This window comes from Hippopotamus amphibius, chromosome 6 (genome assembly GCF_030028045.1).
Source record: "Hippopotamus amphibius kiboko isolate mHipAmp2 chromosome 6, mHipAmp2.hap2, whole genome shotgun sequence".
NCBI classification, from domain to species: Eukaryota; Metazoa; Chordata; class Mammalia; order Artiodactyla; family Hippopotamidae; genus Hippopotamus; species Hippopotamus amphibius.
The window spans coordinates 81,235,936-82,279,505 of record NC_080191.1 but is presented as its reverse complement, the minus strand read 5'-3'; the positions used below and the strand labels follow the sequence as shown (position 1 = coordinate 82,279,505).

General features: G+C 40.5%; 5 protein-coding genes and 4 pseudogenes across 5 annotated transcripts; 6 read left to right on the top strand and 3 right to left on the bottom strand.

The window, feature by feature from the left end:
* Nucleotides 1–102,342: 102,342 nt before the first annotated feature.
* LOC130854922 (kunitz-type protease inhibitor 2-like) lies at nt 102,343–109,558 on the top strand (annotated as a pseudogene).
* A 148,014-nt stretch (nt 109,559–257,572) lies between these two features.
* On the top strand, nt 257,573–793,389 carry KCNQ5 (potassium voltage-gated channel subfamily Q member 5). Its single transcript, XM_057738358.1, has 13 exons — nt 257,573–257,964; nt 622,127–622,217; nt 661,695–661,821; nt 692,157–692,332; nt 692,567–692,692; nt 709,438–709,548; nt 714,907–715,002; nt 724,674–724,768; nt 737,813–738,033; nt 767,355–767,463; nt 787,692–787,823; nt 790,458–790,584; nt 792,502–793,389. The coding sequence occupies exons 1-13, from the start codon at nt 257,573–257,575 to the stop codon at nt 793,387–793,389; spliced, it is 2,691 nt and encodes an 896-aa protein (XP_057594341.1).
* LOC130855495 (ephrin type-B receptor 6-like) lies at nt 631,743–632,880 on the bottom strand (annotated as a pseudogene).
* Nucleotides 793,390–873,694: 80,305 nt separating the features above from the next.
* Nucleotides 873,695–875,520, top strand: KHDC3L (KH domain containing 3 like, subcortical maternal complex member). Its single transcript, XM_057737772.1, has 3 exons — nt 873,695–873,863; nt 874,018–874,197; nt 874,370–875,520. The coding sequence occupies exons 1-3, from the start codon at nt 873,695–873,697 to the stop codon at nt 875,518–875,520; spliced, it is 1,500 nt and encodes a 499-aa protein (XP_057593755.1).
* Nucleotides 875,521–883,590: 8,070 nt separating this feature from the next.
* On the bottom strand, nt 883,591–884,515 carry OOEP (oocyte expressed protein). The gene is made up of 3 exons (XM_057740258.1): nt 884,353–884,515; nt 884,028–884,207; nt 883,591–883,670 (listed from the first exon to the last, which is right to left on the bottom strand). The coding sequence occupies exons 1-3, from the start codon at nt 884,513–884,515 to the stop codon at nt 883,591–883,593; spliced, it is 423 nt and encodes a 140-aa protein (XP_057596241.1).
* A 46,209-nt stretch (nt 884,516–930,724) lies between these two features.
* On the bottom strand, nt 930,725–945,409 carry DDX43 (DEAD-box helicase 43). Its single transcript, XM_057739947.1, has 16 exons — nt 944,947–945,409; nt 943,506–943,561; nt 943,097–943,223; nt 942,158–942,283; nt 940,961–941,042; nt 939,063–939,219; nt 938,723–938,841; nt 938,022–938,123; nt 937,508–937,649; nt 937,020–937,120; nt 935,220–935,307; nt 934,433–934,560; nt 934,101–934,210; nt 933,512–933,650; nt 932,311–932,398; nt 930,725–930,841 (listed from the first exon to the last, which is right to left on the bottom strand). Exons 1-16 carry the CDS (start codon nt 945,407–945,409, stop codon nt 930,725–930,727), a joined length of 2,145 nt encoding a protein of 714 aa, XP_057595930.1.
* A 33,854-nt stretch (nt 945,410–979,263) lies between these two features.
* Nucleotides 979,264–979,356, top strand: LOC130856191 (U6 spliceosomal RNA; annotated as a pseudogene).
* A 19,277-nt stretch (nt 979,357–998,633) lies between these two features.
* Nucleotides 998,634–999,960, top strand: LOC130855979 (dnaJ homolog subfamily A member 2-like). The gene has a single exon (XM_057740124.1). The coding sequence runs from the start codon at nt 998,707–998,709 to the stop codon at nt 999,940–999,942; it is 1,236 nt and encodes a 411-aa protein (XP_057596107.1). The 5' UTR covers nt 998,634–998,706; the 3' UTR covers nt 999,943–999,960.
* A 17,585-nt stretch (nt 999,961–1,017,545) lies between these two features.
* On the top strand, nt 1,017,546–1,018,280 carry LOC130855539 (ferritin light chain-like; annotated as a pseudogene).
* The last annotated feature ends 25,290 nt before the right edge of the window (nt 1,018,281–1,043,570 follow it).

Sequence of the window (1,043,570 nt, the reverse complement as noted above, 5' to 3'; positions counted from 1 at the left end):
ACGGGGCAAGATGGGAGCCAGATCGCGGGAAGGGAGGTAGAGTTTGTCATCTTCTGGGGGCACTTGACTTGTCACTGCACCATTTGTGTCTTAATCTCAGGCCCAAAGGGTACTTTGCATCACATACAAGTTTTCACTTTGTCAGCCTGAGTGAGCACATGACTATACTTCTGAAAAGTGGCATTATTAAAAACAATAAATCTCAGTAAGAATCAAATGGAAAGTAATTTTTCTGCTACTGTTTAAGTGTGCTGTTATTCAATTGCCAAATCATGTCAAGTACAACACAACATGTCAAAATATGAATTCCTGTGTCTCTCTGGAAGCATCTGGTTCTTCTTTCCATCGGTTCCTTCTGGACCCCTAACCAATTTAGAGAACCTTGCCTTAGAGTTGGTCAGTTTAACCAATCAATCAATTCATTATTTCATCTTGAACAGAATCTTAGGGAATAAATATATCTTCAAAGATAATAGATGAGGCTCCAATAGTAATATGTTAAAGAAAAATTATTGGCTTTCTTAATTTAATTTCATGATATTTTCTTTTCTTCTCCAAAAGTGTGTTCATATATGATGCTGAACCTGGCTTCTGTATACCTACACCTAATTAAACCTCAGAGACAGAGTTTTGAGTGAAATAGGAAAGAATAGCTCTATTGCTTTGCCAGGCAAAGGCAGCCACAGTGAGCTAATGCCCTCAAGGCTGTGTGTCCCGCCCTGGACTGGGTAGTGAGGAATCAAGGATCAGGGAATGATTAACTTGTGGACACTCCTCTGCTTGGTCAGTGGTGAGGCAAGTGGGAGTCAACATCATCAACCTTCTGGTACCAACAGATCTGGGGTCTATGTGTTTGTGGGCAGCATACAATTAACTTCTCCCACCTAGTGGGGGTTTCAGTATCTGCAAAACAGCTCAAAGACATTGTTATGTGTATCCCTGGAGGAGGAACCAGGACCCTGTCCCAAGCCTGCAGGATTGTTTCCTGACTGCTCCTCCCTTATCTCCAAATCCCCTCCCTTCCAGGATTAGCAACTGTTTGAACCTACCCATTGGAATTCAGGGAAGCTCATGGAGGTGAATGAAGCCTATTTCCTGTAATCAAGAAATGGGGAACACAGAAAGCCCAGGAGCCACACAGGGCTCTGCTCGCTTTCATATATTTCATTATCGTCACCCTCACAACGCTTGGTGAGCACTAATGTCAGGTTGCATTGCTGTAAAATTACTGTTGTGATCTAGTCTTCACTTTCTAGGAGCCCTTAAATTTTTATAGAACACGCTGGCTTTAACTTTGTAATGCAGAGTAAACACAACTAAATCAAAATCAAATTTGAGACAATCAGTTTAAAGTTTTTTTAAACAGTTGACTGCATGTTACCCTCTCGAGTCAGCCAGTTGTTTGGTCTACAAGACGTGAAATTATCTGTGAGGCTGGATCAACAGGAGACAAAAACAACTGATCAGTTCATTTTACAACAAACTGTCAAAGCAGAGCTGTTTAATGCACTGGTAGAGGACACATCACTGGAGGCCGGCAGGGGCAAGTCAGCCACTGACAGAGGAGGCAGCCGAATGTGGCTGGAGAATTATTTGTCTAGAGAGGCACAGAAACAGAAATCGCTCTTTACATCACATAGGTTTGCACGGTGTTATGATTTCAGGGCCTGCATGATGGAGAGGAAGTCACAAGAAGGGTAGCCATTTTGCTAAATCCTCAGGGTTTCTTGCCGACTCTGACAACTTAATTTCTGGAAATCCCAGCCCGAGATATGTGATCTGAATTTTCTTAACCAACAGTATTAAGGACCTTGTTGGGTACTAGATATTAAGTAAGTACTTGGGATATAAAAATAAAAACAAAATGGACCCTGTCCTAAAGGAGCCCCCTGTCTACCAAGAGTGATAACTGCCTAAAGAAATAATTACAAGGACATATATTTGATTTCCATACAAAGGGCTATGGCATTACAGTTAATTCTCCCAATAGCCCTGGGAGTTAAGTACTCCTATGACCCCCCCCCCCAAAAAAAAAAACTGCCACCACGTCCCATAAAGGATCTGCAGCACGGACCTGCAGCTAAGCTGCAGGTCAAAGTTTGCAGTGCAGGTCTAGTGATGGAGCTGGAATATGCACCAGGGCCAGCTGGCTCCAGACACTCAGCATCCTCCCTAAGTGCTTACAGCTGAGCTCGACCTTCAAGAACGAAGAATCCACAAGATGGGAAAGGACTGCAACCCAAACCATTCTCCCACCTCAAGGCGGGAGTAAAGGAATGAACAAACGTGTCTTTGGCTGAGCCCCACACTCATCCTTGGGTTCCAGGACAATATTGTCTTAGGTACCCCTCCCCACCTGTCCCCAGGCCTGATGCAGCAACTGAGGTACCCCTCAGTTCTGCTTCAGTCACAAAAGTATTCATTTTGGGGTTGAATCCCTACCCGTGGAGCTGTCAGGTCCTCCCAGAGTCAGTCCATACAGCCTCTGAGTTATTTGCTCGCAAAGTAGATTCCATGATCATCCTCTAGGTGTAGTGTCCCTTCCCCTCAAGGGCATCCAGAGGTCATTCATCTGTAGTGCAGCCTGACCCGGACTGCCACCCCAAGTTTCCTCGGGCACCACTCAATAGGGCACAACAGATGCAAGTCTTCACATCTGAGTGCAAAATGTGAGCAAATCACGGCCACCATGTAATGACATTTTTAGTAATTGGTCCTACGCAGGTTACTCTAAGCTCATAGCTTGGGAAAAAGTCTTAGGAATTGTGTGTGTGTTTGTTTTTAATCACCACAAAGAGATACTTTGGGGTCACTGTATCCAATTACTGCTTAAATTCTTTCCTTTATCCAATAGCTCCCAAAATGTGGAATGTTAGCCCATGTACACCCACCATGGGTGTATGTGAGATGATCTCTGATAATGTGGGTTAGGTCTTCACTACTGAGTGACCCCTTCACTGCTACATAGGCCCTTCAGTTTATCCCTCCCTCCCTTCATCGCCAAACTTCATAAGTGGTCTTTTTGGTCCTGCCTCCAAAACCTGCTCATTCATGACCCCGATGTCAGGCTGCCAGATCAAAATACAAGATACCCAAGTTAATCTGAATTTCATATAAACAATGAATAATCAAAACTAAATATCATTTTTAAATTCATTTTTGTTTATCCAGAACTCAAAGTCAATGTGGCATCCTGTATTTTTTTTTTTTCTAAATCTGGCAAGTCTACCCCTATTGCTGGGTAGGTTTTGCCCCCACCACTTTGCTGAAACGCTCTCCTAAATGATACCCAACCAGAGACACATCCAACAGCCTTTCCTCAGTGTAGGTACTGACCCTCTCTGCATCTACTATTGAAGACTTTCTTCTTGGAAGTTTTCCTTTGCCCTACTCATTGTCTTAGTTCTCCAACTAGAAGACTGGATTTTGTATCTGATTCCTCATTCCTTCTGAAAGGATCACACACTCAGACCTGCCTGTAGAGCAGGATGAGAAGATACACCTCTGTGCCACTGACTTGGACTTGGGCAGATGACTTATAAAATTTATTTTATTGAAGCAGAGTTGATTTGCACTGTCACGTTAATTTCTGTTGTACAGCAAAGTGATTTAGTCATGCATATATATACATCAACAAATTTTTACTGAGTATTTATTTTATACCAGGTACCTTACCAAGCAACCAACCAGATGATGTTAAAGAAAATGAAACAGAGCCTTGCCCTAAAGGAACATACAGTCTAGTGGGGAACTAAGATAGTAATCAAATAATAACTCACATATAAAATGACAAATTATAATTAATGCTATAAAGGAAAGCTATATAAAATACAAATATAAAAATATACAAAATTATATTAAAATATGAGATGGATAAAGATGTGTATTCTTGCAGCTGAACTGTGAAAGCTTTCTTGGAGAAGTAAAGTTTCAGCTGAGACCCACACAGAGAGGTCTGTAGGGGCACACGGCTTCTGCTTCTATTTCATCCACTAGAACTCGGTCACAGGGCTTCTCCCAACAGCAGGAGAGGATATGAATGCCAGGAAACAGGAGGAGAGTAAGGGCTTTGATGAGCAACTTGAGGGCTCTGTCCCAGTGAATGAGTGAATACACAGAGATCAAAGAGGACTCTGTGCCCACACTAGAGTCTGTGGGTTTGAGCTCTTCCCTTTTGCTTTCAGTCCTATGACTGGCACACTTGACAGGGTTAGAAGACTTCCTGAGGACAGGATGACCATCCTATGACACACAAGTCATCGGTTTGAGAAACACCTGCCTTGGGAATTACTGGTCCCAAGACGTTCTCTCTTTCCTTCTACAGGATCCAAGCAATAGGATCCACATTTAAACAGGTGGTCAGGATTTTCAGCTGTTCTGGTAAGTTCTGTTCTTTTGGAATAAGCTTTCTTAGGCAAAGGCACTTTGCTTGGGCCCCCTGGGTATTGTGCCAAGCAGCAAGTGAGGATGACCTAACCCACTGCAGACATACCACTGCCCAGAACCAGCAGTCTGCTCACTACCCTTCATGCAAACACCATCCCAATTGCCTCCTAACTGAGATGTCAATGGGCTAAGATCCTGGGTTAGAATGCTTTGGGATGGAATGATGGATATAAAGCTGAAAAGGCATAAACCAAAAAAGGGGACCTGCAGACTCACATAAGTGAAAAGTCTACAGATTGATCTGGTTTCCAGTACAGGCTGGAGCTAGTGTATCAGAGATACACCAGGAATCTGTCTCCATCTCCTGATGGTGTGTCCCCTCTGCTGGCTTCAGGCTCAGATAGGCACTTCCAAGGTACAGCAGCTGCTGGCAGGCCCAGACTCACAAATCACAGCTTAGCAACCTCAGAGGGAAAAGTACATGGGATGGGATGTCTTCCCATCATTCCAGCAAAATCCCAAGCTTGACCCTCATGGACCAACTTGAGTCTTTGCCTGACGCTGAGCCAATATCTCTGGCCAAGGAGATGAAATGATGGACAGGCTTATGTCAAGAGTCCCACCCTGGATTCAGACTCTGACAGTCCACCCAACTATATGGTGCCCTGGATGGATGCTATTAGAAAGAGGATAAAGATGCTGGAAAGTCCTGTCTGCTGTAAACCTATTCTTCCTCTTCTCTCAAGACCTGGGGCAGGTGGGACAAAACTTCTCAAGGCCAACCATGCCCAGTCACACCCTCCTCTCTCTCCAAGGGCACCCATCTTCAAATTAAGGGTTAACTTATCCTTGAATATTCTTGAGTATACTTTGAATATTCTATGATACCCAGCTAGAATTTTGAGGGATATGCCATTGTAAAAATATCAACAGCAATTGATTTATTTTTATCTATACAAGAATTTCTAAGACTGAGTTAATAATTTGCCTTTGCTTCTGCATCTGGGAATGCCTGAAACTGGGGAAGCTGCCTTCACCACAAAGAGTGGAGCTGAGGCCTTCCTCACCTTCTGAGATGGCCGACACTCTCTCTGCGGAGTGTGTTTCTCTTTAAATCTCTAAATAAACTTCTTACCTATCACTTTGTCTCTCACTGAATTCTTTCTGTGATGAGACATCAAGAACCTGAGCTTCATTAAGGCCTGAAACCAGATATTTTGTACCCTGGCCACCTGTTACAAAAAGTGTTTCATCATCAAGGAGGTTCATAGAAAATCTATGGGGCTTCCTATGTGGCGCAGTGGTTGAGAATCCGCCTGCCACTGCAAGGGACATAGGTTCGATCCCTGCTCCAGGAAGATCCCACATGCTGCGGAGCAACTAAGCCCGTGCACCACAACTATTGAGCCATGTGTCGCAACTACTGAAGCCCACGTGCCTAGAGCCTGTGCTCTGCAACAAGAGAAGCCACGGCAATGAGGAGCCAGTGCACCACAAAGAAGAGTAGCCCCCACTCACTGCAACTAAAAAAAGAAAGCCCGCACATAGCAAAAAAAAACCCAACACAGCGAATAAAATAAAATAAATAGATTTATGAAAAAAAAAAGGAAACCCATCATTTCCTAATAAAGTGGTCCATAGAGCCTCCCTGTCTGCAATGAGCTTAGCAAACAGCTGAGCTTCCTTTATAAAAAAAAGAAAAAAAGAAAAAGAAAAGCTATGGAAGCAGTTACAATATTTCCACACCAAGGTGATGGCTATGCAAAGATTCCAGCCCATACTGATTTAAAACAAGGAGTTGTCCTGCCCCTGTGGCCCCTAGATCAGGCATCCAGAGGTTTTTACTCCCTGACAGGCAGAGTCAACGTCCCTACTCAGCCTTGAAGCAATTACAGAACATGACCATTGCCCTTCTGCTGCCCATAAAAATGTGGGAGTAGGGCTTCCCTGGTGGCACAGTGGTTAAGAATCTGCCTGCCAACGCAGGGGACATGGGTTTGATCCCTGGTCCAGGAAGACCCCACATGTCGCAGAGCAACTAAGCCCATGCGCCACAACTACTGAGCCTGTGCTCTAGAGCCTGTGCTCCACAACAAGAGAAGCCACTGCAATGAGAAGCCCAGGCACGACAACGAAGAATAGCCCCTACTCTCCACAACTAGAGAAAGCCTGTGCACAGCAACAAAGACCCAACACAGCCAAAATAAATTAATTAAAAAACACAACAAAATATTAAAAAAAATTTTTTTAAAGAGTCGAATTAATGAAACATATTTTGGAACATATCTGTTCAGTGGAATAATGATATTACCTACTTCAGAGCATGAATTTGGAGATGAAAGTAAATAGTAAATATTAAATTCTTAGGACCAAATCTGAATTTATGGTAAACAGTCTATGAATTTTAACAATTATAACCATTATGCATCCTTTCACCAAAGTCACTGCTGTTTTCCCCTCCCACCCTGGACCAGGGTCAGCCTGGACATCTTCTTTGAAATGCTGGATCCTCTGTTTCCTCTTGCTTTCCAGGTGCTTTATTCCTGCACTGATTTCCCGATTGTACTTCCTGCAAGACATGGCCATGGCGTTTCTGATTTGCTTGTGTTTCGTTATCTCTTCATTCCTCTAGACTTTTCAGGTTCTATCAACATATCAAGTAAAATCCCCAGAAACTACACAACTGGATCACGCCAACTTGCTCCTGCCATGAATTTATGGTGTTCACGCCACCATAAATTCACTGTCTTTCTCTAATGCTCTGCCTTTAGTTTGTATTAAATGTTAATTAAAAATTCTTCTCACATTGGCTATGCATTTTTGTCAAAGGTATTTTCCAATATGTCACTCAATATCTTTCTTTTGCAAATAGATGCACATGATGTTTTTGTTTGTGTGTTCTACACTTTATTACCTCGTGTCTGAAGAAGGTTTTTTTGCTATGGACTGTGCTTTCCTCTGCCACAGGGTTCTTAACTGTTTGTATGATTTGGAACTCTCTGGCACCTGGTAAAGCCTAATGGATGCCTCAGAATAATATTAAACTTATTTAAAAATTACAAGTATGAAAAGGAAGCTAATTATATTGGAAGAATTAAAAATATTTTTCAAACACATCTGTGATTCAGTGTGTGTGTCTATATATATATATATACAGACACACACACATATATATATGATGTATTAAATAAAATAAAGTGACAGAATCCAATAACTACTGGGTTGGCCAAAAGTTTCATTTGCTATTTTTCCATAAGATGACTCTAGTAGCATTTAGTCACCTTTATCTTCATTTGAAACAATTTTGTGAGATTGTATTGTGACAGCTGTCATATCAGTGTGCATTTTTTAAAAAAGCTTATCAAAATTGGTGAATTTTTGTGTAGCCATTTTAATATTGAAGATGGAAGAAAAAAGTAACATTTTCAGCGTGTTATACTTTATTATTTCCAGAAAGGTAAATATGCAACTGAAACACAAAAAAAGATTTGTGCAGTGTAGGGAGAAGGTGCTGTGACTGATCAAACCTGTCAAAAGTGATTTGCAAAGTTTCATGCTGGAGGTTTCTCACTGGACTATGCTCCACGGTCTGGTAGACTGGTTGAGGTTAATAGCAATCAAATCGAAACAGTAATTGAGAACGGTCAACGTTATACCACGCAAGAGAGAGTCGACATACTCAAAATATCCAAATCAAGCCTCAAAAATCATTTGCACCAGCTTGGTTATGTTAATTACTTTGATGTTTGGGTTCCATGTAAGTTAAACAAAAAAAACCTTGACAGTATTTCTGCATGAGATTCTCTATTGAAACATAAAAAAAGTTCTGTTTTTAAAACAAATTGTGACAGGTGATGAAAGGTGGATACTATACAATAATGTGGAATGGAAGAGATTGTGGGGCAAGCAAAATAAACCACCACCAACCACACCAAAGGCCAGTCTTCATCCAAAGAAGGTGATGTTGTGTATATGGTGGGGTTGGAAGGGAGTCTTCTATTATAAGCCCCTTCCGGAAAACCAAACCATTAATTCCAACAAGTACTACTCCCAATTAGACCAACTAAAAGCAGCACTTGACAAAAAGAATCCAGAGTTAGTCAATAGAAAATGCATAATCTTCCATCAGGATAACGCAAGACAATGTTTCTTTGATGACCAGGCAAAAACCGTTACAGCGGGATGGGAAGTTCAGATTCATCTGCCGTATTCACCAGACATTGCACCTTCAGATTTCCATTTATTTCTGACTTTACAAAATTCCCTTAATGGAAAAGAATTCAATACCCTGGAAGACTATAAAAGGCATCTGGAACAGTTCTTTGCTCAAAAAGATAAAAAGGTTTGGGAAGATGGAATTATGAAGTTGCCTGAATACAGCAGGAGGTAGTGGGAAAAACAGTGAATATGTTGTTCAGTAAAGTTCTTGGTGAAAATGAAAAATGTGTCTTTTATTTTTACTTAAAAACCGGAGGAACTTTTTGGCCAATCCAATACTATATTTTTAAAGTGGTGACAAGCATAAATGACAGTTCAATATATCTGTGGCAGCCATACGGTGATAAAAAATTATCTGCAATATTACTGACAACAAGGTCACAAGTACCGCTCTGCTGTTGTGGTTTGTTGCTTATAGTGATGTTGAAAGAAAGATTCTATTTTAACTAGAGGCAGGAAAACACATAAACGTGCAGGGTTTTCTCACCTGGGTTCACAGACCTTCTGAATTCCTTCTGGGACGCCCAACCCACCCTAGGGTCCCCGTTTGCCCCAGCGACCCAGAACACAGCTCAAAAATGACACTCACGTCAGTTACAGTACAGCTCATGGCTGTATATTGATTTTGTCTTTCGTTTTACGCCATAACCCAATGATGTTATAATGAAATGGCTTGGTGAAGCTCTTTGTAAATCCTTTGGAAATTATTCAAGGATAGAAATAATGGCATGATCTAGTCCTTCAGTGACAGGTACATACACAGAATGTGTATAAAACCAAGATGGCAGAAGGAACGGGTGCAGTTGGCCTATTAGGGCCTTTCCCTGGGGGATTTCGTGTTCTTTGGAAAGCAGTGAAGCCTGTGGTCAAAGTCTCTTCCAATGCGTTCTTCTGTAAATGTGTAAACTCCCCTGATGACAGAAAGCAACGTGGGCCTGTCCAGAGAGAAAGAGGAGGAGCTTTGAGAGCTAAAAGGGACCTCTAGGGGGCAATCCCTAGCAAGAGTGAGGAGACAAACCAGAACTTGCCCCTAATAACAGGGGTTTCCACCCGTTCCACGAGAGGCCAGTAGCTCATCCCAGACTAGCCCCAAAGTCAGAGGCTGCGGCCGGTCCCTGCTCCGCTCCCCTTTTCTACCCTAATCTCAGAACTGAGTTGTTCAAAATCTTGTGACAGGTCAGCGAGATTTAAAGGAAATGGTTCTGAAGAGGCTGTTCCCTGGATTGTACAATACTTTCCCTTATTCTCCCTTTCTGTCCTCCAATTGAATCATCTCGCAAGTTCAGGTTCGACTTTAGAAGTCTGAGGTGGGGCTTCAGATGATGGATTCTAACCAACTCCCAGGCAGGACCTGCTGAGTAACTTGAAAGGCTCAGCGCAAAATAAAAATGTAGGGGCCTTTGTGAAAAAAAATCATTAAGGATTTCAAGATGGTTACAACAGAGCGCTGAGGCAAGCACCCTGGACTTCCAAGTGCGGGGAGGTGGGGTGGGGGTGGGGGGTGGCCCGTGCCTGCATCGGTCCACGCCCTCCCACAAGGCTGCCGGTTCTTGGGGATGCAGGGGTTGGTGGAGCTCACTCTGAGAAGAAAGGTGTGAGAAGAAAGGCTTGGAAAACAGAACTTCATGGTTGGCCATGCTTTCCAGTAAAACTGGTCATAATTTTTCAGCCATTTCAATCTCCAATTCATTTGATTGCGATTGGTAAATTTTTTTTTTTTTTTGGCAATTTTTTTCAATTTTTTATTTTGTTTAATTTAAATCATTAAATGGGATAAAAATGGATTTAAAAGAAAAAGATTGTCTTCTGTGCAAGCCATTTGACAGACAAAAGAAGAATATCATAAAACAGTTAAACTTTTGGACAGAAATTGTGACAGGATATCCCTACATTTTCTCATAGGAGTACTCAGTCTGTAATTTAAAGAACTGTATAACGAGATAAAGCTAGAAGAAAATTAAACTGTTTTATCTAATATGAAAAGTATTTAAAATCAACAACAAACCCATTCTAAGACTAAGTACAGAGCTAGTTTCCAGATCACCTTAATTATATCCACGGCTTTGAGAGTCAACTTTTGAAGGCTTTGTAAATCCTTTAAAAGACCCTCCAATCTGAATTTTTATATTTTCCCACAATATAAGGGGATATCTTAGATAAAAATGTTTAGAGGAAAGAACCTAACAACTTCTCTCCAATCACTTTCCATTTAAGTATTTTTCAGTAACCTTGCCAAAATAGAATAAATTTTGCTCCAATAGGCTTAATAAAAAATAATAAATGTATCATTTCTTCTTTTTTTACTAAGTAGGTGTCTTCATCCTATCTTTAGTCTCTGAAAGTATTTTTCCAGGGAAGCAAATCATATGAAGTCATTTATAAGGTTTAATATGTCAAAAATGCAGTCATTAAACCACTAAGGTATGTCTATAGGGGAAACATTCTCTTGAGACCTGCTGCTGTTCATAAACTTGATCTGTGATTTCATATTTTTCAACAGAATATGTCTTGTATATTACAATTTCCTGTTTGCTTGGAGGTGCTCCGTCATTCTCCATGTCAAATATAGTCAATGCCAAACTTGAGATGTATTCATCCCTCTCTCATTAATAACAGCAAAGATATGTAGTTATCAATTTACATTACTATATTACCAGGAGTCATTCAAGAATAGGTCAATACTGGACCTATTCCAAAAAAAAAAAAAAAAAAAAACCCAAAACAATTCATTGAGAAATGTCTGCATTCAGATCTAAGTACTTGCTAGTTGACAAATTAAATCACTAAACAATGGAAGTTTTGCATTACACATAATTTTTTTTTTTTTGAATGTACCAAGTGCCACCGAAGTGTGCACTTTATTTTTTTTTTTATATTATTATTTTATTTTATTTTTTTTGGGGGGTACACCAGGTTCAATCAACTGTTTTTATACACATATCCCCATATTCCCTCCCTTCCTTGACGCCCCCCCCTCGATTCCCCCCCACCCTCCCTGCCCCAGTCCTCTAAGGCATCTTCCATCCTCGAGTTGGACTCCCTTTGTTATACAACAACTTCCCACTGACTATTTTACAGTTGGTAGTATATATATGTCTGTACTACTCTCCCGCTTCTTCTCAGTTTCCCCTTCACCCCCCGCCCCCTCCCATACCTCGAGTTCTCCAGTCCATTCCCTGTATCTGCTTCCCTGTTCTTGTCACTGAGTTCATCAGTACCATTTTTAGATTCCGTATATGTGAGTTAGCATACAATATTTGTCTTTCTCTTTCTGACTTACTTCACTCTGTATGACAGATTGTAGTTCTATCCACCTCATTACATATAGCTCCTTCTCATCCCTTTTTATAGCTGAGTAATATTCCATTGTATATATATGCCACATCTTCTGTATCCATTCATTTGTTGATGGGCATTTCGGTTGCTTCCATGTCCTGGCTATTGTAAAGAGTGCTGCAATAAACATGATGGTACAAGTTTCTTTTGGGATTATGGTTTTCTTTGGGTATATGCCCAGGAGTGGGATGACTGGATCATATGGTAGTTCTATTTGTAGTTTTTTAAGGAACCTCCAAATTGTTTTCCATAGTGGCTGTACCAACTTACAGTCCCACCAACAGTGCAGGAGAGTTCCCTTTTCTCCACACCCTCTCCAACATTTGTTGTTTCCAGACTTTGTGATGATGGCCATTCTGATTGGTGTGAGGTGATACCTCATTGTGGCTTTGACTTGCATTTCTCTGATGATGAGTGATGTTGAGCATCTTTTCATGTGTTTGTTGGCCATCTGTATGTCTTCTTTGGAGAAATGTCTATTTAGGTCTTCTGCCCATTTGTGGATTGGGTTATTTGCTTTTTTGGTATGAAGCTGCATGAGCTGCTTGTATATTTTGGAGGTTAATCCTTTGTCCGTTGTTTCATAGGCAATTATTTTTTCCCATTCTGAGGGTTGCCTTTTAGTCTTGTTTATGGTTTCTTTTGCTGTGCAAAAGCTTTTAAGTTTCATGAGGTCCCATTCGTTTATTCTTGATTTTATTTCCATGATTCTAGGAGGTGGGTCAAAAAGGATGTTGCTTTGATGTATGTCAAAGAGTGTTCTGCCTATGTTTTCCTCTAGGAGTTTGATAGTGTCTGGCCTTATATGTAGGTCTTTAATCCATTTGGAGTTTATTTTTGTGTATGGTGTTAGGAAGTGTTCTAATTTCATTCTTTTACATGTTGCTGTCCAATTTTCCCAGCACCACTTATTGAAGAGGCTGTCTTTTTTCCATTGTATACTCGTGCCTCCTTTGTCAAAGATAAGGTGCCCATATGTGTTTGGGCTTACTTCTGAGTTCTCTATTCTGTTCCATTGATCTTCCTTTCTATTTTTGTGCCAGTACCATACTGTCTTGATCACTATGGCCTTGTAGTATAGTTTGAAGTCAGGAAGCCTGATTCCACCAACTCCATTTTTCCTTCTCAAGATTGCTTTGGCTATTCGGGGTCTTTTGCGTTTCCATACAAATCGTAAGATTTCTTGCTCTAGTTCTGTGAAAAATGCCATTGGTAATCTGATCGGGATTGCATTAAATCTGTAAATTGCTTTGGGTAGTACAGTCATTTTCACGATGTTGATTCTTCCAATCCAGGAACATGGTATATCCCTCCATCTGTTTATGTCATCTTTGATTTCTTTCATCAATGTCTTAAAGTTTTCTGCATACAGATCTTTTGCCTCCTTAGGCAGGTTTCTTCCTAGGTATTTTATTCTTTTTGTTGCAATGGTGAATGGGAGAGTTTCCTTAATTTCTCTTTCTGCTCTTCCGTTGTTAGTGTATAGGAATGCAAGAGATTTCTGTGCATTAATTTTGTATCCTGCTACTTTACTAAACTCATCAATGAGTGCTAGCAGTTTTCTGGTAGAGTCTTTAGGGTTTTCTATATATAGTATCATGTCATCTGCAAAGAGTGATAATTTTACTTCTTCTTTTCCAATTTGGATTCCTTTAATTTCTTTTTCTTCTCTGATTGCTGTGGCTAACACTTCCAAAACTATGTTGAATAACAGTGGTGAGAGTGGACACCCTTGTCTTGTTCCTGTTCTTAGAGGGAATTCTTCCAGTTTTTCTCCATTGAGAACAATGTTGGCTTTTGGTTTGTCATATATGGCTTTTATGATGTTGAGGTAATTTCCTTCTATGCCCATTTTCTGGAGAGCTTTTATCATAAATGGATGTTGAACTTTGTCAAAAGCTTTTTCTGCATCTATTGAAATGATCATATGGTTTTTATCCTTCAATTTGTTGATATGATGTATCACGTTGATTGATTTGCGTATATTGAAGAATCCTTGCATCCCAGGGATAAACCCCACTTGATCGTGGTGTATGATTTTTTTAATGTGCTGTTGCAGTCTGTTAGCTAGTATTTTGTTGAGGATTTTTGCATCTATATTCATCAGTGATATTGGTCTGTAGTTTTCTTTTTTTGTGCCATCTTTGCCTGGTTTTGGTATCAGGGTGATGGTAGCCTCATAGAATGAGTTTGGGAGTGCTCCGCCTTCTGCAATATTTTGGAAGAGTTTGAGAAGGATAGGTGTTAACTCTTCTTGAAATGTTTGATAGAATTCGCCTGTGAATCCATCTGGTCCTGGGCTTTTGTGTGTTGGGAGATTTTTAATCACTGCCTCAATTTCTGTACTTGTGATTGGTCTGTTCATGGTTTCTATTTCTTCCTGGTTCAGTCTTGGAAGCTTGTATTTTTCTAAAAATTTATCCATTTCTTCCAGGTTATCCAATTTATTGGCATAGAGTTGCTTGTAGTAGTCTCTCATGATGTTTTGTATTTCTGAGGTGTCCGTTGTGACTTCTCCTTTTTCATTTCTAATTCTGTTGATTTGCATCTTCTCCCTTTTTTTCTTGATGAGTCTGGCTAATGGTTTATCAATTTTGTTAATCTTCTCATAGAACCAGCTTTTAGTTTTATTTATTTTTCTTATGGTTTCTTTCCTTTCTTTTTCATTTATTTCTGCTCTGATCTTTACGATTTCTTTCCTTCTGCTCACTTTGGGGTTTCTTTGTTCTTCTTTCTCTAGTTGTTTGAGGTGTAAGGTTAGGTTGTTTATTCAATACTTTTCTTGTTTCTTAAGGTAGGACTGTATTGCTATAAACTTCCCTCTTAGAACTGCTTTTGCTGCGTCCCATAGGTTTTGGGTTGTTGTGTTTTCGTTGTCATTTGTTTCTAGATACTTTTTGATTTCCTCTTTGATTTCTGTAGTGATTCCTTGGTTGTTTAATAGTGAATTGTTTAGCCTCCATGTGTTTGTATTTTTTGCAGTTTTTTTCCTGTAATTGATATCTAGTCTCATGGCATTGTGGTCTGAGAAGATGCTTGATATGATTTCAATTTTCTTGAATTTGCTGAGGTTTGATTTGTGACCCAGGATGTGATCTATCCTGGAAAATGTTCCGTGTGCACTTGAGAAGAAAGTGTAGTCTGTCATTTTTGGATGGAATGTCCTATAAATATCAATTAAGTCAAGATGGTCTAATGTGTCATTTAAAGCTTGTGTGTCTTTATTGATTTTCTGTTTGGATGATCTGTCCATTGATGTAAGTGGGGTGTTCAAGTCTCCCACTATAATTGTGTTACTGTTGATGTCCCTTTTTATAGCTGTTAGCATTTGCCTTATGTATTGAGGTGCTCCTATATTGGGGGCATAGATATTTACCATTGTGATATGTTCTTCTTGGATGGATCCCTTGATCATTATGTAGTGCCCTTCCTTGTCTCTTTTAATAGTCTTTACTTTCAAGTCTAATTTGTCTGATATGAGTATTGCTACTCCAGCTTTCTTTTGACTTCCATTTGCATGGAATATCTTTTTCCATCCCTTCACTTTCAGTCTATATGTATCCCTTGGTCTGAAGTGGGTTTCTTGTAGGCAGCATATAGAAGGGTCTTGTTTTTGTATCCATTCAGCCAGTCTGTGTCTTTTGGTTGGAGCATTTAATCCATTTACATTTAAAGTGATTATTGACATGTGTGTTCCAATTACCATTTTCTTAATTGTTTTGGGTTTGTATTTGTAGGTGTTTTCCTTTTCTTGTGTTTCCTACTTAGAGAAGTTCCTTTAGCACTTGTTGTAAGGCTGGTTTGGTGGTGCTGAATTCTCTTCACTTTTGCTTGTCTGGAAAGCTTTTGATTTCTCCCTCAAATCTGAATGAGATTCTTGCTGGGTAAAGTATTCTTGGCTGTAGGTTTCTCTCTTTCAGGACTTTCAGTATATCCTGCCATTCCCTTCTGGCCTGCAGAGTTTCTGTAGAAAGGTCAGTTGTTATCCTGATGGGTTTTCCCTTATATGTTGTTTGTTGCTTTTCTCTTGCTGCTTTTAATATTTTTTCTTTGTGTTGAATTGTCGTTAGTTTGATTAATATGTGTCTTGGTGTATTTCTCCTTGGTTTTATTCTGTATGGGACTCTCTGCACTTCTTGGACTTGGTTCATTATTTCCTTTCCCATGTTGGGGAAGTTTTCCACTAGAACCTCTTCAAATATTTTCACAGACCCTTTCTTGTTTTCTTCTTCTTCTGGGATGCCTATAATTCGAATGTTGGTACGTTTAAGGTTATCACTGAGGTCTCTGAGGCTGTCTTCTAGTCTTTTTATTTTTTTATCTTTTTCCTGCTCTGTGGCGTTTATTTCTTCCATTCTATCTTCCAACTCACTTATTCGTTCTTCTGCCTCAGTCATTCTGCTGGTTATAGCATCTAGAGTATTTTTAATTTCAGTTATTTTGTTATCCATTGCTGTTTGTTTTTCTGAGTTCTTATGAACTGTTTCTTGTACTTTCTCTAATTTGTTATCGAGATTTTGTATCATTTTTACTATCATTACTCTAAATTCTTTTTCAGGCATTTTTCCTATTTCCTCCTCATTTATTTGGTCTTGTGGGTTTTTTTCCTGCTCCTTTGCCTGCATGGTGTTTCTTTGTTTCCTCATGGTTGTCCAAGCTTTTGGGGTTGCTTGTCCTGGTGATAGAGGTGTTTATAGAAGACTGTCCAAGCCTCAGACTAATGTCCAAGTACTGGATTAGACGAATATTCAGTCGGCTATGTCAGGTTCTCCGCAGCCCTTTCCGGTGTCCGAGGCCGTCTGCTGGTGTTCAGCTGGTTCTCTGTGGGAATGACTGTGTCCTTCCGTGCATTCCCAATGCATCTGTGGAGAGGGATGCACTCCACGTCTCTCTACTTCGCCGCCATCTTTTTTTTTTTCCTCGCGATTGGTAAATTAATATCCCTCCTGGAGCAATGTTATAGGAATTCTTTTTTCCCCCTTTAGAACAGTTTCTCTCTGTCTCTCTTTTTTTTTTCTCTTCTGAAGTATAGTAGATTTACAATATTGTGTTAATTACTGCTGTACAGCAAAGTGATTCAGTTATACACATACGTATGTCCTTTCTTTATATTCTTTTCCATTATGGTTTGTCCCAGGATATTGAATAAAGTTCCCTGTGCTCTACAGTAGGACCTTGCTGTTCATCCAGTCTATATATAATCATTTGCATCTGCTAACCCCAAACTCCCACTCTATCCCTCCCCGACCCCCACCCCTCTTGGCAACCACCCGTCTGTTCTCTATGTCCCTGGAACACTTTCTCTTGACAAGAGCTTTTCACGTGATGTCCTAGAGAACTAGGGAACAGTCTCTGAGCTTGTCCATAGGTATTGGTGGAAAAGGTAGAAGGCCCCAGAACCTTCACCCTTGCCTCAACCAAAGCTCTGAGCTTTCACCTGCTGGGCAGCCTCACTGGAAGGGGAGCTGGCACAGGTCGGTCAGGAAGGTTCCACTCTTGTGAAAATTTAGGTGGAGACCAAGAGAGAACGATTCTTTTAACCTAATAGCAGCCACACACCAAATACTACTGAGCCAGGTAGAGATCCCATTTCCTAGGAAATCAGGCCATCAAAACCCTCATTGTTGGAGAGTTAAACAAACAAGCATGCAAACAAAAGTTCCAGCCATTTAGGGCAAAGTGGCCTCTCAGTGCCCAATGTCACAGGGTGCCCAGAGCAGATGCAGTATTAGTGAGGCTAAGACCCTCATCCTCTCCCCAGCCCAGGCACTGCAGCAGAGGGTGGGTGGGGATTAAGAAAAACATTGGAAAGTCAAAATAATACCTCCAGTGGTATGTTTCTCCTCCAGGGAGGCTGCGCAATGTTTGTGAATTTCCACTGCCTTAATAACAAGGCAAACAGACGTTATATTATATGGTTCTTCTTAGTATTCAATTTCAAATATCACTCTGCCCTCCCAGCTAAATGCCAAAAGCTCAAGATGATAAACAAGGATTTCAGTCTCCAGTCTGGAGCCTCAATTCGTGCCTCTGTGGGTTAGAGCTGGAACCAAACCAGCGTGTGTGGTGGCGCGTCCTGGCCACAAGATGGCAGTGGTGCTGCGCGTAGCCTGGGGAGGCCGCAAAGGCAGGAGGACCTTGGGCGGGCACTTAAGACACTCAAGGTCTTAGGAGGAAGACCTGGACCAGGACGGACTAGATCTTAAGGTTAAGGACAAAACTTGTGGGGAAAGAGCCTTTTTGAAGGTGTAAAAATATCTGAGACTAAAAATATTCGATGATCATAAACATGCCCAAAGCTTTTCCATCTCCATCTCCATCAAGATGTAATCAAGATGCTGCATGCCTGAACCTAGCACGATATTGTACATCAATTATACTTCAATTTTTAAAAATTATTGAAATATAAGAGCGATGTTGCAGTGGAACCAGTTTTGAAGGAAGTAATCAAAATAGTTTTATTTTGTTAAATGAATTCTGAGTTGTGGCTCCCTTTCCCTGAGGGCACAACCAGTTCATTTTCCCTCTGCAAACTGGTCTGGTCTGAGAATCTTTATCATTTCCATGTATCGAACTGTAAGCTGACCTGTTTCCAGGGCTGGGGCCGCCACTCTCACCCATGGTCACCACATGGACTTCCAAGCTGAGGCCCAGTGCCTGGGAAACCAGGACAGGGCAGCAGTAGCCCAGGGAGACGTCCCGAAGGCTGGACCACTTTTGACTATGGGGTTGTGCATTGGCTTCCTAGGGCTGCCACAGCACATTACCACCACCTCGATGCCTTAAAGTAACAAAAATGTATGGTTTTACAGTTCTGGAGGCCAGAAATCTGAAATCACAACGTGGGCAGGGCCACACTCTCTGCAAAGGCTCTAGGGGAGGCTCCATCCTGCCCCTTCCAGCTCCTGGTACCTCCAGGCATCCTTGGTTTGTGACTGCATCACTCCATCCTCTGCCTCCATCTTCAGGTGACTTTCTTCCCTGGGTTCCTCTGTATCTTCTCCTTTTCTGTCTCCTAGGAGGACACTCATCATTAGATTTAGGACTCACCCTAATCAAGATTGATTTCATTTCGAGATCCTTCCTAAATTAAATCTGCAAAACCCCTTCTCTTCCAAATAGGTCACATTCTGAGGTTCCAGGTGGACTTTTATCTTGGGGAGGTGAGGAGGGCACCATTCAACTCACTACATCTTGGAGGCAGTTTATTCCCTGACACCTGTCTAATTATCTTTGCCAGAATTGTAGAATTTCAGTCAATCTGTACAACAGCCACTAAATACTGGGCCAAAGCAGCAAAGTTCACTTGACTGTGAATATGGGATTTTGAAGAGTAAAGAAATCTACCTCCCCAGAGGTGTCTCTGTGATTCCCTCCTCCTACATATGATGTATGAAATAACTTCCTAGTAACCTAAGGCCACTTAGAGCATTTCAATATTGTGTGTGTGTTTAATAGCAGCCATAAATGCCATTGTATATAAGTGATTTTCTCATTTATATACAGATACTAGAATAATGGCCAGCATAAAATAATACTGACAAAAATATTCTATTTGGACCAGCCTTTTGTAGCCAAAAGGTATGAAAAATTGGATCTTGAATCTTATTAGCTATGGGTCCCTGGGCAGAAAAATTGGGACAATTCTACTTATCCTGCTGCAAGAGGCACACATATGAAAAGTCTTTAAAACACTGACAACATGAAAGTCAAGCTTTCCTTTCTTGTCCACTTTCGCAGCACCAACAGGCACATGTGTGGTCATGTGAACACAGACCCGGAACCTGGGCTCCTCCTCCTGTAAGTCCAGCCTGGGACCAGCGGCTGCAGCATCACCAGGGAACTTGCCAGAAATGCAGACCCTCAGGCCCCATCCCAGACTGACAACCTCAGGACTGGCTATTTAACAAGCTCCCAGCAATTCCTACAGATACAAGGGCTTGGAAAACCCCGCCCTGATGGTCCCTGCTTGGTACGTTTCCTGTACTATAATGGAGACCCTCAATCTTTTTCTCACCATTAGGGGTTGGCTCCTTAGGTATACCCCAGGCACAAGCAGTGCTGGGGGGCACCATGGTCCCTGACAATTCCCTGCCAGCCAGAGCATGAACTGCTGCCACGTGGCTTGGCTTTCATTACTGTGGAGGATCGATGGGGTACTGATGGGGAAACATAGACTATTCTCTGATGTTCCCCCCAGCACTTTAGTGTGGCATTTTCACAGGCAACTGAATAAGAAACCGCAAGAGAGTGTCAAGGACATTGCTAAAAACAAGAGAGAAAGAAAGAAGGAAAGGAAGAAGGGAGGGAGGGAAGAAGGAAGAGAAGAGAAGGGAAAAGAAAAGAAAAGAAAAGAAAAGAAAAGAAAAGAAGAGAAGAGAAAAGAAAAGAAAAGAAAAGAAAAGAAAAGGCAAGGTCAAAAGAGCCCATTGGAGAAGCCCTTATGGAACAATGTGAATGTGATGACACTCCTCTCGATAGAGTGAGGCCTGGGCTCTGAAAGCGTTCCTGCTCTGAGGTGCCCAGATGGAAGGGACACAAAGTGACGGCATCTGTGCTGGCAGTTTTGCAGGAGAGAGCGCGTCTCCAGGGTGGTCTCTTAACTCTTTCAAAGCAGAGAACGTGCTGACACTCCTGCAGGGTTTCATTTGGTCCCACTGTGGCTTGGGGACCTCTCTGGCTGGGTCCTGGTTGCCAAGGAAACCACTACAGGAGAGATGGAGCAGCCCAGGTTCTTGGTTGATGGGTCGAGATTCATGTAAAAGACGTGTATTTAGAGTGACCAGGGCGATAGCAAATGATGGCCAGTGAAAAGGATCATGCCCATCTTCTGCCCCAGCAGAGTTCATTAGGACAGGAACTCTGAGCAGGGAGGGAAGTAAGCCTTCTCAGGAACAATAAACAGAACAAAGAAACTAAGTCCGGACTTACGTGCTCTACGGGGAGCCGTCTTAGCCAGATATGAAATCTTCCCATTCCTCTGCAGGCAAACCTGGGAACATATGGACCAGGGCAGCCTCAGATCACATCTTTGCCTTGTCTTGGCACGATGCTCATGAAGGACCACAGAAAAACTGTCTTGCCCTCTTCTTCTCTTGGAGGAGGGTCAAGATTTTGATCTGCCCTTTACTTGTCTTGCTTGACCTCACATCTGTGAGCTCTTCTTGACCACCCCCAGATATAATTAGTTGTTCCTCTGTGCTCCCAAGTACAATATTCCACATTTTACTGTAACTATTTTGGATCGACTTCTTTGACCAGTCAAGTAATTTCCTGAAGATCAAGGATGATGTTTATTTCTCAATTCTGAGTGTCTGGCACAGAGGGTCCTCAATCTTTACTTGGATGAATTACCCTCCCTTAGTTTAGGCTGAGAGATGGGGCAACAGACACAGCCCAACGACAATGAGCTTTTCAAAAAACCTCAGGGAAGAAGAAACAAGACAATCATCATATCGAAGCCTTACTAGTTGCCAGGACTTTATATAGTTATTGCATTGAATGTTCATGTCCCCACCAATACCATAAGGCTGTCTGCACTTTGAGAAAAGAAAACAACCTTGCAAGGCTGAACTAGTATCTTAGATGTGTGGCCCAACCAGTCAGTTCCTGAGCCAGGTTTGTACCCAGGTCCATCTGATGTAAAGTAGTGTTCTCAGCCATTACGCCAGACTGTTGAGGGCCTCGTGATGGATCTCAAGGGCCCTCTTGGATGGCCTTCTCCAGGAGGAAGGATGCAGACCTCAGGTGGTGGTGAAAGCACCCTTGGTGAGAGGGCGCCAGCTCAGATTCAACTAGGAGCAGGTGACCTGTGCCCACTAACACAGCACCATTACAGACAAGGCACAGTGGGGGCACATCCACGCTGCAAGAATCACTAGCTTTGGAGTTTTTGCAAGGAACTTAGACACTGTGCTTTGGATCCCTCACATCCAAATTGGGGCAAATACATTTGTAGCAACATGGATGGACCTAAAGATTATTATACTAAGTGAAGTAAGTCAGATAGAGAAAGACAAATACCATATGATATCACGTATACATGGAATCTAAAATATGACACAAATGAACTTATCTACGAAACGGAAACAGACTCACAGACAGAGAACAGACTTGTGGTTGCCTGTCAAGGGGCGGGAAAGGGGAGAGATGGACTGAGAGTTTGGGATTAGCAGATGCAAACTATTATATATGGAATGGGTGAACAACAAGGTCCTACTGTATAGCACCAGGATCGATATTCGATATCTTGTGGTAAACCATGATGGGAAAGAATATGAAAAAGAATGTGTGTATATATATATATATATATATGCACACACACACACATATATGTCAGAATCACTTTGCTTTACAGCAATAATTAACACAACGTTGTAAATCAACTATACTTCAATAACAAAAGTTTTTAAAAACAAAACAGAACAAATTGGGGCAAACAATATTCCTTTCCTAAAAAGTTTACTGTCAGAATTCCATTAGACCATACATGCAAACATGCTTATACGATTCCCAACAAATAAGTGCTCAACGAGTTACTATCAACTTTATTATCAACACATCATACTAATTCTTGATCTTTTATTATAAAAAGTGGGTTTTGTTAAAGGCTTAAGGAGCTACTCAAAGTTGAACGTCACTGGAGTAGCATTTCAAAATCACCCCTCCTTTAAAAGCTTAGAGATGCTGGAAATGTGCTCCCCAAGGGAAGAGAAAGGATTCTGCCTGCTGAGTCAGCATTCTCGTCACAACCCACCAACAAATCATTGTGGGGATTTGCATGAGTCGTTCGGTATCCTTTGTGACAAGTGGGAAGATGAACTTGAGGAAGTGCTCTGAAAACTAAGAAGTACCGCACAGAGGCTCTTCGTCCCTGTTCACCAACTAAAATTCACAAAACATTTCCATTTTTTCCCTATTTAGTGTGAACAGGTGTATCCCACATGTCGGGTCTCCTCCTTTTTGCACAAACTGCCCCCCACCAGCTTGTCAGGGCCAGGAGAGGAGGAAAACGTGTTTTCTTTCCACAGAACTCAACTGCTTGTTTCAAAGGATGCAGTCTTCGCTTTATATGTCTTGGTGGCTTTTCTATTTCTGTAAAGTCATTGTCACACACTAATCCATGTCCCCCTGTAAGTAGAAGACTGCGCCCAAGAGAAGCCCTCTATGTAACTTGATGGTCCAGAAACAGCCTCGCCGTCACTAGGCAACCACAAGCTGTCAATCAGCAGCTGCGCAGACTCCTGTGGCTCCGCCTCCTCCTCCTTGAGCCACCATGGTCCTTAAGGCTTAACAAGGCTGAGGGACAGCTCTCCTTGCTGGTGGTGTTCTTCGGCTGCCATAGACCACGCGCAGATGGCATGTGCACTTTAATCGAGTGACGTTCTGGTTACATTTCCAGAAATCTACTACCTTCTCCAGCCCCTTGGTGGCCTTGGAGGCTGTGGTTCCAGAGCTGGCTGGCTTTCACCCTATAGAATTTATGCGATTGGGTTTGCTTTGCTCCCAATTTGGTTTGTTTGTTTCACACTCCAGAAAGGTAACCTATTTACGGAAGAGTGATTTAAAGATATTACAGTTTCTTTGCAAACAGCTGTAAGAACGGGAACTGTCCACTTTTAAAAGCTCTGCATTTCAACTCTCCACAACTATTAGTATCTGCTGAATTTCCTAAATCAAAGGCAGGTCCCCCTTCCCCACAGCCTGCATTTGACTCTCCCAACAAATTTCCATCATTTCTTCACCATCCCTTGTCCAGGATCTTCTGAAAAGTCTCTGGGTGTAAGCCGTAGAAAGGCATGTGATTAAAACCAAAACTAGAGATATCTCCCCGCGCCCCGGCCTCACCAAGACCCCCCTCTGTGCAGCTGGGGCACCACCACCCGACAGTGCATCCTGCTGTGGTGACAGAAGCCAGACTCCTGAGCCCAGACCCTGTTTCTTGGTGCGGAGCTGCTTGTCTGCAGAAGCGGGGGCACAGGGCATCCATATTGCTCAGCATCCCAGGGCTAGAGGGTTGTGAGGAAACCAGTGGAGCCTTCCCAGACCCAGGTCGGCATCTGCCCGTGTGCATCCCCCTCTGAAGGTATAGAGGAGACCAGAGAGGGACGGTTGGTTCCTAAGTGGCCTGGCCCAGAGATGGAGGTGGGCATTTCCTGCTGTTCAGTTGATGGGACCCTGGTAAACAGATAGATTTCAACCCAAATATTTACTCATTTCACTCAGTTAAAAACAGCCCTTACCTTTGCAGTTTATCTAGTTATTCAGACTATAGCCCCGCTTGAGGTTCCTGCTGCTTTTCCATGGACAATTCCAGAAAGCCCACAGTTACAGGCAGTGTGGTTTGAATGTGCTCAGAACGCCTGCTTGTCTAGCTTTGAACCAAACACACTCATCTTGGCTTAGTCAAAGGAGCCATAAACAGAGACAGAAATGCAGTTGAAACTTTATATTTAGCATTGCATATGCTTAGGTCAAAAGCAGCCTTACAAAAAGCGGTGCCATGAATCTGGTTTAACTCCCTAATTGTGACTGAATCCGAAATTGTTAAAGCTGGCAGGAAGTGCTCATTTCCCAGGGGAAGGAACGAGGCCTGGGCAGGTGAAGTGACCTCGAGCTCCTCATTGGTGGCAGAGCCGGGACTAGGACCAGCCATCCTGAAGCCCAGGACCACTCCCTCCACTAGCATCTCCTGGCTCAGACTCTTCCCAGACCTCATCTCATTTGAGCACTTGCATGTTGTACTGATGTCTACCCAACAGTCTTACGTGAAGGTGGAAGCTTCCTGAACTGATTTTGATTCCCTTCCTCTGTCTCTGGAGATAGCCCAGTTTGGGACCATTCTGGGAACATGGAAATGCCAGGAGTCACCTCTCTGTGTGCACAGAGAGAGGTAGCTTGGCTGCCTTGCATCTCTTCGATACAGGCTCAAGGATTTAGAGTGATCTGAGCCGGCTCCAGGAGAATTATTCAGCGACAGGCACACAAAGGAAACAAGACAAAAAGGACAGCGCATGAGAGGGGTTTGTTTTGGAAGAGTCCCTGCTGCGCATTCCTGGCTTTTGTTGACATTCCGAGGGGTTAAGACAGAACGAAGGAGACATGAGTAACCCTAAGCCTGCTCACCTCCAAGGCTGCAGGTCCTGCGGGTCCCTGCACCACAAGGAGAGTCCGCAGGCGGGTGGGGTGCCTGGGGCGGCCGCACACCTGCGCGGGTCTATACCTGGGTGGTAGGAGCATTGGAGCCCTGCCCAGCCTGCCTCATGCTTGGGCAAGTCCCCCACTCCCTCGGAACCCCTCTCGCGGGACGTGGGAAAGTGGAACCACATCAGCGGTTTTCAGACACAGTGATGATAGTTATTACTGTGGTTATTATTATTACTCTCTGCAGCAGGCTGTCTTCAGAGGAAAGCAGAAGCCTCATCAGTAAAAGGGATCCTGTCACTGGAGTGGCTTTGGTGGCTGTGAGCCCTCCCGTCCCGGTCCCTGGAGCAGCCCCACCTGCTCTGGGGGGCAGAATTTGAGCAAAGGGCTGGTCTCAGAGGGGCTCCCGTTTCTCACCTTGTTATTTCTGCTTCCGTGGAAACCTGTTCTCTGGGCCAACTACCTTCTGACACATCATCAGGAGGACATCCAAATGGTCCCCAGAGTCTAAGGGAGCATTGCCACCCAGATGTCTCTGAAAAGAAGACTTCCCACCCCCAACCCAGCTGAATGGTTTAAGAGCCATATCTGAAAGGCAGAACTTAAGAAGATTTTGTTGTTGTCAGGTATAAAATGCCTTGGGATTTCTAAACAGCCATTTGGTAAATGGCTACTCCTCTTAGTGGCTGCAAGATAGGAGGTACACATAAGTTGACAGAATGGTCCCTTTTTTAATGAGAGTGATGTCATATACCTCAGTTCATCTCTGGTCATTCGTGGTACCCGCGTTTCACTAGGTCCTGTATCTTCCGTTTGGGCATGAACATTCCTTGGTAGGTGCTGGACCCTGACATCTTCCCCTCAAGCCTCTTTATTCTTGTCTTCTTTTTCTGCATCTGGTGTGAAAAAAGTGGGGTCCTATATCATGAATATCATGATTTAATGTGATAGTTAGACTTCCCCAGCCCCCATGGATTTCTCCCCATTCCAGTCTTTAAAACCTCTTGAGTCCAGTAATTTGTCTATGTGAACTCTATAAATGCTTGCATCCCTCTCAGTGTCCTGCACCTCTGATGTTTATCACCCAAAATATGATTTTTATTAAGTCCTAAGCGGTTTTACAAAACCACCACCAATGCACTTTGTAATACATTTGTATATTCTCCCGAAATGTCTTGGGTACCATTGCCTTAAAATAAGCTCAAATGCAAGCGGGGAGGGAGCTAAATGTGATTTCCCTGTTGTTTTAGAATTTTGGCTGAGTCTGTAGAGGAAGCTGATAAGGAAAGGTGTTAATTGCCTGCACATTCTAAGAGGAGATGCCAGAGCACTTAGGCAAAATTTGCGAAGTGGTAATTCAAAACACAGTTTGGCCACCTTTAACCCAACACTCTGCTTGTAGGGTATTTACCAAAAAAAGAGATTGTGAGAAGCTTAGAAGTGAAGATTTTTCTCTGGGGAGAGTAAATAGAGTTGCAGAGTGTCTCCTTTTGGGGTAGGAAAAGAGGACTGCATAGGGAGAGCCCCCAGGAGCTGCTCCTGGGGGAAGCTGTCCACCCACCCCAGGCTGGTTTGTAATAAGCAAAAAGATGCAGGCCCTCGGGTCTCCAGTTCTTACAGATGCTGCTGTGCTTAGCTGGAGTGCTGGGGCCCTAAAGACGTGCATTTGACTCCTACCTGGGGAGTCTGGGGCAGTCAGGGGAGAGCCTAGATTCCCTCCAGGCAGGGAGAACTGAGCCCTTGCAGAGTGAGTGGTTCTCCTGTTCTGGGTCTTTCTCCAGCCTGGTGGACACATAAACAATAACCGATTTTGAGTCACATTGATAAAGACCTTTCTCTGAGGCTCCCTCCAGGGCTGAGGCATCCCTGTCAGGAGGAGACTTGGGGCACAGAGTCAGCAGGGCTGAAGGTGGGGAGGGTATTATAAATGGCCAACCAGAAATGGACCTCCTCACTCATCTGGGAACTAGGGCTGTGGGGGGTGGAGCTGTGGAGGATCAGGACCCCCCACCCTGTGGAGGGCACAGGGCTGGGTCACCGCCCTCATGCTCTCACCAGATCTCAGCACAGCCCTGGCACAACCAGGAGCCACAGAGAGGAGGACTAAGTGGAAACAGGAGAGAAGCTCATCATGCCCCACTCTGCACCGCAGATTTCTGAGCAAAAGTGAGAAGCTTAAATTGTGTGAGAAGTTGAAGTTTTAATATTAGACTGGACCAGACTGTTTTTAAAACTTATGGAATGCTGAACATCACTAATTATTAGAGAAATGCAAATCAAAACTACAGTAAGGTATCACCTCACACCCGTCAGAATGGCCATCATCCAAAATCTACAAAGAGTAAATGCTGGAGAGGGTGTGGAGAAAAGGGAACCCTCCTTACTGTTGGTGGGCATGTAAACTGGTGCAGCCACTGTGGAGAACAGTATGGAGGTCCCTTAAAAAACTAAAAATAGAACTATCATATGATCCAGCAATTCTACTCCTGGACATATATCCAGAAAAAACATAATTTGAAAAGAAACATGCACCTGAATATTCATTGCAGCACTGTTTACAATAGCCAAGACATGGTAGCTACCTAAATGCCCATCAACAGATGAATGGATAAAGAAGATGTGGTACATATATACAATGGAATATTACTCAGCCACAAAAAAAGGATGAAATCATGCCATTTACAGCAACATGGATGGACCTAGAGATTATCATACTAAGTGAAGTGAGTCAGAGAAAGACAAATACCATGTGATATTACCTATATGTGGCATCTAAAAAATGATAAAATGAACTTATTTACAAAACAGAAATAGACCCACATTTCTGTTTCTATAGACATAGAGAACAAACTTATGGTTACCAAAAGGGAAAGAGAGGGGAGGGATAAATTAGGAGTTTGGGATTAACATATACACACTATTATATATAAAATAGGTGAACAACAAGGACCTACTGTATAGCACAGGGAACTCTATGCAGTATTTTGTAATAACCTGTAAAGAAAAAGAATCTGAAAAAGGATAGATACATATATATGTATAACTGAATTATTTTGCTGTACACCTGAAACTAACACAATATTATAAGTCAACTATACTTCAATAAAAATAATAAAAAGTAAAATAAAACATATAGCAAATTTCAAACATACCAAAACAGAAAAATATAATGAACTTACACGCAGCACAAATGACCATCATCTATTTACACCCGACCCACACCTGTCTGCGTATTAAATAGAGCCAAACTGCACTTGACTTTTTTCATACCTAAAGGCAGTGACTCCATTCTGTTTTTTTTTTTTCTTTTTTTTTTTTAAATTGCTTTTATTTATTTATTTTTATTTTTTTGTGGCACACGGGCTTAGTTGCTCCGCGGCATGTGGGATCTTCCTGGAGCTGGGATCGAACCCGTGACCTCTGCATTGGCAGGCGGATTCTTAACCACTGCGCCACCTAGGAAGCCCCAGTGACTCCATTCTGACGCTTGACTCCTGGTGGCTCCCAGGCCCACTCTTCCCTATGCCCCAGCAGAAGCCAGTAAGAAAGCCTTTGTGCAAACATGTGATTGGACAGACTCCATAGGCCTTCTGGTCTCTTTCAGGTATTAATAAGCAATCTTAGATTTAGTGTTTTGTGGTCGTTCCGTTAAGGGAGAGATCGATCCCACACTCAACACTGGTTTGGGTGTCAAGACGGATGGTGCCACACTGCCACCCATGATCTCAGGTGGCCTCGGTCTGCAGTAGCTTGTAGTAGGGTTTCGGTTCCGGGCCAGTGATTGAGGTCGGGTCGCGGCAGTGAGAGCACGGAATATTAGCCACTAGACCAATGGTCAGTGACAAGGTCCTGGCCCTATGGCTTTGCAGAAAAGGAATTCCCACAAAGAAAGTAGTAAAACAAGTAAAGTATTTACTAGGAGAAAAAGAAGTACAGTACATGTGGATAGACACACAGGTGGGCTCAGAGAGAGGGTCACGCCCTCGTGGAAATCTGAATCAGTTTTATGGGGCATTTCTTCTGGGTTGCTTTTGGCCAATCGTTTTGATTGGCCTGGTTCAAAAACCATATTTGGTGTATCTCAGAGTTTTCCCATGTGTGTTCAGGCATCTCTTAGCCAAGATGGATCCTACCCAAGAGGCCTATGGGTAGATTTAGCCACTTGGCATCCCTCCCCTTTTGACTTCCAAGGAGACTTTCTGCGCATGTGTAGTTGGGGAGGTCTCCTGACTTCAAGAATGAGAACTATGTGGTCTCTTATCTTCTATCTGGGCAGGGCCCAGCCTCCTCTCTCAAGTGTCCTGTTATTCCTGTCTCGGAGTATCGGAGTATCGGTCCGCAGGAACGGACTCCCACCGTTTGCCCTGGGAGCCCCTCTGTCTCCTGCCTCACCCAGAGGCTGTGGAGAGGTTTATTACTCACATGCTGACTCTGGTGACAGTGTGGCAGCATGCACTGTCCTGGCAGTGTCCACCCACATGAGGAACATGTGTTTGGGTTTTGGCTGTAGCAGGGGTAGAGCCTGGGTGAGTGTCCTGCATCCCACAGAGCTCTCTCCACCTCCAGGTATCACATGAGGGTGCCCAGGATTTCTGTACTTGACCTCCTGGCTGGCTGGGCCCTGAGCATGTGAACGGAGAGATGAGAGTTGCTGCAGAGAGCGGTTCCTTCCAGCCAGCAGGGCTATGCCAGCGGTGGGGTGGCATCTTGCCTAGCGCCACTCTCACTGGGACCACTGAACATACACCACAAGTTACAGCCCTTCACAGATGCGTTTCTAGGAATAAATTTTTATTTCCTATTTTCATTACTGGTTCCTCCCTACAAACGGATGCTGGGGGCCCTAACTGACCCACAGGTGAAGTAATCCAGCAAATCACCGGCAACGATGTCAAAGGTCTACCTCTTCTGCAGCTTGATAAAATCATTGTTTGCCATCCCAGAACTCTAGAATCAGCACATCACATGAGAAGCTACTCAAAGCCCTGCCAGGTTTTGAGTAGAGTACCCAAAATCTGCTGGGGGAAATTGCTTCTCTTTAGATAGTTTCAGGAACAAACACAATGCACCAAAAATGTCATAGAATATAAATCGCTCAACCTCCTGTTTCCTTGTGGAATTGATCGCTTCTCGATGACTAAGTACCCATTCCAATGGGGTATAAACAGCGGTGCTGGAGCCAGGTTACAGGAACCAATGATGTGTATCTATCCCCAACTCTGTGTTCAGTTAGGTCATGTCGGGAGCTTGAAATTAGCCATGGTGGGAGTATTTACACCACAGAAATGGGCATATGCTATAAATCGGGGCTTTTTTTAGAGCGCACACGGTCAGTGAAGGTAGAATTAAGATGGGAAAGGAAAGGAAACTTTGAAGGTTTTACTGAAATGTGGCATAACTGTACAGCTTTTCAAATAGAGTGACTTGATTCTCATCTCTTTCTTTAGCTCTCACTCGACTTATTTCCTTGTTTGTTCCATTTATGAGAACAGAGTTATGCATTGCAAAACAGCTTCCTAATTGCAGGTTTGGTGAGGCAGTATGACCTCTGTTTTAAGAGCTTGGGCTCTGATCCGAATTCTAGCTCTGCCTCTCTCTAATTCTATCGATGGGAGATTTCATTAGACTTGAAGACCTCAGGCTCCTCATCAGAAAATATGAATAATAAGAGCTCTTATTTTATGGAGTTATAAGGAATAAATAAGATAATGCCTGGCATATAGTGGGCATACATTCGATGCTTGTTAAGTAAATGTTGTATAAGCACCTGTAAATCATTTTTTCAGTGCCTGGCATAAACCAAGTGCTTCATAAATGTTAAATAAATAAAATTAATTTCAATAACCTAGAATTACTCTCATTATTAGTTCATTCATTTTCTTAACCTTTTTCATATGCACTGGTCTCTCAAAATGTTACAGCAGGATCCAATTCTTAAAATACTCTGACTAGTCACTCTCAGATGAAAAAAATAGACGTTTATTTCCCCTTCAAACCAAAGTCCATTCACTGCTCAGACAAGCTGGAGGAAAGGAGAGATGAGCTTAGCGATGACAGGTGAGAGTTGGGGCGACCACCCAAGGCAGCTTGAGATTCCGGGTGTTCTGAGCATAGTCTCAGACAATAGTCACCAACCATCCCTTGGGCCTATGGCATTATATACTTGACAGCATGACCTTTCAGCTTGCTGATCACAACATGCATTTTTTATATTTGAATTTTAAATGTATCTGAACAAGCCACTAAGGACTTTAGCTCTTATTGTATTTATCTTAGAGATTAAAAAAAAAAAAAGGATTTAACTAAAGAATACAACCCATTGCATGTAAATTAACATGTTAAAAACCATGCTCCTATCTTTTGTTTCTCTAATAGACTTTGTTTTTCTGAGCAATTTTGGGCATACGGAAAAACTGAGCAGCAAGTGCAGAAAGCTCTCATGTGCACCCTCATCCCCTCACATTTCCCAGCCGCATCTATTGGTAACATCTTTCATTAGTGTGGTACATTTGCTACAACTGATGAGCCAGTATTAATACATTATTATTGAGTAAAGTCTGCAGTCTACATTAAGGTTCACTTTTTGTGTTGTGCATTCTGCAGGTTCTCACAAATGTATGATGACATGTACCTGCCTTTAGAGTATCACACAGAAGTGTTTCACTGCCCTAAAAATGCTCTTCCCTCCACCTATTTATCCCTCCCTCTCTCCCTCCCTGGGAAGCCCTGGCAATCAGTGGTCTTTTTACCGTCTCCGCAGTTTTGCCTTTTCCAAAATGTCACAGAGTTGGAATCATACAGTCTGTAGCCTTTCAAACTGGCTTCTTTCACTTACCAATATGCATTTAAGATTCCTCCATGTCTTTCAGTGGCGCGACTGCTCGTTTTTAAAAAACAGCTGAGTAACATTCCATTGTTTCAATGTAACCTTTTGTTGATCCATTTATCTGCTGAAAGGCATATTAATTACTTTCAATTTTGGCATCCTTATATTTTAGAACTGAAATGCTTGGTTAAATTAAATGTCCTAAATTTCTTTTGCTTGCCTTAAAGTAAAGATTATTTGTTATTTCTTAAATTAATGTACAGGAGTGTGTAAATGGAGTCATGAGTGGTCAAATAAATTGAGATACAATTTTTCAGAAAGGAATACAATCCAGCTTAAAAGTGCATCATTTTAAACTTAAGTATCTATAGGGCTTCCCTGGTGGTGCAGTGGTTAAGAATCCACCTGTCAATGTAGGGGACATGGATTCCATCTGTGGTCTGAGAAGATCCCATATGCTGTGGAGCAACTAAGCCCGTGTGCCACAACTACTGAGCCTGTGCTCTAGAGCCCATGAGCCACAACTACTGAGCCCACATGCCACAACTACTGAAGCCTGCACGCCTAGAGCCAGTGCTCTGCAGCAAGAGAAGCCACCACAATGAGAAGCCCGTGCACCACAACACAGAGTAGCCCCTGCTCACCACAACTAGAAGAAGCCAGTGTGCAACAACGAAGACCCAACACAGCCAATAAATAACTAAATAAATTTATATTTTAAAAAACATCATAAATTTAAGTATCTATATATTTCTTTGAGTGTCTTATCTGGTATAGAGAGTAGATTTATGCCTCCCTATAAAGCTTATTGGAGAGATTAATGATAGCAATAACTTGTAGGAAATAGAGACAATAAAAGCTGTTTGCTTTGGTTAAAAAGAAGGAAAAATAGAAAAAAATTACAAAATCACTGCACTAATAGTCAGCTGGTGGAAGAAGCTATGCTTTCACCTAGCAGTGAGTCTATAGCTGCTTATAAATCATATTTAGGGCAGAGAGAACTTTCATAAGGAAACGTCACCAGAATGAATGGGGGTCTATCCAGGATTCTTCCCTGTTGATTTCCCACCAACCCCTCCACTTCCTCTTTCCTCTACATTCCCTGAAAATCGGTACAAACTCAAGTGTCAGCAAATGAATTGCATGAGTGGGTAACAGTCCATTCTGCATGGAGATTTCAGTTAGTCAATCCAGGTCCTCTCCTTATAATGTTCTTCCCTTTAGCAGGCCTGTGGAAAACTGTGGCTCGAGTAACAAGGATGTACTGGACACATGCACAGGGTTTTCTTGGGGTGGACACCGAAAAAGTTGGGAAACAGACTGCTGCCCCCTAAAACTTACAACCTACATAGGCATAGAGCCATGGACACAGACCACACCATGGAGCGATAGTGCACTGTAAGTGCTCACATGCTAGTTGCAGGCAATTCACAGACTAGCGAGTTAATTCAGGTGCAGGGAAACCGCTGAGACCCATCATCACAGCTGAGATAGAATTGAATTGGACCACCAGCAGCAGGGGCTGTCTGGGTATTCAGGGTGAAGGGAGGACTTGGGGTTGGGCAGCGACAGAGTGTGTGTCGGTGGGGAGGCAGTGGGGCCGGCGGAGGGCACTGATGACAGGATGCTTGCTCTAGACCAGCCCTGTGTCTTTGTGGGGTTCCTTTGGTTCATACCTCGCTTCCTCAGCATCTGGCTGGTCTCCTTTACTTTATATTGAAACCCCAATGTATTGATTTCCTTGGAACTCCTATGCACCTAATACAATCCGGTTATATCAGATTTAAATCATTTTTACTCCTGCCAGGTGCAGGTTTCCACTAGACAAAGGATGCACTGGAAATCTTCAGCAAATTCGCTCTATCAAATGCTCCCATATTACTCTGCTTACTAGTCAGGTTGTGGAAAAAGAGAGTCAGAAATCTCCTTCTCTCTAATAGATTAGTGGTAAACATTATGATTGCTTCATTTTAATGTATTTATTTTTTATAAATCATGACACTGGGAAAAATAATGTCAAATCAAGTCCTCACCAGCCACTCCTGAAACACCTATAAAGGTGATGTTGTGTTCTGCCAAAGCTAAACTCACAGTCGGCAGATCTTAAAATGCCAAAATCCAGGAGGGCATCCACGCTGGGCTCTTAAAAGCATCTTTTCATCATCAAATGCAGCCTGCAGTTTTCACAAGATAAGAGTGATTAGGGTTTCCATTTGCAACATCACAGGGAATATTGAAACAGCAGTTATAATGACCACAATAAAGTTGGGAATATTGGTTTCAGGCAAAACCAAGGGTGGTTGGCCCGGAAAGAAGAGGCAAGAGCCTTAAAAATGAAAAATAAAAATAAAATAAGCTTTCACAGATGAGTGAGGTTTTCAAGCAGATTGAACGGCAAAAAGTTCGGGAAAGGTTTCTTCTACTTCAACATCACTGTTCATTTAACAGATGGCAATTAAAGAAATCGGTAGAAACGTAAGGGCGTGTGAAAGTGGCAACATTTAAAAAGTTTTCAGGCTGTCCAAAATGTGAGTGCTTGCCAGATTCACATTTTAATTAACCTCCGTTCAACAGATTGGATTCCTTGGTTCTTAGTGACACACTCACCCTGTTTCCGCTCAGACTGTCTCACTGCACTCATCCGTTCCACACCAGGACCAACCTCTCAGGACTCTTACACAACAGGGGTCCCAAGTCCAAGTACCTATTCTCCCCGTTTTTAAAAATCATTTGTGGGGTGTTTGGAATTTTCCTTTAGTCACATTGGTAACAGTGACAAATGAGGCAGCCACGTGGGCCCAGCGACAGTGAAGATCCGGTGTTCAGAAGCTAAATCAGTGGACCTAAGTATCCAAAGCCCTTTTGTTTTTCTTCACCATCGAGCATGTCTCTCTTCTGTCCTTAAGCTGTCACCCCACCTCCTCACATCCCCCAGGCTCATGCCAGGGGCTCTTACCTTCCTGCAACTAGCTCCACGATGACACAGACAGAGGTTTCCCTCCACGTTAGAGAAGTACTACTTCCTGTTGTTGATACATCTTGGGGTGTAACTCCTTCCTTTCATCTTAACTTCAGTGCATGACATCATGACACATCCTTCGTTCAGGGTGCTTCTCAGCCTGGACGCTGCCTGAGGCCACATGATCCCCCACCCCCCTAAGGGTCTCAGATGCCGCGATACCCTCCCTCCCGCAGTGGGGCCTCCAGAGGCACGTGGGCTCCTCGCTGGGACATCTGTGTCATCAAGGAGCTGCCGTCTGAAAGGACAATAGGTGTGTAGACCGTCCTCACACCACAGCATTGGGAGCACCCACACAAGTAAGTGGAACGTGCTTTGGGGACGGGGGGACGGGGGCAGGGGTGTGTGGAGGCAGTGACTATGCCCAAGGGTGTCAGAAGAGTGTGGGGGGCAGTGTTCCCACTCACCACTAAGCAGGGGGGAGGAGTGCAGGCAGTCCTGAAGCCTGCAGAACACAGAGGACTGCAGGAGCACTGGCGGGGGGCCGGGAATTCCTACTGTGTGCCGGGAAGTTTGGGAGACAACCCAGGGTGGGGAGATGAACACCAGGGTCGAAGGTTCATTCATGCTTAGCTATGGAATTTGAGTTTTATCCATAAGGCAATAGAGTGGCCCCCAAATAGTTTAAGTAGAGAAATAAGACCAGTGTTGTGTTTCTGAAAGACAACTCCAATACTTAGGAACCTCAGAGCTTAGGTTAAGAACATTTTGGTTTCAAGAAACATGAACAAAGGGACCAAAATTAACAAAAAAAGGAAACGTATTGCAAGGCGTTATCTCACTTCATTGAAGAAAGTATTAAACACCTAAGGTATAGACAGAACCCGGGGAGTTCTGCAGGAGTGAAGGACAGTCTATCTAAAGTCATTAAAGAATGTCAGTGCCACAAGCCCTTGGTCACTCTGTCCCTCTATTCGAGAACAGATAAGATTTCTAGAGGAAAACACCTGGTTGGCCCAACTTGGCTCAATCGTTCATGTTCTGGAGATGGGGTGAGCCAGCAGAGACATGGCCATGGAGAGTCCCACCTACTGGAGCTGGTGGGGACTTGATGTGAATTGAGTAGCCTCTTAGCAAAGAGAGGCAGACAGCCATTGCTTCATAAAGGCGGGACAGTTAAAATTAAAAGGAAAAGCTGTAGAACATAGTCTACACTCATTTGTCAGAAACAACATAAATTTGATAAATAATAGGGTATGGGAAAAAAGGTAAAGTAGAATGGCTCTTCCAGCTTGGAATATGGGATAACGGAATTACTAGCCGTCAATATGAAAAACAAAGACGAAAGGGAAGATTCGAAGAGAGAGATGACTAGTTGCCTTCTGGACCTTTGGAATCTGAGATGCTTGTATGACACATCTTCAGAGAGATGCTCAGTGGAGTGCTGAGATCTGATTTGGGAGCTCGAAAGAGACACAACCCTGGATGTCATTAGTGTGAGGGCATCCCTGTAAGATATGGGTATGCATGTTGTAACCAGGGAGACCAGGTGGAGTGAGAGAGGAGAGACCCCAGGAGCTGTCATCAGTGTCTCATGACATAGAGAAGTCAAGTAAGAGAAGGAGAAAGAAGGGTTAATGTATTTGTTACTGGGAAAATGATTGGTGACTTTTGTGAGCAAAGAGAGGACACAGTGTAGCAGAGACATAGTGATATGGGATGAAGTAACAAATCAGAGATGAGAAAGTAGAAATATTGAGTATTGAGTGGTATCATTCATTCAGGAAATTGTGTCCAGGAAGGACAGAGATAGAATGGATTATATTACGTTGGCTTGTTTTTGCAACTAGTGGCAAAAGCAATATATAAAAATTTAGGAAAGTACAGGGAAGTATTATAAGCATAGACTATGTGTAGACTTCAGAAGACACAGACATGCCCATTTTACTGGTGAGGAAGAGATCTGCATAAAAAAACTAAAAAAGAAAATGGCTTGAGGGCAAGTCTTTGGAGAAACCAGTAGTCATTGTGAGAGATTTGTTTAGCAAAGCAAGAAAACACCCCTTCCTGTGACATGGGAAGTGAGCAAGAAGGAAGCTGAGGGAACATAATTTCTTTCACTAGCAAGTGGAGTCAAGGCCATCTGCCAGGAAAGATGGGTGGGGCTTGAGCTAAACTGAGGTGTGGGCTTGGAGAGAGTGGTGGAAGTGGGAAAGTGATCTTTCTAAGGACAAGGAATTCAAAGCTACGCAAAAGCCTCAGCTGATGTTGGAAATCATACATTTGTGCAAAGTCCAATCTGAAAAGTTTTGAGATTTATTTTTTCTTATCTTCAGCAGAAAAAGATCTGCCCCAGGTTCCTGACACAGAGATCCTGAAACCCTTGTAAATTCCTAACTAAGATAAGAACGCTAGGAGCATCTTTTGTTGTAATATGTGGTCTTCCCGGTTTCTGATACAGAGTTCCCAAATCCCTTCTAATTTCTGGGTGATAGAAGTGTCTTTTATTCTAATGAGGTGAATCAGGATGGGCTCCTAGCCAGCTCCTGAATGGTGTCTGGTCACCAGAAAGACCAAGCTGTGATTAGAAACTTGGAAGTTTTAGCCCCACCTCCCATTCTCCAGAGACGAGTGGGAGTTGTTGGAAATGCAGTTAATAACTGATCATACCTCCATGATGATGCTTCCACAAAATCCTAATAAAATGGGCTTTAGGGAGCTTCCAATTCAGTGAACACACCCATGTACCAGGAAGGTGATGCATCCCATCTCCATGGCGACAGAAACTCCTGCACTGGGGACCATCCCAGACTTCACCCTTTGCATCACTTCCTCAGGCTGTGAGGTGTTCACTTTGTTATATCCTTTAAACCGGTATGTATAAGTAATTGTTTTCCTGAGTTCTGTGAGCTATTCTAGCAAATAATCTAATCCAAGGGGGAGGAGGTCACAGGAATCTCCAATTTGTAGGGAAGTCACGGTGGTGACTGGGGCCCTATTACTTGGGGCTGGCCTCTGGAGGGGGGCAGTATTGAGGGACTGAGGGTCCGCAACCTGTAGGACCAGCCAATGCCTCCAGATAGATGGTGTCAGGATTAACTGAGATCGTTGGACACCCAGCTGGTGCCGCAGCATCACTTGGTGCACGGAAAAGACCCCACACTACACACCTGGCATCAGAAGTGCTGAGTGTGGCCATAGTGAGAGTAGAGGAAAAACACAAGAGAAGTGGTGTTTCCTACACAACACACCAGGCAGACAGAAGCACATGTAGATAAGACTGAGTCATTAGGAAGGACTCTTGAAATGGTCAGACCATAATATATAAGCCATAAATGGAAGCCAATAAGGAACTGATCAATTGGAATTAGACAGCAATCAAAGACCTAGAAGTTCACTCAATCAAAGCAGATTTGGTGAAAGTAAATGAGACTGGGAGACAAGGAGGGTGTGGTTGCAGAGGGAAAGGTCATTGTCACTGATTTTCATTTAACAATTCAAAGAAAAATATTGATTCATAAGATAAAAGTAATTTGACTGAAAAGGATCATGAAATAGCTTCCTCTATGGGTTGGGTTTGTTTCCTTTGGAAACTGAATTCTTCCAGGTTATGGCAGGAGTTGGGGAAAGATGACAACTGGGCCAGATGTGAAAATCCTCACAGTGTGTGAGTGACATGATTACAGTGTCTGTGACCAGAGGGAGGTGGAGCTGCACAAAAGTGAGACTGGAAATAATGCTTTATTTTTTAGAGCAATGTGGGAATGCATGGATTCCAAAGTGGCAACAGAGAATAGCATGAATGTCTTCAAGATGCTTTTAATTTTTTAGGACTGGGGCAAGAAGAATACTGTTAAATCGAAATGCCCTCTTAATAAAATACTTTCAAATATGCTAGTTTTTGTAACTCAGATATTTCATTTTTAAGGTACTGTCAACCCTTGGAAAACAAAATAATAAGTAAATAAACAAGTCCTTAAACTGTGAGGGTAATGGAAGGCTTACTGTCTTGTGAGGAATCTGACCTATTTGGTGCTAAATTCGGGAGTCATCCTCTTTGTGGGCAGAAAAGTCATCAGTTCATGTATTGTTAACATTTTATGTTAGCAACATGAAAATATCCTTAAAATTCCAGAAGGATTGGCACTTAAGAATACTGTACACTTCTAAATGACCTGGGGTAAGAGGTTGTTAAAGAAAACAAAAACATAATGGAATGCCCTCCAGAAACTGTTCATAAGAGCAGGTGGCTTTTTACCTCCAGGACATCATCATTTTGCCTGTCAGCGCCTTTGATGTGCTTCTGAGATGCAGGGGGTTCTGCAGGAAAGAAGGATATTCCAGGCTTAAAGGGCCATGCCTGAGTGCCCACAGTTCAAAAAAGAAGCTGTGGGCACTTTGCTGGCCTCTGTTTCCAGTCGGAGAACAATTAACTAATGATTGTATTTATGACAGGTTATGTCTCATAACAAAATGTCCAAAATATTAGAGAATCCCTTGATAAATTGTCAAAATATTAGGTAGTCATTCTTCAGGAAAAAAATTTAAAAACAGAAAATATCACCAAAATGTGAACAGAGGTTATTTCTGGGTCATAGGATTACAGGTACTCTTCTCTGTAGCTTCTAAATTCTCTCTCTGTATAGAGGGAGAGAACCTTGATCAATAAGTTCACTTCTGATGATTGACAACTTGTGACACTAAATGTGGAACATTCCTTTTGTAATCAGAAGGAAGCAATAAACACTACTAAAATAAATAATAAAAATAAAAGATGGATTATGTAGGTAGAAAGTTGTTTCTAAGCTGCTAGGTACAAAATCTGGGAAAATGCCAACAAGAAAAATTTTTAATATTTGGGTTTTTCATCAAATTTTTATAAATGAAATTATGTTTAAAAGAGCTCATGGTTAGGTCTTTAGTTGTCCTCTGATGCATATTCCAGGCCCAGCTGGTCCCTTCTTCTCTCCCCAGGACCAACTCGAGTTGCTCTCATCCTCCAGCCACCTGGACCCCTGCAGCACTGGGTGCATCACTTAACTTAGCACTTAAGAATTTTGTGACTTTTAAAGATAAACTGCTAACAAATCCACATTTTCCTTTACAAAATACACACAGATGTGCACATGGTACCAAGGCCCTATGTTCTTGCTAATCAGCCACTGACAGTTTTCTCCAGAACCCTGGCCAGTTTAGGATTCTCTCTGGGTTGAGAAGAAACTGAAGTCTGGGTCCCCCAAAGGCCAGCTGAACACCTGCCCCTGAGGAGTCACCCATCAGCAAGGTTAACTCACTGAAGAGTGGGGAAAAGCATCCTTTTTGAGAGAAGCCTGAAGACATGCCATTCTTTCTACCTGGAGATTAGCCATTAAGACATTAAGAAAGAGAAAACTCTGTCTTTGACAGCACCAATCAGAACGTTGCAAGAGCTTGCTCGGAGAGTAGCCTATCTGTAGGATGGGGTCACTCTTCCCTGGGGATTTGCTGAATTGCTTTCCCCTGCCCTGGGCCACCCAAATGCTAATCCTGTATAGACATACTTTTAACAATTTGACATAAGAATTGATAGTCTTTTTTCCTTCAAGAAGAACAGAATGCCTTGTGTGCATGTGTGTGTATTTTGTAAAGGAAAATTGTGGATTTGTTAATCTTTCATGTTTATTTTTATTTATTTATTTCTTAATTTATTTTTTTGGCTGCACTGGGCCTTCGTTGCTGCACTCGGGCTTTCTCTATCTGCAGAGAGTGGAGGCTACTCTTCGTTGGGGTGCATGGGCTTCTCATTGCAGTGGCTTCTCTTGTTAAGGAGCACAAGCTCTAGGCGGGTAGGCTTCAGTAGTTGCAGCACAAGGGCTCAGTAGTTGTGGCACATGATGTGAGATCTTCCTGGACCAGGGATTGAACCTGTGTCCCTTGCATTGGTAGGTGGATTCTTAACCACTGTGACACCAGGGAAGTCCCAAGCTTTCATCTTTAAAATCACTTTCAAAAGTAGCAAGCAAGCCCTCGTTGCTTGGCAGGTGCTTGGTATTTGGTTTTGTTGACCCAGGTAATGCATAGAGAGGAGAATTAAAAACACTGAAAGTCTAGACTAGTCTATATCACAATGAAAGAGGAACATTTGATAGACAGTTTAAGAGAACAAAAGATAGTAGAAGGTACTTGACCTAACAGGAACTGAGTTTGGAAACAGTGTTGAAGGGCAGAGAAGAGAAATCTCCCAACAGTTTGTTGGATAATTGGAGAGACAAGTGGAAAGAGGATTTGAGGTTATTTCCTGTGTGATATGAACAAAACCTCTCTTGGCAGTGAGTTCAGCCTCTGCAGTAGAGGTGTACGTCGCTTTTCAATTATTCTGGATTTAAACTTGTGTTTCCGTGACAGACACAGTGTGTTGAAACTGGCTTCAAGGCTGCCTGGCTTTGTGCGGGTGATACCAAACCATCTGCTGGGAAGGGCCTTGCGCTAATCTGAAATACAAAACATAAGCGAAGGTGTCATCCTGCAGATAATGACTGTCTTCACTTCTACTAAGAAGCAATTTCCCAGCCAGGAGTTTCACCATGTGTGAGATTCCTCAGCAAACGGAAGAGATGACACAGAGGTAGAGGCATCTTGACAGAAGGAGACAGAGCGGAGAGCTTCCACCCAGCCCCCCTGGGCAACTGAGTGTTCCTGAAGCATCTGAAGGCAAAGAAGGGTGGAAAACGGGGGAGGTGCAGGCTTTCTGGGAAGGGACCAGGTTCTGCATTGGTACAGTGAGTTCCACTCCTTAATTGTGCTTAATTGATCTTGATTCTCTCCTGCTGTCCCATTGGCATCTTTTAATACTAACAGATAGTTAATTTTCACCTTTCATTGGGCTTTGTCCTTGGCAAAACAAGTTTGCCGTTTTCCCTCATCTTTACTGTTGAACCACTTAAGCCACAACTGACACTATCAGGTGCCCTTGTTCCTTGGCCCTGAGGGATGTGGTTCAGGAAGCAGCCCTTGCATTCTCCATCCCTGCCCCCTAACTTACCTCTCTTCTTGCCCAGTCCCCCTATCACACAAAAGAAACCTGTGAATTTTTCACCTAAGATAATTATTGATGCCCTGACTCCAAATGAAGAAAGGGGGATTCTTTTATTTCTCTATATCCAAATAAGTTATATAAAAATTCTTTTCTAAACTTCACCAACAGGGTTATACTTCTGGTTTTCTCAGAAGATATACTGTTCTGATATGAATATCGAGTCACCAAAGGTCAGTACTAGCAAGGAGGACATTTGGGCAAAATACCTTTCCTCGAGGCCCTCAGTCCTGCCTGACAGAGTGAAAAGAATAAATATTTCTAAATAAGGGAGAAAATCAAATGAAAGTCATTCCAAAAGAGCCCCATATGGTCCATAAGACAGAAGGCTCATGTAGTGAGGGAAACACACAGATTCTGGAAATCAAAAATGAAACCCCCACAAAGTAAGTCATCTCTCATAACCAGACTCCAAGACCACATTTCAATATGCATTGACATCTCATCCTTCTAATTTAGTTTACCTCTATTAACATAAGCAAGTCTATTAAAAGCAAATTCAATTCTCACCTCAGCACGGATCATATTTGTGCTGTGGCTAAGTGGCTTCGTCTGAAGAGTGATGTCGTGGAGCATATGTTACTCAATTATAACATCATCTTCTGATCTGAGCAAGGAATGAGATAGAGACGCACATCTGAACTCACTTGAGAAGCATTTATGTGCAAAATTACTGTCCCTTACAGAAGCTTAGCTAGAATGGTCACAGTGTGGAATGGATTAAGTGCAGAAGTAGGAAAATGACTTTTCTGGCTTCCTTCACAGCAAGGTTTTTCTAACTTGGTCTTGTTGACATTTGGGGATAGATAATTCTCTCTTTTTAAAAGAAAAAAAAGAAACTATTTTTGATATGAATTATTTTTAATACAATTTTATTATTTATTTATTTATTTATTTATTTATTTATTTATTTATTATTTTATTGGCTGTGTTGGGTCTTCGTTGTTGCACATGTGCTTTCTCTAGTTGTGGCTAGTGGGGGCTACTCTTCATCGTGGTGCGTGGGCTCCTCATTGTGGTGGCTTCTTTTGCTGCACAGCACAGGCTCTAGGCACGCAGGCTTCAGTAGTTGTAGCACACGGGCTCAATAGTTGTGGCTCATGGGCTTAGCTGATCCGCAGCATGTGGGAACTTCCTGTGGCAGGGATCGAACCTGTGTCCCCTGCATTGGCAAACAGGTTCCTAACCACTGCGCCACCTAGGAAGTCCAGAGACTTTATTTTTTACAGTAGTTTTAGGTTCACAGCAAAACTGATCACAAAGTACAAATAGTTCCCATTTACCCCTTCCCTGTCATAATGCTTTTTTTGTAGGAAGCTGATGTATGCATTGTAAAATGTTTAGCAGCATCCCTGACCTCTGTCCTCTAGACACCAGTAGTATCCCCCAATTGTGAAAAACACAAATGTCCCTGGACATTGCCACAGGTCTCCTGGTAGACAAATTCATTCTTGGTTGAAAATTACTGTTTCAGAGTTTGGCCTTCTCCCTACAGGAAAGATAGAAGCTAGAATCTGTCTTAAAGTTTTTTAAGAGGCATCATTTGAGCCCTGCTTGACTAAAACAGAAGAACTTGGCTAGATGTTTTATAAATAATTAATCTCTTCAGACAAAACCACTACAAACTGATTATAAATGTTAGAGAAAGATGGGACGGTTGGGTTGGGGAGAAGGGATTGTGGGGAGGAGACCAGAGATGAGATAAGAAAGACTTTGCTCACAGGAACCATCCGAGGTTTCTCCAGCCTCACATGTTCACATGCTCAGTATATTTAAAAGCATTATTAAAGAATTGATCAGCCCCAGGGTTCCAATTCACAGGAACAGAGCTCACGAGAGATTAGCAAATAGAACAACCAGGACTATTTGATAATTTGCAATGAGAAATATCATTATGAAAAGAACAGAACATCATGTTGGCTCTATTGTTCCCCTGCTGTAGGTTAGGTAAGTGGAAACTGAATTCCAGAGGGTGCCCAGTGAGGGCAGAATCCAAACAGGGGGAGGAGACATGTGATCCAACAGTTTAAAGCCCCCAACGCCTGTCTCCACATTGGGACCCTCCCACTGCCCAGGCAGCTCCTGGCAGTCATATCTGAGTCAAGTCTGATGGGCCAAGGAAACATCATAGAAATGTGTTAAAATTCGGACCTGTGGCTCCACTGCCAGAGATTATGATTTAGTAGGACTGAGATGGGGCCTGATCACCAGCATTTTTAACAAGTGTCCCAGATGCCTGAGAAACACTGAACTGTGGTCGCCTTTGCAACTGCCCTTCTGTCTCTGCTTCTGTAGGATTCTGCCTACTCGTGATCTGGTCAATACAGTCTGTTCCCCTGTGAATACCTTCAGAGGCTGCAGTAAAGATGGCCAGCCTGGAAAACTCTATCTCTGTAGGTGACACCCAATCAAAAGGTCAGCACCTCTCCCTCATTTCCTTACTAAGGAATAGAGAGCAGCAGGTGAGGACAGCACAGCCTCAGCCCCAAGTGACACCTCAAGGACTAAAAACTGTTCTCCATAAAATATTGTTGAAGGCAATTCACTTGAAGGAAGGACATTCCTCTCTTTTAAGCAGATTGAGACTTTTCTGCTGTTGGTTTCAAGTTATTGGTTTTAGTGATATTACAAACAGGAGAGTGGACCTTACATGCTGGGTCCTGGGCACCCCCACTTCTCTCCCAGGCCCCCAGTTACTACACAAAATGTCCTGTTTCTCGTGTTAAAAACCCATCTGCTCATTCACTCTAGAAACATTTATTGAATGTTTATGGTGGGGCAGTTGCAATTTTCAGCTTTCGAGACATAACATCTCTGCTCTGAGGTGCAGAGTTGTAGGACAGGGACCAGGAGGGAGCAGGGAATTGAGCACAGGGTCTCTGGATGCCAAGAGGAAGCATCTATCCAGAGAGAGTAAAACGTGGGGCAGGAGGAGGGAGGAGCGGCAGGGCTGCTCAGAGCGGGTGACAGCTGAGCCGGAAAGAGAGGTCGAGAAGAACTCACAGCAGAGCAGGGAAAGACAGCACGCCAAGGAAGGAGTGGTACCTACATGAACAAAGCTGTGTGAGGGAGCCGGGTGCTTCCTGAGACCCCCAGGTACTGGTTTGGCTGAAGTGTGGGTGCATCAGGATATGGGATAGGACAGGGGGTACGCAGGAGCCCTCCATCAAGGATCTTATACAAAATACTGAGGACGTTTGACTCTGTGGATGATGAGGACATGAGTTCTTAGGTGCTCTTAAATGAAGGAAAATGACATGATCCAGCTCATGGTTAAGAGCAATCTCCCTGAGACCAGAATCAAGATGGTGGAGTAGGAGGATGTGCGCTCACTCCCTATTGCAAGAGCACCAGAATTACAACTAACTGCTGAACAACCATCTACAGAAAGACACTGGAACTCACCCAAAAAAACCACCCCACATCCAGAGACAAAGGAGAAGCTGCAATGAGATGGTAGGAGGGGTGCAACTGCATTAAAACCAAATCCCATAAATGCTGGGTGGGTGACTCACAAGCAGGAGAACAGTTATACCACAGAAATCCACCCAATACAGTGAGGGTTCTGAACCCCACAACAGGCTTCCTAACCTGGGGGTCCAGCAACTGGAGGAGGAATCCCCAGAGAATCAGACTTTGAAAGCCAGCAGGATTTGATTGCAGGACCTCCACAGGACTCTGGGAAACAGAGACTCCACTCCTGGAGGGCACACAAAAAACTGTGCTCATCAGGACCCGGGGGAAGGAGCAGTGACCCCATAGGAGACTGAACTAGACCTACCTGCTGGTGTTGGAGGGTTGCCTGCAGAGGTGGGGAGCAGCTGTGGTTCACCGAGGAGACAGGGACACTGGCAGCAGGGGTTCTGAGAAGTGCTCATTGGTGTGAGCCCTCCCAGAATCCACCATTAGCTCCACCAAAGAGCCTGTAAGCTCCAGTGCTGTGTTGCCTCAGGCCAAACGACCACAGGGTGGGAACACAGCCCCACCCATTGGCAGATAAGCAGATTAAAGTGTCACTGAGCTCCACCCACCAAATCCGGTTAAAATATTACTGAGCTCCACCCACCCAGCCCTACCCATCATCAGTCCCTCCCATCAGGAAGCACCCAAGAGCCTCTTAGACAGCTTCCTCCACAAGAGGGCAGATAGTGGAATCAAGCAGTATCAGCAGTATTTCATCTTGTGGAACTGAAAACCACAGCCACAGAAAGACAGAGAAAATGAAAAGGCAAAAGACTTTGTACCAGATGAAGGGACGAGATAAGACACCAGAAAAACAACTAAATGAAGAGGAGATAGGCACTCTTCCAGAAAAAGAATTCAGAATACTGATGGTGAAGATGATCCAGGACTTTGAAAAAAGACTGGATGCAAAGATCGAAAAGTTTACCAAAGACCTAGAAGAATTAAAGAGCAAACAAACAGAGATATGCAACACAATAACTGAAATGAAAAATATACTAGAAGGAACCAATAGCAGATTAATGGAGGCAGAAGGGTGAATAAGTGACCTGGAAGACAGAATGGTGATAATCACTGATGCAGAAAAGAATAAAGAAAAAAGGATGAAAAGAACTGAAGACAGACTAAGAGACCTCTGGGACAACGTTAAACACACCAACATTCTCATTATAGGGGTCCCAGAAGGAGAAGAGAGAGAGAAAGGACCTGAGAAAATACTGAAAGAGATTATAGTTGAAAACTTCCCTAACATGGGAAAGGAAATAGCTACCCAAGTCCAGGAAGCGCAGAAAGTCCCAGGCAGGATAAATCCAAGGAGAAACATGCCAAGACATACAATAGTCAAACTGACAAAAATTAAAAACAGAGAAAAGTTATTAAAAGCAACAAGGGAAACACGACAAATAACATACAAGGGAACTCCCATAAGGGTAACAGCTGATTTCTCAGCAGAAACGCTACAAGCCAGAAGGGAGTGTCATGATATATTTAAAGTGATGACAGGGAAGAAACTACAACCTAGAATACTCTACCCAGCAAGGATCTCATTCAGATTCAATGGAGAAATCAAAAGCTTTACAGACAAGAGCAGTCTCCCTGTGGCCAGGAAGAGGCTTCGGAGTGGGAGTGAGAGAATTAAGCAGGGTTGAAAATTTGGCATGGGGGGATCATGGGCAACGGGAAGGCACAGGATCGCCCAGCAGTGCTGAACATCTTGCTGAAGGTTTTAAGAACATTAATGCTTTGAACAATCCATTTGCTTTGGGGTCTTTTTCTGGAGGTGCACAGAAGTCCAGATATACAGCACAGAGAGCTGGTGGGAGAATTTATTCCCAGCCGTCATGTGTAATTTTTGCTTAAATAAGGGGGGGTTAAGAATTTGTAGGTTTGAAGAAGAGATGTGGTAGAAGAGGTGATGGAAGGGAAAAAAAGGGGAGGGTCTGATATAGGAGGACTTCATGAATTTGAAAAGCACTTTTGTGGTGGTAACAAGGAAGTTAAAAAACTGGGGAAATAGGCTGTGACAGAGGAAACTGAAGAATAACACTGAAGAGGCAGAATAATTCCAGCTGACAAGTCAATACTGTGTGTGACCCTGGTGGGAAATCCATGTGGTGGGTACCTTTTCAGGTACCTTCCTAATCCACTACTACTCATCCCCTTCTCCTATGCCCAAAGCCACAGCAGGTAGGATGCAGGATCCTGTTTTCATTTTCATAGTGCTGATACTGTGGAACCATCGACCAACTGGTCCCATCACTGTCTCACTCCTGGGGATGTACAATCAGAGCATCAGTCAGTTTGCTTGCACTCTGGTACTGTGATGCATCTTCATCTTTGCCAGCATCATCTAGTTCAGCAGACAGAGCTGACTGAGAGACAGAGAGCATGAAAACAAAACTGACAGCCCTTATAGCTACAAGAGGGAAACTGTCTTTCCCAGTGGCTTTCCGGTTCTCAGTTTATTTCCTTGGATGTCTTTCTTACAATTGGTTTTGTGAGCTTGTCCTATCACTCCTTAGGGGATAAAAGCTCACCCACACTCATAAATTAAGCAGTTCAAATCTAAACATTATTCATTCATGGGATTGGCTGAAGTGTTACCATTCAGTAGAAGTTCAGGGGTCTGGAAATGTGGTCCCTCTCTGGACTGTCCCCTACTAACAACAATTTCACCCTTTATGTAAAGTGGAGAGTGAAGCTTTAGCTCTCTGTGTCACAGCCATCTACATCATCTGCTCCAGGAGATGGAGAAAAAGTGAAAGAAAAGGTACAGAAAATAGAGAAAAAGTACTCTCATATTCATTTGGAAAGGAATATGAATTGAAACCCTCTTTTTGAAGGACAATTTGGCAACATTTTGTAAACACTTCTTTTTTAATTCTTTAAAAAGTTTTTTTTCTTTTTGTTTTGTTTCTTGTTTTTTCTTCCAGTTTTAGTCACATATAATTGATATACAGCACTGTATAAGTTTAAGGTGTACAGCACGATGATCTGACTTACATACGTCATGAAACGATTATCACAGTAGGTTTAGTGAGCATCCATTATCTTATATAGATACAAATTAAAGAAATAGAAAAACAATTTTCTGTGATGAGAACTCTTAGGACTTACTCTCTTAAGAACAGTTATATACAACATACAGCATTGTTAATATTTATCATATCGTACATTATATCCCTAGTAATTATAACTGGAAGTTTGTGCCTTTCGACCACCTTCATCCAATTCCTCATCCCCCCAACGCTTGCCTCTTGTAACCACAAATCTGGTCTCTTTTTCTATGAGTTTGTTTGTTTGTTTTTGAAGTATAATCAACTTATAACACTCTGTTAATTCCTATTGCAGAACATCTTGACTTGATATTTCCATGCATTTCAAAATGATCACCACGATATAATGTTACAACCTGTCTTCATTCTAAAATATTGCATAGTTTCTCATTCCTCGCATTGTACATTTCATGTGTGTGAATCTTTTATTTTGCAATGGGAAACTTGTACATCTCAACCTCCTTCACCCATTTGCTTCCTCCCCCTACCACCTTCTTTCTGGCAAAAAACTATTTGATCTCTGTATCTGTAAATGTTTCTGTTTTGTTATATTTGTTCATTTGTTTTGTTTTTTAGATTCTACATATAAGTAAAATAATACAGTATTTGTCTTTCTCTGTCTGACTTATTTCACTTGGTATAATACTCTCTAGGTTCACCCATGTTTCCAAAGAGAGTAAGATTTCATTCTATTTTTATGGCTGAATAATATTCCTTTTTATATGTATATGTATAGCTTCTTTATCCATACATATCTGTTCATGGAAACTTAGGTTGCTTCTATGTCTTGGCTATTTTGAATAATGTTGCAATGAACATAGGAGTGCATATATCTTTACTAATTAGTGTTTTCATTCTCTTTGGATAAATGCTCAGGAGTGGAATTGCTGGACCTTGAGGTAGTCTTTTTTAATTTTGGGGGGACCTCCATAATGTTCTCCATAGTGGCTGCACCAACTTACATTCCCACCAACAGTGTAGGAGGGTTCCCTTTTCTCCACATCCTCACCAACCTTTATTATTTATTGTCTTTTTGATAATAGCCATTCTGACAGGTGTGAGGTGATATCTCATAGTTTTGAGTTGAACTTGGATAATAATTAGAGTATCTTTTCATGTGCATGTTGGCCATCTGTATGTCATTTTTGGAAAAATGTCTATTCAGATCCTGTACCTATTTTTTAAATCAGGTTGTTTTCTTGGTGTCGAGTTTGCATGAATTCTTTATATAATTGAATATTAACCCTTTATCAGGTATATTATTTGATATTGTCAGAAATATCTTCTCTCATTCAGTAAGTGGCTTTTTCATTTTGTTGATAGTATCCTTTGCTGTGCAAAAGCTTTTTAGTTTGATGTAGTCCTTTTCATGTTTTGTTTTTGCTTTTGTTTCCCTTGCCTGAGGAGATACGTGCAAAAAAATATTACAAAGATGAATATCAAAGAGCTTACCACCAATGTTTTCTTCTACAAGGTTTATGACTTCAGGTCTTACATTTAAGTCTTTAATTCACTTTGAATTTGTGTTTGTGCATGATGTGAGAGAGTAGTCCGGTTTGTTTCTTCTGCATGTAGCTCTTCACTTTTCCCAATACTATTTATTGAAGAGACTGTATTTTCTCCATTATATATTATTGCCTCCTTTGTCGTAGATTAATTCTCATATAAGTGTGGATTCATTTCTGGAATCTATGCTGTTCCATTGATCGATGTGTCTCTTTTAGTGCAAATACCATTCTGTTTTGATTACTGTATTTTGAAGTCATGGAGTGTGACACTTCCAGCTTTGTCTTTTTCAAGACTGTTTTGGCTAACTGGGTCTTTTTGTATTTCCACAATAAATCTATCTTTTATATAAATTTTAGAATTATTTGTTCTGGTTCTGTGTAAAATGTCACTGGTGTATTGATAGGGATTGCTTTTGGTAGTATGGTCATTTTAACAATATTCATTCTTCCAATTCATGAGTATGGTGTATTTTTCCAAATATTTCTGTCTGCAATTTCTTTCATCAGTGTCTTAGAGTTTTCCAAGTACAGGTTTTTACTTCCTTATTTAGATTTACTCCTAGGTATTGTATTCTACCTGATGCAATTCAAAATAGGATTGTTTCCTTAATTTCTCTTTCTGATCGTTCTTTGTTAGTACACAGGAACACAACAGATTTCTGTACATTAATTTTGTATCCTTAAATTTCACCAAATTCACTGATGAATTCTAGTATTTTTTTGATGGTGTCTTTAGAATCTGTGTATAGTACCATGTAATATGCAAATAGTGACAGTGTTACTTCCCCTTTCCAACTTGGATTTCTTTTATTTCTTATTCTTGTCCAATTTCTGTGTCTAGGACTTCCAATACTATGTTAAATAGAAGCTGTAAGAGTGGGCATCCATCTCCAAAGACTGAACCAGGAAGAAATTAAAAATATAAACAGACCAATTATGAGTAATAAAACAACTACCAATAAATGATGGTCCAGTACCAGATGGCTTCACAGGTGAATTGTATCAAATATTTAGAGAAGACTTAACACTTATCCTTTTCAAACTATTCCAAATTATTTCAGAGAAAAGAATGCTTCCAAACTCATTCCAAGAGGCAACCATCATTGTGATACCAAAACAAGAAAAAGATATCACATAAAAAGAAAATTACAAGCCAATATCACAGATGAATATAGATGCAAAAGTCCTAAGCAAAATATTAGCAAAGTAAATTCAGCAATAAATTTAAAAGATCATACACCATGATCAAGTAGGATTTATACCAGGGATGTGAAAATAGTTCAATAGGCACACTCAATCAATATGATATAGCACATTATCAAATTGAAGAATAAAAACCATATGATCATCTCAATAGATGCAGAAAAAGCTTTTGACAAGATTCAACATCTGTTTATGGTAAAAACTCTTCAGACAATGGGTATAGAGGGAACACACCTCAACATCATAAAGGCCATTTATGACAAACCCACAGCTAACATCATACTCAATGGTGAAAAGCTGAAAACATTTCCTCTAAGATCAAGAAGACAAAGATGCCCACTCTTGCCACTTTTATTCAACATAGTACTGGAAGTTCTAGCCTCAGCAATAAGACAAGAAAAAGAGATAAAAGCAATCCAAATTGGAAAGGAAGAAGTAAAACTGTCACTGCTTGTAGATGGCATGATACTATACATAGAAAATCCTAAAGATGCCACCAGAAAACTACTATAACTAATCAATGAGTTTAGTAAGGTTGCAGAATACAAAACTAACATACAGAAAACTGCTGTATTTCTACATACTAACAACAAACTATCAGAAAGAGAATTAAGGAAACAATCTCATTTACCAGCACATCAAAAAGAATGAAATGCCTAGGAATAAACCTACCTAAAGAGGTAAAAGACCTATACTCTGAAAACTATAAGACACTGATGAAAGAAGTTGAAGATGACACAAATATTTGGAAAGATATACCATGTTATTGGATTGGAAGAATCAATATTGTTAAAATGACCAAACTACCCAAGGCAATCTACAGATTCAATGCAATCCCCATCAAAAGACCAATGGCATTCCTTGCAGAACCAGAAAAAAACTAATTTTAAAATTTGTACAGAAACACAAAAGACCCTAAATTTCTAAATCAATCTTGATAAAGAAGAATGGAGCTGGAGGAATCATGATCCCTGACTTCAAACTACACTACAAAGCCACAGGCATCAAAAAAGTATGGTACTGGCACAAAAACAGAAGTGTAGACCAATGGGACAGGATGGAAAGTTCAGAAATAAACCCACATGCTTATGGTAAATTAATCTATGACAAAGGAGGCAAGAATATACAATAGAAAAAAAGACAGTCTCTTCAATAAGTGGTGCTGGGAAAATTGGACAGTTACATGTCAAAGAATGAAATTAGGACATTCTCTAATGCTATATACAAAAATAAACTCAAAATGGATTAAAGACATAAATGTAAGACTGGAAACCATAAAACTCCTAGAGGAAACCCAGGTAAGACACCATTTGACATATATTGCAAAAATATTTTTTTGGATCTGTATTCTAAAGCAAAGGAAATAAAAGCAAAAATAAACAAACAAGACCTAAATAAATTTAAAAGCCTTTGCACAACAAAGGAAACCATCAACAAAATGAAAAGAAAACCTAATGAATGGGAGAAAATATTTGCAAATTATATGATTGTTAAGGGGTTAATATCCAAAATAAATAGCTTGTACAACTTAACATAGAAAAAACCAATAACCTGATTTAAAGAATGGGCAGAAGAGCTTAATAGACATTTTTCCAAAGAGGGCATACAGGTGGCCAACAGGCACATGAAAAGATTCTCACCATCACTAATCACCAGGGAAATACAAATCAAAATGACAGTGAGAGATCACCTCACACCTGTCACAATAACTATTATCAAACAGAACACAAATAACAAATATTGGTGAGGATGTAGAGAAAAGGGAACTCTTGTACACTGTTGATGGGAATGTAAATTGGTGCAGCCATGTGGACAACAGTATGAAGGTCTCTCAAAAAACTAAAAATAGAGCTACCATATAACCCAGAAATTCTATTTTGGGATGTACTTCTTGAAATAATGAAAACTCTAATTCGAAAAAATACACGCACCCCAATGTTCATAGAGATGCTATTTACAATAGCCAACACATGGAAGTGACCCAAGTATCTATTGACAGATGAATGGATAAAGAAGATGTGGTACATATATACAATGTAATGTTACTCAGCCATAAAAGAAGAATGAAACAATGCCATTTGCAGCAATGTGGATGGACCTGAGGCTATTATGCTTAGTGAAATAAGTGAGACAGAGAAAAATAAATACTGTATGTTATCACTTATATGTGGAAACTAAAAAACAAATGAATGAGTATAACAAAACAGAAACAGACTCACAGGTACACTAGTGGTTACCAGTGGGTAGAGGGATGGGGGAGGGAAATGATAGGGGTAAGAGATAAAGAGATATATATAATAAACAAGCTACAAGGATATACTGTGCAGCACAGGCAATGTAGCCAATATTTTATAACTTTAAATGGAGTATAAAATATAAAAGTATTAAATCACTCTGTTGCATACCTGAAACTAATATAACATTTTAAATCAGCTATACTTCAATTAAAAAAAAAGATTTAAAAATAAAGATGTCTACAACTTTTTAACTTGAGGCTACTAAATCTGTTTTTTGACCAATAAATACAAAGGGGTCTGCTCCCATATTTTTCTCCTGCATACATCTGTTATAAGAAACAACTGGTAATTTGTTTAAAAAAATAATTTTCAGCTTTCTTATGTCTCATCTCATTTAGCGCTCATAGTCTCACCTTGTACCTTCATCCTGACTTTATGCAAACCATACTGGACTTTACAATGAATGTGCTTGTCTATTGTCTAACCTGCCCTGAATTTTTCACCTTGTGGCTCTTTTCCAATCATGGCTTCACAATAAGAAGTCCTCAAAGCTTTTGCTTGAACAATGGCCGAACTCAAATCACTGATTTTCATCCTAAAACCGTACACCAGACATCCTTCCTTCTTGGGCCCACATTTAGAAAGGAATACAAATGTGTGAAGAGCAATAGTTGTAATTCAGTTATTGTCAAGGATTAGTTCTTTTGTACTACTTTAAAGCACTGGGAATATTTTCTTTAATTTACTTTCCTGTCCAGATGAGTATTGTCTTTGTAAGTGGTCTCATAGGAAATACATTTATACTTAGTCCAAAGGTGCATCCAATGAACAATAAGAACATCAGTCCCATGGCTTTATTGTGTAGATTAACTCCTGCAGTAAAACATATCTCCTTGTATTTCATTCACTTTGCCCCTTCCCTGCTCTGAATTTCCAGGGGTTGCTTTGTGGCCTGAGGACACTGAGAAGGGAGCTGTGACAAGGCAGAGGTCAGGTCACCAGGGAAGTCTGGGGAAAGGGCCCCCTGAGGAGGTTTGACCACCTCTTTGCTGGTTCCTAGCCTGAGACTAAGATGTTAACGTGTGATTTTGGGAAGGAGGCTCGTCAGCATCATAAAAAGATGTGCTCAGTTCATACTAATCCTCCCTGGATTTTCCAATTTCTCCACATTCACAAAAATTAGTGTTTAAATGTCTTTTCTAAGAGAACTTGAATTTTGTTAAAAATTTAAAGTCAGAGGTTTCTGGGTAAGTCAAGATCCAGAAAACTCTGACTGCTTTAAGCCGATGGCGCATTCGTTTTCGTGATGGAACAAGATCATGAGTGTTCCGTGTTCTTACCCTAGGTTACTTTTTTTTTTTTTCCTTATTTAACAGCAGGAAATACTCATCAGCTAAGGAGGTGAGATTCTTATTTTCTCAATGGGCTTTTGTACAAATCCACAAAAATCTAGCCCATTTCTTACCCCATCTTATCCCAATTCTCGCTTCTCCTTCTGTTCTCTTGTCTCTCTGTTCTCGCTTGTCTCTCTTTTCTCTTTCCTTCGCCTGATCTTAAACCAATATTGCAGGCCTGCAGCTACACAAATCAAATTTGTTCATTCTAATGAAAACTTGAATTGGTGACTGTCATTTGCTCTCAGTCTTATTATAAGTGAAACTTATTCTGGATTTCTAACTTTTTCCTCCTACAAGGATGATCTTAGATCTCTAGTCCTTTATATGTTACTGCTCTGTACAATGGCCTTTTTTAAGAGTTGTAGACTTTTATAGTAAATCTCTTATTACTCACTCAAATGTGATGGTTATGTGCTTAATATTGATTGTTTTCTTATATACATGTTAAAAAAAAAAAACACATTTCACCCACTTTTGATTGTGTTACTTAGAGGATTTGGGTTTAGAGTTCAATCTCCCAGCATGGTGCTAAACAGGAAATTCACAAAACTAGTACTCTTCTCTCCTCTTCTATTAACTCGTGCTCTTTTGTTTTTTAACTTCTCTGAGTTTCTTCCTCTGGGAAATCAAGAATATTCGACTATATAGTTCATAATGTCCTTTCTAACTCCAAAATTCTTGTTACTTTGTTCATCAATCAGCAGATTTTCCTTGATACAAACATCATTAGAATCCCCACCGAGAACTAATTGAGAGTATGTGCTACTATTGTGACTCATTATCTAAGTCATTTCTCTAGGCACTAGTTTTCACATAGGTAAAATGAAATGATTTTTAAACACATTTAAGACCTATGATGCTGCTGTACACATGACAGATCCTTGCTGCCATTTCAATTTAGGATTTTTTTTTTTTAACTAGAGATAAATGTATATGTTTTCTGTTGTCAGAAACCAAAAACTCCAGAACCCTAGCACATTTCTTGGCTATAAGAAAGCTTAGAGTCAGATTCATTGTCCAAGTGTTGTAATATGCCCAATGCTGTGTCTGAAGAAAGCATGTATTCCCTTTCAAGTGGATTTGTTCTCTGTTATCCTCAAATGCCTTACTTGGAGAGTTTTAATTTGAAGGTGTGAGCAGAATGCAAGGCTTCAATTCAATTCTCAGTACAATCTCCAATTTCATGCTGATATATTTTCAGGTTCTTGGTTACAAATTAATCCACTCATCTCCCAGTCTCTTGGGAGATTGGGAAAGTGGACAAATTATCCAGAGACTGTAGTGGTTTATGTAAGAATCACCTGCTCACCTGTGCACTAATGGAACTGCTTTACATAAACAGATCCTGTTCCCCAAGCTACCCAGTTTCCAATCTTCAATATCCCAGGGGCATTACCAGTGCAGCATAAGTGCCTCTACTCTTGGACTGAGAACTACAGATACTTGGTTCCTTTCTATCTCAAAGGACTTCTTTCTGGGTCCAGGATTATGGTGTTTTCTCATCAAGCTATAACAGCCACATACAAGATTAATAATGCCCTAAAGATGTGCAGTGCACAACCTGTACAACTGTTAACAGCTGTCTTCAAGAGTTCTTGAGGAGAAAACATTTCCCTCTAACTTTCTGAGTCTGGCTGATCTGCAGAATAATTTACATGAGACAGATTAACATCTGTGTATAGGAAAGACCCAGGAAAACTGAGTAACTGGCCCAAAAGGCTGAAAACCCTCACCTAAAATACCACTTTCAGATAAAGACAGAAGAGGATGTTGGGGGGAGTGGTTTGGGACTTCAAAGGCAATTCACATGGAGATGGAAAAAACACATGTTTGCTGGGCCAGGAGAGACCCTGGGACACAGTGTGGCCTCTGATCTCTAAGCCCCTCTGATGCCCCCACCACACCCTATTCTTTGATGGCATCTCCACCCCAGGTGATAGAACTATTCCTTTATCCAAATTCTTCCTGCAGCTAAAGGGGAAGTAAAAACAGATTTATTGAGTCTTCTGTTTTTTAAAAATTAATCAGCCTAAACTAATTCTCATAACAAAAAGACACATTTTGGGGTGCCAGATTTTGCTCCTCCATGGTCTTGCCTTTGAAATTTCTTCAAGAAGTCACACAGCCCAGAACCTGAGTTGGTAGATTGTTCCACCTTATTAAACCTGTTTCATAGTTCTGACAATGAGTCAGCCCTGTTAAGTTCATTTCAGGAGGCTGTGAGGCAGGTGGGCTTCCAAAGTTAGGCCTATAAGGTGCAAGCAATTAAGTTTTAATGAGGCATTTCTATGGAGACAAAAGAAAAACAACAGTTATTGATTGGAGCAGTGTCTGAGTCCTGGGAGGTGCCAGTCAAAAACATTTCTAGGTGTCAGGCTTGAAGCATCTTGAGATGGAGTGAGAAGAGAAAGTGACAATCTGACAGATTTTCTTGGTTTGTAGTTTAAATGTCTCTGATGATATCATCAGTGTGGAGGTAAACTTTCTGATTGCTTACACAGCAACAAGCACAAAGATTGTCTAAATGTGGACTGTTGCAGTGATCGCTCTTAAGTTTGTATCAAAGTTGTTCAGCTACTGTTTTCAGGGCTTCAGGAGAGGGAAGCTTTAGTTTTCCATGATTCCAAATCAAAAGTAGGAGTAAAATTGGAAATGTTAGTTTGGAGAGTTACAGCTAAATATTTTAGGAAACTAGAAAAATTCAGGATTCAGTCCAGATTACAGGTGAAAAAGCAAAACCTCAAAAAAATTAACAAAACTAAAATCTATTGTCCATGACTGTGTAGTATAGTTTCTACTGAAACACAATTTTTCTCTCTAAAAGTACCCTTATTTTTACCAAAGACAGCCAAATTAAGGCTAATTTGTTTGCAAAATAAGTCTAGTTTCAATAAAATTGGCCTGATTATTTGCATACATCCAGCAAGAATAGTGATTGAACATAAAGGCTTTTTAAAATCTGCTTTGCTGGAACTTTTCATTAGGAATCTGCAGATTGAATTTTAAATGTCTCTTGAGGCTGGGAAGCCAAAGTAAAGACTTGCCATCAGACTCACCTGTAATAATTATAGATTTAGGTAAATTCATCTCTTCTTGAGATCCCCCCAAATATCCTGAGGTTTCTACACCTACCAGTAAGTGACCTTCCTTACTCACCTGGTAGGGCTGCAGGGAACCCTGGAAGCAATGTACCTACCTGTTTTTTTCCCCTCAAGGGGAAATATCACTCCTTAAGTTCAACCTTACTTCCTTAAAGCTGTCTGGTCATATCTGAGTCTGTGCACATTCTCAAACATGACATTCCAGCCAAAGCCTTGGTAATGTAACCAATACTTGCAACTGTGTCTTGTTACAAGGAGAACAGATTCTTAGTGAACTTATATAAATATTTTGCCATGAAAATAATACATACCAAAAAGTTTCCAAATTCTGGAGGGATCAGGTAGGGAGAAAAAGAAATATTTCAGTTCTGCTTAGAAAGGTATAATTTACCAAATTTTTGTAGGTCATAGTATAAAAGGAAAGATTTCCTTATATCTGAAAAATAAAGATTAAAAAGTAATATTTCAGCAAAAAGTCATAAAAATTATAACCATATTCATCAATTCATTCAGTCCCATGTACAATAATTAATTCTTGTTGATCTTGATTTTTTTTTCTTTTTTTTTTTGTCTGCACCATGAGGCTTGTGGGATCTTAGTTCCCTGACCAGGGATGGAACCCAAGCCCTCGGCAGTGAAAGCACAGAGTGTTAACTACTGAACCACCAGGGAAGTCCTGATCTTGACCTTTTATTAGCAGTTTATGAAGCCATCACTTTTTTCATTACAGTTCTGTAACTTCTTACCCAGTTCGGTGGTATAATCTGAAAGTTATCAGAAACCTATATTTATCAAAAAGTCCTTTCTGTGAATCTTCTTGAACATAAACATTTTTGTAAAAGCATGAGATTAAAACAGTAACTGTCCATAAATAACAAAAGACTTAAAATGGCCTGGTTAAAGATCTGACTCATTATAATATAATTGACACAGAAATTTGGTGATTTCTGTGACACACAGCATTATAGGATAATAACTAGAATTATGACTGATAACAGTAGGAATTTTATATAATTTCCAGGGCATTTATATTAAAAACATTTAGCCGTACAATATATCCTAGGAAACTTTATCATTATTCATTTAACAATGTATTTTAATATACCAAATAAGCATAATACAATTCATAATACTTTTTTATAAGGAAAGAAAACAAATCTTTCCAAATGTTCTAGGGGCTGTCTGGAAAAACCCAAACAATTTCAGGTCAATAAGACATCATTTAAAATTGGATCTTGGGGAAATTTGTCAAAAATATCAAAAAGGTCTTAAAACACCTAGTCAAATAAGAACCTAGATCACTGCAAAACAATTTACCCAAAATGACAAAGACTTACTGGGAAATAAGTTGGAAGTAAGAAGATTTAATCTTTTAATATTGAAATCTTTTAATTGAATATTTTAATATTGAAAAGATTCAGTTTAAGCAAAGACCTGATAAGAACAACATAGGAAATTATTTTGATAAAACATAACACCACCACCCCACTTTTTTTAGGCAGACTACTAAAGGTAAAGAAAAACACTCTAAAATTTCTTTTTTTTTTTTTAAGGTCTTTATTGGAGTATAAATGCTTTACAATGCTGTGCCAGTTTTTGCTGTACAACAAAGTGAATCGGCTGTATTTATACATATATTCCTATACCCCATCCCTCCCGAGACTCCTTCCCACCCTCCCTATCCCAGCCCTGTAAGTCATCACCAGTCATTGAGTTGATCTCCTTGTGTTATGCGGCAGCTTCCCACTAGCTACTGATTTTACATTTGGTAGTATATATATGTCAGTGCTACCCCCTCACTTCATCCAAGCTTACCCTTCACCCCCCAACCCATGTCCTCAAGTCCATTCTCTACATCTGTATCTTTATTCCTGCCCTGTCACTGGGTTCATCAGTAACATGTTTTAAGATTCCATATATATGAGTTAGCATATGGTATTTGTTTTTCTCCTTCTGGCTTACTCCGCTCTGCATGACAGTCTCTAGGTCCATTCACCTCACTGCAAATAACTCAATTCCATTCCTTTTTATGACTGAGTAATATTCCATTGTATATATGTGCCACATCTTCTTTATCCATTCATCTGTTGATGGGCATTTAGGTTGCTTCCATGTCCCGGCTATTGAAAATAGTGCTGCAATGAACACTATGGTATATGTTTCTTTTTGGTTTATGGTTTTCTCAATATATATCTGGTAGTGGGATTGCTGGGTCATATGGTAATTCTATTTTTAGATTTTTAAGGAACCTTCATACTGTTTTCCATAGTGGCTGTACCAACTTACATTCCCACCAACAGTGCAGGAGGGTTCCCTTTTCTCCACACCCTCTCCAGCATTTATTGTTTATAGACTTTTTGATGATGGCCATTCTGACCTGTGTGAGCTGATACCTCATTGTGGCGTTGACTTGCATTTCTCTAATGATTAGTGATGTTGAGCATCTTTTCCTGTGTTTGTTAGCCATCTGCATGTCTTTTTTGGAGACATGTTTATTTAGGTCTTCTGCCCATTTTTGGATTGGGGTGTTTGCTTTTTTGGTGTTAAGCTGCATGAGCTGCTTGTATATTTTGGAGATTAATCCTTTGTCCATTGCTTTGTTGGTAAATATTTTCTCCCATTCTGAGGGTTGTCTTCTTATCTTGTTTATGGTTTCTTTTGCTGTGCAAAAGCTTTTAAGTTTCATTAGGTCCCATTTGTTCATTTTTTAATTTTATTTCCATTATTTTAAGAGATGGGTCAAAAAGGACCTTTCTTTGACGTATGTCATAGAGTCTTCTGCCTAAGTTTTCCTCTAAGAGTTTTATAGTGACTGACCTTACATTTAGGTCTTTGGTCCATTTTGACTTTTTTTTTGTGTATAGTGTTAGGAAATATTGTAATTTCATTCTTATACATGTAGCCAATTTTCCCAGCACCACTTATTGAAGAGGCTGTCTTTTCTTCATTGTATATTCTTGCCTCCTTTGTCAAAGATAAGGTGCCAATATGTATGTGGGTTTATCTTTGGACTCTCTATTCTGTTCCATTGATGTATATTTCTATTTTTGTGCCAGTACCATACTGTCTTGATCACTGTAGCCTTGTAGTATAGTTTGAAGTCAGGAAGCCTAATTCCACCAACTCCATCTTTCCTCCTCAAGATTGCTTTGGCTATTCAGGGTCTTTTGCATTTCCACACAAATCATAAAATTTCTTGTTTCAGTTCTGTGAAAAATGCCATTGGTAATTTGATAGGGATTGCATTGAATCTGTAAATTGCTTTGGGTAGTATAGTCATTTTCACAATGTTGATACTTCCAATCCAAGAACATGGTATGTCCCTCCACCTCTTTGTATTATTTTTTATTTCTTTCATCAGTGTCTTATAGTTTTCTGCATACAGGGCTTTTGCTTCCTTAGGCAGGTTTATTCCTAGGTATTTCATTCTTTTTTGCAATGGTAAATGGGAGAGTTTCCTTAATTTCTCTTTCTGCTCTTTTGTTGTTAGTGTATGGGAATGCAAGAGATTTCTGTGCATTAATTTTGTATTCTGCTGCTTTACTAAATTCATCAATTAGTGCTAGCAGTTTTCTGGTAGCATCTTTAAGGTTTCCTATGTATAATGTCATGTCATCTGCAAAGAGTGACAATTCTACTTCTTCTCTTCCAATTTGGATTCCTTTTATTTCATTTTCTCCTCTGATTGCTGTGGCTAAAACTTCCAAAACTATGTTGAATAATAGTGGTGTCTCAATCCTGTTCTAAGAGGGAATGCTTTCAGTTTTTCACCATTTAGAATGGTGTTGGCTATTTGTTTGTCATCTATGGCTTTTATTATGTTGAGGTAATTTCCTTCTATGCCCGCTTTCTGGAGAGTTTTTATCATAAATGGATGTCAAATTTCGTCAAAAGGTTTTTCTGCATATATTGAGATTATCATATGGATTTTATCCTTCAATTTATTAATATGATGGATCACATTGATTGATTTGCCTATATCGTAGAATACTTGCATACCAGGGAAAAACCCCACTTTCTCAGGGTGTATGATTAAAAAGTGCTGTTGGATTTACAATTTCTTTATAAGAGCAGTCTTTTGCCTTTTTAACAGAGAGAAAAGCAAATTCTAATTTTGCACCAACTTACTTTGATATTAAAACTCATTCACTTAAATCCTTTCGATCTTAGCCAGCTTAACCGTGCATAAAACACTTTTCTCAAGGTTCCTTTTCCACAAACCTTCTAATGGAAATTTTAGTTTATCCCTTGTTCTTTTTTTTCCCCATTCTTGAAATAACCACCCTTATTTTAGTCAAGATCATTTTCATTTACCTCAACAAAATTGCATTTCCATTTCTCATATCTTTCTTACCCAAAAATACATCTTACTTTTCTACATTCAGAGATTTTTTTTTATAATCTTCAGTAGCTTTAATCTCATATGTTAATTAGAAATCTTAACCCCTAGACACCTTAACTAAGCAGTAAACAATTATGAACTGTCTTTTACATTACCATTTTATGGCTTGGCAAATTTATAAATACATTTTATAATTCTAGAGACATAGACTACTTCATACTATAATTCAATAAAGCACAAGATATGTTTACTAACAAACACAAATTTACCTTTACTTTTTCTGTAGTAGTGAGCTAATAGCAGATATACCTATGTTTAGTAATTAGTGTTTCACCATTATGTTTTATTTGGAAATGATCTAGACATTCAATAAATTTAATTTACTTTATAATTTAACTCATCTTACGAACCTTGAAAGTTTCTAGTAACCAAAAATAGTTTGAAAGCTGTTTTTAAGTACATGTAACACATAATAAATGTTTTAAAGTTTACCTAAAACCCTTTTATCTTACTTATATCTATTTACTTGCTCTTAAAAATTGTCTATATAACCTATGAAAACTTCATGCGATATTAGACAAAGTCAACTATCATCTCCAGCTATTTTTTTTCTTTTGTTGGCAAATTTTGTAACACATAACATGACTTTTAGTAAACTTAGATAGAATAAAAGTATTACACTTAATGTTGATAAAGACGTTTGTTTTAATTAAAGTAAAAACCTTAAACTTGCTGTTATTTATTAAAGATTAATCCTAGATCACATGAACTTAAACAAAATTTGGGTTAGTTTCGAAGATATTCTGAGATTTAGAAATATTTACTTCATAAGCGCTTCTTTTAAGCCAATTAAATCAATCTGTTTTACAAAGTGATTTTTGTCAATTCCATCGAAGGTAGAAGAAAGCCCTATTTGTAATGTACACACATAGACATACATACAAATGCAAATTTCATACCTTTCACTTTAAGACCTTAGTCATGAATCAGGTATAAATATAAAACCTATGCTGTATAAAACTCACTAGTTTATACATAAAGGTTGGAATAAGTTAAGTTTATCTGCTCAGATGGTCAAGCATTACCTTTGTGGAAAAAAGCTTTTAAGATTTGTATTTGTCCCTGACAAATAATCTTAAGTAGGCTGTAGGCTAGATTTTGGGCAAGGGAGTTTTCCAGTAGTTTGTCCTTTTTAAAAGGTGTCTTTCCTCCACTTTTTTCCCCCTGCTGTCAGGTTCTACCAATTGTGTTAACTGGGCTCAGTCTCAGGTGACTGTGGGCTGTGTTTACATTTCTGATTTCATAGAGATTTGCAAGACAAAGACAGCTGTTTTTAATTCCCCAAAGAACTGGGCTGCTGCCTAAGTGATATTAAAAGTCTGCCTGAGTGATATCAAACGTCTGCCCATCCAACGACATTTTCTTTAATTTGCTTCTTCATATCAGGGAGAGGATTTCCAACTAAAATGGAAATCGAATGATTTCTATGTTCTAGAACTTCAGGGTTCAATTATCACATCTAAAAATGTCTGCAGGAGGTATTCAACAATGGCCCTTTGCTCTAGAGCACCATATCTCCCCTATTAGGCCTTGACTATCAGCCCCACATTCTGGGGGCTCTAGCAACCCTACTGTCTCCTCTCAGCCAGTTCAGTTAACGTTGCCTGAGGGGCAGACTCCTGTGCCCTGACAACTCCAGGCAGGGGGAGCTTTCCCAGTGACACACAATGTACATCCCCACAGAATGGTCAGGCAAAAGAGACACAACTACTCCACAGAAAACATGTTCAGATACACCAGATCTCCTCCAAGATCTCACCTCAATTTCATCACTTCTTACACCTCTAACTAAAGCCCTGTCAACAAGACTGTCTTACATATTGAGTGGAGGAGCATCCCCAGCCAGAAAGAACACCTAGGGCCATGAAACACTCAGGGGACACTGACCTAACCTCTTCACACAATGCCCTCACAAAGATACCAAACTCTGTCAGCCTACCAACCTATGCACTTTTCATTTTCTCAATCTAATGGCAGCCCAAGTCAGGGCCCAACCAATGGGTTTTGGCACCACAGCTCCTGGGGCTTCTGCCTCAAGCAGTCTTGGAAATTTCTGTCTTTACCGCTAGGGCCAATTGACCCCCCTCCTGTGTGAGATGCCCTGGGTCCCCAGGGAGGGGTGAATTCAAGGGACCCAGGCCCTTCTGTCAACATTAACTTGATTAACTGGCCTCACAGCTATGTTAAGAAATTTCTGGTCACGTTTCTCATTGTAATTTTTGCCTTCCAGCTTTTAAAAATTTCTCTAAATTGGGGTAAATAGAGTGGAGTTTGGAGGGCCCTTTAATGTTGGGGTACCATTAGGGGGCCTTTTGGCCCACCCACACTTAGTGCTGTATTAACACCTTTGTTTTTACCCCATCAAGGTCCATTTCATTCATCCGTGTCTTATTAACCATCTATATATTTCCACCTGCTGAGATGAGTCCTGTGACTCTTCCCTTCCTGATTCCTCTTTGTTCCACCTCTTTCAATGCTTGCTTTATTTCCCTTATTTCTTAATAACCCTTTAAAGATTTCCACCTGTTGGGAAGAGTCCCTTGACTTTTCCCTTAGCTTCTGCCCATTCTCTTCTTAATCAACCTAATGATTTATTAGCATCTGTAAGGCCAATGGAGGGGAGCTGATAGGCAAACTTCATATGCTTTCCAAACCATTTCTAAAATTAAGCAAGTTCTTCAGGCTAGCTGTTATATTTTCTTTATATCCACCTTTTAATTTAGTCTTTCCATGAGCACCAATAAAACCACTATTTACCATGAGAGCTCTCTAAAAGTTTACCAATTTAGAAGTTTTTCCAATTCAAAGGACCCATTGTCTGGCTATTGGTGAGGAAGATCTTCATTGTGAATCAAACCAATCAGATTTTTTATAGTTTAACCAAGGATGCAAGAGGTGTTTCACAAGAGAGTGCAAAGGATGCAGCCCTCACAAGATCCAGAAAGGCAACTCCCCAAAATAGCCTAAGAAAGCAAAGACCTTTGTTGCACAGGTGTTAAGGATGATATACTGCCAGCACTCACAAGGTAAGGCAGGTTGAGATGACAAAGGCCCTTTATGGGCCCCTTATGACCAACTCCACTGAGTGCTGGCACAGCCCAGGTTGTTACCTGTGCCTCTGACCAATTGGCTACAGCTGCTCCCAGTCTACTTGAGTGACTGACAAATGCCCGCAGGCACACGCACCTTTCTGATGGCAGAGACCCGAGAGAATATTCTCCTGGGTCATAGAATCACGTTCCCAGGACATAAAACAAGACGACACAACAGACAAAGAAGAACACTGACTGTCTCTGGAAGTAAAAGGATCACTCACTCTACCAAATTTACCAGAGTTGCTAAGTCCAAAGAACCAGCTCCTGTTAATCCAAAATTAGAAAAGAGAAAAGAAGGGAGGCTTTTGTCGGTTGTCCTAGGATCTCTGAGCTGCAGCAGCCTCAGGGTGAAAGCTGTCCAGCCAGTAAAGTTGAATTCTGCCAGCTGTGCCAACTGTTGGGGAGAAAAATTTTTCCTCTGCCCTTCTAGGTTCTTCTGTCTGGTCTAAGGATTAAATTGATGTAAGACATTAACAGGAGAAAATCAAGCAAGCGTTTGATAACATATATATATGCAGGAGAGACCCAGGAAAACTGAGTAATTCCCCCAAATGGCTAAAACCCTCTCCCTAAATACCATTTTCAGCTAAAGACAAAGGAGGTTGTTAAGCGGGTGTTTGCTGGGCCATAAGAGACAAGGGACAGAGTGAACTCTGGTCTTTAGGTCCTACTGAGTTTCTCCTTCCATGCCTGGCCCTTATTCCTTGGAGGCATCTCTGATGCCAGCTCTGTTCTAAATTCATGATGATAGGGACTTCCCTGGTGGTGCAGTGGTTAAGAATCTGCCTGCCAGTGCAGAGAAGACAGGTTCGAGCCCTGGTCCAGGAAGATCCCACATACGGTGGAGCAACTAAGCCCGTGCGCCACAACTACTGAGCCCATGAGCCACAATTACTGAAGCCCGTGAGCCTAAAACCCGTGCTCCACAACAAGAGAAGCCACATTACTGAGAAGCCTGTGCAGCGCAACAAAGAGTAGCCCCCACTCACCACAACTAGAGAAAGCCAGCATGCAGCAACGGACCCAACACAGCCAAAAATAAATAAATAAAATAATAAATAAATCTTTAAAATAAATAAATAAATAAATAAATAATAAATTCATGATGATAGACCCTTTATCTAAATTCTTTCAGGCAATTAAGGCATAGATTCAAAAAAAAAAAAAAAAAGACAACTTCCTGAATCTTCTGGTTCTTAAAAACAATCAGCTTAAATTAATCCTCATGCTAAAGAGATACTTTGGGGGACAGATTCTGCTCCTTACAGAATGTTTCTCATAATCTGGTTCACGAGAGCTCTTTTTGGTTCCCTCTTGGAGCTTTGATCAGTCCAGCACTAGTCAGACTCCAATAAATGTTCATAAGTCTGTTTGTAACTAGGGAAACACTTGATGTTTTTCAAAAATCACACAACAGGTACTACTCCCTGAAAATAGTAACCACTTCTTCTAGAACGACGGGCATTCCTATGTCTCATGAAAACAGCAGCTGGAGAGGACAACAGCAACAAACAAGTGATGGTGATTTTTGAGAAACAGTTAAGAAAAAAGAGATGTGTCAGCTTAAACTCAAGAATGTATCCAGGTTTATTTTAAAAATAGTTGTCTAAAATAAGCGTTATTCATTAAGTACTAAAAAAGTAGATGGGGTCAATTGTTTTCTAGTGGAATTTAGTTTAGTATTGACTTCTAGTTAAGCTGTGAAAAAGTCTTCAAGAAAGACGTAGGGATATCAATCTGACTTTTGCTAAAAAAGCAAATGAGATCTAAGACGTTTTCAGACTTATATGTGCTTTACCTCTAAGTCCTACAACAAGGGCTAAACTTGTGAGCTATAAATAATTTTTGCTGAATCAGATCTTGAAAGCACTTCTGTTTATTTATCTTTTTATATTTGCTTTGTTCCAGCTTTAGGGAAAAGGGGTGCATTATCACAGAGATCATGTTGACAGTCATCAGAGGTGGTCCCAGGCTGCACACTTTTAGTTTACTTCTCTACCACATCCAAACATAAAGATGATTGACTAAATGCTGTTGAAAACAATGACGTCACAGCATATGCGGGCATCAAACATCCACAAACCATTTAATCATCTGGATTTAATCATTCTTTTACAGGCAGCAATAAGAAAAGGGCACAATTTAGAAACAATCTCACTAGTAAGAGATTAAAAAAAGTTTTTAGCTGACTCCTGAGTTATTTATTGCTTCCAAACTTCTTTCCTTAAGAAATAAAAATCTCATAATGTTGTGTGAATACAGCAACGAGACCCAGAACCTCTTATTGAAACTAGTTTATAGAAAGCCTGAATTGAAAAAGGTGAATGATCTACTAGCTTATTTCTGGAGGTTTGTCCTCAGCTATCTAAGGCCAGTATCCTGTTTTCACATCCTGAGTTTCCTCCGGGATCACCTTTGGGAGTGACTGCAATCACTGATGACTGTGACATCCTTGGTTTACTGATATGCCAGGAAATATTCCTCTTCTCACCAGCCTTCTATACTGCTGGAGACACTCCCAGCATTGCAAAATATATCTGCCTTCTGAGGAATTTCTTCATCCACCTCACAAACCAGTAAACTGATGACACAAAGACCAGCCCTCAGCATTCCACCCTACCTGGGTTTCTATCCTCACCTCTGCCCCTCCACCCTGCTCTAGTTTTCTTCCTAGCACTTTCACTGCCTGACAAGGTTTTAACTATTTGTTTCATAACTGTCTTCCAAATGAGAATGCAAACTCCAAGAGAACATGGATTTTTGACTGTTTTGTCTGTTGCTATAACCTGCACACTTAGTGCAGGCTGCACAGAAGTCACTCAATAAATACTTTTGGAATAAATGTACAAATACATTTTGGCAACTTCCACAAGTGAATTGTTCCTTTTTCGATTTTATTACATGTCTGGGAAGAATCACAATGCTAGCTGAAGGGATTGAGTTTTTATGACACTCTGAGTTATTAAGTAAATGCCAATGAACACTTAAAAGTTATTTTTAGTATGTAAATTATGTTCTGTTTTCTTAAGTGTTTGATTGTTCTTCGCTTTTGGTTGCTTTTTTCCCTAATTATTTTTTTGGCACTAATTGAGAGATCTGAATCCTTAATACCAAAATATAAGTTCACATGAAGGAAATATTTTACTCTACTCAGGTGTTTAGCAGAAAGAGAAAATCCATCACCAAAAAGGATACATTCAGCAAAGCTAGGCTTTTTTTTTTTTCTTTTTTTTTTTCAAAATGAAAGGTTCTATTAAAAATTAGCAAGATAGAACCTCTGATTTTCATTTTGACAGGTGGAATGAACATTGTTTCCTTAATCAGCATTTCCTTGGAGTGAAGTTTAATTTTATTCAAATTTGTTTATTATGTGTATCTAGGGGAGCAAAATTTGCCACAGCAAAATATGTCTCTTTGGCATGTGGATTATTTGGGGCTTAAAAAAGTAAGGCCCAAAAGATTCGGGAATAACCTTTGACCTTCCCCTTTATTGCCTAAAAGAATGTAGATAGTGGACCTGGTCCAGGAAAGGAGATATCACCACAGATCGCTATAGTATGTACTAGGTCTGTAGACAGGGAGGAAAGCCTGTTTGTCAAAATTCCTCTCTGTGTCCCATTGTCTCTGCTGGACCAGCAAACACTTGTTTACCAAACACCTGCTTTCCCATCTCCATGTGAACAGCCTTCCTCCCCTCTGAAGTCCCAAACCAACCCCCCCAACATTCTCCTTTGTCTTTAGCTGAAGATGGTATTTAAGGAGAGGGTTTCAGACATTTTGGGGAGTTATTCAGTTTTCCAGAGTCTCTCCTGTATGTTATTAAATGCTTGTTCGATTTTCTCCTGTTAATGTCTCATGTAAATCTAATTTTTAGACCAGACAGAAGAACCTAGAAGGGTAGAGGAAAATTTACTCCTCCCTGACAGACTATATTTAAAAAACAACTTTATAGTGAACCAGAATAAACATAGGTAAGAGTATATAAAACATAATTTATCAGCTTATTGAAAGATAAAGCAAAAAACACTGTAAACTCTACTCAGGTAAAAAAAAAATGCGTATAATATTACTAGCTTCTCCCAGAAATTCCCTTCTGTCTCCTCCCTACTCTTCCCACCCCAGTAGGAACCAATATCCTGAATTTTATTAGAACCACTTCCATGATTTTTCTTTAAAGTTTTACAACCAAATTGTAGATTCCTAAACAATATAGTTGAATTTTGCCTGTTTTTTAACTTTTTGCAAATGAAATCATGTAATATGTGTTCTTTTATGTTCTTTGCTTAACATTATGCATTTAAGATTCGATAATATTGTTGTGTGGATACATAATTGAATCTGCAATTTATACCATGGATATATACACAGCATTCTATTGTAGATGGGTATTTGGATTGTTTCCAGTTAGGGTCTATAGCCAACAGTGCTTCTATGGGTGTTCTTGAACAAGTATCCAACCCTGCATTTCTGTACTGTGTGTATCTGGGAGTAAAATTGCTGAACATGTGGTATTAATATATCAGTTTTAGTAGATACCCTTAAGCATTTGTCCAAAAAGGTAGCAATTTATACTTCTACCAGTAGTAGAAAAGTATTCCCATTCACTCTACAGGATTAGAATCTTCTTAAATTCAGCAATATAATGGAGTATAGTGGTATAGCTTGGTTTTATTTGTATTTCCCTGATGGCTAATGAGATTGAGCATCTTTTCATATGTTTATTGGACATTTGCATTTCCCTTCTTGTGAAGTGACATACCTATTTGTATTTGTTTGTTTTTGATTGCTTCTGGATCAATGTATTCTAGATGTGCACACCTGTAGACAATGCTAGGTGTTGCATATATATTTTCCCTCTCTTGGTTTCCTTCTGATGGTCTCTTTGGATGAACAGACATTTCAAATTTTAATGAGGTTGTGTGGGAGGAAAAATAATTTTCCCTCTACCCTTCTAGGTTCTTGGCTGAGTCCTCCTGTAATAAAATTCAGATTAACAGGAGAAAAACAAACAGAAGTTTAACAACAGAGACAGTACTCTTCCCTTATCTCTTGCTTTGCTTTCTATTGTTTCAGTTACTCATGGTTAACTGCTGTCTAAAAATATTAAATAGAACTTTCCCGAAGTAAATAATTCTCAAGTTTTAAATTGGGCTCCATTCTGAGTAGCGTGATGAAATCTCATGCCTCCCTGCTCTGTCCTTCCCAGGATGTGAATCATTCCTTTGTTCTGTATATCCCACCATTAGTCACTTAGTAACAGCTAGGTTATCAGATCGAATATCCTGGTATCACAGTGCTTATGTTCAGGGGACCCTTATTTTACGTAATAATCACCCGGAAGTGCAAAAGTAGTGATACTGGCAGCTCAGTTATGCCAAAGAGACACTCCGCAAAGTGCTTCCTTCAAGTGAAAATGTGAAAGTGCTCAACCAAATACGGAAAGAAAGAAAATTGAGGGCTGAGTTTGCTAGGATCTAAGGTAAGAACCATTCTTCAACCCATGAAATTGTGATGAAGGAAAAAGAAATTTGGGCTAATTTGCTGTTGCACCTGAAACTGCAAAAGTTAGGGCCACAGTGTGTGATAGGTGCTTAGTTAAGATGGAAAAAGCATTAAATTTGTAAAATAAGATATTTTGAAAAAAGAAATCACATTCACATAACTTTTATCACAGAATGTTGTTATAATTGTTCCATTTTATTATTAGCTGCTGTTAATCTCTTACTGTGCCTAATTTATAAATTAAGTTAATCATAGGTATGTATGTATAGAAAAAAACATAGTATATATAGGATTCAATACCATTTGTGGTTACAGACATCCACGAGGGGTCTTAGAATGTACCCCTTCAAGAATGAGGGGGGCCAACTGTATATCTCCTGTACACATGGGTGATACCCAGGAAAACTGAGTAACTCTTTGAAATGGCCCAAGTCCTCATCTTAAATAACATCACTAGCTAAAGACAAAAGATGTTCACTGGGGGGCAGTTATGGGAGGTGACCAGGGAAAGTGCTGCAAACAAGGGTGAGGTTGTTACACAGATTTAAGTCCTTGCCTACTCTCCTGATAAGAGTTTCTAGAGTCAACCTTCTTTTCCTGGTACAGAGAGAGAGAGATGCCCTTACAAAGGAAGATTTCCCTTAAATGTCTCTTACAAAAGGATAACTTTTGCTCAATTTTCACAGCTTCTCCTGTGTCTGCAGTTTCTTAAAAAATAACCACTTAAAATAATCCTAAAGTCAAAGAGACATATATTGGGTGACATATTCTGCTTCCCATTAGGGTTAAATATATCTATATATATATTTTAAATTTTTTAATTGAAGTATATTCGATTGGTAATGTTGTGTTAGTTTCTAGTGTACAGCAAAGTGATTCAGCTTTGTATGTACATATATACACTTTTTCATATTCTTTTCCATTATAGTTTATTATAAGATATTGAGTGTAGTTCCTTGTGCTATACAATAGGACCTTGTTGTTTATCTATTTTATAAATAATAATTTGTAACTGCTAATCCCAAACTCTTAATGTATCCCTTTCCCCTTTCCCCTCTAGTAACCATAAGTTTGTTTTCTGTGTCTGTGAATCTGTTTCTGTTTTGTAAATAAGTTCATTTGTATCTTTTTTTTTTAGATTCCACATGTAAGTGATATACTATGATATTTTTCTTTGTCTGACTTACTTCACTTAGTATGATAATGTCTAGGTCCATCCATGTTGCTGAAAATGGCATTATTTTATTCCTTTTCATGGCTGAGTAATATTCCATTGTACGTATATACCACATCTTCTTCATCCATTCATCTGTTGATGGACATTTAGGTTGTTTCCATGTCTTGGCTATTGTAAATGGTGCTGCTATGAACATAGGGGTACATGTATCTTTTGAAATTAAGGTTTTCTCCAGATATATGCCCAGGATTGGGATTGCTGGATCATATGGTAGCTGTATTTTTAGTTTTTTGAGGAACCTCCGTACTCTTCTCATAGTGGCTGTACCAATTTACATTCCTACCAACAATGTAGGAAGGTTCCCTTTTCTCCACATCCTCTCCAGCATTTACTGTGTGTAAATTTTTTGACAATGGCCATTCTGTGCCCAGCTGCTTGTCTTGTAAGATTTTATAGGAACACACTCATGCCCATCATTTAGAAGGGGAAAGATAAAATTGGCATTATGTGCAGAGAACAGATACTACACATGGAAAGGCCTAAAGACTCTACATAAAAATTACTAAAACTGATAAATTCAGCAAGGCAGCAGGATACAAGATTAACATACAGAAATCTGTTGCATTTCATTACAATAACAATAAAACATCAGAAACAGAAAGTAAGAAAAAATGCCTTTTAAAATCACATCTAAAAATGTAAAATATTTAGGAATAAAACTGACCAACAAAGTGAAAGACTTATATACTGAGAACTATAAAATATTGATATAGGGAATTGAAGATAATTTAAAGAAATGAAAAGATATCCAATGCTCTTGGACTGGAAGAGTTAATATTGTTAAAATGGTCATACCACCAAAAGCAATCTACAGATTTAATGCAATCTCTATCAAATCACCCATGACATTTTTCACAGAACTAGAACAAATAATCTTAAAATTTATATGGAGCCAGAATTGCCAAAGCAATCCTGAGGAAAAAAGAACAAAACTGGAAGCATAACCCTCCCAGATTTCAGACAATACTACAATGCGACAGTCATCAAAAACAGATGGCACAATACACTGCTAGAAGATGGCGGAACAGGAGGATGTGTGCTCACTCCCTCTTGCAGGAGCACCAGAATTACAACTAAATGCTGAACAATCATCTACAGAAAGACACTTGGACTCACCAAAAAAGACACCCCACATCCAGAGACAAAGGAGAAGCTGCAATGAGATGGTAGGAGGGGTGCAACTGCATTAAAACCAAATCCCATAAATGCTGAGTGGGTGACTCACAAACAGGAGAACAGTTATACCACAGAAATCCACCCAATACAGTGAGGGTTCTGAGCCCCACATCAGGCTTCCCAGCCGGGGGGTCTGGCAATGGGAGGAGGAATACCCAGAGAATCAGACTTCGAAAGCCAGCAGGATTTGATTGCAGGACCTCCACAGGACTCAGGGAAACAGAGACTCCACTCTTGGAGGGCACACAAAAAAGTGTGCTCACCAGGACCCAGGGGAAGGAGCAGTGACCCCATAGGAGACTGAACCAGACCTACCAGCTGGTGTTGGAGGGTTGCCTACAGAGGTGGGGGGCAGCTGTGGCTCACGGAGGGGACAGGGACACTGGCAGCAGGGGTTCTGGGAGGTGCTCATTGGCGTGAGCCCTCCCAGAGTCTGCCATTAGCTACAATAAAGAGCATATAAGCTCCAGTACTGGGTAGCCTTAGGCCAAACAACCACCAGGGTGGGACCACAGCCCCACCCATTGGCAGACAAGCAGAATAAAGTTTTACTAGGCTCCACCCACCAAATTGGATTAAAGTTTTACTGAGCTGTGCCCACCCAGCCCAATCCACAATCAGTCCCTCCCATCAGGAAGTACACACAAGCCTCCTAGATAACTTCCTCCACAAGAGGGCAGACAGCAGTATCAAGCAGTATCAGCAGTATTTCGTTCTGTGGAACTGAAAACCACAGCCACAGAAAGACAGAGAAAATGAAAAAGCAGAGGACTTTGTACCAGATGAAGGGACAAGATAAAACCCCAGAAAAACAACTAAATGAAGAGGAGATAGGCACCCTTCCAGAAAAAGAATTCAGAATAATGATAGTGAAGATGATCCAGGACTTTGAAAAAAGACTGGATGCAAAGATCGAAAAGTTGCAAGAAAACTTTACCAAAGACCTAGAAGAATTAAAGAACAAACAAACAGAGATATGCAACACAATAACTGAAATGAAAAATACACTAAAAGGAACCAATAGCAGATTAACTGAGGCAGAAGGGCGAGTAAGTGGCCTGGAAGACAGTATGGTGAAAATCACTGAAGCAGAAAAGAATAAAGAAAAAATGATGAAAAGAACTGAAGACAGCCTAAGATACCTCTGGGAAAATGTTAAAAACATCAACATTCACATTATAGGGGTCCCAGAAGGAGAAGAGAGAGAGAAACAACCTAAGAAAATACTGGAAGAGATTATAGTTGAAAACTTCCCTAACACGGGAAAGAAAATAGCCACCCAAGTCCAGGAAGCACAGAGAATCCCAGGCATGATAAACCCATAGAGAAACATGCCAAGACAAATAGCAGTCAAATTGACAAAAATTAAAGACAGAGAAAAGTTATTAAAAGCAACAAGGAAAAAACAACAAATAACATACAAGGAAACTCCCATAAGGTTAACAGCTGATTTCTTAGCAGAAACTCTGCAAGCCAGAAGGGAGTGCCACAATATAATTAAAGTGATGAACGGGAAGAACCTACAACCAAGAACACTCTACCCAGCAAGAATCTCATTCAGATTCGATGGAGAAATCAAAAGCTTTACAGACAAGCAACAGCTAAGAGAATTCAGCACCACCAAACCAACCCTACAACAAATGCTAAAGGAACTTCTCTAAGCAGGAAACATAAGAGAAGAAAAGGACCTACAAAAACAAAAACAAAAACAAAACAATTACAAAAATGGTAATAGGAACATACATTACCTTGAATGTAAATGGACTAAATGCCCCAACCAAAAGACAAAGACTGGCTTAATGGATACAAAAACAAGACCATATATATGCTATCTACAAGAGACCCACTTCAGACCTAGGGACACATACAGACTGAAAGTGAGGGGATGGAAAAAGATATTCCATGCAAATGGAAATCAGAAGAAAGCTGGAGTAGCTATAGTCATATCAGATAAAATAGACTTTAAAATAAAAAATGTTACAAGAGACAAGAAAGGACATTACACAAAGATCAAGGGATCAATCCAAGAAGAAGAGATAACAATTATAAATATATATGCACCCAATATAGGAGCACCTCAATACATAAGGCAAATGCTAACAACTATGAAAGAGGAAATCAACAGTAACACAATCATAGTGGGGGACTTTAACACCCAACTTACACCAATAGACAGATCATCCAGGCAGAAAATTAATAAGGAAACACAAGCTTTAAATGACACAATAAACCAGCTTGATTCAATAGATATCTATAGGACATTACATTCAAAAACAGCAGATTACACGTTCTTCTCCAGTGCACATGGAACATTCTCCAGGATAGATCATATTTTGGGTCATAAATCAAGCCTTGGTAAATTCAAGAAATTTGAAATTGTATCAAGCATCTTTTCTGACCACAATGCTATGAGATTAGAAATTAATTACAGGAAAAAACTGTACAAAACACAAACACATGGAGGCTAAACAATACGCTACTAAATAACCAAGAGATCACTGAAGAAATCAAAGAGGGAACCAAAAAATACCTAGAGACAAATGACAACGAAAACATAATGATCCAAAACCTATGGGATGCAGCAAAAGCAGTTCTAAGAGGGACGCTTATAGCAATACAATCCTACCTCAAGAAACAAGAAAAATCCCAAATAAACAATCTAACCTTACACCTAAGAAACTAGAGAAAGAAGAGCAAACAAAACCCAAAGTGAGTAGACAAAGAGAAATCATAAAGATCAGAGCAGAAATAAATGAAATAGAAACAAAGAAACCAATAGCAAAAATCAATAAAACTAAAAGCTTGTTCTTTGAGAAGATAAATAAAATTGAGAAACGTCTAGCAAGAATCATCAAGAAAAAGAGGAAGAGGACTCAAATCAATAAAACTAGAAATGAAACAGGAGACGTTACAATGGACACTGCAGAAATAAAAAGCACCACAAATGACTACTACAACCAACAATATGTCAATAAAATGAACAACCTGGATGAAATGGACAAATTCTTAGAAAGGTATAACCTTCCAAGACTGAATCAGGAAGACAGAGAAAATAGGAACAGACCAATCACAAGTAATGAAATCGAAACTGTGATTAAAAAGCTTCCAACAAACAAAAGCCCAGGACCAGAAAGATTCACAGGTGAATTTTATCAAACATTTAGAGAAGCGCTAACATCCATCCTCCTCAAGCTCTTCCAAAACATTGCACAGGAAGGATCACTCTCAAACTCATTGTATGAGGCCACCATCACCCTGATATCAAAACCAGACAAAGATGCTACAAAAAAGAAAATTACAGACCAATATCACTGATGAATTTAGATGCAAAAATCCTTAACAAAATACTAGCCAACAGAATCCAACAACACATTAAAAGGATCATAAACCATGATGAAGTGGGGTTTATCCCTGAAATGCAAGGATTCTTCAATATACACAAATCAGTCAATGTGATACACCATATTAACAAATGGAAGGATAAAAACCACACGATCATCTCAATAGGTGCAGAAAAATCTTTTGACAAAAGTCAGCACCCGTTTATGATAAAAGCTCTCCAGAAGGTGGGCATAGAGGGAACCTACCTCAACATAATAAAGGCCACATATGACAAACCCACAGCAAACATCATTCTCAGTGTTGAAAAACTGAAAGCTTTCACTCTAAGATCAGGAACAAGACAAGGATGTCCACTGTCTCCACTACTATTCAACATAGTTTTGGAAGTCCTAGCTACAGCAATCAGAGAAGAAAAGAAATCAAAGGAATCCACATTGGAAAAGAAGTAAAACTGTCACTGTTTGCAGATGACATGATATTATACATAGAAAATCCTAAAGATGCCACTAGAAAATTACTTGAGCTAATCAATGAATTTGGTAAAGCTGCAGGATACTAAATTAACATACAGAAATCACTTGCATTTCTTTACACTAACAATGAAAGATCTGAAAGAGAAATTAAGGAAACAATCCCATTCACCATTGCAACAGAAAGAATAAAATACCTAGGAATAAACCTAACCAAGAAGGTAAAAGACCTGTACTCAGAAAACTATAAGATATTAATGAAAGAAATCAAAAACGACACAGATGGAGAGATTATACCATGTTCTTGGACTGGAAGAATCAACGTTGTGAAAATGACTATAGTACTCAAAACAATTTACAGATTCAATGCAATCCCTATCAAATTACCAATGGCATTTTTCACAGAATTAGAACAAGAAACTTTATAATTTGTATGGAAATGCAAAAGACCCCAAATAGCCAAAGCAACACTGAGAATGAAAGACAGAGTTGGTGGAATAAGACTTCCTGACTTCAGGCTATACTACAAGACTACCATGATCAAGCCAGTATGGTACTGGCACAAAAACAGAAATATAGATCAATGGAACAGGATAGAATGCCCAGACATAAACTACAGTCAACTAATCTATGATAAAGGAGGCAAGGATGTACAATGGAGAAAAGGCAGCCTCTTCAATAAGTGGTGCTGGGAAAACTGGGCAGCTACATGAAAAAGAATGAAATTAGAACACTCCCTAACACCATACACAAAAATAAACTCCAAATGGATTAAAGACCTAAATGTAAGGCCAGTCACTATAAAACTCCTAGAGGAAAACATAGGAAGGACACTCTTGGACATAAATCACAGCAAGATCTTTTTTGATCCACCCCCTAGAATAATGGAAATAAAAACAAAAATAAATAAGTGGGACCTAATAAAACTTCAAAGCTCCTGCACAGCAAAGGAAACTATAATCAAGACAAAAAGACAACCCTCAGAATGGGAGAAAATATTTGCAAACGAATCAACAAAGGATTAATCTCCAAAATATATAAACAGTTCATCCAGCTCCATATCAAAAAAAAAAAAAAACAAAAAACCCAATCAAAAAATGGGCAGAAGACCTAAATAGGCATTTTTCCACAGAAGACATGTGGATGGCCAAGAGGCACATGAAAAGCTGCTCAACCTCACTAATTATTAGAGAAATGCAAATCAAAACGACCATGAGGTATCACCTCACACTGGTCAGAATGGGCATCTTCAGAAAATCTACAAACAGTAAATGCTGGAGAGGGTGTGGAGAAAGGGAACCCTCTTGCACTGTTGGTGGGAATGGAAATTGATACAGCTACTACGGAGGACAGTATGGAGGTTCCTTGCAAAACTAAAAATAGAGTTACCATATGACCCAGCAATCCCACTACTGGGCATATACCCAGAGAAAACCATAATTCAAAAAGACACATGCACTCCAATGTTCATTGCAGCACTATTTACAATAGCAGGGACATGGAAACAACCTAAATGTCCATCAACAGATGAATGGATAAAGAAGATGTGGTATGTATATACAATGGAATATTACTCAGCTGTAAAAAGGAATAAAACTGGGACATTTCCAGAGACATGGATGGACCTAGAGACTGTCATACAGAGTGAAGTGAGTCAGAAAGAGAAAAACAAATATAGTATGTTAACACATATACGGGGAATATAGAAAGATGGTACAATTTAACAGGTTTGCAAGGCAGATATAGAGACAGATATAGAGAACAAACATATGGACACCAAGTTGGGAAAGTGGGGAGGGTTGGGGGGGATGAACTGGGAGATTGGGATTGCCACATATACACTACTAATAAGAAATAAAATACCAAATTGTACACTCTAAATATATGCAGTTTATTGTATGTTAACTGTATCTCATTTAAAGTTCTTTAAAAAAAAAATGGCACAAAACCAGACATGTGGGTCAATGGAACATAATAGAGAGCCCAGAAATAAACCCACCTACCTACAGGCAATTAATCTTTAACAAAGGAGGCCGGAATATACAATGGTGAAAAGACCGTGTCTTCAGCAAGTAGTGATGGAAAAACTGGACAGCTGCGTGTAAATCAGTGAAATTAGAACACTCCCTCATGCCATATGCAAAAATAAACTCAAAATGGCTTGAAGACTTAAACATTTAAGACAGGATATCATCAAACTTCTAGAACAGAACATAGGCAAAACATTCTCTGACATAAATAATACTAATGTTTTCTTAGGTCAGTCTCCCAAGGCAATAGAAATAAAAGCAAAAATAAACAAATGGGACCTAATGAAACTTACAAGCTTTTGTACAGCAAAGGAAACCATAAACAAGATGAAAAGACAATCTATCTATCTATCTATCTATCTATCTATCTATCTATCTATCTATCTATCTATCTATCATCTATCTATCTAATCTATCCAACTATATATAGATAGATATAGATATAGATGTATTTTAAGGACAGTGCTTTTTGTATTTTCTTTAAGAAATTATTCTCTAAAGTCATGAAGATATTGTTCTATATTATTTCATGAAAGCTATTTTGTTTTGATTTTCACATTTATGGTTATGATGTATCTACAGTTTTTTTGTGTGTGTGAATGGTGAGAGGTAGAGGGTCCAATATTTTTCCCATATAAACCCAATTGTTCCAACACCATTTATTGAAACTGTTATCATTTCCAAGTGCTCTGAAATACCACTTTTATCATAAATCAGGTCATCATATATTTATGGGTCTGTTTCATGGCTCTTTATTATTTTCCATTCCTCTTTTTTCTATCCTTATGCCAATTCCACCCTTTCTTAATTGCTATAGTCACTTAGCTCTGAATTTCTAGAACTAGGGAGGAAGGGAGGTCCTAAGCATGGAGGAACCTGAAGCTTGTAACAATTTTGTGCTCTTCTATTAGAAAAAAATAAACATAAAATTAGGAACAGACGTGAATGAGAACATAAACCACAACAAATTACAAACTTTTAATAGCTGGCAAATACCATAAACATCATGAAATCCAGAACCACTTAAGAGATTTTTCTCTATATTTTTGGCTCCATATTCTTTGATTGACTTTTCCTATAATTATAATTTTGTAATACCATTTTCTATCTAAAAAATGAAAAGAAAATTCAGTCTTTCCTCTAGCACAGCTAATCAAAATTTATTTTTTTATTTTGTGAGTTTTCAACTCATCGTTACTTAAAGATTAAATATTTTAGATTTTTTGTCAAATTTCAAAAACATCCACCAAAAGTTTTACATCTGAGTTACGGATATACTCATCATTTGTGCAAGTTTGTACCCTACAAAAGGAGGGATTCTGATAATTTCTACTTTGTGTGGTCCCAATAAAAAAAATGTATGGTGAACTTATGATTACACCCTGCATTTTCAGGTATATGCCTGAAAGAAAAGAACTTTCGTTTTGGCTTAATCATCAATGAGAAATTAATTCTCTTCTTCATATTTTACATGTCTGTCATTGGGAAACTTTCCCACAGAGGCGCTTCAGGCACCACTTCTCCCATCTGGTTTCTCCTTCTCCACCCAGCAGGTATTGTAAGACAAACCATGTTGTGCTGTAGCCTCTGGTCCCACACCTTCAGGTCACAACACTGGATGGGTTAGCCCAGGGACATTAGGTGTATTCCTAGAAGCCATTCTTATGACTGAAGGCTAGTAATTAAGTAACTACATATGGAAGTGACAGAGAGTCACATAAATATGCCACAACACTAATATTAAATAGATCCCCAACCCAACTCTTCTCATTCAAATCCCTCAAAAGCCACAGCCATTCCAAAACTGGCCAACATAAGTAGGTGTATAATGGAGGTGAATTTAGAGAGAAAAGATCTAGCAGTTAATAGTATATGGTTAAGTTATCTGACTTGCACACTTTACAGAAATGGAATCATGTGAACAGTGTTAGGACAGCTCCAAGGGTCCTGAAAGTGGACAGTGTAAGCTCCATGGTAAATCTGCCTCTGACCACACCTTTATAATGAGTTAGGAGCCACTAGAACCTGCTTTCCCACTTTGTTCTGTAGAGCCTGTGTGTTGCTCTTGATATCTGCATTTCAATATGAATTTAAATTCAGCTTCTCTTGTTCCTCAGAGATCTATGTAGGGATTTGGAGGGAGATTGCATTGAATTTATAAATCAATTTTGGGAGAACTGACATCTTTAAAATATTAAATTGCCTGATCCATGCACATAATGTGTATCTCCATTTATGTCGGTTTCTTAAAATTGCACTTGTGTGCATGAATTTCTCCAAAGAGGTCATGCACATATCTTCCCAATTTCATTAATAGTCTGTAATATTTTTGTTAGAGCCATTTGGGTTTGAAGTTTTCTTTGAGGCAAGATTTTTCTTTATTACTATTTCTTTAATAGTTGTAGGGTTTTGGTGTTTTGGGTTTTGTTTTTTTATGTCAGTTTTGGCAAGTTATATAAATTTTATCTCTTAACTGGACCAACTTTTGCCTCTTTTGATCCTCTCCATTGTATGATTAGTTTATATTTCATGAATTTCTGCTATCTTTTTTCCCTCTTTTTACTTTCCTTGGTTTAATTTTCTCTTCTTTTGATAACTTCTTGAGATGGTTGCTTACTTCATCTATTCATTGTTTCTTCTTTTCTAATAAATGTATTTTAAATAAAATATCCTCTAGTTAATGATTTACCAGCATTTCACAAGTTATGAAATCCTATATTTTCATTATGCAATTGGAAATATTATTTAATCTATTACGATTTCTTCTTTGAACCATATGTTATTTACATCAGGGGTCTCCAATGCCTGGGTTGTGGACTGGTAGCGGCCCACGGCCTGTCAGGAACCGGGCTGCAGAGCAGGAGGTAAGCGTCAGGTCAAGCAAGGGAAGCTTCATCTGCCCCTCCTCCCCATCACTCCTATTACCACCTGAACAATCCAGCCCCCACCCCCTGGTCAGAGGAGAAATTGCCTTCCATGAAACTAGTCCCTGGTGCCAAAAAGGTTGGGGACCTCTGATTTACATGATTATTTCTTGAATTTCTAAACATAGAGATATGTCCTCGTTCTTTGATTGTTTTCCATTTCCAACATAATTGCCTTATGATCAGAAAACAGTCTGTAACATTTCAATCCTTTAAATGTGTTGAGACACACTTTATAGGTAATATATGGTTAATTTTATAGCCAATATATGGTTAATTTTTCTAAATATCAGTATGTGCTAGAAAAGACTGCGATTTCTGCAGTTAGTTGTATAAAGTTTTAAAAACTGAAACAACAAATATATCCTGGTGCCACGTAATACTATCAAAGCAAAAAAAAAAAAAAAAAAAATCACGTTACCCAAACAAAATTAGAAATCCCTCTTGTTCTTCCTTTGCTCTCTACATCCCTAGAATTTGTTAACGCAGCTCTTGGTGAGGTAGCAAAGAAATGGCCAGCTGTGTACACATATGAGTTTTCCAACATTGCTCAGCTGAGATACACACAGCAGTGTGGTTAAGCTCAATGTTTGCTTTATTTCTTCCCATAAGCCAAGAGACAGTATATTTTTAGAATTTCAATGTCGATAAATAAATAATGAATCTGGGAAAGAAAAGTTTGCTGTTAGTAACACATCTACTAATCTATGATAAATAACTATACGTACATTCAATGCGGTTCCTTAGAAAGAAATCTCAAAGCATAATATTTGAGATCACTAGCTTTTTATCCTGGGAATTCATTTTTAGCTTAACACTGTTGCAAAACAGAATCAGTTTTACTTTTCACCTAATGTTCTAAAGAATCTTTTATAGGAAAAGTCATTTCACTGTGTATTAATAACATACCTAGAACGCCATGGTATCAAAACATTGGAGATGCCATATTAAAGTCAAGAAAATGAGACATCAAAGCCCCCAAACATGGAATTTCCAGTGAATTTCCATAACCAGAAATGCATAAGACCAGTTCCCATGACATTTGATTGATATCCAGCGAGCACCAAGCATAATGACAGGACATGTGAATCTTATTTTAAGTTGCTCAAGTTCAGGTAAGAATCCCTGAAGGCAGCGGCTCCATTTTTTATTGTTTTCTATTATTTTGAATGAAAGGACTTAAACAATATCCCCTGGGACAGTAATCGGGAAGTGGAAACAAAGAAGCCGAGTGGAAATGACTCTTCCTATACCTTCCCCTGGTGGCTGTGTGACCTTGAACAAGAGACTTAACTTTGTAGCCTTGGTTTTCTCATCTGTGAAGTCAGAAAAAATCACACAAACATTGCAAGCTTGCTGCTGAGAGTTCCGTGTGAGCAGTCCTACATATGACTACATAATATGCACACACACACACACGTGTGTGCACAATGCTTTGAAGATGTGATCGTTTCTGCGACTGTTAGGTTAGTATTAGCTTGTGGGGGGCGCAGAACCTGCCACACAGAGGAGGGACTTACTGGTATTAGGTGGCAGATGGATTGAGGCTTTTAAACACAGGCCAGTCTCCTTATGACTGTTTCCCAAAAGCAACAATTTCCACTTAAATCTTTGGAAATGCAACAAGATGAAGTGCTTTTCGGATGACAAGGTCCACTCCGAGATACAAGTGGCTTTTACCCCGAAATAACTGGATAATGAAAACAATATCCAAAGCCTCCTGGCAAGCATCATCCTTTTCCACTGTGATGCATTTTACTGCAGGTACAGACGTCTCAGTGTCATTGTGTGGTCTGGTTCCTTTTAGACGTCCTTTCCAGTAGAAGGGAATATGATGTTTTAAGTCTTCTCAGACAGGAAAAGCAAAATGCAAGTAATTTATTTATGATTCTATTTTGTCTAACTCTTTTATTTATGATTCTGCTTTGTAAGTGTATTTTTTTAAACTATGTTCCAGGAAAATAAAAATACGTTTCTCTTTACCAGAAAGATTTGAGAAAGGAGTGCTTTCTGAATGCCACCAACCAATTCATCGTGTTACTTAGGGCCAGCCACCAAGTTGCCTCTCTCTGACATTCTGCCATAGAAAAATGGAGTAATAATTTGTTTCTTCTTTAGGCAAAGAGACAAAAAGACAAAGTTAATACAGTAATAATAGTAGCTGATAAATCACTACTGGGACTTCCCTGGTGTCCCAGTGGTTAAGACCCTGTGCTTCCAATGCAGGGGGTAGCAGGGGTTCAAACCCTGGTGGGGGAACTAAGATCCGACATGCTGTGCCGCATGGCCAAGGAAAAAAATCATTGATCAGTATCTACGAGCCAAGTACTAGTCCACGCACCTCACATGTAATTAATTATGTTTAATCCTCATCATAAGCTCATATAGAACTGTGCGCATTGTCATGTGAGGAAAGGGAGGTACCGAGAGCGTAAGTAACTTGCCTAAAGTCACAGGACCAATAAGTGGGATATTCAAACCCAAGCAGCCTGTTTCTGGAGCCCACAGAAACTTGCTGCCTTTCCAGTGAAATGACAGATACAAGTTCTCATCCCTATTACCAGACATTTAGTGGGTCAGCACAGATGCAAAACTTTCAGTGTTAGAATTACTCTGCTCAAGTTTGTTTTAAGTAGGGTATGTTCCTCCTGGCTTGGCTGAAGCTAGGTGTAGGATTACTTTTCTCTTCTGACAAGAAAACCTGGTTCTTGGTAAACATCATGACACACAGAAGGTAAACTTCAGTGTGGTCCATCCTTTGAGTTCTAAGTCTTTATCTCACATACTTTCTCACAAGCTTTCTTTCTGGCAGTTTTGGTTCCAACTGACTTGCCCACCTCTCAGCCTTCGCGTGCATGTAACCTGGAATCATCACAAAGCCAGTTGTCGCTGGGCTTCTGCTGACGAACCAGGTTTAACTAACCCGAAAACGCTGAGATGCTGAGGTTTGCGGCAGAGAGAGGATTTATTCACAGGGCAGCCAGGGGAGGAGACAGGAGAACAGGTGTCAGATTCACTGCCCCAAGACAAGGGGGTCGGGATGTTTTTGGGATAATTAATAAAGAAGCAGAGCCATTTGGGCGTGGGAAGCGTGGGGAAAGGTGATTGGAAAAAGGTGCTTAATCATTGTTCTGTAAGCTACAGGCTCCGCAACACGTTCAGAAATGGAGGTGCTTAGGACATTCTGGGGTGTGTACATGGGGGGCGGGTATTTCTGACCTCCCAATGTCAAACACTCACCGCAGTGGACAGTCACGCAGGCCGAGTTGGAGGGTCAGTGGTCCTATCCAGTCTTAACCAGCTCAGCTTGAATTGGATGCAGCTGACTCCAAGCTCCTAGGAAACAACTGGGGCAAACATCGTACTGTTTAGGCTCAGTGCCTTTGGAGGACACGCAGATCTTAAAGCTGCCTGGAATAGTGATCTCACTAATCAGTACTTGGGGATTCATGTCATCATATCCTTGCAGCAGCGCCCCACCCCCAACAGAAGCATCGGGCTTCAGCCTAGCACAGAGTGCACATGCGCCTGCCAGGTGGGAGGAGGGGAAACTGATGCCACCTCCCTTGAGTTTCTCTTCTGTCCCATCTCACATTCTGCTGTCAGGGTGACCTCTTTTGAGAAGCAGGCAGCTTTATTGATTTCCACTTTCCTACCACAGAAAGGAATGCATCCCTTCCTTCCTGGGCCTCCGTGAGCAGATTCTGCCCTGACATCCACCCTTGGCCTTGCATCTCTAGCTGGGCTAGGATATCACCCAGCACAGTTTGGAGCCCCTTTCCCAATGCTTTGCCTTTGCTTGTGCATGTATTTCAGTAAATATTTCGTGAGCAGCTACTATGTTTCAGGTGTAGAGCAAGCCCCTTGTCGGGAATCACCTCCTCTCCTCATCTATCCTCACCCATACTTCAGACTTCACTTATTCCATCCTTCCCAACAGCACTGCCTGGATTTCCCAGGACTCATGCTACTTTATGAATTTAACTGTCTCCCCATTTAGCTAATAGCTAGATGCTCACAGGCTTTAGACCTCTGCATCCTTCCAAAGGGCTTAGTATCATGCTAGGAAGATGCTAAGTGAGCAAAAAGTACTTGTTAACAGAGGAACTTTGGTGAAGCTTTAGCTTTATTAGAACTTCAATCCAGTGAAGGTCTCCAGCCATTGCTTAGAGAGTGCTGGTGGCATGTTAGGAATCTGATGAAGTATTGTTCCAACTGTGCAGATGTAAGTGAGGGACATGAAGTCACTTTTGCACTTTAAAAACGTATGGTGTTGACTTGTGTCTGAGGACTGCAGGGGTGGGATGGGGAGAGAGAAGGAATGTAATTTCATCTTACACAACCCGGTCCAAATCCCTTGGTTTTCTACCTTAGCATCTTTCCAACAGTACAAAACTGTTTTGACACATCCTGGTTTCTATTTCTCTGCATTTTCTAAGCACGGCTTTGTGTGCTCTTTATGTTAGAGCTAGGAATTAGCCCAGCCCTCTGACCCCTGCCTTGTACCTCAAGATCGACTTTCTACAATTCTTACTTTATGCTAGCTCAATCCTAGCACTGAGCATGTAGTGTTTTCTTCACTTATTTTACAATCTCTGTAGCCATTTCCAACGTATGCTCATCCTGAAAGGAGCCTGGCTTACTCATTTAGGCAAAAGCCCACTTTGTTCATTTGACTTTGTAATTCAGTCCCCGGTGCGTCTTTTGCAGCACAATTGTGATAAATTTTCAACTTATATCTATTTTTATAACTGCCACTTCTACAACGTGGCAAGCTTTTTTCCCTTAACTTTAAAAACATCATTTCCGAAAGAAAGCTGTTCTGAAATCTGGCTTCTTCAGCAAACCGAACACCCACACGATGAAGACAGAATGACAGAAGTAAGAGGTGAAAAAAGATGAGTAAGGTCACCTTGCCTAATTTTTTAGCAAATGCAGAGATGTGTGCACAGCGATGCTTGAGTCTCCATAACCTAGTGTTTTAATTTTAGAAAATGTTGCTGACCACCCGCTGCCATTGTACAGTCTTTTATCTGTGGGTTTTGCTAGACCCACATGAGCTTTTCTATTAGTTCACGTTTTCTTTGAAATCGATTTTCATCTTTGTGGTAGAATGTAAGTCTGCTCGAGTCCAAGTTTATTTTGCCTTTTAAATGATAATAATAATTTATTTTTACCCCCACTCCATTTTTAGGAGTAACATTCTCCTTATCTATTGAAACATAACACCTCAAAACCTTAACCATGTAAAATCACAGCAATCTTTTCTTCTTAATTCTCATTGTTTGGCAGGGAAACTGGGAGATCAGCGAGGGAGTCCTTGTCCAGGGACCTGTAGGCAGCTGTAAACAGGTGGAGGTGACAGCTGGCATCATCGTAAAGGGTTTCTCACACACCTAGCTGCTGGCTGGAAACTTCGCTGGGCCTCCAGCCAGAACACCTACCTACACGCAGCGCTCCTGGGAGTCCTGGGCTTCCCTCACAGCAGGTCGGCTGATCCTAAGGCAAACAGCCCAACACAGATGGGGAGGCTGACTGCCCTTTATGACTCAGCCTGTGAAGTTACATAGCATCATCTCACCAAACAATCACAGAGGAGCACCCAGGTGCAAGGACGGGGTGAGGAGGGGGGGTCTCAGGGCGAGGAGTAGAGCAGGTGCAGAAATCAACCTGCCTTTGGATTAAGACAGTGGGATGAGAGGTTTGGATACCACCTTCTTCCATGAGCAGTTACACAATCAGCTACTAATTCTAAATACTAAGTGGATATGAAGCCAAGCAGGACCCTGAGGGGCTCCTGGGCATGGAACCCTTTGAAACAGTTGCGATCAGGAAAGGGAAGGGATGCAGAGACAGGGGAGGGGCAGCCAAGAAACAACAGTGAAGCCGCGGGGCAGGGCCTTGGTTCTGCCTCCAGGGGTACTTATAACAATATCTTTGAGCTCTTTACAGAACGAAACCCCCCAACCAATGGAAGGTGAGCTGCTTGATGAAGCATTCCTCATTCCAGAGAGAAGGTCATGGTTTGATAGACTCCAGAACCAGAGAAGCTCATCAGGAGACCACCTGAGACAAGATTAAAGGGGTGCAGGCCCTGCACATGCCCTGATCCTTATCAGCAACCCCACCCTTGAACTATTGCTATAAAACTCCTCACCAAATCCCCCCAGGTTGGGGCACACAGTTTTTCAGGGCACGAGCCTTGTGTCCCCTCTGTGCCTGCCAAAGCAATAAAGCTATTCTTTTCTACTTCACCCAAAACTGTCTCCAGGATTTGGCACCGGTGCACAGAGGCCAAGCTTTCAGCATCAAATAGAGGATGAAAGATTCTGGCTTAGCTACCAGTTTCAACTTCTTTTCACACGAAACCACACGCCATGCCCCCTAACAGATCTTACAATGAGCTTCACTTACTCTGTCTCAGTGTTTCCTGATCTCTCCCACCAAGGTTAGTGAAATCCATGAAAAAGATGAGAAGGAAAGGCTTGCTATATCCTAATCTGTACATCCGTCCACCCGTCTCTGATCAGTTGGCTCTAATCACATCTTCAGTGAGTCCTGGCTATGTCTCTACTCACTGTGTGACCTTGAGTGACAGCTCACTTCCCTGGTTAAATTGCCCCTAAGTTCTCTTTCAGTTCTAATGTTCTAGAATTCTAAATTATATATGCAGATCAAAATCTATTTTCATCTGCTAATTAAATATCATTACCAGTATCACCAGATAATTATCCTAAGGCATGTGCATGTGTTTATTTTTCTATTTTGAACCCCATAGAAATCCATGAAATCAATTCCTATTGCATGCTTCCTCCTCACAGATAAAAGGATCATGTTTCTAGTTGGTGTAGAGTTTATCTAAATTACACACATTGTTTTTCTCTCCCTTTATCCCAGAATAATCCATCAAGCCTCAGAAGTTTTCCCATGAAAATAATAATACTGTGTAGACAACATGTCCTTATTAGGCTTGTTGAGAAATTCTTTCTCTGTCAAACATGAAATCTGTGGACATGATGAAATGAAAAATCTGGACTCTGTCAGAAGCATGCAACTCACTTGGGAAACCAGTTATTAATGTGCAGGATTTTCACAGCACAGCAACCACCCTGTAGGTTTACAGAAAAATATGAAACCCAAATCTCCAGGACAGCCACTCAAGATATCTGAACTGATGTCCGGCAGAGGTGGCAGAGCAGTGGTTAACATTGGTCTCCAATGTCACTCATAGGTATTCTTTCATTACCTGGTGCAGTCACTCTGAATAAAATACATGGTTAAGTATTTCCCCATCAATTACAACTTTCCAAGCTTAATTCACACCTTCCTCCATCTCCTATGAATATTTCTTTATCCTCCCAATCAAGTGACTTAATCTATCTTGCTGTTAAGGAGATGAGGCAAGGCCACAATTTTTTCTTTCCCATTTTTGCCTTGAAATCAACATGTCCTTCTCCCAGCTTTTCCACCACAAACTATCCCCTCTAACAAAGTGTTCTATTTACTCCTATGTCTAAATCCAAATGACAGTCCTAGGTCAAATCCTCTGTGAATGCCTCTGCTTGTATGCACGGCTTTACTTAGAAGCGTGTGGACCAACACGTAATTAGACGTTGAGGAAACAGCTTATCCTCCCCACCTCTGTTCTAGCATCTATCTTGTTTGCACTGTCGCTGATTCGTGGGAGCCCAGCCACAGCTGGCTGAGGAGCTGAGCACCCCTGATCGAGGCCCAGTGCGTTGCAGGAGCACCACCAGGAGACTGGGGAATGCAGGCTATCAAGACTCGCCTCCTTTAACCACCCTGACTCAGCTCCCAAGAAGGAAAGTCAAGGGCTGTGCTAGCATCTCTCCCCATACCCCACGAGTCAGTGCTCCCAATAAAGGACTAAACCTCTAAAGGCAGCTTGAGGTTAGGGGACAAAAGGGACCCCCACAGCTTGTCGTCCACATCAGCGTTCAGAAAGTGGTGGAACCAACACCCCATCAGCAAATCCTATTTACTTAATGCCTCATCCGGAAATATCTGGCCAATGAAAGAAGGAGAAGGGATATGGCTTTTCTGACCTGATTAACGTACCGTATGGGGAGGCCTCCCCCAGGGCAGGCAGACCCCCAGGTCCCCCAGGTCTCCTGCTGCAGCCCTAAAGATGCTCTTCCCCTTGCTGGAGAAAAGTCCTTATTAAGCAGCCTCTTAGGGAATATATAGCATTTCCTCTCTTCTTCCCTATCTCTTAAAGCAAAAATGTTATTTTCAACAGATAGAAAAAAAAAAGACCAAAAATTCATAAAAATCAGCTTGTACTTATGCTTCTTTTCTGCCATCCCCTCAAACCCATCTTTTTAAAAATAGCCAATGAGAATCCATAAATGTAATTGGATAAAAATGTCTTCTTAAAATGTGAGAATACTTACAGTGTGTGAATATTCTGTCAAAAAGAAGAAATAGACATGATTTCCCTAAGAAACATGGTTAAAATAAAAACATGGAAAGAAAATTAGAGGAAAGACATACACACAGCCTATACTGACTCTAATAAAAATTAAAAATCAAAAGTATATTGGAATACACTGATAGGTCTGGCCGATAGAGTTCTCTTCTTATCATTAGATGCTTAGTCACCAGGGAATGGAAATGATAAGGTATTTAGGAGCCTTGAGAGTTTGCTATGCTTCTTAAATGTGTGTGTGTGCGCGCGCACGTGTGTGTGTGTGAATGTGAATATATATATATGTATTGATATATATGTGTGAGTATCTGTGGGTGAACATAAATATATAATAGATGTATAATTTTAAAATATTGAAATCTGGAGACCCACAGGCCTTATTGGCTGCGCCTGTGGTGAGAACACCATTGTACACCCCAAAGCCCAGTGTCTCCAAAAGCCCAAAGCTGCTGGTTTCAGGGTATCAGAGTCACCTGGGTTCTGTGAAGGGCGTGGAGAAGAACATGCTCCACCATCTACCTTTCCCAGCCACTCAGGCTCAGCTCTCTGGAAACAGTTTCTCTCTGATGCCATTCTTTTCCCTCTGAAGAAATTGTTTTTCTCCTCAGGGCTACAAAATCACTTCAATCTCCATTTCAGCCGTGGGCTTCCCCTTACCTTGGCCAAAACAAAACAAAGCAGTGCAAGCCCCTCCACACCAAGAAATTAAAAAAAGAAAAAGAAGAAGAAGAAGACAGCAATCTTTGATCTAAAAAATCTGGAGCAAAAGAGATTTACAGTCTCTAGCTCTCATACATAGAAAGTAACTGAAAGTTTTGTAATTACACAGTTTCGGGGATTTTTTTGTTTCATTTTCTACCCACCAACCCCACTCCCCTTCCCCACCCCCTAAAATGTTCTTGGTTTAATTAAAGCCACTTACAAGGTAATGTGCCTTTCTCTCCTCAGCAGCCTCTGATAACACATGATCTTAAATAAAGACCTAACCTTGCACAGATGACAGTGGTTTCTCAAATGATAATCTTTCCAAAGCTCTATTCTAGAAATCATGGTCCTTTGCTCTTACATATGCTGAGCACCGTGTCAGGTGATTTGAAACATGCAAAGACATCTATTTTCCATACATATATATATACACACAATTCAATTCCAAGGCAATCTGTGAATAACCATAATTATCTAAGGGAAGAAGAGCACATCTTTGAGTTTTTAAGACGAATTCTTAGAAGAGTTGAGTTTCGAATTAGGAGTTGAAAAATAATGACGCATTGCTGGGCAGCGTCGTAAGGGATGGTCTCTGCAGGCAGCCCTGCATCAGTCGATAGGTAGAGGCAGGGATGCGGCCAGGGAGAAAGGATGGAGAGGAGGAATGTGGTGAAGGTCAAAGATGGGCAACCAGGGTCATCAAATTATGGAGATACTTGAGCAACTGGCTGAGATGTTTGAACTTTGCCTTTAAGTGAGTGACTTTGAATTTTTGGAGTAAAGGAATCATATGGTCAGATTTGAGTTTTAAGGAAAATATAAAACCTATGAGCTTCAAAAGTAATTGACAGCCTTAAAGTAGAGAAAATGGGAGAGGAGAAAAGTATAACATTTATTCCAATATTGAAAACAAGGGATCCATACCGAAGACACACAGCCTCTTGGATTGCCACACGACACCCAACAGTAATGACTATTGATAGGAAATGTACCCAACCTCGCTTAGCCCAGGGTCAAATATCCATTTCTTTGATTCTTGGGAAGAAAGTAAAGATGAATGTTGTGTTGAATAACATGCAGTGAAATGAATCTCACCTAAACGTTCTCCTTGTTTATATGATAATAACAATTGTGAATTGTGCTTGTAGGATTCAGTATGCAATTGTCTTTGGATACTATTATCTTGAACCATACTATGGAAGTCTGGAAATATTTTCAAAACTGTTATCCTCTGGAATTTAGAAATATGCTGTTGACCATGAACTGTGAGACCAGCTGAAAACATGGCAAATGAAATGCATGTTACTATTTGCAGGGACAATTAGGTTAGCTATGCTGTAATCAAACCATCAGTCTTATATAGAGCTACTTTTTTCCCTGATGGCTTCGTTATATGGCTAAGTCAGAAGGAAGAGACTATCAGTAAAAGAAATAATTCTTTCCCTTAAAATCAAAACCACTGGACGTGGGGATGCAGAAAGGGAGAAGCAGCTGGCATATCCACAGGGAAAGTTTCACTTTCTTACTAAATTATCAGGGCTGTACTTCAGAAAATTTAATTCCAAAACCTCGTCATGATACTAATCTCTGGTTATAATCCGAAAATGTTTCCTAACGATTAATTCAGGCAATATACACTAGACATTCACATAGCATGAGGTTGAAATGATTAAACGTTGTCTCTTGATATTTTGCTGTTAGTCCTCAGGGTTTTACTTGGTGTTCTTACAGCTTTTTCTTGGGAGATAAATACTGTCTCCATAGAGCTACAGTGTTGTTTCACTGATGTCTCTGTACAGCACACATTTTCTCTAATTGAAAAAAAAAATGTATTAATAGCAGACGTCAGCCAACTACACCTCGTGGACAAAAATTGGCCCCCTGCCTGTTTATGTAAGGCCTACAAACTAAGAATGGTTTTTATATTTTTTAAATGAGTGTTAAAAAATCAAAAGAAGAATAGTATTCCTTGACACTACAAAATTCAAATTTCAGTGTCCATAAATAAAGCATTATTGGAATATAATCACGGCTGTTCATTTATGTGGCTGCTTTTAAGCTACAATGGCCAAGTTGAGGAGTTGAAACAGAGACCCAATGACCCACAAAGGCAGAAATATTTATTATTTATCCTTTTATAGAAAGAGTTAGCCAAATTCCAGTTTACAGCATTCCTGAAACAAAAATTTATGTGAGAAATCGAGTCACTGTTTTTTTAAGCCAATGAGTTTTTTAAAACATTATAACTATCTAACAAGAGAGCAAAAGTTGCCTTTAACAAGGTTTTGGTTTGTGGGACAGCAGTGAATTCTCACTCGTAGCTAAAAGTATGTGATGTTGAGCTATGTGGAAAAATCCGGGTGTGCCAGTAAAATAATACGTGAAAGCACACAGTGTGGGCCTGAATCCCGGCGAGGCTTGAGAAAACACAGCGAGTTATAGGAGGCGGGCCTGTTTGTGTTTCTTGCTGGCAGGCACGTGAAGCTGAGTTATTTATAGTGAGTCAGGCAGTGGCTAGATGCTTGGTAGCTGCACAACCACCTTAGGAAAGAACCTGAGCAGTTCTTAGAGGAAGGGAAGGGGGACAGGAAAGTCTCCCTTAAATGATCCAAAATAGAACAAAGTCAAAGAAAAAGCAGAACGTTATACCTATTTGAAAGCATGAGAGGGCGTGGCCAGCATCTAACTGGAAAATTAACTACTTCTAAGTACCCGGCTGTCCCTCCAGAGCATCACCGGCACAGCCTGGGGACGTTTAGGGGTTCCATCCTCTGATCGGGCACCTAGACCCCCTCCAACACACACGACTCATGCTTCCAGGGCCTGTTCAAGGCATTTCTCTGACAGAACTGGGAGAGCTCCATCCGGACAAGGACCCATTAACCATCAGAGCTCAGCTGACAGCACCCACCCCCCTTAGGAAATAGGAGAGGAGAGAGAAACAACCATTTGAGGTGTCTGTTTTTATCTTCTGTTTCCTACAGATCAAGAAAACAGAGCCAGGCTGAGTGGCTTCAGGTCTCCACGGCAGGCCTCCTGGCGTCACAGCTCAGATCAAATGAGCAAACCCAGCTGTCTCCGTGTGCAGCCTTCAATGGATGTGGGGCCTCCTGGGGCTTCTAGAGCCCAGGACCTTTGCCGTGAGCCCATTTTAATAGACATCACTAGGATGCATCTTCTCCTAGGTCACAGGACCAGTTCCGTGCATCAGGACTCAGGCCCTGGACGTCTGGACCACGCGTGCGAGCAGCACAGCTGACATCACAGCATCAGAGCAGGCTGTTTCCAAGGACAGTTGTTGCTCTGGGGCAAGCATCATCTTATTGCTTCCTCGGCATGTCCACCGGCTGCGTAACTACCTTAGCTTTGTGGTTTTGATTTGATTGCCCTGATTTATTCCTTCAGTTCATTGAATTTGAGCAGCTGCTCCGAGGGCCACTCAGCCTTTTCCTGCTCTCAGCTCTCTTTGCGTACAGCTCCTCATTCCCTAAGCGTTGAAAGCAGTATTTTCCATTTGCTAAAAGAAGTAAATTGTTCTTAACCAACTAGGTGGGTTGAATCTGATAGAACTGATTCTACACTTGCCCTGGGTTGATTCTACCATTATTCTGAGGTCTTGTGCTAGTTTTTGTAGCTGTTTCCAGTAATTGAACAAGCAACATAGCATAATTTAGTAATTTGCTTTTAGCTGCTGGTTACCTTTTCTCCAAGTGTAATCCTTCTAGTCTTCTTCTCTCGCTCGCAGACTCAGTTAAGACCTTCACTTAAAGTCAGAAAGTCATTGTGTGAACCAGTAATATTTTTAGCATGTTGGAAAACTGACAATCACCACCTACAATGCAACGAAGATGAAAAAGAAAGCAATAAATGGGAAATGAAGTAAGTGCTAGAGGTTTGTCATCAATGAAAAGTACTGAGAATGTCAGTGTGTCTGACACATGCAAAAGTGAAGTGGTAAGTTCAGCAAACACAGAGGAAATCTTTATCCACTAGGAGCATTGCATCAAGTGTACACATATAAAGTGTTAGAGATGAATCAACTTTATTATAGAAACAACCATAGAGATACAAAAATTACCCCTCATTCTATTGCATTGGAAACTCTAAAATAACACTTATCTAGAATCTACCATTTTAGCAAAAATTTCAATACTGTGTTGGCTATGAACTGAATTACCTCTTTGTGAACAAAGGAAATACAAGATAATCAGAAAAAGTCATTACCAAATCCCTTCAACTAATCAATTGAAAGTGGCAGACAGTGAGATTGAAGGACGGTTCCAACAAATACAGAATGTGTAGTGCAATGTGTGTTAAGCGGGTCTGGAAAATTATGACAGCTGACTTATAAGTAAGAACCCACAGGATTTGGAATAAAAGGGCCTCTGTGGTTCTGGACAAGTCACCTAAACTTCCAAAATCTTAATTTACTTGGTTTTAAAAGCAGGCATAAAAGTACTGGCCTCCACAGAGATTGAAAATGAGATAAATGCATGCATGGTATTTACATAAGATCAATTCGTAAATTGGGGAGCAACTCCATGAAAGAGATTTGGTTCCACAGACTTTCTTCTGTCTGATGCCAATGCTACTGACACTTGTTTCTTGTTTCTTGAACACCTGCTATACGCTAGGCCCTCTGCTAAGGCCCTCTGCTAAGGGTGCATAGCACACTTTTTCTAATCTTTCTGACAACCTTTAAAAGTTAAGTATTATTATTACTGCTCTGACTATAGGACACATTTTCTAGAACCTTAGTTTCTATTTGCTGCACATGCACAGCTGCTTCCCCTGCTGTGTTTAGACAGAGACCTAAACATTGAACGACCTCTTACTCATCATTTTTTTTTCTATTGAAGTATCATTGAATTACAGTGTTGTGTTCATTCCTCCCCATCTTTTAAAAACTAGCTTTGTGTCATTATACTGCCCACAATGGACCTAGGACCATCCTCTTTGCTTCTTTAGTGGCAATTCTTACCTCCTGTGAGAGTTTAGACAATATCACAGATAACGTAAGGAACATAAGGATGTTTGAGGAGGGAGGGAGAAAGAAAATCTTCTGATTTTACACATATGACAAAAAAGCAGTGATCTGGGAGAAAGGGATCAAAGACAGGATTGTGGGTCTGGGGCTGAAAGAGGTAAATGATACTACCCATTAAGGGGAAAAAACTCTCCCTTTAAAAATTTATCTCTTCCTCTGCATTTTCTATTTGCTTTAGAATTGTGAGAGCAAGTGCTTCCCTTGACGCTTTGCAGGCTTAAATCTATAATATCCTAGGTGAAAGAGACATCTTGCTGAAAGATGGTGGGGGGACAGTGTGGAAAGAACAAGAGCCAAGGGCACATCTCTTGTTGGGGTTCAGAAGCCGGGCTCAGAGCACAGCTCTGAGGCCTTGCTCCCCCCCGCCATGCCCCCCCAGCTCAGATGCGACCCTGGCTCTGGGGCGAGCCCACCTGCACCCCCACCTCACGCTGCAGGCTTGTTAGGCAACCACTCACACCCTTATCGTGCTCTGCATTAAAACCCCCGTGTGTGTGTGTGTGTGTGTGTGTGTGTGTGTGTGTGTTTCTTTTCACAAAGAATAATAAATTGTCAGCCTTCAAAGACACTAAGAGACGTGTGGGAATAATAGTAAACTTGCGAATAAGAAAATGAATCTCAACACAGATACACTTATTCTCACGCTGATAAATTACAGAGAAATTTCCCGGGCACAGTACTGCTGAGCCCAGATATGAGCTACGGGCATCCAGCCATCATTTGAGCTAGCAGGACCCACTATGACCTTCATGGCCCTCAGTAGCTTCTGCCTTTGCCTTTGGCGGCCCCTTCCTCCACAATACACAATATAATGTATGCATATAATTTTATAACTGAGTTGGTATAGAGATAAACCTGTTAATGTTATGTACTGAAATATTGTATTTGACCCAACAACTCATTTCTCCTCTGATTTTAAAAGAAATAAAAATACTTTCGTGCTCTTTTAAAAGTATGGTCGGACCTAGTCACTGTGCTTGCTGTGCATAATGGGTAAGTAGGGCCTGAGCATTAAAAAGCTTACTTTTTAAATGATAAATTTCTGTAACAACGTTCATAAATGAGAATTCTCTCTCTCTGTCAAATTAAGCTGCTTTTATCACATTTTGAATCAGGGCTACAATACCTTGATAAAAATAATGGAGAACTTTCTATCTCTATGTTTGAGAATAAATTAAATGTTACAGGAATCATCTTTTTTTCTAATTAAAACCTATCTATAAAATTGTTTGAGCCCAAATATTTGAAGAAGAGGACGTTCTTAAGCAACTTATTTTCATTTCTTTTTGGTTTCCTAGTCCATGTTTTTTCTTCTATGAAGCCAATTTTCCTAGAAATGTTATGCATTTTACCACTTTTTTACATTTCTCAGACATTTGTATATTTTATATTACCAAATCTTTTATCTGATCTTAATCTGTGGTTATCTAATACATTTTATTCTTAAAGTTCATATGGTTTTCTTTCTCTTTTTCTTGATTTTCTGTGCCAGAGTGTTGCCTATTTTAATCACTCTTTAAAGTGAGATCCTTTTGCTTTTTCCTAATTTTTATTTCTGCTTTTACCTTTATTATCCCTTTTCTCCCACTTTCCTTTGCTTCTATAAAAATAGTTTCTTGGATTGAATGCTTAATTCATTTACTTTTATTCTTCATACATTAATAATGAAATAATTTAAATGATATATTTTCTCCTGATTTTAGTTTTGGCTACATACGATAAGATTTGTATACAGTATTTTCTTTGGTTGTTTCTCTGTCATTTTAATTTCCTCACAATCTAAGAATTATTTAGCTGGATTCTTTTTAAAAAAAATTCTAGCTGATTGTTTTTGTCATAGTTAAATCTTTAAAAAAATAAATTTATTTTCCAAAGAAAACATAAAGATGGCCAACCAGCACATGAAAAGATGCTTGACATCACTAATCATCAGGGAAATGCAAATCAAAACCACAGTAAGATATCACTTATCACCTGTCAGAATGGCTCTTATCAAAAGGGCAAGAAATAACAAGTGTCCATGAGGATGTGGAGAAAATGGAACCCTCACGCACTGTTGGTGGCAACATAAACTGATGCAGCTGCTATAGAAAACGGTATAGAGGTTCTTCAAAAAAATAAAAATAAAACTTCCATATAATCCAGCAATTCCACTCCTGGGTGTATATCCAAAGAAAATGAAGACATTGGTTCAAAAAGATACATACACCCCTATGTTCATAGCCACACTATTTACAATAGCCAAGATATGGAAACAATCTAAATGTCCATCAACAGATGAATGGTTAAAGAAGATGTGGTACATATGTACAATGGAATATTACTCAGCCATAAAAAAGAATGAAATAATGCCATTTAAAGCAACATGGATAGACCTTGAAGTTATTATGCTAAGTTAACTAAGCAGACAAAGATAAATACTATATGATTTCACTCATATGTGGAATCTTAAAAAACAAAACAAACAGAACTAAACCAAAATCATAGATACAGTGAACAGATTGGTAGTTGCTGGGGGCAGGGTGGGGGTGAGGTTTGGGGGATGGGTGAAATGGGTGAAGGAGGTACAAAATACATGGGAATGTAATGTACAGTGTGGTGACCATAGTCAATAATATTGTCATACATATTTGCGAATTGCTCAAAGAGTGAGTGTTAAAAGTTCTTATCACAAGAAAGTAAAATTTTGTAACTTTGTATAATGACAGATGGTAACCAGACTTGTAGCAATCTCATATACAAATGTTAAATCATTGTGCCCTACACTTGAAACTAATATAATGTCATTTACCAATTATACTTCAATAAATAAACTAATCAATAAATTTCCATTTTCATTTCATCATGCTAAAAATGTGGCCTGTACATTTTCTGCTTTGGAATTTACTAAGATTTTTGTCTGGAGTAAGAATTTTTAAATGTTTTGAAGATACTGGAAAATAAGATGCATTCCCTAGATGGTAAAAGTTCAATATAGATCTTTTAATTCTACTTTATTATTTCTACTATTTGGATTTCGCATATCTTAAATTCTTATATTTTTGCCACATTAATGAATCAAAGACTAAGAGCAATGTTAAAAATCTCTCCAGTTCTATGTTTTTATAAATGTTTCCTTTTATTAGTCAGTGTTTTTTTCTTTATGTGTCTCAGTGTGAAGTGTTGAGTCATTAATGTTGATGAAAATTACATCTACATAATCATTTGGACTCTTTGTCAACATAACATGATTACTTCAGTCCCATGACTGCCATTTTTTATCCTGCATTATTTTTTGCCTGATATTAACTGTTGCTTTCTTGCTTTCTTTTTATTTACCTATCATCTGATATTTTATTTTTTGGTATCAGTTTTCGGTATATTTCATATGTGTATCCTATCAGTGGACATTGTTTTTGACTCAATATGAATGATTTCCTTTTGTTTCTTTGTTTCTTTGAGATATTTAACCCAGTTACATTTTTATTAAAACAAGTATTAAAACTTCTATCATTTGGTTCTAAGCTATCTGGTTTGGTTTTTAAAATTTTTTTGTTTTGTTTTTATTTTTGCTTCTAGAGAATTCTTTAGCTTTGTTCTTTAGATATATGGACTATTCTTTTTTGTTCCTTTATTGTGGCTTTCCTACAGGTTTGAAAGCTATATATTTTGCTTTTCATTTTGCTGACCTTTAAGCTTGCATTTTGTGGAAGTAGCTTTAATCTCTTTTTTCCAATGACTAGATACAAAAATGAAATGCTATCTTTTGAATACTTCAACCAAATATGTTTAAGACATTTTTATTTCTCTTCCCTCCATCTTGAATTTTCATTTTTATTAATGCAATTATTTCAAATACAACTATTACCATTTTTATTACTGATATTTTTACATTAATAAATTCTCTTTAACATTTACATTTAGTTTTTAACAGACTTTCCCCTGTCTCTTTCCTGTATTTTTACAGGATTTTGTGGAGGAAGGGAAAGGTTTATAGCTTATTTGTATGATCTGTAAATCTGCACTGTTGAGCGTACAGTTGGTATGAAGTCCTGATTGGTTGGAATACATCTTCAAGAAGTACTTTTTTGGTTAAAAGCACCAAAAAAGAAGTGCTCTTTCTGGTCCATAGCATCTCTGAAACTGTTCTTTGGATCCATATATGCATCAGTCACAATTTGACTCTTTTAAAATTCTTGGGGCACAGTCTTTTCCATCAAAAGCCTGGACACTTTGTACCATTGTCTTTGGCCATTTACTATGATAGCAAATTCATCAGATGCTGATGAATTTCCTCCTATTTAATTACATCCCCATGGTACTGCTAACATCTATTTTATCTATCTGTCCACTTGACAGTCATGTTCAACTTGTCACTCATCATAGCCATCCACCCCACAACACACACATACACACACACACACACACACACACACACACACACAGAAACACATACACATACACACACACTCCAACTGGTAATCAATTTTCATCCATTCGTTCATTATTCATTTATTCAACAAATGCTTTTTTCTTTTTCAATCTTTATTGGACTATAATTGCTTTAAAATTTTGTCCTAGTTTCCACCGTACAACAAAGCAAATCAGCTGTATTTATACAAATATCCCCATATTACCTCCCTCTTGAGCCTCCCTCCCACCCTCCCTATCCCACCCCTCTAGGTCATCACCAGTTATCAAGCTGATCTCCCTGTGTTATGCAGTTGCTTCGCCCTAGCTATCTATTTTACATTTGGCAGTGTATAAATGTCAATACTACTCTTTCACTTTGTTTCAGCTTCTCCTTCCCCACTTCCCCATGTCCTCAAGTCTGTTCCCTACCTCTGTGTCTTTATTCTTCCTCTACCACTGAGTTCATCAGTACCAATTTTTTTGGATTCCATATATATGTTAGCATACGGTATTTGTTCTTCTCTTTCTGACTTACTTGACTCTGTATGACAGACATCCACCTCACTACAAATAATTCAATTTCATTCCTTTTTATGGCTAATATTCCATTGTATATATATGCCACATCTTTATTGTCCCATCAATAAAATGTAGCTTCCCATCTTTTGAATTTTTTTATTGTGATAAGATATACATCATGTGAAAGTTATCATCTTGACTGCTTTTAAGGGTACAATTTAATGGTATCAAACACATTCACATTGTTATGGAACCATCACTACTGTCACACATATTTAGAGAAAAAAAAAAAAATCTTGGGACACAAACAATGGACTTAAACCCAAACAAGCTTTCCAATAAATTCTGTTCTGTAAATTAAAAAAAAAAAAAAAAAAAAAAAGCTTTAATCTCATCAGTCATGTCTCTGCCAAAAGCTTTAATTCCTCATTAGCCAATGAACCTCTTTCAATTTTAAATTTTGATATTTTGTTTACCATACATTTTTACACTAATTTTAATTTGCTAAAACAATGCACAAAATTGTTATTTATCTTGATTACTGAATTTTTTGGTGCACCCTAATCCTGGCCCTAGCCAAAGGGGTAAAATCCCAACTTCCTGGCATCAGTGACTAAGGCTCTCGAAGCTGGCCCAAATGTGTCTTTCTTGCACTTCCTTTTCTGACTCTTTTTCAACTTTTCAAAATTCCACTGAAGCTAAACAGTTATTGTTTTTATAAATCTATTTTTTATTGAGGTATGATTAACCTACCATCAAATTAATTCTTTAAAAATGTAAATCGGATTTTGAGTATATTCACAAAGTTGTACAAGCATCACTACAGTGTAATTCCAGGCCATTTTAAGCACCCCGAAGAAACTCCACAGCCATTAGCAGTCATTTTCCTGGGCAACAAGGCACGTTCTGTCTCTATGGATTTGCCTATTAAGCAGTTTTTCTTAAGGCAAAAAAGTTCATCATTGCCTCCGCCTCCACCTGGAATATTCTTCCCCTCCTTTTTTTTGTTTTTTGTTTGTTTGTTTTTGTTTTTAGGACAGAAGGTCTTTTAAGACCCATGTTAGATCTTACTAACATTTGCTCTATCCTTGAAAAGGTTGGTGGTTGCCTTTTCCTTGCATGTATGGCCCTGTTCACATGTCGTTGCCATGACACCTGTGACACTGTGCTGCCACCATCTGTCTGTCCTTACTCGTGGTGAGGTCTTTGAAAGTAGACTTAAAATGTAAGAACAATCTGCTCACTTTGTGTTTTTACATTCCCAGCATCCACTCCTATTCAATTATGCTCTTTTTATTTACTCCTTCGGAAAACTACTTCTCCCACTCAAATTATTTGCTTCTGACAGAGCTGGTCTCCTCCGTACTTTCTGCCCACTCACATTGGATGTGCTTGAATCATAATACCCTATCCTATTGGCTTCTGTTACTGGTTCAGACTTTGGCTTTGTGACCCAGTCAAAGCCGATCAGAACACTTTGCTGGGACTTTTACATATTGATGAGGAAGAAGTCCTTTCTTCCCTCTTGGGTTGGATGCTATAGGGATGTGGCTTAGATGATCCCTGTGTATAGAGATAATGAGACAAGCTTACCAAGAGGAGCTGAGACAAGAGATAAAGGGAAAAGAGAGTCCTGAAAGCATCCTCCAAGTCCCTAGAGAGAGAGATTAATGTTAAAGGCCAGCTCCCCCTCTTTCTTTACATCATGTGAGCTGTTCAATTCCTTAGATAAACATAATATTATGTTAGTTAACTGCACTTTTTTTTTATTCTTTGTCTAGGTACTTAGTATAGGCTGGCTTCCACAGAACAGATACTCAATAGGTGTTTGTTGATACAATAGTTGTTAACTTTACAGCTTCTTCTCTGTAGTTGTATCCGTCTTACCTAGATTGAGACTCCAGCACCTGACAATTGATCCATTTCATACATTTCTCCCCATCTTCCCAAACCACAAATGTTTGGAGTCACCACTGGAGTTGTGGCCCGAGATGGTATTTCTTCTACCAGGTTCACTGGTAGGTTCCCAGACTAGTTTACTGGGATTAAATTAGGGGGGAAAATCACATACCTAGGGCCTGGTCAGGATTTGCCACCTGCTTGATGTTTGGTGTCTATCCTATCCTTCTTTTCATCCATCCTTTGCTCAACTCATAGCTTGAAAAGATAAGAAATGTCCTGACGTGGAGAGCAACCTCTAGAAAGACTTTCCATGACATGATTCCTGCTGTGGCCTCAGGGGCTGTCGGATGCCCCAGGGATGGGTGTCAATTTCCATGACAGTCTGGACTCTTCACCCAATTTATCGTGTGACTAGCACACGTCACATTGCCTTTCGATGTTTTCAACTTGCTCACTTGAAAAATCAGGGTTCTGGTCAAATGATATCTAAGATGTCTTCTATCACTGGCTGCTATGATTTCATGAATCTTTGCCATCAAAGATGTTTCCTCAAAATGAGTTTGATTGTGTGACAATTATAGGACTACACATTCCCAGTATCTGCAGATAAGGCCTGATATTCATATTTGATCTTAAAAAATAGAGCATACCCTCTGTCAACATACACCTCTTAAGAATTGTACTTTGTATATCTTAAATGTTATAACTAAGACACACTTCCAGATATAAAGATATATACGTAGGTTGTGGTCTGTTGTGGTCTTAACACAATTTGTTGTGGTCTAACTTTCATTTTTTCAGATGAAATTAAAAACACTGAATGGATAAAAGAAATTATGGTGTACATTGTAGTAAAACAATATTGGCTAGAAAAGAAATCTCCCTTTCCCATAAATCTCCATTTTGATGTAAACAATTTGACCTCAAGAAAAATATTATTCAGTACATTGACAGGAATACTTTCGGCAAATAAGAGGTTAAAATGGTGTGTGAGGCACACATCAGCCTAGAAATCATAATGCTGGTGAATATTTTTGTTGTGCTTTGTGGATTTCAAGTTCCTGTGGATTTCAAGTTCCTCCCTCTACTGTTACTATTACAACTGTTCCTTGAGACTTTCTTTCATCTCTGGAGACAGAATTTAATTTTTCTCCTTCTTTTGACTCTGATGGAAGAGTGATTTATGAAGAAATGTATAAAAAGAATAAAACATCTGTCCATATGTAATGTCCCAGGCATTCTCTTATCAGTCACCTCATCTCATTTTCACACAATCTTTCTATCCATATTATTATATAATGAAAGAAACTGAACTCAGAAGAGACAATAGGCTGATAGATGGGAGAGAAAATGTTGAACTCTAGGTGTGCCTGACTATATTGTGTGTTGCATGGAATCAGATTCTAGAAGGAAATGTTAGAAGTTCCTTTCCCTGTAATCAGGAAAGTGTGAACAGTTTTTCATATGCTTTCTAGAACGTTCAGAAACCAATACCAGCTTCAAAATTGATTACAAATCAATTTTGTTTTCATTTTTGCTTTTCACTGATAGAAACAAACAGCTGTTATGCACTTACTGAGAGTCAGGCATTGTATAAAATACCATTTGTGTGTGACCTCATCCAATCCTTACACAAACCCTGCGTGATAACTATAATTATCACCATTTCATAGATTTATATTTTAAGATTCTGAGAGGTTAAGTAATTTTATTTGCCCAAGGTGCACTGTTATTAAGTGGAAGAGGTGAACCTGAACCCCAAGTTCTTCCTGACTTAAAACTCTAAGCTTAAAAAGAAAAGAAAACCAAAAAACTCTAAGGTTAATCATCAGATTGTAACACCAGGCACTAGAGTCAATGGAGAACTGCTTCTGTGCGGGCCTTCTGCTCACTCATTGAGTTACTTTTATAATGATTCTATCCTCTCTTGGCCTTGGTTTTCTCCTCTATAAGATTAGAAGGTAGAATGGGAACATTTTAAGAATTCCTTCCTCTTTTCAGCATACAATGAGTTTCCATAGCCTGAAACAATTCTAAAATGTACAAGGATCAAGTTATCCAGACTTCTTCCATCTGGCATTTTTTTTTTAATTAAAAAAAGAAAAGACTTGGCCTATCATCTCTAAACTTGAGTGCCACGTCAAGTTTCGATTTGGGAAACACCACTGGTTTCAGTCTACCTATGAAATAAATGCTGGTAGAATTCTTCAGTCACTCTGTACAAGCTGTGCTCCTGAGCACATCAAGAATTAGTATGAGAGAGTATAAATGTTTCTAGAGGAAGGAACTTTTAAAGTGATTACTTCCTAAACAGCAGAGTAAAAACAGCAAAACTTACAGCAAACCCACTAGAATCTTTACCTTTAATAAAAATTAGGATAAGAAGGAGACAAGTCTCCATCCATTTTAATCATAAAAGTTATTAGTTGGCAGAGAGATCACAAACCGTCCTTTTGCAGGTTTCCTCTTGCAAGTTCTTTAAAAATTGTTAAATATACACACAGGTGTATTGTATGTAAGCGTGACATGTGTCCACATCATCCACCTTAAAACACAGACTATCAGAAGCACCTTAGAATGTGTGTCTCTCAGATCACATCCCCCACCCATCCTCCTGAGCTGACCTCTAACACCAGTTTTGTGTTAATCATTCCCTTGCTTTTCTTTATAATGTTGTCATTCTTGTATGTACTACTGATGTGATTTTTGGTTTTGCCTGGTTTTGAACTTTATAGAAATGTAATAATCATACTATGAGCCTTCTTCCACAACTTGCTGTTCTCACCCCATCATTCCTTTAAGATTCATTTGTGTAGAGGATGAAGCGGTGGGGTTTTTCTTTATCACCGATGAGTAGTATCCCATGGTATTGATTATACTACAATTTATTTACCTGTCCTACTGTTAATGCATCTGTAGGTTATCTCTGTTTTGGTGTTGCTATTATGAAAATACATTTCCCTGTTTCCTGGTACACACATACAACAGTTTCCCTGACATTTATACAAGGGAGAGGGATCGTCAGATTTTAGGATATGTGCATTTCAACTCTACTAAGCTAGTTTGGTTTAATCGATAGTTTAAAATTTTTAAATTAGTTTATTATAAATATTTAACATTCTGGAGCATGAAACAAGTCATAATCCTGTTGAACTGTAAAATCTGGCTTCCTAGCTGTACTTTAAACACAACAAAAGAATACTGTGCTCAGTTAGACTTAAATGGCTTTAACCAAGATATTAGTAAAACCTACTATAAGAGCAGATTGTTACCTTGAGTTGGGCTACTCAACTCAAGAATTTCTCAATATAAGGAGAAATTGTCAGTGCATAAAATCTAGAAGAAAAGCAGTATAGGCAAGGATAAATGGCAATAGAGACCATTCTGTTTTCAGAAAAATAACTTAGAAAGATGTGCAGTCTTGTTTCTTTTCCGTTAATAATTAGATATTTATGCTATTTCAGCCCTGAAGATGACCAGCGTCCTGTGAATTCTAGATCAACAAATGCAAACTTACAAACCAGGAACACTAAGTAAAGCATCTACGTTGAATCTGCCTCCCCATCCTTCTCGCCCATGCCTCATCCTTTCCCCTCTCCAAGCCCTCCCTTCCCCCGTGCCCCATTTCCATCCATTCCACTGAAGTCATCATGGATTCCAGGAATAACTCTAGTCACTTTCCTGGTGAAACTCCCTGAGAGTCACCAGGGAAATGGCGCAGAATTTTCTAAGTAATCAACATCTTAAGGAATATGTTCTTAGAAACGTAAAAGACAATACAGAGTTCATGTTTGCTTTATGAGTTTATCCTTTTTTTCCATTGTGGAATCTCTTGGAAGCCAGCCCAAGGGCCCTCAGAAAGAAATGCCTGTATATCTCTCTTCAGTAAGTGTTCCTGACCTGGAGGGACACCATGAACCTTGGTGGGCATTGAGTTGTTCCTAGTGGGCAGTGACTTGTGCCCAAAACCATAGTCATGGGCTAAATGAGTAAAAGGAACAGAGCATCTCACACACCTATGGACCGCCGCTCACCAAAGTATGTATATAACCTTGTGATGAATAAACAACAAAAGTATGTAACAGCATACATTAATCCTAGATGGTTTTTTATCCTGTTAATCAATGGATATGCAGATTTCAGCTATTGTGGAAATGAGAAGAAATTTGTGATATTAAAATTGTTTTTGAGATCTAAAAGTCTAGAAACTACTGCTGTATAATATACATCTGCACCTCTAACATTACGTGTGTGTGTGTATACACATGCAAACACACACATACATATCTCTAGATATATTTTATAAAAACTCATACTGCCAAAGGATAGGAGGACATTAAGAAAAATTTTTCTGTAGAGATGTACCTTCTAGCTCTCTCTGAGGCAACATTTTATATTATTAAAGAGAATACTTAACAACTTGTACCTGAACATCGTTTGTAAACAGATACATTAGAGAACACCATTATTCAATAACATTTCTCACACTGCAAATGGAACAGAGGGTCCATTTGAGTTGCATCATTGTAAACGTTATTTATAAACCACTAAGTACTTAATAGAAAGAGGATCAGGAAGAATCAACATAGCGAAAATGACTGTACTACCCAAAGCAATTTACAGATTCAATGCAATCCCCATCAAATTACCAATGGCATTTTTCACAGAACTAGAGCAAGAAATCTTATGATTTGTATGGAAACGCAAAAGACCCCGAATAGCCAAAGCAATCTTGAGAAGGAAAAATGGAGTTGGTGGAATCAGGCTTCCTGACTTCAAATGATACTACAAGGCCATAGTGATCAAGACAGTATGGTACTAGCACAAAAATAGAAAGGAAGATCAATGGAACAAAATAGAGAACTCAGAGGTAAACCCAAACACATATGGGCACCTTATCTTTGACAAAGGAGGCAAGAATATACAATGGTAAAAAGACAGCCTCTTCAATAAGTGGTGCTGGGAAAATTGGACAGCTACATGTAAAAGAATGAAATTAGAATGCTTCCTAACACCATACACAAAAATAAACTGCAAATGGATTAAAGACCTAAATGTAAGGCCGGACACTATAAAACTGCTAGAGGAAAACATAGGCAGAACACTCTGTGACATCCATCAAAGCAAGATCCTTTCTGACCCACCTCCTAGAATCATGGAAATAAAATCAAGAATAAACAAATGGGACCTCATGAAACTTAAAAGCTTTTGCACAGCAAACGAACCCATAAACAAGACTAGAAGGCAACCTTCAGAATGGGAAAAAATAGTTGCCAACAAAACGGACAAAGGATTAACCTCCAAAATATACAAGCAGCTCATGCAGCTTCATACCAAAAAAGCAAATAACCCAATCCACAAATGGGTGGAAGACCTAAATAGACATTTCTCCAAAGAAGACATACAGATGGCCAACAGTCACATGAAAAGATGCTCAACATCACTAATCATCAGAGAAATTCAAGTCAAAGCCACAATGAGGTATCACCTCACACTGGTCAGAATGGCCATCATCACAAAATTTAGAAACAACAAATGTTGGAGAGGGTGTGGAGAAAAGGGAACTCTCCTGTTGGTGAGAATGTAAATTGGTACAGCCACTATGGAAAACAGTTTGGAGGTTCCTTAACAAACTAAAAAGAGTGACACTTTAATCTGTTTGTCTGCCAATGGGTGGGGCTGTGTTTCTACCCTGGTGGTCGTTTGGCCTGAGGCGGCCCAGCCCTGGAGCTTACAGGCTCTTTGGTGGAGCTAATGGTAGACTCTGGAAGGGCTCACGCCAATGAGCACTTCTCAGAACCCCTGCTGCCAGTGCCCCTGTCTCCTCGGTGAGCCACAACTGCCCCCCACCTCTGCAGGCAACCCTCCAACACCAGCAGATTTTTGCCAAGTTTCAAAGAAAGTGGGAAGATGTCAGGTCTCCTTCCCTAGGTGGTGGTACAATGTCACTGATAGATCCTACCAGCAGTTTGTGTATGGAGGCTGTGGAGGGAATGAAAATAATTACATGACCAAGGAGGAGTGTCTTGCAAAGTGTGCTGGTGTCACAGAACACTGTTGATGATCTGGCCAGGAATGGAGCACATTCCTCAGTCCCAAGTGCTCCCAGAAGGCACAATTCTGATGACCTCTCCAGTGATATTTTCAACTATGAAGGCAAGCAGTTGTATCCTGCCCTGCCCAGCGGTACTAAAGTGGTGGTCCTGGCAGGGCTGTTCTTGTTGGTCCTGATCCTCTTGCTGGGAGCCTCCATGGTCTGCCTTATCAGGGTGGCGCGGAGGAACCGGGAACGCACCCTCCAAACCATCTGGAGCTCTGGGGACGACAAAGAGCACCTGGTGAAGAACACTTACCTCCTGTGAATGCCCCGTTGCCGAGGGGCTGCCCTCCTCCACAGCCTGTTAATGAGAGAATCTGGGAAGGGAGGGGAAACAAGTGTTGAATGCCTGTGTGCTTTTTCAAATAGAGTGATCTGTATTCGTGCGATCATTAGGGATTTTGGTCTGTTTGTTACTCCAGAAGGTAAGAGGGCTGCTCCTTGGTCTCCCAGGATGGGTTTGTTTTGGAAATCCTCTTAGTGAAGGGCTGTTCACATCGCAGATGGTATGCCCTGAGATCAGAGTCTGTTCCTCTTCCATTTGTTTCTTTGCTCCAGGTATAATTTTCTTTGAATCCTATTGCCTCTCCCATCACAAAAGTGATGTTTTAATAGTTTCCTTTGGTTGTTTTTGTTTGTTTTTTTAAAGTAAGCAGAAACATAAGATTTTTTATTAGGATTCTGCAAGGAAAAAAAGTGAAACGTACACATTTAATAAAAAGGGCCTTCCTTTAAAAAAAAAAAAAAAAAACTATAAATAGAACTACCATATGATCCAGTAATCCCAATACTGGGCATATACCCAGAGAAAACCATAATCCCAAAAGAAACAAGTAGCATAATGTTTATTGTAGCACTATTTACAATAGCTAGGACATGGAAGCAACCTAAATGCCCATCAGCAAATGAATGGATAAAGAAGATGTGGCATATATATACAATGGAATATTACTCAGCTATAAAAAGGGATGAGATGGAGCTATATGTAATGAGGTGGATAGACCTAGAGTCTGTCATACAGAGTGAAGTAAGTCAGAAAGAGAAAGACAAATATTGTATGCTAACTCATATATACGGAATCTAAAAATGGTACTGATGAACTCAGTGACAAGACAAGAACAAGGGTGCAGATGCAGAGAATGGACTGGAGAACTTGAGGTATGGGGGGGCAGGGGTGAAGGGGAAGCTGAGACGAAGTGACAGAGTAGCATAGACATATATATATAGTACCAACTGTAAAATAGATAGCCAGTGGGAAGTTGCTGTATAACAAAGGGAGTTCAACTCGAGGATGGATGATGCCTTAGAGGACTGGGCAGGGGGTGGGGGGGGGAGGAGTCAAGGGAGGGAGGGAATACGGGGATATGTGTATAAATACAGATGATTGAACTTGGTGTACCTCAAAAAATATAAATAAATACATAAATAAAATGAAAAAAAAAAAGAAAGGATCAAAAAACTGAGTTGATTAAATATGAATCAAAAAATAAGGTGAAGCAACAATTGAATAGTAGTATCTTTTCTTATTTATTGTCCAGGTTTTTAAAAAACTGATGTTCAATTTTTTTTTTCATTTGGCAATTCAGTTTTGTTTCTCAAAAACACACAATTTCTTCCAGACCAGAGAGTAATTATTAGCATCCCTGAATATACATGTGGATGCATTTATTTTCTCTTGATTTGAGAAAAAATTTTCTTGAGTGGAAGAGATTGATCTTTTCTAATTAGCATAAAATGACACCCCTCCTTACAACTCAATTTTATAATTAAACTCTCCAAAGAAAATAAGAATAACAAGAACAATTCCTCACACGGCTAAGATTCAGCATAAAGATTTCTCTTGCTAACTAATGCCCCTCAGAGAACTGTTATGGAAAATCACTAAACTGGCTTCTGACAGTGTTTTCGTATTTAAAACAAAACATAAATGACAGTATTTTCATTACTCCTAATAATGAAAATATTGATGTCTAAATGTTTATATTCTGGGAAAATATGAGACGAGCTTGACTGAATAAAACATGTTGATCACTAAAATAGATTTTTTTTAAATTTATAAAACAATCAGCATCTAATATCCTACACAGGGTTATGTCTTCTCCCCTAATGATGCTTAGGAGAGAGAGAGAGTGGAAAACAAAGTGAAGCACATATACCAAGGAAAATGATAAACTTAAGAAAAATTCTTAATTAGATGACCCATGAGGAGCCTACTCTTGTTTGTTTCTGTTTCCCCACAGGTCATTTAATAAATAACGAGCTTGAGAGGGTTCCTGTAAGCAACGTCTTGGCACCAGGGAAAGATAAGATTAGAGCTGACTCCTGGACTCGGTCCTGGCAGCCTTGCTAAACTGAGCCATTCTTTGGTGTGGGTTGATGCACAGGAGATCTTGGGCAGGACAGATCGCCCTTTGTATCTGCTGTGTTTACAGATGTGAAAATATAGACACTGTAGCACACAAAGGTGAACAGCCACATGAGAATGTTCAAATGTATTCCTTCTTTAACAGAATTATTCCTTGCTTTTGCCCTTCAGTAGAAACTTTTCTCTTTCCACATGGAAACAAAATGTTGCCACACAAAGCCCTGGCTAATGAGAATGAGTGTTTGCTGCTGCCTCTTGGGAGAATGAGGGTGGCTTTCGTGGAAGCGTCTGGAGTCCCTGGCAAGCCCTATCTGCTCGTAAACAAGGGACATCTGCAAAGTGTGACTCCTTGTAAAAGGATGGACCTGGGTCTTAGTGGGAACCACTCCAGTGGACTCCATCTACTCAGAAAGACACAATTTTCCTTTAGAGCAGACAGTTCCAGACAGTTAGTAATTACTTCTCATTTTAAGAGGACGATGGAAACCCAACTTTTCCTCCTAACACTTGCACGTTGCTTCCATGCGGCAACAGGGTCCCCTGGGCAACCAGATAAAGACCTTGCAGGAATTTTAGAGTCTTTCATCCACTCAATTCATTTACTCCCCCAAAGCAAGAGGGCACATCTTTTCACATGCTCAAACTTTGCTTCTACCTTAAAGATATGTCATCAGCTTAATTTGGATTTGATTAGGCATAAAACAGACTGAGAATGGCAATGCTTTGCTCCTATTTTTCAAAAGAAAAACATAAACAATTAAGCATGGGCCATTAGCAAATCATTCCTAATGCTTCTTGGCCTTTGAGGTGTTTTAGCTTTGCCTTCTTTAAGTGCATGCAGATTCGTGGCATCGTAATCTAGGGTGTGTCTGAGTACAATGTTGAATTGTGCCATCTTCACGGCTAATTTTAAGAACAAGTCACTTGGTACAGTTGAATGCCCTGGAGTAAAGAATTCTCTAATTAAAAGTGACTGTTGTTATACAGTACATAACTGTCATCCAATGATAAAAACTTTTTTTTTCTTGGAAAAATATTTCTCCAAAGGGAAGCTATGCTTAATATTACAGAAATCCTCCAAACCAAGGATGGGAAAGACCCAAGAACTACCTTACAAATATCAGAGGTCTCCTGAATCAATGAATATTTCACGTTTTCATGGCATAAATTCAGCTTCTGGTAGAAATTCTTAAAAGCACCAGTATTAGTACTCTGAGTTACAAGTGACAAAGAAAAAAAAAAAAGATAAAAAAAAAAAAGTACAAAGGGAATCCAGTGGTTCACCTAACTGTAGAGGTTGGGGAAGAGGGACGGTTTCTTGATGCCACTAAAACTCTTCCTCTGGGTTCTTCCTCCATGTGGGTTCTTCCCCCATGTGGATTCCTCTTCCATGGGGGTTCTTCCTCCATGTGGATTCCTCTTCCATGTGGGTTCTTCCTCCATGTGGATTCCTCTTCCATGGGCGTTCTTCCTCCATGTGGATTCCTCTTCCATGTGGATTCCTCTTCCATGTGAGTTCTTCCTCCATGTGGATTCCTCTTCCATGTGGGTTTTTCCTCCACATGGATTCTCTTCCATGGAGGCAAGATGTTTGCAGCATCTACAGCCTCATATCCTTGCAGCCTCGTGTTTAATGGAAAGACTATCTGCCCCATCTCAATATCCCCAACTGAAAGTTGCATTCTGTCTCATCACTGCCCATCCTGCCATCAATTATGAGAACACAACGCACTGTTAGTCTTGGGCATTTTTCACCCTAATGTTCCACTTTAGATCTGAGGGTGGGGATAGGGAACAACCTAAAAGAATGAGGATGGGGAGCAACCTCAAACCTAAAACTAAAATTGGAGGTTTTGCCACAAGGAGGATTGATACTTGGGTTGCAAACTCCACCCTCCTAGAACACTTCATCATCAGCTCATCTCCTTTTGTTCCTTATGTGTCAAGGATGTTTAAAAATGCATAAACGGAGGGATAATTTTATAAACCTAATAACTTGTACTCTCTAACAGAATATTTACATTTTTAATATAATTATTAACTATATTTGGTAAAACTACTGAGCATATTGTACTCAGTATTAGTTATTTCTTAAGTGGGTCCTTTATATTAACATGCACAAATACTTGCAATTTTCATCCAGAATGCAGAATTCAAATTTCATTTTAGTCAATTTAAGGCAAAGGATACCATTAAGACAATTTACAATTGCATAGATGTAAACTAAGTCATTAAGCTCTTCCCTCCCTGCCAGGAAAGCATTTTCTGATCCTGTATTTTAATTTATTTTATTAAAGACCCCCTCCAAAAATAGGAAAAGCAGGCATTGAAAAAAAAACAACATGGTCTACAAATAGTAGAGAATGCAGAAAAAGCATATTACTAGGGGCAAACACTTCAAGTAAAGTATAAAGACACTGTCATATTTAATATCATATTAAGTAGTAATTTTTCAGGGCTGGAAGGACCACAGAGATCATTCAACCCTAAAACTTCTTAATAAAGATGCTTTCTCAGTAAGCTACTTGTCATTATTTTTCCCAGTTGGCAGGATGGCCAGGAAAACATTCACATCAGCATATCCTGGGGCTAGTTTCGTAAAGAAATCTCTGCTCCTCTCAGCAGACACACGTGACCCCAGATCAACTGATTCCTTCCCAGGCTCCATTCATTCCAAGTGGCTTTGAGCCCCTCTGTGTTCCTAGCTCTGTGCCAGGTGCTGGGATACAAAGATGAATAGGATGAAGGTGACCCCTGGCCACCTGGTGCTTCCAGCTCAGTGCAGGCAACAGACATTACTCATGTTATCACACAAATACATGCATCAGTTCAAAGTGTACTTCGTGTTATAAAGGCAAGTTTCAGCATCCTGTAATATGGTCTCAGGGCCTGTCCAGCCCAGCCCGAAGACTTAGGGAAGTTGCTTTTGAGCTGATAGTGGGACAAGGATCAAAGTCTGGGCTGCACAATGCACTTAAGGTCTGGAACACAGAGCACAGGGGAGGAAAGCACAGGCCCCCGTGCCTGGGGCCACATCATGCAGGAACATGTGTACTGCAAGGATTTGAGTCTTTGGTTTTTTTAAGAGATAAGATATGTTTTATTTAGAACACCAAAGATTTACAGCCAAATAAATAGCTAAAGAAAAATTGTTAAATACATTGTATATTATATTTATCAACTTAGATAATAAATTTAAGATGATTAGAAGGATTTGAGTCTTTATTCTGAAGTTTTAAGCAAAGGGTGACAGAATCAGATTTATATTTGAAATACTCTGGCTAGTGTGCAGGGAACAGACATGGTGATTGGTGTCAAAATGATGGAGAACAGTGAGGAAGTTACTAGGTCAGTCTGGGTGAGGGAGGACGATGGGGTAGTGGCTTGTTCTAGAGGGGCACTCTTGGAGAGGAGAGACAGGGCAGATTTGAGAGAGATTTTCAATATAAAATTAAAAAGACATGTTGGTTCTCACAGTTCAAAGAGTCATTGAATACCAGAAAGCATTTTTTTCAGTGTATTTTCTGAGAGGCCTGATGAGCGGTCCCAGTTTTCCTAATGAGAGTGAGTGAAGACATCATTCTAGGACAGCCACATTCCTACAGTTCTTCACATTGTGTAGATCCTCCCGGAGCATGGATGCCCGCACACTAATAGCTTTCTGATCAACACAAATGCCTTTGGATTTTCAACCCCGTTAATTCAAGTCTCTTTGCTCCTGATTAACTCATAGACATCTTCCAAATGTGAAAGCATCCAAAAGCCCAGGGTGTCTCTGTGCTTGAAAATCTTCTGAGTCATGCCATAGTTTATAAATATCTGTTCCTTAAATTTTTACACCAACGTGATCTGGAGGACTTTACAATTGAGTGAAGATAGCTGACCTCACATAACACGCTCTGTGGAGATTGTTCCTGAGATGGATGCTACGTCTTGAAATTAAAAATTCACATTTAGACCAAAATGATGCAGACCTTGCCTTCCACCTCTACATTCCTTTTTCCCTCCCTGGCTCTGACAGTGTTCCCTGGAATCTCTCTGTACACTGTTTTCTCTTTTTCCAAACCAGAGATTCCCAGACCACTGATGCTGGTCCTGAGCTTTCCACCTTCATGTCCGGCTGCTCAATTCGTTCAGCTAGCACATGCTTTCAGAGCCTATTCTGTTCCAGCCACTATTAAATATCTTCATGAGACGGTCATCCAATGGTTCTAATCCACATATGAGAAATTAAATTAATCATGAGACCTCCCCAAATCTACCCCTCATTTGTGTTCACTGTCTCAGGGAAGGTTAACATAACCCATCTGCTTTAGCTCCCCCAATGCCTACCCTGATCTCTCCCGCCCCTCACAACCCAGTCACCAAGTCCTCTTTCAAATCCATCCCCCTTCCTGCTGTCCTTCCCTGCCAGGGCCTCAGTTCGTACCCTTGTCATCCCTAATATAATAAGCTCACACTGAGTTTTCCTTCCTCCAATCAATCTTTCCAATCCAAGCAGTCTATTATGAAGACTGATCGTGTCACTTCTGTGTCTGAAAATCTCAAGGGGAGTGTTTCCTCTGCTCCTTCAGGATAAAATCCTAGCATCTCCGTACAGCAAACAGGACTCTTAAGAATGTGCTCCTGGGCTTCCTAGCTGGCGCAGTGGTTGAGAATCTGCCTGCCAATACAGGAGACACGGGTTCGATCCCGGCGCTAGGAAGATCCCACATGCCGCGGAGCAGCTAAGCCCGTGCACCACAACTATTGAGCCTGTGCTTTAGAGCCCGTGAGCCACAACTATTGAGCCCATGTGCTGTAGCTACTGAAGCCCATGCACCTAGAGCCCATGCTCCACAACAAGAGAAGCCATGGCAATGAGGAGCCTGCGCACCACAACGAAGAGTAGCCCCCACTCACCACAACTAAAAAGAAAGCCCGCGCATAGCAAAAAAGACCCAACACAGCCAATAAAATAAATAAATAAATAAATAAATAAATAAATAAAAAAGAAGGTGCTCCTTTGCCCTTTGGCTGCATCCAAACACCACCACCCTCTCCCTGCAGACCGACCGTGACCGATTCCTTTCTCTGCAGTTTTACAACAAGGTCAAGTCCATGCGCTTGCTGTCTTGCCTTCCTCTACTACTGCCCTTCACCCTCACGGTCCTCTTCTAATATTACTTCTCTGTGCAGGATCCTCAGAGTCAGGCCCACGTGTGCCCCTGTCACTGTACTTTGTCCATCGATTTATTAGGACACTCAGATCACCATTTACTCTGGTCATGTGTCCTGTCTCTCTCTCCTACTCAATCCAACCTTCAGGAGCACAGATCTCTGATCCCCTGGGACCAACCACCTTACAGGGAATGCAGTAAGTGACCAACCAGCATTTACTGAACCAGGACTTGTGATTGTAATAACACTGAAAAATGATTAAGTGCTTTTGTGTGCTAAGTGTCTTACCAAGTTCGGGATAAATGCACACATACCCATTAAGGAAACAGAATTAGAGCCTGAGTGAGAGAATGAACAGGTAAGTGTAAAAAACTCAACTATGTGATGCCTGGAACAAAATGACTTTCAAAACATTTTTATACACAACCAACAGTAAAACTATATTTTATATCACAAATTCTCCCCCTCCAATCATATTTAATAATGAACTTTAAAATTTTACAAATATAATACTTCTTACTATATATGATGGCTTCTGGTATTTTTTCTATAATTTTATCATTTTCTAAATGTTGGCTATAAGCCACTCTATTTATTTTATGATTCATTTTGGAAAATACCGCTTTAGTATTTTTACCATATGTGATTTATACAGATTTTAATTCACACAACTTCTGTAAATAATTAAGGCTGTATATAAAAAGTAAATAAGTAATTTCTCTAATTTTTAGGACTGCTCAAAACATTGATTTCACAAGTAGGTGATCCTCTTTGCCAAAGCCACACTACTTTATAATGACAGTGAACAAACGGCTTGTGATGAAAATTTTAGGAGATATTTCACACACACTAAAATCACCGGAAGCAGGATTTGCCATCACTGGGTTGGCATTTTCTGTCTTCTAGGTCAATTTTAAACATTTTGAATCATATTTCCTGTTGTGAAAAAGCTCTCTGATGGTGCTCCTTTTCTGTTGGTGTGATTTCTTTATTTGTTTCTTAACAAGATACTTTCCTGTAAAATACGATTATGGGATAGTTTTCTTGAAATGAAGCCAGTGATAGGAATCAATTCAACATTTATATGAAGAATCATTCCAGAATAGTATTCCTTTTTTTTTCTATTTCTAAATAACGCTATTACTTGGAATAAATCACGTATAACTCTCCTATCAGCATGGTAGTTGGCAAGGAAATTTGCAATGTTTCTTCTTTAATCTTAACAAGCACATATCTGCCAACCATTATGTTGCCTCATGAAAAGTAATAAATGTTACGCTTCATATGTCAGCATTTCAGTGCCCAGGAAGGGAGGGTGTTCGTTGTTTTCTAAATGAAAGAGCAGAAAATTCAGAAAGATAAAAAGATTTTGCCAGTGTTTCACTGTAGAACCATTTTTCTCTTAAAAAAAAAAACAAGAACTATACCCGAAATGAGGATGTTCATCATTATATATGCCTTCATGACTGACGTTGTGAATATTTTAAATTGAGACTTTGAAAAGCATACACATAAATAAACGTTTTGTTTTTAAATAACTTATATTTCGAAACAGGACTTAAGCTGTGTGAGAAGTTTGTCAAAATTAAATTTCTTCCCTACCCTCCTGCTAAGTATATAGCACAGCTGCCATGAATTCTAAATCTGAATACACAACTTTTACAAGTGAGACTTCGAATGCCATTTTCAAAATATAGTATGGGGTCCTCTTGATATCTGAAGGCCACGGGTTTCCTCACTCCATTTGGTGGTAATTCTGCCTCTGAAGCCTTGAGAGGAGTATAAAGAGGAGGCGGCTCTGTGATTCCGTATTCATGTAGGTATTGTTCTATTTCAGATGGATTGGAATTGTTTACACCAAAAAATGTCAAAAGCATTTATTGGGAATTTTCCATATTGTTTGGTGGACTGTAGAAGGGCAGCCCTGCCCAGGGTGAGCAGTGTCCGCGTTGCGGCGGGGGGCGGGGCGGGGGAGACCTTCAGAGGCTGCTGTCCAGTGAGGTGTAGTGCCTGAGTGGGGGGAGGGGACATCTGGAGTGCAGTGATGAGGATGCTCCAGTGACAGTGGGATCTGTAAGGGGCTGGGGTGGGGGGGGGGGGGAGGTGGTAGTACTGACAGCCCAGCAAGTGGTATCTGAGCCCAGGAAGAGCAAGGAGGGCATTGGTGCAGGGACATGTGGGTGGCAGTAGTGATGGTCACAGGCCACACAGAGGAGTCTGACTCAGTAGGAAACTATGTCAGGGGTGGTGGGAGCCAGGCTTCTCATGGTCAGAGGAGGGGTACAAATATGGAAAGCGAGAAACTAGAATGAATCTTGTGGTGTGGCATCAAAATTGGAGATCTCAGCATGAAATCTTGTTTTTCAACATGGTTAGGTGAGGTAGAAATAGATGCAGAGGTACATGTGTGTGTGTTAGGGTTTTTCCAGAGAAACAGAAGCAGTAAGATGTCCGTGTGCGTGTGTGAGCATGTGTGTGTGTGTGTGTGTGTGGTTTACTGTAGGGATTTGGCCCAGGTGATTATGGAGGCTGGCCGGTCTCAGGCTAGCCGTTGGCCAGCTCCACCCCGGGGGAGCTGATGGTGGTCTGGAGGTAGCAGGCTCAAGACTCAGGAAGAGCAGATGTTTAGGTTTGAGTCCAAAGGCAGGAAAAACGGATGTCCTGGGTCGAAGGCAGTCAGGCAGGAGGAGTTTCCCCTTGTTTGTGGGAAGGTCGGTGTTGTTCTCCTAGGGTCTTCAGCTGATTGGATGAGGCCCCCACATGGGGGAGGGCGACCTGCTTTACTCAGTCCACTGCTTCACGGGTGAATCTCACCTGAAACACCCAACACCCTCACAGACACACCGAGAATAACGTGTAAGCAAACGTCTGGGCAGCCCACAGGCTGATCACATCGACACATAAAATGAACCATCGCAGTGGGTGTGTGCTTGTGTGTCTGTGTTTAAAATACCTACCACCCAGATCTCGGTCACTGAATAGTATTCTCCCTTAAAAGGACTCCTTGGAGAAATGGCTGAATCCAAGGCTGGGCAGGGAAAGCACAAGGTAATCCTGCACCACCTCCTTGTGCCGTCAACAAGTGCTCGGAGAACAACGAAGGCAAGTCAAGGGACACAGGCGCCACCTGAAAAGGCTCCCACTGGCCAAAACCAGAACACAATAAGTGATAATACAACAGGCTATAACACCAAATAGAATAAGAATCCCCGAGCCCATACTTACATAAATTATTAGTTAATTAGTTGAACATTTGATATGTAAATATGAACATCATATGTAAATGACATTCTCTCATATTTACATAATCTCAAAGTACATACACACTAAATGTGTATTAATTACAGAGGGAAAAATGGTAATTTCTCATGGTGAATCCTGGCAGGCACCACTTTAAACAAATAATAATAAGACAGATCAAATCAAGGACGCAGTGAGACAAATGCAGTGCCACTTCCGGGGTACTCCTGCAAGGCATGAAATGCATATTCTGAACCTATTTATGAGGAAACAGAAGACAAACCCAAAATGAGGAATATTCTACAAAATAGCTGACCTTTACCTTCGAAAGTGCTAAGGTCATGAAGTCAAGGAAATATTGAGGATCTGTCCCAAATTGAAGGAGAGTAAAGGGATGTGACAACTAGATGCAACATGTGATTCTGAACCAGATCTTTTTCTCATAAAAGACATGGTTTGATAAAATGTAAATGAGGTCTGAGATTACACAGGAGTGCTATGTTTATCTTAATTTCCTGATGTGGATGGTTTGTAGTGACATAAGGTAATGGTCTTTGTCTATAAGAAATACTCATTGAAGTACTTGGGGTGATGGAGCATCACGTCATCAACTTACTCTTTGCTCTCTGTTCTTGTGGGTTTTCCCCACGTGTGAAATTGTTTCAAAGTAAAAAAATTAAAATATATATCATGGAACAGTTTATTGCGTCGGCAATCTGAAATATTGCTGGTTTCTTTGAGAATACAGCTCTTTGGCTATACTCCCTCAACTGTTATGTCTGCTTACTTCGGAGTTAAAGGCAGTAATTACTACACTCTCATCTTACAAATTACTAGTTATGATTTTTTAAATCTTAAATTCTTGGGTTTTCATTATGCAAAAACCTTATCCAGCGAGTTGTGGTACTTGAATACACCTAGTCATGGGAGGACGGTCTCATTTCCCTCCTTGTGTTACTGAAAGTGTGGGGTCTGGTTTACAGCGCAAAAGCCAAAAAGAGGCAGGGTTGGTGGAATGGAAAGTTTACTTCATTTCACAGGCCGGCAACTGTGTGGGGGAGGGCAGACTCCCGACCAAAGGCTGACTCCCCCACCCCCACCCCGGACAACCAACGGGTGAGAGCTTTATAAGTGGAAGGAGAGGGGTACAAGCAGAAACAGCACAGTCGGCTCCGAAATTGGTCATTGGTGGTCTGACCAGTGCCATCTTGATCGTTTTAGGTACAGTTAATCTTCAGTTACAGGGTCGATTTGTTCCCATTTCTTTGCGGCCAGTTCTGGGAATTGTGGCAGCTTATTTCGTGGCTACAGCCTGGTCATCGTGTGGTTAACTTCTTCCACCTGGTGGGGGTTTCAGTATCTACAAGACAGCTCACAGGATAGGACTCAGAATATTCTCTATAGCCCTTGAGGAGGAACTAAAGGTCCTGGACTATGCTTACTGACTAAACTATTATTATTTGGTCCCCTTTGACGGTTTTCCTTTGTTTATGCATTTTCTCTCATTTCTGATTAAACTTATTCTTTGGCTAAAGTTTTTCCACAGACAGAGGACATGGGGGAAGGGGTGGGGAAGGACCATAGTGTCCTGCTCTGTTTCACCTGGATATCCCTTTTCTGTCTAGAAACTTTCCCACTGCCACTTCAGTGAAATTGCTTTAATAATAATTTTTCTAATTATTAAGCTCTGAGGACACTTACCAGTCCTTGTTTGATGTCTCTGAAAATTTTGATACTCTTGACCTTTGTTTCCTTGAAACTCTCAGGTCACTGGAGTCTGCGACATGGTCTCCTCAATGCTGGCCTCTCCAGGAATTCCTTCTCCATGGCATCCTTAGACTCTTTCCCTCAGATAGTCCCTGAAATATTGGTACTCTTCGGATCCCTGTTCTCCTGTGTCATCATGTGCCGTAATGCACACCTTTCCTGAGTCACCTCTTCAGTCTTGGTCACCACCTACTTTCTGTTGGGCTCAAGTCTCTCCTGCAGCCAGAAACCACACCTGAGCACGACCTGAATGGCCTACTGTCTGCTGTACATGCCCACGTTCTACCCCTTGAGCATCTCAAAGCCATTACTTCATTAACACCATCTCCCATCCTCCCTTAAGTCCCCTCCACCAAGGTCATTGCTCTGTTTATTCCCCGCTTAGTGAATCACATCACCACCTACCTAGCAGCCAATCAGCCAACAAGATCCTTTTTAACTTTCTTATTATGTATCAAATCCACACTTGTCTTTCTCTCCCCTCCCACCATCTCAGTTGAGGTCAGCATTATCTCCTCTCTGGATTACAGCCTCAGAGCTGGTGTCCTGGACAGAGGTTGGTTTTGCTCGTCTCTAATGTGCCTTCATGGTGATGCCGGGTATACAAGCGATGGTACCATCCTGCCATGAAAGTCCTCTTCCCACTGGCTTTGGGCAGAAGTATGAACTTCTTAGCAAGACATGAGTGATCCTCCCCAATACAGTCACCACTCACCTCTTCATCTTTTCTCACCCACCCCCTCGCCTCAGCATCGTTCCCCGCGACAAAGCCATACTTTACCCAACTTCTGACAGGAACACGCTTCATGCCCCATTTCCTTTCTCTGTCATCATCTGGTTCATTGTTGGGCTTAATCAAGAGACACCAGGTGTTTCCTAACAGCCCCTTGGCCACTGGTCCCTCCCTCAGAGTCCCACGATTGTCCCATCTTTCTATCACAGCATTTATCCTCCCATAGTGCTATGTTCTGTCTCTACTCTCATAACCACAATCAAGCTTCAAGTTCTTCGCACAACTCTCGGAGTGAAATCCAATTCTTTCCTCTGGTTCTCATAACTTCACATTATCTGACCCCTCTGCAAAGCTCTCACCTCCCCCAGCCCGCTCCCTACCACCCTCAGTGTCCCTATGTGCTGCTGGTCCCCGACATCCCATGTGCACTTGTTAGCTTGCATCCCCTGGTCTTTACATGGTTGGTCCTTTCTGTCATTCATTCTGACCCTAAGTGTCATCTCAGCAGAGAGGCTTCCAGGACCACCTGATGTGCGGCAGCCCCTCTGTCATTCTCTGCCCTCTGCACTGTTGCAACTCTCAGCATTGCACCCATCACTACTGTTTATTTATTTTCTTTATTAATTTATTTTTTACCTGTGTGCCCCCCGCCAGAAGGTCGACTCCATCAGAGTACAGACCTTGTCTGCTTTGTTTCTTTATATGTTCCTAATGCCAAGAAAAACACCTCAATAAGTAATTACTCAAATGAATGACTCCCCTCTAGGACTACATGCTTCTTGAGGACAGACTCTATCTTAACAATCTCTGCTTATGCGACATCATCTTTGGCATATCAAAGGCAGGACTCTCACAAATTCATTCAACAGATACTTGAGTTGTTTGTGTATCCAAGCTCTGTGCAACAGATGCAAGTGAGAAAAACACAGTCCAGTGACAAAAACTCATCATCCGCCGGGAGAAACCCCAAGTATGCAAATGCAGCCCGATTTTCCCAAGCCGTCCAGCCTTCCAGCATCACCATTCACTTTGATCACATAATATAAAATAATTCAAAAGCCCAGGCCAAGTGAAATCTAGTGAGCTGGCTGATGGCATGGAGGATGGGAATGATTGGTTGCAGCAGTGGTTTGTCTCCTCTTGCTCTAATCCCTGCCCCGCACTCCACTCTCTGTATCTTCATGCCTTCCTGCTTCCTACGGCTGCTGCCCTCTGTCCCCTACAAGAGAAAGTCCCCCCTCCATTCCACCAAACACAAGCCTGCTGTGTGTTGCTGACCTGTAATGGAGATGTGAGGATTTAAGGGAAAATGATAATTCAGAAAAAAAAAAAATGATCTACTATCAAATAGCAATTCCGAAACCTCACAGGCTTTTTTCCAATGAGAAAGCTTTCACTCATCTTGGTCTTTTTTTCACTTAGTTCCCAGCCTGCCACTATGTTGCTAGACCCTATGTCCACCTACAGAGACCTTTCTCCCAGAAAATTCCCATTACTTTATTATCCAGAACACTTAGCTTCCCCAGCATCACACTTTCTCTCTTAAATAAGTCACGTGTGCCACTCACAGGGGGCCACTAATAGGTTTTCCTAAAGGAAAGAGCTGCCCACTCCCCTGGATGGGGGGGCAACTCTGTTTGAACAGAGCAGAGCTGTCATCTCCTGCATTTTAGATAATGGACTTCTCTCAACAATGCCTAAAATTATATTTAGGTTTGGGTTAAATGTATTGCACGATGGACTCATTGATACCGTTCAGACTGAAGTCTCTGTCTTTCGGAAGAGCTGCCTTTCAAACGAATCTCTGTCATCATGTTGATTTGGAATCCTGACCAAAGTACAGGCGTTTATCCCTGTTCCACTTCATCTTGTTATGTTTGGCCCATCATTTCAGGCTGTCAAGGTCTTTCAGGAGCTTGGTTCTGGCACACAGTAAACTCACTACCCTGCCAACTTCCTGTCAAATGCAGTGTGCTAAAGTATGTTCTCTATGCTCTCAGAAGCCACCAAAAATGACTGGCAGTCATGTGCTGCTCTGTTACAGGATTCCAGGAGCAAAAGAGAAGATGAAAATCCCAAATGAGATACACAAGAACAAATATCTTTAGATGGAGGGTGAAGAGCTCAAGTTCAAGAGTGTGTCTCCCATTTCTCTAGATAATCCCATCACTACATATCTTGAGGTATAGATTGTTCTGGAGGAGGGGATGAGGCCTGGAGTGGATGGTGCCCTAAAACATGCTTTACTGTGGTGGGGGGTTGTCTCCAGCAAGTGCTAGGCAAGAGCATGGTGGCCTTGCATGGCTTTGGGAGGGAGCAGCCCCTGAAATTGTGCAAACTAGACTTCCCACTTGTCATCCTAGCCAAGGTCCCAGAGTGCGGAGTAACATTTAATTTACAGATGGTGTCTTGCCAAAGTTTGCTCCGTCAGCCCGAGCTTGAGTTGTCATATTACCACCTTCTTTTCTCTGGCTGAAACCCCATCATCAAACTCATTTCTCTAGGGATCCAAGACCATGGTTATTGAGGGACAGTTCCAGGCACCAGAAATAATAATAGGGTCAACACATATTTTTATTGAGAACCAAGACCAAAAGGCCAGTTTATTCAATGCATTTTGCCACCTCCTATACCAGCCTCTGTATTATTTTCTTTGCTCTGGTTTTCCCATTTCCTTGCAGTTGGGTCTGTCAATACCATAACTTCCAAAAAACCCAGGTTCAAAAACAATTCTGGCTTAGTTAGGTGTGTTGGGATCCTCTTGGCAACCCTGTATTTGTGCATAAAATTAACTTGCTCTGTCCAAACCTGCTGGGCCATGCTTTCTGGGGCTCTGGATTGCTACCCTGTGTCCAAATCCCTGTTCCCCAGGACTGCAAGCTACATTGTTCTCCCCTCCCCCAGGCCCATCACTGTGACACAAGGGCTGCTGAGCCTTGGAGGCTATGGTCTCAGCTACAAAAATTGTGTCTCTTCACCCATGCTGTTCTTATATAGCTGTTTACTGGGTTGAATACACACAAGTTCTCTTTTACATTTTAAATAGTTGGTAATTCATAGCTATTTGATGAATGAGTGAACGAGCAATAGCCACTGGGTGTTCAACACTCAGGAAGCCGTGATTAAATTAACTGAGCTGCTAATGGTCCTCATAGTGTGTGAATACTTGGGAGCTGGGCAGAGGACAGCTCTGCTGGCCGGGGGTGTGCAGTACAGCTACGCCTCACCAGCTCTAAGCATGGCTTCACTTAGCACTCTAGTTGGCAAAATCATAGTTGACAAGTTCAGTGCCTAGTGAATACAGGGAATTCAGACAAAAATAACAAAAATGTATTGCGTGTAGAAAACAAACACAGTTACCAAAGTGGATAGTGAAGAGGGAGATAAAGTAGGAGTTTGAGATTAATATATACACACTACTATATGTAAAATAGGTAAACAACAAGGACCTACTATATAGCACAGGGTACTATACTTAATATCTGGTAGTAACTTATAAGGGAAAAGAATCCAAATATATGTATTTGTATGTATAAATGAATCACTTTGCTGTACATTTGAAACTAACACAACATCATAAATTAACTATACTTCAATTTAAAAATGTAACAAATTTTTAAAAATACACACACAAAAAATAAATATCACATGCTACTGGGGGGGGAATTGTATCATGTGTGTACTTGCTAATCTAGGCATGCATTTGAACACACACACAGACACACACACACACAGATATAAATTCTAAAGGGCAGTAGCCCCAGAACAAGCCAAGTTCTTTGCCACTCCTCTTGCTCCAGTATCACCCTTTTCATTATTCAGAAACAAGTAGCTAAGGTCAACTCTTATGTTAACTTTATGTAAGGCAGGTTGCATCCCTTCTTAATGTTTTAAAATTTGATCCAACAATTTAAAATTGTTTTAAAACAGTTAATGTTTAAGATGTGGTTAAAAACAGTGGGTTTATTTTTGGACTTGAATATTCCCTGAAGATGTTTTCACAAGTCCTATTTACTATTTCAAAACTTTATTTTAAGACATTATTTGACGTTACAATAAGCACTAGGAATACAGCAGTGAAAACATCCATAATTCCTACCTTCACTGGATTTATAAACTAGAGAGACAGACAGAATAAACCTGCACTTAGGAAACATTTGGTTAAAGATGTGTTATATCTCATATCCAACACCCCCATTAAAATTTTATGAACCCACTATTTAGAAAAAGAAGAGGAGATGGGTCATAAACAGATGAGAGATTTTTAGCAAATTTATGGAATTCATAAAAGAGGTGGAGGAGTGGTAAGTGGGAATTAGGTCAGAGGAACTCTCCAGCCTGGAATACACAGAGAGGCTTAGAGTCTAGACTCATCTGTAATGCAGAATCCAGGTGATGCTTGGGACTGAAAAATGCTACATTCAACTGAGAGTACAGTTAGGCATGAGGCTTAAAGCAGGAGGGAGAATAGAAAGTTTGTATGCACACCAGGGACTGCCCCACACACCCATCTCCCCAGCCTCCATATGAAACACACTCAGAAGCAGGCTTCTATCCACCGAGCAGGAGGGAATTTCTCTAAAGAAGCTGAACAATCCTAGAGAAAACAGCTTATTTAAAATGTCCCAGCATAAGACACTTAATGTAGGGTTCCCACCCCCCCCCCCACTGTCCCCCTCATTACTCTAAAGTGTTTGCCTGTCCACTAGCCCTGTCCACACAGAAAGCTACCAATCAACATTTTTAGCAGAGCTACCAGTGAGCTTTTTTTTATTTTTGTAAAAAATAAACAACCAAGATGTACCAGAAGCCTGAAGAAAGTCTTCAATGTAAAAGAGTGACCAAAATAAACTAACATAAAAACAGCTTCAAAAAAAAAAGAGGAAACAACAAAATGCTACTATTTTGTTATTCCAAGAGACACAGAAAGAAATCACATCCACGAAACAAGAAAAGAAAGTTACAAAAGGAACAATCAGAAAATTAAAATGAGCTCTCACCTAGGAAATACATTGCTGCCCAAAATGTCAGAGATGGATTGAAAGGTAAAGATGAGGGATTCTTCCAGAACATACAGCAGAAAACGAACAAAATAAACAAACAAAAAATCCCAAACACCTAAAACAAAAACAAAAACAAAAAACAAGGGAGCAAAGATGTGAGACAACAGAAGCAGAACAATCCAGATGGTTCAAACACCTGATTAACAGAATAGAACCTCTAGAAATAAAGAGCAGATTAAAATAGATCAGAGAAATTATCAAATAAACATTGAGAATATACCTCCAGGGTTAAAAGGTGCAAACTCTCCAGTTGAAAGAAGCCATTGAATAACCACAGTCATGAATTAAAATAGATCATATCGGGATTCCTAAATTCTAACATTTTGGAGCACCAGTTACAAGATTCTAAATCCTTCTGTTAGGGGAAACACAGATATCAAGAGCAATACCCTAGGACCAATTATATACAAAAACAATAGTGTTAGGGGAAACTGACTGAAACCATCCACCCTGGCCAGGCAGACAGGAACAGTTTGCATGAGTTATGTTACGACAGGAAATCCTGGTAAGGAACATGGAACTAACAAGCCACCACCAACCAGAAGAATACGGGAAAGGTCAAAAGGAGATGCTACGTGTCTACATGTCCTACCCACTTCCCAGAATCCCCCTCGCTGGAATCCATCTTGGCTGAGAGATGCGTGCGCCACCGGAAAGGACTCTAAATTAGAATGATTGGCCAGAGACAACCCGGAAACTGATCCCATCACCATAAAACCTGAGACTGCGAGCCACGTGGCAGAGCAGTTCTCCTGGGTTCCCTCACCCTCCTGCTCTCCACCCGGGCACCCCTTCCCAATAAAATCTCTTGCTTTGTCAGCACATGTGTCTCCTCGGACAATTCATTTCCAGGTGTTAGACAAGAGCCTCCTCTTGGGCCCTGGAAGGGGTCTCCCTCCCTGCGACATTTCCAGAAAAAAAATGTCAATGCGTGTTCAAAGAGGAGAGAATCATGAACATGAGCTTTTTTTGTTTTGTTTTGTTTTGTTCTTTGTTTTTATCAGCAACAGTGGCTACTGGAAGATAAAGAAGCGATGTCATGGGCCTTCTGGGAGACAATTATTTTCAGCCTAGAGCTCTATATACACATGTTTTATCAGATAGAATTTTTATTAAAAGCCTGGCATGTGAGCAACAAGAGAAATCACCTTCCCAAGCTGGCAGGTGAAGGGAAGTCTGCTGACACCAGCTGTGATTGGGGGCAGAGGACAAGTACAGAGAGAAGCAGAAGGTGGAGGATGAGTATGTAGGTCTGTGTGAAGATAATGCCGAAATGTCCAACCTCGTGGAAGAGTTAAATCACCACAGCCCATCCAGAAAGCCTGATCAGATCGTAAACATCAGGCAGGACTGTGTGTTATGTTCATGACAGCTTAAGTAATAAAAACAGATTATTAGACAGTAATTTGCCAAAAACATATACCATATGTATATACCATACATATACACTATAGGTATATAAATACACACACAGCTCATCTATATATATATATGCACCATTTATATATATACACTACATGTATGATATATATGTATACCTCATATGTATATAATATATATTTTTTTCATGCACAGGAAAATTCTGGAAGATTATACACTAAAATTTAAATGTTAGTGTTCCTCTCTGGAGTTACAAATGCTTTTTTAACATCTGAATTTCTCACCTCTCCCCAACCCCAAAAAATGAACATGCATTACTTTAAGATAAAAATATAAAGAAGCATATAGTGGTCGTTGTTTGATTTAAGTAACCTAAACATGCTGTCTTTACTTCCTCTTTTTTTTTTTCATTTACTGCTAAACCCTCTGTAATCTAGCTTCTATCCCCAAGTCTTCACAGAAGTTACTATCCACCAAGGTGAAAAATGGCTTCGGATTAGCAAAGGATGCCTGTCATTATCATTTCAACGTGCCATGCTATTTGATATTATCATTTTTCATTTTATTAGATTGTAAGAAATTGTTGTTTTTAGGTCATATATTCCCTGAGTCATATTAAAAATTTCATATAACTTGATACATTCCAAACCTTAATGTAATACCTGGCACTTAACGAATGTTAGATATTCTTTTGTTGAAAGAAAGAATACATTTCACCAACATTGTAAGTGGAGGAATCACTCTTGGAGTCTGGGTTTGAGATTTACCTGCACAGTTTAGAAATAAAAAATAAAGACTATGCTGATATAGTATAAATCAAATATTTTGTATTTTAAGATGAGAAACTAAACTGTCATTATTTGTCAGCAAAATATATTAAATTAATGATTCCAGCTATACTGTTGTTTTTGAAACTCTACCACAAAATCCTCCTAACCCAAGAAAGAAGTCATTATTTGGAATATGGCACATAATAAAAACCAAACTAAAATGCACTTAAAAAAATAAATTTTAAAAAAATTTTTAAAAATAAAATAAAATGCACTTAAACTCAATATATAAATTACAAAGCATTTTTAAACATGACCCACATGAAAAGACTGTTTTCATATGGAGAAGAGAAATTGATATGTTGTTGAATAACTTGACTTCTGCTTCCCTGTAGGTAATTTTCAGTTAACAGCATGTGGTAAAATCAAGAACTTTTTCAGACATTTTGGGCTTACATGGATGTTTAAAACAAGGCTTCCTGCTGAATTGGAAATGACAAAAATATTGGCTGAACACAGGGAAATCAATTGAACCTTTTAGTGATTTATCTGTTTGTTTCCTACTAACTTTCAAGAGGATGGACTGATTTTGATCAAATTTGCTGCATTTCTATTTTTTTTATTGCTAATTTACAATGCTGTGTTCATTTCAAGTGTACAACAGTTTCAGATATATAAATATATATGTATATATATTATTCTCCAGAGTCTCTCCTATTATAGGTTATTGCAAGATATTGAATATAGTTCCCTGTGCTATACAGTAGGTCCTTGTTGGTGATCTATTTTATATCTAGTAATGCGTATACATTAATCCCAAATTCCTACTTTATCTTCTCTCTTTCCTCTTTGCTAACCATAAATGTGTTAGTCATAAGTTTGTTTTCTGGAGTCTATTTCTGTTTTGTAAAGAAGTTCATTTGTATCATTTTTTAGATTCCACACATAAGGGCTATCATATGATATTCGTCTTTCTCTGTGTGACTTACTTCACTTAGTAGGTCCAGCATGAGCGTGGAATACACTGGCAACATTTATTGAATAATCTATTGTAGAAAAATTATGAATTATTAAACTCTTCAATAGTTGATTGTCAAGTAATCCTTTTCTCTACTGAAATAATAGGTATTACCTACTGCTAAATAATAGAATCTCTTTTGATAAGTGTAATCATACATTTTCTAGTAGCTGCTTTTAAAGAGTTTTTTTAAAAAGGTGAAATTAATTTTTAAGGTATGTTTTACTTACCCATTTTAGGTTCCCCATTTATCAAATTGGTTTCATTTTTCCCAGTTTGAGTAAAATTTTTCATGCCATTTAGAATTGTTCATGCTGTTTAGTAGGTAACTGCTCATCTATGAGATATCTGTCCTTAGGTGAGCTGCTACCTTTCAATTCAGCCACTGGAGAGGAACATTTGTTTCTGGGAAGGCTACATATTGCAGGATGTGAGAGTCAAAACCTATGCTTCTTTATACCTAGTGATACTTTTTATTTGAAATGGAGTTAAGCTCAGATAAAGGGGAAATAAGTCCATATGAATAGGTGTTATCCACCCATTACCTGTGTTTCAGGGTTCTACTTTCCATCATTGAGGGAATGAATTGATATGGACTGTGCTGTCCACCCCACTATTCACTTTATTTTATCAGATCATTATATTCCCAACATAAGGAGAAAGAAGGGATTGATGGATTTGAAAATATAATTGATCTTTATTTCTAGTTTCCAGTAGATGAATATTTTTCAGTAATTGCTTTTCATGGGATTTCAGACAAGGTATTTCCCATCACCAGTTCTCCTTCTGCCATCATTGTCAAGCTCTCTTCTGTTGCTGTTTCACTGGTGACTCCAGCATATCTCTATATCCCAACACCAAAAACAACAACAAAATCTGTATGTAAGATTCTACAGGAAATAAATTTGCCTTTGCAAGCCGGGATCAAACTGGCCTATCAGAACAATTGCCATAAAGTTTTCTTCATTTTATTTCAGAAATTAAATAAGGATAAAAACATAGAGGATGCTGCCAAATTAAAATGGATTTGATTAATGGAACTGTTTTATGGGGTTACAAAATCTACTTTATCTATTTTTATGGGATTTGGTCAAGAAACACAGGCACAGCAATGTCTCTGGGGAGTTTTACTGCTGTTGGTCTGCAGGGCTTCCTATTCATGCTGGGTTTTTCCATCCACAATATCTGCAGACTAAGGGGGTCCAGGTACGTAACTGTCACCCTTAAATATCAACGTCATTTAAGAATGATAATGAGATTAAGGCAATTGTAAGAAATATAACTTCTAAATATATGCATTTTAAATTTCTTAGAAACATTTTGCTATTTATAATTAATTAGCTTATTTAGAAGGAAAGAAATAGGTGAGAGATTAAGAGATACAAACTTCCTGTTGCAAAATAAATGTCATGGGTATGAAATGTACAGGGTGGAGAATGTAGTCAATAACTATGTAATACCTTTGTATGGTCATATATTGTAACGACTTATTGTGGTGGTGATCATTTGAAATGTACAGAAATCACTATGTTGTGTAACAGGAACTAACACAATGTTTTAGGCCAGTTATACTTCAGAAACAAGCAAACCCATAGAAAAAGAGATCAGATGTATGGCTACCAGAGGCAGGAGGTGGGGGAAGGGGTAGTTGCATGAAGGTATCAAGAGGTACAAACTTCCAGTTATCAGATGAATAAGTACTAGGGATGTAACGTACAACATGATAAAGATAATTAACACTGCTGTATGTTATATATGAAAGTTGTTAAGAAAGTAATTCCTAAGAGTTCTCAGCACAAGAAAAAGTGTTTTTTTTTCCTATTTCTTTAATGTTACACCTGTATGAGATGATGGCTATTCACTAAACTTACTGTAATAATAATTTCATGATGTATGTAAGTCATTATGCTATACACCTTAAACTTATACAGTGTGGTATGTCAATTATATCTTCATAAAACTGAAAGAAAAAAATTAATTAACTTATTTAAAAATAAGATCCTGTTTAAGAGAACAATAGAAAAAAATAGAAAAAAATAGAAAAAAAGAAGAAAAAAATAGAAAAAAAAAGGGAACAATAGGATGATAAAAACATCTAACAAAATTACTGCATATTTGGCAGGATAAATACATCAATAAATTGTACTTATAAAGGCCAAAGTAATATAACTAAACCCACTGGATAGAATATCTCAAAAGGTACAAGTGGGAATCAAAGTTTAATGTGAAGGGACCTCCTAGATGGCACAGTGGTTAAGAATCCACCTGCCAATGCAGCAACAAAGACCCAACGCAGCCAATAAATAAAATAAATAAATACATTTATTAAAAAAAACAACGTGAAGAACTAGTGATGAAAAAGACTTCGTAAGGAGGGGATCAGAAAGTTAGAGGGATGCTGTTTCTTTTTTTTTTCTTTTTTTTTTTCTTTTTCTTTTTTTTGGGGTACACCAGGTTCAATCATCTGTTTTTATACACATATCCCCGTGTTCCCTCCCTTCCTTGACTCCCCCCACCTCGAGTCCTCCCCACCCTCCCCGCCCCAAGTCCTCTAAGGCATCTTCCATTCTCCAGTTGGACTCCCTTTGTTATACAACAACTTCCACCGACTATTTTACAGTTGGTAGTATATATATGTCTGGGCTACTCTCTCGCTTCTTCTCAGTTTCCCCTTCACCCCCCGCCCCCTCCCATACCTTGAGTTCTCCAGTCCATTCTCTGTATCTGCATCCTTGTTCTTGTCACTGAGTTCATCAGTACCATTTTTAGATTCTGTATATGTGAGTTAGCATACAATATTTGTCCTTCTCTTTCTGACTTAATTCACTCTGTATGACAGATTGTAGTTCTATCCACCTCATGACATATAGCTCCATCTCATCCCTTTTTATAGCTGAGTAATATTCCATTGTATATATATGCCACATCGTCTGTATCCATTCATTTGTTGATGGGCATTTAGGTTGCTTCCATGTCCTGGCTATTGTAAATAGTGCTGCAATCAACATTATGGTACAAGTTTCTTTTGGGATTATGGTTTTCTTTGGGTATATGCCCAGGAGTGGGAAGACTGGATCATATGGTGGTTCTATTTGTAGTTTTTGAAGGAACCTCCAAATTGTTTTCCATAGTGGCTGTATCAACTTACAGTCCCACCAACAGTGCAGGAGAATTCCCTTTTCTCCACACCCTCTCCAACATTTGTGGTTTCCAGATTTTGTGATGGTGGCCATTCTGATCGGTGTGAGGTGATACCTCATTGTGGCTTTGACTTTCATTTCTCTGATGATGAGTGATGTTGAGCATCTTTTCATTTGTCTGTTGGCCATCTGTATGTCTTCTTTGGAGAAATGTCTGTTTAGGTCTTCTGCCCATTTGTGGATTGGGTTATTTGCTTTTTTGGTATGAAGCTGCATGAGCTGCTTGTATATTTTGGAGGTTAATCCTTTGTCCGTTGTTTCATAGGCAATTATTTTTTCCCATTCTGAAGGTTGCCTTTTAGTCTTGTTTATGGTTTCTTTCACTGTGCAAAAGCTTTTAAGTTTCATGAGGTCCCATTTGTTTATTCTTGATTTGATTTCCATGATTCTAGGAGGTGGGACCAAAAGGATCTTGCTTTGATGGATGTCATAGAGTGTTCTGCCTATGTTTTCCTCTAGGAGTTTGATAGTGTCCGGCCTTACATGTAGGTCTTTAATCCATTTGGAGTTTATTTTTGTGTATGGTCTTAGGAAGCATTCTAATTTCATTCTTTTATATGTAGCTGTCCAATTTTCCCAGCACCACTTATTGAAGAGCCTGTCTTTTGTCCATTGTATACTCGTGCCTCCTTTGTTAAAGATAAGGTGCCCATATGTGTTTGGGCTTACTTCTGAGTTCTCTATTCTATTCCATTGATCTTCCTTTCTGTTTTTGTGCCAGTACCATACTGTCTTGATCACTATGGCCTTGTAGTATCATTTGAAGTCAGGAAGCCTGATTCCACCAACTCCATTTTTCCTTCTCAAGATTGCTTTGGCTATTCAGGGTCTTTTGCATTTCCATACAAATCGTAAGATTTCTTGCTCTAGTTCTGTGAAAAATGCCATTGGTAATTTGATGGGGATTGCATTGAATCTGTAAATTGCTTTGGGTAGTACAGACATTTTCACGATGTTGATTCTTCCAATCCAGGAACATGGAATGTCTCTCCATCTGTTTGTGTCATCTTTGATTTCTTTCATCAATGTCTTAAAGTTTTCTGCATACAGATCTTCTGCCTCCTTAGGCAGGTTTATTCCTAGGTATTTTATTCTTTTGGTTGCAATGGTGAATGGGAGAGTTTCCTTAATTTCTCTTTCTGCTCTTCCGTTGTTAGTGTATAGGAATGCAAGAGATTCCTGTGCATTAATTTTGTATCCTGCTACTTTACTAAACTCATCAATTAGTGCTAGCAGTTTTCTGGTAGAGTCTTTAGGCTTTTCTATATATAATATCATGTCATCTGCAAAGAGTGACAATTTTACTTCTTCTTTTCCAATTTGGATTCCTTTTATTCCTCTTTCTTCTCGGATTGCTGTGGCTAAAACTTCCAAAACTATGTTGAATAATAGTGGTGAGAGTGGACACCCTTGTCTTGTTCCTGTTCTAAGAGGGAATTCTTCCAGTTTTTCCCCATTGAGAACGATGTTGGCTTTTGGTTTTTCATATATGGCTTTTATTATGTTGAGGTAATTTCCTTCTATGCCCATTTTCTGGAGAGCTTTTATCATAAATGGATGTTGAACTTTGTCAAAAGGTTTTTCTGCATCTAATGAAATGATCATATGGTTTTTATCCTTCAATTTGTTGATATGATGTATCACGTTGATTGATTTGCGTATATTGAAGAATCCTTGCATCCCAGGGATAAACCCCACTTGATCATGGTGTATGATTTTTTTAATGTGCTGTTGCAGTCTGTTAGCTAGTATTTTGTTGCGGATTTTTGCATCTATATTCATCAGTGATATTGGTCTGTAGTTTTCTTTTTTTGTGACATCTTTGCCTGATTTTGGTATCAGGGTGATGGTAGCCTTGTAGAATGAGTTTGGGAGTGTTCCGCCTTCTGCAATATTTTGGAAGAGTTTGAGAAGGATAGGTGTTAGCTCTTCTCTAAATGTTTGATAGAATTTGCCCGTGAACCCATCTGGTCCTGGGCTTTTGTGTGTTGGGAGATTTTTAATCACTGCCTCAATTTCCGTACTTGTGATTGGTCTGTTCATGGTTTCTATTTCTTCCTGGTTCAGTCTTGGAAGATTGTATTTTTCTAAGAATGTATCCATTTCTTGCAGGTTATCTAATTGATTGGCATATAGTTGCTTGTAGTAGTCTCTCATGATATTTTGTATTTCTGAGGTGTCCGTTGTGACTTCTCCTTTTTCATTTCTAATTCTGTTGATTTGCATCTTCTCCCTTTTTTTCTTGATGGGTCTGGCTAATGGTTTATCAATTTTGTTAATCTTCTCAAAGAACCAGCTTTTAGTTTTATTTATTTTTCTTATGGTTTCTTTCCTTTCTTTTTCATTTATTTCTGCTCTGATCTTTATGATTTCTTTCCTTCTGCTCACTTTGGGGTTTCTTTGTTCTTCTTTCTCTAGTTGTTTTAGGTGCAGGGTTAGGTTGTTTATTCGATCATTTTCTTGTTTCTTAAGGTAGGACTGTATTGCTATAAATTTCCCTCTTAGAACTGCTTTTGCTGTGTCCCATAGGTTTTGGGTTGTTGTGTTTTCATTGACATTTATTTCTAGATATTTTTTGATTTCCTCTTTGATTTCTTTAGTGATTCCTTGGTTGTTTAAGAGTAAATTGTTTAGCCTCCATGTGTTTGTATTTTCTGCAGTTTTTTTCCTGTAATTGATATCTAGTCTCATGGCGTTGTGGTCTGAGAAGATGCTTGATATGATTTCAATTTTCTTGAATTTGCTGAGGTTTGATTTGTGATCCAAGATGTGATCTATCCTGGAAAATGTTCTGTGTGCACTTGAGAAGAAAGTGTCTGTCATTTTTGGATGGAATGTCCTATAAATATCAATTAAGTTGAGATGGTCTAATGTGTCATTTAAAGCTTGTGTGTCTTTATTTATTTTCTGTTTGGATGATCTGTCCATTGATGTAAGTGGGGTGTTCAAGTCTCCCACTATTATTGTGTTACTGTCGATGTCCCCTTTTATAGCTGTTAGCATTTGCCTTATGTATTGAGGTGCTCCTATAATGGGGGCATAGATATTTACCATTGTGATATGTTCTTCTTGAATGGATCCCTTGATCACTATGTAGTGTCCTTCCTTGTCTCTTATAATAGTCTTTACTTTCAAGTCTAATTTGTTTGATATGAGTATTGCTACTCCAGCTTTCTTTTGACTTCCATTTGCATGGAATATCTTTTTCCATCCCTTTACTGTCAGTCTATATGTATCCCTTGGTCTGAAGTGGGTTTCTTGTAGGCAGCATATAGAAGGGTCTTGTTTTTGTATCCATTCAGCCAGTCTGTGTCTTTTGGTTGGAGCATTTAATCCATTGACATTTAAAGTGATTATTGACATGTGTGTTCCAATTACCATTTTCTTAATTGTTTTGGGTTTGTATTTGTAGGTGTTTTCCTTTTCTGTGTTTCCTCCTTAGAGAAGTTCCTTTAGCACTTGTTGTAAGGCTGGTTTGGTGGTGCTGAATTCTCTTAACTTTTGCTTGTCTGGAAAGCTTTTGATTTCTCCCTCAAATCTGAATGAGATTCTTGCTGGTAGAGTATTCTTGGCTGTAGGTTTCTCTCTTTCAGGACTTTCAGTATATCTTGCCATTCCCTTCTGGCCTGCAGAGTTTCTGTAGAAAGATCAGCTGTTATCCTTATGGGTTTTCCCTTATATGTTGTTTGTTGCTTTTCTCTTGCTGCTTTTAATAGTTTTTCTTTGTGTTTAATTGTCATTAGTTTGATTAATATGTGTCTTGGTGTATTTCTCCTTGGGTTTATTCTGTATGGGACTCTCTGTGCTTCTTGGACCTGGTGAATTATTTCCTTTCCCATGTTGGGGAAGTTTTCCACTAGAACCTCTTCAAATATTTTCTCAGACCCTTTCTTGTTTTCTTCTTCTTCTGGGATGCCTATAATTCGAATGTTCATATGCTTAATGTTATCACTGAGGTCTCTGAGACTGTCTTCTATTCTTTTTATTCTTTTTTCTTTTCCCTGCTCTGTGGCGTTTATTTCCCCCATTCTATCTTCCAACTCACTTATTCGTTCTTCTGCCTCAGTCATTCTGCTGGTTATAGCATCTAGAGTATTTTTAATTTCAGTTATTTTGTTATCCATTGCTGTTTGTTTTTCTGAGTTCTTTTTTTTTTATTTTATTTTATTTTTTTGGGGGGTACACCAGGTTCAATCAACTGTTTTTATACACATATCCCCATATTCCCTCCCTTCCTTGATGCCCCCACCTCGATTCCCCCCACCCTCCCTGCCCCAGTCCTCTAAGGCATCTTCCATCCTCGAGTTGGACTCCCTTTGTTATACAACAACTTCCCACTGACTATTTTACAGTTGGTAGTATATATATGTCTGTACTACTCTCCCGCTTCTTCTCAGTTTCCCCTTCACCCCCCGCCCCCTCCCATACCTCGAGTTCTCCAGTCCATTCTCTGTATCTGCTTCCCTGTTCTTGTCACTGAGTTCATCAGTACCATTTTTAGATTCCGTATATGTGAGTTAGCATACAATATTTGTCTTTCTCTTTCTGACTTACTTCACTCTGTATGACAGATTGTAGTTCTATCCACCTCATTACATATAGCTCCATCTCATCCCTTTTTATAGCTGAGTAATATTCCATTGTATATATATGCCACATTGTCTGTATCCATTCATTTGTTGATGGGCATTTAGGTTGCTTCCATGTCCTGGCTATTGTAAATAGTGCTGCAATCAACATTATGGTACAAGTTTCTTTTGGGATTATGGTTTTCTTTGGGTATATGCCCAGGAGTGGGAAGACTGGATCATATGGTGGTTCTATTTGTAGTTTTTGAAGGAACCTCCAAATTGTTTTCCATAGTGGCTGTATCAACTTACAGTCCCACCAACAGTGCAGGAGAATTCCCTTTTCTCCACACCCTCTCCAACATTTGTGGTTTCCAGATTTTGTGATGGTGGCCATTCTGATCGGTGTGAGGTGATACCTCATTGTGGCTTTGACTTTCATTTCTCTGATGATGAGTGATGTTGAGCATCTTTTCATTTGTCTGTTGGCCATCTGTATGTCTTCTTTGGAGAAATGTCTGTTTAGGTCTTCTGCCCATTTGTGGATTGGGTTATTTGCTTTTTTGGTATGAAGCTGCATGAGCTGCTTGTATATTTTGGAGGTTAATCCTTTGTCCGTTGTTTCATAGGCAATTATTTTTTCCCATTCTGAAGGTTGCCTTTTAGTCTTGTTTATGGTTTCTTTCACTGTGCAAAAGCTTTTAAGTTTCATGAGGTCCCATTTGTTTATTCTTGATTTGATTTCCATGATTCTAGGAGGTGGGACCAAAAGGATCTTGCTTTGATGGATGTCATAGAGTGTTCTGCCTATGTTTTCCTCTAGGAGTTTGATAGTGTCCGGCCTTACATGTAGGTCTTTAATCCATTTGGAGTTTATTTTTGTGTATGGTCTTAGGAAGCATTCTAATTTCATTCTTTTATATGTAGCTGTCCAATTTTCCCAGCACCACTTATTGAAGAGCCTGTCTTTTGTCCATTGTATACTCGTGCCTCCTTTGTTAAAGATAAGGTGCCCATATGTGTTTGGGCTTACTTCTGAGTTCTCTATTCTATTCCATTGATCTTCCTTTCTGTTTTTGTGCCAGTACCATACTGTCTTGATCACTATGGCCTTGTAGTATCATTTGAAGTCAGGAAGCCTGATTCCACCAACTCCATTTTTCCTTCTCAAGATTGCTTTGGCTATTCAGGGTCTTTTGCATTTCCATACAAATCGTAAGATTTCTTGCTCTAGTTCTGTGAAAAATGCCATTGGTAATTTGATGGGGATTGCATTGAATCTGTAAATTGCTTTGGGTAGTACAGACATTTTCACGATGTTGATTCTTCCAATCCAGGAACATGGAATGTCTCTCCATCTGTTTGTGTCATCTTTGATTTCTTTCATCAATGTCTTAAAGTTTTCTGCATACAGATCTTCTGCCTCCTTAGGCAGGTTTATTCCTAGGTATTTTATTCTTTTGGTTGCAATGGTGAATGGGAGAGTTTCCTTAATTTCTCTTTCTGCTCTTCCGTTGTTAGTGTATAGGAATGCAAGAGATTCCTGTGCATTAATTTTGTATCCTGCTACTTTACTAAACTCATCAATTAGTGCTAGCAGTTTTCTGGTAGAGTCTTTAGGCTTTTCTATATATAATATCATGTCATCTGCAAAGAGTGACAATTTTACTTCTTCTTTTCCAATTTGGATTCCTTTTATTCCTCTTTCTTCTCTGATTGCTGTGGCTAAAACTTCCAAAACTATGTTGAATAATAGTGGTGAGAGTGGACACCCTTGTCTTGTTCCTGTTCTAAGAGGGAATTCTTCCAGTTTTTCCCCATTGAGAACGATGTTGGCTTTTGGTTTTTCATATATGGCTTTTATTATGTTGAGGTAATTTCCTTCTATGCCCATTTTCTGGAGAGCTTTTATCATAAATGGATGTTGAACTTTGTCAAAAGGTTTTTCTGCATCTAATGAAATGATCATATGGTTTTTATCCTTCAATTTGTTGATATGATGTATCACGTTGATTGATTTGCGTATATTGAAGAATCCTTGCATCCCAGGGATAAACCCCACTTGATCATGGTGTATGATTTTTTTAATGTGCTGTTGCAGTCTGTTAGCTAGTATTTTGTTGCGGATTTTTGCATCTATATTCATCAGTGATATTGGTCTGTAGTTTTCTTTTTTTGTGACATCTTTGCCTGATTTTGGTATCAGGGTGATGGTAGCCTTGTAGAATGAGTTTGGGAGTGTTCCGCCTTCTGCAATATTTTGGAAGAGTTTGAGAAGGATAGGTGTTAGCTCTTCTCTAAATGTTTGATAGAATTTGCCCGTGAACCCATCTGGTCCTGGGCTTTTGTGTGTTGGGAGATTTTTAATCACTGCCTCAATTTCCGTACTTGTGATTGGTCTGTTCATGGTTTCTATTTCTTCCTGGTTCAGTCTTGGAAGATTGTATTTTTCTAAGAATGTATCCATTTCTTGCAGGTTATCTAATTGATTGGCATATAGTTGCTTGTAGTAGTCTCTCATGATATTTTGTATTTCTGAGGTGTCCGTTGTGACTTCTCCTTTTTCATTTCTAATTCTGTTGATTTGCATCTTCTCCCTTTTTTTCTTGATGGGTCTGGCTAATGGTTTATCAATTTTGTTAATCTTCTCAAAGAACCAGCTTTTAGTTTTATTTATTTTTCTTATGGTTTCTTTCCTTTCTTTTTCATTTATTTCTGCTCTGATCTTTATGATTTCTTTCCTTCTGCTCACTTTGGGGTTTCTTTGTTCTTCTTTCTCTAGTTGTTTTAGGTGCAGGGTTAGGTTGTTTATTCGATCATTTTCTTGTTTCTTAAGGTAGGACTGTATTGCTATAAATTTCCCTCTTAGAACTGCTTTTGCTGTGTCCCATAGGTTTTGGGTTGTTGTGTTTTCATTGACATTTATTTCTAGATATTTTTTGATTTCCTCTTTGATTTCTTTAGTGATTCCTTGGTTGTTTAAGAGTAAATTGTTTAGCCTCCATGTGTTTGTATTTTCTGCAGTTTTTTTCCTGTAATTGATATCTAGTCTCATGGCGTTGTGGTCTGAGAAGATGCTTGATATGATTTCAATTTTCTTGAATTTGCTGAGGTTTGATTTGTGATCCAAGATGTGATCTATCCTGGAAAATGTTCTGTGTGCACTTGAGAAGAAAGTGTCTGTCATTTTTGGATGGAATGTCCTATAAATATCAATTAAGTTGAGATGGTCTAATGTGTCATTTAAAGCTTGTGTGTCTTTATTTATTTTCTGTTTGGATGATCTGTCCATTGATGTAAGTGGGGTGTTCAAGTCTCCCACTATTATTGTGTTACTGTCGATGTCCCCTTTTATAGCTGTTAGCATTTGCCTTATGTATTGAGGTGCTCCTATAATGGGGGCATAGATATTTACCATTGTGATATGTTCTTCTTGAATGGATCCCTTGATCACTATGTAGTGTCCTTCCTTGTCTCTTATAATAGTCTTTACTTTCAAGTCTAATTTGTTTGATATGAGTATTGCTACTCCAGCTTTCTTTTGACTTCCATTTGCATGGAATATCTTTTTCCATCCCTTCACTTTCAGTCTATATGTATCCCTTGGTCTGAAGTGGGTTTCTTGTAGGCAGCATATAGAAGGGTCTTGTTTTTGTATCCATTCAGCCAGTCTGTGTCTTTTGGTTGGAGCATTTAATCCATTGACATTTAAAGTGATTATTGACATGTGTGTTCCAATTACCATTTTCTTAATTGTTTTGGGTTTGTATTTGTAGGTGTTTTCCTTTTCTGTGTTTCCTCCTTAGAGAAGTTCCTTTAGCACTTGTTGTAAGGCTGGTTTGGTGGTGCTGAATTCTCTTAACTTTTGCTTGTCTGGAAAGCTTTTGATTTCTCCCTCAAATCTGAATGAGATTCTTGCTGGTAGAGTATTCTTGGCTGTAGGTTTCTCTCTTTCAGGACTTTCAGTATATCTTGCCATTCCCTTCTGGCCTGCAGAGTTTCTGTAGAAAGATCAGCTGTTATCCTTATGGGTTTTCCCTTATATGTTGTTTGTTGCTTTTCTCTTGCTGCTTTTAATAGTTTTTCTTTGTGTTTAATTGTCATTAGTTTGATTAATATGTGTCTTGGTGTATTTCTCCTTGGGTTTATTCTGTATGGGACTCTCTGTGCTTCTTGGACTTGGTGAATTATTTCCTTGCCCATGTTGGGGAAGTTTTCCACTAGAACCTCTTCAAATATTTTCTCAGACCCTTTCTTGTTTTCTTCTTCTTCTGGGATGCCTATAATTCGAATGTTCATATGCTTAATGTTATCACTGAGGTCTCTGAGACTGTCTTCTATTCTTTTTATTCTTTTTTCTTTTCCCTGCTCTGTGGTGTTTATTTCCCCCATTCTATCTTCCAACTCACTTATTCGTTCTTCTGCCTCAGTCATTCTGCTGGTTATAGCATCTAGAGTATTTTTAATTTCAGTTATTTTGTTATCCATTGCTGTTTGTTTTTCTGAGTTCTTTTTTTTTTTATTTTATTTTATTTTTTTGGGGGGTACACCAGGTTCAATCAACTGTTTTTATACACATATCCCCATATTCCCTCCCTTCCTTGATGCCCCCACCTCGATTCCCCCCACCCTCCCTGCCCCAGTCCTCTAAGGCATCTTCCATCCTCGAGTTGGACTCCCTTTGTTATACAACAACTTCCCACTGACTATTTTACAGTTGGTAGTATATATATGTCTGTACTACTCTCCCGCTTCTTCTCAGTTTCCCCTTCACCCCCCGCCCCCTCCCATACCTCGAGTTCTCCAGTCCATTCTCTGTATCTGCTTCCCTGTTCTTGTCACTGAGTTCATCAGTACCATTTTTAGATTCCGTATATGTGAGTTAGCATACAATATTTGTCTTTCTCTTTCTGACTTACTTCACTCTGTATGACAGATTGTAGTTCTATCCACCTCATTACATATAGCTCCATCTCATCCCTTTTTATAGCTGAGTAATATTCCATTGTATATATATGCCACATCTTCTGTATCCATTCATTTGTTGATGGGCATTTAGGTTGCTTCCATGTCCTGGCTATTGTAAAGAGTGCTGCAATAAACATTATGGTACAAGTTTCTTTCGGGATTATGGTTTTCTTTGGGTATATGCCCAGGAGTGGGATGACTGGATCATATGGTAGTTCTATTTGTAGTTTTTGAAGGAACCTCCAAATTGTTTTCCATAGTGGCTGTACCAACTTACAGTCCCACCAGCAGTGCAGGAGAGTTCCCTTTTCTCCACACCCTCTCCAACATTTGTTGTTTCCAGACTTTGTGATGATGGCCATTCTGATTGGTGTGAGGTGATACCTCATTGTGGCTTTGACTTGCATTTCTCTGATGATGAGTGATGTTGAGCATCTTTTCATGTGTTTGTTGGCCATCTGTATGTCTTCTTTGGAGAAATGTCTATTTAGGTCTTCTGCCCATTTGTGGATTGGGTTATTTGCTTTTTTGGTATGAAGCTGCATGAGCTGCTTGTATATTTTGGAGGTTAATCCTTTGTCCGTTGTTTCATAGGCAATTATTTTTTCCCATTCTGAAGGTTGCCTTTTAGTCTTGTTTATGGTTTCCTTTGCTGTGCAAAAGCTTTTAAGTTTCATGAGGTCCCCTTCGTTTATTCTTGATTTGATTTCCATGATTCTAGGAGGTGGGTCAAAAAGGATGTTGCTTTGATGTATGTCAAAGAGTGTTCTGCCTATGTTTTCCTCTAGGAGTTTGATAGTGTCCGGCCTTACATGTAGGTCTTTAAGCCATTTGGAGTTTATTTTTGTGTATGGTGTTAGGAAGTGTTCTAATTTCATTCTTTTACATGTTGCTGTCCAATTTTCCCAGCACCACTTATTGAAGAGGCTGTCTTTTGTCCATTGTATACTCGTGCCTCCTTTGTTAAAGATAAGGTGCCCATATGTGTTTGGGCTTACTTCTGAGTTCTCTATTCTGTTCCATTGATCTTCCTTTCTATTTTTGTGCCAGTACCATACTGTCTTGATCACTATGGCCTTGTAGTATAGTTTGAAGTCAGGAAGCCTGATTCCACCAACTCCATTTTTCCTTCTCAAGATTGCTTTGGCTATTCGGGGTCTTTTGCGTTTCCATACAAATCATAAGATTTCTTGCTCTAGTTCTGTGAAAAATGCCATTGGCAATCTGATCGGGATTGCATTAAATCTGTAAATTGCTTTGGGTAGTACAGTCATTTTCACGATGTTGATTCTTCCAATCCAGGAACATGGTATGTCCCTCCATCTGTTTATGTCATCTTTGATTTCTTTCATCAATGTCTTAAAGTTTTCTGCATACAGATCTTTTGCCTCCTTAGGCAGGTTTATTCCTAGGTATTTTATTCTTTTGGTTGCAATGGTGAATGGGAGAGTTTCCTTAATTTCTCTTTCTGCTCTTCCGTTGTTAGTGTATAGGAATGCAAGAGATTTCTGTGCATTAATTTTGTATCCTGCTACTTTACTAAACTCATCAATGAGTGCTAGCAATTTTCTGGTAGAGTCTTTAGGGTTTTCTATATATAGTATCATGTCATCTGCAAAGAGTGATAATTTTACTTCTTCTTTTCCAATTTGGATTCCTTTAATTTCTTTTTCTTCTCGGATTGCTGTGGCTAACACTTCCAAAACTATGTTGAATAACAGTGGTGAGAGTGGACACCCTTGTCTTGTTCCTGTTCTTAGAGGGAATTCTTCCAGTTTTTCTCCATTGAGAACAATGTTGGCTTTTGGTTTTTCATATATGGCTTTTATTATGTTGAGGTAATTTCCTTCTATGCCCATTTTCTGGAGAGCTTTTATCATAAATGGATGTTGAACTTTGTCAAAAGCTTTTTCTGCATCTATTGAAATGATCATATGGTTTTTATCCTTCAATTTGTTGATATGATGTATCACGTGGATTGATTTGCGTATATTGAAGAATCCTTGCATCGCAGGGATAAACCCCACTTGATCGTGGTGTATGATTTTTTTAATGTGCTGTTGCAGTCTGTTAGCTAGTATTTTGTTGCGGATTTTTGCATCTATATTCATCAGTGATATTGGTCTGTAGTTTTCTTTTTTTGTGACATCTTTGCCTGGTTTTGGTATCAGGGTGATGGTAGCCTCATAGAATGAGTTTGGGAGTGCTCCGCCCTCTGCAATATTTTGGAAGAGTTTGAGAAGGATAGGTGTTAACTCTTCTCGAAATGTTTGATAGAATTCGCCTGTGAATCCATCTGGTCCTGGGCTTTTGTGTGTTGGGAGATTTTTAATCACTGCCTCAATTTCTGTACTTGTGATTGGTCTGTTCATGGTTTCTATTTCTTCCTGGTTCAGTCTTGGAAGATTGTATTTTTCTAAGAATGTATCCATTTCTTCCAGGTTATCCAATTGATTGGCATATAGTTGCTTGTAGTAGTCTCTCATGATATTTTGTATTTCTGAGGTGTCCGTTGTGACTTCTCCTTTTTCATTTCTAATTCTGTTGATTTGCATCTTCTCCCTTTTTTTCTTGATGAGTCTGGCTAATGGTTTATCAATTTTGTTAATCTTCTCAAAGAACCAGCTTTTAGTTTTATTTATTTTTCTTATGGTTTCTTTCCTTTCTTTTTCATTTATTTCTGCTCTGATCTTTACGATTTCTTTCCTTCTGCTCACTTTGGGGTTTCTTTGTTCTTCTTTCTCTAGTTGTTTGAGGTGTAAGGTTAGGTTGTTTATTCAATCATTTTCTTGTTTCTTAAGGTAGGACTGTATTGCTATAAACTTCCCTCTTAGAACTGCTTTTGCTGCGTCCCATAGGTTTTGGGTTGTTGTGTTTTCGTTGTCATTTGTTTCTAGATACTTTTTGATTTCCTCTTTGATTTCTGTAGTGATTCCTTGGTTGTTTAATAGTGAATTGTTTAGCTTCCATGTGTTTGTATTTTTTGCAGTTTTTTTCCTGTAATTGATATCTAGTCTCATGGTGTTGTGGTCTGAGAAGATGCTTGATATGATTTCAATTTTCTTGAATTTGCTGAGGTTTGATTTGTGACCCAAGATGTGATCTATCCTGGAAAATGTTCCATGTGCACTTGAGAAGAAAGTGTAGTCTGTCGTTTTTAGATGGAATGTCCTATAAATATCAATGAAGTCGAGATGGTCTAATGTGTCATTTAAAGCTTGTGTGTCTTTATTTATTTTCTGTTTGGATGATCTGTCCATTGATGTAAGTGGGGTGTTCAAGTCTCCCACTATTATTGTGTTACTGTCGATGTCCCCTTTTATAGCTGTTAGCATTTGCCTTATGTATTGAGGTGCTCCTATATTGGGGGCATAGATATTTACCATTGTGATATGTTCTTCTTGGATGGATCCCTTGATCATTATGTAGTGCCCTTCCTTGTCTCTTTTAATAGTCTTTACTTTCAAGTCTAATTTGTCTGATATGAGTATTGCTACTCCAACTTTCTTTTGACTTCCATTTGCATGGAATATCTTTTTCCATCCCTTCACTTTCAGTCTATATGTATCCCTTGGTCTGAAGTGGGTTTCTTGTAGGCAGCATATAGAAGGGTCTTGTTTTTGTATCCATTCAGCCAGTCTGTGTCTTTTGGTTGGAGCATTTAATCCATTGACATTTAAAGTGATTATTGACATGTGTGTTCCAATTACCATTTTCTTAATTGTTTTGGGTTTGTATTTGTAGGTGTTTTCCTTTTCTTGTGTTTCCTACTTAGAGAAGTTCCTTTAGCACTTGTTGTAAGGCTGGTTTGGTGGTGCTGAATTCTCTTAACTTTTGCTTGTCTGGAAAGCTTTTGATTTCTCCCTCAAATCTGAATGAGATTCTTTCTGGGTAAAGTATTCTTGGCTGTAGGTTTCTCTCTTTCAGGACTTTCAGTATATCCTTCCATTCCCTTCTGGCCTGCAGAGTTTCTGTAGAAAGGTCAGCTGTTATCCTGATGGGTTTTCCCTTATATGTTGTTTGTTGCTTTTCTCTTGCTGCTTTTAATATTTTTTCTTTGTGTTGAATTGTCGTTAGTTTGATTAATATGTGTCTTGGTGTATTTCTCCTTGGGTTTATTCTGTATGGGACTCTCTGTGCTTCTTGGACTTGGTGAATTATTTCCTTTCCCATGTTGGGGAAGTTTTCCACTAGAACCTCTTCAAATATTTTCTCAGACCCTTTCTTGTTTTCTTCTTCTTCTGGGATGCCTATAATTTGAATGTTGGTACGTTTAAGGTTATCACTGAGGTCTCTGAGGCTGTCTTCTAGTCTTTTTATTTTTTTATCTTTTTCCTGCTCTGTGGCATTTATTTCTTCCATTCTATCTTCCAACTCACTTATTCGTTCTTCTGCCCCAGTCATTCTGCTGGTTATAGCATCTAGAGTATTTTTAATTTCAGTTATTTTGTTATCCATTGCTGTTTGTTTTTCTGAGTTCTTATGAACTGTTTCTTGTACTTTCTCTAATTTGTTATCGAGATTTTGTATCATTTTTACTATCATTACTCTAAATTCTTTTTCAGGCATTTTTCCTATTTCCTCCTCATTTATTTGGTCTTGTGGGTTTTTTTCCTGCTCCTTTGCCTGCATGGTGTTTCTTTGTTTCCTCATGGTTGTCCAAGCTTTTGGGGTTGCTTGTCCTGGTGATAGAGGTGTTTATAGAAGACTGTCCAAGCCTCAGACTAATGTCCAAGTATTGGATTAGACGAATATTCAGTCTAGTATTTTGTAGGAAATTGAAGCCATGAGACAGGACCGTTCTCACAGACCTAATACACTACACAAGGCCCTTGTCTCTGAGTTCTTATGAACTGTTTCTTGTACTTTATTTTGTTATCGAGATTTTGTATCATATTTACTATCATTACTCTAAATTCTTTTTCAGGCATTTTTCCTATTTCCTCCTCATTATTTTGGTCTTGTGGGTTTTTTTCCTGCTCCTTTGCCTGCATAGTGGTTCTTTGTTTCCTCATGATTGTCCAAACTTTTGGGGTTGCTTGTGCTGGCGATAGAGGTGTTTATAGAAGACTGTCCAAGCCTCAGACTAATGTCCAAGTATGGGATTGAACGAATATTAAGTCTAGGAAACACATACATGTATAAGACACACAATTACTGAATCCGTTAGGACATAAGGCTCTAGAAAGACCTGACAGAACCCCAGTGTGCTATCAGATATTCAAAGAGAAACCCAACAGAAATTGACAACTGAAACAGAACAAATCAGAAACAAAAGCAAAAGCAAACAAACAAACAAATAACACCCTACACATACAAACATCAATCCAGGGAGATTTGGTAAGCTAGGATCAAATATAGAAAAGAGCCAGAGTACCACCAGAGAGAATGGAGATTCTCAGAATGTAATTAGACAACTGTACTAAGAACTAAGATAAAGACAAAAGCCTAATATTAAATACCAAGGTGGTGCGTCATCTGGAGAATAGAGCAAGGAGTCTGAGCAGACCGATAGTGTTGCTTATAAGTATGTTAAGATAAAATAAACTTAAAATGGCTGGAGAAAGGGGAACAGAAGAGCGTAATGTAGTTGGAAATATGCGAAAAAAAGAAAGGAATAGAAATGTATAAAAGATAGGGATGAAAGAAAAGTATGAGAGATATATTGTCCGTACTACCAAAAACTTAGCTAGATATAGAAGTATATAAAAAGGCAAGAAAAAAAAAAAAAAAGAATAAAAAAATCATTAAAAAATTATGTTATAAAACTTCTAGATCCCTTAGGGCTAAGATCATATTTAATAAAGAAAAAAAAGAGAGAGAGAGAAAAAGAAAAAAAAAATCCAGAACTGATCCCAGAATGGACCAGTTCAATAGGTGTTGATACTACTATTTCTGTTTCCTTAGCGTCTCAGCTGTAAGTGTCCTCCTTGCCTTGGGTTTTTTTGCGTTATTCTGTGACCAGCAGAGGTTCCTTTATTGTTCGTCTGTAAGCCTCGGTGTGTGGGGAGGGAGAGGGTACAATAGTGGCTCCTTCTCTTGGGAGTGAGTAAGCAGTGGCACACTGTTGTTTCAGTCGGGCTTGGAGGTGCCTGTTGCAGAGGGATGCTGGTGGCTCAGGTGTAAACAGAAAGTCTTACAGTTGGGCCTCTCTCCGGTTTTTTTGTTGTTGTTGCTGTTGTTGTTTTTTTTTTTTTCTCTCGGCAGCCTCCCTGCTTCTGGCTTTGCAAGGAGTTTTAATCTAGCCCCACCCGAGTGCCTGAGGGTGCTTGTTATCCCTGAGCGCCTTAGGTGGCCCACGGGCGTCTCTCCACTGCCTGTTGCAGAGGCGCCGAAAGAGAGAGAGAGGCTACGCGGGCGGCTCCTCCCCCCAGCCCGTGAACCTGCAGCCTCCAGCTGCCATCATGGCCGGGCAGCTCTCAGGGACGGGCACTCCTCTCCGCGGACCTCCTCCCTCCTGTCCTCTCTGTCCGTCACCCTACCGGCAACAATGTTTCTCACCCTGCACCAGCTCTCCGGTTCCCACGCTCCCGCTCCTGGACCCTCCGTTCAGCCGCGGATCAATGTCTTGGTCCGGGAACGCTGAGCTGCGCTGCATACCCTCCGTATGTTTCTCACGCCCTCCCGTCTGCCACAGCTCCACAGCTTCACCCTCTTTGAGCCCTCGTAGATGCCTCCCTACCAGCTATGTCGGGCTCCCTGCAGCCCTTTCTGATGTCCGAGGCCATCTGCTGGTGTTCAGCTGGTTCTTTGTGGGAATTACTGCATCCTTCCGTGCATTCCCAATGCATCTGTGCAGAGGGATGCACTCCATGTCTCTCTACTTCGCCGCCATCTTTTCTCTCCTGCTGTTTCTTTTTTAAAAAATAATCTATGAATCTGAATTTACAAATAAGGTGGTTAAAATTAAACCATAATTCACAAGAATTAAGAATTAAGCCATGCCAGGAATACCCATCCTCTTTAAATCAAATTATCATCATGGTAGAGACAAATGAAAACTTATACTGTAATTGGAAAAAGAGATTCTTCTTAAGATACTGATGATTATTATAGTCTTGAATCTTCTAGAAAATACTACCTTAATTTTTTTCTTAAACTAAGGCAATAAAAATGTCTTCAAAATTGCTTTTAAAATTAAAATACTCTGCCAAGTTCTAATATACGACCTGGCTGGCTTTGGAGTCCAAAGAGCTTCACCATCGTTGACTTTCTTCTTTGAGCCAAGGGCACAGTGCCAGAAAGGATTCATAAAGGAGAAATTTTTGAAGACAATGCAAAGAAGGCACAACACATAAAAGAATGTGGAAATGTGGTGGCTAATTTTATGTGTAAACTTGACTCGGCCACAGGGTGCCAGGCAGCTGTTTAAACATGATTTCTGAGTATAACCAGGAGGGTATCTGTATTTGAATCTGTAACCTTGAGTAAAGGCGATTACCCTCTCCAATGTGAGTGGGCTTCCTCTGGTCTGTTTAGGACCTGAATGGACAAGAAAGCAGAAGGAAGGAAGTTCTTTCTCTCTCTGCCTGACCCCTGGAGCTGGGACCACAGTCTTCTCCTGCCCTTGGACCAGAATGTATACCATTGACTCTCCTGGTTCTCAGGCCTCAAACTCAGACTGGAAATACCCACCACTGGCTTTCCCAGGTCTCCAGCTTGCAGACAGAAGATTGTGGGACTTGTCAGCTTCCATAATGGTAAACTTCAGTTCATTATAATAAATCAATAACTCTCTCTCTCTCTCCCTCTCTCTCTCTCTATGCGTCTATATATATATATATATATATATATATATATATATATATATATCTTATTGGTTCTCTGGAGGACCCTGACTAATAAAAAATATATATAGTTTATAAAAAATTAAAGATGACTATAATTAATGGTAACCATTAATATGGGATTTTTAGCTTCAGAGTCATTTCACAAAATCATTATATTTCAAGGATATTTGATTCCCAAAGCAAAATCTTCTTTTTGTGAAATAATTTTTAATATACCCTCAGATGTCAAATATATCTACTGAGAATGATTTTTTGGGCAGAATGTACCTCTGGTAATTCAAATGTTTCTGTCTCTGTTTGTGGCTTCAAATTGAGTCTGCTTAGCAGTCCCGAATGGTTTCTCCCAATTACTAATAAAGAGGAAAAGAAAAAAATCACCATGAATAATAGGACTGACAGCACTTTCAGATTAAGATGGTTGAGTAAAGGCCCCCTTTCTTAAAAAAACACCCCAAAACAAGGTGATGACCATGCTGGTTTGTCCAGGACTGAGAGATCTCCTGAGTCTCTGAGCTCTTCATTGCTGAATCTGGGGTAGTCAGGGCAAAGTAGAATGACTGGTTACCCTAGAAGAGGAACAAGAAGAGCTCTATGTCCACTGAAATTAAGAAACAACTGCCGCCCCAATACCCTCTGTGTGAGGAGGGAAAGGAGGGAGGGATGGGGATGGATTCACAATGAGGGGGCCACTCAGACCCAGGTGGCAGCAGTGAGGTCATGGGAGAAGCAAGCTTCCCAGCAGAACCCCAGGCAGTGTCAGAATCAGGAACACCTGAGTCCCCAGAAAGCAGGTGCAGGAAAAGGGCTGAAAGTGCTAAATAGCTGCCATGTGGTCCCCTTTCTCCTCCCCACCATTATCAGACACTTTATGTGACATCTGAGCTCCCCTGAGCCTCACCCATCTCTTGCTCCAGCTACTGAGGAATCATCCACTCTATGTGAGCTCTGACCCAGTTCAAGTAAGTGCAGCCTCCCAGTGCTTCACCTTATGTCAAGGTTCACACACCTCACCTGCTGCCCTGGAGCCTCTCTATGGACTCAGGGATGCAGGATGCTACGGGGGCTTGCTTGGTGCTGCCCCCCACCACACACACACACACACACACGCACACACACACACGCACACACACACACGCACAGCCCAAAGGGCAGGAAGGTTAAATAGGGTCGGGGAGGGGCAGAGATTGGCGTCACTTCTCTAATCAATAGGAGTCAGGAAGAGCGGGATAAATTCTCCCACCTGTCTCTATCTTGCCTGGACGGTTGGCCCTGAGTCACAGCTTACACAGTTGCAGACCTTCATCCCAGGAGATGGAGCCTGTGGTCAGGTCACAGCAGCCCTCAAGCCCTTCCTTAGGCTCTGCTTTTTTGGGCACCCAAGCTTGCAGGCCACTCCAGCAGGAGACAAAGTTTCATTTTCTGGAGATAGTGAACTGAGAGGCTCTGGAACCTGGAATCTTGAATAAGTGGGACAGAACCCGACCTCCAACTCACTGAAGGGAATATGGATCTTAAAACATTTGGAATCGGGTCTGTTTTTTCAGTGGAAACATCTCCAGTCTAAATATGGAAATGTTTCTAGTCTGGGCCTCTCAATGCTACTGTGGCCTCTCCCGACAGATGAGGTGAGTGGGGGCCACTCATTAACTCTTTCTAACTCAAACGCCAAAGTCATCACCGTAATTTCTGGAAAGAGTTCTCTCAAGCCTCGCTGAGTTGAGATCCTCTCTGCAGAAGTCTGGAGGGAAATCTGACAACACCTTCATTCGAAAGAGGTGATTAAAGCTTGTCCATCTCATGGGTAGTCGGCAGAACTTGACCTATTGTTTCGTATTGAGTACACTTCCTGTATTTCTAATAAGGTGAGTGCCCAGAAAGTGAAATTTCTTATGTTCTGGCTTCTAAACGGTGAACTAGAAATAAATTCCATAACCTTTTAAAAAGAAAACAAACAGCGGCAAGCAAACCTCGCCCCCGCCCCCGCCCCCGCCCCCGATGGAACAGGCCAGGACGCTGAGGAACAAGTAGCCGCCGGGAGTGCGCCCAGCCCCGGCCGCTGTGTCCTCCACGGGATCATCTGGTCGCCAAGGGCGCGACCTCCAGCCTCAAGGACAGGATGGGATGGGCTGCTCTTGGTGGGAGGCACAGCCGGCCATCCGTCGGGCTGCTCCTGCGCATCTCAGAGCGCATCCCCTGGACCGCGCCAGGTAGGGGGGAACTCGGGCTGCAAGAGGATGCTCACAGGCTCGGGCTTCCACAAACGCGCACCTGCCACCCCGTACTTACTCTCCACCTGGGAGCCGAGAGTCGGGGCTGATCAGGAGCGGGCATCCCTCCTGAAGGCCCCCGGGAGCGTTTCTGTCAGCTCTGGACCCATCGGCAGGGCAGCCCGCACGAGATAATGATGCACCTTAGCCAGGACCCCTGTCTTCTCCGTGCACAATAAGGTGTGCCCAGACCTGAGGACCAGGAGCCGCTTCGGAGCCGCTTCCAGGCCTGAGACCCCTGTGCGTGTCCCGCGTGGGCATGGGGTGGTGGAGTGCGGGAAGTTAGTGGAAAATGAATACACAAAGTCCAGGCGTCTTGGAAGAAAATAACCTCTCTCCCTCCATATCCCATCGGGTGGGAGTGAGTAAAGTGGCTTGTGGTCATCAGTTCATATTTTTTGTTTGACTATTTTTTTTATCTTGTGTGGAAAATGGATGCCGAGTTAGGAGGCCCAGAGCGTTCGGGGATCCCGTACCATCCGATGCTTTGGTGACTCCAAAGTAGATGCACACGGACTCGACTGCCCGCCTGCAACACAAGGCAGGAAGCCTGGGATCTCTCGTCTTAGCCAATGGCCTCTACTTCCTGTACTGTCCCCAAATCCAGGGGCTTATGCGTACCAGAAGGTCTGTCCAGTATCCTTCCCTCACTCTTATCAAGACGGTAAAAGCCCTTTGGGCTTTCAGGTAGCTGCTGGCCACCCCTGTTGCTGCCACATATGGCATCACACCCCTGAAACCCCAAAGATGCTCCTCTCTCTCACTATTGAGATTGACTGCCTGGGGAGACATGTTCATTCTCCCTGAGATAGGAAGGGAAAACCTTCCATACCTAAGAGACAGTTTTTAGGGAGTCACTTGTCCCAAGGACTTCCCAGCTCAAAGCTGAGCAGAGCAACTCTCGCTCCAGCAGTGAAAAACCAAACCCATGTTCCATCTTCATCAGGTGATGAGTTACTTTTTATCTTTGCCTGGACTGCCTGCTACAGGCATTTTTCCCAGTGAATTTAACCAAAGACTTTTATTTTGAGGCAAAACTGTGGATATGAACAAGTTGTCCTGGCAATAGGCTTTTATCTTCCCAGGAGTCAGTCAACAAAAGTATTTTGTGAGTGTGTGTGCGCGTGCAGGCCACTGAAGGAGGTGCTGTGTGGTGAGAAGGAGGTGACGGTGACTAATAGCAGCTAGAAAATATTTATGGAGAGGAATCTAGTCCTTGCGTACTTTCCCCTGCACTTTCTTCAGCTTCTTGTAAAAGTTATAAAGGCAATTATAAAGAGGAAGCTATTAGTAACCAGGATATTTGAGAGAAGAACATGATGGAATATGGCTTCTCAGAGGAATTGATTACTAATAGCCTTCAAGTTCAGTACATTTCAGGTAAGATTCCTAACACCAAAGCTTCTCTTCCACTTTACATATAAGAGATCTTGTGACCACTTCGCTCACCTCAGCAACCACACTTCACAAAAACAAGACAAGCTTTGGACTCAGAATATATCCCCCCTCTTAGAAGGGAGTCTTGAAAAGCCTAAGTGCTTTCCAGCCCCCAGAATAATTTCCTATTATTTCATTTCTGTCTCAGTAAGTATTTCTCACTTATTCAGTTCTCTAAATTCTCAAGAAGCATTTTATTTTATTTTTTCCTCCTTTGGTTTTTCTTCCCTTGTCAGAAAGAAATCTCACTCCCACACTTGTTCCTTTCTTTTCTGCGGGAGTAGAGAGTTCTAAAATTATTGTGTTGTGCCCGGTGGTGAGGTCTCTTCAACCTCTAATGAAATGCTGTTCACAGAACTTAAGCCAGTGTCACAAAAGGAATAGTTTTCAGACTCTTCCCTCACTTGTAAAGTTAACTTTTTACCTTTCAAAACTCTGTTCCAAGTTGCCTGTAGCTACAAAGAGTCTAATAATGTGTGGAGAGTGAGGGGAGAGCTCTGAGGTCTGGCCCAGAAAAGCGCAGGAGTGTTTCAAATGCTAAAACATCCATTTGTATTTAGAGAGACGTAATTGTGCATTGCAAATGTCAAAGAAAGTTTATTTACACAGAAGGATTGTGGTCACTCACCAAATCAAAGTTAAGAGAATGATCACAGGCACAAATTACATGAAAGGGGCTCTTTCTCCTCAGAGTTTAGCAATTACCTTTTCTCAGACTCTTCCCTTGAAGACTCTCCCAGAAATTCAGGATGGGAGGGCTTAAATGGCTCCTAGATATAACCACATCCCTGAAAATTGACCCTTTGGCCTATTTCTAACCACCTCTAACCATGGAAAACACCATTGCCAAAGACTGCCTTTTTCCTTGGATTTTTGGTTTTCCTGGAGTAACCCAGTGCCTTTAAGTATAAACACATCCAATAACCACTACCCCCACCCAGGAAGCTGTCTCCTCATCATCTGTAACATTCCTCATATTGAGCCAATACGTTTATCCCTAAAACTTGGACCCGTGGGTTCCCGCTTTTTCTTCCTACAGCATACAGAAGAAATGGGATCCGTCTTTTGTGTGCAAACAGTGTACTCAAAGGGCCACCCATCATGGGCCCTCCCTTAAAGTCTTCATCCTGTTCTCCTACAGCATGGGCTCTGGTTTCTAGACCACTTGTTATTCCAAACACCTCCCGCTGGAGATCTGTCAGGAGGCCCTTTAACTCTCCTTGAACAGATGATTCCTGGTGAGGTCTAATCAACACAAAATCTAGCAAGACCACTTACACACTTGCTAGAAGTCAAGCCGTAAACCATGGGAGCTCTCTTAGCAAACACATCTGTTGATTATTCCTCGAGCTCACAGTTGGCTAAGCCAAATACCCTCTAACCTAGAAACATGCAGCTTGACTTCTGAACCCAAACACATAACTTTGCATTTAGACCTCTTACATGTCTTTATGTTCTATTTACCCCAACATTCCAGCCTTTTAAAGTTATTTTTGATTCCCGCTTCTTTAGCCAGCCAATGCATTAATTATTCTTCCTAATTTTTTTTAATTTCTGAATTTAATATGCCATCAATGTGTTTTTCTAAATCTATTTAAACTGTTGACTAGAACAGGATGAACAGAGTCTTTTGTCATGTCTCTGCAGAAATAACCCTGGATTCAAATCGATCCAATGAACTTTCCAGTCTCTTTTGGACATAGCCACTCTGGCCCCACTACTCCAGCCTTAGCTTCTGAAATAGCCACCCCTCTCCACCGTTTCCTTGAAATATGGGAAGAAATAGGAACTTTTATCAATGCTACCGAGTTTTTATAGACACACCATCTCTTCTCCCAGGCCCTCAAAACCATAATGACCTACACTGTGCTGGACACAGCCAGGGTGGTTATTCATTACAAGTCCCTGGATGAATACATATGGGGATTGTTTTTGTTCCAGCATCCTTTGGATCTTGTATATATATCATCCCAGCTGCCCTATACTCTGTACAGAAACAAAAAGAAATGCTATGTGTGTTTGACCCTAAACCAAATTCTGTGTGGTCTAAAGGGACAAAGTTAGAATCAATGAATCTAAGTTTCAGGGAGAAAGATATTGGCCCACTATGGGAAACGGTTATAGATCAGTTTCCTGGGTAAGGGCAGTGGTTATTTGATGTGCTCATATTTAAAGGCACTGAGTTAATGCAGGGAAAGGAGACACAGTTAAGCCTCATCCCATTTGCTCTCTGCACTGTATCACTCCCAGCCTCTACACCCTGTCCATGAAAATGAGCGTGAGTATTCAACCCAACCATCCTTCAGCTGAGTGTGTAACCTGAATCCTTCAACTCCAGGAACAGCCTCATACTCCAGACCTTTCTTTATTCCACCACACAATCCATACTGAGAGGATACAGCCTATGTCAAATGTTCTCCTAAAAGCTGAGTCTATTACTAGATAACCTTACTTATGCATTTGAGTTCAGGAGTAAATGTCGACAATAATTAAAACATCAGCACACCAATTAATATTTGCATGTCAATAAAAGTTGTCAATGCCCTAAACCAAAGAAGCACATTTGTACATATTGTGGGTACTTGACATCCATGCATCCGTGTCAGGAAAGCAGCTGTGTTCCTCCACTGACATGCAAACCAGCCCCTGATCATCGCCATCCCCATGAGGCTGGAAAAGCTAAGCCATGTGCGCACTCCTGCCAAGTACAATTGATTACTATCTTTATTTCTATTTTACGTGTTAATGACAAGCCCTATTAACCTCCCCTAGTTAGAATTAAATAGATGATTTTATTTTAAAAGGGGGAGGGATAAATTGGGATATTGGGATTGACATATACACACTACTCTATATAAAATACATAACTAACAAGGACATACTCTATGGTACAGGGAAGGCTACTCAATACTCTGTAATGGCCCATATGGGAAAAGAATCTAAAAAAGAGTGGATATTTGTATACGTACAACTGTTTCACTTTGCTGTACAACAGAAACTAACACAACATTGTAAATCAATTATACTCCAATAAAAATTAGTTTAAAAAATAAAATAAATTAGAAAATTAAAAATAAGTAAAAAATAAAACCTGCTTGGTTAGTAAAGAGCTTTTACTCCAAATTTCAGTTTTCTATATAATTAAAACATCTGCATTAAGAATAAAAATCTCAGAAAGATATCAAGAGCAATACCCTAGAACCAATTATCTACAAAAACAATAGTGTTAGGGGAAACAGACTGAAACCATCCACCCTGGCCAGGCAGACAGTAACAGTTTGCGTGAGTTGTGTTACGACAGGAAATCCTGGTAAGAAACACGGAACTAACAAGCCACCACCAACCAGAAGAATATGGGAAAGGTCAAAAGGAGATGCCAGTCCACATGCCCTACCCACCTCCCAGAATCCTCCTTACTGGAATCCATCTTGGCTTAGAGATGCGTGTGCCACCAGAAAGGACCCTAAATCAGAATGATTGGCCAGAGACAACCCGGAAACTGATCCCATCACCAAAAAACCTGAGACTGCGAGTCACGTGGCAGAGCAGTTCTCCTGGGTTCCCTCACCCTCCTGCTCTCTGCCTGGGTGCCCCTTCCCAATAAAGTCTCTTGCTTTGTCAACACGTGTGTCTCCTTGAACAATTCATTTCCTAGTGTTAGACAAGAGCCCCTCTCAGGACCTGGAAGGGGTCCCCCTTCCTGCAACAATAGTAACAATACCAATATCCCCAAGGCATTGCAGCAACAGGACCAGAATGTCAGCTTTCATTATAAAAGATCTCAAACACCCCCACCAAAGCTGCAGCCCATCTTCACATTCAAATGTAATCAAGTTTTTAAAACTGTCACAACAACCTCTGTTCCCAAAAAACAATTTACCAGATCTTGAGTGTTTTAGGATACTTTTCACCCAATTGAATTGGAATTAAGCTAGTTCCCATGTACGTAAACACAAATGTACATTTTGGATGGCTTACAAGAAATTTCAGTCAAAACTTTATTAATCTTTAAAAATTTTCTGGTGATCCCAGCAAGCTTAATAATACAAAGGCTTGTTTTCAAGGGTTTGTTAAAGAAAAATTATTATTAAACATGGATAGCATCACAGTGTCAAGGTTTTGGAAAAGATTTTGAAAATGATCTTAACCTATTAACCCCATAGATTTAAGCCAAAACTAAACTCAGAGAGATGATGAGTTGTTCCTTTTTTGTGGCGACTGACAGGAAAGACTGCATAACCAAGAGTTTCCACGGTGTGACATCATCTCTGTTATTTAAAAAATGTCCTTGTCATTGACCTGGATCATAGCAGCTCTACCTTTCTGCAGCCCCTCATGGTGGCTGTCCTGGTCCAGGGACTTGGGGGACTGGCTTCTTCCATCCTAATGCAGAATCACTGGAAGCTCCTCTTGGGTGAGCTTGGATTCAGTAGGGATCCCAGGGAAAGACAGAGAAGAAAGTTTTACAGCTTTCCTCTCCCAAAAGATTGTTTGTGGGGGCTCTGTAAGTCTCGGATGAACCTCTGAATGTGTCTCAGGGTGACCTTGCTGACCTCTGCCCCCACAGCCCCTCCCCATCAGTTATGACTCCATCTCTTGGGTTTGTTGGTAGGTCATAGCATGGACTGTAGAATCAGATCATGTGGGTTCAAATTCTTAACTGTTTCCAATACTGGTTAATTTGGCAAGTCATATAAACTTTGTCAGTTTCTGTTTCCTCATTCAGAAATAGAGGGTGATAAGAAGGTTGATGTGAGGAGTGAATCACAAGATAGATAAGACTTAACCTATGCATCACAGACTAAGGGTTTAAGATGAACCCTTGGACTCTAAACCCCAGGCTTTCCCACTTACCACACAATCTCCATTACATGTAACCTTGAACAGCATCAGGGAAGCACAGAAGGCAAAATAAATCGAACATCACTGAGGAACCCTTAAACGAGTAGGTGAAATGTACCACTTATCAAGAACCAGCTTGGGGACTTCTTAGGTGGTGCAGTGGTTAAGAATCCTCCTGCCAATATAGGGAACACGGGTTCGATCCCTGCTCCAGCAAGATCCCACTTGCCATGGAGCAACTAAGCCCGTGTGCCACAACTATTGAGCCTGTGCTCTAGAGCCCATGAGCCACAACTATTTAGCCCATGTGCCGCAACTACTGAAGTCCACGAGCCTAGAGCCCGTGCTCCACAATAAGAGAAGACAGCTCAATGAAGAGTAGCCCTCACTCGCCACAACTAGAGAAAGCCCGTGTGCAGCAATGAAGACACAACGCAGCCAATAAATGAATAAATAAACACATAAATAAATTTATATATATGTAAAAAGAACCAACTTGGTTTAGCTCATTGGTTCTATTGTAATGTGGACAAAGCATCAAATCATCTCGCCCTCCACATAGGAGGGGAGCCTAAATCTCCACTGATGTGACTTCTCTTCTGACCTGTGCAATCACCTGTGCATCAGACAGGGCTGGCAACACCATCCTGGACATGGGTCCAGAGAAGATCCTCGAGCTACTAAAGATGAAACTGGGACCCAAGATCAAGTCTCTGGCTTCCAAGCTTGGAGCTTTTACAACTGCCTATTATCCCCATTTCTTACCACAAATTATTTGCTTGAAGCCTCACTTTACTTTCATCGTAGCCACAGTGATCTGCACATGGTCAGTTGACCTAGCTCAGTAAAATGGGTTCATTGTGTTTCTCAGAGGAAGAATCACCCTGTAGAGCATCACTGGAGGAAAATCATTTTTCCATTCCAACTGCAGGAAACGGTTCTGATTTTCATGCCACCCATGAGTTTTCAGTATGTCCTAACCTGACTCTATTAATGTTGGCCTTTCTGTTGATCACAGTGCATTTGGCTGATGGTTTACCAGGTTCGCTGCCCCAGCCTCATTTGAGTCAACAGCCCATACCACTGCGGTCTTGGCTCCGACTGAGAATTTCTTAAATAGTTATTATTTGGCTATAAGACTTTCAATTAGTTGGTTGAATCTAAACCACGCTGATCAATCTTTCTGTATCTCTGTCTTTAGCAATCCGTATTTGTCTATGGACACCCTCGGGAATGTTTTATTACAAAAAAAATTGCCCATATAAAGATTTTGTACACCTAGTAGAGATGAATTTTGGTACAAAAGCAGATTATCTTAGAGACATATGTAAGAACATTCACAAGTGCATTTATTAATATTTGATGCACTTAAAAAACCAAAGTCGGGGAGGGGGAAGCATCTGTGGTGAGATGAACATATGTAGCAAGTTTGTTCATTGCTTGTTTGAGACTGTTGATCTGTCAATATATACACGGGGTAATTACTCAACTTGTAAGTGTTAAATCGGAGGGATCTGCTAAGGGAAGAACTACAGTAAAGCAGAATAAGTTCGCATCTAATAATAGAAACTATGAAAATGTATGGAGAAAGATGTTCCCAACTTAGTTTAAAGTTACCCTTGTTCAACCGCAGAAGAAACCATGGATAGAAATTATGTCCACACTCAAAAAGGTGCAACAAGGGCACAAGGGAGAGATGTTTTCATTTCTTATGAAAAAGACTTCCTGATAAACTTTGATGCTAACCTCTAAATATTCCATGTACTGTGATCAGTTCTTCAAAGAAATGGAAAAAGCCATAAGAGTGCATTAAAAGCAGAATGAACGTGATATGGAAGCAAATGTTAAAAAGCAATTTGGAGATTTTGGGGGGAGGAAAAGTGATGTGTGTTTACTTAATATCACCTTTGCTTAACAGAGTGCTATTATAATTGGCCTGAGGAGTGTGCCTCCCTTGAAAAGCTGCATTTGGACTACAAGTTACCCGAGAGTTTGGTTTTCAAATACAATCACAAACATACACAGCAGCAATCCTATATCCCCAAACATTATTATATCGTTTCACCTTATGCCTAGATATTTTTAGAAGAACTATATCTTTTGCCAACATGGTATGGAGAGATTATCTGGTTACTTTTAAGCTTTATGTATTCACCCAAAATGTGTCTCTTGTGCTAGGTATGTGATTTTCTAATAGAACATGTGGCTGCTTTTCAAGATGCTCTATTAAGCCAATTACTCACGAAAGCCCTTATTGGCTCTTTCCTCTTCAGAAGTGGGAGGCAGTTGGAAGTTTACCACCACCAGATGGAGTGGGAAATATATGCCCAGGCTGGGTAATGCTACTCTGACATCAAGGGACAGGAAAGTTTCCAGAAAACTCTCTGCAAGTGGAGGAAGTGCTCACTCCACTTGTTTCTTCTCTTTTTTGTCATTGTTGTTGCTGTTGTTCCTTTCCCCTGTTTTTTTGTTTTTTGTTTTTAAGCTGGAGTATAGTTGGTTTACAATGTTGTGGTAGTTTCTGCTGTATAGCAAAGTGAATCAGTTATACATATACAAATATCCACTCTTTTTTAGATTCTTTTCTGAGTGAACTAAGTCAGACAGAGAAGGACAAATATTGTATTTTATTGCTTATATGTGGGCTCTAAAAAAAATGGTACAAATGAACTTATTTATAAGACAGAAATAGAGTCACAGACATAGAAAACAATCTTATGGTTACCGGGGGAAAAGGATAAATTGGAATATTGGGATTGACATATACACAGTACTATATATAAAGTAGATAACTAATAAGGACCTACTGTATAGCACAGGGAACTCTACTCAATACTCTGTAATTGACCTACATGGGAAAAGAACCTAAAAAAGAGTGGATATGTGTTTGTGTATAACTGATTCATTTTGCTGTACACCTGAAACTAACACAACATTATAAATCAACCACACTCCAATAAAAAATTGTTTAAAGATATCTGCACCCCCATATTCATAGCAGTGCATATATATATATGTGTGTATATATATATATATATATATATATATATACGAATAAATATATGAAATTTTATTCAGCCATAAAATAAATAAGAAACCATTTGTGACATGGATGGACCTTAAAGGCATTATGCTAAGCGAAAAGTCAGAAGGAGAAAGAGAAATACTGTACGATCTCATTTATACATGAAAGTTAAAACAAACAAAAAACTCTCTTTGATATGGATCTTATACAGGACAGCGTGCGTAAGCCACATTTCCCAGATTACTGCTCCTAAGCGAAGGGTGGCAGCCGCAGCTTTTCAGCAGCACACATCAGTACCACGCCTTCCATTCCTCACGTGGAGGGTCCCGTGGCAGCTCCCAGCGGTGCCCTACTTGCTGTTGACCCTGTTGACCTCCTCTGACACAATCAAAAGCTAGGGAGGCTCCCCACCTCTGCTCCCAGCCGCAGGGCTTTTTTCCTCTGCAGCAGTGCTGTTCTTGGCTCCCACGGTGACCAAGATGAGAGTCGCTGGGGAAGCAACCCTGTGTCCCCAGCCAGGGCTCTGTCACCCCCCTGAGGCTCCTCCACCTCCAAGTGTCACACTGCTGACCCCTGGCTGCATGTGGCCAGGCTGCCTTCTTCAGGTCACTGACAGCTTGTTTGTGTCCCATGGGCTGGACCACTGCTCTGGGGTAGAGAGTGGGCTTTGTCCTGGGGCTGCCTCCCTGCTCCTCCTGGGTGTAGGTTCCCACACAATGCTTCCCCTCACAGTGTGGGGACCAAGCATCCTCTCTATTTGCAGGAGCTTCGGGGGACCCTCCTTCAGCACCACCCTCAAAGCCTGACGTTCTCCTCATCCTCCACCTGGAGATGATTTTCCATTACTTTATGATTTCTTCCTACAGCTCAGTGGCATCATAATCTTAACTGGTTTTTTTTTTATGTTTTTCTTATGGATTTATTTCTTTCATTAGAAACCTAAATTAGAGGCAGAAAAGTGAAGTTGTTTCAGCCCCCCAGGTATATAATATTGAAACAGAGAAGGACCCTGTGGTCCTTGCCTCCCATGTCCTCTGCCTGCCTCTTGTCTGTAGAAAAACTTAAGTCAAAGAATAAGTGTAATCAGAGAAGTGAGAAAATGCAGATATAAAAGAAAATAGTCAAAGGAGACCAAATAATAATAGTTTAGCGAGTAAGCAAAGTCAATGACTTTTAGTTCCTTCTTAAGGGCTATAGAGAATATTCTGAGCCGTATCCTGTGAGCTGTCTTGTAGATACTGAAACCCCCACCAGGTGGAAGAAGTTATCTGCATGCTGACCAGACTGTAGCCATGACATGAGCTGCCACAATTCTGAGAACTGGCCTCAAAGAAATGGGAACAAATCGACCCTGGAACTAAAGACTAACTGTACTTAAAACAATCACGAGGACGCTGATCAGACCATCGATGACAAATTGCAAGATGACTGTCAGAGCTGACGATGCTGTTTCTGCTTGTAGCCCTCTCCCCGCATCTGTGCACCCCTGAAATGCCCCTTTAAAAGCTCTTGCCCACTGATTGTCAAGGAAGGGGGGTGAGTTGGCCTCTGGACACAAGTCTACCCTCTCCCCTAGTTGCCAGCCTCTGAAATAAAACAAACTTTCTTTTCCACCGACCTTGCCTCTCGAGAATTGGCTTTAGAGCAGTGAGCAGCCAGACCCGACTCTGCGGTAACAGTATCAGCAGATAAGTGGGGAGCAGTCAGGCCAGGGGAAGAGGCAGCACAGCGGTGCTTTCTTTAGAGTTGACACCCAAGGCTCCAGAGCCAAGCGTAGAAGTGCTGTCTGAGATTTGCTTGGGCCCCAGAGCTCAGGTCTGTCTTCCCTCTACTTCTATGTTCGACTGTGTGACTCAGAAATCCTCCAGAAGCTGCATCACAGACACCCCCCTCTGTATTTTAAGTGTGAAGCAACTGCTTCTCTTGATCTTGCTGGAGCCTCCCATTGGTAGCCTGTGAGTGACTCAGTGTTGCTCAGTAATCTGAATTTTAATGCTGTAGACAAGAGAGGGTTTTGTCAGGCTTAATGAGTCTTCATCAGCCCTACTGCAGTGCACTGTGCTGACTTCACTTATCTGCATGATTGGAGTTTGGGGCCCTTAGAGACTACGTCCCATGAAAATCAGCATCGCCCTCTTCACTGCAGTCACTGGTGTGTTAGTTTAGCACCTGGTACATAAGAGGCACTCAATAAGTACTGAATGAGTAAATGAATGAAAGCTTTTGTTTGAAAAATATGCATGTGTGGGTGAAGAAAGCTATAAAAATACAATAAAGTATTAAATATACTGCAGTAATGAACTCTGCTGAGGCCTGACTAGGCACTAATGTGCACACCAGACACCTCAGTTTATCGTGCCTCCCCCAACACGGATCCACTTCTGAGTCACACTTCATTGCTGAAATTTGGTCCCTCCCTGAGTATCACTGTGTTTCCGCGCCCTCACTCACTTAGGGTCTCTCATTTGTGCTCCTCAGTACCTTGTTCTTAAGGCTTAGAGTACACAGTATGCACTATATTCACCCATTTACTTACCTGAGCCCCTCACTGGTTTGTATCCTTCTGGAGGGCAGGTGTCCTACCTGTGTCCCACTCATCCCTGTATCTGTAGCCCCCAGAAAACTGCCTCACTGCCTAGCACCTCATAGGCTCTCGATTGAGATTTGTTGACTGACTGATGAACACTTGATCAACTCTAGTCCTCAAGGTTTTAGCTCCCATTGAATTTTCTGAACCTTTATGCCTTATATTAAGAGAGATTAAGTCAAAATAACATCTACACAAAAAATATGTGAGGAAAAAGGTCGATCTTTCCAGTCGTTTTAAACTCTTTAAATCACCCCTCAAACAGTGAGTGGTGGAGTTGAGTGCGTGTGTTTGTGTGTGGAAAGGGAGGAGGGCAGGACAGAGAGCTGGCCTGAGTACAGGAACTGAACTTTGCTCCCAAAATGTAGGTTGTCTCTCAGGCATGACAGCTCAGCTTCTACCCCTTGAGATGTTAGGTCCTGTCCAACGAGAGGTAGACCAGAGGGTACCCTCCTTAATGATAGCCGCACTGTCCCTCAGGAAGTGGTCCTCAGGACGAGCCCTGGGTAGGTCGGCTTTCCAGCTCCATCTCAGCGTTTGGCTCTGTATGTTCTGGCAGAAACACTTCTAACTCCCCAGTGAACTTATCAAAGCAATGCTTCAGTAGGAATATTTTTTTAAACTCTAACAGATTTTTTTTCTACTACTTTATCAACTTTTTTATTTTGTCAATTTGGTTGGAATCCCAGATGTCCTTCTGAGTTTAAAGACCATCCTTGGGGAAAAGCTGATATGTCCATATGCCTTACACTCGAACAACCCTGCTTCTTGCAACTCAGCCAAACCGTAGTTTGAAGTTTCTCCCAAGAGAACTGCTAGGGCAGACGCAAAGAGAGCTCCAGAGAGGCATCAAAATAGTGTAGTCCTCTCATCTTGAGGTCCACTGAGGTGTTAAGTGAAAAAAAAAAAAAAAAAAACAAACTGGAAATGAAATTGCAAGGATGCCTGGTAATACTGTGTTATAGAACAAGAAAGAATGGATAGACACGAAGATGGAAGAAAGGAGGATTTTGCAACTTTCTAAGTGAAGCAGGACGTAAGAATGCAAATAAAGCTGAGGCTATGGAAATGGAGAGACTGCTGGGTGAGGGACTCAGCTGCTCTCACTAGACATTAACCTAACTTGGGTCTTTGTTGTCTGTCTCCTGCACCAGATTATGAACCCAAGATCCACATGCTTCCATCTCAGAGCAATGTGTTTTGTTGTTGTTTTGTTTTTTAGTTTGTTTTTTATTACTACTACTGCTACTGCACCACCACCACCACCACCACCAACTACTACTACCATTATAATTGGGACATTACCTATATACCCCAGTACCATAACCTAAATTCCAGAGCAATGTTTTGATCAAAGAAAGTTCAAAACGGCCAGCAAATATTTATTTAATTTTAATTTTTTACTCAAATTCTTTACTTGCATTTTTCTAAAACGATGAAAAGGATCCAGATATGTAGAGTTAAAGCGGCATACAGCTCTTCCTCAACTTGTGATGGGATTATATTACGATAAACCCATCATAAATTGAAAATATCATAAGTTGAAATGCGTGTAATGCACCAAATCTATTGAAAAGCGTGGCTTAGCCTAGACCAGCTTAAATGTGCTTGAAACACCTACACAAGCCTACAGGTGGGCAAAATCATCTAACACAAAGCCTATTTTATAATGAAGGGTTGAATGTGTCATGTAGTTTATGGAAGACTGTACGGAAAGTGGAAAATAGTGGTTGTCTGCGTCCAGAATGGTTCTAAGTGTCTCCATCATTTACCCTGTGATCACGTGGTTGATGGGGAGCTGTCCAGCATCACAGAGTATGGACCACAAGCGATGGCCCAGGAAAAGACCAAAATTCAGAACTCATTGTGAAGTTGAAAAATTGTGAGTCAAATCATGGTTAAATCGGGGACCATCTATATTTAGATTCTGTGTGTCTCCTCTGCTCTCCCACACAACCTGCTACACTGCTGCAGTATCTCTCTTTAAACCCTCCCCCTCAAATCCCTTTCTCTCTTTTCCCAGCCCTGGCCCTCCTCTTGATCTTTGTAACCCTCTGCTTCTCTTCTTATCTCTCTGATTCCATCTTCCCTTCCCTGTTATCTTTGTGTTTTTTTGTCATGTGATTCCAAAAAGCTGTTTGGGCACCTTCAGGTCATTTCTCAGAGACTGGAGGAAGGAGAGGCACTGAGGGGCAAAGACAAAACTTCCCTTTGCAGGGAGATTGAAAAAACAAGATTGGGGCTTCCCTGATGGTGCAGTGGTTAAGAATCTGCCTCCTACACACGGGACATGTGTTCTATCCCTGGGCTGGGAAGATCCCACATGCTGAGGAGCAACTAAGCCTGTGAGCCACAACTGCTGAGCCCACTGCTGCAACTACTGAAGCCTGTGCACCTAGAGTCTGTGCTCTGCAACAAGAGAAGCCACCACACTGAGAAGCCTTCACACCACAATTAAGAGTATTCCCCACTCGCCGCAACTAGAGAAGACCACATGCAACAAGGAAGACCCAACACAGCCAATAAATAAATAAATAATTTTTTAAAAAAGGCAAGATTGGATTCAGAATGTTTGTCCTATCACAACAACCCATCTCCCTGCCTTCAGTATCTTCAAGTTTATGTGGTGCAGAATGGGGAAGGGTTGTCAGCAAGAGGCACAAGCTGAGGATTCCTCAGAGTAACCAAGCGGATGGTGCTAACTGATGCTGTAAGTGTGGCCTCTGGTTCTCCAGTTCCCACCTGGGAGTGTAGACTAGAAGGCTCTTGAGTCCTTGGCTCTCGTCCTGGAACTGTTGGGACTCATCACATTTCCTTTGTCTTTTCAAGAGTGAGCTTTCACACTTTCTTTAGTAACCATCACATTTCTTTCACTGTGGCTGATGGGTAAACAGTCCTGGTTTGCTTTCCAACATCGTTATATAAACTACTCGTAGATCCCCTGAATCCAGCCTTGGATTTTCACTGCTTGGGTGGTTGGTAAGAGTGACACTAGTCCACGATTTTGGTACCTTTCTCTCTCCCTATTTTTGCCTTGACTTGAATCTGCTTAATGGTACGATTATCTAGACCTTTGTATGTTGATTGTATGTTGTGTGTATGTGTGAGTGCATGTATTAATCAGCGTAAAAGACTTGTAAATATCTGCCTCAAGAGTTTTTGGTGATCACGGAACACTTTTGAGTTGATCCTCTCTGCTCGGAGACCAACACATTTGAACTTCCACAGCCATAACTAGGCTTGCGCTGCTCTCCAGCACAGCAGATTTGAAATCCTTGGACCCCTTTTTATCATTTCCAATGTCAAATAAAAGTCTACACTAATACTTACAGACACATTCTCTCTACTCCTGAACATTTTATGGAGTTTTCCAAAAGTTGCAGAAAATTTTTTATGACCACCATATTTTTTCATTGCAATCCTGGCATGGTTGTCAATAGGACACCAATTGTTTTGGTGATTCCTGTATTTTATTTTTTTAAAGATTTATTTTATTATTATTTATTTATTTATTTTTGGCTGTGTTGGGTCTTAGTTGCTGTGCACAGGCTTTCTCTAGTTGTGGCGAGTGGGGGTTACTCCGTTGCAGTGGCTTCTTTTGTTGCAGGGCACAGGTTCTAAGCACAGGGGCTTCAGCAACTGTGGCTCTAGGGCTCTAGAGCACAGTCTTAGTAGTTGTGGCACACAAGCTTAGTTGTTCTGTGGCATGTGCAATCTTCTCTGCCCAGGGGTAGAACCCATGTCTCCTGCATTAGCAGGCAGATTCTTAATCACTGTGCCACCAGGGAAGCCCCCCGATTCCTGTATTTTCAAAACCATCTTCTCGTCTATGGTGTCTAAAATTTATGCTGTTCCCAACTTGTAAACTTCAGGCCTAAATGTTGGGTTGGGTTTGATGTGATGATCACTTTAGACCTCTCACCCTACCATGTTCACACAATGTCACTCTTATCTTAAATTCAAATCTCAATCCAGTCTTCTATGTATGGTTTATTTGTAATAAACTTATCTTACATCAAATTTTAAACATTCGTCAGCTTTGTGAAGACAATTGCTACGAAATGATGTGTTTCTATAGTTTGGGGGTAACACATACTCAAGTGTAGAAAACAGGAAACCAAAGAAAATCACATTAGAAAAAAAAGTCATCCTTAATAACAGCAAGAACTTAAATAATTCTTCTCATGCACCAAGAGTGTTTTAGGCACTGTACATTTATCTACTTATTTAGCCCTCACAAAAATCCTAGGAAATAGTTGTAGGCACTTGTATGGTCCTAAAAGAAAAACAGAAAAACAAAAAAATGTATGCTTTGCAGAGTCATACACTAAGCATAACAGAATTTATTGGAATAACAGTGTTAGGACAGTCAAAATTCATGTACCATATCACTATGTACCATGACACATAAGGGAAACACTAATTGGTACCTTCAGCGATGATTCTGACAGACAGTAAGGCAGTTCAGAGCAGATGCGGGCTCTGTCTGCAGTGGGGAATGCTCACCTGTGGGCAGTGCTCACCTGTGGGCACTGCAGGTGAGCCAGCAGCATTTAAAGCAGGCACAGGAGTAAGTATAACCTGCCAAGGGTCAAAGCCCACACAAGACTGAAGGTGTGCTGAGGACATCAGCCTGGCGTTGTCTTTGTGAATAGTTGTTTGTTGTTGTTCTTTTTTGATTACTAATTCAATCTCTCTACTTTTTGTAGATTTATTCAGTTTTCCTATTTCGAGTCAGAGATAGTTTGCGTCTTTTTGAATTTATCTATTGCACCGAGGATATCTAATTTTCTGGCATGCTATTGTTCATAGAATAGTATCCCCTATGATCCCTTTTATTCCTGGAAGATTAGTAGTAAAGTTCCCTAGTTCATTCCTGATTTTAATAATTTGATCTCTTTTTTCTTTGTCATCCTAGCTAAAGGTGTGTTAATTTTTACGATTTTTTAAAAAAACACAAGTTTTGGTTTTATTGATTTTGTCTATCCTCTATTTCATTTATTTCCACTCTAATCTTTATTATTTCCTTCTTTGGGTTTGCTTGGGTTTAGTTTAGTTTGCTTTTCTTTTTTCTGGTCTCTTTCAGGAGGAAAATTGTTATTGATTTGATTTTTTCTTCCTTTTAGTATGGGGATTTATTGCTATAAATTTACCTCTGCACACTGCTTTTTCTGCATCCCATAAGTTTTGGGATCAATTCAGGAAAAGTGTTCTTTTTGTCCAGTACATCTGCTTGTCCAACCAAAAGTCTAGCAGCTGGTGTTTTTTTTTTCCTTTTAAGGCTCAAGCGTTAGCAGCTATATAGCTGAGGACAGTCCTGATCATAAACCCGACTGCATTTGCACAGGACAGTAGTGTTAGTCTATCCTGTCCTGCCTTAAATCCTGGTGCTGGCTTCTCTTCCTTACTAATAAAAGTCCTTTATGACAATTTTTCCCTGAATGGTGGAAAAACCTGCATGAAAAATCTGCATTAAAATCCTGTCAGGCAGATATCCTTTCTCCTCAATGACTTTCTTATGTGTCTGGGAGCTCGTCTGCTGCCTCTTGGTTGGCAGAAGCTGCTTCTCTTGTCCTCTTGAGATTTTTTAAACCAAACCTCTTTCTAAGATTATCAAACCATCCTCTGCTGACATTAAATCTCCAGCTTTAGTTCCTCCACCTTCCTTTTGCTTTAGGTTGTCATATAATGACTTTGCTTTTTCTCAAATCATGTTAGAATCTACAGGTATGTCTTTCTTATACTAATTCTGCACTCCCAGAAAAGCTGCATTTTCAATGCGAGATAAAAAGGTATTTGAAAAAAGTTCAAGGTTTTCATACCTGCCAGCATATCTGCAGTGACAGCTTCACGAATTTCCTTTTCTTTGTTTCCACTGGTCTCTACGCCGAATTCATTTATCTTGAAATGGTGGCAACTGCAGCTGCAGACCTCAATCTACTGTCCATGCCAAGCAGTTCAACTTTTTCTTGTAATGTCGTGGCTTTGCTTCTTGGGAGCACGTCCGCCATCACTAGTGGCATTTCATATGGTCCCACAGTGTTATCCAAGGTTCACGGTATTGCACTAAACACGATGAAAAATATGCAAGCACCACGAGAGATCCCTTTTTACTGCAATACACAATTTACTGGACAGACGAGCTGCTCACACTAAGGGGATGAGCATCACACGGTGTTTTAAGCAGAAGCTTTGAAACACCTGAGCTCAGCACAGCAGCAACAGGAGGAGCCAGGAAATCAGACAGCAGCACAGTATGCGCCACAGTGAACTTTATGCAGCTATGATTTAGTATTGCATCTTTGCATTTTTTACATTTCTCTAGACTGAACGGTGCTATGGTGCCGTGTTTAGTCTGTGTTTGTGTGTGTACGTTTGCATAAATTTTAGTTTTTTATATAGATTTGTCTGTATTTTACAGTAGCAAATAATAAAATAGACTATTGTCTATATATGTTTTACACATCCATGAAATACCTAAATTTTTCTTTTTTTTTTTTTGATATTTCTAGGCAACACAGTTTTTCTATAAGTTTTCACAAACTGTCAGAAATCTCCAACATTTTTGCCAATCTATTTATTGAAAAATATCCACCTGTAAGTGGACTGGTATAATTTAAACCCATATTGTTCAAGGATCATTTTAAATTCAACATACATGCAAATTGTGACATATAGAAATATTCATAGGTGTACACACAGTGGTTAGTACACAAACATATTTCCTTGTGCTGCCAGCTGAACAGGCCTAGACACAACACCACCCTGTTAACAGTAACCATCACGGGCACCTATATCTTGGTTCCTAGTACATTTTCCAATAAAAGGATCTAGGATTCCATGGAGAAATTGCTGATTCTAGGAGCAGGGCAGGGAATATACAACATAATCTTGAAGTATCCTATAACGTCAGAATGTTAGGAAATCCTCCAAAAAAAAAAAAAATCACCATAATGATGGTATCATGAGTTAAATAGTTTTCCTCCAAAATTCATGGTCACACAGGATCTAAGATTGTGCCCTCATTTGTAATCCAAAAATAATTGAGCAGGTCATACTGGAACAGTTTGGGCCCTAAGTCCAATGACTGGTATCCTTATAAGAACACAAGGTACAAAGAGACACAGAGAGGAAAATGTTGTATAAAGACAGAGACAAAATCAGGAGTGATGAGTCTACAAGCTAAGGAACGCCAAGGGTGGCCAGCAACCATCAGGAACTGGAAGAGTCGGGAAGCTTCTTCCCTGCAGCCTTCAGAGGGAGCATGGCCATGCCGACACAATTTCAAACTTCTTGCTTCCAGACTGTGAGAGAATACAGTCTGTTGTTTCAAGCTCCCAAGTGTTTAGAACTTTCTTACAGAAGCTCTAGGAAACTAACAGAAAGGATGTCAAAGAGGCACAGAGAGCGGCCAAAGCTAGATTATTTAAGCAACAGAACAAATGAAATAGTATTGGATCATAACACAAAGTATAAAGTATTCATAAGTCCATGCCAATATAAATAAATGACTTAATAAATAAATATATGGGGAAAAGAGGCAAACCTTCCATGCAGAAGAATGTCAAATACTTTACCATGAGCTGGAGTGTGAATCTCAATCCTTAATCGTCGGCTGAGCATAATGGTTTTATTTTAAAGAGTACAGTATGGGGGGGTGGGGGGAGTATAAATTTACAGTGGAAAATCCGATAAACACTGCTCAAGCCAAGTCATCAAGCTCAACATCAACAATCATAAGTCAGTTTATATAGCATGTACCCTTGATATGGTGTGAAGAAAATGATGTTTTACTTCTGTGGTCTTCTGCTCAAGAACACATAAATCCAGTCTAATCATGAAGAAAACATCAGACAAATTCCATTTGAGGGATATTCTACAAAATACCTGATCAGTTCTGCTCAAGGCTTTCACAGTCATCAAAAGAAAGGAAAGTCTGAGAAACAGTCACAGCCAAAAGTGGCCTAAGGAGACAATATTTCTGCTTCTTTACCTCTCTCTTCTTTGGGGACTCCACTTTTGTGAACATTAAGGCTACATGATATTATTGCATAGGTCATTTTTCCCGTGTAATGTCCTCTCTGTTTCTCAGATTATCATCTCTATGACTCTAACTTGCATTTTCCTAACTCTATTTCTACCATCTCCAATATGTTGTAGAGCTCATTAGTGAACTTTTTTTCATATGTTGAACTTTTCAGTTAACGGATGTGCATTTTCTTCTTTTCTGTTTGTTTCCATTTCTCTATGGAGATCTATGGAGATCTCTGTGGAGATCTATCTGCTCCCTGGATTCACTGCAACTCTATTTTTCCTTTCAGTTCTTGAATATGTTTGTTATAACTTCTTCAAAGTCCTCATCTACTAATTCTAACATCTGCACCGTATTAGAATCATTTTCTGTTGACTCCTTTCTCCCTTGACTATGAGCACATCTTCGTACTTCTTTACCTCTCTAATAATTTTTAAATTTTGTACTGAACTTTGTGAAATACCTGTTGTAGAGATTGATTTCTATTGTTGGCGCCTGCAGAGTGTTGATTTTTGTTTTAGGAGGGAGTTCACTTGGCTGGACTCACACTGCAGGCGTCTGGAGTAGCTGAAATTGCAGCTTCTAGCTCTTTAGTTTCCTTGTAATCTCTCTCATGCTTGCCTAACTCAGGTTCAACCAAGGACTTGTATATGGTGTGCTGTAGACTTCAGGACGACCACTCTGTAGGCCTCTCCTCTCCAGCATGCACCCCCCAACTCTTCAGTCATTGTGGCAGAGCTTGCTTTATCCACTGATTCCTCACATCAGTAAGAAAGTGGTTTCCTGTCAGTTCTAACTCTCTATCACTGTAAACTGGAAAAAACCCATATAAATGGGAATCTCTCCCAGGTCTCTTTTTCCAAAGATGATTCCCCTCCAAGTTACTGCATGCCATTAGCCAACTCCCATGCCTTCAAATAATTACTTTTTAAAGTAGCATTTTGTACAGAGCTTATAATTTTGATCTATATTAGTGTCAGTGCAAATCAAGATAATTCACCATTACCAGAAGCAGTACCTCTGCCTGTTCATTTTTGATGATTTATTAAGGACCCTTTTCTATTTTATTTCACTAAACATATTAAACAAACTCATTTTATATTTTGTGTCTAATCATTCTGCTTCTTGACGTTATAGTTCCATTATTTTTTTCTTTCTCCTAAGTTGGCTTTTGTTCTTTATCTATTTGTAAATTTTTTTCTTACCATGGGTTCATATTTGTTGGTACTTTTTTATACAGTGAGGTCTGCATTTAATATTTTTCTTTCCTGGAAAGTTTCAGTTTACTTTTCTTTTACTTTCAGTTTTTGGTTTGTTTGTTTTTGTTGAACATGGGAAAGGATCCTCCAGTTCAGGATCAATTCAAACTAAATTCCTTTTGTTTTTAAAAAAAGAACTAAATAGTAGACTTTTGTCTTCAAACCCACACAAGTTTTTCCCCTTTCTATCTAGAGCCAAATCTGTGGGAGGCAAAGTTGTTTATTTATGTAATTCATCGTTTAAGCCTGGGTGTTGCCCTTTAGGGATTCTGGCTCTGTGATAGAATGTCTAATCCAAATGTCCTTCTCGTACTTTGCCTCCTGAGTTTCCCTGCCTCTCAGCACCAGCACCAAGTATGGAGTTCACTTCTAGGTCACTGAGGATTGAAAGACGCTCAGAGATGCTCTCAAAAAGAGAGCTTTTATTCTAATTTTACTTTATTTTCAGGTTTTTAATATTTTTGCCGTAGGTCCTTGTTGGTTATCTGTTTTAAATATACCGGTGTGTACATGTCAATTGCAAACTTCCCAGTGATCCAGTGGTTAGGACTCCATGCTTCCGCAGGGGCACAGGTTTGATCCCTGGTGGGGGAAATAACATCCTGCACACTACCCCTGTCACACAGCCCAAAAAACAAACAAACAAAAAAACACGGTTCGTAACACAAAACATTGATAATTTGGGCTTCATTCTAATTTTAAATAAACATTATTTTGGAGTTCTTTATTTACATTTAATTTATTTACTTTTATATTTAATCAAAGTGTTGATAATGTTGTGAAAGAACAATTATTCTGCACATCAGGATGGTCTTTTGGGGACTTTCTCAGTCTAGTGGCTTGTACACCACATGTAGCAGGATTTGCACTTCGGTGATACATTTCCATAGTTTCCCAGGCGTTGCTGGGTTTCAAGGTTTTTTCTGAAGTGATAAAATGTGTTTGTCACCTCCAACCATGTTACTGACTTTCTTAGAACTATGTTAGTAATACTACCTTCTACAAAAATAGATACAATTAAGTAAGACTGTTAAGGGATTAAATTGTGTCTCAAGAGCACTTCTGCTTCTAAGAATTTGTGAATTTTGGAAGAGTTATGATCAGAAAAACATGATTTTCCTGCTTCACTTAAATGAAATTTGAGTAGTAATCTAACCCATTCATTCCTGGCAAGCAAAATGATAATAAAATTGTTTTTTAAAGATTAGAATGTATTCTGTTTAAAGGTTTCCAAGGAAAACCACAATCTCTAAAATTTGGTTATAGCATTTATCCTCTCTGACCCTAAAAAAGCTTCTTTCTTCTACAATCATGGCCTCAATCCCATCTGTACTATCCTAGTCTGCCTCTTGGTTACCAAAGTTTTCTTCTGACCTACCTGAAGGAAAAATGCCAAAGGTATCTATAAATATTTGGGAAAAAGCGAGAAAAATTCCCTTTTCTATCTCTGACCATTAAAAATCAAAATCATTGTAATTTTACAAGATAAGAATGGCACAGATCTCTCGCTACCTGCCACTGGCTCAGAGGTTCGTTGCCACAGCAAAACCACCACACCTGCCCCACCTGGCCTTCCACGTTTGTGAAGTAGCTTACTAAAATGTCTCTGAGAAAGAAAACAAGATAACTATAAAATCCAGCATTTTCTCTAGCCTTTGAATGCTACAGCATTCTTTTCTTTCACTGAGTTGTTATGTTTAATGCAGTACTTGATTCCAGCTGTTAAACCACTTTTCAGCTTATTCTCCACCAGGCAAGTTGATCCTATTCTTTTCATCTCTTCTTATAGATTCAACTTTCTTATTCTTTAATAATGTCAGTTGTTTTTCTCTGAAATCTCTTCAAGATTATGATCTTCATGCTTATCTCAAGATGAATCATCATCATCCCTTTGCATCTCAAGAAATAATACACTCCCCTAACACACAGATACCCACATCTGCATGGAAACATCCCAGTTGATATAGATGGATGTTTTTGATGTTGTTAGGCCTTTTAATTCTAGGTTCACTTATACATTGATAAATGTTCTGGAACCAAATGTTTTCTGATACCCAAAGCCTTGATGTTTAAGAAAACACTGAAGTGGAAATAGAATCATAGGTTGAATCACAGAATTTTATAGTATATATGTACATATACATATATATATATAATTTTTCTAAGTTGTGCCATACACTTTTTGGTGGTAAATACACACCACATAAGGCTTGCCATTTTAAGAGTAAAATTCAATGGTATTCAGTACATTCAAAATGCTGTACAGCCGTTACCACTATATAGTTCCAGACATTTTTATCACCCCCAAAGGAACCTGGTCACATTCAGCACCCACTCCCCAGCTTCCCTTCCCCCAGCCCCTGGCTGCCACCAATCTGCTTTCTGTTCCTATGAATTTGACTTTTCTGGGTATCTCATATAAATAAACTCTTATGTCCACAATATGTAGCATTTTGCATCTGGCTTCTTTCATTCAGCATCATGTTTTCAAGCTTTATCCGTGCTGCAGAACGTATTAGTATTCCATTAGTTTTATGACTGAATAATACTTCACTGTATGGATATAACACTTTTTTCATCAGTTCATTAGTTGCTGAGATTTAGGTTTTTTCCACTTTCTGGCTATTGCAAATAGTGCTGCTTTGAACATTCTTGCACAAGTGTTTGTTTGACTACATGTTTACATGTTTTAAATTCTTTGGAGAACTGCTGGGTCATATGGCAATTCTATGTTTAAGTTGTTGAGGAACTTCCACACTTTTCCATAGCAGCTGCACCATTTTACATTCCCACCAGCAATGCACAAAGGTTTCAATTCTCCTCGTATGCATCACCACTTATTTTCCATTTTTTAATCATGACTAGCTTAGTAAATCTAAAATGCTTTCTCACTGGGAATTAGATTTGCATTTCCCTAATGACAATCGATGTTGAGCATCTTTTCATATGTTGGCCATTTGTATATCCCTGTTAGAGGAATGTCTATTCAAGTCCTTGGTCCATTTTTAAATTGGGTTGTTTGTCCTTTGCTGTTGAGTTGTAAGAGTTCTTTACTAGACACAAGACACTTATCAGATATATGATTTGCAAATATTTTATCTCATGCTTTGAGTTGTCTTTTCACTCTCTTGATGGTGTACTTTGATGCACAAAATATTTTCTTTTTGATAAAGTTCAATGTATCCATTCTGTTGTTGTTATAGCTCCTGCTTTTGGTGTCATATCTAAACATCCATTGCCAAGTCCAATATCACATTTACTCCTATTTTTCACTCTAAGAGTTTTATAGTTTTAGATCTTACACATATTTTTGATCTGTTTTGAGTTAATTTCTTATATGATGTGAGGTAGGGATCCAATTTCATTATTTTCCATGTGGATATCCAGTTTTCACAAAACTAAGACTATTCTTTCCCTCATTGAAAGCTCTTGGCACAATTAGACAAAGATGTAATGGTTGATTTCTGAACTCTTTATTATATTCCATTGATCCATATGTCTATCCTTATGCCAATATCAAACTCTTTTGCTTACTGCAGTTTGTAATAAATGTGGACGTTGAGAAGTATGAGTCTTCCAACTTTACTTTCTTTTTCAAGATTCATGTTCTCTGTGAAAAGGGATAGTGTTACTTCTTCCTCTCTGAGCTGGATGCCTTTTATTTCTTTTTATTGACTAATTGTTTGGGCTAGAACTTGCAGTATGTTGTTGACTAGAAGTAGTAAAATCAGTCATTCTTGTCTTATTCTTGATCCTATAGGGAATGCTGTCAACCTTTCATCACTTAATATGATATTAGCTGCTTTTTCCAAAAATACTCCTTATTATTTAGAATGTGTGTTTCTATTTTTAGTTCATGGTATATTTTACCCATGAAAGATTATTGGATTTTGTCAATTGCTTTTCTGTAACAATTGAAATTATTATGTGGGTTTTTTCCCTTCATTTTAACATAATGCATCATCTCATGTTGTTTTCATATGTTGAATTTGTTCATTTGTTGCATTTCTGGGATAAATCTCATATGGCCATGATATATAATCCTTTCAATACACTGCTGAATTCAGGTTGTTAGTATTTTGTGGAGGATTGTGCATCTATATTTATTAGATATATTGGTATATAGCTTTCTTGTAAAGTTTTTGGCTTTTTTTCAAAGTAATGCCATCCTCATAGAATTAGTTAGAAATTGTTTCCTCCTCTACTATTTTTTGGTATCATTTTCTTTGTTCTTTTTTTTCCTCCTGATCCTCAGACCAAATCATTTCCATTGTCCTGTCTTCAAGTTCATGGCTTCTTCATTCTGGCCACTCAAATCTGATGTTGATATTCTCCAGTGAATTTTTCATTTTAGCTTATACTTTTAGCTCCTCAATTTATATTTGGTTTCTTTTAAAAATTTCTCTTTATTGATATTCTCTATTTGATCATCATTCTCTTGGTTTCCTTTAGTTGTTTTTTATTTTTTTATTTTTTTGGTCCATTGTTACATTTAGCTGTCTAGCAAGTTCAATGTGTGGGTGGCCTCAAGGACAGTTTTCACTCATTTCTTTGTGTGTGTGTGTGTGTGTGTGTGTGTGTGTGTGTGTGTGTGTAAATAGACCACTCTCTTCTTTCTTGTTTCATAATTTTGGTTAACACTTTGACATTTTAAATATTATAATATGGTAACTCTGGAAGTCAGATTCTCCCTGCTTCCCAGAATTTGTTGTTACAGCTTGTTGTGGGTTATAGTTGTTTAGCGACTTTTCTAAACTATTTTTGGGAGACTAAATGCTCTGTTGAATCGTCATTGGAGTCTCTAGATGCCTGGAGCTAAATAAATAAATAAATAAATATTAAAAACAGAAATAAAAACATTTGCCAGTCTCTGCAGCTGGGCTCTGTGTTTGTTGGGACACATTTTCAATACTTAGTCAAGCTGTTGACAATTCTGCCTTGCCCTTATTTTCCTACTTACATGGTCTTGAATGCCAGCCACACATAAGAGCTTGTCAAGTTTTTTCTAAGAATGCTTCCAACCCTTAACATAAGCATGGTCTTATCTCAATGTGGCAAAGAAATTTCTTAATGAAAAAGAGAAATGCCATAAAGAAAATATTTTTAAATCTACTTCCAATTAACTATATCTATAATTTAGCCTTTGTATATGAGTCTGAGATTTTTAACATAGTTTGCACATCTATTATTAAACTTTCCATACAAATGAAAAATTATGGCCTGTACTGAAAATTATGGCCTGATTTTAGTCAATAGCATGGGTCTAAAATTGCAATATTAGAAAGGATGAATTCCAAATTTACTGGATAAGCTTGGCCTAAAGTGAAGAGGATTTATACATATCAAGAAAAAGAATATTATACACTTTCTTGATGATTATTTTAGAAGCGTAGCCATTTGGCACCAGACTAGACACTGACTGATGTACTAAATTTTAAAAGCAAGTAAGTGGATGAACCTAGAGTCTGTCACACAGAGTGAAGTAAGTCAGAAAAAGAAAAACAAATATCATATATTAACACATATGTATGGAATCTAGAAAAATGGTGCAGGAAATGGGAAAAATCGACCCTGGAACTAAAGACTAACTGTACTTAAAACAAGATGACGGTGGTCAGACCACTGATGACCAATTTCAAGATGACTGTCAGAACTGACTGTGCTGTTTCTGCATGTAGCCCCCTCCCTCCACCTATAAAAGCTCTTGCCCACTGGTTGTCAGTGAAGGGGAGTCAGCCTTCGGACAGGAGCCCACCCTCCCCCCACACCCCCCAGCTGCCAGCCTCCAAAATAAAGCAAACTTTTCTTTCCACCAACCTTGCCTCTTTATTGGCTTTAGAGTGGCGAGCAGCTGGACCCCACTTTTGGTAACAATGAGACTGAGGAGGAAGCTGGCTGAAGAAAGCTGGGTAGCAACAGCTGTAAAATCAAAGACAAGATATCTTCACCAAGTGGCGACTGTCACTGGTTACACAGGAATGCCAATTTTATGGTGGAATTTTATTCAGGCCTATTTTGAAAACCTCAGATTATTTAGCTATTCAACTGCTCAAGATCATTATTAATGAAGACCCAATTACAAAGAGGTTACAACTTTGCAAAAGGTATTTCCCACTGGACTCTGAAATTACAAACGTATATGTTTTCAAGTTTATTTTTGTTTGTTTTTCCTTTGTCCTACAGCGTCAAAAACAACAAGGGGCTCTAAAGACATTGTCCTCCTGTGCTCAGCTCTCTGCAGGAACCCGTTTCTTCTCTCTGCCTGGCCTCTAATTGTCACCAGGCTTCATGCTGTATGGGGAGGACCAGTGACCCTGGCTGAGGAGGGAGATTTCAAGGGTGTTAGAAAACAACAACAGTAGCAACACCCTAAAGCCACAGAAGCAGGATCAGGATACAGAGCTTATAAATGAACACCAGTACCCAGATAATGTCATGATCCTCTATTTGACAGAGAAGGAAAATTAGTTGATTCAAATTCATTTTCACATAATCATAGAAGTCAGAGATCACTGAAGAAATCAAAGAGGAAGTAAAAAAATACTTAGAAACAAAAGATAATGAAAACATGATGACCCGAAACCTATGGGATGCAGCAAAAGCAGTCCTAAGAAAGAAGTTTATAGCAATTGAATCCTACCTCTCAGAACAAGGAGCATCTCAAATAACAACTTAACCTTGCACCTAAAGCAACTAGAGAAAGAAGAACAAACAAATCCCAAAGTTAGTAGAAGGAAAGAAATCATAAAAATCACAGCAGAAATAAATGAAGAAAACAATAGAAAAAAAATCAATGAAACTAAAAGCTGGTTCTTTGAAAAGATGAACAAAATTGATAAACCTTTAGCTAGACACATCAAGAAAAAAAGGGAGAGGACTCAAATCAATAAAATTAGAAATGAAAAAGGAGAAATTACAACTGACACTGCAGAAATACAAAGGATCATAAGAGACTATTGCAAGCAACTATATGCCAATAAATGAATAACTGGGAAGAAATGGACAAATTCTTAGAAAGGACAACCTTCCAAGACTGAACCAGGAAGAAACAGAAAATATAAACAGACCAATCACAAGTAATGAAATTGAAATTGCAATTAAAAATATTCCAACAAGCAAAAGGCCAGGACCAGATGGCTTCACAGGCAAATCTATCAAACATTTAGAGAAGAGCTAAAACCCATCCTTCTCAAACTCTTCCAAAAATTTGCAGAGGAAGGAACACTCCCAAGCTCATTCTACAAGGCCACCACCAGCCTGATATGAAAAGCAGACAAAGATATCCCCCAAAAAGAAAATTACAGACCAATATCACTGATGAACATAGATGCAAAAATCCTTAGCAAAATACTAGCAAACAGAATCCAACAATGCATTAAAAGGATCATACACCATGATCAAGTGGGGTTTGTCCCATGAATGCAAAGATTCTTCAATACACGCAAATCAATGTGATACACCATATTAACAAATTGAAGGAAAAAACTATATGATCATCTCAATAGATGCAAAAAAAGCTTTTGACAAAATTCAACACCCATTTATGATAAAAAGCTCTCCAAAAAGTGGACATAGAGGGAATCTACTTTAACATAATAAAGGCCATATACAACAAACCCACAGCAAGCATCATTCTCAATGGTGAAAAACTGAAAGCATTTCCTCTAAGATCAGGAACAAGACAAGGATGTCCATTCTCACCACTATCATTCAACATAGTTTTGGAAGTCCTAGCCACGGCATTCAGAGAAGGAAAAGAAATGAAAGGAATCCAAATTGGAAAAGAAGAACTGTCACTGTTTGCAGATGACATGATACTATACATAGAAAGTCCTAAAGATGACACAAGAAAACTACTAGAGCTAACCAATGAATTTGGTAAAGCTGTAGGATACAAAATCAATGTATAGAAATCTCTTGCATTCCTATACACTAACAATGAAAGATCAGAAAGAGAAATTAAAAAGAAACAACCTCATTCACCATTGCAACAAAAAGAATAAAATACTCAGGAAAAAACCTACCTAAGGAGGTAAAAGCCCTGTACGCTGAAAACTATAAGACACTGATGCAAGAAATGAAAGATGATGCAAATAGATGGAGAGATATACCATGTTCTTGGATGGGAAGAATCAATATTATGAAAATGACTATAGTACCCAAAGCAATCTACAGATTCAATGCAATCCCTATCAAATTACCAATGGAAATTATTACAGAATTAGAACAAAAAATCTTACAATTTGTATGGAAACACAAAAGACTATGAATACCAAAGCAATCTTGAGAAAGAAATATGGAGCTGGAGGAATCAGAGTTCCTGACTTCAGACTATAGCTACAGTAATCAAGACAGTATGGCACAGGCACAAAAATAGAAACATAGATCAATGAAACAGGATAGATATCCCAGAGATAAACCCACATACCCATGGTCACCTAATCTATGACCAAGGAGGCAAGGATATACAATGGAGAAAAGGCAGCCTCTTCAATAAGTGGTGCTGGGAAAACTGGACAGCTACATGTAAAAGAATTAAATTAGAACACTCCCTAACACCATACACAAAAATAAACTCAAAATGGATTAATGACTTAAATGTAAGACCAGCAGTATAAAACTTTTAAATGAAAACATAGGAAGAACACTCTTTGATGTAAATCACAGTAAGATCTTCTTTGACCCACCTCCTAGGGTAATGAAAATAAAAACAAAAATAAACAAATTGGAACTAATTAAACAAAAGTTTTTGCACAGCAAAGAAAACCATAAACGATGAAAAGACAACCCTCAGAATGGGAGAAAATATTTGCAAACAAAGCAACTGACAAGGGATTAATCTCCAAAATATACAAACAGCTCATGCATCTCAATATCAAAGAAACAAAAAACCCAATCAAAAAATGGGCGAAAGACCTAAATAGATATTTCTCCAAAGAAGATGTACAGATAGCCAAGAAGCACACAAAACAATGCTCAACATTACTAATTATTAGAGAAATGCAAATCAAAAGTACAGTGAGGTATCACCTCACACCAGTCAGAATGGCCATCATCAAAAAATCTACAAACAATAAATACTGGAAAGGGTGTGGAGAAAAGGGAACACTCTTGCACTGTTGGTAGAAATATAAATTGATTCAACCACTATGGAGAACAGTATGGAGGTTCCTTTAAAAAAAAACCTATAAATAGAACTACTGTATGACCCAGCAATCCCACTACTGGGCATATAGCTGAAGAAAATCATAGTCCAAAAAATGCACTCCAATGTTCACTGCAGCACTATTTACAATAGCCAGTACATGGAAGCAACTTAAGTGTCCATCAACAGATGAATGGATAAAGAAGATGTGCCACATATATACAATGGAATATTACTCAGCCATGAAAATGGACAAAATTGGGTCATTTGTAGAGGTGTGGATGGACTGAGAGTCTGTTATACATAGTGAAGTAAGTCAGAAAGAAAAAAACCAATATTGTATATTAACACATATATGTGGAATCTAGAAAAATGGTACAGACAAACCTATTTACAGGGCAGAAACAGAGACACAGAACAGACGTGTGGATATGGGGGTGAGGGGGAGGAAGGTGGAATGAATTGGAAGGTTGGGATTGACATATATACACTACCATGTGTAAAACAAATAGCTAGTGGGAACCTGCTGTATAGCACAGGGAGCTCAGCTCGGTGCTCTGTGGTGACCCTGATGGGTGGGATGAGAGGGTGGGAGGTTCAAGAGGGAGGGGATATATGTATACATATAGCTGATTCACTTTGTTGTATGGCCGAAACTAACAAAATATTGGGGTACACAACTGTACCCCAATTAAAAAAATAATAAAAAATACAGACCAGATCTGGTATTGTAAAAAAAAATCTACTTTTGAGGCTTTAGTACAAGCAGCAGCATTTTTTCCCAATTTTTTTAATTGAAGTATAGTTGATTTACAATGTTGTGTTACTTTAAGGTGTACAGCAAAGTGATTCAGATATATAGAGATATACATATACATATGCATGTGTATGTACATATGTCTGTATATACATACATGTATATATATATATTCTTTTCCAGATTCTTTTCCCTTATATGTTATTACAAGATATTGAGTACAGTTCCCTGTGCTATACAGTGGGTTCTTGTTGTTTACCTGTTTGATACATAGTAGTGTATATATTTTAATCCCAAAATCATTTTATCCCTGCCTTGACCTTTCCCTTTGGTAACCACAAGTCTGTCCTCCATGTCTGAGTCTGTTTCTGTTTTGTAAATAAGTTCTTTTATATCATTTGTTTTAGATTCCACATAGAAGTGATATCATATGATATTTGTCTTGGCTTACTTCATTTAGTATGACAATCTCTAGGTCCATCCATGTTGCTGCAAATGGCATTATTTTGCTGTTTTTTACGGCTGAATAGTATTCCACTGTATATATACCATATCTTCTTTATCCATTCATCTGTCGATGGACATTTAGGTTATTTCCATGCCTTGGCTATTGTAAGTAGTGTAAGTAGTGCTATGTTCTGTGAACATAGCAGTGCATGTATCTTTTCAAATTTAGAATTTCGGTTTTGAGAAAGAAAGAGAAAGTGTGTTATCAGAGGAAGACTCACAGAAGCTGAGCTTAATTTTCAGCGCTGAAATAAGAGGTTGTAGGATATCACGTATGAGTTGTCAGCATTGCTCACTAACTTTTGTGTGATGAGGGATTACAATGATACCCAGAACAACTGTGAGAGGGTGAATTTAATGGGATTAACTCCAAATGAGTTGGGCAAAACTCAGAAGAAAGGACCAAGAGATGCTGTAAAAAAGGATGACCAACATCAACCAGACCTTCCTTCCTGGTCTGTGGGACCAGGAATGAGATGGATCTACTTTGAGCAAATGAGTATGTATTCAGCTTTTGAAAACAATATTAGGTTCCATAAACAGAAACTATAACTAAACAGCATGGGGAGAAAATAGAAGTCCCATCACATAGCCATCTTTTCAGCTATGTTAGCACTCGGAATAAGAGACCAGAGAAACCGAGAGCTGAACAAACCTTAATGATGTTCCGGATCACCACATTCTGGGTTGTAGGTAAGGAAACCAAGGTGCAAAGTGGCTTGTGAACTAAATTTATATGTGTGTGTGTGTGTGTCTGTACACATGACAGCATATGCACACGTGCACACACACATACACAAACAAACACATTCTTTGCCCTGGTGTGGTCCCAAAGTGTAGCCGTCTCCAATCTGATAATCAAACCCATTGCAAAAGGTCTTTCATCAACAGCATTGGTTTCCCATCCAACAATGACAAACACAGCAGACTGGGCTTTTTAGCACATATGGAAAACAGCAAAGTCAAATCTCTGTGAGAAAATGCACTGAAAATTCTCTGAAAGGACCCACACAAAAACAATAGCAGTACTTACCTGAAAGGAGGGAGTGAAGGGAGAAGAAGTCGAGTGTGGGCAGAGCCAATTTTAGCGTCATCTGTAATGTTTTAATTTAAAAATCAATTTTTAAAAATTGTGTTTTAGCAGACATATGAGTTAATCACATGAGTTAATCATATGAGCATACTTACAAATTTTATGATTTGTATGGAAACGCAAAAGACCCCGAATAGCCAAAGCAATCTTGAGAAAGAAAGACGGAGTTGGGGGAATCAGGCTTCCTGACTTCAGGCTATATTACAAGGCTACAGTGACCAAGACAGTATGGTACTGGCACAAAAACAGAAATAGAGATCAATGGAACAGAATAGAGAGCCCAGAGATAAACTATGGTCAACTAATCTATGACAAAGGAGCCAAGGATATACAATGGAGAAAAGGCAGCCTCTTCAATAAGTGGTGCTGGGAAAACTGGACAGCTACATGTAAAAGAATGAAATTAGAACACTTCCTAACACCATACACAAAAATAAACTCAAAATGGATAAAAGACCTAAATGTAAGGCCAGACACTATAAAACTCCTAGAGGAAAACATAGGAAGAACACTCTTGGACATAAATCACAGCAAGATCTTTTTTGATCCACCCCCTAGAATAATGGAAATAAAAACAAAAATAAATAAGTGGGACCTAATAAAACTTCAAAGCTTCTGCACAGCAAAGGAATCTATAAGCAAGATGAAAAGACAACCCTCAGAATGGGAGAAAATATTTGCAAATGAATCAACAGACAAAGGATTAATCTCCAAAATATATAAACAGTTCATCCAGCTCAATATCAAAAAAACAAACAACCCAATGAAAAAATGGGCAGAAGACCTAAGTAGGCATTTCTCCAAAGAAGACATATGGATGGCCAAGAGGCACATGAAAAGCTGCTCAACCTCACTAATTATTAGAGAAATGCAAATCAAAACGACAATGAGGTATCACTTCACACCAGTTAGAATGGGCATCATCAGAAAATCTACAAACAGTAAATGCTGGAGAGGGTGTGGAGAAAAGGGAATGCTCTTGCACTGCTGGTGGGAATGTAAATTGATACAGTCACTATGGAGAACAGTATGGAGGTTCCTTGCAAAACTGATAATAGAACTACCATAGGACCCAGCAATCCCACTGCTGGGCATATACCCAGAGAAAACCATAATTCAAAAAGACACATGCACTCCAATGTTCATTGCAGCACTATTTACAATAGCCAGGACATGGAAGCAATCTAAATGTCCATCAACAGATGAGTGGATAAAGAAGATGTGGTACAGACATACAATGGAATTTTACTCAGCTGTAAAAAGCAATGCAACTGGGACATTTTTAGAGACATGGATGGACCTAGAGACTGTCATACAGAGTGAAGTCAGTCAGAAAGAGAAAAACAAATATCATATATTTACACATATATGTGGACTATAGAAAAGTGGTACAAATCAACCAGTTTGCAAGGCGGAAATAAAGACCCAGATGTAGAGAACAAACATATGGACACCAAGTAGGGAAAGCAGGAAGGGTTGGGGGGGGGAATGAATTGGGAGATTGGGATACCAAATTTTACACTCTAAATATACGCAGTTTATTCTAAAAAATAAAAAATAAAAAATTGGAAAAAAAATCAATTTTTAAAAATTGTGCTTTAGCAGACATATGAGTTAATCACGTGAGTTAATCATATGAGCATACTTACATACTCTTTTTTACTCTCTTAGATTTGTATTTTTTAAACTGTTTAAGAAGGAGAATACACACCATCATCTCCCCAATTCTAGTTGTATTATCCCAAGTAACTATTTCTGAATAAGCATAAAAAGAGTCAGTTATTTCCCCTGAAACTTTTACCATAACATCATGTTATTTTTTTTTCCTTCTAGCTGACAAATTACTACATTACAAACCCCACAGAAGACAGATTTTCTTTCTATGGTACCTATTTCCAAACCGGGCATCATGCAATGGAAGTCACCGTCAATTAAAATTTTCTCTGAAACTTTTACAAACAACCAGGAAACCAAACTATTTATAAAGAAAGACAGGAATACAATTTCAGACATACAAATATTTCATGAACATGTGCTAGAAGTAGACGAACCTAAGATATTAAACCAATGTTCCATCTAAATTAAACAGGTCTCTTATATAGAGAGGCTAGCTTCTGATGCTGTCGTTTCCCAAATTTGGGGCTCATATTCACATTTGCATTTGACCATTTTTATATTTTGGATATACTGTGGACATTACAATCTAATATAATGTGCATAGGCATGTAACAGAAGTCAAGTTTTAGATCTGGTAAGAACCTTCAAAATCTTCTAACGGAGCTTCTTCAGATGAGAAATTGAGAACCAAGATCAAGCAGTTACTGACTTAAAATCACTCAGCGAGTTAGTAATGACTTAAGTTGGGACAGATGTGCTGATCATCCTATACAAATGTGTTTTCTTATATGCAATCCAGTTAGAAAAGTAAAATGGATGTGTGCAAGAGAGCTATCCCAGGAGTTCATTAAGTAGTCTAAATTATGCCTAAGCAAAAGCCAGCCTGTAATATAGAAAGTTTAATATATTATTTTTGTTTAACCTTGCTTTCTCTCAGTTAATATTCTGCATTGCCCAATGTTTCCAAATTACAGTCAAATCCCTAACACTGTTCCTTATAGATAGAGCACTATTAAAACAATTGGACTCTTGCCGACTCTCTCAATCACTCGTTTTGTAAACTTTCTATTTTTGGCTCTCCTCCTGGGACTAAATCAAACCTAGGAAGTCCTACTGCATAATTCCCCTTCACCTTGTTTTAAGAAGTGCTCTTCCTCCTGAAATCTGATGGACAAACTGACATTTTCAAACTGCCAACAAACAGCATAGATTCCGGGATTGGAAAGCAGACCCTCTGTGTGCCAAACACCTAGGTGTAAAGAATGAAGTCTCTCATTATTGATTCAAAACATGAATGTAAATTGGAGAACTCTGGAATATGACCAGACAATACACCAGAAGGTGCAATAAGCTAGAAATGTCACATGGTGAAGTAGATGTTGCCTCAGCTTCTCTTCATTGTTCTTTTCATCCTTTTATAGAGAGGGCTGTCAGGTTTAGCAAGTAAAAGCACACAATGTCCAGCTAAATTTGAATTTCAGAAAAACAAATAATTGTTTAGTATAAAAAGCATTTAGTATTGTATGTCCCATGCAATATTTGGAACAAACATATGTCAAAAAATTCTTTGCAGTTCTTCTGAAATTCAAATTTAACTTAGTGCCCTGTGTCTTTTATCTGGAAACCCTGTTTGTATGCAAAATACCTTTGTGGTATCTCTGAAAATAATCTGACCTTTCCTATGAGTTAATGTGTGATTTTTCACAAACTGGGGGGAAAGAGATATTCAGTTATCAGACTGAACTTCTGATAAACTTTGCCTCAAGACACAACCAGGGACATTTTCCGGGCCTGATGTGTGGGGTAGGTAGTCCACGAGTGCACAAACATATTTGTATAGGGTCAAATAGCAAGCATTTCAGGTTTTGCAGAGCTTAGTCTCTGATGAAAGCAGTCACAGACAATAACGTGAACAAATGAGGGTGGTTGTGTGTCAATAAAACTTTATTTACAAAAAACAGGTGTCAGGTCAGATTTGCCCCACAGGCTGTAGTTCTCTAACTCATGTCACATTTGAACTGGCACTTAGCCAATATTCCAGTGCCTTTCAATTTAACTTATTGGAAAATCAGTCCAACCAAGTGGATATAGCTAGACTCTCCCAAATCAGAAAAAACATCAGGATTGTTAAGGGAAATGGAAATCAAACTTTTACACATACACTACGAACATTTATGCTATATGCCACTGTTATTAGAGGGAGAGAAGAATAATCACAAGACCATTTGGGTCTGAAACACTAATCGGAACTAATTAAAGTTAGCACCTTATACCTTTACCCAGGTCATCATGCAGAGAGACACTGTCATTAACCGAATTATTACTTTTTAAAAAAGAAATTAAAGAAAATAGTTAAAAAGTAAAAATGGTGGCGGTGGTTGGCAATTTAAAGAGAGAAAATTTAAACAAGAGAAAGAGCGATGAAGAAGGCATCTTGTTACCCTAGGGCAGCTGAAAGTCAAACAGTGTATAACAGGATAAGCCTGGAGGATGAATCGGGAGAGACGGGTCTTGAGTAGTTTCCATGATTCACTGCTTAGCCACAGAAACCAGAGAGGGGGCAAGAGATGCAAAAATGGACAGCAAGGAAAGTGAATATGGCTGGGAGGTGGGGACAGAAAGAGTCAAAGACCAAGAGAGGGTGAAGTGGAGTGATGGCTCAGAGAGATACCTTTCCTGGCGAGACATGTGGAAAAGAGACTCAGACATTGGTTTTGTTTGTGACCACTTGCTGGTAACTAACTGCTTGTTTACAATCCGAGGGTTAAGTCAAAGATGACGGTGTACCAGCCAATAACAGGAAAGCCCTTTTCACAGTGTGTTTTGCTGTCCTGGATTCAGTCTGGTAGGAAAGACTCAGGCGTACGTTTAGAATCAATCATGCATGAGGCAGCCAACCCTGTGTTTCAAATCATCCCCTGGAACAAAAGTTTCACTTGCTAAATTTGAGGCACAAAGAGATGCAAAGCAAGTTGAGTGGAAAAGAGTCACTTTATTAAAAAAGTTTCTCTTTTCCTTTTCATCATCATCAAAGCCTGAATCAACCTGCTACCATGGTAACTGGAAATGACTGAAATGAAGTAAAGAGGTTATTGTCATTGAATCACTATTCCCATGGTAATAGGAACAGATCGCGTACAACAGAGAGCAAAGAACAGAGTGAATAATGAATAAACACAGCACGTATTCTGAGAGAACTCTGAGTCCAGCTAATGCTTGTGAAGGCCTGTCAGCAAAGGTACCCAGGAGTCAGGGTATCAGAAATGACCAACATTTTCACTTTGTTAGAATTGGCTAATCTGTGAGATGAAACTGTCCCCAAATTAGAATGCTAATTTAGAGGAAATGGTCTAGGATGACTTTACGCTATGCCTGGTTATTATCACAAATACAATAACTAAACCCATCTTAACAAGATATAGTAAGTCCCCTACATACGAACCTTCAAGTCTCGAACTTTCAAAGATGCATACGTGCGTTGGCATGTCAGACCACGTAAGTTAGTTCACATGTCTGGCGTACATTGTCACGTGTGTGCATCCTCTACAAGTGGTTGCACTTTTGTGTACTCTACTGTACAGCACTGTGTAGAGTGCAGTAGTACCATATCTTTATTGCAAGCCCAGGATATCCTGAAGCAAGCATAAAATCAGCAATGAAGCAGCCGGTACTGCTAAGAGGCACCTGGAATTGGAGGCTCAGAGAAAGGACAAAGAGAGACAAAAGGAAGAAGTAACTGAAGAACCGAAGAGATTCACGATACAGGAAATGGCAAGGAAGTTTTCTTTATTTGAGGAAGCACTGTTAATTTTTGAGGCAGAGGATCCGAATGTAGAAAGGTACACAAAGGTTGTAGCAGCCATTCAGAATGCAATCCAGTGCTACCCTGTCATCTATGACAAGAAAAAAAAAAGAGCTACTACGCAGACATCACTGGATCATTTTTTCAAGAGGGTAGACAGAATTGAATCCAGCAAGGAACCAGAACCTGTGCCATCAGCATCAGGCGTGAGTGACGTTGCAGCTCACCCTCCGTCTCCTATCACTGACCATCCTTCAGCTCTACCATCTCCCACCTCCTCTCCCTCCTCCAGTCAGTGACTCTTCTTGCCTGTTCACTCCATGCCAGCCCCTGGATGCCAGCTGTTGTACTGCACTACTGTACTTTTCAAGGCATTATATTGTGAGATTAACAATCTTTATATTTTTGTGTTTGTTTTTATGTATTATTTGTGTGAAAAATATCATAAACTTATTACAGTACAGTACTAGAGAGCTGATTGTGCTAGTTAGGTACCTAGGCTAACTTTGTTGGACTTATGAACGTGCTCTTGGCACAGAACTTGTTTGTATGTTGGGGACTTACTGTGATTTGTATATTCTGATCAAATGAACTTGGAAAAAAAAAAAACAACCTCCAGCTCCTGTGTGAATATTTTGCATGTGTCACAATAAGGTGTATAAGAAAGTCAGTTCTGATAAAGTCACTAGATATCACCAAAGGGAAAATTTATCTTGCTGGAAGTATAGTAACTAATATTTATTGAGCATTTTTAAATGTCAGGCATGGTGGTAAGTGTTTTCATGTGTCCCACAGCAAGCCTAGGAAGGAGGCACTTTAATATCTCTAGTTACATATGGAAAAATAATGAGACCCTGAAAGGCTCAGGAACTTCCTAAGGGACACAGCTAAGATGTGACAGTGAAGGTCCTGTACCCGGGCTGCTCCACCGGAGGCAGGGTGCTCGGTCACTGCTCTGCCCTGATGGGTTCTCTGCACACCCAGGCAAATAGCGGGTCGGGTCACTCAGCACGGTGGGCACAGTCAGGGAGGCCCTCATTCATTGCCATTGGTAGCACCCAGGTTCTGTGCTTGGGGTTTCCCATCCAGGGTCACAAACATGGCTCATCTATTTGCTCAGGGTGTTGATTCCCTGGCAATTTGCTTTGTCACTGACCATACTGACTTCCAGAGTCAGTTCTGCTGATCTCACCGGCTGGACCGAGGTGCCCTTGGTCCCTCTCCAGCCTGTGAGCTGCCCTCCAGAGGCCCATTCTTTGGTTGTGAATGTTCTGGTTTCCTGGTGGAATCAATCATGGTACAGGGACTCTAGGGCTGTTCTATTCAAAGTCTAGCCCCCAAAATAGCAGAGCAGAGATACCTGGGAGCTTCCTGGAAAGGCAGCTCCTTGGGCAGTCCCTGCCCCGCCAGACTCAGTCTATCAGTCACTCTAGAATCTGCATTTTACAACGTCCCCAGAGGAGTTGTAAGCACACTAAACTTGCAGAAACGCCAGCTTTGGGAGCTTCCTCTGGCCATCACTCTTCCTCTTATTAAGAAGATTCACAGGTCTATATTGGGGGATCTACCAGGATCCCAGGCCCAGGGCAGCCCTTTCCCATCCCAGTGAACCACAGATTCCCCAGCTAGAGAGAGTGGAGGCCAGTGGTAGCAACACTGGAAAATGGCTATTCTTCATAGAAGTGTAAATTGTATGTTTTTCTGGGAGTCCTAGCTCTCCTCAGATTCCCAACAAAATTGATGACATGGAAGCGTCCCCCTGGGATCAGACCTGTCATAGCTCCTGGTTACTTCTTGACTTTGATGTGCTTCTTGCATAAAAGAACTCAAAGCTTTGTAAATAACTTCACTTGTATCATGTTTAGATTCCACATATAAGCAATCTCATATGATACTTGTCTTTGTCTGACTTACTTCACTTAGTATGATATCTTCTAGGTCCATCGATGGTGCTGCAAATGACATTATTTCATTCTTTTTTATGGCTGAGTAATATTCCATTGTATATATATATATATATATACACCACATCTTCTTTATCCATGCATCTGTTGATGGACTTATCTAAAAAACAGAAATAGAGTCACAGATGCAGAAAAGAAACTTATGGTTACCAGGGGGTAAGGAGGGGAGAGGGATAAATTGGGAGCTTGAGATTGACATATACACACCACTGTATATAAAACAGATAACTAATGAAGACCTACTGTATAGCACAGGGAACTCTACTCAATACTGAGAGTTCTGGGTGGGGGATGACTCAGCGGGATGAAGGGTGGTAGAACTGAAAAAACATGGTCAATTGTGACTAATCTTCCTAAACCTTAAAGACTCTGTCCTGTGGCTGTGACAAGGGTACTGGGACATGACTAGCGAAATTCTTTGTTCTGATGATTACTGTAATGATTGCAAATTCCTAAGGAAACGGTAAACTTTAGGTAAAGGTTGATGCTATAATTAACTCTGCTCTGAAGGTATATAACCTGCTTATGCACGACCACTTTGCGGGTCTCTCCACCCCTTTCTGGTGTTTGTGCCAGAAGCTATAGTGCTCTCTTCTTAATAAACTGTTATTCTGTGACTTAAACCTGAGTGATGGCTTGTTATTTATCCTGAGAAGAAATTCTTTTCCTTTGGAGATCACAAACCCACTCCCTAGACGGATTCCACGGCAACAATACTCTGCAATAGCCTATATGGGAAAGGAATCTAAAAAAGAGTTAATATATATATATGTTAATTGATTCATTTTGCTGTACACCTGAGACTAACACAACACTGTAAATCAACTATATGCCAATAAAAGGTAAATAAATAATAAATAAATTTTAAAAAATAAAATTAAAAAAAGAAGTCAAAGCTGAGCCTGAAAGACCACATAGAATTCAGTTCAGTGTAACAGGGTGGGAATCCTGACAGCTGACAGTGAGAGTTCAGTGACAGATCTCCATCCCATCACTTTGCTTTACTCCTCTCTGCCTCAGCAATCACCTTTCCTGGATGTTTATTTATTATCCAAGAGATTAATTTTGGCTAAGTGCCTAGTGCAGGAGTCTTATCCTGTCAAAAAGAATTTATTGTCTACTTAAAGGGATGCCTTGAGTGCCTAGATTATAGGAGGATAACGCAAACAAAATCACCAACTAATTGTTTATGACAAGTAGATGCAAGCTCTATTGAAACAGTCTGGTGGCCTTATTTATGAGGAAGCCCCAGCAAACAGTCCATGTTAAAATAAGAAAGCTAAATTTGAATTTCAATTGTCCAGAACAAGGGGTCTCCAACACAGTCTGCAAACAAATCAAAGAGTTTAAATCTGTTTTTTAAAAAAAGGGTAGTGTAGATTTCCTTTAAAATTAATTTTCTTTCTATTTTTCATCTTATACTAAAAATGTATCCCCATGCATCTCCACATCTCACTTCCTCCTTGTCTATCTCTGTATCCGCCACCCTATCCTTGAAGTTTTTGCATCAGTCTCCTTGTGATCACACAACTTATTTTAGATCTGGCCAGAGTTCCTTCAGAAGGTTTCAATCTGCACTCCAAACACCCAGAACTTAAATTCATTCTGTATCCAGGACAAAACAAGAATGAGAGACTTGTAGAGACAGATATGACATGATGTGAAGACAGATGCCCAACAAGAATGGATTAAGGAAAGAGAGGTGTTGAGAGAGGGAGAGAGGTGGGAGAGAGGTGATCCAATAAACACATGAGGAGCCAATAGATGATCAAGGAGAAGAAAGACCCTGTGAAAAGGACCACAGGACTCTGCAAGATCCAGACGAGGGACCCTCAATAACTACTGTCTTTGTACCTGAAATTTAGCACTTTTATTTACAGTCAACTTAATCATGTTATAAATTAAATGGCATAATTATTTCATTTGTAAAAGTACTTGAATATTCCTTCAGGTAGAATGGTCAAAGTCATTGTTATGTCAAAATTTGAATTAAATATGTTTTCATTTCTGAATATGCTATTAACACCAGCAAAATTATTGCATATACTGCATGTAGCTTTTCAAACAGCAAGAGTAAAGAAGTACGTTGGCAAGGAAGCATGGGACACGTGGTCTGTATGTAGTTTTCAGAAGCATCTTCTTAACGGATGGTGGATTCAAACAGAAGCAGACTGTACAGGGAGTGGTTGGCTCATTTGCTTAAAGGAATTTGCCATGGGAATCTGCATTTTGACCTTCATGGGTATCTAAGCATTTCTGAGGTTTCCTTCATTTTTGAAAACGGAAATATACATGCAAACATAACTAAATCTATTATTTGGGGATACTTAAATATGTGGTAATAATATTCCTTAAAGGAAAGAGATGCTAAGCATAAAATTCAGGATGAAAGTTGCCTCCCAGAAGGAAGGCACTGAGGAAAACCACAGTGGTCTTGGTGACATTCCAGTTCCTAAACTGAGCAGTGAGTATTTGTTGTATTACTAGCATCATACCTTATGTGTAACCTGTCTTCATATGCATAAAACATTACGTAATAAAACTTTTTTAAATCATCCAAAAATGTCGTCATTCTTCCAAATCCATAGAAGGCCAATTCAGAAACACTCCAGTTATGAAAATTCATGTTTGAACACTAATTATGTAGGGGATTAAGGAAGGCTCATGCCTTGAAATATTTTTTTGTGATTTGAAAGCAAAGACATCACTGTGCCAGGGAAATCAAGCAAAGGAGGCCCAGCCCTTCTGTCTCTTGGTTGTTCATGAGTGTAAAAATGACATTTTTTGTTTTTTCCAAAAATAATTCTAACAATTTTTTTTCCCAGAGAAGCTATAAGCTTTTCAGTTAAGCTGCATGGGTTTTCTTAGATACTATTCCAACTATGTGTTTTGGTCAGAATAAATGCCTGTAAATGCCACAAGGGGGTTGAAGAATAAAATGAAATAATCTACTATAGTTGTTTTTAAATCTCTTGATTTTTAAAAACTAAATTTATGAGAATAGCCAGAAAATTATAATAGATACCTGAAGATGTTGAGGATGTACTTTACCAGCACATTTAAGTGTCTTAGGTTATGGATATAAGCCAGATGGATAAATGCAGATCAGGCAGCAGTAGGTAAATGTTTACCTCCAAGCCCTCCGAGCGCCAGCTCATTGGTGAGTGGTGGGCAGTGGCTCTTCTCAGACTCTGCTGATGAAGTAGAAGTCATCAGTGTAGCAGATTACAGGAAAATGGAAAAACTAGCTAAGAAAATGGAGGATATAACCAATATCTCAATGGTCTCGACAAGCTACAATGGTGGACCAAATCCAACACAATATATTCAATAGGAGTATATGTAAAGTCTAACACTTATGTTTTAAATATATGGTAAGAAAGTAGATGTGAAAAGTTACCAAACATGATTTTGACCTCTGTCTACACTAACAGAATTAAAGTGTCCAAAAGAAATGAGGTGATCATTCCTCACTCTGAACGGGCCATTCAGAAATTCTTGCATTTGTTTCTGAGTGCTACTGTCAATTATAATTGGCACTCACCATTGGCACTTGCCATCTACTTCTACAAGGATTAACTCATGTGCCACTGAAGCTGCTAAGTTTCAACATCCCCCTGAAAGGAGTTCAGGGGGAAGAGCTGAAATGAGGCACTGTGTGCTCTGGGAAAAATTGGCAGAACAGGTCTTTAGATAGTTAGATATTATATGAGCCCAATTCTTGTATCTCTTCATATCTAGAAAAACACCAAAATCCCTATACTACAACTTAATGCTGAAGAAAACCACCAACCTCATAAATGAAATGGTGGATATCCAAACCAAAGATGAGAAGACACAGCAGGGAAGGGAAGGCCAAAGTTCAACTCTGTGTACAGTTACTCCAGGGACTCTCCTGGGAGTGAGGAATTAGTTACATTTTCACATTTTTGTCTTTGAGGGTGAGGACATGGCCAAAGAATGGAAGAATTATGTAATACATATCTTCCCTAGAGATAATTAAACTGAGGCAGAATGCTATCAAGGAGACTCAAATATCTGATGTGAGATTATGTTAGATTAATTTTAAGATGACTTCAAATCTGAAGACTGTGCATGTGTGTGATTTTTAATTTATGTATTTTTCCCAATTAATACAATTTTTCAAAGACTTTAAAAAATGTATTAGCACAATAAAATTTTGACTTAAGCCATAGCATAAAGGCAGAACTAAAACCAGAATCAAGAGAGTCTAGAGGAGCTGATATTAAGAAAAAGAAACCAAAGAAAATTCAAACACAGTGACCAAGACAGTTTTCACTTTCCCCTCAGCCTGAAACTTCAGAGCAGGAGTCTACCTGACTTTAGGCTTCCTCCTCTGAAAATATTTATTTTAGAAAACTTGTAGTTGTAAACTCCTTCTCTGACCCTTGGAGATCTCCTCCCAACCTCTCCCCAGTTTTACTCCCTCAGAATGTCTTTCTCAAGGACCTGGGAGCCACCCCTTTGAAATGTACTCATCAGGAAAGAGCCCTGACTGATTTCCCAGTCCCATAGGAGAATAGGAGCCTGACTTGAGGGCACCAATTAGCAAATTCAGATGGGTAGTCACAGAGAGGAACACTTGCAAACTCAGGAATGAGTTAATGTTACACACACCCCAGTTGCTCAGTGTCCCCCCAACATCATCCAGTGTTTTCCACCAGCTGACTCAGCACTTGAAAACACTCCTAATATCACTTATATGTGGAATCTTAAAAAATAATGATACAAGTGAACTTATTTACAAAACAGAAACAGACTCACAGACACAGAAAACGAACATGGTTGTCAAAGGGGAAGGTGTGAAGAATAAATTAGGAGTTTGGGATTAACATATACACACTACTATATATAAAATAGATAACCAACAAGGGCCTACTGTATACCACAGGGCACCATACTCAGTATTCTGTAATAACCTGTAAGGAAAAAGAATCTGAAAAGGAATAGATATACATATACATATACATATATATACATGTATATGTATAACTGAATCTTTTTGCTGTACACCAGAAACTAATACAACATTGTAAATCAACCATACTTCAATTAAAACAATGAAAGAAAAAAAAAGAAAATGACTGACAAATATCTGTCTAAAAAAAACAAAAACAGAAACAAAAACACTCCTGCCTTTTGTTCCAACAGAAATTAGTTCAGAATGAGTCTCTCTCCCACATAGCAATAGCCTTGAATAAAATCTTCCTTACCAGTTTCACTTGCTCCAGGACAAATTAGACCCAAGACTAGGAAGCCAGGAAAGAAACCAGGGGCTGTGCAGGTACCATCATCTGGCAAACATTTCCAAATGCCTATCTGCCTAGTACCATGGCAAAGAATATAGTATTTACAGTCTCCCAGCACATAGAGCATGCTTTAATGCAGAGTGAAAATGAAGAGTGACTGGAAATCCTATCACATGCTCTGAGGGAATCATAAATGTCTATGATTGGTATTAGAGACAAAAAGCCCAAGATGCATATGTAAAACTCCAGCAAGTACAAGAATAAAGCAAAAAGCCTTTGCCACAGCTAATGCCAGGGCAGGAGGCAGTGACCAGGCATAGGCAGGAGCAGAGATGCTCATAGGTGATGTGATGTGGAAAGAATGGTAGAACCTGCTTCTCCATGTCTTGATTAGTACATGGTCACCAAGGGCTGTACTTTCTCTCTCTCTCTCTCGCTTGCTCTCTCTCTCCCTCTCTCTCACTCTCCCCCCTCTCTCTGCTAAAGAAAACAGCCTATATTTTTCACATTGGTTGGTCACTCCATCACTTACACAGGCAAAAATCTGCTCTGGAGCAGGGTCTACAGCAGGTCACAGAGGTAGCCCAGGCCCTGGCCCAGCCCCCAGATGCACACTCCCTAGCCAGCTCCAGCCACACCAGCAGGAACTTCAGAGTCAAGTAGAAGATGCGGTGCCTCCCACCACAGCTGTTCTTGGTACTCAAAGAAGCGCTTGGCAGCCTGGCTTCCCCACACGAGTTATAAATATCATGGAGAGAGAGAGAGCTGTCCCAGCATGTGGGAGGAACCAGGGAGGTCAGCTGTCTGTACTAATGATACAAACAACAGCCAGTACTAGTGCCTTATGTCATTGCACCTTTCTTATAATCCAATGAGGAAGATACTATTGTTATTCCCACTTCTCTAAGGAAACTGAAGTTCCCACATTTAGTGAGGCTGACATGTAAATTAATGCTGATTCTAGAACCTGTATTCTTATTAATGAGTCCAGTGGTTGTCAATTTTAACTAAAAATTAAGATCACCTGTGGTGCTATTTAAAATATCAATATCTGGGCCCCATCCCCAGAGATTCAGATTTAACTGGTTTGGGGTGAAGCCCAGATATTAATATAAAAAAAATTTAAATAAATCCTTCTAAAGGTGACTGCAATGTTGTGAGCTGTGACACTGAACTATACTGTTTCTCCTCATGCCATTTCTGTGATAGAAATAACAGCAGAAATCGATGCCAGCAGAGACAAGTCTGGCTTTTCACCACGTGCCCCCTCGAACTCACCTCAGAGAGCGGAAATCCGGCCTCCACACTCACCATCCACTCAGACAGCACCTGCTAAGGTCACCCGTCAATTTCTACCTGATACATCCACAATCATCTTAATGCTCATCTTCCTGCGTCATTTGACACTGTGATTAGAGCATTGTACTTGAAACTGGACCTCCTCCCATTTTGTAAAGCATGCCCCCTAACTGTCCTGCAGTCTCAGTGGATTTCCTTCTGCAGCTCATCCCTGTCACCTTGGTGTTCCCCAGGGTCCCATCTTGACCCTCTACTTTTCTCATTCAACACCTTTACACCCTGCGGAACTACCCCATCCCCCCCCACATTATCAACTACCCCCCAAGAAAAACAAACTCTTCCTTCCTGCCTCCAGTCAGTCTGTCTCCTGAGCCTCAGTTCCATATGTCCAGCTGCATGTTCCAAAGTCTCCACCTGCTTCACTGCAGACCCAGGATGATGGGCCATGGTGACGTGGGGGTGGGGGGTGGGGTGGAGGTGGCAGAGGTGGGGGGCAGGTTTACAGCCAACAGGCCTGGGGTCTCTCATGTCATGCAGGGCCTGTTGTATGCCTTGTGCAGGGGCTGGGTGGGCACTTACCCTCAGTTCCCAAGGGGGAGGTAAACCCATCATGCCTTCCAAACACACCTCTTTAGAGTCAAAGGGCATTGTTCTGCTGGTAGCAAGGAAAGCTTACCTAGGATATCATTTTAATAGAATGTTAAGGGAACAGAAATCAAGGGAAGTATTTTCCATTGGGTGTTTGCTTATTTTCAGGTACCAGGACTCAAGCCAAAGGAGAAAGTGTTCAGACTCACGGTGGATGTGCTATTTCTCAGATTTCTTTATTCTGACTTCTTGTACTGCTGGCTAGAACAAGTATACTCAGGTTTCCATCCTTTTTTCACTTCAAATATTTGAGTAAAGAAATATAATTTGTTTCCCAATTATTTAATTATATATAGTTGATGTATTTTTGCTTTCTCCTCACTTCCGAGATCACATTTGTTGAAACATGCTACCTCAATAAAGACAAATTGTTAGTTCTATGTCTCAGTGTTTGATAAAGTAATGTACATTCATTTTACCCTGTAAGGTAATAATACTCTGAAAGAAATCTCTCTATTACTGGTTATTTTAAAACTGTACAGCGTTATTCCGAACAGTCATGGTACTGTCAATACTAGTGATACAGTTAAGCTATTTTCTCTTATGAAACTTTTTGATAATTTATGACACCTATTGCTATAGTATCCATCTTAAATTTTTATCTCTAATACATGAGAAGAGAACACTATTATAGCATCTTATCCTTTATTTTGCAAGAGTTATGAATGAGTAATAACTTAAGGGTACATACATTGAGCCCCTGGTTCAATCACCAAAGTCCAAATTTACATGACTTACGAGCCCATAGGTGCTTGTGATGCCGAGCAGGGCCCTGTGGGACTCCTGGGCACAAAGTCTGTCTGTGTCCCCTATTTCTTTGATTTGGGGAAAACAGCCTTCATTCAGCCTTCATGACCTTCCCTGAGTTCCAGTGGGCAGATTCAAGCAGTTGTTAATTAAAGAAGGGAGGGGATGCAGGAGACCTGGGAGAAACAGGCAAGAGCAGCCTTGGGGCAGGTCCTGTTTCCCCAGCAACAAAATACACAACAATATCTTTGAGCTATTTTAAGGAAGTTGAAACCCCTCCAAGGTGTGAGAAGTTAATGATGGTATGCTACCCACAAGCATGTAGACCCCAGACCAGTTGGACCTGAAGGTGGATGATGCTGACTCCTACTTAGCTCACCACCAACCCACCAGAATAATGCAAGACTGTTACTGCCTTGATCCTTATTGCCTACCCCTGACCACAAGCCCCAACTATAAGATCTCTCCCTATTCCCCAGAGAGGGGGGCACAGTTCTTGAGGCACTAGCCACTGTGTTCCCCCTTTGCCTGGCAAAGTAATAAAGTGATTCCTTTCTACTCCTCCAAAGCTCTGTCTCCATATTTCTAGTCAGCATCAGTGAAGAGAGGCCAGGTTTTTCTCGGCAACACTTGCTCCATGTTAAGTGATAATTATCTGGGTGATGCTCCATTTCATTTATAATAAAGTACAAGTGCTAAAAACACAAAAATCCAATTAGGAGGTTTGCACGTGTAGCCATTGCATTGCTGAATATTTTACTTTGTCATCTTAAAATTATCTCCCCAGGATTACATCTTTAAATCAATTTCTGTCATAATTTCTTTTTGCTCTCAAGTTAACATGCATACTGTGAATACTGGACACAAAAGCATTCCATGGATTCTCCCTTTTTGCTTCATGAGCTTAATATTAAAAAACATCATTTTCTCTGCGCTCCACATAAGACTTGCTGAGACTTGCCCATGAACCCAGAGATGTTCAGAATATTTTAATTTTTCAGGTCTCACTTCAAGCATATCTCTAAACTGAAAACTTTAGATAAGATGGTTTATAGTGTAATTTTCATAGGAAAATGTGAATCAAGATTTGGAATCTCTTGCCTTTTTTTAATACTAATCTTTTTATAGATAATTAACAGGGAGAAAAAGTCAAGCAGTTTCCATGGATACCACTCATGATGTCCAGTTACGTATGAAATAGATGGATTAAGGATGGATTTCATTTTCCTTCCAACATGGAACCATGACCTACTCTGTAAAATAAAAAGCCTCATGAGAAATGTGACTGACTGGTGTATTTCTGAATAATAGTTTTAGGAAGGAATGGGAATTACCTATTAAAGAGTAGTTTGGTCAAGCCCAAGAGTCAGGCATTTGGTGGATGCCTACCTGGCCTTCCATAACCCACAGACATTTGCATTGACTACCAGGGAGTCAGCCAAACACTTTTTCCCGCAGCCTGTGGACCACAAACATGAAGATCGAGACAGCTGCCAGCACAAGTTCTCTTTGTTATCCAGCAGGAAGCCTTTGTCTGAATCAACAGTTTCCCATCTCCATCCTCCACCCTGCATTTCTCCAGCAGGGCAATTTGCAGTTATTAACAGTGGAGAATTCCTAGTTCTATATAGACTCGAAGAATTAAAAACAGAAGAAAATAACTTCATCAGTCGGATCATAAGGGTAGAGATCAGGAGAATTGGTTTCTACATGTGAGGGTTAGGATTTTGTAGTCACACGGCAAGAAAATGGTATGGCAGAAAACTATCCCATAGCTCTAACCTAAAGAAGTGAGATGCTCCTGGGTTATGAAACTGAATTTCAGGGATTGCGAACATGGTAGTTTTCACTGAGGGAAAAGAGGTATTTGGTGGTCTCCATCAATTTAAAAAATCCCAGCAAAGTAAGCACTTTGGAACTCAGTCTCTGCAGATTCCTTCCATGCTAAGCCCCACCTTGAGTGCTTCCTTCTGGAAGTTAGGAACCAGGTAGGTCCAGATGTCTTGATGTTCTTTTCAACACATCTGTTGTACAGGGAGACAGTGTGCTGCAGTGGCTAAGAGTAAGGATGAACTTAGGAATCAGACAGCATGGATTCCTTTCATAGCACATACTAACCAGGTGACCTCAGGAAGTTTATTCAACCTTACTAATCTTAATTGCTTTCCAGCTATAAAGTGGAAATAGTAATTCCTAACTGTAAGAGTTGTTGATAGAATCAATTAGGATGTCTTGTGCAAAGGAAATAGCACTGTGCCTACACCTAACAAATACTCAAATGGCAGCTACAATGCAAGCATTTTTATAATCTTTGATGATTTTTGTACTCATTAGAATGCAGTAGCTGACAGAGAAGCATGAGCCCTTCTACTTGAATGTCCTAAGTTGTAGCTCCCTCTCTTCCAGTGCCAAGCATCTTTCTTGATTTTCTAATAGCCACATTAGAGGTTATTTTCAATAACCAATTATACCAACTTGTAAGTTTGCAGATTTGTGTGAGTTTGCCTTCTTATTTTTTTCCCATTTCCTTCTGATGCATTTTCGGTGGAATAAATTCAATGGTCAAGGACCTCATCTGTAAAAGGTTTTCTAATTCTTTCAGAAGAAGTACTAGCTTCCTCCCCTGTGTTCCCATCAAAAGCAGGATATTTACTTGACTGTGTTTGGTTGGTTGGCTGTGAGTCTGTCTCCCTTGATACATGGAAGCTCCTTGAGGGCAGATACGTAGCTACTTGTCCTTATTGAATTCAGGAGTGTGGAAGACAGCTTTGAAGTATATATTTTGGGAAGACAAGTACTGAGAATCATTCTGGCCAGCCATATCATTTGGCATTTGAAGAGCCATTGGGGATGGATAAGCACAGTCAGACATTCTGTGAGATTTTCTACAGTAAATGCCACAGTGAAAAGTGACTGGGCATTTGGGAGCCCCGAGAACATCATATCTGAAGCAGCAGCTTCAGAGTACTCTTTTAGGACTCATACCTGTTCTTGATATTTTGGTGTTCAAAGAGTATGCACAGCAGAATATAAAATATCCATAAACAGTCTTTTAATCCTTTGCATTCTAACTTTTGTCTCTTAAAAAATAAGAGAAAGGTATCTTTAGTCTTTAAGGATAACTAACTACTCAAGACTTCAATGATAATGACAACATGGTCTTTGTTCCATTTCTAAAATTCTCAAGACGCAGATAAAAGTTAATTCAAAACTCAGTTTGTATTTCTAAAATAAAGATGAAAACTGAATAATCATGATAATTATAGTCACGTGAGGTCAATAGCATTAGTGATAGCAAGTTGAGTATTAATTCACACTTGCTGGGTGCATGAAGAATATAATAAACTTTACCTTTGGAAAATTTGTTTTTAAAAAATTATTGGTGATCTTACCACTTAATTTAATAAACACTTTGTTTACATAAATGGTACAAATCAAACAGTTTGCAAGGCAGAAATAAGAGACACAGATGTAGGGAACAAACATATATGGACACCAAATGGGGAAAGCCAGGGAGTTAGGGTGGGATGAATTGGGAGATTAGGATTGTCATACATACATTACTAATAAAACAAAATATCAAATTGTACTCTTCAAACATATGCAATTTATTGTATGTCAATTGTATCTCAATAAGAGTTCTTAAAGAAAAAAAATTATTGGTGATCATACCACTTAATTTAATAAACACTTTGTTTACATAAATGGGATTTTGGGGGGAAATGTTAAGAAACTACAGTCCAATTAATCATATCAAATAACTATTTTTTTAAGGAACTTTTTTTGAGATACAGTTAACAGACAATAAACAGCATATATTTAGAGTATACAATTTGGTGTTCCAATCTCCCAATTCATTCCCCCCCAACCCTCCGTGCTTTCCCCACCTGGTGTTCATGTGTCTGTTCTCTATACCTATGTCTCTATTTCTGCCTTGCATTTCCTCTTTCATAGTTGTTAGCATTTGCCTTACGTATTGAGGTGCTCCTATATTGGGTGCATATATATTTATAATTGTTATCTCCTCTTCTTAGATTGATCCCTTGATCTTTATGTAATGTCCTTTCTTGTCTCTTGGAATATTTTTTATTTTAAAGTCTATTTTATCTGATATGAGTATTGCTGCTCCAGCTTTCTTTTGATTTTCATTTGCATGGAATATCTTTTTCCATCCCCTCACTTTCAGTCTGTATGTGTCCCTAGGTCTGAAGTGGGTCTCTTGTAAACAGCATATATATGGGTGTTGTTTTTGTATCCATTCAGCCAGTCTGTGTCTTCTGGTTGGTGCATTTAGTTCATTCACATTCAAGGTAATTGTTGATATGTATGTTCCTATTACTATTTTCTTAATTGTTTTGTTGTTGTTTTTGTAGGTCCTTTTCTTCTCCTATGTTTCCCGCTTAGAGAAGATCCTTTAGCATTTCTTGTAGGGCTTGTTTGGTGGTGCTGAATTCTCTTAGCTGTTGCTTGTCTGTAAAGCTTTTGATTTCTCCATCGAATCTGAATGAGATCCTTGCTGGGTAGAGTATTCTTGGTTGTAGGTTCTTCCCCTTCATCACTTGAAATATATCATGCCACTCCCTTCTGGCTTGTAGAGTTTCTGCTGAGAAATCAGCTGTTAACCTTATAGGAGTTCTTTTGTATGTTATTTGTTGTTTTTCCCTTGTTGCTTTTAATAACATTTCTCTGTCTTTAATTTTTGTCATTTTGACTACTGTATGTCTTGTCATGTTTCTCCTTGGGCTTATCCTGCCTGGGACTCTCTGCGCTTCCTGGACTTGGGTAGCTATTTCCTTTCCCACGTTAGGGAAGTTTTCCACTATAATCTCTTGCAGTATTTTCTCAGGTCCTTTCTCTCTCTCTTCTCCTTCTGGGACCCCTAGAATGAGAATGTTGGTGAGTTTAACATTGTCCCAGAGGTCTCTTAGGCTGTCTTGAGTTCTTTTCATTCTTTTTTCTTTATTCTTTTCTGCATCAGTGATTATCACCATTCTGTCTTCCAGGTCACTTATTCATCCTTCTGCCTCAGTTAATCTGCTATTGGTTCCTTCTAGTGTATTTTTCATTTCCGTTATTGTGTTGCATATCTCTGTTTGTTTGCTCTTTAATTCTTCTAAGTCTTTGGTAAACTTTTCTTACAACTTTTCGATCTTTGCATCCAATCTTTTTTCAAAGTCCTGCATCATCTTCACTATCATTATTCTGAATTCTTTTTCTGGAAGGGTGCCTATCTCCTCTTCATTTAGTTGTTTTTCTGGGGCTTTATCCTATCCCTTCATCTGGTACAAAGTCCTCCGCTTTTTCATTTTCTCTATCTTTCTGTGGCTGTGGTTTTCAGTTCTACAAGATGAAATACTGCTGATACCACTTGATACTGCTGTCTGCCCTCTTGTGGAGGAAACTATCTAGGAGCCTCCTGTGTGCTTCCTAATAGGAGGGACTGATGGTGGGTAGGGCTGGGTGGGCAGAGCTCAGTAAAGCTTTAATACAATTTGGTGGGTGGAGCTCAGTAAAACTTTAATCTGCTTGTCTGCTAATGGATGGGGCTGTGTTCACACCTTGTTGGTTGTTTGGCCTGACACCACCTAGTGCTGGAGCCCACAGGCTCTTTGGTGGGGCTAATGGTGGACAATGGGAGGGCTCACACCAATAAGCACTTCCCAAAACCCCTGCTGCCAGTGCCCCTGCTTCCTTGGTGAGCCACAGCTGCCCTTCCACCTCTGCAGGCAACCCTCCAACACCAGCAGGCAGGTCTGGTTAAGTCTCCTATGGGGTCACTGCTCCTTCCCCCTGGGTCCTGGTGAGCACATTTTTTTGTGTGCGCTCCAAGAGTGGAGTCTCTGTTTCCACAAGTCCTGTGGAGGTCTTGCAATCAAATCCCACTGACTTTCAGAGTCTGATTCTCTGGGGATTCCTCCTCCCGTTGCTGGACTCCCAGGTTGGGAAGCCTGAGGTGGGGCTCAGGACCCTCACTTTAGTGGTTGGACTTCTGCAGTATAACTTCTCCAGTTTGTGAGTCACCCACCCAGCATTTATGGGATTTGATTTTAAAGGGATTGCGCCCCTCCCACCATCTCATTGTGGCTTCTCCTTTGTCTCTGGACGTGGTGTCTTTTTTGGTGAGTTCCAGTGTCTTTCTGTTGATGATTGTTCAGTAGTTAGTTGTAATTCTGGTGCTCTTGCAAGAGGGAGTGAACGCATGTCCTCCTACTCCGCCATCTTAATCCTATCTCCTCTCAAGTCTCCCCAAATAACTATTTTAAGAAAGGTATATTTCATCTCTTCAGGTTTAGAGAGGGAGATCACTCTACTTTTTTTTCAAGAACTTTTACTGAGATACAGTTAACATACAATGAACTGCATATATTTAAAGTGTATATTTAAAATTTGATTTTTTTTCTTCTTAGTAATGTATATATGGCAATCCCAATCTCCCGATTAATTTACCCCAACCCTCCCCACTTTCCCCACTTGGTGTCCATATGTTTGATCTCTACATCTGTGTCTCTATTTCTGCCTTGCAAACCAGTTGATTTTTACCATTTTTCTATATTCCACATATATGTGTTTATATACGATATTTGTTTTTCTCTTTCTGACTTACTTCACTTTGTATGACAGACTCTAGGTCCATCTGTGTCTCTATAAATGTCCCAATTTCATTCCTTTGTATATATATACCACATCTTCTTTACCCATTCATCTGCTGATGGACATTTAGGTTGCTTCCATGTCCTGGCTATTGTAAACAGTACTGCAATGAACACTGGAGTGCATGTGTCTTTTTGAATTATGGTGTTCTCTGGGTGCATGCCCAGTAGTGGGATTGCTGGGTCATATGGTAACTCTATTTTTAATTTTGCAAGGAATCTCCATACTGTTCTCCATAGTGGCTGTATCAATTTACATTCCCACCAACAGGGCAAGAGTGTTCCCTTTTCTCCACACCCTCTCTAGCATTTACTGTTTGTAGATTTTCTGATGATGCTCATTCTCAATGGTGTGAGGTGATATCTCATTGTAGATTTTTTTTAACTCTTTATTGGAATATATTTGCTTTACACTCTTGTACCAGTCTTTGAGGTACAGCAAAGTGAATCAGCTGCATCTACACGTATATCCCCATTTCCCCTCCCTGCTGTGACTTCCCCCCACCCCCATCCTGGCCCTCCAATGCATCTCCCATCATCAAGTTGATCTCCTTTTTTTATACAGCAAATTCCCACTAGCTATTTTACAGTTGGTAGTGTCAGTATGCCCGTGCTACTCTCTCACCTCATCCCAGCTTCCCCTTCACCCCTCACCCAAGCCCTGTGTCCTCAAGTCCATTCTCTACTTCTGTATTTCCACACTTGCCTGTCACTGGATTCATCAGTATCATTTATTCAGATTCCATATATATGTGTTAGCATACAGTATTTGTTTTTCTCTTTCTGGCTTACTTCACTCTGTATGACAGACTCTAGGTCTATCCACCTCATTACATATAGCTCCATCTCATCCCTTTTTATAGCTGAGTAATATTCCATTGTACATATATGCCACATCTTCTTTATCTATTCATTTGTTGATGGGCATTTAGGTTGTTTCCATGTCCTGGCTATTGTAACTAGTGCTTCAATAAACATTATGGTACATGTTTCTTTTTGGATCATGGTTTTCTCTGGGTATATGCCCAGTAGGGGGATTACTGGGTCATATGGCAGTTCCATTTTTAGTTTTTTAAGGAACCTCCAAACTGTTTTACATAGTGGCTGTACCAGCTTACATTCCCACCAACAGTGAAGGGGAGTTCCCTTTTTTCCACACTCTCTCCAACATTTATTGTTTCTAGATTTTTTGATGATGGCCATTTGGACCAGTGTGAGGTGATACCGCATTGTGGCTTTGACTTGCTTTTCTCTAATAATTAGTGATGTTGAGCATCTTTTCATGTGTTTGTTGGCCATCTGTATGTCTTCTTTGGAGAAATGTCTATTTAGGTCTTCTGCCTATTTGTGGATTGGGTTATTTGTTTTTTTGGTATTAAGCTGCATGAGCTGCTTGTATATTTTGGAGATTAATCCTTTGTCCGTTGCTTCATTGGCAAGTATTTTCTCTCATTCTGAGGGCTGTCTTCCTGTCTTGTTAATGGTTTCTTTTGCTATGCAAAAGCTTTTAAGTTTCATGAGGTCCCATTTGTTTATTCTTGATTTTATTTCCATGATTCTAGGAGGTGGGTCAAAAAGGATCTTGCTTTGATGGATGTCATAGAGTGTTCTGCCTATGTTTTCCTCGAGGAGTTTATAGTGTCTGGCCTTACATGTAGGTCTTTAATCCATTTGGAGTTTATTTTTGTGTATGGTGTTAGGAAGCATTCTAATTTCATTCTTTTACATGTAGCTGTCCAATTTTCCCAGCACCACTTATTGAAGAGCCTGTCTTTTTTCCATTGTATTTTCTTACCTTCTTTATCAAAGATAACCTGCCTATATGTGCTTGGGCTTATCTCTGAGTTCTCTATTCTGTTCCATTGATCTACCTTTCTATTTTTTATGCCAGTACCATACTGTCTTGATCACTGTGGCCTTGTAGTATAGTTTGAAGTCAGGAAGCCTAATTACACCAACTCCATCTTTCTTTCGCAAGATTGCTTTGCCTATTCTGGGCCTTTTGCATTTCCATACAAATCGTAAGATTTCTTGTTCTAGTTCTGTGAAAAATGCCATTGGTAATTTGATGGGGATTGCACTGAATCTGTAAATTGCTTTGGGTAGTACAGTCATTTTCACGATGTGGATTCTTCCAATCCAGGAACATGGTATGTCCCTCCATCTGTTTGTGTCGTCTTTGATTTCTTTCATCAATGTCTTAAAGTTTTCTGCATACAGATCTTTTGCCTCCTCAGGCAGTTTTATTCCTAGGTATTTTATTCTTTTGGTTGCAATGGTGAATGGGAGAGTTCCCTTAATTTTTCTTTCTGCTCTTCCATTGTTAGTGTATAGGAATGCAAAAGATTTCTGTGCATTAATTTTGTATCCTGCTACTTTACTAAACTCATCAATTAGTGCTAGCAGTTTTCTGGTAGAGTATTTAGGTTTTTCTATATATAATATCATGTCATCTGCGAAGAATGACAATTTTACTTCTTCTTTTCCAATTTGTATTCTTTTCATTTCTTTTTCTTCTCTGATTGTTGTGGCTAACACTTCCAAAACTAGGTTGAATAATAATGGTGAGAGTGGACACCCTTGTCTTGTTCCTGTTCTAAGAGGGAATTCTTTCAGTTTTTCCCCATTGAGAATGATGTTGGCTTTTGGTTTCTCATATATGGCTTTTATTATGTTGAGGTAATTTCCTTCTATGCCCATTTTCTGGAGAGCTTTTATCATAAATCGATGTTGAACTTTGTCAAAAGCCTTTTCTGCATCTATTGAGATGACCATATGGTTTTTATCCTTCAATTTGTTGATATGATGTATCACGTTGACTGATTTGCGTATATTAAAGAATCCTTGCATCCCAGGGATAAACCCCACTTGATCATGGTGTATGATTTTTTTAATGTGCTGTTGGATTCTGTTAGCTAGTATTTTGTTGAGGTTTTTTGTTGGAAGATTTTTAATCACAGTTTCAATTTCCATCCTTGTGATTGGTCCATTCATATGTTCTATTTCTTCCTGGTTCAGTTTTGGAAGATTGTACTTTTCTAAGAATTTATCCATTTCTTCCAGGTTATCCAATGTATTGGCATATAGCTGTTTGTAGTAGTCTCTCATGATATTTTGTATTTCTGCAGTGTCAAGATGGCAGCATGGGAAGATGCGGAGATCACATCTCCCCACAAATAGAACAGTTACCAGAAGCCAACAGGGGCCCTGAGGTCCAAGCAGATGGCAGGAACCCCACAGCAACTGGCTTGTGGGATCTTGATACACAAGCCCAGTGTCATGCCTGTGCTCCTGATGTGGGAGCTCTGAGTCTAAAACATTGGACTAACAGGGAAACCCAGTTCCCAGGAAATATCCTTTACCATGAGGCCTCCCAGAGGTTCTCAACTTAACACCAAGACCCAGCAGGAACACAATCCTGCCCATCCAAAGTGGGGGGGAAATGAGACGACGAAAAAATATGCCACAGATGAAGGAACAAGGTAAAAATACACAAGAACAAATAAATGAAGAGAAATAGGAAAATTGCCTGAAAAAGAATTCAGAGTTATGATAGTAAAGATGATGCAAAATCTTGATAACAAAATAGAGAAAACACAAGAAACAGTTAAAAAGGAGTCAGAAGAACTAAAGAGCAAACAAACAGTACTAGATAACAAAATAACTGAAATTAAAAATACTCTAGATGGTATAAACAGCAGAATAACTGAGGCAGAAGAACGAATAAGTGAGTTAGAAGATAGAAAGGGGGAAATAACTGCCACAGAGCATGAAAAAGAAAAAAGAATAAAAAGAATGAGAGTCTCAGAGACCTTGGTGACAACATTAAGTGCACCAATATTCAAATCATAGGCATCCCAGAAGAAGAAGAAGAAGAAAGAAAGGGTCTGAGAAATATTTGAAGAGGTTATAGTGGAAAACTTCCCCAACATGGAAAAGGAGATAATTAATCAAGTCCAAGAAGTGCAGAGAGTCCCATACAGAAAAAACCCAAGGAGAAATACACTGAGGCACATATTAATCAAACTAATGAAAAGTAAACACAAAGGAAAACTATTAAAAGCAGCAAGAGGAAAGCAACAAATAACATAAGGGAAAACCCAAAAGGATAACAGCTGATCTTTCTGCAGAAACTCTGCAGGCCAGAAGGGAGTGGCAGGATATATTGAAAGTCCTGAGAGAGAAAAACCTACAGCCAAGAATACTCTACCCAGCAAGAATCTCATTCAGATTCAATGGAGAAATCAAAAGCTTTACAGTTTAGCAAAAGTTAAGAGAATTCAGCACCACCAAACCAGCCTTACAACAAGTGCTAAAGGAACTTCTCTAAGTAGGAAACACAAGAGAAGGAAAAAACCTCCAAAACCAAACCCAAAACAATTAAGAAAATGGTAATAGGAACATACATGTCAATAATCACCTTAAATGTAAATGGATTAAATGCTCCAACCAAAAGACATAGACTGGTTGAATGGATACAAAAACAGGACCCTTATATATGCTGTCTACAAGAAACCCACTTTAGACCAAGGGACACATATAGACTGAAGGTAAGGGGATGGGAAAAGATATTCCATGCAAATGGAAGCCAAAAGAAAGCTGGAGTAGCAATACTCATATCAGACAAATTAGACTTTAAAGTAAAGACTATTACAAGAGACAAGGAGGGACACTACATAATGATCAAGGGATCAATCCAAGAAGAAGATATAACAATTGTAAATATCTATGCACCCAACATAGGAGCCCCTCAATACATAAGGCAAATGCTTACAGCTATAAAAGGGGAAATCAACAATAACACAATCATAGTAGGAGACTTAAACACCCCACTTACCTCAATGAACAGATCATCCAAACAGAAAATAAATAAAGACACACAAGCTTTAAATGACACATTAGACCATCTCCACTTAATTGATATTTATAGGACATTCCATCCAAAAATGACAGAATACACTTTCTTCTCAAGTGCACACAGAACATTTTCCAGGATAGATCACATCTTGGGTCACAAATCATGCCTTGGTAAATTCAAAAAAATTGAAATCGTATCAAGCATTTTCTCTGACCACAATGCCATGAGACTAGATATCAATTACAGGAAAAAAACTGCAAAAAATACAACCACAAGGAGACTAAACAATACATTATTAAACAACCAAGAAATCACTAAAGAAATCAAAGAGGAAATCAAAAAATACTTAGAAACAAATGACAATGAAAACACACTGACCCAAAACTTGTGAGATGCAGCAAAAGCAGTCCTAAGAGGGAAGTTTATAGCAATACAGTCCTACCTCAAGAAAGAAAAATATCGAATAAACAACCTAAACTTACCCCTAAAACAACTAGAGAAAGAAGAACAAAAAAACCCCAAAGTGAGCAGAAGGAAAGAAATCATAAAGATCAGATCAGAAATAAACGAAAAAGAAAAGAAGGAAACAATAGCAAAGATCAATAGAACTAAAAGCTGGTTCTTTGAGAAGATAAACAAAATTGATAAACCATTAGCCAAACTTATCAGGAAAAGAAGGGAGAAGATGCAAATCAACAGAATTAGAAATGAAAAAGGAGAAGTAACAATGGACACCTCATTGTAGTTTTGATTTGCATTTCCTAATAATTAAGGCTCACTCTACTTCTAAATGCAGCTTCTTACCAATACAAAAGCAATATAATCATACTAATATAGCAGGTAAAATGTTTAAAAAGGAGAAGTTAGGGGAACCACTGATTTCTCCATCTTATCCAACCGCAACTTTTATACAAAATTTTAAATGAACCTACAAAGCACATTCCAGGTTAAAATAAAAAACTGAATTTTTACCAAAGTTTATTCTATTATTACATGACAGAGGTGGAGCAAAATGTATCATTCTGAAGACAAATGACTTCAAAGTAGATGATTTTTAAAATATGTTTTAACAGAAATAAAATTTCTGAAAATTATCATAAATTTTACCGTATTTAGAAGGATCTAACCAAGCCTTCTGTTAAAAAGATAAACCTGTTGAAATATCAATATTTAGAGTAGAAATTGATACCCATTTCAGAGAAAATATCCTTACCTGCAATTCCTGAACCTGTGATTTCTTTCAAACTTATTATGGAAAATTATGTTTTATCAATCTAGTTTTTCTTCTTGAAAACACAAACTGATTTGGAAAATTTAAATAGCACAATTAATTCTAAATATTTCCACAGTACCTAAAATTCAACCATGAAGAAATATTCCAAACTACCTTATAATATAATGCTTTCAACAATATTTCAAAAGCATAACTTTATAGTAAAAGTGCTATTTGGCAACTTAAAAAAATCTTTAAAAGATCAAGAACAATGAACAGAAAACAGTAAAAAATATGGTAGGCATTAATCCAATGGTATCAATAATCACTTTAAAAGTCAATGATCCAGGACTTCCTAGGTGGCACGGTGGTTAAGAATCCACCTACCAATGCAGGGGACACAGGTTCAATCCCTGTCCCTGGATAGATACCACATGTTGCGGAGCAACTAAGCCCATGCACCACAACTCTTGAGCCTGCACTCTAGAGCCCATGAGCCACAACTATAGAGCCCATGTGCCACAACTACTGAAGCCCACGTACCTAGAGCCCATGCTCCACAACAAGAGAAGCCACCTCAATGAGGAGACTGTGCACCACAAGGAAGAGTAGCCCCTGCTCGCCACAACTAGAGAAAGCCCATGTGCAACAATAAAGACCCAATACAGCCAATAAAATAACTAAATAACTAGCTAAATATAAATAAATATATATAAAAAATGAAAAACTATTTTAAAAGTCAATGATCTAAATACAACAATTAAAAGGTAGACATTGTCAGAGTGAATAAAAAAATAAAACAATGTGTTGCCTACAGGAAACCAAATTTAAGTATAAAGACATATGTAAATTAAAAGGAAAGAGAGAAAGATATACCATGCAAACACTAACCAAAAGAAAGTGAGAGTAGCCATGTGAATTTCAGGCAGAGCAGACTTCAGAGCAAGGAAAGTCACCAAGGATAAAGAGAGCATTACATAATGATAAAGAGTGAATACTTCAAGAAAACATAACAATCCTTTGTGTATAATGCACTTAACAACAAAACATCAAAATACATGAGGGAAAACTGCAAGGAGATAGATGAATCACTGTTACAGCTGGAGACTTTAACACTCCTCTCTCAGAAATTAATGGATTCAGGAGGCATAAAATCAGAAATAACATAGTTAACTAAACAGCACCATCAAACAACCAGATATTATAGGCATCTATAGACAACTTCATCTAACAACAGCAGAATACATATTCTTCTCAAGCTTATATAGAACATTTATCAAGATAGACCACATTCTGGGCCATAAATCACACCTTAACACATTTAAAAGAATGAAATTCTACAACATTTCAGACCACAGTAAATTAAGCTAGAACTCAATAAAAGAATGATAGCTGGAGAATACTCAAATACTTAGAGATTAAGAAAACATACTTTAAAATAATACATAATTGAAAGAAGAAATTTCAAGAGAAATTTAAAAATGTCTTGAACAAAATGAAAATAAAGATACAGCTTACCAAAATTTGTTAGATGCAGTGAAAGGACTGTTTAGGGGGAAATTTAAAGCATTGGATACATGCATTAGAAAAAAGAAAGACCTAAAATCAATACTCTAAGGTTCCACCTTGGGAAAATAGAAAAAGAAGAACAAGTTAAATCCAAATTAAGAAAAAAAAATTAGTGCAGAAATCAATGATATTGAAAACAAAGAAATTAATACAAAAAATGAACAACAAAAAAGCTAGGTCTTTGGAAAGAGCAATAAAACTGATAAGTCTACAGCCAGAGTAAGAAAAAAGAAGACACAAATCATTTATATCAGAAGTGAAAGAGGGAACAGCACTACAGGTACCCTGGGTTTTAAAAAGATAACAAAGAGATTCTATGACCAACTCTATGCCCACAAATCTTACAATCTAGATGAAATGGACCAATTCCTTAAATGCCATGATCTGCTAAAACACACAAGAAGAAACAGACAATCTGAATATACCTATTAAAGAAATTGGATCAATAATTAATAACCTTCTGAAACAGAAAGCACCAGGCCAAGAAGGGTTGAACTCTACTGCTGAATTCTACCAAACCTTTCAGGAAGAAATTATACCAATTTTCTCAATCTCTTCCAGAAGATGGAAGCAAATGGACTACTTCCTAACTCATTCCATAAAACAATAATTACCTAATAGCAAAACCAGACAAAAACATTACAAGAAAAGAAAACTACAGGCCATTCTCTCTCATGAACATAGATGTAAAAATCTTCAACAAAATATTATAAAATCAAATCCAACAATGTGTAAAAAATCATACACCGCCACAAACTGAGATTTATTCCAGGTACTCAACATTCAAAAATCAATTAATGTAACAGATAACATCAACAGGCTAATGAAGAAAAATTACACTGTCATATTAATCAATGCAGGAAAAAACAGAGGACAAAATCCAGCACCCACCCATAATAAAAACTCTCAGCAAATTAGGAATAGGTAGGAACTTCCCCAATCTGATAAAGAATTACTACAAAGACCCTACAGCTAACATTATACTTAATGGTGAGAAACTCTAAGCTTCCCTACTAAGATCAGGAACATAGAAAGGATGTCTTCTCTCACCACTGCTCTTCAACATCATACTAGAAGTCCTAGCTAATGTAGTAGGGCAAGAAAAGGAAATAAAATGTATACAGATTGGAAAGGAAGAAATAAAACTGTTTTGGTTTGCAGAGAGTATAACCATCTATGTAGAAAATCAGAAAGAATCAAAAACAACAACCATAACAACAAAATCCTGGAACTAATAAGTAATTATAATAGTGGGAAAAGAAAAAGAAATAAAAAGTATATAGATCTGAAAGAAAGAAATAAAGCTGTTTTGGTTTGCAGATGATATAACCATTCATGTAGAAGATCTGAAAGAACAATGACAACAAAATCCTGTAACTAACAAGCAATTATAGCAAGATGGCAAAATACAAAGTTAATAAATGAAGATCAATCACTTTCCTATATATCAGCAATGAACAAATAAAATTTGAAATTAAAAACACATTGCCGGACTTCCTAGGTGGCACAGTGGGTAAGAATCTGCCTGCCAGTGCAGGGGACACAGGTTCGAGCCCTGCCCCAGGAAGATACCACATGCCGTGGAGCAACTAAGCCTGTGCACCACAACTATTGAGCCCATGTGCCACAACTACTGAAGCTCACACACCTAGAGCCCACGCTCTCAACAAGAAAGGCCACCACAATGAGAAGCCTGCACATCACAACAAAGAGTAGCCCCCCTTGCCGCAACTAGAGAAAGCCCGTGTGCAGCAACAAGGACCCAACACAGCCAATTAAATAAATAAATAAATAAATTTATAAAAAAACCAAAAAAAACAAAAAAACAAAAAAAACCCACATTGCCGCTGGGCTTCCTAGGTGGCACAGTGGTTAAGAATCCACCTTCTAATGCAGGGGACACAGGTTTGATCCCTGCTCCAGGAAGATCCCACATGCCACGGAACAACTAAGCCCATGTGCCACAATTATTGAGCCTGCACTTTATAGCCCATGTGCCACAACTACTGAAGCCCATGCACCTAGAGCCCATGCTCTGCAACAAGAGAAGCCATGACAATGAGGAGCCCGTGCACCACGACAAAGAGTAGCCCCCGCTCGCTGCAACTAGAGAAAGCCTGCATGCAGCAACAAGGACCCAACATAGCCAATAAAAATAAATAAAATAAAAATAAAATAAATTTATAGAAACAAAACACATTGCCACTTACATTACCACTCAAAAAATACTCAAAATAGGTATACTTCTAACAAAATACTTATAAGATCTGTATGAGGCAAACTAAAAGGCTTGGAAGAAAGATATCCAGGAAGTACTAAATAAGTGGAGAGATAGTCCATGTTCATGGATAGAAAAGCAATATTGTCAAAATGTCAGTTCTTACCATCTTGATCTGTAGATGTGCCAGAATCCCAATCAAAATTCCAGCAAGTTATTTTGTGGATATTGACAAATTGATTCTAAACTTTATATAAAGAGGCAAAAGGCAAACAATAACCAAGTTAACACTGAAGGAGAAGAACAGAGTCAGAGAACTGACCTACCCAACTTGAAGACTTACTATAAAACTACAATGATCATTAGCAAAAGAATAGACAAAGAAATCAATGGACTAGAATGTAAAGCCCAGAAGTAGACACCATAAATATAGTCAACTGATCTTTGACAAAGGAGCATTTGTCTTTTCTGCAAATGTATGCCAGAACACCTGGACATCCACATGCAGGAAAAAAACCAAACCAAAACAAACAAACAAACAAACAAAAAACAAAACCCAAAAAATGAATCTGGACATAGATCTTACACTTTCACAAAAATTAACTCAAAGTGGATGATAAACCTAAATTTTAAGTGTACAACTTTATAACTCCCAGAAAATAACAAAAGAAAATTGAGGTGACCTTCAGTATGGCAATGAGTTTTTAGATAGAACACCAAAGGCACAATCCATGAGAGAAAAAAACTGGTAAGTTAAATTTCATTAAAATTCAAACCAAATGAAAAACAAGACATCCTTCACTAAGTGACTGGAAAATAAACTGTGGTACATCTAGACAATGAAACATTACTTAGCACTAAAAAGAAATGAGTTATCAAGTCAAGAAATGACAGGGGAAATTTCAATGTATATACTAAGTGAAAGAAACCAATCTGAAAAGACTACATTTTGTATGATTCTAACTTTATAACATTCTGGAAAAAGCAAAACTATGGAGCCAGCAAAAGGATTAGTAGTTGCCAAGGATAATGGGGGAGAGAGGAATGAATAGGTAGGGTACAGAAGAATTTTAGGCAGTGAAACAATTCTGTCTGTTGGTGGATACGTGTCATTACACACCACCAAGAGTGAACCTAATGATTACCATGAACTTTGTGTGATATCAAGGTGTCAGTGTAGATTCATCAGTTGTGACGAGGGTACCACTGTGGTTCAGGGTGTCAACAGTGGGAGCAGAGTGTCTATGAGAACTATCTGTACTTTCTGCTTATTTTTGCTTTACCCTAAAACTGGGCTAAAACATGAAGTTTATTAATTTAAAAAAATCTTTATGTAACAATGCCACTTATTCTCTGTAGACTAGTACTTGATAGCTAGTGGTAAGCTGCTGCATAGCACAGGGAGAGCGACTGGATGATGGGTGATGATTTAGAGGGCTGGGATAGGGAGGATGGGAGGGAGTCATGGGAGGGAGGGGATGTGAGGATATATGTATAAATACAACTGATTCACTTTGTTGCACAGCAAAAACTGGCACAATAGTGTAAAGCAATTATATTCCAATAAAGAGCTTAAAAAAAAAAAGAATGGGAAATGTGGTCAAACTGTGGCAAAATTGAAAATAATGACCTTCTTCTGTATATACAAAACTACTACTTATAAGATGTGAAAATTTTTTATTCATGTTTCTCTTCCTCTAAATAACTTGCAGATTTTGTTATTCATGGACCATTAACAATTATAAAATTGCTCTCTAGAGCTGCATATCTCACACTTATTTGATCTCATAACTATTTTTAAATTATGATGTATTGTCAGAACCCCAATAGGAACTCATTAATCTGTGAGCGTTTCATATGCCTTAAGCACTGAAAATGTCACCAGCGTGTGGTAAAGGTACAAGACTGGAAGGTGCAGCAGGAGCAGAAGGTCAAAGTTGGTATTCCACCACCAGGAATATGTGGATGCTGCCTCTGTTTTAACACACTGGTCAAACAGCCTGTATCACGTGCTTTGCTTTTTTAAAAAAACTTAATTAATTAGTTAACTTATTTTTAATTTTTTATTAATTTAATTTCTGTGGTTGCATTGGGTCTTTGGTGCTGCATGCAGGCTTTCTCTAATAGTGGTGAGCGGGGGCTACTCTTTGTTGTGAAGCATGACCTCTAGGTACAGACTTCAGTAGTTATGACACATAGGCTCAGTAGTTGTGGCTCCCTGGCTGTAGAGTGCAGGCTCAGTAGTTGTGGCACATGGGCTTCATTGCTCTGCAGCATGTGGGATCTTCCTAGACCAGCAGTCAAACCCATGTCCACTGCATTGGCAGGTGGATCCTTAACCATTGTGCCGCCAGGGAAGTCCCAGGTGCTTTCTTTTTGACTTCATAATACTCTTGGGAATTTTTCTTAGAGTTAGACTCCAAAACAATATAAAACAAATATATAAATATCTTAAACTTTTTCTAACATTTAAAGAAAAATGCATCTAACCCAAGCCCCAGGACAACTGCAGCCCTACAGCCTACTGTACCAGAACCTGGCTCACTGACCAGCAGGCCGGCACCAGCCACAGAAATGCCTGGGCCCCAGCCCGGCCTACCAGCAGGTCAACACCAGATTTGAGACACACCAGACCTGACAGCTAGCCAAACAGGAACTGGCTGACATTAGATCCAAGACCTCCAACCCACGACTACTCACTCCAGAAACGCTCTGCCCGCCAGTGGGCCAGCACTAGTCCTGGAACACCCCTGGGTTCCCACAGCCAGCACCCTCATGACCCGGCCGCATCCTCCAGTGTCTGGCAGCCTCTGCACAAAGCAGGGCCTGGCAACCAACTGGATCAGGGCCAACCACACCTACTGGACCACTCACAGTAGTCAGCCCACCACACAGAAGGACCCATGAAGCCCTCATGCAGGGCACCCCTAGAGCATGTAGTTCAGATGACCAGAGGGTAATGTACTGCTGGGACACCTAGGACATCTCTGACAAAAGGCCACTTCTCCAAGGTAACCAAACTACCAGTTACACAGAAATAAAAACAGCAAATTAGACAAAACGAGGCAACAGAGGAATATGTTCAAAATGAAGGAACAAGAAAAAACACCACAACTCCCCAGAAGAGGTGGAGATAAACAATCTACCCAATGCAGAGTTAAAGGAAATGACCATGAGGATGTTCGAAGCACATGGGAGAAGGATGGAGGAACACAGCGAGAAGTTGTAAGTCTTCAACAAAGAGATAGAAAATATAAAAATAACCAAGCAAAGATGAAGAGTACAGTAACTGAAATGAAAAATACACTAGAAGGAAGTAACAGTAGACTGAATGACACAAGGGAACAGATCAGTGAGCTAGAAGACACTACAACAGAACAGAAAAAAGAATAAAGGATGAAAAAAAATGAGGACAGTTTAAGACACCTCTGAGACAGCATCAAGCATGCAAGCATTTGCATTATAGGGGTCCCAGAAGGAGAAGAGAGAGAGAAAGGGGTAGAGAACATATCTGAAGACATAATAGCTGAAAACTTCCCTGACCTGGAAAGGAAACAGTCACCCAATTCCAGGAAGCACAGAGAGTCCCTAACAAGATAAACCCAAAGACAAATACACCAAGATGTATTATAATTAACATGGCAAAAATGAAAGATAAAGAGAGAATATTAAAAGCAGCAAGGGAAAAGTAGCACATTATGTACAAGGGCACTTGCATAAGGTTATCAGCTGAATTTTCAACAGAAACCCTGCAGGACAGAAGGGAGTAGTATGATATATTTAAAGTGATGAAAGGAAAAATCTACAACCAAGAATACTCTCTACCCAGAAAGGCTCTCATTCAGATTTGATGGAGAAATCAAGAATTTTGGACTTCCCTGATGGTGCAGTGGTGAAGAATCTGCCTGCCAATGCAGGGGACACGGGTTCTATCCCTGAACCAGGAAGATCCCACATGCCACAGCAACTAAGCCCATAAGCCACAACTATTGAGCCCACATGCCACAGCTACTGAAGCCTACACGCCTAGAGCCTGTGCTTCACAACAAGAGAAGCCACGGCAATGAGGAGCCCACACACCACAATGAAGAGTAGCCCCCCGCTCTCTGCAACTAGAGAAAGCCCAGCAACGAAGATCCAACACAGCCAATAAATTAATTAATTTAAAAAAAGAAATCAAAAGTTTTACAGACAAGCAAACACTAAAAGAGTTCAGCATGACAAAATCAGCTTTACAACAAATGCTAAAGGACCTTATCTCATTGAGAAAGAAAAGGCCACAACTAGAAACATGAAAATTACAAAAGGAAAAAATCTCCTTGGTAAAGGCAAATATACAGTAAAGGTAGTAAATCAACTGCATATAAAGCTAGTAGGGAGGTTAGAAGACAAAAGCTGTAAAATCATCTATATCCATAATATGTACTTAGGAGATACAAAAACAAAAAGATGAAAAATATGATGTTCAGAACAGTCAATGTAGGGTGCGGGAGTAAAAATGCAGGGTTATTAAAATGCATTGGAACTTAGCTGCAATTTAAAATAAGCATAGGTAGATATGGAGAGAAATAGCTAGCTAGCTATGTACAGTATGGGTAATATAGTCAATAACAATATCATTGTATGGTCACACACTGTAACTAGACTTCTCTTGGTGATGGTTTTGAAACGTACAGAAGTGTCAAATCACTGTGTTGTACCAGTAACTAACATAGCGGTGTAGGTCAATTAGACTTCAAACACAAAGGAAGAAGCAAACATAGAAAAAGAGATCAGATTTGTGGTTACCAGAGGCAGGAGGTGGGGGAATTGGATGAAGATGGTCAAAAGGTACAAACATCCAGTTATGAGATAAACATGTACTAGAAACGTAATGTACAACATGATAAATATAATTAACATGCTGTAGGTTATGTATGAAAGTTGTCAGGAGAGTAAATCCTAAGTGTTCTTATCACAAGAAAAAAGATTGTTTTTCCTATTTCTTTAATTTTGTATCTATGTGAGATGATAGATGTTCACTAAAGTTACTGTGATAATCATTTCATGATGTAAGTCATATTATTATGCTGTATACCCTGAGCTTATACAGTGTACATTGACAGTATGTCAATTATATCTCAGTAAAAATGAAAGAAAAAAACTGAATGCCTAGTGTATGAGAGGCCCTGTGTTCTGGGGTGTTCCAGGGGAAAAAATACACCTAAAAGGAAAGGTATTGTTAATATTTTTGCATAGAGCACATGAGCATCTTGAGAAACACTAGTATTCAATTAAATAGGATTTGGAAAATTCTGTACTAGATGTTTAAAACCTCCCAAGCAAAGAAGAAATACTCTATTGAAAGACCCTATGTGAAAAAACATTATCTTCTTTCATTCTGAAAAAATCTTGGCAGGCATGTCTATGGAGGAGATTGCTAAGCTATTGTGTCATTTCTTCTCATAAAAAGGCACTGCTGGAAACAGTATTTATTCTATTCCTTCAAAAGCAGGTGGTCTCCTGATAAACAAATGCATGTAAGGGCTGGCAGAAATTATTACACCTGTTCTTAAAAAATGAAAACCTTCAAGAAATGATGAGTATTAAATTCTGTTTGTGCTATAGTTTGATAAATGGTATTCTCAGCGAAGTCCAACCTAATCAACCAGTGATGTCCGTCCTCCTTTTATACAGTTGTCCTGGAGGGAATAGTTTCTACATAAAGAAATGGGAGGAGAACAACTTCCCATGTATCCTTTACACCTTTACAGAAGGTGTCATATTTATTTTCATCTGTATTATATATAAAATTAACTTGATTAAAAATTTCAATCAGCAGCAAAAAAGCATGAAAAGATTTCATGACTGTTAATTTTAGAAGGTACAGATGACAGAGGCCAAGGGGAATAGCCAAGGTCTGTGACCACAGATCATCCGTGGAGACAGACTGTCACTGCATGATGTAGGTTCACCAAATGTCCAGCTTTGTCTATCCATATCCCCTAATGAGTTGATTTTCTTAAAATGAAGTTTCAATTACTGAAAGAGAAAGACTAAGAAGTGATTTTCCCATTGTAAAATACATACATTCCAAAACCCATTTCACTTTATGATTTGGGTTACATATGTCCTAATAATGCAAAACAAAATTTATATAAAAGTAAAAAAGTTTATATAAAAGTTACCTGTGGACAAAAAAATGATGTAAATTTGCACTGTGAATGCAAAGAAAATTACTCTATAATAGAGGTTATTTTGAAAAGCAGAGCATTGACTCAGAAATTTGTTTGATTTTTATTTTCCCTTGAAGACATTTGTCTAGTTCAGTTTTTATCTATGGGTCAGTTGTGTATTATTGGGCATCTAAAGATATCATAAGTTAATCCAATTCTTCAACACATATCAGTTTGCTAAAGAAAAGCATGAGGTAGAGAAAAAAAGCATAACTGTGACAAAAAAATTCTATAGCACTGCTTCAGCAGAAGTCAGAGAAGGAAGAAGCAAAAGGAAAGCATGGACAACAGATATTACTTTGCCATCTATTGAATGAATCATCCTTCTTCTTGGAGTATAAACATTACTCACATTGTATTTTATGTTTACAAAGTTAAAACAAATGAATGTGTTTCATCTGACAATGAAAAAGTAATGGCTGTGAGAGCTCACATGTCAGAAAGTATCACAGTATTCTGATTCATGAAGAGGGTCTCCATATTGTATTACTTCCATGTTTTTTTTTGAATCCCGTAAGTTCCTCTGAACAGAGAGGACAGTGTGTGGAACTTGCAGTTCGAGTGTGTAACTTATCTAGGAAGGACTGTGTTCATATAGTTAGTGTATCTCACTTTTCAGGCAATTCTCTGACCCTGAAATGCGATTTAAGGAAGACCGCTTCCTGGCTGCTTTGCTAAATGTTCTTAGTGCCATCTGCTGCATGCTTCTGGCTACTGTAGAGAGGCCACTCAGGTTAACAGGAGTTAATGAAACTACAGATTGCTGACATCATGTTTATCCATTTACAATCCATATGTGGAAAGAAAACACACTATCACAGCATTCCGACATGGACAATTCTTTTGAAACTGTCTTAGAAATAGTTAACAATAATGATTAGCTTTGTGAGTCTTCCACTAAAAATGTCTTTAATGCACTCTTTATTTAAAAAAAAAAGTCTATGTGTAATAATTCCATCTAATACTTAGTAGTATCAACTTCAGCTCTTCCAAATGGAGACTATTATTCACAGGGACCTATACTCAGTATCTTATAATAACCTGTAATGGAGAAGAATTTCTAAAAGAATTTTATGCATATATATATATATATATATATATATATGAATCACTTTGCGGTACACTTGAAACTAATACAACACTGTAAATCAACTATATTTCAATAAAATTTTTAAAACATTAAAGTGAAGACATTATTATCTTTCAGCTTGCTCCTAGAAAGGTAAAAGATCTCTTGTCTGTATTGATAGCTAACTACTACCTACGCGGAGGGAAAAGTCTCCTTTGGGATTAAATTATCTTGTGGCACAGAGAAAGTCGCACCCAAGTGCACAGCCCTGCGACTCCTTAACCAACAACCCATTTGGAAGCACGGCCTGTAACTTCTGAAAACTGGTGCACGTCGTATAACTGACTATAAATTTTTGATATTTTATTTTCTTACTTAAGCTGTCTTTTTCTGAAACAAAAATTGTCACTGTGAGACCTGGTGTGTGTTAGGGAGACTGCCACGTAAGCCCAAGTGTGTGTCAACTCTTTTGCCAATCTGTCCCCTTCTTTTGACGCCAGGGTTCTGATGTCCTTTGGGTCCAGTGACGTCTGCTGCCTGCAGCGACTCCATCATTTAGGGGATTCTCTTCCAGCCTCACCTCACCTGGGGGCCTTCTTTGCATCACTTGGAAGGGGCTTAATAAGTGGTACATTTCAACTAGATTTTCACACTGGCTGTAAACAGCATGATGAAACATCCTCTGTTGAGATAATGACAGTTCAATCCTCAGTGGTCGAGTTTATTACCTAAACTTGTGGGTATAAAATGCCCGGAGAGGATTGTCTCAGTCTTTGTCTCTTAAACTAAATACCCGCAACAGTTATGCGGTTACAATCCCTTGAGTTCATCTTTCCTTTTATTCCAGAGAATTATGACTTTACTTCACCCTCAGACCATTTTCAGCTGGCAAATAATGAGCCCAAGAATCCTGTTTCCTGGAGTGTTTTAAGATTATAGCCTCCTAAAAAGTACACAAGCCATTTCCTCAACCTTGGAAATGAGGCAAACTGTGTGCTAATGCAAAAGGTGTTTAATTATGTATAAAACAAATCACAGTTGCAAAATAATAAAGAAATTAGAAGCATTACAGTAAAAGTCTCAAGAACAAATATGATGAAAAGCCTTGCAAGGCAAAAACAAATACATCACAAAAATACTTAGATGGTCGGGACTCTTGAAAAAAAGTGTCAGTTATTATTTCTAAAGCCAATAGACTAGTTTGATTGAAATCTTCCATAATCACTATGAAAATAAAGTAATACTTAGATTTCCTTTTTTAGTCATTGAGAATTTTAAATGTTATTTTGCTTACAATAGAGATAGAAGGCTCACATTAGGTTCACAATGTTTAATGTGAGCCTAAGTGTATTTCTTCCTAGGAATCCTTGTCACATGCATCCTGAGATGATTAGGAAAGGAGCGCTTCTTGGCCTAGAATGGCTAGAATATCTGCTCTAAGACTCCCTGTTTAATTGTTAATAAAACCATGAGATGGCTACTGTATTTTGTCCATCATAAGCCTCCCTTTTATCGTGGTTCATCTAGTACCCAAGTTTTTGTGCTATCCCAACACCTCTTCTCCTGGATGCAAGGAATCCGAGAAACCCGTTCTCTCTCCACAATAGTGCCTTGATGTACTTCCTTTCATGGAAGGTTGTATAGTATAAGAGCCCACCATGTGGGCAGGGTAATACCTGCAAAACCCCCACATGTGCAGAGTAAGACTGACCATAGCTGTGCAATGGGCCGGTTAGCTAATCTGCTATAGTTGGAAAGTGTTTGCTGCACCTACAATTTATTCAAGTCTTTATTTGACATTATTTAACCCATAATTGCTCAAGAGGCAATAGTAGTGAAACCAATGTTTGAAGCCAAGTCCACTGGGGCTCCAAAATATATTCATTTTTTGGAGAACTACACCTACAAATATCAAGAGCACTGCATAAAAATCAGGGTTAGACTCAAGGCATCTCATGGGTTTCTGCCAATGACCTAGCCTAACCAAGAATAAAAAGCTGATTTAGGCTTATTTTTCCATCTTCAGTTAGATTTAATTCTTTAAAAATATCCCTTAATTCAGTCACCTGCCTTCTATCTGACATATTTAACTGCTAGTCTGAATTCAGGATATGTGCTATCCTAAAGCACTTTCTGCCACCCCATCTGGGGTGCACTTTTACACGTAATTTAGTCTTTCCTTCCTGCTTTCTCCTCCTGCTTTCCCTCTTGGACAAACAACCCACATCCTCCTCCACACCAACTCCTACCTCATATTTCTTTTCCACCTTTCAGAAGAGAGACGTCTGAAGACATTCCACAGAAGACAGAAAAGATCTAGAAATAAATTAAACAAATGAAGTGAATATAAGATGACATTTGCAGGGGAATAGGTTGGGATAATGAAATGGAAAGGAAATTCGGGATTTCCTGTGATGCAGGAATGGAGCTGAGCATCTCTAGGCAATAGTGGCTCAAAACAGAAAGCCTCTTGAAAACCAAATTGCTTCTGAGACAGCCTTTCCTAGTGTTTTATCAAGCATAAAATGTCCAGTACCTATCAGTAGAAATGTGGAAAGACACTCCTAAGGCCCCTGGGATTCATGCTTCATTTAAAGCCTAGGAATTAAATGTCAGATCTACCCCCATAAAAAAAGCAGACCCTCAGCCACCCCTCCTCCAGTGGAGGGTCTCCAGGAAGGAGACTGTAGCCCTTCGGAGACAGGTGGGAAAACTTCTCCAGCTCAAGCTCTGCCGTGAGTCTGCTGTGGGGTACACACCCCGCCCACTGGAAAACCTGCAAACAGTCCTGTGCCTTCGGTGACATCGTATGTGTGGTTTTTCTGCTCTCTGTTGTACTGGATCTTACCTTAGGATGGTATAACTGCTTTGCTTTCCTTTACCATTCATTCTTCTGATTGTAATGTTCTCTCTCTATGTTACAGAATAAATTGGATCAGATTAATTTTCATCATATAAGAAGTAGTATAAAAATACTCTTTCTGTTTTGTTATATAATAGCATTATACAATTCATAGAACCACTTAAGTTTAGAATTAAAAAGGTACTTGTAATCAACCTTTCAAAACTACTAATCAATGTGCCTAAAAATGAAAGGAATATTTCCCAATGAACCTGTGAAAGTCAGCATTTTCTCCTTCTTTTACCAGAAAACATAGAAAAACAACAAAAATGTGAAATCTGTTTTTTAGTGAAACTAGGAGACAGATAAATCCCAGACTCAACCTACAGGTAAGGCTACAAAAAATTATTTTTACCAGCAGTGTGTGAGAGTTCCAGCTCCTCCACATCCTCACCAATGCTTGGCATCTTGTTGTGGTCAGGCTTCATAATTTTCTCTCTCTGGATATGTGCATAGTTGTATTTTGCTGTGATCTTAATTTGTATTAACCTAATGACCGGTGATGTCAAGCACCTTTCCATGTGCTTATTTGTCATCTGAGTATTTTTGGTGATGTGTCTGTTAAAAGATTTTTTCCATTTTAAAATTGAGTTGTTTTTCTTATATTGTGGTTTGAGGATTCAAACCTTGCCAATCTGGTGGTGAGCAGTACAATCATAAAATCGCATTATGATTTTAACTTGCATTTCCCTGGTTATAAATGAAGTCCAGCACTTTTACAAAGGTTTATCAGCCTTTTGGACTACTTGTTTGGGCAAATGCCTGTTCATATACTTTGCCCATTTTTTTTTTCTGTTGGATTTTCTCCCTTTTATTGATTTGTATGAGCTCATTATAGATTACGGATATGAGTCCTGTATCTATCAGCAAATATTTCTCCCACTCCCACTTATCTTTTAATCATTTTCATAGCACCTTTTGATGATAAAAATTTGTAATTCTAAGACCGTCCTTTTTTTATTTTAATCTTTTGCTTTTTGGTCTGTGCTCTTTCTGTTTCATTTGAGAACTATTTCTCTTCCCAGATGTCATGAATATATTATGCAAACTTATTACCAACAGCTTTATCACTGTGTCTCATCCACCTGTGAATGGTGTGAGTAGGGACCCACATGTATATTTTCTCACATAGATACTCATTACTGCTTCCTGCACTGTTTATTTAAAAGATATGATTTCCCACTGCTCTGCACTGGTTAACCCTGTTTCTGGGCTCTCTCTTCTGTCCCATTGGGCTATCTTAATTCTTCCACACTGTCCTAATGTTACTAAGTTTTGATATCCATTTGAGATATCTGATAACTTGTCATGTTTCACAAACTAACACTTACCACTTTGATTGCTTTTTATTTCCTTGTATATCTCAAATCTTCCATCTGGGGTCGTTTTTATTCTTATGAAATGCATCCTTTAGAATCTATCTTTAATACAGGTTTGAGGGTGTTGAACACTCACAAATTTTGTTTATCTGAAGATGTCTCTTCATTTTATTTTACCTTCATTTTAGAGGATAACTTCACCAGCTATCTATCTTAAAATGTTGAAGATATTAGTCCACTGACTCCTAGCATTCTTGGTTGCTTTAAGGAGTGAGCTGGTAGTCAAGCTGCTGGGCTTGGAGGTAATCTACCTTTTCTTTCTCTTGCTGTGTTTAAGGTTTTCCCTTTGCCTTAGATATTCTTCATTTTCATTATCATGTGTCAAGGTATGTGCTCCTTTTTTTTTTCAAATTTTATTGAGATAATTGTAGATTCACATGCAGTTGTAAGAAATTATACAGGGAGATCTCACTGTGCACTTTCCCTAGTTCTCCCCAATGTTAAAATGTTGTGAAACTATAGTATAACAACCAGCAAATTAACATGTACAGTCCTCTGTTCTTATTCATATCTCTCCAGTTTTACCTGTACTTGTTTGTGTATGTGTGTGTGTTCAGTTTTACAGAGTGTTATCACATATGTAAGTTTGTGTCTCCCTTACTGCAGCAAGGATAAAGAATAGTCCCAGTACCAAAAGGATCCTTCATGTTGCCTTTTCATAACCACCCCCACCTTCTCCATGGGCTCCTGGATCTAGAGGGACAAAGTATAAAAATCAACACCTATTTAAGTTAGTTTAGGTCTTCTTCTATGTTCTGTGTTTCTTAGTGTGTTCTATGCATTTTCCACATCTTCTTGATGCTGCATTCTGGAAAATTTATTCTAACCTGTCTTCTAGCTCACTAATTTTCTTTTCAGCTATTTCTATTCAGTTATCACATCTTTCCACTGAGTCCTTACTTTTAGTTACAGTTTTAGGATGAGAAGATTGATTTGGATTTTTTTTAAACAGTATCTTTCTTAAAATAATTTTTGTTTCTCATACCTGTTGATTTTATACTTTTAGTTCATAACCGTAAGTTGTCTTATGATATATGAGGGTAAGTAAAAAATTATCCACACTCTGGTTATAGTAAAACTTCTGTTGGTTGCATTGTCTTATCAGCGCTTTCCATTCAATGCTGCTGTCTCCAAAGTCACTGCTGTGCAGGTGTGAATGTGTTACATCAGTTCATTTGTAACTGTGGTGTGAGCAAAAATGAATGCCCACTTGTGACTTGCATGAAAGAAGAGCAGCATACAGTGATTCGATTTTTGTGGTCTAAGGGTGTACCTGGTGCCATTATTTATTGAAGACTTAGTGTGCAGTATGGAGAAAGTGCTTTGTCGTGAAGCAGTGTATATGAATAGATAAAGATGCTTATTGAAGAGCTGAAGCCTAAACTTCATATTAAGCACAGAGGACTGCTATCCAAGGGCACTGTGATCCTGCATGACAATGCACGTCCCCGCATTTCTGCCCACACTGTTGACACTCTGCAAAAACTTCCTTTTGAGGTGTTTAAGCACCCTCCCCATAGTCCTGATCTTGCTCCATGTGGCTTTTACCTGTTTGGTCCCCTGAAAGCAGCCATATGAGGACAAAGATTCACTTCTGATGAAGTGGTGAAGACAGCGGTGTATTCGTGGCTCGAAGCTCAGCCTAAAAACATTTTTTAATGAGGGAATACGAAAATCATTGACAGATGGACAAAGTGTATTGAAAAGCAAAGAGACTGTGTCAAAGAATAATGTGTTTGTCTTTTCTAAAAGTTAATTAAAATAAATTCTACAGTCAGAGTGCGGATAGTTTTTGACTCACCTGCCTATGTTTGTTCATTTAAATATGCGAATTCATGATAATCTCTTTCCATTGTCTATTTTGTTGGTTCTAATTTATGGTATTTTGTGTGTCTGTGTCTTATCACTGTATTTGAAAAAAATAATTGCAGGAATAATTCAAGGCCTCAAAAGAAGATTTTCATGTGATTTCACTGGGGTCTTGGGGGCTTTACGAAAGTTTCGTCTGTGGAGGCTGCAGGTTCAAGTAGGGCTCCTTTCCTTCTGGGTCACCCTTCCTCAGAGGGTGTAGCTCTTTTCAGACTCTGCAGTTGGGTAGGAATTGATTTTTGAAGTCTATCCTTTTGCCCCGGGAGGCTGCCAAAACCACAGCTCAGTTCCACAGCTGTTTCTTTCAGTAGACAAATACCCTCTGGGCAAAAGCAGCTTTTAGTTTTGAGCTTAACCGTCTGAATTTTCAGTTTCTCTTAGATTTTGGCCAGGTAATTTTTCATTATCTTATTAGCGTTCTTATGCTTTCAGAAAAATTTTAAACATTTTACCCAGCTTTTTTTAGTTACCATTTCGGTATTCTGAGGACCATTAAATATCTTTTTTTTTTCATTGTTTTGAAAGTTTGAATCATGTTAATGTAATGCCAATTTAGAAATTACACACACGCACTCACACATTATGGAAGGATTCCAAAGATGCACTTGTGGGGGAAGGAAACTTTGGGAGAATTTTATCACAGCTATCCATGCCATAATACTCTATAAAATCAGCCACACAACCATGAAGTCTATATTTTGTTATTTACTTTTGAGGTTTTTAAAAAAAAGGATGTACAGATTGCCAAAACTTCTTGGCACAAATACAACTAAAACACAGAATGGAGCATGGGGGTGAAGGAGAGCAGACTTATTTTCCATATTAATCACATAAGTTCGTTTACTACTGAAAGTTTTTCAGGCAATTGAATTTAAAATAGTGTATCAGTAATTTTTTTTTAGTTTAAAAACTGCCTTCCAGTTTGCTGAAAGGAAAGATCATAACTGGTACTGCTACATTTGACTGGCATCACGAGCCTGGTGAGCTCTGGAAACATCACTATGAATGTAAGAAAGTATATATAAGAATATAAGCAAGAAAGCTCGTACCTTGATCTAAGATTGAGTGAAGGCACATCTTTGCAAGGCAGCAGCAACTTCTAAAAGCAATAGCTGAGTGCCTCTTATACATGGCCCCTTGGTCAGCCATTATGCCTTAGGCAAAGAGTTATAGATTATAAGCTCCCTGTAGAGAGAAACAATTAAGACAACACTAATAGAGACATAAGGACCCACATAAAACAGAAATAAAAGAACCCAAGGGATCCTATTTAATAAATAAAATAAAACAACAGTAGTTGGAAGTTCATAATATTGACTGAAAACTGTAAGATGTTTTTCACAAACAAAAAAAAAAGAATTACAGTTTAAAGTAAGACAAAAGATGATGTGGAATGTCTGTAAATTAATCCCATCCTATTTCACATCGTCTATAAGTGCACCCCACTTGACCTTAGCGAAATAGTCCAACAACAAATTCTCTCAGCGATCAAGCTGTGCTTTATCCTCCAGGTATTTTAACCCTCTTCTTACAGCAATCTGAAGAAGGTGGAGAAGAGAAACGATTTGTGTGCTATCACCACCCTGCTGCTCATCCCTTTTCCCTGCCAAAATGGTTCTACATTGAGAAAACACACTTAAGAAGTTGCACAGGACTTCCCTGGTGTCCAGTGGTTAAGACTCCACACTTCCAGTGCAGGCGGAGCGGGTTCGATCCCCGGTCAGGGAAGTTCCACATACCTCATGGTGTGGCAAAAAAAAATTAAAAAATAAATTAAAAAAAAGGAAGTTGCACCAGGATTGACTTATTTAGAGTCAGATCTGCTCTGATAGCCCCTGGGATGTTCTCCGGTAACATGGATGCCTCATAGGAAATCAACTATTAGGAGAAGGTCTGCAGTTATCACATTATGAATGTAAGTTTGCCTCACAGCATTTACTGAAGATAGTGTTTTTCAATTATTTTCATTAAAAATTGTGTAGATTCCAGGAAAAAGGATAAAAGGTGTGTAAAATACAAAAATAGCAATGCAGCCCTTGGACAAACACCTGCTTACCTACAACCCAACACTGATATCACTTTCTAGGTCTAAATGCTGGTCTTCAATCTCATCCCCTTTCCTGGCTACCCTCTGTATCCCAAGTAACCAACATCATATTTCTTGTATCTTTCCTTTGCTTTTTAAAGTTGTCACCAAGTATGTATATGCAAACAGCATATTGTTTACGTCAGTACTTTATATAAATGGAATTATCAAGTGTCTTCTTAAATCTGGCTATTTTGCTGCTGAGTTTCATCCACATCGGATGTGGTTGTGATTCTCTCGTTTTCCTATTGTTTACTAGTCCCTGGTATGAATATTTCATAATTTATTGATTCAGTTTACTATTGGGTTGCTTCCAGTTTTTTGCTGCTAACAAGCAGTGCTTTTAATAACATTCTTGCACACATTTCCTGGTAACCAGTGTGCATGCAGTTTTCAGGAATAGAGACAAGGGTGGAATGTGTAGGGCATAAGATTTGTGTATCTTCAACTCAGGTGGAAAACATCAAATATTTTGCATTTACTTCCACCAGGAGCACAGAGTAGTGTGCATGGCTTCACATTACAATTTTTTGCCAATCTAGAGGGTATGAATTAACTTCTCATTTATTACAATCTTAATTTCCATCCACCTGAGTCTTAATGAGACTGAACATCTTATATTTTTTGGCTTCCTGTTTTTCTCAAGTGAATTTACTTTTTTTTCCTCTTTTTTACTTTTTGGCTCATTTTATTAGATTGTGTTTTTCCTTCTGATTTTTGTGATTTCTTTATATATCCTGAACTTTGACAGTTATTTACATGGCAAATATCTTCTAAGGTTGGTCTGTCTTTTTCATTTAACTTATGGATATTTTGAGCAGAAGTTCTTTATTTTAATGTATCCATTAATCCATTTTGAGGGCCTTGTTTTAGAAAGTCTTCCCTATGTTTTGGGCATAAAGATATTCTTCGCCAGTACATCAATTGGAAATTATTTTTAGACCCAATTTCATTTTACCCATAATTATCCCAATGGCTTTTCTTTAAAAGTTCCTTTGTCTCCACTAATATAAAATGCCAACTTATTATCAATCAAGTTTATATATGTTTCATTTCTGTTTCTGGGCCCTCTTCTATTTTGTCACTGGCTTGATTATGATAGTCTTGTAATTATTATTTTACAATTTATCTCAGTAAGGCACATTTATTCTTTTCAGGGGTGTCTTAGCTATTTTGGACTTCTTGCTCTTCGATGTAAATTTTAGAATCAGTTCATTTATTAAGTTTCATAACAATAAAATATACACAAACCAAAATTCGTCAGATGTTTTATTACCATTGCATTGAATTTACAGATTCACTAAACGAAAAGTTGATTTTTTATGATGTTATATCTTCCACCTTATAAATATGTTGTTTCTCTCCATTCATTTAGGTCTCTTTTTTAATAAAGATTTAATTTAATTTAATTAATTAAATTATTTACTTAGTTATTTTTTGGTTTCATTGGTTCTTTCTTGCTATGTGCAGGTTTTCTCTAGTTGTGGCAAGTGGGGGCTTCTCTTTGTTACGATGTGCGGGCTTCTAGTGTAGTGGCTTCTCTTATTGAGGACCACAGGCTCTAGGCATGCAGGCTTCAGTAGTTGCAGCTCATGGGCTCAGTAGTTGTGGCCCTCAGGCTCTAGGGCACACAGGCTTCAGTAGTTGTGGCATTCAGGCTCATTAGTTGTAGCTTGGGGCTGTAGAGCGCAGGCTAAGTAGTTGTGGCACTCAGGCTTAGTTGCTCCATGGCACGTGGGATCTTCGCGGACCAGGTCTTGAAATTTTGTCCCCTGCATTGGCAAACGGATTCTTAACCACTGCGCCACTAAGGAAGTCCCTATTAGGTCTTCTTAAGGCCATTTGATTACATTTTATAATTTGCCCCATGAATGTCTTGCATATTTTTTGATAATTTATTCTTAGGTACTTAATTTTTTTTAATGTCATGGTAAAGGTTATATCTGTTTAATTCCATTTTCTAACTTTTTGTTGCTAATGTTTAGAGGTATGATTGAAGGTTTTCATTGCTTTGTGTGTCCAGCAATCTTGCTAAATTTACTCAATGATTCTTTAGAGGTTTCTACACACACACACACACACACACACACAAAACAAACCAAAATATCTGTGTGAAATAAAAGATTCATTTTTTCTTTTTAAACTTTATACCTTTTCTTTTCTGCCTTTGCTGCCCTGATAAAATGTAACTGTGGTGCTAGCAGGAACTGTCGTCTCTGTCTTATCTTAAAAAGAATGTTTTCAAAGTCTTATCATTCGATATGCTCTCCCCCGCTTTTGATAATATTTCAAATAAGGGAAATTTTTTGCTTTCAATTCTTAGTTCAATAAGCATTTTAACACAAAGCAATGTTTAATTTTATCAGCTCCTTTTTATCTGTATCCATTTAGATGATTTTACATTCTCCTTAATTTGTGAATATTGTATAGTATTGAAGTTTATTTTCTGTTAAACCATCTTATATTCCTGATCAGCATACATTTGTCAGATGTTAAGATTTTAAAATCTATGCTCACAAGTTAGTTTGACCCATAATTTTCTTATAATGTCCAGGTTCTGAAATCAAGATAAAGAGAGCCACGTAAAGTGAACTGGGAATATTTCCTCTACTTCTATACTTTAAGATAGTTTGTGTAAGACTGGAATCAATTCATCTACTGAATGTTTGATGGAAATGAGAAGTAAAATATGTGAGCATCTTTGGGAAGGTACATGAGAGGGAAGACTTTCAACTACTGATTCAATTCTTAATAGTGAAAATTCTGTTTAGTTTTTGTCTCCTATTTCTCTAGAAGTTAAATTTATATTTTTGAGAATTTGTTCACTTTATGTAACATTTTACATTCATTAAAATAATATTTGGATATTAACTTATTATTTAAACTATACGGAGTGTCTAGTTACACCCTCCCCCCCTTTTCATTGCTAATATTATTTTTTCACTTTTTTTCCTTGCTCAGTCTTACCAGAGTTTATCAATTTTCCTATTTATTTCCAATAATCAATTTTTGGCTTTATTGATTCTCTCCATTGTATGTCTGTTTTCTTTCCATTGGTCCTCTATTATTTCCTGCCTATTTTTGGAAGGTGAATGCAGGTTTTGTTTGTCTTGAGGCTTTTCTGTTTTCTAACATAATGACTTAGAGCTCTGTATGTCCTTGTAAGAACAGAATCAGCTGCATCACATGTTTGATATGCAACATTTTCATTACCATTCAGTGTTCAATACTTTCTAAACTTCATGATGAATTATTTGACCCATGATTTTTTTAAGAAATGTGTAATTTCCAAAAGTGCAAGTTTTGCCTTATGTTTTTGTTAATAGTTTCTAACTTAATCTCACTGCGGTCAGAGCATGTGTCCTACATAACCACAGCCATTTAAAGTTTGGTGAGTCTGGCTTTACAGCACAGTATGTGGTTGGTCTTTCAAAGGTTCTAAGTGCCCTTGAACAGACAAGTGTTTTTCAATTGATCTGTTAAGGTTAGCTTGTTAATCGTGTTATTCAGATCTCTGTACCCTCACTGATATTATGTGCCTGATCTTTCAGTTACCAGATGAATGTGTAAAAATTTTCTAATCCTGATAGTATATGTCTTTTCATCCTTTTCATTTCATGCATATACACATATAAAGACTGTATTTCTAAGCAGATGTATATAGTTTAAAGTTCTTAAATCTTGCTAGTAAATTGGAATATTTCTTCACTTTATAATTACCCTTTTATCTCTACTAGTGTTTTTTCTCCTAAAATCTATTTTGTCTGACATTTAAATAGTTACAGCATTCTTTTAACTATTGCTTGCCCAATGTATCTTTATTCTTCCCTTCCATTTTCAAACTGTATCCTGAAGTTTTTGGTGGGTCTTTTATTTTTTAATGAAGATTAAAAATTCTTGTCTTTTAAATGAATCTTTAATTGCATTTTATAATACTTTTATATTACTGCAAATAAAATTAGGGAAAAATAATAATACAAAACCTGAGATCAATTTCCCCAGGCATCACTAAAACACTCTGAAACTCATGTAACAAAGCACCAAAGATTTCTGCACTGTACAGAACATTTTAAACCCAATTTATCTAATTATTGATATTTAGTACTTAATGGATGCTAATGGATATAGTGTGTGTTTATTCTGTGGAGTACTGAATGCGAATTACCCTGACTTTCTATTCTTAATAATAAATATGTACTGTTACATAACTAAACAAAGAAATCATATGTTAAATACGGTAGGGATTCTATCCAAATTGGATCTAGGTGTTACTGCCCCTAGGTAACCCACAGAAACAAACACAGAAACTAAACCTTCAGGAAAGTAACATTAGCAAGAGATTAGACATTATCAGGAAAACAGCTGTGATACTTCTGCAAGAACAAGAAAACCTCTTTCCTGAACATGCACAGAACTTAACACTTTCGCGGATACGTATGTGGATATATCTTAGTTGGTTTTCACTTCAGATAGTAAATTTTTGATAACACATATGCAAGTCATTATTACAAATACCTAACTATTGAGAGCTCAGAAGTGAGGGATATCTATCTGTATTATTCCTACTATCTTATTTGTGTGCTTTATGTGTGTCCTTTCTTATCTGTTTCTTTTTTGTTTGTTTTACCGTTTTAAAATATTGATTGGATGATTTTCCTCACTCTTTTTTCTCTCTACAGATTTGAAAGTTAAACCTTCTACATCTATTCTTTTGTTGGTTACCTTAGCATTTCTAGACTGCCTACCTATCAAAAACTGAAATTACAATTTTCACTCTTTTTTTTTTAATTTATTTATTATTTTTTGGGGGTACACCAAGTTCAATCATCTGTTTTTATACACATATCCCCATATTCCCTCCCTCCCTCAACTCCCCCCACACCATCCCTCGAGTCCCCCCCACCCTCCCCATCCCAGTCCTCTAAGGCATCTTCCATCCTCGAGTTGGACTCCCTTTGTTATACAACACCCTCCCACTGGCTATCTATTTAACAGTTAGTACTAAATATATGTCTGTGCTACTCTCTCACTTCGTCTCAGCTTCCCCTTCACCCCCGGCCCCCCCCCAAACCTCGAGTTCTCCAGTCCATTCTCTGCATCTGCGTCCTTGTTCTTGTCTACAATTTTCACTCTTTTTAAACCATGACCTTAATTAAGCCTTTACATATGATCATGTCTTTCTGACTTACATGTAATTATTATTGAATATCATAGTTCTACCTTCTTTTGAACCCCAAAAGAAGTATTGTTTCGTGCATCCAATGTTGTTTATGTGTATCCACATATTTACTACTTTCTTTGTCCTTTATTCCTTTTTGCATCTTCCATGTGGAATTGGTTTCATTTTGCCTGGAAGCCATCTTTTTGAATTTTTAAAAGAGTGTATCTTTTCTGACAAGTTCTCTCACTTTTCTTTATCTGACAATACCTCTTTTTCTTTTTTTTTTTCATTCCTCAAAGTTATTTTTGTTCAGTATAGAATTTTAGATTGACAATATTCTCTCTCATTCCACTGTTTTCTGGATTCCATTGTTGTTGCTGAGAGGTCCACCATCAGCCTGATTCATCTTCCCTTCTCTTTGGTAGCTTTTAAGATTTTTCTGTTAGTCTATAGCCTTCTGTACTTTGAGCTAGATAATCTATGTATTCATTTATTTTGTATTTACCTTGGATATATGACTCTATAGATTGCTATTTTTCATCAGACTGACAAATTCCTTAGTGTTTTTCTTTTCAAATATTGCTACTACCTCATTCTTCCTCTTCTATTTCTAGAACCTCAAATATTTGAATTATATTAGAATTTTTACTCTTTCTACCTGTCTATTTTCCATTATATCTTCTCTTTTTCTCACTGTCCTACTTTAAGGATAAATTCCTCAGATCCATCATCTAGTTCATCATCTAGAGAACCTCATGAAGTCGCTAATTATCCATCAAACCTAGCCACCGTTTTTATTTCAATATTTTTTTATTTCTGAAAGTTTTATGTATTATTTTCCAAGTCTGCCTATTTAATTTTATAGCACTTTATTTATATTTTAATCCCCTCTTTTTATTTTTTAAAAAATTTTTATTGGAGTATAGTTGCTTTACAATGTTGTGTTAGTTTCTACTGTACAGCAAAATGAATCAGCTATACGTATGCATATATCCCCTCTTTTTTGGATTTCCTTCCCATTTAGGTCACCACAGAGCATTGAGTAGAGTTTCCTGTGCTATACAGTAGGTTCTCATTAGTTATCTATTTTATATACACAGTATCAATAGTGTATATATGTCAGTCCCAACCTACCAATTTATCCCACCCCCACTTTCCCTCTTGGTATCCACACATTAGTTCTCTACATCTGTATCTCTATTTCTGCTTTGCAAATAAGATCATCTATACCATTTTTTTTCAGATTCCACATATATGCATTAATATATGATATTTGTTTTTCTCTTTCTGACTTCTTTCATTCTGTATGACAGTCTCTAGATCCATCCACATATCTACAAACGACCCAATTCCATTCCTTTTTGTGGTTGAGTAATATTCCATTGTATATGTACTCCCCTCTTTTTAAAAGCAAATATTTTAAGAATGCTAAAAGCCATTTTATTGTCTGCCTGATATATCCAATATCTGGAAGTTTTGCCCATTTGATTCAGCTGATTGTTTACTCTGAAGGAGCTTGTTCATGTTGTCCTGTTTTCTTGTGTGTCTACAAATTTGACTGTAAGCCCCATTTTTCAGCCTTGATGGTGGGTAGTTGTTCCTTTAGGCTCCCGGGGACACCTTTACACTGAAACACTGCTCACAGCATTTTTGAACCACAAGATGACAGGACTGCAGTCTGCCATGCTGTGTACTTGTTAAGAATTAATGGGAAAGCCTCCTTTCCCATAAACTAACACCAATTTCAAGACAGGTAATTTGTCTTCAGTGTTCTTTCAATTTGCTTTGTAATTGAGGACAATGCACTGAGGTTCTATGCAGGGAGAATCACCTAGGAGACTCTGACCTTGAGTAGGTTTTCCTCCTGCCATGACCTGCCCCTAACCCGACACCCTGTGAAAACTGAATTTCATGTTCACTTAAATTTGACAAATATCTTCAGGGTGGTAGCTCTACTTACCTGTCAGAATTCTCATTGTCATTAGACTTTGGCCCCTGAGAGAGGCTGGATCAGGCTGTATCTTCTTTCGTGATGTCAGAAACAGACATCGATAGCACATTTCCTTATTACTCCGGTTAGTGCATACATGAGTGTGTGTGTATAAAAATATCCGCTCTCACTGTTCACTACAAAGTCAATAATTATCTGTCTTATAATGCCTATGTCTGAGGATAACAGTAAGGTATTTGTGTTTATTTAACTAACATTTTTGATCACGTACCATTTTCACTTTGTGTTGTTTCTGTTTCTGTTTTCTTTGCCTTTAAATCCATGAAAGCCCCTCAAGACTATCTTCTCTGTGGAGTCTGGGACCCTTGACAGCATCATGTGGTGGTTTTTCCTTCTCCTGGAAAGAAGATGAAATAAAACTCACCTTCTTGTGACCTTTTCCAGAAGACAGAGAATATAAAATGTCATCATATTCTCTAAGTCTTTCTTTCTGCTTGTGTTTTGTTTCCTTATCTTGGAAATTATCTTTGCTTGTGATTTTTGTTTCTATAAAATACTAGAGATAAACAAGCATCTCAGTGTCCCAAAGGAGGTAAGAAATTTGTGCTTAGGGCTACCTAGGTGGTGTAGTGGTTAAGAATCCGCCTGCCAATGCAGGGGACACGGGTTCAATCCCTGCTCCAGGAAAATCCCACATGCCATGGAGCAACTAAGCCCGTGAGCCACAACTATTGAGCCCATGTGCTGCAACTACTGAAGTCCACGTGCTTAGAGCCCATGCTCCACAACAAGAGAAGCCACGGCAATGAGGAGCCCGCGCACCACAATGAAAAGTAGCTCCGACTCACTGCAACTAAAGAAAGCCCGCACACAGCAAAGAAAGACCCAACACAGCCAATAAAATAAATAAATTTATTAAAAAAAAAAAGGAAAGAAATTTGTGCTTAGCTGTTATTATGAGCCTCCAATTTCTACTTTGGGAAAAGTGATAAAGGGAATTTGAACACCCACCATTTTGGACTAATACCTCATTCTAGCTGTGGAGACAGAGCCCAGGGTGGGGGGAGGGGAGTGGGCAGGTTAGAATAAAAAGTTTTGAAAAGAAAGAAAGAAAGAAAGAAGAAAGAAAGAAAGAAAGAAAGAAAGAAAGAAAGAAAGAAAGAAAGAGAAAGAAAGAAAGAAAGAAAGAAAGAAAGAAAGAAAGAAAGAAAGAAAGAAAGAAAGAAAGAAAGAAAGGAAGAAAGAAAGAAAGAAAGAAAGAAAAAGAGAGAAAAAGAAAGAAGAAAGGAAGAAAAAGCAAGAAGGAGAAAGGAAGGGAGAGAGAACATAGAGCAGGAGGAAGAGACTAAGCATATTTAGATCCACGCACATGAACGTTTTCATATATTTACTTCAGTTTGGGTGCAGCTAAAAACATATAAATCTGTATGATTGGGCATTGTTGGATTTACTGGTTAATCATGTTCCTTTACAAGAAAAAAGTTTTTAATAAATAAACATTTCAACATGTTGTAACTCAATATTTTTTCCTAAAGTACTTTCCTTATTTCCCCATAACAAATTTGAAGCATCCATAAGTTATTTAACATTGCCAGAACACCTGCAGGGTGCAGGGCACTTTGCATACATTATATAATTTAATTCATCTCTCAGTAACTTGTCTCCCACTTTGAAAGGCAGAAAAGTGAGAGATGAAGAGACTAAATAATGTGTCCAAATTTACTTGTATGTTATATAAAGTATGATTTGAGCTAATCCAGTAAAACCTCTGACTTCCAGTTTAATTCATAACAGAAAAAAAATCTAGCACAAGTTAAATCATTTTTATTTAAACCAAGAATTAGAACATTGTTCAAAGGAGTGTTAAAGAAATAGGAGTACTTTATAATTCAAATTTGAGAAACAGTTTTATTTTTCGTAAGGGAATTACTAGCTTTTCCACAGCAAGGAAGCTTAAAGAGCTTAGTAGATCAGTGAAGGTGGGAAAAAGGCTAATATTTTAGAGGATCTATATACTCACGTGTCTGTAACCATCTTGTATGTGCATATGTGTATACATAAAAAATAGTACCTATAGAAAACATGTCTTTAAGAAAAGAGAGCTTAAAAACAAGTTTCGCCATAAAATATAGGTAAATTTATTCATGAATAACATGACAGTAAGAAAATGCATTGTAACTTCTTTCCTTTCGATATGTTCCCATTCTGACAGATTTCCTTCTAAACCAGAGACCATTGTTATGCAAGAAAATTATTAGCCACTACAGTAAATTCATATGTTATTAACTGAAGTAAAGAAATATTGTCAGTTGATGTAGCTTTTCTAAGGCTATGATTACCACAAGGAATGTATGTGTTTTTATTAAATTTCTCAAAAAAAGATGCAGTAACCCACAATGGAAATACTTGCATTACAGTGACACTCAGACCAAATGTCCGTACTTGAACCTCTCATAAAATATCTCTAGGAAAGTGATGAATAATCAGCTATAAACCATAGTTATTTTACTTCGCTCATTGGCCTTTTATTGCCATCCTTATCTAAAGGGATCTTGTATAAATTTATGTGGAATTAAAGCTTGAATAAATCTATGGTAACATTTCAAGGATCTATACTCTAGTGCAATCAAGAGAGAATGTCAGGACTTCCCTGGTGGTGCAGTGGTTAAGAATCTGCCTGCCGACACATGGGGTTGGGGGCTGGGGCGGGACGAAGGGGAAGCTGGGACGAAGTGAGAGAGTAGCATAGACATAGATACACTACCAACTGTAAAATAGATAGCTAGTGGGAAATTGCTGTATAACAAAGGGAGATCAACTCCATGGTGGGTGATGCCTTAGAGGGCCAGGACAGGGAGGGTGGGAGGGAGTTGCAGGAGGGAGGGGATATGGGCATATGTGTATAAATAGAGCTGATTCACTTTGGTGTACCTCAAAACCTGGTCAAGAGTGTAAAGTAATTATGTTCCAATAAAGAGCTTAAAATTAAAAAAAAAAAAAAAAAAGGATCTGCCTGCCAATGCAGCGGACAGGGGTTCAAGTCCTGATCTGGGAGGATCCCACATGCCTTGGAGCAGCTAAGCTCGTGCACCACAAATACCAAGCCTGCACTCTAGAGACTGCGAGCCATAACTATTGAGCCCGTGTGCCACAACTAATGAAGCCCACATGCTTAGAGGCCATGCTCCACAATAAGCGAAGACATGGCTATGAGAAGCCTGCACACCACAATGAAGAGTAGCCCCCGCTCGCCACAACTAGAGAAAGTCTGTGGGCTGCAGCAAAGACCCAACGCAGCAAATAAATAAATAAATAAATAAATAAATAAATAAATAAAAAATGAGAGAGAATGTCTCTCAGAGCCCTCAAAATCCTAAATCAACTGGCCGTTCATTTGCTCCACAACTCTTTTGCTGCCTCTTTCATTTCTGTCTATGTTAGAGGCAGAAAGATATGCTAATTTCTAGGTAAAAATAATACTGCTATTGCTCTAACCTTCTAGAATATTACTGAGACAGACATGCTTACCTACCCATTGACTTTCTCTGATATTATAGACATTGAAATATTTTATTTTAAATGGGAAAATAGTTTTCCTATGAATATCTAGCATCATTTCCTCAGGCACATAATAAAAACTAAAATTCCAAATATAGAAATATATGGTGCACAGAGCAACATGTACACAAGAAAAACTCCCTTCCTCAGTATTTCTAAAGGCTGGCTGAAAGGGTTTCTCTATAGTGAACTTTCTCAACTTTAGAACTGTTGGCATCCGGGGAAGAGTCACTCTGTTGTGGGGACTGTCCTGTGTGTTGTAGGATGTTTATCAGCATTCCTGGCCTCTATCCCTTGAACACCATAGTGACACCTCCCCACCAACTCCCTCACCTGCACCGTGCCCACCAAAAATGTCTCTAGGCCTTGCAAATCTCCCTCAGGGGTAAAGTCACCATGGGTTTAAAAAATGCATAGGAATGCATGATTAGAAAGCATATTTGTTGGTCTTGGATTATCAAGTTTAGATAATTTTTCTATCATTCTCTGGTATATACAGTTTTAGATCAACTTTTTATCATTCCATGTTATGTAAAATTATGCTCAAAAAAGGGTTTAAAGTTTTTGAAAAATTAGAGTAAACTGCAGGCTGCATTACACAGAGATAATAACTGTTCTAGAGTTTTCACACATTTAGGCACTCAATTAAGAATTGCTGAATGGGGCTTCCTAGGTGGCGCAGTGGTTAAGAATCTACCTGCCAATGCAGGGGACACGGGTTCAATCCCCACTCCAGGAGGACCCCACATGCCGTGGAGCAACTAAGCCCGTGTGCCACAACTATTGAGCCTGTGTTTTAGAGCCTGTGAGCCACAACTATTGAGCCCATGTGCTGCAACTACTGAAGCCCATGTGCCTAGAGCCTGTGCTCCACAACAAGAGAAGCCACGGCAATGAGGAGCCCATGCACCACAACGAAGAGTAGCCCCCACTCACCGCAACTAAAAAAGAAAGCCCGTGCACAGCATTAAAAAGACCCAACACAGCCAATAAAATAAAATTAAAAAACAAAAAAGAATTGCTGAATGATTTGATGCGTGGATGAGTGAATACATTCTCACTAAGAGAATGAGATGGATGTCTTCTCTAAACTCAGGTATTTGCTAGTCATGACCCAGCTGACCACTGCAGAGCTGAACACTGAGAGGCCCACCAAGGGGCCCAGGTGAGTGATTGTTCATTTAAGTCTCATGCTATAGAACCATGCAGTAACAGACTATCAAAGGAATATATGCTTGCTATAGGTTCATTTTTTTTTTTCTTTTTTATTTTTTTGGGGGTACACCAGGTTCAAGCTATAGGTTCATTTTTAAAAGCTTAATCTGGACATTTGTGGGACAAGATGCAGAGCAGTGGAACCTGAGCTCACCTCCTCTCATGAAAACACCAGAATCACAACTAACTGCTAAACAGCCATCAACAAAAAAAGACTAGAACCTACCACAAAAGATCTTCTACTTTCAAAGACAAAGAAGACACCACAAGGAGACAGTCGGAGGGGTGTATTTATGATACAAAAGTCTAATTTGATTAAGGAGGTTGCTTACGTTTCCTATCTTGCTAAGAATGTTTTTATAGTCATCCATGCGTAGATGTTGAATTTTACTAAATTTTTAAAACATTTATTCTAGATGATCATATGATCTTTTTTTTTTTTTTTTGGCTGATGGAATGTTTTACATGATTTACTTTTTTTAACCTTTTCTTATTGAAGTATTGTTGATGTGTGATATTATGTTACAGGTGTACAATATAATGATTCACAATTTTTAAAGTTTATACTCCATTTATAGTTATTATAAAATATTTGCCATATTCCGTGTTGTACAACATATTCTTGTAGCTTACTTATTTTATACATAGTAGTTTGTATCTCTTAATCCCCTACCCCTATTTGCCCCTCCAATTTTCCTCATACACCATTAGTTTGTTCTCTATATCTGTGAGTCTTTCTTTTTTGTTATATTCACTAGTTTGTTTTATTTTCTAGATTCTACATATAAGTGACAGCATACAGTATTTGTCTTTCACTGTCTGACATTTCATTTAGTATAATACCCTCCAAGTCCATCCGTGTTGCTGCAAATGGCAAAATTTCATTATTTTTTTTATGGCTGAGTAGTATTCCATTATATATATATTTTTTATATATATATATATATTATATATATATATATCTCACAGTTTCTTTATCCATTCATCTGTTGATGCACACAGGTTGCTTCCATATCTTGGCTATTGTAAGTAATGCTGCTATGAACATTGGGGTGCATGTATCTTTTCAAACTAGTGTTTTCATTTTTTTCAAATATATACCAAGGAGTGGAATTGCTGGATCATATGGTAGTTTTATTTTTAGCTTTGTGAGAAACCTCCATACTGTTCTCCATAGTGGCTGCACCAATTTACATTCCCACCAACAGTTTATGAGGCGGTCCCTTTTCTCTACATCTTCACCAACATGTATTTGTGTTCTCTCTGATGATGACCATTCTGACAGGTGTGAGGTGATAGCTCATTGTGATTTTGATTTGTTTTTCCCCGATGATTAGCAATGTTGAGCATCTTACAATGTGTCCATTGGCCAGGTGCATGGTGTCCTTGGAAAAATGTCTATTCAGGTCTTCTGCCCATGTTTAATTGGGTTGTTTTTCTGATGTTGAGTTGTATGAGCTGTTTATATATGTTGGATATCATCCCTTATCACTGATATCATTTGTAAATATTTTCTCCTATTCAGTAGGTTGTCTTTGCATTTTGTCAATGGTTTCCTTTGCTGAGCAAGAGCTTTTAAGTTTAATTAGGTCCCATTTGTTTATCTTTGCTTTATTTCCTTTGTTGTAGGAGAAAGATCTGACTTAATTTTGAATGCCAATACACCCTTGCATTTTTTTAGTGTATCTCACTTGGTATTTTTATATATGGATATATCCATATAATAATATTTTTCTTAGAATACATATATCTCTGTTTATGAAAGAGATGGTCTAAAGTTTTATTTTAATAATCTGATTTAATAATCTGATCTGTCAATTTTACACTGGTTTCATAAAATAAATTGAAAAATATTTTTTTAAAAAAACAAAGTGTCTTAAAGGAATGCTACAGCCGAGATGATCCACAGGTTCCAGTGGGTGAGCAGGCAGACAGCTGGTGATGTGGAGGTTGGGAAACCAGTGACGGGATGTTTTTGAGACACAATGTCAAGACTTTAATTCCTGGAGAACAGAGCTGAGCTTTTCCCATATCAGGATATTAGTGAAGAGTGAAAGGAATTTGAGTATAGAAATGATTATAATTCACTTATTAGAGTTGAAGCCCCAGCCAGGGCCATAATTTTCCCTGTATTGCAGGAGTAGAGGGTTCTTGGTGGATGTGTGTGTGTGTTGGTGGGCACTATTTTAAAGCACTGGATTGCAATTATATTAATAAATATTTACATGTGTTTATATATACATACACTAAACTACACACACACACACACACATGCAAAATCATACTCTTGGATTTAAAATATCCAAACTCTGAACAATGTGTGTCATCAGAGTATTCCTAACTACAGCCTGAGAAATAGAACTGGTTATTCCAGGGAGGCTGAAGAGTTTCTGCTACTCCAGTTACCCCCACTTACACAATACAAAGCCTCCTGAAGACAGGCTCCAGAGAACCCTTGTAAAATGCATTCCTTTAAGAATACAGTCCAAGGACTCACAATCTGGAATCCATACACTCCAGGTTTTATGAATTGTTTCATAATGTCTGTGAACTCTAGAGATTGCATGCAGTTATAGGTATGCTTTTCAAACTTTTTCTGAGACTTTCACCAAATTTTGAAATCTCTGTCATCCAGAAAAACTTCAGAATCATAAATTCACAGATATTCTAGAGTGATGAATTCAACACCTATCCTCAGACATCTAAGACATCACATTTATTTATTTAATTTATCTATTTATTTATTTATTTATTTATTTATTTTTATTCTTTTTAGCTCTTTATTGGAATATAATTGCTTTACACTGTTGTGCCAGTTTTTGCTGTACAACAAGGTGAATCAGCTGTATTTATACATATATCCCCGTTTCCCCTCTCTCCCCCGACTCCTTCCCACCCTCCCTATCCCAGCCCTCTAAGTCATCACCCCTCATGGAGTTGATCTCCCTGTGTTATGCAGCAGCTTCCCACTAGCTATCTATTTTAGATTTGGTAGTGTATATATGTCAATGCTACTCTTTCATTTTGTCTCAGCTTCCCTTTCCTCCCCCACCCCGTGACCTCAAGTCTGTTCTCTATATCTGCATCTTTATTCTTGCCCTGTCACTGGGTTCATAAGTACCATTTTTTTAGATTCTGTATATATACATTAGCATACAGTATTTGTTTTTCTCTTTCTGGCTTACTTCATTCTGTGTGACAGACTCTAGGTCCATCTACCTCACTGCAAATAACTCACTTTCATTCCTTTTTATGGCTGAGTAATATTCCATTGTATATATGTGCCACATTTTCTTTATCCATTCATCTGTTGATGGGCATTTAGGTTGCTTCCATGTCCTGGCCTGTAAAACATTGTGGTACATGTGTCTTTTTGGATTATGGTTTTCTCTGGGTATATGCCCAGTAATAGGATTACTGGGTCATATGGCAGTTCTATTTTTAGTTTTTTAAGGAATCTTCATACTGTTGTCCATAGTGGCTGTACCAACATACATTCCCACCAATAGTTCAGGGGGGTTCCCTTTTCTCTGCACCCTCTCCAGCATTTATTGTTTTTAGCTTTTTTGATGTTGGCCTTTCTGACAGGTGTGAGGTGATACCACATTGTGGCATTGACTTGCATTTCCCTAATGATTAGTGATGTCACATATATTTTAGAGTGAAAGAATTAAACACCCATCACCACTTGAATATTGCTGTTAGAAATATAATAATATCCAAAGCTATATACGCTAAAGGTTTACTTTATAAACCTTTATAAAGTTTAATTATATCTAATCACCTCAAAAAAGTATTATTAAACAAAAAATGAATACATAACCTAGTATATTATCAGATATGGCTGCTTTCATTTCCTTTTACACTTTACAAGCAGTTCACTGAAAGCTGTCATCTGCAAAACTTAAAGATCCACTTCTGGGTTATCTTGAGGTGCACCCAGAAAAACAATATCTATTTACAAGTTCATATTTCTATTATTTGTATATGTCTGCTAAATTTCAGTTAATGTTTAAAATTACAGAAGCTAATAATGTTTCAGAAAATTCACCAGTTATTATTTCCAGATTACAGGGTAAAACACAAACTGGGGGCAGTGGTCAGATTTACTGTCAGAGCCCTGTTAAGCTCGTACATCAACTGCTTCATTTAACCCTTGCAAAAGCCCTGTGATGAGGATACCAGTTATCTCCACTTTAAACAGGAAAGAAATGAAGACAGAGAAATGCAGTAACAGCCAGGAACCAGGATCCCATAAGTGAGAAGTGTTTTCTGACTCCAAATGCTGACCAGTTTAAAAGTAACTTATTGGCCACACAACTAGATACAAAATAGATAAACAACAAGGACCTACTGCACAGCACAGGGAACTAAACTCCACGTTCTGTAATAACCTTAATGGAAAGGAATCTGAAAAAAAATCTATCTATATATCTATATCTGAGTCATTGTGCTGTACACCTGAAACTAACATGACATTTAAATCAACTATACTTCAATTTTAAAAATTCAAATAAACAAGCAAATAAATAAGAGTCCTTCCAGCCTCCCACCCCCCAAAAAGTAACTTACTGGTAATTATTGGTCGTCGTCCTATTCTAGTCACCGAAAACAACATTGGGTCTTGTGGCCTCCAGTTTCTTCCTCATTTTTAATCTTTTCATCCACATGAGGAAATATCTTCTTCCTTAAAACGACTGTCAACTTTGTCCCTCTTTTTCTCAAAATGCATGTCTCACATACAAAATAACAAGCAAAAACAAAACCAATAACTTTGAAAAGGCACAAAGTAATAGTCCATCTATTTCATTGACATTATGTTGTATCTCATCAACATTTTATACCATAGTAGCAGAAAACATGAATGAAAAGGAAAAAGAAAAAAGAAAACAACTTGGTTGCAATCCCACTTTCCCTCTATCTGTTTCTTAGGACGTTTGCCTCTCACACAGGTTAGCTCTTTTTACTTTCAAGATTGCTACCCAAGGTCCGCTACCTCTTTGTAGCACTTGGATCCTAACCCTCTCCACAATCCACAGCATCCCAGCCACTAAGCTGCAGACCTCAGGATGGCCAGAGCCTCAGGCTGTCAGCTCTGGCTGTCCTGGGCCTCCCCTTCACCCTGGTGGGCAGTGACTCTTCCCATTTTGTAGCCATGACTCAAAAAGGCAGCAAGCATGACCTTAAGTAGCCCAACAAACAGGACTAGTCTTTAAAAATAATTTTAACAGCCTTTCTGTTAGTATCATTTTATTCAGAAGCCTCATATAAAAAAAGGGAAAAACAAATCTCTAGTTAAAACTCAAGGAACTTGGATGCCCTGACCTCTGCCAATTCCTGACCTGTCTGAGAAATCCCAGGCATTCCCCACTGCTCTCGGCAGCACTGCCTGAAAACGGTGTTGAATATTTAACATATATTAGAGATATATGTATAGTTTTTCCTGAATGATCTGGTCAGTTCCACAGTCTTTCATTATAAATAAAATCAAACAAAAATGTATCATTTATCCAATATGCATGTTCCTTCCGGGTAAAACTAAACATGAAACATGTATGTATTAAATTCAACTTTGGGGGAAATGTTAGAAATTAAAAGTGATAGGGTTTGTTTTTTTTTTAATCAAAAATGCTATAAAAGTGCTGAGCAAAATTAATAGATGTTGTCCAAGTTGTCTCAGACCGCGAAGCTGGCAGTGAAATATTGTCAGGCTAATTGAAACTCAGCCAAGGGACCCAGGATCCTGGCTGTGATGGCCACTGGGCCACTCGAGTCTCCTGAGTCAGCATCATGTTATATTCTGAACCTTCATCAGACCCAAAGCCTCTGCCTGCAGCTCCCTCTCCCCTCCCCTCCAGAATCATTATCTTCATTCCCTCACCTCTGAATTCCTTCCTGCCCACTCTGACCTGATTTCTCTTTCTACAAGAAATTCTGCAATAAAACAAAACCCAGAAACAACTTCTTCCAACGGCCGCCTTGTGGCCAAATCCCAAATCCTACCTCAACTGCTCTCTGGCCAGCATTTCCCTGTTGAAGTTTCTTTTGTGGCCCTCAAGGCAGTGGTCCTCAGTGGTCCTCCGCTTTCTCCTGTTTCAGCCTCTTGTTCTCCTTCCTGCTCCCACACCCTAAATGCTCAGCCCCCACACCTCCCCGCCCCCAGGCTGGGTCCTCAGGCCTCTTCCTTTTTAAGCCAATCTACATACTTTCCCAGGTAATCTGACCCCAACCCATCACTTTCATCATATATATGTGCTGGTGATTATATCTTTTATACGTGTGTGTATATATACATTTATATGCTGATGCTCCTTATACTTTGAATCCTAACCCCCCCTGGAGCCTCAGACCCACGTTTCCACCCGGCTGTCTCAGCAGGCCAACAGTACTCAACGTGAGGTTGAACTCACCATCCTCCCCCTCCCCAGATGGCCATGCCAGATGGTCTTTCCTAGTTCACTCAGAGACTCAGGCCTGAAAATGGGAGGTTCAGCTTGACACCTGCCCATGGACCGGCAGCCACCACTACCCTCCACAGACACGTCATCTCTGAATCCCAGCTTGGAACAGTGTGTGACACTCATGGGTGCTCTTTTTTTTTTTTCTTTAAACTGAACTAACATCAAGTGCTTTTCTGCAAGTGGCAATAGGAACAAGTAGAGTTTCTCGCTCTACATTCTTCAGTGGCTCCCTGCTCAAGTCAGAACACAATCCTAAATTCCTGCTGAGACCCTCGGCCATGGGGCCCCTGCCTTACAATCACACCTTCAGGAGCACCCTGGGGTCCAGGACAAGCCAGCCAGCTGTCATTCTCAAAGGATGGACAGCTCTCAAGCCTTCACAGATTTCAAGTATTTTTTTTCTTTGAACACCCTGCCCTGATGTCACTGACCTCCAGCTTTTCCTCAAGATTTAGCACAGCTATTACATTCTTCAGGAAACCCTCTGCAGCTGCCCATAACGTCCTGTGCAAAGCTCTGGGAACTTGCCACATTAGAATGACTATTCATCCATCTACCCCCCCAAACCCTGAACATAAGAATGAAGACACGTTTTCATCTCTGCACCCACTCCAACTAGCATAGCCCTGATGATTAATGATTGCCTGCTGAAGAGATGAATAGGTTCAGGGAGATTCATGAAGGATGCTTTCTTATTTCCTCTTCGAACAAGGTTATGGTAAAATGTCAGTACCACTAGAGGGCACAGAATTATAACAGAATTTTCTCATCCACTCGCTCAAAAGGAGCGAGGACGCTTGCTTCTGTATCAACCTCTTCACACAATTCCCAAATATATGCATCTTGGAAAGATCAAATAACTGTATTCAAATGATTTCCAGAAAGAAGTGTTGAAGTAGTCGGCTGAAAGAAAGACAGTAGTGCTGCCATGCTAACACGACAGAAAAAAAAATGAAATCAGGTATAGTTAAGCACAATAAACAGCGTTTTGTAAATAAAACTGAAGGTAGGGTTAGGAAAAAGCTAAAAATGTAAATACAATTCCAAGACATTGATACTACATGATTTGGAACTGTTTTAAAATGTTCAACACACACACACACACAATATGTATGCAGGGAAGCCCTTATTTCTGCAGGAAAAGTGAAGAAGCATATTGAGGCTATTTCTGTGTTTAGAATAAAACCCCAAATCCTGCTTTATAACAGCTACCAGACACCTTCCAACACTTCTCTTCTGGAATGAAAAACAGCCGAAGTTATTAACACAATAATAGGCTAAAGCTTTTATTTCAAATGTTAATGTAGTTTAGTAGTGAAAAATCCAGTTTGGGTTTTTGTTTCTGTCGGGGGTTTGTTTTGTTTTTGCATTAAATACCTATAAGTTTGAGTCCAGACTCAACTGCTTATTAATTTTGAAAAATTATTAACTTGCTCACACCTTAGTTTCTTCCCTATAAACTAGATATGATTGCCGTGCTCACTTAAGAGGGTGTTGTCAGGATCAAGTGAAAAAATTCTTGTAAATCACAGAGGCTCCTGCACAGTAAACATATGCTAAATATTTGCTGTTATTTTGTTTTGACAATGGTGATCAGCACATTATTTTAGTAATTCCCAGGAAACAAATTTTGATAGTGGCTGGGATGAAAATGGTGAGATTTTTCTTCCCCCACTATCTTCTGCTCTCCCACCAGCCTCTCTTCACATCCGCATCCACTCACATCTGCATCCACTCACACATCCATTTCTGCATCCCTGGGCAAAGACTGCTGTGAAAGGGCCATGCCTCATCCACTGAGGGCAGGGCTGCTCTGTTAGAACCTTCATGCAGTCTAGCCAGGCTCTTAAGATCTCTAATGTTTCCCTGGGTTCTCCAATTTCTGTTTGATGGTGAAACACATTGAGAATCTCAACATCATATCTCCTAGATAAGGATCCTCCGTGGACTAAAAATGATACCTGTGGTACACTATGCTGACGCATTGAAAATAATAGGAGGAAGTAAATATATTTAGTGAATCAATAGTTATAAGATACTTAAGAAACACAATTAAAGTTGTGCTATGCTTGTGGGTTTGGTTATGATCTGATAGGAGGGAAATAAAAGCTAAGGGGAAGGGTAGCATAGCTTAAAGGGTGTTCCACTCAGGAGTTAGGGGACGTCAGTCCTTCCTCCAAGGCAAGCAGCCGATTCTTGGGCAAGTCACTGAATAGCAGGCAACAGCGGATTTCCATTTCTTCATCAGCTAACATCCCTTTCGCTCTAAGGTTTGAGGATTCTATATATCATTACCACTCTGGTTGACCCAGCAACTCACAGTGGGTCAAAATGCATCCACATCTCTCAAAAGCAGCACTTCCACCCATCGCGAGCTGATCAGAACCATGACCATGGCTTGATGGGAGGTGTGTTGAGGTGGTAGGGCTGTAGCAAAGGGGTAACTGGACAGGGGGGTACACAGAGAAGAAGGAGAGAGGGAGAGTCATGGGGTCACCGACATTCTGTGAAATCAGTTCTGCCTTAAAAGTCTTCCCTGGGCATCTCTAGCTCTTGTACAGAATTTTTCATATTACTATTTTAGAGTACCCTTCAGATGAAAAATGTAATTGGATATAAAGCACACTGAAGTAAAATATTTCTAGTAACTATTTTCAGTGGAAACCATCTCCAGGTAGACTTCAGAAAATAGAAGTTTCCATGGTCATACATTTCAGGCAGGCATCTTACACTGAGTTGAAAGCACTCCCATGTCCAAAGCATGGGGAGTGGAAATCACCTCACATGCTCTACACTAGAAATAAACATTTGCTTTGAAAAAGGCAGGCATCTTTTACCTTTATACCTCTCTATAATGCTCTAATGTAATTATTATGGTCATAATAAACACTACTATATTGTTTTACTCTTTGTGCTTGTGATATTAGATTTTAATATTTCAACAAAAAGAATGAAAGGCAGTTTCCTAGCAACATCTGTACTGAAAGGCACAACGACAGAAAAAGCTTTATCACAACACTCTGTTTTCCCCAGAGTTAATTTTTGCCTTTTGAGGGAAGCTAGCTGGTAGTGAAGAAGCCAGTTCCACACAGAGAATTCTGGGTGAGAGGCCCTTAAGCCTCACATGGCCTTTCCTTCTGAGCAGCGCAGGCCAGGGCGGGTGTTAGGGTTTGTGGCTAAATCCCCTTTTCCGAAGGTAGAAGGCAGAGACACTGAAATACAACCATGTGTTCTTTTGTGCATATTCTGTTAAAGATGGGGAACTAGCGCTCCGGGGAAGGGATACTAAACCGGAGACGAGGTTGCTGGGTTCCTAGTAACCCGCATACCAATCACCTGTGAACCCTTGGTCTGGTCCCCCCGGGGTGCTTCTAACTGGAGGTTACTCTACAAGAGCCAATCCCAAAGGTCCTTCCCAGCTCTAAACTGCTGCTGATCACCACCTTTGACGTTATTTTAAAGTTTCACTTATTTGTTTAATCAACATCACTGCTTCACTAATACCACTGCGGCACCCCCATCACTCAGCATCACTGGGAAATCAGGCAACTGGCTCTTTTCCGAGAAACGTGTCCCGCCTTCCCGAACGTTCCTGCCTGCACGCTGGCTTGACCACCCAGCCCGAAGGGACCTGACCTTCATAGTGGGGCCGGGCAAAGTCTGCAAGAAGGAAAACCGCGTGGTCAGGAGGAAATGGTTTTCGTTCTCCTGCCTGCAGAAAAGCCAAGATTTTTCATGTTTAAAGCGTGCACACGAGTCCTTTTAAACCTCTAGATCTTTCACCCAGAAAGTCCCCGCGCAGAAACTCAGGGGGGAGTCTAAATATAGTGACGGCCAACTCCCCGCCCTCTGCCGGGTCCCCGCGGCTCTGGGACTGGAGGGCTCGCTGCGGGGCGCGCTCTGCACCGGCCTGAACATCGGGGCACCGGGCCGTCCCCCTCGCCCCTCCACGAGCGCGCGTGGGGAGTGAATTGAGGGACGGGAGAGCGGCTCCGGGGGCTGGTGCTCGGCAGTCACGTGGCGCCGCCGCCAGCTGCACCGAGCGCCGCGGGGAAGTGCCCGCCGCCGCCAGGCGTGGGGACAAGGAGGGAGAGAAGCGGGGGCCCGCCGGCGGCCTAGAGGGCTGCGCTGACCTCCCAGCGATGGCAATAAAAAGCAAGAGCAAAGCGTGGAAGTGCAGCGGCTGCCGCAGGCAGACAGGCGCTGCTGCGGGTGTGCGCACGGAGTGGAGCCCGCAGAGCATCTCTCTCCGAGGGGCGGGGACAGCTGACATCGGACTCGCGCCTCGGCTTTAGGCTTCTGGAAGGAAGAGGCACTTGGACGCACTACCTTGGAACCATCTGCTCTGGCTTTGCGGTGGAACCTCAGCTATTCCTTCAGTTTAACTTGTGATCCTTTCCTTCCTATTTGGGGGAGGGGAAGGGGTTCCACTCTGTTGGAAGAAGTTCCCAAGCCCGACTTCCTTTAGGCTTCCGCAGCTAACTGCGAAGTTGAGCGGCTTATGTTTTTTAACTCAGTCTCACAGGAGGCCAGAGGCGCAGCTGGGGGCCCCGCGGCCTCCCTCCTCCCCGGAGACTGGGGGCTTGGGGCCGCCGCCCTAGTGTCGGAGGCGGCTGGAGACCCAGCTCCTCATTCCTCTCACCGCGTAAGTGGTGGCAGACGCGGGTGGGGCGGGGACCCCGCCTGGCCGGTGTCCTGGGCTCTCCATCCTTGAGCATTTTCCCCCAGACTCTGAGGCCGCCGCCGCCACTGCCGAGACTTCGCCGTTTTATGACTTTCTCGGACTTAAAGGAACATTTCTTGACGGAGGGACCCGGTTTGTCCTCCCCTGCTTCGCGCGGCTGTCACGCGCAACCCCCAGGCCACTCGTTCACTGCGGAGCAGCCACTTTGGAGTTTCGACGCCCTCCCCACACTCCCCGCCCCCCCCCCCCCCCCCCCCCCGGGCTGGGAAGGCTATCCAGCTAAGCTGTCTGATGCTGGGATGGAAAGCCACAGCCCGCCAGCCGGAGTGAGCGGCGGGAAGATGCCCCGTGCCCGCCTCGCCGGCTCGGCAGCCGTGTCCTGCGGGTCTGCACCCTGAACGCGGGGATCAGAGCGCCCCCGCCCGGAGCTTCGGCCCGCGCGCCCGGGTACTGGCTGGTACCTGGAGGGCAGGGCCGGGCCGTTCCCGCGCACACCCCTCGCGGAAGGACGGCCGCACCAGCCCGCGCAGCGGCGTAGCGGCGGGAGGGAACCGCGCCTGCCTCTCGCGTTCCTCCTCTGGGCGCGAGGCGGGCTTGCCCCTTCAGGACACCTCCAAAGCCCCGGTCCCCTCCGGCGTGGGGAGCTCGGGGCCAGGCGTGCGCGCGAGAGGGCTCCCGCTCCAGCCCCGGGGGCGCTTCGCCAGGAGGGAGTATCCGCCGCGGGAACGGAGGGGGCCAGAGAAGCCCGCTTGGAGTGACGCCCCCGACACGTCCGGATTTCGCATTCAAAGCTGAAGGCTGCTCGACCCCCGGACCTCTCAGCCTCCTCTGCGCGCCCTCTGCGCGCCCCCTGCGTCCCCGCTGCTCCTCCGATCTCCGCGCGCAGGTCGCCGGCAGCCGGCCGCCCCGTCGGCCGCCACTGCCTCCTCGAAAGCGGCCGGAGCGCATGAGGCCGCGGCGCCCGCCGGTGGCGCCCCCCTCGTGGTGCCCGCGGTGATGCCATGCCCCGCCAGCACGCGGGCGGAGAGGAGGGCGGCGCCGCCGGTCTCTGGGTGAGGAGCAGCGCGGCGGCGGCGGGCGGGGGGCGCGCGGGCGGCGGCATGAAGGATGTGGAGTCCGGCCGGGCCAGGGCGCTGCTGAACTCGGCGGCCGCCGGGGGCGACGGGCTGCTGCTGCTGGGCCCCCGCGCGGCGGCGCTGGGCGGCGGCAGCGGCGGCCTGCGGGAGAGCCGGCGGGGCAAGCAGGGCGCCCGGATGAGCCTGCTGGGGAAGCCGCTCTCCTACAGCAGCGGCCAGAGCTGCCGGCGCAACGTCAAGTACCGGCGGCTGCAGAACTACCTGTACAACGTGCTGGAGAGACCCCGCGGCTGGGCGTTCGTCTACCACGCTTTCGTGTGAGTACCCGCGCCCCTCTGCGCGCCCCCCACCACCGCGGCGGCGGGGCCCTCCTGCCTGGTCCCCCGGGACGCCCGGCGCCCACGCCCTGGCTGGGCGCGCGTACACACACACACACATACACACGCGCGCACACACGCGCGCGCGCGCACGTGGTGGCTTTTATTTCTCTGCACGTGTTTAAGGTCTTCCTCCTGGAGCCTTCCACCTCGCTGAGCCCCACCTCTGCCGCTTCTGCGGACCGAGCCCTTCCCCCCGCCCGCCCCCGGCGCACCCGGTGAGGGGCCGGGCCGCTCTGGGCGCCCTCGGGGAGAGCCAGGCAGGCGCGGGACTCTGGCTGCGCGGATAATTGGGAGCGATTAGGTCCAGAGATCTGTCCACTCCAACCAACCGAAGGGGGCGCCCGGAAGCTGGGAAAGGCTCAGGGAGGCGGTGCGCCCGCGTGAGGCTCGGGAGAGTGTGTTGGATAGGTTAAGAGGTGATGGCGGGGTAGACGCGGCGGGGAGAGGGGAGGCGCAGGCCCGGGTCCTGGTACCCGGGGTGGAGCTGGGGAGCCTGCCGCTCGGGGGGACAGCAGCTAGGTTTCCAGCGCTCCCGGAAACACGCCTCGCCGCCACCTCAACCGCCACTAACGGAAAGTCTGTCAGTGCACGTAGTCCTTCCTGCTACAGCGGTGGCCGAGGTCCGGAGGAGACAAGCAGGGCCGGGCGAGGGGATGCTTGCTCTGGTGCAGTGGCGGAAGCAGGCGGGGAGCCCCGCGTGCAGGGGCGCGGGCCCAGGTGCAGGGCAGGCGCGCCGCCCGGGATGGGATCAGGCAGTGGGCGAAGTTGGCAGTGGTGGCTCGGAGTCAGAGCGTGTGTGTTAAGTAAGGCTTCACCATCTAGCATAGAATGCTTAATGAGAAAATGATTGGAAGCAAATGTTTATTTTTCCCTTAGGCATTTGAAACCTTTCAGTGGCTTTAAAGTTTACTACTGTTTTTCCCACAACGTCCATTCATTCAGTCTTCTGTTAGAGTTAGGTTTATGTGGACGTTTTAACGTCGTTTTTATGCCGTTACACCCTCATCTTTTTTTCTTCTTTTTCTCCTCTTTTTTTTAGTTCCCCTTTTCTGCTTCTTTAAGTTAAAATGAAATAGAAAGAAGGCAGCAGCCGTAGGAGGACAGTACAGAAATTTGCAGGCACTCACTGACAGGTTCCTTGTTTCCTAGTAAAAAAGGTTTGAACACATGAATTAAGCGTCTTTTAGAAATGAGGCATGTCCTCCAAACATAGCACTCAGAAACACTTTTTGAAATAACACAGGCGAAGAGGCTGGTTTTGTGAATAGGTGACCCTGGAATTTGACCACGTAGTAGTCAGGAAATTGGTGGAGTCTACGATCTGTGGGGCTCTGGTGTCTGGAAAATTTTACGGTTCCAGATTGATGTGAACATGTAGCATGAGGTGGAATATTCCAGCCAACTTTCCATTTTACAATCTACACAAGGAGGACGTTGTGTAGCATCACTGTTACATCAAAAGGTATACTGTGTGTGAGATTCAGGTCGCCGTAGAAGTGGTTACTGCATTAAATGCTAGACTTAGAGAAATACTACTGATGCTTTTCCTGTTAATCCCCTCTGAGTTGATATATAATTAATTCTATTACCTAATGAACCTGATAGATTATTTTGACCTGTCAGGATCCACTAAAACATTTAGCAATACAATCTGTGCTCAATTTGACGGCAAAGTATATACTGAATGTAAAAAATTCTTCTGTTACAGGAATTTGCTCAGAACATTCATAGCTTTGATTTTATAGTATGATGCTATTTAGTGGCCTTTAATTTTTGGTAATTTATGTATTGTATATTCAGAAAGTGTTAGAGACAACCTTGGTTGGTGCTCCTGCTTTGTATCTCCTGTGTTGCCCTTGAACATGAGTGAGGACTTCTTGTAATGCAACATTTACTTTTCCATATGTTGGGGTTTAACAGGTTTTTCTGACCTTACAGAATCTTAAACTTTTGACAAATGATTTTTCAAGAGCTTCAAGTTTACATAATTCTCTACTCACCAGGCTCTATTGATCAATCTGTGTCTTTAGCTGTAGATACAAAATAGTGTACTTGTGAATACCATGTGCTGCTGTGAAGATTTGCGTTACTAATTTCTAGAGTCTGAAACCATAATGCCTGAGCGATCGGGTAGGGGTGCTAGACTCACATTAGCACAAAGGTCAAACCATTTCTGGGAAGCTCTGCACAACTACAGCTGACCCAGGGGGACAGGCCATCTTTGGAAGTTGCTGCTCATGATTTTAAATAAGCTTTAGAATGGCTGGAGTTTACACATTAAAGTAATAAAGGAAAGTTACTTTGAGCTATAAGTCTAACGAGACCATTAATAATAAAAAATATATATATAAGAAAGCAATTTCTAAAGAAGTGTAACTAACTAATTCCTTGCCAGCCTGGGAATCCCCAAATCTTACTTTAATAACAGTTTTTGTAGCACATTAAGGTTCTTGCCAAGAACAAGTGCACTGTGATTAATGAGGTACTTCAAGGATGGATTTACTTGGTCAACCCGTGTTTTCATTGCCAAGAAGCAAGAAAAGTATGTTTAAATTTACGTTCCTGGTAAAGAAACATTTCTGTTAACTGTGCAAAAACCATGATTATAATGGTATTTTAATGGTATAAAATGTAGTTTCAAGTGTATATATCCCAGTCTACTGGTGAGATGGCTGGTAAGAACAAGAGATGACCTGCTCCAAATACTTTCTTCCACTCTTTATAAATCGGTGGAGATTAAGAGAGTCTGTTCTCTTACTGTTCTTTAGATTTACCAGGCAGCCATGTTTCCTGGTTTCCTGTTTTAGCTGCCCTTTAGTTTAATAGAGGAGCTATTCAAATATGAGGTGACATATATCTTTGAATGTTGTTTGTCCATTTTTAATCCATCATCTATTTGGGGAAAGTTTAGAGTAAATGGTGGTAATAGAGAGACACAGTGGTGACTCCATCTATGAATTTGCACTCATGGGGCAAACGTGGTTCTGAGAGACAGCAAAGGAAACAGCGTGCAGACACATGTAACTCATCACTTTGTCCTGTGTGTCTTTGCCTGGCATAATACCATGGATTGGAATGTATAGATATTTTAAACTAGAAGTCATCCAGTCGCCCAGGTGAGGAACCTGGCAGTCATCCTTGACGCCTTCCTTTTTCTCAGACTCGCTCCCGCTGTCCACCCGACTGATCACTGAAGTCCGTGTGTTCAGCCTGTATGTATTTTTCAAATCCATTCCCTTCTCTCCTTTGCTACCGCTACTCTCCCTGTTTCTCCATATACCCCCATTGGATTATTTGTAATATTCTCCAGCTTCTGTTATCAGCCTTCCAGCTCTTTGCTCTGACACCATAGTGTTTTTCCTAAAATGCAAATCTTATCTTATTATACCCTTGCCTAGAATCTTTGCATGACCCTTCACCATCTACTCCTCCATTCATTCGTCAGTCCACCTGCAAACATGTGAGTGTCCACGTGTGCTAATTCCCAAATTAATAAGGTGAAGTCCTCCACTCTCAAGAAAGGAAAAGATTTCAGCAGGGGATGAGTACACACCTATGAACGAGAGTGAAACGCAGCTATTATAGAGGTGAGTACAGAGTCACATGGGAAAAGAAGAGGAAGAGGAGCTGAGGGCAGAAAGGTCGGCACAGGCTTCAGAGAGGTAGTGAGGTGTGAGCTGAGTTTTGACAAATAACTAGTTATTTTTCGGGTGTAAAAGCAAGGAGGGGATGAGCGATCTTGATGGAGAAAATAACCTAGGTAAAGACGTGGAATGGGAATCAACATGGTATTCTGGGTACTGGTGGGTATTTGCAGAATGAGGATGACCTCAGAAAAAGAGAGTAAAGCAAAGGCACACGTGCCTGACCTTGGTTGGCTTCAGATGCCGGCCATGGAATCTAGTCTTTAACCTGTAGCTGGTACCGATCACTGAATGGTGATAATCAGAGGAATGACGTCATGAGATACGAATTTGGGGAAGATGTGTCTTTCCTTGGTTCTGTAAATGGATCAAAGGGTGCCAGATAGAGCCAGTGTGGCCTGTGAGGAGATGACAGCAACTGTCCAAGTTTTCCACTCATTGTTTTATTCTTTCACCCATAAATTCATACCACAATGTTTGTCAACTGGTGTCTACTTTGTGCCATGGACTGTTATAGAAAGGTGAGAGTTGATTGCCTATGGATTCAGCTTCACCTAGAAGTTGGCATACTATCGAACTAGAGTTGACTGTAACCATGGGGACAAAAAGGAGGGATTTAATTGGAGAACAGTTAAGTATGTAGAATTCAGATTATTTTCACTAGTCTGATGTGTGCTGTGAAAAGGGTGACTCCGAGCTGGGTGATTTGGGGAGCTGAAATACCATTCAGTAATATACAGGACAAACCATGAGGGGCATGCTTTCAGGGGATATAATGAGTTCAGACTTGCACTTGTTGAGTTGGAGATGTTTGTAGGACATTTGGGGGAGATGGTAAGTGGTAAACTCACAGTAGTGAACCAGGTACATGCGGTCTCTTTGCATCGGGTCTTGGATCAGTAGCCAGAACCATTTCTGGCATGAAGAGAGCAGTCAATGAAATATGTTTGAAGTGATGACTGCCTTTGCAAATCTAGTGCAGAATCTAGATGTCTTGATTAGATATTCAGATTTGGAAGCCACCAGCAGTCTTGTACTGGTGAAGCAGTGAGGAGGACAAGTGAGTTAGCCCAGAGATGCAGAGTGGAATGAGGATGTGGTGGAGGACAGAGTGGGGACACCACCAGCAACCAGTGGATGGAAGGGTAAGAGCCCCTAGAAAGACCTGGGAAAACTCAACAGCGACCAAAGTGCCACAAGGAAAAAGCCAGGAGACCTTCTCTTCATAAAAGCAAAGGCGGGAAGATGTGTAAAGGAAGGAGACGTGGTCAGTGTTTCTGGTGCTGCAGAAAGAACTAGAAGAGGTGTGCAGGATTTCATTGGTTGGGGATGAAGGCAGTCCCTGATGACCTTTGCTGAAGCAGCTGCAGTGGAATGGTGTCATGACCGGGATTTAAGCGGCTTGAGGACGGCTGAGAGCTCAGAAAGTGGGCACAGGAGTGTAGGTTAACTCTGGATTCCTTGGACCGGCTCACAAGACCCCTCATGATGTGGCCTCTGCCATCTGTCCTGTCGCATCTCTAATACACTCCTGAGCCCCAGCCTTGCTGAGCTGCCCCATCCTGTCTGCTGCTGAACACAGTGTTTGCTCTTGCTGTTCTCTGGGGCTGTTCCCACCCCTTGCATTCCGGCTGCACAACTCCTACTGTTTCTTCAAAACACAGTTCAAGGATCGCCTCCTCTTGGGCACTTCTCCTGCTGCTGGGATCACTTAGGTGCCCCTCATGTCAGGTTCCAAGGTCCCCGGGAAGGTCATTACCATGGTGCTTGCCCCACCATGTGGTCCTTGTGAGCTGCTTGGTCTGTCTCCCAAGAGAAGGTGAACTTTCCATACAGAAAATCTATTTATCTCTGAATTCCAAGCACCTAGCTAGGTGCCCTGTATCTAGTAGACCCTCTATAAATACTTGCTTCATGAGTAAGTAAATCATTTTCCTTGGAAGCTTTCCATAGAGGGGTTGCAAAGTGAAACAAAGCTGAAGGAGTTACCAAGTCTTTTTGATTTCCTTAGAAGTAAGATACCACTGATGGTTCATTTAGCGGAGAAAGGTATGGGTCCAGAAGCAGGAGATCTTTGCTTTGCTTCCAGCTTTCCCGCTCATTCGCTTTGTGACTTGGAATAAGTTACTTCCTCCTTTTGGGTTTCTAGATCTTATCTGTGAAACGGGCACAGCGGTGTTGATGACACAGCCACGGTGGTAGAGCCTATTGTGGAGAGTCTGAAATGTAATCAGATGCGGAAGGAGTGTTTGTAATTAGTGATCGCTTCATCATTTCCCTTCCTCATCTCCGAGCTGCAGGGCCCCCTCCTAATTGGTCGCATTAACTCCTAGCTGCTGGTGAGGTCTGTGGGCCACACAGTAGCCAAGGGGAGTCTTTCTAAGGAGTTCAACAGCACATCGCTCCCCTTTGGGAGGGAGAATCTGTTGATCACCCTTCTCTACCCAGTTTCTTAAGAGCAGGGGCTCTCTGTCTGGTTCTCTACTAGATCCCCAGCACCCAGAGCAGTGTCTGGCATGTAGGAGATGCTCCACGTGTACAGACTGATTCACTTACCAATACCCCACATCCCCCCAAATACACTGCTGGTTCCTGGTGGAAGATGGAATTTGAATCTCTTGGCCACTCCCTCTGTCAGGACTCAGACCTGATGAACGACTTTATTATTTACATATATATTCTGTTCAGAGTTAAGTCTCTGTCTGTAGAAGGTGATGTTTGCATTTTCTTTTCACTCCTGCATTCCTTAAAAACCACTGATTTCCCTTAAGTACAGAGAGGCCTTATACAAGTTCTACTGCTTTATGCTCTGCTAATCTAGTCACATAAAATGCTCCATATAAAATGCCCAAATCAATCTGTTTTCAGAAATGGAAACAATGCAGTAGTATTTGAGGGTCGTATTAAAATTAGAAATGCTAAAGGTGTTACAATCTTAGTATTGGGAACATTTTGGCCTAAGAGAAATAAAACAGAAGAAAATAATATTTCAAAATGGTATGAAGTCTTGATACAAGAACCACTATAAACAAGGACAGTAGCCAGCAGTCTTTTGATAATTGCTTGCAAAGAAGAGGTGCCAGTTTAATTTTTAATTGCAAATGGCTATTTTGGCAGGTGAGAGCGCCAGCAGGCCGAGTTTTCGCCCAGCCCACTGCTGTGAAAACTGCTTGAAGCCCAATTGCTGGGCCGCCACAGCTTCTAGTTGTGTTGAATGATGGGTAGATGTTTTCATTGCAATTTCTTTTTCCCTCAACCATTTCAAGGATGCTATTTGAAGTTTTATTTGGTTTCAACCTGGGAGACAGGTTGGCCACATAACTACATTTTTTCATAATTTTTAAAATTCTTCAGTGGCTCTCAGAGTCTTAGGTGACCCTTGTGATCCTTTGTTATCAGCTTGTCTAAATAGTGAGTTTCTGAAATGTTATTGAAGTCATCTATTTATAAACTTAAAAATTCTGGGGGCTTTTTCCATTTTATCTATAGATGTATATAGATGTATACATATGTACATCTATGTATATCTCTATATATATGCACATATGTGTTCCATACTGTATCCTAGCAGATAACTTGTTAGTGCAAATATTTACATTTACCTTATTTTTGCTCCTCGAAAAGTAAATAAGACATTTAAATAAAATGCAGTGGAAAATAAAAAGATCATATGGAGTTTATATCATGATTTGAAAGATATTTAACTGTGTATGAAGAGACACCCTGTTTACACAGTTAGTCATAGTGTTCGTTGCTTCCATTTATAGTACCTGTGAGGTAATTCTAGAAGCTGTATTCGTTCTTCAGTCAGTGGCAGGATGATCTTTTATAATTATCATATTATAATTTCTCTTTTCTTTTTTTTAAACAGTCAGTTCAGATGAATACTTAGCAGTCATCGTGTGTACCACTCAATGTGCTAGATGCTGGTGGTTCACAAAAGGGGAACGATGTGGACCTTGACCTCAAGGAAAGGGGGACATGATGAGATTTGGATTTGGTTATCAACTTTACTGATTTCATGACTATGAGCATGTTGCTTCCAATACCATCGACTTAATCTGTAAAACAGAAATAATAGCATTACATCAATGTAGTACAATATGTTATATGTATGTGATATATATGCATATAGTCACAGTTAGCACAGGGGCCATTATTATTTTTTTTTATTTATTTTTTTTGGGGGGTACACCAGGTTCAATCATCTGTTTTTATACACATATCCCCGTATTCCCTCCCTTCCTTGACTCGCAGGGGCCATTATTGAAACAGGAGAGAAATACAGAGGTAATGTCATGGAGGGCTGGACTACTCTGTCAAGGTCCAGGATGCTCTCCTGTAGGTGATGGGCAGTTTTTGAGGTCGGTGGGGTTAGGCAGGTGGTGATGTCATTGAATTTCCATTTTAGATCATCTACACTGCCAGCTCTAGGAATGATGGCCTGAAGGGGACAAATGAGGTGGGAGATCCAGTTTGAAACTGTTGTTCCAACTGAGACAAGATCCACTGGATGGGAGCAGTGGTAGCAGAGATGGAGAAGAAAATATGGCAATAGAGTTGAAATGTATTAAAGAAGGAGTCCGTGTGGAAGGTGAAGAAGAGGGATGGATTTGTTATTTCCAGGTTCCTGGTTTGTGGTTGGCTACATAGCGGGGCCATTAAATGCGATTGTGAATACAGGAGGGACAACAGGCTGCAGGGAAAGTTGGGGGTGGTAAATGCGTTCAGTTTTAGAGATGCTAAGCTTTCAGTGAGTGTGGGACTCCTCAATATATACGTTTGTTGGCTGCAGATGAGGATTTAAAAGACACGGGGGTAAAGAGAGCAGGTAAAATCACAAGGAGAGCATGTAAAAGAGAGAGGATGGAAACCTGGGGAATACTGACACGTAAGGGTGAACAGAGAAAAGGGGGAATAAAACAGAATAGACAGCGAGTTGGAAGGAAACACCCGACAAAAGGATGGTTAGGTGGTCGTGGAAACCAAGGGAATTGAGAGGGTTTCAAGAAATAGTCCGCTATGAAATGTGGTCAGTAGTCTGGCAAGATAAAGACCAAGGAGTTACCCCTGGATCTGATGGCAGCGTGGGAGCTGTCAGTGAAGGAAGTGCTTAGGGCAGAAGCCAGAATGCTGTTTGCTGGGAAGTGAATCGGAAGTGACAAGACGCGTCGGCGGGAATATAAGAGAGACTGGACTCTAGCTTGAAGAAAACACAAGACTAAGATGGAGAGCACGAGAGGGGAAGTTATAAGAAAGAAGATTGTTTACCATCAGCAGTAGTCATTGTAATTATTGATTATGTGCTGGACATTGTTCTAAATGCTTTACACATGTTCACTCTTTTAATCTCAGAATAGCCACAAGAGGTGCTGTTAGGATCATCATCTCCTTTGAACAGACCAGGATGCTGAGGGAGAGGGTCAGTGACCTGCCCATGGTCATCCACCAGGTTCATAGTAGGACAGGGCTCTGAACCATGGAAAGCTGGCTAAGAGCCATGTTCTTAACCACTATAACCACTGCTATCGTGGGTGGTGCCTGTGGGCCCAGGACCCTCCTATCACATGGATGGCTTCTTTTAAAAACTGCTCTGTGGGGGAGTGGAATGAACTGGGAGATTGAGATTGACATGTATACACTATTGATACTATGTTTAAGATATATAACTAATGAGAACCTACTGTACAGCACAGGGAACTCTACTCAGTGCTCTGTGGTGACCTAAATGGGAAGGAAATCTGAAAAAGAGAGGATCTGTGTACATGTATAGCTGATTCACTTTGCTCTACAGTAGAAACTAACACAACATTATAAAGCAACTATACTCCAATAAAACTTAATTTTAAAAAATAAGTAAAAATTAAAATAAAAAAACTGCTTTGGGGTCTGGTATAGTTCTTACCAATACAGCATATGCACAACAAAATATTGTTGAAAAAGATGAATGATAGTTGAAACTCCTTATAACCTAGTATCAGAGAGTTACATGTAACTTAATAGTGCTAGGAATGTTTGTTTCTCTGTCTCCAAATTCTAACCAGCTCAAGTTTTAAGTTTTCCATAAAGTTTCTCTTGATAGCTCTGGCTTATTTCCTTACTTTTATTTACCTCCCATAGCTTTTATTATTTGGACCATGTATTTCAGCCTTTAATTACATTCTTGCATTGCTTTCTAATTGGATCGTTTAACTAATTCTTCACAAATAATTTGTGTCTAAAGAAACCAAAGTATCCTCTTTTATTATTTTTGTATATATTATGGCATCAAGCCCAGGTTTTTATCCTTTGTTTTTAATCCAAATTTACCTAGTTTATTGCTACTAGGGGGACTATTTGAATGTTATAACTCTTTTTTTTTCAAACAGGAATCTCCTTAAGTTCTACTAGTCTAAATTGTGGAGCAACTTATATTGAGGACCCAAAGGGCTATAATAACCTCTTAATAGCATTTCCTATAAACATTAAATTTTGAATTTATACTTTCACTGCCGAATACCTAAGATTCATTTAAAATAGCAGCAGTTGCTTCATTTACGTTTCAGAGTGGCTGAATGTGCAATAGAACCATTTACTCCAGACTGATTTTACAGGATTTTCTTTCATTAAACTAATAGAATACTCATGTTTTCATCACACTAGTATCAATGTCTTCCATTTAGTCTTCATGCTTTCCTCTCCCCTTCCCCATCCAGATTTTTCTTGGATGTTTTTTCCTTTCTTTCTCTAATTTGTCCTGTCATCTTTCCCCCCAATTAAACTATTCCTAGTTTTTTTATTCCTCTCTCTCTGGGCGCCTATATTTCTGAAATGAGGCTTCTCCTCATTCCTTTTTACCAGGTTGTATAATTTGATTTCTCTTCCTCTTAGAGCTGTCTGCTCTTAATCAGGAGATACACTGACCCTGTAATTGCTTACACGCTTCAGGCGTGTCCTGCATCTGCAGACCAGGCAACCTAATGTACACATCACCCTGAGATAATTAACTGAGGCCTCTAGAAAGATGCAGAAGTTAGAGAACCCTACTTTTCTGGGAGTTTTAGTTAGGCTCAGATTTCTTAGGAAATAAGAGAGTGAAGCCTTAAAGCTTCTCTGAGGCTGTCTGATATCTACCTATTATTTCTGAAATCTGGGAGTACTCAGATATTCAGTGAATGATTTTTAAAAGATTGTACTTTCCATTTTAGAAGTTGACTACTGTATATAGCTGAGAAATAAACTAGAAATTATTTTTATTCCTCATGGAATTATTATAGAAAGAGGCACATTAAAGAAGTCAATATGTTTGTAACAGAGAGTTAAATAGCAGTTAACTTAAAAACATTCATCACAAGTCCATCAATACATGAATGGTTAAAGAAGATGTGGTATATATAGATATAGGCGTGCACACACACCAACACCCACACACAACGGAATATTACTCAGCCATAAAAAAGAATGAAATCTTGCCATTTGCAGCAACACGGATGGGCCTTGAGGGCATTGTTCTGAGTGAAATAAGTCACGTGGTCTCACTTATACATGAAATCTGAAAAACAAAACAAGTGAACATGAAAAACAAAATAAGTGAACAAACAAAACAAAATAGAAACAGATTTATAGATACAGAGAGTAAACTGGTGGTTGCAAGAGGGGTAGGGAAGAGGGGGTTTGGTGAAATAGGTGAGGGGGATTAAAAGGTACAAACTTTCAGTCATAAAATAAGTGAGTGACAGGGATATAATGTTCGGCATAGAGAATATAGTCAGTAATACCATAATAATTCTGTCTGGTGACAGATAAACGTATGGTGATCATTTCGTAATGTATTTGATTGTCAAATCACTCTGCCGTACACCTGAAACTAACAGGATATTGGATGTCAACTATACTTCAGTAAAAAAAAAGTGTTTATCACATAGACTGTTTGCAGTCGTTAGCAGTTTCCTTTCTCAGTAAACCAAAACATAGATCTATAATTTGGCAACAGAGAGCTGCAGTTCTCCTATTTCATTGGAGATTAAAGCATGAACTCAAAATGCAAGTTGTCAGAGGAGTGCATAGGAGATGGAAAACCACCTGTATTTTTTCTTACTTGGAAAGTTTTCCAAAGCATAGGCTTTATGAAAGCTATCCCCACAATCTTTAATGGAATGGGTGCTAAGTTTAGGTCTCGCTTTTTCTCTAAACCTGTGTTCCCTCCCACCTGAATGAATTTGGGACTGGATGGGATTGAGAATTTGGGTTCTTCTCCCATGTTTAGGTCATCGGATACATTTCGCAGCTTTCTGATTTGTGAAGAAATCTGAAAGCGTGACCTCATGCTATGTGTAAGGACCTGAACTGCATAGGGACTACAGACACTGAACAGAAATGAGGCCAGCCTATGTCTTCAAGGAATTATTACTCCAGAAGGATATGATACTGAGCTACAGAAACCACCTCTCTGAGTTAACAGGATAAAAGCAAAGGTTGGCCCTTCTCCAGAAGCATTTAGCTACTGCTCCTATGAAAGGGATTTTCAGGGTGAAGTCTGATCGCGGTACAGATAACTGCTGACTGCCAGCAATCTTGACCCCCTTGGGAAACTTTGAAACTGGGTGTCCAGCTGCCGTGCAGGTGGGCATTCTCTGCAGTGCATCCCACACAGAGACCAGACCCAGGAGTTCCCGCTGATCATAGTAATTTCCAAAGAGCAGTAATTAAACTAGTTAAACTAAATGTTCTGGTTAATACAACATTCTGAGTATGTTTAATTTGCTCCCAAGAATGTTTAAAAATAGAAAAGAAACCAATGCTGCTTCATAATACTTTGTTTGGGGATGTCTTTTTTTCTCTCCAAAATGACGAAAAATAACGCAAACTGAAAGTTTGTTTTTTTTAAAAAAAATCAAATGAAACGCTCTTCTATCTTCAGTATATATTCTTAATTTCTACTCTTGTTAACTTTATTTTAGTGCATGGAGGGACGATATTATACCCGGCCTTCCATGGGGCCTAGAATTCATTCATTCTTTCCTTATTTCATTCATTCAGTATTTGAATACGCGCCTCATGTCACGTCCTTGGAACACTTTGGAAATACTCTTTCCCATTTGGTCGACTTTCTCCAGGTAGGTGGGAAATGGCTCTTTTTCTTCAACCAGAGAGTGGCTCTTCAGAGTAAAGATAAAGCCAGTCAGAGTAAGAATGTGTATTCACTGCAATCCCTAAGGTGCCTTTGGTTTTCTTTTTAAGACTACAGCCTAACCTTCAGATGTATTTCTGAACTAGATGGGCAATCAGGTGATGGAATTACACGGTGACAGTAAACTAGTTTTAAATTTGCCAGAGCCAGATGGTTAGATTCTATAGTTCTGTTCTGCTCCATCAAATGGAAGAGGCGAGGAAGTTGGATGTCAATACAAATGACTTTAGGGAAACACATTTATGACCTTCAAGAGAAGACCTTGAACCCAAGGGGCATCTACTCTTACTCATATGGTCCTTGACCACTGGAAGAAATGACAGTCATTCTGTTTAGGAGCAACAGTATTTGCAAGCTTGAACATGCACATGGGCACCCAAGTTTATTTTTCCCTCGAAAAATAATCAGATAAGTCTTTTAGATTCAGATCCACCAAAGAATGCACACAAAGAGGTGGTTGAGAATCAGCACAAAGGAAGCAGCTATGCACTGAGATGGCCCTGCAGACCTTCCAAAGGTAGGATAGGAGACACACAGGAAAGGAAAACGTGTGCCGTTCCCATTTGTGCCAATGGTGTTAACTTCTGCACGGTCGTTCGGGCCACCCGTTTGGTGGGACCACGTTTCAGTTATTCCCTCTCTCAGTGGTTAGGATGGTAGTCATGCCATGGAAAGTGGAAGTTATCTTTAGCAGGAAAGATTCCCTTATGTGGATCAAGACCTTGGCCCCCAGTGTTGGACCTGATGAATTACGTTACATATGACTGTTCCCAAACTAGTTGGGTCATGCTACAGAGAGCTTTTTTCCAGAGCTCGTGGGTATGGAGTTTTATTCCAAGCTTCAGGGCAGGAAGTGGATAATAAGAATAAGTTTACAGGTGGCACCAAAGGAGGTAGCTAGACAACCATAGACAAGAATGTCAAGAAATTATCACGTTGTGCTAGAGAAAAAAGAATATGCCTCTAATTCAAGTGTAGGTACCATAATTCACAATTATCATTAATAAGATAGCATTCTTTTTTCCTCCAAAGAAGGTTAAAGGCAATTACCTGAATTTTTTTTTTTTTTTGGTTTGTTGTTGGTCCAAAGTCCCTTTCCATGTTGCAGCCTTAATATAGATTTCCAAAGCACGTGATAATATATTTGAGAGACCTGTTCACAGTAAACCTATTGTGTGTTTTTTAAATTGTACTTGTTTGCAGAGCCCCGTGTGAAGCTGGTGAGTTAGTGTCTGGGGAGGAAGGGGTTGTAGAGACAGAGCACTATAAGGGCCTGGCCTGGAGCATCAGTGCTGTGAACGTGAAGGAAGGGAGCACAGCAGAGGGTTCAGAGGGAGAACTTGAGTTCCTAGCCTTGGACCCGGGTTTGGTAGACAAAAGAAATGAAAAAATTAAAGTTTGCAAGGTTTCAAGCAAATGTGACTGTGACTAAGCAAAGATGCTCAATTCTGTTTTAGGGAGAGATGGGATGCTCAGGTGAGCATATAACCTGTTTGAGCTTTGGGAGAGAGAAGAGGAGCATCATTAGTTACTGATGTAGAGGCGCTAGTGACAAAATTGTCAAGCTGTCGGATAAGAATGTAGGGAGAGAGGTTTAGAGAATCCTGGCACTTGGGGAGAAAAGAGGAGAAAGAGGGGTTTGTGAAAGAGACAGAGAAGAGAAAGAAAAGAACAATACATCATCCAAAGGAGGACCAAGTCCCAAAGAAGGATTGCAGTGGACTGAGAGTATTTCAGAGAAGCGAAATGAAGCTGTGAACGTTGAATTAATGATTTCACTTCCTTCAGATATATACTCAGGAGTGTGATTGCTGGATCATATGGTAGTTCTGTTTTTAGCTTTTTGAGAAACCTACATACTGTTTTCACAGTGACTGCACCAGTTTGCATTCCCACCAGCAGTGTACAAGGGTTCCCTTTTTTCTGCATCCTTGCCAGCATTTATTCTTTTGGTTATCTTTTTGATGATGGCTTTTCTGCCAGGTGTGAGGTGATATCTCATGGTGGTTTCGATGTGCATTTCTCTGATGATTAGTGATGTTGAGTATGTTTTCATGTGTCTGTTGCCCATCTGTATGTCTTCTTTGGAAAACTGTGTATTCAGGTCATCTGCCCATTTTTTAATCAGGTTATTTGTTTTTAGATATTGAATTTTGTGAGCTCAGTATATACTTTGGATAGTAACCCCTCACGAGACATATTATTTGCCAGTAGCTTCTCCCATTCAGTAGGTAGTCTTTTTGTTTTCCTGATGGTTTCTTTCACTGTGCAAAAGCTTTTAAGTTTAATTAGGTCCCATTTATGTTTTGTTTTATTTTGTTGTTGTTTTTTGCTTGTTTGTTTTGCCTTTGTTTCCCTTACCTGAGGAGACAGATCCAAAGAAATATTGCTAAGACTTAAGTCAGAGTGTACTGCCTATGTTTTCTTCTAGGAGTTTTCTTGTTTCCTGTCTTACATTCAGGTCTTTAATCCACTTTGAAAACCTAAGTGTTCATGAACAGATGAATGGATAAAGAAAATATCACACACACACACACACACACACACACACACACACTGGAATACCACTCAGCCTGCCATTTGCAATAACATGGATGAATATGGAAAGTATATACTTAGTGAATTAAGTCCAAGAAAGACAAATACTTTGTTTTCACTTACATGTGGAATCTAAAAAAATAAAATAAAAAAGAATGAAAATAACAAAACAGAAACAAACTCATTGATAAAGTGAACAAATTAGTGGCTACCAGTGGGGAGAGGGCTGGAGGGAGAGGACAAAAGATGCATAGGCGATTAAGAGGTACAAATTACTAGGTATAAAATAAATAAGATTTGAAGATGTAATGTACAGCACCTGGAATATAGCCAATATTTTATAATAACTTTAAATTGAGTGTAATCCATAAAAATCGTGAGTCACTATGTTGTACACCTGATACTGATATAACATTGTGAAACAACTATACTTCAATAAAAATACAAAATGCCATTGAAAAAAAGTTTTTTAATCAACTTCTAAAGAAAAAGCTGTAGATGTAAAAACAGGCAATGATGTAGACAGCCAGCATAGAGCAAGGGGCCCAGAATCCGGAAGGAGCCTGGACCACCTAGGAGTGGACAGGTCTGCAACCCCACATGCTCCAAGGACATAAGTGTCACAGGGAAGAAATCACATCCTGGGGAAAAGGCCAAAGTAACCCAACAAGCAGACAGTGTGGGGCACAGCAGTCAGCGTCTCTGAAGGCACTCACAGGTGAGGGATGTCCGGAAGGTATATCCAGAGAGAGGTATATCACAGAGCCTCCTGAGTGGGCAGGGAAGTCTGGCGTGGGAGCAGCCTTGCAGGCCAAATAGAAGGTGGTAAGTGCAAGGCAGTTCTAAGGAGTCTGAGATACGGCACGGGTTCCGGGAAGGGAAGGAGGAGACAGACTAGGCTGTGTAATTGACAGTTAAATGGACAAAGAGAGGCGGGTAGAATGGTAGATTAGGTAGCAACAGAGTAAAACTAAACATTTCTTTATTTTTCCAGGCTGCTGGAGGTCTATACAAATATAAAAGCCTAGGGAAGCCCCCCCCCCCATTGGAGGAAGATGAAAGTGATTGAGAGAACCAAGATGTTGGAGGAAGAGAGCTAGGGCTTGATGGTAAGGAAGGTCTGGGATGGCAGCTTTGGGTGTGATGAGGGCTCCAGGAAGCAGATAACATGGTTTCTGGACAGCAGCAAACGCCTCTGGTGGGCTGGCAGGACCAGATAGAAGGCTCAGCACATGTGCTTCTGAAGTCTCTCTGACGGTGATGCCCAGGGGAGATTTAAAAGGCAGATGGAACCGTAACCCAGAGCTGGCAGCTGTGCCCCAGGTAAAGGGGAGGAGGGATACTCTGGAAGTGACATGGTGACCTCAGGCAAGTCCCTGACCTCTCGGGCCCGACCACCTGGTAAATGTGGAAATATGCAGGTGCAGAGGCTCCTTACTGTAAAATAATAGGCACATGTAAAAAATGTGAAAAATTTATTCATTATTTAATGAATAAATCAATTATCATAACATGTTACTTATTTTACAGTAGCAGGTGCTGTATATAATCGGTGCCAGGATTACATAGCAAGAGATTTACTATTGTCTCCACAAGCTCTCTGCACTGGAACAAAAAGATTTTTCTATAATCTCTTTATTTTTGAATCTATGGATAAAAGCACCTTCTTAAAGCTTAAAGTTGGAAAGACTGTCAGGGACTACTGCTTTGACACATTTAGTAATAGGATCACAGAGCTGGAAAGACCTTTGGTGACCTATTCGTACACTGTCCTTTCTTAGCTGGGAAAACTGTGGCTGCAAAAAAGTTAAGTGACTTGTTCCAGATCAAGCACTTACTGCCAGAAGCAGCTCTAGTGGCCAGGCGTCCACATCAGTCTTACAGAGTTGACGTCAGTTGTAGGTCTCGTGATCTGCCCTGAGCTCTCTTCAGTGAAGATTCTCTGTGGTTTTAATACAATGAGTAGTGGAAGGGATAAATTAGGAGTTTGGGGTTAATAGAAACACACACCTATATATAAAACAGATAACCAACAAGCACCTACTGTATAGCACAGGGAACTCTACTCAATACCTTGTAATCACCTATAAGGGGAAGGAATCTGAAAAAGAAAATGTGAATCATATTCAGAATATACTTATGTATATAACTGAATTACTTTGCTGTGCACTTGAAACTAACACAACATTGTAAAATCAAATATACTTCAAAAAAACAAAAACAAAAACAAAATATGAGTAATGATGTTTCAAATACTATTCTTTGTTCAACTATTATATGAAGCGTATTCTTTGAAAAAGCATTTTAGAAAATTTTTTCTCTATATATTAACAAATATTCCTCTCTGTTACAAATGCCTAAAATCACGCAAAATATATTATTTTTTATGACTTTTCTTTCTCCTGAAGAAGTCAAATTCTGAAGCAGGGGTCTCTTTAGGGGTTAAAACAATATATCGACTTGCTCTTTAAAGGCTCCAATAAATGGAGAGAGCAAATAAGAAATAAAGTAGTATTTAGTACCTTAGTATTAGTATTTAGTAAACCACAGTTGCAGCACTGTGGTTTCTTTCCAGATAGGGAAATTTTGTGAGAAATAGCCACAGAATTCAAGGGAGTGAGAGTGGGGAAAATACATGTAAACATTATACGAGGATTCAAAAACCCCTCTTTCATTCTGTTTCTCTCTGTGTTTCTCTCTGTCTCTCTCTCTGTGTCTCTCCCTTTCTCTGTCTCTGTCTCTGTCTCTCTCACTCTCTCTTTCTCTCTCTCTCTCACACACACACACACACAATCTAATTACACTTGGTAAATTCATGAGGGGAAATGTATTCATCCAGAAATTCAGACGCAATCATACATCTGTACGTAGGTGCATCCAGCACCCTGCTTGTGTGTCCGTGAGGTCCTGGACCAGGACGGTCAGACCCAGTCAGGAGCCAGCAGGGTGATGTCACCCTCTTAACTTCTGAAGATCCTTGCCCTGTTCTTGACAGGTGAGGCACATCTCCAACTTTGCAAGCATAGTATCTTCTTCTTTTTTAATGTGAGTGGGTAAAATTAAGTTAAACCTGGTTTTCCCCCTCCTGGTATTTTTCTGTCTATATCTAGTATGCTTTTTATGGTTCATATTGTCATTAGAAAACTAATGTTTTCTAATGGCTTCATTAGTGAATTGTGAGGAGAAAGGAATTTGGGTGGGGTTTAAATTGCTGGCCTAGAGATGGCCATTTTTTGCATGAATCGTGTGCATACACTGTGAGGTTGACATGTCCTATAGGTGCTTCTTCAGACATCTTTTTAGCTAAGAAAATTCTGAGGCAGAGAAGTGACTTGGAGAAAATGAAAGGCTCTCACTTAATTTTATGAACAATTATTACGCCCTGAGTTACTCCTGTGACCTTTGAATACCCAGCACATCCTTTTTGGGCATCAGACCCCCTTCCTGGTGGTCCTGATTCAGAGCTGCTTCACTGACCACCAAGCACAGCTGGCAGGGGGTGGAGGATGGGGACAGATGGAGAGGAGGCTGGGTTCTCCTTCACAAGTGGCTGTTGCTTTTTTCCTTAGAGAAGAGGGTTGCTTGGGTGCCACAAAACAAAGAGGCCTCCATTTGTACACAAATGCAAAGCACTTACACTGCCCCTCAAATAAAGGGACCCTGCAGTTAATAAACTCTGACTTTACCTATAGAAGAAAGTCTGATCATGTGACATTTGTGAAACATCCTCAGTGTGGTCGCTGCTGCCCAAACCCACAGGCCACATCCACACCCCATGTAGTGCTGTCAGTCTTTTAAAAAAGTTTGATGGCTCCTAAATACGGCCACAGCAGTTATGTGCTTGTTACAGAGGCCAGAATTTTCTTTAATTCAGAGATCTGTGTCCTTTGCAAAGGTATACACATAAGAATTTTCCCTGAAGCATTGTTTTATTAAAAAAAATAGACAGAAACAACCTCAAACTCCATCATGAGCACCCAGATAATCAACGATGGCAAAATTGTCCAAGGGAAGGCTGTGCATCTTTTGTAAATTAAACACACAGACACATACACACACACACAGACACACACACACAGAGTAGACTCTCATTGTCTATGCTGGTTATGGCCGGCTAAATCACTGCAAACCCCGAATTAGCAAATATCGAATCATTGCTTCTAGAGGAAACACAGGGTTAGGCTCCTTGGAGCCTTCGGTCCCATTTCTATCAACCAATCCACACATAACCTTGTTTTATGTGTGTTTCTGTTTAAAGACACATCGTTTAGTATACAGTTGATTCACTAACATTGACCTCATAGCCTATAGCCCTGTCACTCATATCTGACTGAAGCTTACCCTACATTGTTCCCCCCGGAAGCGTAACCAAAAGTGGGGTCTGACTGCTCGCCGCTCAAAAGCTGATAAGGAGGCAAGGTTGGTGGAAAGGAAAGTTTGCTTTATTTCAGAGGCCAGCAACCGAGCAGGGTGAGGGGGGAGAGGGGAGGGCGGACGCCTGTCCAAAGGCCAACTCCCCCCCAACCCCCTGACACTCAGTGGGCAAGAGCTTTTATAGGTGGAGGGAGGGGGCCACATGCAGAAACAGCACAGTCGGCTCTGACAGTCATCTTGAAATTGGTCATCGGTGGTCTGATCAGCGTCATCTTGATTGTTTTAAGTACAGTTCATTTTCAGGTCCAGGGTTGGTTTGTTCCCATTTCCTTTTGGCCAATTCTCAGAATTGTGGCAGCTTACGTCATGGCTACAGCCTGGGCATCATGTAGTTAACTTCTTCCACCATGTGGGATTTCAGTATCTGCAAGACAGCTCACAGGATACGGCTCAGAATATTCTCTACAGCCCTTGAGGAGGAACTAAAGGTCCTTGACTTTGCTTACTGACTAAACTATTATTATTTGGTCTCCTTTGACTGTTTCCCTTTGTTTCTGCCTTTTCTCACTTCTCTGATTAAACTTATTTTTTGGCTACAGTTTTTCCACAGACCAAAGGTAGGCTGAGGACATGGGAGGGAGGGACCATAGGGTCCTGCTCCGTTTCAGAAAGCACATCACAGCCTTCTTGCAGTTAACACTGGACAGCGCTTCAGCACTCCAGTGGAGCCACTGAAACAGCAAAATCACATTCACACAGAAATGCAAAAATCATGACATTCGATAGACCCTAAGATGGACACTTGTTTGCAGTCTGAGCTGAAACCAGAAGGCAGAGCATCACCTTGTTCAGTGTCAGCTGGGAGCATGGGCAGTGGGGGACTGAGGTTTTTGGCCCCCCTTTGCCTGTCTGCACATGACCGTGAGTGCTCAGTGAGCACCGATGCCGGAGTCACAAATAAGTTTTAGGAGGAGGCAGATTCACAAATGTGGAGCGTGTGAGTCACGAGGATTGGAAATACATGTGCATGCACACGTACCCATTTATGCATGTGTACAAATAAAAGGATTAAAGGAACTGCTTCAGAGAAGTGATCTGTGGAACAGGACAGAAGGTGCACCTTCTGTGGTCACGCTCTCTGGTCCACGTGATTTTTTTACTGTGTCTGTAACACATACCTCCTTCTACTCTGTCCTCTCCCCTCCTGTCCCACTTCTGCCACCCCATTCTCTCAGCGAGCCATGCACATTTTCTGAGGAGCTCTAGGGACAAGATCTTATTGGAGCCAAATTTATCAGGGTGGATACCCACTGAAGCAGGCTCTTGGCAGAGTTGGTCAATGTAATTTTGCAAATGAAGAGTGTTTTACAAATGCTGAGGGTGACACTCCGGATACGAGTTCTCTGGGTAATATGTGTTACAGAATATTATCCGTCTCCCTACACCCTGGGAAGCCTAGACCTCAGGGCACTTGAAGTCTGCAAATACTCTTGCTTAAACTCTTACCATGGGTTGTCAGATAGAAGCTTAATAAGTAGGAAATGACTTGAATAACATTGATGTAGCAAGTTGTATGTGACACACGTGCGGAAAGTCCCTTCAAGTAGATTCCAGTTTCTGTCTCCTCTCCCCACATCGTGGCAGAAGAGGTGACAAGTCCCCAGGTTTGGTCCCCTCCTTCCCTAGGAAGTCCAGAACTCGAGAGCATCTTTACCTGACTTGTCCCAGCTCCTGTGCTTGGTTTCTTGGATTATTTTGAAAGTCTTGCCATTCATAACTTGTAACTTTAGAAAGGAGAGAAAAAAATTTAATTTTGTCTAACGTTTTCTTCCTTGCATATATCACGGTGTTCTTTTCTTTTACCACCTATGAAAAGCCTGACTAGAAAGTAACCTCCCTGAAAGGCTTTCTTCCTAATTAATCAGGAGATTTTCACTTTCCCCCAGGCACTTCCTCTGTTGTTACCCTGGTTAAAAGCAAGCTGAAACTGAACTGACAATAGGTAAAGAAAAAGATGTATAAGGCATGCACACATCTAATTGTATTTGGGATTCATTAGTATTAATGGTCTCCCATGGACTGTCACCCTCTGTCCACTGTTAGTTTGTAATCTAAAATCATTCAGAATTCTGTGATTGGATTTCTGTCAGCAGTATTCCATCCATCACTGTATTTCTTCTCAAACATTGAGAATATTGTCTTTTTAAAATGTTTGTATGCCTATACACGTATATAATCAAAATGTGTGAAAACACCCCTTCATTTGAAAAAAAGTTAAACAGGCTTGTGAAGAATAACTCTGGCAACAAATGGTGAGTTTATTTTAAGAATCAACTTTATAAATGTATAGACCTCTAAAAATAAAAATAGGAAGATGTATTAAACGTTTATTTTTCTTACCAAATATGACAGTTGCCCACAAGTGGAGCAGGTTGTAATAGTGACTGCTGATCCTGTGTGTGCAAAACCACAGGTTTTTAGGAAGAAGCATTTGGACACCTCATGGTCTGCATCGTTGACAGCTGAATCTGTACACAGGAGCCTTCAGTAGAACGAAATGGACCTTTTCGGATCAGAACCAGTGTGCTCTACTGGCCAAGGCTCTCTGGAGTTACTGAGGATGCTTCTGGCTGGGAACCCACTGGGATCCAGTTCTCCGTGGTTGACTTAGCGTCTTTGTCCTGAGAGTGTACATTGTAGGTCATGCTGCTGCCCGCAGGCAAGGGCACAGCCTCCCTGCTTTGTCCCATCTGCACATCACCATCCAGCCATGTCCGTCATTACTGAGATATGTCACCATGACCTTGCACACCTGAGTCGCCTAGGTCACATTTGGAGGGGCTCTTTCTTGCTCACCAGCCCTATAAAACTCTCTAATGACATAGACTCCTCCAGTGCACACAGCCGTCCGGTTCTCCTCCCAGAGGCAGAGCCCGGTGCAGCACCAACCCCCATCAGATGATGCCAGACAGTCCGACTGGACAGTCAGGTGCTGGTCCAGTCCTGTGGATCCGGGGACCATTGCCTGTTCCTTTTCTGCTTCTATATGAGGGGTGTGAGAAGAAGCCTTCCTTCTGAGATGCATTGCCTAGGCCAGGGGTAGCACACCACAGCCCATGGGCCACATCCAGCCTGCTACCTGATTTTTTTCTTTATTGAAGTGTAGTTGATTTAAAATGTTGTGTTAATTTCAGGTGTACAGAAAAGTTATTCAGTTATACATGCATTTTTTTTTTCAGAGTCTTTTTCCTTATACGTTATTACAAAATATTCAGTATAGTTCCCTGTGCTATACAGTAGGTCCTTGCTGGTTATATATTTTATATGTAGTAGTATGTATACTAGTGTGTTAATCCCAAATTCCTAATTTGTCTTCCTTCTTTCCCCTTTGGTAACCAAAACTTTGTTCTCTATGTCTGTGGGTTTATTTCTGTTTTGTAAATAAGTTCATTTATATCTATTTTTAGATTCTGCATAAGTGATATCATATGATATTTGTCTTTCTCTGTCTGACTTACACTTACTTCACTTAGTATGATAATCCCTAGGTCCATCCATGTCCCTGCAAATGGTGTTATTTTGTTCTTTTTTACGGCTGAGTAATATTCCATTGTACATATGTACCATATCTTCTTTATCCATTCATCTGTCTGTGGACATTTAGGTTGCTTCCATGTCTTGGCTATTGTAAATAATGCTGCTCTGAACATTGGGGTGCATGTATCTTTTCAAATTATGGTTTTCTCTGGATATATGCCCAGGAGTGGGATTGCTGGATCATATGGTAACTCTATTTTTAGTTTTTTACGGAACCTCTATACTGTTCTCCATAGAGGCAGCACCAACTTACATTCCCACCAACAGTGTAGCAGGGTTCCCTTTTCTCCACACCCTCTCCAGCATTTATTTATACACTTTTTGATGTTGTCCATTCTGATCAGTGTGAGGTCTGACCTGCTACCTGTTTTTATAAATAAAGTTTTATTGGGGCACCATTGTGCACATTAGCTTGTGTCCATGACTGTTTTCACTCTACATCAGCTGAGTTGAGTAGTCACAATAGTGACCTTATGGCCCACAAAACTGAAAACGTTACCTCTGGCTTAGACCAGAAAATCCTGTTTTCTACCATGTGTCCTTGCCTTGTTGGCAGGAGACTATCAAGACATAGGATAAAAACATACACACTATGAGTCAGTTGTCAGTAGAGTTGAAATTGAAGGATGCCCTTAGTTGGAGTTCAGGTCACAGCTGGGGGATTGCAAGGTGAAGGTATGAGGAAACAGGAACCATGGGTTATGGAGAAGAACATGGTCAGGAAACAGAGGGGAGAAGAACAGAGCCAGAGAAGGCAGAGATGCCACGAGATGAGAGAGGGAAAGACCATAGCTCCCCAAGGCTGAGATTAGCTTGTTCCTCAAGCTTCAGGGTCTCTGACAACTGTCCAGCTCACAGGTACATGCATAAGCCTCCGTGTGTCTGTATAAGGCAAGGAGCCTTCCTTCAATTAAGATAGGGACTAAAAGAGACCGTTATGAGCTCAGACAACTCAATATAAAAAACCCAAATAACCCTATTAAAGGGTAGGCAGAAGAAATGAATAGACACTTTTCCAAATAGGAAAGATGGCCAGGAAAAGATGCTCAACATCGGTAATCATCAGGGAAATGCAAATCAAAGCTACAGTGAGATACCACCTCACACCTGTCAGAATGGCCATCATCAAAAAGTCTACACATTACAAATGCTGGAGAGGATGTGGAGAAAAGGGAACCCTCCTGCACTGTTGGTGGGAATATAAACTGGTGCAACCACTGTGGAAAACAGTATGGAGGTTTCTCGCAACTAAAAACAGAACTGCCATATGACCTAGCAATTCCACATCTGGGTGTGTATCCGAAGGAAATGAAATCACTAATTTGAAAAGATACCTGCACCTGAGTGTTCATAGCAAAACTATTTACAGTAGCTAAGACATGGAAACAACCTAAGTGGCTACCCACAGATGAATGGATAAAGGAGGTGTGGTACATATGTACAATGGAATATTACTCAGCCATAAAAAGAAAGAAAAAATACCATTTGCAGCAACATGGGTGGACTTGGAGGGCAATGTGCTAAGTGAAGTAATTCAGACAGAGAAAGACAAATATCATATGATATCACTTACATGTAGAATCTAAAAAATGCAGCAACCTCGTGAGTATAACAAATAGAAGCAGACTCACAGATAGAACGAACTGGTGATGGGAAGGGGGAGGGGCAAGATAGGGGCAGGGGAGCGGGAGGTACAAACTATTGGGTGTAAGATGGGCTACAAGGATGTATATTGTACAACGCGAGGAGTATAGCCAGTATTTTGCCTCTGTTTGTTTGTTTACCTGCTATACCAGACGGAGGCAGGAGACACCCAACAGCAGACACCCTTTACTTTGTGCCCCAGTTGTAACCTAGGACAGTTGCCCTACTCCTTCCACAGGCTTCGCGCTACGTCAGGCAGATTTCTGACACTGGCTGTGCCTGTCTCCTTCGAGGGCTTTCTAGAATGTTGCTCCTTGATCCTCAGCAGCCCTTCTGATCAAGTTCTCTCTTGCCTGTTATCTACGTGGTGACATACTCTCCTGAGTTAGTCTTAAGCCTTGCTGGGAACGGCCATTCCTTTTGTGCATAGGACCATTCTTCTGGCTCAGCTCACGGGGCCGGCCCTCCCCAGTCCTCCTCACTAGTGGCTGTGTGTGGTCAACATTGAAAGGTATTAAATTCTAGGAATGCAATGACTTTAGCTAAAGATGTCAAGGGAAGACATATTTAGAAGATATGCTCTTCTATGTTTAAACTATAAAATTCTGTATGATAGCATTACAATAGCAGAAGAGGAACAATAACTCACACTTTCCTGCATACTTTGGGTAAGATTTGCATGTATTTGTGGTCCTTACCAATGAAGCAGTTATAATCTTTGATAGCACCGTGAAGCCATCGGGTCATGCAGCATCATGAGTAATGATGCAACTAAATAAATGGTTTTAGGGAACTGGAGTGGCGAGGAGGTCTATATTGTTTCCATACAAATGCATTCTGAAGAGCTATGGCTTTATGGATAATAATGACATTGCTGCCTTTTTCATGTATTGTGCAGCATGAAATTATTTAGGAAGTGACACATTAGACAATAAATAACATGAAGCGATTGTTCTTGAACCTGAACAGGAAGAGACAGAGCATGGATATTAAGAAGAATCTTCATATGCACGGATTAGACAATAGACAAATAAGCAACTGCTTCTTTACCCATTGCTCTAAATCTTCTTTGCTACCTCTTATGGGCCCATGAATTTTGTAATATATTTTAAATGTAATTATTTATAGAGACATAATTCAGACATTCACGACAGTCATTGATCACCCACTTGGGTGCTCCACGCTACATATTTAGAGATAATTTTAAATTGTTCAAACGAATGGAGTACATGCGTTGATCTTGTTCCTATGTCAGCATCCACTATATAAAGTGCAACTTTTTTTTGAGTAATTGTCACATTCTTCCCTTAATTAATACTTAATTTTACTGCAACTGTTTGATTTTAAATTTTGTGTCCTAAATACTTTGAGAGTCTTTTCCCCAAAATTATTTATACGGTTAAAGTCCCACCACAAGGAGACATAAGAGTCTATAGTATTATTATCTAATGAATTCAAAACTATATGTTTTATGATCCTGTATAGCCCATATTTTGTAGTAACTGTAACTGGAAAGTAACCTTTGAAAATTGTACGAGAATAAAAAATTTAGAAAAACAGTGTGTGTTTTTCCATCATGAGGCAAATTTAACCTCCTTATTTCTCAGTTCCTATGCTAATAGGGCCCCCTTTAGGTCTCAGTATTGAGAATAAGTACCAGTAAACTCGCTTGGGTGGAACACTCACGTGATGTAGTGGACGAGAACCACGTTCACCGAAAACTTAAATGTAACGTCAACTGCAGTTAAAGATACCTCACCCTTCATGAAATTAACATTTCCCCTTTCATTGCATCAGTTCAGCCATTCTGTAAATATTGAGGACCTACGAAATGTAAAGAACTTGTGAATGGAAGTTTGATGGTTGAGAACATGCTGTAAACCGACCTACACCCAGGGAACGTAATTAAGCAACCCTGTAAGTCAGTTGGGCCAGGTACACCGACAGCCGCTGTGCAAAGAAATCGGTGGTGATTAAATTGAGTCAATATTTGTAGCAGACACATGAGGCACTGACACACGTGCCAGGCACCACGGGTACTGACCCGGGTGAGGCTGAGCCATTGGTCTGGGAAGAACAGTCGTGCTGCCTGCAAGGAGAAGGGAGGTTGCTTCCTGCTGCAGAGACAGGGAAGCCCCCCTAGGGTGTTCTGCAGGGGGGCACACGAGATAGAATTAGAGTGCCCGCTGCAGCATCACTGGTGATGTCATAAAGGGAGTAAAGGTTACACACCTTTACTCCATCCAGTAGTTGAAAGGAATGAATCAGAGCTGCGTGAATCAGTATTGATGAATCTCAAATCTAACCTTGAGCCAGAAATAAGATGCAAAACATTCTTACACTATGAGACCAACTACATGATGTTTTAAAGCATGGAGGGATAAATTAGGAGTTTAAGATTAACATATAACACACTACTATATATAAAATAGATAACCAACAAGGACCTACTGTATAGCACAGGGAACTCAATATTCTATAATAATCTATAAGGGAAAAGAATCTGAAAAAATATATATACATTTTTAATATATTTTACATATATATATCTGAATTGCTTTACTGTATACATGAAACTAACACAACATTATGAATCAACTATACTTCAACTATAAAAAAATTAAACACGGAAACCAATACTTCTATATTGCTTAGACTAGCATGCATCTGTGGTGTAAATATTTTTTTAATGTTTAGAATTGATAGCCACCTGGACAGCTTGTAAACCTGAGGAGAGAAGGAGGGATTGGGATTGAGAAGGCATATGGGCTTCAGCTGTACCTGCACATTTTAATTCTTCTTTAAAACAACAACGAAAGCCCAAGAACTAACCATAAAGGAAATACAGCAAAATGGGTGTTGGGAACATGCACATTTATTTTATTATTCTCAGACCTTTCCTTTTTGAAATAGCTCAGAAGAGAAGAGGAGAAAAGCCCGAGTGGATGGTTGCACTCAGGGAATCTCCAGGCCTGATGAAGTGGACTAGGACCCAGTCTGAGCTCTGAGCTCCTCAGTTTCCTTATTATCCAAGCAAGTGAAAGTCACTAGGTGATGGAGTGATGGTGCCATATCCTGTGGTCAGAGTAATAAGTGAAGCCCGAAGGTGGCTGTGTCTGAGCCCAGGCCCCGTGCAGCCGGCGGGTGGGCAGCTGGGCACAGGCGGGCAGGGCACAGGGCTTCTGGGGACAAAGGGGCAAATACATCGGGACTCTGGCCAGTACTTCTGCAGCAGAAGCTAAGATTCCAAATATTCTGGAGCCAGGGCCTCTTCCAGAATATGGAAAAACTATGAGCCATTTCCTAGACAAACAAGCACCCGCGTGTACGTCAATAAATGCATGATTGCATCCATTTCCAGAAGCTCAAAGACCATGGCATCTGAGAACCCTGGTTAAGGACCCCATGTGTAGACACATTGCCGTGGATAAATTTGGTCAAGTTCTCCAGCATGCTGCAGCCTCTGTGACTTCACAGGCTCTGGAGACACAGCTGCAGACTCAGGGAAGGTTTTGTGCCGCCAGGGGCTGACCTAGACACCCTGCTAACCATCTTGGAGCACAGATGACCCGAATGCACAGAATCTGTCCTTGCTCTAATCGTTCTGTGATAACTCTTGAATGTTTCTTTAAAGAATGAAGCTACCAGGCATAGGAAATTCTTCAACTCATCCGTCGCCTCGTGTGCAGTCATCTGGGTGGTGTAATCTAGCTGAAGGATTGCATGGGAAAGGGAATTCAGATGACAAGTGCATTCTTGGCATCTAATTCCGACCACCAATGCAGAATATGACTCAGGAATGACATGTTTAGTAAAAAGGTCACAGATGACATGAACTTAACACATTTTTATTTACCAGGTGGCAAATAGAAATAAAATCCCAGAAGCTGGGTTCATTGAATAAATATTGCAAGTGACTGATGTATCCAAATATGTTTCATACAGACAGTCTCTCATCCCAAGAGCTATGTTGTTTTTTTTCTGACTGTTATACATTTCTATTCATGATTTAAATACTTAGTGACTCTTTTATAACATCCATTTTTCATTCTTCTGAAATAATATTTACATGATTGTTAGTTTGATTGGACAATTAAAATGCACTTAAGTGACATATAAACTAAGTTTCTTTTTCTTGTCTTCTTTCTTAGACAATTCATCTAGTTGTTGTTGTTCTAATACTTTATACTAACCATTTTTTTCCACTGAACTGGCCATCCAGCTACAGTATGTAAAACCAGTGACTCATGACATCTATTTTGAAATAACCAGTATAAATAGATGCAGTCTGGTTACACCACATTTTAAACAACTGTCCAGCCAAATGCAAAAAAGGAAAAAAAAAAAAAAGTACTGCAAATACCTTGAAATGTGTGTTTCCAGCTGACTTTTAGAACAGGTCTGCATTTATATAGCCATGTAAAAAGCAAGGAAAAGAAACCAGAAATTCCAGAATATTTTCAAACTGGCTTAGATATTTGACACTGTACTGTTTTTCTCTGCCAGGAGAATAAATGAATGGTTTGCCCTCTGGGGGAAAAATCTATTTAAAAGAGAAAATATTTTAAATTCTTACCGTCACAGGATAAAAAACGGAGTAGTTCTTCATAGTCGGGGCATGGGATATATGTTTTTGGGGGCATAGTGACATGTATTTGTTTTGGGTCTTGTTTGTTCATCGTTATTTTCTTCCTTTTCTCATTCATCACACATTTCTGCCATGAGCACTGGTCATATGAATGGTCCCTGCCTTCATGTAGTTACAGTTTTAGGGGAGGAACCCAGGGGAATAGTAGTGTGTTATGAAGACGAAATAATCCCTCACTAATCCCGTGGGGAACGGAGGCCAAAGGCAGGACAGATTATGTTGTGAACCGCTTTCATGAAGCATAGATTGTCCCTGGAGTGGGGAGGTGAAGAAAGAGGTGAGGCGTCTGCCTTCGCAGAGCCTGTTTTCACACCTTTTGTCCATATACTTAATGGAGTTGCCCCCTCACTGTGCTATAATTACCTGATTACCCTTTAATCTGCTCTGTAAAGTTCTCCAGAGTTGGAACGGTATTAATTTATCTGTGTTTCCTAGTGACCAGCGTAGGGCCAGGTCCCTAGTGGGTACAAAATGCATATTCTTTTAGTTTAATTGGATGAATGAAAGAATGGATGGATGGATGCTCTATATTTAGAAAGAAATATACTTGGGCTATGATTGCTTCAGTGGAAAAAAACAGCATAGAAGGAAAAATACAATACATTGGGTGTGGTAGTACATAAAAATATTTTTACTAGAAAGATTCTTGGATTTTACAAATTAGAAATTATTTCCCCCTATTCCTGGCCCTTCCAGAATTTCACACTCATGAATATACCAGTACGCTTGTTAAATTGTTGGACTAAACTCTCCTTTGATTTTGAAGTATAGCCCTTCATTGAGATGACAGTTTTTACCTAGTAAAGAAAGTTTTCTGATTAAAACATTAATTTTGCAATATGTACCTCAATGTGTGAAAATAAACAGCTTAGTACACTGGAAAAAAACCTCTTAATTCTGTTAAACTCTTTAAAATGGTATTACATATCAAAGCAGACACCTTTAAACTACCCATGGAGGAAAAATAAAATAGCTTTTGGAGACACAAGGACAGCAAGCAGACAGCTGGAATTTTGGGGAAATGTCTGCGGTATTTGGGTTTATTTTTAAGGGAAAGAAAAATTTTCCATCAAATTTTATAAGATAATAACATTAAAAATTATACTCAATAAGACTTTATAATGCTGATGTAGAACTCAGATTAATTTTATTCATGAATTATAGGGTTTTCTGGATGGAGGTGGGTAGGGTAAGAAACAGGTTTTTATGAGCTTCACCCACCCCCTTTAATTACCTTCTCGTCCTGCCTCAATGCGGGATGGATACTCGCATGGTTTTATTTTTATTTCTCATGGGACCCATGTGTCCACGGCACCACACCAGACTTAAATTGGGCAACACTCCAAATATTTGCCAGGACATGAAAACATTCAGTAACGTTTTGGCAACTTTAAAAGTGCTTGAGACAAAGCAAAAAGAAGAGGGAGAAAGAGGCTTTCTAGTCTTGCGTCTTCTTTAGTAGATGTCTCAGAAGGTAAAGAAGTTTTAATCATGCGCTTCCTCAGACCCCTCTGAATCACTCTCTGTGCCTCAGAGCCCCGCTCTGTTTTTCTCTCCCCTTCTTCTCCTCCAGCTCCCCGACTCCTTCCTCCCGTCCCCTCCCTCCTCCCACTACTGGCAGCCCCAGAGCTCCTAGCCCTCTGGGCTGGAGCAAGATGGGGCTGGGTCTTGCCCTCTCCCCACCAGGTCTCAAGCGTGGCTTAGGGACTGAAGAGGACTTGTCTACACTTGGGTCCTTCAGGCTTTTACTGATCCTGTCACAGCTCGTGTCTCCCTTCACCCTGCTCAAGGAAAGGCACGCTGATTAACACAACATTGCTGTATTCTACTACTCAGCCATAAAAAAAAAGAATGAAATAATGCCATTTGCAGCAACATGGATGGACCTAGAGATTATCATACTAAGTGTCAGAGAAAGACAAAATACCGTATGATATCACTTATAGGTAGAATCTAAAATATGATGCAAATGAACTTATCCATGAAACAGAAGCAGACTCACAGACACAGAGAACAGATTTGTGGTTGCCAAGGGAGAAGGGGGTGGGGGAAGGATGGATTGGGAGGTTGGGTTTAGCAGATGCAAACTATTATATATAGGATGGATAGACAACAAGGCCCTACTATATAGCACAAGGGAGCTGCTGCGTTGGCCAAAAGGTTCATTTAGGTTTTCCCATAAGATGTACGGAAAAGTCCAAACGGACCTTTTGGCCAATCCAATATATTCAATATCCTGTGATAAACCATAATGGAAAAGAACATGAAAAAGATTGAATGAATGAATAAATAAATAAGTTAAATTTATTGCTGTTTTCTCTTTTGACCCTGAAAAGAGGCTCTATGCTAGGGATAAAAGGGCACAGCCCTAGCCAGAAGGCAAAGTTGAGTTCCGCTTCCCAGGTTACTCTGAGTAGGACCTTAAAGGAGGAAACCTCCAAGCCCCGTTCCCTCCTCTGCGAGGTGGGGATGGTCAGGAGGACCTCCCCCAGTGTCTCATGGCTCCGGGAACTGTGCCTGGTGCTGCTGTCCCTCCCTCTGTGCTGGTGCCCACAGCATCCTGGGCCCCAGGTCCCTTGGCACCAGAAAGTCACAGGCATCGCAGATGGTGAGAATCAGGGCAACAATTGCTTACTGGCATTTGTTTATTCCATGAGAGTAGTTTTAATTTGTTTTAAAAGAGGGCCTTTCCCTTGGGTTTTCATTACAAGATACTTTAGCTGCCACACTTTCTGAACCATCCACGTCTTGAAGCCTTTGTGTTGGTGTTTGGTAACCAGACTGCAGGTTGTCATAATCACTGGAAAAAGCCATTTACTGTGTCTCTTAGATACACTGAATGAGTCCCCTGCTGCTTCCGTTGTTTCTCTAAGGGTCCCCCTTGGTTTGAGTATATTATCAATGTCTGTTTATGTAATTTCATCTCCATCTCTAACCGTGAAATTTGTTTCATAGATGTTAATTTCTTTCAATACTATTTAGCAAGGAGAAGATAGTAGATGGTACCCAAAAGAGAAGCTTAAAAAATGCCTTTTTTTGCATTTTTACTGTATTTTGGCAAGTTTTATCAACTCTGTTATTTTATAGTTGTGGTCATCATACTGCTTATTAAAAATAGTTATTGGGAATTACTGCATGAATGTCAGTCTCTGAATAATATAATTGCAAGTATGCATCTTATTTTGCCAGTGCAAATATGTGTTAAACAGCAATTCCTGTTGCTAAGTGTGGATACAAAAACAGTTGGTTCTCTTGCTAAATATCATTATTTATCCAAATCAAGTGGCAGTTTCTTAATATTTTTTCAAGACAACTATTTCCAAATGTTTATTAGAGAACATGTTCTAGGAAAAATTAAGTTATAGATATTACATATTTAACCATGTGTTGGAAATTTATGTAAACCTGGAAGTCAGGTAGTTTCATATACAATTATATATGCTGTACTCCATAAATGTTTGAAGACTTTCTCATCTGTAAAACAGAAATAATAGTATCATCTTCTCATTGAGCAACTTTGAAAATTAATAAAAAGACTGTATACAGAGCTCCACTCAGTGCCTGGCATGTGGTAAGTACTTAGTAAATTGTAGAAACTACAATTGAATTCATGCCATAAACAGAGCTCAGAATAATGCCTTAGGAATATAACAATAAGAAGAATCAATATTTTAGATAGAGGGAGACAGGAAGGAAATAAACAGAAATGACTCCATGTTTCGAGACCACGTGATATAAAATAGGAATAGAAGGAAATGGGGGTGTGGGGGATTAGGGGTGCTGGGGGTGGGAGAGAAGAGGAAATACTGACTTGTGTTTGGGATCCGTTGAGTTGGAAGTGATGGAAGGTCACTGCGGTGAAGAAGCACTGTCGCCATCTCATGTGTTGGACCAGAACTTTTATGTTGTTGCTGTTTACCTGTTTCTCCAAGAGATATTTATTGTGGGCCAAATGTGTACTAGATGCTGTGCTTAGGGGAGAAACCTGGGAGGGAAGTGTGTGAGTTTGTGAGTCAGTTCTCTGGGGGAGTGAGGAGGGAGGATCACTGTGCCAGGCATGAGGACAAATTGGGGAGGAGGAGGAGGAAGGAATCTCCAAGGAACCAGCACAGGAGGCTGAAGATGCATTGGGAGAGCCATGTGAGGGGAGAAGAGGGCTTCCAAGAATGACGGGTGTTCAGGAGACTCACGTTTATCGGCTTCGAATATGGTTTTTAGAGTTTAGGATCATCCTTGTAAGTTATAGTGATAGAAAGTGAAGCTGAGGATAGATTATTCTTGGTTCATCTCTACCATATTTACATATGAAGATGATTACACATATCTACCTATTTAGTATGAAATCATTGTTTTCATGAAAGTGAAGGTATTGAAGCAGTTGTTCAGTGAATAGGGAAAGATGTGCTTTTGCTTGAATCCTGAATGTGTGTCGCTCAAATGCTCAAAAATGCTCAGTTCTGCAATTTTCTGCATGATTTGTAGAGTGTAAACCAGACCCATTTCTGATAAATAATCCTTTGCTTCTTCTGTTATGTTTAGTAGCAGAGGTTTTCTTTTAAAGAAAAAAAAAAAAAAACTATGGATTTTTTTGTCTCAGTGGCTGTGTGCAAACAGAAGGGGAAAGTGAGGGACACGTCTTCAGAAGCCACGGTGATGGACTATGATGTTTTTAACCCAGCAGCCCATCACCAGAGGAGACCTCAGATCCTTCTGGGTTCAGCTCAAATCAGCAAATCTGCACTGACTGCCCATGTTTGAGCACACCACAAGCCACAATCTTCAAGTGTAAGGAGACAGTTGTATAAATAACCATGACACAAAGGAGAGTGTGTGGATCACCATGAGACGTTTCCAAAGGATTGTGCAGAATCTAAGGAGAAAGAGCAGGAAAAGTTTCCTGGAGAAGATAGGATTCACAGGAAATGAGGAGCAGGAATAGAGCGATGCCACGTTCCTGCAGCGGGAACAAGGTAAATAAGGTGTGGAGACAGGTGTGGTGCCCTGTGTTCCTGGGCCGTGAACATCCTGTTGGCTGGAGGAGGAGGGACATAAAAGTGGGGGTGGTAGGGGATTAGAATAGAACAGAAGGTGGGGGCACCCTCAGTACTAGTGTGTGGTGTGGGGAAATTCTGGCTGATTCCAGAGGCGGTGAGGAGAGCTTGCTGGATTCTGAGTGGGGGAAGGATGTTCCTGGAGTGGAGGTTTAGAGACTGCCAGGTTGCAGTGTGTGCTGTGCAGTGAAGACAGGGGAGTTGAGAAAACTGGCTGGAACCTATGGTTATAGCCCCACAGTCCATAGAAGCCTGAACAGGTTGGAAGGAAAAGGAGAAACTCTCCACAGGGGTCTTCCAAGATGCAAACCTCTGGGAACATTTCATGTGGGATTCCCTAGAGCACATGTCTGCAGGGTTGTTTTCATTTTCCATTTTGCCCTTGGTTATTTGGTGCAGGTGGAGCTGTGCTCTGAACTGGCACAGGTGAACCTTGGCCGTAGAAGACCTCTTTTTTTTTTTTTTTTCTATATTAGTGGGCTCTTCTCACCTTCTTGGGCCAGGAAAGTGCATCTGTAAGTCAAGTCAGTTGCTGCTTCTAGTCTGTGTGTCCTAGGTCCTCAACTGGACAAATTCTGCTGGGGGTTCAGGACCACAGAAGACAGTATGGTTGCCCCAGGAATTTTAGATATGCTTCTTAATTACTCTAGAAAGACAACTGCTCCCCTCTCCCACATGTCTGCCCTCTGGGTTCAGGCGTCAATTACATCTCTACCTGGCACTCCATCTGGAGCAGCTGGTGTGCTTGAAAATGTATTGCTGTATTTATTTTTCATGAATCTCAGTTTCCTACTCAGTAAAGAGAATAATCTCTGCGCAAAAAAGCATTTTAGTTAGTGATATCATATTATTTATTCACCCATTACGTCTTTGCATTATTGAGATGTATTTAATTCTAATAAAACTTCTAACACAAATAACTATAAAACAAAAATCAAAGTGTAACCGAACCCAGGTTCAGCTGCTCACCGCTTATAAGCCAACAGTTTGAGAGGCAAGTGTCATAGAAAGGAAAGATGCTTTAAATAGAAAAGCAGGCAATCTGGAGAGAAGGTGGACTCGTGTCCCGAGACCAACTCCGAAGATTCTGCTCAGTCATAACAGTTTTTAAAGGGAAAATGGGGAAAGAATCTCAATGAATCATCGAGGCAGGAGGTTGGGTTCTGCATCCTTCTCCATTGTGTGCAGACTGGCTGATTCTCTCTTCAGGTGTTATCTTGTCTGCCACAGGATTGCTAAGGGGGCTCTTGAGGGTAGAGAGCTAGTCATTCTCTAACTGGTTAATTCTTCATTCTTACTTCTTTTAATCTAGGAAGAGAATCAACAGGTTAGAGGAGGCGTGGTGTGCATTCAGGAGAGCACAAGTCGTGAGTTACTTTCAATTGCTTAGTGATCTCATTCCTATAATTAGGTTCTTAAGGTTAGAGGAGACAGAAGTGGGCAAACAGGAAAGGGGCTAAAGAGCTGCTTTAAATGAATAGTCAATCATTCTTGGCCTTGCTTTTCTCATCCTTTCACCTAATGAAAAGCAAATTTAGTTTTCTTCATTTATGAATCAAGTGAACATCCTGGACTCATCTTCCTGAGCTTTGTGCTTGGTGAGGAATTCACCATCACTCATATGTGTGTCCACCGTGAGCCCCTCAGCTCTGGCCATGATCCTCTGGGCTTGGACCTACTCACCCACATCAACTAGTGTGTCTGGAACACATTTGGCTCCATCACTAGGTGCCTTAGGACATTATTACACAACATCCTAAAAAAAATTATTTTATTTTTTAACCAAAATCCTATGAATCACGGGACAATCTAGAGCCCAATAAAATGACGGAAATGAGCAAAACAAAAAAAAGACCCTGATTAAAAAATCAATTTCACAATTTTTAGCCTCTACTTAAACACAGTGAGTATCGAATCATATTTTTTAATTGGGAGAAGTCTTACATAATATGATTTTTAGTATTTTTTCTCTTCCTCTTTCAGAATTTATCTCCTCATTAACTCATCCAGTTGATAACTGGGGCCTTTTTCAATGAAGTAGATTTAAGTATTATAGTGTACTTTCTTAGAGCAAAAAAAAGATAACTTATTTTACTTCCAAAGTTTTTGGAGTTTGCTTCGTGGGCTGTTAGAGCCTATAGGAAGCGTCGTCTGTCCACTCTGGGTGGTTCTAGGAGGTACTTAGTAGTTTACTCAATGTTGAAGAATGGCCAAGGCTGTGAAACTCTTCCCTCAAGTAAAGGCCTTTGTTGGTAGAAATTCATAGCTTATTTGCAAGTGATGCTGTGATTACATTTACAAATATAACATATATATCAAACCTGTATGATTGTTAGGATTTTACTAGAGAAGTTAATGCAGCCTATAAAGCAATTATCTTTCATTTTCCCAAATCTACCCATCTCAGTTGTTCTTCTTACCTTGCAACTTCTCCAAGTTCACCTTTCTTGGGAAGGTCCTCAGAATCCAAAGCACTCGAGTGACATTAAGATGTAAATATCACCACACTTCTCACCAAGTTTGCATTTTAATCCACCACTTAAATTGAAAGGAGTCAAAGCCTAGGATGGTTTTTGGGGCACCTGCGGGCCGGGAGGTGGGATGGGAAACCCAAGGTGCTTTCCTGGAACTTCTGAAGTCCCTCCGCTCTGTGCTTAGGTCACTGACAAAGATTCTATATACATTCCAAAATATCTGTCTTGAAAGAATAAATGCCCTCATAGGACCCTTTGAAAATAAAGTCGGTTTGTTCTGTGAATCAGTAATTTATTTTTGTCAACTTAAAGAATGAGTTAGTTCATTTTTAGTGATGTGAAGACAGTTAAGTTTAAAAAACAAGGATACAACAGCTAAAGGGGCCAAAGCAGAGCCCATAAACACAAGTTCTTCATAGTTCAGCTCTCTTCTAGCATCTTCCTCCACTACACGTTCTCAGTCTGCAAGCTCCACCTTCTGAAGAGTCACCTCCTCCCGGAAGTCTCCCTGGACTGCAGGGATCCAGTGACTGACTCAGTCTCTGTGCTTCCTCCTCACCTTGAGAGCCTGGGGTGGAATGTGCAGACTTCTCCTCAATGGGCTCCTCTCAGCTCCAGCTTTGACTTTTCATCTTTATTTCCAGTGACTGGCTGGCTGAATGAATAAATGTTAAGTTCTTAGCTGCCAGCTGCCAGCCAGCTGCCCATTTGAATTGTGGAAAGTTATTTTAGTGTTTGAATCTTGTAACTAAGCCATGATTAGTGTTCCTTGGATCAACAGTTGAGATCTGGTGACTAAACTCTTTTTCCTGAGTATCAGCCACTTCCTGTGCTCTTACTCAAGTATGCACATTTCCTGATAGACATTTCTTAGAATTGTGATTTTTTTAACAGTGGCCTGTGGCTTTGAAAGAGTGTGAGATTTCCAGACATATTTAACACCATCCAGTGTGTTTTGACAATGCCAAAGTGTGTCATGCAAACAGCTTAGTGATTATTCAGATCATTTAAGGGTTTAAAAAAATTCCTATTGAGGGAAAAATTAGCTTACCTTGTGGTTAACTGTCCACTTGGGATAGCCTTCTTTCTACTTGACATCTCACATTTGAGTCTCAGTCCTGGCAATATAATTTAATCAGTGATGACTGCACATTTTAATCTTCAGCCCAGACCTCTTCCCTTGTTTATCCAACTGCCTCCTTGACCCCTCCACGTGGATGTGTGATGGGCGTCTGTACCTGAACATGCGCAGAACCAGATCCCGGGTCTTCTACATCGCCTCATCCCAACCTGCACCTGAGTGTAAACATCCCTTTCCGGGTTATCTCGCCGCTTCAGGTTCCATCCTCATAGGCCCTCGGACAGAAGCAAACAAAGACCCCCAGCAAACAAGCAAATAACCGCCTCCACAAAAAACAAAACCCAAAACCCAGATCAACTATTTTGGCTATCCTGACTCCTCTCTTCCTCAAACCCCGGAACCTGTTAATGAGGGAGTCTTTCCTGATGTCTCTATAACCTCCCACTTGGTGCCACGGGCTCCGTCCTCGAGCTGGGAGTTTATGCAATGGCTGTTTAGGGACATTTTCCTGCTTCTGCTCCCGTCCCCTCCAGTCTGTTCTCAGCACCAGAGCTTGGGTGAACCTTTTAAAACCTGAGTTAGAGCATGGATTTCCTCTGTTGCAAACCCTCCAGTGACATCACTGCCATGCTGTGAACATTACTGTAATAACTGAAGCTACTCTACGTTGATCGTTGATCGCTTACTGTGTAGCAGGGCCTGCGCTGAAGCTTGGATGCCTATTCTCAGTTTATCCTGACCTCAGTGTCTTATTATCACCGCTGTCTTACCGGTGAGAAAACGGAGCTAAAACAGGATGAAACAACTCTCTGAAGATCACTCAGATAGCGAAGTGAGGAAGCTCTGCTTTGCACTGAAGCAGTAAGGTTTGGAGCAGGGACACTAAAAAATGAAGCTCAGTTTTTCTTTCCTTCCTTTGTAACCTCTTCACGTGGCATGGTTGTTATAAACAAGATCTATCTGATAATCCAATTTTATCAATGAAAAACGTTAACAATAATGTATGACAAATTTTGAAGGGTAAATTTGTGGTGAAGTTTCTTAGCACCCTGTTTATTTCAGAAGTACTTAGCAGCAGACTCAGTCACCACCTAGTATCTCTCTTGACACAGACGGCCCCGGGTGGCGTTTTGGTCTTGCTGAGCTACCAATGCTGAGTTCTAACATTTATCTTGCACTTTAGTCCTCATTGAAATTCTGCTATTAAGTTTGACTTTTTCACCATCCCTATTTTTTTAAAATCATTGTTCATTAGGTGAGAAGTGAGTGTAAGTGATGAATGCTGTTCTCAGAAAAATGCATGAATACATTCCATTTTTTAAGGAGAACTAGCAGGAACGAAAAGAAATGTGATTGTAGAGAAAGAAGAATTTTAGTTCGGTTGGATAGGGTTAGTGTTACTGTATTTTATCAAAAACTAATAATGGTGATTGGAACCCAAATTGTTATAACCTCTGTATTGGCATATAACAAAAAGCACTGTTAAAAATGTATCAAAGACTCATTATTTTGTGGGTGACAAAACTTTAAAAATCACATCTGAATTTTTCCATGAAGTTTAAGCAAATATAAATATCATCCACTACCCAGTCCTAATATATTTCTTCTTTTCCAGTATTTATTAACATAACCATGTCTAAATGACTGTCCAAAGGAAACTCATTTTATATCGTGAGACATAGCCCTCTTGCCAAGAACTAAGCCACTAATACATTCTTTAGTCCCTATAGTTTTAGAAACGTTTAAAATTCTGCATATTTGTTAATATTTCCTTTTAAATTATAATAATCACACATTGTGAATTTATTGAATTGAGTGCAACATAAAATTGACATGATTATCCATCCTAATATACTTTTAAAACTTCATTTTCTTTAGTCTTACCATACAGGCTTATCAGCTCGCGTAGCATGGTCACCAGTGCCCAATTATAGACTCAAAATAATAAAAAGTGAATGCTTGCCTTGAGCTATTGCTCTTAAATTTAGAGTACCTCTTGGAAAAATACACGTTAACCCACCAACCATAATATTATCAAATTAGCCTAACATAGTTAAAAGCACAGTGGTGATTTTTTTTCCATAGGAGTCGTTTTTTTTACATTCATTTCCCACTTATTTGGTTTTACCTTTTTTGTATTGATTTAGGCTTGAAAATATTTTTAATATTGCTCTGTAGTTTTGATGACAGCACACCATTTTGGACCACCGGTGCAGTGATCAGATGAGCTTTAGGGACAGAAAGGCTTGGGCTTAAAGCCTGGCCTGATACTTGACTAGTTGTGATAGCTTTCTTATTTGGTCAAGTTACTTAATCTTCCTGAGCCTGCTCTTGATGTCTTCATGTTTGTAAGGCATGTAGCATACTGCTTGACACATACTCAGCAATTTTTTCTGGATGTATCAGGCTCATCATGGGCTAGAATAAGCTTCACGAGATGAAGGCTGGGCTGCTCCTACACCATGTGCTTATTGGTATCCATCACATCACAGCACCTAACCCCGTAGAAAGGCCGCCTGCAGACCTTTCTTCCTATTTCTCTCGTATTTTGAGAGCAATGTTTATTTTTACCTTTCCTCTCAGCATGTTTGCATCCTGAACCTTGTGGTGCAGCCGAGAAGAGTTATAACCAATAAGCATATTCGCTTTACTTGCAATTGCTCTTTAATCTTTTTTAATGATTAAAAGTGTTCCCCATGAAAAATAGATATTTATATTCTAGGAATAAGTGGAAAAGTCAATGAAATCTTGTCCTTTCCCTGTGTAGAAATGTATCTGTAGTTAGTTTCTATTTTGTTCTTTTTAGCCATTCAAGAAGAATGGTGGTGACATGATGACAGAAGTAACTTTTGTCTGGAATGTTTTTATTTATTGAAAGGCAGGTGTGGAGCAGCTACCAGGTAGATAACATTACACTAAGCCCATGAGAGACAAAAAAAGAAATTAAAAATTAAATAATGTTCACAAATAATCACACTGAAACGAGTGATCAAAAACTCAGGTTACGTCCTTGGAAAGAAGGTTTTTATATACCTAACAGGATATTTTTCTCTTACCCCTAGAAAGGGCTCGAGGTATCATTTAGCAAATACAGTGTTTTGGGAAATTTAAGAACTGGCTCACTCTTCATGCTTTTAGGAGATGGCTTTTTTGTTGTTTTTGTTTTGTTTTGTTTAAACCACCCTAATGATTGGTACAAGGAAAGTAAACAAGGCTGCATTAACAGCTAAAACCTATAAATGGGATGATCTAGAATCATTGCCAAACTTTCTCTGAACTTATAAAGGCATAGAGAGTGATACTGGTGAGTTTTTGTGTTGGTCTTTTAAGAACCTGCCAAGATGAATGATGAAATATTTTAAAGGTCTTCTGGGAACTTGTGCAGGTACAGTAGAATTGCCTGATGATTAAAACAGTCATGTTTCCAAGGAGGCTAAAGTTCCATTTCATTAAAATTTGTCAAAGATGTGAAGATCACTTACTGCAATTATCATCATACTTGCTATTCGGTGTAGTGCGCTTCTGGAGGGACATCCTTTCGGATCAGGGCTTTCAGTATATTCTTTCTTCTGCTTGGAAGTGAGGGCTCTGGGCTGTGCTGAGGCTTCTCTCCCAAGCCCCCTCTCCCTTCCTCTGCTTTCATCCCCCCCACTCCGTTCCCCATTCCAGGGTTTCCTTCTGGGCTCTTCCCTCATCTGCAGTGGCCCCTCTAAGTTTGGAGGGGACTTTGACCCCCACCCAGAAAGTAGAGGACAGCTTTAGGATGGCAAGTCCACAGCCCCGTCAGGATCAGACACTTTGCTGACTTTAGTTCAAGCCCCGTTCATCCCATCCTCCTCCCTTCAGGATCCCCTGAAGCTCCTACCTGAGCTCCTCTTCCTCCTCCAAGCAGGTCCTTGGAGGGCCCCTCAGTACTGACAAAAGCAGTGCAATCAGTCTAGAATTCACTCTGTGGGCACTTCTCCTCTGGTTTCACAAGATCTAGGAGCAACCTCATCGGAGGTCAGCCTTACATCATTACACACCAGAGTGAAATGAGAACAAAGCCCCTGACACTGGGGAAACAGGGCAGATGAGGGGCTGATCCAACAAGGACAAGCGCACAGCAAGTAATGTACACTTGTCCTCATGTTCCCTTGTATGGAGGTGGCACAAAAGACCCAAATATGTGTTGATCTGGTACCTGACAGTCTAGGATCCGTGGAAGAACTTCTGACATGAGACAAAAAAAGACAGAATGTTTACATTTTCCAAAGGTGTATACAAATATATACATGGGGAGAGAGAGAGAGGCGGATTTATCGCAGAGCAAATGAACCTTGTTTCCCAGTCCTTCATTCACCCAGCCCCTTGCAAGGTTCTGACTTTAATTTCCCAACTTTATATTTAAAATTTTGCATTCTTGTTTTCTCAAAGAGAGAGCTATCTTTGGATCTACCTTATGGTCTTGTGATAAATTCTACCCCGTTCTTTAGTATAACCCTAGTCCAATGTGAAGAGACTCTTAAGAAATAAGCCCTGTGATTTGCTCAACAGTATAATCTTGTCTCTAGCGCTCATAATCAGTGTCCTGAAACTGCTGAAGTCTGGGGTTACCCACAGCAGCAGATGGAGCCCTTGGGCTCCCCCGCCGCCCCCACCCCCGTGTCTTCGGCCACCTGCAGAGCTGACCAGGACTGACCTGGGGGCCAGGCGTTAGCGCTCTGAGGTCACACCTCCAGTTCCCTTAAATGCTTCTCAACCTGAAGTTCTTAGGATGTCACACGTCTCAAAATTTAAGTGGAATTTCCTCAAAGTAATGTTCAGGTTTAGGTTATAAGGATGTAAGCCAAGAATAGGTCTGAAATTGGCATACCATGACAAAAATATCTCAAATATAGGTTCCCAAGTGAACAAATGGGAGTTTAGAGAAGTGAACTAATTCTGGGACTTTCCCACTGAGGTGTGGTGCTTTTAAAATGCATACTTCAGTTCTAAAATAAGGTTTTCTAGGGAATTCCCTGGTGGTACAGTGGTTAGGACTCTGCAACTGTGACAAGGGCCCGGGGTCCATCCCTGGCCAGGGAACAAAGATCCCGCAAGCCATGTGGCAGGGCCAAAAATAAAAATAAAATAAAATTAGGCTTTCTTTCAAAGGTACATCTCTTTCAACTTTTATGAGGTGAAATACAAAATGTATCCTATAAAAATACAGCTCATATTCATGAAATACAATGTTAGTAAATATGTAGAAAGCTATGCGAGAGGCAAGGGGAGTAAAATGAACTGAAGAAATGACAGGTTGAGAAAATAAAAATGATCAAACGCTTGATTTAAGGCCATGACTCAAAAGAGCTTTATTGGAAAAATGTGAATTACATAAATCAAAAAGAAATAAGCTTGTTATTTAAAACTGTTACTGTCACTATTCCCATTAAAGCCACTTGTCATAAATCTCACAAATCTCCCCTGAATTGCTAAAGCGTGAAGTGGTTAACTACACAGATATTTTATCAGACAGGTAGACAGACTGTTGTTTACTATATGCAAATATATTTTAGGATAAAAGCATTGTTTTTGAGAATAAAACAGATCCTTTTTAAATATACAGTGAAGTCTTGCCTATAAATTTAAATATGTTCCTCTTTTTACAAGATAGTGTTCATATATTACGTATTGCAGCTATTAAAATGTTCAGTTCTAAGACTATAATTTGGGGACAAAATCCATTTGTGTAGTACGATGTTTACAAAATACCAGAGTCTAAGGCTCTGTTGTCATCATTTAGATCCACCCCAAGAATTGCCATGAATTTCTGGAAGGAGAATCAGTAGCATCTTCGTAAGCCTGTAATTAGCTCAGTGTGGATTATTCACATTGTAGATTGGCCATTACATAAGAATTCACTTTCAGAATCAGGACTCCTCTGAGGCCTTTAGAAACATGGTAACTCTGCCCAAAGCCGTCAGGCGACTTCCTTCCTTTCCATGTCACTGTATTTTTCATGGGTAGCCTACCTTTTCAAATTTCCCCTTGTTTACCCTCATTTGTGCACATTATCAAGCGCTGTTTGTGGGAGGGCGGATGCACTGAGCCAGGGGTTGTGTACCCCCACCCTGTTGTCCTTGGGGTGACATCTCCAGGAGGCCATATCACTGGTGGATCACATCAAGGGGCGGGGGGAGGGTGGTTATTCTCAACCTGGATGGAATTATCTTCATTCACTTAATGAACCACATAAGGATTTCAGTTTTCATTTGACTTCTCATCACGAATGAAACCCCAAACCTGTCATGCACCTTCCAAATTCCTCCCTACTCTCGGCTTCTGATGACTTCATCTTTGTTTCCGTAATCAAAATAAAAGGAAACAATTCCAGACTAGGAGTTGCGTAAGTGGGATCACCTATAGGGGTACAACAAGAACAATCTTACAGCCTCTGATGTGACTGCACCTCATATGCTTGAAAATCTTCAGGGATTTGATGAGGTTATTTCTATGCTTTCAACAATAAAATTAAATATCAATCATTTTTCAGAAGTTAATAACAATAAAGAAAAAATAAGTAGCACCATATATCATGATGTAAAGGTCTTCAATGTCATTATTCAAAAATTCCAACCCTAAAACTTGTATTTCTTCAGTTAAGCAGTCTATATAAAGAATATGACAAGTGAAGTAAATTTACTTATTGATCTGTGGGGAAACCAAGCCTTATTCCAACTTCTTGATGTTATCAAATCATGAGTATCAATGACATAAAACAGAATCATTTAAAAATGAAAAAGAATTTAACATTTTCCACCAAATATAATAGGCTGTTAAGTGATTTACTCCTGTTTTGAATCAATTTAGATACGTAAGTTTAAATCTTTTTTATGCCTTTAATTTCTTTTTACATAACAAAGTACTAAAATTTTACATGTATATGGAAAGATTCTAAATATTTACAACATACACTAGAAGGTGATCTGAAATATATATTTATTAAATGGTCACATGAAAACGAGACATATTTTAGTAATGAACTACAATAACTTCGTTATAACTACTTTATTATGAACATTGATGCTTAAGACTTTTAAAATACATTATTGTAAAATTCACAATAAAGTAGCAGACATTCCAAAAAAGAAAAGTATCAGGTTAAGTTGTAATATAGTGGTGAACTAAATGTACAGTTTTTCAGTTACTGTTTTCATCTTCCACAATTTTATGTTCCATTGTTTATAGATATACTGCGATAAATATTTCTAAAATATTGACCAAGATCAATCACCAAATAAATCAATTAAACTTTAAAAAGATGTGTGCTACTGTAACATTAGCGAATATTCATTAAGAAACTCATGAGGCTTCCTTGGTGGTGCAGTGGTTGAGAATCCGCCTGCCAATGCAAGGGACACAGGTTCAATCCTTGGTCCAGGAAGATCCCACGTGCCACGGAGCAACTAAGTCCATGAACTACAACTACTGAGCCGGCGCTCTAGAGCCCACAAGCCACAACTACTGAGCCCATGCACTACAACTTCTGAAGCCCGAGCACCTAGAGCCCATGCTCCACAACAAGAGAAACCACTGCAATGCGAAGCCTGCACACCACAATGAAGAGCAGCCCCTGCTCTCCTCAGCTAGAGAAAGCTCTAGTGCAGCAACGAAGACCTAAGGCAGCCAAAAATTAAATAAATAAATAATAAAATAAATCTTAAAAAAAGAAGAAACTAATGAAATACTAGTTTTTATCCAAGAAGAAACAGCTTCTGGTGAGAAAGATGTCTGATACCTTTTCTTCCATTCTTCCTCCACCTATTTTCAGTTGCGTTTCCAACAAGCCTTCAGGCTAGCTCAGCTCAAAAGTATAAAAGGAAGAGAAAAGAGGTGTGATGGGCTTCATCTATCAAATTAAAGCAGCCACCAAAGCTACTTACGTCTGATATCTGTCCCTGCTCTGGACGTGGATACCTATAAGTCCCTATTGCACCTGTGTTGACCCCTTAGATGTTTTATTTCACTTCATCCCTTTCTTCCATAAGCAGGGAAACTCAGGCCTTTGCCTTTTGTGCCTCTGCAGAGGAATGCAGGTATTAGTTTGCTTTGAAACTTGACAGATCAAAAGAATAAGGAAAATTTTAAATCACCATTAGGTGAACATTGCAAAAACAGTTGTTTCTGGCAAGATCTGCCCATGGATGCTAAAAGAAGTAAATAAAAGTTGGAGAAAAAGCAGGATATTTGCATAGTCTCAAAGTACCCCCCCCAAAGAAATTTATCAATTACAAGGGAAAACAAAGTCACTTTATAGTAGAGAAATCCAGAAAACAGCACTTTAACCAAATGATCAAGGCTAACATCAGCAGTAATAAGATATATGTGTCATGTTTCCCAAAAGGATGCTAACAGGATATACTAAAATCGCATATCCTTGTATGATGGCTTTCATGTTAAACATGTGTAACTTCAATCTGATAAAAAGAACATGTCGTAAAAACTCAACTGGAGGAATAGTCTACAAAATAATTGACCAATAATATTTAAAATTTCCAAAGTCATGAAACGGAAGGAAAAACTGTCCCGGGTTGAAGGGATAAAGATAGCAGAAGATACCTTTATGATCTCATTTACCTTTACTGCCTCCACTGTGGAAGCCCTGCCTTGAAACACAATCACATTGGGAGCTGAGGCTTGAACTTAGGAATCTGGGGGGATATAAACATTTGGTCCATAATATTCCTCCCCTGCCCCCCAAATTCATGTCCTTCTCATATACAGAATACATTCATTCCACCCCAGTAGTCTCGAAAGTCTTCACTTGCACCAGAACCAACTCTAAAGTCCAAAGTCCAAAGTCCCATCTGTGTATCACCTAAGTCAGTTATGGGTAAGATTCAAAGTACGGTTCTTCCTGAGACACAATTCCTTTCCATCTGGAAACCTGCCTGTCTCCGATAGATACGCTCCAAATTTTCCTTTTTGCCTAACAGTTCTTTCTTCGGTTCATCTCTCCTCTCACATTTTGCTATAAGCATTCAGGAAGGTCCAAACCACACCTTCAATACTTTGCTTAGAAATCTCTTCTGCTAACTATCAAAGCTCATCTATCACAAATGCTTCCTTTTCACGAAACACTGGACTGTAGTCCAGCGATGTTCTTTGTCAGTTTATAACAAAGATGCCTTTTTCTCCAGTTTCCAATAGCATGCCCCTCATTTCTGTCTGAGCCCTCACCAAAGCGGTCTTTGACTTTTCTGTTTCCACCAACATTCTGCTCATGACGATTTCTGCATCCCCTGAGAAGATGAACACTTTCCTTCTCGTTCTCCTCTTTACCTTGCAAGGTCCCACCACAATTACCTTTAACACCCGCAGTTATACCAATGGTCCATTGATGGCCATTGTGAATTTCTGTAGCCAGCACCCAAAAGCCCTTCCAGCCTCTCCCTGTCACCCAAGTCCAAAGCTGCTTCCACATTTTTAGGTATTTGGTACAGTAGCACCTACTTCTGGGCCCTGAAATCTGTCTCAACTTTAATTCCCTCCATAAAGACCCTATCTCCAGATACAGTCACGTTGGGGATGGGGGCTTCAGCAAATGAATTTTAGGGAGGCACAACATTTGGTGCACACAAATGGACCATGTTTACGCTGGGAAAGCTGAGTGAGTCAGTTTCCGAGAGGAGGGATGCTCTTGAGTTTCAAGTGGAATCCACATTGAGGTCCTGCAGGGCTATATTGGGGCTTAGACTTGTTTACTGTCAGAATAGCCAGAGGGTTTCTCATAGATTTGTTACCAGTGTTTAAGTAAAGTCTCAGTCACTAAGATTACTCAGCTGGTCTCGAACCTTATCTCCAAACCTCATACCTTTGTGTTCCTGAGTTTCGTTTTCTAGAGAGACACGATAATGACAGCAAACACATTTTTATTCATCAGTTTAGAATCAGGCTGCCTCTTGGGTTTAATAATTTTATTTACTCAAGAAATAGCATCGATTTCATACAATATGTAGTAATTTCCCCTTTATACATAACGAAGTATACTGGGATTATCAAAGTAACCATGGCAACAGGTTCCTTACAACCCAGTCCATGAAGGCAGAGCACATTGTTAACAGGAAATATTTCTTTGTGGTGATATATAAATATATAGAAACATATATCTGTAGATGGATAGATAGGTAGATAGATAGATGCTTTATAAAAAGTGTTAGTATATATATACATATACAGTAACAAATTTTTTAGCAGAAGAAAGACAAAAGGTTCTCTAAGAGTGTATCATAGGCTTTGGCATGAATAGGCAGCCTAGCCTTTTTAGAAATAAAAAGTATAAGAGTTTCAGGGTCAGAAGTCCCACATTCTAGGTCAGTCTTTGGCACTACAGGGCTGCACCTCCTTTGGAACGTGACAGTCACCTGGGGCTTCAGTTTCCTCATCTGAGGAAAACAGGATCTGTATACCATGCAAGACCTGCTTTGCAGATTTGTCAGAGTCAGGAGACATCTGGCCCAAGAAAGGACTTTGTAAAGCATTATGTTTATTTCCCTCACTATTGCATTTCTATAATAGTGATTATTTTCTAATATTTATCACTTTTATGTTTCATAATTAAAGGTGATAGTGAAAGTCTAGAGATATCAGTATGACAGTAAAAAAGTCATAGAAGTAAGAAAAAGCACTTGTGGAAAGGTTCAGTGATTTGTAGAGATTGTGCAGGAAGAAGGTAGGGACAGCAGATAATCCAATAGTTGTCTCCAAGCAACAGCGAAAACTACTCCATAGTGTGGGTTATGGTGAACAGAATGGTTGGGGAAGTTAGGCGTGAGTTATTTAGGCTAATTAAACAGAACAACTTTGCAACAGCGAGAGTCACTGCAAAGTAGAACCGGCTTCCGGGAGGTTGTCAGACTCCATTTGCGGCAGATGTCCCATTGTCTGGGGACCCTTGACATTGCCTTGGAGTCAGGGATCCAGATCCCCAGACCCAGGGCTCCCTTAGAGCTCGAGTTCTGTGTGCTTCCATGTGAATCTCGGGTGATGGGCCAGTGAGCAAGGGGACTTCTGATTGTTCTGGTAAAGACTGTTGACCTACAGAAAAATAAACCAACACAGAAAGCCACATGCTGAATATATAAGGCAGCGAGTCTGTTTCCCTCCTTGAAAAATCAAATGTTGCGCTAGAAAGAAAGTATTCAATGATTATAGTAAGTAGTAAAACATACTTCTTTCCAAGGTTGTATTTGTTTAAAGTGGTTGAGATGGGGGAGAGGGCAAGAAAAAGGGGTGGGTTAGGAAGAGGGGAAGGGAGGGGAACTGCAGGGGGAGGGACTCAGGAAGCTGAGGGACCAGCATGGAGGAAAAGAGGTGAGTGAGAGGAGGGAGGCAGTGGAGGGTGGGGAGTGAGGCTGTTGCAGGTTTAGCAAAGGGCACACCCTGCTGTCCATTTAGGCTGGGGAAGTCAGCATTGCTAGCTTTTCTCTTCTGCCTTTGAAAGTCGATTAGCTGCTTAACTACTTCATCCAGATGTTTCACTCTCTGATTCCCTTACTTTGGGGCGATAACTTGAGAAGGCCACCAAAGTAGCCACTGGACATTATTTGCTGGATGGCAGAGCGGTGACAAAGCAGTTTCATCTGTATGAGATCAAACCAGATGTTCACAAACCAGTTCTCCACTTCAGCTATAGGAAGAGCTTAACATAAGTCAGTGTTTTATTTCTAGCATTTCAACCAGTCTTCGTACAAAATGTTGCATGACAGAGATTGACTATTTATTGTATTCTAATGAAACATTATCTTATAAACTAACTTTGAAGATTTGAACATTGAAATGATGAAATGGATAGTAAGTGTCATTCCAGATCCTTTTTGGAAATGAGAGAAGGAAAATCTCTCTCTATGTATATACCTATGTAGGTGTCTATCTAGCTAGCTAGCTATATTTACATATATAATCTATATCTATCTATCTAAATCTATATTTATGTATCTATCCATCCATCTATCTATCATCTCCAGTGTTTTCTTTTGTTTTTTAGGAGAGATTATTTTTTACTTTCCCAAAGCCTTGGTAATAGAGTTAAATTTCTTAACTGGTTGGGTTGAAGGATAGATTCAGTAGATGATAAACAGGGGTCCTTAACAAGGTAGGAAGTAGGTATGGCCGATTGCCTTTTGACAATCTAGGTAAGGCTTTGCGATCAACTAATTCTGGTCCTCTGCTTCACAGCGTAACTCTATGTGTTTTATTGATTGGTGAAAAATATGTGTGTGAGTGTAACTGCATAGATGCTACTTCAGCTCTCACCTTAAGTGATTGTTACATAGACTATTTTGTAGAAAGTTCTTTTCTGTGTGGCACTGTATATTTTTTTCTGCTGTGTAAGGCACTGTAATTTAATCCTTAAAAATCCAAGAGTAATTTTTTGCTTTGCTCAGGTCTCTCTGAGACAAAAACCTACACCCAAACCAAATAAACCTTTTTCTCTGTTTATATTTCCCAGAAAACATTCTATATGGGTGCCTGGGGCCCACTTCATTTTTAACATTGAATATCCAAAAGACTATTAAGGCTCAGTCATGAACTTATTTGTTAAAGTTTCAAGTTAATTATACTTAGTATCCAAGTGCATTACAAGAAATGATTAAATTATTGTCTGGTGCGTATAAAAGTTTAAAAGTTTAATTCCCAGGGATAACTGGAGAAAGAGATCTAAGTTCTATGAATTCATCTTGGAATGGAAGTAATGTTAAAGTTGAAACAGTGTACCTTTGATTCTGCTGTGGAAGGTCAGTCTTTGTCTGTGGGCCACTGAATCAGTTCTCAGTTCAGGCCCTCATGTCTGCTCCCACCTGGTCCTGCAGCCTTGCTTTCTACACAGACAGACAGCAGCCATCTGACATTGACCGTCAGTGGTTCAGACTGAGTGATTGGCCAGTGGTGAGGATTACCAGTGAGGTAATGACTGTGAACTTTCCTGGCAGCTTCTGAAGGTCTGTTTCACACTTTTCCAGAATGGCCCCCAGTGACACTCTGCCTTTGTGGAAGTCATCTCCCTTATTCCACCATAGATTCTTTAAAACCAAGCCTTAGGGTTTTATATTCCTGAAGCCTCATACGATCAATTTTCAGGGTGGTGATTTTATGAGATGGGATCCGTGGCTGCCAAGAAGCGATCCACTTTAGAATTGAGGGAGTGAATCGCTGGACATTCTAACCTAGTTTACTAGGATAGTCTTTCCTTTCTTAAAAAATATATCCAGTCTGAGCCTCTTATTGATTTTGAGATTGTGTGTTGCTCCTTATGTAACTGTTTACATAAATTCAGAGCATTGTGTCTTTGGAGCCACTATTACAGGATCTGATTTCATTAAATCTTATAAAGACTTTCTGACTTTGCAGGTTACTGATGGGATCTGAGTAACCTGCCTTGATTTAGTCCATCCCATTTATACTCCATGGAAAGGACTAGTTATTCCCTGCTTTTCTCTTGAAACAAGAGAGACAGCTCCGAGCATATGAGCCAGGAATAGGAAAGAAAGTTTGGGGATGCAATACGTCCAAAACATGGAAAAGTTATCTCTCCCTCTTTTTCTCCTGGATTATTTAAGTATTTTTTCTCTCTCATGAAATAATAGAATAAAGTCCCATTATAAAGTATTTCACTCTATTATAAACTCAATTACACTGGGTCAGAGCACAGTCATGGATGGCGTAGGAGGGATAGCATATTTCTGATTTATGCCAAGCCTAGGAAGCAGGTGGGTACTCATGTCCCTAGTTTGCAAAGTGAATTTCTGGAGTAAGCATCTCACACTTACCTAGATTAAAACACAATGTAAAGACCTCTGTGTAGAAATGGTAATTAGAAAGAAATTTTACTATTTCTTTCTTTATATTGCAGTTGAGACATTAATGGACCACCATGACTTTTTAAAAAATTCTATCACTCATCTTTTCCTTAGTATCCTGTTTTTGCTTCTTCCCCAAAATTTGACATTTTCTTTAAAATCTGGGTGAAATCTTTGTTACACTAACTTTATCCTGATTCCTTGTAAAATTTTGATTTTCTAAACCTCTTTATTTGGAGATGAAATTGATGTGTCTAAACCTTTTGCTTTATTTTCATTTAAAAACCTCATGGAGAATAACATAGGACCACATGTTAGGAGTTCTTGTTGACCTAAATCCAAAGCGGTTTTTTGGATACCATGGAGTGTTTAGGTCTTGGGTACAATTGTTTTTTGGTTAGTATTTTTTTCTTTTCAGATTTGTTTTTGGCTTGATTTGTGTGTGTGTGTTTCTATAACAAGCTTTGAAATGTTTAAGGCTTATCTCCTTGGCCTACCAAATCAAATTAGTTCAGTAATTGTGGTCTCAGTTGGTTTTGTCTCCTTAACAACAGGTCAGCCAAAACCCAGTTCTCGGGATCAAATGCACACACGTCACACTAGTCTCTGAAGCCTCCATGGCCCCGCTCCCCAGCTGGGGCGTGTAACAGGCCAGTGGGGTTACTCACATCAGACCCATCAGTAACTGGTTTGCATGCCAGCCCTTACAGACACTGCCCTCCTGAATCACCAGCACCAGACTTAGATTTAAGATCCCCTGATAAGAGGATAGTCCCCAGGGAACTGGAGAACCTCAGGAACGGGGATGTTTATATCAGGATAACATCACACAATTTTTTGGCAGGGAGGCATCTTGTGGTAAAGATTACTAGCTGTTTGCCACACCATGGACTTTTCTAAACTATTTGAATTTATAATGGAATGGGATCCATGTCTGATATCACAGAGAATACACGTATCCAGCTTGAACATTTTACTGATGCTTGTCTTGCCTTGACTAAACCTCGTTTTGTCATTGAAGTATTTTCTTATTTTTTGTTCTGAAGACAGCGTGTCTCAGGATAAGGTTTAGGGAAGGGACCAGGTTTTAACCGTAGTTTGTATCTGTGACACCTAGCACAATACCAGGGAATTCAAGTGAAGAAGAAATTTATTCTGGGCACCTACGATGTTCAAAACACAGTGAGTACCCAGGAGTGACTTGTAGACTTGCTGTAACATTACTGAACTGTAAATCATAGAGGAACACCCAAAGTGGGACGAGCAGCCTTGTTTACTTCTTTTCATTTTTCATTACGTTGATGGGGACCACATGTCTTCCTTAGGTGATTTTTTTTTTCCGGGTGATTAGTAATTACTGCCATTATTGTCTATGATACAGCAGTGCTCAGATAGCAGCTCTTCTGTGTATAATCAGATGAACGAGATATTATGTTTGGCTTTGTTTATGGAAAAAAAAAAAGACCTTTTATGAAATTGTAGTTCGAGGCCTGTTAGCAAAAAGGATGAGTGGTTTCTTGGAATTACAATTTGAATTTTTGAGAGAAACGGAGGAAAGCATCTTGCTATAGGGCTAAATTGGTGTGTGTCGTTGCTTCTCTGGCTGAAATTTGGGGATCCTATCACAAATGTCATTGGAATAAGAAATGACCCTATAAAAGGGCATTAAGCAATGCTAAAAAAACAATCAGGACGATGATAACATGATAACAATCAGCTCAGCCCAAGCCCAGTACCATGTTAAGGGTGTTGACCATATTGTCACACTGAATTCTCTCAACCCTGTATCTTCCTCCTCATTTCACAGATGGAGAAACTGAGGACGAGAGAAATTAAGAGACTTTCTCAAGGGCATAAGTTGGGGCATCAGAATTCAAATTAGCCTGACGCCATGGCTTACGCTCTTAACACCACGTCACTGCACACGATACGTAACACCTTGTGTCAATGGCACCTCCGAATGCACTACAGTAAGAAATAAAGAAGAGTGGCGGAGGGATGGAGTGGGAGGTTGGGGTTAGCAGATGCATACAGGATGGATAATCAACAAGGTCCTACTGTATAGCACAGGGAGCTGTATTCAATATCCTGTGATAAAACATAATGTAAAAGAATATGAAAAAGAATGTATATATATGTATAACTGAATCACTGCTGTACAACAGAAATTAATTTAACATTGTAAATCGACTATACTTCAAAAAGAAAGAAAAAAACACCAGTCATAATGTATGTGTACATTTTTAATAAAAATTACATTATTCTTATTGTTTATCTGGAAATTTTTATTGCATTAAGTTGCTAGAAGACTAAAATATAAAACTTGGCATTTTCTCAACATGTGTGTGTGATGCTCCAGGAAGTGTTTAAGATGTCTTTGGAACAACATTTAATTTGCGAGGTCTTTTTTATTAATGTGCTCTGTTAAGTAATTATTTCTCTCCCACTTTGGGTATGTTCCATATTTGATCTTCTGCTGTTTTCAGGAAGCTACACAATATAATTCTTACTTAATTCCATTTGACTCCACTGCATTCCAAAAACAAAAGCAAACAAAAAAGAAATGCAAAGCACTTCTTTTATCCTATGAGAAAAGCCAATAAAAGGAAAGAATCACCCAAGGCAATTTTTTTCAAAATTTAAAATTGGCAGGAAATTTTGTTTATAAAACTATGGAAACCAACTCGCGATTTACATAGAAGGATTTTTAAACTTGTTTTGCTAATGCAGTGTCACTGCAGAACTCACTGACCCTCACAAGGTAAGCTTGCAGTGAGCGTTTGCTTTGGAATACGATGATGCTGACAGGCAAGAATTTGCTACGTCGGGTATTGAGATACAGTTCACATGCCACACAATTCATCCCTTTAAAGTATAAAATTCACTGGTTTTTAGTATATGCACAGAGCTGTACAACCGTCATCACTATGTAATTCCAAAACATTTCTGTCATTCCAAAAAGAAACCTCATACGCGTGAGCAGTCACTCCCCACCCCTCCCAACACCGCTGCAGCTCTGGGCCACCTCCAATCTACTTTCTCTCCCTGTGGATTTGCCTATTCGGAACATTTAACATAAATGGAATTATACAATATGTGGCCTTCTGAGCCTGGCTTCTTTTATTCGACATACTGTTTTCAAGGTCCATCCATGGTGTGGCGTGGTTAGTACTTCATTCCTTTTTGGTGCCAAATAATATTCCACTCTATGGATAGACATTTTATGGCTCTATCAGTCGATTGATGGATGTTTGGGTTATATATGTCTCTCATACTCAAAATCTGAAGATTGGAGCAGGAATGCAAATCCATGCTAGTTTCCAACTGGACAATAATTAACACTCTTGCCTTTGCTCTCACATTAACAAAATCATAGTCCATGACAAGAGGATACCTTTAGAAAGAAAAACCCTGACTTCCATTATTCAGGCAATAGAGAACACGAGAATTTGTTTTCCTATGAAAATGCCTTAGTAAGCTAATTTTCCCTTACTTTGCCTGACGTTTGGTAGTATATATTCACTGGCTGGAACCCCCCAAAAATCCACATTAACGAAAATATAAGAGGAAATATCTCCTTTAATTGTTGCGTACCAAATTAAGTCTGAAAATAATGTAGTATTATGAAACCAAGAGTAGAAATTAGCATTATGTTTTCCTCATTGTCTTTGTTGGATTATTCCCAGATAACCCAAAAGGAAGCATACATTTCAATTTATAGTGAGTTTTGTGATCTGATACTTTAAGGGGGTGTTTAGCAAGTGGCAATAGAAGAAAGAGCTCTAGACTACAATTACTTACTGCAAATCACAAGCGTCTAGAAATAACGCTTACTAATTGTGTACCAAAGAGCTTGAGTAAAAAAACGTGGACTGGCGGTGAAGCTTTGCCCAGCCCATTACTTGCTTCTGTAAAGTACGATGCACGTGGAGTGAGCTGTGCAGTTACCGCAGGTCTTCCAAGGAACACACAGTTCCTACGTGTTTGGGAAACCCCAGCATGACGGGTGACAAGCAGGCATGAGGGCTTGCTGGGTGACAGTGCTTGTCTGTAACTAATACAAATGATAAAATCACAAGGATGGTGCGAGATCACGGAGCAGCTGTTATCCATCACATACGATCTGCTGGGCAGTTCGTGTCTATATTTTACCTCCTAACTTCACAACCTCCAAAATAGATTTATTATCACCATTTTACAGATGGGGAAGTGTGACACTGAAGACTGGGGTGATTTTCTCTGTATCCTGTGGCTAATAAGTGATGGAGGTGGAATTCAGACACAGGCTGGACCAAATCCAAAGCCTGTCTCTTTGAACTAGTCAAAGAGGGGTAATTAATATTTGGTATCAGGACTATGTCACACACCCATAATATTGATGATAACATGGTTCATGTGGCCCAAAAGATGCAGACACTGCATGTGTGCCCCAAATAAACCCATCTCACCTGCTTGTGTTCTGGATCCTGCATCTTCATAGCTGCCCTGCACTCCTCTCTGTCATTCCTCCTGCTGTGACCTTAGGCTTTTCAGGAGAAGGTTCAATAGAGTTTTAATGGGATCAGCTTGTGAACCACCAATAACTTCAGTGCCTGCTTCTGACTTACAGAATCTAGAGTCACCCTAAAATATTTTAATTTTCCTCTGAGGAGTCTCTAGATGTCCTCAGAACTCTCTTCTGGGTTGTCTTTGAGGATGAAAGGATTTTTTACCTGAAGGGGGAACTGGGAAACTCCTGAGGTTCTCCTGGGTTTGGGGATTTCCTGAAGTGGCAGGAACTAACCCGTTTCTCATGAGATCTTCAAATCTGACCCGGCTTTCAAGTCCTTGGAGAAAAGAGCCTGATGGAGCTATTTCTGTATAAGGTCACATCATAAAACATTTCTTTGTATATTTTAATGCTTAGGAATTCCATTTATAACATTGAAGGGCCTGGATGAATTCTTCCCACAGTCAAATTCTTTTGTCCAGTACAGTATTATTACTATTATTAATTACATTGTCTTTAAGAAAGTCACACTTGCTTGTTCTCCACAGCCCCCTCTGGAATCTGTTATGTCACATCCATCCCATTTCCTTGATTGATATTCTCTGCCTGAGCCCTGAAGACATCCGTTTCTGAAGCCCCCAGAAGACATGGTCTTCCAAACTTCAAGCTCTACTATCTCTGATTCTCTGATTATCTCGTTTACAAAACAGATCTTGCATTCTTTTTCTTTTGATACCAGTATGGGACCCTCCTGTCTTCCTCCACCCCACTCACCTCCCTTACCTTCGGTACCCTCACCACTCTTGGCTGTGACAGTCTCTCCCTCTTACCTTGCCCCTCTCAATGCCCCAGCCCCCAAAGTACTGCTCATAGACACCCCCCCACTGCTTTACCCCCTTTATTAAATTGTTTGTCTTTTCAATGAACCATGAAAATAAGCTGTTTGAACTGATTTACACTGAGAGTGAATGACCCCTGGTTCCTCTTACTTTGCTATTAGGAAGGGGATGGGGTGGGGAATTATTTATGAACTTGGGTGATTTTTTAATTGATGGAATGTAGGGTGGTGAGGGCAAAGGGACTGTGTGGGGTGGGGGGCATAAATCTGCTTATTTTTCACACTTGCCAAAGAGAATGGAGGGAAAGGGAGAGGCCATGGCCCCAGCTCCAGGAGGCTCTCCTTTCTGTGCTGCAGAAGGAGCTGACAGCTGCCCCACATTTACATGCCCAGCTTCCCGCACCCTGAGTGTACACCCCCTCTAGGGACTGCTCTGCTCCCAACCGTAGCTGACCTGAGACCTCAGAGTGTCTACCCTGACCAGATGCAACGGATGGAAGATGCTCTATTCTCCACGTTTGATTTGACTTGCTTTCCATTCTACAATTTCCATTCTACAGCCAGTTCTGTTGGGTGCCTTTATCACAGCTTTGTAAGTGGGGAAACGAAGGGCAATTTGAGGTCACACAGAAGGTAAGTGCTAAAACTGGTCCTCACACTAAAGTGTGCCTGAGCCCTAAAGCCAAGCCTTTGCCTCCAGGCTTCCCCAGGCCCTCAGCACCCCCATCGTCAGAGACCTGTGGTCAAAGGAGGGGGAAATCCCTGCACATCCCATCCACTCCTGGACTTTCGTCTCCAGGAGAACCTTGACACGAGCTCCAGTGAGGTACGTCCCCCTTTTCTCTCGCCTAGCTCATCTTAACAGGGCTTGGTTGTCTCTTAAATGTCCCTAGTTTGGCTGTTTGTGTAACTGCTTACTAGTTAACTTACCTAATGATGGTGAGTAGAGTGATTATGCCAAAACGTTCAGATTTACATTGCCTGGAGATTAGTTTTATAACTCTTCTTAACAACTAGCTTTTTTTTTTTTCTTACACATCCACATAAATCATCACTTTCTGTCCTCAGAGGAAACGCTTACCTGTAGCATAGCTTTTAGTACTTTTATTTTACCGATAATGAAACTGAAGCTTAGGGAGTTTATACCAACCTGCACAGTTGATGTCAGCACAGAGTCTTCTGATCTCAACCCCCACAAGTTAGCTCCGCTTACGTGGTTCTCCCAGCCCCCACCCCCAGCCTGTTCTGGGCAAGGGTCATCACACTTGATTCACTCAGGCTTGCTCCTCCGTCAGGTCCAGGAGCTTTTGTTTTGCACCAGCAGAGACCACATCGCCTGCTCCCCCAAAGCTGGAGTCACTGACAGAGGAGACCCTGGCCCTTCACCCACTTTAAGGCACATCCACACTGTGTGGTGAGAGGCTGCAGTGAGAAAGCACTTAGGTTTCTGCCCAAGGTGTTACTTAATTAACTATGTTGCCTGGTAAACTCTGTCCACTCTGACAGTAAAAGCTTCCCAAAATGTTTATCAGTGTCTTTTTTGGGCAGACCTGCCTCTGCCCCAGGCATTCTTATCAGGCCCCAGACGTTGCTCTGTTCCTCCTCTACATGGTGCTTTAAAAACAATTTCCTTTGGGCTTCATTTCTTGTCATACGACATTTTTCTTCCTCCATTCTGGTTGTTTGTACATCAGGCCCAAACCAAATAAACACATAGGATGAAAATGAAAACAGGGTAATAAAAAAAGGGTTTCAGAAATACCATCAAGAACATCTTTTGCACAGCACAGAACCTTTCTGGGCCTGTTCGGGACCTCCCGGGTGACTTGGGTCATGAAGGTCACTCTTTTATGAGATTTCTGGGGCTTGCTATGTGGCGCAGTGGTTAAGAATCCACCTGCCAATGCAGAGGACATGGGTTCGATGCCTGCTCCAGGAAGATCCCACATGCCGTGGAGCAACTAAACCTGTGCGCCACAATTATTGAGTCTGTGCTTTAGAGCCCATGAGCCACAACTATTGAACCCATGTGCTGCAACTACTGAAGCCCACGTGCCTAGAGCCTGTGCTCTGCAACAAGAGAAGTCACGGCAATGAGGAGCCCGCGCACCACAACGAAGAGTAGCCCCACTCACCGCAACTAAAGAAAGCCCGCGCACAGCACAAAAGACCCAACACAGCCAATAAAATAAATAAATAAATTAATTAATTAATTAATTAATTAAAAAAGAAAAAGAGTTTTTATCTTTGCCATTGTCCAAATCCAGACTGGAATCCAAGGGAGGGTTTACTCTAGCGTTTCTTTCTCTCTGCCCCTTTTCATTTGCTCTTCGTACCATGTTTGGTTTGGGATCCCAGGTGAAGGTGCTGGTCAGAATTACATCTGAAAGAAGTGACAGGATCCCTGAGGCAGTGTGATGTTCCTCCTACAGTGGTTAAGAATCCACCTGCCAATGCAGGGGACACGGGTTTGAGCCCTGGTCCGGCAAAATACCACATGCTGCAGAGCAAGTAAGCCCGAGAACCACAACTATTGAGCCCACGTGCCACAACTACTGAAGCCCACGTGCCTAGAGCCCGTGCTCTGCAACAAGAGAAGCCACCACAATGAGAAGCCCGTGCACTGCAGTGAAGAGTAGCCCCCACTCGCCACAACTAGAAAAAGCCTGAGCATGGCAATAAAGACACACTGAAGCCAATAAATAAATAAATAAATAAATAAAATTTTTTAAATTAATAAAAAATAAATGTAGGAGGGTCATAGAGCCAGAACATGTGAGATCGATTTTCCCTGTTATCATATCTTTTAAAATTACGGCTGATTTTCATCAACATTCAATACACTTGAAGTTTCTGGGTAAGTTATCTGGGGATAGCTGAGGTATGATCATACACAAGAAGTGAAATACAAACATTTTCCAGAACACACTTAATGTCATTCTTCATACCCTCTATTAAAATCACATCATATTTATCTATTATAATGTTTACATTTTATTATATTTATCCATCTCACTTGTTTCAGTGGTATACAGCAATGAAAAGTTTCTATGATTGAGAAAAAAGTGGGTTTTGAAAAATTTCAATCTCTTTGCGTATTTTTTCATTGTCCCTGTGTTGCCAAAAATATAAGCTTAGTAAATACTATCTCCTGCAGAAATATTTCATTTCAAAATAGAGCACACATAAAATGAAAACAGTTCTTTAGAGTGAGAGAAACATCATAGCAATAAAAATAATTGAAGAGTTTTGACTACTAAAAATGTCACATTAAGTCATTAAACATCTTTTGTTCATTTGACATTCTCGCAGTTGGGAACTTAATTTACTGATGGTCTGTCTACAGTTGATTTTGAGGTTTTAAGTCCAGAGACAGCTCCAGGAGCCCTCTGGTTGTGGTACAAAGTCTGTGCAAATGTGTAGAGGTCTCTGATGTTAGCCATCAGAACGGAACAAGTGGGGCCACAACAGGGTGGCAGTGACTAGCAGACCTCAAGTCAGGAGTCTGTTGCCCCGTGGATGGAGTCAGCCTTCACACAGGAAAAACAAAACAGCGAAGACAGATGTTCTTCAGTCTCAGACAACATCCCCAAGCTCATCCAGGCTTCTCACAGATATTACCATCTGTTGCAAGGGAGGCCAGGTGAGGGCTCTGAGCATCCACTCAGAAAGACAGGGAGCATCCCGGTGGGTGGAAGACCCAGAGCAGCATCCTTGACAACAGAGTAAAATGCACTGGGATAGGTCCACACCACAAGCTTCCATTCTCCTCGCAGAGATACACTTCAGAGGCGGCCAACTTCGCAGTAGCTAAGAAGTTGTGTTCAAATAAGAATTCAAAGATTATATATGTACTCGTGCTTGTGAAGTATTGAGCAAACTATTTATCTGTGTTCATTATATTAAGTTTTTTGTTATTATTGTTGAGGTAGGGTTTACATACAAGAAATGCACTACAGTTCAATCACTTTATGTGGAGTTTTTAAGTAGTTTAATTATATTTAGTTTTTTGAGCTGAAAATAGCCATTTTTTTTTACTATGAATACTGTTTTATTCTCTGTGGTTTTTTAATTTTATTTTATATTGGCGTAGAGTTAATTTACAATGTTATGTTAGTTTCAAGTGCACGGCAAAGTGATTCAGTTATACATATACACATATCCATTCTTTTTCAGATTCTTTTCCCATATAGGTTACTACAGGATATTGAGTATTGTTCCTTGTGCTATACTGTAGGTCCTCGTTGATTATCTATTTTATACACAGTAGTGCGTATATGTTAATTCCAAACTCCTAATTTATCCCTCCCCTTGGGTAACTGTAAGTTTGAAAAACAATCATTTTTGATTCATCCTCAGTGCTGAAGGAAAAATGACCAACAAAACCAAATCCAGTAGTAAGTTGACAGTATCTGATTCAGTAACTGATTTAGCTTCTATTTCAAGCGTTACTTAAGAGTTAAAGAGTACAAGATTAAATTTGTAACGTGAATTTCACAATTTAGCTGGAATAGCTTGAAAAAGTGGGGAAACATGCTGTTTCTGTGGAATCCTTTTGCCATACAGACACACACAGCCCCGGTCGTATACTGATTAGTATAAATCATCATCATAATCATATTTACAAGTTGCTTCCCTAAATTTTTGACCTGCTTCCAGTTTTCTGTGCCTTAGTTCCCATTTGCTCTTTGCCTTACCTTCCTGCTAAATTGTGTTTCATGAAATAAGCTTATGTCCCATTTAAGATTGTGAATAGACAACTAGTAAAATTTCTTGTCATACATAGTTGTATTGAATCGACTTAAACAATGTAAATCACTGATGTTAGCAGTGACTAGGCATCTTGCTGTTACCAAAAAAGCCTAACAGCCCAGTAGTTTAGATTTCTTAAGCTACAATCGTGGATTATTTTGCAGTTCTTTTCATTCTTTGACTTATGAGAAGGGTGGCAATGTATTGCATATATTAAATATCACTTAGAGTACTACACATGAGTAATATATAAGTGGCCTTCAGAGAGTGAACTTTACATTTATCCCTTATTTTTTCCTTAGTAGTAGAGTAACAATTATCATATATCAGATAATGATTCAAAAATATCCAAAATCATTAGCTGTCCTATCATTGAATTTATTAGCCTAAACTAATAACAGACAGCAAATTGGCTTTGCTTCTTAGCGTAGGTTCTTGGAAGCTTGAACTCAAATTTGAAAAGATCAGTAAATTCAAAAGGAGTGTAATTTCAGAGTACTTGACGTACTGTATCTGAACTGAATATGTATTCCTTTTACCTATCTCTCTGTTTGCCTTAGACTTGTGTCAATTATATGGTTTCTCTCCATAGTCTCAATAATAAAGAGATTTCAAGTTGGAACATATAGTTCTATTTTTACAAGTATTGTTTAGAAATCCATGTCTAAACCCTGTGATTTATGCAATATTGTTGAACAAAACTCTCAGTGTCTTTGGAATGATGCAAATGAAAGAGGGGCTTGTACTGAGCGATTTGCCAGTTTGAGACCTGCCTTTCACAATTGCTCTGCAGTTGACCCTTCAGTCTTATTTCGAGTCACCGGATGAAAATAAGGTTTCCCTTCAAGTGGTGGTTGCTAGGGGCAACCAGTACTGACGCCGAAAGATGAATACTCTACCTCCTTAGTATAAAGCCTACTCTGTGAGCTAAATAAAGAGCTAAATTGCAGGGAGAGCAGTCGCATAAATGTGAAATATCGGGAAAGGAACATAAACAGGAATCTGAGAGATGTGAAGATCAGAAAGAGAATTCCTATCACACTTTCTTGGTCACTGCCTGGCATTTTGGACAGATGTCCTAATCTCCTGAGCGCTCTGCATTTCCTCCCTCATAGCTAGAAAATCACTATCGTTTGCTGGGGCAAGACTTCCATTTGTAACACAAATGTATGTCATTGGTTCTTAGCGGGTTCTGAAAAAATGCAAATGAGCTTCTGATGGAATTGCATAGGGCGGTATTTGTCAACTTTTTAATCTTGTGTCTTTGAGCACAAATAGCTTGCACCATCACAGTTGCTTTCAGTTATTTGGAAAATTGTTTCTGAAACATATTGGTTTAATGAGAGAGACTTCACAGAGTGTGTTTATAGCAGCATTCATAATTTCTTTGACTAGATGGTGCTGTTTGAATATAGCCATTGCTATGATTGCAAAAAATCTTAAAGACACTTCTTCATCGTATCCTAGGCGTTGCTAGTCTCGAAGGGTGAGTTCGTTACTCCCTTGTTGGCGTATGCTCTGTGCCAGGAGTCACACACGGATTGGGAGAATGGACATAGAATCAAGAAATGACAGATTAGTATACTAAGAGCTATAATCATGGCATGAACTAGATGTTGTAGGAATGCAGAAGATGTAGAAGAACCGCGGACTGATTAAGTCAGGTTTAGCTTGTGGACGTGGGAGAAGCATCTGCCCACTGCAGGGTCACTTCCTTGGTTATCAAGGCCCATCCAGCTGGTCTGTTTGTTTCTCTGCCTGTCTCTTTGCTACCTCTCCACTTCTGGAACCAACTTGTTGGTTAAAGAAGATAACTAGGGAAGATTCTTCCTCCCAGAGTGGAGAGTCTAGAATTTGTGTTCCTCCACCCAAGATCCTGCAGATACATTCTACGTGAGCAGGGATGTTGTTGACATGTTCTAAGATGACAGATGACGAGGGGAAAGAGCTCTGTAGGTATAGCCAGGAACAGCCTGTTTCCTAAGACAGCCCAAACTTCAGATGAGTCTTTTTACCTGAGTAAGAACCTGCTTATCAGACTATATGTCCTGCCGTTCTTGATGCTGTAAATATGGGCAATGGAGCAAAGACACAGAGGAATGAAGAAGCATTGCTGAGGCCCTGCTGCATTGTGGGGCAAGGTTTAGGGTGAGGGGCAGTAAAGGTGGACACTAGGAAAGAATATAAGGACACACTGTAGAGGCTTTGTGTGCAGGACTGGGATATTCAAACTTTGTGCACCAGACAGAGGAGTCATCACATCTTTCAAGAGAAGAGGTGTGATCATTTTTTTCAAAGAGAATAATTCTAGTAGCAAGACAGGGCATGTATTGAGTTTGGGTTTTCAGGAGACAGACTGACTTGGAGCAATAAATGTATGAGTTGCTAACTTATAGATAATAAAGCTGTGGATGGGAGGACCGAGGAAAAGCTGGTTAAATAGGAAGACGAATGGGAAGGAAGGAAGGAAACTTTAGAAGTGTCTGTGGTTGGAGGTAAAAGGGGGAAGAGGAAGCAGGAACCTCGGGAAGGAGCGATGGGGAAGCAGAGAACCAGGAGGATGACTGGGGGCCCAGGGAGCACAGCGTTGAAGACAGAGGAGCCGCGGAAGGTGCCACCTGCCGACGAGGAGCTGAGCCGATAAAACTGCAAAATTACCAGCGGGCTTGGCCACTCACGGTCATTTGAACCTTAGGGACATTGGGTTCACTTCATAAGGTCTCGTTTGTTAGCAAAAAAACAAACTCTGTTAGTAATGGAGAAAAGGATTTTCTGGGAGGCAAGAGAGGGAACCTAATATTAGGAGTGAAATTTTTTCTCTGGCGGAACAAAGGAAGGATTCCAGGAAAATGAAACTAACCTGATGGCTGTCAAGGAAGCCCTTGTCATAGAATCACAGGACTGAGGAACACTGGTGTTCACACCACACGCCCTGGGCCAGGACCCCACCTAATGTGTTTCAGAGAGCTGAATGTTTTAATGGCTTGTATGGAATCCAAATTCTGAGCAAAAAAGCAGGGGTTTTAAAACTAGCACCCCACAGATTTGATTTGGAGAGACCCATTTATATTTGCTGTTTCTAAGACTTTTCTTTCAATCTTTCTCAAAACCATAGTTATTTCATGATTGGTCCTTAATATTGTGGGCGTCAGCTGGTGGGACCCAGGCCTCTGGTACCCCCGGCAGCCTCTCAGGGGCAGCGTGGATGTCTCCACCTGGGGGCTGAATATTGGCATCACGATTAGCAAAACCCATGGCCTTCAGATGCTCCAATTCTTGCTGGTAGCAGCCTTCAGTGATGGGGAATGAGCATAAGAGAGTTCGTCCAGTGCTTTTCTGCAGTGCTGGGGGGCAACACTTTATACTCTCCCTCTGCTGGATACTGTATACTCTGTGCTATTAGTGCATCACAATCAAAGGAGTCCTTTACAGAAGTGTTATTTAGGGTTCTCTGCTCTAAGAAAATCTGGAATATTAAAATATGGGCTAAAAAGAGAAGGATACCAGGATTTACAGTTATAAACATCTTTGTATAGGGACATTCATGGTATCTTAAGCATGATTCGATATACCAATCTTATTTTCAATGCTTCAGGAATACGTCTATTGCACAAGAAAGGAATGTACATCCATAGTTTGGAAGGTAGTAGTTTTAGCACTAAGCAATGCTTGACACTTCACGCATTAGTAACTGTGGTGAGAAACTCCATTGATGAGGAGGGTAACGAGGTTCCTACGGCCCCTTCCAAGGCTCAAAGCTGGGTGCATCATGGTTTCTTTCTTCATTTCCACGTCTTGCCACATTCATCACTGTGAAGCTGATGGAATATTCTCCTAACTCATTCTGTAAAATGAAAATGTTATAAATCAGGTGATCATTACATCAGGCAGGGTTTAGTTTTGTGGTTTTATTCCACTCAAGAACCACTGAGTGACCTTTTCTTTGTAAAACTGTATTTCAGAGTATTGATTCGGCATCTCTATCTGGATGGTTGTTTCTACCGGCCCTCAGACTATTCCCTTATTCCCTAGCCCTCACAAATGACGCGTTCCTGGGTACCGTTTGAAATGAGGAGGGAGCCAGTGAGATGCAGGGGCGGGTGGGAAGGAAGGGCCATGTAGAGTAGTTAGAGGATTCAGTATAACTCATGATGGGTCACAGATGTGTGGCTTCTGCTGCTGAAATTTGGAATACAGATTCTAGGCTTATTCCTGGAAGAACTTTTTTCTCTAAACTATATGCAAGCAAAGCAGGTGAGGGCAGCAAAGCAAACTGTAATCCAAGATGAATTTAAGAATTTCAGAACATTTAGAGGAAATTAGGAAGGGAAAAAGTTTTGCCCTAGTCTTCTTTGTGTGTCAAATATTATTTATCAGATGGCTGTGTCAGATTGAAACTACGATGTCTGAAAATGAGATCAGTCAGGAAATAATGACAAACTGCCACTGAGAGATTTGCAAATCTCTCCACTGGCCAAAGAGGCACTGAAATCATTCCTTTATTCATGACAGCTGAGGAGGACCTTGCTTAGCTCTTCTCTTGACCTGTCAAATGAATGATTTAGGTCAATTTGTTTTTCTTCCTATGAGAATTAAATCATCCTAGTTGGCTGCCTGTATCATCAAGGTCATTAGAAGATTGCCAAACCCCCCACTTCATTGTGAGCTGTATATGATTTACACTTGAAGGACAAACGGTGGTTCTGTTCATCTTGAGAACTTGCAGTTTGATGAGTTGAAGTTTTATTTAATGTAAGAACCCTTTAACCACATAAATTTCATTCTTAGCCACTTAGTTTGGTTTATGTTGAGGTGAAATGACAAATTTGAACTTTGGTTAATTTGAAAACTTAATGTAGAGTAGACTGAAGTACTCTCCTCCTGGAGTGCTGCTTGTTAATTACACCGTTAGATTAAACTTCTGTGAGCAAAATAAGTAATATTTCTGAATCTGTGTTTCAGGCATCGTACTTTCCGAGCATCATTCCTGACTTTTCACGCATCATTAATTATTCCTTATTCTGCTTCTTCATCTGTAAAATGGAGGTGATTACTAGACCTATATCAAAGGCTTGTTTGAGAATTAAGATCATTTACATAAAGCACTTAGAACAGTACAGAGTAAGCACTCAATCAATGTAAGATACTAAAATCAGCTATTTTGATAACCAAAACCACCATATGAGATAAGCAGTATCATTATTGACATTTTAAAATGTGCTGGTTGCTCACACAGCAAGGAGCTGGCAAAGCTGAGAAGCAAATCCAGTTCTGTTTGGTTTCAGAGTCCAGCCCCTTATTTGCATTCAAAGAGCTACACAGCCACTGAGTTCTTTTTTTATTTTAACACTCCAAATTCTTCACACAAAGCCTGCCTTGAATAACCTCAACACCTTCATCACAGTCCTTGCTGGGCTCAGACCCATTCAGTGCTCTCCCGTTCAACTTTTTGTTTGTTTGTTTTCCTATTTTTTATAAGGTCTTTATTGGAATATAATTGCTTTACACTGTTGTGCCCGCTTTTGCTGTACAATAAAGTGAATCAGTTATATTTATACGTATATCTCCATATCCCCGCCTTCCTGCGACTCCCTCCCACCCTCCCTATCCCAGCCCTCTAAGTCATCACCCCTCATTGAGTTGATCTCCCTGTGTTATACAGCAGCTTCCCACTAGCTATCTATTTTACATTTGGTAGTGTATATATGTCAATGGTACTCTCATTTCATCCCAGCTTCCCCTCCGCCCCCCCATCCCTTCTTATTTTTTTTAATACTTAACTGATTTAGCTGGAGTTTCTACTTTTAGAAGACAATATCTAATTCTGTGGTTCTCAATCACAGTTGTATCATAGGTAATTTCACTCATTATAGTAAAATAGTACAATAAAGAACTAAAGTTTACAAAACCCCAACTTCAAAGCCTCTGAAACAAATTCTGCTTCATATAACCTCAAAAAAAAAAAATGCTATCCTAGGCTTTTTTTTTTACTCCTGAAAAACAAATACCAAATATTCCAATACCAGTTTTGCAAATAAAATACTATCCAAGAATTAATGTCACATATGGTAGTTTTATAAATAGACAGCATTATAAATTCTATAGCTAAGAATTATTTTGTGTTTCATGCAAATAGAAGGAAAAAAAGAGTATTATGGACTGAGTTTTTGATGCTGTCAATAAGTGCTGGGTTAGTCACTATACATCAGTATTAAGAGAATGTTCAACTATGTTAAGTTCCTTCCACGTTAGAAATTATAGAATAATTTGGAACGTTAGAATTATAGACTCATTCAAAGCAAATACAGTATCATTTTCTTGACTACTCTTCTTAGAGAAGAGCACTCTCTTTATAGAACACTCTTCCAGTGAAAAGCCAATATTCACAAATTAATGTCTTTTCAATGAAGATGCATTATGAGGGTGAGAGTGGGGTTGAGCAACAATAAAATACTAGAATCTACGTAGCAATGTGAAGTGCCCCTTGGACAAAAGGTAGGAGCCAAATGCAATCACCAGCTAATGTGGCTCAAGGGAAATAAAGGAGGGCATTCCTGAAGTATTGGCCAAGCTCATGGAAAAACAGATTTCTTTTTTCTTTTTTTTAAGAAGTACATAGCAGGGTTTAGGAAGCAAGTGATAAAAAAAAGTATTAAGTTCTTGGAATCTTGCAATAAATAGCCACGGTTCATGTAGAGAAAGATGAGTTTTTGAATTTCGGGGAACAAAAGCTTTCTTTGTTTTATCCCACCCTCTGTGGAAATACTTTAAGACTCAGCCCCAGGACTGGGTGCAGCGTCAGGTAAGTTTGGCTGTTGTGGTCCCGTGTCTGCAGCAGGTCACCCCTTCATGCAGAACAGTGACAGACAAACAGATACCTGTTGTCAAGACTTCATTGCAATTGAAAAACAAAATGGTGACATTAGAGTAAGATTTCACTTTGTAAAACTGTATTGTGGCAGATCCAAGTGAAAAGCAATCATTCTTATTTATTCTTTTTTTTTAAGAAATTTTATTGAGATACAGTTAACATGCAATAAACTGCAAATATTTAGAGTGTACAATTTGGCATTGTTTTTTCTTATTAGTCTTATTTATTCTTGTTCCAAGTGTTCAGCCTTTTTATCTCATAATCAGTCTTGATTCCTTTAAACGTACTTATGAGTCTTCCTCTTCCTCTGGCCCCTGTCACCCCTGACCTGCCTGGGGTCAACCCTCTCCAGCCCGTCCCCGGCGCAGCCACACAGTGGTCTGTCTACTTAGGTTGCATATCTTTGTGGTCACCCCTGCTGGAGCCTTGCAGTGTTCCCCACCCTAAGCCTGACCCTAACCCCCAGGACTAGCAGACAGGGACAAGCTCTAATGAAGGTGGACCACACTCCCTGTGCACAGAGCGGCCATCTGTCCATCCTCTGTCCCCCAAGACCCCCGACTCCCTCCAACAGCTCTGAACTGCTAGCCTTGTCCTGCCCGACCCATCCTCCACCTCTCCCCAGGCTGCCCCTTTGTGCCCCTCCTCTTTCCTTGACTCTCATTTTTCCTTTTAGAGACTCACCTCCTCCAGATTTGGGCTGAGTCGCCCTTGACCATGTACCGCCCTCCACGTTGTTTTGTCATTATTAGTAAGTCGGCTTCCCCCATAGATTAACTTTGGGGGGATGAGAACAATGTCACAGCACTCCAGCAAAACCAGAAGTGCTGAAAACATCAAGTTAAACCATTTCTTAAAAAATATTTTATTTGGCCAGAACCAAGGTACACAGCCTTCCATTCTTGCAAAGAAGCATTTGCAAAGAAACCAGCTCAGTCTACATACTAGCAAATTCAGGTGGTTTAGAAGTATGTCGGTGTTTTTAAGTGTTTCTTCAATGGTTCTGATATTTTTTTTTCAGGATTTCTTTCTATTTAACCAGTTCTGTTTGTAATGCGTGCTTTAATTTTCAGCTAGATTGCAAGAATGTACACGGCCCTGCAAAGGAAGCAATTACCCAGAGTGAGAATATCTGATACGTTTGGTGTTATTGTGAAACTTGTAAAACTACTCATTCTGAGAGATTTTCTCTTAAAGTAAGGTTTTAAAATAGGGAAAATCCAATAAATAGTTTAATTGTGGCTGTTTTAAATACCAGTATTTTGTACCACATTTTTGTGTGCCTTACAAAATATGGCCAACACGTACTATTCTACGAAAATAAAAGTGAATCCTATCTTATTTCTCTCTGAGTGCCGATAACTGCACTTAACATGCGATGTTAATTGTGTTTTTAAAATTCTGTCAATAGTTTCTATTCTAGGGTTGAGCTTCAAATTTTTAGATATGCTTTTGCTATATCATAATTAGCTTGGGGGGAAGAATATTTCCTATTTTTATGTATTCAATATAAATCTTTCAAAAAATATTTCTTCCTATATTTATGGAATGATTAAAGTCATGTTAAATGTATAAAAGATATCGTGTTCTAATACCCATAAAGTCCAAACTGACGCATTTGCAAATCTATTATTTGTCTTTTTTTCTTTTCATTTTTTGATTGAAGTAGAGTTGACGTACAATGTATTTTAGTTTCAGGTGTACAACATACACCATAGTGTATGAATCATAGTGATTCATTATTTAAGTCTTTAAATGATACATCAACAGCGTGCATGTTCTCCTATGTCTTTATAAATTGCCCTGTTTCTCATTTCTCAGAAATTATCCATTGAGAAGCCTGGAAATGTGTCTGTAACAGATGCTCAATCAATTATTTTCGGCAATTGCAATAATGACTTTTCAAATTTAGTATGATTATATTTAATATTTTTCCAAAAAGTCACATATAGAATGATATATGCCAATAGCAACTTTACAATTTAAACAGCTCCTTCCTAATAAAAAGGAAACATAAGTTTAAATTGTTCGTACATCTTATTCTTGCTTTTAAAAAAGGTAATCTTGGTTTTTCTGAAAAATAATTGTTGCAAGTGTTGAAAAAGTTATTTGTATTCATATAAAATTTTTCCTCTTTGCTTAGAATGATAATTTCTGTAACTAGAAGTCTTTTTTAAACATGCAAGGCTGTTATTTGATCTTTGTGTCTCCGACTTTCGGCTCTAGTCCATTACACATCTTTTGATTTGGTAATATTGTGTAAAATATGCTATTTCTTTCCCTTTTTCTTCCTCTACTCCATTAAGTTTATTGCACTTAAAAGATGATTACAGTGCTATTGCATTAAATATAAAAGTTATTTACAGAGAAGATGTGACAGTTGTCGATTTTGTTATGACCCTCAGTTCAGAAATGAAGAGTGACCTCCACTGCCCACACAACAGCTGAGTGCTTTCAAGTTATTTCTGATTTGACCCTTTCTTGGTGTCTTTGCTCCAATGAACTGAATTAGTCAGTGTTTCTCCAGTGATTTCTGTTCTTTTCTGTCTCTCTGCCTCTGTTCCATCTACTTCTTCCACCTAATGTGCTTTTCTCTGTTTTGAGTCCATTTAAATCCCATCCACATCAGTTCCCTTGACCACACAGGTAGTGACTTTCTTGATACTTGCACCCTGGGGTGTCCTAAATAACTAATTATCCACCTCAATTTCGATGGTTAAGTTGGAAGGACATCTCCTGGATCATTAGGATTCACTGCATGTCTATCTATCATCATTTAAACAGCAGAAGCTCAAGCTAGCCTTATCTTCACTTTTATCAGTATTTGACAAGTATTAATAGGGCAGACATACTTGGCCAAGATATAGATGGTAGAGTTGCCTCCATCGAGTAAAAGAAATGCTAGTTGCTTCTGTGTGGAGACTTTGTATTTTCCTAAGAGTAAGAGAGTTTGAATAGGTGCAGTTTCTTTAACTGTGCAACCATTCTTTAACATATGCCTACAGGTTTTACTGTCAAAGTATTTTTTATATAAAGCACAGCCAATAAAAGAAGTGAAAATTTGCAAAACTCAGTTTCTTCTCCTGCAGGATTTTCTGGTCCCATTAAAAAATAAGGGGGTATTTTCAAAGCAATTATCATTTCTAATTTTTAACACAAAAAAGAGCTGTCAGATTTTATGCCTTAATTACCTCAATTCGAGAGCTAATTTGCTATAGTGTTACAATGTTGACAGGCTCAAATTCCCTGAAATAAATGATCAAAATAAGAAGTCTAATATAAGATAAAAAATTTTATTCTTTTTGATACTGCTGTTCTACTGAAAAAAAAGAGGATTTTTGTGGGAAAAGTTAAACAACAACAAAAAAAAGAATAGCAAACTATTAAAATGGGATGTTACATTTGCATAAGTTATTTTGCAGTAAGTATTTGACAAATGTTAACTGCATAAAAAGCTTGGTTAATTTGCCTTAGAATTTTGGTGAAATGAGGCAACAGAAATCAGAAATATTGAACATTATAAAATTAAATTTGATAAAATGAAACTCAAAGTGTAGTAGCATTTTTTTAGAGTGAGTTATTGAGTGGTTCAGAAAAGAAGCATCTTACTGTCCACTATAAATATGTTGATTATTCTAATTCCTTTTATTAAAGAAGAAGCATTAAGATACTCTGAGTACAAACTGTGAAATAGAAAGAATGTTTCTGTATAAGTTGAGAAATTCTAAAGAATTTAATATTTTATAAAACTTATTATAATTGAAATTTAAAAGATGTTTCTTCTAAGGTAAGAATCAAAAAAGGACAAATTCATTCATCCATTAGGCATTTCCTGGGGCTTTCTCTTTGTTGGACACTGTGGAAGACATTCAGGATGAAGAGATGAATTAGAACTGTCGTTCCTCAGAGATTTGCAAAACAGGGAGGGTAACAGACTTGTAACCCAATGAATGCAATAGAAATAATAACTATTATGTAAATGATTGTATGAGATATAATAGAATCACAGGGATAGTGAACTTATTTGCTCATGGCCTTGTGGAGCAGTTCCGAAGTATTTATTTTATATGCTATAATATATTCATATATATGCATAGCTCTATAATTACAAAAATCTGAGAATCTACATGAATGTGTGTGTGTGTGCATGGGTGTGTCTATATACACATATTCATGTTTTTAATCAGTTTATGAATACTGGACCATTCCCCTGCCTAAATCACTTCCTGATATTAGCTTAAGTAAATAAGAAAGCACATCAACTCCATAGCGCAGTAGATTCTTTACTTTAGTTGATTCCTAATGTAGCACTCTAAATTGGTGCTTGAAAGCATCAAGGTGCCTTCCTAAAATATCTAAATTAAAACCAAGTCATAATTTAACCAAAAAAGGAGAATGTGAGTACTGCAAATGTTTATAAAACGAAAAGCACAGAATAGTTTTTCTATTGTAATCCACACCGTTAGTGATGATAAAGTGTCATCTTCATCTGTTCCTTTCTCATCAAAAGAACAGTACTTAGAACCACATGTCATAATTTTCTGTGCACATTCATTTTCATAAACATGCAGACTCCCACACCAACCTAATCATTCTACCTGTATTATACTTAAGATATTTGCAGAAGGAAGTTTGTCAACTTAGTTGTTTCTTGGTTTCCACATTAGGGGACAGGGATACCTAAGTATCACGGTCATGCAGACCATGAGTGTGTGTGCATGTGTGCATACCCACTTACACATACAACTAGGGTTTCCAACTAGAAATGGCAATTGGTTACTTCGTAAGTGGTTTTTAGATTTGTATGTATATTCACAAAGCCACCTGATTTTTTTAAAGTATTGACCTTTTCCATTACAAAATGTGAACTTTGGAATCTCACAAATGTTGCCGATCTCACTAGGGAACCAGGGTTGAAGCACTTCTTAAATATCAAGGCAGGGACTCCCCTGGTGGTGCAGTGATTAAGAATCTGCCTGCCAATGAAGGGGACATGGGTTTGATCCCTGGTCTGGGAAGATCCCACATACTGGGAGCAGCTAAACCCATGCCCCACAATTGCTGAGCACATGTGCTGCAGCTAATGAAGCCTGTGCACCTAGCGCCCGTGCTCCAGAACGAGAGAAGCCATTGCAATGAGAAGCCCACACTCATTTTTTTTTTTTTTTTGGTTTGTTCATTTGTTTTGTTTTTGTTTTGTTTTGTTGTTCATTTGTTTTGTTTTGATTTCACATATAAGTGAAATGTCTTTCTATGTCTGACTTATTTCACTTAGCCCTAAAGGTCCATCCGTGTTGTTGCAAATAGCATGATTTCATTCATTTTTAAGGCTGAGTAATATTCCATTGTGTGTATATACACACTTTCTTTATCCATTCATCTATCAATGGACAATTATGTTGTTTCCATATCTTGGCTATTGTAAATAATGCTTCAGTGAACATAGTACCTATATCTTTTCAAACTGGTATGTTCATTTTCTTTATATTAATATCCAGAGTAGAATTGCTAGATCACATGTTAGGCCACAAAACAAGTCTCAATAAATGTAAGAATATTGAAATTATATATACTGTCTTTTCCATCCACAATGGTATGAAGCTAGAAAGCAACTACAAGAAAATAGGAAAAAACACATGGAGACTAAACAACATGCTACTGAGCAACCAATGGGTCACTGAAGAAATAAAAGAGGAAATAAAAATAAAATACCTGGGGACAAATGAAAATAGAAACAAAAATTTCCGAAATCTAATGGCTGCAGCAAAAGCAGTTCTAAGAGAGAAGTTCATAGCAATACAGGCCTACAGGAAACAAGAACATTTTCAAATAAACAACCTAACTTTTCATTTAAAGGAACTAGAAAAAGAAAAACAAAGCCTAAAGTTAGTAGAAAGAAGGGGATAATAAAGATCAGAGCAGTGGAATAGAGACTGAAAACAATAGAAAAGATCAATGAAATGAAGAACTGATTCTTTGAAAAGATAAACAACACTGACAAACCTTTAGTCAGACTCATGAAGAAAAAAAGAGAGAAGACCCAAATCAATAGAAGCAGAAATAAAAGAGGAGAAATTGTAAGCAATACAACAGAACTAGAAAGGATCATGAGACTAATATGAAAAATTATATGCCAACAAATTAGACAATCTAAGAGAAATGGATAAATTTCTTCATGTACATACAATCTTCCAAGACTGAATCATGAAGAAATAGAAAATCTGAATAGACTAATTACTAATTATGAAATTGAAACAATAATCAAAAAACTCCCAACAAACAAAAGTCCTGATCCAGATGACTTTCCAGGTGATTTCTACCAAACACTAAAAGAAGAGTTGGCACCTGTTCTTCTAAAGTTATTCCAAAAAACTGAAGAGGAAGAAGTGCTTCCAAATTCATTTCACAAAGCTAACATTATGCTGATACCAAAACCAAAGACATTACAAAAAAGAAAATTACAGGTCAGTATCCCTAAGTAACATAAATGCAGAAATCCTCAGCAAAATATTAGCAAACAGAATTCAAAAATACATTAAAAGAATCATATGTTATGATCAAGTAGTGTTCATTGTAGGGATGCAAGGATGCTTTACCCTTTCTTATATTATCTCCTGCAATAAATTCTTTTTTGTTTTTGCCAACATATTTTTTATTGAGTAATTGACTTACAGTATTATATTAGTTTCAGATGCATAACATGGTGATGATATTTTTATACATTACAAAATGATCACCATGATAAGTCTGTTTATCACCTGTCACCATGTAAAGTTATTACAATATTGTTGACTGTATTTACTATGCTGTACATCATATCCCTGTGACTTATTTATTTTACAATTGGAAGTTTGTACCCTTAATCCCATTCCCTTATTTTGCTCAGCCCCCACCCCCCAAAAATATTATTTTTTGATATTTGAATTTTAATTACAACTGTGTCAATGCATTAATAAATTTTATTTTTTTCCAATCTTGTGTATGAAATTAAGGGGAGTGAGGGTAAAAACAATTAGGAAAAACTTTTGAAATATAAAAGGGGAAATTCTTTTAGATGTTCTTAAAGACATGAAATTATTTGGAATTTTACCCTATTGTAAAGAGATAAAAGAGTTGTATTTGAGCTTGTTAAAAAAATACTTTTTTCAAATTTTCCTCTAGCTGGATGGACAAATCAAAATGATGATATAGTTCCTCTTTTGGTATGTATATTTTTCAACAGGTAATCAGGTTCCTACCAGGATACTTTGGAGGAGAAAGAACACAATTCTCTAAGAAACTGCAAATATTGCGTATATAGTTTTTATTAAGTTACACCTACTTTTGAAAAACTCCAAAATGATATATTATCTAAATATTATATTAATCAGGTTTTCTTCCTTTCATGATTATCTAAAAATAAAATAGGTGTAAAAACATATTCACTTTAAAAATAATTACTTGGTTTGTAGTAAGAGTCATTCTAAATGTGTATTTTTATTGCCTTGCTTTTTTTTTGGGGGGGGGAAAACGAAGTTCAATCATCTGTTTTTATACATACAACCCCATATTTCCTCCCTTCCTTGACTCCCCTCCCCTCGAGTCCCCCCCACCCTCCCCGCCCCAGTCCTCTAAGGCATCTTCCATCCTCCAGTTGGACTCCCTTTGTTATACAACAACTTCCCACTGACTATCTATTTTACAGTTGGTAGTATATATATGTCTGTGCTACTCTCTCGCTTCGTCTCAGTTTCCCCTTCACCCCCTGCCCCCTCCCATACCTCAAGTTCTCCAGTCCATTCTCTGTATCTGCGTCCTTGTTCTTGTCTCTGAGTTCATCAGTACCATTTTTAGATTCCGTATATGTGAGTTAGCATACAATATTTGTCCTTCTCTTTCTGACTTACTTCACTCTGTATGACAGATTGTAGTTCTATCCACCTCATGACATATAGCTCCATCTCATCCCTTTTTATAGCTGAGTAATATTCCATTGTGTGTATATGCCACATCTTCTTTATCCATTCATTTGTTGATGGGCATTTAGGTTGCTTCCATGTCCTGGCTATTGTAAATAGTGCTGCAATAAACATTATGGTACAAGTTTCTTTTGGGATTATGGATTTCTTTGGGTATATGCCCAGTAGTGGGGTTACTGGATCATATGGAAGTTCTATTTGTAGTTTTTGAAGGAACCTCCAAATTGTTTTCCATAGTGGCTGTACCAACTTACAGTCCCACCAACAGTGCAGGAGAGTTCCTTTTTCTCCACACCCTCTCCAACATTTGTTGTTTCCAGATTTTGTGATGATGGCCATTCTGATCGGTGTGAGGTGATACCTCATTGTGGCTTTGACTTGCATTTCTCTGATGATGAGTGATGTTGAGCATCTTTTCATGTGTTTGTTGGCCATCTGTATGTCTTCTTTGGAGAAATGTCTATTTAGGTCTTCTGCCCATTTGTGGATTGGGTTATTTGCTTTTTTGGTATTAAGCTGCATGAGCTGCTTGTATATTTTGGAGGTTAATCCTTTGTCCGTTGTTTCATAGGCAATTATTTTTTCCCATTCTGAGGGTTGCCTTTTAGTCTTGTTTATGGTTTCCTTCGCTGTGCAAAAGCTTTTAAGTTTCATGAAGTCCCATTTGTTTATTCTTGATTTGATTTCCATGATTCTAGGAGGTGGGTCCAAAAGGATCTTGCTTTGATGGATGTCATAGAGTGTTCTGCCTATGTTTTCCTCTAGGAGTTTTATAGTGTCTGGCCTTACATGTAGGTCTTTAATCCATTTTGATTTTATTTTTGTGTATGGTGTAATGAAGTGCTCTAATTTCATTCTTTTACATGTTGCTGTCCAATTTTCCCAGCACCACTTATTGAAGAGGCTGTCTTTTGTCCATTGTATACGCGTGCCTCCTTTGTCAAAGATAAGGTGCCCATACGTGTTTGGGCTTACTTCTGAGTTCTCTATTCTATTCCATTGATCTTCCTTTCTGTTTTTGTGCCAGTACCATACTGTCTTGATCACTATGGCCTTGGAGTATCGTTTGAAGTCAGGAAGCCTGATTCCACCAACTCCATCTTTCCTTCTCAAGATTGCTTTGGCTATTCGGGGTCTTTTGCATTTCCATACAAATCGTAAGATTTCTTGCTCTAGTTCTGTGAAAAATGCCATTGGTAATTTGATCGGGATTGCATTGAATCTGTAAATTGCTTTGGGTAGTACAGTCATTTTCACGATGTGGATTCTTCCAATCCAGGAACATGGTATGTCCCTCCATCTGTTTGTGTCGTCTTTGATTTCTTTCATCAATGTCTTAAAGTTTTCTGCATACAGATCTTTTGCCTCCTTAGGCAGGTTTCTTCCTAGGTATTTTATTCTTTTTGTTGCAATGGTGAATGGGAGAGTTTCCTTAATTTCTCTTTCTGCTCTTCCATTGTTAGTGTATAGGAATGCAAGAGATTTCTGTGCATTAATTTTGTATCCTGCTACTTCACTAAACTCATCAATTAGTGCTAGCAGTTTTCTGGTAGAGTCTTTAGGGTTTTCTATATATAATATCATGTCATCTGCAAAGAGTGACAATTTTACTTCTTCTTTTCCAATTTGGATTCCTTTTATTTCTTTTTCTTCTCTGATTGCTGTGGCTAAAACTTCCAAAACTAGGTTGAATAATAATGGTGAGAGTGGACACCCTTGTCTTGTTCCTGTTCTTAGAGGGAATTCTTCCAGTTTTTCCCCATTGAGAATGATGTTGGCTTTTGGTTTGTCATATATGGCTTTTATGATGTTGAGGTAATTTCCTTCTATGCCCATTTTCTGGAGAGCTTTTATCATAAATGGATGTTGAACTTTGTCAAAAGCTTTTTCTGCATCTATTGAAATGATCATATGGTTTTTATCCTTCAATTTGTTGATATGATGTATCACATTAATTGATTTGTGTATATTGAAGAATCCTCACATCCCAGAGATAAACCCCACTTGTTCATGGTGTATGATTTTTTTAATGTGCTGTTGGAGTCTGTTAGCTAGTATTTTGTTGAGGATTTTTGCATCTATATTCATCAGTGATATTGGTCTGTAGTTTTCTTTTTTTGTACATCTTTGCCTGGTTTGGGTATCAGGGTGATGGTAGCCTCGTAGAATGAGTTTGGGAGTGTTCCACCTTCTGCAATATTTTGGAAGAGTTTGAGAAGGATAGGTGTTAACTCTTCTCGAAATGTTTGATAGAATTCGCCCGTGAACCCATCTGGTCCTGGGCCTGTGTGTGTTGGGAGATTTTTAATCACTGCCTCAATTTCCGTACTTGTGATTGGTCTGTTCATGGTTTCTATTTCTTCCTGGTTCAGTCTTGGAAGATTGTATTTTTCTAAGAATGTATCCATTTCTTCCAGGTTATCCAATCGATTGGCATATAGTTGCTTGTAGTAGTCTCTCATGATCTTTTGTATTTCTGAGGTGTCCATTGTTACTTCTCCTTTTTCATTTCTAATTCTGTTGATTTGCATCTTCTCCCTTTTTTTCTTGATGAGTCAGCCTAATGGTTTATCAATTTTGTTAATCTTCTCAAAGAACCAGCTTTTACTTTTATTTATTTTTGTTATTGCTTCCTTCCTTTCTTTTTCATTTATTTCTGCTCTGATCTTTATGATTTCTTTCCTTCTGCTCACTTTGGGGTTTCTTTGTTCTTCTTTCTCTAGTTGTTTGAGGTGTAAGGTTAGGTTGTTTATTCGATACTTTTCTTGTTTCTTAAGGTAGAACTGTATTGCTATAAACTTCCCTCTTAGAACTGCTTTTGCTGCATCCCATAGGTTTGGGGTTGTTGTGTTTTCATTGTCATTTGTTTCTAGAAATTTTTTGATTTCCTCTTTGATTTCTTTAGTGATTCCTTGGTTGTTTAAGAGTGAATTGTTTAGCCTCCATGAGTTTGTATTTTCTGCAGTTTTTTTCCTGTAATTGATATCTAGTCTCATGGCATTGTGGTCTGAGAAGATGCTTGATATGATTTCAATTTTCTTGAATTTGCCGAGGTTTGATTTGTGACCCAGGATGTGATCTATCCTGGAAAATGTTCCGTATGCACTTGAGAAGAAAGTGTAGTCTGTCGTTCTTGGATGGAATGTCCTATAAATATCAATTATGTCGAGATGGTCTAATGTGTCATTTAAAGCTTGTGTGTCTTTATTTATTTTCTGTTTGGATGATCTGTCCATTGATGTAAGTGGGGTGTTCAAGTCTCCCACTATTATTGTGTTACTGTCGATGTCCCCTTTTATAGCTGTTAGCATTTGCCTTATGTATTGAGGTGCTCCTATATTGGGGGCATAGATATATACCATTGTGATATGTTCTTCTTGAATGGATCCCTTAATCATTATGTAGTGCCCGTCCTTGTCTCTTTTAATAGTCTTTACTTTAAGGTCTAATTTGTCTGATATGACTGTTGCTACTGCAGCTTTCTTTTGACTTCCATTTGCATGGAATATCTTTTTCCATCCCTTTACTTTCAGTCTATAGGTATCCCTTGGTCTGAAGTGGGTTTCTTGTAGGCAGCATATAGAAGGGTCTTGTTTTTGTATCCATTCAGCCAGTCTGTGTCTTTTGGTTGGAGCATTTAATCCATTTACATTTAAAGTGATTATTGACATATGTGTTCCAATTACCATTTTCTGAATTGTTTTGGGTTTGTATTTGTAGGTGTTTTCCTTTTCTTGAGTTCCCTACTTAGAGAAGTTCCTTTAGCACTTGTTGTAAGGCTGGTTTGGTGGTGCTGAATTCTCTTCACTTTTGCTTGTCTGGAAAGTTTTTGATTTCTCCCTCAAATCTGAATGAGATTCTTGCTGGGTAGAGGATTCTTGGCTGTAGGTTTCTCTCTTTCAGGACTTTCAGTATATCCTGCCATTCCCTTCTGGCCTGCAGAGTTTCTGTAGAAAGGTCAGCTGTTATCCTTATGGGTTTTCCCTTATATGTTGTTTGTTGCTTTTCTCTTGCTGCTTTTAATATTTTTTCTTTGTGTTTAATTGTCATTAGTTTGATTAATATGTGTCTTGGTGTATTTCTCCTTGGGTTTATTCTGTATGGGACTCTCTGTGCTTCTTGTACTTGGTGAATTATTTCCTTTCCCATGTTGGGGAAGTTTTCCAGTATAACCTCTGGAAATATTTTCTCAGACCCTTTCTTGTTTTCTTCTTCTTCTGGGATGCCTATAATTCGAATGTTGGCACGCTAAATGTTGTCACCATGGTCTCTGAGGCTGTCTTCTATTCTTTTTATTCTTTTTTCTTTTTCCTGCTCTGTGGCATTTATTTCCCCCATTCTATCTTCCAACTCGCTTATTCGTTCTTCTGCCTCAGTCATTCTGCCAGTTATAGCTTCTAGAGTATTTTTAATTTCAGTTATTTTGTTATCCATTGCTGTTTGTTTTTCTGAGTTCTTATGAACTGTTTCTTGTACTTTCTCTATTTTGTTATCGAGATTTTGTATCATTTTTACTATCATTACTCTAAATTCTTTCTCAGGCATTTTTCCTATTTCCTCCTCATTTATTTGGTCTTGTGGGTTTTTTTCCTGCTCCTTTGCCTGCATGGTGTTTCTTTGTTTCCTCATGGTTGTCCAAACTTTTGGGGTTGCTTGTCCTGGCGATGGAGGTGTTTATAGAAGACTGTCCAAGCCTCAGACTAATGTCCAAGTATTGGATTAAACAAATATTAAGTCTAGGAAACACATACATGTATAAGACACACAATTACTGAATCCGTTAGGACATAAGGCTCTAGAAAGACCTGACAGAACCCCAGTATGCTATCAGATATTCAAAGAGAAACCCAACAGAAATTGACAACTGAAACAGAACAAATCAGAGACAAAAGCAAAAGCAAACAAACAAACAACACCTTACACAAACAAACATTAATCCAGGGAGATTTTGTAAGCTAGGATCAAATATAGAAAAGAGCCAGAGTACCACCAGAGAGAATGGAGATTCTCAGAATGTAATTAAACAACTGTACTAAGAACTAAGATAAAGAAAAAGGCCTAATATTAAATACCAAGGCAATGCGCCTATGGAGAATAGAGCAAGGAGTCTGAGCAGACCGATAGTGTTGCTTATAAGTATGTTAAGATAAAATAAACTTAAAAAGACTGGAAGAAAGGGGAAGAGAAGAGCATAATGTGGTTGGAAATATGCGAATAAAAAGAAAGGAATAGAAATGTATAAAAGATAGGGATGAAAGAAAAGTATGAGAGATATATTGTCCGTACTACCAAAAACTTAGCTAGATATAGAAGTATATAAAAAGTCAAAAAAAAAAAAGAATAAAATATATCATTAAAAAATTATGTTATAAAACTTGTAGATCCCTTAAGGCTAAGATCATATTTAATAAAGAAAAAAAAAAAAAGAGAGAGAGAGAGAGAGAAAGAAAAAAAAATCCGGAACTGATCCCAGAATGGACCAGTTCAATAGGTATTGATACTACTATTTCTGTTTCCTTAGCGTCTCAGCTGTAAGTGTCCTTCTCCTTGCCTTGGTTTTTTTTGCATTATTCTGTGACCAGAAGAGGTTCCTTTATTGTTCTTCTGTAAGCGTCGGTGTGTGGGGAGGGAGAGGGTACAATAGTGGCTCCTTCTCCTGGGAGTGAGTGAGCAGTGGCGCACTGTTGTTTCAGTCGGGCTTGGAGGTTCCTGTTGCAGAGGGACGCTGGTGGCTCAGGTGTAAAACAGAAAGTCAGAGTTGGGCCTCTCTTGGTGTTTTTTTTGGTGTTGCTGCTGTTTTTTGTTTTTTTTTTTTCTCTCGGCAACCTCCCTGCTGCTGGTGTTGCAAGGGGTTTTAATCTAGCCCCACCCAAGTGCCTGAGAGTTCTTGTTATCCCTGAGCGCCTTAGTTGGCCCGCAGGGCATCTCTCCACTGCCTGTTGCAGAGGCGCCGAAAGAGAGAGAGAGGCTACGTGTGCGGCTCCTCCCCCCTGCCAGTGAGCCTGCAGCCTCCAGCTGCCATCATGGCCGGGCAGCTCTCAGGGACAGGCACTCCTCACCGTGGAACTCCTCCCTCCTGTCCTCTCGGTCCGTCACCCTACCAGCAACAATGTTTCTCACCCTGCACCAGCTCTCCCGTTCCCACGCTCCCGCTCCCGGACCCTCCGTTCAGCCACGGATCAATGTCTCGGTCCGGGAACACTGAGCTGCGGTGCGGACCCTCTGTATGTTTCTCACTCCCTCCAGTCTGCCACAGCTCCGCCGCCTCACCCTCTTTGAGCCTTCGTAGATGCCTCCCTACCGGCTATGTCGGGCTCCCCACGGTCCTTTCTGGTGTCCGAGGCCATCTGCTGCTGTTCAGCTGGTTCTCTGTCTATTGCCTTGCTTTTAAGACCTTTATTTCAATCCATACAAAATATCCAAATAATTTGGTCCTGGAATCCCATTCATTGGTGAACTAAAATACCATCCAAATAAATAATAATCCTGGGTTATGCTTGGTCCTTGGAAAGGAAATATTTCTATAAATAAAACTACTGTTAATCTCTTTTTCCTATAATTTTTGTAGCACTCTGATGGCAGTTTCATGGCCCCACACAGAGATTTGGCCCAGAAAGCCATGTGTAAACTCAGGGTGGACTTCTGATGAATCAAAATGAATTGTGAAATAGCCAGAAATGCCACTACTTCTCTTCATGTTCTGCAAATTATTTCAAGATGTTTTCCATAAACTTTCACTACTTTTGCCTTTTTTTTTATTCATTCATTCAGCAAGTATTTACTAAGAACATACCATGTTCTAGCCACTAATCTTGAGTTCCCAGTCACTGGTGAGCATAGCAGAATGCTTCCCATTTGACAGAGATTACAGTCTAATGGGGAAAACAGATAAGAATAGTATTAATAAACACACTCATTTATTCACTCAAAAAATATATCTTGGGTGCCTCCTGTGTTCCAGACCTGTTCTAGTCATGGAGGATACAGTGCCAAAACCTAGTTAGCTTACATGCTGGCAGGCAAATAAGATAGTAAGCAAATAAAAAAAATAGATATTATCATGGCAGGTGGTGCTATGAAAAAATAAATCTCTATCAGGGCACAGGAATTGGGAGTTGGGGTCATATGTTTAGAGACGCAGGGGACAGGGATGGCCCCTCCAGGGGGTGTTAAAACAGAGAGCTGGATGAAGACTGGAAACAAGCCATGGGAGGGGGATTCCAGGCAGCAAGGGGCCAGATTTCACGCATGGTGAGCAGCTTTGGTTATTACAAACTGAGGAAATTGCTGTGTGATAATGCACGGCATTACGAGAACAGATAAGAGGGAGCCTATCCTGACTTGGGAATTTAGGGGAGGCTTTTGAAACCATGCACCTCAGATTGGGACGTGGACTATGTTCCAGGACTCAAACCTGGCCAAACCCCATGGTCTTCCAACAGAGATCATACACTTGGTTTCAGGACCTAATGAAGCTCAGGTTCTTGATGTGTCATCATGGAAAGAAGTCAGTGAGGGACAAAGTGATATGTAAGAAGTGGGTTTATTTAGAGAGAAACACACTCCACAGACAGAGTGTGGGCCATCTCAGAAGGTGAGAAAGGCACCAGAGTATGGGGTTGTCAATTTTTATAGGGGTGGGTAATTTCATACACTACAAAGTATTCCAACCACTTTGGGGAAGGTGTGGAGATTTCCAGGAATTGGGCCACCACCCTCTTTTTAATCTTTGATGGTCAACCTCAGAACTGTCATGATGCTGGTGGGTGTGTCACAGTGAGTGTATACTGAGGCTCAAGGTCTAGTGGAAGTCCACTCATCTGCCATCTTGGGCATATTTGGTTCTAATCAGTTTATGTTGTGTCCTTGGCTATGTCATTCTTCTAAAAGTTGTACCCTGCCCCCTTCCCTCCTCTTTAACTTCTACTGGACACTGGATTGTGTCTCCAAATGCACACACTGAAACCTTAACCCCTGGTGTGACTGTATTAGTGATAGGGCCTTTAAAGAGGTAATTTAAGTTAAATGAGGTCAGAAGGATGGGGCCCTAATCCAGTAGGACTAGCATCTTTAAAAGAAGAGGAAGAGAAACCAGGCACACAGAGAACAGGTTGTACGATGATGCAGCAGGAACATGGCCAAGGAGAGGCCTCAGGAGAAACCAGACCTGCCATTACCTGGATTTGGACATCCAGCTTCTGGAGCTGTGAGAAAGTATTTCTGTTGTTTAAGCCACTCAGTCCTTGGTGTTTTGCTCTGGAAGCAAAAGCATAGTCATACAGCTTTGCTAAGGATGTGAACTTTGGGCTGAACACTGAAGGATGAGTAGGAATTAACCATGGGGAAAAAGCATAAGGGGACAGTGTATGCAGAGGCTCCAAAACTAAGCAGGACCCCATGGAGCCTTCCTGGGCACAAAAGCCTTTCTGCATCCCCAGTTCCTTTTTTCGCAGGATAAAGGCTCTGCCTCCCAGACCTTCCTGAATATCAAAGAGCAGATTCAAACAGCCATTGATCAGGGAAGGGAGGGGATGCAGAAACAGAGGAGGAACAGTCCAGAAACAATAGAGCAGCTATCAAAGCAGGTCCTGGTTCTCCCTCAAGGGATATACATAACAATACACCTTGGGGTTCTTCTGCAGAACTAAGGCCCCCACCCAGATAGAGGATGGTAGCTTCAGACTGAGCACAAGGTTCCTGGAGCACCACCCTGTTACCTCCCACCAACCAATCAGAAGAAAGTCACACACCCTGAGGCTCTCACCCCAAATTTTGCTTATAAAATCTTCTCCCAAACCATCAGGAAGTTGGGGTTTTTTGGAGCACAAGCCACCCATTCTCCTTGCTTGGCCCTGCAATATACCCTTCTCTGCTCCAAACTCTCAGGTTTTGGTTCGTTTGGCCTCACTGTGTGTAGGGCACATGGACTTTTGCTCTGTAACCACTCTGCATTTGGAAAGCACATAGCACGTTTGGGAACCTGAAAGAAAGTCCTGTGGCTGAAGCTCTGAGAGCAAAGATCGAGCTGTAAGTGGAGACATGAGAGAGGCTGAGGGGGTCACATCAGACAAGTCCTCGTAGGTTCTGGGAAGGATTCTGGCCTTTGTCTTGAAGGAGCTGACGTGATCAGGAAAAGGGTGGGGTCAGAGAGACCCTCTCTTAAGGCCCCCAAGAAATGAAGTAGCTGGACTGGAACACTGGCAGTGAAGATGGAAAAAAGGAGAATGATATTTATGGATGGAGCTGACAGGACAAGGGTTGCTCCCACATTTCTGGGTTTTACAGATGGAAGGAAGTTGATACAATTCTTGAGGTGTGGAATACTGGGCTCATAATTTTATCCCCAAACCTGACCAGTTACCATTTTGAACATGTTGAATTTGAGATACTTCTAAAATATCCAAGTGGAGAATCAGTCAGTGGGTGCACCTGCAACTCAGAGAATGTATGGAAGCCAGAGATATAAACTCAGGGGTCATCAGCGTATATAGAAAGTAACTGAAACCTGCTACAGTGTAAGTTCTCAGTGGACAGGGGTTTTCTTTGTTTTGTTCACTGGTGTGTCCCAGGGGCATGGAGCATTGCTGACATGCAGGAGACATTCAGTCCACACTTGTTGAATGAATGAATGAATGAATGAATGGATTACCTAAGGAGACAATTTAACATGAAAAGAGAAACAGGTCCAGAATGGAACCGTGAAGAATGCCAACACTTACAAGTGGGGTAGAAGAGAATAAATTTACAGAGAAGCAGCAAAGGAACAGGGAAGGAGAGGAAGAAGTCAGCACAGTCTGAGGTTCAGGAAGACGGGGAAGAGGGCTTCTTTAGGAGAAGGCAAGTCCAGTCTGTCTCTGCAGTGAGTGGCATGCAGCAGCAAGCCCAGCACAGGAATGCACACTTCTCAACCTTAGCAGCTAGACAGGCTTTCAGATTCTTGAAGGTATTTTTCATTGTTGTCAATCTTCAAATCAGAGAAGATTTGACTTCTTAGGTGTAAGATTTACCTTAGATAATGGTCTTCTGGAACCACCTTTGAAGGATCATCTCTGACACATTCCCAGCCTGGGCGGGTATAATTTCATCATCATTCTTTGCATTAAACTGTGATCATAGTGACAGTTGCAAAAAGATGTATTCAAGTCATAGAATTCCAGTAGCTTTTCTTGACAAGTTCACAGTGGCAGTCTCCTCTCTGGAGGAAGGCTCAACTCTCCGCCCCCACCCTGTCACTTCACTCTGCTTCCCTCCACTTCTGCACCATGAAGGCTTTATTAGCTACACTCAAAACCTGTGATGAGTCACAATGAAGATTTGGATGAGTGGTTAAAAAAAAAACAACTTTATTTCACCCCCTGTATACCTCATAGAAAAGTTAGAGTGATTCAGAGAAAAAAAAATGATATTTTGGTGCCTTTTGTACTTAATCCCCAGGGTTGTGAGGATGCTTTGAATCCTAGTTATTCACACGATTCCCTTCCTTGGAGCAGAGCCGTGGAGCCCTCGGGACCATCTAAGTTGGGGTTAAGGTCTCCACTTAGAGATCTGGGATATTCAGCAGAAATTCAGCTTTCCTTCACATCTGAATGGCCTTTTCCTTGAGGCAGATGGTCCACTTGACTTTCACATATTCTTATCTGCAGTGGAAAGAATAAGGTGAAAAGTCATTAATTAGCCCTTGGTTTAAATCTCAACCTTAGACTGTAAATATTTAGCTTACGGATTACTTTTCCCTCTTCCTCCCTGCTTTATTTTTCTTCAACACACTTCTCCTACTTGAAACGTTATCATATGTTTATTACTTTATTCGGTCTTGGTCATCACTCTTCTCTTAAAAGGTAATCTACTTGAGAACAGGACCATCGGCTCCAGCCCCAGTTCCACAACTCCGCCTCCATATTGTAGGTGCTTGGTAATGTTTAGAGAGAGAATAAATGAATAGATGCTTAAACCTAGCAGCAGGAGGTACATATAAAACTGTTGATTGAGTTTACAGTTTAGTCTGGAGAGAAATTCCTGATCTGAAGTCACACATTTGAAATCCAGACAGGGTTTGGCTTGTTTGCATCTCCAGCTGCCTCCTCCTGAGTGGCAGCCACACGTTGGATGTTTCCACCTGAAGATCCAGCAGGCACTGTGGACTCAAGGTCTCTCTAGCATCCAACCCTCCCATCTCTTCTTCCTTAAGGCCTCTTTTCTCTTTGAAAGAAGCATCACCATCTACCTTCTCCTTTGAGTTATAAACTCTTCTCTCTCCTTCAGATACCCAACCCAGTCCTGTTCATTCTGCCTGTGCCTCTGCCTCTACTGGCCTCTTATATCCACCTTCCAAACCACGCAGCCCCTGCCCTGGTTCATGGGATAACCCCTTCTCCCAGCCATGCAGTGGCCTGCTGAGGTCTCCCAGGGCCTAAGTCTTGCCCAATCTCTATTCCATACTGTCAGCTGAGATCTGTTAAAATAGGTAACAAGGAGCTGATGTGAACATTAATTCATCAATAAACAAAGAGTTAAATTCCTTTCATGTGTCTGTTCTAGGCTCAAGGACTCATCCACACCCCCATGGGGCCCTTCATCTTATGGAAAGAAGGGCGTAGAGACCAGAGAGCTTGCGTCTCTGTCCTTCTCAAAAACATTCAGCCTTGTTGTTTACAGGAGACTAAAATGTAATCACTTAAGATGGTCTCCCCAAACTCTCTTGCCCTTCTGGCTCCATTCCAGACCATTCCCAGACGCTAACCACAGACACTCCACGTTGCTCCCGGTGGTGTTTCTGGAAGGGGTATGAACTTGCATCCTGAGTTTGCCATTTTTCATCTCATTCTTCTGATTGGAGTGAATGCCTCTCTCCTCTTATGGTGTAATAAAATCCCATTCATTCTTAGAAGCCCAACTCAAGTGTCAACTCATCTGTGAGCCCTCACCCGCCACCCCGGGTGGAATGCAGCCTTTTCTGTTTGCTCACAGACTCCATTCATCCCTTTATAGGAGCACTTATACCTGCTGGGGAGTCGATTCTGAGCACCTTAGAGACATACGTGCTTGGTAAGTCCTTTTTTTTTTTTTTTAAGGCCTCTTATTACAAAGGCTTAATTTCTACCTAATTACCTATTTGAGGTTTCAAGTTCACATCATAGTGTATTTCTAAGGCATCCTGAGATTCCCTCCAATGTGCCCTGGAGGTGCTCACCAGGGTTGTACAACAGCACAAACTGCTGTGCTCTGTGTCTCTGAGCTGTAGCCATAGAGGAGGTTTTATAGTCCATTTGCTAGGAAGCCTCATAATGTCTTCAGAGTCCGAATGGAGATAGACCCTCCACTGGTCTGAAAAAGAGCCTTCATGGAATGTTCTAGGCCACATGGCCGATCCTTCCCTTCCCTCCTTTCTCTGAGGGAGCCCAGGAGCAGTTGCTGTGTCTTCATGCCTAATACTGGTGGTGACAAAAGGACATAAAAATCTCTTTATGATCAATATGGGTGGCGCTCGCCTCGGGTATCATCTGGTAGCTGCTATGCTTTCACTAATGACCATCAGATTCAGAGCTTAATTGTCAACTGATACACGTCAGAGCTCCTTCGTGCACTGACTGGTTTCCGTCAGTTCCTGAATGATAGCAGCAAATGCCCAGGCAGTTCAAAAATAGCAAAAACGCAATTTCCCCGAACAGCCTAAGGATCGTATTCACGGGCACCGGGGAGTCTGGGCTAGAAATCTGATGGATCTTTGCCTTCGTATCTAGAATAAACAAATTAATGCTAGAAACAGTTTTCTGACAGAAGATATAAAGGAAATGGACAAACAAAAAATACAAAGGAAAAATATAGTCTCAGTGAGCAGATTAACTGCTTTTGGTAATTATTAATAGATGGCTCTTTTTAAATGTGGGCAGAAGTTTTAAAATTTTACAATTTAGCTAAATAATGTAGTGTTTGCTCCTATCATTAAATAAGTTGTCTCTCTATTGGGACCAAAACTGATGTTTAACTATGTTTTATGACCAAGAAGCACTTGCCAAATAATTTACTAGCGAATAGATTTTTTTAAATTAGGTTGAGGTAAGTGAGAATGTGATTTGTCCCTAAAGTGGTCAATTTTAGGCAGGTCATTGCAGGGTGGGTGTGAAGATTAACTCCAGTCCCTGTACCTACCCACCTACCTACCTACCCACCTACTCACCTACCTACCCACCTACTCACCCACTTACCTACCCACTTACTCACCCACTTACCTACCCACTTACTCACCTGCAGACCCACCCACGTACCCACCTACCCACCCACCTACCTACCCACTTACCTACCTATCTACCTATCCACTTACCTACCTACCTACCACTTACTTACCCACCCACTCACCTACCTACCCACCCACTATCCACATACCTACCTATTCACCCACCTACCCACCTACTCACATACTTACCTACCCACTTACCTACCTACCCACCCACCTGCCTACCTACCTATCCACTTACCTACCCACCTACCTCTCTACCCATCCACCTACCTCCCTACTTCTCTGCCTCCCTACCTACCCCCCTACCTACCTACCCACCAACGTGCCTACCCACCTACCTACCTACCCACCCACTCACCTACCTCTCTACTCACATACCTCTCTACACACCCACCTACCTAGCCACCCACTACCTACCTATCCACTTCCATACTTAACTACCTACCCCACCCACCTACCAACCACCCACCTACCTACCTACCCACCTACCCACTAGTGCAATCACTGAAGATTGCACTCACACTCTCAGGGTGTTCAAGTACAATCAAATTCCTCCAACCATTCCCAAATCCCCAGGCCAAGCCCCCAGGGTTCTGGCTTTCACTTGCAAACATGACTGTTAATCCCAGTTACAGTCTTGTACCTGTAGGCTTCCAGTAAGTGTTTGCCCTTTGATTATTACAAAGGCTTTTTTGGTACAGAGGTTTCAGACAAGACCCTGAAGCATAGGACGAAAAGAGGACCAAGCAGAAGAAGCCAGTTCTCAATTCCTCCCTGACAGGTGAAGAGGATGGACCCTGTCCCCAGCTGAGGCCGTGAACCAAACTAATAACATATAATTTACTTTGTTGTTGTTTTTGAAATAAAAATCCTAAACATTTAAGGCTATGACATGATGTTTTGGTATACATACACAGTCTTCTCTCTATATTCACTGGTTCCCCATCTACAGATTCAGTCCATCCGTTAAAAAAAAGCTCCAGAAAATTTCAAAAAGCAAAACTTGAATTTGCTGCACACCAGCAGCTATTTCCATAGCATTTACATTGTATTAGGTGTTATAAGTCATCTAGAGATGAATTAAAGTATACAGGAGGATATGCATGGGTTATACACAACTACTATGCCATTTGATATAAGGGTCTATATACAAGCATCTGTGGATTTTGGTGTTGTGGCGGGGTGGTCCTGGAACCAATCCCCTGTGAATACCAAGGAACAACTATACAGAGTGAAATGAATACTGTAGTCAAACTAATCAATGTGTACACGTCCTCACATAGTTACCTGTGTGTGTGTGTGTGTGTGTGTCTGTGTGTCTGTGTGTGTGTGTTGAGAACACCAGAGATCTACTCTCTTAGCAGATTTTCAGTGTGCGATAGGGTACAGAGGGTCCCTGGTTCACAATGGTTCAACTCTTTGACTTTACAGTGATGCCAAAGCAGTGTGCATTCACTAGAAACCATACTTGGAATCTTGAATTTTGACCTTTTCCTGGGCTAGCAAGATGTAGTCCAATGCTGTCTCGTGATGCCGGGAGGGACAGGGGTCCACAGCTTCCCATCCGCCCTGGGGTCACAGGGTGAACCACGCATATACTGAAACCATTCTTTCAGTACCGTCTTCAATAAATTACATGAGATAGTCAACACTTTATGATAAAATAGGCCTTGTATTGATGATTTTGCCCAACTGTACAGGCGAATGTAAGTGTTCTGGGCACATTTAAGGTAGCCTGGGCTAAGTATGATGCTGGGTAGCTAAAGTGTATTCAATGCATTTTTTGTACGATATTCTCAACTTATGATGGGTTTATTGGCACGGACCACAGCATAAGTCGATGAAGACCTGTATTATAGTCACCATGCTGTATGTTGTCTCTAGAACTTATTCATCCTGTGTAACTGCTTACTTTGATGTACAGACACATCTAAATTAAAAAAGAGAAATTATAAGATGACACATAAAATATCTTAAAAATAGTATTTGGCTTTGTATTATGGTATTTAATGGTAGTTAGATAACAATCAAATATTATATTGATATAAATCATCAATTATAATGATACTCTCATACTGCATTGTTAAAAAGGATGGTTATTTCACAATATCTGAATATTCTAATAATTGTCTCAATTTTTCATCTGCCTTGTGAAATTTTACACCTACTAAAATAATTTTCCTCCATGAAGTGTATCAAAATTTAAAAGTTCATGACTGATGTTTATGGTATAATTACTTTTATGTCGCTATATGTAAAATCATAAAAATATACTTGAGATCATAATTGTGTACCTATTTCAAGACAATGAGAACTCTTGTATAATTTGTTAAGGATAGAATACATGAAATACAAATGTGAGAGAATATTTGCCTCATAACAATAGAGTCTGCATCTAGAAACATGATATTTATGTATACCATAGACAGAATAATGTAGTGGATTTTATGGGGAGGTTCCAAAGGTATATACTATCACAGAGGACACTTTTAGTTCATGCAATTTATAAAAAATTAAAAGATAGCTGATAAGTTTAATCATCTCCCACATTAATTCTCAAACATAAAATTTTTGTGGTCTTTAAGTTTTCATATCCCTTCTGATCCTTCATTTAATGCAAACATTTTTATAACATATGTACATGTATTTAGAGAAAATGTGCTACCATATTTTAATAACTTATGACAATGATTTTATGAATTTCACTTAATGAAACATCTATTCCAAAGAACTTCTAAATGATATTAAAACACCAAGAAGCCTCACTATCTGGAATTTGACATAAAGAGATAACCAACTACATATGTTTATTTTGAAGAAAGACCTAAAACTTAAAGGAAATGATATAAAGAACTGGTTGTGGGAAAAAAATCCTAAATTGAATTTAAAATACCAGATCAGATCAAATACAGGCCAAATCTTCATTTCCTACAGACCCTCTTGGGGACATAGTTTCCTTTTAAATTTTAAAACATTTTCTCTGCTTGTGGGTTATTTTTGCCCTATTATTAAAATTATATTTTACTTTTAAGTATGTAATTTTGAAAGGTTTGCAGCAATGTCCTATGTGTGATTTCTTTAGGGAAAATAATAAAATAAAGCAGATGATTGAACTTGGTGTACCCCCCCAAAAAATAATAAATAAATTTAAAAAATAAAAAAATAAATAAAATAATAATAATAATAATATGATGAATAAAAATTATTCTTTTAGGAATGCATCTTTTAAAGGGTAAATATAAAATACTGAGATTCAGTCTAAAATATGACACAAATGAACTTATCTATGAAACAGGAACAGACTCACATATATAGAGAACAGACTTGTGATTGTTGGTGGAGGGGGCGGGGTGGAGAGGGAAAGAGTGGGAGTTTGGGATTAGCAGACACAAACTATTATATATAGGATGGATAGACAACAAAGCCCTACTGCCTAGCACAGGGAACTGCATTCACTATCCTCTGATGAACCATAATGGAAAAGAATATGAAAAAAATGTATATATATGTATAACTGAACCAATTTGCTGTAGAGCAGAAAATAACACTACATTGTACATCAATAAAAAACATACTTAGATTCAAGAACACAGACATTTAAATAAGACAATAGGAGTTGATTTTAACAATAATCACCATAATAAACTTTCCATATACTCCAGTGATGTTTCTGTTGTTCAAAATTATTTTAGAACTCCTCTTTCGGATTTGCCTTTATGACTAACTTATTAATCACATAAAAAAAAATCCCTAATATGTTATAGTTGCATCTTGTTCTCAAATGTCATTACCCACCTTGATTATATTGTTTATCACAGGAAACTCCAAATGACTTTTCACAGGCTCCCCAAATAAAATTTATACTTTTTTATTTTAAAGAATGGGACATAGTTCCAAAGAAAATTAAAAAGTGACTTTGAAATACTTAATTAGCTATTCATGAAAATAAACATATGGTCTCACACAGGAACTGTTCTATAAAGGAAATAAATTATTTGGACATATAAGATAAGGTATGTGCAGTCATGTTTTTATCCATTTATTTATTTATAAACAAATTACAATAATAGCACAGAAAGTCTTCTTAGCATCAAGGAGGCATTTAAAATCCTTCTAATTTTGTTTTAGGGTTTTTTGCTTAGTTGAATATTCATTCCAGTTTTGCAATGAGGGGGGTGAGACCCTCCATCAGAGACACTTCCATGGTCTTTGTTACTTTTTAAATTTTATTTAAAATTTAAAATTTAAATTGAAGAATAGTTGATTTACAATATTATGTTAGTTTCAGATGTACAGCAAAGTGATTCAGTTTAGATGATAGGTAGGTAGATAGAGAGATGGAGAGATAGATAGATATAGAGATATATATTTTTTCAGATTCTTTTCCCTTATAGGCTATTACAGAATATTGAGTATAGTTCCCTGTGCTGTACAGTAGATCCTTGTTGGTTATCTGTTTTATATGTAGTTTTAATTGTTAGTTTCAGCATAAGCTTTACTTTCTACAGATTAATCCTGGGCACCACATTTTGTAAAGTCTGGTTCAATACCACAAGATTAAATTTATTTTCATGTTCTTATGACATGAATAAGCTCACATCTGTTTGGTTCACTGGTGTGTGGCTGTCAGAGTACCTAGGATACAGTAGGTCTTCAATTACTGTCTGTGGGGCAGATGTCGGCTGTCAGACATGTACCTTGTCATACTTAGGTTTCCTGGCACTGAGAGAAGTGTTAAACTTTTATGAGACAAGACAGAAAATTGTGTTTTAACAAAAGCAATTCTTTCAGGAAGAGATTTCAGGGATACTTATTCATAAAGTGACATATAAACCTCTTGTTTTCTTTAGCCACTATTTCCCCTGTGCCATTTCAAAGCAACAATTTAAATTCATTTATGCATTTGATCAACACAATGTTTATTAAACACCTACTATGTGCCAAAGAGTGTTGTAGGGACTGGGAAAATAGCCTTAAACAAAACACAGCTCCCGAGGAATTGGCATTCTAGTGGCAGAATGGGGATACTCAAAGATATCATAAGTTATTTGTGATCACTATTTCTGATTATTGACAAAATGTGAGTAAAGAGCCCAGTGTAGTGGGGTCTTGGGCATAATTTGATGAACTTCATAAACTACATCTCAGAATGGAGCGCTGGTTATCGGTTTGAGCAAATCCAGGCAATCTGAATGCCTGACACGCAGCCATCTTTCAGCAGTGTTGTAAATGGCCTGTTGCAATCCCATGGTTGCCCGCCTTGGATTTCCCAGGAGTTACCAAACCATGTATCACGGGAGAATGATCTTGGGTGACATATGCTGTCAGAAAATGACACGTGAAGGGTAGGAAGCCATTTCTGGTATGATCTTTAACGAAGGCTGTAGACCAGAGGCTCTTTGTCTCAGCATCACGCACAGATTTAAAGGCTGATAGGCACAGTGTGGCTAAGGCAGCCTCTGTAAGGATGCCTCTGGATTTTTTGACATCTAAGCCACTGGGTGAATACTTTTATCTGTGTATTCACGAATGAGTTTCCCTAAAAGAAGAACAATATCCCTAGCACTAAAGAGGCTTTTGAAAAATTCCTTTATTTTTTCAAGTCCATTTATTGAGTCGATCTTTGCTCAGCTTTGTTTTTTTTGTTTTGTTTTGGAAATATTTTATTTTATTTTATTTTTAAAAAGAATTTTATTGAGATATAATTGACATACAATTAACTGCATATATTTAAAATGTACAATTTGATATTTTTTTCTTATTAGTCATTTATTTGATACATATTAATGTATATATGGCAATCCCAGTCGCACCAGCAGAAGCTGGAGCCCTATCTTGGAGGCTTTCTTTGCGTGACCTCGTTCGACTCTCCACCAGACATCACACGGCTAGTCCTCAGCCCTAAGTCTCTAGAGGGCAAAGGTTGTGTTTCATGCACCCGGCTACCCACCATGGCCACCCCAAAGCATACACACACCTTAATTTTTTCACATAGGCTTTTGGTGAAGAGCTGTGAAGAACAGCTAAAAATTTCCCTTGAGAGGCTTTCCTGAGAAACTGAGGTTGCCCTGGCAGCCAGCGTTTACTTTTTCTGAATTCCTTTTGATATCTGTGATCTTATAAAAGAGCTCCTTGGAACTCATCTCTGAGAGGGTTTAAATAATTAATCATGTTACAGACGTCGGCCTCCTCCTTTGCTCCTCTGCCTGCTCCGTGAGCCAGTTTTCCATCAGCAGTTGGTGGCATTAAGCGGCAGCTGCCTTATCTGTATCTTGTCTTTTTTTTTTTTTTTTTTTCACTTGGAGATTCGGGAGCTAAGCCAGGTCTTGAGACTCTTCCCTTCTGCTCCTTCTGAACGTCTTATTTGAAATTCTTTCACATATTTGAGGGGGTATCCAGGCAAGGAAGGACCAGAAAAATGACAGTTTCTCCCTACTCCCCAATAGAAGTCCCATTGTAGGCCTGCTTTTGTACGTGCTTGTGTTTTATCAGTTGCTCCTTTTGTGGTGAAATGTAAAAATATGCTGGCTTTGTTTTCTAAAATTGGCTCCTAAGAAATAGCTCAAATGTGGATGTAAATTGCAGTCAATGGAGGAAAAAAAGATGCTACAGGCATTGGAGGAGAGTGTTCCCCCAGCATTCCTTCCTTCCTTCCTTTATTCCTTCAAAGACTATTCCTTGAGCACCTGCTATCTGTTAGGATCTGTGGGGCATACAGAGATGCACAAAACATAACTGTACCCCCCTAAAACATGCAGCCTGTGAGGAAGAACCGTAATCTTGCCCTGAACCATCAGCAGTCTGAACTCCCACTCGGGTTCTCACACCCACACTCTGCTAGGTTTTCGGATGCAACGTGTTATTCTTTCTCCGCTCTGAGAAGTATTTTCAAAGCCTGAAGCTAGGTCGTCCTGTGTGGAAGGCAGAGGCGGGGGTCCCTGCTGATGTGTGGTGCCCTCCTCCCCTGCGTTCCTTCTGCTCATGTGGGCTCCTCGGCTTGCGCCCCAAGCTTCTTTAGTAGTAATGGGAGCCTAAGATGGGCAGCTCTCCTGGGTTCCTGTGTCTGTCTGATTCCTCCCTTGCCTCCTCCAAGGTCCTCAGGGATGGACCATGCAGTGGTATGCTCTGCACGTCCCCGGAGCCCTCTACTGCTGGGAGCCCGCTAGACCGCCCCCAAGGCTCCTCCTCAAGGACCCCTGGACTCAGGCCTCCTAGTGAACCCCAGGAAGGCTGAAGCACTCGGCAAGAATCTCACCTTCCTCCTCATGCCATCCTTCCCAGCCTCATGTAAACCAGGCTCCAGCGGTGACTTGTACAGTTGAGTCAGCGTTAGACATGAGACCCAATGCCATCTGTCCGTCTGGCCCCTGAGACAGTGCCAGGCACCATTCTACCCCGGCCTCTGCAGTGTCCTTTGTCCCACATCCAGGGGCTTCAGACCCAGGCCTTTGAGTCATGGTGTCAGCCTTTTATAGTTTTACTTTCTCCTCAGTTGCTTTTGCTGCTGTAATTGCCCAGCTCACTTAACCTCATGGCAGGTTTGCTGCTTTTAGTCGGCAGTGAAACGCATGCTTTTTCACAGTTATCTAAAATGAGAGATGACGAGGCTCCCAGGGAAGGACGGCTCTGAATTTTGCTTAAAGTTTCCACATCTACCAAGTTCATTGTCACCTGTTCCATGGAGGCTTTTGCCTCCTCTGAGGCTCTCAGCTGTGTTATTTCTGTTGCTGCATCCTTGTGTTGCTGCATCCTTGGAGTAAGTGAGTAGAAAAGAACATTTTCTTTTCCCTTTGTTCTCACCGATTCTAGGCAAGGTTGAGCCTGTAATTTTCTTCAATTTCTTTCTAATTTAGTCATTTTTCATCCAAAGAGGTTTCTGCTAATACACAGAAGTCTGTCTTTGAGGAAACCATGATGGAATCAGGGTGGAGCGATGTGTAATGTTTGACGGGATTCATAATTGTTATTGTAAAACTCCTGGAAATGTAAAACAGGAAGGGATTTTAGAGATTACTTTATCTGGTCCCCTTATTTTCGGGTTGGAAAAACGCAGACCACGGAGGTGAAGGGCTTTGTTCACGGCCCAGAGATGGTGGCCCAGCGCCAGGATAAAACCCCAACCTCTGGTTCTTAGTTACCGCTTCTCCCTCTTTCCACACTTATCTCTCCCCCTCCTTAAAAAGAATCAGGGATACCTACTAAGTGATTGTAGATTTATATTTATGAGGAGAGTAGTTAATCTCCTGTGGGTTAGCAGCCAGCAGAGGACGAAGCAGCAGAGTAAGGAGTGTATCAATTTAGAAGGCAGACAGACAATGACCAAACTAGTTCTATCATTTTTCTAGATCTTGCTATTGGACCAGCTATTCAGACCCTCTAAGCTTTAGTTTTCTCATTCTTGAAATGATGTAAAATACTAACCATGAAGAGGAAAGTAAATGGCTGGACAGTGTGAAATGCTTAGAATAGTACCTGACCCATAGTAAGTGTCCAATAAGCAAGATGTAAAATAATTCTAAGATGTTCTCTTCCCCTTTATCAGAAACAGGTAACTTTTTTTCCCTGTATGCTTAAAATAGTGACTTTTTATTGTATTGTCATTGTTTTAGGTTTCTGATAGCTCTTACGAATCAATTTGTAAGTAGGTTAAATATGCATTTTATTTTTGTGGATTATATGATTTTTTTGTCCTGCTCTGATCCCTGCATGGAGTGAGGGAGTGAATATAGACTTATGAAGGTGTGTTAAGTGTCATAGGCCAGCATCTCTCAAAACATCTCTTAGATCACGTGCATCAGAATCACCTGTGGGGTTTCTTTTTTCAAAGAAAGATTCCTGGGCTGCACTGCCCACTTAATAATAAATAAGAATCTCTAACAATGAAGGAACCCAGAAATCTCTATTTTATGACAAACTCAAAATGTGATTTTTATGCACTCTAATTTTTGAGAATCACTGCTATAGATGAATCATCCTAAATGCCAGATTACTAGACCTAAAATATTACTTTAATTTGCTACTTCCTTGTTTAAATAACCTTCAGTAATTCCCACTAATCTCCGGTTTGGCAGAGAGGGTCATCCACTATCAGGTTGTGGGATAGGCTGAAAAATGTTCCCTTAAATGTGCCCATGTCCTACAGTTGGCCAATAGGCAATTGAAAAGATGCTCAACATCACAAATTATTAGAGACCTGCAAATCAAAGTTACAGTGAGTATCACCTCGCACCAGTCAGAATGGCCATCATCAAAAAGTCTACAAACAGCAAATGCTGGTGGGGGCATTGAGAAAAGGGAACCCACCTACACGGTTGGTGGGAATGTAAACCGGTACAGCCACTGTGCAAAACAGTATGAAAGTTCCTCAAGAAACTAAAATTAGAGTTACCATATGATCCTGCAATCCCACTGCTGGGCATATATCCGGAGAAAACCATAATTCAAAAAGATACATACACCCAAATGTTCATTACAGCACTATTTACAATAGCCAGGACATGGAAGCCACCTAAATGTCCATCAATGGATGAGTGGATAAAGAAAATATGGTACATATATACAGTGGAATATTACTGAGCCACTAAAAGTGAAATAATGCCAATTGTAGCAACATGGATGGACCTACAAATTATAATACTAGGTGAAGTAAGTCAAAGAAAGATATATGATATCACTTATCTGTGGGATCTAAAAAATTGATACAAATGAACTAATTTATAAAACTGGAAACATACTCACAGACATAGAAAACCAACTTATGGTTACCAAAGAGGATACACACAACTTCTAGTAACTGAAAAAAAGCAGAGGAAACAGTTCTCCCCTCCAACCCCCAACGGGAACCAGCCCTGCTGACACCTCGACTTTAGCCCAGTGAGAGTGATTTTGACTTCTGACCTCTGTCACTATAAGGTGCTAGATTTGGGCTGTTTTAAGCCAATAAGTTTGTGGTGATTTGTTACAGCAGCAATAGAAAACCAACCCTTTTATTTTTGCAAGTGCTCTCTTTTCAGGCCCTTGCTCCTCCTTCTCTGGTCTCCGCGCTTTCCCTGGACCGCCGGCCTGTGCTTTTGTACCTCTGAGCTCTGCCCACTTTCCTCCTCCAGGCACACACTTTTTTGTTCTCCTTTATCTGTTAGTTCAACTAATTTTTCAAAGCTCTGAATAAATCCTTTCTCCTATTTGTTCAAAAGCCCTCCTCCATCCTCCCAGCCAAGAGACACTTTCCCTTCTCTGGAGTCCTAAGGCAATGGGGATCTGTGCACCCAGTTATGAAAATCTCCACCCAGGAATGGTTGGTGCAAAAATCTGTCAAATCAGAGCACCTGGGTTTAAATCCTGATTCTAACCTTGGAGAGGTTTCTTAAACTCTCTGTCTTTGTTGGACTCAGCCTCGTAGGGTTGTGAAGTTGAGAGATGCTCCACATGAAGTGAATTGGCTGAATCAGAGGAAGGGCCTCGGATGGGCTGGGGACCCTGGGAATTACCGCTCAGCAGATCTCTGATTATGGTCTTAAAGAGCTATTCAACCACGTTGTTTATAATTTAATGTGTTTGTGTTTTTATTTCCCTGTTAACTCCGTGAAAGTAGGCATGGTGATCATTAAAACAACAACAACAATAATAATAGTGAAGTGATGTAATGAAAGGAGTGTCAGTGTTTCAGCTCTAGCTTCACAAGTTACTGACTGTCTGAAAAAAGAAATTGACTATGGTTAGCAAAGGGGAAAGATTGGGGGGAGGGATAAATTAGGAGTTTGGGATTAACATATACACACTACTAAATATAAAATAGATAACCAACAAGGACCTGCTGTAGAGCACAGGGAACTCTACTCAATTCTCTGTAATAACCTATAATGGAAAAGAATCTGAAAAATAGTAGATATATACGTATGTATAACTGAACCACTTTACTGTACACCTGAAACTAACACAGCATTGTAAATTAACTATACTCCAATATAAAATAAAAAATTTTTAAAAGAGGAATTGAGTGTTTCCATCTGTAGAATGGGCATGATAATGGTATTTACCTCTTAAAATTGATTTTCAGGATTAAGATGAAAAATTTAAAGTCTTAGAACAGCACCTGGAATGTAGAGTTCAGTACATGTTAACCTTTGTTAATCAGTATTTAATTTTTTTTACTTCTTATTTCATAATATTAATCTTGATATTCCTGTTACTTTATATGGCAATAATATGAGACACGGGAGGAGGAAAACTGAGATTCTATCTAATACCCGATGCTGTGCTTTGCGACCACGGGCGTTATGCAGCATGAGGCCTGCAGGCTTGCAGGGCTGATGTCAGAGTGATACTTAAACCACAGTGAGCCTGCCTGCCTCCCTCCTTTCCTGGCTTCTTTCCTTTCTTCCTTCCTTCTTCTCTTTCTTTTATCTCAGGTGATTGCATGAATCCTTTGGTATTTTAAGTACTTTGAATACATTAGATTTTAGAATGATTTTTGGAAAAAAAAAAGAAAAAATTCTGTGATTCAATACATCGCCATTCATCATTACCTTCCCACTACAACCCTTCCTGCTATTTTGGTGCAGATGAGAGCTCTCCTATCCCAGCTCATTTGAATTCATTTTTCAAAGGCGAGTTCATGGGCTCCTATGCTAAAATTAAGGTCTATTACATCTTCTGCACTTCCTTTGTCTGCTAATGATGTAATATAATTTTTAAGTAATTGAGTTTCTTTTGACGTGATTTCTTATTTAGAAACTCAGGCTTATTTGCAAGTCTTTTGTCTCTATACATGTTTAAATAATTTGTATATTTTCTCCTTGGTTGCCCTCTAATTGTTTTAGAGAGACTCGGAATTAGTCATTTTTATTTATTTTATAAATAGCTCCATATCACCAAGGCTATTTGATACAAGAATGCTAGGGAAAGTGAAACCAATTTTTATAAAGGAAAAGAATAAGTATACTTAAATGTGCTAAATAGATGTCTCAGAACTTACCCCTGGTCATTTATTATTTTTAAAGCAAAGAAAGAGTAACTTTCTTCTTTTTCCCTTGGCCTCTGTTATTCAAAGAAATTTACTTAATTTTGTAAGTAATGTAAGGGATTGAATTTACCTAAAAGGCAACCGGGAATTTCCCCTAAGGCCCGTGGGACAGTCTGTCTTTGTGTGTTCTTGCTAGAATACAAAAGAGGCAGTCACAGAGGTTGCAGGCTTTCCCTGGAAACCTTGCCTGTTAGAGCCCAGTGTCTTGGAGAACTGTTCCTTTTGCTCTAGGGAGGCATTCTGACTCTGGACTCACTCACACATCCCACAGGTGGATGTAAAATGAGAAATGGAGAAGTCATTTGATGAAATGGAAAACGTTTGCTCAATTGAGAGACATATACCTGCATCTTCCTGTTTGACTACCAGGCATGAGAGCCACGGCTGAGAAGCAAGAGGCAGGCTAAACGAAGCACCTTTTACTTTATGGACTTGATGACCCGTGGTTTATTAATAGGCAACAGCTCATGTTTGCACAGAATGTCTCTCTGTGCCCTCGACATGTAGGTCTTTCAGTTAAAAAGAGGCATTTGACGTCAAAAAGAAAATACATAGTTTAACTTACCATAGACTTCAGAGCAGAAATACAAGCTATGTTTTACTTAAGACATGGTTGCATTAAGACACAACAAATTTAAACAACTCAGTATAATTTTAATAATACATTAGTTCACCCATGGAGAAATTAACAAACTACCCTAAAGAATATGCTAAAAATTGATTTGTATACTAAAATAGGCATGTATTTTTTTCCCTTACACATGATTCATTTAAAAAATCAGCTAATAGAGGAACCATGTTATCCTTTCAAATAATCTTTTTAATGAGGTGTCAAATTATATTATAATCTAATTGATGTAATTGATGACAAAATAACACTGAGTTGTATTCAACTCAATATATAAACATATATTCTAAAAATGTATAAATTCTTAATATATTTAATGAAAGTCAAGTGACAGTCACTTTTCATATGCTTACACGAGTTTCCTCAAAACTGATTAATCATACTGATTGCTAGTTTGGGGAAGGAATTTCACTGATTAATTTAAAAGTAGTATATGTGGTGGGACATAACTTTAATAAGTACAGTAGGAAAAATAATAAAGATAGTATAACCTAGTTATTTTTATTCTTAGCAAACCCATTTTGGTTTAAAATATTTGAATTTTACAGTGAAAAAATTTATAAAATCAGATATACATTCATCAGATAGTTTATTTAAAAATGAGAATGGATGTATCATCATCATATCTTAGTGCAGTTTCCAAAAATGATTTACTCCCAAAGTCATTTACATGCAGAGTGCATGGATTCATTGTACATAAAAGTTCTCATTTCATATAATCTAAAAAGAGCAGAAATTTGATAAGAAAATTTTTGCTTAATAATAGTAACATGATCCCTTAAATTTATCAGAGAAACCCAGGTTTTTTTTTAATATTATCACTTTCTTTCAACAAATGACCTCTTTTCATAAATTTCAGTGTTAAAAATAAACAGGGCACCTTTTAAATTCTTTTTTTTTTTATTATTTTTTTGGGAGTACACAAAGTTCAATCATCTTTTTTTTTTTTTTTTTTTTTTTTTTTGGTGAATGTGTCTCTGAAGTCCCTTTTATTATTTATTTATTTTTTTATTATTTTTTGAGGGGTACACCAAGTTCAATCATCTGTTTTTTTTGTTGTTGTTTTTTTTGTTTTTGGCCTGGAAATCTTTTATTTCGAGAAAAGGAAATACAAATATTACATTTCAGTGAATGCATAATTCTTTTTTTTTTTTTAATTCGGTGGCTTTTTATTTATTTATTTATTTATTTATTTATTTATTTATTTATTTTGGGGGGGTACACCAGGTTCAATCGTCTGTTTTTATACACATATCCCCATATTCCCTCCCTTCTTTGATTCCCCCCCCATCGAGTTCCCCCCACCCTCCCCGCCCCAGTCCTCTAAGGCATCTTCCATCCTCCAGTTGGCCTCCCTTTGTTATACAACAACTTCCCACTGACTATCTATTTTACAGTTGGTAGTATATATATGTCTGTGCTACTCTCTCACTTCCTCTCAGCTTCCCCTTCACCCCCTGCCCCCTCCCAATCCTCGAGTTCCCCTGTCCATTCTCTGTATCTGCGTCCTTGTTCTTGTCTCTGAGTTCATCAGTACCATTTTTAGATTCCGTATATGTGAGTTAGCATACAATATTTGTCCTTCTCTTTCTGACTTACTTCACTCTGTATGACAGATTGTAGTTCTATCCACCTCATTACATATAGCTCCATCTCATCCCTTTTTATAGCTGAGTAATATTCCATTGTGTATATATGCCACATCTTCTGTATCCATTCATTTGTTGATGGGCATTTAGGTTGTTTCCATGTCCTGGCTATTGTAAATAGTGCTGCAATAAACATTATGGTACAAGTTTCTTTCGGGATTATGGTTTTCTTTGGGTATATGCCCAGTAATGGGATTACTGGATCATATGGAAGTTCTATTTGTAGTTTTTGAAGGAACCTCCAAATTGTTTTCCATAGTGGCTGTACCAACTTACATTCCCACCAACAGTGCAGGAGAGTTCCCTTTTCTCCACACCCTCTCCAACACTTGTTGTTTCCAGATTTTGTGATGATGGCCATTCTGATCGGTGTGAGGTGATACCTCATTGTGGCTTTGACTTGCTTTTCTCTAATAATTAGTGATGTTAAGCATCTTTTCATGTGTTTGTTGGCCATCTGTATGTCTTCTTTGGAGAAATGTCTGTTTAGGTCTTCTGCCCATTTGTGGATTGGGTTATTTGCTTTTTTGGTATTAAGCTTCATGAGCTGCTTGTATATTTTGGAGGTTAATCCTTTGTCCGTTGTTTCATAGGCAATTATTTTTTCCCATTCTGAGGGTTGCCTTTTAGTCTTGTTTATGGTTTCTTTCGCTGTGCAAAAGCTTTTAAGTTTCATGAAGTCCCATTTGTTTATTCTTGATTTGATTTCCATGATTCTAGGAGGTGGGTCCAAAAGGATCTTGCTTTGATGGATGTCATAGAGTGTTCTGCCTATGTTTTCCTCTAGGAGTTTGATAGTGTCTGGCCTTACATGTAGGTCTTTAATCCATTTGGAGTTTATTTTTGTGTATGGTGTTAAGAAGTGTTCTATTTTCATTCTTTGACATGTTGCTGTCCAATTTTCCCAGCACCACTTATTGAAGAGGCTGTCTTTTTTCCATTGTATATTCGTGCCTCCTTTGTCAAAGATAAGGTGCCCATATGTGTTTGGGCTTACTTCAAAAAAACTGAGGCTTAGAGAGGTGAAATGACTTGTCTAAGGCTTCCCAGATATTCTAGAATGGATCAAGTCCATTCTTGGGCTTGGATCTGTTGCCTGTTGTACAGTTTCAAATGCCTTGTACTTCTAATATCTAGTATCTATCACAATGATAATTGATTAGTTAACTAAAGGAGTTAATTGTTCATTGATTGGCTTCATTTGGATGTGAGGTCGTTAATGACAGAGACAATCAATGCCTATTTTATTCACGCTTCCAACTCTAGATCCTAGTACAGTGCCTGCTGAATAAGAGATGTTCAACAAATATTCACGCAACAAATGAAGACTGATTTGGCATGATGTAACTGGAGAACATGGAACTAAATATAAATTCTGGTTTTCTTCTTCTTTTTTTTTTTTAATTTAATTAATTTATTTATTTATTATTTTTTGGGGGGTACACCAAGTTCAATCATCTGTTTTTATGCACATATCCCCGTATTCCCTCCCTTCCTTGACTCCCCCCCAACCTTGAGTCCCCCCACCCTCCCCGCCCCAGTCCTCTAAGGCATCTTCCATCCTCGAGTTGGCCTCCCTTTGTTATACAACAACTTCCCACTGACTATCTATTTTACAGTTGGTAGTATATATATGTCTGTGCTACTCTCTCGCTTCACCTCAGCTTCCCCTTCACCCCCCACCCCCTCCCAAACCTCGAGTTCTCCAGTCCATTCTCTGTATCTGCGACCTTTTAAATTCTTATCAAGGGTGACTTTCCAATGCAGAGGTTGCAAATAGAAGGAGATGATAAGATGATTAGAAAGCAAAGTGAAGTGGAAAACAGATTATGAAATGTTATTGAGTAAACACAGAAAACAGGTAACATGCTTTTAAAGTCTTTTCTATTGTTGAAGGAAAGGAAGAACAGTGAGGAATAAACTTAGGAGAATGTTGTAGGTGGAATGTCTGTGTCTTCCCTAAATACATATGTTGCAATCCTAGTCCCCCACGTGGTGGTATCAGCAGGGGGATCAGGGCACATGGCTGAGGCACCTGGGAATGGAATCAGTGCCCTCTGAGAGGAGACAGAGGGTGAGCCCTGGCCCCCTGCCCCCCACCCCATGGGGAAACATGAGAAGACGGTTGTCTGAGAACCAGGAGGCAGGCCCTCTGATCTTGGACTTCCAGCCTCCAAACGGTGAAAAACAAACATCTGTATATGACCCACCCAGTCTGTGGTGACTGATTATGGCAGCCGGAGCTGATGGAGATGGAGAAAGAGTGGATAAAAGGAGGGGGAGGGGACAGAAGGCAGGCTGGAGCTCTGTGGTGCTAGCTCACACTTAGCCATGACACACAGGAAAAGGGACTCTTCTCAGAATATGCATCAGCTGGTTAACTGCCATGGCAGTGCATGTCTCACAGATGGAAACAGTTTCTTGAACTGGGCAATGAAACCTGCGGTCCCCATGTAGCACAGCAGGGTCCTCACCCTGAGGGCAGGAGGATGAGCCCAGAGCCTTCTGAGCAGCAGCTCCTCACAGAGTCATTTCTGGCTCCTGGGCTGGAGATTCTCCTTTTCATCTGGATCAAAATTTATGATAACAAGTGCAGAAAAAGTGAACTCCATCTCTGAGGTCATGATTTCCAGTTTCCATTTAAGAGTTTTACTTCATAATAAACATTGTTCTTCATACTAAATGAAAATGTTTTCATATTTCAGTGCAGTTACAGCATTTATGTACTCAACACCCCTCCCTTTCAGAAAATATCCCCATTATTTTCTGAGAAGCAGCCACTTGGTTTCATAATTATCTGGATCTTTTTGGACTTCTGTAGACGTGTTCCAAATAGTATGACTTAGCAACAGTTGCCCCTGAAATAAGTTGGAATCAATATCTAACAACTGTTATTCCTTCAGTAATTCTTCAGATTCCTGGTTGGTGTATTAGTTAGCAATTGTCACAGTAATACTGGTTATTAGATTACCTAAACTCCAGGGGCATTCAGGAAGCATTTATTTCTTCTTCACACTACTGTTGGGCTGGTTGAAATTTGGCTGATCTGGGCCAGCTCGGCTGGACTTGGCTTTAGATTGCAAGTTTGGTCTAGGTCTGCTGCATCTGTCTTCTTCCTCCTTGGACCAGAAGCTACAAGAAGCATTGTCTTCTTTTTGTTTTTTTGATATGTTACCATTTTTATTAAAGTATTGTTGCTGTACAATATTATATGTTATAGGTATACAATATAGTGATTCACAATTCTTAAGGTTATAATCCATTTATAGTTATTATAAAATATTAGCTATATTCCCATGCTGTACAATATATCCTTGTAGCTTATTTATTTTATACATAATAGTTTGTACCTCTTCATCCCCTACCCCTATCCTCCCCCCTCCCCACTAGTTTGTTCTCTATGTCTGTGAGTCTGCTTCTTTTTTTGTCATATTCACTAGTTTGTTGCATAGTCTTCTCCTGTGCCAAAGCCCAGCCAGGAAAGACATTTAACCCTCTGCTTGTGTACGTCTTCTGACAGTTCACTGGCCAGAGCAAGTCACATTGTGACCAAGCCTCACATCAGTGAGAAAAGAAAATGTGCTTTGATTCTAGTTCTGCACAGTCGCGTGGCACATGGCACAACTCTGGAAAAGCAGGGAGAATAGGGAACAGTAGTGCAGTCTGCCCTGCTCCACTTCTAGGTCACAGTTATTCATGAGCCTTCCGCACACAGAACAGCTTCATTCAAATAATCTGCCTTCCCCCAAATCCCAGAATTATCATTAATTTATGGAATCAGGTTCAAAGTCCAGAATTGTATAATTTAGATCAGTTCTCGATGCAGCTCCTCCTGATGTGGAGACTTGTGAGTTTAAAAGACAAGTTGTTTAATCCTCCCCCACCCCCACCCCCCACACACTCCCAACACACAATTGTGAACCACAGGCAGGACAGTCACAGAACAGTCACAGTGACACTCCATTCACAAGGGGACAGTGAGAGGCGTGTAGCAGTCGTTGGTCCCTAGCGGTTCTGAAATCCTGCTGCTCCAGTGTTGCCGGGTCTCCCTACCCTGGAGGAAGGGAATATTCCTTGATCCCTTGGGGTACTGTTGCTACTGCCTGGGAATTAGCCAGGTAGGAAAGGAGGTTCTATTAGCTATTGTGTTGGTGAATGTATTCAGAAGCCATCAGGATTTTCAAGACAAGGAAAGAAAAGAGTTTTCCTTTCAATTTATTTTTGACATTTATTATGCCTCTTTAATATGACATCACATAGGTCTCCAGATTTGTAACGTTCTCAGTAATATGTACACATATTCTTTATTTTGTGAGAAAAATTTTTTATTTTATTTTTTTGTTGATGTACAATATTATATGTTACAGGTGTACAATATAGTGATTCACAATTTTTAAAAGTTATACTCCATTTAGAGTTGTTATAAAATATTGGCTATATTCCCTGTGTTGTACAATATGTCCTTGTAGCTTATTTTATACCCAATAGTTTGTACCTTTTAATCCCCTACCCATATCTTCCCCCTACCCCCCTTCCCTCTCCCAACTGGTAATCACTAGTTTGTTCTCTATGTCTGTGAGTCTGTTTTTTTGTTGTTGCTGTTATATTCACTAGTTTGTTGTATTATTTAGTTCTTTTACTAGGCCATTTTAATGACCCAAACATCAAAAAGTATACAAAGAAGTATAAACAACAAGGTCCTACTGTAGAGCACAGGGAACTATATTCAATATCCTGTGGTAAACCATAATGGAAAAGAATATGAAAAAGAATGTATATATATATATGTATAACTGAGTCACTTTGTTGTACAGCAGAAATTAACAACATTGTAAATCAATTATAATTCAATAAAAGCAATAAAAAAGCATACAGAGGTATAAAGTGAACAATCTACTTCCCATTTTTCCTCTCTTTTTTAAACAGAAAATAGTAGTATACTATAAGTGTTATGCAATGTTCTTTTTTCCAATTACCATATTTTATAGATTTTTCCATATCATTACAGAAAGAGCTCCCTTATTGTTATTTAGAGCTGTGTGTATTACTCCATTTAATGAATGTATCATAATTTTAAATTAGTCTTCCAGACAGTTAGGGTATTCCAAATGTTTTGCTGTTACAGATAATGTTGAAATGAATAATATTATATACATCTTTTTACACACTGGTGAGTATATGTGTAGGAAAATAGGCAAACGTGGAAGTATTGAGTCAAAGTGTTTATGAGTTTATAATTTTGAAAGAAACTACCAAATTGCATTTGATGGTATTTCTAACAGTGTCACTCCCACCAACAATATAGAGAGGGCCTCTATGTTTACAGCCTTATAGGAAATGTGACCAATTTCCTAACTGAAGTATGAAGTTGCAGTTCTTTTATTATAAATGAGGAAGAGCTTATTTCATGTATTAAGAGCTGTTTGTATTTTTTAAAACATAGCTGTTTTAGCTGTTCTTAGACTGAGAACAATTTCCATTGAGTTGCTGGATGTTTTCTTCCTGCCTTCAGTAGATATTTACTAAGGAGCTGTATATATATCAATCAAAGTAGTCCTGTTTTGGTTATTGTAATTGCATATATTCTTCATATTTATTAACTTTGCTTAGTTTTCTTAAAAGACTATTTAGAATTTTATTTTTCTTTAATATATGGCCTTAATTTATCAATGTTTCTTTTGTGGCTTCTAGGTTTTGTGTAATAGAAAAACCTTTCTCTAAGGTTATAAAAAGCATTCTTATGTACATTTCTTCTTGTAATTTTATTGTTCTGTTTGTTTTGTTACACTTAATCTCTGATCCTTTTAGAAATTGTTCTACGTGTGAGATAGAGACCCAGCTCTTTTCTATATGGCTACCCAGTTGTCTACACTACTTCTTGTAGAGCCCATCTTTTCCCCACAGATATGAAATGATACTTTTATCATATACCAGAATTCTATATATTTTGGTGTCTATTTCTGAACAGTTTTTTAAGTTTTACATCTCTACTCAGGCATGCAGTACTTCCATATTTGTTTAATGACTGAGGCTTTATGTTATCTCTTATGTGGTAGAGTTACTTATTCCTCATTGCTCGTTTCCCAAATTTTCCTGGATGTTCTAGTTTATTTAGTTTTCTGTATAAACCTTAGCATGAACTTACTTTGCTCTAGAAACAAAATATTGACTTCTTTTGGGTGCAGTTACATTTACAAATTAGCTTTGAGAAGATAAATGTCTTTAGAGTGAGTTTTTCTATCCAAGAACGCAGTATGTGTTTCTAACTGTTCAGGTTGTCTTTTATGTCCTTTAGAAGCATTTTTAAAATTTTCTTCATGTGGTTCTTGCATATTTCTCATCAAGTATTTTTCTTTCAGAGTCTTCTTATGGCTTAGCATATGTGACACTGAGAGGGAAGGAAACTGTTTTAACCCTGGCTTTACATCCAGATTCCTGCAGGATTAGTAGAAACAGACAATGTTGTAAGAAGGCAGACGAAAGTTTTAAGTGAAAATGAGGGGACAGCTGGGAAGGTATAGCATACTGGGTGTGAACTAACTGTTGTCATCCTATCCAAGACACCAGGCAAAGCACAATATACACAGAAAGGCCACGGAAGAGAGAAGCAAAAAGGAAATGTATTTAAGAATTTGCGTCAATTAGGCTTGGCTGCATAGAACAGCTCTCCCAAATAACAGAGTTTCCACAAGATAGAGGTTTATTTCTCTTGTACATAAGTTCTGGGTGTTGGCATTCCAACATCGGTGTCATAACTCCATAAACATCAGTGATCCAGGGTCCTTATTTCTTTTTCTGCTACTATTTGTAGTGTGTGATTTCTTTTGTCAAGTTGGCCTCGTAGTTCAAGACGGCGGGCAAAGCTCCTGCCAACATGCACTTTTCAGGTGTGAGGACAAAGAACAGGGCAAAAGTGTGTGCCCCCAGGCTGAGCCAACCCTCTTCTAAGACCTCTCAGAAGCCCTACTCTTTTTCACTTCATCCCATCCTTATCTGTACAAGGGGCTGCTCTCAAGAAAGCAGAGATTCTGTTACTGAGGAGGATGGGAGGATGGATTCCAGGGAGGCAACTTCTGGTCCCTGACAGCACCAGTAAACATTTTTTTAAAAATTTCCTCCTCAAAGTGTGCTGAGAGGGGAGAAGGAAAATACCGAGAGAAATAGGAAAGTGAATGAAGTTAGTGCAGTTTGATTATTTTTTCACCTTTTAGGATCATTTTAGACAACTTTGTGCTGAGTAAAGTCTGAGCTTGAAATTATTGCTTCGGGCTTGTAGTTTTAACCCTAAAATGTTTTCAAGAGGAATTGAACCTCATGCTCTCTTTTTCTTCTTTAGAACTGAAGCACCTCAGTAATTAGTTAAAATACAGTCCCCAAAGGGCACAGTTTGTACAGGGCTCACAAAGAGGGTTAAGATGTAGTCTCTGCCTTTGGATTCAAAGGGGTTCCAGAAAATACAGATGATGGCTTTTTCTCTTTGGAAGCCACCAGACTGGCCAGAGTTGGGAGCAGCTTCCCAAGGGGACCTGAGGGGGAGCTTGGGTGGGCGCTGGAGTGGTTCCATCCTGTGGGTCTTGTAGACAAGACTGATGTAGATTTAGTGCATAGCCAACAGCATGAGTGTTTCTGCTTGTTTGTTTTTGTATTATTGGACTGGGGTCCTTTTACTCTTTTATTTAAATATCAATGAAATCACATTTAATATTGACTTTATTATGTTTTTACTTTATCACAATATCTATAGGTAACTACTGTTTCACGAAACTTGTCTCAGTTTTGTGGGGGTGGGGAGGGAGATGGAGAGTATAAAATATACTACTTACAATCTGGGTGAAAAACATTTGAACAATACTGCTTTAGAGGGCAAACATAATCTGTCGATGAGCAAGGCCTGAGGACACTGATGTCTAGGTCCCTCAGACTTGGAACAGTCCCCCTACTCACCTGGAGGAGGGGCCCTCGGACTGCTTTCACTTCAAAGAGACTCCATCCAGGGTCCAGGTATTCTAGTGTGTGAAATAATTTTATTCTGTAAACGACTATAAATATGTCAAAATATTACATTACACTTCAGATTCTCGGCTGTAGACATTCAATATTTCTCAATATATCCCAAACTATATGCAAGTAAACTAGTAAGACTTTCAATTCACATAGTCCTTGGAAAAACTTATTTTTCTTAATTATTTGTTGTTCTGCTGTTGTATTCCACTTATTATATTACTTTCCATGATAAATTATAAGACAGTGCATGGTAGCACAGGAAAAAAAAGAGTTTTAAAAAGGAATTAGGGCTACCAAGATGTCTTTCAGTAGGTGAATGAATAAATAAATGTGGTATGTGCAGAAACTGGAATATTATTCAGTACTAAAGAGAAATGAGCTATCAAGCCATAGAAAGACATGGAAGAAACTGCAGTGCGTATTACCAAGTAAAAGAAGCTAATCTGAAAAGGCTACAGACTGGAATTTCAACTATCTGACATTTTGGAAAAGGCAAAACTAGAGAGACAGTAAAGAGGTCAGTGGTGTCAGGGGTTGGGGGAGGGGGATGAGTAGGTGGAGCCCAGAGGATTTTTAGGGAAGTGAAACTACTCTATATGATGCTATAGTGTGGACACCTGTCATTATACATTTGTCCAAACCCAAAGACTGTACAACAACATGGGTGAACCCTGATGTAAACTATGGACTTTGGGTGATGAGGACATGTCAGTGTAGGTCCATCAGTTATAACAAATCGACCACCTGGTGGGGATGGTAACAGTGAAGAAGGCTGTCCATGGGTCAGAGCAAAGCCTACATGGGACATCTCTGCTTTTCTGCTCAATTTTACTGTGAACCTAAAACAGTTCTAAAAATAAAATCTATTTAAAGCACTTTTTAAACAAAGAGTTTAGGGATTAATGTAACAATTGTGAGAAGGGTGCAGTTGTGGGGAATTGTAGAAGTCAGTTCTCCAGTGGGTGATTCCGTGGAGTAACTGCTAAAAAGGGCTGCAGATAGCACTGGATCTGAAGACAGAAGCCACTATTTGTGATGTATTACATGGGACCAATAAATAAGACAGAAAGAAAAATTTAAACTTTACTGCATCCTGTTCTACCAATGACCTTTCCACTCACTGCTTGTTTGGTTTCCCTCTGCTTGGTCTCTATTGATTCTGAACTTCTTTCATTTCATAACAGCAACTCTGAGCTTTTGCGCTCCACTAAATTTCATTTTCAAACCTATTCTTCCTTCAAAATGATAATATAGAAGCCACTCTTACAAGCACAACATTTAAAGAACATCACATCCCCTAAATAATTTGTTCTCTATCAGAGGAAGCAACAGGGCTGCAGATGGCGTGTGCAGTGAGCCGAAAACTTGGGGCCGGGAAGCTATTAATTCTCGCAGCAGCTCTTCTGCTATTTTATGGTCCCAGGAATTGATGTCAGTCAGCATCAGCTTCATACACTATAAATCCATAAAATGAGAAAATAAAATTAACTCTTGTATTTTAAGAATATTTACAGCGCTATAAGCTTAGGCTATTGTATTAGTTATCTACTGCAGTGTAACAAATTACCCCAAATGTAGGGACTCAAGGCAACATGAGTTTAGGTCTCAGTTTCTGTGAGTCATGAAGTGTCTGTGCACAGTTTATCTGGCTTCTCATCTCAGGGGCTCACCAGACTGAAAGGCATAGGCCACCAAAAGATTGAAGTAATTACCAAAGAAATAGCTTTCCGCAATGTTCATTACAGTACTCCCGTAGCCATCTCAAAACGTTTCCATTTCTGCCTTGGATAAAGTAGCATCTACAGAGACTCACTCTAGTTTTTCCATTCCAATTGCCTTCAGTTCACAAGTATTTATTGAGTGCCTCTTATTTGCCAGCTCAAGGCACTGGAAACATGAGATGAATAAGAGGACCTGATTGTAGGACATGAATGGTCTTGTAGTGAAGCAGATTGGGGGAGAGACATTAAGGGAAACCAAGTGTGAATCTTTTTGAGAGCAGGACAGAGTTGTTGTCAGGATCAGTTCGTCTTGAGAGAACCTTCCCTGCTAGTGAGTAACTGGACACCCCCTGCCAGTGACAGATTTGCCATGGGCAGCTGCTGTATCGGGAGACTACAAAGCAGGCTGCCAAGGTCATCTGAGTCTACAAGGACTGTTCCAAGGCTGAAGGGCTCACATGAGATTCTCAGTGAAAGACCCAGTGCAAGGAGCAGCTCCATGATGATGTTATTGTTGGAATGTACCCATGTTTACCAGCCCACGAGGGAGAGGATATTCTGAGTAGAGGATTGAAGGTGGATAAAGACTTTAATGAGCACAGTTACACAGATGGAAGGAAAGTCCTAGGAAGTAGAACTGTATGTTGAAAGCGTCAACAAACTAGTGGTCCCATCTGGTACCTAGGACTCTACTAGAACCCTGGGGATCTTAACTGCTGCATCCTGTAGGCTCTCGTGTCCTTGTCCAGCCCTTTCCCCTGTCCTCTAAGTATGACTGATTGATGCCAGAATTGGGCATCTCTGGGGAGGCAGACCTGGGAATCATTCTGGGATGATGTTGTGTGGGAGATGTTGAAGAATGATGAGTTGGGGATGAACTGAACTTTAGTAGCTGCTTGAATGTCACATTGCCCAGTAAACAGGCTCTCAGAGGGAGCTCCAAGGCTAAGGTTTCAAGTGTCACATGAGATCCCGCCATGTTTCCTTTTCTGTGGCCTTTCTAATAGCAGTGGGTCACCAAGAAGACTGATTTCTTCTTAACGAAGTTGAGGACGGCACCCCTCAACTTTCCACCTCTTTCAAGAGGCAGCCTGTAAGAATCGAGCTCAGGGTGAATGACACTTAGTCTCTCAGATGGGGAAACAAGAGTCCAGATGTCTCTTAGGGCATCATTTCTCAAATTTATATGCTCATATAAATCCCCTGGGCATCTTGTTAGCATGCAGGTCCTGATGTAGTAGGAGAGGGGGAGGAGTGGAGAGAATTTGCATTTTTAACACATTCCCAGGTGATCCACAGACCTCAGGAGAAGTAGCAAAACTCAGGAACATTACAATAGGGAAAACATACCTTAGAAGACTTGATTAGGCTCTTTGTACACTACAAAGCCACAAAACTAGAGGAGACTTGGCTTATCCCATGCAGCTGAAATGAGAATATAAGAACTCTTCAGGAAAACTCACAGATCAGCAAGGAAAAGACAAACCCAAGCCAATACAGTTTGCTGAAGCAAGTCTCTAAGAGGGCACTGGGAAAGGACAGGAAGTCTGGCAGTGGCTGGAGAGGCAGACAGACCTAACTCCATCATCCGCTCACTCTGAAGGATGTGATGGTCTGGTTGAAATTTTAGGGGCCACTGAATACCAAGTGCCACCTCCCCACACCCCATCCTGCTCCCACACCACCGGCTCTCAGGTGCTTTCATACAGTAGGGAAGCAACTGGAGGTTCCTGGCTTGTGGATGAATTTTAAGTTATCAAACATTCATGGAGCGATTTGGTGGGGGAGAGGGGAGGGTTGAGTGTGAAATCTCCCGGCGGGGATGGGGTGGAAATAGTGATGGAAGGCTGGTTAGAAGACAGCTTCAGTATCCTTTATTGTAAGAGAGTATTTGAATATTAATGCAATGCAATTCAAAGGTCACCAAAGAATTTGTATTTCTCTTAAAACATAATGTGGCAAAATTTCCCTTGTATAATACTTGCCGTCGTAATACCATCTTAGAAGTAGTTTTCAAAGTTCGTAAGAGCTGCAAAAGTTCTACTCGATCTGCTCACGTATACACGTGTGACAGCTCCTCTTTCTACTGCTATTTATATCAGCTGTCCTCCAGGAGATCAGCTTTCTTCACGGCATCGGATATAAATAACCACAGTTCTCTAAGTATGATCTGCTCGAGATTGTCAGGTAACTGATAACTGATATCTGGTTACTTATATTCGTGATTTGTCGGTGATATGCTTTGTTACTAATATAAGTTAATACTTTTCATATACAATTCTATAACCATTACTCCTTACCACAATGATTTATTAAAAACTTTACTATTCTTAATGAGCAGGTGGGTTGAATTTAAACACTACAGTGACATTCAGAAGCAAGCCCAGTGGAGGTCTTTTGAGGCCATGCCCTTGAGTTGGAATTTCTGTGAGAGACTTCAGTCAAGTACAAATGCAGAAGTGAACATATGCACCCAATAAGTACAGCTGTCTGATCTGCCCCAAGTCTGCTCTTGTATCTTTCAGAACTAGGGAGTGTGCTCTTCTGCTTCTTTTCATGCCCCTTACACTGTGACTAAAAGAAAGATGAAGTATTCTTGCTTCTCTGAGAAAAATATCAGTCAAAAAAGGTTGGGATAGAAAACACTTTTCAGGGGTAAAACCAACCTGTAATATTTTTATCTTGAAATTGTCCACGTTGAAGGCTACTCTGTCTAGCTTCTGCATGAGACTCTTCAAAAACCTTTGATCATTTAAACCGCTGTCGATGTACCTTGATCTAAAATGCAGTCTTGACTTCAGGTCATGTAGCAGCAATCTTAAATACTTAGAAAAATTAAAGATCAAAGTATGAAACAGCACTAGAAGTGTAACTATATACATAAATGCGTTAATAAATAAGTAAGCTATAGTTTTTTCTCTACTGGTGATGAGTCCACATGTTATTAAATCTAATTAATGAAATCTTTCATAATATAAATAATGTATTTCATTAAGTATTTTTCATAATTTTAGTCATTAAAATGTAATTTAATTATGTTAATAGAATTTTAATGGAATTTAATCTAACATCACCACACAGCTTCATAATTTGAATTTTAAAATAAATTTGTTGTAAATACAAGCACATTTTATTTTCATTTTTCATTATAGAATATAATGGATGAAAACAGAGCATAACGTCAATTTCAGAAATTCAATTTATTAACGTCTCTAGTAGTGACCACACCAATATTATGCTGCAATAAATGTGCCCTTTAAAAATCCAGATCTCATTAGGGATCTATTAGGACGGTGCTTGTGTTCACTTTGTATCTATTACAACAAGCAGCTTATAAAGGAGAGAGGGTTGGAGCTGGATGCAGCTTTCTGTTTTGTCTTCTCACCAGGGCTGTAGCCTTAACCTTCTCTCTGGTGAACCCTGCCTGTCTCAGTTAGGACAAGTCCTAAGTGAAGCGAAAAGAAAGTATTGGATGCAGTATGAATTTATGTTATTGCTGCCCTCGTGATAAGCCAGGTTTTGCTGCAATATCAAAAGAAAATCAAAGCCCCAGATCTCAGAGGCCTGAAGAGTGGATTTGTTTCCCTCTGGTCTGCTTGTCTGCAGGAGCTCCGTCTGCTCCTTAAGGCTCGCGAGGCCCAGGCCAACAGGTGCTCCAGCCAACCTGTGCTTCCACAACCACCAGCCCAGGGAAGGCCGCAGGCAATTATGTCCTCGCGCTTAAGCCTTCCTGCCAGACAGGACACACCACCAACTCTACTCACACTCATTGACCAAGACAAGTCCAAGGCCACAGGGAGTGGGGAATGTGGTCCACCAGAGGCCTAGGAGGAAGGGGGGCAGGCACATCTGTGACCAGTGATGGGCTCAAATGATTATCAAAAGTATTTAGACCTGGAACTGGAGCTTGTTTATCCTGACGTGGATCAAGTGAAGAAATTAGTTTTGTCTTGCAAGGGTAGGGAAGACCATCAGGTAATAACTTTCTACTCTGAATTGTGTATATGTGCACCCAAGATTTGGGAAGAGGAGATGCTCTCATGTAAAATAAGTAAAAATCAGGATATGGTTTTTGAGGCATACACAGAGTTATTAGGAATATTTTATATGTATATATAATATGCTAGGAATATATATATATACACCCTAGAAATATACGTATTATATATGGAACACTTTATATACATATACTAGAAATTTTATATGTACTAGGAACATATGTGTATTATGTATATAAGGAAAGTTATATATATTGTGTCTATAAAAATACTAGAAATATATATACTAGAAATGTATATAATATAGATAAGGAACATTTTATGTTTATATACTAGAAATATGTATATGTATATACATGTTAGAAATATATATTACATATATTAGGAATATTTGTGTATATACATGTATACTAGAAATATATATATAAGAAACATTCTATATATAACATACATAAAATTAATGTATATTATGTATACTAGAAATGTACTATAATATATATATGTATACTAGGAATATTACACATATATATTGGAAAAAATAGTGAGAAAGACTGAGGGTCACCACACTTGCTAAGAAATCCTACAGCGAACCTGGGGAAGATTTGGGGGGAAACACCAGTTAAGAGCTGGATACTGAAAAAATGGGAGGGACATGGATTTAGGGAGAGGAAAAGATGAACTTAAATGCAGAGAAGAAAAATTCAACACAGAAATTCTGATTTCTGGACTATTCTTAATGAGCATATTTTTGTTGTTTTTGCTAAAATATCAGGACCTTTTAATCTAGTGACTCAGCTTTTCTGTCTCTGTTTCTCCTGCACTTTGCCTTATTGCTTTGCCATTTATGAGTCTAGCTGTGAGAGAGACTTTGGAAACTGTGTCCATTTCTATGTGGGCAGTGGCTCCTTAAAGCTGGAAAGATCAGTTGAGGAATCACTGGTTCCTTCATACTCTTATTGCCTCTGATCATTTAATTGCTGGAATTGTGCTCTCCAGAGTCAGCACTGCATTGTAGTGTCAGATCAACAACAGATTACACGTTTCAGTCCACTGTGTGTAAGTCACTGTCACACTCTACAGTCTCAGGATCCTCCGCCAGTGGTTCAGCATCCTCATTCAGTATTGGCAGCAGTCAGGGCCAGGATTGGTCAGGGTACTTGCAACTTTTCCTTAGTTTGATTACATGTTAGCCTATATTAACAGGGGAATCGCAGCAGTGCTGTCTTTAAACCGAGTATATACTTTGCTATGAAATTAAAGCAACTTCTGGAGATGAAAACTAGGTGCTGCCTTGATGCTAGTCATAAGGAATTTCCAACTCTTCTTAACACATGTGGTTGTGTTTGTTCTCTAGGGTGGCCATAACAAATTACCACAAACTGGGTGGCTTAGGACAACAGAATATTATTATCTCACAGTTCTGAGGCCAGAAGTCTAAAGTCAAGGTGTGGGAGTCCTGATTCCTCTGAAGTCTCCAGAGAAGAATCTTTCCTTGCCTCTTCCCAGCTTCCAGGGATTCCCATCAATCCTCAGCATTCCTTGGCTTGTGGCACATCACTCCAGTCTCTGCCTCTGTCATCACATGGCTATTTTCCTGCTATCTCCTCTACGTATCTCTGTGTCTCTGTCTTTAAATTTTTCTCTTCTTCTAAGGGCGCCAGCCATTGGATGTAAAGCCCACTGTGACCTCATCTTAACTATATTACATTTGCAAAGACTCTATTTCCAAGTAAGATCATATTGACAGGTACCAGAGGTTAGGACTTCAACATCTTTTGGAGGGACCACAGCTCAACGCACAACAGTGGCATTGTTGAAAGTTTTCTGTAATTCTGTGGCACACTGTTTGCAAGACCCTGTGGAATGCCCCCTCTCCCAGCCCCAGAATCCATGACCTAGATTATTTCATTAAGATAATTCCCCTTGCTTCTGATTGCCACTTTATTTCAAATTCTGCATCATTGTTTACTTGCCCTAAGACCTGGTTCCTTAGTAGCAGGAAGGAAACTTTCTGGTGATTTACCCAGTGGGACTTGTCAAACTTTTACCTTCCTTTTAAAAGCATCAAGAGGGAGTTCAGATGAACCAGAGGAGACATGCCAGTGATAAAGGGTGAGTCATTCTTCCCCCACCCCACCCCTCATCAGGGATCTGCTGACAGATACTAATGGTAGCTGTCATTGAACTAAATCTGAAACAGTGGTAAAAGAAAATAAGGCTTGCACGGCTCTTAGTGAAGATATTTAGAATTGCTTTTCCCTCTTGCTTTTCAGCTTTTGTATTGAATACAATTAGTTAAACACTTTTTAAAAAATCTAAGCAAAATCTTGGAGCACCATCTTTTCTTTCAAAGTTAAATTAATATAATTTTGCATATGGGAATCAGGAAAATAGTTAGAAAATCCCATTTAGGATAATGAATTGAGACTCAATAGTGCCAGATAATACAGTAGTCTTCCATTATCCACAGTTTCCCTTTCTTCAGTTTCAGTTACCCGAGTCAACTGTGGTTTGAAAATATTAATTGGAAAATTCCAGACATAAACAATTTATAATTTTAAATTGCACACTCGTTCTGAGTAGCATGAGGAAATCTCCTCCTGTCCTGCCCAGGATTTGCAACTATTGACGTCGTCTGGCTCTTTGATCCAGCATCACCTGAAGCAGATGGTCCTTCTGACTTCTCCTCAGAAGGTCAGCAGTAGCCTCACCCTGGGTCACAATGCCCATGTCATTCACTCACTTCATCTCATCCTGCAGGCACTTTATCCTCTCACATCAGCACAGGAAGGCTGAGTACAGTACAATAAGGTATTTTGGATCTTTTGTACATAATTTTTATTACCAGATATTGTTATAATTATTCTCTTTTGTTATTAGCTACTACTGTTAATCCTCGCTGTGCCTAATTTATAAGTTAAACTTTATCATAGGTATGTATCCCTTGAGGATAAGGGGTGATGACTGTAAATTGAGACCAACAGCATCCTTTTGTATTAAACTATGTTACTCTGTGAAAGTAATATATACCATACATTATATATACTAATGCAGTGTTTGCCCAAAGGAGTGAAATGACTTTATTCTATCCAGCAGAACTGCAAACCCTTTCAATTATAGTAACGAGAGATGATATGTTGTAAAGTAACCCTGCTAGAAGGAGACAAAGTTATGGATTTCGAGGTCTCTTAAGGATTCTATTATTTTCCCTTTCATATATTGACCTGTCCCTAGTTCAGGGAGCTTTACCTGGCAGCCTGATATAAATGAGAATCTGCAGCCCCATCCCAAACCTACTGTATTAGAATCTGCATTTTAAGCAAAGTATTATATCGAGAATAGACAAACAACAAGGTCCTACTGTAGAGCACAGGGAACTTTATTCAATATCATATGATAAACCTTAATGGAAAAAAATATAAAAAAGAATGTACATGTATGTATAACCGCATCACTTTGCTGTATAGCAGAAATTAACACAACACTGTGGATCAACTACACTTCAATAAAATAAATTTAAAAAATAAAATAAAAAGAATCTGCATTTTCACAAGATCCCCCTCAAGTAATCTAAATGCACAGTAACGTTGAGAAGCACTGGCATGACTTGACTATAACTGAGAGGTGACTAATTCCTACCCTTTCTCTTCCATAGTTGCTTTTGTTAGTGGCTGTTTATACCTTCATGGAGAGATAGGAAGCCCATACTAATAAAAATGCTTTTAATAATTACTTTGGGTGAACATCTCATTAAATCAGGCAAATGTTCTGTTAGAGCTTGTAAACAGATTTTCATAACGGAGAGCACAGTGGATTAGAAGAAGCAGCCCTTGTCAACACTACAGACCTGCCAGGGGAGCTCTGTGGGAGGAAGAGGGCCCCCGTGTTGCACTGAGGCAGATCAGAAGTGTCTACTGTGCCAGGGGAAAGTCGTGCTTTTCCCGCACCAGCTCTGACATGTTCACCCATGAATGTATTTCATTCAGAAAAAGTCAAGGCTCTAGAAGGGCACAGCCTGGCTTTATGAGAAACAGATGTGTCATGGTTCACCCACTCCCTGACCACCTGTGGTTTGCCCATGACTCAACTCTCTTGAATAAAAGGGAGTTAACTCTTGGATCTCAAACAAACTCTAAATTACGGATTTCTTTTCTTCCTCCTCCTGTTTCTTCTCCTTGCTCATTGCCATGACAGAACCTGACAATGCAGAGAAGTTTGAAGAAACTACAAAAGGAATTCTCAACGCGCCAAAGCATTTTCATTCAAAGGCAAGTCCTGGCTCTGATATTTAGATTGAGGTGCTGTGAAAAGTTGAAGCAGAATATCAACTTCTCCAGCCAATTAGAGAGCGTGATTTTTGTTTATAGTTTAAAGCCACCTGGGTGTGAGGTGTTTTCACTTTCTGCTTGTGTTTTTAGTCGAGGGCGGACATTATTCTCATTCAGAAATCTGCTTTGGATGCCATTGGTCATCTGCGTAATCCTTATCCACCCCTGTTAATGGAATCGTGTGGATAAATTAAAACTGTTAATATTCCACAAACTTCAGACCCTGCTATTAAAATTCACCCTCAACCACTTCCTCCAACTGCTCACAAGCAGCCAAAAGGAAGGATTTGAACTTCATTACGTTTTATTTCTCTTGCCATGCTCTGCTTTCCATTCCACAGAAAATGGGCAGGGAAATGGTCCAAACATAGGTAGGTGGATGGAAAAATACAAGGCAGAAAAAGCCCACATAGGCAATAATCAAGCCCTGAACAGTCACTGACAATTTTTTTTAATACTTTCATTTCCATTTATGTAATCAGTTTAGGGTTGTTTTGACATACCATTGAGGCATTTGGTTTTTCTTTTCATAGAATATTTTTTTCATTTGTTTCTTCAGAAAGCATTATCTAATTAAAAGCAAACATACAAATTAATATAGCCTGTCAAGGAAGGCTATATTCATGGTCCAGTTATAATTACAATGACAACACTATCCAAAAAAGTCAAACCTTTCTTAAAACCCGTAATTACTTCATTGTTCATAATTTTAAAATTGAAGTGCAAATAACATGGAATTTAAATTCCATAAAACCTTGGTCTGTATATCTTGCTATCAAAATGCTATTCAGAATAACACATGGCAAATTCTCCATGCTTTTTATAAACGGGGAAGCTTACGCTACAAAGAGGAAAATAACCTGGCCTCAATGTGAGTCATTCACAAACATTGGAAAGAAACTCCCAAATACATTTTCCTAAAAGAGTGTTCTGTGCGTTCACATGTGAAACTTATATCCAGAGTGAAAGAATGCCCTGGAAATAAATAATCTATGAAATCTGATGATTAAGTATTCATTACTTAGTAATAAAGATTTACTAGAAACCAAGTGCAATGTCATTTTAGATTTACTTTTCAAAAGAGAAAATATTGCATTTCAACACACAGGTTTGGAAACAGCACAATTTAAAGTTTATTCAGGTCAGATAACCCTCCGTGAATTATCAGTGTACTTCGGGAATATTTTATGAACAATAAAATAAGATGACGGTGGATTTTGGTCATAGGCTGAGCTATTGAAAAGTAATGAGGCTTCTTTTCTTCAGTTGAAGTGATTTTTCATGTTGCCACAGTATGGTGCTTTTTAAGTCCATTTAATTAAAAAAGCCACAACACAGATAATTCAGAAGTAGGTAAAGCCACCCTAAGATCAAGTATACTTCTATTTGATACATTAAAATCACTGAATTTGAAATTAAAAAGCTTTGAATTAAATAGATACATAAGTCTTAAAAGCCTGATCTATTGGTCACACATACTGATTTTTGTATCTTGTGAGCAAAGCTACAAAGATGCCAAGGGTGTACCTTTGCCGAGATCAATCCTTTCACCTGATTATAATGTCCTAAAATAGACTATACTGTTAAATTCTCCTATGTCCATCCCTTCAACATGTATTTAGTGACTTTCACCAATTTGTGTCACTCAAAAATATACACCTTCAGAGTATGCCGGTTAACCAAAGATATTATTCTAAATGGAGAGAGCTGGCTGTGGGTGCAAAAAAAAGGCTGACCTGTTGTTCCTACCTTTAAGAAGTCTGCAGTTTGGCTCAAAAAAACAAAAAACAAAAAAAATCTGCCCCAAATTAGTTTTAATTTAAGAAGGATTATCCAAGGCAGTTGTGGGGGAGGGAAAGGCATAGCAGGGGAGTAAGAAACAACATTTGAACTGGGTCTTAAGGGATAGACAATGCTTTTGATAGAAATGTTGGAAGGCAATTCCAAGAAGCTGGTCCAGTGTGAGCCAAGGCACAGGCTCATGAAAGTACAGAATGCATCAAGGGAGTGAATCATCTGGTAGGATTTGGGCTCAGAGTGGAAAAGGGGACCAGAAAATAGGGATGAAAATGTAGGTTAAAGCCAGATTTAAGATGGCTTAACAACAGGCCTTGGAGTTAAGACTATTCCTATTGGTGATGGGGGACCATGAAAGTATGTTTGGTGAGTTTTTCTTTCATCAAATCATATTCACATTGGTTATAACAAGTATAAATGTAGAGAAAATATACATACTTGGAATACAAAATCATCAAATAGCTTGAATCACTTGAAATTTCTATTTTTGAAAATCAATAATAGTCGAATATCATTAATTTTCACCTTAATAAATTCACCCTTGAATCAGAAATGTATATTTTGTCTTTAACTTGCTTTATGAAAAAGACATTCTTAAAATGTAATGTAATTAAGATTGAGCGATGCATCACTGTGCTTTAGTGAAAAGCAATGGATTGATTCTATACTCTTTTTTTCACCATCTACTATGTCCTAAGCACATATATTACATGCCTCTATTCGTTAATTATTTCTAGAGTCTTATTAAGGATTAATTATGATCAGAATGTTTACATAAGTTTCCCCAAATCATTAGCAAGTAAATGATAGTGTTGGATTTCAAAGGTACATCTTTTGCTTTTTGTTTGGGCTTGAGCTTTGATTTTTGCTGCATACGGGGGCCAAGCTATTTCTGCGGTGTGGCCAGCAATTCCTTAGTAAAAAATCATAGGTGTGTTGAATGCATGTTCTGAACAAGACACAGGATCAGGTCCTGGGTGAAGAGCGGTCACCAAGAAAGACATTGTCCTTTTTCTTGTGGAGTTTATACTTGAGCTGGGAAATAGATTTTAAATTATTTGTACTGGGAGATAGATTTTTTTTAAAAAAAAATGCTAATTACAAACTAATTGCTTCACTAAAACCAAGCTGCGTGCTACAATTCAGAGTACAGGTGAATATAGAGTGAGTAAGAGAGGGATCTTGATGCCAGGGCAGGAAGTATGGCCTTGGGCGTTTAAGCTAAGACCTGAGGATGAGTAGGCATTAACAGGTAAAAATGATACGAGTATTTTAGGCAAAGAAAATAGCATTTTTCTATTTTTGCTTGCCTCAAAAAATAGCTCTATCGCAAGGCGGATGAGCTGGGCAGTAGAAGCCAGGGTGTTAAGAACGTATTAGTTTCACTCTGACCCGCCTCCCCCACAGACTTGGATGCCATCGTCAACATCAGCACCACCACGGTCCACCGCGCAGCCTCCAGAATTGTCTCCATCCTACTGTGCGCACAGTTTACACTGACAAACTGGGACAGTGCATGTCAAGTAGGAAACTAGATGAGGTTATTCCGAAGCTCTGTTTCTGTCCTAGTAATTTGTGACGTTGTGTTTCTCCTCCTTACACTGCTCTCGTCTGAGTATGTGGTTTTATCAGAAACAGGACATAACAAAGATACACAGTGACAAAGGGCAGGAAGGGAAGAATCATCGATCTAGAGTCTTCTAGATTCTAGAAGAATAGTTTTTGAAGAGACAGGAAAACTGTGTACCCACTGTGAATGTTGGAATGTAGTTTATAAATTAATGATTAAAACGTAATGTGATTTCTCACTTGCTAAGAAGATAGAAAATCTGCTTTCATATAAGAATTTATTTGTTATTAAAACAAAGGATGTCAAATATTAATTTAAAATATGTAGGCTAACAGGAGAGAACTTTGAGGTCTGGGGGTAGAAATCGTGGGATAAATCTGGTTTTCGGTTACTTTTCCATCCTTTCTTAATTCTGCTACTGAGTTCCTGAATAGAGCAGCATTCATATGTTAGCCTCTCTGAATACTGCTAGCTCCCATGTAGGGAACTTTTCCCTCTGAATGTTCCACAAAACACAAGTCGATCTAGGTTTTGGTGACCATGAATAAAACTGCTATAAACATTCTCTGAGAGGCCTTTGTGGGATATTTTAATATTTTATGCGGATACACATGGAGCAGACATAATCCTGGTTTGCATACTAAGTGTACTTTCACTTTATAGGAAAGTGCCACCTGTGTTTCCAAAGTGGCTCTATCATTCTGCATTCCAGTCAGCAAGGTGAGAGTTTCAGTTGCTTAGTATCTAGACCTGCACATGGTAGAGGCAGTTTTTAAAATTTTAGTCTATCTAGTTGTTGTATACTGGTGTCTTATTGTAGTTTTAATTTGCATTTCTCTAATACCTAACAGTGATGAGCATCTTTGCATGTTACCTTGCCACCCATTTCTCTGCTAAGGTGAAGTATCTTTTAAATATTTTGCCCATTTTTTAAATGGGTTCTTTGTTTTTCACTGTTGATTGTAACAGTTCTTTATAAATTCTGGATGGAAGAGTTTTTAATTAAATATGTGTTTGCAAAATTTTTCTCAGAATCTGTGACTTCTTATTTTCTTAGCATTATCTTTTTAAATTATGTAGGTTCTTTGAGCTTTCCTACATAGACATCATGTGGTTTGCAGATAAAAGAGTTTTATTTATTCCTTTCTAATCGGAGTACCTTTTATTTCTTTGTTGTACTTTACTGCATGGGTTAGGGCCTCTACTACAATGCTGAATAGGAGTAGTGAGAGCAGAGTCTTGCCATGTTCCTGATCTTAGGTGAAAGCCTTCATTCTTTCATTATTAAGCGTGATGTTAATTGTAGGTTTGTTGTGTGTACCCTTTATCGAGCTGAGGAAGTTCCTTTCTATTCCTAGTTTACTGAGGGTTTTTATTATAAAGGATCCTGAATTCTGTCAAATGCTGTTTCCATATCCACTGAAATGATTATATTATTTTTTTAAACTCTTTATTAGAATATATTTGCTTTACACTCTTGTACCAGTTTTTGAGGTACACCAAAGTGAATCAGTTGTATTTATACATACATCCCCATAACCCCTCCCTCCCACGACTCCCTCCCCTGCTCCCTGTCCTGGCCCTCTAAAATATCACCCATCATCGAGTTGATCTTCCTTTGTTAGACAGCAACTTCCCACTAGCTATCTATTTTACATTTGGTGGTGTATCTATGTCTATGCTACTCTCTCACTTCATCCCAGCTTCCCCTTCGCCCCCCACCCCAGCCCTGTGTCCTAAAGTCCATTCTCTACATTTGCATCTCCATTCTTGCCCTGTCACTGGGTTCATCAGTACTATTTTTTCAGATTCCATATATATGTGTTAGCATACAATATTTGCTTTTCTCTTTCTGCCTTACTTCACTCTGTATGACAGTCTCTAGGTCTATCCACCTCATTACATATAGTTCCATTTCATTCCTTTTTATGGCTGAGTAATATTCCATTGTATATATGTGCCACATCTTCTTTATCCATTCATCTCTTGATGGGCATTTAGGTTGCTTCCATGTCCTGGCTATGGTAAATAGTGCTGCAATGAACATTATGGTACATGCTTCTTTTTGGATTATGGTTTTCTCTGGGTATACGCCCAGTAGGGGGATTACTGGATCATATGGTAGTTCTATTTGTAGTTTTTTTAAGGAACCTCCAAACTGTTTTTCATAGTGGCTGTACCAACTTATATTCCCACCAACAGTGCAGGAGAGTTCCCCTTTCTCCACACCCTCTCCAACATTTGCTGTTTCTAGAGTTTTTGGTGATGGCCATTCTGAACGGTGTGAGGTGATACCTCATTGTGGCTATGACTTGCATTTCTCTAATGGTTAGTGATGTTGAGCATCTTTTCATGTGTTTGTTGGCCATCTGTATGTCTTCTTTGGAGAAATGTCTGTTTAGGTCTTCTGCCCATGTGTGGATTGGGTTATTTGCTTTTTTGGTATTAAGCTTCATGAGCTGCTTGTATATTTTGGAGATTAATCCTTTATCCATTGCTTCATTGGCAAGTATTTTCTCCCATTCAGAGGGTTGCCTTCTTGTCTTGTTTATGGTTCCTTTCGCTATGCAAAAGCTTTTATGTTTCATGAAGTCCCATTTGTTTATTCTTGATTTGATTTCCACGATTCTAGGAGGTGTGTCAAAAAGGATCGTGCTTTGATATATGTCATAGCGTGTTCTGCCTATGTTTTCCTCTAGGAGTTTATAGTGTCTGGCCTTCCATTTAGGTCTTTAATCCATTTGGAGTTATTTTTGTGTATGGTGTTAGGAAGTGTTCTAATTTCATTCTTTTACATGCTGCTGTCCAATTTTCCTGGCACCACTTGTTGAAGAGGCTGTCTTTTTTCCATTGTATATTCTTGCCTCCTTTGTCAAAGATAAGGTGCCCATATGTGCTTGGGTTTACCTCTGGGTTCTCTATTCTGTTCCATTGATCTACCTTTCTATTTTTGTGCCAGTACCATACTGTCTTGATCACTGTGGCCTTGTAGTATAGTTTGAAGTCAAGAAGCCTAATTCCACCAACTCCATCTTTCTTTCTCAAGATTGTTTGGCTATTCGGGGTCTTTTGCGTTTCCATACAAATCGAAAGATTTCTTGTTCTAGTTGTGAAAAATGCCATTGGTAATTTGATTGGGATTGCATTGAATCTTCCAATTGTTTTGGGTGAGACAGTCGTTTCACAATATTGATTCTTCCAATCCAAGAACATGGTATGTCCCTCCATCTGTTTGCATCGTCTTTGATTTCTTCATCAAGTGTCTTATAGTTTTCTGCATGCAGGTCTTTTGCCTCCTTAAGCAGATTTATCCCTAGGTATTTTATTCTTTTTGTTGCAATGGTAAATGGGAGAGTTTCCTTAATTTCTCTTTCTGCTCTTTTGTTAGTGTATAGGAATGCAAGAGATTTCTGTGCATCAATTTTATATCCTGCTACTTTACTAAATCCATCAATTAGTGCTAGCAGTTTTCTGGTAGAATCTTTAGGATGTTCTATGTATAATATCATGTCATCTGCAAAGAGTGACAATTTGACTTCTTCTTTACCAATTTGGGTTCCTTTTATTTCTTTTTCTTCTCTGATTACTATGGCTAAAACTTCCAAAACTATGTTGGGTAATAGTGGTGAGAGTGGACACCCTTGTCTTGTTCCTGTTCTTAGAGGGAATTCTTCCAGTTTTTCCCCATTGAGAACGATGTTGGCTGTTGTTTTCTCATATATGGCTTTTATTATGTTGAGGTAATTTCCTTCTATGCCCATTTTCTGGAGAGCTTTTATCATAAATGGATGTTGAACTTTGTCAAAAGCTTTTTCTGCATCTATTGAGATGATCATATGGTTTTTATCCTTCAATTTGTTGATATGATGTATCACATTGATTGATTTGTGTATATTGAAGAATTCTTGCATCCCAGGGATAAACCCCACTTGATCATGGTGTATGATCCTTTTAATGTGCTGTTGGATTCTGTTAGCTAGTATTTTGTTGAAGATTTTTGCATCTGTATTCATCAGTGATATTGGCCTGTAATTTTCTTTTTTTGTGACATCTTTGCCTGGCTTTGGTATGAGGATGATGGTGGCCTCGTAGAATGAGTTTGGAAGTGTTCCGCCTTCTGCTATATTTTGGAAGAGTTTGAGAAGGGTAGGTGTTAGCTCTTTAAATGTTTAATAGAATTTGCCTGTGAATCCATCTGGCCCTGGGCTTTTGTGTGTTGGGAGATTTTTAATCACAGTCTCAATTTCCTTACTTGTAATAGGTCTGTTCATAGTTTCTATTTCTTCCTGGTTCAGTCTTGGAGGATTGTACTTTTCTAAGAATTTATCCATTTCTTCCAGGTTATCCAATGTATTGGCATATAGTTGCTTGTAGTAGTCTCTCATGATCTTATGTATTTCTGTAATGTCAGTTGTTACTGCTCCTTTTTCATTTCTAATTCTGTTGATTTTTGTCTTGTCCCTTTTTTCCGGATAAGTTTGGCTAATGGTTTATCAATTTTGTTTATCTTCTCAAAGAACCAGCTTTTAGTTTTATTGATCTTTGCTATTGTTTCCTTCATTTCTTTTTGATTTATTTCTGATCCAGTCTTTATGATTTCTTTCCTTCTTCTCACTTTGGGGTTTCTTTGTTCTTTGTTTTCTAATTGTTTTAGGACTAAGGTTAGGTTGTTTATTTGATATTTTTCTTGTTTCTTGAGGTAGAACTGTATTGCTATAAACGTCCCTCTTAGAACTGCTTTCGCTGCACCCCACAGGTTTTGGGTCATTGTGTTTTCATTGTCATTTGTTTCTAGGTATTTTTTGATTTCCTCTTTGATTTCTTTAGTGATTTCTTGGTTGTTTAATAGCATGTTGTTTAGTCTCCATGTGTTTGTATTTTTTACAGCTTATTTCAGGTAATTGATATCTAGTCTCATGGCATTGTGGTCAGAGAAAATGCTTGATACAATTTCAATTTTTTACCAAGGCTTGATTTGTGACCCAAGATGTGATCTATCCTGGAGAATGTTCCATGTGCACTTGAGAAGAAATTGTATCCTGTAATTTTTGGATGGAATGTTCTATAAATATCAATTTAGTTGAGATGGTCTAATGTGTCATTTAAAGCTTGTGTGTCCTTATTTATTTTCTATTTGGATGATCTGTCCATTGATGTAAGTGGGGTGTTCAAGTCTCCTATTATGATCGTGTTACTGTCGATGTCCCCTTTTATGGCTGTTGGCATTTGCCTTATGTATTGAGGTGCTCCTATGTTTGGTGCATAGATATTTTCAATTGTTATATCTTCTTCTTGGATTGATCCCTTGATCATTATGTAGTGTCCTTCCTTGTCTCTTATAATAGTCTTTACTTTAAAGTCTAAGTTGTCTGATAGGAGTATTGCTACTCCAGCTTTCTTTTGACTTCCATTTGCATGGAATATCTTTTTCCATCCCCTTACTTTCAGTCTATATGTGTCCCTTGGTCTGAAGTGGGTTTCTTAAAGACAGCATATAGAAGGGTCTTGTTTTTGTATCCATTCAGCCAGTCTGTGTCTTTTGGTTGGAGCATTTAATCCATTTACATTTAAGGTGATTATTGACATGTATGTTCTTATTACCATTTTCTTAATTGTTTTGGGTTTGGTTTTGGAGGTCTTTTCCTTCTCTTGTGTTTCCTGCTTAGAAAAGTTCCTTTAGCAATTACTGTAAGGCTGGTTTGGTGGTGCTGAATTCTCTTAATTTTTGCTTGTCTGTAAAGCTTTTGATTTCTCTGTCAAATCTGACTGAGATTGTTGCTGGGTAGAGTATTCTTGGCTGTAGGTTTTTCTCTCTCAGGACTTTCAGTGTATCCTGCCACTCTCTTCTGGCCTGCAGAGTTTCTGCAGAAAGATCAGCTGTTATCCTTATGGGTTTTCCCTTATATGTTGTTTGTTGCTTTCCTCTTGCTGCTTTTAATATTTTTTCTTTGTGTTTAATTGTTGTTAATTTGATTAATATGTGCCTTGGTTTATTTTTCCTTGGGTTTATTCTGTATGGGACTCTCTGCGCTTCTTGGACTTAAATGAATTATTTCCTTTTCCATGTTGGGGAAGTTTTCCAGTATAACCTCTGGAAATATTTTCTCAGACCCTTTCTTTTTTTCTTCTTCTTCTGAGATGCGTATGATTCGAATGTTGGTGTGCTTAAGGCTGTCACCAAGGTCTCTGAGACTGTCTTCCATTCTTTTTATTCTTTTTTCTTTTTCCTGCTCTGTGGCGTTTATTTCCCCCATTCTATCTTCCAACTCACTTATTCGTTCTTCTGCCTCAGTTATTCTGCTGTTTATAGCATCTAGAGTATTTTTAATTTCGATTATTTTGTTATCTGTTACTGTTTGTTTGCTCTTTAGTTCTTCTGAATCCTTATTAACTGTTTCCTGTATTTTCTCTATTTTGTTAGCGAGGTTTTGGATCATCTTTATTATCATTACTCTGAATTCTTTTTCAGGCAATTTTCCTTTCCTCTTCATTTATTTGGTCTTGTGTATTTTTACCTTGTTCCTTCATCTGTGACATATTTTTTTGTCATCTCATTTTCCCCCCACTTTGGATGGGCGGGATTGTATTCCTGTCCCACTGGATGTTTGGCCTGATGTTTAAAGCACTGGAGTTTGTAGGCTGTTGAATATCACTGGGTCTTGGTGTTGAGGTGAGAACATCTCGGAGACCTCATTCTGATGAATATCCCCTGGGAACTGGGTTTCCCTGTTAGCCCAATGTTTTGGGCTCAGAGCTCCCACCTCAGGAGCTCAGGCCTGACCCTGGGCTTGTGAATCAAGATCCCACAAACCATGTGAAGCAGGAAAACAAAACAAAAAAAAAATCAAAAAATGAAAAAAAAATAAATCTTGCATTTCTAGGAGGAAAGAACTTTGGCATAATGTATTATCTTTTTTTCTGTACCACTGGATTTTTGTTGTGTTTTGAGAATGTATTTTATTTCAGGGTTCTTAACTGGGGACAGTTTTGCTTCCCAGGGGACATTTGCAGTGTCTGCAGATGTGTTTAGTTGTTACAACTAGAAAGAGGGGGAGGATTTGCTACTGGCATCCAGTGTGTAGAGGCTGGGGAGGCTGCGAACACCCTAAACTGCACAGGAAAGCTCTCAATAGCAGAAAAGAATTATCTGGCCCCAAATGTCATTAGCGACACATTTGAGACATCCTGCTTTATAAGATTCCACATCTTTAAAATTTGTCCACATATGTTTTATGGCCCAGTATATGACTATCTTAGTGAATGTTCAAAGTTCACGTGAGAAAAAAAAAAGTACATTCTTATGATGTGGGGGGAGGAGGGCTGTTGTTAAATGTCAGTTAGGTCAGGTTGGTTGATGGTGTTGCTAAACCCTCTTCAGTATGGGTGAAACTTTCACCTCCTTGCTCTGTGGATGGCTGAGCAAAGGGTGCTGCAGACATCTGTAACTGTGAACCTGTCACCTCCCCTTTCAGCTGTCAGCTTTGCTTCACATATTCTGAAACTATGTTGTTGGGTACTTTTAGGCTTTTATAAATTCTTGAAAAATTGGTCTCATTATCATTACATAATGTCCCTTATTCCTAGTAGTATTTCTTGTTCCAGAGTCTACTCTCTTTTATATTACTGTAGTCATCCAGCTTTCTTTTGATTAGTGTTTGTGTGACATGTTTTTCATCCTTTGATTGGTACCTCTCTATGTCTCTGTAGTTGTACTTCTGTACACAACTATAGGTTGGTTGATAGTCTCTGTCTCTTAATTACAAAGTTTAGAGCATTTACATTTAATGTGATTGTTGGTATGGTGGACTTAAATCTACCATGTTGCTAGTTGTTTTCTATCAATTCCATGTGTTCTTTCTTCCTTTTTCTTCTTTTCCTAACTTAATTAAATGTTTTTTTATGGCTCTATTTTATCTCCATTATTGGCCTATTATTTGCTCTTCTTTTAAATTGTTTTACTTGTTCTAGATTTTACAACATAAATCTTTAATTTATCAGTCTACCTTCAAATAGCTCTATGCTATTTCACCTGTAATATGAGAACTTTCAAACCTTCTCCATTTACTCCTTCCCATCCTTTGTGCTGTCCTTATCACCTGTTTCACTTCTATAGGTTAACCTCACAATACATTGTTACTGTTTTTGCTTCAGGAAATCATATTATCTTGAAAAGTGATCAAATTATCTTTAAAAGTGAGAGAAGATATCTCTCATATGTAATTTCTTTTTACCATTTCCAGGGCTATTTATTTCTTTGGATAGCTCCAGGTTTCCATCTGGTATCACATGCATTCTGTCTGAAGAACTTCCTTTAACTTTTCATGTGTTGCAGTCCTGCTGGCTCCATGCCTGTCCCCCAGCTGGTCACCTGCAAGCTTCTGCCACAGCAGGGGCCTCTCTCTCATTCTTGCTCCCAAACTTTCCATGTGCACTGGGTGGGGGCCAGGAGACAACAGTTGATGAGCTGGTGTGGATTCCACTATGTGTGGAGTCCCCAGCTATTTCAAACTGACATATTTGTCCATGCTTGTCCCTTACAAATTCACTAGAATTTTAGCTAATTTCTTCTTCCTCTCATGCTTTGCCAAAGATGAGACACTTGTGTACTCCCCTTAAATGAGCTTGTCACTCTTTGGAATTCAGTCTACTTTGTCACCTTGCACCTCAGCTCCCTAATGGGCTCACAGGAAGTTGAAATTTTGTGGCTTTGGTCTTTGACAAAGGGGAGCAGCATCTTGTGATTTTCTGCGTCTTCTGCCTCCTCTGTTGAAGTGGACCTCCCCTTTCCACCTCTTAGACAAAGTGTTAATTTATTCTGGATCTGAAATGGCACAAAGCATTTTGGAACTCCATTTTACATGTGTTTTAAAATAGAGCCTATATTGCCGGGAGCATCTTTTATTATCTTAGTTATTAATCATTCAGAAGGATATCTGTCACTTATTAGTTCCTTGTGGGGTTTTTGATTTTAGAGATTATTTATCATGACCCCCAAAGGGTATATTTCTATTGATACATAAGCATTAGAATCATTTCCCCAAAAGCAGTAATTGTGAAAGTGCTATAAATTCCATGGCTCAAGGTTGAGGGGCACTTGGGGGTAACAGCAACGGCCGGGATGAGATTAACCCTGTGATCTGCATAAATTCCTATTTATTACATTGTACTTATTTTAATTCCTATAAATTTTATATGTAAGATTAAAAGCCAACTGATCTCTAGAATATATTTAGCATTCCCTGTTCATATGTGCATAATTTAAATACACATACTTGGTAAAACTAAATTAAATCTGGTAAAAGTCTATAGTTATTTTTAATTCCTTTGAATCTGGACTGCATACAAAAACACAATTTCAGGGTTCTCTTGAAATACTTATCTGTTATCATATCAGAATCAAGGCCAGCTTCTGTGATTTGACAGCTGCCTTTTAGGTGTATGGAATGTAATATAGCAATTCAAATATAAAGAATAATATTAATGCCTATGAAATAATTTTATTTTTATTTATGCTTCAATGTTGTGAAGAAATTTAACATTATTATGTGAATTATTATGAAAGAAACTGTTGGGCTGTAATAAAGCATTCCAGTTGAGTTTTTCACGCAGCATACTCATCCGTTAGCCCTTCAAAAAATGAGATCAAGTTAAATTATACCAGCAATGAGAGATGAAGCAAAGCTTGCTGAATCAGACACCCCAGGAAAATGCTATTCACATGACATTGCCTGGTCAGTGTGCATTGAAGCTGTCTTTTAAGGAAAACATGTACATCCTTTGTGCACATACCTTTTTTATTTTCCTTTTTAGAATTTCCCGTCATGAAAAATTTAATGTAATTAGGAAATTAATACTTGATTTAAATCCATTTCTAAGAACAGAAGAAAATTAATAAAGTTAATTATGACATCAAAAGGCGTATCAATTAGCTCTTTTTGGAGTTTGAGGAGCTTAGCATTTGATTCAGAGTAAATCAAGAAATATTCATTTGCCAGGCACAGACTAGGTCCTTCATCCACTGCAGTAGTGTAGTCTCTGCTCTCAAGTGGCTTCTGGTCTGGTCAGCAGGTAAAGGAAGCTCAGCACGTAAAGGAAGCTCAGCACAGACAGAACTGCTAGTGTGAAGGCTGCGCAATGCTCGCAGGGAATCAGGATGCCCAGAGGTTCCCACTCAGACCAGGGAGGAATGCAGGATGGAGATATCTCAGGACAGCGATGCTGCAGGAAGAAAATAAAAAATAATCCCTGTTTCTCAGCCCCAGGATACTGTTCATGGGATTATAGCCTCAAAACTGAGCTTTTGAAGTTTTTCTTTAGGAATGTGAAATTCAACGTGTGACCCACATTCATCTCCCCAGCCCTCTTTTCTCCCCTCAGCAATGTCATGTGTGTGTACTTTAACACTATGCTATTTTAGAGCTTTTTTTTTTTCTGTGTCTGTATCATATTATTTTTCAGGATTTTAAGACATTTTTATTAGTTGATTTTACTAATTTGTGCAAAAAAAGCATACTTTACCAAATCTATAGCCACAGATAACCCAGGGAGGGTTCAGGAGAACAGGTATAAATTTTCTCTTTGTGTCTTCAACAGCTACGCAACTACAAGGAGCTTAGGTCAAACTAGACTTCTAGGCAGAGCTGAAGCCTGAGCTGACGTTACAAGCTGGCAATTAGGAAAATGCGAGGAGAGGTGTGCAAACAAGCAGAGGAATAGGAATGTAATTTAGGACAATTGTCCAATGTTTATGCAGTGCCTATAATCATCTTTGAATGTATTCACTTATTTAGATTGTGCCTTTTGTGCTGCACTCTTATTTATATTTTAATATTTCCATTAGTTTACCATTGTAAAAAAAAATAGTAATTTATGTGTCTATAAGAAGGAGGCATGTCAGAGCGAGGCCCTGTTGCCCTAAAGATACAACCAAAGGAGTGAAAGTGTGTTAGGAAGAAGATTGCCCAGAGAGGCCAGAAATTTCAACATGAATAATTAGGAGAGAGCATCTATTGAAACTAGAGGTTGAATAAGTGGGGAAAGGATATCTTTGACTTTCAAGAACCTTCTATCATACAAAACACTTTAAAGCCAAAAGAGAGTCAAGGGCAGCACATGATGCTTCTTATTTCAGGTGAACCTGGCTGTCCAGCCCTGAACCACTGCTGGGCAGCGATCAGAAGTGCGTCAAATCCTTGGGAGAGACAGGACCTCGGCACTAAGAGTCCTCTCTTGGAAGGAAGAGATGTGAAGAGATGTGTCTCAGTCTCAAAACTGATCCAGAAATTTGGGTGCTGTGAGTCTGAAGTCCAAAGACGTAAATCTCAGCAAACAAAGTTCCTTGTCTCCAAGGCTTTCTGTCTCTTCCCCATTTCAGTTATGAGCACAGAAATAATTGTGGCAGAAGGAATAGTGATCAGTTCAAGCTGATCTTGGCTGAGGTTGAGGGAGGAGCGTATGTAAGCTTGGCTTCATGTGAGAATAGTCTGCCTCGCCCCACCTCTACGAGCCGCCCCAGAGGATCACGATCCTGTAGCTGAGGATTTGGGAGCAATTGTTTCTAGGGGACGCATCATCCAGGTCTTACCTGTACATAAACAGAGGACTGTTTCCCTGTGGGTAGGTAACCATGCCTCCCAGTTTACCTGGAACAGTCCCAGTTTATGCCTCTTTCATTCTCAAAATATGGTTTGGATGAAAATATAAAACCGCATGTCACCCTGCTCACGGGCCGTCTCTCCAGAGAGAGCCCCTCCCTAGAGGGGAAACTACCAGCTAAACAGACCCACTGAGATAGTGCTAAATACTGCTGAAAGGTAAATGTGGTACAATTTTTAGTCACATGAAAAGAAACTCAAAGAAGCGCAATACAAGGGACAAAGCTTCACACACAGACACACACACACACACACACACACTCCAGTCTTTTTTTAAAGGAAGTGCCTATGAGACTTAAAAGTGTCATCAGAAGAAAAGGGAGAAAAGATGTGCAGAGGAGAGGGCCCTCACTGCAAGGGTGGGAGGGTGAGGGGGTGCTGTTTCTGGGCAGAGAATGTGATGACCCTGAGCTCCTGGAGCAGACAATCATGGTGGGGAAAGGACCCCCTTTCCAGGTGACAGCCTTTCCCTTCATCCTATTGGACTCTGTCCGCGCTTGGTAACTTTCATTGATCAACCAGGTCTGTCATTCCAACTGCACCAGGAAAGGCCCTGATTTGGGTCTACTAGTCAGGCCTCCTGGGTAAAGCTTTAGGAGCAATTAGAGCTAATTAAAAAGACGGGCTTGTCAGTACCTGAATGTTGTGGAAAAAGAGAACCAGTGACTTGGCTTTGGATTTCAAGTTCAAGCTGAATACAATAGCTTTTTTCAGGAGTGTGTGTGTGTGTGTGTGTGTGTGTGTGTGTGTGTGTGTGTGTGGTATGTGCATACAGGGAGAGGGTTCATAATCGTAGATACCAGATCAGCTTTGGAATAAAAGTGAAAGGCATTCTTAGTTGCTTTCAAATCCTCTAAAAATAGCCTCACATCTCTGCCAAAGCTAATATAGACAGGATTCCCATGGAAACCCTCTGGGCTACAAGGGGCGGGTGTTATTTCTTCACCAGTTATTGGCTGAATACTTCTGCCCATTTACACATCACTCTTCTTCATAACATAAGACTATCTATTGTCAGAACTGATGAACCAAACCCTAAAGGCACCTGCTTATCTGGTCTGCTCATCTGAAGGGAAAAAAAGTATAGCAGTGACTATACTTCATAGAAAATGTTCACAAGGAGAGCTCAACAGAAAAAAAAAAAAAAAGAAGAAGCACATCCGTCTTCTTTCACATTCTGTGCTTATGCTTTTAGTTTTTGTAACTAGTTTCTAATTCCTAGTTTGAGTTGATGGTCATGGCCAGATTTTATTATCTTATTTGTTCCATATATTTACCTATGATAAGAGTCACCCTCCTTTATGTTGTCACATTTTGGGGGGAGCCCTGTTTTTGGATGCATTTGTTGATTCCAAGGAACTAAAAGAATGAAACGTATAAGGTTTGTGTGGAGTATGACAATGTTATGTTGCCTTCGGGCAGTCTTCCTTTGTTCACTTTCAGATGGAAAATAAAAATTTCAAAAATATTAAGAGCCAAAAATGGTCAATTTTTTGGTCTCTTTCCTCTTGGAAATATAGCACTTTTGGGAAGAGAACTTTAACAAAATAATTAGCTGTAATCAGTATCATTTTATAGATTCTGAGATAAGAAGACAAATATTTTTAAAGATTATGAAACACAAGAGTACAGTAAAATTATAAGGTATTTTCCACATAAGTTTCAGTAGGTAAAAATTATGACTAATTTGTGACTAATTGACAGTCTTTAAAAATTTTTTTACAGCTTCATTCCCTCCTTTTATCTGTCCCTCTTTAGCCTTCTTTCTAATAATGTGTTTTTCTAAGCTGCATTATAAATAATAATTAACATATGTACGTGTTTCTTAATAACCTACCAAAACATATCCGTATAAATATGATTTAATCATTACAAATATAAACATAAAAGGTTATAAAGTCAAAATTTTCCAGAATGCTCCCAGGATTATTAAGTAAAATACATGTTCTCCAAATGTCACTTCATTTCTTTATGTGGCTAATTTGACCTCTGGTTCTAAAAGATGTCTTTGCGGTACTGCAATACACATTTTCTTGCTTCATATTTACATCTTTGAATAAGGATTGGGAGCGTGCAATAATCTAAATATGACAGTTAGCTCTCCCCAAGTGTGTGGTGCAATTATACTTCGGATATTCCTACCCCAATAGCAGCAGGAGCAGCTGGAAACAAACCTTTGATAAGCAGGAATCGTCAAGATTTCTAGACAGTATCTTGAGTGTCCAAAGCCAGCCTCCAGAAGGGCCTGGTTTTCCTCCCTGTTACAGTGGCCGTGAGGCCCACACACCCCCTTCATCGCTAGAGCTGGTCAGAGGCATGATCAGGAAATATTTTCCGTCTACCCAGCCCCACCTGCAGAAGGTGTTCACTGTTAGCCAGAAAGAACCCCATTAGAGGGGACAGTCAATCAAGCACATTAAATATGCAGGATTCATAGAATCACATTAAATGTTGGGGGGAAATAATGAATAGGATGACACAATTGGGAAAAAATGCTTGTTTTGTAACTTTACAGATGTCAAAGTATCCGTGCATAGATTTAATTCAGTGAGAAAGCGCAGGGAAGTGAGAAGGAGAAGTCTTCACCCCTGACTAGCGGGGTATCCTTAGGGTATTTTCTTCAATATGATTTTAATTTAGAGGGTCCACATCTCTTGACTGGAGACAACACATTTAATGATGTGACATCAGATCATTCATTTTAATTAGTCACTACCTTTCATGGCAGTCAAATAGTGCTTGACACTGGGGGATTTGGAAAACATTGGGAACAAGAGGCCATGCAGTATGGTCAGAAATGTGATATTATTGGAATCCTCCAGGAAGCCAATTTAGATTAGAACCCAAAAGCTAGGCGAATTTTCCTAGATCCTAGAATAAACACAACCTATTGTCCAAATAGGAGGAGGATGGCCCTGTGTGGTGATTTAATGAGTAAGTAATCCAACACATTCTTTGCTGCTGTTTGAACACATTACATTCACTGCTGTCTCAGGAATTACTTAAGTTAGTATATTACACTCATCCACTTGAGTAAAATCTGCTTTTTATGCTCTCTGCTAAATTGGCCTCTCATTGTCACTTGAATCTGATTTAAACATTTAATCTCATCTTTCCAAACTATAAAGCTAATTGGGTAGCACTGAACTATTTTAGTAAAGCTTGTAGTAAACACACATACACACAAAACCCCTACACAATTATATTGATGAGCTATGATCCACAATCAGATCTGTTTTTATATGACAACAATAAAAGTTTGTTCCATAAATGGTAGATTTTAGTTACCTATGAACTGTGAATGATGTACTATCATTTATTATAAACATGAAAATTATCTTTCATATAAAGACATATCTCTTACTTGTATTTCTGAAAAAAGTGCTAGTGCCCTGGTCCCTCGATGTGTCACTTCCACAACACATTGAAAAATATCAACCAACTTATATTAATTATTTTTTAAACAGGCTCCATAGCCCCGCAGGCAAGATGTGTTGGCTTTAAAGGGATGAGTTATTATAAACACTATCCGTGTAGACGTTTGGAAGAAACAGAGTGGGAGTTTAAATTACAGGTTCAAGAACCTATTTTTCCTCTTTCTCCCACACATATGCTCATCTCCTGTCATATTCTTTCCCAAAAGTTTGCAAATTTCCAGTGTTTTGCAATAAATCCTTCCTTTAAATAAATGCATAAAGCATCAGTTACAAGTCATGCTTGGTGCCCTTCCGTGTGTTGTGTCAAGATTCTTTGTATCAGAATGCCCAAAACATAAATTATTTTTATCAACGTGTGGTTGATTTACAGTATCATATAATTTCAGGTGTACAGCAGAGTGATTCAGTATTTTTGAAGATTATATCCCATTATAGATTAGTACAAGATAATGGCTATAATTCCCTGTGTGGTACAGTATATCCTTGCTACGTATCTATTTTATGCATAGTAGTTTGTGTTTCTTAATTCCTTGTCCCTAATTTATCAGCTCCCCTTCCCTCCCCATTGGTAACCACAAGTTTGTTTTCTATATCCCTGAGTCTGTTTCTGTCTCACATATATATTCATTTGTACTATTTTTTAGATTCCATATATAAGTGATATCATACAGTATTTGTCTTTCTCTGTCTGACTCATTTCACTGAGCATAATAATCTCTAGGTCCCTCCTTGTTGCTACAAATGGCAGACTTTCATTCTTTTTTATGGCTGAGTATTAAAATGTAAATTCTTATAATTCTAATATTGTAGCACCAAGACAAATTATGTTACCAGAGGAAAGTTGTTCATTTCAGGTACGCGACTCCTATTGTAATTTCTGTCACAGAAGGAAGGCTCCAGTCAGTGCTCCCTCTGAATTCCATAGTCTTCTTTTTCATTTATTTATTTTCTTAATTTTTAATTTTTTAATGAATTCTATAGTATCCTAGTAAAGGTTTTGCAAGTAAGGGGAGAGAAAACTTGAAGAGGAAGAAAATTCATTTTTAATGTTTCATGTTTCCAAGAAGTCCCTTGACAGGTCATCATGTGCTGTTGTGGAAAGAACAAGACATTTGAGGAGAAAAGAGAAACCTGGACTGAGCTGTGACACCACCATTTCCTTGCCTGTGTCCTAGGGAAAGTCATTTATCTCTTTGCACTTTCTTTCCATCTCAATATATAACACTAATGAATACAGGTTTGGGGGCAGGTCAAGAGCTTGCTTTCATAAGTCACTCTGTAACTCTAAGTTAATCTACAATTAGAAAGTCTTATGGTCATTATGTGAATCGCAGCCCCTTAGGAGAGGAAGAGAAAATTAAGGTGACCCAAGTCACTAGAAAGGTCCACTCAGAACACTCAGCAGATGTTGTGGATGTGTGACTTCTAATCCTGAGGAAATACCTGCTAGTTTAATTGAAAACTTTGTCTCAACCAAAAATTGTACTCATTTGAATGAATGACAAAGCAAGCAAGCAAACAAACAAAAAACTGTGTGAGAATTTATCAGAATATACTTTTCTAACTAGAAATGGTGTTTGCTATCAGATAGTATAAAATATAAACTATTTGATACAAGAAATAATATTAAGCATGTGCCAATTACCGTACTAGATGCTGGGGATACTGTGTAGAACAAGGAAAATACAACTCCTCATCTCCTGGAGCTTATGTTCTAGTTGGGGGTGGGGGGAGGGAGGCAGAAAGTCATCAGTAAGAGAGAAGAGTATCAGATCAAGATAAGGGCTATGAAATCCATGTTTGTTTTCTATGTCTGTGGGTCTGTTTCTGCTTTGTATATAAGTTCATTCAAAGGGGAAAGGTGGGGGGAGGATAAATTAGAAGTCTAGGGTTAACATATACACATTACTATATATGAAACAGGTAACCAACAAGGATCTGCTGTACAGCACAGGGAACTCTACTTAATACTTTGTAATAACCTATAAGGGAAAAGAATCTGAAAAAAGAATGGACATATATCTGTAGAACTGAATCACTGTGCTGTATACCTGAAACTAACATGACATTGTAAATCAACTACACTTCAATAAAATTAAAAAAAAAAAAAAGGCTGTGGAGGGAGCAATGAGTCAGAGTGACTGTTGTCTGAATTGCACTAGGTGGTCAGGAAAGTCCCTTCTGATGAGGTGATATTTAAACTGAAGTCTCAATGACCAAAAACAAGCCAGCCCTGTAAAGCCTGAGTTATGAGTGTTCCACAAAGAAGGACAAGTTAGCACAAAAGGTCTTGAGAGGGAAGTGAGCTGGAGATTCATGAGGGTCAGTCTGGCTGGAGTTATTGGTCAAGGGGGAAGTGTGGACTGGGATGCTGACAGGTGGGCAAGAGACAGCTCCTGTCCACTTCTCTGTACTGCATGGAAGGAAACTGGATGTAGGGCACGAGTGTAGTGTATGGATTGTGTTGTACTGGGACTGCACTGTATGAGGACTTGCCTCTGGGGAGTTGTAAGCAGGAGAATGACTTGACCTGACTGGCATGTATAAAACCTGATGCTACATGCTCTATAGAAATCGGACTGTAAGAGGCAAAGTGGAAGCCAGATGACCCATTAGGAAAAAACTGAAGTGTTCGGCAAGAGACCACAGTGGTTTAAACTAGAATGATAGTAATAAAGACATTCGTTTATTCCTTCTTTCATTCAAGAGTATTTATTGAAAGCCTACTATGTCCCAACTCCTGTTCTGGGCATTGGACGTGTAGTAAGGATCCAAAGCAAAGAACCTGCCTTCATGTAGTTTATGCTCAATGGAGAATATAGCCAATGGAGAGGAAGGATGGGAGGTGGCCTGTGTCAGACAGGCTGGTCAGGGAAGACTTCTGACCCAGACATAAGTGAAGTGAGGGAACCAATACTGCAGTGTCTGAGAAAGGAGGACTTGGGCCCAGGGAAAGCAAGAAGACTGCAGGGTGGGGTGTGCTTGGAGAGTGATTGCAGCAGCAAGGCTGGAGCACAGCTGGGAAGAGGCAAGGACAGGATGGTGCACAGTCAGGTAGACCACGTTAAGGACTGCGGATTTTGTTCTGAATTGTATGAAGAGCCATTGAAAGCTTTTGGAGAGAGATTCTATATTTTAAAAGAATTGCTCTGGTTGCTGTATTAAAGAAGATGATGGGTGTGGGGTGGTAGAAAGGAAGCAGAGGGACTGTTTGGAGACTAAGAGGTGATGCTGCCTTGGCCAAGGTTGGTAACAATGTAAGTAGTAAGAAGTGGTCATGTTCTGGATGTAATTTGAAGGGAGAGGCTGCAGGATTTGCTAAACCATTGGAAATTGGGTGTGAGAGTAAGGAGCCAAGAAAATGCCAACGCTTTTGTCCTGAACAAATAGGTGAGTGGTGGTGCCATTTGCTGGAGATGGGAGTGGGAAAATATGGAATGTAGGGAGTGGTGGTGGGAGAACCAAGTGCTTGCTTTTGGACATGTTAAGTTCAAGATGCCTATTAAATATCCATGTGGCGTTGTCTACTGGACAGCTGTATATATAAGACTAAAGTTCAGAGTAGGAGATGAAACTAGAGATATAAATTTGTGTTATCATAGTGTGTGTAGCATATAGATAGTATTTAAGCCATGGAACTAGGTGAAATCACCTGAAAAGTGAAGATAGATAGAAAAGAGAAGAGATGATAAAGAGAATGAATTTCATATGTGTTCTGAAGATAGGGATGAGAACTTGTTGATGGATCAGGAAAAGAATACAAGGATAAATTATTGGCTTGAACAATTATTGATATGATTCACTAAGTTGGGGAAGACTGGAGAAGGAGCAGTGATAAGTTAGTAAGGAAAAATTGAGAATTCTCTTCTGGCGTGTTAAATTCCAGATGCCTGCTATGCATGTGGATGAACTTGTTAATATGCAGTAGGTATTTAAAACAAAGAGGGGGTGAAATCAGCCAGTGGTGCTAGGACAACTTGATAGCCACATGCAAAAGAATGAAGTTGAGCCCTGATCTCACACCATATACAAAATAACTCAAAATGGGTCAAGACTGGTAAGAACTAAAATTATAAAGTTCTTAAAAGAAAACAGTGGTAAATCAACAAGATTTTGGGTTCAGTGATGGATTCTTAGATATGACACCAAAATCATGAACAGAAGAAAAAATAAATTAATTGGGCTTCATCAAAATTTAAACCTTTTGTACTTCAAAAGGTACCATCAAAAAAGTAAAAAGAAAACATAAAATAGGGGAGAATATTTTCAAATCATATATTCAATAAGGGTCTAGTACCCAGAATATATAAAGGACCCTTACAACTCAATAATAAAAGGAAAAATAAGCCAATTTTGAAATTGAATAAAGAATCTGAATAGACATTTCTCCCAAAAAGATATAAAAAATGACCAATTAGTACATGAAAAAAATGTTTGACACCATTAGCCATCGGGGAAACGCAAACCAAACAAAAATGAGATGCCTCTTCAACTAGGATGGCTATAATAAAAAAAGCAGATGATATCAAGTGTCAGGGAGGATATGGAGAAATTGGAACCATCATACATCATCCCACTGCTAATAGGAATGTAAAATAATGCACTGACTCTGGAAAACAGTCTTGCAGTTCCTCAAAGGGTTAAACATAGAGTCACCATGTAACCCATTAACTCCATTTCTAGGTATATACCCAAGAAAAATGAAAATATATGTCCACACAAAAACTTGAATATGAATGTTCATACTAGCATTATTCACAATCGTCCTAAAGCAGAAACAATCCAAATGTCTACCAACTAACAAATGGATACATAAAACGTGGTGTAAAATGCGGCATAATTCACCTATTAAAAAGGAATGAAGTAGTAATACATGCTACAATATGGATGAACTTTGAAAATAGGACCACAATGATTCCATTTATATAAAATATCCAGAATAGGCAAATCTATAGAGACAGAATGGAGATTAGAGAAGAGAAATAATATGAATTAGAGCAGAAATCAATGAAATTTAAAATAGGAAATCAATAGAGAAAATCAATGAAACCAAACACTGGTTATTTAAAATAATCAAAATCTAGAAGAGAAGAAGTGAGAAGACACAATTACTAATATCAGAAATGAAAGAAAGACATCACTACAGATCCCACAAACCTTACAAGATAACAGAATATTGTGAACAACCCTATGCCCATAAATTTGTTAAAGTAGGAGAAACATGAACACAATCTGCCAAAACCCACACAAGAAGAAACAGACAATGTGAATAGGTCCATAACTATTAATGAAATTGAATTAACAATTAATAACCTTAAAACAGAAACCACCAGGCACAGATGGGTTCACTGGTGAAGTCCAGATATTTCAGAAAGAAATTATAGCAATTATCTACAATCTCTTTCAGAGGATAGAAGCAGAAGGGATACTTCCTAACTCATTTTATGGGGCCAGCCATTACCCTAATACCAAAGCCAGATAAAAATATTACAAGAAAAGAGAACTACAGATCAATATCTCTCATGAACACAGATGCAAAATTCTCCAATAAAATATTAGCAAGCCTAGTCCTACAATGTGTAAAAAGAATTATACACCACAACCAGGTATCCCAAGTATGCAGGGCTGCTTCAACCTTCAAAAATTAATTAATGTCACTCATCGCATCAATAGGCTAAAGAAGAAAAAAATCACATGATTATATAATAAGTAGAAAAATAATTTGACAAAATCCAATACCTGTTCCTGCAGGTATTGATTAGTGATCGCCTAGAGCTGGTGGGAGGGAGATGGTTAAAAGGAAATGAAGAAAGACTACTAAACAGTATAAGTTTTCTCTTTGAGGTGATGAAATGTTCCAGAATTGATTGTAGCAATGCTTGCTCAACTCTGAAAACGCACACATAAAAAAATTGAATTATACACTTGAAATGAGTGACTATATGGTATGTGAGTTATATATCAGTAAAACAGTTACCAAAAAAATCAGTTAATTAAAGGAGAAAAAGCAGAGCAGCAGGCAGTGTCTTGGAAGGAGAACTAGTGAAATGCATTGTCACAGGAGCTGGAAAGAGTGGTTTTCTAGAAAGAGGGGATGGTCAGCCAGGCCGGATGCTGCAAAGAGGTTGAATACAAAAAGACCAGAGAATGGACTGTTGCGTTTGGCAACAGGGCAGCAGTTGGTGAAGAGCAATCCTGGTGGAATTGGGGGGGGAAGACCAGCTGGGATGATGGGGAAGAGAAAAGGAAGTGAGGAGAGGAAGATGATTTATAGCTTCTGCAAGAAATTTTGCTTGGATGGTGGGTGGAGAGATGGGACAGGAGCTTCGTTAAGGCAGGTGATTTTGCTGCTTTTTGTTTTGCTTTGTTTTTTTTTTTAATTTAGAGCAACTTTGTTCCCTGATGTGATTGTTCTAGTACAGAAGGAGAAATTGATGCTCTGAGAAACACAGGATAATTATGAGAGAAAAGTCTCTGAGAGAAGATGGGATTTGTAGTCTGTGAGGAAAAGGCATGCACTTTGGATAAGAGCTGGAACCCTTTATCCAACGTGATTGGAAGGAAGGCAGATAGAGTGGGTACAAATGAGTGGTCCCAGTAAGCATTCCACAGTCTAGTTCATGAGGTTTGTGGGTTTCTTTGTAGCTGCCTTGTTTTATTTTTTTAAGCTCTTTATTGGAATATAATTGCTTTACACTCTTGGGCCAGTTTTTGAGGTACACCAAAGTGAATCAGCTGTATTTATACATATAACCCCATATCCCCTCCCTCCAGTGACTCCCTTCCACCTGCCCTATCCTGGCCCTCTAAGTCATCACCCATCATGGAGTTGATCTCCCTATGTTGTGCAGCAACTTCCCACTAGCTATCTATTTTACATTTGGGAATGTATATACGTCAATGCTACTCTCTCACTTCGTCCCAGCTTCCCCTTCGCCCCCCGCCTTGTTTTAAAAACATGATGTGTGTGTGTGATTTCACTTGTAAAACCCAATTTTTGATTCCCTTTCTTCATGTCCCAATCTGGGGCCATCTCATAAGGTTTACAGTTATAAGTATTTCACTGTCTGATTCTCTGCTGGAGCTCTGTACTGGGCTTCAACTAATAATTCTTGCCATGGAGGAGCAGAGAGCATTTCACCATGTGGAGAAGGATCACTCCCCAGATAGCAGGTCTCCCTATCCCTGGCCCCAGTCAGGAACTCCTGAAATTCTCCTCTTTCCTTTCCTTCTTCCATTCATGCAGTGATCAAAAAAGGATAAACTACCAGTAGAAGAACAAGTAGAATAATTTTAAAGTAAAACAGAAATACTGTGGCATACCAACACATGGATAAAAAATAAGTGCATATATTCTCTGTTTTGTTCATCTTTTCAAAAGTAATTTGGGATTTTTGAAAGTAAGATGGGAATAAAATCAATGATATAATGTGTAATGCAATGTGCATAATAAAAATACAGCCTTTAAGGTAATAGTTGTGTTTTTGGTTCTTTGATAGAATTTTAAAGTATCAAAATAAATCTAAGCACCATCACATGCAAATTCATAGATACACCATGAAATGTAAAAAGCTATCTGTATTTTTCAGTCTTTAGAATCATCAGGTGAGGTTTTTAAAGGAAATACTGATGCCTAAGCTTCACCACAGATCAGTAAAATCAGAATCTCCGATCTAAGCACCGATTTTTTTAAATTTTGATATAATTTTAAAGGTTACTTTACATTTACAATTACTACAAAATATTGGCTATCTTCCCCGTGTTGTACAGTACATCTTTGAGCCTGTCTCACACCCAGTAGTTTGTACCTGCCCCTCCCCGCGTACTGATAACCACTAGTTTGTTCTCTGTATCTGTGAGTCTTAAGCGCTAATTTTTTTTTAAGCACTCCAGAGAATTCCACGTGGGGGAGAGCTGAGGACCATTGTACTGATCATTGTGACTGCCTACAAGAAATGCACAGTCTTTACCATGAACTGCGTCCTGGTCATTGCAAACTGCCTATTAAGACATATGGAAAGGCAAAAAACCCTAAAATACAGTCCTACACCTTCAGAAACCTCTTACTTCATAGCTTTGTCTGAAAACACCATGTATAAAGGACAAGGGCTAAATGATGGGGTTTTCTCTTGGTTTGTTTCAAGATGGGGAAATAGAAGAAAAAGTTCAACAGATTTGGGAGATGCAAAGGACTCAACAGCCATCAATCGGATTGAAGCGGGAAGTCAGCAGGTTATTTTAAGCACTGTGCTGGCAGGTGACCCCTGCTGGAGAGGGCTTGCCTAGAGTACATACAAGTTTTTAAACCAAGTTCAATAAAAGAAAGAGAGTCCTGTAAATCTGTAAACAGACCCAGCAGTACGGAAACCCTCTCAGGGTAAATGGAGGATGTGGTTTAAAAATCTATTTTAATGGCTGGTTTGGTTGAAAATTTTTTTCATAAGAAATACATTCTAGACAATGTAGGTAGTTATATCAGGTGAAATCATTTTATTATCAATAGTCCAAAAAGTGAAACAATGGGAAGAGAGGAAAGAGGCGGGATGGGTGGGTCCAGTTCTCCAGGTGACTGGCAGGTATCAGCACAGAGGACTGGGAGGCTTATTATTCCAAGTAGAAAGGAACCATAATTCATATATATGGGTCCTTTTCATTTTCCACACTTTTTGGGTACTCTGTTGCATGCGGACGGAGATGTTACAATTCCTTGCTTATTATTGAGATTCAATCAGTCTGTCCATGTAAATATCACAGAATAAACTGAAACACTGAATCAGGCACTTGAGGGTTCCTTTGTGATTACAATCATAAATTAGCAAACGTTAGCCCCGGAGGGAGCTTTGTCTCTGTAGTTCACAATATCCTATTGTGATGTAGAGAGTAGATCCCATGTTAAGTGTTCTTACCACACTAAAAAAATATTTTAGGTAAATGTACAGATACAGAAAAGATTCCTTCATGCATTTATTCATCCACAGACTTTTACTGTTTGTGCCTATAAATGTGCCAAACGCTGTCTCAGGCATCCAGATGTATATAAAGAAACATGAAATCTCAGTCTTCAAGGGACCCTTGATCTAGAGTGGGAGATGGCAGAGGGATTATATCAAAGAAAGGCAATGACTGCGAGGCACTGAAGGAAGTTCTTGTGCATCTAGAGGAGGAGCAGGTGAAAGAGTGAGCAGCCTTCCTGGGAAGGTGAGTGGGGAGTGGAAGCAAAAAGAGGAGGCGGGATGCAGGCTGCGGGCCAGAAAAGGGGGGTGCTGGGCAGGAGGTGCGGGCAGGTCTCGCAGTGCTGGTGGGATGCGAGGCTCAGACAAGATGGGCATGCGTTCATTTATTGTAACGCAAGAAAATAACGATATATTACTTTCCCTTAAATTAAACTTACTTTTTGGAATAAAGGGCTTGAAGAATGGGATATTTAACCCATTCGGAGACCCAAGTAGTTTACAGTAGTTGATAAATGGCTGCTGATGGTATTATGATTCATAATTAGGAGCTTTTGTTCAGACTTCATGAAAACAGACTTCTGTGGCTTTGATAACAAATTTATTTAGTGGTTCTTGTGGTCTGAGAAACTGGGGAGGCAGGTACAAGGGAGCAGAGGATGGGATCTACTGGCAGGGAACTTATGGATAAGGAACAACTTCATTGAGAATTCCTTAACTACTGTATACAAAGAACTGTGTGTAGTAGTCTGTGTGTGGTTTCTGGAGAGGTAGTCTGTGGTTTTCAACAAATTCTAAAATGATTCATAGCTCCAAAAAGGCTAAGATCTACGAGAACTTATTTTACATAACTTATGATACAGACTTTTCACTAATTCATATCCTTATTATTCCAAGTTTGTCAAAAATGTGGCACTATAAAAATTTGGCCTTAAATTAGTGAATTATATATCTGGAGATAGTTTATCCTATGAAATTCCTTTTTATCCTAGTAAAATAAATGGGCTTTGTGGACTTGAAAATTCTTAACATATTAACTGTTGCTTTTTAGGATAAGAAGACAATACTACTTTTAAAATACACCTCACTGAACTGCAGCATTCAGAAAAAAATAACAACACTGCACTTCACTTCCCCTCCCCAAAACAAAAATCTACTGAGAAATGTTCAGGTAGAGCTTTTTTCCTGAGAACACTGAAGATACCCCAAAAGTGGTCTTTATTGAAAATATAAGGTACAGAAAAAACAAAAAAAGTAACAAAAAAAAAAAAAAAAGAAAATATAAGTTCTGCACACAATGACTACATCTGAATTGTGATGGTTACTTTACAGATCTCAAACAGGACATTTTAAAATTGAACTAAATTGCCAAGGATATCTTTTGTTTCAGTGTCACAAATAATCTAGATTTTAGCTTATCAATATTACTTTATAAAATGCACAATATTGAATATATCAATAAACAAAAGTAGTAACCTAGAAACTATTCAGTAGTCAATATTTTTAAATTTCAAATTCATGTCTGTTGGAAGCTGCCTTTTCATATCTGACAGTTATATTTTTAAAAGGGAAATCTTTTTTTTCCACTTCCCCAACAATCAAAATATTTGGCAAAAATCAATATTGAACCTTCTAAAACTCATGTGGAAGTGCAAAGGCCTTTTAAGGGGTTTGCATTACAAAATGTAAGACCTATTATAAAACCTTAGCATTTAAGATAGTGCAGTATTAGTGTAAGGACGGACAGCAGTACATCAGTGGAACAGAACAGAGTCCAAGAATAGACCCACACATTATTTTCCCTAATAAGATCTGCAAGGTGAATTGCATAGCCTTATGGAAGAAAAAAAAAACAAATCTTGACTCCTTATCACAACATACACAGAAATCAATTCTAGATAAATGGCGTATTTAAACCTAAAGTCAAATAAAAAAAAGCTTTTAGAATAAGTGTTGGCAGACTTTTCTTTTCCTTTTTTTTTTTTATTATTTTTTTGGGGGTACACCAGGTTCGATCATCTGTTTTTATACACATATCCCCGTATTCCCTCCCTTCCTTGACTCCCCCCCCCCCCGAGTCCCCCCCACCCTCCCCGCCCCAGTCCTCTAAGGCATCTTCCATCCTCGAGTTGGACTCCCTTTGTTATACAATAACTTCCCACTGACTATTTTACAGTTGGTAGTATATATATGTCTGTGCTACTCTCTCGCTTCGTCTCAGTTTCCCCTTCACCCCCCGCCCCCTCCCATACCCCGAGTTCTCCAGTCCATTCTTTGTATCTGCATCCTTGTTCTTGTCACTGAGTTCATCAGTACCATTTTTAGATTCCGTATATGTGAGTTAGCATACAATATTTGTCCTTCTCTTTCTGACTTACTTCACTCTGTATGACAGATTGTAGTTCTATCCACCTCATTACATATAGCTCCATCTCATCCCTTTTTATAGCTGAGTAATATTCCATTGTATATATATGCCACATCTTCTGTATCCATTCATTTGTTGATGGGCATTTAGGTTGCTTCCATGTCCTGGCTGTTGTAAATAGTGCTGCAATAAACATTATGGTACAAGTTTCTTTTGGGATTATGGTTTTCTTTGGGTATATGCCCAGGAGTGGGATGACTGGATCATATGGTAGTTCTATTTGTAGTTTTTGAAGGAACCTCCAAATTGTTTTCCATAGTGGCTGTACCAACTTACAGTCCCACCAACAGTGCAGGAGAGTTCCCTTTTCTCCACACCCTCTCCAACATTTGTGGTTTCCAGATTTTGTGATGATGGCCATTCTGATTGGTGTGAGGTGATACCTCATTGTGGCTTTGACTTGCATTTCTCTGATGATGAGTGATGTTGAGCATCTTTTCATGTGTTTGTTGGCCATCTGTATGTCTTCTTTGGAGAAATGTCTATTTAGGTCTTCTGCCCATTTGTGGATCGGGTTATTTGCTTTTTTGGTATTAAGCTTCATGAGCTGCTTGTATATTTTGGAGGTTAATCCTTTGTCCGTTGTTTCATAGGCAATTATTTTTTCCCATTCTGAGGGTTGCCTTTTAGTCTTGTTTATGGTTTCTTTCGCTGTGCAAAAGCTTTTAAGTTTCATGAAGTCCCATTTGTTTATTCTTGATTTTATTTCCATGATTCTAGGAGGTGGGTCCAAAAGGATCTTGCTTTGATGGATGTCATAGAGTGTTCTGTCTATGTTTTCCTCTAGGAGTTTGATAGTGTCTGGCCTTACATGTAGGTCTTTAATCCATTTCGATTTTATTTTTGTGTATGGTGTAACGAAGTGCTCTAATTTCATTCTTTTACATGTAGCTGTCCAATTTTCCCAGCACCACTTATTGAAGAGGCTGTCTTTTTTCCATTGTATACTCGTGCCTCCTTTGTCAAAGATAAGGTGCCCATATGTGTTTGGGCTTACTTCTGAGTTCTCTATTCTATTCCATTGATCTTCCTTTCTATTTTTGTGCCAGTACCATACTGTCTTGATCACTATGGCCTTGTAGTATCGTTTGAAGTCAGGAAGCCTGATTCCACCAACTCCATTTTTCCTTCTCAAGATTGCTTTGGCTATTCGGGGTCTTTTGCGTTTCCATACAAATCGTAAGATTTCTTGCTCTAGTTCTGTGAAAAATGCCATTGGTAATTTGATCGGGATTGCATTGAATCTGTAAATTGCTTTGGGTAGTACAGTCATTTTCACGATGTGGATTCTTCCAATCCAGGAACATGGTATGTCCCTCCATCTGTTTGTGTCATCTTTGATTTCTTTCATCAATGTCTTAAAGTTTTCTGCATACAGATCTTTTGCCTCCTTAGGCAGGTTTATTCCTAGGTATTTTATTCTTTTTGTTGCAATGGTGAATGGGAGTGTTTCCTTAATTTCTCTTTCTGCTCTTCCGTTGTTAGTGTATAGGAATGCAAGAGGTTTCTGTGCATTAATTTTGTATCCTGGCAGACTTTTCTTAAAGGGCTAGATCATAAATATTTTAGGTTTCGCAGATCATACAGTCTGTGTTGCAACTACTCAGCTCCATGCCGTTGAAGAGGGGAAGCAGCTGTGGATCACATAGAAGTGAAGGAGCCTACCTGTGTGCCAATAAAACTTTATTTACAAAAATAGATTTGGCTTGCAGGCCATGGTTTTCCATCCTCTGTCCTAGAACATCTTTCTGACCTGGAGTAAGCAAAGATTTCTTAAACTGAACACAAAAGGTGGTAACAAAAAATAAAAATTTGATAAATTAGACTACATTTAAATTTTTAAATCTAGCCATCAAAAGTCACTGTTAAGTTAGTGAAAGAAGAAAATATTCAAAACACATATATTCAACAAAGGATTCACATCCAGAATATATAAACACACACACACACACACACACACACACACACCCATAAGTAGATTTTTTTACAAGACAACCCAATAGAAAAAAAAGGCAAGAAATTCTTGAATGAAAGTTTTACAAAAGGAATGCCACAAAAGTTAACATCCAAATGGCCAATAAACATGTGAAAGGTTCACAGCCTTATTAGTTATCAAGAAAATAAAAGATAAAGCTTCAATAATATTCCACTATGTAGACACAGATTTAAAAGGTGCGCAACCCTAAGTGTTGTCAAAGATGCAGCACAAATGGACGTCTCACATCCTCTGGTGAGAGTGTAAGTGGGTGTGATGCCTTTGGAAAACTGTACTGTCTACTTGAGGTAACCATAGGTATATCCTGTGATCCAACTGTTCCATTCCTTGGTATAAAATCAACATAAACACGTCCAATATGTTCACTAAGGAGACGTGTACCTGAATGGCCCCAGTGACACTCTCCTAATTGTCACAAGCTGGGAACTACCCAATCACATCAACCAAAGGACATAAATATACATGCTTTAGTCACACTATGGATGTAGCATTGAGAAAGATCTACAGCTACACAAAAGGAATGACATTCTCACAATGTATCTTCCTACTGGGTAGCAATAAGAATAATCTACAACTACATGCAAAACATGGGTGAACCTCTTCCCACCTCCACCCTTCAAAAAAATACAGAGTGAAAGAAGCCAGACACCAGCAGAATACATGTGATATGAATCCATTCGTATGAAGTTCGGAAACAGGCAGAATTGATGTGTGCTGTGGGAACTGAAGTTTCTGGTTACCCTGGGGTAGAGGACACAGTAACTGAGGAGTGAGGACGTGGAGGAGCCTCAGGGCTGGTGATGTTCTGTTTCTTGAACAAGGTACTGGTGTCATAGGTGTGTCCAGTTGGTGGGGATTAATGGCGATGTGCGTGTAGGTGCACTGCACTCTGCTGCGGTTTGCTGCACAGACTTGACTCAGTTGCAGAGCATTAGATTAGTCTAAAGATGATGGAGACGATTCCCCTGGGCTCCCTCTCCCCTTCCCTGCTTTGTGTTTATTTTGTTCTCCTTTTACTTCTATTTAATGTAAGTTTGATGTTCCAAAAATAACCCACAACCTATAAGTCCAAACTGATAAGAATAAATGTTGAATAAATTAGTAGATAGAAGAGAAGAATTCCAATGATTTGTGTAGATACTCTGTCCACAAGGGGGTGGACCAAGCCCCACCTCCCCACTGAGCATAGTGATTTCCTTTCAAAGAGTGCGCTATGGAAAGGAGGGAAAAGAATAACCTCACAGTGTGGAAACCTGAGAAACACTGCCTTAGCGGGTGATTAAGGTCAACATCATCACCAGTAAGTCACGTTGATAGTATGTACCCATAATATGATATGTTAAAAATGATGCTTTACCTCTGTGGCCCTCCTCCAAAAGCCTATAACCTCACTCTAGTCATGAAAAAACATCAGACAAGCCCAAATTGAGGGTCATTTCACAAAATATCTGCCCAGAACTCCTCAAAACTGTCAAAGTCATCAAAAACAAGGGAAGTCTGAGAAAATATCAGAGCCAAGAAGAGCCTAGGAGATGTAACATCTAAATGTCATGTGGTATCCCGGATGAACTCCTGGGTGAAAAGAAGGATACTAGGTAAAAACTAAGTAAATTCGAGTAAAGTATGGACTTTAATAATAGTATAGCAATATTCATTAATTCATTATGACAAACATGCTCTACTACTGTAACATGTTAAAAATAAGGGAAATTGGACTCTTTGTGCTATCTTTGCAACTTTCCTGTAAATCCAAGATTATTACATGGAAGCAACCAAAATGTCCATCAACAGATGAATGGATAAAGAAGATGTGGTACATATGTACAATGGAATATTACTCAGCCATAAAGAAGAATGAAATAATGCCATTTGCAGCAAGAGATTATCATATTAAGTGAAGTAGGTCAGACAGAGAAACATAAATATCATATGATATCACTTATATGTGGAATCTAAATAGGACACAAATAAACTTATCTATGAAGCAGAAACAGAATTGCAGTCATAGAGAACAGACTTGTGGCTGCCAAGGAGGAGCAGGTTGGGCGAGGGTTGGATTGGGAGTTTGGGATTAGCAGATGCAAACTCTTATATATAGAATGGATAAACAACAAGGTCCTACTGTATATAGCCTAGGGAATTATATTCAGAATCCTATGAGAAACCATAATGGAAAAGAATCTGAAAAAGAATATATATCTAAAAGAATATATATCTAAAAGAATATATATATAACTGAATCACTTCGCTGTACAGCAAAAATTAACACAACATTGTAAATCAACTATACTTCAATTTAAAAAAAAGAAAAGAAGAAAATTATTACAAAGTAAAAGTTTACCTAAAAGAAAACCCACATAAGAAGCATTGAGTCCTAAACTAGGAAGCGTGCCCTGCGGAATCAAGTTATTAACAAAAAGGAAATGCAAAAGTAGGCAACGATGACTAGTTTTATAACCCAGTACCAAGTTGTAATACAGCAGTTATGCTCTGCCTCTCTCCAAGTCTGAATGCATTTTTAGTGATTAAACTTTATGAATGTGTATTTCTTTTGTTTACTTCAGCACATGAAGGTGGGAGCTTTATGTGCTATAACTCACTCAGAGATATTTTAAGTTAAACTCTTCAAATGTTAAACTTCATGCAGAAGAACGGAATGATGAAAGAGGGAATGTTTTTGTTAGTAATTACAGACTATTAAAAATAAGTTTTCACTCCAGTACACTCGTTCAACAAATATAATAGAAGCATCATAGAACACTGGAACTGAAAGGGACATTTAAGAGATTAGCTCAGCTCCTTCAACGTTACATGAAATAAGTGAGTGCCAGAGAGTTTGGACTTGCCTAAGGTCATAGTAAATTGGCAGGAGAGCTGGAATTTACTTGTTCAGTTGAACAAGTATTTACAGAGTACTTATTATGTTTCCAGTGCTGTGGTGGGTGCTAGAAATATAAAAATGAGTAAGACTTTCTCCCTTAGGAGGACAAGTGGGAGACAGGGGTGATGAACACGGCTCAGCGTGGTAGCAAGCAGGCAGACAGGAGTACAGGTGTCATGACAACAGAGGAGCAGGTCACCTGACACAGCTAGCTGGGCATCACGTGATCCTTGGGAAGGTGGGTGGGATTAGCCAGGTGAGGCGGCCCGGGACAGGTATTCCGAGCAGAGCTGATTACATGAGCCTAACGCAGAAGAGGTGAGTAACATGTCATGTGGGAAACTCTAGGCTTCCTGCTGTTACTGACTAGTGCAGGCAGGAAGCTAGGGCAAACTAGGAATTCTAGGGGAGGGGAGGGTTTGTGCCACTTAATGAGCTGAGTCTTTATCCTACTAGAAGTGGAAAGTTATTGAACGGTTTTGAATTTGGGGTCGCTCAGATGGCTTTGTGGAGAACAGATCTGAGGACAAGACTAATTACTGGGAATTCTGTCTGAGCAGTGACCGCAGAACTCAAGAGACAGACGGCAAAGGGCCGGTTTAGGAAGATGGTAAGTGTGGAGAGAAAGAGGTTAATTCAGGATATGTACACACTGCTATATTTACAATGGATAACCAACAAGGACCTGCCGTAGAGCACAGGGAACTCTGCCCAATGTCATGTAACAACCTAAATGGGAAAAGACTTTGAAGAATAGATACATGTGAATGTATAACTGAATCACTTTGCTGTACACCTGAAACTATCACAACGTTGTTAATCAACTATACTCCCATGTAAAATAAAAAGGTAAAAAATAAACCACACACAAAAAAAGAAATGTTGAAGAAAAGTGATTGAAGGTTAATTGGATGGGCAGGGTGAGTCGGGAGAGGGGAGGAAGGTGCTGGCTGACCCTCGTTGTAGCACAGGTCTTTGGGAGATGTCAAGGAGCACACAAAATCCCCAGGCTTCATGGACCTGTCTGTCCATCTCCACCCAGGAAAGAGCTCTGAAGACCAGCAAGTGAAGCAGTTTGATAGACGTTTGAAAGAAAACAAACAACAACAACAAAACTCATCCTAGGATGAGAGGGGCCTTCATGCCCTGTATTCACAGAATCGAGAGAAACCATCGAGGTGATTCTCTGCAGAGCCAAGAGGATTTGCTTCTAAGGCTTTTGTCTTCACTCCAAGACTACAGAGAGCTCACCCTAAATTCTAAGCATACCCCAAAAGAGGCACAGCCTGGACTCCCTGCCCTGAGACATGCCATGATAGGCTGTGGTGACCGGATGACTGAGCTGCCTATAAAGGCAGAGAATATGGGAAGAGGATCAGGAGAAAAGATCATGAGTGTAGCTTTAAACAAGCGAAATTTCAAATGCCTTAGACATTCAGTTAGAGAAATTCAAAAGGCAGCAGGACAATCAAGTCTGAAATCCAGGGAAGACACACCCATGGGAGCATCATAAGTTATGATGAGAAAAAAATCATGGAAGTGATGCCATTTCTCACCGAGAAGAACAGTGGAAGGAAGGGCAGGCCGAGGAGGCCAGTCTCGAGGTCACAGCATCTGGAACAAAAGTCTCCAATAGATGGTTCAATGAAATAGTAAAAAGTCTACCAAGAAAACTAGAAGAGAATTGTCTCCCAGCACTAAAGTTTGATGGTTTTCAGGAGAGAGTGATCGATGGTGTTGAATTTTAAAAAAAGAGCCACTAGAAACAGAACCCAGAGATATTCATTGGATCTGACAATGTGGAGGAATGGGTGACATTAGTGACGGTGGTTTCAGCAGAGTGATTGACCTTAACTGCAGTGAGGTGGGTGATGAAGACAAGGGGACTGCTTTTCTGGGCTGTTCTGGAAAGGTTGGGGTGAGACAGGAGAAAGGCAAGAAAACGTCTAGAGGCAGAGCTGAGGGAGGCTCTTTGGCTGTAGTCTGTTTTATTTGGGATGAGATGTGTAGTATATTTGTAGGCTACCTGGAAAGATGCCCACGAGGAAGGCAGGCATTGGGGAGACAGGGTGTGGATAAGGCAGAGCCCTGGCGGAGGCAGGAGAGACCAGGGGCGAAGGACACCAGAAGGAGGGGCTGCCATCGAGCAGTGAAGGAATACCTCCTAATCTGGAGGGAAGGAGGGAGGGAAAATGAATTATATAGATGTGTGCGTGAGTGTGTGTGTGTGTGTGTGTGTGTGTGTGTGTGTTTCCCAGAAAGGGTGGTGGGGCAGTAGGAGCTGAAGATCATGTTGCAGACTTTGTTATTTATTTATTTATCTATCCACATTTAGTTTTCCTAGTAGGAGGTACAGTCATCGGCTGAGAATGAAGTTAAGGAGAGTCCTGGGAGAGCAGAGAGGGTTTGGAGGAAGATGAAGGTGTGAAGGCAAGGGAATTACTGAGGATGAAAATAAAAACGTTAAACTGAGGTTGTTAAATTGGGAGACCCAGTGTTTGACACAACGATCTGCAAGTTTCTATGATTGTTTTTTCAGTTCTGCTCAGCTAACAAAATTTTCTAGGGCATTTATTATGTATCCTTTAATGAATTATTGGCTTTGTGCATTGCAAACATTGCCTAAACCCCAGTAGGTGCGTATATTTATGACCCCAATTTACAGGTTAAGAAACTTCTCGCAGGTTGCACAGCTGGTAAAGAGGCAAGGCACCAACACCAAACCCTATGCTGTTCACCAAAATGCTCTATTTCCTCCCAAGGAGTCAGAGCTTTAAGAATAGATAAGGGCTTCCTAGGTGGCTCAGTGGTTAAGAATTCACCTGCCAATGCAGGGGACATGGCTTCGATCCCTGCTCCAGGAAGATCCCACATGCCATGGAGCAACTAAGCCCATGCGCCACAACTATTGAACCTGTGCTTTAGAGCCGTGAGCCACAACTATTGAGCCCACATGCTGCAACTACTGAAGTCCATGCACCTAGAGCCCGAGCTCTGAAACAAGAGAAGCCACGGCAATGAGGAGCCTGCGCACCACAACAAAGAGTAGCCCCCACTCACGGAAACTAAAGAAAGCCCGCGCACAGCAAAAAATACCCAACACAGCCAATAAAATAAATAAATACATAAATAAATAAATAAATAAAAGAATAGATACAACATTTTGCACAGCCTCAGGGAATTCCTAATCCACAAAAGAAGTTATGTCATATGTAAGCAACCTAAATGTCCATCAACAGATGAATGGATAAAGAAGGTGTGGTACATATGTACAATGGAATATTACTCAGCCATAAAAAAGAACGAAATTATGCCATTTACAGCAACATAGACTCAAAGATGATCACACTAAGTGAAGTAAGTCAGACAGAGAAAGACAAATACCATATGATATCACTTATATGTGGAATCTAAAATAGGACACAAATGAACTTATCTATGAAACAGAAACAGACTCACAAAAAGAATGGACTTGTGGTTGCCAAGGGGGAGGTGGAGTGGGGGAGGGAAGGAGTGGGAGTTTGTGATTAGCAGATGCAAACTATAACACATAGAATGGATAAACAACAAGGTCTCTACTGTAGAGCACAGAGAACTATAGTCAATATCCTGTGATAAACCACAATGGAAAAGAATATGAAAAAGAATATATATATGTGTGTAACTGAATCATTTTGCTGTAGAGCAGAAATTAACACATTCTAAATCAATTATACTTCAATAAAATAAAATTTTAAAATATCTCTAGAAGTGTTAGGTGAAAACTGGTAGAAATGGAACAAGAAAAAGTAAGCATGAAAAGGAACCAATTGGGATGGAAAGAGAAATAAAAACCAATAGGAAATCTTAGAAAAAAAGAAGTATGTCAGTAAATGATCTCAAGTGAATGTGAGGGACTGCTGTGCTCAGCGGGGAAGAGGGGACCCTCACTGCGCTTTCAGGGAGCATCCTCCCTCCAGGCTGACATCTTAGTGGTCACCAGGTGGATGAGGAGGGGGAGTTCCACACTTTGTGCCAAAGCAAGAAGACATGAGGAGAGGGCTTCTTTTTGCTCAATGTACCTGGGACTTGTAGAGTGTGGGGTGGGAGGGTTGGGTGAAATATGGGACCAGATATTACAGGCGGTGAGTCTGCTGAGAACATCCTTTGCCTGGGAATCAGCCAGAGAATATGTAAGTTCGTACAGAAGAGACGACATTAGATTTCAATTTTAGAAACATGACCGTGCCAGGAACAGGCAGGATGGATTGTACAACGGGGAGACTGATAACCATCAAAATGATAAGCTGTCACTTACTCCAGGTCCGGCACTGTGTGAGTCACGGACACAGATTCCATGATGTGATCATCGTAGAAACCCCATGAGGGAGTATGATTATTCCCATTTCACCGGTGAGGAAATAAAGGCACTCAGGGGTTCAGTAACTTGCCAAGGTCTCAAAACTAAAACGTGGCAGAGGCAGAACCTGAACACAGGCGGGTTGGCTGAGGCAGGGACCTTGGTGGGGAGCCTGATACCGTGGCCTTAGGACACGCAGGACCAGGCCAACAGCAATGGGGGGAGGGAAGCGAGGACCAGCACCGGGTCCGAGATGTGCGCCAGGGTTTCCTTGTTTTTCATAGTTTCACTGTTTACATCTAAACACGGATCTCATGCCACCTGTAGTGAGCTGACTGGTGTCCCCCATAAACTTTACATCTATCCAAGGCCTCAGGATGTGATCTTATTTGGAACCAGGGTCTTTGCAGATGTAATCAATTGTTAGTATAACCTCACCTAACTCCAATGACCGGTATTCTCGTAAGGAGAGGAGAGGACACACGAAGAAGAATGAGGATAGAGACAGCTTGGGATGACGGGGTACAAAGCTGGGAACAGCCAAGGACTGCCAGGCCCAGCAGACACCAGTGGGAGGCAGGGACGAGTCCCTCCCTGGGACCTTCAGAGGGAGCGTCTCCCTGCTGACAGCCCGGTTTCAAACTTCTGGCTCCAGACTGTGAGAGTCTAAATCTCTGTTGTTTTAAGCCCAGCCGTTAGTGGTAATTTGTTACAGCAGCCCTAGGAAACTAATACAACACCTTTCCCCACTCACGTTAAAGTTCTACTTACGGTTACCTTCTCATATGTGTATATCTACATAGAATTGTGTCCGAATAAGTGCGTGGTTTCTGCAGGAAAAATCCTTCACGGCGGATGCACTCCCCAGGCCGCTGTCTTTATTACATTTTCTGCCATTTGCCCAACAGACTCACCTCATTTGGATTCCCTGGGGTGAACCTTGCTTTCACCTTCTCTTGTTGCCACACTTTAAGTATTTGGGGTTCCAAAAACAGAATTCTTTTTTTTAACCCTAGCGTGGCAATGACACGAAGTTAGGATTTCCTTTATACCCAAAACACTAGCCTCTGGGCTTGCTAAGGGTATGAAAGTGCTCAAGCCTGCTTCTGGCTTAACTTTTGCCCTGACCCAGGAGCTGATGGAGTCTGCTCTTATTCAAGGCTGGAAATATCAGAAGCTGTTTGCGAAGCCCAGGATAAGCAACGTGAGCAAACACAAAGGGAGTCTTTTCTCATCGTATTTGAAAGACAGAGTTCCTACAATGGAGAATTGTAGAATTTCAGAGCTGGCCAGACAGAATTGGCACGTCACTCCTATGTAACAAAAGGAGTTAAAATTGTTTTAATCTCTACCGATACAGTGGCATGGACTTAACTTTCACATCGTTTATCCTTTTCTCTGCAAACGATTTTCTTGTTGACGTGTCACTTATATTGGTTACCTATTTCACAGATGCTCTGGGATTGGTTCTGTTTACCGTTCATTTCTCACAGAGAAAAGCTGGATGCAAATGTATTTGAGGTTTTCTGGGGCTGCCTACTCAGACACATCAGTCACAGAGACACCCACCCACACACACCCCCTCCCAGAAGAGTTGGAGGTGCAGCCTGATGGTAAAGAGAGAGACGTGGTGACTTGAGCAGTCCCGCTCGAAGCATCTTCTCTTCTCTTCACCTGCTGCCGTAACTCCAGATGATGCTGTTCATCTCATGCTTTCCAGTGAGCAAGAGTATTGTGAGTTGTGTGTGCATGTGGAGGTAAATAACAGTCCTGTTCTCCAGAAACGAAATACACAGTAACAGAACAGGTACCACTTCCCTGTTAAAATCCATTCCTGCAAGGTTTTTGTGGTTGTTGTTTTGATGAATTAATAATATTACGAGATGGACAGCAGATCCCAAGGTCAGTGGTGAGGAGGTTCTTCTTGACTTTCAGACCCTAGCTGAAATATCTCTTCCTTGGGGACCTCCGTTTATTTGATCGTAACACTCACCTGAGTTTTCTTTTTCGTTAATTTATTCATTGGTCTTTTTTCTGCCTGTCCAGACTTACAGACTCTGACCCACCTTATTCAGCACAGCCTCCACAGAGCCGAGCACTGTGCCTGGTGGTGCTCAAGGGTCCGCTCACTGACTGAGTCCCTGCTGCGGGGCAGGCTTCCCGGAACCATAGGGTGAGGATGGAGAGAACGAAGCCATGTCATTGAAGACAGGGGAGTAGAAGCAGGGTCTCTGGTGGGGATATGAGCAGAATCTCGGGTCGTGTTGGGAAGGGCTTGGCTTCAGGATCTGCAGAGACACAGGAGGGAAGCATCCTGAGCCCAGGCACAGAGCCCCAGCACTGAGCCAGGGACCACGGGGCGCGTCCTGAAGCGAGGTGTGTAGAGAGGTGACGGGGATGGATGGAAGCTGAGCGCTTCTAATGCTAGCCTATAAAATGTGACACATCAATCAGTCTCTCATAAAGAATTGTTGGATTCCCAAGTACCATTCCCAGGGGCTTTATAACAAAAGTACACATTTTGAAATCCTGTGTGTATGTATACACTTCATGTGTAATGGCATCATAATATAGGAGTGGTGTGCAGTGAAATAGGTTAGAAAAAAGCCATTTGGACTTTGAAATAAAATAACTGAGCTAAAGTGTGCAAAACACTCTCAGGCAAACATTCGGGTCAAGGTACCTGGCTTGGGGATATGCCTTTGCCTGTTCTCTCTCCATCTGATCCCATGTGGCTTTTTATAGGAAACAAGAGAGGCTTATTTAACCCGAAACATCCTAGGTATGTATTGCCAGGTGAAGAAATTGTGGAAAGAAAGGAGAGGATGTCACCGTTTTGAAGGAAAAGTGGAGACCGTAGCTGTGTCAACATTACCCAGTGTCACCTGGTTACATTAGAAAGTTCTGAATAAATAGCTTGAGGGGAAAAAGACACTTTCCTTTTCTGAGTTAATACATCTCTGTGCTGTTGTCTGGACGTCTTTTCAATTTTCCTTTGTTGACTTGGCTGTTTTTGGATCAGAAACGCCTTTTTCTTATCTGTGGGAAGGAATGCTTTTCTAACTGGAGCCTGATGGCTTTGCGGGGCTGTCAGGGTTTGTGTGGATTTACCAGAGAACACAAAAGCCTGTGTCGCCCGTGAAGAATTGAAATATGTTGAAATATGTCCTATAGTGCCCGAGGGCTCACCAGATGGGGAAATAAGATGAGCATGCCAGCCTGGGGAGTGGCCACCACTACCCTCCCTGCCTCTGTACCGCTGGTGGCAACTTCGCCCTCCCTCCAGGGCCCTGTTCTGATGGACACTTTACTCGGGGCGGGGTGTCAAGGAGAGGAGCAGGGACCAGGGGCCTGGTGTTGCACGTGTTATAGTTCAGGGCACTGTGTTTCTCCTTTATGCTACATTTCCTGGGAATTGGGAACCTGATGAGGCAGGAAGTGATGGAGAGGAGAGAGGCAACGGGGTGAAAGATGTGAGAAAGGCACAGTCATTGAGAGATTTCCAGGAAACAAACAAACAAACAAAAGACTTTTATTGTGACAGTGCTATAAATAATCGTTACTGTATTAGTTAAGATTATATTACCCTGAGGTAGTAGAAATTGGACTACCAGTGGCCTATCGGGTTCAGGATTTGCTTTCCTCACACAACAAGAAGTTTGGAGGAAATCAAGCCTCCGCAGCGTCATTAAGGACTGGGCTCTGTCTGCTGCACCCTCCTCCGTCTGTCATCCTCAGGTTTACCCTCTCATGGTCGAAAGATGGCTGCTTCACCTCCAACCTCACAGCTGCATTCCAGTCAAGTGGCAAAGGGCCCAAGGGGATCCTAACAGGCTTGGCCTTTTCGTGGGAAAAGATCCTTCTCCAGGGATTTCTGCCCACCCGCCTTTGGCCAGAACTGAGTTACATGGTAACCCTTCCCTGCAAGGGAGTCTGAGAGCTTGGGGACTTAGTTTTCCAGCCTCTAGGGCAGAGGGCAGCACTGAGAGAGAAAGGGGTGGTTATGGATTTTGAATCAACCACAGTGGCTTAAGGCCAAACGAGCAAACAATCCAAGGAAAATAATTCAACAGACCTTGTTTATCGCACTTCATTTTATTGCGTTTTTTACGCAGTGAAGGTTGTTGGCAACCCTGCCTTGAGCACGTCTATTGGCACCATTTTCCCCACAGCGCTGGCTCACCTCATGTCTCTGCATCACAGTTTGATAATCCTTACAATATTTCAAACTTTTTCATTATTTTATATTTGTTATAGTGATTTGTGATCAGTGACGTTTTTATTGAAGTATAGTTGATTTACAGTGTTGCATCAATTTCTGCCATATAGGAAAGTGAATCAGTTATATACATATATATATTATTTTTCAAATTATTTTCTGTTATAGTTTATTACAGAATATTGAATAGTTTCCTGTGCTATACAGTAGGACCTTGTTGTTTGTGATCAGTGATCTTTGATATTACTACTATGCCTGGCTGAAGGCTCAGATGATGGTTAGCATTTTTTAACAATAAAATATTTTCAAATTAAGGTTATAAATTGTTTTTTAGACATAATGCTACTGTACAACCAATAGACCACAGAATAGTATAAACATAACTTTTATTTGCACTGTGAAACAGAGTATTTATGTGGCTTGCTTTATTGCTGTGGCCTGGGACCAAACCTGCACTATTACTGAGGTGCACCTGTATCTCTGAGTGCCAAGCTGTGCAAAGTGAAGCAGGAGTTCCAACAATCAAAGGCCGTTAGGTAGAGAACTGCACATCAACCAGGAAAGAGGACAGCAAACAAAGGCCCTTGACCAAGTGCTCTAGACATTCTCTGCTTTATGCTTCCATCTTGTAAAGTGTTTCTGCTCTCACAGCACTGAAGAACAAACAGGACAGCAATGTTTTATAAGATACAAAGGCAATTTTCTCTCCCAGGAGGTTGGAAGGGTCCATGTCCCCTTGCTCTCTGTGCTCCTTTGGTCCAGGTCAGATATTCCGGCAGCAAAGGCTGGAGATGCTGTGGCGGTAACGCAGTGGGCAGAAACCATGGCAGGGCTAGGGAGTGAGTAAGACACAGGGACAGGGAAGATTGTTTTTCTGTTTTGTTTTGTTTTTTCTCATCTCTCTTCCTTTTTGGCCCCGATTAATGTAGCCTTCAAGTCCATCATCTCCTCTTTGGGGTCTGCTTGCATCTCTCCTCTGTGGCAGTCTTAGTTGCCCCCCTGTGCACACGTGACAGCTGATGTCCGCCTGTATCACTCGTGTCAGGGCAGCATCCTTCCCCAGTAGACGACTACATGGAGCCCACAGTGCTCCAAGCTCTGATGAAGACCTGGGTTTAGTGCAGTTCAGCTCCTGCCCTACAGCAGCACTGCCCAATAGAAATAATGTGAGCCCACCAGTCAGAATGGCCATCATCAAAACATCTAGAAACAATAAATTCTGGAGAGGGTGCGATGAAAAAGGGAACCCTCCTGCACTGTTGATGAGAATGTAAGTTGGTACAGCCACTATGGAAAACAGTTTGGAGGTTCCTTAAAAAACTAAAAATGGAATTACCATATGAACCAGCAATCCCACTATTGGGCATATTCCCAGAGAAAACCATCATCCAAAAAGAAACATGTACCACAATGTTCACTGCAGCACTATTCACAGTAGCCAGGACATGGAAACAACCTAAATGCCCATCAACAGATGAATAGATAAAGAAGATGTGGCACATATATACAATGGAATATTACTCAGCCATAAAAAGGAATGAAATTGAGTTACTTGTAGTGAGGTGGATGGACCTAGAGACTGTCATATAGAGTGAAGTAAGCCAGAAAGAGAAAAACAAATATCATATGCTAACTCATATATATGGAATCTAAAAAAAAATGGTACTGATGAACCCAGTGACAGGGCAAAAACAAGACACAGAGGTAGAGAATGGACTTGAGGACACGAGGTGGGGGTGGGGGGCGAAGGGGAAGCTGAGACAAAGTGAGAGAGTAGCATTGCCATACATACACTACCAAATGTAAAGTAGATAGCTAGTGGGAAGTTGCTGTATAATAAAGGGAGATCAACTAGATGATGGGTGATGACTTAGAGGGCTGGGACAGGGAGGATGGGAGGGAGTAATGGGAGGGAGGGGATGTGGGGATATATGTATAAATACAGCTCATTCACTTTGGTGTACCTCAAAAACTGGCACAACAGTGTAAAGCAATTATATTCCAATAAGAGCTTAAAAAAAAAGAAAAGAAATAATGTGCGCCCTGCGGGTAATTTTAAGTTTTCCATTGTCCACATTCAAAAAGGTAAAGAGAAATAGGTAAAATTAATTTTAATAATATATTTCATTTAAACTAATATAACCAAAAATTATCGGTTTAAATAATATTTATTAAATTTTGTATTGATATTCTATTGACATAACATTATTTGACATGATAATCATTATTCCATATAAACATTATTAATGAGATGCTTTACACTCTTTTCTGCACACCGAATCTTCAGACACCCATGTGTATTTTATGCTTACAGTGCATCTGAATTCACAGCAGCCACCAGAGCCACACGTGGCCAGTGGGTGCCACGTGAGACAGCACTGCCCTAGAGCATAAATAATGATTTATTATAAAACTTGCTAATTATGCCTGATAAGGGTCTGCTATGCAGAGTTCATGACTGTGATAATGAGGGAAAGTGACTGGCCCCCCCAGTCGGTTCCCCAAAAGTATGCACTTATCTTAGTGACTTTCCCATCTCCCAGAGTCTAGATCTCACCTCATAGATTCAGAAAAACTTGATTTGTTCAAAGTCCTAAAGTTGATTTACTTCAGAATCCTGACTCTCAGACCGGTGGATAAAAATAAGAATCCCGGTCCATTTGCAGTGAGGCGTGCCAGGAGCTCTGGCCTTGGTGTCACCTCCTTGGACCAGGGTTCAGTGCCCTGACCTGTTTCTGTACAGCCAAGTCATAATCACCTGAGGAGATGCTTTTAAAATTCCTCCTCCCCAGGGCTGAGGGAGGAGTCAGGCATCACCTGTTTTCCATCTTCCAGGTGATACCAGGGCGCAGCCTGGCTCAGAATCTGCCCCACCCTCTGTGTATACGCATAAGGGGAGATTCAGCGCACAGGTTAAATGATTGGTCCAGTGCCTCTGGGCTGAACCAGAGCAAGCTGGAACCCAGCTTATTCTCCTTCAGACCAGTGTCTGAGAATTTGGGATACGCAGTTTTCTTGATTCGTACAAAAACTTCGTTATATGGAATAGTGCTTAAATTAATTTAAATGTGTGGATATAAAGAGGAACCGTGATAGAAGCATTCAAGTATATATGTTTAGTTCATTTCTTAATTCAATAAAGCGCCATTTACATATTAGGTATGGTGACTCTTTAGTCATTGGTTCTGTTTTCTGAGGTGAATGCTACGGGTCCCATTTTTAAAATGAGGAAATAGATACACAGAGAGGTCAATAGACTTGCCTGAGGTCTCACAGGTAGTGAATGGCCAAGTCAGGAAGCAAACTCCAATCAGAAGATCTAGTCCTGTCTTTCTTTTCTTTTTCCAAAAATATAATCTTATATTTGTACATTTCTTCATCTTGTATGTTATTTTTCCTGCAGGCATTATTATCTTAATTGATTTGGTCAGTAGTTTCATTAACTCTATGGCAAAATTCTCTTTATTTAGAAAACTAGAGAAAGATACGTGAAAAAGTGAACTTATAAATTTTCCAGGTTGTGCCTAATAGTTACAGTTTGTACTCAAAATCATCTAAGGCATCTCAGAAAGATTTTAATAGGGCTGTATCTCTGATAAATTAAGTGTGTAGGTGTCATTTTCTTCTGTTTTCTTTTTTTTGGGGGGGGTTGCTGGCTGGGTAGAGAGACCCCATCAAAGAGGAGTGTGAGTGAAATGTACTTACATTTCACAAAAGACCATGATAGATGAACTTGGATCGGTCCCAGTCCAGGAGAACAGAAGGGGGATCTTGGTGTTCAAATAGAATCTGATCTAGACTCAACTTGTCAAAATAAATGTTGGACATACTTGTCTTATTCAAATGTTGATTTAAACATTAACAGTTTCTTCAAGCAATACCTTTAGTGCTTAACAACTTATACCAACAGGTTTTTCTTTATGTTTCTTTGAAGTCTAGATCTTTTGCTCTCAACAGAATGAGAGTCGTCACGAGAAATGACAGGTCCTGGCATAGGACAGGTCCTGTGTGTACGTGAGAAGGCAGGGAGCTCAGGGAAGCCACAGCTTGTCACCGGAACGGGCATTAGGTGACGGTAGCTACTGCAGTGGCTACTGCAGTTTGGCAATGGTTTGAGCCACAGAGTGAGCACACAAAACTAACTTGTTTAGTTGTGTATCTCCTGGAGGGGGGGGCCAGGGTGAAACCTATTTGGGAAAACTAAAGTGAAGATAAAGCACAGAACTTTGAGGTCCAAAGAATTCTATTCAGTGTTTGCTTAGTCAACAAAGACTTTTTTGAGTATCTTTGAAATGCCAGGAATTGTTCTAGGTCTGGAAGTAAGAACAGTAAATGAAACAGATAGGGACCTTGCCCTCCAGTGGCTTACATTCCAGTGACGGGGAATCATCACTGAGCAGACAGTAAGTCAAAAAACAAGCTCAGTGCAGCTGTTTTTTAAAATTATTTTCCATTATGATTTATCTCAGGATTTTGAATATAGTTCCCTGTGCTATACAGTAGGACCTTGTTATTTATCCATCCTATATATAAAAGTTTGCATCTGCTAACCCCAAACTCCCACTCCTTTTCTACCCCAACCCACCTCCCCCTTGGCAACCACAAGTCGGTTCTCTATGTCTGTGAGTCTTTCTGTTTCGTAGATAAGTTCCTTTGTGTAGTATTTTAGATCCCACATGTGAGTGATATTATATGATTTTTGTCTTTCTCTATCTGACTTACTTCACTTAGTATGAGAATTTCTAGGTTCATCCATGTTCACTGCAGCTTTTTAAATGCCATGAAGGAAACCAGCAGGGGAGAAAATGACTGGTGGTGGGTGAGAATGTCATCTTCCATAGAGTCAGGGAGGGCTTCTCTGAAGAGGTGACATCTGAGGTGAGAGCTGCCCACCCAAGAGTTAGAGGAAGAGCATGCCCAGCAGGGGAAGCGGTTTATGTAAATGCCTGATGTAGCCACTCTGCATATGAGCGGAATGAAGATAGGGGCTTCAGTGCATAATAGTGTGTGTGTGTGTGTGTGTGTGTGTGTGTGTACGCACGCACACATGCCCAAGAGCTAGCATGCACACACACACTGAATGATGACAGTGTAACATCAACTAGACTAGTATCCAGAAACCAGGATGGAAAAATTCCCTTGATGTCATCCTTTGAGGTGTTGTACCTCCCACCATGCTTTCCCTCCACCTCAAACACACACATATAACTTGGGAAAAGAGTTAAAATATCCAGAAAGGTGCATCGTTATGTCTAGTTCAAAAAGTCGTAGTGAATGACTCCTGCCTATGTTTGGTCTGTGGGTGGCTTTTGTAAGTTCAACTACTTGGAAGTCACTCCTTTTCAAAGGCTAGTATCCAGCAAAAGAAGGCTTCTATATTTTAATGGGAAAAAGAAACTAATATAATGTACTTCTAAATTAAGACTCCCCGCAAATAAACTTCTTTGGATTCAATGAGTATAAAACACTGTTTTGACCTTCATTTCATAGACATGGTGGGAAGTCAAATTGTTGAATACATTTCTGACTCTATGGAAAAAGCTAGTCCTACATTCTGAGCATTTTCAAATTTTGTGCCTTTTGTTCTTTTTTCAATGTCTCAGAGTCCTTTTCTTTTGCCATTCCCATTTATTTCTCAAAAATCATTGTATGGGATGAATTGGGAGATTGGGATTGCCATACATACATGACTAATAAGAAAAAATATCAAATTGTACACTTTAAATATATGCAGTTTATTGTATGTCAATTATATCTCAATAAAAGTCCTTAAAAAAATCACTTTTCATGAAACCTTTGCAAAATCTAATTTTAAGTTCAAGCTTCTTGTTACTGTTGTTTCTGCTTTGATAGGAGATCTTGCCATGTCGTTCTTTTGAAGCACAATAAAATAAACATTCGAGATATCTTCTTGTACCAGTATTTTGAAAGTAATGTTTTTCTAGGTGTCTTAGAAGTAAATCAGCTCTTGAATGAAATAGATCTTTAAATAAACATGGCCCTTAAAATGGCTATATTCTGGTAATCACAGAGTCATGAATCAGAGCATTTCAATGACTGGTCATGTGTTTTCTTATCTTAATTTAGAATTTTTTTCAATTGACTTTGAGTTGCTGTTATAAGTCACCTGCCTCTGGTGTTTTATGTGCCTAAAAACTTGTTGCTACTGTATAATAACCGGGAGAACATAACTGCAGGGTTCCAATTACTCTGGCAAAGGAAGCTTATTACATTGTCTCCAACTAAGCATGTAATTAATGTCTCTATTTCAAGGCCATTTCAGCAAACTCAAAACCTTCAGAAAACTCAGAGACTTATCCATACATGTTCAGGGATGCAGAGGAACGTGAGTGATGTCTTCATTGCAATGAACAGCAATGCCAGAATACTTTATCATGTGTTGCAAATATTTTATTATAACTAGATGTGGTTTGAAATAAAACGCCTCACTCTAAAAAAGTCTGAATGGGGATAGAATCGTCTCCCTAGGGAGAGTTTTTTAAATGCTTTCAGATTTTTTTTTTTGTCACAATATCTGTGCAAAGATCGGAAATTCTGTCTGCAATGCAGAGGGCGTTTGCACTTTGAAATCCTGATGGACATTTATGTAGGTAAAAAGCCTGTTTATAGTCTTCTGAACTGAAACCTACCTTCATTTTACAAATAGACACAAAAGTAATTTTGCACAATTTTAGTACTAAATTTTGCAGGAATTCAATTACTGTGTAAATCAAGAGACGACTGTTGTTAGTTTTATTTGGAACTTTACAAAGAGTTGGTTATTATTTCCAAAAAAAAAAATTAGGCCATAGATGGTAACATAGCTTGCAGCCAAAAAAACATGCCTGGATGGTTTTACATTCACAGCAGCTGCCATCGAGAGAGTTCTGTGTGTAGGTGCCACCATGGGACATTGAATGATGCCTTCTAATCAACGTGTCATGTCCAAACGTTTACCTATGGAAATACATTTTTTCATGAATTCCTTCCTTATGTGTTTCCTTTATATTATGGTTTTGGGGGGATGATGTTTAAGCATTTTATTTGTGAATTTCTTTTCAGGGTATTAGCAGGGCCTTATAAAGTCATTCTGTTTTTAAAGGAGAGTTAAGTGAGACAAAGTTAAGAACAATTCTTTTAAGACGCATCGCTCGTTCAGAAGAAGGGGGATGCTGGCACGCATGCACTTTGGTGCAAAGAAAGAAAAGGCAGGAAAAGCAGGCGGGAAAGTTGGCCCTGACACACAACTCCTACTGTGTGCCAGGCCCTGTGCCCAGCCCATCAGATGCATTTCTGTGCACGATGCTGAGAAATGCCAGGTGTGCTTCGAGTCTCCTGGCCCCGGAGTGGCACGTTTGGAGCTGTCTGCTTGGCATGTGGAGAGCAGAGGATGGGAGGAAATGAGTAGATGAATATTCTTGACATTGCTGGGGTGTTAAAATTGCTCAAAAGTTCTATTAAATAAGTGACAGTCTCAGAGCCTGATTTATGGTAGCTAATGAAATTTTCACAAAGAAGTATTCATCATAAAATTTGAAAAAAACATCTTAGACGCAGGCAGGAGTTCACATGCATATGAATGTCGGTGCATACCCAGTGCTATGCTTCCTATTTATAGCTTCCGGGACACATCCACCCATGATAAATGAACACTGAAATGCTACACATATGTTTATGCCCACTTTTAGCTGTGGAGTTGTTTCAAAAGCCATATCTCCACTGAGCCAAGTCCCAGGCATTTAGAAACTACAAAAAACATTTAAATTTCTAAAGTGAACCAGAAAGTTTTTAAAAAGAAGAGAGAGAGAGAAGAGGCTGAGACTGAGAGAGAGATGGCAGTCGCAAATCTGACAAAATTATTTTTAAAAAGCACTGTATGAAAATGAAGCCTTAGCAGAATTCAGTACTTATCCTTCTTTGTCGGTTGATGTTGTTTTTAAAGACTGACAAAAGAGGACCTTTCTGAGACATAGAGATGGCCTAGGAATTTTTGAGCATTGAAGGTTACTGTAGACACTTCAAAGCTGTCAACTTAAACATATTATAATTTTGAGTAGGTGACAGGTGCTTTCTGTTTAAAATGTGAAGCTAGAGGTTAGTAATTAATGAGGCGTGCGTATCTGTGCATCTTGTTTTTACTGACCAGAGTATCGCCTTAAGAAGGAGTAAAACAGTGTAGGAAGGGCTGACTTCAGGAGAGAGGGGGTACCTATGCTGGAAAAGTGGCACGTGGCAGCCACTGCAATTAAATTGAAGATGCCCAGCATCAATCTTTATAAACCCCTCTTTCTTAGGTTTCCTTTAGGTTGCAAGTTGTAGAAATCCAAATAAAATGGTTTAAACAATAAAGAGCGTGTGCTAGCTCACTTAACTGAAAAGTCCTAGTGTATTCCTTGCTTCCGGCATAGCTGGATACAAGGACTCAGATGTTATTGGCTTGGTGTCTATCTCTCTTTCCATTTCTGGACTCTGCTGTGCTTCCTCTGAATTGACTTTATTCCAAAGTAGACCCTTTCGACCTATTGGTTGGCAGAATCATCTTGCCTACATCTTCTTCTCCAAGCAGAGTGAAATGTCCTTTTTCCAAAAGCTTTTTTTAAAAAAGTGTGTCTTATTGAATTGATTCAGATAACATGCCCATGAAACAAATAGTGTGGGCCGGGGGTGGAGGGAAGATGCTGGCTGCTGGGCCAAGGATATGTGCCTTCAGAAAGGGAGGGGCGTCAGCTCCAGCAGAACTTGAGCCAAATACACTGAAATCTGAGGAGATGAGATTGCATGTCCTCCAAATGCTGGCAGCCCAACCTGGGAGGAACATCCAGACATTGAGAAAATCTGTTTTGCTTATATGACATTTACATAAATCCTAATTCTGTTCATCTTCCTTTTGAGATGTAAGAATGCATAGTTAGGGAATGACGGAATTTTAGAACTGAAAGCGACTCTGTTTAAATTATGCAATTGAAAACCATCAATTTGAGTAATTTTTGAGAATTCGCTCATCTTTAAATTGAGCCTTGCTAATTGCGAGAGCTGGTTATCTTCCAGCAGTGCAAAATACTTGAGAGGATTGATGTAAAATATGAATCAGAATTTTATTAAAAGCATTCAGTGTATATCCCAGAGATATTTCACGAATGGCACCTAAGTAGACTACAGGGATTATTACCAAAAGTTTACATAAAATTTAAAAAACAAATTTCATCTTTTCACTTCCCCGCTCTTTATCATTTCTAAAGTTTTATTGTTATCGTAACTTGTTACTCGGTTTAAGATGTTTACTGAAGAGTAATGCTGACTTTTTCTTCTTTATATTCTTGGTTCCTCTGATCACTATTTCTCCTCATTATTGCAGGTAAGCACAGCTGGTGTGCCCTCTTTGTTAGCAGAAAATAATCATTCTGTAAATTACATGTGTTCATTTCAGAAAAGGTACACCTTTAAAAGGAATATAAAATGAACCCCCAATGGACAAATTCTCCCAACTCTGACCTTAATGCGAAGCAGGTGTCGTGTTTCAAAGCAAGCCCGGACACAGGGAGCCAAAGGCACTCATTTGTGTCTGACACTGGTTCCTCAGTTCATTAGAGCTGGTGAAGTTCGGGGGTGGGGTCTGACCTGTGGGAGTGCCTGGAGCACCCCAGATCTAAGGCCACAGACACGGCACTGTCGTTGTCATTAGAAGGAATCAGTCTTGAAGGATGTGGAGAGAGTAACACAGAGCATCCCAGCCCTATAAGCAAGTCTGCACAGCCTGCTCTCCTGAGCTGGCAGCCTCTTCATTCCAAAGGCATTTCCGTCTTAAGTGGGAATTATGAAATGATGGGGAAAGTTATCAAACTGATTTTTGCTGACCCACGAAAGTTTATTAAAGGTTTTAACATAATTAGATGTCTTTGTCATATTAAAAACAGTAATATTAAATTTTGCCAGAAATACTGATTTTAAAATTTGCAAAGATCAAAAATTGAAATACAAATAGAAACTGTAATAGGATTAAAGGGCAAGAAGAGCTGGTGGTGAATCTGTTCATTGAGTGTAATGAGATTCTTCTCAGGAAGATGAGTCCTCCGCTTAAACAGGAAAATGAGTGTACAGAGCAGACATGATATTGCTGATACACTTTAATCATGATTTTGTTTTTGACAACAGAAACATTTATCATAGAATCTCAGCAAAGCCTCATGGAAGTAACTCGATTTGTATTTAATCCTAAATTTACTTGTATTGACTATTTATTAGCTATTCTAGTTCATCAGAATAGCATAGCGAGTAGCGAGTAAAAACTGGTAACAACTCAGGAATGTGTCAGTTTTTTAATTTATTGAAATCTTAAGTGTGGATACTGTTTGTTATAGTTACATTGGCAAATACCCCAATATGCTGTCAGAGCTCAGCCACTTAAGCTAATGATATATTTAATAGATTATTATAATGATATTATTTAGTTCAGTTGAGATTTTAATTGTGTGAAGGGGCTTTATTACATATTAAGAAATTTTATTAAACTTTTATAGAATAGAGACTTATTTCATTAGCTACAACATAGATTTATGCTGTAAATAAATGATAACAAAATAAAAATCCAAGTTTGGCTAGTATTTTTGGCAGAAAAAAATCAACATATTAAAATTGCCAGGATTTTATCAATATTTGCAATTTTTAAAACTCTTATGAATTCTTTCTTAGAATTATACTTCCTATCTTCATTATTAGTTAGCATGAATCAGTTCTTGAGTGCCTAAAATAAGAATGTCACTGTGTGCAAGACAGTAAACCAGTCGCTATGGGGAAGCAAATAAATATAAACACCATTAATATCCTTAAGGAATTTACAGCCTAAATGCGATGCAAGACATGAAATACTTCAAATAACAACAGTGTAAAGCATCCTGTGATACCCAGTGAGTGATTTAGAGAGTGAATGCTCTAATCATTGAAAAACAGAGCAAGACTGTTATGGAACTTGAGCCAGGCCTTGAGAGATGAATGCAATTTATATTAGTGGAATGTGTTTGAAAGTTCACAAGTATGTCCCGAGACCTCTTATCCTAATATTTCCTTATATGTAATCAGTCTACACTTTTAAAAATATCTTTTAAGCTGATATTTCAGTTTCAGGCATGAGATCTCACTAAGACATGTTATTACACATAATGTAATTTATAAAATGAATATTCTCAGGCTGGCACAGAAAAGGATTGATCAAGCCTCGGTTCGTGGTACAGTGGCATTTTTGGTCTAAAGCCTGCCTTCCTTTAACATAAAATACTTAATTTTTTAATCGTGTTTTTCCACTTCATCTCCTGTTTTCAATCCCATTTTCCCACATAGGCATCTCATTGTGTATAATTAATGTAAGATCTCCATATATATCTGTGTATATATATATTTACACATACATATATACACTCAACATGTAATAAAGTGTGGGATGTGTTTTTAAATTTACAGTTATTTACACAAATGGAGGAGCTTGGTGTATTCGTCAGGGTTCTCCAGGCAAACAGAACCAACAGGATATTTAGAGAGAGAAATTAGTTTCAAGGAACTGGCTTACATGAATGTGTGGACAGTCAGGTCTAAAGTCTGCAGGGCAGCCCAGAAGACTGGGCGCCCCCAGCAGGAGCCGATGGTGCAGTCCAGAGGGAGAATTTCTTCTTCCTCAGGGAAACTTCAGCTTTGGTCTTCAGGCCTTTCAACTGATTAGATGAGGCCCACCCATCTCATCAAGACTATCTCCTTTCCTTAAAGTCAACCAATTGTAGATGTTAAGCATGTCTACAAAATACCTTCTTAGCAGCATCTGGACTAGTGTTTGATTGATAACTGAGTCCTGTAGTTTAGCCAAGTTGACACGTAAAACTAGCCATCACACCTGGCTTTCTCATCTGCTATTCTCCTGAGGACTATCTCTCTTACCCCTTCAAGTAACTTTATTTTTTATTTTTTTAGTTGAAGTATAGTTGATTTACAATGTTTCAGGTGTACAGCAAAGTGATTCAGTTATATATCTATATATATATATGTATTCTTTTTCAGATTCTTTTCCGCTGTAGGTTATTACAATACGTTGAGTACAGTTCCCTCTTCTGTACAGTACAGTTCCCTCTGCTGTACAGTAGGACCTCACCCTGTATCTATTTTATATATAGTAGTTTGTATCTGTTAGTCCCAAACTCCTAATTTATCTCTCCCCCTTTCCCCTTGGGTAACCATAAGTTTGTTTTCTGTGTCTGTGAGTCTGCTTCTATTTGTAAATAAGTTCATTTGTATCATTTTTTCAGATTCCACATATAAGTGGTATCATATATTTGGCTTTCTCTTTCTGACTTATTTCACTTAACATGATCATCTCTAGTTGCATCCATGTTGCTGTAAATGGCATTATCTCATTCTTTTTTTATGACTGAGTAATACTCCATTGTATGTGTGTACCACATCTTCTTTATCCATTCATCTGTTGATGGACATTTAGGTTTTTTTCCATGTCTTGGCTATTGTGAATAGTGCTCTATGAACATTGGGATGCATGTTTCTTTTCAAATTATGGTTTTCTCCAGATATATGCTTCAGGAGTGGGATTACTGGATCATATGGTAGCTCTATTTTTAGTTTTTTAAGGAACCTCTGTCCTGTTTTCCATAGTGGCTGCCAGTAACTTTATGAAATTACATGGGTAGTTTCAACAAGAAAATAGACGTGCATTTAACTAAGTTAACCATTTTGATGCACAAAGAAAGTAGAATCTATGTTCTCAACATCAATGTCTGGTGACATCGATCAGAAATCAAGCACGCTGGTTGCAGGACTGGAGTGACAAATGGGTGTGAGGCAGGCACAGCCCTGGTCAGTGGCCTGAGAGTCCTGACTCGGGTCTGCCTCAGGCCCTGCTCTTGAATGAGAATGAAAACCAGGCTTCCCTAAGCAGGTCCCCATGCACCTCTCAGGGCAGCCTCGTCATACTTGCCCACGTGGCAGAACCGAGACTTAGGTCTGTGGCCTCCAGGTGATGGTGCAGAAGTATCAAGTCTACTTTGAAAAAGTATACTTCTGATGTTATTTTACTATACTTATTATATCAAAACTTCCTAATTGCTGCAGCTTAGGGTCATTCAGCATAATTCAGGTTAAAGCAGTGGGGAAACAGGAATTTATTTCGATTACTAGCACCTTAATCATTGAGTGCTATAGATCACATGATCTTCGTAAGCAGACTCACAAAGAGTTACCAAAGACAGCCCGCCTTTCTTGCCACCCCAGCCACACTCCCCAAGTTACAGTTTGAGTTTTGACATTTAAAGCCACACACTTTTTATTTTTTGAGCTTTAATGCATTACATTAATTAATAATTAATTAAGTTTTGGCTGCATCACCTGGCATGTGGGCTCTTAGTTCCCCAGCAAGGGATCAAACAGAGAGGAAAGCAGAGGAAGCTCAGAGTCCTAATCACTGGACCGCCAGGGAATTCCCAAGCCACACGCTTTTTAATAAAATCTTATTTAACCTCTTTATCCCTTATGCAGCAAAACAGTGGTGGGGATTTCCGATTACTCAAACATTTTATTCAACAAAATAAATGATCCTCTTAGAACTTAACATGCTGATGAAGTTAACCACTACCCTCAGGCAGGCAACGCAAACCTTGACCTCACAAATTAATTTAACTCACAAATTCTATTGCTATTAGGTATAGTTTCAGTCATGAAGATCAACATAAGACATATTTCTAAAGATGGGCTTTTTGCATATTTCTGATCAAAGTATTTGGTTTATGTTGATTAGATAATTTTTAAATCTCCCCTTCTTCACCATTGAACAAGCTACGTTTAATAAATGTATGTTTATGATTTTGTTTTTTGTAAAAAATATTTGGTTTAGAAAGAGCCTCAGGGTTTATAGAGTGTGGTCCTCTTAAGATCCAAGAGCTTACATCCCACGCTGGTTAGAAATGGAGCAGAGACAGACTCAGACCCCCAGCTGCAGCCCAGCCAATGGCACTGCCTCCTGCCCTTCTTAGAGCTCAGTCCCATGAAAGCCATCCTCCTCATAAGCTCCATCCTTGCCAACACATCTCTGTGCTAAAAATAAGGACTCCCACCAGGACCGCTGTATGAGGGTCAGTGAGCCTGTTTCCTCAGGATTCCACCTCAGCCCTGTCGACCCCCAGACTGCACCAGCGTTGGGGTCCCCAGAGATAACCAGAAAGCTGTTTTAAGGGATTTCCCCAGGGCAACTACTCTGTTTCTAACAGCAGCACCTGGCCTTCTTCTTCTTCTCCTTCTTCTTTTTTTGGCTGTGCGGCTTGTGGGAATCTTAGTTCCCTAAGGACCAGGAATTGAACCCAGGCCCCCAGCAATGGAAGCACGGAATCTGAATCACTAGACCGCCAGGGAATTCCCCTGATCTTCTTCTTGAGGCCACCAAAGTGGCCAGTCTTAGGCCAGTCATGCTCCCTATTTGTATTGGACATAATCTCTGTTCCTATCATTCTGCTCCACTGACCCCTCTGTTTCAAAAGCAACCTCATTTCTAGAGTAGAGAGGATGTAGACTAGCATCACGTGCAGGTTCATCCTCAACATTGTAATGTTTGTGTATCCAAATCCGTGCAGTGGACTCAAGATAAAATCTGAGCCAGGAACAGGCACTTCATAGGGAAAAAGCCCCCATGGTGCCTCCTCGGTGTCTTAAAAGCCATGCTCCCCACGTCTGCTGTGGGAGTTGCAGAGCTTGTGCATTTCTGCAAGGATCTAATTGTCACAGGCTTTTCCAAGAGTTTGTGCTTAATGGTTTCAGTTTCCAAAAGTAGAGCTTGTTATCTGCACCAGCGAGGTCTGCCTGATGTATCCACACCGGAAAGTCCCTACAGGCATTCCATCTGCCCTATAAGTTAGTCTCATACCAGATTCCCCTCCCAGATTCTGGAGGTTTGGCCGCATTGTGTTAATGCCCTAAATGTTTTATGTGCTTGCTAAAAAAAAGGAAAAAGGTATTCCTAATATGTTCACAGACAGTAGTCACTGGCAAGTGTTGGTCCTACCTGTTGTCATCAGATACTTTTTACTTAATTGATTCCTTTACTAAATGCTTGATTCTGCATTCTTTCTCATCTTCTTTATTCTCCTGAAGTCGTATTTTTTGGAGATCCCCTAAGAAAGTTTTTTCTTTATTCTTAGAAATAAAAGTTTTGTTTGTGAGAAAATACAAGCCCAGGAATCATTCCTTGATAATTTTTGCAGCTCTAAGTAGCTGCACTTTAGGAGATGAGAAAACCACAGTATATATAAAACTTAGACCCTTGACGAAAAGCAAAAGCATTTATTAGTCACAGTCATCGGACCGTACATGTCACTGCTCTGGATTTTTCAGAGATACTTCACAGGGCACATTACTTCTTGCTGGTGCCTGAAATCTCCTGCAAGGCAGCTTGTGACCTGAAGCAGGACTCAGGGTGGAAGTGCAGCCCAGAAATATCTTGGACGGTGACTTCGTCTCTTTCTTTGAAGATATGCTGTAGTTTTCACTTACCTACTTTAGAGATGATAAACAATTCCATGTGCCTAGACAAACTGAAGCTTCCAAGAGTGTTTTGTCTATTTTTTTTTCTTGGCATTGACTGGGATCCTTGCCAGCCAGCGCTAATTTCTTAACTATCTTTTTAACCATAAAAGGAGACACAGTCATCATTCCCAACAATGTTGGTGGAGCCAGTTGACAAAAGAAATACAACAGGCAAAAATTCAAAAGGTGATACAACCTGTACCCACGAGGAAAGGGCTGGTCACCATCTGTGTAATGCCCTTAAAAATAGGGCCCCCTTATCTTACCTTATCCTATCTTAAACTATATTATCTGGCTGAAAAGGTGATATACATTTATTGGGTAAAATTAGAAAGCTAGGAAAAATAGGAAGAACAAAATTTGCTAATAACCTCACTATACTGAGTACCACTACGTCTAATATGTTGCTATATTTTCTTCTGATCTTTTTTGAATGTATGTGTTTTGACCATTTGGGGTCATACTATATATTCTACTTATATTCACTTAACTTCGCAACATAACCATTTATCTGTTTTCTTGAAAATTCTTCACAAAACTCATTTTAATGGCGTGGTAATAATTCATCACGTGGAATTTCCCTATGGATTAACATTGTGTTTATTTCCAATTTTTCACCTTTACACATTTTAAAATGGTGAACACCTTTGTACTAAAACCAGTGTGTGCGTGCACGCGTGCGTGTGTATGTGTGTCTGTGTGTGTATCAGATTATTTCTTTAGGATGGATTTCTAGAAGAGATATTGCTGGTTCATAAGGCTATCTCCACACACATTATAGAACTGACTTGTCAAAGCGTTGAGCAATGTATAGTTGACACTTTTGCCACTCCTTTGATTGGAGTCTTGATTATAAAACCTATTTGTGCAGCGGACTAGGGGTAGGTTTTCAAGTACAAATGTAAGTGTGGATTTTGAAAAAGAATTTACATAAGAGCTCTTTGATAATGTGGTATGTGGTGTGCCCTTTTACAGTGACATAAAATTAAATATGGAAATGTTAATATTAAAAGAAGACCTAATTGCCAGGTACCACTGATCGTCGTTAGTGAACAACATTATTATATTCATGGACATAAGCGCGCAGAATCTAAAAGAATTGAGTACAGACTAACGAGAAGTAGCCCTTTTTCATCTGGTTTGTTGTCATTGTTTCCTCTTAATGATTGTGTGGTTTTTCTGAGTCTTAAAGAGCAGAATAGAGTATGGTTTTTTTTTTTCCTTCTCCTCTTATGTTCATCCGTAGCTAGTCATCCTTTTTCACATGATGCTCTTGCTTGGGATGAATGCTTGGGATGAACTTGGAGGAAGACCTTGTGAGCTCCAGTCCAGTGGTTTGTAGTGCAGGCAGCAAAAATGGGGCTGGCTTGAGGAAATAGTAGTGGGAACCCAGGAATAAACTTACTGGCCAAATTAACAGTATGGGAAATGCAGGACAGACATTTAATTACCTAGTTATAGAGGCATTTGCCAAATAGCTTGGAGTCTTGGAATTTTCAGATGAAGTTTTATTTCTTGTACAGGTCATCCCAAGATGACCTCTTGAGGATGCTTAAGCATTATGAGTTTATGCTTATCGCTTTACTTTATCTGTTGCTATTTTTTTCCTCCGGTTTTGATCCTTAAGGCTTTTGCTGAACTGACTCTAACTCCTTACCTTATCTTTTTGAGGGTGAATCATTTCCTTCTGTTTAATTCTATTTGTTAACTTTTAGTCTTATCTTCCATTGTATGGGAATAAATCTACAGATGGCTTTACAGTTCAAAAATCTCTTTTCTATACAAAGTAACATTCCACACCATAAGTAGCATTTGTATCTCTTTTTTTTCAAAATTGTCTTTATTTTATTTTATTTTTTTACCTTTATTGGAGTATAATTGCTTTACAATGTTGTATTAGTTTCTGCTGTACAGCAGAGTGAATCAGCTGTATGTATACATATATCCCCATATCCCCTCCCTCTTGAGCCTCCCTCCCACCCTCCCTATCTCACCCCTCTAGGTGGTCACAAAGCATCAAGCTGATCTCCCTGTGCTCTGCAGCAGCTTCCTACTAGCCATCCATTTTACATTTGGTAGTGTGTATATGTCAGTGCTACTCTCTCTTCTTATTTCTTATAGATGTGTCTCATTTCTCATGAGATTTGCCAGTGAGAATTGTCTCAGTCTGTGTGGTACAGTGCTTGATCCCAGTTATTTGCTTTTCTGTGTGTTCATTTATATTTGATATCAGGAAATCCTGCAGTGGAATTCTTTAAATCAGTCAATAGAGTAAGTGTTGAAACAGTTCAGATTTTGATCTTAGAATATCTGGGTTCATGTCCCAGCTACCGCTTACTGATACATGTAATATTTATACTATAGGACTTGGTTCATGGTAAGCACTCGATACATTTTTATTTTTACCTCGTCATGTTTATTTAGTATTTACTACGTACGTAGCTATAGAATAGGTGTTTCAAAGGTATAATTGATTTACTCAATAATCATTTTCTTCTCAAGGGGAGATAAAATCTATGACATTATAATCTATAAATTATCACCTAATATCAACGTCTTTGTACTTTAAAATTATTTCTCTACTTTATGTATTATCTTCTGCTCTGATTACTTTTGAGCTGAAGCACTGGGACTCAAAGTTTGGCCTGCACTACAGTCACGTGGGGGAGTTTGTCAGATTGATGTCCAGAACGCACTCCAAACCTAGTGCCAGTGGGGCTCAGGCAATCGCGAGGCTCCCTAGAGCTTACAGACCACAGAGATACGTTGTTATTCTTTACGCTCCTACATGGCTTAGCGGGCTGTGCAGCCAACATACCCCTTGTTTGACCCCCACCAAGACCAGTCCCCCAGTAGAAGTGACATCTGGGATGGGACCTGCAGGATGAGAAAGAGTTACTCTGAGCAGGAGGGCATTCCAGGCAGAGGAAGCTGTAAATGCAAAGGCCAGGGCAAGTGCATGAGAACAGGTCTTTGGGGGTAAGGGGAAGAAGTTCCCTATGACTGTTATGGAAACAGGGACATGGCGGAGGAAGCAGAAAGTAAGAGTGTTAGTACCTTGGGCTTTATCCTAACAGTAATAAGTTGTTAAAGAAGAGTTAGCAGGAGATGCATGGGACCAAGTGCTTGTCTTACAAAGATCCTTCTTCTGGCAACAATAAGAAGACTTTACCGGGGACAGAAATTGGAGAAGAGTCGATGCTGGCCTCATCTGGACTAGTGGAGAGAAGTGGGCCAATTTGAAAAAGGGAGAAGTTGTTGAAAATAATTTTGAATTTTTGACTTCAAATGACTGAACCCACAATTTAAACAGGAAACAGGAAGAGCAGCCACCCCGGGGTTGGGGGCAGGGCGGGGGGTGCAGGGACAGCCATGGAAAGAAGCAGCAGCTGAGTTGATGTCTTTTTGCTTGGTCTGGAATATTCAGTGAAGGCATCTACATGCACCAAATAAAACACACACCTGTTAGGCCTGCATGTCACTGGGGGAAGGGTGATGGTCACCAAAATCACGTGACCTTTGGATGAGCCATCACTTTATTTCTTGTGTTAGTCATCCTGACGGTCCACTGTGTCCACTTAAAATAAATCTGTTTAAAGCTAGAACAACCAAAGGCCCTTTTTGTCTACTATTTTCATGCCTTGTGCCTTGGAATGACAGAGGAGCCTTTCCCAAGCCAGCTGGTGAGTGAAACTGACTGCAAAAGCGACACCACACGTGTTGAGTCACAGCCGTGTTGCCCGGGGAAAACCTTGCACACAGAAGAGCGCATGTGAAAACAATAAAACCTCAGGGGCTGGAAGCAGACTGCAGTGGATGGAAATTTACGCATAGATCACTTCCTTACCATTTAATCCCATTAATGTCAAGACAAAGGAGGGTTTAGTGACAGCCAATCCTCCCCCTAAGAGATACACTGCTTTCTGATTCTTCCCAGGACTTTCACTTTTTTCTAAAGTTCACAGATGTGCCCTTGATGTGGTCCGGGTATTTTTGTGAATTGCTGGAAAATTTCACTCACACACTCATGGTTCCAATGAACACAAAATACCTCTTTCAGGGAGCAGTTGCCAATAAGCAGTATTTTTAGAGGCACATGTCACAGTTTCTGTTTGCCTCTGTTGTGACTGTTAATGGTCCCTGAATGATTAAGAAACAGCCTCTGATAAAAGGCATTGCCCCGCTGCTTCATTATGTACTCTGGGCAGTAAACGTTTACTACACTTTAGGCTCAGGCTAACATGTCATTAAACAGGCTCCCAGCACATACTCGACTGTGTCTGTCATTTCCCTGGGTCTGAAACAGCAAATCAATTCTCTGGGTTTCCACGGCTAACTGTCCCTTCACGAGGACGCCACATCATTCTTGCCTGCGTGCTCCAAAAGTGTTTTCGTTCGCTTTCTGAATTCTTTGGTAAACTCTGCTACTCACTATAGGAGACTGTCCCTGTCTCCAGCCAAATTATTTGACCTGTGGTGTAAAGGAATTCTTTTCAGAGGAGAAGTAGGAGGTGAAAACCACCCAGAGCACAGATCTAAACCCTGAGCTGCTGTGACATTTTACGGCATAGACGGCACACCCTAGGCTATGCTGATTGGCTGGCTATAGTGTTCCTCTGGGAATTGGAGAACCAAGATTTCTGCTTATCTGACCAGAGTAGAAATCTCTTTTCCTTTCCTATCATAGGAACAAGGAGAATACCAAACTTTCTCACCGTCCAGCTCTGAGGGGAACCTTTTTTTTTTTTTTTGGTTGGGCTTGAAAATGAAAAAAAAAAAGTGTTTGCTGTTGCAAACAGTCCCAGCTACTATAACGTGCTAGAAATTATAGCCATAAGCAATTAGAGGGGAGAAGTCATTCAGGTGCTGCTGGCTTTCTGTAAGCATGGCTATAAAAATAAAGTGCCTCTTTGGGCATGCTTAGGCATTATTTGGGGATTAAGACTGGAGACAGGAAAATAAAATATCTGAAACATAAACACGTGTTTTTTCATCCTGACATGTAGTGTTCACATTATTTTCCACAGCTACAGCTCTGAAGGGTTAGTATCTTTTCATCTATTTTCTAAAGCAACACACTAATGTTTTTACACCAGCTAACCTGGACGTCTGGCTCTCCTTGGTACAGAGTATTCACTTGTATAAAGGAATGAAGTTCATTTCCACGTATTTATTCAAGGACCAGAAAACGTCTTCTTGCCTAAAGGTCAGGCCTGGCATCACTGTGCGTGGCTTTGCTCAAGCCCAGACCTCGCCAAGTGGCTTCAAAGTGCAGGGTCAGAGGCTGAACGCAAAATAAGCTGCTACAGTTGGCATCGAACTTCCACGATGATTCCCTGGGCTAAGTTTAAGCAAAGGAAAATTCTGTTGATGGTCAGTTCTGAAAAGCAATCTTCTGCTAGGAAGGACGACTTGTGGAGGGAGTTTTTTTTTTTCTTTTTTCTTTCCTCCTATTCCCAGAAGAATCCTTTGCTTATGTTTCCTGAATCCAAGAAAGTCTAATAAATTCCAAATACTAGAGAATTTCATGAAGGCTCATTTGAATGTCATCGGCTACTCAGTCTGTGCATCCTCTTTTGGGAAAGGATCACAATGTATTTTTCCTGTGTTTGTGGATAAATATACTGTAAATGGTAAATATATGTGGGTGTCTCTTTCCTACTAAAAAAGGACACTCTCTTCCACCAGCAGTTTTCTTAAGTGTTCTTAAGAGTTTCTCAGAATTACTCTTGCATTCCCACTTCATGTCTTACAGTCAGCATGTATTAGGGTTACTGAAGGATGAGTCCTTCTGCCCCGCAGGATGGGTAAGCCTGTGGCTGCTAAGTTCCAGGGCCCCTCAGCCCTGGAACCCACTCCCAGGACTTGGAGGCCGCCTCCTCCCACGGTGCACAGAGCACGTTACCCATAGTAGGTGCTGAAGTCTTGTTTACTGGATGAGATCACATTGAACAGAGACCCCACAGGGAACATCGTTCATACTCTGCTAAAAAACACTTGCTGTCAGAATTCATTTAATGACAAAACCCCTTCACGCTCTGTCACGGACCTGCTGCTAAAATCGTGTACAGAGGGTAACTTGGAACTGTCCTGATAAAAATCGTTAGGGAAGAGCTAAAAAGCCACTTTACATGAGGAATATCACTCCTGGTCTGGGATGGAGGCAGGGAGGCTGGTTAGCTTTGCATAGAATGAAGGGAGGCTGCTTGGACCGGCTTCCAGGGCAAGAGCACCGAGAAAGGCACAGTTTGTGCACCTAAACTTCACTTCTAACTGCACAGAAACCTTTCACAGCCTTCAGGAATAAGTGAGAACAAATTACAAAATAAGCCTCAAGCCAAGGTTGAGCCCACAACCTTTGTCATGAGAACTGCTGGGTCAAGAGAGGGGCATTTTTAATTAGAAAATTCGTTTTTATTTAAAGGGACTAAAATGCATATTTCCTAGGTGACTTATAACCTATTGATAATTTACTTATGAGATAGTTTTATAATGCAGTGAAACTGTTTTGGAAACATTCTAAACGTGACTGTTTTCCTGGTGAAATCAAGCATTCTGGGGTTTGTCTGGCTTTTTCTTTTGTATTCCTTACCTAGAGATGCTATTTTTTTTTTAATGAAGTATAGTTGATTTACAATGTTGTGTTACAATGTTTGCTAGTTTACAACAAAGTAATTCAGATACGTATACATATATTTTTTTCATATTCTTTTTTCATATTCTTTTCGATGATGGTTTATCCCAGGATATTTGAGTTCCCTGTATTACACAGTAGGACCTTGTTGTTTATCCATCCTGTATATAATAGTTTGCATAGAAATGATTTTTCACCAGTAAGGAACTGTGGCATCTCATCTGCTTAACTTTTGCAGTTCATTTTATTTATTTTTATCAGCTACCTGTGACTAAAGTGAATAGTCTGATAATAGATATTTAAACCAAACAAAATTTTTAAATAGCCTTCTTTGCCGAGGCTTGTTTCCAGGACCCCGCTAGCATGAAGCTCTCACCCTGAGAATAGGGTCGGCCCACTGCGGAGACAGTGATGTTTGATGCCCGCCTTGTGCTGGGTAACACTCACATGAGTTTACAAGGTTTTTCAGTGGTTTACGCGCATGCGTTTGTACCCGGGAATAGAGAAATAAGCTTTACCCACATGAGCCTCTTCGTCTACTTCTCACAATTATCAGCCGTTACTGTATCTCACGACACCTCACGCACCACCTTTTAAAGTGAAGGCGCTCATTAGATCACCTAATTGTGCTTCTTGGACCAGGCGTCTACCACCGGGCGCTGGGCTGGGGTTGGAAGATGGGATCTTGGGACCACTGACTGTCCTGAGCTGGGCTAAGGCTGCCTAAACCCAGAGCTCAAGGGACCAGGCAGGATGAGAGCAGGAAAGAGGGCACCAGGGCTGCTGCTGCCCGGACAGCCCGGTGCCCACCCCCAAGGCCCCCGATGCACAGCGGGGCGGGGACAGGAGTGGGAGGAAAGCACAGGGGGTGGACCACAAGGCATTGCACAGCGAAAGGGGCAGGAAAGGGACGGTTTCCAGGGGAGGACGGCAGAGCTTGTGGGGAACGTGAACCCTCTGAGAACAGGGTGAACGGGCGACGCGCCCCTGCACCCCTCGGCTCTCGGCTGCAGGACCGTTGTCGCCTCAACCTGCGCTCGGGCTGCCTGGCTTCAAACCCCAACTCTGCTATGTATTGATGGTGCTGCCTCAGGGAGATTGCCTCTAGCTCTCCTCGTCTCTGTGTCCTCCTCTCTGAAACAGATGTAAAATCGTTACCAACCACAGAGATTCCTGAGCAGGTTTCTTAGATCCTAGAAAATGCTCTGGCTGACTCCTGTCAAGAGCAATACCTGACCTGGGGAGTGAAGTATCTTTGCATCATATTGTCTGTTGAATTCCAGGGGCCTGCTGTTGAACTCTTTAATTTCTATGTGGCTTTCTTCACCAAGAGCATTTGCAAGGGTCTTTGTTTTCTTAGCAAATCCTTTGTAGTAAATTAATTTTAAAATTTAAATCCAGAGGTTTCCTCATGTGGAACGCCTCAGCGTGGAAGTGTTCCTTCCTTTATCTCGTTAATTGGCAAAGATAAAAGGATGCTACCAATCCAGGCCCCAGTGACAATAAGTGAGACTTTTCCTTGGCTGGTTTTCGTATGCGTTTCTTTTAAAGCAGAATAAAAACCTTGTTTAGAGTTTTAAGCAGGAAACAATTTGCGATGATATTCATAATTTCGCATGGATTTTCACATAGAACCTTGTGACCTGAATGCAGAAATCCAAGAGCAGATGTTAAGCAGAGTGCATGGGACAGAGGTGGAGGAGGGGACCATGGTCAGGAAGCTTGGGACTTAGGGTCTGATCATGCATTTCAATGATGTGTGCCTGGGTGGAGTCCCAGTGCTCGGTGTTGTAATTTTTTATCTTTATTTTTTTTTAAGATTTATTTTATTATTATTTATTTATTTATTTTGAGCTGGGTTGGGTCTTCATTGCTGCACGCGGGCTTTCTCTAGTTGCAGCAAGTAGAGACTACTCTTACTTGCGGTGTGCGGGCTTCTCATTGCAGTGGCTTCCCTTATTGCATGTGGCCTTCAGTAGTTGTGGCATGTGGGCTCAAGTAGTTGTGGCTCACAGGCTCTAGAGCACAGGCTCAGTAGTTGTGGTGAATGGGCTTAATTGCTCTGAGGCATGTGGGATCTTCCCAGGCCAGGGATCAAACCCTGTCCCCTGCATTGGCAGGCGGATTCTTAACCACTGAGCCACCAGGGAAGCCCCAGAGTTTGGTGTTTTAAAAGATTCAGAAATGAATCATAGTTTTTATTCTCAAGAAGCTTATAGAGTCAGGTAGGTGACATATGACATGTAGGTGAAAACTTTACATCCTCAGAAGCTCACACTTACCTGGCACATGGGTTCTATGAATTGGTCGCTTTTTATCCCCAGAACAGGGCAAAATGGGAAAATATAATAAAGAGTTAAAAGCAAGATTCTACAGGTGCCCTAAGAGACATGTGAAATTCTATGGAGAGAAGAGGGAAAGTTATTGAGGGGTGAGTACCTGGGCCAGGTCCTCGCAGACATACAGGATGCGTGGCTTTGTGGGTGGAAGACGCACCAGCAAAGGCAGTGAGCCTGGAAGATTCAGGAAGCATGGGTGTAATTGTGAGCAGTTTAGTTTGACAAAAGGGAAATGGTGAGAAAGGTCGCTGAAAAGTAGTTTGGCTCCAGACCAATCAGGACCTTGAAAGTTAGGCTTGGAAACTTGGACTTGATTCTCTAGGCACGGAGGACCCAAGGCAGAATTCAAAGCAGGGTAATGGCCTCATCAGAGCTGAACTTCAGGAGGGCAAATTATTAAAATGGATCAGTAAATGTCCGGTGTTGAATACAATAAGGGTGAGAGTTGAAGCATCTTGGAATGAGCGTAGGAAGGAGGAGACCAGTGCACTTGGAAGATGACACTGATATGACCCATTCCGAGCCCCTAGTGACAGATGATGATGCCATTAGCAGAGCCCGGGCAGCCCAGAAGGAAGCGCTGGCTTGACAGGGGTGAGGGTGAGTTTAACCAGGGATGTGTGAAATTGAGGTGCTGGCAGGACGTCCACAAGAGAGATTTTCAGTGGGCAGATCATTCACATGCAGAAGATAACTGAAGCCTTGGAATTACTTGCCAACGGAGAAGGTGCCTGAGAGCAGAAGACTAAGCACAGCTCCTTGACAGACACTCCCATCACAGAGCAAGAACCTACAAAAAGGCAATGATAAAATGATGGCATGAAGACCTTGACATGTAAAGGAAGTCTCAGGGGGAGAAAGTGTCAGAAAGAAAAAATGCAGACAAGAATTTTAGTGTTGCAAATAAATATGGAACCAGGAAACCGGTAACCTTTCATGAGGGCAGAAGAGCCTTGATGGCCAAAGCCACGCTGTAGGATTAAGGAGGGGTGTGTGGTGAGGATGTGGAAGCGATGAGCATGGAGGGTTTTATCACGATGTTTGGAAGTAAGAAGAAAGCGATCTTAGAATTATTTTAATTCCACTCCCTTGGAAATCACCTACTTCACTTGGCAATTGAGGGGGAAAGTAAAATTAGAGTAACTTTATAAGAACAGGGAGACTGCAACAGATCTACAGAATGAAAGAAAGGCCCCCGTACACCCTAAGGAATTAATTTTGAAAACTGATATCGAGGAGCGAAAGATCTCAAAGCAGGAGGTAACATAAGAGACCAAGGACCTGACGGATGGGTTCCAATCTTACGAGCTCCACATTGTGCATATAGATTGTTATTCACAGGTTACCGATGAATGTGTCTCCCTGACAGCTCGGAACTGGTGGTGGGCAGAATGAGGGCTGGATGAGCCGTGTTAGGGTCCAGCCCTGCACTTGCCCGGGGAATGTGGCTGGTCTTCCCATAGAGGAAGGACCTTATCTCTCCGTTACCATCCTCCTTCTCTGACTGTTTCTCAGTAACATCAGAGAAACAGACTATCTCCTTGCAAGAGCTCCTCGAGGTGGGAGAGGAACCCAGACTCATTACTGCCTTCAGCAAGGGGGTCTGGTCCTCCCAAAACCTGCCGTGCGTATGAAAGATAGGAGTCAACACAAGTAGTTCACGGATCTGAGAAATACAGAAGGATATGTGGGGTATCATCCAGGAGCTGCTAGGATGTGTTTGTTGCCCATTCTCAGTATGGATTGCTTCAGAGAAAAATATTGGGGACGATATAATAAAGATTTGTCTACTTCTACAATCAGGAAGGGATTGATAGAAGCCTGTATCTTAAAATCACCTTCAAATGCTACAATCAATATGGTTATTATTATTATTTTTTATTGAAGTATAGTTAACAATATTAGATTTACAATGTTATGTTAATTTTGCTGTACAGCAAACTGATTCAGTTATACACATATAGACATTCTTTATTATATTCTTTTCCATTATGGTTTATCACAGGATATTGAATAGAGCTCTCTGTGCTCTGCAGTAGGACCTTGTTGTTTTTCCATTCCATATATAATTGTTTGCATCTGCTAACCCCAAACTTTCAGTCCATCCCTCTCCCAACTCCCCTCCCCCCTTAGCAACCACAAGTCTGTTCTCTTTGTGAGTCTGTTTCTGTTTCATAGATAAGTTCATTTGTGTCATATTTTAGATTCCACATTCGAGTGATATCATATGATATTTGTCTTTCTCTGTCTGACTTACTTCACTTAGTATGATAATCTCTAGGTCCATCCATGTTTTTGCAAATGGCATTATTTCATTCTTTTTTATAGCTCAGTAATATTCCATTGAATGTATATGTATATATATATTACCTACATATACTATATGTATAATGTGGTTATTACTATTAATGTTCTCAGCACTAATAGAAATGGTGAAAACTTATCTTCCCACTTGCTACTATATATCTAATCAGAAAATACTGGGGATAAGGTACTATTTATCTTAGTTTAACAATGACAATTCATGAGAAAAATGGTCATAGTATGTTCATTTTAAATACATAAAATCTCCAAATTTAAGTATGTACTTAAGTATACATTATTCAAAATTAGCTTCTAAAAAATATGAAATGTTGTTAGCGCACAAGTACAAAGGCAGCTGAAAATACAGCACAAAAGTAGAGATAGTACTTCAGAAAAATGCATCAAAATTGAGCACAGGTTAAGGAAAGTCCCACTCAGCTCAAACATGGAGCCCGAATTCAAGCTGGACGGGATCTTGGAGGTTCCTCTGACAGCATCCTGGATTTATAATTGAGGAAAGAGAGGCCCAAGGTGTCCAAGACCCCATTAAATGATGCAAATAAATCAAAGTCCCTTCAATACATCAGGGTACATTAAATTGACACATTTTATAGTTTTATATTCATCAGTTAATTTTTAAAAAAGGATATCCAAGCTCAGTTTGAATGAAGCTTAACTCATGAGCAATAGAATTAGGCCATTTCATGACAAGAGTTAGAGGAATTTGCGAATAAGTATCCACACAGACATTTAAACTTGTATTGAGTGTGAAGAAATGCTGATTAACGAAAAAAATCCATTAAGAATTTGTTTGCTATTGTCAGCATGGTTTTAAAAATTGACTTGCTTTCTCTATTTACTAAAATCATCTCATAGTTCAATAAATTTTATGGACACATTAATACAGACTGCATGATTGTGGGTACTGAGAGATTTTTACAATTTTAAGAGTCTGTATTTGTTTATTGTTCAAAGTGAGCATATTGCAAGGAGAAAACAGGTAGGAAGGGTATTTTTCTTAGTTATATACATTTTAGTTCTGTTCACAGTGCATGTGTGATTGTTTTGAACATTTGTTTTATGAAAGCTAAGATCAGCGAATTTGAAATTTACATAAACATTGCTATTAATATTTAACTAAAATCTATGCATTTCTTATAATGGGTATGTTATATTTGATTTGTATTCTACAGAAGCATAAATATTGGGTTGGCCAAAAAGTGCCTTCAGTTTTTAAGTAAAAATGAAAGACACATTTTTCATTTTCACCAAGAACGTTATTGAACAACGTATTCACCTGTTTGTTCCACTACCTTCTGCCGTTTTTCAGGCAACTTCATAATTCTGTCTTCCCAAAACTTTTTATCTTTTTGAGCAAAGAACTGTTTCAGGTGCTTTTTACAGTCTTCCAGGGAATTGAATTTTTTTCAACTAAGAGAATTTTGTAAAAACCTAAATAAATAGAAATCCAAAGGTGCAATGTCTAATGAATATGGCGGATGAATCAGAACTTCCCAGCCAACTTTTAACAGCTATCCCTGGTCAGCAAAAAAAAAAACATGCGGTGTTGCTTTATCCTGATGGAAGATTATGTATCTTCTGTTGACAAATTCTGGATGCTTTTCATCAAGTGCTGCTTTCAGTTGGTCCAACTGGGAGCAGTGCTGGTTGGAATTAATTGTTTCGTTTTCTGGAAAAAAGCTCATAATAGAGGACTCCCTTCCAATCCCACCATATACACAACATCAACCTTCTTTGGATGAAGACTGGCCTTTGGTGTGGTTGGTGGTGGTTCATTTTGTTTACCTCATAACCTCTTCCTTTCCACATTGTTGTACAGTTTCCACTTTTCATCGCCCGTCACAATCTGTTTTAAAAATGGAACGTTTTCATTACAGGAAATACGGTCAAGAAAGTTGTTTTTGCTTAACTTATGTGGAACCCAAACATCAAAGCAATGAACATAACCAAGCTGGTGCAAATGATTTTCAGTGCTTGATTGCGTATTTTGAGTATGTCGGCTCTCTCCTGTGTGGTATAATGTTGATTGTTCTCAGTTAACATCTTGATTTGATGGCTATCAACTTCAACTGTCTACCCAACTGTGGAGCAGCGTCCACTGAGAAATCTCCAGCATGAAACTTCGCAGACCACTTTCAACTTGTTCGATCAGTCACAGCACCTTCTCCATACACTGCACAATTTTTTTTTTTTTGTTTGCGTTTCGGTTTTGTTTTTACTTTTCTTGAAATACTAAAGCATAATATGCCAAAAATGTTGCATTTTTTATTCCATCTTCAATATTAAAATAGCTAAACAAAATTCACCAATTTTGGTAAGTCTTTTTTAAGACACATGCTGATATGACAGCTGTCATGTACAATCTAACAAAATTTTCTCGAATGAAGTTAAAGACAACTAAGTGCTACTAGAGCCATCTTACAGAAAAAATGGAACGAACCTTTGGCCAACCCAATATTACACATGTGGGTGAGTCTCTTGACCCTGATGTGTTAGCAATTATTTTAGATGTATTTTGGAATCTTTAATAACAGAATTAGTTGACTTCTTTCCTATTTCACAGTAATACTCCAGCTGGATACGTGTGTGCTTAGATGTGACACACATTCTGAAAGAGAGTTAATGTCTGTGCATGTTCATTCATTTTGCAGCAGAAAGCTCTTATGCCAATTGATGTCCATTATTTCATGATTTGAAAACTTGAGAAGTTAGTAATATGTGCAACACAGGGAATTAATAGTCATCTAGTGAAAAATCTGCTGAAAGAAAAACAAAACAGTAAATCTGTTTAATAAAAATACCAAGACAAAATGAAATGATATCACATCACTAGGTTCATAATTCTTCATAGTTTGAAGCTCTTTTTTATAAAATTGCTACTAAAATCATAGCTGTTTAGTGTTTCTTCCAAGAGTATTTAAAAGTAAGAATTACCTGCTATTCCAAAAGTAACCCCAGTGACGACTAGCTCAGACGAATACTCAGTAAAACTGCTGGGCCCTGTGGACGGTCCTTTTGCTCCAGGAAAAGCTGGCCCCCTCATCACCCCTATTCCAGCCCGACACCTGGGCCTCTGTGCTTGATTTGCTGCGTGAACCATCATTCTTGTCTGGTGAGTTAACTTGGAGGAGTAACTTCTTACCTATTGGGTTTTGCCAGCTCAGCTCTGGCCCAGGGTCTCTGGGGCTTCCCTGAAGGTGACCGAAGCTTCCTGTCTGCCTGTCCATTGCAGTGGCTCCTTATTTCAACTCCCTGGGCAGCTGTCAATGTGCGGGCAGCCCCATGCTGGGGTCCTGCTTTCGGGAGCTCTGCTTCCTCTCTGGCCCCTCTGCTCCCACCCTGTCCTCTGCCCCGGGGCTTTACGGATGCCCTTTACAGAGACCCCTCCAGTGGGCACTGTTCTCCCTCTCCCCACTCTGCACCTCCAGGGCCCCAGGGCTCCTCCCCTTAACCAGCATAGGCCCATTGGGCTCACCTTGTAATTGTGTCTCCCTTTGTATTTGGGGGGAAAACCCCTGTCAACTCCCCTTATCATAGTGTGTGGGAGTTCAGGTTGATCAAATAGAGGACCTCATGGTTCCCATTTGAGGGCCAAAATACTGTTGTCATTACCTGTATTTGTGGGAGGAGGTGAGGTCCACATCCTACTCCTCTGCCGTCTTGATCTCCTCCCCATCATTAACTGGATAGATGGGGAAATCGAGGCACAGGGAGGTTAAACACTTGGACAGTGTTTAACCAGGTGGTAAGAACTAGGGCTGAGATTCAAACCCAGAGGGTCAGAATGTCCACGTGTGGGCCCCGAAACACGTACCTTAAACCCTTTCGAGGGTAAGCAGGAGGGGTGGAATACTAACTAACTAACTAACTACTAACCCAGCAGGGTTACCTTCCTTTTTTTAAGTAGGTTTAATAGATTGTGAACTTATGCATACATTCCAAGAAGTAGGTGTGTTCTGTAAGAAGTCGTATATTTGAATATCTCATTTCCCTATAGCAGGGAGAATGAAATGCATTGCAAACAGAAAGACAGAGTAGGCCTGGGGGACACATTCAGAGAAAAAGGCAGTTTTTTGCTCTTTCTGGCAGCAAATCAAAGACAGACCCAGGAAGAAGACATAGGCCACCCCGGAGACATCGCCAAAATGTATCCTTCCCTCTGTCCTGAGGAGCTGCCTCTGAGCACCAGGGGAACCTCAGACCTGGACACGTGCAGTGTTTATGAAGGTAGTGTTTTATAGAAGTTGCGTAAGAAACCTCATTTTCCAAGTAGTGTCTGGCATGTGCACCTTGTGATTGCTGGGGTAAAGCGTGAGGACATCATAAACGTGCAGGAGCTGCATTAAGTCACCTCACTGGACAGGTAGCCCACGTCTGGGGTGGAGAAGCTGATAGACAGATAGTGAATATGTGTGTTGTGACAGCACTGGGACGGCTCCACCAGCGCCTGTGTGGCTTCCAAGACTGGTGTACGTGATGAGGATGTCAAGATGTCAAGATGAAGAGATGGATAAGCTTCCAGTAATGGGGGGACCCATGTCGGCGATGTGGCAGGCTGGCAGCTGTGCTTTGTAAATGGTGGTGAAAATATTCTGCAGAGCTACGGAACATGAGTGTTCTAGACAATTCACAATTTGTCCATAAAAGGTGCTCTCTACTACAATTTCTTTTCTATATACCCTCCCGGCTCCACCCCCACCCCTTACAGCCACTCCAGGAAGGAACAGCAGAGCTCAGTCCTGGGTTCTAATTCTCTTCTCTAACACTGGCACACTTAGACACACTGCCCTTTTCCCTGAGCTCCACTGCAGCACGCATATAAATGAGAGACAGAGCTACTTGTCTTCCTCCCAAATTGCCTTTCACTGAGTTTCATAGATTATGTCCTATCACCGTGGGAGACATTTGGAGCTAAATCTTCCATCACAACTGAAATGCCACAGCCATTTATCTCTCCTTCCGAAGGGTGTTTATTGCAGAGTCTCCACTCATGAAGTTTCAAGGGATTTTTTTAAAAATACATTATAGTTTTCTCCACATCTTCAATCGGCTGATAATTTCTGACATTATGCTTCTCTCAAATCATCCCTCCATCTCCTTTGCTTCTACTTTTGTTAAAAACGAGTTATTTCCTGGAGACATCCTTGGCGGTCCAGTGGTTAAGTCTTCACCTTCCAATGCAGGGGGTTTGGGTTTGATCCCCGGTTGGGGAGCTAAGATTCCCACATGCTTCATGGCCAAAAAACTAACCAACCAACCAAACAAACAAAGAGAAGCAATATTGTAACAAATTCAATAAAGACTTTAAAAAATGGCCCACATCAAAAAATAAATACAACATTTTTTTTAAAAAGAAACAGTTATTTCCTACCTGGACCTCATACTGCTCTTTTACTGTATTTCTTGGGATCTGGGACACTTGTACCCTCTCACTGAAGCGCCTTAGTGTTGCTGTTGAAACTGCATTCATGCAGTTCTGTTTCGTGGTTTCTAATTTTTCCCTCCATGCCTCTTGCAGTGCTTCTTATTGTCTAACAAGCCAGGACCAAGAACTGAGTCCCTGCCTTCTGGCTCTCATCACACCCGAGCTGCCCTACTGTATGACTTCCACCTTTTCTCTGCTCATCTCAGGAAGGCTGTTAATTTCCTGATCAGTCATTTCCCCAAGGACCAAGGCAGCGAGGATGCTCCACGCAGCCCTCCTGCGAAATCTGTCTCCTGCAAACACCCTTTCCTGACCAACTTGGGGAGACCATCAAATTCCCAAAGTGACTAAGGATGCAGCCTCCTGAGACCCCCCATCCTTCAACACCAATTTCAACTTTCCTCATAGGAAACGTTGTTATTGCTCAAATGCTATGACAAGGTACCACAGATTGGATGACTTGAACAACAGAAATTGATTTCTCTAGAAGTCTAAGATCAAAGTGCCAGCTGAGTCTTCCTGTCTTGCAGACAGTGCCTTTCCGCTGTGTTCTCACATAGCAGAGAGAGCTCTGCTCTCTCTTCCTCTTCTCATGAAGATACTAATCCAGTCATGGGGGTCTCACCCTCATGACATTATTGAAACCTAATTTCCTCCCATAACCCCGCCTCCAAATACCATCACATTGGGGGGTTAGGGCTTCTACAAATAAGTCTGAAGGGACACAGACATTATCACCTGGTCAGGTCCTGCTTGGATGCGTGGTCCTCTGAGTGACTGCATATCTGCAGACTCACCACGAGCCACAAAGGATGTTCGTAAAAAGCAATTAGGATGTTACTGCTTGATGAAGGGTAGAATCACATGCCGGGTTTTCTGTAAAACTTTTTCCAGTCACTTCTTCTTGTGTGGTGTCTGCTGAGCTTTTTTCATAAGGATGGCCTGTACCCGGGTGCCCAGGGGTTAAAATCACAAAGTGTGACAGATCACAAAGGAGAGATGTCCACAGCTGCTCCCATAAAGCAGCTTCTTAAGCTGTGCACCTGAGAACTTGTAGGTGCTCCTATGTCTTTTTTTTTTCTTAAGTAAGTTTTATCTTCTGTTTTTACTGAGCCTCTAGCATTTATTGGGGGAATGGGAGAGCAAATCCTTTTATAAACTGTCTGCATTCATTTCCTATTGCTGCTGGACAAATGACCACAAACTTAGTGGCTTGAGATGACACGGTCCTGGAGCTCAGAAGTCCAAAATGAGCCAGGGCTAAAATCAAGGAGTCATCAGAGCTGCATTCCTTCTGAAGGCTCTGAGAGAGAATCCACCTCTTTCCCTTTCCCAGATTTTGGGGCCACCTGCATTCCTTGGTTCACGACCCCATACTGCCCAGACCCCTGCTTCTCCAACTTTACCGCCTGCCTCCTACTCATAAGGACCCCCGTGATCGTATTGGGCCCCCTCTGATAATTCAGGATAATCTCCCCATCTCAAGATCCTTCACTTAATCACCTCTCCAAAGTTTCTTTGCCATGTAAGGTGATGTATCGCAGGTTCTGGACATTAGGTCCTGGACCTCTTTAAGGGGCATTATTCTGCCTGCTGCACTCCGCTTCCATGTCCATTTGAATCTGTGTCTAATACTTTTCACATACTGAATTGAAAATACCAAAATAAAAAAATTCAGTGAAGAGAGGAAAGTTGTTTTTTAAGATCACAGCGAGCAGTTGCGTAATGATTGATAGAACATTATGCTGTGCTTTTTTAATGGAAGAATATGTGACATTTTAACACATCATGGTGGGTACACATCAAATTATTGTTGCTACACACATTCAGTGCATGCATATTGGAAGTATGTAGCAATAAAAATGAACAAGACCTAAAAATACCGGAATCCACTCAATACAAGTACTTTAGGAGTACAAGTACTTCTAAAATTTTCACATAGATTGGGATTGACATATACACACTACTACATATAAAAGAGATAACTAATAAGGCCCTACTGTATAACACAGGGAACTCTACACAACACTCTGTAATGACCTATATGGGAAAAGAATCTAAAAAGAATAGATATATGTATATGTATAACTGATTCACTTTGCTGTACACCTGAAACACAACAGTGTAAATCATCTATACTCTAATAAAATTCAGAATGTCAAATTTCTGAAAAGCTCTCCTAGTGACACTCTTCCTCTGCCTGTGGTTTTTCTCAGCATTTGTATTTGGATGCTAACACTGTCCCCGTAACCAGCTGTGAGCCAGTAGCAGCAGTGGGAAGAGCCCCTTGTGCTATTGGCAGGTGCCAGGCACCCCAGCCCCTGACCCAAGCTGCTTCCAAGGCTGCCACACCTCGAAGGCTGCACCCTGTGGACCAAACCACATTCTGGGTCAAGGCCTCAAAAATAGAGAACATGGAAATGAAATAAAAGCTCTAAGTAACTCTGAAAACCAAATATAATTGGTGGACTGTGGTTGGTAAGGACAACATATCGAAATACATTTCATCTGGTGGTTTGATCTACTTCACCCACCACATTTGTCTATGGTTTCTTTTTTTTTTTTAATTTTTATTGAAATGTGGGTGATTTATAATGTATTAATTTCAGGCATGCAACGCAGTGATTCGCTTATATACATGTGTGTATATGTATATATACATATATATTCTTTTTCAGATTCTTTTCCCTATGATTTGTTACAGGATATAGAGTATAGTTCCCTGTGCTATACAGTAGGTCCTTGTTGTTTATCTACTTTATAAATAGTAGTGTGTATATGTTAATCCCAAGCTCCTAACTTATCCCTCCCCTCCCCTTCTCCTTTGTAACCATAAATTTGTTTTCTATGTCTGTGGGTCTATTTTTGCAAATAAGTTCATTTGTATCATTTTTTTAGATCCTACCTATAAGTGATATCAGATGATATTTGTCTTTCTCTGTCTGCCTTACTTCATTTAGTATGATAATCTCTAGGTCCATCTGTGTTGCTGCAAATGGCATTATTTCAGTCTTTTTTTATGGCTGAGATAGTATTCCATTGTATATATGTACCACATCTTCTTTATCTGTTCATCTGTCAACAGACACTTATGATTACTTTTCCTCCATAGTACACAATACATAGAATACTTTTGTATGTTTTTGTTAGACTCATTTTAATTTTTCCAAATTATTTCTATTAATAGCTACCTTTTTGAACATTAGTTTCTTTAATTCTTGTTTAAAAAAAGGATCACTGTGTTCCAATGAGATAAAAATTAAACATTAGTTGTTTGGCTCACATGTTGTTTCAGAAAATTAGTTTCCCTTTCTAAATAATTACTAATATTTGAAGATAATGAATCATAAACTAATTGTAAGCTTCCTACCGACTATTTTAGAAGTAACTGAGCAACAGAAATGGTCTTTAAATTTATCAACCCTTGCTCTCTAATAAATTAAGAGGGGAGTCTATGAAATAATGAAAAAGGAAAAATTTGATTTTTTCAAAAAAGAACAAAAGTGGCGAATAAGTTAGGAAATTATTAGTTTTGTTTCTTGTATCAAATTATTCATTAATTTTAACTTTTGTTATGTGTTTTTAAAAGACATCTTTTTCCCATTCATTTTCCTCCTTTTCAAGTTGGCAATTATCGTTATTTTCTATTGCCTAAGTTGAGAGGTGGCAAAATTAGCCTGTCTTTCAATTTACACATGTACTTAATAGGGTAAAGTCAATATTTTTATCCTAGAATGGAGTATGGGCTTCACAGTCAAATGGTCAGGAGCAAAATTACTGCAGAAGAACCGAGCTGTGCCCTGCAGGTGAGGGAAGAGGGAGTCAGCTCACAGCTTGGTACTTAGGTTTACGGAGGACCAGGCCCGTGTTTCATCTCTCCATTTCTCTCTCTCATCTTTCTGCTGTAGTTAGCAATGTTTGCATTCAGGGACAGTCACCCCACTCATCTCTAACACAATTCTGCAGTAGAGCTCCCTTGCCAGCATGGAGAGCGGTCCTTGTTTTCAAAGCTCCTTTATAACCCTCCTCTCCTTTGATCCTCACAGCATCCCTGAGAGGCGGCCGGGGGGAACAGTGATAGCCCCATGTTGACACATGAAACTCCCTCTCCAAGCTTCAGTGTCTTGGAGGACCTCTGGGCAATGCTTCCTTGTAACTGCCAGGTGAGCTTTGTTTTAAGAGCAGCCTGGGGAGAAACAAAAAGCAAAACAAACAAACAAACCAAAAAAAAAAAAAAAACCGAAAAGCAAAAAAAAAAAACCACACACAAAAAACCATGCTGGTCTGGCGTACCCCTGTTGCTCCCTGATGTGCTTTTCCCTTTTTCTCCTGGTTTAATGTTCGCCCTTCTCCCCACCTTCAAAGGTTCCAGGCCTTCAGGCTGTCTTTCTGCCCCCACCCCCTCCAAATCTGCTCTGCAAAGAGATGCTGGCACCACCCCCACTCCCGACACCCTGCCCTGCTTTCCTGCTTTCTGCTTTCGCCATAACGCTGACCGCTTCGGGAGTTACTATACATCGCCTGTGTTTACACAGCGTGTTTGTCCTCTGGCTTCCCCCTGCCGGAAGTCTGAGCCTTGAGTGTCAGGCTGTCTGTTTTATACGTGTCTCCCCAGCAACGGGAATAGTGCTGACAAAGGGCAGGGCAGGAGTATCTGGGTGCAGACCAAGGGCAGAAGCATCAGCGGGGGCTCCTCTGGCCGGGGGGTGGGGGAGTGGGGGGGGGTCTCTCCCTCTCAGGGACGAAGGGGAGTCATATGATGAGCCAGGCAAATACAGCTTGAATCAGAGTCACCAACAATCTGTCCCTGGGGGTCAGCCCTTTACAGAAGCCCATGGGGCCCCGCAGCCTAACACGTGGATCCCCAGGGGCCCATGTTAAGCTAAGCCTGGGGCAGGCCCTCCTGCTGAGGGGAGGGGAGCCCCTCAGCCCAGGCACCTCCTTCCCAGGCAACCTGAAGAGCGTGGTGAGGGTCACTCCTGTCTGTCTACCCACGCAGGCACCTGTGGGCACAGCACTGGTCCAATGAATGAAGAAACAAGCGAATGAATAATAGATGAATGACACCAGTCACTTGCATGTTAAAGTCAATCGATGTCGTGGCAAGCTTTATCCTTAATTGTGGAGGGAAAGCCTCGATCAGGCCAAGTCAGCAAGTAAAGGAGAACTGTTTGGAGACTGGGAGGCCAGCTCAGGTGTCAATCACACCTGCCTTCATGGGGTCAAACCCAGTGCTGTGCCCGCAAGAGCCACAGCTCCCAGGCTAAAGAGCCCATCTGATGCTGCGGCCCTTCTTCCTCTACTTCCCATCATAGCCCCTCCCCCCGGCCAGGAGCTCTGGCTCTTTCGGCTGTAATTTACACACACCAGTTCGGGGTCTGTCTGCAGCACTACATGCCTGCAGGGTAAAGATGCGAGTTTAATCTGCTCTAACCATCAGAGAGACATATATTCGTGTATGACACTAGGAATACATTAGTCACCAGTCATCCTTCCTCTGAGATCAGTCATTAGACCCCCTGATTCGCCTAATCAGGCGAATCAGGCAGGTTTGGGGAAAAAACCAGATAATTATAATGAGCTAAATTTAGAAACAACAGTCATTTTTTGTAGCTAAGAAAGAGTGAAAGTCGGTGTCTCTCTGCCAGTCTTTCACCTCAGAAGCTACAAGAACATTATAAGAAATAATGAATAGAAAGAAATACGTCCTGCTTCTAATTGGGAAAAATGACTTTTATTTCAGCTCTTTTGCATGCCTATCTGCCTAAATGTAAGCATATTTATCTTTCAAATTATCTCTTCAGTGTTCCTGCTATGATCTTAAAATTAAAAAATAAAAATCCTACTTTTAATACAACTCACAAAATAAATACACATACATCTATATATCTGTCTCTATATATATTTATATACACACATACACACATATGTATACGTTTCTAGGTGTATAGTTATACATACAAGTATGTTTGCATATATATATTATGTACTCATGGTAAATCAGTTCAGCCATGGTGTGGCCTGCATCTGCTGTCACTGGTTCATTTCTCCTTCCTGTGAACCACAGTTCTCCAGAGATGCTATCATCCCAGGGACCCAACAACAGCCTGCAACAGAAACTCTTACAGAGAGGCCCTTGTCAACTAGTGTCTGATGATTTCAATACAGTCTTAAAATCTGAATAAAACTCAAGAAAACAGGAATTTATTTTTTAAAGTGGATTTGCCACATGAATAATTTAGGCCATTCTGCAGATGCCACAGGGATTCCAAGAGAGAGGAAGCTCTGGTCCAAGGATCGGGGGAGCATTCAGGGAGGAGGTGGCATCTGAATCAGCAGTGAGGTCATCAAAAATAAGGAGAATCCCAGTCAGGGAAGGAGAAGGCATAGGAATTCTAGGCAGAGGGAAGACATGATGAAAAGCACACATGTGAGAGAGTGAGTAGGTGTTTGAGACAAAGCAGGTTCTCATGGTTGAGTGAGACAGAAGGTTTCTCTGAGGGAGTGGCAGTGGGGCTAGGAAGGTTAGTGGCCAGGTTGTGGACAGCTCCAAATGCAGTCTAGGGGGACTTAATTTGTGTATTGACAGATGAAGAGATATTTGAAGGAATGAGAGCAAAGAGAATAACTGAGAACAGTATCTTAATAGTTTTTACCCACATTTTAATGACCAACCCTAGCTTTTACTATTGTCTCTATTTAAGTGACTCTGCATCAGTGGTTCTCAACCAAGTCAGGGATTTTGTTAAAAGTGGGGATGGGGGGTGCAGTGCTCCCAGGCAAGACCAGGGAAGCTGTTGAACATCCTGTAGCACACAGGACACCCCCACAGCAGAGTTATCTGGACCAAAATGTCAGTAGTGCAACGACTGGAAAACCCTGCTCTGTGTTTGCCAAGGGAAAATCCCTTCAACATCTTGCTTAGTCAGACAAACACTGTCTCCCAAAGGCTCTCATCTCCTACAAGAACTGAAAAATAGAAATCCTTTCAGAAGCAAATAAGCTCTCCTACCAGGGCCAGAAAAAAAAAAAGAAAGAAAGAAAGAAAAAAAAAGAAGAAACTAAATAACAAGAATGCCCGTTTTATATAAACCATTTAGAATTATTTGATTTTTTCTTTTTACTTTGATAAAAATATGTAAGATAAAATTTGTCATTCTAAGTGTACAGTTCAATGGCATTAAGTCCATTCAGTGTTAGACAAGCATCACCACTGTCCAGCTCTGGAAACTTTACATCACCTCAAGCTGGAATTCTGTACCCATTACTTAGTAACTCCCGTTGATCCCTTCCCCACCTCCCGGCTACTCATTGCTCTACTTTCTTTTTATTTTTAATTTTTATTGAAGTATAGTTGATTTACAAGGTTGCCATTGTTCTACTTTCTGTCACTATAAATTTGTTTATTCCAGGGACCTCATATAAGTGGAATCATACACTATTTGTCCTATTGTGTCTGGCTTGTTTCACTTGGTATATGTTTTCAAGCTTCACCCATGTTGCAACATGTATCAGAACCTCCTTTCTTTTTATGTCTGAATAATATTCTGTTGTAGGTATATTCCACATTTTGTGTGTAATCCATCAATAGATTTCTGGGCTGTTTCCACTTTTGGACAATTGTGAATAATGGTGCCGCTTACTTTTATTTTGGATTCTTAAGAGTTATTAATAGCAAATTATACAAATATTGGTGTCTAAAAGTAAAAAAAAAATAAGAATGCCAGTTTTGTACCAAATTGTTTACACAAAAGCAAGCAAACTTCCATCCAGTAATTCCAGTTTAACACGTGTATGTAAAACCACTGGGGGGGGGGGGCCAGGAAGGAGTTCCCACGTGGTCACATTCATCCAGGGTGTGTGCGGATGCACAGGTACATAAAGAGCACGTCTCTGTACTTCCTGCAGATGACCCCTTGCCTGCTCAGCAGTGCATTGCCCAGGCTGCTGATAATTCTGCACTTGCAAATGAGATTTTATTTTGGTAGCTTTTCTCAGTAGATGCCTTCTTGATTCACTGCAATCAAATTAGAATAAGGAAACGTGAAAGGGTCAAAATATTCATGAACCCCTTGACAAGTAGCCTGTACATTGGGAGGCCATTTTTGTAAATGTGTGTATCCTTGCATATTAATAGAGTATTAATATTCACTTAATTTTTTAGATGATGGATTAGGAAGAGATTTTGTTTGTTCTTCCTTTGGTTGGTTTCTAAACTGTCTGCTTCGGAGTAAACTTTAAAATAGAAATTGGAAATCAACAAAATTTTTAAATGTGACAAATTACATTTTTTTTCAGGATTGCTTTTAGGGAAACATAAATGTCTATCTCTAGGAAAATATAAAAGATAAAATATTTAAATGATGGAATAACTAGTAATTAAAAAGAATGACCTATATTTGTATTTTGTAACATCAGTAGATTTCAAAAAACAAAGCTGAATGACTGAAAGAAGCAAGTTAGAAAAAGTATGTAAAATTGTGTAAATTTAATAAGAAGTGTGAAACAATATTGGAAATGGGTTATGGATTATGGATGTAGTAAAGGTATAAAATTATGGACTGGAAAGAAACACACCTAATCTGTGATAGTAATTGTGTCTGGTGAGGGAAGTAGAAGGATGGGCTGGGAAAAAAGAGGGACCTCAGTTTTATCAAAAGCTGTGTGGTTCTTTTATAAACCAAATGAATAGATAAGAAGCAAAATGACAAGATATGAACATTCGGAAATGTAGGGGTTATTACATGAATGTTTATTGTATTGTTCTCTATACTTTTCTGTGTTTTTTAAGCTTTAAAAATGAAAGAAAAGAAAAGAATATATTAAATAGGCTTTAATGTAGAAAAAAGAATTGAATTGACTGCAAAGTACTCTCCTTTAAATTAGGATAATTTGCCGAGTCCTGTACTGCTCAGAAGTAACACCTATTTCTGTAAGAGGTTCAGTTTGGAATATTGTGGCTATTCCTTTGACTGTGAAATATGTACCTAACTAGGATAAATGACTGGGGTTTTTTTTGTTTTTTTGTTTTAAGTTGGGTTTTTCTTTTTTGCATTTTTAATTTTTTTTATTTTTTGCATTTTTTATTGAAGTATACTTAATGTACAATGTTGTGTTAGTTTCAGGTGTACAGCACCTGAGTATATATATCTTTTAGAATCTTTTCCAGTATAGGTTATTACAAGATATTGAGTATAGTTCCCTTTGCTCTACAGCAAGTCTTTATTTATCTATTTTACATATAGTAGTGTGTATATGTTAATCCCAAACTTCTAATTTATCCCTCCCCCCTTTCCCTTTTGCTAACCATAGATTGTTTTCTGTGTCTCTGAATCTGTTTCTGTTTTGTAAATAAGTTCATTTGTACCTTTTTTTTTAAGATTCCACATATAAATGATATAGTATGCTATTTCCCTTTCTCTGTCTGACTTACTTAGTATGACAATTTCTGGGTCCATCCATGTTGCTGCAAATGTCATTATTTCACTCTTTTTTATGGCTGAGTAATATTCTGTTGTGTATATTCACCACATCTTCTTTATCCATTCATCCATCAATGGACATTTAGAATGCTTCCATGTCCTGGCTACTGTAAATACTGCTGCTATGAACATTGGGGTGCATGTATCTTTTTGAATCATGGTTTTCTCCAAAATATGCCAAGGAGTGGGATTGCTGAATTGTATAATAGTTCTATTTTTAGTTTTTTAAGGAACCTCCATACTGTTTTCCATAATGGCTGCACCAATTTACATTCCCACCAGTAGTATAGGAAGGTTCCCTTTTCTACACACCCTCTCCAGCATTTATTGTTTATAGATTTTTTGATGATGGCCATTCTGACTGGTGTGAGTCAGAATGTGGTTTTGATTTGCCTTTCTCTAATTATTAGGGATACTGAGCATCTTTTCATGTGCCTGTTACCATCTGTAGGTCTTTAGAGAAATGTCTCTTTAGATATTCTGACTAATTTTTGAATGAATTATTTGTTTTTTTTTTTTTTGATGTTAAGCTGTATGAGCTGTTGGTATATTTTGGAAATTAATCCCTTGTTAGTAACATCATTTGCAAATATTTTCTCCCAGACCGTATGTTGTATTTTAGTTTTGTTTATGGTTTCCTTTGGTGTGCAGAAACTTTTAAGTTTAATTAGGTCCCACTGTTTATTTTTGTTTTTAATTTCCATTACTCTAGGATGTGGATCCAAAAAGATATTGCTGTGATTTATGTCAAAGAGTGTCTGCATATGTTTTCCTCTGAGAGTTTTAAAATATCTGGTCTTACATTTAGGTCTTTAATCCACTTGAAGTTTATTTTTGTGTATGGTATTAGGGAATGTTCTAATTTCATTCTTTTACATGTAGCTGTCCAGTTTTCCCAAAACCACTAATCAAAGAGACTGTCTTTTCTCCATTGTATATTTTTGCCTCCTTTGTCATAGATTAATTGCCCATAGGTGTATGGGTTTATTTCTGTGCTGGCTATCCTGTTTCATTGATATGTATGTCTGTGTTTGTGCCAGTACCATACTGTTTTTATTACTGTAGATTTTTCATATAGTTTGAAGTTAGGAAGCCTGATTTCTCCAACTCCATTCTTCTTTCTCAAGATTGTTTTGGCTATTTGGGGTCTTTTGTATTTGCATACAATTTTTCAGATTTTTTTGTTCTAGTTCTGTGAAAAAGTGCCATTGGTATTATGATAGGGTTTGCATTGAAACTATAGATTGCCTTGGGTAGTATGGTCATTTTAACAATATTGATTCTGCCAATCTAAGAACATGGTATATCTTTCCTCTGTTTGCATCATCTTTGATTTCTTTCATCAGTGTCTTAAGTTTTCAGAGTACAGGTCCTTTGCCTCCTTAGCTAGGTTTATTCCTAGTTATTTTATTCTTTTTGATGCAATGATAAATGAGATTGTTTCCTCAATTTCTCTTTTTGACCTTTTGTTGTTAGTATATAGAAATGCAACAGATTTCTGTGTATTAATTTTGTATTCTGTAACTTTACTGAATTCATTGCTGAGCTCTAGTAGTTTTCTGGTGGCATCTTTAGGATTTTCTACGCATAGTATCATAGTATCATTTACTTCTTCTTTTCCAATTTGGATACCATTTATTTCTTTTTCTCATCTAAGTACTGTGACTAGGACTTCCAAAACTATGTTGAGTACAAGTGGAAAGAGTGGGCACCCTTGTCTTTTTCCTAGGACAAATGACTTTGTTTTTTAAGTAGAGACTCTAAAGAGAATATTAGAAGATGTTTGGAGGACTAGGCATTGATGTTTATGATTTGAGGAACCTGATTCTAGGTAATGTGATACCTGTCAAGGGCTCTGCACAAAATCACCATACAGAACATAAGCTACTTCTTGGTAAAATGGCCAAAACACAATTAAATTCTACCCTATTCACTTAAGGAAACTTTGGAATAGACCTTCTGCTGCAAGAGCCTGCTGTCCTTGCTTCTTTTATGTGGAAATAGGATTGTCCTACTGTGTGGAGAGCCAAAGCAAACCATATAATCGTCTCTTAAAATTCATGTGTAACTTCCATTAACGCATTTCCCAAGTAATACTTCAGCATCACTATTTTTTGTTGAATGGCTCTCAAATGGAATGAAGAAAAATGTTGATTTTTCTGTTGATTCCAAGTCCCATTTGCTTTATATCATTTTGCAGCTGCCCCTCTCCCCCAAAACTGCTGAACTGAGTCAAATTTTGTCTTCTTGCTCTATGACCATAAAGTATGTAAATTTTTCATAAAGTCACCACCAAATTTCAGTCAACCTCAATTTCAAGTATGTAATACCCCCTGCCAAAACTTAGGACTGTGTTAATTTTTTTTTCTTTTCTTTGCAAGCAGGGTGCAATATGAAGTTTCCATAAGCATTGAGTCATGGACATAGATCAAGGGTGTTAAGTACATGTTGTGATTTCTTTCCATTATTAACTATGACTATTGTCTATTTATTAAAATGCCGTCTCCTGCCAAGCCTAGAGGCAGCCTCAGAATCCTTCTCAACATTCAACTTCAGCCCAGTGCTCAGTTAACCAGAATTATTACATGAGATGAAACCTCCTACTGCAGGTGTATTCTAGAATGTAGGTAGTCCCTTTCTGCTTTACAACCCAGCTCATAAAGCACTGCTTCGATCACATAGGTTGAGACATTTTTCCTCTTTCAGTTTCTAGTGGCGGATTACCATCTGCTGTCTAGGAAGCAAAACCGACTCTCTCTTCATAGATCACAAAATAAGAAAGATATTTTCTCAACAATAAAATTTCAGTGTTTTTTTTCAGGGTGAACAGAGTAATTTTATCAACAATATATTATGGTAGTAACAATTTATAACAATACATTGAGTGAATTATTATTATGTTTCAGACTTTGTGCTGTGTCATACAGGGATTTCCTCACTTTATCTTTGCAACAGCTCTGCGAAGTATATGCTATAATTACACAGATGAAAACACTGAGGTGTAGAGAGATTAGGTTATTTGCCCAGTAATGCCTGGAGGTGCTGAGCCCACCCTCAGTCCACGTGCCCTGGACTTGAACCACTGCACTGCCTGCTCCTACTGACTCACAAGAGCCTACCAGTGAGTTTCCAGGAATGTTGTACTTTAGCTACTGTTAAAATTAAATTATATAAATCTAAAATTAAATAAATTATGTTAAAAGTAAAGGCAACAAATACTCAGAGTCCATCATGTCCTAATTATGTACTACACTTTACTATTACAACTCTTGAGGTTATATACATCTATCGTGCCTTTCTGGTGGACTCAGTACAGCAGGTATTACTTTACTTTTTTTCCCAGCTCTGCATTCAGTGGCACTACATGGGTAGCTTGCAATCAGCCACGGATGGAGAGTTTATGCCACGGAAAGTGGCAAAGGCTACCAAGTAGGATTTAGTTTCATTGTGTTTTGTTTGAGAGCCGGTTGTTAAACATGCACCACTGAACACACTGATAGGGCCGTTTGCGTTGAGTTTCCCCGTTATTTTTGTGGTTGTTCTTGTCTCCACTGGGTTCCTTACTACTCACATAATTTGAGGTGAGTTGAGATTTGGGTGGATGTGTCTAATCGGAAAGCGGGAAGAGTAATGGGCCTTATTACAATATTACCAACGAAGCAGGCCTGAATTTTAAGAACAGAATATGCACTAGATAACAAATAAGAAAGCAGAAAATGGGCCTTTGGGGCATAAACTGATGATTATATATGATTATATGACTCTCAGGTAAGTATCTGAAATTTAGTGTACTTATTAGAGCAAAACTAGAGGAGAGTTGCAAATTGTGTGTGTGTGTGTATACATTTTTATACAAGCGTGAGGATTTATTTTATAATCTCTAGCTACCCCCAGTGTCTGGGACCACTGTCCATACCAGATAATCTGTTGCTTCAGCTACCAAGCATAAGTGTTTCAAAACAGAGCCATGTCTTTTTATCTTTACCTTTCCACCCTCCATTCAACCCTTTGTCTTGGGATAATGTGTTGAAGTTTGTAGGTGCAGATAAATAATTGTGAAGTGCATCTGCTCATAAGAGTCATAGCAGGTATTCTCTTTATAAATGCCGTTATATATTCTATTCCTGTAAGTCTGCTAGAATATGGAACTGAGTGGGAAATTTGCATATTTTAATTCTCACCTAGGGTTGCCAAGTAGTATTTTAGTTCACTTTTTATGTGAACCTTCACATGAACCATTTAGTACCACTAATGCTAAATGTCAATATGAGACAGAATTTTCAAGTTAATAAAATTATGTCATTTTTTATTCATTTGTTCATTCTTTCAATGATTTTTTTTTTACCAAGTACAATAATAATAAGCATAGTAACTGCTTTTTTAGTACTTACTATATTTCAGGTCCTAGTATATGCAATTTACCTGCTCTTACACAAAATACGCAACAACTTTATGAGGTAGATGTGATTATTTTTCTTATTTAAAAGATGAGAAAAATCTTGTTTAGGCAGTTCAAGTTACTGGTCCACATCTAGTTCCAGATAAATGTTTCTTAATTCTGAGCTTCTGTATTTAATACCCGCCCTAGGTGCCATGTGGAATGTCAGAGAAACATGTAACACAGTTAGGAATGCTGAAGAACTTTCAACCTCGTTTTAGGATAGAGGCATGGGAATGGTTACATTAAAAAGATGGGTATATATCCGTTGAGCCCCCAGGAGACACCATATATAAAAGGCAGAAATAAAGAGCTTGCCTCTCAGTTTATATTGCTGGGTTTCCTTTACAATACAATTTCCTTTTGCCAGTCTAAAACATTTCTGACAAAGCAAATGTGAGAAGTCATCATATAAGTGTGTTGCTACCTGTAATATTTGGAGAATACAGTACAGGTTGGATTAATGCGCTAAGTAGAAACTGATCACATATACCATAGACAGCAAGTTCTCTGACAGCTCCTGACCATTTCTCCAAGCACCAATTCTCTGAACAAGGCATTAGCATCAAACACTCTTCTCCTGTGGACACGACTGACTGAATTGCTTTGCTTCTTATACAGGATGCTAGAAGGTTCTCATCAAATCAGTTTACAAAATAAACCTCTATATTCCCTGCAGAAATAAACAAAACAATGCTTTGCAAGAGGAAATCAGTGAATAAATTCCATAATCATTCAGAAATATTCTCTACCAGCTTTGCTGTGACTAAATACACAGACCATAACTTAGTAACATCTTATAATAATATTGCACACAAATTATATCACCTTAATTTTTCATGAATTACACTTTTTAATGTATATTTTTATTATATGACCTAAAAACACCTCAACATTTAAAAAGTATAGTTATAGACCAAAACTTTGTGAGAAATTAACTTCATACCATTTTATATAGCTGGTATTCTCTTTATAAATGTTGTTCTATATTCTATTTCCTGGAAGTCTGTTAGAATATGAAACTGAGTGGAAATTTTGCATGTTTTAGTTCTCACCTAGCATTGCTAAATTATGTTTTAGCTCACTTTTTATATGAGGCTGTTTCCAAGGACTTAAAAGTAATTTTTTTCTGGGTTAGTTTTAACTATTTTTTGGCCTTCCAAGAGCAATAGATTTTAGGTATTTTGCAGGAACGTAGATTTGACTGATAGTACCTTTTTTTGTGCAATAAGAAAGACACCTTTCCTCCAGATACTTTCTCCATGTGTTTAGAAATAGTTGTAATATACTAGTTTTCTTTTACAATTTTCCCTATTGAGATTTTATATCATTTTCTCCTTTACAGGCATATTTTGTTTTGTCACCACAAGCATTTTATAATAACTGCTTTAAAATCCTTGTCTTACAATGTTAACATTCAGGTCATCTTGGGGTTGGCATCTGTTGGCTGTTTTCCCCTTGGAAATGGGTCGCGCTTTCTTTGCTTTTTCTCACATAATTTTGAGTCGTATCCTGGACATCCTGAGCATTATGTTGTGGAGATTCTGGATTCCATCATGTTCCTCCAAAGGGCAGTGAGGGTTTTGTGTCAGCAGGCGATCGTCTGCGTTAGACATAGTTTGCCAACTCTCTTGTCCGTGGTGGCGGGCAGCCGAGGCTGCTGTGAGTGTGTCTGCACTTGTGGCTTCAGGACTTAGGAAGGGTCTTGGGCAGAATCTGCACCCACCTTGGGGTCCCCTTCTCAGACCCTCACTTCTTCTCCAGTGGCTCCCTCCACCAGTGGCCCTCAAGTTAAAACCACAAAAACCTGACACTCAACCCATGCTGGTTGCTTCCTCCAAGTCATTACTCCCTTCAAAATATTCCCCCTTTTGTTCATTCTTCAGAGTCTTCAGGTGGTTGTTTTTTTGTTTGTTTGTTTTGGGGTTTTTTTTTGTATTTTGATCAGAATTTATAGTTATTTGCAAAAGGTTCAGTTAGGACCTTGGTCTGCCCACCAACAGGGGAAATGCCTCTATTGATTTTATGGAACAAACTATTTTACTGCCATTTGCCAGAAGCATTGCAACAGCATGTAAATGCACGAAGGCTGTGATTCACATGGCTCTCTGAGGGTCAGGCAGTTACGGCCCTCTGTCTACAGCAGCCGGGAGAGTACGAGCATACACCACAAGCCCACAGTTCCTTTGACTTATACCAGTGAGCCTGTGGGTCATGTTTTACACAAACTCTAAGGCTATGTTTTACTTTTGTCCCTGGTCCTTAGCTTCCCTGAAATACTCACCTAAAGCACCTAGACTGGTAGGAAATCAACCCTGATGCCAAGTAACTGCAGAGAGAGTTTTTCCATCACTTTCTAAGTAATCCATTGCAATGCTTAATAAAGGACTGCTGAGAGAATCTAACTTAAACAGAATAGTGCTCACTGATTAATTCCCATAAAAGTATCATAATTCTCATTTTGTAAAACCACTGTTTTGATTGTGAACGTATGATGAAGATCAACCAGGTACTTATTACTTAAGTTGAGTCAAAACTTCTATCTACCTTGAAAGGACCTTCTTAAGCTGCATTTATCCATTCTTCCATGTGTCTTTACTACTATTTTATGAATAAGCCCTCATCCTTATTCTGTCATAGATACACTTGTCACTCTCTATCCAGATCTTTGTTACAAAACACGTAGGCAATTGAAAAATACCCCTAGATTTGTACATTCTTTCTTTCTTGTTTGTTTTTTGTTTTGCTTTGTTTTGTTTTTTTACTTATATTTTATTCTTTTCTTTTTTAAATTAATTTTGGTTAGAGTATAGCTGCTTTACAATGTTGTCTTAGTTTCTGCTGTACAGCAAAGTGAATCAGCTCTATATGTACATATATTCCCTCTTTTTTGGATTTCCTTCCCATTTAGGCCACCACAGAGTACTGAGTAGAGTCCCCTGTGCTATGCAGTAGGTTGTCATTAGTTATCTATTTTATACACATTAGTGTATATATGTCAATCCCATTCTCCTAATTCATCCCACCCCCTCTTCCCCCCTTGGTATCCATACATTTCTTCTCTATATCTGTGTCTATTTCTGCTTTGCAAATAAGCTCATCTGTATCATTTTTCTAGATTCCACATATAAGCGATATTATACAATATTTATTTTTCTCTTTCTGCTGGAGAGGGTGTGGAGTAAAGGGAACCCTCTTGCACTGTTGTTGGGACTGTAAATTTATACAACCACCATGAAGAACAGTATGGAGGTTCCTTAAAAAACTAAAAATAGAATTACTATATGACTCAGCAATCCTACTCCTGGGCATATACCCAGAGAAGACCATAATTCTAAAAGATACGTGCACCCTGATGTTCATTGCAGCACTATTTACAATTGCCAGGGCATGGAAGCAACCTAAATGTCCACCAACAGAGGAATGGATAAAGAAGATGTGGTACATAATACAAAGGAATATTACTCAGCCATAAAAAGGAACGGAATTGTACCATTTGCGGAAACGTGGATAGACTTAGAGACTGTCATACAGAGTGAAGTAAGTCTACATTCTTTCTTATTTTTATACCTCCCAGGACTGCAGCACCATATTTTTTACATGCTGTCCTTTTTTTTTAAGCTCTTTATTGGAATATAACTGCTTTACACTCTTGTGCCAGTTTTTGCTGTACAACAAAGTGAATCAGCTGTATTTATACCCCATATCCCCTCCCTCCTGCAACATCTTCCCACCCTCCTTATTCCAGCCCTCTAAGTCATCACCCATCATCAAGTTGATCTCCCTATGTTATGCAGCAACTTCCCACTAGCTATCTGTTTTACATTTGGTAGTGTATATATGTCAATGCTACTCTCTCCCTTCATCCCAGCTACGCCTTCACCACCCACCCCATGTCTTCAAGTCCGTTCTCTACATCTGCATCTTTATTTTTGCCCTGCCACTGGGTTCATCAGTACCATTTTTTTACATTATTCACCATAAACCCCTAGCTCTTTCTCTGCCAATATTACACCTGATTATTCATTCAAAACCACATAAGTATGAAAATGCTCCTTCTTTCATTTATATACAGGATGCTAAGTAAACACTGGATCCCAGTATTTATTTCCTAAACAGTGTAGAACTCATATGCCCACTTGTTGTGATAACAAGTTAACTCTATACATTACTGCAATTACTATGAAACATTTAAGGGATATTCAAATAAAATACAGCATAAAGCAAATGGATTAAAAAGATGATTAAATCAAATAACTCTTAGAAGATTGTTTTTGGCTCTTGGTTGTCAAGGGGTCCCTAATTGCTATCATATTATCTCTTGGATTAATGCACACAAAATACAAAAATTTTTTTTAGTTTGTTTTTTTGAAGTATAGTGGATGTACAATATGTAAGTTATAGGTGTATAATATAGTGATTCACAATTTTTAAATGTTATACTCCATTTATAGCTATTATAAAATATTGGCTATATTCCCTATGTTGTACAATATATTCTTGTAGCTTATTAATTTTATACCTAATAGTTTGTATTTCTTAATTCTCCACACCTATAATGCCCCTCCCCCACCCTCCCTCCTGGTACCTAGTTTGTTCTCTGTATCTGTGAGTCTGCTTCCTTTTTGTTATGTTCACTAGTTTGTTGTATTTGTTAGATTTCACAAATAAATGATAATATACAGTATTTGTCTTTCTCTGTCTGACTTATTTCACTTAACATAATACCCTCCAGGTCCATCCATTTTGCAGCAAATGGCATTATTTCATTCCTTTTTATGGCTGAATAATATTCATTTTATATATATATATATATATCTCACAGTTTCTTTATCCATTCATCTTTCAGTGGACACTTAGGCTGCTCCCATATCTTGGCTATTGTAAATAGGGCTGCTATGAATATTGGGGTGCATGTATCTTTTCAAATTTGGGGTTTATATATATATATATATATATATATATATATATATATACACCCAGGATGGAATTCCTGGGTCTTTTGGTATTTCTACTTTTAGCATTTTGAGTACAAAAATAATTGTAATCAAAAGTAACTCAAGCATAGAACATATGAGATTCTGTAAACTGGAGATTACCCCACATCATAAAGCACGGCTTCATTAGAGATCAGGCTGAAAATTTTCCTGGGTGGGGAGGGTCACCTCTAAGAAATGACAATTGAAAGTTACTGGGGTGTAGAATTGAGCCTGACATGAGGCGTAGACATCATCTGTTGAAGGGATTTCTGGAAAGACAGTGAAATACCTTTCTCTCTTCGTAAGTTCATTGACAGGTGTCCAGTGTCCATTCTACTTTGGCCACATCTTTACACAGTAGCTAGAAAGTATTCCCTCTGCCTGTGGGGCTAGGTAGCAATAGCCACAATCACAAGAAGTAACCACTGTGACTTGCTGAGTGGGTGCCATGTGCAGACATCGGTCCATTTCTGTGGCTGGACAATCTGTAAACAGTTATCATCATCCGCATTTTCCAAGGAAGAACCCAACCCTCAGAGATATTGTGTAGTTCTTCCAAGGCCATGCTGATGGAGGTGGCAGAGCCGGGATGACAGCCCACAACCATCTAAGTCTCAGGCAGGGACGTGACTCAGGTCCCTACACTTTAGGGGGATGAGCTCATCAAATGAGAAAGACCTGTGAGCTCTCCCTGGAAAGATTGCACCATGGATGTGAAAAGGCTTGGAAAACCAGAGAGTCCTATGCAGGCGCAAGGCCTCGTTCCTTCTCCTTTGCTTATTGGTCTTTGTTTTTCCCCTTTTCTCTCCTCACACTTGGTAAATAGGTGAGTCATCCTGAAAATGTGCACTTCTCATCAATTTATTCATCTCTAAATCTATTCCAAAATGAAACATACTCTTCAAAAACTGAAGACAGTATAAAAGTAATAGAATTCAGATAAAATAAACCTCTATAATTCACATGCTATGTATAAGTCACATGCTATGTATTAGTCTATATTTTCTACTAATCTAACTTTCTGTGATGATTCACTGTAACACAAAACATGGATATCAACTGATAAACTTTCCTCAAGTCTCCACTCTCAAGGGAAGCAAAACTGTAAGGATAGAAGTAAGGTCCTCGACATAGAAAACAAGCTTTTTATTATCAAAGGGAAAGGTGGGGAGGGATAAATTAGGAGTTTGGGATTAGCAGATATACACTACTATATATAAAATAGATAAACAACAAGGTCCTACTGTATAGCATAGGGAACTATACTCAATATCTTGTAATAACCTATAATGGAAAAGAATCTGAAAAAGAATAGATATATATGTATAACTGAATCACTTTGCTGAAACTAACACACTTTAAGTCAACTATATTTTAATTTAAAAAAAAAAGCAACAGTTCTACATAAAAATCCTACCAAGTACATACTTTAAAAAACATAAAACAAATTGTAAAGCAATCAGTTGTATAGAAATAACGTCCCTAACCCTTCCCTAAATTACATGAAGGTTGTGACATTTCATGGCCACTGGCGCAGCTAAATATAAACAGATTATGCTGGGCTGCCCCCTGTGCCTTTGCTGACTGACACGACAATTAAGGAAACAAGTTTCCTTTGTAAATTACAGCTCCACACAGCTTTGAGTAAGCAGAGAGTGTACATTAGAAATATTTTTAGCTTGACATGAAACTTTCCAAAGGCTCCTAATTAAGCATTTAAGCCCAAGGAACTATAATTGCAACTGCCAAAATAACTGGGAAATCATACCTTTGGTGGGATCAATCTTAAACTAAAACTATTGTTTGGAAAGCCTTATGGAAAGCCTTTTATTCTTCAACATCCTCTTAAACAGAAGGGCACTTCTAATACTGCCCACTTGGTGAGAAATGCAGGCACACTGTTTACATGCAGGGATTGTATACAATAAATGTAGAAGCACATACAAGGGAAAAGAATGGCTGTGAACATCAGTCCCTTTGTGACTAAAGAGAAAGGCTCCAGTCTTGTCCTACTGAATTCCACAGAAGAGCATCCGATTTCCACGAGTCAGATGTGGGTTCTGGCCGTGGGAGTTCAGCTCTCAGCATCACTGAGAGAGGTCTTATTAGAACACCGTCTCACTTATTATCTGATCCCAAAACTAGTCTTTGTAAATGTGTGACATCTTTAGAAGAATAGTACCGTGATGGGGTTTTATGCAGAATATTTCTCTACAGCTCATACTTCAAATATTGTTACATGAAGGCAAATGCTTTGTACAGCTTCAATGCTAAGAGCTTTCAGATTAAAACATCAGTTGCTTTTAATGAGGATTTTTCAGGGTCATTTGCATATGTGAATTTAAAATAACTATCATCTAGCTACCATTGTCATAACAAGTCATGTTTTGGTCACTGGTGCAATTACCCAGATAAATCTGTGAGTATTTTTAGAGAATTTTGTATCTGTGCAATTTTAAATAAATAATCAGATGAAAGTGATGTTATTTATTTCAATATTATGAAGGTGAGTCAAAAATTACCCACACTCTGACTGTAGATTTTATTTTAATTAACTTTTAGAAAAGACAAACACATCATTTTTTAACATAATCACCTTGCTTTTCAATACATTTTGTCCATCTGTCAACAAGGTTTCATATTCTCTCATTAAAAAATATTTTAGGTTGAGCTGCAAGCCACACATGCACCACTGTCTTCACTTCTTCATAAGCAGTGAATCTTCATCCTCATAGGGCTGCTTTCAGGGGACCAAGCAGGTGAAAGTCCAATGGAGTAAGATCAGGACTGTAGGGAGGATGCTTTAACACCTCAAAAGGAAGTTTTTGCAGAATGTTGACAGAGTGGGCAGAAATGTGTGGATGTGCATTGTCATGCAAGATCACAACGCCCTTGGATAGCAGTCCTCTGCATTTAAGCTTCAGCTCTTTGATAAGCATCTCACTGTAATGAGCACTGTTGATTGTTGAAACTTTTTCCTGATAATGTTCCAATACTGGCCCTTGAGAATCCCAGAAAACTGTAAGCATCAATTTTCCAGCTGATGTTGACTTTTGAACTTTTTCTTGGTCAGTCATTGAGGATGTTTCCATTCCATACTCTGCTGTTTACTCTCAGGCTCGTAGTGATGAATCCATGTCTCATCGCCAGTAATAATTCTTTTTAAGACACTTTCACCTTCCTTAGAGTATCAGTCCAAATTTTGTTTGCAGATACCCAAACGCTTCTGTTTATGCTCTTCTGTGACTTGTTTTCGTACCCATCTCACATAAACTTTTCTAAACCCAAGTCTGTTGTGGATTACTTCGATTTGAGGTGTTAAAGCATCCTCCCTACAGTCCTGATCTTGCTCCATCAGACTTTCACGTGTTTGGTCCCCTGAAAGCAACCCTACAAGGACAAAGATTCACTTCTGATGAAGAAGTGAAGACAGCAGTGCATTTGTGGTTCGCAGCTCAGCCTAAAACATTTTTTAATAAGGGAATATGAAAGCTTCTTGACAGATGGACAAAGTCTTTGAAAAGCAAGCTGATTATGTTGAAAAATGATGCATTTGTCTTTTCTAAAAGTTAATTAAAATAAATTATACAGTCAGAGTGTGGATAATTTTTGACTCACCCCCATATTTTATTGGAATGTATTTAAGTCATTAATCACTGTTATGATTCATTTCACTCCCAAACCAAGAATTTCAGCAGCACAGTGAGTGGCACATAATGGGTTTTCAGTAAAACTTTGTTAACAACTGAAATATGCGAGTCCCTCCTGCCAGCATCAGGTGGTGTGTGCATTGATCACTGAATCACCAATAGCAATAACGTTACACCCATTCTGCTCAGATGAGGAGACTGAGGGTCAGAGAGAGGTTAGGTAGCCTTCCCAAGGTGACACAGTACAAACTGTCAGAGTGGTATTTGGACTCAGCCAGTCTGTCTCTGGACCCTTCCCTTAACATCAGCACTGTGTGGATGAGCAAATCCTTGTTAAATGAGCAAATAAATAAATCATCCTCCGCAGCTTAGAGGAAAACATCAAACTACAACAGAATATGTACAACGGTAAAATAACGAGGATTGTTTTCCAACAAATGCTACCCCCCATTGGTTTCATCTGTATAGAGGCTCAGAAAAGGCCCCTGGGGCTACTCATCTTGTACTAATGGCCCCAGTAACTCTCAAACCAGTTGTGGTGCTGTCCTTGGGGACTGACTTCAGAGTCACTGTATAAGCCACAAACACACACGACTTAGCCTAGTGGCATTATATTCCCACCATATTTTTTAACCAAAGAGGTGCAGCCTGTGTCATCATGCACCTTCCTCACCAGAGTTGGCTCCAGATGACACTTGGCTGTTGAAAGAGTCAAATCTATCCTCAAAGGGTGAAAACGTCCCAAGAGGCAAAGCATTCACAAGGATTCTGTTGCAGAATCCTTTTTTTTAATCCTTTCCAAAATCTTTCTGAGTAGTGAAGGCATTGCTCTGAAGGTTTAGTCCACGAAGTTGGAAGCCCTGGTGGGGATCCTACTTATTTGGATAAATGAGTTATTCAACAACCAAACTGGGCCTCATTCTTTTAAAACCCAAGTGTGAAACCCTCTGCCTGGCTCTAGGTTTGCTCCCACTAGAAAATAAGGGATGGAGTAGAATGTTAGGAGGACAGCTACTGATTTTTTTCCTCCCAGGATGTTACAAGATTGAGGTCCCTGGGAAAATTCCTTGCCCTCCAGTTGAGCCTTAATGGTAATGATAGGAGGTAGGCGACAACAATTTAGTAAAAAAGAGGAAGACTGAAGGGTTTTACTGGCAATAGGCAGTGGGTCTTAGGCAAAACGTAGAAGTGGAAAGTTTGATTTTTGAACCCCTATGAGGCCCCCCCATCAGGCTCCTCTGATTTTATCTCCCAACGAGACGGCACCCCCATTTCTCCCCTTCTCCCCACATCTCAACTCTTGTTTATGCCAAATATCAGAAAGGTACTAGCTAATGGCAGTTTGCCTTGTGATTAACCTCTAATATTTGCATCATGCAAAGAAACTTTTAGAGATGGAAAAAGCAGCTGAATTCTGCCACCGAGGCACGCCTCTATCCTCTGTACCCACTTTCTTCACCAAAGAGTGAACAAATGGAGACTTGCAGACCATCTCTGAACAGCAGACAGAATGTCAGCTCCTTCCTTAGAGGGAGAAATAGCTATAGAGATTTAAATTAAACTTGCTTGTATAATATTGCCAGAATAATATATCATCACAAGCAGTGACTGTCTGAAGAGAACCTTGAATTTCTGGTATCGTATCTCTATCCAGAAAAGCCAGGAAAGACAACCCCCAGTGAAAATTATCCAGTTTCAAAGGAAGTATCTGAAAGTAGTCTAGCCTGTGTCCTGGAGGGGCCAAGGGTACTGGGGCTGTGACATTTGCTGAGCACTTGAAGGACCAGTGTGGCCTCCGCATGTAATGTCTTCATGAAAAACTCTCAGGACAGCCTTTTAATATCAGTAAGATTCACTAGTGTAATATTGATAAACATTTACATTGATCAACGCTGATTCATTCATCACTATTGTATCTAGTTAACAAGGCTAAAATTAAAGTTTTCTTGTGCAATTTGGAATGAAGAAAGGGGTATTCTGACCTGGCTTTGTAACTCAAATAACCATTTACCCATCCCTCAAAGTTTATCTAACCCCAAAGGAAAATGGCTGTCAGGTAGCTTATAAAAACATCCTTTCTGACTTCAGATACCTATTAGATGAGGTTAAGCATGTTTATCTGAGTCTGCTCCAGCATGTATTGACAGCCAACTATGTACTGACTGAAAGAAAAAAGAATAGTCCAATTTAACTAGGCAGATATCCAACAGAATTTGAAATTTGAATCATTAAGTCTAAGTGTTCCCAAAGCAATCATTAAATACTCAAGTAAATGGAAAAGCAATGATCCAGGATCAGTGCTATTAAAATGCGTAAGAAGAGGAGGCAGACACTTCCAGGTTCTTCCAGAGGCAGTGTCCTTAAACAGGTCCGAGGGAAATTCAGGTGAGTCGTAAGCTCGTGCTGAGGCAGGAGTTAACAACGAATGCCCACCAGATAGGTTCTGAGGAAGGGCCGAGGGGAGAGGGCGGGAAGATTCCAGCAATTCCAAACTCAGATGATGCAACCACATTTCCATGACTGCTGAGAGAGCCCTTCTTCAGCAGTGGGAGAGTCTAGGGACCAATCACTGGCCCGCCCACTCAGGAACTTCCCCATCCCCACCCGTGGGAGATTTACTTCCAGTGATTCACAAACAACCCCAGAGCCTCCACATCCCAGAATTACAATAAACACTCAGAATTTTAAACACTCTGATGTTTAAGAACATTTTTCTACCTCTAAATATATTGGTCTACTGAGTATGTTCTTTGAAGATACGAACTTTTGCTGGTTTCCTCACAGACTCAAAGGCCACACTTGGTTTAATGCTTGCAATAGCCATTGAACGAATAAAATTAACTGTCATAATGTGAAAATAAGAAAAAGGGAGAAGGAAAAAGAGGCAGAGCTCTGATTACTTAGCTCAGGCTCTGATTCAGTTCCATTACTGGTGTTTATTGAGCACCTACTGCATGCACGGTGGAATCGTTCTATCCATTTCATTGTGACTCCTGGCAAACTCATCTCCTGCATGGCTCTTGCCCCCAACTCTCCTGTGAGAATAATCATCTTTCACACTGTCTGGTTCCTGGAGACGCTGTGAAAATTGACAAGTGCATGTTTGTGAAGTACACGAAATCCTCAGACGATTGTGTTATGTAAACACGGAAGTGTGCAGCCCTTCCAGGCCACAGCCCTCATCTGTAGCTTCTCTAATAAGCCACGTTTTCCTGGTTGGGTGCCGCTTGCCTGGGGCTGTTTCATTCTGAGATAGCTGATGTGCCTTTTATTAATACATGTCCATGACTCATTGCCCGATAGAAGATAAGGCTACAAAGATCAAATAGTATTTTACATGGACTAAATGTCTCCTAATCTCTTTCATTCCTTTCAAGTGCCTCAAATCTTCATGATTCATTATACATTAGGAAAAAAATGCACTTTCTTCTTGGTTAACAGATATTCCTTATGTTCATGAAGATTTTTTCACAGATGTTCAAAACCCAAAAGTAATTGATTGCTTAGAATTTGGTCCATATAATAGAAATAAATAATTTTTAAAGCCCTATTGAATTCCATAACAATTGAAGAAGTTATAGCATTAAAATGATGTATTATCAAAATAAAAAGAAATGATGTATTATCAGATTAAAGACCATATTGTTATCACCTTTTCAAGTAGTTCAAACATTAGAAAATGGTTCATATGTGGGTTTTTTAATATACTTGCTGAACATTTTGCAAATTTATTTTGTAAGTTGCTGAAAACCTCTGCTATTTAAAGTTGTCAGCATCCATCTGAAATTATTAGTTCAATGACACTTTTTGAAAAATACAGTTTTGTTCCTCTTGTAATGAGGGTCGACAGTGAGCAGTATTAATTAGCGCTCAACAGTCAGGGACCGAGCTCATTTCCTGCTGTTAATCTGGGACCAACTCAACAAAGACTCCTATGAGCTAATCAAGTCTGGCTACTGGTCCTTCAATTCATAATGTCATATTTCTTGGAGTAAAGCTTTATTCCCATTTGCTTTCTTCATATCCACATCATTATTGCCACTGCTTGCCACTGACTTGAAAAGGTCACCTTTTGAGGAAATTGGCATGTACATAGCAAAATATAAACTCTTACCTAAGGTAGATGGCAGGTTATTTAGATTTTTCATACATATTCAATCAATTGGAGTTCACCAGTTTTTCTATTATTTGCATAAAATAGAAATTATTCTGTAAATACTGTAGGGGAAATTTACTACTTTTTAAAAGGTATCTATACATGTTAATAAAGTTAAGAATATTTATGAATAGTTTTGTAAAATTATATTTTGTAGATGTATTTGTCTTGCAAATAATTGAGATGTTTTTTCCAGAACATAGTTTATATTCATATGTAGATCAATAGAGATAGATCTCTCATAATATTAATCTATATATCTCGATAGTAGATAGATGATAGGTGATAGCTATATAGAGACATATTAGACATATACATAGTATTGGTTGATAATAAACTATCCCTTTCATTTCCCATTTTTCTTGAAGAAAAATTAATTAGTAAACAGCAAGTTTCATTGTTGCCTTTCTAATGTTTAAAATGAACTCTGTAACAAACTAAAGAGAACTCAAAACTAAAGAGAACTCAAACAATAATTCACGCAGACGTAGGACACACATCACTGTATTTGTAAAAAATAAAGTAATGAAAGTCCCCTACCCAGCAATGTGCTAAGCAATGTGCTAAGCTCACAGCAACTTTTAGGAGCTGAACGTTAAATTTTCAGGAATTTTGTGAATGAGTTGGCAAACACATTATTAAATTTTAACTCTATGAATTTATATATAAATAAAGCAGATTTAAAGCAAAATTAATAAATACTCAAAACACATCCAACCCTAATTTTCTTGTGTATGATCTAAGTTCCTTATTGTGTCCCCGTGATGGGGTGTTTGGTCACGAGCTAATCTTTTCCCGACTTCACATCCAGTGATATCAAGGTGGTAGCTTGAAAGTGGCCAGGGTGGGGATATTTACATCTTGGAAATCAGCACATCCCATAGATCAGGGTTCTTTTTCACTAGAGAGTTGGTTGATAAAACATTTACCAGCTTTCCCTTGGCCTATCCTAACTAAATTATTGGGTGAATGTCTAATTCTAATGATTCTCCATATCATGCAATCCTTCTTTTGATACACTGTAGTGAAAATGAGGAAAGGACAATATTGTATCTTCCAATCTGTAAAAAGTGCTTTGAGATGTGATGATTCTAAGCCCTCTCTCTAACTTGAAGATCAGATAGGATCTTAGGCAATACTGAAAATTTACTTCAAGCGTAGGTTGGCAGATCATTTTTGAGCCCTTGTGTGGGGCAGCCTGGTGGGACAACTTGCCCTTGTGTCCAGTGGCAGAAATGAAGCTCGGTCAACATTCACTGAAAAGAGTAACTTTCCGCGAGGGTAAAGGCTCTCGGGCTAGATGTAGCTCATCAAAGTCACCCACGAGTAGAACCCTTTCCAGCAGTGCCCTGAGCCCTCACAATTCAGTTTCTATTCATTTTCGGGTTGTAGTATATTATCCTATTTCTTGTAATATCCTACAAGAGAAGTGTGTGTTTGCATGATTAATATATACACAAATCTTAAAGCCAAACAACATGTATGACTTACTGTGTGCTTCCTGGATGGAACCAAACTGTCTTCTGTGTAACCCGCTTCCAGCAGGGGTCACACAGACCCAATCGTGCTGATGCCTACTTTGTAGTGAGCTGTCTGTGCAGTGAGGTTACGAGGACCTGATAAACAGTAACACAACGAGAGTGCTTTTTAAAAATCAGAATGCAGCATTACCTTCAGAATTTAAATTGGATTCTTTTTTTTATTGAAGTATAGTTGATTTATAATGGTATGCCAATCTGTGCTGTACAGCAAAGTGACTCAGTTATACACATATAGACATTCTTTTTTATATTCTTTTCCATTATGGTTTATCACAGGATGTTGAATGTAGTTCTCTGTGCTCTACAGCAGGACTTCATTGTTTATCCACTCTACATAGAAAAGCTTACATCTGTTAACCCCAACCTCCCAGTCCATCCCTCTCCCTCTGCCTTCCCCCTTGGCAACCGCAAGTCTGTTCTCTGTCTGTGAGTCTGTTTCTGTTTTGTAGATAGGTTCATTTGTGCCATGTCTTAGATTCCACATATAAGTGATACCATATGGTTTTTGTCTTTCTCTTTCCGACTTACTTCACTCAATATGATAATCTCTAGTTGCATCCATGTTGCTGCAAATGGCTTTATTTCATTCTTTTTTTATGGCTGAGTAATATTCCATTGTATATATGTACCACATCTTCTTTATTCACTTATCAGTCTATGGACATTTAGGTTGATTCCTTAAATAGGATTCTTAAATGAGTTCTCCTTCTGAAATATAATACAGATTTTTACCGTGTAGTAGAAAAACATCCCTGTCCCAACTAGTCAAGTTAGAAAAAGAGGGGGAAAAGGTGTATGAATATCAATAACATGCTTTCAATCTGGTTGTATTGAAATTTCAAATTCACCAACTAATGTTACATACAGAATATTTATAATCACCGTGTACTGAGACAACACTAAATATGGGATGATCAGAATATTGTCTGTGGTGGCAAAACTCTCAGGAGATTATGCAGCTTTAATTGATGGAAATGTTTCTTTTTACTCTTAATATATATCCATACATGTGAAAAACATTCAATAGTACTCTAAAATTCTGTCAAAGTCTTTTTTAAGCAATCCTAAAAGTTTCCAATGTCCATCATTAATTCTTTAAAGAGAGAATAATTGTATGAATAAAAATAAAGGATTCTTTTATCATACTTTAGTCCTCTAAGGGACTGTATTTTCTATCCAAACTTTTTATATTAGTCAAAGCATGGAGAAATTATATCTAAATGACTTGATAAGAAGTTGGTAACAGAAAAAATACATATGTGTATGTATATCTCTATATGTAGCAATATATACATATACCCAAAAAAAACCATGTTACATGGATAATGAGAGCAAGGAGATTAGTTTTATCATGCCAGATGAGAAGTGTCATTTATGCATTCACAGTTTTCCTATTGTAATTACATGGCTTTGTGGAAGAAAAGACATAATTATCATTTTCGATGTCCCTGGCCTCATTGAGCAAACGGCTCTTGATATTGACATTTTGTACCATGGATAAATGATGCTCTTCCTTCATTCAGAGGAACAAGAAGTGCCATATAAGCACTCACTCATCAATGGCCATTGTTTTATCATCAATTTAGAAAAGACACAGCCTCAAGCCTCACCCAGCGCAAATTATTATGTTCTCACTAAGCCTCACCAGGATTAAACATTCAAATTAAGTTCATGCTTTTGATAGGAAGATAAGAAACTATAACCATGGAAGACAAAAATATTTTTTTAACAGAGCTAGAATTTTAAACTAATTTTAAACTAATTTTTAACTAAATTAAGACTATTTGAAGTTTAAAAGTTTATTTTTAAGGAACATAGTATGGCTGATATAAATTACCTAGACACTAGAAAAATGCTCGTCTTAGTTTCATTAAATGCATTATTTTACTAAAATACTGGGTTTTAGAAATAAAGCAATTACTAAAAAAATAGCAATTCAGATAAGGACAGGTAATCTTTGTTTCTGACTATATGAGTATAAACACATACATGCACACAAAATTCATGCAAAAGTAAGTAGGTCTTAATTTTACACACCACGGTCTAGACAAGGCGAGAATACAAATATGTTCTTTAGTGTGGTTAAGTATTTTCAGTTATTCCAACAAGACACCAAGGAAATGATATTCACATGGCTAATGTAGTTTGGAAAGGCACTCTGGTGATATTGTAGCTAATGTTACACCAGGGGAAATAAGCACTTTTATGGAAACCAAGGACTTGGAGGTAAGAGGTTTATAAGTTAGGAGCATATTAAGCTGTAGGAATAATGAGTGCTACCAGCTGAGAGAGAAAATTCACCATGCAGATTTCAGCCTCTGGTTGAGATGAGAAATTGAATTAAATTTGAGCTAAAGACCTATCTTCTGAAAATCTTAACTAAAAATGTTGCTTTGAATTTGTCAGTATATCTGAGTTTACTTTGAGATTTGATGAACCAAGAAGTACAAGACAGGATCCAGTTTAAAGTATGTAATTTGTATCTATCCCTCCCAAAAGAAGCTAAAATGAGGGGGTTTGTTCTTCATGAACTGAGGAATGTATACACCCTTACTGTTTAGATTTTGAATGAGCATCTTAAAATATGTTTATTAGACGCAGCTGCATACAAATGGTGTTTCTGTTTTGGCTCTTTTCTGTTACAGATTCTATGATTTCTGTCTTTGACTTTTTTCCTCTTCTTCTTCAGGCTTACTAAAGAGAGGTCTTCTGAAAAGCCAACACATGTGAAACTTTGGCTTAGATGACAGCCTGCCTGACATGTATTTACTTGCTGATTTTGTTGTTGTTGTTACAATAATGCTTGCAGTCTACAGGGACATCATTTGGGGGAGCCTCTTCCCTTAACACAGCGGTCCCCAGCCTTTTTGGCACCAGGGACCAGTTTTGAGGAAGACAATTTTTCCAAGGTTGGGGAGGGGGAGGTGGGATTCAGGCAGTAATGAGTGCGATGGGGAGCTGTGTGGCCCAGTTCCTAACAGGCCGCAGACTGGTACCCGATCTGTTGTCTGGGGGTTGGGGAACCCTGTCTTAAAAGGTTCAAAGATTCCTTACATGAATTTTAGTCTGTTAGACAAAGGTTCTTACATAGTTGGAAGACATATGATTTAAGAAAAAATAATAATAAAAGTAGGCCAATTGTAATCTTACCAAATCCTTGACAGCAAAACTTACACACACATACATACGTGCTATGTGCGTATATATGCAAAACGTAACAATGAAAATGCCAACAAAAATGAAAATGCAGCAAAGCAACAAAAAGTCATAATGCTGGAAGTGAAACTCATATCAAACATAAATGGAATTATGGAAGAAATAACTGACTGTGGGAATGCTAACACCTCCCCATTCCATGGGAACTTCAGGGAGGCAAATTGATCAACATACACGAGGAAGTGGGAAGTGTGGGGAGGATGTCCCAGAGAAAGTGACACCAGCAAAAAATATTCACATTAAAAGAATTCTCAGAGATATTTCATTCCATGAAAGTGCAAAGTACAGCATTTTGGAAGCTAACCCAAACCCAGAAAGCAGTGTGACAATTTTCCAAGATGCTTTTTCCAGATCGTACATGTTTTACCGTCCACTGCATGGCCAGGCTGTGTAACCAAGGCCAAAAGTGCCACCCAAGGAATGACCAGTACAGGATTCAAGGTCCCTGAGAACAGACAAGGCACACACCAGATGTAAGACGTACAGCATTTACCTGCAGCAAGAGGAGGAGATGTGCACAAGGCCCAGCCCCTTCGATGCATCAGTCCCCACAGCCAGCGTCCATGCCACCTTGGGCAGCAGGGCTAAAACACACTGCACTTCGAGCGGGAGTACAAGGGACCAGGGAAAGATGCTCCCTCCGAAGGCCAAGGGGGCCTCTTCATCTCCCAGTGAGGAGGTGTCGGGGCCCCCAGCCAGTCTTTATGATTTTTTTGACTTTATTGAGTAGGTCTTAAGCGTAATCAACACACACACACACACACACACACACACACACACACACACGCCACCCATGTTACTCTGTGAAGAGATGGATGTATTCATTGCCAAGGCCACTCCTCTTAGGAGCCCGTGCACTGACCAGAAGCTGGCGTGACTGTGTTTCCTAACAGAAACAGGAAGAAAGCACTATTCAAACTGCTCATTTTTTTACAATGAAGTTTTAATCATGTTTCTAAGATTTTAAGTTATAGTATACTAAAAAAAATTGTTTTACTCCTTTTTTCTCTTCCTATAGCTTTATAACCAACATTTAGAGAGTTTTGAATATCTTGACAAAATGTTGAAATATCACGGTCAGTCATAATTTTCCCTTGGTTATTCAGGTCACTTTGCACGGCTTCAGCCATGATTTCACAGCCCGCACTGCTGTGCAGAGACCACATGTTCTCCTGATGCTGGCGGCTTCCACTTTAAGTACCAAGCAAGTTTACAAGATGCAGCATCTGCAGTTGTCCCCATATTGACCTGGATAATCTACTTTGGGTTTAAGTGTAAAAGTAAATAACTTTAGAGTATAAATGAGCATTTGCCAAGTGAAATAATCTGTGTTTATTGCATATTTACAAGTCCAGGGAGAAAAAAACAATGGTGGTTTTGTTGACCCAGGACACCGACCTGTGACCTGAAATAATGGGAAATCTCTTGATATGTTTTATATCATCCAACCTGTTTATTATCAATTATTTCTTCAGAGCCCACTCTGTATGCAGGAGACGATACAGAATTACATGGACCCCACTCTCAAAGAGTTTGCAATTTAATTAGAGGGTAAAATATATTCTTTATTTTGTTCAATAAATATCTGAAAGCTCACTGTGGACCAGGCACTGGGCAAACTCTTGGGCTACATAAGAGGAAAAAATGCACAAAATTCTGCCTCGGAGAACTCGCAAGGAAAGCAAGGAAAGTGTAGTTAAGTGAAAAATGATGTGGATCAAGAATGGAGGCCAGATAGTAAGGACTTGAGAGGCTGGGCAGAGTCACTGCAGAGAGAAGAATTTGAGCTGATCATGGCCAGTAGAACTATGTAGGGGAATAGATCAGAATAAAATTATTCCAGGTTTTTTCTATGGCATTTAACTTTAAAATACCCTTTTTCTTTGAAAAACTCGCTTATGAATAGAAAAGTTTTTCAGATACTGATCTATAGTTTGTGATTTTTCTATATTTCTGCTAAAATATACCTGGGCAGCTTTGCCATGGAGACAGCCATCCTGAGGTGCACGACAGCCACTGAAGAAAGAGATTTCTGTTGGATGAGTCCTTCCCTTCCTACAGGCATCATCTAAGGTTAATGGCTTAAACCATCCTTTCTCAATACATTCAACTTTTTTCTCCAAATGAGTGCAAACTTTTGGTAAAACTGAAAGAATGGCGTTCCTGGAAAGAAGTACCATTGCTCATCCAAATGTGGTGATTTTCCTATATCTACAGAATTTCTTGCCCTCTTTCAGGGAAGAGGAAACATCACAGACCCACATAATACAGATATTTATTGTAGGTGTGTAGCATACAGACCGAATCATTCATAACTGTAAAGCCAGAAAATGGCCTTTCTCTTGCCAAGAAAGAGCCAGACTCTAATATTTCCAGGTTCTGTGGTTGAAAAAGTATATGTAAGCATTGACTATATTTACAAAGGGACAGTCTTCAGATGCACATTTACATTCTTTTTTATTACTGCAATTCCCTTTTCATATCTGCCAACACCCCCAAATCATAAACTCCTTGGTGTAAAAAAAAAAAAAAATTCTTTCTGGGTTATTTTCCATCTCCAAGGTAAAACTATCATTCGTTGGCATGTTCTTGGCTTTTGGTCATTTACAGTCCGTGTTATTCATAGCTAATTCATTGGAGGGGATATTGAATAAAGGCATGTTGGCACATGATAAGTGTTTAGTAAGTGAGTGCAGCATTTCTGCATGATTCTTAGCAACTGAATCAGTTAGGGTGCTTTGGCCTCAAGCAAGAGAGTCTGGCCATAGTTAACTAAAACAGTAAGGTTTTATTTGATCACATTAAAAACAAGTTCAGGGACAGTCTATATCCAGAGTTAGTTCGGTAGACAGAACTGGGAGTCAGCTTCTCTGTGACTCTCTTGTCCTCACCTCATGGTTGCAAGATGGCTGCAGCAGATCCAGGCATCCTGTCCTCATAGAATACTGAAAGCAAGAAAGAAGAGAGGGCTTCTTATCTCTTTTTCCTGTTTCTCAGTCTATTTCTCTCCTTTTTTAATCCAGGAAGAAATTCTTTCCTGGAATGCTCCCTAGCGCACTTTCCTTCCACTTCTGTCAGTCAGAATCGGATTGTATGTCCATGCCCCAGCTGCAAAGAAGGTTGGAGAAGCAAGTTCAGCTTCTGTAGCAAGAGGTGGGCTATGCTGGAAAGAATGAGGTGTGGACACTGTCTGCAGCTTGGCATACACATTTTTAAATTTATTTTAATTGATGTATAGTTGATATACACTGTCGTGTTAATTTCTACTATATAGCAAAGTGACTCAGTTATACATATATATATATTCTTTTCCATGATGGTTTATCCCAGGATATTGAAGATAGTTCCCTGTGCTATACAGTAGGGCCTTGTTGTTTATGCATACGCATTTTTAACAACTATGAAAATGTATAATTCCTGAAGCCTTTAAAAATTCTCCTTTATAGCTGTAGTCTGCCTTACCCATTTGTTTTGAGTAATGATCTTATTGACATTTTTCTTAATATCTATATCTTTGTGTCCATAGAAATTTGTTTCAAAAATTAATTTGTATTTCCTCAATAAGATCAGATGTTCCTATGTTTCTGTCATTTCACACCCTTTTTGCAAGAAAAAAAAGGCTTTTTTCCTGACAGTAAATTTTTACTGGGTTTGACCCCGTTGTTGTGCAACACTTTTCATATATATTTATATTTCCTAGGTCTTCTGAAGGTTGTAACCTTCAAAATGTGATTTTTACATCAATGTACCCTAACCTTTATATTTTCAGTTTTTTATATTTTTTCCTTTATATTTAATTTTTCCAATATTTTCTTTTTTTTTTCTTTTTATTTATTTTATTGGCTGTGTTAGGTCTTTTTTTTTTTTTTTTGCTGTGCGCGGGCTTTCTTTAGTTGCGGTGAGTGGGGGCTACTCTTCATTGTGGTGTGTGGGCTCCTCGTTGCCGTGGCTTCTCTTGTTGCGGAGCACGGGCTCTAGGCACGTGGACTTCAGTAGTTGCAGCACATGGGCTCAATAGTTGTGGCTCACGGGCTCTAAAGCACAGGCTCAATAGTTGTGGCGCACCGGCTTAGTTGCTCCGAGGCATGTGGGATCTTCCTGGAGCAGGGATCGAACCCATGTCCCCTGCATTGGCAGGCGAATTCTTAACCTGTGCCACCTAGGAAGCCCCCAATTTTTTCTTTTAATACTTCTGGCCTGTTATCCCATTGATTTGTCTTTCTTAGAATAGCTTTCTTATATAGGGCATCTCTCTATTATCTGATCCCTCATTTTAAAGGGTGTTCTCCAGTTCTCTATCTTGATTGTGGTATCGGTGGTACAAATCTATGCATGTAAAACAATTTCATAAAATTATACACACAGATTCAAAAACAGCATGAAAATTGGTGCAATCTGAGTAAGGTCGGTAGTTTAGTTAATTGCATTGAGCCAATGCCAATTTGGTTTTGATAAAGTATCACAGTTACTTAAGACATTACCATTGGGAGAAGTTTAGAGAAGGTACCTGGGACCTCTCAATACTATTTTTGCAACTTCTGCAAGTCTATACTTATTTCAAACTTTTAAAAAATTTAAGGGGTTCTCTCATTCCCATCTTTCTTCAGATTGGGCACATTTATGCCGTATAAACTTAAGAGGTTTACATGCTCAAAGAGTGTATAAACTTCCTCATTAAAAATTTTCAAGGCTCTCTTGTATGATAATAAAGTTTTATTATAATAGAGTCCTATTATAGTAATAAAGTGTGCCTTTTAACTATGCATGCCCTTCTATTACATAATGTTGTAAGAAGAAGTTCCCATCAGTGGCATTTAAAAAATCTAATGGTAGAAATAATACTGGTATTTTTTAAACATGGGTAACAAAAGTTATCTAATGAATGTTACTCCAATATGTAGAAATGACTGACAAATCATTTATAATTGTTTTCTCAACATTTTTCAATTTTTCTTTCAAGTTTACCTCATCATTCATCACTTCTTCCAACATGATTTTATCTTTGTTTCTCCTAAAATATCTAAGCTCTGCGCTCATTTTTTTGTTTCTTTGTGCCTGTCTCTCTCACATATTCCTGATTTTTAAATATGTTTGTCTTCCTCCTCTGTTTTTTCTTTATCATTTTGTAGTCTTACTGATCAAAAAAAAAATCTCTTTTTCCTCTCGTTGTCTCTGCTATCAGTAAGTGATTATTGACCTTCTCTGGGTTGGAGACTGGACAGGACACAGAGGGAAGACGGTGCCCTTTTCTGAAAAGTCAAGGCCCAGGGGAGAGAGAAGAAAGACAAGTCCTCAGAGAAAATGATTCGAGGTTTACGATGCTACGTGATCCACGCACAGTGACACCTCCCCAGTCCCACCTCCATTTCTGTTCTATCCTGTCTCCCTCTGAAGTACCACCTTCAAGGAAGCAGAATGTCACTAATATCAACACCTAAGCGCCAATCCTCTTTAAACTTCAGTCCCAGCTGATCACTTCGACAAGAACTTCGCAAAATGCTTAGTTTTTCTTAGGAGAAAATGTTTTTTTTTTTTTTTCTTTTCCAATTCTCATAATGCTTATTTCTCTTTTTTTTTTTACATAATTTTTTTTTATTATTTTTGGGGGGTACACCAAGTTCAATCATCTGTTTTTATATACATATCCCCATATTCCCTCCATCCCTCAACTCCCCCCCCACCCTCCCTCGAGTCCCCCCCACACTCCCTGCCCCAGTCTTCTAAGGCATCTTCCATCCTCGAGTTGGAATCCCTTTGTTATACAACTTCCCACTGGCTATCTATTTAACAGTTGGTACTATATATATGTCTGTGCTACTCTCTCGCTTCATCTCTGCTAACTCACATATATGGAATCTAAAAATGGTACTGATGAACTCAGTGACAAGAACAAGGACGCAGATGCAGAGAATGGACTGGAGAACTCGAGGTCTGGGGGGAGAAAATGGTTTTTTTAATTTTTTTTATTTTTTTGGGGGTACAGCAAGTTCAATCATCTGTTTTTATACACATATCCCCGTATTCCCTCCCTTCCTTGACTCCCCCCACCTCGAGTAACCCCCACCCTCCCCGCCCCAGTCCTCTAAAGCATCTTCCATCCTCGAGTTGGACTCCCTTTGTTATACAACTTCCCACTGACTATCTAGTTTACCGTTGGTAGTATATATATGTCTGTGCTACTCTCTCGCTTCGTCTGATTCCCCTTCACCCCCCGCCCCCTCCCATACCTCGAGTTCTCCAGTCCATTCGCTGTATCTGCGTTCTTGTTCTCGTCACTGAGTTCATCAGTACCATTTTTAGATTCCGTATATGTGAGTTAGCATACAATATTTGTCCTTCTCTTTCTGACTTACTTCACTCTGTATGACAGATTGTAGTTCTATCCACCTCATTACATATAGCTCCATCTCATCCCTTTTTATAGCTGAGTAATATTCCATTGTGTGTATATGCCACATCTTCTGTATCCATTCATTTGTTGATGGGCATTTTGGTTGCTTCCATGTCCTGGCTATGTAAATAGTTTTTAAAAGGCCTGGCATCCAGGCAATGGAGTCTTGCTGTCACCTTTGCTCAGTGTGTGAGTTTGACTTACTTGCTTAAGCTTCAGTTTCCTCACCCATCAAATAATGGAAATAATAATACAGAGCTCTTCTGAGGTTTATGTGGGACAATTCATGAAAAGCAGTATAATACCCAAAATTGGCTAATATACATACCTGTGTATATTATGTTTTGCCTTTTTTTTAATTTTCAGGGTTAGTGACTTTTAGAGAATTAGTTCATTTTCTACTGTCAGAAAGTTAATCAAGCAGTATTCACTTTCCCTGTAAAATCCATTCATTCCAGGTAGAGTTCCTCCTTCAAAATATTACAGTATTGTGTTTCATACATGGGGTTATAGATATAATTCCTGTGATCTTTATTTCTTTTCTGTCTTAGTGTTGATGTATTTCTGGCTCAATGCTGCACTTTAGGGCTCTGTAATCTGTTTGTGTGTGTGTGCATGTGTGTGTGTCTGTGTGTGTGTCTGTGTGTGTGTATTTTGGGGGAATAGAGGCAGGGAAGAGGGACCACCCTCCACTCTGAGTGGTTTTCCCTTTGGCTGTATTTTCTGTTCATTTCATGGAGATTGATATTGACATACACAATATTAGAAGCTTTATCTGAAGTGTCCCGTGTAGACTCGGGTAAAGAGCTCATCTTTTCAGACAGCAGCATAAGTATTACTACCCAGCCTCCTAAAGTATTCCCAAGCTCATAGGATTAAAAGAGTAGCCACGAAGCCATCTGAAATCTTTCTAGGATGTGCCCAGATGGAGAAGTCCAGCCAAACAGGGACATAGCATGTGCGTCATAAATCTTCCCATTTTATTAATAATGACTCCAGAAAAACAGCACAAGGTTTCAACTATGCAGACCAACCAGCAAAATTCCAAATACAGAAGATAAACATCAGAGATCCTTTAAAGGATAATTTAAAACACAAGTAAATTCCCAGAGGGCCAGCAGCAAAATTGAAATAGTCAGAGGACCAGAGATGTGTGTGAGGAATCAGAGATGAATCAGTGGGTGTCACACTCGGAGTCCCGGGAGCATGCAAGGCTTCCAGAGTTGGAGTGGCCAAAGGAAGGGACTTGCCAGACTGTCCCAAATTTGGGGTTTCTACAAAGATTCCCTAAAAATCAGCCCCGATTCCCCTAAGCCCTTGGAGTGGTTCGGTCTGCTTTGGTCAGAAACCTCTCTTTCGTAAGCCAAGGCGCACGTAGAGTAACTGAGCTTGAGCTTCAGGGCCCTGCACTGAGTGTTGTATTGCAATTGTGGAATCTTCTGAAAGGAGGCTCCCCAAATGGTGTTATGTTTCAGGACCCACAAAACGTGGATTCACCCCCCATTGTCAAGTTAAACCAACTCAAGGGGCTCATCTCTCCTGGGATCTTTATTCTGTGTCCCCCCCATCCCTCCCTCTGCATTTCTGCCCCTCTGCATTTCTGCCCCGCTGCTCCGGCCTCCCCGTCCCACACGTGATCTTGAGCTTGGCTGGCCTTCCGGCTGCACTGGTGCTAAGTTTGGCTCAACTCTGCATGGACTTTCAAACAAAACCCCTGCAGGCAAATAACCGGTCCATAGGCTTCGATTCCAGATTCCTCAGAGAGGGTCCGACGGTCCACCCCCGGCCGCGTGTCACCCGGATGCCATCAGCTAAGACTGGGGGAGCTGGGGTCTGTCCCGGGGGAGGGAAGGCAGCATCTCTAAGGAGGAGCTGGTGGGTTGGCAGGAATGGCATGTCTACTGCATCTAAAATGGAAGTCGACTCAGTGTCCTGAGCCTACTTAAGATACCCTGATCCCTGGATGAGGAAGCCCAGTAGCGAGTGGCCGGCTTTCTCCCTCTGATTCACCTCTGCCTTCCTGCAGTCTTACTTTTTAGATTTTTTAATCATTTTCCAAACTCTCAGCAAATAGCTTTCAAAAAATGTTTGTACTCATTTGCAGAGTGTCTCATGAGCTCATTCCAGTGTGAGAGCAGCCTTCCAGCGACTCAGTTAGGCTAGGGAGAAACTCTACCGATGTCTTTTTGTATCTAAAGATAGTAGCGCTTGTTTGTTTCTCCCTCAGCTAAATACCTTTGTGCTGTTATTCATAGGGATAGAGCCAAAATGGTGTTATTTTCTGGGGAACACAGGCTAAAAACTGCAAGTGGCTCATGGCAGCGAATCGACTCGATTTTGTGTGTATGAACACACTGTATCTTGTGCAGAGAACGCATTTCTCAGTAAGCAGGCGTACCTGAAACGGGATGGCTGGGACTATAGGACAGGCGTGATCCCAGACTTCTAGAAAAATCAGCCTTTCCTGGTCTCTGTTTAAACGCCCATATTCTACACCCACAGACAGACTACAGTTTTTCCAGCCCCTGCTTTATGTGTTAATCCTTATGAACAAGTTACCGGAGAATTCGACACAAACAAGGTCAAACAAGTCTGTCCTCGGTAGGCGAGACGTGTCAGCCTCACACCAGAAATCATACCCTCTTTAGAATTAAATAGTTCTTTGTCTTTTCTCAATAATGCATTTCCTAAAATTTACATTTTTAGATTCCTGTTTTTGCATATGACTACACAATGTTTTTCTTATTAAACCCAATGCATTTTATTGAAAAGAATCTAAAGGACTTAGGGAAGGGCAAATTTCCCTGTAAGAGAGCCAGCTCCACAACCATCTGAGAACTAATAAAAACTAATATTTGAAAATAGCTCTTTTTTTTTTTTTCAGGGTTAAAGATGAAGTATTTTTATTTTTTATTTATTTTTTATTTTTTAAGCTCTTTATTAGAATATAATTGCTTTAAACTCTTGTACTGGCTTTTGAGGTACACCAAAGTGAATCAGCTGTATGTATACATATATCCCCATATCCCCTCCCTCCCGCGACTCCCTCCCACCCTCCCTATCCTGGCCCTCTAAGGCATCAGTGGTAGGTAAGAGAAAATAGGTGGACCCAAAGAAGACTAGCTAAATTCTATCTGAACAACGAAGTAGGCCATTAGTTTCATCAGATACAGGTATTTCTGTAACAAAGACTTTTTGAAAGTATTGTTTTTAAAATTTTGTTAGGGTGTTTCGTTTATTTAAAAAAATAAATTTCTTTAAAACTGTGGCTGAATATGGTGGCATAAAAATTACAGCTGGAAATATCAGATATTTAAATTCATATTGCACAAATATAAGCATTCTGTGTTGTAAGTGTAAAGCATGAATTTCTTTTGATCATCACTTTCTCCTACCAGTGGACTGACTGTTTCTCCGTCCACTGCAGAAGGATTGCAGCCTCAATAATACACCCAGAGATCAAAACGGGGTCCACACCCTGCTGCCCATGTGCAGAAATGCTTGTATCTCAACTATCATTCTCATCCCCTATGTTTTACTTTTACTCACCCTTTCCTCATTTCTGTGCCCTTTCTCTTGGACTTGACAGCTCCTTGAGGTGCAGCAAGCACTCTGGCCATGTCTGTGTCCCATGAAGGCTGCCTCCAGCGCTGCCTGACTCTCTGCGCTGCATTCTATAATCAAGAAGGTACCGATAGACCATCAGTACAACTCAGGATGCAAAGCTACTTAGTACACTTATATACTCAATCGCAAAGTACTGTCCTAATAAGTATTATCCTAGGAGCTGTAGTAACTTAATGCCAATTCCAAAATACCAAACTCTCTCCCCAGAAGCAATGTTTGCTCACTGAGAAAATCTGGGTCAGAACCTGTCCTTACTTAAGCCGCTTGTTGTTCCTTTTCTGTTTTTCTCCTGAGGTGTTAGCCTGGTTACTTGCAAGATAATCAGATAATAGTCTTATAAGGTAACATTTACTAAACATTAAAATGTCAGCAGTAGGCAAAGTTTGAAAGAATTTGACTTTACAAAGCCATGCAGAAGTATCTTAAAATACTATTTTCTATCAATAATAACAACTATATATAACTGAGTTTCTCTCTCTCTCTCTCTCTCTCACACACACACACACACACACACACACACACACACACACACACACACACGGTCCCAAACATCTTCATGAAGTTTTAGGCTTAACTAACTTAGAAATACAAATGCTACAAAGTTACATTTAATTATCTAGATTTTTTCCATTTATTTATTTTTATAAATTTTGAATAATAAAATTCTAGTTTTTATTTTTTTTTGTTTCAGTTGCCTGACACCTTCAGTCAGAGAATCTGATACGCATTCTATGTAAATGGAAAAACTAGAATCTGAGCTATACAGAGCTTTTCACATCTGAACCAATATTCGAACATCGTTCCAGTTAGCACCTCATTCTGCTATTTGGAGAACCACCCATGAGAAATATTTCATGCCTTTGATCCAGGAAACTCTTGTTGAGAAGTTCTACCTTTAGGGTCTCCATTACATTACTTATGTTCCTTCGTGTGACACTTACAGCATCTTTGGAGATGGATATCATATCCCCCTCTTTGTCAATGAGGAAACTGAAGGCTGAAGTAGGGAAGTGACTTTACCTTGTACTAACCTACAAGTTGTCTGTGCGAGCCTGACCTGAACCCCACATCCTGTGGGTCTGACTCCAAGTTCTTTCATGCCATGGTGTTGTCACTCTCTTCTGTGTTGTCATTCAAGTGCAGGTATGTCTAAAAGTTATCATGAAAAAGTATGCTGAACAACAGTTTTGGCCAAAATACAGAAAATTAATAGGCAAACTATCTCATAGATATAATCTCCCTCATCCACCATAATTAAAGGAATAAAGTGGAATTAGTAGATTCACTACAAAATACTGAACTCATCTCAGAGTCACACAATGGTCCTGTCACAACCCTACTCCCTGTAGGACTCAGTGCATTATCTCTTTGACAGGCTAATCCCCATGCTGAGTTCTTTTGATCATAAGGGATGGTGGACAGGATGTTTTCCCATCCAGAAAACCAGCACGACTGGGATGCCAGCTGGAGACATGACATGAAAACTTGGCCCCTATTCCAAAGCCAACAAAGTGTTGAAATTAGGACATATCATTTACTTAGTTCCTGGCTACACCCTTCACAACTGACAACTGCAGATCACTAATACTGTCTTCTACACGTACAGACCCTCATCCTGGAGGATTCCAAGTCATCAGACAAGTCTGTAGCAGTTGTTTAACTCTCTGACTGTGGGGAGCTTTTAGGTGCCCAGAATCTTTAAAGTGGGGCAATGGGGAGAGAAATACTGGTTTTCTGCAGAGAAGGGCTCCTGTACACAGCTATTCTGTGTGTGCTGATGGAAACTGTACAGCACGTCCCTTTAAAGTGAAAGAATAAAAGCTTGGGTTTCTAACCAGCATTGGAACCAAACAAAAATTGTGAATTAAAGACCTAAACCCAGAACCACTCCTTTAGATGGCTCCTGGCACCATATTGCCTGTGTCAACTTTCCTGGGAGACAGACAGATAGATAATAACTAATATTTTGTTGAACATATTAGTATATCTTGGTATATTGAACATATTAATATGTTAGTATATTGAACATATTAGTATATCCTGGGAGCTTTATATATGTATATATATATTTACATAATAAAATTTTAATTCTTCCAAAAGTGCTTCAAAATAGCTATTATTAACCCTGTTTCACAAATATGAATGCTAGGATTCAGAAAAATTAGGTATCGTGGCCAGATGTCATGTGGTATAAAATGACAGGACTGTAATCATGTTTGTAGCTTTGTTATGCCACCTCGGAATTTCCCTGTCACGCCCATTTTCCTTCATGCCACCCTCTTTATTTTATTCATCTCCATCTTGTCCTTCTTCTGTGAGGATCTTAGTCTGAACTACAAGAACAGCCCCAAAAGATGATATCCGTGTGTGTCAATAACTGGACACATAGGTCTGCCCTCAACCACATTTTAGTCAGACCATGCATCCAACCATCAGTCAATGATTTTTTAATATAAATTTATTTATTTATTTATTTATTTATTTATTTATTTATTTATTTATTTTCTGTATTGGGTCTTCGTTGCTGTGCACGGGCTTTCTCTAGTTGCGGAGAGCAGGGGCTACTCTTCGTTGCCGTACGTGGGCTTCTCATTGCGGTGGCTTCTCTTGTTGCAGAGCATAGGCTCTTAGGCATGTGGGCTTCAGTACTTGTGGCACGTGGGCTCCATAGTTGTGGCCCTTGGGCTCTAGAGCACAGGCTCAGTAGTTGCTTAGTTGCTCCACGGCATGTGGGATCGTCCCAGACCAGGGATTGAACTCGTGTCCCCTGAATTGAAGGGCGGATTCTTAACTACTGAGCCACCAGGGAAGCCCCAGTTGATGATTTTAAAAGCATTAGAACAGTTTCCAGATTCAGCCAGCACCGTGATTTAATACACTGCCTACAGACCTTGAGCTTCATGACTTCTATCATCCACATTTCAATACCGCTAAAGGCATAATTAGGAGATCCTTTATTAATATCTTCTAATTTATCTAATTTATTAATATGGAAAACTGCAAAAATCTCTTTATTTTTTCCATCTCCCCTTTTTCTGCATGAAATATACTCCTCCCAAAATATGTTTAATTTTTTTCTATCTAGTCTTTATGAAATTATTCTAACCCATTAAGCTCTGACAGTGTGACCACTGATACGAAGCACAGATTGCATATTATTTTAATAACTGGATGATAAACATATGTGTGTACACGGACTCGAAGGAAGAGGGTTTGAAAATATGTACGTAAATCACCATTTGCTTTATAGACGGAAATAAGCTACTAAACCTTAACCTAATCAGATTTATCACACGAAACCAGCTTAGCACTTGCTTTCTCAGAGTAACTTACAACTTTCTTTATATTCCTTTTTAAGAAATGATCTTAAGAAAATATAACTTTGGTTTTGTTCTGTTTGGTGGTTATTTACCTTGGAATACTTGGTATTTACAGCTCAGAGTCTCTCTTGCCAGCCCCTTCCAACTCTGTGGCATCTTAGGCTGATTTCAAAGAAGCAGAGAACGTTGTAGAGCAAGAGGAATTAGAACCCCATTTCTCTCCACTTTGGTGAGACCAGCCTGCAGTCCTGCTGTGTTTGGTTCATAATGCACTTGAAGAAAAATACAGATAAATGGAGGCATGTTCCAAACAGAACCAACAGGGAGGTGAAGGGATTTGAAATATTTGTGAAGAGGAATGATTGAAGGAAGTAGATGTTTAACCCAAAGAGGAGAAATTGCAGAGGAAATGGAGTAGCTGTTACCCAATAATTGGAGAATTCTTGTGTGAGCCATTTAAACCTGTTATTTGAGACTGAAAGAGACAGAACCAGAACCAACCCATGGGCCACCCCATAGTGTTGCTGGGGCTTATCTTGCACAAGGACACCCAGCCAAGGGGTCAGGGCTGGAATTCTGTCCACACTTATGGCTCAGCCCTATGGCCTGGATTAGGCTGTGGGATGTGGGGTCCTTTTTTGAAATTGGTCTGTCTGAAGCAGGAACTTCTTCCACTTTGCATAAAACCACTGTGTATGTCATGTAGGCCCTGATTTCAAGTTCATATAACAAGAACATTTCTGTTAGTCATCGGTTTTCATAAGATAAAATGTACTTCCTCAAAAACTAGTAGATCCAGGACTTCCTAGGTGGTGCAGTGGTTAAGAACCCACCTGCCAATGCAGAGGACATGAGTTCGATCCCTGCTCCAGGAAGATTCCCACATGCCTCAAAGCAGCAAAGCCTGTGCACCACAACTATTGAGCCCATGTGCCACAACTACTGAAGCCTGTGTGCCTAGAGCCTATGCAATAAGAGAAGCCACCTCAGTGAGGAGCCCACACACCTCAACTAGAGAAAGCCTGTGTGCAGCAATGAAGACCCAGTGTAGTCAATAAGTAAATTAATTAATTAAAAACAGAACAAACAAAAGCTAGTGGATCCTTGGAACTCGCAGACTCCAGCCATTGGATGACCACTTAAGAGAAATTACATTCTAATCGAGATGCAGAAAGGCACGTTCACGGAGGCCATCTGGGAAGGCCAGGACCTGAGCCTCTCTTCTGACACTGGCAGTGGTTGGTGAAAGAGTGCACCTCACTACGTGAAGGAAATGGATTCAGGCAGCTGCCACGCTGTGTTCAATGTCCTGCACAGGTGACAGGCAGCAGGTGGCCTGCCCTGCATAGGTGACGGACAGATGCAGCACGGTCACAGGAGAGACAGGAACCAGGAAGCTCCAGATATACAGCCGGATGGATGTAGGTTGACATCAGAAAGATAATGTCTGGAGTTCGCAGAGCTCGCATAGAAGGTGGTCTTCTAGTGCCAATGAGGGTGTGGACAAAAGGGAGCCCTTGTGCACTGTTGGTGGGAACGTAAATTGGTGCAGCCACGGTGGAGAACAGTATGGAGATTCCTCAAGAAATTAAAGATAGAACTCCCGTAAGCTCCAGCCATTCCACTCCTGGGCATATATCCAGAGGAAATGCAATCAGAATCTTGAAGCAGTACATTTCCTCCCACATTCACCGCAGCACTATTCACAATGGCCAAGACAGGAAAACAACCTAAGTGTCTACCGACAGATGAATGGATAGAGCAGATATGGTAAGTGTGTACAATGGAATGTCACCTAGCCATACAAAGAAGGAAGCTCTGCCATTTGCAACAGCATGGATGAAACTGGAGGGCATTATACTAAGTGAAATGAGCCAAACAAAGACAGATACTGCATGAGATCACCTGTATGTGGGATCTGAAAAAGCTGAACCGGTGGAGGCCGAGAGTAGAACCATGGTTTCCGGGGGCTGGGGGCTGGGGAATCAGGGCCGTGTTGGTCAAATGGCACAAACTTCCAGTTGTGAGAGGACTAAGTTCTGGGATCTAATGTACAACACTATGTGGTGTACTTGAAAGCCCCTGAGAGAGTAAATCCTAAATATTCTCACCTTGACAACAGCAGCAGCAAAGAAATTATGTGAGATGAAGGATGAGTTAACTAACAAGATAAATACATAAAGTATACAAATAAATTTTAAATTAAGAATTCTACTAATGTGGTGTTCTGAGGGACCTGGGGAGAGGGGGACAGACCCTGTTTCCTAAGAAAGTGACAAAAATAGAGATTCAAGCACAATAAACTGGGTCAGGAGCCAGTTTCTGGCCAGGACTCGGCTGTAGGAAACACCCAGTTAGCGTTCATGCTCACGGTGGAACAGGATTTGAGACGGGGCGGGGGGCGGGGGGGTTAGTGGGGGGGTGTCAGGGACTCTTACCTGGAGAGGGAGCAGCCTCAGGGGCTCAGGGGCCAGGCCACCTGTTGGTAACTCTGGTGTGGGGTCGCTGTCTAGAACGCAGGCTATCCAGGTATTTCCCAATCCTGAAGCCCTCTGATTCTGTAATAATATATGGACTGTTTTGCAATTCGGTTTTCTGTTTTTGCATGTACTTTAAGTAAATTCACAAGGGCCTTTTCTTCTGCAGGTTTCCTTTCTTATCTTTGACGAACGTAGCACTTCTGAAGACAGAACATTTTGACACAGTCTTTATGACATTCAGTCATTTCAAGATGTAAGATTTCTTTTTAAATATGGAGAGGGTGGTGTTTTCAAGCCCTGATCATAAGACACGCATCCTTCACGATACTCCCTATGGGGTGAGTGAGACCCTAGGTCACGGTCAGGCTGGACATGGGCTCCACGCTTCTCCAGACAGTTCATGCATCAAGCGTGTGACAAGGATCAGGGAAGAATGGGGACAACTTTCGTGCAAAGAACCTGGCATTTCCAGAGGCTGAAAATTTAATGGTTTGCTCTTGGGCATATCAAAATGTTCCCTTGCCAAAATTGCTGCATTGAAAAGTCCACAGGTGCAAATTGGCCACATCAAAATTTCACCTGCACACGCTCCTTCTGGAAAGTACAACTATTTCTGAATTGCTGGCATTTTGATTATAACTCTCTTAGACTACTTTTTTTTAAATGTTAAAATTTGGAATCCTGGTATAATTATTACATTAAGAAGTCAGGTAACTGGATTTCTGTTGGTAAGACTGCTACTCCAGGCTAATGTGCCCTGGAAGCTTGGCAAAAAATATAATAAATTCCTCACCTTTATTAAAATGCATCCAAATATTTATTAGACCAATTGATCATCTTCTTATTGCCCTGAAAATATTATATTGCTTTTTCCAATGCCCTTTTATCTAACATGTAACCAGCTGAAAATTTATACCGTATCCAGTAATGCACATCTGTTGTGTATATCATCATAATGACTGTGATTTATTCTGTGTATAATACGCAGATTTCTTTTAAGTCAAATACTCAGCAGAAGAGGATGATGGTTATTTCTCTGCTGCTTCAGTTTTCTCTTGTGTTAATTTTTCCTTTCCTGTTTTAACCACTTGAGATCTATACTCTTGAAAAGAGCAGGTTTTCTAGTTTCCAAGTAAATGCCCTGAGAACTCACACACATCGGCCCAGAGTTGGTCTGCCTGCTGTTTTATGAATAGTCATAGCTACAGTCACTGAAGGTCTCCTTACCAAGAGCAGAGTCCTAAGTACCTGACCCCGGTCTTCCTAATCATCACCACACATTTTAGAGAAAATATAGGGGTAATTTAAATATGCATCACTTCTATGGTTTAACTTCTAATTTTTTTGTTTGGCCATGCAACATACTGTTACTGATTATGCAAAACCTGGTAGGAAACTCTGGGAAACAGAGGTAGATTCTTAACTTTTTCCTTTTTCTGTTCTATCACCCTCTTTGTGGCATATTTACATCCATATGTAGGAAACACTGTGAGGATATGGCTGTCAGTTTCTTCACCGCTTAATGCGTTAAATAAACAAACGTGTGCTAGAACCAATCATTAAAGAAGTAGCTACCCACTAAAGTTAAAGATTGATTTTACTTTGACTATAATAACTCTCCTGTAGCAGTAACAAGCAAAATTAAACAAGCAGTATTCTAAATTATACTTGCTATATTAATCCACAAAGAATAATATTTAACCTAAATGTAAACCAAAAGCCACCTCGTTGGTTCACTAAATACAGAATAATAAAAGCTGGAAGAAAATTAAAGAAACTGCCCAAAGTACCATATAATGTACTCTGATTCTGTAATAAAGATGCCTCTTCCTTTTCCTCCCACTCCTCTGAGTATCTGCCCAAGAATACTTTCCGTCTAGCAGTCTCTGGGATTGGACTGACATTCATCTGCAGCCCCAGATTTTTTTTCTCAGACAGAGCTTTGAATATTTTGCTCTAACTGATAAGAATTTAAAACAGCTGTCACGAAGAAATTCAACAGGCTATAAGAAAACTCAGAAAGATAATTCATTCTGAGCCTATTAGGAGAAATTTTACTCTCCTTCCTTCTGCCAAATAAGAAGTTCCCTCTAAAGAGTAAAAGCAAAACCAAATATCAACCATGAACAACAGCAAAGCAAACAAACCTAGGACTCCAGGGAAGCATGGAAGCTTCTTGACAAAATTTCTGCAGTATTTTCAGCTCCATGTTGATTTTCTATAAATATTTGATGAATAGAAGAATGATTGGATAGATGGACGGATGGATGGATGAATGGGTGGATGGATGGATGGATGGATAGATGGAGAGACAGGTGGATGTATGGACAGATGGAAAAGAGGGTCATAATGAACGATCAATGAATGGCTTTATCCAAAATCGTGACCTCAGTACCTCTCCCTTCCCTCTATTTCCTAAAAGCAATGTTCTCAGCAGAACTGTTTCTTAGTCTGCTGGGACGTGTGTTGTTAGCCTGTTACTAAAATCAGTTGCTGAGGTTTTAAAATTATTTCTCATTTTAAGTTAGAACAAATTCAGAGTTATCTCTGTAAGGATGTCACTCTTGCTTTTTGCATTCCAATACGATATTTGTCATGAGCGTGAGGAAGGCTACTTTGTAGACGTTGGACCCACAGGCTGTGTGGCATCTGTGGATGTTCTCTGTCTTGTGACTCTCAGCAAAAACATAATGTTGGGGATTACTGCTCTGAGATAGCAATCCTGAGTGATGTTTATTAAGTTCTCTGTGCCAGCCAGTTTTCCAAGAGCTGAGCCTGAATTATTTCACTTCCTACTCTTGAGAACTCTCTTAAGGTAGGTATTATTACCCCTATTTTACAGCCCAGTGTGGTTGAGTAACTAGACCAAGATCACACAGAATTCAGGAGTCAGAATTCAAACCCAAGCTGTCCAGCACCAGAGCCTTTGCTTTGCTGCTTTACCAAGAGAGACATTTTTCATTTTCTGATTTTTGCAAAAACGGGGGTGGGGGGGAGTTTCCTGCATTCAAAGCTCCCCTAATGAAATGTTCTTTATTCAAATTCTATATTCTGCGGCCAAAATTGAAATAAAGTCTTGAAAAAAGTGAAAAAAAGAATCTTGAGATTGGCATCCTTATTTTACATTAAATCATATTATATGGAATCAGTCATTCATTCATATGCAGGTTTCAGAAAGCCTATGCAATCCTTGTAGACTTAACAAATAGCTCTTCTACTAAAACAAAATCAGAAAGATATGTATGACTCTTCTGCTTTAAGTCTCCAGAAATGAGTACTCATATTTTTCTTGAGACCTTTACATGCTTAGAGGAAGAATCTCCTTTCCTTTTCATCGCAACCTTCCTGAAATTAATATAGTTTTCAATTTCTCTTAAATCAAATAGATCAGATTTTTATTTTCTTTTGATAGTTTATATTCAAATAACTTTCCTATTCATCTTTTCTCTCTGGTATTTATATTAGTAAACCCAAAATAAAATGTACCAATTGCAGGTGATATTTAAATTTAATGAGTTTTTTTTTTGGATGTTGTTATACTTACTTTTGGAACTTGTAAGTTATGCGCTTCAGCTCAGATAATTTAAAAACAAGTGCTGTAGTTATGGTTCTGTGTTATATCCACCACAAACCACGTGCCCTCCCTAGAATATAGCATCATTCTTGCAAAACAACTTCAAACTCCCCTAAAGAAAGCAGTTCTGCAGGTACCTACACAGTCTGGGTGAGACTTCATTTGACTCCATCAGAAATCTTATTCTAATGCAATCTTCCAACCTTTTACGGACAGGAAAAGAACAGAAATGCTTACCTGGTAATTCTACTTCCAGATATCAGATGTGATTTATCACTGAGTAAGCAGCAGGCACAATGGCTTTAACTGGCTTAGAAAAGCCTAGCTGTTCTTCCTCCTTAATCATATTAGTAGCCTTCTTGGTATTTAATCACATTTCCAAAGCATCTCGATAAGAGTAGTGTTTTTAGTACATTATGAATAATCTTAATGAGGTGAGCTAAGGTTCTTCTACCAGAAGCAGTCTAAAGTAGTCATTTTAACAGGCACACATATATATTTTGAAGTGCTTCCCTAACATACATATGTGTATATCCTTCACAAATCTCTGATGACAGTCAGTGAGTATGTTGATAGCACAAGTGGAGAGAAGACTGTATAAACCATGACACTCGGAGATATATAGACTCTGAAAATGTATCTTTGATTAAATCTCCTCATTTTATATGTGAGTAAACCTAAAACCAGCTGATATTATGCTTAGTGTCTGAATTATGATATCACTTAAGCATTAAACATCATAGTTATTTAACCTAAATGAGAATGCTTCCTCCAACCTGGTAGGAGAAATATCTTAATTATATAAAACTTATGGTTACCAAAGGGGAAGGGGGAGGGACAAATTAGGAGTTTGGGACTGACATATACACTCTACTATATATAAAATAGATAACCAACAAGGACCTCCTGTATAGCACAGGGAACTCTACTCAATACTTTGTAATAACCTATAAGGGAAAAGAATCTGAAAAAGAATATACATATATATGTGTATATATGTGTATACACACACACACATATATATGAACCAAATCACTGTGCTATGCACCTGAAACTAACACAATATTGTAAATCAACTATCCTTCACTTTAAAAAAAATCCTTAAAAACTATAAAACATAACTCATCTTTGGAGAAGAAAAATAAAAGTGTATCATAGTTTTAGTTTGCTGGAAAATGGTATCATTTACTTATCCAAATTAGATAAACTAAATACAGGTTTGATTGTTGTTGTTATTGTTATAGGAAAAAAATAAGTGAACACATTCATTCACCTGGAAGAAGTAAATGTCATCGTCACACTGAGGATCTTTGACTAAGTAGAGCAGTCATGTTGTATATAGAAATGGGAAATATAGTTCTGGGATCTGACTGGTCTATCAACATAGTTATTCACTGTAAATGACTTAGTAATCATACAATGAGATTTTTCAGGAAAATTTATTTTCACTTTGATTGCTAAAATAACTAAACCCAAGATAGAAAAGCATATCCTTTCTCAAGTCTAATGGGAGTAATTTAATGAGAAGAAAGAAGTTGACAGGCTTTTTGTCAAATGAAAACTATGATAAAAAATAGCCATCATAATCATAATAGCTACCTCTCATTGAGTGTCTGCCACAGGCCGGACACTGGGATGGGTCCTGCCTCGCCACCCACTGAAGTCCGCTCATCCCTGGTTACAGACACAGAAACTAAGCTTCATATACCATTTAACGGTCAGAACACAAATTCAACCCCTAGCTGAATTTTGGCCCATGTGCTTCATTAAGTTGTATACTCTCCTGAAATATTTCTTTTTAAAAGTTTACCAAAACAGGACTTCCCTGGTGGTCCAGTGGTTGAGAGTTCAGGCTTCCACTGCAAGGGGCATGGGTTCAATCAGTGGTCAGGGAACTAAAATCCCACGTGCCACGGGGCACAGGCAAAAAAAAGAAAAGAAAAATAAAGTGTGTTAGTATTAAAACAAATAAAGGTATAATATAGTTCTAAAGCAATCTTAAAAAAAAAAAGTTTACCAAAAAAATCATGTCATATTTGTGCAAAACAAAAAGACAAATTGCTCAAAACAACATAGCAGGGCTTACACATTTTATTTTCTTTAAGTAGCGCTATGTATAGTTCTTCCAATAATGCTGCCATGCATGGAAATATTGGGGTATCTGGCTCTGGAATTGCACATTCCCTTGAAGATCTTCGCTGAAGGAAAGTCTTTGTCCATTAGAGATGGATTTCACATTTAGAAGCAGCCTTGAAAGCTTTCAGAACCTTGTTTAATGCATAAGGTTGGAGATTAAGGCAGATACTATGACACTTGCACAGAAACTCTTTTCCTGAAAACCGGTAGGACGGCATCAGCACAGTGAAGGCAGCCACACACACCACCCCCTGCCATCCCCTGGTTTTGCTTTACACAGAATCTCTCAGACACATCATGATTTCTCCATCACAATGATTTTGAGTATTTTACCGAACTCTATGAATTCTCCATGAATAATGTCATTGATATCACAGAAATACATCATCAATTATTTCACTTAGATTTTGGCAAATAAACTTTTCTCCGTGTAGGAGTTTCTACTGCAGACTTTTATGATCTATTCCCAGGTTTTATTGGAAACATCATATTCCATCACCAGCCTATTATTTTCCTCAAACACACATTATTTTGTCCACATTACTTGAAAGAACACAGCAAATCTCAAGTTGTCACTGTGTTTGTTCATCAGCCATAATGTGTGAGACATCTTGGCAAAAACGTCATTTTTTTTTTTCATTCATATTTTGCTTCTGTCAGCCTTAAATTGTTTTGTTTTAAATGCAAATGTTTTCTTTTATAATTTTAATTATTCAGCCATTATCCTCACAGTTAATCTATTTAAATAGTCCAAGTCATGTCCAACTCACTATTTTTATTGGTCTCTTGGGTTCTTATGTTAGGGATATTTTAATTGAGAAAAATTAAAAACACAATGGATAGTAAAATAATTACCAATATAACTGCCACAAATAAACAAATATTAACATTTTGTTATGACTCAGATTTTTTTGACAAATTAAATCTCAGTAAAATTTGATGTCTACTGTTCCCCTCTTCAGTTCACATTTTCATACTTTTTATTGCTATCTATATGGTAATCCATATATAATACATAAAATTTTTATTTTTATTCATTTATAAAAATATCATATGGTATATATTATTTTCTATAACTTGCTTTTTCAATTAACTTAATCAATTGCCTTTCTAATATCTTTCAGGGAGGTGGCTTTTGTATCCAGAAAAGAATACCTATAATTAGTTGTCTTTAAATTAATATCCTGTTTAATAGAGTTTTAATTTGAAAGCCTAGCTTTTTGTAAAATTACAAAATAAAGTTATAAATCTATTTTCTAAAACCAGCAATTTTTTGAATAAATTAAAATACTATCTTGTATTTGTTCCTGAATTAATATTCAATTTATTTATGCATTTGGTACACTAAATATCTTTAAATATTTATGGTAAATTTAAGCAAACTGTCTTAAATAGTTTTAAATAAAACCATAAATATGAGATATCTGATTCTAACCTTTAAAACAGCCAGGAAGTCAGACTTTCAAATACTCGTAAGGAAAACAAACAAACAAACAATCTTCCCAAGCACTCAAATGCTACTTATACATACAAAAATCTAAGGGGATGGTTCTAAGAAGTCAGATTGCCTTGAGCATCTAAATATTGATCATAAAGTTAATTTTCCCTAGGTATTTCAACTAAAATCTAATCCTTTTTGTCAGATTCCTTTACATGCTTCTCTTTAAAAAGCAGCACAAATACAAACAACAAAGTGATTTCAAATCATTACTACACTTGCACTTAATATAAAATTGATACTGAATTTGGTTGGTTTCTTTATCATCGCCATCATTTATTTGTCAAGGAAACAAAATGACCATCTCAAGGTGGCTATTTGGTCAGAGATTAAGTTTACAAATTGTATCAATAGAATTAGGACCTCACTATGTTTATAGATTTAGATTATTAGCCAGAAATTTGAGACCAAAACATAGGGACCTAAGTGTGCTTTCTTATATGCTCCCACAGAGCCAGTGATTATTGGAATGGGGTCTGCTGCTAGGTGTCAATTAGCCTATTACTGAGAAAATGTTTCTCAGGATGCATCCCGTGGGCAATTCTTAATGGTCACCCTTACCCATTTTTTTCTTAGCATCTCATACTCAACTTTTTAAATAAATCATCCTCCTTAAATTTTTACCCTCTGATTTTTCCTAGTAGGATTGATGAGAATAAAATACAATATACTTACATAGTTTCCGTTGATATATCTATTTTCTATAGACCTTGTTGGAAACACATAGATGCCTCTGCTTCTGTATACTTATGCCTATTTTGGGTAATTATATTAGAAACTCATGCCTCTGACCAGATCTTTATTTTCTTTCTTGGTCCCCTTATTGTCCCAACCCCTGGAAGCGCTTTCCCTCTATAGCACGGTCTGCAGCCATCTTTGAAAGCATCTTCACTTTCTGGTAAAAGCTACACATTTCAGGTGAAACTTTACCTTCCCTACCCTGTCACAGGGAATCAACTACCCTTCAAGGAGCCCTGGTTCCTTTTATGGAAAAAAGCGGCCAAAATCTGGATACTGGGGTGCATGTCAGATTGCAATTTATAAGAACTGGAGAAAGACACGATGGCATTTTAACAGAGCTGAGAGAGACATTTTTTGAAGTTTATGTGAAGTGCGTGAAGTTCATTTTACCTTTAAATTCACTTTTACTAAGGTCTGTTTAAAATGTGTGTTCTAATATAAAATGTCTTATCTCTTTTTTCCCTTTCATACTACCATTATTTCACCAGTTTGAGTATGTCATATAAGCTATATCAAATTATATGATTAAGTTATGAGCATAGCTAAACTTTGTATAACTAGATGTGATTCGCTTAGCTCCTGTATCCATTTCAGCTACAACTGCCTTCTCTTTCTTTAGATAAAGCATTATTTTACATTTGTTTTTTGATAAATAAGTTTTCAAAGTCTTTCCATATCTATATATACTATATATATTTATATAGTATAAATAGATGTCGTATATTTAGTGGTCCCTAATATAACTATATCATTATTTATCCATGAGATTTAGTGTTTCTAATTTTTTTACTATTAAAGACAATGCTGTAAACAAATATTCTTAAATATATCTCTGTTACCAAGTGCTGGAATTTCTCTGGGGTCTATATCTAGAAGTGTAATTATTAGGTTATTCACTCTTCACTTTTAACTTTACTAGATATTGATAAATTGCACTTCAAACTGGGCTGACAATTTTCACTTCCACCAGGGTCATATAAGATTTTCAATTTCCCCTAGTTCTCAACAACACTTGACATTGTCAGGTGTTTTAATTTTTGCCGCTTCTGAGAGCAGGAAATGGCTCTGCTTTTTTGTCTTGCTTTCCACTGCTTTGATTACAAAATTGAGCATCTTTTCATAAACATCGTTATTTGGGGTTCCTGCTTAGGGAATTTCTTGTCCTTATCCTTGCCCCTTTCTCTTACATTTTTTTTTCTAAACGATGTTATATAGTCTAAGTAGTTACCATGTCATATGTGTTAATATATACATTTGTCATGTACTTTACTTTTAGCATTGTGATGTCTTTTATCGTAAAGAAATTGTATATTTTGATATAGTTAATTCATCAGTTTTTTATCATCTTGTTTTTTGTGCCTTATATAAGAAATTGTTTCCTGCCCTAACATAATAGGGATATTCTACATTTTCAAGACTTTTTAAAGATTTTCTTTCACATTTAATTATTTAAATCATTTGGAGTACATTTTTATCTAGGGTATGAAAAAGCAAGTGGATTTTATTTTGTTTTTATTTGCAAAGGCAGTTGTCCCAATATCATTATTGTCCATTTTCCTGTTTTCCCTGCTGATTTGTAATAGATGGTCGGATTGATGGCATTCAAAGGGCAAATGTCAAGAAAAAGAAAATGGACACTTGGTTTGATTCAAGATTGATGGAACAGGAAGGAATTAAGGAATTTAATGCTGTATTTGAAGCTATTGATTGTGGTAATCCCGTTGGATGGTGATGATGATGGTAATAATGCTAGCCAACATTTCACGAGTGAGTGTTACCACGTCTCAGAAACTGTGCTAAGTATTTTATATTTGTATCATATTCAATCATTAGGAAAACCATATGAGGAAGCTAACTGTTATTATCACCATCATAGGGATGAGAAAATGGGTCCTAGAGAAGTTTAGGGACTTGCTCATGGTCGTACAGCTAGGGATTGATGGATACAAGATAAAACTCCAGGCCATCTCCCTTAGAATCCTCAACATCAGACCATCAGCTAACTTCTTTAGTTCTATGAAGGATAAGAATAGAGGTAATAGCCTTCAACTCCACCGTACGTCATTTTAAGCTCATTTTGACTTCTTTCTTGGGTATGTCTTTGATTATTTTCCCTGGAGGTTTTTAAAAAACAGGATAAAAACCCATGTTCCTTAGATTTCACTTAACAAATAATTCTTGAGCACCAATTAAGTGCTAAGCATGAGGAGACATTCAAAAACAGCTAAGAACACAATTTCCTCAATGATATTTCAGTATACTGAAGCAGATAAATGAGCATGAAACTAATTAGAATTTCAGGCAGAATAAAAGAATTGTTATAAATAAAAGTATAAGCAAAATGCTACTTGGGATGAAAGCCAGGGAATAAATTAGATTACCTTTAAGACATTCCAGCTAGTAATTTTGCAGTTCATTCTTTACTTTTCGGCTTTTTGACTGTGTGGTCACTGATAAAAGACGGAAAAGGATAGGGCCAGGTGAATTTCTATGGAGGCTTGCCCATGCAGTTAATTTTTTTAATGAATAGAACAGGAAAATAAAAGACAGTATACCATCCCACTAAGCAATAATTTTATAAAAATATATGATCGCCATTTCAAAAGCAAAAATATCCCAATTTTATTTTAAAAGTCTAGCATTAGTACGGATATATTTAATCTCTGAATTTTAGTCCTAATGTACAGAGAGAGCTTCATGTTACAAGTGGGTGTGGGTGGTTCTAAGGTTCATTTGCATAATTATTAGTAATGCAGAGCAGTGCACAGGCAGCAACTAAGGCATACTCTTTCAAAAGGCCTGAATCTGCACAAGCGAATCTTGGGAGAACTTATTCTAAAAACATAAAATATCAGAAAAATGCTGTCTGATGTTGTGGAGTGAAACGAGAGGATCCATCAGTAGTTAATGTCTTCAAGGAAAACAAAAGGCATTGGTATGGTATAAAGTTAGATTCAGATTTAAACACTCAGAAATTTTGACACTTTCACTTGGCTTGCCTTTAACTTTCAGGTATTCATTTTTCTAAAGATCAGTACTTTTAAAATTCACTGTTGAGAATTTTGGAGTAATCATGCATATTGGACATATTCCTATTATTCTTTTCTTCTCTCCTCAGCACACATTGCACATATTCTAGGGGTGGTTTAACTCATTTCTCTGCATTCTGTTGGGTTGATATTGATAGTGAGATGTTTTTCTGAAGAACTGAGGAAAGCTTGACAGCAGTCTATGCATCACTGTAGGAACTATGTGGTCGTTAATGTTGGAAACCACTTCTACTTTTTCATGTGGGAAAAATAGATCTGTTTTATTTTCAACTTGACTTAGATAGAGTTTTAATGTGACTAACGAGTTATGACTCATGCAGTTGTTGGTCTGTAATTAATCACAAGCCTAAGATCTATCCAAAACCCACTCTTCCATAGGATTTCCAGCACCAACCTTCCTTCTGTGCCCTCAAGGTGTGCAGGAATCACTGTCTGATCAGAGCTGATGAGAGCAGGAACAGCACCTGTGCTCTCTGCACTTCTCAAAATGTTCCACAAGGTGATTTTTCCTCTGACACTCTTTTCATCTATTTACTTATACCACAGTTTCCTTCTACAACAACTGATGGCTCCGTTCGCAGATGAACAATGTGGTTTTTTTCTGGGTGTACTGCCTTTTTAAAACAAAGTGAGGAATTATAACATGAAAAATCCTGTTAAGACTACTTTTCCTGCTGAGCTTGTGCTCTATTAAAAGTCCCTGAAGCATCCATTGTTAGGTTTTATAAACTCCTCCTGAAAATTTAGAGCCAAAACTTTTTAAAGGTTTAGTAAAAGAAAGAAAAGGAAAAAAGGAGGAAGAATCCAATATGAAACAAATACACTTGGGATGGAGCTGACTTGAAAAGAAAAAAGAAGTCATCAGAATAGACCATTTGCAAGCAACAGGGAAAGATAACATCAAAAAGAGAGCATGGTATATGCCTAGAGGAGGGGTGCAGAAAGACGAAACAGAAAAGTTTCCATTGCTACCTGCAGAAGCTTCTCATGCTGCAGCTCATCACACAGCAGGCAACGAGTGAGAATAAGAGGCTACCAGGCAGCTGCCTAGGCTGCCATGAAAGATAAGGAAGTGGAGAGAACAAAGGATGCAAGAGGTTAAAACTGAAAATAAGGCAAAGAGGAGTGGGGGACCTTTAAATGCCAACCACAAATGAGGCTGAACAAAGTACAAGTTGCTGCTGAAAGGATGTTGTTAATAAAATTACATGCAGCTACATACTGCATAGAGATCTATTGTCATTTCATGATGCATATGAAGAACCCATACCATTAAGGGCATGTCCAATATGTTTTCTTCATTTTCTCAGAATTTATATGATGAGATAAATCTCTGGCACATTAAATGGGTGTCCAAAGCTGTGACTCAGTTAAAAATTCTGATACATGTAAAATAACCAAGGTTTGAATTCTTTTAGCAAAAGATTTCATGTTATGATTGGAATAGTGATCTTCCTGGAATCACTTAATCTTTGATCCAGGATATAATCTAGAGTGTACAACTGGGTCCACCTCAAGGATGCCCTCACACTTTCCTTTACATGGGTTCAAGTGAAGCTCTGAAACTGTGTATAATTGAAGTCTCCAACAACAGGCAACCATTAAAAGAATTCAATAGAAAGAGATTATTTTAAATTTTAAAAATTGTGTCATGACCAGCTTATCATACTTAATAATCAGCACTCTCTTCTTTTATCACATACAAGTCTCTTCTCACCCTCAATTTTCTTATCTTTGGAAGGAAATAATAATAATGGCAAACTCAATGGGTAATTGTGAAGATTAAAGTGAGACAATAAACATAAAGCACTTATCAGAACAACTGGCCATTTGTTGAATAACAATGATTCAACAAATGATAGTTTTTATTATTTTTATATTGTCAGACCATTTCAGTTTAGACCACCTTTGTATATACAACAACTAACAACCATCAGTGCAGAGTTAATAACAGAAATTGAATATTTCCTGACTGAATAAATCACTACATGGAAAGAAACCATCTCTGCCCCCAGGATGAGCATGATCAACTGGTGTAGATAAAACAGTTACTTAACATTTGTAAAACAATGTACTAAATGCAATCAAATGAGCAATTCAGAGTACTGGTAGAGGGACTTACCTTTCTAACAATATGATGGAACAGGTACCGTGAAAATCCCTCCTAAAATATCACTTAAAAAGTCCATAACTGAACTTGCAAGAAAGTAAAGGAGCTCCTCAAAGGCCAATATTAAGGAGAACTCATGAATCCAGAGAGAAGGTAGTTACCAACCACTATGTGCTTCTGCCAACTCTCAGCAGCCTAGAGCTTAGATCACACACATGTAATGGAAAGGAGGTAGATCCCAGGGGGCTTGCAAGAGTGTCCCAAGTAAAGAAGAACTGGGTAAGGACAACCACCACAGAGAATAGTAAAATGGGGTGGGACAGCCACTCTACAAAATGAGAGATTAAAGAAACTAATTTGTTTCAGCAACAGCTCTCACTCAAGGGAGGAACTTTCTCCCCTGAGAACAACAAGCCAGTTTTTATAGGAAGGTGGACTTGATATCACATTACTTGTGTGTTCTCCCAAAACCTAAGTTCTTACCTGACATAAGCAAAAGAATATCCTCTCTCTAGGACTCCAAGTACTCTCACATTATATACCCAGTGAACATGAGCTGGTATGAGTGAGGGTCAGCAAGAGAAACAAATGCCAGAATCAGATCCTCCAAGATTGCAAATATTCTGCTGATTCAGAATATAAAATAGGCATGTTAAGCTATTTAAAGAAATAAGAGGATCCCACAAATATGACTGAGGAACATCAAAGATAATCAGGCATCATATTTGAAAGAAGAATGAACAGAATTTCTGGATATGTATGGTGAGTCTGCAGTGAGTGTGTGTGTGTGTGAGATAACCATGAGATAGCATTTTAGACACAGCTGAAGAGAGAATTAGTGAAGTAGACTATAAATAAGATGAAATCACCCAGAATGCAATACAAAGGGGAAAATATGAATAATTTAGAAAGAAGGGTTGAGGTACATTTCATCAGAATTCCAGAAAGAATAAAGAATATGGGGAAGAGGGAATATTCCAGAACATTATTATTAAGAAATTTCTAGAATTAAAGATGCCAATTTTCTGATTTAAGTAGCCACATTTATCCCAAAGTGGATTAATATAAAGAAATCCATACATATCACAGACAAACTGTACAACACAGATGATTCTTATAAGAAGTCCAAACCAAAAGAAAAGTAAATAACCTAAGAAGGAATGACACTTAGACTGTAATTAACTTCTCAATGACAACACTGCAATACAGAAGGCAGTAGAATAATGATTTTAAATTTCCAAGGGACAAATTACTGACAAGTGTAATTGTATGTCTTTCAAGAACAGAGGCTAAATAAATTTATTATTAGTCATTCTAAAAAATAAATGTAAAAGCATAAAACAAAAGAATTTCTTACCAAGACACCCTCACACATGTATTTTTCTAAAAGATGTACTTCAATAAAAAGGCAAATTATCCCAGAAGAGATATCTTGCCTGAAAGAAAAGAAAGAATGCTGAGCATAATTAGACAAAGTTAAGCAAATAAATTTAAAAAAAAGCTAATTTTCATAGTGTTAAAAACTACTGAAAGACAATAGCAAAAATACATTTTGAGGGGATTGCTAGAATAAAATTGTTTCAAAGAAGAGGGAAAACTTTCTGCGAAGGAAGATCTGGGATGCAAGAAAGAATGGTGAGCAAAGAAGAGTAAACACATAGATAAATCTAAACAAACTTTGACTACAAATGATTGAAAGTAGTATTTAATTTGCACATTGAATAAAATCACTTGAAACCTGGGCAACAAGCATATCAGTTGTTGATGGTGGTGGTGGTGATCAGAGGTAAAGTGTTCAAAGGTCCTTGTATTATCCTAAAGGAAGGTAAATATATTGATTAACTTTAAACTTTAAGTTAAATATGCATATTAGAAGTTAGAGGAAGCACTAAAATAATAGAATTCAAGAGTACAATTCTAAAACTAGTAGACAGGAAAATAAGATAAGAAAAATAATCCAATTCAGAAAGGCTGAAAGTAGAAAAATGAGAAAAAACAAAAACAACTAGATTGCTAAACTAATAAGTGAAAATAGACTAAATACTCCAATTAAAAGACAAATATTGACAGATTTTTTAAAAAAAACTTACTGTATTATAATTATAAGAAATCCACTTAAAAATATAACACAGTAATATTAAGAAGAAAATTATAAGAAAATATACATCAAGAAAACGAACCAGAAGCAAGTTGGTGTAATTATATTGAAGGCAGACAAAATAAATTTTAAAACAGAAAAGATTGTGAGAGATAAAGAAGGTTAATTCACAAAATAAAACATTGAAAATTGGCAGAACTACAAGAAGAAAAGGACAATCCAGCATGTTAAGAAGTCAAGGGTGACAAGGCACCCGTGGCAATTCTGGGAGGGCTTTGGGGAAGAAAGGAAGCTGATTCTTGTGCTGGGCCTTGGAGGATCCCAGGTGTTGGCCAGATAAGTAGGATAAAACTGATAACGGAAAACAACTGCACACACGCAGAGAACATAGCATTTTTGAAAAACTGCAAGTACCTGGGTGTGACTCAGTGCACAGAGGGCAGGCGGTATTGAGGAGAAAGTGAAGGACCGACCACAGGTAGGACTTTTACACACTGTGTTAGACTTTATCCTGAAACAAGGGAGACCAGTGAAGGATGTTAAGCAGATGAGCATCATGATCAGATTCTGATTTGAGGTCAGTCATTCTGGTGGCCTGACCATGGTGGCCCAGGCTGGGTCTGCGATGAACCATAAGCATTTCTTGTCTCAGGATCGGAGCATGCTGACATAGTGACAGCAACCCCCAAAACCACCATCAGTCCATATAGTGTGGGCCTTAGTTCTCTCAGGCGTCCCCACATGATAACAGTTTCCTGCCCAACCTAGCCTTGGCGATGTCCATGGTCTGGCCATTTATAGGGATGCCCTGCTTTCCTGCCACATTGCATTCCTAGAGGGTCCTCCATTCACCCACCCATCACCCATCCTTCAATATTTATCGAGCAACTACTGCAAAGCACTCTTTTGTAGGCATTTGGAATACAGCAGTGGGCAGAGGAGGAAACTCCCTGCCCCCATGAAGCCACATTCTGTGTGTTGGGATGTGTGTCTGCGTGTGCGTAGGCAGGTACTGACAATAAACATACCACACCAGTAGCTTATAAAGGACATTAGAAAGCGATAAGTACTGTGGAAATATTTTAAAAGGGCATAGAGTTGGAAAGTCCCTGAGCAAATAAGGGATTACAGTTTTAAGCAGGTGATCACAGCAGGGAGTCTTGCTAAAAAGGAAATATCTGAATGAAGACGTGAAAAGGCAGCGAGGAAGGAAGACATGCAAATATCTGAAGGAAGAGTGCTCCAGGCAGAAGCAGGGCCCCTTCAACATTTGTCTTCTCTTGACTCAAATGACTCAAAGCAATTATTCTGACACTTGAAATTTTGCCTTTGGCGCTTCCTAGGAAACAGGAATCACTTCCTATGATACACGTACCTCCCCCACCCCACCCCCTCCCCCTGCCGACCCCAGGATCAATATATCACACTTAAAGAGGAAGTGATTTAGAAAACAGCCATGAAGACACAGTTACCCCGTGCTTTGATGTTTTCCTGTTTCTCACCTGGCATTCAGCCCGACAGCTGCCACCCTTACCTCAGTAGTAATTTGGGTCCCACCCGGCAGCTTGAGTGGCATTGAGCTTTGAGAGATGGTCATAACATCTTTGTTAGAAATGATACGCAAATTGTTCCAAGAGATTACGTCTCAAGTTTTTATTCTGAAAGCCAGAGAGGACCAAAAACAAACTTCTTTATAAATCAAATATTAAGAGATGCTGAAATGAATTTCCCTCCAGCTTTGCCTTGGTCGACAGTTCTTCTGGGATAAGGTTGATTGTTTTTATGATTTCTCACGGGGACTGTCAGATCTGTCAGATGAAGTGAAAACTAGCACAATGATATTGTATAAAGAATATTATTCACATAAAACCATACCTTTTAGAGGCTAAAGAAGAAAATTTGTTTTACATAGAAGGAAATTCAGGTACTTTGGGTTGGTTGTCTTCTACTGTTTACCAAAAATAACATTTTGAATTCAGTATGATAACCTCAGAGTAGCGATTAATCTCAGAGAGTAAATAACACAGTCACACAAGTATCATGTGTTCACACAGGGATTTGAATTGGATCTTCTCCCGGAAACTAAAGCCCAGACTCTAAAGCAATCAGATACTGTCCGCTAAGCTACGCTCATAACCATCAGCAGTTTCCTTCTTAATGAAGAAGGGCAGGCAGTGCTTGTCACCTGGGGTGCCCATGAGAATACACATATGTAGGCCTCAGTAGGTGTAAGGTGGGGTCCGGAGTTCACTGGGTTTTTTAAATTAATTTATTTATTTAACTTATCTATTTTTTCAATTGAAGTATAGTTGATTCACAATATTGTATTACTTTCAGCTGTACAGCAAGGTGATTCAGTTATATATATATATATATATAACTAAATATATGTATATTCTTTTTCAGGTTTTTTCCCTTATAGGTTATTACAAAATATTGAGTATAGTTCCTTGTGCTATACAGTAGGTCTTTGTTGTTTATGTTAGAAATCTATAGTAGTATGTATATGTTAATACCAAACTCCTGATTTGTCGCTCTCCCATCCCTTCTTTTGGTAAGCATAAGCTTGTTTTCTATGTCTGTGCATCTATTTCTGTTTTGTAAATAAGTTCACTTGTATCTTTTGTTTTTTTTAGAATCCACATATAAGCAATATCATATACTCATCCTTCTCTGTCTGGTTTCCTTCACTTAGTATGATAATCTGTAGGTTCATCCATGTTGCTGTAAATGGCCTTATTTCATTTTTTTTTATGGCTAATATCCCATTATATACTTGTACCACATCTTCTTCATCCGTTCATCTGTCGGTGGACATTTAGTTTGCTTCCATGTCTTAGCTATTTACATAATGCTGCAATGAACACTAGGGTGCGTGTATCTTTTCAAATTACAGTTTTTTTCTGGATATATGCCCAGGAGTGGGATTGCTGGATCATATGGTAGTTCTATTTTTAGTTTTTTAAGGAACCTCCATAGTGGCTGTATCAATTTACACTCCCACCAACAGTGTAGGAAGGTTCCCTCTTCTCCACACTCTCCAGAGTTTGTATTTTTAAAAAGCTTCACGGCGATGTGGATGTTCAGCCCAGGTCAAGAACCACCACAGAACATGCTGCTTAAACTTCCGCTGGGCTGCAGAGCCACAGGGATGCTGCCCATGCTTCTCATGAGCAATGCACATGTGTGCCACCCAAAGCCTGCTTTTTTGTGGGGGGGGCGGAGTGGGGGGAGCAGGTTATGAAGGGCACTCTAAACAAACACAACACCAAAGGCAGTGGGAGTAGGAGGGACAGCAACTGATACTTTGAATTATTAATTACGTGTACAGTATAATGCACTCAATTTACATGTTATTCAGCCAGGGATGATATATTTATAACCCACCTGTAAGAGGCCTAATGCATTTATTTAATGTTTAACTATGTATATTGAAACTGTTAGTTTTTTTAAAAGAATGGAAAAAGGACGTTAAAGGCTTTTCTCTTACATCCAAAATAATCCGTTAATTCTCAAAAGATTTATAAAGTGTTACAACTCAAAGTTTTTGTATGTACTCCAGAAAACTACTTACTTACTAGAAAATTCAGTAAGATCTTTACTAGGTGAGTTGGACAAATTCCAAACTCCAAAGGGTTGGACACTGCAGAAATTTTTCTTTTCTTTTAAAACAGGGTGCTTGGGTTACAAAACTTAATGTTCTCAATATAGACATGAGTTGAGTTCTAAAAGTTCAGCAAGCCTATTAAACTGTAATAATGTTATTTGTAAGTTACAATAAGGTCCCCAATAAGAATTTACAAAGGAGATCACATTGTATTTGAAATGTCATATAATTGCCCTGAAAGATAGTAGAAAACAGTATTTCTGTAATTACAGTATTTAAATCAAGTTTTTAAACTCAATACCTCTGGTGGGTATAAATGCATTGTTGGAAATGTCAGAGAGCAAATTTTAAGTTTGTATGTCTTTTGTACTGTACCCAAAAGGCACCCTATATAGAATACTTAATAAAATGTGTTTGTGATGCTCTCCATTATGTGAAGAGAATCACAAAGAAATACCTAGGAATTGAAAAAATAGAGTAGTGGTTCTCAAATCTCAGTTAATAAGCAACTAATGAGATTTTTTTTAAATGTAGATTCCGAGACTCATATACAGAAGGTCAGAAATCCAAGAAGCTATATTTTTAACAAAGACACAGTGAGAAAAAGTATTTGTCCAAAACTGTTCTGCCTTTCACTTGTTACCCTGGTATAATTTTTAATAACACCCACTTCTACTCTCAGTGTGCTAGTTTGAATGCTAAATTATGGTCAGCTGAAGTGCAGAGTGCCCGAAATTCCCTAAACTCTCCCAAGAGGTAAACAGTGATGCTCCTAGAGTTCTAGGCACATCCTCCTCAATAGTCACTGGTACCCTAGCTATGTGGTAGTCACTGACCAACCTCTCAGAAATGTACAGAAAGTATTGCAGTACTTTAGAAGTTCTATAGAAGCCACTCCAAAGGAAGGCTTATTTGGTATTCTGTTGCTGAGCAATTGAGTCCTCTTTTTCCAGTAAGTTCTTAACCCCCATATTCTGGTATGACAGTCTTCTTAGAAGGTCATTCCAAGCAAAATGGAGAGAAGAATAAGATGCAGAAAGCAGAACATAATTGGGTAATGGTGAGAAGGACAGACTATTCCAGGAGTAAAAGAGGGTGAAAGTGTAAGATTGGTTCACTTCAGGGCCCAAGATAATGGGGAAAATAATTGGAATTTCATTGTACTTGTCATGGGAGTTATTGAAGACTTTTGTAAGAAAAAGAGGGTCAGTCAGAGCTGCAACCGTTGGTTTCTTTTTTCTTGGTTAACTAAGAGAATACATGTGAAAATATTCAGTAAACAGTGAAGGCTGTGAACCATTTTGAGAGTTATGAGGTTCAAGAAAAATACAACCAAGAGAAGAGGTAGAAAAAAGAAAAGGAAAAAGGAAGAGAGGAAGCGCAAAGTGGTTGCGAGCCAGCTGGGCTGCACCAGGACAGGCCCTGAAAATGTGAGGAGGTCCAGGATCACAGCTGAAAGTTCATGGCTCTGTTGGTGGGGAGGTGGGGGATGGGTGGAAACGTTTCTAAGACTAATGTTAAGATTAAATGAACTTCCTAGGAAATGTTTTTACCTGATAATGGCTTTATTTAAAAACTGAGGCTGTGTCTGTCCTGTCTACACTTCAAAAACCCTGACTCTCCTGACCATACTACCAGTATAGAGGAAGGTAGCAATATTTTCCAGGAATATTTTGTTCTTTTTCAATGATAAATTAAAAAGTACTAACAATTTGCTATTTAATTTAAAACATGTGCAAAGTATGTTTTTATTTATTAATGAACAATGACAACGAGGGGAAATGTGTGTCTCTTTATGTGCATATTATTGAGCAAATAATTGTATCCTGATTTTTCACTTACATTCTAACAAAAGCATTTTCTCCTGACATTTCATGTTTTTTTCAAAAGTTGCTTTTAATAACCATATGCTATTTCAACTTAACCTGTACCAAAATTTCTCAGCAACCATCATTCTTCCTTGAGACACTTAAGATTCTTTTCCTCTTACACATAGTATTGAAATAAATATCCCTGTGCGTAAGGTTTTTCCTTATTCCAATTATTTGCTGAGGATACATTCATAATAGTAAACTACTGGGTCAAGCACCATGACTATTTTTGAGGCAACGTGATACATATTTCCAAATTACTTTGAAGATAGACTTGTACTGTTTAAACACATCCTGCAGTGTGTAAAATTATTTATCATTTTATTATTTTGATAACAAAATACATTATTGTTCTTAATTGACATCACTTTGATTACTAGTCGAGTCAAACTTATTCACTTGTCATTTGTCCTTCTTTATAAGTTTGCTGTTTGTGTTACTACCCCTTTACTAATTGGGATCATAATGTTTTTCTTAAAGATTTGAAAGAGTTTTGCAGTCTATGGCTGTCACATATTGTTAACAGTACTATGTATGTTCCAACTGCTTGTGGTCTACCTTTTTGATTTGAGTGTATTCTTCTGGATCACGCAGAAATTTAATTTTTTTATTGAGTATAGTTGATTTACAATATTGTGTTAGTTTCAGGTATACAGCATAGTGACTTGGTTTTTTGCAGATTACATTCCACTATAGGTTACTACAAGATGTTTGGTATAGTGCCCTGTGCTGTACAGTAGATCCTTGTTGTTTATCCATTTTATGCAGAGTAGTTTGTTAATCCTATAATCCTAATTTGCCCCTCCCCACCACTGTCCCCTTTGAAAACCATGTTTGTTTTCTATGTTTATGAGTCTATTTCTATTTTGTATATGGATTCATTTGTATTATTTTTTAGATTCCACATATAAATGATATCATATAGTATTTATCTTCCTCCATCTGACATTTCACTAAGCATAATATTCTCTAGGTCCATCCACATTGCTGCGAGTGGCAATATTTCATTATTTTTTATGGCTGAGTAATCTTCCATTGTATTGATATACATGTACCACATCTTCTTTATCCATTTATCTGTCAATGGACACAGGTTGTTTCCATATCTTGGCTATTGTGAACAGTGCTGCTATGAACATGCATCTTTTCAAATAAAGAGTTTTCTACAGATATATGCCCAGGCGTGGAATTGCTGGATCATATGTTAGCTCTATTTTTAGTTCTTTAAGAAACCTCCGTATAGTTCTCCATAGTGTCTGCACCAATTTACATTCCCACCAAGGTGTAGGAGGGTTTCTTTTTCTCCACACCCTCTCCAGCATTTATTATTTGTAAACTTTTTGATTATGGCCATTCTACTGTGTTATTTTATGCATGCTTTTAATAGTGCACCCTCATATTGATTTTCTATATTAATAATTTATATTTCTATGTTTTTTAGATTGTTTGGGGCTTTATTATTTACAGTTAGCCATAATATATACAAAATTTCTTTTTGTTGGTGAATGGTATGAGGCAAAGATTTAAGATTATTTTTCTCTTTTTTCTTTTTTTTAATAAATTTATTTATTTATTTATTTATTTATTTATTTATTTATTTATTTATTGCTGCATTGGATCTTCATTACTGCATATGGGCTTTCTCTAGCTGCAGTGAGCGGGGGCTACTCTTCATTGTGGTGTGTGGACTTATTGTGCTGGATTTTCTTGTTGCGGAGCATGGGCTTTAGGCACATGGGCTTCAGTATTTGCGGTACACAGGCTCAATAGTTGTGGCTCACGGACTCTAGAGCACAGGCTCAGTAGTTGTGGCGCACAGGCTTAGTCGCTCCGCGGCATGTGGGATCTTCCCCGACCAGGGGTTGAACCCATGTCCCCTGCATTGGCAGGTGGATTCTTAACCTCTGTGCCACAAGTGAAGCCCTGAGATTTTTTTCTTTGTAAATAGCCACTTGTCCTACAATTTATTAATCTTTCCCTTCTCAACTAACTGTGGCATTTCCTTCATTGTAAGTAAAATGGCCTTTGTGTATTATTTCATTCTGGGCGCTCTCTTTTACTTCTTTGATATGTGTATCTATTCTCATGACGTTGAAGACCATCTTATACTTTATAATTTGATAAAAAATATAAACCTTCAGAGCAGTTTGTGACAAGTCAGTTTAAATTATTCTGCTTCACTTAGAGCAGAGATCCCGAACATCAATCTTCATGTACAAAATAGGTTAGTTCAGGGTTCTAAGCAATCAGGTAAAAACTGTCCACAAAAAGTGAGTTTTAGGAGGGGGTCACTTAAAAGATGTAGTGTTTGAAACCCACATCATTAAAGGCTTAGCAGTGCCTTTCTACTTTAGTTATTTCTAAGCACCTTTCACGCTGTGACACTAGTGGAGATGAAGGTTTTTCTTTTCCTAAGTGATTAGTACATACAGTGAACCACGACTATAATTATCGTGACCCTTGAAATTTTAATATATAGGAACATTGCCACAGTATTATTTTTAGACAGATCTCCTAAATTGCTTTCTACTTAATCTTTTCAATAACATATATCCTGAAAATTGTTACCTTCAGAATAGTTCTCCAGCTGCCTGAGATCCAGCCTTGCATCTTATCGCTGGAGGGCGAGGATGAAGAATCCCCAACAGAGACCGGCTCAGAAGGATGGAGCCACTGGTGGCAAAGCCAGGGCTTGAGTCTGCGCCTCCTGAACACTTCTCATTACCCTCTCAACCCCTCCCTCACGGCTTTCATGCGTTTCCATGCTATTGTTTCCTTGGCTTATTGAGACAGAGTCATGGTAGCTCTTCATCCTCATTCAGGATAGATACATGTATTTTCTTGTATTGGAAACAAAGGTACCACACAGCCCAGTCTGAGTCAGCAATGTTAATAGGAATGTGATGACAAGCAAAGACATTTTCTTCCACAAGTGCCTTTACCTAGTGTGTACATTTGTTCAACATTTCTATCATCAAGAATTTGGAGTCTTTATTTTCCCCTAGTTATTTAAAAATATGTGAAGGAATATACTTTATCCACAGCAGATTTTCCATACCTATTTCCATTTAACCATGTCTCCAGAAAGCACTTATCAACAGAAGCTAAGCATATGGACTTTCTAAAATTAAGAAAAGCTTTTTGGAACTTGAAGAGACTTTTGAATAGCACTGAATGCAGCAAGCCGTAGTGAATTATTCAAAAACAGGAGATCAAAGGAGTGGAAGAAACAATTTCATGCAGTAGAACCAAATCTCTGTGAGATGATATACGATGATATTAAAGATTATTTAATTTGGTGGCATGGACAAGAATCAATGAATTGAATAAGTTCTTACAGATCTTTCTATCTTCCTTTTTAAAATTAAAGAGATCAGCTAATATGAATATATCACCTGTGCTTTACTCCAACGTTCAACATTCTTTCTATAAGTTGAGGAAAATGCATTTAAATCACAAATATTCCACAGTCTGCAATTTAAAATATATACGTATAATTTAATATTCTTATGGAATTGAATAGATACAATAGAAAAATCCTAACCAGACCTTACCTATGAGCATCCTTGTGATATTTTAAATCTGTGCATATTTTTAAATTAAAGCTATAACATTTCAATGAAGAGGTTTTCAAACTAAAGGTAAAGCTGCCAAGGCATAGTCAGATCTTAAATCACTTGAAAGAAAAATGTGGGTGTAAGGGAGAAAGTTACTAATAAGATTTAATGGTTGTGAGAAATATCAGACAAAAACTGATAGTGTTCTCTAGAGAAAATGGCTTTGGGGCAGACAGAAGAGAAATGAGGTGTGATACTGAGAGGGGTTTTAGAAATAAAGAAAACAGAAACAGTAACAGCAGAGAAAGAGCATAATTAAAGAGAAGATTAAATCAGAGGAAAGTATGTAAGGGATGCCCAGCTTTTTCCCTGATCAATCTGATGGAATATTAAAGCACTAAGTGTAAATTTTTCCAAAGTGAGAATGGTGATCTTTGGCCACCAGCAGATTGTTTTCATGAATGGGGGCTGAGGCATCTTAGGTGAGTAGACAACCAGACTGCACTGTGACTAGTCCTGAGCTGGGGTTCTTAAGACCATGGTGAGAGCCAGTGCTCCTATGTGAAGGTCACCATACACATACTTGGAGGCTTCTTAGTTTCCTCAATATAGAAGACAGACAATTTAAAGCAAAGATACCTGAAGAAATATCTGGGAGTTCCTAAATAGACTTACTGTGGCTAATATGGAAAATAAAAAGTTCTGAGCAGATAACCATAGGCAATTTTCCATTCAGTAAGATCAAAGATCTAGGACGTCCCCTCAGAACTTCAGATGTCAAGCTCATATTCAGTGGATACAGTAAAAGGTGACTATCAGTGAGAATAATCACAGATTGTTCCTTAGTGTTAAATGCTACTCAATTTCTCTAATGCAGAGTTATATCTTTGACAATAAAATGTAAGAAAATATATGAATCCCTTTTTCAAACACAAATCAGTTTTTTACTTGAACTGCATGATATCACACATTACTGCCACCTGATGGAAATAGACATGAATTGCAGGAATAGTATTTAACCATAAAGCTAATCTGATCATTGTTTATGACATTAGGAGCTAGGATTCATTATGCTTTTATTCCTTACACATTTCTAAGAAAAAGCCAATGAAAGTATTGAATCTAGAGCTTGACATGACATTAAAGTTCACTTCTTTTAACCTTCTCATCTTGCAGTTGGGAAAATAAAACCATTAAGGTTAAATCTGCTCTCAGTGTTACAGAGTGACAGAGATAGAAAAGGAAAACATCTGCCAGTACCCACAGTGCTTATAAATCGAATATCAAATTTTATTACTATCACCTGTGATGCACTGTCTTACCTACCATCTTCAACTGATTAGCTGATTAATGTATAGACAGTCTTAAATTTAAACCCTTTCATTTGTAATCACTTTTATAGAATGGAAAGGATTCTTTTGAGACTAATAAATCATTATCCCCTGTGTACTGTTCTTCTATGCGTGTTTCTCCACCTCCTCCCTGGGCCTCCTACTCCTATTACCCAAATACCCTTGAAGTCTAAATTTGGATGTTCTCAGTCTCTGGATAGCTTCCTACATGAGAAGCTGATTAACATGAGTAAAATATACATAAAGTGTTGAACATGAGTGTGACAGTACTCACTGCATGCACGACGCTGACGCAGGTACAGAGATTCGTTAACTTCACATCAACTGATCCCCTCAAGAAGTCATAGATGGAAAGTACACATTGTCTTAGATGTTTGCATGGGGACTGGGTGGCAGAGGCCAGATGAAGGAAGACCTGCACCTGTGACTGCACATGGGACCAAGTTCAGGTGTGAGCAGCATTGTTAGCTACACTGACTAAGGAGGTTTGAACTTTATCCCGAGGGCAATGGAAAGCCCGAGTTTACAACAGGAAAATGACATGTCCAGGTTTAGGTTTTAGAGAAATCATTCTGGCTTTAGTGTGAAGGATGGAGAAAGACAGGTCTAAGGCATGAGTGGTGAGTCAGATGGGTGCCGAGAATGGTGCCCAGCCCATAAGAGGGGATCGATCGATGATGAGTCCTGAGTCTGTGGTGGCAGAGAGACCAGTCCTGAAGCTGCTGCAGAAATCCAGGCAAGAGAAGGGTTTACCAGGCCAGCATGGTGGCTTGTCATCGAGTCTGCATTAGGATGAATTGTCCAGTACAAGTCTGCAAACCTAAGAACATCCTGTGTATTTATGTTGTGTGCTGAATCCAGGGCAAAAGAAATTTTCTATTTTGTTTGACAGAAAAGCATTTGCCTCTGGCAGTTTCCTTTCCTTAGAGATGTTGCACTCTTTTACCACTGAAGTTGCATTACTTCTGAGCTGGCAGCTTTGCTGACGGCGTCTGTGCTTTGGAAGGCTTGCCCATGTGTTTTCTTCTTCCCCGTTTGGCAGGGCACATTTTTTTCTTTCTTCACAGCAAGGTTCAAACACATAAAATTTGTAATTATTAACATCTAGGAGAGGAAGAGACTGGAGAGCAAACATGAGAGAGTAAGTAGATGCACACCTGGTGAGTTATCGCGGAGCATTTTTATTAATCGACGACATTCTCATCCCAAACATTGACAGACTAAGCTTGGATAGGACCCAAAATACTCATCAACACTGAGAATGATGACTTGGGGGAATTAAATGTTGCTTGCAACACAGAGCTATGCACACAGAAGGCAAATGAAAAAGATTTGATGGGTTTATTAATGCATAACTTTTTCATAAGTGAGTATGACTAGATTAGATCTGTTAACTAAGTGTATACATAGTTCACAAGAAAATACCGTTTGCCTCTCCTTGTTACTCCAGGGTCCCCTTTGCTTAGTTTCACAGCTGTTTGTGATTTCCCAGAACTGGCAGCAAGTGTTTCCTTTATGCTGAATTTATTGGAGAAGTTTGTAGCCTCGTGTGATTCAGAACGCTCAGGCTTCGTCATTACACTGATTTGAGTGTAACTTTCAAGGTGTGGGACCTTCATCTTGACAACCTCACACCAGTTATCAAACTTTTCTGAATCTGACGTGTACTTCTGCATTCTTCATTCATGATCTTGACTTTAAAACTTAATTTAATTTAGATAAAATACTAATGGAAATGTTTGTGATGTTAGCTGCCCTCTGAAATTGCAGGTGTGTTTTTCCACTTTCTCTTTTCTCCCCACCAGTAGATTCCAGTTAGATCTTAATCAGTGGTTGTGTTGATGCCTGACAAGGTTGGGAAATTCTCAGTTCATCCCCTGCAGTAAAATTCTGGAAATTCAGACTTGAACTTGATTTCAAGGCCACCAGACCGTCATGGGAGTTGTGGAATACCTGTCAACTTGACTATTCCCTGGAGCAGGGGGCCCCATTGAGTGTGCAATAGGTGTGTGCGCCCATGAGTTCACTTAGTGCTGTCGCTGGAAAATCAATATTAGGCATCCCATGTATGTCTACAGATGTTTTCAAAGGTGTCCAGATGCTATTGTGATTAGAAAAACTCATTCAAAAGCCTTACAGAATTTGAGTACCTTTGTCCTGTGCTTTTTTCTTTTTTTAAGCTCTTCATTGGAATATAATTGCTTTACACTCTTGTACCAGCTTTTGAGGTACACCAAAGTGAATCAGCTGTATGTATACATATATCCCTATATCCCCTCCCTCCTGCGACTCCCTCCCACCCTCCCTATCCTGGCCCTCTAAGGCACCACGCATCATCAATTTGATCTCCCTTTGTTATACAGCAACTTCCCACTAGCTATCTGTTTCACAGTTGGTAATGTATATATGCCTATGCTACTCTCTCACTTCATCCAAGCTTCCCCTTTGCCCCCTGTCCCCCCAACCCCGTGTCCTCCCGTCCATCCTCTGCATCTGCATCCTTATTCTTGCCCTGTCACTGGGTTCTTCAGTACCTTTTTCTTTTTTCTTTTTTTAGATTCCGTATATATGAGTTAGCATATAGTATTTGTTTTTCTCTTTCTGGCTTACTTCACTCTGTATGACGGTCTCTAGGTCTATCCACCTCATTACATATAGTTCAATTTCATTCCTTTTTATGGTTCAGTAATATTCCATTGTATACATATATGCCACATCTTCTTTATCCATTCATCTGTTGATGGGCATTTAGCTTGCTTCCATGTCCTGGCTATTGTGAATACTGCTGCAGTGAATATTAGGGCATGTGTTTCTTTTTGGATTATGGTTTTCTCTGGATATATGCCCAGTAGTTTTTCAAGAAACCTCCAAACTGTTTTCCATAGTGGCTGTACCAACTTACATTCCCACCAACAGTGCAGGAGAGTTCCCTTTTCTCCACACCCTCTCCAACATTTATTGTTTCTAGATTTTTTGCTGATGGCCATTCTGACCAGTGTGAGGTGATATCTCATTGTGGCTTTGACTTGCCTTTCTCTAATGATTAGTGATTGTCCTGTGCTTTCTTAACTCACAGCTGCTTAAAGTACAGCTGCCCTCATGCAGAGCCCTTGTGGTTTTTTTTCTGGGGGAGAAGTGGTTTGTTGTGCTACCGTAGATAACTGATCCAGCCTCCATGGTGTGGACAAGCAAAGCCTTTTAAACTGAGTCCTTGTACTTGAAGGTCTAGGACTTGGAATATAGCAACTTGGAACAGAGAAAGTATGGCCTGTCCAGGTGGTATTTGGAGAGGTTACTCACTCAGTCCAAGCGGGGAAGGCAGCAAGAAGGAACTTCATAAAATAGAATAATAAATGTACTAGAGCACTGCTATATTTAAACTAGATAACCAACAAGGACCTACAGTACAGCACAGGGAACTCCACTCAATACTCTGTAATGACCTATAAGGCAAAAGAATCTGAAAAGGAATAGATATATGTGTATGTAGAACGGAATCACTTTGCTGTACACCTGAAACTAACACAACTTTGTTAATCAGCTATAGTCCAATATAAAATAAAATAAAATAAAATAAAATAAAATAAAATAAAATAAAATAAAATAAAACAAAACATACTGGAGAAAACCTAGGAAGGCTCCATGGACTTGTTTTAGTATTGGGAAGGGACGGGGAAAGAGGGTAATTTTTGCCTGCAAATGTGTTCATTTGTTTATTACCACAAGTAGGCACTTCAGGGGTGGGGTTTTCAAGCCCAGCACAGGGGCCCTCTTCCAGGGCCAGGTCCCCTGTGCCACTCCACCTGCCGGTGCTGATGGGGCGATACGGGCGCACAGCTGTTCTCATGCTGTGAGGCCCCAGCTTCCTGCTGACACATCTGCCGCGGGGCTCTCTTTTCCCCATTTGAAGCGTGAAAATAAAAATACAAATATAAAGCACAGAAAAAGCAGGTTTGAAAAAAGTAAAATAAAACAGGAAAATGTCTGATACAATGATAAAAGGCCCTAAAGAGCCAATGGATAAATCTTGGTTTCTGGACGGAGGAGAAGGTTTTATGAGGCCAAGCTGTGTGCTCCCCGCCGCCCGCCCCCCGCTGGGAGAGCTCGGCTGACTCCCTGCCCTGACCTGGGCAGCTCTGGACTGATGTACCTGCAGAGAGCAGGGGGACCTATGGAGGCTGCAAGCTCAGCAGATCTCCTGGTCAAAGAAACATGCAAATCCCAGACCAAATCAACCCTCCTGGCTGGCTGTCCCTGGCTTGTTTACCCCTGTTGGTGGAGAACGTTGCCTTTCCCATGGCTCTGCCTTTTCACAAGAAGATGTGGGGAGGAAAGTTACAAGGATAACACAAGAACCAAAAAATAGAACCTATTAATTTAGGAAAGGTAAAGGAGCTAGGGTTATTTGGTCAAGAGAAGAGATGCCAAAGGAACAAGTTAACAAAGGCTTTGCTTTCAGGAAAAAACAAAAAAAAACAAAAAAAGCAGCAAAAATGCAGACTTTTTTTTTTTTTTACCACTGAGGCAAAATAAGAAGTAGCCAGATGTGTCAGCAATATATATTTAGGTGAGACACGAGGAAGAACTTCCAGGCTACAAGGGTGTCTATTCTAATTGAAAGGGGTGTAGAGCTTGCCTGATGATGATAGTCTGTCTTCAAAGATGTTTCGCCTCTTATTTTAAAAAGACTAAATAACCATTGGTTTTTTGCTCCCCAATAAAAAGGTCCACATTTTTTGCTTTTGCTTATCTAAAAATAATAACCACAGAAAATCAGAAAAATTGATCAAATGGCTTCCATATATTGAGTAATTTTCCTGAATTCCCCTAAAATAAATATTCCTTAAATCTCCCTGAAAATAGCAGATTGTATCTTAAGTATTTAAATTTCAGAAAACATTATTTCTTTAAAATAAGAAATATATGTGTCTATGCTGAGGGCTCGAAGATTGAAAGGGTAAAGAAGATGAACAGCAGACCTGTTTCTGTGTGATGTGCTTCACCTGTACACACACACACACCTGTAATCACACGCATACTGACTAAATTTTAAGTGCTTTAAAAAATCTCTAACCATTAGAAAAATGACAAGTTGATTCATCGTACTTCTGCTTTCCTGTCTGACCTTGTATTGTTATTTATGTAAGAGCCTGCTTGCTATTAACACAGAAAAATGAATCTGGCTTGAAATGTAAGATCTATGAAATGCACAGACACTGCTAAAAATCAGAGTCAGTACCATGGCGAGAACCTCGGTGAGAACCAAGCCAGAACTTGCACAGAAATTCAAGTGCAAACAGAGCCCCACACACAGATTAGCTAATTGAACCACTCTCTAAACTGTGACTATTAAGTGATTTTGGTTTCATTCCTGATAGATAATCTCGGGGAACTGAGACATAGCTATGGTATCGGTTGTTTGAAGACAAGTCATTTATTTGTTAATGTTAAATTATTAAACCTGTGCTCTTTCACACAACTCCAAAAACTACAGTGACAAAGCAGAATCGTTGGCAGTTTCCGTGGCAGCAATTTCCCATTTTATGTCCTCTTTCCAGCCACTTTATTATTTACACAGGATTAGCAATGGGTATTAAAGCAAACACAATTCAGTTTTCGCCCTGAGCATTATACGGCCATAACCCAGTAACTTCTAGATATTGTGCCTGCCTGGAAATATTTAAGATGAAACCCATATTAGCACACACTGTCCTAGATCTTCCAGGGGAAATCTCGGGGAGCCTGTGGGGAACACAGAATAGGGACTGGGTATTCGCGTAGCGGGTGGCTACATGGGGGCCAAGGCTCAGGGTCCGCTCCCCCTCCTTGGGACAGCTCTGCGGACCCACTGCTTACCAAGCACTTGGGGACAGGAACAAGCCCACATCTATCCTGAGTTCTCCAGCTGTTGGTCTTAGCTGTCAACCCTCTCCTGTGGTCGGTTCCACTGTGATGGAAGTGGATTCTTCCGTTTAGTACCTCACTCTTCTGTAAATCAAAAGAGTTTTCCTATGTGACTACACTCTTCTACAAGATTTGATTGAATAATTTTCTTGTTTTATCAAAAAAAAATGATTGACCTTAATACATAGTTGTGTTAACGATGGCCTTTTAAAAAGCAGATTAGAGAGATGGTCCAGCTTTATTTCGTGTAAGCTGGAAGAAAATGGGAGAAATATCTAACACTTAATACCTCTCAAGAGCTGTCTGATCTGTGAGAACACAGCTTTTCTGTACACAGCTGGCTGGCTCCAGCGGTCAGCCAGAGAAACCAACTGTCTCCCTGCAAAGGGCTAGGAGAGATGGGCGGGGGTTACACTGGCCCTGTGAGGATGCCTTTCCCAGGCATCTCAGGCATCTCAGGATGCCACTGCCCCAGAACACACTGGGGGCCTCCACGGGTCTCGGGGAGACATGGTCCAGAGGACGGGACGGGGGTGGTGTCCAGATGAGGCTCAGCTGGGACAGGGACAAAATCCACACCCTTCTGCTCTCCGGCCCATTTCTGCCTCTGGTGATGATGCTTCCTGATGAAGAACGATGCCTCCAAAAGGCACCCTCAAATGTCAGAAGTTTCAAGTTCTCCAGGACAGATTTGGGAGGTGTTCGGCAGACCCTGAACAGAAGTACAGATGCCAAGTGCTTCCACTGGATGTTCATTCCCTCGTCCTGAACCAGGAACAGATACCCCAGTCGCGGGCATATGCCCTTATACACTCACACGAACGGGTTCCTGTCTGGGAAGAGAGGCAAGGTGACCCCAGAGGGGCCCAGGGCACTGAGGGAAAGGCAGATCCAGGAAGAAGGTGGAGAAGGGACAGTCCTCAAAAGCCCCTGACAGGGGTCACCAGCGACACCTCTGCCGCTTATCACCCAGGGCATGCGGCAGAAATAAATTAGACTGAGAAAATCTTAAGAAAGCATGAGGCCAGAAAAAAACAAAACAAAACACCCATACTGATTTCGCCTTTACTTTTCCTTTTATGTTGTAAATTTGAAAGGTTTTTAAGACAATGAATAGAATAGGACAGAGAGACTTGAGAAAGCTCTTTGTTGACCTAGGAACACTGGGGACCTGCAGAGAACTTATTCTGGTTACGCTGCTGGGAAATTGAAGAGCTTTTCACAAGGTGTTTTCCCATGGGAAGGAAGGCTGTGGACCGGGAGCCTGCTCTCCTATCTCCCCGTCCCCTTCAAGTCACTGCTAATGTTACCAGATCAAGTTACTCAGATCTAGACTAGGATTTTCCATCTCAGCACTAGTGACATTTGGGGGCAGATATTTTGTCGTAGGTGCCTGTCCTGTGCTATGTAGGATGTTGAGCAGTGTCGCTGGCCTTGGTCCACTAGATACAATAGCAAACCGCCCCCCCCCCCCCCACCAATCCCAACCAAAAATGTCTCCAGACGTTGCCAAATGTCCCCACGGAGGGTGGGGGAGGTGAGTCGATAAAATGGACTCTGACTGAGAGCCACTGATCTAGATTCAACCTTCCAAACTCTGTCCCCGTGTTACCATCATGATGGAAAATGACACCCTCTTAAGGATTCCTAGAGCACACTAGCATCTTTTTTTTTCACTTTAAATATGTGCATTTTATTGTATGTCAATTATATCTCAATAAAAGTTCTTAAAACAAAACAAACAAACAAACAAACAAAAAACAGGGAGGGAGATGCAGATAAGCCCCAAGGAAACACACTCTGTTTGGATTCACACCTCCATGTCCCCTTCGGAGACTTCATTAAGCATTCATAACAGGAAGGAAGACCTGGAATGTTTACATTGTGTAATTTTCATCAGTCTTAAGCATCTTAAAATCCCTCGATCTTGCCTGACTTTGTTTCAGCTCAAGCCAAATCTAGTTAAGGATGGTACCCCTGTTTTCCACTAACATTTGTCGGTATTTTGTGAAGCTCCTTGACCTTGAAATGCACTTTGGATGGGCTTTGACTGACAGAGCCTAGTAGAGAGGACAATTTCTATTATTATTTTAACGGTCCCTGTGATAAAAATCTCAGAACATGAAATTAACCATTTTTGTGAATATGTTTCAAAGCCATGAGAGAGAGGTGGTTTTATGTGGAGAGGCAAATTCTATTCCTGCCAGAGCCTTGAGAACTGGTGGGGGGGGGGGGGACACGGAGTCAGAGCAGTGCAGAAGAGAAGACCATCTGTCAAGTTCCCGATCAGAGCTTCCGAGAACACCGAATGCTGGCTACCCTACATTCCCTGCCCGCGAGCATTCAACCAAACGAGGACAGTGAGAGAGATACATGACAACACCTGTCCAAAGAGCTACCAAGGAAAGCTTGGGGGTCCTGTCGACTTATTGGGGCCCCTGTGTGTGTTACTTACGGCACTGTAATAGGTTACAGGGAAAGAACAAAATCCATGTCGACAGGCTCAATTCCACACGTGGCCAAGTACTGAAAAGTTGCATGAGGTCCAGAAAGAATTCCTGGAACCTAGAGCTGGGAACTGGGAACACCTGGAGGTCTATAGTCCCCTCTCCCCTGCCTGCCTCTTGTCTCACTTTCCGTTCCCTCCACCATATTCTCCCCTCCCACCCCACCAACCTCTTTCCCCTCACTTGCCCTGGTTTGTCAGGATGGCTACTCCATCTTCCTCTCTGTGGACAGGCCTCTGCTTCCTCACTGTTTCCGTTCCCACAACATCAGTTGGCACATGACGTTGGCCTGCCGTCGGCCCTGATTCCATAGGACCTTCTCCCAAATGACGTGACTATCCACCGTCACCCAATGAACTAGTTGGCCTGGATCGGGTGTTTGCCCTGATCTAGTGATCTCCAAGCCAGGGGAAGAGAAAGCAGGCACAGAATATTTATAGGGTGACCTAGACCTGCCCCTTCTGCAGGTTGTAAGGGCCAAGGCAGTTCTTAAATCGCTTTCGGGTTCTGGGTGAGACAGGAGCCCCAAAACTTGGCCATTTCTACCCACCGCTGTGCCTGGTTTCCGGCTGTACTGACGTAAATCTTCATCGTCATAACAACTAGCCTGTGTTGAGCGGCTGTGCTAATCACTCATGTATGGCAGGTGCTTTTCCAAACGCTTTTCGGTCATTTGCTCATTTTATTCTCATAACAAGCCTGGGAGGCAGAGATCATTATTTTTCCCATTTTACAAGTGAGGAGACAGGGATGCAGAGAGTAAGTTCCCCAAAGAAGCAGCTGATAAACAATGAAACCAGGTGTCTAACCCAGGCGTCTGACTCGGTCTTTTAGTTACTCTGCTGAGCTCCCTCTCTGAAACAAACAAACAAAAATCAGAAAGGGAAAACATAAATTCAGGCAGTTAGATGCCTAGTATTTGGCAAACTGTCCTGGGTGGGCTGGTGTTTCAGAAAAAGCATCAGCCGATGTTAAAGAAGACCTGGTGGCAGATGTGTCGTGTAGCTTATGTTAGAATGTCCATGCCCAGGTCGGATGTGACTACTGGTCATTTCCCACACTCAGCGTGTGTCCAGTGTGGGGGACTGGTCCCCACAATCCTGACCGAGCCCCAGATGGTCCCTGAGGCTCTTGAACTCCACCTCTGCTTCCTTACCCTCTTGTCTGCTGGTGTCGTGACCTGCATCTCTCTTCTTCACTGATTAATCAAAAGAAAGTCTGTTCCCTTTAAGTATGACGGGTGTGGGACTCCACCCTTCAGACCAGCTGTGACTTGTGCAGGCATTTACGTTGCTGATATGGTGGCCAAGAGAGCTGCTTTGTGAAGACTTTTCTGTCCCTTGAGTGTTATTTCAGAATCCAGAAAGCCTAACCTTTAACATTTCCCTGACGTTCATTTCAGTGAGGAAACAGCCAGATGCCCTTTCCTTTTTTCTACTTTCTGCATTTTTGCTCAGAATAACGTTTAATGGTTCCAATCCCTCACCCAATTCCAGTCTGTCTTTCAGAAATATTTTTCTGACTAAATCTTAGCCAATCCTTTCCATGTTTATATTTAGTCTGATTTTTTTAAAACGTAGTGGTTTTGCTACACACAAAAATTCAGATCAACCACCTCCTTTAACCAGTGGTCAAACGTAGGAGCAAAGACACACAGGGGGCACGTTTAGAAGGTGGTATGATTAGGGTCGACGGTACATTCGGTGTGGGGACGAGCGGGAGACGGGCCGGAAATAGGGGGCCAGGGCGTTTCTGGAGACCTGAGTGTGTAGTGAGTGGCAAAGAGCAGGCAGTACAGCTGGGGTCGGGGTTTGAGTTTTGGCTCTGCTGCTTACTGAACATATAACCTCCCAGGAACACGAGAATCTCTTTGCACTTCCGTTTCTTCGTCTGCAAAATGGGAAACATAAGAGACTTTATTTCATTAGGCTGTACTAAGATTTGCATGAGCCAAACCACGTTAAATTCTTTATAAGTACTTAGTAAGTACTTATTACTAAGTACCCAAAATCTGTTAGCTAATCTTTCATCCTAGGGGGCCTTGAATTGAACATCCTGACAATTTCCCAGTGGAGCAAATCAAAACTGGGAATTAATAGTTCAGAACTCATTGACTAACTGAAACTAAGTTGGCCAAATACTTGTAGTAACTTTGACAGTTGAGGAGGTAAAGAAGAATTTACGACTTATGGCTTCTCAGCTTGAAATTCTTGATGCTGTTAAAGGATGTTCCTCCAAAAGGGGCCAAGGATGTGGGAGTTTGCAGGGGGAAATGCCAGGCAAATCCATCTATCTACAGCTTACTAAACAATTGCAATGGTTTAGTAATTCACTCAGCAGATATCAGAGGTCCCAGCCCCAGTTCTGTATTATGACTGACTTCTTACTGGTGGCCTTATTTTATGTATAAACTTCCTAAGGATTCTAAGCATATAGCAAGTGCTGTCAATTCTAGTAGGATACTTAATAGAAGAGCACCATTTTCTACATGTGCTTTAGTTACCTTTTTATATACCACTCTACTTGTTTAAACAATCTTCAAATGAAAGAGACCTGGAAACACAATTTTTGTCTTTGGGAATGATTTTGAGCACAATGAGCTCCTTTTCAGGTCAAGATGATTTTGGGAAAAAGGTATTAAAATAATTCAATCGCGGTTTACTAAGAACAATTTTAATACTTCAAGGGTAACGTCAACAACATTCAACTTGGGAAATATTTATACTGTTTTCCATTTTGGTTCCTTTTTCTAAAGAAGTTCATTTTTTTCGTATCGTTCATCTAATTATTATGTTGCCACAACACTCCGCTCATCTGAGATCTACCAGTCGTCTTCAAAACAACTTCCAGTGTAGCCGAGGTATGAATTCATGAAGGTATTTTCGAAACCATAAAGCAGAATTAGCAATTGTTTCTGAGCAGAAGTTAATACTGGAACCATGGAATCAGTAATTCTGTAAACGTCATAACTTTTAGTACGGTCTTCAAAGTGAGATAAAGTGTCTGCTTGGGTGGGTCATGTAGGGGAGGGAGAAGTTTTCATCCACACTCTTAGTGTCCCTGGCTGGATCTGAAAAATAAACTGACGAAGACAGATTAACAGCAGAAAAGCATGCAAGTTTCTTTAACACAAATTTTAAGGACCCGGGACCCTTCATAAGGAAATGAAGACTCAAAGAAGCAGTTGGACCTGTGTCTTGTCCTTCTGGATCTGATGAAGAGAGGACAGTCGTGGAGGAACCTGATGGGCTAAGGGGTATGAAGTCATCACAGGAAACTGGGGGAGCTTTGCTGGCATTGGTTAGGACTTCTCCTGCTTCTGTTGTTTTCTCAAACTCCTTCAGCTTAAACTCTTCAATATACCAGGTGCCGTACTTCAGGGTAGCATGTCATGAACCCCATCAGTCCCCATCCCCACCTTAGTTATGGGCGTCATCCTGTCCTTCCAGAACCTCCCCCCACCCCCCACTTTGCCATCCACGATACGTTGCCAGCTCTGTGATGAGCTTGGTGGGTTCTTTGGAAATCGACTCTTCAAGCTCAGAGCCTTCCTCAGGGGACAGATGTCTCTGCCACCCCCCAGGATCTTTCTCTTTCAGACCTCCCTGACCCCATCCCACATCTACCATCACCCCTCTGACATCACTGGTAGGGCAAGCAACTGCTCTCCCAGTTTGCCTGCAACTGAAGGATGTCCCGGGATGTGTGATTTCCAGCTAAAACCAGGATGGCTGCTCATGAAGCTGAGGGGCGGTAAGAGGAGAGGCGGGGAGGGTCCCTAAGGGAAGCCCCTCACTTTCTTCTTTTAATTCTTTTTCTTCCCTAAAGTACACGTAAAAGGAAGAAAGGATGCTTTTACTGTTCATTTATTCTGACAATTTATCGTTTTGGGGCATGAAACGATAGCAGAAATAGATGAACCTACCATTGAAAATTACCTTTCAGTGAAACATTAACAACTCTTAATAAAGGGAGTAACTTAAAAAAATTTTTTTTTCCAGAAAGGTGTATAAATAAGCATGCCCCACATTCTGGATAAGGAGGTTCTCATATGGCTTCCTGAGAAAAGGTGAGAAGGGAAAAGTGGCAAAATATCCATGTATGTGAGGCTTTGGAAATCTCAATGAGATCTCCCCAAATGGAGCTCTTCAGTCCAAATCTGTCAACTCAGTAAAGATGTTTACAAAAATCAATTAAAACAGCTGTCTCGTACCTGAACAAATTAATTAAATGCTTTATAACACAGATAGTTCTTTTGTATGTTGCAGTTATATTCCTAAGAGACCAACATCATCAGAATAGATCTACAAATAATCATCCCCTTATGCATCCAGCCATTTTTTAAGTGAGCACCTACTGTGTGCTAGTTACTCTTCTGGCATGTTCCACCCAAAACAGCCTCGGTGCTTGCCTCATGGACTTAATATTACACTGAAGGTGTAGAACAAAAAACAAATCCCCCAATAGGTATATAATTAGAGCTCATGATACAGGCTTTAGGGAAATTAAATGGGAACAACAGCAGGGAGAAAAAAACAGGTGGCCTTAGTGAAATCTGAAGGTGGCATCATCCAGGCAAGGGTGAAGGAAGATTCTGGACAGAAAGCAGTGTGTGGGAGGGAGGAGCTTGCTTGGTAGTTCAAGGAACCCAAGGGGGAGGCTCCAGCTGGAGCCTTGCAGACGGAGGTGAGATTCTGCTGCAGGTGACAGCCGTCAACCGCACAGAGCCTTGTGGGCTGAGGCAGAGGCTTTGCATTTTATATGAAATGCAGTGAGAAGCCAGCTAAGGATTTGGCACTTTGATGCTGAGATGTGTGATTCCGTGGATGTTGAATAAAGATTACTCCATCTCTCATGGTGAAAACAGACATGGAAAGGCAAGAGAAATGGCAGGAAGCCAAAACAGGCTGCATCTCGGCCACGTGGTGGACATAGGCTCAGTCTTGCAGAGTCCCCTTCAGGCAGGAGAGGATGCAGAGAGCACAGACGGAGTGTCTGCTTGCTCACTCTTTTGCCTTCAGGGATCCACCTTCACCCATTCCATCAACTGCCGGGGAGGATGATAAACTGCTCTGCCCCAGAGAATTGTATTGGTTTGGGACCCAGAACCGGACAGAAAAAGATTAATTAATATTACTGCTGCGAGAAATTATCAGCTCATGAAAAGCTACGCTGTATTAAAAACTAACATGGTTACATTGCTTATGGGAAACATCTGTCCACAATATCTGCTAAGCCATGATTTCTTCCCATTTCTCTTCTTTCTCTTTGACATTGTATTCTAGTTTCTGGAGGTCAGTATATTTCTAAATACAATTATTACTTCTGGTCCTGTAGGTAGTTATGTAAACAATGGTACCAAATGACTCCCTAAGCCCCAAATTATATTAAAAGACAATGAGAAATATATAAGAGGTGCCAGCAGCCTTAATGTTGTTAGAATTTTCCATTTAAATCTTTGGGAAGGGTTAGGGGACACTTCTAATCGTGAAATTCAAAATCCTCTTCATATAGCATCTTTAAGGGAAATATTTTTATTGAAATATTTTTATTGAAAGTATTTAGGGACAAATGATATGCTCCAACAAGTTTCTGTGACTGTAGCCACTTATTTTTTTAAGTTCAACAGATCATTTTTACTACTTGCTAAACGTTAAGACAGAGTCAAGACTCAGAGGTTTCACTTAAAAAATAAAAATCTAAGCCTCAGAAAACATTGACACAAGGAATTAAATTCTACAAAACTGGCTAACTTTGGTCTCACAGCAGGAAATTTTATAGTAGTTTCAGTAGTACTTAGTGGTTCTTTATTAGACATGTGGAAATGCTAAAACTTTTACAACCCAGAATTCTGTAGTTTTAATATGTGTCAAATATCCCTGGACTAAGGCCTGCTGAGCTCCTCAAATATGTCAACTACCACAAGCTTAAATTTTGTTCAGAAAATATGATTTGTTCATATCTCACTTTGGAAAACGTTTAATTTGTTTATACTACAAATCAGAGAAGCAATCTATTTTATAATTTTATTTTATAGGAAGTGATCTCATTCTATAATGACTTGTTTTTTTCATGTGTCCTCCTTTGTCTCCAGAGAGCTTGGAAGATTTCTGCAAACAAAGACTTTTAGCCCAATATAGCTGACAATGAGACTAACACAGTAAGCATTTCAAATAAATTCAGTGTCTCAAAAAATACAATCATGTCAGTCTAGAGAAATGATAACATGAACGATAAAATAACTTGGTAGGGAGGGAGAAGAATCTGGATAATTTTTCATGATTAGGAAAGAAAATATTTAAAGAGCATGGTGCAAATAGTGCAAATGCCAACCCAACCATACCCTGTACCTTTCGTTAACATTACATACTTTGTTGCTTTCATTAATTGAATCGTCTATCTAGGATTGCACTGCATTTATCAATTTATTACTTTAAAGCTCAACATTTTACTCCCTCCAGCACATATTATGTTTTTAGTGTCATATTTTATATCTTTTTTGTCTCATGTATCCCTTAAATAATTACTGTAGTCCTAGTTATTTTTATTTTTTTCTATTAACATTCATACTAGCTTTATAAGTGATTAATCCACTATTTTATTACTATATATTTACCTTTCCAGTGTTTTCTTGTTACTAATTAGCACCCTTGCCTTTCAGCTAAAAGGAGTCCCTTTAATATTTCTTATAAGGCTAATTTAGTGGTAATGATCTCCTTTAGCTTTTGCTTATCTGGAAAACTCTTTATCTTTCCTTCAGTTCTGAATGATGACTCTGCTGGGTAGAGTATTCTTGGCTGGAAGGGTTTTTTTTTCCTTTCAACACTTTGAATATATCATGCCACTCCCTTCCTCACTGTAAAGTTTCTGCTGAAAATCTGCTGACAGTCTTATGGGGGTTCCCTCATACATAACAAGTTGTTTTTCTCTTGCTGCTTTGAATACTCTCTCTTTCATCTTTAACTTTTGAATATTTTATTGCAATGTGTCTTGGTGTGGGTCTCCTTGGATTCAGCTTATTTGGAACTGTCTGGGCTTCCTGGATCTGGATGTCTATTTGCTTCCCCAGGGTAAGGAAGTTTTCAGCACTGTTTCCTCAAATAAAATTTCTGTTCCTTTCTCCCTCTGTTCTTCTGGGAACCCCATGATATGAATGTCCATTTGATGTTGCACCATAAGTCTCACTTTTTTCATTCTTTTTTTCTTTCTGCTGCCCTGACTGGATGAGCTCAATTTTGTCTCCTAGTTGACTGATCCTTTCTTCTCTTCCTCTGGTCTGATGTCAAATCTTTGTGGTATGTTTTTCAGTTCAGTTATTGTATTCTTTAGCTCTGTGACTTCCATTTGATACTTTCCTATATTTTCCATCTCTTTGTTGAAGTTCATCCATTCTTCTCCCCAGATTGGTAAGCATCTTTATCACCATTAGTCTGAACTCCTTTTTTCTAGGTAAATGACATATCTTTCACTGAAGTTTTTCCTGAGGTTCTGTGTTATTCTTTCATTTGGAACGTATTCCTCTGTTTCTTCACTTTACTTGACTCTTTGCATTGGTTTCTATACAGTAGTTGAAACAGCCACCTCTTCCAGTCTTGAAGGAGTGGCCTTATGTAGGAGATGAACCTTGTCACTCTATCCTGCCTCAGCTCTTTGTTTTCTCTCAAACCTTTGTGATTTTACAAGAACTTGGATTTTATTTTCAATAGTTCACAGTAGTTGAGGATGTGCCAAGACCTGTCAGTGTCCCTGAGGAGAGGATCTCAGCACCTAGTCAGGCTGATTGGAAGCCAGACCTCCAGGCAGCTGCTTTTTAAAGTATGCAAATATATTCAGTCCTGTGGGACCACAAGTGTAAGCCCCACCTGCCACCAGAGCCAGGTGATCTGGAGGTGTCCCTGGGTGGCAGTTGCAAAAACTTGGGGCTCCAGAGGGGTGTGTAAGCTCTTTTCTGAGAGATACTGGCAATCTGGAACAAGGCAGAGGGAGGACCCCAAGGCATCATCCACAGCCTGAGTTGCTGAGATCCACTTTGTCGGCCACCAGATGGGCACCAAACCTGAAGCCTGCCCCTCAGGCCAAAGCTCCAGGATGGCAAAGAGGCCTCCTTCACAGAAAGACTGGCAAGGGTTGGGGGAGAGGGCTCAGTCTGCTGTGTGTGCAGTGCCCTATGGTGGAGGGGAGCCTGTCAGGAAACATCTCTGATGGCCCCAGTCCTGTGATACTCAGGAATGCAAGTCCCCCAGAGCCAGGAGATCAAAGGGCACCCCATGGGTGGCAGCCACAAAAACTGGGGCATCACATGTTAAAAACCAGGGCCCGAGACACATGTAAAGCTCCGCCCCCCAACCAGGAGACACTGGTGCCCTGGGGCCTGGCAGAGGGAGAGGGTGAAGATGGTGCCCACCCTCTGAGGTCTCTGGAAAAGACTACTGTCAGCCCCAGATGATGTTTAATTAGAAATCTGCCCCTCGGGCCACAGCCTTGGCAATTAGCAACTAGGCCTCCTTCACTGGAAAACCAAGCTCCTGGGTCTTTTGCCTCCTTCTGTGCTCTGTGGGCAACAGCTGTTTAAGAAATCTTTCCATTGGTTGCAGTCATATAGGACCCTGCTGGCCAGAGCCAGCCAATGTAGAGATGTCCCCTGACAGCAGCCGTAAAAATCAGGGCACCAGACAGGAGTATGCGCTCCTTTCAGGGAGACACCAACTATTAGAGTGCCATAGGACCAAGAAGGTAAGATCCCCTGGCCTCCAGAGCCAGATGGTCGAGAGGTGTCCCCTGGGTGGTGGCCACAACCATCAGGGCACCGGGCATGTGCACACTCCCCCTGGAGCACAGCAAAGGGACAGCACAGGGGTGGCGCCTGCCCGTCTCCATCCCCGAGAGCGGCCGGCAGGCTCCTGGGTGTGTGGAGAGTCAGATGCCTGCGCTGGGCCTTCTTTACTAGAAGCAGCTGAGCCTTCTTCACATTGAGCCTGGGCACGATCAGCTACCTTTGAGCTGGGCCCTGGGGCCACTGAGCCCCAGCACAGATGTTGTTTCTAAATCACTAGCCTAGTGGTCTCAGGATGGAAGCCTCGTTGGTTTTCAGAGTTAGATGTTTTGGGGGCTCATCTCTCAGGTGCAGGTCTCAAAAGTCAAGATGCCCAATCTGGGGCTCGAACCATCCACCCCTCAGGGAGAAGCTCCAGTCACCAAGCCAGAGGTGGGGTTTATGGCGAGAGTGTGCCCCAGCCTCCCCTACCCACTTCGATGTGGTTTTCTTTTCTATCACCCTGTGTGTAGCCGTCACTCAGCCAGAATTTAGTTTTTTTAAAAAGGAAAGCATTCCATGTGTAGCTGTAGACTCAATATGTCCATGAGAAGAGGAGAGCTCAGGACGTCACTACGTTTGCCATCTTGGACTAGAACCCAATGAATTTGTCTTATTTTAATTAAATATATTGATATTAATTCACAGTCATTTATAGGTGATCAATGCAGGTGTGTTTTTCCACCTATTTTTGCGCTGGTAATTCTGGACTCACAGACCTCTAGGCAGGCCCTGTTCCTGATCACAACAGCTATTCAGCAAATCTTGGCTCCTATTCCTGTACCTGAGAATTTCAAAGCATCAAAGGAAGAAAAAGATAACCTTTGAAAAATTTATTCAGGAAATACATACATGAAAAGGAGGAAGAATACAAAAAATACATAGTAAAAAATGCATACTGCTTAGAATTCTTTAAGCCACAAAATTGTTTCTATTGAATGTATATTCAAAAGTTGCTAAGAGAGTAGATCTTAAAAGCTTTCATCATAAGAAAAAAAATGTTACTTTGTGAGGTGATGTATGTTAACTAAACTTATTGTGGGGATCATTTTCCAATATATATGTATATCAAATCATTATGATGTACATGTTAATGCAATGTTTTATGTCAATGATATCTCAATAAAACTGAGGGAAAATGCAGATAGGTAAGGTTACCTAAGAAAAAACCAAAGCTTTCATGTTAATCTTTCTAACATGCATCACGTCCTTAGATATACAAAATATTGCAAAATTCTTAGTTTGAGATATTCTCATTTAATTGGCTAAATCAGAAATACGACTGTGCTTTTAGGCAGTAAAAATAGCCTAGGCAAATATTTTATTGGATTCTTCACTGAATTTAGGGAAGAGGATGATCTAAAACATGCCCAAACATTCAATGTTATGATTACTGTATACAGTTGAAAGAACCTATTCCAAAAAAACTCAGAGAAACCTTGGAGATTCCACAGAGCATGCTTCATAAATGCTCTGTGGGTTACATTTATATTAATAACTTTTCTCCATAGGACGAATCTCAGCACTGAGTAATTTTCTGTTATCTTTTAACCACCTCATTCTATAAAATTTTGAAGAAAATTCACTTAATTTTAACATTAGAGAAAATAAACCAAAGACCTGGTATTTTTTAGATCTGGGGTAGCATGAGACGCCTTCATTTTATTTTAAAATAAGCCTTAATTTAGAGAAAAGAAATCCCTAGATAGACAGATAATACAGAATAAACCCTAATGTCTGTCTACACATGCATCAGTGAAGAAGAGTTATTCTAATTGCAGTGGAAATTAGACATTAAGATGAACTGGTAACACCCCAACACAGTCCCTACTCAACAGGTGCCAATAAGCTTTTGATTTTTCATTTATTAATTTCCTACTCAATCAACCAACATTTATTGAACATGCTGTGCTGGGCACTCTCACTGAGTGTTGGAGATGTACAGATAAGTGATGCTTGGTCATTGCATTCAGAGACTCACAGAGCATCCTAAGATGAGCCCATGATTTTCGGTCCTACCTATGGGACTATAGGTGGGTGATGTGTATATGAGTTTAGCAGGATCGTTATGATTATATAATTAATCAGTTATGGAAGTGATATTTTAAAACCCTAATTTCATAAATGCTGACTCATAACTGAGGCTGTTTAACTAGTTGTAAACCCATAAACAAGTCCTTTCTCCTCCCAACGACTTGAGAAGTTTGAATTATAGAATGTGGTGCTGACACTGAGGTCCCTCCTATGTTTATAGGATGGAGCTGAGGGTCATAATTGATGGAATGCCACATTGATGTGCATGCGGAGGGAAGAGATGAAAGCTTGTGTCAGTTAATCCCAAGGAAAGAGAAAATAAATACTCAGTGAGCTAAGACCAAATGCACAGCGTAAAATGCCCACCCTCCCAAGTCTCTCACCAGCACTGAAAGTCACCATCCAGGAAATGCACTTTCACTTGTCTGGGCACAAGGAAATCTCTGCATAGTCTCTTATTCATTAAAATCTGAAGTATGTTAGTTCAGAATCTTATCTTTCGGGGTTACAAAACCAACTCCATGTATTTCATGAGATTTTAAACTGCAACCCTGTCCATTTAAAACCCTGGCTTGTGCGGAACTATGGATAACAGACATTTAATAGGACATAGGAAAATGGCTCAGGATAAGAATGTGCAAAATCCAGAGTATCAGAAATGTTCATTTCATCTGGGATAATTCAAAGCCTGTACACTTTGTTAACTATAATTTTTGACGAAGTATAAATGTTGACAAAATTGTTGAGAAAGCATAAAGAAAACATTTGGTAGATGTTTATATTGGACACAGCCTTGTGACAGGAAATACCAAGGGCAGGGACCACATCTGATTCTTTTTTTTTTTTTTTAGATGAAATGTATATAATTTAACTTCTTTTGTTTTCACATGGGGGGGTTCCTTGAATGTCAAGAAGTTTAGTGTAAAAACTGATGCACACTCATGGCATCTAGTAACCATTGGTGCTGTCCTCCTGCTCTTACATCTGATTTTCTTATTCTGCACTGATCTCATTTAGATGTGTGGCCATTTTTACAAGCTATCTTAAATCATCTTTGCAAAAAAGGCGTATATGATAAGAATAAATATGTACCAACGTATCACAGAGTTGACAGAGTTCTTTATGTAGAGTAGCATAACACACCTTTGCCACATTAAGTATTAATTTATTGGTGGAATCATGTAAGTGAAGTAAATAAAGAAATCTATTTACTTAAAGCAATTCAAGTTCACCTAGGAGAAACAATTATGGTGTATTTTATAACCTTACAATTTACAAAGGGAAGTTTTTCTTTAAATATAAAATTTATCAGTTATTTCCAGAAAGACTGATCCCTTGATTTGAATTTTATGTATTTTATCCAGTCTTGGCTTTTGGAATCATCTTGAAAACAAACAGAGCATTTGAGTCATGTTTGCTGCTAGCTAAGGAATAAACCATGAGGCTTTGGCTAATTTTTGGAGGTCATTGCTAAAATGCAGTTAATCAACTTAGTTAAGATATATGGGCATCTTACCAAAAAACACTGTGCCAATGGTCCTTGAAATAAGGTTAAATAGATCTAATTTATGATAAACTTTAATTAACCATATGCACTCCTGCATGCATATGTTGCTTACATTAATTCCTTTCAGAAGTTAATTACCCCAACACATTTTGGCTTCTGTTCATTTGTAACTTAACAAATGTTCATACCAGCTGTGGAAGTGATGGAAGGCAATAAAGTAAACCCTTGGTTTACTTGTTTAAATTAAATCTGCCATCTCAAGCTGTCCTGTGTCTTAATACATTAGAAAAGATACTTGGGAAGCGATGCTTGTGTTAATCCAGTTGTAATCACTGTTGAGTCATACTTGGTTAAGCAATGGACTCGTGAACCTCTACATTTGTTAGCTATCTTTTGCTCTCTGTAGTTAATCGAGTGATCATTGACGACGGTTTACTTTTACTGTGGCAGAACTGATCTGTGCTTTTCATACAGTTAGACATACTCCTGGTCCTTATACAGAAATAGACAATATCATGCCCAATATAATTTATGGACCACGTTTTTAATTTTAGTTTTTATTGAAGTATAGTTGATTTACAATGTTGTATTAGTTTCAGGTGTACAGCAGTGAGATAGATATATATCTTTTTCAGGTTCTTTTCCCTTATAGGTTATTACAAAGTATTCAGTAGAGTTCCCTATGCTATACAGCAGGTCCTTGTTGTTTATCTGTTTTATATATAGTAGTGTGTGTGTGTTAATCCCAAACTCCTAATTTATCCCCCCTTTTCCCCTTTGGTAACCATAAGTTTGTTTTCTATGTCTGTGAGTCTGTTTCTGTTTTGTAAATAACTTCATTTGTATCATTTTTTTTAGATTCCACATATAAGTGATATAATACGATACTTCACTCAGTAAGACAATCTCTAGCACCATGTTTATGCAAATGGCGTTATTTCATTCTTTTCCATGGATGAGTAGTATTCCATTGTGTATATATGTACCACATCTTCTTTATCCATTCATCTGTCAATAGACATTTAGTTTGCTTCCATGTCTTGGCTATTGTGAACAGTCCTGCTGTGAACGTAGGGGTGCATGTATCTTTTCAAATTATGGTTTTCTCCAGATATGTGCCCAGGAGTGGGATTGCTGGATTACATGATAGTTCTATTTTTAATTTTTAGGAGCCTCCATACTATTCTCCATAGTAGCTGCATCAATTTACATTCAGCCCACTTTTTTTATTGAAGTAGAGTTGATTTACAATGTCGTGCTAGTTTCAAGTGTACAGCAAAGTGATTCAGTTATGCACACACATATGTATTCTTTTTCAGAATCTTTTATAGGTTATTACAAGATATTGAATATAGTTCCCATGGCCCACTTTTAATTGGATACTAGAGTTTGTGCTTAAAGAGAGAATTCCTATAGACAAATGACATTTTTTAAATAATAGAACTCATCTTTTTTAAATAATAGAACACAACTTTATTAAAGCAAAAGTTTACTTTTTTATTCCATCAGTTTGTTCCCCACAATCTGCATCATGCTGGCTAATATACTGTGCTAATACCCTCCTACTAGAATATCACATATAAAAACCTATGTTTTTCTTAAATGCTATTTAAATCACCTTGTGAAGAATCAAATTGCAGGATATCTGGATAAAGATGGTGAATTGAATGCACGCATTTGCCCCTGATCTCTTTCTAAAATCCCAATAAAATGAGTGTAAAGAGTTTTTTAAAGGTCCTGACTCACTAGAACACAGGAAATAAAAGAAAAAACACAAAGAAGGCTGGAAAGCATATGGACAACTGGTAACTGATTTAGCAGAACCTAGAAAGTGAAATCCTGAATCAGCAGCTGGGTGATTATAATATATTGCAGACAAAAGGTCTTCTGGAAGAGGAAGGGAGGGGCTAAAACAAAAGGTTTCTCCTAAGTTTGTTAAAGAGGCCATTAGATCCCAGAGCTACCCCCTAACTCCGCACATCAGGTAGCTCACCCTCCCCAACCCCAACAAACACTGCAGCTCCCAGACCGGGGTCCCTGCACCATGGACGATGGGGGGATGGATACTGTACTGAGAACATTCAGGGAAGATGGCTAACATCAGCAACGTGACCAAGGGGACTAACCCCACCTTCAGCACTGCAAACGCCTTCCCTGGGGAATTTCCATAGCCTGAGAACAAAGATTCGACTCTATAGAGGTGACGTGGTGGGGAGCAGTTCCCCATGCACAGGCCCACCAGCTCAGAGGCCTCCTGTCAGCTTGTAGGCTCTCCCCTGAGGACAAGACTGTATGGGAGTAATAGAAATTCCGAACACAGATTCTACCAAAAATGCGTCCCAACTCTATCAGCAGATTGAGAGCTGGGGCACAGAAAATGTGTGTGTGGTGTGTGTGGTGAGGGTGTGTGTGTGGTGACAGGGAAATGAGGAGAAAGGGGGTCACTTCCTCATCCTAATAAGACAAAGTCATAGATCACGTTTGAAAAACCAAGAAGCAGCAAAGAAGCATCTTATTTAGATTTTTTTTTTAATCAGCCTTGAAAGCAGTTGCTTTGGGGAGCAGGAAACTATGTGACTCTCTCAACTGCATGCATGTGTCACTTTGATTTTTTTTTTTTTTGGGGGGGTACACCAGGTTCAATCAACTGTTTTTATACACATATCCCCATATTCCCTCCCTTCCTTGACGCCCCCTCTCGAGTCCCCCCCACCCTCCCTGCCCCAGTCCTCTAAGGCATCTTCCATCCTCGAGTTGGACTCCCTTTGTTATATAACAACTTCCCACTGACTATTTTACAGTTGGTAGTATATATATGTCTGTGCTACTCTCTCGCTTCTTTTGATTCTTTTGATTTTTTTTAAAGCCTAAATTTAATGTAATTTCATTTTAATAGGTGCTTGCATAGTTCTCGTTTTAAAAACAAATGTTAAAGAGAGTAAGGGAAAGCAGCTATTCTTTCTTTACCAGTTAGTTCCCAGAGTTTGTCCTTTATAGCTTATGTTCATATACAGCATCACCAGTCTCATCTTAAGACCCACATAGTCCTAGGAGTTATCATGTTGAGAAGCCCCATCCTACATTATATCAAAGATCCTACATTAAATATAAATTATATGTGATATAAAATTTAAGGGATTTTTTATAAATTTGCTCTTTAAATTATTATTGCTTCAAGGAATTCATTTCCGATATGATTTGCTGGCATTACAGGCTTTTTGTACTTTATTTTACACTAAAACTGCTTTTGAATATGCCTGGGAAATGTGTTTTTTTCATTCTCATGAACTAATGTATATCATTGTTTTTCTTAGCTAAGAATATGTCTGTCAATTGACTATGATTTATATGAAACACAAATTAATTATATTGCTTTAAAACACGTTTGAGCATGAAAAAACAAATGCAGTGCCATTCTTGAGTAACCACCCTCAATAAAGCAGCAAGAAGGGGAAAAAAATCTGAATTTTTATGAGCCAATATATTTTGGAGTATGTTAAATGAAAGCCACCTTCAGATGCTCAGATTGGAAAGAATTCTGAACAGAATTTACTATGTTAAGCATCTCAAGAATTTAAAAGTCTTAATTAGATTAGGGTTTGCCTTGTGAGGTATTATGAAATCTGTAAATGAGAGTCAAAGAGGGCTATGAGATTAACCTTTCCTGGTGAGAATGTTTCATCTCCGCATCAGGTGAGTTTCTGTCATCTGTTGAAGATGATACCTTTGCTTCTGGTCCGTGATACTTACAGGATGAGCATCCTAGCTTGGGGGGAAGGGAGTAGCGAGAGCGGCACCCTTATCCTTCTGGAGATTATACCCTGCCTCTGACCACGTTAACGTTCTTCTCTCTTGGGTCACAGGTACTTCATTCCACTTGACTATTTCAAACTAGGTCGAATGAGTTGACCAGTACTTGTCTTCTACTCCATAATTTTTTGTGTTGAGACTTTTCTCAAAAATAAATATATACCATTCATGCTTCAAAAACGCAATGTCTAAATCAATTACATTCTCCTTCTGTTACAGACTATTTCTTTCTTTACATTGGTTGTATTGAGGTCGTATCTCCTCCCAATAATAACAGTAACTGTAGAGGATTTTACAGTTTACCTTTTCATTCACTGTTACTAACTATAAATAAGTCATTGCTCTAATCTTTAGATAATGTGTCTGATCTCATAGAATTTTTTCTTGAAAGAGGCGATACAAACAATAAATAAGTAAACAAATAAATGTACTAGATCTCCCATTAAAAAGATAATTCCAGATAGTCATAAATGTCGTAAGGCATAAAACTGGGTGTTTAGGAATAGAGTATCAGGAGGTCCTCCTTCAGTTTGAGTGACTGGGATTCTCTGAGGAGGTGACATTTGAAATGAAGACTGAATAAACTCTGGGCAAATATATGGGGACAGAGTATTCCATGCAGAGCCAGTGGAAAGGCCCTAAATAAATGATAGCAGCCTATATACAAGGGATAATGATAATGGTGATGGTGATGACAGTGATAATGGTGAGGAGGAGGATGGTGATAATGGTGACAGTGGTGATGATAATGACAATGACAATAGTGAGGATAGTGATGGTGGTGGTGGTGATGATGATGATGGGTGGTGATGATGATGGTAAGGATAATGGTGAGGATAATGATGGTGATGATGGTGGTGGTGGTGGTGATGATGATGGTGGTGATGATGGTGATGATGGGTGGTGATGATGGTGATGATGATGGTGAGGATAATGGTGAGGATAATGATGGTGATGATGGTGGTGGTGATGGTGATGATAATGATGGCTGGTGATGATGGTGGTGAGGATAATGGTGAGGATAATGATGGTGATGGTGATGATAATGATGGGTGGTGATGATGGTGGTGAGGATAATGGTGAGCATTATTTTGGTGATGATGGTGGTGGTGATGATGATGAGCTTCTTTTATAAAAGAAGCTCAACAGAACTAAATAAAATGCCATGGTCACACAATTAGTGAATGATACATGCCCAAACCACAATATTTAGTAAAGATGAGATTTATAAGGTGACCTGAATCTTGGCCTTTAGGGTGTTATATCAGAGGAGCTCCTAGAGAATTGGCATGTCTTTCCAGGAGTCCCCTAAATCCATGACACCATAAGCACTGGCAGGAGTCTGGGAGCCCATCCTCTGTTGAAGGACCCTCAACTTCAGCTTGATGATAAGCTGCTCCTCCCCTTCCATCTGGGTTCTCATCACCTGCATAGCTCAGCTCTGTCACTTCACTCCACCAATCAACAGTGTCACCGACTCTGAAAACTTGACTCCAATTGTCTCACCTCCTACCTTTGCAGCACTTATTTTGGTTTCCCCAATACCATAAATCTTCAGCTCACTGGAACCTCCAATCCCATGACCCTGCCACTGTATACCACCATCTCCATCCTCATGTGCTCACTTCCTTCTTTTAACTAGTGTAAATTCCATGTATCTTCACTGTGACACTCCCTTGAGATCCCCTCTCTCCACAAAACCCAAACCTTGACTAAACCCAAATATTGGCCTCCTCCTATCCTGTGCTTGAGGAACTAAACTGCCCTTGAGAAGATCACACAGCGTGCTGTCTGCTGACCATTTGTCTCAACCAGGTCCTCACACCCCTGCTAAGGAGACAGCTGCATCAGACCTCTCCTTTGCAGGTTTAGTTGTTTCCTTTCTATTGCAACATTCTTATCAGCAGTTAAACATGATTAATATCTCCTGTTAAAAACAAGGAAAAAAGCAAAACAAAAAACACCTTAGATCCCCAACCCTTGTTCCTTCTCTGTTCCTCTTCAAAGAAAACCCCCAGGGGACTGGTCTGCACTTGCTGCCTCCTTGACCTTAGCCTGCACTCATTCTAATTCATTCCTGCTGAGCTTCTGTCTCTGCTTTTGCTAGATTCAGAATCCTCACAAATCTCAATCCAGTGGGCTGGGGTCTGTCCTCCTCACAGTCGCTTCAGGGCAGGATTCCATGCAAATGACCAGCCTCCTTCTAGAAACTGTCCTCTCCTGCATTCTGAGATTCCATGCTTTCCTGGTTTTCTCCTCCCTCCTGGAAGAACCCTTCTCAGCCTCTTCAATAGCTTCTCTTCTCTAACCATCTTCTACACTTGGGATTGTCCCAGGACTCAGCACCGAGCTGCCTTTAGTTTCAGATTTCCCACGGAAACTGTATCTTCAAATCTCATCTCCAGAAGGATAACGCCTGTCCTTTATTTGCTGCCATGTCTCTCCCCTGACCTCCACACAACTAGAAGGCTCCGTGACATTTCCACTTATTTGTCTGAGAGTTACCTTAAAGTTAGCACAGCCACAGACTTCTGGATGTCACCCCAAAAAAGATGATGCCTCTTCCAGTGATTCACGTCTCAGTAACTGGCATCTTCCACTCAGTTGCTTATATTGACAAAAAGCATTTTTAATTTTTCCCATTTCCTTGTTCCACGTCTAGTTTATCAGCAAATCTTGTCCATTCTCCTTCTAAAATATTTCAAATCTGTCCATTTCTCTGACTCTCTTATTGTCCCATCCCCCACTGCCATTACAAGCTCATGTCTTGTTAGCCTGGATTATTATTTTTTTACTTATTTTATTGAAGTATAGTTGATTCACAATACTGTGTTAATTTCTGCTATACAGCAAAGTCACTCAGTTTTACATATATATATATATATATATATATATATATATATGTTCTTCTTCATATTCTTTTCCATTATGTTTATTACAAGATATTGAATATAGTTCCCTGTGCTCTACAGTAGGACCCTGTTGTTTATCTATTCTATATACAATAGTTTGCATCTGCTAACCCCAAACTCCCAATCTACCCTACCCCCACCCACCTTCCCGTTGGCAACCACAAGTCTGTTCTCTATATCTGAGTCTGTTTCTGTTTTTTGTATATAAAATCATTTGTATTATTTTTTAGATTTCACATAAGTGATAGCATATGATATTTGTCTTTCTCTGTCTGACTTACTTCACTTAGTATGATAATCTCTAGGTCCATCCATGTAGCTGCAAATGGCGTTATTTCATTCTTTTTTACGGTTAAGTATTATTCTACTGTATATACATACCATGTCTTCTTTATCTATTCATCTGTCAATGGACATTTAGGTTGTTTCCATGTCTTGTTAGCCTGGGTTTTTGAAGTAGCTTGCTAACAACTCCCCTGCTTCCACGGCTGCACTCTATAATCCAATCTCCAAACAGCAGCCAAAATAACCCATGTTAAAAGTGTTATTCAGATTATGGTTCTGTTTTGTTTAAAATCCTCTTGGCTTTCTTTAGCCCTTAAAATAAAATTCCAGCTCCTCAGCATGGCCCGGCCCCTGACCATTTCTTTACATTCCTTGACCACTTTTCCTCCCTTCACTCCTTTCCAGCTGCCTGATCTTCCTGTTCCTCAAACACATTCCATGTTTCTGCCTCAGGGCCTTTGCACTTGCTGATCCATCCACCTGGAGGGCCCTTCCCTCCTTGCTTCTCTGAGACTGTCCTCTCCATTCAGGTCTCAACTCAAATACCCCCTCCATACAGAGGATTCCCCTGACCATCTCATCTAAAATAGCCTCCCAAGCACTCTCTGTTCCATTGCCCTTTTTTTCCTCCATTGTTCATGTTGCTATCAGAAATTCTCTGTCACTCTTGATATTCTTGTGCATGATTTGCCTCCCCTCTAAAGTGTAAGCTCTAAAAGGCCAGGGAACCCTTCTGACTCATTCTGGTTTTAGTCCCAGAGCACAGAGAAATGCTTGGTTCGTAGCTGACACTCAGTAAATATTTACGGTAAAATGAATGAATGAATAAAAGATTAGATACTTCAACTTTAACCTTAAATGTAACTCAGAAATCTACCTGAGGGGTTTTCCTAGAATGAGAGAAAGTCCCATAGAATTACATGCGGTATTAAAATGAGTCACATGCAAAATTGTGAAATGATAAATGTGCCATTTTTCCAGCCTCTTACAACTAATATTTCAACTAGGGCAGATACTGCATTTTTGTTATAGTTTATAAAATATGTAAAGTATATTTATATAACTTAGTCACATATTATATATATATATATATACACACACATATATGTATCTATATACATAATTTGGTTTTTAAATCAAATCTAGTTAACTCATTAAAATATAAATTCTGCAGCAAATTCCTAGCTTTGGTCAAAACGTCCTTCTTGCCTCTCTGCTCCTGGACTTAAACTCCTACACATTATTTGATTTCTCTAGACCTGAGTTTCCTCATGCTTGGACTTGGTGACTTCCAGCTTTCAAACTCTCTGATTCCGTCTTAACAGTACCATCCTGCAAATGTGTTCACGTGTTTGCTTGTCTCTGTAATTTCTCCACATTTTCAATTGTGCATTTTGCATAATTAGGATAAAACTGTAGCTATAACTAGGGCTTAAGTGCCCCCAAGGAGCTGAGAGCACACACAAAATAAGCCAACTCATAAGAACAAGTATTCATATTGATAAATTATACACATGAGCTGGGACTTTAAGGGAGTAAAGTAAAATTGTGTTGTAGTCATTTGTAATAGTGCTCTATAAAGGGGGAATTATGGGTTCAGGTGTCCAGAGAAGCTCACCCTCCCCTCATTTGGGGGGATATTTGGGACAGCAAGAGTTGAAGTTCCTGGGAAATGGTCTGTGAGCCCAAGACACATTCAGCCACCATGTGAAGCCTGAGTCACTTTGGGCAAGGAACTATGTCATCCTTTGCTTGTACCACCAAGAATCTGCCCTGAGGAGCAGGAGAGCAAACCTCCACAGGTAGGAGTCAACCGGATCACTTTTAAGGGAAGTTATGCTTGTTTCTGCCACAGTCATACATCTGTAAAATGCGGCACACAGGAAAATAAGATAATTGTGATCAAGTTAAAAACGTATATTTTAACGAAAAGCAATTTCCTTTTCTTTTGTACACCTTTCATAATTCTTTCCAATGTCACTGTGGTTGTAAAGGTGGGCAAGTCATACCTCCTCACCCAAAATGAAGGGTGAGATTGGACTGCCAGCCACCCAAAGGGTCCAGGCTGGGGGGGGTTGGGGGGGGTACAGTGAGGGGAATGCAGGCTGCACGCTCTTGAATTAGCTAAATGACAGAAGCAATGTGTGTTCTTAGAAGCCATAAATAATTTATTCAGTTCTCCATGTTATTTTGCACCTGTAAACCTCATTTTAAGGTAAAAAATATTTTTGTTGTTGTACTATTCAAACAAATTCAAGGTTAAAAATAGTGGGAGTTTTTCTTTTAAGTAAAATTCCAAATATATTTACCTAGAGCCTAAGTTTTCTCAATATTCGGTCACCTCTTTTGGTGGGGATGGGGTGAATACTGACTGTGGAGTCAACGGCACAGTGTTGTCACCTGCAGGGGGTGATGGACCACACCATTCATCCTCTCTAGATGTTTTATCATTTTCAGAAAGTATCATTGGGCGCTGATGATCACTTCCCGAGTTGTTCTGATGAAGTGTGAGTCCACGTTCAAGCACTTGTGTACAAACTAAAAGTGAGATTTTCTTCACAGAAAAATGCCCTGTCCCTAGTGCTCCAATAATTAATTAATAAGACCTCGATTGAACAAATTTTTGTGGCGCTCCTAGTAGGTGCCCAGTGTTTCCCCAGGCACTGGGCTTCAAGAAAGAACAGGGCAGAGGGTAGGCTAGCGGTTGCCGGGCACCGGAGGGTGGGATGGGCATGAAGACCCTTGAGTGTGATAGAAGTGATCTGAAATAAGGTTGTGATGATGGTTACACAATTCTGTAAATGTGCTAATAATTGTAGAATTGTACATTTACAACATCACAGAACAGGCAGAACAGAAGGGCCTGGGGAAGTGGGGAGCCCAGACGCACCCCCGCTGGGAGCTCTGCTCCACTTGGAAGGAGGGGGTGAGATTCCAGGCTGTGCTGTCTGACACCAGAGACACATTGCTTTAGAAAAATGGAAAGGTCTCCCTTGCTGTGGGGTTGAAGCTGGATCCCACCTCTTCCAAGTTTTCTTGTATTTCCAGCAGTTGTCCCAGTTTAACGCCTTCGTCCCCAATCTCCTTTTCCACTTACAGATGAGTCCTGCTTAGAGAGACAGCTCTCCGCAGTGTCCATGCCCAAGCAGCCCCTGGAAGCCATGTCCTTCCAGCCTGAGCCACCCGCCCCACACAGAGGAGCCCCACACATGCTCACTGACCAGTCCACGTGTTCCCTCATCCACCTAACAAGCATTTACCAGGCCTCCTTACCTAGTGAAAGTCCATGCCAGCCTATACAGTCAGGTGATGTCTCTGACACTAAACCATACACGCCCATGTACATCTCCCAGCCAAGACCCTTGTACTTGGACCCCAGCATCTCCATAAGCTCCCTTAGCAGAGATAGGTAGACCTTTCTTTATACTCACTTCTGTGAAAATGAGTAGGAAGAGTAAGACCATAAGTCATTTACTTACTGGTTTTCTCAAGTTTGTAACTAAATGTGAGGGCAGCTCCTGAAAAACGTTTATTCTCCATGGTGTCTTTCTCTCTGGGTCATTTTAAGGTTTGAAAGAAATATTCATTCTTCTTAAACTGTCCTCTGGGCCTAAGTTTTCTCTATTATAAAATCAGGGGGTTGGATTCATGACCTTCTTGGATTTAAATCCTCTTTGAGCTTAAACACTTTTTGATGCTCTGAAATGTACCCCAAAATTCAGCGCTTAGCTTCACGAGGAGAAGGGCAGGTATGAAGAACCAAATGGGGCTGACTCTTCCCCAAAACCAGGCTTAAGAACGTTCTCGCCTAGCAGAGGACCTGTTTTATCTGAATGAATTATTTGTGGGTTATTAGTGAAATGGTTATCATTTCAGTCAAATTATTTGAGTTTCAGCAAGAACAATCTCTTCACCCAGCTCTATCTGTTTCCATGCCCAGGATGGGGTCACACATTCTGGCCGGAATCTCCTCTGACCAGAGCGTGTGTCTGTCTCTTGCCGCCTCCAGCACTGTGGTGCTCCGGCCCACTCCCTGGTGGCGTGGTCCTCAGGCCACTGGGAAGACAGGCCGGGTGTGACCCAGTGTGACCAGGACTCTGTGACACTCCCAGCTGTCAGTCAGCATCCCCGAAGTGGGACAGCGGTGGCATTAGTGTAGATATCCAGGTAAACCATTTTGGGCCACAAAAATAAACACTTAGACAAGTCACGTATCTGCTCCACACAAAAGGGCAGTCGGAGACCGTGATCAGCACATGGGCTCCTAGTCTCTTCTTGCCAGGCTGGAATCTCAGCTTCTGTGACTCTCACTCTCGGAAAAGGGGAATAATAACAGGGCTGTTTGGAGGATGAAATGGGGAAGTCTATGCAAAGTATTCAGAACAGTAACTGGCACGTGATAAACACTCTGTGTTAGTTTCCTATGTGTTGTACCTGCGCATGGAGAGAGCTTAAAATCAAGCCACAGAGAAAAGGACATTTCAATGGGCAAAGAAAACGTGGTATAAGGTGAAGAGCACTGCCGTTGGGTGGGGTCTTATGGAGCACAGATTCCAAAATCCCTGTTTTATACGGTTGTCATGAGGCCAAACTGAGATGCTTAGCAAGTGACTAGACTAAGGTAGGTCTCCTAAGTACTGCTTCCCGTCCCCTGCCCTATATTTTAATTGCATTCCTTTTACTTTCTTTTTTTCTTTATTGTTCCTTTCTTTCTGTCCTATCTCCCTCCCTTCATTCATCCAGTGATGCACTAGAAAGATTTGGGGGAAAATATCACAATATGTAGCAAAAAGTCACTTTGTCTTGCTAATAACCAAACAGTATCTTGTGACGTATTTCTAAATAAGTTTCTTTTCCACTTACAGAAGCATTCATTTAAAAAAATATATATATATATATATTTACTAATTGACCTGGAGTATTAAAATTAAACCTATTTCTCTTCTTCTACATAAATCTATGTTAATATAAATATCAATAATTACCTCCCTTACATTGCCAAATATTCATCAAGGATTTTATGATTATAAAAATCGAGACATGGAGTCATTCCTGACACCTCAGCTCTGTAGCTGTCAGGCAGGCATCCAGAAAAGGCTCAAAAATCTATTTCACAGATAAAAAAATTAAAGAGATTGACAGATAATAAGAGTTAAAGAAATCATAACCTCAGTTGCAGAGAGATTCTGCTTTCAGTATACTAATTGCCTTCTAACTTTTCAGATTATTTGGGGAAATTTTGAATATAGACTTGAGGCTTCAAAAGTACCCCTCAGTTTTCCAAGTAGAAAGACAGGTTTCCTTAAAGTAATTTTTCCTTGACTGTTCACTGTGCTTCTTTGGGGACTCCAAGGTGACGTGGTACACCCACAAGCAGAGGCATGTAGCCCTAAAATGACCACTTAAATCAGCCAAAATCTCATCACTTCAGCCTTGGCCTGCATTGCTGCGTAGACGCCTATTTGGCTGATTTCAGGAATGAAAATTGTTGTCATTTTTCATGGAAAATAACCTTTTTGAAGCTTCAGTCTTTCTCTTTATAAGTAATGTGTTTGATACACTCGTCCAGATTTCACAGGCTGTTTGTTTTTTTCCAGCTCTTTCTTGGAGTATAATTGCTTTACACTGTTGTGCCAGTTTCTGCTGTACAACAAAGTAAATCATTTGTATTTATACATATATCCCCATATCCCCTCCCTCTTGAGCCTCTCTCCCACCCTCCTTATCCCAGCCCTCTAGGTCATCACCAATTGTTGAGTTGATCTCCCTGTGCTCTGCAGCAGCTTCCCACTAGCCATCTATTTTACATTTCATCCCAGCTTCTGCCCTCAACGCCCCACCGTGTCCTCAAGTCCGTTCTCTAGATCTGCATCTTTATTCTCGACACTGGCTGTTTAAACTTGCAAAGTTAAACTACTCTGAGGGGAGATTTGGAAATTAGGTCAGCTATATTTTTTTTATCTTTTTCATGATCACACCATGGCCGCGACCCAAGAGGCAACTCAACATTTAAACAAACACAGTATCTTCTCCTTCACTCTTAAATAGACTCTGCATTGCTAGTAATACATGTTATCGTCCCATGTTATTATTATTTTTTTAGTTAAAAGTGTGGTTCAGCTGTTTTCAAAAGCACCAGTCTCTTCCACAGTCACTGCAAGGTAACCTGCCCCTCCTTGCGCTGTGTGGAATCTGCCTGAACACAACCTGAACTACCGCTCTTCTGGGGGATCTGTCACTCGAGATGGAAGTGAACATTGAGGGATTTTTAGCGTCAGATGAATGCAAAGCTGGTCTCACCAAGAAAAGGTTTATTTTTAGTACTACCAATTTTTGAAGACTAAATTACAGAAAATAGCAATCATTTTCTAATGTGTTGACTCTTAAATTAATCAGGCAACTGTTAATAATAGCCTATTTTTTATTCATAACCTACAGAAACACCTGTACTTATTTATCAAAAATCTTCAAAATGATATGCAATGTCAAAGTATCATTTGAAAAATTATTGAATAAATTCTAGGAGCAGTTTACTACTAAGAGTGAATTAACTCCATTTTCAGTACATTCATTTGGGGAGATGCTTTGGCATGAAGGTTAAGGGCACAAGCTGTAGCATCAGACTAGCCGCTTCCAACCTTCGTTTCAATATCTACCAGCTGTGTGATCCTGAGCAAGCTACTTCTCTGTGCCTCAGTTTCCTCCTCTGTAAAATGGGGATGATGATAGCAATACATGATGTTTGCTAACATTTACACAGCTCCTTCTTCAACCAGGCACTCTTCTGTGCAAGTGAGACAGAGACAGACAGACAGAAAAAGAGAGAGAGGCAGAGAGAGAGAGAGAGCTAGTGGATAGATATTACATGCCTCATACTGATCGAGGATCAATCATGCATGTAATCTTCACAACAACCGTATGAAATGGGCACTATTATTTTCTTCTTTTGTTAGATAAGAAAACTGAGAAACCAAGAAGTAAACCAGTTTGCCCAGAAGCAGCTGAGTGCCAGGGTCTGGATTTAGACCCTGGCTGTCTACCCTCAAAGTCTCTCCTCAGCCACTACCCTACAATGCCTGATGCACACATCAGTATAGGGCTATTATTTAATGAGATTACATATATAAACTACTTAGACCATGGTGTGGTTATACTAAAGATTAAATGAGCATTAATTGCTATTATTGGTTTCTAAAAATTATAAACCCTTTTACTATATGTTTTCTCTTTTATTGCATTAAATATATCACAGTCCACTAAAATTTTTTATGCCATAGTTAGCTATGTTTTGTGGGATTTGGTAAATTATCTTGGGGTCAACATATACTAAAAGGCATCAAACGTTTTTGGTTTCTATAATTTCATACACCAGAGTGTGAAGCAATCAAGGTCAATTTTTTTAAATCATTCATTCATTTTTTTTTCTACAGATAATTAGTTGTGGAGTAAGGCACCTACTACATGCCTGGAAGTATTCCAGGACCTATTCTAGGGCATTCAGCAGAGAACAAGACAGAGAGGGTCCTGGCTGTCACAGGCCTTACCTCCTAGAAAATCACTTTGTCCTTGGCTCAGTTCCAACTAGAACCTTTAATCCTGGGAAGCAGCACCTCAACTAAAGCTGTAATCTTCCATGCTTAAGCATCTGGGACTTTAGCAGGATGATGCATTACACAGGCCACAGTCGGCTGTGTCACTGGCTTTTCCCCATGCACTTAAGGAAAGGCATTTCAGATTCCACATATAAGCAATATCATATGATATTTGTCTTTCTCTGACTTACTTCACTTACTAGGATAATCTCTAGGTCCATCCATGTTGCTGCAAATGGCATTATTTCATTCTTTTTTGCGGCTGAGTAATATTCCACTGTCTATAGGTATCACATCTTCTTCATCCATTCCTCTGTTGATGGACACTTAGGTTGCTTCCACATCATAGCTATTGTAAATAGTGCTGCTGTGAACACTGGAGTGCATGTATCTTTTATGGTTTTCTCTGGATATATGCCCAGGAATGAGATTGCTGGATCATATAGCAACTTTATTTTTAGTTTTTTAAGGAACCTCCATACTGTTCTCCATAGTGGCTGCGCCAATTTACATTCCCACCAACAGTGTAGGAGGGTTCCCTCTTCTCCACACCCTCTCCAGCATTTATTGTTTGTAGATTCTTCGATAATGGCCATTCTGACCTGTGTGAGGTGATACCGCATTGTAGTTTTGATTTTGCTTGTACATGGAATCTAAAAAAAAAAAAAAATGGTACAAATGAACTTATTTACAAAACAGAAATAGAGTCACGAATGTAGAAAACAAAATTCCAGTTCCTCGGTGGGGGGAGGGATAAATTGGGGGATTGGGACTGACATATACACACTACTATATCTAAAATAGATAACAAATAAGGGCCTACTGTATAGCACAGGGAACTCTGTCAATACTCTGTAATGACTTAATCTAAAAAAGAGTAGACATATGTATATGTGTAACTGAATCACTTTGCTGTACACCTGAAACTAACACGACATTGCAAATCTACTATATTCCAATAAAAATTAAAAAGAAAGAAAGAAAAGGCATTTCAGGATCTCTGAGAACCTCCTCCCTGGGGAGAGAATGCACTGGCAGTGTTTCTCTCCACCGGCCGTGAGTGGGTGACTCACAGTTTGGCCCGTTCTCCCCATCACTGCTGGAGAAAAGCCATCAGGGTTCTGAAACAGAAGCTGAGGATTTCAAAGTTCTAAGAACAGAATTTGATGCTCATCTTATTCCCTTGTGTTGTTTCCCTCCTGCACTTAGTTGTTGTTGTTGTTGGTTTTCAGTTTTCCATATTCTACTACCATCAGTAGCATGTGAAATGATTACTTATATTAGTGAAGGCTTTTCATATCAGATGATGTCCTTTGACTATACGAGGAAAAACAACTCATTATAACAATATTATTATTCAAGATACTTCTTTAGTCATTTTATTATTTGGAGGGAAATTAATGAGCTTATAGAAAACTTAATCCCCTAAAAGTTTAAAGGAGGAGCATGAGTGTTTCTTTATTCTGCATTTCTGATGATCTATTCTTAAGATATGACAGAGGAGAAAGGAAACTTTACGTACCTTGACCACTCAGAAATTTAACATAATGCATAATCTCCTTTAACTGTCACAACTCTGGAAGTAACTACATTTAATCCCCATTTAACCACGTGAAAATAGAGATTCAGGAAAGCCGGGTCTCTGCCCAAGTTCACTGCAGTAGCAGAACCAGGCCTAGACCAGCAGTGTCCAAAGACCATGTCTTTTCTGTGAAATCACAGTATTTCACTTGAGCAGAGATCATACCTATGATTACAAGACCACAGCTATGCAAAGAAGAAAGAGATTCTGAAACATCTTTTGTGGTGTCACATATATCACATCAATATTAGCAGGAAGAATCATCTCTACATGCTTGCATGTGATCCCTCAAAAAACCATTGAGTTAATAGATATCCAAAACCATTTTAAGTCAATTACACTTCCCAGATAAAGTGCTACCTTTTTAACAAATCACTTGATGATCCAGTAAAAGGAATAAAAGTAATGTACTTGGCACAGATGAGATTAGCACCTTTCCCATTCATGTTATGATGCACCTTTTAAAGTCACCATCATCAAATAATGTTTCACTGTAATTTCTAGAAGAGCAGAATTTGGAAGGGAAAGGATAACTGAGATACAAGTAAAGCAAGACTTGTTGCTTATTTAATAGGTCATGAGCCATTTTACGTCAATAGAAATGTACTAGTTTGGAACACTTTTGTATCCATTTGTAGAAAAAGTGGAAATAAATCAAAAGGCTACAGATATTTTGTATGGCTTTGAATTTAACTAGTCCTAAGAAACCAAATACATTTGTTTTTTTCCTCACTTAAACGTCTATTAAATTTAATTGGCAAAGTGCTTGATCTTGTGGTTAATTATATTTCAATTCTAGAACTACTTGCATATGGAAATCAAAGTATCTAAACTACATTTATCTCACTTACAACATACGGGGGAGGAAGGTTCCCTTCTCTCGTTTTCTCCACGTGCACGTGAAGCACGGCCAGGTTTATGCAGAGCTGTGACACCATGCCCAGTGTCCAGACATGGAGCCTGGTGGCCTGGTGGCTTCGATCAGGCAGAGTTTCACGACTTTTCATATTCCTGGGTTAAGCACTTTGATTTCCCACTTGTGATTATTTTAACAACATCCCCAGATGGCAAACATCCACAATAGCCTCTGAACCTCAGTATTAACTGCAACATATCAGTGAGCTGCCAGGGCCTTTGTACATAGGCCCTCATGGATGCTAATTAATAATGATGATGTACAGAGAAAAAAGGTAAAATTTTGAAACTAATAAATATACTCCATTTGATATGTATTTCTCCTCAGCTTTGAACATGAAATAGGAGTTGTTTCACCCTGTGAATCTGAGGTCAGGCAGTTTTCAATTTACCCTTTTGACCCTGAGTTGGGAGGGAAAGCTTGGAGCCTCCAAAGCTGTCATCATCATCAAATAATATTTATTACACGCTGTGTTTCATAGAAGAAGGGCAGGGTTTGGCCTGGTGAACGTAACTGACTTCTTGTGTATTTAATAGGTCATGAACCATTTTGTACTGATTTGGGGTGTCCAAGGTCGGGTGAGTGTCTCTAATGAAACACCAATAAAAGTATCAAAGAGTTTCTCAGTCTTAGTATAAAATCCTAAGAGATACAATTGCACTTCATCCAGAAACATTATCTGCTTATCTGTCTGTCTTCAAAAAGAAAAAAAAATGTGATGTATCTTATAAAGGGGCTACATGGCATAGGTCTCTATCAGTGTATCAATCTCTCTTTCTGTAATAGCCACATTTATTTGTCACATGTTAAATAATGAGATTTATCATTGCGGCCGCAGAGGACAGGTCTACTTGGAAAGTTATGCAGATAAGTTACATGCAGATAGTTTGTAGTTAATTTTGTCTAATAGTATAATTCTTTAACTAGAATTTTGGCTTCTTTACAAGTTGGATATGGTAAAAATATAAACAACCGTTTTTTAAAAAGCTTCATAAAATTCCTTAGGGTCCAATTATACGATGTTATAAAGAGGTACCAACATGCTAGGATTTTCCCAGAACAACAAAAAAATCAATGTAGCACCGCATTAGTTTAAAAAGCCATTATCAACTTTCCCCCTCTATATAAGGGTCAGATTTCATGGTGATCAAGATCCTTAATTTTAAAATAATTGCTGGACTGAACTTTGATTACCAATACCACAAACTTGAAGGAAAATTGTTAAGGTTCCTTGAGGTCATTCTTATGAGATTAAAAAAAAAAAAAAAAAAAAAAAAAAGGATTGACTTCACAAACAACCAGGACCTTTCTAAAACCAGCTGGCTTACAAATTCAACTGACCTGTCGTTACCATACTTCACAGTCAAGAATCATGAGAACAGCTTGTTCTGAATCTGCTGGCTGCCTCCCCAACGTGGCGTGAGCAGAGAGCGGCTTCTCTGATTAGCATTTAAACAGTGTTTTATTAGGTTTGGGCTTCCTTTCTCATGTGAAAGGGGTAATCCTTTTTTTCTTTTTAATAGATTTATAGTCAGTACCAATTTTTCCTCTCAAGGTATGTATTAGGAGAAAAGAGAAAGTGGAGATTGATTTTATATTTTATTTATACCCTTGACAGTTACTAAGATTCTCAATTATCTTAAGGCAGCATCAACCCCCAAGCAATGTATGGTTTTATATTTATGAAAAATAATCCCTTAAGTTATTGTCAATATTTCAGTATATAGGTTACTTATACTAATAGATTAACACATGCTAACAGTTCATTTTAGTTTTCTTTAAATAGATTCAGAAAAGACCTCAAAGAGCCTAAGTTTTATCAAGAGAAGATGATTTTATATGCAATTACTGTAATAATCAATGTTATCTTCTTGAAATTTTGTAGGGGGAAACGATAGCCAATATGTGGACCTAAGGAAGTTTTAAATAGCAAACAAATGCACGTACACAGTCTCATTCGAATCACTACCCCCCTACCACTTTTCTATTTTACTATTTTTTCACTCTTTTCTCATTCGTGTTGCTAATGGATCAAAACTGCTCCTTGATTGGCTGTGTTTGTATTTATTTATATTCACTCAGGAAAAAGCAGAAAGGAACACTTATATTTTTAACTCAGTACAATTAAAATAAAATGCAGACACGGGTCTTGGCCCTCTCAAAAGGGCGCTCCAGGTTAGAAAGTTAAGCCCTAGCTGGCATGTAATATTAATTCTCTACAACGTTATTCAAATCATCTGCCTATGCTGTCTCTTAGGACATATGAAGAGTAGAAGTATTGTTTCCTCTCTTGGAGATACTGTGGCACTTGTTTTTTATGGTCTGGAGTCCAGCAATGCAGAATAGAATTACATGTGGCAAATAGTATTTCCAACCATGCAGAGTGGAGCAGGACACTTGGGTCCCCCACGCTGGAGCAGAGCCTCCAGGCATCGTGATGGGCAAGGACAGCTGTAAATACCCTCGTGTTTTTATGTCTCTCCCATTGCTTTAAAATTGATTATGAAGCCTCCACATTAGGCAATGTGAGATTTTCCTGAGTTTATATGCCATGTGCTTTTTATAGTGTCAGTATTACAAAGTGTACAGAAGAAATTTAACTATTGAATTGGTAGAGCTTTAAAAGTATTCATATTGTACTCATTTTCACTTATGCTTCAATTCAATAACTTATCATATCCGATTTGGGCACTTTTGTTCAATGGACTGTAAATGGACACTTCTGCAGTCGTTAATAAATCATTCTTGCCATTTTTTCATAAATCATAATCAGAATAAGTCCACCTGCTACTCTCACCAAAGTTACCCTGGGAAGCAAGGGTAATATTTGCCTTACCCTCCCCCCTCCCCAATAAACTAAATTTATGTTGAAAAATGATTACCAATTTAATGCTATATTTAATCATGAGGGAAGAACAAGACTTCTTCCTTTCTTTTTTTTCAAAAAGCCCTATTCTATCAGATCATTTTTTATTCAAAGTTGTCATGAACTATCTTTTTATTCAAAACTTCTCCCTTTTGAAAAGTCCCAAAGGAAATGCAACAAATTTGCTTTTGTTCTTTCAGGAGCAGACTTAGTATAACACAGATATTCTCTTGAATATTTTTTCAACAACTATCCTGTTAAGTCAGATCACTAAAAATCAAGAACAGCTAAGAAAAACTAAAAATTGTGCTCTCAAGGGCCCTTCAAATTTGTTCCCTTGCTGCTTTTTTTCAAAATCTGTCTTGCTAGTCATTTGTATTCAATAGAGTATCCAATCTCACTTTTTTCATGAAATGCCACTAACAGCCAATTTTAGTAAACAAACTGATTAAAAGATGATCTGTCACCCAGAATTTCATCCTCCTCTCCACAGATTCACTTGTTTGGAGTCAGGGCACCGTTGGTGTCACTGAGTGGAGTTGTTGAGGCTATAGATTCACAAGAAAGAGAACTGAAATCATTATCCAAAAATCAGGCAGAAAATCCTCACTGATTATTGCCAACCTGTGAGATGCATGAAAGAAAAGCCCACTGGATGGTAAGACTCTAAATGTCTGGTCTCCGTCTGAGTCACAGGAACCGAGGCAGCACCAGGTCCTGCCTGTCCCAGGGCTGAGCCAGTTGCATGCACTTCCTCACCTGCTGGCAGTGATGACTAAAAAGCTCATGCCTGCAGCAGCGCTGACCACACCGAGCGGGCAGTCGGTCCACAGCTGTGTGTGTGTCAGAGGCCATCGAGGAGGGAGAGAGAATTCCAAGAGCCTAGGCAGTAGAGCGATCCCAGACTGGCATGGTCTGTCTCGAATTCTGAGACTGTGTTTCCGGAGCTTGGAGGAAGGCCATAGTATGGAAGGGGAAACTCAAATATTGACTCCTTCTGCCTGTGATGTCATCAGGATTAATCGTCCAAATGTAACTATTTGCCCTCTACAAAAGGCCATGTGAAATCAAGTTCCTATTGCTGATTAGATTAGATATTTGATCCTAAGACCTGAAAACAATCTTCTCTAGCCTTTTCCGTTGCTGTTTCTTAGATCAGAATGTAGGTTGTTTTTCTGAAAACTTTGAGCCTGGTTTCCAGTTCCTGAAACGTGCAGCTCCCCACATCCTGAAAACCAGTCTTGAGAATTTGAGTGTCTTCATGTGCAGAAGAAGCATTTGAACTTGGAGCAAGAGAGGGACATTCTCCTCATGATCTGGATTTTCAACTCTCTCATTCTTCTGATATCCTCTTTTTTTTTTTTTTAATTCTTCCTTAATTTAACCCCTCAGCCTTCTCAAATAGAAACCTATCCTCCTCTAAGACACATAACCTGTCAGTAATCAGGAAAATATGTATCTGTGCTCACTTTTTACTTGGTGATGGTATTTTGATTTTATCCTAATCCACAGCCTTTTCCTGTAAAGCATCCCGGACAGCAGATACCTCATAGGGAAGAGGATGATGCACCTGGAACAGAGGACAAAGTTTAGTTCGTAACACATGACAAGGCTGATCTCTTTGCTGAAAAGTGTAGAGAAATGTAATTTTAGGATTTCATATTCTATCCAAATGCATTAAATTAAAAGAGAGATTGGAGGCACAGGGTGGAAAAGTAGTTAACTTTTCACTAAATAAAATGCGGGCCATATCTCTGGAATTAAGTAGTTTGGCTTGTATAACTGGGGCTAGATATGAAAAGATAGTGTTTGTGCCTGACAACTGAAGTCATTACTTAGGAACAATTTGTCCTTGTGGAAAAGAAAATGGCCATTGTAAGTCTGCCAAGTTGAAGTAAGTTAGAAGGGTGGGCGTTGAAATGCAAGCAAAGAGGAAGTATTCAGTGAGATTAGGAAAGTATTCTTGAATAAGGACAGTTGCTGTGTCACATGAAGGAGTCAACTTGAAAGTCTGACTTCAAAGAAAACTTTCCAAGAAAACACGCATGTGCATGTATGCAAAAACACACAAAGCCAACACGGACACCAAGTACATGTACATCATCGGAAAGAAATTTTATCGGATGTGATGCTTGATTCAGTCTAAGACCTTGCACTGTGTACTTCTTTTAATGTACATAGAATCTCTCCTTCTAAAACTCAATATTCTTGAATGTGTCTTCCAACTGCAAAATTTTAGAAAGAACATATTTTTATAGTGATGTGAAATCCCTGTAATAAAGCTGGAAATTTGACTAAAAATATATTAGCCTCTTACAACAATGCTGAGTTCTAAACCTAAATCCATTTTGTAAATTATTTTCCAGCTTGAACCGGAGTCAGACAAAAAGCCAAATTATCAGATATCCCCTTCTTTAAAATTCTCTTTTCCACTTGACAGTAACTCCTTCCTTCTCAGTAATTTTCTAATTAGCAAAGCTCTTGAAGCACTGTCTCAGGAATTTTCCCTACCATTCATCCCCTTTTTATCATCCTGCCAAAATTGTCCCCAATAGCCCAAATTTATTGTTTTACGTCAAAGTCATAAACTTATATGCTACATCTAGATCGTAAATTCCAGAAACAGGCGCCTGTTCTCTCACCTGCTTTTTGTGTTTCTTCTGGGGACCCAGGTATGTGCTGCTGGATGAACAACTGCTTACTGACCACTCTGCAGGGGGCTGGTCCACGCCATCCTGTCATTCATTCACTCAGTGACTGTGTGCTGAGGGCTAGTGTGCTCCAGGTGCGGTCCTGGGCTCGGGATGACTAGGTGAGGGGAACCTGCTCTCACAGGTCTTCCCATCCAGTGACGAGCTTCCATAATGTCAGCTTCCTGACACACCTTTATCCAGTAGAGACACATATATTTGTATTAAAACCTTGATCAGTTAACATTTTCCTAAGTGGACTTGCAGCCAACTGGTTATAAACCAAGATTTTCTTCTTAGGAAAGTGTATCCACTTAAAGAAGGGTTGTTAATTCAATTATACTGTTGTGAATAAGGAAGTAGGGTCTAACTGTGTTCTCGGAAGATTTTTCAAGACTGTGTGTATATGTGTGTGTATTGAGAACACTCTCACTTCTGGTAAACTTAGAATAAGCTTTTTTTGTCAATCTGTGGTTGGTTATAGAAAATATTCCTCTATAGTAAAGGGTGTCAGGAATTTAAGTTGCAAGCATGATATGGTGACAAAATGTGCTTTTCTAGAGATGCAGCCCTTCCCCCAGAAAAACTTAGCACAGTAAGTTGGTGTGAATGGGTGATTTCCCATGTGTGGTGAGATGATGTCTGACGTCTGTTTAATGAGTACAGTGCTTGGAAGGAAGGGTAAACCTCGGGTGTTGAACTTGAGGGAATCTGGGGCTATGACGCCACACGTGTGCACGTGTGTGTGTGTGTGTGTGTGTGTATGTGTGTGTGTGCTGTGCTGTGCACGTGCAATTCCATCATCCACACACTTTCCCAGTCTTGTCAGCTGTTACAACCTTGCTATCTGGATCCTGTTAACTTGAGGTTTGTTCTGAGCTCATGGAAAAGGTCTGCCTTTGTTTTCTTCCTACAGATAGGAGAAGCCTCTTGGCAGAGTTCCTCAAAGGCAGTGGAGAAGTTGGTAACATCATGGAAATTTGGCAGCCAGTTGAGGACTAGGACAGATCTAAACATTAGTTTAGGTTATTTTCACAGGCAGTTGTTCCACAATTTTTCATCCCTTTATTTTAGCCCTGAGTGGAATCACTCACAAGCATCACTCCCAAAGGGAGCCCCTTGCCCATTCTTATCATTGTGTAGTCTGAACAGTTGTGAAATTTAAATTTAAATTGGAAACATAAACATGGTGACAGAACGTGAATAGATCCTCCAAAGGCCTTCTGAACTGTTCAGTTTAAACTTCTTGAAAGTGAATGCAAAAAGTCAAATGGAGGCCATTGATTAAGTAAAAAATCGAACAACTAGATCACTTTGATGTATTTTCATGTCGGGTAATTTTGTCCTTTTGCCTTTTAAATCATTTTAATTGCTTTGAGTGTTGCCAAAATGCATGCTCACTGTAATCTGTTATAACTACAAGTAGGAAATGTGTGCCTCTAATAAAAAGAAGGCAGTGTATATCGTAGGTGGTTTAATCCAGCTTAGGTGGTTGGGTTCCTTGGGGAGTGGCGTGTGCTGAAGGAGAAGAAATTAGGACCTGGTTCTTGAATAGCATCTCAGAGAGCAATGATCTTGAAACTGAACTATTTTGCTTTTTGTAATTTGGAAGCACTGTGATGCACCAAAATACCATAAAAATGGGTCTTCTTAAGCTTATATTTTCTAAAGATACTGTGCAAAAGCAATAGTTACCAAAATAAGGCCACCCTTAAATTTTTTTAAGTGCTAAGTCCTTTAGCCATTATCCTATGTCACCACTTCATAGAAACTTTTCCTTTGCTGTCAACTACAAAAGCAGAGAAGGGAATGAAGCTGATAAATGTTGAACACACACTTCAAAGTTGTTGTTGTTGTTTTTTAATTGACATATAGTTGATCTACAATGTTGTGTTAGTTTCTGGTGTACAGCAAAGTGATTTGTGTGTATATATGTAGAGAGAGAGAGAGTCTTTAATGTCTAGCCCTCCCTCATGCATAAATACTATTTCAAGGATCGTGGGCATACTTTAAACAATATCTAAACAAGAACTCAAGTTATATTCCTTGAGGGTACAGAGAAGACCTTGGTGTTTTTTTAAGGTCCTTTTTAGCTTTTTTCTTAACATGAAAGCTTACAAGGAAAACCTGCATATTAAACAGAAAAGAACTGAGATACTCTGATTGCAGGAGGGGCAGAGCAGGCTGGACTCCTCAAACTCTGGCTTTCCCCCCTCCCACCAAGGTGAGCCTTTGGCATCTCGACACTTTAAGTGATGTCAGACGTTTTGAATGTGTAATGGAATTACTGTAGTAGGCCACCCGAAGGTTCCTCAGCAGTCCGCATGGACAAAGCAGATGTTTGGAGCAAGCAGTGTTCAGACCCCTTGCATCACAGCATCCAGAAACGGGTTGTGTGGCTCAGCTCTGCCCCTGCTCCACAGCATGATCTCAAGCGCCTCACTTAGCCTCGGGTACCTGGGTTTCCCAAACTTGGAGGTGAGGGAGGGTTGACCTAGAGCAGTGAATCTCTATGTTGCTTGTACATATGCACGAAGCTCTTTAAAAACTGCTTTCATCTTTGGATGAAGCCTGAACGTGAATGTTTTTAAACACTCCCCAGATGATTCTAATGTAGAACCACCAGCCCCAGGATCTTCCATTTCTAAACCTATTGAAATGTTAATGAGGACATTCTTTTTTTTGCAAAATTTTTTAAAAAATTTATTTTACTTTGGAGTAGAGTTGATTTACAATGTTGTGCTAGTTTCAGGTGTACAGCGAAGTGATTCAGTTATCCATATACATATATCTATTCTTTTTCAGATTCTTTTCCCATATAGGTTATTAGAGTGTTGAGTAGAGTTCCCTGTGCTATACAGTAGGTCCTGCTGATTATCTATTTTTTACATAGCGGTGTGTATATGTTAATCCCAAACTCCTAATTTATCCTCCCCTCTTTCCCCTTTGGTGACCATAAGGTTGTTTGCTATGTCGAGGACCTTTACTTCTATCCTTAGGATTTTGCATCCCTTGAGAGTGAAATCTTGAAGAAGGTATATGGATTCCCATGTTTTTTGTTTGGAATCATCACAGAAAGTTAAATTAATAGAAACTATAGACTAATATGTAGCATGTGAATTATACAGGTTTATCTGAATTCTACTATTTAATGTGCAGCCTGGATGTAGAACCACCAGCCCCGTGATCTTCCATTTTGAAACCCACGGTTGTCTTGTCACTGAGATGCTAATGAGGACATTCTTAAATGTCTCAGCCATCCTGCTCCAGAGAATCAGGAGCTGAAGGAGGGTTCATTTTTAAAACTTTCACTCTCCTAGTGTCCATATTACTCATGGTGTGGACTTAATCACATGATTGGCCTTTTCCACAGAAAACCTGAGAGAAAAGCTGACAGCCTAAGGGGTTCCCCAGAAAAAATATTTCATCCCTGTCGTCATCTTCCTTTTCCAGGTCATTTCAATGTTTTCTATCAATCCTTCTTAAATGCTGTCTCAGAAAATGTGAAAAAAAAATTCTGAGTCCTCTTTCAGAATGACTACAGTATTTTACAAAATTCCTTAGGGCCTTATGTGCCATATGAGCTGATGGGTAACCAGGGCCTAACACAGAGTACCTGGCACCTAAGAGGTGCTCCAATTTTTCCTTAATGAATGAAAGGCTTCCAGTTTTAGCCAATGGACTCTTTAGTTCTGAAGAGTGCTACATGAATACGGTTCCCTCATGAAGCCCCCACTACCCATGACCAGAGAACAGTCTGAACGCAACATAAAAGAAACGGGCAATTGAGGGACTCGGTGCTATCAGCTCCCCACCATCATCCCAAGTTTATCAGTTGCGAAGATGAGTGGTCAATTTGATGGAATCATAGTATTAAGGATAGACATTGTCTCAAATATTCTATTCATAACATAGAGTTAGAAACATAAGTTGTTGTGTTCAATTTATGCAAACTGTTGCTTTTCAGGTGAGATCTAACCCCAGAAATCTACACTTTCTCCCAACACACCCATGGGCACAACAAAACACTCTCCTCTCTCAAAACGTGCTCACTTTCAGTTGTCAGTCAGCTACTAAAGCCAAACACTGCCTCTATACTGAACAGCATGGTAAGGGAATTTAGATATTTTTATGCTTAGATATTAAGGTACAACAAAATATGAAAACCTCATTAGTTAAGAACACCTAATAAATTGCATGTTAGATTGATGATGAACAGGCCTTACATTAAGGTCAAGAATCAGATAACAATTCCATTGATGTTAATGGAAGAATTGCCCTAATTGGCACTATTGAGGCATGATTTCTTACATTTTCAAAGTGGAATGAAATATTATCTGAAAACAGGAAAACACACACGCGGTGATCATCCGTTAGTACCACATTAGATAGGGATGCTAATGTCCCTGAACCACAGCTGGGACCCATTTTACTAATAACAACAAACAAGTACAAAACTTCATGGAAGCCTGGTTACTGTGGGAAAAGTGAAGTGTTGGGTTTGCAAGGTGCTTCTCCTCCTCTTTTCTCCTCTATACTCCTGACTTATATTGTAACACTCAGGATGTTGCCAGCCAGCTAGTACGCTTTGCTTTCCCATTTGAAAATGTGAACTTTAAATCAGATTTTTTTGCAGGAGAAAATGAGTTTAGAAATCTCTGGTCTTGTCAGGAGGCAGAGCCTGCATGGATAAGCAGAATCAAATGCATTTAGCTTTCTGGCGAGGTCTGGGCAGTAACGATCCTACAAATCAGGTCTAGAATTCCAGATGCTCTGCCTGGGAATCTTGCCCAGGGCTTTTTTGGCTCTCATTTTTGCTGTCTCATATTTGCTATTTAATTTATATGCATCAAATTAACACTAACTTTCATATTTGGGCAAGAAAAGGGAGATGCTTACAAATTGCTGGAGTTAAGGAACTCTCCAAGGAACGAAGCTCCCAATCAACTTTCAGGTTTCCGTATTTTTAGAAAACATGAATATATATGGATTACTATAAAGACATGCAACACAGATCCTTAATTCTAGAATTGTGCTATCAATTAAGGATGCCATGAAAATATTTTAGGAGACAAGATCTACTTAGCATAGCATACCTGAATCTAAAGAGTAGCAAGCAATATTATTTTGGTTATATATTATTCTGGGCAGCCCTGAGATTCAGAAATGCTAAGGAAAACAAGAATATTTCCCCGTAAATGAGGGGAAATGAATAAATCACACTTTCTCATTTCAGAGTTTATAAGACAAGCAATAGTTTTTATCATTTTGTAATTGCTTTGGGGAAAACTCAGACTGAAATTGTTGGTGAATTAAAGTTTATTTATAAACTTGAGGATCTAGAAGATTCACAATACAATTCAAATCTAATCACAGGAATGACATCCCAGAGCACAAAAGTATGGGAAGTTTCTTGAGTGTGTTTAATTTTTTAACTAAACTTTCAGCAATATGTGCGCGCTTCGGCAGCACATATACTAAACTTTCAGCAATAGCTCTTTTCATCTAACACTCTAAAACAAATAAATGTAATATAGAGTGATTTTGTGATGGTAAGGATTTTTGAAAGCCTGCCAGCCATGGACCAGAGTGAAAAGGAATGCTTTGATGCACATGATTTTCTGTGTGCTGAGTTTTCGTCTGTGATTGATGGTATCACTGTGAAAGAAGCCTGACAACTCGGGGCGGAGGTGGGGGGAGAGGGACAAATGGACCTACAGTAGGATCTGATAATAGGCCATTAAGACAATCTTTAAACTACCCATGATGTCAATTTATAAAAATATTTATTTGGGAATTCCCTGGCAGTCCAGTGGTTAGGACCCCACGCTTTTACTGCAGAAGGCACAGGTTTGGTCCCTGGTCTGGGAACTAAGATCTTCCATGCCATGAGGCATGGCCAAATATATGTATATATATTTATCAACTACTTCTCTATTTTATTACTTTCCATTTTAATAAATATTTAAGTATTTCAATATTCTATATTTCAATACCCCAGATAAGTTATTTTTATACAGAAATATTATTTGAAACAAAAAAGTGACTACCCTTATTAATTAAATTAGTAGTTTAATTCATTTCTAAAGCTGGTGCAATTTGGTGAACCAAAAAGTTTAAAACACGGTGATGCTGATCCTCATCGTCTACTTGTGAACAAGAATGATCTAAATGAAAAGTTAGATAACAACACACACCCATATATTATCACGTGTCAAACTGGGCAAGACCACGGGCATTATAGCAGGTGATGTCGGAGAAAGTGGAGTGGGGCGGGCTGGGGAAGGGGGTATTGGTGGGGACTGGGATGGGCTGAGATGACAGGATAAAATGCTTCAGGTATGAACCTGAGAAAAGACACCTAATGAGCATGAAAATGAGGGGACCAGCCCAGAGAATCGTGCATGTGCAGAACAGTGGTTGACAAAGAACAGAAAGACCAAGTCTGGTCACTCATGATGACCTTGGTAGGCAGGCAGAGCTTTGTTAGGTTCAAAACCATTGGGAGCCCCTGATGGCTGTTAGAAGGAGAGAGTGAATTGATCAAAAGAGGATTTAGGAGCCGTTTGTAGAAAACATGGCAGCAGAGAAAACGTGGAGCCCAAGAGAGTAACAAGAAGCTGACGGCAGCATCCAGCTGTAAGGCTCTGGGAGCCTGGACCTGACGGAGCCAATTCTATTGCTTCTTGGGGCCACTCACTGTCCCCTGCAAAGGCCTGTAACTGTGTTACTATTTAATGCCCAACTATATTCAACAACTATCTTGCATTTACAAACGTTGTCACCTGAGCATTTAGATTCATTGTAAAGATATTTAATAATCATTTTTTTCCTTTAAAGTGATGAGATGTACATATTACACTTTTCTGAGGAAGAAACAGTTTCATCCAAGTTCTAACATTTACAAGCTAAAACATGACACACATTAATCACAAATAAAGGTTAACTTACATGTTTGCAGAAGAAAAGCATTCTGTAGCTGGTTGAGTTTAAGTGACTGTAGATATTTTCAGACATTTTGGAGTCAGTCTCCTTTGAAGGCAGTGACTGGTTTAAACTGCAGATCTAAACTAAAATATTTTAGAACTGCTTCTTACCTTTGTTTATTTTTTTTTAATAAACAGAGTTATCCAATGAAGATGAAGGAAAAAACCTCTTTGCTGGACCACAGTGCAATACATGGGCTATATATGTGGAACTCATACTTGTGAATGATGTATGTAAAGCTTGAGTGAAAATATGATTTAATGTATTTTAACTCCTGTTTTTCACAGAGCAAACAGTCTTACTGGAATTAAACTTATGATTTATTTTAATATATGATTATTCCTTCCTACTAAATGCCACAGAAAACCGTTGACATCTGCATTTCTAATAGCATGAAAATGCCTAAAATCTAAAAGGAGTCTTGTTTAGCAAATACACATCACTTAAATGAGAGTAGAAAACACTCATGCTAAAGACTGAGTTTGAAACCTCCAATTAGATTGCGGTAGCTATTCATCACAGCTCTTATATTTAAGATGGCAAGCTTATATTCTTTGTAAAGTCAGTCATGATGAGTTTCAGTGCTGTGTTTGAGTTCCCACAATTACGTATTGTTTGGGAAAATTAAAAAGAATGGACATCCACTTACATAGATTACAATGATGTTTTCTTGGCCACTTTTACCACTTCAGTTCTCAAGTCAGAGTGAGTGCCTCAGCAGCTCTGTACTTCTTCAATCTATGGACTCCGTCGTTATAATAGTGCCCTGATAGACATTTAAGTGTAAACTGCGAAACATTGAGAAAAACTGCATCATCTAAGTTGCTCATTTTACTCCTCTCTCTGCCCTTTACAACTGTATTTGGATTATTGTAAGCACCTGGCCAAATGATTCGTGTCAGTCAGTAGTAACAGGAAGCCTAATTACCTTCCAGTTTCTGAGTCTTTGCAGCCGTCGTAGTGTTTCATGTTGTCACTTCTGTTTATTTGTTGATTCTAAAACCTTCATCAACAGTGAAAATAGGCATTAGGGTACAGAAAGATTTTATTTTTATGTGAACTATAAATATTTTGTTGATTTCGTATATGCCATAGTATTTATAAGAAAGTATTCTTTTAAGTTCATATTTTACATGGGTTGATAGTAGTAATACCATAATTTGCTTGTTAAATAAACGAAGTTATATTTAGGTATTTACATATTGTGAATTTATAGACATCTTACACATATGATCAATCCTCATTATTCATGAATTCCCTATTTACAGATTTGCTAACTGATATTTTTTTTGTGAGACAAAAGTCAATCCCTGTGGCCCTTCTGTGGTTATTGGTAGAGCAGGAAGGATTTTAGTCTCTGATGTGTGTTTCCAGTTGAGGTTGGACACAGCTCTGCTCTGTCTTGTTTCAGCTCCCATACTAAACAAGTATTCTTTTCATAGTCTATTTACTGACACATTTTTCACATTTTTGTGCTTTTTGTTGATGATTTCACTATTTAAAATGGTCCCCACACTGGTGCTGAGGTGCTGTCTAGTGTCCTAACACGAGAGAGCTGGGATGTGCCTTCTGGAGAAAGGGCGTGAGTGAGATATGCTTCTTTCAGGCATCAGTTTCATAGTAATAATTCAAGGGTGGAGTTGCTGATAAGACTAGGGAGTGTGCAGGGCCTGCACGTCTTTAATCTGGACTCAGGTGGTCTCCTAATCTTGATGAGCTTCTCTAGTTCCTTTAATCTGGCCTCAGGTGGTTTCTTGGCTGCTCCTCCTTTGTCTTTGCATCTGCTCCCTGCCTTGATCAGCAACTGTTTGAATCTGTCCTTTGGGACTTGGAAGGTCTTGGAGGATGGAGTCTGTTCCCTACAAATAAGCAATGAGGGACACAAAGGCTTCTGTACCAGAGAGCCCCACAGGGTCCTGCTCAGTTTCATGATCATTTAAATTTTTAGGAAAGGCTCATAACTGGGGTCAATACAATAGACCTCCAAAGCTCCTATGGCGTTGAAGCTGTCAACACCTAGCAGAGTGCCTTCTGTAAAGAGAGAGTAACTCACTTTATGTCTGAGCGGGGCTAGAGCATGCTTTCACGCGGAGTAACAGTGTCATGGATTTGGATTTAGCTGGAAGTGATGCCTGAGTTTATGCAGGTCATCCTCTGGCTTCACAGAAGGGAAATGCCAAGCCCAGGGAGGTTAGGGTGCCTGCCCGAGGCCACATGCTGGGGCAGAGATGGAAGTCCTATGAGCGCGTCTCCCCCTCAGATCACCCTTCCTGTGAGTCCAGAAGCCAACTACAGAAGAGCAGATATTTTCACTACTTTGGGGTGTCATCCCAAGCCCCAAGGGAACTTGTTAGCTTACAAACATATTACTTTTCTTCCTCATTATTTTAAGCACATTTTGTGATTAGAAGTCAGGTATTCCCAATTAACTTAGAACAGAAATGTTATCTTTTCATTTTAAGAAAGCAAGCAACATTTTGAAAGGCACCCTTCTATTAATTTGTGACGACACTCAAATACCCATACTAAAGCTGAACTTTCAATAGGAAAACAGAAACTCAGCTGTGTTCAGTTTGGAACCCATGATTGGATGCTAAGCAGGTCAAGCTGGGAGGCACAGTGGGCAGTACTGCAAAGAAATGATTTGAGAAGAATTTACTCGGTACAGGCAGTGTTTGGGAGCCCAGCGCTCTGCGCCCGCCACCCCCCCCCCCCCCATCCCCTGCCCGAGACTCAGTAACCTGCACAGGTGATTGGCAGGGCCTACCAACAGCTGATTTCAACAAAACCCACTTGATTATGTCTTGAAGACTTGTTGCTTTTGGAAGGAGTTGAAATTAAAGAGTAACTGATTTGTTTCATGTCTTATAGCAGGCATAGGAAACTATACAAGGATAGGGATATACTTAAGGTACGATATGTTCTCCTACTGTACATTTTATTACATGGAGCAAAATTTCAGCACTGGCTCCCTTCAGCAATGACAAGGGAGAAAGTCCACAGTTAAGATGAAAGTCTCCTCTTTCACACGTAGGAAATGAAATGCCGTAAACCTGATGGTATTAATTTTAGGGTTTTATTTCTTCCTTTTTATTACCCTCTTTAGGATAGAAACACATTCCTAGCCCTGTAAAAATTTTAGTCAATAAATTTTGCAAGTTCTCTAAGTGACGCGATAACCAGTCCCTGTCGCCTTCCTCTGCAGTTCCTTTTGGTCAGCACAGTGAAAGATAATGGCAATATGTAATTTGTGAACATCTAAAACAAAAGGCATCCCTTTAAAGATAAATAAGTCAATAAGAAAAAAAGTACGGTGAAAGCCTTTAGCAGATATTTATCTTTTGACATTTTTCATTCCTTTCTTCTTATTTTCCTTCAACCATATGAAGCAATCAACAAACAATTTGGGGGTACTTGGATGCCTTCAGACCATGCTATGCACTACAAGGTCTGGAAAGGAATAAAGAACATATTCCCCATTGTCAAGAATATGATGTCTGCCACACCAGGTTCTAAGAGATACAAACATCACTTAGGATATCAATAGGAGGATGGGTAACATGGTGTTCCTCGATCACCTTTAGACACATGGACCCTGAAAGCTTCCCCCAACTCCACCATTCGCAACACAAGTTAAACGGGTCTAAGTCTCGCGATAAAGAACCCCGGGGGGCTTCCACGGCACCCAGCAATCCCTCTGTGTCTCGTGTCTCACGATAAAGAACCCCGGGGACTTCCACGGCACCCAGCATTCCCTCAGAACCTTGGCAGAGGAAGTTTCGAGCGTTTGGTCTGTGGAGGTCTCTTGCGACAGTGGCGTTTTGTGGAAAAAAGTTTGGGAAATTCCGAATTAGCGAGCCTCCGAAGACATTTTACGGTTTAACGTGTGAGTGCAAACTCGGAGCGCTGTGTGGAGAAGAGAAAGATCAGTGTGCTGGAGGCTGGGGAAGAAAAGAACTTCAGGAGGTTGGACTCCGAAAGAAATAAAAGTGTAGCTGAAAAAAAAAAAGCGGAATACTGAGGTGAGGAGGGGAAGATTTTGGTTCCAGCCCCCAAAGTGGTGACGTTGCTCATTTGGGAGGCCGGATGGGCAGATGGGCGGACAGTGATTACTAGGAACTTTGTCTAAGTTACACATTTGTGTATTATTTGTGTGCTTGCTTTTACAATATTTATTCCATACAACAAAGACTTGTTCTTATTATCAGATGTTTTCCTGAACTCACTTAGGCTTACCTCAGAAGAACTGATAATGTGTATAGATCTTTACTTCCATGATTTTATATGTGTGTGTGCATGCAGTATTTGCAAACAGGTGTGCAAATACGCTGTCTTGGCCAAAAAAAAAAAGTTGAGACACCAAGGTGAACCTGTGTTGCAAGAGTAGGCGGCACCTGTTCATTCTTCTCTCAAGTGCGCTGGCTCCAGGGATGAGAATAAACAGTGTGAACTCTTATATAAGGTTCTCTTTTGGCCGGTCATCCAATCAGTACGTCATGAATTTATACCTGAAACTAATGAACTGAGCTGAAAATAGCCAACTTGAACATTTTGGTTGCTCCTCAATTTCAGTGTATTCATTTTTTTTAAAGTATATCTCATTTTAAAGTATCCTTTAATATTTAATTAGCTACTTATGCCTATGTGGTTTTGATCTGAAAACATAACCAAGTTTGAAGGTAACTGAACTGAAAACCCTTGAGACACAGGAAATATTTTAGAAATACTGTTGTCTGCTTGGAAAGCCATTTTTCCTTTCATCACCCTAAGATGTTATTGTTAAGCGGATGTCTTGAATCTGGGGAAATGATATATATGAACTTTTGTGTTGCGTGTATATAAATGTATGCATATAAATATATATATATATGCAGCAAAGAATAAGGATAACAGGAATAACATGTAAGATTGGACCATGGCAAATTGCTGAAATTAGATTGTTTCTGAAGTCCAATAATGGCAATTTCATTATAAATCTATAAATTTAAACCTAATAGTTTAGCTTACTCCATACCAATCTCCTCACTTGAGTAGACAGTTTACCAGCTGTGTATGGGGCCTGGGGGCATTTGACTCCTGTCACATTCCCAGTTTGGGTCACAACTTTCCTGGCCTCCTCCACTCACAGGTCATTCTACTCTATATCTTGCTGTCTCCTAAACATTACTGGACAGGCTGATTACTCATAGCTGTCCTTATATGCTGATCCATTTCTTGTTCAGCAAAATCTCAGACTTTAGAGGGCAAAGGAAGTTCTTGTGTTGTGTGCAGTATCACAGACACAGAATTAGTCAACTATTGTTGCTCTTTCTCTGTCATCGGTCCCTAGTTCTATGACTCTTGATGTTGTCTAGAAGATCCCAGAAATCCAGGTACCTGAGAGGACCCTGTCCAGGTATGACAGCCTGTGATTACCTGATGTCTCTACTGAATTGCTTGGCAGGGATGCCAAAGGCCTGAATAGAAGACTGGCCCTAGGACAAATGCTCCCAAGAAAATATTCACCGCCAATTCAAGCAAACTCATTTCTATTTTCTCCCCTATATTTCATTCTCTGTTGGCCCCCACTGTGATTATAAATCAGAATAACTACCAGCTTCCATGGATTACCACCATGTGTGTATTACATATGCACATCTATACAATATCAACACAATGATCTGAAAATAGAAAATTGCAGTGGGTTTTCTCCACATGTGGTTTCCGTAATATCAAATCTAATTACCCAGTTGCGGAGAATTAGACTTTACAGGAGGTGCTAAATATAATCTAACGAGTTTTGTGACAGACGTTTTTTTCACAGAAACAGGAACAATTGTTTGTTATGGCTTTCACATGATGTGAAAGGCTACACTGCCTTCCTACCTACTGGTAAAGAAATTCTTCTCTAACTATAACCATTTGTCACAGCCTCTACCTCTGCTAACTACTATCCATCTGAACGCAGGCTGCTGTGCCAAAGAGCTGGTTTTCAGATTCCTCCTTTTAGAAATCTAATGTAGTCTCAAAAGGACCTTCATTTTTTTTTTCGCTAGTGAATAGATGAATCTCTCTTTGTTATTAAGTATAGCATTTAACTAATACAAGTCAGTGAATAATTATGGAGTAGCTTCTTTGTTTAAGACTCTGGTGGGTTAGGGTGCCTAGTAGGTGTTCAATGAATTTTTCTTAAACTCAAAGAAGTAAGACAAAGGCCTGCTCTCAAAGACTTTATAATCCTCTCACAAGAGTACTGTGCATTCGTGTAATACTTTCATTTCATCACGCATATAATCAAATCCTACCTACCCACAGCAGATATTAGACTTCTCATTTTACGAGTGAGGAAACCAAAGCACAGAGGAAACTAGAGCTTTGGCCAAGAGTTCTGTATTAGTCAGGGCTATCCAGAGAAATGGACAAAGAGGAGAGATATGTATATAAGGGATGTTGGCTGTGAGGAATTGGCTCATGTGAATATGGAGGCTGAGAAGTCCCACTGTCTGCCCTCTGCAAGCTGGAGACCCAGGAAGGCCAGTGGTGTGGTTCAGTCCTAAAGCCTGAGAACCAGGGGAGCTGTTGGTATAAACACCAGTCCAGGGGCAGGAGAAAATGAGATGAGATGGATGTCCTAGATCAAGCAGTGAGGCAGGAAGAGAAGGTGAATTCCTCCTTTCCTCACGTTTTGTTCTGTTTAGGCCCTCATCAGATTGGATGGTGCCCCCCCTACAGTGGAGACGGCCGCCCATTTTACTGGTCCTCCAGTACAAAGGCTAATCTCACCTGGAGACAAGCTCATAGACACACCCAGATACAGTGTTTTCAACCTGGACACCCAGTGACCAGTCAAGTTGACACGTAAAATTAGCCATCACAGGTTGCAAGCTAAGTAGTAGTGAAGCTAAACTAAACTCCAGGCTTTCTAAGGTCTAATCCAATGCTAGTTTCACCAAACCTCCCTGGCTCAGGAAATCAAACTGAAAAGGAAATATCTTGGTAAAAGGAAGAAAGCAATATCCATTTATTCGGTCACTGATACCACAAATGAGTAGAAAAAAAAAGTCCCACTTTCAACAACTCGTGGCCCTCAGTTAATATTTTGTGGCCATAGAGCATTGTTTATCACAGTCATATCATATTTATAGGGCTATAAACTTTTTAGTTATAAAAAAAAATCCATGTCTAAAAATTTTTTACTTCACTCAGTGGAAAGAAAATGTTAAAACCTTGGGGTCCACAGTAATTTTTGGAGATGCCATGAATTTTTTTCAACCATTTAATATTGGAGAGTTATTCTCCGATGCATTTTTTAAGTATGTGTGCATGTATGTGCATTAAAGCGCTTCCTTTTTTATTGGAGGTTAAGGGTTCTGTAGAAATCCTTTAAAAGACTGAATTATTATGGAAAATCATTTCAGAATTTGAGAACATTGTTACTTTTTATTTCCCAAAGCTTCATGGCAAAGATAGATGCTCTGGAAAACTTTGCAAGCTCTTCAAATTTTACAGTAATGGAAAAGTTGCCTGAAACCTATTACAGATAATAGTACCTGGTTAATTTCCTATTGCTTTTCTCTCACCAAGCAACATTAAACAGAGAAGAGAAAGATCACATACTTTTCTGATTGGCTGATACTCATGTTAGCTAATACAAATGACTAAACAGGAATAATAAAGAAGGGAAATTGCTTTTCTCTTAGTTCTGTCAGTCACAAAATAGTATTGAATTTAGTTCTGCCAAAAATTGTCAAGGTATGTGATGTCATTTTGCCTCCATCCATTTGTTCCTTGCTTATTTTTGTATTTAATGAGATAAAAAACATTCAATACTGTACATTAAATTTTCCCTATATTTTAAATTTATTTTGAATGATAATCCTTAAATCTGAAATAAATTCTGGGGTAAAAGTACACTCATGATGGCCTTTTATCATGAGGACTTGAGTAGCAGCAGACAAACTGAAAACCTTTCTGGGGGATGAACTCCAGGGCAAGAGAATTACAACTGTCAAGCTCGCTGTCAAGATCAGAAATCACATTGTCGTCCTTCAGCTCTAAATCAAGGAACTACAGTCTGTGAGTCAAATCTGGTCCACCACCTGTTTTTGTAAATAAAGTTTTATTAGAACACAGCCACACCATTTTTTTTAGTATTGTCTGTGGCTGCTTTTGCACTACAACTGCAGAGCTGAGTAACTCTAAGAGAGACTATATGACTCACAAAGTCTAAAATATTTACGCTCTGGTCCTTTACAGGAAAAGTTTGCCAATCTCTGCTATACATCTTTCTCCTTTCCCTTCCTCTCCTGCAGAAAGCAATAACTAGTGGGAAAAGCCTAGACTCTTTTATGGCAAGAAGGGAAAATAATGCATTTTCTCCCTAGACTGTGCAGATGATACTTCTGGGCCCCTGCCAGCCTCATGCATTTTGAAGGGCCCAGGAATTAGAAGCCATTTCTGGCTCTTCAGTAGCACAGCCTTCACTCCACTTCACTGCTCTCTGAACAGAAGCAGAAATATCAGGGTATCCAGAAACAACTGAATTTTTAATTGATGGGGATGGTAGAGTTTATTTAGTGCATCGCTGTCACTTTATTGATGAGAAAATTGAGGTATGTTTCCATTTTAAGATAGAGGATGGCTGTCTGTGAAAACTGAAGATATGGAGCAGAACATTCAACTATTACTACTTTCAACTTTTATATTTTCCATCACCACTTAATATGTTTTAATTTCAATTATTCATCTGAAACTATAACAACAAAATTTAAGTAAACATCTCTAAAATTGTCAGTGAAGGATATAATATTAAATTAAGTACAGCCACATTTTGTTTCACTTTTTTTGTTTGTGGGGTTTTTTGGTTTCTTTTCATTGGAGTATAATTGCCTTACAATATTACATTAGTTTCAGGTGTATGATGTAGTGATTCAATATTTTTATACATTGCAAAATGATCACCATGATAAGTCTAATTATCATTTATCACCATGCAAAGTTATTACAGTATTATCAACTATATTTCCTATGTTGTACGTTACATCCCCATAATTTATTGACTTCATAACTGGAAGTTTGTGCCTCTTAATCTCCCTCACCTATTTCACTCATTGCCCCACTCCCTCCCCTCTGATAATCACCAGTTTGTTCTCTGTATCTATAAGTCTATTTCTGTTCTATCCTGTTTGTATTATTTTTTAGATTCCAAATATCAATGAAATTATACAGTACTTATCTTTCTCCATCCCACTTATTTCACCTAGCGTGACATGTTCTAGGTCTATCCATGTTATCAAAATGGCAAGACTGCATTTTTTTTTTATGGCTGAGTAATATTCAACTGTATATGTGTATCACATCTTATTTATCCATTCTTCTATCAGTGGACACTGAGGTTGCTTCTGTATCACTGTGATTGTAAATAGTACTGCAGTGAAAATAGAGGTGTATATCTTTGCAAATTAGTAGTTATTTCCTTTGAAAAATATCAAGAAGTGGAATTGCTGGTTCATTTGGTAGCTTATTTTTAATATTTTGAGGAATCTCGATACTGGTTTTTCTAGTAACTGAAGCAATTTACATTCCCACCAACAGTGCACAAGAGTCCCCTTTGCTCCACATCCTTGCTAACACTTATTTGTCATTTTCTGGATAAATAGCCATCCTGACAGGTGTGATGTAATATCTCATTGTGATTTTGAATTTCATTTCCCTGAGGATTAATGATGTTGAGTGTCTTTTTCATGTGTCTGTTGGCCATCTGTATGTCTTTGTTGGAAAATTTCTATTCAGGTCCTGTGCCCATTTTTAATACGGTTACTTTTTTTTTTTTAAATTGAGTTGTATGAGGTTTTTTTTTTTAATGTTTTTGGATATTAACCTCTTAGATATACCATTTGTAAGTATCTTCTTTCATTCAGTAGGCTGCCTTTTTGTTTTGCTGATAGTTTCTTCACTGCTTTATGTAGTCCCAATGTTTTTTTTTTTTTCCTACCCGTGACTCATTTATTTTGTAACTGAATTTTTTTTGTTTCTTTTGTTTTTGTTTTCTGTTTTAAGCTCTTTATTGGAATATAATTGCTTTACCCTCTTGTACCAGCTTTGAGGTACACCAAAGTGAATCAGCTGTATTTATACATATATCCCCATATCCCCTCCCTCCTTCAACTCCCTCCCACCCTCCCTGTCCTCGCCCTCTAAGGCATCACCCATCATCGAGTGATCTCCCTTTGTTATACAGCAACTTCCCACTAGCTATCTGTTTTACAGTTGGTAGTGTATATATGTCTATGCCACTCTCTCACTTCATCTGAGCTTCCCCTTCGCCCCCCGCCCCCCCCAATCCCGTGTCCTCCAGTCCATTCTCTACATCTGCATCTTTATTCTTGCCCTGTCACTGGGTTCATTAGTACCATGTTTTTAGATTCCATATATGTGAGTTAGCATACGGTATCTGTTTTTCTCTTTCTGGCTTACTTTGCTCTGTATAACAGACTCTAGGTCTATCCACCTCATTACATATAGTTCAATTTCATTCCTTTTTATGGCTCAGTAATATTCCATTGTATATATATGCCACATCTTCTTTATCCATTCATCTGTTGCTTCCATGTCCTGGCTATTGTAAATAGTGCTGCAATGAACATTATGGTACATGTTTCTTTTTGGATTATGGTTTTCTCTCGGTATATGCCCAGTAGTGGAATTACGGGATCATAAGGTAGTTCTATTTGTAGTTTTTTAAGGAACCTCCAAACTGTTTTCCATAGTGGCTGTACCAACTTACATTCCCACCAGCAGTGCAGGAGAATTCCCTTTTCTCCACACCCTCTCCAGAATTTATTGTTTCTAGATGTTTTGCTGATGGCCATTCTGACCGGTGTGAGGTGATACCTCATTGTGGCTTTGACTTGCATTTCTCTAATAATTAGTGATGCTGAGCATCTTTTCATGTGTTTCTTGGCCATCCGTATGTCTTCTTTGGAGAAATGTCTATTTAGGTCTGCTGCCCATTTGTGGATTGGGGTATTTGCTTTTATGGTATTAAGCTGCATGTGTTGCTTGTATATTCTGGAGATTAATCCTTTATCCATTGCTTCGTTGGCAAGTATTTCCTCCCATTCTGAGGGTTGTCTTCTTGTCTTGTTTATGGTTTCTTTTGCTGTGCAAAAGTTTTTAAGTTTCATTAGGTCCCATTTGTTTATTCTTGATTTGATTTCCATTATTCTAGGAGGTAGGTCAAAAAGGATCTTGCTTTGATGTATGTCAGAGTGTTCTGCCTATGTTTTCCTCTAGGAGTTTTATAGTGTCTGGCCTTACATTTAGGTCTTTAATCCATTTGGAGTTTATTTTTGTGTATGGTATTAGGAAGTGTTCTAATTTCATTCTTTTACATGTTGCTGTCCAGTTTTTCCAGCACCACTTATTGAAGAGGTTGTCTTTTTTCCATTGTATATTCTTGCCTCCTTTGTCAAAGATAAGGTGCCTATATGTGCTTGGGTTTACCTCTGAGTGCTCTATTCTGTTCCATTGATCTTCCTTTCTATTTTTGTGCCAGTACCATACTGTCTTGATCACTGTGGCCTTGTAGTATAGTTTGAAGTCAGGAAGCCTGATTCCACCTACTCCATCTTTCCTTCTCAAGATTGCTTTGGCTATTCAGGGTCTTTTGCATTTCCATGCAAATCATAAGATTTCTTGTTCTAGTTCTGTGAAAAATGCCGTTGGTAATTTGATCGGGATTGCATTGAATCTGTAAATGGCTTTGGGTAGTACAGTCATTTTCACAATGTTGATTCTTCCAATCCAAGAACAGGGCATGTCTCTCCATCTGTTTGTATCATCTTTGATTTCTTTCATCAGTGTCCTATAGTTTTCTGCATACAGATATTTTGCCTCCTTAGGCAGGTTTATTCCTAGGTATTTTATTCTTTTTGTTGCAATGGTAAATGGGATTGTTTCCTTAATTTCTCTTTCTGCTTTTTCGTTGTTAGTGTATAGGAATGCAGGAGATTTCTGTGCATTAATTGTGTATCTTGCTACTTTACTAAGTTCATCGATTAGTGCTAGCAATTTTCTGGTAGGGTCTTTAGGGTTTTCTATGTATAATATCATGTCATCTTATCAGATATACCATTTTTAAATATCTTTTTTCATTCAGTAGGCTGTCTTTTTGTTTTGTTGATAGTTTCCTTCACTGTTTGATGTAGTCCCAATGTTTATCTTTGTTTTTATTTCCCTTGCTAGAGGAAACATATCCAAAAAAATATTGCTAAGACTAATGTCAAATAATATACTGCCTATATTTTCTTCTAGGAGTTTTATGGTTTCAGATCTGACATTTAAGTCTTTAATCCATTTTGAGCATACTTTTTTATGGTGTGAGGAAATGTTCTAATCTCATTGTTTTACACGTAGCTGTCTAGTTTTCCCTGCACCACTTATTGAAAAGAATGTCTTTTCTCCACTGTATATTCTTGCCTCATATTTCATAGATTAATTGACCATAGATACATGGTTTTATTTCCAGGTTTTCTATTCTGTTCCATTGATCTATGTGTCTGTTTTTGTACCAGTACCATGCTGTTTTGATTACTGTAGCTTTGTAGTATAGTCTGAGGTCTAGGAGAGTGATACCTTTAGCTTTATTCTTTTTTCTCAAGAATGCTTTGGAAATTCAAGGTCTTTTGTGGTTCCATAGGATTGTTTACTCTAGTTCTATGAAGAATGTCATAGGTTTTTTGATAGGGATTGCATCAAATCTGTAGATTGCTTTGGGTAGTATGGACATTTTAACAATATTAATTCTTCCAATCCAAGACCATGGGGTATCTTTCCATTTTGTGTCTTCTGTTTCCTTCATCAGTGCTTTATAGTTTTCAGATATTTTATAGTTTTCAGAGTATAAGTCTGTCACCTTGGTTAAGTTTATTCCTGGGTATTTAATTATTTTTGATGAGATTTTAAATGGGATTTTTTTTTTACTTCCTATTTCTTATATTTCACTATTAGTGGATAGAAATGCAACATATTTCTGTATATTAATCTTGTACCTGCAACTTAGCTGAATTTATTTATAATTTCTAATAGTTTTGGGGTGGAGATTTTAGGGTTTTCTCTGTAAAATATTATGTCATATACAAATAGTGCCAGTTTTATTTCTTCCCTTCCAGTTTGGATGCCTTTTATTTCTTTTTCTTATCTGATTGATGTGGCTAAGATTTCCAATACTATGTTAAATAGAAGTGGCAAAAGTGGGCATCCTTTTCTTGTTCCTGGTCTTAGAGGAAATGCTTTCAGCTTGTCACTGTTGACTATGATGTTGGTGGTAGGCTTGTCATATATGATGTTTATATATGACCTTTATTACATTGAAGTATATTTTTCTATACCCACTTTGTTGAGAGTCTTTATCATGAAAGTATGTTGAATTTTGTCAAAAGCATTTTCTACATCTGTTGAAATGATATTATTTCTATTCTTTAATTTGTTAATGTGTATAATGTTGATTGATTTATGGATATTTAATCATGAATCCCTAGGATAAATTCCACTTGATCATGGTACATGATACATGAACCATTTAATATATTGTTGAATTTGATTTTCTAATATTTTGTTAAGGATTTTTGCATCTAAATTTATCAGTGATATTGGACTGTAATTTTCTTTTTTGTGGTGTCTTTGTTTGGTCTTGGTAACAGAGTGAGGCTGACCTCAGACAATGAGTTCTGAAGTGTTTCTTCCTCTTCAATTTTTTGGAATAGTTTGAAAAGGATAGGTGTTAACTCTTCACAGGTAGAATTCACCTGTGAAGCCATCTGGTCCTGGACTTCTGTTTCTAAGGAGTTTTATTATTACTGACTCACTTTTGTTACTGGTAATCATTCTGTTCACATTTTATATTTCTTTCTGATTCAGTCTTTAGAAACTGTACATTTTTTAAGGAATTTATTCACTGCTTCTCAGTTGCCCATTTTATTGGCATGTAGTTGTCTGTAGTAATCTCATGATCTTTTGTATTTCTGTGGTGTCAGTTGTAACTTTTCTTTCATTTCTGAAATTATTGATTTGGGCCCCTCCTCATTTTTTTCCTGATGAGTCTGGCTAAATGTTTATCAGTTTTGTTTATCTTTTCAAAAAACAAAAGCTCTTGGGTTCACTGATTTTTTTTTCTGTTGCTTCTTTGTTGTCTTTATTTGTTTTTCAGATTTCACGTATTAGTGAAATTATATGGTGTTTGTCTTTGGCTGACTTATTTCAGTTAGCATAATACCCTCTAGGTCATCTATGTTGTTGAAACAGGAAAGACTTCATTCTTTTGTATGGCTGAGTAATATCCCATTGTGTATATACCACATCTTTATCCATTCTTCTGTCAGTGGGCAGTTAGGTTCCTTCCATATCTTGGCTATAGTGAATAATGCTGCAGTGAATGTAGGGGTGCATATATCTTTTTGAATTAGAGGTGTTTTTTTTCCTTTGGAAAAAAACCCAGAAGTGGAATTGCTGGATCATAGCATAGTTCTATTTTTAATTTTTTGAGGAACCTTCAAACTGTTTTCCATAGTGACTGCACCAATTACATTCTGACCTTAAGGGTTCCCTTTGATCCACATCCTCACCAACACTTGTTATTTGTTGTCTTTTTTATAATAGCCATTCTCACAGGTGTGAAGTGATGTTTATTATTTCTTTCCTTCTACTAACTTAAGTTTTTGTTTGTTCTTCTTTCCCTAGTTCTTTTAGATTTGAGCTTGGATTGTTTGAGATTTTTCTTGTTTCCTGAGGTAGGCGTTTATCACCATAAGCTTCTCTCTTTGAACTGCTTATGCTGTATCCCATAAAGTTTGGATCACTGTGTTTCTATATTCGTCTCCAGGTATTTTTTTATTTCCTCTTTGATTTCTTCAGTGACCCTATGGTTATTTAGTAGCATATTGTTTAGCCTCAACCTAGTTGTGTATTTTGCAGTTGTTGCAGTTGATTTCTAGGCTCATAATTTTGTGGTCAGAAAAGATGGTTGATATGATTTCAGTCTGCCTAAATGTACTGAGACTTGTTTTTTGGCCTAACATGATTTTTCCTGGAGAATGGTCTGTATGCACTTGAAAAGAGTATGTATTCTACTGCTTTTGGATGAAATGTTTCATATGTATATCTATAAAGTCAATCTGGTCTCATGTGTCATTTAAGGTCAGTGTTTCCTTATTGATTTTCTGTCTGAATGATTTGTCCATTGATGTAAGTGAGGTGTTAAAGTCTTCTACTGTTGTTGTGTTGCTGTCAGTTTCTCCCTTTATGTTTGTTGATATTTGCTTTGCATATTTAGATGTTCCCATGTTGGGTGCATATATATTTACAATTGCTGTATGTTCTTGTTGGGTTGATCCCTTTACCATTATGTAATGTCCTTCTTTTTCTTGTCTTCTTTGTTTTAAAGTCTGTTTTGTTTGGTATAAGTGTTGCTACTACTGACTTCTTTTACATTAGCATGAAATACCTTTTTCCATCCCCTCACTTTCAGTCTGTTTGTATCTTTAGATCTGAAATGGGTCTCTTGAAGGCAGCATATATATGAGTCTTGTTTGTTAATCCATTCAGTCACCCTCTCTCTTTTGATTGTAGCATTAAGTCCATTTATATTTAATGTAATTATCAGTAGCTCTGTACTTATTGCCATTTTGTTCATTGTTTCATGGTTGTTTTTGTAGTTCTTGTTTGTTGCTTTCTTCCTTTATTCCCTACTCTTGTGATTTGATGACTGCTTTTATTGTTATGTTTGGATTCGTTTATGGTTTTTGTGTGTGTATTTGTTATAGATTTTTGTTTTGTGATTACCATAAGTTTCATTTATTACTATATATATACACACACACATATATATACACACATACACATATATATAAAGTTGAGATTATTTTTAGTTGATGATCTCTTAAGTTTGAATGTATTCTAACAAGTGCATTTTTCCTCCTCCCCTTGCACGTTTAATGTTTTAGACATTATATTTTACATATTTTCATTCTGTGTATCCCTTAACTACTTATTGTGGATATAGCTGATTTTACTGCTTTGTCTTTCAGCCTTCTCACTAGCTTTATAAGTGGTTGATCTACTACCTTTACAGTGTGCTTGCCTTTACCAGTGGGACTTTTCCTCTCAAAATGTTCATATTTCTAGTTGTGGTCTGCTTTTTGGTTTTTTGGGTTGTTTTTCCATCTTAAAGAAGTCCCTTTAACAATTTTGCTGATTTAGTGGTGCTGAACTATTTTAACTTTTGCTTGTCTGTAAAGCTTTTGTGCTTTCCATCAAATCTGAATGAGAGCCTTACTGGGTAGAATATTCTTGATTGTAGGTTTTTCCTTTCATCACTTTGAATATATCATGCCACTCATTTCTGGCCTCAAAGTTTCTGCTGAAAGATCAGCTGATTGTCTTATGGGAGTTCCCTTGTATGTAAGTAGTTGCTTTTCTCTTTTGCTTTTAAGAGTCTCTCTTTAACTTTAATTTTGCCATTTTAATTATAGTATGTCTTGGTGTGGACTTCTTTGGGTTCATCTTGTTTAGGACTCTGTGCTTTCTGTATCTGGATGTCTGTTTTCTTCCCCAGGTTAAGAAAGTTTTCAGCTATATTTCTTCAAGTAAGTTCTCTGGCCCTTTCTCTTTCCCTTCTCCTTCTGGGACCCCTATAATGTGAATTTTGTTTGCTCAGAAGTCTCTTAAACTGTCCTCTTTTTTTTCATTATTTTTTCTGTTTTCTGTTCAACTTGGATGATTTCCACTACTCTGCCTTCCAGCTTGCTGATCTGTTCCTCTGTATCATTTAATCTAATGTTAATTTCTTCTGTGTTTTTTTTTTTAATTTCAGTTATTGTATCCTTCAACTGTATTTGTTATTTTCGTTACGTTTCTAACTCTTCCTTAAACTTCACACTGTGTTCCTCATTTCTTCTCCCAAGTTAATTGAATATCTTTGTGATCATTATCTTGAACTCTTTATTGGATAGATTCCTTATGTCTACTTTGCCTAGTTCTTTTTCTGGGGTTTTATCTTGTTCCTTTGCTTGGAACATATACCTTTGTGTCCTTATTTTGCCAAATTCTCTATGCTTATTTCTATGTATTAGGTAGGTTGTTTCCATTTCCCATCTCGGGGAAGTAGTCTCATGTAGGAGATGTCCTATGGGACCCAGCAGCACACTACCCTCCTGTCACCTGAGCTACATGCTCTAGGGGTGCTCCCTATATGGGCTCTGTGGGCTCTTCTTTTGTGGCAGGCTGACTGCTGTGGAGGTGCTGGTAGGTATGGTAGGCCTCTGTCCCATTTGGCTCCCAGGCCCTGCCTTTTGCAGTGGCTGCTGGTCCACTGGCTGCCAGGGCCAGATCCCAGCATGGCTGGCTGTGGGGCCCAGGGAGCCCAGGTTTGGTGCTGGCCTGCTGGTAGGCAGGTAAGCCCCCAGGGCTAATAGGCTGGAAGAAGAACTCCAAGCTGGTGCTTGCCTGTACCAGTGTCTTCCTGATAAAATGAGCTCCCCAAAGTGGCTGCCTCTAGCATCTGTGTCCTCAAGGGGTTGTTCCAGTTGCCTCCTGCCTCTCTGGGCATCTGTCTGAGATCAGCAAGTAGGTCTGACTCAGGCTTCTTTCAGTCCTCTACACTTGGACTCAGAGCTCCTGAGACTTTGTGCACACCCTTTAAGAGGAGCATCTCTGTTACCCACAGTCCTCTGGCTCTCTCGTACACAAGCCCTGCTGGTCATTAATGCCAGGTGTTCCAGGGGCTCATATTTCCCATCCAAGACCCCTGTGCTTGGGAGCCCAATGTGGAACTCAGAACCTTGCAGTTGTGATTATCCTCCTATTTGTTGATCGCCTACCTGGGGGTGTGGGTCATGACTAAACCGTATCTCTGGCCCTCCTGCCCATTTCATCGTGTTTTTTTCTTTATATCTTCAGCTGTGGGAAATCTTTTCTGCTAGTCTGCAGGTGGTTCTTGTAGGTGGTTGCTGTGTAAATAGCTGTAATTTTGGTGTTCCCGTGGAAGGAGGTGAACTCAGGGTCTTCCTGCTCCACGATGTTGGCCACACCCACCACAGTTGTGCTTATTATATACATGGAATCACCAAATTCAGTGTTTTGCAAACAAACACAAAATATTCTTAATCTCTATCTACAGAGCAACAGCAAGAGAAAGACACTTTTACTTATTGCGGGGCTCTGGAGGAGTGTCTACAGTTTTTAAAACTGACTACAAATATATTTTTAGAGGTAGGAAGTACGTTCTGTCTAGTGTCTGTCCATGCTTGCCAACTTTGCTGGTCCATAAACTATTCAGTGACTCCACTCAGTGTGATGCTGGCTTTCAGCTTCCTTTCACCTCAGTCACCAAGAGCAACAAGTGCCACTGCAGGTCAGTCCCCAAAGAAACATGTATCTTCCTTATCCTTTGGGCAGTTACTTACATGTGTAGTAGTTTCAGAGTTTATGTTTATTACTCCCTGGAGACATCTGTCTGCTGGGTTTGGTTTTCCTGATGTTGTACCACATCATTAAGTCTACTGCCAAGAGTACTTTACTCACAAAGATTTTGCTTTCTGCTCTTTTAGTCACTTTATATTTTTTTTATTTATTTATTTATTTATTATTTATTTATTTATTTATTTATTTATTTATTTATTTATTTTTTGGGGGGGTACACCAGGTTCAATCATCCGTTTTTATACACATATCCCCATATTCCCTCCCTTCCTTGACGCCCCCCCCCTCGAGTCCCCCCCACCCTCCCTGCCCCAGTCCTCTAAGGCATCTTCCATCCTCGAGTTGGACTCCCTTTGTTATACAACAACTTCCCACTGACTATTTTACAGTTGGTAGTATATATATGTCTGTGTTACTCTCTCGCTTCGTCTCAGTTTCCCCTTCACCCCCCGCCCCCTCCCATACCTCGAGTTCTCCAGTCCATTCTCTGTATCTGCATCCTTGTTCTGGTCACTGAGTCCAACAGTACCATTTTTAGATTCCGTATATGTGAGTTAGCATACAATATTTGTCCTTCTCTTTCTGACTTACTTCACTCTGTATGACAGATTGTAGTTCTATCCACCTCATGACATATAGCTCCATCTCATCCCTTTTTATAGCTGAGTAATATTCCATTGTGTATATATGCCACATCTTCTGTATCCATTCATTTGTTGATGGGCATTTAGGTTGCTTCCATGTCCTGGCTATTGTAAAGAGTGCTGCAATAAACATTATGGTACAAGTTTCTTTTGGGATTATGGTTTTCTTTGGGTATATGCCCAGTAGTGGGATTACTGGATCATATGGTAGTTCTATTTGTAGTTTTTTAAGGAACCTCCAAATTGTTTTCCATAGTGGCTGTACCAATTTACAGTCCCACCAACAGTGCAGGAGAGTTCCTTTTTCTCCACACCCTCTCCAACATTTGTTGTTTCCAGACTTTGTGATGATGGCCATTCTGACTGGTGTGAGGTGATACCTCATTGTGGCTTTGACTTGCATTTCTCTGATGATTAGTGATGTGGAGCATCTTTTCATATGTTTGTTGGCCATCTGTATGTCTTCTTTGGAGAAATGTCTATTTAGGTCTTCTGCCCATTTGTGGATTGGGTTATTTGCTTTTTTGGTATTAAGCTTCATGAGCTGCTTGTATATTTTGGAGGTTAATCCTTTGTCCGTTGTTTCATAGGCAATTATTTTTTCCCACTCTGAGGGTTGCCTTTTAGTCTTGTTTATGGTTTCTTTTGCTGTGCAAAAGCTTTTAAGTTTCATGAGGTCCCATTCATTTATTCTTGATTTTATTTCCATGATTCTAGGAGGTGGGTCAAAAAGGATGGCGCTTTGATGGATGTCATATAGTGTTCTGCCTATGTTTTCCTCTAGGAGTTTGATAGTGTCTGGCCTTACATGTAGGTCTTTAATCCATTTGGAGTTTACTTTTGTGTATGGTGTTAGGAAGTGTTCTAATTTCATTCTTTTGCATGTTGCTGCCCAGTTCTCCCAGCACCACTTATGGAAGAGGCTGTCTTTTTTCCATTGTATATTCTTGCCTCCTTTGTCAAAGATAAGGTGCCCATATGTGTTTGGGCTTACTTCTGAGTTCTCTATTCTATTCCATTGATCTTCCTTTCTATTTTTGTGCCAGTACCATACTGTCTTGATCACTATGGCCTTGTAGTATAGTTTGAAGTCAGGAAGCCTGATTCCATCAACTCCATTTTTCCTTCTCAAGATTGCTTTGGCTATTCGGGGTCTTTTGCGTTTCCATACAAATCGTAAGATTTCTTGCTCTAGTTCTGTGAAAAATGCCATTGGTAATTTGATCGGGATTGCATTGAATCTGTAAATTGCTTTGGGTAGTACAGACATTTTCACGATGTTGATTCTTCCAATCCAGGAACATGGTATGTCCCTCCATCTGTTTGTGTCGTCTTTGATTTCTTTCATCAATGTCTTAAAGTTTTCTGCATACAGATCTTTTGCCTCCTTAGGCAGGTTTATTCCCAGGTATTTTATTCTTTTGGTTGCAATGGTGAATGGGAGAGTTTCCTTAATTTCTCTTTCTGCTCTTCCGTTGTTAGTGTATAGGAATGCAAGAGATTTCTGTGCATTAATTTTGTATCCTGCTACTTTACTAAACTCATCAATGAGTGCTAGCAGTTTTCTGGTAGAGTCTTTAGGGTTTTCTATATATAGTATCATGTCATCTGCAAAGAGTGACAATTTTACTTCTTCTTTTCCAATTTGGATTCCTTTAATTTCTTTTTCTTCTCTGATTGCTGTGGCTAACACTTCCAAAACTATGTTGAATAATAGTGGTGAGAGTGGACACCCTTGTCTTGTTCCTGTTTTTAGGGGGAATTCTTCCAGTTTTTCTCCATTGAGAACAATGTTGGCTTTTGGTTTTGCATATATGGCTTTTATTATGTTGAGGTAATGTCCTTCTATGCCCATTTTCTGGAGAGCTTTTATCATAAATGGATGTTGAACTTTGTCAAAAGCTTTTTCTGCATCTATTGAAATGATCATATGGTTTTTATCCTTCAGTTTGTTGATATGATGTATCACATTGATTGATTTGCGTATATTGAAGAATCCTTGCATCCCAGGGATAAACCCCACTTGATCATGGTGTATGATTTTTTTAATGAGCTGTTGCAGTCTGTTAGCTAGTATTTTGTTGAGGATTTTTGCATCTATATTCATCAGTGATATTGGTCTATAGTTTTCTTTTTTTGTGACATCTTTGCCTGGTTTTGGTATCAGGGTGATGGTAGCCTCGTAGAATGAGTTTGGGAGTGCTCCACCTTCTGCAATATTTTGGAAGAGTTTGAGCAGGATAGGTGTTAACTCTTCTCGAAATGTTTGATAGAATTCGCCTGTGAACCCATCTGGTCCTGGGCTTTTGTGTGTTGGGAGATTTTTAATCACTGCCTCAATTTCCGTACTTGTGATTGGTCTGTTCATGGTTTCTCTTTCTTCCTGGTTCAGTCTTGGAAGATTGTATTTTTCTAAGAATGTATCCATTTCTTGCAGGTTATCCAATTGATTGGCATATAGCTGCTTGTAGTAGTCTCTCATGATGTTTTGTATTTCTGAGGTGTCCGTTGTGACTTCTCCTTTTTCATTTCTAATTCTGTTGATTTGCATCTTCTCCCTTTTTTTCTTGATGAGTCTGGCTAATGGTTTATCAATTTTGTTTATCTTCTCAAAGAACCAGCTTTTAGTTTTATTTATTTTTCTTATGGTTTCTTTCCTTTCTTTTTCATTTATTTCTGCTCTGATCTTTATGATATCTTTTCTTCTGCTCACTTTGGGGTTTCTTTGTTCTTCTTTCTCTAGTTGTTTTAGGTGTAAGGTTAGGTTGTTTATTCGATCATTTTCTTGTTTCTTAAGGTAGGACTGTATTGCTATAAACTTCCCCCTTAGAACTGCTTTTGCTGCATCCCATAGGTATTGGGTTGTTGTGTTTTCGTTGTCATTTGTTTCTAGATATTTTTTGATTTCCTCTTTGATTTCTTTAGTGATTCCTTGGTTGTTTAAGAGTGAATTGTTTAGCCTCCATGTGTTTGTCTTTTTTGCAGTTTTTTTCCTGTAATTGATATCTAGTCTCATGGCGTTGTGGTCTGAGAAGATGCTTGATATGATTTCAATCTTCTTGAATTTGCTGAGGTTTGATTTGTGACCCAAGATAGCATCTATCCTGGAAAATGTTCCGTGTGCACTTGAGAAGAACGTGTATTCTGTCGTTTTTGGATGGAATGTCCTATAAATATCAATTAAGTCGAGATGGTCTAATGTGTCATTTAAAGCTTGTGTGTCTTTATTTATTTTCTGTTTGGATGATCTGTCCATTGATGTAAGTGGGGTGTTCAAGTCTCCCACTATTATTGTGTTCCTGTCGATGTCCCCTTTTATAGCTGTTAGCATTTGCCTTATGTATTGAGGTGCTCCTATATTGGGGGCATAGATATTTACCATTGTGATATGTTCTTCTTGAATGCATCCCTTGATCATTATGTAGTGTCCTTCCTTGTCTCTTTTAATAGTCTTTACATTCAAGTCTAATTTGTCTGATATGAGTATTGCTACTCCAGCTTTCTTTTGACTTCCATTTGCATGGAATATCTTTTTCCATCCCTTTCCTTTCAGTCTATATGTATCCCTTGGTCTGAAGTGGGTTTCTTGTAGGCAGCATATAGAAGGGTCTTGTTTTTGTATCCATTCAGCCAGTCTGTGTCTTTTGGTTGGAGCATTTAATCCATTTACATTTAAGGTGATTATTGACATGTGTGTTCCAATTACCATTTTCTAAATTGTTTTGAGTTTGTATTTGTAGGTGTTTTCCTTTTCTTGTGTTTCCTCCTTAGAGAAGTTCCTTTAGCACTTGTTGTAAGGCTGGTTTGGTGGTGCTGAATTCTCTTCACTTTTGCTTGTCTGGAAAGCTTTTGATTTCTCCCTCAAATCGGAATGAGATTCTTGCTGGGTAGAGTATTCTTGGCTGTAGGTTTCTCTCTTTCAGGACTTTCAGGATACCCTGCCATTCCCTTCTGGCCTGCAGAGTTTCTGTGGAAAGGTCAGCTGTTATCCTGATGGGTTTTCCCTTATATGTTGTTTGTTGCTTTTCTTTTGCTGCTTTTAATAGTTTTTCTTTGTGTTTAGTTGTCGTTAGTTTGATTAATATGTGTCTCGGTGTATTTCTCCTTGGGTTTATTCTGTATGGGACTCTCTGTGCTTCTTGGACTTGGTGAATTATTTCCTTTCCCATGTTGGGGAAGTTCTCCACTAGAACCTCTTCAAATATTTTCTCAGACCCTTTCTTGTTTTCTTCTTCTTCTGGGATGCCTATAATTCGAATGTTGGTACGCTTAATGTTATCAGTGAGGTCTCTGAGACTGTCTTCTAATCTTTTTATTATTTTTTCCTTTTCCTGCTCTGTGGCAGTTATTTCCCCCATTCTATCTTCCAACTCACTTATTCGTTCTTCTGCCTCAGTCATTCTGCTGGTTATAGCATCTAGAGTATTTTTTTTTTAATTTTATTTTTTTGGGGGTACACCAGGTTCAATCAACTGTTTTTATACACATATCCCCATATTCCCTCCCTTCCTTGACGCCCCCCCCCTCGAGTCCCCCCCACCCTCCCTGCCCCAGTCCTCTAAGGCATCTTCCATCCTCGAGTTGGACTCCCTTTGTTATACAACAACTTCCCACTGACTATTTTACAGTTGGTAGTATATATATGTCTGTGCTACTCTCTCGCTTCGTCTCAGTTTCCCCTTCACCCCCCGCCCCCTCCCATACCTCGAGTTCTCCAGTCCATTCTCTGTATCTGCTTCCTTGTTCTTGTCACTGAGTTCATCAGTACCATTTTTAGATTCCGTATATGTGAGTTAGCATACAATATTTGTCCTTCTCTTTCTGACTTACTTCACTCTGTATGACAGATTGTAGTTCTATCCACCTCATTACATATAGCTCCATCTCATCCCTTTTTATAGCTGAGTAATATTCCATTGTATATATATGCCACATCTTCTGTATCCATTCATTTGTTGATGGGCATTTAGGTTGCTTCCATGTCCTGGCTATTGTAAATAGTGCTGCAATAAACATGATGGTACAAGTTTCTTTTGGGATTATGGTTTTCTTTGGGTATATGCCCAGGAGTGGGATGACTGGATCATATGGTAGTTCTATTTGTAGTTTTTTAAGGAACCTCCAAATTGTTTTCCATAGTGGCTGTACCAACTTACAGTCCCACCAACAGTGCAGGAGAGTTCCTTTTCTCCACACCCTCTCCAACATTTGTTGTTTCCAGACTTAGTGATGATGGCCATTCTGATTGGTGTGAGGTGATACCTCATTGTGGCTTTGACTTGCATTTCTCTGATGATGAGTGATGTTGAGCATCTTTTCATGTGTTTGTTGGCCATCTGTATGTCTTCTTTGGAGAAATGTCTATTTAGGTCTTCTGCCCATTTGTGGATTGGGTTATTTGCTTTTTTGGTATTAAGCTTCATGAGCTGCTTGTATATTTTGGAGGTTAATCCTTTGTCCGTTGTTTCATAGGCAATTATTTTTTCCCACTCTGAGGGTTGCCTTTTAGTCTTGTTTATGGTTTCTTTTGCTGTGCAAAAGCTTTTAAGTTTCATGAGGTCCCATTCATTTATTCTTGATTTTCTTTCCCTGATTCTAGGAGGTGGGTCAAAAAGGATGTTGCTTTGATGTATGTCAAAGAGTGTTCTGCCTATGTTTTCCTCTAGGAGTTTTATAGTGTCTGGCCTTACATGTAGGTCTTTAATCCATTTGGAGTTTATTTTTGTGTATGGTGTTAGGAAGTGTTCTAATTTCATTCTTTTACATGTTGCTGTCCAATTTTCCCAGCACCACTTATTGAAGAGGCTGTCTTTTTTCCATTGTATACTCTTGCCTCCTTTGTCAAAGATAAGTTGCCCATATGTGTTTGGGCTTACTTCTGAGTTCTCTATTCTATTCCATTGATCTTCCTTTCTATTTTTGTGCCAGTACCATACTGTCTTGATCACTATGGCCTTGTAGTATAGTTTGAAGTCAGGAAGCCTGATTCCACCTACTCCATTTTTCCTTCTCAAGATTGCTTTGGCTATTCGGGGTCTTTTGCGTTTCCATACAAATCGTAAGATTTCTTGCTCTAGTTCTGTGAAAAATGCCATTGGTAATCTGATCGGGATTGCATTAAATCTGTAAATTGCTTTGGGTAGTACGGTCATTTTCACAATGTTGATTCTTCCAATCCAGGAACATGGTATGTCCCTCCATCTGTTTGTGTCGTCTTTGATTTCTTTCATCAATGTCTTAAAGTTTTCTGCATACAGATCTTTTGCCTCCTTAGGCAGGTTTATTCCTAGGTATTTGATTCTTTTTGTTGCAATGGTGAATGGGAGAGTTTCCTTAATTTCTCTTTCTGCTCTTCCGTTGTTAGTGTATAGGAATGCAAGAGATTTCTGTGCATTAATTTTGTATCCTGCTACTTTACTAAACTCATCAATGAGTGCTAGCAGTTTTCTGGTAGAGTCTTTAGGGTTTTCTATATATAGTATCATGTCATCTGCAAAGAGTGATAATTTTACTTCTTCTTTTCCAATTTGGATTCCTTTAATTTCTTTTTCTTCTCTGATTGCTGTGGCTAACACTTCCAAAACTATGTTGAATAACAGTGGTGAGAGTGGACACCCTTTTCTTGTTCCTGTTCTTAGAGGGAATTCTTCCAGTTTTTCTCCATTGAGAACAATGTTGGCTTTTGGTTTTGCATATATGGCTTTTATTATGTTGAGGTAATGTCCTTCTATGCCCATTTTCTGGAGAGCTTTTATCATAAATGGATGTTGAACTTTGTCAAAAGCTTTTTCTGCATCTATTGAAATGATCATATGGTTTTTATCCTTCAATTTGTTGATATGATGTATCACGTTGATTCATTTGCGTATATTGAAGAATCCTTGCATCCCAGGGATAAACCCCACTTGATCGTGGTGTATGATTTTTTTAATGTGCTGTTGCAGTCTGTTAGCTAGTATTTTGTTGAGGATTTTTGCATCTATATTCATCAGTGATATTGGTCTGTAGTTTTCTTTTTTTGTGACATCTTTGCCTGGTTTTGGTATCAGGGTGATGGTAGCCTCGTAGAATGAGTTTGGGAGTGCTCCGCCTTCTGCAATATTTTGGAAGAGTTTGAGCAGGATAGGTGTTAACTCTTCTCGAAATGTTTGATAGAATTCGCCAGTGAATCCATCTGGTCCTGGGCTTTTGTGTGTTGGGAGATTTTTAATCACTGCCTCAATTTCTGTACTTGTGATTGGTCTGTTCATGGTTTCTATTTCTTCCTGGTTCAGTCTTGGAAGATTGTATTTTTCTAAGAATGTATCCATTTCTTCCAGGTTATCCAATTGATTGGCATATACTTGCTTGTAGTAGTCTCTCATGATGTTTTGTATTTCTGAGGTGTCTGTTGTGACTTCTCCTTTTTCATTTCTAATTCTGTTGATTTGCATCTTCTCCCTTTTTTTCTTGATGAGTCTGGCTAATGGTTTATCAATTTTGTTAATCTTCTCAAAGAACCAGCTTTTAGTTTTATTTATTTTTCTTATGGTTTCTTTCCTTTCTTTTTCATTTATTTCTGCTCTGATCTTTATGATTTCTTTCCTTCTGCTCGCTTTGGGGTTTCTTTGTTCTTCTTTCTCTAGTTGTTTTAGGTGTAAGGTTACGTTGTTTATTCGATCATTTTCTTGTTTCTTAAGGTAGGACTGTATTGCTATAAACTTCCCTCTTAGAACTGCTCTTGCTGCGTCCCATAGGTTTTGGTTTGTTGTGTTTTCGTTGTCATTTGTTTCTAGATATTTTTTGATTTCCTCTTTGATTTCTTTAGTGATTCCTTGGTTGTTTAAGAGTGAATTGTTTAGCCTCCATGTGTTTGTCTTTTTTGCAGTTTTTTTCCTGTAATTGATATCTAGTCTCATGGCGTTGTGGTCTGAGAAGATGCTTGATATGATTTCAATTTTCTTGAATTTGCTGAGGTTTGATTTGTGACCCAAGATGTGATCTATCCTGGAAAATGTTCCGTGTGCACTTGAGAAGAAAGTGTAGTCTGTCGTTTTTGGATGGAATGTCCTATAAATATCAATTAAGTCGAGATGGTCTAATGTGTCATTTAAAGCTTGTGTGTCTTTATTTATTTTCTGTTTGGATGATCTGTCCATTGATGTAAGTGGGGTGTTCAAGTCTCCCACTATAATTGTGTTACTGTCGATGTCCCCTTTTATAGCTGTTAGTATTTGCCTTATGTATTGAGGTGCTCCTATATTGGGGGCATAGATATTTACCATTGTGATATGTTCTTCTTGGATGGATCCCTTGATCATTATGTAGTGTCCTTCCTTGTCTCTTTTAATAGTCTTTACTTTCAAGTCTAATTTGTCTGATATGAGTATTGCTACTCCAGCTTTCTTTTGACTTCCATTTGCATGGAATATCTTTTTCCATCCCTTTCCTTTCAGTCTATATGTATCCCTTGGTCTGAAGTGGGTTTCTTGTAGGCAGCATATAGAAGGGTCTTGTTTTTGTATCCATTCAGCCAGTCTGTGTCTTTTGGTTGGAGCATTTAGTCCATTTACATTTAAAGTGATTATTGACAAGTGTGTTCCAATTACCATTTTCTTAATTGTTTTGAGTTTGTATTTGTAGGTGTTTTCCTTTTCTTGTGTTTCCTCCTTAGAGAAGTTCCTTTAGCACTTGTTGTAAGGCTGGTTTGGTGGTGCTGAATTCTCTTCACTTTTGCTTGTCTGGAAAGCTTTTGATTTCTCCCTCAAATCTGAATGAGATTCTTGCTGGGTAGAGTATTCTTGGCTGTAGGTTTCTCTCTTTCAGGACTTTCAGTATATCCTGCCATTCCCTTCTGGCCTGCAGAGTTTCTGTAGAAAGGTCAGCTGTTATCCTGATGGGTTTTCCCTTATATGTTGTTTGTTGCTTTTCTCTTGCTGCTTTTAATATTTTTTCTTTGTGTTAAATTGTCGTTAGTTTGATTAATATGTGTCTTGGTGTATTTCTCCTTGGGTTTATTCTGTATGGGACTCTCTGTGCTTCTTGGACTTGGTGAATTATTTCCTTTCCCATGTTGGGGAAGTTTTCCACTAGAACCTCTTCAAATATTTTCTCAGACCCTTTCTTGTTTTCTTCTTCTTCTGGGATGCCTATAATTCGAATGTTGGTACGTTTAAGGTTATCACTGAGGTCTCTGAGGCTGTCTTCTAGTCTTTTTATTTTTTTATCTTTTTCCTGCTCTGTGGCGTTTATTTCTCCCATTCTATCTTCCAACTCACTTATTCGTTCTTCTGCCTCAGTCATTCTGCTGGTTAGAGCATCTAGAGTATTTTTAATTTCAGTTATTTTGTTATCCATTGCTGTTTGTTTTTCTGAGTTCTTATGAACTGTTTCTTGTACTTTCTCTATTTTTTTATCGAGATTTTGTATCATTTTTACTATCATTACTCTGAATTCTTTTTCAGGCATTTTTCCTATTTCCTCCTCATTTATTTGGTCTTGTGGGTTTTTTTCCGGCTCCTTTGCCTGCATGGTGTTTCTTTGTTTCCTCATGGTTGTCCAAGCTTTTGGGGTTGCTTGTCCTGGTGATAGAGGTGTTTATAGAAGACTGTCCAAGCCTCAGACTAATGTGCAAGTATTGGAGTAGACGAACATTCAGTCTAGGAAACACATACATGTATAAGACACACAATTATTGAATCCGTTAGGACATAAGGCTCTAGAAAGACCTGACAGAACCCCAGTGTGCTATCAGATCTTCAAAGAGAAACCCAGCAGAAATTGACAACTGAAACAGAACAAATCAGAGACAAAAGCAAAAGCAAACAAACAACAAATAACACGCTACACATACAAACATCAATCCAGGGAGATTTTGTAAGCTAGGATCAAATATAGAAATGAGCTGGAGTACCACCAGAGAGAATGGAGATTCTCAGAATGTAATTAGACAACTGTACTAAGAACTAAGATAAAGACAAAAGCCTAATATTAATACCAAGGCAGTGCATCATCTGAAGAATAGAGCAAGGAGTCTGAGCAGACCAATAGTGTTGCTTATAAGTATGTTAAGATAAAATACACTTAAAATGGCTGGAAGAAAGGGGAACAGAAGAGCGTAATGTGGTTGGAAATATGCAAAGAAAAAGAAAGGAATAGAAGTGTATAAAAGAAAGGGATGAAAGGAAAGTATGAAAGATATTTTGTCCGTACTACCAAAAACTTAGCTAGATATAGAAGTATATAAAAAGGCAAAAAAAAAAAAAAAAAGAGTAAAAAATGTCCTTAAAAAATTATGTTGTAAAACTTGTAGATCCCTTAGGGCTAAGATCGTATTTAATAATTCAAAAAAAAAAAAAAAAAAAGAGAGAAAGAAAAAAAAAAAAAATCCAGAACTGATCCCCGAATGGACCAGTTCAATAGGTATTGATACTACTATTTCTGTTTCCTTAGCGTCTCAGCTGTAAGTGTCCTTCTCCTTGCCTTGGGTTTTTTTTTTTTTGCGTTATTCTGTGACCAGCAGAGGTTCCTTTATTATTCGTCTGTAAGCCTCGGTGTGTGGGGAGGGAGAGGGTGCAATAGTGGCTCCTTCTCCTGGGAGTGAGTGAGCAGTGGCGCACTGTTGCTTCAAGTCAGGCTTGGAGGTGCCTGTTGCAGAGGGCGCTGGTGGCTCAGGCGTACACAGAAAGTCTTAGAGTTGGGCCTCTCTCGGGGTTTTTTCTTTTTGATGCTGGTTTTTTTTTTTTTTTTTCTCTCGGCAGCCTCCCTGCTGCTGGCGTTGCAAGGAGTTTTAATCTAGCCCCGCCCGAGCGCCTGAGGGTGGTTGTTATCCCTGTGCACCTTAGGTGGCCTGCAGGGTGTCTCTCCGCTGCCTGTTGCAGAGGCACCGAAAGAGAGGGAGAGGCTACGTGCGCCGCGGCTCCTCCCCCCCGCCCGGTAGCCTGCAGCCTCCAGCCGCCATCATGGCCGGGCAGCTCTCAGGGACCGGCACTCCTCTCCGCGGACCTCCTCCCTCCTGTCCTCTCGGTCCGTCACCCTACCGGCAACAATGTTTCTCACCCTGAACCAGCTCTCCGGTTCCCACGCTCCCGCTCCTGGACCCTCCGTTCAGCCGCGGATCGATGTCTCGGTCCGGGAACGCTGAGCTGCGCTGCGGACCCTCCGTATGTTTCTCACGGCCTCCCGTCTGCCACAGCTCCGCCGCTTCACCCTCTTTGAGCCCTCGTAGATGCCTCCCTACCGGCTATGTCAGGCTCCCCGCAGCCCTTTCTGGTGTCCGAGGCCATCTGCTGGTGTTCAGCTGGTTCTCTGTGGGAATGACTGCGTCCTTCCGTGCATTCCCAATGCATCTGTGGAGAGGGATGCACTCCACATCTCTCTACTTCGCCGCCATCTTTTTTTCTCTCTAGAGTATTTTTAATTTCAGTTATTTTGTTATCCATTGCTGTTTGTTTTTCTGAGTTCTTATGAACTGTTTCTTGTACTTTCTCTATTTTGTTATCGAGATTTTGTATCATTTTTACTATCATTACTCTAAATTCCTTTTCAGGCATTTTTCCTATTTCCTCCTCATTTATTTGGTCTTGTGGGTTTTTTTGCTGCTCCTTTGCCTGCATGGTGTTTCTTTGTTTCCTCATGGTTGTCCAAACTTTTGGGGTTGCTTGTCCTTGGGTTTTTTTGCATTATTCTGTGACCAGCAGAGGTTCCTTTATTGTTCGTCTGTAAGCGTCGGTGTGTGGGGAGGGAGAGGGTACAATAGTGGCTCCTTCTCCTGGGAGGGAGTGAGCAGTGGCGCACTGATGTCTCAGTCAGGCTTGGAGGTGCCTGTTGCAGAGGGCGCCGGTGGCTCAGGCGTAAACAGAAAGTCTTAGAGTTGGGCCTCTCTCGGGGGTTTTTTTCTTTTCTTTTTTTTTTTTTTTTTTTTTTTTCTCTCGGCAGCCTCCCTGCTGCTGGCGTTGCAAGGGGTTTTAATCTAGCCCCACCCGAGTGCCTGAGGGTACTTGTTATCCCTGAGCGCCTTAGGTGGCCCGCAGGGCATCTCTCCACTGCCTGTTGCAGAGGCGCAGAAAGAGAGAGAGAGGCTATGCGCGTGGCTCCTCCCCCCTGCCCGTGAGCCTGCAGCCTCCAGCCGCCATCATGGCCGGGCAGCTCTCAGGAACGGGCACTCCTCTCCGCGGGCCTCCTCCCTCCTGTCCTCTCGGTCCGTCACCCTACCAGCAACAATGTTTCCCACACTGAACCAGCTCTCCTGCTCCCACACTCCCGCTCCTGGACCCTCCGTTCAGCCGCGGATCGATGTCTTGGTCCGGGAACGCTGAGCTACGCTGCGGACCCTCCGAATGTTTCTCACGGCCTCCCGTCTGCCACAGCTCCGCCGCTTCACCCTCTTTGAGCCCTCGTAGATGCCTCCCTACCGGCTATGTCAGGCTCCCCGCAGCCCTTTCTGGTGTCCGAGGCCGTCTGCTGGTGTTCAGCTGGTTCTCTGTGGGAATGACTGCGTCCTTCCGTGCATTCCCAATGCATCTGTGGGGAGGGATGCACTCCAGGTCTCTCTACTTCGCCGCCATCTTTTCCTCCCTCTTTTAGTCACTTTAATACTTTATTTCTGTAGGCCAAATAGAGCAGAGAAGATCAGTAGCAGTTCCTTAGTCCATAGCCCCCACAGCATAACCTGGCTCCATTGAGTTGAAAGTTTTTATTCTGTGAGGCTTTAAACTCTCATTTCATGAGAACTGACTGGTCCTCTTGGCATTTGTGTAACAAAGAGCTGCACTGAGACTTCCCAGTCATGTGACTGCTCTCAAGAAACCTTTCAAGGAAAATCTGTCTTTAAAGTAAGTGGATCATATGGATCCATTTATGAAACCAAATTCATAATTGATTTTTTATTATCAAATACAGTACTTTAAAATAGCTGTGTGCAGGGAAAGATAACTTTAAGCCTACTTTTATCCCCTTTAACTTTTGTTCCCAATAAAAGTATTTAAATAAATCACTTCAGAATTTCTATTATTCCTTTTCAGATAATGTAATAGTTATCATCATATATTCACAGAAAATTGCAATGATTAAGTTATTATTTGCCTAATAAATTGACCATCTTTTTTATGGAAAAATCATTCAGGCCAGACAACTATTGTCAAACATATTTTAACATATGTTTTCAACCTTTGCCATAGCTCACTTTCTTGCATAAACAGACCTTTTGAAACAAAGCATGGAAAATTTAATCCACATGGGTTCATATTATCAAAACTATTAGACTGGATTATTTTCCATGGTGTCAGCACTAAAATTACCTCTTGAAAAGATGCCTTTAAAAGGAACATTCACATAGATTGTACAACGTTGTCTCTTCCTCAGCCTTTACAGACAACTTCTGCTTCATTCATGGCTGTGGTTAGCATGCTCTTCTGCCGTGGCCCTTTCTCAGTCAGAGGACTGCATGTGGCCTGTTCATCAGCATAGCAGCCTTGGTCAGCGGTCCTTAGTGCTCACTTAAGGGTGGATCTCCGCCTAGTCAATTCAACCTGGGCTCCTTCCCACGTACAGACTGCAGCCCAGCAGCTTCTTGGTGCTGCCACTCATTAATTCAGGGTGGCCTCAAGTCCTTTTCAGAAACTGGAGTAGCAAGGGACTGGACACTGAGGTCCAGCTGGCCAAGGCTGCTGTGTGTCAGGAAGGCACTGTGACTAGTGGGGAACATGGTCACACAGCTTCCAACCCAGCTGTCTATTGCGTTGTCCTTCACGTGGGTTTGCCTAGACACACCGTGAAGTTACCTGAGCACCTCAGACCCTGCTGGGCATTGTCCCATGTTTTACATTTTCAAATGTCCTGCTTTATAAGCAGGGGTTTTAGGTTATAAGTCACTTTAATTCTTTTCATGATTTTATCCTTGTTACAACTTATAGAAATTGTGTAGCAATTATATGTCAGAGTGATGCTCAATTGGCATTTTTAACTCAATTTGGTATTTATATACGTATTTGTTCTGTTAAAACACAAATTCTGAGTTTGATGCTGCCTCCTTTAGTGCTTAAAACTGTTCTACTGGAGAGGCAGTGAGGTATGTGGACAGGGGGCTGGACAGGCCAGAAAGCAGAGGGGTGGGGACCAGCTGCCATGTGACTCACTGGCTCAGAGGAGCAGCACACGGAAGGATGTTCACACGGAAGGATGAAGTTCCATTATTATATCCCGTTATCACATTACACGTGATATTGTGCAGAAAACAGAACAGACAGGCCTGCCCAGAGGGTCTCTCTGGGAGAATGGAGGACTTAATGTTCGGGTGGGGATTTTAAAACCCAGACAAAGGAGTTTGGATGTGACAGCAAGAGAAAGGAACCATAACTTTTAAAACAGGGAACTGGCATGATAAAAGCAGTGCTTTGGGGAGCAGAGCCTGGAAGGCCTGCGCTGGCTGAATCAACAAAAGCACCATTGCTTTGGCTTGACGGGTCGAGGGATTTCACTTCCGAAATTCAAAATTCAGTAAATGTCACCTTCTTAGTAAGACCTTCCCAGGCACTCTGTCCACTTTCAAATCCCTGAACATCTGCATCCTGTCCTTCTCTGCTGTGCATGGGGTTTTTTAGCCTCTTAGCCATTATCATTTTGTAATACTGTATACATTTTATTTATTTACATTGTTTGTGACCCAACTCTGCTACTAGAAAGTAGGGCAGATATTTTTGTCTCTTTTATTCACTGTTATGCCTTCAGCACCAAGAACAGTGCCTGGTACATGGCAGGCCCTGAGTAATACATGTTGCATGAATAAATGAATTTGCTAGTACCTGTACCTGGCCTGATTCTGGTTACTGGTAATAATGTGGCAAATAAGAGAGATACGGTTCCTGCCCTCATGGAGCTTACATTCTAACAGAAGAGACCAAAATAAACAAACAAATAAGTATTCCACATGATGCTGTTTGCCCAGAGGAAAATATAACAGGGTAACACGAATATACAATATCAAATAGAATGCCCTCCTGTTGCATGCTTTGAATATAGGGCAGTAGGAAGATTGGTTTTGATTTTTACTTTAAATTTGCTGTCTCTGAACCATATACACTGGTTTTCAGTCTCAGCATTGTTTCCTGGAAAAGACACAGAAACAGAGCTTGCAGAGGCAAGGACCTGACTGGTGAGTTTTCAAATTACAGACCTCGAGCCCTTTAGGAAATAGTGTTCTGTTACCTCTGAAGACAAGCATAGCACATTTGGGGATTCTTGGAGTAGGGAGTTGGTAGTTCATGCTAGGAGTAAGTGAATCAAGATTAACATAATAAAATGTAAAAGCAATAAATGTAAAAAGCTTTTCAGAAACTTAAGTGAGAGAAATTTAGATTTAGTTTACATTAAGTTAAATTTGAGCCAGTGGCATCATTTGCTTCTTTAAAAAGAGTGCAACTTTAGGCTACATTAATACTCCTATTTCAAGGAAAGAGGAGTTATAGACAAAATTATGTCTTCATCAAGTATACCCCAGATACCCTGGATTATCCAGAAAGGACTTGAGGCCACTAACAGAGGGATCTGCACTGTTGTTAATGAGTCACAAATTCACTGCTGAGCTTCCCAGCAGCCCAGGCAAGGAGACAAATTTGTTAAAAGATCGCTGCCTCCATAAGGTAAAACCCTAACATTTTCCCCAGAAGCAACAGATGGTGCTTTGGCCTAGTGGATCATGGGATTTCACTTGTCTTCAAGACACAAGTGTTCAGAGTTTTCTTACAAACCCCGTGGCTCAGCTCTGCAGACTTCTCAGCAGGTACATATCCTCTCAAGAGTTGTAGCGTCTGTCCTGCCTGAATTGCCCCTTCTTTTCTTCAGGGATATTATAAACCACTTAGCAGTGCTTTGCTGAAGTCAAGACTTATTACCTGTACTCTGTGCCCCTGATATAGCAAGCTAGGAAACCAATCAAAATAGGAAATAAGCACAGTTGAGTGTTTCTTATTGTTGGTAAAGCTGTGTTGCTTTCTAGTAATCATAGCTGTTCTTTTCAATTTATTAAAATTCATTTGTTTATATTCTATCTGGGATATTTGTAGGAGTTGTGATTGAGCTTATCAATATACAAAATCCAGGGTGCTCTACTTTACTCTTTTTTTTCTTTGACACTCAGGATATCTTCCTCTCTCGAGTCATTTGGCATTTATTACAGTTTTCAGATTTATTAACATTTATTAATAAAAATTTTTCAATTTCATCCACAAATACTTTGATTCCTTATAACATAATAAATCTGGACTTAGCAATATGAAATCATTAAAAATGGCCAATAATTTGCCCATTATTTCGCAAGAAGATTTTTCTTGTGTTAAAATCCTGAGAGAAATTTCTTACATGATACCTCATTGAACAAATGCAAGAAGTACAGAGAAACTCTTAAAATATAGTAAGTTGGTTAAATGCTTTTTACCCCTCCAGAAAATAGCAAAAAAGCAAACACAGTTTAGTGAAAATAGTTCTATGATCCGTCAAGGTAATGAGGTCCAAGTACACAGGTTGTTGGTGGCCAGGTTTGCTCCACACCCTGTGATGTGACAGGAAAAATACAGGAAACAAGCAAATGCATATTTTCAAGACAATCTTTTTTGAAAGCAGACTTTTGCTGATAGCTGGGCAGTGGAAAGTTTGGATTTGGATTCCCTGGCAAGAACTGCCAGTGCAGATATTTCATGCTGATGACTATATGCTCCATCTTTTGCTGAGACTGGAGGATAGTGGTGGTCCTGAGTCAAACTCTGGGGGATGCGGGAACAAAGTGGGTGTGCTTTTAAACAGCAGTGACAAGGAGAGCCGATGAAGGAGTGTGCTGTGTGTGTGTGATCTGAAGGCTGACGGGGAGTCATGGGAAAACCCACCAGTGTCTGAAGAACTGACATAGAGGAAGGAGCACAGGTCCTCGGCGTCCAGACCCTGGAGAGGACCAGTGAGGAGAGGCCCCGCATGAGGAGGCCTGGCTCCAACAGGAGTGTCTGTCACAGGCCTGTGCTGCTCTAAGTGCTGGGAGGGCTCAGGATGCTGGGCCTACACAGGTGTCCACCAGGGACGACTTTAAAACAATCCCTGTCTTGAGAGGGAACACAGTCAGAAACCCTTCTCTCCACCGGGATCCCTCCTCCTGGATGAGAAGCAGGCTCCCTGTTTCTGCTCTGGGTTTTCTTTCTTGTTCTTGCTGGCTGGCATCCGCTGACCCTCTGCAGAAACTCACTGTGCAAGCAGAGACCGCCCCTTCCTGAACCCTCCGATCTCCTCTTCACACCACACACGTGTGAAAGGCAACGTTTCTCTTTTTAAAACTGTTAGCCGATAACCCTGTTTTTGCAACGTCACAGAGATTATGGTGATGGTATTTATTGATTAGGGTCTTCATTAATATTTAGGGCTCATTGCACTTGAAAAGCAGTATCGTTCAGTGTTTTTAATCAAATATCCCAACTCACCTTTAAAGACACCAAAAATGTCGTATTTAATTTTTATTGCTTTGCAATGGAAGCTAGGGCGTGCGGTGGATAGATTTCATGTGCCAAATGCCCTTTTATGGAAAAATTATGCAGAAAGGACATTTTGCAAAGTGCCAAGTTTAGAAGTAAAGGCAAATTTAGGGTGCTGGAAGGAAAAATATGGGCTCCAGCTATTTCTTTGGTGGTGAGGTTTTGATTTCTTAGGCAGCATGTCCTCAGCCACCCAGTGGGTCGTCTGTGGTCACTGATGTCTGTGTGTGCTCCGGTCCTCATAATTCACATTGTACCCATGAGGCCTTCCATCAAATACACACTCTAATAAGACTTCCTTGGTTATCCAATGGTTAGTACTCCGCGCTTTCACTGCCAGGGGCCCAGGTTCAATCCCTGGTCAGAGAACTAAGATCCCACAAGCTATAGAGCGCGACCAGAAAACAAACAAACAAAACACATACACACACACACACACACACACACACACACACACACACACACTATCAAATCAGTACTGAAAAATTTATAAGACGTTAGAGCTAGAGATGAATTTCCTTGGGAAGTAAATTCTAAAGAATTGTTTTCTTTAAAAATTTCCTATCTACTTCCTGTTAGCATTCTTTATTTTAATCCCATGATTCCAATCCATTGAAGACATTCAAAATCTCCGCTCCCCCAGAGTTTTCCTAATAGTTGACTCAGGTGGACAGTTACACATGGAAAGCGTATTGTCCCCCAAAATACTTGCCAAGAGCACCTTCTAGGTGGGATTGTGTGGTTGCTGCAGCCCGCAAAGCACATGCTGTGAATCTGCCTGCTGGTTGAGCTCCCCTCACTGAGAACCCACTGTCCACATCATACCTGCCTCTCCTTTCTCCACGGCATTGTTCACAGTGGCTTGGGTGGGGCTGGGGTGTGTGTTTGTGTGAATGACATTGTGAAACTTGCTTTATTTTCACATCACTTTAATTCTTGCTAAATGAGCCTTTGCTCAGAAGCATGAACTTGGCTTCCCAAGTCATGGACATCATCTGTTGTATAAGCACCCATGATATTTCCAAGTAGAGCTTTCTACCAGAGTAAATCTCACAAATTGGTTCTTAATTAGCTGACAAAAGCTGATGGTAGTTTTCTGGAATAAACATAGAAGCCTTTGAACTGATAATATTTTGTATCAAAACTGTCCTTCTCCTCCTCTTACAGTAATCTGTGCCTTCTAAAGGACAAAATGTATACATCAAAGTGACTCCTTAAAAACAAAATATAAATGATTGCTTCAGGCAAAATAAAAGCCAATAGCTGTTACAGAATAATTTTGCAGGCATACAGATTTTATGATATCTCAGGATTAATGTGTAAAAGAATATTCATATTTTTTTCAAAATGATTTTAAAACCTACCTCTAGGGGAAAAATAACAGCACAAAATATCTGAAAATAAATATCTAAAATGCTCTAGGATCAAAAAAAAAAAAAAACCTTACCTGGGTAAGTTGGTGACCCATGCCAAACAGGCCATTTTCCAGCTCCCAGCTCCTGCCTCCTCATCTCCTACCACAGGCTTCTTATTTTTTTGTGAGCCATGGACCCTTCAGCAGTCTGGTAAAGCCTGTGAACCATTCCTCAGAATAATGTTTTTAAATTCATAAAATATAGGTGATTACAAAAGAGAAAATATATGTTGAGATGCTACTATTAAAATATTAAACACGTTTCAGATATAGCAATACATATGCTTCTTTATTAATGTGTTAAAAAAAAAAAACAAAACAGCTTCCAGCAATGGGTCTAAAAAGTACCATAACTTTGCAGTAATGATGCAGCAAAATCAGTATTTAAGATGAAACATAACTGTTTCTTCTGTAGCTATAACATGGGGTATGAAAATACCTGTGATTTCTATGAGCAACAGAGTCACGAGTCCTGCTGATGCCATCATGGTTTTAGGCCATGGTTTGTGACAAAGACATAATTTTTTCCCATCCACGTTCACAGCTCCCCAAAATTCTACCCACAGACACCTGGGTTAAAACACCCTGCAGCCAGTGACTCTTGCCTCTGCTCCCACTTCTGTTCAGCCTGCTGACAGGTGGCATGGGGTCACCATCAGCGTGAACACAGGTGTGGGACCCTCGGGAGCAGTGAGGTCATCAGAGCCACACTCAGACCCAGCAGCCCAGGCTGTCCCCTCAAAGGTGACACTGTCAGCCCACTGCTTCTCCAGCCAGGGAGTCTGTCTCTGGCAGGGCCACCAAGAGCTACTTCACAGCAGCGTATGTCCATCCTTCCCCATGATGTCACTCTCCAAGATCAGGAAGTGTCTCCAGATATCCTTTATGCCACTTACCTAAACCTTCTGTGCTCCATCTACACTTTCTGTACGTTCTCTGCCTCCAGGAGAAAAGCACTTCCATATTCCAGCCAGACTTTGTGCCCAAGAGTCAGACCCACCATCCCATGTGAATGTCCAAGACTGGATCTGTCTTCTCCTCAAAATCGGTTTTTCCTCCTCAATCTCCTGACTTTTCCCATCCTGACTTGTTAGGAACATCACCAACTATGATATGGAAACCTCAGACTTCTCAGCACCCACCCTCTTCCCAAGCTCTACGCCCCAGCCTAAGAGTTATCAAATCAGGGAGCTCCTTTGTTCACAGCAACCCTCCAGTCTGCCTCTCTGTCCCACCCTCATTTCTGCCAGTGAGTTCACAACCCAAACTGGGTCACCATTACTCCTGACCCTGCTTCTCAGCTACTCAGAGACATCCTAACACACACAGCTACTGACTTGATTTTCCCAGAGAGCAACTCTGATGACGTGAGCTTCCTGTTCAAATATGTTCAGTGGTTCCCACTGTCTGCTGAACGAAAGACAGACCTTGATGTACCCATCATGACCCTAGACTCCCAATTCAGCCACCTGTCTCATCTGTGCTACAGTTAAACTCGATAACTTTCTGTTCCATGAAACAGGGAGCAAATACTTTATCTCATTCATTTTCTGCCTTGTTGCCTTTCTCCTGTTGTACCCTCCTTCTGGAATGTGTTTCTCCAGAAACTTCTCTTGTTGAAACCCAACCTTCCTTCAAAGGTCAACTCCAGCAACACCCATTTTTGGAGACTTTCTTGATGTGCTTCCACGATTATCAACTGAACAGAACCCCTCCCCACTTTCAGGCACTGTGGCATTTCTCCTAGCACGTGTCTGTCTCTAGCCTTCATGATGACCCCATGTGTTTGCCTCACACACTGCACTGGATCTTCCGTTCCCTAAGGGTGTGGGCTGCTTTGGTTTATCCTTGTCCCTCAGTTGTGCTTGGCACAGCCTCTTTCACAGTGGGTGCTCAGTACATGCTTTCAAAGGAACCAAGATGATTCCTATACAAAAAATGAACTTTCAGGAATGACCTACCTTATGCTTTTCATGAACCGCCAGAAGATAAGCTAACTAGCAGGTGTTCATTTATTCTACCCTGTTGATTACTTAGTGAGTGTTGGTGACACTGCACTTGCATCTGGCCTTTACCCACACAGGTGAATGGCCTAGAGTGTCCTTCTCCCCAGCCTCCCAACCGTTGTGCTAACTCCTCCTGGGCCTTCAGGGCTCATTTTGGTCTGTACCTGCTCCAGGAAGTCTTCCTGAACCCCAAGTCTGGCTTCATGGGCATGCCACCTGTGCCGTCCCATGGAGCCCAGAACTTGAAGGGTGCCACCCTTGGTGTCACGCTCTGCTGTCACCATCTTGAAATTCTAAATACTTTTTAAACAAAGGGCCCTCACATTTTCACTTTGCCCTCGACCCCTCCAAAGAAGTAACTCATCCTGTCTAATCCCTTCCCTCTGATATGCTCCTGGCATCCCCTGTATCTTCCCTATCTTTGCAGTCAACACTCAGAGTTTTAAATTCTTTTTACATTTGTTTACTACCCTATATGCCTCAACAGATCCTAAGCTCTGCGAAGACAAGAAAAGAAAATCTTATTTATTGTTATATCCCTGTGGCTCAGCCTAGTAGTATATGCTTAATCAATATTTGCTGATTGGACAATTGGAAGCAGAGAATTCATGAATTAATGAATATATTTGTTCATCCATAGCCCCTCGGGCCTCCAGAGCAGTGCAGGTATTTGGCTTGCTGTCGACAGATGGGCCCCCATAGGAATAACAGAATTCTAGTACAGAAACTACTCTTGCTAGAAAGGAGGGTAAGGTCAGCTCAAGAAAGAAAATGGGAAAAGCAGTGACATGAGGGGAAAAGATTAAGCAACACCCAACTGTTAATGAAGAAGCAGTAGCAAAAGGGCTCATTATGTAGGTCTGTTTTGAGCACACACATGGAGATCATGAGGCCACCATTAGGATGCCTTGGAGGAAGGTGTCTTAGTGACGGAGTCATCCCCTGCTTGTTTCTCTGGATGTTCTCTGCTAAGCATGGACTCTGGAGGCATCTGTAGATGAGAGCTCTCACCAGAGGAAAACATCTGTCACTGTCTTTACCTGATGCCACATCATCCTCCCAACTACCTTAGTGATCCCTGGGTTTCACTTTCTCATGAGTAGTTTGGGGGTCTGTAGGTATGATGGGATTTGATGTCTAGTTTACAATTCGCAGTCTGTTAGGGCCAATTTAAAGCACATCCAAACAATCCTGAATCATCAGGTACATGAGTCAAAAGTGTGATGATTATTAACTCATGTAACAGGTTTTCTCCCTAGTAGAGCCCTTCCTCTTAAAGACTTCTGCTATTCAGAATAACTACCTCCCTCTCAGAAGAGATAGAGAAGTACCCCCAAAGTCTTGCCGAGCCAAGGACATCACCACCATCCTCTGTGCTCCTTAGCAAAACCACTTGGCGACTCAGGGACACACAGTGCTTGAACCCTCTTCCTGCCAAGTAGCCTGGGATAAGTCACAACATGTTCTTAATTCTGAGTTTCTATATCTGCAAAATGGGAACAACGAGATTTCTACTCCATAAATTTGAGAGGATCGTGCGGTTAATGCATATGAAAGGGGCTTAATTAGCACAGTGTCTCACTCATAGGAAACCCTCTGAATGTGAGTAATTATCAGCATACCCACTGGGGTTCTGCGCTGGAACAGATGTGAAGAAATAAGGAATACGTGGTATCAATCAGGAGTCAGCAAATTTTTCCTCTAAGGGCCAGAGAGTAAATATTTCAGTCTCGTGCTTAGAGCACAAGTCTCAGTTCTGCACTTCTTGTGTGAACTCAGCCATCGGCAACACATAAATGAGTGGGTGTGGCTGTGTGCCAATAAAACTTTATTCACAAAAACAGGCATTAGGGGCCCGATTTGTCCCCAGACCATAAGTCCCCAATCCCTGGCTATCAGCCCTTGGGAGCCCCCAGTCAAGTGTGGTAGAAAAACATGCAGATTTGTCAGGGCAAGTCAAGAGGAGGCAGAGGCCAGCTCTGTGCCGTGCTAAAGAACACAGAGCTGATGTTTTACAGAAAATTGTTGAGTAAAAGATGAGATGAGTAAGGTATGACTAAAAGTAAAAAAAAAAAAAAAAAATGACTTTTAGAGAAAATAGCTCAGATATTGGGATTTTTTAATTTGAATTTCAGGATAAGTAACTTCAGCTTTAAAACTGAGCCTGCCCTTTTATTAGGCATTTGCTTCGGGAACTGGGCTTCACCCTGGACCCAGAAGTTCCATATTTCTAGGAATTAAAATGTCTGTAGATTGATGGGTAGAAAATCCTCCCTGTCACTGCAGCACAAATAGAGCTGGGGGCCTTTCTCTAGAGGTTTGACTGGAAGGGAATGGAAAGCACAGGGATAGCAGAGGAAGCCATTTTCTATTCTTACTCTTATTATAAAGAAACGACAAACAAGAATCCAGGAGCAATGTTAGACTCTGATGAAGACCAGTGGCTTAGTAACCACTTAGAACCCTTGACGATTCACCAAAGCTGCTAAACAGGAGGGTGAGTCTGCTCCTTTGACAGGAGACCAAAACACACTTCTGGGCCTTTCAGGACCCCTGCTTGGGAGGGCCCTTCATGGCTAGTCCCTTTAGGCCTTTGCAATATAATCAATGCCAATTCAAATGGACCTGGTGCTTTATCCATTAGAAATAAGAAATTAAATCTGTCTTGCTAAGGCAAAGTTCTCATCAGATTTCTCTTTTTTTGTTGTTTTGCAGTTTTCTCCTTGTCTTTGGGTGCTTGATTTTGTCAGTGTTTTCCACCATCCCCGAGCACACAAAATTGGCCTCAAGTTGCCTCTTGATTCTGGTAAGTGAAACATAGGAACAAAATGTACACAAAGTTTACATAATATAAGAAGTGTCTATAATATTTATGCAATGCATTTTGTCCCTCGAAAAATTCTCTCTAGAAAAGAGAGAGTTTCTATGAAGTATAAAAGTTTCAAAGTCACCAAAACATCTGCCCACCATTTTAACCTTTAGTCAGTCCCCAAGAATACATAGAAATATTCCAGATTGCTATTATGTAGCAGTATCTTGTATTAGAGTTGCATCAGGAGTAGAAGGCAATACTTGGAAGCAGTGTTAATTATGTTTCTCTACGGTAATAAATAAATTACAAGGAGAATCAGCATTTGTTAGGTCTCTCATAATATTGCTAAAAGTTACGGGATAGACAGTGTTTTCCAATAACCACAACTTGGCAGTAGCTACGAATAATTGGTCAAGAACCATGAGAATATAGCACCTCATAAGAAAACAGAAGTCTTCGTGCTCTTTTCAACCAACAGACTGCATTATGAATTTTGCTGCTCATGCAATTACCTGGTGAGAAATTCTGCAATTTGCTCTGTTTCCATTATGCTGTCAATCCTCAAGCACAGAGAATTGCTCAATTCATTTTTAAATGGAAAAATACCCCAAGATATTTTAGTCTGAATTATTCTGGGCCTTTTAAGCTCTCATACTTTCTATTACAACTGAGCATAGTGCTGTATACTCAAATCACATCTGATTGAGAGTTTGGTTCATTTATATCCATTTTGACCCACTCACTCAGTCCCAAAATGTCAGACTTAGTCTCAGAACTGTCTGAATGAACTATAAATTGGAACACCTCACTTTTCCATAAAACCTGGTGGACTAGAGAGGAAAAGAGAGAAAGAGGAGATGGGAAAAGATGGCCCTGTGCCCAAATAAACAGAAATTGGTTATACACAGCAACGAGCATTTTATATAAGACAAGTATTCTTACCTGGAAGGTGGGAAGTGAAAGATGTCAGCTCACACAACCTGGCCAGCTGCTCTGTGCTCTCAGAGGCTGGTTTGTGCTTGGAGCTACCAACACTTCATCAAGTCTCCATTCTATGTTAGGGATAAATCACTTTTGAACCTGGAACAAATCTATCCCAATTTGTTTCCATACAAATCATGCTAACATCAAGTTTACTACTTCAAAACCCAGGTAGACCAAAGAGTCCATTGGGGATTTGTTCCATTTACAAGGGTTCCATTTGGGTAGCAAGTGGGCTTTCAGCCTCATGCACCCCTTTGATAACAACAAATGGTCTGAGCCCAAGGTCTAAGGCACAGCTGGCTTTTGGGTACATATATAGAACTACAGCCTGGAATTTTAGATCGAAAATATAAATCTGATTTTTAGATCTGGGAACATGAAAAACTGGATTTACTGTATGACCAGTGATATATATTATGAGTAAATCAAACATTAAGAATCTCAAAAAATTTCTTTGTAGCTAGGTCAAGAATCCAGAGTGTGAGGTTTACATCCTCCAGATCTCTGAAATATAAATTCACTCATTGCTGATGAGTTTCTAAATAGTCCCAAGAAACCCATGTTATTAAAAAGTCGAAATTTTGTTAATATCACGATTTTTTAAACTTCCTCAGCAGTGGACTACTGACCAGAGTTCAGTAACTAGAATACATATGAGCTGATAAAAATGTAGACATTTTACACATCCAGCTTTATTTTTTGCCAACTTTATTGAGATAAAATTGACATATAATATCGTGAAAGTTAAAGTGTATAATGTGATGATTTTATATACATATATATTGCAGAATGACTACCGCAGTAAATTTAGTTAACACTTCATCACCTCACATGGTTACCATTGTGTGTGTGTGGTGAGAACTCTTAAGATCTATTCTTTTAGCAACGTTCAATAGACAGTACAGTACTGTTAGCTATAGTCACCATGCTGTGCATTAGATCCTCAGAACTCATTTGTCTTATAACTGGGAGTTCATACCCTTTGACCACGTTCACCCATTTCCCCCATTCCCACCCGCACAACCATCAGGAAACAATCACTCTGTTTCTGTGTTCTGGGTTTTTTGCTTTTTAGATCCCACATGTAAGTGAGATCACACAGTATTTGTCTTTCTCTGTCTCACTTATTTCACTAAGCATAATGCCCTCAAGAGCCATCCACGTTGTCACAAATGGCAAGATTTTGTTCTTTTTATGGCTGAATATTATTCCATTGTGTGTATGACATATATATAGATATAAATATGGATATATAGATTTACAGATATATAGATATCACATCACATCTTTCTTCATTCATCTGCCAGTGGACACTTAGGTTGTTTCCATGTCTTGGCAATTGTAAATAGTGCTGCTATGAACATAGGGGTGCATGTGTCTTTTCAAATGATAGTTTTCTAGGGATATATGCCCAGGAGTGGAATCACAGGATCAAATGGTAGTTTTATTTTTTGAGGAACCTCCACACTGTTCTCCATAGTGGCTGCATCAATTTACATTCCCACCTACAGTGTAGGTGGGAATGTAAATTTTCTCCACACCCTCTCCAGCATTTATTGTTTGTAGATTTTTTGATGATGGCCATTCTGACCGTGTGAGGTGGTATCTTATTATGGTTTTGATTTACATTTTCCTGATGATTTGTGATGTTGAGCAGCTTTTCGTGTACCTATTGGCCATCTGTATGTCTTCTTTTACCCCTCAGTCTTTTTTTTCCCCTCTAATGCCCTTGTTTTTAATCAGGTCTATTGAGATACAATTTACATAGAATAATCATCATGCATTTTTAAGTGTATAGTTTCGTGAGTTTTGACAATATTGTCATGTGTATTAGTTTCTTAGGGCTTCTGTAACAAAGTGCCACTGTATATATCGTATATAAATTTCATGTCATATATTTGATAATTATATATATATCATTATGTTGAGTAGAATTAGATATTATAGAGATAGTCTTGTGTTTGACTTCTTTTACTCAACATAATTTTGATATTTATTTCTATATTTTTTAATTGAAGTATAGATTATTTACAATGTGTTAGTTCCAAGGGTACAGCAAAATGATTCAGCTATATATATATATATATATTCATTTTTATATTCTTTTGTGTTGTGGTTTATTATAAGATATTGAGTATAGTTCCCTGTGCTATACAATAGGACCTTGATATTTATGTATTTTAAATATAGTAGTGTGTATAGGTTAATCCCAAATTCCTAATTTATCCCTCACCCCCGCCCCCTTCCCCTTCCCCTTTGGTAACCTTAAGTTTGTTTCCTATGTCTGTGAGTCTGTTCCTGTTTTGTAAATAAGTCCATTTGTATAACATTTAGATGCCACATATAAGTGCTGTCATATGATATTTATCTTTGTCTGGTTTACTTCACTTAGTATGATAATCTCTAGGTCCATCCATGTTGCTGCAAAATGGCATTATTTCATTCTTTTTTATGGCTGAGTAACAATAGTCCAATGTATATATATATATATCACATCTTCTTTATCCGTTCCTCTGTTGATGGACACTTAGGTTACTTCCATGTTTTGGCTGTTGTAAATAGTGCTGCTGTGAGAACATTGGGGTGCATGCATCTTTTTGAATTATGGTTTTCTCTGGAAATATGCCCAGGAGTGGGATTGCTGGATCATATGGTAGCTCTACATTTAGTTTTTTAAGGAACCTCCATACTGTCTTTATGGTGGCTGCACCAATTCACATTCCCACCAGTTCCCTGGGTCTTGAATGCCTTTAGATTTAGCAAAGTAGAAACCAGTCCTTTTATGCAAGTGAGACCTTTGTATTAAGCAGTGTAGTAAGTGCTGCAGATGGGTGGTCTCTGAAAGCTGTTTCTACATAGCTTTTTGTAGGGAGAGAGTTTGCATATGCTCATATTTTTGTGCTATAGTGATAAATTGTCAAGGTGTATATTTTAAACCAAAGTGTAATCTTAAAACCTACCTAAAAATATTTGGACTGTGTTTCAGGTCTAAGGTTTTACTGATGTTATTATTTTCATGTTTTTTTCTCCAAAGACTATGTTTTATTTGAACCAAAAAAAAAAAAAAAATCAAGTATAGCCTTTTTTTAAAAACGCATGCCTATTTTAATTCTTTTCACAATTAGTTAATGTAGTATATTATAAAAGTTGTCAGTTGTATAATACCGGTGAAAGCCAAGAACAAATCTTAATTATTTAGGGAACATTGTATTTTTTCATTTAGGATGTATTTTTGAAACAGTTAAACTGATTTCAAAGTCTGTCTATCCTCTGAATATCTAATCAAACAATTCTGACTAGCAGTGTTTTTAGTTCCCAAGATGAAGCATATCTAAGGAGCTGCCATCCAAATAGTAATAGGAATGGCTTTTAAAATGTTTGCAAAAACTTACAATAAAGTCACCTTTATACACTTTTGGTCACAAATTCAACACCAGAGGAGTAAATTTTGAAGACATATATAAATCACACATCACAATTGTATATTTTTCCATAACTCTGTCCTGTTGGATTTTTTTTTTTTTTTAACATTTCAAAATATGTTCCCACATTCTAACTAATTCTATTTCTGGCAAGTAAAGACGCCCACGCTTCTGACAGGGAACATTAGACAAGCTGGCCCTGGACAAGCTTCCCAGGCACTCACCTTGACACTTGCACATTGCCCCTTCTTCCTCGAGGGCACCAACATGTTAGGGGCAGGCGCCTCCCCACCTCCTGGGGTCCCATGGTGCCCTCTACTCCAGAACAGCACTCCCCCGGCTGCGTGTAAAGTGATAACTTCCTGGCCTTGATTACAAGCCAAATGGATATGTACAAATTCTGTGCCACTTTGCTCTCTGATTCTCCTCGTCTGTGAACGGAGGCTCATGCTGCACAGCAGGGCCCCTTGTTTCCCTCCGCAGGCACCTCGGAGCAGGGCATGACGTAGACTCTGGGGTCAGGCACCAAGACTCCAAATTCCACTTCTAACACTTTTTAGCTGAGTGATTTTAGGAAACCACTTCCCCATGTCTTGGTTTTCTCATTTGTTAAAAGTGGGTAATAATATTACCTGCTTCATAAAGTTGTGAGGATTAAATCCCAGTGCTTAGCACTGGACTCAGCACAGAGAACACACCACATATCATGGTCACTGGCTCTTCCACCTACAGTGGAGCCTCATGGGGGCACAGGGGCAGTGAACCAGGGGTATTTGAAAAGGCTGCATTTGAGAGCATATCATACTTTTGTAATAGAAAACAAGTATTTCACCACAAACACTGTAATTTTCAGCAGCTTTTCACACAGACGTTTCCATCTAAGCAAAGGTGACTCAATGGTGCCCATTCAGTGTGTGGCTCATGTCCACAATAACCACTTATGTTTGATGGCAAGGAAACAGTTTTACTGTTGTAGTTTTCTGGTAAGTGTGTCGGATGACCGCAATCATGAGTTTTAAAGCTCTTCCCTCAGTGTCAGCTGGTGAGTGGAGCCCTGGTGAGGGATAGCTCTGCATCTGAGGGACGGCCTTGCTTGGCTCTCTCTGGGGACAGAATGTATGCGCTCCAGAGAACAATGCAGAGCAGTGTGCCCAAGTGCCAAGGACAGGAAAAGCTGGTGTTGATTGCCTCTGTTTTGTAAATTCTTCAGAACTGAAAGGGAACTAGCATTTTTTAAGTACTTTTCACGTATCAGACTCATTGATTTCTTATTAAAAAGAAACAAACAAAATCTTGCAATATAGGTATTATTCCTCCCATTTTACCACACCAAGTATACAAGATGATGCACCAAGTATAAGGCAGAGCCCAGGCTGCACTGCAGGCCTGGCTGACCCAAGGCCTGAGCTGCCACCTCGCACTCTCCTGCCCCTCGGTTGAGACGGATGGGTCTGCCCAGTGCATTTCCAGGGCTCAGGGAAGTTCTGCCGTCTAAGGCTCCCTTGTGGTTCCATATATGCCAAGTGATGCCTACGACCCTTTTATTGAGAGATTAAATTCGTTTCTTTTTTCTTAAAGAGTCTATGTACAAAATTATCACAAATGGGTATATCCCTTCACACCACTATCAAATCTTTGTATCAAGAATTCCAAATCCGATTTTTACCCCAACAGCCCAGTCTGTGGGGTAAACAGTCCCAGCTCACTCTGTGCAGGTGAGCTGAGCACTGTGCTGGTGAAGGGAGCTCTCCTACTTCCAGCTAAACTATCATGGAAAGTTTTGTTTCTGCTTGTTTTGATTTCAGAAGGCTGAGGTTATATGTTTCTGCATTCCGTATCTCACCTTCTTAATAGCAATGCTGTTTGGAGTGCATTTCGTCTCTATTGGATATCTTCTTGTCTTCCAGATTAATTTTAAAGTATTTATTTTTTTGGCCTTTAAATGTAGATTGTCCAACATATTGATGATATTTCCGGTGACAAATCTTCACCTGATGACCTCTCCTCTTAATGAAAATGATGTATATCATTTGCAAAATTTTCAGTGAAGTTGGTCATTTCTGAAATTGCCTGCCCACAAGCAGTAAAAGGAATGTGGTTATCAGTTTTAGCATTCAAAGAGAATGTCTCATTGTTCTTGCTTCTCTACCCTCCTGCTATGTTAGAAGGACTCCCAACCACAAATGGATTGTGCTAAATAAACATCAGAGACTCAAACACATGGTCAGAGATCCAGGTTTTCCCAAACATCTGGCTGTTTGGCACCTTCTGGATAGAGTTTATGCACATTTTCTGGTTTTGCTTTGTGTAGCAAAGCAAACATGGGCTTGCTGTTTCTGTGCACAATGAATCAGTTCCTGAAATGTGTGCAAATCCAATTTAGGCAGATCTAATTATATCTTCAATGCACTAGTGGAGCTTACTATTTAAAGAAAATCTGTAGTGCATCCTTTTGTAAAGGGTAGAGTCCCCCTTGAAAAGTTATAACTACATAATTAATCTGTGTTGCATGTTTGTTTTCTTTTTCTAATGTGGATACATGCGGGGTTTTTTTTTTTTTTTAATTGCTATAAACTACCCATTATATAACACAGTATTGAAGAATTAGACAGGTTGTTACCATTTCCCGTCCATCAGTATCAGCCACAGACATGTTTACCCGTCCTTGCAAAGCAGAAAGGCTTGTGCATAAAATTATATGGGCTTGATGTAGATGATTACATGAAATCTTTACATTTAAAGCTCTGGCATGAACACTGTAAGACAGGATAACAACATCAGGACAAGGATCCGTCCAAGGGTCCTCAGTCCACTGTGGGCAGGAGACGTGAAGCGATCAGACCTGAGGAATAAACAGTACTCCTGTCTAACACATCCCTATAATTTCTTGAAGAAAGCGCTCAGAATAGCCCAACCAACACCAAAAACTGCAATTATTTTCCTTTGCTTGTCTTTCATCAAGGCAAATGCAAATAAACTTTAAAATGATTCATGAAGACTAATGACCCTCATCAATCTGCTGATGACTGAAAAGAAAAAGCAGGAGCAGTTTACACCTACACTGAATCTTAACCGAGGGATAATAATAGGGGAGTTGCTCTGTGAAAAGTACTTCAGATTCAGAGGGAAGAGTTGTTCAAGTTGAAGATAATGGAATTATGCCTGAACAAGACCATGTCTCTATCCATAATTAAGGAAGCAAAGAACTTCCATGCTTCTGACATGAGCAGTGGTGTCTCACCAAGTGGTCCAGTGTGTGTCACAGAACTGTTCTGCATGGTTTTGTGTCAGGCCGTGATGAGCCCCGCTCAGCCAGGCCCACACCAACACTGGCCTGCTGTGTCCTTTGATGCCACAAAAGCATATTCAGCCGAGAGAGAAAGAGAGCAACAAGCTGGTGTGAGAAGCGTTAGGAGGTTACTAGAAAATAACAGAGTCCAAGAGGGGTGGCAACAGAAGGAAGAAGGCGCTTCCTTTACCACCTTTCCGGGTGTAAATAATTTCCACTGTTTGAAACCTGATCAGACACCTCCTTCTGCCTGGAATGAACTGATTCCTCCCTCTGACTTCCCTCAGCACCGGCCAGTTGACAGTGTATCTCCTCCCTTCCTCATTGACTCCACAGTATTTCTCCGACTCCCAATGTCTGCGAGGCTTTTGGGGGGAAGCTGAGGATACAGCAATGAGCAAAGCAGGCAAGATATCTGTTCTGGTGGAACACATTTTTGTGGGGAAGACATGCAGCAAATCAAGTGTTAAAAATAAAAGTAAAGCAGGCAAAAGGAACTACCGAGTGTTTCTATTGTGTGTTCAGAGAGGTCCACCAGAAAGAGTAGCACCGTAGCAGAGACTTCAGTGAGGTGGGGCGACCCGCCATGCAGCAGTTAGAGGAAAGAACATTCCAGGCAAATGGAGCATCAAGGGTAAAAGCCTCGGAAGAGCAAGAAGACCAGGGTGGCTGAGGGAGAGGAAGCCAGTGGGGGCCAGAGGAAAGTGAGGCATGGCTCAGAGTGTACATCTCTGGAGCACGGGATCCAAAGCTAACTCAGCAACAATACTTCACACAGGGGCATCTGGTGGCAAATTATCAAGAAATATTGATGAAAGAGGACACTGATGGTTTAGCTGCACAACATTAATATTGAAATGTTCACAATATCATGGACATGGCACCAAAATTAAGCCCCGACGCAGTGCCTGACTTAGAATGAACTGAAGTGAGGGAGTTGCAGGGAGGCAGCCCCAGGGAGCAGTCAACGTCATTCGTGGAAAACGTGCAGGAGCCTGAAGCAGGAGTGAGGCCAGGTGAGCAGAGGGCATGGGTGGACTGGAGCAGCAGACGTGGCCTGGAGGTAAATCAGAATTGTAAGCCTGGTGTGATTGGACAGTGCCTCCCAGACAGTCCATGGAAAATTGAGACCCTCTGCCCCTTGCAGGCTCCACAGCCTCCCATACCCCATTTCAGATGCTCTCTGCCCTGTCTGGGCTCCTCTTCTGCCCTCTGTCTCCTCACTGCCTCTCTGGTTTAGACCTACATCTTCCTCTGACCTATGTACCCCAGCTCTGGACCTCCCAACTGGTCTCTGAGCCTGTGGATTTCCATAGATTTCCAGAAATTTCCCTGGATCCTACCTCCCCCCTCTCCTAATTCTGCAGGCCCCGGGCCTTAATTCACTGCAGTTTTAACTCAATATATATGAAGTGCCTCCTACCTTCCAGCCTCTATGCCGGGGACTGGAGTCCCAGATGTGAGTAAGGCACTGCCCTGCCCTGGAAGCAGATCTAGAGCATATTCCTATCTACAGCCTCTCACTGACATAGAGAAAATGAAAAGCCTTGAAATCGTGGGTTTATAGAGAATGATGAAATTAGGAGATGAAAGAAAAATTGGCCTCATTTTTTTTTTCCCTTCTTTCCCTTTAATGGGGGGAGAGCAGTGGAAGGGTGGAGGACCAGGGAGTGAGTTGTCCCAAGGGTTGGGTTTAGTGTGGCTGGCGGGTGCCTCTCATGGAGGCCAAGGTGGAGACGGGCTCACGTTTGCCATGTCCCTCCTTAGACCCGCATCCAGGACTGGGTCACAGGCATTGTCAGCTCATAGCTTCCTGTCCAGGCCTCAGACCTCCACAGAGCCCAGCGGCCTTAAGTGCTGCTTCAGGAGCTGGATATGGTGCAGCAGCTTCTTCTGGTGGCCGGCCAGGGTGATGCCCAGGGTAGGCCAGTCTTCCAGGCTGAGCTGAGCCACATCACTGAAGGTATGGAGGCCAGACTGGGAGAAGTTGTCCTGGTAGCACTCCAGGCCGATGGCCAAGAGCCTGGCCTGGGGGCAGTCCAGAGAGGGAAAGTCCAGGGCCACGGAGTTCAGAAGGGTCTGGGAAGGTCTGTCCCTGGTGCTCCCGCCCGACTGCAGAGTGTCTGGCTTGCAGGTCATCTTGTCAGATGGAGCCACCAGCTGGTCAAAGTGAGGTCACTGGGTATGATCTTTGTGCCAAGTGTCCAGCATAAGCAGGTGTAGTCCAAGCGGACAGCCTGGAGGCGGGGGCAGCCAGAACTCCTGCTCTTTTGCATTTAGCACCTCCTGGTCACTCATGTCCCAATAGGGCCGTTGTCCATAACTCATCACTTCCCACATCACTATCCGAAAGCTCCAGACGTCACTGGATGTTGTATGTTTCCCATGTGCAATGACCTCTGGGGCTGCCCAGCGAAGCAAACAACTAGGCCCTGAGGACTGTGGCCAAGACGAGCCACTTTTCACACTAAGTGGCTGTTCACCAGCACACGGTGGGCAGAGAGTGCACAGTGGACAAGGGCAAAGCTGGGCAGGCACTGCATGGCAGCGGCCATGCCCACTGCATGGCCACCAGCTGCAGGCTGCTGGACTGGCCCTCCTGCTGCCTCAGGAAGCCGTCCATGGGGTCTAGCTCCATGAGCTCCATCAGCACCATGAGGAACCCGCTCTTGGTGACCACGCCCTCCAGCCTCAGGATGTTGGGGTGCTGAAACTGGCCCAGCACCGTGGCCTGACCTAGAAAGTCCATCTGCAGACTCTTGGCACCTTCAGTCCACAGGGCCTGAATGGCCACAGCCTGCTCCCACCATCCCCAGGGCTGCAGGTGGCCCTGGCGCAGCTCCCCGAAGGAGCCTGCTCCAGTGACCTCCTCGATCTTGAATTATGTGGGATTGACCTCTGGGGCAAATTCTATGGTGGCCTGGCAGGGGTCCTCATAGGTGGAAGGGTCGATGAGGCCCATTTTTAACATTCTTTAATTCCCACTTTAACATATATGAACAAGAGAGAATAAACCTATCTCAAGTCATTTATTTCTCATGAAAACTACAGATAAGATGACCAAAAGCTATTTTCAATATAGGTACTCCTGCTCATACTTATATAGAGAATTTGGGGTTGGAACTGTATAAAGGCAAAACTGGAAGCAATGGGGTGGCCCCCTGTTCCTGTGCAGGCCTACATCACCTTCAGATATTGAATATCAGATTGAAATACGGGGCGGGGGGGGGTGGTGAGGGAGGGCGGGGTGTTCCCATGAAGGCCTACATCCTGCTCAGATATCGAATATTGGGTTGGAATATGGGGGGAGGGGGCTTGTTCTCAGGCCTACGTCATAGGTCACAATTAAGGTGAAAAGACACATCATGCTTCTGCAAAGTAGAGAAAAAATTTCCAAGCTGTAAATGGCAGCTTGACAAACAACATTACAGGCTGGATTCCAGGACAATGCGGCATCCTGGCTTCCTTGGGGCAGGAAATCATAATGAATCCACAGAACATACTGGAAGATGGAGAATAGAAGGGAGACTTTTGAGTGTGACAGGCCCTCCAGCCGTGGCTCACAGGAGACTGCCAGCAATTCAATGCTGCAAGACCTGAGCATCAGGAGAAACCTTGGAAAGCCTCCTCCCAGAAGCAGAACAGCCTCAACAAAGACACCCTGGCATGGGGCCTGGAGTGAGGGGGAGCACTAGCCCTGGGCATGCAGACATGAGGGAGGACTCACTCTCTCTCCCACTCCCCACCCCTGACTCTCCTGAACTTTATTTTCTTAAGTCAGGTGGAATCAAGTACAAATCAACATCACGTGCAGCCTTCAAAGAAAAGAACAATCCCAGCCTGATCAGAGAGCATTCTGCACAGTGTGGGGTGGGGAACGTTCTGCCTCTTTGGCCTCTTTGAGTTCATGATAGTAATAACTGGGGAACATGTGACTTGATTACACACCTGTGAATCTGGGTTGGGGGGTGGTTCTGCCCCACCTGGCCAACCCATCTGTGTCTGTCCTGCAAGCTCCTTGCTGGGTCACTCTCTGACTTTGCCCTGGGGTCCCCTGCAGTGGAGATTGTGTGCTCAAGGTCACTGTAGCCGGGCAGGGATGGGCATTCCACCTGTGTATCACCAGGTTGGGAGGCTTGTCTGTTTGTAGAGCCCAAGAAATAGCTCCAGGCTGGGGTCAGAAATGGGAAACATCAGTGGGATCATTCAGAGGACAAGTGCTTCCTGAGTCCCCTCTGCAGCTGAAGGATGTCTTTTAACCTTGAACTGCTCATTGATTCATTCGTTCACTCATTTATTCACTTACCAAATATTCGCTAAGCGTCTCCCAAGGATGCTGTTAGCCAGAGGCACTACCCCCATCATGCACCAGCTGTACACTGACACTCATACAGTCCCCACCCCTGTCTGTCATGGTTCCTCAAGACCATTTTTCTACTTAAATCAGGTGGAGAATTTTGAATATGTTGCATATGCAGTTCGTTCTCTGTCTTCATATTTCCATAACACAAATTGCCTCATATGCGATGCTTAATTGGGTAATGATGTCAACGTAACACAGAAGTTAAAGACAATTTTTCCCAAAAAGCAGCAGCTGAGCATAAAGCATGTCAGCCTAGCTGAATGCAGCAAACCTGAAGAGACACACAGCCATGTGGCACCTTGTTTATTTTGGACACTTGCTCTGCCTTGGAAGTGCCTATGGGATGATTCTCTCCAATCTGTGCAAACAATGCAAACATAAAGCGACCCATCTTTAACACCATCATATTTTGTGCAAAGCCTGCACCTCCCTACCTGTGACGTGATGTGGGATCCTTGTCTCCAAACCCAGCAGCCTGCACCCTCCTGACACCCTGCTCAGGATTACTGCAGCAGCTCCCTGTTACATCTCATCTCTTTTTAACTGTACTAATATCTTATTAGGATTGTTGTTTATGTTAGATCTCTGTTTATGAAGTTCCATAGGCTCACAGTGGTTTGCCCTAACTCTATTTTTATCATAAGCCCTGAACTTTTTACTAAGCAATCTTACCTAAAACCTGGCTTTTCATCAATGCATTTATTTATTTTTAATTGAAATATGATTGATTTACAATGTTGTATTAGTTTCAAGTGTACAGCAAAGTGATTCAGTTGTGTGTGTGTGTGTGTATACATATATATATATATATGTATACACACACATATACATATATATACTCTTCATTTCCATTATGGTTTGTTATAGGACATTGAATATAGTTCCCTGTGCTATACAGTAGGACCTTGATATTTATCTATTTTATATGTAATAGTCTGTATCTGTTAATCCCAAATTCCCAGTTTATCCCTGGCCCCTTTCCCTTTTGTAACCATGAGTTTGTTTTCTATGTCTGTGAGTCTGTTTCTGTTTTGTAAGTAGATTCATTTGTATCATTTTTTAGATTCCACACATAAGTGATATCATATAGTATTTGTCTTTGTCTGACTTACTTCATTCAGCATGATAATCTCTAGGTCCATCTGTATTGCTGCAAATGGCATTATTTCATTCTCTTTTATGGCTGAATAGTATTCCACTGTGTACATGTACCACAATTTTATCCATTCATCTGTTGATGGACATTTAGGTTGTTTCCATGTCTTGGCTACTGTATGTAAATAGTGCTGCTATGAACATTGGGGTGCATGTATCTTTTTAAATTATAATTTTCCCCAGGTATATGCCCAAAAGTGGGATTGCAAGATCATATGGTAGCTCTATTTTTAGTTTTTTAAGGAACCTCCATACTGTTCTCGATAGTGGTTGCACCAATTGACATTCCCACCAACTGTGTAGCGTGGGGTGGCAGGGGGGTTCCCTTTTCTCCATACCCTCTCCAGCATTTTGTCAATGCATTTATTTCACTGTGGAAGGAAAACTGATATAAGTGGGTGCAAGTGTATCCACCCTGCCAATTCAGAGAAGCATATGCTGCTTTATGCTCAGTAATACGGTCTTTTTAAGTGAAAGTTATCAGAGCATCCTTAGGTCATAAGGATGACACGGGAGGTGTCATTCTTAGGTCAAATAAATCAAAGGGATAAAACCCTGTGTCAGATGATTGGTTTAGAGTATTCTTCATCCAAATTTTTCTGCTCTCCCTTTTATCAAGATATGTTAAAGAAATCTTTAAGCCTTACAAACCCATTTATCAAAGGTTCAAAAATTTTTAAATTATCCAGAATTTTAATAAAGGTAACTTTTATGCAGTTTAGATAGAAAAATAATGTTGCTGCAGGTGGAAACAAATTTTAAGACTAGTATAATAGAGCAAATTGAGAATATTTTATTTAAAATATAATTCAATTTAATAGTTGTAAACTTCATTTTTCACCTTAATTCTATGAATTTTGACATCTTCTCAGTACATAAAATCTGTAACATTTGGATTATTCTGTCTTTTCCTGCTTTTAACCTAAAGTAAAATTCCAAATAATTTTCAGACTTAAAAAATGCAGTTCTTAACCTTCTACACACAGACTTCTCATATCTCTCTGGTCCTTCCTGTTTCTCTAGACTAATTTCTGCACCAATTTCCCTTAAAGTGCCCACATAGGTAGCTGGAGGGTATGCAAACCTGTGTGCATGTATGTACACACACACTCACCATCACACTTTACACTCCAGCAATAGCAAACCATTCACGCTTTCCAGGAACACTGCCTCTGTGTTTTCATAAATGGTATTTCTTCTACTTGAAAGCCCAGCTCTCCCGCTTCCTTTCTCCACCATGGTAATTCTTATTCATTTGTTAAGTCTCATGCCCCTTCTCCCTGGAAGTTTTCCCCAGGCCCCCAGGAGATGTTTCATTCCCTTCCTCTGTGCTCTGGGTTCCAGCACAGCTCTGTAGCAGCAGATTGTCGATAACTGTATTCATCGCATTCCAATATGGTCATTGTTTCCAAACATTTTATTTCTGCTAGACTGAAAACTACCTAAGAATTGGGACTGTATGTTAGTGGTCTCTGTATTTCCTAGTTTGTACCACAGTGCCTAGCAAGTTGGGGATGCTCAGAAAACATACAAATAAACTAAATGACTGGGCCGCCCAACTCAAAGAAGCCGGTTACATACTCCACACTCCTTGTTTTGTCAGCTTCATGGCATTCTCATGATTTTATTTATCTTTTTTTTTTTTTTTTGCTTATTTGTAACTGTTTTTCATTATTGGTTTCTATCCCCAGGAAGCAAACTCCTTGAGAGTGGGCCTTGTTCTGTTCATCACTCCCACCCCAATGTCTGGAACAAAAGAGGTGCTCAATGCCTGGGAGAATGGAGGTGTGAAATAAAACTATCAACTGTAGGAAACGAATGACTAGATCCAGATATTAGTGTATAAATTCATTAGAGACATTAAAATACTCTGGCTCCAATTAATCTTTTAATTTTAGCAGTATAAAATTCCAAAAACAATTTTTCATTCTTTGGAAGATCCATAAAGGCAGGTACAATTAAGTAGTGTCGAGCATAAGTTTTAAGATCTAAAATAAAATGATTATTTGCTAATTTTTGCCTCCTTTTTTCCCCACTCATCCTCATTTTCTGCTGAGTTTCAATTACTCCTATGAATCTGGGATCATCAAATATTTATGTTATTAAAGCAAATACTCTTACCTAATATCAAAGCAGGCTGATCATTAATGTTAAGGAATAATCATGTAACATGAGTCTGTAGCCAACATTAAAAATGAATAGGATCATAAAACAAGAGAGAGTTACTGCAGTGACCAGTCAGTTATTCAACACTAACATATTTTAGTTACAAAATCATTTAACAATGACTGACTCCTTCACTAATGATCTCTAGAGGCAAAAGCAATAGGGACTAATGCTTCCAAACAGCTTCCTGTGGTAGCATTTTAGATCAGTTGCACCTAATCAAACTAAGATGTAGTTATCACTCTCTCCTACACCTCATGGAATCCATTATTTATATTTCACTTTTGACACAAATTTTGCTTTAAACCATGCATGAAACAAGCATTTCTTTAGTACCTATTATGTTCTAGGCTCTACGTCTTAGCCTCCTCCCTGATCTCATTTGGATTATTCTGTCTTCTCCTGTTTCTGTTTTTGTTTTTTTTAAGAACTTTTATTGAGATACAGTTGACATACAATAAACTGCATATACTTAAAGTGTACAATTTGATATTCTTTTTCTTATTAGTAATGTATATATAGACAATCCCAATCTCCCAATTCTTTCTCCCCCAGCTTTCCCTCCCGCTTTCCCCACTTGGTGTCCATGTTTGTTCTCTACATCTGTCTCTATTTCTGCCTTGCAAACCAGTTTATTTGTACCATTTTTCTATATCCTGCATATATGTGTTAATATACAATATTCGCTTTTCTCTTTCTGACTCACTTCACTCTGTATGACTGTCTCTAGGTCCATCCATGTCTCTACAAATGTCCCAGTTTCATTCCTTTTTACAGCTGAGTAATATTCCATTGTGTATTTGTACCACATCTTTATCCATTCATCTGTTGTTGGACACTTAGGTTGTTCCCATGTCCTGGCTATTGTAAATAGTGTTGCAGTGAACATTGGAGTGCATGTGTCTTTTGAATGATGGTGTTCTCTCGGTATATGCCCAGTAGTGGGATTGCTGGGTTATATGGTAACTCTGTTTTTAGTTTTTCAAGGAACCTCCATACTGTTCTCCATAGTGGCTGTATCAATTTACATTCCCACCATCAGGGCAAAAGTGTTCCCTTTTCTCCACACCCTCTCCAGCATTTACTGTTTGTAGATTTTCTGATGGTGCCCATTCTAACCTGTGTGAGGTGATACCTCATTGTAGTTTTGTTTGCATTTCTCTAATAATTAGTGATGTTGAGCAACTATTCATGTGCCTCTTGGCCATCCATATGCCTTCTTTGGAGAAATGCCTATTTAGGTCTTCTGCCCATTTTTTGATTGAGCTGTTGTTGTTTTGATATGGAGCTGGATGAACTGTTTATATATTTTGGAGATTAATCCTTTGTTGATTCGTTTGCAAATATTTTCTCCCATTCTGAGGGTTGTCTTTTCGTCTTGCTTTATAGTTTCCTTTGCTGTGCAGAAGCTTTGAAATTTCATTAGGTCCCACTTATTTATTTTTGTTTTTATTTCCATTATTCTAGGGGATGGATCAAAAAAGATCTTGCTGTTATTTACGTCGAAGAGTGTTCTTCCTATGTTTTCCTCCAGGAGTTTTATAGTGTCTGGCCTTACATTTAGGTCTTTAATCCATCTGGAGTTTATTTTTGTGTATGGTGTTAGGGAGTATTCTAATTTAATTCTTTTGTATGTAGCTGTCCAGTTTTCCCAGCACCACTTATCAAAGAGGCTGCCTTTTCTCCATTGTATATCCTTGCCTCCTTTGTCATAGATTAGTTGACCATATCTTATCTCTAGGCTTTCTATCCTGTTCCATTGATCTATATTTCTGTTTTTGTGCCAGTACCATACTGTCTTGATCACTGTAGCCTTGTAGTATAGTTTGAAGTCAGGAAGCCTGATTCCACCAACTCCATCTTTCCTTCTCAAGATTGCTTTGGCTATTCAGGGTCTTTTGCGTTTCTATACAAATCATAAAATTTCTTGTTCTAGTTCTGTGAGAAATGCCATTGGTAATTTAATAGGGATTGCATTGAATCTGTAAATTGCTTTGCATAGTATAGTCATTTTCACTATGTTGATTCTTCCAATCCAAGAACATGGTATATCTCTCCACCTGTTTGAGTCGTCTTTGATTTCTTTCATTAGTGTCTTATAGTTTTCTGAGTACAGGCCTTTTACCTCCTTAGTTAGGTTTATGCCTAGGTATTTTATTCTTTTTGTTGCAATGGTGAATGGGATTGTTTCCTTAATTTCTCTTTCTGATCTTTCATTGTTAGTGTATAGAAATGCAAGTGATTTCTGTGTGTTAATTTTGTATCCAGCAACTTTACCAGATTCACTTATTAGCTCAAGTAGTTTTCTGGTGGCATCTTTAGGATTTTCTATGTATAGTATCATGTCATCTGCAAACAGTGACAGTTTTACTTCTCCTTTTCCAATTTGGGTTCCTTTTATTTCTTTCTCTCCTCTGATTGCTGTGGCAAGGACTTCCAAATCTATGTTGAATAGTAGTGGCGAGAGTGGACATCCTTATCTTGTTCCTGATCTTGGAGGGAAAGCTTTCAGTTTTACACCATTGAGAATGATGTTTGCTGTGAGTTTTTCACATATGGCCTTTATTATGTTGAGACAGGTTCCCTCTGTGCCAACCTTCTGGACAGTTTTTATCATAAATCAGTGTTGAATTTTGTCAAATGCTTTTTCTGCATCTATTGAGATGATCATGTGGTTTTTATCTTCAATTTGTTAATATGGTGTATCACATTGATTGATTTGCGTATATTTAAGAATCCTTGCATTCCAGGGATAAACCCCACTTGATCATGCTGTATGATCATTGTCTTCTTCTGTTTTTAACCTAAAGTAAAATTTCAAATAATTTTCTGAATTAAAAAACCAGGTTTCTTGCCTGGAGAGAGAAAGAACTAAAAGTGAGTGAGAGAACCAAAAGTAAGTAGAATTAGAGAATATGTTATCCATAAATATGATAGCATAATAGAAACGTGTAAAAAGAACAATTGGTTACAGCAGAGGAAGTGACAGATTCTCCACTGAAAGGTGAGGAAGGCTTCAGAGGTGGGGACCTTTGACTGGGGCATAAAGTCACAAAGGTCTGGGTCAGTCTAGCTAGTATGGGTTTCATTTGACAGACAGAGACTCAGAGAAGGGTTGGGACCAGTCAGTTAAGAGCCTGGTTTTCTAAAGTAAAGTCATTTGGATTTTATGCTATGAGTGATGAAAATCATAAGAGGTCTTTAAGCAGTACAATGACCTGATCAAATTTGGTTTTGCGAAAGATAATTTGCACCGCACCTTGGAGGGTAACTGGAAGAGGGAAGGAGGAGTGGTAGACAGAGCTGCATGTAAAGGAGTGACCATAACGTGAGAATATTATTAAATAGTTTAGGGATAAGATAGTTCTAACATCCCCATCTCTCAACCAAATGTTGAGTGCTACAGATGTTAATAAAACATACAGCTTATAGTTGATACTATGACTTAAAGGTTGAAATCCTTGAGCATCGAGGAGACTGTTTTAAGCAGTGCCAAGTTGTGCAAAGGAGGTGGTGGGTGACACCTGGGCATGCAGGGTGCTTCTAGTATCTTAGCATCCTCTGGCTGGAGCATGGTTCACACAAGTTGAGTGTGGTTATTTGCTTTGGTGATTTTTTGTCTGTTGGAAAGAGAACCTGTTTAAATAATGATTTTATTCATCTGAAATGTCAGTCATATAAAAAGTAGCTGGTCACCACAGTTGTTAGAAATTTCCATCTTATAATTAAAAAAAATTGTTGGCCATCGATAGAAACATAAAAATGAACTCTGGCTCTGGCTAGGGTCAAATCATGTTGAAATTTTATTTCACGCCTCTATATTCCTGAATATTACTGAGTCAAGAGAAAGAGTAATCTGTCATCTCAGGTGGAATTTTCTTGGAGATTTTCCCAAGCAATTCTTCGCTTTGACTTTATTGATCTCACCTCCTGAAAATCCCAAAGTGTGACTTTTTTTTTCTACTCCCCAGCTATCATTTGATCATAGAAAGGGAAGCATGCATATTTAGGTAACCTAAAACTTTAAACAATTTTTAAAGTAATTATTTTCCTTTGAAGTTATTCTATCCTAATGATACAAATGATGCCAGTGACTGAACTCTTATACTGATATTTTCTGCTCAGGTATTTGACCACGATTTGATGTCAGAGGCTTAAGGCATGAGGCAGGGCCTTGCAGCCAACAGGGATGAGAGCCAGCCCTTGCACACCAGCACACCCACAGTAGTTGATCTGCAACAAAAGAAGGGTCTGTGCAGAGGGGATAAAATTGCAGGATTTTAGAATTCATTAGAACTTAAGAGATCACCCACATAATCATATATGCCTATATAGATATAGATTTAGTTATATATGAACCCCACAGTAACCACGAACCAATAATTTATAACTGATACACATGCAAAAAGAGACAGAGAGAGAGACATAACACTACAGATAGATAGTCATTAAATCACAAAGAAAGAGAGCAAAAGAAAGGAAAAAACAAGAACCACAAAAACAACCAAAAAAACAATGAACAAAATGGAAATAAGTATATAGCTATCAGTAATTACTTTGAATGTAAATGGACTAAATGCAGAAGATGCAGAGTGGCTGAATGGATACAAAACAAGACCCATATATATGCTGCCTTCAAGAGACTCACATCATCTCTAAAGAAACACACAGACTGAAAGTTAAGGGGATGGAAAAATGTACTCTGTACAAATGGAAACAAAAAGAAGGCTGGGGTAACAATACTCATATCAGACAAAATAGACTTTAAAACAAAGACTGTAACAAGAGACAAAGAAGGACATTACATAATGATAAAGGGATCAATCCAACAAGAAGCTGTAACAATTATAAATATAGATGTACCAAAGAAAGGAGCAACTACTTACATAAAGCAAATATTAACAGACATAAAGGGAGAAATTGACAGTAACACAATAATAGTAGGGGATATTAACACCCCACTTACATCAATGGACAGAAAATTAGTAAGGACAGAAAATTAGTAAGGAAACATTGGCCTTTAATGACACATTAGGTCACACAGGCTTAATAGATATATATGTAGAACATTCGACCAAAAGCAGAAGAATATACATTCTTCTCAAGTGCACATGGAACATTCTCCAACATAGATCACATGCTAGGCCACAAAAAAATGTGTCAATAAATTTAGGGAAACTGAGATCATATCAAGCCTCTTTTCCAACCACAGTGATACAAGAATAGAAAAAAAAAACTGTAAAAACCACAAACACATGGAAGCTAAGCAATATGCTACTGAACAACTAATGTGTCACTGAAGAAATCAAAGAAGAAATCAAAAAATAACCTGGAGACAAGGGAAAATGGTAACACAATGATTCAAAGTCTATGAGATGCAGCAAAAAGCAGTTTTGGGAGGGAATTTTATACAAGCCTACCTCATGAAACAAGAAACAATATACCTCAACATAATAAAGGCCATATATGACAAACCCAAAGCCAGCATCAAACCCCACAGCTTTCAGCATGCTGAAAGCATTTCCTCTAAGATCAGGAACAAGAAAAAGATACCCACACTCACCGCCTTTACTCAACATACTGTGGCAGTCCAAGCTATGACAATCTGGTGAGAAAAAGAAATAAAAGGAATCCAAATTAGAAGGAAAAGCCAAACTGTCATTGTTTATAGATGACATGATATATAATTAGAGTATTCTAAGGAATATTCTTAGGAATCAATGAATTCAATAAAGTTGTAGATACAAGTTAAGGTGCAGAAATCTGTTGCTTTTCTATACACTAACAATGCACTATTAGCAGGAGAAATTAAGAAAACAATCCCATTTACAATAGCATCAAAAATAATAAAATATCTAGGAATAAATCTAACCAAGGAGGTAAAAACCTGTACTAGGAAAACTATAAGACACTGATGAAAGAAATTTCAGATGACAAAAACAAATGGAATGATATACCTTGCTCATGGATTGGAAGAATTAATATTGTTAAAATGCCCAGACTACACAAGGCAATCTACAGATTCAGTGAAATCACTAGCAAAACTCCAATGGCATGTTTCACAGAACTACAGCAGATAATTCTAAAATTTGTATGAAAACTCAAAAGACCATGAGTAGCCAAAACAATTTTGAGAAAGGAAAAAAAGCTGAAGGTATCACACTTCCTCATTTCAAACTATACTACAGAGCTACAGTAATCAAACAGTATGGTACTAGCATGCACACACATGCGCGCGTGCGCGCGCACACACACACACACATAGATCAATAGAACAGAATAGAGAGCCCAGAAATGAACCCACACTTATATGGTCAATTAATCTACAACAGAAAAATCCAAGAATATATGATGGGAAGAAGAAAGCCTCTTCAGTAAATGGTGTTGGGAAAACTGGACAGCTACATGCAAAAGAATCAAACTGACCTACTTTTTCACACCATATACAAAAATAAACTCAAAAATAAATTCAAAACTTAAATGTCAGACCTGAAACTATAAAACTCCTGGAAGAAAACATAAGAAGTACATTCCTTGACGTTGATATTAGCAATAATTTTTGGATATATCTCCTTCAGCAAGGGAAATAAAAACAAAAATAAACAAGTACTACATCAGACTAAAAAGCCTCTACACAGTGAAAGAAACAATCAACAGAATGAAAGGGAAGCCTACTGAATGGAGAAGATATTTGCAAATAATATATCTGATAAGGGGTTAATATCCAAAGTCTACGAAGAATTCATACAACTCAACATCAAAGAAACAAGATTAAAAAATTCCCTGAGGATCAAAATAGACATTTTCCAAAGACAACATATGGAGACCAACAGATACATGAAAAGATGCTCAACATCACTAATCATGAGGGAAATGCAAATCAAAACCGCAGTGAGATATCATCTCACACCTGCCAGAATGGCTATTATCAAAAGACAACGAATAACAAGTGTTGGAAAAGATGTGGAGGAAGGGGAATCTTGATGCACTGTTGGTGGGAATGTAAATTGGTGCAGCCACTGTGGAGAACAGTATGGAGTGTCCTCAAAAAGTTCAAAATAGAGCTACCATACAATCCAGCAATTCCACTGCTGAGTATTTTTCCAAAGGAAAAAAGAAACTAATTCAAAAAGATGTATACACCCCTTCATTCATTGTTAATTGCAGCATTGTTTACAATAGCCAAGATATGGACGCAACCAAATGTTCATTGATAGATGAATGGATAAATATGTGAGAGAGAGAGAGATGATAGATAGATATAGATAAACACACACAATGGGATATTACTTAGCCTTTAAAAGGAATGAAATTCTGCTGTTTGCAACAACATGGATGGACCTAGAGGGTATTATACTAAGTGAAATAAGTCAGACGGAGAAAGATTTAAATACCATATGATTTCACTTATGTGTGGAACCTAAAAACAAAACAAACAAAAACTAATAAACCTAACAAAACAGAAACAGACTCCTAGATACAGAGAATAAACTGGTGGTTGCCAGAGGGGAGGGGGTTGGGGGATGAGTGAAATAGGTGAGGGAGATTAAAGTTCCAGTTATAAGATAAATAAGTCACAGAGATGTAATGTACGGCATAGGGTATAGAGTCAATAATATTGTAATAACTTTGTATGGTGACAGAGGGTAACTAGACTTACCACAGTGGTCATTTTGTAACATATAAAATATCAAATCACTATGTTGTTACCTCAGACTAATATTAAATTGTAAGCCAATTATACTTCAATTAAAATATTAAATAAATAAATAACCGAATAATTTAATTAAGACATTTCATGTGTTTTGAGTTTCTATTTAAATTTACCTTGGAAAGTATAAAAATCAAATATGGGATGATTCTTTTCTCCTGCTGTTTTCCTTTGCTTCTGATAAATCATGTCAAATCTCACATTGTTTCTCATCACCTCAGAGCCGCTCTTGGAAGCTTGTCAGTTCAGGGCCATGCTGAACACTAGGAGTGAGGAAGTGAGGGCAGAAGCATCCGCTTGGAGATTCTGATCACTGTGGGAAACTCTCATGAGGACGTGACATATTGGCAGCTTCAGGCTTCAGCTTCAACAGGTGTCAGGGAGAGCCTCCTTCTCTGCCTGGCGTCTCATTCCTCTCCTCTTGCCTGGAAGAGACACACGTGGGTCCTGCCCCAGTTTTCATTCCTGCCTCCTGGACCCTCTGTGGGTGCCCAGTTCCTCTCAGGGAGATCTCCTTTCCCTACCAAAACCGGTGCATGGCCCAAGCAGCTGTATGAGGAGACAGCGCAGCCCTTTCTCCCTGAGGCCCTCGTCCTGGAGCAGCCCCCCGTTTCTCAGAGTAAAAGCCCAGGTTCTTGTGATTGACCTGAAAGACCCTGCACAGTCCAGCCCTCAGCTCCCACCTCTCCTCGCCTTCCCCCCGCCCCACACACACACACACATCTGCTTCGGTCCCTCTGCCTCCTCTTCCCCATCCACACCTCAGCTGAGGGCTCTGCCTGGAAGCCTCTCCCACTGGACGCCTGCCCGTCTCACGCCTGTCACTTCCAGCAGCTCAGAAAGGCCCACCAGCGCTCCTGCTTAAGGCTGGACACCTGCCTGCACCATTGCCCTCCTTTACTGGTCTCTGAAGCACTCACCTCCTCATGGTCTATAAAACGTGCTTATTTATCAGGGTTGTTATCTGCCTACCTCACTGGAAGCATTAAGCGGGCAGGGATTTTTGACTCTCTGGTCACTTCTGTGTCTCCAGCAGACAGCAAGCACTCAATCAATGTTGAAAGAATGCATTTATTTTATTTCGTAGTTATAAAAGGGATTTCTATGTATCAGACACTGTCCTAAGCACTGTACAAATATTGTCATTTAAACCCTGGTAACAACCCTATGAAAAAGGAGTTCTATCTCCATTTTACAGAAAAGTGAGACTCAGTGAGGTGAAGTTAAATTGTCCAAAGTCACACAGCTGGCATGTGGCAGGGCCCCTCCATGCTTCTAACCCACGCTCTCCACCGAATGAATGAATGGGGCATGGTGGAACCTCCATTTCCTGCACTTTGTCTTAAACGTTCTACTGTGACCCCATGAACAATCCTGGTGTTTGACAGTGAGCTAGTCAAGGCACTGTGCTGCTTCCCTGGAAGGGGAACGTGCAGCCCATTGGGTGTCCAGGGGCTGGTATCCGGGAGAGAGAGGCAGTAGGCCTGTCTACTGGGGCAGGTCACAGAGAGATACAAAAGGATCAGAACAGAACACGCAGATTCAGAGCAAGGACTGGGGGACACAGGGCTGTGGAAGTGGGTCCCAAACCCTGGGATCAACTGTAGACGCTCCTTGCCCTGCCTCTCCTGGGCCGGGGGCTCCTTCCAGCAATCACAGGGACCAACAGCACGTGGGGGACTGATGACACGTGTTCGCACGCTGGTTTGTGCAGCTGACTGTCGCTGATTGCAGTGATCGGCTCTGTGTTCGGGAAACAGTCACAGTGATTGAAAGGGGGTGATTAGCGTTGGGAGGAGGCATATTTCTTACCATTCTCCATTGAGTCCGTACTGACTAACAGGGAATCTCTGCTAACAAACTGATGCCAAATAAAGATCCTGCTGGCTTTCTTTAATTAATGACATGGCTTGGTTGTAATTATTCCATTAATTGTTTAAATACAAATAAGTGCTATTAAGAATCTTGAAAACTGTTTCCTCTTAAATATGTTAAACCTTCTCTCTTATCGTTGCATTTCTGTTCTTAATTTGCCTAGTAAATCCTCTTTTAAAAATGGTACAAAAATAAGTGTTACCCACACGCTAGCAGAATTATCACAAGTTTTGAATTAGTGGAGTATAAATGTAAATGATAACCTGTATTTATGCTCTTGAGGAAGATAAGATTCCACCGGATCTGCATTTACTGTGTAAAAAAGTATAGTAAAATAGTGGAAGAAGTGAAAACAGGAAGTTTCAATAGTATAAACAATTTATACTCTGATAAGGTGCTAATTTGAGATACATAAAGCTAATCTTTGAAAACCATACCTTTGGTGACTCTTAGTCTTTATTATGGGGCCAGGGAGTGTGAATTCCCTGCTTTAATGCAATTCTGTCCCCTGTCTGTCAACGTGGGAGAGCGACAGGTGAGTCCCCCACATCCACACCTGCAGACGGTGCCCGTGGGGCTTCGGCCATGACAAGAAGCTGCCCAGTGAGACTGCCTTGAGGGGCCGGATGGCCCTTCCTCCGTGGAGGCTTCATGGTTCTGCCTGGATGCAGACAAGAGGAGGAGAGAGCTGTTGCCATGGCAGCCAAGGAACTTCCCAGGGCCTCCTTGCTTCAGCCCGCCCCCTCCAGCCCAGCCCCCACACCCACCCCTCACTCTGAGTAAACATGCTCTCACACTCCTTGCTGCTCGACTTCTGTCCAGGTTCTCCAGGGGACTCACTGACCACTGTGTCACATTCCCTTTCTTCAGGCTTCCATGCTGCCCACAAGTGGTAGGGAGGGCGTTTTCTCCAGAGCATTCTTTTCGGGGCAGAGCCTCACTTCTGAATAGACAGTTATTTTTGCTCAGAGCCTGCTTTGTGTTAATGTCCTGTCAAGTCAACGGGTCTGTATTTCCACAGCTTTGGTCCCTAATTGTGTGCAGGATGCTTTCAAATTGTGAATCGGTCCTCTCATGTGTGGTTAAATTACTACCATGGTCTCCAAGTCAAGTGTTGTGTTGCCAGGGAGGAATGAGTCTACAACCAAAGACAAGAGCATGAGAGCAGAGCAAGGTTTCCAGTTACTATGACAGATCAGGTCCCTCCTACGCTGAGTGACTTCCCAGATCAGTCCGAGTGATAGCGATGTGTCCTGTAGACGAGGGCATCGCCCATCAGAGGTTGTGTGGCAGGTGTGCATGACCGGGGACCAGCAGGCAGTGGTGTATTAATTAAGATACGTTGGTGACAGGAACAGAGATGTTTGGCAGAAATAACATTATGAGCAAGTAAGAGCGATGGCTTTGGATGATAGGAGCTGTCTCTGTCTGAGATAAAAGCTAGACACAGCAAGAGGAGGCGTTTTCTCTCCAGCAGGGAGACTTCAGCAGAACAAATTAGGATCAGAACATGGCTTGGTGAATGACACAGCAGAGAAATGGACTGTATAGAAACAAGGGAGACCCCCAAGGATTCCTTGGACTCAGCTGTCAGGATGATTCACCGTTAAATCAAACTGATAAGTATTTGCCCTGTGCCATGTCATGTGCTTAGAGATCATAAAAGCTGGTGTTCTGAAACACTTGGAAATCTCCTTCTTGTTCTTACTCTCATCTCAGTTTTTCTTAAACCAAGGGTAGAGAAGACATATTCATTCTTACTCTATTGTTTAATGATTCAAATGAACAACAGGCAGAGGAGCTCATTACATTAATTCAAGTTTATCAATGAACAGGCCCTACATCTTCCCAATTTAAGAATATACTTGATTTACAGCATGACGGTCTTCAATGATTTTGATGGATAACTAGAGATAATAAACATCCCTGAATCATGACAGGTTTCTTAAAGGATACAGTGTGAAGATTCACATGGTTAATAAAATTGAAGCTATTAAAATAAATGATTTTGCATAGGTTTGATTTTTCTTGATGATCTAAATGTTCAGAAGGGCACAAAACTTCAATGTTTTCTTCAGTTTAGAAAGTGTCATTAGTGGAATACTGCTACAATGCCACTGATTCACATACTAATACTTTGGGGATAGCTAATATTCTCTGTTTATCAGACATTGCACAGAAAGCTGGTACGCACCTTCTATTAGTGGTGATGTGTGGAAGGAAAGCAATCAGTATCTAATTCCTGCTGGGCCCGCATCACCCTGCCTCATTCTCACAACCTGCCAAAAAGCCAAGCACCGTCCCCCTGGACTGCTCGCCTGTGAGGGTCTCAGGGCTCCTCCCTCCATCAGCACAGCCTGTACCTCCTCATTACGGAGTAAATAAAACCTTGGCTGCTTCTGCTGGGCTTTCAGGAGACACTTCAGCTCCACCCTGAAGTTCCATGTCCTACAAAAACCAAAACCTTTGGGAATTCTTCTTAAAACATGCTCAGATAAAAGGAATAAACTGCCCCTCACTTTTTCTTTCTTTTCCCAGCCTGTCTTAAGAAACTTTTTTAACCAATGGTGAAAAATCCTCTTGTTTCAGTGAGATAGTAAAAGAGGAGAGATCTCATCACATGACCCCAATAAAAACAAAATTGCTATAAATCATAGGAGTGAAATTGATAATTACCCTCACTGTCCTCTAGCTTAGATTCATCAAAACAAGCACGCTGACACCAGACATCTGGCGATGAGAGGACATTGACTCTCCAATCACAATTAGTGTCAATAATGCTGAATAGGCAGCATTAGAAAAAAAAAAACATGGGCCAATTAGCTTACTCCAATTTTTCTCCTTCTAGCCAGCTCTTTTTCAGAACTTTGATTTTTAATGGATTGGTAAAGCAGTATGCTAATTAGTTCTTCCTGAACCTGCAGTTTTGAACTGAAGGAAACTTAAAGGAGCATTTAGTGAGGGAGTTACCACAGTGGACGAGGAGCATCTCAGGGGACCTCACGGCACCTCATTGTGTGAGTTTTCTAGTGCACGTGTCTTATCCCAAAGAGCTGCCACCTCCTCCGGGGTGGGGGTAAAAATTGCTCACCTCGACATCCTGCCCAGCCATGCTCTTCAGTATACATTTGTCAAGTGATTCATGTAAAGCAGAACATTTACAAGTGAAGTAGGTGTTGCGGAGCAGTTATTGTACTAAATGCAAACACCCCAAAGAAAGACAGAAGGGTCAGATTTTCTTGTACCCCAGTACAATAGCAATTTCTTTGGTCCACGCACAGGCAGCTGTAAGGCAGGGATGTAACTCTCCAGTAAAAAAAAAAAGCAACATTCTGAAAGTTCTCCAAGAGCCCATGTGGTTCTGCCTGACCCCAAGCCTCTCAGTAGCACAGAAGCCGGCGGCTCAGTCAGCCCGGCTCTTATAACAAAATACCGCAGCCTGAGTGTGTTTGCCTCTCAGTTCTGGGGGCTGGAAGTCCAAGATCAAGGCACCCCAGCTAGAGCCTTCTTCCTGGCTTACAGATGGCAGCCTTCTCGCTGTGTCCCCGCGTGTCAGGGACAGAAAGAGCCCTGGTCTCTCTTCCTCTTCTCATGGGGATACTAATCCCATCATGGAGCCCCACCCTCATGACCTCACCCACACCTCATCACCTCCCAAAGGCCCCACCTCCAAAGACCATAACACAGGGGGATCACAGCTTCAATATATGGACATTCAGTCCATTACACTGTCCTAATTACTGTCTTGTCATAGGCATCACTTCAGCCCACCAGCAGGAGAAGATATTTGCTTTATCAACTTGGCTGACATGTACCAGTTTCTTAAGGCCAGGGCTGTCTGTTGATTGAAACACATTGTTCATTTGTTTGAAAGAATTTTATTTACAGTTTTATAAGTAAGCAAAACCCATTGCCTTTGCATATTTTCTTATAAAACTAATAAAATGGCCTAATTTTGTCTCCGGTAGCAATGTTCATTTTAAATTTTAATTTTAAATTCTTTGGGGGCAAGCTCCTATAGTTCTTGAGAGAAAGAAAAGCCAATAGGATGATGAGAAATTGACAAATGAGCAATCTGAATCTCAAGAAAACTTGGTTTACTTTCACTCATTTGGGAAACTCTCTTGGTATTCCCACTTCGATCTGATTTGGGACTTCTAGCTTCAGTTCCAAGTTGCACTGGTTCTTTTGTGATTATTTGGCAAAAGCTTAGCAGAATGAATATCGGGTTCAGCTCAAGGTGCAGCAAGCTCTTTTCAGTTTTTCTGGCTTGAAGTTCATGCCTCAGTGTTTTTGTTCTAACCCGGTTATACACACACGTGACTGCATGTACACAAACCTTAAACCAATTAAGGTATAATTTGGTTGGGGTGGGTGGACAAAAAGCACTCAGTGAGCCTGCCTTCTGTTCTCTCCGTGTGCACCACCAACCTGGTCGCCTAGGCAGAGGGCACTGCTGCGCTGGGTCCCGCAGTCAGATCCCAACCTCCTCCCCTGGCCAGCGGAGGGAAAGGCCTAAGCCATCATCCTTTAGCTTGATGTTGATGCGACTTTCAGAGGGTGAATAGGAACCTAGAGGGGTCACTTCGTGGCTCCCTCACATCAGGTGGGCATGACCGCAACCAAGCCATCACTAAGTGTCTAAACTCACTACAAGTCTTCCCCCCACCCCCAGCAACTAGGACGCATGGGACCCCCTAGGCTGCACTGTGGGGAAGCCTGGAATGTCCTCTGGTCCTGACTCCCCAATAAGGAGGAGCTTGCCTCCTGCCCCTGTGGCCCCAACACCTGATGAAAACCTGCCCCTAATCATTCTTGGGTAACAAAGTGTGACTCAGTCATTCAGGATGGAATGTTTTCAAACCACTCCCTTTCTCGTGCCCCTCTGAGAGATCGCTGGATAAATGAATCGTGTCATATAAATGTGGTTAAATGAATTATTTTTTCAGAGGGAGATTTACATTGTAAATGATGTGGAAAACTTGAAAGGATAAATTATTATAGAGAAATCTGGGGACTCAACCAACCAGCAAGGGGGAAACTTTAATTTTCCTGGTGCTCCTGAAACGAATTCTTCCACTGGTGTCTTCCTAAGTGAATCTGTACCAAAAACATCAGTCAATCCGTGCCTAAAATCTGGCCAGTGGAGCAACCCAGTTACTGGCTTCAGAACCATCTCCAAGCACCATTTGCAAAAGCAGGGGCAGTGCCCCATCCTCACCCCAGGTCCCTTCACTGCTCACATCGCTCAGTGTCTACTCAGTAAATGCTGTCACACCTTCACCACCACCCTTGATACAAGCACGATCCTGTCCTCAAATCAATCCCTTTGGTAAAAACATTCATTTCCTCAAATTCTCTTCCAGTACACCAACAGTTAATATACCATCCCCAAAAGTAAAAAGAATGTGAAATCAAGCTAGGTTGATGTTGGTGTGAGATGGCCTCCAAGTAACAGTAAGCCTGTGTTTTGGGGTTTTTTTCTGCCTTTCAAATAGACGAAAATCCAAAAGATAATTTACTTTAGTATTTTTATTTTCACATTCTAATTTAAGCATTGCACCATCTCTAGATTTTAACTTCACTTCCTCAGTATGCATTGTACTATTAGAATTTTCCAAATTACAAAGAATTATAACTGCAACCCCTCTGATGCCTTTCTTTGCAGTTTAGGGCTCAGTTGACGTCACAAATCGTTTCCCTGCAGGGATTATGAGAGGAGGCATGCTGGCCTGCTAGCCTTGTGGTACTTTAAGTATACATACAATAAAAGGAGCAAAGAGATTATGTTGACATTCTGAGTAAGGGCAGTACTTCCAATTTTGTACATCTAATTAGCCACAGCTCTTCAAGAATTGGTGTAAGTGTCATGGGGGTTTACAATATTAGTATCTCATCTTCACAAAGATGCTATTAGATGGCATGAAAACAGAAAAAACTAATGGTCACAGCAGACAGCTTGTAGCTTAGAAAAAGGTCACTGTGTTTTAATGAACAGTGCTGTTAATTAACAAGAAAACAACCAGAACATGAGCTGTTAGGCTTGTGAATTTGTACCAAAAAAATCAATCAATCTGTGCCTAAAACCTCTTTAAATAACTCAAAAACAAAAGAACTGCAAGAATAGAATTTAAATCTGAAGTTATATAGCAAAGTTATACATATCAATGAAATAGCATCATATGAAGATTCTTCCTTCATGCTGGTTAGTATTCTCAATACATATTCTAAATAGAACCTAGGACTAGCTCTCCCCTGCCTCTTTGGTTTCTTAATTTCTATATGCATTTCCTAAATCTTTAAGAAGAATAGGAAAGCTGCTCTATGGATTACTCAAATTCTATGAGGACAAGTGAGGAAACACTACAACTCCTTCAAGACAGGTGATTAAAATAATAAACATCGCCTTCAGTTCTGTGGAGAGATGTCAAAGCCAAGTTTCCAGCATCTTCAAAAAAGAAACACAGAACCATAGTTAATAATGCCAGCTTTACATTACCACTTTCCTCCTAGTAGGTCAAGTCCTCTGATTATTATTCACTGATCTCTTTAACAACCATTTGAGTAAATAAAGGGCATTTTTATTTCAATTAAAAACAAGCAAGAGAAAATGAGCTGATTTATCCTGAGGTACAGCAGAAAAGGCACCAGAACCTGTGTCTTTGCTGCCCAGCAAAGGTCAGGAGAACTTCACCCCAAATTGAAGTCATTTCAAATGAGCGTAACAGATGTTTGTATTTTTAACTCATTTGAAAATAAAATAAGGAGAACCATTCAGAGGATCATTTAGAGCCACGAAACCAAAACACAGTGAGGTCAGATCCAGCATCTGGACATGAAGGGGAACATTTCCTCTTCGGAGCCGGCCCCACTGGCCTAGATGATGGGCAGTGACTTTTTTTTAACTGATTTTTTCATGAGGTAATTGTAGAGCCACATGTAGTTGTAAGAAATAATATGGAGATATTCTGTGTACGCTTTACCCAGTTTCCCCAAATAATAACATTTTGTGAAACTATAGTATACTATCACAACCAGGATAATAACATTGATACAAGCCACAGATCTTATTCAGATTTCCCTAGTTTGTGTGGGGTATTTATATGTGGATATGTATGTGTTTGTATGTTGGTATTTAGTTCTATATAATTTTAATACGTGTGGAGCCTCATGTATCTCTGGTAACAATCAAGACACCAAACAGCTCCATCACCACCAGGATTTCTCAGGTTGTCCTTCAATAACCACACCCACATGCTCCTTCCCACCCACACACCCCATCCTCGACTTCCAGCAGGCACTAATCTGTTCCAAGTTTCTAAAATTTTCAATTCAAAAATGTTATATAGATGGAATAACATGGTATGTAACCTTTGGGATTCCTTTTTCCACTCAGCATAATTCCCCAGAGATTCATCCAGGTTGTCGTGTGTGTCAATAGTTTGTTCATTTTTATCGTTGAGTAGTATTCCATGATATGGATGGACCACAACTTGTTTAACCACTCAGATGGTTAGGACATCTGGGCTGTTTCTGGGTTTTGGATATTATGAATGAATCCATTATGAACATTTGCTTAGAGGTGTTTGTATAAACATAAGTTTTCATTTCTGTGGCATGAATACCCAAGAGTACAATTACTGAGTCATATAGGAACAGCATGCTTAATTTTATAAGAAACTATCAAGCTGCTTTCCAGAGTGGATACATCATTTTACATTCTCACCAACAATGCACAGGAAATCTAGTTTCTGCATATTCTCTCCAGTATTTTGTGTTGGCATTTTTAATTTTAGCCATTCTGATAGGTGTAGTGTTACGCTATTGTGTTTTAATTTGCATTTCCTACTGATGATGGCTGATGATGTTGAATATTTTTTCATGTGATCATTTGCTATCTATTTTCCTCTTCAGTGAAATGTCTGTTCATGTCTTTTGCCCATTTTATAGTTGAAATCTTTTTTACGGTTGAGTTTTGAGAGGTTTTATATTTTCCTAGATACTAGTCCTTTGTCATATCTGTGGTCTGCAAATATTTTCTCTTGGTCTATAGTTTGTCTTTTTATCCTTTCTACTTTTGATTAAGTCCAATTTATCAATTTTTCCTTTTCTTACTTATGCTTTTGGTGTAAAGTCAAAGAACTCTTTGCTTAGCTCAAATCCTAAATTTTTTCTCTTATACTTTTTACTAAAAGTTTTACAGTTTTAACACTTAAGCCCATGACCCATTTTGAATCAATTTTTGTATAAAGTGTGAGCTATAGATAGAGGTTCATTTTATTGCATATGGATGTCTAATTGCCCCAGCATTGATTACTGAAAAGGCTATTTCTTCCTCCATTGAATTACTTATGTACCTTTATCAAATAATCAATTGAGCACATTTGTCTGAGTATATTTCTAGGTTCTCTTTTTGTGTTCCATCATTCTCTATGTGTCTGTCCCTCTGCCAAGACCACATAGTCTTGATTACTAGAGTTACATAGCGGGCCTTAATAGCAGATAAAGTGATTCCTCCCACTTTATTATCTTTTTTTTTCAGGATTTTTTTTAGCTATTCTAAGGCCTGTGCCTTTCCATATAAACTTTAGAATAAGTTTCTTTATGTCTACCAAAAAAAAAAAAAAACGCTGAGATTTTGATAGGAATTTCATTAAACCTACAAATCAATTTGGGAAGGTTGACATCTTTATTATGTTGAGTCTTTCAATTCATGAACATGGTATTTCCATTTATTTAGGTCTCCTCTGATTTCTTTTGTCAACATTTTGTAATTTTTGGTGTGCATAACATGTACAGGTTTTGTTAAGTGCATAGCTAAACATTTAATTTATTTGGAATAGTCGTAAATAATATTGTGCTTTTAATTTTGGCTCCCACATCCTTACTGTTAGTATGCAGAATTGTGGTTGGTTTTTGTATACTGATCTTGTATCTTGCAACCTTACTGAGCTCACTGATTAGGTCTGAGAGTCTTTTGGTAGATTCTTTGCAGCTTTCTCTGTAGACAATCATGCATCTGCAAATATAGAATATTTTATATCTGCCTTTCCAATTGTATGCCTTTTATTTCTTTTACTTGCTTTATTGCTATATTATATAACTGTGTTGGATAAGAGTGATGAAACTAACATCTTTTCTTCTTGATTTTTGGAGAAAAGCTTTCAGTCTTTCATCATTAAGTATGACATTGGCTGTAAGGGTTTTTAGATGCTATTTATCAAATTGAGATAGTAAACCTCTATTTCTGACTTGCTGAGAGTTTTCATCATGAATGGGGAAATTGGATATCCACATGCAGAAGGATGAAATTGGACCCTTATCTCACACCACATATAAAAATCAACTCAAAATGGATGAAAGACTTAAATGTAAGGCCTGAAACTATAATACTATTAGAAGAAAACATAGGGAAGGAGCTTCTTTTTTAAAAAATCTTTATTGGAATATGGTTGATTTACAAAGTTGTGTTAGTTTTAGGTGTACAGCAAAGTGGATCTGTTATACATATACATATATCCACTCTTTTGTAGATTCTTTTCCCATATAGGCCATTACAGAGTATTGAGTAGAGTTTCCTGTGCTATACAGCAGGTCCATATTTGTTATCTATTTTATATATAGTAGTGTGTATATATCAATCCCAATTCTTCCAGTTTATCCCTCCTCATCCCTTACCCCTTGGTAACCTTATTAAGTTTATTTTCTATATCTGTAACTCTGTTTCAGTTTTAAGATAAGTTCATTTGTACCCTTTTTTTAGATTTCGCATATGAGCGATATCTATGATATTTGTCTTTCTCTGTCTGACATAGGGAAGTAGCTTCTTGACATTGGTCTGGGAAATGCTTTTTGTTTTTCTTTTTGCATCTTAATTAAGGTATAGTTGATGTATAGTATTATATAATTTTCAGGTGTACAACATGATTCACAATTTTTAAAGGTTATATTCCATTTATACTTATTATAAAATATTGGCTATGTTTCCTGTGTTGTATTATATATCCTTGTAGCTTATTTGTTTTATACTTAGTAGTTTGTGCCTCTTAATCCCCTACCCCTATCCTGCCTCTTCCATTTCCCCTCTCCTCACAAGTAACCACTAGTTTGTTCTCTATCAGTGAGTCTGTTTCTTCATTATTATATTCACTAGTTTTATTTTTTAGATTCTACTCGTAAGTGATATCATACAGAATTTGTCTTTTGGGTTTTTTTAATGGAACTCCAAAATCACAGACAACAAAAATAAATAGGCGGGATTGCATCTAACTAAAAATCTTCTGTACATAAAAGGAAACCATCAACAGAGTGAAGACAAAACCTCTGGGATGGGTGAAGACATGTGCACACTAAACATCTGATAAGAAGTTAATATCCAAATATATAAGGACCTTCCATTACTCAACAGCAAAAAATAAAATAAAATAACCTGATTAAAAAATGGGCAGAGGACAAATGGGCAAGAGACATTTTGCAAAGAAAGACATAAAAATGACCAACAGGTATATGAAAAAGTGTTCAACATCACTAATCATCAGAAGTGTAAATCAAAACCAAAATGAAGATTGGGATTGACATATACTTATTACTATATATAAAATAGATAACTACTAAGAACCTGCTGTACAGCACAGGGAACTCTACTCAATACTCTGTAATGACCTATATGGGGAAAAACATCTGAAGAAGAGTGGATATGTGTATTGGGTTGGTCAAAAATGTCATATGGGTTTTTCTGTAAGATGTTACCCGAACGAACTTTTTGGCCAACCCAATATATGTATAACTGATTCCCTTTGCTGTACAGCAGAAACTAACACAACATTGTAAACCAACTATACTCTAATAAAATTATTTTTAAAAAGCATGATGAGATATCACCTCATATGTGTTAGAATGGCTGCTATCAAAAAGACGAAAGACAATGAGTGCTGAAGAGGACGTGGAGAAAAGGGAACCCTCCTACATTATTGGTGGGAATGTAAATTGGTGCAGCCACTATGGAAAACAGTATGGAGGTTTCTCAAAAAATTAAAAAATAGAGCTAGTATATGATCCAGCAATCCTACTTCTGGTGCTGTATCCAAAGGAGATGAATTCAGGATCTCAAAGAGATATCTGCACCCTCATGTTCATTGCAGCACTATTCACAATAGCCAAGATATGGAAACAACCCAAGTGTCCATCAATGGACAAATGAATAAAGAAGATGTGGGATAGATGGATGGATAGATAGATAGATAGATAGATAGATAGATAGGTAGATAGATAGATAGATACACACACACGGGAATATTAGTCACCCTTAAAAAAAGAAATCCTGCCATTTGCAATAACATGGATGAATTTGGAGGACATTAAGCTAAGTGAAATGTCTGACACAGAAACTCAGATACTGCATGACCTCACTTATATGTGGAATCTAAAAGTCAAACTCATAAAAACAGAGAGTAGAATGATTGCCAGGGACTGGAGGTGGGCGAAAAGGAAAGATACTGGACAAAGTGCACCAAGTTTCAGTCACACAGGATGCATAAGTCCTGGAGACCAAACATACAGCCTGGTGACTATAGCTAACAGTAGTGTTGGTGTGTCCTGGAAATTTGCTAAGAGATTAAATTTTAAGTGTTTTCACCACCAAAAAAAAAAAGTTGCCTATGTGAGGTGATGGATATGTTAATCAGCTTGACTATAGTAATCATTTAACAATATCTACGTACATCAAAACATCTCATTGCACAGCTCACATATACACAAGTTTTATTTGTCAATTATACCTCAACAAAGTTGGGAAATGAAAAAGAGAGAAAAGGTGATCTTCTCACAATTCCATTCCCCACTGGTTCTGGCTGTCAGATGTGGAATACTTTCCCTTCTCTGGCTCAATAGCACTTTGTTCCTTTTAAGTGAAAAAAGATGGAAATTTCAGGAAACAAGAGACAGAATCTGGCCGAAGTGGTTTTCCTGCTTTTGATCCCAATTGAATCAGCTCAAGTCTTGGGAGGGAATATCCCCATGGCTTGCAGCTCTGAGCCTGAGAGAAAGGCTACACAGACACCCGCTGGCTGCTCACTCGTTTGAGGTCATCGTTCACAAAGTCTAAAACCAGGCCCTCATAAAGAATACAAAGAAATGCTCTAATAGGAGAGAATTCTGACCCTAATCTTCTCTGAGGCAGAAATTGTGACCCTGTAGTGAAATCCAATTACAATCTCCTCTTGCTTTATTTGGAAACGAAGGATTTTTCCCAACATTATTAAAAAAAAAAAATCAGAAGGCAGTATTCATGAACAAGGGAATATCCTGAATAAAGAATTTGTAGATGTAATTTATCTGCCTCAGGATACAACATAGAAACAATGCAGTGGGGGCCTACCTTCCTAAAATAATAGAATATTACTTTATTCTAATATTCTTTATTCAATATCTAAAGAATATTGGCCATATAGCTACTGATAGCAGCTATTCCCATGAAAAAGTAAAATCATTCTATGATAGTGTCCAGTTGCTCAGGCCGCATTTGGGATTTTCTTCAGTATCCCTGATAATAGGACCACCCGCCAGTACAGTGCCATACTCCGTGGCTCAAGTAGGAGGTGGAGGCAGGGATAAAAGTGGCCCTGCCATTAAACATAGACTGGACACAGGCACGGCTGGGCACCTAAGGCCTCAGCGGGCTCTATATGAAGAAAGAGGCAGCTCCAACCCTTGGCCTCCCCAGGATTCACTCCCAGCTCTTCCTAACGTGGCCCTTCAGCCACCTTAATGAATGAACTCAACTACCTAGATATATACTCAAAACTAAAAGCAAAACAAAACCCTGATATCATAAATGAGTGTATGTTGACCCTGGCTTTGGTTATCTGCATAAAGTCATCTGCAGAGGTTTAGCCCATGGGTAGTTTTAAGTCACTGTAAGTAAGCAGCCATGATATTGCAGATTTATTTCCCATCATGAGAAATATTTGTGGGTTATTTAGTGCAAAATCACAGGAGAGAAAGATGTATCTCTACTAGGCATTTCAAAAGTGCAACACATCATCACATACTCTAACTGAAGAAACAGACATTTGCCTGAAACTTGCAACAAAAAGGCCATTTTTCTAAATTTGATAATGGTTTTTATCTTGGGACGTGGGGTGGGAGGACAGGGAGTGGATTAGGACCTTTACTTTCTATGCTCAACGCTTCTGTGATGTTTAGAGAGTTTAATAAGGACCATGTATCACTTTTATAGTTAAGCAGTTATAACAAATATCAAGTAATAAGTATCGTTCTACATCATAAACGCTGAGTCAACCCTGGTTTACAAACAAGAGAGGGAAATATTGTTAAAGGAAGATAAATGTTGATAAACTCAATGCCTACCCCTGTAGACGGATGACAAGGTGACTATGACAAGTTTGCTCAGAGATGCTTTCTTCTGACGAATCCCAGTGGTTTCTCAGTCTGTGACCCACATTTAGTGAGCACCTTTAGTTGGTCTTCCCCAGGGTTCACTCACAACTCTTCCTAGATAATCTCAAAGCCCTCCTCCTGGAGCAAGTGTTATTTTCTAGGCAGCTCTCACCAAAGGGCAGACTAATAATCAACAAGCTTCAGATCCAGAGGCTTCAGCATCTCATTTCTGGCAAAGGATGTATGTGCCACACACGGTAATGCTGTCAAAACTTGCCATCTTATAAGGAGAGTTTGACATCGTAACGAAAGAACTCAGGATGCTCCTAAATATTTACTTCTCTTTCCCTGAGAACCACTCTTAAGAGCTCAGGGATCATGTCGTGCTTTGCAGCAAAATGAGGGTCTGTTTTCTGTAAAACTGTAAAGCTGTGTTTTCAGGGTTCGCTCTTTCATTTCAGATATTTCACATGTTACCAGGTAACTAAAGTCAATTGCACTATACAGTCAGCTCTCCTTATCTACAGGTTTCACATCCACAGATTCAACCAACCGTAGATCAAAAATATTTGAAAAAAAATTCCAGAAAGCTCCAAGAAGCAAAATTTGAACTGTGTGCCGGTAACTGTTTACAAAACATTTACCTTGTATTAGGTATTATAAGTAAGCTGGAGATGACTTAAAGTATATGGGAGGATGTGTGTAGGTTTTCTGAAAACACTACTCCACTTTATAGGGGACTTGAGCATCTAAGGATTTGGGTATCCACAGGGACTTGGAACCAATCTCCCTCAGATACCGAGGGACTGTATATTCCAGACAAGGGGGATCTGCAATTCTGCCTGCATGTTTAAAATTAAAACTGACTTCTAAATTTGCAAACCGTTAGAGACTTGAGGAGGATTAACATCCACAATAGGAAACACAATGTGCAGGTTCCGATGTTCTCCAGGTTTAGCTTGGTTTGGAGAAAAGGCGATGTTAGCATGAGACTTTAACAACCAGATGTTTTAGATCAAGTGCCTGACTGTCCAGAAGTATCCACGGAGCGTCTCGCTGTGGTTTGCTCTGCAGTGCCTCTCTCTGACACCCTCATTTGGTATTTTAGGAGTTCGTGATGATTGTCGTCTTCGGTTTGGAGTTCATCATTCGGATCTGGTCTGCAGGCTGCTGCTGCCGGTACAGAGGATGGCAAGGAAGACTGAGATTTGCCCGAAAGCCCTTCTGTGTCATAGGTGAATATCAAAGTCCTGGATACCTAGATTTGTGACACCACGTCCTTTTCTTCCTCTGTCTCTGGTATTGCAACATTTAGTTCATGTTAAAAGCTAACATTCATGGATTATTCACCATGGGCCAGGCACTCTCATGGTTTGAAAGCATGGACTCATTTAATCCTCTCACAACATAATGAGGTAGGTATTTCTATTATCCCCATTTTACAGATGAGGAAACTGAGGCAAAGAGAGGTGAAGGGAGTTACTTAAAGTCATGCAGGTAGTACTTGGTGGAGCTGGGATCTGAGCCAGATGGTTTGGCTCTAATACACCCACTTGTGTCAGGTTCACTTATGCTGAACTATATGGTTCTTGAATGTCACCCTGAATTTGGGAGCATTGATTTCACTCGGTATAAAAACCCCTTCTTACTCTACAATGTAAGCAGTACCGCTTTTATGCTCTTGATCAGCTGGAACGTATAAGTGTCGTGGTCCTGGTAAAGTGTGTTAAGGAGCGGCCTTAAGAATAATTATAGGACTTCCTAGGTGGCGCAGTGGTAAAGAATCCGCCTGCCAATGCAGGGGACACGGGTTCGAGCCCTGCCCTGGGAAGATTCCACATGCCACGGAGCAACTAAGCCTGTTGCACTCTAGAGCCTGTGAGCCACAACTACTGAGCCCACCTGCCGCAACTGTTGAGGCCCACGCGTGTAGGGCCTGTGCTCCACAATAAGAGAAGCCACTACAATGAGGAGCCTCCACACCACAATGAAGAGTGGCCCCCGCTTGCAGCAACTAGAGGGAGCCCGTGTGCAGCAACGAAGACCCAATGCAGCCAATAAATAAATTAATTAATTAATTTAAAAAAAAAAAGAAGAAGAATTATAGGTATGGCTCACTGCATGCACCGTAACCATTAGACCTGATAAAGTGTTTTACCCTCTGAAATTTGAGTCCCCACCCTGCAGTCCCCGAATAAATATCATATCTCTGCCACTCCCTGGCTACTGTCCTTTCAAAGAGATTCCATTCACCTGGGTACCCACCTGAAATTATAAAACATTCCAGAGTTAAGATCTGGCATCTCCAAGTAATATACGTCAAAGTGGATCATAAAATTGAAAACCTTAGTCAATTACATCTCAATTTTTAATTAATCAATTAATTTTTTAAGTTGTCTACATCATTGCCCTTTATCCCTAAATATTTTGGTGTGGATTTTCAAAAATAAGGATATTATTTTACCTAACCTTCTGTAAACTGGACCTTAATACAATACCTTACTTAATCTGCTGGTTGTATTGCATTTTTGCCAGTTGATCCAATAACGTCCTTTGTAGCACTTTTCCTCCAGGCAGGACCCAGTCTGGGTCACACACTGCATTTGGTCATCATGTCTTCTTCATCTAGAACAGTTCCTCAGGCTTGTTCTGTCTTTTACAACACTGACATTTTTGAAGAATTTGGCCTATTTTTTTTTTAAATAGAAAAAAAAAAAAAAAAAAAAAACCCTGTATACAAAAGCTTAGTGTTATTGTTGATGTTGTAGTTGTTATTCAACAGCTACATTTGGTCTGCTTGCTCTTTTTTCCTTCCCACTTCTTTGACAGCAATTCAAATCCAAATGCTGAAAATTCTTGGTGAGCTACTTATTTCAAAGATTTCCAGTCTGAGAAACTGGGGTTTTTACTTACAAGCTAGTTTAGACTCAGCTCTTCATCAGCAGCAGGTTTTCCATTTTGTTTCAGGAGGCAGGAATTGTTGAGCATCTTTAGTTTCCTCCTTCACCTCTGTTTCTTAAGGAGGAAGTGGAGAAAGCCCCTCCAGAGGGACTGTGAGAGGAATCCGTTGTTCCATCTTTCCTCCCAGTGCTGTGTGGGTGGCACACGTCCTGGGCACGGGAAGCAGGTGGTGGGCTCCCCCCTTTCCCCCCTCCCCTGTCCTCCCCACATATGCATGTTTCCAGAGTCACCATTCCTTCAACCAGACTTTATGGACTTGTGGCTGTGTGTGAAGCACTGCAGTTACAGCAGTGAATCTAGTGCAATTCTAAGTTACATCAACCTTGAAACACCTTGTTTGGCCTTCACTAACGCAGTGTGTTTGTCCAGTTGCCCCTCTTCTGCCAGACAAGGTGTGAAAGAAAGTGGGCACCAATGTCCAGCCCTGCGGGCCCACCCAGCCCCATTGGGAGGGTCCACCCAGCCCCCAGACACACATCAATGGAGGCACTTGATTTTTCTCTGGAGATTTTTCCTCTTTCTGAATTCCCTGCTCAAGCTACGCCACAAAACATTGTAACTAGGTATGAAATTACAGCACAAGAACATCCTGTCGTATAAGGGACCCAAACAAAACCATTCACAAGGCAGATAGTTTGGCCAAGACTCACTCAGCTTCTACAAGATAAGGTTGGTTCACGAATGACTGCAGGAATGTTCCATCCTAGGCTTTAAAACCAATTAAAAATTGGTTTTATTGCAAATCCAGAGGCAATGCCAATGTATTTCTGGCCTCTAAGCTTAAAAGCAGGTTCTTTCCCAGATACCTGCTGCCTTTTGATAGCTATTCTCAGCTACGGATACATCAGAACATCTTAGTCCTTTAATCTTTCTCTTCCTGTCTCGGATCCTTTTGGGCCTTGGTACAACATGTGGTTCTGAAGATGATGTTGTGTCATCTGTAACTTAACCACCTTTGGGCCTGTCAACTGTGACTTTACAGATTTAATATGACATGCCTTAGGTGTGGTTGGAGTGTAGTTACCTCTTCAGGCCTTTCCTTCATTTAGATATTTTACCTCTAGTCAATCAATTGCTTTGGAAGAAAATTTCATGGATAAACATATAATGAATCCCCATTAGAACAAAAGCAAGATTTGTACTTACAGTTAGCATAACTATGAATTTTTCAGCCTTTTATTCGCTGTACATATAATGGTTTGATTCATGAACCAGCTGAACCGATGAAACAGTGAAACGTATCCAAACATGGCTCTTGAGGACGAAGTCAGTAAGATGTAACCTACACAGAGGAACTAACGTCACAAGCAACCCAGTGTCACCTGCCTGAAGGCAGCAGGCTGTACCAGGTGGCTATCTAGGCCTGCTTAATAGGCCCATAAAAAATGATTGATGTCAGGGGTAAAATGATAAAGCACAATGTAAAGTAAACCCTGGCTTTCCCTTGTTTGGCCTAATTTACTGTAGCAAAATGGACAAAGAAGTGGCATCTCTCTCATCTGTCTGTGATAACTGTTGTGAGCTTGGAAGTGTAGCTAAGCTCTCTCAAGACTCCATGTATCTATAAGATTAGGTTACTCTGAACGCACCAAATACACACCCAAACATTTTTAGAAGGCTTGAGCAATCAAGAAAGGATCCAGAGAAGATTGGTAGCCTGGCTGTGCCTGTAGCGAGGGAAATGCTTTCTGGAAGCCCCTCTGTATTGTTCTCTCCAGCTGAAACAGGCCAGAGCTACCACAGCTGTCACCTAGCAAGCCCTGCAGACCAACTGATGGTATTTGGACGCAAGTTGATAGAGGCCCACAGTCTGATACCCAAAGACTGTAGAACTTTCCCTCCTGACCTGCCCATCCTCTCCACTCCTGCACTGGAGCCAAGACCAGAGCATTTCCAAATATTATTGATTTAAGAAATCATAAAATCATTATATTCTTGTGTTTGAAAAACATATTTTAAACAACTGTAACCTAAGGGAAGAAAAAAAATCTATTCAATTTTTTAAATTAGACACTCTTTCATTACCATGTTGATTTATCTCCTGCTTGATTTGGGGAGTTTTCTTTGAAAACTGGTAAAAGCTAATCTTGAATTATAAAATTCTTCCTTATACCTATGCATTCAATTTACATCTCTCCCCTAAGATGCTAATATTTCTACATCTGGGGGCCATAATTGCTGCATTACAACTGGGAGAGTCAAGTATATTTGGGGATATCTAACAAGCTGCCCTCATTTACCTGAACTGGATGCTTTTTTTTAATATAAATTTATTTACTTATTTATTGGCTGTGTTGGGTCTTTGTTGCTGCACATGGGCTTTCTCTAGTTGCAGCAAGCAGGGGCTACTTTTCATTGTTGTGTGTGGGCTCCTCATTGTGGTGGCATCTCTTGTTGCAGAGCACGGGCTCTAGGTGCACAGGCTTCAGTAGTTGCGGCACATGGGCTCAATAGTTGTGGCACACGGGCTTAGTTGGTCTGCGGCATGTGGGATCTTCCTGGAGCAGGGATCAAACCCATGTCCCCTGCATTGGCAGGCAGATTCTTAACCACTCTGCCACCTAGGAAGTCTGGACTGGCTGCTTTTTGATTTCTCTACATTCAAACACATTGCTCACTCAATTACCTCAGTGTGGAGAACGTGTGAAATAACCTCCAAGACCAAGTTCACAGTCGCTCCTTTTTCTAGCTTCCATTAATGAACTACCGGAAAACTGAAAATTGTACCAAAGGCTGGTGCTTAGGTCACGATAATGAGTCTGATGTGTCAGGAGGCCAACAAATTACTTGTAACGTGACTTTCTGGATTCCCCGGTGACTCTTTCTAGAGACAGATATAACAGGGCCACATTTTTCAATCTTACAGTGCATCTCGGAGAAGCAGAAAACACCAGCCTGTGGTTAATCTTGGATCTGTATTTGATGCTAAATATAAGTTGGTTTTTAATTGCTATTTTAGCAGTTATCCTTCAGTGTAATATTTCCACAAGAGAATAGAAGGGGCAAATTGCAGCAGAGACGTTTCCCTTGTGAATGGAGCGTATATCCCTTTGACACAAGATAACAGCCCCTTAGGAAAATGCCAACAAGTGTATTTTTTTTTCTTCAGATCTTTATTGGAGTATAATTGCTTTACAACATTGTGTTAGTTTCTGCTGTACAACAAAATGAATCAGCTATATGTATACATATATCCCCATATCCCCTCCCTCTTGAGCCTCTCTCTGTATGAGCCATCTGTTTTACATTTGGTAATGTATATATGTCAGTGCTACTCTCTGACTTTGTCCCAGCTTCCCCTTCCCCTGCTGTGTCCTCAGGTCTGTTCTCTATGTCTGCATCTTTATTTTTGCCCTACCACTAGGTTCATCAGTATTGGGTTTTTTTTTCAAATTCCATCTATATGCATTAGCGTACAGTATTTGTTTTTCTCTTTCTGACTTACTTCACTCTGTATGACAGTCTCTAGGTCCATCCACCTTACTACAAATAACTCAGTTTTGTTCCTTTTTATGGCTGAGTAATATTCCATTGTGTATATGTGCTACATCTTCTTTATCCATTCATCTCTCGATAGGCACTTAGGTTGATTCCATGTCCTGACTGTTGTAAATAGTGCTGCAGTGAACATTGTGGTACATGTATCTTTTTGAATCATGGTTTTCTTAGGGTATATGCCCAATAGTGGGATTGCTGGGTCATATAGTAGTTCTATTTTTAGTTTTTTAAGGACCCTCCATACTGTTCTCCGTAGTGGCTGTATCAATTTACATTCCCACCAACAGTGCAAGAGGGTTCCCTTTTCTCCACACCCTCTCCAGCATTTATTGTTGTAGATTTTCTGATGATGCCCATTCTGACCTATGTGAGGTGATATCTCATTGTGGTTTTGATTTGCATTTCTCTAATGATTAGTTGATTAGTGATATTGATCATCTTTTCACGTGTTGCCAAGTGTAATTTTTAATGAGAAAAAAATAACCAGTGTCTTCCCTTGCTAAAACAAAATTGGAGACTTTATTAAAAGCAACCGCACAGCCAAGGCCACTCTAATATATCTGTGAATTCATCCTATTAAAAGGCAGCTTCAGCTGCTAATGTGTTGGAAAGCTGTACCGAAGACACCATTTTTCTACCTCTCCAGCTTCTCATCTTTGGTTATAGAGACATATTCTTCAATTGTGTCATTTTCTATACCTTCTACTCTCCTCTGCCCTTTAGCAGAAGTTATGTTCTCTTGGGTTATTTCCTGTCAGTCATATACTCTTCTGCTATTTCTCTTTCTAAGTGTTCAAATTTCAGTGCATGTGGTCACCTCCATGTGATTAACTGGACCATCTGAGGACCATTAAACCCTGTTGGGTTGATTGACCACAGAACATTAAAGCCATTTCAATTCCTCTAATTAATAATAGCTGATATTTATTGAGACTTGCTACATGATGGGTACTGCTCTTGAACTCTGTAAATATTGTCTTATTTAATTCTACATAAGTTCTATAATATCCTTTCTAAAGATGAGGAAGTAAGATAGGGCTTAAGAAACTTGTCCAAAGTTAGAAGGATGATGAATGAAAGAACCAGGATTTCAGTCTAGAAAATGTACCTACCTGATGAGCTGTTTTCACTCACAACACTTCTGACACCAAATGTGTGGGGGGTTTTCCTCACACCAATCAACTCTCCAACTTTCCAGACATCAACTGGGTGTTCAACAGCTCAATACAATCCTGACCTAATAACTGGTATTAGCACAGACCCCGCCAGTTCAGGGCTTAGTCCCCCAGGACTTTCCCTCCTGGCCATCAGATGCCAGCCACAGGGAGGTGCCCAGGCTAACACACTTCTACCCAGCTGACTACAGTTTGGGGGCTCCAGTAACCCACACCTCACTAGAATGACACAAAACTCAAGAAAGCAATGCACCGTATAGTATAGTATAGTATATATATGCTACAGTATAGTATATAGTATAGTAAAGCTATATACTATAAAAGCTACAATCCAAGAACAGCCAAATGAGAGAGATGTATAGGATGGGTATTTGGGGCAAAGGACTGGCTAACACGCAGCTTCTGTGCCCCCTCCATGCGCCCCACCCTCCCAGCACCTGTGTGTTTACCAACCCAGATGCTCTCCAAACCCTATGGTTTAGAGATTTTCATGGAGCTTTCACTCCAAAGGCACAAGTGATTAAATCATCAGGTATTGGTGATGGAACTCCATCTCCAGGCTCCTTTCCCTCCCTAGAGGTCCAGGGTGGGGCTGGCCCTCTCATCGTGCCTTTATCTTTCTGGTCACCAGCCCCAATCTTGAAGCTCTCTAGGGAACCCCAGCCACCAGTCTTCCCATTCTCGTACAAAAGGACTTATCACATCAGAGATTCCAAGGTTAGGACCTGTGTGCAAGGAACCCAGGACAATGGCCAAGTGTCTACTTCCCAGAGCACCACAGTACCCAACTGGAAGATTGCTCTTACTGTTCATTAGTATTTTTAAATTAAATTTAGTTAAACTTGTCCATTGTTATCAAGTTAAATTTGTAATATTCATCATTTCTAATCTGAGATCTTTGAATGAGAAGCCAGACTTCACAAAATGACATTAATTGCAGTATCAGCCTTAAATATTGGCCTTAATGTTTCAACTAGTTAGGTTACCTGTGCTTCTCAACCTAAAGAAGAAATTAAACATGAAAGCAGACTTACTTGCCTCATATATGACTGCATGCCCTCTTGAGCAATGTTATTGTGAGGTCACTGGGAATTTCCTAATTGGAAATTTCCTTATCTTTGGATAAGTGACATCATTCCCAGAAATGCCTTTGCATGTTTGTTCACATTAGTAGATCTTTGGAGACCTGTTTAGGTCACTGTTGATGTGGTGCAGAAATTTCAACTTATAATGTAGTTTGATTAGCTGATAAGACTTGACCATATAGAGAATATGCTTAGAGCAAATGGATAACTGAAGAGTATTTCCCACTCTGTCTATAAACTTCAGTGGAGCACTGCGATATATTGTACTAATATTCTGTACTTTCAAAGTTACAGAAGAAAATTCATTCACAGAGCAAGCACTTATTATGTGCCTAACATGACCTTAGGTGCAAAGGACACAAAGATGAATAAACTACAATCCCTGTCTGTAAGGGTACGACGGTCTCCTGTGCCCTTGGAGGAGGAGGGACACTAATTATGTTGATTCAGAGCAAAGGTGATGGAGGCAGAAGGAGTCATGGACAGAAGGGTGTAGAACATCATGACCAACTGTCTGAGCGGAGGAGTGAAAGATCCCCTGCATTTTGAGCTCAGTCACCCAACAAACGTCTGTACAGTGTCCACCGTGTCCAAGCGTGGTTCTAGATGCCAGGGAGACTGTGTTGCTCTACATGGGCAGTGTGCCCCTTCTTGTCAAGCTAATACTCCGATGGACAGAGAAAAATATTATGCAAACATATTTGTTAGAAATAAGATAATGTCAACTAGAGATTGTTCACTGAAGAATATAAACAGAAAGATGGGGGCCTTCTTTAGATTGGGTGGCCCAAGGGGGTCTTTCTAAGGAGTGAACACTCAAGTCAACCTGAGTATTAAAGGAGCCACCATAAGAAGATGTAGGCACAGATCTCTCCAGGCCAGGGAGCAACCATTGCAAAGGTTCTTGAGACCCAGTGAGCTAGGCTGGTACCAGGAATAGACACATGGCCATTGTGGCTCAATGTGGGAGGTGATGGACAAACAGCCCCCCCTAGGGGGCGTGAGGGCCACATTAGGGCATATAGTTTCGTAAGACAAGGCAGTGTCTAGGATGGGCCACCAGGCAAAGGTCCAATAAATGCTGGTGGCCCTAATGCTAATTATTTGGGTTAAAAAAACATCATTTTGATCAGGCAACAAAAAGAATGGCTACTAAGGCCCTGGGTTTCTTGGTCATCTATCTATACCTGTTTGAACTTCATATCAGACTATACAAATCAGTACCCTTCCAGAAAAATATAAAACTGACCCTCTGACTTTTCCACGCATCTTTATATCTAGCCTTAGAAACATGAAATGTCCAAACCGAAAAGAAAATGTGTTATTTCCTGTGAGCAGCAGGAATTAGGAGAACATGATGAAAGCTCTCACATTCCCCTTGGAAACTATCACCGGGAAGCAATTCCCAAGGACCTCTTAGCAAAGGACTCTGCTGCATACACTTAGTTATGGCTGGGAGGCAGATTTATTTCATTAAAGGTTATGTATTTCCTCTAAGAAATTGTCCCTTTCTGTCTTGAGATGTTCTCTGAAGACTTATGATCAATAGGAAGCATTAAACTGTCTCTGTGGGGTCAGTTTTCCAAGTGGTGCTTGGAATTTCCCAGTAGGAGCCCCACTAGCCTCAGGGGAACGTGTGCAGTCCGGCTCCTGCACAGGGCTGTGGAGATGTTCTGAGGCACGTCTTTGCAGGGCTTTTGTCTTATTTTAATAAATACCACAGAGCAGCTCCGTGCACAGCTGAGTGCAGCTTTTGAGAGTGTGGATAATGGTCTGTGCAGTAGGAGGCTTTTAAAATTAGATTTTAAAGCTTCGTTCGTTCCTATTAAGAGTCTCAACAGCAGTATAAATGCATCTTTAATTCTTCAAAGAGTGCCTTTCTATAACGGGATTTGGAGCGCAGTTAGAACACAGAGCTCATAAAGCAGTACCATGTCCCTCTGAGACATTGCTCCTCTCACTCTGTAGACAGAAAAATTGAGGCTCCGTTCGGTGCGGGGGGAGGGGTGCTCAGTGCTTAACCCCCAAGTCAGCAGTGGGGTTGGAGCAGAACATCAGCCTCCTGTGGCTCACGGCTGTAAAGCACCGTCTCTTGAGAGTCAAATTTAATTATAGTATAATCCATTTAACCTCCACATGGAAGAATAACGAGGGAGCAGGAAAAATGAATTTATTAACAGGTTGGTGGGAGACCACGTGACTTAGATTAGCACCTTCCTTGTGAGGATCCGAGTTTTCAGCCTGTTCCAGGGGGTGTCTGCTGCAGTGAGAGATGAACCTCACTCCACAGGTCGCAATCGGCAAAGGACTGCTTGATTTTTCTCACTTTGAAATACAAATAAAGGTTCCCCTTGAAAATACTGCAGAACCACCTTTTTGTCAGAAATAAAACTTACTGATTTTTTTAAAAAATAACAATAATAATAAGAGAAAAAAGAGTGTGTAGTTCCCCTCTGCACTCTTTCTAGATTAAAAGAACCACTTTGAATTAAATGCTCAACTCACAGCCTTCCTTGAAACAAGACATGAGCGAGCCTTTGCTTCATTTTTGAATTTTGATTACCTTTCCACTAATCCACGGTGGCTGTGAACTTGCTGGACCATCTATGCTCTATTTCCTGCATGCACATTAGAAAACAGACAGTAGTTTAAAGGCTGTATTTAGATAAGAAATCTTCCTTTGAAGCTGAATATAACAGGGGCTTAGGATTTGGGACTTGGGGTTACCTGGATAGGAATAAAATTTCATGATTTAAAGTTTAAATCACATTATGAACTATCTCATATAACCCCCATAGCAATCTTACTGAAACCGAAAAAGATGATGATCCCCATTTTGTATATTGAAAAACTGACACTTAGATTAGGGGCTTTATCCAAGGTCACACTGCATATAGGCAAAAGAAAACGAAAAAAGAGAGACGTGCTCACATCAAGTTTGGACATCTTTCTATGGCACCATGTCATCTCCCTGCATCACTCACATGCAGCACTTCAGAAGAAAATCAGTAAACCATGTGATGGTCTGAGTCCTGTCCTGGGATGCCCCACACCCCACCTCACAGGAGACACTGGCTAATGTGAAGTCAAAAAGAAAATATATTTTAGTATCAAAAAAAAATGCATTTCCTTTTCCCAACAGTAATCTTCCTAATATCTGGCCCTTTTTTACAACTTTTTATTTTGAAATAACTTTAGACTTACATAAAAGTTGCAAAAAGAATAGAAGAGAGTTGCCTTGTACCCAAGTATCCTTCACCTAAAGATAGCATCTCACTTGAGTTTAATGCACTAACCAAAACCAGGAAGTTGATTGCCTGTGTTACTAACTAAATTGCAAACCTTATTCAAATTTCATGAACTTTTGCATGCACCCAATGAAATTTTATCACATATACAGGCTAATTTAACCATCACTACTATCAAGATATAGAAGCTTCCCATCCCCCTAAAGAAATTTGGGGGGCTATCCCTTTAGAGTCCCTCCCTGCCCCAATCCTAACTCCTGAGAATCACTAATATGTTCTCCATCACTGTAATTTTGTCATTTTTTAGAATGTTATGTAAATGCAATCATACAATCATAAATTCAAAATCTTTTGAAATTGTCTGTTTTTTTCACTCAGCATAATGCTCTTGAAATCCATCCAAGTCTTTGCATGTAACAGTAGTCCAGTCCTTTTTATTTCCGACTAGTATTCCAAGATATGGATTATACAGTTTGTTTATCCATTTACCTGTTAAAGGTCATTTGGTTGTTTCTGTTATAAATCAAGCTGCTGTGAACATTTACGTAGAGGTTCTGTATGAACATAAGTTTTTATTTTTTTAGGGTAGATACCCAGGAGTGGGGTTACTGGGTCATATGGTGTTTAACTTTATCAGAAGCTACCAAACTGTTCCCAGAGTCTGGATATTCCTTTTAAAATATAGAAATGCCTAGAATACTTCATGGCAGTAAATTACATCCATGTTGACTTAAATGACATTTATTACTTTCATAGAAAATGTATGTTTCTGGTTCTCTGTTTTTCTATGAAAATTATTTTAATAAGCAAAAATTCCTGAAATTCATATTTAAATACTCGGGTCAAGAAACAAATGAAAATATAGCCCATTAAGGAGCAGTTCTTCATGCTCTGGTAAATGAATGTAATGTTTGATGTTTATGTAGATGAAGTGTTGAGGGACTAATTTATGCAAAAAGCCAATACTGTACATATTCCTGAAGGACCATTACTTAAATTTAACTTTACTTTGTAGAAAGTCCTTATTCAAGCAAACTTTACTGAGACCAGTACTAATTATACTTGCCTGCTAAAGGGTACATATAATCACATCAGAGCCTCAAAATACAACTCCCACAGAATAAAATGTTTAAAATTGTCACCAAGCCCCAGTGGTGCATTATAACAAGTTGGACCCAATAATCATAGTCTTAATATGATCTAAAAAGAGGTCATTTGTTCTCCCTAATCCCACACCTTTCAGAAATCCCCCTATTCTTTTTTTTAACCATTTTTATTGAAGTATAGTCAATTTACAATGTTGTGTTAGTTTCAGGTTTATAGCAAAGTGATTCAATATATCCTTTTTTCAGATTCTTTTCCATTATAGGTTATTATAAGATATAAGATATTGAATATAGTTCCATATATATATATATATATATATATATATATATATATACACACACACATAAGTCCTTGTTGTTTCTCTGTTTTATATATAGTAGTGTGTATATGTTAATCCCAAATTCCTAATTTATCCCTCCCCCCTTTCCCCTTTGATAACCATGTTTGTTTTCTATGACTGTGAGTCCGTATCTGTTTTGTAAATGTCTATTTCTGTTTTACATCATTTTTTCAGATCCCACATATAAGTGGTATCATATGTTTTTTGTCTTTCTCTGACTTACTTCACTTAGTATGATAATCCCTAGATCCATCCATGTTGCTACAAATGGCATTATTACCCTTTTTTTAATAGCTGAGTAACAATCCATTGTATAAATGTATCACATCTGCTTTATCCATTCATCTGTCAATGGACATTTAGGTTGCTTCCATGTCTTGGCTATTGTTAAGAATGCTGCTATGAACATTGGGGTGCATGTATCTTTTTCAGTTAAAGTTTTCTCCAGATATTTGTCCAGGAATGAGATCGCAGGATCATATGGTAGCTCTAAAAACCCCCCTGTTCTTAAAAACTGTTCTTAAAATCTTCAAAACCCCCCTCAATATCTCCCAGTGAATCTTCCTTCATAATCAACAGAAAAGTCATTTTCTCAAAAAGTTAGTAACAACCCCACAAATTCATGAATTTCAACTGCATCATCACTCTGGTTTTAAGCAATGTTAGAACAACTAACTACTCATTTGGAAGCAGATCAGGTTGGATCCACATCTATCTTACTATATTCCAAAATAAACTGCAAATAAATCAAAGATTTAAAATATAAGACCCATAAATACTAGATGGCAGAAATGGGTAAATTCTCTTGTAATCTTGAAACCAGGAGGGCCTTTTTAACTATAACTAAAAATACAGAAACCATAGAAGAAAATATTGATAAATTGAGGCTACATAAAATTTTTTTAAAGATATGATTAGGTTGCATAAAGTCAAAGAATACTGCATGATAAAACAAAACAAACAACAAGCAAAGTCCAAAGACAAATGTGGGAAAATATTTACAACACTTATCAGAGACAGAAAGTTAATCATCTTAAACTATAAGGAGCTCTAGAAATCAGAAGAAAAATCCAACAACTCAGTGGAAAATAAAAGGTAGAAAATGAACATGAACAGACAGTTCACAGCAGAAGAAATACACATGTGCCTCTTAAATACACTCAACATAACTCATAAGATACAAAAGGCAACATTTTCTCACCTGTCATCAGCAAAATTCCAAAATCTGATCACTTACTTTTTTAGTGAGACTGTGAGGAAACAGGAGTGCAAAGTGGTGTCACTCTTATGGAAAAGTGTCACTACTACTAAAATTATGCAGCATATACTCTGTGACCCAGGAATTCTCCTTTCTGACAGTTTCATCAATTTGTAGTAAGTAGTAAATACAGCTGAATAAACTGTGAACACAATGAAGATCTTTTAGTTAGACACAGAAAGATCCAAGTTGTATTAAATGAAAGAAAAAAGATGCTGCAGTGCTACATATATAGTGAGCTACTTTTTGTGTAAGAAAAGAGAAAAATAAGAATATATACTCACATTGCTTTTATTTGTAAAAAAAAAAAAAAATTGGGGGGGGAGAATTTTTTTAAGAATAAAAATGTTCACCTACAGGTAATAAGTAGGAACAAAGTGAACAACCCTAGAATCAAAAAACAATTATCAACTCAGTAAAACCTCTTGGCAAGTTTTTTGTTGATTGTTTTTTTTTCTCTTAAATTATCTCCCTCAGTACTAAAGTCCTTAAACTTAAGAGTCCATGTGTCTTAAACAAGAACAAATTTTATTTTAAAAGGGGAGGTGTGGGGAAAGGAACCACCCAGGTACTTTTTGAGTTTCAGAAATGGTTGTTGTGGTCCCTAAAGGATGTTCAGAGGGGTTTGTATCAATAGCTTTGTTTTTTGACTGGCTATTTATATGGCTAACCCACATTTCTCCCAGAGGGGCTTCCTCGGCCCTTAGCCAGGTTACCTGGGCCTGCCCTGCTCCTTAGGTTCTCCCGTCTGAACAGGCATCACCTTGGTCGTGGTCACTCCCTTCAGTCCATCTTGCTAGCCGTCCTTTCACCTCTGTGCAGGTGGAGGGCATTGGTCTCGTCCACCCCATCCATCCCTGTCCGTGCCCTTTACTCTTAAAAGCCCAGGTTCTAGCAGTTTCTGGCCACAATAAATGTGTACTGAGTGGATAAAAAATTCAAAAACTAATAAAAATTTCAAGCTAGTAGGCATTCACCTGCAGAACCTCACCCCCCACCATCGTACCGTATACACACACAAGGTAAACACAATATGAGGAAATGAAGGAAAAAAGTGCCAGGTATCCAAGCAATGCAAGACAAAAAGTATCACCTTTACCTCAGTTCTCAGGAGTTTTCAGAAGAATAATTTTTGCCTGATTTTTTTTTATGTCATTGTTTCAGTCCCCTACTTTAATTTGGTCATGTGAATGTGATGATATTTTTTAATAAAATACTTATTTTGCATGTTTGTAATTGCAGGCTCCTTTACAGGACGCTCTTCTGCTACTTTTTTTCTCAATTTTCTTACTTCTGACTTTTGCAAAATGTTGTAATTATTCGGTTTTATCCCCTACCACAGACTCCAAATCTGTGTTTGGAATGTGAAGATCAAAGTAGTGTAGCTAATCCTTAGGACGCTTGCCGTCATGTGACTTCAGAATCCGTCTCTTATCAAGTTTCTGTGGTTTTCTGGAATATTTACTGCTCATAAAATTATAGTGTGCACATCTGAAACTGTTTTTGAATTACGTTTTCTTGATGCTTCTCCACACTTCATTTGTGGGGACATACCCTGCCCCGATGGTGCTGCCGGTGAGGCAGTCTCCAGCTCTTTGCAAAGCCTCCCCAGGTTGTATCACCACGTTTCCAATAAGCCTTGTTTTTTGTTCTCCTTTAAACAGAGCATGTCTTATTCAAAAATCTTGTGACAGTAGAAAAGAGATTGATAACGAAAAGAAAGTGAGCTCAGAGTAGGATCTGTCCTTGTGGCTTTAGGATCTGTCGTGAGGTAATGCATCCCACCGTCTGAGCTGCAGACTCACGTTGGTTCCCGTGAGGTCTAATCGTGTCTCTGGAAGTAACTTATTCGATCATCTTGTACAAGCCTCTCTGGGACTCTACTTCTTTCCTTTTAAGCACAGATAAAAACAGCAATATACTTTGTAGAGTTCATAGACAGCAACACATAAAAGCAACATTGAAATTAGGAGCTTCTAAAAACTGCCCTTTACCTAGTGCCGAGAAGGACAAATTTTGCCAAGGATTTGATCATTAAAGATGGAACTTAGGTGTGTAATTAATCATGATCTGTTTGAGTAATAATCCCCCTAAAAATATAGACGAAGGATATAATAGATCCGCACATGGCAACAAGTAGGAATTTCAAAATTATAATGAGTGTCAGGTATTCATTTGTGGCTTATATTTACTCAAATTCACTTTTTTTCTGCATTTTTTTCTTTTGATCTTTATTGGAGTATAATAGTTTTACACTGTTGTGCCAGTTTCTGCTGTACAACAAAGTGAATCAGCTGTATGTATACATATATCCCCATATCCCCTCGCTCTTGAGTCTCCCTCCCACCCTCCCTATCCCCGCTCCCCCCACCAGGTCTTCACCAGTCATCAAATTCACTCTTTTAAAGTACTATCTTTTCATTCTTCACAGAAGGAAAAGTCCGTTTTCACAGCCCAGTGTTTATCCCTAAGGGTTATCCAGAAGCCTAAATTGTGTTTATTTCTTATTTCTAAAAATAAGAAATTGTGCCTTGAAAAAGACTGAGAACCAGGTGTACCAGGTAATTCTCAAAATCCCCAGATGACACTTGAGTCAGTTCCCACCCACAGGTGTCCTTTGGTTACTGACATTTTGGCTAAAGTGGCATCTCCACCTGCAAAATCCAAATAGCACAGTCTATTCAAAGAACTTCTGAAGATATCCTTTCAAAAACTTTTAGTGGTAGGTGATGATTAATCAAAACCTGCACATCATTTGAAAATAGGTATCAAGTTTCTCAAAGAGAAAGTACATATCCCAACACTAGTAAACACAATTGCCTGCCAAGATTCAAAGAGTCAGTGTCACGTAACTGCTTAGATTACCAAAAAGGAGTATCGAAAACTAGATATTTTGTTTTTACTCTGTAAAGTTACACCTGTAATGACATCATCTGTTCACTCTTGGTGCATAAACAGGTCCGCACACTGAACAAGGCATCTAAGCACTGGATTTCATCGTAGGACATTAGGGGATTTCCAGTGGAAGTTTCAGCCGTGAGCATTTGTTGGTGGGAATCCAAATCTTTTTTTAGACGTGTAGTCACATACTGGTGTGGGGCTCTGCTGAGTTGAAAGTGACTACAGGTTTGCCATTTGATGTGTGTGAAAATAGGTGCTAGGTGAAAATTTTGAACGTCTTCCTCAGATGTGTATAAAACTGTTGCTTCTCAAAGCCATTCTTTACTTTCTATATAAAGGAACACAATATAAAGCCAACCTGCATGGCCCTAAAACATGTTCTGAATCATCCAAAAATACCCCCTGACTTTTCATCCTTTTGATTTATCGAGGACTGATGGAATTACACCTAGGTAATTCACTCAAGATACTAGGGTATGCCTGAAATAGGATGTGTTTGCCTCCTGCTTGTTCACAGTGACTCTCAGAGGATAAATGTTCTTTCTTGTTTCATAAATACAGAAACACAGCTTCCTCACATCCTCCAGTCTGTACCCACATCTGAAGTTAAACATCTGTGATCACACTGTGAAGCAAAAGTTTCAGTGTGCTACTGATGTTGGAGATGAGTCCTTTGGCAGCACACGCATACACAAAACGCATGGACACACACATGCACACCTGCAACCCTGACCTCTCCCCACACTCCAGCCTCAGTGTCTCCCAGATGTTGAGAGGGCATCTCAAACTTGATACGGTCAAAACTGAACTATTGCTTTTACCCCTCAAACAGCCCTCCTTTCTGCCATCCTCCAACTGCACTGGTCCCCCATCTCAGCAGACAGCCTTTATTCACCCAATTCCTCAGGCCAGACATCCTAAAGCCACCCTTAGACCCCCTTCTAAGTGTCACACCCCACAGTCAACCCTTCAGCAAGCCTTGACACCTCCCCCTGACGTGTCCCAAACCCACCTCCTCCCTGGGTCCTTCTCACTCCGACCAGGCTCCTGTGAAGCCACTCTCACCCTCAGTCCAGACCATGGCAGTGGCTTCTTCACTGGCCTGTGACTCCGCTTACGTCATCCAGCCCCTCCTGATCTGGTCCCCAAAGGCAACCAAAATGACCTTGGAAAACAAAAATTTGATCCTGCACTCTTCTGCCCCACACCCACCACACCTGGAAGGACAGCTGAAGCTCTTCCCAGAGCCGCCATGATAGGGCCAGATCTTCCCATCCCTCCCCTCAAGCTGCACTGGCCTCCTCGCCTCCCTTTGCGCACACAACCACACTCCACTCAGGGTCTTCACACCTCCTGCCTGGGACACCTCCCCACAGACGGGGCCACCTCATCACCTCACTAGACCTAGGTTCCTGCATCATTGCCTCAGAGACGTCCTCCCAGACCACCTGCCCCAAGAGCACACCCTGTTACCCTGTGACCCCACCCCTCAACCTGCTTGTTATTTCTCAAGAGTCCATGTCACTACCTGACTTGTATGCTGTACTTACTCATTTGTGTAACGTCAGTCTAGTCAGTCTACAATACACTGTGTTACAGAACATTAGCTCCTTGAGGGCAGAAAAACTTCCGTTTTCTTCACTGCTCTCTCCCCTGAGTTCACGCATAGCAGGTGTGCACTGAAAGGTATTCGTTGAATGAACTTCTGTGTGAATGAGTGAATTTCCTTAACACTCAACACAGAAAAATCATTTCCAAAAACTCCTGCTGATGCCTCGTCATTGAACCATTTAGTCTCCAAGCAAAAACTGTACCACTTAGAATTCTAGAAACAGAGTCAGGAAGTGTCCTGGACCCTCTCCAGTTTAGTCTACCTCCCTCTGAAGATATAGAAACCATCCCTGAGCGAACTGATGGTTGGACCAGGCACAGCTCAAGCTGCTTCTGCTTCCACACTTTATCTCTGTTCTTTTGGAGAGGTTAGAATTTCATATTCGTAGGAAAATACAGTGGGACCACAGAATTTCAGTTCCTCCTGTCTGTTGGCACTAACGCGTCTGGCACATGGCACACATGATACACTGAAAACTTCCAGATTCATGCAAAGATGGTCCCACATGGACAAGACAGGCTGACCACTACACTGCCATAGGTTCCATCCCATTGGGACAACCTAAAATATAAAAATTGGTTAATTATAAGATTTCTGCTAAATTCACCTGAATGTAGCCCATTTGCAAGTAGTTACATTCCCTGTCCTTAATAATCCTTTTCTCCATGGAGTTTCACATATAAGCATGTAAGACTTGCCTACGTCCCTGTTTACTGCTCTTTTCACAAGAGAAAGGTTATCAAAAAAGAAGCATGGAATAAAATGTAAGCGCTTTAGAACCAGACAGATATGGACTTGATTCTTGGCCCCACTTACTAGCTAAATGACCCTGGATAAGATTCTTGAAACTTCCCGGTATCAGTTTACTGATTTGTAAAAGTGTGTGCATGCGTGAGTATAAAATATTTTTTTAAGTTGAGACGTTAACATGATGACAGATACAATAAGGCAGACTAAGGGCTTTCTGTGTGTTATCTTACTGAATACTCACAACAGCCCTGTGAGGAAAATTGTTCTGCCCCCTACTTACAAGTAAAGACCTCAGGACTCAGAAAGATTCAGAGGCCTGAAGTTCCACAGCTAGGAAAGGACAGAACTAGGAGGACCTGGGCTGTGTCTCACTAGGTCCACACTCACAGCCCTGTGCCTCCTCAGAGGGCCATCATGGAGAAGGGTTGAAACAGTCTGTGTGCTAAGCACCCGGCATAGCCCTGTACACCAGGGACACTCAGTAAATGCCCTTTTCCCTTCTCTTTCCCACCACTGACTCGATAAACTCCCTTGGCCAATGTGCTGGCCTTCCTGGGCCATGGGTTCTTATTGTAAGTAAATAATAATGCTCTTTTTTCTCATTACAAAAGCAACACAGGCTTACTATTGATCATTTGGACAAAAGAGATATGCATAAAAAAACTAAACTTTGCGCATAACTGTACCACCCAAAGAGAGTCACTGTTAGCATGCAGGTATAGGTACTTATAATATTTAGTTTTATAAATACTGTAAGAACAGATAATCATTTGGGAGGCAAAGTTGCTATCAACCTTTGAATCCTGCTGTGTAATCAGTTCTTTACATGATGATGTATTGGAGGAAATACTTTCTTATCTCATCAATATTCTTCTAAAACATGATGGTTTGTGGTTGCATAGTTATCCTTGGTAATACTACTACTAACGATAATAAATTAGATAAAATTTATTACGGGCTAGCACAGTACTAAGATCTTTCGAATGTGTTAACTTATTTAGTTATCACAACATTTCTATGATAGAGACAATTTTATGATTCTCATTTTACAGATAAAGAAACTGAAGCAGAGATAGGTTCAGCAACTTAACCTGGGTAACCCAGCTAATAAGAGGCAGAGCCAGGGTTGGAACTCAGGTAGGCAGATTCTGTAGTCCATGCTTGGGATTAGATGGACTGAATTTTTATTAGAGATGAATCTATTTTTGTTAGAGATTTGAATTAGATCTAATTTTTGTATTAGTTAATAACACTATAATAAGTCTTCTTATGCAAACCTTTATTGACATCTACAATTTTTTCATTAGGTTAAATTCCTAGAAGCAAAATTACTGAAATAATAGATTTCACATAGTTAATACTTTTGGCCTATAATGCCAAAGTCCCCTCCCCCCCAAAATTAAACCATTTTATTATTACATAAAATCTTCATGACTGTTTTTTAAACTTTGTTAGCTTGATGATTAAAATGGTATGTTGCGGGCTTCCTAGGTGGCGCAGTGGTTGGGAGTCTGCCTGCCATATGCGGAGGACATGAGTTCGATCCCTGCTCCAGGAAGATCCCACATGCCGCGGAGCAACTAAGCCCGTGTGCCAAAAAATAAAATAAAATAAATAAATAAAATGGTATGTTGTTACTATTTCAAATTTCAAAACTAGAATTTATAAAGAACTTCTTTCCATATACTTATTGGCCATTTTTACTTCTTCTTAGGGTTAAATTTATATTTATGCCTTCTGTCCAATATTCTACCAGCATGTTTTCTTATTAGTTTATTTTTGTATACTAAGGATATTAATCCTTTGTCCATCATCATATATGTTGCAAATATCTCTTTGAAGTTTTTTTTTTTTTTTTTGCATTTCAATCTATTTGGGTTTTTTAACATAGTTCTAACTTTTGTATATTTGTATATCTGTTCTCAGTTGCAAAATGAGGGCTATTTAACTGTACTATTTCTAAGACCCTTAAAATTATAAAATATTATTCTGTTTATGTGCTAACTCTAAGCAAATAACCCATCAAATCAGTATTGAACATCTGTACTATTGTAGGTACTGAGCAGGCACTGAGGTTACCAGGAAAAATAAGTGCTTTGTCTGCCTTCAGTATCTTACAATTCCTGGGAGATACCAGCAGGCCAGCAGATGGTACTGACAGTGGTAGTAAGTGTGACAGGAATGCATCCAGAGCCCTGGGCACTCGTGCATGAAAGCAGCCTCTTCGACAAGTTGACGCCTGGGCTGAGCACACGGGGTAGGGGAAGGGCTTTCCAGACAGAGCAGCAGCATTCTGTAGAGCACTTTGAAGCCGGGCAGCAGAATTTGATCTTTGTTCCAAAGTATTGAAAACAAAAAACAAAAAAACCTTTTTTTGATCAGAGAAGTAATATAATTACTTTAACATTTTAATCTGGCAACAGAGTACACAAGAGTTTAGGGAAAGGAAAGACAAGAGAGTGAAGATCTAGTCAGAGTCTGTGGCATGACTGGGAGAGAGGGAGCCTCACCTTGCACCAGGGGAGACAGGACCAGTGGGAGGAGGGAGAGAGAGGAGGTAGTATGGAGCAGAAGCAGCAGGATGTGAGATGAGGGAGGCAATAAAGAAGATGCTTACCTGCAAATCCAACATGCAATCTGTATCGAGATGCTGGGGTTTTAATTGGTATTTACGTTTATTTACCTGGGGAAATAAATAGGTTTAGAGTAATTCATAATTTTTTTACAAAGGAATAACATTGAAGGGATATTACCCTATCTAATATCTAGTGTCATACTGATGAGGAGTAGGCAATGAAACAGAAAGAGTCTAGAAATAGACCTCTTGATAAGTATATGGAAATGGAGAATAGATTTATTTAGGTGGTATTGGAAAAACTGAATATCGTATAGGATAAAGAGTAAGATTAGTTCTCTACTTCACCACAGAGACAAACATAAATTTCTTAAATGTTAAAGATGTCTCAGTTATAATAATGCTAATTGTTATACCATACAAATCCTCAAATTCCAGTAACTTCTCAAAATCGAGGTTCATTTCTTACTTGTGCGATAGTCCAGTGAAGGTGCTTCTCACTGGGGCTGGAGTATGTGGCAGAGGCCCTGTTCCACGCAGTCACTCAGGACACGGCTGACAAAGGCCCTGCCATTTTCAGCATCTGGCTCCTAAAGACATCCTTGGTGTCCACATGAGCCAGCAGACGGGAAAAGACAGCCTCTAAGGCCATCTGCTTCCTCTCAGCCTGGAAGTGGTCTACACCATCTCCACTCACCTTCCATCAGCTAGGATGGGTCACATCTCCCCACCCAGGCAGACCTGGGAAATGACATCCCTGGTGGGTAGCCCCCATCTCCGGGGTAGTTCTGCACCTCAGAGGAGAAGCATGCGTCTCTGGAGGACAGCTAGCTACTCCTGCCACAGAGAACGTGATATGAACAGAGTGCATATGTTAACTAAATGAGCAGCTAAATACACCAGGTAGAATCTAGGAAAGTATTTTTCTAATCTCGGACAAAGGCCTTCTAGATGACTTGACCCCTATGACTTTTTTTTTTTTTTTTAATTTATTTTGGCTGTGTTGGGTCTTTGTTGCTGCATGGAGCTTTTCTCTAGTTGTGATGAGTGGGGGCTACTCTTCGTTGTGTTGTATGGGCTTCTCATTGCAGTGGCTTCTCCTGTTGGGAGCACGGGCTCTAGGTGCGCAGACTTCAGCAGTTGCAGCACGTGGGCTCAGTTGCGGCTCACGGGCTTAGTTGCTCCGTGGTTCTATGACTTCTTAATGACATGAAATTTAGAATCTGTTAAAAAAACAAAAACAAAAACATGATGTTTTGTCTATCACATTGGTAAAGATTACAGATTTATAATATTCTGCCTAATACATGAAAATGCTTAGAACAGTATCACACAGTAAACAGTAAATTTTAATTATTATTATTACTATTGTTATTTCATTAGCATTGCTTTTTATTAGCAAGGTGACAGAAAGATAAATACTTTCACACATTATTAATGATCATTGGTACCATCATTTGGAGGCCACTTTGATATCAAAGCTCGAAATGTGCCAACCTTCAACCCAGCAATCCAATCTCTAGGAATGTATCCTTAAAGAGAACACCTACAGACATTTGTGTATGGGGCTGCTCATTTCAGCATCATTTTAATAGCAAAAATTTAAGTAACCTACAGTTCATTAGTAAAGAATTAGTTAATTATATATTTACTTCTTACCTTATACATATGTCTAAGGTTTTGATATTTTATAGCAGTTATTAGTTTTATAATTTTAAAACAGATATTTCATTAAAAGGGTCCAAAATTTAACTTGTAGTGAGGCCACTGAAGAGAGCTCAAGGAATGAGAACAGAAAAGGTGGTGGGAGAGGATAGAATCACCAGGAATGCACTATTTGCTGCCCTTCTGTTTTGCCCAAAGGCAACAAGATGAAATGAGCTTAAAGTGCAAGAGGGAGATTTATGTTAGTTATTAGGGGAAACCTTCTGAGACTCCAACATAATTTACAAAAATTCTTAAAAACTAAAGTCTCCAGACAGTTTCTAGATGTCAAGATGTACCCCCTTTGTGGTTTACCTCTGGAAAATTTCTCTCTCCTGACAATTACTGTATAAAAGTGTTTAACTATACTTTGTTTAATGCATGTGATTTAGTTCTTCCCTTTATGATTTTAAAGAAAGCCAAGTGTACTAAAATATACTTTCTAATAGATGAATTGTTTCATGTAATTGTAGCAACAAAACAGCCCATGGAGTTCAGATGTACAATTGACCTTGCTTTAACCCAATCTTAGGTCCATGATAGGGTAACCTTGGATGTGAATCCACTTTATAATGAGGGCTTTTCAGTATTTCAGTGACTAATCCCTTTTACTCAGCATCTGGGGTGATCAATTTGTATTGATTTTGCTGACTAATACTGGAGCAAAGTTCCAGCAGGGTCTAATAATAAGCTCATACACTCTCTATGTGTCTTAAATATGACTACAGTGTTTACTTCATTCAAATCTTTGCAGTCTCTGCAAATCTCAAGAATTCATCTATAAATCATTCTAAGGGATTCAGCAGATATGTGAGCCTACCTAATACCTTATAAGCCTATATTCTACATCTCTAATGGGCTGCTTGTAATCAATAACTATTTCTTCACTGCTTCCTAATTTGTCCCCCTCTGTTTCTGTTAAGAGGGGCATTTAGGAGCTCATAATTACCTGGTTTTTGGGGGGGTTTTTGTTTTTCATGCAATTTGGAGTGCCTCCTTGTTTATTAGCAGTTCTATTTGTTTCTCTAACCCATTTTCTCAGGATGTATCCATAAAAGTACCATCTGTTTTAGTATCATTTTATCTCTGCTTTATTCTCCCTGCACTTCTTTCTTTCCTGAATGCTTTATGCCATAACAATTTATTATTGCTGTAGTTTCCACCTGCTTTTGCAGCCTACAAAAGTATGGAAGTGGCACACACCATCTCTGCCACCACTCCCTGCCACCACTACCCCCCACTCACGTCACTCAGGATTTTCTTTATCCAAGAAATGGTGCACAATGACTCTTAAGAGCACAGCTTTGGAGTCAGGTAAGGGCCAGCTCAGCCGCTTGTAGATGTTGTGCTTGGCTAGTTGAGCCCCACAAGCCTCAGATCTTCGTTTGTGAGGAGGAGATGGTAATGATACTGTCTACATCATAGGGTTGTGTGGAGGACTGAATGAAATGATGGACCTCAGGGTTTCCCAGTCTTGGCATTACTGACACTGGGGATTGGTACTTCTTTTTTCAGAGGGCTGTTCTGGGCATTGTAGGATGTTTTGAAGCAACCCTGGCCTCTACCACTAGATGCCAGCAGCAACTTCTTCCCAGTTATGACAACCAAATATGTCTCCAGACATTACCAAATGTCCCTTGGGAGGCAAAATTGTCCCCACTCACAACCACTGGTGGACATAAAGCATGAAGCACAATGCCCCGTACATAGTAGGGACTTGATAATATTTGCAGTAGATTGATGATCAGACAGATGAATGAATATTCATTTCTAATGCAAGTGTCCAATATAGTGCTTGACCCCAATTGACTGCTTTATACATGAACACATGAACAAATGAATCTGAAGCCAGTGAGCCTTGAGGGCTACCTGTAATTCCTACGTTGAACTAAAATGTGCTGTCTTCACTTAAAACAAATGCTCCTAGGTTGCAAACAACACTTTGGACGATTAACTAATTGTGCAGCTTACGCTACTCTACCCAGTTTTTCCCCAGCTTTATTGAAATGTAATTGACATAAACATTGTATACGTTTAAGGTATACAATTGATTTTATACACTTACATATTGCAAAATGACTATTAGTTAACAACTCCATCATGTCACATAATTACCATTTCTTTTTCGTGGTGAGAACATTTAAGATTCACTCTCTTAGTAACTTTCAAATATATAGTACAGTATTATTGTTTCCCATTTCAGATCTGCTGCCCAATTTTTAATTTGATTGTTTGGGGGTTTTTTGTTTGTTTTTGTTTTTGTTTTTTACTATTGAGTTGTATGAGTTATTTATATATTTTGGATATTAATTCCTTATCAGCTATGTGATTTGAAAATTTTTTCTCTCTTTTATTGCCTTTTCATTTTGTTGATGGTTTCATTTGCTATACAGAGCTTTTTAGTTTGCTATGATTTCACTTGGTAATTTTTGCTTTTCTTGCCTTTGCTTTTGGTGTCAAATCCAAAAAAATCATTGCCAAGACCAATGTCAAGAAGCTTACCCTCTGTTTTCTTCTAGGAGTTTTATAGTTTCAGGTGTTACATTAAGTCTGTAAAGTATTTTGAGTTAATTTTTGTGAGTGCTGTAAGATAGTGTTCCAATTTCATTCTCTTGCATGTGACTGTCCAGTTTTCCCAACACTGTTTATTGACGATACTATCCTTTCCCCATTGTATATTCTTGGCTCCTTTGTCATTAATTAATTGACCATATATCTGTGGGTTTATTTCTGGGCTCTCTATTCTGTTCCATTGACCTGTGTGTCTGTTTTTATGCCAATATCATACTGTTTTGATTACTATAACTTTGTAATATAATTTGAAATGAGAAAGTGTGATGTTTCTAGCTTTGTTCTTCTTTCTCAAGATTGTTTTGGGCTGTACAGGGTCTTTTGTGATTCCATACGAATTTAGCACTGTTTGTTCTATTTCTGTGAAAAACAGCATTGGAATTTGATAGCGACTGCATTGAATCTATAGGTTGTTTTTGATAGTATGGACATTGTAACAACACAAATTCTTCAGTCCATCAGCATAGAATATCTTTCCATTTATCAGTGTCTTCTTCACTTTCTTTCATCAGTTTCATAGTTTTCACTGAACAGATCTTTCACCTTCTTGATTAAACTTCTTCCTAACCTTCTTGATTAAACTTCTTCCTAAATATTTTATTCTTTTTGATGCTATTGTAAATGGGATTTTTTTCTTAATATCTCTTTATGATAGATCATTGTTAGTATATAGAAACACAAGTGATTTTTGAATATTTATTTTGTGTCCTGCAACTTTACTTAACTCATTTATTATTTCCAACAGTTTTTTGGTGGAATCTTTAGGGTTTTCTATATATAATATGTCATCTGCAAACAGTGACAGTTTTACTTCTTCTTTTCTGATTTGGATGATTTTTATTTCTTTTTCTTGCCTAATTGCTCTGGCTAGGACTTCCAATACTATATTGAATAAAACTGGCAAGAGTGGGCATCTTTAATTTGTTCCTGATCATAGAAGGAAAGTTTTCAGTTTTTTACCACTGAGTATGATGTTTGCTATGGGCTTGTTTTGGGGCCTTTATTATGTTGAGGTATATTCCCTCTTTGTATCCACCTTGTTGAGAGTTTTTATCATGAAAATACATGAATTTTGTCAAATGCTTTTTTTCTACATCTATTGACATGATCATATGATTTTTATCCTTCCCTTTGTTATTGTGGTATATCACACTGATTGATTTGCAGATGTTGAACCATTCTTGAATCCCTGGAGTAAATCCTACTTGCTCATGGTGTATGATCCTTTTAATGTACTGTTGAATTCAGTTTGCTAAGATTTCATTAAGGACTGTTACATCTATATTCATCAGGGCTGTGTACTTTTATTTTCTTGTGGTGTCTTTATCTGGTTTTGATACCAGGGTAATGCTGACCTCATAAAATGAGTTTGGAAGTGTCCCCCCCCCTTTTTTTTTTTTAATGGAAGAGTTTGAGAAGGATTGGTATTTATTCTTTAAATGTTGGTATAATTCGCCAGTGAAGCCTTCTGGTCCTGGACTTTTTTGTTTGTTGGGAGGTTTTTGATTACTGATTATATCTCTTTGTTAGTAATTGGCCTGTTCAGATTTTCTATTTCTTCCTGATTTAGCCTGGGTCAGTTGTATGTTTCTAGTAATTTAACTATTTATTCTAGGTTATCTGTTTCATTAAGATGTTTCTGGAAGTTTATCTTGTTCTTTTGTTTGGAATATATTATTTTGTCTCTTCATTCTCCTTAACTCTCTGTGTTGGTTTCTGCGCATTGGATAAAACAGCCACCTACCTGAGTCTTGACGGACTGATTTTGTGTAGGAGATGAACATCATCAATTAGCCTAGTCTTTGCTTCTGGTTGTCTCTAAAACCTGTGTGATTGTCTAACCACCTTCCCTGTTCTTACTGGCTCTCAGTGGTTGAATAAATGCCAAGACCCATCAGTATCCCAAAGGGGAGAGTCACAGTCAGCTCCTAGAAGAAGGCCAGTTGGAAGCTGGACCCTCAGGAAGCAATGGGGAAAGTATGTCATTAGGCCCCATCCAAGGAGAAATGGAAAGGTGGGCATTTCACCTGTCCCTGCTGTACTGGGCCCAGTTATACAACCATGGAGTGGGGGATGGGGCTGTGGGGTCCTGAACCTATTAGGAACTTCTTTCTTTACTATAGTTCTGTGGGACTCCTGAATGCAAGCCCTGTTGGCCATCAGAGCAAGGTGATCCAGGGGTTCTCTCTCAAGCTGCAGCCTCAAAAGCTGGGGCACCAGATGTCTGTAAAAGCTCCTTGAGAGAGATACTAGCAAATAGGAGCAGGCCAAAGGGAGAGGGCAGGGGAAGTGTCCACTGTCTTATGTGGTCTCAGTTGAGACCTGCAGTCAATCCCTAGATGCATGCTAAATTAGAGGCCTGTGCCACCCTCGCCTCCTGAGATGGCCCATACTCTGTGGAGTGAGTTTCTCCCAAGGCTGCCCTCTCACCTTCTGAGATGGCCCACGCTCTCTCTGTAGAGTGTGCTTCTCTCTAAATAAGTCCACTTCTTACCCATCACTTTGTCTCTCATTGAATTCTTTCTGTGACAAGACATCAAGAACCTGAGTTTTGGAAGTGGGCTTTCACCAGAATTCAACCATGCTGGCGCCTTCTCCAGAACTATGAACAATAAATTTCTATTGTTTATAAAAAAAATAAAATAAAATAACAGAACTTGAGTTTTGTTAACTCCTGAGACAAGGTGTGTGATCTCAGTTGAAAGACCGTGGGTTCAAGTCCCACTCTGAGTTGCACAGTTTCAGCTGGGAACCACGAAGGGACAGTGATAAGCCAGACCAACTCCTGCTCATTGTCAACACTGTTAGGAACACCTTCTGTGCCATTTCTTTGCGATAACTTTTTGGGCACTAACACCTGGTTGGGAGACTGCCTTGGAAGGGATAGCATCTAAAATCTCTTTTGTCATTTATAGATATTTTTGTACTCTGATCTTGTTACAAAAAGTGCTTCATCATCAAGGAGATTCATAGGATGCCTGTGGAAGCCATTACAACAGTTCCACATCAAGATGCTGGCCATGCAAGGATTCCAGCCCACGCTGCCTTAAAACAAGCTGTCCTGCCTCTTCCTCACCCCTTCCCCAGAATAACTGGAATACTCCTCCCACTCATTAGCCTATGAAATTACCTAACCCTATTAAAACTGACAACCCATACCTGGGGCCTCTTCTTTTCAAGTTTTTTCCTGATTTCAAAAGGCTTTTTCATCGTTACAGAACTCCAACATTACTGAAATTAATAACTTAGAAAGTGAAAAGTCCCTTTATCCACATACTCACCCCAACTCTCTACTCCTAGAGAAAGAATTAATAGTAATATTCTGTGCACATTCTCACGTTTTTCCTAGTTGTATAATATAGTTTTTATTAAACAAGAGTACGTCGTACATACTGCTTTGCAACTGACTTTTAGTCACTTAATGCCTTTGGTGTCCGTATCAACATGTGTAGTTCCTTCCCATCTCCGACAGCTACAGAGTGAGAGAAAAGGGTGCACTGTGGCTGGCTGTGCTCCCAGCCACGAGCTCACTCAGCGGGCAGACCCGGCTGGAGAAATCCCTTTGGCTGACCCACGTCCTGCCAACCCCTGACCCTCTCCCTCCAAATCCTGACCCAAGAGGGCACCAGGAGAGTGACTGTTAGTCCACACTAGGGGACCAGACCTTCCTGAGTGCAGGAAGGATGGAGCTGAAAGAATAATACACATTCACACAGCAGTTAACCCTGAGCATCCCAGAAACATCGTAAGTGCAACACCCTGAGGTGGGGCTCCTCTCTGGAGGGTGGCCACCTGGTCGCGCACAGCCCACTCCGAGCAGGAAGGACGTTTTATTGAGGATGATCAGGTCAAGCTAACTTACTGTAAAATCCCATGGGAGGCCATTCATGCCACTTCACTTCTCCCACTTCAAAGCCTACTTTCCACCACTCAGATATTTACCCTTGGAACGATTAAGTCCTCATTTATCTTTTCTATGCTTTCATTAGCTGCTCTTTTTTTCTTTTTAGCTGACAAAAGGGCAGATATGATTTAAGCCAAATGTCAATATGTCAAACATTAAATATCCATTCCCATGCAATGCACAGTGTGTATAATTACTACTCTATTATAACAAATGGAATATTAATTAACTTATGTACAGAACTTAAACATAACAGACCTAAGCAGTTATAAAGAGTAGTGTACGCAGAGTACTTAGAGCATTCAGCTTAGCTGAGGCCTTTGTCTAAGAGTCTGTAAAGCTGCAGACTCCACAACAGAAGTGAAATTTTTTCAGAAAGGGGCAACAAGCTTCTTTGGCAAGAAGACAGGAGCCATGATTATGTGAAGAGCATTTTCACAGCTGGACAGGCTATGTATCCTCTGTGGCATCAGCCGGGAAGCCGCGGTGCTGGGGTCGAGGCAGAAGCTCCCTCCTATAGGCAGGACCACCCGTGACACCAGGGCTGCTGTGGGGGGCTGCCCCCAGCCCTAACTACCCCCAGAGCACCGGACTTTCCGAAGGCCGTGTCCGGTTCTTTGAGGGTTAAACAGCAAGTGATGCAAACCTGCATGGCTAAAGTAGAGAATGGCCGAGGGTCAGACCCGAGACATCAGGAGGCCCAGTCCTCGGCCTCCCACTCCTCGGAGATCACAGAGCCCAAGTGGTGCGCGCCGGCCTGGGGCTCTAGATCAGTTTTCTGGGCTCCAAATAGGTCAGAGGTACCTTTTGTGAAATCCTGTTGTGGAAACTAAAGTCTCCTGGTCGTGCTACTTACGGCTACTCCCACCTGTTTCTTTCAGATACCATCGTTCTCATCGCCTCCATAGCAGTAGTCTCTGCCAAAACTCAGGGTAACATCTTCGCCACGTCTGCACTGCGCAGCCTGCGCTTCCTGCAGATTCTGCGCATGGTGCGCATGGACCGGCGCGGCGGCACCTGGAAGCTGCTGGGCTCCGTGGTCTACGCGCACAGCAAGGTGGGGACCCCTGGCCTTCCTTGCCAGCTGCCCTAATAGTTCCTCAACTTATCGAAAGTAAACAGTCTTTTCAGAAATTGGTTAAAGCAATGTGGGGACACAATGTGTAGTGGATTACGTAAAAGTCATCATAAATATCCAAGAAGCAGTCAAACAGATGGAATCATGCTTAGATCTTTCTCCTTTTCCAAAGATTTTTCACCTCTAAAAATGTCTCATTCCTTTTATATCTAGGAATTAATCACAGCTTGGTACATAGGATTTTTGGTTCTGATATTTTCGTCTTTCCTTGTCTATCTGGTGGAGAAGGATGCCAATAAGGAGTTTTCTACATATGCAGATGCTCTCTGGTGGGGCACGGTGAGTATAAAAATCTGGTTTTATTTATTGGATGCTGTGAGACGTTGCTTTTGAACACAGTGTAGTGATTCCCATGTGTGGTCTCAATAAAACTAAGAACTTCCAAAAGGGAGTTATGTGAAAATATACAGTGCTTGCAATTATCTAAAGAGTTTCCCCTGTTATGTCCAACAAAGTTAAGTTCTCTTACAAATCATCAGTAGTATTTCTTTAGTGTTAGACTGTTGCCATAATAAAGATAAATAATTTTTTAACCATGATTAAGATGTTCGTGGGCTTGTTTGTTTTAACTTTGTGGAGCACAGCTTTAAAGTACAAATTGTTGCCTTGTTTTGCCACTCATCAAAAAGTTTATCTGAGGTTTAAAAAAGAAAAGGAATAGTAGCTGAATGAAAGAAGAGTAAAATTATGATACAAAAAAGGGAAAAGAGAAGAGTGGTAACCATCTGTGAGATCAGAGATTATAGACACTGAATTTCAAAACTTTCCACTCAAAAACCTCTTTTTCTTTTAAATTGTGGTTAAAGGGTAGTTTTCTAAACAAAAGTAAAATCATGACTCTCATACAGGTAGAAAATAAACATGTGCTAAAGATTTTATTTTACCTTTTCTTTTAAGTTACTATTAATGAAGGATCTAGGAAGATGTTACAGCCAGTTCAGAGGACTATCCAAAGAACAGAAATATATGAAAATTAGGAATATTGAAATGAATGTGCAACAGTGGCAAACCTGGCTTCTTCCACAGTGAAAGAGGAAAGTCAGAGGAACCCCCACCAGACAGGATGTATTTACACGTCCATAGACAAGAATTATTTTGCGTTGCTACTACAACTTACATAGTCCTAAAATAGCTCAAAGGCCATGAAAGGTGCAGAGCCCGCCCTATAAAATCAAAAATTAATAACCTGAAGAGTGTGCTCTAAGCAACACATAGTTTTCCAGTGAAGCAAAAAATTGTCTTTACATTGTAAAGAATTTATAAAACAGTTGTTGAAACATGTACCCTAATAAGAATGTCATAGGATAAAGGAGTGCTTTATGCAATGTGTAAACTGCATTTCTTTTTATTTTATTCCTTAAAACATTCCAAAAGGATGAAAATACAACAGCAGTTATAGTTGTTTGAAGAGTTTCCACGTCTCTTTGGTCTGACAAACTTGTTGGCTTGTAAATCATCTGTAATATTTCTTGAGTGCTAGATTGTTGCCAAAATAAAAATCTATCATCTTCTTAAACTGTGATTAAAACATTGGTAAGTTTGTTTGCTGGTTTTCTTTGTGGAGCACAGGTTTACATTCCCAGTTGTTGCGTTGTTCCGCTCTTGGTCAGAAGCTCATCAGTGAGGACTAGAACTCGTCAAGGACATGGATAACTTGTCAGGCTTTTAGTAAGCAGAACTTGGTATTTCTGTTGGTTACATAGCAGCAATAAAATGAATAAGAATCAAAATATATTCATCTGAAGATCAAGATTTTTTTCCTTGAATTATCAGAGTTAAATATCTCCAAGATTGTGCCACTGACAACAAAGCATTCTGTTGGTTTAAAAATTTGGTTTCCAACTCCTTCCCCTCCCCCACAAGCCATAATGGCCACTTTGAAAGGAGGAAAGTGGAAAACCCAAAAGAGAGCAGTCATCTGACATTCTAAAATACTTTTTATGTGTAGAGAACAAATGAGAATCTATGATTCATGGTGGGATAAACTGTGTAAACTGAGCAAACGGGAGGCTTTTCTAGCCAGCAAGGGGAAGACAACTGAATATCCCAGGCTTCAAAGCAGCAATTTGAATCGAAGTTTAGATTTTATTTCTCTGTGGTAATTCTAACATGTGTGAGTGACGGGGACACTCAGGCGCCCTTCTCCTCTGAGGTGCAGCTGTTGGTGGATCCACTTGGCAGCTCTCTGGCCTTCAGTCCCTCCATCTTCCTTTCTCCTTCCTGCTAATCAAAATCGCTGCATTGTGTTTTGAACGGTGTGTGGGAAACTCTTAATGTACCTCTCACTTGGTCACCAGCTTGTTTCTTTTGCCAGAACAACCCATGTAGCAGGTTTCCAAAGGTCATCTCTGGGCCTTTCAAGGAAAAGCAACATCTATTCATTAATTTCATTTCAGTAGCACTATTTGACTGAAGTTTAACCTGTACTTAACAGATTCTTTGAATGGCCTAATTATGTCTCTTTTACCAGAGTAAAAATTTTCTACGGTGTTGAGCTTCTAGGAATAAAAAAGGCCTTATTGGTCCACAGTGGGTTTGTTGATATTAACTGACTCATTAATGAAATCATCTAAAGCCACAAAAAAGCAAACAAGAAAGCTTTTTACTTCTATTCCTTATAAGAAGAACATATACTATGTCTCCAATGTGAAGTAAAACAAATTTAGAATACTATACCTTTTATGATATGTTAATGAAGACCTTAATGAAATCTACATCTGGATATTTTTAGTTAAAATTATCCACGTTGCATGTAATGGACACCTTGCTAACCAAGGGAGTATCCAGAATACATAGGGAAATGAAAGCATCCTGAATTAGAGTGTTTCTTAGGCTTTGGTGAAAAAAAAGGAAGTCCCCATTTATTTAAAAAAAAAGCCTGAAGTATCAACATTAAATGTAAAATGCAATTCGTAGTCTATGGATACAGTATCCCAGTGAATTCTAAATATTAAATACGGAACTCCTTCCATTAAGAAGGTGCTGAGGGCTGTCCCCAAACCACCTTCAGGAGGAACACGTACTGCAATCAGCACTGCTCGAAGCCCATAACAATTTAGAGAGCTTCGATCCCTGAAAACAGTTCCATACTAGTGAACAACAGTACTCAGCCCACTGAGTAGGTGGGATCATCGATACAAAGGGCAGGTCCTAAGCCCACAGCAGGTGCCCTACTACAGATGGGGCTGCCGTGGATGTGAAGTGGGAGAACCGCTACAGCAAAGGAACAAGGAGTGGTACCCTTCCTGGTGGACCCACAGCTTAAGTGCAGAAAGGGCTTGGGAACTGGGGTTTCAATGAAAAGATGCTCTGGCTTCTGATGGAGCAAATGAACAGGTGTTGATGACAGTGGATGTGGAGGAAGAGGGAGGGGGAGGCTGAGGCCCTGGCAGCTACGGGACAAGAGGGTCTTCTGGTTGCTGGGCGGAGCTCCATTTAATGTGATTTCCTATTATTATCATTCTCCTTCTCAGTTGCTTTAGGTTTATTCCGAAGTAATTTAAAAACAGGTTTTCCTGGAGTTATTTTTTATTATTATCTCCTTCTTTCCTGTTATTATTTTCCTCCTTTTGATTTGCTTTTGATTTATTCTGAAATAACTGAAGATCCCATCCTCCTGAAGTAATTTTTCTGGTAATAACCTATTGTTGAAGGCCAGCTTGTCCTCTTTCTATTTACTGCTATTCCTGTGACGAAGACAGTGTTATGAGTTTTTTTTAAGATGCATACAGCAGGACTTCCTAGGTGGCACAGTGATTAAGAATCCGCCTGTCAATGCAGGGGACACAGATTCGAGCCCTGCTCTGGGAAGATTCCACATGCTATGAAGCATCTAAGCCTGTGTGCCACAACTATTGAGCCTGTGCTCTAGAGCCTGTGAGCCATAACTGCTGAGCCCAGGTGCTGCAACTACTGAAGCCCACATGCCTAGAGCCCGTGCTCCACAACAAGAGAAGCCACGGCAATGAAGAGCCCATACATCACAATGAAGAGTAGCCCCTGCTTGCAGCAACTAGAGAAAGCCCATGTGCAGCAGCGAAGACCCAATGCAGCCAATAAATAAATAAATTTAGTTTTTTTTAAAGATGCATACAGCAGCAGATGTATAAATCTACTCTCGAGCAAGCATCTGAATACAGCCTCCACCTGAGACCTGGGCTTGAAATGATTCCTTCAGGCATGTAGAGGAATTGATGTTGGCCAGAGTTAGTCCTAGAATCCATGCTAAAAACCTGACAATCTTTCTCCTAGCAAGCAATATAGAAGGCTCTATGTGTAATATGTATTCAACAGGTTGTACAGCCCAAATATATGCCATGAGTTTCATCCCCCTGCAAAACCTAAGAACAGGAAATGGTGCAAATTTGTGGAAAGAGCAAAGATATCCTTGTCCTTGATAATACCATTTACAATTTGAGAATCAACCCTTCTTCCATCAGGTTCACCAGGACAAAATGTTTTCTGCCACCTCATATAAGCTGTTGCTTTCTGACTCAGTAAATCTGCTGGTACAGTAAATAAAGTTTATGTTTCTTACTGCCAATGCATTACCTGATGGTATCCAAGCTTTACTTTATTCCTAACTATTCAAGATTATTAATGACTGAGTGAAAACTGAGATACTCATACCCCAGCCCAAAACAGCCTAGCTGTTATTAACCTCTCCAAATGCCACACCTACCTTAGGGGCATTTGCAGAGCACATTAGTCATAAATCTCTCTGGGAAACTCTTTCCTAAGAAGTCTGTTCCTTTAATTTGTCATCACACATGTGACTCTGGACACTTTTGCTCAGTATTATTCCTTAAGCACTGAGCACGTGCTGTATTGAAAAAAAAAAAAAAAAACAGTATTGTAGTCAGGAGACCAGGGTTCCGGCCCCATCATTGGTGGAGGTATGCTATTAAGCAGTCATTTAATATCTCTGTAAAACTGAGAAAATAATAGCACCCAAACACAAAGTTGCTGTGTGTATTAAATGAGATTAGGACATGTAGGTGTACTTTATCAAGCACTAGACAGATGTTAATCACCAACCACTATTATTACATATTTGACCACAAGCCTGGAAGAACAATATGGAATGATAATGCCCTAAGCTTCCTGCCACATCAGAACCCAAATTTTATGATGCCACCATCACAGGAGTTTCTGGTGTTTGAAGATTGAAAATCTTCCTGACCTACTAGTTCAAGGTGACCAAATTTCAAAATTAACTGTACATGCTCTATGACTACCCACTATCTGAAACTGTGTGCTCAAGAAGTGGCCCAAAGAGAAGAGAAGGGAAGAAGAGTGACTAGAAAAGAGAAAAGGATCAAAAAGGAGGGAAGCGGGGGGCGGGGGGGGGGGGCGTTGGTTTACAAGGAGATTGTTGACAGCTGTAACATGAATCTTCCTCCTTTAAAGGACCCCCTTAAGAACATGCACGCAGTGTTGGTAGGAATGTAAACTGATGCAGCCACTATGGAAACCAATATAGAGATTCCTCAAAAAAATTAATAATAAATGGATATTTATAGGACATTCCATCCAAAAACGACAGACTACACTTTCTTCTCCAGTGCACACGGAACATTTTCCAGGATAGATCACATCTTGGGTCACAAATCAAACCTCAGCAAATTCAAGAAAATTGAAATCATATCAAGCATCTTCTCAGACCACAGTGCCATGAGACTAGATATCAATTACAGGAAAAAAACTGCAAAATATACAAACACATGGAGGCTAAACAATTCACTCTTAAACAACCAAGGAATCACTACAGAAATCAAAAAGGAAATCAAAAAATATCTAGAAACAAATGACAACAAAAACAAAACAACCCAAAACCTATGGGATGCAGCAAAAGCAGTTCTAAGAGGGAAGTTTATAGCAATACAGTCCTACCTTAAGAAACAAGAAAATGATCAAATAAACAACCTAACCTTACACCTAAAACAACTAGAGAAAGAAGAACAAAGAAACCCCAAAGGGAGCAGAAGGAAAGAAATCATAAAGATCAGAGCAGAAATAAATGAAAAAGAAAGGAAAGAAACCATAAGAAAAATAAATAAAACTAAAATCTGGTTCTTTGAGAAGATTAACAAAATTGATAAACCATTAGCCAGACTCATCAAGAAAAAAAGGGAGAAGATGCAAATCAACAGAATTAGAAATGAAAAAGAAGTAACAACAGACACCTCAGAAATACAAAAGATCATGAGAGACTACTACAAGCAACTATATGCCAATCAATTGGATAACCTGGAAGAAATGGATACATTCTTAGAAAAATACAACCTTCCAAGACTGAACCAGGAAGAAATAGAAACCATGAACAGACCAATCACAAGTACGGAAATTGAGGCAGTGATTAAAAATCTCCCAACACACAAAAGCCCAGGACCAGATGGGTTCACGGGTGAATTCTATCAAACATTTCGAGAAGAGTTAACACCTATCCTTCTCAAATTCTTCCAAAATATTGCAGAAGGCGGAGCACTCCCAAACTCATTCTACGAGGCCACCATCACCCTGATACCAAAACCAGGCAAAGATGTCACAAAAAAAGAAAACTACAGACCAATATCACTGATGAATATAGATGCAAAAATCCTCAACAAAACACTAGCTAACAGACTCCAACAGCACATTAAAAAAATCATACACCATGATCAAGTGGGGTTTATCCCTGGGATGCAAGGATTCTTCAATATACGCAAATCAATCCACGTGATACATCATATCAACAAATTGAAGGATAAAAACCATATGATCATTTCAATAGATGCAGAAAAAGCTTTTGACAAAGTTCAACATCCATTTATGATAAAAGCTCTCCAGAAAATGGGCATAGAAGGAAATTACCTCAACATAATAAAAGCCATATATGACAAACCAAAAGCCAACATCGTTCTCAATGGGGAAAAACTGGAAGAATTCCCTCTAAGAACAGGAACAAGACAAGGGTGTCCACTCTCACCACTATTATTCAACATAGTTTTGGAAGTTTTAGCCACAGCAATCCGAGAAGAAAAAGAAATCAAAGGAATCCAAATTGGAAAAGAAGAAGTAAAGTTGTCCCTCTTTGCAGATGACATGATATTATATATAGAAAACCCTAAAGACTCTACCAGAAAACTGCTAGCACTAATTCATGAGTTTAGTAAAGTAGCAGGATACAAAATTAATGCACAGAAATCTCTTGCATTCCTATACACTAACAACGGAAGAGAAGAAAGAGAAATTAAGGAAACTCTCCCATTCACCATTGCAACCAAAAGAATAAAATACCTAGGAATAAACCTGCCTAAGGAGGCAAAAAATCTGTATGCAGAAAACTTTAAGACATTGATGAAAGAAATCAAAGACTACACAAACAGATGGAGGGACATACCATGTTCCTGGATTGGAAGAATCAACATCGTGAAAAGGTCTGTACTACCCAAAGCAATTTACAGATTCAATGCAATCCCGATCAAATTACCAATGGCCTTATTCACAGAACTAGAGCAAGAAATCTTACGATTTGTATGGAAACGCAAAAGACCCCGAATAGCCAAAGCAATCTTGAGAAGGAAAAATGGAGTTGGTGGAATCAGGCTTCCTGACTTCAAACTATACTACAAGGCCATAGTGATCAAGACAGTGTGGTACTGGCACAAAAAGAGAAAGGAAGATCAATGGAAGAGAATAGAGAACTCAGAAGTAAGCCCAAACACATATGGGCACCTTATCTTTGACAAAGGAGGCACGAGTATACAATGGAAAAAAGACAGCCTCTTCAATAAGTGGTGCTGGGAAAATTGGACAGCAACATGTAAAAGAATGAAATTAGAACACTTCCTAACACCATACACAAAAATAAACTCCAAATGGATTAAAGACCTACATGGAAGGCCAGACGCTATCAAACTCCTAGAGGAAAACCTAGGCAGAACACTCTATGACATCCATCAAAGCAAGATCCTTTTTGACCCACCTCCTAGAATCAGGGAAATAAAATCAAGAATAAATGAATGGGACCTCATGAAACTTAAAAGCTTTTGCACAGTGAACGAAACCATAAACAAGACTAAAAGGCAACCCTCAGAATGGGAAAAAATAATTGCCTATGAAACAACAGACAAAGGATTAACCTCCAAAATATACAAGCAGCTCATGAAGCTTAATACCAAAAAAGCAAATAACCCAATCCACAAATGGGCAGAAGACCTAAATAGACATTTCTCCAAAGAAGACATACAGATGGCCAACACACACATGAAAAGATGCTCAACATCACTCATCATCAGAGAAATGCAAGTCAAAGCCACAATGAGGTATCACCTCACACCAATCAGAATGGCCATCATCACAAAATCTGGAAACCACAAATGTTGGAGAGGGTGTGGAGAAAAGGGAACTCTCCTGCACTGTTGGTGGGACTGTAAGTTGGTACAGCCACTATGGAAAACAATTTGGAGGTTCCTTCAAAAACTACAAATAGAACTACCATATGATCCAGTCATCCCACTCCTGGGCATATACCCAAAGAAAACCATAATCCCAAAAGAAACTTGTACCATAATGTTTATTGCAGCACTATTTACAATAGCCAGGACATGGAAGCAACCTAAATGCCCATCAACAAATGAATGGATACAGAAGATGTGGCATATATATACAATGGAATATTACTCAGCTATAAAAAGGGATGAGATGGAGCTATATGTAATGAGGTGGTTAGAACTAGAATCTGTCATACATAGTGAAGTAAGTCAGAAAGAGAAGGACAAATATTGTATGCTAACTCACATATACGGAATCTAAAAATGGTACTGATGAACTCAGTGACAAGAATAAGGATGCAGATACAGAGAATGGACTGGAGAACTCGAGGTATGGGAGGGGGCGGTGGGTGGGGGGGAAACTGAGACGAAGCGAGAGAGTAGCACAGACATATATATACTACCAACTGTAAAATAGTCAGTGGGAAGTTGTTGTATAACAAAGGGAGTCCAGCTCAAGGATGGAAGATGCCTTGGAGAACTGGGGCAGGGAGGGTGGCGGGGACTCGAGGCGGGGGGGTCGGGGAAGGGAGGGAGTACGGGGATGTGTGTATGGAAACAGATGATTGAACCTGGTGTACCCCCCAAAAAAGTAAAAAAAATTATAAAAATAAATAAATAAATAAATAAAATAAAATAGTCACTAAAAAAAAAAAAATTAATTATAGAACTACCACATGATCCTGCAATTCCACTCCAAAGAAAACAAAAACACTAATTGGAAAAGATGCATGCACCCAGTGTTCATTGCAGCACTGTTTACAATTGCCAAGATGTGGAGGCAACCTAAATGTCCATCAGCAGATCACTGGATAAAGAAGACATGGCACATATTTACAATGGAATATTACTCAGCTGTAAAAAGGAATGAAATTGGGACATTTGTAGAGACATGTCATACAGAGTGAAATAAGTCAGAAAGAAAAAAGCAAATATCGTATGTTAACACATATATGCAGAATCTAGAAAAACGGTCAGATCAACCAGTTTGCAAGGCAGAAATAGAGTCACACATGTAGAGAACAGACATATGGACACCACGGGGGGAAAATGGGGGGGGGGGCTTTGGGGTGGGATGAATTGGGAGATTGGGATTGCCATGTATACATTACTAATAAGAAAAAAAATCAAATTGTACACTTTAAATACATGCAGTTTATGGTATGTCAATTATATCTCAATAAAAGTCCTTAAAAAAAAGAAAATGCGGCACATATATACACAATGGAATATTACTCAGCAATAAAAAAAGAATGAAATCTTGCCATTTGCAACAACATGGATGGACCTAGAGAGTATTATGCTTAGTGAAATGTCAGACCGAGAAAGACAAATACTGTCTGATTTCACTTATGTGAAATCTAAAAAACAAAACAAATGAACAAACATAACAAAACAGAAACAGAGTTACAGATACAGAAAACAAACAGGCGGTTGCCAGAGGGCAGAGGGAGAGGAAAGAAATATGTAAGGGAGATTGAGAGGTACAAATTTCAGTTGCAAAATAAGTGACCCCCAGATGTGAAAGGTACAGAGTGGAAAATATAGCCAATAACTATGTGATGTCTTCGTATGGTAACATCATAACTAGACTTATTGTGGCAATCATTTTGAAATGTTATAGAAATACCAAATCACTGTGTTGTGTAACAGGAGCTAGCAGAGTGCTGTAGGTAAATTATACTTCAAAACCAAACAAATTCATAGAAAAAGAGATCAGATGTGTGGTCACCAGAGGTGGGGGAGAACAGAGGGAAGATTGGATGAAGGGGGTCAAAAGGTACAAACTTTCAGCTATAAGCACTAGGGATGTGATGGTAACACATGATAAGTATGAGGGTGAGTCAAAAATTATCCGCACTCTGATTATATTAAAACGTCTATAAATTCTACAGCCAGAGTGCAGATAATTTTTGACTCACAGTCATATAATGATCACTGCTATACATCATATATGAAAGTAAATCCTGAGTTTAAAACAAACAAAATATTTTTCCATTTCTTTAATGTTTTGTCTGTACGAGATGATGGGTGTTCACTGAACTTATGGTGACAATCATTTCATGATGTCTGCAAGTCAGAGGATTACGCTGTGCACCTTGAGCTTATACAGTGCTGTGTGTCAATAATATCTCAATAAAACTGGAAGAAAAAAAATAAAGTAAATAAAATAAAAAATAATTTTTTAAAAGGACTGCCATAAGGGGGAATTATGCTGTGCTGTAAAAATCTACAAATAGTATATCCTTAATTTGTTCACATGAACACATTAGCTATAAACTACTATTCGTAATTGTATCCTCAAAACCAGACCAATAAATATTTATTGACTTGTTGCTTGAAGAAAAAGAAGGTAGGAGATATACCTCCTGGTCTCAAATTAATTCTGCTATTGAAAACAAACAAATAACCATAGCCTAACCAATGCCTAAGTCATAATATGAACACCGAATCAACCATCCCATTAAAGAAATAAAAAATCAGGAAAGTTTGGACCCGAATTTGCATTTGTTTTGCAGTATTATTCCTGAGGAAAAAATACTTAGTAGTTGAACCCACTAAGGTGCCCCGAGCCAACCTCTGACTTTGCTACCACAATTATACCTTTTTGCCAATATTTGCAACCCACCAACTTTCAAAAAATATATTTTCTTACCTGCATGACCATAGTTGAACACAGGCATAGGAGGGCAAAACTTTATCTGAGCTGCTCCCATCCTGCCACACCACCTTCCAGTAAACGTCCACCCGGAGAGACAGCATGAACCACCGGCATCGCTGAGCCGACCTGGTGTAGCAGCAGGTCGAGTGGGCCTGTCCCTCTGTGTCCTGATCTGTCCCGTCAGGCTGGTCTGCCAGCTTCCACCTCCAGTCATAAAGTATGACAATCAGTGGCATCCTCTTGCTTAATGAAAGTATCACTTTGCTAAAACTGCACTGAAAGAGATATTGGAACTTTTTTAAAGTTTATCTTTTAATTGTTTAAAGTAAATTCAGAACTTAATGACCTTTCCAGTGATACTGTCAACAACATAGTCAAAAATCAATGAGTAGGAATCAATAATAAATATGTACATAAATAAACACATAAATTTTTAAAGTTTCAACTATCCAGCAGATGTTAAGCAGCACAGCTCCTATAAGCTCTGAAAGTTGTCAAAAATGGAATTACACCCAATACAGTGGGTTTCCTCCAGACCTGAATTCCGCCAACCCCTGAAGATCACCTATTCAGACTATCAAGCAGGTGTTCCTTCCAGGAGCTCCCGGAGGAGCTGGTGTCTTCGGGGTTCTGTGCGAGTCGACCTTCTACCTTACATCCAAATGAAACCAATCATTGCAGCCCAACCACTGGAGCTGCTCGTGGTTTCTGAAAGACAGAAGTGGGTTCACTGCTGAGCACAAGTGCGGGAGTATAAGCCCCAAGAGGGTGACTCAGTTCCTGTGCAAAGGACCAGCTGAGAAACTTTCACAGGGCCTTCCAGGTGCTTGGAAAAGAGGAGAAACATAACGTAGCTCTGCACTGTGGTATCTCAAAGACAGCCTGACCTGAAAGTCCAGAAAATCAGCCACCTTCCTACAGACCTTATCTTGAATGGTTTAAGTGAATGCAGCCATCATTGCCTTAGAAAGTTGGCAGCCAGACCAAGTAGATGGGTCAGTGTGACGCCCACTGTTCACATCAGGAGGCCCAGTTGCCTCCTTTGCAGCCGGAAGAAGCGAACTGATGTGCCCTCCAGGCACGAAAAGAAGGAACCCCCACCTCCCCTCACTGGCACCCTCTTGCTGGATCCTTCCCAAGCCTGGCCTGGCAACAAAAAACCCCTACACCCTCAGCCAAGCAACACACCAGTGGCACTGAAGTCGGGGCGGAGGAAGCTGTTGCAGCCAGGCTGGGCTGCTGGTCACTCAAGGTCCTGCAGAGCCCAGGACCAGGAGACACGGGGAGGAGTGGGCGGTGTCCTCACCATCCCCCAGGACCCCAGATGCAGCTCTTGGGGTTCACACCTCATCTCCCTGCCATCTGCCCTGTAAGAGGAGGCAGCCCTGAGTTCAGAAGGAGGGCATGGACACCCTTTACTGTGTCTCGAGGCAGTGGGTTAAAACCCACTCCGAGCACTGGACCAAGGAGAGTAACTCAGATATGTGATCAGAATGGAAAGCAGACCAAGAAATGCAACATTACTGCTGTGACCAAACCATAAAATTTCTCCTTTGCTTTATTATTATTAATAAACTACTGGAAAGAATTGAACTATTTTGCAGAAAAGGTGTAATAGATTAAAATCTTTCCCACATATTTAAGATCAGGAACCTGTAATAAAATGGAGCCAGGAATGCTTTTTCTGCAATCTCTAGTAATTCCTTTGAGAATCCCTTACCCATACTACTGGTGGCATCTGATTCACTTGGCTACTGGGTTCTACTCCCAGTTCCATCTCACATCGCCACAGCCCGGGCCTTTCCTGTTCCAGACACTTCTCTCCCACAGGTGACCCTCCTTGTCCTTCACTGCTGACGGGAACTGGCCTGAGTGTTTTCAGCCCTGCTCTCCTCTAACACTGCCAAAGCTAACCCTCCACCGTGCCCTTGACCCTATGTTCCCCTCCTCCTCGGGTACCGCCCTATCATAAAGCCCCCACCTTCCCCTCCTCAGTCCTGACCTATCTGCAGACGGCCACAGATACATCCTAGAAAGCCCCCCTCACGTCAGAGATTTCCAGGAGTTCTTGCCCCATATTTCTCACTCTATTTGTTGCCAATGTTCTTGAAAGAATTATTTAATTATTTACTAAATATTTATTGAGTTCCTCTTACTCTGTGGCAAACATCATGCTGGATGTTAGAGAGAAAACAAAGAGTAAAGACATGGTCCCTCCTTCTAGTAGAAGAAATAAGGACCTCTCTCCAAAGGAAAGTAGAGCAGACTACCCCTCATGGCATGTGCTGATAGGAAGTGAGCAGGACAGAGAGAGACCATAGGCCCTGCTCTGGACAGTGGGCAGGGGAGGCCTCTCTGAGGATGGGATGTTTTGGATAAGACCTGAAGGATGAGGCGGAGTCTCAGAAAGAGTAGGGGCTGAGGGGACAGAATGTGCAAAAGCCCTGTGGCAGAATAGCCTGGCCCGTTCAAGGAGCTGAAAGGACACTGTGGTTTAAGTGCAGTGAGCAAGGGGTGGGGGGGACGAGGATGACCTAGGAGTTGTGGGCAGAGACCAGGTCACATGGTGCATAGTTAGGAACTTAGAATTTATTCTGAATTTGGTGAACAGCGATTGAAGGATTTTTAGAGAGGAATAAGAAAATAATAGCCCTTGCAGGTGTGAAGAGAAGGAACCAAGAGAGGCCATAGCTAAAGCAGAAAGAGCAATTGAGGGACAGCGGCTCATGATCCACAAGAGCCAGGACACGGGGACAGCCTCAGGGTGCACGACCACGAGCAGGCAGGAAGGTGTGGTGTGTGCAGGACGGGTGCTACTCAGCCATGGAAAACCAGGAAACCCTGCCTTCTGCAACCACATGCTTGGACCTTGAGCATGAAGTGAAACAAGGTAGACGAAGACAGTTACTGCATGATCTCACTTATATGTGGAAGCTTACCAAAAACAAAAATGAAAAACATCTCACAGAAAGAGATGAGATTTGTGGTTACAGGAGGGGCGGGGCGGGGAATGGAGGAAGGTGGTCAAAGGCACCAGCGTCCAGTTATAAGATAAACTAGTACCAGGGTTGTTAGTACCACATGGTGACTGTAGTGAGCACTGCTGTGTGATATACAGGGAAGCTAAGAGAGTAAAGCCCAAGAATTCTCATCACAAGAAGAAAAGTTGCTCTTTTCTTTTATCGCATCTCTGTGAGGTGATGGATGTTCAGTGACCCTGTTGTGGTCATCATTTCACAGTGTGTGTAAATCAAACCATCATGGTGTATGCCTTGAAAAGTGATGTGCGTCAGCTATTCCTCAATAAAACTGGAAAAATTATCCTCTAAAAAAAAAAAAAGAGGCTGCTACAACAGCCTGGTCTGTCATGGTGGCCATGAGGACAGAGAGAAGGGAGTGGATTGGGGAGATCAAAGCAGCAGAACCTGCTGAGGGATTCAGAGAGGGGCCTGCGGGGAAGGAGCAGTGGGGATGCTTCGAGGCTTCTGACTGAGCAACACAGTAGACGGTGGGGCTCCTGACTGGGAGGGGCGGTCATCGGGGAAGTGGTGGGTTTGGGGTAATAAAAGTTCTGTTTTAAACATGTTCAGTTTATTTTTTTTATTTGTTTTGCATCCTTTAATTCACAACACTGGCTATTTTATTTTATTTTATTTTATTTTGTATTTTATTTTATTTATTTTGCCACACAGCTTGAGGGAGCCTAGTTCCCTGACCAGGGATCCACCCCACGCCCCTGAAGTAGAAATGCGGAGTCTTCACCGCTGGACTGCTAGGGAAGTCCCTAAACATGTTCAGTTTAAATGACTGGGCAGCATCCCAAAAGAAGTACAGCTGCAGATTTGTGAAGCCAATGCTCAGAAGAGTGGTCTGGCCAGGAGGTAGAAACCTGGTGTGTTCAGCATAAAAATGATGTTTAAAACCATGAGAACATTTCATATCACCTGGGAAGACAGAGAAGAGAGGGGATAGAAGAGAAAGGAAAATTAAAGAAGAATAGAATTTTTAAAATAGAAAAAGACCCAGAAGCAAACCTTAAGAATCCCATATTTGAAGGTTGGCTGGAGTAGGAGGAGCCACCAAAGATGTAAAGGAAAACTACGAAAGTGAGGAGCAAAGAGAGGGTCTAGGAAGGAGAGGTCAGCTGAGCCGAGCGCTTCTGGAGGGTCTTCCTCATGGAGGGTCTCTCCCGCCACCATTTCTGCCTCTCAACATGTTGCCCCTCCTTCGGAGCCCAGGAAAGGTGACCTGACCAAAACCACCGCTGCTAGAAATCATCAGTGACCCCTGTGTCTGTGTCCATGTTTTCTCTCAATCCTCGTTCTTGTTTTCTCTGAGCCTGTAGCATCAGGGCTTACCTGGTCCTCTGTGAAACTCTCTTCTCCATTGAGTTTCCATTTATATAACCAATTCCTAGTCCTTCTACTTTTGAAAAAATGTATTCTTCTCTGACTGTCCTTTTCCTTCCGTCCCTTAAATGTCTGTGTTTCCTGAGGAGATGTCTTTGGACCACTTCTTTGTACCCTTTGTAACTTCATTTATTCACAGTTTCAACAGTCACCCGGCACCCAATTCCAAAACCCAGATCTCAAGCCAACCTCAATCTCTCTCAAGATGCAAGCTCTCCCTCTTAATTCCTTGCGCGTACGTTTCTAGATCAGCGTCATACTGATATTTTAAAAACCCTCATTTGAAAGCCACTCTTCATCTTTGCTCCAAAACCTCCTCTTTCTCATTATCATATTTCTATTTATGGGGCAATCATCTTCCCACTTGAAACTTTCAAGTCCTGTTGATTTCGTCTTCCCCTTCCTCCCAGATGTGCTTCTATTGAACTTGCTCAGCTTGCCTCTTTACTTTCCATCCCATACCGTCCCACTCCCACTGTTCCAGTTCAGTTGCCCCATCATTCTGCCAGATCAGGCAGGACCTCGTTGGTCCTGGAGTGGAGCCGGGACTTTGCTCTAAAGCACACGGGCAGCCCCTGGAGCAGTTGACCATCGGGGAGACACTCCCTGCTTCAACTTCAGCGTAGCTGGTTAGCCTCCTCTTCAGACCCTACCGTGCTCCAGTCCAACTGAATACCCGTTCTGGAACCCACCCTGTTTATCTCACTGCTGTGCGGCCAGTTGCCCGTTTCCCCTCCCTCGATCACTCTATCATTTCTGCCTCCCAAAATATTACCCCTCCTTCAAAGCCTGGGTATGATGACATCTACCTAACAAAGCTTCTTCAACCCCTCAAGTTGGTCATAATCGCTTCTTTGAATTCGAGCAGCAGATTATCCGTGCATGCGTTGTAGTCGTACCTATTTTGCGTTTTGATGATTTGTGTGTGGCATATCTCCCCTCTTATGCCGTAAATATCTCAGGACAGGAACGATGTGCCTTTCATTGTTGTTCCACTACAAATCAAAACACGTACCTTGCAAACACCAGACCTTCAGGAAATGCCTGCCAAGGAAATAAATGGACGGTGTGAATGAACCTAAATTATTGTTTTGTGTACTGATCCAGTCCTAAATGATTGTTGCTGTCATTTCTCTATCACAGATGGTTATCCACTTACTAATACAGCCTTTCTCTGAATGCACTTAGAAAAGGTGGAAAATTGTGTTATAAGGGAGGAACAAGTATGTAGGTTATTCCCTTCCTTAAACAAAGAGAAGTTCTGTTATGAGTCATGGAAAATTAAAGCACAGTAATAAAATGCACCAACCAGACTGGCTGAATAATGATTTAGTGGAAACGTTGCTTTGACTCCTGTTCATGGGTCCTGACTTTCCTCTCAAGTACTTAAGCTGCACGTCCTATTTATTTTGGTTTTAGATAACGTTGACCACGATCGGCTATGGAGACAAAACCCCTCTGACCTGGCTGGGAAGGCTGCTCTCTGCAGGCTTTGCACTCCTGGGCATTTCTTTCTTTGCACTTCCTGCCGTGAGTATCTATGCAAAAATTAAGCACTGTCAGTTGGATCTTAGAGGTTTATTAGCACGAGCTTTCACTAGATGGTGTGCCCTGGAACATAGCTATATGGTTTACTAATATAATTTTTCTAACGTAATGTTGACTTTTCTACATATATCTAGTTGGATAGTTTATAAAATGTGGTCTCCCCTTGGAGATGCTTAACCCGAGAGTTTTATACCCGCTGGGGCTTTAGGACCAAATGATAATTCAAGCAACACCACCTCTTAGTCAACATGCTACTGATACGCTGAAAATATGTGTAAAGATTTAAAAACATCCTCCTCTTAAACTGATGGCTCCAATTTGGTGTGTGAGGTGTGCGGTACTGAAGAGATGTGTGTGCCCACATGGAGTATTACCTCTTTAGATCCACTTCAGTGAAAAGCATATGAATTGAAAGGGTTTTTAATGTGTCAGATGATTTATTCTCTGTGTCATCATTGATTTTTGTTAACCAGTTTCTTATCAGAATGAAGAGCACGCTAATCTCCTCTTAAGCTTCTGATTATTTTCTCCTTAATGGATGAAGCCTGCCTTCCTGATTGTTTTATCCTCTTGTGTCTCCAAAGGCAGTTGGTCAAAATATTACAATATGCCCCCCTCTCCGAGCTCTTGCTTTCACTCCCGCTCTCATGGGGGAGAGGAGCCCAACAAGCAGGACTGTTAGAGCCGTGGCCATCGTCCTGCTTAGGGAACAGCAGCCTTGGGCTTGCCCCAGACACAGGCTGACTCACAGCACAGCCTCTGCCACAGAGATCCCAGGGCACCCCTCAAAGGAGCCTTCAGCACCACAGCCTGTGGTTCCCGGAGCTCCCCTTCTCCCTGGACCCCTTGTCCTTCCCGTGCCCAGTGCTCAGCTCCAAACTGACCACTTGGTTGCACCCCCAACCAGCCAAGGTCAGAGAAGGGACCGAAGAGACCATGCAGGAGCTCAAGCATCAGACCCCACTTTGAATTCGGGTTTGTCACGTGCTACCCACGTGTGACTGTGTTGGTTTGCTAGGGCTGCCGTAACAAGGCATCGTGGACTGGCTGACTTGGCTTAAATGACAGAACTTTATTGTCTCGTGGTTCTGGAGGCTGGAAGTCCAAAATCAAGGAGCTGGCACGGCTGGTTCTTTCCCGAGGGCCACAAGGGAGGATGTGTCCAGGCCTTTTCCAGGGCTTGTAGACACCATCTGCTCACTGTGTCTTCTCATTGTCTTCCCTCTGTCCACGTCCATGTCCAGATTCCCTCTAAACAGGAAACCAGACATACTGGGTTAGGGCCCACCCTAATGAGCTCAATTGATCACCTCTGTAAAGACCTTTTCTCCAAATAAGGTCACATCCTGAGGTCCTGGGCATTCAGACTCCAACCTATGAATTTTGGACACAAGTCAGCCCATAACGGAAACTCTGAGTACTTTTCTTTACCAGTATCAGGTAGGAAAAATTATCGCACCCAGAGAAGGTCTGTGAAGACCAATGAGGTAATGTAAGTCAGGTGCTTGTTATGAAGGAAACTTCCATGATGCGTCTGTTTCCTGCTGTGACAAAATGAAGAAGAGTCCAAAAAGCATCTCACTTATCCAGAGTCAGCTGAATCTGGCAACCTCAGCCATGCAGAACAGAGCAGACACCCACTTGATAACCAGATTCTTTGTAGGAAAATACCTTTAGAAACAGTAAAATGCAGTCTTGGGCACTTTTCCTGAAATAATGGCACAAAAGACCTGCTGCTGTTGTGTTTATACTTATCCTAAGGCTGCATGTACAGCAACCTGTGTGATCCCTCTCAGAGCTACAGACAGGGAAGGAGGCCCCTCCGGGCTGTTGCCACGGGCACCCATGTGTGTGCCATCCTCCCAGGAGGGCCTCGAGGCTCGTTCATAACCTTTGCCTAATTTAGAGGGACGTTTGGTAAGCTGAGCTCTGTGGTTTCACCTCTTTGAGGATTATTGACAGTAATGCATAAGTAGGCTGATAGAACACACACTAGATCAGGAAGAGATGACAGCAAGGGAGGGAAAATAAAATGTGTAAGAAACGAGCAGACATAAGTGTTCAAACGTATACAGACCTGGGTCAGTTGACATGAAAGTCAGCCCACCTCGGGGAACTGCTGCTCCCACCCAGCGAGACACCTGCCTCCATCCTGAAACCCTGGACCGTCACGGGAGGTTCAGTTGCGTGGCTGCTAGGTTAAGGGTCAGAGACTAAGTGGTCATTCTTGAAAAGGTTTCCCAATAAAGTGATTACAATTGTATATGCAAATTAAATTACTACATGTTGGAGATCTGAAAATCTTACTCTCACAGAATACCCCCTAACAATGCCAAGCAAAGTAGACTTCACCATGGATCATTTTACTGCAGCCTCACGTTAGGTGCTGAGTTCTTACTTATTGAATGAAAGACCCAGTGGCTCACGTATACCTTTAAATAAACAAGGTGGCTGGAAACGCCATTATTTCTTGTGCACCCGCTGGCCGGCAGGGGTGTTGGATTGAAATTAGAACACATTGGCATTTTGTTAAGAAAGTCAGAGGTGGATTGTGGGCCATCCCTGTTTGAGGGTCTTCCACCCAAGAAACCGAGGACCAGGAAAGAGAAGAGCCTTTCCCCATCTTTCCCTTGAGCCTTGAACCAGAAGGACTGCCTCGCACATCACAGAGTCACATAGGTCACCAGCCCCACCAGGGGTCCCCATCCCCGGAGGCCCCTGCCGGACCTCGCCCTGCAAGGCAGGCCTTTCTGCACCTGCAGATGCCCCTTCCCTCCTGCTGAGAGAATCTGTCCGTCTAGCCTGTTCACCAAGTGCGGGGTACAAACAGGCTCTTTTATTCTGGAAGGGAGTATATTTTAAATATAATTAAACAAGGGATAATTATTTTAAATATTTACCAAGACATGTTTTCTTTCTACTTAGTATTTATGTAGCACTTCTAAAACTTAAAACCTCAAAATTTAAGTTGTCTGATCTTAGGAAAAGAATTAAGACATAACTCAATTTGAGACTTTGTATCTATTGGCATCGATGTTTGAAGGGATGTGTTATATTTACACGCATATACTTACATAACTTCCGGAGTGTGTGTGTAACATAACAGGCTTTATTTTACCAGCCCTGTGTTCCTGTTTCTGAGCTGGGGGTGGAGGGAGGCGGAGGAGGGTGGGCAGCGGCCGGAAGGAGACGATGCGCAGAGACGATGCAGCGACTGTTGTAACGGGCAGTCTGGCTCGGGAGACTGCGGCCAGCGTTTGCCATCTAGCAGTGCAATGCCAGGGTGATTCTCACCACGGTTTAGTTTGTTTGGCAGGTGCTAAGTTTGTGCTATGTAGGGCCTGGCCTGTCTTCATTTTCCAAAAGAGATTTAATTCTGAACCTCATATTTACATAAGGAATGGTCAAAAATGGTAGCTATCGCTATTAATCCAGTCTACGAAATCTAAATTACACTCCTATGCATGGACTATACACATCTATGCATATAATATAAATACATAACATACGTAATACAAACATATGCTATCCATTCTACTGTTTCATTGTCTCTTACATGTTTAAACTTTATGAAAAGTGACATTAAAAGGAAAATAAATAAACCTTTCCTAAATGATCTTAAGAGGCAGAAAGAAATTTAGGAGTTATGAAAAACTAGGAGTTGATTTGGATTTGGAAACAGAGGGCCGTTTTTATAACCTCTAAATGGAGGGAAATGTTGTTTAAATCTACAAGTAAGATCCTACAAACCAGGTTTTCCTACAGCTTGGTTTGTTCAATCACAGCCTGCCTGAGACGAGAACCTCGGGCTGCTGGACAGTCAGTGAGGAAGAGAGCCGGAAAACAGACCTCTGATGCCATTCCTGGTCTCACGGTGCAGTCACTCGTCCTGACTGATGCGGAAGTGGGTCACTGCTTATTAACAGAAACTGTATCATCATATAGCTGCATTTTAAATAGAATTGTGTTACTTATTATCTGGTTATTGTCACAGAGGTACTCAGAATTGTGGAATTTCAGAATAAGAAGGAAGGTTAAAGGTTATCTAGAGCCCAAAAATATCCTCGCCAAGTTTTCATCCACTAACACCTCCCAAAGATGAGACCCACCACCCCCTCGGGTAGCCTGTACTATCTTTGAGCGACTTCAAACATATAAAGAAACGAAAAATAGCTGGTCTTTACCTGTGGCAAATGCTGACTTAGGGCTTACAGAATGCCTGGCTGTAACCTAAGGGTTAGACTCCTTGAAGTTTAATAAAAAGCTAATAATGTATAGCTAGCAAGTAAAATCCCAGACGTGAAAGCAGAGGGGCTCCGCGTCCCACACCAACAAAGTGGAGGCTTAGAGACAAAGCCCAGAGACTGCACTGAGCAGACTCCAGAGCCAACCTCAACTAAAGGCTGAGACGAAAGCATCTCCATTCCACAAATTTAGACCAAAGCAGACTGAAAAGGGGGGGCATATCAGATAGATGGCGTTTTGGCAGAGGGAGACGATACACGGAAGGAAGCAAACCGGCCCAAAACTAGTATAAACACAGAAGGAACCGCTCACTTACCAACCCCCAGATCTGACCGGTGAGCCAGGACCAGGAAGGCAAGTCATGCTCAGAGTGTGCGATTGAGACTCAGGAAAACAGGAAGGTGCTTTGCACTGACCCGTGCTCTTGTCTTTACTGGACAGACAGGCAAAATGGAAAACCTTCTATGTCTCCAAAACTGAGTATCTGTTTGTCTCCTCTGAACAACTGTCCTTCCCCACTGTTACTTCCCTTTGGTAGGTGTAGAATTATAGCATCACCAAAGATTAACTTGGGACAGATCTTAAATCCTCCCTCCCCCACCATTTCATGTACGGAAAGTATAAAATTTAGTTGGGTCGTCAAGTGCTAGGAAAGCTCCCATGTGCACATCTGTGAGACAGTAACAGTCCCAAGTTTTAAATCCCCCTCTGTCCTCTACTGGATGGGACCATTCTCTCTAACTTAGGCATAAAGAAATACCACAGAGAAGACCACACAAAAACATGTTTTTAAATGGTGATTCTTATTTGGAATTGTGGCGCCTTCTCCTGCACCATAAGAAACTGTAAGCCAACACCTGGTGATTTTCTGAAGAACAGATATCCTTCTGCTTCTTGCCTGACTACTTGCCATTGGCCAACGGTGTTATAATAGAGGAAATCGTGTTTGCTTTAACGAGTTTATGGACAGGCTGCATACTGTTTGCATTTTCTCACTCTTTTCAAAAACGTTTTTTTTTTTTTTTTAATATTTGTATTATTTAATGATGCTTTGGGGGGAAATATTTTAAGCACTATTTCCGTATTTTGTTGCAGGGCATTCTTGGCTCAGGTTTTGCATTAAAAGTACAAGAACAGCACCGCCAGAAACACTTTGAGAAAAGAAGGAACCCAGCTGCCAATCTCATCCAGGTAAACATCCATGTCCTAGGAAGACGGTAACACCTTTCCCTGCAGGGGCTGGGCCGTGGGCCAGTCCCTCTGCATCCTTGCTTAGGGGAGCTGCCCTTTAGTTTTGTTTTTAAAAATGAAGCTGGAACTTAACATACAGTCTTAGATTCGGTCAAGTGCTCCCGCCTCCCAAATATACAAAGTAATATATATTTTCAGCCAGCGCTCCATGCTTTGTTTGGATTAATTAACTGCACCAGCAAGGCCATGCGGAGGCCAGCAGTCGTGTTGCTCCTGGAATGACCTAGTATATCTCGCGAATTACTTGATGAGACACCATTGATCATCCAGTGATGGAGCAGAACACGGCATCAGTGCCTGCGTTGCAATTGTCTTCTGCCGCCAGATGTGTGCCACTGTTCTGAGGAACAACGTATTTGATAAGAATGTCAAGGTTTAGTACTTGTGGAATCACTTTTAATGCCATCTAGAGCAATAACTTGAAATACTTATTTTAAGAGCTGGAATTATGAAATACATCAGTGTTTGAGCGTATGAAATAAGAAGCATATTATTTGAAGCAAACTCATAATATATAGGTTGTTCAGCATTTAATCTTCTCTTCAGTAACTCAGGATTTGCTTCAGCAGTAAAAGGAATGCTTCTCTTTTTGTCATCCATATCTTTTGGGAGTAGAACCATCCTGGAAACAGGTTAAAAATCACAAAATATGTTTTCCTCTAGATTCATGCTGTGGAGTTCATATTTAATTATAGACAAGATGATTATGTAATATCCCTCCCTGCCAGGCAGTGGATGACCCAGAACTGCAGAACCAGAGGGCTCAGGGCAGTGGCTGCGGTTCCTGCTACAGTAACAAGCGTGTTTTTCTCACTTACACTGCAGGTTCCAGTGGGGTGGGGGTGGGTGGCGACCACGACAGAGCCCCCACCCCCCGCAGCCTCTGCCTATGGCTGTGACGCCAGCACCTCCTACAAAGCAGGGCCAGGGGAGGAAGGGGGTGTTCAGCTACATCAGGAAGGAGACCCCTTTGTATCTGTAACTAAATGCGAGTGTTAAGGTTTAAGTGAAGCTGTCTCCTGACTCCTGACCATTGGGCATGATGCGTAATGCAAACCACTAAGAGGCTCTAGTTTTAAAATTTCCAGGTTTTAAAGGGGCACCAAAGATAAAATAAACTTTGTTTTCCTGAAGGAAAAATCTGAGGCCAAGTGATGGGGCCATGATGAAAAGGGGTGCACACAGGGTTGCACACAAAATGCCCCAACAGAGAGCCCCCCACTCTTTGGCATTTCTTAACTGGTTATGAGCTGTCTCCACACTCATAATGCATTTTTCTCCTCGCTATTTTTATCTTTCAGTTATTCTTTAACATATTCATCTTTCAATTCTGGAAGAAGGCTTTCCAGCCTGTGAGTGCAGAGTTACTCCCTGCGTCCCTTGCATCCACTCGGGCAGCAGGCCTGTCCACGTAGGGAACCAATAACACACCTTACACGTACCTAGGCTGCTTGCTCTCAGGAGAGTGGCTGTGCTGCTGGCATGAATGGAATCCAAATTTATTTAAGATTCTTATGAAATTATTACTAGCTCTTTATATTGTATATTTTCTCAACCAACATGTACTCAAAGCACCACTTGTGTGTACAGATCCTTGATACTTCCGGATACAAAAGGGGACTCTATAAAAAAACAACGCATACCATCAGCTGTCCTGTTGGAAAGTGAGCCCTTTGAGGAATTTCTGAAGCGTGGATCCCTTATGATGATACAGCGCTTACAGCTGTGCCCCCAGTACAGTTGCCAGTAGCTGCAGGTGGCTGTTTACATTTAGAAATTCAGTTCCTGGGAGGCACCAGCCAGGTCTCAGGTATTCAGCAGCCACACATGGCTACTGGCTACCATGCTGCACAAGACAGATACAGAGAACAACAGGAAGCACTTTCTGATCTATCTCATCATCTTTAGCTACTAAATTGTGCAAAAACAAATTTCCATTGAACTTGAAAGCAGATTGCTGTTCCTGCAGGAAATCTTTGGACCAGAGGCATTTATACCAACAGTCTTTGGCCAACAGCCAAAGCAAGGCAAGGCCTTCCTCTGAGGTCACCCATAAGAAGTGAAGAGGCTGATTGCAAAGTTTACTTAAAGATTTTGATTTTGATTTTATGAAACTGGGTTATGTAACATACATTGTGATCAGTAATTGAATTTGTACCAAGGTAGGTAACTGTTGAGTGAAATCATTACTTTTTTTTTTACTTAAAACTCTAACTTATGTGTTATTCTGAACAAAAAAGAATATAAAATGAAAGGCTTGAAATGTTCAGAAATACCTTTAACTCTAATCATAGTTTCATTAATCAAAGTAGAATCTACCAGTTTAAAAAGTGATTGTTCACCTGTCCAAATGTAATTTATTAGACATAACAATAATAATATAATTATTAAATGTATTCATTGTTTTTCCTTACTGTAACCCCTAGCCAGAAGTCAGGGCTTTAAGCTTTGATTATAGACTATAGAAAAATTATCTTAAGGATGCTTTAGATTAAGAAGCAAGCCTCATTTGCTGGTCCATCCATTTTATTACCCAATAAACCCACCTTGGTTTGCTGATCACACAAAGCATCAAGACCAAGACCAGTCTCATTTGCTTGGAGCCAGAGCCGCTGTCTTTATAAAGGGCATGTAGAGATGCCCAGATTGCTTTGTCGTTCGGGTGGTGAGACAACTAAATTAACAGCATTTCAGGGTTTTAGGGAAAAGTTAAAAACCCCAGCAGCTTGCAGCAAATTCAGCTGTGTCAGCATCTTTGCATGATTCCTTAATTAAATTTTCCTTTCAAGTGGAGCCGTCTGGGAAAAGAAAGCAGCTCTCAGTAACATCTTGAATACCTGTCCCAAAGTCACCACTTTTATTAATAATGCCTAAGATGTGAAGTGCTTCTTAGTGCACAGAGTGTTTTACTACATTGTCGCTTGATCCCAGGACAAACCTAGAAACAGTTAGGACTCAAATCCCTGGTGTTGAAATCTGCATCCTGCGATCGCGGCTTCATGTGCACATCACTGAAGCCTGGGGATTGGCATTTCAAGATCCTTCAGAAGTTCCATGTGAGGGGTTTCCTTCTAGAGAGGTTGGACCAGTTCAGGGTGGAGCTAAGGTGCGTTATTGGAAACAGAAAGAAGGAAATTAAGTGCAAGTTTGTGAAATGAATGCTGACAGGCTGGGTTTACTTTCCTGAGGGAAGAGATTAGAAGATACTGCTCTGGGGAAATTAGTTGGCCCAAAAGAAAAACAAATTATATATTGAAACTTTGGCTTCATCTAGTAAAAGAACTAAGCCTTCTAAAGTGAGACCACTGAAATAAACTCAAGCCACATATACAGAGCTTATACAGCTTTTGTAATTCTTCAATCATACATAAGGACAGATTCAGAAAAAATTCCTAGATGTGAAAAACATGACAGCAGAAAAAGAAGAAAACAGAAGAGGAGATAAAACTGTGAAAATCTCCCAAAAAGCAGAATAAAAAGACAGAGATGAAAAATAAAACAAAAAGTAGAAAAATCAAATATTCAACTAACAGAAGTACCTCAAAAAAGAGTGCAGGGAAACTAAGGATGGGATTTTAGCAAACAAATATTATATTCCGTTTCTCCATAAGTGAAGGGCAGGAGTGGCCGCTGTAAAAGGGCCCCCCAAGGGCCTACCACTGTGAACAAAAAGCTTCACACTAAGGACATCCTTGTGAAATATGAAAACTCTTGCAAGAAAGGGGGTCCTAAATGCTTTCTGAGCAGAACATACCCAAAGGGTCAAGAGTCTGGATTGCGTGGATTTCTCATTAGTAACTTTCAAATTAGAAGACAGTGGAACAATACTTTCAAAATTATGGAGGAAAATTATCTCCAATCGAGAATTCTATATCCAGCCAGATTATTCACGGGGTGTGAGACTAACATAAAGACACTTTCAGATATGCAAAATCTCAAAGCTTTACCTACCATTTACCCTTACTCAAGAAGCTGATACATACGTACAAAACATCTTCTTTATCCATTCATCTCTTGATGGGCACTTGGGTTGCTCTCATATCTTGGCTGTTGTGAATAATGCTGCAGTGGACATGGGGGTGCAGATATTTTATTTTCATTTCCTTTGGATATACACCCAGAAGTGGGATTGCTAGATCATATGGTAGTTCTATTTTTAATTATCTGTGGAAGCTCCATACTGTTTTCCTTTGCACTATACCTCTATACACAGTAGAATATTATTCAACCATGAGAAAGAATGGAATCCTGCCATTTGCAGCAACACGGATGGACTTTGTTATTATGCCAAGTGAGAGAGCCAGACAGAGAAAGAAAAACACTGCATGGTCTCATTCATATGTAGAATTCAGAATTCTTTTTTAAAGGTCAGCCCTCCAGCATATACCCAAAGAAAACCATAATCCCAAAAGAAACTTGTACCATCATGTTTATTGCAGCACTATTTACAATAGCCAGGACATGGAAGCAACCTAAATGCCCATCAACAAATGAATGGATACAGAAGATGTGGCATATATATACAATGGAATATTACTCAGCTATAAAAAGGGATGAGATGGAGCTATATGTAATGAGGTGGACAGAACTACAATCTGTCATACAGAGTGAAGTAAGTCAGAAAGAGAAGGAAAATTTTGTATGCTAACTCACATATACGGAATCTAAAGATGGTACTGATGAACTCAGTGACAGGAATGGGGATGCAGATACAGAGAGTGGACTGGAGAACTCGAGGTATGGGAGGGGGCGGGGGGTGGGGGGGAAACTGAGATGAAGCGAGAGAGTAGCACAGACATATATATACTACCAACTGTAAAATAGTCAGTGGGAAGTTGTTGTATAACAAAGGGAGTCCAACTCGAGGATGGAAGATGCCTTAGAGGACTGGGGCAGGGAAGGTGGGGGGGACTCGAGGTGGGGGATTCAAGGAAGGTAGGGAATACGGAGATATGTGTATAAAAACAGATGATTGAACCTGGTGTACCCCCCAAAAAAAAATAAAAATAAAAATAAATAAATAAAAAAAAAAAAAAAAAAAAAGGTCAGCCCTCCAAGAAACAGAAGCAAAAAGTGGTTGCCAGGAGCTGGAAGATGGGGAAAATAGGGTAAAAGGGTACAGACTTTCAACTATAAGATGAATAAGGTCTGAAGATGTAATGTGAAACATGGTGACTAGAGTTGATAACAGTGTTGTATAATTGAAATTTGATAAGATCTCACAATTTTATAAATCAGTTATACCTCAATAAAACTGAAATCATAAATAAAAAAGGAAAAAACAGAGAAGCTACTTGGATAGAATTGATCCTCCAAACAAGGAGGTGAACCAAGAAAAGGAGACATGGCATCCATGGAACGAGAGATCCCACATAGGGAGGAGTGAGGGGACTTGAGGGGCAGCCCCAGGGCCAGAGCTGTGGGGCCAGAGAGCAGAGAGCCGGCCTGGAGAGAGGTAGGCAGGGAGACACAACAGGCTCACAGCTTTTGTGACATATGTGGCGAGCGGAATTTTAGAGTTCTGTTGCAGAGTTCAGGAATGTTTTCCTAATTGGTACACAAAGGCAAATGAAGAAATTAAAATAGGGTGATACTGGCTCCAACATAAATAAATTACATGGGAAAGAAAAAAGTAGTCAGTGGTACATCACATTGCTGAGCTAGGAACAATAGTTACATGGTCAAAGTAATGCAAACACTAAGCAGTGTTAACTAACTAAACCAAACTGAACGCTTAACTGAAGTTAACTAAAATTAACTAAAAACTGTTGGTAGGATGAGAGCAGGGGAAGGTGTGTACATGGGTAGGTCATTATCTTATCTTTCATGGTAAGAAAATTGAAAACCCAAAGAAATATGAGAACAATCCTTAAAAATAAGGATTCTTCAAATTAGAAACAAAAACTATAAAAATTGAAGAGGCTGCCACTAAGGAACAAAAATGAGTGAGAAGTGAGGTGGGGAAAGGGATCGCTGGTTTTCACCCTCAATCTTTTCGTTCTCTGGCTTCTTAAATTCTGTACCTTAAAAAAAAGTAGTTCCATGTTAATTGTACCTTTGGATGGTCAGCTGAAATTAAAGTTTCCAGAAAGGGTCAACCATACCACAGCTTTAATACTCCAGACAATGCAAACTAAAGACTCCCTAGAATGTAACCATGCCGAAGTCATGCTCCTAACTCTAGACCAGAGTCTGAGCTTGTTTGTCTGCCTCAGGCACCCAGGTCGCATGGTAGATGGTGAGTTTGGCTTTCATTTTGCTTCTGGGTGATGCATCCTTGGGCGTGTGTGCACCAGGTAAATTAAATCCCTCTAGGCACTTTCTCTTGCCAACCACTGTGTGAATTTAGCTTTCAACAGAGGAACATCAGCTGCTTGAATCCATGGTTGTGGCCTTGGGTTCAGTTTCCAGAAGCAATTCGCTGAGAGAGAGCAGAGGCCAGGACAGAGTGGTTAGAGAGAATAACAGGTGTGCTCCACTGCCACTCCAAAGGCTGACTAGTATCAGCCCCAAGGTAGATGCCACTTGCCCTTGGTTCCTCCCATTTACAAGACATTTTCGGGAGAAGAGTAACGAAAGGAATAAGAGCTCAGCTGTTGAGATCAATGTGATAGAAAAAGAGTAAGAAGGCAGATCTCATTGTTAGGAAAATTTTCAGTTTTCTAAGAGTGGCCTCTTTTGCCCCCAGTTCTTTACAACTTTGGCAGGTAATGTCTTGGTCCCATTTTTTGTCGTATTGTTGTTTGGGATTTTTTTTCACTGGTATCTAATTATGCCCAGATCTGCTGTGTACTTCTCCCGTCTTCGTGAGTCCTGCTTCCAAAGTGTCTGAGTTCACATATATCTGACGCCTTCTATGAAAGTTATTTAATTAAAGTAGCACTGGCGGGGCTCTGGCCTTTGCTACAGAAGAACCTGCGATAATAAACCCATGTGTCTTTATTGATTACTCTAAATCACTCTGTAGATTGTGATTGTACAGTATTTGCCGAAACTAACATTTCAAGATGATACACTGATAATTGCTTTGTTCTCTATAAGATGCCAAGATGCTTAGCATAAGTCATGAGAGATTTGTAGGTTAAATCAACATGAGCCACGTGAGGAAGTCTCTAGGCAAGGAAGCTGGCTTCAATTACTTAAAGCTTCCTCAATAATATAAAAACCCTCAGGTCCTACCATATATTTTCCTAGTTTTTTATAGCAGTTCTTGAACATCTTGTTGAAGTATAAGGTGCACAGGGAATGCAGCAGAGCTCCTAGAAAACTGCTCTGCTGTGTCAGCAGTGCTGGAGGAAGAAGCAGACGTTGGCCGTGCACCATCACTCCACCTCTGTCCCCAGGGAGCCACCCACTGCCTTCTAACTGCAGAGGTTGGTTTCCCTGCTTTTGTCCTTTATGGAAATGGAATCACACCACATATACTCATTTGTGTCTTGTTTCTCTCCCTCAACAGCGTTCACGCAGAGTTCCTCCATGCTGCTGAGCGTAGTTAGCGTGGGCTGTTCCAGGGTGCTGCTCTGCTGCGCTGGCCTTCCACAGCTCACCCGTGCATGGTCCTGCTGATGGCTGCCTGGGCATTCCCAACTTCAGTTTATTAAGAGTAGTGCCCTTTAGACACAGAAAGCAAACCTATGGTTACCAAAGGGGAAGGGTGCGGGGGAGGGATAAATTAGGAGTTTAGGATTAACATGTACATGCTGCTATATTTAAATAGACAACTAACAAGGACCTACTGTATAGTACAGGGAACTCTACTCAATATTCTATAATAACCCATATGGGAAAAGAATCTGAAAAAAAAATAGACACATGTATATGTATGTGTATAACACTTCAGACTGTACACCTGAAACTAACACAGCATCGTAAATCAACTATACTCCAATATATTAAAAAAAAAAAAAAAAAAAGGCAGTGCTGTTTAGACTCACAGGTGGAGAGAACAACTTAGTGGTTACCAGTAGGGAGAGGGGAGGGAGGAGGGTCAAGATAGGGATAGGGGATTAAAAGGTACAAACTATTATGTATAAAGTAAATAAGCAACAAGAATATATTGTACAGCACATAGCCAATATTTTATAACAACTATACATGGAGTATAACCTTTAAACATTGTGAATCACTATATTATCCACCTGTAACATATATTGTTTGCCAGCTATACGTCCATAAATAAATAAATAAGAAAATTCATATTAAGGTTAAAAAAAAGAGTAGTGCTGTTTCAAACATTATAGTACACATCTTTTGATGAGCTTATGTAAGCTTATCTGTTGAATATACATGCAGGAGTGTGTAGCTGTATCATAGGGTATATAAACTTCAGCTTTAATAGATATGGTCAAAGTTTTCAAAATTAGTTATGTCAATTTTTAGCTCTTTTTTTCTGCACACATTCAATGATATCATCAGGGAAAGGAATATTATTAGATCACTGTTTTCTTCATTGTAGGTTTCAGAATCATGAATGATGGTGAGACAGCAAGGGTGTGACCTGTTTATGTGAATTTGCCACACAAAATAGAAAGTTTTGATTTATGAATTACAATAAAAAGTGTTCCTCTCAGGAGAGTGGCATAAACACTTGGTCACTAGAGATGTTTGCAGACTTGTTACAAAGGAAGAGATTCACCAAAATCTCTATGGACAGTAAGTTCAGCAGTCTCTCAAATGGACAGTCAGAGGGAAGCTTTTCCAACAACAGTCACCAAGCAGGCAGTAAAAGACTGTGGAGGGATTCTAAGACAAAGAGCCAGGCAACTTGAGATGATGTCTCACCTCTGACAACCTTGTGTTAACCTCTTAAGTTATCTGAGTCTTTACCTTCTCTTCTGCAAAATAAGGGTCTTAATCCACACTCTGATTGTGAGGATTACATGAAAATGCTTTGTATTATATATATATATATATATATATATATATATATATATATATAAAGTGTGTGTGTGTGTGTGTGTGTATCACAGGTATCACTATATGAAGTACACAGAACTTGTGTTTTACATCAAAGAGCTATAAACGTGTTCTTAGACCCCGACGTTAAATCCTTACGTGCTTTCCGATCATATTCTGAGAATACATTTCGCCACCTTGCTTTAGCTCTGCCTCTTGTTAGCATTAGAAGTACTGCATGGTTCAACCGCAGGGGATTTCACTACATCATGAACATGCCCTAGTGATCATCAGTTTACTAGCTAGTTTACTAGTTAATTTACTAGTTCCATTACGGATTTCCAGGGTTCTTTGCCTCTCTTTTACAAGTGGTGAGGAAGGGCATGCAGGGGCTCCAGGGATGCACAGTCGGGCTTGGGTAGCTCACTTCCCATGTCTCTCCCTAACCAATCCCAGAACTCTTCTGTGTTATATTGTGTGGTACTTTCACCTTTGGTGTGAGTTATTTTGAAAAGCAGTTCTGTGGACATGGCGGGGTATGCTCAACAGCCAGTCGAAAGTGCCCGAGCCTCTTCACCCTTCGGGCATTTATCAGGGCTGAACATGACAAGGGAAAGATGCTTGATCTGTATTAATTTACTAATCTCCCTTTTCATTGCATTCTCTCTCCTCTCTCTTGTTTTTCTTTCTTATGTCCCCACATATGCTGCGTGCAGTGCGTTTGGCGTAGTTATGCAGCCGACGAGAAATCTGTCTCCATTGCAACCTGGAAGCCACACTTGAAGGCCTTGCACACCTGCAGCCCCACCAAGTAGGTGTCAGTGCGACAGTCGGTGCTGTAGTTGAGTCTCTTTAAGTTTGTAAAACAGACTACACACACACACAAACAGGTGTCGATTTGGGGCTTGTCTTATTCTCTGTTACTCTTTGAGAGATTCAAACGTGTCTAGTAACAACTCAGGTGCAAAACTAAATGGATTCCGTATCATTCCTTACCATCCAGAGACTGGGCTTAAAAATGAAAAGTATCAAAACTTTATAGAGATTTATTGTTACTATATCATGGTTATTTTCTAATATCTCATTTTGTAAAGCCCACCAGAATTCCTAAGGTAAGTACTGTGGTTCTTGAAAAACAACAACTATTTAAAACTCCCCTGTCCCCTGACCCCAGGTGGGAATGCTCAGCTCTGCACATTTAAGTCCTTCAAGGTCATTTCTCCTTGGGATCCCCTTACAGGATAGACCTTCAGCTTTCACTGGCAGATCAAACCAACATCAGTAGCAAAAGAAGAGCAGAGGGGGAGTACAGTGAGGTGATTGGACCACTCAGAGTACAACATAGTACAACATTGGAATTAACATTCAAAATTTTAAAGAGATGTTACTTCCATTCACTTTTCATTGGCCAAAGCAGGTCACCCGGCCATGCTTCAGCTCGGGGCGGGCGGGGGGTGTGCAGCCCCCTTGTGCCTGGAGGGGAGGGGGCTGAGAAGATCGTGCACAGCCCTGACGATCTTCTCAGCCCCGACGATTGCCACAGCATCTTTAATTCCCAAACAATCCTTAGTCCTGGAATTCTGGACTCTGGTGCGGTTCACAGACTAAATCATAATCACCATCTAATTAAAGAAATCCTCAATGAAACAAGCAAAGCAAGTAAGCCAGGGGCAGACCCCCCATGAGTCATCCGCTGGACTAGTGGTCAGGCCCCCGCTTTGCTCAGAGTTCTCAGAGGGCTCAGCTGACTTCGTGCATTTAAGCACCTGCTGTTTCCTTCCAGAGCCCATCAAGGCCTTAGTCCCAGTGGCTTCACAGGATCAGAGGCAGCTGGCTAGTGTGACTCAGAGAAAACTCTTCTTACCAAAGTGCAAAAGAATCAGCTGAGGAAGTCCTCACAGCTGGTTCCCAGAGCCATCGTTTCCAGGGGGGTCTGCAGGGCCCTCTTTAACTCATGTTAACTCATCTATTACGTTGCTTCTCTGCCCAGCCCTCGGCCTTGGCTTCCCATTCATGAGGCGAAGGACCAGAGCTGGCTAAGGTCACCTCTGACCCCATGGGACTCGCCTCCTAGAGGTCGGGATCAGGCCTGTGTCAGCACCTGCGACAGATTCAAAGACCCCAGGGTGTTGGAGGGGGTGGAGCCTCAACAGGGACAGGAGCAGGGGTGTGGCTGAGTGCTCGCATGGATGAGAAGCCGCTTTGCATTTAGATCTTAAAATTTAGTGAAATTTTAAGTATTAGACTCATTCAAAGTTCTAGTATTTTAAAACGAAAAAGGAATATAACTCGTGTGCCATCTATTCCTTGGGGGTATGATTCAAAAACGGGAATTGTATGGAAATGGTATGTGTCGTCTTCATGAAGGTTGCTAGGTAATGTGTAACAGGAAGGCTAGTGGGGAAAAAAAAAAAGAAGGTTCTCAAGTGACAGGAGAGCGTGGGCTGTTATTTTGTTATATGTGATTATTTGGCTTCCCACTTCCTGCAGTTTTTGGATTAAAAGTCATCCTGCAGCCTGGAAAAACTATTCAATAATGACTCAAGTTATCTCAGTGGATAAACTATTACTTTACTCCCATAACATCTCTCTTTTTTCTGATGTTTTCCCTGTTTTTAGTTGGGGTGGAGGTGGAGGAGAGTGTATGTAGATACCTGCCTTCATCCTGTGGCTGCCAGCATCCCCCCAACTCTCCTCTCCCTGTGCCCTTGTTGAGTCTCAGACTTGTTTACTGAACAACAGGTGTTTGCCCAAAAGGACAAGCAGTGTCACCGCACCTCTCCCTTCAGACATAGTTTAGTGCTCCAAACTGCAGTGGTTCTTAATCTTTGTTGTTCTTGTTAAGGCTGTTCTTTGTTAAACCATTGAGATGTGGAGTTATGGACTCTTTCCCAAGAAAAATTATTCAACACATAAAAAATCGAAACTTTGCCTACAAATTTTAATGTATTCACAAACTCCCTGAAGTCAAGTTCAGAGCCTTTGCTCTGGAAGCAATTCTGCTTTAATCAAGTGTGTAGGTTTTTGAGGAGAATAGTTTACAGTGACTTAGAGGGTTAGTGTTACCTTTATAACTAACTGGCTTACTGAGTGCAGAGTGATATAGTAAGAAATGGCCAATGTAACTGATGAATATAGATGCAAAAATCCTCAACAAAATACTAGCAAACAGAATCTAACGGCACATTAAAAAGATCATGATACATCATGATCACGTGGGGTTTATCCCTAGAATGCAAGGATTCTTCAATATACACAAATCAATCGATGTGATGCACTATATTAACAAAGTGAGGGATAAAAACCATATGATAATCTCGATGATGCAGAAAAAGCTTTTGACTAAAACTTCTTATTTGCATAGTGTATTTGCTACAGCATTCAGGGTTTAAGAATTTCTGAGGGGAAAGAACGTTCATTCATGCATGCGTTCATGCAGTAAGTGTTCATTGAGCACAGTTGGGGAGGAAGGATTTCCCTCTGCCCTTCTAGGTTCTTCTGTCTGGTCTAAGAATTAAACTGACATGAGACATTAACAGGAGAAAATCAAACAAAAGTTTAACAACATGTACACATGGGAGAGACCCAGGAGAACTGAGTAACTCACCAAAACAGCTGAAACCCTCTCCTTAAACAGCACCTTCAGCTCAAGACAAAGGAGGATGTTGGATGTGGTGGTTTGGGATTCAGAGGAGAGGAAGGTAGTTCACGTGGAGACGGGAAAGCAGGTAAATGAGTGTTTGCTGGGCCAGCAGAGATGAGGGGACACAGAGTCCCTCTGATGGAAACACACTCACCTCCAGGCCCTGCTGAGTCCCCCTCCACACCTGGCCTGTATTCCTTGCAGACATCGCTGGTGACAGCTCTATTCTGGGGGAAAGGGCCCTTTATCTAAATTGTTTTAGACAATTAAGGGAGAGATAACAAGGAAAAGTTCCTGAGATTTCTGTTTCTTAAAAATAATCAGCCTGAATTTATCCTCATGCCAAAGAGACACAATTAGCGGTGCCAGATTTTGGGGTGCCACATTCTGCTGTCCTATAGCACCTACTGTGTCACAGCACTATTCCAGGCAGCAGCGGAGGAGAAAAACCAACAGAATCTCAGGCTTCAGGGAGTCTAAACTCAAGAGACACTGGGAAGAGACAGTAAAAATAAATAAGTAAAATATATACTAGAATAGATGATGCTAAGTGCTGAATAGTAAAGCAGGGAAGGAATTGGGGAGCATCAGGGCCTGCAGTCCTAAGTAGCTGGTCAGGGAAGAGATGTGTCATCAACAGCAGCAGCATCGGTGGCTTTGCTATCAGTGAAAACAACCCGTGTTCTCGTCCCCTCAATTGTAGACGTACAGTGGGATGCTTGCACTCCACACGCTCATCCCAAGGTGTGGGATGGTGTGACAGCCGTGCGGGGGGCTGTGTGGTTGGGGGGCTGGGGAGGGGCATGCTGTTCAGACTTTCTGCTGCGGTCAGTCTCACAGGTGTACTTTGGAGGTCTTAGCAGTTGCTATTTCCAAGTTTTAACAACAGAAGGATTTAGAGTAGGAACTCATTTCTTGATTTTCACCTCAAAGGGCGTGCAGGCTGTGCAAAGGGTGAAACACAGGTAAATGTGCTATTTGGGGAAATGAGAGAGCTTATGAAGCTGTGGGGAACCATTAAGCTCCCAGGGTGCCACGTGGTACCTTAAGAAGTTAGAATTTAGAAATTACCGACTCCAGCGCCTTCAATTTATTCATAAGAAAATTGAGACCCACAGGAGAGTGAGATGCCTGCCTGAGGACACAGCACATTTGCGAACAGTAGGGACCCTATGCCATGTTGGGTAGATCAGAATGTGCTAAAGTGGGTTATTAGACAGACCACCCAACACTAAGCTAGGTTGTCTATCTGTATGCCTAATTTCCTGCAAGGGAATTCATACTTTGTACAGTACAAAAAGAAAAGCTGCCTCAACAAGTGATGGAAAGACAAGACCACAGTCACACATGAACTAACTCAGATTAAGAAACCCCAGAGTCTGCCTAAACCACAAGGACTCCAGCTTCAGCATGACCAGCACCAGCATTCTGAGAATCTCTGCTGATCCTGATTAGATCAGAACCACTTTTCCTAAACCAGGGATTACTGTGGCCGATGAAGAGTCTATAGTTTTTGGTCACATGTGGGGGGTGTTGGTTTTGCTAAGTAAGTGCTGTGGTATCTCGTGTCTGTGCCTCAAAGATTATATGTTAGAAAGTTGGGTATGTTTATGGTAAAGTGTCTAGCTTCTGTGGCTCTTGCTTGAAAAGGATTAATGAAGGTACTTGATTCCCCAGTCTCCAATTTGGTCATTGTCAAGGGCTGTAAATGTATTCACCGTTTATCGTCATTTCTCTTCTGTCTGCACGCACCTGGAGGAAAGAACAAGGGGAAGCGTCAAGCAGGTTTGTGATTTCTGTTCTGCTATGTGTTTGTTCATAAATCTGATGCCTAGCAGATGTTTTAAACGTGTCTCGATCCACAAATCAAGATGGTTAAAGGTGACCTTTCACAAGATTACCTGCAAAGGTTGCTGTTTTATTGATATTTTTTTTCTGTCCCTTGAGAGCGTAAGTGTCTTTCCCTAAATCACTCACTGCTTTTTACAATCTGCAGGGCATAGGACACTTGGGGGGAAAATAATAATTATGGTCTTTGATTGTTCCTTGCTATTGTTTTCCCAGACAGAGTCTTACCTGAATATTCAAATCCCATGAATCAGGATAAGGTATACTCTCTTTACCGGGGTCCTTCTTTAAAGTGAGAAATTGTGTGGTTTGGGGGGGTGGGGTAGGGCAGGGAAGGAACACTGTGTCCAGGAGGTAAGAACACTCTCTGTGTGACATCTCCACCACATTCAGAGCTGAGGTCCGCTCAGGTGATCTGATCCAAACAAACAGTCCCTCTTCCTTTAGGAAGAAGATAATCCTCCTGGACACCTCACCAAATAATGTACAGTCATTCTTTTGTGCCTTAGAAGGAAATGCTTTATCAGATTAAAGAGCAGAAAGCTAGGCCCAGAGGGAATAGGAGCTGAAAGAGAACATTTTAATGTGGGTTTCTGAGTATCAAGAAGGGTCTGAGTTTGGGAGCAGAACCTGGAGGACAGAACGGGTGGTCCCAGAACAGATGGGGTGAGGAGGGACAGAGGCAGAACTGGCAGGGAGTCCGAGTGCCTGGAATTCCTCTCCATGTGGGACATAAGGCTTTTCCTGTCATTGCCACCTGTTCCAGTAATGACGAAACTCAGGCCTCCCCCTGCACAGGGCTGGCCCCTGGGTTGGGGCCAACGGGGGTCCCGGGGTTGTTCCTTTAGCTTTGTACTGTTAAACTAATGACATTTATTTATATCCTGAGAGACATAAATAAACTCTTAGTTTTGAGAGTTCTCTTGAGGTGTTGAGTCTCTGGGTCATCCATTCATGCATTATCTCAAGTGACACTTAAACACTTAGATAGAACCAAAACATAAATGCATTCATTTATGATGGGAGGTAGGTGTGGTTGGACGTACCCACTCCTTCAGGGCCGGGAGGCCTACACAGGGGATGGCGCTAGATGCCCTTCTCTTTTGTGGCAGATATAGAGTTAGAGCAGAAGGCACTGGCTGTTCCTGGGTGGTATTTCCAGAAAGTTTTAGTAGCACAAAGAGTTGCTCTTTTCCACTTTAGAGATATTTGTGCCCAAAAAGAGGTTCTGGGCATTAGACCCTGGAAGAGGCAGGCTGAATACCTCTGACGCTCTGGTCCTCCTTTGCGTAGACTCCATGCAAACCCCATCCTCCTTCTAGGCGGAAACTTTGCTCAAAAAAGTTAAGCAAAATAAATCATAGCCATTATAAGCTGCTTTAGTCTCTTTGGGGACACTTGAAGTTTTCCTTGTCTCAGGAGCTATCCATTTACAGATTATCTAAAAGAGGAACCTATCAATGTACAGTTAATATAAAAAAAAAAAGAAAAGAAAAGAAAAACAAAAAAGAGTAACATATCTCCACATCCTAAGGGCAGAGACCCTCTTTGGCAGGGACTATGCAGCTACCTGAGAATCAGGTCACCTGTCTTGGTTTCACCCTCCAAAGGGGTCATTTGTAAGTTGTGTGAAGGTGTTTCTTCAGCACAGCCTCTGTAGCGGTGCTGAGTGAGGGGCCGCCTTGGGCTGCCAGTGATGCTGCACTTCTTCCAAGGTCCCCAAGGCAGAGAGCACAGGCAGAACCCAAGTGGTCGAGCTGCCACCCCTCCGTCCAAACATGAACCAAAAAGACCACAACCAAATGTTTTAAATGTCATGATGTTCACATACACCTAAAATGTTAAGATCAATTCTGCATGCTTGGGACTGAGGCTGTCAGAGATCACTCCCCTGTAGGAGTATACACGGAACCACTGTGCTAAGCTATTGACTCAGAGAATTGCACAGAGATTTCTGTGCCTCTCTGTGGTCACTGGACATTTGGCAGAAACCACCATGAACATGCCATGTGTTCCTGTGTGGCACACGTGTCTTACTTCACGCTTCACCCACACATGCTCGGGTCTTCTGTTCCCCGGTTACACATCATGTCACCGTGTGTGAAGCTACGACAGGGAATGAACTCGATAAATACTTCTTAGATAGAGTCATAAAATGCCCCTGACCTCCAGTACTTTATGTGAAGAGAGATAAAACACCAACAAAAGAAGTAAAGAGGAGGAATATAAAAAGAGAGAAAATGAAAAATTAAAAACATGTCAATAACCTGAAGGAAATAAGCTGAGTCCCCACTTGACTATTACCTTGCCTTCCCCCTGCTTTGCCCCGGCAGTGAAATGTACAGTTGTGCCTTACGGATGCAGTCAGGCTAGTGTAACAACAGCACCATCCTAAAAAATAACAAAATTGCCCTCATTTGAGCAAATATGCACAAAGGAAATGCATCCTAATGAGAATTCTCCCTTGGAAGAAGCAGCTCTGGGTCCAGAATATCTTTGGTGCATGCTGGACCCAAGTTCAGATCGACTGAGGAGTATGGCCCAAGTGCAGGCCCTTATTGCTTGGGCCACAGCTGTATTGATGTGATTCAGATAAAGCAGCATAGATACACTGCAGCCAACTCTATTATCCTCCAGATGTAGGAGAGTCTAACACTGTGGCCAGTGCCCCTCCCAGTGCCCAGCACTCAAGCCCTCCCAGTGAGAGGCCAGGACTGTAGGTCAGACCTCTCTCTGCAGGATGGAGTGGGCACCACACAGGCTCATGTATACCCCTGGGGAACTGGGTTCCCTGCTTTGGGACATTCTTATTAGAAGGTTTTGTCTTTCCACACTGAGGTTAGAATATGTGTTTTAAAAATTCATGCACAGCGTGTTGGGCTATGGAAAAGGACCCAGTCCCAAGGTGGTTACGCGTTGTTTGTGACAGATCCAAACATTTTCTTTAAAAGTACAACGCATCAATTTCCAGACTCTAGCTCAGCTGAACAAGAGTGAACATCGGTACAGGGTCAGGTGTGAATCACCATTCATCTCAGCTGAGCCTGCTTTGTTCCTCTTCTGAAGCCATAAACACAGCTTCTTGAGCATCGTTTAATTATTCACTTGTTTCCCTCCATCTTCCCACTAAAACAGTTCTAATCTTATATGTGGTGGTAAATGGTGTCTATTGATTTTATTCTACTTAATCATCCCATTAAGTAATTTTTCCAACTCACTTTTTAAGCTAGACATTTCTCAGTCTGGGTATAAATTGTCACTTTCGGAGAACAGAACTTACCTGTAAACCCATCCTCACCTTCCTCTCTTCCTCCTTGACAAGGTTGACTAGGTTGTGAGTTAGTCATCACAGTGGTACAGGAAAGCTTTTACATCTTCCTACCTGTTAAGGTTTTATTGCTACAAGTATAGATCATACATCAGAGGCGTGGGATTTATCTGTAAATCTCACTGTCTCTGCTTATTCTGTCTCCTTAATCAACACATGGTGGCTGTATGCCTGCTTTGTAGTTAAACTGCCTTCACGTAGTTTATGAGGCATTAAGAGAAGCCTGCCAGACTTCGTAGTAGACTTTCTGAAGTTGCTTTAACAGGTACTTGTGAGACTTACAAAGATGCATGTCTTAAAAGTTAAAGCATAAGTGATAGTCTTTTATTACATTTCATCCTGTGCTGTGATCCACCGGGTGCTTTGCTCCTGCGTGGTTGCCTTTATTAGGTTCTGAGAAGTGTGACTCTTGGGAGAGAACTCTAGAACACTAATGGAAAGCACGATGCACTCTTACATTTCTTCTGCATTTATTTTCCATCATCTACATTTTCTTTCTTCTGAGTGCAGTGAATGATCTGCATGTGTTAAACTAAACTCAGTAAGACTAGACTTTTTTCTCAGTATAGTCAACTTGTGTCCTTATCCACAAAAGGCTAGGTTGTTTCAAAAACACTTTTTTAAGAAATGGTCTCTCCTGTTCACATTTATTGATAGAGGGAAAGAATTTAGTCTTTTAAAAACACATTGTAATACTTAATATAAGAAAAAATGCTTTTTTTTCTTACAAACTAGCAACATAGAATATTTTCTTCTGTCTTTTGGAACTGTATGTTCTATCTGACAATTGGTTACTTATGTTAACTGCCACTGCAGATTTCATACAAATCAAGTACAATTTTATTTCAAAGCAATTAATGTTATCTACTTCATTGAGTCCTACAAATATTTATTTTTTAAAAATCTGGACTATTTTATTCCTCCATCATTTATACTATGTTGCACTATTATTAATTACAAGGGTTGCTCTATCCTAAAATATCTGTACTCTTATTTTCATATGAAACAGATGCTAAGACATAGACTACCATCATTTGGAATGTCTATTTCGAATCTAATTATTTCTACTTAACCATTAAGAGCACTAGATCTATTTCGCACAGCACAATTAAATTACACAGTCCTTAGTGTTAACCAGCCCATTTACTTACATATGAAAAGCAATGAAGCCAGATGGCCTTGTTTTTCAAGAAAGAACACAACCCCTGAGCACTTTCCTGGTGGTAACCACCTAGTAATTGCTGCTGTGTCTCCCTCACTCCTAGTAAGGTCTGTAGTCATAAGCAGAAGCTCTTCAGAATACACACCTCACGGAAGCAGAGGTACCAGCATCCTGGCTACTGACATGAGATCTGAGAATGCCAACTAACCTCAGGTGCATGACCAGGTTACTCTGCCACCCTACTGAGCCCTGCTCGGACTCACTCTCCTAAGGACTCTTGAATGAGGTTTCCAACCCGCTTGTAATTCTCCTGCTGCCTGTTGTCTGCTTGGATCCCCTCTGCCCTGGGGACAAACAGGCAGGGCCAGGGGGTGCCTCCCAGTAGGGGGAACGATGCTGAGCTGTGCATGCACTGGATTGTCCTGGCTCCATTGCCAGCCAGAGGCGAGAATTTGTAGGATGCTTGTCCTGTGAAGGGCTAAAGCCCTAATTAAGCGTAATAACTCCAGCATTCTAGTCCAAGAGGATGCCCACGGGGATGCGATGATGCCGCCCAGTCTCTAGCAGGGGATCATCCAGTGGCTGGCTGCTCACTGGCCATTTGAGGAACGTGTGCATCTGGTAACAAGAAGCCCCTACAGGGCAGGTGTGCCTTCTCCTCTAAGGACAGCCCACAGGCGAGAACCAGGGGCAGGACACCGTCAAAGACCACTGCGGCCTTTGGGTTACTTTTTCCAAAGAGAGGCCTCCTTGTTGTCTCTTGGCAATAATCTTTGGCAATCTTCCTAAAAACACTGTTACATAAAGCTTCCTCAAAAATCATGTTCACAGGTATCACACACAAAAAAGCCAAAAAGTACTGAAAATTTCAGTGGACTAGTGAAGAGTCTATATTTTTAATCCGTGTGTTTTCAATAGCAGCCACCTAATCCATTTGATAGTCATCTAATCAAGGTGCTCTGTTGATTTCCAAAGGGGACATGAACTAGAAACATTAAGGAAAGTGAGTCTTTTGTAGGAGGACACAAGAATAGATTTTTTCCTTAAAAAACAAAATTTTGCTTGGCTAAAAAGGTCTGGATTAGGATGTTATTCTTAACTGTCATACAAGTATGTCAGAAGAAAGTGAAAACATTACATCTTTTTCTTTCTGATTTAGTGTGTAATGTGTTGAGTTCACTTTAAAACAGTTCTAGAAAATTTTTTTAACATTAGACATTGGCAAATATTCATGTAGTTTAGAAGGACAAAAGGGGAAGACGAACCTAGAACTCATTTATATCAACTTAAGTGCCTTAAATAGTACTGATATTCAGAAAACAATATTATTTCCACTTTCCATTAATTCCTAAAGACAATCTTAAATGTTTTATAGGGGTAATTTTTAAAAATATTTTATAGGAGTATTTGTTTTTAAATATTTTGTTACTGTAAATAAACCATGGTGGATTTAATGCTGCTACTTATTTTAGATTTTTTTTTAACTTTTTTAGCAATTGAAATTTTTAAAAAGAAAAAATTAAATTTCATATGAAATGGTTTTATGATGTTTTTATCAGTTTCCTATTCATTCAGCTGGTGAAGGAAAGAGAGATACCTTAAAAGTTAGAGAAATGATTTGATATTAACTAAATCCAACCTTCTATACTAATTAGCCTGTGTTAGTTCCAGAAAAGGTAATGGATTAAAGTATAGTGAGAACACTGTCAATGACAGCTCTGTCGACTTAAGCCATTCATTCATGTAAATAAAGGTGCAGAGGTGTGTTCCTCAACCAGAGCATCATAAATTTAAGTGATGGAACAGATTTGCTGAAACCAAAAAGAGATTTGAAATTCTTACTATTAAAAAAGAAAAAAAGAAAAAGCTTAAAAAGACTAGACACTTTGAGCACCGTCCCTTTGAGGGTTTATTTAAACATCATGAGCTTTGGATGACATGGAGAACGCAGTCTGGGAATCAGAAGATGCAGCATTACGATGTTACTGATGCTGTCGCTGAATGCATCCACCATGTAATCACACATTTGTCAAGTATGGAGAAAGCCTTGTCTGATGGAATTGTGTTAAGAGCCCTGAACCACCCGCCCCCATTGCAGCCACTGGCCTGCTCTCTGCATGTACCTTCTTCAGCCAGTCCTGCCGCTCGGCTGTGTCTGCCCTTCGGAGCAGAGCTGTCAGCTGCATGGCCAGCGTGTTTATCATTACCAAGACCTGCTGACCAGCATAGTTCATTGTTTGATGTGTTTTCACGTAAACACCCCCACAACATGGTGTCTTTTTAGAACATCATTTGTTAAGCAACTAGGCATGGAAAAATCAATGTTACTGTTCTTGTTAGCTACACAGCAAGCACATTTGCTGTTGGCATGCTACAGTTGGCAACAGTGGACGTGGAGGAAAGTGGAAAAGAAGGGGTTCCACTTGGTCTCAGATAATCCGTGTCCATGAGAACCACTGCCTCCATGTCCCACGAAGGCTGCAGCCGGACTGCGGGCCTCAGACCTGTCCTATCCACTGCTTCAGGCGTGGAGAGCCCTGGGCCCCTCACTCCATAATGGTGTCACTTTTTTTTTGCATAAAAATAGAATGCATTTTTTAAAATTTGTATTAGCGTATAGTTGATTTACAGTGTTGTGTTAGTTTCTGCTATACAATAAAGTGAATCAGTTATGCGTATACATATATCCACTCTTTTTTGGATTCTTTTCCCATATAGGTCATTACAGAGTATTGAGTAGAGTTCCCTGTGCTCTACAGTAGGTCCTTGTTAATTATCTATTTTATATATAGTAGTGTGTGTATGTTAATCCCAGTCTCCCAATTTATCCCTGCCCCGACAGCATCACTTTCTAATGAATGACAGTAGTTTATAAATGAACAATAACACAAACAAAATGGGTCCACAAAGCTTCTTATAGTTCATCTGATCCCCACAAAAGTCCCTCTGCTATGTTGCTATTTTTATCTCCAAGTTAGAGGCAAGGCCTCCAAACCCAAGTCTCTGATTCCAGCCTGCCCTTCCCAGCACATCACACCCCACTCGTGCTCAGGAAGGCCTGTGGGCGCACTCTGGGTTTTGCTGCCTTGTTAACACTTCCTTATCAGCCGACCACAGTTCAGGCCTAGCTGGTGTCTGAGAACTGAATGTGAACAAATATAATTTACCAGGAGCTGCCACAGCGGATCAATAACCTGTTGAAAACCAGGAAACTGTGTTGGTGAACACGACATCTCATTCCGTTAATCAGTCATCTTGCTCGTTACAGGCTGGGGCTGTTCTACCTTGTGTGGTTTTTGTCTCACGAGAATGAATGTGGTGTAAATGTTGGATGTTTAATATTGTCCGCACTGCCGCCAGCCGCTCTGAGGCTGCATGCATCTGGAAATCATAATCTTGCCTGGAATATCAAGCGCATGCCGCCTGTAGATACGTGTGCATGTGTAACTGTCATCCCGTTTTCCTGTAGAAATGTTTTAGAAATTACAGGGATACGCTCCCAAATAAAAAACAATTTTTTTAAGTCTCAAAATTGAGGTTAAAGCTAAAATCTGTTTCCAAGACAAACACCAAACCAGTTCTCGGGTCTTTCCAGTGTCATTGTGCACAAACCGCTGGGCTTGGTCTCAGGCCTTCGCTGAATCCAGGAAGGGTGTGCAAAATGAGATGCGGAATGAGATGGACTTGAACGCAGAGAGATTGAATAAAGCTCCAATTTTCAATAAGGGAAAAATGTATCACTGCACCCCTACTTGCTAAAAATATTTTGTGTATTGAAATACGTGCTCATATACAGTTTTACCAGAGCATTTACCCATGTGGATGGGAGGCACTGCCTGAAACGCACTAATGCTGCCCTGTGCTCCGCCCGCAGCCAGAAGCTCAGCTTCAAGGAGCGCGTGCGCATGGCGAGCCCGCGGGGCCAGAGCGTCAAGAGCAGGCAGGCCTCGCTGGGCGACAGGCGGTCCCCCAGCACGGACATCACCGCCGAGGGGAGCCCCACCAAAGTGCAGAAGAGCTGGAGCTTCAATGACCGCACCCGCTTCCGGCCCTCGCTGAGGCTCAAGAGCTCCCAGCCCAAGCCGGTGATAGACGGTAAGTCCGCCCCGTTTCTCCATAACCCCGTTTCACTATATGAACGAGGTGATGAAGGGGTTAATTCTCCCTGGTGCCGCTAGGAGAGAGGAGAGAAACCCAGGGAAAGAACTGTTTGTTTTTTCGGAAATTTATTCCCTGCATTGGGCGAGTGTACAGAACAGAAGTTTAGTTTTGGAAGCAACTTTGGCAGCTAAATCTACATTTCAAGGAAGTCAGACCCAGTGTTGTTAATTCTTTACTCGTATCTACAGCATATTGGTATTTCTCAGGCGAGCTCTGTATCAGGTCAACAGGACTGTGCTTGTGATGCGCAGGTTGTTCCTGACCTGCAAAGGCCTGAAGATGGCCAGGGGCTCAGGAACCTTGAGACACAGGAAGATTGGGACAGACCCTTCCTGGACCCAGTGAAGGTGCTGTTCCTTTTCTACTGGGCCCTGTTCTCCCCTGATTCAGAGACCACTGCTCATCTTCATTAGAGAGATTCTCATTGAAAGTTCTTATCTACAGTAACTGGAATTCACTTTCTTCTCTCGAGAGGAGTTAACCTATTTTATTTATCACAATATGTGGCAGAAGCTTACTTGCCAACACATTTTATCGAGTGCCATATAATTTTCATGTTTATGAAATAAAACATTTTCTTTTTCATTTAAGATTAGCTTGGCTTTCCTTTTAAGAATGCCCCCTGGGATCTCTTATCCTGGGCAAAGAACCAAAATCAAATCGCGTCTTCCATTAATGCATAAAAGCCCGCAAAGGCTGTCAGCCCCGCCTTGCTCACTCCTGAGCAGAACTTGCATTTTCCCAGGCCCTGAGAGCCTGCGGGATAAAATTAACAACTCAGGGTCATGATCACAGTGACCCCAGGCTCCCTCAGCCCTGGGCCCTCCCAGCCCATTCAGAGCTCGTGGGGCTGCCCCCCACTCTCAGGGGAACCCCCGAGGTCCCCTCCTCACACCTCCCATCCTGCACGCCCAGGGATGCCAGGCTCTCCTGGTAGCACCCAGAGGCTGACCCAAAGCGGCCCCGCCTGGTGGAGCTCACAGCTCCCACCTGGCTGCAGACTTGACCCCCAGGCTGCTGTCCACCTCACGCTGTGCTGAGGTGGGAAGTGCTCCCTCCCCAGCACTGGACACCCTCCTCCAAGCCCCCGAGTGTCCGGAGTCACTGGCGGCACAGATTTTCAGTGTCCTCTGGTCTCCACACTTTCCTCCCTAGGAATTTGGCTGAAAGCCCATGAACAGCTGAGTCAAGAGTTCCCAGTTACAAGGCTTGTGTAGCACTCAAGATAGACTTGCTGAACATAAGTGGACCCATCATTTCTGGAAGGCAAGTTGGCAACAGATATCAAAAGCCTTTACATCTGCCTAAGCTCAGATGCCTCCCACCCACCAATTCCATTTCTAGGATACAGTCGATATAATGAAATAGCAGACATTAGAAAAGATGCTACAAGTCAGAAATATTTAAATAGAAAAAGGATCACAGAAAGTAAATTGTTCCATTTTGGCTATGTGTGTGTGTGTGTGTAAATTCATGTATCTATAGTAAAAGTTCTGGAAAGATTTACAACAGTGAATGAACAGTTACCTCCAAGTGGTGAGATTATAGTTATATTTTGTTTCTTCGTGCTTTTCATTTATATTTCCTATTATTTCTACATGTAGAGCTTTTGTGATAAGAAAACAGAAGAGGATTTTCTATTAAAAAACCAGGCCCTCCTTTCAGACACTGCACTCTTCCCTTCCCCGACTCTGGGGGCCCTTGGTCTAACTGGTGGCCATCAAACCGCTCTCGTAAAGTGGAGTTCCTCCTGGTCTCAGTGCTGGGGACCAGCCTTCACTGAGTGTAGATGTGTATTGTCTAATGAGGTTTGACAACACCTACTACAAATAGAGCTGTATTAGGCTCTAGGGCTGCCGTAATGAAGTCCCACAGACTGGGTGGCTTAAACAACAGAAACTTACTTTCTCACAGTTCTGAGGCTACAAGTCTGAGATCTCCTTGGGTCGTAGACAGCCACCTTCTCCCTGTGTCTCACTTCTTCCTCTCTCTGTGCATTTCTGTGTCCAGATTTCTGCTTCTTAGAAGGACACCCGTCATATTGGATTAGAGCCCACTCCACTGACCTCACTTTAACTTCATTATCTCTTTAAAGACCCTGTCTCCGAATTCTGAGGGGCTGAGGGCTCGGACTTCAGCATGTAGAGTTTGGAGGGATGCCATTCAGCCCATACCAGAGCCCCTGCAAACCCACAGCACAGTACCCATGGTGTGGGGGGAGGGCAGGCCCGCAGCTCCAGCCCGGGGTCCACAGGTGCTGGAAATGCATTCATTGCCCACAGTGGGTCCTTACCCTTCCAGCGTGGGCTACAGAAAGCATTGCCTCCATGCTGTGAAGTCCTTGTGGTTGGCTGAACACATCTAAATGTAAAACTCATAGAATCCTGATTCTGAATATGGAAAATAAATTACACTTGTATGTTTGGCCTGAGGGAAACCATTTTTCAAAGACTCCTAGAGTCAGCACTATCCATCACAGTGTTTTCAGTTACTTCAAAGATGTCTCAGAGGTCAGACAGTTAGAAACAGAAGTCCTGTTCTCTTCCAGGCCACAAATTGGAAAGGTCTCCTGCCATCCATTTTCTGCATCATATCGTACAAGTGCAGTTCTGTTTGGTTAGAAGGGAATTGCTTTTCCCTGTCTGATGCCTGTCTGAATTGGTTCTGAGTCCCCAGGTGGCAGGAGGCCGACTGCTGTCCTGTTGAAGTAGCATTGTTGGCCACCCACCAGCACAAGATACCATGACTCCTGACTCCTTGTACTCAATAGCCCAGAACCTTGACCTCTGATTTACCTCAACGTTAGATCTTGGAAAAGCAGAAATTCACTTTTTATAGGAAAAAGAAAATGAAGTAGCTATCAAGTAAATGGAGACTTCAATTTATACATTTTTATTTAAAGTGCCTCTCCAGGTTTTAAGTATTTCTAAAATCCACTCATTACCTATAGACAATAATATATAATACTGCAGCCAACTCCCAATTATTCTAGATCTATTTGCTCATTCACTTCTGGGGCTCTTTTTTTCTCCTCTTTTTCCTTTACATATTTTAGGCATTTCAGTGCCCATTAGCAGCTCAGGGAGAGTGGATGAATAGCAGAAAGAAAAATAGAAATTCAGACTGGCCTTGAAGTTAATAACTAAGTTACATTTGGAAAATAATGGGCCTGTAACTGAACAATAACATAATAGAAAAACAAAAGAAATGTAAGGTTAATCTGTAAATTTTAATAATTCCTGCCAAATCTGATACACTTTACTACAAATGATATTAATTTTATAATTTAATGACTCTTACAAAAGGTCATTAAATATTCCATGTTGTTTTTATTTGCTATAATTTTTTATGACACTTACATGTTCTATTTTAAAAGGACACAATTTTAAATTCCACATCCCTGTGTACCAGAGAAGTAGAAAGTAACAGGCAGGTGTTGTTGCCAGAAATTTACAAATAGCAAAAGGAAGGAAGTAAACTGTGAGGGCCTAGGGTGGTGTTGCCATAGCAATTTATTTTGACCAATATGTTATGTGTAGTATTTTTAGTTTATAAATCCAATAGTAAGAGATAGAAAAGTTCCATTAGTCAATCAATAATATTTAAGCCCCTTCAGATAATCTCAAAACATAGGTAGAATATGGCTATTTTAGAGTCCACGTATGATGAGTATGAGCATGCAGTTGTTTTCTTTCTGTGTCTGGCATATTTCAGTTGGCCTCAAATCCTCCAGGTTTATCCACGTTGTTGCAGATGGCAGGGTGTCTCTTTTTTAAGGATGAGTGATACTCCATCGTATAATTTATACCCAACTTTATTTCACTATATGTGTGTGTGTGTGTATCTCAAATCATCAAGGTGTACTTTTTAAATATGTACAAATTTCATTTTAAAAATACAATAAAAAGAAATTAGGTGGGTTAAAAATGATATTTGTATTTCAACATATAAGAATAATAATAATGATAAAAGTAACATTTATCGGCAGCATTGTTCTAAATGCTTTACTTCCATGATTTCACTTAATTCTTCCAGTACCCCTGTGAGGGGGGCATGTCATGATCCCCATCTTGTGAACGAGGGAGCTGACACCTGCCCAGGCCTAAGAGCCATGAGCAGGGGCGTGTCAGACTGTCTGATTCCCCAGCCCTCCTGTAGGACAGGTTTGCAGCTGCCCCTCCAGATGTCGTATCAGTTTCCCTTTAAGCATCTTTCATTTCTCTTTTTCCCCACTATTCCTCTTCCATCTTCAGCTGGTCAGACCCCCTTCCCTCAGAAACCATTCGACTTTGCCTCTGGCCCACCCGTCCCTCTCCCAACCCCAGCTGCCAAACCTGTGAACTGCATCGCCTTCAAAGAGTGGAAGATTCGGCACATTGGGGAAACAGCCTCTAGATGACCCATCTCTGTGCCAATCACGTATCTAGCAGGGGTCAGGATCACAGCCATCTGGCCTGTGTCTGTTCCCCAAGGAGGGAGGCAAACCATGAGGCCATCTGAGGTCTGTTTCCAGATACAGATGGTGGTGTCAGGAGATGGACGGCTGTCAACACAGACGAGCACATGGAACATGGCAGAAGCAAGCTCAAGGGATGCCAGGCAGCAGGACCCAAAGAATGAAATTAGGGAGAGCTGGGGGCAAGTCCAGGTTTCTGGTAACTAGTTTGCTGTCAGAGAGGCTTTGCGAAGGACCCGCTCTGCCGGGAACGCCTTTCAGAGCTGCATGGAAGAGCATGATAGTCTTAACAGAGAGGAGGGCGCCTGAGGTGGTTCCACCCGTAGAGCTTAAAAAACATCTGTTTCGCATACTACCCGTGTAACCCACATGTCTCAACATGTGTCATGTTGTTTCTGCTCAAGGGAAGTGCATCAGTTTTTGTGGAAAACCCTCAGGACTCCCGCTGCCTGCTCTAGGGGGCACATCCTCCTCGCCAGACATTCATGAGAAAGACAGGCAGCCCTGGTGCGGGAGACGTGCGGGCTCACCTGAGTGGAGGCTGGGGGCCAGAGAGGCGAAATTTCTCCCAGGCATGGGGGTTCCTGAGGCCCGTTCCCTTGTTCCAGGCACTGCCAGGAGCTCTTCCCTCTTCCCTTCTGCTGTCTTTCTCCCCCAGCCGGGACACCCACTAGGGTGCATTCGGCTGCAGTGCACAAGAGAAGTAGACTCAGTTACCTTAACCAGTAATGAAAGGTATAATCAGCACCACGTGAAAAGGGCTTCAGAGGTAGGACAGCTCCCAGCAAGGAGCTTCAGAGGTGGACTCCCTGGCTTCCCTGCCCTCGGGCCCCGAGTCTCCCTTCTGGGAGTCTCCGCCTCCTGTGGTCTGTGTGCTGCCTCCTTCAGGCTGGGAGCAGGATGGCTATGAGCATCTTCTCCACACACGGCACTTTGAGAGGCAAGAAGGGGACCACTCTAGGTTGTGGGGAAAACCATCCATTCACGTCTTACTTTGCAGAATCGGGTCTCACGCCCGAAAAGATCACTGGTTAGGAGAGCAGGAACTGGGGTCACCAGTCAGGATCCGGCATGTGTCTGCAGCCAGACTTCCCCGCAGCGCAGAGGCCAAGGGGCGGGCGGGAGGTGTGACTGGAGAGATGTAAGGGTTCGTGTTTGGGGATCAGCTTTTGGGAAGAAACCTCTAGTAGTGTCTGACATAGCTGAAGGTGGGGAAGAAGAACGTCCTTAAACAGGTTTCCTCCCAAGTATTCTGCCCATATGTCATTTCTGTTCCTTTAAGTATCTACAAGCCAGATTTAGAATTATTTTTTTGTTTATTATTGTTTGTTTATTGTTTCCTCCTTTCTTTCATCACCTAATCTCCACGAGACAGTGAGCGCAGACTGGCCTAAGTCCTTGTATTTCAAAAGAAGGACAACATGGGTAAAGGAAAACCTGGGGAAAAATAAGTGGATTTGAATTTAGATAATACAACCAGCCCAGACTGTGTGTTTGCTGTCACCACCACCACCAGGGGAAAACTGGGGCAGCCGCCTTCCTCACCACTTCTTCACTGCCCCAGATGCCTAGGGCCCCTTCTTCCCCTTCAAGTGATTGACAGCCAACCGGGTCTCACCTAAAATTGGCGAAAGAGTAGAAATGAGCCAGAGATGCCAGGAACCTCAACTCTTCTCGAAGATAGTGTCCATCCCCTTCCTCTCCTCTTTAACCTCTGTCCTCTGGGTTCCTGGCCCACAGTCTCCTAAAACTCTTGTTTGAGATCATCAGTATAAGATCAACGGGAACACTGGCAAAAGGGAAGCATTTTAGTGCAGTGGTTTTGACAACGAGCCTGAACTAACAGACTCCTGTACCCACGACGGGATGTTTTCTTCCAAGCAGCGCAAATCACAAGCTATCAACATCTTATACTTGATTCATCTGTGCACGTGGTCCTCTTCTGTGCTTCTTTTGCAATGTCATTTTCTTCCCTCATGTCTTCCTCAGTCTCCCCAGTTTACATAAAATGCCAAGCACAGCACTGCACGTAACCATTTTTCTTGATTTTCCGCATCTGACAGCCCAGCTTCAGCCAGACTTCAGCCAGAAAGTGTTTACCATTTTCCACAATACATGATACTTCCTGGCACTTTCTGAAATTACCTGATGATGACTCTGTGTCATGTGGACAGAATTAATTCTTGTGAAGGCTGTGTTCCCTCGGGGCTTCAGCTGGACCCTGGCAGGAATCCCTGACTGGGGAGCTCACCCACTCCTCTGAGCTCCACCTGGAACAAAGCCTGAGGGTTTTCTTTCACAGCAGAACAAAAGGGTTTCTTGAGAAAGACTGGGTCTAAAGGGTGGAAATTAACAGTCCACTCGATGCCCAACTTAATTGTTGGCATAATTCTGTGCAAAAGCCTGGAGGATATTCAGCAGGAATCTGAAACATACTTTCCGTCCTTCACCAAGTAATTGGTGAAAACCATTACCTGGAGGAATCACCTCAATTCCGGTGCACGGGTTTCTTTTCGCCTTAGTTGTCTGCGTTCCCCATTTATTCTGCCAGTCACTTTTCCACCCGGAGACAGATCCTGCTCCTCTCCTGTGTGTGCTGCACTCTTCTTGTCCCCCACGATCTGCTTCCGAGTTCCGGGGCTGGGAGGTTAGGGAGAAGGGCCATTTCAATCACTGGTCATAGACTCTAAGAGACTAAGTATTTATTGTATTCCTGGTAAGGGTTGCTTTTTCCGATACTTTTTGTGAAATGCCTGTTCCTCATTTTTAATTACTGGGGAAATGCATTTCTATTCTGATCAGACTGGAGGTTGTCTTGGCTTTCTATTCTAACCCAAGTATTCTGTGTCATAGAACAGGATTTCTGTCCAGATTTCTCTAGGTTCTTCCCCAATGTTTGTTGCCACCCTACAGTGATAGGGAAAATTATATTTGGTTCCTCTGTTGGGAAAAAAATAGCTCCCTGCTTAAGATATGAATTTTAAATGGATTCTGCCTTCTACCTTCCCGCAGAATCTAAGCTGCCTAATGACTTCTGGGGACAACCTTAAGCCATGTCTTTCCACCTTCGACAAATCCAGGTTTTATTGAGAAATGCAAGGTTGTGTAAATTGGAGCTCTGAATTTTGTTTCACCAGCACAGCAAAGTTTGTGTGCATGTGTACATGGGTGCTTTAACATGAATTAGAATGCTGTTATTAGTCATCTGTCGTTGCATCCAGTTTGCCCCAAACTTGAGGTTTAAAACCATGGACACTTACACTCTCACAGTCTCTGAGGTCGGGAGTTCAGCAGTGACTTGGCTGCGTGATTCTGGCTCAGAGCCACACCCTTGCTGGGCACGATGTCATCTCAAGGATCAGCCAGGAGTTGGGGTATGGGGGGGTCTGTTTCCCAGCTCGCTACAGCACTTGCTGGCAGGTCTCATTCCCTCCCCACATCAGCCCCTGCATCTGTTGCCTGGATGTCCTCATGACACACAGCTGTCAGAGAGAGTACGCAAGACAGAGGCTAGCATCTCATCACCTCCTCTACCTGCCAGGGCCACACAGACCAACCCTGGGACAATGCACAGGGGACTGCACAAAGCGGTGGGTACCGGAGATGGGCTCACTGAGGACCGTCTCAGCAGCCGGCTACACAGATGCCTTGGCATTGCTGGGTCTTGTAGGTGGCAGGTTTCCACCACTGCCTGTGGTCTTTCCAGGAAGCCCAGCCACCAGCTCCTCAACCCTTTCTGCTCTTTCCATTCCCTGCCTCCCTCTAGAGACATTTGGGCTTGTGGTTTCCAGTCTAACCATATCATGTCCAGAATCCTATGTATTATATTTCAGAAAAACCCAATCACATCCTGGTCAGCTTTGATCACATAACAACCAGACTGTTATGTTCTAGACTTCATGCAGCCTTGCAAAAGTCACATTGAGCATTTGATTAGTGTGACAAGAAATAAAAGAAAACGAGGAAGCAGGAAGCCAGCTTGTCAGGAGCAGAACCAAAGTTTTCTAACCTCTATCCCAGAGCTTTTTCTTTTACAACGTGCAGCCCATCTGTAGCTGCTTCAAGAGGTTGCAGAGATGTTCTTGGCCGCTTCAAAGAGCAGCCCCAGAATCCAGTGTGAATACCAGCCTTTAGCTCAGTACCAGGATGGTCTAGCAATGAGAGGTCCCACACCAGTGGAAGAGTCCACCCCTGGAAGCCTTCACCCCAAAGCTGGACCATCATCACTCAGGGACTCCGCATGCCTACAAGGTCAAGCCAGACAAGCCCAGAGAAACCTTCTTCCAAACCCAGGTTTCTGTAACTGCCCTTCTGGCTCTTCCATACCATCTCCTCTTATCCTCCCTGGAAAGTGGAGGAGGGAGGGGAGGACTGGCTGAGGGACGCTGTCCTGGCCTGGCCTCATCTCTCTTTGACGCAGAGAAAAGCGCTTTTCATGGCTTCTTACTTCTCACGAGCCCCACTCTTCCGCTTCCCTTCCACTGTTGGCTGCAACCCTGACTCTCCTGAGAAGTGTGTCCCATGTGCCCCACCTACCATGATGTGTGGGTGTGCATGTGTGTGTGCGCGCACTCAAGAGTGGAGCCCTCACAGAACAGTGCACTCCCTTCAACTGGCGGGTTCCCATTCAAGTCACCCGAATTTAGGGGACTTCCCAGGGCCAGCATTTTGCTGGCACTGAAGGAGCCAAGTAAGTAGACGTGACTGATTTGTCTGTAAGTTGTACCAACAGCCCTACCCCAGTGACAGTGTTGATCAGCACTTGGGGGAAGGCATCTTCCTTCCTCATTCTGCAGCCCTCACACTTTTCACAAAATAAGCATAAAGGTGGCTATTGCAGAAATCACAGAATTTAGCCTGTATGTAAGGGAAGGACTTTTCAGCTGCATGGTGATTTTTCATTCGTATATTTCAAATTATTTCCTTCAAAGGCACACTTAGTTCTCTGCTTATAAAGGAAAACCAATAGGACACAATTTTTAAATTATATTTAATTGCACTCATGGAGTGTTCTACTGGGAAAGGAAGGAAGGAAGGAAGAAAAAAAGGCCAGGACCCTTTCAATGGCTGACCCAGGAAAAAGCCAAGTTACCCAGACTTTGCTGTCTGTTATCTGCAGTATGAAGCTCAAATTGTTCTTAATTCCTTTTATTTTATTGTCAACGTCTAATTTTTCCCAGCTTTTCTTCTTTTGCCATCTTTTTGCTCTCTTGCAGTGAACAATGCATAATAGCAGTTCCTAAACTCTGAAAATGTAGAAACCTCAGAAGAATATTGCCTGGGGAAAATTAATCTCTGTACCTCTAGTCACAAAGATTCATTTGCACATGAAACCCTGAATTCCCCCGGTGAGAGATTTGCATCTTTCATTAGTCTTATGCAGTAGCAACTGGTGTACCACATCATTCTGTCCGAGCCATTGGCTAAGCTTTCCCAAGTTGCTTTGAACCTGTGTTCACATGATTTTGTGTTTTCGTTGAAAAATGTCATGACCTCACGTCGTCTTGCATTTGTATCAGTTATCTGTTCAGGCAAAGCTTTCCCCTCCCCCCAGATTTAGTGACTTCAAACAGTAACCCTTTTTCAGCCTATACTTCTGTCAGGCAGTTCTTTGGGCCTTGGCTGGACTCACGCGTACACCTGTGTCCAGCGGCTGGGCAGATCCATCTCCACTCTGTGTGGTCCCCCAGCCTCCAGCAGGTCTGGCCAGTTTTCATGGTGGTGGGTTCCCAAGAGAGTGTTGCTTGAACACAGGTCCTTGTGCCAATGCACAGTGAGGCCAAACAAGCTGAAATGTCAGAGTTTGGAGCAGAGAGGTTTATTGCAGGGCCTTGCAAGGAGCACGGGTGGCTCATGCCCCCAAAATCTCCGAATTCCGAATTCCGCAAAGGGTTTCTGCAAAGCATTTTTAATGGCCAGGTGAGGGAGGGGGCGTGGTTAGTTGTTGCAGACTTCTTGGTGCAAGAATCCTTTGTTCTTGCAGCTGTCTACCTAGGTCAGGTCTTGATGTTCCTGTAGACCTCCAACAAGACAAATGTTATTGTCTGTTCTGCAACTTTTTATCTCTATATGAATGGAAAAGTGTTATACCCTTAAAGGTCAGAGCCTTGAGGATGGGTTTTCCTGTGTATTTCAGGCTAGAGGCAACATTCTTAATTCAAAGCAAAAGCAGTAGAATACAAAGGTTAAAGTAAAAGAAACATTAAATATGGAGATAGACTTGTTCTCTGTTAACAGTAAGAGCAGTACCTGCAAGATCCGTTGAGGCCTGGGCTCAGACACTCGCAGAGTAACGTCCACTGCATCCTGAGGATCATAGCAAGTCACACAGACGGCCTAAAATGAAGTGGGGGGAAAGAGGCTCCGGTGTCTCAACCCACACCCGCCACTTTAGCTTACTCACTCCTATGTGCAGTTGGTTCTGTGGACACAGTGTCAATGTCAGAGGACACAACTTTGTGTTCCTCCCAGTGGTTTCCTTCACTTCCAGAGCCTCAGAAGGAAAGGGAAGGAAGACAGCATCATTAGCACCTAATATATATATGCCAGGCATGACTAGACCTTTTCCATCTGTTGGTTCCTCCAACACCCACAGAGCCATTTGGCAGATAAGAAAATTGAGACCCAGAAAATGTAAATAACCTACCCACCTTGCTTAGTCTAAATACAGAGCTAGAGTTTGGAATCACATTTAGGTATGATTGCAAAGCTCTTCACATCCTACTGTGCTGCTTCACAGGTTTCTTTCACATACGTCACATCACATCATGAATGAGTGAATGCATGAAACGTGAAATAAATCAGCTGTAAGATTAGTGTTAGTCAAATGATTTGTTAGCTTCTTTTTATATGGCAAATCTGCTTGGGCCATGGCCCTTAAGTCATTATATAAACTATAAATATTCTTTCCCATCCCTTCAGATGTCAAGGCAACACATTAGTAATTCCCATTCTTTTTTGAAAGCCACACTTAAACGTTGCCATCTCCAGCCAGGGTCGTCCAAATGGTACCAATGTTTGCATTTCCTGACAGTATCACTGCCCCGCCTAACAAGAATTGAAAGTTGGGGAAGAGTTTACCAGATCAATTTTGAATTCCCCAACAGATTTGGTTAATGAATAATGCAAATTTGTAATTCTGCAGTTTGTCCTGCCACTACAAACCATGACTATTTAACTGAGGTCACATGTCTCTGAATATGGTTCAAAGGAGACAGAGCTCATCTTTTTGGAGATAAGATTAAGTAAGTTCTTTTAAGTCACTTTGCCATGCTTCAGAATGTTTCTTCTGAAGGTGACGTACTGTCTTAGTCTAGAATGGCAGGAGCCATCCATCGGCCTCTTCCAATCTGACCTGGTTCAGTTATTTTATTGTGTGAGGAGGCCGGCTGAGATGGTGCTGGAGGCTGGACCCACAACCACCTCAGTTATCTGCATGTGGTTGGCCTTTTCTTTCTTTCTTTCTTTCTTTTTTTAATATTTATTTATTTTATTTTTGGCTGCATTTGTTCTTAGTTGCGGTGCCCGGACTCTCTAGTTGTGGCACGTAGGCTCTGTAGTTGGGGCACGTAGGCTTTCTAGTTGTGGATCTCGTGCTCAGTAGTTGCAGCACTGCTGTTCCCCTGCAGCATGTAGGATCTTAGTTCCCTGACCAGGGATTGAACCTGCAGTGGAAGGCGGACTCTTAGCCACTGGACCACTAATTCCTTGGCTTTGCTAGGATTATAAGGATGCTAGTTCTAATAAAGGCAGTCCTGCTGGACTACGAATTTGCCTTGCTTTTATTGTAGACAGTGAGATAACTTACTGGTGGAACTACAAAAGTCTACAAAAGTTGATCTCTGTGTTTATGAGTAAAAAAAAAAATGTTTTCACAAAGCTGTGAGGCTTATGTCTTTGTTTTCAGTTGAGTATGGTGAATTCTCAAGAAATTTTTTATGAAAATTAAATTAATCCAACACAGTGGTTAAAAACAGTTTTGGAATAAGAGAGAACTTGTTTCAAATCCCATTCCCCCACAAGGCTGGGTGAGAGGAGGCAAGTGACTTAACCTCACTGTGCTTTAGTTCGTTCTCTCCTTGTAAAGTAGCAGGAGGGAATTCCCTGGCGGCCAAGTCGTTAGGACTTCGTGCTTTTACTGTTGAGGGCCAGGGTTCGACACCTGGTCAGGGAACTACGATTCCACAAGCCGCACCATGCAGCCAAAAAAATAAAGTGGTAGGAATAAAACCTCCCCAATAGGACTGTTTGTGTGCTAATGAGATGTAATGCGTGTAATATTCCTGCCCACAGAGAACAGGCACTCAGTACACTGAATGTCTGGTTATTATGTGTTCACTCATTAATGGTAATTTCTGCGTTAATTTTAATCAGTTAACACCCTGGGCTTGATTTATTTGCATGTTTTCATCTTCCTTTCTTCCAGTTCTTGCTAGCAATTTCTATCAATGGTAAATGGAAGTTTAAAAGTTCTATGTTCATACAAACTTTATTTCTCTACTCCTTAGAGTGAGTTTTAGGAGTCTTCCTGTTAAATAATTTATATGATCACAGAAAGAATGAAGTCATCCTTATTATATCTCAGACTGTTTTTTATCATGGATCATTGCCTTTATTAGAGGTGACAGAAATAATTCACTTGTTCTGGAAGAGAGGCACAGTACCTGTATGACAGCACAGTACCTGGCACGTAGCAGTTGCTTAGAAAGTATTTACTGTGAGTGAATAATTAACAGATAATGAACAAACAAATGATTTAATATTTAATATTCAGGAGTCAATTTAATATTTAATTAAATTAATATTAAATGGATTGATATTAAATTGATATTAAATATATTTAATATTAAGGAGTCGACTCGTCGCAACTTCTTGATAGAAAGTGTTTTGGGGTTATAAAGTGCCCCCCCCACAAACGAGATGCATCACTGAAGCACCGAGTGTGATGTTATTGAAAGTGTTTATTGCTGAATCACTGAACGCTGAAGTAGTCAATAAACTGGGTATTTGAGTGATTTTTAAGAAGATAATGAAACTCCTGTACTGTCTTATGGTTGCAATAATTTTAAAAGAAGTATAAACGTATACTCCAGTGCTCCCTTTTGAATAAAGATGTAAATATAGTAACCCATGCAATTAAAAATAATTTTTTAAGTGTTTTTTCCTCTTCTCTTTATGGGCAGTTACTAGACAGTGTTATGGTGTGTCAGCACCTTTAGCATAGAGACCGTGTTAATTGTTTCTGAACACTCTCCAGTGCTTCATGTCATCACTCAAAACAGAAAGACTCCTTTTAATTAAGTGTCAGGAACTATCCATGAATTTTTGCTAGCATTTCTGCTAACCAGTAAGTAAGGTTAATTGACAGTCCCTAATAGAGAATCATAGAGAAATTTGTATCATATCATAATTAACATAATTTAAGATGCTGATGATGCATGAATTACCTACTCAGTCAGCATGAGTGGGGTCTTTGATCTTACAGAGAAAGTGCTCAAGTGCAGTAGTGTCCTACATAATAGATCCCTCATTAGGGTGAATTAGTATTTCTGAATGTTGCTAATTAGCAAGCCTGAGAACAAACACAAGAAAAATCAGGTTTTCCAAATTGCAAGAGTGCTAGTTAGTGTATTTGGTAAACACGGTTAGATTACCATTTTGACTGAATTCCAACCACCAAGTTTCCCGTGATCAGCAGGCAGTGACATGGTGTGTTTTACCTGCCTGGGAATAATCAGCTGTGGGCTACGTTTGTATTGAAAGTTGAGGTAAATCATATTTTAGGAAGTTACCAAGGAATAGGGATGCGGTGTCTATTTCTGAGGTATCTCTTTCTGAGGTGACTGTAGAAAGGTCCAGAACTTTAAAGAGAAAGCAATGAGGGTAACCCTCAGTTTCCCAGGCTTATTTCAGCTGATGTGGAGCCTACCCGGTGCCCACCCTTATGAGACGTGGGCTATGGACCACACACGTTTCCGTGTGTCACTTGGTGGGGAAGGACATGAAAGGGACAGAAAAAGAGTTTTTATCTTTTGTGCCAAATAGGGGGTGATTTTTTTAAATATCCAAGACAGAACCAATGATGAAGTTAGAAAGTAAGAAATAAGGAAGAGAAGCAAAAATGGGGGTTGCACCAGGCTGTAAAAGAGACGTGTCTACAGTCCTTTTCATTCTACAGTAGAGTGTCATGAAACCAAACTCACGAGGCTGGAAGGTGTGGGGTAAATGGGATGGGGTAGAACAGAAGAGGAAACAGACTGTGTCACAAGTAGTAGGAGGCAAAGTTATTGTATTTCATGAGACTTTCTGATTTTTTTCCAAAGAATTCTTATTTTACCAAAGTAATACATTTACCTACTTTTAAAAATCAAATAATGAAGATTAACATAAAATGAACCATGGACTTAAATGTAAAACATAAAGCTTTAAAACTTTTAAAGAAAATATAAGAGAAAATCTTCACGATCTGGAGCTAAGCAGAAATTTCTAAGACTTAGCGCCAAAAGCACAATCCATGAAAGGAAAATTAACAAAGTGGACTTCACGAAAATTTAAAACATTTGCTCTGCAAATTACCCTGTTAAGAGGATGAAAAGACAAGTTGCAGGCTGAGGGAAAAGATTTGCAAACCACGTAGCCAACATAGATAAAAAGACTCAAGACTCAACAGTTAAAAAAAAAATTAAATTAGAAAATGCGCAAAAGACAGAAATAAACATTTCCCTGAGGAGAGTATACAGATGTCAAATAAGCACAAGAAAAGATGTTTAAATTCACTTGCTATTAGGAAAATGCCAATTAAAACTATAAGAGATATCACTACACACCTATCAGAATAACCAAAATAAAAAGTAGTGACTTTTTTGCTTCTCTTCATTATTTCTAACTTCACAGAATGCTGGGGAGGACGCAGAGAAATGGTTTCTTGTAAGTTGCTGGTGGGATTACGAAATGATAGTCAGTCAGGAAAACAGTTTGGTAATTTCTTATAAAACTAAGCATGCAGTTACTACATGACCAAGAAATTGTATTCTTGGGCATTTATCCCAGAGGAATGAAAACTTTTGTTCATAGAAAACCTGTACACAAATGTTCACATCTTTATTGATAATAACCAAAAACTGGAAACAACCCAGATATCATTCAATAGGTGAATGGTTAGATTCTGGTACGCGTGTACCAGGGATACTATTCAGCAACAAAGGTGAACAAGTTATTGATGTGCACAGCCTGGCTGAATCTTGAGGGAATTATGCTGAGTGGAAAAAAAGCCAATTTCGAGAGGTTGCATATTACATGATTCCATTTATATAACATTCTCGAAATGACAAAATTATAGAAATGGAAATGCAGTTAGTGGTTGCCAGGAGCCACGGCGGGTGGGAGATGGGAGGGAGGGGTGTGGCTGTAAAAGGACAACATGGGAACTCCTGGTGGTGATGGAGACGTTCAGTATCTGGACTGTATCAATGTTAACATCCTGGCTGTGATGTTGTGCTATATCTTTGCAAGATATTATCATTAGGGGAAACTAAATAAAGGGTACACAGGACCTCAGTATTATTTCTGCAGCTGCATATGACTCCACAATTACAAACTTGAATTTATAGTAGGGCACACAGGACCTCAGTATTATTTCTGCAGCTGCATATGACTCCACAATTACAAGTTTGAATATATATTTATAACTAACAAAATTGAAAGTTTAAGATAATAAAAAAAAAGTCAAGTAATGTAAGCTCTTTATATCAGAATATGATGTTTCCCTGTCTCAGCTCTCCCCCAGGACTCCTTTCCAGAAGCAACCATTTTTATTTTTCATTTATTTCTTCTGATAATTACAAATGTCCATATTTTTTCAGTAGTATGTGCATGCAGATAACTTCTCATTCATCAATTTTGAACATTTTCTATTAACTTAAAATTCTAGTAAATGAATATTTAGCTCTGTTTTTCACTGTTTCCCTTCTGCAGACCCTCCCAACCTTCCAATCTAGGTTTTATAATTTTTTGATAAGTCAGAATTCAGTGTCTGCATTATACTTGTGTATTATATTGTACTACAACTGTTTGTTTTTCAGGTAGTAAATAAATGCCCTGTTTCTTGCTGTTTTTACTTTCATAATTCTTCCCACATCTTCCAATAATCTGTCAGTAAAACTGTTCACAAGGTCAGTTGTGTCAAACAATCTAGTTCCACTGTGGTTTTAATTGGAGACCCCATCCTCCTTTCAGCCACAGACATCAGCTTCTGGCTTCCTTTTGCTGTTCTTCTAGATTGCGTTCCCAGCCTATAGGAGCTCTTGATTTTGTCTTTCTTGATGTACTCCCTATGATGGAGGGCATATCGCTGACCACCACCATCCCAGTCCTACCTGGACGGGTTACCATCTCCACCGGGTGCACGGCGACCGTCCTGCGATGCCTGCCTAGTCTCCTGAGCCGGGGTCGTCCTCTCTCTTGATTTACATCCCCATTTTGATCAGGTGCATCCCCCAGGGACATTCTTGAGGAAAAGTACAAGGAAAGAAAATTTTTTTTGAAATCTTGCATGTCAGAAAATGGCTTTTTCCCATCCTCATGCTGCTTGATAGGTTGGCCTGGTATAGAATTTCAGGCCAGAAATAATGTCCTTTTGAAATTTTGAAAGCACTGCACCCTCATGTGCTCATTTTCAGGACTGTTAAGTCCAAAGCCATTCTGATGTTTGTACATGACCAGTGGTGTGATGTTGTCTATCTTATGTTTGGAACTTTGTAGGATCCACTTTTGTGCCCAGTGTTGTGAATTTTCATTAATGATTTTCCAGGGCACGGGTGTATTTTTATCTACTACAATGGAGACTTAAGGGGTCATTTCAAAGTGGTAATTTGTGACCTTCTGTTCTAGAATGTTTGGGGGCTTTTTTTGTTTGTTTGTTTTTTAAATGATCTCCTCCCTTCATTTTCTCTATAGTCTCATGGAAATTCATTATTTAGAGGCAGGGCTTGGCAACCAACCCTCTGACTTTCTTCTTTCTTCTCCCATTTTCTACCTCTTTGTCTTTTTGTTCTATTTTCTGGGAGTTCTGGCCAATTTTCTCATCCAAACTTATCGTTTCTAAAGTTCTTTATTGTTGTGGCTGTTTACTGACTGTCGTTGCTTCCTGGTTTTATTTCACAGATGTAGTATCTTGCCTTATCTCTGTGAAGATTTTAATAACAGTGTTTTCTTTTCCTTCACTGGACGATTTCCTCAGGTATTTAGTAAACCGTAGGTGTCTCCTTGTAGTGATGTGTGGGGTCCAACAAGGGTGAGTGTATGGTTGGGGCTGGTCAGCTTGGCCTTCCCTGTGGGTGGATCTGGGCCAGCTGTTTCCTAGAGAACCTCTAGGGTCAGTACCCTCAGCTCTTTCTTCTTGGGAGGGTCAGAGTCCCCAGAGAGAACTTCTCCAGACTCCTACCTGGAGGTAAGGTCCTGCTGCCATTGTTGAGATGGTGACCGGGCCCTAGTGGGTTCTCAGCATTCGGGCTGTATAAGGTCACTTGGTACCCATGCCTGAGGGATCCCTCGTCCGAAGCCCCTGCTGGAAGAGGAGGGGAGTCTTGCCCAAGGCTGCAGGCAGACTGCACACAGCCTCCCTCATCTCAGTCACCCCACAGGTGCTGCCCTGGCTTGTCTGAAGTGTGAATTTTGTTGGTTCTCGGCTTTTCCCAGACTTGGCATAGGGTTTTCTCTCTGGTGTCAGCTAGTCAGCTGCCTCACCTGCCTGGCTGCTTTCCTACTTTCAAAACTGTGTTGTTGCTGCCTCCCCTCCTGTTCTATCCTTTTATATGTTTATGTCTTTAAAAAGTATCATCACTGTAGTTTTAGTGAGCTTTTCAGAGGGACCAAGATTAGATGTGTACGTTCAATCTCAACCCAGAAGGGAACTTGTGTCGTGTGTGTGTGTGTGTGTGTGTGTGTGTGTGTGTGTGCTGGATCGCAGTATGAAATGTATTTCTTACTGTGCCTGCAAGTCAGGCAGATTTTGAAACTGATGCTAGGCCATGCCAACCACAAAGTTGTCAAGTCTAGTCAAAGGCCAATTGTATTTTCTTTATGAAAGTCTTCTAAGGAGCTGAGGGAGTTTTCAGGGTATATAGAGCTGTTTTTTCAGAATGTGGTAGTCACAGGACAATCTAGATCTAACTCTTTTTAGGAAAAAAGAAAAAAAGATCAGCTGCACTTCCTCTGGTAGTGTATTTGAATGTACGTCTTCATTTCTGTTGTGGGTACCATGACTTTATTTGGAGTCCCATATTTTCTGCTCCACATAGAGACTGTCATAATGCCAAAAAGTAAAACAAACAGCAAGCACAGATAAGTTATGTAGGCTCTATCAATCTGTAATCTTCAATTGTGCTAACAACATTTGCATCTACTTTGGTAAAAATACACAGGAAAATGCAATTACCTGTTCAAAATATTAAAATTAGTTCTTTAGAATATTGCTTTAAAAACACAAAAAGATGTTTTATCTTGAAACCAATATATGCCACAGATATGAATACTGGGACTTTTTTCCAATAAAAACGAATCTTTTATTTTCAGAATTTTTTCCTAATACTGTAGCATTTTAATTCTACAGCCTAGAAAAAATTTCATGAGAATATATTCACAGATGGATCAGAATTTCCTAATAGCGATGTATTTTATTTCTGTCAGAATTTAGTGAGATGATTTCCTGATTCTTAATAAGAACTCACTTTTCAACTATTTCCTCCAAATCTCTTAATTCAGAATCCAGAGAACAATGGTCACATGACTGAAATCTCACACTTTGTCCCTGCTGTACTAACACTGTAAAGCCCTGGGTTAAAGGTCACATTTGGAGAAGCACAAGGGAGTGAGTATCCAAAAGTGTCGCATGAAGTTACAGTGTATCTCACTGTAATATGTTCACATTTCCATTAGTGTGCATTGTTCCTGAAGAGGAAAATAATTCTGGAGGGGCTTCTTTATTATGTTTATATGGAGTATGTGGCTAGAGAGCCCTCTTGCTCATTGTACTGATGTTAAAATTATTTTATTATTTACTAATTGTAAATTTATAGGCTTAAGAATTTAAAGTGGACCTGCAGGTTGCATTTCAACCTAAAAATAAAAGTGCAGTATACAGTATTTATTCAGCAAATATTTCCTGAGTTCTACTGTAGAAGTTATTCATTCTTTTAGTTTAAATGTATTTTGCCTCTAATTTTTGTGGATCACTAGGAGAAAATCCTATTTTATTTGTTTATTTTTTTTAATTTTTTATTATTTTTTTAAACAGAATCAATTTTGGGGAAGGGTTGGGAGGTTTTTTTTTTTTATAAATTTATTTATTTATTTATTTATTGGCTGTGTTGGGTCATTGTTGCTGCGCGCAGGCTTTCTCTATTTGTGGAGAGCAGGGGCTACTCTTTGTTGGGGTGCGCAGGCTTCTCATTGCAATGGCTTCTCTTGTTGTGTAACATGGGCTCTAGGCACGCAGGCTTCAGTAGTTGTGGCTCATGGGCTCAATAGTTGTGGCTTGGACTCTAGAGCATCGGCTCAGTAGTTGTGGCACACAGGCTTAGTTGCTCCACGACATGTGGAATCTTCCAGGCCCAGGGCTCAAACCCATGTCCCCTGCATTGGCAGGTGGATTCTTAATCACTGCACCACCAGGGAAGCCCCAAAAATCACATTTTAAAATCTTATGAAAATTAAACACTATGAGGTAAAGTTAGATTTTTTTTTTTTCACAGTAGGATCTCAGAGTATATCTAGTCATGATAGATCACCAAAACAGACAAACAAAACAGTAAAAGAGAAAACAATAAGGCCAAAATCCAGAAGTTAGCGAGTGAGCTAAACTTTGTGATCAGTCAGAGAGATGGAGTGGATGGGTATCACTCACCCTGACTAGTTCCCTTGGTAAATATTATTTTGCTTAGCCTGTTCCAGGCACACCATTCCAGGTACTTGAGATACATCACAGAACAAGATTACACTCTAGTAGGAAGATAAATAATGAACACAAACTAGTAAATTGTTTAGTATGTTGACAGTGACAAGTGCTGTGAAAAAAGAAAAGGGTGAATAAGGAGCTACAGGTGGGTGGAGGGGGAGGCATGTGGCCTTGGATAAGGTGGTCCTGGTGGTTCTCCTGGAGAAATGACATTGAGCAGAGGCCTGGGCAGCTATGGAGCCCCCAGGCCGTCTGGAGGGGAGCATCCCCGGGGGGACCCCCGGGGGTGAGGTGCTTGGAGCAACCAGGGGGCCTGGAGGGACCAGTGGGAGGGAAGCCAGATGGGAAGACTCGGGCTTTTACCCTGGGAAAAACAGGGAAACTTTTGCACAGGGAGATGTGATCTCCGTTTTAAAAGGACTTCTTTACCCCTAAGAATCCTGTTTCTTGGGCAGGTCAGCTAACCTCACTGATTTCAACCTGAAAAAAAAAAAAAAGAACAAGAAACCAATTGAAGAGGCAAAGCATTTATTTGGGATCAGAGAATTGCAATTTGGGGTACGCGTATTCAGGTAAAAACACAAATCGTGTCCTGCTTATAAGAGATGGCATCAAGGTTTTTAGTGAAAAAAAAAAAAGAGGACAATGAGGAAAGTTGTTTTTAAGAGGAGTCCACTAGCTAGATTTGCACTCCACTGATTAGTCAGGCAAAGTAGTCACCGGGTAAATCAGACCCTTCAACAGGGTTTTCTCATTCTTACTGACTTCTTGACATGCTGGCAGTCTGGCCTAGTTCATAGGTTCAGAAAATAGGATGCAAGGCAGTTCCTCCGGGATGGCTGCTCTGGCCCCATTTTAAAGGCCCCATTTACATCATTTTTGACGCCGCGCTGCAGCTCCTTCATCTATACAATGAGCACAATATTTCCAATCTGGCAATGTGATATTTTAAATTACAGCTCATCTTTGTAAACCATCTCACACACAGGGACTGAATAAATGACAGTCCTAAATCCAGTCCTAAAATCCTACATCCAGACTTTATTGAGGTCAAAAGGAAATGCTTCACTCACAAAGCCAACGTGCACCGTCAGGGTTCTGGGGATGGTATGTACACAGATGAGAAGATACAGGGAAGATGGATGCATGGATGAAGGACATGGTCTCCACCCTCACAGATCACTGTCTACCAAGGAAAGGGGCTTGTAAACAACAAATATGAGAGATATGTACCCAGAAAAGGAGGATGGGGCTGAATCAGTCCTGGGTCAGGCTGCATTTCCCCGAGGTCGAAAACTCTTGAAAGGTTTGTGGTTGGAAAGCTGGATCTGAGGCTCTAAACTCTGTCCTGCTGCCCTCATGCTCTTGGCTTCAGATAACTCAAAATCAACAGGAATTGCTAAACTGCAAAATAAAATTCTAGTTTCAACATGGCACAAGAGTTATACGCATGCTGAAATTTAAGTGATTTGTTGTAAATATTCGTGTTCTCATTTTGGGGTGCTCCTTGTTTTTGTGGTGCTCTATGCATATAACCATCTGGCCACTGCAAATTCAGCACACACAGAATGCCAGACAAAAAAAAAAACAAAGAAAGGAACGTGGATGGGAGTGTGTAGAGGGTAGCCCTTGGATGAGTAGCCAAAAGTAATGATGCTTAGACAGCACCTTGAGGAACTGTTCGTTGGCCCGTGTAGCTGGACATGAGATGAAACAGCCATATAATAAGATGAGGTGAATAAGGGCTTTCGAACTATCAGAATAAAGTCCCCCCAAATGGCAACCAGAGATGTTCCGCTTCTAATTTGTCTTGACAAATTGACTTTGACATTAAACATCAGTCGATGCAGAGGAAAAGATACTGGAAGGGAAGAGGCCAACATTTAATAGGATTTGCCTGAGTGTTGGAACTATAAACAAATGTTTCTCATTCTTTATGATTTAATTTAAAATTCAAATTTTCAGAGTTTCTAGAGTAAGCACATATTACTGTCATAATGAGAGAAAAACAAAGTTAAAATAAAAACTATTTGAAAAGGCAAAAGTCTAGAATAAAAAATATATTATCTGGAGTATTTTGGGGGGTTTCTTATCAGCATTGTGAGGACCCAGCAGCACCCAGCACAGAGCAGAAGAAAAGTCCCCAGCCAAGGACGTAGCAAAATAAAATTGTGCTGCTGCGTCAGGGCCCAGGCAGTTACTCTAAACTCCAGCTGGATTAAAGGAGATGCCTTTGAACTAGCACGTGGCTGAAGTGGAGACTAAATTTAGGGCGATATTTAAGGTGTTGGAAATGATAGTGGGGAAAAGGTAATTGAAAGATGAGCAGCAGCAGAATTGGAAAATCAATTATACCTCATGACAGGTTGTAATAAATTAGTTATCACTGCCATTGACAGTGGCCATTGTAATGTGTGTTCCTCATAGAGGAGTAGAGTAGAATCATTACGTAGTCCATTTAAATTCCCAAGATGTATTGTGAACCTGTAGCCTTCGCGTTTTTACTGTAAGAAACATATGACAGTAGTGATTTCTTTTAAGTTCTGCAACTTGGAAAGATTTTCTTCATTCTAATTGTTTTTCTATTTTTCAAATACTCTATTTCAAAAAGCGTATTTTATTTTTGTGATGGATAAAATCTTTAAAATCCTTAAGGAATTTTAAAAGTAATATAAATCATCTATAATCTCATGCCCTGATACAGCTAATTTCATTTTCACATATTCACTTCTAGCTCGGTTTTTTTTTTTAATATATACCATTGTACATAGTTATAATCAACATGACTATTTGGTTTCATATTTTAATTTTACTGAACATTCAAAAATACTTTCATACTATTGCATACTATTCATAATTATCTTTTTCGTAGCTGTGTAGTACATCAGCATGGTCAAATACTATAATTTACAGTTTCCTACTTTGGGACATCGAAATTCATACAAGCTGTCTCTCTACAATAGGCAATAATGTAATAAACATTATTACGTTAAGCTATCTTCATTTTCTTTTTGAAACTTTTTTCAAAGATAACTTCTCTGGTATAAATTATAAGATCGCTAGGGACTTCCCTGGCTGTCCAGTGGTTTGGACACTGTGCTTTCACTGCTGACGGCGCAGGTTTGATCCCTGGTCAGGGAACTAGGATTCCACAAGCCGGAAATCACTTTTTGCTACTGGCGATCTTTCCTGACTGACTTCTTTGTACATTTATATTTTGGATTTTGATCCATTCAAATAAGCTTCTTATACATTATAAATATTAAGCTTTTTTATACCTTTCAACTTTTTCCTAATCAGCACTTTCCTTTGCGTTATGATTTTGTCATTTCAGGTAGTAACATGTTCTGTCTTCATGGCCAAGGCTGTCAGCTGTCTCCTTTATAATTCCTCCTAATGACCCAACCTCAGGCTGTTACCATTTCCTCCACAAACAAAATAAATATTTTCTGCTAGGTTTTGACAGTTTGATCTTATTTTGGCCTCTGAACACGGGAGCTTCTTGTGTGTCAGAACAGTAGTGACTCTGTTGAAAGAAAACAGGGTCACAGCCTGCGAAGCAGGTCTCAGGTGGCTGAGGGGTGGAAAACAGTGGCTGAAATTCACAAAGCTAAGGCCTCCAGGCTGAACAAAAAGATGACAAAACCTGTTCCCAGGTCACCAGTTCATAAGAGACTTCTTTTTCTGTTTTTTTAAGATGTGATTATTTCCTATCGTCTTGGGAAGCACCTTACATTGTCTCAAACTGTGCAAAATACACTGATGGTACAAGGGGAAACGTGGGGATGAGCCCAATTTCTATGGCAGACTAGTCCACACACACCTGGACCCTGGCTGGGGGAAACCAGGGACGCTGTTTTCCATTTGCAGTCAGTGGTCCTTCTTGGCTGCATCTCAGAGGAGCTTTTATAAACACTGAGGCCTGGGTTCCAGCCAGTCTTGGGCACAGAGATGTGATTCTAACATGTAGCCAGGGTTGAAAACCATTGTAATCATTTCGTCAGGAAATGATTACAGTGTCCTTTTTCTCATAAACACCTGCATCTTGATGGCAAAATTTATAGTGGGAACAGGAAAACAGTCTTTGGACATAGCAGAAGTTTCCAGAATGCTCTCTTTACCGCCTCTCTATCATGTACTGTCCAAATGGTTCTTTCCAGAAACTATGGAATAGAGTTTCCAAAATGTGGGGGAACAAAGTATTTGAAAGCAAATCTTGAACAGAGCTAATGACTACGAGACAGAGCGGCCTGGGGGAGACAGAGGGCTGCCTTTTCGGCTGCTTCTCCTCCCAGCACAGACGGGGTGTGCACAGGACAGGCCCACCTGACACAGAGGCTCACCCACGGGGATCAGGGCTTGGGGAGCACCTCACTGCACCAGCACGTGGCCCTTCAGTGCCAGGTTTTTGTAGATTGGTGCCCACGTGAGCTGCTGTTCCCATGACCCACATTCCCACATACCCAGGGCAGAGGGCCAGTGCTGTGGTCGGAGAGCACAGAGCCAGCTATGGCTGGAAGCTCAGCCCCGCCTGGTGCCTCAGGGGCCATGCAGGGTTTTAAGCCTCTAGGAATCATAAGAACAACATCTGTGTTATTAACCTCACTGGAAAGAGTATGGACATCTCAAGATACTTATGAAACAGAAAGATGGCGTTTTTCCCATTTTTGTGGCTTTGAAATAGGGGGGAAATTCTCTAACTCAATCCTTACTTCAATACATGGCAGCAAAGATGTATTTCCTATTAGTTTGCTCTGACCAAACTCACAAAAAGAAAAGCTTTCTTTAGAGACTGAGAGCTTAATTTATGCCTTGAATAATTGAGTTTCGAGTGGTATAATAAAATTCCCTAATGAGACGCCTTGGCTACTGTGACAGCCATTCTCTGCCCAGCCTGTTCCTAACCAGGACGGAGAGACAGAAGGTCTTACTGGGGTACAAGATGGTTGGGAGGCGGGGTGCAGGATGGAGGTAGGGAGAAAACAGTCTTGTCATCATTTTCAACGTTCCCAGTTCCACATTATAGTGCGAACATTATGGTGTGACTACCTTTACTTTTGTGCTTATTGTGACAGCACCTACCTGTTGAAACAGTTTTCCACTAACTAACCTCATAATAATAAAAGGACCTGACTTTTACTCTATCTCATTATTTGGACTTGCATCATCGTGTTACGGTTGGTTATACTGTGTTTTCGAGTAGATGGGTCACTGATCCAGGCCTCGTTGGGTCTGCCTTCTTGTGACCTCCCCCGGGCCCCCAGTTTTCTGAGGCAAAAGCTGGGACCATGTCAGAAGCACGTCTCCCTAGAGTTCAGACGGAGAGCAGCCACATGGCTCTCTGTTGGAGGGCAGTGTAAAATACTCGTGAATTCTGCACTGGGAATGCTGAAGATTCCCCTGCTCAGTACTCCCTCTGGGGAGCTAATGTCGGGGTGTCCCATTGGGCTCCCTGTGGTGGCCTCAACCCCTCAGCCCCCCAGCCTGGACATGAGCCCCCCTTTCTCCCCGGTCCCAGGGAATGGGTGTGTCCAGGTCTCCTGTGAGGCGTGGACTGGGCCGCGATGGCCACGGTGACCACACTGCTCCAATCCGAGTCTCTCTGCACGTGGGGGTCACGTCCCTGGAGACCAGCATAGCCGTGGGCACAGCCAAGGTGAGGGAAATGCAGCGCAGGAGGAGGGAGTCTAGCTGCCAACAAGAGGGCCAGGAAGGGCGAACTGGGAGGAATCAGAGCCGAGACGTGGGGTTGACAGGGCAGCTCCAGAACCCAGCTGCCGGGGCTCAGGTTCTGATTCTGCCACTCACTTTCCGTGTGTCCTCGGGCACGTGTCGTAGCTTTTTGGCCTGACCTCCATAATCTGTAAGCAGGGTGGGGGCGGGGGGGTAATGCACGCCTCCTGGGGTTGGAAGCGATTAATGAGAGTTGTTGGGACATACTTGGATCTCCCTAGAAGGTGCCTGTTACTGTTACGGGCGGCATCATTACTGTCCCTGCGTGAAGAACTGGAAACCAGGAAGAAAAGTGTTCCCAATTCTTCTAGGTTCCTAGGGGTGCCTTAGCACATTGCTGCAGACTGGGTGGCTTGACACAACACAAATGTATCCTCCACAGCCCAAGAGTCCCCAGGTTTGAGATCAAGGTATCACCAGGCTTGGTCCCTCTGGTGTCTCTGAGGGAGAAACCACCGTGTTCTCCCAGCTTCTGGTGGGTCCTTGTCCCGAGACACGTCACTCTTGTCTCTCCTTCCATCTCCTCCGTGTTCTTGCATCTTTTCCTTTTCTGTCTTAATTATAAGGACACTCACAGGATTTAGGCCCCACCCTAATCCAGTATGAACTTACCTTGAACTTTACCTAAGTTGCATCTGCCAAAGACCCTTATTCCAAATAAGGTCATACTCTGATGTTCTGCGTGGACGTGAATTTGGGGGCAAGAATTATTCAACCCACGACCCCAACTCCGAGCAGGTTGGGATCAGATTGGAGGAAGAAATGGTGACCAGTTCCTGGAAGCATGTCGTTAAATCTTGGGCGTGATGTTTCTGTGCTGAAAGGGCTATGTTATGTGGGTGGTCAACCAAGCGAAATGGGCCAGCTGCCCTCAAGGCCGTCACTGAGTCAGAACCAGCTGTCAGGCACAGAGTTAACGGCGCCTTCTCCTTTGAACCGGGCCTCTTCCCTGGAGAGACGCTGAAGGTCCCCAGCGGCGCAGGCTGCACGCTGAGCTCCCCTGACCCACTGGCCACCCCCGCTGCCCTCGGCGTGTGCCGACACTGGGTGATGCCGCACAAAGGGCAAGGGCTTTGGGACCCTAGCGACCTGGATTCAAAGAACGTGCTCTGCAACTTACTAACTGCACTGACTGCTGTTGAGTCCTCAGGTGAGGCACTTACCTTCTTGGAGCCTCAATTCAGTGTCTAAAAACCAGGCCTATCATCACCATCCTGTCCAGTTGGTGTAAATAAGAAACTGGTATACGCAGAAGCTTCGTCTAAGTGCCTGGCATGCATTTCAGTGAGGGGCTGCCATTATGATTGTTATTGTGAGGGGGTGGTTCTGGAGAACCCCCTCAGGAGGCTTGGGGGCCAGAAGGCCAGAGGGACCACACCAAGAGCTGTGAAGATCCATCTGCATCCCTTCCCCATGCCACCCCCGCTCCCAGCACATGATAAACTCAGGAAACGCACAGTGAATCGTTGAATGGTGCACCAACTGCATTCCGGATGTGAGCACTGCTCCAGTGAACGGGCCTCCCACAGACTTTCAGGCCCCGTAATCCAACCAGGACAGCCCGTGGCAAAGTCTCCTTCTTTTGTGATGTAGCAGATGATCACTAATCAGGGCAGGAGACAGAAAGCAGTTTTAGCCCCTTATTTATGTCAACATTTAAAGAGGCTCAAATTATGGGAGTTTAAGGGTGGCCTAGTGTTAGGATTCCAGCAGGAAACTGCGATCCTGCAAGCTGCACAGCCAAAATAAATAATAAAAATAATAAAGAGGCTCAAATAATATTTGGAGGCTGCATGACTCTTCTCTCCTGAGTGCACTGTTGTTACTTTATTACTAGGATCATACATGTCCATTGTAGAAATTTTAGAAAATATAGCCAAGCAGAAAACAATAAAATCATTCTTAATCCCGGATAGAGATTGTTTCTTTAATAATATATTGTGACATTTTTCTAGTCATCAGTCATCATTTTTAACAGATTCTTAATATTCCATTAAGTAAACCTACCAATATTTATTTAACCTGCTCCTCGATACCAGGAATTTTAACCTGCTTTCAATATTCTGTTACTGAAAACAAAGCTGCAGTGATATGATTAGTCTATTAATTTTATAAATTCTTAGTAATTTGGTGTTTGTTGTAACCTTGCCTCCTTTTCCAAACTTTGCAATTAAACTGAAAGTCATTTTGCTCAGTTTATGGGAAACTGATTTTTTCTTTTTTTCTTTCTTTCTTTTTTTTTTGACTGCGTTGGGTCTTGGTTGCTGCACGCAGGCTTTCTCTAGTTGCGTAGACTGGGGGCTACTTTTCATTGAGGTGCACGGGCTTTTCATTGCAGTGGCTTCTCTTGTTTCATAGCGCGGGCTCTAGGTGCACGGGCTTCACTGGTTGCAGTACTCAGGCTCAGTAGTTGTGGCCCACAGGCTTAGTTGCTCTGCAGTGGCATGAGGGATCTTCCTGGACCAGGACTTGAACCCATGTCCCCTGCATTGGTAGGCAGATTCTTAACCACTGTGCCACTAGGGAAGTCCCGGGGAACTGATTTTCTTATCCAGTCCGGGAATCTGCTCTCAGCTTTGGCCGTGCTGTCCTCAGCAAGCTCTGTCCTGGGCTGCCCGTGCCCAGTAACCGACAGGGAGTCAGTGTTCTTGGATCCAAACACTTAGCACAGTCATTCAGGCTGTGGGGCTCCAGGAGTAGAGGCCTTGGACTTCGAGCTCTGTGTATACAGGCCAGTTCATTAAATGCCCAAAAACTGCTTTCCTAACTCCAAACAGCTGTTATTTAAACTCTGGCTGTTAGTTTCAAAAGAATTGGATGAAAGAGTATGAGTGGATCAACACAAAGCCATCACCTCTACTGGGAAGAAAGTGTGTCAGCAGCCCATTTCCCCATGGTAACAGCTCAGAAAGGCAGTCATGTCAAACCACATAAAATCAGTGAGGCTGTAAGAAAAAGAGAAAGAATAATATTGGGGAAAACAATTGGTTGGCCTTGTAAGTGTTGATTTATAAGCCAAGTCTGTGAGTTCCTCCCATCCCTACATGAGACCATTCAGTAACAAGTTTTAAATTGCTGCTGTGCTGTTACCTAACTGGCCCTTTTCTCTTGCAGCTGACACGGCACTTGGCACCGATGACGTGTATGATGACAAAGGATGCCAGTGTGACGTGTCCGTGGAAGACCTCACCCCACCACTGAAAACTGTCATCCGTGCGATCAGGTTGGTGAAAACCTCTGACAAAATGATTCTGAGACCTCCTTCTCATTATCTGAATCACTGTGTGGCTAAGTTCTCTTTCCTGCAGGTAAATGTCCTGGAATAATTCCTTTCTCATTTCCTATTCATCCACACGCCTATTAAATTTTGAAATAATTTCTCTTAATACAAAACTTGACTTGGTTCAACACGAGAGGTGTTATAAAAGGTGGGTGGGATTTGAAAAGCCAGGCCATGGGCTTCCTAGGTGGCATAGTGGTTAAGAATCCGCCTGCCAATGCAGAGGACATAGGTTCGATACCTGCTCCAGGAAGATCCCACATGCCACGGAGCAACTAAGCCTGTGTGCCAAAAAAAAAAAAAAAGAAAAGAAAAGCCAGGCCATGCCGGACAGATTACATGAGAATTGGCTTGCTGTGGGAATTTGTTGCTTTAAGGACATCTGTGTATAGACATAAGTGGATTTTTAAATTATTTTTATGACTTGATACTTCAGTCTGTGTTCTGTATTTCATGTCAAAGAAGAGCCCTGCTTTGCTTCTCAAAGCAGGTTGTGTTCTGAACACGGGAAGCCTGCGTGCTTTGCAGGGGGTTGCTGCCGTCATACTGAAATATAATTGTGAAGTCTGACGGTAACTCATTTCCTCTGCTGATGGCAGAAAACTGAGAGTGTGTCCAGAGCACGTTGTATTCATATTTCCAGGATCCGCTTCCCCAAATAATCTAGGCTCAGGACTAAGTGAACTGCCACTGTTCAGCCCACCCAGTTTAATCCCTTTGGGAGAATGTGTATCTGTCAGGGAATGCCAAGTGGCTGTTTGCAAAGAAATGCCTCTGCTCTTTTTGGCTTTTCCTGCCTTACCAGAAAGCCTGAGGAAAGCTGAAAATATCCAACCCAGGTTAGCTACCCAGATACTCGTTCTAAGCTCAGACATCAATATGTACTTCTGGTTTGAGCATCCTGTTAGACATTGCTGTACTCTGTGGTCAGGGCTCACTGGGAGAGTAGAGGTGAGTATAAAGATTTCGGTAAATGTTCTCAAGGGCAAAGAAGATCATGATATGATGAAACTGTGTACCCAGAAGGTGCTTAAACGTTATGTGTAGCAGCCACCTAAACAGAAGTGAAGTTAAGCCTAGTTACTTCCCTCTAGAACCTGCAAGCAACAGCCCTGTGGATGGGGACCGTCCTGTCCTGTGTGAACCGGGCCTCTTGTTTCCTCATGACTGTTACGGACACGCCTTGTCTTTCTCCCAAGTGTCCCAGTTTGGACAATTATATGATCGCCCTGCCCCTGGGGATCCTAGAAGCCTTGGGTAATATTTAGTCCCAGAAAACCCAAGGATATGTAGCAAAATGAGGTCTGCAGACTTCAGTTAAAGGGGTGGAAAGGATCTATCCTGCACCATCCAGCACTGTAGGCACTGGACACACGAGGAGATTCAAATTTGAATTAATTAAAATGGAATAAAATGTAAAATTGAGTTCATCAGTGGTACGGCCACATTTAAAGTGTTCAGTGGCCACATGTAGCTAGTGGCTTCCGCATTGGGCAGAGAAGACATAGTATGTTTCCATCATAGCAGAAAGCTCTACAGAACATTGCTGGCCTAGAGATGACCTCAAAATTCTTTCCATCCATTGCTTACAGCCAGCAGAGACCCTTGGTCTAATCTGCAGCAAGTATAGTAAAATCTTATCTAAGGTACCAGATTAAGTTTCCTAAAAGTCATACTTAACCCAATTTGTGTCATTTCCTGAGAACTGCTGAAGGTCTCTGCTTTTGCCTCACAACCTATACAAAGAATCATGAGCTGCAAGAAAGAAAACGAAATAAGTTTATTCTGCCAGGTCAACACTTTAGCAGCAGCTTGCAATTTACTTTGTTATACCTTCCTCTTGAAGCTTGACTGATTTTTGTAAAGTCCTTTGCAGAATTCCCTTGCTTTTCAGAATGCTTTCTTGGCTCTTATTTTTAACAGGACTTTATTATTTACACATCTTTCCTTTTTGTGGATTTCAGAAGCTTTCTGCTTGGTACTTCATAACTCTTGATGGGGTGTTTTCTTCCCTGTATCCCAACTCTGCTTAGTGGGTTTTTTTTTTTAATCACTTCTAAGTTCCATTTAAAATTGTTGGATTCTATAAAAAACATAATAGCTACACTCAATAGGTAATAACTTAATTGGAAATCTTTGACTCACAATAGAACTTAATTTCTAAAAATTAAGAGACCAGCCAATGCAATTAGCAGTTCTGAAAAGGATTTGCAGATATGTCCTTAAATCATATGCAAAAGTGCCCTTTTCCTGAGTTTAATTACATAACAAACTAAACATCAATTGACTAGAATGTTTTTGCCAGAACAAGTCCACTGCCCACAGCGTACCTGAAATAGGATTTTATATGCATGTTACTGACTGCAAGTGTGAACCGTCTATTACTCATCTCTAAAATGGCGAGTTTGTTTTCGGCGTTTTCCCTGTTCTCTTTTGGTTGTTTAGATTATTTAATAGGACTATTTGAACATGACTTTTGTCTTCCAGTAGCTCTTACAATAATAATAGTTTTTCCTAAGAGGCAAATTAAAATTAAAATATGTGACAGAAAATATGTATTCCACTTTGAAGATGACAGCATGGAAAATGATATTACATTCACAAAGAGTGAAGTAGGAATTCTTATTTTCAGTTATTAATATTTATTAAGCATCTGACACTTCCTAGTTATTTTTGAGAATAAATATTCTCAGGCAATGAGATGACTAAGGTCACTCCCCAAACTCATCTGGATTCCATTACCCAACTGCACTTTGAGACTTGTTTTTAATTAATGACATCACTCTTTATAGTAGCAAACAGCAGCTATTCTTAGACATTTCCAAACTATGGCTTAAAAGACAAAAGAATACTTTGTTTTGTATAGTTTCTCCAGGATTACCACAGATTATTTTCAGAATATTATTTAGCTGGAGTGCATGAAGTTGTTGGAAATGTGTTTTCAGACTCATCTCTGGGGGTGAAACTGAGCTTATTTTTAACAGAAGTTCTATATCTCATTAATGATTTAATTCAAACAATGTTAAGTTTCTTTTCATCCACTCATATAAATTAATTTCTAGATATAAAAATGAAATTAGCAGGAAAGTAAACAGATTGACAAGCAAATTGATAAACTTTTTTTGCCATTATTTTTTTAATTTATTTTGTTGAAGTACAGTTGATTTACAATGTGTTACAAATGGATAAACTCTTGAACATACTACGCACTCACTTCTCACTATACAGCTGACCCTTGACCAGGGCAGGAGTTGGGCCACCAACCCCACCCCATGCAGTCGAAAATCTGCATGTAACTTATATGAATCCTCACAAACTTAACTACCAATAGCCTGCACTGACCAGGAGGCTTCCTGATAACATAAGCAGTCAATTAACACATATTTTGTATGTTATATGTAGTATATACTGTATTCTTACCAAAAAATAAGCTAGAGAAAAGAAAATGTTATTAAGAAAATCACAAGGAAGAGAAAATACGTTTACAGCGGTATACTGTATGGTAAGTATGCTTACTAGATGAGTCGCTGTCTGTCAGCACCTACAATGAAATTGTCTTATATGGTACAAAACTCTGTAGATATTATATGTGTTACTAACACTGGACATCAAAAACCAAGAGGTAACGTGGAAGAGAAATTCATATTTATCTACTTGCATGAGATTCATGCACCAATAATGAAGACGCAGCAATATGATTGCTTCAAGGCAGTCCAGCTTATGCACTAATGAGTGAATCGTTATTGAAAATTTTGTGGCTCACAGTATCACACTTATATCCGTAAGACAGTATTGAAACAGTGTTAGATTCTTTTTAAAAAAAACACTTCCCTGTGGTGATAGGTTGATAAGCAGTTTCTCTGATTATGAGAGAGAGAGGCATACTGTACAGTAGTGAAATTCTTTGAAAGTAACGTTACAAATTGGGAAGAATAACATATTATAGATTTTATATTAAATATCACTCATGCCTAGGTAAGGATAGACTAGTATCTACATACATTTTATGCATGATGTGGCTAACTTTTTCTTAACGTTTTCAACATTTCCAGGCTACACAGTTCATTTGTTTTTTTTCATATTGTTGTGAATCGCCAAAATTTTTTCCAGTATATTTATTGAAAAAAATCCACATATAAATGGACCCAAGCAGTTCAAACCCGTGTTGTTCAAGTGTCCCCTGTGTTATGGTGTATTCAGTTGCTTGGGTTGCCATAACAAAATACCACCGACTGGGGGCCTTAACCACCAGAGGTTTATTTTCTCACAGTTCCGGAGGTTCCAAGTCCAAGGCAAGGCATCCACAGGGCTGGTTTCTTCTGAGGCCTCTCTCCTTGGCCTGCAGAGGGCCACCTTCTCACTGCATCCTTACGTGGTCTTTCCTCTGTATGTGTCTGTCCAAATCTCCCTTCTCATAAAGACGGCAGTAAGAGTGAGTTAGAGTCTGTGCTAACATCTCATAGTAACTTATTCATCTCTGTAAAGGCCAGGCCTCCAAACACAGTCACGTTCTGAGGTCCTGGGCTTTAACATATAAATCTGGGGGGACACGTTTCAGCCCATATGGAAAGACACCAGTTTTTCTATCACTGTTTAGAATATATTTTCTCAGGCACAGTATCAAAATTTTCAGATTAAAAATAAGCCCATCAATTACTTGGATACTCCTTGGCAATATCAGACATCTGGGAATGTCTGAAGAGATTGACTGGCTTGCCTTTCAGGCTTGCACTTGGCATTATGTAAACACAATGTAAGTGTGAGTCTTGGGCAAATTTTCTAGCAAAAATTAGGATATGCTCATGTATTTGAAATAAGTAAATTTTAAAATTCGTAGTCAGTACACCTCTACATTTATAAAAGGGTCTTGGAGTCATCATTTTTTAAAATACAAAAGAGATGTTTTTTTTTCCCACCGCACAGGCTGGATAAATTCTCAGATATACACAGCAGGACAGCACACGCGTGCTGTGTACAGGCCTGGGCGGCTGGGGAAGCAGCTTGGTCTTTTGGAACCTTGTTGGCGAAGCTCTCCTGCTTCTCACCAGTATTTTTTCATAGAATCACTACATCTAGGATCAGGGCCGCTCCTAATGAGATCCTCAGCAACAGTGGTTCTTGTTTACATAACCACGTTTTCTGTCAGTCATTGAGAAATGAATCAGAATACAGTGCAACCTGTTCTCCTTGTGAGGAGAACCAAAACAAGGCGATGGAGATTACTCATTTGTGCAGAAGAGGTGGCCCAGAAGCTGCGAGGTGTATCCTGTTCCTTAGTCTCCTGGTAGTTCTCTGCCATGACCTCCACACGCCCCCCACCCCCCCACCCCCGTCTTGCTGGACACGATCTCTTATCTCCTGGGCAGAACCAGCCTTCCAGGGAATCAGATGAATAAATGAGGTCTGGGGTGAAACTCAAAGAATCTTTTCTTTAATGTGCATTTTTTAAATTGAAGTATAGTTGATTTACAATGTTGCATTAATTTCTACTGTACAGCAGTGAGTCACTTATACTATATACACATTCTTTTTGATATTCTTTTCCATTATGGTTTATCACACGATATTGAATGTAGTTCCCTGTGCTCTACAGTAGGACCTTGTTGTTATTCCAACCTATATATAATAGTTTGCATCTGCTAACCCCAAACTTCCAATCCTTACTTGAAGTGGCAGCCTGACTTTACCAGGCCCCACTAGCTAATTCTACATGCCTCCCACCCCCCAGGGCTGCTCAGGAAGATGGTCCAGGAAACCCAGTGGCCACTGTGGACCTGGGGCAACTCACGTCACCTCTCTGTGGCGTCATGGATGACATGGGGCTGGGGAGGGGGTGGTGCTGACCTTTGTTGCGGTGAGGATTACATGGGTTACCACGTGCAGAACACCGAGTGCTGCGCCAGCGTCGGATCCCAGGGCTCTGGGCCACCCCACCCCCTGCCCAGCTGCCGCCCATCCTCCGCTCAGGCCAGACCCACTCCTCTCTGAGCTCCATCTGATGCCCTGCCCGCCATGTGAAAGGAGAGCTTCTTTTTCATATCTGGGGGTGCCTGCCTGCCTGCACCCCGCTCCCTGGAAGCGCCTCTTGTTTCCCCTGGAGGTTTCCTCCTCACCACGCCCTGCGCTGAGGACTCGCCCAGAGCAACGCTGCCCCTTGGAGCTGAAAGGGAGATTTCTCCACCCAACACGAGCTCCTCTGGGTGACTTGCTGACCTGCAGGCTCCTTCCCAGGAAGTCTGAGGACCTGAGAGGTGGACGTGAATCTCCTCTGCCACCCCCACCCACATGGGCCTCGGGACACCCTTTAAAGACCCTCCCAGGGGTCGGTTCCTACATGAAATAACATGTATCAATCAGCTTTTCCTGTGCATCAGGCTCAGGGGCAAATAATGAGGAAGATGCCCCTGCTCAGAGCAGGGAGGCACAATTATGTGGGTCCTGGAGTGTGTGTCCAGGCAGCTGCAGTGACCAAGAACCAGGGACTGGGAGGAGGCGCGGGGAGGACAGGCCAGACCACCCAGAGGCACAGGAGCTGGTCCAGCCGGCAGGAAGGTGAGAAAGGGGCTTCCACGTGCACTTGACGTGGAGACGGCGCATTGCTGTGAGTGTCATCTGAGGCGCCACCCAGCAGGCAGGTGGACCCCTGCATCTGAAGCCCAGGAGAGAAGCCTGGGACCAGGACAAACTTGGTGATCATCAGCGCAGATGTGGTTTCCAGAAGTGTCCCCGGGAGAGCGTGGAGGAAAGAGAGACGGTGGTCCTCACAGAATCTCCGGCTCAGGAACCGTAAGGAGCTGCCGAAGGAAGAAGGCGCTGGTGGAGACGGACCCGGGGCAGCCAGCCAGACGGAACCAGGAGATGCAGTGGAGGACGAGCCCAAGGACAGCATTGGGAACAGGAGGCAGGGTCCACTGTGCTTAAACGCTGCTGAGAGGTCAAGAAGAGAAAGAGTGAGAAGGTCCTTGGAAAGTGGCAACAAGGATGTCACCGGGAACTTTGGAGAAAAACTCAATAGAGGCAAAAAAGGTTGAAGCCAGATTGCAAATACATGTTTTCAAATGATCGATGAGAATCTTTCACTCTAATAGGAACATAGATGAGGTGTCAAGAATTTGTTCGTAACTAGCGAAGACTCATCAGCTCTTCTAAAATTGCTCTGATCTGGTCAGCCAAGAGAGGAGCCACCCATGACTTGTCAGTTTCTGAGGGGGGTGTGCAACCCGGGGCGAGTGCTGAGGTTTTCCAGTTTTCTCACCCTGTGTTCCTCCTATTCCAGGAGGTGTGCACATTCTCTCACCGGCATCAAAAATGCATTCTCAGCTCTGCATCCTTCTTAAACCTCACGTCAAACTTCAGACGAGAATACTCCACAAATAGAGAAGAAGAAGCATGTGTTTTCCATTGTGGGTTTTTGTTAAATCCACAAGCTGTTTAATCACCACCAGTCCCTAACTTTGCTGGTGGCACCTGTGCTATTTTAGCAAAGGTGATGAGGCTTTGCAAGTCACCATGAAGACACTCTTGACAACCAGGTCTGTGACACGTGACAGTACAGGACGCTGCTGGGGAATGCTTGTGATCAGTTAGCACAGATTTTTGAATCAGCTAATATACTCCCTGGAATATTCTTTTTGTTGTTTCTGTTTTGAAGATAATTGCTTGTGACCACATTTTGCCTTGAGGCTGCATTAAACCAGTGTGTTCAATGAAAGTGCACTTACTTTGCAGCATTTAATTTTTAACCTTTTATTTGAATATAATTTAAACCAAATCTCCTATTCATTGCTGAGACCAAAACTATTCAAGAGCAACCAACATGTATGGGCACTTTGTTTACTTATTTGTTTCACACTTTAAAGTTTATGCAGGATTTATACTCCTAGGAAAATAAAATTCCCAAATTTAGTTACCATATTAGTGCTCACAAAATCCTAGGAAGCAAAGTTACCCATTTGTAGACTTGCTCAGATCCAGAAGTTCTTGCTTGGATTTTACTAGTCTTATCTCTTTAGAAGAAAACCAAACAGAATGAACAGAAGAACCTACTAAATCCTGAATATAAAACAATATTAAACATTAGAAGAACCCTTCTCCCAGTGGTGGAAACAATATGACCCCAGAACTTTCCTGACCCCTAAGTCAGCCAAGTGAGGTATCTGCCTGCCCCTTTAGTGAAGACATCTGGTAGACTGTATACAATGGAGCTACTTTATATCTCTATGAAGAGCTGAAAGCAAGAAAATGAGATTGGCCAGTGCATCCAGGCAGCCCTGGGGTTCCTTAGTCACTGGCTAGTAGCACCGTCTGTGAGGACAGGAGGATAAAGGACTCTCCTTATATGATTCTATAACTAGTTTCAAAGAGTTTCAAAGTCTGGATACAGTATACACAAACGCAGACTTGTATTACTGAATCATGATTACGTGTTAACAGGAAAATAACATTAATGAATCATCCAACAAGTGATCCCCACGTCTTCGGCAGTGATCCAAATTATCAAGCTCTACAGGTCTAGTTATCTGCCAAATTCGCTCCATGATTAGTACCACCCCTTCACTGGTCTCTAAAAGGCTCGAGAAGCCTGCCTTGGGAGAGATTCAGTGACCTGAGGCTCTGGGTCATTTCCAGGACAAGCCCCAGGACCGCTGCTTTTCAGGCAGATAGATGCTGCATTTCTCATGGGGCGGGGCAGGGAGGGTAGTGCTGGTAAGAATCAGGGGATTGAATTTGCTGAACAGGGAAAGAGGTGGATATGGAATACACGTCAGTAAAGGAAATGGACACATGCACCGACATAAAGTAAGGGGGCAGGGGCACATCAAACCAAAAGCATGAGATCTAGGAACATAAAGGAGCCATTTCTGACCCCTGAGAAACTTGATCATCTATCCCTAGAGGTGGGGTGCAGAGCGGGAAAAGTCTGGGCTGCACACTCCTCTCCTGCTTGTCTGCCTGGCCTCCAGCACGGAGCCTGGCACGTCATAGGCACCCAGTGAGTGTGTGGTGAGTGAATGATTTGGTCCCTCTCACCAGCCTCATACAGGGAAGCAGCCACACTGAGCTCCTCAGGGGTCCCAGGCTCTGGGAACATGGCTCCTGAGTCCTGTTAGAGTTCCTAGCGTGGGCACTGTTCTTTCTACTAGGACACTGGAGAGGGAAGGACGGGACCAGGTGGTCCCTGGAGGCTTCTTCAGCTCCACCAGCTCCCTCCCAGCAAAGTCAGGGCCCTCACATGCAGGTAGTTGGAGCTCGATAAATATCTATTGAAAGAATGAATGGACCAGTCACCCGGCACTTCCTCTCCTTTCCAAGGCAGTCCTTGAGAAGCTAATGTGACTTGTTATCTGGCTGTTGCGTGGAACTGCAGGTCTTACTCTGGAAGAGGGGGCAGGAAGCACTGGGTTCTGACTGGGGACCTGACACCCTCCCCCTGCCCCTGCCACGGTCACATTGCCTCGTGGGCATGATTTGTGTGACTCAGAAAACGACACAAACCCGCCGTCACTTCTTCTCGTGGAGGCAGGGCATGCGGAGGTCGTTCTACCCCCCACCCCCACCCTAGTCCTCCTCCTGTCAGTCGTTCTCAACCTGGGCTGCAGGTTCGAATCACCTGAGGAGGTTTATAAAGTCTCTGGACCGATTAAATGGTGTTTCTCGAGGTGGGACCCCGGCTACCTAGCTGATTGCAAGGAGCAGCGGGGCTTGGGGATGCTGCTGTCTTTACAGCCCATCAAACTGCCTCTGGGGTTCACAGTCGGCTGAGCCCTCCGCCCACATGAGGTTTGGCTGTTGGCCACTCGTCTGTCTGTCTGGTGGTGGCACAGTCAATACCACTTCTGTTTTCTAGTTGTTCTTATCTCTGCATATTCATATGCAGGGTTTTTACCCTGACTTAGACGCCTGGGTCGAGGCTTTTGCAAGATTCTGTAACTCATGGCAGCACAACAAATGCACCTACACTTCCTTATAAGTGCACATGTGTTGTGTGTATATATAGCTATATTCCACCCGGGGTTTAACTTTGCTTTGGTTATTTCTTCATGCTCACAAAATTGCTTGAGCAGATTTCTTCAGTTTCAAGCCAGTTGCCAGTTTAGATTTGTGATGAATCTCTTGCCCCCTCTAGTGGTTGCACAGGGGTATGTCCGCTTCGAGCGTAGGTTTCCTCCTGGACGCCTAGCTGCTTAGGTACCCACAGCAACAAAGGAGATGCTTCAGGGTCTTTTGCTCTTTGCTGCTGTATTAGCTCAAGGGGTGCAGTTTGCCCTCACAAGGATAAGTGTAACCTACTCCCCCGCCTTCCATCCTCCTCCAAAGGACCTTCCAGGAGGACCTTCCAGCAACAGTAAGAACAAGCCATTCAAGGGCAGACAGCAGTATCAAGCAGTATCAGCAGTATTTCATCTTGTGGAACTGAAAATCACAGCCACAGAAAGACAGAGAAAATGAAAAGGCTGGGGACTTTGTACCAGATGAAGGGACAGGATAAAACCCCAGAAAAACAACTAAATGAAGAGATAGGCACCCTTCTGGAAAAAGAATTCAGAATAATGATAGTGAAGATGATCCAGGACTTTGAAAAAAGACTGGATGCAAAGATCGAAAAGTTTACCAAAGACCTAGAAGAATTAAAGAGCAAACAAACGGAGATATGCAACCCAATAACTGAAATGAAAAATACACTAGAAGGAACCAATAGCAGATTAACTGAGGCAGAAGGGCTAATAAGTGACCTGGAAGACAGAATGGTGATAATCATGGATGCAGAAAAGAATAAGGAAAAAAGAATGAAAAGAACTGAAGACAGCCTGAGATACCTCTGGGACAATGTTAAACACACCAACATTCGCATTATAGGGTTCCCAGAAGGAGACGAGAGAGATAAAGGACCCGAGAAAATATTGGAAGAGATTATAGTTGAAAACTTCCCTAACATGGGAAAGGAAATAGCTACCCAAGTCAAGGAAGCGCAGAGAGTCCCAGGCAGGATAAGCCCAAGGAGAAACACGCCAAGACATACAGTAGTCAAACTGACAAAAATTAAAGACAGAGAAATGTTATAAAAGCAACAAGAGAAAAACGACAAATAACATACAAGGGAACTCCCATAAGGGTAACAGCTGATTTCTCAGCAGAAACTCTGCAAGCCAGAAGGGAGTGGCACAATATATTTCAAGTGATGGAAGGGAAGAATCTACAACCAAGAACACTCTACCCAGCAAGGATCTCATTCAGATTCGACAGAGAAATCAAAAGCTTTCAGACAAGCAACAGCTAAGATTCAGCACCACCAAACCAGCCCTACAACAAATGCTAAAGGAACTGCTCTAAGCAGGAAACATAAGAGAAGACAAGGACCTACAGAAACAACAAAACAATTAAGAAAATGGTAATAGGAACATACATATCGATAATTACCTTGAATGTAAATGGACTAAATGCACCAACCAAAAGACACAGACTGGCTGAATGGATACAAAAACAAGATCCATATATATGCTGTCTCCAAGAGACCCACTTCAGACCTAGGCACACATACAGACTGAAAGTGAGGGGATGGAAAAAGATATTCCATGCAAATGGAAATCAAAAGTAAGCTGGAGTAGCAATACTCATATCAGATAAAATAGACTTTAAAATAAAAAATGTTACAAGAGACAAGAAAGGACATGACATAAAGATCAAGGGATCCATCCAAGAAGAGGAGATAACAATTATAAATATATATGCACCCAATATAGGAGCACCTCAATACATAAGGCAAATGCTAACAACTATGAAAGAGGAAATCGACAGTAACACAATCATAGTGGGGGACTTTAACACCCCACTTACACCAATGGATAGATCATCCAGACAGAAAATTAATAAGGAAACACAGGCTTTAAATGACACAATAAATCAGCTGGATTTAATAGATATCTATAGGACATTACATCCAAAAACAGCAGATTACACATTCTTCTCAAGTGCACGTGGGACATTCTCCTGGATAGATCACATTTTGGGTCATAAATCAAGCCTTGGTAAATTCAAGAAAATTGAAATTGTATCAAGCATCTTTTCTGACCACAATGCTATGAGATTAGAAATCAATTACAGGAAAAAAACTGTAAAAGACACAAACACATGGAGGCTAAACAATACACTACTAAATAACCAACAGATCACTGAAGAAATCAAAGAGGAAATCAAAAAATACCTAGAGACAAATGACAATGAAAACACAACGATCCAAAACCTATGGAATGCAGCAAAGACAGTTCTAAGAGGGAAGTTTATAGCAATACAATCCTACCTCAAGAAACAAGAAACATCCCCAATAAACAACCTAACCTTACAGCTAAAGAAACTAGAGAAAGGAGAGCAAACAAAACCCAAAGTGAGTAGACGGAGAGAAATCATAAAGATCAGAGCAGAAGTACATGAAATAGAGACAAAGAAAACAATAGCAAAAATCAATAAAACTAAAAGCTGGTTCTTTAAGAAGATAAATAAAATTGATAAACGTCTAGCAAGAATCATCAAGAAAAAGAGGGAGAGGACTCAAATCAATAAAATTAGAAATGAAACAGGAGAAGTTACAATGGACACCGCAGAAATAAAAAGCACCATAAGAGATTACTACAAGCAACTATATGCCAATAAATTGGGTAACCTGGATGAAATGGACAGATTCTCAGAAAAGTATAACCTTCCAAGACTGAATCAGAAAGAAATAGAAAATATGAACAGACCAATCATGAGTAATGAAATTGAAACTGTGATTAAAAATCTCCCAACACACAAAAGTCCAAGACCAGATGGATTCGCAGGTGAATTTTATCAAACATTTAGAGAAGAGCTAACACCCATCCTTCTCAAACTCTTCCAAAAAATTGCAGAGGAAGGAACAATACCAAACTCATTTTATGAGGCCACCATCACCCTGATACCAAAACCAGACAAAGATACTACAAAAAAAGAAAACTACAGACCAATATCACTGATGAATTTAGATGCAAAAATCCTCAACAAAATACTAGCCAACAGAATATAACAACACATTAAAAGGATCATACACCATGATCAAGTGGGGTTTATCCCTGGAATGCAAGGATTCTTCAATATACACAAATCAATCAATGTGATACACCACATTAACAAACTGAAGGATAAAAACCACATGAGCATTTCAATAGATGCAGAAAAAGCTTTTGACAAAATTCAACAGCCATTTATGATAAAAACTCTCCAGAAGGTGGGCATAGAGGGAACCTACCTCAGCATAATAAAGGCTGTATATGACAAACCCACAGCAAACATCATTCTCAATGGTGAAAAACTGGAATCATTCCCTCTAAGATCAGGAACAAGACAAGGATGTCTGCTCTCGCCACTACCATTCAACATAGTTTTGGAAGTCCTTGCCACAGCAATCAGAGAAGAAAAAAAAATAAAAGGAATCCAAAATGGAAAAGAAGTGAAACTGTCACTGTTTGCAGATGACATGATACTATACACAGAAAATCCTAGAGATGCCACCAGAAAACTACTGGAATTAATCACAGAATTTGGCAGAGTTGTGGGATACAAAATTAACACACAGAAATCTGTTGCATTTCTATACACCAACAATGAAAGATCAGAAAGAGAAATTAAGGAAACAATCCCATTCACCACTGCAACAAAAAGAATAAAATACCTAGGAATAAACCTAACCAAGGAGGTAAAAGACCTGTACTCAGAAAACTATAAGATGCTAATGAAAGAAATCAAAGAAGACATAAACAGATGGAGGGACATACCATGTTCTTGGATTGGAAGAATCAACATAGTGAAAATGACTATGCCACTCGAAGCAATTTACAGATTCAATGCAATCCCCATCAAATTACCAATGGCATTTTTCACAGAAGTAGAACAAGAAACTTTACAATTTGTATGGAAACGCAAAAGACCCCGAATAGCCAAAGCAATCTTGAGAAGGAAAGACGGAGTTGGGGGAATCAGGCTTCCTGACTTCAGGCTATACTATAAGGCTACAGTGATCAAGACAGTATGGTACTGGCACTAAAACAGAAATATAGATCAATGGAACAGGATAGAAAGCCCAGAGATAAACTATGGTCAACTAATCTATGACAGAGGAGGCAAGGATATACAATGGAGAAAAGGCAGCCTCTTCAATAAGTGGTGCTGGGAAAACTGGACAGCTACATGTAAAAGAGTGAAATTAGAACACTCCCTAACACCATACACAAAAATAAACTCAAAATGGATTAAAGACCAAATGTAAGGCCAGACACTATAAAACTCCTGGAGGAAAACATAGGAAGAACACTCTTCAACGTAAATAACAGCAAGATCTTTTTTAATCCACCCCCTAGAATAATGGAAATAAAAACAAAAATAAATAAGTGGGACCTAATGAAATTTCAAAGCTTCTGCACAGCAAAGGAAACTGTAAGCAAGATGAAAAGACAACCCTCAGAATGGGAGAAAATATTTGCAAATGAATCAACAGACAAAGGATTAATCTCCAAAATATATAAACAGTTCATCCAGCTCAATATCAAAAAAAATAAACAACCCAGTAAAAAAATGGGCAGAAGACCTAAATAGGCATTTCTCCAAAGAAGACAGACAGATGGCCAAGAAGCACATGAAAAGCTGCTCAACATCACTAATTATTAGAGAAATGCAAATCAAAACTACAATGAGGTATCACTTCACACCGGTCAGAGTGGGCATCATCAGAAAATCTACAAACAGTAAATGCTGGAGAGGGTGTGAAGAAAAAGGAACGCTCTTGCATTGCTGGTGGGAATGTAAATTGATACAGCCACTATGGAGAACAGTATGGAGGTTCCTTGCAAAACTAAAACTAGAACTACCATATGACCCAGCAATCCCACTACTGGGCATATACCCAGAGAACACCAGAATTCAAAAAGACACATGCACTCCCATGTTCCTTGCAGCACTATTTACAATAGCCAGGACATGGAAGCAACCTAAATGTCCATCAACAAATGAATGGATAAAGAAGATGTGGTACATACATACAATGGAATATTACTCAGCTGTAAAAAGCAATGAAACTGGGACATTTGTAGAGACATGGATGGACCTAGAGACAGTCATACAGAGTGAAGTGAGTCAGAAAGAGAAAAACAAATATTGTATATTAACACATATAAGTGGACTATAGAAAAATCATACAAATCAACCGGTTTGCAAGGCAGAAATAGACACAGATGTAGAGAACAAACATATGGACACCAAAGGGGAAAGCAGGGAGGGGGGAGCGAATTGGGAGACTGGTATACCAAATTGTACACTCTAAATATATGCAGTTTATTGTAAAAAATAAATAAATAAAAAGTTAAAAAAAAAGAAAGCTGGAGTAACAATACTCATATCAGATAAAATGGACTTTAAAATAAAAAATGTTACAAGAGACAAGAAAGGACATTATATAAAGATCAAGGGATCCATCCAAGAGAGGAGATAACAATTATAAATATATATGCACCCAATATAGGAGCACCTCAATACATAAGGCAAATGCTAACAACTATGAAAGAGGAAATGCAAGGCAGAAATAGAGACACAGATGTAGAGAACAAACACATGGACACCAAGTGGGGAAGGTGGGGAGAGTTGGGGGGGAATGAATTGAGAGATTGGGATACCAAATTGTACACTCTAAATATATGCTGTTTATTGTCTGTTAAAAAAAAAATGATAGTGCAGCCATAATGTGAAATACAAAGCCAGCCATTTAAAAGAATGAGACAGAGTCGTATTTGAGATCAAAAGATCTCCAGGACATCTCCAGGGGATAAAAGCACAAGTCAGATTAAGATGTAACTATTACCCCATTGATTTACAACAAAACAAAATTGTATGTTTAGGCATATATAGAGTATGTATGCATATAAATGCTTGAAAAGATTTAAAAAAAAAAAGCCATTCAAGTGGCAAAGTTTTATCAAGTGCCTACTATGTGCCAGGCATGAGAGTGAAAAGAGCCCTTTCATATCAAAGTATCTCTTGTGTTGTTATTTTGTGTTAAAATAGTAACATCGTAATATTAAGACAATAGTAAACATTGTGACTAAGAGCTCAGCACTGGAGCCACACTGATTCAGAGTCCATACTTACAAGCTGTTTTTCTTCAGGTGAGTTACTTAACCTCTCTCGGCCTCAGTTTCCTTATCTGCAAAATGGAGCTGACAAGAGTCCCCATCTCATATATTTACTAACAAAGTACTGCCTGGCAGTATTGTCATTTTAATCGTTAAATGTATTTTAAAGGTCTTAATCTTACTTGAGAATGATTTGCTCAAACACTCCTTTCTCCCAGGCAATACATAGATCATATTAAACTTCTTTTGTAAAAGTCCATTAAAGTTTTCTGCCTCTTTTCCCCAGGGCAGTTCACAGGCTTTCCTTTATTCCTGGCCTCAAGGCATTTTCTTGTGTCTAGACCGGAGGTCAGCAAGCCTCAGGGTGAGGCCAAAGCCGACCCAATGCTTGTGTTTAAAGTTTTATTGGAACATGTCTACATTCGTTTGGGTATATACTGTCTATAGTTGCTCTGATGCTACAATGCAGGCTTGAGCGGTTTCTGCAGAGATCATATGACCCGTAAAGCATAAAATACTGTCTGGCCCTTTACAGAAAGAACTTTCCACCCCTTGTCTAGACTTTGAGTCCCTCTGGATTTACATCGAGCTGCATTAGGAGGGCCGAGATACGTAACATTCAGGATGGCCTATGTGAACCAAGCTTCCTCCCAACTTGGGGCTCCCCACCCCCAGCTCTCGCCTTTTCCCTTCACCTTGTAGTCAGAAGTCGTAGCACCTGAAATGGAATAGTCCTGGAGAGAAAAAAAGAAAATCAAAAAATTAAAAGGCCTTTCAAATTCATAGTCTAACAGCCACTTTGGACATTTTCCTCAGTTTTCATCACCTTCATGTCTTTCCTGAAATCTAGAAGTACTGAACTCTGGGCTTCATTTCTCCCTGCAAATAACCAGGAAATGGCCTACTCATTCCTTTGGTTCCCAGAAGCTACGTGGTAGCTGAAAAATCTACACAGTAAAGCAAACCCATGACCAGTGTGTGTATCCTCAACTGGGGTAAAGTAAGCAGAGAACCCCTAGAATTGGTGACAAAGAGGGAACCCTTACAATTATTGGGGGTGGGGAACCCACACTGACCCAGGCCTGATTCCTGGGAGGGGCATTGGAGGGAAGGAAGTGGGCCAGTTCAAGAGCAGAGTGCACTGGAACCCCTGGGAAGGCAGAACTGGCAGTGAGATGAATAGACTAACGTGGCCTCGGGTTGACTTATGTGAGGGTCAGAGGACGCACAGAGGAGGCAGGAGGAGGTCAGAGGACAGCCAGACATTCCCTTGTACCTTTACAAGGGTGGCTCTCCAGCAGGCGCTAGCTTAGTAGGGCCTTGGTATCAGCAACACCTACCTCGTACTAGCTGTGTGACCTTGAATGGGTTACCGGACCTCCTGAGCCTTCACTTGACCCAAATATCAAAGGTGGAAAATTCTAAATGGTTTCTCCTTGACATAATGGAGGTAAAGGGCTCAGCGCAGGGCCAGCCATCCAGCAAGGGCACAAGGACAGGAGAGCCACCCCATGTGAGGCTGCAGGGGGTGAGGGCTTCACACCCCACCATCCAGCTCCGTGTCTGGGAGATGGACACTGGGCACTCAGGCCAAGCTCATCACGTGGTAGAGACAGAAGCCATTCTAGACGTCTAGGGGTTACCAGGGAAGTGAGGGGGGCTTAGCTTAGTCTCCCAGGTTTTCCACTCTTTGCCTTCTCATTTCAACCATGAAAATCAAGTCCAGTCCCTGAAAAAGAGGGTGGGGATTGGATGGAGGGAGGGAAGCTGAGGAAACTGGATGGTATAAACATCTCAAATCACCCAGCCCTGATGACCGGGATCTTGACTCAAAAGGGTCATCGTACAATGGCCAAGAAGGCCGAGGAGCGCACCTCCCACCCACGCCCCCTTGGGGGAGGCCTGGCACACAGGATTTTTGGAAGCATCTATAACAATCTCTTAGGAACAGAAAACTAAGGTTTTACTCTATTTAGACTTTAACCACATGTGTTCATCCTATTTTCTTGATGGTCCTATGATATGTAAAACTCATTCAGCAAACTGAATTACTCCCTCACCAGGATCTCCCCTCCTCACTCTGGACAGTTTCATTTTGCTATTAGCTCTCTCTTTACATTTAGTAATTATTGGGTTATGGTGTCATTTGTTGCTTGACTTTCAATGTTTTTTCCTGTCTCCTTACTTCCCCTTATCTTCTCCTTATAAGATATCACAAATGATATCTTATAATTTGTGATTTAATTGTTCTGTGAAATCCTAATTATATTAGTAATTTAAGGGAAAAGAGTATTATATTTTCATGATTTTCAAAAGTAGTTCTATTTAAAGGATTCTTTTCTGAATCAAGCAGCGTCCTAATAATGAATACACATTTATTTTACTTTAGAAAGTCTTTTGTATTCATGAAAGAGAGTCAAAGGCTTATGGTCTCCCTGAATGTACCCTAAAGAACTCAGATCTATTCTGTTCAGAAGATCTCAGGCATCTGCCTTGTCACAGAACAACAAAAACAGCTTTGTACAACCAGAGAGGATCTGGTCCCCATCCTTTTCTTCAGGAGCATGAACTGAATCTCTGATCCCAGGGATCGTATGAGATGCTGGGATGACAACACAGCCTCTGACATCAGTGAATCTCCTCAAGAGGTCCATGTTTGAGTTGAACTTGGAACCATTAGCATTTGGGGTAGTGTGAAAAGACAGAACTCTGAAAAATGAGCACTTTGATGACAAGAGAATCCAGAAGGGCTGATGTGGGGCTGCAGGCAGAGGATGGGGGGGGGGGGGTGTACTCTGCCGGCACCCCCTTCCCTAGCCAGGCAGAGTCTCCAGACAAACAGACATAACCCTGCATTCAAGGACCTCCTACAGGCTGGTGAAGGCTGGTATATAAGCAAGTAATTACAGTGTGGTGTGTTAGTTACTAAAATAAAGGTTAATAGAGAAGTAACTGACTACTTTGAGAGAATCGCGGAAACTTCCATTAAAAAAATAACATTAGGACTGAGTCTTACAAATCTTGTAGGATTTCAGGAAGAGGAAATAGCATACATGAGTAATTGCAGCATATTATTGAGTGGTGTGTTTGTGGTCCTGCAAATATTTTGTTGTTGCTGGTCCTCGAGTTCCAAGGAGGAAGTGGACAAGGATGAGGTGAGAGAGGTGGGCAGAGGCCAAGCCATCTACAGCCTCATAGGATGTGCTGAGGAATGTGATGTTTACCCAGTAGGCCAGGGAAAACTGATGTGGTAGAGAAAGGGGTAAGAATATTAAGGACAGATGATTCAGGGATTATTTGGGGATTCCCTGGCAATCCAATGGTTAGGACTCTGAGCTTCTACTCATGGGGTGCAGGTTCAATCCCTGCTCCGGGAACTAAGATCCCGCATGCCGTGTAAGACGGCCAAAATAAATAAATAAATATTAAAGAAAAAAAAGACCTCTGGCTCTAAAAAGTTTGGATATCCAGCTCAGTAGATAAGTGTGTTATGTTTGAAAAACAAAACAAACAAACAGACAAACCCTTGGGTAGCTAATTGAGCAGTATTCTGCAGAAATAATTTATGAAAATTTTCATAAATTTCTATACTAATATACATTTCCCTAGAGAGAATGAGTTTTGTAGCACACCTGTGTCTCAAAAATGCATATAGTTACATAAAAAACCATTTTAACAACTTTCATATTTTTATAGGGATGCATTCACTGGGTGTTAATCTTGGACTTCCTGGGAAAAGGTAGAATTGCATTTTGACTGACTTTAATTCAGGGTTTCAATGGGCACTAAAAAGGTGCAAGACTTACTATTTAGTCTCTTTTTTAATGTGTTTTTCTACTCTCAGGGTGTGCCTCAGAGGAGTTACTCTTAAATTGTCCGTGTAACCTTGGACTTTCATGTTGCATTTCTGCAGGAGTCTAAAATAATGTGATGCGTGACTTTTTTCCCCCAGAGTTTCCTCTGTATACTAGTGAGCTATTTGGGTGACGTGTTTTAGTGAAGTTATGAAGATTAATATGTAATATGTTGCTCTTACAGAATTATGAAGTTTCATGTTGCAAAACGGAAGTTTAAGGAAACATTACGCCCATATGACGTAAAAGACGTCATCGAACAGTATTCTGCTGGTCACCTGGACATGCTGTGCAGAATTAAAAGCCTGCAGACACGGTGAGCAATGCGGGGGTTGCTTGTTCTCAAGGAACAGGCACAGAGGAACCTCCCTAGGAGGAACCTCTCCCTAGTAGAGAAAACTCTTGAATTCCATGTTTCTAACTCTTTTTTTAGTGGACAACTGGACTTTTTCATTAAAATGTAGATTTTATTTAAAATGTAAATCAGCCACTAAAAGCCTCCCGGTATTGACAGTGTCTCCGTGTCTCATCTGTGCAAATGGGGTGTTGGCGGTGGCTGCACAGGATTGCCTTGAGGGTTGTGAGTCAGTGCACGGGCACCGAGTGCTCAGGGGGTGTAATGGTTGGTGCTGCTGTCGTTTTGTTGTTGCCTGAATCCTAACCATCCTTCAGAAATAAGCTAGTCTTTCTCTTCGTTAAACTTGACCCACCATCCAGCCCACAAAGAGAGACCTTTCCCTTCTCTGACCCCTGCAGCGAGTAGAGTCCACTGCAGGGCGTAAAAGTACTCCTTACCTTGCGATACTGTGCTGGAGAGTCAGACTGAGAAACGAGGGTTGGCTCTTGTGTTCCTTCCAGGTGGCAAGTTTGTTCCTCTGGCCTGGACCAAGCCTGGCCCCTCCCTTCATCCCTGCCCTGCACAGGGCTGGATACACACTGTCTTTCCAGGGAGCATCTTCTTGACTGGTTGAAAGAAATGAGTTCAGTATGTTATATCAGTGCATGTTTGTCATCTATCAGCCAAAATATTTAGTCAGTTTCATTTTTTAAGAGTCTAGCTTCACTATCAGGCCCAAACTACCAGAGTTTGATTGAACAGCTCTTAAAACACAAGGACTGAGTCTTCAGCATTTGTTTATGCCCAGAGCACACTTAGTCCAGCGTGAGGCATATACTAGGCCCTTCGTAAAACACCTGTTGATTTCTATAACATTAGTTACAGAAATCACAATTTTTTCATTCATTCATTCATTCATTCACTCAGTAGGTAGGTATTGAACCTGTAACATGTGCCAGGCACCCTGCACATCCAGAGGTGAGCAAATGACCAGTCCTTGTAGAGGTGCAGTTGAACAGCTTAGCTGTCATCACTGCCTGTACACCTGGGCGCACAAAGTAAACTGGAAAGTTGAGTCAGTATTCCTGATAATTCAGTTCTAAAACACATAAAGAGGAAGAAACTAATTCCAAATTAAGCTGACTAAGTCTCTTTGGAAATTGTTTTAAATCACCTGTGATCCTGTTACATTCTCTGCCCAGGTGGCCAAGGTCTTCCAAGTCCTTTCATGGAACTACCTAAGGCTCCCAGTGTTTTTGTTTGTTTGTTTATTACAGATGTAATTGGTTTTATTTTATTTTTCTTCAGCGTGATAGGGTCACTGGTTAAAGTACACTATAAAATCTGCAATTTAAATTTCATTTCACGCTGCATTGTAGAAATAGTTCACATAAATAGTCCATTAATCATTTAAAACAAAGGTTAAATAAATCCTGTTATTTATTCCTATGATTATTTATGGTTTTCTGGTAAAGTTTTATCTTTCTGAGGGTGAAGGAATTAATGCTTTTGAAAGTAAAATGTCTTTAAACTAAATTGATAATTGCCAAAAATCAGTTGACCTGGAGAGAATGCCATAACATTACAAATAGCATTTTTTCATTTAACATATGTTCACTCAGTTGGTTTTTTTGTTTGTTTTTATTGAAGTCTAGCTGATTTACAATGTTGTGTTAGTTTCAGGTGTACAGCAAATGATTCAGTTATACATTCATACATATCTATTTTTTTTCTGATTCTTTTCCTCTATAGGTTATTACAAAATATTGAGTATAGTTCCATCCCAATGTTTCTATGAAGTTCAGCTGGTGCAGAATTTGCAGAACTAATCTGGAGTTTCTTGCTTATGTTGTGTATATATACTGTCCAACTAGAATTCCCAAGACAGAGACTATAACTTTCTCATCTGCTTATCTCCCACATGTCAGATGTATAATAAATGTTCATTGAACAATCTGTTCTGTTATTAACACGAAATAATCATAATTATGATTTTGTCATTTTTTTTAACCAAGTCTTTTTATTATTTTAAATTCTATTTATTTTTTGGCTGTGTTCGGTGGGCTTCTCTAGTTGCAGTAAGTGGAGGCTGCTCTTCATTGTGGTTCTCGGGCTTCTCATTGCGGTGGTTCTCTTGTTGCAGAGCATGGGCTGTAGCTGTGGTGCACGAGCTCAGTAGTTGGGGTGCACGGGCTTAGCTGCTCCACAACATGTGGGATCTTCTAGGACCAGGGATCAAACTTGTGCCCCCTGCATTGGCAGGTGGATTCTTAACGACTGTGCCACCAGGGAAGTCCCCAATTTTGTCATTTTTAAGTGGTTGAATTCAAGAAACGTCTGGTCAGAGGTGGAGACAGGAAAACTTTGTAGTTTAGGACGATTTTGCCTCCAGAAGATCAGCTATAAGTGATTTCATCATGGACTAGAATAATGAGAAAATTAACCTTGTGTAATTTTCATATGAAGAAAATAAGCACATCAACTGGAAGAAGTTCGTTTTCATTTCTTCTTACGTAAATAGAAATAATTGTATTTTTCTTTTCAAAACACTTCCTTCCAGCCTAGGGCAATCTCCACCTTCAGCACTCATAATCAGATCTCTTTCTCTGATAGTGTGGATCAAATTCTTGGAAAAGGGCAAATAACATCAGATAAGAAGAGCAGAGAGAAAATAACCGCAGAACACGAGACCACAGATGACCTCAGTATGCTCGGCCGGGTGGTCAAAGTTGAAAAACAGGTACAACTCAGCTAAACTGCTTAACTTTTTAGCCAGATTTTTTTCCAGTTTTATTGAGATATAATTAGCATATATCCCTGTGTAAGTTTAAGGCACACAACATAATGGTCTGACCTATCTATACAGTGAATGGTGGCCACAGCAAGCCTAGTTAACATCCACCATCTCACAGAGACACAGTAAAAAGGAAAGCAAAAAAAAAGAAAAAACAGATATGTTTTCCTTGTGATGAGAACTCAGAATCTACTCTGTTAACACCTTTCCTGTATACCATACAGCAGTATTAACTACAGTCACACATGGTACATCCCCTCTGCACTTGTTTGTCTATAACTAGAAATTTGTACCTTTCAACCACCTGCCTCCAATTTCCTCTCCCTCCACCCCCTGCCTCTGGCAACCACGAATCTGATCTTTTTTTCCTATGTGTTTGTGGGGGTTTTGGGGTTTTGTTTCAGATTCCACGTGAATGGGATCATAAAGCATCTGTCTTTGTCTAATTTATGTGACAGCGTTATGCCCTCAAGGTCCATCCCTGTTATTGCAAATGGCAGGATTTCCTCATTTTCTATAACTGAATAATATTCCATCATATATACATATACACCACAACTTATTTGTCCATTGATCTGCAATGGACACTTGTCTCTGAGTCTTGGCTATTGTTAACGGTGCTTCTGTGAACGTGGGGGTGCAGACATCTTTCTGAGTTCATTTTTGTTTCCTCTGGGTATATTCCCAACAATGGAATTGCTGGATCATATGGTGGTTCTATTTTTAATTTCCCGAGGAACCTCCATACTGTTCTCCAGAGTGGCTGCACCAGTTTACATTCCCACCAACAGTGCAGGAGGGTTCCCTTTTCTCCATATCCACAGCAGCATTTATCTCTTGTCTTTTTGATGATGGTCATTCTAGCAGAAGTTTCGTAGCCAGAATTTTTTAATCAAAATTAATTATAGGCAGTTGGATGTATTTTAGGGATTAATAGATTTTAAAAGGAATAAAATCAAGAAAGAGCAAGCTAAATTTTCTTTATGCATAGACAGTGTTCTCTAAGACACTTTGATTTCCATATAAGGAATAGAAAATTTCCTCTCAATTAATATTCAAACTGCAAACAGCTTGATTTCCAACAGTAGAGTAACAAAGATGTAATTTTTATTTGTGTTTTGGTTAATTTTCATTGTCTCTCTCTTAGGTCTTTCTCTAAAAACAAAAACATGCATTATAACTATGGTAGTGCACTGAATGTTTGTTGACCCTGAGAGTGTATCTTCTCATACAAAGACAATTTTTAGAAATCAAAATGCTCCCCCGATTTAATTATAAATATTCCAAGCATTTTATACCTTTATTTTAAAATTCAGAATCGCCTAGATTGATATCTATAGTCTTTTTTTTTTTTTAGTGGGGGTGGGGGGTGCTGCATCACACAGCTTGTGGGATGTTAGTTTCCTGACCAGAATGCAATCTGCTCCTCCTGCAGTAGAAACGCAGAGTCTTAACCACCGAACCCGCAGGGAAGTCTCAATATCTAGGGTCTTGATTTCTTACAGAATAAGTTCCCTGCTAGACAGCAGTAAAGTCCCAGAATGTCTTCAGGGAAGTGGCAGAGGAAGGGCCACCTGATTGGGCAGAGGAGTCTGGAAGCTGCACTTCTACAGCGCTTATATGGTTTTTGAAAATATCAGTTTCAAAGACTGGGGAGGCAGAAGGGCGCGCGTGGAAACCCGGCAGAGGCCAGAGCATCCCGCCCCTAAATTCTCCCTACCCACCCCCACAGCTGGACGGGGCGTCCTGAGCTGGTGCTGAATCAGGACTGTGTCTACTTGACCCCCTGGACTTCACTGTGCAGGCACAGCCTGACTTGTTTTTGAATTCTTATTAACAGGGGTACGTTATCTCTTCTTTCAGGTCCAGTCCATCGAGGCCAAGCTGGACTGCCTGCTGGACATCTACCAGCAGGTCCTGCGGAAAGGCTCCGCCTCGGCCCTCGCGCTGGCCTCCCTGCAGATCCCGCCTTTTGACTGTGAACAGACCTTGGACTATCAGAGCCCGGCAGAAAGCAGAGACCTCCCGGGCCCGGCTCCGCCCTGCGGCCGCCTGCCGCGCTCGGCCAGCGCGGGCCTGGCGCGGGGCCTGCAGCTCATCCTCGCGCCCGGCGAGTTTGGCGCTCAGACCTTGTACGCGCTGAGCCCCGCGGCGGCCCAGGGGCCCGGGAGCCCGGCGGAAGGCCCGGCGGGGGCGGGGCCGGGCGTGGGCGCGGCCCGGCCCGCGGCCCCTGCCACCCTCCAGATCCCGACCCCGCTGCCCGCCCTGGGGGCCCTGGCCCCCGGCCCCGCTGGCCCGCACGAAGGCTTCCCCGACGTCGCCGCCCGCCTAGCGGCCGCCAAGGACCCGGCCAAGGAGCGCGCGCTGCGCCAAAGCCTCGACCTGGGCGGCGCGGCCCTGCTGTCCGTCCGGCCCGCCGCGGCGCAGGACCGGGGCAAGTCTGTGTCAGTGCAGAACCTGATCCGGTCCACGGAGGACCTGGACGTGCAGCTGTCGGGGAGCGAGTCCAGCGGCTCCAGGGGCAGCCAGGATTTTTACCCCAAATGGAGGGAATCCAAATTGTTTATAACTGATGAAGAGACGGGTCCGGAGGAGGTCGGGTCGGACGCCTTGGACACGGGGCTGCCGGCCCGGGAACCCACCCTGGCGTCGGACTCTCTCAGGACTGGACGATCCCGATCATCTCAGAGCGCGGGTCCGGCGGCGGGAGGCGCGGATGCCCTCGGCCGGCCGCACGTCAGGCTGAAATGAGATCCTCATTCGCTTCCCTCGCCCCGCAGTCCCCTCAGCCATACATGTCGCTGCATGAACTCTTCGGAAAGCCCTTCTCAAAAGTTGAATGCACAAGAATCAGGAAGAACAGGAAAGGCAGTTTCTAAGCCTGTTATCTTTTAATTGCATGAAAATGCATGTTTAGGGGATGGCTGAACTTCCAAGGTACGACGACATCACCCCTCATTCAGGAAGGTACCTCGAGTTAAAAATCCTGAGAAACCAGCACTGCTAGTGCTGTGGGGGGTGTGGAAATGTCAAGATTAGAAGATTTGGCTCTTTATTTTGAAATGATAGGAGTAAACGCCTTCAAATTTCAGGCATTTCAGCTTTGTGATAAAACTCAAAATACGTTTTCAGAATTAGGCCATAATGTACACGTCAACACAATGACTGTCGGCTGCTAACACCGTGTGCAGTAAAGCAGACTTGGGGAATCATAGAAACAGCTGCCTGTTCAAGATGTACTTGCCAACCTGTTCCTCTTCAGTCATTTTATTATTAATGTAATTTGAATGTCAATTTGTGTGCTTTTGGTGACAACGCTGTGGCCAGCAGTTTTGCACATCATTTTCATGTTCTTTATGACGAGAATGTTCTTTGGTTAGAAAATGTGCAGATAATGAAATTCAGGGCCAGTGGGGCAAATAGGCTGACTCTTTGACACATTTGACTTCATGGAAACATATTCCCTGATGGCACCATCAGCTGCTACACAAGCAAACCAAGTCCTGAGCAGTGGACAGCCATCAGGGTTGGGCTGATCTGTAGGCGTTGGCGCTGCCCAGACCTGCAAGGCTGCCCACATCAAGGCAAGTGTGAGTGGCTCTTCCCACGGCTGACACGCACGCAGGATCCCGGGAGCAGACGTGTGAGTGAGACGGGATGGAGAAGGCTTGAAAAGAATCCAGACACGACACCGGGAAATAAGTGAAGCTCAAGAAAACGACTTCCCCCTCAAGGGCCATGAGAGGGAGGGAAAGAAACCAAAAGAAAAGAACTTGATTTTTTAGAAAATGCATATTGCTAGGGAATTCAACTACCTACACATCCCTTATTCTTATATATAAGCAGAGAATTTTGCAAGGTATTTATTTTTTAATATGCCCTGAATGTTTTTTGCTATTATGTACTACATTTTGCATATGAAAGGCTGAAACTAAACCACCTTTACTTTTTATACTGTAGTGAACATTTTCTATTTTTCCCAAGAATGTTGCCCCAAATCTGAAATTATTGGTTTGGTTTTCTGGTACAAACATTTATGGTTAGAAGCCAGGTAACACTGGCGGGGTCTGCAAATCAAAACAATAGTATAGCATGGCAGCAAAAAAACCAAGGGAAACCAAATGAGAAATATATCTACCAGAAAGCAAGCAAAGCTGACCACTTGGTAGAAACCAGCCTCCCTAGCCCAGACCGTCAGAACTTCAGCCAACGTAAGGGCACTCAAAGGGCCAGGAGAAGAGAGAGAGCACTTCGGTTAAACTCTCAACACACAAGGACTTAAAAAGGAAGAGTTTTTTCCTTGGCAGTAGTGCTGCCTCTGGGAAAACTTTCCCAGCAGCCACGAGGACTGAGCAGGGCCATCGACCAGCTGTCCAAGGGCCGGACGAGGCCCTGACACCCGCTAAGTCCTTCCCAAACTCTCTCCTCGACTGGCTTTCCCACCCCAGACTCCCCTTACATTTCTTCTTCACAGGCTTATGGACTCCCTGACATGAGTTCGCTTTTGGACTTCACCAGGCCTTCACCAGCCTCCATCCCCCACGTAAACCACCTCTCCACTCACCCAAAATGCACTTTCTCAACCTTTTAAGACCCTATCCTTTTTAATAAACACTGAAATTTGGAAAGCTTCCTCTTCTCACCCCACCTGGATCTTAGCACATTCCCCTGGAGTATGTCATTCCAAGTCTGCTTGGCTGATAGAGACACTCAGAAGAGAGTCTAAATTTTACACTCCAGTTAAAAAGATGTTCTCAAGCTTTTGAAGCCGTTATTTTCATTTTCAAAACATAGAATTTTAGTAAAGTATCAAACGCAATTTTTCATCTACCCATGTCTCCACTCAAAGTTGTGATCCATCCACCCAAGGAGGTTGTACCCAAGGACACACATACACACACACGCACACACGCACCTCCACTGACCTGAAGCCAGATCCCCGCCATGCACCGCAAGCCTCTCCAGGTATCAGTTGAGGAAGAGGCAGGAGATAGCAGCTTTCAGGTAGCACTGAGTCTCAGACACACTCTGTCCGGGTCAAACCCCACTGGCAGCAGGAGCTCTGAATGTACTGGGGACCCCTCCTTTGGCCACTTAGGCCTCAGACACAGTACAGTTCATCTGGCATTGCTGAAGTTTCAGAAACAAACCTAAACCCGTCACAGAGGGTTAATCATAGCCCAACGTGGTAAACCACATTGGGAAAAGCTTTCAGACATCAAAGCCATGACCATTTTGTGTCTGTCTGACTCTAGCACAAAAAGTCTTGGATGTTGAAAGCCAGTTGTCTTGTGTGAAAACTGGAGGGTTGTGTCTGCTGTGTTCCTCTCGGTGGAGCTGAGAGGGGTCTCCCACTTACACTTAGCAAAGTCCCTTCAGTCAACCCTAGATGGTATCTCGAAGCACAATTTAGCCGAGCGCTGCCCAGCCGCTGGCTCTCAGTCCATGTTTATCTGCCTTCTGCAGAACGTGGGGTTGATCGAGCTAACGCTTCATGGCAAACATCCCTTCTGTGAGGCCACCTGAAAAATTTTGCTCTGTCTGATCTAAATGTTTGCATTTTGTCCAACTAAATTAACCTCTGTGGATTGCAAGTTTTTTGTTTAAAGTAAGACACTTGATTGAGTTTTTAAGTCTTTATCTCCTGTTCTAAGGTGCCTTTCTCACCTCCCCTTGACTCAGTGATTCTGAAAGTTCTTAATTTGCCAGTAAAACAACTCTAACGGAGAGGAGGAAATCAGGCACAAAGTGACTAATTCTCATGCCTGTTTGCAAAGCAAAACTATAAGGAATGATGCATCTGAGAAACTAAATGAATAGGTCACTTCATCCAGATTGAGAAAATATCATAAATGTTAACTTATCTCCCCAGAAGCTATTTTTTGCCTTAAAATGACATGGTTGTGTTTTTGTAAGAGAAACTTAATTTAATATAATTATGTGCATTTAAGTGAGCAGTTCTGGAAGTCGTGTATGACAACGCAGTTGTCTGTTTCCTGAAAACAAATAAATCAGGACTATCATATCCATTTCAAGCTACCATTCAAATGTAATTTCCTTTGCTCTCTTTTACTGGGATTATTTGTTTTAAAGTAAAACATTAAAAAGATGTCTATAAGCAGCTAGTGTGACTGCTTTTATCTCGCACTAACTGGTTGGTTCTGAACTACCTGGGTCTGGGTCTATGGAACTGATCACATACAGATTTGGGGTTGAAATTAAAAAATTATTTTTTTCAGTGTTACTGAAGAAATGATTGGTAATTTGGGAAGAGAAGAGATTTGCAAATGTTGAGGGTATCATAAGAAAAGTTAACTTGATATACTGAATATTTATTTGTATATATTTTTTATTTGATACATCAAAACAGGTGCCAGCGCATGTGAGCCTTGTGTTAACTATAATAAAAAGGTTTGCCAAACGAGTGATAAGAAGTGGGGACCAGCAGGCGCCCAAATGCTGGAGCCCCTGGCTGCTCAGAATGGCCATTTTTTCCACCAACCTCGCCTCTTTATTGGCTTTTGAGCGGCGAGCAGCCAGACCCCACTTTCGGTTACAAAGTCTTACCAGCTCAAAAGCCCTTAATCTCATTATCTAAATCAGGTGTGTGGCAGATGCTGGATGTAATCCATCTTGGGGCTAAACTCCTCTCCATCTTTATTTTTTTAAATCTATCAGAATGGCCGTTTTTGACGCCTACCCAGTGCCGCCCAACGCGGGGAGGGGGGGTGGGGGGAAGGGTCCTCTCCAAAAGGGATCTTCCCCTTCTGCCCTAAAACTCCCCTCCTTCCGTTCCACTAATTTTGCACTTTGTACATGATTAACTCCAGTGGAATTATTTGAAAGGAGGCTCAGAATGTTAGAACTCTGGAACACAAAGCAACAAAGCCCTAAGAGAGATGCTTTAGAGGAGGAAGGGTGAGGGGGTGTCACGTGAGAGGCCTCCCCCCACAGCTCAGAGGAGCCCACCCAGGTCCCTGCCTGTTCTGTCACCTTCTGGAGATGCATGAACATGATAAGCAAACATGGCACATGCTTGCTTGACCAACTCAAAAACATAAACAGTTCCAAACACTTTCACACCTACTTTAGAGCATCTCTCACCCCTGCATTTAAAAGCAAACTATATGTACAATTATTCTACCCTGATCATTCATACAAGGAGGTTCCCAGACCTTGAAGTAACTGCTTTCATCACCCTGATTTGAACCACTTCAAGCATCTGGTGCAAGTAAAAATTGCTTCTTTATTTTTTTTTATTTTAACTGATTACAATAAGACTTCACCCTCTGGCCTACCTAACTCCAAATTATTGAGATTTTTACTACATTTCAAAGCAGAAATTTATCCGGAACACAAACTATAAATTATGCACTGCCCTGGAAATCACAGCACCACAAGACTGGTGAAGGGCTATTGTTCTCTTCAAATAAATAAATAGAAATCCAAAAGCTACACTGGTGGGATATATTTCTTCGCCCATTCCCACGGCCTGCTTCATTCCTATCATGGTTTTGTTGCCTAGTTCAAGTCCAGTGTGCTGTGGGCTAAACATCAGTGTCCAGGGTTCCCACGCACTGTCACAGACTTTCTCAACTTCTCACCTACTTGCTTTTTCTTCTTTTGGTGATGCTTATCTCTTTCCATAACTTGCTTCTTCTTCCCCTTTCTTTGCCTGCCCTGGTGTGATTACCTTCCTGCACTGCCAACCCCCGCCCAGCCCCTGACCCCAGGAACTAGGTACTCACACCTTCCCCTGGGTGCAGCCCCGTGGGAGCCATGAAGACAGCACACCACCCGCAACCCAGGTCAGTAGATGCTTTTGAGCATCTGAGTCTCCTCACCGAGGCCTCTGAGCTACGATCCATCTGACACCACCTCCTGTTTCCAGGACTCGGGGGCTGGGAAGCTCTTGCCTTAGGGGCGACAAATTCTCCTGCTCTGGCTCCTGACCCCCTCCATCCCCATATCTGCAGCATCTCACCCTCAGTCCTCCCCCTGAACAGAAATGAGCCCCTCTCGTGACCAGCAAGTCAAGAACTCACCTTCCTCTTTCTTTCTCTCCACATCTCACCTCCCCTTAGAACCAACGATTTATAACATAAGTTGTATAAGGTACTTCCATTTCCCCAGCATCTGTCCACCAGCCAGCAGGACACTCAGACCCACATCTGCCCACCTCCCCAGAAAACCAGCTCCACCTGGTCAGCATGACCTCCCAGAAGCACGTTCAGTGAGCATCCCTCTTGGCTTGTCTGGGGCGGCCGATGCTGTTAACACTCTCCCTTCCTCTTAAAACTGCTACCCCGTTTGTCTCCACTGCTCTGGATCAGTCCTCTCTATTCACTGTCCCAAGCTCTTTGTTTTCCTTGCTTCAAGGTCCATGTCCCCAGATCCCACCCTTCTCTCTTCCCCTCACACTCTCCCCAGGTGGCTCCATCCTTGACCTCAGCTACTAACACAGGGATCCCACCCAATCAGGGATCTCCAGCCCTGAGCATCAGCTCCGAATATCTCACCTGGGGCCGAAGTCACCTCTGATGCCCCAGACAAACTTCTTGAGGGGGGACATGTCACGATATCCCTGACACTTCTCCCACCAGGCCACGCAGGCAGAAGGCGCTCCAGAACCCTGAATGGTTAAAGTAGCCTGATCTCTCTGGCCTTTTACTCAGCATCAGCAGCCTCCAACCCCTAACTTCCGAGGCCTTTTTCTCAAGAAGGGTGACCTTCAAGTCTCATTCACACTATGTCACAGCTTTGATCTGTTACTTCTCCCCAAGGTCTCTGGGCTTTTCCAAAGGGGCCTGAGAAGAGATTAATGAAATTAATGAATGCCAAATAGTGAGTAAGGAGGACTGGGAGGAGCAGCCCCTCTCTCACCTACCCCCCCCACCCCACCCCCAGTCTTAGCATCCTCGGCCTGTATCCCTCCTCCATTGCCAAATACAATTGGCTCAGACCCCATAGATGGTACCCAAGCCTAGATTTTGCTAATTCAACAGGAGGCCTGAGTACTCACACTTCCCTGTAGCTCCAAGGAGAAAAGGGGGTTTTGTCTCCCTTCCCCAGTCCCTGAACCCCATAAAACCACATTCCTACTCCCACTCCTCTTTATATCCTACCAATGCTGGCCTACAGTCTGTGGATCCAAGACTTTAAAATAACAACTCATGTACACCCTACTATATATAAGATAGATAATCAACAAGGACCTACTGTATAGCACGGGAAACTATATTCAAAATATTTTGTAATAACCTATAAGGAAAAAGAATCTGAAAAAAAATGTGGGTGTGTCTGTGTGTAATTGAATCACTTTGTTGTACACCTGAAACTAACATAACACTGTAAGTCAAGTAAACATCCAAAAAAGAAAAAAGCTTAAAAAACAGTAACTCATGCTTAGCGACTACCCAGTACTGTACCAATAAATGCTCCCCAGGTGTTATCTAATTTAATCCTCACCACCTGACCACAGGTAACCTATCAGTTTGGATGGATTTGGCTGTAGGTATGTGATGCCCCAAGGATAGTCTATTAACCAGTGTAACTGAAGTTCAGGGTGGCTCCAGGCAGAGTATAATATGCTCAACGATGTCATCAAGGTTCTGGGTTCTACCTGCTGTCCTCCTGGTCCAGAGGAAAGTACTGGTGGTTCCTCTCATTGTCCACAAGGTGGCACCACACAGCCCCTTGAACACATCTAATGGGAGGAGGGGAGGGGGAACCCGCCAGCCAGTGGGACAGAAATCTTTGCAGACAGCTGATTAGACTAAAGCTGGTCACATGCTCATTCCTGAACCTGGTAGTGTGTCTGCCATGATTAGCGTAAGACACCCACACCCTCTTTAGAGTGTTGCCACAGTCCGAAACCCTGCAGTCAAGCCCCAAACGTGGATTCGGCATCGGGGAAAGTTCTGGAATGGAGACCTAGGAAGCCTTACTAGTCAATTTATTCATAACTCGGGGGACCTCAGGATCCTCTGCTCCCAGAAGCACTGCTACCAATCCCATCCCCAAGGGCTGGCAATCAGAGGACAGCGCCTGCCTCCCACACTGCTGGCAGGGGGACCACCTACCTCCATCTGTATCCCCACATTTCTCCTCTCGTCTGCCCACCTTTTAAGGTCCAAGGGGACCCTGGGGCTTCTAGGAGAGGACCTTATTTTCTAGCAGCCCCTGTTTTCATTCAACCCAGAACAGCCTGACTCCAGGTCTAAGAGAAGCAGATGTCTTTTCTATTTCCTTCCCCTTTACTGGGCCCAAAAGCTCCTTGTGGGCCAGACAAGTTCATCCAAAGGAAGGAACAGCACACCAAAGGGTTTGCACGTTGGGCCACTGTTTTATTGGACCTTTGCTGGTGGACCACCTTCTTACACAGAGGAGAGCAATCCTTTTACTGACAGAGTGAAATCTAAAGGCGTCTAGAACCAAACATTCGGTAAGGGCAAGCCTGAGACGGCCGAAGACAGACCGTGCTCCCTCTCCTGTGGGATAAAAACAGGCCGGCCGGGTCCGGCTCGATGGACGGGGACGCCGCCAGGTCGTGCGTGGTCAGGGGCTGGCTGCGCACCAGCCGCAGCATCTCGAGTCCTGCAGGGAGAGGGCGGGGTGAGACGTGGACCCCAGGGGACCCGGAAGGGTGTGACCCCACCTCCCAGGGCCTCCCCCGCACTCCCCGACGGTGCCCCCTCCTCCAGAGCTCGGGGAGCACCTGGATGCCCAGCCAAGCCAGCGATTCTCTAGGAAACCCGAGATGCCAGCAACTCTACCATCAGTTCCTCCAAAGTCACCCACCTCGGGCCCGGCTCTGGGGGTCCCAGCTCCCGAGGCTCCAGATCATGCGGAACAGCCACTGCCTGGACTCAACCGGCCCCACGACGAGGACGCGCGTCAGGCCCGTGGCCGTGAAGCCCGTCTCCAGCTGGATGAAGGTCTCGCTGTGCGCCTCAATGCGCGGCAGGTCCGCGTCCACGTGGCCTGCGAGGTGGGGCGCGTGAGGACCAGCGCGGGGAGATGGGGGGAAGGGGACGGGCCGGGGGTGGGGACCCGAGACAGACGGGGGCTGGGGGAAGGGAAGAAAAGGAGGGGGGAGGGGAGCTCACCAAAGATGAGCGTCTCCTGGTCCTCTTCTATGTAAAATTCCAAAGGAAAGGTAAAGTTTTCAGGCACCGTCCACCACGCCTTGAGCTCCATGTCCTCCCGCTCCCAGCCAGCTCTGAATAGGGCAAGTCCAGGAACTTATCCCACCAGGACTTAGAGAAATCAGGAAAGGCCTGGGGTCTGCGCTAAATATTGTCTCTAAACAACCCACCCTAGGGAGGGGTGGCCTACCCTACAGCTCCTCTCAAGAAATCCATTCCAGCTAATGATCTGTTCTTGCCAATCCCTTCATCCAAATTGGATTATCTGATCCATGGTTGCCTCTCTGATGCGCAGGAATACAAAAGTATCTTCACTCTAGTCTGAAAAGATGTTGGAGCAGATCTGCTGGGTGTGAACCAGGGCTGGGGTTGAGGGGTGGAATGTTCTGGAGCAGGAGTTTCCAAGTGGCCTCCCTGGATTTGGAGACAGGCACTGTGTGAGTCTGCTCGTGCTGCTGTAACAAAATACCATGGACTGGGGGCTTTCTCACAGTTCTGGAGCCGGGGAGTTTGAGATCAAGGCACCAGCAGGTTTGGTGTCTGGTGAGATCTCCCTGGTTCACAGGTGGGCTCCTTTTCACTGTGTCCTGATGCGGCCGAAGGGGCAAGCAAGCTCTCCTGGGCCTCTTTTAGGACATTCATCACCATCATGAAGAGGAGCCCTCCCAAAGCCTCACTTCTAATACCATCACCTCGGGGGTTTGGAAGTCAGCACATGCACTGTGCGTACACAAGCCTTCAGACCTGTAGCGTGCCACCAGTTGACCACAAAGTGGGCTTCTTTATTCTCCTGCATTGAGAGAGGGAGAGAGAGGAACACAGAGCCTCTTTATAGGTTGGGGGGCAGGGGAGCCTATCATAGGATTTGGCTGGATGACTCTAAGGAGTGTTTAGAGAAGCAGAGGCCAGTTTTGTAAAACTGGGGCAATGTGTGGTTATCTTGGCAACTTTTAGGAGGCAAGGATATTAAATGGTCTTTTTTTCTTTTTTCTTTTCTTTTCTTTTTTTTTTTTTTGGCCATGCCAAGTGGCTAGTAGGATTTTAGTTCCCCAAGCAGGGGATGAACCCAGGCTCTTAACAGTGAAAGCCTGACCAGTGAACTGCCAGGGAATTCCCAGATTAATTGGTCTTGATTGCAAACTGTCATTGTCTCTGTCTGCTTTCAAACCTAGTTACAGGGTAAGTGGTCTTTCCACATCTGTTCCATCACAGTCCCTGAGTGGTCTTGACTGGTGAAAATATGCTGCAGGAGATGTTTATGTTTGGTAGAAAACATTAGAGTTATCTGCCAGCTTCCTGCTTCAGCTCCTGGGTCTTTTTTTCACTTTTCAGTCTCCCTTTTTGGCCAAAGGCAAAAAGACAGAAGACAAAGGACATTCATCTACAGGGTTCAGACCCACCATCCCATCATCAGAATCCATCAATCACACGGTTATTTGGAGAACACGGTGTGTGTCTCCGCTACAGTTAGTCTCATGAGCCTTTGGTTGCAAGATGAGGGGCTGAATCATCTAAAAAGGTCATGAGGTGGTACAGATCAGCTGGTTTGCGAGACAGAAATAGAGACACAGATGTAGAGAACATATGGACATCAAGTGGGGAAAGTGGAGGGGTTGGGGTGGGATGAATTGGGAGATTGGGATTACCATATATACATTATTAATAAAAAAAATCAAATTGTACACTTTAAATATATACAGTTTATTGTATGTCAATTATATCTCAATAAAAGTTCTAAAAATAAAAAAAAGATCATGAGGGCATTCCCTGGTAGTCAAGTGGTTAGGGCTCCACACTTCCACTGCAGGGGGTACAGGTTCGATTCCTCCTCGGGGAACTAAGGTCCCACAAAGCCACACAGCACAGTCAAAATAATAATAATAATGATAAAATAATTTTTTTTAAAAAGATCATGACTGCACAGTAGCACTTAAGACTGGACAGGATACAGATAATTACTAGAAACAGTAATTATCAATCCTATTAATAGGCTAGAAAGGAAAGAGCCTAGATTTCAAAACCAGGCCATGAAATCAGGTCCCATTGCATCTGAATCTATTCTAGAAAGCCAGGTCATCTTGTCTTTTCACCAACCACAAATGATTCAACCTGACCAATAGTAAACCAGGGTAGCAAGCAGTGTTTGCTACAAAACAAAGTTCTTAGCTGGCTGAGAAGGAGACAAAGGCTGTGTATCATCCATAACCAGACACAAATCTTGAACCACCTTTTTGTTTGTTTGTTTATTTATTTATTTTCTATTAATTTATTTTTATTGGTTGTATTGGGTCTTTATTGCTGCTTGCGTGCTTTCTCTAGCTGTGGGGAGCAGGGCTACTCTTCATTGCAGTGGGCAGGCTTCTCAGTGCAGTGGCTTCTCTTGTTGTGGAGCACGGGCTCTAGACACATGGGCTTCTGTAGTTGTGGCACTCAGGCTCAGTAGCTGGGAGTCGTGGGCTCTAGAGCACAGGCTCAGTAGTTGTGGCACATGGGCTTTGTTGTTCCGCAGCATGTGGGATCTTCCTGGGCCAGGGATTGAACCTGTGTCCCCTGCATTGGCAGGTGGATTCTTAACCACTGCGCCACCAGAGAAGTCCCTTGAACCACCTTTTCTGGTTGGATTATTCCTACAGCTGGATGGGAGCACCGGGAATAGAGATGGAGAGGGACTCCGTTATCTGGCTCAGCCTCTTGCGAGCTCTGCTGAAAGTCCACTTTTCCCTCATTTTAGGTCTCTGAGTATCTTTCTCAGAGAAGCAGTTTCCCATAGGGGTAGGTGTTTTCAAATTGGAAAGTGTCTAAAAGTTACCCCATATACACAAGATAGGTTTTGGTAATAATCAGGTGAAAGCCTGTTGTCCACGTAAAAAGAGTACCTTATGCAGCCACTGTGGAGAACAGGAAGGAGCTTCCTTAAAAAAACCTAAAATTAGAGCTACCATATGATCCTGCAATCCCACTCCTGGGCATATATCCAGGGAAAACTCTAATTCAAAAAGATTCATGCACCCCAACGCTCATAGCAGCACTGTTCACAATACCCAAGATGTGGAAGCAACCTAAGTGTCCATCAACAAATGAATAAAGAAGATGTATATAATAAAATGGAATACAACTCAGCCATAAAAAGAAAGGAAATGCCACTTATAGCAATGTGGTTGGACCTAGAGATGATCATACTAAGTAAGTCAGACAGAGAAAGACAAATATCATATGATATTGCTTATATGTGGAATCTAAAATATGATACAAATGAACTTATTTACAAAACAGAAACAGACTCACAGACTTAGAAAACAATCTTATAGTTACCAAAGGGGAAGTGGGAAGGGGAGGGATGGATTGGGAGTTTGGGGTTAACATATATACATCACTATATATAAAATAAACAAAGACCTACTGTATAGCACAGGTAACTCTAGTCAATATCTTGTAATAACCTAAATGGGAAAGAATCTGAAATATATATATATATTATATATATGTATTATATATATAATATATATATTATACATATATTTTCAATTAAAAAAAAAAAGTAGCACCTCAGTGATGCACACCGGGAACGGGAAGTATAAGTATCATTGATCACAACGAAAGTGGGACAATTATTAGTCCCTTAACATGGAGGCTGGGGAGTCACTGAGCATATTTGTTTCTACTGCTGTAATCTTGCTTCAGAAGTCAGCTTTAAGTATTAATATTTCATTATTTGGGGTCAATGTCCAATTTTGATAGAACAGAAAGTTAGGATTAACACTGTGAGGAAAATTCAAATTCCACAAGTTACCTATAGAAGGAAATCTACCCTTTGAAGTGTTGAAAGGAGCAGCTATTTAAAAAAAAAAAAAAGAGCAGCTATTAAATTTTTAGTTGAATCAGGTGGAGGATGAGAGATCCATTAATCAGATTAGAACAATAGCTAAAGTCTGAAAAAAGCACACACAAGTTTTGCCTTTTCTTAGGTGGCAGAGAAACACTACAGAGGATTAATTTTGTTATTTTTTTAATTTATTTTAAGTATAGTTGATTTACTATGTGTTAAATTCTGCTCTACAGCAAACTGATTCATTTATACATGTACATACATTCTTCCATAATTGAGATTTTATGTTGTTTTGAGGATCAGTACACAGACATTTCCATCTGTACATAATTCTTAATATATGTACCAAAAATCTAAAAACTCGTAGTTTGTGATTCTTTTCTGAACAGTTATTCCGGTGAATTTCCAGCTTAAAATTTGGAGACAAATTTTCCTTAACAGGATATCAAGTACCAATATCTTGAAATATTGATATGCTGTTACATCATAAATCCCAGTATTTCACAATATAATATCATATACACTACGAACTCAAACTGTCAATTGTTCACAGCACATTAACAAAGTTACTAGGAAGAATGGACTAGCATAACCAAAAATGTTACAGACCATGCAAAATTCTGACCAGCAGAGCTAAGATCAGGGAGTGAGCAGTTTGCTTTAGAAAGCAATTCTACCAGAGACAACATGGGAAGAAAAGTAATTTAAAGTATTCAAGACATTAAATGCACAGCTGACTCCAAACTGCCATTTAGTATGCTTTGTATTATAGGATCTAAAAGCGACCCCCATCTATGGAATGTTAAGCTGACACCCAAGACCACCAAGGCTTCCCATATTCAATATCCCACTATTTTCTTTTATAAACATTAAATTACAATAACAAATTTATTTTTTTATTATATCTCTGAAAGGCATATAACATTTGTTGCCATAAATCCCATTAATTAAAATAGTAAGAAGGGTCTCTAACACACCTGTTCCTCTCTAAAGGGAGGGGGTGGACCATTGTATGGTAGCATTGGTGTGAGCTTGAAGCACAATGTGATTCACCTAGCAAGGAAGTAAATGAACATTTAAAAATTTTTAAATCTATCAAAACAATTTTTTCCCAACAAAAATTAGTAGGAACAGAAGGAAAGTTTGTAAGATAAAGATGTTCTACTTCTCTCTTCCCAGGAGAGGAATTTGAGGCTCACTTTAAGCATGCGTGACTCTGGGTAAGTTACTTAAACTCTCTAAATCTCCATTTCCTTATCTTTAAAGAATACCCCACTATTTTCTGGTCGTGTTACCGAAAGCTCAGCCTCTCTGTACACAGGTGCCGAATCAAATCCCGGAGACAGAGTTTTGGGTGACGTAGAAAAGGATGGCTTTGTTGCTCTGCCAGGCAAAGGGAGACACGCCAGGCCTCTGCCTCAAAAAACTCTGTGTCTCCACCCCAGAGGATTTGGGGAAGGGTTTTATAACAGTGATTCACAGGTGGGGCCTGACAAGATTAGGGTGTGAGCAGGGCCTGCGCTCCCTTCATCTCCTCTCAGGTGGTCTGCTAGTCTCTTAATCTTGATGAGCTTCTCTGGTCCCTCTAATCTTGCCTCCGGTGGCTACTTGGCTACCCCTCCCTTGATAAGCAGCTGTACAAATCCGTCCTTCGGAACTCAGGGAAGGCCACGGAGGCTGGAGCCTTGCCTATAGAAATGGTGGCCAAAAGAGGCCTCCACGCCCAGGCCCCACTTGGCTTCAGTGCCTGGGAGCCCCACAGGTCCCACTCTGTTTCAGTTGTACAAAACAATAAACAACCAGCACGTGATTTCACCTCTTTAAAAAAAGCATCTACACTTTAAAAATGGGATGAGGTAGGATTCCCTCCTTTTTAAAGATGTTTCTAGAGCTACTAATAAATTTGCCTTTACAAAATAGTTGATAAACATTCCTCTGGGTTGTGCAAGAAGGGAGACAGGGACCACTGGCAGGACCAGATGTGATCTATTAATCAGACAGCATCTGTCTCTGCTGCTTCATCAGAGGCTGGGCTCTCCTTGTTTTCAGTTTCTCTGTTTTCTGCAGGTAAGTCTTCTTTAGTCTCCTGGTTACCCGCTTTGGCCTGTGTTTCCTTTGCTCTCTTTTTCCTTTTGTTTGCACTTTCTTGTCTGAAGATTTATCTCTTCCTGCCACCTTTTTTGGCTTCGTTTCCACTTTTGCAAGAGTGGTTTAGCTGACAACCCCACCCAGTCTCCTCTTGGGCTCCTCCTTGGCACCCCTGGGCTGGAGCTGACCTTCCTCTTGGCATCACGGTGCTGGTGGGGTGAGGAGGGAGCAGGCAAGTGCTGGGTGCCTGTGGGCGTGTCACGGAGAGCCTTCCTGAAGCTGGGCTGCCTGGCCACTGCTGCTCCTCCTGCACCCTGAGCTGCTGGGACCTGCCTATATACACTCTTTTTTCATATTCTTTTCCATTATGGTGTATCACAGGATACTGAATATAGTTCCCTGTGCTCTACAGTGGGACCTTGTTGTTTATCTCTTCTATATGTAATAGTTTGCATCTGCTAATTCCAAACTTGAGTCCATCTCTCCCCCAATCCCCTCCCCCTTGGCAACCACATCTGTTCTCTATGTCTGTGAGTCTGTTTCTGTTTCATAGATAAGTTCATTTGCATCATTTTATCCTCCACGTTTAAGTGATATCATATATTTGTTTTCTTCTGTCTGACTTACTTCACTTAGTATGATAATCTCTAGTGGCATCCATGTTGCTGCAAATGGCATTTCATTATTTTTTGTGGTTGAGTAATATTTCATTGTATATAGGTACCACATCTTCTTCATCATTCCATCTGTAGATGGACATTTAGGTTGTTTCCATGTCCTGCCTATTGTATATAGTGCTGCTATGAACATAGGGGTGCGTGTATCTTTTCAAATTAGAGTTTTCTCCAGATATATGCCTAGGAGTGGAATTCCTGGATCATATGGTAGATCTATTTTTAGTGTTTTAAGGAAACTCCACACTGTTCTCCATAGTGGCTGCACAAATTTACATTCCCACCAATACTGTAGGAGGGTTCCCTTTTCTCCACACCCTACAGAGGATTGATTTTAAATGTGTGTAGACAAATCTCGTTTCATGACACTTCACTTTATTGAGCTTCACAGATATTGCATTTTCTGCAAATTGAAAGTTTGTGGCAACTCTTCTTGGAGCAAGTCTATTGGCACCATTTTTCCAACTGTATTTGCTCATTTTGTGTCTGTCACTCTTTAGCAATTCTCACAATATTCCAAATTTTTTCATTATTGGTGTATTGGTTGCAGGGACCTCAATCTATAATTATTTCAGGGCTCCAAGAGCCACACCCATACAAGATGGCAAACTTAATAAATGTTGTGTGTGTTCTGACTGCTCCACCAGCCAGCTGTTCCCCCATCTCCCTCCCTCTCCTCCAGCCTCCCTGTTCCCTGAGACACAGTAATAATGAAATTAGGCCAGTTAATAACCCTACAGTGGCCTCTAAGTGTTCACGTGAAAGGAAGAGTTGCACATCTCTCGCTTTAAATCAAAAGCTAGAAAGGAGTAAGCTTAGTGAGGAAGGCACATGGAAAGCTGAGAGAGGCCAAAAACCAGGCCTTTTGCACCAAACAGTTAGCCAAGTTGTGAATGTAAAGGACAAGCTCTTGAAGGAAATTAAAAGTGCTGCTCCAGTGAACACAAGAATGTTAAGAAAGAGAAACAGCCTCAGTGCTGATATGGAGAATGTTTTAGTTGTCTGGACAGAAGATCAAATCAGCCACAACATCCCCTTAAGCCAAAATCCAATCCAGAGCAAGGCCCTAGCTCTTTAATTCTATGAAGGTTATGAACTCATTAATTCTATGAGAGGTGAGGAACCTGCAGAGGAAAAGTCTGAAGCCAGCAGAGGTTGGTTCACGAGGTTTAGGGAAAGAAGCCATCCTCATAACATAAAAGTGCAAGGTTGCCGAGACCAGCTCAGCAACTCCAGGTGAATGATGGGTGCTGCAAACTTAAAGAAACACAGACACAGATTTAAGAGAAAGATGGGACCGGGGGACTCAAGACCTCTAGGATCAAGAGCCTCGCTGATTGACCCCACGTTGCTTTTATTGAGCTCTTGGCATTCCAGAAGCAAGATAGCCTAAGTTTCTCACACTCCCAGTTTTGTCCCACAATCAAGGTTATCTTTGAAGTAAACAAACAAAGGCCTCACATGACTGGGTGCAGTGACCTTTGTTTGCCTCCTGGGTCCCAATCTGAGCTGGGTGTGGAAAGTAAAGCAGCCCTGGGGGCAGGAGACCTCTCTCAGAAGGAGTAAGGGTCTGTGCCCCACCCCTGTTGGCCCCTCTGCGACTGTGCCTGTCTTAGGTTGTTCCTTCCCTGAGGAATCTTACCCGTCTCTGGCTAACCAGCCATCCTCCGGGGCCAAACAGGGTGATATGAGGTGTGCAAGTGAGGAAGGGGCTGCACCCCCAGAGAGGGTCAATTTTCTGTTTCCATGGTAGCCTATGCCCCCATGGTCTCCACGCCCAGCACCCTTAGTTCCTCCGCTGCTCAAGCAGGACATCCTGCACCCAGTTGCTCAGCCCACATACTTTAATTACTTTTAGTAATATTTTCAAGGTTTCAGAAAGACTTCTGAATGTTTTCCTACACAAGGTGAAGCAAGTGCTGATATAGAAGCTGCAGGAAGTTATCCAGAAGCTCTAAGAGAATTCATGAAGGCAGCTGCACTGAACAACAGATTTTCAATGTAGACAAAACAGCCTCCTATTGGAAGAAGATGCCACCTAGGGCTTTCATAGCTAGAGCGGAGAAGTCAATGCCCGGCTATAAAGCTTGAAAGAACAGGCTGACTCTCCCGTTAGGGGCTAATGCAGCTGGTGACTTTAAGTTGAAGCTAGTGCTCATTCACCATTATGAAAATCGTAGGGCCCTTAAGAATTATACTGTCTCCTCTGCCTGTGCACTATAAATGGGATGAAAAAGCCTGCATGACAGCTCATCTGTTACAATATGACTTACTAAATTTTAAGCTCACTATTGAGATCTACTGCTAAGAAAAAAAAAAAGATTCCTTTCAAAATATTACAGTCCGTTGACAGTGCATCTGGTCACACAAGAGCTCTGATGGAGGTGGACAATGAGATAAAGGTTGTTTTCATGCCTGGTAGCACAGCATCCATTCTGCAGCCCATGGATCAAGGAGTCATTTGACTTTTACATCTCATTAGTTAGGAAATACAGTTTGTAAGGCTACAGCTGCCATAGAGTGTGATCCCTCTGATGAATCTGAGCAAAGTCAATTGAACACCTTCTGGAAAGGATTCTGCATCCTAGATGCCATTAAGAACATGTGTGACTCATGGAAAGAATCACACTAATCAACAATAACAGGAGTTTGGGAGAAGTTGATTCCAACCCTCATGGATGACTTGCAGAGGTTCAGACCTTAGTGGGGGAAGGAACTGTAGATGTGGTAGAAATAGCAAGAGAACTAGAATTCGAAGTGGAGCCTGAGATGTGACCAAATTGCTACAATCTCAGGATAAAACTTGAAGGGATGAGGAGTTGCTTCTTGTGGATGAGCAAAGAAAGCGGTTTCTTGAGATGGAATCTAGTCCTGGTGAAGATGCTGTGAAGATCGCTGAAATGACAACAAAATATGTCAAATGTTACACAAACTGAGTTGATAAAGCAGCAGTTGAATTTGAGAGGAATGACTCCAGTTTTGAAAGATGTTTCTGCTGTGGGTAAAATGCTACCAAACTGCATTGCATGCTACAGAGAAACTTCCTGAAAGGAAGAGTCAATCAATGTGGCAAACGTCATTGTTTTCTTATTTTAAGAAATTGCTATTGGCAGATTGGGATTGCCATATATACATTACTAACAAGAAAAAAAAAAAAATACCAGCTTTTACACTCTAAACATACGCAGTTTATTGTGTGCTAACTGTATCTCAATAAAAGTTCTTAAAAATAAACCACCATGAAAGAAAGAAAGAGAGAGAGAGAAAGAAAGAAAGAAAGAAAGAAAGAAAGAAAGAAAGAAAGAAAGAAAGAAAGAAAGAAAGAGAAAAAGAAAAAGAAAAAGAAAGAAAGGAAGAAATTGAGGCAGCCACCCCAGCCTTCAGCAACCACCACCCTGATCAGTCAACAGCCACCAACATCGAGGCAAGGGCTGCCACCAGCACAAAGATTACAGTTCACTGAAGGCTCAGGTGATGGTTAGCATTTTTTGGTGATGTAGTATTTTTAATTAAGGTATGTACTTTTTTTAGATACAACACTATAGCATACTTAATAGACTACAGTGTGGTGTAAACATAACTTTGCTATGCACTGGGAAACCAGAATATTCATGTGACTTGCTTTATTGCCACATTCACTTTATTGCAGTGGTCTGGACCCAAAACCACAATATCTTGGAGGTGTGCCTGTAGATTTGTGAAAGTCATGAAACCTTTCAGTTCACCTCTAGGGGGCGCCAAAGTACAACAATAATAGAACAAAATGATAAAGGCTGGCACTGATACCAAAGATGTACCTTGTTTTATCGTCTTGAGTTGAAGTTATCTACTTCATGTCATTGTTGGGTTCAGGGCTGGACAAAATATGCCATCATAGTATATTGATTATTTTGAATGAAAGTAATTGAAGAAAGAGCTGAAGCAAGAGGGACATTTTGACCCTCCTGTCTCCCTGGAAGCAGGAAATCAGTCTCCCCTGTGAGAGGTGGATTCCTTGCATGTGGGGTAGAAGGATACCCTTAGCACCAGAGGCAGGAAGCTGCGGGCCGAGAAGACAGCATAAACACACCTTGTTGCCTCTTTATTATACAAACCCAAACTCTGCTTAGAGTCTTCACTAATTGAGCACCCAAAGCTTTCTTTGTGCTGTCAATTTCTCACAAAGTTATTGTTTCTTTGTCTAAAAATTATAAAAGCTGTATCTTTGGCCACTTCTGAGGTCCTGTTTCTATGAGACCTCAGGGGCACCATTAAAACTTGTTTTTTTTTTTTCTTCTGTTATCACGTCTTATGTCGATTTTATTATTAGTCCAGCCACAAGAACTCAAGAGGGATAGAGGGGAAAGTGCGCCTCCCCGACATCATCATTGGCTTGATCTGAAGCTCTTGGTTTGCTAGCTCTCTTCCAAAGATCATTTAGTTCTGGAGGAAATGTAAGGATTCCTGTACCATTTCCCAATGAAATCCTTTTAATCACAGCAAAAGTATTTGAAAAGGATTTCTGAAAGTCTCTTTCAAAAGACTAAATTTCCACGTTTCCAGTCATGTGGAGGCTGATTAGGTGGATATCTGGGGAAGCTTGCTTACACCTGTTGATGATAAAACTGGATGCATCATATATGAGTCCTTTGTAATACTTAGAATTGTAAGCCTGCAACATGGCAGAGTCCACAGTCAGAGTGATTTCCTAAATGCTGGGTTACTCTATGTGATAGGGACAGAGTAAAGGGACAGAGGAGGTGATTAAATAGTTAATCCCACTAGGGGGTTGTAGGTAAAGCAAAAAAAGTGTGAGAGACCCCTGTAAGTTAATGATCACTCAAGAAAGCAGGTTTGCTTCACCACAAAACCAGGCAGGCTTGCTTAGCAACAAAAACATGCAACAGAAGCCTGAGACATGCCCCCAAACAATAAAACAATGGTGGCATGAGACCCACATCCTGCCCACCGGGGTCAGTAAGTTAATGACCCCTAGGACAGGCTCTCTGCACACATAAAGAAACAATAATTTATGGAAAGGTGACGTTTCAAAGCAAAAGACCCTCATTGTACTGAGGCCTAAAATAATTTTCCCATAGTGTCATGACAGTCCTGGCTTGACCACATAGGGACAAGAAAGCTCCCCTGCTAGACATAGAGGAGGAGCTGATGATGGAGGCTTGACGTCTACTCAAGAATGAGGAAGAAGGTGGTCTTGTCCCCCTCCCCACTTTTCCTTTGATTATAAAACGGTAGCCCAATAAGTTCTCAGGGTGTGGCACCCTCTTGCCCACACACTTGTAAGCCTCACAAGTGTCCTGTTCTAGTAAATCACTTCTTACCTATCACTTTGCCTCTCACTGAACTCTTTCTGTGCTGAGGCATTGAAGAACCGGAACTCCTCGGGGACCACTGCAAGGCCACCTAGCGCTTCACATGGACCCGGAAGGAGGTGCTCCCATTGTCATCAAGACTAATCACACTTCTTGGGCCAGGGATGGTCAAGAGTTTTGGAGAATATTCTCAACTTTATTTTTAGGATTCATTGTTTCTTTCTAGTTTTTGTTAATACTGATTTGGAACCGTGAAGCTTTTTATAACAAAGGACATTTTGCAGCAGATTTTTAGTAAAAGCACAGTGAAATGTGTGCCCCACATCAGCAAAGAAATCAGCTGGAATTCCCTAGGCCTGGCAAAACAGTCAAGCAACTTACCATCAGGACCTTGGCTATCCACCAGGAGTAGCCCCCATCCTTGCTGAAAATAAGCAAGCGGTAGCCAGCACACCTTTATCAACCATCACTGGGGAAGCTGCTTTGGGGGCCCAGCATGTGGCCTTGGGAAACCTCTATCCCCACACACCACACCTCCCTCCACGTCGCAGGCTGCACCTCAGAGGGTGGAGGCAGTGAGAGAACCCTGGGCCTCCAACCATCCACTGGAAGAGCCACAGGGACCGAGGCCTACTGGCTGGACCTCCCTCCAGGTGGGACAGCTACCACAGTGGTGCGTATTTACTGGAATCTGTCCCCAGTATTCTCTTCTTGGCGCACCTGGGCTTTGGTAGCAGGAGATGGAAACCCAGCAAGGGATTCCGGGGCACATTGTGAGTGTCAATGAAAAAATGCCGGACTTCCTAGGTGGCACAGTGGGTAAGAATCCGCCTGCCAATGCAGGGGACACAGGTTTGATCCCTGCTCCAGGAAGATTCCACATACCATGGAACAACTAAGCCCGTGTGCCACAACTATGGAGCCTGTGCTCTAGAGCCCGTGAGCCACAACTATTGAGCCCATGTGCTGCAACTACTGAAGCCCATGCGCCTAAAGCCCGTGCTCTACAACAAGAGAGGCCACAGCAATGAGAAGCCTACACACCACAATGAAAAGTAGCCCCCGCTCGCCACAACTAGAGAAAGCCCGTGTGCAGCAACGAAGACCCAACACAGCCAATAAGTAAATAAATATAAAAATTAAAAAAAATAAAAATGGTTAAGATGGTAAATTAAAAAAGAAAAGAAAAAGAAAAAATGCCACCTGCCATGTCAGTAACAAAGGATGTTGCAGCCATGAAGCCATCACATTACAGCCACCCCCCCCATCCCCCAGAATGCCCAGACCATGAGCCCTGAGGGGACTCAGGATGTGACAACTCAGGATACTGGCCCCAGATAGCTGAGGTGCACATCAAAGGAATGATCTCAGTGAGCCCAGACTCTTGCATTTTCCCATACACAGAATAGTGCTAAATTCCTTAACTTGAGATGTCTGGTTTTCTTTAATTAACAGTAATCTTTTGATGTTCTGACTACCTGGTCTTTGTTGCAAAAACCCCTATATATCCTGGCTCCTCTCTTATCTCCTCAGAGCAGTCCCTCAGAGCCATCTGAGAGGCTGTCCTGGGCTATAGTTCTCAGTTTTGTCTGTGAAATAAAGCATAACTCTCAACTTTAAGGTTGTGCAATTTTTTTCAGCCAACAGGAGAAACAAGATGATGTGCACATCCCCTGGAAAAGCGCATTGCATGTGCATCCCTGCCCACTTCCTCCTCCTCTCCGTCTCTCTCCTCCATCCCCACACAGTCCCATCCTCTCCCTCTCACCTCCCTCTACCTCACCCTCCTCCCGAGCTCTCAAAGGGCTTCTCTCCTCCTGGAGAGGACTGCCTTTCCTCAGAGCAAGGAGTTAGAGCAGAGAAAAGAGAGAGAACACACAGCTATTAAACTGAATGAGGCCATCCTTCCACTGTCAGAGGGAAGCATGAGTCTGTCAAGACCACATCCTCACAAGAGACTTCAGCTCTCACTTGATTCCTTCAAATGGAGCAAAAGTTATCCACCAAGCCAACCCACTCTCAAGTACTCAATTGCTGCTCCTTTAAAGTGCCACCCCTCTGACTTTTCCTGTTTCCACGGTCCTGTGAGGCTGTTTGCACATCAGTGTTAATAATGTGTTCCTGTCTGATTACTCCTGGGCTTCCCTGGTGGCGCAGTGGTTAAAAACCCGCCTGCCGATGCAGGGGATATGGGTTCGATCCCTGGCCCGGGAAGATGACACACACCGCAGAGCAACTAAGTCCGTGCGCCACAACTACCGAGCCTGCGCTTTAGAGCCCATGAGCCACAATTACTGAGCTCACGTGCCATGATTACTGAAGCCCGTGGACCTAGAACCCATGCTCCACAACAAGAGAAGCCACTGCAATGAGGAACCCACGCACCACAACGAAGAGTAGCCCCCACTCACCACAACTAGAGAAAGCCTGGGCGCAGCAACAAAGACCCAATGCAGCCAATTAATTAATTAAAAAAAATAATACTGTACTGTATATTTAAAAAAAAAAACAGATTTTTCCTCTCCCAAGGGCCCCTAGTATGGCCCTTATGTTTGGGGGTGGGGGCAGTGATTTGCAAAGAAAAATTAAAGTTTCAAAACATTTGTAAGTGAGACCAGCATCATCAGGAGACTTGGATTTCTACCTTGAGAAAATTAACCTTTTAATGAGCTTTGTGTGCATGTTGATACTCACCTTCTTGAATATTAATCCTCTGGTGAATAAAACAACCATTCATGTTTGTAGTAAAGCTAAAAAAAAAAAAAAAGAAAAGAAAAAAAACACAAACAAAAACAGACTCAGTGTAGGAAAATTATCTTTGAGAGAAAACAAACCAACTTAGCGATGCATATCACACACGTATTACCCAAAGGACCACAAAAGCACCAGAAACACAGAGTCAAGGATAGTGTGCGATTTCCTTTTTTCTTTTTTTTTGTAATTAATTAATTTATTTATTGACTGCGTTGGGTCTTCGTTGCTGTGCGCAGGCTTTCTCTAGTTGCGGGGACCAGGGGCTACTCTTTGTTGCAGTGCACGGGCTTCTCATTGCGGTGGCTTCTCTTGTTGTGGAGCACAGACTCTAAGCACGTAGGCTTCAATAGTTGTAGCACATGGGCTCAACAGTTGTGGCTCACGGGCTCTAGAGCTCAGGCTCACTAGTTGTGGTGCAAGGTTTAGTTGCACCCATGATGTGGGATCTTCCAGGACCAGGGATCAAACCTGTGTCCTCTGCATTGGCAGGCGGTTTCTTAACCACTGTGCCACCAGGGAAGTCTCTGCAGTCAATTTTCTAATGCCAATAATGCAGCGTCTTTGTTTCCTCATATTTTACAGCAATTAAAAAAAAAAAGGCAAAGTATAATATAGGGAGTAACTCATCACTTCATCTATGTGGTCACGTCACATGAGGGCGCACTCCAGCAAGGGTGTAGGCCATCAAGCTCTTTGGTTTGCCTGCCTCCCGAAAGACGTGGACTCACAGCAAGACAGCCACATTTGTTGGGTTTTTTTGTGTATGTGTGTGTGCGCAGGCTTTCTCTAGTTGCGGGGAGCACGGGCTTCTCATTGCGGTGGCTTCTCTTGTTGTGGAGCACGGGCTCTAGGCACATAGGCATCGTAGTTGCAGCACTCAGGCTCAGTAGTTGTAGCTCGTGAGCTCTAGAGCACAGCCTCAGTAGTTGTGGCACATGGGCTTAGCTGCTCCATGGCATGTGGGATCTTCCCGGACCAGGGCTCGAACCTGTGTCCCCTGCATCGGCAGGCAGATTCTTAACCACTGTGCCACCAGGGAGGCCCGAGACAGCCACATCTGAAACCAGAAGGTCAATAATTTTCTGATTGCCGAAACTTAAAAAGCAGGAAAATATGCTAACGAACATGCATTCAAAAGAAATATAGTTTCTATTGCATCTCACATGAGATACTAGAGCAAATCGACAGCTTCCAATGTGTGGGTTTCAATTGCTTCTTGGGTGTCCAGGATGTTCAGAGAAGTCCATTTCTTACTCAGCAGCTCTATCTCTGGCTGAAAATAGAAACATTTTCAACTTCCAGATGACTTCGAAATAAAGGAAAAATGAAAACCCTGTAGTGATGATGGCAAGGAACTCCTAATATCACTCCAACTCCAGATGATCAGTTTAGGCTACTCTTGATAATCTCATTTTCCTATGCCAGTGATCAGCTTAGGAAACAGGTGTGTCCCAATTTTAAGCCTAAAAGGCTTCTAGAATAGGTTTTCTCGCTTTTGAAAACAGACCAAGAAAAAAAAAAGTCTGTCCCTCCTCTTCTTCTCCTGGTGGTTATGATTGCATATGATTTGGGAAACACGACAAACATCTTGCTACCTGCCTGGAGGGGAAGCCAACACAGCAGGAGTGGGGTGGGGGGGAAGGCAGCAGAGACAAAGATACCAAGTCTGAGCCCTGCCCCCTGTGCCTGGCCCCTGCTAGGGACAATTACACTTCCTCTTTTTCTTCCATGTGAAGTTCTGTATCTTGGAGGGATTTTTTTCCTGGTTTTACTGAAGTATGATTGACAAATAAAAACTTTGTATATTGAAGGTGTATAACATGATGATTTTGATCTGCATATACATATATATTAATTGCCCTTAGGTCCTGAATGAATCAGTATTCCCCAGTTCCAGGTTTTTTGACAGGCAAAATTGAAGTGTTATAAAGAGACCAGCCAGGTCGAATAAGTCCAAACTCCAAAAGCAAGTTTAAAAGAGGCTGGGGACTTCCCTGGTGGTCCAGTGGTTAGGACTCCATGCTTCCACTGCAGGGGGCATGGGTTTGATCCCTGGTTGGGGAACTAAGATCTCACATGCCACGCCACGAGACCAGAAATACGTGTGTGTGTGTGTCTATATATATATATATATATATATAGCCAGATTCCCTTTCGAGCTATCTTCCACAGTGAACACTGTTTTCAGTGAAGAGGATGAGATTCCAGGAGCAACTGAACTTCTCCCAGAGCAGCCTCCTCGTCCAAGCTTGTCCAGCCGCCCATCAGCCCAGACGGTCCATCTCCCATCTTCTATCTTGTTGGACGATTTCTTCAAGAATGTGGCCCAACAGTCCTGAGCCCCTCTGCACAGTGCTGCTTGGAGAACTTGAATTAAAGCCTGTATTGGGAGAACTTGAATTAAACATAAGTTGAGGACTTCCTAGGTGGTGCAGTGGTAAAGAATCTGCCTGCCAATGCAGGAGACGCGGGTTCGAGCCCTGCCCTGGGAAGATTCCACATGCCGCAGAGCAACTAAGCCTGTGCGCCACAACTATGGAGTCTGTGCTCTAGAGCCCATGAGCCACAACTACTGAGCCCATGTGCCACAACTATTGAAGCCCACGTGCCTAGAGCCCGTGCTCCACAACAAGAGAAGCCACTACAATGAGGAGCCTGTGCACCACAATGAAGAGTAGCCCCCGCTCTCAGCAACTAGAGAAAGCCCGTGTGCAGCAATGAAGACCCAACACAGCCAATAAATAAATAAAATTAATTAATTAATTAAAAAAATAAAAAATAAAAAGGGAGAGCCTTTAAAAAAAAAAAACAAACATAAGTTGAGCATCGATGTGTTAAACAGCTCTCACTCCAGCAAGGGAGGTGGGCCCCTTGGCATATGCAAGAAGCTATATTTCAAGTGAGTTTCTTCGATCTGACAATCCAATGGCTGAGGAAAGCTCTTTCTACTTGCCTCCTGAAACTCCAGTCACACCTGTGGTGACTGTGGTGACGTGGCTGGGGTTCCTCGGAGAAAATTCCAATCCGTCCTTTCACACACATTGGGGCCCCTAGGCCCCGTCCTTCTTGCTTGTTTTCAGCCAGCTGGGGCCTGGACATTAGGAAGGTTGGTTTCTCTCTCTTCCAAGGCCCTTGCTGTGAAAACAGGCACAGTGTCAGGATCCCACATTGGGGGGCTCTTCCCCTTGGGGCCTTTCCCTTTTCGGTTGGGAGCTGAGGGGCTTACCCATCTGGCATCTGAATGGTTTCTTGAGCTACAGCTGCTGACAGTAGGTTGGCCTGTGGTTCCTTTCAAATGTCCCGCTGGTCTTGTCCCTGGTCTCATCCACTGCAAACCTTAAGAGCAACATCTGCAAGGTGAGAGGTGGGCGTCCCAACTGCCCCTTCTACCTTTCGTAGTTTTCTCTGGACGGCTGGGGCACTCTGCGGGGTAAGAGTTGTGTGAGTCATTTTTAACCTCTCAGGAGCTTCTGGATCTATTTCAGTCCATGGCCGAGAGGCCTTGAGAATCCTCTGGAAGAATTCAGAGGGCTCTTCCTTTGGGACAGATTTCCTGAATCTGGGGCTTTCGACACTGGCAGAGGGTCAGTAATCATAGACACTAACCTCAAGAGGAGCCGGAGACGTTCCACCTGGCTGGCCGAACTTGAATCTGAGCAATGGCTCTTGTGCCTGCAGTAGAGAGAGTCAAACTCTTGACTGCAGGGCTTTGCAACAAAATAGGGGTTTATTGCAGGGCACCACTCCCACTACTTCCATTTCCAAATGTGTAAAAATGGAAATAATAATTGTATCTTCCTCATAGCGTTGCTATAAAGTACTTAGCCCACAATAAAAAGTATTATATGAGCTGGTTGGCACTGCAGAAATCGTCGCCACATACCAGTGTGTCCCGTGCTGAGAGCCGCGAGCCTGCGCATCGTATCTAACATTGGTGAGCACCGTGCCTTTCATAATCCCACTACTTTGCAACAGTTATTATCGACGAAACAGTGGAGCTCAGCAAACACCTTTGCTCTCAACCAGCCTCCCCATCCTTACCCAGGGGAGCCCGGGGGCTGCGGATGCAAGGCGGGGCCCTGCGGGACGGGGATTGGCTGACCTGGGACGAGGGAGCCAATGAGCGGGCACCCTCGAGGGGCGGAGCTTCCAAAGGGACTTAAGTGGTTCCTGAATGTCTGACCCACTTCCGGTCCCGCTGCTGGTCGACATGGCGTTGTCTCCTTCAGTCCCCAGCCTGGGCACGAACCTTCGCCCTACGTGGATCGCACAGGAAGCGTCTCTACCCCTGGAAGTGGCTTCCCAGGCCAGCCTGCGGTACTTGTGCAGGTTTAAGCGCTCTCTGAAACTGTCGGTGCTCCACGTGGAGGCCTGCCTGCTGGACAAGGTGTTTGGTGAGTGCCCCGAATCTTTCCCCACCTTGGCCTCCCCCACAGCACACCCAAGGCCTGTCTGGTGTTCTGCGGACCGGGGTCCCAGGAACCTCCCTCCCCTCTCCCCCCAGCTCCTCCTGGCTTTGCCCCTTCCCGCTTAATCCCGCCGGATCCCTTCTTCCACCCAGGTCCAAGCAGAGTCCACCTGCCGAGGTTCGAACGGGAGTTGAAAGTCTTCCTCAGGATGGGTGAGCCGGACTCTGAGGGCAAAGTTGAAACCTTCATCATCGGGAGGCACCGGTACCGGAAACGTGCCAAAAGGCTGATCCGCGTCTTGGCTGTGAAGTCCCAGAGGAAACGCGGAAGTAAGGAGCTTCGTGTGCCTCCGCTCTGGGTGCTGCAGACCTCGCTGTGCCCAGGGACCCTTCCCTTCCCACCACTCGCCGCCCACAGGACTGGGACTCCTTCGCATCCTGGGATGCTAGGGCTTCCCGACGCCCTGGAATAAGGCGCTGTGGGAGGCAGCTTAAAGAACCCCTAGCCCAGCCCCTTCCCAACTGTCTGCTCACCTGCATCTCCCTTTTCAGAGGTCGGGGAAGAATCCATCTGAACTCCCCTTTCTGAGATGAAACTGCAGCCTGGGAGGTCCTGAACTCATTGAGTCTCACTGAATGAACTCAGGAGCACTGCAAAATGCAGATTGCCCTGCAGGACCTCTCTACACCCCACCCACACCCCCAGGAGGCAAACATTCTGGCAAACTGCTTAATTGCTCTGTTGCTCCAGCAACTGGTCTCCTGATAGTAGCCCACATAGAGGTGTTTCCCAATTATGAAATGAATGAATACACTAAAGCGTGTAGAACCCGGAGAAAATGCTTGATGATATGAACTATCATCATTCTGTTGGGTGTTCTGGGTGATTCTGATGTAGGTGGACTGCTCTGAGGTGACCAGTAGGGTAGCAGTGTTCTCTGCGGAGTCACCTTCCCCTGTGGGTCCTGCATGTTCTTCTGGGCAGTGAACAAGCTCAATTCCATTCTTCCCTCCCAGGTGCAGTGATGCTTGACCTGGAAAGGATGAAGTCTCTCGAAAGAGAGAATGTCCACTCCAGTGATTTCATCTCCACCACGGTGAGAAGCAGCCTGGATGAAGCCATGGAGTCCCTGCAAATAGGTGTGTCTGAGACTGGCCGGGAGCCTGCTACCAAAACCCCTGTGTGATCTGTGTGGTTAGGACCTCAGTGCAAGAGGAGCTTTGGCCACAGAGGCCTAGTAGGAGCCCTGCCTCTGCTCCTGTGGCTCAGGAGAAACAAGTGTGGTCAGCACTCTGCCCACCCTTCTCTTGCAGGCAATTGTTTAAAGATTTTAGCATGAGTTATAATAAACGTTTAAAATATTCATATATAGTTGGCCCTCTGTATCCATAGGTTCCACAACTGTGAATTGAAAATTTCAGAAAAAAAAAAAAAAAAATCCAGGAAGTTCTGGAAAGCAAAACTTGAATTTGCTGAATACTAGAAACTATTCACATGACATTTACATTGCATTTACTATTAAATATTTACCTAGAATTTACACTGTTTCATGTATTATAAGTAACCTAGAGATGATATAAAGTAGAGAGGGACTTCCCTGGTGTCTCAGTGGTTAAGAATCTGCCTGCCAGTGCAGGGCACATGGGTTTGATCCCTAGTCTGGGAAGATTCCACATGCTGGAGCAACGAAGCCCGTGCACCACAACTACTGAGCCTGTGCTCTAGAGCCCCAGGAGCCACAACTACTGAAGCCCACATGCCCTAGAGCCTGTCTCTGCAACAAGAGAAGCCACCACAATGAGAAGATGCGCACTGCAACAAAGAGTAGCCCCCACTTACCGCAACTAAAGAAAGCCTGCACACAGCAATGAAGACCCAAAACACAGCAACAGGAAGGAAGGAAGGGGAAAAAGAAAGAAAAAGGGAGGGTGCGTGTAGGCTATATGCAACTGCTAAGGCATTTTATACAAGAGACTTGAGCATCCTTGGATTTGTTTGGTGTGGGGAACCAGTAGAAAGGGGGGTGGTGGTTACACAACCAATCCCCAGACTGTATTGATTGCCCAGAAAGGCTTCTTTGCTTGCTCTCCAAGATGGGAAATGGCCAAGGATTACAAAAGGTTGGTTCTGCTTTTTATGGTGTTTTGCACTAGGCAGGTGTGGCTCCTATCCCAGGGAGCTTTTGTAGATAAGGAGGAACATTGACGGTTATTCTCTCCTAATGCTAATTTTGAAAAAGTGTTTCTTTGTCGTAAAGCAAGCTTTATAAATCAAATTCTCAAATGTTGAAACACTGATGACAAATGGATTCCATTCTACTTAGCTTTTAGTTAAAAAGGAGTCTGTTTCAATATTCTTTTACCCCAGAGGCCCTGAGCACAGTTAATCCCTGGATTACTTAGCAACCAGTTAACACTGGTTAATGCAAATAATGGTATGAATGAGTAAAAACCAGGCCCACCACATGGCCATTTGCCCATATATGAATCCCTGTATATGCTGCACAAATCAGGAAAGTCCCTGCCTAAGTTTCATATCAATAATCAGGAAAATTTACTGAAATGTTTTTTCTTTATTTCCCTAAGTGATGACCTGGGACACCAGATTCTTTTCAGCCTAAACAATTGAAACAATTAAAAGTGCCTCTGGCAGTAGGTGCAAGCCCCACCCCCCACCCCAGGCAGCCCTCAGGGGAGTGGGTGGTGTTAGCCACTAGCCCAGAGGCACAGGGAGGGGGGAACGGGAGGGTCCTCTGGTTCTAGGGCAGTCCCCCTGGGGGTGGGAGATTCTAGGGGAGAAAGGCTAGGCTTCACCTGGGGCTTCAGCAAGGGCCTGCCACCTGCCAGAGGGAGCGCTTCTTTCACGTTCTTTTTTTTTTTTTTTTTTGGCTGCATTGGGTCTTACGCTGCTGCATGCAAGCTTTCTCTCTAGTTGTGGAAAGTGGGGGCTACTCTTCCGTTGCAGTGCAAAGGCTTCTCAGTGCGGCGGCTTCTCTTGCTGAGGAGCACGTGGGCTTAGTTGCTCGGCGGCACATGGGATCTTCTCTGGCCAGTGATCCAGAGATCGAACCCGTGTCTGCACTGGCAGGCGGATTCTTAACTACTGCGCCACCAGGGAAGTCTGCGAGCACTTCTTTATAAGCTTCCAGTCCTTCCGCTGGCCTAATCACAGAGACTTTTAGGAATTCTGATTTGAGGTCATCTCCATCTAGGGCGGCTCCCAGAGGCCCTTGAGGTGTTCCACTTGGGGTATTCTTTCTGCTCGATGACCTCAGGGCTCTGGCCCCACCAGCACTAGGAGTGGCAGTGACCCACCACAGCTGCAAGCCCATCTTCTCTCAGACCCCCCACTCACCCCATCCCTCACCCCATCCATCCTCCTGAGAGTACTTGGGGGTTGGAAGGAGGAAGCTGCTTCCAGCTGGAGCCCCTGAGCCACCCAGGCTTTTTTTTTTTTTTTTTTTTAACCTTCAGATCTTCATTGGACTATAATTGCTTTACAATGTTGTTCCTGTTTCCACTGGCACAAAGTGAATCAGCTGTATTTATACATATGTCTATTACTGAATCCAGGCTTGCTCTGCTCACCACACGACAGGCCAATGAATTGGAGACAAGGCATTGAGGCAAGAAATACAACTTTTCAGAAAGCCGGCAGACCAAAAAGACGGCAGACTACTTTCTCCAAAAAACCATCTTATCGGGGTCTGAATGCCAATTTCTTTTATAGAATCAGAGGGGGGAGAGGCTGTGAAGAAGTAAAGTAAAAGGGTAGGATAGAGAGGGAGAGCCATCAGTCTTGCAAAACATCTCCGGGAATGACCAGCCTTGGTGAGGGATGTGTTTCCTTTCTGCAGCCATTCACAAGTGGAGAGGGCTGATTGCCTGCCTATGAGCTGAACCCAGGCACTTTAACATTCAGGAAGAGGGGCAGGGTTCCCTGAGGCATGCCATCGTGTATGATTATAATAACAAAAGCAGCGAAAAGCAAAACAAGTCGAAAAAACAGATTGAACATGGAGTCTGATTTAGCTCTTCCCTGTTACATATCCCTACATCCCCTCCCTCTTGAGCCTCCCTCCCACTCTCCCTATCCGACCTCTCTAGGTCATCACCAAGCATGGAGCTGATCTCCCTGTGTTATACAGCAGCTTCCCACTAGCTATTTTACATTTGGTAGTGTATATATGTCAGTGCCACTCTCTCACTTCATCCTAACTTCCGCCTCCCCTCCCACCCAAGGTTCTCAAGTCCCTTCTCTGTGTTTTTATTCTTGTCCGGCCACGGAGTTCATCAGTACCATTTTTTTAGATTCCGTATATTTGTGTTAGCATACGGTATTTCTTTCTCTTTCTGACTTACTTCGCTTCACTCTGTCTGACAGACTCTAGGTCCATCCACCTCCCTAGAAATAACGCAATTTCGTTCCTTTTTATGGCTGAGTAGTATTCCGTTGTATACATGTGCCACATCTTCTTTATCCAATCATCTATTGATGGATATTTAGGTCCGCCCAGGCTTTCTATAGTCCATATCCACTTGCTACAGTCTAGGGACTTCAGGTTTCTTGCTTCTCTCAGTAAAGACAGAAGGTTTGTTTTTGTCATGATTTTGTCTTTGTCATTCTGTGTACTGACCTGGTCTGTTAACATCATTGAAAACTTGTCTTTTTGCATATTATTTAAATTAGAATGGTCAGCTAAATAGTCCTCTCCCAGAAAATGAGGGATCAAATTTGCAAGGTAGCTGTTTTCTCAGAACATTTGACTAATCCATGATGATTGGACCCTCTTTCTTTTGTTTGTTGACATATAGTTGATTTACAACATTGTTAGTTTCAGGTTTACATCACAGTGATTTAGTGTTTTTTCAGATTATATTCTATTATAGGTTATTACAAGATATTGAGTGCAATTCCCTGTGCTATACAGTAGGTCCATGTTGCTCATGTATTTTACAGGTAGTATTTTGTATCTGTTAATCCCATGCCCTTAATTTATCCCTCCCCCATTTCCCTTTTAGTAACCACAAATTTGTTTTCTATGGCTATAACTCTCTCTCTTTTGCATATAGATTCATCTGTATTATCTTTTTGATTCCATATATAAGTGATAGCATACAATATTTGTTTTTCTCTGACATATACACACACACACACACACACACACACCCCCCACACACACACCACATCTTTATCACTCATCTTTTGATGGACACTTTGGTTGCTTCCATATCTTGGCTATTGTAAATAATGCTGTAATGAACACCAGGGTGCATGTATCTTTTTGAATTCTTTGGATAAATACCCAGAAGTGGGATAGCTGGACCATATGGTAGTTCTATTCTTAATTTTCTGAGGAATCTCCATACTATTTTCCACAGCAGCTGCACCAATTTACATTCCTAACAACAGTGCACAAGGGCCCCCATTTCTCCACATCTTCAACCAACACTTGTTATTACTTGCCTTTTTGATAACAGCCATTCTGACAGGTGTGAAGTGATACCTCATTGTTGTTTTCATTTGTATTTCTCTAATAATTAGTGATGTTGAGCATCTATCATGTGCCTGTTGGCCATCTGTAAGTCTTCTTTGGAAAAATGTCTATTCAGGTCTCCTGCCAATTTTTTGGGTTGTTTTATTTTTAATTGAGTTGTATGATCCATTTATATATTTCAGATATTAACCCCTTGTCAGCTGCATCATTTGCAAATATTTTCTTCCATTCTGTAGGTTGTCTGTTTTGTTTATGGTTTCTTTTGCTGTGCAAAAGCTTTTAAGTTTAATTTGGTCCCATTCATTTATTTTTGCTTTTATTTCTTTTGCCTTGGGAGACTGATCCAAGAAAACTTTGCTATGATTTGTCAAAGAGTGCGTATGTTCTCTTCTAGGAGTTTTATGGTTTCATGTCTTACATTTAAGCCATTTTGAGTTTATTTTTGTGTATGGTGGTAGGGAGTGTTCTAATTTCATTGTTTTACATGTAGCTGTCCAGCTTTCCCAGAACCCCTTGTTGAAGACACTTTTCCCCACTGTATATTCATGACTCCTTTATCGTAGATTAATTGACCATAGGTGCATGGGTTGTTTTCTGGGCTCTCCATGCTGTTCCATTGATCTACATGTTTGTTTTGTGCCAATACCACACTTGATTACTGTAGGTTTGTAATATAGTCTGAAGTCTGGAAGGACTATACCTCCAGCTTTGTTTTTTTCTCAGGATTGTTTTGGCAGTTCAGGGGCTTTTGTAGTTCTGTATAAATTTTAGGATTACTTGTTCTAATTCTGTGAAAAATGTCCTAAGTATTTTCATAGGGATTGTATTAAATCTGTAGATTGCCTTGGGTACTATGCTTATTTTAACAATATTAATTCTTCCACACCATGAACATGGTACATCTTTCCATCTGTTTGTGTCATGTTCCATTTCTTTCATCAGGATCTTTTAGCTTTCCAAGTACAGGTCTTTTACCTCCTTAGGGTTATTTCTAGGTATTTTATTCTTTTTGATGCAATTGTGAGATTCTTTCTTTAATTTCTGTTTCTGATAGTTTGCTGGGTTTTTTTTAAATATAAACTTATTTATTTATTGGCTGCATTGGGTCTTCATTGCTGTGGGCGGGCTTTCTCTAGTTGCAGCGAGTGGGGGCTACTTAGTTGCAGTGTGCAGGCTTCTCACTGCAGTGGCTTATTGTGGAGCATGGGCTCTAGGTGCACAGGCTTTAGTAATTGTGGCTCTTGGGCTCTAGTATGCAGGCTCAGTAGTTGTGGCGCACGGGCTTAGGTGCTCTGCAGCATGTGGGATCTTCCTGGACCAGGGATCGAACTCATATACGCTGCATTGGCAGGCAGATTCTGAACCACTGCACCACCAGAGCAGTCCCTGATAGTTTGCTGTTAGTGTCAGTTTGATGAACCAATATCTATAATTACTATGAACTAAAGTCCACATTTTATTCTAATTTCCTTAGTTTTTACCTACTGTCCTTTTCCTGTTCCAGGGTCCTATATTACATTTAATCATCGTGTCACCCTAGGCTTCTCTTTGCTGTTGTAGTTCCTTAGAATTTCCTTGTTTTTTATTACCTTGATAATTTTAAGGAGTACTGGGCAGTCAGTAGATGCCCCTCTATTGACATGTGTCTGATGCTTTTCTCATGATTAGACTGGAGTTATGAGTCTGGGGAAAGAAGCCAGAGAGGTGACATGCCATCACATCATATGAAAGGTGTGTACAATCATGACTTCACTCTTGATGTTGACCTTGATTATTTAGCCTAGGTAGGCTTGTCAGGTTTCTCCACTGAAAAGTTATACACACATCCCTTTCCAGACTGCAGCCTTGGAAGTCAGTCACTCTGTGCAGCCTACACCTAACTGAAGTGCAAGGAGTCAGGCTCTGCCTCCTGAAGGGGAGAGTATCTGCATGAATTACTTGGAATTTTTCTGCATTGGAAGCTTGTCTATTCTCCTTCGCTTATTTATTCAGTCATTTATTTGTATCAATACGGACTCATGTCTTCCTAATCTTTTTAAAGAACCAGCTTCTGGCTTTGTATATCCTATTTGTATTTCATATTCCATTGGTTTCTGTTCTAACCATTCTATTTCCTTAGCTTTTGTTTCCTTAAGATGATTCTGTTTTCCCTAATTTTTGGAGTTGAACGTTTACCTCATTTGTTTCATTCTTTCTGACAACTGCAGTATGAGGAGGGATCAGCAACTTCCCTCCCTAGCACCCCCTACCCACCCAGGCATCCTCTCTGGGGTTCTGGAAACACTGCCAGGCTTGCGTGTGAGACGCCAGGTCTGCTCCCACGGCTGCCCTTTCTCTAGGATGTGAGCTGCTCAACCTCTCTGACCATTCCTCAAGGATACTCTGCATTATATAAATATCCCACTCTAAATTTCCATGGGACCTGTTTTACCATAGAAAGACAAGAGTTAGTTTTTATTGACCTTTTTTTTTAAAAAAAAAACAAACCTTGAGAAGAATCCCACAGCCCTGACAAGGACTCTACACTGACTCTGATGGTTTGGCCTCCATGCGTTTTTGTGGGCTTATTATGATTCTTTTCCCTATTATTTTTAAGAGAAGTACGGCATTTCCAAATGTGGTCAATTCCTAGTCCCGAGCGCTGATCCCAGAGTGAGCCACCAGATGGAGGACCATCTTCTCAATTACAGGTCCAGCTAGTTCTGTAAAAGTAACACAAAAGGCTTCTTGCCTCAGGGTTTTAACGGTTTCCAAAAGCACTCCAAATTTTTAAATTTCCTATAGGTAACCACATTTATAAAGGGAATAGGTAAAAGGAAAAACAAATACGCTTATTTATCCATATGATTCAGCAAAACCATCTACTCACGAAGGCGAGATTTACAACCCCCATTATGAGGAGCCAGGTGGGAATTCCACACCTGCTCCCAGCCCTGCCCCAAAGCCAGATCCCCAAGAATGTCTCCCAGTTTGTTTTTTATTCAGCAAAGGAAAAATTCAGAACTCTGACAGAAATATATCAAAACGATGTCAAGAAAAGTCCTTGGACTAGTTGACATGAGAGGACACTGGTGATAACTAGGTAATAACCCACCCTCTGCTCTGGAGAATGTCTCCCTGCACAACATGGAAACTCAGAACTAGGAAGGGAAAGAGGCTGATGATGAAGACAGCTTCCTCCCTCACTTGTACCTGCAGTGGGCAGTCACTCTCAAGACCATCTCCTCATTTATCAGTTAAGGCACTGAGAGCCACGCACATCTCCCTGCTAAAGAAACGGTGCACACGGGCAGGCAGGTGCTCCTGCGAGCGGCAGCATGCAGACACCACGAGGACACACGGGCTTCCTCTCCTAACCTCTCATGACGGCCCAGCAGACGCCTGACTCTTTGGACTCCATTAGAACCGGGTTATCAGGCCAGTCTTTGTCCCTCATGAAGGAAGAAACTTCAGTGGGCTCTGAGCTCCAAAACGTGTCAACCCAACCAGCCTTCCAGGATGAACCCGGCTGAGGGGGGAGCGAGAGGCACAAAGGCTCACCTGTTGGCAGCATGGCCTGGCCCGCCAAACCAAGGTGCCCACGGCGGGCCTGCTCTCCCACCACTAGGCATTCCCCCAACACATGGGATGGGTCGCCCCCACCCCCCATTCCTGCCCCCTTCCCCTGCAGCATCCCCCGCCCCCATGGTGTCCCCACCCCACTACTGCAGAGACCCTCCTCTCTCCTGCAGCATCCCACCAACACCCCAGCAGCATCCCATGTCCAAAGCCTGACCGGGTAGAGGTGGAAGGCTGGAGGGCCTGCCAACACTATCACCTGTCCTACATATAAGCCCACGTCCCCTCTGCCCTGTCCAACTTCCTTCCTCTCTCCTCCGCAGGTGCCAGCCCCAGGGTGCTCCCTAACGAGCATATGCACATTATACCATCTCAAAATCTGCTTCTGGAGAGACTGAACCTGCGATAATTATGTCAGGAGACAAAAAACAGACAACAAGATGGGGTTTGGGTGCCAGAGCACCACTGCCCGGACCCCCTACTGGTGGCTGGGGAGCACAGACAGCCTCAGGCACAAGGTCATGATCCCACTGGGAAACTTCCATCATTAGCAACTTGGACAGTCCATACTGTCAAGGAAGTAGGACAACAGGGGAATTAGGCAGCTTTGTTAACTTTGATTGAATTTCTGATGGAGAACAGTAACTCAAGTTTAGAAGGCATCAGAGTCACCCTGAGGTCTGGTTAGAACAGAGTGGTGCACCCCACCCCAGAGCTTCTGGTCCCTACATGGTAGGTTCTGAGAATCTGCATCTCTAACAAATTCCCAGGTGATGCTGATACTGCTTTGGGGGACCACATCTTGGGGACCACTGCTCTAGAAAATCTCAAACAAAGGCTGAGTGCAGTTAACACAATTATAGTCAAGTGTGAAAGCCAGAGCCTCATTGCTAGAAAAGAGGTCCTCACCTTCTCCAGGAGAGCAGAGAACACGGAGGCCCAGGCCTTCACCCGAAGAGAGTAGCTGAGATCCAGAGTGAAGCTTCCATTGAAAGAAGGACAGGTCTGCCAAGGTTGGAAAAGAATAGGGCCCTGGGCAACTTCCCTGGTGGTCCAGTGGTTAAGAGTCCGTACTCCCAATGCAGGGGGCCTGGGTTTGATGCCTGGTCAGGGAACTAGATCCTGCATGCCACAACTAAGACCCAGTGCAGTCAAATAAATATTTATTTAAAACAAACACTATCTTGAACAACAACAAAAACTGTAATATTTCCAGGAATGACCAAGTATCAAAAAAACAAACACTTTGTTAGGAAGGAATTCATCCTACAAATGTCCCCTTACATACATGGCTTATCATAGCAAAAGATTACAAGTTATCTAAATGCCCATCGATGAAGACCAGTAAAATAAGCCGTACAACATCTATACACTAGAATATTATTTAACATTTTAAATGGTTTATATGTCCTGATATAGAATAATCTCCAAGATAAAATGTTAGGTTTAAAATAAACAGATTAATGTGTGAAATATGTTGCCACATATTAAAATAAATATACATATGCACAAATAAAAATATGCATATGTAAACATTTTTCTTTGGCTATTTAGCATCTTCTGGTCCAAAAAGTAAGGAAGTGCTCAAAATTTTTTAAAGGATGTATACGCATTGAAAGGACACATCAAAAGATCCCACCTGGCAGAACGCTATCTCTTCCAAAATATTTAGTGATTACATGTGGGAAAATAGTAAGCTTACAGTGGAGAATCCAGGGAAATGATTTCATAGCCAAGCAATCAAGGTTACCATCATCACCAGCAGCTCACATGAATGTTCTGCATCCCCTGGTAGGATGTAATGAGGATACGTGAACACATCTCTATGGCCTCCGTCCCAACGCTGCATTGGCATCTAATCAAGAAAATCATCAGACAAGTCCCAACTGAGGGACATTCTACAAAATGATTGGCCAAAGTCAAGGTCACGAAAGAGACGGAAAGACTGGAGAACCATCAAAGATGGAAAGAAAATAAGGACATATGATGACTAAATATGATGAGACCCTGAACTGGATGCTCGAATAGAAAAATGACATTACTAGAAAATGCGTTATAATCCCCATGACTCTATAGTTTTGAAATATGTACCATGGTTACATACAATGGTAACAGAAGTGGGAGTTGGGGAAATACTATATTGGCACACTACTATTTTTGAAAAATAAAAAATAAAGGTATAGAACAATGCATGAAATATCCCGCCACACATTAAAATACATCTATATATATACATATAAAATATGCACACGTAGACAGAGACAAAATCCGAATAGAGGCTGGATGACGGAGGGTCAGGAAAGGCAGCAAGGCTTACCTTTCTCTACATACACCATGGGCATGTGTTCTATGTTTCCAAAACTAAGATTTTAAGTAAAATCTATGTGAGGTTAAAAACATAATTCGCAGCTTGCTAGACTTCCCTCTAAAAAGGCACCCAGCCTAATGATTGGCTGAGGTTTTACAGGACTGGACTGTGAAAGGAGGTCCAGTTCCCTTCCAGAATCCACCTACCATCAACATGTGTGGTCTGCAATGGATTTTTCTTTTGAGGTCTTAAAAATGACTAAAACCCAAAGAAAGCATGAATGTATTTCCTGATAATATTATTTCAACTCTGGGAATATACATAGCAAATTGTCCCCTAGGGTATCAAAATCAGTATAGAAATAAACTAATTGTAAAGTCACGATATTAGCATTTCTCTGACTAGTTTTAATGAAACTGTTCTCATCTATTTTGTACTCGGTATAATGATAAAGGAGCAAGTGGCATGAGAGCCTAGACTCCAATCCCAGCTCTGCCACTCACTGCCTCTGTGACCATGAACACATTGCTTGGTTCCCCTGTATCTGAATTTCAAGGGAATAATCGGAACGCCTATCTCATGATAATATCACACATCCAAAGCAGAACAGGACCTGGCCCTCAAGCTCTCAGACGTTAGCAAATCTATGTTTTAAATGTGCTAGCTACTTTGAAATGTTTGGGGCATTTAAGAGAACCTAATATATTAAATTTGTTATTTAATTGTTACAGATTTCAATCAATCATTTAAAAATTTGAGCAAATTACATTTGTAAAAGCATGTAAGTTTGGGTTTATTTAGTTATGAAAGTAGTAACAAGAATTTAGTGTTTCTTATCAGAGAATATTGATTAACAGTGATACATTAAGTAGCTAGATCAAAGAAGGTACAAGTGAGAGTGAATATTCTTCTTCAGGCACAACCAGTCTGTCCACAAAGCTCCTCTGAGGCCTGCTCACATGCTCCTCCTCCCAGAAGCTGGTCCCCCTCCAGGGCTCTGGGCTGCATCTCTCTGCCTTTCACAAGAGCTTGAAGACCTCTATATCCCCACCTGCCTCTAGGTCAGTAGCCTCTCCCCGCCAGCATCATCCCCAACCTACCATTCCGCCCTTCCCTATAGCAGGTTATAAACTCGCTCTTGACCAAATGCCCTCTCCGTTGCCAAGTATTTCTGTGTTCCGCATCTCAGCAAAAATAGCCCGGGTTTAACCATCCAGGAGCATCGGTTCTGCTTTCCAAACAAGTCTACCAGACAGACTCCAGATGCATTTCAATTGCCTACAAACTGGCTTCTAAGAGCTCGCAGCTGTGACGGAGCTGTTCCTGCAAAAGCTAGCAGAGAGCCCGGGGTTCACAAACCAAGGAGCAATTGTTTGTCCCATCTGCCTGGGCAGCCAGGCAGCACCCCCACGACAGGCACCTCCCTCCTTGAAGCTCCCTACTCTTCCTGGTAGGGACTCAGGCAGGAAAGGAGAGCTGGATTCCAGAGCGAGGTTGGGGGGAGGGGGGCGCCTGCGGACTCCTCCAGAAATTACACACAGGCCCCCCACCTCGGTAAGAAGCTGAAACCACTTTTTGAAAAATTTTTTTCTCCATCATAACTCGGAAAGAACACTGATCAAGAGGAAACCAACAAAGATCATTTATTATAAAACCATGGAAACTTTCCCAGCTTGCAATCACTTGAACATGACAGAATTAAGAACAGTTGCCCCACCCCCATCCTCATCTCCCACAGAACAAAGGAAACTGCATGAAGCCTTAGCCTCTCGACCTCCAGGTCAGCACCCCCGCAAGCAACACCATTGAAGTCCTGGGTCCGCCCCCAGCGGTCATCTGGATGAGGGATTACGGACCGGCCCCAGCCTTAATGCGAGCGCCTCCGGGCCCACGCAGAATTCAGCAGCCTTCTGGTCCGCGCTCGGGCTAAAAGGAAAGCAGCGGGTCAGGTGCAGGCTTTGTGGAGACGCATTCGAATCACCTGGAGGGCTTGTTAATACCCAGATTGCTGTGTCCCACCCCCAGGGTTTCTGGTTCTTTGGGTCTGGGTGGGCGCCAGTTTGCATTTTTAACACGTTCCCAGGTGACGCTGATTCTGCTGGTCGGGGACTATGCTTTGAAATCCGCCGTCCTAAGATGTCTAGGTGACCGGCAGGCCCACAGAAGGAATACGGCAGCAGACGTCCGCTCAAGATGCTTCTCTCAGGACTCCCTGCGGACCCTTACCTGGAGTCAGGGATACTCTAGATTTTCACCTGTAGGTCTCGCTACAGACTCCTTCCCAAAGTCTGGAGCTGGGACCCACACCAGGGGTTGTTAGACTGAGTGACTTTTTTTCAGAACTGTTCCAGGAGTTCACACTAAGGAACCGGAGTGAGCTGGAAACACGCGGAGAGCGAAGCCCGCCTTCCCGGACTCCTGGACCAAGAACGCTTTCCCTGCTAGGGCCCCTGAAACCCCTCACCTCGATTTCGGCGAATCCGAAGCTGGAAAGACATTGCCACAATGAGGAGCTTCGTAACATACTGGTAAAAGGGCGATCCGATGATGAAGATCACGACTCCACATCCTGGGACCGCACTGACCACGAGTGAGACCCTGAACCACCTGTAGAACGCCGCCAGCATCTCTCCATCCTGGCCTGGGAGGGAAGGGGCGCTGAGCTGCGGCTGGGGAAGCGAGGTTCCGGTCATGGAAGAAAGGGGCCCTCGGGATCAGAGTCTGCCCAGACTGGCCCTGGACAGTCTAGGATTCCAGGAAACCTCAAGGGCACTGGATCCAGGCCCCATCCCCTAAAGTGGGCGGTACCGGACGAGAGGCGGCCTGCAGGACTTCCAAGGGTGCGACCTCTGAGCTCACTCACCAAACAACGAGTGTAGCATCCACAGCTCAACGTTAAAGATCTCTGGGGTGTGATCATCGCCTCTAATCTCTCTCAGATTTAGCTCTCAACGAAGCGCCAGGCGCCTGAGGGGCGCTGGAAGGGACATGCGCGCTGGAGGCGGGAAGGGTGCGCTCAGACTCTTAGGAGGTGGGCCCCGCCCCTTCCGCGCTCGCTGACCCGCATCCAGCTTTCCGCAGCCGCAAAGGGACGCCGCATCCCGCATCCCGCCCCCTCATCCCGCCTCCCCTCCCTGTCCTCTGCTCGGTGAACCAGCAGTTCTTGCACAGGGATACTCTGGGTCACCGCCTCTGCAGTCTAAGGGCCCGGGAACACCCCCAGGCCCCAGGTTCCAGTGTGCCAGGGTCTCTGGCAGGCTGCACAGTCACGTGGGGCGGGGGCTCGGGCAGGGGGCCCCGCCTACGGTCAGGCTTCTAGGGTGCCAGGCTGAGGGAATCTGGAAATGGGAGCAGGGAACGAAGGGGGGCGCTGAGGTTTTCACCGTCCTCAAAGCCACCATGCCTTCTAGAAGGCCCTCCTCTCTGTCCAAGCCTCCCGCGGCCCAGGACCCCCCAGCCCTCCTGGGTGGACCAGCGGCTGGGGTGGAGCCTGGGGTGGGGGGCGGCGCAGCGCTGACCAAGGGCCCGCCATCCATCATTCAAGTGACCACGTGACCTCCTACAAGGAAACCTAGGCTCCTAGGACCTGAAAGAGCTTGTCTGGACAGAGGCAAACCTGCAGGATGTGATGGAAATGGCGCTTGAACTCTTCCATCTTCCTCCCAAAACGTATAGCGCCGGTCTACTCATGAGCAAAACGTCACAGGACTTCCAAGAGGGGCGTCCGGCAGTACACCTGGCCGGTGTTCCTCAAAACTGCCAAGGTCGTCAAAACCAATAACAGTTTGGGAAACTGCCACAGTCAAGAAGAGCCTAAGGAGACAATAATTAAAGGTAATGTATCCCGATGGGATCCGGGAACAAAAAAGGGATAGCTGGTAAAAATGAATGAAATCTGAATCCACTATGGACTATTTAATAACGTGTCAGTACTGGTTCATTAATTTTAACGAATATGTCATATGTTTATTAACAATGTATACGATACACTATAATAGGGAATGTTAATAATTGGGAAAACCGTGAAAGGATATAGTATGGAATTCTGCTATCTGCTCAATTTTTTTTATCAATATAAAGCTTGTAAAAAGTTAAAATCTAGTAATAAAAATTAAATACAGTTGACCCTTGAACAACACAGGTTTCAACTGCATACGTCCACTTATACACGGACGTATATCAACAGTAAATACTAAAGTACTACACGTGGGAGTTGGTTGAATCCACAGATGCAGACGGACAGGTAGGGAGGAACCCAGTATGTGGTGGGGTGACTGTAAGTTATTGGTGGATTTTCCACTGTGTGGAGGGTCATTTCCCCTAATCCTAGTGTTGTTAGGAAATATTTACAAATGAAATATGTCTTGAATTTGCCTCAAAACAATCTAAATATAGGAAACATAAAAACAAGATTATTGATAATTTTTGAAGCTGAACAATAGATAGATTGGGTTCATTACACTGTTCCTCTACCTCATTTATGTTGAAATTTTTCATAAAAGAAAGTTTAATAAAAAAGAATGAGTTAAATCTATATGCCCAGATTATGGGGGGAGGGTGGGGGAGGCAGTCTGAGAGTAGGTTACAGAAGAGAGTGGTTAGGAAGAGGAATTTGACTTGCCTACTTGTATCCTTTATACTGTGTGTCTTCATCAGTGTATATTTAAAAATACAACATTAATTTGATAACTTGGCACACTTACTACAAAAGGAAGAAAGTCTATTCAAAGGACTATTACATTTTCAGTTGATTCGCCAATCTCAAGTTATCTTTTTTAATCCTAAAAGACTTCCTAGCAATGAGCAGGCTATAAATCTCATGAGTTTCCTGCCCTATGTTTTTGCAGTGCAGTTGGTTTACCTAGCACATACCTGGAACCCTGTGGAACTCACACTCACTGCATAAAACAAACAAGCAAACAAAAAAACAAACACACACACAAATCACATCTTGTTTCAGGGAAAGTTTTGTTTTAAATAAAATACAACATGTTTAGATGCAAAGAGAAAATAAATCTTCCTACCTGCCAACCTAAAGCTACAGAAATTGTGATTCATGAAGGTGATTCATGAAGGTGGTAATGACATCTTGGAAGCCATTTTAATAAATGAAAAGGTGTAGCAGAGGTACCCTTACAGCGAATAAAGCTGCCCAAGATAGTGAAAGTGCCAGGTAGTTTGGGGTGTGTTTGTTGTTGGTAGTTGATGTTCTTTTCTCTCTGCTTTTGTCTTGAATTGTAGCAGACACTGTGGTGATTCCTCCCCTCCCTCCCAGCCAAGGTTTTGAGCAGCTGATGTACCAGGAAGCCCTTGAACTAGTCCAGCTGGGTGTGTTGAGACTCATAGGCATTCCCCAGGTGACAACCCTTCCTATAAATGAGAAAAAGGATTTGCTAAATGATGAGTAAGGGAGCACGTTGAGCCCTTTACTCCCTGCCGAAACAGAACTTACTCAATTTACAACCCACAGGGCAGAGGGCAGGGAGTAATGAGGAAATCAAATGTTCTTCAGAATCTCTATCTGGCTCTATATCATAAACTCACTGATCACTTTGTAATGTTTTTATTATAGCATAAAGAAAAGCAGCATGTCAGTGCCCTGAACAAAAGATGAAGTGTTCTTGTAAATGTCTTCAGTAACTCAGGTACCAAAAAGAGAAGAGTTTCCTCACCCTGCTGCCACCCCCCCCCCAACCTATGACCAGTCTATGTCCACTGACTTGACCATCAACTAGCTTCTCTTCCTACAGATCTACTACTATAAAGGAGAGACAGGACTGCGACTTCCCAAATTCTTAACAATTCAAGTCAATAAAAACCTCACTAGCAGAGGACTGAGAAACCAGTGTAACATGATTATTACTAAATATCCTGAGTAGAAAATAAAAGGATCTTCATCAAAAAGTGGTTTTGAACAATATGTCTTTAAAGTTCTCAATCTTATACTTAAAAGAGACAATCAATCAGTGTAGGACCTGGTAAAGAAGAGGAGGTGTTCTTGACCATTGGCTCCAAAGTCCTGTAAACCATCTTAGACAACAGGGAGAGGAGGCTGACTGTACCCAGAACCACCCCCTTCCTCCCCTGCCCCAGACTCAGCGCTGCTATGAGACTTGTCCTCAAGTAATGGTAGCTATTGTGCCAAAACATGGTTGGCAGATGAACTTGGAAGTTCTTTCCTTTCCTTTTCTCCCTTTATCTACTTGGTGATCTGTGGGGAATTTAAAGATGAAGACTGCTTTGGGAAAGTGTCCTAAAATTATAAGACAAAGGCAACTTTACCTCTGAAATAGGACACTCAGGAATAAGGTGCATAGGAAGCAGCACAAGTAAGGCTTCAGCCCTATCTGGTGGCCACTAATGCATCTAACTCTGAAACGAGAAATTTGCCAAACTTGCAAAGATGTGAGCCCTCCTAACAGAAAGGGGATGGGTGTGTGTGTATGTCCGTGTGTCAGGTGAAAAGGACACTCGGTAAAATAAGAATGATCAAATGTTCAGTCTTTGGCAATGCTTGTGTTTTTCAACTATGCTCTTACAAGATGACCGAGAAGAATTGATTTTCTCTCTATTATAGAATTTGTCCCTGACTAAATGTAAGGAGAGAGTTGGGTATTTATTATAACCCATGTAAGTTTATTAACAGAAACAGTACTTCACAGAAACCCTTGCAAAGAGGAGGGTCTGAAATGGCAGAAAAGCCTCCTAGATAAGTCATTTTTGTATAAGTATGCCTCAAATACCTAACACTTGAGGATTTCTTTTCAACAAATGGTTGCTAAAGGCAGGGGTGAGGGGTGGACAAAATGGGTGAAGGTAGTTAAAAAGGAACAAACTGCTAGTTATAAAATAAATAAGTCCTGGGGATGTAATGTAGAGCATGGTGACTGTAGTTATTAATACTATATGCATATTTTAAAGTGCTAAGAAGATATTAAAACTCATAAGAAAAACATTTTTGTAACTATTTGTGGTGATGAATGTTAACTAGACTTCTTGTGATCATTTCACAAAATATATAAATATTGAATCATCATGCCATATGCCTTAAATTAATATAATGTTATATGTCAACTATATCTCAATTAAAAAAAAAGACACAGAAAATGATACCACAAAGTTATCAAATGGATGACAGATTTGAAGATGATTCTTAAACACCAGAAAAACAAGCTGTTATGTAGACCATGTAAGGAGTCCTTTCAAATAAACAAAAACTGGATGGAGATCCCAACAGAAAAACAGACAAAGAACATGACTAGGCAATTCACAGAAAAGGAAAATGTTACTTACAGATATATGAGATGATCTACCTAACTACTGAGATACATATATGAAAACAGTAAGACACAGAAAAACAAAGTCCAAGGACTGACACTACCTGACTTCAAGACTTACTAGAATGCTACAGTAATTGAGACAGTGTGGTATTGGCAAAAGAACAGACAAATAGATCAATGGGCAGAGTCCAGGAATAGACCTACACTAATACAGTCAGCTGATTTTGACAAAGGGAACAAAGGCAACACAATGAAGAAAAGATAGTCTTTCAACAAACAAATAAAAAAAGAAGACTCTATACAGACCTTACACCCTCCACAAAAATTAACTCAAAATGGATCAAAAAGCTAGATGTGAAATGCAAAACTATAAAACTCCTAGAAGATAATATAGGAGAAAATTGAGACAACCTTGAGTTTGGTGATGACATTTTTGGGGTTACGGTATAATTGACATATAACAATGTTAGTTTCAGTTGTACAACATAATGATTTGATATTTGTATACACTGCAAAATCACCACAACAATAATTCTAGTTATCTTTTACCACACCTAGCTACAAAATTTGTCTTTTTTTTTTCCTTGTGATGAGGACTTTTAAGGTCTACTCTCTTAGGAACTTTTGAGCATGCAATACAGTGTTATTAACTATAGTCAGCGCTCAGTACATTACATCCCCATGACTTACGTAATAGCTGAAAGTTTGCACCTTGTGACCCATGTCACCCATTTCACCCACCCCACAACCCCCAGGCAACCACCAATCTGTTCTCAGGTATCTATGAGCTTGAGTTTTTTGTTTTGTTTTCCTTAAAATTCCACATATAAGTGAGATCATATGGTATTTTTCTTTCTCTGTCCCACTTATTTCACTCAGCAAATGCCCTCAAGGGGCATCCTTGTTTCACAAATGTCAAGTTTCCCTTCTGTTTTATTCCATTGTATGTATCGGTGATGACTTTCTAGATGCAACACCGATGGCTCAATCCATGAAAGAAATAGTTGCAAAGCTGAACTTCATTAAAATTAAAAATCTCTGCTTTGTGAAAGACACTGTCAAGCAAATGAGAAGAAAAGCTACAGACGAGAAGAAAACATTTGCAAAGGACATATATGGTAGAGGATTGTAACCCAAAGTATACAAAGAACTCTTAAAATTCAACAATAAGAAAACAACCGATTTAGTAATGAGAAAAAAGATCTGAACAGACACCTCACTAAGGGAGATATAAAGATGACAAATCAGCATATGAAAATATGCTCCACGTCATATGTCACCAGGGAAAGGCAAATTAAAACCACAATTAGATACCATTATAGTCCTATTAGAATGACCAAAATCTAAAACTTTGGTGACACCAAATGCTAGCAAGGATGTGGTGCAACAGGGGCTCTCATTCACTGCTGATGGAAACGCAAAGAGGTCCAGCACTTTGAAAGACAGCTTGACTGTTCTTTACAAAACTAAACATACTCTTACGCCACAATTTAACAGTTTCATTCCTTAGTATTTTACCCAAAGGACCTGAAAACTTATGTCCACACAGATAGCAACATTATAGCAACTTGATTCATAATTGCTAAAACCTGAAAGCAACCAAGTTGTCCCTCAGTAGGTGAAGGGATAAACAGTGGTACATCCAGACAATGGAAATGAGCTATCAAGCCACAAAAAGACACAGAGGTGTCAACAGAAAACAATGGATAATCTAAAAGCTGAGAATTATGTTTTATTCAGCAGACTTACTGAGGACTTAAGGCCAAGATACAGCCCCTCAGATGGCTCTGAGGGACTATTCTGAAGAAGTCATGGAGAAGCCAGGATATAGAAGAGGTGTTGCAGATTTCCCCCCAAAGAAAAGACAAGTGTTCCACCCCCCCCCCCACCCCGCCCCAGTGCAAAACAAACCAGGCAGTGGAACATCAAAAGATTACTGCTAATTAAAGAAAACCCAGACATCTTAAATTAATGAATTTAGCACTTTTCTATGTATGGGGAAATGCGAGAGGCTGAAATTACTGAAGTTACTCCTTTGATCTGCACCTTAACTATCTAGGGCTGTTACCAGCTAAACAGAGATTTCCTTGATTCTTGTCCTCTCAAGGGAAAGAATTCAGATGAGAGACATAGGACAGTTTTAAGTAGCAAGAGTTTTATTAAGCAAAGTGAAAGTATTCTGCAGAGGAAGGATGAGAACAGGCTGTCTGGAAACTAGAAGCAGCCCCACAATGGGGAAAGGTCGGGTTTTTTACAGTAGTGGTCCCTCCATGTGTCCTGTATCATTTGACTAAGTTGATTGACAGCTTTAGGTTATAAAACTTTTCTCCTAGTGCACCAGTGCTTACCCATAAGCACTCAAGGGAAACCCATAGGGTGGGGCGGGGTGGGATGGGAGAGAGCAAGATCCGCAATGCTAATTTATTACAAATACAGAATAATGAACCCGGGTTACTCTGAGCCACATTTTAGGTCTTGGTGTGCCTGAGCCAACCTGTGCTGGTGGTTTTATCTTGTTTGGTCCTAATAAGGCTAGAAACTTAGCAGTCCTTGACCCCAAAAGGGAAGGTTTGTTCTGGTCACCAGAGTCCAGGCGGGGGAGCCAAAGATAACCCTGTCCAGGATGGGGCGGGGACCCACTCCTTTCTGATTAACCACCTCGTAGGGTCAGTATCCTGTCTTTTTCCAGCCTGAACCCCCTCAGTGTGTGCCTTCATGGCAACTGCAGTGGCTAATGGCTTGATGGTCACCACATTCTTTGTTTACTGAAATGAGGTTCTTTGTCAGTAGAGGAAACAAACACATTTACTAAGTAAGAGAAGCCAATCTGGAAGGGTTACATAGTATATGATTCCAATCATATGACATTCTGGAAAGGGAAAATCTATGAGACAGTAGGAAGATTAGTGGTTGCCAGGGGTTAAGGGGGAGAGAGGGATGAACAGGCAGAGTATGGAGACTTTTAGGGCAGAGAAGCTCTTCTGTGTGACACTATAGGGGTGGATACATGTCACTATACATTTGTCAGAACACGGAGAGTGAACCCGAATGTAACCTATGGACTGTCTCAATGATAATTATCTGTCAGTGTAGACTCATCTCACTGTAATAGATTACCTCTCTGACTGAGAGAAAAAAAAAAGCACAATGTAAGAGCTGTGAGTTAAGTTTTATTCAGGGCAAAATGAGGATGATAGCCTGGGAGACAGCCTCTCAGGTAGCTCTGAGAAACTGCTGCAAACAGGTAGGGAGAAGGTCAGCATGTACATGATTCTAGTGAACAGGGTATGTGGGGTCAAGGCTTGCTGCAAGTCGTGAGGAGCAGATGTCACCGTTGATGGTGTTAGTGCTTTTCCAGAGATGAGGAGATGCAAGAAGCAGGCTCAGAGAATCTTCTCCTAAAAGTATCTAACTATCTAAAGGCCCGTTCTGCCGGTTTTTTCCCAGAGCACAGAAGGCTTCACTCCTGATCTCCACCCTGAACTCTTTTCAAGGGTTGTTGAAGGTCAGAGACTGCAGTGGCCAGTGATCTCATCCTTGTGGAGGCAGATGGCAAGTGCCAGTTTGTAGCTGGCACTCTGGTAAAGGATGTCAGGGGACTTTCTTGGTGGTGCAGTGGTTAAGATTCCTCCTGCCAATGCAGGGGACACGAGTTCAATCCCTGGCCCAGGAAGGTCCCACCTGCCGTGGAGCGACTAAACCCATATGCCGCAATTACTGAAGCCCACGCGGTCTAGGGCCCATGTGCCAAAACTACTGAACCCGTGTGCTGTGACTACTAAAACTCGCATGCCTAGAGCCCATGCTCTGCAACAGGAGAAGCCACCACAATGAGAAACCCATGCACTGCAATGAAGAGTAGCCCCCACTCTCCACAACTAGAGAAAGCCCGCACGCAGCAATGAAGACCCAACGTAGCCAAAAAAAGAAAGGATGTCAGTAGTTAGAGAGGCTGTGCAAGTGTGTGGCAGGGGAACTCTCTGTACTTTCTGCTCAATTTATCTGTGAACCTGAACTCCTCTGAAAAATAGAGACTATTAAAAGTGGAGGGGGTGGCGAGTAAGGTAACCCCTAGCCCACTGCCCACCTTGAAGTTATAGAAGAGAAGTCTGACCATTGATAGAAATTTGATGATGATGTCTCCTGAAAAAAATAAAAGCACATCCTAAAAGTTAAGAATTATGTTTTATTTGGGGCATTGCTAAGGACTGTAGCCCAGAAACAGCCTCTCAGAGAGCACCGAGGAACTGCACCAAGAGGTAATGGAGGAGACAGAATATATAGGAGTTTCTGCTGAAAAAAAATGTGGTCGAACATCAAAATATTACCACTAATAACAAAAAACAGACATTTCAAGTTAATGATTTTAGTGCTTTTCTCTGAATGGGAAGATGCAAGCATCTGGGCTCACTGGAATTATTCCCTTGATATGCATCTTAACTATTGTGAAATAAAATTCATGTTTTATGGCAAGAAAAATTTAAACACAAAAACTATTTCTCTGCCATTTGGCCTCCTTTTCCCCCTCTACTGTGCCTTGTGTATCAGCATTGTGCATCGACCAGCCTCCCCCATCCTCAGAAATACCTGCTCAGCCACAAAGAGCAACATTCTCCCAGCATCAACAAGATAACTCCTTAAAAGATAATGTTTCTTCTTGATCTCCATCAGGGAGTCACATGGCCTTTAGATCTGGATTGTGTAAGCTCTCAATAATACCTTATTTGATGTATAGAGCCCTGTCTCAAAAAACTTATATAACTGTGCCTTGACTATTTTTTTAAAGTTTTAATTTTTTGGCCACACCACAGAGCATGTGGGATCTTAGTTCCCCCATCAGGAATCAAACCCACACCCCCTGCAGTGGAAGCGCAGAGTCTTAATGGCTGGACCACCAGGGAAGTCCCTAACTGTGCCTTGACTTCTAATGCAGAACAGTTCTCAAAGCTTTCTGAGATGCTGCTCCCAGGTTATAATCCGCAAATTTGGCTCAAATAAAATTTCCATTTCTTTCTTAGACTGATTAATTTTTCATCGACGACAGGACCTCAGGCCAGTATCCTGTCTTTCTCCATCCTGAATTTCCAGGTGTACCATGGGGTGGCTGCACTGGCTGATGGCTTCTTTATGGCCACAATATCCTTGTTTCCTGAAAGGGCAGGTGATATTCTTTTTCCACAGAGATGAGTGCAGAAAACTGGGAAGTGTTACCAAGCAGGACCCCATGCAGTCTTCCCAAGACAGACCCCTCCCCTATATCCTCTGCTGTAGATCCTCTCTGAAATAGCCAGATAATAGTATCAGATGCATTTTTCGTGAGTTTTTCAGATGCAAAAAACCCCACCAAATGGAAGAAAGTAACTAGCCCACGATCAGGAGCATGTAGCCCCCAAACCTTCTGGCACCTAAGCATTGATCACCATCAACCAGAGAACTGTGCACAAGCTGATCACATATCCTGAGAGCCCCTCCTTCACCTGGCCTTTAAAAATGCTTTGCTGAGGGCTTCCTAGGTGGCTCAGTGGTTAAGAATCCACCTGCCAATGCAGGGGACACGGGTTTGATCCCTGCTCCAGGAAGATCCCACCTGCTGCGGAGCAACTAAGCCCGTGTGCCACAACTATTGAGCCTGTGCTTTAGAGAGCCCGTGAGCCACAACTATTGAGCCCACGTGCTGCAACTACTGAAGCCCACACACCTATAGCCTGTGCTCCGCAACGAGAGAAGCCACGGCAATGAGGAGCCCACACACCACAACGAAGGGTAGCCCCCACTCGCAGCAGCTTGAGAAAGCCTGCTCACAGCAACAAAGACACAACACAGCCAATAAATAAATAAACAAATAAGCTTTGCTGAAACCCATTGAGGAGTTTGGGGGTTTTGAGCTAGAGCCACCTGCTCTCCTTGCTTGGTCCTGCAATAACTCTTCTCTGCTCCAGACTCCAATGGTTGAGGTTGAGTTTGGCTTCACTGTGCATCAGGCACACAAGCTTCCATTGCGTAACAAAAGTACCACTCAGAGAGCTTGGCCAGTGTTCTCTAGAACCAGAGATGAGGTGTAGTACTGGCCCACGCTTGAGTCGTTCCAAGGGAAGTGCATGGCCAGCTACCCTAGCCCCAGGGGACCAGAAGTGTTTTCAGAGAAAAGATGCTGCACTTCCCTAGAAGAGCAAAGGCACTTGTTTCCCGTGGGTCCCTAATGGAGGCATCCTCTAGCTGTGTAGGGGACCAGAGTGTGCCAACCCCAGATATGTCTCTTTGGCATATTATTTAAGCTGATTATTTTCTAAGAAACAGCAGACATGGGAGAAAAACTCTGAAGACCAAGTAGGAGTCACCCTTTTGTAAGAAACATGTACATTGTTAAGGAAAATCTCCATTTGTCTCCTCCAGGAATAGGGTGACCAAATTTCTAGAAACTCTTTTCAGTAGAGACACCACTGGAATCTGCAGAACAACCTCATTCTTGTCTCCTGTGCTTTCCCTGGTCACCTCCCATAACCACCCCACCCTCAACTTCCTCTTCTGTCTTTAGCTGAGGATGGTATTTAAGGTGAGAGCTTATGCCATTTTGGTAAGTTACTTTTCCAGGGTCTCTCCCGAGTACACATGCCATTAAATTTTTGTTTGATTTTCTCCTGTTAATCTGTCCCATGTGAATTTAATTCTTAGACCAGCCTTTTAGTAAAAGCTTCAAAAGAAAAGAGGACTTGTCCATTTGTCCCCCCATTTAGAGCCCTCCCCTCCCACAGGCCCCCTCTCACTCCACTTGACTCCCCGTTTCTTTGCCTTACTTGCCCCCCCGCCCCAGGTCTGGGACAGAAGTTCAGGCAGGAATCCTTGCAGGTTGGACATTTTCTTATTTTCCTTTTGTAGCAACTGAACTTATTTACTTTGGTAGTCTAGTAAGTTAAATCTTATATATCCCAAATGCAACAACAATAGCCATGCTTTCTGTTAGAAAGTTAGAAAGAAAAGCAAAATCCTGGGTGAGATGAGAACCTGGCTGCGGGAGCTGCAGGGCCACCTCTCTCCGAACAAACTCTAACTCCCAAATTCTATGTTCCAAACACAACGCCCCTCGAAAAAATAGTCTTGCCCCTGATTAGTTGTCATACGATTTAACGTTCCAAATTTATTTCATGTAAATAACATTCCAGACACCTGTTTTCCGAAAATATTCCCTGAAATCCTGAAAATGCTCCTTGGCCTCATCTTCATTTTTGTGTTTTCCCTGGAACAGTGTTTGGCAACCAGACACTCAGCAGATGTTTCTGGATTAAAGGAATTGATGGGGGTAGGAAGGAAGTGGGGCAAAAGGATTACAGAAGAATTGGGATCTCAACTGAGATCCTGGCTGGAGGAGAGACAGGAACAAAACTGCTCTGGGTGACTCCAGGGACTAGAAGTTTTCTAGACAACTCACACGTGCTCAAAAGCCCTGTGTGGCTTCCCCTGTCTGCACGTGGTCTGCCAGACCCCGGTTCCCCACCTCCCTCTCTTTCTGGACTTGCCCCACAGTGCTCAGCTTTCCCCTGGCCCAGCCAGGAGGCTCTGCTGCCAGTTCCTGAGGCCTCTGCCTGGCTGTCCCTCCCATCCTTCCAGGCTCACTGCGGCATCACTCACCTGTCCCTCAGGAGTGACTTCCTGGGGGACTGCCACTGCCGCTTCCTGGCAGGAGTGACCTCCCACCCAGGTCCAATCTCCACTGCAGTTTCCCAAGCACCCTTGAGCTGCTCCAAACACCTAGCACCATAGTAATCTCTCAGGGGCTTAGATCCAAGTGACACCCCCACCCAGGCTGGAAGACCCTGGAGAGCCAGACGCGCCTGTCTGACGTTGGAAGACATACTCTAGATCAATCAGAGACCAAGGCTGGGAGGTCCCTTTCCCCAAGACAGCCTCATAGCCAGGAGTCCAGGCAGTGCCTCCTTGGGAGCAGGGAGAGGAAACAGTGAGGTTCCTGTCACTCGGAAATCCCCCCAGAGTACAAATGTCCCATATGGCTCTCAACAATTCACTTGCATATTTAAATGTGAATATATGAGTCATGGGGGGGGGGGGTGTGATTGATGGGCTTTGGTTTCTTAATATGTAAATTGAATGATAATATTGTGAGCATTCAGTTAATTCAAGAGCCTGGTGGAGTCCCGGCCAGCAAGAGGCTCAATCAGCCTTGGCTTCTATTGGACTCATGTTTGGGCCAAAGGATTTTACGTGATTAGATTTTGCTTTAGCTGATCAGCTTTCCCGGACTACCCTAGTTTTACCTCCCCTACAAATCCCTTAAACCTTGAAGTCTGAGCTTCCTCAGGGCAGACTTCTCACCTGCACTACACTGAAAGCTGTGTTGTCCATGCACTTAACCTTGGTGGAAAACTGATCAAGAGCTTCAAATTTAAAAAAGGCAACGAGGTCTTCCCTTGTGGCACAGTGGTTAAGAATCCACCTGCCAGTGCAGGGGACATGGGGAAGATCCCACATGCTGCATAGCACCTAGGCCCATGCACCACAACTACTGAGCCTGGGCTCTAGAGCCGGCAAGCCACAACTACTGAGCCCACATGCTGCAACTACTGAAGTCCTCATGCCTAGAGCCTGTGCTCTAGAAGAGAAGCCACCGCAATAAGCCTGTACACCGCAACAAAGACTAGCCCCTGCTTGCCACAGCTAGAGAAAGCCCGTGTGCAGCAACAAAGACCCAATGTAGCCAAAAATAAAATAAATTCATAAAAAAAAAAAAAAGGCAACGAACCCAAGAAGATCATGACAACCATTTCTTTTTTAACCTCTAGGTTTTTACTTCCAAAACTTTTCTATGAGTTTTTTCAAAGTTTTGTAGCTTGGGATGTTTTTTCAGGGCTGAAACATCCTCAGTCCAGGGCATGCATGGAATCTACGGTACAGTATTCAATTTCCAAGCTTGTTACTTTGACACAGATGAACTAACATAAAGCTGTTTTCTACACTTAGAAGCACTGCGCTTTGGGAATTTCTAGACTTACGGACAAGGACAGTTTTTATGCTTCCCCCACACTGCAAATTGGGGGTTCACAGCTCTGCAGTTTACGTGCTCACACGATCATTCATTGCCAACTGATTCTTTAAAGGGTGCACTGGCTGAGGGTAATTTGGGAACCACAAATGTTGGTCCATAAGGAGAGTCAAGCAACAAGTACAAAAGCGAGACTGTTCACCTAAGAGATTAGAAAAAGAAAGTTTGCGGGTGTCTCTGGGTGAGATTGTAGAGAACTGTTACAACTGTCAACAGGTGTCCGGAAATACCCTACAAATGCCCTCCCATTCAAAATGAGCCCAAAGCCACAGGAGACCCCCTTGCCGTGACCAGGATCAGAGGTAGTCTCTTCCCTGGAAATGGAGATGCCCCTGTCCAGAGCCCACCTGATCCCAACAAGAGGCCCTCCCTCATCTGCAGAGTCTCGGGCCCTGGAATAGTCTCCAATCCTGACACCCAATGATTGTCCCATGAGAGCCCCTCAGTTCTTCTTGCCAGGGAGGAACAAACTTGCAAGGCAGGCCAAACTTTGTGGATAATCTTGGCCTCTTTCCACAAGAAGTTGAGCCAACTTTCCCTCCTGACACTCCGAACAGGAGGAAAGTCATTTATCTGTTGTCTAGTTCCTCAAAATCAGAGGGGCAATGGTTTTCACAATCATCATTTCTTGAGGATGTGGGAAAGGTGAGACTGATTTCTCCTCCAAAATCTTGGGCAGGAGCTGGGCTGAGTGGTGCATGACTTCCAGTGCTGGTGCACTTCTCAAGGTTGGAAGGGAGGGTGTCAGAATGCCAATGGGGTAGCTGCCTGGTCTCTTCCTCTCCTCCAAATGAACTTCAACAGCATGCCAAAGTGCACCTTTATCTTCCTGGTGACCCAAAGTCTGTATGGTGTCCAAAGTCCCCAGAAAATACACACATCCTGCATTTCTGGGGGCAGGAAAACAGTGCCCTTGACAAACGACTTTCCAGCTTCCTTCACTGAGTCTTCGATGTGAGGACGGGCTGGAGGCTGGAGTCCCTCCTCCATAAGCCTGAGAGGGAGCAGTGCTGCTCCAGGCCTGCAGCCTGTCCTTCACACATTCAAGAAATCCTGATTGACTGCCCGTGGTGTCAGACATTGTTCTAAGACTTGACATCCTATCTGATCCTATTACAGACGGGGAACAGAAGCAGAAGGCTCGTGGTTCCATCGCTAATGAGGTTGAACCAACACACAAACCCCAGCAGCCGAGCTGGTGTCCTTGGCTTATAAAATTGTTCTTAATAGTTAATATTACGTACTGCCTATTTAAAAAAAAAAAAAAAAAACCCAAGCTTTCTAGAGTTTACATTCCAATGGGGCAGAGGAGGAAAATGAATGGCTAACATTGTCAGTCAGGTTTACACATGCCATGAGCAAATATAAAGTAGGTCAAGCAGGAACCACTGTGGAGGAGGAGAGAACCTCTCGAGGGAACATGGGCCACCGGGAAGAAGGGAGCAGAATCATTTGAAAAAGTAAGAGGGAATTCCCTGGTGGTCCAGTGGTTAGGACTCCACACTTCCATTGCAGGGGGCACGGGTTCAATACCTGGACGGGGAAAAAAGATTCCGCAAGCCAGGTGTCCAAAAAAAAATTTTTTTTTTTTAAAAAGTAAAGTGTTCTCAGCAGAAGAGCAAAAATAAAAGCCCTGAAATGGTAACAAAAGGGTCTGTTTGAGGGGCAGCAGGAAGGGTAAGGATGTGAAGCAGAGATGCAGGTGGCAGGTTACACAGGCCCTTAGAGGCCAGGGCCAGGAGCTGGGGTAACTTGGATGGAAAACTTTGGAGGGGAGCCCATCTGATTAGCATTTTAAGAATGAAGTCTGGCTGCAGAGATGACTAAAAGAGAAACTCCTGAGACCTGTTAGAGCCTCTTTCAGTAGTTCTGGCAATGAAGATTGGAGTGGGGGGTGGGGTAGAGTGGCTGGACGGGGTACAGGCATGGGAAATGCTCAGGTTGGAAGTCAGGTTGACTGGGCTTGCGCATGGAGTCCTTGTGGGTGGTCACACTTCTGGTTTTTGGCCTGCACCACTGGGCCAAAATGCTGGTACCGTTCATTTACTGAGTGAGGAAAAGAGCAGCTATCTCATGGGCAGGCTGCGTGTCTCTTACAGAAAACGGCTCATTGCTAGTTTTTCTCTCCCATTCTTGGTCAATTGCTCCAAAAGATAGCCAACGCTTGTTACTGGTGTGATGCCTGTTCTAAGGACCCTACACAAACCTCACAACTTCACATGAGGGGAGATGCTATTATCTTCAATTTAGAGACTGAGCAGGGAGGGGTGGGCGAGTTGGGGGGTGTGAATTTGGCTAAGCTCATAGGGCCAGAAAGCTCCCTGAATGGAATTCCTCCTGGTTTGTGAACTACCAGGCTGGCCTCCACTAGGGAAAACTGGAGCCCCCATTCTGATGACCCCTCTACCCTCAGGAGTGAGCCCCACCTATGGAAAGGCTTCATTCACCCCAATTCCACTTACCCTTTGGAGGCCAGGGCAGCAATTCTGTAAATGTGGTGGAGAATCCCAGAGACCCTCTCAAGGGGTCTGTGTGAGGTTCTCCTTTCCTGTATTCCTAACTGTAAGGCTCAATTTTCTTCACACGCCAGCCTAAGCAACATGCAGCAGCTGGCAGAATGCAGATGAGAACCCAGGCAGCCGTCTCCAATTTAGTTTACAAGGATATGAAACTTTCAGTGCCAGAATATCACAGCTCTGCTAGTTTTTTTTTTTTTTTTTTTGTCAGAGCTGCACTTCAGAATTTGCCTCCTAGACTCTTTTCTTTTTCTCTATAGGCTCTTTTCAACCCTAGCCTAGTGTGCTCTGGGACTTTTCTAGCCTTGGGGGTTTCATTAAGGGTTAAGCTCAAGGGCCACCTCAGCCATGCTGTTATCTCCAACACCTCAACTACACATCAAGACACATCAAGAAAGCACTTAAAATTTTATTCTTTAATTAGCAACCTTGTGGGGGTGGGGGGGGTCACATCAGGGCTTAAAGGCAATGACAGAGACCCAAAACCAGCTGGGTTTTTCCTCGTTAGGCTGGAATAGAGTTTAAACCAGGGTAGATGCACTACAGCTCTGGCCGCAGCCTCCTTTTTACATCCTGGTCGCAGGCTGGTCTTGTTGTAAACCGGCTTCACTTTATAGGAGGAGCTAGCTGGAGCAAATTCATGGCTTCCTCAGGTTTGAGCATCCCTGCACCAGAAAGCAACAGCAGGGATGTATGAGAGGAGAGGGTAAGAGCCCGAACAGGTCTCTCCTCTTTCAAGATTCATTTCTGGGACGTCCCAGATAGGCGTTTGGGGCCTGGGATTCTCGGTAGCTTCCGAACTTGGGGCCAACTGGGCTCATTCCAACATGCGGGGTGTGGAGGCCCTGCCCTGGGAGGCCAGCCCTGGCCACCTCCCAGAGCCTCATTCCAGGGCCCCGAGGACAAAGGGCCAGCCCTGCCAGGGAGTCTCGGGCACCGCCGGGACACGGAGGCCTCCCCAGGTGGTGGTTGCAGGGAGGGGATGGTTAGGGAGCGGTGAGGAGGGCCGCAGAGGAGGGAGAGAAGCTGCCCACACGGGCCTGGGCACAGCACCTGCTCACCAGGCTTCCCAGCTGCCCCTGCCGCTGGCGGTGCCGCCTGGCTGCAGACTGGAACCTCCGCTTGGTCCGGAACTTGTACAAGTAAGAGCCATAAACCATGCCTTCTGCGAGGTCCAAAGGTGCCAGAGCCTTCACCTGCTCGACGAAAGCGATGTGAGATCCATCAGGGCCTGTTTAGGTGAGAAGGTGAGCCCTCGGGCCCAGCAGCGCCGGGGCACCCAGGTCAGTGCTGGGCTCACTCACCAAATACTGCTTCCAGCAGCCGCATCTCGACTTGGAACACCTCGAGCTCGTTCAGGTCTTCGGGAGCCTCCACCCAGGGTGGGAGGTCCCTCTGCTCAGGCAGCTTCCCCATCTTCAGGGCTTCTAAACCAACCCCGCTCAGAGCTCAGACCTAGGCTGGGCTGAACCCTGCAGCCTGCAGAAACTTAAGCACTTGGGAGGCCCCGCCCCCTCCCTTCCCCTCCCCCTTCCTTCCCTCCCGCCCTGGCCCTCCCCTGGCCCAGCACCCGCCCCGGCCAACCCCCCCACTCCCCACCCCCGACCTGCCCCTGGCCACCTGCCCCCCACCATGCCGTGTCCAGTCCCAGGCCAGCACTCTGCCTGAGGCCAGGCACCCCCTCCACCCCAACCTCCACCCCAGGTGGGCCCCCACTCACTCATCACTCCAGGCCTGGACGCCCAATCCCACACTCCCCACACTCTGCGCGCCCCCGGTCCTGCCTTCGTGGACAGTCACGGATGCTTCCTCGCCCCAGAGCCCTGATGGGCCCACCTGTCTCCGAGTTACAAGAGCTCCCACCTGCTTTGACCCTTTCCCTCTGCACCAATCCTTTCGCCTTGGGAGTGGGTGGGGGGAGGGCACTAGAAAGCCTTGTTATTCTAGAAACAGTGGCTCGGCCTGAACTCCTGAAAGCAGGAGTGCAGGTTTGGGGGTGCGAGGGCCATGCAGCAGCCAACTCCAGTCCCTGCCTTCCGAGTTCCAAAGGAGGGCTGTTTCCCCTTCACCTAAGGGGGCTGGGCCCCCGGACTTCGCTGCACCTGAGACCCCTGCAACTTCTGAGGACTGAGTAATTCCTGCTACTTAATCAAGAGGAAAAGGTGATTTGGATATTCATTTTCTTCAAGGGTCCTGATGGGCCTCTGAAGTGCCCCCACCTGTGGGATTCCTTGACGCCTCTGAGTCTGGAACTTCTGAATCTACCCCGGTTAAAAAGCTCATGTAGTGTGCCCTGCCTGGCCACTCTGGCCTAAACCTTGTGGTCCAGGCTTCTGGCTCTAAATAAACTTGTTTTATTCATTTAAAAAACAGATTGCTTTCAGCAATGCACTAGATCCACCCGATGGGGGTGTGGTTTCCATGTTTTAGGGCTTCCTAGATGGAGATGAAGCTGGCTTTTCCCAAGATCATCTTCTGGTAACATCTAACGTCCTCTCAGCCGGCTTTCATGGCCACTTGCTAGGGCAGGCCTCTAAATGGTGCAGTCATAAACCTGTGGGTTGGTTGTCCTTTGCAACCACCTGTGTAATCAATTCACATGATAATCAATGGCTAAAACTATCAAATGAAAATTTATTAACTGGATATTCTGAAGAAGAATAACCTGTGGGAGTCCTAGCCCACAGACTGAGTTACAAAGAAGAAAATGTTCCTTTGCAATAGAGACTTGGAGGACGGGTGCCACCTTAACTGAAGACCACAATTAGCATCACCAGTAATGGGACAGATGGGCTACTGGCTTCTCAATACCATGAAGACAGAAAAGCAGAGCATCTTATTAATACAGAGACAACCAAATGCTATGTGTGATTCAAACCCTGAATCGAAGATGGAGAAAGAACATTTCAGGACAGTGGAGGAAATTTTAACATGGGCTATATTGTCAAATAGTATTTGATTATATTTTTTGTAATATACAATTTCTAGCATGGTGTTTTTATTTCATAAGAAAAGGTTCTTGTTCTAACAAGAAACATTGCTGAAATATGTATAGTGTTGATATCTACAATTCACTTACAATAAGTTCACCCCCCAAAAAATTAAACCCCAACATTTTATACATATATGGAGAGAGTGTCAATGTGACCAATGTCAACAGTTGGTTCTCAGTGAAGGACATACAGAATTCTTTCTACTCTTGTAGTTCTGAATTTTAATAAAAGGGAGATGAACAACTAGTGTGTCGGGTAGCTAATAAAAAGTAAATTTTCTGAGGGGAAAAACAAAGTGTAAACCATCCCCTAGTGAGGGCTTCTTTTATCATGCTTTCTAAACACCGCCACCCGTCACATACACACCATGTTTTTGGCTGGAAGTTCAATATGGTGTTTAAAGAAGCAGATAGAGGGGCAGAGGAATTGTGTCCAACTTATGAGTATTTAAGAGAAGCCTGCGTAACTATACACACTTATTTCAAACTTGTAACAATGCACAGACTTATAGGATAAACAACCAGGACTTAAATGACTGGCTCAAAAAGTATGACTATCAAATTTGAACAGTATTGACTAACGTCCTTTCCAAAGAGGTTGTGTACACTTAGAATCAGCACTGGTGTGGTACATCAGAAGTTTATCAGCACCTATTTTCCCCACTCCTATCAAGGATTCTCACCTGTTTCTGTTGCCACTGGAAGAATTGACTGTGGATTGCTTTTTCATTTACACACGTTGAACCTAGAATTGCAGATCCAAATTGCTGGTAGGAGAGTAGTGTGGTTTCATAGGGGAGTTACAGTCCTCTTCCCTGAACCCTCTACAAAAAGGTGCAGCCAACTCCTTCCTGCTTGGGGGATAGGGATTCCTCTCTTAATTTTGTTATCTCCCAGGAAGCAGTTCTGTATGTGTCTCCAGGCCCGCCTTTAGCTTTCCAGCCTGGCCCTGTGAGTACACATGAGATGCAACCACTTAAAATTCACTCTCAATCCCAAATATTAGCTGCCAGAAGCTTTTCATCTGAAGCAGGTGGGAACCCCACCCAGAGGCCCAAGTTCAGCCACTGGGAGGGGATGCTGCCTCCCTCACGCTGGTGCAGAGACTGCTGGGCAGGGAACATGGAAAGTAGGCAGCTGGCAGGGATCTCAAAACATCCCCCTCCACGGGCCTCGGAGGCCAAGCAGGTAAGTGCCAGGTGCCCTGAATCAGAGGTGCCAGAGGCACCCAGGGCTCTTCCTCTGGGCTTTCTGGAAACTCAGGGCACATCCTAGTCAGCTACACGTGGACTTCCAGCCATCCACCTTGGTGTGGCAGTGCGAGCCCGAAGGAGACCCCGGAGCCAATGGCTGGGCCCTGTCCCCAGAGGGCCATGCCTTCCAGCCCAAAGACGAGAGCCGCGTTTTATCTGGACCATCACCCAGGAACTGCCTCAGGGCCCCTGGCGCAGGGAGGAACCGAGAGGAGGCTGCAGAATCCAGGGACGCTGCCACAGAAAAGGCAGTCCCTGTGACACCCATTCCACCCCTCCTCTCTCTGAGGAAAACGCTGCAGAGAAGAAGGTCGGCATCTCTTTGGCCAGGGAACTTCTGCCTGGCTCTGGGCTAGGGAGTTTTCAGGAAATGGTTCCCCAGGCCCGGAGCAGTCACCGCAGCCCAGATCCCCATGACCCGTCCATCTTCCCTCTCCCTCCGCTCCTGTGCAAAGCTTCTAGCCTATCACTTGGGTTCTTTCCAAGGGTGGCCCAGAGGGAGCAGGGCACGACCCCCATGAGCTTCGCGCTTGTGGCTAAAAACACACCCACCGGCCCCCCAAGCCGACCAGGCGTCTCCCACCTCCGGACGCCACCCGCCCAGCGCAGGCACCTCGTCACCCGCGAACCCAACACCCGGGGAGCCCAGGCCTCCATCGTCCGGGTCCCGCGCCTCCGCCCGGGCGGCCGCGTCGGGACGCGCTTCTCGGCTCGGGCCCCGCGGCTCCCGAGGACGGGCGGCCTTCGCCAGGCGGAGACACCCGGGGCGGCCGGAGCGGCGGGTCCAGGGTGCAGGAGCTCCGGAAGCGCCTGTGGCTGCGCCTGCGGCCGGAACCTGCGTTCACTCGGCCTCTTCCAAGCGTGCCGAGGATGGTGATGTCGCGTCGCCCGGAGCGCGCGGGCCACTGTCGAGCCTAGAAGTCCCTTGTTGCCCTCCCCGAGGAGAGAGGAGGAGAGGACAGGAGGGGACAGGAGGGGTGAGCGGGCGGGGAGCCGCGCCCCGCACGGCGCCGCCGGAGGGAGGGTGGCGAGTGCGGGTCGGGCCTGGCGGAGCGAAGCCCGCAAGCCCGGCTCTAAGCGCAGCTCAGACTCGGACGAGGACTGCGACGAGGGCCCCAGGCGCGAGGCCCACCGCCGGAAAGGCGCCCCCGCGACTCTCTCCCCGCAGTCTGGCCCAGGCAGCAACACCCCGACGTGCGCCGCCAGCGTCCCCGCGAATGCTCGGGCTGCGGCCACCACCCGCTGCGGCCCGGGTTCCGCGACGGTGGGGCCCGGGAGGCCTACCCGCTTCCATTTCCACTTGTTCTGCCTCCGCTTCGGCCACGTGCAGGCTGCGGTGGGAGAAAGGGCCAGCTCTTTACAAGGGGCCCTGGGGACCCTGGGGCCGGTGAGCGGGCCGGGTGCTCCGTCTCAGTGCGACCCCGCCCTTCCTGGAGGCCTAGCCACGCAGCTCATCCCAGGCTGGTTTAGGACCCCAGAGTAGTGACGGTCACTGAGCCACACTCGGCTGCAGGGCCCACCTCGGCCGCTTCCAGCCCTGCCCCACTGTCAGGGATCTCCTATCGCTTAGATCTCACTGTAACCCACCAGGCAGGGGCACAATGCGTCTGCATCCTGAAACCTTCAGGAGGGGATGACCTGAGACAGAGTATAGTGAAAACTTTCCAATAGAATAGATGGAACGCTTTATCTCATTTACAAAAGATTTTAAGTTGCTTCTATTACGGCTCTATCTATGATACTCAATCCAAGTTTACTATCAGATTTTGTTGGCTTCCATTTATATACTGCCTTGAACAAATCAGAATAAACTATTAGGCTCATTGACCATATTTAAGAGTGTTTCCCTTACAGATAAAAGGACACAGGAAGAGAGAAAAAAGGATAGGAAAAATTTTAATACTCTGGCTATTTATTGACCTATTGCTTTTCAAAAAATATCCCTTGAACACCTGAAAAAAAAAATCACTTGATTACAATGAAAATTGCTCCCAACTTTAGCATCCAGATTTCAGTTGTTACTTTATTGTTACTTTTAAAAACATTGTATTTAAAAGTTAAATGTTTTTAATGAATACACCAACCAAATAAAATCTGTTGTTTCCTGGATTTTTAGGTAACAACAGACCCTGAGGTATTAAGAGATGAGCTTCTCAAACTTAAATGTACAGAGGAGTCACTTGGGGATCTTGTTAAAATGCAGGTTCAGTAGGACTAGGGCAGTCCCAGGATTCTTAATTTTTAAGTTTCTCTGGTATTGCTAATGCTGCTAGTTAATGGATCACATTTTGAATAGCAAGGCTATAGATGCCTCAACTATCTACCTAAGACCACATCTAAAAGATAAAAACTAGTAGATATAAAAGTGTGAGGTAATTAGCAAGTTTTCTAGTGTGCACTCTATCAAGCTCTGTGCTGGGCTCCATCCCTTTTCACCAGAAGGGAATCCTTTAAATAGCCTGCCTTACTCCTCACCCTCCATCCCCCACCCCCAACAGTCCCCAAATAAAAAGGGGACTATTCATTACCATTGGTCAACTGCTATGAAGGGATGTGAGCCCAGAACTGACAGGAATTCTGATTTTCATGTGAAATCTCCCATTTTTATAATGTTGGCACCTGATTCAAAAGGTAGAAACTGAAACTAACACAGCATTGTAAATCAACTATACTTCAATATAATATAATTTTTTAAGTTAGAAGAAAAAAATGGTGTGGGTAAAAAAAAACAAAAAACAAAAAACAAACCACACACACACCTGTAGGAATCACTAGGCCTGTGGAAACTGGTTAGCAACCTCCAAAGAATGTTGTGCCTTCCAGTTACATCTTTATCCTCAGCCTCTGGGAACCAGTGTACATTCAAAGATGTGTGACACATCAGGTCTAATCCCTCACTGCTTCCTCTCCATCTCAGATGCTCTCTGGCCTTCAGAGGCACAGAACCCTCTTTGTTTCTATCTTATCCCCCATCAACTCTCTTCAAGTTGATATACAGGCTTAATGCAATTCCTATCAAAGTGCCAGCAAAGTTGTTTTGTAGATATAGGCTAGATTATTTTTAAACTTATATGAAAAAACAAAGGAACTAGAATAGCTGAAACAATTTTGAAAAATAAAATCAGTGTGCCTAAATTTAGCTATTATTATGTAGCTATAGTAATCAAGACTGTGCAGTACTGGCACATTAAATGTAAGAGTGCAGGGGCTATAAAACCTTTAGAAGAGAAGATAGGAGCAATTCTTTGAAAACTAGGGCTAAGCTAAGTCCTTAGACTTGTCACCAGAAGGTTGATCAAGAAAAGAAAAAAATGATCAACTGGACTTCACCTAAAGGTTTTTGAAAACCACTGTTAAAAGGATGAAAAGGCAAACTACAACTGGGAGAGAATATTTGCAAATCATATATCCAACAGAGGACTAATATCAAGAATATATAAAGAACACTCCAATCTCAAGAGTAAAAATATCAATGCAATTAGAAACTAAGCAAGACACTGCAGTGGAGAGGATATACAGGTGATTATTAAACATATGAAAAAATGTGCCTCATCATTTGCTATTAGAGAAACATAAATTAAAACTGCAATAAAGCACAGGGAACTCTACTCAATTTTCTGTGGTGACCTAAACGGGAAGGAAATCTCAAAAAGAGTGGATAGGACTTTCCTGGTGGTGCAGTGGTTAAGAATCCGCCTGCCAATGCAGTGGACATGGGTTCAAGCCCTGGTCCAGGAAGATCCCACATGCCGAGGAGCAGCTAGGCCCGTGCACCAGAACTACTGACTCTGGGCTCTACAGCCTGTGAGCCACAACTACTGAAGCCCACATGCCTAGAGCCCATGTTCCGCGACAAGAGAAGCTGCCACAGTGAGAAGCCCAGGCACCACAACTAAGAATAGCCCCCACCCAGCAACAAAGACCCAACACAGCCAATAAATAAATTAATTAATTAATTTAAAACAAGAGTGGATATATGTTTATGTATCATTCACTTTGCTGTACAGCAGAAACTAACAGCATTGTAAAGCAACTATACTCCAATAAAAATTAATAAAAAAGAATACATTGTTTGATACAAATTCATACATTGCCATAACAGAAAAACAGAAACTACTTAAATGCCCATTAATTTAAAAATTGTTAAATTAAAAAAATACCACAATGAGATATCAGTATACAGCTAACAGAATGACTAAAATGAAAAACAGGGTCAACCCCAAAGCTAGTGAGGATTCAGAGAACTAGATCACTCATTCATTGCGGTGGAAGGTAAAATGGTACAGCAACTTGGCAGAATCTGGTAGTTCCTCAAATGATTAAACACAGAGTTATCATATGACCAATTCCTCTCCTAACTACACACCCAAGAGAAATGAAAACATATGTCCACACAAAAACCTGCACAAGAATGTTCATTGCAGCTTTACCTGTAATGGCCAAAAGCTGGAAACAACACATTTGTTTCAACAAGTGAATGGATAAACTCTGATACATTTATACCATGGACTATTACTCAGCAAGAAAAAGAGCCATTGATAGAAGCAACAACCTGGATGAATCTTCAGAGAATTACACTGTGTGGAAAAAGAAAAGCCAGTCTTCAGAGTTTACACATTGTATAATTCCGTTTATATAACATTCTTGAAATGGCTATATAGAAATGAAGAACAGATTAGTGGTTGCCAGAGATTAAAGAGGGGGTGGGGGCCAGAAGGAAGTGGGGGTGGCTATGAAAGGGCAAGATGAGGGCTACTTGTGACAGAAATGTTCTGTCTTGAGTATACTAATGTCAACATCCTGGTGTGAAATCTATACTATAGGTTTGCAAGACATTACCACTGGCAGAAAACTGAGGAAGGGTATGTGGGAGCTCTTACAACTACATGTGAATTTCTTACAACTATGTGTGAACCTACAATTATCTCAAAAAAGTGTAATTTAAAAAAATGAAATCATAATTTAAAAATTTCAGAATCTGTCTGAATGCAAGTCCCAATCTTGGTATCCCTCTTTAGCTGCCACACACCATTGTGTTCTGTTGGTAATGGAAGCTGGATAGTTAAGAGACTTAACACAGTGTTGGAAATCCTAGCCAGAGCAATTAGGTAAGAAAAGGAAATAAAAGGAATCCAAATTGGAAAGGAAGAAGTAAAACTGTCACCATTTGTGGATGACATGATTTTAGATATAGAAGAATCTAAAGACTCCACCTAAAAACTATTATACATAATAAATGAATATAGTAAAGTAGCAGGGTACAAAATCAACATATAAAAATCTGCTGCATTTCTATACACTAACAATAAGCTAGCAGAAACAGAAATTAAGAAAATAATCCCATTTACAATCACAACAAAAAGAATAAAACACCTAGGAATAAATCTACCTAAGAGATGAAGGACTTCTACAATGAAAACTGTAAGACACTGTTGAAAGAAATTGAAGACACAAGTACATGAAAAGATGTTCTGTGCTTATGGATTGGAAGAATTAACATTGTTTGAATGTCCATATAACCTAAAGGAAACTACTGATTCATTGCAATACCTATCAAAATCCCAAGGACATTTTTTGCAGTAATACAACAAAAAATTCTAAAACTTATATGGGACCAAAAAAAGACCCCAACTAGCCAAACTGATTTTGAGAAAAAAGAACAAAGCTGGAGGTATAATATTCCCTGATTTCAAACTGTATTACAAAGCCATAGTAATCAAAACAGCATGGTATTGGCAGAAAAACAGATACATAAGTGAATAGAACAGAATTGAGAGCTCAGAAATAAACCCACACTTATACAGACAATTAATTTGCAACAAATTAGCAAAGAATATACAATGGAGAAAGGATGGTCTCTTCAGCAGAAGGTATTTGGAAAACTGGACAGCCACATGCAAAAGAATGACACTACACAACTATCTCACACCATATTCAAAATTCAAACCAAAATGGATTAAAGATGTGAATGTAAGACCCAATACCATAAAACTAGTAGAAAACATAGGCAGTACATTCTTTGACACAGGTCTTAACAATATCTTTCTAGATATGTTTCCTTAGGCAAGGGAAACAAAAGCAAAAATAAACAAATGGGACTACATCAAGCTAAAAATCTTCTGCACAGGAAAGGAACCCATTGACAAAAAGGAAACCAATGTAGAAAATGGGGGAAGATATTTGAAAGTGATATATCCAATTAGGGGTTCATATCCAAAATAAAGAATTCACCTCAACAACAAAAATAGACAACCCAATTAAAAAATAGGTAGAAGAGCTGACTAGACATTTTTCTATGGAAAACATAGGGATGGAAAATAGGTACATGAAAAGATATTCAACATCACTAATTATGAGGGAAATGCAAATCAAAACTACGAGGAGGTATCACCTCACAGCTGTGAGGATGGCTATTATCAAAAAGTCAGAAATAACAAGTGTTGCCAAGGATGTGGAGAAAAGGGAACTCATACACCGTTAGTGCAAATGTAAACTGGTGTAGCCACTGTGGAAAACAGTATGAAGATGTCCAGATAGCCTATTTATGGGTATTTAGCCAAAAAATACAAAAACACTAATTCAAAAAGGTACATGCACACTTATGTTCATCACAGTATTATTTATATTAGCCAAGATATTGAAACAACCTATGTGCTCATCAACAGATGGATAAAGAAGATGTGGTCTACATATACAATGGAATATTACTAGGCCATAAAAAAGATGAAGTCTTGGGGCTTCCTAGGTGGCACAGTGATTAAGAATCCACCTGCCAATACAGGGGACAATGGTTCAATCCCTGCTCCAGGAAGATCCCACATGCCGCGGACCAACTAAGCCTGTGTGCCACAACTATTGAGCCTGTGTTTTAGAGCCCATGAGCCACAGCTGTTGAGCCCATGTGCTGCAACTGCTGAAGCCCACATGCCTAGAGCTGTGCTCCGCAACAAGAGAAGCCACTGCAATGGGGAGCCTGCTCACCACAACGAAGAGTAGCCCCCACTTACCGCAACTAAAAGAAAGCCTGCACACAGCAACGAAGACCCAACACAGCCAATTTAATTAATTAATTAATTAAAAAAATAAAAAAATAAAAGATGAAGTCTTCTTTTTGGCCATGCCCTGTGGCATATGCATGTGGGATATTAGTTCCCCCACCAGGGATCAGACCCATGCCTCCTGTAGTGGAAGCATGGAGTCTTAACCACTGGACCATGAGGGAGCTCCTATTTTTATTTTTTAAGAGGACCTGAAACTATGAATGTAGAATTGCTTTCTGATGCCACTTCCTAGGATCATAAAACCTAGATATCAGAGCAAAGGCTTTTTTTACTGGTTATAATCTGAATGTCTTTTCTTTGAAGTCATTTATTCCTGAATTTGCTATTATTTTATAAACTTATTTACAAATAAAAAATATCTGTAAAAAAAAAAGATGAAGTCTTGCCATTTGTGATGACATGGATGGACTTTGAGGGCATTGTGCTAAGTGAAATAAGTCAGAGGAAGACAAATACCATATGATTTCACTTACATGGTGAATATTACAAAAGAAAATAAACAAAATAAGTGAACAAACCAAACCAAACCAAACCAAACATGTAGATACAGAGAACAAAACAGTGGTTACCAAAGGGGAAGGGGTAGGTGTAAGGTAAAATGGGTGAAGGGGATAAATGTTATGGTGATGGATCATTTATGTTTTCTCAAAATTTTGTTTGAATCAATTGGAGATGAATGACCTGCACTGAAAAAGAGTCAGACAATAACAGGAAATCTAGGCATCTGGGATTAGGCAGGATTTAATCTCAAGGAATCCTGATTCTCCCCCTGGCTTTAAGGTCATGGACATTTGTGAACCAAAGAGGTGAACTGATTCCTTCTCTCTTCCAGTATTTGGCCAAACCAATGATGTTTTCCTTGCGTACATGGCTTATGGGTGCCACATTGAGTGCACCCTGTGCTGTGTCCATTCTTTCATGCAACAAATATTTATGGACCACATGCTGTGTGTCAAGCATGGTTCTAGGTGCAGGGGACACAGCAGTTAAAAAATCAATTTCTGTGCTCCTCGTCCAGTGGCAGTACTGTTGGTGATGAGGAAACAGATGTTTAAGTGAGACAGAGTAAAATACATAGTTGGTTAGATAAGGCTGTAACTTGGAAGAAATGAAAGCAAGGAAGGAGGGTGACGTGATTTCAAATCCAGAGCACATGAAACCTCTCCCTGAGACCCTGGTACTACACCATGAAGATACCAGCAGTGGTGTGGGGACTGGAAAGGTCGGGAACTACATGAAGGAAACGGGACAGTTCAAAGGCTCTGAGGCTAGAGCATGGGTGGGGGGACTGACTAAGGAACTGTCCCTGGGACTAGGAAGAAGTGGGGACACATCAAAGAGGGCGAGGATCCCATTGTAAAACTTCCAGCCTGTACTCAGAGAAAAATAGGCAGCCTTTCAGGGTTTTAAGTGACGGTTTAATTTCCCTTCGATGCAATTCCTCTGGCCCTTGTGTTGGAGAAGACACGGAAGGGGGATGAAGGCAGTGAGGAGGTGGCTGCAGTGTGGAGAGGAGAGCAGGTGGTGGCCTGGACCACGTGGTAGCAGAGAGCTGGTAATAAGTGACTAGACTTTGGATACACGAAGATCCACTTAAGGGGATTTATTGAAGGGTTGGGTTAAAAAAATAGAAAGAGAAATCATACGAGGAATCCGAGGTTTGGCGCTGGAAATCCCGAAGGATGAGGTTAGCATGAACTGATGTGGAGAAGACCACAGAAGTAGCAGGTGTGTGCGCCTGCAGGTGGGGACACCTAGATGATTAATTACAGGGAAGCCTGAGCGGCTGGGAAGGGGAATCCCCCGTTGTCAGTGTAGGGATTGATTTAAAGCCAGGAGACTGCAGAGACCACCAAGGGCATAAGCAGTAGCTTACTGGGAGAGAAGATGGGGAGCCTGTCCCTCGTTCTTTGTACAGGGTGCGAGGGGTGCAGGGGTGGGGAGGGCGTGGCCCCGGCTCTTCCTTTTTCCTGCTCACACCACGTGAGCTATGTGCCCCAGCCCTCGTGGGTCAGGGTCCTGAAGAGGCCACCTCTCCGTTCCTCCCCAAGTCCCAGCCCCCGCGCCCAGACCCAGCCCAGTCCGGACCTTGAGAACCTAAGACCTGAGGGTAGTGTCGCAAATGCCACCCGGGAAGTTTGAAGTCTGGCCACCAGCGCCGCCGACTACAGCGCAAGCCAGGTGACCCACATGGTCCGAGCAAGGATGGAGATGGAGGGGAGCCCGCGTAGGCCCTGACGCCCCTCCTCCCCTGAGTCCTTCAGCTCTCTTAGCGGGTCACAGGGTGCGCTGGACTCCAGGCGCCTTCGGGCTGCCCAGGTTCCTGGCGCGGGGCCGGGCGGGATCTGGCCAGATTTAATCACTTTCCTTCCAAACTCCTGACCTCAGAAGGGACTCCTGAAGCGCGCGCTCTTCCCAGAACAGAGCTGCTCAAAACATTGCATTTAAAATCAGAGGAGGCTAGAAGCGTCATTACCCTTCAATAAGAGGCCACTGCAGTTCCTGCCACTCGGGCGATTCCGGGGAAGGGTCGAGGGTCTCCGGCGTGTTCACAGGTAATTCCCCCCTTACGAGAAACGTGGTCCCAGTTTTTCCTACAAACCACACTCCGGAAGGAGCTCAGGTCCCAGGGGCACTGGAGCACCGGCCTGGAGCCACCATCCCCCACCCCAGGGGCGGGTCTGTGCGAGGTCGGTGGCCTGGAGGGTTCCCATTGCCTTGTTTTTGGAGGGTCTTGTTGCTGGCAGCGGAGGCCTCCCGGTAGAGCCACTGGTGATGAAGCGCAGCGGCGTGGCCCCTGGAAGCGGGAGACGTCAGCCTCAACTGGACAATTCCTGGAACAAGAAGCAGCTAACCTCCAGTTCTCCCCCTTCATCATTGAGCCTCTTTATGATGCTGCATTCTGCCTTTTCTAAAACACCCCCCCCCCCCAATAAGGAACATAAGAATATGTGTTCACAAAGGAAGTTTGCAAAGTACAGGGTACCCCAGAAGAGGAACTTAGTCTCAGTGGAAGGTGTATTAATAAATTAATAATATTAATAATAAACTTCTAAGAATCAGAGGCATGCTCGCCAGAGGGAGTTGGACTGGGCAGTCCTTGGTAAGTGCTGGATGTGGAAGCCTGGCCTGAGCCTTTCCTGGGCCTTCAGTTTATAACCAGTGATCCCAGATAAAACCCAGTCCTCCTCCAATCCTGGCTGAATGTCTTCCTCCTCTCCAGCAGGGTACCAGTCAGTGCCCCACCACTGCAGCCTGCCCACTGTCCACTTCCATGGTAGCTCAGTTTCTGCTTCTTCAACATTCCTTAATAACCTCTTGCAAAAGGGAATTTTTGTTAGGATGTGGAAGGGCAGAATTTCAGTGTTGGTTTAAGCGAAGCTTCAGAAGGTTAAAATCTTGAACACTTGAGTTATTTCAAGACATTTCGAGAAAATCTTATAACCTGATGTTAAAGGTACTTGCTGCTGTAGGACTGGGTTGAAGCAGGTATCATCTTACATGATGTCCTAGAAAGTCTCACCATTTCACATGGGCTGCTTCTCACCCCACCCCCTGCATTTTCCATCGATGATTTTTTTTAATTTTTATTTTATATTGGAGTATAGTTGATTAACAATGTTGTGTTAGTTTCAGGTGTAAAGCAAAGTGAAACAGTTAGCATATACATGTATCTATTCTTTTTGAAATTCTTTTCCCATTTAGGTCATTACAGAGTATTGAGCAGAGTTTCCTGTACTACACAGCAGGTCCTTGTTGTCAGCGATGTTTTTTGAAGAAGGAACACAATGTATATGTACTGGTTTTCTCTAAAAATAAGTTTCAATGCTATAATGCTATAAAAATGGTTCAGTCTCAATAGGGCACCATTTGGCAATATCTTATCCATTGAAAAGGTGAAAATACTTTGACCCAGCAGCTCTGCATTTAGAATGTTACCCTATAGATATACTCCCACATGTACAAAGATATATATTACAACAGCATATCTGATAAAAGCAAAACACAGAATACAAGGTAAAGATTTGTGAACAAGATAAGTACATATTTAAAAAGTAGGAAGCCCTAAAGAATAAAAAGCAGTGAAAAAGACAAAATTTCCCATCCTCATGAAATTTATATTTTAGTGGGTGAAAGAAAAATAATAAGTAAATTTGTTATCTCTCAGGTGAAGTAAGTTTCACTATAGAACAATCCTCAAGATATAAGTGGGAAAAAAGGTGCAAACTGTGTACTGTATGCTTCCATTTGCCTTTAAAAGTATATATGTACATATATTTTTGTATTTGCATAGAATAGCTTTGACAAGATACAGTGTTTAAATGAGGAAAGGCTATACTTCACTGTCTAGCCTTTGTACCATGTATATTATCCATTCAAAATACTTTAAAAGGCATATGTCATATATTTACAACCTGGAGAGTCTGAAATGAAGTCTTCCTCCCCTCCCCTTTCGGGTCTGACGAAATTATCATAGTGCTAGAAAAATAAATATCTCAAAAAGTTACATACACCAGGAGTGTACAATAGTTAATCTGGATTAAAATGTAGATAAATAAGAAAGTTTAAATCCATAGTAATATCAGTTTTTGTACCCTAAGTATAGTTGTGATAATAAATCTTGCAACCATCCTGATTTCTTTGCAATCTGTGTGATTTTTCTTAAGAATTAGAAATAAATTTATGTTAGATTTGATATTTTAATAAAAGTCCACGAAAATTGAATACACTTTTCAATGTTAAAGCATTTAAAAGTTCAATAACAATTTGCTAAGTTTGTAAGTTCTATTTTAATAGCTATGGAAGGAGTTATTTACTTTTGAAGGAATATTAAGACATACAATTATGAAAAATACCCTTGGTATTTAACCAAGTATAAATAGTTAGATGTCCTCTCCACTTACAAAAGTCCTCTTACTGACGGATGCTACACGTTAGAGTCTGAGAAAGCTGCCAGTTACGATGTACGCTCTTCAACAAATATATACCAAGTGCCTTCTATGTGCATATGCTATCCTAGATGTTGAGGATGCACTGGGGAACAAAGAAAATTTCCTGTCCCTGTTTTGCTTGTGTTTGAATGCCTACTCTATGCTGGGGACACGGCAGGGACCAAAGAGACCAAAGTGTTCATCCCTGTGGAATTTAAGGTTTTAGTAGCAGGAAAGAGAAGACAGACCGCTAAATGCAGTGTGTAAAACAGGGTAAAGGGAAACAGAGGAGTGAGAGTTATTCACTTACACTGTGTTCTGAGAATGCTTTACAGAGCCTGCACTTGAATGGAAACCTAAGCGGGGAGAGCGTTAGGGTTTGTTTTGTTTTTTCTTAATCATTGGCATTAACTACGTCTATTTAATAAGGCTAAGAGTACACATTTTGTTTCACAACTTCCTTTTTTCACTTAGCAGATTGCAAGCATACATTTTTACATATCCATAAATGTAGACCTATATCATTATCACCCAGTCTCCTAAACTGTAAACATTTAGGTTCTTTGAAATACTCAAGGTATTCAGAGCTGTTTGTGTCTTTCTCTTGAATTTTTCTTAGGACAAGCTGTCCCCCTGAAAATGGGTGGGCTAAAGGTATTGTGTATTTAAATATATAAGAATTGTGATACAAGTGCAGCAGGAAGCTTCTTTCAAGGGGTATCTCCCAAGTTCAGTGAGTCTGCCCTTCCTGAGACCTTGGACTGTGTGAAGTCTCCACCTACTGGAGGCTGGTCCTCTTGCTAAGGTGGGAGAAAAATGTGTCCTGCCTGAGCAGTACAAAACTTAACAAAGAAGTGCTTCCTCCAGTCTCACACAAGGAGGGAAATGAATATATGTGCCTAAAGGCCCAGTTCCAGAGATGGAGAGGCAGTGAGAAAACTCACTGGCCACACTTCCATGGCAGAAGCCTCACTGGAACCAAGACCAGTCCATCAGTCCCTGTGCACCTAGTGGTGTCCTGCCCAGGGGGAACACTGGGGACTCTGGGGCCTGCTTCTGGTCTTCCTACTTGTTCTGGGTTGGGGTGGGATCTGGCTGGGGGATCCATTCCTGTCCCCTCCCTTCCTCCCTGCAATGCTAGAGGGAGCCATCCCCTCCCCCATCTTGCTCTGTGTTGGGGGTGGGGGCTTAAGGGCCAGCCAAGCTAATGGTCATAAATACATCTGCCTGTCTTCACTTTTACCTGGAAAATGGTCTGGGACCTTGGCTTCAAGCGCAGGGACCAACTGTGAGCAGTGGGACAGCTCCAGGGAACCCAGAGATGGGCCAGCAACAACTCCAGGGGCAGCTCACCCAACGGAAAACGTGGTAGGAAAATCTAAGGAGACTGCACATGGCCCTCAGAGCACCTTGGGTGAAGACAAAGCCACAGCCTCCCGCTTCCAATTAGTTCCCAAACTTTAGTGCTTACTAGACAATCAAAAACAGCATAAAGCAAAGAAATGAACATTTTTTTTTGAAAAAAGGAAGAATATGGGGACTTCCCTGGTGGTCCAATGGTTAAGATCCTCGTGCTCCCAATGCAGGGGGCCTGTGTTCGATTCCTGCTCGAGGAACTAGATCCTGCATGCATGCTGCAACTAAGAACTTGTGTGCTGCAAGTAAGAGCCCACATGCCACAACTAAGACCTGGCACAGACAAAATACATGTATACATACATAATTTAAAAAAATTAAAAGGAAGAATATGGGTCCAGAGACCAACTTTTGAATAACAGGAATTCTAGAAAGAGGTAAGAGAAAACAGAAGGAAAAATAATAATGAAAATTAATTCAAAAATATTTCCCAGAGATAAAAATCTGAAAGGCCTAAACTTCTCAAAAGCATCACTGGAAGCTAGGGGACACTGAAACAAAGCATATGATTTTGAGGGAAAAATTATTTCTATCCAAGAATCTATAGCCAAATGTACAATTATTTGTGCAAATAGAATGAAACTATTTTCAGACATGCATTGTTCCTCAGGAAATGACAGTGTTTGCTTCATCAAAATGAAAGGAAGTTTCTCTTTGAAGAGAAGTAAAATAATGAAAGCACTGCCTCAAAAACCCTGAACTTGGTGGGGGAAACTCTGGGTTCTCAAGCTGCATGCAGCCTGGGTAAGCCCTGGGTAGACTACCACTCAAAGTGCATATTCCCTATTCTTACCTGACCTCCCCCGCCTTCCCCAAACCCATCCGCTCCCTGGACACAGAAACACTCCCAAGCATTTGGCCAAAGCAGGTAGGGAAGAGCAAATAAAGAGGTTAGTCCTTTTACTCCTAAAAATTCCTTTTTAAAGCTAATATTTTAACCCAACTGGACTCCAAAACTGAGGAGACAATGAACAATAATGAAAAGATGCATATTTCACACATATGTACAATTTTCAAGTACTGTAGAATGAAGTAATCCATTGTCAAATAATCTAACAGCCTTTGAAAATTACAGGGACTACAATCTCATAGCTAGTAACATTATAGCTAGAAAACTGACAGCTATGCGGTTTCCAAGCAAACTCCTAAACTTTAAACCACCTTTCCCTTGGTTCCATGAAATAAAACCTTTTATTTCAAAAATTCACTTGCAACCTGTTTTAATATGTTTTTGTTGCCTACTGCTCTTAAGCTCCACCTGAAAAATGTATTTGTCATTTTAATTAACCAGCACATTAGACACCAGCTTCTACTGCCACAATTACCTTGAATGCTTCCACTTCATATTTTAGTCTGGTTATCGGCTTGCAATTGTCTTTCTTTCTTTAACCGGTACTAATTCTGCCTGCAACTCTGCTTCTAATTCTCTCCTTCCTTCCTGGAATTCAATTAACTCATCCCCAGCTTCCTGGAAGCGAATCAGAAATAAAGTAGGAAAAAAGAAAAGAAAAGAAAGAAACAAAGTAGGAAAGATAAGTTACACTAGAAACCATGAGCATCACCTTGAAGATGATTATACATATATCAACGTAATAATTTTTGCCTGAATGCTATTGCTACTACTGTAAAGTATATAAAATAAAATAAACAACAACAAAAGAAGCAAGTCATGGGATCCAGCGAGCCCAGCATCCAACACCAGAAAATGCTTTAGTAATCCACAGGGGGTCCCAGAGAGCAGCTGGCTCAGATGAAAGCAGTTAAGTCTCCAGGAGCTGGAGTATAACCTTTATAAATTGTGAATCGCTATACTGTACACCTGTAACTTATATTGTATATCAACTATACTTCAAAAAAAAAAAAAAAAAAAAGACCGCAGGAGTAATACTGTCAGGATGAACTGACACAGGGCCTGCTGAGCCATTGGAAGTACTGGGGAGACATTTACACAGCTGGGGAGAGTTTGGGAATAAAGAAGCAGTACATAGAAAAATAAGAATTTGAAAAAAGAAAAAGTAGTATTTGAACAAAGAAGCAATTCATAACATCAAGAAAAACAAAACTGTGCAAGAAAGCATAGTAAACTATATGCAGCTATGAGTATTGTTTACAAGGCCATAATAGTGTAAACTTGACTACTGATCTGACAAAATTGTAAATGTGAATGGGGAGGATACCGGGTCTGATGCACGTAGGTAAGCAGAGGAGGAGAGTGAACGACGTGGAGAATGATGTCTGTGAGTGATTTCTGTGCACCCAAAAGAGTGCTTAGGGACTTCTTTGGAAATTTGTATTTTATTTTCCCAAATTACAAAAACTAAATTGCCAGTCCTTCCTTAAGCTTTCAAGTTTCACTTTCAAACCTTGCTATGGTATGCATAAGCCTAGAAAGTTTTAACAATTATGTTTAATGGCCTCTGAATGACACATGGTCCCACTGACAAATTTAATTAACTAAACATCCTCATACATGGCAAAAAGACTGCAAAGTACTCTAATCAAGTAACAAATAAGAACTTCCCAATTAATAATTCCTACAACACAAATAAACAAAACATTAATATATTGGACCTGAAGTTCTCTTCGGTGACCCAATATTGAATACAAACTAAAATTTCATCTTAAAGTAACACATCTAAATCCATTACTTAATTATATACTTTAAATTGGAGTTGCAAAACTGTCTCCCTAATATGGTCTAAAATATTACAGGAACATAAAACACCATGTATATGGATTCCTCTCTTTTTTTAAAAAACCACTTTGGAGAATAACTAAAATACAATAAATTGCTTATACTAAAATGTGTACAATTTGACCAGTTTTGACATATAGACACATCCAGTGAAACCACACTGTAATCAAGATAATGCACATTCGCATCATTCCCTGGGAGTATCCTAGTGCCTCTTTCCACTCCCTTCCCTGCTCCACCCCCGTCCCCAGGCCATCACTCCCTGATTTCTATCACTAGAGATTAATTTGCACATTCTAGGATTTTACATAAATGACAGATTCCTTTTTAACAAATTACTAATACTGTGGTTTTAATTCTCTTAAACATTTCTATACCCAATTCTGAAACTTCAAAGAAGTAAAAGATTCCCCCCGCCCCCCCCCCCACCCCCCCCAATAACATACACAGAACTGCCACAGAATTGCCAGTTACCTCTTAGGCCAACTAAGGAACAAAAATACCCTCCTCTAGGGAATTCCCTGGTTGTCCAGTGGTTAGCGCTCTAGGATTCCATTGCAGAGGGCACGGGTTGATCCTTGCTGGGGGAACTAAGATCCAGCAAGCTCTAAGGCAAAAAAAAAAAAAATCCTATATCATTCTGATATAAGAAACAGATTGCAGACTAGAGATTTTCATCGGGATGCTTCCTGAGCTGGATTATTGTTGGTGACACTGATGGGACCTCACATGTCAATTTCTAGTTGCTATGTTAGTGACCCCCAGAACCTCCAGGGAAGATGATTACAGAGTCCAGATCCTTGCGTTTCAGTTACACACTTTTGTGGAGCTCTATGGCAAGGACACAGAACAAAAGAAGTCCCTGGAATGAGTCCAGTAGCAGCTGTTGGCAAGGGCTCTCTTGGCCTTGGCAGAACAGCACCCACCCCCAACTCTAAGACCCTGGCTGAATAGAACAGCCCCCCAAGTCCTTACTAGGTAAAATATCCAACATTTAGCAACCTGACCAATCACCTAATGACACCCTTTGCTTTATGGTGCATTGACCAATCGATTAATGCCATTTTCCTAGCAGGAATTTTCTTTGCCTTGGGGTTATAAAAGCTGGCTGCAAGCCAGCCCACTCTAGGCTCAGCTCTCCCTGGTCTGCCAGGAGGTTATCCTGCTGACTTTACAGGGTCCCTTCTCTCTAATAAACTCCATCTTCCTTACATTGTGCCTTGTGTCTGGAAATTCTTCTCCAGCCCATGCTCCAAAGTCAACAACTCTCCTAATTGTTCTGCCTACCCACGGATGCGTATCACTCCACCCCGCGGTTCTTTGACTGGATCCTTTGAATGGAGCCCTTCTTTGACTCCTAATTCATATTCAGCTTAGGTCTCAAGGCTTTTGACCCCATCAGATACCTGCAAATATCTCATGCACTTCTTTGTCCATGGAGCATACAAGAAGGAGCCTGAGTGAATTCTGAGGATCTCCTGCCACTGCATGCTACCCCAACCACTGATGGGAGAGCTGTGTAGTAGCTTCATCTTCCTGAGCAGCAGTTAGTAGGTAATGGTTTCAGCGGGACAAAAAATCAAGAAATGGAGCTATAATCATGTTAGTTTCAAGGGATTTTCCTCTGGGATCCAAACCACACGGACCAGGCGCTATTGGGTGTGCGTGGTTGTCTCTAGGAGGTTAAGGCAGAAGTGGGAGATGTGGTGGTACCTGAAGAGGGAACTCAGTGGTCAGGGTTCAGGAGGAAGTGGGGAGGGACTTACTTTGGCCTCTGAATACATTTTTTACTCCTTGAGTTTTTGTTTTTCCGATGTATTTAATTAGATTTTCCATTAAAAAAGTTATCCCAACCCCGCAGGAATGCTAAACTGGCCCAGTTAGAACTGTCTGAAATGCACCCGTGTCTCTGCAAATATCAATCCGCTCCTCTGAAAGCTGTGGCCCAATGTTGGCTCTTCTCTACGTCTCCGGGGCCGTCCTCGCCTCCCTGAGTCGGGTCGTGGCCTCCAGCCGGGTGCGCGGGAAAGCGGGAGGATCCAGATGCAACTAACCTGGAGGGCGCCCTGGGCGCGCGCTCCAGCACAGCTGCTGCCGTCCAGGGAGGAAGCCCTGGCTGCAGGTTTGGGAGGAGACGCCTGGAATCCAATGAGAAGGGAGCAGGTGGGGGAGGGGCTTGCCAAAAGCCCTTGATATAAGGCCTGGGAGCACTGCAGGCGGCGGGTCTCAACTGACATCTGCGGTTTGCAGCGGGCCCGTCGCCTCCTGCGAGGCCCGCCGGGGCATGGCCGCTCCCAAGCGGTTTCCGACCCTCGTTCAACTGGAGCAGCGAGAAGGGACGCCCTTCGAGATGCTCGGTAACCTCACCAAGCGGCCCTACTGGTTTCACTCCGAGTACCTGAAGAGTCCGAGGGCAGTTCACCTGGAGTCCTGGTTGGTGGAAGCGATCTTCGGTGAGTGGCCCCGAGTGGTGAGGCGAGGCCGAGGCCATTACCCCAGGCTGGCCGCGCCCAGGCAGCCTCTCCTTGGCCCTGGCTTGCAGCCAGGGCCCGGCGCTGCCTCCTCTCCCAGGTCCTTCCCCTCACCACCTCCTTGCTTCCCGCGCAGGCCCGGGAGGAGAGCACATCCCGCACGTTGAGTGCGTGTCGCAAACCCTGCTTCACGTTAATCACTGGGACCCGGACGGCGAGGCTGAGATCTTGATATTTGGCCGGCCTTATTACCAGAAGGATGTATCCAAGATGATCATGAACTTGGCTGACTATCACCGTCAACTCCGGGCGCAAAGTACAGAGCCAGGAGCAATGAAAGGTACCCTAGGCAGGCTCCGGGTTCCTTGGGAGGGATCCTGATGCTTCCTGGCCGTGCCGGGGCAGCAAACTCATCCTCTTCATTTGACAGGAAGAGGGTTTCCTCTTTGCAAGGGATCTAGAGGAGCAAATTGCCCTCGTACTCTCAGATTCCGGGCCCCCACCCCTGCAGCCTGAGCGGATGACTCCTTACCTGTGGGGAGTACGTGGGACACAGGTGCGACCTCCTCCCGCGGCTCTTTTTCCAGGCTCTGAGAAGGCTCCTGCCCGAGAGGCCGGTACCCAGCGGTCCCCCGACGCAGTCCGGGAGGCGGCGACCCAGTGGTCCCCCGGCGCTGCCGGGGAGACCGGGACTCAGCGATCCCCTGATGCTGCCCGGGAGGCCGGTACCCAGAGGTCCCCCGACGCAGTCCGGCAGGCGGCGACCCAGTGGTCCTCCGACGCAGTCCGGCAGGCGGAGACCCAGTGGTCCCCCGGCGCATCTCGGGAGGCCGGGACCCAGCGGTCCCCCGACGCAGTCCGGGAGGCGGCGACCCAGCGGTCCCCCGACGCAGTCCGGCAGGCGGCGACCCAGCGGTCCCCCGGCGCATCCCGGGAGGCCGGGATCCATTGGTCCCCCGACGCAGTCCGGCAGGCGGCGACCCAGTGGTCCCCCGGCGCTGCCGGGGAGGCCGGGACTCAGCGATCCCCTGATGCTGCCCGGGAGGCCGGTACCCAGCGGTCCTCCGACGCAGTCCGGCAGGCGGCGACCCAGCGGTCCCCCGACGCAGTCCGGCAGGCGGCGACCCAGCGGTCCCCCGGCGCTGCCCGGGAGGCGGCGACCCAGCGGTCCCCCGGCGCTGCCCGGGAGGCGGCGACCCAGCGGTCCCCCGGCGCTGCCCGGGAGGCGGCGACCCAGCGGTCCCCCGGCGCTGCCCGGGAGGCGGCGACCCAGCGGTCCCCCGGCGCTGCCCGGGAGGCGGCGACCCAGCGGTCCCCCGGCGCTGCCCGGGAGGCGGCGACCCAGCGGTCCCCCGGCGCTGCCCGGGAGGCGGCGACCCAGCGGTCCCCCGGCGCTGCCCGGGAGGCGGCGACCCAGCGGTCCCCCGGCGCTGCCCGGGAGGCGGCGACCCAGCGGTCCCCCGGCGCTGCCCGGGAGGCGGCGACCCAGCGGTCCCCCGGCGCTGCCCGGGAGGCGGCGACCCAGCGGTCCCCCGGCGCTGCCCGGGAGGCGGCGACCCAGCGGTCCCCCGGCGCTGCCCGGGAGGCTGCGACGCAGAGCCTCCCCGAAACTACCCAGGGTTCCGTTACCAGGTTCTGAAGGCGTTTCGGGCCCAGGAGCAAAGAGCCAAGCAAGGTCAAACGGAAACCTCTCCTGGAACCCTATTCTGCCGCAGAAGCTGAGAAAAGAATGGTGTGGGTTGTTCTTGGTTTCCCTGGTCCCTGTCACCCCCCGTTAAATGTTTGCAAACACGAATCTAAAAAGTTCTAATAAAGAATCAAAACTCTAACATCTGTTAATTGGCAAGGAGAAGGGGAGGGGGAAAGGCACGTTTCTCCAGCAGCCACTACTGGCTTCAGGCTGCTTTCTACCCAAAAGCAGGTGAGAGCTTTCAGCTTTCTAGCCCTTGGAGACCAGACCAGTCTCTTCCCGCCTCAGACAGGTGCCTCCCCTGTGCTCCTTCACTTCGAGCATCTGGCTTTGTAAGGTGAAGGGCTTCTCAGGCCGTCGACTGTGTCCTTGTGGGTAACCTTTCCAAGCCTGAGACGTTTCTACTCAAAGCGACATGGGATGCTAAAACTTGGTTTCAGCCCGGACCGCACCGCTGGGCGCTTCAAGGCTGGCGCATCACAGCATTGCAAATAGCGAATTCCCAGCGCTGGCAACTGCTGGGGAGGAGGCGAAACTGAAAGGGCCAAGACAGCCCAGCTGTCCTCTCCAAGTCCTGCCTGAGTCACTCGACCTCCAGTGATGTCTGAAGCCAGTGAGACACAAGCAGTGCTGGTGACTCCTCCCTGCTGTTTAGGAACTGCAGCAGTGGGGAGCCCTCTTTGTCACTGGGAGGTTCAGGGCCTGACCGGCCTGGGGGAAGGGCAGGAGACTTGGGAATGTGATCTAAAGCTTAAAACTCCTTCTTCCTTTAAGATTGATTCTTGCAACTCCCCTTTGTAATCCTAATTGTAAACTAAGGGCTGAGTCAAGAAATTTTAAATTCTGATGAGTATCATGACCCTCCCCGGAACAGTTAATCCTTAATCCTCAGCTAAAGTCATTGTTTTTAGTAATCGATCCATTGCTGTTGTAAATTCCTATTGTTAGAGGTAACTAGGAGGTGGGGTTATAATTAACTCCTCTTTTTAGGGTATATCAGATGCATGTAGGACTCCATCATGGGTCTCTCCACACCCTCCTGGTGTCTGTGCCAGAAGCTATTGTACTTTCTCTCCTTAACAAACTGTTAAACACTCTCTGCTTAAATCTGAGCAGTGGCTTGTTATTGATCCCCAGGAGAAATTCTTTTCCTTCGGAGATCACAAATCTGCACCACTAGACATATTTCATGGCATCACTTTTAAAAATTGAAATATATTTGACATAATGGTGTCAATCAAGGTGTACAACATGTTAACTTAGATACACTCACATACTGTACTATGATTACCACTGTAGAGAGAATAAGCACCTCTATCAGTTTGGCTTCCCATTCCTGGCTGCCGGCTGGGATGCTGGTGCCCTCGCTAGAAGAAGTAAACTGTTAACAGCTGGGGTCTTAGGATTTTTAAAAAATAGTATGAATCAATTTAGTGCGATGAAAATTTTCACTATAAAAATTCAAGGAAACCTAATTTTAAAGAGCAGGGAGTGGTATGTCTATTATAGACCCTTTGGTCACCACTAATGATCATTCCAATTTTAAATAAGCCTTTAGTTTATAACAAGGGAAATAAAGATGCAAAACTGAATTTACAAACAGGCTATTGACTATTTTCAGAAGAGGCAAGGGAAAGCCTAGGCTGAGAGAGCCTTAAACACTCAGATTCAAAAATCAACGAAGACTCAAAGTTTCAACTGAGGCTACATCAGAATAAAATTAAGACTCAATCTTGATTTTTTTTTTCCTCCTTTAAGTAGTACCCACATGACTAGAACATCAGATTCTGTCCTTTACAAGAAAGGTTACTGAGCAGCAGGTAGCAAACCAGTGGAATATTTAGGAGTCTCTGTGACTATCTTGAAACTAGGACAAAAATACCCTATACATACACACATATAGACATGTCTGAGATGATTTTATGAAAGAAAATAGTAAGATACAGTTAACATCCTTGGTTGGAGGTTGGAGACAGCCAAGAGAAGGAGATTGAACTTTAAATAAAAACATTTAGGTGTGATGACAGTTAAATTCCTTATGCCTATAAAGTGTTGATTAAAAAAAAAACAAACTAGTTTCCTCTCGAAGCAGGGCATGGACCAGTGACATCCAAGTTTTTACCCAGATTAAAGTCCCCAGACCTTCTTATCTGCCCTCTCAAGCTTACCATCCTGCAGAAGTAACAGTTTAACTTGAACATTTACATAATTGTATACACCTGTTTTTTTTTTTTTTTTCTCGCACCTTGATTTTCCTCAGGATGGGTAGTTTGATTTAGTCCTTCCCTTGGTGGTTGATTCGTTTGTTTCCCAAGTTACCTAATTACAAACCACTGCACTGAATTTCTACTTGCATGTTGAGTCCATGTTGGAATATTTCCATAAGAGAACTTCCTAGAAGTGGAAGTGTTGCTTAAAGAATGAGTCCCTTTAAGATTTTATACTGCCAAACTGCCATACAAAATAGCCATACCAATTATCTTAGTATATTCACCCAAACTCAGTGTTACTAATCTATTTTACATCCATGTGTATCATTTTTTTCTATCTACTCCACTGTTTTAACTATGTAACTTTATAGAATGCTTTAATATCTGAGAAGGCTAACCTACTCACTGTTCAATTGGCAGTCTTGGTCAGCTGTTTTCTAGATGGAGCAATTTATTAAAATGCATACAAAATTGGTTGAGGGAAAAGATGTATACAGATGATTTCCCAAAATATTTTATTCTATTAAGGCATGCTGTAGTGCTCACTGTATTCCTTAAACGACATGTATATTATATATACACAAGAGTGTATTTTATCCATTAAAAGAAGATGGAGATTAGATAGCAAGATTCTGTTTGGGAACTGAGGCCCAAGGCCGTCAATGGAAGTTGTCAAGGAATGAAGGCAGAACTACAGAAGTCTCCTAATTGGAAAAGATACCAATGCACCCCAATGTTCACAGCAGCATTATTTACAATAACAAAGATATGGAAGCAACCTAAGTGTCCATCAACAGAATGGATAAAGATGTGATATATGTATACACAATGATGTTAGTTGGCCATAAGAACAAAATTCTGCCATTTGCGACAACATGGATGGACCTAGAGAGTATTATATGCTTAGTGAAATAAGTCAAAGTAACACAAACACTGTTATCACTTATATGTAGAACCTAAAAAAAAAAAAAATGAATGCACGTAACAAAACAGAAATAGACTCACAGATATAGAGAACAAACCAGTGGTTACCAGTGGGGACAAGGCAGTGGGAGGGGCAAGATAGGGGGTAGGATTAAGAGATACAAACTACTGTATAAAATTGTGCAGCACAGGGAAATATAGCCACTACTTTGTAATAACTTTAAATGGAGTATAAGCTATAAAAATATTGAATCACCATGCTGTACAACTAAAACTAATATAATGCAAATAAGTATACTTCAATTTTTGAAAATTAAAAAAACCCTACAGGATTCTGGGAACAGTGACTCTTGTTTGTACACTTTTGCAGGTAACATGCTTGAGGGCTAGTAAAGAGGTCAGTCTGAACAGTTTTTGAATAGGCTGACTAGAGGCACCAAAGAAGAAGGTTCATTGTTGATAGACTGTGTGGAAAACGTTTGATTTCATCTGTGGAGCACACGTGACAACCTGTCCCAGGTCTTCCTGCTGCTCCGCTTTAATTATACCCAGGTTGGCTATTTCCCTCATCAGACTTTCTTAGCTCCACACTTCTGATCAAAATGAGGCCTTCAAAAATATACTAAGAGTGGGGAAAAAACAAAACAAACCACGTGCCTCCTGATGTGATGCACTGAGAAAGACACAATATGATCCACTCAGTATTTTTGCCACAAATATATAACCTAGATCTAACCATGAGGAAACATCAAAAAACAAGTGCAGGATTTGTAAGCAAGAAAGAAAACTGCAGACAGTTTGAGGACAGTGAATCCTGCTTGCACATTTTAGCGTAAACGGGCTGGCAGCAAATTTAGTGTGGACAATGTCTATGAGTGTGCTCACTAAAGGTATCAAAGAATACAATTTCAGCTGTTTACGGGTTCTCTGGAAATCTTGAGAACATAGCTGTGGAGCATAAGTGACAGGCTATTTCTGTTACGTCCACTTGTGTACTTTGGTTTAGTTAATACACACCTGCACTATTGACCTCATCAGAATTTTTCACTAGACCCTAGGAAAAACATTATTACAGCCTTGTTGGGTCCTTCTGAAGCACGTGTAAAGTCAGACTTTAAGGACTCTCATCCTACAGCCTCAGCCCCTAAAAAGTGGTTTTGATTATAACTGGAATTGCATTGAGTTCTGGGAAGAACTGACCACGAATACACAACACTCGACTTCGTTATCCAAGACCATAGTGTCTCCACTTATTCAACAGTTTTTCCTTCCTCCTTCCCTCTTTTTCACTAATCTGGAGCAGAATGTAATGAGTTAAGATTTTTATAATCCCTAAGGCAACACAAAGTAAAAAAAAATCACTTTAAAAGTGTAGTTAAAATAGTATATAAAAATTTATCTAACGTAAAATAATGGAGGAAAAGAACAAAAAAGATGTTAGGAAATAAAGCAAAATAGCGGACAGAAATCCAATCATATTGATAATTATATCAAATTAGAATGGGCTAAATCCCCCAATCAAAAAGCAAAGATATTCCAACTAGATAAAGAAGTCAGAGGTAAATAGACTACATTGAATATCATTCTACTTATCTTAAATATTCAGAAAAGGCAGCTGTAGAGTCAGCCAGCAGACTGCCTGCCTGGGGTGGAGGCAGGAGTGATGGCTGTCTGCAAACAGGCACAAGGGATCCTTGTGAAGTGTTGGTAATGTTCCCAAACTGGTCTATGCTGATGGTGGCACAACTCATGAGTTTACTAAAAAAGAAAGTGAATTGTACACACAATTTTACATTATGGAACCAATTAAGTGATCACACTTTTTAAAACTGCAGCGCAACAGCACAAAGTTCTCCAAAATAAAAACTGACTGTTGACAAGGATGCAGAGCAACTGCAAGTCTCATACACTGCTGAAAGGAATGTCAACTGGTTCAGTCAACTTGGCAACTTGAACTCACGCACACCCTAAAACTCAGCAGTTCCAATCCTAGATATATATGCAAGAGAAAGGCATGCATTCACGCACCAAGTCATGTACAACAGTTTTCACAGGACCCCTATTCATTGTTAAGTCCAAATAGGAAACAACCAAAATATACATCAACAGGATGGAAAACTAAATTAAGGTTTATTCACACAATGGAACTATAACTGCTGGCAACATGGACAAATCTTAGGTTGAGTCCCTTTATAGTTCAGTCACAACAGTAGTTATCCTTGGGGAGGATGCAAATGGGGGCTTCTGGAGTGCTGGTAACCTCTCTTCTCCACTGGCTGCTGGCTAAATGGATGTGCCCCCTCTGTACTGTCTGATGCGTCTTTTTTGCACTGCAGGTGTGCGTGGTTTGGGTATGAATGGAATACTGTGCATCAATAAAATGCTTACTAAAATTATAGAACAATGCTTGAAGTAATGCGAGGCTACTTGAAGGGACCACACGAGCAGTGAGACTTTTTGAGTAATCATTTTAATACTTTATTGCCTTACTGAGGATGTAAGTATGTTTATCATCAGAAAAATCAACAATGCTATTTTTCAGTGTGGTACTAGTAGATATTTCTATTTTAGCAACTTGTTAGAGAAAAAAACTGTCTTGTCCCTCAACAGAATAACAAATACTGTGGATTCTTACAAATTAAGTGTATTCTAATTCCTCTTAAACACACACACACACACACAAAACATGCACAAAGAGAATGAGCCTAAATTCAGCTGTGGAGAAAAATAAACAGCACGTGGGAAAGTATAATACAGAGATAAGATCCTAGAATCAACGTTTTGGTTCAAATCTCGCACACCCCCACGTCCTAGCTCTGTGATCTTGGCAATTTACTTAAGTTCTAAGCATCCTGCTTCGGTGCTTAGCACAAGCGCCTGGTATGTGATACAAGCTCTCATCACTAAGTATATAGCTAATATTACTCCCAAATTCTGAAAGTTAGAATAACAGAGCAACTACCCTTTTCAGATATTAAATGTTACACTGGTTTGCTAGGGCTACTGTAACAAAGTAACACACTGGGTGGCTTAAACAACAGGTATTTATTTTCTCAAAGTTCTGGAGGCCAGAAGTCCAAGATCAAGGTATTAGCAGGTTTGGTTTCTTCTGAGGCCTCTCTCTTTGGCTTGCAGAGATGGCTGTTTTCTTGCTGTGTCCTCACCTGGTCTTTCCTCTATGTATGCACATACCTGTGTCTGTATTTCCTCTTCTTATTAAAAAACAGTCACACTGACCCACTGACAAGACCTCATTTTTACCTTAATTATCTCTCTAATCCTGTTTCCAAATTCAGTCACATTCTTAGGTACTGGGGGTTAGGACTTCAACATGTTAACAAGTATAAAGGATAGAGAACAGGATTATTTAGTAACTTAGTTCTGGATAACTTTTGGAAAATTGGAATAAGTTTTAAGCATAACCCTCTTCCTCCAAATGTTGAATAGTCAAACATATTCAATGGGGTTTTGTAAAAATCCCACCAGGACAAAACCTGTAGGAATATTTATCAAATTTTTACAAAAGGAGAAAAAGTAGGCACTCCTAAGCTTAAATGTAAAACGTGAGGATGAGGGAAAAAAATCACAGAAAACAGTAATTAGTTTACACACAATAAAAATTTTTTGTATGCAAAAAATTTGAGAAGCAAAGGGGTGGACCATATTGGTTATAATGGACCATTACTTGTTACAAAAGCTTATACAGGTAATGAAAACCCTTATCTTCAGAGTTGAAAGAAGTAATGACGGGAATGAATAAAGAAAAATGTAAAAAAGCATTTAACAAAAATGTGAAGCACAATAGAATAATGTTCAGCATCACTTTTAATCAAAGATTTGTGTATCTGTGTGTTTAAAATGCTTGCAAACAGCTAGAATCCATTACTGCTAAGGGGTGAAGAAACGGCATGAGTTAAATCAACTCCAACTCAACTAAAGCCACAGAGCTCTTGGCAATCATTCCTCCAAGAATTCTGCTTCCTGAAAGTGGAAGCAACACAGGATTGGAACTGTTCTGCACAGACTGGTCACAGCATTGTAACGGATAATGGAAAAACAACCCAGCCCATGCAGGACACCTGCTTGGGGAGGGTGGCAGGGGAAACAGCTGGCTGAAAGGACACCTTCCAATGCACAAGCTGCCCAGTACCCTGGCTCCTTCTGGTAAATCACAGCACCAGCAGAATGAATGCAGATCACCTCAGCTTGCATGTTGGAATGCCCACCCACATGCGAGGTCAGAGACTCCACGCCAAGAAAACACACCCGCACACTGGCCACTATTCAGGGGCCAAACACCAGAGCCTCAGAGGAGAAGCAACTGGCATTACCTAAGAGCTTGTCAGAAATGCATATTCATGGGCCTAATGTACTGAATCAGAATCAGTGGAGAAGGGGCCTAAGAAATTGTGTTTTAGTAAGTTCTCAAGGTGATTCTTACACACATTAAAGTTTGAGAACAAATGACGCAAAGAAACCCAAAGCAGACTGACCCTCCATTTTCTGCCCCCTTGCGTGAGAGCCTGACTCTGACCAAAAATCATAAAAGGGTTAGCAGTTTCAAAACGGTAGAAAGTAAGGGAAAAAACAACAACAACAACAAAAAATAAACCCACCACTTTTATCTGCCTCTCACATCAAGGCATGAATGAACAGTCAATCTTTTACAAATTTGCTTAATTTTGAGTGAGCAAAGATCTTTATGTCATTGGACAAGAAGGAAATTCATTTATTTACTAGAATGGCACGACAAACTCATGTTTGCAGCAAAATAATCAAACCACCTTCCATCAAGATACAGAAAAAAAAAATGCAGAGGTTTAAGGATATTTGCTTCTCTTGAGCTTTAGTAGAAGCAGAACTGTTCTCATGCTCCCGACAACACTTATGCAACAAGACGCTGGGAAACCTGGGGACCCGGTGCCTGGGCCTTCAAGAACTCCTCGAGTTGTTCCATCTTCTCAGCTGCATAAAGAAAAATGCTCTCTGTTTCAAACTACTCCTTCGTGGGGATGGGGGTGTGCTGGCAGTATTCTTTCTTGGGGTGGAAGCTCTGAACCTAGGATCGGGAAACAGCTGCGCGACCACGCTGTGGGGCCGGCAGTGAGGGGCCTGAAGGCATCACATCTCAGCCCACTTTCCCAGGGACCTGCCTGGACTCCTTGCACATGGGATGCCCAGGGATCCCATGCAGCATCCTGGAGTTAGGAAACTGCAAAAAGTTGTGGGAAGATGAGAGGCTGGGAGGAGGCCAGGTGTGCCAGGTGGCTCCCCCCCGCCCGCCGTGGCCACCTCCTCACGCGCGTTTTCCGTGCCCCTCACCTCGGGCGCGCTGCTCCCGGTGCCTCGCCGCCAGGCTCAGGAGCACGGCCTTCACCCGGCGCTGGACAGCCGGCCGGCCGAAGACGGTGACTTCCACCAGATTCCCGGAGGGAACCGCGTCCACCGTCAGCAGGGCCTGGCTCATCCACTCCACTTCCGGAACCACGGCTCGGTCTGGGCCTGAATGCGAAAAGGAGAGACTGAACAGGGCACAGCGAAGGGCGGGAGGAGCTGGCCCGAACGGGACCGGCAGGGCCGCAAGCTGTCCCGCGCGGCCCGCCGGCCGCTCGCGACTGGGAGCCACCACCGGACCCGCGTCGCTCACCGAAGATCGAGTCGGCCAGCCACGCCTCCAGGGAAAACACCAGCGGGTTCCTCAGCTCCTGCACAGGAAACCACCAGGGCCGGGCGCGGATCCGCGGCGGCAGAAGTGGGAACCCCAGCGGCCCGTTCCCCCTGGCCTCGGAGGCGCCCTCGTCGTCGACCATGCTCGAACCAGCAGCCCAGGTCGAGGTACGAACAGCTCTCGCGGGATTTGGGGAGGTGCGAAGCCCCGGCCCTTTACAGCTTCCGGCCGACCCTGCGCCTGCCAGTGCGCCTGCGCCCTGCTGCCGGACGGCCTGCTGCCGGGCGCCCTCCTGGGCGTGGACTCTGGGGGGCGCCTGGCGATTAGTGCTGCGAGCTGGGGGGTCGCGCCCCTTTCTCTTCAGGTTGGACCCGGGTGGCTCTCGGCCGCGTCACGTGGTCAGGTAACTCCCGGTCCCGAGTTGTCGGGGTTGATGGACTGTGTGGTTGGATAGAGCGGGGTCCCGGCCAGGTCCGGTCGAGGTTCTGAGGTTCCACCTGAGGCGGGTCAGGCGGAGGGCGGCTCGTGGAATCTGCATCTTCTCTCTCAAGTCCTGACTCTGGTTTGTTACCGCTTCAGAGTCATTCAGACACGTGCGTCGTGTTTAAAATGCAGACGTCGGATGTGATCTTTCTGAAAACGTAGCGAGTGGGGACAAATCTCGTTTATTTCCAAAATCCTGAGGCAACGAGTGGAGTGTTGATGCACATTTCTTACCAATGTTCTTAATTTTAGCTAAAAATTTAAATTGTGAAATACTTCACACATTTAAAAAAGTTATATAACAAACACTCTTGTACCCCCCCACCCCAAACAAGAAGCTAGTATTTCCCACATTTGCCTGGCTCTCTCTTCTTTAAAACAGATGTCACTAAAGACCTTCCCTTCCCTCTCTGCAGGAAATACTTGTCCTAAAGTTGATGTGTGTCACCCGTGCGTGTTCTTATACTTTTCCTAGTGCATTTCTACAAGTATTGTTTGGTAGTTGTTTTAGAATAGACAGCATCTGCTGTACAAATGACTTTGTTCTTACAATTGGTTATGATGTGTTTGTTTTTTAAATCTTTTCAATGGAAAGTGTTGATCATTTACATAAGGGGGTGGTATTAATGTACTGAGTTCCCTCATCCGCATCATCTAGGCCTCAACAGTTGTCTGGGAGGAGATATAACTTTAGTGGATATTTTTATTTATTCATTTTAATTGAAAAAATCAACATAATAATACATACATATTGTAAGAAAAAAGTCTTGAGGATATAAAATAATTATGAAAGTTCTCTCTTTCATTTATTCTCCCTCAATCTCTTACTAATTCTTTTTCAGTCGTGTGTACTGTATCTTCTTTTAGTTTAAATTGTCTTTTTGCCTTCTTTAAGGTGTCTTTTGATGAATACAGTTCTTAATTTTAGTATAGTCAGATTTATCAGTCTTTGGGGTAAGTGCATTCTGTGTCTTGCTTAAGAAATCCTTCCCTGCCCTGAGGTCTAAAGACATTCAGTATACTTTTGAAGTTTCTATCATAACATTTAAATTCTTAAACCATCTGGGGTTAATTTTTTTTTTTTTTTTTTTTGGCACACGGGCTTAGTTGCTCCGTGGCATGTGGGATCTTCCTGGAGCAGGGATTGAACCCATGTCCTCTGCATTGGCAGGCGGATTCTTAACCACTGCGCCACCTAGGAAGCCGTGGGGTTAATTTTTTATATTGGGCATAAGGTAGGGATATAATTTCTTTTTATAAATTGATAATTTTTTCCTTGAGCCATATCTCTCCAGGATGCATCCAACTTGAGGCCTCTTCAAATTATATTCTTGAAAATTTTCAGACTCCGACAGGTAGCATGAGTCAGCTAGAAGGCTGGTTTGTGGTAGTTAATTATTAGATCAAGACATGCTTGAGAAAGGCAAGGTCAAGAAAAGTTCCTTAGGCATTCTTATCTGGAAGAAAGTTTATTTCTGATTTATTTTGCAAGTATAGTCATTTGAGGTCTTATGCAGAGATACCATATTAAGTTTCCTACACCTGGCAACCTGGCAAGCCTTGAGTTTTATTAGCTGACCCATGCCAGCTTCAAAACAGAATTGCAAGGTTTTTAGGATTTTGCAGAATCTGCCAAGATGAATCATTTTTGTCACTTTATACCTCCAAGGCTTCCTGATTTGATTCTGATTGGTGGGAGACAGAGGCATGATTTGAATAGTGACTCCAACATTTTCTAGCTATGTGACCGAATGCAAGTTATTTAAACTTTCTGCACCCCATGAAGTTAAAAAAAACACCACCAAGAAGACTTCCAGTGGATCACTTGCTTTCATTTTATCTGCTTAGCCCTCAGAGAACCAGTTTGAGGGTATTTGGGTTTAGTCAGTAGTATAGAAGTGAACTGGTTTTGTAATTTCTCATTGGGAATCTTTATACTTCATCACTTCACTTCTTGTAATCTTCAGTTCTTAAGATGACATCTCTCTACAATGAAAAATGTTACAAGGCACAGTGAACACCAGTTTTTTGTACCAAATAATAACATCAAAATGTACATCACAGTTAGTTAGAAAAAAGTGGCCAAAGTGAGGAAAATAAACTAGTTAGAAGATATTGAAAAAATCAGTGTCAGACTAGGAGCAATCATGCAGAAAAAGAATACAATAAAGGCTGTATTCTGAACAATAGAGGATATTCTTCTAATGTTTAGGAGCATTTACAAACAGTAACTATGTACTAGTTCCAATGGATGGGTGGATGGAAGGATAAATTAATAAATAAGGAGTTATTATACCACACTACTAAATAATATTCAAGTAAAGTAAGAAATGAAAATCATAACTGACAGTCTATTTAGAATATAAAAATAATTTACAAAATACATTTTAAAACATGGCCAGTGTACATTCTGAAAAATCTAGTTTTCAGTCTCCTCTCATCTGTCTGCTCCTCCCAGATGTAGTTAACTATTATTAGTTTTTGAGTTATCCTGCCATTAAAAAAATGTATAGATAAGTATTTGGGAGTTTTTGCTTTTACTTTTTTTGTAATATTACATGTATTTAATTGTGCTCTTTTTTGCACCGTCTGTATTTTGAAGAACTTTAACCCAATGGAAAAATTGTAAGAATATTAAATCTACGAGTACATTCTATACCTTTCATTTGGTTTCACCAGTTGTTAATGTTTTGCCTCATTTATTTTCTCTACCTACACATACTTTTTCATGAACTGTTTGTAAGTTGCAGGCATGACACTATCTCAAGTACTTCAACATTATCTCCTAAGAACAAGAACGTTATCCTCTATAACCATATAAAATTTAACATTGGTCTAATACTGTTACCTAATACATGATCCAATTTCAATTTCCACAGTTTTTCCAATAATGTACTTTATAGCTAATATAGAGTCATTCTGTTTTATTGTTATTGTATGATGACATTGACATTTTTGAAATATTTTAAATTTTTTATTGTGGGAAATTTCAAACATATACAAAGGTAGAGAGGATAGTATAAATGAATGACCGATATACTCATCGTACAACTTCAAAACATATCAACTCATGGATTATCTTGTGTGGAAATAAAGACCACCCAAGTGGGAACAAGCGAGGCTCTTTATTCAGAGGTTGCTATGGTAAGGGAGTCAGCCACCATCACTTGAGTTTGGCAGTCTCAAAAGCAGGCAGAGGAGAGGGAAAGCTTTACATAAAGTGGGGAAAAGGTGTGCCTGAAGGGGGAGGTATTGGCCTGGGGAAAGTGTAGGCGGGCTTACTAGGAAGCAGGGCATCCTATGTGATTGTTTAGGGGTGTGTATGTGGCTTTCCCAGTTGGTCCTCAGTTAATATCAAGAGCAAAAATTAGTGAAATTGACAGTTGTTAATCAAGTCCTGGATCTCTTGCATTGATTGCCATAGGGGTTATTTGGCTTCCTGGACTGCATGCTGCAGATTGTGGGTCAGAGTTCTGTTTTTGTGTTTGGTCTGGCCATTGTCCAAATATTCAGTTTCTTGGCCCCTGCTTTTGACAATTCTCTTGTTTCCTGGAGGGGGACGAATTCAGGGAAAGCCAAAGATCCAGATATTCACTGCTTGGAGATTACTCAGCTGTCTTCATGGTCAGCTGTATTGCAAGACCTTCTTGCTCTTTTTGTTATATCATCATGGAGCTGTCTGATGACAGAATGAATGTAGAAACATTTAAGGCTCTGGATAGAATGTGTCAAAAGAAAACTCAGAGAACTTTACTTGAGGTGAATCTTTTATTGAATGAGAAACAAACTGTTCACAAACAGGGGGACTCCAAACAAAAAGTGGCTTGAAGCTCCACTCTGAGCAGTTACAGCTCAGCTTATAAAGCATGAGGAGGTACACTGTTTTGTACTGTGGTTGTAAATCGCTGCCAGAAACTTACATTCCTTTTAGAGCAGTAGTATTACATAAGTTTACTTGTTTACAGAAGTTGATTAGCTAGGTTATGCTGACATGAAGCAAACTTAAGTTTTAAGGTCAGAGGCAACATTTCAGAGAAATCAAGACAGTTTGAAGTTTTGATTACATGATTCTTAAGTGTTTGGTCTAAGTCTGTATTCAAACTGTGGCCTCCATTTTGGTTTCTCTTTAACAAATGCAGTGGGTCAACATCATGACCCAAAGCAAGAACTAATAAGCCTTGTAAAATTCTTTGGAACCGGTTATCCTAACTGTCCCACAGAGGCCAAGAGAACAAATCCAACAGACCGTGAGAGTGATACATACAGGCTATGTATCACCTTTTCCTTAAGGTGTTGCACCTTGTTCCACCTTGCCCGTTTCATTGATCCAAGTACAACAGGAAGTATTAGCACTGGCACAGACAGCAGCATGGCTAGCCAGTAAGGAATCTACAGCAATGCAGTTGTCCATCGTTACTCATGCCAATGAGTTGAGACTGATCTCCGTTCCATCTCTAGCAGACATGGTATCATTAATAACTTCTGCCAAAGTTAGTGATAGGTTTCTTCCCATCTTTTCCTACCAATGGGGACACTGCTCTGACTGTTCTCGTAAATGATCAGTCAGTAATTCCTCTAGGTTGTGTGCCTGTATAATCAAGAATGGCCTCATTTTGGAGCCCATGTCTGAGTCAGGATTTCCAGCCTTGGTGATTTATAGAATTTGGGTCTCTGTATTCAGACAAGTCTCAGAATAGTGTTCCTAAAGTGCATGAAATGTTAGTCTGAGGCAAATGAGACCAGGCAGTATGGCCACAAAGGAAGCAGTATCCAACAGGGGCACATGGATATCCAGGAAAAATGGGAGTTCACGACATGATGTTGGAACCAAGGCCTTACATTCCCTGTGTGACATATTTGGGTCTCTGTTAGCCTCTTCCAGGTGGCATTTGGCCCATTGCCCTATGAAGACCGTTGAATCCAAATTTAGAATTACCTTGAGTCAATCCATAGATTGTGATAATCGGTTCTTCTGGAAGAGGGGAACACTAGCAGAGTCACAGATTGATTTGTTTAAGGTCAGTTGTCCACATAGGTGCAAGTGGAAACACCATCAGCTGTAATTCTGTTTTTATCATGGGGGTCAGTGATGGATAGCATATCCAGCGGTCAGTAGGACTGAGGGCAGTGGTTTCTGTTCAGGATAATCTAAGAATAGCATTAGAATGAGTGTGCTCTGACCTAATAATTATAATAAGGAGGGGAAAGAGAAAAGGGTCCATTATGGGTAGATGACAACAAGGGGTCTATAGAAAATGAGAAGAATGATTGTAAACAAGCAGATAAAAGAGGAAACAGGAATTAGGTATCTGTCCAACAGCAGGCCAAGAACTATCTTTGGTCACCTGTTTGTCCCAAAGGTCTGGGCTAGTTGTCTGCTTCCCAGTATTTGCTTCTGGAGGATCTCTGAGAGTCCTGCATTTGAGGTCCCATATTGGAGTAGTTTTCCAATTGTGTGCAATTGTGAATTGCCTTTTTAGTTGTAAAACATGAACCCAAATATAGACTCCCTGGACTTTCACAGTTTATTTGGTGTTAACAGTATCTGCCAAAGGCCCGTCCAGTGAGATTCTAGAGCAGTTTTTCTCTGATATCTCCTCCTGCTGATGAAATCTCCTGGCTGAAGTTCATGAAGAGGCTGTTTAGGAAGACTCTGTGGGAGGGTGGTCTTAACTTATTGTGATAGGACTGGGTATACTACATGCACCCCTTGCAGTGTTTTGCCATGTCCACATACAGTTGGCAGAGTCCAGTGTCAGAAATGAAATCTCTAAATGCACGCGCCTTCCAGTTACCAACTCACTGGCGGATAAGCAGTGTGTCCCTGAGGGAGTGGACAGAATGGCCATAAGGGCTAGTGGGAGTACCTCTGACCAAGTGAACTCAAGAGTCTCTGAAGGTTTTGCTGATTTTAATTTAATCATTCATCTTTTTGACCTTTCCAGAAATTGCAGTTTTTGAATAAGAGATGACACCTTACACAGTTCTCTTATAAAGGTTTCTGTAAAGTGTGTGTCCCAATCACTTGGCATATAAGTTGGGATGCCCCAGGTTGGAAACACAATATCAGGCAGCTTTCTAGTGACTAGAAAGGGTGTAGCTTTTCAGGAAGAAAATGCTTCAACTCATCCTGAAAATAGACATACAGTAACTAAACATACTCAAGTCCCTTGGAGGGTGAAAGCTGGATAGCACATTTGAAGGTCTTCATAGGGCCCTTGAGCCTTGCTTCCTGGCCATGTCCCACCTTTACAGTTTTTCCAGGATTATGTTGTTGACTGGTGGCACATAATCTGAAAATAGCCTTAGCTTTCTTTCTAAAGTTTCTCCATCAGTGTTGATTTACGATAATAACCAATGTATCTATTCCATGATGGGTAGTTTCATGGAGGAATTTAGCAAATAGTCATTTGAAATCACCTGGAGCCACCAAGCACCATCTTGAGAGGCCAAGAGATTATCTGAGCAAAGGGTACAACCAGCTTTTCCCATTCTTCCTTTTCAAAATCAGGGGCTAAATGTTAATATTATAGAGTGTCCTTTCATAGTAATAATTTTTCCTTTGGAGGTCAGATAGGATCATAACCTTGGTTAAAATGGTTTGTGTGGCATAATAACCTGCATTTCCTTTACCTTCCATATTCTCTCCTTTTACATGGGCCTCGGATTTATAATAGCACTCTCTCTAGGAATTGAGTGTATCCAAAAGTTCCTTAACTTGTCCCATGTTTTATGGGGTTTTCGGTAGAGATGAAAAACCTCTTTTGCTTCCAAAGCATCTCAAAGTCATGTACTACTCCAAAAGCATGGCTATTATCAGTATGTATGTGTACCCTCTGGCCTTTGGCTAGTTGACAAGTTCTAGTAAATGCAATCCCATCTAGGCTGAGTTTTCCTCAGAGGACTAACCTCTAAAAGAGAGCTTAAATTGGTGAGAGCATATCCTGCTTGATAGCCTTCACTTTCAGTTTTGAGGTTTACTATATCAGCAGATAATGTTAGGGTGGGGTTCTCAGTGGAGCTCTGGTAAATCTGAGCAGGGGATAGAACATTCCCTGATGGAAGTCAGACCATCAGGAGGCTCCCCTGCTTTTGGTGGAGGAGGCGAGTGCAGGACTCAGGGTATTGGAGCAGTGAATAGTCACGTGAGAGGGAGACCAGGCCGTCCAGAACAGATGGAACCTCATAAGAGGTTAAAAAGCTGTTAGAAAAGTGTGTGTTCTCAGTCACCAGAAATACCTGTTATAGCATGAGGAACCATTAGATCAAGTGAGAGCCTAGACCTAGTTCAGCAGAAGCATCAAGTTTTTCAGGGGCAGCTGTTGTCTTAGGACAAGGGGGGCATGCGTTTGCAGCTGGGTCAGGAAGCAGTGAGTTGTCAGTGGCTTCCACGAAGTTCAGTTAAAACCCCCAAGAACTAGTCTGGATCACTCATGCAAAATTACATGAAATAGCTTTTATAGTTAGGGGTGTAGAGGGAAGGAGGCTGTCAGGGGCTCAGCTGAGCTGGGAGAGTCAGAATAGCCAATTAAAGCAACAAGCCCAAAGGCTAACACTGGAGGAAGTGTTGCCTCCTTCTGTTCCATCTTCCCTCATGGAACAGGGTCAGGTAGATCAGCACAGAGGTGTCTCACAATTGAGGGAAAACAAAAGGCTCTGGCAGTTTTATGTATCCTGGGATTGGAGGGTGGGGCAGAGGAGGAGGGCAAGGAAGAAGGGCTTGGAGTGGAAAAGTACCAGATACTGAGCCAGAGTAGGGAGGTGTCTTCCCTGTTCACCTTTCTCCCCTTCCTATGAGGATGCCTCCTTAGAGCCTCCTGAGCTCCAGGAGAAGAGCTTTCCCCAAGGCCTCTGACAGATACCTAGGAATGTAAATATTCAAAAGTGCTTGACAGAGGGGCTGGGGGGTCCTTCCTGCAGAGACTACAGAGCATTGGTTTTGTGTCCTCTGAATGGAATCTTTCATCAGTTGACTTCTTTTGGTGGAATACATCCTCCTGTTCTTGGGCGAGAAGTGGCTTGATACTGACACTTGTATGTCTGAGAATGTTTTAAATTCTCCATCTCTGCATAATTTGGCTGGGTTATATTATCCTGGTCTTAAGTAATTTTCCTTCAGAATTTTTATAGCAATTCTCCACTGTCTTCTGGCCTCTAACATTGCTAGAGAACTGAGATGCCATTCTGATTCCTATTCCTTTTTTTCTTTCCTTTTTTTAAAGCAGTTTTAGGTTCACAGCAAAACTGAGCTCTGAGTTCCCATCTCACACCATCTTCCCCTCTCACACAACACAGCCTCCCCTACTATCAACATCCCATACCAGAGTGGGACATTTGTAAACAATCAGTGAACCTACACTGACTCATCACTGTCACCCAAAGTCCATGCTTTACATTACCCTTCACTCTTTTTTTTTTTTTAATAAATTTATTTATTTATTTCATGGCTGCATTGGGTCTTTGTTGCTGCACTTGGGCTTTCTCTAGTTGTGGAGAGCAGGGGCTACTCTTCATTGCGGTGCGCGAGCTTCTCATTGAGGCGGCTTCTCTTGTTGCAAGCATGGGGTGCAGGCTTCAGTAGTTGTGGCACATGGGTACAATAGTTGTGGTTCGCAGGCTCTAGAGCGCAGGCTCAGTAGCTATGCAGCACGTGGGATCTTCCTAGCCCAGGGCTCGAACCTGTGTCCCCTGCATTGGCAGGCAGATTCTTAACCACTGCGCAACCAGGGAAGCCCTCACCTTTCACTCTCGATGTTGACTATTCTATGGATTTTAGAAGATGTATAACATTCACTGTTACAGTGTCACCCAGATAGGTTCCCATTTCTTTTATGTGTCATATTCTTCTGTCTCTGTCTGTAGGTGAGAGGCAGGAAGTAGCTGGGCTTCAGGCTGAGCAGCTGGAACTTGTCTCCCACTCACACTTTGAGACAAGGATAAAAGCAGGAACAGAAAGGAGCTGGGCCCTGTCTGGGCCAGAGATAAGGCGGACACATTTTTCTCATTCTTGTGGTCAAGGAGCCCTCTCAGACCACACACATGCGTGGAAGGCTCCTCAGGGGTCGAAGAAGGGAGGGGGCACTAGCACATAATTCATCCTGTCAGCCTCCCAGAAACGCTCATGCTGGAATCCATCTTGGCTGAAAGATGTATGTGTACATGGGGAGGGCCCTGAGTCAGACCAAATATAGACTTGAGTATGGCAACTGGCTACAGGGAACCCGGAAAACTGCCCCCTTATAAGTGATTAAAGCTCCCCCTTTGGGGTGCATCTCACACTCCGAGTCTGCACGTGTGTTCTTCCACAGTGCTTTGCTTTCTAATAAACACTGTCTGCTTTATAATCTCTGTCTCTTTGTTGAATTCTTTCTTCAAAGAAGACAAGGACTGAGGTCCTGCTTCAAGCCCCAATGGCCACCGGAAATCATGTGTTTTGGATCTTCTGTTTATCCTTTAGTGTTCCGGTGAAGTGCTGGTGTAATTTTCTTTCATTCTGTCAGTGTGAAATCTCTTACTAGGCGATTTCAACTGTGGGAAATTTCTTGAACTATTTCTTTGACAATTCCCTCCCCAACATTTTCTCTGCTCTTATTTTCTGAAATCTCTTCTAGTTGGTATGATGGATCTTCTAGACTGTTCTTATATTTTTCTTATTTTTTCTTTCTTATTTTATAAAACTCTTATTTTTGAATATTTTTATATTTTTATAATCTGTTCTTATTTCATGAATGTAATATCTTCTATTAAATTTCAGAAGATATGTGAATTAGCCTTTTGAATTCTTCATCTGTTTACTACGTGGTTTCTGATTTCACAGATTTTTTTTTTCTTCTGTTTTGTCTCTTTTATGTTAGAGATTTCCTTAAAGAAACTGCTCATTATATATGGCTCTTCCTGTTTAAGAGTTGATCTCAAGATCTTGATTGGCAGCTTTGTAAGGAGAGGGTTAGTCTTGTTGATTCAATGGTTTCATTGTAAAATAATATATCTCAATAGTTTGTAAAGTTGAGCTACAGCAAAACTACCTGTAGGGCAAGTTAAAACATAGATTACTGGCCTACCACCCCTCCTGTCCCTAGAGTGGGGCCTTGTTCCTAAGGGTTGCTGATGTCGACTGAAAAAAAAATGCACAGCCTAAAAGTTGAGAATTACAGACTTTCTGAGAACTTCAAGCCTGGGAGGCAGCCTCTCAGATGGCTCTGAGGGACTGCTCCAAAGAGGTAAGGGAGGAACCAGGATATATAGGAGTTTTGCAACAAATACCAGGTTGTCAGAACATCAAAAGATTACTATTAATTAAAGAAAATTGGACATCTCAAGTTAAGGAATATAGCGCTTTTCTGTGTATGGGAAGATGCAAGAGTCTGGGCTCACTGAAATTATTCCTTTGATACGCACCTCAGCTATGTGGGGCCAGCATCCTGCGCTATCCTACCCTGAGTCCTTCAGGGTGCACCATTGGAGGTGGCTGCAGTGGCTGAGGGCTTGATGGCAGGCATCTTGCTTCCATCCTCAGTTCCCTCAGGGCTCACCATCCAGGTGGTCCAGGCAGCTGTAATGTGATGGCTTGATGACTGCAACATCCTTTGTTTACTGATATGGCAGCAGTATTTTTCATTCACATGATTCTTGTACCGTCATCCCCACTTTCAGAGGAACTTGGTGTCTCATTTCTGTGGCAGATTGAGATTCTACAGAATAAATCAGCCTTCTTCAAGGCTTACTTTTACATTTTTTCTGGTCTAAACCAAATATTACGTTCTCATCTGCTTCTAGCTTGCAGTGTGTGTGTGTGTGTGTACACACCCACTCTTTTCCTTGTGCATTTATGTCTTTTAACAATCTCTTTACTGACATTAGAAGGATTTTGGCAAGGTGCTTGATGAATGCTGTGTATTTAAATCTGCCATGTTTTTAAGGCTTTATGTTTAATATTTTTAATTTTCCCTTGATGAATAGGTATAGAATTTAAAGTTTAAATAATATTTAAATTATATTTTATATATAAAGCTAATAATGTATATCCAATGGTATATCTTGCCCTCTAGAGTTCTATGTTAAATGCTTTCGGTCTTTAAAAATTGGAGGAAATAAAAGAACCATGAAGTGAATACATGCTGCCAGGAAAAGAGCAACTCTCGACACTAGGACAAAGTAAAACAGGGCATAAATAACTTCTGTAAATGAAATTTTAAATTGTTGAACATGTGTATTATACCAAGAGCTGATGGTTAAGGAAAAGTAAAATAAAATGACTATTGGGCAAGAGAACTAAACATAAGGTAGGAGAAAGCCTGGAATAGTAGAAAGCATGTTGTCAAGTCCTCCAGGGTAATCTGGGACTGGGTTTTCAGAGAGGCTCTGTCAACTCTCTCCCCCACCCCACCCCCTCAAAGATTTCTGAGAAAACTTAAGTATCTGCTGTATAGGACATGCCTTCAGGAAAGCAAGATTTAGCTACTTCTCTGAGGCAATAAGCATTTAAAACAGCCCAATCCATAAATTTAATTACACTGCTGTATGTAAGACAAGGAATATTTCTGTTATACCCAGCACTTACACACTTCTGCTGAATTCTTCTTGTGGGTGTAGTCTGAACCACAGACAGCTCTGTTGACTAACTTCTCCCCATTCAGCTTCCTGACATGGACAGGATGGTACCCAGCTGTCCTACAGGGATCCTCAGCGATAAGTCCCCATGTGATGCACTCACATTGGTGCACAGCAGTCTGATATGAGTATTGCTACTCCAGCTTTCTTTTGACTTCCATGTGCATGGAATATCTTTTTCCATCCCTTTACTTTCAGTCTATATGTGTCCCTTGGTCTGAAGTGGGTTTCTTGTAGGCAGCATACAGAAGGGTCTTATTTTTGTATCCATTCAGCCAGTCTGTGTCTTTTGGTTGGAGCATTTAATCCATTTACATTTAAGGTGATTATTGACATGTGTGTTCCTATTACCATTTTCTTAATTGTTTTGGGTTTGTTTTTGTAGATATTTTCCTTCTCTTGTGTTTCCTGCTTAGAAAAGTTGCTTTAGCAATTGTTGTAAGACTAGTTTGGTGGTGCTAAATTCTCTTAACTTTTGCTTGTCTGTAAAGCTTTTGATTTCTCTGTCGAATCTGACTGAGATTGTTGCTGGATAGAGTATTCTTGGCTGTAGGTGGTTCTCTTTCAGGACTTTCAGTATATCCTGCCATTCCCTTCTGGCCTACAGAGTTTCTGTAGAAAGATCAGCTGTTATCCTTATGGGTTTTCCCTTACGTGTTATTTGTTGCTTTTCTCTTGCTGCTTTTAGTATTTTTTCTTTGTGTTTAATTTTCGTTGGTTTCATTAATATGTGCCTCGGTGTATTTCTCCTTGGGTTTATTCTGTATGGGACTCTCTGTGCTTCTTGGACTTGATTATTTCCTTTCCCATGTTGGGGAAGTTTTCCAGTATAACCTCTGGAAATATTTTCTCAGACCCTTTCTTTTTTTCTTCTTCTGGGATGCCTGTGATTCAAATGTTGGTGCACTTAATGTTGTCAGCAAGTGCTCTGAGACTGTCTTCCATTCTTTTTATTCTTTTTTCTCTTTCCTGCTCTGTAGCAGTTATTTCCCCCATTCTATCTTCCAACTCACTTATTCGTTCTTCCGCCTCAGTTATTCTGCTTTTTATAACATCTTGAGTATTTTTAACTTCGGTTATTTTGTTGTCCATTACTGTTTGTTTGCTCTTTAGTTCTTCTGAGTCTTTATTAACTGTTTCTTGTATTTTCTCTATTTTGTTGTCAAGATTTTGGATCATTTTTACTATCATTACTGTGAATTCTTTTTCAGGCAATTTTCCTATTTCCTCTTAATTTATTTGGTCTTGTGGGGTTTTTTCCTGCTCCTTTGCCTACGTGGTGTTTCTTTGTTTTCTCAATTTGTCTAATTTATAGGATTTGCTGTCTCCTTTCCCTATGCTGCCTAGTAGTAATTCCTCTTGTTTTTGCCCTCTGCCCCCTGTGGTGGGGTTTGTCCAGTGTCTTGAGTACGCTTCCTGGTGGGGTGTCTGGTGTCTGCTTTCCAGCATGTGGCTCTGTGTCTTTTCTCTCTGATGAGCAGGGCCATGTCAGGTGGTATGTTTTAGGGTATCTATGAGGTTAATATGGCTTTAGGTAGTCTGTGTGCTGATGGGTGGTTTTGTGCTCCTGTCTTGTTTGTAGTTTTGTGTGAGGTGTCCAGCACTGGCAGTTGCAGACAGTCAGATGAAGCTGAGTCTTAGACTCTGATACAGAACTCTGTGAGAGTTCTCTGCAGTTAATCTTCCCTGTGTCTGAGGACTCCCTAGTAGTCTAACATCCTGGATTCAGTGCTGCCTCCCCAGAGTCTCCTACTTGACTTCTGACGGAGTAGTCCAGGCTTCAGAGGTTGCTCATCCTGGCAATACAGGTGTTTAAAGAAGACTGTCCAAACCCCAGACTAATGGCAGAGTGTTGAGTCAAACAAATACTAAATCAAGGAAACACATACATGTACAAGACACACAAATACTGAATCCAGTAGAACATAAGGCACTAGAAAGACCTGACAGAAGAACCCCAGTATGCCATTAGACAATCAAAGAGAAAACCAACAGAAATTCAAAACTAAAAAACAAACAAACAGACAAAAAAACCCCACACACAGAAACACAAATCCAGGGAGACTTTGAAAGCTAGGATCAACTATAATAAAGAGCAAGAGTACCACCAGACAGACTGAAGATTCTCAGAATGAAATCAGACAGTTATACTTAGAACTAAGATAAAGACAAAACCTAATAATAAAAACCAAAGCAGTGTGTCATCTGGAGAATAAAGCAAGGAAACAGAGTAGACTGATAATATTGCTTATAAGTATATTAAGATAAAATAAACTAAAAAAGGATAGAAGACGGCAACAGAAGAGTGTAGTGTGACTGGAAATATGAAAAGAAAAAGAAAAGAGAGAAAAAAATAGAAATGTATAAAAGATAGAGAAGGAAAGAAGGTGGGGAGATGAAGTTAGCACTACAAAAAACTTAGCTAGAAATAGAAATATGTAAAAAGTATAAATATAAAAATAGAATAAAAGAATAAAAAAATATGGTATCATATGTGTAGACCCCTTAGGACTAAGATTGTAATTAATTAAAAAAAAAACCACATGCACACAATCACATACCCAGGGAAACTTTGAAAGCTAGGATCAAATATAATAAAGAGCGAGAGTACAATCAGACAGACTGAAGATTCCCAAAACAGAATCAGACGATTATAATCAGAACTAAGATAAAGACCAAACCTAATAAAAAAACTAAAGCAATGTATCATCTGGAGATCAAAGCCAGGAAACAGAGCCAAGTGATATTATTGATTCGAAGTATATTAAGATAAAAGAAACTAAGAAAGGATAGAAGACAGGGCAACAGAAGAGCATAGTGTGACTGGAAATATGAAAAGAAAAAGAAAAAATAGAAATGTATAAAAGATAGAGATGAAAAGAAGGTAGGAGAGATACAGTCAGCACTACAAAAAACTTAGCTAGAAATATAAATATATAAAAAGGCTAAAAATAAAAATAGAATCAAAAATAGAATAAAAGAAAATATGTTATAAAACATGTAGATCCCTGAGAACTAAGATCGTAATTAATTTAAAAGAAAAAAAAGTTAGAACTGACTCCAGAATGGACCAGAGCAATAGAATTAATAATAATATTTCTGTTTCCTTGGGGTCTCAGCTGTAAGTGTCCATCTACCCACCTTGGGCTTTTTGTGTTACTCTGTGACCAACAGAGCTTCCTTTATTGTTCGTCTGTAAGCGCTGGTGTGTGGGGAGAGAGAGGTTACAATAGTGGCTCCTTCCCCTGGGAGTGAGTGAGCAGTGGTGCCCAGCCTGGGTCACAGCAGCTTGGGCGGCCTGGTTGGTGCCTGTTGCAGAGGGACACTGGCGGCTCAGGCTGAAAGCGACTGCAACCGCAGCTCCTCCCCCCTGTTATGACTCTGACAGTGTGCCCTGCCTGGGTCACGGTGGCTTAGTCAGCCATGGCGGTTCCTTTTGCAGAGGGACGCTGGTAGCTCAGGTGTAAACAGAATGTCTCCAGAGCTGGGCCACTCTGTGGACTTTTGGCTCTCGGCTGCAGGCACTCTAGGCCAGCCCCACCCGGGGGCCTTTGTTATCCCTGAGTGCATTAGTCAGGCCCAGGGGGCCCTTCCTTTGTCCTTCTCAGGTGCTGAGAGAGAGGCTACACCCGTGGCTCCTCCCCTTGCTTGTGAGTCAGCAGTATCAAGCCACTGCCATGGCCGCCCAGCTTTCAGCGGTAGGCATTCTCCACTGCAGATTTCTTCCCTCCTGTCCTCTCAGTCCGTCTCCCCACTGTCAACAATGTTTCTCACCCTGAACCAGTTCTCCAGTTCCCATGTTCCAGCTCCCAGACCCCCTGTTCAGCTGTGAACTGACATCTCAGTCTGGACACACTGAGCTGTGGCGTGGACCCTCCATGTGTTTCTCACTCTTCGCCATCTGCCACAGATCAGCCGCTTCACCCTCTTAGAACAGTCCCAAATGCCTCCCTTCTGACCCAGGGAAATTCCCCATTGGAGAAGGGGTTTCCCTGTCAGATAAGGGACGTTTCCCCTAATTCAGCAATCTCCCCTCTGTTTCAGATACCCCCGCCCCAGGGTGTGGGACCCATCCCTTTTCTTCCTTCTCTTCCTCTTTCTCCTTTTTTTTGCCCCCCTCTGTCCTACCCAGTTATGTCGGGATCTTTGCAGTCCTTTCTGGTGTCTGAGGTCATCTGCTGGTGTTCAGCTGGTTCTCAGTGGGAATTATTGTGTCTTTTGATGTATTCCCGATGCATCTGTGGAGAGGGATGCATTCCATGTTCTTTTACTTCGCCGCCATCTTTCTTCTCCATTTTTGGAAGAGCCTTTAGGGTTTTCTCCATATAGTATCATATCATCTACAAATAGTGACAGTTTTACTTTTTTTTTTTTTTTTAATTTTGGATTCCTTTTAATTTCTTTTTCCTGTCTGATTGCTATGGCTAGGACTTCCAATACTGTATTGAATGAAAGTGGTGAGAGTGGCAATTGTCTTGTTCTTGATCTTAGAGGAAAAGTTTTCAACTTTTTACCATTAAGTATCATGTTAGCTGTGGGTTTGCCATATATCGCTTTTATTATGTTGGAGTATGTTCCCTTTATACCATTTTATTGAGAGTTTTATCATAAATGGATGTTAAATTTTGCCAAATGCTTTTTTGCATCTATTGAGATGCTCATAGGATTTTTATCCTTCATTTTGTTAATATGGCATATCACATGGATTGATTTGTAGATTTAGAACCACCCTTGTATCCTTGGAATAAGTCCCATTTGATTATGGTGTACTATACTTTTAATGTATTGTTGTATTGTTTGTTTTGTTGAGGAATTTTTGCATCTATGTTCATCAGGGGTACTGGTCTGTAATTTCTCTTTTTTTGTGATGTCTTTTTCTGGTTTTTGTATCAAGGTAATGCTGACCTTGTAAAATGAGTTTGGAAGTGTTCCCTCCTCTTCAATTTTTTGAAATAGTTTGAGAAGGATAGGTGTTAATTCTCCTTTAAATGTTTCGTAGAATTCACCTTGAAGCTATTTGGTCCCTGACTTTTGTTAGTTGGGAGTTTTTTGATTGCTCATTCAATTTCATTACTAGTAATTAGTCCGTTCATATTTTCTATTTCTTCCCAATTAGAAGATTATATGTTTCTAGGTATTTATCCTATTTAGTGGCATATAATTGTTTATAGTCATCTCTTATGATACTTTTTATTTCTGTGGCATTGGTTGTAACTTCTCTCTCATTTGTTTTCATTTATTTGGTCTCTCTCTCTCTCATGCTGTTGGTGAGTTTGCTGAAAGATTATTCAATTTTGTTTATCTTTTCAAAGAACCAGCTATGAGTTTTATTGATCTCTTCTATATATATTTTTTAGTTTGTATTTCATTTATTTCCACTTTGATCTTTATTATTTCCTTCCTTCTGTTAACTTGAGGCTTTGTTTGTTCTTCTTTTAATAGTTTCTTTGGGTGTAATGTTAGAGTGTTTGAGATTTTTCTTTTTTCTTAAGGTAGGCCTATAGTGCTATGAACTTTCCTCTTAGAACTGCTTTTACTGAGTCCCATTAATTTTACAAAGTTGTATTTCCATTTTTATTTGTCTCAAGGCATTTTTAAATTTCCTCTTTGATTTTTTCATTCATCCATTGGTTGTTTAGTAACATGTTGTTTAGTCTCCACATTTGTGTGTGTGTGTGTTTCTCCAGTCTTATTCTTGTATTTGATTTATAGTTTCATACCATTGTGGTTGAAAAAATGCTTGTTAGTGCAACCTTCTGAAATTTATTGAGACTTGTTTTGTTTCTTAACATATGATTTATTCTGGTAAATGTCTCACATGCACTGGAAAGAATGTGTATCCTGCTGTTTGGGGATAAAATGTTCTGTATATGTTTATTAAGTCAATTTTATTTAAAATTTCCTTTACGGCCACTGTTTCCTTATTGTTTCTGTCTGAATCCTCTATCCATTGATGTAAGTTAGGAATTAAAGCCCACTACTATTATTGTATTACTGTCAATTTCTCCTTTTGTGTCTGTTAATATTTGTTTTATGTATTTAGGTGCTCCTATTTTGGGCTCACAAACATTTACAAATGCTATATCCTCTTCTTGGGTTGAGCCATTTATCATTATATAGTGCTCTTGTCTTTTGTTACATTCTGTTGTAAAGTCTATTTTGTCTGATATGAATACTGCTACCCCAGTTTTTTTTCATTTACATTTGCATGGAATATCTTTTCCATCTTTTCACTCTCAGTCTGTGTATCTTCAGATCTGAAGTAAGTCTATTGCAGGCTGCACAAAAATGGTTTTTTTTTTTTAAGTTCATTTGTCTACCCTATGTCTTTCAATTGGAGAATTTATCCCATTTACATTTAAAGTGGTTATTGATAGGCTTGTACTTACTGCCATCATGTTAATTATTTTCTGAATGTTTTTGTAGTTCTTCTCTGTCCCTTTCTTCATCTCTTGGTGTATCCCCTTGTAGTTTGATGATTTTTAGTGTTATGTTTAGGTTCCTTTCTCTTTATTTTTTGTTTTTCTATTATACAGTATTGAGTTGTGGTTACTGTGAGATTCATTTATAATAACCTATGTGTATAGCAGTCTATTTTAAGTTTATGGTCAGTTAAATTTGAATGCATTCTAGGAACACTACATTTTTATTACACCCCTCACTCCCTGTGTTATCTTTTTTTGACATCATATTTTAAATCTTTTAATTTTGTATATCCTGTAACTACTTATTGTAATTATAATTGATTTGACTTTTGTCTTTTAACCTTCATAGCTTTGTGTTTGATTTACTTGCTTTACTTTATGTTTGCTTTTCCCAGTGAGATTTTTCCTTTCATATATTTTCTTATTTCTAGTTATAGACTTTTCTGCTCAAGAAAATTCCCTTTAACATTTCTTGTAAAACTGGTTTAGTGGTGATAAACTCCTTTATCTTTCACTTGTCTGGGAAATATTTTCTCTCTCCTTCAATTGTGAATGATAATCTTGTAGGGTTGGGTATTCTTTGTTGTAGGTTTTTTCTTTCAGCACTTCAAATATATCATGCCTGTCCCTTATAGTCTGTAAAATTCCTGCTGAAAAATCAACTGATAGTCTTATGAGGATTCCCTTGTACATAATTAGTTTTCCTCTTGCTGCCTTTAAGATTTTTCCTTTATCTTTTACTTTTGACATTTTAATTTGTAAAATGTGTCTTGGTGTGGGTCTCTGGGTTCATCTTGATTGGGACTTTCTGTGCTTCCTGGACTCGGGTCTGTTTCCTTCACCAAATTAAGGGACATTTTCAGCCATTATTTCTTCAAATATGCTTTCTATCCCCCCCCCCCCCCACTCCTTCTGGAATCCCTATATTGTGAATGTTAGTATGCTTGGTGTTATCCCAAAAATCCCTTAAACTATCCTCATTTTTTAGGATTATTTTTTCTTTTTGCTGCTCCAATTGGGTGATTTCCACTACCCTGTATTCTATATTTTTGATCTGTCCTCCTGCATCATCTAATCTACTGTTGATCCTTCTAGTGTATTTTTCTTTTCAGTTTTTGTATTCTTCAATTCTAATTGGTTCTCTTTTATATTTTTTCTCTTTGTTGAAGTTATCACTCTATTCATTCATTCTTCTCCTGAGCTTGGTAAATATCTTTATGACCATTTCTTTGTGCTCTTTATCAGGTAGATTGTTTATCCCTATTTAGTTTAGTTCTTTTTCTGAGTTACGTCTTGTCCTTTCATTTGAAACATATTCTTTTGTATCCTCATTTTGACTAACTTTTTGTTTCTTCTTTTTTCAAATATACTTTTAATGATCTTTTTTTTTTTTTTTTTGGCTGCATCAGGCTCTTTGTTGTGGTGTGTGGGCTTCTGTCTAGTTGTGGTTGTGCTGCACAGACTTCCCTCTAATTGTGGTCATGGTGCACAGGCACCTCTCTAGTAGTGGCATGCGGGCTCCAGAGTACATGGACTCTGTAGTTGTGGTGCATGTGCTGCAGAGCACATGGTCTCTGTAGTTGTAGCATGTGGGCTCTCTAGTTGTGGTGTGTGGGCTTAGTTGCCCTGCAGCATGTGGGATCTTAGTTCCCTGACCAGGGATCAAACTGGTGTCCTCTGCATTGCAAGGCGGATTCTTAACCACTGGACCACCAGGGAAGTCCCTAACTCTTTGTTTCTATATATTAGGTAGATCAGCTATGTCTCCAGGTCTTGAATGAGTCCTGGAAAAGCAGTTCCCCCAGGTGTCCAGAGCCAGGTCCTCTAGGGGCATCTCCTGTGTGGGCTGTGTGTGCCTTCCTGTTGTAGTGGTACCATGGTTGCTGTAGGTATGCCAATGAATTGGGTTGGCCCCTAATGCAGCTGGCTGTGATCCCCACTGCAACAGTTGCAGGCATGCTTGTGGGTGCGGCTGACGTGCATGAGAAGACACCTTGGGGGGATGCTAGTCACAGCTAAGGCCACCCACTGGGTGTGGCAGGGAAGGAGGCTTTTTGGGGGGCACTGGTCCCTGCTGAGGCTGCCCATCAGGTGTGGCAGGGTGGGAGCCAACTTGGAGGGGTGCCTGCAGGGCTGGGTGGTTTGGGTGGGTCTGGTCCATAGGGGAATGCCATGGCAGGGCAAGCAGTGCTAGTGAAATAAGTGGAGAATGTCAGAAATGGCTCCTGCCAGCACCGGGCCAGCAGGTAGAGAGAGGATTTTTTATTTTATTGTATTTTTGTATGTTTATTTTATTTATTTAGTTTTGGCTGTGTTGAGTCTTAGTTGCAGCATGAGGGCTCCTTCTTGCAGCATGTGGGCTCTCTAGTTGTAGCACATGGGCTCCAGGGTGCATGGGCTCTGTAGTTGTGGCATGTGGGCTCTCTAGTTGAGAGATTGAAACCCATATCCCCTGCATTGGAAGGTGGATTCTTAACCACTGGACCACCAGGGAAGTCCCAAGGAAGAATTCTTTTAAATGTCACCCATCTGTGCTTTGGTTCCTGGAGAAAGTTTCAACAGATCCTTGCCCCTTTGGCACTTGCCCTAAAATTAGTCAGTGAATCTCCTTCTCATATGATCTGGGCACCTTTCAAGCTGCTGCCTCTGCTGGGATTCAGAGTGAGTTAGTTTGTGCACAGGCCACTAAGCATGGGGTCTTGGTTTCCTATAGCCCCCAACTCTCCTGGATGTAGCTCTGCTGGTTTCAAATCCAGATCTTATGGGAGTTCATCTTCCTGGTGCAGGTCCCCAGGGCTGGAGTGCCCAACATGTGCTCCCCAGGGAGGACTCCACGTTTGTGATGTCCCCTCCTGCATCTGAGTCACACATTAGGGGTGTGGGTCCTGACTAGACTGCCACTCTTACACATCTCCACATGTTTTTTTTCTTTACATCCTTAATTGTGAAAGAGCTATTCTGCTAATCTTCAGGTTGTTCTCTGGGTTTCCAGTGTGTGGAAACCCTAACTATGGAACAGAGTAAATGTCTCAACAGGTGATGTTTAAATTTCTGTGGAAACTCCCATTGTCTAGTGCAATGGTTCTCAAAGTGTGGTCCCTGGACCAGCACTGTTAGCATCACCTGGGAAGTAGTTAAAAATGCAAATTCTCAAGTTCCCACCCTGACCTACTATATCAGACACTCTGGATCTTACCTCCGAGCCTTATAAGTGCTCAACACCCAGACAACCTGAAACACGTCTCCCTCAAAGTTCCATGACCCCATGCCCCTTAGCTTTAACCAGTTACTGTGTTGGAATTTTTAGGAATTTTAGAAATTTGGGGCACATATTTCACCCCTCTCACTTGGAGCACACCAAGGAATATCTAATAAATTGAACAAACTCAATACTTCTATCTCCTCAAGCATTGTGAGAGCTCTTAGTACATAAAATAAAAATAAAAGGGAATTTTATTGGTAAAGAAAATCCATAGCAAGTTGTAAAGCTGCAGATGACACATTAAGATCAAAATCTTGCAAAATGTTTATTCATAAGTGATTATACAGATATTTTGTAGATTTCATGGAAAGGGAAGAAGGAAGGGTGGGGAGGAGTAGCCACAGAACATCAGCACCCCCTGCAGCTCCGCTGTGCACCTTCCTGCCCGTGCAGTCGTGACTCCTCCTTGGTAATGGTGCTTCTCACCCTGAATGCCATACTTGCTAGCAGGCCTGTCTCTGACCTCCTGGGCACCATCACCTGCTGCTGCCTCTAGTACCGGCCACCTTTTCTCCCTCTCCTTCCATTTCTTCCTTCTTTCTTTTGTGGGGCTGCCAGTACCTTCCTGTCTGTGCTGGGCCAAGGTAGAACACACCTGTGGCCTTCCTACCTCCACTGGTCACCTGATGCCACATCCCCCTCCCATGACCTTAATTGTGGCTCTGATGGGAGAGAGCTGTGTTCTCTCACCACTGACATACTCTCTTTTTAGCTAAAGAGGTACTCCGTTCTTATCATGCCTTTCAGATTTACCAAATAGAAATACAGGAAGCCCAGTTAAATTTGAATTTCAAATAAACAACGAAAACTTATGTAGTACAAGTCTGTCCCATGCAATACTTGGGATGTATTTATACTAAAAAAATTACTCATTATTTATCTGAAATCCAAATTTAACTAAGTGTCTTGTATTTTACCTGACAAGCTTACTCCCAGGGAACAGTGGTTCCCATTTCAGCTGCCTAACCCAGGAGAGGCACTTTCTCATAGAAAGGAACATATTTAGTCATAAAAATAAAGACAAACTTATCTGCACACCAGCCACATGTTGTGACATTGATTACATATTGATAATATTTTCACAAATTAAAATGTACTGTGAAAATTAATTTCACCTGCTTTTTACTTTTTAAATGTGGCTACTAGAAAATTTAAAATTTTATATTGAGCTCGCATTTGCAGTCCACGTTACATTCCAATGGACAGCTCTGGCCTAGAGCGGAAACCAAGGCAGCAAGATCTGATGACCATCAGGCCACGTGCCCACCTGCCCAGAAGGAGTTAGACTCTCCCCATTAGAAGCATGTGTAGCTGAACTGGTTGGGAGCGTACAGAATCCTTGAGTGTAGTTTGTGTTCAGAAGTTTTCATTGTATTTTCTATTCTGACCAAAAGTTGGTGGTTTTTCAGTGATGACAGAACAAATAGTATTGGAGCTGATGTTTCCTGTTAAGTATATTTGCAGTTGAATTATGACAATAGATTGAGACACTTGGGAAGAGGCAGGATGGGGGTGAAAACAGGGTGAGATAGGAAAGGTTCTGGTTCCTGGAAGCTGTGCTGAGTTGTTCTTTCTTACTCTTCTTTTTCTTCCTTTGGTTTTATGATTGCCTGTTGGTGGTGGCAGGACAGCTCTGACTGCATTTTCTAGAAGCAATGTCCGTGTTAAATTTAGAATTTTACAGGTTGAAAATGAAGGAGAGTGCACTATATAATGTGGAAGAGGCAAATGGAAATTTCGTCAGCCATGTTCAGTCTCTACAAGTCTCCTGACTTCTGAAAACTTTACAGAACTGGGTTCTTGGAAGTGGGACATCTTTTTATAACTGAAAATATCCTAGGATCTCACAGTTTAGATCTAGGACTTAAATTCTCCTTAATCTTCCACTCCCTTCCGCCCCCCACTCCCTAACCCTCTTTTGAAGTTCTTGGAAAGTAAAGAAACATTAGTGAAAGCAAAACAAATAAAAATCCAAGACCTTGTAGAGGCTAAGGGCTTGGTCTATGGTCAAATAACCTGGTCTTTACCAAATTCTGTTTATTTTTATTTTTTGTACCATTTTAAAGTCTTTATTAAATTTGCTACAATATTGCTTATGTTTTAAGTTTTGGTTTTTTTGGCCCTGTGGCATGTGGGATCCTAGCTCCCCAGCCAGGAATCGGACCTGCACCCCTGCATTGGAAGGCGAAGTCTTAACCACTGGACCACCAGGGAAGTCCCCCAAATTCTGTTTAAAATCTCTACACCAACCATGTCAGCCTAAAGAATCCACTCTCACTGCAGGATCCACCACCCATTTCCGCTATTTCTCCCTGGTCTCCCTACCCGCTGCGCGGGCTGCCACATCCCCCACCCCCTCCCCCCAGGTGCCTTGTCACCAGTTCTAGGGCATGACATCCAAGATGACATCCAAGGCCAGTGGAAAGGAAGTGCTGCCATGCCCCTTAGCAGCTGGCAGTCTAGTGAGTCTGGTGGTGATTTCATTAATCCGCAGCCCTCCCCAACCCGGGTCGTCTTGTTGGCACTGCCGTTGTTAATTTGAGGACTTCTGTAGGACATGTGTGACACATGGCTCTTCAGTACGAGGAGCTGATGGCATTGGCTGGCAGAACGAGGCACGGGGCTGTGTGCCAGGTTCCATTTTCTGAGAAGGAGAACGTCTCATTTCCGTGAAGCCTTAAGATCTCAGACCCAAAGGAGATTGATACTGAGTGTGTAGAAGGCGTGGTAGGTGCTGGCCAGGAAATGTGAATGTGTGAGAAAGTCTTGCTCCTGGCTGTGTTCTCTCCCTGGCAGGGAGTCCTGGCTTGTCTGCAGAGGGGTCTGGGGCACTGGTATCTGGCTTGGAGTTCTGCCTGGTGAAGCTGGAGATTTGTCAGAGGCTCAGCATATACTGGTCATTGGCCCTTGTCCTAGACCAACAGGAAACGAGACGTAATGTAACTTTCTGGATAGAGGTGCCAGGACAGATAAAAACAAAACAAAAAATTCAGAGGTCTCAGGCCCAGCTCACCAGACCATATTGCCAAGTGTTAGCTGTTAGACTGTGCTTTCCTTTTCCTTATTTCCTTAGTCGTAATCATGTTACTCACCCCTGTGTTCGTGCTATCTTGGGTTTCATCCATAAGGCAGTGCAGTTCGGCATGTAAAATCAGAGCTGGGAAAGGGCAGGACAGCGTCTGGATCTTAGCTTAAAGTGTTGTGATGGTGGTGGGGGATAGTCAGCAAAGCAGGAGAGAAACAGGACCCCAGGGCACTGCCATCTCCAGTCCTGGCTGAGGCATGAAGCCCCTACAGCCACAGCAGGGACGGGAATACAGCCAGGCAGTTCCAGTTTCGTACCATAGCAAAGCCATCCCAGAGTTAATGGCGTAAGACAGAAGTTATTTATTATGCTCATGAATTCTGAGTGTCAGGAATTTGGAAAGGGCAGGGTGGAGATGACTTGTCTCTGGTCCACATTGTCTGGGGCCTCAGCTGGGATGACTTGACAGCTAGGGCTGGAATGATGTAAAGACTTACTCATATGTCTTGTTGTTGGACTTAAGCTGGGGCTGTTGGCCTGAATCCCTGCACGTGACCCTTCCATATGGCAGCTTGGGCTTCCTCACACATGGTGGCTGGGATCCAAGGGCGAGAATCCCCAGAGAAGCAGGTGAAAGCTGCAGATCCCTTTCTGACCTAACCTTGGGAGTCACACAGCATTACTTCTGCCACACTCACCTGGTTGTAGAAGTCCCAAGTCCCTGGTCAGAATCTCGTGGAGGGGACATAGACACCACTTTTCAGTAGGAGAGGTGATGAAGAAATTCGAGGTTGTGATTTAAAACATAATCTATCGTCTGGACCACAATTGTTTACATTCCTGCCACATGAAAAATACATTTACTGAGACTTCCCTGGTGTTGCAGTGATTAAGAATCCACCTGTTGATTCAGGGGACACGGGTTCGAGCCCTGGTCTGGGAAGATCCCACATGCCGCAGAGCAACTAAGCCTGTGCGCCACAACTACTGAGCCTGTGCTCTAGAGCCTGCAAGCCACAACTATTGAGCCCACTTGCCGCAACTACTGAAGCCTGTGTGCCTAGAGCCTGTGCTCTGCAACAAGAGAAGTCACTACAATGAGGAGCCCGCATACTGCAACGAAAAGTAGCCCCCGCTTACCACAACTAGAGAAAGCCCGTGCGCAGCAGTGAGGACCCAATTTAGCCAATAAATAAATAAAATTAAAAAATAAGTATTTACTCCTCCCAGGCACCTATGAAAGTCTCACCGCATTATGAAATCAGGTTCAACCTCAATGTCCAGGTGCAAACGAGGCTCCCTGGTTCGGGTTCCTCAAATCCAGCTCCTTGGGTACCATCCTTCAAAGCCTGAAGGCCTGTGAGCTGAAGAGTTTGATGATCTGTCTCATGGGGGGTGTGGGGGGGCAGGCATGGGGTGAATGTAGTAGACACTCCCCTTCAAAGAGAGGGAAAGCAGGCGGCACACAGCAGGCCACTGGGCCAGAGCAATTCTGAAACCCAGCAAGGCACATGTGGCTAATTTCTTATTAGGGCCCAGGGCTACTATCTGGAAATAGAAATTCTATGGCTCTTTTTTTTTTTTTTTAACTTTTTAAAAAATTAACTTTTATTGGAATACAGTTGATTTACAATGTTGTGTTAGTTTCAATGTGTAGCACAGTGAATCAGTTACACATATACATATATCCACTCTTTTTTAGACTCTTTTCCCATATAGGTCATTAACAGAGTATTGAGTAGCATTTCCTGTGCTATTTGGTAGGCTCTTATTAGTTATCTATTTTATATATAATAGTGTGTATATGTCAATCCCAATCTCCCAATTTATCCCTCCCCTCCTTTCCTCTTGGTAACCATAAGTTTGTTTTTTACATCTGTGACTCTATTTCTGTTTTGTAAATAAATTCATTTATATCACTTTTTTATATTCCACATGTAAGTGATATCATATGATATGTCTTTGATTTCACTTAGTGTGACAATTTCTAGGTCCATCCATGTCACTGCAAATGGCATTATTTTGTTCTTTTTTATGGCTGAGTAATATTTCATTGTATGTATGTACCACATCTTCTTTATCCATTCCTCCATCGATGGATATTTAGGTTGCTTCCGTGTAATTCCATGGCTCTTGGCTCTGCTCTCTGGGCTCTTAGTTTTACCATCTAAGTTACCCTTCCTGTCCACAAGAAATAGACTCAGGTAAAGTCAGGCAGCCAAAACCTGGGCACCATCTGTAGGAAGCAGAGCTCTGGCCCCTGGGTTTGGTTTTGGAGCAGGGATTTAGCAGTTCCTGGGCACAGATGCTGGTAATACGGTGAGGCATACGCCCTGGTCCTTGTTGAGGGGACTAGACAGAAATGAGTGTTCAACATCCCTCACACAAAGTGGGGTAGAGTGGAGTATGCAGGCAGATGAGGGAATTTTTTTATAAGACAGAGTGAAGCTATTACACTCCACGTGAAGTTGGTCAAATCAGCAAAACCTTCATGTGAGTTTTACCCCCAAGCTTAATTCACTTCCTAGAAGTCCTTTGAGAGCTGTATTCCCCCCAGCAACATTAATATAATGCATTAACTTGCTTGTTTCCAGGTGGCACAGTAAGGGAGTTTTTAACCTGAATTGGTTTTCTTTTTTTGGGGGGGGTTCGCATGATTTTTATTTTTTTTTAATTGGAATATAATTGCTTTACACTCTTGTACTAGTTTTTGAGGTACACCAAGTTCAATCATCTATATTTATACACATATCCCCGTATTCCCTCCCTCCCTCGACTCCGCCCCCCCACCCCCACCCCGTCCCAGTCCTCTAAGACATCATCCATCATCGAGTTGAACTCCCTTTGTTATACAGCAACTTCCCACTGGCTATCTATTTTACAGTTGGTAGTATATATATGTCTATGCTGCTCTCTCACTTCGTCTCAGCTTCCCCTTCACCCCCCCGCCCCCTCCCAAACCTCGAGTTCTCTAGTCCATTCTCTGCATCTGCGTCCTTATTCTTGTCACTGAGTTCATCAGTACCATTTTTAGATTCTGTATATATGAGTTAGCATACAATATTTGTCTTTCTCTTTCTGACTTATTGGTTCTCAGTAAGAGCTACTAGGACATTTTAATTATTTCCTTACGTTTATATGTCACATACTTCCAAATAGGATTGAGGCAATATACATTAAAAAAAAAAGATTATCAAAATAGAAATAAAGGATCAAAATTTATGTAAATAGTATGCTACAAATTAGAGTAAATTTAGTAACAGTGATTGAATATTAAATTTGCTCTCAGCAAATTTCATTCTGGAAAAAGCTTTCATACAGCTATGTGTGTTTGACATATCTTTGAAAATATACAAAAATCTAAGTATTTGCTTCTGGAAATATTTACTTCCAGCTCCTTTAAAGATGAAACTTCTAGTATTTTAGAGTATTGTTTAGAAGTTTATTTGAATGGAATGTCTGAAATTAGAGGGGTCTTGAGATCACCAATTCCAGCTCTTTCTGTCTGTAGATAGAGCTCAGATGATCAAAAAGACTTAGGGATTTGCACAAAGGTCAGACTGAGCAGAGCTGGTGTTGACCGCCAGCTCCATGTGCTTCCCCCGTACCACAGAGGGGGTCTGAAGTTTTCAGTTACTGCTAAAGAAAGCTTAGTGAGAAATGGAAAAAAAAAAAACTATTTATTTGGAGTTAGAAATTAATGATTTGATGTACACTGGTCTTATTTCAGATATGAAGGGACTCTAAGGAGACATGACCCAGCAGGTTTGTGGCTAGACAGTGGTGCGCACAGGGGAAGAAGCAGAACAGAGAGATGAGGGTGCGATTGTGGAGAGAGGCCCCAAGGGAGACAGAGGTCATCCTCCCGGTCGCCGCCTCACAGGGAGGCTCCAGAGGAAACGAGAGATCAAGTCTGGATGCCACCACCCTCCTCTTCAGCATCCAGTGGGGCGAAGGCCGTTACAAAGCAGGACTTGCTTAGATCCAAGAATTTCAGCTTCCACACGTTGTCTGCCGACTTAACTTCCTCCAGTAACTAGATAGGATTCAAGCAGAGAAGCAGAACCAGGTAAGTTATGTAAAGGATTTATTACGGGGATGAGACCTCACGCAATTGCGGGAGCCAGTGGAGCAGCGTGTGTGAGTCTGCTGCCCTGTGTCTGTGCTGGGCCAGCAGTTCAGCCGGGGAGATGGACAGAAAGTGGGAGCAAGAAAGGACACACTGGAACCACAGAGACACGCTGGAACCCACAGCAGTCTGTCAGTGCTCCAGACTCCAACCTCAGCAATGTGGGTGACTTGTTGGCACATCTCACCCCAACATGGCGCAGGAACCCGGCCTGGGACTCGGAGCACAGGAGGAGCTCCAGTGGGAAGTGGGCAAGCAGTGAGCTTGGGGCTGCCCAGAGCCGGTGGGGCCACGAGGTGGGGAGTGTGCGTGGACTGCAGCAGCACCTGCCCTGCCGTATGCCCCCCCACCCCCCCAAGTCTCCTGCACACTGCCCTGTGGGTGCAGCCTTAACCCAGAACCAAGCAGGGAAGGGACTTCTGGGACACGTTGTTCCATCTGCACTAAAGAGGCTTCAGACCGGCCACCACCTCTGTGAGTGACGTTATGTTCCTTGTCCTCCCAGTAACCTCACATCAGTGTGCTAGCCAAAGGGTTGCAGGTAGGCTCGTTTTTGATTTTTAGGAAAGCGTAGAGGGGAGAGGTGTAGGTCAGCAAAGACAATACATGAAACAAATTAGCGGAGGCACTCATGGAAGGGCACACTGACGGGGGTGTTACACACACTTTTAAGGGACAAACTTTCCCATAAGTGAGGCACGTCTCTACCTGAAATTGTAAGTTCTGAACTAGAATCCTGCAATCTGAGTGCCCTGAATGTACTTTGTAAAAGAGCTTTTGTTTTACTTAGAGGATAAATTGAACCCTGGGAAAAACTAGATTGATTTGAGAGACAGAAAGAGGGAAGGAACAGGAGAGAAGGAAAAGGAGAGTGAATTTGAGCACTTACCATGACCTCACGGCTAAGTGGAGCAGACGGTTTAACCTTGAAGCCTCTTGAAATGTAAACTGCAAGGCAGTTACTAACCATGCCTATTGGCCAATCTCCCCTTTGGCAATTCATCTGGGTGCCCTTTGACTGGGACATTATTTCACCCCCCCTTTAATAAAGCTAACATGCACCAGTCCCCGACTTTCTTATCTGTCCGAAAGCTTAACAAAACTTGAGAGACTTCCCTGGACCACGTGACCACAGAAGAGGAAAGCTGGGCGCAGGACAGGGGCATTTGCAGGCTTGTTTTGCGGGTTCAATCCAGAGGCTGCTTCTCTAAGAACAGAAACATAGAGGATAATCTTAGCTTTAGTGCTTTGTTGTTACATGGGTACCGAAAAGGGGCTGAAATCAATGGCCCAGCGAGCATCCAGGGAATGAAGAGACTCCCGTGGTGCTGCGCCCTGTTGGGAGCAGTGAGAAGCACGGGGTTTACTCTTGAGTTAGAGGACGAGTCTGTGTGGGTCTGTGAATCAGGCAAAGTCTGATCACCGAGTCGGAGGCTGAGAGGAGCTCACCATCCAGTGAGACAAGTGCTGATGTGCACCTGCCGTTTCTACAGCGTGTGTGTTTGGTTTGTTGAGGTGGCATGCTTCATTATTCATTCTTTCTAATATTAGAGCATAGGATGTGTTTTTGTAAAAAATACGTAACATTAAATTTATCATGGTAATAGTTTTCATTTTTAAGTGTACTTTTAAGTCCTCTAAATTTCAGCCTTTGAGCGATCCAAAAAATAAAGAGCCCACAGAATGGAAGATGCTATCCAAAAAATAAAGAGCCCACAGAATGGAAGAAAATATGTCCACATTATATATCTGATAAGAGTCTGTTCTTCAGAATATATTAAGAACTTTTATAGTCCATCAACAAAAAGACAAACAACCCAATTTTTTTTAATGAAAAGACTTGCATGGACCTTCTCCAGACAAGACATACAAATGGTCAACAAGTACATGAAAAGATGTCAAACATCAGTAGTCAAGACAGAAATGCAGATTAAAGCTACAGTGTGATATCCTTCATACACACTAGAATGCTTATATTAAAAAATAAATAAGTAAAAACGTTGGCAACAACGTAGAGAAATTAGAACCCTTCGACATTAGGTGTGTAAATGTAGAATTGTGCGATCTATGTTACAATACCTTGGCATTTTCTCAAAAATGTAAAAATTCAATTACCGTACAGTTCAACAACTCCACTCCTAGAAATATATCTCCAAAATGGAAAAAAAAAGTATTCAAGCAAAAAACTGGTACACCAATATTCATATCAGCACTGTTCACAATAGCCCAAGGTAGAAACAATTAAACTGCCCATCAGTGAAGTAAGCAAATGAGGGTAGATCCATGAGATTCATTATTCTGCCACATAAAGGAATAAAGTAAGATGGTGCAGCCACCGTGGAAAACGGTGTGGCACATCCTCAGAAACTTAAACAGTGAATAATCCATCAGTTCCTCTCCAGTCTATACCCAGAATATTTCACAGCAGAGACTGGAGGAGATATTTGTACACTCACATTCACAGCAGCCTTATTCACCATAGCCAAAAGGTAGAAGCAACACGTGTCCTTCGGCAGATGAATAGATAAACAAAATGCGGTATATACACAGTGGAATATGATTCAGCCTCAAAAACGAAGGAAATTCTGACACAGGCTACAAAGTGCGTAAACTTTGAAGTCGTTATGCTAAGTGAAACAAGCCAGATACAAAAGGACGAACATTCTATGACTCCACTCCTATGAGGTGTCCAGATAAGTCAATTGCAAAGACAGAAAGTAGAATAAGGCTACCAGGGGTTGAGGGGAGTTAGTGTTTAATGGTTACGGTTTCATGTGGGGAAAATTTAAAAGTTCTGCAGATGGAAGGTGAGGATATTTTTACAACAATGTGAATGTAGTTAATGCTATAGCACTGTATACTTAAAGTGGTTTAAATGGTAAATGTTATGTTTTTAATCACAATGAAAAAAAAATGAAGTACTGATATATGTTACAACATGGATATATGCTGAAAACATCCTAAGTGAATAAAGCCCTACAGAAGAACCACCCAGATTGGACTTATGTTGTGTGCTTTAAATCCATGAAGGTTTTGAAAATGAGGGAAAGTCTCAGTAATTGTTCCAAAAAAGGGGGGGAGGGGCGGATCAGGATGGAAAAAGTGATTTCTACACAGTTGCAGTAGCTGGTGAAAGTTGAGATGGGGGTTTTATGCTGGTTCCGTGGGAGAGCATCCCAGTTTGGGGTAAAACACACTGGAATATTTTGTGTGAATGGGGAAAGCTCTGTACTGCTGCTGTTAAAGTTTTTTATACTTTTGAAATTTACTAGAAAATTAGTTTTCAAAACAACTATGTCAATACCACGCCAGAAAAACAGAAAAGACATCAAACTTTGTCATGGAGGCCAAGCCCTACCCAGATCCAGTTCACCCACAGTGGCGACGCTAATCGCTCTTGTAGGAGCCCGCATGTTATTCAGAGGCACGGTGGGAAGATTATATTAGGAGTCACTATGTCTTGGGTGCTGTGGATGATCTGGATGTAGTCGAAACAGTGGGATATCTGAATTCAAGTTTTCCACATCAAACCACCAAAACACTGTTAGAACTAATAAATGAATTCAGTAAAGCTACAGGGTACAAAATCAATACACAAAAATCAGTTGTGATTCTATACACTAAAGAACCATCAGAGAGAAATTAGGAAAACAATCCCATTTACACTTGCATCCTAAAAAATAACTAGGAATAACTTTAACCAATGATGTGAAGGACCTGCACACTGAAAACTGTTAAGACGCTGGTGAAAGAAACTGAACAGACACAAATAAATAGAAAGGTACCCCATGCTCATGTGTGAAAAGAATATGGTTACATCAGTTCTACTCAAAGCAATGTGCACATGGATGCAATCATTACCAAGATTCCAATGACATTTTTCACAGAAACAACAATCCTAACATTTGTGTGGAGCCACAGCATACCCCAAATAGCCAAAGTGACCCTGAGGGAGGAGAACAGGCTGGAGGCATCTCCATCCCTGACTTTACACTATATTACGAGGTAGCAGTCACCAAAAAAAAGTGTGGAATTGGCACAAAAACAGGCACATGGACCAGAGGAACAGAGCAGAGAGTCCGGAAATAAACCTATAGGTATGTGGTCAGTTAATTCATAAGAAAGGAGCCAAGAACATACACCAGGGAAAGGACAGTCCCTTCAGTAAAAGGTGCTGAGAAAACTGGACACACCAAACAACAACACTGAACACCACCTTAAACCACACACTATATATGAATGAAAGACCACAACTTTCCACATCAAGCTCTTCCTCTCCTGGGTCCTTGGAAGATGGAACCCCTCAGCAGTCAGCCACACATAGGAAGTTTCTCCCCACTTTTCCTCACCTTTTCCTTCAGTGGCACCACCTCCCAGCAGGTCCTGAGGAGACCCAGACCCGGCTCCCATCAGCTGTGAGGAGCCAAGTCCACCTGCAGAACAGAACACGAGTTCCAAGGTTGCATCAGGGAGGCGGCTAGTTTTCCCTGCCAGCCAGTGGGAAAGCCCGGAGGGCAGTTCTGCTGAATCCATTAAACTGTGGAAATTCAAATTGAAATAGAGCCAGATATCCCATGACTTCTCCCAAATAGTTAAGGAACAATTCATTGGAAACCATGTGGAATAAAAAAGAAAAAAAAGGGCGATTTATATGATCTGAAGAGAAACCAGAGTATATACCATATGGAATAAAATGAACGTAGACACAAACTTTAAAACTTAACACCAAATTCACTCAAATTTATTAACAGACATTTAAAGTGCCAAACTCAAAAAAGTATAAACAGGAAAGAAAATCTACATGACCTTGGGTTTGGTCTGTACATCGTGAGCTTTGAGTTTTAACACACGACACAGAAAGCCAACCCAGAAAAGAAGAAAAGTAGTATTGTAGACTTCATAAAATTAAAGATTTCTACTCTGAAAAATCTTATTCAGAAAACCAAAAGACAAGCCACAAACTGGAAGAAAAATATTTGCAAAACATATCTGAGAAAGGATTTGGACTCAAAATATATTCAATACAAAGAACTATAAAACAACTCCATAAAAATGGGTATATATGATATCATATATGCTGAACATCATATACGATCAGGGAATTACAATTAAAATCACGAGATATCACACCACACATTAGTACTGCTAAACTCCAAATATATTGACTGCTGGAGAGTGAGGAACAGCAGGAACTCTCCGTCATTGCTGCTAGGATGAATCTATAGCCACTTTGTGAGACAGTTTGGCAGTTTTTCCCAAAGTAAACAAGTCTTACCTTGGGATCCAACAATAGTGCTTCCAGTATTTAGGCAACTGCTTTGCAAATCTATGTCCAAGTGCAAACAAGGATGCAATTATGTACAGCAGTGCTACTCATAATGGCTAAAAACTTGAAAAAGATCAAGATGTCCTTTAATACATGAATGCATAAGCAAATTGGGGTACATTCTTGTCAAGGGGAGCAGAATATACCACCCCAAAATATGTCTCTTTGGCATATGGATTTTTCTGGTCTGATTAATTTAAAATAAAAGAATAACTGCGGGACTTCCCCAGTGGTGCAGTGGTTAAGACTCCGAGCTCCAAATGCAGGGGGCAGGGATTCAATCCCTGGTTAGGGAACTAGATTCCACATGCATGCTGCAACTAAGAGTTTGCATGCCACAACTAAGGAGCCCACGAGCTACAACTAAGACCTGGCGCAACCAAATAAATAAATAAAATTTAAAAAAGAAAAACTGAGTAGAGGTTGCCCTTTTATGAGGTATATTTACATTTATTAGGGAAATCTCCATGTGTAAATGTGTGTCCCTCTTTGCACTGGAAATAGAAGGATGATTAAATCTCAAGTGACTCTTATCAGTGGAGAAGTCTTGACTTAAGTCCACATAACAACCATACCCTTGTTTGCTGTGCTTTATGTGATAACCTGCCATAACCAGCGTCCCACTTCCCTCAAGGTCTTGTATTTATTTTTAGCTGAAGATGGTACTTAAGGTGATGTCTTTGGCCATTTCAGGGAGTGACTCAGTTTTCCTGGGTATCTCCCATATATTCAGGAGGTATGCATGCTGTTAAAATTCTGTTTGTTTTTCTCCTGGTAATCTGTCCTTATTACAGGGGACTCTCAATCAAGAGCCTAGAAGGGTAGAGGGAAATTTGTTTTCCTCCCAGACACAGGCAATGGAATACTACTCCGCGATAGAAAGAAATGAGCAATCAACCAATGGAAAGACATGGACGAATCTTAGGTGCATATTGCTGAGTGAAAGAATCCAGTCTGAGGGGGCTGCACATGGTATGACCCCACTTGTATGACATTCTTGAAAAGCCAAACCACCTTTACCTATAGATGATATACAGGTCATGGGGTGGGGGGCTTTGAAGTATTCGACGTGATATTTTAGGAAGGATACCTGTCACTATGGATTTGTCTAAGCCCATAGGATTCAATCATAATCTATTCAAATTTAGTTATTTAGGATATAGGAGTGTTGCAGGATGGAATACACAATGCGACAGGATCCAACCGTATTAGAAACGTACGGGAAAACTCACTGTAGGGAATGGGGCAGAAGGTGCTGACCTAAGTTAACTTGGGAAATGAATGGAATCTGTAGACTGAAGGCAAAATGGACGGTACATAAATGGTGGGATTTATTTTATGGAGTTCTTTCCAGGGTGTAGTAGCTAACAATTCTGAAACCTCTGCACGTGTGATCTGGAAAGGAGCAACGCGTAGATAAATGGCAGGTGGTGGGAGTCAGGCAGGAGATAGATGGACTCCAGGTTGGACACTTACAACTGGCCTCCTGTTTACATTTCATGGGGCAGGAAAAAGGTGGGCTTCAGGCTGGACACTTACAACTAGTCTCCTATTTGCATTTCCTGAGACAGGAGATAGGTGAGCTCCAGGTTAGGCATTTACAATCAGGCCCCTGTTTGCCTCCAAAATGGAAGTAACAACAGAAACAGGATAAATAGCCAGGCTTTGTCTCCTGTGGACACCTTAATATAACAGTCATGGCAGGGACAGAGAGGGGCTAAACCCTGTTTGAGTAAAGGATCAAAAGTTCACATATTCCCCCTCCTTGGGGCAAGGGAGACACTACACATGCCCAGAAAGACTCCTTGGGGGCCAAAAGTCAGGGGATGCCAGGTCATAATGAGTCTTGCTTCTTTCTTCCCAAACACCTTTGCTTTGAAATCCATCTTGGCTGAGAGATGCATGCACACCTAGGGGAGGGTCCTGAGACAAATTAGCCAGTGGGGGCAAAACAAGATGATTGGCCAGAGGGGAAGACAAAGACCCGGAAGACTGCCCTTTTATAAAGGGTTTAAACTTCCCAAAGGTGAAACTCTCTGAGTTCGCCCGCGTGTCTTTCTGCATGTACTCTTCTTTTCCAATAAATGTCTTAATTTTCTCCTTACGTTCTGCCTCCTCGTCAGAATTCTTTCTTCTCAAGGTAGGCAGAGACTGGGGATTTAGGCCCTAGCCGTTGACCTGTGTTGTCTAGCAGTTAGGACTCCTGGTCAGGGAACTGAGGTCTCACTTGCAGCTACTGTTCACGGCTGCTGCTTACTGCAAGCTACTGCTCACTGCTGCATGTACCCAAAATCAGTGGGAGTGGGAAGTTACAGAGAAGCAAAGGGAGAGCCTCTGCTCTCATAATCCTGAATCTGAGCTTCCTGGGAGGATGGTGTGGGGAATTGACAGGCTGGGGGGAAATGCACAGATCTTTACATTGGGAAGATCCTGCAGACACAGGAAACTCACACCCCATCTTTCCACCCATACCAGCTGCACTCAGCCCTCCATGATCAGCCAGTTGCAGCTTTTCAGACATTCTTGCCCCCAGGCAGATAAAGGAGCATGGGAGCCTTGCATCACCCCTAAGCTGCCCCAGAATCCAAGCCCTGGGGGTGTGGAGCCAGGATGGGAGTGCCTGGGCCTCTGACCAGCAGCTGGTTGTAAGAAAGGAGACCAGTACTGAGGGCAGGGGTTCCCTGAAGTCTGTGAGCCCCAGTGCCCCGATGGGATTCATCCCCAGGGGGGACGTGGGCAGGGCCTGCAGTGGTCTGTCTTCTACCCAAGCTCCTTTGATTAAGCCACGGCAGCACCGGGCTCAGGGGTCTCAAACTCTGACACAGCAGCTTTACAAGGAAACGAGAATATGTTTCAGCACCTTCCAAAATGAGGGAGAGCAGATTGAAACTGAAAGAGATCAACCCGAGACGCTTTTCCTACAAAGTGCACTTTTACACTTACCTTTGTTTTTTTTTTTGGGGGGGGGTGGGGGGGTTGTTTTGTTTGTTTTCTTGTTTGTTTGTTTTGTCAACACTGCTCTGCTTGCAGGATCTCAGTTCCCTGAGCAGGAATTGAACGAAGGCTGCAGCAGTGAAAGTACCAAATCCTAACCACTAGGCAACCAGGGAAACTCCCTCACCTTTGGTTTTAAGTGTCCTTCTGCTCAACCTCAACAAATGGAGCAGCAACTAAGACACCATTTGAACAGCTGGTTTCAAGCCTGTCTCTCAGCACAGGTAACACCAAAGCTGCGTGGTGGGTGCTCTACTTCTGGAGATCTAACTCTAGACCATGGCTCTGCAGGTTTAGAGCCCTAAGGAGGGCCAGGGGCACAGTCCCCCGTCTGGGGGCCTCCCAGAACCAGGGAGGTGAATGAGAAACTGAACCTGGCAGCTGCCCTCAAGATAGGGAGCCTTCTGCAAGACAGAGGCCGATGGGAAATGCTGTGACAGCCCCTCACTAGAACATCTGTCTTGGGTGGGAGAATTTCCAGTCATAGGGGGACTGCAAGGCCTTCTGCCGAGGCTTGTGTCAGCCTGCAGTGGAACCTGGCCTGTGTGGAGATGTGCAAGTTCAGCAGAGTGCCATGGGGACGCTGCTCCCCTATGCAGCTCAGTGGATGGGATGATGAATCTGAAGTGGACCCACACTCATACGATCAATTGATTTTTTTAGTTAATTAATTAATTTTTGACTACGGTGGGTCTTTGTTGCTGTGGGCGGGCTTACTCTAGCTGCAGCAAGCAGGGGCTATTCTTCATTGTGGTGCACAGGCTTCTCATTACGGTGACTTTTCTTGTTGCAGAGCACTGGCTCTAGGCACACAGGCTTCATTAGTTGTGGCACTCAGGCTCAGTAGTTGTGGCTCACAGGCTGTAGAGCACAGGCCTGGTGGTTGTGGTGCACAGGCTTAGCTGCTCTGTGGCTTGTGGGATCTTCCCAGACCAGGGCTCGAACCCGTGTCCCCTGCATTGGCAGGCGGATTCTTAACCACTGCGCCTCCAGGGAAGTCCCTGATTGATTTTTGACAAAGTTGCCAAGGCAATTAAATGTGGGAAATCATGGTCCTTCCAGCAAAGATGTGCTGGAACAAGTGGACATTGTATGGGGAAAAAAGAACATTGATCCTCACCTCTCATTATCCGTAAATAAATTTGAAGTAGGTCACAATCAAAATTATAGGAGCAAAAACAATCAAACACATGCAAGAAAACAGGATAAAATATGTCCAATGTGTGTGTGAGACAGATGGGGAAATATATATATGACAAAGTACTTATATTCAGAATATAAGAGCTCTTATATCCAGGGTTCTGATCACAATCACAAAAGCTGTACAACACAGTTGACCAGTGAGCACATGAAAAATGTTCAGCATCATTAGTCATCAGGGAAATGCAAATGAAAGTCAGCGTGAGATTCCACTGAACACCCATATGAATGAATAAAACTAGGAGGATGGCAGAGCAAGTGTTGGTGAGGCTCTGGAGCAACTAGAACTCTCATCCACTGCTGGTGGGAATGGAACCAACACTTTGGAAACCAGTGGAGCAGTTTAAATAAAGTTAAAATACTGGTACACATTATAGCCAGGAATATCAAAAACATTATGCTGAACAAAAAAAGCCAGACACAAAAGAATATACATGATTTGATTTGTATGAAATTCTAGAAAAGTAGATCTAATCTCTGGAGACAAGCAGATCCTTCGTCGCCTGGTGCTGATGGAAATGGTAGGGAAGGGGACAAGGGAATATTGTGGAGTGATGGAAATATTCTGTATCTCGATTGTGGTGGTTGGTTTTTGTTGTTGTTTGTTTGTTTTCTGGTTTCTCATTCAGATCATTTATAAAGAGCGAAAGTCGGGCCGTCCCATCTGTGTGGTGTTGAAACATGAACAGTCACGTGCATACTAAGGAGACCCCCACCCCAAAACTGAGAGCCTTTCAACAGTACAGAGCTATAGATTACAATATTAAAATACAAATGATTCCCCCAGTTTGGCAGGACACACGTACAACATGAGGAGGCCTGGAATGGAAGTGCACCTGCTTTTTGATGAGGTAGTTACAAAAAACAAAACAAAACAAGAACCAACCTGCACCCCCAAAACACTCTGATGGGCATAAACAGACAGTAGACACATGAAATAGGGAACCTGTACAAGCTTCTGTCGTTGGCAAAGATGTGTTCATTAAGTGAAAGCCACTAAAGGACTTGTGTTTTGAGATGCAAGCTAGATGAAAAACTGCCTGTAGACATTCCTACCCTGAGAAAGGTCCCACCTTGCCCCCGGCTGGATTCTACCTCAAAAAATGGGGTCAACTTTACTTCTCCTAACCATAAACTTGAAAACAGTCTATAATAAAATGAAAGGAACACAAGGCACCCCTGAAGCACCACGTGTCCTAGGGTATGATCTCGAGCTCACCGGTGCTTCAGTTCAGCAGCCTCTCTCGCTAACAGGGACAGGACTGCGAATGGCAAGGCCATAGAGCTGTGCCTGTTCAAGTCAGGGTCGCCTGAGTGACCCACCTGAAAGGCTGACGTCTGACCCACAGACCACAGAGCAAGTGTATTTTGTGAGCATTTAGATTCTAGGAGAGCTCCACATTTCCCACCAAGACTTTGGAACCTTGTGGGTTCCTCAGTGAGAGCCTCCTTCTCTTCTCCTCTCCCATTCGTTTTGCAAAACTCAGTTGACTGCCTTCCCAGCCGTTTCTCACGACCTAGAGTCCTGCAGGTTGGTTCTCTGTCCCTGAGAGCCAGGCTGGCGTTGGGAACCTCAGCTCAGGGGCAAGGTCTGCAGGATCCTCGGGCAGCCCCCTGCAGGCTGGGTTACCGCTATGTGGCAAGTGAACTACCATCGGTTGGGTCAGGAGGGCGAGAGAAGCTGGTTCAAATGATGCGAAGGTCCTCAGGCAAGTCTTTTTAAATTTCATTTTCCCCATCTCTAAAAATCAATAACTGGGCAATGGCAACTTTAACAGATTTTTCAGCTTGAAAATATGGCCCTTCTGTGACACTGAGACCTGTGCTTCCCCCAAGTTGCTAAGCTTTGTTTTCTCCATAAAAACAATGTGTGAAGCACTTGCAGGAACCTTAAGGGAGACGTCCTCAGGAGTCACGTAACCTTTAAACTCCACACAGAGCAATGATCATGTTTTAAAATCTTCTTGCTAAAGCTTTTCCTGTGTGATGTGAGCATCAGTTACTGTGAGGCAAGCACAGCACTAAGGTCTCGTCTGTCTTAAGGTATTTCTTATCAGCCTGGTGGCACTCCCTCCTCCCCTGACCTCCTCCATCAGCTTTAGCAAGATCTAGGGAGTATAACCGGGCTGATGGGGTTTCCTCAACATCTCCAACAAGGAAGCAAATGGACCAATACTCCGGGGGAAGGACAGACAGGGTGCTGAAGTGTCTATTTGCTAGCTGCTCTTTCCAAAAGACAAATGCTGTGCCCTGGAGCAGGGCCAGCAATTAACTTGGCCCCCATTGGGCAGAGACAGATGGAAATCACAGAGAATGTAGAAAAGCCAGAGGTTTACATAGTTAGAATAGGCTTCCCCAGGAGGTTCTCTGTCCTTAGAGGTCTTTAAGTCCAGACTGCTCAAACCCCGGGTGGGATGTTTGCAGGCAGAATATCAGCACCTATTGGGAGACTGGACCGGATGACTGAAAGGCCCTTTCCCAACTATTGCATCTTGTCGTTGTGATGACTGGAGGCCTTCAGGTGATTTCCTGCAGCAACGACTCTGGGATCCACGTTAGTTCCCTAAACGCAAGCCCCTGTGTTAGTTCCATCCCCTACTTTCTCCTTTCTACCAGGTAGTTGCCCTGCAGGATATTATCAAAAAAGTTCCCACAAGATAAACAGCTGAAATGCCAAGGTTAGATACACCATTCAGCTGCAAACAATTATTAATATCTGCTCTCTGGAAGACTAGCCGTGACTATTTAGCGGTGACAGGAACATCTAACAACTTGGCTGTACCACATAAGTAAATTTCCTCTTCGTTTTATTACCACCAGCCTTGAATCTCTTGGTTGCAATCTTTCAAGGGATTCAGCTATGATCTTTCTCACGTGCTGTTGCCAGCCTAAGGGTTTGTTCGTTGAAATAAAAAGTCTGTTTTTTTTAAAAGCCTTAAAATGAAGCAACACGGATGATAAGATGTGACATCCTTTAGGGCATATATGCAAGAAGCACAGCAGGCTGGAACTGAGGCAGGAGCTGTGCTCCTTAGGAAGACAATGCCAGTGCTGGGTGGCACATTGCAGTTTTGCCCAGGGGCACCAAGCGGAGAGAAGGCGATGATGCAACAGATGGTTTAAAAATGCAGACAGCCATGATAAGGGCTGCTTTTCCCCAAGCCCCAAAGCTCCGCGAAGCCAGGCCGGGTTGCCTTGGAGGCCCTGCCACCTCTAACAGGCAGAAGTCTCTTGCCCCAGCTCAAGCCTTGGAAAACTACAGAAGAGGCTAAGGCGCGTGGCTTGCGGGTCTGATGAAAGAACGGGTTTCTGCACACAAGAAAAACATGAGTTTAAAGAGCTTTGCCTTTTCTCTCACCTGACATGCTTTCAGTGGTTGAAAAGACACACAAAACCTCCACTTTCCAAAGGACCTCTCCTCTGAGGAAAAACAGCATGGGACTGCATGCTCACAGCATCTGACTGAGGGGGGAGTTTCCCCCAGCTTCCTGCGGGAACGAACGCACTCTTCCAGACACACCTGAACAGAGGGAGCCTCACACCACAGCTTCTTGTACAGCATCTCTCTCAACTGGGAGCACAGATCTGCTGTTGAACAGACATGATGTGACCTGCACATCCACAATTTTGGTTAAAACATCAGAAAGATACCCGTTTTTTTTTTTCTCCATTGTGTGTGGACATTTCCAGAGAGCAGGTTACCAATGCCTTAAGCCCACCTGCCCCCAAACCCCAGACTGATGACAAAACACTCCCCTTGACAAAGGGGGTTTGGTGTTTGATGCCTTCAAACCCTTTCTAACTCAGCTTCTCAGAAGAAACCTACGTAAGCCATATACTTTAGAGCCTTCTTGGTGTCTACACATCAGGCCTTCTGCTGTGAGCAGTGAGACGCTCTCTAAATACACGCTGAATCTGCACGACTGAAAACACGCAGAGGTGTATGAAAGTAAGATCCCCTCAGAGTCTAGAGGATGCTCTAGGTACATTCATTCACACGTGTTTTAAAAGGCTGCAACCTGCTAGACGTGCATCGTGAGCACTCATGAAAGTGTGGCTGACGCAGACACACCCATTTTATTTAGTGAGAGTGGTGGCCTTGGCCTTGTCCACGGAAAGCAAGCTCTGTGGAACCAAAACCTTTGGCCACTCCACCACCCTGCCCGGGGGTTTGTTCTGACCCCTCTGTGTGAGTGCTCAGATTAATCCATCTATGAGACCCTACAACGCTCCACCAGGCCAGGCTGTCCACTGCTGCTTTTATTTTTTAAGGCGTAAGAAAGAACTCAGAATTAAAACTGAGTAAGAAAGTGATACCTTCCACCACAATACATGTCGAGATGGTCAGAAAGTAAAATTCAAGTCCTCTCTTCTCTCTGCTTCCCATTCCCTGTCCACACCCTCTGCCACGCCACCCCCCCCCACCCCCACCCCGGCCCCACACACTGACTAGAGAATTTTGCAAAAGCATACTTTTGGATATAAAGCTTTGTTTTCAAAGGATACTTTGGTTCTGATGTAATCAGAGGAAGCTGAGTTTTTGAACATAAAAAAAAATCAGGTCATTGTTAATACTTAAAAAAAAGCATTTGTTTTTTTGTTGTTGTTGTTGTTGTTGTTTTAGCAATCTTTTCCCCTAAAAGAGAGGCAAACTGCTCACAAGAATGAGCATCTGATGGGTCCGGCCTGTGTTGCTCAAATCCATGATTTGTTGCTGACCCCCCAGTGCAGGAGGTCAAGGCTGGTCAGATGATCTATCCGAGGGCAGGACTTCGGAGCAGGAATCACATGGTCCTGGGCAGCTTTCCTGCGGTTGTGAATGAAGGATTGGTACTTCTGAAAACATGAGCCCCAAACCACTAAATATCTCTTGTCAGAGCATTTCTGGCCCAGGAGAATGGCTGAAGTTGTAATACATCACTGTGCCCCCTGGTGGAGGGGAACACCAGGGGCCGAGGCCCCCAGGAGGGGCTCTGCATGTGTGTTTCCGGACCCTCCTCCACAATACAGCCGGGCACACGGGACTGCCCTGACACTTCACCTGATCTGAAACCTCCCGGTGATGCATCAGGACTTCCTCCACATACTACTTGTGCTGAGCAAGAGAAACGGCAGACGTCTCAGCACCTGGAGGTGGGGACCAGATGTGACCAGGTGGCACTGCAGTGACAGCTCCATTAGCCAGCAGATCCCGCCTGAGTGCCTACTGTGTGCAAGGCCCGGAGCCAGTGAGGGACCTATGTCAAACGGACTTGTTGATAAGCGACAAAGCCTGCAGCAAAGCAGGGGTCTGTGTCGCCAGCAGACGGGTCTGCTCACACAGCTCCACCGCCAGCCGCAGGCTGCTGGTCCAGGGCTACGCCTGGCATGAGGCAGCCTGGAATCGCAAGGTCACTACCAAGGTTGCCGTCATCCCACATTTCCAGGAGAACTGACTTAATGCTTCCTTGAATGCGGCAATACATTGTTTTTCTTTCATTCTTTTTCTGATCTCGGTTTTTTTTCTTTCCTTTTAGTCCACTAGTTGCCTTAAAAGAAAGTCTGTGCATAAACATGCTGAATCATGAGGATATAGTCCTCCTGACCTAAAAGACTTATAGTATCCATCACTCAAACTTTTTTATTTACACAACCTTTAACAGTCTTTATGGGCTTAAATGTAGCCGATATCACTGTGCATGAAGCACTGTGCTTACTCCTTGAAGATGTGCTTTAGTCTCACCGGAGCAGCCTGCTGGCCCCTGATTTCTTGTCCAGGTTACTCTTGTTACTCTTCACCGTGTAGACGGGTCAGGGGGGTCTCGTTTTCACTCACAGGGCTGTTCCTGAAGACTTGGCTGACGGTTTCTGCTCACTGGGACCTTCTGAAGCCTGGCCTGGTCTGCAGTTTGTAGTGTCCTCTGTAACGTCGGAGAGGGTTCACCTGAGGCTCCTGTCCATGTGCAGCTGGACTTTCTTCTGTGAGATGCTTTTCTGGACCCTCTTGCTGAAGGATGCAATGCCTGTGGGCCGGAAGCAGCACCTCTGGCTGAAGCCTGTGGCGTTGGTGGGGTGGGCCTCGAACCTGTGACAACCTGCCCACCTGCCCCTGCAGCTGCCTGGCTGCGCCCCCACCCCAGGCAATCCCTGGGCCTCCCCAGTGTGTTCTAATTTCATTCTTTTATAAGCAGCTGTCCAGTTTTCCCAGCACCACTTACTGAAGAGAGTCTTTTGTCCCCATTGTGTATTCTTTTTACATTTATTTCTTCATTGTGTTTTAAGGAAAGATGGGCTCCCAGCGGTTAGCCTAGCCCACCTTCACTGAAAACCTGTCTGTAACTCATATTAATTTCACTTATTTTAATGCATTTTCATGTAATCAAACATTACAAAAATTTATTCTTATTACATACACCTTTTTGGTGGGTGTTTGTGGCTCTTTTATTATAAACATATTTCCTCATTACTATTCAACTTCTAACAGATGATACATGATACAAGTAATTATCACGTTGGGAACAGAAAACTACACAAAACTATAGGGGGAAGTAGGGGAAGTAGGGGAAGTAGGGGACTGTGATTAGTCACAACAGCTTTCAGGGAGATCAATTTACCCAGGATTTACTTGATTCTGGAGCGCTAGGCTAAAATTTAACAGCTGTTGCATATTTTGGTCCCATGAAATCATTTCAAAGTAGATACAGTAGTAAGAAAAGCACCACCAAATAAAACACTATGTAGTAAACACAAAATTAAAGCACTGTTGAGAAAGGCAGATCAGCTTATCTTTTTATCATAGAAAAATTTGTGTTAACAGCATTTTCACTATGAAAACATCTGAACAAGCCTGAAACTCTTTACAGATTGACCTTAATACAGCAACACTATAGGAGACAAAATTTACTTTTATTTTTTTATTTCTTTAAATAAAGATAGCAAAAAGTGAAATTTTAATGCTACATTCGTTAATATTCATAAAATTTTTTTCAACTCAAGTTTAAATACTTTTGATTATATTAAAGAAAGTATAAAATACTGAATTCTACATTTTTAAACACTATTATTTTAGGAATCAGTCATCTCTTCATACTGCCACCATGTTTCCAATACTTCCACAGTGTCTTAAATATATCTCAAAAAAAATCTTGAATTCTGAAAAATAAGCAGAAAAAAACATAAATTGATGTAGTATGCCATCCAAATGGGGATGAGGTGATCTCTGACTCCTCTAGTGATTAGTGAAGCTGAGCATCTTTAACTTGTTGGACATTTATACAAGGGTGAGTCAAAAGTTATCTGCACTCCAGTTATATTAAAACTTCTATAAGTGCTACAGCCAGTGTAGAATTTATAATGGATAATTTTTGACTCACCCTCGTATGTCTCAGGAGAAATGTCTATTCAAGTCCTCTGACTGTTTTCTAATCAGGTTGTTTTTGTTCATTGTGAGAAGCGCCCTATGTTATAGGGCTTAGGCCCTTATATGATACGATTTTCTCCATAATTTATTCACATGGTTCCCTATTGGACATTTATGTCCCGGGGAATTGCTGGATCAAAAGGTATATGTATTTACAATTGATACATTACCACCTAATTGCTCAGAAGAGGTTATAGCAATTTACACCTCCACCAACTGCATTATATTCCATTATACTCTCAATGATCCTTCTGTACAACTTAAAGTTTTTTTTCTCACCTCTGAATTAATACTTCTAACTCTAAGTTATATTAACTAGAATTCAGGTAACAGATAAAGAATAAGATCTCATTTATTACATTAATAACTCTTAGAAATAATGCTGATTGCAATAAACATGCTAACAAAGCCTAGTTAAGGAAAACAGGCTTCTGAGAGTCTATGTGTCATTCAAATTTTACCTCTTAAGTAGGCTGGTACCACTTTTCAACACAGACATTAGTAATAAAACTTCTTGGGTTTTCCTTGGGGTCTTCCCAATTTGTTTTCCATTTCCTTCTTCAGTTTATTTGCCTTATATCTCTCAGCCATCACCACAAGATCCTCTGGGACACTCTGAAGCCATTAAATGCGTTATTAGGATTGAGATGATTCTTGTAATATAACAACTTTTCTACAAGATGCTGAAATGCCTCCAAATCTTCAGAGAATCTCTACAATTGATTATATGATACCTTCCAAACAGAATGGAATGTGTCCCTCTGCATATTCAACACCAAATCTTCAAGCTATGAAATCCAGCCTGGTCTTAAAAAAACCCCATCCGTAAGTACTCTGCCCTCCTGCTTGCGTGGCCCTTCAGGTGCTTCCCCGCACCTTTACCTGATGCCACTTTCTTGCCTCGAGGCCTGAGTATGTCACCTGCTTCCTCTACTCTCTCCAACCTCCACCCCACTGGGCTCTTCCTCAGCAGGTTCAGTGATGCTCACCACTATTAGATCAGGTTCCCCAGTTACATGAGGATGAGTCAAAAATTATCTGCACTCCAGTTATATTAAAACTTCTGTTGGCTGCACTGTTTTATCAGTGCTTTCTGTTCAGGGCTACTGTCTGCCCAGTCATTGCTGTGCAGGTGTGAACGTGTTACATCAGTTCATTTGTAAGTGTGGTGTGAGTAAAATTGGATGCCCTACTTGTGATTTGCATGAAAGAAGAGCAGCGTGCAGTGATTCGTTTTTTGTGGTCTGAGGCTGTACCTGACGCCATTATTTATTGGATACTTTGTGCGCAGTATGGAGAAAGAGTTTTGTTGCAAAGAAGTGTGTATGAATGGATAGAGAAGGTCAAGGAAGGTCGCACAAGTGTTAGCCATCAAGAAGAAGCCAGATGCCCATCCACGTCCACGGCTGATGACAACATTGAGCGTACACGTGAAATGATTCTGTTTTCTGGGATTCTCAAGGGCCAGTATTGGAACATTATTAGGAAAAAGGTTCAACAATCAACAGTGCTCGTTACAGTGAGATGCTTATTGAAGAGCTGAAGCCTAAGAGCATTGTGATCTTGCATGACAATGCACATCCGCACACTTCGGCCCACACTGTCGACACTCTGCAACAACTTCATTTCGAGGTGTTAAAGCATCCTCCCTATAGTCCTGATCTTGCTTCATTGGACTTTCCCCTGTTTGGTCCCCTGAAAGCAGCCCTACGAGGACGAAGATTCACTTCTGATGAAGACGTGAAGACAGTGCATTCAAGGCTCGCAGCTCAGCCTAAAACATTTTTTAATGAGGGAATACGAAAGCTTGTTCACATATAGACAAAGTGTATTGAAAAGCAAGGTGATTATGTCGAAAAATGATGTATTTGTTTTTTCTAAAAGTTAAGATAAATTCTACAGCCAGAGTGTGGATAATTTTTGACTCACCCTCATATATTATAGCACCTCATCTTTGCCATGCTACAGCCGTCATAACACACCTAATTATTTGTTTACTATCTGAATTTCCTGACAGGCAGTAAGCCCCAGTGCTTAGAATAAATGAAATTTGAACCTTAGAAAATAGAGTTGCATATCCTCACCTGATTAGCTCTTTCCAGAATATTAATTAATTCACTGGCAATCTTCCAATCATTTCTAGTGATAAGGGTAATAGATATCCCAGACCTCCTTCAAAGGGAAAAAAGTCAATGTAATTTGATTTATATAATTTATATTCATGATTCAGCTAGCAAAACAGAACAAAAACAGCAACAGCAAAATCTCAACTCTTAGGCTTCCCTGGTGGCATAGTGGTTAAGAATCTGCCTGCCAATGCAGGGGACATGGGTTCGATCCCTGGGCCGGGAAGATCCCACATGCCATGGAGCAACTAAGCCCGTGCGCCACGTCTACTGAGGCTGTGCTCTAGAGCCTGTGAGCCACAACTACTGAGCCCATGTGCCACAACTACTGAAGCCCACTTGCCTAGAGCCCATGCTCTGCAACAAGAGAAGCCACCACAATGAGAAGCCCATGCACCACAAAAGAGCAGCCCCCACTTGCCACAACTAGAGAAAGCCTGTGCACAGCAATGAACACCCAACGCAGCCAATAAATTAATTAATTTAAAAAATCTCAACTCGTTCATAAGCCCAACTATGTATGATGCATTAAGATTTAGCCATTCTGATAATGTGGTACATACATACAATGGAATACTACTCAGCCATGAAAAAGAATGAAATAATGCCGTCCGTAGCAACAAGGATGCCACTAGAGGTTATCATATTAAGTGAAGTAAGCCAGACAGACAAATAGCATATGATATCAATTATATGTGGAATCTAAAATATGACACAAATGAAATTATCTATGAAATAGAAATAGAATCATGGACATAGAGAACAGCCCTGTGGCTGTCAAGGGGGAGGGGGTTGGGGGAAGGATGGAGTGGCAGGTTGGGGTCAGCAGATGTAAGCTTTTATATATAGAATGGATAAACAAGATCCTACTGTACAACACAGGGAACTATATTCAATACCCTATGATAAACCATAATGGAAAAGAATATTAAAAAACAGAATGTATAACTGAATCACTTTGCTGTACAGCAGTAATTAACACAACACTGTAAGTCATCTACGCTTTGATTAAAAAAAAAATCTAGCCCCTCAAACAGTAATTCAGAACCTAATCTGTGGTTGTTTAAACAGCATGTTACAGGGATTTGATGATCATGTTCTCAGAGGGGACTCTGTGAGGAGAACGAGGAGGCGGGTTGGGTGGACCATGCTGACTTACCCTGCTCTCCCAGTGCGCCCTACTCGGTGCACATATTCTTCGATGTTCCGGGGAAAATCATAATTATAGACGTGAGTGACATCCTGGACATCAAGCCCACGAGATGCTAAATCAGTAGCAATCAGTATTCGCACTTTGCCTAAAGAGTAAAGCCAAAAGAATACAGACACATTGTGGTACAAACCAACCCAAGACACATCTGTCCCCTAATATTTGATCAGGTGAACTATTCTTGCTTTTAATATTAAAACTCTTAAAGACAGTGAAGATGGGAAGGGGTTACTTGGTCTTTTTTAATTGCTGGCAAGTTACAACACAACAGATACCACGGTTCAAATGGTCCATAAGCTATGGCAAAGATATATGCCTTTCAAGTAAATGAAGACAACATCCCCCACTGCAAATCACTGCCTCGATATCCAGGTTTTAAACATTAGCTTGAGATAGTTCTGAAAGTATGATTAATATTTAGAACAAGTATAGTTCTGGGATCTACAAGCCAAGGGCAGATCTTAGAAAAGGTACCATCACTCAGGCAAGCCCAGGCACTGGAGACTTATAAACTGCAATACTAATTGCATAAACGTACCTGTTTTAAAGTTTTTTAATGCTCTCTCTCGATCACTCTGTTCTCTGTTGCCATGCAGAGACTCTACTGATATATGCTGGATACCCAGATCGCTAGATAAATGATCAGCCCTGAAGCAAAAAAAGTCAGGGGTCTAAGTGCTTATTCTACTACCACCATCAATTCATTACTGTTACTTCCACTGGCAAGAGTCTGAAGTAACATACACACAGTAAGACATACACCACCCCCCACCAAACAGCACCCCCCCCCCATTTGAAATGAGTATACAAATAGAAACAATGCTAAAACAAACCCATGACTGATGATTTGAATGTAAAAAATACACTCACACAGCTTTCCGGCTAACAAATATTATGACTTTATCTTTGGGAGACATGCTCTCAATGAAAGCTTGGATATGCGATCGTTTCTCGTCTTCTGTGGTGACAATTATATTTTGCTTCACAGTACTTACAGCCTAAATGATTCAGAGATCACAGTACATCAACATTAATGGGCAAATCCCATACATTGGCTGGAAATCCGTCTTATTTCTATCATTGGTTAAATGTTTTAATAAACTGCTAGCAGGAAAAACGGCAGGTCCTTGCAAAGTCACCTGTTCCTACCCAAGGATTTATGGCTCAGTCTTTCACTTTTTACCACTTAGTCATCCAAGCTAAGCTGGGAACTCCTGAACTGTGTTGAAAGCATCTGGTTACCATCGTAGGAAAAGGAAAAACCACGGTTTGAGGCCAAGCTTACAAAACTATCGCCATGACTGTGGATACAGCCTTTACAATGAAGGTGTTCGGCTGATGATACAAAGACTTTCTGTTCAATAAGTATTTTGAAAACTTAACGCAAAATTTCAAAATATCGCTTGTTACCATTTTATTGACCCAGAGGTGAAGCAGATTCTGAAGCACTTATCCTGTCTTTCATGAAATCCAATGAAATGAGCCTAGGGGCAATGACCTGTTATTAATTACCAGTGATTTAAATAAAAGGTCATTTTTCATCAACGATTAGTTGAAAGGCCAATCTCAATTATGAAGTGAAAGGCCAGAGAACTGTATAATGGCAAAACATTTCCATAATTAATAAGATATAAATAGTTATTAAAAACAAACTTACAACTAGATCCAAAGTACCAACATACACAATCATGGGCTCTTTCAAATAAGATTGTGCGAGTCTACGGACAGCATATGGCCACGTTGCACTGGAGATAAAACGTAATACACAAACATTCAAAATTTATTACAAAGCAAACATTACTAAGTTTCCCTAAGAATGCTATGAACCAAGTTACTCATGAAAGACAAACTTAGTACTTTTTAATGAGGCCGATTTCACAGAAAACGTGTGCTTCGCAATGAACTGCTCATTGAAGCTGCTAGATTAAACCTTTAAATAAATTTAGTAGGTTTGTAAACAAAAGGTGAAGGAGGGCTATACCTTTCTAATCTATGGAAAGGTAAAATGAATTCAGGCATTAGACTCATTTTCTCTTGGCCTTTATAAAAGGCAAAAAAAAAAAAAACAGTATTTTTCATACACTGTCAGCAGGCAAAACCAAGTGCTTATGCCAACTAAAAACATTTTAACTGTACTGATGGTTGGGTATGTAAATTCAGATGTTTCTTCAACCACATATTATGAAAGTAACCACCTTCTGTCCTTTCACACTAATTACAAAGATGTGAAGTTTAGTAAGAAAACAAAATGAATAGATTTAGCATATTTCCCCAATCATATACTCTTCTTTACCTCAGCTTTATCTTCGCCAAAACGTATTCTGTAATCGAATGTTTACCTTTAGGGACTTCCCTGGTGGTCCAGTGGTAAAGAATCCACCTCCCAACGCAGGGCACGTGGGTTCAATCCCTGGTAGGGGAACTAAGATCCCACATGCCGCAGGGCAACTAAGCCCGTGCACCGCAACTACTGAGCTCAGCTTGTGTGCCTCAACACGAGAGGCTGCATGCTGCAAACTACAGAGCCCATGCACTCTGGACCCCACGTGCCCTGGAGCCCGCACACCACAACTAGAGAGAAGTCCACGCACTGCAACGAAGATCCTGCTTGCTGCAACTAAGACCCGATGCAGCCTAACAAAAAAATAAATACTAAAAAAAGTTTACAGGTGATTACTTTTCCTAATCCGAGACCCCCTGTGAAACAGTCTCCCCTGCATTCATAGAAATCTTTTTTTCTTAAACATTTATTTATTTATTATTTAGGTTGTGCCAGGTCTTAGCTGCGGCAAGTGGGATTTAGTTCCCTGACCAGGGATTCAACCTGGGCCCCCTGCACTGGAAGTTCGGAGACTTAACCACTGGACTGCCAGGGAAGTCCCTAGAAATCTTATTTTTAATTCAAGAAACCCAATAGTCATTATTAAACTGTTACACTGAGTTGCTTTACTAAGTGATGACATCTTTCACCAAAGGATTTCAAAATACTTTTTTTAAAAAATATATTTATTTATTTATTTATTTTATATGCTGTGTTTGGTCTTTTTTTTTTTTTTTTTTCCTGTTGTGCACGGGCTTTCGTTTTAGTTGTGGTGAGCATGGGCTGGTCTTCGCTGTGGTGCACGGGCTCCTCATTGCCGTGGCTTCTCCCGTTGCGGAGCACGGGCTCTAGGTGCGTGGGCTTCAGTAGTTGCAGCACATGGGCTCAACAGTTGTGGCTCATGGGCTCCAAAGTGCAGGCTCAATAGTTGTGGCGCATGGGCTTAGTTGCTCTCTGGCATGTGGGATCTTCCCGGAGCAGGGATCGAACCCATGTCCCCCACATTGGCAGGCGGATTCTCAACCACTGCGCCACCTAGGAAGCCCTCAAAATACTTTTAAGTAAGGCTCTAAAACGAAATGGATTCGGTTCCACTGATGTCTGCTTTGCAGGCTAGCGAATTAGACATACACCTACCTTGTCATAACTGTCTGCCTGTCTGGGCGCACATCTAACAAAATCTTCATTATCTGGGGTTCAAACCCCATATCCAGCATCTTGTCAGCTTCATCTAATACCTGCATGAAAAATGGCTAGATCAGGTATGGAAGGTAGCAAATATGTATGCTCTGTCTTTATGAAGACTAAGGTAACTTTCTCATTTCCTGTAGTTGCAACACAGATTAATTTCAGTTTGCCAACTAACAGTTTATAAATGTATTTAGTGAAAAAACAATTTAAGTGTCTAAAATACTCATGTGGAATTCTTTTGTACTTACCTGCATTTTCTAATACTTATAAAACGCTAAAATAGAATGATCTTAAAATCCATATTTTCACAAACTAGAGGAAATGAGAAACATTCCTAGGATTTAAAACCATTATGAAATGCACAGCCATTCTAAATGGTTTGGTAAGAGTTGGGTTCTTCCTCCCAGGACCCCAAACCCCTGCTCCATGCTTACCAGGTAGGTTACGCTCCTCAGGTACACAAAGTTACTCATTTGTAGGTCGTGGAGTCTTCCGGGAGTGGCAATAATGATATCTACACCTTTCGATAAGTCTCTTATTTGTCCATCTCTATTGCCACCACCATATATACAAACACTTAAAAAAATAATACAGAAGTTCATGTTCAGGAGGGGAATATTCCATCACAATTCGAACTCCCAACCAACCTAAGCATTTTGGGTATAAAGTTAAAAGTACATAAATCAAAAGTCTCAGGTAGTACAGTATTGGCCCCTTTCTGAGAACCACCCACACCCACCAACCCACAGTGATGTGTCCCTCAAAAGCCATGTCTGTATCCTTCTTATCTGACCCCAGCACCTTGGCTACAGTCGGTCTGGATCAGGGGTAAGGTTGACCCACACTGAGCCAATCAGCTTCTCAGGATGTGTGAAAATTACGGGGAGGATGTTTAAAGCTACAAATGATTAAAATGCAGATGCAGGAATGGTCAGAGAAATGACTCACCTTTTAAGACCTTTATACGAATATTTACAGCACTCAGCTTCCACCTGCAAAGCTAATTCTCGAGTGGGGGTGAGGACTAACATGCCGGGCCCGTTCCTGGCTCTTTGGAGAGAAAACACGTTAGTAAAGCACCCAACTCAGATACATAGGACCTTCATTCAGTGCCTGCAATGAGGGAATTCCCTGGCAGTCCACTGGACAGAACGCTGAGCTTTCTTCTGCCGAGGGCCCGGGTTCAGTCCCTGGTCGGGGAACTAACATCCCACAAGCCGTGTGGCATGGCAAAAAAAAAAAAAAAGGCAGCAATGAATGTCAAAGTCACAAACAAGCACCATACAATCAAAAGTGGAGAAATAAAGAAAACCAGCCTAACAAAAAAATCCTAGGGCCCAGACACCAGCCTTTTCATTGAACATGGCCAGGGCTTTCCTGTGTCAGACATTCTCACAGAATCGTACTGGACGTGGTAATTTAAACAATTTGTTTCTGATGTTTCACTACTAAGACTTTCGGTGGATAGATACTACCTATTGCTTCCTGGAAATGTTTTGTCCACTTATATCCCACCAGCACAACACAAGTGTATTTCCCTGAGATTAGGCATAACCTTTGGACCAGTGCAATCGAAGAAACTTTCATTGCTTTCTTGGAATCCATATCTATCAAACCTCTAAAGAGAACCCAGATGTAGAAATTCTTACACAGGCTGTGAGTCAATATGAATAAATCCAGGCATTAAGTAGGACAATGTCTTCCCTGTTCCAGTCTGGGCTACTCCTATGAGATCTACTCCTTGGAGAATGATTGGCCATGCCTGTGACTGAAACAGAATGGTATTAAAATGAACAGTGCATTTCTTTCCGTCAAGTGTTCCTCCTCTCCAAAATGCTTGAGAAGCCCCAAACTTCTCAAGCATTTTGAGTGCTAGGCAGCAGTGGAGGTACTGGGGGTACCAGGGGATGCTCCCTGGTGTTATAACTTCTAATGGCCAGATTGGGGTGGGGGGCAGTCAGTGAAATGTTAGAACGAAAGAAAGCATACCTGAATTGGTGTTGGCTTGTGAAAACCTGCCTTTTGAAGGTTTCTCATAACTTCAGGGTAGCAGTGAAATGCGTCCTCAAAATCACAAGTAGGGTTGGGAAGAGGACGTTTCTTACCATCTTTCAAGTCATCACATGTTATATTATAATTTTCCTTCCTTAAAGGAAAAACAGAACAAGGATTAGTGGCTTTGGGCACTTTACTCCCCAGTCAAGAAATTTTCTCCAACATTAGTTCGCATCATATCTAGAAATTCAACTGCAACTGATTAGGATGAGACTGCTGGTTAAGTTACAGTAAAATATACTAAGAAATAGAAGCAAGCCTGTCTTTTTTTTTAACCAGAATAGTTTCAGAGAAGGAAAAAAATTACATTGTATGCATGAATGAGCCAATGAAAAGTTCATGGACAGGTTAAGAACAGAGCCTGAAAATTATATGCTTCATGAATCAAAGTCAGATTTGGCAAACACCTGAGAGTCTATAATGTTTCACACACATTGCCTTAATTAATCCTCAACAATACTTTGAAGTGGGAATTACTCTCATTTGACAGGTGATCTTTAGTTACTTGTCCACGGTCAGAGCCTTACCCAATCCTGCTCTGTCTGCTATATCACATTATCTTAGTTTTTTTTTTATTTTTTATTTTTTTTATTTTTTTGGGGGTACACCAGGTTCAATCATCTGTTTTTATACACATATCCCCGTATTCCCTCCCTTCCTTGTATCTTAGTTTTTTATAACAGATATTAATAGAAAAAGTGTTGCCATTACGGCCTTTAATTCCAGATAATAGGACTTCCCTGATGACACAGTGGGTTCTTTGTTTGCTTATAAATTTATTTATTTACTTATCGGCTGTGTTGGGTCTTCGTTGCTGCGCATGGGCTTTAGTTGCGATAAGCAGGGGTTACTCTTCATAGCAGTGCGCGGTCTCCTCACTGCGGTAGCTTCTCTTGTTGCAGAGCACAAGCTCTAGGTGCATGGGCTTCAGTAGTTGTGGCATGTGGGCTCAATAGTTGTGGCTCGCAGCACCGAGAGCACAGGTTCAGTAGTTGTGACGCAAGGGCCTAGCTGCTCTGTGGCATGTGGGATCTTCCCAGACCAGGGCTCGAACTCGTGTCCTCTGCATTGGCAAGTGGATTCTTAACCACTGGGCCACCAGGGAAGTCCCAGCACAGTGGTTAAGATCTGCCTGCCAATGCAGGGGACATGGGTTCGATCTGTGGTCAGGGAAGATTCCACATGTCATGGAGCAACTAAGCCCATGTGCCGCAAATACTGAGCCTACATGCCACAACCACTGAAGCCCGCAAGCCTAGAGCCTGTGCTCCATAACAAAAGAAGCCACCGCACTGAGAAGCCTGTACACCACAATGAAGAGTAGCCCCCACTCACTACAACTAGAGAAAGCCTGTGTGTAGCAATGAAGACACAACACAGCCAAAAAAAAAAAAAAAAAAAAAAAAAAAAATCCAGATAATAAGGACTGAAGAGTAAGAAATTTTCTAATATTTAGATATCAGATCAATTTCTTATGACTTTAAACAGATGTAAAAATAATTCTTGAAAACTGCTTATACAGCAGGCACTAACCACGTCTCTTTAAATTTAAAATTTTAAATTCAGTTCCTCAATTATACTAGATATATTTTAAGAGTTTAATAGCCATATATGGATAGTAACTATTCTAGACACAAATGTAGCTCATTTCCCATCTTTGCCAAAAGTTTTACTGGTTAGCAATGCTCTAATATATATGAAGTAGGGTGCAACCAAGTTTTCTTTTGAGCAGGAAGCTACAGTTTCAAATGCAATCATCTCCAATCTTTCCCTGAGTTAATTTACTAACATAACTCTACAAATACTCACTAAAAAGTAGTAAAACTACCCACCTCCAATTGTCTACTTGGTCTTGTGACATTGAACTTGTTGTTTCTGACTCCACATAAAAGTTTTTCTTAATCGGAGGTAAACCTGAGACAAAAACCAAAATTTAAACTTCAATGATTAATGAGAATTTACATTTCATTCACATTCTTTCAAAGCAACAGAAATCAACTAAAATCTGTATCAAGTTCACCTTGCACAGATACAGTTTTAGACAGTTGTTTTACACTTTGCCAGCAAGGCTTATGCCAGCCTCTAAGAGACCTCCGTTTTTGGTTTGTCTTTCAATTACATGTCACCCAAGAAAGAGATCTTTAATAATTAAATATAAAATAAAAGAAACCATGCTTCACAAGACACACAGGCATCACAACTGATGAATCTTCTCTGATAGTAAACTCACTTTCGTTTCTTTGAAGGTCCATCCCATTGCTGTTAGGAATAAAATATTTATTCTTATTCTATCCTCTGAAGCTACTTTGTTTTATTTTTTAAATGCTTATCACACTTCCACCAAACTTAAATCCTTTTTCTGCCCCCCATTCCTATCCCAAATCTCCCAACACATGTTGTTGTGATGGCACTGGACAGGCTGACCACCGCAGTAGAATTAATCCTTGTTAATATTTGTCACATGGTAGTGTTCACTGTTTAACATTAAATAAATGATGTTATCTCACTGCCTCATTCTGATCAAATCAACTCCTGAATTTACTCTGAAGTTCAGTGAATAATGTAGAACATTATACTCCATAAATAATTCCAAGCGAGAATTTAAAAAACCCATTTCTTCAAGAACTATATGATCTCATTAAATGTTTTTCCCTTTTTTATTTTGCCCTTCTTGGCCAGGACACTCCCAAAATCAGTTTTTGCTCAGTCACAGAAAAATGTTAATTCGTGGTTGGCATGTTTACTTACTTCATTTCCCTTCCAGCCCAATTTTCTATTTTTATTAAACTTGTGCAGCAAGTTACCTCAAATAAGACAAGGTATAAATAAGCTTTAACTTTCCATTTATAACATAAATCACAACACAGACACAGAAATATCATGTCTTAGGGACTAACTGCAGCATTTCAAATTCTACTGTCATTTTGCATATAGATTTCATTAATAAGAGCAACACGTTTTATAGAGGCTAAAAACCTCAATAAGAGGAACAACAATAACACACGAAAATTCTGGGATCCAGCACTAACCTGCCCACTTCTTTTCACTCCATTTCAAAATATTTTCTCGGAACTTATCCCAATCAACCAGTTTATGATTTCCTGAAACATCTTTCCTTGCATCTTTTCCATTCGAAGGTTGGACAGCAGCAACATCTGTTAAAAATATTCCAAATTAGTTTCCAAGCAAATCCTACCAGCATAAAATCCAAAACCATTTTACTATTTTTTATTTTAATAACCTAACAATAATAATGCTTGAAACATAAAATTTAGGAATTTGGTACAACAGTGCCATGACAATTCTGGTCACGGTTTGTCAGTAATCTACTTCAGATTTCTGCAATGCCAAAAAAAAAAAAAAAGTTATTGGAGAAGTTAAAAAGCATGAGCGCCTAGTGTCTGCTAATAAATAATGCATCACTTAATCTGTACAACAATACTGTGCGGCAGATGTTACTCCAGGTAAACAGAAGAAACAGTGTCTTAGAAGCTTTTTAGAGGTTCTTTCCTGAGAAACAATAAGAGGCAAGCTGCCAACGGAACCCAAGACTCCTCCTTGCTGCTTCTGGAAATGGTTCATTAATGGCTTTTTCTGCAGTCCAAGTAGATCTGAGATTTTTTAAAATATCAAATAATTAGGCAGTTTTCAAAGTCAGTCACGTTACAGAGAAGTGACCATAGACAGGAGGCCAGGACTAATCCTTGCTATACCATCAATAGGGAAGTGTATTAAAAGATTATTTTATTTTCAGTCAAAAGAAAAACTGCTAGGCCTAACCAAAGATATTAAGTGTTTTAGTTTGAGTAGAAGTATTCTGGATTTCATAGAAAAAAATTCTATAAGAGATTAGATTTAATGATGGCAAGCCAAAGCTTTCTTATTAGGAAAAGCAGCTATAATATGTCTTATAACACTGAATAAAACATTTAAAATTTTATAAGGCTTTAGTGAGCAAAAAGACTTACTAAGTTTGGGTTCTGTTTTGCAGTCTTCTTGTTTTTTAACAAGATTATCTATCAGTGTTTTCGCTTTGTTCTGCATTGCCTTGGTGCCAAAAATTCTCACTTCCGCTTCAGGGTACCCTTTTATTATCTAGATACAAGGTGGGAAATAGATGAGACAAGTCCTTTTATCATTCCCCTTGCACTCAACCTCAAATAGTATAAAAGTGTAAAGTAAATATAGGCTTGCCATCAATCAGCCTCTAAGATATAATGAATGGACTACAGCTAAGGTGAGTACTTAAAAAGAAGTATGAAGAACTTTGGCAACTTATCTCAATGACCACAGTGTGTTAATAACGGAACAGAAATTAGAGTTAGGAATGAACCATAGTTCATCCTCTTTAAGGATTTAAGAACACAGATAATGTACCTGTATTTTGGTGTATGTTGAGCTCTGGATCTCTTTTATTTTTGACCCACCATGACCTGTTTTTAAAAATAAAGGAATTTTTTTTTTTAAAGATTGAAATCAATTACAGGGAACCTACTACCTAGTTTGCTCAAAGAACCTTCTCTAGTTCTTCCCAAATCATCCAAACAAAGGCTCCTGGGGTCCAGTAATCACTTTCAGTTTGGAAAAAGGGAAGCAGGAGCCTTCTATTCCAAATTCTGCTGGGTGGTAGGAGGTTCCTTTCCCACGGGTAGATACTAAGGATTCATCAGCAGCTCAAGGAAAGACTAATTGGATCCAAAGCGTTGGTAAGAACGTGAAGAAATTGGAATTCTTACACACAACTCAGTCAAAAAATTACAATTAAAAAATGGTCAAAGGTCTTTGAATAGGCCTTTCTTTGAAGACATATTTATGAGCAACAAGTGTATATGAAAAGATGCATGAAATCATCAGAAATATGCAAACCAAAACCACGAGATATCACCTGTTAGAATGGCTCTCATCAAAAAGACAAGGGGTAACAAGCTGGCGAGGATGTGGAGAAAGGGAACCCTTCTACACTGTGGGTGGGACTGTAAATTGGTGCAGCCACTATGGAAACAGTATGCAGATGCCCTTAAAAACTAAAAACAGAACTACCATATGATCCAGCAATCCCACTTCTGGGAACTTACGCACAAGAATTGAAACTAGGATCTCAGAATGATATCTGAATTCCCATATTCATTTCATCATGATTCACAGTAACTAAGAGGCAGAAATCACCTAAATATCTGTCAACAGATGACTGGAGGAAGAAAACGTGGCATATGCATACAATGCAAGTTTTCAGCCTTAAAAGGAAATCCTGCCATTTGTGACAACACAGAATAACCCTGAGGACATTACACTAAGCGAAATGAGCCGATCACAAAAATACTGTAGATTCCACTTCCACGAGTTGTCTAATGTATCAAACTTTTATAGAAACAAAGCAGAATGGTGGCTGCCAGGGATGGGGGAAAGGGGAAATGAGTTATTGATAGGTAGATTTAGTCGTGCAAGATGAAAACCTTCTACAGATCTACTATACAACGATGTTCCCACAGTCAACAACACTGTCAATGTATGTTGTTTACCACAATTTTAAAAGGGGGGGCAAACCTTAATTCCGATCATTTCTAAATGCTTTTCAAAAATGGATTTGTAAGACTCACGATATACTACGAAAAAAGGCCCTCTTTCCAGCAGCATCAGAAAGGTATCACGGTATCAGAAAGGTATCACGGCATCAGAAAGGTCCGGGGTGGGGGGGACCCGACGGGGGGGGGGGGGGACCCGACCCTGCTCAGTGGCCACTGATTGCAGGCGAGGCAGGCAGGGAGGGGATGCCGCAGGCCCCGCCCCCACCCACCCCACCCCGGCCCTCCGCTCTCACCGATCACCGTGCCCACCCAGTCGTTCTTCAGCCCGAAGGAGAGGGGTGGCTCCCAGAAACCAGCGCCCACGGGCTGCTGGAGGCCAGAGGGGCCCCTCCAGCAGCCACGTCCGCCGGCCCTCTGGCCTCTGCGACCGCCTTGGCTCGGCTCCTCCACCCGCCTGCTTTCCGGAGACCGAGGCAACGCCGCGCCCCGCTGGGAAGCAACGATCCAGAAGGAGGCGTTGGAGCCGGCTTCCGGCTGAGACATGGCTCCGAACAGGATTCCGCGTGTCCTCTGCCTTCCGGCAGGCCCTACACACACTCGAGGTGCCGTCGAAGGCTGGTCTACAAGAGCAGCCACGCAGCCACTGCTCCAGGCGCCCGAGCGCTGCCGCCCCGCCCAGGCCACCGCCCATTGGCGGACACGACGCTGCGTGCGAGGCTGGACCAATGGGGTGACTCTGCCCTGCACTCCCTCCATCCTACAAGAGCGCATGGGCGAGTCCCTGCGCGGGCCTGGTCCTTACCTGGTGGGGGCTGCGGAGGGGTCTTTTGCGCTTTTCCCGCTACACACCCCCCGCCGCCCTCCCCCACTCCGCTCCCCACCTGTCAGGGTCTCGGAAACAGCAGCTACGTGTCACAACAGAACCCGATACATACATTAAAAATTTGAAATAAAAGGTTGGCAATAGCATTCACCATTGCTATGTGAGCAACACTTTGATATAGTTAAGCCTATGTGAGGTTTTAATATGGTGGCTGTCACACTTGGAAAAGATACATGCACCCCTCCAAGGTTCATAGCAGCACTATTTGCAATAGTCAAGACGTGGAAGCAACCTAAATGTTCATCTACAGGTGGATGGATAAAGAAGATGTGGTATGTATACATAATGAAATACTGTTAAGCCATAAAAAGAAAAATGAAATGCATGAATGGACCTAGAGATTATCACACTAAGTGAAGCCAGAAAAAGATAAATATCATATAGTATCACTTACATGTGGAATCTAAAAAAGTGATACAAATGAACTTATTTACAAAACAGAAATAGGCTCACAGACATAGAAAACAACCTTATAGTTACCAAAGGGGAAGCAGGAGGAGGGATAAATTAGGAATTTGGGATTAAAATATACACACTACCACATGTAAAATAGATAACCAACAACAAACTACTGTATAGTACAGGGAATTATACTCTATATTTTGTAATAACAGATAAGGGAAAAGCATCTGAAAAAAAAGATATATGTGTATATATAACTGAATCACTTTGCTGTACACCTGAAACTAACACAACATTGTAAATCAACTATACTTTAAAAAAAATACAAAATTTAAAAATAAGATAAAATGTTGGATGTAATCCACAAAATTTAGTAACCAACAGGTTAAAAATCTGGCACCCAACAGATACTGCTTCAAGCCTTCACAGAACACTTGACCTGAATGTTTGCTGTAATTTAGGGGCTACCGAAATAAATTGAATAAATGCCTGAAGCACTCCCATTTTTGCAGACTGGCTCTGTGGCTGGACATATTATTCCAGGGGTGCAATCCAGATGGGAGTGCCCCTACTTTTATTAGGATCTTCAAATTGTCTGAAGAAATTTCTGTTTGATCATCTGTTAATCAAACATAGTAGACATCTATTATAATGCTAGGTACTGTGGTTTGTGTCCAGGATTGGAAAAAAAAAAAGTACTACTCATGGTCCATCCTGGGTTGAATGGGTTAATGTAGAATTAACTATAACTCTGAATGCAATAAGCCCTGGACTAATAGGATTACAATGTTATTGCAGCACCCAGGGAACACAAAGATTAATGTTTTATGTATTTAATCTCCTTTCTCTAGTCCTTATTCTGAAATGGGTTGTATTAATGATCTTTAGAAAGAAGTCTTGTTGGATTAGATTTGCTAACATTTTATTGAGGATATTTGCATCTATGTACCTTTAATAGTTCTGTATGTTTCTTGCAATGTCTTTTTTTGGTTTTGGTATTAGGGCCATGCTGGCCTCATGGAATGAGTTAGGAAGTTTTCTTTCCTTTGGTATTTTCTGGAAGATATTGTAGAAAGTTGGTATAATTTCTTTCTTAAATGTGTGTTAGAATTCACCAGTGAACACATCTGGACCTGGTGCTTTCTATTTTACAAGCTGTTAATTGTTGATTTAATTTATTTAATAAATGTAGGCCTATTCAATTTGTCTATTTCTTCTTATGTGAGTTTTGCCAGGTTGTGTCTTTCAAGGAATTGGTCCATTTCACCTAATTTATCAAACTTGTCGAGATAGACTTGTTCATAATATTCCTTTATTATCTTTTAAAAGTCCATGGGATCTGTAGTGATGTCCCATTTTTCATGTCTGATATTAGTAATTTGTATCTTCTCCCTTTTTTTTCTTAGTTTAGCCTGGCTAAAGGTTTGCTGATTTTATTGATTTTTTTTGCAAAGAACCAGGTTTGGTTTCATTAACTTTCTCTATTGATTTCTTGTTTTCAATTTCATTGATTTCTGCTCTAAAGTTTTTATTATTCCTTTTCTTTTGCTGACTTTGGATTTAATTTGCTCCTTTTTTTCTAATTTCCTAAGGTGGAGACTTAGATGACTGATTCTAGATTCTTCTTTTTTTCTAATACATGCATTCAAGGCTGTATATCAATACTAAGCAGTTTCCACTGTATCCCACAAATGTTAGGTTGTGTTTTCATTTTCATTTAGTTCAAACTATTGTTATAAAACGAAACTTGGGCCCACTCACCTGCCACACAGCAAAGCCAATCTACTGACACCAGGTTATGGTGAAGGAAATTACAGTGTCTGTGGGGCACCAAGAGAACAGGCAGCTCACACTCAAAAGAACTGAACTCCTCGATGACTTTCAGGGCAGAGTTTTTAAAGGCAATATTTGGGGTGAGGGGTGAAGCTTATGGAATTTCTGGTGGGTGGTGAGGTAATAGGTTGTTTTGGGAATCTTACTCACAACCTTGTTGTTCCAACCAGTCCAGGATCTATAGGGGTTCAGTGTATGATCATCAACCTCCACCTGGGTGGGGGACTTGGTTTCTGCATAACAACTCAACGATATGTTTCACACTGTTATGTATATCCCTTGAGGAGGAACTACAACTGTTTTATGGCTGAACAAGTGCTCAGGCTATCTTGCTTAACTATTGGTTTGGGTCTTGCTTAACCAAGGTCCTGGTTCCTTCTCGAGGAACATAACAATACACCTTTGAGTTCATCTGGAGGGATTAAAGCTGCCACCCAGGTGGAGGAAGATAACTCCAGGATGAGCACAAGATTCCTGGAACACCACCCTGCTACCTTACCACCAACCAATCAGAAGAAAGTCACATACCCTGCAATCCTCACTCCAAACTTTGTCTTTAAAATCTTTCCCCAAAACCATGGGGGGAGTTCGGTTGTTTTGAGCACAAAGCCACCCATTCTCCTTGCTTGGCCTTTGCAATAAACCTTTCTTTGCCCCAAACTGACATTTTGGTTTTTTGGCCTCACTGTGCGTTGGGCACGCAAACTTGGGTTTGGCAACTTATGTATGTCTTTATATTTAAAATAGGCTTCTTGTAGACAACATATTGTTGGGTCTTGTTTCTTGATTCACTCTGACAGTCTCTGACTTTCACATGTTATACTTTGACCATTAACATTAAAGTGATTACAGGAATAGTTGGTTAATATCTGCCGTATTTGTTACTGTTTTCTCTTTGTTGCCCCTGTTCTTTTTATTTATTTATTTATTTATTTATTTTATTGGCTGTGTTGGGTCTTCGTTGCTGCATACAGGCTTTCTCTAGTTGCGGCAAGTGGGGGCTACTCTTCATTGTGGTGCACGGGCTTCTCATTGCGGTGGCCTCTCTTGTTGCAGAGCACAGGCTCTAGGCACGTGGGCTTCAGTAGTTGTGGCACATGGGCTCAATAGTTGTGGCTCACGGGCTCTAGAGTGCAGGCTCAATAGTTGCGGCGCATGGGCTTAGTTGCTCCGCGGCATGTGGTACCTTCCTGGGGCAGGGATCGAACCCGTGTCCCCTGCATTGGCAGGTGGATTCTTACCCACTGTGCCACCTAGGAAGTCCCAGTTGCCCCTGTTCTTTACTCCTGCTTTTCTTTCACTCTTTTCAAACTTTTGTGGTTTTAATTGTGCAAGTTGATTCTATTTCCACTCCTACCTTAGCATAATAATTATCTTGTTTATTCTTTGAGTTGTTTTATTATTGAGTTTTAAGCATTCATTGTATATTTGTATACAAATCCTTTATTAGAAATGTGTTTTGCAGATAGTTTCTTCAAGTCTGTGGCTTGTCTTTTCATTCTTTTAATGGTGTCTTTCACAAAGCGATTTTTTTTTTAACTTTTTAAAATTAAAAAAAATATATTTTTGACCATGCCACGTGGCTTGCGGGATCTTAGTTCCCTGACCAGGGATCAAACCTGGGCCTCAGCAGTGAGAGCACCAAGGCCTAACCACTGGACTGCCAGGGAATTCCCAGTTTTTAACTTTGATTAATTATTAGCCTACTTTCTGAAGGATTTCCTTCACTTTATTTTGCTATATAAGGATGAATTCTACCAAACATTTAAAGAAGAAATTAAAATCTCTTCCAGAAAGCAGAAGAAGGGGGAATACTTCCTAAATTTTTCTCTGAGGCCAAAATCACCCTTACACCAATAGTGAACACTAAGGTGAACTATAGACTTTAAGTGGTAGTGATGTGCAGATGTGTGTTCATTGTAATAACAAATGCAAATGGTGAGGGATCTTGACAGTGAGGAGGTCCTGTGTTGGGGGTGGGTGATGGGGGATAATGAGGAGTATATGGGAAGCCTCTGAACTTTCAGCTCAATTTTGCTGTGCACTTAAAACTGCTCTGTAAAGTCTATTTCTTTAAGTGGAGAGGTGGTGAAGAAAGGCACATCTAAGATGCTAATTCCAGGTAATATGAATCCTTGTACTTTTCTTGTACTTGTATTTTATTTTATTTTATTATTTTTAATAAATTTATTTATTTATTTATTGGCTGTGTTAGGTCTTCGTTGCTGCATATGAGCTTTCTCTAGTTGCAGTGAGCGGGGGCTACTCTTTGTTGTGGTGCACAGGCTTCTCATTGCTGTGGCCTCTCTTGCTGCAGAGCGCAGGCTCTAGGCACGTGGGCTTCAGTAGTTGCAGCACATAGGCTCAATAGTTGTGGCTCACGGGCTCTAAAGTGCAGGCTCAATAGTTGTGGCACACGGGCTTATTTGCTCTGTGGCTCGTGGTATCTTCCTGGGGCAGGGCTGGAACCCGTGTCCCCTGCATTGGCAGGTGGATTCTTAACCACTGCGCCACCTAGGAAGCCCCAATTATCCTTGTATTTTAAATTATTCATAAAATAGAGCAAAATGCATCCCCACCCCATCTGTGACACGAAGCCTTTTGCAATAACCAACCAACTTCTCTGTTTGTAACTTGTCTTTTGACTTCATAAGACATAGGTGGGGCAGAGGGGAATTTTTTTTCCCAATTAAAAGAAGTTTTAATTCTAATTTAGTAAAAACTATTACTGTGCTTTTATGGTGACAGCTTTTGGAACCATGTTCAAGAATTTTCACTTACCCTCAAATTATATAAACATTGATCTATCTATTCTTCCAGCACTGCATTTTTTTTTATAATTTTTATTTTGTATTGGAGTATAGTTGATTTACAATGTTGTGTTAGTTTCAGGTGTACAGCAAAGTGATTCAGATATATATGTATAAATATTGTTTTTCAGATTCTTTCCCCATATAGGTTATTACAGAGTATTGAGCAGAGTTCCCTGTGCTATGCAGCAGGTCCTTGTTGATTATTTTATATACAGCAGTGTGTATATGTTAATCCCAACTTCCTAATTTATCCCTCTCCCCTACCTTTCCCCTTTGGTAAACATAAGTTTGTTTTCTAAGTCTGTGAGTCTGTTTCTGTTTTGTAAATAAGTATATACACACATATACATACTTTCTCTGGGCATATATCTGGAGCAAACCATACTTTGAAAAGATACATGCACCCCAATGCTCATGGCAGCACTATTTACAATAGCCGAAACATGAAAACAACCTAAATGTCCACATGAATGGATAAAGATGTGGTATAAACAATGGAATATTACTCAGTCATAAAAAAGAATGAAATAATGCCATTCGTAGCAACATGGATAGACTTAGAGATTAGCATATTAAGTGAAGTAAGCCAGAGAGAGAAAGACAAATATCGTCTGATATCACTTATCACACAATAGATGTGGAATCTAAAAAATTATACAAATGAACTTGTTTACAAAACAGAAACAGACTCCAGCACTACTTTTTAAAGAGGCAAAATGTTTACACTCTTCCTGGAAAAAACCTTATATGTATATCAGATAGGCATCCACATTTATTTTCAAAATGTCCCAGCACTGTTTTGAAATAACAGTTTGATTATATGTCATATACACACACATACACATTTCTGTATTTCTGTGCTTCCTATTCTATTCCACGAGGGCAAGAACACTGACATGAACTTGTATTTTCAAAGGATGCCTTTGGCTGCTATATAGAGAATATACTTTAAGAGGGAAAAGTTTGTTTTTTTAAATTAATTATTAATTAGTTAATTAAGTTGCTCCTGGTCTTAGTTGCAGCTCACTGGTTCCTTAGTTGTGGCATGCAAACTGTTAGTTGCGGCATGAATGTGGGATCTAGTTCCCTGACCAGGCCCAGGCCCCCTGCATTGGGAGCATGGAGTCTTAACCACTAAACCACCAGGGAAGTCCCTAAGGGGGAAAAGATTTTGATCTGATGGGAAAGTTGTAACTTAAGCATCTGTAAGGCTACAAGGAAGCTATTACAGAGGCAAAGGATGGTAATGGTGCTGACTGGTTTCTTAGCAGTGGAGGTCTTGAGAGGCAGTCCCATTTGAGATTCGTTTTGAAAGTAGAGCTGACAGGATTTGTTTATAGGTGTGAAATGAGACAGAAAGGGAGGAGTCGAGCTGGTGAAATGTGGTGGCCTTTACTGGACAAGAGAAAACTAGGGAAGGGCAAATGTGGCGAGCAGGTAAAACGAGAAATATCTGTTACAGTGCAGGTGCCACGTAGAGAGTTGGATATATTAAACGTTTTAATTCCCTATGATTCTCTATAGTTTGATACGAATAAAGTTGCAAAAGAACAAAAGCAATCTCTAAAGAGAATAAAATGTGTTTGTGATCGTGGCACTAGTAATTCCACATCTGGGGTTCTTCCATTTCTAATGGAAATATCCATAACATGCAAAGAGGCTGACCTGGTTCCTGTGGACTAAGAGGACACCAGTAGGTGGAAAGCCCTGGGGCACTGGAAGAACACTCTCTGGGGCGGGTCCTGCGGGCCCTCACCGCCAGGGGCGGGGCGGGAGCGCTGAGCTGCCCTTCATGAAGCCTGGGTACCAAGCTCTGCTGAGGTCATCTGCCCACAGCAGGAGCGCCCTCCGCGAGTCCCGGCCGCCCGCGCCCAGGTCTGACCCGACACTGCGCGGGGGGTTGGTGCGACCCAGAGAGCGGCCCAAGCCCTGGGCCAAAAAGCCTAGGCGTCTCCCGACGGCTTCCCCGGGCTCCGAAGGGCTGTGGCGTCCAGCGTCTACCAGAACACTGAGGGGACCTCGCCCCAGGAGGAGAAGGAAGCTAGGATTTACCTGTATTCAGGGGAGAGGCACGCACCGACCTTCCCATTCTTCTGGACTGGTTCCAAGGAGAGCACCTGCAAACCCAGTGGTCTTTGACCCTCTGACAGAGCAGGTGGAAAAGATCCTAGGTGAGTGCTTGGCTGGGGCAAGCTCCTCCTCCTCGCTCACGCCAAAAAGTCCTGTGTGTTGGGCTCACAGAGTCTCTAAGAGCAGTGGAATGAAGGGGGTTTCTTTACAAATGTCCTTGTAAACAAACTTACACCAATAAATATAACCACCTTCTCCCCTCATGACAGCAACCAAAACTATGAACCAAAGCCAGGGCGCCTGCCATTTGCACAGAATCTATGAGGGTGAATCAAAAATTATCTGCACTCAGGTTACATTAAAATTTCTGTTGGCTGCATTGTCTTTTCAGGGCTTTCTGTTCAAGGCTACTGTCACTCAGGTCACTGCTGTGCAGGTGTGAATGTGTTACATCGGTTCATTTGTAACTGCGGTGCGAGCAAAAATGAATGCCCCACTTGTGATTTGCATGAAAGAAGAGCAGCGTGCAGTGATTCGTTCTTTGTGGTCTGAGGGTGTACCTGGTGCTGTTATTTATCAAAAACTTTGTGCACAGTATGGAGAAAGTGTTTTGTCATGAAGAAATGTGTATGAATGGATAAAGTTCAAGGAAGGTCGCACAAGTGTTAGCCATCAAGAAGGCACCAGATTCACTTCTGATGAAGTGAAGACAGCAGTGCATTCATGGCTCACAGCTAAGTCTATAAAAAACATTTTTCAGTGAGGGAATATGAAAGCTTGTTGACAGATGGACAAAGTGTATTGAAAAGCAAGATTATGTCAAAAAATGATGTATTTGTCTTTTCTAAAAGTTAATTAAAATAAATTCTACAGCCAGGGTGTGGATAATTTTTGACTCACCCTCGTAAATGTGATGGGTCTAAGCACTGGTGAAATGTAAACAGGAAGAGAAAGTGACAGTAGCTGCCCTATTATAAGGAGAAGGAAGGCAGAAAGGAAGTTGCCAAGGAGAGCATCTCTCTCCCACCCAAGGAAGCAGCCAGGCCACCACTTCCCAAACCTATCTGATCAGATGATACAGAATGTTAGTAAATTACTATGCAAAGACTAAGCAGTTCCTTGGTAAGAATAATTTCAAGAAATTTTGAATTAAAAAATGTAATCAGGCCACATCACCCCAAGATTTCTCAGGGCCTTTTACATGTCCCTGTGCCTTGTAACTCTAAGAGGGTGAACAGTGTCCGAAGTGCTTCCCAAACGTGTTTTGCCATGAAATCTTTTATTCACAGATTATGTAAGAAATTGCAAAATCTTCCCTAGATCAATATTTCATTTTTAAACCTCATGTGTTCAAGATGTTATATTATCCCACAAAAGTGAAAAGAACATATCTGGACATAGAAAGAGGCAAACCTCTTTAAGGTGGAAGCATTTGTGTTCTTGTTCACCGATCTCTCCCCTGCTCTTGTTCCTTTAAAACACATTCCCCTTTATACATCCATCCATCATGAACTCACCTTCTGCCTCAGCCTCACACTCCAGTGGCCAGGGAAGGAAGTAGCCTCTAATCATGTGTCATGGGTTGAATTGTGCGTTCCCCCAACCCCCCACCCCAATTCATGTGTTGGAATCCTAATCCCAAACAATTCAGTCTGTGACTTTATATGGACACAGGGTCTTTACACAGGTAATCAAGTTGCAGTGAAGTTGGGGAGGGGTGTCTGACCAATGTCCTTGTGAGAAGGGGAAACTAGGATACAGGTCTGCCTGGAGGAAAGACCACATGAAGAGACACACGGAGAAGATGGTTACCTACAAGCCAGGGAGGGAGGCCTAGGACAGAACCCTCCCTCACAGCCCTCAAAGGAACCAACCTATGACCCTGGACTATTAGCCTCTGGACTGTGAGGGAATAAAGGTCTGTGGTTTGTAGTTCTTTGTTACAGCAGCCCTCACAGACGCATGCATGACCTCCACAATCAGCTTTCACCCTGTGTGTGCATGTATTCATCAAATACTCAGTGAGAACATACTAACTTCCAGGACCGTCGTAGGTGCTGGAGACACAGTGGTGAACAAGGCAGACACCGTCCCCGCCATCACAGACCTTACAGTCTACTGAGGGACACGGTGTGAAATCAAATAGTCGCTTGAATGCAGAGTCACAGACCATGAAAACACCTGAAAAGAGGCAAAGAAGATACTAAATCCTTCACACAGACAGAAGCCTGACCTAGGCTGGGGTGTGGAGAAAGCCTTCTTGAGGAAGTGACAGAAGAGCCAAGACATGAGGATTGGTAGGAATCCCTAAGGTGAAAAGAGGATGTGAAAGCTCTTCCCACCAGAGGGAGCCACAGGGACTGAAAAACAGGCTTTTAGACAAAAAGGAAAAACAGGTGATGAAGCTGGTCACACACGTTACAAAAAGCTGGATTCTCCAGGAAGAAACAGACTCTAAATTCTTTCTAATATCATGTTTTTCAAATGTATTAACAAAACTAACAGAAGGAAAAGAGGAATAGAAAAAAATTTACCATCATAACGACAGATTTTTATTACATTGTTCTCAGTAACTGATAGACCAATAGGCCAAAAATCAGTAAGGACATAGAAGATTTGGTAAAGAAGACACTTGATCTAATGAGGACTAATAGGCACACAATTGTCCCTTGGTATCAGCAGGGGATTGGTTCCAGGACCCTAAAGCACACCCACATCCATGGATGCTTAAGTCCCTTACATAAAATGGTATAGTATTTGCATAGAGCCTATGCACATCTTCCCATGTACTTAAAATCCCCTCTAGATTACTTATAATATCTAATACAATGTAAATAGTTTCTGGGGAGTGGCAAATTCAACTTTTTTCTTTTGGGGACTTTCTGGAATTTGTTTTTCAAATATTTTTGATCCAAGGTTGATTGAATTCATGGATGCACAACCTGCACATACAAGAGGGCTGAATGAGTATAGACTACTACAACCAAACACTCCAAAATACACAATCTTTTCAAGCTCACAGAGAACACTACGTACTAAGGCAGAAAGCAAGACTTGAAAAATTTCCAAAAAATAGTGTTAAGCAGACCACCATCTCAGATCACACTGTGATTAAGTTAGAGGTCAACACCAAAAAGATAACCACCAAAACCTCTTATGTTTGGGAATAAAGAAACACACATCTAAATAATGTACAGGTTAAAGCAAAAATCTTAACAGAATCTACAAAATAGTAGCAATGAACAGTAATGAACAGTAATCAATATACATCATTTTACAACTTATGAGATGCAGCTGAAATAGAACTTAGGAGGAAACACATATCCTTAGACACACAAATTGGTGAGGGTGTGGAGGGACTTAAATAAGCTAAGTCTCTGCTGATTACTTTCCATGTGCCCCTCTAGATTCAGTGGTTGCCCTTCTCTTCCTTCTTCTGTGCTCCCACAAGGCTCATCCTGAAGGACTAGGTCATCCCAGAGACGTTCCAGCTGGCTTCTAGCTGAGTTTACCCACAGGTGACACTGCAGACACCGCAGGGTGAAAGAGATATCAGGTAATTTATTCCCTGCTCCTTCCTTACTGAGCCACGGTTTTGGCAGAGGCTACATCACTCTGCCTAAGGTCACATCTCTCCCTGGGCAGCCCCTCTACCAAGGCTACAGGTCCTACCAGGGGTCTGAAAGCTCTGCATCCTCCCCTCTCAACCTCAGGCTGAAGAGTAACACTGGCTTCCTACAGCCGAGAATTCTGGCTGCTTCATCTCGTTGGTTTTCTTTTTTTCCTTTTTCTAAAAAAAATTAATTAATTAATTGGCTGCTTTGGGTCTTTGTTGCTGCACATGGGCTTTCTCTAGCTGCTGCAAGCAGGGGCTACTCTTCATTGTGGTGCACAGGCTCTTCATTGCAGGGGCTTCTCTTGTTGCAGAGCATGGGCTCTAGATGTATGGGCTTCAATAGTTGTGGCACATGGGCTTAGTTGCTCCATGGCGTGTGGGATCTTCCTGGAGCAGGGCTCGAACCCGTGTCCCCTGCATTGGCAGGTGGATTCTTAACCACTGCTCCACCTAGGAAGTCTACTTGTTGGTTTTCTTAACCCTGTCAAATCTATGTACTCTCTTCACTGAACTCTCTGCAGTTAATTCTTTGAGTATGCCATCTATTTCCTGCCAGGACTCTGGCTGACACAGCACCCAACAAGAAGTTAGGAAGAAAGTAACAGAATAAACCCAAAGCAAGTAGATGAAAGAAAAAAAAAGATAAGTAGAAATTAATATAATATAAAACAAATATACAGTAAAGAGGACCAACAAAGACAAAAGTGGACAAACCATTAGCATGACTGATCAAGACAAAAAGCCCCCAAATATTAAGAATAAAAAATACAGTTAAATATAATGTAGAGATTTAAAAGATATCAATAGAATATTATGAGCATTTTTATGCTAATAGATTTGAAAATAGATAAAATAGACAAATTTCTAGAAAAAGTATGACGCAGTTCCAATAAAAATCCCAGAAGATATAGCCCTATAAGTGACTGCCCTGCAGCCAGCTGCCACTGAAATCCAGGAGCCAATTATTAAGTATTAAGGAATTTTGTTAGGTGACTTAACTGTTGATAGCTTGATAGAGACATAGTGGGAGAATTTACACGGCCAAAATCAGTGAACCCTATAACTCTTATAAGAATTTAAGTCATCAGTTAGAAATCTACCAAAAACAAAAAACAAATAACCCAGGCTCCAACAGTTTAACCATCAAGCTTATCAAACATTCAAGAAACAAATGATTCTAGTCTTATACAAACTCTTTCAGGGAATAGGTAAAGAGAGAAGCATTTAATGAGTTTAGCAAAATCATGATGTCCAAACTGACAAAGTACAAATAAGAAAAAGTGCAGGACAGTCTCACTCATTACTATATAAAAATGTTGTTTTTGCAAAAATGGTGAACAGAATGCTAGCAAAGCAAATCCAGTGATGTGTAAGAGAGATAATATAAACAAAATGGATTTTTCTCAAGAATGCAAGGGTGGTTTAACATTAGAAAATCCTTTAATGTAATTCTCCACCTTAATAAACTTAATGAGAAAAGTATGTCACCATCTTAATAGATAAAAAAGAACCTCTTGTGAACATCAATAATATTCATCATTTTAAGAAAAGAAGAAAAACTCCTCACTCTGTTAAGAACAGAAGATTTCTTTAACCTAATAAAGAGCAGCCTCCTCCCCTCCAGAAGTAAGAGCAAATGTGGTAACACACTGAACTCATTTCTTATAAAGTCAGGAACAACCCAAGGGCAGGCCATCAGGTCATGGTCCAAGCGTGGGTTGAAGAATTTCTAGACACAGGGAGGAAGATAGAATTTATTAAAGAGAAGGGATGCTGCCAGAGCAGTGGGCCAAATTCCTGGTAGCCAGGGAGAGTCGGCCCTGAGCATGGGTTGCTTGCCTGTTTTTATAGCCAGGGAACCTGCGGTTATCTGCTGACTGGGCAGAGTATGTACACTTTTAGTGTGCTGAGCGGGAGAAGAACGGGGCAAATATCTTTCCTTATATGCAAAGGACAAGGGACAGGGCAAGCTGCTTGAGAGGGCTCTGGGGCACTGCAGTGGTTACATTGTGACAGAGTGATGGGGTCCTGTAACTCTTTTTCTGGCAATATTGGCCCTTTGAGTTTACCTAGGTCTTGGCCCTTGGAGCACACCACATTTCCCCCTCTCTTTATTTAAAGGGCCAAATCTTTGGCTCCTTTAACACCTTGCTCATGACTATCTACTTACCCCCATCTTAGGTCATAGGGACCCAGGTCACTGGGGGAAGGGCCGATGACTGCTCTTAGCTTCTTCCTGCTGGACAGGGGTGTCTTGGGGTCCGGGGTCCTAATGTCCACTCTCTGCCAGGATGTATTTACAGAGGAAGATGAGAGCCTACGGAATGATAAGGCAGTGTGTTCTATCATAGTCCATGTGCCAGCTGGCTGGTATCTTTGTTGTAGCACCATCTGGAACTGAATCTTTTGAACCTGTCGGGAGATGAACTTAGATAATGTGTTAGTAATGCAGGGGTCAAAGCAGGAGTAAGAACCAGGTTACACTTGGTAACAATTTTTGATCCTGGTAGAGATAGAGTCAGTGCTTAGGTTATCCTGTCCAAAGGAATGGAGCCATTTGACATGGTCATAAATATTTTTAATGTCCTTTTTATTAACCCAGTGTGACTGATGTAGGTGTAACAGACCCAGTTAGAAGTAGCTGGAGGAGTGACAACCTGAACTTTAATAGACAAAATGGATCTCAATTTTTTTTTTCAAGAAAGTAGGCCTGAATCCCAGTCTAGACATGGCACTTTTAGGAGACCTGTGGCCAGGTAGCAAGGTGTCTAGTTTTGTCCGAATAGGTTTTAACTTTTGATGTGGTACCAACACAAAAACCAAAGCAGCTGTCATTGTTAATGACTTTCGTGTTTCTCTAGGTGTGAGAAGAGGCAAGAATTGGGGCTCATAAAAATCCTTACCTGAAATATCTAACTACCTGAAAGCCTGTTCTGCCCATTTTTCCCGGAGCACAGAGGGCCTTCTTTCTGATTTCCACCCTGAACTCCTTTCAGGGGGTATTGAAAGTCAGCAGCAGCAGCAGCTTCTGATTTCATGTTTGGCAAGTGCCAGTTTCCTGTTGGCAGGACCCCTTCGTGGCCATAAATTTGACCATGGTTTGGGGTGTATTTCATGACCATTTTGTCCCATGGTGCTGGGAATGCTCATTCCTAGGTCTGGCGAAGACTTTGTTGACAGGCCACTCAATGTGCTGTTACTGGAGTAGACCCTGTTAACAGTAGCCAAAAACCTCTGGACCACCTGTCTAGTCTCTTATGGTCCAGGAAAATATTCCCTCTTGTTGCTTCTTCCCATATCCAGAGTTACACCATTATAATCAGTTGATCTCATATGGAACTATGTATCATCATTTTATCAGAGGCTCAGTCACACAGTTGGCAATGTAAGAAATAACAATTTTGTAAAACAGGCCAAAAATAAAATAATATAGCCAGCAGTATTAGTAAGGTTATAAGTAAGAATTTAAGAACTTTTATTAGGTGCAGCCCAGTATACGCCCAGGTTGTCTGGCTTAGTCTGTCATGTACCAATCCTTTTCTTTAAGGGAAATTGTATACATTGGCATTGTCCATAAGGCATTTAGCAAATTTCTTAGTGTTACTTGGCATAGTCTGTTTCTTTAAACTTGAATGACTACAGCCTGGTGTTAATCTCCTGGTTGTAGAACATGGAGCATTGGATCTTTATAAATAATCCAAAGATTAATTATGAAGTTAGGTTTCAGAAACAAACTTAGAGTGTCCCTTTAATAACTCAATTAAATCTTGTGACAGTATAACGTAACAGCAAGGAATTATCTGGGAAGTAGGTTTTCACTGTGAGAGCTTCAACCCTATAACCAGGAAAGGCTTTAACCTATCAAATATAAATGAGCTTTGCCAGGGAGCCGAGAAAATTCAAGTGGCCGTCTTGGATTTCCCATGGCCCTGACTGTTTTGTTTACAGCTATTGTTGGGCCATTTTAAATTTCCTGACTTAGAAGTAGATTGTTGTCATGTTACAAGGACATCAGGATGGCGAAATCTGACAATGAGGGGTTAATCTTGAGGAAGCAGAAAGAACTTTATCTGCATGTGCCATAATCTTTATAGATCATTGTGAAATAATACGAATTGACTTAACCAAAGGAACAAAAGATTTCAAAAGTAAATATAAACCCATTAAAATCAAAGAAATGCACACAATCTGTTATCAAAAGCAGTATTTCAAGAAAACTTTGTTTTCTTGACAGAGAGAGAGAACCAGATTTTAATCTGGTACCAGCTTACTGTTAATAGCAAAATTTATTTACCTAATTAATTTTAATCTGTTCTCAATCAATCTTAACAACGTACAAAATTCTTTTCTCAAAATTCCTTTGCTGCAAAACTTTTATCACTTTCTGTATCCATATTAACTTGTCTCATTTTTCTTTGCCCATCTGTAAACAATTAACTGTAGGATAAACTTATTATCATCACTTTCCTCAACAAAAACACTGCCAGTCTTTATTTTTCTATTTTTATTTATTTATTTATTTTTGCTGGTGATAAATATGTTTATTACCTTGACCGTGGTGATGGTAAATGGCAGTATGCATGTGTCCAAATTCATCAAACTGTGCCCATTAAATTTGTGCAATTTTTGTAAATCAATTATACCTCAACACAGCTGTTTAAAAAAAATCAGGACAAACAAAATGAAAACAAAATTACCACTTAAACATGTAATCAATATAAAATTACTAATGCTATATTTTACAACCTTTTTTTCATTTCAAGTCTTAGTTTTTTTTTTTTCTGATTTAGATGATTTTTTTTTATTGGAGCATAGTTGCTTTACAATGTTGTGTTAGCTTCTAGTGCACAGAAAAATGAATCAGCCATATATACACATATATCCCCCCCTTTGGGATTAACCTACCTTTTAGGGCAGACAGAGAATTAAGAAGAGTTCCTTGTGCTGTACAGTATGTTTCCATCAGTTGTCTATTTTATACATAGTTTCAATAGTGTATATATGTCAATCCCAATCTCCCAATTCCTCCCACTCCACCCCCTCCTCCTTGGTATCCATACATTTTTTCTCTACATCTGTGTCTCTATTTCTGCTTGGAAAATAAGGTCATCTATACCATTTTTCTAGATTCCATATGTATGCATTAATATATGATATTTGTTTTACTCTTTCTGACTTACTTCACTGTGTTTGATACTCTATAGGTCCATCCATGTCTCTAAAAATGACCCAATTTCATTCCTTTTTAAGGCTGAGTAATATTCCATTGTATATATGTGCCACATCTTCTTTATCCATTCCTCTGTTCATGGGCATTTAGGTTGCTTCCAGGTCCTGGCTATTGTAAATAGTGCTGCTATGATGTGTCTTTTTGAATCATGGTTTTCTCTGGGTGTATGCCCAGTAGTGAAAAGATGATGAAAACATGACAACCCAAAACCTATGAGATCCAGCAAAAGCATTTCTAAGAGGGAAGTTCATTGCAATACAATCCTACCTCAAGAAACAAGAAAAATCTCGAGTAAACAACCTAACACTACATCTAAAGCAATTAGAGAAAGAAGAACAAAAAAATCCCGAAGTTAGCAGAAGGAAAGACATTATAAAGATCAGATCAGAAAGAAATGAAAAAGAAATGAAGGAAACAATAGCAAAGATCAATAAAACTAAAAGCTGTTTTTTTGAGAAGATAAAATTGACAAGCCATTAGCCAGACTCATTAGGGAAAAAAGGGAGAAGACTTAAATCAACAGAATCAGAAATGAAAAAAGAAGTAACAACTGACACTGCAGAAATACAAAGGATCAGGAGGGATTACTACAAACAACTATATGCCAATAAAATGGACAACCTGGAAGAAATGGATGAATTCTTGGAAGAATACAAACTTCCAAGACTGAATCAGGGAGAAATAGAAAATATGAACAGACAAATCACAAGCACTGAAATTGAAACTGTGATTAAAAATCTTCCAACAAACAAAAGCCCAGGGCCAGATGGCTTCACAGGCAAATTCTACCAAACATTTAGAGAAGAGCTAACACCCATCCTTCTCAAATCCTTCCAAAATATAGCAGAGGGAGAAACACTGCCAAACTCATTCTGTGAGGCCACTGAACACCCGGATACCAAAACCAGACAAAGATGTCACAAAAAAAGAAAATTACAGGCCAATATCACTGATGAACATAGATGCAAAAATCCTCAACAAAATACTAGCAAACAGAATCCAGCAGCACATTAAAAGAATCACACACCATGATCAAGTGGGGTTTATCCCAGGAATGCAAAGATTCAATATACACAAATCAATCAATGTGATACACCATATTAACAAATTGAAGGATAAAAACCATATGATCATCTTAATAGATGCAGAAAAAGCTTTTGACAAAGTTCAACACCCATTTATGATAAAAACTCTCCAGAAAGTGGGCACAGAGGGAACTTACCTCAGCATAATAAAGGCCATAGATGACAAACCCACAGCAGACATCATTCTCAATGGTGAAAAAGTGAAAGCATTTCCTCTAAGATCCAGAACAAGACAAGGATGTCCACTCTCACCACTGTTATTCAACTAGTTTTGGAAGTTTTAGCCACAGCACTCAGAGAAGAAAATGAAATAAAAGGAATCCAAATTGGAAAAGAAGTAAAACTGTCACTATTTGCAGATGACATGATACTATAAATAGAAAACCCTAAAGATGCTACCAGAAAACTACTGGAATTAATCACAGAATTTGGCAAAGTTGTGGGATACAAAATTAACACACAAATCTCTTGTGTTCCTATACACCAGCAATGAAAAATCAGAAAGCGAAATTAAGGAAACAATCCCATTCACCATTGCAACAAAAAGAATGAAATACCTAGGCATAAACCTACCTAAGGAGGCAAAAGACCTCTATGCAGAAAATTATAAGACTGATGAAAGAAATCAAAGATGACACAAACAGATGGAGAAATATACCGTGTTCTCAGGTTGGAAGAATCAACATTGTGAAAATGACTATACTACCCAAAACGATCTACAGATTCAATGCAATCCCTATCAAATGACCAATGGCATTTTTCACAGAACTAGAACAAAAAAATTATACAATTTTTATGGAAACACAAAAGACCCCGAATAGCCAAAGTAATCTTGAGAAGAGAAAATGGAGCTGGAAGAACCAGGTTCCCTGACTTCATACTATGCTACAAAGTAATCAAGACAGTATGGTACTGGCAAAAAACAGAAATAGAGATCAGTGGAACAGGATAGAAAGCCCAGAGGTAAACCCACATACATATGGTCACCTTATCTTTGACAAAGGAGGTAAGAATATACAATGGAGAAAAGATAGCCTCTTCAATGAGTGTGCTGGGAAAACTGGACAGCCACTTGTAAAAGAATGAAATTAGAACACTCCCTAACACCATACACAAAAATAAACTCAAAATGAATCAAAGACCCAAATGTAAGGCCTGACACTACAAAACTCTTAGAGGAAAACATAGGCAGAACATTCTAAGACATAAATAACAGCAAGATCTTTTTTGACCCACCTCCTAGAGTAAAGGAAATAAAAACAAAAATAAACAAATGGGACCTAACGAAACTTAAAAGTTTTTGCATATCAAAGGAAACCATAAATATGATGAAAAGACAACCCTCAGAGTGGGAGAAAATGTTTGCCAATGAAGCAACTGACAAAAGATTAATCTCCAAAATATATAAGCAGTTCATGCAGCTCAATATCAAAAAAACAAACAAACCCATCCAAAAATGGGCAGAAGCCTAAATAGACATTTCTCTAAAGAAGACATACAGATGGCCAACAAACACATGAAAAGATGCTCAGCGTCACTAATCGTTAGGGAGATGCAAATCAAAACCACAATGAGATATCACCTCACATCAGTTAGATTGGCCATCATCAAAAAATCTAGGAAAAATAAATGCTGGAGAGACTGTGGAGAAAAGGGAACCCTCCTGTGCTATTGGTGGGACTGTAAAGTGATACAGCCACTATGAAAAACAGTATGGAGGTTGCTCAAAAATCTAAAATTAGAACTACCATATCACCCAGGAATCCCATTACTGGGCACATACCTGGAGAAAACCATAATTCGAAATGACACATGTACCACAATATTTCATTGCAGCGTTATTTACAATAGCCAGGACATGGAAACAACCTAAATGTCCATTGACAGATGAATGGATAAAGAAGATGTGGCACATATATACAATGGAATATTACTCAGCCATAAAAAGGAGTGAAATTGAGTTATTTGTAGTGAGGTGGTTGGAACTAGAGTCTGTCATTCAGAGCGAAGTAAGTCAGGAAGAGAAAAACAAATACTGTATGCTAACACATGTATATGGAACCTAAAAAAAATGGTACTTATGAACTCAGTGGCAGAGGAAGAATAAAGATGCAGACATAGAAAACAGACTTGAGGACATGGCGGAAGGGGAGGAGAAGCTGGGACAAAGTGAAAGAGTAGTATTGACATATATACACTACCAAATGTAAAATAGATAGCTAGTGGGAAGCAACTGCATAACACAGGGAGATCAGCTCGATGACTGGTGATGACCTAGAGGGGTGTGAAAGGGAGGGTGGGAGGGAGGCTCAAGAGGGAGGGGATATGGGGATGTATGTATAAATACAGCTGATTTGCTTTGTTGTGAAGCGGAAACTGGCACAACAGTGTAAAGCTATTATACTCCGATAGAGATGGAAAGAAAAAGAAATTAGACACCTGTCATTTAAAAAGTCATCATTAACTAGAGCAAAGAGGTTTTTAAGCATAAGGGTCCTTCAGGCTTACAGAACGATATATTCAAGGCCATATACTTGTAAAATAGGTAGAGAATGCAAAATTACTACCTTAAATATAATCTTAATATAGAATGACATCTTTATATTTTGCTATAGAATGAACACATTATTGTACAGTTTGGATTTTAGTGAGTTTTATGTCTGTGGGAGTAATTTGTGGATGAAAAACCCTAGTGGTAGAAGCCACCTTTTTATCTGAGTGCTACCTAATTCAAACAAATCAGCGGCACAACGAGAGGCTGTGTGCCTCTCTAACAGGGCTGGCTCCCTGGGCACATGACTTACGCACAGGGTCCAGTGCTTGGTGTAATGTGCTCTTGTAGTCTCATAAAACCCTTAATAAGGTCTTGTATGTGAAGTCTGACGGGACGATTGAGCACATCCACGCATGAGCTAGGGGACACATGCAGTGTGTTTGGCCACCATCACGTAGAGCTTGTGATGTTCCAAGGCCATGGAATTCTGCTGGCCCCGAGATGCCTGGGACTCCAAGGTGCACAAGTCAGGTCTGTGACTCTGTACCTGCAGAAACCAACAATCCAGAGAGGCAACACTTTGCACTCAAACCAGAATTTGCTTCAAATGTAGAAGAAAATGGCATTCCAAGATTCGTGCCCAAGGAACACTTTCTCTGTTACTTCCCTGAATTAGCCACCCACTTACACTGAAAATTATGACAGAAGGAAGGAGAAAGCCCAGGTGTCCTTTTCCTTACTGATGAAGGATCTGAAGGCAGAAAGCTTTCGGTAGAAAGTGCACGTGTCAAGACCTGAAAAAAAATCAGCAGAGTGAGATCTGTACAGGATTTCTTCTGATAGGAATGAAATACCTGTGTACCTAGAAGCTATGAAATATGAATTGTGGAAGTTTTGTGATTCTGCATCTGAGTTAAACGGCCTTATATTTGCATTTAAAATTCTCATTGCATAATATAAAGATGAATGATATAATTCATGGTAATGATTTTTAATGATAATTCTTTACTTATAATAACACTAGAGATAGTAAATTTTAAAAACTATGGCAAGTTGTGGCCTGTGCGCCACAACTACTGAGCCTGCACTCTAGAGCCCACGTGCCACAACTACTGAAGCCTGCACACCTAGAGCCTGTGCAATAGGAGAAGCCACCGCAATAAGAAGCCTGTGCACTGCAATGAAGAGGAGCCCCCACTCTCTGCAACTACAGAAAGCCTGCACGCAGCAACGAAGACCCGACACCACCAATAAATAAAAAATAAAATAAAATAAAACATCTTAAGAAAAGGTTGCTATCTACTTTAAAAAACAAAAAACAAAAACAAACCAAAAAAACCTATGGCAAGTTGAGAGAGAGACAGAACAGAGCAAAAAAGAAAAATATTGATCGTTTTATATTTTAATACCTTTGAAATCACCGTATTTTTTGCTTTTGAACAAGGCCTAATTTTTTCATGTTGCATTGGACTTTACAAATTATGTAGCCAGTTATGCTCAAAAGATACAAGTTGCAGTATCTGAAATAATATATGCTGTTCACACTGATGATTTGTGGAGTAGTATGCCCATAAAGAAGTCCTTAAGTTGGAAAAGGCCATAATTACCAAGAATGAGAAGGAAATAAAAATTGGATTTTTTATTATGGACAACAAAACGCCAAGAAATATAAGCAAAATCTGTAAAACTGTAAAGACTATGGAGCATCATATACAAGCAAATTTGATAAATCTTAAGAAATAGATGGGATATATCATTCCAGGAAGATGGAGAGATATAAGTTGAGGACGAAATAAAAGTAAAGTCAAATAATCAATGCAAGACTAAAATTTTAAAAATCAATAATTACTTGCAGGTTGGGACTCTCCAACCCCTTCTACAACCATCCTGCTGCATTGCCTCTTCTGTGTCAACCTGTGCAAAGGACACCATGCAAGTTCCTTATGACCCACTGCCCTGACCTGATCTGCATGAGTCTGCATAATACACTGGTGCAGCTGAAAAGGAAGAGCTGGAGATTTACAGTGTGAGTCAGGGATGCCTGGAGAAATAGTCCCAGTGAGCAAAACGTTTAGTAGTGTGTTGGTGGTTTGCTCTATCTGGAGGGAGAGATGGCCAGAAGTACAGATCTCAGGGATTCATTGGCGACTGCTAACGGTTTGGGTGATTGTTCAGGACTCTGGAGGAATAGGATTAGAAGATAAGTGACAAGGAATTCTAGGGAATAGTTATGTGGATGAACCTCTCACAATGGGAAAGACCTTGATGACACTGTGTCCCATAGAAATGTGCACCAAAGAGCATCCACTGCAAAGGAGGTTCTTAGTTAATCAGGTGGAAAAAAATGATGTACTTTGTGGATGTCAGTCAGCCCCATTCCCCTGTCATCATTCAAGAAGCCTTTGAACAAATTGCCATGGTGTTGGGAATAGAGCTTATGATGAGTCAAAAACATGGACTTCCCTTTTCCAAGATGTTCCAGCTCATGTTATCACTGAGTCTCAGATCTGCTGATGCCGGAGACCAGTACTGGTTCCCTGAACCAGAACCACATGTATAGATGGATGCATAGGAGGCCAAATGCCAAAGGGGTGGAATCGGGCAGGTATCAATCTGTTGTTTCTCTGCTCTAAACCCACCCTTCTTCGCCCAGAGATACAATACCAGAGCTGGATTTTGTATGCTTTTCTCTGATGCCAGCGTGTGCAGTGTGAAGCCTTATCAGTCAGGGGAGCTGCAGGGACCCTGGAGAAACAGGAGTCTTCCCACCCTGGCTCAGGCAGGCTTTCCCCAGCTTGCTCCCATGTGCACAGCCGTGGAGCCATGCTCACTTGTCGTGAGTTTTAGGGTTAATTTCATGGGCAGCTTCCAGTGAGTTTCATGACTTCCCCAGATGGCTCCCCAGAAGGTGTTACAAGTGTTGCAGGGAATGGATGACTAGGGTGACTTGTTCACACCATCCTCGTGGGCGCCTTCCCAGTGAGTTTTGCTATCATGCCAGAGGTCAGCTCCCCCAAGTTCATCTGGCACTCGGCAATTCTCCCAGGAGCCCGACTGGGTGGCTTCCCATTGACTAACATCCAGCATGAGCCCCGACCTGAGGCATCTCAGTGACCTTCTTCACCCTCCATGGGCTGGAGCCGCAGAGTTTCCCTAGAGGCTTGGGTCTCGGCCATGCAGGAGTGAACCCTCTCCACGTGTGTTTATTTCTAGGGTTCTAGGCTTCAACCCTAGAGTAAGAACTGCTCCCTATGTTTACTTTCTGTTGTCTTTAGAGGTGTTTGTACTGCTTAGTATTTACTTTTATCCCTAAAAATGATTCTTTCTATTAAATCTTCCCTCTTTAAATTATTGTGTGGTTTCTGTCTCAAGAATGAACCAAGACGGATGCAAAAGGGATGACTTACACTAATGGAAACATTAATGTTGCCTATTTGAGCTCTTCATAGAAACAGACATAGAGTATGAATATTTTATAAGTGAGTTTTTTTACTCACGATAATATTTGGTGAATTCATAAATGTTGTGAGTATCAGACATTACTAGTAGTGTGTTTTTTTCTATTGCAGAGTAGTACTCCATTGTGTAAACCTACCACAATTTGTTTATCCATTTTCCTGTTGATGGACACCTGGATTGATTTTACTTTGGAATTATTATGAATATAATTGCTATGAACATTTTTGTATAAATCTTTTTATTTAATATATGTTTTCATTTCTCTTGAGTAAGTACCTAGGTGTTGAATTTCTGGCACGAAGAGTAGGTGTTTGTTTAAGTTTATAAAAATACTTGCCAAACCCTAGTGATTAAAGCATTTTATGTTACCACAGCTATATATAAGGGATTGTTTTGCCTTACCTCATGGCTGTTTTTTGTTGTCAGTCTTATATTTTTTACTTATCTTAATGGGTTAATACTGATATCTTGTTTTGGTTTTAATTTGCATTTTCCTAAGGCATAGTGATCATATTGCCTGCCCTGCAAATTTTGAACTGGCCACAACTTCATGAACAAATTCCTTAAATAAATATATTTATATATACACAATTAATATATTTACACACATATATCCATACAAACATACGTCTGTGCATGTGTGTATGTATCCTAGTGTGTCTGTTTCTCTAGAGAGCTTCTACTGATTACATTTTTTTCTTTTTTTAAGCCCTTTATTGGAATATAATTGCTTTACTCTCTCTTTTTTTTTTTTTTCTTTTTTTGGGGGTACACCAGGTTCAATCATCTGTTTTTATACACATATCCCCGTATTCCCTCCCTTCCTTGACTCCCCCCCTTGTACCAGCTTTTGAGGTACCCCAAAGTGAACCAGCTGTATTTATACATGTATCCCCATATCCCCTCCCTCCCGCGGCTGATTACATTTATATACACACACACACAATAATTCCATCACAGACTCTTTTCTCTCTTTAATTATTCACAGAGTTTTAAATATATTCTTTGTCTTTTTGTACGGGAACAGTTTTTGATTATGCCGATCCTACATGTCAATGGTGTTTTCTAGTTCATTCATTTCTGCTCTTATTTTTTTCACTTCTTTCTGAGTACATTTCTAGGTGTGCTATTTGACACACTTTATGATTTGAATGATTAGGTTTCTAAGTTGCAACATTTTTTCTATTATATGTCTTTTAAGTCTATAACATTTCCCTTCAATGGTGTTATGGATTCAGCCCTCAGGTTTTTATTATTTTTAATAAACCTAAAATTGTATATATTTCAACATAATTCTATCTGGAAACATAAAATTTTAAATACATTTCATCTGATGTGATTTTTTGGTGGGCTTATGAGTTAATTTGAGGACTTTTAAAATTTGCAAACTATTTGGTGTTCTTAATTTATACTGAGTTCTAATTTAATTTCTGATCAAGGAACATCGTGTATATGATATTTGCTTTAATATTTGCTTAGATTAGCTTTATTAACTAAAATATGGTCAAATTTGTAAATGTTTTAGCTATTACTTAATAATGTATATTATGGTCCTATATGTGTTCACCAGAGCAAATTTATGAGTTTGTCTTCCCGTCATTTTTTGATACATCGTTTATCAGTTTGCCTTTTCAATTGCCCGATATTTGCTTTAGATATTTTGAGGCTATGTTTTCAGATGCATACAAATTATAGTTATTCTATTACATTGCTTTGTTATGGTCATTATTTAGTACCCATATCTTTGATAGTATATGGTGGGTTTTTTTCGCTTTTTTGTCTTCAAGTTTACTTAGTCTGGTATTTGGAGTGTTGCCAAGGTATATCATTTCTTTTTCTTCCGATCTTTCTCCATCCTTAAAATTTTTGTTGGATTTTTGTATTTCTAGTCTAAACCATGTCTACACTGAAGCAATATCTTTTGTCAATCCTTGAACAGCACTTTAACAATTTTAGCTATTATTATTCGCTTCCGGCCTTTGCCGTCCGGGATTACGTTGCACTTCCTGGATGACTTATCATGATCACGGTGGCGGTTGTCATCATGGCCGTCGGCAGCATCACTGTTGTTTTGTGTTGTCAAGTCTTGCTTAGATTGACCAGTATGCACATCACTTTCTGCACTGACCATTCCTTTTGGTATTTCACCCTTACTTTCCAGGGCCATTTTCTTATTTTGTAAGGTATATTATTTAGTAATATATCTACTTTAGATAAGGGGCTTTTTTTTCCCTCTCAGTCTGTGGCTGTCAACAACTTTATTTCACTCTTCTTCCATGATGCTACAGTTAAACATGTGATTCTAGATAACAGTTATTTCAACTTACCACTTAGATATTTTCTGATTGTCTTATAGTTTTGACTCAGATGAGAAGCCAGCTATCATTTTCATGGTCATTAATTTCTAAGAAATCTGTCTTTTCTTTCTGATTGTAAAATATTGTCTTGTTGAGTTGTGTGATTTCAGTACAAATACCAAGATGTGCATTTATTTTCATCTTGCCCAGGACTCATGCCTCTTCAAACTGAGGATATATTTCTTTTATCAGTTCTTAAAAGCTCTCTGTTATAGTCTGTTTTAATCATATGTCTTGCCTGTTCTCTATTTGTTTTCTCTGGAATACCTTCTTGACGCATAGTGCAATCCTCGTTCTACCTTCACTGTTTCTTATTTCCTTCTCTTTAATTTCTCTATGCTGCATTAAAGATATTATTCAGATCTATATTTGCTAATTAGTTTTTTCTTCAGTGTGTATAATTTGCATGTTAAGCTTACACATTGAGAGTTCTGCTTATTTTGAATGAATAACAATTTTTATTTATAGAAGTTTTGAGTTGGTTCTCTTTCAAAGCTGGTTTTTCACTTTTTAGAGCCTCTACATTTTTATGTGCTTAAGTCTTTCATGTCCTTAGTAATAACAAACATTTAATTTAGTGTATAACTCTTCTATTATCTTAAGTTTGGAAGGAAAAGTGGAATCTAATATTGGGGCTTTTTTTTTTTTTTTTTTTTTTTTTTGCTACTGAATCTCACTTTTGATGGATTTTTTCTCAGCGTTAATTTTTGGAATTTTGACTTTGAACTCATACTCTGCTGATCTTAATCTGTAGAAATAGTGTGTGACCTAGATAGAGGTCCATCCTTGTCCATCCAGGGATGTTTGCATTTGGTTGTGATAAGGAATCCAGTGGTAGTGCTATTAACAGACAAATTTTCTTATTAGTACCTTCTCTGAGGGCTCCTAATGTCATGGATGGTAAAAATTCAATCCAAAACTCCAGTGTATAAACTATTAAATATGGATGATGATGATCCCAACTTGGAGTCTAAATCAAGTTTGCCTTATGTCTCTCTGTATTAGTTAGCAGAGTTTTTTGTTTGTTTGTTTTTGGTTTATTTGTTTTTGTATTAAAACTTTTACCTGAGAGGAGAGTTTTTTGTGGTCTCAATTTTATTTCTGGATCTTAATTCTATCATACCATTTCAAAAGATGCAAGATTCTATCTCCTATCTACCTGATGTAAATGCCTAAATTACTGGATTACAAAGAGCCACTTTCCCCACCCTCCACTTCAGGGATTACAATTCCCTTGTGTTTCAATTCCCTGTTCACTTTTTAGCACCTGAGAATGTCACTATTTTCTTGTAAACTGAACTATGCCTTTAGATGGTGGAGGGTATATAAATATTTTATTCTGGTGTTCTAATAATACTGTCACTAAAAATTTTTGGGGTGATCTACTCCAAAATATTGCTAAAAATGGAAATCTAAAATTTAATTTTGAGCCCAGAATATGAATCACTTATTCTTCATTGAAAATTTTATCACATATCTCTTAGAGTACTTATCTTTTTGCCTCTCCCTCCCCACTGTAATGTAAGCTCTTTAGGGATAAAATAGTTGGTCTCTTGTTTACTACTATACCCTCAGCCCATAGATAGAGTGATTTACACATGATAGACACGTAATATTGATTTCTTGAGTAAATGTGTAATGAATAAATGAGTTCAGAAACTTGTCATTAACCTAACATCCCCATATTCTGAAATCATAGTTAAATGATATTCTGTCATTTAGCTCCAACTCTTACATCTGTGAATTAAAACAAACTTTGAAATGTAGAATCCTTCAATTTTTTAACTTCTTATTAATTATGCATCAACTTTTCTGCAGATAAATAGATGGGTGTGCAATCTTGCCTTCCAGTAATTCTTACTTTGAAAATTCTTCAGGCAGCCAAAATTCATGAAAATGGCCTTTTTGTTGTTATTGTTGTTGTTAGTTTTTATTTCTTCTTTATTTTCTAGGATCCTCAAAACAATAGGATCTTTCAATGGCAAAATGTGACTTCTTTTCAAAATATTGTTGAACTCATATTCCAATTGATTTTATTTTGTTTTTTTTGTTTTTTGCTTTTTTTCCCCACTGTACAACAAAGCGAATCAGCTATATTTATACATATATCCCCATGTCCCCTCTCTCAAGCCTCCCTCCCATCCTCCCTATCCCACCCCCCTAGGTCATCACCAAGAATCAAGTTGATCTCCCTGTGCTATGCAGCAGCTTCCCACTAATCATCTATGTTACAGAAAATGGTCTTTTATATTCAGCTGTTTTACTCACAAAACTGTGCCCCTCAAACCTTAGTAAAATGTCAAAATAATAATCTATGGAATTATAGAGAAATGACAGAGAAAAATTATCTTAATAGTTTAATTACTCATTTCCCTATGACAGACATGTATCCCACTGGGCTGTTCTTCTGGTCTATTCACGTCCTATCTCAGTCATTAATTATTTATATCTGCCACACTCCATTTTCCCCATGATAACTCTTTCATCATGTTCTAAGATTGTAAATGTTGGATGTGGTAGGGTAAAGTCAGTGTGGCCAAAGCAAAACATGAGAACAGGCTTAGAAGGAAGCAGTTTATTCTTCTCACAGGTCCCACAGAGGGGTTCACCACATGCCCTACAGGGCCACAGGGGAAGCACCAGGTTTTGACCAAGGGGCAGGAGTCAGGAGCAAGGGGAGAGCCTGAGCCAGAGACTCTGGTGGGGTTTCCAAGGAAAGGTAAGGCAGGGCAGAATGATTTAGGATTGCCTAGTCTGAGCAATGACAGTGCCTTTGGGCTCTGGGGTGGTCCCTAGTTGCCTGGGACCTGGCCCTGAGATGAAGTAGGGCAGGGGAAATATTGGCTTGTTGTATGAGAGTTAGGTAAGGTGGTGATGAAGACTGTAGACTCTGAATCCACTGGTTTGCTCATGAAAGATGTGCTTCTGAGCCCTGATAGGAGATGGCTAGCTTTATAAGGGGCAGTCCCTCCTCAACCAACACACTTCTTAAGATGTCATAAAATTAAACATTATAAAAACAGAATTTTCTTTAAAAAAGATGACATTCATTTCACAGTCTTCTGCCAAATATATATATATATGAAAATCTTATTCTTTGAGCCAAGTTCATAAGTAAAAAAAGAAAAATACTGATGTTTATTCACAGCTTTTGAATTACATTTTAATCCAGATTGCAACATTGGGCATTGTGTGAAAGAGATCACAGCTTGATTAATCAGAAAATAGGAAAAATATATGTAAAATCTATCTAAAGACATAATCCTTATTGCTGGTCTCTATTCTTCTCAGGATTTGAATCTGATAAAATCTCCTATTGGTTTTGGCTGATTTAGATCATAATTTAGTTCTAAATAATTTAATTCCCCCAGCGGTCATTTCTCTGTTAAAAAAAAAAAAAAGCAGGAAGTTCTCCAAATGTCATTACTATTAATTTATAAGATATATTGAATCCTGCAGATTGAGGGAGCTGACTGTGACTATTGCAACAAACTGCCAAGTCTTGATCTGCAGACCAGCTCTATCTCTCCTTGCTTTTCACCTGTACGTGTAACTCTATTGAAATCTCTAGTAACATGCTCAATAGACCACTCACTGATTTAATCACCCTCCCTCATCCCCCCATGTACAAAATACCCGATTCTCCTATACTCTCCACCTCAATTCACTTTATGTGATTCTGGCAGCTGGATCCTATCCCTACACGTCCTACTATCTCTTGATTGCTTCAACACTTTGTCATCTCTGCTGTGACTACCTTAGTTCATGGCACTATTGTCTCTCACCTGGTTTAAATGGGTCCCTGCCTTCCAAGTAGACAATAAGAAAGACATGATTACGAATCTTATTAAACAATTCACCCCAGGTATCACAGAGTAAGTATCACTTTCATGGACTGAAAGCACCCTCTGCTGTACACAGCTTGCAACTTACTTGTAAGAAGCTTCTTTACTGAAATCTTATTAAATACTTGAGTCCATGAACTGAAGAGGGTGTATCTCTTCCTTTCACTGAGGGAACATGAATGCAGTTTGTAACTGACTTTTTTTTTGTTTTTTGGTGTCACTCTGACAAATTTATTTATTTTCAAAGATAAAGTTTTTTATTAGTTATCTATTTTATACACATTAGTGCACATATGTCAACCCCAATCTGCCTGTAACTGACATTTAAGGTTCCTTAACAAAAGTTTTGTGAGCATTTCAGTGCACATGTGACAGAGTTAGTGTCATTTTCATTCACTGAAACAAGGTTGTGCTGACCACAACACGCAAGTACTTGTGAGAAAATCTTTATTACAGTTCTGCTTGTACAATATAGTAAATGCACTACAAAGTGGGTATCAGTTCCTTTCAGAGAAAGAACAGTGAGCTAGATGCAGCTGGCAGATGTGAGGAATGTCTTCAATGCCTTGTTAAACACATCAGTACATGCTCACGGAATGGGTATCACTTCCTCCCATACAGGGTGGATATTATTGCCACTCGTTGAAAGGACTCTGTTGTGAATGCACCCTGCAGATTGACTGAAAAGAAACATCTTATCAGAATTCTTGCTAAGCCCATCACTACATGCACATTGGAAGATCTTTCATTCTCCTGCTCTGGAAGAACTCTGTAGTCAATGCCATTCACAAGGAGTTGGTAAGAGACATTTTATTTACAAGTCTTGTTAAATACTTTACTACATGGACATTGAATAGTATTCTTTCCATTGACTTAAAGCACCCTCTGCTGTATGTAGTTTGCAACTTGCTTATAAGAAACTGCTCTACTGAAGTGTTATTAAGCACTTGACTGCGTGGACGACAGAAAGCATATCTCGTGCATTCACTGAGAGAACACTCTGCTGAATCTGGTGTGTAACTGGCCTGTAAGAAGTTTCCTTAACACAAGTTCAGTGAATCACACGTCCAGTACATGTATCATAGATGAGTATCATTTCCATTCACTGAAACAATGCTGTGCTAAACACGATCTATGAGTATTCGTCAGAAGAATCTTTATTGCAGGTTTGCTTATACACAGCAATAAATGCATTCCACAGTGAGTATTGATTCATTCATTGCACAGAAAGAACACTGGGCTGAACACAGCTTGCAAGTAGCTTATAAGAAATGTCTTTAATACCTTATTAAACACATCAGTACATGCTCACAGAATGGGTATTCATGACCTACCTTACAGGATGGTTATTTCCGCTCACTCACCGAACCCTGTTGTACATGGACCTTGCAACAGGTCTTAAAGAAATGCCTTATTAGAAGTCTTGTGAAGCACATCACTCCATGCATGACAGAAGTGGTATCACCTCCTTTCACTGGAAGAATTCTATGTTCAGTGCCATTTGCCAGGAGTTGGTAAGAAACATTTCCTTACAAGTCTTGTTAAACACGTCACACCATACATCCCAAGATAGTATCACTTCCATCCACTGAAAGCACCCTCTGCTGTACCCAGCTTGCAACTTGCTTGTAACAAACCTCTTTAAAGAAGTTTTATTAAACCCTTCATGGATAGAACACTGTGCCTAATGCAGATTGTAACTGGCTTCGAAGAAGTTTTCTTAACACAAGTAATTTAAATTTTCTTAACACTTCAGTACACATATCATAAATGAGTATCATTTCTAGTCATTGAAACAGTGCTGTGCTGAACACAGCTTGCAAGTAACTGGCGTGAGACATTTGTTTTACAAGTCGGATTAAACGCTACACATGCATTACCCCAGAGTGAGCTTCCAATCACTGAAAGATAATTGTATTTCATACAGCTTGCAAGTAGATAGTGGTAACAAAAAGAAGAAGAAGAAAAAAATCACAGGCCTTACATAGCATCATTAGTGCTAAAGCCCTAATACCAAACCTAGACTTAATACTTCACCTAAGTGCAGTTTCAACCTTTACCAGAAATGTACACTTAGTCCATCTAGGGAATATTCTGGTCAGCACCAGTGAGGCCCACTGCCATGTAGGTTCTCTCCAGCCCTTAGAGGAAGAAACAACCTGCATGATGAAATATCTGCCCTGCCCTTCCTGCTATAGAAGTTGTCCTGCCCTTAAAAATAATCTTTTCTTTTCTCTTGCTAATTGCTTCCCTGTCTCACCGTTGTTTACATAAATTCTTTTCGTTTTGTACAACCCCTGGGAGACGCTTTTAGTTACTACATGGGGATGTTGCCTGATTCATGCATCACCTAAGGAAGCCAATGACATCTTCAAATCTACTAGGTTGAGTTTTGTTTTCTAACAGATTGGTGGCAGCGACAAGCTCCGAAGTGGTTTTCTGACCACATTCAGAGACAAGGAGGAACACAGGCATCCTGCCCCACAAACCTCGCATGGAGTTGACTGTCTTTCTTGCGATTTTGAGAACCCTTGGTAAGTTCTTGATTGAGTTCTGCTCTTTTTTGTGTTTGAACTCCTGACCTAATTGGCTTTAGACCACAGTTCCCCCAGGGAAAAACCCCAGCCCTAAGCACTGTCCTTGGATTCCATGCTGGGGACCAGTGACTGTTTTGTCTGCATTTCCCTGTTTGTTTGGAATCCTTCCCTGAATTCCACCATAGGAACTGTGGGCGGCAGCTGCAGTGCTCCATTTATGTGGAATCAGCCCTCAGCCCTCTTTCTCTGAGGTCTGTTGGTCCATCCTCACCCTCAGTCCACAGTCTCATGGCAGTTGTTGGTAGTTACCACTGGAGATGGACTGGGTCCAGGATCAAATTGGGTCCAGTCTGAGCTAGCCTGGGTCAAGTGGGAGGCCTTGGGTGGATATTAAGTAAAGGCTAGTTGCTCATGGAGATCTTGCATATACTGGAAGCTGATTGTTTGACTCCAAGAAACCCAATAGCTTCATTAAATGACCCAGTACAAAAGTCTAATGTAAAATTAAAGACAGGAAATGTACCTGAAACAAAATACAAGGGACTGATGTGAGCCCTACTGCTCCCACCTTTCCATTTTCACCCGAGGACTCATGTTTCCCTAATTCTCTGTCCAAACTGCATTTCTACTCTGAAGGGACTATTACACAGCTATCATTTACAACAAAATTACCCAAGGCTGCAAATTAACTGGCTCAGGTATTTTCACACCTTGGTCAAAGAGTGAACTAAGGGCTATGGTTAAAGAATTTCATAAACCTAGAGAGGAACCTACCTTCTTATGCCCACCATATGCAGCCTCTCTTTTGATTTGTATAAACATACATTGGTTTGGCCAGTTCCTGAAATTCATGAAAAGAAAACAAATCAAAACGTGCATATTTATGTCTGACACTTTTACTTAGTGTTTTTGAATGCCACCCAATTTTTTGGTGTGGATAAGCCATTCAATTTGTCTTAATGGCTAAGTAATTGACATTGTAAGAATATATAAAAAATAGCATACCCCTCAAGACTGGGGGGTGAAATAGCTCAAGGGGGGATCTTTTAAGCAGATAGGGTAAGGTGTCCCCAGAGGAACAAAACCAGTCGTGACTTTCTTGACAGAAGAGAAGCTGATTTTGGCCCAAGCCATTTTGTGATCTTAGCCTGGTCACGATGCTTGCCCTTGAACAGGTCTCAGTAATTAATATTTTAATGGAGAAAAAAAAAAAGAATGCAGAAACAAATGACTATTAACCAGGCAAGAGAAGTAACAATAGCAAAGATAACGTATCAGTTATAAAGAGTCACAGTTCTCTTGCAATGTAAAGATTAGCCTGAAGTGCTCAATCACCTGGTCAGCTGGAACCTAAGGGATGATGTTGAGCTTTTCTGACCCTCCTGACTTCAAGCAACTGAAGTCTGGACTCTACAGACTGCCCAAGCCCCTGCATGAATATGCACGTAACCTCAGTTTAAAACTCCCCCAATTTTCCTGTTCAGGGAGACACTGCTTTGGGAAGGATCCCCAGTGTTCTGCTCACTTGCTGTGAGTAATAAATCCTTCCTTCTCCCCATCTTTAGCTCCGTTGTGTCTTCTGGCTTGACACCCACCGGGAGGGGAACCCAGTTTTCAGGTAACAGTTCTAATAGGTGAACAGTAATATATCATTGCTGTATTAATTGGTAATTACTGATAGTATATGATGTTGAGCATATTTGTGTCTACTATCTGTATATACTTTTTAGCCAGGTATCTGTTTAGTTCATTACCTAATTTCAATGGGGTTATTGGTGTTAGAGGTCTTTGTATAATTGAGACAAATCCATTAAAAGATATGTGTTTGCAAATATTTTTCTTCCAGTTTGTGGCTTGTCTTTTGGTTTTCTGAATAAGGTCTTTCACAGAGTAGAAATCTTTAATTTTATGAAGTTCACAACATTACTTATTTTTCCTTGTGGATTGCCCTTTCTATGTTGTGTTAAAACTCAGTGCTCATGGTGCTTGCTTCCGCAGCTGTATGGAACGATTCAGAGAGGATGAGCATGGCCGCCGCCCAAGGACGACATACAAATTCCTGAAGCATGCCGTATTTTTGAAATATTGTCACAAATTCAATAAAGACTTTAAAAACGGTCCCCATCAAAAAATCTTAAAAGAAATTAAGATGTGTGACTGTGTAAAAAACAAAAACAAAAAACCCAGGCTCATGATCTACATGACCAAACCCAAGCTCATGTGTTTTTCTCTGTTTTTTCCTATAAGTTTGAATCATTTTGCATGTAAAAGTTGTCTCTGAATAATTTTTGAGTGAATTTGGTGTAAGTTGTAAACTTTGCATTTGCTTCACGCCAAATGATTTCCAATTAATTGTTCGCTAACTCCTTTTGGAGAAGTTGTGGAATATGGTCTCCATTTCGGTTTGAACTTCCACAGGTTAACGGGTTCAGCAGTTTCGCGCGCTCGGGAGCGCTGTCTTCAGTCACCTGTGAGGGAGGCGCAGCCGGCACTTCCCATACTGACCACACAGTGGCGCTGGGCCCGCGGCTCTGACCCTCAGCGCATGCGCATTCCATGGGGCCTGGGCTCTGAGCACAGGTGAGAGGAGTTGTGTCTCCTCAGGCACTGCCGGGGGCACCACTGGGACGGCCGGGCCAGTGTCTCTGCTAACAGGAGCTCAGTGTCCTTAGGATTCGCTGGGCTTTTGGCTTCAGGACAACATGGGGCCATGTCCACGTTGACGGAGTTGGGTTTTCTGAGGATGCAGACGACACCTGGAGGAAAAGATGAGGAGAGAAGCTTCCTGTGGGCGACTGATGGCGGAGGTGGTTCTCTGTTTACAAGCCTCATCTCCCGGGCTGCTCCCCACGAAGCCCCCCCCCCCCCCCATTCAGTGCTGTTATTAGTCTCATTTTACAGGTCAGTTGTGATAGCATATAATGTTTGACTTTCTGACTCAGGCTAACTTAGTTTTATTAGCTGTAGGTTGATCTGTGTTCCTGCCAGTGGCATGATTACATTCCTATACACGGCAGAGTCCTATTCCAGTGTGTACATGTGTCTCTTCTTTGCTCTCTGCTCACCTGTCCCAGGACGTTTTGTACGTCTCCGCATCTCGGGCGTTGTCTATGGTGCTGCTGTGTACGCTTGGTGCCGATGTGTTTTCAAATTATGGTTTCAACGCATATACTCTTAGGTGTGGGACTCTCAGATCATTGGGTACCTCAATGCTTACTTTTTAAAGGAACTTCCGTACTGTCCTCTAGAGTGATTATGACGTTTCCATCTCAACAACACAAAAGGACGGTCCCCATTTTTTAACTCCCACTCTAGAAAATATTGTCGACTCCCTTTGTGACAATGGCTGTTTTGACTGTTGGGAGATGTTATTTTGTCCTAGGTTTTTGATTTGTCTGTCTCTAATAATTCACCATAAAAAACATATTTATTTTTAAACAATATGAGTAGAATTTACCTGGTGAAATTATCTTCTTGAAAGTCTGCCCTGGTTTGCTATATTTTCGATTACTTTAACCTGGAAAATTTGTGAGGCCAGGTGTCATTTATATCCCAAGAGCCCTTGTGAATATTAAGTAACTTTAAGCAACTGCTATCAGGTTGCAGTTGTGAGAAAAGGCCACAAGGTGGAAGGATTTCTTCATGCTTTACTCTTGTTACTACAGTAACCAGTGCCTTACAGGTAGTCAGGTTCCCTGATTGTAAATTAGAGAAAATGTTTTAGACAAAGCCAGCAAAAGTTTGTGTCTCATTATCCCTTGTAGCTGTTTTTTTTAAATTTAATGTTAATTTTTATAGGAATAAAGTTGATTTACAATGTTGTCTGCTGGGTGTACAAAATCTTATTCAGTTACACATACACATACATGTATTCAACATCAGTGTCTTTTCACATATAAGTTATTCTAGAGTCTTTAGTACACCTCCATTGCTGTAGGGTAAGGCCTTGTTGATTATCTCTTTTATATATATTCCTGTGGATATGTTAATCAAAACTCCAGATATATCCCTTTCACACACCTTTCCCCTTTGGTAAAGCTATAAGTTTGTCTACTAATTTTGTGTGTCTGTTTCACTTTTCTTCACTGGTTCATTGGTATCTATTGTTCCGTTCCACCTAAAAGTGACATATGATATTTGTCTCTTTATGACTTACTTATATGATAATCTCTAGGGCCAAAGGTTACTACAAAGGTCATTATTTCATTCCTTAACCTGGCAGAGTCCTATTTCAATGTATACATGTCTCACTTCTGTATCCACGCATCTGTGAATTTACATTTCATGTGCTTACATGTGTTGCCTATTGGAAATTGTGCTGCAGTGCATGCTTGGGTGTCTGTGTGTTTTTGAATTCTGGTTTCAATGCATATACTCTTAGGTGTAGAACTGCCTGATTATATGGTAACTCTGTTTTTATCTTTGAATGGCACTTCCATAAGGTTCTCTACAGTGGCTGTTACCATTTTCATCCCACCAGCACCATAAAGGGATTTCCTTTTCTCCATGTCCTCTCCACCATTTATTTATTGTAAATTTTGGTGATGGCATTTTAGACTGGTGCAAGGTGATCCCTTGTTGTAGATTTGATTTGCAAGTCTCTGCTAATTGCTATGTTGAGCATGTTTTTATGTCTGTCTTTCTTTATAAAGTTGTGATTTGGATTTACCTGTTGAAATTGCCTTCTTGAACGTCGGGCCTGATTCCAAGTATTTGCAAGAACTTACCCCTGGACCTTTTTTGAGGGCAGGTATCATTTAGAGCCCAGCAGTCGTTGTGAATATTAGGTGTCCATAAGTACTCGTTTCAAGGTTGATTTTTTAAGGGAAGGTCATTAGGCACAGGATTTCCTATGGCTCAACTCGGGGTACCCCGGAGGTATCCCAGAATCCACAGCCTTAGGGGAAAGCCTCTTTTGGCATGTAAATTAAAGAGGAATATGAAAGAACAAGCACCTATTACCTTGTGTCTCATTACCACTTTAAAATTGGATTAATTTTCATTTTTCATTGGAGTAACATTGTTATACAATGTTGTGTATCTTGTAGGTGTGGAGAATAATTTTAGTTTAGACATCTACATATATCTGTGCATGTTTGTCTTCTTTTCCCATATAGGTTATTAGAGAGTGTTGATAGCCTTTCCTTTGTACACATAGATCTGTGCTAAATATCTGTTTTCTATGAAAGAGTCTGTCTGTTAATCTCACCATCCTAATGGATCTCTTGACCCGTTCTGTCCCATTTGGTAAACATATATTTGTGTTTTATCTCGCTGAGTCTGTTTTTGTTTTCTTGGTTATTTCAATGTTGTGTATTTTTTTTTTTTTTATTTTTTTATTTTTTATTTTTTTTTTTGGCACACGGGCTTAGTTGTTCCGCGGCATGTGGGATCTTCCTGGAGCTGGGATCGAACCCATGACCTCTGCATTGGCAGGCAGATTCTTAACCACTGCGCCACCTAGGAAGCCCGTTGTGTATTTTTAGATTCCACCTATAAGTGGCATTATATAATATTTGACTTTCTGATTCTGACTAACTTGACTTAGTTTTATTAACTCTATCTTGATCTATGTTCCTGCCAATGAAATTATTTCATTCTTTTCCAGGGTGGAGTCATATTCCAGTGTGTACATGTATCTCTTCTCTGTTATCTGTTCATCTGTCCCAGGACATTTTGTATGTCTCTGCATCTCAAGTCATGTATATGGTGCTGAAGTGCACACTTGGGTGTCTGTGTATTTTTGAACTCTGGTTTTAACACTTATACTCTTAGATGTGGGACTCTCAGATCATTTGGTACCTCATTGTTTACTTTTTAAGGCACTTCCATAGTGTTCTCTATGGTGGCTTTTACGATTTTCATCCCACCAGCACGAAAGGAGGGTCCCCTATTTTTTACCCCCACTCTGGAACATACTGTCTACTCTCTTTGTGATAATGGCCCTTTTGACTGGTGGCAGGTGGTGTTTTGTTGTAGTTTTGATTTGCCTCATCTCCAATAATTCACTATAAATAACGTCTTTTGGTGTTTTTTATTTTTATTCTTAAACAATATGAGTGGAAATTACCTCTTGAAATTATCTTCTTGAAAGTCTGTCCTGTTTTTCTTTATTTTAGATTACTTTAACCTGGAAAAAAAATTTTTTTAGCTTTCTATTGGAGTGTAATTGCTTTACACACTTCTGCCAGTTTCCACTGCACAACAAAGTGAATCAGCTGTATTTATACGTATATCCCCATATCCCCTCCTGCTACTCCTTGCCCCCCATCTATCCCACCCCTCTAAGTCATCACCAATCATCAAGTTGATCTCCCTGTGTTACGCAGCAACTTCCCACTAGCTATCTATTTTACACTTGGTACTGTATATATGTCCATGCTACTCTCTGTCTTTGTCCCAGCTTCCCCTTTGCCCATCCACCCACCAACCCCCCCCACCTACCGTGTCCTCAAGTCCATTTTCTACAACTGCATCTTTATTCTGGCCCTGGGTTCATCAGTACCATTTTTTTAGATTCCATATATATGCATTAGCATACAGTATTTGTTTTTCTCTTTCTGGCTTACTTCATTCTGTGTGACAGACTCTAGGTCCATCTACCTCACTGCCAGTAACTCACTTTCATTCCTTTTTATGGCTGAGTAATATTCCATCGTATATATATGCCACATCTTCTTTGTCCATTCATCTGCTGATGGGCATTTAGGTTGCTTCCATGTCCTGGCCTGTAAAAAGTGCTGCAGTGAACATTGTGGTACATGTTTCTTTTTGGATTATGGTTTTCTCTGAGTATATGCCCAGTAGTGGGATTGCTGGGTCATATGGTAGTTCTATTTTTAGTTTTTTAAGGAACCTCCATACTGTTGTCCATAGTGGCTGTACCAATTTACAGTCCCACCAACAGTACAGGAGGGTTCCCTTTTCTCCACACCCTCTCCAGCATTTATTGTCTCTAGAATTTTTGATGATGGCCATTCTGAGTTGTGTGAGGTGATACTTCATTGTGGCTTTGAGTTGCATTTCTCTAATGGTTAGTGATGTTGAGCATCTTTTCATGTGTTTGTTAGCCATCTATATGTCTTTGGAGAAATGACTATTTAGGTCTTCTGCCCATTTTTGGATCAGATTGTTTGCTTTTTTGATTTTGAGCTGCATGAGCTGCTTGTATATTTTGGAGATTAATCCTTTGTCATTTGCTTCATTGGCAAATATTTTCTCCCATTCTGAGGGCTTTCTTGTCTTATTTATGGTTTCATTTGCTGTGCAAAATCTTTTAAATTTCGTTAGGTCCCATTTGTTTATATCTGTTTTTATTTCCATGATTCTAGGAGGTGGGTCAGAAAGGATCTTGCATTGATTTATGTCATAGAGTGTTCTGCCTATGTTTTCCTCTAAGAGTTTTATAATGTCTGGTCTTACATTTAGATCTTTAATCCATTTTGAATTTATTTTTGTGTATGGTGTTAGGAGATGTTCTAATGTCATTCTTTTACATGTAGCTGTCCTATTTTCCCAGCACCACTTACTGAAGAGGCTGCCATTTTTTAAAATAGTTTAACCCTCCTCCCATTAATTTTTTTATTGACTGCGTTGCGTCTTTGTTGCTACGCAGGGGCTTTCTCTAGTTGTGGCGAGTGGGGGCTACTCTTCATTGTGGTGCATGGGTTCCTCATTGCAGTGGCTTCTCTTGTTGTGGAGCATGGGCTCTAGGCATGCAGGCCTTAGTAGTTGTGGCACACGGGCTCAGTAGTTGTGGCTCACAGGCTCAGTTGCTCCGTGGCATGTGGGATCTTCCTGGAGCAGGTATCGAACCCGTGTCCCCTCTATTGGCAGGCACATTCTTAACCAATGCACCACCTAGGAAGTCCTGAAGAGGCTGTCTTTCTCCATTGTATATTCTTGCCTTCTTTGTCAAAGATAAGGTGCCCATATGTGTGTGGGTTTATCTCTGGGCTCTCTATTCTGTTCCACTGATCCATATTTCTGGTTTTGTGCCATTACCATAGTGTTGTGATCACTGTAGCCTTGTAGTATAGTTTGAAGTAAGAGCCTGATTCCTCTAGCCCCATCTTTCCTTTTCAAGATTGCTTTGGCTATTCAGGGTCTTTTGCATTTGCATTTAAATTGTAAAATTTCTTGTTCTAGTTCTGTGAAAAATGCCATTGGTCATTTGATAGGGATCGCATTGAATCTGTAGACTTCTTTGGGTAGTACAGTCATTTTCACAATGTTGATTCTTCCAATCCAAGAACATGGTATGTCTCTCCATCTGTTTGTGTCATCATTGATTATCGGTGTCTTACAGTTTTCTGCATACAGGTCTTTTGCCTCCTTAGGCAGGTTTATTCCTAGGTATTTTATTCTTTTTGTTGCAATGGTAAATGGGAGTGTTTCCTTAATTTCTCTTTCTGATTTTTCATTGTTAGTGTATAGGAATGCAGGAGATTTCTTTGCAATAATTTTGTATCCTGCTACTTTACTAAATTCATCGATTAGTGCTAGCAGTTTTCTGGTAGCATCTTTAGGGTTTTCTATGTATGTCATCTGTAAAGAGCGACAGTTTTACTTCTTTTCCAATTTGGATTCCTTGTATTTCATTTTCTTCTCTGATTGCTGTGGCTAACACCTCCAAAACTATGTTGAATAATAATGGTGAGAATGGGCACCCTTGTCTTGTTCCTGTTCTTAGAGGGAATGCTTTCAGTTTTTCACCGTTTAGAATGATGTTGGCTGTTGGTTTTTCATATATGGCTTTTATTATGTTGAGGTAATTTCCTTCTATGCCCACTTTCTGGAGAGTTTTTATCATAAATAGATGTTGAACTTTGTCAAAAGCTTTTTCTGCATCTATTGAAATGATCATATGGTTTTTATCCTTCAAATTTTTAATATGATGTATCACATTGATTGATTTGCATATATTGAAGAATCCTTGCATCCCAGGGATAAACCCCGCTTGGTCATGGTGTATGATCTTTTGAATGTGCTGCTGGATTCTGTTTGCTAGTATTTTGTTGAGGATTTTTGCATCTATATTCATCAGTGATATTGGCCTGTAATTTTCTTTTTTTGTGACATCTTTGTCTGGTTTTGGTATCTGGGTGATGGTGCCCTCATAGAATGAGTTTGGAAGTGTTCCTCTTTCTGCTATATTTTGGAAGAGTTTGAGAAGGATAGGTGTTAGCTCTTCTCTAAATGTTTGGTAGAATTCACCTGTGAAGCCATCTGGCCCTGGGCTTTTGTTGTTGGGAGATTTTAGTTTCAATTTCAGCATCTGTGATTGGTCTGTTCATATTTTCTATTTCTTCCTGGTTCAGTCTTGGAAGATTGTATTTTTCTAAGAATGTATCCATTTCTTCCAGGTTATCCAATTTATTGGCATATGGTTGCTTTTAGTAGTCTGTCATGATCTTTTGTATTTCTGAGGTGTCCATTGTTACTTATCCTTTTTCATTTCTAATTCTGTTGATTTGTGGCTTCTCCCTTTTTTTCCTGATGAGTCTGACTAATGGTTTATCAATTTTGTTTATCTTCTCAGAGAACTAGCTTTTAGGTTTATTGATCTTTGCTATTGTTTCCTTCATTTCTTTTTCATTTACTTCTTATCTGATCTTTATGATTTCTTTCCTTATGCTAACTTTGATTTTTTTTCTTCTTTCTCTAATTGTTTTAGGTGTAAAATTAGGTTGTTTATTCAAGATTTTTCTTGTTTCTTGATGTAGGATTGTATTGCTATAAACTTGCTTCTTAGAACTGCCTTTTCTGTGTCCCATATGTTTTGGGTCATTGTGTTTTCATTGTCATTTGTTTCTAGGTATGTTTTGATTTCCTCTTTGATTTCTTCAGTGACTTCTTGGTTGTTTAATAATGTATTGTTTAGCCTCCATGTATTTTTTACAGTTTTTTTCCCCGTAATTGATATCTAGTCTCCTGGCATTGTGGTCAGAAAAGATGCTTGATATGATTTCAGCTTTCTTGAATTTACCGAGGCTTGATTTGTGACCCAAGATGTGATCTATCCTGGAGAATGTTCCATGTGCACTTGAGAAGCAAGTGTATTCTGTAGTTTTTGGAAAGAATGTCCTATAAGTATCAATTAAGTTCATCTGGTCTAATGTGTTATTTAAAACTTGTGTTCCTTATTTATTTTCTGTTTGGATGACCTGTCCATTGGTGCAAGTTGGGTGTTAAAGTCTCCTGCTATTATTGTATTACTGTCAATTTCCCCTTTTATGGCTGTTAGCATTTTCCTTTTGTATTGAGGTGCTCCTATGTTGGGTACATAGATATTTCCAATTGTTATATCTTCTTGCATTGATTCCTTGATCATTATGTAGTGTCCTTCCTTGTCTCTTGTAATAGTCTTTATTTTAAAGTCTAATTTGTCTGATATGTGTATCGCCACTTCAGCTTTCTTTTGACTTCCGTTTACATCGACTATTTTTTTCCATCCACTTACTTTCAGTCTGTATGTGTCCCTAGGTCTGAAATGGGTTTCTTGTAGCCAGCATATATAAGGGACTTGTTTTTGTATCCATTCAGCCAGTCTGTGTCTTTTGGTTGGAGCATTTAATCCATTTACATTTAAGGTAATTATGACATGTATGTTCCTATTACCATTTTAATTGTTTTGGGTTTGTTTTTGTAGGTCTTTTCCTTCTCTTGTGTTTCCTGCCTAGAGAAGTTCCTTTAGCAATTGTTGCAAGGCTGGTTTGGTGGTGCTGAATTCTCTTAACTTTTGCTTGTCTGTAAAGCTTTTGATTTCTCCATCGAATCTGAATGAGATTCTTGCTGGGTAGAGTATTCTTGGCTGTAGGTTTCTCTCTTTCAGGACTTTCAGTATATCCTGCCACTCCCTTCTGGCTTGCAGAGTTTCTGCAGAAAGATCAGCTATTATCCTTATGGGTTTTCCCTTATATGTTATTTGTTGCTTTTCTCTTGCTGCTTTTAATATTTTTTCTTTGTGTTTAATTTTCATTAGTTTGATTAATATGTGCCTTGGTGTGTTTCTCTTTGGGATTATTCTGTATGGGACTCTGTGCTTCTTGGACTGGTTGGCTATTTCCTTTCCCATATTGGAGAAGTTTTTGAGTATAATCTCTTCAAATATTTTCTCAGATGCTTTTTCTTCTTCTTCTGGGACACCTATGATTTGAATGTTGGTGTGCTGAGTGTTGTCCCCAAGGTCTCTGAGATTGTCTTCCATTCTTTTTACTCTTTTTTCTTTTTCCTTCTCTGTGACAGTTATTTCCACCATTCTCTCTTCCAGCTCATTTACTCATTCTTCTGCCTCAGTTATTCTGCTGTTGATTTCATCTAGAGTATTTCTAATTTCAATTATTGTGTTGTTCATTACTGTTTGTTTGCTCTTTAGTTCTTCTAGGTCCTTATTAAATGTTTCTTGTATTTTCTCTATTTTGTTTTTGAGATTTTGGATCATCTTTACTATCATTACTCTGAATTCTTTTTCAGGCCATTTACCTATGTCTTCTTCATTTATTTGGTTTTGTGGGTTTTTATCTTGCTCCTTTGCCTGCAAGGTGTTTCTTTGTTTTCTTATTTTGTCTAATTTACAGTATTTTAGGTCTTCTTTCCCTAATCTACCTAATAGTAATTCCTCTTGTTTCTGTTCTCTGCCCCCTGTGGTGGGGTTAGTCCAGTGTCTTGAGTAGGCTTCCTGATGGGAGGGTCTGGTTTCTGGTGTGCAGATATGAGTCTTTTTCCTCTGATGAGTAGGGCTATGTCAGGTGGTGTGTTTTGGGGTATCTCTGAACTTAGTATGGCTTTAGGTAGTCTGTGTGCTGATGGGTGGGTTTGTGTTCCTGTCTTGTTTGTAGTTTGGTGTGAGGTATCCAGCACTGACAGTTGCAGGCAGTCAGGTGAAGCCAGGTCTTGGACTTTGATAGAGACCTTGTGAGGGCTCTCTGTGATTAATATTCCCTGTGGCTGGGGATTCTCTAGTGGTCTAGCATCCTGGACTCAGTGTCCCCTCCCCAGAGCCTCAGGCTCGACTTCTGGTCAAGGAATCCTGACCCCATGGGTCACTTGTCCAGGCAGTAAAGGGGATTAAAAAAGACTATCCAAGCCCCAAACTAATGGTGAAAGTTAAACAAACAAATGCTGAATCAAGGAAACACATACATGCACAAGAAAAACAAAAACAGAACCCAATAGAACATAAAGCACTAGAACAAGCAGACAGAAGAACCCCAGAATGAAATCAGCAAAAACTCAACAAAAGCAGCAAAAACTCAAAACCAAAAAAGCAAAACTGAAGCAGAGTGCCAGCTAAAGACTGATGCAAAGAAACAAAACAAACCGACAAGCATGGTAAAAAAAAAAAAAAAAAAAAAAAAGTATGGGAGAAGAAAACAACATAACAGAAGTGCAATGTACATATGGAAATGTATAAACAAGATTTAAAAAGGAAGAGAAAAGGAAAGAAAGAAGAAGAAAAACGGGAAAAAAAAGGACAAAACACCAGAGGAATTGTGTAAACGAGGACCAAATATAACAGGGAACAAATAGGTACAAGGACCAAATACAACAAAGAGCAAGAAAACAACCAGATAGACTGAAGATCCCCAAAATGAAATCAGACAGTTATAGTTAGAACTAAGATGAAGACAAAAACCTAAAAACAAAAACCAAAGCCGTATGTCACCTGAAGAATACAGCAAGGAAACAGAGCAGACTGATAATAATATCAGTTAAAAGTATAACAAGATAAAATAAAAAGGGATAAAACAGAGCAAAAAAAAGCATAGTATAACTGTAAATATGAAAAGAAAAAGAAAAAATAGAAATGTATTAAAGATAAAGAAGAAGAAAAGATAGGGGAGAAGAACTCTGCACTACAGAAAAGCTAGCTAGAAATAGAAATATATAAAAAGGATAAAAATAAAGTAAAAAAAAAATTTAAAAAATGCTATAAAATGCAAAGATCCCTTAGGACTAAGATCATCATCATCATCATAATAAAAACCCAGAACTGACAACAGAATGGATCAAATCAATAGAATTAATCAAAATAATGCTGTTTCCTTGGGGTCTTCGCTGTAAGTGTCCTTGTACACGCCTTGAGCCTCAGGCCATCTTTGCCTCCCCAAGAGGCCCTCCTCTGCCTCTGGGTTGGACTCTGGACCTGCTGTGGGCCCTATGAGGTCCACTTTGGCTCTGATCTGGCCCAATTCCTGTGTGTGCTTGTTCCCACAGCTGCCAGAGCTAGACCTTTTTCATTTGTGGAAACATTCATTGTCTACTCAGATATTCCCAAGACATAGGGTCTACCTAGCTGATCACGGGGATTTAGTCTGCAGCATGTATAGCTGATGTAAAGATTTTAGATCCTCTTCCTTAGTCCCCCTGTCCCTGGTGTTCAGTTTTGGTTTTGTCCCTGCTTCTGCATGTGGTCCAACCACCGGAGTCTGGTCCTGAGGCTGCCTTGGAGCTCTTGGGTCTGCCTCACTGAGGGCTTCCTTTACTGTTCATCTGAGGTTGCTGGCATATGGGGAGAGAGAGGGTACAATAGTGACTCTTTCCCCTGCGTGTGAGTCTGCCGTAGTGCCCTACCTGGGTCATGGGAGCCCCAGTGGCTGTGCCAATTGCACAGGGAAGCCAGCGGAAACGTGTGTAAGAGGAATGTCCCTGGAGATGGCCTGCCCTGGCCAGCCTTTTTTGGCTCTCAGAAGCAGGCATGCTAGGGCCAGCCTTTGAGGGGGCTTTTTCTATCCCTTGTCCACTGGTGCTTGACAGCCAGGCCCAGAGGAGGCCTCCCTTTGTTCATGGCAGGTGCCCAGAGAGAGAAGATAAGGGGGGTTTCTCTGAATTTGGTAAGCTCTCCTCTGTTTCACCTCTCCCGGCATACAGGTCTCATTGTTTTTTTCCTCCTCCTCTTTCTCCTTTCTTTTTTTTTCATCCTACCCAGTTATGCCTGAGTATTTATAGTCCTTTCTGGTGTCCAAGGTCTTCTGCTTGTGTTCAGGCACTTTTCTGTGGGAATTGTTGCATCTATTGGTATATTCCTGATGCATCTGTGGAGAGAGATGCACTCCACATCTTTCTACTTTGCTTTCATATTTTCCTTCAATCTAACCTGGAAAATTTTTGAGACCAGCTATCATTTACTTCTCAACAGTTATTGTGATTATTAAGTAACCTTAAGCAATTGTTATCAGGTTGCTGTTGTGAGAAAAGGCAACAAAGGGGCAGGATTTCCTCATATGTTACTCTTGTTACTATGGTAACCAGAGCCTTAGGGATACTCAAGTTCCCAGATTGTAGATTAGAATAAAATGTATCTGAAAAACACAGCAAAAGTTTGTCTCATTATTCCTTGTAGTATTTTTTTTTTAAATATCATGTTAATTTTTATTGGAAGAAAGTTGATTTACAATGTTGTCTGTTAGGTGTACAAAATCTTATTCAGTTACACTTATACACACATGTATTCAATGTCAGTGTCTTTTTGCATATAAGTTATTCTAGTGTTGTGTACACCTCCTTTGCTATAGAGTAAGGCCTTGTTGATTATCTCTTTTATATGTATTCCTGTGGATATGTTAATCAAAACTCCAGATATATCCCTTTCATACACCTTTCCCCTTTGGTAAAATTATAAGTTTTTTGTTTTTGTTTTTGTTTTTTACTAATTTTGGGTGTCTGTTTCACTTTTCTTCACTAGTTCATTGGTATCTATTTTTCCGTTCCACCTAAAAGTGACATCGTGGGATATTTGTCTGTCTCTTTATGACTTACTTATATGATAATCTCTAGGGCCAAAGGTTACTACAAAGGTCATTATTTCATTCCTTAACCTGGCAGAGTCCTATTTCAATGTGTACATGTCTCACTTCTGTATCCACACAACTGTGAATTTACATTTTGTGTGCTTACATGTGTTGCCTATTGGAAATTGTGCTGCAGTGCATGCTTGGGTGTCTGTGCATTTTTGAATTCTGGTTTCAATGCATATACTCTTAGGTGAAGCACTGCCTGCTCATATGGTAGCTCTGTTTTTACCTTTGAATGGCACTTCCATAATATTCTCTGCAGTGGCTGTTACCCTTTACATCCCACCAGCACCACAAAAGGATTTCCTTTTCTCCATTCCCTCTCCACCATTTATTTATTGTGGTATTTTAGACTGGTGCAAGGTGATCCCTTGTTGTAGATTTGATTTGCAAGTCTCTGCTGATTGCTATGTTGAGCATGTTTTCTGGGCTGTTTTTCTTCATAAAATTGTGGTTTGGATTTACCTGTGGAAATTGCTTTCTTAAAAGTCTGCCCTATTTTCAATTATTTTTGAGAACTTACCGCTGGAGCTTTCTTGAGGGCAGGTATCATTTAGAGCCCAGCAGTCGTTGTGAATATTAGGTGTCCATAAGCACTCGGTTTAAGGTTGCTTTTTCAGGAACTGGTCATAAGGCACAGGATTTCCTCAGGCCCAGCTCTGGTTACCCTGGCAAACACAGCCTTAGGGGAACGCTTATATCGGGCTTGTCAATTGGAGAGGAATATGCCAGAATAAACACCCAAAACCTTGTGTCTCATTACCACTTTTAAAATTAGATTAATTTTTATTTTTTATCAGACTAGCATTGGTATACAGTGCTGTGTATCTTGTATGTGTGGAGAATCACTTTCTTTTATACAGATACATATATCTGAGCACGTTCAGCTTCTTGTCCCACATAGGTTATTAGAGAGTGTTGATAGCCTTTCCTTTGTATACGTAGATCCATGCTGAACACCTGTCTTCTATGAAAGAGTTTGTGTTTGTTAATCCCATCCTCCTAATTGATACCTTGACCACTTGTGTCACCTTTGGTAAACATGTTTGTGTTTTATGTCCCTGCGTCTGTTTATGTTCTCTCAATTATTTTAATGGTGTATATTTTTAGATTCCACCTATAAGTTATATTAGTATAGTTCTGACTAACTCGACTTAGTTCTATTAGCTATAGGTTGATCTATGTTGCTGCCAATGGCGTTATTTCATTCTTGTACGTGGTGGAGTCATATTCCAGTGTGTATATGTGTCTCTTCTTTGCTCTCTGCTCACCTGTCCCGGGGCATTTTGTATGTCTCCACATCTTGGGTGTTGTATATGGTGCTGCAGTGCACACTTGGGTGTCTGTGTGTTTTCGAATCCTGGTTTCAACACATACTCTTAGGTGTGGGACTCTCAGATCATTCAATACTTCAATGCTTAATTTTTAAAATCACAACCTATTGTTGTTTATAGTGGCTTTTACAATTTCCATCCCACCAGCATGAAAGTTTTTCTACCCCCACTCTGGAATATATTGTCGACTCACTTTGTGGTAATAGCCCTTTTGACTGCTGGCAGTTGATATTTTGACATAGTTTTGATTTGCCGGTCTGTAATAATTCACCATAAAGAACATCGTTTAGTGTGTGTGTTTTTAAATTTTTATTCTTAAACAACATGAGTAGAATTTACCTGTTGAAATTATCTTCTCGAAAATCTGCCCTGTTTTTCTTTATTTTTGGTTACTTTAACCTGGGAAATTTTTGAGGCCAGGTATCATTCACCTCCCAACAGTCCTTGTGATTATTAAGTAACCTTAAGCAATTGTTATCAGGTTGCCGTTGTGAGAAAATGCCACGGTGGGGGGGGGGGGCAGGATTTCTTCATATCGTACTCTTGTTACTATGGTAACAAGGGCCTTATTGGTTGTCAGTTTCCCTGATTGTAAAGTAGACTGAAATGTGTTAGAAAACAATAGCAAAAACGGTGTGTCCCACTATTCCTTGTACTTTTTAAAAAATTTTAATGTTAATTTCTATTGGAATAAAGTTGATATCCAACGTTGTCTTTGTTAGGTGTACAAAATCTTGCTCAGTTATACATATACATATATGTATTCAGCGTCAGTGTGTTTTCACACATGTTGTTATAGAGTGTTGTGTACACCTCCCTTGCTATAGAGGAAGGCCTTGTTAATTCTCTCTTTTATGTGTATTCCAGAGTATATGTTAATCAAAACTCCAGATATTCCTTTCACGCATCTTTCCCCCTTTGTAAAACTATACGTTTACTAATTTTGTGTGTCTGTTTCATGTTTCTTAACTAGTTTATTGGTATCTATTGCTTCATTTCACCTAAAATGATATCATATATTTGTCTGTCTCTTTCTGACTGACTTCACTTATAAGGTAATCTCGAGGCCCAAAGGTTACTGCAAAGGTCACGACTGCATTCTTTTCCCCAACAGAGTCATGTTTCATTGTGTACATGACTCACTTCTGTATCCACTGGTGTGTCGATGTACATTTCGTGTTCTTCCAAGGGTTTACTGTTTTAAATTGTGCTGCAGTGCATGCTTGGTGTGTGTGCATTTTTGAATTGTGGTTTCAATGCATATATGCTTAGGTGTTTCACTGCCTTATCATGTGGTAGCTCTATTTTTACCTTTTAAAGGCACCTCCATGCTTTCTCTCTAGTGGTTCTTAGTAATTTACACCTCACCAACAAAATAGAGGGAACCCACATCTCCACACCCCCTTCATCAAGTATGGTTAGCATGCTTTTCCTCAACGCCATGCTGGCTGGTGTGAAGTGATACCCATTTGTAGTTTTAGTGTTCGTATCTCTAATAATTGGTGACATTGAGCATTTTTTCATGTCTTTTCTTTAAAATAAAAGTGTGAGTGAAATTTACTTCTATAAATTGTCTTCTTGAAAGTTTGCCCCTTTTGCATTTTTTGGTCGATTCCTGACCCAGGAGATTTTTTGCGGGCTGGTGTCTTTTACAAACCTGCTGTCATTGTGAATATTAAGTGACCATTAAATCTGCCCTTGGGGGAAATGTCTACAATGTGGAAGGATTTCTCCACTCCCATATCTGGTTACTAGCGCAAAGAGCCTTTCTGGAGGTTGTGCTCCTAGTTTCTGATTTAGAGTGGAATCTGCCAGGACAGACCACCAAAGATTAAGTCTCATTTTTTCTTGTTTGTTCTTTTAATTTAATCTTTAATTTCTATTTGCAGAAATTTGCTTGCAACATTATGTGTTCTAGGTGTACAGAATCTGGTTCATTTACACATATACACATACCTATTCATTTTAGGATCCTGTTCTCATATAGCTTAGTACAGAGTGCTGGGTAGACCTTAATTGGTTACTGTGGTCTTTGGTGATTACATACTATATAGGTATCAGTATATGTGTGTTAACCCCAATATGCTAGTTTATCCATTCCTTCAGACTTTCCATTTGGTTAACCATAAGTGCGCTTTGTAAGTCTGTGAAGGTCTTTCTCTGTGGAAATATGTTTATTGGCTTTAATTTTTAGATAACATCTGTATGTGGTATCATAGTTTGTGTTTCACTTTCCTACTTACTTCACGTTGTCTGATTATTTCTAGGCTCATCTATGGTTCTGCAAAGTGTATTCTTTTATCCTTTTTTGTGGATAATACTCCGCTGTGGATGTACACCACTCCTCTGTTCATTCATCTGTTGGTGGACATTTTCTTGACTTCCATGTCTTGGCTACCTTTAATATTGCTACAGTCCACGTTTGGGTGCCTTTGTCTTCTCCATTCTGGTCTTCTCAGGTTATAGGTCCAGTAGTTGGTCTCCCAGAGCATATGGTAGCTCGATTTTTACCTTTAAAAGGCACCTCTAATTTTTTCTCATTAGAGGCTCTTACCAATTTACACCCCACCAATAGCCTAGAAGGTACCCACTTCTCCACAACCAGTTCAGCATGTATTGTTAGTAGAGTTTTTGCTAAATGCCATACTGAGTGGTGTGCTGTGATAACTTTTTTGTAGTTTGGATTAGCATATCTCTAATAATCTGTGAAGGTGAGCATTTTTTCATGTCTTTTTTTTTTTTTTTTTTTGTAAACGTTGTAACATTTACCTTTGTCAATTGTCCTCTTGAAAGTTTGCCCTCTGCGTTTTTTGTCGATTCTCAACCCAGGAGATTTTTTTGAGGGCAGATGTCTTCTACACACCTGCAGTCCCTGTGAATATTAAGTGACTGTAAGCGATGCGTTTAACGTTGCTGTTGCGGGAAATGTCAGCAAGGCGGCAGGATTTCTTCATTCCCAAATTCGGTTACTAGGGCAACAGAGCATTTTTGGAGGTCATGTTCCTAAGTTTTAATTTAGAGAGGAATGTGCCAGGAGAAAATCCAAAAACCTTAGGTCTTATGAGTTCTTGCATTTTTTTTTAAAGAACTTTTATTGAGATATAATTGACATACAATAAACTGCATATATTTAAAATATACAATTTGATTTTTTTTTCTTATTAGTAATGTATATATGGCAATCCCAATCTCCCAATTCATCCCACCCCAACCCCTCCCCTCCCCCCCGCTTTCCCCACTTGGTGTCCATATGTTTGTTCTCTACATCTGTGTCTCTATTTCTGCCTTGCAAACCAGTTGATCTGTACCCTTTTTCTATATTCCGCATATATGCGTTACTATATAATATTTGTTTTTCTCTTTCTGACTTACTTCACTCTGTATCTGCATGTTTTTTGATATTAATTTTTATTTTTTTTCAGAGTGAATTTGAGTCAATGTTGTTTTTTCTAGGTGTACAGAATGTGGTTCATTTATACATATACATAGAGCCATTCATGATAGGATCCTGTTCTTATATACCTTATTACAGACTGTTGTGTAGACCTTTTTTTGGTGTACAGTGGTCTTTGGTGACCAATACTGGGCCTATAACTGCAAAGAACCTAATGGAAAAGACAGGGGCAACCAGAAGTGTACTGAAGCAATATTTACAAAAAGAAAAGAAATCAAAGTAAACAAAATGTCCATCAACCAATGAATGGACACAGAAGAAATGGTATATGTTCACAAAATAAATATTCTCCACAAAAAACAATACCGTAGACGAGCCTGGAGATAATCAGACTATGTGAAGAATGTCAGAAAGAGAAAGACAAATATCCTGTGATATCATTTATAGGTGTTATTTAAATGTAGACACCAACGAACACATTTCCACAGAGATAGATACTCACAGACGTAGAAAACAAACTTACGGTTAACCAAGAGGAAACCTGGGAGGAATGGATAAATTAGGATATTGGGGTTAACAGAAATATACTAATACATATTAAATATATAAGCACCAAAGACCACCATATACCACAAAAGCTCTACACAGCCTTCTGTAATAAGCTATATGAGAACAGGATTCTAAGATGGGTACAGGTATATGTATAAATGACCAAATTCAGTACACCTAGAGAAAAGCACAACATTGTAAGCAAATTTATGCTAATAGAAAACAAAAATTGAGACCTGAGTTTTGGGGGCTTTGTTCTGACACATTCCACTCTAATTCAGAACCTAGGAATGGGACCTCTAGGAAGGCTCTGCTGCCCTAGTAACCAGAGTTGGGAATGCAGACATTCTGCCTCCTTGTGGAAGTTTCCTGCCACAGCAGCTTTAAATCCAGTGCAAATGGGCACTTAATATTCACAAGGACTGCAGGTTTGTAAAGACACCTGCCCTCAAAAAATCTCATGGGCTGGGAACCGACAAAAAAGTGCAAAAAGGGCAAACTTTCAAGAAGACAATTTACAGAGGTAAATTTTACCCACACTTTGTTTTCAAAAAGGACATGAAAAAATGCTCAACATCACCAATTATTACACATACGCAAATCCAAACTACAATAAGATATCCCTTTGCAACACTCAGTATGGCATTCAGTAAAAAGTCTACAAACAGTATATGTTGAAGGGGTTGGGGAGAAGTATGTACCCTCTCTTCTGTAGGTGGGGTGTAAATTGATAAGAGCCAGTAATGAGAATAGAATGGAGGTGCCTTTAGAAGGTAAAAACTGAGCTACCATATGATCTGGCAGACCCACTACTGGACCTACAACCTGAAGAGACCAGAATGAAAAGACACAGGCACCCAAACTTGGACTGCAACGATATTTACAATAGCCAAGACATGAATGTAAGCAAATGGTCCATCAGCACATGAATGGACACAGAAGAAGTGATATAAGCTGACAAAGCAATATTAGTCACAAAAAAAACAATAAAACAAAACCCTTTGCAGGACCATAGATGAGCCTAGAGAGAATCAGACTGCTTGAAGAAAGTCAGAAGGAAAAAGACAAATATCATATGATAGCATTTATAGGTGTTATTTAAAAGCTGACACTAGTGAACACATTTCCATGGAGACAGACACTCACAGACGTAGAAAACAAACTTATGATTAACCAAGTGGAAAGCTGGGAGGAATGGATCAATTAGGTTATTGGGGTTAACACGTACATACTAATACATGTTAAACATATAATCCTCTCGCTCCGCCTGCGCCGCCGCCGCCGCCCCCGCTGTGGCCCCGGCTCCGCTCCGCCCGTTCCGCCGCCTTCCTCCCTGAGCGCTGCCCGGCTGGCCGCCATGGCGAACGTGGCCGACACGAAGCTGTACGACATCCTGGGCGTCCCGCCCGGCGCCAGCGAGAACGAGCTGAAGAAGGCATACAGAAAGTTAGCCAAGGAATATCATCCTGATAAGAATCCAAACGCTGGTGACAAATTCAAAGAAATAAGTTTTGCATATGAAGTACTATCAAATCCTGAGAAGCGCAAACTATATGACAGATATGGAGAACAAGGTCTTCGGGAAGGTAGCGGCGGAGGTGGTGCCATGGATGATATTTTCTCTCACATTTTTGGTGGGGGATTGTTCGGCTTCATGGGCAACCGGAGCAGAAGTCGAAATGGCAGAAGACGAGAAGACATGATGCATCCACTCAAAGTATCTTTAGAAGATCTGTATAATGGCAAGACAACCAAACTACAACTTAGCAAGAATGTATTCTGTAGTGCATACAGTGGCCAAGGTGGAAAGTCTGGAGCTGTTCAGAAGTGTAGCGCTTGTTGGGGTCGAGGTGTATGCATCATGATCAGACAGCTGGCCCCAGGAATGGTGCAGCAGATGCAGTCTGTGTGTTCTGACTGTCATGGAGAAGGGGAGGTAATTAATGAAAAGGACCGCTGTAAAAAATGTGAAGGGAAGAAGGTGATTAAAGAAGTCAAGATTCTTGAAGTCCACGTAGACAAAGGCATGAAACATGGACAGAGGATTACATTTACCAGGGAAGCAGACCAGGCCCCAGGAGTGGAACCAGGACACATTGTTCTTTTGCTACAAGAAAAAGAACATGAGGTGTTCCAGAGAGATGGAAATGATTTGCGCATGACATACAAGATAGGACTTGTTGAAGCTCTATGTGGATTTCAGTTCACATTTAAGCACCTTGATGGACATCAGATTGTGGTGAAATATCCTCCTGGCAAAGTAATTGAACCAGGATGTGTCCGTGTAGTTCGAGGTGAAGGATTGCCACAGTATCATAATCCCTTTGAAAAAGGTGATCTTTACATAAAGTTTGATGTGCAGTTTCCTGAAAACAACTGGATCAACCAAGACAAGCTTTCTGAATTAGAAGATCTTCTGCCATCTAGACCAGAAGTTCCAAACATTATTGGAGACACAGAAGAGGTAGAGCTTCAAGAATTTGCTAGCACTTGGGGCTCAGGAGGTGGTCAGAGGCGTGAAGCCTATAATGATAGCTCTGATGAAGAAAGCAGTAGCCATCATGGACCAGGAGTGCAATGTGCCCATCAGTAAACTCTGCAAACAGATTGCACAGGTGGACTTTCTTTCCACATTTGCCTGGTTTGTTTTCAGCGATCCAGCTGGAGAGTCTGGTCAGTCCAGATGAACTGATGGACATCTGTTGGTCTATGTGTAACTTTTAAAATTGGTATAGTATCTACAGAGTGTATAATTTAAACTAACCACAAAGCTTTACATCTTCATTTCGACTGTTCTGTAGCAGAATAAAGCACCTGAAAGGAAACAAGACTCCCTTTCACACATGGGTTATAAGTCTCAGTCCTGGTATCTGTGCTTGATTTTTATCAGTTTTGTGTAGATTTTATGTTTCATATTTTAAATTCAAATCCCACACTGTAAAGTTTGTGTACAATTTGTCCTGAAGCTTTGTGTTTGGCTGCACCTGCATAAGCTGCTACAAATAGAATAAAGAATTTCATAGCCTGTATCTATCATTTAGATGCATGGAAAAATGGGCTTTGCACACAATGGGTTTGGAGCTGACTGGGAACAATGGAAAAAATAACAATAGCTGAGCTGTGGTTGTAAAGTTTGGGTCCCCTGCCTCCCCTTTTCCTTTTCTTTTTCTTCTTTTTTTTTTTTTAACCATCTTGTGAAAGGTTTTTGAAACTCAATAATAAAAAGCAGTTGGTGTAAGTTAAAAAAATATATATATAATCACCAAAGACCACCATATACCAAAAAACCTCTACACAGCCTTCTGTAATAAGCTATAGAGAACAAGATCCTAAGATGAATAGATATATGTTTCAATGAACCAGATTCTGTACACCTAGAACAAACACAACATTGTAAGCAAACTTACTCTGATATAAAATAACCGTTAAATTCAAAATACAGACAGAAACTGATAAGGCCTAACCTCTGAGGGTTTGTCCTGGTACATTCCACTGTAAATGAGAACCTAGAAACAGGACATCCAGGAAAGCTCTGTTGCCCTAGTCACCAGAGCTGGGAATGGAGAAATCCTGCCACTTTGTGGACATTTCCCAGCACAGCAGCTTTAAACCTGGTGCTAATGGTCACTTAATATTCACAAGGGCTGCAGGTTTGAAAAAGACACCTGCCCTCAGAAATCTCCTCGATCTAAAATAAACAAAAAAATGCAAAAGGCACAGTGTTCAAGAAGACAATTTACAGAGGTAAATTTTACTCACACATTTTTTTTAAAAGGACATGAAAAAATTCTCAACGTCAACAACTGTTGGAGATATGCAAGTGCAAAGTACAAATAGGTATCCTCTTCATCACTCAGTATGGCTTTCAGCAAAAAGTCTACTAACACTACATGCTGAAGTGGTTGTGGAGGAGTGTGTACTCTCTATACCATTGGTAGGGTGTAAATTGGTAAGAGCCAGTAATGAGAAAAGAATGGAGGTGACTTTAGAAGGTAAACATTGAGCTACCATATGATCTGGAGGACTTACTACTGGACCTATAACATGAGAAGACCAGAATGGCAAAAACAGGTACCCAAATGTGGACCGAAACAATATTTCCAATAGCCAAGACATGGAAATTACCAAAATGTCCATCAACAGATGAATGGAGAAGAAGTAGTGTATGTTGTCAAAATATATTAGCCACAATAAAACAATAAAATAATACCCTTTGCAGCACCATAGATGAGCCTGAAGATAATCAGACTAAGTGAAGAAAGTCAGAAGGAGAAAGACAAATATCCTATGATATCATTTACAGGTATTATTTAAAAGTTGACACCAGTGAACACATCTCCACAGAGATAGACACTCACAGACTTAGAAAACAAACATAGCTAACCAAGTGGAAAGCTGGGAGGAATGGATCAATTAGGTTATTGGGTTAACACATATATACTAATACATATTAACATATAATCACCAAAGACCACCATATACCAAAAAACCTCTACACAACCTTCTGTAATAAGCTATATGATAACAGGGTCCTAAGATGAATAGATATATGTATTAATGAACTAGGTTCTGTACACCTAGAACAAACACAACATTGTAAGCAAGTTTATTCCGATATAAGAATACAATTAAATTAAAAAAAAAAACAAACAGGAACTAATAAGGCCTAATCACGTGAGGGTTTGTCCTGGTCCAATTCCACCGTAAATGAGAACCTAGAAACAGGACATCCAGGAAGGCTCTGTTGCCCTAGTAACCAGAGTTGGGAATGGAGACATCCTGCCACCTTGTGGACGTTTCCCGCCACAGCCGCTTTAAACCCAGAGCTAACGGGCACAGGGACTGCAGGTTGGTAAAAGACACCTGCCCTCAAAAAATCTCCTGGGTCAGGAATCAACCAAAAAATGAAAAATGGGCAAACTTTCAAGAAGACAATTTACAGAGGTAAATTTTACTCACACTTTGTTTTCAAAAAGGACATGAAAAAATGCTGAATATCACCTATTATTACACATGCAAATCCAAACTACAAAAAGGTATCCTCTCACACCCCTCAGTATGGTATTCAGCAAAAAGTCTACTAATAGTACATGCTGAAGGGGTTGTGTAGAAGTCTGTACCCTCTACTCTGCTCGTGGGATATAAACTGGCAAGAGCCAGTAAGACCCAATAAGCCTTTCGAATTTGTTTTGCCAGATTCTTCTCTAATTGACAACCTAAGAAACACCACTTCCAGGAAGCCTCTGTTGCCCTAGCAACAGTGTTGAGATTGGAGAAATCCTGCTGGTTTATGGCCTTCCCGGCAGCAGCAGCTTTCAACTCAGTGCTAATGGTCACTTAATATTCACCAGGACTGCAGGGCTGGAAATGACAGGAGCTCTCAAAAATGTCCTGGGGTTGGGAATCAACAAAAACTTCAAAACAGGGCAAGCTTACAAGAATACAATTTCAAGAGGTAAAGTTTACTCACATATTTAAAAAACAAAACAAAACAAAAATGACATGGAATAATGTACAAATCACAAATTACTGGAGACACGGCTATCAAAACTAGAATTGCCATCAGCAAAAAATCTACAAACAATTCTTGCTGAAGGGCTTATGGAGAAATGCATATTCCTATGCTGTTGGTCAGATGTAAACTAGTAAGGGCCATTAATGAGAATAGAATGGAGTTGCCTTTCAAAGGTAAAAACTGAGCTACCATACGATCTGGCTGACCCACTACGGGCCTATAAGCCAAGAAGACCAGAATGGAAAAGAAACAGGCACCCAACAGGATAGAAAGCCCAGAGATAAACTATGGTCAACTAATCTATGACAAAGGAGGCAAGGATATACAATGCAGAAAAGGCAGCCTGTATAATAAGTGGTGCTGGGAAAACTGGAAAGCTACATGTAAGAGAATAAAATTAGAATACTCCCTAACACCATACACAAAAATAAACTCAAAATGGATTAAAGACCTAAATGTAAGGCCAGACACTATAAAACTCCTAGAGGAAAACACAGGAAGAACACTCTTTGACATAAATCACAGCAAGATCTTTTTTGACCCACCTCCTAGAGTAATGGAAATAAAAACAAAAATAAGTAAGTGGGACCTAATGAAACCTAAAAGCTTTTGCATAGCAAAGGAAACTATAAGCAAGACAAAAAGACAACCCTCAGAATGGGAGAAAATATTTGCAAATGAGTCAACAAAGGATTACTCTCCAAAATATATAAACAGTTCATGCAGCTCAATATTAAAAAACAAACAACCCAATCAAAAAATGGGCAGAAGACCTAAATAGGCATTTCTCCACAGAAGACATATGGATGGCCAAGAGGCACATGAAAAGCTGCTCAACATCACTAATTATTAGAGAAATGCAAATCAAAACGACAATGAGGTATCACCTCACACAGGTTAGAATGGGCATCATCAGAAAATCTACAAACAATAAATACTGGAGAGGGTGTGGAGAAAAGGGAATGCTCTTGCACTATTGGTGGGAATGTAATTGATACAGCCACTATGGAGAACAGTATGGAGTTTTCTTGAAAAACTAGAAATGGAATTACCACATGACCCAGCAATCCCACTACTGGGCACATACCCAGAGAACATCATCATTCAAAAAGACACATGCACCCCAATGTTCATTGCAGCACTATTTACAATAGCCAGGACATGGAAGCAACCTAAATGTCCATCAACAGATGAATGGATAAAGAAGATGTGGTACACATATACAGTGGAGTATTACTCAGCTGTGAAAGGGATCAAAACTGGGACATTTTTAGAGACATGGATGGACCTAGAGACTGTCATACAGAGTGAAGTGAGTCAGAAAGAGAAAAACAAATATTGTATATTAACACATATATGCAGAATATAGAAAAATGGTACAGATCAACCAGTTTGTAAGGCAGAAATAGAGACACAGATGTAGAGAAAAAACATATGGACACCAAGTGGGCAAAACCGGGGTGGGGGCATTTGGGGTGGGATGAATTGGGAGATTGGGATTGCCATATATATGTTACTAATAAGAAAAAAAATCAAATTGTACACTTTAAATATATACAGTTTATTGTATGTCAAAAAATAAAATAAAAAAGTAAACAAATAGAATTAATGTTTGAATGGTACAAAGAAACAAAGAAAAAACAAACTTGGACTACAGCAATATTTACAATAGCCAAGACATCGAAGCAAAGAAATGTCCATCAACAGATGAATGGATACAGAAAAAGTGGTACATGTGCACAATGGAATATTAGCCACAAAAAAAGGATGAAACAATACCTTTTGCAGCACCATAGATGAGCCTGCAGGTAATCAGACTCCATGAAGTCAGTCAGAAAGAGAAACACAAATATCCCATGATATTATTAATAGGTGTTATCTAAAAACTGATACCAATGAACACATTTCCAGAGAAAAATACACTCATAGAAAGAGAAACTTATGGTTCACCAATAGAAACCGTAGAAAGAATAAATAAATTAGGATATTGGGATTAACATACATATACTAATACATGTAAAATACATAATCAACAAAGACCACTGTATATGAAAAAATGTCTACAACGCTCTGTAATAAGCTGCATGGGACCTAGACCCGAAGATATGTATATATACAAATTATATGTATGTGTGTGTGTATATACACACACATATTTGTGCATATATATATATATATACACATTTGTATCCATATACACACATACACATGCATACATATACACACACATACATATATATATATGTATAAATGAAGCCAATTCTGTACACCTAGAACAAACACAACATTGTAATCCAATTTACTCCGATAAAAAATAAAAATTAAATTAAAACAAAAAGCGAGAAGTATAAGACATAAGCTTTTGGGGGTTTGTCCTGGTGCATTCTACTGTTATTTAGAACCTACAAACTTGACTTCCAGGAAGGCTGTGTTGCCCTGGTAACCAGAGTTGGGAATGGAGATATCCTGCCACCTTGTGGCCATTTCCTGCAACAGCAGCTTTAGAGCTAGCTCTACTGTCACTTAGTATTCACAAGGACTGCAGGGTTGTAAATGACACCTGCCCTCAAAAAATGTCCTAGGGTAGTGAATCCATAAAGAACTTCAAAATAGGGCAAAAGTTCAAGAAGACAATTTCCAGAAGTAAATTTTACTCATTCCTTTTTTTTTCTTAAAAATAAGGACACGGAAAAATGCTCAATGTCACCACTTACTCAGAACAGGCATGTTGAAACTACAAAAAAGGTTTCACCTCACACTTGGCCATCAGCAAAAAGTCTACAAACAATACATGCTGAGTTGGTTGTGCAGAAATGTGCACCATCTATGCTATTGGTTAGATGTAAACTAGTGACAGCCACTAATGAGAACAGAATGGAGGTGCCTTTAAAAGGTAAAAACTGAGCTACCATATGATCTCACAGACCCATTACTGGGCCTATAATCCAAAAATACCAGAATGGAGAAACACAGGCACCCAAACTGGATGCAGCAATATTTACAATAGCCAAGACATGGAAGTAACCAAAATGTCCACCAACAGATGAATGGACACAGAAGAAGTGGCACATGTCCACAGTGGAATATTAGCCACCAAACAGGGTGAAACAGTACCCTTTGCAGCACCACAGATGAGCCTGGAGATAATCAGACTCTGTGAAGTCAGTCAGAAAGAGAAACACCAATATCCTGGGATATCATTTATAGGTGTAAGCTAAAAAGATACCAGTGAACACGTTTCCCCAGAGAAAGACTCAAAGAAAGAGAAAACAAACTTACGGTTCACCAATAGGAAAGGTGGGAAGAATAGATGAATTAGGATATTGGGGTTAACATACATATACTAATATGTGTAAAATATATAATCCCCAAAGACCACCGTATACCAAGAAAGGTCTCCACAACACTCTGTAATAAGCTATGTGAGAACAGGATCCTTAGATGAACAGATATATGTATATGTATAAATCAACTAGATTCTGTACACCCAGAACACACACAGCATTGTAAGCAAATTTAATCTGATTAAAAATTAAATTAGAAAAACAATCAAGAAGTAATGAGACATAAGCTTTTGGGGATTTGTCCTGGCACATTCCACTCTATTTTATAACCTAGTAAAAGGAGTTCCAGGAGGGCTGTGTTGCCCTAGTAACCAGAGTTGGGAATGGAGAAATCCTGCCTCCTTGTGGCCATTTCCCACAACAGCAGCTTTAAACTCAGTGCTAAGGGTCACTTAATATTCACAGAGACCACAGGGTTGTAAAAGACACCTGCCCTCAAAAAATGTCCTAGGGTAGGGAATCGACAAAAAATTCAAAACAGGGCAAAAGTTCAAGAAAACAATTTCCAAACGTAATTTTTCCTTTTTTTTTTTTTTAAAGGACATGGGAAAATGCTCAACATCACAAATTATCAGAGACAAGCAAATCCGAACTACAAAAAAGGTATCACCTCACACATGTCAGAATGGCTGTAAACCCATCCAATATGATCCAAAATGGAGTAACACCTATCAAGGGCCCCTATCACGTCCCTTTCAGACACTCCAAAGAACTGGAAAAGTACTGTGAACAGCAGGATTACTCTTGGCAAAACCACATCCTATAGAGAGACAGCCAGCCCGGATACTTCCGTGGACCAGAATAGACAGGAGCTCACCCCCTCTTTCCTGCACCTTGCCCTCAAAGCTCAATAAAAGACTCAACCCCCACCCTTTGGGGCCAATGCCACTCTATGTGTCTGGCCCCTTTTCTCCCTTGGAAAGTGAATAAAAACTTTCTTTTCTTCCCTTGTTAATATTTCTGTGAATTCTTTCACAATCCGCATGGGCTCACCTAACATTTTGGGGGCCCATACAGGGAGAATCTTTACTTAACCAAACTCCTTTTGTCTCACCTCTGGCTTGACCTTCCTCGTTGCCCACTAAGACATTTACCAAACTGTAAGTTATTCTCTTGGATGGGTTTTCTCTGGAGGAGAGTGGCAGATCTAGGCAGCAGAAAACCTGATGTCAGGTCTGTCACTATCTGGGTTGGAATTTGGCCTCCGGGGATGCCCCCGTCCATCTGCCTCTGGTCATTGATTCATCTCTGAGACTTGGGGACACCAGACTCCAGAGTGAATCCTTCTAGGTCGTTCAGAGAGGCGATGTTCCTTCTGAACTCTGGGCTCCCGAAACGGCCCTGTTCTCAAAATTTTCTCTTCACTCTTCTTCCTAGTTGTCATTAGGGGCAACAGTCAGTCCACCCTGGTGAAGGACTTCCCCTTGGGATGTCTTCCCAAACATTGGAAAAATCTCAAATTAGATGACCTCAAACCAAATGAATGGTCTTTTTCTGCAATACAGCTTGACCTCATTATAAATTGGGCGACCAGGAGGTCTGGCCCCAGGATGCCTCTCTCAACGATAATGCTGTTCTCCAACTCGATCTTTACTGTTGCTACCTTGGCAAATGATCTGAAGTTCCTTATGTCCAGGCCTTCTTTCTACTCGCTCAAGACCCCAAACTGCAGGCTTCTTGCCGCACACTGCTACTAATACACCCTCCTTCCCCACCATCAACCTCTCCTCCGCCGGCCCCGAGTTCTTCTCTCCCCATCACACCCGGTCTGGACAACCCTTTAGCTTATTCGTGAGCCAGCCACCCACTTTCCTTTACGTGAAGTGGGTGGTCCCAAAGGAATCATTTGCATTCATGATGCTTTTTCTACATCTGATCTCTCCCAAATTGAACTCAAGCTAGACAATTTTTCAGAAAACCCCCTTATTTTCCTGTCTCACCTTTCAGAGACACTATGCCTTTTCACCAATTTAGATTTAACCTCTGAGGAAGGCAAAACAATCTTGGCGAAACATTTCATCTCGCAGTCAGCCCCTGATATCCATAGCAGACTCCAAAAATTAGAAAAGGACTCTTAGACTCCCCAATCCAAACTCACCGACCTGGCTTTTAAGGTGTTTAGTAACGGAGATGAGAATAGACGAGGGAAAAGAGGGAACGATACCAACAATGGTCTCGAGAGCAGAAACAACCTTTTCAAATGATTGCTATGGGAGGCTCCCTCCCCTTCAGAATAAGACTTATCCTAGGCCCCCCAACCAACAGCAAGGAAGACAACCCCTGGGTCCAAACGCTGGCTTCTGCTTCAGCTGCAAACAGGTGTGTCCCTAGAGTCGAGAATGCTCCAGGAAAAGGTTACCCCCAGGACTGGGCCCACTTTGTAAACTAAAGGGACACTGGAAATGGGATTACCCTCTCCTCAATAAGAGGGGACAAAATCCCCTTCCAGAACCAGGGAACCCTCCTGCAAGGATTTCCTCCATCCCCAGAGATCTTCAAGGACTTCTACAGTCTTCCGACTGATGGGCCCTGACGCTGGACCTGGCTCCACGACATAAGATTGGGTAACTCTACCCACAGCATGTAAGAATATCGTTTTCTTAATTGATACTGGAGCCACTTACTCTGCTCTTCCCGAGTTCTCGGGTCCCTTAATTCTCTCGCCTATCACCATTATTGGAATAGAAGACAAACCTCAACCTACGCTCTAAACCTTTGACCTACCATGCTCACTAGGAGATCAGATCTTTTCACATTCCCTCCTCATCCTTCCCAGTTGTCCCACCCCCCCCTCCTAGACAGGGACCTTATGACAAAACTGGGGACTCAATTCTCCAGCCACAAATCTCCTTCCTTGGAATCTTAGGGGACTCTCCCTCTGATGCTCAGCTCTCCCCTCTCCCACCAGAAATACTTAAACAGATTCCCTCAATTGTATGGGACATTAACACCCCTAGGAGCGCTTCTCACCTAACTCCTGTCAGTATCACCATGAGAGACCCTTTTCACTTTCCCCACCACTCTCAGTATCCTTTAAACTGGAAGATCTTAGGGGATTCAAACCCCTCACTGACAAATTCCTAAATGCTGGACTCCTTAGACCCACCAACTCCCCTTATAACACCCCTATTCTACCCTTTAAAAAGGTAGATGGCACCTGTCGTCTAGTACAGGACCTACACATAATTAACAAGGCAGTGGTACGTCTCCACCCAGCAGTCCCAAATCCCTGTGCCTTCCTCAGTTCAATTCCTCCTAGTACTCAAGTCTTTACAGTCCTCGATCTAAAATATGCTTTCTTCACTATCCCTCTCTTCTGAGATTCCCAAGATGTATCTGGTTTTACATGGATGGACCCTGACACTCACGTCTCTCAGCAACTCACCTGGACCTCCCTTCCGCAGGGATTTAGAGATAGATAGCCCCCACCTCTCTGGTCAAGCCCTAGTCCCTGATTTATCCACCCCGTCACTTCCAGGCAGCACTCTCATTCAATATGTTGATGACCTCCTCCTCTGCAGCCCGGACCACAACACCTCTCTTACCAACACCATAACCCTCCTCACCCACTTAGCTCTACGAGGCTACCAGGTTTCTCCTTCCAAAGCACAAAATAATCAGGTCACAGTCAAATAGCTAGGATTTCTGTATCCTCAAGACAACGAGTAATCACTACTGAATGCAAAGAGCTTATAGCCTCTCTCCTTTCACCTCACAACAAAAAGGAATTAAGGGGGCTTCACTGGTGGCACAGTGGTTAAGAACCTGCCTGCCAATGCACGGCACACAGATTCGATCCCTGGGCCAGGAGATCCCACTTGCCACATAGCAACTAAGCCTGTGTGCCACAGCTACTGAGCCTGTGCTCTAGAGCCCACGAGCCACAACTACTGAAGCCCACGTGCCTAGAGCCTGTGATCCACAAAAAGAGAAGCCAACGCAATGAGAAGCCCCCGCAATGAGAAGCCCGTGCACCACAATGAAGAGTAGCCCCCGCTCGCAGCAACTAGAGAAAGCCCGTGTGCAGCAACGAAGACACAATGCAGCCAAAAAATAAACAAAAAATAAATTTATAAATAAAAAGGAATTAAGGGCCTTTCTGGACTTCACTGGTTACTTTCGCATCTGGATCCCCACTATGGTCTTACAGCAAAACCTCTTTATGAGGCCCTCCAGGGACCCAAAAATGAACCCCTGGAATGGAAACCCCCTCCAGTCAGCCTTCACCTCGCTCCAGACAGCCCTCACATCTGCTCTGGCCCCGGCAACCCCAAACTTAGATAAGTCCTTCCTGCTATACACCTGTGAACACAGAGGGATCTCCCTGGGGGTCTTAGGACAAAACTGCGGCCCTGATTTTCAAGCTGTAGCTTACTTCCCAAAGAACCTAGACACCACAGCTAAAGGTTGGCCTCCTTGCTCGAGGGCACCAGCTGGGGTTGCCCTCCTTGTGACAGAGGCCAGCAAAATCATATATGGACAAACACCTCATGTTCTTACACCTCACCAGGTGGTGGACATTCTAGACAGTAAGGCCCATCACTTTCTCACCAACAATAGAATTACTCCATATCAAACTCTTTTACCTGACAGTCCATCACTTCCTCTCTCTGCTTGCTCAGTCCTCAGCCCTGCCACATTACCGCCAGACTCTTCCCAACCCCCAAACCCAGATCCCTCTGTTTAGGAATCCTAGAACAGTCCACCGATGTCCGATCTAACAGCCACCCCCACACCCTCCCCGGATCACACTTGGTTTACTGATGGCAGCAGCTATGTGGTCAATGGACAACACAAAGCAGGGTCTGCTATTGTCGCCACCACCCAAGTAATAGAGAGCTCCTCAACTGCCACTCGATACCTCTGCCCAAAAGGCCGAATCAATAGCCTTAATTAGAGTTTTACAACTAGCCAGAGACCTTACAGATTCTAAATGTGCCTTCCATATCCTTCACTCACACGCCGCTGTTTGGAAAGAAAGAGGCTGACACTACCCAGGGTACTTCTATTAAGCATGCTGATCTTATCCTGAAACTCATGCAGGCAGCTCAGTTACCTGCTCAGGTGTCACTCGTGCACTGCAAAGGACATCAAAGGAGCCAATCCTTAGAGGCTATAGGCAACAACAAAGCTGACAAGCCAAACTGGCCACTTCATGGCCTCTCCCTTCTACCCAGGCTCTCTCTATTCCTTCTTTCTCTGAAATCACCCCTACGTACTCACCTACTGAGGCTGAGCTATACTTAAAACCAGGAGCCATTTGGGAGGGACCATGGCTTTTACTCTCAGGAAAGTTTATCCTACCCCAACAACAACAACAGGCCATTCTAAAAGACCTACATAACTCTCTGCACATCGGCACAAAGCCCTTAAAAGTTCCTTAGCCTCTCTTCTCCATTGCAATAACTTAGAAGCAGCCCAAGAGAAATCACCGCACACTGTCCCATTTACAAACAAGTATACTCCCAGGGACATCTAAAGCCTCTGCCGTCTCTCCCAACCCACCAATTAAGGGGACACCTGATTGGACAGGACTGGCAATTAGATTTCACCTATTTGCCCACCTATAAAAAATATAAATACCTGTTAACACTCATAGATGCTTTCTCCGGATAGATTGTTTTCCCCACTACATCTGAAAGGGCTTCTGAAAGTAACTCAGGTACTTCTTCAAGAAATCATTCCTAGATTCGGTCTTCCCACCTTTCTCCAGAGTGGCAATGGCCCAGCTTTCATCTCTCAAATTACCCAGCAGGTGTCTCAAGCGTTAGACATTGAATACAAACTACATACAGCCTGGGATCCCCAATCTTCAGGGAAAATAGAAAAAGCTCACTCTTCCCTTAAAAGACAACCCACCAAACTCACCTTGGAACTCAATCAGAGCTGGCTAGAATGCCTTCCCTATACCCTTTTCCGACTCTGGATTTCTCCAAAGGCTCCCTTATACCTCAGTCCCTTTGTACTCAGGTAGGGGTGCCTAGCTCTTCTCACTCCCTTTTCTACCACAAAGTCTCCTCCTCTGGGCTCTTACCTTGCAGCCTTAGAACTAACTCACAACCTTTTACGAACCCATGCTAATAGATACCTACCTCAACCTCAAGACTTGCCCGAATCTATAATTCTACAACCTGGGGACTGGGTCCTACTAAAGGACCTCCCAGGACATACCAAACCCCTCCAACCTTCTTGCAAGGGGCCAATTCAGGTACTCCGTACCACTCCGACAGCATTCAAGCTCTCAGGACATCCATCCTGGATCCACCTGTCACGACTCAAGCCCACTGATCCTCCAGCTGTGGCCTCAACACCATCTTCTCCCTACGCCTGTCAACAGTTATCCAACACCAGACTATGGATCTACCAGAACCCAGAGACCACCAGAACCGTGAGCCCAAAACCAGATTAATATGCCCTGGTAGGCTTGCATACTTCTTCCTCTCTTATTTCTCCTTTCACTCTTTATAATCATTTATATCTGCAAACATAACCCTTCTCTTATCCCCAGAGGAAAATTCCTAGCCCCTTGCTGGACTAGTCCCGAAGACTGCTAAGACAAAAGGCTTGGTCTCTTTCTCACCTTACACCTAACCACACTCTTTCATTTCAGCTCCCCCTCCTTAAGTGCCACTCACCACCCCTACTTCCACACAAGAAAAGAAACTGCAGCCCTCCTTCAAAGGCCGATGGCTCACGATATTGCAACTGCTGGCTGTGTGTCAACATTGGCAAGACAGGCTTCTCTGGATTCCCAGCACCACCTCAGACGTGGGCAACCTTGCTCCTACTCACAGACCCCTGATTTGGGCCCCAACCGGCATGGTGGTACTTCCAGCCTCAGGCTGTCTCATGGGTCCAAAACAACCTCTTTGACCCACAAATGCAGCTCCCCATCCAAGGACCCATCTTCCAGGACGTTTCTTTACTAACGCAGTCTCCCATATGTGTTATGGCCAATACTACCTCATGGGTGGTCCCCTGGCCTCGCACCCCCCAAACCATCACCTTTGCCCCCGGACTTACAACAACCACAACCAATCAGAAATCTAACTCCTCCCAATTGCAATCAAAGTCTATATACTTAAACCCCTCCAGGCGATGGGACAAACCAAAAAATGAAGCTCAAATAAATAATTTCCCAACAACCGAATTTACCTTCCTAAACCAGGCAATGGGACACTCTCATCCGCCTTCAATTAACAGGCCTTTCATGGGACTTTTACTTGTCACCTGTCAATTCCACAGACTGCCCTCTGGCCTCCTCTGTAAATAACTCCTGGCGCTTGCCCTACACAGGTGAAACTAGGACCTATCACAAGTACATCAGCTCTTTCTTTTCACAAAAATCTTGGGGCTTTAACTTTCAACGACAGCTTCTCACCTGGGGAAAAAACACCTCCAGCCTCTCAAAAACTTCTGCCTGCTTAAACCTGTTGGCGGGACTTTCCCTATCTGCCACATACACCCTACTAGAAGGGTCAGGTACAAACTTCCTCTTTAAAATAACTCTCATGGCCTTCATACCCCCTTCAGAGGAACTATACTTTCTCAGCAGGACCTCAGCACATCTCTGTATGCCCAACTGCTTTGTATTGTTCTGAAGATTTCTTCAGGTTGATTGATTTATAGAAATCAAAGCTATTGATTTCTGTATTTTTCACATGGCCACTATACTAAACCCCCTAAATATATCTAATAGCTTTCAGTTTACTCTTGGGTATCTAGTGGGATTTTTGATTTCCATATGCAATCTTATATTTAAGGGTTGCTCTGTACACATATTTTTCCATTAATTAAAGCCAGGCTTGAAATAGATTTCTTTAAGGATTATTATGATTTTTAATCCTGAAACACTTGATCTCAAGTGTCTACCCTACAATGCCTGTGCTAAGTATGAGTCCAAATTTTGTGGTGAAGGCAGAAACCTCCTGGTCAGTAAGATAGTTCTAGTTTTGCTGCTTGGAATATATCAAGCAAGCAAGGGCATGTGGGAACTATTTTTTAATATTTATCTATCTTTTTGCAGTAGAGCTTATGAAACAGGGCTGGGTTGACCATGAGAAAAGTGAGGTAACTGTCTCAGGAACACAGTTTAAGGAATTACCAAAAAAGCTCAGTAACGAAGTTAATAATATTTAATAAAATATTTTAAAAAGAAATGCAAAAATGCATGATGAACAAAATACCTAAACTTTAAAGACAGACTGAGCACCGAGTCATATTAGAGCCTGAGGTCAAAGGAAAAACCAATAACTGCCCTAATTGCTTCATCCTAGTCCAACCCCTGAAATAATCATTGCGCCAGTAATTCTAGTTTTATTTTGTTATTTGGTTTTATTTTTGGATTAGAATAAATTTAGTATCACGAATAAATGTAGACCATTATATCAAAAAATAATCATATATAGTATTTTCATAGGCTGTAATATCATTGTTGGAGAAATAGCCATATAGGGCATCCAATGGCACTCGATATGGGATAGAAATTCTTCAAGAATTTTTTTTTTTTTTTTTTTTTTTTAGGCGCACAGGCTTAGTTGCTCCGTGGCATGTGGAATCTTCCCAGGGCAGGGCTCGAACCCGTGTCCCCTGCGTTGGCAGGCAGATTCTTTACCACTGTGCCACCTAGGAAGTCCAAGACTTTTAAAAACGTAAGAGTGCAAGGGGACACCAGGGGCTGCTGGTCCAAATCAGGCCTATTGTGTCACTTCTCTATATGTGGTCTTCCTAAAAGATTCAAGAGATTACAATGAATAGGTATCTAAAACCCAGCAATTAAAGACAAAACATAGAAAAAAAAGTTTTGAATAATAACTCTATACTTTTGTTAATTCAAAAAATATTAACAGAACACTTGTGGGTCAAGCATTGTTCCAGCAGTGGGCATACAGTATTGGACCATATACACAAACCTTTCTGTTCTCATGGATCTTATATCCCTGTTGAGAAGCAGGGCATAAATAACATGAATGAAATATCTTGTAAATAGACAGTAATAAATGCTAAAGAGAAAAAGTAAAGTGAGAATGTTGGATGTGAGAGGGGTGCATATTTCAAATAAGAAGGCTGGGGAAGGGCTTACTGAGAAGTGACACTTGTGTCAAACCCTGAAGGAAGTAAGGGAGAAGGTCATGAGGATATTAGCAAGGAGACCATTCCCGTAGGGAGAAGACCTAGTGCAGAGCTGCAAGAAAGAATCATGCTTGGCACGTTCAAGAAGCAGTATGAAAGCAGTGTGACTAGATCAGAGTGAGCCAGGGGAGAGAAGCTGGACGTGAGGTTAGAGAGGGATCAGTGCATAAGGAGAGAAAGAACTTTGCCTTTTATTAAAAATGAGGTGGGAACACATTTAAGAGTTGAGTAGAAAAGCAACATGATCTGCGTGAACAGTTTTAACATGTTGATTCTGCCTGTTGTGCTGAGAATAGATTTCAAGGCACCAGAAGTGAATGTACTGCTACAATATAGATAGGAGATAAAGGTGGAGTGATCCCAGTTAGCAGCATTGAAGGTGGTGAAAAATGACAGAATTCTGAATTTTGAACACAGAGTAACAGGATTTGGTTACTAAATGATTGGATTTTGGATTTTTAGAGAAATAGGTGAATCAAAAATGATACCAAACATTTTGACTAAAGCAATTTTAAGAATGGGATTGCCATTAATAAAGGCACTGGTTTGTGGGGGAATCTCAGATGCTCAGTTATGGCCATTTTGTGGACATTCAAACAGAGGCTTTAATAGGCAGCTAGGTATTATGAAGGCTGAATAAGAGCTCTCCTAAGATGTTCATGTCCTAATCCTTAGAAACTGTGAATGTTACCTTATGCAGAGAAAAGGACATCACAGATACGATTAAGAATCTTAAAATGGAGAGATTATACTGGAATAGCCATGTGAGCCTAATGTAAGCACAAGGTTCTTATAGGAGGGAGACAGAATTTCAGTATCAGTAGTAGGAAATGTGATGATGGAAACAAAACGTTGGAGTAATACAAAGACGTGGCCCTGAGCTAAGGAATGCAGGCGACCTCTAGAAGCTGAAAAGGCAAAGAACAAATGGACTCTTTCCCAAAGTCTGTAGAAGGAAGGCAAGATTTGTGACCTCCAGAAGTATAAGGGAATAAATTTGTATTGTTTAAAACTGTGATAATTTGTTACAGCAGCAATAGGGAACTAATACAGTTATATATGCCTGGTGTTCAGGAGGAAGATCTGGTTGGAAATATATATTTGGGCATATAGATATACTGTTAAATGAGATCATCTGAGGAGGGAAGAGAGGCAGATTACAGAATTCATCCAGTGAATGAGCCCTGGGGCATGGCAACACTTAGAGGCTGGAGACAGCAAGAAAGACCTGCAAAAGAGACCAAGGAGTATCCTGAGAGGCAGGAGAAAATCAAACTCTTATAGTGTGCTGAAGAGCTAATTAAGATAGTCATTGGTGCTGTTAATAAGAGACTTGTTGTAGATGATGAAATAAAATCCTAAAATAGTGGGTTCATGAGAAAATGGAAAGAGAGAAATTTTTTTTTTTACGTTTAGCTACCTTTATTTTTTAGGTTTATTTATTTATTTACTTATTTATTTAATGCAGAGTGTTTTTTTTTAATTGTTTTTTCCTCCATATATATTTTAAATACAATTTTTAAAGGTTATGCTTCATTTACAGTTATTACAAAATATTGGCTATTTTCCCCATGTTGTATAATACATCCTTGCAGCCTATTTTATACCCAATCATTTAGTTTAGTACTTTGACCTTTGGAATTATGTTTAAGAAAAAATTTCCTTCTCAAACTGATAAGCCCTTTGTCCTCACACATTAACATCATTTTCCCCCCATCTTTTTGACTTTAATTCATATGGAGCTCTTATTCTGTTCAATAGATCTACTTGCCTATATCTGTGCCAGTACCATGCTTTTTTTTTTTTTTTATTACTATACCTTTTTAACCTAGTTTGTTTGATATATGATAGGCCAAGCCCCCCTCCTCAGCATTCACACATATTTCTTTTTTCTTTTCTTCTTCTTTTGGAAAGGAAAAAAAAATTTTTTTTATTCTCAGATGACATGATTTCATATGCAACAAATCCTAAGGAATCCACAAAAATGGACCTAATGGTGGAACTAAAAACAAGTTCAACAGGTCACAGAATACAAGATTAATACATAAAATAAGTATTATTGCTATATTTTACCTGTAGCAAATAATCAAAAATGAAATTAAGGGTGCACTGGGCGGTCCCCCGGATCTGTCTCTTGCTTCAACCGTGTTTCGACGGAACAGACCCAGGGACACCCCTTGCTCCAGCCTCCGACCACCCTCCAACCTTTTTTCCAGTCGCAACGTTCGGACTCAGCCACTCAGCTATCCTCGGTCACCGGGACCAGCCAACACCACTTTTTGAGCTTAACTCCTTATTACCGATCAACCATGGCCTCCCAGATTCGTCAGAATTATTCCACCGAGGTGGAGGCTGCCGTCAACCGCCTGTTCAACTTGCATCTGCAGGCCTCCTACACCTACCTCTCTCTGGGCTTCTATTTCGACCGTGACGATGTGGCTCTGGAGGGCATGGGCCACTTTTTCCGGCCGAGGAGAAGCGCGAGGGCGCCGAGTGTCTCTTGAAAATGCAAAACCAGCGGTGGACGTGAAGAAGACATCTCAAGATGAATGGGGTAAAACCCAGGACGCTATGGAAACCGCCATGCTCCTGGAGAAGAACCTGAACCAGGCCCTTTTGGATCTGCATGCCCTGGGTTCTGCCCGCGCAGACCCCCACCTCTGTGACTTCCTGGAGAACCACTTCCTAGATGAGGAGGTGAAACTCATCAAGAAGATGGGCGACCATCGGACCAACCTCCGCAGGCTGGCTGGTCCCCAGGCTGGGCAGGGCGAGTATCTCTTCGAAAGGCTCACTCTCAAGCACGACTAGGAGCCTCCGAAGCCCAGCGGCCTTGGAGGAGCCCCTCTGGTGTCAGGGCTGCTGCCTGAAGCCCCTCTCTGCAGCCACTAGGCAGCTTTTTAACCACCTGGACCCCTCTCCCAAGCCTTGGACCAAATGGAAACAATAAAGCTTTTTGCAGCAACTTTAAAAAAAAAAAATGAAATTAAGGAACACAATTCCAATTACAGTAGCATCAAAAAGAGTAAAATGCTTAGGCATATATTTAACAAATGAAACTATAATATGCACTGAGAAACACAAATGATGTTTGCTGAGGGAAACTAAAGATGATCTAAATAAATGGAAAGATACTGCATGTTCATGATTGTAAGTCTCAATATTTATATGGTAATTCTTCCCAAATTGATGTATAGAATCAATGCAATCCCTTTCAAAAACATATTTCTAATTATTTTTTTCTAAAACTGCTTTGGCTACTCAAACATTTACTAGTCCATCTGAATTCTGAGTCATAGTGTGAAAAACTAAAGTATTACTTAAAATAAGAAATATTTCTGGAAATGTGAAAATATTTCAAATGACTTTGAAAGTTTTTAATTAGTAGCAAAAATTTGAAAATAGTTTTCTCAAGGAAAAGGCTAAGAGGAGAAATATGTAACAGTTGAAAAGCCAGTATGAAGGCCATTAGAAACCCATAACAATGAAGAATATTTGAGACCTAGAAATCAAATACAACACTTATTGTAAACCTAAAAGAGCTTATTGTATTTTATTGTAGATGTGGAACTAGCTAATTCAGTTTCAACTGTTGGCCAACCTTGCATGCCTGGAATAAACCCAACTTATTCATGATGTGTTATCCTGAATTTGATTTCTAATATATTTTATATATATTTGTTTTGCTTCTATGTTTGTAGCAGAGGTTGACTTGTACTTTTTCTTTCCTTTTATGTCCTTGTTAATTTTTGGTGTCAGGTTTATTTCAGCTTCATAGAGTGCAGAGCTCTCTCTCATTTTCATTTTCATAAGATTTTGTGCAAAAAAAAAAAAAGTTGAAAACCTAGCCATCAAATGAACTCATCTGACCTGCAGATTTTTTCATTTGATGGACAGGTTTTCAACTATAGATTTAATTAATTTAAAAAAGGGAAACCTAGTCATGTTTTCTATATCTTCTAGTTTCAGTTTTGGTAAATTTTTTTTTTAATAAAATTGTTCATAGTAACCTCATTAACTATGTGATATCTATGGATGTTGAATGATGTTTTCCTTTTCATTTTTGCTATTCATAATTTCGGCCTTTTTTCCTCTTTTTCTTGATCAGTTTTGCTATAAGCTTAGCACTTTTATTAGTCCTATTCAAGAACAGATTTAGTTCAATGGATTTTCTGTACTGTATATTTTGTTTTATTTGAAAAAAAAATTCTGTAAAATTCCCTTCCTTGTACTTTTTTTTTTTTTTTTTTGGCACACGGGCTTAGTTGCTCCGTGGCATGTGGGATTTTCCTGGAGCTGGGATCGAACCCGTGACCTCTGCATTGTCAGGCGGATTCTTAACCACTGCGCCACCTAGGAAGTCCTTTTTTTTTTTTTTTTTTTTTACTTTTTTTTTTTTTTTTTTTTTGGCACACGGGCTTAGTTGCTCTGCGGCATGTGGGATCTTCCTGGAGCAGGGATCAAACCTGTGTCCCCTGCATTGGCAGGCAGACTCTTAACCACTGTGCCACCTAGGAAGCCCCCTTGTACTTTTTATTGGGTTGAATTTACTGCTCCCTTTCTAGTTTCTTGAGAAAAGAGAGAAATTAACACTTGCTGGTATGGAGAAAAGTCTCAAGAAATTTTGCTGTAATGGGAGAAGAGGGGCTGTCCAAAGGGAAAAGTAAGGTCAAGAGATAATTTACTTTTTACGATGAGAGAAATAGCAGCATATTTTTGTGCTGATAACATTAATTATAAATGGAAAAATTGACAATCGGGGAAGGAGAAGAGAATTGCTGGAATGCAAGAAGACAGGGAACTACTGCACAAGTGAAGAACTAGCCTTGGCCAAGGGTGTACTCAGCTCCTCCTTTGAAACCAGAAGGAAGGCAGAGCATATGGGCACAGATGTAGAAAGTTGATAGATATTATAGTGGTAGACTATAAAAGTTTCCTCTGATTGTTTCAACTTTCTTGATAAAGAAGAAATGCAGTCAACAGAGGAAAGTGAGAGTCAGGAGTAGAGATGTTAGAGAATCAGGAGTAGGGCTGAGGGGGAAGCATACTTCTCATACAATTTTCTCAAGATTTTTATTCTATCCCTAAAAACTCTCTTATGAATATTATATTTTTAATAGACTTCATTTATATTGTTTTATATTTACAATAAAATTGAGAGGAAGGTACAGAGATTTCCCATATACCCCCTGTTCCCACACATGCATAGCCTCTGCTATTATCAACATTGCCCACCAGAATGTTTTTTTTTTAACCAAGGATGAACCTACATTGACACAGTATAATCAAACAAAGTCTATAACTTACTTTAGGGTTCACTTTTGGTGTTGTGTGTTCAATGGATTTGGACAAATGAATAGTGACATACATCCACCAGTAGAGGACCATACAGAATAATCTCACTACTCTAACATCCCCTGTGCTCTGCCTGTTCATCTCCCATCTCCTGCCCTCATCCCTGGCAATTACTCATCTTTTTTATTGTCTTCATAGTTTTGCCTTTTACAGAATGTAATATAATTGGAATCATATATTATGTAGCCTTTTACATGCATAGATTGGCTTTTTTCACTTAGTGATATACATTTTACTTTCCTCCATGTCTTTTCATGGCTTGACATCTCATTTCTTTTTAATGCTGAATAACATTTCATTGTCTGGATTATAAGTTTATTTATTCATCACTTACTGAAGGACATCTTGATTGCTTCCAAGTTTTTGGTAATTGTGAAAAAAGCTGCCGTAAACATCCATGTGCCGGTTTTTGTATGGACATGTTTTCAGCTCTTTTGGGTAAATACCAAGGAGCATAATTGCTGGATTGTATGGTTAAGAGTATATTTAGTTTTGTAAAACATTGCCAAAATGTCTTCCAAAGTGACCGCACCATTTTGCATTACTACTAGCAATGAATGAGTGTTCCTGTTGCTCTACATTCTCTCTGGCAATTGGTATTGTCTGTGCTCTAGATTTTGGCTATTCCGATAGGGATGCATTGGTATCTTTTTATTGTCTTAATTTTCATTTTCCCGACAGCATATGATGGGGAGCATCTTTTCATAAGCTATTTGCCCCGACTGTATCTTCTCTGTTGAGGTGTCTGTTAAGGTCTTTGGCCCATTTTTAAATTGTGCTATTTGTTTCTTGTTGCTGAGTTTGGAGTGTTGTTTGTATATTTTAGATAATCACTCTTTATCAGATATGTCCTTTGCCAAAGTTTTTCTCCCAGTCTGTGGCTTGATGTCTCTTGACATTGTCTTTGCAGTACAGAGGTTTTAATTTGAATTATGTCCAGCTAATCAATTTATTTCTTCCATGGGCCATGTTTTTGGTGTTGTGTCTAAGAAGGCATCACCATACCAAAGTCACTTTGATTTTCTTCTATATTATCTTCTAGGAGTTTTACAATTTTGTATTTTAAACTTATGTCGATGACTCATTTTAAGTTAATTTTTTTGTATTTAATTTTTAAATTTAAAAAAATAAAGTTATTTATTTATTTATTTATTTATTGGCTGTGTTGGGTCTTTGTTGCTGCACGCAGGCTTTCTCTAGTTGCAGCGAGAGGGGCTACTCTTCATTGTGGTGCATGGGCTCCTCATTGCAGTGGCTTCTCTTGTTGCAGAGCACGGGCTTTAGGTGTGTGGGCTTCAGTAGTTGTGGCACATGGGCTCAATAGTTGTGGCTCACAGCTCTAGAGGGCAGGCTCAATAGTTGTGGTGCATGGGCTTAGTTGCTCTGCAGCATGTGGGATCCTCCTGGAACAGGGATTGAACCTGTGTCTCCTGCATTGGTAGGCAGATTTTTAACCACTGTGCCACCTAGGAAGTCCCTAATTTTTAAATTTTTGAATTCTAAAGTTTTGGAACCAACTCGGAGTACATAATGTCATACTTGGATCTGCCTCTATTTTCCCTTCTTCTGGTTTTTCTGCTTCTTTCCTCTCTCTTCCACCCTTATATTCCCATTATTCTTCCCCTTTTTCTCTCCTTTTGTTCATACTCCACCACATTTTACTCTTGTGGCTTATTGGCATAAATGTGTTTTATTTGGTATTCAAATATTTTTGAGACCTATTAATCATCATTAAATGAATGTTTAGAATGCTGTTTATGATCATGTGAATGGCTGGCCATTTTTATTTATATTGGAACAATATAGAGTAGGTAAAAGTAACTAGAAAAGAAAAGAATTCACTAGAGAATATTTGTATAGTACATAAAGACTGTAAAATAGGAGCAAGTATTATAAAATTCTCTATTTCTATACAGAATTAATAAATCTGGTACTCCTATGAGTAAAAGAAAAATTATCTAGGTTCTGTTTGGCATAAAGAGAATTTTCCACTGCTATTTAAAGTGTATTTGAATGAAATTTGTTTTATCACTGACTATTAGAGAAATGTAATGTACATTAATTAAAAATAACTCAAACCAGAGAGGTAAGATTCTCCTGATTCTATTTTCAGAGATTTTGTCAAAGGAGTATTAAGACAGATTTTGCAAAATGGAATTGTAAGAAAAGAAAATAATGAAATTATAATTTTTTAAAAATTATGTACTTGGTGTAAACTGTGCCCCACTAAGATACCAAATGGAGATAAGAATTTTAGGGGGCTCATCTAGTGCTGTTTTAACCTATATTAATACTAATTCTACAGAGGTGATAGATCTCAAATTTATACTATTCTAAAAACAATAATTTTCATACTGAAGACTATTTATCTAGATGAACACTAAAAAATGTTTTTAAAATTTTCAAAATACATTCTCATTTAGATTGTCTACAGAAGAGTCATGAATTTATTAAAAGTGCATTATTAGAATCAAATGTAACTAGCCCTCAAATTTATGATTTCACATACATATTGGATAGGAAAAAAATAGATCACATACATATATGCAAATAGCATGGATTAAGGTACTGGTTCAAGTGTGATGCAATGTTATCTGGCCCTGAGTTTGAACAGTGAAGATCATTTGCTCCACATAGACTGAAAGTTATATCAGTGTGAGTTTCTGTGTCTTAGTTAACCTTAACTATAACCAAGGGGTGTTTGGTTAACATTTGAACTATCTGAATCAGGAATCTATGCTTCAAAGTTCTTAAGTATTTCAATATTGTTCTTGAAATGTATATATCCAGGAAGTATTAGTTGTCATTAGTCATGTTTGAAATATTGTTTTTTTTCATTGATGAGATGAGTGGTGTGAAAAGACACGGTTTGGCTAGAAAGATTTTACCAGTTCCCCTCTAGCAAGTCTCACATTCTCACATGTAAGGATGCCCCATTAAATGGAGACTTTTCTGACAAATCTGACTAGAGGTTTTCGGCTGATCCTGCCCTCAGAATATGGTTACCACTACCTCAGACTGAAACTTCCTATCAAGGTGCTCCCTAAAATGTGTCAGGACAGAGTGAGCTCTTCAGTAAGCCGATAGGAACAGATTGCTTGGCGGTTTAGTGTTGGCATTCTAGTCAATGTTTGTATCTTTATCAGAATTTGGAATAAGACTTGCAGTTATTATAACATGCCAGCTGGTATTGAGATCGTGGGAGAGAAGATGCCTAGCTCCTACCTACCTCTAACTGTGAGAGGCTACCAATATTTACCCAGAGTACCCAACAATTGCTCAACAGCCAAATTGGCTTGAGTCCATTCAACACAATCAGATGAGAAGAAAATTTTGAAGGTGCTATGCAAATCACTAACATTTTAGAAGCACAGACACCTTTTTGAGAAAATCTTTTGTAACAATTTCCTTTGGAGATAATCTCATGAGCATGAATCCTAATTGTACTTGGATGAGAGAAAAGGTGAACCAATAACTAGAATGAAATATACTAAATCACTAAAGAATTTCTGATCATGTTTTCTCTGGGCTAAAGCTCAACTGAGGTTAGATAGAGCTGAAAATTTTGCCATAGTCTCATATGATATTCCACCTAGAGGGACAGAGTGTTTGATGTGAACTCTCTAAGATTACACATGTGGAAAGGCCATGATCCCAGAAAGAGGTGTGTCAAAGGAGGCACTGATTCTGGTCTGTTCTTTTGTTCCTTGTCTCACATAGATCCTATGTGCAAGCCAGCAATCATGCTTCCATTCACAACCCACTCTTCCCTGTGACCAGTTCATGCTGTCTTCTCTCTTCAACAGTCAACACTCACTCCTACCCTATCCAACCTCCACCTGATCCTCACCACATGTAAAATCTACCTGCATCTGTGCAAATATTCCCTGTCTTTCCTTCTCTTTCTCTGGTTGAGTTCTCAGTGATCCCAGCCAAGGTTATGTCCTCTACTTGTGCACAAGAATTCATCCTGTTTTACGTACTTAACTCCATCATTCCAGCGATTTTCTCCTCTTTGTTCAAAATCATATATATTTTTTCCATTCTATTGGATTCTTCACATTCACTCTTCTCTCTCCAATTCTAAAAGCAAGATTCTCCTTGCACTCTTCACATGGGGCACCAAAAAAATTAACTAACAATAGATAAACGCAAGCTTCTCTTGATTCTGGTATTTAACACAGTAGTCAAGCCCCAGTCTTCATTTATTTGACCATTTAGCTACATTAAATACAATTGTTTACTTTTTCTTTCTTGGAGCAAATCTTTCATCTGGCTTGTAGGAAGCCAACATGCTTTTTTTCCCCTTTTCCCTAACTTTACAGGCCTCTAGTTCTCGATACATTTAAACAGATAACTTAAAATTAATACGTCCAAAACAGAACTCCTTTTCACTTCTAAACCTGCTCTTCCCTCAATCTTCCCACCTAAACTGTGGCAGCTTTATTCTTCCAATTACTTAAGCAAATCAATGTTATCCTTGATTCTTATTTCTCTCAAACCCTATATTTAATATCTCAACAAGATCTCTTGGCTCTACCTTCAAACTATACCTAGAATGTGACTACAGTATCAATACCACCTCCTCGGAAAAAGACATCATGATGTCTTACCTACTTACTGCTCACATTTTCTACTTTTCACACTTCTTCATGCGTTTTGTATAGTCTATTCTCGGTATAGCAGTCAGCTACAATCTTCCATGGGATTGTATAGGATTGTATTTCATTGACTTTCTACTTCATAAATTAACAGCTAAAGGCTTCCTAGTGGTTTACATGACCCTCCATGATCTGGTCACCCAATTCCTCTCTGCCCACATCTTCTATTACTCTTCTAGTCACTCATTCTGTCTGAGTATCATTGGTCTCTTGACTCTTTCTTGATAACATTAGGTAAGAACCTGACTTAGGTAATCGCTCATTTGCTGTTCCCTTCACGTGGAAAACTCTTCCCCTACCCCCCATATTTAAACACATGGCTCACTTCCTTGACACTTTGAAGTGTATACTTAAAAATCACCATCTCTCTAAGACCCTCTCCGACCAATCTTTTAAACCTTGCAAACATGCCCTAGACCTCCAAAACTATCTATTCCTCTTCCTTTTCAAATTTTTATCCCTAACATTTAATACTGTCTCACTTACTGAGTATTTTGCTTATTTATTTTATCATCTTCACACAACTCAGGCATTTGGGATCCATGAGGAGAGGTTTTCTTTCCCCTTCTCTCTCTCTCCCCCTCCCTCTCTCCTTTCCTTCCTTCCCACCTTTCTTCCATCCTTCCTTTTTCCTTTTCAAGTGCGCTCATTTAATCTCCATATCTGCCTTCTGGTATAGACACTTATCCATCTCCATTTTCTAGATAAGAAACTGAAGCACAGTGAGGGTAACTCAATTACTCCAGACCCTAGAGCTTATAAGGTGTGGAGCTGAGATTCAAGTCTAGGCAGACTGCAACCACAGTCCATACTTATAATCTCTACTTAATTTTGTTCACTGATGCAGAGTGCCATGACAGGTGTTCAAGTATCTGTTGAGTGGATTATCCTGCAATCATCCTGCATTGTCTGGAGGCATAAGCTGTTCTTATATTGTCTTCCTCTACGTACAATGTGTGATCCCCTACTTGGACTCTACAAGGAAGGGGTCATTGGAAAGAGAAAACCACTTCACTCTAGGCATTTCAGAAATGTTTCACTGAATTCAGAAGATCTAGACCTATATGTCAATACAAAAACGACTAACACCGTATGGTTACTGAGGACTTGACATGTGGCTGATTTGACTTGCGACACGGATAAATGTAAACTGCACACTGGATTTCAAAACTTAGCATTAAAAAATGTAAGTCAACTCAATGCTTTTCATATTGCTTGTGTGTTGAAATGATAGTATTTGGGGTTCATTGGGTCAAATAAATACATATGATTAAAATTAAGTTTAATTATTTCATTTTTCCTTAAAAAATGGTATATGTTCTCACATTATATTTCACTTGAACAGTGCCAATCTAGACAATAGCTGGGAGGTCAAGGCTGCCTGTAAAGTCCGTGGTGTGATCTATCAAGGCTTATTCTGTCAGCAAAGATGATGAGTGAGCTTTTACGGCAAGACCAATATGATTAGCTCATCCTTAATGACATTTTTAAGACAACAATTCCTCCAGTCACTTCCATCCTTTACTTGGATGCCCTAGAAAGCATCTCTTTGCTATTTATATTGCTGCTATATATGCAAATGAAGTTTAAGGAAACTGTTAATATATCATTGAAACAGAGCACTAGTAACATAGGATGCTTTGGTATTTCATCAAGCATAAAACTGAACTGTGTTATCTGACTAAATTTTAGTAAAGTTGATGTTTAAATTATTAATGCCTCTACAGAGAGGAGATAGGGACTTGATCTCTGGACTCTAAATAAAATAATTCTGGCCTGTGTGTATTTTCAGTGAAGTAGATAGTGACTACTTCACATAATCTCTCTTCAGCATCACAGACTGAATATTAACATCACATTTGGCAAAATACAATAGATTGAGAATTTCTGCCAGCCCACGTTTAGTTCTTTTTCTAGAAACATATATGATCTTGGACAAGAAGCAATATCTTATTGATTTACTAAAACTAAGGAAACTTCTAGAAGGTGACTTTTTTTTTTCTAACATAAATATATGTCTGTTGTCTGGCAATCATCTGTGTCATATTATTTCAAGTGAACTGCTTAGTTTTCTTTGTATAATGTGAGAGACATCAGATTCCTCTTCTGTGGCATCTTTAAGACTTTAGACCACATGTTAATTCCTCATTGAAAAATCTCAGATGATGTTAGACTCTATCTGTGCAGAAGTGTTATACTGAGATTGTGACAATAGAGGACAGTAAAGCACTAGGCTTTGTAATTTCACAAGAAGAAATCATCCTGATAGTGGGAAGAAAAAAACCCAGCATTGCAAGTGTGTATGTCTTATTCCACTCTAGTTATATATCAAAACACTTTATTTTCATTCAGAAGAGAAAAATTAAAGAGCTTTTTTAGTAATGGAGGAGTTGGCACAAAAACTGAACATCTCATGTGAGCTATAAGCATATGGTTAAAATTTAAACTTTCTGTTAGTGAAAGTTTTTACTGTCTTATAAGAGAGACTTTGGGGATATATGTACTTTTTAATTTATCTCCAATTTTTTTTTTTGCTACGACATTTGAACACTAATAATAAAGAATCTAGTCACCTTCCATGATTCCCTTTTATAGCAACACAGTGAAATATGTGCAGTTCACTTGCTGTACATATTTTATAAGCCTGCGTGTAATCAGTTAAAAGGAGGAGCATACTTTGAGTTCACGAAAACTTTTTTCTAGTTCACAGATCTGCCTCTCAAAGTAAAGTTTTAATTGAATTTCATTCGTGTTTTAGAAGGGTAAAGAGTGGATTTAAAAAAAAATCTATTAGCTTGTTATAGACTTTTTTTTCAATATAATTCATAATAGTATAATACAGGCTTATTTATTTTGCCAAGGTAAATATTGGCAAAAAAATATTGAATCCTGGCTAATTAGATTAGCTTTAAAAAAATGAGACTATTTTCATCTCAAAAGTTTTAGACAGGTCAGTGAAACAACTTTCAAAGCATAAAAGCTGACAAAAAGATTTTTAGGTAAAAGCATAAAAATCTGTTCAACACATGGCAGAGCTAACTGCATGGGTAATAAGAAAACAGTTATTATTATTTTTTTTAATTTGGGGTTTTTATATGCCTTCCTAATTTCAATAGTAATACAGTTTAGAATCACAAATGCTAGAGAATTTAAATTCTCTATCTTTCTGCCAAATCTAATATAACAGTTATTTTAGTTACTTTAACTTTACTCAGGTCATTTCATGTTGGAGTAGGAATTATGGAATGACCTTACTCACAGGTTCACAGTAAACCATATGATACTTTTCAGTGTTTGAAATAACTAGTTGTGCTGTTTTTATAACACTTTTTTGCTGATGTACATAAAACATTCAGACCTTATTCCATTCAAACTCTTTGCTCTTAAATCATATTAAACAGAAGAGACTGTATAGAAGTGTGTTTACATTTGCGTTAGAATGAAAGTAAAGCAAAATTCAGTTGATTTCAGTATGAATGAATTTTTAACCAGTTGACTGAATAATAAATGATTCAAAATATTTTATTAAATATCAATTTGCTTCAGTATAGTAAAATAGTGGGCCCCAGGACTGCCCTACTCACATAATGCAAACATTATTATGCTGTATATCCTTCCTTTGTGCACATCATTGTAAATCATTTCATGTTGTCTACATTCAGTCCATTTGCTCTTGATCCGCTCACTTTTCATGAAGTCAGAAAATTATGTAACTAGAAATAAGACATTTAAATAATCATCCATTCTACTGACTTCATGTTAGTGATTTCAGGCATTTTCTGGGAAATAGCTTGAATAGTATATGCTTCTTACGGTCCTTGATAGTGACACAGAAAGTGAAAGCCTCAGGTGTGCAAGGCGGCATTTACTACAGTTAAGGTGTATTTGAATCAGAAGCAGGCAAACTTCATATCATGTGGCCCAATCATTAACATGAAGTCATTGTTGACAAATTAACATGACTCCATTTCAATCACATGGAGAAAATATATACATATTTCATGACAGAAACTATGATTTAAATGGGGCTTCACTGGAACTAGAATAAAACTCACTCAAGATCTCTACATCAAAACCTGAGCCAATTCAAAAAGTCATTTATTTACTTGTTTGAACTAGTCTTATGATAGTGAATTAGGATCTAGGGCTTTTATACAGTAAACTTTATATTCATGGAAGTTTTTATTCTTGAAAATTTTCTTACTCTCTATGTGAATATATTTTAAATATTTTAAAGAAGTAAATGAACAGTAGCATATGCATAGTATAGAAAATAGAGGTAAATATGTAAAAAATGAATAAGAAACTTGAATAAGAGATCTTATATCTTCTAGGTAGGCCAGTTTTGCTATTTCTTCATTCTACCTGGAGCTCAAGAACAAGGATATTTGAACTGGGAATGAGCTTATTCACCTGAAAATGCCAGTAGGGTGAATAGTTCAACAAAACTGCAATATAGCATTTTGATGTATTTGGAACCAAGATCAATAAAGAACTTTTAAAGTGTTTCAATAGAGGCATTAATGAGGCTGTTATCATTGAGTAGTTTCTCTTGCTAACTCCCAAAGTGCTAATAACATAATAACATAGAATGAAATCCTAATAGAATAATAATTTCAGCCAGTAACCCAGAATAGAAACTAACTTTTATTACAAGTGCCATGGGGTCATTTGTGTAAATGTTCCAAAGAATCAAGTGGTTGTTTGCTTTAGCGTTACTAGAATTCCAGGAGCCTTCAAAGGAAAGCAAATGCCAATGTATTTAAAACAGCTTCCACCGTAATTCCACTTGACTGACCCCTTCATCTTTCTCAAAGCTTTGCTCAGATTTCACCCCCTCATTGAGGCCTGTCTGGCAACTGTATTTACTACTGTGCCCTCTACCCCATTTAGTCCCATAACCCCCTAAATTCTGATTCCTGTCTTCTTGCTCTACTATGTTTTTTCCTTTTTCCCCCTCATACCACTGTAACTCTAGAATTTACAGAAAAGTATGACTTCTGTTAAATGTTGAATCTTTCAGCATAATAACTATGGTACTAGAACGTATTAATGAGATGACTATTTTCCAGGCTGGGATCAAGATATCTCTAACAAGTTCTTCACCTCATTCAATATTCGCTCTATTCAAACTCTAACATGGTCTTCTAACATCATTGTTGATTTTCTTTCTCTTTCCATGATTATAGTATATCCAAGAAGCCAGTTACAGTTTTAGAGGCCACTTTGAGAAGGGTTAGCTATAAAATATATACTTATTAAAGAAATTTCTAAATACAGAAAAAACTTACTAGTAGAGAAAAAAAAAATTCCCCTGTTTTCCTGTGACCCAAAGTAATTTATTGTAAAAACCTTCTGTGTCTCTTTCCACTAGTTCTTGGGTTCCAGTTATCCTTTGATAGCTGATTTTATGTTGTGATTTTTTTAACAAAATATTATAGCACAAATACTTCCTAAATTGTCCTGAGGGCTTCAACATCTTCATTTTTAATGGCTGAGTATTATTACATAAAAGGTAAGTGCTCTAATTTTCTCCCCCATTTTCTCATTTTGGTTTGTAGTTTGCCTGTAGTGGTTATAGTTCTGCAGTCCCCTTTAGTTCTATTCCTGGGGTTATCATCACTCTTCTGACGATTTTTGTAACTTGCAAGGATCAGGCATTTGAAGCCAAGGGAGAAAAAAAGGCGTTTATGTTTATTCCCTGGCTTTTGGAGAAATCCATGCTTTAATTTCTTGCCAGAGTCTATAGAAGTGTCACTTATCTTATCCTCTTGCTGTAGATGTGTTTTTGAAAAATTTCAAAATTTTTGACAGGAATTCAGATAAAGCACATTCTATTCTGTCCTCTCATTGCATTTTAAAGATACTAAATCCCTTTTAGATATTCTAAAGAGAGATTTTTATATTATTATTCATAATTGCTTTCTCTTTCTCTGTAGTGCAAATCAACAGTCTCACTCCATGCTTGTTGAAATATATCCCATAATTATTACATTCCCCAGTGATCTTTCAAAAACCTTTCTATACAGCCACTGATTTACATGAAATATTTCATTAACTTGTTACATAACTAAATACAACTCACATCTTCTTATTTAGGTATTATGTCCATATTTTAGTATAAAACTATAAATGCGACAGGAATAAATATTTTATAGGACTCAAGATAGCCTGTTTAAAACCAGCAAACCTTCGTTTTGTAGGATAATCAGTCTTACACTTTTAGTGCAATGTATAAATTTACAAAGCTCATTGTACTTTCCCTTAGAGAGCTGGTAATAAGATACATCCAGGTAAAACTATCTGGAAGATCTTTCCACAGAAATGCTTAACATGGCCCAGTTAAGAAGGACCCACTCCGTTTGTGTATGACCTGTTTATTCAACAGTGTCATATTAACCGTGCAATTACATTGGCTTGGATGATTCGTGGGACCAATTAAAGCATTGAATAAAGTGTTATTGTAGTCATTACCCTTCATTGTAAGTGAGCATTTTCACAGCATTATATAAGTATTATACAATGTAAAGTTAATAGGGAAGCAGTATTAACCATGTTTGTGCTTTGTGACTATCTATGTACACAGATTTCCATTGGCGTTCTGAGTGGTGAAATGAGTATAATGTATTATGGAAACCATTACTACAGAGTAATCATTTCTCATACTGTGTTCAGGATTCATGCCCAATCCCACAGGTCACTAATTCAGAATCTAGGCATTTGCTGGCAAGTTCCAACTCTAATCTGCCCAGTCATTTTGGAATAAATATTATATGTAAGAGGCAGAGTTTTGATCAAATTTGTGTTATTATCTGCACTGCTCTTAATTAATGGACAGTGTATACCTATGATATTGTAGGTCTATATAACAGACATCCTGCTTACTTCCTGTTTGCTGTACACTTACTCATCACTGCAGCTCTGACATCTCTTGGTTATATCCTGACTGACCTAGATCAAGGATACTGGGTAGCAATAATGTGATTAAGCTGACAAGAATGGCTGGAAATGAAATTTACCAGTTTGAAGATATTATGCATCTCCAATTTTCTGAACACTGGTTAAATATGTTATCAGTAATAACTGTACTGAAGCTATCTTAAGATGTATTAAAAGTTTAATAAACATATATATATATATATATATATATATGTATTCAGGAAAAATTATATATTTCTTTAGTTATCTAGGTAAGAAATTGCCAAGGATGCTAATATGTAAAGAGCAGCACCTGACCATATAGAGAAGCTCTCCTCTTTGTCCGCTAGTGCTTTTCATTAAATGAGGTTGTGTATTATTCTATTTTTCAGCTTCCTAAAATTAACACAAATTCTAATGGAAATGAGACTGGCTGGTCACCTAATATTCTATCCAGCAATAAGAAGGCAGAAATATGCCTTATCTTCCTCCTTTTTCAGAGTAGAACCAGAAGAGTCAGGATGGCCAAGTTGAAGACTTGCTTTTTTATTTTTGAAAACTGTTTGCATGCCAATAAAAATACATAGTTAAATTCAAGAATGGTTTTAAAGAGCATAAGGTTACTAGATAAAGGCATTTGTGGTAAGATGCAGTACTTCTCTCAAATACTGAAGTTTAATATCTTTATATACACAATTATAATGTAATTGTATTTAGTGTATATTTATGTGATATAGTCAAAAATAAAATTTATGAGATGTGCAATTTCACTTTTTTTTGTTTGGTTTAGTTTTTAATCTCACAGAATCAATCTGCAACACTTTGAGAGACAGGCCAAGTGGCTGTGAGCTATATCAGATGGTATTTCTCTGAATACTACTAGACAAAAGCAGAATTCATTTCCTCTTCTCTTCCCCAAGAATTTAGTGTCAGTTTTTAAATAAGAGTATATAGCCATATCTCACTTTACTGTGCTTCACAGATACTGCATTTTTTTTACAAATTGAAGTTTTTTAGCAAGTTTTTTGATCAAGTCTACTGGCACCATTTTTCCAACAGCATTTGCTCACTTCCTGTCTCTGCATCACATTTTGGTGATTCTTGCAGTATTTCAAATTTTCTCATTATTATTATATTTGTTATAGTGATCTGTGATCAGTGATCTTTGATGTTACTGTTGTCTTTGTTTTGGGGCACCATGAACCATGCCCGTGTAAGACTTCAAACTCAATGGATAAATTTTGTGTGTGTTCTGACTGCTTCACTGACTGGCCATTCCCCCATCTCTCTCCCTCTCCTTGGAGCTGCTGTATTTTCTGAGACACCACAGTATTGAAATTAGGCCCATTAATAACCCTATAACGACCCCTAAAAGTGTTCAAGTGAAAGTAAGATTCGTACATCTTTCACTTTAAATCAAAAGCTACACATGATTAAGCTTAGTGAGGAAGGCATGCCAAAAGCCAAGACAGTCTGAAAGCCAGCCTCTTGCACCAAGCAGTCAAGTTGTGAATACACAGGAAAAGTTCTTAAAGGAAATTAAAAGTGCTACTACTGGAAACACACGTATGATAAGAAAATGAAATGGCCTTATTGCTTTTATGGAGAGTTTTACTTTGGGTAGAAGATCAAATCAGCCACAACATCCCCTTAAACCAAAGCCCAATCCAGAGGCAGGCTCTCTCTTCAATTCTATGAAGGCTGAGAGAGGTGAAGAAGCTGCAGAAGGGAAGTTTGAAGCTAGCAGAGATGCCTTCCTGAAGTTTAAGGAAAGAAGCTGTCTCCATAACATAAAAGTTCAAGGTGAAGTAGCAAGTGCTGATGTAGAACCTGCAGCAAGTTACGCAGAGAATCTAGCTAAGATAATTCATGAAGTTGTCTACATCAAACAACAGATTTTTAAAGGAAACGAAACAGCCTTGTATTAGAAGACAATGCTGTCTAGGACTTTTGCAGCTAGAGAGAAGAAATCAGTGCTTGGCTTCAAAGCTTTGAAAGACAGTCTGAATCTCTTTTTTAGGGGTTAATGTGGCTACTTTAAGTGATTTTAAGTTGAAGCCCATGCTCATTTACCATTGTGAAAATCCTAGGGCCCACGTGAATTATGCTACATCTACTCTGCCTGTGCTCTATAAATGGAAAAAGAAAGTCTAGATGACAGCACATCTGTTTACAACATGGTTTACTGAATATTTTAATCCCATTGTTGAGACCTGCTGCTCAGAAAAAAATTACTTCTTTCAAAATATTTCTGCTCATTGGCAATGCACTTGGTCACCCAAGAGCTCTGATAAAAATGTACAATGAGATTAATCTTGTTTTCATGCCTGCTAACACAACATCCATCCTTCAGCCCATGGATCAGAAGTAATTTCAACTTTCAAGTCTTATTATTTAAGAAATACGTTCTGTAAGGCTATAGCTGCCACAGATAGTAATTCCTCTGATAGATCTGGGCAACTCCAATGGAAAACTTTCTGGAAAGGATTCACCATTCTAGATGCCAACAAGAACATTCCTGATTCGTGGGACTAGGTCAAAAGATGAATATCAGCAGGAATTTGGAAGAAGTTGAGTCCAGCTCTCATGGATGACCTTGAGGGGTTCAAGACTTCAGTGGAAGAGGTAACTGAAGATGTGGTAGGAATAGCAAGAGGACTAGAATTAGAAGTGGAGCCTGAAGATGTGTCTGAACTGCTGCAATCTCAGATAAAACTTAAAGGGATAAGGACTTGCTTCTTATGGGTGAGCAAAAAAGTGGTTTCTTGAGATGAAATTGCTCCTGATGAAGATGCTGTGATACTTGTTGAAATGACAGCAAATGATTTAGAATATGCCATAAACTTAGTTGATAAGGCAGCTGCAGGGTTTGAGTGGATTGACTCCAATTTTGAAAGAAGTTCTAGTGTAGGTAAAATGCTATCAAACAACATTTTGTTGCAGAGAAATCATTCATGAGAGGAAGAGGCCATCACGGTGGCAAACTTCATTGTCCTCTTATTCTAAGAAATTGCCACAGGCACCCCAGCCTTCAGCAAGCACCACCGTGATCAGTCAGCAGCCGTCAATATCGAGGCAAGACCTTCCACCAGCAAAAAATATGACAACTTACTGAAGGCTTATGTGATGCTTAGCGTTTTTTAGCAATAAAGTATTTTTAAATTAAGGTCTGCACATTTTTTAGACACAATGCTATTGCACACTTAATAGACTACAGTCTAGTGTAAATAACTTTTATGTGCATTGGGAAACTTAAAAAATTGTGACTCCGACTTCTTAAGTGGCGCAGTGGTTAAGAATCCACCTGCCAATGCAGGGGACACAGGTTTGAGCCCTGCTCTGGCAAGATCCCACATGCCGGAGAGCAATTAAGCCCGTGAGCCACAACTACTGAGCCTGTGTGCCACAACTATTGAAGCCCGTGTGCCTAGAGCCCGTGCTACACAACAAGAGAAGCCACTACAATGAAGAGCCCGCGCACCACAATGAAGAGCAGCCCCCACTCGCCCCAACTAGAGAAAGCCCATGTGCAGCAATGAAGATGTAATGCAGCCAATCAATCAATCAATAAATAAATTTATAAAAAATTAATACAAATAGAAAAGAGAAGAAAACTGAGACAAAGAATAAATGGTACAAATAGAAAACCAGCAGCAAGATGGTAGTTTAAACCTAACCGTATCAATACTGGCACTAAATGCAAATGATCTAAACACCCTAATTAAAAGGCAGATGGTCAGTTTGGATAAAAAAAAATTGTGACTCACTTTATTGCTGTATTTGCTTTATTATAATGGTTAATAGTTGGACCTGCATTATCTTTGAGATATGCCTGTAATGGTCATTACATTTTAGATAATATTCTGGATTTCTTCTTTTTAAAAAAAATTTATTTATTTAGGCTGCACCAGGTCTTAGTTGCGGCATGCAGGATCTTCGCTGTGGCATGTGGGCTCATAGTTGTGGCATGCATGTGGGATCTAGTTCCCTGACCAGGGATTGAACCTGAGCCCCCTGCTTTGGGAGCACAGAGTCTTGCCCACTGGACCACCATGGAAATCCCTGGATTTATTCTTATTTTGAAGTAAATTCTACTTGAAATATGTTATACATGCAGATAATTGTATAGTTATATATATATAACTACAAATATACATAAATGCAGGTGTATACATATGTAAATATATAAAAATATATAATTTGGATATTAATTTTTTATCAGATAGATTGTTGCAAATATTTTCTCCCCATCCAGAATTTGCCTTTTAAATTTATTGATTCTTTTGTTGTGCAAATGTTTTTTAATTTGATATAGTCTCATCTTTATTTTAGTTATTATTGCCTGTGCTTTTGGTGTCTTATTCAAAAAATCATTGCCAAGATCAGTGTCAAGGAGCTTTCCCCTACGTTTTCTTCTAGCTTTCTCAGGCCTTACATATGTCTTTAATCCACTTTGAGTTATTTTTTGAGTGGTGTAAGATAGGGGTACAATTTTATTTATTTTTGGCATGTGAATATAAAATTTCCCAATATCATTTATTGAAGAGACTATTTTTTCCCCTATTGTATATTTTTGGTACTCTAGTCAAAAATTGTTGACAGTGTGCGTGTGGATTTATTTGGGGGTCTCTATTTTCTTCCACTGGTCAATGTGCCTGTTTTGATGTCAGCGCTACTCTGTTTTGATTACTTATTACTTCATAATAGTTCAAAATAATTGTGTGATACCTCTAGATTTGCTTTTTTCTTAAGATTGCTTTGTCTATTTGCAGTCTTTTATTGTTATATACAAATTTTAGGATTTTTTTCTATTTCTGTAAATGTGCCATTGAAATTTCCATAGGAACTACACTAAATCTGTACATTGCTTTTGGTAGAACTCACATTTTAACAATATTAATTTTTCTGATCCATGAGCATGAGATATCCTTCCAGTGATCTGTGTTTTTAATGTCTTCTACCAATATCTTATAGTTTTCAGTGTACAGGTCTTTCATCTCTTTGATTAAATTTATTCTTAAGTATTTGATTGTTTCTGATGCTAATATAAATGGGACTGCTTTTTAATTTCTCTTTCAAATAGTTTGTTGACAGTGCTTAGAAATGCAACTAATTTTTATATGTTAATTTTGTATCCTGCAACTTTAATGAATTTGTTTGTTAGTTCTAACCATTTTTTGGTGGACTCTTTAAGGTTTTCTACATATATAAAATCATGCCATCTGCAACTCCATAACCTAAAAGCAAATAAATCCAATTTAAAAATGGGCAAAGGATCTGAATAGCCATTTTTCCAAAGAAAACCTAACAAATGGCCAGTAGGTACCTAGATAGGTGCTCAACATCACTAATCATCAGAGAAATGTAAATCAAAACTGCAATAAGATATACAACTGTAATGATGGCTGTTTTCAAAAAGACAATAGTTGTGTTGGCGAGGATGTAGAATAAAGGAACACTTATACACTGTTAATGGGAATATAAATTGATATTGTCATTATGTAAAACAGTATGTCCCTCAAAAAATTAAAAATTGAACTAGCATATAATCCATAAATCCAACTCCTGGGTATGTATCTAAAGGAAGTAAAATCAGTATCTTGAAGAGATATCTACATCTCCATACTCATTGCAGCATTATTCACAATAGCCTAGATAAGGGAAACTACTTAAATGTCCTTCGAGAGATGGCTGGATAAAGAAACTGATACACACACACACACACACACACACACACACACACACACACATACACACACACACAGAAATATTACTCAGTCATAAAAAAAGAAGGGAACCCTGTGTTTTTTTTTGTTTTTTTTTTTTTTTTTGTGCAACAACAGGGGTAAACCTGAAGGGCATTACACTAAGTGAAATAAACCAGACAAAGACAAATACTATATAGTATCACTTATATGTAGAATCTAAAAAAAACGACAAATAAATGATTTCATAGAAACAGATCAAAGAACGGTGGCTGCCAGGGACTGTGGGGAGGGTCCAAAGGGAACACACTTTTGGTTATAAAATGAGTAATTTGAGGGCCTAATGTTCATTATCATGACTATAGTTAATAATATGGTATTATATACTTGAAATTTACTTAGGGTAGATCTTAAGCATTCGCACTAAAAAAAAAAAAAAAGAAAAGAAATAGAAAAGGAATGAACTATGTGAGGTGATAGATGTGCTAGTTACCTTCATCTTGGTAATCATTCCACAACATACGATTATCAAGTCATCATATTGTACACTTTAATATATACAATTATATTTGTCAATTATTCCTCAATAAAGTTAGAAAAATATGTACATATAAATACATATATAATAAATGCATATGTATTTACACATACAAGTATTTATATTTAGATATATAGTCATATATTTTGTGTATATATGTGCACTTTTATATATATTGTATGTGCTTATGTATATTTATACCATACATACAAAAATATACATAAGCACACAACATATACAGTATATTCTTCATAAATAAGAGAGAGCTTTTTACAGGAAAGTGGATAGGCACTACAGAAGCACTGGTTTCTGCCATGAAGGCTCTCAGATTTGTTCAAGGTAGCAGCTGTTTTGGGCTCCTTCCTAGGGGTAGTCAGAAAGAAGGAATGATTGACGTCTGTCTGAGGCATCATAAAGAAATGCTCTGTCTCTTACTTTGTGTTTGGCTCTTTTTCCACTCGGTAGTTCTTTCCCTGGAACTTTCCATTAGTGTTTGCTTTGGAACAATAGTAGCTACACTCAGGGGAGAAGTTGCTGTAATGTCTTTTGCTGAAGTCGGAGCATGTTTGTGTTTGCCTTCAGTTAGCAGGATCCTACCCTAGGCACTGCTGTACCAGCACCAGAGTGATGATGGGATAATTTCATCATCTTGATTTCACTTTTACAGATCTGGGATACAGCACTTGCTTATGAATAAAGATATACATTTAGAATGTAATTTTCCCTTTTCTGTCAAGGATTTGATGCTTTGATTTTACATATATTAAAAATATTTATAAAAGCCTGATGAACTTTTAAAAAAAGATACAAATACAGGAAATTCTGTGTCCTTTTAAATTGTGAAATTATTAGGTTTATGTCCTTGGACAAAACTCTGATATAAAATATATTTCCTGTCAAATAACAGCATTTCTTAATTTGACATTTTTTTATAAAGATGAATAAGGATTATAAAAGCATTTCAAATTAGTGTAACAAATTCTTCTGACTTCTAATTTTGAGATGCCAGTTGTTTCATTTCTTTAATTCCCATGACTTTTAAAACCCCACTGAAGTGAACAAGGAAATATTAAAACATTTAAAAAGACTATTAATGTCCATTGCTTGTAAAGGTGTGAGTATATGCTGCCTTTAAAACAATGTTATGTCCATTTAAAAGAACAATTTAACAATATGTGTAAAAAATCAAAGGATAATAGAAATGCGCAAATATGTAGGTCCAAAGATGTTTGTACATAATTACTAACAACAATTTAAAAAATTATAGGCAGACAAAAATGGTCATCAGGTTGATCAAATAATCTGTACCTTAAATGTACATTAATTTGTTTGAAAAATACAGCATATGAAGGTGGTGATAAACTGTTCAGCCATTTAAATATTGTAAGTGCGTGCATTCAGTTAAATAAGCACTTGAATATATGTATTGTGTGTGTATGTGTGTGTTTCTAAGTTCAAAAATATGTGCCAAAATTAGTTTGTTTTAGCAGTTGGAGAGTCAAATTAAAGAGTAGGCCTATAAGAGGTTTTAAACTTTCTAAACATATTTTCAATAAACACATATTACTTTGATTAGAAGCTGCAAGAAATGTTTCCATTTAAAAATATAGATACATGTCATTTAGTATTGTTAGATATTGTGCTTTTATTCATTTAATTCATTCAGATTTATTACAGATCTCTCTTGCCTGTTTGAGGCCATACCAAAGTCAAGGGATTAAGAAGTAAGACAGAGATGAGGAAGAATCCGAGGACTAGGGGTTAGGTGAGGTCAGTGTGCACGGGAGCTTTGTAGAGGTTAGTTGTGGTCATAAAGGGCAAAGATGGAGCTTATTGTTTTCCATGAATATTTTTGAGAAGTTATTTTATTGATTTATTCTTTAGTCCTTTGTGAATTCTTTAGCCTTATCAGAAGTACTTAAATTCAATGTTAAAACAGACTGAAGGCTTGGGTCCTTCACATTGGCAGGGTTCTGACTTACCAAGTAAGGGCGTGTGGAAGGGCAGAGAAAGTTCATTTTCTCGTTAGTTTCCGTGGAGGGCAGCTGCTCTGAATAAGTCTTTGGTTTCTAGATCTTTAGGATGAATTCCTTAATGGTTCTTTGAGTACCAAAGAGCCCTCTCTGATGTATATCAAGCTGATTCTCTTGTGGCTCTAACCAGGTATTTTTATAACTACATACCACATGACAACTCAGGGCTATCCTTTCCCCTAAATTTTTCTGGCAGGACAATTAAAAGGCCAACTCACATTGTCATCTGACATTTTATCATCTGAGATGATAAAGAATACAACTCTTAACAGGCAGCCTGAATTTGAATGTGATTCTACCACTTTCTTGTTCTGAAACCTTGAGCAAATCATCATTTTTCTGAGCCTTATGTTCCTTCTCTATAAAATGCAGAAAACAATAATATTTACCTCAATGGAATTTTGTGGAGATTAAAATAAGGTAATACATGTAGAGAACTTAGAACTGTGACTGTTATATAGTACCTGCTCAATAAAATAGTCACTGTCCTAGATTCTCTAAAAGGCTATAAAAATCAATCAAAATATTTATTTAAACTATATTTTCATGTATTTTTAAATAGTATAGGGCAATACCAAAATAATAATTGTGTTCTTAAAAGCAAATAGTCTCCAATGAAAGTTCTCTTATGCCAGCTACTCTATGTGGTGATTTGTCCTAATAAATATCAAGGATCAAGGTCATGAAGCCATGATTTTTAAGGGAAAATGATAGAACAGTCTTAATTGTTTATTTTTGTTTTTAATTGTATAATGCTATTATTCAGGTTATTATTTACACTGTGTAAGAAAATATAGATTATTTTATGTGAAGTCAGTATATTACTGTCAGGAAGTGCTTTAATTGTAAAATTAAATGGAAACTAAATTTGCTAAAACATCTACTGTATATTGGACAGTACTGCCATTGGAGAAATACATTAGAGAAATACTCCCTGAGAAATACAGTGGATTAATATATTATGAAATTGAGCTGTTGCTATAAAGATGTATTAGAAAAACATATCCAAATGAATCACACAGAAACTATTATTCCAAAATAAAAATTAAATAGGCAATGTCAACCTTCCTCAATCCTAACCTTCCTCAATCCTTCATAATGTTGGCCACGTTTCTGTTTTTTGTTTATGACACTATGCAACATTTGTTCTTTTCTTATTTTTATAACCCCTCTTTTTCACCCATTCCTTTTCCTTCTCCTCCCTTTGCAAATTACGTTCTCCTCAGTCCTGACCCTTGTAACTTTGTTCTTTTACTTCTACTTTCTTCCCTTGTGAGATGATATGGTCTTTGAGATGCTATGTGTATGTTTCTCTAATTATTATCTCTTGTCTAATTTTGGATCCCAAGTTCCATACCATTTTCTTTACCATATGTTTGCATTAGCTACCATGTTACCCCAAACTCACTGTGTCTGAATCCAAGTTCTTCACCCACTCCTACAAATTAGTTCCCATCTTCCATGAGTTTCTCTAATTGTGCCAATGATACTTTCTAATCCATTCTAGCCTGTGTACTAGTAACTACTCAGGGAACACTGAGGCTTAAGCTGCGGATAATGACCCCTCCTTACAGGTATTTGCTCAGACTTCACCCCTGCTCTTCCACTTGGCCAGTTATTGCCTCCTCTCATCTCTTTCTCTTTTTTCCTTTATGTAAGTATTATAATCGGTGGTGGGTTGCAGGCTTACCCTAATTTGGTAACTGATATAAATGTGCTTGATACATAATATGTGCCCAATAAATGTTAGATGTTATGAATTTCTTTGCAGCTCTTCTCTCATGTACTAATTCTCACTTCACCTCTCACGCACCTCTCCCAGCTTCTTCTGCATTCACATATTGTACGTGTTCCCTATGTTTTACGACACCTTCCACTCAAGGCAGTGTTCAGTTTTGCCATTGACTTTGCCTCAGTACAACCTGCGTTGTTTGGACTAGCAATGGACAGATACCTTGATTGTCCAAGTTTCTAAATCTTGAAAACTGGTGGAACATTTTAACTTCATCTAATAAGTTACCATTAAATAAGTATTTATACTTGTTTATCATCTTTGCATAAAATTCTAAGGAATTGAAGATAGAATTTATCCCAACGTTATTATTGCTTTTGATGGGCATGAAGAGTAGTGTATACTGCAGGAAAAGAGTGTGAAATTGGAATTGCTGTGTAATCTGATAAAGAGGACATAGGTAATCTTACATCTCCTCAGGTAACGGAACCCCAGTGGCTACATCAGCTTTCTTCTATTGCCGACTGGGCTAATTCTACACCATGATAGGCAGAGCTAAAAAATTAATTAGATGGGAATATGGGTGAAATACATAGAATTCTACACTTGAACTTTTCATTGATTTTTTTTTTTAGAACTTTTATTGAGATACAGTTAACATAGAATAAACTGCATATATTTAGAGTGTACAATTTGGTATCCAAATCTCCCAATTCATCCCGCCACCAACCCTCCCCACTTTCCCCACTTTGTGTCCATATGTTTGTTCTCTATATCTGTGTCTCTATTTCTGCCTTGCAAACCGGTTGATTTGTATGATTTTTCTATATTCCGCATATATGTGTTAATATATGATATTTGTTTTTCTCTTTCTGACTCACTTCACTCTTTATGACAGTCTCTAGGTCCATCCATGTCTCTACAAATGTCCCAGTTTTAATCCCTTTTACAGCTGAGTAATATTCCATTGTACATATGTACCACATCTTTTTTATCCATTCATCTGTTGATGGACATTTAGGTTGCTTCCACGTCCTGTCTATTGTAAATAGTGCTGCAGTGAACATTGGGGTGCGTGTGTCTTTTTGAATGATAGTGTTCTGTGGGTATATGCCTAGTAGTGGGATTGCTGGGTCACATGGTAACTCTGTTTTTAGTTTTGCAAGGAACCTCCATACTGTTCTCCATAGTGGCTGTATCAATGTACATTCCCACCAACAGTGCAAGAGTGTTCCCTTTTCTCCACACTCTCTCCAGCATTTACTGTTTGTAGATTTTCTGATGATGC

What these genes read in the sequence shown, in the direction of transcription:
- KCNQ5 (XM_057738358.1), top strand. Translation starts at nt 257,573, where the DNA reads ATGCCCCGCCAGCACGCGGGCGGAGAGGAGGGCGGCGCCGCCGGTCTC. An exon ending in CACACCTGCAGCCCCACCAA is followed by an intron (nt 724,769 to 737,812) that starts GTAGGTGTCAGT and finishes CTCCGCCCGCAG; the next exon opens with CCAGAAGCTCAGCTTCAAGG. An exon ending in TGGTCAAAGTTGAAAAACAG is followed by an intron (nt 790,585 to 792,501) that starts GTACAACTCAGC and finishes CTCTTCTTTCAG; the next exon opens with GTCCAGTCCATCGAGGCCAA.
- KHDC3L (XM_057737772.1), top strand. Translation starts at nt 873,695, where the DNA reads ATGGCCGCTCCCAAGCGGTTTCCGACCCTCGTTCAACTGGAGCAGCGA. An exon ending in GTTGGTGGAAGCGATCTTCG is followed by an intron (nt 873,864 to 874,017) that starts GTGAGTGGCCCC and finishes CTTCCCGCGCAG; the next exon opens with GCCCGGGAGGAGAGCACATC. An exon ending in CCGTCAACTCCGGGCGCAAA is followed by an intron (nt 874,198 to 874,369) that starts GTACAGAGCCAG and finishes TCGTACTCTCAG; the next exon opens with ATTCCGGGCCCCCACCCCTG.
- OOEP (XM_057740258.1), bottom strand. Translation starts at nt 884,515, where the DNA reads ATGGTCGACGACGAGGGCGCCTCCGAGGCCAGGGGGAACGGGCCGCTG. An exon ending in GCTGGCCGACTCGATCTTCG is followed by an intron (nt 884,208 to 884,352) that starts GTGAGCGACGCG and finishes TTTCGCATTCAG; the next exon opens with GCCCAGACCGAGCCGTGGTT. An exon ending in CCGGGAGCAGCGCGCCCGAG is followed by an intron (nt 883,671 to 884,027) that starts GTGAGGGGCACG and finishes TTCTTTATGCAG; the next exon opens with CTGAGAAGATGGAACAACTC.
- DDX43 (XM_057739947.1), bottom strand. Translation starts at nt 945,409, where the DNA reads ATGGAGGGAGTGCAGGGCAGAGTCACCCCATTGGTCCAGCCTCGCACG. An exon ending in GACCAAGTAGACAATTGGAG is followed by an intron (nt 939,220 to 940,960) that starts GTGGGTAGTTTT and finishes TTTTCCTTTAAG; the next exon opens with GAAGGAAAATTATAATATAA. An exon ending in TGAGGAGCGTAACCTACCTG is followed by an intron (nt 937,121 to 937,507) that starts GTAAGCATGGAG and finishes TTTTTCATGCAG; the next exon opens with GTATTAGATGAAGCTGACAA.
- LOC130855979 (XM_057740124.1), top strand. Translation starts at nt 998,707, where the DNA reads ATGGCGAACGTGGCCGACACGAAGCTGTACGACATCCTGGGCGTCCCG.